Here is an 843,205-nt window from a genome sequence, read left to right as displayed (position 1 = left end):
AACAATACGTTACTAAATAACCAAGAGATCACTGAAGAAATCAAAGAGGAAATCAAAAAATACCTAGAGACAAATGACAATGAAAACACGACGACCCAAAACCTATGGGATGAAGCAAAAGCAGTTCTAAGAGGGAAGTTTATAGCTATACAAGCCTACCTCAAGAAACAAGAAAAATCTCAAGTAAACAATCTAAACTTACACCTAAAGAAACTAGAGAAAGAAGAACAAACAAAACCCAAAGTTAGCAGAAGGAAAGAAATCATAAAGATCAGAGTGGAAATAAATGAAATAGAAACAAAGAAAACAATAGCAAAGATCAATAAAACTAAAAGCTGGTTCTTTGAGAAGATAAACAAAATTGATAAGCCATTAGCCAGACTCATCAAGAAAAAGAGGGAGAGGACTCAAATCAATAAAATCAGAAATGAAAAAGGAGAAGTTACAACAGACACTGCAGAAATACAAAGCATCCTAAGAGACTACTACAAGCAACTCTATGCCAATAAAATGGACAACCTGGAAGAAATGGACAAATTCATAGAAAGGTATAACCTTCCAAGACTGAACCAGGAAGAAACAGAAAATATGAACAGACAAATCACAAGTAATGAAATTGAAACTGTGATTAAAAATCTTCCAAAAAACGAAAGTCCAGGACCAGATGGCTTCACAGGTGAATTGTATCAAACATTTAGAGAAGAGCTAACACCCATCCTTCTCAAACTCTTCCAAAAAATTGCAGAGGAAGGAACACTCCCAAACTCATTCTATGAGGCCACCATCACCCTGATACCAAAACCAGACAGAGACACTACAAAAAAGAAAATTACAGACCAATATCACTGATGAATATAGATGCAAAAATCCTCAACAAAATACTAGCAAACAGAATCTAACAACACATTAAAAGGATCACACACCACGATCAAGTGGGATTTATCCCAGGGATGCAAGGATTCTTCAATATATGCAAATCAATCAATGTGATACACCATATTAACAAATTGAAGAATAAAAACCATATGATCATCTCAAGAGATGCAGAAAAAGCTTTTGACAAAATTCAACACCCATTTCTGATAAAAACTCTCCAGAAAGTGGGCATAGAGGGAACCTACCTCAACATAATAAAGGCCATATATGACAAACCCACAGCAAATATCATTCTCAATGGTGAAAAACTGAAACCATTTCCTCTAAGATCAGGAACGAGACAAGGATGTCCACTCTCACCACTATTATTCAACATAGTTTTGGAAGTCCTAGCCATGGCAATCAGAGAAGAAAAAGAAATAAAAGGAATACAAATTGGAAAAGAAGAAGTAAAACTGTCACTGTTTGCAGATGACATGATACTATACATAGAGAATCCTAAAACTTCCACCAGAAAACTACTAGAGCTAATTAATGAATTTGGTAAAGTTGCAGGATACAAAATTAATGCACAGAAATCTTTATATACTAATATATTCCTATATACTAATGATGAAAAATCTCAAAGAGAAATTATGGAAACATAATGGAAACACTCCCATTTACCATTGCAACAAAAAGAATAAAATACCTAGGAATAAACCTACCTAGGGAGACAAAAAACCTGTATGCAGAAAACTATAAGACACTGATGAAAGAAATTAAAGATGATACCAACAGATGGAGAGATATACCATGTTCTTGGATTGGAAGAATCAATATTGTGAAAATGACTATACTACCCAAAGCAATCTACAGATTCAATGCAATCCCTATCAAATTACCAATGGCATTTTTTACGGAACTAGAACAAATCATCTTAAAATTTGTATGGAGACAGAAAAGACCCTGAATAACCAAAGCAGTCTTTAGGGAAAAAAACGGAACTGGAGGAATCAGACTCCCTGACTTCAGACTATACTATAAAGCTACAGTAATCAAGGCAATATGGTACTGGCACAAAAACAGAAACATAGATCAATGGAACAAGATAGAAAGCCCAGAGATAAACCCACGCACCTATGGTCAACTAATCTATGACAAAGGAGGCAAAGATATACAATGGAGAAAAGACAGTCTCTTCAATAAGTGGTGCTGGGAAAACTAGACAGCTACATGTAAAAGAACGAAATTAGAATACTCCCTAACACCATACACAAAAATAAACTCAAAATGGATTCGAGACCTAAATGTAAGACCGGACACTATAAAACTCTTAGAGGAAAACATAGAAAGAACACTCTTTGACATAAATCACAGCAAGATCTTTTTTTGATCCACCTCCTAGAGTAATGGAAATAAAAACAAAAATAAACAAATGGGACCTAATTAAACTTAAAAGCTTTTGCACAGCAAAGGAAACCATAAACAAGACGAAAAGACAACCCTCAGAATGGGAGAAAATATTTGCAAATGAATCAACGGACAAAGGATTAATCTCCAAAATATATAAACAGCTCATTCAGCTCGATATTAAAGAAGCAAACAACCCAATCCAAAAATGGGCAGAAGACTTAAATAGACATTTCTCCAAAGAAGACATACAGACGGCCACGAAGCACATGAAAAGATGCTCAACATCACTAATTATTAGAGAAATGCAAATCAAAACTACAATGAGGTTATCACCTCACACCAGTTAGAATGGGCATCATCAGAAAATCTACAAACAACAAATGCTGGAGAGGGTGTGGAGAAAAGGGAACCCTCTTGCACTGTTGGTGGGAATGTAAATTGATACAGCCACTATGGAGAACAATATGGAGGTTCCTTAAAAAACTAAAAATAGAATTACCATATGACCCAGCAATCCCACTCCTGGGCATATACCGAGAGAAAACCATAATTCAAAAAGACACATGCACCCCAATGTTCATTGCAGCACTATTTACAATAGCCAGGTCATGGAAGCAACCTAAATGCCCATCGACAGATGAATGGATAAAGAAGTTGTGGTACATATATACAATGGAATATTACTCAGCCATAAAAAGGAACGAAATTGGAGGATTAACCAAGATGGCGGAGTAGAAGGACGTGCTCTCGCTCCCTCTTGAGAGAGCACCAGAATCACAACTGGCTGCTGGACAATCATCGACAGGAAGACGCTAGACTTCACCAAGGAGGATACCCCACGTCCAAGGACAGAGGAGAAGCCACAGTGAGACGGTAGGAGGGGCGCAATCAGAGTAAAATCAAATCCCATAACTGCTGGGTGGGTGACTCACAGACTGGTGAACACTTATATCACAGAAGTCCACCCACTGGAGTGAAGGTTCTGAGCCCCACGTCAGGCTTCCCAACATGGGGGTCCGGCAACGGGAGGAGGAATTCCTAGAGAATCAGCCTTTGAAGCCTAGTGGGAATTGATTGCAGGACTTCGACAGGACTGGGGGAGACAGAGACCCCACTCTTGGAGGGCACACACAAAATAGTGTGTGCATCAGGACCCAGGGAAAGGAGCAGTGACCCTGGGAGAGACTGAACCAGACTTACCTGCTGGTGTTGGGGTCTCCTGCAGAGGCGGGGGGTGGCTCTGTTTCACCGTGGGGACAAGGACACTGGCAGCAGCAGTTCTGGGAAGTGCTCCTTGGCGTGAGCCCTCCCAGAGTCTGCCATTAACCCCACCAAAGAGCCCAGGTAGGCTCCAGTGTTGGGTTGCCTCAGGCAAAACAACCAACAGGGAGGGAACCCAGTCCCACCCATCAACAGTCAAGTGGACTAAAGTTTTACTGAGCTCTGACTGCCACAGCAACAGTCAGCTCTACCCACCACCAGAGCCTCCCATCAAGCCTCTTAGATAGCCTCAACCACCAGAGAGCAGACAGCAGAAGCAAGAAAGACTACAGTCCTGCAGCTTGTGGAACAAAAACCACACTCACAGAAAGATAGACAAGATGAAAAGGCAGAGGGCTATATACCAGATCAAGGAACAAGATAAAACCCCAGAAAAACAACTAAATGAAGTGGAGATAGGCAACCTTCCAGAAAAAGAATTCAGAATAATGATAGTGAAGATGATCCAGGACCTCGGAATAAGAATGGAGGCAAAGATCGAGAAGATGCAAGAAACGATTAACAAAGACCTAGGAGAATTAAAGAACAAACAAATGGAGATGACCAATACAATAACTGAAATGAAAACTACACTAGAAGGAATCAATAGCAGAATAACTGAGGCAGAAGAACGGATAAGTGACCTGGAAGACAGAATGGTGGAATTCACTGCTGCAGAACAGAATAAAGAAAAAAGAATGAAAAGAAATGAAGACAGCCTAAGAGACCTCTGGGACAACATTAAATGCAACAACATTCGCATTATAGGGGTCCCAGAAGGAGAAGAGAGAGAGAAAGGGCCAGAGAAAATATTTGAAGAGATTATAGTGGAAAACTTCCCTAACATGGGAAAGGAAATCGCCACCCAAGTCCAGGAAGCACAGAGAGTCCCATACAGGATAAACCCAAGGAGAAACATGCCAAGACACATAGTAATCAAAGTGGCAAAAATTAAAGACAAAGAAAAATTATTGAAAGCAGCAAGGGAAAAACGACTAATAACATACAAGGGAACTCGCATAAGGTTAACAGCTGATTTCTCAGCAGAAACTCTACAAGCCAGAAGGGAGTGGCATGATATACTTAAAGTGATGAAAGGAAAGAACCTACAACCAAGATTACTCTACCCGGCAAGGATCATTTAGATTTGATGGAAAAATCAAAAGCTTTACAGACAAGCAAAAGCTAAGAGAATTCAGCACCACCAAACCAGCTCTACAACAAATGCTAAAGGAACTTCTCTAAGTGGGAAACTCAAGAGAAAAAAAGGACCTACAAAAACAAACCCAAAACAATTAAGAAAATGGTCACAGGAACATACATATCGATAATTACCTTAAACGTGAATGGATTAAATGCTCCAACCAAAGGACACAGGCTTGCTGAATGGATACAAAAACAAGACCCATATATATGCTGTCTACAAGAGACCCACTTTAGACCTAGGGACACATACAGACTGAAAGTGAGGGGATGGAAAAAGATATTCCATGCAAATGGAAATCAAAAGAAAACTGGAGTAGCTATACTCATATCAGATAAAATAGACTTTAAAATAAAGAATGTTACAAGAGACAAGGAAGGGCACTACATAATGATCAAGGGATCAATCCAAGAAGAAGATATAACAATAATAAATATATATGCACCCAACATAGGAGCACCTCAATACATAAGGCAACTGCTAACAGCTATAAAAGAGGAAATTGACAGTAACACAGTAATAGTGGGGGACTTTAACACCTCACTTACACCAATGGACAGATCATCCAAAATGAAAATAAATAAGGAAACAGAAGCTTTAAATGACACAATAGACCAGACACATTTAATTGACATTTATAGGACATTCCATCCAAAAACAACAGATTACACGTTCTTCTCAAGTGCGCACGAAACATTCTCCAGGATAGATCACATCTTGGGTCACAAATCAAGCCTCAGTAAATTTAAGAAAATTGAAATCATATCAAACATCTTTTCTGACCACAACGCTATGAGATTAGAAATGAATTACAGGGAAAGAAACGTGAAAAGCCCAAACACATGGAGGCTAAACAATACGTTACTAAATAACCAAGAGATCACTGAAGAAATCAAAGAGGAAATCAAAAAATACCTAGAGACAAATGACAATGAAAACACGACGACCCAAAACCTATGGGATGAAGCAAAAGCAGTTCTAAGAGGGAAGTTTATAGCTATACAAGCCTACCTCAAGAAACAAGAAAAATCTCAAGTAAACAATCTAAACTTACACCTAAAGAAACTAGAGAAAGAAGAACAAACAAAACCCAAAGTTAGCAGAAGGAAAGAAATCATAAAGATCAGAGTGGAAATAAATGAAATAGAAACAAAGAAAACAATAGCAAGGATCAATAAAACTAAAAGCTGGTTCTTTGAGAAGATAAACAAAATTGATAAGCCATTAGCCAGACTCATCAAGAAAAGGGAGAGGACTCAAATCAGTAAAATCAGAAATGAAAAAGGAGAAGTTACAACAGACACCGCAGAAATACAAAGCATCCTAAGAGACTACTACAAGCAACTCTATGGCAATAGAATGGACAACCTGGAAGAAATGGACAAATTCTTAGAAAGTTATAACCTTCCAAGACTGAACCAGGAAGAAACAGAAAATATGAACAGACAAATCACAAGTAATGAAATTGAAACTGTGATTAAAAATCTTCCAACAAACAAAAGTCCAGGGCCAGATGGCTTCACAGGTGAATTCTATCAAACATTTAGAGAAGAGCTAACACCTATCCTTCTCAAACTCTTCCAAAAAATTGCAGAGGAAGGAACACTCCCAAACTCATTCTATGAGGCCACCATCACCCTGATACCAAAACCAGACAAAGACACTACAAAAAAGAAAATTACAGACCAATATCACTGATGAATATAGATGCAAAAATCCTCAACAAAATACTAGCAAACAGAATCCAACAACACATTAAAAGGATCATACACCACGATCAAGTGGGATTTATCCCAGGGATGCAAGGATTCTTCAATATACGCAAATCAATCAATGTGATACACCATATTAACAAATTGAAGAATAAAAACCATATGATCATCTCAATAGATGCAGAAAAAGCTTTTGACAAAATTCAACACCCATTTATGATAAAAACTCTCCAGAAAGTGGGCATAGAGGGAACCTACCTCAACATAATAAAGGCCATATATGACAAACCCACAGCAAACATCATTCTCAATGGTGAAAAACTGAAAGCAGTTCCTCTAAGATCAGGAACGAGACAAGGATGTCCACTCTCACCACTATTATTCAACATTCTGGAAGTCCTAGCCACAGCAATCAGAGAAGAAAAAGAAATAAAAGGAATACAAATTGGAAAAGAAGAAGTAAAGCTGTCACTGTTTGCGGATGACATGATACTATACATAGAGAATCCTAAAACTGCCACCAGAAAACTGCTAGAGCTAATTAATGAATATGGTAAAGTTGCAGGATACAAAATTAATGCACAGAAATCTCTTGCATTCCTATACACTAATGATGAAAAATCTGAAAGAGAACTTATGGAAACACTCCCATTTACCATTGCAACAAAAAGAATAAAATACCTAGGAATAAACCTACCTAGGGAGACAAAAAACCTGTATGCAGAAAACTATAAGACACTGATGAAAGAAATTAAAGATGATACCAACAGATGGAGAGATATACCATGTTCTTGGACTGGAAGAATCAACATTGTGAAAATGACTATACTACCCAAAGCAATCTACAGATTCAATGCAATCCCTATCAAATTACCAATGGCATTTTTTACAGAGCTAGAACAAATCATCTTAAAATTTGTATGGAGACAGAAAAGACCCCGAATAGCCAAAGCAGTCTTGAGGGAAAAAAAAGGAGCTGGAGGAATCAGACTCCCTGACTTCAGACTATACTACAAAGCTACAGTAATCAAGACAATATGGTACTGGCACAAAAACAGAAACATAGATCAATGGAACAAGATAGAAAGCCCAGAGATAAACCCACGCACCTATGGTCAACTAATCTATGACAAAGGAGGCAAAGATATACAATGGAGAAAAGACAGTCTCTTCAATAAGTGGTGCTGGGAAAACTGGACAGCTACATGTAAAAGAATGAAATTAGAATACTCCCTAACACCATACACAAAAATAAACTCAAAATGGATTCGAGACCTAAATGTAAGACCGGACACTATAAAACTCTTAGAGTAAAACATAGGAAGAACACTCTTTGACATAAATCACAGCAAGATCTTTTTTGATCCACCTCGTAGGGTAATGGAAATAAAAACAAAATAAACAAATGGGACCTAATGAAACTTCAAAGCTTTTGTACAACAAAGGAAACCATAAACAAGACGAAAAGACAACCCTCAGAATGGGAGAAAATATTTGCAAACGAATCAACGGACAAAGGATTAATCTCCAAAATATATAAACAGCTCATTCAGCTCAATATTAAAGAAACAAACAACCCAATCCAAAAATGGGCAGAAGACCTAAATAGACATTTCTCCAAAGAAGATATACAGATGGCCAAGAAGCACATGAAAAGATGCTCAACATCACTAATTATTAGAGAAATGCAAATCAAAACTACAATGAGGTATCACCTCACACCAGTTAGAATGGGCATCATCAGAAAATCTACAAACAACAAATGCTGGAGAGGGTGTGGAGAAAAGGGAACCCTCTCGCACTGTTGGTGGGAATGTAAATTGATACAGCCACTATGGAGAACAATATGGAGGTTCCTTAAAAAACTAAAAATAGAATTACCATATGACCCAGCAATCCCACTACTGGGCATATACCCAGAGAAAACCGTAATTCAAAAAGACACATGCACCCAAATGTTCACTGCAGCACTATTTACAATAGCCAGGTCATGGAAGCAACCTAAATGCCCATCAACAGACGAATGGATAAAGAAGTTGTGGTACATATATACAATGGAATATTACTCAGCCATAAAAAGGAACGAAATTGAGTCATTTGTTGAGACGTGGATGGATCTAGAGACTGTCATACAGAGTGAAGTAAGTCAGAAAGAGAAAAACAAATATCATATATTAACGCATATATGTGGAACCTAGAAAAATGGTACAGATGAGCCAGTTTGCAGGGCAGAAGTTGACACACAGATGTAGAGAACAAACGTATGGACACCAAGGGGGGAAAACTGCAGTGGGGTGGGGATGGTGGTGTGCTGAATTGGGCGATTGGGAATGACATGTATACAATGATGTGTATAAAATTGATGACTGATTAAAAAAAAAAAAACTCCTAGAAGAGATCATAGGTAAAACATTCTCTGACATAAACTGCACCAATGTTTTCTTAAGTCAGTCTCCCAAGACAAGAGAAATAAAAACAAAAATAAACAAATGGGACCTAATCAAACTTACAAGCTTTTGCACAGAAAAGGAAACCATAAACAAAACAAAAAGACAACCTATGGAATGGGAGAAAATATTTGCAAATGATGTGACTGACAAGGGCTTAATTTCCAAAATATAGAAAGAGCTCAGACAACTTGACAACAAAAACCCAACCCAATCAAAAAATGGGCAAAAGACCTAAATAGACACTTCTCCAAAGAAGATATACAGATGGCCAAGAGGCACATGAAAAGATGTTCAACATCACTAATTATTAGAGAAATGCAAATCAATACAATGAGGTACCACCTCACACCAGTCAGAATGGCTATCATCAAAAAATCCACAAACAATAAATGCTGGAGAGGATATGAAGAGAAGGGAACCCTCCTACACTGTTGGGAATGTAAATTGGTGCAGCCACTATGGAGAACAGTACAGAGGTTCCTTAAGAAACTAAAAATAGAGCTACCATATGATCCTGCAATCCCACTCCTGGGCATATACCCGGAGAAAAACATGGTTCGAAAGGATACATGCACCCCAATGTTCATTGCAGCGCTGTTTACAATAGCCAAGACATGGAAGCAACCTAAATGCCCATCGACAGAAGAATGGATAAAGAAGATGTGGTACATATATACAATGGAATATTATTCAGCCATTAAAAATAATGAAATAATGCCATTTGCAGCAACATGGATGGACCTAGAGATCGTCATACTGAGTGAAGTAAGTCAGACAAAGAGTATCGTATGATATTGCCTATATGTGGAATCTGAAAAAAGTGATACAAATGAACTTATTTACAAAACAGAAACAGACTCACAGACTTAGAGAATGAACAGACTCACAGACTTAGAGAATGAACTTAGAGAATGAATGGTTACCAGGGAGGAAGGGTGGGGGGTTGGGATAGTTAGGGAGTTTGGGATTGACATGTACACACTGCTATATTTGAAATGGATAACTAACAAGGACCTACTGTATAGCACAGGGAACTCTGCTCAATATTCTGTAACAACCTAATTGGGAAAAGAATTTTAAAAAGAATAGATACATGTATATGGAAAAAAAATTCCAATGTCATTTTTCACAGAAATAGAATAAACAACCCTAAAATTTATATGGAACCACCTAGACCCCAAATAGCTAAAGCAATTTTGAGAAAGAAGAACACAACTGGAAGCATCAGACTTCTTGATTTAAAACTATATTACAAAGAGATAGTAATCAAGACAATATGCTACTGGCATAAAAACACACACATAGATCAGTGGAACAGAACAGAGAGCTCAGAAATCAACCCATGAGGGCTTCCCTGGTGGCGCAGTGGTTAAGAATCTGCCTGCCAATGTAGGGGACAGGGGTTCAAGCCCTGGTCTGGGAAGATCCCACATGCCACAGAGCAACTAAGCCCGTGCGCCACAACTACTGAGCCTGCACTCTAGAGCCCACGTGCCACAACTATTGAGCCCACGCACCACAGCTACTGAAGCCCGCACACCTAGAGCCCATGCTCTGTGACAAGAGAAGCCACTGCAATGGGAATCCCACATGCAGCAAAGAAGACCCAACACAGCCAAAAATAAATAAATAAAATGAAAAAGAAAAAAAGAAATCAACTCATGCATATATGGTGAATTAATTTATGACAAAGGAGCCAAGAATATACAATGGGGAAAAGACTGTCTCTTCAATAAATGGTACTGGGAAAACTGGACAACGACATGAAAAAGAATGAAACTGGACCACTATCTCACACCACACAGAAAAATCAACTCAAAAGGGATTAAAGACTTGAAGGTAAGACCTGAAACCATACAACTCCTGGAAGAAAACATAGAGGTAAGTTCCTTGACATTGATCAAGACAATGATTTTTTGGATTTGACACCAAAAAGCAGAAATAAACAAGTGGAACTACATCAAACTAAAAATCTTCTGTACATCAAAGGAAACATCAACAAAATGAAAAGGCAACCTACAGAATGAGAGAGAATATTTGCAAACCACTTATCTGATAAGGGGTTAACACCCAAAATATACAAAGAACTCATACAACTCAACATCAAAAAAAATAAGCAACCTAATTTAAAAATGGGCAGAGGACCTAAATAGACATTTTTCCAACAAAGACATAGTGATACCTAACAGACACATGAAAAGGTGTTCAACATCACTAATCATCAGAGAAATGTAAATCAAAACCACGAGCTATCACCTCACAACTGTTAGAATGGCTATTACCAAAAAGATAAGAAATAACAGGTGCTGTCAAAAATGTAGAGAAATGGGAACACTTATGTACTGTTGGTGGGAATGTAAATTGGTACAGCCACTATGGAAAATAGTATAAAGTTTCCTCAAAAAATTAAAAATAGAACCACCATATGATCCAGCAATCCCACTTCTGGGTATTTAACTGAAGGAAAAGAAATCAGAATCTTAAATATCAGCACGTCCATGTTCACTGCAACATTATTTACAATACTCAAGATATGGAAACAACTTAAGGGTCCATCAATAGATCGACGGATGAATGGGATGAGCAAAATGTGTGAAGGTGGTCAAAAGGTACAAACTTGCAGTTATAAAATAAATAAGTCCTGGGGATGGAATGTACACAGTGACTATAGTTAATACAACTATATTATAAGGACGTCCCTGGTGGTGCAGTGGTTAAGAATCCACCTGCCAATGCAGGGCACACAGGTTCAAGCCCTGGTCCAGGAAGACCCCACATGCTGTGGAGCAACTAAGCCTGTGCACCACAACTACTGAGCCTGTGCTCTAGAGCCAGTGAGCCACAACTACTGAGCCCACGTGCCACAACTACTGAAGCCCACGCTCTCTGGGGCCCACATGCCACAACTACTGAGCCCGTGTGCTGCAACTACTGAAGCCCGTGCACCTAGAGCCCATGCTCCACAAGAGAAGCCACCACAATGAGAAGCCCGCACACCGCAACGAAGAGTAGCCCCCACTCACTGCAACTAGAGAAAGCCCATGTGCAGCAACAAAGACCCAAAGCAGCCAAAAATAAATAAATAAAAATAAGTAATATGATTCCAACCACATTAGTTGCTTGTCAAAACAAAAATATCAACACTCTTTGGAGGAATCTATAACAGAACGCAGAGTTTTCAGGATATAATATTCACATCATCCAAGTTATAATCTAAAATTGCTTGACACAGGAAGAAGCAGGAATTTGTGACTCAATCTCGAGAAAAGAGACAATCAGCAAAGACCAGTCCTGAAATGATCCAGAAGTTGGAATCAGCACACACAAAAAAGTTATGCCAGCTACTATAACTATGCTCAGTGAGATAAAGGAAATGTTCATTAATGAAAGTGCATAATGAACAAAAAGATAGGAAATCTCATCAGATAAATAAAAACTATAAAAAGGAAACAAATGGAAATGATAAAACTAAAATACACAGTACCTGAAATTTCAAAATACACTGAAAGAATTTAAAAGCAAAATAGAGATGATGGAGTCACTAAACTTGAAAATACATCAGTAGAAACGATCCAATTTGAACGACAGGAAAAAAAAAGGATTTTAATAAATTACTGAGCATCAGGATCTGTAATTGTAATCCCTAGACTATCAATTTTTTAAAAAGCTATAACTATATAGCCAGTTCATAAGTTAAAGTGGAATTTTTAAAATATTCAAACAACCCAAAAGAAGTCAGGAAAGAAAGAACAAAGAAACAAAAAACAGAAGAGACAAAGAGAAAACAAATAACATGGTAGTCCTGTATGTTATTTAGGAATAATTATATCACATTTTAGTGGCCTAAACACTACAATTTAAAGGCAGAAATTGTCCAAATAAATTATAAAAATCAAGATCCAACTTTATGTTTTCTGCAAAACACATTTAAGTATATGAAGTTTGAAAGTAATAGATGAAAAGAGACAAAACATGTAAAGACTAATCATAAAACCAGAGTGGCTATATTAATATCAGATAAAATAGACTTCAAGATTAAAAGTATTACCACAGATAAAGAGGGACATTTCATAATAATAAAAGTATCAATTCATCAGAAAGATATAATAATCATAAATACATATGCACCTATTAGAACATCAAAATGCACAAAGCAAACCCAGACATAATTAGAGAATACAAATTCATCATCATAACATCCCTCCCTCATCAACTGACAGAAAAACTAGACAAAAAACTCAGTAAGAACATAGATAATTTGAGTACTACCAACCACCTTGACCTAACTGCTATTTATAGAACATTACACCTAACAACAGAGGAATACAATTCTTTTCAATTACATGTAGTATATACACCAAGACAGACTATGTATATATGGTCACAAAGCAAGTTTCAATAAAATTAGAAGGATTAAAACCACACAGATTATGTTCTTTGACAATGGAATTAAATTAGAAATTAATAAGATACTTATGAAAACCCCAAGTATTTGTAAATTAAACAACATACTTCTATATCACAGCTGGGTAAAAAAAAATCATAAGAAAAATTTTTAAATATTTTAAACTAAATTATAACAAAATATATTTAAAAAATCGTGTGACATACTGAAAGAAGTGAACAGGGGAAATGTAGCTTTAAATGCTTATGTTAGAAAAGAAGAATGGTCTAAAATACCTAAGTTTCCACTTTAAGAAGCTAAAGAAAGAGCAACTGTTTAATAAAAGTAAGGAGAAGGAAATAAAAAGGCATAAGTAGAAATCAACAAAAAAAGAAAACAGACAAACAATTGAGAACACTAACCAAGGAAAAGGCAACAAAATTGGTAACCTCCCAGTAATCCAATCCAGGAAAAAAAAGTGAGAATACAAATAACCTATATCAAGAAAGGTCTACAGATCCTATAAATATTAAAATAATAATAAGAGAATATTATGAACAACTTTATGCCAAAATATTTGATATAGATGAAATGAACATTTCCTTGAAAAATGCAACTCATGCAAACATCTTATAATTAACATTATACATAATGGTAAAATATTGAATGTTCCCTCCTAAAACTGGAATTGAGGCAAGGATATCCAGTGTAATCACCTCTATTTTAGATTGTACTGGAGGTCCTAGTCTTTGCCACAAGCAAAAAGAATAAAAGCCAGAAGTTTGCAAAGAAATAAGATTATCTCTATTTGCATTTAACAAAATTGTTTACACAAAAAATCCCAAGCAATCGACAAACAACTGTTAGAACTAATAAGTGAATTTAACAATGTTTCAGGATACATGGTAAATATACAAAAACAATTGTATTCTTATAAACTAGCAGCAAACAATTGAAAATTGAACTACAACTAGTGGATAAATGTCCTAGAGATCTAATGCACACTCTAGTGATTATAAACAACAATACTGTATTATAGACATCAAACTTGTTGATCTTAATTGTTTCCTCCATAGTAAAGATATGGTAATTATGTGATATGATAGAGATGTTAGCTAATGCTACAACAGCAATCATAATGCAGTCTATAAATGTATCAAATCAACATGTTGTACACCTTAAATTTACACAATGTTACATGCCAATTATATCTCAAAGAAAAAAAGAAAATTGAACTAGAAAATTTAATTTATAATTATGTAAAAAAAAACAAAACTAGGAATAAATTTAGCCAAAGACATGCAGGACCTCTATACTTATAAATATAAAACTTTGCTGAGAGAAATTAAAGAAGTTTAAATAAATGGAAAGATGTCAACTCTCCCCAAACTGATCATATATACAATACAATACAATCGTAATCCCAGGAAACATTTTTTTAATTGACAAACTTGCTCTAAATTTTATATGGAAATTCAAAGCACCTAGGATACCTAAAGCATTTTGGAAAATAACAAATTTGAAGTATTTCCATTACTTAACTCCAAGATTTGCTATAAAACTAGATGAATCAAGAAAGTGTGGTCCTGGCTTAAGGATCAACAAACAGATCTATAGAACAAAAGAGAGCCCAGAAATAGGCTGGCACTTATATGGTCATTTGGAGGGGAAAAAAAGTCACCAAAACAATTAAATAAGGGGAAAAGTCCTTTCAACAAATAATGCTATAATAACCAGAGGTCCATATGGGAAAAAAATGAATCCAGCCCCTCTTCACCATACACAAAAGTTAATTTTAAATGAGTTGTTCTAAATGCAAAGGCTAAAATCGTAAGTTTTTAGAGGAAACCTAAGAAAATATTTTTGTGAGTTGGGGGTAGGCAAAGATTTGGTCACAAAAAGCAATAAACATAAAATTTTTTTAATGCAGATAGTGGGGTTTGTTTTTTGTCTTTTGGGGTTTTTTTTGGCCATGCAGCATGTGGGATCTTAGCTCCATACCAGGGATTGAACCTACGCCCTCTGCAGTGGAAGTGCAGAGCCTTAACCACTGGACCCCAGGAAAGTCCCAACATAAATTTAACTTCATCAAAATTTAAAAGTTCTGCTCATTACATACAATCATGAAGATAATGAATATTGAAGCCACGATTGGAAAAAAATATTCACCAATTGTGTATCTAACAAAAGACTAAATGTATAATATTAAGAATATTCAGGGACTTCCCTGGTGGCGCAGTGGTTAAGAATCTGCCTGCCAACGTAGGGGACGTGGGTTCGAGCCCTGGTCTGGGAAGATCCCACATGTCACGGAGCAACTAAGCCCACGTGCCACAACTACTGAGCCTGCGCTCTGGAGCCCGCGAGCCAAAACTACTGAGCCCGCATGCCACAACTACTGCAGCCCACGTGCCTAGAGCCTGTGCTCTGCAACAAACAGAAGCCACCGCAATGAGAAGCCCACACACCGCAACAAAGAGTAGCCTCCACTCGCCACAACTAGAGAAAGCCCGCGCACAGCAACAAAGACCCAAAGCAGCCAATAAATAAATAAATTAAATAAATAAATTTATTTTTAAAATGTTTAAAAAAAGAATATTCAGAATACATAAAGAACTTTTACAACATAAGAAAACAAACAACCAATTTTTTAAATGGGCAAAAGATTTGAACAAATGCTTCACAAAAGAATACAAACAAATGGCCAATCATCATATGAAAAAGTGCTCATCATCACTAATCATCAGAGAATGCAAATTTAAAACACCATGAGTTATCATTACACATCCATCAGAATGGCTAAACTTAGAAAAACTGACAATTCCAAATGTTGATATGTGGAGCAACCGGAACTCAAATACACTGTTGATGGGAGTGGGAAATAGTACAATCACTTTAGGAAAAATACCTGGCAGTTTCTTTTAAAACTAAATATATACCTACCCTTACGACTCAGCAATTCCAATATTAGATATTTACCCAGGAGAAATGAAAACATATGTCCACAAAAAGACTTGTAGAAGGTTCATAGCATCTTTACTCATTAATCCCTCAAACTGGAAACAGCCCAGGTATCCACCAATAAGAGAACACACAAACAATTTGGTGTATTCATACAATGGAATTCTACTCAGTAATACAGAGACATGAACTACTGATACAAGCAACAGGAAGGATCTCATAAATATTACACCGTGTGACACAAGCCTTTCACGAAATAGTATATACTGCAAATCACAATCTATGGTGGAAAAAATTAAAACTGTGACTGTTTCTGGGGCAACTGAGGACAGGGGTTGGGTGGGAAGGAGCATGTGGAAACTTTCTGGGGTGATAGTAATGTTCTATACCTTACAGGGGTTTGAGATACACAGGCGTATGTGTTCGTTAAAATTTAGCAAATGTACATTTAAGATTTATGCATTTTGCTATGCATAAATTTTTCATCAAAAGAAAGAAAACTGTAAACACATATCAGTCTCTGATTTATGATATATATGCTGAAGTACTGGAGAGAAAGAATTTTTGAAATGCCTCAAAAATGAAGTGGACTGGCTTTTTAACATTTCCTGGGTTGGAGACAAGATGGCGGAGTAGAAGGGCTTGAGCTCACCTCCTCTCACGAAAACACCAAAATCACAACTAACTGCTGAATGACCATTGACAAAAAAGACTGGAACCTACCAAAAAAGACATTTTACATCCAAAGATAAAGAAGAAGCCACAACAAGTCAGTAGGATGGGTGCATTTGTGATACAATCAAATCCCATACCTGCCAGGTTGGCAACCCACAAACTGGAAAATAATTATATCTCAGAGGTTCTCCTACAGGAGTGAGAGTTCTGGGCCCAGCATTACACTCCCTAGTCTGGGGGTCTGGCATCGGGAGGAGGAGCCCCCAGAGCATTTGGCTTTTGAGGCCAGAATGGCTTGATAACAGGAACTCCACAGGACTGGGGGGTACAGAAACTCCACTCTTGGAGGGCACACACAAGGTCTTGTGCACACTGGGACCCAGGGCAAAAGCAATTACTTCAAAGGAGCCTGGGCCAGACCTACATGCTGGTCTTGGGGAGTCTTCTGGAGAGGCAGGGGTGGCTTTGGCTCACTGTGGGGACAAGGACACTGGTGGCAGAGGTACCAGAGTGTACTCATTGGAGTGAGTGCTCCTGGAGGCTGTCATTTTGAAACCAAGGTCTGGCCCCACCCAACAGCCTATAGGCTCCAGTGCTGAGATGCCTCAGGCCAAACAACCAGCAGGGCGGGAACACAGTCCCACCCATCAGCAGACAGGCTGCCTAAAGTCAGCCTGAGCCCATGGCGGCCTCCAAACACACCCCTTGACACGTCCCTGCTCGCCAGAGGGACAAGACACAGCTCCATCCACCAGTGCACAGGCACTACTCCCTCCCACCAGGAAGCCTGCACAAGCCTCTTAGGCCAGCTTCACCCACCAGGGGGCAGACACCAGAAGCAAGAGGAACTACAATGCTGCAGCCTACAGAACAAAGATCACAAACACAGAAAGTTAGACAAAATGAGATGGCAGAGGAATATGTTCCAGATGAAGGAACAAGATAAAACCCCAAGAGAGAACTAAGTGAAGTAGAGATAGGTAATATACCTGAAAAAAGAATTCAGAATAATGATAGTAAAGACAATCCAAGATCTCGGAAAAGGAATGGAGGCACAGACCAAGAAGATACAAGAAATGTTTAACAAAGAGCTAGAAGATTTAAAGAACAAACAGAATTGAACAACACAATAACGGAAATTAGAAATACACTAGAAGGAATCAAGAGCAGAATAAATGAGGCAGAAGAATGGGTAAGTGATCTGGAAGGCAGAATGGTCGAAATCACTGCCACAGAACAGAATAAAGAAAAAAGAATGAAGGGACTTCCCTGGTGGTCCAGTGGTTAAGAATCCGTCTTGCAATGCAGGGGACGTTGGTTCGATCCCTGGTGGGGGAACTAAGATCCCACATGCCATGGGGCAACTAAGCCCATGCACCACAACTACTGAGCCCACGCACCACAACTAGAGAGATGGCGTACTCTGGAGCCTGTGTGCCACAACTAGAGAGAAGCGTGCACACCGCAATGAAGGGCTCATGGCACTGCAACGAAAGATCCCACATGCCGCAACTAAAGCTTGATGCAGCCAAAAGAAACCATAAAATATTTAAATAAAAACCATACTTTAAGAAAAAAGAATGAAAAGAAACGAAGACAGTCTAAGAGACCTCTGGGACAACATTAAATGCACCAACAATCGCATTACAGAGGTCCCAGAAGAAGAGAGAGAGAAAGGGCCTGAGAAAATATTTGAAGAGGTAATACCTGAAAACTTCCCTAACATGGGAAAGGAAAGAGTCACCCAAGTCCAGGAAGTGCAGAGTCCCATACAGGATAAACCCAAGGAGAAGCACACCAAGACACATATTAATCAAATTGACAAAAATGAAAGAAAATAAGAAATATTAAAAGCAACAAAGGAAAAGCAACAAATAACATACAAGGGAATACCCATAAGGTTATCAACTGATTTTTCAGCAAAAACTCTGCATGCCAGAAGGGAGTGGTACAATATATTTAAAGTGATAGAAGAGAAAAACCTACAACCAAGAATACTCTACCTAACAAGGCTCTCATTCAAATTTGACAGAGAAATCAAGGCTTTAGAGACAAGCAAAGGCTAAGAGAATTCAGCACCACCAAATCAGCTTTACAACACATGCTAAAGGAACTTCTCTAGGCAGAAAAGAAAAGGCCACCACTAGAAACAAGAAAATTACAAATTGAAAAGCTCACCAGTAAAGGCAAACATACAGTAAAGGTAGGAAGTCAGTCACACACAAATATATCAAAACCAGCAATCATGAGACGAGGAGAATACAAATGCAGGATATTGGAAATGCATTTGAAATTAAAAGACCAGCAACTTAGAACAATCTTGTTTATATATAGACTGCTATATGAAAACCTCATGGTAGGAGAGAGGAGAAGATGGTGGAAGAGTAAGACGTGGAGATCACCTTCCTCCCCACAAATACGTCAGAAATACATCTACATGTGGAACAACCCTTACAGAACACCCACTGAATGCTGGCAGAAGACGTCAAACCTCCCAAAAGGCAAGAAACTCCCCACGTACTTGGGTAGGGCAAAAGAAAAAAGAAGTAACAGAGACACAAGAATAGGGATGGGACCTGCACCAGTGGGAGGGAGCCGTGAAGGAGGAAAGGTTTCCACACACTAGGAAGCCCCTTCGCTGGCGGAGACTGCGGGTGGCGGAGGGGGGAAGCTTCGGAGCCACGGAGGAGAGCACAGCCACAGGGGTGCAGAAGGCAAAGCGGAGAGATTCCCGCACAGAGGATCGGTGCCGACCAGCACTCACCAGCCCGCGAGGCTTCTCTGCTCACCCGCCGGGGCGGGTGGGGGCTGGGAGCTGAGGCTCGGGCTTCGGTTGGATTCCAGGGAGAGGACTGGGGTTGGCTGCGTTAACACAGCCTGAAGGGGCTAGTGCGCCACAGCTAGCCGGGAGGGAGTCTGGGAAAAAGTCTGGAGCTGCGAAAGAGGCAAGAGACTTTTTCTTGCCTCTTTGTTTCCTGGTGCGCAAGGAGAGGGGATTCAGAGCGCCGCCTAAATGAGCTCCAGAGACGGGCGTGAGCCGCAGCTATCAGCGCGGACCCCAGAGACGGACATGAGATGCTAAGGCTGCTGCTGCCGCCACCAAGAATCCTGTGTGTGAGCACAGGTCACTCTCCATACCTCTCCTCCCGGGAGCCGGTGCAGCCCGCCACTGCCAGGGTCCCGTGATCCAGGGACAACTTCCCCAGGAGAACGCACGGCGCGCCTGAGGCTGGTACAACGCCACGCCGGCCTCTGCAGCCGCAGGCTCGCCCCGCATCCGTACCCCTCCCTCCCCTCGGCCTGAGTGAGCCAGAGCCCCTGAATCAGCTGCTCCTTTAACCCCGTCCTGTGTGAGCGAAGAACAGATGCCCTCAGGAGACCTACACGCAGAGGCGGGTCCAAATCCAAAGCTGAACCCTGGGAGCTATGTGAACAAAGAAGAGAAAGGGAAATCTCTCCCAGCAGCCTCAGAAGCAGCGAATTAAAACTCCACAAACAACTTGATGTACCTGCATCTGTGGAATACCTGAACAGACAACGAATCATCCCAAATTGAGGAGGTGGACTTTGGGAGCAAGATATATTATTTTTTTCACTTTTCCTCTTTTTGTGAGTGTGTATGTGTATGCTTCTGTGTGAGATTTTGTCTGTAAAGCTTTGCTTTCACGATTTGTCCTAGGGTTCTGTCCATTCCTTTTTTTGTTGTTGTTGTTTTTTTTTTACTTAAAAAATATTTTTTTCTTAATAATTACTTTTTATTTTTTATTTTAATAACTTTATTTTATTTTATCTTACTTTATTTTATTTTATCCTCTTTCTTTCTTTCTATTTTTTCTCCCTTTTATTCTGAGCCATGTGGATGAAAGGCTCTTGGTGCTCCAGCCAGGCATCAAGGCTGTGCCTCTGAGGTGGGAGAGCCAAGTTCAGGACACTGGTCCACAAGAGACCTCACAGCTCCACGTAATACCAAACAGCAAAAATCTCCCAGAGATCTCCATCTCAACACCAAGACCCAGCTCCCCTCAACGACCAGCAAGCTATAGTGCTGGACACCCTATGCCAAACAACTAGCAAGACAGGAACACAGCCCCATCTATTAGCAGAGAGGCTGCCTAAAATCATAATAAGGCCACAGACATCCCAAAACACACCACCAGACGTGGACGTGCCCACCAGAAAGACAAGATCCAGCCTCATCCACCAGAACACAGGCACTAGTCCCCTCCACCAGGAAGCCTACACAACCCACTGAGCCACCCTTAGCCACTGGGGACAGATACCAAAAACAACAGGAACTACGAACCTGCAGCCTGCGAAAAGGAGTCCCCAAACACAGTAAGATAAGCCAAATGAGAAGACAGAAAAACACACAGCAGATGAAGGAGCAAGGTAAAAACACACCAGACCTAACAAATGAAGAGGATATAGGCAGTCTACCTGAAAAAGAATTCAGAATAATGATAGTAAAGATGATCCAAAATCTTGGAATTAGAATAGACAAAATGCAAGAAACATTTAACAAGGACGTAGAAGAACTAAAGAGGAACCAAGCAATGATGAACAACACAATAAATGAAATTTAAAATACTCTAGATGGGATCAATAGCAGAATAACTGAGGCAGAAGAACGGATAAGTGACCTGGAAGATAAAATAGTGGAAATAACTACTGCAGAGCAGAATAAAGAAAAAAGAATGAAAAGAACTGAGGACAGTCTCAGAGACCTCTGGGACAATATTAAACGCACCAACATTCGAATTATAGGGGTCCCAGAAGAAGAAGAGATAAAGAAAGGGACTGAGAAAATATTTGAAGAGATTATAGTTGAAAACTTCCCTAATATGGGAAAGGAAATAGTTAATCAAGTCCTGGAAGCACAGAGTCCCATACAGGATAAATCCAAGGAGAAACACGCCAAGACACATATTAATCAAACTATCAAAAATTAAATATAAAGAAAACATATTATAAGCAGCAAGGGAAAAACAACAAATAACACAAAAGGGAATCCCCATAAGGTTAACAGCTGATCTTTCAGCAGAAACTCTGCAAGCCAGAAGGGAGAGGCAGGACATATTTAAAGTGATGAAGGAGAAAAACCTACAACCAAGATTACTCTACCCAGCAAGGATCATTCAGATTTGATGGAGAAATTAAAACCTTTACAGACAAGCAAAAGCTGAGAGAGTTCAGCACCACCAAACCAGCTTTACAACAAATGCTAAAGGAACTTCTCTAGGCAAGAAACACAAGAGAAGGAAAACGCCTACAATAACAAACCCAAAACATTTAAGAAAATGGGAATAGGAACATACATATCGATAACTACCTTAAATGTAAATGAACTAAATGCTCCCACCAAAAGACAGACTGGCTGAATGGATACAAAAACAATACCTGTACATATGCTGTCTACAAGAGACCCACTTCAGACCTAGGGACACATACAGACTGAAAGTGAGGGGATGGAAAAAGATATTCCATGCAAATGGAAATCAAAAGAAAGCTGGAGTAGCAATTCTCATATCAGACAAAATAGACTTTAAAATAAAGACTATTACAAGAGACAAAGAAGGACACTATATAATGATCAACGGATCGATCCAAGAAGAAGATATAACAATTGTAAATATTTATGCACCCAACATAGGAGCACCTCAATACATAAGGCAAATACTAACAGCCATAAAAGGGGAAACTGACAGTAACACAATCATAGTAGGGGACTTTAACACCCCACTTTCACCAATGGACAGATCATCCAAAATGAAAATAAATAAGGAAACACAAGCTTTAAATGATACATTAAACAAGATGGACTTAATTGATATTTATAGGACATTCCACCCAAAAACAACAGAATACACATTTTTCTCAAGTGCTCATGGAACATTCTCCAGGAGAGATCATATCTTGGGTCACAAATCAAGCCTTGGTAACTTTAAGAAAACTGAAATCGTATCAAGTATCTTTTCCGACCACAAAGCTATGAGACTAGATATCAATTACAGGAAAAGATCTGTAAAAAATACAAACACATGGAGGCTAAACAATACACTACTTAATAACGAAGTGATCACTGAAGAAATCAAAGGGGAAATCAAAAAATACCTAGAAACAAATGACAATGGAGACACGACAACCCAAAACCAATGGGATACAGCAAAAGCAGCTCTAAGAGGGAAGTTTATAGCAATACAATCCTACCTCAAGAAACAGGAAACATCTCAAATAAACAACCAAACCTTGCACCTAAAGTAATTACAGAAAGAAGAACAAAAAAACCCCAAAGTTAGCAGAAGGAAAGAAATCATAAAGATCAGATGAGAAATAAATGAAAAAGAAATGAAGGAAACAATACCAAAGATCAATAGAACTAAAAGCTGGTTCTTTGAGAAGATAAACAAAATTGATAAACCATTAGCCAGACTCATCAAGAAAAAAAGGGAGAAGACTCAAATCAATAGAATTAGAAATGAAAAAGGAGAAGTAACAAATGACACTGCAGAAACACAAACAATCATGAGAGATTACTACAAGCAACTCTATGCCAATAAAATGGACAACCTGGAAGAAATGGGCAAATCCTTACACAAGCACAACCTGCTGATACTGAACCAGGAAGAAATAGAAAATATGAACAGACAAATCACAAGCACTGAAATTGAAACTGTGATTAAAAATCTTCCAACAAACAAAAGCCCAGGACCAGATGGCTTCACAGGTGAATTTTATCAAACATTTAGAGAAGAGCTAACACCTATCCTTCTCAAATTCTTCCAAAATATTGCAGAGGGAGGAACACTCCCCAACTCATTCTACGAGGCCACCATCACCCTGATACCAAAACCAGACAAAGATGTCACAAAGAAAGAAAACTACAGGCCAATATCACTGATGAACATAGATGCAAAAATCCTCAACAAAATACTAGCAAACAGAATCCAACAGCACATTAAAAGGATCATACACCATGGTGAAGTGGGGTTTATTCCAGGAATGCAAGGATTCTTCAATATACACAAATCAATCAACGTGATACACCATATTAACAAATTGAAGGAGAAAAACCATATGATCATCTCAATAGATGCAGAGAAAGCTTTTGACAAAATTCAACACCCATTTATGATAAAAGCCCTGCAGAAAACAGGCATAGAGGGAACTTTCCTCAACTTAATAAAGGCCATATTTGACAAACCCACAGCAAACATCGTCCTCAATGGTGAAAAACTGAAACCATTTCCACTAAGATCAGGAACAAGACAAGGGTACCCAGTCTCACCACTATTATTCAATATAGTTTTGGAAGTTTTAGCCACAGCAATCAGAGAAGAAAAAGAAATAAAAGGAATCCAAATCAGAAAAGAAGAAGTAAAGCTGTCACAGTTTGCAGATGACATGATACTATACATAGAGAATCCTAAAGATGCTACCAGAAAACTACTAGAGCTAATCAATGAATTTGGTAAAGTAGCAGGATATAAAATTAATGCACAGAAATCTCTTGCATTCCTATACACTAATGATGAAAAATCTGAAAGTGAAGTTAAGAAAACAATCCCATTTACCATTGCAACAAAAAGAATAAAATATCTAGGAATAAACCTACCTAAGGAGACAAAAGACCTGTATGCAGAAAATTATAGGACACTGATGAAAGAAATTAAAGATGATACAAATAGATGGAGAGATATACCATGTTCTTGGATTGGAAGAATCAACATTGTGAAAATGACTCTACTACCCAAAGCAATCTACAGATTCAATGCTATCCCTACCAAACTACCACTGGCATTTTTCACAGAACTAGAACAAAAAATGTCACCATTTGTATGGAAACACAAAAGACCCCGAATAGCCAAAGCAATCTTGAGAACAAAAAATGGAGCTGGAGGAATCAGGCTCCCTGACTTCAGACTATATTACAAAGCTACAGTAATCAAGACAGTATGGTACTGGCACAAAAACAGAAACATAGATCAATGGAACAGGATAGAAAGCCCAGAGATAAACCCACACACATATGGTCACCTTATCTTTGATAAAGGAGGCAAGCATATACAGTGGAGAAAAGACAGCCTCTTCAATAAGTGGTGCTGGGAAAATTGGACAGGTACATGTAAAAGTATGAAATTAGAACACTCCCTAACACCATACACAAAAATAAACTCAAAATGGATTAAAGACCTAAGTGTAAGGCCAGACACTATCAAACTCTTAGAGGAAAACATAGGCAGAACACTCTATGACACAAATCACAGCAAGATCCTTTTTGACCCAGCTCCTAGAGAAATGGAAATAAAAACACAAATAAACAAATAGGACCTAATGAAACTTCAAAGCTTTTGCACAGCAAAGGAAACCATAAACAAGACGAAAAGACAACCCTCAGAATGGGAGAAAATATTTGCAAATGAAGCAACTGACAAAGGATTAATCTCCAAGATTTACAAGCAGCTCATGCAGCTCAATAACAAAGAAACAAACAACCCAATCCAAAAATGGGCAGAAGATCTAAATAGACATTTCTCCAAAGAAGATATACAGATGGCCAACAGACACATGAAAGAATGCTCAACATCATTAATCATTGGAGAAATGCAAATCAAAACTACAATGAGATATCATCTCACACTGGTCAGAATGGCCCTCATCAAAAAATCTAGAAACAATAAATGCTGGAGAGGGTGTGGAGAAAAGGGAACACTCTTGCACTGTTGTTTGGAATGTAAATTGATACAGCCACTATAGAGAACAGTATGGAGGTTCCTTAAAAAACTAAAAATAGAACTACCATACGACCCAGCAATCCTACTACTGGGCATATACCCTAAGAAAACCATAATTCAAAAAGGGTCATAGGGCTTCCCTGGTGGCGCAGTGGTTGCGAGTCTGCCTGCCAATGCAGGAGACGCAGGTTCGAGCCCTGGTCTGGGAGGATCCCACGTGACGCGGAGCGACTGGGCCCATGAGCCACAGTTGCTGAGCCTGCGCGTCTGGAGCCTGTGCTCCGCAACAAGAGAGGCCACGATAATGAGAGGCCTGCGCACCGTGATGAAGAGTGGCCCCCACTTGCCACAGCTAGAGGGAGCCCTCGCACAGAAACGAAGACCCAACACAGCCATAAATAAATAAATAAATAAATTCAAAACTTAAAAAAAAAAAAAAAGGGTCATGTACTGGGTTTCCCTGGTGGCGCAGTGGTTGGGAATCCGCCTGCCAATGCAGGGGACATGGGTTCGAGCCCTGGTCTGGGAAGATCCCACATGCCGCGGAGCAACTAGGCCCGTGAGCCACAATTACTGAGCCTGCGCGTCTGGAGCCTGTGCTCCGCAACAAGAGAGGCCGCGATAGTGAGAGGCCCGTGCACCGCAATGAAGAGCGGCCCCCGCTTGCCGCAACTAGAGAAAGCCCTCGCACAGAAACGAAGACCCAACACAGCCATAAAAATAAAATAAAAATAAATAAATGAAAAAAAAAAAAAAGAGTCATGTACCAGAATGTTCATTGCAGCTCTATTTACAATAGCCAGGACATGGAAGCAACCTAAGTGTCCATCATCGGATGAATGGATAAAGAAGATGTGGCACATATATACAATGGAATATTACTCAGCCATAAAAAGAAATGAAATGGAGGTATTTGTAGTGAGGTGGATGGAGTTAGAGTCTGTCATACAGAGTGAAGTAAGTCAGAAAGAGAAAAACAAATACAGTATGCTAACACATATGTATGGAATCTAAGGGGGGAAAAAAAGGTCATGAAGAACCTAGGGTCAAGACGGGAATAAAGACACAGACCTACTAGAGAATGGACTTGAGGATATGGGGAGGGGGAAGGGTAAGATGTGACAAAGTGAGAGAGTGGCATGGACATATATACACTACCAAATGTAAAATAGATAGCTAGTGGGAAGCAACTGCATAGCACAGGGAGATCAGCTCTGTGCTTTGTGACCACCTAGAGGGGTGGGATAGGGAGGGTGGGAGGGAGGGAGATGCAAGAGGGAAGAGATATGGGAACGTATGTATATGTGTAACTGATTCACTTTGTTATAAAGCAGAAACTAACAACAGCAACAAAAAAAAACCTCATGGTAATCGCAAACCAAAAATCGATAATAGATACACATACAAAAAAGAAAAAGGAATTCAAACACAACACTAAAGATAGTCATCAAATCACAAGAGAAGAGAACAAAAGAGGAAGGGAGGAAAAATGACTTTCAAACACAAATCCAAAACAATTAAGAAAATGGCAATAAGAATATACGTATCGGTAATTACCTTAAATATAAATGGATTAAATGCTCCAACCAAAAGACATAGACTGGCTGAATGGATACAAAAATAAGACCCGTATGTATGCTGTCTATAAGAGACCCACTTCAGACCTAGGGACACATACAGACTGAAAGTGAGGGGATGGGAAAAGATATTCCATGCAAATGGAAATCAAAAGAAAGCTGGAGTAGCAATGCTCATATCAGACAAAATAGACTAAAATAAAGACTGTTACAAGAGACAAAGAAGGACACTACATAAGGATCACGGCATCAATCCAAGAAGAAGATATAACAATTGTAAATATACAGGAGCACCCTATATAGGAGCACCTCAATATATAATGCAAATGCTAACAACCATAAAAGGAGAAGTCAATGGTAACACAGTAATAGTTGGGGACTTTAACACTCCACTTACATCACGGGACAGAACATCCAGACAGAAAATCAATAAGGAAACACAGGCCTTAAATGACACATTAGACCAGATGAACTTAATTGATATTTATAAAGCATTCCATCCAAAAACAGCAGAATACCCATTCTTTTCAAGTGCACATGGAACATTCTCCAGGAGAGATCACATACTGGGCCATAATGCAAGCCACAGTAAGTTTAAGAAAACTGAAATCATATCAAGCATCTATTCCGACCACAATGCTATAAGATTAGAAATCAACTACAAGAAAAGAAAATGTAAAAAGCACAACCACGTGGAGGCTAAACAATATGCTACTAACCAACCAATGGATTACTAAAGAAATCAAAGAGGAAATTTAAAAAATACCTATAGATAGGGCTTCCCTGGTGGCACAGTGGTTAAGAATCCGTCTGCCAATGCAGGGGACATGGGTTTGAGCCCTGGTCTGGGAAGATCCCACATGCCATGGAGCAACAAAGCCCATGCGCCACAACTACTGAGCCTACGTTCTACAGCCCACGAGCCACAACTACTGAGCCCACGTGCCATAAATACTGAAGCCCACGCACCTAGTGCCTGTGCTCTGCAACAAGAGAAGCCACTGCAATGAGAAGCCTGCGCACTGCAATGAAGAGTAGCCCCTGCTCGCTGCAACTAGACAAAGCCGTGCACAGCAATGAAGAATCAAAGCGGCCAAAAATAAATAAATTAAATAAATAAATTTTTAAAAATACTTACAAATGAAAATGAAAACAGGAAAATCCAAAACCTATGGGACACAGCAAAAGCAGTTCTAAGAGGGAAGTTTATAGCAACATAATCTTACCTCAGGAAATAAGAAAAATCACAAATAAACAACCTAATCTTACACCTAAAGCAACTAGAGAAAGAAAAACAAACAGAACCCAAAGTTAGTAGAAGGAAGGAAAACAAAGATCAGAGCAGAAATAAATGAAATAGAAACGAAGAAAACAATAGAAAAGATCAATGAATCTAAAAGCTGGTTCTTTGAAAAGATAAGCAAAATTGATAATCCTTTAGTCAGACTCATCAAGAAAAAAGGGAGAGGGCTCAAACCAATAAAATTAGAAATGAAAAAGAAGTTACAACTGACACCAAGAAATACAAAGGATCATAAGAGACTACTACAAACAACTATATGCCAATAAAATGGACAACCTAGAGGAAGTGGACAAATTCTTAGAATGGTACAACCTCCCAAGAGTAAACCAGGAAGAAAAAGAAAATATGACCAGACCAATCACAAGTACTGAAATTGAAACTGTGATTTAAAAATTCCCAACAAACAAAAATCCAGGACCAAAAGGCTTCACAGGCAAATTCTTTCAAACATTCAGAGAAGAGTTAACACCCATCCTTCTTAAATTATTTCAAAAAATTGCAAAGGAAGAACACTCCCAAACTCATTCTATGAGGTTACCATCACCCTGATACCAAAACCAGACAAAGATACCACACACACAAAAAAGAAAATTAGAGGTCAATATCACTGATGAACATTAGACTCAAAAATCCTCAACAAAATACTAGCAATTGAATCCAACAATACATTAAAAGGATCATACACCACGATCAAGTGGGATTTATCCCAGCGATGCAAGGATTTTTCAATAGCCACAAGTCAATCAGTGTGATACACCACATTAACAAATTGAAGATTAAAAACCATATGATCATCTCAGAGATGCAGAAAAAGCTTCTGACAAAATTCAACACCCATTTATAATAAAAACTCTCCAGAAAGTGGGCATGGAGGGAACCTACCTCAACATAATAAAGGCCATATATGACAAACCCACAGCTAACATCATATTCAACAGTGAAAAGGTGAAATCATTTCCTCTAAGATCAGGAACAAGACAAGAATGTCCACTCTTGCCACTTTTATTCAACATAGTTTTGGAAGTCCTAGCCATGGCAATCAGAGAAGAAAAGAAATAAAAGGAATTCAAATTGGAAAAGAAGAAGTAAAACTGTCTTTGTTTGCAGATGACTTGACACTATACATAGAAAATCCTAAAGATGCTACCAGAAAACTACTAGAGCTCATCAATGAATTCAGTAAAGTTACAGGATACAAAATTAATACACAGATATCTCTTGCATTTCTATACACTAACAATGAAAGATCAGAAAGAGAAATTAAGAAAACAACCCCATTTACCATCACATCAAAAAGAATAAAATACCTAGGAATAAACCTACCTAAGGAGGCAAAAGACTGTACTCCAAAATCTATAAGATGCTGATGAAAGAATTCAAAGATGACACAGATGGAAAGATATACCATGCTCTTGGACTGGAAGAATCAATATAGTCAAAATGACTATACTACCCAAGGCAATCTACAGATTCAATGCAACCCCTATCAAATTACCAATGTCATTTTTCACAGAACTAGAACAAAAAATCTATTTTTGTATACCTTTTTCTAAAATTAATTTTTATTGGGGTATAGTTGCTTTACAATGTTGTGTTAGTTTCTACTGTACAGCAAAGTGAATCAGCTATTTGTATACATATATCCTCTCTTTTTTGGATTTCCTTCCCATTTAGGTCACCACAGAGCACTGAGTTCCCTGAGCTATACAGTAGGTTCTCATTAGTTATCTACTTTATACATAGTATCAATAGTGTATATATGTCAATCCCCATCTCCCAATTTCTCCCACCCCCCTCTTTCCTCCCTTGGTGTCCATATGTTTGTTCTCTATGTCTGTGTCTCTTTCTGCTTTGCAAATAAGATCTATACCTTAGATGATTTTTTAAGAACAAAAAAATCTTAAAATATGTCTGAAAACACAAAAGACCCCAAATAGCCAAAGCAATCTTGAGAAAGAAAAACAGAGCTGGAGGAATCAGGCTCCCTGACTTCAGACTATATTATAAAGCTACAGTCATCAAAACAGTATGGTACTGGCACAAAGACTTATAGATTAATGGAACAGGTTAGAAAGCCCAGGAAAAAACCCCACGCACCTATGGTTAATTAATCTACGACAAAGGAGACAAAAATATACAATGGAGAAAAGACAGTCTCTTCAATGAGTGATGCTGGGAAAACTCAACAGCAACATGTAAATAAAAGAATGAAATTAGAACATTCCCTAACACCATACACAAAAATAAACTCAAAATGGATTAAAGATCTAAATGTAAGACCAGATACTATAAAACTCTTAGAGGAAAACAAAGACAGAACACCCTTTGACATAAATTGCAGCAACATCTTTTTGGATCCACCTCCTAGAGTAATGAAAATAAAAAATAAACAAATGGGACCTAATTAAACTTAAAAGCTTTTGCACACAAAGGAAACCATAAACAAAACTAAAAGACAACCCACAGAGTGGGAGAAAATATCTACAAACAATGCGACTGAATAGGGATTAATCTCCAAAATATACAAGCAGCTCATGCAGCTCAGTATCAAAAAACAAACAACCCAATCAAAAATTGGGCAGAAGATCTATATAGACATTTCTCCAAAGAAGACATCAGATGGCCAAAAAGCATATGAAAAGATGTTCAACATCACTAATTATGAGAGAAATGCAAATCAAATCTACAATGAGGTATCACCTCACATCAATCAGAATGGACATCATCAAAAAGTCTACAAACAATAAATGCTAGAGAGGGTTTGGAGAAAAAGGAACTCTCCTACACTGTTGGTGGGAATGTAAATTGGTACAGTCACTATGGAGAACAGTATGGAGGTTCCTTAAGAAACTAAAAATAGAGCTACCATATGATCCATCAATCCCACTCTTGGGCATATTTCTGGAGAAAACCATAATTTGAAAAGATACATGCACCCCAGTGTTCCCAGCAGCACTATTTACAATAGCCAAGACATGGAAGTAACCTAAATGTCCACCAACAGATGAACGGATAAAGAAGATATGGCTATATATATAATGGAATATTATTACTCAGCCATAAAAAGGAACAAAATTGGGTCATTTGTAGAGAAGTGGATGAATCTAGAGACTGTCATACAGAGTGAAGTAAGTCAGAAAGAGAAAAACAAATGTCATATATTAACGCATATATGTGGAACCTAGAAAAATGGTACAGATGAACCGGTTTGCAGGGCAGAAATTGAGACACAGATGTAGAGAACAAACGTATGGACACCAAGTGGGGATAGTGGCGGGGGGGTGGGTGGTGGTGTGATGAATTGGGAGATTGGGATTGACATATATACACTAATATGTATAAAATGGATAACTAATAAGAATCTGCTGTATAAAAAATAAATAAAATAAAAAGAATAGATACATGTATTGATATAATTAAATCACTTTACTGAACACCTGAAACCAACACAACATTGTAAATCAACTGTACTCCAATATAAAATTTAAAAAAAAATTTAATTAGGGGATATCTACCCTTTTCTTTGAATTATTCAAAAATTAAAATAGACTGACGGATGGGTAAGAGATAGATGGCATGGACAGATTAGCAGTAAAACAAGAGTAAAATGTTAGTGGTAGAATCTAGGTAGTGGGTCTATGTGTTTTCATTGTAAAATCTTTTTGTTGTATGTTTGAAATTTTTTGAAATAAGTTGTTGCGAGGAAAAACTCAGTGAGGGCAAAGGTCCTCTATTACTAAAAAAGAAATTAAAAATGGATATTGGAGACATTTAACAGCATGCCTCAGTGGCTAATGTTTACTTGCTGACTGAGGTGGTCTATTCCCTTCCATCCCACCTTCCTTTAAGTTAAAGGAGTGACTCTCTAAGGATGAAGTTTAACTCCCATCCTTAGAGAGTCACTCCTTTAACTTAAATTTGACCCTTGTTGAAATAGCTTGACTGTTCCTTTTTGCCTCCTTTGGCTTTGTTTACTGCATGCTCCCTACCGCTAAAGCTCAGTGTTATTCTGTTCTCTCCTAAGTGATGGATTTCATTCCATGACACTCATTACCAACATACAGTTGGCTCCCAAACCCAGCGCTGACCTCTGTCTTAAAGCTCCATCCACACATAGGCAGCTGATTTACACCTAGGTGCTAGGATTATACTGCTGCCACCTGAAAGCAAGATTTTTCAAAACCAAAACTATCTTCCTTCCTAAACCCATTTCACTTCCTGTCTCTATTTCTGTTATTAGCATTACCATTCTTCCCAGGACACAGACTTACCTCATTCACTCATTCATTCATTTATTCAGCAAATAGTTTTTAAGGTTGACTTTGAAATGTTTTTGCTAGGTATTGAACAAGACAGACATGATCACTGCTTTTATAAGGCTTGTAGTGTATTACCATCTAGTTAATTGTTTCTTCTCTCTTCTTCCCCTTTTTAATGAATAGATGAGTAATACTCATTTTATCTTGATGACTTCTAGGCCGACTCCCTTCCCCCAGCAACACCCTAAACTGTGCCAGGGTTCCAGAGGGCTTAGACAGTGCAAAGGCCATAGAGGGAGGGGAGAACACCATCAATTAATTGTCACCCAAGTGACCACTGGAACTGCATGCATCACTCCTATTTGCCAGGCCCCTTCAGACCCAGTGGCTTGATGCTTCCCTGCCCTGCTTAGGGCACTCACTTCTTTCTTTTTATTATTATTTTTTAAACATCTTTATTGGAGTATAATTGCTTTACAATGGTATGTTAGTTTCTGCTTTATAACAAATTGAATCAGTTATACATATACATACGTCCCCATATCTCTTCCCTCTTGCGTCTCCCTCCCTCCCACCCTCCCTATACACTCAATTCTTTTCTGAGACAGCCTCTGTTCCCAGTTGATACATCCCAGTTTACTTGGGCCAGTTCTGGTTTATGCTTATTGCCCTAATGTCATTATCAACAGTGCCCCCTTCACTGTCAAATGTCCTAATTGAATCAATAAACTAGAAGAGGGTGGTTACTCTCTCCTAACAGACACAGCAATTTCTAATCTGAGCACTTACTACTTCTTAGCACAAGCCAGCAGAACCATTCTGTTTCCAGAATCTCCTTCTAATCCGAGGGGTTAGGAAGTAGGACTCCTCCTCTGCTTCTAAGGATGACTGTCTGTTCTAGGGCATTTCCTTTTTCTAAGAGTCTGGACTTTTTGACATAAAAGCCAAAAAGAGCTGCAGCCTCCTCCTAGTTCCCCCATTAGGCCACATGCCCTGCCTTGGAATGGGGTGGGGGGGGCAGGGGGAAGAACATAAAGAAAGGGAAAAAACCTGACTTATGATCTCAAAATATTATCCAAGAGTTAGAACCCAGTTTTTTGTATATGTGCTTTATCTCCTTTAATGACTAAAAGTTCTTTGGGGACAAATATCTGTCATTTCTTTCCTTACCAGTATCCCCTCCTCCCCTTTCCCATATAGTAATCAAGGCCTTGTAAGTTTTTGAAGTTACAACAAAAAATAAAGAATTTTTACAGTGAAGACATATATGCTCCCTACCTGGATTCTCCTACTAACATTTTACTATTCTTGTTTTATCACTAATCTACCCATTCCATCTCTCCATCTACCTATCTTTCAGGGTAGGCTCATTAAATGCTCGCTGAAGATTAAATGCTATTAACTATTTGCACCTTAGTATGAATGAGTTGCAGTTCTGTTTCCAAGTACAGATCTAGACAGCGGGGAGGAAAGCAGTTAGGTACGGAAGAGATTAGAAAGATCTAGCGGGGAAATGTAGACGACTCGGTGGGGCAAAAACAAACTCCACTCGGTTCTCACTTGTCCAGCTGAATGTGGCCTCACCTCTTCGTTTCACCCAGAATATCATTCTGCACAAAGATACTAGAACTTAGTTTTCCCGTTTTCATTCACCCGCTGCCTCTCTGCACCATAAACCACCTGCCCCAGAAGTCAGGCAGGCAGGCAACTGGCCCAACTCCCGCTAAACCGCGAATCCAAAACATGAAGGAGACTTTTAGGGTGCCCTACTCTCAACTGCCTGAAGAGCAGAAATGTGAAAATAAAAGCAAAGATCCTTCATCCTAAGAAAAACTCTCCTGGGTCCTGAATCAAATGCCCCCCAATCTCTGAGGGGTCGACTCTCCCCGGTAAATCAATTCCTCATTTCAAAGTACCTCATTTCAAAATATTTCTCATCTATTTACAGCACTATGACTTAAAGCATAGGTTTTGTAGCCAGACAGCCTATATTCAAACCCAGATTCACTATGTGACCTTGTGCAAGCTACTCCATTACCCGATGCCTTAGTTTGATTATTTGTAAAATGGGGTCAATACCTCATACGATTATGCTGAGGATCAGACGACTTCATATATATAAAGTATATATACACACACTTTACATATATATCATACATACGTACATTATATATCTCATAGGCACTTAGTCAATGAACGCTCTCATTCTATTAATATTTCCCAGCAGTTATTCTAGGTGGGAGTGATAGAGCAGTGAGCAAAACAGACACAGTTGGCCCCTGCCCTCCTCCAGGTGCTTACAGCCTTCCAAAATCATCATCATCATCATTAAATAAATAATTGTAGCAACACTGACTTAAACTCCTCTGCGCTCTGACTGCCCTCTGTAAATAGGTCTAGAACGTCTACATTAGCACCCAGCACTCCTGGTGCGATTCTCTTCCCACAGCCCATCTCTTCCCAGGCCCGCGGGCCCCTGGGCACCGAGACCCCGCGTTCCCTACCTTTGCGTCCCCGCCCCTAGAGCAGTGCCAGCACTGGGCCGCCCGCAGGCCCTCGGAACTGCCCCCCGTGACCGCAGGAGGGACGCTGGGGCGGCGGCACTGACACGGGAAGGAGGCGGCCCCCCCTCCCCTCCCCTCCGCGGGCTTCAGTCTCCTGGTGGCGTCCCCTCCACCGTCAGTAGCCAATCGTCCGCTCCCGCTCTGACCCCTTCCCCTCTCCCCTCGGCCTGCTCTCAGGCATCCAAAAGATGAAAAGCCGCTAATCAAGGTCTCCAGCATCGTTTTCCTCTTTAACTTGCCCGCATTTCCTCCCGGCGGCTGTGGTCAAGGTCGCCAGCGCCGTCTCCGTCTAACCCCCTCTGTGACTCCCCCAGCCACGCTGGGCACCTCCCCCCGGGCGTGGGCATTATCTCAAAGGGGAAACAGCCGTGGTTAATCACGTTTGATTTTAACAAGGAAAGTCTGCTGTGCGGCTCTCCTTGCAGGAGGAGAGCAGAGGGAGGAAACAGCACGCCGGCGTGAGGGGGGCGCTGGGCGCTGGGAGGATGCAGCCTGGGTGGGGCTAAGGGCGGAAGCAGCTGCGACTTTCTGCGTCTGCGCCGCCTCCGCACCGAACCCACAGACTCCGCTGGCAGCTCTGGAGAAAGCTGGGAAAACTGGCAAAAAAAAAAAATCTTCCTGGAGACCAAGGGTGCCCCTACGGTGTAGACTCTGTCATCTTCGCCTTGGCTTCTAAGTGGGGCGACCACATCAGGCGGAGAATTTTTACCCTCCATTTCATCAAGGATGATCCTGTAGGCAGGAAAGATTACTCTCTGCTTGTGTGCGTTTGGTAACAGTGCACTCAAGTCTTCTCAGAGGGTGAAAGAGGCCTCGGTTACTTCAGTTGAACATCTTTTTGAAATGAAAACATGCCAGAACAGTTACAAAAATTTTAATTGTGGTGTATTTGAAAGATCCTTTAATAAATCGATGCTTTTGCATGCACTAATATAATGACCACATGTGTAAGCTCATCTGGAGATAATGCCAAAAGGCCATATGTGAGGCCCTTGATGACCACGAGGCCAGAAGCAAGTGGTCCTTCTCCTTGCCCACCCTGAGATGGGCTCCGTGCCTGCAAGTGCCCAGGAATGGGAGAGGAAGTAGCCTGCGGGGGTTGGGGCGGGGGGGGGGGTGCGAATTAAACCTGTGCCCTAGGTAGTTGGGGCTAAAGAAATTCTCCTTGAAACCAGGTTCATATTGGGACCCAGTCTGAATACTTCACCTTCTTCATGCCTCATCACCCATCTGTAAGCTGAAAAATGTTGAAAGAAGCTTTCCTTCCTGCGTCTCTCTCTCCCTCCCTTCCTTCCCTCCTTCCTGAGCTGGAATCAAAGTGCTTTAACAGGCAGTCGGCAAAGAACATCATTCATCCCAAACAAGTAGTTTTAGTTTTTCATGTTTGGTATTTATTAAAATCTTGGAATGCCATGCCTCGTCCACATATCCATGTGGCTTCTCTTAATGCATAAACATAAAAAAGGATGCAGCTCGTTGTATATACTTGTTAGCCTGCAAATCCTAGCATTCTGTTTTCTCCCTGTATTGGGGGGATGGGGGGAGACCCCCAAGAACATATGTTCATTCACTTCCAAGAGCCCTGCCCAGTTTATAATCAATCAAATTAATTAGGTGCAAGTCAAAAACAGTTTTGAAATATTAAGAATGAAATGTGACACTTTATTTTTAGATTTCCGAGAAATGCGTTTCTGATTTGCCACTGCTCCTGTTCTCCCCACTTGCTACTGGAAAAGAAAGGAAAATAAAACAAAAAAGGCATGCTCTTTCTTTTAGTCTATCCTCCCGCCCTCCCCTGCACACCCTCCACTGTGAATCACGTGCAGAGGAAACCATCACGGTTGCGTGTTGTTTGGCTCTCTAACCTTCAGCTGTGAGAACTGCTTCTCGGGCGACACAGTTGCCCGTTATTTAACCTACCTGGATGGATGAGCTCATTAGCGAGCCGCCCCAGGGACCTTCTCTATTGGCGGGTCTCCCAGACGCTCGTTCTTTTTCTCCGCCCAACAGCCTTCACTGCCGAGGTCAATAGGCCCTCCCTGTCTGGTGGAGCGAGCCCTCCCATTGTACATCCCCCTTCCTGGAGGACAACCTAGAAAGGGCGGTGGGAGCAGTATTCCAAGTATCCAGCTGACCTTGCACTTTTCACAAAGGCCAGCCTATCTCCAGGACACCACCAACTCACCAGAGCCTTCCCCCGTTCCTAGGGAGGGAGGGTCAACCTACCAGCAATTCTTACAGCTCGCTTTGCCAAGGGGCTGCTTCCCCTCGCGGCTCAGCGCACCTACCAGGAAACACTGAATTCCTCTCCTTGTTCCCCTGACCGTGAAGCTGGCAGCGCTCGCAGGGATCTGAGACGGCTCTGTTCAGAGCTGCCTGCCGGGGTTGAAGGGCGGAGGGGGAGACGGAAGCCTGAGGGCGTTCCTTTTCTCCTAAGACAAGGGAATTCAGGCTCTCCCTCAGCATCCGTCTAGGGCAGGCGTCCTGGGATTTGCTTTAAAGTTAAAAAACAATTCAGTAAGACCGTGGCTTTTTCGTGCCCTGGTTTCTCCTTTCTAAGAAAGGCAAAAACATTTGGATTAAAGAAAAATCCAGATTTCCTGTCGTGGACCCGGAGACCATGGTACGCCTCCTCTTCCTCACAAGTCTGGTCTTAGAATGTCCACCCCATCTCTCTCCTCTTATGTTTTCCTTGCTGTCTCTCCAACCAAATGTCTTGTGCCTCCTTACTCAATGGTTTCTTGGTCTTTTTTCCTTTTTTGCCACTCTTGGACCCAGTTCTAACTTTGGCACTATTTCCATCAGCTTCAGACAGGAGCCACTTGTGAAGAAAACCTGGGGCAGCACTGAAGAGAGCAACGTTTTCTGGATCCTTCTAACCACCAGAGTCTTGCAGAGGTCAAGAGCATCCCAGGCCTCTTCCTTTTGTTGAGGCTCCCAGAATATTTTTTTAAAATTTGATAAACGCCAATAAAGCCGCAGATTGTAGAATATTTTAAATGTTTACATTAAACAAATGAATCCTTAACACACACTCACAAAACAATATAATTGGACTATTTTCAAAAGACATCATCTGGAGTCTAAACGTAAGACTTATTGTGAATTTGTCAAAACCCAGTCAAAACCTTTGATATTCATTTCCCTTCAGAGAAACTTCGAACCCAATTATCATCGCTCTTATCTAGCTTTCAACCAGCCACTAACGATTTTGAGCAGAAAAGCAAAGAGTGTTTGATTCCCCCAGCTGTCAGCCCAGCCCCCAGGCCAGGGCAGCCTGAGACCCCCCTCTTCACTCCTCCCCAACAGATGCTTAGAGTGGGAAACTGTTGACTCCTGAGTTTAGGTGTTCACCACTGATGACTAGATGATAGCTGTTAATGTCATTCTTTTCAAACCATAGCTGGTTTTGCAATATCACACACAAGGGTATTTTTAAATTAACCTAATTGCTTTTAGCTCTCTCTTTTTGAATTAATAGAAGTGTTTTAGAATAGGCATCATCTGAAAGAACAGCAGAATGTTGGTAATCGTTGGAGCTGGGTGATAAGTAATCAGTGTGCTGGTCTCTAGTTTTGTGTATATTTCAATTTTCTATAATTAAAATAAAAACAAGTAAATATTCTTGAATCTATATTTACTCTAAATACTAGCATTTAGAATAAGTTATTCTGAATTTCCCTTTATAAGTTGAGAAAACAACTTTTTACCCCATCCTATTTCCTGTCTTTTTTTAAGTGTCTTTGTGGCTGTATGTTTTTTTGGGTTTTTTTGTTTTTTTTAGTATAATCTGAGATATAAGACCTAGTGTCTTACTAAGTTATGATTTTTACGTTAGAACCATTATTGTTTTAAAGCATTTGACTTTACTGAAAAACATTTATTAAGACTTACTAAGGTACAAACTTTTGGTTATAAAATAAGTTACGGGGTGCAATGTACAGGATGGTGACTATAGTTAATAATACCGTATTGCATATTTGAAAGTTGCTAACAGAGTATATCTTAAAAGTATTTATCACAAGAAAAAAAATTTTTTTTTGTAACTGTGTGGAGAAGATGTTAACTAGACTTATTGTGGTGATCTTTTCACAATGAATACAAATATCAAATCATTATGTTGTATACCTGAAACTAATGTGTTATATATCAATTATATCTAAAAGAAAAAATAAAAACTTATTAAATGCCCCACTGAGGTCACAGCAAGTGAGACGTGAGAAAAGTGATAATAATAAAGATGTGAGAAAAAAAATTAACAGACTTATTGATAAGTGTGGTGTAGAGCTAACTGTGAAATACCAAGAAAAGCTCAGAAGAAGCACCATCCATTTGGTGGAAGAGACAATGGGAAAGGTTTCTCAGAGAAGCTGCCTTTTAAACTGAGCCTCAAAGGATAAAAGGAATTTCAGCAGACTGCATAAGTGGGAAGAAATGCAAGTGAAGTTATTCCAAGAAGGAATTGTATAAGTGCAGGTTCCAAGGGTGAGAAACCAGCATACTGAACTATGTTGAGTACTTCTGTGTGTATCTGCAGTGTGTGCATCCATGCGCGGGCACTAGGGGGCAGTGGAGAGGACCAAGCCAAGATGAAAATAGATAGGAAGGCAAAGGCCAAATTATGAAGAACCTATTAAACCATGCAAACAAGTTCAAGCTTTAAAAGCTTTTGCATAGCAAAGGAAACCATAAACACAATGAAAAGACAACCTGTGGAATGGGAGAAAATATTTGCAAATGATACCACCAAAAAGGGATTAAGTTCCAAAATATACCAACAGCTCACACAGCTCAATATCAAAAAAAAAACAACCCAATCAAAAATTGGGCATGGGCTTCCCTGGTGGCGCAGTGGTTGAGAATCTGCCTGCTAATGCAGGGGACACGGGTTCGAGCCCTGGTCTGGGAAGATCCCACATGCCACGGAGCAACTGGGCCTGTGAGCCACAATTACTGAGCCTGCGCGTCTGGAGCCCGTGCTCCGCAACAAGAGAGGCCGCGATGGTGAGAGGCCCGCGCACCGCGATGAAGAGTGGTCCCCACTTGCCGCAACTAGAGAAAGCCCTCGCACAGAAACGAAGACTCAACACAGTCATAAATAAATAAAAAAATAAATAAAAGAACGTGAATTTCTTTAAAAAAAAAAAAAAATTGGGCAGAAGATCTGAATAGCCATTTCTCCAAAGAAGACATACAGATGGCCAACAGGCACATGTAAAGATGCTAAACATCACTAATTATTAGAGAAACACAAATCAAAACTACTATGAGGTATCACCTTATACCAGTCAGAATGGCCACCATCAAAAAGTCTACAAACAATAAATGCTAGAGAGGGTGTGGAGAAAAAGGAACCCTCCTACACTGTTGGTTGGAATGTAAATTGGTACAGCCACTATGGAGAACAGTATGGAGGTTCCTTAAGAAACTAAAATTAGAGCTACCATATGATCCAGCAATCCCACTCCTGGGCATATATCCAGAGAAAACTATAATTCGAAAAGACACATGCACCCCAGTGTTCATAGCAGCACTATTTACAATAGCCAAGACATGGAAGCAACCTAAATGTCCATCAACAGATGAATAGATAAAGAAGATGTAGTACATATATAAAATGGACTATTACTCAGCCATAAAAAAGAACGAAATAATGCCATTTGCAGCAACATGGATGAACCTAGAGATTATCATACTAAGTGAAGTAAGTCAGACAGAGAAAGACAAATATCATGTGATATTGCTTATATGTGGAATCCAAAAAAATGGTACAAATGAACTTATTTACAAAACAGAAATAGACTCACAGACATAGAAAACAAACTTATGGTTACTAAAGGGGAAAGGGGGGAGGGATAAATTAGGAGTTTGGGATTAACATATACACACTACTATATATAAAATAGATAACCAACAAGCACCTCCTGTATAGCACAAGGAACTATACTCAATATCTTGTAATAACCTATAATGGAAAAGAATCTAAAAAAGAATATTATATATGTATATATACATATATATGTTTAACTGAATCACTTTGCTGTACACCTGAAACTAACACAGCGTTGTAAATCAACTATCTTTCAATAAATTTTTTTTATTAAATTTTTTTATTAAAAAAAAAGTTCAAGCTTTAGTAAGTCTGGCATGGGGCCCAGGACTCTGCATTTTAACAAGTACCTTAGATGATTTTGATGAAGGTGGTCCAGAGAGCTTACTGTGAGAAATACTATTCAGAGGATGCCCAACGTGTACTTTGGAGGCAAATAGAACTGAGTTCCAGTTTTACTTTGTCATGTACTAGCTGTGTGATTTGTGGCAGGTTACATAATATGTCTAAATCTTCTCACCTATAAAATGGGACTAATAAAGATGCTTGTTTCCTGAAGTTATTATGAGTATTAAATGAGATACTTAGCGCAGTGCCTGGAACATTAGAAGGGCTCAAAATATATTAGTTGCTATTGTTATTTTGCTTAATAAGTTAACCCTGGCAGCTCTGTGGTAGGCAAATGGAATTTGGAGAAAGTGACAGAAGACATGTATTCATAAAATGTCAGGCATGGTATTAGGTTTGAAGCACCAAAGACACATAAAGCTTGACCCTAACCCTCACACACAGTCAAAGTGGGCTAATAAGACTTATTAGGGCCATTAGGTATGGTTGTGCAGGTTGTGCACTGCACCATGATGCCACATCTAAAAGGGTACCATTCACATTTTAGACATCACAAATTTGCACATTTACTACAATAATTGTTTTAAGCAGATGACAGTCAAGTGTCTTGTTATAATAAAATGAGTATACTATAACAATTTTCCAACAGATGGAAATAAAATGTCTTGAGGAAGGGAATGGTAGATTGTTATATTAATGGCTCCAATGAATCGTGTTTCCTGGTATCCACACTCTTGTGTAGTTCTCTGCCATATTGACTCTGAACTTGGCTTTAGCCACTGGGACATCAGCAAATGTGACATGAGTAGAGCTTGCAGAACTCCCAATTATCAGAGCCAGTATCTCTGATTTTCTAGGACTTTCCCTCACCATCAAAATATGGCTGCTGTTGATCCAAAACAGCTATAGGCATCACATCTTCAATCAAAGCAGGAAGGAGAGGTATAGGCAATGGCAACTAGAGCTTCACTTATTAGAAAAGCAAAAAAACTTTCCAGCAATATTTGAGCAGACTTTCATTTATATCTCATTGACCAGATCTATGTCACATGGCCATCCTTAGCTGCAAGGGAGTCTGGAGAGTAGAATACTTAGCTTTTCCAGGCTCTGTAGTAAAATATGGCAAGCAAGTAAGAGTCTGGGAAAGGTTGTTGGGTTGGCTAAACAGCAACGTCTGCTGTAGAACTTTTTTTTTTTTTTTTTTTTTAAAGATTTATTTATTGATTGATTGCTGTGTTGGGTCTTCATTTCTGTGTGAGGGCTTTCTCCAGTTGTGGCAAGTGGGGGCCACTCTTCATCGCAGTGTGCGGGCCTCTCACTATCGCGGCCTCTCTTGTTGTGGAGCACAGGCTCCAGACACACAGGCTCAGTAATTGTGGCTCACGGGCCCAGCTGCTCCGCGGCATGTGGGATCTTCCGGGACCAGGGCTCGAACCCGTGTCCCCTGCATTGGCAGGCGGATTCTTAACCACTGCGCCACCAGGGAAGCCCTGCTGTAGAACTTTTAATCATGGATCTCACATGCAGCCATTCTCCCATTAATACCACAAAGGCATGCAACATGGAGATGGTAAGACACTAACCAATTTCCAAGTATACATGAAAACTTTTTAAGGTGGTAAGGTTGGTTATTCATCTGAGCCAGGCTCAATTCACTTCTATTGAACCTTCATAATAGTGCCTCTACAAAGAGATCAGAAAGCTTCTTGTAAATCAAAGTACCTGCTGTTAGCAAAATAAAAAGCCTGAGTTATGCATCACTGGTCCTAAGCCAGGGACTGTAAAAGTTTATGGACTGAGACTCATTAGTAAGAATTTTATTTTATATCATAATCTAGAATACATGTACCCACATACATATTTCATAAAACAATACCTATCCTTATTATATGGTATATTTTCTATTATATTTAATATATCGAATACATTTTCTAGTATATTTAAATTTTTTTAAGTTGGTTATGACCCACTGAATTAATTTCGCCACCCACTAATAGGTCATAACCTGTAGTTCGAAAAGTACTCTCATAAGCAGAGGCCAGGAACAACATTTTTCTAGGCAAAGGGAATAGCAGATGCAAAGGCCCTGAATTTGGAGTTCTCAGAACCTAAGAAGGCCAGGAGGGTTGGAGCCTGTTGGGTGGGAAATGAAGTGGGAAAGTTCAGCAGAGACCTATCATGAAGGCTACAGGCCACAGCAGGAAGTTTGGGATTTACTTTTATTCTAATGGAAGCTCCCAGTGGCTTTAAGCAGGGAAATGACATGATATAATCTGCTTTCTAAAATAGTTTCTCCTGACCTCATGCACAGACCAAGGATGATTCCAGACTGACCTAATTTTCTCTAAATTTAAACAAGCCTGGAAGGAGTTTAAGATCCTCCACAGAGGATTCTCTCACTCACCGCACATTCATTCCATCAAACTCATTTCCTGGTTCCTTCCCTTGCGTATGGGCTCCTACCCTCTGCTGGGCTCCTCTGGAGACCAGAGTCTTGCAGAAATACTGCAGTTTTAGAATTCTCCCTCCATCAAGATGAGTACCTTTATTGTCCTCCCATCACTAAATATCCATAAATTTGCCGGCCACACTGCCCTGCTGACTGGAGTCCTGCACACCCCGAGATTTTTTTTATTTGCTGATTTGCAATGTTGACACTTGGAAGGACATCTCTTCGTTTTGACAGGGGGCTCCTTGCAGCTTGGAAGCACGTCTCCTCTACGAGTGGGGGTCTCCACGTCTGCCGGGACATCTGCAGCGCCTTCTGTTGGGAGATGCCACCAGGGGGCTAAGTCCTGGTGTCACACAGACTGCGGAGGAAGCTGGCGGGATGGGGGGCTGCATAACAGCAGACGAGCAGATTTCCCAGGGCCTGGGCCTCCTTCTTGGCCAGTCCCCAGGAGATGAGTTCCAGCTGCTTTTCTTTTCTTCATCTTCCTCCTCTCCCCATCCCCCTTTCCAGCTGGGCCCCCAAACCCTCCCTCCTCTAGCCAACCCCCAAGCCATACAAGATTTTGGGTGGAAAGCATGACTGCCAAAAGGGAGGAGTCCAGAGACTGGGCAGCTGAAAGGCAGAGGGGGATCCTCTCCTCTTCTGGAGACCTGTTCCACGGCTCTAGCATCTCCTGTCTGGGTAAAGACCATGGGGTGCAGCAAACACAGCAAATGTGTTTTCCTTCGGCCAGTTAACCCCCTCACGTCCCTCTGGCCCTGAGCCTGTGGAGAACATCCAACCAGATTTCTTTCATTTACCTGTAGTTTCCAAAATAGGCATTTTCAAGGCCTGGAAGTAAAGATATTTTAGGAAAGAGATAGAGGCAGGCAGAGGAGGAAGAAGGAAAGAAGAGGTTGCTTTGAAAAGAGAGACCTAAGTGAGTCAGTAAATTGTAACGGTTAAGGGCAGAGGTCCAGAGTCACATCAAACCTGGTTTACAAGCCTGTCTTTGCCACGTGTTCACCGTGTGAAATAGGGTTGGCTATTTGCACCTTGCTGAGCCTCTGTTTCCTTACCTGTGAAATGGACATATTTATACCTGCTTTCAAGACTGAGAAGTAAATGGGGATTCTTAATGCAATTATTAGCTACCCTGGTAGGAATTTGATAAATGGTAGCTTTATTATAGTAAATATTATTCACATAAAAAGAGCATTGGAAAAGGAGCTGCCGGGTATTTTTGATGGAAAGAAAACCAGGAGAGCAGCTGCTGAGGAGTTTCAGAAACATGAGCTATAAGTTTAATATTGTGTATATTTTTAAATCAGATTTGGTAGCTTCCCACAGACTCTGTATCTCTTATCAGTCATGATCTTTACAAGTGCTGTGATGTATGAAAGATGAGTAGATATGTTTATCCCCATTTCACAGATGAAGAAATTGAGGCCCAGGAGGTGATGATACGATAATGAACATAAAAGTACCTGGTATATTGCAACATAGTACACAACAAGATTATTTCTTGTTTTTTGTTGTCACACAAACTGACAAGCAGTGGGACAGTGTCCAAAACCCAAATGTCCTAAGTCTGTCTTCAGTGTTCTCCGCACTGGGTCTCAAAAGAGGAAGGAAAACTAGGCTTAACATGCAAAGAGAAACTGTCCCAAGTTTAGGCAGATGGAGGAAGGCCTCAGGTATGAGCTTGATGATTTATGGGGTTGTATCTTCAAGCCTCCGAGGGCTGAGAGAAAGCAGGGCCAGGCAGGAAAGGCCAAGGCCAATCAGTGTTCCCAGAAGTAATGTCTGTAGTTTGCAGCCATAGTGATAATAGATGTAAAATGGGAGGTAAACATAATCTAAAAACAAAGCATATTAAATAGAAATATCTCCCCAGTGAAAATCTTTTTGAAGGCAAGTCAAGCTTAGAAACAAAGAAACCATTCCCAATGACATAAAATTAGGGGGTTGCATTTTATAATACCAAAAAACTAAAGGGTCTTATTCTTTCCTTTCAAGCCCTGGAAATCATGGCTTGGATTTCAACCAGGAAGACCACAAAACTGGTCTGGATCCCAATCAGTGATTTCACTAATGAGAACCAAGAGAAGCAAACTGAGTGTGGGTTACTTGCTGAAAATAAACATAAATCAGAAATCAGACTTGCACTGGCAGATGCCAAAATTATACAAGATGCACATCTGGTCTTGTATTCTCTTTGGAAGGTTTCTGAACACTACTTTTTTTCTTTACATATTTTTTAATCTCAATTTGCTCTCCTAATGGATCCTTCTGAGTCTTCTTTGTATGAAATTAAAACTGATATTTCCTTTAGGGTAACTGGCTACCTGGATATCTTGCAAGCCCCTTAAACTCAGGATGTCCAAAAATAGGAAATAGACATCATTATTTCCCCCAACAAACACGTTTGTACCCCTGTATTCCACCTCTCGGGAGCAGCGCTCCCATTCACCCTGTCACTCAGACCAGAAACCTGGGTGCCCTCCTTGAGTGCCCTTTCTCCTCATGCTGTTCTCCCTATCCACCACTAAGCTCTCTCAGACTTCCTCAGATCTCTACACTTCCCTCCATCTCTTCTCACCCACATCTGATACAGGCACCCATCTTCACTTATGTGGATTGTTAAGCGACAGCCATACAGGCTTCAAGCCTCAGCCACCAGGCCCTGGACTCCCTGCGGTTCGCCCCCGGCCAGACCTCAGCAACCTGCACAGCAGTTGCAGGGTCCCTACAGCACCGAGCTGCAAGCAGCTACTCTACCATGCTGCTCCCAGCCCCTCTAACGGTCCCCGCAGGCCAGCGCTGAGGGCCAAGAGAAAGGAATGCTTCCAGACCAGCCAAGGAAAAGGAGCTGAGGAGACAGACAAAGGTATCGGTGACCCGACAGACGAGCAGACAGTTGCTCAGGTCATGTGCTGCTATTCTGTGGCCTCTAAGCAATTACAGCCATTTTTTAAGTGTACAGTTCAGTGACCTTAATACATTCATATACCTGTGCCACCATCACCACCATCCATCTCCAGAACTTTTCGATCTTCCCAAATTGAACCTACATGCCTGTGAAATACTAGCTCCCCATTCTCCCTTCCCCCAGCCCCTAGCAACCACCATTGCACTCTGTCTCTATGAATCTGACTACTCTATGTACCTCATATGACTGGAATCATATAAAATTTATCCTCTTCTTTTTGGCTTATTTCACTAAGAATAATGCCTTCAAGATTCAGCCATGTTGTAGCATGTGTCAATATCAGAATTTCGTCCCTTTTTAAGGTTGCATAGTATTTCATTGTATGTATATACCACATTTTGTTTATCCACTCATCCATCAATGGACACTTGGGTTGTTTACACACTTTGGCTATTGTGAATAATGCTGCTATGAACATGTACTAATATCTGTTCAAGTCTGTGCTTTCAAGTCTTTTGGGTATATACTCAGAAGTCCAATTGCTGAATCATATGGTTTAATTGTCTTTTAATTTCTTACCTCCTCCAAAAGACTGTAAACTCTTGAGAGACAAAGACTGATTCTTGACACAAATATTTGTTCAATAACTGGTCATTAACCCAAGTAAAAAGGATTTTGTAAGAGACTGAAAGTTATGAAGATAAAGGATGGAAAGGGCAGGAGGGGTTTGGGGCCTTCCAAAGGTTCAGATCCTGGTGAAATTTACAAATCTTTGATCAAGACCTTAAACAGATGACAGGATGGGTGGGAGGCTCCCAGGGAGGCCTTATCACTCATGGCTAAGCTCACAGGCTTTGGATCCAGACCACCGGCCCCTTACTCTGCCACCCAGGGGGAGAAAAGAGCATAGACTCCATTTCCAAAAGTGCTTCTTGGCCTTGTGTATCTTTCATCATCTTCTTTTAGACATAGGTTAGTAGCCAAAGGACTAACAACTTTATTAGTCTGTCTACTTAGCAGAAAAAGAAAACATTGTTTCGCAGGTGCCTATTAGGAAAGAAGCCAACTCTATAAACCCAATCATTCTAGCTCTGCTGATTGAACAGTGATATAAATGAAATATTATTCCTAAAACTGAAAAAATGTTAATAAATGAGTACCACCCTTTTAGCTCTCATCTATACCTGATTTTCCCCTTGGAAAATAAATGTAATTTTTTTGAGGAGCCTATTGTGATAGCCCACCCTGTAACCACTTGTTTGTTAATGTATTCGTTATTCATTCAAAATATAGTGATTCATTCTTGCATTCAACAACTCTTGTTAGTATTTCAAAGTAAAATTTAAAAAAAGAAACAAACAAAAAACACTTACATAGAACTCCTTTGGCCATCATGCTAGACACTTGAGGAATAAAAAAGCAGAAACCTCATGCCCTGACAGTCCAGAGAAAGGTTTGTTGAGAAGAGAAAAATAGTACACAGGAAGGAACCAGAGCTTATGATCCTGACAGGGCTGAGACTTTCCTGCTAAGAGCTGTTCAAATACAGGGCAGAGTTTACATATGTAAATGTAAGGCTCCATTAAAATAAACTAAGTAGCTGCCCACAGGTAGAAAAAAAGGAGGGGCGGTGGGCTAGGCTAGAGGAACAGGTCTCCTCAAACTCACCTCCAAACTCACCTCCTGTCTCCCCCCCGGAAGCCTGCTCCTACCTCCTTCACCCAGACAGTAAGCCACTTAGTATTTTGATTATAAAGCATAAAGTTAGGTGTACAGGGGGAGGGTTGATTAAATAACTTCTAAAATCCCCAAAGGTTTAATGATCTAAAATTCACAAGAGGGGGCTTCCCTGGTGGCGCAGTGGTTGGGAATCTGCCTGCCAATGCAGGGGACACAGGTTCGCACCCTGGTCTGGGAAGATCCCACATGCCACGGAGCAACTAGGCCCGTGAGCCACAATTACTGAGCCTGCGCGTCTGGAGCCTGTGCTCCGCAACAAGAGAGGCCGCGATAGTGAGGCCCGCGCACCGTGATGAAGAGTGGCCCCCCGCTTGCCACAACTAGAGAAAGCCCTTGCACGGTAACGAAGACCCAACACAGCCAAATAAATAAATAAATTAATTAATTAAAAAAAAAATTCACAAGAGGGAATTCCCTGGTGGTCCAGTGGTTAGGACTCTGCACTTTCACTGCCAGAGCCCGGTTCAATCCCTGGTCAGGGAACTAAGATCCCACAAGCCATGAGGCATGGCCAAAAATTAAAAAAAAAAAAATTCACAAGAATAACTATCATTTATTTGAGCACTTACTAATATGCCAGATATGTTACACTCATTGTCTCACTTGATCCTTACAACAACTGTAAGAGAGACATACCTTGTTTTACGTCTATTGTACAGATGAAGAAATGCAGCCATGGAGAGTTCAATATCATGGCCAGGTTCACAGAGAAGTGGCAGAACCCAGGACTGTCAGACTGTAAAGCCCATCTTCTAAATGCTTAAGAGTTAAGTACAGATGCCACTCTCTAAATAACTTCTTCCACTGTCTCATAGCATCGGTAGCCCCTAAACCACACTTATCTATCCTCCCTGTTGTACATTTACATAAATGTCTTTCCAAAATATGAGTTCCTTGAGAGAGGGAACATGTAGTGACCATCGTTGTAACACTCTCTGCTCAGAACACAGGACCTGGCACACAGTAGGTGCTTAAATGTTTAGTTAATTAATGATATCAGTCACCAGAAACTTAACGATCATAAGCACACTGCATACTCACCAAGTGTGCATGAAGATTTTGCACCTTTCTTCTGCTCTGCGTGTTATTATTGGAGACTATGTCTCTGAATATACCATTAGTTATTTGTTCATATTTACTGAGCACTTCCTTTAAAAAAAAAAAAATTTACTTATTTATGGCTGCACCAGGTCTTAGTTGTGGCACAGGGGATCTTCATTGCAGCATGCGGGCTCTAGTTCCCCAACCAGGGATTGAATGCAGGCCCCCTGCACTGGGAGTGTGGAGTCCTACCCACTGGACCACCAGGGAAGTCTGTACTGAGCACTTCCTGAAAGCCAAATGCTGTGCTAGCTCCTTTAAAGGATACAAAGATAATTAAGACACAGCTGCTATCCTCCTGAAGCCTACAGTTTATGAGACAAGATAGACACATAAACAAGTAAGTTGGCTGCAAAGCAGATTGTGACAGGCAGTAAGGCAGAGACATAAATATAACATTGAATTTGACGCCCTTGATTGGAAGATGCATCCTTATTTTAGGTATTACTAAGAGAGAAAAGCTGCTGATAATTAACCCACACACAACAGAGATTTGAAGATGCATCCTTATTTCAGAGATGTTAAAATGTTTTTAAAATGTGTCTCTTGAATGAAGTACTGCTGATACAAGTAATAACGTGGATGAACCTTGAAAACACTATTCTAATTAAAAGGAGCCAGTCACAAAAGATCACATACAGTATGTTTCCATTTATATGAAATGTCCTGAATAGGCAACTCTATAGAGACAGAAAGTAGATTAGTGGTTGATTAGGGCTGGGGAAGATTTGGGAAGGGGGTAGGGGTGTGGATTGGTGAGTGATAGCTAAAGAGTATGGAATGGGGGGATGGAAATATTCTAGAATTGATTGTGAGGATGGTCACCCAATTCTGTGACTATGCTAAAAGCCATTGAATTGTATACTTTAAATGGATGCATGTATGGTGTGTGAATTATATCTCAATATAGCTACAGCTCAAAATAGCACAATGGGAGGGCAGTGGCTGGCGGGGAGAGATTAAGTCAGATGGGAAGGGATTGAGGGAAGCTTTTAGGCATGGGCATTAGAATATAGGTAGGAATCGTGCCATACAGAAATAGAAAATGGAGACAGGGAAGCTGATCCAGGCAGAGGTAACAGCTTAAGCAAAGTCCAGGAAGCCAGGGTACTGGATAAAGCGCAAGTATCAGCTGAAGGAAAGGAGCCGTGGGTGGAGGAAAGGCTCTCAGGCAGACTGGCCCTCCTGGGGGAAGGCATCGAATGTTGGGCTACAGACTGTGGGGGTTTTTTTTGTTTTTTTTTTAACATCTTTATTGGAGTATAATTGCTTTACAATGGTGTGTTAGTTTCTGCTTTATAACAACGTGAATCAGTTATACACATACATATGTCCCCATATCTCTTCCCTCTTGCATCTCCCTCTCTCCCACCCTCCGGTTTTTTTTCAACTTGTGAAAAGGAGCCTTGAAATTTTCCCCAAGTGCCAACCTTTAAAATTTGGGCAACCCCATACTCAAAGAGAACGTACTTGGGCTTTTCTTCTAGCCACAGGGCACGGTCACTGACCTGACAGGCAGTAAAATCCCCTTTGGAATTTGGAGTCAGATGACACAAAGGTCAGAAAGGCAGAGAGCATTGCCACTGGAAGAGCGGAACTTAAACAGATGCTGGGAAGAACCGGGGTTTGTGGCAGGGAGCCATGAAATTCCAAAGGTCACTTCAGCAGAGCCAGGAAGCTGAAAGCAAGAAGTTATCAGTGTGCTAGGACTCACACGGGAAGAATTAGAATCGGACTCCTCTTCCAAAGAGAGTGAAAACTGAGAACAAAATGAAATGGGGGGGAGGAAGTCTGCAGAGTTAGGGGAAAGAAAACAACTGGCATCTCAGGCTGAGGAGAGCCAGCGAATTGAAGCAGGAGCTCCTGGGCCCAAATACTGTTGTCTGGGAGCCGAAGCCTGAATTTGCCTGCTCTGAGCTAAGTGACAAGAGCCTGGGGCCACGGAGGACACCAGGGTACAGAGGAGGCACAGATCAGGGATTGAAAGGCCCCCTCGCTGGGCGATTCCCCTGAGCCCTGCAGGCAGGAAGCAGTCCTGGGTGCCCCCTTACTGCCCCTGTTCCTGGGAAGGGAATTCCAGGCAGCTCTCCTAACTCAGTCCAGCTCCAAAGAGGGAGGTAAAGGAGTGTGGAGAGGAGTGTGGAGAGGTGGGAGGACTGCAGAAGGCAGAGCAGCTGGGAACCCAGGTAGGGGAGCACCGTACTAATAAACAGAGAAGAAAATCGCGAGGCCCACCTGGGTCTGTCTGCCCTTTGGCTCATCTCTTCTGTTTCCAGGAGAGCTTGTGTAAGTTTTAAGGGAGTCAATTACTCAATTTAAATAATATAAACAGCACAGTCCACTTTTTTTTTTTTTTTTTTTTTTGGCCACGCCGAGCAGCTTGCGGGACCTTTGTTCCCCGACCAGGTGTCCAGCCCGGCCCCGGCAGTGAAAGCACCGAATCCCAACCACTGGACCACCAGGGAATTCCCCACAGTCCACTCTTATTCTTCCCCCAAACGCTGACACAGTTCCCAAGATGGACACAGGAGCAGGAACTCAGAAAATCTGCTATGGACGGCCACAAGCGTGCCCAGGCCTACTTCCTCAGAGGAAACAGCCTTTGATTTAGAATGATTGTGCCCAGGCTACTCAGGCAGGCAAAAAATGTTAGCTCTTGGCAATGTGTGCTAAATGGAAGTGTTTATTCACCTGGAGTGTAAACCCGCCCACTACTACAAAGGGTTGGAGGCCCCGGAACTGCAATTTGTGCCTGTCAGTACTCCTGCCCTCAGAGATTAACTGCTGACAGACGTCATGCAGTCTGGGTCTTTCCAAACAAAATCTGAAACCTTCACTTCTTGGTCTATACCCATGTCCCCAGAAACAGCGGTCACAGGAAGAACCTCTTGGCCAATTCTGTAGATTGATAAGGCTCTGGCTTTCTTCCTTAAGGTCAAGAGAGGTCTGTACCCTGTCCCCTTTCTGGATCCAGCTCAGCCCTGCTCTTCAGCCCAGAGGTTGTGACACCTGAGCTCTGGTTCCAGTCAAAGCCACAAAGGTAGGGCAGGGCAGGGCAGAGGAATTCTCGTCTGGATGGGCTATGGGTTTTAAAGTGTAACTGGAAGTGGGTATTCCTGTCAAAATGGTAAGTACGGCTGAATGTGGGCTTGGAGGAGGTCCTGAAACCCACTTGGGCTCAGCCCCAGGCAAAAAGCATAAGGGTCTACTCCCTCAGAGACTCTGATTCTGTGAGGTCTGGGATCAGTGCAGAAATCGGCAACTTGAAAAAGCATCCTGGACACACTTCCAGAAACATTGAAACAGAAGCTATGGGACACCTTCACAACTCCTGAAACTCACCCACCTGCAGAGGGCATTTCTCCTGGATGGGCTGCCCACACCTACCAGGTACCCACCGTTCAACCTGACAGAGCACAGACCTTTCCTACACAATCTGGAGCAATTCTGGTAGACCCCAAAACAGGGACCCTTTCTCTTCTTCGCAATCGCAGCGTGTTTGCTTGTGCAGTTCCCTCCCCTTGCAGCATCAGCCCCTCTATCAAAACCCTACCTTTACTCAGGGTTCAAGTGCCACCTCTTCCAAGAAGCCTTCCTTTATCTTGTCAAACCACAGTAATTCCTCTTTCCTCTAAATGTACACAATTCCCATTCTCCTTCTGATACCTTGTTTGTTGGCTCATCTTGGTCATTTGTGCACATACCTATTCTCCCTGTTAGACTGAGTTCCTGGGTATTAGGCAGAGGCTATACATTACACCATCCATACGACCTGTTTTCTTGGACATACGTGGCACAAAGGAAAGTAATCCCCTCGAACTTGGAGATAAGAGAAATCAGGTTGCCTCTTCACTGGATATCTGTTGGTTTTGCCTTCCTGGAACTCATCCACCTTCTTCTGGTAACAGTATTCGTCATTTTACATTCACTCCCAATCCATGCAGAAACCAGATCTCAGGAGCAGTCGTGTCACCAAGGTCTAGACAATCCATTTAGTCTATCTCCAGATACCATGATTGGTTCAGTGATGGGCACATAACCCAAGCTAGGCCAATGAGATTTAACTGTAGGGGTTTTTATTGATCTACTGAGAAAAAGAGAAGCTCTTTTTCAACCGAAATTAAAACTGTGAGGATGGGGACTTCCCTGGTGGTCCAGTAGTTAAGACTCCACACTCCCAATGCAGGGGAGGGAACTAGATCCCTGGTCAGGGAACAAGATCCCTCATGCCTCAACTAAGAGCCCGCAGGCCGCAAGTAAAGATCCCGCACGCAGCAACGAAGATCCCGAGTGCCGCAACTAAGACCTGGTGCAGCCAAAGAAATAAATAAATATTTTTAAAAAACCAAAAACGGGGAGGATGTGTGCCTGTGGCTGCTAGAGACCACTACCTGGCAAGAGCCTCCTTGAAGGTGAAACCAACATGGAGTAGAGTAGAGCAAATGGACTGGGTTGATGACATCGTTTGAACGCTTGGATCCAGATGTGCCAGAAACTTTGAAATTACATAAACAAACAAATTCTGAATTGGGTTTTCCATTCCTTATAATTAAAAGAACACAGCCTAATGCACCACTTGAAATTTCAATCAATATAAGCCACACACTCCAGGTGAATGTGATTAGACATCTTCCTGTCGAAAGATGGTGGAAGAATTTGACTCTAGTCCCAACTTCAGTGAAGGAAACGTGCATATTTCTACAGAGTTGAGACTAGAGTGTCATGGTGATTTAGTAAGAGGTAGAAACATAATGAATTATAGAGTGGCCTGAACTGTGCCCTGTCGTGTGAACAGAAGAAAGGCAGCAGCCTGGAGCACGGAGTCCAAAAGTCAAAAATCAGCATTGCCCATCTAAGCTCAGATAAGGAGAAAACATGCCCTGGCTTACAGACTCAAGTGCTTCTGGCAGACCTATACCTGTTGTGGATGAGCCAATCACAGCCTCTAGTTCAAATTTCAATATTCAGCAAACAACTTTGTGATGATAACTTCCCCTTGAAACAGTGCCCAGGGAGAAAATATGTTTATCCCATCAATACCAAAGCTGCATATGGTTTGAGATCTCACTGTAAACAAATAAACTGACTTTCTGGTTTCATACACCAGGCTCCCTAAGCTTGGTTAATTTGAGCTTTCCTCTTGTGCTGTGAGGACAAAAATTTCTGGCCCAGGAAACTGTTGGTCAGATCTCAGATAATGTTGAGTTCATCCTGTGAGTTCTCTTTGTACACAGGTTCTAGCGTCTGCAATTTATTTTAAAACATATAAGCATTTACAACGTGATATTAAATGTGTGTTTCTTAGGTTAAACCAAAACCCTGGGACTAATCAAGAAGGCACAGTGAAGCAGAAGGCAGCTAGCATTTCATCAGAAAGTGTCATGTTCTAGAGCCAGTCTCTGCATTATCACACCTCAACCAACAACCGATAGGTTTCCAGTAAGTATACTCAATGTCAGAGATGGGTTTTTATTGGGAAGGTAGTGACATTTTCATGCATATGACTGATGTTAGAAGTGGGCTTTCAGTTGTGAAATTAAAGGAATTCAAGGTAGGTAGAGTGGTTAGAAAATACTGTAAAGGTAATCCCTATCCTTACACAAACAAGGTGTAAAAATCTGGTGAGGCCTGAGCCCAAATCTTTAGTGATAGTACCTGAGGCTTGCCAGCTAACCAGTTCCATGACAAGCCATTGATTTATGAGAATTTCTGATTGTCTGATGCCCACTAGAAGCCATAGAAGCCTTCCTGGAACAGATCTTTCTTGAGCTGGTGGAAGCACCGCAAAGGGCTGAGATCTCGGACTTAAGCTCCCAGAACAGTTGTATGAACTATGTTGTGCCTGCTGACTAGTAAATATTTATCTAATAATGTCTGTATATGTGTTAGGACTTGGTCTGAAACTTGCTTTCATTATAACCTGGTAGTGAAGTATGGGGAAATAGCCAATTTTTACCTTCCTTAAAACTTCTTTGGGTGCTACCATTCTCTACCAACAAGAACCTAAAAGTTTTCTTGACCTAAGTATCTCATTTAAGATCTCACCACCAAGCTCAAATATCCACTCCGCACCATGATGACAATACCCCAGTCCTTTCACACTGCAAGTTAATGGCTGGTGCATAGAAAGGCCCTTAGCAAAAACTGACTAATACATTTGATGAGTAAATAAATGAATAGATGATGTAAGTGAATGAATGGATGGAATTGGAAAGCAGTAGAATGATCATTGCAGGTTCTGAGGCTCTACTGTCCAGCTTCCTTTGTAAAACTTTCCCCTCCTAATTGGCTTCCCACCATTATAAACTAATGAATATTACCCTTTGGGTTAGATCATCTTAAATCTCCTAGGATATAAATTCTTTGAAGGCAGAAATTATGTATTTTTATATTCTGTAAAAAATCCAATGTGCCATTTTTATATTCTATTATAGAATATTTCTGTAATGTTATGTACAGTTATCCCTTGATATCCATGGAGAATTGGTTCCAGAACCCCGCCTCGGATCCAAATCTACAGATGCTTAAGTCTCCTATATAAAATAGTGTAGTATTTGCATATAACACACATCCTCTATACTTTCAATCATGCCTAGATTACTTATAATACCTAATACAATGTAAATGCTATGTAAATAGTTCTAAATACAATATAAATATTATGTAAATAGTTGCCAACTCATGTAAATTTAAGTTTGCTTTTTGGAACTTTCTGGAATTTTTCTTCTAGTATTTTTGATCTGCCATGAGTTTCGCAGAGGGCTGACTCTTTCAAAGAATATTTCTATAGTATTCTGTAAAACCCAATGTGCCAAACAGGATGTGTTTCATGAGGATTAACTGCTGATGATGTAAACCTAATATTGATAATAATAAAACTAGCTAATAATATTAAGCATCTACTCAACGCCAGGCTATCCAAGTGCTTTGTAAGTGCTAGGTCAATGTTTCACACAATATCCCCATAAAAGTGGCATTATTATTTCCATTTGACCATTGAAAATTCCAAGAAGTTATATTACTTGCCCAAGGTCACATGGCTCGTACATTCCAGGGCCTGTGTAACCACAAGCCCGTGCCCTGGTCATTATGATTGTGGAATCTCTGGCTATGGGATGGTCACCAGAACAGCTGGTCCAGACTCTAGATCAACTGCCGTACTCTGTCTTAAGGAGTTACTCAGTCCCTGCCCCAATTCTCTGAGGATTTAAAGTTCCTGCCTATTCCTCTCCCTTCCTTAGAGAGTTCAGATTTCTCATGAAGAGCAGCATTCATAGACTCTACCAGGACTCCTGTCTGCGTGATCTTTAAGTGTTGACAATTTTGGGATCCCTCAGGACCCCAAGGTTCAAAGAGAAGGTCTGTTGTCCTCTCGTAAAAGAGCCAGCCTTACCTCAAAGACTAATGGCTTTTCTTTTTTCTCCTGGATTGCTGGGAACTGGTTTGGAGAGCAAACAATGCCATGCTTTCCGAAGAGCGTTCCATAGGAAACAGATGTTCAAATTCAGCTTGGGTTCGTGTTCTTTTGTGGTGGATAATTTCTTGGCTCACCTCTCTGCCTGAGGCACTGCTACCCAGCTGATGGTTGGTGGGGACTGAGTCCCCACAAAGCAAAGGAGGACAACAGCCTTCTGAGCAGGGCACATGAGGAAACCACCTCTGGCTTCCCCAGGCAGCGGGCAGAGGTCCTCGGGAGAAGCCGGCCTCGACCACCGGGGTGCCATTGGCTACCAGGCTTGCTGGTGGAGAGCCCCGAGCCTCGCACCAGGACTTTCAGCAGCGGGCTGGCAGGCCCACTGCACAGCCGTGACCTGAGACTGTGCACGACCCGGCTCAGACTCTGGGGCCTCTAGGAGGAAGGAAATTGGATGGGCAAGACACTTCCAGTGTTTCAGAACTGGGATGAGAAGCTCTCTTCCTAATTGATTGGAAACTGTAGAAGATAAGCTGCATTTCCTCCCATCTGCCAGCTGACCCAGGAAGCCCTCCTGTTTCCAGCAGCCACTTTTAGCTGCACTTTGACTGCCGAACACACATCTCTCTCCCAACTTACCACGAGGTCAACCTTTTTAACTCTCGTTCAGAATTACGTGGAGAAGGGAATAATGTCAGGGGCTGGGAGCGTCATGGCAAAGGGGACTATGTTTCATCAGGGTTTGTTTCTTTGCTTTTTTTTCTTTTTTGAAGTTGATTGATTTCCTACGTTGCATTGAAACAAACTGCCAATAGACTTTTGAACTCCATATATGAACTTTCTAGCTATATCCATTAACAGTCCATCTTATTGACCAAAAAAAAAAACCATTAGCACTACCCTCAAATCTCCAACTCTCATTTGAACTCTCAGAACCAATTATAAGTCTCAATCCAGAAAAATCCTTTAAGACTTAAGAAATGATCAAAGCTTAACACTTATATAGTGCTAGGCACAGAAATTTACAAAATAACTCATTTAATCTTTACAAAAACCCTATTATCCTGATTTTACAGAAGAAACAGAGGCACAGAGAAGTTAAGGGATTTGCCCAAATTCACACAGCTGATAAGTGAAAGAGCGGAGTTTCAAACCCTAGCAGCCAGGCTCCAGAATCCAGGCTCTAAAATATCAATACTAGACTCCATTTCTCGTTATGCTTCAGTTATTTGTGTTTTAAAGAATTTCTCAGTTTTGTCTAAGTTGTCAAATGTGTTGGCATAAATGCTCTAAGTTTGAAGTGATATCCCCTCTTTCATTTCTAATACTGGTCACTTGTGTTCTCTCCTCAGTCCAGCTAGAGCTTTATCAACTGTATTGATCCTTCAAATAAACCAGCATTTGTCTGGGCCTTCCCTGGTGGCGCAGTGGTTAAGAATCCACCTGCCAATGCAGGGGACACAGGTTCAAGCCCTGGTTCAGGAAGATCCCACATACTGCGGAACAACTAAGCCCGTGCGCCACAACTGCTGAGCCCGCACTCCACAACTACTGAAGCCCGTGCGCCTAGAGCCCATGCTCTGCAGCAAGAGAAGCCACCACAATGAGAAGCCCATGCATCGCAACAAAGAGTAGCCCCCGCTCGCTGCAACTAGAGGAAACCCATGCACAGCAACAAAGACCCAACACAGCCAAAAAAAAAACAAAAAAAAACAGCATTTGTTTTACTTGATTTTTCTATTTTTGCCCAATTTTTGTGTCATTGATTTCTGCTCTTTATTATTTCCTACCTTCTACTTAACTTTGAGTTTAATTTAATCTTTTTTATCTTAAGTGGAATTCTTAGATGTTGATTTTAGAATTTTTCTTTGTGTCTAATAATATCAGCATTATAAATTTCCCTCTAAGCACTGCTTTAACTGAATCCCACAAATTCTAATATTTTGTACTTTCATAATCATTCAACTAGAGAGATTTCCTAACTTCTCTTATAATTTCTTCTTTGTCCCATGGGTTGCTTAGCAATGTTTTCTTTAATTTCCAAATATTTGGAGATTTTACAGATATACTTCTCTCATTTATCATCAAAAAACATACTCATTTTTAACTTATTGAGACATTTTACAACCTAGCATATGGTTTCTCGGTGAATATTCTATGTGTACTTAAAAAGAATATGTATTCTGCCACTGTTGGGTATAGTGTTTCATCTATGCCAATTAGGTCATGTTGATAGTGTTTTCAAGTCTATATCATTACCCATTGTTTATCTACTTATTTTATCAATTATTGAGAGAGGAGTATTAAAATCTCTAACTATAATTGTGTTTGTCTATTTCTCCTTTTAATCCTGTCAGTTTTTACTTCATATATTTTGAAGCTCTTGTTACTAAGTGCATAAACATTTAGGACTGTTATGGCTTCATAATGAAGTCGCCTTTTATAATTATGAAATGTCCCTCTGTCTTTGATAATGGTCCTTGTCCTGAAGTTCAAATATAACCTTAATATAGCCTTATTTTGATTAATATTTTCATGGTATATTTTATTTCATTCTTTTATTTTTAAACTTTGTCCTTATATTTAGAGTGTATTTCTTTTAGACAACCTATATGAATCTTGTCCTCTTCCAGTATAACAATGTCTGCTTTTAGTTGATGTGTTTAGTTCATTTATATTTAACGCAGTTGTTGATATTGTTGGATTATTTACATCAACCATCTTGCTATTTGTTTCCTATTAATCCCATCTCTTCTTTGTTCATTTTTTTCATGTTTCCTGCCTTCTTTTAAATTGAGTATTTTTAGCATGTCATTTAATCTTCTCTTTTAGTTTATACTCACTTTTTAAATAATGATTGCTATAGGGTTTACAGTATGCATCTTTACCTTATCACAGTTTACCTTCAAATAAAATTGTACTGCTGCATAAAGTTAGACCTTATAACAGTCTCCTTCCATTCCCCCCTTCTCTTGTTAAAACTTTTACTTGTATATGTTATTGATCCCAAATATATTGATATTACTTTTGTTTTAAATACTCAATTATTTTTGAAAAAAATTTTACTGAAAAAATTTTGCCCACATATTTACGATTTTCAATGATCTTTATTCCTTTGTGTAGAGCTGGTATTTTTTCCTCATAAACTAAAGAAATTCCTTTTCTATTTCCTGTAGTGTAGGCAATAATTACTTTCTAATAATTAGCTGTTGTTTATTTTAATCATTAGATCAAAATCATTAAATTTAATCATTAAATTAAAATCATTAATTTAATTTAATGATTAAATTATTCAATCATTAAATTAAAATCATTATTTTAATCATATTATAATGCAGGCAAGAATTATTTTCTAGTAATTAGCCTTTATTTGTCTAAAAAACCTTTGTTTCATCTGCATTTTAAGAGATTATGTTTATTGCATATTAGAGTTCTAAGATAACATATTCTTTCTTTCTATGCTCCTCTGTGTCTTCTGGCTTAACATTATTTCTGATGTGAAATCAGTGGAAAGTCTTATCTTTGTTCCCCTGAATGTAATGTGACTTTCTTTCTCTGGCTTTTTTAACACATGCACTTTATCACTGGTTTTCAGAAAATTGATTAAAATAAATCTTGATTTGGTTCTTTGTATTTATCCCGTTTGGGGTTGGCTAAGCTTATTGCATCTCTTGGTAAATATGTATTTTTAAAATCATATCTGGAATTTCAGCCATTATTTCTTCAAATATCTCTTCCACACTCAATTTACATGTGTTAGATTGCTTGATATTTACCCACAGGCCACTGGGGCTCTATGTATGTATTTATGTACGTATGTATGTATTTTCTCTCTCTTTTTCTTTCTGAGCTTCAGTTTGAACTTTTTTTTTTTTTTTTTGGCTATATCTTCAACTCCTTTTTTTTCTTCTGTTGTGTGCAACCATCTGCTAAGCCCATCCAGTGAATTATGCATTTCTGATTTTTAGGTCTAGAAGTTACATTTGGTTCTTTCATTATAATTTTCCACATTTCTCATTGTGTTCATTGAGTTTTTCTTTAAATCCTTAAGCATATTTACAATAGCTCTCTCAAAGTCCTTGTCTGCTAATTTCATCATTTCTGTCATTTATGTATCTGTTTCTACTGACTTTTTTTTCCTGGCTAAGGATCATATTTTCACGTTTTCCCACATGCCTGGTAATCTTTTTACCAGATTCTGGACATTGTGAGTGTCATGTTGCTGAGTGTCTGGATTTTTGTTGTTTTCCCTTGAAAGGTGCTGGCTGAGCTTTTTTCTTGTAAGCAGTTAATTTAGTTGGGGATCAGCTTGGTCTTTTTGAGGTTTATTTTCAAGCTTTTCTTGGGAGGGTCTAAAGTATCCTTTATTTTAGGACTACTTTAGCCTTACTCCTAAGGTGTGGCATTTCTGGAGCCTACTGAATTCTGGCTAATTGGAAGTAGAATGTCTCTCAACCCTCTGCAGGCTCTAGTTATTGTTCAGTTTGCAAGGTTGGTAGATTTTTTTCTCTGGTAATAGTTCTGTGTGCCCAGCTTATGGAGTCTCACCTTACACATATACAGCCTAATATTTGGCCAAAGACTTAAGGGGATCCTATGAACACTTATACAGCCCTTTTTCTGTAAACCTTCTTTTGGTTTGGGAACTTGCCCCACAAATTCCAGTTGCCTCAACTGCCACAAACTCTGATCTGTATCTGTCTCCTCATTTCAGTGAGGCTGCCATGTTCTGCTTGCAACTTCTCTCCCTACTATAGAAAGCCTGGGAAATTAGAGGGCTCACCAAATTTGTTTTCTTTCTCTCAGGAATCAAAGTTCTGTGTACCTGTTGTTCAAAGTCTGAAGATGGTTGTTTTATATATTTTGTCCAGTTTTCTAGTTACATATTTATTGCAGGGAAACTAACCAACTACCAGTTATGCTACTTTGACCACAGCAGAAGTCAAACTTAGGTTTTATGAAAATAACATTTACTGAGCCTCACTCTCCATTAGATAGCATGTGAGAATCTTTATCTGCATTGTTTTATTTAATCTTCACGTAAACCCCATAAAGTAGGTAAATTTTTTTCTTATTACAGACATAAAACTGAGGCTTAGGAAGGCAAAGAAATTTGTCACAGGTCATGCAGCCAGTAAGTTACAAACCAGTACTAAGAACTGTCGGGCTCTCTGCCCTTCTTTTAAAAGTCTCTCCTCCCTTTTAACACTGAATTATTACTTTTGCTGATTATAAAAGTATTACAGGCTTATTAAATGGATGTTTGAAAATATAAAGAAATATAAAAGGAAAAATCTACAGTTTCTATATTTTTGCACCATCCAGTGACAGCCACCGTTAACATTACATAAATATTTTTTCAATATATAAAATGAACAGAAAGGTTAGTTTTTTTTTTACAAAACTAGAATCCTATGGAATCCTACCATACATCAATACATACATCCTACCATACATCAATACATACATCCTACCATACATCAATAAATTGCCTTTTCCATTTAATAATACCTTATAAGCATTTTCCATTAGATGTAAACATTCTTTGAGAACAAGAGTTTTTAGTTTCTGTTATCACAAATTTCAATCGTAATCCAAGGTATAGAGAATACCATAATTAACCCTCATGTGCATGTAACTCTCACTTAACTGTAAAATTATTAACATTTTTCAATCTTTGAATATAATTCTTAATGGCTCATATTCTAACACAGATGTAACATTTTTAATTTAACCAATTCTGTTGTTGAACATTTGCGTTGTTTCTCATTATTGTAAATAACACTGCAAAGATCTTTCTGAGTAAGCCTTTGTGCAAATGTAAGATTACTTCCTCAGGATAAATTCCTGAAAATAAAATTATTTGATTAAAGACGATGAACATTTCAAGGCTTTTGAAACATGTTCCCAAAATGCATACTAGAAAGTTTGTATTAATTTACCTTACTTCCTCCCAATAACAGTTTCTGAGTGCTATTTCACCACATTCTCAAATAACTAAATATTAATCTTTAAACATGTATTTGCCTGTTGGACAGGTTGACTGACATGCTGTTATCTCTCTCTACAATCACCAATCCCCATCCTTCAAATTAGCTACAGAGAGACTGCCTCTCATATCAGTCAGAATTTACTCAGAGCAAAACATCAAAATAAGACTAGAGAACAAACATCATTGTTTGTTCCACATATTTTTCCTATCAAAAAACACACCCTGCCTGGGACTTCCCTGGTGGCGCAGTGGTTAAGAATCCGCCTGCCAATGCGGGGACACGGGTTCGAGCCCTGGTCTGGGAGTCCCACATGCCGCGGAGCAACTAAGCCCGTGCGCCACAACTACTGAGCCCGTGTGCCAGCCACAACTACTGAAGCCTGTGCGCCCTAGAGCCCATGCTCCACAACAGGAGAAGCCACCACAATGAGAAGCCCACGCACTGCAACGAAGAGTAGCCCCCGCTCCCCGCAACTAGAGAAAGACCGCGGGCAGCAACAAAGACCCAACACAGCCAAAAATAAATAGATTTATAAAAAAACAAAACTACAAAAAAAAACACCCTGTCTTTGCGCCGCCGTGAGCCCTTGGAGGAGGCCAGTCGGCCGCAGCCGTGGCGCCCAGCAGGACGGCATGATCCTGAAGCCCCACTCCCACAAGGACTGGCAGGGGCGCGTGGCCACGTGGTTCAACCAGCCGGTCCGCAGACGCAAGGGCCGGCAGGTCAAGGTGCGCCTCAGCGCCCTGCGCCCCGCGTCTGGCCTCCTCCAGCCGGTGGTGAGATGCCCCACGGTCAGGTACCACACCAAGGTGGGCGCCGGCAGGGGCTTCAGCCTGGAGGAGCTGAGGGTGGCTGGCATCCACAAGAAGGTGGCCCGGACCATTGGGATCTCAGTGGACCCGAGGCGGCGGAACAACTGCACGGAGTCCCTGCCGGCCAACGTGCAGCGGCGCAAGGAGTACCGCTCCGAGCTCATCCTCTTCCCCAGGAAGCCCTCGGCCCCCAAAAAGGGAGACAGCACTGCTGAATAGCTCAAACTGGCCACCCAGCTGATGGGACCAGTCATGCCCATACGAAACGTCTACAAGAAGGAGAAAGCCAGAGTCATCACAGAGGAGGAGAAGAACTTCAAGGTGGTCGCCAGTCTCCACATGGCCTGCGCCATCGCCTGGGTCTTTGGCATCCCGGCAAAAAGGGCCAAGGAAGCTACAGAACAGGATGTTGAAAAGAAAAAGTAAAGTGCTGTTGGCAAATTGTGATTTAAAAAACAAAAAACACCCTACTTATCCCATATATGTTGTCCTGGTGCCTAACATTTGTACCCACTTAGAAAGGCAGGAATTCCTTATTTTGGAAGCAATGGAGGACAGATGATGGTCCTGGCAAAAGTGGCACCAGCCACCTTTCTGGGACTAGACCAAAGCTAACACTGGCTAACACTGTGCCCAGACTTGCATGTGCCTTCCTGTTCTCTCCGCTTGCATCCAGACTTACAAATCAAATCTCCAGAAGTTGGCTCCAACACAGTTTACAAACATGTTTCAATGGGCAGAGAGAGGTTCAGGACACAAGGATGGCTTATGTGAGAGAACCATTCTGTGAGAACTGAGATCCCCTCAGATCACTTCCCCCCCTACTCTCTGGCCTTGGCACTCAAGCAGAAGATCTGAAAAGATGCCAGGATAGTCCCAGCATTGGAAACTGGCTCTGGACAATAAAGGGACAGGAAAAGCTACAGAAACTAGTCTAAAATATGCAGCTAGGGCATGTGAATTTCAATACATAAACTTACATTCTCATTAGAGAGTAAGCTTCATAAGGACTGAATTTTGTCTTTTTGGTTCAGAGATTTATCCCAAAGGTAAGAAATAATGCCTGACACATTGTAGGCACTCAATAAATATTTGTTGAGTGGATTCATTAAATGTGGATTCATTAAATGGAAAGAAAGAATTGGGAAAACCATATTCAACAGTTATGTATTAAACACTATATTTTGAGACAGGAAGGGGGCAGGACACATTTAAAAGAATGACAGAGCCATTGAGGACACAACATAAACTGGTTAGAAACAACCAGTCCAAGATGGTGGACAAGTCAACTTCCATTAGACCTTGAGCCTCTTTTATGCTCATTGTAATACATCAGCATGCTAAGTGACACACCCACAGGCGCCATGACAGTTCTGAGGCTGACCATAAAAGGCCAAAAAGTGGGAAGTGACCCAATTCCTGGAAATCTCCACCCCTTCCCTGAAATAGTTGGAATGACCTTCCCACTCATTAGCCTATGAAATTACCCAGCCCATAAAAACTAACCACCCATATCTCAGGGCCACTCTCACTTTCTGAGATGGCCCATACTCTGTCTATGGAGTGGTATCTCCTTGAATAAATCTGCTTTCACTCTACTTCGGCTCGCTCTTGAATTCCTTCCTGTATGAAGCCAAGAGCCCTCACCTGGCAGCCATCGCAGGGACTCGCCTGAGACCTGGGACGTGACCATCCTCTCGCGCCCCACTCTTCCTGCACCAATATCACTGAGTTAGGAGCTAAGCAGAAACTCAAGGAAGGATTAAAACAGAAACCTTCCTTCTGGAGAAGCTGACATACACAAAATAAAAAGCTGAACCCTCAGGAATGGCACAGACAGCAAGTATTCTTGGAGTTCAGAGGAGGGAGAAATACTTCTTTCTTAAATGATGGGGGAAGGCCATAGAAAGGAGGTCAATTTGGGGCAAGGTCTTGAAGGATGGTATATTAGTTTCCTAGAGCTGCTGTAACAAATTACCACAAACTGGGAGACTTGGAACAACAGAAAATTTATTTCTCTCACAGTTCTGGACTCCAGAACTCTGAAAGAGAATCCTTCCTTGTCCCTTCCTGGTGCTGGGGGCTCCTTGGCTGTGGCAGCTAACTTCAATCTCTGCCTCTGTCTTTCCATGGCTTTCTCTCCTATGTTACTCTGTGTCTTTTTCTGTCTTTTGTAAGGACACTCTCATTGGATTTAGGGCCCACCCTAATCCAGTATGATCTCATTTCAAGCCTTATCTTAATTACATCTACAAAGACCCCATTTCCAAATAAGGTCACATCCCGAGGTTCCATAACCTGAATTTTTGAGTGACACTATTCAACCCACTACAAATGAGTAGAATAATAGTCATGACAGGGACTTCCCTGGCAGTCGAATAGTTAAGATTCTGCACTTCCAGTGCAGGAGGCATGGGTTTGATCCCTGGTTGGGGAACTAAGATCCCACAAGCTGCATGGCATGGCCAGAAAAAAAAAAAAAAAAAAAGAATAGTAATGACAGAAACCCTCCTCCCAAACTCAGAGGGTGTTTGAGACCAGGTTTCCCCAAAACCAATAGGCAGCCAAAGACGCAAAATTTTCCAAAGCCCAGCTAGAGAGCAACCCTAATGAATACACAGGAAAATAGAAAACTTCAAATTGTAGGGTTCCCAATAGACATGTAATCTTCTGAACTGAATTTCCAAAAACTTAAAACAATTTAAAATGCACATGTAATGCATAAAATTGTAACTGAGCAGGACCCCATGGGGCCTTCCCAGAACAGTCTCTCCTGCCCCCCACGTCCTCCGCCTGCCTCTTGTCTGTAGAAAAACTGTAGCCTCCTAGGCCTTCCCTGAGTTCCAAAGAGTAAATTTAATCAGAGGAGTGAGAAAATGCAGAAAGAATGAAAAACAGTCAAGCAAGACAAAATAATAATAGTTTAGCCATTAAACAAAGTCAAGGACCTTTAGTTCCTCCTCAAGGGCTATAGATAATCTTCTGAGCCATGTCCTTTCAGCTGTTTTGCAGATACTGAAACCCCCGCCAGGTGGAAGAAATTAACTGTATGCTGCCCACAAGCCTGTAGACCTCAGACTGGTTGGAACCAGAAGGTTGATGATGTTGACTCCCGATGACGTCACCACCAACCAATCAAAAGAATATCCACGAGCTGATCACACACCTCACAACCCCACTCCCTCACCTTGTCTTTAAAAACCTTTCCCTGGGTCTTCCTTGGTGGCGCAGTGGTTAAGAGTCTGCCTGCCAATGCAGGGGACACGGGTTCGAGCCCTGGTCTGGGAAGATCCCACATGCCACGGAGCGACTAAGCCCGTGCGCCACAACTACTGAGCCTGCGCGTCTGGAGCCTGTGCTCCGCAACGAGAGGCCGCGACAGTGAGAGGCCCGCGCACCGCGATGAAGAGTGGCCCCCGCTCACCACAACTAGAGAAAGCCCTCGCACAGAAACGAAGACCCAACACAGCCATAAGTAAATAAGTAAATAAATAAATAAACCCAAAGTTTAAAAAAAAACCACGCATTTAAAAAAAAGAAAAAAAAAAACTTTTCCTTGAAAGCGTTGGGGAGTGCCAGTCTTTTAAGCATTAGCTGCCCTGGACTCCTTGCTTGATGCCCTGCAATAAACACTTCACTTTCCTTCATCACAACCGGTGTCTTGGCTTTACTGCGTGCAGGCAAGCGGACCCAAGTTTGGTTCGGTAACAAAATGAGAAATTTTGCTTCAAAATTATACATGAGCTTGAAATGAGCTACTTACTATTTAGAAAGATCAAACAATTAAAAGCGTGAAGTCTGGGTTAGATTCCTGATTTCTCAACTTACTTGCCCTGCAATTTGAGGCCTGTTACTGCCCTTCTCCAGGTCTCGTTTTCCTCATCAGTAAATTAAGGACAATAATATTACCTGTCTTCTGGGGTTGTGCAAAAAAACCCCTCAGTTTTCCTCTTGTGTTTCTCCTTTAGTCTCACACTACTGCCACACTCAGAACACTTCTGATACCAGAGGTGTGTGGGTTTTTTCCCACACCAACTAATTCTCTGTGACACCAGCTGTGTGTCTTACAATTTAACTCAGTTCTGATACTGTCTGCCTGGAGAGAGCATCAAATCCCACAGGTCAAGGGCTCAGTCCTACAAGACTGTTCCCACTCCACTTCAGAGGCCAATCACAAGTTCAGGTTTTCACCTGTGCTTCTGACTGATGCGCTATACACGACCCTTTCCTTGCTCAGAATCAATTAATTTGCTACAGCAGCTCAGAGAACTCCGGAAAACAATTCACTTACTGTTTACCAGTATATTATAATATTTTAATTTTTTATTTTATTTTTAATTTATGGCTGTGTTGGGACCAGTATATTATAAAAAGATATGATAAAGGATACAGATGAACATCCAGATGGAAGAGATGCATAGGGCAAGCTATGTGGCTTCCATGCCCTCTCCGGGTGTGCCCTTCCCCCAGCACCATCATGTGTTCACCAGCCTGGAAACTCTCAGAACCCTGTCCTTTGGGGATTTTTATGGCGGCTTCATCACGTAGGCATGATTGATCATCAGTCCATTTCCAGCCCCTCTTCCCTCTCTGGAGAATGGAGGGTGGGGCTGAAAATTCCAAGCTTCTAATTATGGTTTGATCTTGCTGGTGGCCAGCCCCCATGCAGGAGGCCACCCAGAGTCACCTCACTAAAACAAAAGACACGGCTATCACCCAGGAAATTCCAAGGGATTTAGGAACCGGGGTTAAAGACCATATGTTAGAACGGAAGATACTCCTAGTGCTCTTATCACGTAGGAGATGTCAATGGCTTTAGGAGCTCTGTGCCAGGAACCACGGACAGAGACCAGTATATATATTTTCTAACATCTCACAGGTCAGAATAAAGATGAAAAGAGATAATGCATGCAGAGTGCCTTGCCTAGGACCTGGTATGTGGAAACTGCTCAATAAATGTCAACTCATTGTCTTAAGATGCTGTTAACAGTGGAGAATGAATTTGATGAGGGGATGGAGAGAGTTATGAAGCTAAAGCCTAAGAGGATATTATAAGACCCAAGCAAGAGATTGTTTACATTTTTAAAAATTAATTAATTTATCTATTTTTTTTTTGGCTCCGTTGGGTCTTCGTTGCTGCGCGTGGACTTTCTCTAGTTGTGGCGAGCGGGGGCTACTCTTTGTTGAGGCACATGGTCTTCTCATTGCGGTGGCTTCTCTTGTTGTGGAGCACGGGCTCTAGGCGCGCAGGCTCAGTCGTTGTGGCTCGCGGGCTCTAGAACGCAGGCTCAGTAGTTGTGCACGGACTTAGTTGCTCCGTGGCACAACTAAGGGATCTTCCTGGACCAGGGCTCGAAACCATGTCCCCCGCATTGGCAGGCGGATTCTTAACCACTGTGCCACCAGGGAAGTCCCAAGATTGTTTACATTTAAGAAGAAAAAATAATTTATGTTTTCCAAGGCCTGGCCTATATTCCTACTAACTGCAATAGCGAGAGTGGCAGTTTTCAGAATGTATAATAGTTTGGGGACATCTGGGAATCCCCTAAACCCTTTGAGGGAGTCATTGAAGCCTTTTTCACTCTCGTTCCCTCATGAGGGTGCTATGGCATTTCCTAGAGGCTTCCTGACATGTGATGTCACACCTGACAGAAGCAGATATGAGCATCCAACTGTCTATCTTTTTTTTTTTTTTTTTGGCCTCGCCAAGCAGCTTGTGGGATCTTAGTTCCCAGACCAGGGACCAAACCCGGGCCCCCGGCAGTGGAAGCGCGGAGTCCTAACCACTGGAACACCAGGGAATTCCCCCAGCTGTCTTTTATTAAGCCAGACCAACGATACTTGCAAAAAATGTAAAACAATGGCACTTCTATCGCTGAATTTTTTGGAAAAATGTTTGTCAACATATACATTTATTATTGTTATTTTAAAGTGAATAAAGAAATTAAAACGTTAAAGATTTCTGCTTTAAATCCAGGCACAGTAAATTTCAGTAGATATAATCCAGATAAGCAAAAGCTCTTGAATTCTCAATAATTTTTTAATAGTGCAAAGAGTCCTAAAACCAAAGAGTTGGAGAACCTGTGGTCTAGAGGAGCACATGATATGCCGCAGGGCCAAGTAGTTTGGCATCATACCAGGTAATCACTGGATAGAAGTGGGCTCTACATTTACTTTCAGAGATTATTATATCATTGGCACAACTTTTAGGAGTTTTATGGGGAAAGCAATATGGAATCCAAGTTTCCATAATATATCCATTTCATTTGCTTCTGAGCAATTGTTCCGATTAGGGCAGAGCTCCATCCGTTGCAAAAATCAGCGATCCACTCAGGACAAATGGGAACATGAAGTTCACCACTGAAAACTCAGACTGTGACATCTATTTGTGTTCTCAGTTTCCAGCTTAAACTCCCCTTATTTCACATCCTTTCTTACTTCATTCATCTTGGAATTGCCAATTTTATTTGCAATAAATTGAAAACTACTCAAGCCTTTACTCAGAAGTTAGATCACACCTTTGCTTTTTGTTGTCCTTGTTATGTTTCCAGAACTCCTGACATTTCTTTCCATGATATAAAGGGTCATATTTTATACCATGTGACCCCATCCTAACTGGTCACAGCGGACTGAACTGGAATTGGATACTTAATCCAGAAATAGCCAGTTGTGGCTTATCTATGATGTATGTTCTCTGCTCGTCTGGCTTCCCTGTCCTATTTTTTTTTTAATCATCTAGGAGCATGCTCAGACTTCTCTGATTAAAAAACAAAACAAAACAAAACAAAACAAAAAAACACAAGGAGCTGGTTAAAAAGACAGATTCTCAGGCCTTTGTCTTGGAGATTCTGATCAGGAGTTTGGATGGGGGCCCGTGAATGAATTTGTTTAACAAGGTTCCACATGTGTCTTATCAGGGCAGTTTGCAGAACAAATGCCTGTTTTATAAAGGCATTGGGAAGTCCCAGGTATGGAATAGACCAGGGATTTTCAATCTTCAGTGACCATACCAGCTACTTGGATCCACCGCAGAGATGCTGACTAAGTAGATCTGTCCTGGGGCCCAGGAATGACCATTTTACTCCCTCACGTGTCTGATGTGAACACTCAACTTTGAGAATGGCCAAGAGTGAGATCATTTCATCAGATTATTTTGCTTCTGCAATTCCCTACCATGAAAGAATGAAAATTTTTTTTGAATGAAAGGTAAATAGTGGAGTGAGGACAATTTTGGAACAGACTGCCCTATCCCTGCTACAGGGGAAGGTTGAGCAGGGTGAAGGGTCCAGGGGAAGTTAAGTACAGTTCTGGGATGTTTAGGGCCTGAGCCTAGGGTAGGGGCGAGGCAGGAGGGGCACAGAGAATCTCCATTCCTTCCGTCCTTCATGGCAGCTGCTCCATCCAAACTCTACCAAACACCAGCACCGACCCTGACACTGAACATGTGCCTGACAATTAGAACCGGTTGGAACAGTCACGCAACGTTGTAAATGCCTTTGTAAACTGCAACGCAGACTGTCTTGGTGAAGATAACGAATTACACCCTGAAGCTTCCCATCCCTGGAATCTCATTAGTAGCAGCACGAAGGCCACCCAGCCAGAAATCAGGATACCAGTTCTCAGAGAAGTACTTATCTTTACTATCAGACGATCACATTCACTTATTTTCTGAGAAGGTCCAATTACACTTTGCTTGTTCTCCTTCCTGGAAAGAACCTAATCACTTGCACCAGCTTGATTTGGTGCCATAGGTATTTGTTTCTCCTACTGGAAAAGTATTCTCTGGTCACCTCTCAGGATTCACAATGAATCGCTACCTCTTGGTTTCTCTCGGTCCCAGTCACTTCCTCTTGGATGTGGACCCAGAGGCTCCATGAGACAAGCTTTGTTTTTCTCAGTAGCAATCTATCCCCATCTATCAAACTGTATATTGGCCTATTTATTTTGTTTTCTTCCTTCCTCCACACGAATGTAGGTTCCATATGAGGGCATAGTTTTGGTCTGTTTTGTTCTCTGGGCCTAAAACAGCGCCTGGTTCTTAGTAGACCTTTAGTAAGTATTTGTTGAAGGGATAAATAAACGGGTTTTATTTCTGTCCAGATGGGGGAAGGGAAGGTAGAATGGCTGAAGCTTTGCTGAGCCAAAAAGAAAAGAGAGAGTGGTGGGTTCTAGGGTCCAGGGTTAGACAAGGAATATTATTTAAGGAAATGATATACCATGGCAAAGACACAATCAGAACTGAATTTAATGTAGAGGAGCTTCAGGGCCCTCATCCTGGGCAAACACAAAGCACTAAGACCAAAGGGGCCACTGGACAGGATCTAAGGATGGGATCACGGAGCCCAGAGATTGGATGTAATGTCAGCAGGTGAGCAGAGGGAAAGGATGAGGCAGGCGCATCAGCAGGGTTACACCTGAACCAAATTCTGCTTCCTACTGGTTTCCCCTTGTAAGAGTAGGGCTTTAAAAACTGATTTTTGTGGGGTTTTTTTTTTAATAAATTTATTTATTTTATTTTATTTATTTTTGGCTGCATTGGGTCTTCGTTGCTGCACGCGGGCTTTCTCTAGTTGCGGCGAGCAGGGGCTACTCTTCATTGCGGTGCATGGGCTTCTTATTGCAGTGGCTTCTCTTGTTGCGGAGCATGGGCTCTAGGTACGCGAGCTTCAGTAGTTGTGGCACGTGGGCTCAGTAGTTGTGGCGCACGGGCTTAGTTGCTCCACGGCATGTGGGATCTTCCCGGACCAGGACACGAACCTGTGTCCCCTGCATTGGCAGGAGGATTCTTAACCACTGTACCACCAGGGAAGCCCTGATTTTTGTTTTTGTTTTTAATTTACATTGAGAAGTAGCAATTTATTACTGGTGTTAGATAAATTAAGACAGAAACTTCTAAGTGTTAGGGAAATACAAGAAAGGGTAAAAACTGGTAACAGCATACCATGTTTCCCCTGATTATTGTACCATAAACCCTGACAAATTCATAACTATTGTGAGACCTAGTTTTATTCTCAGAGAATTTTTTTAGATATGTTTCACTTTTAATTTTGAAACAATTCCAGATTTACAGAAAAGTTGCCAAAAAAAGAAAAGAATTTCTGTATATCAGATTCCCCAAATGTTAACATTTACCATGTTTACTTTACCATTCTCTCCCTCTGTATACTTTTTCCTTAACCATTTGCGAGTGAGCTGTAGATATTATGTCCCTTTGTCTCTAAACACTTCTCTGTGTACTTCCTAAAAACAAGGACATTTTCTGACATAACCACAGTACAATGATCAAAATCAAGAAATTAACCTTGATTCACTACTATATTCTAATCTATGGACCGTATTCAGAAGTTGCCAGTTGGCCCACTAGCGTCCTTTACAGCAAGCATCTTACAGGAATGGGCATGCACTACAACCCCCTCAGAACAAACACCAGGGAAATCCAGAAAGATGGGCTGTCAGTGAGTTCTCCTCCCTCACCAGGAGATCTGGGTGGTGAATTTCTGTGGCCGCCAAAGGCAATCTTATCGTGACCAAACAAGAAATGCAAGGGCATCCCAGGGGTCCATCCTGAACAGGTTTGGACTGTTGGCCTCATGCCAGTAACTCTACCCCTAGACCTCTTGCTGGGTCAGAAACATAAACCCCTGTGCATTTAAGCCACTGTAAACCCAGTCAAGATTTTTGTTATTTATGGCCAAATCATTCCTAACCGACCTAATCCTCTAAAAGTGGAAATACCAGATTTTTATACCTATGCATGCACACACACACACACAAACACATGTTCAAACTGCCCTCAAAAAAAATTTAACGAATGAACTATGTAATATATGAGTGCACCTGTTTCCCCTCAGCATATCTAATATATTTTATCACTTCAATTTACTTGGGTGACTTTAATAGGCATAACACCTTTCTTTTTTTTTTTATAAATTAATTTTATTTATTTTTGGCTGTGTTGGGTCTTCGTTGCGGCACGAGGGCTTTTCATTGCGGTGGCTTCTCTTGTTGCGGAGCACGGGCTCTAGGCGTGTGGGCTTCAGTAGTTGTGGCATGCGGGCTCAGTAGTTGTGGCTCGCGGGCTCTAGAATGTAGGCTCAGAAGTTGTGGTGCACGGGCTTAGTTTCTCCGTGGCATGTGGGATCTTCCTGGACCAGGGCTCGAACCTGTGTCCCCTGCGTTGGCAGGCAGACTCCCAGCCACTGCGCCACCAGAGAAGTCCCAACACCTTTCTTTAACAACAAATCTCACAGGATCACAGAATTTTAGTTAGAAGAAACCTGATTATCTCATCTAAACCCCTTTACAGTATGCACAATTTTGAGAAATGTGTTTATACATAAGAGAAGTAGTCACAAAAGGGGAAGGGGTGATGTAACAGCAGGGAGCAGAAGCAGGTCAACCCAGGGAAAGGGACTTCAATTATGTCGAATGGAAAAGTCAGCCTTTATTCCTGAATGTGTTCATTAAACATTTTCCTGCAATATTCTTTCTAGTCAAAATCAGTTAACTCTCCTTTTTACAGATAATACAATAGTAACTTTAAAGACATTTACATTGATAAAGTTTTACTATGTCATTATAACAATATAGTGTGGTGGGGAGAAGCAAATTCTTTGATATCAGCCTCAACCAATTTTATTGCATGTTCTGCTACTTGCTAAGGGTGTAACTTTAGGCAAATGATTTGTCCTTTCTTTGCCTTAGTCTCTTCATCTATAAGATGGGAATGGTATAAGAGCTATTGCCTCCTAACGTTATTGTGAGAATCAAATGAATTAATATGTGTAAATACTTAGAACATATTAGCTGTTATTATTATTACAGTGTGGCATGCTAAGCCATATGCACTGCTTATGGCATAGAAATGAACATGGATCATTAAATTATACTGACATTTATTGGCCTTGGAGTGTCCACTGCAAGAGTTAATGAACTTTGGGCTCTGTCTTGCACTGGGTCTGACTAGGCCCCAGCCTCCATGCCTTTGCATTGTTGGGAGGAGACTAGACCTCAGATCTTTGTACTTTGGGAACCTTTGAACCTGAAACTGCAACAAAGGGAGGGCAGTTTATTTGGGGAGGTTTTACTCATGTTGCCAGGGAAAGTGATTGTTTTTCCAACCTTCTATCCCACCCGGCCCAGAGTCACTACTGTTCAGTAGACTTTTTTTTTTTTTTTTTTAATTTATTTATTTATTTATTTTTGGCTGTGTTGGGTCTTCGTTTCTGTGTGAGGGCTTTCTTTGGTTGTGGCGAGCGGGGGCCACTCTTCATCGCGGTGCGCGGGCCTCTCACTGTCGCGGCCTCTCTTGTTGTGGAGCACAGGCTCCAGACGCGCAGGCCCAGTAGTTGTGGCTCACGGGCCCAGTTGCTCCGCGGCATGTGGGATCTTCCCAGACCAGGGCTCGAACCCGTGTCCCCTGCATTGGCAGGCAGACTCTCAACCACTGCGCCACCAGGGAAGCCCTCAGTAGACTTTTAAAGACACCAGTGGATACCCTCAGAAGCATCTAAAACACTTAAACCAGGGCCTGAGACTTTCTGTGCTGTCCCTCTTGTAATCTACACAGATTCTTCCTCTAGGATTTGTGAAATGTTGCAGCTCTATATTAATAAGTGAAATGTCTGTACCTATATCCACACCTTGAAAGGAAAGGGCCTGTGATCCAAGCATCAGTGCCCAGCTGAGGTGGTCATACCGGAAGCCAACAGAAATGCATTCTCAGTTATTCAAGGGCCCAGAAAATCTACCACCTTTATACCATTTCTGTAAAAACTACTCCAAGGCACACTCAGCAAACTGAGGAATAAAGTAAACTTAATAACGAAAAAATTGTGGCATAAAAAGTGCTAGTGATGAACATTGAGACCAGTGAATTAAGGCCAAACAAGTGTCATACTAGGTCAAAAGGTAACTGTGCACTAATTATCTGGGCTATTTGTGCAATGATTCATGCTTTATGGGTTGAAAGGAAGAAAGTAATAGTGATCCTTGGCAACTTAGCTTAGCAGCTATAGAATTCTGGGAAAATTTCCTAGTCCACTTTGGAAATTTCATCTGCAATCGACAATACACTAATTAATCAGGAATTTTAAGAAGCCAAATAAGTTCCTTACTGACATTTACTAAGCTGGAACTAATAGTGCATCAATTCTAAATAAAATGTTACTTTTATTTTATAGCTTTGGGTCAGATTATCCACCTTTCCCCTCTGTCTCTAAAAATATTATATATGATGGAGAATAAGTTATACCAAAAGAACTTTGTGATTTCCACTCCCTAACCTTTGGGGAGACCAAATGACATAATGGAACTAGCAAGTCCGTCAAGCCAGGGAATCAGTACTGAGTCTACAAATTATTAGCTGTGTAACCTTAGACAAATCACTTTACTGCTCTTTGCTTCAAAAATTCTTGATTTATTCCTCATTCTACTGCAAAGCGAGACAAAGGAGCTTTCCCAACTCCCTATAGCCTGGACTCTAGGGTGAGAGAGACAATTCTCAATAATCAATACTGGGACTTCCCTGGAGGTCCAGTGGTTAAGACTCCGCGTTCCAGTGCAAGGGGCATGGGTTTGATCCCTGGTCGGGGAACAAAGATCCCACATGCCACACAGTGTGGCAAAAAAAATAAAATTAAAATAAATAAATAAATAAAATATTTATATTAAAAAATCAATACTATCTAAAGTGATAAATTGTTTGAACAATCAAAGATAATGAGATGGATTCTCACACCAGGAAATGTTAAAGAACTAGGATTGACATGAGATAGAATGTAGAGAACTTAAATCCTCCCTAACAATGGGCACAGCAATTACACTCGTGTGTGTGTGAGTGATTTGATCTTTACAATTTTCTGGGGAATTATTATCTTCTTTCTCCAAATGGAGAAATGGAGGTTCAGAGAAATTAAGTGATTTGCTCAAAAATAAACAGCAAGATAGAAGTGGAGAGGCAGTGACAACAGTGGGAACGGTGGAGTAAGGACCTCTGAAAAGCTGCTTTCCAGGCAAAGAACATGAACACTGGCAAAAATTGTCAAGATAACTTTTACAACTCTGGAAATTAACCAAAGGGGAGCGTTTATTTATAAAAAATGGCGGAATCTCAGTAAGCACAGCGAGCTTTGTGGCATTTTCACTCGCCCCATTCCTACGCCTTCTCCCCAGCTCCACAGCAGCCTTGAAAACGAACGGCACCGCATTCACAGTGAAAACCAGCAGCCTAGCAGCCACTGGACGGGGAAGAAAGGGGTTGGAACTCCCCAGAACACCATGCTCAGAGAATTGTCACTATTTGACATGTCAGGCAGTTCCCTGGAAAACTCTGTTCTAAGGCCTTGTCTTTACTTGACCGGACTCAGAACAGCTTTTTCCACAGGAACATTTGTCAAAAACAATCAATAGCAGTTGTTTAATATCACAACTGCCTGAGGCAGTGATAACAATTGAGACAAACAAGAAACTGACCAAAAAATTTAGAAGGAAAAGCTGGGGAATAAGATATTCATAGGAGGCTTTGAAAAGGTCCAACATATTTCTAGAAATCTAGAAGGATGCAAATGGTAAGGCCGGGCGCGTGTTCCAGGAAAGATCTAAATAAATTGAGAGACATCTTGTGTTCATGGATTGGAAATTTTAATATTGTTAAGATGGCAATACTCTTCAAATTGATCAATAGATTCAATGCAATCCTATCAAAATCCCACGTGCTTTTTTCGCAGAAATTGACCAGTTGATCCTAAAATTCATATGGAAATTTGAGGGACCCAGAATAGCCAAAACACTTTTTTTTTTTAATTTTTTAAAATTTATTTTATTTATTTTTGGCTGTGTTGGGTCTTCATTGTTGCGCACGGGTTTTCTCTAGTTGCAGAGAGCCCGGGCTACTCTTCATTGCGGTGTGCAGGCTTCTCATTGCGGTGGCTTCTCTTGTTGTGGAGCACGGGCTCCAGGTGCATGGGCTTCAGTAGTTGTGGCTCGCGGGCTCTAGAGCACAGGCTCAGTAGCTGTGGGGCGCGGGCTTAGCTGCTCCGTGGCATGTGGGATCTTCCCAGACCAGGGCTTGAACCCGTGTCTCCTGCATTGGCAGGCGGATTCTTAACCACTGCGCCACCAGGGAAGCTCGCTAAAACATTCTGCAAAAAGAAGAGCAAAGTTGGAATCACATTTCCTAATTTCAAAAGTTACTACAAAGCTACAGTAATCCACTTAGCAAGGTATTAGCATAAAGATAGATATATAGATCAATGGAACTGAATTGAGACTCCAGAAATCAATTATTAAACTTATGGTCAGTTGATTTCTACAAGGGTGCCAAGACAATCCAATGGGGAAAAGAATAGTCTTTTTAACAAATGGTACTGGGACAACTGAATATTTGTAAGCAAAAGAATGAAGTTGGAACCCTACCTATATTAGTCAGGGTTCTCCAGAGAGAAAGAACCACTAGGATATACAAAGACATATAGAAAGAGATTCGTTATGAGGGATTGGCTCACATGATTATGGAGGCCAAGCTGGAGGCCCAGGGAAGCCAGTGGTGTAGTTCTAGTCCAAACCTAAAGCCCTGAGGATGAGGGAAGCTAATAGTATAAGAATCCAAAGGTCTGAGGACTGCGGGGGCTGATAGTATAAGTCCAGTCTGACTCCAAAGGCCCAAGAACTAGAAGTGCCCGTGTCCAGGGGAGTGAAAAGATGGATGTCCCAGATTGAACAGAAGAGCAAATTTGCCCTTCCTCTCTCTCTTTGTTCTATTCAGGGCCTCAACGGATTGAATGATGCTCACCTGATTTGGTGAGGGTGATCTTCTTTACTCAGTCTATGATTCAAATGCTAATCTCTTCTGGATACCCCCTCATGGACACACCCAAATATAAGGTTTTATCAGCTATCTAGGCATCCCTTAGCACGGTCAAGTTGACACATAAAATTAACCATCACATCATATGTAAAAATTAACTCAAAATCAATCAAAGGCCTAAATGTAAGATCTAAACTATAAAACTCTTAGAAGAAAACATAGGAGTAAACCTTCATGAGCAATGGTTTCTTTTCTTTTTTTTTCTGTCCGTGCCACACAGCTTGCGGGATCTTAGTTCCATGACCAGGGATCGAACTTGGGCCCCCAACAGTGGAAGCTCAGAGTCATAACCACTTGACCGCCAGGGAGTTCCCTGTAATGGTTTCTTAAATACAACACCAAAAGCATAGCAACCAAAGAAAAAATAAATTGCACTTCATCAAAATTTAAAACTTTTTTGCTTCAAATGATATTATCAAGAAAGTGGGGCTTCCCTGGTGGGGCAGTGGTTAAGAATCCGCCTGCCAATGCAGGGGACACAGGTCCAAGCCCTGGTCCAGGAAGATCCCACATGCCGTGGAGCAACTAAGCCCGTGCGCCACAAATACTGAGCCTGCACTCTAGAGCCCACGAGCCACAACTACTGAAGCCTGCGTGCCTAGAGCCTGTGCTCCGCAACAAGAGAAGCCACCACAATAAGAAGCCTGCACACCACAACAGAAAGTAGCCCCCGCTCGCTGCAGCTAGAGAAAGCCCGCGCGCAGCAACAAAGACCCAACGCAGCCAAAAATAAATAAATAAAATAAAATAATTTAAAAAAAAAAAAGAAAGTGAAAGACAAACTACAGAATGGGAGAAAATATTTGGAAATTATATATCTGATAAGAGACTACTACTTAGAATATATAAAGTACTTACACAACACAATAATTTAAAAAAAAACAATAATCCAATTTTAAAATGGACAAAGTATTTGAACAGATATTTTTCAAAGAATATATACATATGGCTAGTAAGTACATGAAAAGATACTCAATATCATTAATCATTAGGGAAATGCAAATTAAAACCACAATGAGATACCACTTCATACCCACTAAGGAAAGCTGTAATCAAAAAGATAGACAATAACAAGTATTGGCAAGGAAGGATGTGGAGAAATTGAAATCCATCATACACTGCTGGTAGGAATATAAAATGGTTCAGTCACTTTGAAAAACAGTTTGGAGTTCCTAAAAATGTTAAACATAGAGTTACCATATAACTTAGCTGTTCCACTCATATGTATACCCAAGAGAATTGAAAACATACATTCATACAAAAACTTCATAGAAGCATTATTCAAATAGCTAAAAGTGGAAACAGTCCAAATGCCCATCAACTGATGAATGGTTAAACAAAAGTGGTATATCCATACAATGGAATATTATTCAGTCATAAAAAGGAATGAAGTACTGGTACATGCTATAGCATGGATGAATCTTGAAACATTATGCTAAGTGAAAGAGTCCAGACACAAAAAGCTGCATATAATCACATATGATTTCATTTATGTGAAGTGTTCAGAATAGGAAAATCAAATCTATAGAAACTGAAAGTAGATTAGTGACTGCTTTGTGTTAGTGGGATGTTGGGGTGAAATGAGAGTTAACTGCTAATGGATACAGTGATTCTTTGGGGAATGATGAAAGTGTTCTGAAATTAGAGAGTGGTGATGGTTACACTACTCTGTGAATATTTAAAAACCTCTGAACTGTACACTTTAAAAGGATGAATTGTATGATATGTGAATGACATCTCAATACATTTTTTTTTAAAAATTATTTATTTATTTATTTTTGGCTGTGTTGGGTCTTCATTTCTGTGCAAGGGCTTTCTCTAGTTGCGGCAAGCATGGGTCACTCTTCATCGCGGTGCGCGGGCCTTTCGCTATCTTGGCCTCTCTTGTTATGGAGCACAGGCTCCAGATGCGCAGGCTCAGTAGTTGTGGCTCATGGGCCTAGTTGCTCTGTGGCATGTGGGATCTTCCCAGACCAGGGCTCGAACCCGTGTCCCCTGCATCGGCAGGCGGATTCTCAACCACTGCGCCACCAGGGAAGCCCCTACATTTTTTTTTTTAATTAAAACAATAAAAGAGATGTAGCCAAGAGGCAGGTATTCTAATTGTAAGATTGGAGGCTCTCCACTGCACTACCAAATGAAATGCATTAGCCATCACAAACTACTGTTTAATGAAGACACACAAAAGAAAGGGGATTGCTCTTTTTCCTGGATGATGGGTGTGCATAGTGTGAGTTCATATATGGTCCTCTTATATTCTCATTGCCCCACTGGGACCCACACATGGGAAGCTCTTAAGAAATATCTGTTAATTGTATAAATGAACTAGGTGTTTCATTCTGTAAGAGAAAAATCTTGTTGGCAAGATACGTTTAACAAACTCTTTTCTGGTAATTGTCATCCCTTCCTGTCTCGGAATGCTTAGGTAAAAATGAGAAGAGCACCAAGGAATCAGAATATTCTGGCAGTTCTTATAGGGGAAAGAAATCGGATTGGAAATCTTCCCATGTATGTGGCTTATCTGTTTTATTCTAAACTAATCTCTGAGAAAAGTTCTTCCCTTACTTCCAGGCATGACGTATTGACTGATTTTATAGAGTTTCAGAAGAGAAACTCAACCTAAGCTATGTATGTATGAGGAGCTACCAATTATTCAAATACGCTTCTTTCTTTTTTAATGTTAATTTGGGACAAGTAATACATATGTCAAATATACCATATCTGTTTACGTGAAACTCCTAACAAAAAATAAAAATAAGGAAAACAATAACTAATGGTCAAAGTTTATTTTGTATTTAAGGACTTAATGGAAATTCTATGATTCTTTGCATTCTGTTTGAATAATAGGGGTTTCTTAGCTTGTTTATTATTTCGAGTGTCAATTTATAAAAATATTAAATTCAATGTATGTCTTCTACATTCAAAGCACTGTGCTAAATATGGTAAGATATATATAAACATGATAAGGGCATGGTAGACACTGGCATCAAGGACATTATAGGCTCCTTGGTAAGGTTTTTCTTGATCATTCCATTGAAAAATTTAAACCTCCATACTACCCTGACCCTCTCTACTCTCGTCCATACCATTTTTTCTCCCTTAGAAAAATCTAAAATACTAAGTATTTTACCTGTCTTTTTTGTTTATTGCCTTTTTCCCCCAAACAGAATATGTGTCATGGTGACAGGCATTTTTGTGTGTTTTGTTCATCACTGCATCTCCAATGTCTAGAATGGAGATATTAATGTCTAGAATGGATCTATATATTTAATTAGAGGTGCACAAATAAACATCTAATTGGCAAACTAACAAGAGTAAGCTAGATAGTTCAGTCATGGCTAGTGCGTGGAGAGATTTCTTGAAAATCAGAAGATGGGTTAATTTTGGATGTCGGTGACCTTGGACAAAGCATTTTTCTTCACCTATAAAGTGAAGGAATTGAATTATCAGGAGACTCAAATTTTCTCATCTTACAAATCACCAGCCACTCCACTAAAGAATCTGAGCCCCTGTATGACAGAAACAAAAGTCCATTATTTTCCAAAAACAACATTACATGTGTGTCTGCATTCTGTTATATTTTTCAGGTATGACAAGGTTTAAGAACATAAAAATTATAATACCATAAAGAGGAATAAATTTTGTGGCTAGGATTTATAGTGTAATAACTAATAATAATAATGCTATAAAGAATTAAAATTATAGCAATGCTGTTGAGAATATTTTATTGAGTGCCAAGTGTAAAATGCACTAGTGATAAATTAAAAATTGCAGTAATGGTATTAGCAGGAGAGACATCATGTATATCTCCTGAAAATTACTGATATATTCTTATAATTTACTGTAAAATATTTCATACTGCAGTTATGTAAGGTGTTACCGTCGGAGGAGACTGTGTGGGTCTCAAGTGAACATTTCATGCAGGGAGTGGTTGAAGCACCTAAAGAAACCAGAGAACTGGGAACCTCATTGAGCTTAATAGTGTTTATTGAGGATTTACTATGTACCAGGCATTTTCTAAGGACTTTGTGTTAATTCATTTGAACTTTAAAAAAACAAAAAAAAAAGCCTGTCTTAAAAATGAGAAAACCGAGAAGCTGAAGGTTGTCCAAACCAGGACAGGAACCCAGGTAGCCTAGCGCATTGCCATGAGCCTAAGTACTTCATGATCCTACTCTTTCATTACATTTTTTTTTTTTTTTTTTGGCTGCACCAAGAGGCTTGGGCAATCTTAGTTCCCCACCAGGGATTGAACCCAAGCCCCAGCAGTGAAAGCATCGAGTTCTAACCACTGGACCACCAGGGAATTCCCCTGTATTCTGCTTTCTAATGGATTTTTCTTTTGGAAAACATGCAGCAGAATTTGGTCCGAGACTTACTATTATAACGATTTATATATCACGACTGAGTTGGGTGGATGGGTAGGTAACTTGCTCTCCTACCTTAAACTTCTTGAGCAATTATTGCTATCTTTCAAAAAGAAGCTAAGTGTTAAGCATGACCAAGTTACCTCAGGTCAGTTTGCAATAGTCCTGAACTGATTGACAACTCGTCGGTGAAAAACCTCTTTGTTCCCTTCCTTTGTAATCAGAAGATACCAGAAAACACATCATCAGGTCAGGTCATCGTCCGACTAAATCTCCTCCAATGGCATCTTTTTGCCCCTAGCATAAAGCCCAACTCCCTAATATAGTTTTTACAGCCCTTCAAAATCTGGCCCAGTTACCTTTTCGGCTCATGGCTGACCACTTCCCATTCATTCTCTGTTTCAGGCTTTCCTGTAATTCAGTTTCTTTCAGTTTCTCAAAAGTGCTGAACTCTTGCTCCAGGATTTTTTTTTTTTTTTAATTAAAAAAAGTGAGGTAAAATTTATGTAACACAAAATTCACCATTTTAATCATTTTAAAGTCTATAATTTATGATGTCATGCAACCATCACCACTATCTAACATTGAAAGAAACCTCATACTCATTAGCAGACGCTCAGAATTCTTCCCTACCCCCAGCCCCCAACCACCACTAATCTACACTCTCTCTATGGATTTACCTGTTTTAGACATTTCATATAAATGAAATCATACAACATGTGGTCTTTTGTGCCTGGATTCTTTCACTTAGCATAATGTTTTCAACATTCATCCATGTTGTAGCATGAGACAGTACTTGATTTCTTTTTAAGGCTGAATAACATTCCATTGTATGGAGAGACCACATTTTATTTATTTATTTGTTTTTTTATTTAGGCTGCATTGGGTCTTCATTGCTTCGCGCAGGCTTTCTCTAGTTGCAGCGACCGGGGGCTACTCTTCGTTGCGGTGCACTGGCTTCTCACTGCGGTGGCCTCTTTTGGTTGTGGAGCATGGGCTCTAGGCACATGGTCTTCAGTAGTTGCAGCACGCGTGCTCAATAATCACGGCACACGGGCTCTAGAGCACAGTCTCAGTAGTTGTGGTGCACAGGCTTAGTTGCTCCACAGCATGTGGGATCTTCCCAGACCAGGGCTCAAACCTGTGTCTCCTGCATTGGCAGGCGGATTCTTAACGACTGCGCCACCAGGGAAGTCCCAAATGGATAGACCACATTTTGTTTATCCATTCATCAGCTGGTGGACATTTGGGTTATTTCCATTTCTTTGGCTATTATGAATAATGCTGCTATGAATATTTGTGTACAAGTTTTTGTGTGAACATATATTTTCAATTCTTTGGGGTATATACCTAGGAATGAATTGCTAAGTCATATGGTAAATCCATATTTAACTTTCAAAAAACTGCTCAACTATTTTCTTTCCAGGATGTTTTCATTGGCCCCTGGGATAATGTAAAGGTGCCAGGCCTTAGCATTCATCCTTTCAGGTCCCAGCTTAGACATTACTTTTCCCAGAAGCCTTCCCTGACTGCTTAAGTTGAAATTAGATATCCCTAAATCTGAGGTAAAGAATACTACCCAACACTCACCATATTATCTTGTACTTGTTTCTTTCTCTCTTCACCAGCACACTCCTAGTCTGTGAATTCTAGGGGTGTTAAGAGGGAATATGTGTATCTTACTCTCTTGCACAGTGCCTGCCATCAGGGAGGCATGCAATAAGAAGACGTTAGATTGAATAATCACAGCATTTATTCTATTCAAAGCAACAAAAGGCTCTGTTGCATGATTCTTCCACTAACAAGTCTACATAAACTGATTCATGGAGTTGTCACTGAAGGATGCTAATTAGTGAATTGTTTATACACATGTATACACATGTACACATATGTATATATACATATAACACTAAAATTCATGACTATTTTAGTGATTGATTCTTTAAGTGTTTAAGAGTAAAGTTTAGGGGACTTCCCTGGTGGCGCAGTGCTTAAGAATCTGCCTGCCAATGCAGGGGACACAGGTTCAGGCCCTGTTCCGGGAAGATCCCACATGCCGCAGAGCAACTAAGCCTGCGAGCCACAACTACTGAGCCCACATGCTGCAACTACTGAAGCCCGTGCGCCTAGAGCTCGTGCTCTGCAACAAGAGAAGCCACCGCAGTGAGAAGCCCGAGCATCACAATGAAGAGTAGCCCCCGCTCGCCGCAACTAGAGAAAGCCCGCGCGCAGCAACAAAGACCCAACGCCGCCAAAAATAAATAAATTAAAAAAAAAAAAAAGGAATAAAGTTTAGGGACCCCCTATTATGCCCAGATTGAAATTGCATTAATCTGTACAAATGTTTCAAAAAAACAACTGCTACTTTTTGACCAAGTAATTCCACTTCTGAAAATCCTAAGGAAACAATTCTAAATGCAGAAAATGTTTTATGTATAAAGGTTTGCCTGAAAAATTATTTATAAATAATTAAAGATTGGAAACAAGCTCCCTCAATAGGTAATGGAGGAGTGGCTGCATAAATTCTACAGATATTGAAAAGAATGTGCAAGAAGGATCTAGAATAATGTGGTAGAAATTGTAATATACTGCAACTGCAGCTATTTAAAGAGGGGGAAAAAAATCCCAAACCCATGACAAGAAATACATCAAAATGCTAACACTGGCATGGTTTGTGTTGTGGGACAATATATGGTGTTTCTCTTCTATTTTATTTTCTAAATTTTAAATGTGATTTTACTGCCATAATAATTTTTAAAGTACAATAAACATTGAAGCAAATAACATGAAAAAAAAAGAAAAAAGCCCATATCACTAAATGTGATCTCTCTGATGAAGATTTTGTTTAGGACGTTCACTTTGAGAGTACAGGGACAGACATTCATAATGCTTTATGAGATGCTGTAGGGCAACTGGCCATTCAGAAGGGTGAGATTGGGGGTCACGTTCTTCTCCCCATTTGTCTCCTAGGTCACCCACGGGGCCAGTGAGGGCAGGGTGTGGTCTCCATCTCCATCCTCAGCAGGAGGCTTAGGTCTGGCAAAGAGCCAGGCAAGACATGAAGGCTCAAAAGAGCACCTATTTAGCCCAAATCAACTGAGAAAATTAACTCTAAGGCTCACAGAGATAGTGGTACCCTTATTTATGGTTCTCCACATTTCTAATTATTACACAATGCCTGAGGAATGTAGAGCAAAGATCATCCTCAAACTTCAGTGAGCATAATAATCACCAGAGCCTCTGGATTAAGAGAGATTCCCCAGTCCTGGCCCAAAAGATTCATATTCACTAAATCTGGGATGGAGTTCAGGCATCCATCATTTTTATCTAACAAGCAAAGTAACGATGCAGATGAGCCATTTCTCACGACATGTGAGAAAACATGCTTTCCATCATCTTCCAAGATCTTGACTTATTTCTAATTCAGACGTGGCCAGTTGTAACGAGCTCTGCTATGAAAGATGAATTCTGCAAAATTCACCAAACTACAGTACAGCTGACTCCAGTGACCCCAAATTGGAAGTTTTCCAGAGCATTTCACCTTAGTTTGCTTGCTCTTAGGGAAAAATAGAAAAATAGAGAAATTGCCTATGCTTTAAATTCAAACAAATGTCTTGTGTCTTGTCACCTTGGGACAATAATACAATAGGTGAGCAGTCACTTTTATCGTTTCTAAACTGGCTCCCTTGATAGGTTTGACATAAAAAAACAAGCTAAAGAACTACTTTAAGCCTCCTTTCCTAATTCTGAGAAACTTTGCTATTCAGTCACTGTTTGGACTTAGACTTTGGATAAACAATGATAACATCTCATCCGCACTTCAATGTAATTTTATCGTCTTAAAACTTGGAGAGCGCAATGAGAATCTGGCTGTCTGGCAGGGATTCCTCTCTCCCAGAGATGCCCTAGAGGCGAGAAAGTGGGACATCCAAATACTCCGTGTGATCCCAGTTCCAGCCCTTGCCAAGTACATGTCCAACTGCTTGGAGTCTGTGATGAAAGGAAAAGGAAATCTATGCTGGAAGCTTTCACCTAATTCTAAAGGGAATTTCATTGCATTTGTAGACAGCCTGGAGTTCTACTCCTCCAGCAGACGCGTAATTAAGGCGCAATGATTGGCCAAGAGTCAAAGCCACAAAGTAGAGCCTGTAAGGAAAAAAAAAAAAAAAAAAAGCTTCAAGAAACCTGTTAACTGCTCTTCGCTGCTCTTGTTGATACTCTCTTTTAAAACCGTGGGCTAAGGTATTGGTCCCTGCGTGCAGGTCCACCTCTTCCCAGCCCCAGAAGGCACCTCTAAGAAGTTGGTGGATACGGAGGAGACGGTGGGCAACAGACTATAGGGAATGCGGGGTCCTTCAAAAACCGATACCAGAGGGGACAGAGGCTCAAGATACCTTTTTAAAACCCAAACGGCTTCTAGGATATACCTGTTGGATGGCACTTGCACCTTTATTTACTTGGCCGGGAAACAGCCAGCCTCTGGCTATCCTTGGTCAGCCCTGTCCTCTTCCCGGATGTCGAGAGCCCGGATTCTGCCTAGTAACAGGCCATTTGAGATTCCCATTGGCGGGAACGAACCTTATTTAATAACAATGATAACATCCCCTTCTTATAGTACATTGCAAGATTATTGGTGGGCATTTAGGGTAGATGTGGTTCAAAAAAGAGATAAGCAGTTATATATTTTTTAAATTTCGGGTTTGAAATCAAACTTAGAGAAAAGTTGCAAGAACTGTACAAAACTATTTACCCTTTACTCCTATTCCATGTTGATGTTTTACCATCTTTGCTCTGTACTCCCCTATCTTTTTTTTTTTTAATTAATAAGTTTTTTAAGAACAGCTTTAGATTTAGAGAAAAGTTCAGCAGATAGCACATAGGTTAAAATACCAGCCTCCCCCCCACAGTTTTCCCTATTAGTAAGATCTTACATAGGTATAGTACCTTTATTATAATTAATGAATCAACATTGATTCATTATTATCTGAAGTCTATAGTTTACATTTCCTTAGTTTTTACCTTCTTGTTCAGATTTCCTTAGTTTTTCCCTTCTTGTTCATGTCACTTTAATTTGACTCAATCCCTCTGAAGCACAGCTGGTAAATGTAAATATAAGCTATTATACTGCACCTGGGAAAATAGCCAAGAAATATTATTTCGCAATTATTTTTAAAAAGATATTCGGTAGTATCTGTTATAGTGAGAAATCACCCACATGTGAAAGAGTAGAGAAATGGCTTAGCAAAATGGCTTAGCAAACTATTATATATTAACATAGTGATATACTTTCTGGCTATTAAAAGTGTAAACTAGGAAAATTGTTTTAATATGTGGAGCATGCTATTAATGAAAATAGTGGAAGGTAAAATAAAATATGCATGGCTGGTTAGCACTAGTCAGCCCCAAGTTAAAAGGAACCGATGGGACTAGAAATGATTAAAACTTATTACTCCCTAGGTTATATCTTTTGTAAGTATGTTTGAAGTGGTCTTAAAAAATTATTATTAAAAAATAAAACTAGCAGCAATTTTCATATTCAGGAAGTACTTTAAGTAAAAGATTTATATGATCAGAAAAAAAAATCTTTTGGATTCCTATATTCCCTTCTCCATTCTTATGTTGAATGATAAAGTCATTCTAAGATATTCTCCCTAGCGATCAAAAAAATAAAGAAAGAAAAGAATCGGACCAGTGATACTGACAGATCTAGCCCATTTTAAGTTGTAATCAAGCTTAACTGTTCTTCAATCATATCTGGCCCACACCTGTCTCATGTCTCCACTACCCCACAAGCAAACAGAACAGCCACAGGTGTGAGATGGGCGGTCACAGCTGGGAGTTCCCATGAGCAGGCAACCAGTTTCCTGGAGGAGGGACCTCCTGCCTGAAAAGTCATGCACTCAGAACACTGGGCAAAAAAAAAAAAGCAGATTAAAAACAAAAGAAAATCATTGCTTCAAGTCAAATGAGGACAAAGAATGATTTTTTAAATAATTTAAAACTTAATACTTTTAGGATCTAGCCCTGTATGGAAAAGGAAGTGACATTGAAGCAACGCCTGGTCTGCAAATGAATTCTGAACTGCCCCATTTTCAGCCATCTGAAGACCTAAACTTTTATTTTATCTTGAACTCAATAAATAATACCCAATTCAAATGGAAAAATAACAATATATTAAGCAATAAAATAGGTTGGAAATTGCTATGCACAGTATGGTTTCTTTTTTCTTATAAATTCTGGAAGGATACACACCGAAGTATTATCAGTGATTACCCTAAGGTAGTGAAATTAGGGAAGATTTTGTTTTCTTGTTCTCTTGTCTTTATCTGTGTTATCTAATTTTTTTTTTTTACAATAAACATGTATCACTTGTATAATTTTAAAATTCTTTAAGATATGAAATAGATGTAAAATTTATAAAACCCAATCTTTCATCAACTGACTTTAGTTCTGTGTATCTAAATGCAAAGATAGTTGATATTTACAATAATAATCACAAAGCATTAATGATCTTAGATGGTTTTTTTAAACCATAAATTACTTTGTGTTTAGTTTTAGTGCTGAGTGTATTTAATTGTAGTTCAGTTTTCTTAAACTATTTGTCATGTGAAGTATATGTGAGAAATTCTTATGAACTAGAATAACTTATTATTCAGAGCAATCCATTTCCCAAACCTACCAGATAATGGAAGTATTTATTGTGGTACCTTCCCACATCACAAAATACTGCTTAACTTCTATATAAACTTCCTTTTTTTTTTAGGAACACCAAACAGTTTGTTACTTCAAATCCAGTTTTCATCATAAGCCAATATCTGGATGCTGTAGCTTTAAATTTATAAAGGACAAGAATTTCTTTCTTTTCTCAACTTAGAGAAAGTAAATAAAGACATAAGGAATTTTGAACCTGAGGAAATACCTCCAAAATGGAATTTGAGTCCGACGCTTAACACAATAAAGAGAAAACGTTAACTCTGGTAGAACAAGAGCAGTCCTGTGCCCACAATCCAGGTGACACTTGCCCACCTGTTCCGTCACTCTGCTTTTCCAGGTGGTCTTGAAGAAGCTTTTAACAGGGAAACACCTGGACCCAAGAGACCACAGAACGTGTAAGGTGACACACATATAAGGGACATAGAGTTATGGTCAGGTGGCACCTAAGACAACTTCTGCCTGCAGATGTGTGTCTGTGTTTAGAGAATTAATCCTTTTCTCAAAGAGTCACAGGCTGCTCGCAGGATGAGGAGTTTTCGCGGTCACTCGGTCTGCTGCCTCATGCGGATGTCTTCCTTTATAAGAACCTGGGGATTTCCCTGGTGGTCCAGTGGGTAAGACTCCATGCTCCTAATGCAGGGGGCCCAGGTTCGATCCCTGGTCGGGGAACTAGATCCCACATGCATGCCGCAACCAAAAAAAGATCCCACATGCTGCAACTAAAGATCCCGCCTGCCGCAACTAAGACCCGGCGCAGCCAAAAATAAATAGATAGATAAATAAATAAATAAAATATTTTTAAAAAACCTTTTAAAATGCATCTGGGAGACATCTTAAATAAATACAATAAATCTTGTGGTGTAAGAATGTAAAGCCAATTCAGTTCCCCATTATCCATGCTTGAACATACATGGTGGAGGGGGTGTTTTGGAGGGACATAGAATATCAACATTGGTCACTGAAAATTTCAAACAATTTAAAAATCCTAACAAGAAGCAAGTAGTCTTGAGTTTCAACCCCTCTGTCAGTACCTGACTGAAAGCTGCAGTTGACCGAGAACAAAGATCAGAAGAGAAAATGAGTGTGAAAGATCATCCACATTGGATACTCTGCTCCTGAAAGAGAGGTGTATACCCCATATGTGAAAAGTGGTTCTAGGATTCAGTTTTCCCAAGATTTCATGATGGGTATCAAAAACTTGCCCAATAAGTCCAGGGCAATATTTTGTGATCTCTCTGCAGTCATAGAAAGATAGCCCCACAGGTAGGCTTATTATACCTTATTATGAAATGTTACTTAGTTTATATGCCCCATAAGAATAGCTCTTGTGAGAAGATTTGGCCTCAGGATAAAGCAAAAACAACCTTCTGTTCTTTTTTTCCCCATTTCTGCTACCCATTACGACTATTGTGCATTTTAGTGCCTTTCATCCTGAAGATATGAGGCCAACTTGGTGCTATTGGTATGTTTTTATCCTTCTTCCCCTTTGCTTTCCTCACAAAAATCAAGGCTCACAGAGATTTCCTATCTGGCATATAACCAGTTAGGGTTAAACTAGGTGGAAAAATAATACTCAGTCGACATCCAAACCCCCAAGGGCATGTCTATTCCAATGCACGTGATATAGGCCAACCCCTTCCAGAAAGAAAAATCAATGGGACTCTCTTTGGACCAACAGTTTAGGCAAAGCTATTGTCATCAGCTGAATAAATATTCATTTTGCTTACTTTCTTAAAGTTTATTTTAATTAGAAGCTCTAAATACTCTGATCTAGACACCCTTATGTGACTTGGTAATCCTCTTTCCTCAAACCACTAAGGAAATGGGACTATTTCTAGCCCAGTGGCTCCCTGCCTTAGCCCTACTGTGCATGTGTTTTTTTGAATTATGGTTTTCTCTGGGTATATGCCCAGTAGTGGGATTGCTGGGCCATATTGTACCAGGCATTTTCTAAGGACTTTGTGTTAATTCATTTGGTCTTAAAAAAAAAAAAAAACCATCTTAAAAGTGAGAAAACCAAGAAGCTGACGGTTGTCCAAACGAGGACAGGAACCCAGGCAGCCTAGCTCATTGCCATGAGCCTAAGTACTACATGATCCTACCCTTTCATTATACATTCCCCCAACCCCTGACGCCCCCCACCCCCCGAGAAAGGGATTGAACCCCGGCCCTCGGCAGTGAAAGCGCGGAGTCCTAACCATTGGACCACCAGGAAATTCCCTCAATTACACATTTTTAATCATTTGTTTGATGTCAGCAAACACAAGCACGTATACTAACACTGCTGTGCTGAACAGCCTGTACAGGGGTTGAATTTATACTCTTAGATCAGTGCCACCTTGAACGTAGACCGTCATCACAGTAGTGAAGTGGTCTAATCACTGAACCGGAGCATTAGAGATGAGAGGAAATGGAGAGATCCTTTTGGATCTCACTTAATCTCTTCTGATTTTTATCAGCTAAGTAAGCTCCTCCAACTAAAATTTTCTTTCCTCATTTTTAGACATCCAAACTTATTCACCTTATCTAGCTAATTGAGTCAATATTCCTATTTCCAATATGAAAGCAAGACACTACAATAATTTACCTGATCTCTGCTTCTAGTTTGTCTCCCTTACTATAGCAAGAGGAATTTTTACTTCACCCCAGTCTATACAGGTCTACATTAAACTGTCAAGGGCTCCCCATTGCCTGGGTCAGTAGTTCTCAAATATGTACAGGAACTTATTATGGTGATGGTTGCACAACTCTGTGAATACACTCAAAACCATTGACCTGTATACTTTAAATAGGTGAATTGTATGGTATGTGAACTATATCTCAAAGTTGTTACTTTAAAAAATTTATTGAGGAAATCAAAGCACCTGGAAGTCATGACACGCTATGTGTAAAATCCTAAAATGTTGAACTAAAAGCAGTTTTACTAGCAGAAAATAACAGTATGGTAGATATTATACATAATTATAAGATTAAAATTCACTACTTTACAACTATGTCTACCAAAAAGCAAGTGGTTGAGCTAAGGTTATCACCAGTTTCTAATGTTTGCCTCTAATATTAAATTGCCATTTGTTCAATTGCCTACCACTGTTTGCCAGCAAAGAAGCATTAACATCAAAGACAAGGAAAATTTGAAAGGGAAACTTTAAAATTGAGTACATCCTATACCATATTTATTTGTCGTCAAATTAAGACTTCAGGAAAGCTTCCATATTTGGAATTACACTAAGGTTTTCTGGAGGAGATTTGACAATCCCTGGCTTCCTAGAAAATGCTTATTTTTCTTGACGTATCATAAAAGATCCTTTTTTCAACCTGACCTTAAATTCCCTTTCCATCCTCACCTCGTTCCACAGCGCCTTAGGCTGCCACACAGCAGAAGCCACCTATCTCCCACAGCCATAAGGAGCTAAGTATCCCCCAAACACACCCTGCAGCTTTGCCCTCACAGAGGCTTCGTCATCTGAGCTGTCCTTTGAAACATGAAAGTTCTCCAGGAAAAGAGCAAAAGGGATTCTAAGCTGAAAGAATTCAGCACCAGGACAGAAACTGAGAGGGTAAGGGCATTCACACCCCGATGGGTCTGGCCTCACTGGGGGGGGAGGTTTGTGGCTGGCAGGAGGCTGGGAATGGCAGTCCTCCTGGTCTGTGCTTTATGACACGAGCAAAAGGGTGACTCCATCAGGTCTGTGCTGTACTCTGCTCTCAACACCCTCTTCTGCCCCACCCCCTCCCCAAATACATGTTGACCACGTAAGAAGGTTGACCAGAGCCATAGGTACGTTATGGGGACAAAGGACAGACGGACCTGACGGATCCTCATAAGAATGAACGTGGAACCCAGGAATGTGTCCTAACCATTGAGCAATCACCCAATGTTGTGCTATGAAATCACACAATGAAGCCAAAGGCAAAAATGTGGTAGAACCAACAAAGCTGGTTTCTGTGGAAAGCCAAGATCATTCACCTAAAGATGCCTGGCCTCCCAGTAGCCCACCCTGATTTTCTTAGCCCAAAGGACTCTCTCCTCTGAAATCCTCATTTTGTACTTACACTGGAGCACTTCATTTTGTACTTATGACACTCTGAAAAAAATTTTTTTTCTTGTATTGCAGTTGTTTTGTCCTCATTCCTGGTACCACCTTTTTTTTCCTTTGCCTCATTTTAAAAGCTTATACTTAATACAATGCAGCTTTAAAAGACATCTTGGGAGTAAGGTATGGTATAAATCAGTCAACAACAAGTCTTGTTAGATTTTAAGTTCAAGAGGTGAGAAGTCATGTCCCATTCACCTTTATCAATCCCACAGCACTAAGGAAAACATAGTTGTTGAATAAATTGACATTGTGATAATAATATGGTAAAGTAAAAACATTCTTTGGCTTTTAAAAGAAGTTGACATTTTTTATTTTTTTCCCTCCTGGGAGATCACCGCCTGTACTAGAGTATTCACATAAATGTTTATCTTTTATGTTTAAAAATTTCATCTCTCCTAACCATACACCTGCTGTCTGTGCTTGTAGCTTTTTTTTCTTGATGTGATTTGCCAGTTTCATCCCTTGTATAGGTCTTTTTGGAGAAAAGCAACCCTTAGATTTATTTATTCTGCCTATTTTTTTGTTTGTTTTCTGATAGAACAGATATATTTATTTCAGCAAAATTATAAAGTAAAACTACAAAGAAACAAAATATTTGACACTCACTGAGTCACAGTTTTGTAAGGCAGAAAGTTAACAATAATCAGCATAAGTACAATAAATTATAAAGATCTGTTGATATTTTAATGGGGGAAAATAGCCAGAAGAAACACAAAAATACTTTAAAATACATCATTGCCACAGCACATGAGAACATTTCCATAAAAAATTAACTATTTCCTCTTAGACACTTCATCTTTCAGCCCTCTTTGAATTTACATTCTGAAATCTTGATATTCTACTGCAGTTTATAAACTAGCCATTCTCTCATTCCATGGACCCACAAAGATCAGTCCCATCACAAGCAAATAAAAGGACCACTTCCTGTTAGAGATACAGCACTTCAAGGCTAATATTTAATCTTAATTGGCAAAATGTTTAGTGCAAATAAAATTATATTTAGCAGCTTAGAAAATTCCTGGTCGGGAGGCATTCACCTCATAACCCTTACTGCATCCCCAGAACAAAATCATTTCTCACTTTTCATGAGTATGAACACTGGCCATTCAAACCTACTGAAAACTACTGATGCTAATTCTGCTGTTTGTTACACAGGGAGCTTCCATAAAAGATGGTTTCAGTCACTATGCAAATGAGCCATACAGTTTTTACATTTGGAAAGTTCCCCTCAGGTTGATGTTCTTTTAAAAAAGCAGGGTCTGAATGTCAGTCACAACTGGATCTTACCCAACTCCTTCTCTGAAACGAGGCATTAATCATTTCTTGCACTGGCCACCAAAGGTTGCATTCAAAGGAAGACCTGAGGATAGGGCAGAGGAATCTCTTAGAGCAACTTCTACTCTCCAGTAATAATTTTACTGCACAGATTTGAATGCCAAAAAAAAAAAAAAAAAGGGAAAGAAGAGGAGCCATCTGATTTCAAACCTGGTGTTTTCCACTCTCAGCCAAGATTTGTTCTCCAAATGAATGGAAGCCAGAGAGCTCCTAGCCAGAGAGAGGATTTTGTTTGAGCTTCATCAATTCCTTGAATTGCCTCTCTTCTTGTTAGACATCTGTTTCCTCTCTAGCCAAGGCCTGGGGTAGCTGCTTGGGAGAATAGTGTGGCCTGCTGTGCCCGGATCTGTGATGGCAAGGGTAGTACAGCCGGGTTTTAAGCACCTGACTCTGCTCCTTGTCTACGTTCACTGGCCCAAGGACTTGAGCCGTGAGAAAGCTTGGACGACCTCTGAGGTCCAGGATGTGCTGACGCAGAATCCAGGGAGGTAAACACTAGGTAGGCCATCTCACTTGGCCTCTCGACCAACTCCTCAGCAATTTTTCCATTCCCCCTGGATTCTCTCACTGAATAGCTCAACGATGGGGATGTGGAGGCCATGTTGGAAAGAGGGGCTCCCCTCAGTCACTATACTCTTCTCTTTCCCTTAGACCGGGGAATTTCTCATACCGGTTGGCTGACCTCCATTTGCTGTGCTGACTTTTGAGCAGGGCAGCAAAGGAAGTCTTTCGAGTGACACTTCTAGATATTTCCCGGCTCTTGGCCTTCCTGGTGGGGGAAGAGCTTCGAGCCAAGGGATAGGTGGAAAAAATGGGCTTGCCCCGTGGGGCTTCCAGTAGCTGCCATATTTCCCCAGAGGTATTACTGGTCAGATACTGCCAAGGCTTCTTCCCACTGCTGTCCCGGATGTTCACACGAGACGCCAACCTTTGCACTAGCAATTTGATGATCCCCTGGTGGCCATGAATGGCTGCAAGGTGCAGCGGGGTATACCCACAACTGGACTTCACATTTATATCCAGAGCAATCCCTGCTTTCTGTGCGCCTGAGACCAAGTCCTGAAGGGCCCTGAGGTCACCGTGTTTGGCTATCCAGTGCAAGGCAGTGTACCCGGTCAAAAAGTCTTTGTGCAAAGCCAGCTGGGGGTCCTCCCAGAACAAAGTCAACACCTGAATCCAAGAGCCACTGGCAAGCTTCACAATCCATTCATGCTCCCTGGCATCAAGAGGGACCAGGGATGACTTGTGCTCGGAAGATCTGGTGGGGACCAAGGCTGCAGGCCTCTCCCCTGCAGGGGCCCATGAGCTGTGTGGATGACCACACTCAACAACAGTCGCCTTAAGGTCTGCAGGTTTTGGTGTCAAAGCGGCATCCACCCTTGCGCTGGACATTGCTCCCACCTTCGAGGGTCTCCTGGACCGGGGAGGGCGCCGGCTCCTTTTCAGCAAATCCCCCTCAAGGCACTCCTCATCAGAGGAGGACAATTGGGCTCTCTCTGCCCTAGAGCTCCTCCTTAGGGATCTCCTTAATTTGGGGACAGGCCAGGGCAAAGGCTGAGGGTGGCCTGCAAGGCCACCAGCTCCTATTGGGACGGGCTGAGAAGGGTGACCATCCTCTCTGTTCCTGAGGCCCTGAAGGCTCCTGCTGGGGCTGCCCTCCTTTGGAGAAGGGGCCCCAGCTGGATTCCTGAGCCTTCTCCCATCTGGGGCTCCCGGGGGAAGGTGCAGCCCTTCTTCAGAACCCCCAGGGGACTCTTTGGGTCCACTGCTGCTCTCTTCACTGCCGTGGCTCTCCTGGTCCACAAAGTCCTCCAGATCTTGTAGGGACAGCTGACAACGAATGCTACGGAAGACGGCCAGTGGAGACTTCCCGGGCCAGGATTCCGAAACAGCGGGAAAGAGAGAATGAGGGGGAGGAGGGAGGTCCGGAGGTGCTGGCTTAGATTCCGGGACCCAGAAGCCCGGCTCCGAGGGTAGCTGGGGGAAATTGTCTGGCAGTATCGACCAGGCTCGGATGGGACCCTGGTCTCGGGCCTTGGGTATCTGGGGGTGTCTGGCCACCCACTCTCGAGTGCGCTGCTGCTGCTGCTTCAGGGTCGAATAATGCAGGGAGCTCGGGGTCACCAGCTCGGGCGGCTCTCCGGGGGGAGTGGGGCAGGACAGGAGAGCAGGCGGGGAAGCCCCGCTCCCAGCAGCCTCGACGGTTGTCGGAGGAGAGCGGGGTGCCGCGGACACCGGCGGGGGCTCCGCGGGCGCACCTTCCCGCTGCGGCCTGGGAGCCCCGCGGTCGTCCTGGGCAGGCGGGGCCGGCGCCGGCTTCTCCCAGGCGCTGGCGGTGGCGGTGGGGGGGTCGGGGAGTGAGCCGAGCAGCGGCTCGCCCGGGAGTCCCCCCAGGCCGTTCTGGAGGCATTCCCAGCAGCAGCCGCCCTGCGTCTCGGCCGCTGCGCACCTCGCTCCATCCTGGGCGGCCGCGGGCACTGGCGCCCTGTGGCCGGAGCTGCCCCTCCGCCGGCCGCCTCTCCGGGCCGCCTCCCGGGCCCCGCTGGCGAGGAGTCCATCGCAACCTGCCTCGGCGGCCGGGTCTGCGGCACCTGCTGGCTCCTCCCCTAACTCCTTCTCGCGCCGCCGCCGCCGGGGTTGCTGCGGCGGCGGCGGCGGCTCCCCACTGCGCGCGAGGAGCGGGAAGCTGGGCGCAGCTCCCCCTGCAGGGGCGGCGGCCGCGGGCGGGTCGCTGGGTCGCTGCAGCCCCTCCTCCCCCAAAAGGTCCCTGTACCTCCTTTTGAGCACCACGTACTTGGTGCCGTCGGGGTCCTGGCGCACTGCGGCCACCGAGTTGACGAAGCCCTTGAAAAGCTCGCGGCGGCGCTGGTGCTGGCTGGGGGGCGTATCGGGGTCTCGGAGGAAGCTCTTGAAGTGGCTCAGCAAGGCGGCGTTGGTCACTCGGCCCCCGGCCTTACACAGAAAGTCCAGTAGTGCCTCCTGGCTCAACTCTCGGGCCATCGCTGCCCCGTCGTCCCCTGGCCCCGAGGTGTCTGCGTCTCGCCCTCCCTGCACTCTCCCCCGCCAACAGAAACCCTGGCCTGGCGTCTGTCACCTGCGCCCGGGGCGGCGCCACCCGCCTCCATCAGCCGCGGCCTGCTTGCAGCCCCTGAACGTGCCAAGAGGGCCGCGGGTCCCCCGGGGACAGGCCCCGGGGCTGAGCCCCCGCGCGCAGCCCAGGGTGGGAGAGGGCGGCTCCCAGGCCGCCCCTGCGCGATGCGCGCCTCGCGCAGCGAGTCCCCGCTGCGAAAGTTCCCGGGATAGGTCGGAGTCGGTTTCACCTGCGCCCTGGCGACGCCTCCTCCCCGGCTCTGGGGGAAGGGCACGGCCCGCCTCCTTCTGTCCCTCCACCCTCTGAGGTCTCGCCCACCCCTGCCACCCATCCCAGATGAGTCAGGCTGGTCCGAGCCCGGAAGAGCGCCGTAGGTGAGGTCGCCAGCTAGCCGGAGCCGGCAACGTACAGCCCGGCAGGTCGCGCAGCCGCTCCCGGGCCGGGGAATGGAAGGCAGGTAGGCGACCCGATGCTCCTTTGGGTTTCGGCCACGTAGGAAACGAAAACAATAGACCTGTTCTTGCCCTCTCCTTTCGCTTCGTTAGTCACGGCTGAAGCCGCTGGGTGGGGAAGAAGGTGCAAATTAACCAGCATCTTGCTGTCTCTCCAAAACATACCTTTATTAACGATGTAGGCTATTAATTTCAGATACCCTGAGGCAGTATCGAGGTCGGGGAAAACTCATTTTGCATCCAAAACAAGCCTATCTTGATCTGGTGATACTGCTGGGGCGGCTCCTCCGGACCCTGGCGCCTACGGGTCCAAATACACCGAAGTCTGTACCGAAAAGAGAAATCACTCTGAAGATTACAGGTTGGTTACAGGAAAAAGGAAGGCCTTTTTCCTTCCTGACAGTCTCACGTTAAGGTGCCGGAAAAATCTAATTTGATGTTGAATTCCCTAGTAACTGAGATGAACAGGAATTAACGTCTCGACAGTTAAGGTATTTGGTGCCTTTGTTTTTATTTAGTACACAATTTATGAACAGAAGAAGAGATTTGTACAGTCTCTTTTGTGTTAGCTTAAGTGGTGAAGTCTTTCCCTCCGAATGTGAGGTTTCCTCTACACCTTCAGAATGTTAAGCATTACAGGCTCCTTGATTTGACCCTGCTGCTCCCAACACTGGAATGTCTGCTTGACTCTAATTCTCCCCTGCGGGGCCGTGAACTTCCTAATTCCACGTCCATTTGTAGACTAGAGCTTGAAAAACTCTAGTTTCAAAACATTGGCCTCTTCAAGACCGTAGAATCACAGCACGTTTCCTAACAGTTGCTTTCCCCCTACATTTCACTTGTCCACATGTTGATCCTGCCCTTTCTGTAATAATCCTTCTGGTCTTATCCAGTTTCTTTATCAGTCCTAGTTACATGCCAAAAATACTTTCCTTGTTTTATCTACTTACCTATCTGACTCCACGACCTCTCCCATTCTTTTCTTTAGCTGTCTTCTTATTTCTTTCCATTGTGATTGGTTGTTTATCCTCAGCCCCAACTGTGACAGCAAATATGCTTATTTTTTGGAATGCTCTGTTGGCTATATTTCCTATTTTCTCCTGCCCTGTCAATGCCAGTCTTCCTTCCTGTACTCCCCTCATCTTTCCACTCTTTCTTCTTTTGCTCTACTATTTCTAATTGTTTCATGTGTCCCTGTTCTTTTTGCTGAGGGAGGGTACTGAAAGTATGTTGGCCGCACAATTGTCAACATGTGTTATCATGGGCCAATTTTACTGATGCCGCATACCCACATTAACTGAGCTTTGTTTTAAGTCTCCAACATACCCTGGTACTTTTCCATGAATGAATTGCAATCCTTGGCTTTAAATTATTTAGGTCAGAAAGAAGAACTGGGAAACATTGTTTTCTATTTTCAGCATTTTCTTGAATCCAAACCCAATACTGGGTTAAGAGGGGGTAAATGTTTTCCACTGAGGTCTCTACCTTAACGTCAAGCCTTTAGACTAGTTATTAAAATAAAGGTTTTGTGTTAAACTTTAGCTTCCTTTTGTATGTGTCTGTGTGGTTTTTTTTTTCTTGATGGAGGCTTGATAGAACTTGCCAGGTGTGTCCACAACTGGGGCAGGAGGGAGTCCAAACAGAAAACTCAGGGGGGCACTGAAGAGTGGCAAGTGGAAAGAATCCCCCTTTGGTACTTTCCAAAACTCTGGTTACAAAATAGGGGACTTGTGGCAAGAGGGGGTGATGACATAGAGGTTTGAACTTGAAGCACTTAGGACTAGAAAGAAAGGAAGGGGTCATCAAAGTCATGGTTGTTGAAATCAGATTATCTTTAGTTGAGGGTGGAATTAGCAGGTCTGGAGGAGTAGAAAACGGGGAAAGGGAAGAAAAACAAAACCATTGCTTTAGCTTTCTGGATGCCCAGGTGGTTTGGTGTCCAGATCTTCTCTCTTCCTTTTTCTCTCTCTTGTCTCAGGTTAAGGTGATAGTTAATTAGAATGCTCTTCACCTTATCTCAGGGAACATTTTTATGCTTCCCTCATGTATAGTTCCTCATCTTCAGAAATATTTATGGGGCACCTATGTTGCCCTGGCAGTGCTGGAACACATGCTTGAGAGCTCACTATTTACTGGGAGCAACAAACAAGAGAAATGGCTTAAACTTGTGCGTTAAGTGCATCAGATGCTGGAAAAATTGAGAGGCAGCACATAAAGGCAGAGCCTAGACTCAGTTTGGGGGATTGGGACAATTTTCCAATAAGAGGCAACTTGGAGTAGAGGATGTGAGGAAGAGGCAGAGGAAACATTGGTACAAAAGCACCAAGATCTGGCTCAGCAGAGTCTATCTGGGGAACTAACTGCAAACAGATCTACCTGGCTTTAAGGAAGAGGATGTGTGAGGATGTGCTGGAAACAAGACTTGCAGAAGTAGGAGGGAGTCAGAAAATGAAGGACCTGGGGAGTGGAGGTGGGGTGGGGAGGGGAATCTTTGAAGAATTTTTGGGAGGGTAGTGACCCTACCAGATTTGTACTTTATTAAGGTTATCCTGGAGGTAATTGCTGGTTTGGAATCATGACCCATGTTAACAAGTAAAAATAGCACTTTGCAGACCAATAATGAATTTAACCAAATCTAAGGCACCATTGACTGTATGATACAGTTTGATTTCAGAGATGTTAAAATGTGTGTGTGTGTCGGGGGAAGTGCTTCTTAAAGTAGAAGAAATACAGCATGTTTAATAAAATTTTATTTTTAGAAAGAAAAGTGTACTGGGAATAAGATTTGAGGATTGGATCGGGGTAACTAACTTTTTCTTTACAGCCTTATGAACTATTGGCTATTTTACAATGAGAGTATATTCCTTTTTAGTTTGAAAAAGACACTAAAGAAAAAAAAGCCATAAATGAATAACAATGACAAAGGGAGAAAAAGCAATATCAAATCTTTAGACTGGAGGAGGGAGATGGAGGCCAGCAGGAAGAACAGTCTGGAAATTACTGAGATGATCCAGAAAAGGGAGCCAAATGTCTAAGTTCAGCAGTGTCAGAGAAAGAGAGATGAATGGATGGATTGGAGAGATAGGGGGCCAAGTCAATGGGATTTGGAGCCAGAGGAGTCTGGAGGTGAGGAGTAAGCTGGCTTCTCTCATGCATCTGGCCTGAGTCTCTGGATGGACGGTTGTAACCATATACGCGAATAGTAAATGTAGACCAAAAAGTCAGTTTTGGAAATGGGAAAGATGATCAATTCAGTTTGGGACATATTAAGTTGAGGTGCCTACAGGCCATAAAAACAGGAATGTCTAGGAGGCAGTTGGCCATATAGGTTGGAGGCTCCAAGAGTGTATGACTTTAGTATACATAAACAGTCATCTAAGCCACAGGTGATGATAAAATTGCTCAGAAAGAGATATGCCAGCGGTGGGAAAGGAGCAGGGTGCAGGGTGAATCCACATTTACCAAGGACAAAGAGGAAAATAAACCTGTTAGGAGACTTAGAAGGAACAGCTAGAGGGGGAAGAGGAACACCACTGAGCGTGGTATCACGGAAGCACAGAAGCAGAGGGGTGAACAGCTTTCTAGAGTTGATGCCAAGTTAGATACGAAGTGAAATGTGACCGTAGCCTGTTAGGTCGCTGGGGCCAGGTCTGGAGCAGTTTCAGAAGAGTGGTGGGGACAGACATCAGGTTACAGAGGGATGCAGAGTGAGTAGGGTAAGAAAGACTTGACCATGAAAGGAAGGAGAAAGAGAATTCTAGATATGGAGAATATCAGATCATGTAACCTAAGATTTGTTTTTGGTAGTTGTTAGAAGAGATATGATCATGTCTATGTGCTGAGGGAAAAAAGCCAAGAGAGGATAAGTTGAAAGACCTAGAGGAGAGGGTAAATAATTGATGAAACAGGGCATGGGGGTGGGGCTGGAGTCCAGAGTCCAGGTGGAGAGATTACCTAGGACAGGACAGAGACAGACACTTATCCCATTGAGAACAGAAAGAAGAAAAATGGCTATTGCATTCATTAGGGGACCAAGAGATCAGGAGAAAAGATTTGAAGAAGTCTTGGTGGGGCTGAAAAGTAGGTACAAAGGCAGTAAGTGTATATAGAGCTTGAAGTTTAGGTTACTGTAATCAGGGCATCAAATATTCTTAGGTCTTGGGGCTTAAGGTTTCCAAAGTGGGATCACTTGGAGGTGATGACAAGATTCAGAGTGTGACCATATGTAGTGGAAGTGAGAGGCACTGGAGGAGATAACATCAGGGAACTGTGAGACAGGGTGTTGAATGAGTCACGCAGGTTACTGAAGTCATCTAGGATGGAGAGGATAACCATGAATCATGTACGTCAGTCTTTAGTACCGTGGTATGAGTAACACAAATGGCATTTTGCCAGGAGCAGTCGCTCTGCTAACAGTATAGTATTGTGACTGACGCATGTGTGTCACGTTCTAGATTACTCTCCTTTATTTGATCCTCAAAACAAGTATGGGAACTGTGTAGGACAGAGGTCATCCTCTTGCAGGAAGTAGCTCTCCTTGCTATCAATATGTATGTATGTTTTGTAGGATGTATTCCGATGTGCTTATTCTTTGCCTTCAGTCCAAACCTCTACTGTGGATGTAGAATGGAATCTCCACCCAAGAAGGTGCAGCTGTTCAATGTCAACCCTCCAGGTAGGTGGACAGATCCCCAGGTGAAGCTATAGTTAAGATGTACCACAGAAAGGCAGGAGAGAAAACTAGGGTGCTGGCCCACTCTCTCTCTCTCTCCCCCGCTTTCTTCCCTCTCCTTTTCCCCCTCCTCCCCCTCCTCCTCCTTCTCTGTCCCTCTCAGGTTTGGATTTCCACAAGTCTGGGTACTCCCGAGGGTGCTCTGAAGTAGCAAGGGGAAAGCATTTTTATGCTGGGCTACAAGCTGAGGTTGAGGGTGCTAAGTTACAAGCCAGATCATCGAATGATATGGGGCTCTCTGCATTTATTTCCCTTCTCCTGTCCTGAGCCTTTAATCATTTATTTATTCACCAATATTTATTGAGGGCCTACCATGTATGTGCTTTTCTGGGGCTGGAACACAATGGTAAAGCAAACAGACAAAAATCTCTTTTAGGAAACTTATACTCCAGTAGGGAAAAGAGACAATAAACATAAAAATAAACAAGAAAGTATCACCAGATAAGTGATGAGATACAAAAGCCAACTGATATGATACTGACTGGAGAGCTACTCTGGCCAGGATGGACAGGGAAGTTCTCTCTTAGAAGATACCGATCAACAGGGACCTCAGTGATAAGGAGGAGACAAGCCATGTGAAGGTGGAAGAGAGGGGAGCAGGGTGGGAAAGCATTCCAGACAGAGGGAATAGCTAATGTTTGTCAGAAATGAGTGTGATATTATAGAAAGCTAGCGAAATGCCACAAATTCCATATAAATTAGCATAATATGTTTATAAATTAATTGCCTAATAAACTTTTATGACAACTTCGTCTGTATTGTTTAGTGCACACTCTTTGACCATCTCATCAAAATTTTCACTCTCCTCTTTAGAGAGAATAAGAAAGATAATTTATTTTCTTCTCTTAACATATGGTTGAAATTTACTCTTTAATATTGATAGTTTGGAGCTTAAAGCATTTTACTTCACACACAAATATGCTGGTTGTTTGTAGAACTGCTATAGATTTGTGCCATACAAACACAAGAATTGTGATACATTTATTTCCCAAAATTCTTTTTTTAAATTTATTTTATTGAAGTATAGTTGATTTACAATGTTGTGTTAATTTCTACCATACAGCCAAGTGATTCAGTTATACATACATATATATGTATTTATATTCTTTTTCATATTTTTTTCCATTATGGTTTATCACAGGATATTGAATATAGTTCCCTGTGCTACACAGTAGGACCTTGTTGTTTATCCATTTTATATATAATAGTTTGCATCTGCTAATCCCAAACTCCCAATCCATCCTTCCCCCACACCCCTCCCCCTTGGCAACCACAAGTCTGTTCTCTATGTCTTATTCCACAAAATTCTTATCAGAAAAGGAAAAAAAATATGTGTTTATAATTGTTCATGCTTTATTATCAAGTATATTCCTAACAAGGAAAGAAACTCTTGTTGTTGTTTTTTTTAATTGGGGGAAGTTGCCCAAGCCTGCAATATTTTCCCCAGCTTTATTGAGGTATAATTGACAAATAAAAATTATATATATTTTAAAAAGAAAATGAGGGACTTCCCTGGTGGTCCAGTGGCTAAGACTCTGCGCTCCCAGTGCAGGGGGCCTGGGTTCGATCCCTGGTCAGGGTACTAGATCCCACATGCAGCAACTAAGAGTTCGCATGATGCAACTAAGACCCGATGCAGCCAAATAAATAAATTAATATAATTTTTTTAAAGTTTGAAAAGAAAAAGAAAATGAAAATAAAAGAAAAGAAATGAGTATGGTGTATTTGAGGAACAGAAAGAAAACCAGGGGCTAAGCTGGAGCACAGTGAAGGACGAAAGTGTGGAGTAAGAAGTCCAAACAGTGAGCAGGGTCTTGGTCCTGCAAGGCCTAATGGGGTTTGGGTTTTCATCTAAGCGTGATGGGAAGCTATTGGAGGTTTATAATCAAGAGAGTTACATGTGATTTATGTATAACAGAACATCTGGCTGCTGTGTTGAGGGTAGATTATAGGGGATGCCAAAGTAGAAACAGAAAATCCAGTCAGAGATGACTGCAGAGGGCGAGGCAAGAGATGGTGGTAGCTTGGAATAGCAAGGTATTGGGTGTAGAGTATTGAGATTTGGAAAATATTCTAGAGATAGAAACTGGAGAATGTGCTAGTGGGTTGAATATAAATTTACCAAGATTGGGGGCAGGAAGATGAGTGTTCCCTTTTGGAAAGGTTAAGTTTGCGCTGAACATTAGCCATCTAAGTAATGATCTAGAATAGGCAATTGCTCAGGAGTGAGGTCAGAGCTGGAGATATAAATCTGAGAGTCTTGGGCATTGAGATGGTATTTGAAAGTTATGGGATTAGATGAATTTATCTAGGGAAGGAACCTAGAAAGAGAAGAAAAGACATCCATAATCAGCCTCAGCATTTGGGGTCTAATCTTTAGTAGTATTTTGCTTAAATATTATGACCTGTCTCAGTCATGCTATGGCAGTGAGAGAAACTATAAAATCCTGTTTTGTTCCCCTAAGGCCAGTCTGCTGCTTGTGGCTGTAATAGACATTAGTGTGAGACACCCAGCGAGTAAGGTTAATTCCAGGGTCTGGAGTAAGGTCCACTGACCCCTCCCCGAATGGAAAAGTCTCCCTCCATTGACAACTTTACAAGATTTAAAAGTTTAAAGTTTGTTAAAGGAGTCAGCAGATTTTCCATGTATACCCCGATTTTACATATAGGAAAACCAAGTTTCAGAGCTTAGTGGTTTGTGGAACTGGTGCTCAAATCAAGCTGACCTCAAATCTAGCATTTTGCACCAGAGTCATAATCTTTCCTCGACTCTCTGGAGTATTTGACCCAGTTGACCATTTTCTCCCTTTGAAATCTCTGTCTTGGCTTCTATGACCATTGCTCTTTTCTGGTTCTTCTCTTACCTCCCTGATCCAACTCTGACTCTCCCTTGCTAACTCTTCTTTCCATGTTCCCTACTCGTTCTCTGGGTTCTACCTGAGTGATGTTGTCTATTTTTCCAGATTCAATTACCACCTGTATTCTTAGGATTCCCAAGTCTATCTGTGATGCTCACCTAGAAAAAGCGCAGACTTTCAAGCAGTTACTCTAGTCTTGACTCTGCCTAAACTATCTCTTTAAACTGGTCAATATACAAACTCTCTGGGTCTCAGTTTCTCCATTTGTACAGTGAAGGAATTAGATCAGATGCTTCTGAAGTTGCTTCCAGTACTCACATTCTGATTCCAGACTTGATGTCCCTTCTCATGATCTCTATAGTAATAATGACATTGATTGCATGCTCTGCGCCAGACATGGAACCAAGTACTTCACACATATTAATATATTTAATTCTCCGAACAAATTCCTATGCGGTAGGAGCTATTAGTATCCTTATTTTATAGTGGAGGACATCAAGATCCAAATAATGTGATTTCCTACTATATTGTAACCCATAAGTGGCAGAGCCAGGATTCAAACTCCGACAGTTTGAGTTTTGAGTCAGCATTGTTTAACCCCTGCTCTCTTCCTGCTTCTCCCTTCGAGGACCCTGATCCCTGCTCTGCTTTCTCCCCTTAGCCTCACATCACTTCTGCCTCCTCGGGACCCTTACTCCTTCTGTTACCCCTCCCCCTTGTTATCTTCATCCTCGTCCTCTCGTCATTCTCAAGGGCTGCTTTCCTTCCTAAAACAAAACAAAACCAAAAAATGAGCATTTTGCTCTGAACCGCCCTCGTTCAGTCACTGCCTGAGCTCACCCTCAGCATTCCTGCGTGTGTCACCTCCTCGCAGAGGCCTTTCCTGACTGTGTGGATCAATCAGCTTCCACTGCCAGGCACCTCCAGGCACTTCTATTTGGGGAAAGTTAAGTTTGAGATGCCCATTAGGTATTTAAGTAGAGATGGCAAGTGGACAATTGGATATACAATTCTGGTGCTCTACTTTCACAGCACCTAACACTCCACTATTACAAATAAATTTTCTATTTGTTCATTTTTATGTGGTCCCCTCAACAAGAACACAGGTTCCGTGAGAGCTAGGCCTGTGTCCTCTTCACCACTAGCAAAGAACTAGCTGTGGAGAGGACTCAGAATAACAAGGTGTATTCGTTTCCGGGGGCTGCTGTAACGCATTATCACAAACTGGGAGGTGGCGGTGGAAGCAGTAATATAACAGAGATTTATTCTCTCGCAGTTCATGGGGCGAGACATTGGAAACCAAGGTGCTGGCAGGCCAGACTCCCTCTGGAGACTCTAGGAGAGAATCCTTCTTTCCCTCTTCCAGCCCCTGGTAACTGTCTGCATTCCTTAACTTCCTTGGCTTATGTTCACATCACTCCCATCTCTGGCTCCATCTTCACATGGCCTTCTCCTCTTCTGTCTCTTACAAGGACATTCGTCATGGGATTTAGGGCCCACTCAGATAATCCAGGATGATCTGATCATAAGAACCTTAATTTAATTACATTTGCAGATCTTTACCTTTTTACAAGTAAAGTAACATTCGCAGGTTCCAGAGACTTGGACATGGACGTATATTTTGGGTGGCCACTATTCATCTCACTATACAAGGGAATAGGAGGAAGTTCAGGAATGTCTCCCCAGCCCCACCCCTTCTCCGTTTATCCTGGCTAACTTAAATGCTCTTCAAGATTCAACTCAGTGGTCGCCCAGTCAAAGAAGCCACACCCCCAGTCCCAGTACATGCGTCTCCTATAATAATAATAGCTAGTGCATATTCAGCACTGTTTTAAGGGCTTTATGTGTATGAACTCACTTAATGCCTGCTACAACCCTATGAGATCGTCCCCATTACTATCCTGATTTTATCGAAAGCTATTGGTCTGTTTTGTTGTCTCTCTTCCGCAGTAGACCTCCCCCCAGGACAACAGCCAAGACTTATTATCTCTCTGTCCCCAACATAGACCATGGCATTTCCAGGCTCTATGTGAAGGCTGGTGGGTTGAATAAATGACTGAGCAAGAGATAGGCTTGTACTAGACTGGGCAGGGTTTTGAATATCAGATTAAGATATTTGGATTTGGGGACTTCCCTGGTGGTCCAGTGGTTAGGACTTGACACTTTCACTGCTGTGGCCTGGGTTCAATCCCTGGTCGGGGAACTAAGATCCCACAAGCTGCACGGCACAGCCAAAAAAAAAAAAAAAAAAGACATTTGGATTTTATCTTTTAGATCATAGGTGGCCAACAGTTTTAAAGGTGAGTAGTGATAGGATGGACCCATCTTTCAAATATACACTCCCCTTGGGAGAAACGTCATCAAATATTGTTTTAATTATCACCTCCAAATACATCGCTTCCCCTCCACCCCCCAGGCCTTCCTCCTGAGCTCTAGTCTCACATTGCAAACTAGACAACTTGAATTAATCCCACTTTCCTCACCCCCACTGCCAGTTAGTCATCAAGTGCTGTCAACTCCATCTCATGAACTTTGTCTCATACCCATTCGCCTGGTCTCTGCCATAGTTCAGGCTCTTGCATCTTTCTTTTTTTTTTAATAACTAAAAATTTTTTTAAAATTTATTTTTAGCTGCGTTGGGTCTTTGTTGCTGCTTTGTCTACTTGTGGCGAGCGGGACCTTCTGTTTGCTGTGGTGCGTGGGCTTCTCATTGCGCTGGCTTCTCTTGTTGCGGAGCATGGGCTCTAAGCGCATGGGCTTCAGTAGTTGTGGCTCACGGGCTCTAGAGCGCAGATTCAGTAGTTGTGGCGCACGGGCTTAGTTGCTCCATGGCGTGTGGGATCTTTCTGGACAAGGGATGGAACCCGTGTCCCCTGTATTGGCAGGTGGATTTTTTTTTTTTAATAAATTTATTTATTTATTTATTCTTTGGCTGCATTGGGCCCTCGTCGCTGGGCGCAGGCTCCCTCCAGCTGCAGCAAGCAGGGGCCACCCCTCGCTGCGGTGTGCGGGCCTCCCACCGCGGTGGCCCCTCCCATCTCCGAGCGCGGGCTCCAGGTGCACGGACCTCAGCGGTTGCGGCACATGGGCTCAGCAGCCGAGGTTCACGGGTTCTAGAGAGCAGGCTCAGTAGTGTGGCGCATGGGCTTAGTTGCTCCACGGCATGTGGGATCTTCCCGGACCAGGGCTCGAACCCGTGTCCCCTGCACTGGCAGGCGGACTCCCAACCGCTGCGCCACCAGGGAAGTCCTGGCAGGCGGATTCTTAACCACTGCGCCACGAGGGAAGTCCTAGGCTCTTGCATCTTTCACCTGGACTGTTGCGCTAGCCCCCTGACCAGTCTCCGCACCTCTAGTTTCCCCTCTCCAACTCCAGTCCATCCTCCACCCTGCTGCTCATTTTATAAGCCTAAAAACCAGATCTGATCATTCACTTTCTTGTTAAAACAATAAACAAACAAAGCTCCAAAACAACTCTGCCATGGTTCTTCATTGCGTACAAGATCAAGATCTTCGAGATCTACCTACAAAGATCTACTTTTCTTCCTTATTCATTCACTTAACACATGTGTATTACACACTGTAACACGTGTATTCATTCACTTAACACATGTGTATTACACACTGTAACACATGTGCCTACTATGTGTCTGGTAGTGTGCTCATTGCATTCATATACTAGTGAGGGAGGTGCCCTACACATATACAGATGGACATAGCTGTTCTTACTTGGGCGACTCATGTCACAGGCAGTGAGGGAAATACCCTAAGGAAGATTCTACGACTAGAAGAGGTCGATAGTGGCATCCTTGCTGTTTGCTTTCAGGATATACTGTAACTTTTTTGCTATTTGTATGCCTGTTGAGTGGATTTACAGATTGTACTTATCAGTATCTAGTTTCAAATTAATCTTAACCAAGAAGGAAAGTAATTTTAAGTAATTCTCACAAGGAAACTATGAACTAAAGATAATACTAAACTTTAAGCCAAGGAAATAATACCATAAGCCCAAGGGGCTGGGGCTACACCTAATATAAGCCTTCAGCAACATTAGACTTAAAACAATAACTATCTAGGGACTTCCCTGGTGGCGCAGTGGTTAAGAATCCACCTGCCAGAACACTCTATGACATACATCACAGCAAGATTCTTTTTGACCCAGCTCCCAGAGAAATGGAAATAAAAACAAAAATAAACAAATGGGACCTAATGAAACTTAAAAGCTTTTGCACAGCAAAGGAAACCATAAACAAGACCAAAAGACAACCATCAGAATGGGAGAAAATATTTGCAAATGAAGCAACTGACAAAGGATTAATCTCCAAGATTTACAAGCAGCTCATGCAGCTCAATAACAAAAAAACGAACAACCCAATCCAAAAATGGGCAGAAGACCTAAATAGACATTTCTCCAAAGAAGATATACAGATGGCCTACAGACACATGAAAGAATGCTCAACATCATTAATCATTAGAGAAATGCAAATCAAAACTACAATGAGATATCATCTCACACCGGTCAGAATGGCCATCATCAAAAAATCTAGAAACAATAAATGCTGGAGAGGGTGTGGAGGAAAGGGAACTCTCTTGCACTGTTGGTGGGAATGTAAATTGATACAGCCACTATGGAGAACAGTATGGAGGTTCCTTAAAAAACTACAAATAGAACTACCATACGACCCAGCAATCCAACTACTGGGCATATACCCTGAGAAAACCATAGGTCAAAAAGTGTCATGTACCACAATGTTCATTGCAGCTCTATTTACAATAGCCAGGACATGGAAGCAACCTAAATGTCCATCGACAGATGAATGGATAAAGAAGATGTGGCACATATATACAATGGAATATTACTCAGCCATAAAAAGACATGAAATGGAGGTATTTGTAATGAGGTGGATGGAGTTAGAGTCTGTCATACAGAGTGAAGTAAGTCAGAAAGAGAAAAACAAATACAGTATGCTAACACATATATACGGAATCTAAGGAAAAAAAAAAAAAAAAGGCCATGAAGAACCTAGTGGCAAGACGGGAATAAAGACACAGACCTACTAGAGAATGGACTTGAGGATATGGGGAGGGGGTGGGGTGAGATGTGACAGGGTAAGAGAGTGTCATGGACATATATACACTACCAAATGTAAAATAGATAGCTAGTGGGAAGCAACTGCATAGCACAGGGAGATCAGCTCGGTGCTTTGTGGCCACCTAGAGGGGTGGGATGGGGAGGGTGGGAGGGAGGGAGATGCAAGAGGGAAGAGAAATGGGAACATATTGTATATGTATAACTGATTCACTTTGTTATAAAGCAGAAGCTAACACACCATTGTAAGGCAATTATACTTCAATAAAGATGTTTAAAAAAAAAAAAAAAAAGAATCCACCTGCCAATGCAGGGGACACGGTTTGAGCCCTGGTCCGGGAAGATCCCACGTGCCGTGGAGCAACTAAGCCTGTGTGCCTCAACTACCGAGCCTGCGCTCTGCAGCCCTAGAGCCACAGTTACTGAGCCCGCGCTGCAGCCGCTGAAGCCCGTGTGCCTAGAGCCCATGCTCCGCAACAAAGAGTAGCCACCACAATGAGAAGCCCGCTCCCTGCAACGAAGAGTAGCCCCTGCTCGCCACAACTAGAGAAAGCCCGCGCGCAGCGACGAAGACCCAAGGCAACCAAAAATAAAATATACATAAATAAATTTATAAAAAATAAATAAAGTCATTATATTAAAAAAAAAAGAGAGATAGAAGTGTATTCCTTCCCACATAACCATGGGCCGCCTAGAGTGGGTATGACAGTCTCTGATCATCTTGTTCCTCCCATCCTGTTCCACCGTTTCTTAAAATGGGATTTCCATTCCATAGTCTGGATGGCTGTTCCAGCGCCAGCCATCATATCTGCATCCCAGCTAGCAGGAAGGGAGAATGGCAAAGAGAGGGCATAACCCCTCTCTCTAAGGACACTTCTCAGATGTCACACACATCACTTCCACTTCCATCCCATTGACTAGAACTTGGTCACCTGGCCTAATCTAGTTACAAAGGCAGGCTGAAATAAAATCTTTATTTTGAGTAGGCATGTTCCCAACTAAAAAAAGGAAGAGTTTATTATTACAGAACTGAGTTTGTCAACTGGAACATGATTGGCCTTTGGGCAGGACAAATCTTTATTGAATGAGACTGTTTTGCACATTTCAGGATATTTACACCTCCAGGCCCCAGATGCCACCTAAATGCCAGAGGCACCCTCGCAGTCATTGTATCAACCCAATGCTCCTACACAGTTACAATTACCCTTGGGGGTAGCAGTATTCTTACATCTTAGGCTTCTGTGGCAGGCGTTTTTTCTGCCCAGTATAGCAGTGTATCCTTTCCCAGGGAAACACTCCTTCCCATAGCCATGTGTTGGATAACCATCTTTTTATATGACCCCTTTTCTTACAACAGAGATGAGAAAACAGGTCAGCATCTGACCCAGGCCAGGCCAAATAAAATCCTTTCCCAGGTTTTAAAAAATTGGACCAAAGGTAAGACTTTTAATTTCTTTGTGGGTGGAGGGAAATACAAGATCTAGTGCTCTTCATACACTACTGATGGGAATGTAAAAGCTGCTGCTTTGGAAAACAGTCTGGTAACTCTTCAAAGGGTTGAATATAGAGATACCATATGAGACAGCAACTCTGCTCCTGGGTACATATCCAAGAGAAATGAAAACATATTTCACATAAAAGCTTGTGTGCGAATGTTCACAGCAGCATTATTCACAATAGCCAAAAAGTGGAAACAGACCATGTCCATCAACTGATGAATGGATAAACAAAATGTGGTATATCTATACAACGGAATATTATTTGGCAATTAAAAGGAATGGATTACTGATACGTGCTACAACATGGATGAAACTTGAGAATATTGTGCTAGGTGAAAGAAGCCAATCACAAATAACCATGTATTGTATGATTCCATTTATATGTTATGTGCAGTGTGGGCAAATCCATAGAGGCAGAAAGTAGATTACTGGTGGCTTGTGGGAGGGGAGAACGGGGAGTGACTGCTAATGGTATGGGGAGATTGAGTCCAATCATGACCAATGATTTAATCAATCAGGCCTATATAATGAAACCTTGATAGAAACTCTAAGGAGGTTCAGAGGGTTTCCTGATTGGTAAGTATATCAATGTACCAGGAGGCTGGCACAAGCTCCCAGGCCTTCCCCATTGCAGACTTTGCCTTATGTATCTCTTCCATTTGGCTGTATCCTTTATAATGAAACAGTAATTCTAAGTACAGTGCTTTCCTGAGTTCTGTGAGTCATTCTATCGAATTATCAAACCTGCAGAGGGGTCATAGAAACCCTCAATTAGTAGTCAAGCTGGTCCATCAGAAGTGCAGATGGCCCCCTGAATTTGTAGCTGGCGTCTGAAGTGGGGGCAGTCTTTTGGGACTGAGCCCTTAATCTGTGGGCTCTGCATAGTGTCAGATTTGAAAGGAATTGTTGGACACCCATTTGGTGTTGAAGATTTGCTGGAGAGCTCTGGGGAAGGTAGCATTTGCTAAGTGGGCCATTATCTAAGAAGTCTGAGAACACTACAGAACAGTACTTAGTACAAAATCTTGAATACAGATAGAAAGTAGCAACTGTGCTACTTTGAGGCACTTCTTAAAGTGAGAGATAAAGGTATTGACATTTTTAGAGTTGAATTGTACTTTACAATACAAATGTTTACTAAGGGTACTTTTCAAAAGACACTTTCTCTTCTTATCAACCTTTTCAAAGATAATGAAGCCTGTCTACCCAAAATTACTTAGGGATAGGTCTGTCTGAAAGTGAAAGGATGAAATTGGAGGCTCTCTTTTAGCCATATGATATATATATATATTTCCATCAGGGAAAAAATCTCCCTGGATCTTGAAACAAACCAGATGCTGCTATCCAAATATGTATGAATGCAACACATTATATTTCTTTAAATAAGTATTTTTATTACACTGATTCTTTTGGAAAGGTTGATTATTTCCATACTTGCTCTGCACCTTCCTCTCCTCTTTGGTCTCCTTCTTTTGTTCCCTGTTCCCCCAGATGGGAAGAAGGACATTCTTGGAAATTCACATATACAAAGGCAGAAATACTCAAGATTATACAGGGACAAGAAAAAGTCCACTATGAAAAAAATTACATCACTCCAATAAGTTGGGAATAAAGGATGTTACATCCTACTCTTTGTGGCAATGAGTAGGGGAAAAGAAGGACAAAACTTCAAAGCAATTCATGTGGCATAATATAAACTAAATATTTATAAAATGAATATAAATAACATGAGGATTTTTTTAAACAACTGCAAAAATAATAAAGAAAATAACTAGTCTGTGTGTGGACATAGGGTCTTCCTTGTGAGGACTCATATCATTATCAGATGTGTGACTTTGATCATACTAAATCAGAATCCCTGCATATGGCATTAATTTGCAAGTTAAAATTTTGATAAAAGATTTGTTTTCCCCTAGACACAAGCAATGTGTCTAATTTTAGTGTAATTTTAAATGAGAATATTTACTGTGCTTCCTTGAATTAGTTCATCGAATCATGATAAAAATGGTATAATGACTTTTTTTTCTCATTTTAAATGATTGTCATTACAGTCTTATGATGGGTCTTTATAGATTGCCTTTTGCACTAGAGAAAACATCTTATATTACTTTCCTCATATTTTAAAACTACAGGAGTCCCTGTTCATAGCACCTGAGGAAATGGTGAACATGAGTAAAATTATGCAGGCGATGTTTAGTTTGCTAAATGAATAACACTTTCGTTCATCCAAAGTGGCTCCTAGAGACTAAAACAAGTAGTTCATTTATTTTTAGCTGCTGATTTAATTTCAGTTATGACACTTTTATTTAGGAGATGACTTCCTAGGAGAAAGTATTAGGCAGCAAGAAGAGAAATAATCAAATATGGAACAATCTTTAAGATTCCATTAGACAGAGGGCTCACGATACTACTTAGAAGAAATGAGGCCATTCTCATCCTGGGGAACCGACTCAACAATGTATAATATACTTCCTAGCTCCAAATTTCTGTGATTAATTCCAGAATCATTAGGGTGTGCGTACAACATTAACATGTTTTAGGAAGAGTAAAGAACACGGGATTATAGTCACACTAAATGGATCCCCAGTTCTGACACTCACTTGCAATGTAACTTTGGGCAAGTAACCTTTCTGAATCCCAGTTTATTCGACTTTAAAACCAGGTTAGTAATACTACAGCAGACACTGGCGATGCCATGCCCCAGAGCCCCTCAGCCCAGGGCAGCTGCAGGGGCAGCGCCCAGACTGGTCAGCTGCCCACCTCTGCCTACTTCCAGCTCCTTCCCTGCCCCTGCGCTTCCTCTGGTGCACAGGGACTTGCACAGCCCAGAAGCACCAGGGATTTAATGTCCCCAAATGCAACCCTCCACCAGTGAGAGACAGTCTTCCTGGCTCGCAGTGGAAGAACTCCGAGGCACATTAACACAGCTCTTCAGTGGGTCCCCAGCTGGATCAAGTCCCCATTCCCCACAGTGGTAACCACCTCATTGACAAACCCCGTATTGGTTTTTCTCTCCTGCCTGTCTCGTTTTCTCCACTATCTCCTTTGTGCTTCCTGGGATCACCTCCCAAATAATCTACTTGCACACAATTTCTTATCTCAGGTTTTGCTTTTGGTAAATCCCACTTCGCAATTGCTGTGCCAGTTAATTGAGAGCGTGTGGAAAGCAACTACTAGATCCAATAGTTAGGCCCAAACAAATAGTAATGATTATTATATCTAACAATTGAGACAGAATTTCATGGTTCTAGGAAAGGTTTAGATTGTGTTTCTATAGTTAAGTGGTGATTACAGCCTGCTAAAGTATATTTACATAATTTTATGAGGTATCTAAAATGCACAGAAAATTTTGTAAGTGGGAAAAATTTAGATATGATTAAAAATTGGGTATAGGGGCTTCCCTGGTGGCGCAGTGGTTGAGAATCTGCCTGCCAATGCAGGGGACACGGGTTCGAGCCCTGGTCTGGGAAGATCCCACATGCCGCGGAGCAACTAGGCCCGTGAGCCACAATTATTGAGCCTGTGCGTCTGGAGCCTGTGCTCCGCAACAAGAGAGGCCGCGATAGTGAGAGGCCCGCGCACCGCGATGAAGAGTGGCCCCCGCTCGCCGCAACTAGAGAAAGCCCTGGCACAGAAACGAAGACCCAACACAGACAAAAATAAATAAATAAATAAATAAATAGAATAAAATAAGGTACCGCTTACTTTAAAAAAAAAAAATTGGGTATAGAAAATATTTGCTAAGGATTTTTTGCTTTTTCTCTTCCATTTTTCATTTCTCCTTTTCATTGTTTCTATACTGAAGTCATATTCCTACTTCTATATGAAATGGCATAAATTGAGCACTATTACCTTGAAGAAATAAGTAGAAGAGTATTAACAGTATAGGAAATAGCTGGTACATAAATATAAATCTTTTGAGGGTGGGGGAGGGATGGACTGGAAATCTGGAATTAGCAGTTGCAAACTATTATACATAGAATGGATAAACAACAAGGTCCTACTGTAGAGCACAGGGAACTGTATTCAATATCCTGTGATAACCCATGATGGAAAAGAATATGAAAAAAATATATATATATATAACTGAATCACTTTGCTGTACATCAGAAACTAACACAACTTTGTAAATTAATAGAATAAATTAAATATATATATAAATATTTTGACTACTATTCAATGATTCCACAAGTGTTTAATCATGAAAAAGTCATTTATTTGACTTTATCTCACATTACAATTCTACAGAAGAATGCCAGATACTTTGTATTTCCTTCATGCCAGGATTGAATCCTTTAATCACTTCTTAGTCTATGTCTTTCCTAGGCAAGTGTATTTAACACCTATGCGTGGTTTCCTGTTAATGTCTCTGTTCAATTTAAAATGCATTCTTGGCTTGTAAGAAATTCCATGGATAAGCACACAGCTTATGTGGAAGTTCTAAAAAATGATAAAATGGAGTAGAATGAATCTTGCAGCAAGCAGCTGTAGGTATGTCAATACTACCAATTCTTAGTTGCACAGGCTAGCTGAAAAGACCTCTCTAGGACTTCTGTATTTATCTGCACAGGCTTGAACCCTCTGGGCTCGCTCCAAGACCAAAAAGGCTTCCCTTGGGCAGTGTCGGGTACATGTGAAGGGAATATTTTTTCTTTTATGTTTTAGAAGTTATTTTTATTGAGATATAATTGATGTAAGTTTAAGGTGTACAATGTGTTGGTTTGATACATGTATATGTTGCAGTGTGATTACCATGATAGCGTTAGCTGGCACCTCTATCACATTACATAATTATCAGTTCTTTTTTGTGGTGGGAATGTTTAAGGTCTAGTCTCTCAGCAACTTTGACATTTTTTTAATGCCTTTTTTTTGTTTGTTTGGCCGTGCTGCGTGGCATGTGGGATCTTAGTTCCCCCACCAGGGATTGAACTCATGCCCCCTGTAGTGGAAGCGCAAAGTCTTAACCACTGGACCACCAGGGAAGTCCTGCAACTTTGATTTTTATAATACAGTACTGTTGTCTACAATCACTGTGCTGTGCATTAGATCTCCAGAACTTATTTATCTACTGGTTGCAAGTTTGTACCCTTAAACATTTCCTCAATTCCCTCACACCCAGTCCCTGGTAACTACCATTCTACTCTCTGTTTTTACAACTTCAGTTTATTTTTGGTTCTACATATAAATGATATCATATAGTATTTGTCTTTTTCTGTCTGACTTATCTTACTTAGCATAGTGCCATTAAGGTCCATCCATGTTGTTGCGAATGGCAAGATTTCCTTCTTTCTCATCGCTGCATAATATTCCATTCATCCATTGATGGACACTTAAGTTGTTTCCATACCTTGCCTACTGTGAATAGTGCTGCAATAAACATGGGAGTGCATATATCCCTTTGATATCCTGTTTTCATTTCCTTTGGACACTTACCCAGGAGTGGAATTGCTGGATCATATGGCAGTTCTATTTTTAAGTAATTATTTTTTTTTATGAATGTATGGTGACTTGGGGACCCCAATATATTGTGGGAATATAAATTTGTTGGTTCTTTCTGAAAAATAACTCTATGTATCAAGAGTTTTAAAGTATTCACCCTTATAGATTCAGTAATTTCGCTTTCAGGAACATTTCTTAAGGAAATAATAGAAATTTAGACACAGTTATGCAAAGATGTTTATTGTGCTTTGTATAATAGCAGGAAGGAAGAATGAAAGGAACAGAGGAAAGAAGGAAGAAAATAAAGAAAGGAGGTAAGAAGGAAGGAAAGAGAAAAGAGAGAGAGAAAAAAAATGAAAACAACATAATATTCAATAACCAGGGAGTATTACATAAATTTTGATGTGCTCATATGATGGACTCTTTTGCAGCCAGAAAGAGAATTTTGTTTATCTATAATAAGGGTTGATATCTTTTACACATAAAAGTTAGAAAAAATGTTAAACTAGCTCAAGAAAAAAAGTTAAACACTCCTTATGGAAATAATAGGCAAATGATATAAGTAGGAAATTTATAAAGAAAGAAAAAAATGGCTAGTAAAAATATTTTAAAAATTCAATCACTAATTGTGATATAAATTTAAATTAAAAAAACAATAAGTTATTCTTTACTATAAAAATGGCAAAGATTTTTTTAAAAAACATCTTTATTGGAGTATAATTGCTTTACATTGTTATGTTAGTTTCTGCTGCATAACAAAGTGAATCAGGGACTTTCCTGGTGGCGCAGTGGTTAAGAATCCGCCTGCCAATGCAGGGGACACGGGTTCAAGCCCTGGTCCGGGAAGATCCCACATGCCGCGGAGCAACTAAGTCCGTGCGCCACAACTACTGAGCCTGAGCTCTAGAGCCCACGAGCCACAACTACTGAGCCCGCACACCTAGAGCCTGTGCTCTGCAACAACAGAAGCCACCGCAATAAGAAGCCCGCGCACCGCAATGAAGAGTAGCCCCCGCTCACCACAACTAGAGAAAGGCCACACGCAGCAACGAAAACCCAACGCAGCCAAAAATAAATAAGGCAAAGATTTTATTTATTTATTTCTTATTGAAGTATAGCTGATTTACAATGTTATGTTAATTTCTGGTATACAGCAAAGTGATTCAGTTATACATATATATTCTTTTAAATATTCTTTTCCATTATGGTTTACTACGGGATATTGAATATAGTTCCCTGTGCTATAACATAGGACCCGTCGTCTCTGCCCGAAGGGGTACGACTCTGATGCTCCAGAACTTCCCACTGTGTTGCCTGAGGCTTCTTTGGGTCTATCTTATGGTTCAGATTCCCCCTGTGCCCTATCTGGCTTCATCCCATTTCTTTCTACATCTCTAATAAACGTCTTGCGCCCCAAACTCCACTTTAGAATTTGCTGGAAGGTCACTGTCTACCCATCATGGGCCTCCTCTCTTAACAGAAGAATTTTGCTTAGTATTAAGGATCATTTCCCTCTGAGCCTTACCTGGACCCCCAACTTATGCTTAAACATTGAAACATATTTACTTAATGCCTTGTCTGTTATCATTTGAAGAAGGCTACAGACATGAACTTATATCCTTCTTTCATATACGTATTTGAATACAAATAGCATCCTGATATACCCACTGTTGCCTTTGCCTGTCCAGCTGCCTTTACCCCTTCTTCTGGAAAGAGTATTTACATTTTTCTTTTGGGGACTAAATATGTCTGTGCCTTGTGATTTTGATGGGATCCATCAAAGTGCGGGTGTACACATGCACACTCACTGGCCAAGGTGTGGGCAGGCAATATAAGCCAGGCCAGTCAGATTATTACCTTGGGCATCTGAGTTTCAGGCAGAGTGACAGAAAGTTGGGAAATGAAGCTGAGTCCTGCCATTAGTAATGCCTGAAGGGATGGTTCCTCCCTCTGTGAGGCCTGAGAGTTCACTCCTGGGTGAGCTACCCAGACGCTTGTAACAAATGTCTGTCTTAATAACTTCAGCCAGGGTCTATCTTTGTTGCTTGAACCAAAACCAAAACAATAACAACAACAACAACGAGAACAAAAAGACCCCAACGGATATATTTCTACTTTATAATCTTTACACATGGCAATCCATACAAGTAAAGAATATTTCTACAACACTCCTGAAATGTAGAGCACTGGGGGCAGTTAGAGAGAGGTGGCTATAAATGAGGGGTATTCTCAAGTCCCTACAATATCCATCAATCCCACTTCCCGGAATGTAGTCTAAGGAAATAACTAAATGAGTAGTGAAAGCTATATGTGCTAGGCTGTTGACCACAGACTTATTTTAAAAAATGAAATATAGAAATAATCTAGATATCAATGGGTAGTTGTGGTCATTAAAAATGTAATGAAGGCTTATATGCGTTATATGGAAAGATGTTTTGATATACTTTTAAGGGAACAAGAGGACTATAAGACAAAATACCCCTTTTGTTTTTGCAAATATATATTTATCTATATATGTAAATATGGGTAGAAAAAAATCTAGAAGTGAATATGCGGAAATATTGACAATTGCTATCTGAATGGTAGGATTATGAGTGATCCTTGTTTTTATATTTTCAGAAATTTCCAAATTTTTTGCAGAGGTCATAGTACATCTATAATCAGAAATAATCAATGGACTATTAAAAAGCAATGTTCTTGAATCTTCAACAATATAAAAATGTCAAGTAGAAAACAGGATAAAATACTATTTTTAGCATCGCCTTAATTATATTAAAATATTCACTGTTTTAGAAGAAAATACACAGCATATTAATGTGCTTTGCTCTGAGAGGTTAGATTATTAAAGATTCTTAGAAATAAATAAATAAATTGTGTATATACACACACATATGTAATTTAACTAAATAAAAAGTAAAAAATGTTTTAAATCCAAACACAAATATAAACTTTGTCATCGCATAGGACCAGAGGAAGAGTTGATTACACATTTAAATTCAGTCCCTTTCTGGTTACTTTGTTTCATCTGACTGGGAAGGCTGATGATATGAAGGGTCAGAGGGACCTTGTGGCGCAGTGGTTAAGAATCTGCCTGCCAGTGCAGGGGACACAGGTTCGAGCCCTGGTCCGGGAAGATTCCCATATGCTGCGGAGCAACTAAGCCCGTGAGCCACAACTACTGAAGCCCGGGTGCCTAGAGCCCATGCTCCGCAACAAGAGAAGCCACCGCAATAAGAAGCCCGCGCACCGCAACGAAGAGTGGCCCCTGCTCGCAGCAACTAGAGAAAGCCCGCACGCAGCAACGAAGACCCAATGCAGCCAAAAATAAATAAATTTATTTAAAAAAGAAGGATCAGAAAGAGGTGATCAGACTCAGCTTTGGATTAACCCTAAAACGAATTGATGGACTTGGCCTCTTTTTTCTCCCCAGTCCTCTCTGGGAGGATGAATTTGATTCGTGTCCAATCACTCTTCCAGCTCCCTTAATAATAATAATTATTATTATTAATATAATTTGCTACTGAAACTAGAATATCAATTGGGCATGCACACTAGCCATGTCAAAACTTTTCAATAAGGGTGTTAGCCCTTCCATTTTTTAAAGTTGCTTTATTAGATACCTATGTAAGTAACTATTCACTAAATGTCTGTCCTATGTATAGACTTATACGAAAAATGAAAAATTACCAAAATTAAACAATAATTTAACAGTGACAAAACAATTCAAAGTCTTTCCAGGATAGTATGTCACCATGTCAGAGGCAGGATGGCATAGTAGCTACATGTGGTAGCCACCAAGATAGTCCCTAGTGATTCTTGCCTCTTGGCAACCCCTGTGTAGTCACCTCCTATATTGAACAGAGATAATTTGATAGCCAATGGGATGTTGCAGAGATGATACAGTGTGATTTTCCTAACACTAGGTCATAAAAGGCCTCGTGGCTTCCACCTTGCTCTTTTCTCTGTTGTGGATCACTTATTTGGGGAAAGTCAGCTGCCATGTTATAAGGACATTCAATCAGCCCTATGGTGAAAACTACATGGGGAAGAACTGCATCGTTTCACCAACAACCAGTGCCAAGTTGCCAGGTATCTGAGTGAGCCGCCTTGGGAGCAGACCTTTCAGTCCTTGCCAAGGCTCCAGATGACTGCGGCCCCAACCAATATCATGACTGTAATGTCATAAGAGACTGAGGCAGAACCACCCAGATAGGCTGCTTCTGACTTCCTGACCCATACAGACTGTGAGATAATCACTGTTTATTGTTTTAAGTCACTACATTTGGGGTAATTTTTTATGCAACAATAGCTACCAATACTCTATGTCATGATATATTAGCATCTTTTTGTTTTCTTTACCTTCTGCTTCACCATCAGACAATTGAGAGGACAGGGTCTGGGGACCAGCATCTTTGGAAAGGAAGAGGGATGCTGAGGGCTAGAGACACGGGTACCAATTTGTACATCACGGGGAATAGGGCACTCCTGCTGGGAAGATTTGGTTTTCTCTGTAAGTAGAAAGCAGGGAATATCTGCTAGAGGGAATGACAGGCACTAGAAAGTACAAAAAAAACAAAAAAACAAAAACCGGGTAGACAGCATGAATGTGTATTGATCTGATCTATGGGACTCTGGTCTTTGTCCATCAATTCTCTGTGATCTAGAGGTAGAAATGATGAAAATAGCCAGCAATTGGGTAAAGCCTAAGGGAAATTTCATTAATGGCCAGGATATTCAGGGCACTGGCAGGGGAGACTAATGCGCCTAGTAGTAATGTGTATAATTTCTTCTACGTGAACACTGTGTTTAGTGATTCATACTGTAAAATTGCCAATATTTGACCATTTCGGCCTGCAAAAATGTCAATTTCATATAGTTCAACCTATATTAACTCTGTAAAGGGTAAATCCATATCTTCCTTGTAGAGGAGTTGGGATAGTTGACCTCATTGAAAGGAAAGAAGCAAATCTCTTTTAAAAACCCTTAAAATTAAAGGGGACTTGTCTCGAATACTCTCTATTTCTCAATGCCTGGAACACAGTAAACTCTTAAAATCTTTTAAAATAGATGTACATGCACATGAGTTAAAAAGGAAAAGATAGAAAGTATATAAAAGGAAAAAAGTCTCCATCTGCATTAATTGTTTCCAGCTGCAAGTAGCAGAAACCTGACACTTGACTAAAACTGGTTTAAATAATAGGGAAATGTATTAGCTCACTTATCAAAGAAATGTGAGATAGGGTTCAAGAATTAGTTGATTCAGCAGTTTAACACAGCATCATCAAGGACCAGATTTTTCCTGTCTTTCTACTCTGCTCTCTAATGCATGGGCTTCAGCTTAAGGCTGATTTCTTCCATAGTTGTAAAATGGAAACAGTTGGGCTTCATGCTCCCTTGTTTTTGTCCAAGAGAGAGAAAAGCTGACCTCTTGTGACTTTCTCCTAAGAGTGAGAAAGCATAATCCCAGAAGCTTCCAGCAAACCTCTCCTCTCATTTCACCAGATAGAATTGGCTCACATATAACAGGTCACTGTCAAGAGAATGGAACCATATTTCTATCAATCAGAGACATCCCTGGAGAAAAAGTCAGTTTTCCAAATGCATTTGGGTAAAATGGATATGGTTGAGGCACCCACAATGTTTATTACCTTGGCCTACACCTTCCCCATAAACCTTTTCACAGGGGCAAACACTATTAGCAGTTTCCTGTGCATCCTTCTGAAGATATTCTATGCATGTTCACTAAGAAGCCTTTCTTTCTCTGTGCTCTTTTTACAGAAATGATAGTATAGTATACACAGTCTTATACTTTGCTTTTTTCCATGATACATGACTGGTAAACATTTAATTAACAAATGGTAAGAACAAATATTTTGTAAGTCAGATGGTTTTAATCCTAATTATGCACTTTGCTTATTTGCCTTTTGCACTCCGCTAGCATTAAAGTCTCTCTCTCTTTTTTTTTTAAGCCTAACCATCAATTTCAGTTAGGCTGAGGGGGAAATAGGGAGGGGTTTTGCCTGGATTCTGGCTAGAGCATTAAACAGGATCAGCAGATCCGGGGTGTCAGTAAGACAGTGGCAGCAGGAAGGAAGAGAATTGCAAGGGTCAGGTGAAATACAAAACAACAACAATAGCGAAGGTATGTTGAGTGCATACACAGGAGATGTTCCAGGTTGTGATAAACATATACTCAGTAAGAACTGAGTTAGGTATGCCTGATCAGCTCTCTCTTCACATCTGAAGATTCTCCTTCAAATGCTAAATGGAGGTGATTCTCTTAGACTTGGTAAGTAAAATTCCAAAGAGCTGCATGAAGAAAGATGTGAGTGCTAAGGAGGGGATGGTGTGTAACCAAGCTGGGTTTGAATCCTGGCTCTGCCACTTACTAGTGTCACAATGAGAACTGGACATTGGACAATTTTCTTAATGTCTCTGTGCTTCACTATCTTCATCTGTAAAATAGGGTGATATCAGAGGGCTGTTGTGATGACTAAATGAAACATGCATGCAAAATACCTTGCATGATGCCTGACAGAGTAGGCATTCAATAAATCTAAACAGAAGTTGGATGGTATGTAATGACTTCTAGAGAAAGAGACCTACTCTTACAGTTTTTGATGTAACAACAGCTACATTGGTACAGTAATTTTAAAAATAAATTTTACTGATGTATAATTTTATTGATGATAGGCAATAATACATACTCATTTTAAGTATAGAGATCAATGAGCTGTGACAAATTAATTCACCCATATAATCATCACTACAATCATGATATGGAACATTTTCACCACTCCAAAAATTCCTCTTGTGCCCTTTCAAGTTAGTCCTCCCTACCTGAGACCCCAGGCCACCACTATTTTGCTTTCTGTAAGTACATTCGGTGTTTTTAGCATTTCATATAAATGGAATCATATTGTATACACTTTTTTGTGTCTGGCTTGTTTTACTCAGCATAATGCTTTTGAGACCTATCCACATTTTGCATGTATCTGTAGATTATTTTATTGTTGAATAGTATCCAATTATACAGATATTCCAAAATTTATTTACCAATTAACCTGTTGAGAGACTCTTGGATTGTTTCCATTTTTTGGCTATTATGAATAAAGCTGCTATGAATATCCTTTCTGTGGATACAAGTTCTTATCTCTCTTGTGTAAATACCTCTGAATGGACTTATTGAATTATATGGTTTATTATTTAATGTTTAACTTTATAATGCCAAGCCGTTGCCCAAAGTGGTTGTATATCTTATATTCTCACTGACGATGCATCAGAGTTTCAGCTACTCCACATCCTCCCTAACAAGTGGTATTGCCAATTTTTCTAACTTTCATCATTTTAGTAGGTGGTATATAATTGTGGTTTAGTTTGCATTTCCCTGAAGACTAGTGATGTTGAATATCATTTCATGTGCATTTGCCCAAACATATCTTCTTTTATGATGTTATGTGGCTGAACCACACTGACTCCATTTTGTCATCTCATCTTAGGACCACAGTCCTACCCCCTCCCCTCTCCGGATGACTGAACTTTAGCACACTCACAAGGAATGCCCCCAAGCTAGATAAATTCCCTATCAACTTTTGTCTTTGCCTTCATCTGACATGAAAACTGGAAGAATGCCTTTTGCTGATGCAGATGGTTAATGGTCATGAGACGCCCCCAGGGGCAGGAAAAAACTCCAGTTCCTGTCCATGTGGACATGCACCTCTCTAATGGTCAGATTCTGTTTTTAGCTTTGGCCCTTTAAATTCCCCTGTACCTCTTTTAGTGGCGCGAAGTGCAGCTGCAAATGCCTCTGGACCTATTATCCACCCGAGCCTGCCTGTATGTAAGTTACCCACAATAAACTTCATAACTGTACTTTATGGAGTTTCTTACTTCGTTTTTCAGTCTCAAAGTTCCTTCTCAGTTTGGAGAATATTATTCAAATATCTCTGCTTCCTAACAGATGCATGTGTTCACATATTTTGCCCATTAAAAAAAAATTTTTTTTGCCAGTGTTGCAGAATTTTCCCAGTCTGTGGCTTGCTGTTTCATTTTCTTAACATGTCTTTTAAGGAGCAAAAGTTTGAGTTTTGTTGATGTCCAGTCAGGTAGTGCTTTCTGTGTCCCCTGTAAGAAATCATTGCCTAACTCAAAGTCATTTTTTCCTTTTTTCTAGAAGTGTCACTGTTTTAGTGTTTACATATAGACTGATCCATTTGGATTCAGTCTTTGTGTATAAGTGAAATAAGCGTTGAGGTTCTTTTTTTCTATATAGATATCCAATGGTTCTGGTATGATTTATTGAAAAGGCTATCCCTTCACACAAAACTACCCTGGCACCTTTGTCAAAAATCAGTTGACCATACAGGTATGGGCTCTCTATACTCTTTCAAAGGACTATATGACTGTACTTTGGCCAATTCAACAATGTGTTAATTGTTATAGTTTTTCAGAAAGTCTTGAAATCAGGTAGTTTAAGTTCTCCAACTTTGCTCTTCTTTTTCAAAACTGTTTTAGCTATCCTAAAACAGTTTCTGCATAAATGTTAGAATTAGGTTGTGCATTGCTATTTTAAAAAAACTCCGTGGGATTTCAATTGGGATTACATTGTATCTATAGATTGATTCAGGGAGAATTATTGTATATTTTAAAAATATTGAGCCTTATAATCCATGAACATGGTATATCTCTCCATTTAGGTTTCTTTTCTTTCAGCAGTGTTTTGTAGTTTTTACAGTACAGATTTTGGACATATTTTGATAAATATATCTCTATTTTATGTTTTTGATAGCATTGTAATTTTATATTTATTTATTTCAGTATCATAATGACCATATCTATGAGGTAAATATGAGCTTCATTTTATAAGAAAATGGGACTCAAAGAGATCAAAAGACTGGCTCAATATCATATGATTGGCTAATCTTGCTTCTGGAAATGTATCTTACAGATATGATTTCACGTGTTCAAAATGACAAGCACAAAGTTATTACTGCAGCATTGTTTGTAATGGCAAAAGATTAGCAACAATCCTGAATTTACCAATGGGACTGTTAAATAGATAACAATACATCATTAAAAATACTAGGCAGGGACTTCCCTGGTGGCACAGTGGTTAAGAATCCGCCTGCCAATGCAGGGGACACAGGTTCGAGCCCTGGTCCAGGAAGATCCCACATGCCGTGGAGCAACTAAGCCCATGTGCCACAACTACTGAGCCTGCGCTTTAGAGCCCACGAGCCATGACTACTGAGCCCACGTGCCACAACTACTGAAGCCCGCGTGCCTAGCACCTGTGCTCCACAACAAGAGAAGTCATCACAATGAGAAGCCCACACACCACAACAAAGAAGAGCCCCTGCTCGCCACAACTAGAGAAAGCCCGTGCGCAGCAACAAAGACCCAATGCAGCCAAAAATAAAAATAAATAAATTTATATTAAAAAAATGCTAGGCAGTAGTATAAAAGAATGAGGAAGATAACTATACACTTATATAAAAGGATGTGCAAAATACATTGTTAAATAAGACAAGGTGTAGAATGATATACATAGTATGTTTTTCTTTTATGCATTGATAAAAAATGGAGTAGGGTAGAAAATAAGAACATATATATATATTTGCTTGAAGTTGCTTAAGGAAACTCTGGAAAGATACACAAGATACTAATAAAGTATTTACTTCTTGAGGAGAGGGGTGGGGACTTTACAGATCGTGAAAAAGGTGGGAGACATTCTATACTCATTCATTCTGTAATACTTCATTATTTTTTTAAATTTTTTATCCATGTAAATATATTACCTCTGAGATTGCTGATTTTCCCCCAGTATCCACCTCTCATTCTTTCCTTTTATAAATAGGATCCTCCTCCTAAGTTTTAGTAGGGCATATTGGCACTATATAAGAGATGACAAATTCTAGCTACCCCTGCAACTAAATATGTTCATGTGACTCTCTGCAGTGGACTGTAAGCAGATGTGACATGGCTATGCTCATGTCACTTTCTTAAAAGGAAATTGTTTTCCTTCCACTTCCTCTTCTTCACCCTTCCCATGGGATAGACCATGGATATGGTGTTGGTGAACCAGCTTTGATCAGAGCAGATGAGATAACAATCAGAAGTTGATGCAGCAAGAAGATAGCAGCAAGGAACATGGACTCTTGGATGACCTTAAGAAGCATAGCTAACAGGTCTCTCTGGACTGCTCACCACCTCCTGGACCATTTCATGAGCGAGAAATGAATACCTTTTTGGCCACTGAGTTTTGAGGTATCTCTATTACAGCAACTTAGCCTATACTCAAACTAATATATCAGTTTTGAAAGTTGCATAGCTTATGATATTTGGAAGTGAAGGAACATGAATCCAATTGTCCTGACTTCCAAGCCCATGGTTTTCACTGTGGATGAATAAGGATGCAGCTATGCAATGGCCGATTCTGGTATAACAGAATATAACAGAGTATAACAGTGTTATAACAGTGTTATATACATTTTATAGCAGAGTATAATAATGAGGCATGGAACATAATCTGCCAAAATTTATCATACCTACCAACCAATATCCACTCTTGTTGATCCAGATGGGACTAAATGAAACAGACAGAAGAAACTTGAAACTTGAAACGTTGGGGAATAAATACCCAGACTCTTTGTGGTGTTGCTGTTGTTCCCCATTGCCTCAACTCAACTAACTGAATCTAAGGGAAAGAAAGCCCTTTAAGTTCAGGTTCTCCTGTGGGCAGGAACATGGATATCCTCCATCAGAACTCATGATTACTACCCTATTTTGCAGTAGGAAAAAATGAGACAAAGAAAGGCTAACGTGCTCCATGTCACAAAGCTGATAAGTGATAATCTGGAGTCCAAGTGCCGTGTTCTCCCCACTCTACCAGCCTCCCTCTAAGGCTGCTACACAGTAGCAATGCCAAATTACCTATCCTTCCCATAGCATCATTACCTTTGAAACCACTGAATCTTTGCTCATTCTCTTCCCTTGTTTGGAATGTCTTCCTTGCTCTCGCCCCTCCTCCAACTCTTTGAGGAAGCCTTCCCTGTTCTGACAGGCAGTGAATAGCTCCTTCTACTGTGCTTTGAAATCCCATAATTCATACATCTTGTCTAAGATTTGGCCTATTTATCAGAGTTGTTTAAACATCTGTCTCTCAGCAGACTGTGTCAGAGAGGCAGCCTCAGTAAAAATTTTTTTTAGTTCCTAACACAGTGCTGGGCAGAATTAAAAGGTAATCTAATCTCTTAGCAATTCTATTAGGGAGGAGCTATTACTAAACAGGTTTTAAAGATGAGATAATTGAAGCCCTGAAAGGTTAAGTAATTTGCCCAAGGTCATACAGCTGTGAAGTATCAATAGTAAAGCCAGGATTTTGAATCTAGGTAGTCTGGTTGTAGAATGATACTTAACTTCAAAATGAGAACTGAAATTCTGAAATAGCCTTCCTTGGTTGAAAGGATTTAAATTGTATATTTATTATATATATATATATATATATATATATATATATATATATATATATATATATATATATATATATATATATGCCTACCTGCCAAAAAAAAAAAACAAGGAGGGGGGGAATTTAAGGCACTGTTCCTAGTCAGTGAAAAAAATCAGGCAGAAGCTGGGTAAACTGATGATTTCATCCTAAAAGGGTTTCCTCAAACAGATGAGATGTTGGAGTACGTGACTTTAGGCTTTTGTGATGAGCGTAAATAAAATAACCTACCAACAATGGTAGGGAGTTCACATTCTTAAAAACTAATCAGCTGTTTTCAACATAAGCATTTGCAAACAATATAAGTAAATAAAATTAAAAGCAATGAATAAAATCCTGCAGTCTGGTCTGGTCAATGTAACATAAAATGGAGAGTTGGTTTGTAACTGCCCTTATCCGGTTGGCAGCCCGTGCAGCTGTCTTTTCATAGGGTTTACCTGAGACCTCTTGTCCATGGGCAGTGCCGCTGTGTAATCCTCTCTCTGGGAGAAGGAAAAAAATGTCCATATCCAGGGAGCTTCAGACCGAAGTATTTCTTTCCCCCTCCCTTTGCATAGCACGCACGCACCTGGTAATCGTTAACTCAACGCTTAGAGTGCCTAATGCATGCTTGACGTAAAATGGTGGTCCTTGTCTTCAAAAGATTTGAAGTCTAGGGGTAGAAACTGGTCCAAACGGAAGAGGTTAGTGCTCTGAGGGTCTGGGCCACAGGCTGAAGAGCCCCTCATCTTTCTTTCACTGTGCGTACTTTCATCGTATTCTCATTCCTGGTGGTCCCACCAGGATGCTGCGGGTGTAATTCAGCTTGGGTGGCCCCTAGCCCCTGGCCCGCTCCCGGGGCAACCCAGCGTTTCCCTCGCAGCAGCTGGATGCGCGCCCGGAGCCCACCCACCCTTAGCCAAAGGCGGCGCGGCGTGCGTTTGAATCCTGCAACCCATCGGGGGCAGAGACAGCAGGAGCGGCAGACGCAAGGCCTCGAGAAACCTGGGTACTTTAAGTCTCAGGTCAGGCTCTGAGGCGCCCCAGTCTAAAAAGGTGGTTTGTCTCTCACCTAATTCAATAAGCCAGGCTTTTCCCTAAGGGCGCAATCCCGTGGGCTGATGACAGCCCTTCATCGCCTCACCACACCTTCCCGGCGCTTGGATCCAGCTGGTTCCCGGCCTCCGACCGGGAGCTATCCTCAATCACCTTGTCGTCGTGGACCTCTCCTTCCTCGACCCTAAGAGAGGCCGCGGGAATCTACAGCACCTCCCGCACACCTCACCGCCCAGCTCTTGCCGGGGTGCCGCGCCACCCGGCCTGCACCAGGACCCTGCCATTCTGCGCTCCACCCAGACACGCAGCGACGCCCCCGACATCTGCGGGAAAAGTCCTTCCCCTCCGCGGAGCAGTTTCCCATTCCCACGCGCGCGGAGTCGCACAGACTGGCGCCGTCGCCGCGCCCCCCAGCCGCAGACCCGCGCGCCCGCCTCCGGGTCGTCCGGTCAGTCTCCAGCGATCAGAAAGAGTCGGCTGAGCTCTCACGTGTGCCCAGCTCTCGGGTTACAGCCGGGGGAGGCCTCGGCCCCCACGCTCTAGGGCAGTCAACAGCTGCTTTAATTCTCCGGCGGGGGCGTCCTTTTCCTCCTCTGCCGCAGGCTGAGGTTAGTCGTCCGCCGCAGCAACTTCTACCGCCTCTTCCTCTCCACTGTGGTCACCTACCCGGCCGCACGCTACAGTGACAACTTCCAGCTGCCTGCCTTTTAATCTCTCCCTTAGGAAGAGAAGAATTGTGGAGGGGAACTCTTCCCTCGCGGGGGTCGGCCCAGCCCCACCTCGGTCGCCCACCGCTCTCCCTAGTGGCCCGCTCCCCTTCCAAGCCGGTTCCTCCGGGCGGGGCGTGCTTGCCTGGGGCTAACTTTCCGCGAGATGCTGTCCCCGTGGACCTGTCTCGCCCGTGTCCGATCTCCCTCTCCGCAGCCGCTCCAGCTACCAGCTTGGCGAAGCGCGTGGCGGGACCCGGAGCTGGGACCTCCGCGCCCAGGCTTTTACTCGGACTCCAGCACTTGGTGGAACGGGGGTGGCGGCCGGCCCACAGGCTGGGGGCTTTCGGTGGCACGGGAGACGGTCATTTCGGGACCACCCACTACATTCGGCGAGGGCGAGCTCTGCGGCCTGGGCCTGCCGACCAGGGCTGGAGGCCCGCCCGCCTACTATCTTCCCTCCCACCGCCTCAGCCCGGGCGCGCAGGCTCACACCCCTTCCTGGGGAAGCAAATGGTCCCTTCCAGGCGGGTGGCCATGTTGTTCTAATAAAGCGGGAGGGGCGGCGGCGTGGGGAAGGTGGGGGGAGCAGATGCCGCTGGTTGCGCGCGGGAGCTGGGCGCTAGCAGAGCGCAGCCGCAAGGGAGGCGCGGGGGAGGCGAGCCGGAGCCGGAGCCCAAGCAGCAGCTAGTGTTGGCGGAGGGCACCCGGGCGCAGCTGGAGCAGCAGCCGCGATGGCCGTGGCCGTGGGGAGACCATCTGTGAGTGCTGGGGCCTCGCTTCCCTCGGCCGCTTCTCCTCCGGCGCTGGGGGGGTTCCCGCTTGCGGGCGGGGGCCGGCGGGGAATACTGGGGGCCGGGAGCTGGGGGCTCGGGACGGCTGCGGCGGTAGCTGTGGGTGTGTGCATGAATTTGGGCGCGTGTCTGGGGCTGAGGGGAGGGCGAGGATCCCCGCGGCTCGGCTACTACGTGATGCAACAGTGTATCGCCTCGTCGCGCCCCGATTCCCGGGATGTGGGAGAAAAAGGACCCCTCGCCTATTTTTTCTTTAAGAGGATCCTTTTGGCCACGGTGTTTCTCGGCTACCTCCTTCTCCCCGCGCACACCTTTCCCCTCGTGACAGTCGAGAAAGGCGCCGGGTGTGGTGGGGGGGAGGTTTCCTCCCGGTTCCCCCGCGCAGAGGGGCGACCAGGGCGTGGGAATTGTTAACCCAAGCGTTGTGTCACGCGGTTGTAGAAGCGGGTCAAAAATAAAGGGGTGGGATTGCTGGGTCGTATGGTAGTTCTATTTTTAGTTTTTTAAGGAACCTCCATACTGTTCTCCATAGTGGCTGTATCAATTTACATTCCCACCAACAGTGCAAGAGGGTTCCCTTTTCTCCACTCCCTCTCCAGCATTTATTGTTTGTGGACTTTTTGATGCTGGCCATTCTGACTGGTGTGAGGTGATACCTCACTGTAGTTTTGATTTGCACTTCTCTAATGATAAGTGATGTTGAGCATCCTTTCATGTGTTAAAAAAAAATATAAAAGGGGTGGAATTTCCGTGGTGGCTTCCCCAGTGCACTGTGAGATCCCGGACACCCTCAGGCACCCACGCTGGTGACCGGGCCCTGCCCAGGATGTGGACAAAAGCCTTAGATACACGAAGTTTTCAAAGGGCCCCCTTGTCGGGGTGGGTGGAAGTCTTAAAATGCTCTGCGGTTGGAAGGCCGGGGGCGGCGGGCCGGGGAGGCGGGCGCTCGAGGAAGAGGAAGGGATGGCGGGTGCGTGGAGAATCGGGTGCCCCCGGGACGGGGCGAGGGAGACGGGGCGGGAGGGAGGGGGATGCTTAGTCCACGAGTTTGCCGGCGGGGCAGGGGCCGCGCCTCCGGCGGTGCAAAGCTCATTCAGCGACTCTGGACCCGGCCCGAGGGCAGCCGGACTTCAAGGGTGCGGTTTCAGCTGGGGCTCTGCATCCCGGGTGAAAGGCGGAGGCAAGGGGCGGTGGCGGCCTTCCCTTTTTACTGAAAGGAGCAGAGCCGGTGGGGAAAGGCGGAGTCCTCTTTCTTTCTCTTTCCCCTTTTCTTTGTCGCTGTTCAAAGTCACTGTCGCCCCACGGGCTTTGGGCTCCTTGAGCGAGTTTCTTCCCGCTCTACCGCTTCCTTTTCTCTTCCTCTTCTTCCCCTTCCCACAACTGTGTAGCTGCAGGTGGTGGCTTGAGAGATCTTGCAGGTACAGACCAAAGTCTCGCGGAGATACTGGAAGCTCTGCAAGCCCAGAAATGCAAATTGCAAGACTGTGCTCTCAAACCCCCGGCCCTTCTCCCAACTCTTCCTCCAGATACAGTCGCTTTTTGCACCCCTCCCCCATAATTAGCGGAGTCCTTCAGCGTGCTCTAACCCGGTTTGGTGGTTCAGCTGCCGCGATGTTTTCAAAGACATTCTGCACCATCAGAAAATGTGCAGTGGTCATTCTGAAGTGTAACTGTGGGTCGTTTAGGTAGTTTAAACTCTAATATTTAATGACAAACACTTAAGAATTCATGTCTCCTCTTGATAATTAGTGGTCATAGATTGTTGTTACTGCGGGAATTTGCATAGTCTCTGGACTGATCCCTTTATTTTTCTGGTGAGAATATTGAGGTCCAGAGAGGTCAAATTTATCTGGTTAAATTACCACTCCCACCCCCCACCCCACCCCCCTTCCCCAACACACACACACACACACACACACACACACATATTTACACAGCACAGATTCAGATAAATAATATCTGCTTTAGGTAATTGGACAGTGGCTAGATGCAAATGTTCTGTGTGTGTGTGGGCAGGGTGTCTTTCAGTAACACCTATTGCTGGTGCATTCTTGAGGCATGGGGGAGGTAGAAGAAATAATTTGCTGCACATTTTCTATAAATTAGTTCATATATGTCAGTTAAATAGGAACAGTATGTGGATTTAAGATTTAGTTGTGTGGCCACAGTCATGTCCAACACCAGGTCTGCCAACCAGATGTGAGCTTAATTCCACAGAATTCTTGTGTAAGACCTCTCTCATTCAAAAAATAGAGGCGATTTTACAAAGTGTGTGTGTACAGAGGAGTTAACTGCTTTCTCTGCACATTCCCTGTTGTCATTAGAATTAAGATTAAGTTACTTACAGTTTGGAAACAGAAGACTATTTTTTTTTTTGGACCGAGTTGTGGTAGGGGTGATCAGGAGTTGACTACAAAGTTAAAAAGTCTTTTCATACATTTTCCAAGGAATTGTTGAACTGTTTCACTCTGTTCATTCGGTTCCTGTTTTAAGTGTAGTGTTTGCAGTTAGGTCTTCAAAACAACCCCAGTGAATGCAGAAGATTCTCCAAACCCAGCCCCAAGGTCTCTACACAGAATCCTTCATGGTAGAATTCGCTGCCCATCCTTTTCCAGTATCTATTCTACGATTTGAACAAAAGAAAGGAAAGGTGTGTTGATAGAAAAGAATCACTCCAAAGTTGATTGTGAATGGAGTTTCCCTAGTTACTCCTTTAGAATTAGATTTTTTTTTGTTTAGGAAAATGTGAACATATCTCCTTCTCCTACAAACTGCCTCTCTCATTCAGATTGAAGAAAAGTTCAACCAGAATAACTTGCCCTCAACTTTAGACAGACATTCTTGAACTTGAACATCTGAGTGTGATACCTCAGGTACTTATGACATTTTACTGGGCAAAAATCCTTATATATCAAATGCAGTATTTTCTATCTTATGAAGTGGTTATCTTCAGTTATAACCATTTTAACTTCAAGGCTAAATTCAGACGTTTCTTAAGTGGATTTGTTGTTGGCTGGGAAACAGAAGCTTCAGCCTGGTGTGATACTGTTTATTTCCATTTTAATCTCGACCCCTAGCTTCTCCATTTTCCCGGGAGTGGTTTTTGGACTTGGCTCCCAGAAGCCCCTGAAGCACATCTGCTGTTTCCAGAGTGTGACTGATGATCAGCAAGAGCATTTCTCCCCTAGGGATGTGTGCACATTTCGGATGAGTTAGTATTTTGGCATCCAAGTCCCAGGGCCGCTATTATCTTTGTTTTAATCAGAGCATGGTAATTTACTCTACCTGGGAACAGGCTTTAAGTAGCTGATCCTCTCTTTTAAGGAGTGGTGTTCATCACGTTATAAGGTCTGGGGGTTTAAAGGGACTTTAGAGGTCATTTGGTTCAGCCTCCTCCCCAATGCAGAAAGAAATATTTTCTACATTATCCCTAACAGAAGTGTTTAAGTCTTTCCAGTGGTGGAGATTCCCCTATGATATCGTTCAAGAAACAAGTTTAATTATTCTTTTATCCACTGCGCCAGAAGGAATGGAAGTTCATTCATTAGCTTATTTAACACTATTAATCGAGCACCTCCTGTGTGCTAGGTACTGTTCTAGGTGCCAGGGATACAGTAGTGGACAACAGAGAAATTCCTTCTTACCTGGAGCTTTTATTTTCTGAGAGATTTATTGTCCGTGTGTATTACAGAAACAAACTTCAATAGCGTATGTAAGCCATTTCTGGAGAAAGGAAATTATGTGCCTATTGCTGGGTCAACAGCTATGATGTAGGTAAAGGATCTTACCTGTTCGAGGATCATTATAGGCAGTTCCTAAAGATATGGTCTGTCTTCAGCAGGAGGGTGAGGACTGACAACGAAATGTTATTTTCCCTTGTTGTGAAATTGCCATTTCTATGACTTGAGGATGTGGCCCCTACATGGAGGGCTGTGGCTTTTGGACCTGGAGAACGATTAAATCTTCTGAAAGCTGTAGATTATTTTTCTGTCTTTTGAAATATCTTCTTTAAAAATGATGTGTCTACATCACGATGAAAAACTGACCCAAGGAATTGATTAAAAGATGAAAACTACTCATATCCCATCGTCCTGATGTAACAGTTCTTAGATTATTCTTATCCATTTTTTGAGGTTTACAGCAAGCATAACCTATACCATATAAACTGCTACTAAGAAACCAAACTGTGTGCCTGGGAGTACTCCGTCTGACTATTTGGACATTCATATAATCGAGGAAACAGATGCTTAATGCTTTCACAGGGGCCTCGCTATGTCTGTGTCCAGACAAGGGAATGAATGATTCGGATGGCCTGCTTTGATTGATTACCAAAAGACCCAGTGTTGATTACCACTGATGATGCCACAGCTGATGATGATGTTCTGATTTAGGCTCCCTGTGGAGCAAACTACAATCAGGGTTTTCTGTGCCTGTGTTTGTCTTTATAGGGCCTTAAACTTGGTTGGGGGGGAGGGTAGGGTCTGCTCTTGGATTTTATCATTTATTGGGAACTGTCTTTCATAGCCTTAGCTAAACTGTCTCAACTGGGGTCAGCCAAGCTGAACGATCATTGAAACAAAGACCCAGTAGATCTAAAGCTTCAATCCTTTTTCCCAAAGAGAACTACTTTACAATATAATGGATACCCCCTTTGTTTTGTTTTTTTAGTTTGTTTTAATCCAGATTGACAGAAAACCCCCTTTCAACTAAACAATACCTCTCCTATCCACTCAGGCCTTCTGGCAGCCCATCAATGCGGCTGCTGTTGAACATAGAATCAAGACTTGGGCTAAGGTGAAACAGACAGATTTCTAAAAAGAATGCTGGTGATCTAAAAATCCAGTATGCATTGTCTCACGCCTGGCCTGAGGTAGAAATCAGGAGTCTGTTGCCTGATGTGACCAGAGCCAAGGCATTAGAAACACCTTTTCAGGATCTGTGCCAGTGAGGGTGAGCACATCGCTCAAGTCAAAGGATGCAGGAAGTTGAGTTGTGTGGATGCGTTCAGTCCACCTGCTGAACTAGGACCGTGTGGGATGGGGTGTGATGTGTTGACTGAGGGGCCAGTCTGGGGTGGAGAGGTAGGAATGGCTTCACGCTCCAAAAGAACATCTTTGGTGTCCAACAAGGGGGAGCTTGGTTCCTGCTTTTGTTTTTTTTTTTAATTTTTAAAATTGTTGTGAAAATATACCTAACATAAAATGTGTCTGTTGTTTTTTTATTTTTTCACACACACACACTGTATTTTATTTTTACAAGAGATAAATAAACTGACACCAAGCATTGTAAATGGATGACCACAATAAAAGCAACAATGATTGCAATTACCAAACATGAAACACACTCATACTATGTCATAATATTGACATTCAGTCCAGTATTCCTCCACTGTAACAGATCCTTTACTTTGCAGTGAAAATTGATTTGTATATTTTTTGCCTCTGAGTCCTTGTGGGAATTGTGTCTGTTTTTGATAATTAAGTAACATTCCTTTGGGAAGAATTTATGATTTTCTTACTTTCTAATTATTTTTTCTTGTAGAATTACAATAATATAGGTAGGTTAGAAATGGAAAAACAAAACAACTCTCAACACCCTAATGCATCAGTAGTCATTCTTGGCTTCCTAATCCATCTGCTTTATCAGATACATCTTGTGCACTTTCTTTGTGTAGGTGCTGAGGTTATGACGTAAGTCCTTGAGATGCCGTCCTCGATGCTCATCAAATTTCTCGGAAGGATAAGCAAGCACTAGGTCTCAGCAAGGAAAGTGAGGTGGGGTGGTGGCTAGGGAAAAGTGTTCCCAGCCAAGGGAACAGCAAAGTGCAAAGCTCTGAGGTGAGGCAGAGCCTCTTAAGGGAATCCAGTGTAGCAGGGACATCAGCATTCAGGATGGGGTAGAGGGGATGGACGTGAGGCTGAGAAGGTGGTGGGAAGAGACCACATCACTTTTGCAGTGCATTCTTCAAGACGTGGGTACTTACTACATAGCTCTTTAAATATTTTATACGCTATCCACCCGACCCACAACGTAGGATATCCCAGATTCTTAGACTTGGTTGATGGAAGACACTGAAAATCTTCAGAGCACTAATTCTTCAGGTTTCAGGGGAGGCTCAGGGAGTTGATTTCTTTCATGGCTGAATCAAGCCCTTAAAGAACAGAGGAAGTAAAGACTGAGGAAGGGCACAGAGAGGAGTGACAACATCACCAGGCCTTCCTCTGCCTAGTTTTCTGTATTGAGCTCTTCCTCAAGATGTAGAACTAAAGTCTTAACTTCCTTACACAACAAAGCAATCGAGTCCTGAAGGGTGAGGCTGGGGTAGAATGCTAGGACTCCTCCCACCTTGGACTGCAAGTGCCAGTCGGTGTTGTCTATAAAGAAAACTAAAAACCCACTGGATCCTATGAAAACAGGAGGAGAGTCTTTTAAAAGCCGGGGTTCTGTTAAGACTTAATCCTTTTTCATTCATCTCCCTTTGTGTACCGTTTTCATGCCAATATAAACTTCATGAATCTCATTAAGGGTGCCCATTAAATTTACTCAGACCTGCTGTTGGAAGGAAAAGGCTTGACTCACAGCTTCTTTGTGAGGTATAGGAAACCTGTGCAGCATCTTGATTTTTAAGTTTTTTCTATTTAAGTTACTGTCAGGACAATTATCTCTCTTTATCCTCACAAAATTTCTGAGAAGTAATACAGGCAAGAAAACTGAGGCACAAAGGAGTTGTCACTTATCTAATCTGGTACAGCCAGTTAGTGGGAGAGCTTGGCTTTGGAACCAACGGTTCTTAGACCAGTGTGCATACAGACCTACCATTTGTATTGGCCAGTTAGACTAAATTATGTTGAGGTAACAAATTGGTTCCAGGATCTGGTGGCTTACACAGCAAAGGTTTATTTCTCACACAGGGTCCTTGTCTGTTCCATCCTCTGAGATCCGCTCCATGCTGAATTGACCCTAGGACCCAGGCTGAGGGAACGTTCTGTCCTCTCTCTGGACATTGCCAATCTGGTGGCAGAGGAAGAAGAGGCATGCTGAACCGTGAACTGACTTTTCAAGCTCTTGGGTGGGTCACTTCCACATGAACATCATTGACCAAAATAAATGGTTACTCCTAAATTCAACAGGATGGAGATGGGTAATCCTGCAGAGAATGGCTCTGCCAGTCACTTGGCCAAGCTGGATGGGATGGGGCAGTGAACCCTCCCCTGGGGAGAGCCAGTGATTGTGTTGAATAGTAAGGGTTCACCATAGCTTCCTAGTCAGGGCATCTGCTAGAGAGCCAAGGGTCTTTTTTTTTTTCAATTTTTATTTATTTATTTATTTTTGGCTGTGTTGGGTCTTCGTTTCTGTGCGAGGACTTTCTCTAGTAGCGGCGAGCGGAGGCCACTCTTCATCGCGGTGCGCGGGCCTCTCACGGTCGCGGCCTCTCTTGTTGCGGAGCACAGGCTCCAGACGCGCAGGCTCAGTAAGTGTGGCTCACGGGCCCAGCTGGTCCGTGGCATGTGGGATCCTCCCAGACCAGGGCTCGAACCCGTGTCCCCTGCATTGGCAGGCAGATTCTCAACCACTGCGCCACCAGGGAAGCCCCCAAGGGTCTTTATTATTTTGTAAAATTGTCTCCCTGTCTGTAATGATTTTTCTCAGTCTATTTGTCCTACTCTGATTCTAGCTGGACATGGTAGGATGATGAGAGAGGGAGAAAGAGTGTCTGTGTGTGTTTAAGCAGCCAGAATGAACTGAAGGCAGACAGTATGATTATTCCTATTCTTTCACAATGAGCTTCCAATAGCACCGTCACCAAATAAGGGATGAGTGGTGACCTTCTCAGAGACCTTCTGTGCTAGTCTCTGGTGGCCCCAACTCTGGGACTGTACTCTCTGGGAAATGGTTTTGAGGCTATTAGGGCTTCCAACTGCTTGATAGAATTATTTCCCTTAGGATGCTTCCAAATCAGTCTTTTCCCAGCCCCGTCTGTTCCTAAGTGCAGATGCATCTGTGACACCCTTCTTTTCTGTGCTTTGTTTTCTCTCTGCTGAGAGGTACTAGTACAGTCATCCCTCAGTATCTGCAGGGACTGGTTCCAGGATCTCCGCGGATACCAATATCTGCAGATGCTCAAGTCCCTTGTATAAAATGGCCTAGTATTGTTGGCCCTCCATATCTGAATTCAGCCAACTGCTGATGCGGTCCCTGCAGATAGCGATAGAGGACTGTATGTAGCGTTTTGGTTGAGAATGTGGGCTCTAGAGCCAGACTGCTGGCCTCCTAGTGTATCACCTCTGCCATTTGACCACCTTTGTGACCTTAGACAAGTTACTCACCTTGTGTACCTCACATTCCTCATCTGTAAAACAATTACAGTACCTTCTTCAAAGGTTTACAGGATTAAATGAGTTATTACACCAGGTGCTTACAATGATGCATGAAACATTCGTCCTCAGTAAAAGGCAAACGAATTCTGAAATAATAACTGCTTTATACCTAAGGCTGGGCTCAAAGCAGAACTGCCACCCACCCCCACCCCCCACTCTACCCAGTAGGAGGCAAGCATTTGCCCCTTCCCTTGCTCACACACCTGAAATGTGCACTCTTCCCTTTTTCTTGTCAGGGCACACTTTTGGGGCACAGATCCAACATACCCGCTCCTTGAAGCCTCCATTCACCAACCCAGGTTTTGGTGACTTTTCTGTCTTTGAATTCCAGCAGCATTAATGCCTACCACACTTATGGGCCACCTACATAGTGTTCTGGTGCACCTCCTGCCCCAAGTTACTTTTTTTAAATAAAGAGGAATGATCAAATCTAGTTGTGAATGTTTAAAAAAGCCTTGACCACATTCATGCACTCTTAGCCCTAACTGACAGGCTTAAGGGAGGGGCTGGCTCTGTGCACAGACCCCACAGCCCAAGAGACGTTTGACCGAAGGAGTGGAAACTGGTCCTTGGATCCGCGTGTACCGGCTCCCCTCCTCTCAGTCCACCCTTTTATTCCAGCTGTGCTGTGCTAACCTCTGGCAGGTGTAGACCTCATCTCTACAGCTTTCTGCCCCAGGCTTCTCGGCTGTAGTGTTCTGCTTCGCTCTTCTGACCTATGTACATATCGGATGTCCAAGGGAGTTACCATTACGTGGCTCACCTCTGACTGCTGGGGGATAGAAGCTGGTGGATAAATATTTCTCTCTTTTGTCACTAAGTTGGACAATTCTGAGGCACAGTCAGAGGGTCCACATGGGCCCCAGCCCTCAGGGGTGATTGGTCCATCCTTTAGGATAGCTTTCCTCTTTTGCTGTTAAACTTTTCCCAGTCCCCACTCCTGTTCCTCTGGATCACTTTCACATTAGCTGCATGCATGCAAACCCTTGTCTCAGGCCCCTGCATTTTGGGGAAACCCACGTGAAAACACCTTGTTTCCTGGTTTGGGGCTCTTCTTTTGCCTTATGCAGATGAGGGACCCTGCATGTTGCTTTTGTAACATATCAGATTACTCTGGACATCAAAAAAATAGGTTCAGAACAAACTGATCTTTTATCAGATTTTTACTATTTACTGGAGGACAGACTTCAAACTGCTGTAAAAACTAGACTCAGAGGAATTTCCCTGGTGGCGCAGTGGTTAAGAATCCGCCTGCTAATGCAGGGGACACGGGTATAAGGTCTAGCTCCTGCTCTCAAGAAGCCTGCAGTTCAGTTGAGGAAAAAGTCTGAGACTCAGGTAATGCTCAGCTTCCATGATTTTGGGGGGGGTGGGTGGCAGCGTCTTGTCAGGCTCTTCTAACTACTATTTAGCCCTTCCTTTTCCCTTTGATAGTAAATGTCAGGAACTCGGTTCTGAATTCAGAAAAGTAGGGCCCGTTTTATTTCCCTTCTCTTCTCATTTTATAATGTAATTTGAGGAGTGCTAGAAAGATAACCTCAACTTTATTTCCTTCTAGGCTACCATTAGAAATTTATTCTTTTGGTTTAAGGTAAGGAGAAAAAAGGCATAACAAAGGGAATTGACAAATTGTATCAGAGTCTGGAGGGGATGTTTTCAAAATTTCTGCCAGATTAGTTTGTATGCCCCGTTCTCTCTTCAAAACATAGTGACTGCCACGGCATGCCAAATGCTTTGACTAGTAGACTAGTACTCTATTCTAGGGCACGTGGGCATTTCTGTACCTACCATGCCTACTGGATCGGTAAGCCAGTACCCATGCTTACTGGGTCAATTGTTTGTTTCCAAACCCGCTTATGCCAGTTATAGTAATCATCATATGTGCATAATTTAATATGATGTAAATCTATGAAATATAAGTGCAAAAATAGAAAGATTTAGTAAAGGTGAGAGTTTTGCTAAAGTAAAACTGCTGTGAATTTAATATGGTTAAGTTGGAGAAAAAAGTTGTAAGAATCTAAAGGAGTCTGAATTCAGATTACATTGAAAATGTTTCAAAATTCTGACTCCACTTGAGAAACAAACTGGAAATCATAGATGATGCTTATGGGTTTGTGCCAGAAAGACACCTCTAAATGGAATTTCTCTAACTCATTATGATGAAAAAAACCCTTGGCCTTTTGTCAAAAAAATTGGTGAATGAATGTATGTTTATATGTTTTAAGGTAAAATAAAATGTTTAGGCTATAACGATTGTTTTTAAAATCCTAGTCTTTAAATGATTTTTAAGATAAATTATCCAATCCTGCTCCTAATAGCTTTGGATAAAGGGACTAGTACATAACCACCATTCCTCCCAACTTCCCCATTCCCATATTCTAACACGTATGGTAGATGGGGAAAAAAGTTGAGAATTACTGGTTTTTCCTGGGTTAGATGCGAATGTTTCTGGAAGAGTTAACTCACTTGACATGATTTACCTTCTTTTACACCTGATGTAAATGGTTATCAATGTTGGTTTTTTGTTTTTGTTTTTTAAATCTGATTTGAAAGAGGTGAAAGGACATTAGAAAATTTACCTGTTCCATCAGTTTCTTTTAGGTTAGTCCAGAATAAAGGGAAATACGATTTGGGGAGCAAAATAATCTCAGTTTGGAAAGGTGAGGTTATTTTAATGATCATTTAATTTTCTCTTTGAGATACATGAGCACATGAGAGATATGGGTTACTCAAAGATGTACTCTGTCTGGGAAGAAGAAATTACTTCATTAGATGCAGATGAAAGCTTGGACCATAGTCTTAGTAGTCAGTCTGGACTTTTGCATTCATTCCTTCCAACCGTCCTTGGATAATCTTCCATCAGCAATTTGATTTAATTTTTAATCCCAACCATGAGAAAACTGTGTTAAAAAAGAACAAGTAGAAAGTTGTTTTTCTATTCCAAAGTAAAGGTAGTAGGAGGAGAAACTTAACAAATTGGAAGCTGAAATGTGTGATTTCTCCATTTCTCAAACTAAAACTGGAACCATTTTTCAGGGTTTTTTTGGTCTTTAAATACACATTTGAAATGTTGTTGCTAATTTGCACATTGGGTTTGCCACTAAACTTATTGCACACACAGCAGTCGTGTCCTAATTGAAGTTGTGCAATTCCACACATTTTTCCTGTGATAAGACTTCAGTGGGTAAAAGTTGATTTTTGAAATAACGTTGTAAGGAAGTTTGATTAGATATTATTCTTTTATATATATATATATATATAGATTTTATTTATTTATTTTTGTCTGTGTTGGGTCTTCGCTGCTGCGCACGGGCTTTCCCTAGTTGCAGTGAGCAGGGGTTACTCTTCGTTGTGGTACGAGGGCTTCTCATTGCGGTGGCTTCTCTTGCGGAGCACGGGCTCTAGGCGCGCAGGCTTCAGTAGTTGTGGCACCTGGGCTTCAGTAGCTGTGGCTCGTGGGCTCTAGAGCACAGGCTTCAGTAGTTGTGGCTTGCGGTCTCTAGAGTGCAGGCTCAGTAGTTGCGGCACACAGGCTTAGTTGCTGTGCGGCATGTGGGATCTTCCCGGACCAGGGCTCGAACCCATGTCCCCTGCATTGGCAGGCAGATTCTTAACCACTGCGCCACCAGGGAAGCCCCAATTAGATATTATTCTTGACCCAAGACCGTCAGCCCCTATTTGATGGATCAGGACTCATACTTGATGATCTTAAGGCCAGGTCTTCTGACTGTTGGTTATACCTCTTCTTACCCAATGGAGATAACACCCAAGGCTGCAGAACAGTGCTGTCAGGTAGAACTTTCTGTGACGATGGAAATGTTCTACCACTGCATTGATCAGTATGGTAGCCGCTAGCCGTATGTAGCCGTTGAACACTTGAAATGTGGCTGGTGCAACCGTAGAATTAAATTTTTTATCTTTAATTAATTTGCATTTAAGTTTAAATAGCTGCATGTGGCTAGTGGCTATCATACTGAATAGTGAAGCTTTAGGAGTGTAGTCTAGAGGTATTTACAATCTGATATCTTTCTCATTTTTTAGAAAATTTTTTTATTGAGAAAAATATCAAACATACACAGAGTAGGGATGGAGATGTTCATTATAACATTCTCTCATCACCCAGGCCAATCTTATGTCATCTGTTTTCCCTTTTCTCTAATCTCTTCTCTTCCCTACCCGTCAACCCCCCAAATTATTTTGAAGTAAATTCCAGGACAGTCTGATCTCATTTTGTTTTAAAAGCTAAGATGGTGATCTGGGGGAAGGAGAGGAATGGTATTAGAGAGAGGTACTCGGGGATCTTCAAATGTATTGGTGATTAAAAAAAAAAGACTTGAAGTATAGAGATGGGAAAAGTTATGGTTTGACAAAGGTAAGTAATGAGTATACAGATGTGCTATGTTTTGTTTGCTTGAAATATTTCATCACCATCATCATCATAAGAAGCCAAGCTTGAGCCCAGAGATGGAACAGTCACTGTACCAGGCTTCACTTACCTGTGCTTATAGTGAACTTTGAGTTCATGGATAATTTAAACATTCAAACATTATTCATATGCGATATTTATCATCGAGCTTAATTGAATGCCAACAGTGCTATAGAGTCATAGGATCTGTAAAAAGGTGGAAAGCAAGCTGAAGATATTTCTCTTCAGCACAGTCTTCTCCCAACACTTGGTTTCAGAGGGTGGTAGCTTGATTGGAGCTCACGTTGAGTCCAGAGCTTTCTGTCACACCACACTTGCCAGATCGACTGATTTGCTGAGTTAAAGCTTGCAGCGCTAAGTCACTCCTACCTACTTTTTAAAATGGCAGATTCCTTTTTTAAAATTAGTTAATTAATTAATTTTTGGCTGCGTTGGGTCTTCATTGCTGTGCACGGGCTTCAGTAGTTGTGGCTCACGGGCTCTAGAGTGCAGGCTCAGTAGTTGTGGCGCATGGGGTTAGTTGCTCTGCAGCATGTGGGATCTTCCTGGACCAGGGCTCGAACCCATGTCCCCTGCATTAGCAGGCGGATTCTTAACCACTGTGCCACCAGGGAGGTCCTAACAATGGCAGATTCTTATGATCTCTTTTAGAGCAGATACATTATTTCTAAGTCTACTTGCAGTTTTGCAGGTACTCTTGTTGGAGGGAAATGTTTTTTGTAATTAACAGTATAAAGAAGTCATTTATGAAATTTTATATTTGGGGCTGAGAAGTGATGTCTGTTACTGGTGGAGAGTATTATAGGAAATGCCTGTTTTTTACATTTCTGTTTATAAAAGAAACCCTTGTAGCAAGCACATTTTGGTCATGTGGACACATTGAAGGAAATAGTGCTTGCATCAATGATATTTAAAAGTGCAGTTTTCCTCTACTACGTAAAACAAGAATTGTTGCTGTGCTTTTGTAGTTCAATTTAGAGGCTAATAATGATTTTCTTCCCTTATGATAGTGTGCAGAATATGTATATTCTAAATTTGGAACGCTATACTTAGGATCTCAGGATTTAAGGGGAATGAATTTGTGATGGTAAAGGATCTTGTATCATCAGAAATGCTCCCAGACCTTGGCTCAGCTGTCCTATTGATGGAGAAAGATAATATGCTTTAGAAGAAGAGCTATTAAAATTTTTAGCAACATTCTGAACAACTGCAAGCCTATGGTTGCAACAGGATGCTGTTCCTTTTCCAGGGTCAAGTCTCTAAAAGCCTGCCCTTTGTGTTCCCTTGGTCTTTTGTTAACCACATTCCTGGGAGGGAGGGAAGAGCTTTGTCTAATCTCATCATCTACATTGCAGTTTGTTTTTATCCCATGGTTTGTGGAGATAGTGAATAGTTGGTTAACACCCTACGTATAAATGTTACCAGGAGTCAAGATTTACGCCATTTTTACAAATAATACTCCCGTGAAATGAGCCTTCTTATCTCCACTTGACAAGAGATAGTTGAATCCATGGTAGGGCAAGAAGATTTAGGGAAATGTTTTGTCAAGTCAGTTGCTCTGTCCTTTTCATGCAGGATAGAGACAAGAAACTATGAAGGCTTTAAAAATGACTGTGACCTGATTAGGAGACTATAGCAACTATTTTCAGTAAAGAGGGCACAAGATTAGTGTGAGTAGCAGGTTTTTTTCTTTTTTAATGTATTAAGTTTATAGATTTTGAAAAGCTTTTATAAGATGAAATTTAAATCTAGCAATAACACATCTTGAAAAAGAAAATACATTCATATAATCTAGATCTCAATTAAGCATTCTTACACTTAATTACTTTTAGAAAAATGTTAAACTTGATGTAACCATAACACTAGTAAGAAATAGAAGTTTACCATATGTGTTCTCTTTAAAATAGCTAATGAGCCATGGTTTACTAGCAATCTAGCGATCTTTGATAGGCCTCAGTTTGGTTCTGGAGTGAATTATTTATGGCATGGTAAGATAGTAAGGGAGAGAAATATGTCAGACTGTCTTTGACCAGGGTGAGCTTCATTATTTGGCTCGTTTATTGGAGGGGAAAAAAGTACCAAAAGGGACAACTCTCAGATTCTTCTAGTTAAACTGCTATAAACGGGCAAGCACGTGCCACCTCTTGATTCTGGCTGTTGAAATAAGGGTGTTAGTGGTGCCATAGTTTTTCAAGAGAGGACGGACATTTAGAGTTTGAGGTGAAATTTCCCCGTCTGAAAATGTTGGCAACGAAATCAAATATTTTAAAAATACTGTGTGGGCCACATACACACATGCTCATGGGCTGAGTCTGCCAGTATGCAGTCTGATATCCCCTGGAAATGATTCATTTATTTTTCTTGTATTTGAATAAAGAACTCATTAAAGTTTTTAAATTTTATTTTGTTTTGGTATGCCTTTTAGAATGCTTTAACATTTGAGCAATTACAGCGCTTTGTGTGGAAAATACGCTGGTTTTTTAAAACAGAAGCAATGCCTTGAACTCCGGTAAAACTTGTAAGTTGTTTCCTTCACAGGATATCTCCAAACAGGTTTGATCACACTGGGAGAAATAGAACCGGAGTTGTGTGGCGTGACTAGGACCCACAGCAGAGAGAGCGGGAGGGATTCATGAGTGTGTGGTATCCAATGTAAATATCCCTCTGCAAAAACATGTGCTATATATAGTGAATGGGGTTGGGTTTTTTTTTTTTTTTCCTTCCTTTTTGGTTGAGATCCAATGACAGTTAATGGCTGTTTCTTACAGGCTGTGAAATTATTTATGAGTTTGGCAGTAGGATGATGTAAAATGCAAGTGGATATAGGTAGAATAAGGGCTGTTACCAAATTCCAGTAAACTGTGAGTGCTGGAGCTGGGAGGGAATTTAGAGGTCATCTCATCAGGGCCTGCCTTTGAGATGGGGACCTGAGGCCTGAGTTCAGCTGAGACTGAAATTCCCCATTCACCCTTCCCTGCCCAGCAGGAACCCAGCCTTCTCCCTCTTTTCCTCTCCCTGCCTGTAGGAAAATGTATCTTCCAGGAACTATTTGTGACAATTAGAGAGTCTTGGAAAACAAACAAACAAACAAACAAAAGCAGATGTTTGGTGAACAGAACATTTAGAAAACAACTTTCAAGGAGGTTGTCTTTCCGATTGTTAGAACGTTTTTATTGGTAAAGTTTCTGTGGTTGTTTTTTGTGAGTCTTGATACCCTTCTTTCCAAAAATCTACTCTTCCATAATGGGTATAAGAAGCAAAAAACCAGTTAGATCATCGACAGAAAAATGTGGCAATTAATTACCTTTAATTCTGCAGAATTTCCTAGTGGTGGGTTCAACCACATGAACTAGTTGATTTCAGCTGTTTCTGAACTACGGAAATGCTAGTTTCACATGGCTCAAGATAGTAGCTTGAGCAAAAGGGTAATAAGTACAGTTGACCCTTGAACAACAGAGGTTTGAACTGCACGGGTCCACTTAGAAGTGGATATTTTTCAATAGCAAATACTGCAGTACTACGTCTGTGGTTGGTTGAATCCAAGGATGCAGAGGAACCACTGGCATGCAGGGCTGACTACACATTATACGAGGATTAACCCCTGTGTTGTTCAAGGGTCAGCTGTACTGGGGTATCTTCCTAGTCCTCTAAAAACATCCTTAGCATTTTACACGGTCACTGACCACTCAGCCCTTCTCAGTTTATCCTGCTCAAACACTGTTCTGCTGGGTTACTTTTACTAAGAAATGTGGAATTGAAAGCTCCATGTGCACCATGTGCACACGTGGAACAGTCTTCCTTCCACGTGTTACCTTTGGCTTGAAAAGCCTCCCTTGCCTTGAAGAAAAGACTACCCAGCTAAAGTCAGATGCTGGATTTGTTTTTACTTATTCAGGCCAACAGAAGCCAGTTGGAATGGAAGTCTTGGTCAACAGCAAGATAGTTTTTTTTTTTTTTTTAAATTAATTTATTTTTGGGTGCGTTGGGTCTTCATTGCTGCGCACGGGCTTTCTCTACTTGCGGCGAGCGGGGGCTACTCTTCGTTGCGGTGACTTCTCTTATTGCGGAGCATGGGCTCTAGGCACGCGGGCTCCAGAGCGCAGGCTCAGTAGTTGTGGCGAACGGGCTTAGTTGCTCCGCGGCATGTGGGATCTTTCTGGACCAGGGCTCGAACCCGTGTCCCCTGCAGTGGCAGGAGGATTCTTAACCACTGCGCCACCAGGGAAGCCCCCAGCAAGATAGTTTGATATACAGTTATATTAATGTTACAACTTGTATTGAGGATCTGAGACTTTTGGAAACATTGCCCTGTTATTGTAATTGAATCCTAATTCTGATTTGGCAGTGGTAGTGGTGGGGGGGGGCGGTGGTGAGTGGGCCCACAGAAAGCAATGTTGTAAACTTTAGACCTTTTCTTCCGCTAGTTTCCTAAATCGAATCCACTGAGTATTGGCTTTGTCAATCCGACTTTTGTTAAACAAGCGGCATTTTAGCATTTTGTAGATTCGGAAAATAAGTATAAAATAAGAGGCATTTAAGCTTAACTCTGAAAATTTTATTTGAGAGATGTTGTGATCTCAATAATATTTCAGACCTCTGACCAAATAGAGGTCTGAAAATCTTTTGACTTTAGGCATCTTAAGAAATTTAAAAAAAAAGAAATCCACCCAAGATCCAATCAATAGGAGAAAGCCAAACTCTACCAACTTCATGGTTCATAAAGATCAGAGTGCACCGCAACTGAATAAATACAACGGAAGAGCCACCACAAAGAGCAACTTGGAAACGGGATTTTTCTGTCCTCCTTTGAACCAGAGGGTTAGTTAGAGATTCACTTCTGACATTTCAGCCCTTTTTGACTGTTGGTTTAAAATCCGTGCTTTACTCCAGTTCTTAAAGCATTTCATAATACTTGTATATGAGCTGTAGAACTACGGGACCCTTTTATTGGTATAAAACGTTTTGCAAAGGAAAAAGGTACTGGAGAGGCTGCATCTCTTAAATTATTTCTGCAAAGCTGCCCTCCCATACTCTGTTCTCTTTGGGATGCAGGCTCGCCTCCCCAGGGTGGCATGCTCTTCATGACTGGATGCCTTTCCTCCCATAATCCCTATGAAGCTATTGCTGGGTCCTGAGTACATCTCCATGCAAACTCAGTCTTCGCACATCACAGAAATGCCCTTCTCCTGCCTTCTTACACCCTCTACACCTACTCATCCTGCGAGACTCTCCAGGCCTTTTAGCTTTCCTCTCGCCCAGGCAGAGTTGGGAGGACTTGTTTTCTGAAGTCCCATTTATCTTGGGCTCCTGTAATAAGCAGATATTTTGTTGTACCATAATGGTTTTCATGCCTTATTCATTTTTGTATCTTAAATACAGTATAGAACAGTGCCTGGCCCAAAGGAGTTCCTCAATAAACGCTTCAAAAATAAGTCAGCAGTTAACAGGCCCAGGTTTCTGCCTAATGTAGAAGGACTTAATCAGTAAAAATTACTGTGGCAGAACATCCTAGAAGGAGGTTACGGAACAAAGAATTTAACAATCTGCTCAATTTTCCCCAGGAATTCTCAGTTATCTTTATTTAATGGCTGAGCACCTGACAGTAGGGAGCTGTGGAGGGCTGAGAAGTGAACACAAATGCAGCGGGCTGAAGGTTTTAATTTTCACTTCACCTGTTTCTTGTCTCAGCTCAATTTTTCTCAGCCCTGGGTTGCTCAGGCTGTACCAGTTGGAGTTGACAGAGCATGATATAATTTACTCCTGCCCATCAGAAAATATTGCAGGGTGACTGGGTGAGGCAGCCTCAGTAAATGGTACAGGTGGTTCTCTTTGATGCTGTACTCAGGGCCCTTCCCCTGGGCGTATTTTTCCTAATTATTGAAATTGTATGAATAGCAATGATCCCTGAAGCTCTTCTGTGTGGAAGTTGGTGGGCTGCTTTCAGTATTTCCACTTTCATTACTTACTATCTTCCAGAGAGCTGCCAGGTGAAAGTTCTAGAAATAATAGCATGTGAAATGGTTATTCATAGTTGTCTTTGTCCTGTGGAAGTGAGGCTACAGAATTCATCAGGACAGTAAATATTTACACTTTTTAAAGTTTATATATGAAATCTATATGTGTTTCTTAAATAAACATCCTTAAATGGCTAGCAGAATTGACAATGAATAGATAGGGAAAAACATTTTAAATCTTGTTTACTGTGGAATTGCTTAAAGTGAGCAAGAGTATACCAGATGCTTCCTATTGTCTCTGTGGAAAAACTGTCACAAACCTATGATATAGACATCTGTACTTTTCAGTGAAAGGAAAAGACTTAGAAGTCACCTGCCCCAAAGTCACTCAGCTCAAAGGTGGCAGAGCTGGAATTTTTATTCCCGACTGACTTGCAGCCAATGCTTGTGACACTCTTCCATGCTGCTTTATTTTTTGTATTAATTAGAGAGGTTTTTTTCCAAGCCTATCATTTAAGATACTGATATTTAAATATTAAATTAAAAATGGCACCGCCAACTTCATGCAGACCTGCCTCAAATGTATGTTGCTGAAAGGTAACACTAATTACTTTAAAATTTTAAATCATTTTATGTGTTGTTCTGGAACAGAATATTGCAGTGTATGTTTCAGCTAAATAGTTTAGTTATGATTTTTGAATGTTGGCTCGGTGCAGCACAACACCTATGAATGTGCCAAGACTTTTATGAGCTTTTTAGAAGGGGTAGTATTTGCTTGGAAAAAAGAAAACCATCTGAAAATGGATAGAACTTCGGGGTTATTCAGCAGTAACACTGCTCGTCTTAGAAGAAGATCAGAATGAGCCAGTGAGGGTCTGGGTGTGAAATGCCAGGTGGTTGTCACAGTGCCTCTTTTCTGTCCAGCTTCAAACAGTGTGTAAAAAATAGGCCTTTTAAAATATGGGGACATGGGACTTCCCTGGTGGCGCAGTGGTTAAGAATCTGCCTGCCAATGCAGAGGACACAGGTTCGATCCCTGGTCCAGGAAGATCCCACATGCTGCGGAGCAACTAAGCCTGTGCACCACAACTACTGAAGGCCGCGCACCTAGAGCCCGTGCTCCTCAACAAGAGAAGCCAGTGCAATGAGAAGCCCGTGCGCCGCAACGAAGAGTAGCCCCTGCTCACCACAACTAGAGAAAGCCCACGTGCGGCAACGAAGACCCAACGCAGCCAAAACTAAATACATAACATAAAAAATAAATAAATAAATAAATAAAATAAAATAAAATATGGGGACATAAATTACTTTTCTTAAGTAATTCTTAAGTAAAGATGGCCAATGGCTTCTCAAGATACAACCATCTCTAGGTGGTTATGATATTCAACTACCATGATTGTAGTGAGGTTGGACATCTTTTCATGTGGCTATTGGCCATTTGTTTTATTTCTCTGTTAATGACTTATTCACCTCCTTGCCTTTTCGCTCCTCTACCCCCAAGTTGGGCTGTTTCTCTCTGTCCTGTTGACATTCGTCCTTTTTTTTTTTTTTTTTTTAATAAATTTATTTTATTTATTTAGTTTTGGCTGCATTGGGTCTTCGTTGCTGCGCGTGGGCTTTCTTTAGTTGTGGTGAGCGGGGGCTACTCTTCATTATGGTGCGTGGGCTTCTCCTTGCAGTGGCTTCTCTTGTTGCAGAGCACGGGCTCTAGGCGCGCGGGCTCAGTAGTTGTGGCTCGTGGGCTCTAGAGTGCAAGCTCAGTAGTTGTGGCGCACGGGCTTAGTTGTTCCGTGGCATGTGGGGTCTTCCCGGACCAGGGCTCGAACCTGTGTCCCCTGCATTGGCAGGCGGATTCTTTTTGTGTTTTTGGCAGGCGGATTCTTAACCACTGCGCCACCAGGGAAGCCCGGCATTCGTCCTTTTTTTATGTGCAAATAATTTTCTCTCAGTCTGCCATGTTTCTTTACTTTTGTTTTTGGTGTCTTGTTATATAGAAGCTTTAACTGCACCATCTTCTTTTTGGTTTGTATTTTGGTGTCTTGTTTTGGAAATCAAGCTCCCTTTTCCCTGAAATTAATTTAATTATGTTTAACAACTGTTTTGTCTTTTGCTCAGTAATTTACAGAAGACAAGAATGTAGCAGCTGTTAAGAAACAGAGTCCATTCATCCAGTGGGAGATGTCCTGAACTAATAAATTAGAAACAACTCAAAGAGGAGACAGAAAGGGAAGAGCTTGGAACCCAAGATGTGAAAAGGAGCTCAAGGATCCAGCCCCTTTAGAGGGGCACAGGCATTTAATGCTCTGTGATTTGAAGAAACTTTTAGGAGATAATTAACACCTAACTTGTAATTAGCAGTTGAGTACACGCTGAGCTAGATGGAGGACAAGCAAGGGAGGCCTTGAGTTAGTGATTGGGTCTTTGAGTTAGAAATGTGTTGTTTGCGGGGAGAGATCCCATTTTAACATTCCTTTCAACTGGGTTATTTCCAGGTTTATAGATCAAAGTATTTTATCGGTAATAATGAGTAATAATACCGAACACTCACTACACAGCAGGCAGTGTGTCTAAGCACTTTATGTGCATCATCTCATTTGGTCGATACACTTATGAGCAGGTGTTATTATTATGCCATTTTCCAAATGAGAAAACAGGCTCAAGAAGGTTAAATAACTTGCCCAAAGTCACATAGCTGGTAAGTAAGTGGTACCAGGACTTGAATTCAATTTTTTTCTGACCTCAGGGCCATCCAAATGTGATTGTTAACACATGTAAAAAAGTATTTGTGGAGATTCTGAATGATGAGTCCTTGAAGTCAATGACAGTGGCTGTTCTGCTTTAAAATCAGGCTCTATCAGGCATCTGCTGGCAGAGCCTGACTTAGTTTCTCTCAGTGGAAGTCAGAAGTCTCGGAAGGACTTTACCACTGGAAACCCGTAAAAAAAATCAAAGCCGCTTCACTTCTGGGGGCCCTCCTTTTCTCTGCAGCCTTTGCTGTTTTCTGCCAAATTAATGAGTGGGTCATTCTGTTCTTTCAAGCCCTGGCTTTGCTCTCCAGCAACCTTTTACTAAGTCAGGTCACAGGTAAACCTACATGTTGCTGTGGTGCGAGGGGACTGGATAGACCTTGCCTGTGTGTGTACATGACACACACATGTGAGGGGAGGCTCAGAGCTTGGCCGTCTCCTCCCCAGGGCTCCTCGTCGACAGTTCCACTCCCCAGCTCAGCACGTATTTCATCAGGCTGTCCCTTCTACTGTAACCTTCTACTTCAGTGAAAATGTGACACATATCAAGCAAACGGGACAGAGACTAAAATCCCTTTATACGGAACGAATGCTGATGGGAGTCGCTGATATAATTCCATAGTGATAAAGCAGGTTAAAGATCCAGGTTTTGTTACTTACTTCCTCTGAGACCTTGGCCACATTTCTTTGTTATCTCCATGACTTAATTTCCACCTCTGTAAAATGAGGATGATAATATCTGTCTTACAGGGTTGTGAGGATGTAAACGTTAATGCATGTAAAGCACTTAGAATAGTGCCTGGGGGATAAATGGTACCTTATGAATGTTAGCTATTTTATAGATTTAAAGCAATAAGCCACTATTTCCAGAGTGGTGCTCCTGGTACTATTTCAGGGCAGTTCATGGACATCTTATATTCTTATCTCTGACAGTTTGGCACACTGATATCACACTTACCTCCTGCTGTAGATGAAGGCATTTCTGTGGTCTCTAGAAAAGTAGAAAAGTTTATTTGAGCCCCAGGAATACTGCTGCTGGCTTTGGGTCATCCTTTCTCACCATGGCCATGTTCCTTTGATCACGCAGATGTCGTCCCCCATTTAAGCCTAAAGAATGGGTTCTCTGCCTTCTAGAATTGGCATGTGTTCATGAGTTATTACCCTAGCAGCTGAAATCAAGATGAAAACATCCTAACTGTCCTTGTGGTCTCTCCCTACCTCCTCTTCCTGTTGCCCTCTTCCTTGTTGAAGTTGCCCCGTAGCTATGGTCCTTGTGGACTGTTTACAGCTCAGTGGCCCGTGTCGAGCCCTGACACTCCTCCAAGCCCTGGACTAGATACTGTGGAGGCACACTGAACACCACTGCAGGTTTCTGTGGCTTGGATTTTCAGAGAGCGTTCAAGCAGGAACGACTTTTAAAGAAATCATCTCATCCAGCTCTTTCATTTTACAGAGAAGGGGGCCGAGACCCAGGAGAGTCAGTGACCTGCTTAAGGCCCACAGACTCAGAACTGGAGCCAGATCCTCTGACTTTTGCTCATACTACCAACCCAAGGACAGTTGAACGGAGGCGTTCCTGATAGGTAGTTAGTAGGCAAATTCTTTGGTGGTTTCCCATTGCCTAGCGGAGAAAACCCCAAATCCCTTTCCAGTTACTGATCTCATGTTTGGGACCCTGGTCACTGACTATGGTGAAAAAAATCTTAACGGTTTTGGAGCTACACATGGAATGAATCAAGTTTAACTTGGGCCCTCAATGCAGTTGGGTATTTATGGTGAGTAACCCTTCGTTAAAAAAAAAAAAAAATGTGATTCCTTATAAAAGGCTTACAGAACGCAACTCGGGTTACTGTTGGTGGTGCTTGTGTGTGCATCTCCAGCCTGTGGACTAGAAAATAACTAATGCCTTAGTGACAACACAGGACACCATTTGAAAGCTCTCTACCATCCCAAAGTGCTTACTGTGGCAGTGTCAGTTTGGGACATTTTTTTTTTTATTATTAGTTGCATACTTTATGCCAAAACAAAGTACTCCCTGTAGCCATTCCTGTGGGGTTTTGTTGCAACGTCGATCCACTTCTATTATTTTTTTCTGTTTTAAAAATATTTACTTATTAATTCATTTTACATAACAATAATCGTATTACCTGTTAACATTAATAACAGTTTTATGAAATGTAAATTTTTCAAGTCATTCAACGAGTGAGATGAGATACAGTTGTTTTACATTTTTGTGATTCTTTTATTTATTTATTTATTTATTTATTTATTTATTTATTTATTTATTTATTTATATTTTTTGGCTGTGTTGGGTCTTCATTTCTGTGCGAGGGCTTCCTCTACTTGCAGCAAGCGGGGGCTACTCTTCATCGCGGTGCACGGGCCTCTTTCTATCGCGACCTCTCTTGTTGCGGAGCACAAGCTCCAGACGCACAGGCTCAGTAATTGTGGCTCACGGGCCCAGTTGCTCCACGGCATGTGGGATCTTCCCAGACCAGGGCTCGAACCCGTGTCCCCTGCATTGGCAGGCAGACTCTCAACCACTGCACCACCAGGGAAGCCCTTTGTGATTCTGTTTAATGTCCGACTTAATAGAAGACAGCTGGTCTTCAGGTCTGCTTTTCATTTACTCTGATGCAATGTATTGTTTTGGTCAAAGTGCATGAAGAAGTCCCAGCCTCACAGATAATGTGGTTGGAAAAGAAGGAACTTGTACACCCCTAAAAGTTTCCTGGAAAGGCCTCAGGGAACCCCTGACCACACTTTGAGAACTACTTTACTTTAGAGTAACTCTCTCAGATCTGTATCCTCATTCATTCCCCTCTAGGGAGGAACGTTGCGTTTCCTGATAGATGACATGGATGGAGAAGGGAGCGGGCAATGCTATTACTGTGAAGTTAGGACTCTTAGTGACTGTGTGCTGATAGTGGTGTATAAGGTAGAGCTATGGTAAAAAACAAAACAATAAGAAAATGACTCAGTGCCAATTCAGGATAGTGTTTGCACCCGGTGGTGGGCAGGAGGGAAAGGGTTGCCATCACATGTGGGGAACTCTGGGGCTTCAAAGCTTTTGGTAGTGTTCTGTCTCTTGGGCTGGGTGTTGGATATATGGGCGTGTGTTCTATTCTCTTTGCATGATAAGGATATGTTATAGACACTCATATATTTAAAGAGAGCTCTGGTTTCTAGCACTTGGGGGAAACAATGAATCTGTTTTTTCCCTCATTCAGTCTCTTCTGCTTTTTTGGCTTGGAGTTCTTGAATCTTTCCAGTCTAAAAAACACCTATTTGGATACATTAGTTATGACTGTATCCATCACAGTTATTTTTCACTTCAGGTACTTGTGTTCACGTAAGATCTAAAGCTTATGATTCCGTCATTGTTGTAAGAATAAAGAAAATCAGAGACTCTCAAGCTCAAATATAGGGCTAGAGTCATGAGAGCTCTTGGTGTGGGAATGGTCTGGTGACAGTGGCCCCCCCTCTGCTCTGAGCCTTCTGTGTCACATTGATCTTGGCCCACAAGGGCTGATTGGTTGTTCTGCTTTCTGCTAGATAATAGGCTGGCTTTGTGGTCTTAAAAGCTAAAGTTGTGCTTCTTGGACAGGCTAACGTACTGTTTGACTTGCACTTGGATCCATTCCTCTGTCTGTTTTGTCTTTCCCTTTGGCTTCATATTTTATACTTGTTTTGATGACTGATTACTTCTAGTTGGAATTTATTTGAAGCCTGATATCCACTCAAATGTAGGCACTGGCATCCTTTCTTTTCTTACCCCGTGGTCAGCGATAGAAGCCTGTGATTGAAGAACTAGAGAGTGTTCATGCACCCTTCCTCAACAACCCCTGTCCCCTCATCTGTGTTACAGAAGATGAAACTGAAGCCCAGAGAAATGGTAGTTGCTTTCATTTAAAGCAGCCCCTAGCTGGCATATGGTTGCAAGCCCTGGAGGATTTTTAGCTGTGGCATGTAATGGCTAAAGTAGCTTTGTTTGCATGTGTGCTTATTTACTTTAAGGTAGGTAAGTCCAGCTTCAGGATATAATGTGGAATGAGGTGGAGGGAAGAGTATAGTATTCTAAAGAAAGCATATTTGGTGGGAGAGAAATTTAGACGATAGGACAAAGCTCAAGGGGAAGCAACCACCAATTTTTATTGGAGAGGAAGAAAATGGTATTAAATAATATGTGACTTTAAATTTATTAAAGTTTAATTTTAGAATGCTTTGCCATTTGTTGCACTTGATGAAATATTATTGCCTAAATAGATGACATCTGAATATGGTTTCCATGGGTCTGAGTAAGCTATTAGTAATTACCTCATGGATTGTTAAGAAATCAAAAATCAGGTATTTTGTGTTGATGCCACAGTGGCTGGTGGCTTGAACATGTGTTCCAAATTGTGAGCTGCAGACAAGTGCATGTAAAGGAATGTGGGTGCAATTAAAATGCCTTCAGAAAAAGAAAAAAAAAAAAGAAAAGAAAAAAAAGAAAAAAAAATGCCTTCAGAATGGAAGTCTAAGTAAATATTAAGTGAAACAACATAAGTGAAATTGCCAACTAATGTCTAGCTCAGAGTAGGCTTTAGAATCATGAATGTTAGTTTCCCTGAGGGTAAAAATATCACTAGTTTTAAAAGTTTTATTTTTTAATATAAGCTAAGAAGAAATGGATAGTGGTGTTCCATCAATAAATCAGGAGATAATCATTCTCTCTTTCATCTAATCTTTTTTTAAATTAATTTTATTTTTATTTATTTTTGGCTGCATTGGGTCCTCGTTGCTGTGTGTGGGCTTCCTCTAGGTGCGGTGATCTGGGGCTACTCTTCACTGCGGTGCGCGGGCTTCTCATTACAGTGGCTTCTCGTTGCGGAGCACGGGTTCTAGGTGTGTGGGCTTCAGTAGTTGTGGTGTGTGGGCTCAGTAGTTGTGGCGCACAGGTCCAGTTGCTCCGTGGCATGAGGGATCTTCCCAGACCAGGGATCGAGCCTATGGCCCCTGCATTGGCAGGCGGATTCTTAACCACTGCACCACCAGGGAAGCCCTCTCTTTCATCTAATCTTAAATACCTGGATGATGAGCCTTCCCCTCTAGACAGGATGAGGGAATGAATCTGGAGACGTCCTCTCATCCCAAAAGGTGCATCTCTTTTTAGGATAATTAAGTTGATGTCTTGCCAGTTCCTTGCACGTGGGAATAGGGGTACAGAAAATATTTGTTCTTCTCTATCCCCTACTCCTAAAAGTTTTTTAGAGTCCAACCATATGTGTGTGTGTTCCTCAGTGCTCTCTGAGAAGCTAAGGAGGAAGTGATAGGAATTTCCGACATGTTAGCCATGTGGTTTTAATCAGTCAGGACTGCATCCTGTCTTTCTTCTCTGTCTCCAATGCATTTTCTTTGCATCTTCTCTGTGAGCTTTAGTTGGTTTTTCTCTACAACTGGTTTTTATAGCATTTTTCACATCTTCTTAGAGAAAACTAAGAAGGGAGGCTTGATAATCTTTGCTTTTTGGATGAGTGAGAGAGTGACTACTGTAGGCTGCTCAACTTTAACCTATAATCTTTCGGTTAGACCTGTTCCTTCTGTGTGAGAAATACAGGAATCCACTCCAGCAGCTGGTGGTGGAAAGGCATCTCTTCTCAGATCCTTCCTCCTCTTCCTTCCTTAGTCTCCCCTTTTCTTTCTTTGTGCGCTCCACCAGGTGGCTTAAGGCACGTATGTCGTGGTAGAGCTGCCTCTCCTACCCTTACTGACCTTAGGAGATGGTAGTGTAGTGTGCTGGTGTGAGGCTGTGAGTGTCCCCTGATGGCCAGCACACACACAGCATTCTGTGGTTTAGAAAAGGTTGACCAGAAGTAGCTTTTCTAGACTCTTAGGCCTTACTAATTCAGTGGCACGGGTTTGGAAGCAGCCTGCCTGGCTTTGAACCACCACTTACTTGCTGCATGACCCTGAGCAGCTCAATCTCTGAGCTCCAGTTGCCTCAACTATAAAATGGGAATCATATCAGAGGCGATGGTGAGAGATAAGTGAAATCAATGTGAAGTACCCAGGATGGTGCCTGGTGCTCGTGCGCGCGTGCGCTTGCGCACACACACGTTTCCTGAGACCAAGTGCCCTACAGTGTTTGACTTCTAACTATGCACAATGAGTTGCCACTAAGTGCTGGGAAGGGACCATACTGATGCGTGTGGCTGGAGTATTAATGTCTAACTTCTCCAGTTTCCAAGGGCATCTTCACCCTTACTTCCTCCATCACACATACCCTGGGGGTTTTAGCCCATAAGGAATGCTCCTTCCAGCATGGCAGTTGTTTTGGTTGGGGAGGGCAGGGGAAGACTGTTAACTCTGTGAGAACTGATTCCCTGCATTTGTTCATCCTAAACATACAGATCATGCTACGTGTGACATTGTGATAAGTGAGGTTCAAAGTAAGATGCGTAAGATGGGGTTCCTGTCCTCAGGAAATTTCCATTCTTCTGGGGGCCTAACCAGTGGAAAACTAAGTGTACTGCTAGGTACAGGACGTGCTGAGTGGCCCAAATACAGTGAATGTTTGTAAAATAGAGAGCAGTGGTGTCTAATTCAAGGAACCAGGGGAGGCTTAATGAAGAAGGTGACATTTTGCCTGGGCTATGAAGGATGAGTAGGATTTGACAAGTGGAATTGAGGAGAAAGCATTCTCTGTGCACAGGTGGTGTGCTTTGAAAAGAGTCAGCTGTCCAGCTTAAAGTCCAGGTGGTGGTGGACTTGGAATCTGGCACAACTGGTTTGAATGCTGCCTCTGCCATTCATTTGAGCTTTGGTTTCCTCGTCTATAAAATGGAGCCAAAAATATCTACTTCACAGAGATATGAGGATTAAATGGGAAGATGTTTTAAAGGTCCAGGTATGGTGTGTGGCACAAAAGTGCCCAGTAAACTATTATTTATGTGATGGTTGTAGTGGAAGGAGGATAGTATTGAAAAACTTGAAGGGTAGAGCAAGTATGGCGACCTTGGAGTATCTTGTTTATTTTTGCTAAACTCTACTTAGTATTGTGGTCTTTACATAAATGTTCAATGGTTGCTTTTTGGTTGATTGATCAAGGGAAATGTTAGATCCCCTCTTTTTAGTTCTCTGGCTAAAAAAGTGGTAGAGCCTGTTTCCTCTTTTCCCTACTATGAATATTTTAACCTTCACTATTCAGGTATTCCAGGCAACTTTGAATTGATATTTGTAAAAGATATCAATCTACTTTTCCATCTTGAACCCAGAATACGAGGTGAAATAGAAGGTACATTTCTTAGTGTTCTAGTCTCCCTGAGGACTGAACTTTCACTCATTCCACTGTCCAGATAGAACTGGTTTTACAGTGGTTATTCCTTGAGTATTTGGGCAGGCTAGCAGCCAGATGACTTGTGGCTGTCACACTGTCTTCCGAATTATTAATATCTGGGCTAAAGAGTAGGAAATTGGACTGAGGAGGAATCCGGGGGGAGAGCTGCCAGGCCTTATTTCCTTACATTGGTGGTCGCAGCTGCCACATTGCACGAAACCCAGTCCTGGTAATAACCAACCTAAGTATGTACAGTTGGTGCAATTGTGGCCAAAGGGGTTTAACTCTGTGTAGCCATGATTACAGTAAGATATATGGTCTGACTCTCTCTATGCAGGAGGGATTTGAGGCTTGGATCTTTCTCAAATCCAAATGGCCAAAGTTGCTTTTCTTGTTTTTGCCAGTGTAATTATCACTTATCTTCCCTGCCTGCCTTTCATTTTCACTACATGAATATAATTATTCTATTCATAATTATTCTAATGAATCATTAAAGCTTTGGAAGAGGTTAATGGTGGCAGCTTGGATCAGTGACTAAGACTTTTGCTAATTCTGTTCTTTCTTTCACCCTGGGTCTCATTTAACTTTCTTAGTTTCTCCTTCCTACAGAATGTATGAATTATAGCGAGGATCTCTTGCCAAGCTATAATCTTTCAAGTTTCGATTTCAGCTTAATGCTTTCCTGTAATCATGCTATCAAAGACTGTCAGAAACATATTCTCATTCACATATCCCACAACTCTTAATCTATTAATTTAGGAGCATAGAGCTGGGACTGGACCCCATCTCAGTGAGAAGTCTGGGCTGCCAACCCAACTCCTTTGTGCTTTGTGGGAACAAGATGCATGAAAGTGTAACCTCTGCTGTTGCATATATTCTGTCATCTAGTTTTGAAAGCTGATGGGATTTTGTAACAGATTGTTGTATGTAGTAGAGGTTTCCCAGTATCCGACTTGGGTCCTACTTGATTGTTTAGAAATAACATGATGATAATGATAATGAAAATGCCTCTTTAAGAGGCAATAGAGGGGGCGGAGGGGACTGTGGGAACATTCTTCTGTGACAGCATGTGAGAAGGTTTGTTTTGCATTGGCTGATCAAGACAAGAAAGCCAGCATCTAAAATCATCCAACAACAGGAAACTTTTGAGAGTAGAGGAAAATTGTAACGTAGACTCTTGGATCTGCTTTCCTAAGTACAGCAATATGTGTGAGAAAACCCCTACACCAACTTTTTCTTAGAGCTAAGATGGACACACTTCTATGATGTGCTACTAGAAGGCAGAAAGTTGTCTGTTCTGCTGGAGTATTTGTGTTTTCAGGGGTTAACAGGCTCCATTTTTTGAGAAAGAGAGTAGGAAGAAATAAGAAAGCTTTAGTTTGATTAGAATGGCAGAAATTGTAGCCATAATTAATGGAGTCAAACTATTAGGTTTTCTGCAAGATATGTTTTTTGTTTTTTTGTTTTTTTAAGTGCTCTGAAGGACGTTTGCATCAAATAGCTTACCATTTGGATGGTTGCCCAGGCTGGTAATCTAGGTTAAAACGTTGGCTAGAGGGCAGTTCTATACCCAAGATCCCTTGGGCTGCTGCTCTGGTGGAAAGATCTGTTCCTAATTGCACTGGGTGGTAGGAAACAGAAAAATCTTTCATGATGTGTCCGCCCAGTGATTGTTCCTTGACTTCCTCCCTCCCTCAACACTGGGACACCCAGTGACAGATCCTGGGTATGTGTTTAGTTATGTGTTGCTTATATGTGTCTTTGTAATGCTTCACTTTAAGGGATATTTCCAGTAAACTGAAATGTGAACCAGTTTTATTTAAAGTCTTATATCCTCTACGCTGAATTATTCTTTGGTTTTTACAGTTCATTGATTTCCGTGCCCTTTTGGACCTCTTTCCTTTCCTGTTGCCTCCCCTAACAGACTCTACTTCTTTCTCTCCTCCCATCTCCATTCCTTCTCTGTAGCTATCCCAATTGATTTCCCCTTATCATGAGCTAGCTGAGGTCTGACCCCCTCAGAGAGAGTCTTAGTTTTTTGCCATGGTCCATGTTGCTCTCCATTGTCTCACACTGATAAACTTTGTACTATATTTCATCATCAAACGGTTTGCAGTCATCTTCTGTTTTGTCTCAATGACTTTTCTCCCTAATAATGCTTAAGTTCCTTAAAAAGCTTCTGCATCTCCTAGCATTCTTACGTAGCAGTCACCTAAATGTTTGCAAGGTTTACTTTCATTGTTGGAAGACTTCCTCCAAAGGCAAAGTGACACTCCAGCTAGTTTGTCGTTAGCCGCCTTATCACTTTTGGTTAAGAGAGGGTGGAAATGCCTTGGTAACCTGATAGAGATCTAGTTTACTATGGTTTACTGATTTCTGTCTCCCCCCTCCCTTCCCCCGCCCCCAGAGACTTCGTTGTGTTTTGTTTTTAGTTAGGGAAACTCTAATATTCATTATTTTATTCTATCCTAAAGTTACCTGGGAGAGCATAGGAATAATTATAATGCACATGTGGTTGGCAGAATCCTAAGGCGGCCCCCTGATCCCAGCCTCTTGTGTGCATGCCCCATACAACCCTCAGAACTTGTGAGTATGACTGGTTAGTCACCCCCTTTGATTAGGTTATGTTATGGCACAGTTTCCTCTATGATACGAAGATTATCCTGGGGAGATCAGATCCAATCCGTCCCTCAAAAGGGACTGGACTCTTTCTAAAGAAGGTGATTTGAAATATGAGAGGGACAGAAGGGATTTTCTGTTGCTGCCTTTGGAGATAGGTGGCCATATGGCTAGTAACTGTGGGTGACGTTTTGGAGCTGAGCACAGCCTCCGGCTGACAGTCAGCAAGGAGAGGCGGCTCTCACTCCTACAGCTGCAAGGAATGAATTCTGCCGACCTGAATGAGACTGGAAGTGGAATTTCCTCCAGAGCTTCTCAGCCTGGCCAGTGCCTTGATTTCAGTGATACCGTGGGCAGAGAACCCAGCCATGCCATACCCAGAGTTCTGAGTTACAGAACCGAGAGCTGATGAATAGGTGTTTCCAGCCACCAAGTTTTTTGGTAATTTGTGGCGTGGCAATAAGAAACTAAGACATACCCCACGTGTATGCAGACAACCTCTGTTTCATCCTGATCGCTTTTCATCCAGGGCTGAGGTTAAGATGCAGTGCTATTTTATTTTCGGAAGGCTTGAGAATTTTGGCCAGGATTGTTTAGTAATATTTGCAGAGTGATATCAAATGGTAATTTGTATGTTTATTTCCTAAGAATGTATTTACCATGTCTTTGGTCATTGTTGCTATAGTCCCTCAATTGTCAGGTGCTAGAAATGAATTCCTGCACTCAAAGATGTTCTGAATCAGCCGGGCTGAGCAACTGAAGATGCTTTGGGAGGAGAAATCCCTGGTGCTTTCGTTTATGACTGCCACAGAGCTGGTTTGGATTTCTTTCTTCTTTCTCAGAGACTGCCATTATGTGGTCATTACAGTAACTGAAAGCCCCTTCCATTTTCAGAAAGGGACAGAAATAAATAATATCTTTCAAAAAGGAAGTGGCTAATTTATATCCGGTGATAGAAATGGTGGCAAAAGGAAGGAAGTGTCCCATCCATATTTCACTTTTTGCTGATGAATGCTTTCAGTGAATAGAGGTACATGAACTGAGACACAATATTTCTCAGATAGGAAGCACTGAGGAATTGATGTGTGAATATGAGGAGGAGAACCGTACATAAAAAGTTGAGGGCTTCCCTGGTGGCGCAGTGGTTGAGAATCTGCCTGCCAATGCAGGGGACATGGGTTCGAGCCCTGGTCTGGGAAGATCCCACATGCCGCGGAACAACTGGGCCCGTGAGCCACAACTACTGAGCCTGCGCGTCTGGAGCCTGTGCTCCGCAACAAGAGAGGCCACGACAGTGAGAGGCCCGCACACCGCGATGAAGAGTGGCCCCCGCTTGCCGCAACTAGAGAAAGCCCTCGCACAGAAACGAAGACCCAACACAGCCATAATTAATCAATCAATTAATTAATTAATTAAAAAAAAACCTTAGCTTTAATAAAAAAAAGTTGAGAACAAAGCTTCCAACTGATATGGGCCCCTTAATTATCTTTGACCTCCTATTCACCACTGTTTTGAGAAAGCTTGTCTGAACGATCTGCTGCACTGTAAAGGCAGGACAGAAGGCACAAAAAGGAGCCACACAGCTGTGAGGGTTTGGGTGGTCTTCTCCCCTGCAAGGTAGGTGATATGTTGGAGATGGCATTGGGTTATTTGGGGTCCCACTGGAAAGCTGAGGGTTTTGAAACGATTAGTGACTCTCCATGGTTTTTTCATTAGCTTTCCTTGGTGTTTGCTGAGTGAAGGGCTTCTCTCTGTCTTGGTGATGTTGAGTGGTGTGAGAGAACAGCTGTAGCATGTGTTTCTAATCGGAATGTGCCTTTCTAAATACTTCTTGCCTATCTGTCAATCCCCCTCCCCCTCCCACCCGTCTTCCTCTGAGCCTGAAGAATTTGTGAGAGTCCCTGGAATGCACATGTGGGCCTTGTTATTCCCAAACGTGAGACTTTCTGTTGATCAGCACTTTGTAACATTAGGCCCTCACAGGCGTTAGTCACTTTGACTCCACTAGAAAGACTGATCTTTGGAAATGTAAGAAAATGTCTTTTGCTGTTGTTGTTATTAATTCTTGGCATCCAGTTAGATTTAGCCTTTGAGAATTTACATGGACTTCTAGCAAAAAGCATTCTGTCTGTAAGAAAAAAAAGCGCTGCCACTTTTTACAATTTTGGGGTTGTCACACTTAGTAGTTATTGGCTGCAAGACTATTTTACTAATAAGCCAATACCTCCCCCATCCTGGTTATCCTTCCCCCACCTCCCCAGGATCCAGGGTTGTGGGCAGCAGCTGGGATTTTGTTCACTTCAGATACCCGATTCTGAGGACTGTTTTTAAATTTATTTTTATTTATTTATTTTTGGCTGTGTTGGGCCTTTGTCTCTGTGCGAGGGCTTTCTCTAGTTGTGGCAAGCGGGGGCCACTCTTCATCGCGGTGTGCGGGCCTCTCACTGTCGTGGCCTCTCTTGTTGCGGAGCACAGGCTCCAGACGCGCAGGCTCAGTAGTTGTGGCTCACGGGCCCAGTTGCTCCGCGGCATGTGGGATCTTCCCAGACCAGGGCTCGAACCCGTGTCCCCTGCATTGGCAGGCAGATTCTCAACCACTGCGCCACCAGGGAAGCCCTGAGGACTGTTTTTAAACAGTGTATTTCCTAATTGTGAGAGATCGGATATCTAACCGGACAAAGGTGAGACTCTAATCCCAGACAAAGCAGCAAGATCTTGGAGGAGGTGTGGGCAGTGACTGCTTTCTGTGAGGGGAGGCTGTAGAGGAGACAGAAGGGAGCAGAAGCAGGGCTGTGTCCTCTGGCCTTTGGTGTCAGGCTTCACTCAGCAACAGTGTGAATTTTCGCCTTCCAGCTGGCCCAGGCGTAATGGAGGGCGGGGTGGACCAGGCGCCAGGGCGCTGGGTGCTGCAGCTCTGTCTCTCCACGTGGCCCTGCGCCTGGGGAGGACCCATCAACCGCTGGACCTGTCTCCTTATCCGAGAAAGATGAGGTTGGAAGATAACGATTTCTGTGAAACCTCACACTGGATACACATCTGGGTGAGGTGTAATAGGGGTGGTGTTAGGAAAAGAGGGACATTCAAGTCGTGGATTTCCAGGCTCGGAAATAGAAATCAGCTGGTAGACTGGATGCACTTTTGCCAGTTAAGAGCGCTGGGTGGGCAAGTTTCAGCCAAAAAAGGGATGATGGGTGGTTATTAACATCTGGGCACAGAGGAGAAAAATCTAACCTGAGACTGACAGGCTTCAGGAAACCTTCACCGTCTAATTCGGAGGGTAGCGGAGGGTTTAAGATGATTAGCCAGTGGACTTTTTTCTTCTGCAAGAGGGCGGAGGCCTATAAATTTATAAATTTATGCATGTTTTTAGCAATATGCATACGAATTGATGTTATTCTAGAGGCCACTAATACCTTGAAGTAGATATTGTTGCCATTTGACATAAGAAGATCGGAGGAAGGACAGATTTGAATTGAGAATGGGAGATAGGGTGTGTTCTATTGGAGATGTTGGCTTAGGGGTGCCTGGACCATGGATACCCAGGCACCCCTAAGCCTGGAGGCAGGCAGCTGGTTATAACCAGGGAGTTGTTAGCTTGGTGTTGTCATGGGCAGGGATGGGGTCATCCAAGCAAAAATGTGTCAAAAGAGCTGAGGAGAGAGAATTATGTTAATTCTTGCAACAGCTTGGTGAGCTAGTTTATTTTAAAGTTAACAAGACTGATACAGCCACTATGCAGAACAGTATGGAGGTTCCTTAAAAAACTAAAAATAGAGCCACCATATGATCCTGCAATCCCACTCCTGGGCATATGTCTGGAGAAAACCATAATTCGAAAAGATACATGCACCCCAATGGTCATTGCAGCACCGTTTACAATAGCCAAAACATGAAAGCAACCTAAATGTCCATCAACAGAGGAATGGATAAAGAAGATGTGGTATATATATACAATGGAATGTTACTCAGCCATAAAAAGAGAACGAAATAATGCCATTTGCAGCAACATGGATGGACCTAGAGATGATCATACTAAGTGAAGTAAGCCAGACAGAGAAAGACAAATATCATATCATATTGCTTATATGTAGAATCTAAACCAAACAAACCAAACCAAACCAAAAAAAAAAAAAAAAGATACGAATAAACTTATTTACAAAATAGAAATAGACCCACAGATGGAGAAAACAAATTTATGGCTACCAAAGGGGAAAGGGTGGGGTGGAGGGACAAATTAGGAGTTTGGGATTAACATGTACACACTACTATATATAAAGTAGATAGATAACCAACAAGGACCTACTGTATAGCACAGGGAACTGTACTCAATATTTTATAATCTATAAGGGAAAAGAATCCAAAAAAGAATATATATACATATATATAATTGAATCACTTTGCAGTACACCTGAAACTAACACAACATTGTAAATCAACTACAATTCAAAACAAAAAGTTGACAAAACTGAGGCTGAGAAGTTAAATGAGTTACCCCAGGTCATACAGCTAAACAATGACAGAGTTGCCCCGAGTCTCCTGACTTCACGCGTCAAGTACCTTATACTGTACTATTCTGCTTTTTTGCTTACTCTCGTCGCTTTCTATGTAACTTCGTTCTGTTATTAGAAAAGAAATAAGTGGGCTTCCCTGGTGGCGCAGTGGTTGAGAATCTGCCTGCTAATGCAGGGGACACGGGTTCGAGCCCTGGTCTGGGAAGATCCCACATGCCACGGAGTAGCTGGGCCCGTGAGCCACAACTACTGAGCCTGCGCGTCTGGAGCCTGTGCCCCGCAACGGGAGGGGCCGCGATAGTGAAAGGCCCGCGCACCGCGATGAAGAGCGGTCCCCGCACCACGATGAAGAGTGGCCCCCGCTTGCCGCAACTGGAGAAAGCCCTCGCACGAACCGAAGACCGAACACAGCCAAAAATAAATAAATAAATAAAGTAGCTATTAAAAAAAAAAAAAAAAAAAGAAATAAGTACACATTTTATCTTACCACCCACCTATTAGCTGCAGTAAAATTGCAGGCTTAGCTACTTTGAAAAGATTTTTATTATTTATTATTGTTATTCACATTTCCTGATTTTTATTTATTTATTTATTTAAATTCAAGTTGAGACTGTCCTTTAATATAAAGTCATGAGTAAATTTCCTGTGGTCCTGACACAACTTTTTTTTTTTTTTTGGAGTATAGTTGCTTTACAATGTTGTGTTAGTTTCTGCTGTACAACGAAGTGAATCAGCTACATGAATCAGGATATATACATATAGTCCCCCCTCCCTTGGACCTCCCTCCCACCCCACTCCCCCAATCCCACCCATCTAGGTCATCACAGAGCACCGAGCTGAGCTCCCTTTGCTACAACTTTTAACAAGAAAAAATGTTGAAGTTTTGGTTTTCTTAGATTACATTGTCCGCGGGTAGTATGAAAGAATTCACCCTAACATATCAGCACGACTTATCTTAACCGTTTCTGTGTCTTTTTATATTACGCAGATAACTGGCACCCCTTTCCCTCACTGTACAAAATCTGAATACGATCCATTTCCTGATTTTTAAAATCTCATTTTCTATTATAAAAGTGTGAAGTTTTTTTTTTTTTTGGTAATTAATTCAAATATTACAGAAACATAACAGTTAGAAAGTAAAATTTCTCTATAATCCTACCATCCCCAAAGAAAACCCCTACACCATATTATTTTTGCAAGGATCTAGAAAAGCAAAATCTGTCCCTCTGCTGGGAGTCTTTTGGAGAAAGTTGCTTAGAGATGGCACTTAATATTGGAGCAGTTACTTAATATTAATCAGGATCTTTCCTGGTTATTTGGTGGTGTTTCGAGAGTGGCTCCTGGGTTTGATAGTCAGAGCTGACATTCCTGGTTCTGTGACTTGGGGACTGGCCCCTGGGTGCCTTTTTTTTCTCAGTCCCAGCTTACAGCTGGGCTGCACTCAAGCTCTTTCCTCATATGGTTTTCCTCCTAAGAGTTCTCTCTTCTCCCTGGCTCTTACTATTCTGCTGCTTCTGTGAGACAATTTCCTTGGGGGCTTTCTTGGCTCTGACCTTGGGATTTCATGGTATAGATGACAAGCAGAGTAGCAAATGTTGTCCAAGTCATTCTTAAAGAACTCAGTCCTCATTGGTAGTGAGATGCTTCAGATGTTTTATATTATGGAAGTGGCCCTAGCAATGCCTAGCCTTGAAAACATCCCAGTGCAGGCTTCGTAGTTGTGGTTTGGGTTGATACTTTGCATACCAGTATTTTCCTTTTCGCATGAGAACTAAGGGCGTGTCCCATCTTCCCACCAACTTTTCTTTCTTTAAAAGAGAATATGAAACCAGTTGAATACTCTCTAGAATGTATTTAGATAAGTGTACATATTTACAAAAATGAACAGTCAGGCACTTGGGAAGAGCTTACTTCTTGGACAGTTTGTGAGGCCAGGATTTCTCCAAATACTGAGAAGTGGCTGGTGCTCAATCAGTGATTTTGTGTGAGGAAAAGCATGTTCTTCTCTTTGCCGGTCTCCAGCTGGCTGGCATCTGTACTACTGAAACAGAGCCTCAAAAAAAAGACTGTCTAAGATGATGAAGGAATATGTGCCACTCCTCTTCTGTAAGTGGACATCTCCTTTATGGGAAAAGACAGAGAGTAAAGGGAGTATGCCCCATGGTTCCATCTCAGCTCTGTTTTAAATTGGACATTCATTTTCTTAGGACTTGAGTCTTAATTACTTCTACCTCCTCCCATCAGGCAATGCTGGTCAAAAAGACTCTGTTTTCATCTGAATACATAAAACTTGCACATCAATTGTACATAGGAGCTGTCTACTAAATTAATATCAAACAATGCTGCAGACTAATACATGTTTTTAAATCCTATAAGCTGGTGGATCTACTGCAAGAATGACTAGTTAATCACATGAGTTATAAGGTTGCATCAAATTCTGTACTTTGGATAGCTTGTGATTATACGTTTGGATTGCTTGATTAACATCTGTCTGTCCCACTAGACTATGTGTTCCATGAGTTAGCAATGCTTTGCTTTCTCACCATCATCTCCTTAGCGTTTATCACAGTATCTGGCACGTGTTGGTGTTCAATAAATATTTGTTGAATGAATGAAAGCATGAAAAATTTGCTTTTCTTCTTGAAGAGATGATTAACTTACATAGAAGAATTTTCTACATTTTGTTTTGAGGCTATAAATCCACTTTTCAAAAAATTTCTTGAAGACTGCAGATATAGCTGCAGAAAAAGATAGTTTTTAAGCAGGACAGTTGTAGGGAGTGGGTACGTAACTTTTGTTTTAAAACTAAGTCAAATTATTATAGTTAAGCAAGCAAAAATGAAAAGTTCACGTGGAAGACACGGAGGTACACACACAGATTTCTATTATGTTTGGAGTTAACCAGGGTAACTGACAGGAACTCCCTTTCAAGGGTCATGTAAAAACTGAGCCATCTTGGATCTGGCAATAGAAAATATACTGCCAAGAAGTTTTTGCCCTGTGTTGGCTTTCCTCAAGCAAAAATGACAGATTTAGATTTATGCATCTCTGATTTCCAAATGCAAGAAATCTTAGAATTAGCATTAGAACCAAAGACTTTGCTTAGAGGTCATTTGGTTAAATCTCATTTTACAGATGAGGAAACATAAGCCCGGAGATTAAGTGACTTGGATCAATGTAATTCATTCTCCATAAAATGAGGCTTTGAGAAGAGTGTAATTTCCAGCTCTGTAATTCATAAAAGAAGTTACCTGTTAAATTAAAAAAATAATAATTTAAATTTTAAAGAGGCAAAATCTTTCTAAACTTAAATTGTAATGTCTGTCTTTAAAGGTAAAAAAATGAAATCTAATTGTTTTCAGCATAGGTGAAAACAGATATCACCTTGGTAACATGCTCTCCAGCTCCCGCTGACTGATAAGGGTCAGCAGCTGTAGACTACCTACTAACCGCATCTACTGAAGCCTTCAGTTTTAAAAGGAAAGAACTGGGTTATCACTTTGAGTATGGTGAATAGAATCCATCTGTGCACAGCCAGTTTGTTAATTTCAGGAGGCTCTGGGCTGGACTAAAATAGAAGGAAGAGTGAAGATGAGGAATCCTTAATGGTTTCCAGCCGTGGAGGATGTGGAGGCCTGCAAACTGGAATGGAATTCTGTGGCTTTCCCCTCAGCCTTGTAAATGAGCTTCCTATTTAGGGTGGATTTTCTTTTTTTTTAAATTAATTTATTTATGGCTGCGTTGGGTCTTCGTTGCTGCACGCGGGCTTTCTCTAGTTGCGGCGAGCAGGGGATACTCTTCGTTGGGGTGCGCGGGCTTCTTATTGTGGTGGCTTCTCTTGCTGCGGAGCATGGGCTCTAGGCACACGGGCTTCAGTAGTTGTGGCACGCGGGCTTAGTTGCTCTGCGGCATGTGGGATCTTCCCGGACCAGGGCTTGAACCCGTGTCCCCTGCATTGGCAGGAGGATTCTTAACCACTGCACCACCAGGGAAGCCCCAAGGGTGGATTTTCTTCACACTGGAGTCCCCATTCTCTCTTCCATGTTCTTTTTTTCCTCTTTGTTCCTCCGTGAGTGATTCTTCCTGCCTGGTTAGTCTGCGGGCTTTGCCCATCCACAGTTTCTCCCCGGGCTCCCAGCAGCAATAGAAGGGCTCCTCATTTTAAAATGACAGCTGTCTCTTCCTCCCACCTAATTTAGGGAAAGGAAACCCAGGTTTCCTGAGGACCTATTAAATGCTGGCCCTCCCATACGTACCATTTCCTTAGTTCCTCCCAGCCACCCTGCCAAGTCCTCCATTTTTACTGATGGAGGACAAAAAGTAGGTATTCAAACCCATGGCTGTCTGACTCCAAGCCTTTTTCCATCCTACTTGTGGTTAAGCAAGATTTGGAATTGTGGAACATATTTTAAAGCAGCACTCAGAATGTAGGTGTTGGCACACATTCTTATATAATTTGTTTTATAATTATTTCCATAATGAAGTCAGCTAGACAGCTTCTGAAAAACTTGTCAATTATAATCTTCAAAGTACATATTCATCATAAAGTGACCCTTTGTGTATAGATAACATTTATCTGGAAGGCTTCTGCAAGCTGGACTTCTTTTCCCTGGTAGATTCGGAGAGCTCCAGCCTTCTTGAAAGATGCCCCCCTGACTTTCCCTAGCCAAAAGCTACCTGTTTCCCCTTTGTCATCCCACAGTTAAAGTGATGGTATTTATCACTTTTATCCTTAATAGTATTACATTTACTTGTGTCCTGTCTCTACTGCTACATTGTAAACCTCTGAAGTGCAGGAAGAGTGTTTATCAGTGAATAACAAAAATAACGTATTTTTGCTCCCTTAGCATTTTGAGCAGTGAGGTTTCTTTTGAATGAACAAATAAATAATTGTGTTCATGTCAAGATGATTTGGAAAGAGAAAAATGAGACTCTCAAGTTAGAGACTGGTTATTTTATTTTATACTATAGAATTTAGTCATTGCCCATTTCAAGATGGAGTGGGCCTAGAAATCATCCAAGTACAACCCCTCCCTAGATAGATTAGCAAATGGAGGACTAAATCAATTAAGGTCTTATAGTTACTTACTTGGAGGCTCCAAGGTGGCACTTGCATCTCAAAAATGGTCCAAACTAAGCCTTTTATTATTGGCTTCATGTGCATAGATGCAAAAATCAAAAATGGTCCAAACTAAACCTTTTATTATTGGCTTCATGTGCCATAGATGCAAAAATCAAAGTCTCAGCATTGCCAGGACCAGTGAAAATATACTTAGAGCTACTTGGCCAATTTTAATTCTCAACTTCCACCTCTTATGGTTGCCAAAGAATTATGATTTTAGAGAACATTTTTTTCTTTCTAGTTTAATATATTGGATTTCAGTAGCAGCGACAATTACTGTATTGTCTTGGGCTACCTAGGAACTTAGATCATCATGTGGTAACAGTGACTAAGTGTGAGGACTCTGGCACCTGACCTCCTGGGTCCACATTTTAGCTTCTCACCTTATTGGCTGTGTGACCTTGGGCAAGTTACTAAACTTCTGGGCCTCTGTTTTCTCATCTGTCAGTTGAGGTTAGGTAACAATAGTAACTACCTCATAGAATTGTTAAGATAAACTAATTCATTCATGTTTAGGGCTTTTCTGGAACCTTGGTCCATAAATGTTAGTTAGCTGTTATGATGATGATGGTGGAATACCAAATAGCTCGAGCTACTTTTATCCAATTATTATTTTCCTTTTATTGGTAGGGGGAATGTTTACTGAAATTCTCCCTGAGATTTCATAGTAAAGACAAGCCTGGAGATAAAATTTCCGTGGGATCTGGAAGGTTTGGATATGTAAACACTGGCTGTAAGGTCCTTCCAGATAGAGGAAATAGCATGAGTAAAGTCTGATGACGAGAACCCTGGGGTTTCCTCCCAGGAACTGTAAGTAATTCCATTTAACTGCAGTGGAAGGTGCCCCCTGGGAGGACTGGGAATAGAGATTTCAGTGTAGCCCATGGAGGCTCCTGAGATGGCAGGCCAAGTTTGGATTGAGGGCCTTTGAGTACCAGGATCCCTTTGGCAGCAAGGTAGAGCGAGGGAAGCTTAGAGGGAGTGGCAAGGGATTGAGGCAAGGTGACCGTTGGAAGGCTGTTGAATTAGTAAGAATAAAGAGGAGGAGGATGTGACATTGATAACACTTTGGGATTGATGCAGGCAGGTGGGTTTCAGGTACAGATAAATGCCATTAACAGAAACAGGGAACCCTGGAGTAGGGGTGGGTTTGCAATAGAAGAAGATGATTTCAAGTTTCGTGAAGAACAATCTGAGGGACAGAAAGGACAACCCGGGAGAACTGCCCCTTTGGTAGAAATTCAGAACTGGAATGCAGACAGAGTTCAGTACTTAGAGAGAAAATTCTGAGAGTCGTTGCTAGGTGTGTGATAGAGGTAAAGACGTGAGAATATCTGAGATTCCCTGAGATCACCCCTGTAGACTCAAGAGCCCCGCACACGTTCTTCGGATAGAGACATCTAAGGCATGAAGCCATAAGCGTGGTGCCATGAAGTGCCGGGGTGTAGGAGTTCATTTTAGCTGCTGTGTGTGAGATAGAGCTCCCCTCACACATCCTGCAGTGCTTTCAGTTTTAAGGCTGTTCATGAACCAAGGGAGGAACTTCCTATTTCCCCTTTCCCCATCACTCACCAATGGGCAATAGCCCAGTAAAGGATTCCTTTACTGCTGGGCAGAGAAATAGGCTCAGATTATGGATTTTTTAAATGGCATTATAAAATTGACATATTTTATATGACAAAGAAGAGAGAGACTCTGAAGACATAAATTTAAGTTAAAAAAAAAAATTTCAAGACCAAACTGTTTTATAACCCTTCATTTTGTATGTGGTTTTCAGCGGGTATAAAAATACTCAGTGGGTATGTGGGTGGTTTCTCATGTTTTGGAAATGGTGAGAATATGAGATGCTCAGCATTGGGTTCTGGGATGAGAGCTATAATTACTAACTCTGATTCTTTCCCAGGATTGGCTCCTGGGTGGATATCTGAACCTAAAAACCCAACAACAGTCCAGAATCCAGAGCAATAAACCACTCTTCCCCGCCCCCCCCCCCCCCCCGGAAATTAAAAGAATTATTGTGGCAAAGAGGAGAGGGAGGGCAGGACGATGCTTCTAACTTGCCTCGTCCCCTTTCGTGCTGCTCGCTGACTGTTCAAGGCCGTGGTGCCTCAGGAAAGAGGCTGGTGTGATGGCTTCTCCTCGCTGGTTACACAGCAGCCCCTGTGCAGCCGTGATGGAAAGAGTTCTAAATATAACCCAGACTCCTTTCAAATCTTCCTCCCCCAGTCTTGGCAGATGTGGTAAACACCCTAAAAATACCTGCTGTCTGAACCTTTGAGGTCTTTGGAGAGGAAGGGGCAGGTGGTAGCCCTGGGGTGCTGTCAGGAGGCCTTGCCAAGCTACCAGGGCCGTTCCCCAAGCTGTTTGGTGCACTGTCGGCCAGACCCTCCTGCTCAAGGATAAGAGCCCCACTCTTGAGTCTCATAGTCACTGCTGGCAGGTTTCAAGGAGACTATTCATAGACTAGACATCTGTTCTCTGTCCCGTTGACCTCAAACCTGCAGCTGCCACCGTGGTGTTCAGGCAGTGTCGTGGTTTCCAGTCTTGCTTCACAGAATCAGAACTGTAGAGCTAGCGAGGCCCTCAGATATTATATTGTTCATAAAGCATTCCGTTAAAATCACAACGTTTATGGAGTTCCATTTCCCTGCCTCTATAGTGTCTGTAGGGATTCGGAAATGGAGTCTCAGCCTTTGATTATTAAAAGACCTCACTCTCCTTATTGTGTAACACACATAGGAGGATAACGGAAACCAGTCTTTTAAAAATAGTGACCAGATGATCCTGTGCGAGGCTTTTTCTTCTTTATTATAAAATGGACATTTGAGGCTCATTTTCTCACCCAAAATTCGGTATCTCGAGTATAAAGCTCATTGGCAACATAGCCAGACACCAGGAGTCTCATTTTCAGAAAGGCTTTCAAGATCTAGTTTCTGGAATCCCATACCATAACTGTGGTGTTTAATTGAAAGACCATAGCTGACCTCTGTTTTCCTGGGAAAGAAGGGTTTCACAGATGATCTCCAGTACCCACGGAATGCATTCAAAGTTGTGGAGGCAGTCAGCACCATCTAATGAAACAGCATAAATCATCCAGCTTTTAAATGTATGTTAACTACCTTAGTCCCAGTCTTCTTCAGGAGACTCTTGAGAAGGTGCGGGGAGTGCAGAACCTATGCTAGGAGCTGTGTGAGGGAGAGCAAAGTAGCCCCAAGAAGCCCGTCCAGATGATGGAGGAGAAGGAACCAAGTCCTGTGCCACGCCATTTTCAATATGTTCATCATGGTAGTTACAGAATTTCCGTAATTGTAACGGGTATGCATCCTCCTCTGTGAGCTTCTCAGAGCTCCTTCCTGTATCTGGAAGAGTGTCATTTATTTTTTGCCTCTGGGCTGAAAGTAAATTGAAGGGTTTTCTTGAGTGCTTGAAGCTGTCAAAATGGTTGAATTTTTTAATGTCACTTAATGCATGTCTGAATCAGCCACCGCTAGAAGCTTATTTCCCCTGGACCAGTGCACCTGTAACCGGACCTGAGCTGCCTGGGAGGGAGATTGGTGTACTTAGGGACTCAGTGTGATTTTGTGGAAAGAGCGTGGCTCTGGAGTTGGTAGCTTCAGTTGTGTAGAAGCCAGGGATGGGGTGGGCACAGAGGGGTCGCCTTTTTCCATGCGTGTCAAGAAGAGAGGATGGGAGAGGGAGGAGTACCCAGGTGGCACTGTCATGGGTTATCAAATGTTTCCCTTCTGAAATTCCAGAATGAAGAGCTTCGAAACTTGTCTCTTTCTGGCCATGTTGGATTTGACAGTCTCCCCGACCAGCTGGTCAACAAGTCGACTTCTCAAGGATTCTGTTTCAACATCCTGTGTGTTGGTAAGTGACTCATCCCTTGCTGCTGAGGAAGGAATCTGACTCTTAGGTGTTGGCAGGTGACTGTCAGAGGGGCACGTTTCAGGAAATAAGGGGAATGATATTTTTTACTCTTTCATTATCAGTAAAGCAGGGCAATAATACCCACTCATGTATGTCACACAAAGATCGAGACTTGTATTTAGGTAGGTTGCTTTGTAGGCTTTGTGATGTTACTCAAAATGTTATTTTTATTTGTGTCACATTGTCAAGCAGTGATCAGTTTAATATTGCTTTTGAACCACTTATTTAAATTTTTTGTGGGGGGAGGGACTTAGACCCTAGCTAGACTATAGCAAGTTGAAAGAAGGACCTGAGATGCACATACATAGGAAGATCATTCAAAAGCATTTTAAGAATTTGTTTCCAGGGTCTTTGACTATGGTGCAGTAGTAATCTCCACTGAAGTCTTTTTAAAGATATGCTGTCTACAGTAGGTAAAATCTGAAACTACTTACCACTTTGATAAACTTAGAATATTTAAAATTTTTGCTTTTAGAGCAAAAGACAATTTAAAATTCTATTTTATATTTGACATACATTTTCTGCCTGAATTAATAAATTAACCTTTTGTCCTTAAATTGGAATCTGAAATTGACCTCAGTTTATTCCTGGTAGATAAATGGAAAAGGCCAAAGAGATACAACTTACATATTTGAATCCTCAGGATGTGTTATTCATATCCTTTAGATGTTATGCATTGACCTAGGCCTCTGGCCTTGGTATTTTTCTTCTTCTTTAGCCATATCTTTCTTAAACTAAGACAAGGAAGGTAGGAAAGCAGGTGGAGAAAAAGAGGAACATAGAAATAGAAATCTCCTGTTGGTTTGAAGCAGACGTGTCCCTGGAACAGATGACGGCCTTTCCTTCACCCTCCCTGTCACTCTTGATGAAGGACCAGGCTAAACGGCAGTGAAGTGGCTCGGGCTGCATTGTTTTGTTGCCATTGTCCTCTGGTCACAGACTTCAAGACAAATTAAAAGGAATCCTGTATGTAGCCGATATGTGGTCTCTGTGTAGCCTCCCCCGACGTTTGGCAGAATGTCCTGACTTCTCTTGTCTAAGTAAAATGAAGTGACTTTAGAAAAGAAAGATGTGCATTCCATGTAAGTTAGTTGTTGGGGGCATTGCCAGGTATTTTCCTTTCTGAAAATTCTTCGAGAGGAGCATATTGAACGTGGCCCCTGCATTGGACATTCGCTAGTAGAAAGCCGCCACTGACTTGCACACCAGATGGCTCGCTGTCTGGCATTATGTCTCAAGTACTGGGGAGAGAATGACTGGAGAGAAACATGACCAGAGCCGCCAGCTCTCCTGCTTTCCCCTTTTCCCCACTTGAAGCCGATTAAAATTCAGCAGGGGACCCCCTGGAATGGCAGCTCTCAGAGTGGCATAAATCAGTCGTCTTTTCTCTTCTGCTAAATGCTCATTGCAGAGCAGGACAATTCTTCATTAGCATAGCAATTTGTTGGCAATTTGTTGATTTTCTATTGAAAAGTGTGCTAAATTGTAGGCCAGTTACTATTCTGGCTTCTCTTCTCCGTCTCCCCCAGCCCTGTCTTCAAAATCAGTTTCAAGAATCTATGTGAGAGCTATGGCCCAGCCCCTGCAAGTAGGATAAAGCCTTCCAGTGGGACTGGGCTGGAAGGACCTGGTTTGACCGGGTGTGTGGTGTGCAAGGGGGAGTGTTGGCTCGTTGGCTGGCCCTTGTGTTACTAGCACAATTATGGTGCTAGTTGGAATTCCTCACAAGCCACTTCCATGCTGTGCTGTTGGATTTGTAAAGCAGCAGCTATTCTGACTCTCTTGGGTGGCTGATAATCCCTATGATTCTTAGGTTTTTATTCTTGTTCCATTCTTAACCATGTTGAAAATTAGTTTTTCAAGTTATTTAAAATAATGCATGTTTATGTTAAAAAATTATAAAATGTCCCCCCTTCTCTCCTACCCTCATTTCCATTCCACAGAGAAAACACTGTGGAATCCTAGGAACTTTCTAAACTTTTCTGTACTTGGAAATTATTTTCGGAGGCTGAAAACAACACCTCTTATCTCACGGTTTTGTAGGAGTCCCACGTGCGTCTCACCAGGCTAAAATCAAGGCGTCCGCAAGGCTATGCTCCTTTCTGGAACCTCAAGGGGAGAAGACATTTCCTTGCCTTTTCCATCTGCTGGAGGCTGCCCACGTTCCTTGACTCTTGGACCCTTTCCTCCATTTTCAAAGCCAGCAATGTTGCATCTCTCTCTGACTGTTCTTGGGTTAGGAAATTTTCCACAGAGAATTGCAGAAATCTAGTTGAAACTCAGTTAAGGCTCTTCCTCAACCCCCAAACACACTAAAAAGGTAATAGATTGAATGGTGTAATTAAGAAGAGCTGGCTCTAGGGCTGCAGAGTGTTTGCAGGGCTCCGTTTCTGGTTTTCGAGCCTGCTTGCTGCTGCTCGGCTTCATGGTCGGGCTTCTTCTTCAAGGAGGTGGTACAGCCTCCAGCAGTGTTGCCAGCTGAGCAACCCCAGAGGAGAGAGAGGCCATTCCTGACAAGGCCTCCTCAACAGTCACAGGATCTCTGATCATCCAGGCTGGGGTCATCTGCCTGCCCAGGGTGGTATGGGGATCGTCCACCCCAAAACATACAAGGGTCCCGTAGGAGAGAAGACATGGGCAGAAAGGAGAAAGGGCATGGGAGAGACACACACTGGACAGATATAAACAGGTCTCTCATGACTACATAAGTACTTTTTTGTTTCGGTGTAACATAAGTGAGATCATGCCTTTCTATTCTTTGGCATTGTCTCTTTTCACTCCACAGTAAGTCCTGCCTATCCTTCCACGCCCGTATATCTAGCAGGTTCTTTTCCATAGCACTTTGGAGCTCTTCCGTTGGAGCCAACATTAGCCCTTTGGGAGATAGGGGTGTCAGCATTAAGGTAAACGTACATATCCTCAGAGGGTAGGACACATCAGATCCCTTCACAAATAATTTACAGCAAAATATATGTATAAGGAAACAACTTTCGCTGTCAATTAATGCTCTATTTTTTTAAAAAAATTATTTATTTATTTATTTATTTATGGCTGTGTTGGGTCTTCGTTTCTGTGCGAGGGCTTTCTCTGGTTGCGGCAAGTGGGGGCCACTCTTCATTGCGGTGCGCGGGCGTCTCACTATCGCGGCCTCTCTTGTTGCGGAGCACAGGCCCCAGACGCGCAGACTCAGTAATTGTGGCTCACGGGCCTAGTTGCTCCGCGGCATGTGGGATCCTCCCAGACCAGGGCTCGAACCCGTGTCCCCTGCATTGGCAGGCAGATTCTCAACCACTGCGCCACCAGGGAAGCCCCTCTATCTATTTTTAAAGTAAGAGTCTATGAAAAGCATTCTAGTTGATCAAAATATTTTGACAGCCACTTAGAGGAGTTGGTGTCGTATTTAACTTGAGTATCCATGGTCCTTTCTCTTCTCCTTGTCATCCTACTGTGCACTTCTGTTTTTTATGTGCATGCATGGTGTTTATAGCATCATTATTTCCATGTGAAAAGTGTGGAAGGGAATTGAGGATTTTTTTTAAAAAGAGTTATGATCCCAGTAAGGAAGCTGATGATGTTTTTCAAAAAGGTCTTAGAATTGTAATTTTGTTTTGTGGCAAGAGCCTACAGGTTGCAAACAGAGAGGAAACAAACCGGGACAGAAATGAACCCTGGCGTGCACCTAGTTTAGTTTTAGAGGCACTGAATTAAATGCTTTTAGAACCTGTCTCTCTTGAGTCCTGGATAGAAATGTAATAAAGAGCGGGAGAGTAGTGTTCACTTGACTGGGAAGAGAATTCTTGATGCTAAATCGGGTACCAGACACCCAAGAGTTCATAGTTCCCCTACTCTCCATCTTGCCTACAACACAGCAGTTCACCCCCAAAACTGCACTTTGTTTTAAATAAAGCCTTTCTTACCCACACTGTATTTCTCCAAAGAATCTAAATTAGTATTCAGCCTTTCTTCACAATTTTAAATTTATACATCTTTGTCATTCACTTTCCAAAATGACACCAGCTCTGTGAGAAACTCCAGCATTGATCCAGCTGTATGTTGGTTCTTACGTGCACCTACACCGATGGATAAAATACTGTGACATCCCTGCTTTTGAAGAGGAACCAGTTCAATAGCAGGGTCAAAGTAAATTAATAACATATTTTGAAAATAGAATTAAAAAAAAATAATTCCACTGTATTGTTTTGAGGGGAAGGCAGAAGGGGAAAAGAAAACAGACAAGTTTAAGATCATTGTAGCCAAGGCTATAGTGTCAGCATAAGCTGTAGAAATTTACAATCAGATCTTAAACATTTTTATCCCATCTTGCTTTTCCAGGAAAGGCTCTGAAGTGGTTTACAGGGTGAAATGAATGAGTTAATGAATAAAGATAAAATTAACCACAGAAAATAAAGTGAAGCCAAGGTTAGAGTCAGAACTAACAGCCATCAGACCTGCCAATAGCGGTTGATTCTCTCAGGAACGCATGTACCTCTCCGCCAGTGGTCAGAGCATGGAGGGACCCATTCATTCAACAGATATTTGTTAAACACATATTATGTGCCAAACACAAGTTAAAAGTTTAATGATGACAGACTTACAATAGCTATAAAGTAAAAACAAAATAGTTGCTCCAGATGAAACACAGTTCACCGGGAAAAAATCTCTCCCATGGATTTTCAGAAAAGACATACGGTGGCCGTCCCTCCATTTAAGCCTGGGTTCCTGAGCGTCCCCCACTCAGTGCCACTGAGCCAGGCAACGCCGAGGGTCACGTGCTGGTCTTCCAAGGGGACTTGAAAGACCAGCATGCTTTGGCTAATACCGCCAGCTAATACCGCGGCTGGTGGTATTAGCTAAAGCATGTCCCATCAAAGGCGATTCTATGAGGAGTTAAAACAACACAGCGTAGCTCTCTGATTATCTGGCTTCATCCAAGAATAAAATCCAGAATATTTAGAGGAGGCAGACAGACCTGCATGCACAGCTATTTGAATAATTATGATAATAATGATCCAAGTAGCCAGTCTTGGCAGTCAGAGTAAAAACGCTGAATCATAGATCAACTATTTGCTCAGTTTACAATTAATTACCTTCTAATTCATAATACATTCCTCTGTGTGTGTTTTTTGTTTTTGTTTTGTTTTTTTTTCTTTTTTAATAACGTCCAGCTTAGAGCTTGCGGTTTAAGTAAGCCTGAGAACAGAGTGGAAGGGGCAAGCCTGCTTTCCACTGTGCGATGGGTGTAACGCTCACCAGCGCTGGCAGGAGCTGGAGAAACAGAAGCCCCAGATAGCGCTTCAAGAGTAAACCTCTAATTATTCTAACAACTGTTCAGGCAGATGAATTTATAACAGAATAAACAACAAACTCTGACAAAATCTACCAAAGTGGCAAATCTCAATATAAATGATCACCATGATCATTTTTCTTTTCAGTTAACTGAAAAGAAATGCCTGAAACTGAATGCCTGCTCTGGGCCAGGGATTCTGAAATGTTTCAGACTTGCTGCCAGTCATTAATTGTCTCAAAATATTGTAGTTGTTGGGTTTAACTTGGAACCTGTGCCAGGTAGGCTTTTGGTTACTCAATTCAAAGGAAGCCTTTGTGCTGTTGTGTGTCCTCAAAAATATAGAAAATGCCCTCTATTCTGAGGCTAGAGATTGACCTCAACAACAAACGCATTGAAAAGCTCTCCTAGTTCTAGAATTCCTTTTATTCCAAAAGCTGTCATTTCTTAGTGAACTGCTTGTGGTGAATTGCACTGCTGCTAGAGTAGCTGTGTCTAATTAGGGCTCTTAAAAGCACAGAGCATAGGAATGGAAAGCAAAGCACTCTGAAATTTAGAGGAACAGTGGTTGTTCCAAGCCCTTGATTAACCCTGTGCTGTAAGTAGGCCCGGGAATGCTAATTGTTCGTAATTTCCACCTTAGTGCAAATAATAATTAAAATTACCTTGCCTTTAAAAACAAAACAAAACATGGTGTTCTTGATTCACATATGCTTAACTAATTCTCAACTTAGTAAAATGTGATGGTAATTTCAGTCCTGTCCAGGTAACCTAGAATCCTTGCCATGTAAATTGAAGTCTTTATTGCTGTTTTTAGGGAAAGAGATGAAAGTTAAGTGGGTCACTTTCCACTGATAGAACCTTTACCTTATAGGGGAAATTTTATAAGATAGTTCTGCTGTTGTGCCTTTGTCCCTGTTCTGAAAATAGGTAAATTCTGAAAAGAAGTTTGCTCTATTGAGAAAGATACTCAAGTAGGTACTTAAAATGACCGAAGTACATTCAGTGTAGGATTGCCTTCCAGTTTCTATGTGCCTTACAAGTGAGAACCCCGTTTTGTTTCTGTATCCATTACTTAGTAACTTTGTTTTGCTCAAAGTTATTTTGTTAAGTCACTGATCGTGGATATGAGCTTGTTGAGCATTAGGGAACAGAGACTACTTTATTTTTTTTTTTTTGTTTTTTTCTTTTACCACGCTTTTTTTTAAAAAATTTATTTATTTATATTTATTTTTGGCTGTGTTGGGTCTTCGTTTCTGTGCGAGGGCTTTCTCTAGTTGTGGCAAGCGGGGGCCACTCTTCATCGCGGTGCGCGGGCCTCTCACTATTGCGGCCTCTCTTGTTGCGGAGCACAGGCTCCAGACGCGCAGGCTCAGTAGTTGTGGCTCACGGGCCTAGTTGCTCCGTGGCATGTGGGATCTTCCCAGACCAGGGCTCAAACCCGTGTCCCCTGCATTGGCAGGCAGATTCTCAACCACTGCGCCACCAGGGAAGCCCCAGAGACTACTTTAGATTACTTTTATTGATGGGTCTTTTTTTTGTAAGAATATGAAGGAAAGTGAGGAAGACAGGAGACAGCCTCAAGTGCTACACAACTAGACTTCATGGAGATCTGGAATGACATTCAGGATATTACAGAAGTTCAAGAAGTGTCAGTTGCTGTTTTTCTTCACCATTTTATCCCCAGCACCTATGCTTGTCACATAGTAAATACTCAAGTATTATTAATGAATAGATTTCGGGTACTAGTGTCTACCGTATCTATCTGCTCTCTTTCTCCTGTATGCCCAGCTAATGGTCTGTCAGCAACATGTCTTCTATTTATTGACAGCCTTTGCTGCCTCATGGCTTCTGAGTTTTCGCTTCTCTCAGCGTATCTTTTCTTTTTCATGCCATCGTGCTGTGTGCAGGTTCAAACTCCCAAAGAGAGAAGTTTGATTGGATAGATCACTGTCTAGCATGGAGCATTCTCACAGCACTGGCGTCCATGGGTGCCTTGGGACAGGGGGCTAGCCCTGGGCCAGTTATCTGTGGTCATTAGCAAGGTCCATGTCATAAACTATGCTCTTGCTTGTGAGAGGAATGTGGTTATGGCAGACATTTAAAATATCATTCCCATAATTGTAAATCAGAGTCTGGCTGGTATTCAGTCATGTTCCAGGTCAGATTCTAAGCTGTGGGAGAAATCAGGCCAGTTCGTTGCTGTATTCCCAGAACTTGGTACTAAACTGGAAAAGATACTGGCTGAAAGAAGACTGATGAAGGAGGAAATTCTTTGATCTTAGATGTATCGGGTCCAATGGGTAAAGCTAAAGAGTTAGGCAAATGTACTTGAACAACTTTTTTTTTTTTTTTTTAATTTATTTTATTTATTTTTTTATGGCTGTGTTGGGTCTTCGTTTCTGTGCGAGGGCTTTCTCTAGTTGCAGCGAGTGGGGGCCACTCTTCATCGCGGTGCGCGGGCCTCTCATTACCACGGCTTCTCTTGTTGCAGAGCACAGGCTCCAGACGCGCAGGCTCAGTAACTGTGGCTCACGGGCCTAGTTGCTCCGCGGCATGTGCGATCTTCCCAGACCAGGGCTCGAACCCGTGTCCCCTGCATTGGCAGGCAGCTTCTCAACCACTGCGCCACCAGGGAAGCCCCTACTTGAACAACTTTTATCCTACAAGTGAATCATGGTAGTCAGTGGCAAACCACATAGGGCTTCTAATTAGAGAAAGCTCAATTACAGAAAGATTCCATTCTACTTCATGTTTGTACTGTGTTGGAAAGCAATGAGTAATACAGAACTTCTAATTAGTAAAGGTATTTTGTCATTACAGTGGGAAAGTTGCCCTAAGGCTATAAATCTCAGAGCTCTTTTTTCCCCCATGGAATTGTCACCATCCTAAAAGTCATTATGGCAATTTTTCAGAAGAGAGGTACTGTTCCTAGGACCATCATGGGATTGGGATTTGTTGAAAGGGCTGCAGTATATTGGTATGTTTAAATTGAGTTGAAAATCTAATTGGGAAATTTTCCAGATTGTTTTTTTTTAAAGGCATTCCTATGGATAATGTTTCTCGATTTCTACCATCACACACTCAACCACCACCCCTGACAAGGGTGGCTTCTTTCTCATTGCCAACTATTTTTGACTCAAGAGTTAGTATATAGGGAGAAAATTTTTCTTGGTCTCATTTTGAAGATCAAGCTAAAGTTCTCCATGGCTCCACATTTGGGTCTTACCATTTGATTGGTGTAGTGGTGCTAGGTACCTGCCACTCTCCTTTGCATATATTAGGGGCTCAGTAAGACTTACTGACTTGAATTATCAATGTGAATTAATAAGGCCATTGTTGCAGGTTATTTAACATCATTCAGTTTCATTGTCACAAACATCCGCTTGAAACTGGGAAATCTAACAAATGCTTGCCATCTGCTGAATAGGAAAATAAAAATGGAGATAATGGAGGATTCTCACAGATTCATAACCATACCTAAAAAAAATTAGGCAGTCAGTTTTCTCTGTAACAGTAAAGTCAGGGTGCTGTGTTGGTTGAGTGTAGGTGTTAGAACCACACAAACTTGGGTTAGAAGCCTGGCTCTGCCACTTAACAGTGTGACTTTAGACAAGTTACTTAGACCTTATCTAAGCCTTCATGCCCCATCTGTAAAAGGGAGGAAAGAGCAGTACTTATTCCATGGGGGTTAGTACTAGGGTTTAAATGAGATAGTGCATTGGAAGCTCTTACCACAGGGCCTGGTACAAGGTAAACACTCAGCAACTGTAGCTGGGTTTGTTATGATTGCTGTTATTTGTCAAGAGTGTTGTTTTGAAAAATGTAATTCTTTTCCACAACAGTAGTAGATGGTATGGTATCATGTAATTGAATACAAATGAATCAGTCTTTTGAATTTTCTTCGTAACAGAAACTCAGCAATACAGAATTTTTTTTAAAGCAATATAGTGTTACATGCCAACATTTAGGGAAGGAGGAGCTACGGTTTATGTCTTTGAAATGACCACAAACTGACCACAGGCAAGCTTATAGGTTCTGATCCTCTATGCAGAGGTAAAGAAAAGCATCTTGATCTGTAAGTTCAAGATCTTTTCTATTGAACGGTTTTGGAAATTCATTAAGGCGTTTCTCGGGAAGTATTCCATAGATCACACATGGAAAGAACTACCTTTTTGTGGTGGGATTTTTGGTGATACTGACTTTTCAAAAAATTTTACTATCATGATGATGAAAAACTCCTGATGATGTGAATTGGTGCCTCAGAGGCATTGACACGTTCTTTGATTTCTCCCTTGTGGTCATGCAGGCGAGACGGGCATTGGCAAATCCACGTTAATGGACACTTTATTCAACACCAAATTTGAAAGTGACCCAGCTACTCACAATGAACCAGGTGTCCGGTTAAAAGCCAGAAGTTATGAGCTTCAGGAAAGCAATGTACGGCTGAAGTTAACCATCGTTGACACTGTGGGATTTGGAGACCAGATAAATAAGGATGACAGGTACATCTTGGGATTTTGTGGGGATGTAAATGAGTGAGAAGGTAACAGGATCCATCCCGGGTAAATGGAAAGACTAAATGTTCGCTAGTTATGGGGCTTGGTCTCCTATCACCTAAAAGATAAGACATTCTTGTCCTCTGAGAAATTTTCTTAGAATGTTCTTGAGGTCAGAATCAGCTAGTGTAATTGATTCCAGCTAGGGTAAGGAGAAAAGGGATTTGTTAGAAGGCATAAGCTACCTTATGGCATTTTTCCAGGAGAGTCATGGAACCAGGCTTGGGCGCTTTCCCACCTGGAAAAGCAGTCTAGAGAAACACGTACAGTGAGTGGAACCCCTGCCACAAACTACCTTACATAGTTTGGTACCTGTGACACTGGGGAGAGGTCTCTAGAACCTCCACCCAGTCTGTCTCAGGGAGCCAAATGCCTTCACCATTGCTTGCGAGAAGAACCCCTTTCCCTGTGTGGGTCTCTGCCTCGTGTGGCTCCCTTCCTGCTTCCAGGTCTTGTCTGGCTGCATCCACTTGGTAGAAAGTAGACCAGATCCAGAACACTAGCTGCAAGAGAGTCTGGGAAGTGTGGTTTCTGGTTTTTGTTGTTGTTGCTGTTTTAACTCTGCGGAAAAAAAAAGGCGGGGAGGAGGGGCATTAAAAAGTAAAAGGAGTTTGGAATGAGCATCTGCCACGGTCTCCTAGTCTCTGAGGCAGATTGGGATATTTGACTGAATCCCCAAATTCCTACAGATCTGAATGAAAACTTGGAGTCAACGTGATTTTCCCAAGAAGCCAGAGCCCAGGATTTAGTAGACCCGGGTTGTGATCTGGATTCTGCCGATGAGCAGCTATGGGACCTTGGCCATTTATCTCACTCTAAGGGAATGACGCTGGATACTCTCAGGTCTCTTCCAGTGGGATCTGCATATAGTCTCTTCTTAGGTGGGGTCTAAAGAAGGGCACTGGGAAAGGCTAAGCCTGGAGGAGGGGTGTGGTAACAATAGGGGGTATCCTGTATTTTGATGGCTTTGGCAACAGTGGTATCAGCTCCTAGAACCCCAAAGTGAAGAAAGCATGTTTGTGAAAGATCAGTTGGAAGAATCGTCGTTGATTTCCAGCCAGCGCAGGATCTTAATGTTGATGCTAGAGCTGTGGCATGAGCACTGTGTGTCCTTTGTGCATTGTCTGGGTCTTCCTGTAGGCTGCTCACAGTTGGGTGGCCCGCTGGGTGCAGAATGGCTACATTGAGTCTGAATATTGAGTGTGGCTTCAGTGGAGCCTAGTGAGGAATTCAGATCGCTCTCTCCAGCAAGGGTTTGTTAAGCTAATTTGATAATATATATAACAAACTTCTTTGTCAGTGTAGAAGAAGGACATGTTTAAGCTGCGTAAGAAATAAAATGTCTTTTCAGAATTTTGGTCCTGTAGTTTGTATGTAGACAGAAGCTGTTAGCTATGTCGGTCTCCTGTATTCATTCACTAAAACTGGTTTACATAAACTTGATGATCTAGTTATAAAATAATATAGTGAGGTTTTACTTTTTTTTTTTTTTTGAGGTGAAGCAAACAGTCATTTTATTGACTCAAGTTCTTTCATTTACATCTTATCTCAGGCTATTTGCTTTAGTAGTTTAGCACCCATCAGTTAGTACAGAAGGCTGTCCGCATCCAGAGGTTTTACTTTTATGAAACACACATAGTCATTTTATAAAGCCAAGCAAGTTTGCTCTTTTCTCTGAGTTGCTGTGTGCCCTTATTTGAGGGAAGCTGTTAAGCCTTAAACCTTCTTGGTGTTAATCTCAAGATCACCCATCCTATTTACTAATCTTGACTTTAAATGCCTTATGATTGTTTTATTTTACTTTTTTTTAACTTTTATTTATTTTTTTTAATTTTTATTTTGTATTTTTAAATTTATTTTTGGCTGCGTTGGGTCTTTGTTGCTGCACGTGGGCTTTTCTCTAGTTGCGGCGAGCGGGGGCTACTCTTCACTGCGGTGCGTGGGCTTCTCATCGCGCTGGCTTCTCTTGTTGCGGAGCATGGGCTCTAGGTGCGCAGGCTTCAGTAGTTGTGGCACATGGGCTCAGTAGTTGTGGCTCATGAGCTCTAGAGCGCACGCTCAGTAGTTGTGGTGCACGGGCTTAGTTGCTCCACGGCATATGGGATCTTCCCGGACCAGGGCTCGAACTCATGTCCCCTGCATTGGCAGGCGGATTCTTTTTTTTTCTTTAACATCTTTATTGGAGTATAATTGCTTTACAGTGGTGTGTTAGTTTCTGCTGTATAACAAAGTGAATCAGCTATACATATATCCCCATATCTCCTCCCTCTTGCATCTCCCTCCCACCCTCCCTATCCCACCCCTCTAGGTGTTCACAGAGCACCGAGCTGATCTCCCTGTGCTATGTGGCTGCTTCCCACTAGCTATCTGTTTTACATTTGGTAGTGTATATATATCCATGCCACTCTCTCACTTCATCCCAGCTTACCCTTCCCCCTCCCCGTGTCCTCAAGTCCATTCTCTACATCTGCCTCTTTATTCCTGTCCTGCCCCTAGGTTCTTCAGAACCATTTTTTTTTAGATTCCATATATATGTGTTAGCATACGGTATTTGTTTTTCTCTTTCTGACGTACTTCACTCTGTATGACAGCCTCTAGTCCATCCACCTCACTACAAATAACTCAGTTTCGTTTCTTTTTATGGCTGAGTAATATTCCGTTTATATCTGTGGCCAGCAGATTCTTAACCACTGTGCCACCAGGGAAGTCCGTTATGATTGTTTTAAATACTTAAGTTCATTCTCAAAAAACGTTTGAGAAAGTTAAAATTAAACTGTCCCAGGCCCAAAGATAATTCCAGAAGGAGGCTTCCAGAGACATTTTTGTGCAGTGACAGCTTAATGGGAATAAGACACCAAATCATCAAGTTACATTATGTTTGCTTAGGGCTCAGAAACTTCATTAGTACCAGGTTTTTTTGTTTGTTTGCTTCATTTTCCTCAAAACTGTGTATGTTATGTGTGTGTGTTTTGTAAAGAGGAATTTGAACCATTTTATCTAGGGCTATGTATTGTCTAGATATATTTTAACTATCTGTGATAGAAATATGAGCACATAGTAACGGCAGAGAAATATTTAACTCATGCTCTAGCTGAGCACGGAGCTCTATTTTATGTATAGGGCAATTTAAATGCTCTTCAGTAAGCATTGGCCTGTAATACAGGAGCAGTTGTTAGACAGAGTAAGAAAGATTTCATTTTGCATCTGTCAAAATGGACTATCTGTACATTGTGTTGGAGTGGGGGAAAGCTAAACACAGCTGAGCAGTTGCTCTTGATTTATGACCTCAATGCCAGGGAATGATGGGGAGGTTCTTGCCTGAAGGCCGTCTGTAATGCCCGCTGAAACAGATGAAGAGAAAACCCTGACGACAGGCAGAAGTGCACGCTGGTCCTCGTGTGGTCACGGAGCCCCCCGTCCGAGCAAGGCGGGTCTCCATCTTTGACCTGTGCAGGTCTCTCCCTGGGGTTGGGGAGTGGCATGCTTGTGCGCTCCCTGATGGGAAGACGTCAGCTGCACCTTTTCAGGATGTATTCCTGCGGGAATGAGGACCGTCTTCCTGCATTTTGCCGCTAAGTTTCCATGAGCTGCTCCAGCTCAGAGTCATCGCCTCAGCACTGCCGCTGCATTTTTACTTCGCCCCTGAATGGGGACTTTCCCTCAGTCGGGTGGGTTCTCACTCGCTGGCCCTGAACAGCAGGTAGCCAGTGCAACGCTGAGGCACACATTTGCAGCTGGAGGCCTCTTTAAGAAATTATCTGACTCATTTGGGTCAAATAATAGTTTCCAAGGAGACTTAGAAGAGAGGAAGTGTGATATTAACCTAACCTACATACCAAGTATTTGTTTTTCTTCTGAAATTTCTTGACAGCTGTTGCATAACCTCTTTTAAGTGGCATTTAGAACTCTGTGCCCCAGAATGATTGTTGACACTGTTGACTATAAACCCAAATGTCTGTTGTTAAAAAAAAAATAGTCATTTGGATAGGGTCTGCTTCCATCAAAAAATTGGAAGTGGGATATGCATTTTTGTATCGATATGTAAACATATGGAAGGGGACGTGCTGTTTCTCTAAACCCATGATTATTTTTACTACTTTGAGGATTAGGCAAGCTTTTCTGCCATCGATGCAAGACTTCAAGAATGTCCCAGTTTGTTTATGTAGGCTTCGGACATGTCAGCATTCCTGCATCATTATCTGCCTGGGACCAGGCTAGCTAGAAGGAGGCAGGAAGAGAGATCTGGTAAGATTTCCTGTTTTGTTTAATAGCACGGTTAACTCTTCGTGGTCTAAGGGCCTCCTTGTTTTGCTGTCTGTACTCTTCAGTAAAGAAGGAAAGAGGTCTGGAGAAGAAGGGAAACCAAATTTTGCTGTAGTGCTGTAAATAAAAGAATTTGTTGGCCTCACATTTGGGAGCTGGGAGATAGAATGTCAATGGCATATTACAAACTATAATGATAATCAGTCCTAAAAAAGCATGGATAATTGAAATCCACTGAGAGAATCCTCAAACTCACCAAATCTTTATCAGAGTTATAAAATGGTAATGGAATGGACTGTTCGGTCTTCAAATTCTGCCTTAATTACACTTTCTGGTAGATGTAGTTGAAGGATAAGGAAAATTAACTTTGGCTGATAGATAGCAAGATGGTAGGTATCTGGTCACATATGAAATGGAGAGTCAGTCCCCGAACAATGGCATTGGCTGTTTTGCAGGTGGGTAGCTTGGGTGGATAGAAAACATTGCATAAAATATTTTTTCCCCATCAGTTTTAGGGTCAACCTCTGTCAATTTTTTGTGTTTTTTAATGGCTGGAGATTTATGGGGGGGAAAAAAAAGTGGTAGATAAAAAGGAATATCCCATGCCTTAAAAAGAAATTATGTGAAAATGTAAAGACTTGATTTGATCTGCCCTATCCCCCCTCCTTCCCCCACCCTGCCCTTTCCTCTGCTTGATATGGCTACAATCCACAGAAGTTTGAATTGGCAGAACAGAATATAAATAGGTATCCTTGCTATAAGAATGGAAACTAGCAAAAGGCAAAATAGGGATGAAGTTTCCTTATCTTTATGACTTTGAGTGTAGATAACATATGGACAGGAGTAGGAGAGAGGGCAGAGAGTTTGTCCAAAGGATGTGAAGGGGAGTACAAAGCCACTAGGCTGACTCATTATGCATCAGGAAGAAACTGTTTCATCAACATAATTAAATCTTGAACACAAGGCATAGTGATATGGTAAATTGTTCTCCTGAAATACATTTATTTGTTTATAATGATATAGAGGGTAAAATGGATGGGATTTTGTGCTTGGTTGTGTGTAGGAGGTAGGAGAGGAGGTCTCTGGGTTGAACCCCGGGGTACTGACACGGCCAGTGGTCTGGATGTGGGCGCAATTTGCTGACCTGAGGAATATGGGGGAGTGTGGGTTTGGGGACAAGATGAAGAGTTTGATTTTGGACATATTTAGAAGAGCAAGTGGAAATATCTGGTAAGCAGTTGGATGGATTGGTCTCAAACTTGGGTGAAAGATCTGGTTAAGTGAAACACAAGAGTAAATGTGATTTTCCAAGGAAACCACATACAGGGAGAAGAGGGAGATTGAAAAGATTGGCCCAAACTCCTTAACAGGGGATGGCAGAAGGAAGCCCGAGGTATAGAGGAGAACAAAAGATGTCTTTGGATATACCAAATCCAGGGCAGAAAGCATGCCTCACTGGAAAAGGAGAGGTTCTATGCCTCCCATAATCTTGGAGGATCAGAATCAAAACCAAATGCAAACTGTTGGTGGGAATGTAAATTGATACAGCCACTATGGAGAACAGTATGAAGGTTCCTTAAAAAACTAAAAATAGAACTACCATATGACCCAGCAATCCCACTAGTGGGCATATACCCTGAGAAAACCATAATTCAAAAAGTCACGTACCACAATGTTCATTGCAGCACTATTTACAATAGCCAGGACATGGAAGCAACCTAAGTGTCCATTGACAGATGAATGGATAGAGAAGATGTGGCACATATATACAATGGAATATTACTCAGCCATAAAAGGAAACAAAATTGAGTTGTTTGTAGTGAGGTGGATGGACCTAGAGTCTGTCATACAGAGTGAAGTACGTCAGAAAGAGAAAAACAAATACCATATGCTAGCACATATATATGGAATCTAAAAAAAAAAACGTTCTGAAGAACCTAGGGGCAGGACAGGAATAATGACTCAGACATAGAGAATGGACTTGAGGACACAGGGAGGGGGAAGGGTAAGCTGGGATGAAGTGAGAGAGTGGCATGGACTTATATACACTACCAAATGTAAAATAGATAGCTAGTGGGAAGCAGCCGCATAGCACAGGGAGATCAGCTCGGTGCTTTGTGACCACCTAGAGGGGTGGGATAGGGAGGGTGGGAGGGAGACGCAAGAGGGAGGAGATATGGGGATATATGTATACATATAGCTGACTCACTTTGTTATAAAGCAGAAACTAACACACCATTGTAAAGCAATTATACTCCAATAAAGATGTTAAAAAAAAAAAACAAATGCAGAAAGGAAATGAATAGAAAGAAGCAGCACACTTGGGCCACTCTTGCGGGGAGGTGCTAAGAAGCTGCAAATCAGGAACTGGGGAGGCAGGAAGGAGCACCTGCTGTGAGCTGCTTTCCTCTCCTTGGGGCTAAGAGGGTGTAGGGGGACCTTGATTCCCCCAGTCACATGCCTCGGTGTCAGGAGACCGAAAGATCAGGCCCTGGACTGACAGGGCACCGGTGGGCCTCACTGGAGTGGCCTGGTCCACTGCCCTGCAGGGCGTGAGTCAGTAGCAGAACAGTTACCATGGAAAGCGGGTCAGTGTAAAGTTCCTTTTTTTTTTTCCCCTGTCTTTTTGAGAAGTCAGGCTTGCTTTTCTCTTATTTGTTGTTTATTATATTACTGTGAAATAGTTATATCTCACAGTTTTATGGGCTAATTCTTTACATATATTAGCTCACTTAATTTGTCACATTAGCTGTCTGATATAGGTAATATCTTTGTCCTTGATATTACCTGTGAGGAAATTGAAACACAGAGAGGTTTAGTAACTTGCCCAAAGCCACACAGCTAGTAAATTATGGATTTGGAGTTTGGTCGTAGGTGGTCTGGCTTGAGTCCATGCTTTTAACCCCCATTTTATGTAACTATCCTATCATAATAATGGCTATTGCTATTGTTACATAATTCCTGCCTATATTTTAAAATTGGAAAATGGAGGAGAATCTTATTACTTGCTCATCCTTTCTATTGGAATTCATTGGGATTTCTACTGTCATGTTTAGAATTTTATTTAGGCACATTCTACTTTTTCTTTAAACCTCTAGAGATTTCATCTGCTCAGATTGAAGCAATGGATTATGATAAATCACCAAGGGAAAATATAAGAAAACGTTTTTCTGTTTTCAGTTTTGGTCATCATACATTTTTGTTTGTTTGTTTTATTTGTTTTGTTTGTTTTTTCTTTTAGGGCATCTGCTGTCATCTTCATTATAAAAGATTTATAGTTCCCTTTCAGGGATTTCAGTTTAATTTATGGATCCGAGAGTTGACTGTTGAGAGGTTTTTATTTTTCTAAATGCCTAAACCATTCCTCAGCAAGGTAGTGAGTTTGGGGAAGAATTAACCCATTTTATTCCTAATCAGCCCATGTCATTGCTGCTGCCAGTTACTTCTGAGCAGTCCCCTTGGAGACCTGGAAGAGTTCATGGCTTTTCCACAGTGACCTAATGTACTGTTGAATCTCTGGAGAACATACGGTTTATTGAATATGTCTTCCCAATATGCTATTAGTGATTGTGTTTTTGGTCAGTTAATAGAGTCATGTGTAATTATTCAAAATAGATTTGAATTATGGTTTGGTGAGAAGAGAGGGTTACAAAGTTTACCTTCAAATCATAAAATTTGAGAGTTGGGAAGAATCTTGATCATAATAGGCCAGGCAGTTCAGTTTATAGGTGAGGTTATGGCACGCGCAGGGCTTTATGAGAGTACGGAGAAACCCTTGTCCCCAGGGGATGGGGGCACAGGAGCAGGGAGGGGCTGCCAGCATCCTGAAACTGCAGAGCAGTTTCACCTTGTGCACCGATGCCTATCAGCTGGGAGAGACTGTCAGAATCACTTTATTGGGACAGATTTTGAGGCTCAGTTTTGGCCCAGCAGGAAAGAATGCCACAGTCTCTTAGCAATACCTTCATGGGTGCCATGGGGGAAGTGACAGTGTGTCTCACATATTTGCAGTTGCTGTTTTAAATGCTGAATGTTAGCCAGGGGAGTAATAGGAAGAAGACCATTCCAGGTTGAGGTGTGGGGGGATGGGACGGCTAGCATGAGCAAAGGCACAGAGGCAGGCGAGAGCTTGACACGTGGGACAGAAAGGGTGAGCCCGGGAGGGGGTGTTGGAGAGAGGGCCTGGGGCGATGTTCAGGGGCCAGATGGCTAAAGGCCTGGGCTGCCAAGGTAAGGAACGTGGGCCTTAGCTCTTAGGGAAGAAGGAACCACTGAAGACTTTCCTGGAGGATTGTACAAAGAGGTTTGAGACTGGCAACATGCTGATTTGAAAATGTGTTTTAAAAAACCTTCTTCTGCATCCTAGCTATAAGCCGATCGTGGAGTATATCGATGCCCAGTTTGAGGCCTACTTGCAAGAGGAATTGAAGATCAAACGTTCTCTCTTCAACTACCACGACACCAGGATCCACGCATGCCTCTACTTCATTGCCCCCACTGGACATTCGCTGAAGTCCCTGGACCTGGTCACCATGAAGAAGCTGGACAGTAAGGTACTCACTGCTGCCCTGGGTACTGTCCACTCTCCTGTAAGATCTCCATTATCCGGGGGCCCCAATGTACCTCTGCTTTCAGTGTAATTTGGTGTTTTGTTTTCAAGACTATGTTTTAGAGCAGTTTTAGGTTCACAGCAAAATTAGGAGGAAGGTGCAGAGATTTTCCACATACTCGCTGCCCCGTGACATGCATAGCCCCACTCCCACCCCATTGCCAACATTCCCATCAGATGGTGCATTTGTTACAACTGGAGAACCTACAGTGACACATCACTGTCACCCCAAGTCCATAGTTTACATGAGGGTGCACTCTTGGTGTTGTACATTCTGTGGGCTTAGACACATTTATAATGACATGTATTCATCACTGGAGTATCATACAGAGTAATTTCACTGCCCTAAAAGGCCTCTGTGCTCCACCTGTTTATCCCTCCCTACTTCCTAACCCTGTATTTGTTTTTTCTGGTTGACGGAACCATAGGGTTTTGAAAAAAATGGTTCAAAACCTCTCTGGATATTAGGACAAAACAAAACAAACAAAACCATGTAGCTTATTACAAAGTATTTTTAGTTCTTAAATTAGCACTAGTGTATGTTCTGTTGAGGGTTGGGGAATTATACAGTGGAAACACCTAAAGGGTCGTAGGAAGGGTTAAATTTAGGGAGATTGAACTATAATTTCATGCTTTGTTTATTTTCTTAAAAACTTTCTTTAAATCTCTCTTTGAAAGGTTTTTACAGGCTTGGCTTTAATTTGAAGTTTAACATGCCAAAAAAAAAAGTTGTTTTTTTTTTTAATCTATGTGATAAGGATGGTCCAACTTCCTAGATTTTAAAACTGAACTGCACCATGTGTTCAAAAGAAGTAGAGTCTCAGATCAAGTCTGACCCCTAATCTTTGCACATTTATAACCTTTCTCCTTCACAACATTTGGAGGAAGGTACTGATGAGTTTGACAACATTTGATGATCTACTTTATGATTAATTTGATTTTCCATTTTGAAATAAATGGAAGACAATACATTCTGAAATAAAGAAGCAGCAAGTGGCAACAAGGACACCCACAAAATTAAGCTATAGTATTTCCTCTTAGATTCTAACCTCCTTTTGAGTTCAATACAAAGTCTTACCTTTAGAGGGCTTTGTTGGGTGTTATTTTCTGTCCAAACAACACTGTTTAAAAGATGCTTTTGCTCCGGAGGGACATAATAGTGAGAGAATGCTGAGAAGATCAGCCTGTCCCCAAGGCCTCTGCCTGTACCAGCCCACCAAGGGCCTGCGGGCTGACACCAAGACAGGCACCCGGGGCCCCCAGCCTGCGAAGACGCACTGCTTTACAGAAACATATTCTACCAGCCAGAAAGGAGTCCTGCAGCTAGAGCACTCTTGGGAGAATAAATGGAAACCCTTCCTCATCTCATTTGATTCAGCTTCAGTGGACCATCGATGGTGGCTCACTGGGCCAGGGAGGTCTGCTTCCTGTGCTGTCGGGTCCTTGAGAGCAGGGCTGGGAAGCAGACAGAGGGAGGTGGCTTCCTCACTGAGGCTGAGCTTGTAGACCACGCCAGGGTGATATCCAACAACAGGATTATGCTTCAATTTAAAAAGGGAAAGAAAATAAGGCAAAACAAACAGCTAATCAAAACAAAACAAAACAATCACTACAAAGCTGGTTAAACTGCTTTCAAAGAACTATTATTATTGTAGAGCTGGAGTGCTAGGGAGTATCTGAAAACGGTTTTGTCAAAGGTTTGTTGATACAAGTAAAGTGAAGAGTTAAGGCAAACATATGACAATTTCAGACAAGATTTCCAAGCACCTGCCACTGAGGAAGAAGAGATTATAAATCTAAATTTGCTTGGTTCTTTTATCTACTCTAATCAAATTGGCCAAGAAAATATGAACCGCTGCCATTTTGTCCATGTTGATATTAACCCAATACTAAGTGTGCACAGAAGTTAGCCAATATAAAACATAGGGAGGGGTTTGTTCCCCACGTCCTGATCCAGGCATCCTCCCACCCTCAGTGATGTCTGTCTCACGGAGGCAACTTGCTGCAGGAAGCCCATCCATGATAAGGTTAGGATTGGGTTGAGGAATAGGGAAGAACAGATTTTTCCATCAACGGGTCATCTCACTCTGGTTTATCAGGGATTTTTGATTTGGCTCTTGGGATAAAAGGAGAAGCAAAGGAATGCAAATGTGACCCAGAACTCCCCCCCCCCCCCCCAACTAAAGACTCCCTCTTCTCTGGCTGGGACTGACCGCTTTCTCACCAAACCTGTTCCCTTTTCACCTGAGCTGGGTGAAGAGCATGGTCCCCGGTATCAGATGTCAGTAGCAACTTGTTGAAACCTCTGTACCAATCAGGGAGTGGAAGAAAGTTAATTGTAAAAAATCAATTTTAAAGAATGTGTCCTGTGGACAGTGCTGGGGTAAGCAGAGTGTCCCACCTTGGGCTTTGGGGCTTGCGCTTGAGGGTCCTTGGCCCTCATTCTGGGCTTTCTGCCATTGTTGTCAAACTTCAGAGTTCTCACCTGGTCTTTGTATCTGACGCTCTGAAAGTGAGCCTTGTCTTTGGCACTAGGTCTCATTCTGGCACAAAGAAGTAATGTGATAGAAGCTGATTTTCAAGAGAATTAGTTGGTGTGATTTTGAAAAATTTAAAAGTAGGTGAAATCAATTTTGTTTTGGTTAATACTTAGGTTCTCTGCTTCCAGCAGTTCTCAAGTCATCAGAAGAAAGAAAGGATGCTATCCTGCATAGAGCTGAATATTCCACTGTTCTAACTAATGAAAATCTTGGTATTAGACTGTTAGAAACATGCAAAAATCAAACTCCTAAAGTAGCTGGGAGGAGTCAAAAAGGAGTGGTTACTCAAAGAATAGGCTTCTTTGTTACCGCTCTTTGTCATAGAGTAACACTTCCTTTTACACCGTAAAGAAGAATGAGGTGGCATAGAAGAGGAAATTACGAGGATGCTTTCTTTCAGAGCCAGATGGGAGCGAGTAAAAATGTTCAGAGATGGAACTAAAAGATTATTCCATATCTTCTTAATTTTGCATCTAGGTAAAAAGCCCAATTTTTAATATCATCTCTATTTCTAAGTGAAGTTTTACAATTTCTGCTTCTTTGTTTTCTATATTTTATTCATTTGTCTATTTTTCTTACGTTGGAGTTGTATAAAAATGGATGTGTTTGGTTTATAGGTGAACATCATTCCAATAATTGCAAAAGCTGACACCATTGCCAAGAACGAATTGCACAAATTCAAGAGTAAGATCATGAGTGAACTAGTCAGCAATGGAGTCCAGATATATCAGTTCCCCACAGACGAAGAAACGGTGGCAGAAATTAATGCAACGATGAGTGTAAGTCCTCAAGTAAGAAAGGACCAACCATTGATTTTCCTGAAAACTTTTCTTAGTAGCGGCATTGTGCAGTGGCTAGAACATTGGACTAGCATCTAACGTACTCAGTGGGGTCCAGCTCTGCCACTGTTTCAAGTCACTTAATCACCTTACTCCTCAGTTTGTCCATCTGTCAAACGGGAGAGTTAGACAAGATCTCAAATCTCCTTCCTGCTCTAACAGTTATGATTTCCACAGCAAATCTTGTGGGAAGGGAATGCCAGCCCAGCACCATTTCACACAAAGCTGCTTAGAGGAACTAGCTCTCCGCTTGCTTCTGCCAGTGTCGGCAGAAATATGTCCACCTGCCTCTCTTTTGCTTCTGTGATTGGTTCCTGCCTTTTTCTCCTTTCTGCATTCCCCGCCCTTTCCTGAATCATGAGGTAAACTGGCAGTGGAGGGTACAATTTCCACATCACAGAGAGGAATGGTCAGGAGATAAATGAAAGCTTCAGCAATCTAAGTGTGCCTGTGATAAAATCTCTCCTGATGACACTCCGTCCTGCTAGTCGATACCCAAGTCTTTCCCACTGCTCCCGTGTGTCTCATAGCCGTGGCTCACCTCTGTGTCATGTAACTGTACCCATCTTTCTTCAGTTGGGAATGCACGACTTCTGTAGAAGAAGCAGCATTCTTCACACATAGTTGATGCCCACTGAGGGTTTTTGGAATTCTTAAAACTGCAGGTTAGCTTCAATGGAATGTAATTAGAAGCTGTTAAATAGCTTGGCCTTCCCTGAATACGTGCTCAAAATTGATTCAGAAGTGTGCTGGTCGCAGTGGAAGTCAGTCTAGATTTTTAAATTTGTGGTCTGTTGAGGTATGTTCTACTTTTCCTCAGATCTGATCATGACAAGTGTCTAATCAAGTCATTATGAAAGGCACTAAAGGCGCTCTTTTAATTAACAGCTTTATTGAGATATAATTGATATACTGTACGGCACCCAGTTAAAGTATACAATTCAGTGGTTTTTAGTGTATTCACAGAATTGTGCAACCATTGCCGCAATCAATTTTAGAACATTTTCATCACCCCAGAAAGAAACCATATACCTTTTAGATGTCAGCCCTCTAACCATCCCAGACATTGGCAACCACTAATCTACCTCCTTTTCTCTGTAGGTTTGCCTATTCTGGACATTTTATATAAAGAAAGTCATACTGAAGCTTATCTAGAGAATTAAGTGACTTGGTCAAAGCCTTCCGGTTAAGAGCAGCCCTGGGATTTTGGCCCAGCCCACCTGGCCCCAGTCTCGTTGCTGTTTGCCATTGTAATTAGGAGACCAGACTAATTCCACAAAACTGCTTCTTCCTTCTTCCATTCAGCCTATGGACTTTTCTAGATATGGCTGTTATCATTTAAGAGGGGAACTTTTCCCATAAATCACTCCCAACGTGACTAGGACTTTGGAAGGGAATGTAACTTTCCCCTTCTCTGGGAAATCGCTGAATTTAAAATTTTAGGGGGCGTCCCTGGTAGCCCAGTGGTTAAGAATCCACCTGCCAATGCAGGGGACACGGGTTCGAGCCCTGGTCCGGAAAGATCCCACATGCCGCGGAGCAACTAGGCCGCTGTACCACAACTGCTGAGCCTGCGCTCTAGAGCCCGCGTGCCGTGACTACTGAGCCCGTGTGCCACAACTACTGAAGCCCGCACGCCTAGAGCCCGTGCTCTGCAATAAGAGAAGCTACTGCAACGAGAAGCCCACGCACTGCAACAAAAAGTAGCCCGTGCTCACTGCAACTGTAGAAAGCCCGTGCACAGCAACAGAGACCCAAAGCAGCCAAAAATAAATTAAAAAAAAAAAAAAGAATTTAAAAAATAAAATAAATAAAACTTGGGGATCTCATTAATGCAGAGATAGACCAGCTCCGCTCTGCCCTAGTCTGGTCACACTGAGTCATGTGACCACCTCTGGCTGTCGTGCTCCTGTGTCCAGGATAGTAAAGGGTCTGGAATCCTTGGAAGGAACTGGAGAGCAGATTCTTCCTATGAAATGGCCACGAGGGCATGCGAAAGGAAGGTAATCATAGGGGAGAGCGACTAGAGACTTACTCAAAAGGCAGAACCAAAACCAGAGGGCAAAAGAACAGTGTGGGCTTTGGGCCCAGTGAAGTGCACGTTTGTTTAACTCTTGGTGCCTCCATCACAAGTAGTTGGTGGACAACAGATTCTGTTTCAGCTCACTCAGAAGAGATACCACGGAGGGAATTCCTACACAGATTCCACCCCTAAAATTCTCTGGTTCTGGGTACTGAGAACTTGGTGATAATAGTAGCGCCTGATATTTTGACATTTATGGAGCACTTATTACTCTGCATCGGGCACTGCTCCAGGCTCCACATTTAATGTTCACAACAGTCCCATGGGAGGAGCTAGTATTATTCCTACTACCACGTGAGGAAACGGCAGCCCAGCACCTAAGAGTGCATAGCTGTCTGTAGTGGAGCAGGACGTGAACCCAGGTGGTTTGGCTCCAGGCGACCTCTCGCCCTTTATCCTAACGGCCGCCCAAGCGGAGGAGCGTACTTGGTTATAGCATCATTAAAAGCTCAGGCTGGGACGGCACGTGTTTATTCCGCTATAGGACTGCAATTTGGGGTCAATGGGATTCAGGAAGTAACATGAATGAATACCATCCAATTTTTCTCTGTATATCCCTTCCTGTCCTTTTAAATAATTTTGCATGGCCATGAAACTAAATTTGTGTTAAGTTTCTTGGAAAGAAAATACCCATGAATCTTTGCTCTGTTTCTCTCTTTATCAGATTCACGGAACTGATATTCCCAAATTCATTTTGTTCTTTATCAAGGAATTTTCTTATAGGGTCTTTCTTGCAGGCGGTTCCTGGTGATGAAATCCCATAGGATATGTGGAAAGCAGATCTCATTGGCGGTTGCTTTCGTCACTCAGGTCGTCACATCAGAATGTGGGCTGGAAGGGTCCTGTTACCCCTCAGCTCCAGGGAACCACATTTCAGTTCCAGATGCTGAGAAAGAGAACGTGCTTTCTTTCCTTCCTACAGAGTGTGAGATGAACTAGAAAATATAAATATCTGGAGCACCAGACCAAATACCAGTTGGGCGGCCTGGGCTGAGGATTTTGCCAAGCTCTGGGAGAGGATTTGGCTTTAAAACGCTCTTGTCTGTCTCAGTGTGTCTGTAGTGGAAGAGCACTGGGTCAGGGAGCCCTAAATAATAATTCTCAGAGCAGCCATTTCAGATGTTATTCTTACGTGCTAAGAGGAGAAAGATAGAATTACTGTTTTCTCCCCGGATTGTAGCCATAGTTACCAAATAAACCAACGTGGCACAGCCAGTTGTCTTGAATAGTATCTCTGCTCAAGGTAAGTCGGGGTGCAAGGCTTGAGCCAATAATTTGAGCTAAAGTATATTTGACTTGAATTTTGTGCAATGATCAACTGTCTAAAGCAGTGCTGTTCAGTAGAAATATAATATGAGCCACACAAGTAACTTAAATTTTCCAGTAGCCACATTTTTAAAAAGTAAAAAGAAACATAAAATTAATTTTAAGAACTTATTTAACCGAGTATATCAAAAATATCATTTCAACATGTAACCAATATAAAAATTACTAGTGAGATGTTTCCATAGCAGGGCTTTGAAGTCCTCTGTGTGTGTGTGTGTGCGTGTGCGTGTGTGTATTCTTTTTTGTCACACCACGTGACTTGTGGGATCTTAGTTCCCTAACCAGGGATTTAATCCAGTTGCTGGCAGTGAAAGTGTCGAGTTCTAACCACTGGACTGCCAGGGAATTCCCCCAATGTATAGTTTATAATTACATACATCCCAACTTGGACACATACCTAACTTACTGCAAACATATTTAAAAGTTTTTCAATATGAAGTAAGTACCAAAAAGATAATTTTCCTTCATGTTTGCATCTACATTAACAAAACTTGTTTTTTTTTTTTTTTTTAAGAAGATCTGAGTTTGAAACAAAGTGAAATGCAGTCCTACGAAAACAATAAAGTGATAATTAATGGAAAAATATTTCACACTGCTTCCCTTTAAATGTAAATGAATTAAAAGTAAATAAAATTAAAATTTTCTTCATTTTATGAGCCTCATTTCAGGTGCTCAGTAACCACATAGACCAGTGGCTACTCTCAGGCAGTGGACATCCCACGCTTACCATATAATCGCAAAGACTCCTAGTTTCCCCCTGAGTCCAGCTCATGGCAGATACTTGGTATCTGGTTGTGGGGGGGGTCGCATACACGAAGCCCAACCCCACTGAACTGTTGAGCCCCTCGCTCTTCTGCCCTCCCTCGCCCTTTTCTCTTGCCCCGAGCAGAGGCCTGCGGGAGGAGGGGCGTGTGGAAGCGGAGGAGAGCGTGTCTTTGCAGCACGGGGAGGGTAACCGCTCTCTGTCCTTGTGTTGCTGGCAGGTCCACCTCCCTTTCGCAGTGGTCGGCAGCACCGAAGAGGTGAAGATCGGCAACAAGATGGCAAAGGCCAGGCAGTACCCCTGGGGTGTGGTGCAGGGTACGTGCGCATCGCGGGGAAGGGGTTCCTCACATATCACCCCCAGGGTGGCCGTCCCCGCCGGGTTTGGGCAGGTCCTTGACGTGGGCAGGTGGAAGGGGGCTGCAGGGTTTTACACCTGGCAGTCGTGGAGGCCAGAAAGAAGCAGGGAGGCTGGGAAGCAATGGAGAGATGTGGCTGCAGAGCCCCAGTGCCGATGAGGCAGCCCCCCAAGAATGCTGGGTTGTGTGGGGAATTTCGTATAAATTCCTGCTGGAAGAGAGAGCTTCCCTGGGAGTTTGAATGAGTTCTTCACCAGCAAAGAATAAGAAAGCTGCAAAAAGCTTCTTGCAAACAAGAGGATACTTGTTTCTCCATATCTCTGGAAAATTTTTCTTGGTTTTTTTTTTTTTTTTTTTTGCAAATTGTCTTCTCAGTAAATATCTGAGAACAAGTAACCTATAATTGTTGTGGGACATGACTACAGTCTCTAACCTGAAGACATTTCCTGTCACTTTGATGGGCAAGGTCTCGGATTCCATTACCAACCCTTGTGTGTTGTGAAGGAGGATGTCCAATGCTATGGATTAAGTAGGGTGGCTGCAGAAAGTTCCTTCATTGGCTTACGATATATCAGTCCTCCGTTTCCTTTGTTCTGAGTAAAGGCAATAAATCTGTGAGACGTGAGAAAGCACAGTACCTTTGAGATGTGTAGGAAAATTATGGTTTTTATCAACCTTCCCAAATTCTCTACAAGAGAAAAACTTGCTTCATAGTGTCATTGATAAAATTAAAGGAGATGGTACATAAAGACTGCCTTGTACAGGTCCCGACAGCACGGAGGGGTAGAAATCGGCCTGGCTTTGGAGCCAGAGGTGATGGGGTCTGAATATACACTCTGCTGCCTCTGTCTGGGAGGCCAGTCTGCTCATCAAAGCCATGCTCTGCCTCTGGGAATCCTGCTACCGAGAATCAAGACAGTATTGACAGAGCTCCTCCCACGGTGCCCTGCCTTCAGCATCAGCAATCACGGTCCCTGCTGTCAGAAATCCTGTCCTTGTAGGGGTGTAAGGAGGATCCAGTGAAGGATCTCCGGGTGACCTTGAGACCTCAGGGGCAACGGTGACCACGTCTTGGAAAGATCACGTCAGGTTTGAGTGACACCGCCGCTGAGAGCCCTCCCTGCTGTCTTCCCCGTCTCCTGCAGTTGAGAATGAAAACCACTGTGATTTCGTGAAGCTTCGGGAGATGCTGATCCGCGTGAACATGGAAGACTTGCGAGAGCAGACGCACACCCGCCACTATGAGCTGTATCGGCGCTGTAAGCTCGAGGAGATGGGCTTCAAGGACACCGACCCTGACAGCAAGCCCTTCAGGTATGTGGGCACCTGGCAGTCAGGACCCCCAGGCAGCGGTGTGAGCGGCGTGCCGGCGCATCCCGGAGATGCTTGTGGGATTGAGAGATGGGTGGTGGAGGGACCTGGCGGGGGCAAATGAATAGCACGGGTCGCCAGGCATTGCGGTAACCGCTTTATTTGTATCATCTAGAGCACCTGACGTAGCTGCTGTCACTATTGCATCCTCATTTTACAGAGGAGGAGACGAAGGCACTGCAAGTGTAAACAGCCTGCCCAAGTAGGAAGTGACAGGTGTGAGTTTTGAACCTCTGTTCTTAACTGTTATACTCACAGAGGCACGGAACCTGGTCCAGGCATTTACAAAGGTGCGGAGGCTCACTACAGTTTGTCCTGTTCGTCTTTGCCAAATAGGTTTCACTTGCCATGTCTCCTACTTTGTGACGTGCTCTTACTAGGTTCCAGTGAACCAGTACAATTCTAACAACACAAATGAGTAGTAAAGGAAATAACTTACAGAACATTTGCTGTGTATTTTCCCACACCGCTGATGGATGGAGAGGAAGAGGCAAAACGTGAAGGGGAGAATATCGCAGTTAATGTAGAATTAGTGGCCCCGCAAAGGCCAGGCCCTGTTAGAGCCCAGTGGTGGGGAAGGGTCGCCGGGGCCACTCCAGGCTTGGTGAACGGTCAGAGGAAGGTTTGCCGCCACCTGGTACAGGAGAGGATTGCTCTGTGCATACTGAACCCATGCAGTTTCTTCACGGGGATCTGAGTTGAGGTGATGTGAAGTGTGTCTGTGCTTGGCGCCTGTACTGATCGGGGGCCGCGGTTCCTTGGAGAAGACTGTTTTCCTCCTCTCTTGTGGCTGGCCTCGACTCCCACTCAAATGTCTAGGAGCTGGCCGGCCGCGGTGCCTCAGGCAGCCTGTGTGCAGTGCCAGTGGACTCCCTCCGCTGGATCTGAGCTGCCATTGCGGTGGCAGGGAGGTTATTTTCTTGGAATCTCTTTAGTTTGGTGAAGTCTGGACTGGTTTCCCAGTACAGTGCTCCCGTGGAATGTATTTGGTGAGAACAAATGGAGACCCCAGACAGAGGGCTTCTAACCAAAAAGTTAGCTTCTAGCTAAGTCTGCATCATTTAGTCCTGCTCTACGGGCTTGTAAAATTGGCCCTCTTCATTCACATGAAATGTGCTTTCTGAGGCAGGGTAGAGGATTCCCTTTTGTGTACACAAGTTTAGGGGATTGAACCTTGAAATGCATTGACCAAAAAATAGCCCCTACACAATCAAGCCTACTCTCTGGTTATTAAGCCTGAGGAAAATGGTTTTTGTGTGGCAGAGACTATCTTTATTTTTTCATAGAGGTTTTTTTTTTTTTTTCACCCACGCATAGAGATGAAACAAAAGGAACCACAGTAAAAATGGAACCCGTGTGCCCTCCGCCCTCATTCAAACCCAGGCGGCGTTGAAGGGTGAAGGGGCAGCAGTGTGGGTTCAAGTCTTGACCCTGCTACTACCCAGCTCCTTAACCTGTCTGGGCCTCAGGTTCTTCAGCTGTAAAATGAGGAACTGGGCTAGATCAGGGGGCAGTCAGATCTAGTAGGAGGGCTTTTTCCAGAATGTGCCACAGAGGAGATGCTCTGGCTCTGTGGACCATGTAGTCTCTGTCCCAGTTTTTCAGCTCCACCCTTGTAGTGTGAAAGCAGCCAGAGACCCTAACGTAAAAGAACAGGAGTGGCTGTGTTCCAATAAAAACGTATTTACAAAAACAGGCAGGGCCAGATTTTGCCCTCGGGCTGTAATTTGCCAGCCCCTGGACTAGATCATCTCTTGGAGCCCTGAGCTGCCTGCAGAAGTTGGAATGCATGTGACTGTTTCTTAAGTCTGTTAGAGGTAATTTACCTCCCCAAATGTTAAGAACCATTCAGCACAGCTGTGTTTTGTTCAGCTCTGGAATTTTGGAGTCTGTGATGCAGGCCCGTTCACTAACCTTCCACCATCTCGACCAACTGGGGCTGCTTGGGTTCCCAGGAACCAGGGCTGGTGAGGATTTCCTGCTGCTGCCTCTGTCTCTGCGTTTGAGTTACAGTTTCTCCTGCCAGGCCAGGGTAGCTGCCCGCCAGGAGGAGGGTTGCTGGGTGGGTCCAGCAGGTTCTGCAAGGCCTGGCAGAACTGGATCCAGCTCACTGCTCTGGCCTCCCCGTCCCCACGGGCTTCCGGACCCGTGGTAGATGTCGCTGAGGCCTGACCTGTAGAGAACGTGCTTTATTCACGCGTATCCCCCTCCCCATTTGGTTCCTTTTCTACTGGCCTGAGGGTTCCTTTTTGAGGATGAAAAGGAGGGAAATATATTTTATATAAAATATATTTTGTATATGTAAATATTTTATATATATATATATATATATTTTATATATATAATATTATATATATATATTATATATATATTATATATATATAAAACCAAGGCCTTTACTCTTTTCCCTGTATAAGAAAATAAGAAACAGAGAGAAGTAGACCTTCTAAAAATAAACACCTTCTATCATCTCAGTTCCTGGGAACCCTGGAAATAGTTTCTCCTCTTAGAAACCCACTCACTCAACCTCAGGTGGCCCTCTTGGTGCAGGCAGGATCATTTGGAACATAAAAGTTGGCTTTGAATCACATGTCTTGGCAGATAGCAAGGTGAAATAAACTTGGTTTTCCTCTCCTTGGAAACCACTGCTTTACAAAGGGCCCAGCCTCTCCCTTGGAGGAGTTTCCAGCCTCCCCAGCACTTCCTGCGAGCCTGACACTGAGGGTGCAGGAGGGGACCTGCGTGAATGACGACACAGTTAAGGAAAAGCAAAAGCCACAGTTAATTTAAGGGATTTCCCAGAATTACGCCTTCAAAGTCATCACGCCTGGATGCTCACAGAAGACTTTCTTTTCCTTGTGAATTTAGGGTGAGCTTGGAGGAATATCAGTGAAGGACTCAAGGCTTTTATATTCTCAAAGTAGAGGATCCCTTCACGGGTGTACAGTGAAGTCCGTCCTCCCCTCTGGGCACCCTGTGTCCACCACTTGCCCTCTGGGTGCCACTTGTGTTTATACCATGTGTTTATAAAGCAGAGAGTGGCCTCTAAAGCCGAGGCCCGTAAGTGGGGGCTCCCCTGAATATATGACACCGTGTGAAACCAAACCAGAAGCTGGGCGAGCACAGGAACAGGCCGCATTTAAGCCTTGGAAGTACGTCCCGGGCACAAAAGCTGAATCTGCCCCTGGTGCTTTCCTTCAACCTGCCTGCGTTCAGAGTTGTGTCTCTCTTGTCTTGCGGTAGAACCTTTCTCTCTGTCACTACACGTGTATATGTCCAGGCGTCAACCTGCTTTTTCTTGTGCGCATCTTTCCCACCTGCTGGCCTGCAGCCTCAGAGCTCATGCCTCACCCCCGCCAGAGCACCCATGCCTTCCCTGGACCCAGGTCCCCCAGACCCTGGCCCCTTTCTGGCTGGCACTGGGGGAAGATGGGGGCGGGGATGGGTCTTGTCCCTGCTGCTTGTCTCCTGAGATGCCACCGCCCTCTTCCTAACACTCCATCCTCACCTCAAAACACCACCTTCTCCTTGACTCTACCTGTCAGGTCACAAAAAAGTGCTCCTTTACTGCCCCTGTCTCAAGAAATCACAGAGTTTTCGGGCCCATGAGACCATTCATTTTTAGGAGCATGGAGGCCTCACTTCTCCCACCTGAGCTAGGTGGCCCGGCTGAAAATCCCGGCTCTGTCACTTCTTCACTGTGTGACCTGCACAGGTTACTAAGCCCCTCTGTGTCCGAGTTTCTCCATGTGTAAAATGGGAGGTGATAATAATAGCTACGTCACTGCGTTGTTGTAAGGATAACACACTCTCGTGTGTAAGTTCCTCTGTAAACCCCGGCGGCGTGCAGCGCTCTGGCCTGCCCCCCGCTGGGCGGTCCAGGAGCCGTAACAGGGAGAGAACGGTGCTACGTGAATTACCCGAGTGCAGGATGAACTGGAGTGCCAGTGCCCGTTCTCCCTTCCCTTGACCTCCATGAGCAAAGCCTGCCTCTCCCACAAGCTGTTAAAAGAAAATAAGAAGATAAAAGCCTCAGTTTCAAACGAGCCCAAACCCTCATGAAAAAATTGTTCACTTCTCACTTGGAAAAGGGTGTTAATAACTACAATTAAAAATTAAGTTGGAAGAGCTAGAAATTGCAAAAGGTATCATCACTTTAGGTATCTGAGAGGATACTATAGATCCAGTTCCTTCTGGACTGGTTTTCACTGGCTGGAAGCATAGGGGAGGGTCTCAGGTGTCTCTCATTCACATGTGGATTTCCGCAGGTGCCCAGGGAGTAGGATCTGTGACTGCATTGCTAAGAAACCTACTGCAGGTGACTCCTTGGAGTGGGGGGTTTATGATTTCTTTTTCATACGTTGCTTATGATTTCCAGTGTCAGAGTTGCAAAGCTGGTTCCTGTCCCCGGATGCAGCCATCTAATAAGCAGCATGTGTTGAGGCCATCTGGCTGGTGGCAATATCGCTCCTTATCCTTTCTCTAGAACATGCGCTTTCCAGCTTTGGGCTGCAACCTTCACTATCAAATGTGTTCTACATCGTGATCCAGTATACACATATCATGAAGTGATACCTGCTCTTGGAGTTTGCACTGCATTCTGGTTTCTTCTATCCTGTTCTCTAAACTTTTTAACATACTGGTTAAAACCCTTGATTGGGTCATGACCCATAGTTTGAAAATGGATCTCCAGAAACTGGAGCCTAAGCTAGGTTGTGGTTGGGACTGGATCAGGTCGAGTCATGCTGCGAGGTCTCAGAATTCCAGTAGCATTACCCAAAGGACCTTCTCTCTGTGGGTCACTTAACAAAAGTTTCCACAATTAAACAAATTTGGCTCTAAGTGAATCGACTTAAACAGGTTTTTTTTTTTTTTTTAATTGAAGGACTTTTCAGAGCACTTAAGACAAGCAGTGGTTGGCAGACTAGTTACATCAAGTCACCTGGAAGCATTTTAAAAATACAGATTACTTTTGCCTTCTCCTGACATCCTGAGTCAGCATCTCCAAGTGTGGAGTTAGGAAACTGTGCTCAGAAAAGTCCAGTAAAACATGCCCAGGCGACCCTGACGTGCTGCAGGGCTTGGGAGTCACCGTGCGCTGTGGCTCTCCTAAAGGGAGGTCACACATTGCATTTTCCTTTTGTTCTTTTGACTTGGGAACCCCACTTTTGAAGATTTCTTGAAACTAGCGATCTCTGGAACACACTTTGGGTCATGTTTCTTGGTAGTGTTTCTATACTAGGTGTTCCACTGCTTGTTAAGAAAGAAGAGGAAGATGGATTCATTATCTTAAAATCAACAAAAACTGGGTTCCCCCAAAATTTCATAGCAGGGACAAGTCATCCTCTGCCTTTGGCCATTCTGACACAAATGATAGTGATAAAGAGTTTATTAGAAGTTAACAAGCAAAATCAAACTCATGAATTATTTTATAGTTTCGTTATCCATGCATTTCTCTATCTCTGTGGCTATATAGCTTAAATTTCAAGTCCAAATATTGCTATTAATATTAGCCAACACTAATGTCGGCCAAACTTGCTTTTGTCTCCTAAGATAATGTGAAAGCCAAATATACCTCCAGAAAGTCCCAGCTCGTGATTGTCCATTACCCAGGCAGTGTTGACACTCTTGAGGGCAGGAGAACTGATTGTTCAGCAACCAATAAGAGCATTGATTATAGACGTATAAACAATCCTAATTAATGCATTTTGTAAGTATGTTGCTCTTTATAAACGTATATCCACATGCACACGCCCCTCCACCACCTGAATGTTCTTTTTCTCCTTCTACATGGACAAGTGTGAATGCTGGGGTGGCTCTGCATGGAGCCTGGGGTCATCCACAGGTGCTCTTCATTTTGGAATCAGCACTTTGGATGCATTTGGTCCCTGGGTAAAAGTGGATAATCCTGCTGCAGACTTGTGTAACTGTCACAACCCTTGTTCTAGGGAAACTGCAAGGGAGAGATAGAGATAGCAATTACCGGCAAATGTATCTCTGTTTGTATGAGTGTGGGTGTGGGTGTCTGTTTTTTTCCTAAGTTGTGTTACCAAAGGTGATTTTTTTGTAAATGTATCTGTTCTGACTTGGAGGTAAAACTGAGTGATGGCCTTTGCTTTAAAATATTGGGCCCCAAGTTCTGTAGACAGTCAGGGGGAGGATAAGTTTTAAAATAAGAATCAAACTCCTCCCTGCTCTATTTACAATTGGTAATACCCCTTGAAGAGCAGCAATTTTCTGTAATATCTTTAGATACACTATTGTCTCTTTAGATGGTTCACTGAGTCTGTTTTCTAAATTGGGGGCTGGAGGAAGACGAGTGAGGGGGTAACACTTATTAAGCACCGATGTTATCTCAAATGCTTTACTCACTCTGCCCACATTTACCTCCCGAAATCATGGGCCCTGGAAGACATTGTATTCAGAGAACATTGAGGCTGAGAGGCCGTGCCCTTCCCAAGATCAGTCAGTAAATTGCTGTGAACCCAAAACCAACCCTGGTGGATCTGTCTGGCTCCAGTGCCGCTGCATTTCTCTCCCTACACCCCCTCCATCTTCTAAAATTCTAAATCACGTCTTCAGTATCTACGTGGTACTGAACTGGGAGATACTGGCCAGCCCAGGCGTCCCCTCTGTGAATGTATGTAGCATACAGCTTGGCCAGTAGGAGACATCCCATTAGTGCTACACTGTACTTATTGCCTCATCTCTGGTTCCTGACGTGCTTGTCTTTCTGATCGCCACATAACTAAAAAGAAGATGGTGCCATTTTGTGTGTCCTTGAACCTGGTGAGTTGGCAGCCTTATTTATTTTGAGGAAGTGGCTGGGTAGGAATTGTCTGGACTGAAATTTCTTATCATGCAACTTCATGACACTGTCCTTGGTTTGTGGCTTTTGAATAGTCTTCAGGAGACATACGAAGCAAAAAGGAATGAATTTCTGGGAGAACTTCAGAAGAAAGAAGAAGAAATGAGACAGATGTTTGTCATGAGAGTGAAGGAGAAAGAAGCTGAACTTAAAGAGGCAGAGAAAGAGGTAAGCCATCTGTCCTTGCGTCCGGGGGAGACACAGACGAGACAGGCCTTCGTGCTGCTCTAAGCACTTGCTACATATATTCTATCACACGAGGGGCCTACTAACCTGGTACGAAGAGTAGGGTAGCCAGTCTTATCCCCATTTCACAGATGGTAACACTGAGTGTCGTAAAGCTTAAGTTATTTATGCAGTCACATACCTAGTTAGTAGCAAAGCCAAGACTAAAGCTAGAACTTAGGTTTCCAGACCTGATCCCACATTCCTTGTAACTCCATATTTCATCAATAGTGATGAAATGTAAGATTTGCAATTCTGGGACCATTATTGTCTCAGTCTACCAGTCAACTCAGTGAGCTAAACAGTGGAGGGCCCTTCGCCCCTGTCTGATGGGGGACGGGCTCCGTCCGCCGTGTCTGTGCTCTGGCTTCCCTCTGGGACGCACACCCCTGGCTCCAGTGTCCCGCTGACTCTAGTTCCCCGCGCCCAGCCCAGGGTAGCTGCATCCTAGAGGTTCCCATGGACTCCTTTTTTATTTCTAAAGAAGTGTTTATTGATTATTTGAGTTTTATTTTGAGAAGTTTCTTGAAACACAAAGTATAGTTTTTGGTGTATCACTTTTGATATGGAACAAAGTTGTTTCTAATAATTAAGCACACAGACACACAAATTATCACTTTAAAATATTTTAAGCACAAAATCTGCCTAAAACTGCACAGATGAATGTATATTTCATTATAATGCACCCATTATTTAAATTAAACCAAGAACTTAATTTAGTTGCCATTAGATGAATGAAGTGTGGAAACTTTTAAGGTCACTTGATTAAATGCATCCTTTTTACTTATATTTGTTCCTTATATGTAATACCCTAAATACACGGCTAAACATGTGCATAGAATATTATAAAATGAAATAACAATGAATATTTTCAGATGTACAGATTATTTCACATTATAATGAGTAGTAATTTGATCTCATTTTAAGTAATATTTTCATTATAGTAAGTTACAGTTTTAGCAGAGCTCAGAATTTAAAAGTCAATTCTCTTCAGATTTTAAAATGACCCAATTAATTCTTTAGCTGATATAGCTCAATGAATATTGCTCATTTTACCCTGTTAAAAGATAAACTGAGGGACTTCCCTGGCGGTCCAGTGGTTAAGAATCCGCGCTTCCACTGCAGGGGGCACGGCTTCAATCCCTGATCATGGAACTAAGATCCCACATGCTGTGCAGCGTGGCCAAAAATTTAAAAAAAAAAAAAAAAAGATAAACTGAGGCACATTAAAATTTATAAGAGTTTATCTGAGCAAACATCAATTGGAATCAGGCCCCATGGATTTCTGCTGTAACAGTCACCCCAACGAGAGAGAGCAAGAAATAGGTTTGCCTTTGATGCTAGATAATAAGAAACTTAGAGGTTATTTAAATAGGTAAGTACTCACCCTAGTTTTGCTGCAGAGAAAGGAAAGTTGAGCCTTATTTGCTGTTGGCTTTAAGTATCAAGTTGAATGCTAGGTAAAAATTCTAGAATTATCTAAATAGTAAGGATTTCCCCCTCCCTCCCAGTTTTTTTTTTAATGTAAATTTATTTATTTATTTATTTATTTATGTCTGGGTTGGGTCTTTGTTGCTGCGCGCGGGCTTTCTCTAGTTGCGGCGAGCGGGGGCTACTCTTCGTTGCAGTGCACGGGCTTCTCATTGCATTGGCTTCTCTTGTTGCAGAGCACGGGCTCTAGAGTGCAGGCTCAGTAATTGTGGTGCACGGGCTTAGTTCCTCCGCCGCATGTGGGATCTTCCTGGACCAGGGCTCGAACCTGTGTCCCCTGCATTGGCAGGCGGATTCTTAACCACTGTGCCACCAGGGAAGCCCCCTTCCATTTTTTGTTTCTGCATTGTGATAATTTTCTAAATTCAGTTTGTCAAGGGCCAGAAATTTCTCCACATACTCTTCTTATTTGAATAGTATGGATACATATATCTGTAGTCACTGTGTAAGTCTCTAAGTAAATATAGATTATACTTTTCAAAAAAGGACCAGAAGTAAAGAACTTTTCTTACCACTAGGGTGAGTTTCTTATTAGGACCATGGATAATTTTTATTTTCTTCTTTATGCTTTTTACAATGAAGACGTATTTTATTATCAGAAAAAGTGCACAGAGATTCCCCTTAGTGCTAAGCGATCCAAGTTTCAACAGTGTTTAGGGCCCCAAGGGATGCTTTTCACCACCTCGGCCTGGCTCAGCCCCAGACGGTACCTCACTCGTGTAACTAAAGCACGGGCAGCGGCACACGTACGTTCTGCTTTTGAACAGATCCAGGTAGCCTTACGCCAGTAAGCGTCCCATTCCCTCCACCAAGCTTGTCTTCCTCCTCTTCTCTCCAGCTCCACGAGAAGTTCGACCTCCTAAAGCGGACACACCAAGAAGAGAAGAAGAAAGTGGAAGACAAGAAGAAGGAACTGGAGGAGGAGGTGAACAATTTCCAGAAGAAGAAGGCGGCAGCTCAGTTGCTACAGTCCCAGGCCCAGCAGTCTGGGGCCCAGCAAACCAAGAAAGACAAGGATAAGAAAAAGTAAGCGGGTGTCACCCCCACGCAGCGGGGCCCTCTAACAATTTATTCCTCTTGCATGTCTCTACTTTTCCCATTTACAGACTGGAAACTGGTCTGTTACCAGAAAGATAAAAGCAAGAATTTTCTCTACAGTGCAGGGGAGACGACAAAGGTTTTTAAAGTATTTCTAAAGGGTACACAGACACTAAGTTATAAAACTTGACCACACGATCCAGCCATCAGGACTGGAGTAACCTGTCGTCTCCAGTAGCATCTTCTGCAGCAACACTAGGACTCTTGAGAAGACAGTGCATTTCTCTTCACTACTCTCTGGAGACAATCCTCACGGCTCTTGATAAAGAGCATCCTAAAACTATGATTGTTAGAATTATTTTTCTATTCTCTGTTGTAAGGCTTAAGAAGCCAGTCATTGAAAGTCTTGTTCTCAAAAATGAAAGATTTGGAAGAACTACTAGTGGCCACTAGTTTTCCCTCTAAATTCCACAAGATGATGAATCGTTTTATTGTGAAAATGGGATCGAAATGCCCGTTAAGACACCTCCACCAATTCTCAAGACACACCTGTACCCGCACAAAATTCTTTTTAAATATGGCCTTGATTTAAGGTGCCAAAGGGTCAGATTCTGCTTTTGAGTTGTCACTTCCTATGATACTCCAATAGCAGTGGCCTGAATCCAGTAGGAGATTTGGGCCTTCCTTGAAATTCTGCTGTGATTTGAAGCTTTACAGCAAATCACCTGAAAGACTAGGGGGTGGCACTTTATGACAATTACTATTGGTTTGACAGTAAGCACAGTGGTCAATAAGATGCCTTTGAAGAAAACCTTAGTGGTAGCTGGGTGGTGAGCCCATGGATGCCATCCTGCTTTGTCTGTTTAAGGTGTGGTCCTCTGAGGGCGTGTTTCAGGATTCCTGCTCTTCATCCTTAGATGCTAAGGTTCTAGGGCAAAGGCTGACAACTAAGTAAACAATAAAAATGTTGGTACTGGAGTAGGCAAAGAATTACATTCTTAGACATATATGGCAGACAGGATTGAGCCTGCACAGTAATCGAGTCCTATCCCGGGGGAGTGAGCTCGATAGTGGTGTTCACTTAATCTGAGTGAACGTGCAGACTTGTCCCCGAGGAATCTTGTTACGTTTCCTGTGGTAGAAACCAAAATGCACAGAGAAAGTTTGAAATTCTACTTTGCAGACCTTGACTTTCCAAGCTCTGAGCCAGCAGGAAATGTATGAAGAGAGGAGGGGAGCAAGCAGATTTTCTAAGCAATAGAAAGTAGTTGGTGTAGGTGAGCTGTGATTTGAATGGGGTTGGTACAGACCCACGTGGTCAAAGGACTCCAGGGGCCGAATATTTAGTTATGCTGGATTAATTCTGAGAGTAACAACTGCCTGGATTATAATCCAGTTCAAGAAAGCACTTTGTAGCTACACATGTTTGGAGAGCATCGATCACTAATGGTGACGTTCCCCATGCAGATTCAGAGATGAGTGACTCTTCCAGGGAAGACAAAACGAAAGCCATTTGGCATCATTCCCTTGTTAATCCAAACTAACCCAGGATAAAAATAGGTGGTGTGTGTGTGTGTGTGTGTGTGTGTGTTTGTGTACACATCTATAGGCATGAATGAAACAGGAAAAAGCTGCTGACTCACGGTTTAGGAAACCCAAAGTCGAGTTTTTCTTACCCTGAAGCACTAAAGTGCGTAAAGGTACATGTTTTAGAACTTAAAATGTTTATAGAAGACCAGCAATGTTCCAAGGATATTTCATGTATACTGGATGTGCCTTTAAGCAATAAAAATTCCGAGAGCTGACCAGTACTGTGCCTCCATTTTAAAAAGTATCTAATCACAGACTTCTCCGTGCAAGGAGGTTTTTCTTGTCCTATAGAACGTTTTAGGTTATTTTCTTCCCAGCCTTGGGCCTTAGCAGTGTATAATGCTTTTCAAGTTTATGTGAAGTGTGTGCGAATTCTATTTTAGCCTTATTTATACATTCTCATTTATTATTAATGGAATTAGACTTAATTTGGTGAGCAATAGTCACCAGATTTTGTGCCTGACAAGGGCGCGTACTTTTCGGTAACTTCTAGGTTCTTAAGCTTTTCCACACTTTCCCATTTGAACAGTGAAAGCAGTTGCCAGTTGGAGGCCTGAAGTGTCAAATTAAAAAAAAAAAAAAAAAAAAATCACTTCCCTTGCTGCCAGTGGAGAGTTTTGGTTAGAGAGGACCACAGACAGACAGTAATCAGGGTAACCAGAACAGTACTTGGAAAATAAATGGGAGGCTCTTTGCTCCTCGTGTAGCTGGAGGAGAGACTGGAGTCACCACGCTTGCCGCTTAGGAGCTGCTCCAGGGAGAGAATTTAAAAAGAGATGCGTATTTATTCACCTGCCACGCTTCCACCTTAGAGCTTCACTTCGTTTTTCTAATAGTTTTAAATTCCACTTTTTCTATTCTAATGACACGCTCCCTCTTTAACGTAGGTAAGGCTTTGTACTTCTCCTTGACCTGTTAGTGGCATGAGAGCATGTAACATTTCCTAAGATTACAGACAAGGTAGAACTAACCCTGGCACTGCCATTAGCTGGACCCCCGCCTCCTGCCATCTCTGGCCACCAAGTCACTTTCCTTGTTTGCGGCTACACCTCAGTGGTGGGGGTGCCCGAGGGTAAGCTGTTCAGTAGTTGTTCAGTGTTCATCTTTTCTGAAAACTTTGCACAGTTGCCAGCCAGCAGTTTGCTGGTTAAGATGCAACCATTCCAAAAAGAAAGTTTTAAAAATCTATCATTTTAAAACTGTACCTGGCATCTGATGACTATAGTTTACACAATCATCCACTCATCTTTTCTTTTTTCAAAGAATATTTTGATTCTTCCTAAGGAATGAAGCTGCATGTTTTGGACTTGCCTCAAATTAGACATGTAAATCTTGGACTTGGCATTGCTTTGTACCTAGGAGGGGGAAGCCTCCGGGCATTGCTTTAGCTGTAACCACATAATGATTGTCCTTTTTTTTTTCCCTCCCAAGTAGATTAATAGCATGTCCTCCATCCACTATATTCCAATCCCCAAGTTACTTGTTGAAAGACATTTATTGTATATTCAGTACCGACGTGATGCCCAAATCTAATAGAGAATGGTTTTGTGTTATTTGAGAAGAAAGTCAAACAGCAAATCCTTTCACTAGAACATGTAGTGGTTTCAAGAAGTCACTCATGAATTCTGAATTACCTGCAAATGGAAACTAACCACGTGTTCTTTAATTCAGTATTAAAATTTTGCTTTTGCTTGTCATGTAGAATAGCTTACTCAAATTTTTGGTTTTAATTTCTGTCAATTCCATAATCATTGCATGAGCATTCACCATCACCGAATGCTGGTGCTGGCGCTCCTAATTTTCCTTCTTTTAATTTATTATTATTTCTAACTTTTTTGTTTTGTTTTTTAACTTGCAGTGCAAGCTTCACATAAAGCCTGGCAAGCCAAGGATGGTCCGCATTCACCTGCTTTTGCAGTAATATTGTATCTCTGCCATCTGTGTCCTTTTATTTTGTTTTATTTTTATTTTTTTCCCTTTCCCAGACACCATATAACTATTAACTCATTTTGCTGAATGTTGTTCGGTGGTGGAAAATGATAGAACAAGGGGATAACAGCAAAAGCTATGTGCAGCCGGACTTTGTTTCTGGAAAGCAAATGATTTGCCTTTTATGCCTGTTCAGAGTGGCAGCAGGAAGCATGCCTGTTCTGTTACTTTTATGTTGCTTTGGACCAAGGGAAGGAGCCTAAATTGCTACATGTACGTCTGACAGGAAAACTTTTCACCGCCTCAGCAGCTGACTATAAACCTGAATAGCCATGACCACTTGCTCTTCTTGATTATTCGTCTCCATGACGCGAAAGGCCCTGAACTCCCTCTGTCTCTTCTCCACACCTGCCCCGAACCAAGGTAGCTTTGTATGTAGGCAGAACGGTGGGTAAGCTTTACCTGACTTTTACCCTTGCGTGGATTTTTTTTATTACTATAATAACATTATTTGGCCTGGGTTGTGGGTCTGTTCAGACTGACTGTCTCCTCTTATGGCTTTAAAAATGTGTCTGAACCCCTGTGTCTCAAATCCTGGCCAAGTGGGGTTGTAATAAGAAAATGATGAGTCTTTTCCCTTGTGTCAGGGCAACCTTGGCGCTCTCACAGATAGCCCTCTCCAAGGCTGGATCAGACAACCTCGTTTAGCAGAAGGATCTTTTACTAAGGATGATGGGCTTTCCACAACCTGCTTTTACTACTTACAAGATCCAGTATTTTCATAAACACGCCTAAGTCTGCTCTCAGTAGGCTGAGAGAGGAGGGCCTAATGACTGATTCCAGGATATCGAGTGCTTCTAATAACAGTTTTCAATAATTATGAGGAGAAATTTTCCAGAAATATTTAAAATAGAAAATCTGTTATAAACTGTATCATCTGCAGCACAAGTTTGAGGGGGCCTTGTCAACTTAAGGTAGAAATGGGAAGGAACATAATATAAACCCACAAGTCAAGAAAGCAGAAATTCAGCTTCACATCCAGTTTCCTTGCATAGTCTCTTTTTGATATTTGCAGTAAAGGCATGAAGGAATAGAACGGCTGGTCTTTCAAATCCAGTTGTCTTGAAGGAATTTCCTCACCTTTTCCTTCACCAAGACTAGCTCCACCTGCTCTTTGCGTTTAAGGCCCAGTGCCCCATCAACAAGGGTTAGGACTTAACCATATGGCAGGACATAGACTACATGCCAAATTTGTATGGAAAAGGGCATATCTAATCTCTTTTCTGTACTTTTCCTTTTTGAGGCTTATCCTTTCATTTCCTTCATTTTTCCCCCTCTAATAACAAGATACTCGCAGCTTTCTAACTCCGTAGTCTCCTGTTTCTTACTTGAAAGAATAACATTTCTCATGAACCTGATACTTCACCTCCGCATTTTCCTTTTGGCCTTCACTAGTCATACATTAATCAAATAGGATAGAATACACACACACTTACACACACTTTTTTTTTTTTTTTAATTAATAAGTCTCTAGTTGATTCCAATGAAGACTTTTTTCCCCTTCTTTTTATCCTCAACCACACTATTATGGGACAGAAGGAATGGTCGTCCATGAACTGATTTAGGCGTAATTAGGCAAAGTAAGAGATCAGTTTCATGGAAGCCGAAACTAAGCTGGGATAGAAACTGCAAACCAGAAGCAGCAATAGTGGTATAAAGACAGGCTCAGGAGCTACTGGACCAATGTTTTTGTTTTTGCTTTTGCTTTTTTAATGATTCTAGTCTGAAGCTGGCTATTAGGCGGCATGCTGATTCTAACCATGGGCTGAGTTTGCTCAGATGCTGTGCACCAGACAGAAGCTTGAATACCTTTGTTGTATGCTTGTTCCAGCCATTGCTTGTGTGAGCATTTTCGTGCCTTGTAACAGGAAATACACTTCTAAATTCTAAAAATGCATCACTTTAAAATTTTCATTTTACATGCATCACTAAAGCCTTTTTAAAGTGAGCCTAGCCACGAAAGGTATCCAGCTGACTTTTTGATTCCAAGACTGTTGATTGATTGGATTGATTTTTTTTTTTCCCATTAAATTTTTCACAGAAAAATAAATCATATGGAGAGTCAGGGAATAAAAAGTCAAAGAAAACATATAGAAGCTTTTTTAAAAAATGCATTGCTTCTGAACTTTTTTCTGCCCCTGCTCCCTGGCCCTATTTGGTTTGTTATTGCTGCCCTCTCTTCTTTCTGTATCTGTGCCTTTTTTCACAGTAGTCCTTGGCTCTGCACGGAATAAATGATACCCTCAAATCTAATTGGATGTGCTTTCGCCTTTGCATGTAAGTACGGCAGTAAGAAACCTTTGAGACCTTTTTGACTTTTTAAAATTAGAGAAACAAATGGGATAGGTGGATTTTTTTTTTTCCCTGGAGGGGGGTAGGGAGGTATTGGTTTGAGTATCCTTTGTTTTTTTAAAAAACAAACAAAAACCCTAAATATATTTAAAATGGCTCACATTTATATCTTTTCCCCAAGAAACACAGAGATTTGACTTTTCCTTAATATCAGTGTGCAAGTCAGAAATTACTAACCCCAGTCTGTGTTCTACACAGCATTGTGGGTTCATTGGATATTACAGAGGGTCCTTGGTTTTTTTTTTTTTTTTTGGTTTTTAGTGTTTCATTTTTTTTCTAGGTTTTTTGTTTTGTTTTGGTTTGGTGTTTTTTGTTTTTTGTTTTTTGACTGCACCACGCGGCTTGCGGGATATTAGTTCCCTAACCAGGGATTGAACCCGTGCCCTCAGCAGTGAGAGCACGAAGTCCTAACCACTGGACTGCCGGGGAATTCCCAGAGGGTCCTTGGTTCTGACTGTGTAAGTGAAGTTAGAATGAGAAACTACTACCTTCCACTAGAGAAAAAGCAAGAGGAACATTTTTTTTTTTTATGCTAGGCTCCCTTTATGATCGCTTAATTTTTGGTGATCTTGGTTTAATGGTCTTTCCCTTGTGCTAACTACTGGCAGGGAATCACCTTTTTTTTTTTTTTTTTTTTGGCCAGCTCTTGCTGGCCTCTCCCCACATCTTTTGTTCAACCATAATGACCATCTTTTTGCTTCTTCTGGACTTTAGATACCCATAACAGTTGTAAGTGCGGTAGGATGTGATGGAAAAGCACTTAGGAGAATTTACTGGCAGTTTAGAGACTATGTTTTCCCAACTTAGGCTCTTTATTAATTGGTCAAGGTTTTGTCCAGAAAGGGCACCTCAACCAGGGGAACATTTAACAAAATGCTGGGCACAGGTTACTCACCTTCCTCCTCTGCTTTGTGATCTCACCAGCAATAACACTTCACATCTTGTGCACCTCAAAGACTCGGTTTCCTCACTTTCTTGACATATCCATAAGTGTTTCATATACGAACTGTTGAATCGGATCTTTCAGCTGTTACCAACCCATGTCATACTGTCTCTGTGTGGTCCTACCAAAACTGTCCATTCAGATCCCTTTGCTTTCCCATTTGCAAGTGTCTGAAGTTGTCAAGTCTCAGCTTCCAGAAGTCTCGGTTCCATTGACAGGATACATATGTGATGACTCTTTAGGGGAAATGATGACGAACAAAGTCTAGATTATATGTAGGTATGAAGGGAATTTTTAAAATAAGTTGAAGATTAAGCTGTGAACAGCATTAGAACTTTGTCTATTTCTTAATTTTAAAATATGCTGATATGCCTTAAACTGTAGTTGTAGATCATTGTCATTTTGCTGTTTGAAAATAACCAATGTGTTTTTAAAACTGTTGTGTAATCTACTTTCAGTGTTAATGCAGAATTGTCATATATGTAAACTGCATGTTAGACACTTGTCTTTTTTAAAAAACTAAAATAATTGTATTGATGTGAAGCATATCATTTTTTCAAGTATGAAAGTAATCACTTAGCAAACTTGCTTGGTAATTTGGTGTCTGTTAAGGTAGGAGAGTGGCGGACAGGTAATCTATGCATATATCACTAGTGCCAAGACATGAAGTGGGGGAAAATATATTTTTACCCAAACATTGTGTGCCCTTTTGTGAGTTCTTTTTAGTCACTGTTTGATATGCAAATGTACACATGCTTATAATGTTGGATAAAAGAAGTGTAGGGATGAAAGAGTCTCGTGTTTTCCTACCTTGTCTGGACTTCAAATGTTACCATCTGGGCAGCACCAGCTCCTCCAAGATGCTTGCCACGTGATGTCCTGTACGTCATATTACTGTCTCTGCCACCCTTTCTCCCCGACTCCCGTCCCCTTCCACCCTGACTAGCGCCCCACTGCCCCAGCCGAGGCGTCACCCCCCACCTGGGCTTGAGGAAGTCATCCCTTTACTGACACACTGCTGTTCTTTCACAGTTTGTTGTAGAGAAGCTCCTTTTTCTTTTTTTTTTTAAGCCTTTTAAGAATCAAATTTGAATCTGAACCTTTCTTTTTTCTCTTCTGTAGCTTCTTCTTTATGTAACCATCCTGTTGACAAGCCCTACTCTCTCCTAATGGACATAGAGCATTAGAAGAGCAGGAGCTGTCTGTTCACACGTGTTGGGGAAGAGTTACCTCATTTCCACCATCGCCTCCTATTCTTTTAAAGTCTGGGTCAAATATTGCACTGCTGTTTGTATTTGTCAATGTCTGTTTACAAACCACTGCCCATAGTGGTTACTTAAGTGACTTATCACCACCAAAAACAGTAATACCTAATACTACTACTTAAAAGGAAATTGAGTGAAACAGAGAACTTGGGCCAAAACCCAAGGTAGCCCTGTGTTGGGATCCTCTTGCTTAGCTGTCATGTTCTTGAAGCTGCTGACCCAAGAACTCACGGGCTGAAGACAGCATGGACCCTAATCTGAGGGTCCACAGACTTGATCTCTTGTTAACAGCAGACCTCTGTCCCGTGAGTGACATTCTGAACGGCCCTATCAGGACCCTCAACCGTCAATCAGGTCATAAGATTGGGGCAACAATTTTCCTTCCTTTTGTTAGCTTTATGGGTTGTTTTGAAGTTTGGGATTTTTTTTCTAAACATTTGATATTGCATGAACAAAGATGGCTGCATTTTTTTAATTTGGAGTGTTCTATTGATACAATGTTTTTATTTTTCAGCTGACCGTCTGCCTCTTGAGAGAGAGAAGTGGGCATCCTTCCTTTAAATTCAGGAACCATTGTTGTTTTATTTGACTCTTTTTCTGTTACCTGCACCCCTTATTTAGGTTTTTGGGGTTTGGGATTCTGTTTTGGAAAAAAAATTTTTTTCCTACTTAGCCAGTTCTGGTTTATGTATTGGTTATTCAAACTTAGTTTTGGTATCAAAATTATGCCAATTTTAAGCTCAAGGGGAAATTTAAATGAAGTTTAAGTCACAGAATTCTGTTTAAGATGCTCTCCTCATCTCAGATACAACAACAACAACAAAATCCCTGTGCTGTCACTGGGATTTTGACCTACAAGTCTTAATCATGTTTAAAATGTGCCAGTGTTAGGTAGATGACTTTTCTGCCTCTAGGACTCAATTTATATTTAAAGGTACCTTAAAATAACTTTCTGGCCCATCCCTGCCTTTTTATTTATTGCGAAGCTCTTCTTTACCTTGTGTCCAGAGTTTTTGTGTCCTGGACCATGGAAACAAACCCCCGACAAGTACATATCCTGTCCCAGACAACAACAACATTAACTTAACGCTGGTTCTGATCAGGTGGCTTACTCCACTGTGTCTCCAAAAAAAAAAAAAATCTGCTGGAAATCACTTGAAATACACCCACATGCAAACACACACACTTCTGCCAGTTGAGTCTGTGAGTTCTAATGCTGACTCGTTTGTGACAGGCTATTTTATTAGCAGCCACCTCTTAGGTGCAGTTTTTGTAGTCAAGGTACAATTTTCTAATTCATTTCTATTTTAAGGCATGAACACGCATTTTAAGTTACCTTTTCATTTCATTACTTGTCAATAGTCTGCTTATTTCCATCATTTTTTAGCCCCATAGTAGGTGGATATTGGTGGAGTGAATTGCATTTGGTAAAGATCTTAGGAGTGTTCCCTTGTATTTAAGAATGGTAACATATGCTTCTGTTGAAAGGTGAAATGATGAAGCAAAAGTCCCTGCTTCTTGAATCATTTGATTCTTGGGAAGAGGTTATTTAGACCAATTGGAGGAGCTTGCTGGCAAGGGGCCTTCTTTACTTAGAAAGACACTATTATTAAATGCAATAAAATCAGATTCATCTGAGCCATTAAATGATTAAAATGTAAGAGTCAAGAGCCATCCCCTCCATACTACAGTGTAATCTGTAAGGATAGAAATCTGCTAATGATGTGACCGCTGGTTTGGGGGTAGATGGTGGGTATCAACTCCTTAACTGATGCTACAGCATGACATACTGTCAGCTTTGTAAGTTAAACACAAACGTCCTGTTGTGTGAAACCACTGTGATTACTAAGTACAACAATTGGATTTATTTTTAAACTCCTTTTAATATTTTAATATCAACTTTACCCTATCACTCATATTTTAAAAGTAAATTCTGCATCAGATTGTAAAGACATTTTTTGGGCAATATTTAAAAATCAAATTAGGCAGTATTTTTTTGTTTAAGTAGAGAAATGAGTAATCTATTTCTGCTATTCCCCTTTTAGTCTTCAGGTTGGAGGAAGTGTAATGGTAATCATCTTAATGGGAGGGGCGAGGGAACTGGCTATTACACGCAGATTGGCCTCTGTTCAGTTATCTAGGGAAAGTGGATAACAGACACCTATCCTCCATTGATTTGGCATTTTACTTAAGGTGGTTCCTTTTCTCAAGTGTTGATAAAACTGGTAGGTTCTCAGGTTCTCTTGGCTGACCAACTAAGAGATACGAATGATAAAAACTACTCGCTTATCCCAAGCTAGATTGTTGAAAAGCAGGGAGAACTGAGCCATCTGAACCTATTTCTATTGGTGATAGGCTTTTTATTTTTCATACAGTCTTTAAAAAAAAAAACAACCTTACTTGACTTCAGATACAGACTCGGCCTTATTGCTGAAAAGTGTAGTCTAGATGGTCTACTTGAGATAGGCACAGCACATGTATAAAGGAGAGACCTGATCTGAATTAGTATGTGCTGAGCTGGGTCAGATAAAATTAGGTCATCTTCCCAATAGGCTTGACCATACTTTTCCCCATCAACTGTACCTAAACGTCCTTCTTAGTTATTTTGGTTATTTTTCTGCCTATCATTGTCCCAGCTTATGGGTACAACTTCTGGACATCTGAAAAACTAAGTACATAATATTCACTGTATTTAAATGACATTTCTATGCAAAACCTTTTGCTTTGCAGATGACTGTCATCTTTCCACCCTGGAGACTGACAGTGTTGGCAATGTGGCTCATTTTGAAGATCCTTGTACTTGAATCCTTAAGACCATGGTATTTAGTCCTTGAGACTGATACCATCTGGCTTTCAGATCAGTCTCTTGCAAACAACTGGCACCCTCAGGGCTGGTGTAGAGGTTGAATATGTTAATCTAAAAAGACTAATTGCAAGCCTCGGTAGGTATCTGCTCACCTCGCTTTCCAACCTTCCTATTCTGACAGGTAGCTGTTTACAAATGAGGTCTTTTGGTTGTTAGTGGAACATCGTGGGAGGAGGTACAGATGAAGACTTCACATCTGCCTCAAATCAGTTATTTGCATGCTGTGAGTTGAATGGCATTTCAGTTCACTATGGAAACTTCCTTTCAAAATCATGGCACCTAGATCTGAGGAGGCAGAGGCTATTATTACAAGGTTGGTCCTTGTCAAAAAAAAAAAAAACTTGTGTATAGGGGGGAGGGCGCAGAGTAACGTTCCACGAAGAACTCTGCTTAACCATGCCTTCTCTGCACGGTGCACTGAGAATGCTGAAGCGTTGCAGTTCTAGCTCTCCTTGCCCTTTATTTATATCCATCCATCTTTCCCACCCCCCTCCCCAAATACTTTGTTTTATTCTATATACTGCACCAGGCCTACATTAGGTACTGTGGATGTAGCCACGCACTATGAATTGCATGTCTCTCTGCATACCTCAAACACGGCAAATTCTGGGGGTAAACAGAAAAGGTAAGCCCTTTCTATGCTAAATTGTGAGAGATAGTATTCTGAAAAGCAAAACCCACCCCCACCCCCAATTGCTTTTCAGTGGTTTCTTTCTTAAGGTTTGCCCTTCTTTCTGGAGTGTCCTCTTGCTAACAAAATAAGCTGTTTCTGAGAATGAGAAACCAGTTCAATGGGCCTATGCTTTTCTACACTGCCCTACTGTTGTGTAACACAGTAAGGTCAACAGTTTTGGCATCTGATCTGCTATGAAGGTTGTACTTCAAGAGTCAAGAGAAATGGAGAGGTTCAGCCTCCTGGAAACTTCAACACTATAGAGTTTTGTGCTCTCTTCAGATTTCTCTATCTGATAAGACGTTCTTGGTTACCTCTCATGACACCTTTTCAATAATCAAGAGATGGCACAGGGAGAGTTATGTCTGTGTGCTACACATTGGTCTTACATCATAAAAACCACTGCAGATGGTCCCTGACTTAAGATGGTTTGACTTACAATTTTTTGATTTTATGATGGTGTGAAAGTGATATACATTGAGTAGAAACCGTATTTCTGAATTTGGATCTTTTCCTGGGCTAGCAATATGCAGTTTGGATGCTCATTTTGCTGGGCAGTGGCAGCGAGCTGCAGCTCCCAGTCAGCCAATGCAATCACAAGGGTAAACAACTTAAACACTTAGAACCATTGTTTTTCAATTCAGTATTCAATAAATTCCATAGAATATTCAATACTTCATTATAGAACAGACTTTGTGTTAAATGATTTTGCCCAACTGTAGGTTACTGTAAGTAAGTGTTCTGAGCACATTTGAGGTAGACTAGGCTAAGCTATGATGTTCAGTAGGTTAGATGCATTAAATGCATTTTCGACTTAAGGATATTTTCAACTTACGATGAGTTTATCGGGATGTAACCGCACTGTAAATAAAGGAAGGTCTGTAAACTCATCAATATGGTGAGGGAAAGCTTTCATTTTAATTCCTTAATGCAAGCTGTGCTACAAAGCCTGTACTTCATCTTTTCTGTCCTAATGATTGGTCAAATCCAGCTCAAAATGAAAGCAGCAACCTTTTGGGAGTTGGCTATTTTCAAATATTCTCAATCATATTTCGAAGTTATCTTGCAGGACCAAACAATGAACAAGTATTAGGATTTTTAATTTGTAAAACTTTTTTTTTTTTTTTTTTTGGTACGAGACATACTTAGCCACCATCTGTCCCAAACCACGGCAGATATTGCTAATTTCCCTCAGTCCCACGTGCACAGGCCTCCTATGGCTTAAGTGATGTGAACTTGTAACTGCAAATGATGCTGATGCATTGCTTAGCAACAAGTGAGTGCTCAACTGCTCACTCCCACACAGTAAGCCCAGTTTCTCCCTGAAACTTAAAAAGATGTTCTATTTTTCTAAAAGCACCATCTAGTGGCCAAAGCTCAAAACATTATAAATGAGCATAGGAGACATTCTCCTGTTAACACAGTTTAAAGACTAGTTTCAACAATTTTGGAGGCTTCAGAAATAACAATTGTATGTTAGACAAAACATCGTATCTCAAAGCTTTATCCTTTATATTTGATAAGTCAGAAATTGAACCCTGTTAAAAATTCTTGGCTATGTGGACAATTCTCTAATCTTCAACCTGCTATGTCCCAGGATGGTTGTGAGGACATCTGGCACAGTACCTTCCCTTTCCAGTTGAAAATGTACAAACTACCTTAAGGATGAAGATAACAAGGCTACCCATTATGCTTGCTGAGCATCAGTGGCTTTAATCACATTGTGCTGTTTCGGGCAGTAATGCTCAAGGACAACTTACTTTCTTGTTTCAGGAACTCCAAAGGAGTGAATTAGAAATCCTGAAAATCCAGGTATGTAAAGAGAATAGAGAGGACATAAATACGTGTTGGTTCTAACAACATAGGAGAAAAGAAATAATACTTCTTCGGGGGCAGACGCCAATGTCTTAACTCCCTCAATAGCAGGAATGTAGGCTCAGATTCTCATCAGCGTGGCCAAGTGAGGAGCTATGCTATAGCTTCTTTCAGAGCCAAAGGCATGGCGTCAGGAACATTTCCAACAAATCAGTTGTATCAGTCTTTTTAACTGGCATTTGAGAGCACTCTCCTTTCCCAGCCCTCCCCTCCACACTAATGTAAGACATCATCTGCAGAAAATTCAGTTCGCCACAGATAACCAACTTCAACCCTGAAAGACAAGTAATTATTCGGCTACTCCTAGTAAGAGCTTCAAGAGCTAGAGCGTGCACTTTCACTTCTGTTGAATGGAGGATTAGAGAATAACTAATTTCTCCCATCATGTTTATTCCCTTGCCTTTGCAGAGCCTTTGTGGAATAACAGGTTTTCTCACCACCAGGAGGCACCAGGCAATTGTGATCCACAAAGCTCAAGTTTCCAAATCTTGGAAGAGAGTAATTGTGCTGTGATGCCAAGATTTAAGACAGGTATCTTGGGACAGGCTAATGAGAATAGTTTCCGGTAAAACAGGCTCTAATTTAACAGTAGGAACATTCTTAATGAAAAGTTCCACACTGTTCAAGAATGTTTTGCTTTTTTCTGTCTCAGTCCGTGAGTTCAGGCCCCAGAGCGCCGAAGTTCTCCAAGAGCTCATGGTCGCTCAGGTCTCTGGGACAGTGGCAGGGAGATGTAACTGAAAGGGTGCTCAGGAGGGGCTGGTCTCCAAAGTACTATCATTTAACTGATCTGTGGGTTAAATAAGCCTTGAGGCATGAGACCTAGCAGCAGCCCAACCATTCCAATTCAGTTTCCCATGAAAACAATACTTTTTTCCAAACTGATTTACCATCAGTTTTTGATTAGAAAGCCTCAAGATCAAGAAATTAAAATATTATTTCTAACTTCTGTACAATCTGTAGCAACTGGACCACAAATGAAATATTCTGATTCTAGACTCAACTTTATCCCTAGTTTTCTACATAACAAAAATGTTCCTCATTTGTTAAGTGGAAGTGGGCAGGGGGTTAAGTAGCATTTATTTTAATGATGAAAATTTGTAGTTGTGGACTTCCTGGAGCTCCCACAATTCAGGAGAATTAAGAAACAGAACCAGATGAAGATTAGGATAAGTGGGATTTTTTTATGTGTATCTGCAAAGCCAGCCTCATGCTGTCTTCACCCCCAAAATAGTTCATTCTTCTATATTCCTTCTCACTCCCTGTACTTACTTACATGTAAGTTTCCCTTGATTGGACTATAGCGGGTAGCCAACCCTACCATAAAAGAAAGAATTTAAAAGTCAAATGTTGACCGGAGAATACTCTGGCTCTGCTAAACCAGAACAAAATCAGTGGCTTAAAAATGACAGGTTGTCTAGATGATACGGGTCTGTGTCTGCCCTCACAGTTCCTTAAGCTAAGAATTTACTGTTTGGAAGGTCACAGTCCACCATGTCAAAACCTAAACTCAGTCACGTTTAAATCCCCCCTTTCTTCATGTTTTATTTTCTGCAAGCATATTAGGATTTTTATCATCTTCCGTAGTTGAAATAGCAGTGCCTAACTAATCAAGAACTTGCACTTCTTCACAAGCAGGAAAAAAAGAGATAAAAAGGTTAAGGACAACTTTTATTGCTACCAGAGGCTTTTATCATCAGTACATGGTTCTGACTGCAGTACCTTCTTCAGGCTGCACAGGGAGCTCAGGACCCAGAAGTCATGAAGAAAAATACAGGTAGGCTGGGGAGGCAAGGGGATTAACTTTTATCAAGAAAATCCTAATAGCTTAACATAAAACTAGGGTACTGAATTCAGTTATTACATGTTACAGACCCAAATCATAGAGCTGCCCCAACATCTAGACAGTCTCTCCTACTGATTATAAACGAGTGAACTGAACAGTTTTTTTAAAATCTAATTTTAGTTGTTACATGTTTCTTTGGTGAGCACCTGGATATATTAACTTTATCACAAATTCTATTTTACAAATGTCAAAAATGCTTCCAACAAATCTTAAGAGTGTCCTAATCACATGCCACTTTTAAGCTTCAATTTAAGATAAAAATGAAAATATTAATTTTGTTTCCAAACTCTAGAAATTGAAAGGAGACAAACAAAAATCAACATGGTAATGGGAGTTCTTTTTCTGTTACCAACTCTGATTCATAGGCAATTCTGAAGTACCTTTTTCAGATTAAGTTGAATTTGAATTATTGATTAAACATGGCTGTCACTGAAATAATTTGTTCACTAAATTGCTAAAAATAAATTTTCAGGGTTTCCTCATCAGTGGAAGTCAGGCTATAGATCAACATGCATAAAATTCATTTAGTATTCAAAGAAACAGCAAGCAAAAGCAAGAGGAAAATTAAATCAGGATTCTGGGACAAGGTTTGCTAGCTAGGAATTTTGGAACTTTTAAAAAAAAAAACACTGAACGTGAATTTCTGACACAGGGTAATTAATCTACATTACATTTTAGCAGAGAAAAGGGTGGAAATGACAAACACTACAAAGAAATTTTTTACTTAAAAATTTTTTGATCTTGAAGTTTACACTGTTTTTGGTCTTTAAGTGCTTAAATAATGTTGAATTATAATTAGCCATACAAGTCAACAGGTTTTTTTTCTGGCTTATTTAGAATCAGCCTGATAAGGTATATACCTTTATACAGCCTATCCTGTTTTCCATGTTCCCATTCCCACAGTAGTCTACCTTAGTTTGCACTTGAAGGTAACACCTGGAGCTACATGACAGAAACAGGCTGCAAAGGTGGACAAGGGGAAGTATGTCCCTCTTGCCTTGATAAATCAGTGCCACACACAGAACCCACATTTTCTGAAGCATTATCTTCATTATAGAGCCGTTTGATCCCATCATAGAAGTCGTCCACTTCCATTTCCTCTACTTTGCGTTTAGCAGAGGTATGCTTGCACCCATTGGCAGCTGGGAGATGATGGCAGAAGGCTGCTGTACCTCTGACTGGCACTTCTGGTTTGCTGTTGTCCTTGGAGAAATCTGGGCCTGGGGCAGAGGAGGGTTGTAATCTGAACACTCCTTTGTCACAGGTCACCAGGGTGTGCTTGAGGGGACGGTAGACATAAACGGAATTTAGAGGCAGGGAAGACTGCAGAGTAGAAAGGTGACGTGCCACAAGCTCCCGACAGTGGATCAACTGGGAGCTATCCATCTGAGCCAGGGGGAAAGAAAACACAAAGTTGATAATTAACATAGGCTGCTCTGTCTGTCATCTTTGCTAGCCACTTTTTCTCCCCGTGCCCTCTGCCCCCCAAGATTTCTCTCCCCACATCTTTTACCTCAAACTCGTCTACTCCTCCAGCCTATCATTTTTAGAAATTGTGTCCAAATCTGCATTTGTATTATAAACTTCTTTGGAACTTGAATTCTTTATTTGCACTTGTATGCTGTACATCTTCATGAAAGCTGAAATTATTCTCTCTTGTTCACTGCTATATATTCCAACATATGCTTTTGTTCAGGCTATCTCCCCTGTCTAGAAGGCCTTTCACCCTACCCTCTTTGCCTCTTCCAACCTCCTTAGTGAAGACCAAGGTACAGATAAACATAAAATCCATTAAGCATTTAAAGAAGCAGACAGAGGCAAGAAAAAATTTAAATAAGGGATGGGGAAAGGCTGGCTAAGAATTTTGAACAAAAGTATTTTGTTTTTAAAACAGTAAATGGGAACCTTTGACAAGTTATATTTTTGTAGAAAACAGCAGAATTGACAACAATAAGAAAAAACGTTCTTGCAAGTGTTTTTAATTTGGGAGTTTCACTAACTCCTTCTTATCCTTCAGGATAATTCAGGTATCAGTCCTTTCTGAAGCCACCCTTGACTCCCCTTAACCCCCCAACAAACCCAAATTTCAGGGTCATCTGTTTTTGTATCAACCTGTCATCATACTTACCACACTGTATTAGAATAATCTATTTAACCATTTATGCTTTTCTACTATAGACTACAAGATCCCAAGAGGTAGGCACTGTATCATGTTCAATTTTATTCCCTAAGTTTCTAGCACCAATGACTGTACCTGGAAGGCCTTCAAAATCTTACTTGTGATAGAGTCTAATTAGTTGCTCTTTGCCTTACTTTCCCTGCAATTATAGCTCTAGTCAGAATTCCTCTAGCAACATGTATTTCTCCCTATTCAAATTTCTTTAGCGGCACCCCAAGTGCCTGCCGGAAATAATCTAACCTCTTTAGCTTGGTATTAAGAAGGCTCTCCACAATCTGACCCACCCCTCTTTTCCAGCCTTATTTCCTCCTACCATATCCCAATTTGTGCTCTACATTCCTGCCAAATAGGCCTGCTCTCTACTCTGCACAAATCTTGCCCTTTCTTACTTTATACCCTTGCTCATCCTGTTTCTATATGTTGAAACTGTATTACGTATTCCTTCCAGGTCTGGCTAACTGATGCCACCTCCAGGAAGCCTATCTTGACTATTTAACTATTGGGGATCACTTTCCAGTCTTATATATTCTATATATAATCAATTCTTATTCATACCTATAAAACCTGTAGCACACAGCATGACTTTGCAATACCACAGAGAAAATAAAGGAAAATAACATGCTCTGCAAGAATGTATTTGGTGACAAAATTATTTTTATCTCTAAATATACTCATTACTTGTTACCCAGGAAAGGATCAGTGGAAAAGGAAGACGAAAGGCTGGTGTTAGTCACCACGTAGTACAAAGGTAAAAATGTCTGAAGTTGTGAGAAACTATACCCGAAGATGACCATTTTTAATATCTACTATTTTGTTCACTAATCTTTTTCCCCTAGTTTGAAAGGCACTAGATAACACCCTAACAGGTAAGATATTATTAACTAGTATTAGAATTTCTTTTCCTCTCTTAAAAGAAAAGAATTATATAGTAACTTTCAAGCTTACAACTGTAGGCTAGAGCTTATCATGTCCCAGGGATGTGGAACAAGCTAAGCCATGCTAAAAACGAAGGAACAAAGCACACAGGATAGGGATGGGGCTTCAAAGTTCTTTAAGGCAACTGGTACTCTAGGCCAGGTACCACGCTTCTTCAAAAAGCCTACAAAAGAGAGGTAACAGAAAAAAAGACAGGAATTGGGAAGTGAAAAGAAGGCTACAGGGTAAAAATTATTATAAGTACCTAGGTTTAATGAACTGTTCTTTAACAAATGAATGACACTTAATGGCCTAGAAAAGTAAAAATATCACAAATATTCTAATGCCTTGGTCACTGGGCATAGTATCACAGAAGAATCCTGAAAAAAAGACATGTATTTCAAGTAAAAGGAAGACTATTTATGTCACTATAAACTTCCTCTGTGAAAACAGTAAGTAAATAGGGAGTTCTATTTATAGGTGAGGACTGGCAGAAAATGGGGCTAGAAAGACAATGAAGATTATGCAAACCAATACCATCTAATGAACTCTACTTCCACCCAAGTTAAGTCCTTTGTCTAAAATAATGCATCAAAATAAATTTCTTCTAATCTACTACAACCTAAATTGTTCTAAGAAAAAAAATAATATGGCCCTCATTGAGATACAGTGGAGGAAACAAAATAAGCACATACACTGGAGTTACTGCAACTTTAGACACAAGTCCTCTAATGAAATTGTTATAAAAAGATTTAAAATGAACTTGTTCTGATTGCAGAGTGTCAAGAGAACATTCAACTATCTCCCCAAATTCAAATATGGTAACCATTTTAAAGCATCCCCTGCAACAACAAACAGAACTATAATATAGCTCACCAAGGAGGTAGGGTAAATAGCATTGAAAGTTTACAGAGCGGACATCCAAATAGGTTACTGATGGGAAGAGGGGATCAGAACAGCATGATGTAATTGGTTCAGATGGACCCATAAGGTTCAATGGACAGCATAAAGCACTGAAAATACCATGCAGTGCAGTAAGTAGTCTGACTTTAAGCACCTTTAAGAAGAACTAGAAGACCCTGGTGGGGAAGGTCTGCTTCCTTAACTCCATATGCTAATTTTAAACTACACCACAGCAGAAACATCTACTTTGACTAGTGCCTGACTAGGGACTAGGAAGACCACCACACTAATCTGGGTAGATTTAACATCCTGAGATCAAGGTGGACCACATCAGTCAGAAAGAGGAGAACATGAGTATAGCCACAGAAGCAGAGCAATGAGAGAAGGGGTAAGAGGAAAGAGAGGGTTAGCTATCCCAGAATGATGATCAACAACAGGTAGCAAAAGAGATAAGAGGGGTGGTGATGGGGGCGGTGGAGTGGGGAGTGAGGGGACCAGGAGGGACAAGAGGAAGCTTGCCTTTCAAACCAGGGAACACTCACTGTACTTTGTCTGAAGTCCAGAGGGAACATAGGCAGGGTTGGTGATAGTGGGCCCCCTCACAGCATGAGATGTCTATGATGGACCATTAAGCAGTCCTCTCAAACCAGGACCCTGGGAAACATGTCAGAAGTAATTCCAGCATGATCTTACCATCTGATGCAAGAACTTCCTAAACTAGAACCAGAAATCCAGGAGAAACATCTGATATTACTATGGCCTTGTCATGGGTCTAATTACAAAGATTTTAGACTTGGTGTTCCTACATGAACACAGGTGAACTTAGCAAAGACAACTGAGTCTTAAAGAATAAGGAGCCACTCAGATTTGGGCCACAAGGGTTTCAGAGAATTGCTAAAACCAAGTCTCAAAATCTCTGAAGTTCTGTGACCTTACTTGTTTTAAACTGTCTTCCTCATTATAACTTGACTACTACATGAAGCAGAGACTTTTTAGAATCACTGTATCCCCAATGCCTTGATCATAGATTTCTCAATAAATGTCTGTGGACTATAACTATATACATATACAAGAGAAAGGAACAGTGGTTTTCAAACTATGTCCAAATAGCTTATGAAAGGGAAGAGGCCATGTTGAATAGGACTGCATCTGATAGGCCTGTGCCCCAAACACACATTGCAAAGTAATACTTTACTACTTAGGATTTTGGGATTGTGTGTGTACAAGATTTTGTTGGGGGTGAGGGAAGGGTTCCAGTTCTAAAGGAAACTCTTAAAACCACTGGACTAGAATCTTCAAGGTTTCTGTGGTATGGAAAAAGCACTGGGGTTTTTTTTTTTAGTTTTCTTTGCTACTAAGTTCTGTGTGTCTCTGAGAAAGTCCCAAGTTCCCTGGGCTGCAGCTATAAAATAAAGGAGTTGAATGATATGATTTCTAAGAAGGTTCCTTCAAATTCCAAGCTTATAATAATAATACTTGGGGAAAACAGTTTCAGTGAACACTTTCTTCTAGCACCAGAAGACTTAATAAAAGAGAATAAGCAGATTCTCTAGTGTTCTTCAGTAGAGAACAAGCCCTCAAAGCTACAGAATATACATGCTATTTACATTCTTACTATTTATGCTTCGAAGCCTGTCCTTTCTCTGTGACAGTAACTCTTCACATAGCACATTTTCTCTGTACTAGATTGGAAATAGGCACAGAGACCAAGTCATGGAGGCATTTAGAAATATGTCCTTTGTTCCAATAAAAAGATGAAAAATGTAGGAGGTAGGAGGTTCTCTTAATGTCCCTTCCCCTCCTTCCGCAGTCTAATGTAAAAGATTAATACTCAGCTTCATTTTCCAACACTCTAGGTAGGCAAAGTAAATGTTCTGTGCTACACTATTCACTTATGTGGTAGTTTATGTTAGTTTCTAAAAATTCTCACTAAATAGTAACTATCTCCTTGGGTTTATTTTCATTATAGCATTTATTTCAATGCAAAGAAGCACTTCTCAATTATTTTAATCTAACACATGCAATTAAAAGAACATAAAGGAGAAATAGCCTTTGTTACACTAACATCATGTTTCCCAGGGATACAGGACAAGCTGAGCCATGCTAAGAACAGTGGAACAAGACACATACAAGAGGAACGGAGCTCTAGTTGATATATTGCTCTGATCATCATCATCATTCTTTTTATGAAAAGACTCTCAGCCCTTCTCTGCTCACAAACTAGGGCATGATATTCTCAGCTGAGAGGTTGCACTGAAGTATACCTTACATGTCTGGGTCTGCTAACTTTTATATCTCATACCTATAAAATCGTCAATTATAACTATCTCACCAAACACCAAATCCAAGTATTCTCTCTTTTCTTTTATAGAATTATAAGTTTTATTAGCTCAATAACTGCAGCTCTTTGCTATAGTTCTTTTTATATTACAAAATGTTTTTAAGCTCAGAATTTAACAGACTCTGCTCTAAATAACATTCAATGAAACAAATCAGAATAACTACTGCCAAATGAGAATAAATAGGGACATATATATTTAAAGGGAAAGTAGGTTCATAAGTCTTTTATGGACTCAGTTGGCCGAGGAGTATGGTTTGCAGCAGATCTAAACTTGTAGGTTCTATTTGGTGACATGAATAGAAGCAATAAGGCTTCTCTCCAAGTTGCTGCTAACACACAGCACCATTACTAATTTTTCATTTGAATGAGAATTTTCTCCCCTAAACTTTTACTTTTTATATAGACGGTTGATAAAAATTTAACTGACCGCTAACATTTGATATCAATTTGCAGATACAAGTTATTAACCAATCTTAAGCAAGAGTGAGAACTACCAGGACTTCAGAAAGTCCTGGAACTTCAGGAATATAGTTTCTATTTGCCAAATACTTCCCTCTCTAGCCAACAATAAATTATCTGCTTGTCTAAAAAAGTAACTTCTTGCAATTTATGTTTTTGACTTTTATAAAATGAGTAAGTCAGAAGTACTATAATGAAACCTACAAATATAGCTAGGAACGTTCTTCATACAAAACTAATCGAGAATATATTATCAAGAATCTTACTAACTTTTAAAGTAATCTAAAAGGGATGAAAAGAATCAAGAAAATACTATCTAAGCTTTAAAAGAGGAAAAAAAGACATCTAACACATAAATTTAAAGTGTGTAAAACTATACTCTTCTCTACTCTTAAAAATGAGTTTCCATTACAAGATTAAAATGTCTCTTAGTTTTATAACTATCTGCTAACCCTATGTATCCCAATAGGAGAAAAAATTTAAAATGAACACTATTTAATTAGACTGACACCTACCTGTGCTTTCTGAAGCAGTTCAATTGTAAGAGGAAGCCAATCAGGAATGAGTTTCTCCATTTCCAAACTAACCATGGCCAGGGCAAGCATGGATCCTTTGAATTGCAGAAGTTGGCTGCAGGCCATACAGTGAAGTAATTGCTTGGTAAGGACTGCCAAATGTTGAGATGGGCTCAGTTTGGGCAAACTAAAAAGTAACTGAGGCCTAGTTGACACTGCAATGGCATGGAACTAAAAAAAATAAAAAAATCACAAGAACATCATTCTAGTTTTACTCAAATGTCTAGATAAGCTATATACAGAAACTGATGTAACCTCAGGTATTACTCAATTTCTAAGTTTGCAATTTTAGCTTCAATGATTTGACATATACCCCAATTTCTCATTTTTCCTTGGCTAATTGCAATAATTTTCCTTTTCCTAAAAATCAGAACAACAACAAAAAAAATGAGTGGGCAATCTACTTTTCAAGTTACTGAAATAGGACTACACATTCAAATAAGAAACTAAAAGATTTCAGGTATATTTACAATGTGAAGAAAATCCAATGGTGTGGCTGTGTGAAGATCCCAATTCAACTTATCCAGAATAATTCTCTCCATCCTCAGAATTTCAGACGAAGAACATCCACAGAAACTATCTCTTGCCAACACCTTCAGTACTGGTATTCTCTATCCAAAGCAAAGGGGGATGGGGCAGGAGGACAGGACAGGAAAAAAATAAACTCATTTTTCAGTTTTTGTTTTGGTAAACCGAAAACAATAAAAGGATAATTTCAAAAATGAGACATGACTAATCTTTAAAGGAAAATATTTACCTCGTCTTCCTCAACAGTCTTGGCAGCTAGGAAAAAGCAGCTGATTGCAATACAACTCAGGTATTTTGGGTGGGCCTAAAATGGGGAAGAGAGAAAAAGCAACTTCAGTGATTCTTCAAAAAGTTAAAAGAGTTAAAAGTATGCACACAATTCTATGGAATTCAATTAATCTGATTCCTACCCATTGCTTTCTAAGATCAGAGCTAACTTTTAACTTCATAACCTCAGCCTTATTATACTCTATGGAAATACTAAGACCATTCCATTGTTGGAAGTTCAACCAATGCTAGTTAGCCAAAGTTAACTTCTATCCAGCAGAGATGAGCTTGATTTTAGAAGACATTTATTTATTTAATAAAATTCCCCAAATTAAAAATATATTTGTGTATTTTTTAAGCTAGTTTTACTCTCTTTGCCTGTTATATCAGTTAGATTAACATACTAGGTGTTAGGGGAATTAAAGAGAAAGAAGGGAAAATAAAATGAAGGCTATTAATATATTTCACATGCTTTTAAAAATTATGGGATGCTAGCAGATGAAATTTTCTAATTAAATGTTCACCCAAAAAATTATATATTCAAGATCCATGATAAGAATGAAAGGCTCCTAAATATATACAGAACCAATTAGTGGGGAAAAAACCATTCTTGGGTTTGGTACCCATAGGAGGGCTTGAATTTGCCTATTTTCCTTATCTATAATAAGTAGGCACACTTTCTACGTCATTGGTAGAATAAGGGTTTGCCAACCCAGCATCAGAATCCAATTTTAAATAATCAGGACAGGGATTTCCCTGGCGGTCCAATGGTTAGGATTTGGCGCTTTCACTGTCATGGCCTGGGTTCAGTCCCTAGTTAGGGTACTAAGATCCCGCAGCCGCTCGGTGCAGCCAAATAAATAATCATGATAATTTAGTCCAATTATATTGAATGACACAGAGATAAGTTATATAACCTAAAGAAAACCTGTTTCAACATTTATTTTATACCTAAATATTACATTCCCTTGAAGCCTTGGGGAAGGCTTCTGATGACCAGAGTATGGCCTTGATTAATTATTTAATAAACATGCCAACCAATGACCATTGTGCCTCAGTATAAGTGGCAGACTGTCTAGGAATCTGCCAATTCTCTGCCCGTATGAGAAATAAAAGCTAGTTCAATACTATCAATGTTTTAAAATAATCATTAATATTAATCAGAATATTACTGTTTAGAAAGCACTGTCATAAATATATCTTCTTTTACAGATGAGAAAACAGTCTCAGAGGTTAATGGACACCACACAAGAGATCTAGAAAGTGAAGTCAGATCTTGTTGCTAAGACAGTTTTCCAGGTTCCCTTATTTCTCCATGTACACAACATATCAAAACCATATCCCTGAGGTAATCAGAGTTCATTACAAAGAAAAGAGTCCAACAGTTAACAACTTTGGGTAGGAAATGCAACCCCCAAATCAAGGGCACCAATAATAAATTTAGTACTGAGAAGAATCCCAACAGCAAATATATGGGTGTGTGTTTTTTAAACAAACAGTAGTTCTCAATCCTGGATGTATACCAGAATCATCTATGTAGTTTGTTTTTGTTTATTTAAATACAGATGTCCAGATCTCACCTACTAGAAATTCAGATTCAGTATGTCTGGGATAGGGCTCGAGGTCTATTATTTTTAAAGAATTTCATAGTACCTTCTTCTGCACAGCTGGGATTGAGGTTCCATTCACTGTTGCAGCCCTTTAATGGTCTGCTTTAAGCACCTTTAAACTATGAATACATTTTAGATGAATTGTTTCAATATAGATTAACCATATCTAAGTATCTGATGCTAGTAGCATGATAGGACCCATTAAATAAGCAATATGGAAGAAATGATATTTTACTTGGCAAAATTCTCTGTTCCAGAAACTTCCCCTAAATCTGTTTAAAATGTTTAATAATAAGGCCAGTAAAAATCTTCTCTATGATAGAAGCTACAACAAGTCCATTAAAATTTTTGAGGAATACACAACCCAAGAAACGACATTAACCTCAAACGCATCTTTCTCTGTGAAAGGGAGATCAGCTATAGTAGGGGACTAGGGAGAACGGAGGGGGACTTGATGCTGAGATAAATGTAGGCATCTCAGATAACCCAGACTTCAGGCAATTAGTATCATAATTTAAGTTTCTTTACTCTCAAAAGTAGAAGTTTGAAACACAGAAAGGTAACTTGAGTGGCCATCCAAATTCTTCCACTCCATAATTCTTTGGCTTCTATTTTTTTATACCTAATAACAAAGAATATGGTACCCTCAGCACTGAACACATCATTCCTGCAGCTACATATTCCTAGGCATACAAATAACAACTGAATTGCTTTTCATGCCTTGCTATTGAATAAATGCTGACTTTCTGCTTTAAATCTGTTGTGGGCCTACTATGACTGATTTCACATAATATAACCAACAATATATTACAGCAATAGGGACAACATAAAACTTACCTGTAATGCTGCCATTTAACAAAAATACAACGAAGTTATTTTATGACAGTTCAGTTCATCTTGTTATACTCCTCTAGAAAGTATTTATATATTGTTCAGAAAACTACACAAAAGGGATTCAATAAATAAGTAGTGACAGAGAAAAATATGCAGTAGGCTTATACTTTTCTAGTCTGATTCACTGTTCACAACTAGTACTCAATGTGTTTAAAAATGACTGAACATTTTGCCAATGCTATATGGTTTGTATTAAAATCAAGAGATCAAAACTTTCATAGGTTAAGTATAAGTTACGAATACTTGTAGCCAAAAGAAAACTACAGAATATAATTAGAAACATTTCCGAAAACTTAAAGCAATAGCAGAAGACATCGTGTCTTCTTATAAGTATATATATAATCTTTAGGAAGGTTTTCCACTCCTTCCCACTTTGCAGAATGTTTTACTAATAGTCCCTGGTGTAGCATATGAACCCTCAAAAAAGAAGTTGTATGTAAGTGTATTCTAAAATATTTACCTTTACAGTAGCTAAGAACCTGTCCAAAAGACTGCTAGCCAGAGCAAATGTTTCTGGGTAAAGGTTGAATTGGTACTTGAGTTTGGCCAGCCACTGAATCACTTCATCTCTCTGGGATGGAGAAACATTCTATAAGGGAACAATTAAAAAATAAAAATAAAGAGAACAAGTAAAGTTTCAAGTTATCATCAAGCATATGTTTGTAATTCTTGTTTATAAAAGGTTAGCAAATGCTATGGAATCTGTGTTTATACGTTAAAAAATGTTTTTAAGTTTATTCAAAATCTATCAAACTTGAGATAAATGAAGATAAGACCTTATGTACTAGTTATAGCATTTAATATCAATATCCAATATTCTCTTATTTATTAAATAAAATTTTCATAATGTCATCTCACTATATATCTATACTTTAATTAAATTGAGGTTTTTAAAGTTTAGGTAACACTAATATCAACTGATAGTAATTTTGGAAGTAAGTTTTCTTAATTCTTGAGAATAAGAAAATATACTGAATTTCTTTCTAAGGCAGCAAATAGCCATTAAACTATCTTAGGAAACACAAACGGTCTATGATAACAGAATGACAGTCCATTAAAAACAAAACTAAAGTCAAGAGGAATAAATGAAAAATATCAGGAGTAAGAGACAAATTACACATTTAAAGATGATGGAAGAATATTGAAGGGGAAATTAACCTGAACCAACCTATCATTACAGAGATCACTACACAAACACTAAACATTATTGGCATTTTAATCTTCCAACATATTATTTTTAACTGCTGGATATACGCTTAATTTTTAAAAGGTACACACTTTAAAGCAGTATTTAACGATTTACTCTTCAGTTTTGTAAGCACCATAAAAAACAAAACAAACCTAGTAATACTTAATCTACTACTAATAAATAAAACAGATCTATGTAAGTACTACTTCTGCCAGGTAAACACAACAAAGTACAGAAATAACTCTGTGATTAGTGGAAAAGATTATTTTCAATAAGTGAGAGTTCCAGACAAGTAAAGGTTTAATCTAAGCACTGCAGGATTTATCATCATAACCATTTTGGATAGAAATCTCTTTAAAAATAAATATAATACTTATCTCATTCCTCAGAAAGTACACAGACCATAGCTTAAACCTTTTTCCTGATCATTCAGGGTCAACTTTATGAAATTAATTCCTATATCACAGAAAGATGCCTCAAGAGCTACTAAAGCATGAAGGGCTGTACATCTTGACAATATATCTCCTCAAACAGGTATTTCAGTTGGAATTTCTTCTCTCCTTCCTCTTGGCTTTCTTTAGTTTTGTAAGGAATAAGCGCCTTGATGATCATTATAATCTCTACTATTGCACTGGCTAGTTTCTCTTATTTTATTCCAACTCCTCATTCTGTCAGTTTTCAGCTTTGACACAACAAAATAAAGTGTTTCTGTGTTGGCCAAACCAACTAATCACACACATAATTTTTATATTTAGCTCTAAACTCAGTTATAACTGGTATTTTAGAAGGTTAACTGCCATACATTCACCCTCTGGTCAATTCCTTTTTGTCAAATAAAGATTGACTCTAGAATACTGCACAGAAATACTGAGAAGAAAATGAGATAAAGATGGTTTACAACCTCTTATATTTACATCTCACCACCAAGCTGGTGTTAAGACTATGAACAATAATCTGAAAACATCTGACAATCAAGACATTTAACTGAGTTCATATTAATGAACATTAAGTGTCGATCATATGATAGGTCATGGGAATACAATGAAGAATGAAGTCTGGGACTTCCCTGGTGGCACGGTGGTTAAGAATCTGCCTGCCAATGCTGGGGACGTGGGTTTGATCCCTGGTCCAGGAAGATCCCACATGCCGCAGAGCAACTAAGCCTGTGCGCCACAACTACTGAGCCTGTGCTCTAGAGCCTGCCTGCCGCGACTACTGAGCAGGTGTGCTGCAACTACTGAAGCCCGCGTGCGTAGAGCCTATGCTCCGCAATAAGAGAAGCCACCGCAATGAGAAGCCCACGCACCACAACTAAAGAAAGCCCGTGCGCAGCAACGAAGACCCAATGCAGCCAAGGGGGGAAAAAAAAAGAATGAACTCCCTCTTTAAGCTTTAAAATTTAAAGTCTCACAGTGAGGCAAACAATCAGAAAATGTCCATAAAATATGGTAAGCATTAGAATAGAGGCATGCACAGGGTGCTAGCGGACCACAGTGGAAGGGCACCTGGCCCAGTGTGGGAGTAGAGTAAAAGGCTCTTGAAGGAGACAGTAACTGACTTGTATCTTAAGAGTGAGGGGATGGGGGCGATCATATGCGAGGCAAGGAAAAGAACCAAGTATTTTAAACCTGTGAACTTTACTCTGAAGGATAGGACCAATGTCAACCTGGAGGCAATAACCTATTGTTAAGCTCCTCAGATTTGCAAATAAAAATCAAGATGGATGGAAAAGACTGCTAGAAACAGATACTCTGACAACTAGTGAAACGAGTGATACAATTCAATGAATCAAAAAGAAACAATAAGGTAGTTCATGGGACTGAAGTTGTGGGCTTGACAGGTTTGGGGTATATAGAGTAGCAGGGAACTGTATGTCCTGCAGAGACTATTATCCAACTTGACAGATGAAACTGGAGTTACGCTATTAAAGCCAGGAGTTGGATTCTCACTCTCACAAAAGGAGTCTGAAAAAGGCAGCAAAATACTATCTGGATTCTATGGCTTCTCCAGAGGTGGGAGGAAGCAGACACAGCCCTACAGCTAGTCCCTGGGTCAGACAGCTCTTGGCATGGTCATTGGTTTTACAATATTCCATTTTCCACAGAGCCTTGAGGTGCTACTTTAAGAGCTGGACTAGGGGCCCCTAAGGGTCCCTGGAAACCAACTGAAGCAATCACAAAACTATTAGATGGAGAGAGTTATGTATTCAAGAGAAATTAAATTTCTACCAAGGTGAGCTTTTATCTAAAAATGCCAAAAAAAAAAAAAAAGTAATGTTAAGTAAGCCGTCCGAACAATTCAATTACAAGGAAATAAATTCATACAAGGAAAGGCAGATGGTGATACAATCTGATGAAACTGGGGATGCTTTTAGGGAGGTGAAAGAACAATGATCTAGAGTAGCAATGAGGAACAAAAACACCATTAATTCTACCTTCAGGTCAGAGATATAGGAGAAAAAAAAAAAACCCTAAATAACAGATTATATTATGTAATGTGACTATCTGGTGTTTGACATTAAACAAATAACACAAACATATAACTGTAAGCAGTCCCACAGAAGATGGGTATAATGTTCTGTAAGTATGGGTGTAACACACGGGAACACAGTTAAATAGAGATTTCCATACCATATTTATAACTAAATGATATAACTTATGTAAAACACAGAATGCAAAAGGCACTTAAATATTAGTTTTGTCCTTTCCCTTCTCTAAAAATACCTGGTACTCTGTGATGCCAGAAAAAACAAATTTACAAAATATTACATATAAATAATTCTCTTAAACCAGTTATAATGCAATGTTATGAAAGAGATCATGACAATCTTTGGACTTTAACTTATATTAAAAATTTGAGAATAGAGCCAAGAAAGCATTGTTGCACGGCTAGTATTATCAACACTAGCCAAAACTAACAATAACCAAAAAAACCCCACAGAAGATAATGGTTTGAGAAGACTCACTCTTAAGTGAAGTGATACTGATGCTAAGATAACTTTTTCAAATCAATTCAAACCTGTACTGAACAGTAATATTATCAAAATAGCTTTAAACAATTAAGTTCTGTGCATAAGTAATCCCATCAGGGAGGGAGGGAGGGAGGAAGGAAGGAGGTCTGCCTACCCCAGATAGTATTTCCTGATCAAGGGATCTGTTTTCTCTTATATGGATTTCTCAAATAGGGTTAAGAGAGTTCAGTAAATTGGTTGAACAACTAATCCCACAGAGAATTTACAATGGTTTGATTCAACCTGGTAAAACACAGGGCTTTATATTCCACGTGCTGCTATTCTGATCATTAAAACACAAATCCTTCCCAGCTTTAAACTCTAAAAGGTCCACCATTACCTAAAAGATTAAGTATAACCCCCCAGGCATGGCATACAAATCCCTCTTTGACCTACCTCTCCAGCCTCACTCACCTTTCATCACTTTCTGCCTTAAAATTCATAACAGCAGTACTTGTATTTATGTTCTTCCTTGTTCCTGTAATGCTACTTACATCACTGCTCCTTTGCTCATACTGCCCCCTCTGGTTGGAACACACTCCCTCTCTTTTCCCTGCCTTATTATTTATCCTTTAAGAGATATTTCAATGGTCAGTCCCCACCAGATACTTTTCCCAATAACTCAAGTCAGACTAAGTACCTTCCTGTGCTCCCACAGCATCTCTTGTCACAACTATTAAGTTCAACACTTTTTAAAAAATTACCTTACTGCTTTTGCCTATGACTGAGTAGGTAGCAGCAAACCTACACTCTAGCTGAGAACTTGAAAAGCTATTAACAACAGCAACAGAAAGGCATCAGAACTGCTAGGACAACCGGGCCTTGAGGAGCCAAGATTCTGGAGAGGAGGTAACAATAAGAGATGAGTCACCACTCTGCATAGCTTCCCCTTTCAGGCATCTGCCCATCCTGTGCGTATGGCAAGAGGTGTAAAGTACGAGCAAAGAACCAACAGAGCTTTTGGGAGTCTTACAAGGCAAGAGACAAAATTTGGAGACTTGAGGAGCCAAGAACCTAGTGGGAAGAGGGAGGGTCAGAGATCTGAATGTGACACTCAGCTGACTTTCCTCTTAATTCATTTTCTGAATAAAATTCTGAAGTTGGGAAGGACAAGGATCTCAGAGGCTAAGCAGAAAGGCTTTGAAAAGCAAGAATGAGTTCAGGAGGAGTTTAGCACCCTTCAGGAATAAGGGGCACTAGTAAACACTCCAAACTCTCAGCTGGAATCCTTGGCTACACTCTAGGAGTTGGGGGCAACCAGAGGTGATGAAGCCATACCCAACAGCAACCCAGCCTCCAACCAGCACAGTCCCTCAGTGGATTAAAGTGATTAACCTCCTCTTCAGTTTGCCCACCAGAGGGAAGACTGAACCACCCTGCAGAAAGATAGCATCTAGAGCCTCTACAATTTTTCATAATGTTCAGCAACCAATCAAAAATAACCAGGCATGACAAGACAAAGAACTAAGTGATCAAAAACCAAGAGGAAAAAAAGGGGCAACAAAAAGATCTCAGTCTTTGAGTTACCAGAAAAGGACTTAATATACAAGTAAATAGAGGATGGAAGACAGATGACAATTTTCAGGAGAGAAATGAAATCTATAAAAAAATCCAAAAGGGAAATTCTAGAAATGAAAAATATAACAACTCAAACTAAGAACCCAATACAGGACCTAACAACAAGCTAGGCAAGGGTGGACAGCTATGCTTTGAGGAAAATTTATAGCTCTAAATGAATATATTAAAAAAGAAGAAAACTGGAAAACCAATTATTTAAGCATCTATCTCAAGATAAAGAACAGCAAATTATATAAAGAAAGTAGACAGAAATAACGAAAAAAAGAGCAAAACTAAAAAAAAAAAAAAAAAAAGACATGTCATAATAGGGAAAATCAACAGAACTGAAAGACTGACAGACCTCTCGAAAGGGTGATTAAGACAGAAAAAGCACAAATCAACTAAGAAATGAAAAAGGGAACATCACTATGGACCCTTTAGATGGTAAAAAGAGGATATGAGTAACTTTACACAAATAATTTGAAAATTTAGATGAAATGAATAAATTCCTCGAAAAACACAACTCACCAAAACTGAGATAAGATTTAAATGAAGACCTGATTAGCCTCATATTTACCAAAGAAATGGGACTGATTATTAAATACTTTCCCACAAATAAATCTGTAGGCCCCAGTGGCTCTGCAGTAAAACCTTCCAACATTTAAGAAATAATATTAATCTAAACAAACTGAGAACACTGAAAAAAAAAAAAAAAAAGCAGGAACACTTCCCAACTCATTTTACAAAGCCAGCATAACTTTACCATGAAAACTTGACAAAGGCATTACAAACCAATCTGACCCATGACCACAGATGCAAAACGCCTAACCAAAATATTAACAAAATCCAATGATGTATAAAAATTCAACACCTATTCATGAAAAAAATCTCTTAGCAAACTAAGGCAGAGAAAGGAATTTCTTAATCTAATAAAGATTAAGAAATATATAGCAAATATTATAGTTAATGGTGAAATACTGAAAACTTTCTCCTCAAATTCAGACTTCAGCAGTGTTCTGGAAACCCTAGCTAATTCTGTAAAACAAGAAATACAGAAAGTATAAGGACTGGAAAGAACTAAATAAAACCGTGATTATTCACATTTGACATGACTGAGTATAATACACAGAAAATCTTAAAGACTCGGCAAACTATTAGTAAGTTAATTTAGTATGGCCTATATAAAAATCTATTTTATTTCTATATACCAGCATATAGAAGCAAGCATGTAAAAAAAATTAAAAATTTAAAATACCATTTGTAATAGCCTCAACAAGACTCAAATACCCAGGAATAAACCTAAATCACCAAACGTTAAAAGAAACTGAAGACCATCTTTAAAGAAAAATGGAGAAATACTCTATGTCCATGAAATAGAAGACTCATATTATAAACATGTTAATTCTTCCCCAAATCAATCTACAGACCAAAACCCCACAATTTCTTTTTATTTTTCAAAAATTGACAACTATATTTAAAAATACATACGGAAGAACAAAGGGCTTAAAATAGACAAGACAATCTTAAAAAAAAGAACGAAGTTTATGCCACCAAAGGCTTATTATAATGCTACAATAACTGAGGCAGTGTGGTATTAAATAGAGGCAAACAGACCAATGATGAAAAAAGGGGCAAGAAACTAACCCACAAATGTATCTACTCATATACAGCAGTCACTTGATTAAAAACAAAAGCATATATCATGGGGGGACTTCCCTGGTGGTTCAGTGGCTAAGACTCCACGCTCCCAATGCAGGGGGCCCGGGTTCGACCCCTGGTCAGGGAACTAGATTCCCCATGCCGCAACTAAAGATCCCACATGCTGCAACTAAAAGATCCCACGTGCCACAACAAGGATCCCGTAAGCGACAACGAATATCCCACGTGCTGCAACTAAGACCTGACACAGCCAAATAAATAAAGAAAAAAAAAAGTACATTGCAGGGCAGTGGCGAAAAATGCCTTTCTAATAAATGATACTGGTTTTCCATATGGAGAAAAATTATTCTTGACTCCTCTTACTTCACACATACCAAAAAGGAAAAACAAAATCCTATCTTCATTACCTTGGATCAGGCAAACTTTTTTTTTAGTATCTTTATTGGAGTATAATTGCTTTACAATGTTGTGTTAATTTCTTTTGTACAACAAAGTGAATCAGCTATATGTAGACATATATCCCCATATCTCCTCCCTCTTGAGCCTCCCTCCTACCCTCCTTATCCCACCCCTCTAGGTCATCACAAAGCATCGAGCTCATCTCCCTGTGCTATGCAGCAGCTTCCCACTAGCTATCTATTTTACATTTGGTAGTGCATATAGTCATGCTACTCTCTCATTTCGTCCCAGCTTCCCCTTCCCCCTGTGGTCCTCAAGTCCATTCTCTAAGTCTGCATCTTTATTCCTGCCCTGCCACTAGATTCATCAGTACCGCTTTTTTAGATTCCATATATGTACGTTAGCATACGGTATTTGTTTTTCTCTTTCTGACTTACTTCACTCTGTATGACAGACTCTAGGTCCATCCACCTCATTACAAATAACTCAATTTCATTCCTTTTTATGGCTGAGGAATATTCCACTTTATATATGTGCCACATCTTTATCCATTCATCTGTCGATGGACATTTAGGTTGCTTCCATGTCCTGGCTACTGTAAATAGTGCTGCAGTGAACACTGTGATACATGTATCTTTTTGAATTATGGTTTTCTCCGGGTATATGCCCAGTAGTGGGACTGCTGGGTCATACAGTAGTTCTATTTGTAGTTTTTTAAGGAAGCTCCACACTGTTCTCCACAGTGGCTGTATCAACTTACATTCCCACCAACAGTGCAGGAGTGTTCCCTTTTCTCCACACCCCCTCCAGCATTTATTGTTTGTAGATTTCTTGTTGATGGCCATTCTTACCGGTGTGAGGTGATACCTCATTGTGGTTTTTTTTTTTTTTTTTTTTTTTTTTTTCCTCATTGTGGTTTTGATTTGCATTTCTCTAATGATTAGTGATGTTGAGCATCTTTTCATGTGTTTGTTGGCAATCTGTATGTCTACTTTGGAGAAATGTCTATTTAGGTCTTCTGCCCATTTTTGGATTCAGTTGTTTGTTTTTTTGATATTGAGCTGCATGAGCTGCTTATATATTTTGGAGATAATCCTTTGTCAGTTAGGCAAACATTTCTTTAAAAGGACTAAGCAAAAAAATTTTTTTGATAATTTGGTCATTAAAAATTAAGAACTTCTATTCATCAAAAGTCAACACAAATAGAGCTGAAGATATGTGTAATACACAGAGCCTGCAAAAGAACTCTTAACAATTTAAAAAGGAAGTCAATGGAACACAGGTGAAAGATTTGAACAGACATTTAACCAAGAAAGATATCTAATGGCCAAATAAGCACATGAAAAGCTGCTGAATTTCATTAGTTATCAAGGAAATGCAAATTAAAACCCAATGTGATACTATAACGCTCACCACAATAACTAAAATGAAGAAGACAGACAATACCAAGGGTTGACAAAGATGCAGAGCAACTTGGGACTTTCATACTCTGCTATAAGGGGTAAAAAAAAAAATGTGGTGTAAAAGTGGTATAACAACTTTGGTAAGTAACACAATTGGTGGTATCTGCTAAACCTGAGTATACACATATTCTAGGTTCTAGCAATTCTACCCCTAGGAATATACTCAACAGTAATGTACACGTATGTTCAACAAAAGACAAGCACAAAAAAAGACTCTAATGACCATCAACAGCAGAATGGATAAATGAATTCATATGACGGCATACTACATGGAAATGAGAATTAAATTAACTATGGCTACATGAAGTACCACGGATGCATCTTACACCAAAGAAAATGATGAGCAAAGGAGGCCAGTACACACTTTATGATTACATATATAAATATAATTCAAAACAAGGAAAAACTAATCTGTGATATTAGGATAATGGTTTCTTTGTGGGGAGGGGATAGATGGTAGTAACTATAAGAGGACACAAGGAGGTGCTAGTAATGTGGTGGTTACACAGTGTTATTTTGTGAAAATTTATAGAGTTGTACACTTATGATCCGTATACATATACTTTAAGAAACTGTTTACTTAAGGAAAAGAAACAAAACCTATGGGCAAAATAGATTTATTTGTTTACCAAGTCTACAGATGGTACAAAAAGGACAAAGTCAATACATTACATAACAATCATAATTTTAAAGCCAGAAAAATGGGCCAGCATCAACAACTTGAAACTTAGTAAGAATAAATATGAAACAGTGCACCTAAGTTAAAAATTTTTAAAGTACACCTAGGATAAGGGAAACTCTGCTTAAAAGTAGAGAAACAAAAACAACAAGGTTTTAAAAACAAGTTCAGTATAAGCCAACAACATGACACTGCTGTCAAAGCATAAAAATTTTTTTTAATTTAGGGCTATATTAATGAAATTATCAAGCCAAGATAAAGTGAGGTAATAGTTTCACTTTATTGCTCATTAATGACAACTCAAATGTCACAATTTAAGAAACACAGTAAATTAAAGAGTATACGTAGAGAAAGAAAAACTGAGAGGCACAATCTTGTCAAATGAAAAATGGTTAAAGAACAAAGGATATTCAACCAGGAGAAGAGATGACTGCGAGCTTAACACCTGACTGTAAGTAGATAAAGGGCTATCATTTAAAATATAAAATGAATTTTTTCTGTACTGCTCCAGCGGAGAGAACTAGAACCAGTAAGTAGCCACTAGAAATAAGCAGTTTTCAGGTTCAATTCAGGAAAAACTTTCCAATAATTGATAGAGCTTTTCTATGGTGGAATGGACAAAGTATGCAAAGTAGAGGATCACTTATCCGAGATGTCAGAACTTTTTTTTTAATTTTGTGGTTAGACTAAATCAGTGTTTCCCAAACCTAACGCATATCAATAAAACTATGAAGTTTTTTTAAAATACAAATTCCATAGTTGTCACCACAAGCAACGTAGGTCTGGGAGGGGCCTGGAATATGTAAGAAGCCTCCTGGGTGATTCTCATACACCTAGTAGCCCAGTGGTTCAAGATCCTGTATTTGAAAACCACATAATTAGATGGCCTTTAAGGTTCCTTCTCAAAATTCTAATGGAAATCATCTTTATATAAACAGCTTGAGGCAAGGTTTACCTTTGTATATCAAAAGCACTCTGTACATCAAAATAAATTGAGAATATCTGAAAATACATGTCACTTTAACCAGTCTTTAATTTTTTTCCCCCAAATTTGTAACAAAATTGCTGTGTACTTGAAAATACTATTATTATATAAAAGAACTCCTCTAACCTGGATGAATTATAAAGAAATGATAATCAACGTTCATTTAACAAGTGTTTACTGTGAGCCTATTATATGCCAATAAACAAAAATGACAACTCTACCTCAATGGAACTTGGTCAAATCATCAGGGAATTATAATATTGTGTGCTATCATACAGGAAGTATAGAGTGCTGGGGGAGCACATAGAAGGGGAGTGATAGGTGTATAATATTCTTGCATGACCACTCTGTCCTAAACTGCAAGATAGGATAATGTAAATGACAAGAAAACTGTGAGAGAATGACCCTGAAGTAAGAGTTTAGGTGAAGGAAGGGGTAGGAATAAGAAAACTAGAGGGAAAAAAGCTTAAAAATATTTTATTTTTCTGTTTTAACCAGCACCCCCCCAAAAAAAAAGAAAAGTGGGAAAAGATACATGTATGGTTTAGACGCTAAACTTTAGAGACAAGATTGTTTCTCTTATGCAAGGAGGAGTCAAGAAGGAGAGAAAACATGGTTAGAAGCAATATTGGAAAGGGAAGTAGAAAAGCCAGTCCCTGAGAGTCACAGAAGAAAAAAGAATTAGAACTAGAATAGAGAAGTGTCCCTGGGGTTATTCTGTCAAGTGGCTCAAGCCCCTATAGCTCTTTACTCCCATCTCTATCTTATCTCCTATACCCACCAGACCAAGCCCACACACATTTTACAAGAATTAAGTATGGCTTCCGCCTGACATTACTAAAGGCAAAACCTTAAATAGATCCCTCTTATAAGTTCTGATAGTGTTCTGTTCTCTGGTCTAACATCTTAGTAATATTTGTTAAAATACCTATAATAATAGGCCAGATTAAGCGATAATATAGCAATATACTATAATCTTGGTAGAATATCACCTTCGAAGACCATGTTATAAAAGTATATCATTGTTGGTTGCATGCTGACTCAAGGAGACAGTAGGAGAAGAATGAAAGAAATGGTTCTAAAAGCAGCTGTAATAAAGCTTTGAGGCTTACTAGAATGTCAGAACGTAAGGGCAGGAATTTGTTTTTCTCACTGTTGTATCCCCAATGCTAGGATAGTGTTCAGAATATGGCAGATACTTAATAAACATTTACTGAATGATTGAATCCCCAGTAATCTAAAAATCACACAAGCATACAAAAATAAAAAATGAAAAACAAAGTATAATGGGAAGAGAACTGCCTCAGGTTCAAAATTATAACTCTACTACTTACTAGTTGAAGTCTTGAACAAATTGGGACTACTGCCTTTTTCAAAGGATTAAATGATATTAAATGTGATAGCACATGCAAATGCTCCTAGTATAAAAGGCATTCATTCAAGCTAACTAATCTTCAATTCACTAAATGACAATTAGATAACAGTAAATGGGAAACATGTATTTCTTTAGCTTGTGGGAAAGAAGATAAAAGTAAGTTGGAATTAGAAAAAGCATTCAGATATCAGTAACCTATGAGCAAAGATTAACCTAAACCAACACAGGAGGAGCTTAGATACTGTCATTTGCCTACACATACCAAAAATTTCTCGGCCACTACTTTTTATCCCAAACACAATGCTAGGTACTAGGGATAAAAAGATGTGTAAGACATGTTACATAGTAAACTTTTGGAATAGACAAATTTCATAGTTATTTGGAAAAAATAACTCTATATGAAATTTCTAAAAGGCATACAGCCAAGAGTAATTGAGAGGCCAGCTGCTGATTATCTCCCTAGAAGCTTTGAACATTGACATTACATTAGTAGTTTAAGTGAATTCCTTATAAATATTCATGAAAGAGAAAGTTGTTGATCACTAAACACAAGGATTTGACTGTGTTCAGCCTCTACGGCAAACTATATATCTAGAAATAAAGAAGGCTTATTATTTTAAGTATTGTACCACAAGAAAAGAGAAGGGACATACCTAGCTTCCTAAAGGTGTAACTCAGATAAAACAAAACAAACAAAAACAGTTCATTTTTGTTTTGTTTCAGAATGAAACAAGGAGATGTTTCTCAAATAAATAGAGCGTATCTTTAATGGTACATATTTCTCCAATACAGTGTCAAGGTGCAATTACATATGATAGTAGTACACTTAGTTCTAATAAAAGTCACCTGTCTAGAGTAAAAAGAGAAATCATTACCTGATTTGTAGGCATTTTCAGCACATTCACTTTCCACATCTGGGCTTCCCTGGAGATTGCCTTTTCCAACAGGAAAGACAATCTCTGGTTTTCCAAAGGCCCTGGAAACTTCATGATATCCTTTGGATCTGCCTGCCACCCAGCTTGATGTAGCTACCTATAAGATCAAATATAAAACAATGCTCTATATTTAATTATATATATAGTAACTGTAGCATTATATAAATATGTTGGTACTTATTAAGCAATTCATAAAACAAAATTAAAATGTTATGAGGCAATATAGGATTTTACAGCTCTTTAAGATATCATATATTAAAATGTTACCATAATCATCAGTTATCTAAAACATTCTCACTTTAAATCTGAAATTCAGTTGTAAAGAGAATAAAAACATGACCATATAATTGACAGAACCTTAGGACTTTGATCAAAACATATTATCACTGTGTCAAAAAATTTTAAGTCACAGGCTTTTTAGACTAGGAATTCTTAGAAGTAGTTGTCCCAAATATTTATCTTAAAAATCTACACAGATAAGGGCTAAACCCTCTTTTCATTAAAAAAAAAGTTACATCAATTACATTAAATCCCACCCATTTCTATTGAATCAGTATGGGACTATCCCCCCCTTTAAGTATGAAACCATCTTGGATTGTGCTCCCACTACAGTGTCCACTAGCTACACATGTAGCCATTAAAATTAGAATTGAATAAAATTAAAATATAATTCCTCAGTCACACCAGCCCCATTTCAAGTGCTCAGCTGTCACACATGGCCAGTGGATACTGCACTGGACAGTGCAGGAAAGGAACATTTTTATCAATGCAGTAAGTTCTACTGGACGATGCTGATCTAGAAAGCTCAACAGTAGAGTAACTGGCACTCTAAAATGAGCAGCAAGTCTAAAGAGCAACACAGTACAAGGCATCTCAGAGTCCGAGAGACGTTTCTACGTTTCTTAAAAAAAAGGGAAACTATAGAGGTTTGACTGTGTATGGAAAATTGGATTGAGAAGCTGCTGAAGAATGTGAAAAGACAACTAGATTGATGAAAGCTAAACAACTGAAAAGGTTATTAAATTCAGAAAAAAAGATTATGCAAGAAAATAAACATAATAATATACCACAATATTTACATAGCAATAATAATGAAAATACTGAATAGAAATTTCAACACAAACGCTGTAATAAAACTACACTGGTAGGATGAGGGGTGTTGGGAGAAGGTAGAAGGAGAGCCTCATCTTTATATTTCAGAGGAAAACCATAAATAATATCTAAAACTTAAATATCAAAAAAACAGCAATAGGTAAGTTACTTGAAAATATGATCTTAAATAACAAGAGAAATAGGTAAGAGCTGAGAGTGATTAACCTCTGGGGAATGAGAAAAGGGTGGAGAAGCCAAGCAGCAGGGGAATGTGGTTTTTCATTATAGACCTCATATAACTATTCCCTTTTTTCAACTCCGGACCTGTATTACATATATGCTTCAAATTCCAGGGATTATTTTCAAAAAAATTCAATGTCTAGAATTAACATATGAAAAGTTCCTAATTTTTGATAAAAATTTAAAATTTGAAAAAACAAAAAATACAAACCTAATCTTCAATTTCCATGTTCCCTCTGCCCCAACTTCAGCTACTATCCTCTTTCCTATTTATCACCCCACATATTTCACTTACTATTCAACCTATTGCAAACTACCTCTGGTTAACTGGATTGTAATTTTTTTTCTTTTTGCTTCTTTAAACTCTTGGGTTTTTGCAATTTTTCTATATCAAGCATGAAGTGCTTTTCATACTAAGCAGAAAAAAGTTAAATAACTTAGAAAGTGGAAAATAATAACTATCCTGAAAGGTCCAACTCAAAGGTAATTTCTTCCAAGAACTATCTCCCCTAATAAATTATAAATTCCCTTGCAGTCATATCTACGAATATCATGTTTTTATTACTCACAGTGCCCATCGCACAGTATCCTGATGAAACAGAGACACAACCAAAGGCTCATTTCAACCCTCGGGGCCAAAACCAAAAAACCATAACCAAAACAAACAAACCCAAGTCTAATCTCTTTCACAGGTGAATTCTTCAAATGTTTAAAGGCTGCTATCATGCTCACCAGTTCATCCACTGCATTGCTGAAAAACCATTCAAGAGTTTCTCACATGACATGATTTTTGCTCTTCTAAATTAGCACCAGTTTAATTATTAATGCAGTCTAAGATCATTAGCTATTTTTTTAGAGGCTACACCACATTATCAATTCAGATAAAATTAATGCTCAACTAAAACTCTTAAGACTTTCTAAGGTAACTCTTGGGTGAACTTCCCCTCCACCTGACCCACCTCACTTTGTATGGGTTTTTGGTACCTTTGGGGGGGGGGGCGTTACATCCTTGTTCAGGACCTTAAATGCATTTTTTCCTTAAAAAAAAGTCATCTTGTTAAATTCTGTCTACTGTTACATTCTGCTTAGATGTTCTGAGATTCCAATTTTGTTGCACTGGTACTTTTCTCAAATTCTCCACAATTAGATAAACAAAGTCACTACAACTTCATCGAATGCAAACATAAATATCAACCTCACAAACAGTATAAACTAGATGTTCACCTGTCTAGACGTATTTAGAAGAAACACCTATATTGGATGGAGACTGAACTTCATAGGTTCTAAGAACTTCTTCTAAACCTAATTTTGGTCTGTAATTGATTAACTCCTGTCAAAACTTATTTATTTCATTCCTTTAGCTACTCTCAACAGGGTGGCTCACCAGGATCTGCCAGCCTTCTCAGCATACCCCAATGGGTGGCTGCCCCTAGTAATTACTCTTCCTTTACAATGATTCCTTTGAAGATTACTTTTAGGGTAGGATGGGTGGGGGACCTGAGAGGAACATATAGGATAGAGTCATGTAAAGAAGTATAAGATCAGGTTCAAGGGATTCTTGTTCCTCAATCTTCTATAATTAAGGCCCTTAATAAGACTTTCAAATATTTAGATGATAGAACAACTTTTTTAAAACAAAGGAATCTGGGTCAAAGAAGAAATCATAAGGGAAATTAGAAAATACTTTGAGATGAATAAAAAAGATCAAACGTACTAAAACTTACAGGAAACAGTGAAATACTTGTAAATGTCTATATTAAAAAAGATCTCATATGTATAACTGAATCACTTTGCTATACACCTGAAACACAATATTGTAAATCAACTGTACTTCAATAAACAAGAAAAAAAAAAAGATCACAAGTCAACACTCTAACCTTCCACTTTAAGACACTGGAAGAAACAGACCAAACTATACCTAAAGCAAGCCAGAAGAAAGAAAATAATAAATATCATAGTGGAAATTAAGGAAGTAGAGAACAGAAAAATAGAGAAAAATCAATGAAACCAAAAAAGTTGGTTCTTTGAAAAGATCAACAAAATTGGCAAACCATTAGCTACACTGACCAAGGAAAAACAGAGATCAAGTACTAAAATCAGGAGTAAAGAAGGGACATTACTACCTATGTTACAAAAATAAAAAGGATCATAAAGAAATTTATATTAACGATTGTATGCAAATAAATTGGACAACTTAGATAAAAAAGACAAACATCTAGAAACAAACTATCAAAACTGACAGCAGAAAAAGCTAAATAGTCATATACCAAGTACTAAAGAGACTGAATTAGTAAAGAAACTAGTGTCAAAGAAAAGCCCATGCCCCAGTGGCTTCGCTGGTGAATTTTACCAAACATTTACAGAAAAACTAATACAAACTCTTCACAAACTCTTCCAAAAACTAGAGGAGGAGGCCTTCTCATTTTATGAAGCCAGTTATTATCCTGCTACCAAAACCAAAGACAACAGCACGAAAACTACAGACCAGTATCTCTTAAATACAGATGCAGAATTCCTCAACAAAATACTAGCAATCTGTATCTGAAAACATAAAAAAGGGACTATACACCATAATCAAGTGGGATTTAGCCCAGGAACGCAAAGTTGGTTTAACATTCAGAAATCAATGTAACACACTGTATCAACAGAAGAAAAGAAAGCAATCATTCTTTGCTCACAATAGGGAAATGTAACAAAGGAAAAAAAAAAAAGAGTTCAAATTTCCTTAAACTTTAAAAAATGGGGTATAAATATAAATAATACAAGTGAGAAACAAAAAGGATGGAGGACACCTGTGGGGATGTTCCAGATTTTCCAAGCTACAGAAAAATAAAAGTGCAATACCTTACCCTAGACTGGATCCTGTACTGCAGAGAAAAATGCTATAAAGGTCATTTTGGGGTCAACTGACATAATGAGAATTTGGACAGATTTGACAAAAGTAAATTATCAATTTAAAATTTACTAAAGTTGGTAACCTTACTGTGACTCTGTAAAAGAATATCCCTATTTTCAGGAAATACACACTGAAAAATTTAGGTGTAAAGGCCCATAATGAATGCTGTAGAGAGAGGGGGTGGGAGATGAGGGGAGGGAAGACACGATAAAACAAATGGAGTAAAAGGCTGAAAATAAGTGAATCCAGGTAGTTTCTTTTTGAAATTATTTACAAGTTAACAACACAGAAAAAGCAAAACAAAAACAGAAACCATAATTTATGAGAAAACGTTCTACATTCCTTTTTTAAAATATATGATACAGTGGAGAAAGCACTGGCTTGAATTCTACTTCTTTTACTAACAATCCACAAGCCTGCTTTCTAATGTTTTAAAAACAGATTATTTGAGCTAGATGAAAAATGAATCCTGCTAAGGAAAAAACACAAACACTAAAAATATAACTTTACTGTTTTAAATAACAGAACTTTATAGTTTTATGTTGTTATTTTATGCCCACTAATGGTCACATTCAGAATTCTGAATGCTCAGAAAAGTCTCTAGGAACTAAAAAACAAAAAGACTGTATTTTGGTTGGCATATTCCATAAACTCTGACCTTGAGCGTTTCACATTTCTCCTCCCATTCTTTCAATTGCTGCTTCTGCTTCTTCCTCTATGTTTATCAAATACCTTAATGTCTGAGTGAATAGTTTATAAAACACTTAATTGTACAGCATTAACTATGTTACAAATCAGCATACAGGGCCTCTTGCTCTTCTGAGGAAAAGTGCTGCACAGTGCTGGGTATACAACAGAAACAACTTCATTAACATGTAATTATTGTATTTATTATGCTCAAGACACCAACTCCATTAATAATTCTGTACTGGTGCTGACTTCCAGATCTTAGTTCCTCTTATAAAAAGAGGGATTTATTAATGTGACCATACAAAAACCTCATGTTCTATTATTATCTCCTTGACTTTACGCCCTTAACCTAATAATGAACAACAGGTACTTATAATTCCAAAACACCCTGCTTTATCCCAATCTCCATGACTCTCCACATACTGTTCTTTCAACTTGAAATGTCCTTCTCTAGCTTGCACTCTCCTTCCTAGAGTTGTCATTTGCATCATATGTACTTGAACATAATTCTACTTTTGCATTTAATTGCTCCGTGAGAGCTGTCTATTTGTAGGCTGGTCTCTCCTACTAACCATGAGTTCCTTGATGGCAAACACTCTCCAGAGTTTAGCACTGTGCCAAATAAATAATAATAAGAGCTTACACTTGTTAAGTGCTTAACAACTAAAAACAATGAGTGCTTACTACTTGGCCAGGTATTGTTCAAAGTACTATGCCATATTAACTCCTCGAACACAAAGGAAGGTATAATTATTAAGTCTGTATTATTATTAAGCCCCCTTCAAAGATGAAGAAACATGGACAGAAAAATGAAATACTTTCCATTTTTAAAGTAGTATACAATCAGAATAAAACATGTACACACACTTTAAGCTTCCAATCTTGACCAAGAAACATTTTAGAGTTCCACTCTAAACTACTGACACTAGGATGTCACATTGCCACGTAAACTCACTCATCTCAGTTTAACTGCAAACCATCCCGGTGCACCTTCCCGACACACGCTGATTCTACTAGTCTGCTCTTCATTAGTATTGAGAAACTTCTTCTAGTCCAGAAGCTTAGAATCTCTGATGCGTCTGGTCCCAGACTAGCAAATCTGAATCCTGTCCCTTCTTCCTTAATCTATTTGTCCGTTCCCTTCTATTTCCTCTGCCACAAATGACCTGGAAAAGCCAGAAGCAGATAACGCTACTTTAATCTGTTCCGGGACACAGACTGTATAGCACAGCCTGCCTGGGCTGGAATTCTGACCACCGGGTTCTAGCTGTCCTCTAGTGGGAAAATTAATCTTATGGAGCCTCAGTTTCACTCACCCGTAAAATGCTCCTGAACTACCTGCCCCGTGAAGATTCAATAAGTTGCAAACCACTTATAACGATGCCTCTCCGATAATAAGCCTCAACAAGTGTTATTATTAACATCCTAAAGCCACACTGCTGCTGCTCAAACGTTGAGTGTCTCCCACTGACAGAACAGAAGCTAAATACTTTAGCCTAACATTCAACGATCTCCAGTCTGATTCCATCCTGCCTCCGGAGCGATACCTTCCACTATTCTGCCGTCTAATTCTCAACTCCTAACAAAACGATCTGCAGTGAAACCTCTAGCTCGGCAGAGGGGGTTCTGCCCTCTTTTCAAATTTCCGGTATTATCTGCCCTACAGGGTGCAATTCAAAGCTCACCTCCTCTCCAGATTCCCCCGACTCACCCCAACCCCGGGAAACGTGCCCCTCCCCCGAGCTCCCGCAGCGGCTCACCCCATTCATCCGTCCTCCTCCCCCACCCCCGCCCGCTCTGCAATGTGAATGATGTTCCCGCGGGTCCCGCGGAGGCGTCGAGGTCTAGGGGCGGGGGTGTGTCCCCTTCTTTGTGTACCGCACAGGCTCGCGGACCCTAGAACGCGCATTAGGAGGCAGCTTGCTGTTGCTACAAGAAAGTTAGTCGCCGACGGGAAAACTGGCCCGAAAGGGAACCCAGCGGAGCCGTTTCCAAACTGGGCAGGTGCCTGAGTTGTAGGCGCGAGGAGACAAGAGGGGCGTCCGGGAGGTTTCCCGGAGGGGGCGGCGGGGGCGGGGCTCAGCCGAGGGGCGCGCGCCGGCGGCGCGGGGCTGCAAGGGGCTCGCGCGCGGGTCGCGGGGACGCGTGGAGCCCCCCCGTCCCCGCCCGCTCACCTTCTCCTCCTCTTCCTCCTCCTCCTCCTCCTCCCCGGCAGAGCTGTAGGCCTCACAGTGGTGACGAGGGGTCATCCGGGGGCCCGTTACCACCTCATTTTCCTCAGCGCGCGGCGACGGGGCGCGCGGGACGAGGACGGGGCCGACTGAGGAGGGAGAAGAGGGGGAACCGGGCCGGAGGGCGCGGGCGCTCGAGCGGGACGCACGGCTGCGGCCTGTGGGTCGGTCAGCGAATTAGTTCCATGACGCCCCCGGACCTGAGGCCGCTGCCGGTCCCGCTCCTCCAACCGCAGCCGCTTGTGCCCGGGTGGGGAGGGGGTTCCCTCTCGCCATAGGGCGGCGGGGGCCGGGGAGAGGCGGGGGGTGAGACCGGCTCTGCCCCTGCCCGGGGGAAGCGCCTCCGAGGGGAAATGGTGAAAGGGGGGGAAAGGGGGAAAAGGAAAAAAAAAGGAAGGGGAAAGGGGGGGAAAAAAATAAGAAAAAACGAGACAGAGGCGCTGCCGCGTCCGCTCGCGGGGAAGGCTGGGGAGGGAGGGGAAGGGACAAAGAAGTGCCGGCTTCGTCGGCTCCGCCCTCGCGGATCGATTCCTAGACTCGCTCACTCCTTGTAAACAACACTGAACTGGCCTCTGGACCCTCTCCCGTTTTCCTCTCCGCCGCGATCTCCGTCCAGCGAACGTACAGAGAAGTCCGGCAAAAAGCTGGGCTGTTGGAAACGGGCTGGGAAAGTCTCTGGCATTGGGGTGGGAGGAGGGCTAAGAGAAGCTAAATGTGCGTGGACTCGTTTTCCTTGGAGGAGCGGAAGGGTTCCTCTTCCAGTGCACGGTGACGTAAGCGCCTTCTGAGCTCGCTGGAAGAGGCGTGCGGTGGCCGGAGAGTGCGCTGCGCATGCGGCCCAGGGAAGAAAGAAGCAGCTGAGCGCTTAGCTTGGGGGTGGGGTCTTATAGGGATGCTCCTCTGGCCGAAGAGAGCGCTACGTGGTTTTATCCAGCTTGTCTTTGTTTCTGGGGCTTGTAAAAGGATTTGTTGGAAAGGGCCGCGATCTGTTGCGTAAAGATCTTGCGTTCTTTGTTGACCTCGCAAAAAGTTCTGTGTTCTCGTCTTAACCATTGACGTGTAAATAGAATTGCGGATTTTTTCGCTGCCACGTCGTGGGTGGAGGGAGATTCTAAAGCGCATTATAAATCGGGAAATTGCAGGGAGCATAGTCTCAAGCACCTTCTAAAACAGTAAATTATATTGCTGGCAGCAGGGAATCTGCTTTGTAATGCGCCAAGGGAATTCTATCCACTTAACCAACACATCTGAGTATTTCCGAGTAGGTTTTATTACCAGGTCTTTAACGAGTGAGTGGTGACGTATAAATGTGTTTTATTTGGGGTTCCTTTACGGACCTATGGTAAACTTTGCTCATCTTTTAATCGTTTTAGTTATAAAAAGAAGAGTAGAATTACAAAAAGTTTTGAAAGAGAAGAAAACCCTCAAACTCAACCATTTACAGAAGTAGTTGATTTGTGTTTCCATTTGTATTTTATATGCCTATTTTAAGTCACTTAAATTTGTTTTAAGCTTATTCAGAGAGCCAGGGGCTAATAAACTCTAGCAAGCTGGAATTAACCAAGACAAATAGCTTCTACCTTCATGGAGTTCACAATCCAAACACTGAGCTAATTATCACTATCTAAAATCACCCAGTACGTTGATTTGCTTACTTGTACATTGTATTCTCTCCTTAGAATATAAGGTCTAGGATGGCAGGGATCTTGCATGTTTTATTTCACCCTATATTCCTGCATGTAAGAGGCTCTCAATATTTTATTACTGACTGAATAAACAATTACCAGTATCAAAAGTATTAAGATGGAAAATTGCAGGCTGCTATGGAAACACTTAATCCTAGCCTAGTCAGGGATATCAGAGGAGGTTTTTGTGAGGAAGAGACATTTAAGGTGAGACTTGAAACCACTTGGACATAGAATTGGGGAAAGAGTGTTACAGGCAGAGGAAACAACAAGTGCAAAGACTCTGGAGCTGAGACATTCTAAAAATCTCGGAAAGGTAGTGTGGCTGGTCCTCAGAGAATTGAAGCCTGGGGCAGGGGTAGGTCCCTATGACAGAACCGGAAGGGAAGCCCAGGAAGGATTTTAAGTGGATCGTATTTTGCTCTTTTCACCTCACGTAGTCTTTCTTACGTGGGATTTATTGCTACATGGTCTTCCTTCTATAATACATCGGCAACATATTTTTGCACAATACCATTCACTGCAGGACCATGAAATTGCTTCTGATTTTCACTACTTTAAGAAGAATACCAATTCCATTCCCAGATAGGTAGTCAAGAGAAATGTAAACCTGTCCACACAGAGATTTGTACATGACTGTTCATAACAGCATTATTCATAATGACCAAAAAGGTGAAACAACACGAGTGTAAGTCAAATGTGGTATATCTATAATATGGAATGTTATTTGGCCATAATAAGGAGGTACTGAAATATGGTGTAACATGAATGACCCATGAAAACAATGTGCAGTCCTTTGTGGCTGGCTTCTTTCACTTAGCATAATGATTCCATTTGTATGAAATGTCCAGAATAGGCAAATCTATCGATAGAAAGTAGATTAGTGGTTGCTTGAGACTGAGGATGGAGATGGGATTGGGGAATGATAGGTAAAAGTTTTGGTGTTCCTTTTTGATGAAACTATTTTACAATTGATTGTGGTGATGGTTGCAAACTAAATATACTAAAAACTATTGAATGGTACACATTAAATAGGTGAATTGTCTGAGAGGTCAGTACAGCTGTTACCAAAAAAAAGGGAGAAGGGGAAAAAACCAAAAAGAATACAATTAACATCTTCATGTGTAACCTTTTCTGGGTTATTCCTGGGTCCAATGGTATTTACACTTTTACAGCTTTTGATGAATACCCATTTGCCAAATTGCTTGGCAGAAGAGTTGAATCAATTAAAATGTAACCTGAGTATTTAAGAGTTCTCACTTCATTATATACTTACTCTTTTTGAAACTTAGTTTTAATAAAACTGTCTTACTGCCTGTGAGATTGCCAGTGACAATTTAATCTAGAATACTGTAAATATAATTACAAGTAATTAATTGGTGGGTAAGGAACTTGTTCCAGTTGTCCTAACAAAATATATGGACATTCTTTTTCTTTACTATTCATTCAAAGACCTTACTTTTAATCAACATCTCTTTTTTGTTAAAAACTGTAGTAGTTTTTTAAAAATTAAGTGTAGTTGTAACAAATGGAAAGACTTTGAAATTCCCTGAGAAAATAAATAAGGCATATAAAGAAAACATTAAAATCCTTGTATTGGTAAGGAATTCATATTTTTTCATTAAAAAAATATTTTTTAGGAATATTTTGTCAAAAATAGTAAAAATTTTACTAAAATTTTAAAAATTAATTAACATTTAATAATAATATTTATTATTTAATTAATAATATTTATTATTTAATTAATATTAACATATTTAATTAATAAAATAGTAATTAATTATTTACTAATAAAATAATGTTTATTATTTAATGAATAAAACTACCACCTTTCTATGTGGCATTTGAGAATAATAATAACTAAAATATATTGATTACTCACTGTGTACCAGGCATTGCACCAAGCACTTCTATTGCATTCTCTTCTGTTTATTCCTGCAGCACTCCTCTACTGTAGGTATTTTTGTTATCTGCATTTTTCAGAAGATAAAGAGGTAAAGTAAAAATAAACAACAACAAAAAGAGGTAAAGTAAATCCTCAAGACTGGTCACACAGCTTGGAGAGGCAGAGCCAGGATTCAAACCCAGTTTGTCTCACCCCAGAGCCTGATGTGCTTTTAGTCACTACCCTTTACTGCCTCACCCTGTGGGTATTACTGGCTTGCATGGAAGTCGTCGAACAAAAATACTCACCCTCTGGTTATTTTTGGTTTGCCTTTAATCTTAGAACAAATATTCAAAAAAAAGTTTTTAGTGACTAGTTCATATTTGTGTTACTAGAGAGTTGATTTTTGCTTGAAAACAGGTTATTAAAATTTTCTTACACTTCTTTTATTTCATGACTAGAATATTGAATCTTGAAATATAACATGTCCTGCTTCAAACGCAGACTGAGGAAGCTGAGAAACTGTGCTCTCAGAATAATAGCTCTGTTCTGAAATGCAATATAATGTAAAGTGAGACCCCTCCAGGAGTCTAAGACAACTGAAGGGAATCAAGTTGATGAACAAAGTGGTTTGCTATCTGTAGTCTTTTGAGAAAAGTAATTAGGGGCTTCCCTGGTGGCGCAGTGGTTGAGAATCTGTCTGCCAATGCAGGGGACACGGGTTCGAGCCCTGGTCTGGGAAGATCCCACCTGCCGCGGAGCAACTAGGCCCGTGAGCCACAACTACTGAGCCTGAGCGTCTGGAGCCTGTGCTCCGCAACAAGAGAGGCCGCGATAGTGAGAGGCCCGCGCACGGCGAATAAGAGCGGCCCCCGCTTGCCGCAACTAGAGAAAGCCCTCTCACAGAGACGAAGACTCAACACAGCCAAAAATAAATAAATAAATAAATAAAATAAATTTAAAAAGAAACAAAAGTAATTAGAAATGGACTGCTTACCTTTTTATGAGTATAGAAGATAAGGTTATATTTAATCTCTAATGACAAAAATTTCTAGTCTCCTTTGTGTTAAATGAAATTTTAGGGTAATGTTCCCAGCAGACAATCTATGAAGGTACTATCTTGTAGGAGAAATACTAAGGCCTACAGGAACAAAGGAAGTGATTCATTGTCATTATAATCACTTACCTTTAGCATTTATGTACACTTAAGGATCCTTTTTACAGCTCCCAAAATACTTGTTTTCTTTAATCTCTACAGAGACAGAAAGTGAGAGGAGTAAGCCTGTCAAATAGACATTAAGAAAAAAGGAGTCCACATTCACCAAATAATATAAAGACCACCTACTTACTATTTTTTGGTTGAAGTGTAGTTGATTCACAATGTTGGGTTAGTTTCAGGTGCACAGCAAAATGATTCAGTTACATGTAGATATATATTCTTTTTCAGATTATTTTCCATTATATGTTATTACAAGATACTGAATATAGTTCCCTGTGCTATACAGAAGGTCCTTGTTTATTTTATACCTCCTACTTCCTATTAAGTGGGGAGAAGTGCTCAAAGAAAAGTCAAAAATTCTAAAATAGGAAGCCACAAGCTGCTTTCCAGATTTTGACCAACTCTGAATAGAAACTGGCTTTATGTTTCTCATATTTAGGTGCTTATTTTGAAAGACTTCACTGGGAGGGATCATTGGTTGCATGCCTTATTAAAAGGACCCCCGGAGTCAGATAGGGGCCACTATTTGAAATTTGTAAATCAAAAAGGAACATTCTTTCCTTGTTCTTGGGAGGAAAAATACATAATTAAAATAACACCATTTTACTCTCACAAACTGTTTTGAATGCTGAACTACCAAATTTAGTAAATTTGGAAAAAAATACTTTTGTATATCTTACATAATCAAACTACCAATACATTATATTTCTTGTCGAGCATTATGTGTATGTGGGAGGTGTGGAGAGACAGGTAAACATCTTCCAAAGTGTATTTTTAGTCTCATCACAACAAATGTTTACTGTAATCTTTATTTCTTCTCACTGAAGGAAAAGAATTATGTTTGGGGAATCGATTTAAATTATCCACAATCAGGGTTGCCAAGACTTCTTTCTCACATACATAAGCTGCTTCTATTACCAGACAGTGATTTAGTAAATATTTGAGACCCATTGGAATACTGGGGTAGGCACCATACGAGATTCTAAGAGTCATTCTACGAGTGGTCCTGTTTGTAAGAAACTTCCATTCATTCATTTCTTAATTCAACATTTACTAGCTGTGTGACCATGAGCAAGTTAACCAGCTTGTCTATAACTTGACCTCAGTTTCATCAACTGTAAAACAGGGGATAATAATAGTATATCTCCAAGGTTTTTATGAGGACTAAATGGGATAATATTTACGAAAGGCTTGGACCAACGTGTGACGCATAGGGAACACTAATTGTTAGCTTAACTCTTGTAACCCTTTATGTGCCAGGCTTGACTTTAATCTTTTTTTTTTTCACTTAATACAGTTAAAAATGGCCCACCCTCTATCAGCTCCCAGCCTTGCACAAGGTAAGAAACAGAGAGGAGAAAGTCTCTGTGTTGGTCAGAAAAGGCTTTATAGACTTGAATGTGGCATTTATTATTTTCTGTTGAACAAATTACCTCAAAACTTAGCTGTGTAAAACAATAAGTATTTAGTATCTCACACGGTTTCTGAGGCTCAAGAACTGTGAGTACCTTAGCTGGGTGGTTCTAGTTCAGGATCTCTCATGAGGTTGCAATGAAGTTGTTGGCTAGAGCTGAAATCATGACGGGACTGGAGAATCTGCTTTCAAGTTCAGTCATGTGGCTGTAGGCAGGAGGCTTCAGTTCCTAGCCACTGGGTCTCTCCATAGGGCTGCTCATGACCAGGTGACTGGCTCCTCCATCACAAGTGATGAGAGAGAGAGGGAGAAGGAGACCAAGATGGAAGCTGCAGTCATTTTATAGCTTTATCTGTGACATGTTCTACTATCACTTCTGCTATATTCTATTTATTGAAGCAAGTCAGTAAGTCCAACCTGTACTGAAAGGGAAGAGAATTAAACTTGAAGGGAACAGTATCAAAGAATTTGTGAACATATTTTTTATTTTTTTAATCTTTTTTTTTTTTTAATTATTTTTATCTTTGGCTACGTTGGGTCTTCGTTGTGTGCGAGCTTTCTCTAGTTGCAGAGAGCGGGGGCTACTCTTCGTTGCAGTGTGTGGGCTTCTCACTGCGGTGGCTTCTCTTGTTGTGGAGCATGGGCTCTAGGTGTGCTTCAGTAGTTGTGGCATGCAGGCTCAGTAGTTGTGGCTTGCAGACTCTAGAGTGCAGGCTCAGTAGTTGTGGTGCATGGGCTTAGTTGCTCCGCAGCATGTGAGATCTTCCTGGACCAGGGCTCGAACCTGTGTCCCCTGCATTAGCAGACAGATTCTTAACCACTGAGCCACCAGGGAAGTCCCATGAACATATTTTTAAAACCACTGCAGGTGTGGAAGGAAAAGTAAGGTTTTGCTAGGTAGACAGGAACAAATTTATGACAGGCAAGGGAGCAGCAGAAGCAAAAGAATAGAGATACTAGATTACATGCCATGTAATCTGCATGGCTAGAGAATTGAGGGGGTTGTTTTAGTCCTATTTTTAAAATGAGGAAACTGAGGCTTAGAGAGGTAACTTTCCAGATATATATTATACAGTTAGTAAATGGCAGAGCTGGGTCCTAAATCTATATAATTCTGATTATAGAATCCATGATCTTATTACTACCTGTACTGGGCAGGGTTCTGCAGAGAAACAGAACCGAGAGGACACATCTATGTCTCCATCTCTACCTCTATATGGAGAAAGATGTTGAGAGAGAGAGATTTATTTTAAGAAATTGGCTCATGGTTGTAGAAGATTGGTAAGTCCAAAATCTGCAGAGGCTGGCATACTGCAACTTTATGGAAGGGTTGCAGTTCAAGTTCAAATGCAGTTTGCTGGCTGAATTCCTTCTCGCTCAGCCTTGGTTATGTTGAGACCTTCAGCTGGATGGATAAGGCCCGCCCACATTACAGAGGGTAATCTGCTTTATCCAAAGTCCACCAATTAAAATGTTAAATCTCATCTAAAAAACACAAAAATACCCTTCACAGAAACATCCAGGGCTTCCCTGGTGGCACAGTGGATAAGAATCTGCCTGCCAATGCAGGGGACACGGGTTCGAGCCCTGGTCCGGGAAGATCCCACATGCCGCGGAGCAACTAAGCCCATGTGCCACAACTACTGAGCCTGCACTCTAGAGCCCGCGAGCCACAACTACTGAGCCCGTGTGACACAACTACTGAAGCCCACGTGCCTAGAGCCCCTGCTCTGCAACAAGAGAAGCCACCGCAATGAGAAGCCCACGCACCGCAACAAAGAGTAGCCCCCGCTCGCCACAACTAGAGAAAGCCCATGCACAGCAACAAAGACCCAACGCAGCCAAAAATAAATAAATAAATAATTAAAAAAAAAAAAAGAAACATCCAAAATAATTGTTGACCAGGTATCTGGGTACCATGGCTCAGCCAAGATGATACAAGAAATTAACACATGAAATTATACTACCCTCTACAATAGTGACAACTTGGGGACCAGACTGCAAACAGCCCTGAATGTCATACTAAGCAGTTAGTTGGACTTATGAAAATTAACGAGTGGCTCTGTCTGAGAGACATGACCTTGAACAAGTGATATTGGATGGGGTGTTCCAATAGAATATTGTAATTCCTTTAGGAAATGTATCTTGGAATATTTGTCTATCATGCTTGATCTTCAGTCCTGTTTTGACAAATGACAAATATGGTTTTTATTAATGTTATATTTTTTCCTTTCAATATTTTCCTTTTCAGGCCATATATTTTTAGTAATTAGCCTTTCACATATTTTGAAATGATGACTTTCATTTCAAAAATATTTTTCTCTATTATTATTCTCCCCTATTTGGAGCTTTTCTCTTAACTTTTTCATTCACTTTGATGCTTTCTTTCAAGGTTTCCTTTTAGTCATGCCTCCTACGAGAATGAAATGTGAAATTAGGGAAGAAGACAAAAATATGGGTGCAAGCTAAAGAACCCAGTTTGTACATCAGCTGGACTTGGTGATTCCAAAGGTATAAATATTGTTCAAGTATCATTTCTTTGCTGACTATGAATAAGAAAAGCTGTTTCAAACTTGCTGCTGGAGATATTTCTCTTTGCAACTAACATAGAGCAGGAAACTCTTAACTTTTTTTGTGGAGCCTCAGAATTTAAAATTGCACTGGTCCCAACCTGTTCTTTTGACCCACTCCAGTCTGGGTCCCCACTGAGGACATGACACAGATAAGGGGTGGGCTGGAGAGTGTTGTGAGGACACCTTTAAGTGATGTGGAGTATAAATCTATGGAAACACCCTACCAGGAGAGAACAGGGAGCAAAATCTAGAAAACCAGTAGAGCAAAAGGTACAACAAGTTGGACAGGAAAGCAGAACTGGACTTTCAGTATAAATAGGGGTTGAGACCTGCTGGTAAAGCATAAAACAAGGTTAGAGAGTTTGGGAGCTAAAGTTTGGGCTATGGATTTAGCCCATTTTCAGCTTTCCTTCTTAAGAACAGCATGATATAATTTGTGAGCTTGAAAACATGGGGAGGGGTAGATAACACCACTAGATGGTTTGGTGAATTCTAGCAGATGAGCGGATTTTGTGTGAGTGAAGAAGACAACACCATTCAAAGGAGAAGCTAGTTTCCTAAAAAAGGAACATTTAATGCATCAGTGCTCTTCTGTGTTCCTTTCTCTCTCTCCCCTATCTCCTGTTGCTATACTGATCATTCTACAAGCTCAATCAAGTGTGATTTCCATCTTTAGTGCTATGAAAAAAAGGGCTTCATTAATAGCATGAAAGAACAAATAAAAGTTTTACCAAAATCAGTTTCTTTTATTTTCTAACATATCAACACAAATATTATGTCAATGATATAGTGGAGGTTTTGATAGTTTATTTATCTTTCTATCTTTAATAAAATTATACCTAAACTATCTTGGAAAAATAGTTTTCTTATTTTACCTTGAAAGATTGCCAGTGGAGGTATACTTATAAATTCTCTAAGTAATCCATTCCAAAGGAAAAGTCTCCTTTTAATTGTGTTCCTTTACGTATTTCAGAAAGCTATTCTTAATATGTTGCTCATTTGAACTGTGTGATAGTGGAAACTAAGACCCAAAGATCTGACCATATGAAATACTCTTTGGATCAACCCAGCTAATTTTGACATAAATCTTAGAAAATGATCTGCTAATTTTGACTTAAATCGTATTTATACTTATAACCACTTGCATTTTAAAGTGAAAAAATACATACCCGAAATCCACTACTCTAAAGTATAAGATAATTTCCATTCCTGAATCCAAAATGTCTTCTGAATGCTTAAGGATAATGTTGGGTAAGGAGGAAAGATAATGCTGGAGAAATATGGTGAGAGAAATCAAACTTTATGCTGAAGAAACTGCAGTTTTCTATGGACCTTCCCTCCCTCCCACAATAACAGATCTCCTCCTTCAGACCTCTCAGAGAGGCCCACTGATCAGTTTTTACAGGTCCATTGAAACTTGGCCTCCTGACCACTATCAGGAATTTACAATCTACATATAAATAGGTAATGAATATTAAAAGATTAATTTGAATGCCAAGTCAGTTTTTTTTTCAACCAGAAAATTGTTGAATATAGAACAGACTTCCTTTGACAGCTACTCCTGCATACATTATAATATATGTACCATATTCCTTACTGTAGAAAGTTACAGTTAAGGTCATAGAAACTGAATCTTGTCCATATGAAAAAAACAAGGCTATCAATGTTACTAATAGTATTGCTTTTATATTTATACATATATCTTGTATGTATAAGTATCTTGCTCTTTGCCTTTGCCTTTAAAATATATTATGCTTTAGTTTTTAAAACTGTTCAAAAGCCAAGGGGTTATTCACTAAGTTCTCATGCATCACTAAATTCAAATTGAATTTATAAAATGATAGTGTCAGAGAGCGTATGATGTTGATTTTTATAAGTTTGATATACACTAAACAAAGGAAGCAAGACAAAATGCTATTTCCTATGCTAACAATGCCAGGATCCTTTATCATACTAAATACTAAAATTATCCCTAATGTTAGGAGTTAGATTAGAGTAAAAACCAACAATAGGAAAGGTTTTCAAAAGATTCTTTTGAGTAGAGGGCCTTTTTTGTATTGAGTCAACAATTTTACATTAAAAAGTTCAGTAAAAAACCAAAAACCAAAAACAAACAAAAAATTAAGTGAAGTGTGCTGTAATCAGTACATATCCCCAGCTTCCACAGCAGGTTGAGGGGGTAACCGAAGGGGTAAGTGTCATGACAACACTGCTGGCTCTGAGCTCCCCCTGTGTAATTGCAGGCACTCCAATTCTCCCAGCACTCCAAGTTCTTCTTTTCCCTTGGCAGGTCCTGGAAGAGTTAACTTGATCTCTTTGCCAGTCTTTAAAAGAATCCCATCTTTTTGTCTCTGCCTGGTTGCTTTGGCACAGCTGCCCTGCTGGCTCTTCAGGTGTCTACTGACTTCGACATGACACATGGGGGTCACTGCCTCACAGTTTGTACTTAAAATCATCCTTTCCCAGTGGCTGATTGATGTTGGATTAGGTCCTTTGCGGTCAACATCTATGTTGTTATAGGTAAAGGGGGAGTGAAGTGAAGAAGGGGCCCTCTCTCTGCTGGTGCTACAGTCCTTTCAGTGAATTTGTAAGTAGGGTGGTCTCGCTTTCTATTTTTATAGAGCTCACAATGTTGCATTTTATGTTGACACATTTCCTTATGGCTCTTAGCTCTTAGGCTCTCGTTAACTTCTGTGGATACTGAATCCTGTAATATTAAATGTGACATTACTTCATCAACCCCTAAAGTGTCTTGACACTTTAACTTGTAGATATTCAGGTGAGTTCCCTACCCACTCTGGGTCACCCCAAAGAAATTAGAGGGCAGCCTCTGTCCCTCCTTTGCTCCCTTCCTGTGGAGACCACTCTTGAGTTCCAAAGTATTCTATCTGAAGGCCCGGTAGAGCCTCTGGTGGCCCTACTTTCTAATGTACGTAAGAAAAGACAGCCCCCATGTTAAATGTAACTTTTACTTTTTAAGAGAAAAATTCACTTTCTGTCGACAAAGAAGTAGAAACATAAAATTCTATTTACAATAAACATAATTATTCATTCATAGACTTATTAATATAAATAGTACTATGACTTTTCATTTAATATTATGGTTAGCTAAGACAGAGATGAAGAAAAAGCATTGTATCTGAAGATTACATTTTTTTTCACTTTCATAATTTTAATTGATTTTTTAATTTTAAGATTAAATTTGAAATCAGTCTTCATTATTCAATTTTCTAAGTTTTTCTTTTTCTTATCAGAAACATTTTTGTATATACATATATATGTATTTACATATATACATATTTACATATATACATATATACATATATTTACATATTTACATATATACATATATTTGTATGTATGTATATTTTGTATATACATATATTTGTATGTATTACAAAATATGTATATATTTTGTAAATACAACATTTTTGAATTTAGTTAGATGGAACAACTCAGTTCTTCAGAGTTAACTGGGTTCTTATAAACTGTTATTTACTATCATTCCATAGCTTCTTTTGTAAAGCCTCTTTTCTAAATAAGACCCTCAGAGAAGCTCCTGGGAAGAATTATTTTCTGGGATGAAGTATCTTGGCCAGAGCAACATCTTTCCAGGTTGTATTTGCTGGTAAGTCGATGAAATTATGTCTTTTCAGTAGAGTCTCTGTTTCTTCTTCCACGAGTAGGCATTTTAAAAAGTGAATTTTAAGTAACTTTCAAATTCTTTGAGACTCAGAGTGCAATCAATTCTCAAAGGCACATTTAAACACGACATGGTACATTGTATGGTACAGACCGATGCTGGCGTCAGTTGGTTTTGCCAGCCACGGTTACTAGTAAAAGCTGGAGTTATGTGAGACTCTATCTGACTCAATAAACAAAGAGCCAAATGTTTACTGAGCATCAGCTGTCTACAAGGCCTCGGACTGAATTGAAATAGCAAGCTGACCACAAAGCCAGGAGAAAATATTACAAAAATGAGTATGCCTTTTGGGAAATATGCAGTAATGGTAATTTTATGGGAAAATTGGGAACAACTATACAAATATTTTGTGCAATAAAATTAGAAATTTCTGTATACGTCTGGAACGAAATCATCCAGGAAGTCATAGAGCTCTTAATTTGGAGGGCATTTTTGATCTGATCCTACATTGGATTAGGCTTGTACTTACTATTCTTCAGGATTGGAGTAGACCAGATGAAAGGAAGCAAATGCCCCAAAACTCACAGGCTAGTCTACCATTTTCCAGTGGTCTGGTGTGAAATTTTTCTGACATAAGTAAAACAAATACTTCCTATTGCTTTTCTAATAACTAGAACCTTGGCCTTTAGGCTTTACTAGATTGCAGAGTTTTGGAGATTCCCAAATTATTTCTTCCCCTAAGGAAAAATCAAAACACTATCATCATCAGGAAACTCTGTCTCTTGTCAGCTATTTTGTGCTTTTATTCTCATTTCCTTATTCTCCTTATTTAGTCATATTGAACTTACAGTTGTATATCTCATCACACTTTTCATAAATATTCTCAGGAAATACTTAGAGTTCCCATTTTCCTAAGTATTCTTAAACATTCTTTTATTCTAAGATCCTGCTGAGAGCTTAGTGGATCTGTCTCACTGCCCAGACCTCTGTTTACTCCCCTTGTTTATTGCCCTGCACAGGTTCACTGTGCAGTGGGATGTCTATCACCTCTCTACAAATATGCTGTGCTCTTCTCCTAGATTTGTGTCAGGTTCCAATATATGTGGAGAGAATCACCTGAAAGGTCTGCATAATGATGGCCTTATTTAGGATACTGGCTAGGCTGTTGAAACAACAGACTCAAAAATACAGTCACCAAAGTGGTGGCCCTATAGTATAGAGCCTTGTCTATCTTGTTGCTTTCCCATCCTTAGGGAGTTGGCTTCATTTTTGTGTCTGAGAATAGCTAGCTCACCACCCCTCCTGATGCCAGCCCGTTTGGAGGGAAAGGAGGGAAGGAAGCACCTAACCCCGAAGTTGCATACAACACTTCTGCTTACATTCTATTTCCTATGCAGTCTTTAGCTATATCTGGATCCAGGTTAAAGTATTATTAGTAGTATGGGAGATAAAGGGTATTGAGAAGACAATTAGCAAACTCTGCCCCACACTAATATGCTCTAGATCTCTTAAAATATTGTTTTTAAAAAGCAATGGCTAGCATTTGGTGTTTTGGCTGATGCATAACTTCCATCTTAGTTCCCTTGATATTCTTACTAGTATTTGGAGCAGGGGAGGTGGGGCAGAGGTAGTAAGAAAAAAGTAAAGAAAAACTTTTTGATTTGATCTTAGTCCACTGTGCCATGGTCATACCTATGCTGACTTCCCTGCAAAAAGTGTAACCTCTGTACTGCCACAAAGAGCCAGATTATCACTCTTTAGTCACCATACTTTGAATGTACATTAACTCTATAACATATTAAAGATATAACCAATGCAAGTAAGACTACGAAGCTGAATGTGCCCCTTTGCTAATGTAGCTAAAATCTCCATACATTTGAATGCCCTTCACTTTCCTTTTTGTAGGTATAGAGTCTTCCTGTTCGGGGTCCTCATCATCCTCATAGCTGCATGCCCTGTTGACCCTCAACCTTCTGCTTCTTCGATGCCCACCAGGCTGAGCTTCAACACTCTATCTGCATCCCACAGGAAGCCTGAAGTCTTTAGCGCGTTCCACAGGATGTGTACTTCCTTCCTTAACTACTCTAAAAACTGCGGCTGATGAGTACACCATGTCTCCATTAGGGATCTCTGCTGAAGGGAACAGAAATTCCCTCAACTCAGCATTATGAGTATAGGTGGAAAGGATATTTATTGGGAAGTAGAAAGTCACCCAACGGCTACTCTTCCTGGGATCAGATGATCTCTCATCTCTGCTTCTCTGCGTGTGTCCACTTGCTCCTCCTCCTCTATCCCATTCATTTCTGATGTCTCCAAAGCTTTTTGAGGTTCACTTCCCCACAGTTCTCACCTGAGGCTTTGATTTGTCACAGCCTCATGTCTGCACTGTTGTTCCCACTGCTGAGAACTCCTCTGCACAATACGAACAGCTTCAATCTCTGTATTTTGGTTCAACTTCTGAAATGAGAACATCTAACTGACTCAGCCTGAATCAGGTGTTTACTCCTGCTTTCCTGGTTGTGGCTAAGAAAGTGGAGTCACCTGAAACAATCATGACCAAAGCAAAGAAGGCAGATTGTCTAAGAATGGATTGTGAGTGGAAAGATGACCAATATACCTAGAAAGACATAATCTTTTTTATATTTTTAACCCAAGTCCAAATTCGGGCCGAACAGAGTCAGTCCTGCGATGACGTGAGAGTTAAACATCTGGTTAGTTGTGAAATATCATCTGACCAAATACTGTACCACAACTGGTACCAGGGGGTGATCCCTCAAAGGGTACTATAGGTCAGCTGCTCCCCTGACCAGATAACTTGCTGCCTGTTGCCTTCATGCACTCATGTTCAAGAATTGGCAGCTGTAGACTCTTATAAATTGGTATCAACTTCTGGAAATGTGGAGCACTTAAATCCCTGGATTATTTCTTATTTTGGATATTGCTTCTTCATATCTCCTTTTGAAATCTTCCATGTTTTCCACCATGTTCCTTTAAATTATATATGGGTACCATTTAGAAACACAAAAGTATATATTACAGATTTATCTACAGCAGGAATAGATTGAGGTTTCTGTGGGGCTTGAAGTTTATACAGTTTTAGAGACTTTTTTTGAAGAAAAAATATAAAATTATCAAGGCAAAATTAAGTATGAAATTGATCCTCTATTTCAAATGACAAAAAAAAAAACCCACAACAGGTATCTTTAAAATAAATGGTTCTTAAATTTCATTGGGCATAAAATGTGGTAATTTTATTAAAATACAGATTTCTAGACAAAGATGCCCATTCTCACTATTTTTATTCAACATAGTACTGGAAATCCTAGACAGAGCAATTTGGTAAGCAAAAGAAATAAAAGGCATCCAAATCAGAAAGGAAGAAGTAAGATGGTCTCTGTTTGCAGATGACATAATATTACATATAGAAAACCCTAAAGACTCCACCAAAAAACCCTGTTGGAACTGATAAATAAATTCAGTAAAGTTACAAGATACAAAATCAATATACAAAAGTCAGTTGCATTTCTATATACTAAAAATGAACTCTTAGAAAGAGAAATTAACAATCCCATTTATGATAGCATCAAAAAGAACAAGATATTTAGGAATAAATTTAACCAAGGAGTGAAAGAGCTGTACACTGAAAACTGTAAAACATTGATGAAAGAAATTGAAGAAGACACAAAGAAATGGAAAGATATTTTGTGTTCATGGATCGAAATAATTAATATTGTTTAAATGTCCATACTACTCAAAGTGATCTACAAATTCAATGCAATCCCTATCGAAATTCCAGTGGCATTTTTCACAGAAATAGAATAAAGAGTACTAAAATTTGTATGGAACCACAAAAGACCCCAAATAGCCAAAGCAATTTTGAGAAAAAAGGACAAAGCTTGGAGGCCTCACCTGTTCTGATTTCAAACTACATTACAAAGCTATAGTAATTAAAACAGTATGGTATTGGCGTAAAGACAGACATGTAGATCAATGGAACAGAATGGAAAGCCCATAAATAAACCCATGCATATTTGGTTAATTAATTTTTTAAAAAATTTTATTTATTTTTGGCTGCATTGGGTTTTCATTGCTGGGTGTGGGCTTTCTCTAGTTGTGGCAAGCAGGGGCTGCTCTTCATTGTGGTGCATGGGCTTCTCATTGTGGTGGCTTCTCTTGTTGTGGAGCATGGGCCCTAGGCGCGTGGGCTTCAGTAGTTGTGGCGGGCAGGCTCAGTAGTTGTGGCTCACGGGCTTAGTTGCTCTGTGGCATGTGGGATCTTCCTGGACCAGGGCTCAAACCCGTGTCACCTGCACTGGCAGGTGGATTCCTAACCACTGCGCCAGCAAGGAAGTCCCTGGTTAATTAATTTTTGACAAAGGCACCAAGAATTTACAACGGGAAAAGAATATTTCTTTAATAAATGGTGTTGGGAAAACTGGATAGCCACATGCAAAAGAGTGAAACTGGACCCCTATCTTAAACCACACACAAAAACCAACTCAAGGGCTTCCCTGATGGTGCAGTGGTTGAGAATCTGCCTGCTAATTCAGGGGACGCGCGTTCGAGCCCTGGTCTGGGAGGATCCCACAGGCCGTGGAGCAACTGGGCCCGTGAGCCACAACTACTGAGCCTGCGTATCTGGAGCCTGTGCTCCGCAACAAGAGAGGCTGCGATAGTGAAGAGGGTCGTGCACCGCGACGAGGAGTGGCCCCCGCTCGCCGCAACTAGAGAAAGCCCTCGCACAGAAACGAAGACCCAACACAGCCAAAAATAAATATATAAATAAATAAAAGATTACTATTAAAAAAAAAAACAACAACTCAAAATGGATTAAAAACTTTAATGTAAGACCTGAAACTGTAAAACTTTTAGAAGAAAACATAGGGGGAAAACTCCTTGACATTGGTCTTGGCAATGATTTTTTGAATTTGACACCAAAAGCAAAAGCAAAAAAAGCAAAAATTAACAAGTGGGACTACATCAAACTAAAAAGTTTCTGCACAGCAAAAGAAACCACCAGCAAGATGAAAAGGCAACCTACAGAATGGAAGAAAATATTTGCAAAACACATATCCATAAGGGATTAATATCCAAAATATACAAAGAACTCAACTCAATGGCATAAAACCCCCAAATAGCCCAATTAAAAAAAGGGCAAAGGACCCAAATAGACATTTTTCCAAAGAAGAGCTACAAATGACCCACAGGTGCATGAAAAGATGTTCAGCATCACTGATCATCTGGGAAATGCAAATCAAAACCACAATGAGATATCACCTCACACCTGTTAGAATATCTATTATCAAAAAGACGAGATAACAAATGCTGGTGAGGATGTGGAGAAAAGGTAACACTTGTACACTGTTGGTGGGAATGTAGATTGGTACAGCCACTATAGAAAGCAAAAATGGAGGTTCCTCAAGAAATTAAAAATAGAACTTCCATATCCAGCAATCCTACTTCTGGGTATATATGCAAAGGAAATATAATCGTTATCCTGAAGAGATATGTGTACTCCCATGTTCATTACAGCAATATTCACAATAGCCAAGGTATGGAAACAACCTAAGTGTCCATCAAGAGATGGTGGATAAGGAAAATGTGACACACACACACACACACACACACACACATGCAATGGAATACTATTCAGCCTTTAAAAAAGAAGGAAATCCTGCCTTTTGTGACAACATGGATGAACCTGGAGGAAATTATGCTAAGTGGTATAAATCAGATAAAGACAAATACTGCATAGTATCACTTATTTGTGGAATCTAAAACAAAATTCGAACCCATAGAAACAGAGAGTAGAATGGTGGTCGCCAGGGGCTGCAGTATGGGGGAATTGGGGAGAGTTTGGTAAAAGGGTACAAACTTTCAGTTATAAGATGAATAAGGCTTGAGAATCTAATGTATAACATGGTCACTATGGTTGATAATACTGTATTGTGTAATTAAAATTTGCCGAGATAGTAGAACTTAAATGATTTCACCTCTCCTCTGCCCCCAGAAAAAAGGTAAATATGTGAGGTGATGGATGTGTTAATTAACTTGAGTGTAGGAATCTTTTCACAATGTACACATGTATCAAATCACGCTGTGCACTTTTAATATATTACAATTTTATTTGTCAGTTATACCTCAATTAAGCTAGAAAAAACCCCACACATGTTAAAAAAGATGGAGAGTGCGACTCACTTGCTACATTGAGAGACAAAAAACAGAAAACAGATTCCTGGGTCCACTCCTGACTTACTAAATCAGAATTTCTGAGGTGAGATCCTCAAAATTTCTGAGGTGAGGATGCATGTTAGCACCTGCATCCTCAGGTAGTCTGAAGACCATATTTTGAGATGAATGAAATGACTACGGTAGTGAATTAAATAAGATTTTAATGATATATTTTTGTGTGTGCGTTTACTAGGAATTTCAATTATTATTGCTGTATGAAAGAAAGAATACAAATTTTGTATACAAGGTTTAATGGGAATTCATCATAAGCTTATATTTTTATTTAGCTGTTTTATAACCAGAAAGAATAAGCCAGTGAAGAGGAGAATCAAAAGCTGAAAAAGATAATAATGAATATCATAATATTTCACAGGATATTTACATTATTTGGAGGAGAAAATGCCCCAAGGATGTCATTTTTCCATATCAAAATAAGAAGTAAACATATGAATACTAAATGTAACTTTTAAAAAATGAGACTAATTTTAAAAAATTACTCCAAGTATTACTATGATGATTGTATTTTATGAAATAAGTGTTTCACAAAGTGGTTATGTACCTGTATAATGCATACACACACACAGAGCAATTTACTAATAGTGTAAATAAACTTTGGTTAATCTCATGAGTTAAGAACACTTTTGTGAGTGAATTAATGGTCTTATCACATTAACTGATTTTTAATATGCATAGAGTTCAAAACATATATATCTGAAGAGATCACCTACATATTTATTATTATATTATAACTGATAGGAAAATAGCAGTTAACGGAGTTTACTGAATTAAATTGCAGAACTAATTTGACCGCCTAAACTGTAGTACTCAAGCACAATCTCTGTAGAATTCATATTTACAATTAAAACATTCTCGTGTTAAGGAAAAAAAAATAGCCTGACTTTATAGCTTCAGGGAGATACAATACTGTTAAGTAAATTTAGGGGACTTTCAGAGGTAGCAAAATGAGATGGGGAAAACTATAGAATTGTCACACTTTTCTGATAATTAGAGCTCAAACTCTTGGGACATAGCTGCATAATTTCTACCCCAAAGACTTGTTCCTTCCTGGCCCTCGAAAATAAAGGGCAGAGCTATCAGTTGGGAATCAGAAAACAGATTCTAAGAGGGTGGTGGGGCATAGGTCAGCCAAGGATACAGAGTTCTCTAGAACAGAGCTTTCTTATTTATTTTAGACAGAAAACTTTCTACCTCCAAATGGAAAAAAAGGAAAAAAATCATTCTTACTTTATAAAAAATGTTTCTCTCTGCCAGAACATTAGGAGACAACTGAGCCATCCAAGCCCTGAGGCTCTGTGGGTCATTTGCAAAGTTCACCTTCTTAATCTGCTCTCCGTGCCTCCCTGGCCCTGGGCCAGACCCAGCTTCTCAGTCCTGCCTTTGTGCTAAGGACAAAAGCGAGTTCGGAGCCTAGGCTGCTTTCTCCAGTGAAACTGTCTACCTACTCCAGGTAAGTCAGGGAGTCCCAGGAGAATCCTTGGAACACAAAAAGCGTATTGTGCCTGATGAATGCAGCCCTGTTGCAGGCCTGCTTCAGAACCTGTCATTAGACAATACCATAGCTCTCAGCTGCCTGGAAAGGTTCCTGCATGAGTTTTAAAGCTGTAACGTGATTTACAACCTTATTAATTTCAGTTGCAAACTTGAGCACATACAGAGTGCTCTATTTAAACCATGAATAAGCCTGCGCTACACTGAGTGGGGTTGTGTCCGTTTGCACAGTTGCACTTTGCCATAGCGTTGTCAAGTTCCACTCTAGGCTTTCAAACAAAAATTTCCAAAGGTGGTGCCTCTGCTTGCAGAGCCTATTTGGACAGTACCCATATATTTGCCACTGTCGCTTTTAAAATTGGTTTCCAATAGAGTTTGAGGCCCTGGATCTAGAGTAATCTGATTTGTCTTCTAAGACATAGAAACTGAAGCACGAGGCAGCCTTCATACAGAGAAGGGTTTCTCAGCTTCAGCACTATTGATGTTTTGGGCCGAGTAGTTCTTTGTGAAAGAGTTGTCTTGTGCATTGAAGGATGTTTAGCAGTCTCTGGTTTCCTCGAGGCCTCAAGCATGCTAAATGTAGCCCAGGCAAGCAGTCAACAATAGTTTTATTTCCACCTTCAAGCAGTAAGAGCTGACCTCTGGCCCCTTCCCTTCAATGGAGGACTTTGAGCCCATTTTCCCTTTAGGAGCTCTAACCAATCATTGCCAACTTCCATCCTGAGCTCTCAGCAGGCCAGGAACTTCAACTTGCTGCTTTACATTTCTGCCTTTTATTCCATTCTGTGAAGTACCCCATATCCTTCTAATGCATTCATTTTACACTATTGATTTTTTTCCCCAATTCAGTACATAGCAGCCCTATTCTTCCAGTTGCTCAGACCAGAAACTTTGGAGTCATCGTTGACTCTTTTTTTTTTTTTTTTTTTTCCACATCCTGTGTCACTCAGTGTCCCGGCAGGATACGGACAGCACACTAAAAGCGGTATCTGAGAAAAATTCAATGGATTATTTACAAATGTGCGGTCAGGTTAAGGGAAAGTAATAAGCAATGGTGACGCACCCAAGGGGGAGTCACAGTGGGAAGCCGTTACTGCCCAAGGCTGGAAGGAGGCAGAGGTGAGAAGGGTTTACCAGAACCGGCAAGAGCTGTGGTCATAGAAGATGGCTGCCAAACTGTAGCCTGGCAGGGCAGGCGCCAGGAGAGTAAATATTTCTGTCTTGTTCCCCTCCTGCCCTCCAATTTCCTTTCAGTTCATTTCACTGTCTGAACCCAACCAAAGGAGGACAGGAGATTCCAGATGTGTGGTCTGCGGAGGTCAGATTTCCAGTCCCCGGGAAGGAGTAGAGGGTGGATCTGAAGGGGCAATCAGAATCCCTGTGTGCCCTCATCAGCAAATCTGTCAGCTCTGCCTTGAAATACATCCAGAAGCCAACTCTCACTCTCTACTTCCCTTATTACCTTCCTAGTCCAAGCGGCTGTTTCTCACCGGGACAACTGTATTAGCTTCTATCCCTTTACCAGCTTAATTTTTTTACAGCATTTATGACCCCCTAAAATATTATGCATGGTTTGTTTATTTGCTTATAGTCTGTCTCTCTCCACTAGAGTGTAAATTCCATGAAATCACAAACTTAATCTGTTTTGTTAACTGCTATGAAATTCCTTATACATTGTAGGCGGTCAATAAATATTTAATTAATTAATTAATACTTAAGTTGATCTGATTTGGTTTCTGTTGCTTATTATTTCCAAAGAACTTTAGATGATTTCAGGGTGTACACCCCTGAACGTAATGTAAAAACAAAATGTAATCTCATTTTGTTTTAAAAAAATTTTTTTTGTGTGTGCATATAAAAAAGAATGGGAGTATCTTCAAAAATTTTAGAAGTGATTACCATTAGAGAGTAGGATTTGGGGTAGTTTTCATTTTCTTTTTTGATTTTAACACTTCTGAAATTTTCTACAATGACTACATATGATCCTTGTAATAAGATAAAAGTACCTTTATTTTATTTTAAAATTTAAAAAAATTATTTTTTTGAAGTATAGTTGATTTACAATGTTTTTTAAATTTCTTCTGTAAGTACCTTTTTTTTAAAGTACTGACTAGCATCAACCAGATCTTCTAGAGAAGCTTGGCAGTTCTTTTTCATCCCTTGGCTCCCTGTCCCTGTTCCGACAGTGGCACTGCCCAACCTTTCCCACTCTTTTTTTTTTTTTTTAACATCTTTATTGGAGTATAATTGCTTTACAATGGTGTGTTAGTTTCTGCTCTATAACAAAGTGAATCAGTTATACATATACATATGTTCCCATATCTCTTCCCTCTTGCATCTCCCTCCCTCCCACCCTCCCTATCCCACCCCTCTAGGTGGTCACAAAGCACAGAGCTGATCTCGCTGTGCTATGCGGTTGCTTCCCACTAGCTATCTATTTTACGTTTGGTAAGCAGTCATGCTGGATCCACTTCCCACGGTATCTATCCTGCTCTGTGCAGTAGGAAGCTGATCCATGAGATTGTAACAATCTGGCCCCCTGGCCCTCTAGCTTCCAGCTTGATTCAGCTAATGGCTTTACCTGAAATCTAGACGGCAAGAGGAGAGTGAGGTCAGGCCACCTATTCCCCCAGCTCCCCCCTTACCAGTTCCTGCAGGTTGGCTACGTCCCTTTACCTAAAGGCCACAGCTCCTGCCAAGTGGTCCCCGCCAAACAGCTTTCTCTGGGTCCCAGTAACTGCCCCCTCCTCTCTCTTCTCCAGGCCCAGGGATGGTAATAGTTTTCCCAACCACTAGCCCTGGAGTAATGCACCATCCCTTTTTCTTCCTAATCCTTGCTCACAACTCTATAATAAACTCTCCTCAAATTGCCCAATTCAAGAATTTCATATCTTTTCTTCCAAGGTCCCAACTAAGCACTCAACTCCATCTTCTTCCATCATTCTCAGCAAATGACCTTGCCTCATTCTTTATTTTTTGCTGAGAAGGTCTTCTTGTATTAGCTTTCTTTGCATTCCTCACATGGCCATTCATCATCACGTTACTAAAAGTCTATATAATGGCCTGCTCTCATGCCTAATTTTGCCTTTCAGAGTACATAGCATATCTTGCTCATAGCAGGGCTCTACCCTGTCTTCCTCTTGCCTCTGAGAACATTTTTCCTTCATTGGCTCTTCTACTTTCTTCCATAATTTAACTCTGGATGTTCCCAATGTGTCAAACCTTGGTTTTGCCCCATGACATAATTTTTTTAAAGAGGAAAGTTTATCTATTTTTACTATTTTAATTAGTTTTATTCGGATAATATTTTAAATGTATACTTGCTGTCTTAGTCATTTAACTAAACTCCAATCCTTTATCTCTTCAATCAGATTAGATATTTTCCATGGATTTCCAATTATCTCCTCCTCCTCAAATCCAGTATCATTTCATTCCCCTCAGTTAGATTTTCTCCCACTGTCTGTATTTTTTCCAATGGAATCTACATTTCTTGAGCTCAAGAGTTTAAAACACTGAAGTTATTTTTTAATGCCTCCATTTTCTGTGCCCCTCAACTGCAATTACTTTGTGAATTCTATAATTTTTTTCCTTAAACTCATTTCTCAGAGTTACTTGTTTCCATTCTCATTGTTGTAATCAAAAAATTTTTTTTAACTATAGGCCAAGATTATTTCAGTAGTCACCTAACTTGTCAAGTTCCAGGTTCCCCCATTCCTACAGAAGGATTAAGATTTCTAGAATATTGCTAATATCATGTGGTTCTAGAATGTGGCTCCCATTAATAATATTCAGTAATTACGACATTAACCACAAATATATACTGAGTATTTGCTCTGTGCTGACTGTTACACTAAGTTCTTTTTTACATGGATTAGTTATTTTAATCCTCAGAAGAGTCTTGTAAATATTCAATTGTACAATTCGAAGATTTTTTTTCCTACAAGTCAAATTTATTAGATTTGTCCACAGTCAGCAACGGTGATATTCTTGCTGGTCTTGCCATTCCTGGGCCGCAAGTACTCTATGACTCCCCAAATATTCATGTCCTCTCTCACCCTGCCAAAGACCACATGCTTGCCATCCAACTGCTCAGTCTTGGCAGTGCAGATGAAAACCTGGTAATCGTTTGTGTTGGATCCAGCACTTGCCATGGACAAGGTGCCAGGGCTGGTATGACTCAGGATGAAACTCTCATCAAATTTCTCCCCAGAGATGGACTTGCCACCAGTGTCATTATGGCGTGTGAAGTCATCACCCTGGCACATAAATCCCGGAATAATTCTGTGAAAACGGGAAGCTTTACAACCAAATCCTTTCTCCCCGGTGCTCAGAGCACAAAATTTTCTGCTGTCTTTGGAAATTTGTCTGCAAACAGCTCATAGGATATGTGGCCCGAGGGCCCACCATCCATGGCCATCAGCTCTGGGGTGGTGGTGTCTTCAAGGCCAGAAGAATTTTAGAACATTTAAGAAACTCTCAGATTACCCAGCTACTGGTGGTTCTGGAATGCAAACTCCACATGAAACCGGAAGTCACGCTCTTCGTCTTTTTTTCCATGCTATCCAAATCCCTCAACATGACTTCCAAAATGCTCTGCAAATTGCCCCCACCCTTCCAATCCAATATCAGCCTTTGATTCTCTCTACATTATACTGAGAGTGAGTTCACTAATGCACCATACACACACTATGTTCATTGCAGGTTTTTTTGCCTTGACTTTTGCACCTATATCTTTTTTCCTGTTGTCAGATCAAATTCTCTTTTTGAGTTAAGGTCTGGCTCCAGACCACAATGAAGTCTTCAAGAATGCTACAATACACATGGATCTTTCTTTTCTCAGAGCCTCTAAGACCACTTACTGTCTGTACCATTACTTTCATATTCAATCAGGAAGTACTTTGATTTATATTTTACTGCTATCTGTACAATTGCTATTTATTCACCCCAGAAAAAAAACACTGAGCCCTTATTATTTTCCAGGCACTGTGTAAATGCTGAGAATACAAAGGTGGGTAAGATTCAGTCTCTGAAAGAGTTTTATCCAGGGAGGCAACATGTATGCAAACTAAAATATTACAATACACTCTGTCTGATAAGTGATAATATTGGAAGGATATATTGCATAATGGTTTAGTACATGAGTTTTGGAATTGCCCAGGTCTGGGTACATTTTCCAGCTCTGCTCCTCAATAGCTAAATGAGAATTACACAACCTAAGCTTCTGTTTCCTCATTTGCAAAATGGAGATACTAATTGTAGTAGCCACTTATTAAGGTTTTTAAGAATTATGTAAAGAATTTTATAAAGTATATAAGGTATATAAAGTATAAAGCATATAAAGTATAAGGTAATTAGAACAGTGCTTGAAAGTTTATAACTATTTATCCCTATCCCCCTCCAAAAAGGAATTTGCATGTATTCTATACATTTTCTTCAGTGGGAATAGAGAAGATGGAGAGAATAACTGTGCCAGGGTTGTCAGGAAAAGCTTAGGAAAAAGGGTAGAATTTGAATAGGGTCTTGAAGGATGAGAAGGAATTTGCCAGGTTATTCTGATTTGGTTATACTGTAGGAAGAATGTAGAGAAAGTCTTGTGAAAGAAATCTGGGAAGATAACACAGGCAGATTGTAAAGGGCATTATGTCTATGCAAAGGTATTTGTACACCACCTTCTTGACTAGCAGTTCCCAAAGGCTTTGGTGTTGTGCCAGAGATTTCCAAAACCATAGGCTCACCAAATAATATCTGTCTATTAAAGAAGCATAGCGACTCAGACATGTCAACATATTTTAAGGTATTTCTGAAGTTATAGTGACTCTTTGGCACTTTATGCTCTATTAATTAGTGAATCCTAAAAGAATTACTATAGACCCTATGCTAGTTATTAATTTATTGTCTCTCAGCTCCAAATTCACCCTTCATAGCCTGCTCCATGAAAATGGATCTGAATCTCTTAAACATTTTCCCTTTGCCTCTGGCACAATGTTAAGCTTTGTAGAGAGCCCTAGAGAGACATTTCAGGAGAAAGGGGCATGAGTCACTCTGGCTATTCCATTGAGAATGAATTGTGGAGGAAGGACTGATTGTATTTGCAGAAGACCAGTTCATTTGTTTATTTATCCTTTGATTTAACAAAGATTTATGAGAATCTACTCACTGTCAGGCAATGAGGATTGTTGGATAAAGAAGACACAGTCCCTGTCTCAAGACGCTCGAAGGGGAAGAGAGTTGAGTACATTAATGACAATAAGGAGTGCGCTCTGTAAGAGCCAGAGAAGCTCCAGATGCTGCGAGAGCTGGAGGGACAGCTAATCACACTGAGAAGAGAGAACCATATTCTAGGGGAAACTTTTGAATCAAATCTTGAAGGAAAATAAAACATTCAGGTGCATAAAGGGACGAAATATGGTCTAGCTAAATTGAACTACACTGTGTAGGGTGTGAGAACATTGACAAAACAGTTGAGCATTGGGATGGGTGCCTGGTGGGTTGGTGACAGATGAAGTTAGAGAAGTTGGACCCAGATTATGGAAGGTCTACTAGGCTATTTGATATTTAGATTGTTTCTATATTTAAAAACTTTTTATTTGGCAACAATCTCAAGTTTAGAGAAAAGTTGAAAGAACAGAACAAATAACTTTTTTTTCCCGAATCATTTGAGAATAAGTTGCCAACATGATGCTTAATCCTCTTGTCTCCCTAAATGCCTTAGTGTGTGTTATCCACAAACAAGGACGTTTTCCATAATACAACCACCAAAATTAGGAAAGTAATGTTGATCCACTACTACCCTCTAATCCTCAGAACTTATTCATGTTTCAGTAGTTGTTCCAATAATTTTTTTTATAGTAAAAGATCTAGTCCAGAGTAAATCATTGTGCTTAGTTGTCATGTCTCTTTAGTTTCCTTCAATCTGGAACAGTTCCTCACCCTTCCCTTGATTTTCATTTCCTTGATCCTTTTGAAGATTACAAGTTAGTTATTCTGTAAAATGCTCCTCCATGTGGGTTTGTTAGATCTTTCCTCGTAATTGGATTCAAGTCATGTGTCTTTGGTATGTGTATTCCAGAAACAATGCTGTGTTCTTCTCATTGTATCCTATCAGATGACGCATGATTTCAATTTGTCCCATCAATGGTGATGTTAACTTAGATCACTTTATTAAGGTGGTGTCTGCCAGGCTTTTCCAGCGCATGGTTACATCTTTTCCCCCTTATAAATAGTAAATATTTTGTAGGGAGATACTTGAAGACTACTTAAATAGTCATTCCTTTTCAAGCAGTCAATTTATCCATTTGTTTATATCATTTGAATGAGTATGACTCATTCTATTTTAGTCAATGACTTATGTGTCCTTTAGAAATGTTCCCATTACTCTCTGAACCCACCCTTACTTTCTGGCTCAAGATGCTCCAGCTTTATTGTACATTCCCTGCCCCAGCACTGGAATCATCTATTTCTCTGAAGAGCCCTGGTTCCTTTTAGTGGAGAAGAATATTTAGAAACCAACATCTATGCACTAGTGGGCTCCTTGCTGTAGGGGTGACACTGCTCCCAAACCCTCATAACAGACATATGTACATATACATACACGTATTTATATCTGCGTTTATTTTTATTTTTTATATCTATTTTTTTATATTGAAAGCCATGAGTTTACACCAATATCCCCAATTCTAAGCCAATGTCTCACTCTTATTTTCTCCCTTTATATAATTGTAACTTGTTTCTGTAGAAGTGAGAAACCTGGCTCCCTTAGCCTCAATATATTTACTTACTTGACCAATCCCCTATATGTAACTGTTTCCCCTAATGGCCACCACACTCTCACCCCTGCAAATGCCCTCCTCACCTTGCTTGAGCTATGACACCCTGCTCTGGGCTACCCCGCTACCCTTCCACAGAGGCTCTCCTCTTACTGCTGGGGCTCCTGCATCCTGAGTTGAGTCAATCCCCTGCAGAGACACTTTTCTCCAGTGGTGCTCTGCCATCCCACACGGGCTACCATGGCTCTTCCCCCACTCACCTACGGGGACACCTACTTTGCAGAGCCCCAATCTAATGGGTTTGGGGTTGAATTGCTCAAGAAGTGAACAACTGAATGGAAGAGAGAAAGAAGGAAAGGGGAAAAGAAAGAGAAGAGCATTCCTATCTTTTAACAAATATATTATCAATAACATTCCCTTTTTGTACTTGAATCTCTATCATTAATTCAAACTATTTTCTGGGATAGATTCCCAGAAATGGAATTACTGGGTCAAGTGTTATAAAGGAAATAACTTGTCTTAATTTTTACTCCCACCAGCAGTACATGACAGTGTCTATTTTACCCTAGACAGCTTTGGGTATTAGATCTAGTTTTAAAAGAATTTTTTGTTAACTTTATATGAAAATAATGTATTGTTCTATTTTCTTTGCTAGTGAACATTTTTCCATTTGTTTATTTAGTCATTTTTAGCTTCTCTTTCATAAATTATCATTTTCATGACCATTTTAGAATTTTAGTATTTTTCTTAGGTCGGTATATTTATTAATGATATTAACGCTTAGTCATAGTCATTGCAAGAAAGATTAGTTTTTAAACCATAACTGGCTTCCTCTGGCCACCCTCTACATTTGTACTTATCTTTCTCTGCTGCCAACTAATTTCTTCTCAGGTAAATACAGACTAAGGGTTATATTACTCTAAGAGAACATAAAATTAGAAAAATAAACAGCCTGTCATAAAGCCATTCAAATGTATGGTGTACTTTTTGAAAACAAACTCTTATTTTTAGATCATTTTTATCTTTTTTACTCACTATTAGTTTGAAAGATTTATCTAATTCTCTCAGTGTTTTTCACTTCATGTAATCTGAGGCTACGTTAGTAACGCTAGATTACTGATGAAGTGAATTTTTCATCTTATATCTCTTTTATCTCTAATATTGCTTTTTAATCTTAAAGTATACTTTAACGTAGTGACACCAGCTTTTGGGGGGTTGGTATTTGCATGCTATAACATTTTCAACCTTTTATTTTCAATCTCTTAGTATCCTTATATTTTAGGTGTGTCTTCTGTTGTGAGTCAGGATCCTGGCAGGAAATAAAAAGGCAGCGCACTCAAAATGTTAACTGAAGAGAGTTTAATGAAGAAATTCTTTATAAAGGTGTGGGCAGCATTAAGGGAACCAATAAAAGATGGTGAAATACTCATGTACTAAAAACAGGGAAAAGCGTGTATACCCTAGCACTGAATGGTCAAAGAAAGGGAAGAGTGTTACTGGAACCCAATATAAACTGTTGCTGGGAGAGGGGGCACCTGCAGGACCAGTGGTCTTAAGTAGAGATAACACAATCACTGAAAAACTCAGGCCCAGCAGGGAGGGAAACTAGGGGAACTGATATCCCTATTTTCTCCTCCTGCTTTGTGATCTATTGCCCCTATCTGCTATTGGCCAAACCCAACCAGAAGTTAGAGAGCAAAAGATCTCAGGGGATGCAGGGCTTAGAGCTGGGCCCAGAGCCAGGCAGAGAAGAGTAGTGAAGAGCCAGCACACTTGTAAACAGCTCATAGCTGGATATTGTTGTTGTTATCCAGTCTGATAGGTTTTTTTTTTTTTTTAAATGGAGCATTTAGCCCATTTATTTACATTTGTTAGATTACTAGGGTAATTTAGTTCTAAGATATTATTTTATGTCTCCCATTTTATATTTTTTTCTCCTGTCATGACTATTTTTCATTATCTGAGTAATTTTTCTTGTTTTATTCATTCCATTTGTATTATTTTAGTGGTTACTTTAGAAATTTATCATGTAGTATCTTTTTTTTTTTTTTAAGAAATTTATTTATTTTTGGTTGCATTGGGTCTTCATTGCTGCACGTGGGCTTTCTTCAGTTACAGAGAGCGGTGCACGGGCTTCTCATTGCAGTGGCTTCTCTTGTTGCGGAGCACGGACTCTAGGCGCGTGGGCTTCAGTAGTTGTGGCTCACGGGCTTAGTTGCTCCGCAGCATGTGGGATCTTCCCGGACTAGGGTTCGAACCCGTGTCCCCTGCATTGGCAGGAGGATTCTTAACCACTGCGCCACCAGGGAAGCCCTATCATGTAGTATCTTTAACTTCTCCTAAATAAGAGGAGGATCTTCAAAACACTTTTGCTCTTGATTATTCCCTCCTGATTTATATGCAATTGTTGGGTATTTTTAACTCAATAAGATATTATTGCTATTGTTTTATATGTAAATATATTTATATATGATATAAATATATATTTATAATATATAGTCAATATTTATTTAGATTTACCTACTTTCTTTGCTCACCGTTCATCCTTGCATCTTAGACTTTCCATCTCAAATCACTTTCCTTCTTTCAATCTTTTGGAACATCCTCTGTTGAGATCTATTGGTGATAAACTCTTTCTGCATTTTCTTGTTTTTGAAAATGTCTTTGTTTCATCTTCATTATTGAATGATATTTTTTTCCAGGTATATAATTTTAGGATGACATCTTTGAAGATATCTACTGCCTTAGGGCTTTCATATATTTGTTGAGAAGTCTGACGTCAGCATAATTGTTACTCCTTGGAAGGATAGACTTTTAAATATTTTCTTTGTTTCTGGATTGCTGCACTATGTGTCTAGGTGTGGATTTCCTCTTATATATCCTGCTTGGGATTCATGGATAATTCTAAAACTGTCAGCTGATATCTTTTTCATTGGTTCATAAAAATTATCAGATCTTTTCTCTTCAAATATTGCTTCTACCTCATTCTCTCTCTCCTCTCGTTTTTCAACTCTAGTAGGTATTAGAACTTTTCCTCTACTCTCCATGTTGTTTAATCTCTATTTCGTATTTGCTGTCACTTTGACTCTCTGTGCTGTAATCTAAATAATTTCTTCAGATCTATAGTCCAGTTCATGACTTTTTTTCTTTAATGTGGCTGATCTGCTGTTTAGCTTGTCAATTGAGTTTCAAATTTTCTTTCTTATATTTTTATTATTAGAAAGTCTTGCTGGTTCTTTTTCAAATCTGCGTGGTCAATTTTAGAGTCATTTCTTCCAGAGTCATATTTTTAAACCTTTATTCCTTTGGACATATTAAGCATAGTTATTTTATTTTCTGTGTTTCATAATTCCAATATCTGAAGGTTTGTGAGTCTGGTTCTTCTGTTGGTTATTTTTGCTGGCTCTTGCATAAAATGCCTTCTTTTTTTATGAATTTTATGTATTTTGTGATTCTTGTACTGCTATTCTTTGAAACTTTATCTGGTGAAAAACTTTGAAACCTGAGTTGAAAAAATGCTCTTCCAGAAAGAATTTGCCTATGCTTCTGGATGGTGGATTGTGGGTTCCAAACATGGCAACCACAATATCCCCCATTCCACATGCGTTTCTTACAATGTGGCTTTGACAATCCTCCCATGGGGAAGCGGGGTCTTTGTTCTTGCTCCTTGAATCTGGGAGGGCTCATTAACTCTATGTGACTTCCAAGGCTGGGAGATAAAAGGCAACACAGTTTAACCCTACTTCTCTTCAGATGGTTTGGGCTTGGAAGCAGCCCCCATGCTGTGAGAAAGCCCATGCAGCCACATAGAAAGGTCATATGTAGGTATTCTCACCAATAGCCTCAGCTGAAGTCCTAGACAACAGCTTGTATCAACCACCAGACCTGCGGGTAAACTGGCTTACAGGTAATTATAGCTTCCAGCCCCTGAGTCACCTCCCGGTCTTCAAGTCTTCTCAGATAGCCACCAGATACCTTGGAGCAAAGATAAGTTGTCCCTGTTTTGCACTTTCCAAATTCTTGACCCACAGAATCCATGAGTATAATAACATTCCTGCAGTTTTATGATACCGAGTTGGAGGGAGTGTGGATTTTTGTCCAGCAGTCAATAACCAGAACACTTCTGCCAGATACCTGGGGGCAAGACCAACCTAAGACTACTTTAAATTAAATTCTAAGCTTTAGGGGTTTGGGGGCAACAAAAGTAGCATAAATTCAGGCTACAAACCTGCTTGAGGCTGGTTTATAACTATGAATGATTAGGAGGAATATTCTTCCCTCTACCTAATGCCATGGTTCAAGAGTGACAGTTTTCCTTGTGGTCCCATGATTTGGTGGCATGAGTAGGGGACAGGCTTATTTCTAGCTCACCCTTATACTGAGTGTTTATCCCTTTGGTTTTGGGGAGCTCTAATTAGATTCCTCACTTTGGGTAGGTCTTGGGTTTCATCTCCTGTTCTCTGCTCCCCGCAAATTAAAGAAAAACAAAAACGAAAACAAAAAAACTTAAGGTGCTTAAGGTCACCGGATTTTGACAAGTACCCTCAAAGTGAAACCAGTTTCACTGCTTTGTTTATTTATCAAGATTCCCATTTTAACTTGGTTTTGGTCTTTGTGTATATCTTTTTTTCCCCTCCCGGCTCGTTGATGCATTTGAAAAGATGCTTTGTATATTATAAATGGAATTTTTGGGGTTTTCAGCAGGTGGCTTGGTCAGGACCCTGTATGGGCTGAATTTCAGGACCCCCTAAAATTTATATGTTGAAATCCTAACTTCCAGTACCTCAAATGTGACTGTATTTAAAGATAGGTGACTTTAAATAGGTGACTACATTTGAATGAGGTTGTTGGAGTGGGCTCTAATCAAATATGACTAGGTCCTTTTAAGAAGAAATTAGGACACGGACATGTACAGAGGCAAAACGATGTGAAGACAGAGGGAGAAGAAGGCTATCCACAAGCCAAGGAGAGAGGCCTCAAGAGAAACAAAGCTGCTAACACTTGATCTTGGACTTCCAGCCTCCAGGACTGCGAGAAAATAATTTTCTGTTGTTTAAGCCATCCGGTCTGTGGGACTTTGTATGACAGCCCTAGCAAACTGGAAACCCTCACCCCATTTATTTATTTGCTTAATCAATAGTTGAAAGTACCATTAATACCAGCTTATTAAGGGACTGGCTATTCAATCTATATTTCTTGCAACTTCTATGTTTTTTCTGACTTCTGCTGTCTCCCTTTTGATCATTTCATGGTTCTTCAACACTCACAAACAACATGAGAGGAACATAGAGACAATAAAACCCCAGTTCTTCTGTTGTACCTCCTAGCTAACATCCCAGGTTATTAGTGTGATATTGGAGGGAAGGAAACTGTAGGCTAAGTAGAGTTTTTGCGTAACTCTATATATTATTCTGTACAACCTTAAACATTTTAATAATATAATCTCTTGCTTTAATGGTCATAAATGTTCATAGATCAACATAAACATAGGGGCTTCCCTGGTGGTGCAGTGGTTAAGAATCTGCCTGCTAATGCAGGGGACACGGGTTCGAGCCCTGGTCCGGGAAGATCCCACAGGCTGTGGAGCAACTAAGCCCATGCGCCACAACTACTGAGCCTGCGCTCTAGAGCCCGTGAGCCACAACTACTGAGCCCATATACTACAACTACTGAAGCCCGCGTGCCTAGAGCCCGTGCTCCACAACAAGAGAAGCCACCGCAATGAGAAGCCCGTGCACCGAAACGAAGAGTAGCCCCCACTCTCAACAACTAAAGAAAACCCGCGTGCAGCAGTGAAGACCCAATGCAGCCAAAAATTAAATAAATGAATAAATAAATTAATTTAAAAAAATATATACATAGATCAATATTGAACCTACAATACATGGCATGTTGCCCAAGGCTTGTGAAGATTTCAAGCTACTCAAATAACATAACAACTTAAAGTTGCAACAGGAAAACCATCAGGGTGTTTATATTCAGTAGTTTTATTATTAAGATATTTTATATTAAAAGAAACACCCATTAGTCCATCTAATTTTTGGAATTTTAGTTCCAAAAATAAAACTTAGACAACTTGAAGGAATCATTATTTGTTACTCCAATTAGTTCAATATTTACAACATAGTCAATGAATCAATTTTCCTCAATGGAAATCTTAAGACTTTTCTAAAAATTTCAAATTATTTTTGGAGAGAATAAGATGTAACACAGAAACAGATGGAGAATCAAAAACAAATACTTGTTTTATCATAGTAACTAACTTGGAATTTGGTTTAAGTACTGAGTGAGTCACAGTTTCTGTTCTTTCAGACCAATTTAACTTCAGTATAATTACTCAGGCTTAATGAAAGTGTCCTCACAATATGTAAAAAAAAGTGTGATGATATGTGTATGCATTTACTTGGGGAGTTTTGGAATTCCGGGGGCCTCTAATAATGAACGGATGCTAAAATGAGGCTTTAAGAAGTAATAACAAACCCATTTTCTTATATCAAGTAACCTAGGGCATTTCCTTATTAAATCAGAGCATTGCAAAATTTCAGAAAAGGGGTGGGATAAAAATATATTTCTATAATGAAGACAAAACCAAGTTTCCTAGAAAAAGTAAAGTATCCACCTCCATTCTTAAGAGCATAGGAAGGGGAAATGTTAAAATTTGGAAGTAGGGAGGGGGGCCCAAACTCCTGCTCAGGAGGCTAAGACAGGGCAGGGCCCGGAGATAGAAGAAGGGGTGTTCCAGAGAATCCATGCAAAGTCAAGGCCGAGTCCAGGGTGGGGAGAAAGCAGGCCACCACTGAGACCTCATAGAGACAGGCCTTCCGGAAGCCTTCTAGATCTTCATTTAGGAGAGCGGGATGCCTTTGGAAGAGGAGAGACTGGCAGAGCTGTGATTTTTTGACTTCGCCCCAGTGGCATGAAATGATCTTGATTAGTTTCCATTTCTAGACCAACCTGCTAATAATCCTCATGTGATTGCATAGGCCCTTTATCCCCCAAACATTCTGTCTGAGTGTTGATGTGTGAAATCCCTTCAATGGGTCAAATAGCCACGGCTCCACAATGAGAGATAAAAGGCTTACAGGGAAAATTCACTGAGTTCTTGCCCATGTGTGAACAGATGATCACTGAGGAGAATCAGTGACTGATAAGAGAGGTTTTCATAGTTTTGGGAAGTGTAGGCAGCAGGGGGAGTAGAGGAGTGGGGAGAGAGAAGAGCTCAAGCTTTTCTTGTTCATCTGGGCCTCTTTCTCTTCAATATTTGGTGACAAACAGAAGCTTCTGTGAAGGTATTTTTATGTGGCAGACTTGCTGGGAGCATCTAAGCCCCACGGTGCTACCAAGGTTGTGAAGCAGAATTTATGAAGCTGATTTTTATTGTCTTACTCAGTTCCTGGTGCCACCGACAGCAGGAATAAAGAAGCTCGTTTTCTCAGAGGACAGTGAACTGATGTTTCATGGATGTATGCAAACCAGCCTCTCTGATTTCTTGTGATTTATTCAGAAGAGTGGTCATCCCACATTTTTTACAAGTCAGCAGCACTTAATTTTTAAGTATTATCTTATTTTACTTTATATTCTTCTACAAAGCATTTCAGGCTACTTGCAGGAAATACGCTTCATCACCATAAACCATCCCATTTTGCTGAAAGAGTTTTGAGTCTTGTTGCTCATCATTGTGAGGGGACAAAAGTCAGGCTTGACCAGCTGGAGCAAGTTGGCATTCTACACCATCAACCTGCCAAGTGAAGCTGACCCAGGCTGTGTCTTCAGGCAGTAACCACCAGCATTTGTGATTGAAATCATACCAGTGCAGGAATTCACTCTGTTTACGCTGCCTCACTGAGTCATTTTTTAAATGGGCATTTGGTAACCCAAATAAATCTTTCTATAAATGAAAGAAACAGTTTTGAGGGATGTGGCGGTCTTCCAAATTCCTCATCAGAAAGGCTTCTTCTCAAAATTGCCCAAGGTCTTTTTCTTCTTTTTTATTTTTTAAATGACATGAGAAGTACATTCCCACCGTAAAAGACAATACAGAAGCATACAGATATTAAGGTCCACCTTCCCTGAAGATGTTTTAATGCCTCCTTTTCTAGAATAGAGGTCCTTTCTTTGGGGCTCTGGGGAAGTGGTGAGGAGAGCAGGGCTGGCTCTGGGCCCCTCGTCACATCTCTTTCTGTATCTTTCCCTGTATTAGTCAGGAGAGGCTCTGCTGTGTTGCATCAATAAACAGACCCTCAAACCTTACCAAACTCACTCTTGCAGAGTCTACTGGAGGTTCAGCAGCTTTTGAGGGCAGCTCCCTTCCAAGTGATGACTTGGGAATCCGGGTTGCTTTCACCTTACAGCTACTCTATCTGGAACACAAGACTTCCAGTGACCCTGAAGCAGGGGATGAGTGAGAATTCACATGTGTTCTCAACTGCCGTAGGCTGGAAATGACACACATCACTTCCATTTCTAATTCATTGGCTGGAGCCTGAGCATGGCCCCAAATTAACTTCAAGGGAGGCTGGGAAGTATTCCTGTGTGCCCAGGAATGAAAGGAAAAATAATTAAGATGAGCACTGCTAAATTTCTACCATATTCCCTCTCTCCCTAATGTTCTTTCTACCCCGGCACCCATGCACTCAGCAGTGATGACCCAACTTGTTTGTAGGTATCTCTATACCCATTGCTGAGCAGTAAGCTCTCTGAGGCAGGTTGGAGGCTAAGAAAGGAGAAGGTTTGGATAGGGATGTGATATATGGAAGGGAACTAAATCCCTCGATGGATAAGGTTCCCATGCTTGAGAAGGGACTAGCCAGCAGAAACCAACTTTCCTTTCCCCAAACCTATTTACCATCTGGCCCTACCATGGTATGATAGATGGGGTAGTAGAGTTCTCCATCCGGTCCTGCCACTGTATAATGAGGGGGGTTGTGCAGTTTTCTCCCGTGAGAGTCAGTTTCTAGAGAGGAGAATCTGATTTCTATGTAGCCCTTGAGAACAGACTAGATAATAATGTAGGAAAATTTTTGAAATACTCAAGACTTATCCTTACAGGTCTATGAACTTTCTGTTTACTAGCTTTTAAAGTATCCCATGGCACTTCCCTGGTGGTGCAGTGGTTAAGAATCCTCCTGCCAATTCAAGGGACATGGGTTTGAGCCCTGGTCCAAGAAGTTCCCACATGCCGCGGAGCAACTAACCCCGTGTGCCACAACTACTGAGCCTGCGCTCTAGAGCCTGCGAGCCACAACTACTGAGTCTGTGTGCCACAACTACTGAAGCCCGCGCGCCTAGAGTCCGTGCTCCACAACAAGAGAAGCCACTGAAGTGAGAAGCCCGCATACTGCAACGAAGAGTAGCCCCGGCTCGCCACAACTAGAGAAAGCCTGCGCACAGCAACGAAGACCCAACGCAGACAAAAATAAATAAATAAATATATTAAAACCCCCCCAAAAACCTAATTACTTTAAAAATAAATAAATAAATAAAAAATAAAGTATCCTATGTCTCTTTATCCTGCCTTCCAACTCCAGCTTTCCCCCCCCACTTCACACAGTTACCTACTCTCACAATGAAAACACACATACAGAGTCAACTTCAGAAATTCTCTCCCTAAATCAGTTTCCAAAGTCCCTCTTTTTTCTCCCCAAGTCCAACCTTCCTCAGCTCTGATGGAGCCAGATGATTATTCACGAGGTAAATACCAGGTATAATTTGTGGTTATAAAAGCCTTTATTAATACGTAATTGAATCTAGATGTCATTTGTGAGCAAACATTTTAATTAAGCTATTAATTCCATCAGAGCGCTTGGGTTTAGATATCCTCCACAATAAGATTTTTGTACTTTCCTCATTGGCTCTTATTCCCTGATTTTCAATGATTTGATGCCCTCAGTTACATAGTTGCAATACCATAATTTTTGGCATCCTATCTCCATTCCTTTGAAAAGTTAGGGCTTTCTGAACATGATCCAGCTCCCTACTCTGTGGGTATGTATTGTTAGATGACTGTGGACAGGGAGAAAATAGTTACCAGACAGTTTCTCCACATCTATGAGGAGGTTGGTTGAAATCTAAAGGAGAATTAAAGAGGCATTTGAAGAGGTGCAGTGGCCTCTCTATTGAGGGAGCGATGTCCTTCGGGTAGTAACCTCGCCAGATTCTACTGCTCAGGTCTCTCTTTGCCCACCTCTATGCATCTGTATCTACAGAATGAGGTCCTTTAGCCCATGTGCATTAAGGTGGATGAGCCAAGACTAGCTCATCTTAGCTCTTTTCTTCCCACAGCAGAGCGTGCAAGCCCAGCACCTCAGGATTCTGAGTCCAGGAATGTGTTCTCTAAACATCATAACCTCCAGACTCCTCTCTCCAGCAGGAAGGTGCTTTAGAGAGTTCTCATTCACAATGTGTAACGTTAAAAGTTTTAACATAAAAAGAGAAGTAAGGGGACTTCCCTGGTGGCACAGTGGTTAAGAATCCACCTGCCAATGCAGGGGACAGGGGTTCTAACCCTGGTCCGGGAAGATCCCACATGCCACGTAGCAACTAAGCCCATGCACCACAACTACTGAGCCTGCGCTCTAGAGCCCGTGAACCACAACTATTGAGGCTGAGAGCCACAACTACTGAAGCCCGTGCACCTACAGCCCATGCTCCACAACAAGAGAAGCCACCTCAATGAGAAGCCCACGCACCACAACAAAGAGTAGCCCCCACTCGCCACAACTAGAGAAAGCCCACGCACAGCAACGAAGACCCAACGCAGCCAAAAATAAATAAATAAATAAATTTATTAAAAAAAAAAAAAAAAAGAGAGAAGTAAGACAGACACAAATAGCTAAAAGGAAGTAAAACAGCCCATGTTAAGGTCTCCTTTCCCCAAATTGGAGGCTTTGAGAGGGTCAGTGACTTCTCTCGGGTATCCAGTAAGAGGTGAGGCTAGGTCTCCGGGTTCTCAAGCTACTCTTCCGACCACAAGACCACACTTCCTTCCGCTCCTATTGATATGCAGAGAAGACTGTAAAATGTAAGCAGCCAGGGTGGTGACAGGGCAGGAAGGAAAACACCACAGTGTTACTTCACAAGACTGCAAAATCAAATCTGAATTTAGATGACCCTTTTAAGAAATTGCTTTGTAAATTCAATAGGAGGCTCTCAATGTAATTTAAATGAAGGAAACAACTTATTAAAAACCTACCATATGCTAGGCACTGATAAGTACCAGGGATACAAAGAATGCACAAAATGAAGTGCCTTCCATCATGTGTTAAAAATCATCACTGAACAATGAACAGCGGTGTGGTATGCAATGTAGCCCAGCCCAGATCCCCTTCACAGTCTGGGGCAGCCGTCCTCCAGCTGCTGCGAGGGCCTTGGCTAAGAGCTCATACCCATGACTTTCTCCAGAGTCTTGACCTTGGCTAAGTGGAGCCACTTCACTGGAGACTCCTGGGAGTCTCCCCTGTCCAAGGGTAACTGAGGACTGACTCATTTCCACTCTTTCATACTCCTTCCCAGACTCTACCTAGGAAGATGTCCTTGCTCAGCTCTTTCCCATACTGCTTCTTCCCCTCCTCCAGCTTTTCCTAAAGAACATTAGCTCAATAAAGTACACATACTAGAACCCTTTTCTCAGGCTCTTCATCTACAAAACCCACCTTGAATAGGTGCTTCTTTAGGTTACAGAGTAGTCTCCTAGATGCATTGTCTAGGGTAGGATTAGTGACATTATGTAGGTCTGTACACGTTTTAAAAGACCCCAACATTTTCTACTATCCGTAGGACATTTAGCATGTTACCTTACCTCCCCTCCATTTTTGTTCTAAAGACTAAAAATCTCATTTTTCAATATGAACTTCAGTGAATATTTTTTGGCACTTAAGAGATGGCACATGGCTCATGAAAATATGCTCAACATTGCTAATTACTAGAGAAATGCAAGTCAAAACTACAATGAGGTATCATCTCACACTGGTCAGAATGGCCAGTTAAAAAGTCTACAAATAACAAATGCTGGAGAGGGTGTGGAGAAAAGGGAACCCTCCCACACTGTTGGTGGGAATGTAAATTGGTGCAGCCACTGTGGAAAACAGTATGGAGTTTCCTCAGAAAACTAAAAATAGAATTACCATGTGATCCAGCAATCCCACTCCTGGGCATATATCCAGACAAAACTATAATTCAAAAAGATACATGCACCCCTAAGTTCATAGCAGCACTATTCACAATAGCTAAGACTTGGAAACAACCCAAATGTCCATCAACAGATGAATGGATAAAGAACATGTGGTACATATATATAATGGGATACGACAAAGCCATAAAAAGAAAGAAATATTGTCATTTGCAGCAACATTGATGCAACTAGAGATTATCATACTAAGCGAACTAAGTCAGAAAGAGAAAGACAAATACTGTATGATATCACTTTTATGTGGAATCTAAAATATGGCACAAATGAACCTATCTATGAAACAGAAACAGAATCACAGACATAGAGAACGGACTGGTGGTTGCTGAGGGGTAGGGGGTTGGGGGAGGGTTGGAGTGGGAGGCTGGGTTTAGCAGATGTAAGCTTTTATATATAGAATGGATGAACAGCAAGGTCGTACTGTATAACACGGAGAACTATATTCAATATCCTAAGATAAACCATAAGGGAAAAGAATATTTTTTAAAAAAGAATGTATATATGTTTAACTGAATCACTTTGCTGTACAGCAGAAATTAATACAACACTGTAAACCAACTATACTTCAATTAAAAAAAATATTGACCAAAAAAAAAAAAATTCTTTGGAGAATGAACCAACATAATAAGACAGTAAATATGTATGTATCTATATGAATGCTATGTGTTTTAGCACTTTTCCTAACTGTGTGGTCATTAAAAGCCATTTCTATTATAAAAAAAAGGTTTTCCATGCTCATTATACAATAATAGAATAAAAACTACCTAGGTGGAAACTGGTGGTCTTACTGTTGAGGCAGTCGTCCTCAGCAAACCTCCAGCCAGGTGTTGCGTAGGACATTCAGCTATTGTGTTCCTTATCCATGCGTTTCAACAAATGAACTGCGACTGCAATGCCAACCTTATTAAAATCTAATGTATTTTTGTTATAATACCAGTTCTTATGGTGGGTGTAACTCCTGCTATCCATTCTCCTAACCCTCACAGGTTGGTGCCTCTAAATAATCACATTCTCCTTTTCAAATCTCCGAAGTAGTTAATGCATAAGTATCCCACCAACAACACCTTAAATATTAATAAATGAGGTTAAGTTATTAGAAACAAGATTAAAATATTGGAGCCATCTCCAAAATGTGCCTCTCCTCCCACTCTGCCTCCCAACCATCAAGAGATGATTGATTAGTTAAAGACAAAGACAAGGCAATGTTAGAGAAAAAATTATTCATGACGCTTGTTAGAGACAGGTAGGCAGGCAGATTTCATTCAAGGGAGACTACCTCCGTGGTGTGTTGTGGTAGCCGACAGAGATCTGACCCAATTGCGACCCCGGAAAGGACAAGAGGGGATTTAGAGCCAAGCAGGAGGATAGGGGTTAGTGGATGGAAAATTCCTAAGAGAAATCATCAGGTGTAAGAAGGATTCATGCTAGAACACTCGACAGAATTCTTGCTAAAGGCAGGTCAGAGTGATAAGATATTGAGGGTGGGGGATTTTCACTAAACTGATTTAGCAGGATTCTTGCTCAGATGGATTCTCCAAGGACAGAGAGCGAAACCGCAGGCCTGGCCTTGTCCAGCAAAGGACTCACAGGAGGTCAAGGAGAGACCTCTCCTAGGTCAAGGAGAGAGCCATAACCAAGAGTCAATGGAGGTTATAAAGTTAGTGCAATAATAACTAACCATTAGTATGGACAGTTGCTGTTCTAAGAGCTCCACAATATTAATTTGTTTAATCTTCACAATAATGTATGTGTAGATACTATTATTACCCCCATTTTACAAGTGAGGAAACTGAGACACAGAAAACTTAAGCAAATTTCCCAAAGTCTCCCAACAATGGCTGAAGGATTTAAACGTAGGAAGTCTGGTTACTGAATCCATTGTCTAACCAATAAGACATACTGCCTTTTTGTGTGAGAGAGAAGAAGAATTAAAGCCTAAGATCTGGGGATAGGTTTTATAGCTGACAGAGTGAGCTGGAAGTTCTGACAGAATAATTTATAATCTCATCTTGCTGGTTACTATACCATAGTTATGGAAAGGATTTTAGATTAAGTAGGTCAGTTTCTAAGGTGATCTGCAGCCCCTTAAATGAAGAGAACTGAAAGTATGGGTAATACTTATTTTTTTTAATTGAAAATATTTTAATAGTTGGGTAATAGTTATTCAAATGCAGGTGTACACCAATGTTTCCTTCTAAAAAAACAGTTCTTACTGGACATTTGTATATTTGCATTTTAAGAGGACAGGAACTGCAAATTTTAGAAAACTTTCTTCCTTGAAAACTCTCTTAGGGCTCATTAAAAACTGAATTTTTTCATTCTTTAGGGCATTAGTAGATGTTGCACCAATGCAGTCTCATTAGGATTTTGTATTTAGTGCTTCTGGTTTATAATGTCATTTATTATACAAAGAACACAGTCTTATGGCTATAATCTGAAAACACAGAGACAGCAGTTACAAAGCAGGTCTGGAAAACAAGATTACCAGTTTGGAATGGAAACAGAAGGAAACATCAAGCCCCAGCTTTTAGGAGAAATGGGTTGCATTGTAAATAATACATACAGTGATGGATCTTCTTTCTTAGTGTATCTTTCTTTTTTTTTTCCCCAAATTGGTCCGAGGTCGTGCTATCATCAGAACCACTCCTCTAAAGTAAGAAATTATCTCTAATAAACATTTCTTTTATTTGGAATGGTTAACAGTATTAGACCATTAAAACTCTAACACAGGTTACTTTTCCAGCTGCTATCATGGAGCAAAAGACTACAATATAGAACAGATAGATTTTGCTTGAGTGAAAGGAAAGAAAAAGAACAGGTCTGGAATGTGGGGTATTGCATGGGAGATAGTCTGCCCGTGTTGAGTAGTGAAGTGGCTCTGAGATATAAGGCACATGGTAGGAGGAAGTCTGCAAAGGGAAGGATTTCTCAAAACACATTTTGACTTTGTTGGAGATCAGCAGGCTTTTTTTTTTTTTTTTTTTTTTTTGATGGTAGTGGATCTGGAATGTCCTTTTCCAAGGTCATGAGATGGAGCCATATCCATTTGGAATCATTTAAGAGTTGTTTTGCTTAATGTGGTACAGATAAATGGTTCACCTTTTGTAGTGGTCATCCTTTGGAATCAGTCAACTAATAATAAGAACCCACCATGCACCCAAATGCCCCAATCTGGTGATCCATGGTGATAAGACCAGACCAACCATGCCCCAGCCCCCATGCTACTCCACCATCATTTCCATTTCATATAAGGTAGTTCCTTCATTCTGCCTCTCAGCTGCAGTTCACTGTACCAATGACAACTATTTGACCTAAGGTGGACCAATCAGAGCACTTTCCCTACGAATATGGAATTGAGGTGGATGAGGAGTAGAGGGAAGAAAAAAGAGAAGGAAGGAGGAGATTGACTCAATTTCCCTGTGAGGTAGAGTGGTGACCTGCAAACTCAGGAGTTGTGGGTAGCCTTTCTGCCAGAGACAGGGGAACAGAGAAAGCTAGGGTGCAGGAACAGAAGAACGCAATGGTTACACAGAGAGAAACGGAGAGACACTGAGGAAATCCAGGTGTGGCTCTTTCTGAGGCTGAGCATTCCTTTATGCTTCTGTGAGTTACCTCTGTAGTGATATAATAAATTCTCCTTGTTTGCTTAATTTAATTCACCTGGATTTGTTTTTAATAACTAAAGAAATCTCAACTGGATACACTTTCTTCTCTTATCACCCTAATGCTATGCAGTTCAATTGTTTTTCTCTTTTTGAACCAGGAGGAAAAAACAACAAATTCTTCAACACAGGTCCTTCTGGCTTGTGGCCTCTGTATGTATTTTATGGCTTGTGGAACATGAAAATCACATCAACTTTGTTAGCTTCTGTCACACCTGATGTGTGGGAGCATTGTTGGTACTTAGGCTTAAGTTGAGAAATACGGTTTAAAATTGAGATAATGATGTGAAAGCATCTAGCATGATGTCTTCCCAGTAGTTAGGAGGTAATTAGGTTCCACTGGATACAAGGAACAGAGATTCACCCATTATTTTTTTAAACAGCGGGGTCTTGGAAGGATATTCACAGACAAAAGGAATCTCTGCTAAGAGCTAAGGCCTGGCTTGGCAACTCTAAGAACTGGATTTTCTAGTTAGCTGCTCAGTAGCAGAAATTTGTTGAACTTACCCAATGATGGTGACTTTGTTCCTCTTTGTCTCTGCATTTACTGCTTCTGCTTCTACTGACCTACTTGCTCACCTTCTCTTCAGCCCCCTTTCTCTCCCTCATTGTTTCTCCTCACGCATTATGTCTCCTTTCTTGCAGCTTCAGCTTGTTTTATAATTATTGAATGCCCGTGACCTTTTATAGCCCTGACTACCATTTCTTATCTGGGTGGTTTTCCACCCCCCCCATCTGCACCTGGCTGATTCTTTTTTTTTTTTTCCCTTTTACATTTTAGAAAGGGAGTCTGATTTGTCTAGTTAATCTCTGTCTCAGAGGAGCGCTTGTATTACTGTCCTCATAATATCGCGGTTTCTATGAGCCTCTATACTGGGTGCCCTCAGTTCAAAGTCAGAGCTGGATGGTAACAGGGATGACAGGTGTTATGAAAGAGCTGAGTGGTCTCATGGTGATCATGGCGGCCCAGAGCTGCTTGCTCAGGAGGGACTTGTGGAGAGGATTCACTTATTTAATGTAGCTCTCAGTAAGTCTTTCTTCCTTTTTTTTTCCCTTTCTTTCCATTCTTTTCTTTCTAGCATAGTGACCTGGGGGAAACACCTTTCAGGACATGTTCCATCTTTCACATTGGTATAGTCCTTATGTATACGGAAAGTCCCCAGAAGACGACTTATGCCTAGAGATGATTTCAGTTGTCTTGTGTAGCACTTCTCAAAGTGTGGTCAGTGGACTACGGGGAGATCCTCTCTGGAGTCTTTGAGGTCAAAATTACTTTTATTATAATGCTAAGATGGTACAATCTTATAATCTTGTCTCTCTGTGTTGACATTTGCACTAATGGTGTAAAGCAATGGTGGTTAAAATTGCTGGCATCTCAGTGTGACTCAAGGCAGTGGCACTGAACTGTACTAGGAATCATTGTTTTTCTCACTGTCATGCACTCACAGTAAAAACCAAACCACATACACACATGCACACACACACACACACACACAAAGCCAGTTTCTCTTAAGAATGTCCTTGAAGGAGCAAGAATTTATTTTATTAAATCCTGACACTTGGTTATACATTTATTCTATGTTTAAAAAAATGGGAAATATACATAAAACATTTCTGCTCCACACAGAAAAGTACAATAGTTGTCTTTAGTGAAAGCACATGTGTGTTTGAGACAGAAGCTGAACTAGCTGCTTTTCTCGTGGGACATCATTTTCACTTGGAAAAAATGACTGACAGAAAAACTATGGTTATTCAGACTCAGGCATTTGGCAGATACTTCATTAAAAATGCTTGAAGTGGACCTGTCACTTCAAGGAAAACAACTGATAGTGTTTATTGCCAATGAGAAAAATGGGAGCGAAAATTAGAATTTGGGGAAATTTATATTTACCACTGTGAGCTTAATAGTTTTCCAATACTTAAAAACTTTACTAATGAGATTGGTGGTGATATTAGTGAATATAAGTTTTGATATTATATAATGAAATATATTAACATTTTGGAGATCTGCATAACTCAGTGAAGCAATCCTTTCCAAATGACTGATGCTTTTTTATTTTAATTTATTTATTTTATTTATTTATTTTTGGCTGCGTTGGGTCTTCATTGCTGTGGGCTTTCTCTAGTTGCAGCGAGTGGGGGCCATTCTTCATTGCGTTGCGTGTGCTTCTCATTGCAGTGGCTTCTCTTGCTCTGGAGCACAGGCTCTAGAGCACAGGCTCAGTAGTTGTGGTGCGTGGGCTCAGTAGTTGTGGTGCGCGGGCTCAGTAGTTGTGGCGCACGGGCTTAGTTGCTCCGCGGCATGCAGGATCCTCCCGGACCAGGGCTTGAACCCGTGTCCCTTGCATTGGCAGGCGGATTCTTAACCACTGTGCCACCAGGGAAGCCCGACCGATGCTTTATGTTACAAAATCATGCTGGGTAAAAGATCCACTCAAAATGCAAGATAGACCAATGGATTTTATCGTGATAGAGTTTAAAATCTCATTATATGGTTTCAGATTCCACATTGTAACTAACCTTTAGGATACTGCCCTTGTTGAGTTTTAGTATAGCATCAACAAAAAATATCCACAATTATCTAAAAGGTTTATTAAAACCCTTTTCTAATAACATATCTGTATGGGGCCAGATTCTCTTCATATGCTTAAAACAACATATGACAACAGAATGAATGTAGAAGGAGATATGAGAAGTCTTCTAGTAACCCAGACATTAAGAGAATTGCCAAAATGTAGAACAATGCCTCCTTTTTGTGCTAACTGGTTTTTCTTTTGTAAAAATGTTTTATAAAAATAACATTTATGCTAACAAGTAGTAGCATTGTTATTTTTGATAGAATTTACAAATAAAAATTTTAAGAATTTTTCAGTTCTAATTTCTAATGCTATAAGTATTTATTGATATACTCCACATAAAGTTTTTTGAGGTCCTCAATAATGTTTAAGAGTGCAAAGCAGTGGTGTCCAGGTTGGCTGGCACTGGCTCATGACAGTCAAGGTGAGCATCTCTTTCCAATTCTGTGTTCAATGACATCATATTTATGGCTTGAATTTGGACATGGAGAGAGTATTTGCAAAACAAAAATCAGCAAATGTACAGAGATTTTAAAAAAATTTATTAAACATTTACCAGTATATTACTCTGTAAAGGACTCCTGAGACCAAAAAAATGGGCGAGCCACTGGCCTAGTGGCTACCTCTGTCTCTATCCTCTGTCATCTTCCCATGGGGAATCTTACTGACTTATTCTTTCATTTGTTCAACAATATTCACGGAATGTCTCTATTTTCTAGGCACTACGCTGGGAAAGGGAGAGGCCAAGATGAGTAGTTTAGAAATAGAAAGTTCTTCATTTAGCAGGGATATTAGAGAGCAATCACAAAATTCTGTGATGATTGTTGTGCTAGGGAGTTATTAATGATAGCAAAATGGGAGAAAAATTTCCAACCTAGAGTGGCGGATGGGAGGGAGCAAGTGAAGGAATCCTAGGAAGGTGTCTGTATCAGTCAGCGTTCTGTCAGGAGACAGAAACTTCACCAACATTTAACACAAGGAATTGTTAACCAGGTACAAGGTCGTTAACTAGGTAATGGAAAAGACAAAAGGAAAATGCTAAATTATTAGGGAGGCAGCAATTGTGGGAAACAGCTACCACTCCGAGGCTGGTGAAATAAAGAGGTTGGAATTATTAAAACTTGGAAACTTGTGTGGAGCCCCATTGAGCTGAAATTGAGATGTCAGAGCTTGAGGTACTGCTTAGCTGGTGCTGATGTCTCTGAGTTTGGAAGAGGAGCCCTTTGGACTGGGAGCCAGATCTCTGAGAGGGAGGTGTCTGCAAACTGGTACCATTGTCTCTAAAGTGGGACAAAATGAGGATGGTTTTACAAGTATAGGAAAAATGGGCAAACTGAGTTAAGCTGCTGCTATGGAGGGAAAAAATTTTCTCCTAGGGTAAAGAAATGATGCTAGAGCAAAGCTCACAGGCACAGAAAACAGATAGAAAAAAACACGCGACAGGTCCATTCATTATCCTCCAGCCTTGTAGTATCCTTCTAGAGCACCCTATTAGCCTAACAGGAAGCCAGATGCAAAGCATAAATGTGATTTGGGGATTTCCTGTACTAGCATCATTAAGCAGAGTCTAGAAGTGTACGTTTGCAGCTGTGAGATAATAGCTTGGTAACTGACACAGTGTACCCCTTGGCTACTCAGCAACCGTACTTACCCTACTACACATATCCATCTTCTGACCACCAACAAAAAGAACTCTATATTTCCACACAACAAGATTCAACTCTCCCTTATATGAATGAAGATGTTTTTACCTTCTCACTAGTAATCATTGAATCAATTTCTGGAAGTCAGTCACACCACCCACCTCTGGACCATGTCAATTACTCAGCAAACTCAGTCATTGTCTTGCCCGAATATTCTTCTACTAAAGACTAAATTGTAAAGCTAACCTCCAGCAAAACTTGTGTAAAATAATAAGACGGAGAAGGAAAGAGAATAAAATCATTTTCTCTCTTTATCTGTATACATACACAAACACACATTCATAATAATCGAGGAAGAAAATATACAAAGCTGCTACAGTCTTTATTTCTATAACTGGTCATAAGACCATAACTGATATTTATAACTTCTCTCTTCCCTTCTATTTTTCATTTGTCCTCTGGTAGGACCTCAGCTGATAGGGGTTCTTTGCTTGGTAGTGTAATCTGAACTTTTAATACTGAAGCATCTGACTGTTGAGTTGTCCTGACTTTAAGGCTATAGTTTTCCATTATATTTCATTATTGTACGTGGAAATACTGAGAGGCTCCTTAGAGAACCCCCTGGGTTCTAGATGTAGTCCTCCCTGCACCCATTGTATAGCAGCGATTCAATTTTTCCTCAGTAACCTGGATCAGTCATTCCAGTAGTATAAAGTATACTGCCAGTATACAAAAAGCCCCAAAGGGGCAGGTGTCAGTCTCAACTTCTAATTCAGTGGAGCCATTGTTGTAACTCCTGGCAAAAATATTCTGCCCTTTGGAACCAAAATCTCCACATCAACAGAACTGAAAATTGCAAGCATGGAGGCAAAACTTCTGTGAGTGGTCGTTAAGTGTAACATTGAAAGGATCCATTTACAACACTTCCCCCTTGATTACTGACCCCATTATTTTGGTTACAGAAGAGATAGCACCGTATACCGGCTGCTGATTCAAAGAGCATTTTCATCTTATATGCTAGAAGCCCATCCCTCACCTGGCATTGTGAGTCCAGAGGGCAAGTCCATCCTTCTATTAAGCCAACTGCTTCTGGGTGATGGTGTGTTCGACAAGACTGGTGAATTCCATGCTGCACTTCTTTGGCTGTGAAATGAGTTCTTTGACCAGGAGCGATGTTGTGTGGAATGCCAATGATGGTCAATAAAGCATTCTGAAAGTCCACAAATGCTGGTACTTGCAAAAGCATTTACAAACAGGGAAGGCAAATCCATATCCAAATACATATCCATTTCAGTGGGGACAAATCTCTGCCTCCTTCATGATATGGGGATCCACTGCCATCAGCCTGCACCTGGTAGCTGGCTTGTCCCCTGGGGAATGGAGCTTTATTGAGGACCCAGTTTTGGTCTCAGCTGTTGGCCAAGTAGGTACTCATCAGTAACAGTAGCTAGGTCAGTCCATGTTTTTGTTGTTGTGGTTTTGTTTTTTTTTTTTTGGCCCAGCTGTGCAGCTTGCAGGATCTTAGTTCCCTGACCAGGGATTGAACCTGGGCCCCAGCAGTGAAAGCACTGAATCCTAACCACTGGACCGCCAGGAAATTCCTGGTCAGTCCATGTTGTTAAGCCCATGAATAACCTCCATTCTTGGGCTGTGACCACTTTATACATAGGCCCATTGAGCAAGCCTTCCAGTGGCTGGTGAATTAAGCTGATTGACATATACAGAATATGTCATTTTTTTCTACCTGCCTGATTATTATTATCTCTGCAATGGATGCTCTTTGAGGGTATTCACAAATATCTTCACTCTCTGTGCCCACTATGAGAGATCCATCTACACAGCTTTTCCCCAGACCCGCTCTCACCAATATTTCAATCCTGTTTTCTTTTTTTTTTACCAAGTCCCTGAACATCCAGCAAAACTGTTGGTAACCACCCATGCATCAAGGTAAATCCATATTTCTGGCCATCTCTTAGTTCAGAAAAAGTGGGTAACCAAATGTATTACTTGAAGTTCTGACCTCGGGGTATATTTTCCTTTACCATTGTCCAGAGACATTCCTGAGAAGAACTATAATGCTGCAAGTGACCACTCCAGTTTGTCCCAGAACATTGTTTTGCTCTCTGTAGATCAGGACTGAGCTTCTCCTTCCTCGTTCAGCTAGTAATAAGAAACTCCCCTGCGAGGCTATAGAAGAGGGAGCAGAGCCAGGGGTTGATACTGCAGGAGTCTAAGCCACCTGCCTAGGCAACTTAGTTGTGCCTTCTAGACCTGCTTGAGCTCAATCTTATACATACCATTTCCACTTGAGGATAGATGGTTTCTGTGCACATTCAACCTTATGGCTAGGAAGGTCACCCAGTTCATAGTAGGAAACACGGTTTACATGTAACGCATTCAGTATCAGTATCCAGCTAGAAGCTGTTTCTGAAAAGGAGAATTTTTATCTGCAGAAGAGACGTAGATTTGCTTCGAAGCCCTGAGTTCTACGCTTGATTCTCTGATTGCTGCTTGCCAGAGACTTCCTGCAGCCCCACAGATCCTCCAAGTATCATATCATTGGGTCTGTTGGGTCACAAAGAGCAGCTTGCACTTCACCCTACACTTGCTCTGGTCTCTTTCAAAACAGGCAGCTTTACAGATTACTTGTAAATGGGATATAAGGAGCACACTCGCATGTGGTAAATATTACCTCTAAAATCCAAAAAGACCCACCCAGTGCATCTTCTTTAGTGGTAGACCGTGCAAGGCACAGCAATTTACCTTTCACTTTGGAGGAGATATCCTGAGATGTTTCATACCATTTGACTCCCAGGAATCTCACATAGGTAATGAGTCCCTGAATTTTCATAGGGTTTTATCTATTCTCTGATTGGCATATGTCTTACTAAGTCATGAGAAAACACTTGCTACTTCCTGTTCAGGTCATGATCAGGTCCAATCAATATAATGTCATCAAAGCAGTGGAACAGTGTGATTTGATGTGGACTCACAAGGTGATCATAATCTCTGCAGACTATATTATGGCAGAGAGCAGGAGAGTTGACATAGTACTGAGGTTACATCAGGTAAAAGCAAATGGCTCTGGTGGCCCTTGCAAATTGGTACAGGAAAAGAAGCACTTTCAAATCAATAGCTACATACCAAGTGCCAGAGACTCTTTGATTTCTGCCAGAGAAGAGACTACATCAAAATAGCAGCTGCAGTTGGAGGCACCCGATGAAATTTACCATACTGCACAGTCATTCTTGGGGGTCCATCCAACTCCCCTATAGGCCAAACAGGCAACTTAAATGGGGATGCAGTAGGTATCACTTCCTCTGTTTTTTGTCAGATCTTTTCTGGCAGTGCTCATCTCTGAGGTCCCATCAGGTATGAGTATTGCTTTTGGTTTACAATCCTAGTAAGGACAGGAATTTCCAGGGCCTTTCACTTGACCTATTTTTTTACCATCATGATCCTCAGTGGGCAGAGATTCAATGGGACTACTGCAGAGAACATAACAGAATTATCCCACCTGAGTCAGGAAAGAGCTGCGTTATGTATCCTCCACTCAGTCATTGGTTGAGGGCTGTTCTCACATACAGGCAGAGTTGACTCTGGAGGCCAGATAAAATGAACAGGACACCTGCAGCGTCTGCTACAAAGTTTTTTCTTTGTTGTTGTTGTTATTCAATTTTTCATTGAAATATAATTGATTTACAATGTTGTGTTAGTTTCAGGTATACAGCAAAGTGATTCAGTTATACGTATACATATGCATATATTCGTTTTCAGATTCTTTCTCCTTAGACGTTATTACAAAATATTGAGCATAGTTCCCTGTGCTATACTGTAGGGCCTTGTTGGTAATCTATTTTATATACAGTAGTGTTGCTACAAAGTTATTTGAATGGGATTTTCTGAGTTCTGTTTTGAACATGTTGAGAAGTTAAGGATATCCAGTCGACCATTGAATTAGTGAGTCTGAAATTCAGAAAAGAAGATCTAGCTCCTCCTCTATACCCCCATGGCCCTGTGCTCACCTCTATCATAGTATTTACTGTGTTTCATTTGAATGACCTATTTATGTGCTTGCCTTTTGGCCAAACTGAAAAGAGCTGTGCCTTTTTTTTTTTTTCCATTGCTCATTGTGGTACCTGGCACACAGTAATTTTGCATTGTGTTCATTGAGCCAAAGTGAATGTTTTTCTCCTCATCGATATTTTTGTACTGTTTTAGAAAACTCTTCCAGAACTGGCACAGTGAGAGCTGACATATAACCAAGAGAGTATCACTTGCATTTTGGATACTGGCACCATGCCTAGCATATCTCAATCAAGCTCTCTGTGGGCAGTGGGGAAAACCTCCTAAGGGAAAATTGGAGTAGTCAGAGTCTATAATTAATTTATAGTGTGCATGCTAATATTATATTTCCTCTATTAGGATATGATGTTATGTAAATGCATTTAATTGATTGTCTTGCATCCCAAAGGAATGCTGTCCCTTATTGAAACCATACAAATTCCTAAAACTTGGCTGATAATATTCATACAGAATTTAGATTGTTTCCTGAGAACAATAACAAAAAAGGAATTATCAGTGTTATATTAATCACACTGTCTTTTTCAAATAGGAAATTATCACCAAAAACCCATGTATGAAAGGAAATATGTTTGGTCTGAAATACAATGCATGTGTAGAGTTTAGAGTCATTGAAACCCAATGATCAAGTTCCCTCAGTTGCATTAACAAATAAACAGGTGTGTGATTCCTAGTACTTGTGCAACTGGTTGGAATAAGATCAGAAGTTGCCATGATTCAGTGACTTCTGGGGACACAGAGTGCTATTATATACTTACGGAGAAATAAGATAACTTGGTTTACATTACTCTTGTTCTATATGTCACATGCTACAATACACCAAAATTTTATACTTTTCAGTTGTGTGTCACTTTAGGCTTTTTTTTTTTTTTTTTTTAATTTGGAGCCAGAATTGTCTCATACAGCTGTCTGGTTTCCCTGGCATGTTACTGTATTTGGGTCATAAATATCTTGGAAATGTCTGACCTCTAGGGCAGTGGGGGAAAGGGAATTAGGCTTGTGAGAAGCAGCACGTGGCTCTTTTCCATGGTGACCCACTTTGTTCACCTCTGAGAAAAACATGAAAAAAGACAGCTGGGTGGAGAGAGTCAAAGCCACCATTTGGTTGTAGAAATGGATGATAAGGAAGGACAGAGTACAGATTTGCAAGGACAGGGCAATATAAAAACAAAAGCAAAGAGAAAAAAATCATTGAAGTCTCCTTGTATGAAATAAGCAATATTAATTCTTATCCAAACATTTTATGGGTGTAATATTCATCACATTATAGTGATGCTGATTTCTTGGGCGTTGCAACAATGTTCTTGGCATGTTTACATAGTTTGTGTCCAGGTTGGTTCACCCAGTTACCTAATAAGGCCAAGGGTTAGTTTTCATATTGGCCGGTTAGCTCTATAGACAGAAAATATCTGTTCCTTTGCTGTAGCTAGTGCTAGCCAATTCAGATCTCTCACAAGCATAGGCCATTGATTATGTGGCTAGTTCAGGATAATCTATTATAATTATTGGAAGAACAACTCAAAGCAATTTTTCTCCTAATATAGGTAACAAGATAAGTAACAAGAAATAATAATTAGCCTTACTGAACCTTTAGCACATGAACTATGTTTAAACTCTCTATTTGTATTGTCTCATTTAATCCTCATCAAACTGCCATTTTCAGGTAAAGAAATAGGCTTTAAAAAGTTAAGCTTGCCATATAAGTCGTTCAGATATTAAACAATAAAGCTGGAATTTGAACCCCCCCCCCCAAAAATAATAATTTATCTTTGTTTAGCATTTTTTGGTTTACTAATGGCAATTTACATACACACATGCACTTAATCTTTTCAGTCTTGTGAGATGGGCATTATTATCCTATTTTTACAAACGTGGGAATGGAGACTTTGAGAGGTCACTCAACTAGTAGGTGTCAGGGACGGTATTCAAAGCTGAGTCTGCTACTTCCAGGTTTGGGGATCTTTCAACCTTCAGACAGCTGAGGTCAGGCATATGTGTATTTATGTTGAAGTTAATGTCTGTACAGTACAAAATGCAATGTAGATTTCATAATTATCCAGATTATTCAGGCCCTATAGGGTCCAGCCACTTCATTTTTTTTTTAAATTAATTAATTTATTTATTTATTTTTGGCTGTGTTGGGTCTTCATTTCTGTGCGAGGGCTTTCTCCAGTTGCGGCAAGCGGGGGCCACTCTTCATCGCAGTGCGCGGGCCTCTCACTATCGCGGCCTCTCTTGTTGCGGAGCACAGGCTTCAGACGCGCAGGCTCAGTGGTTGTGGCTCACGGGCGTAGTCGCTCCGCGGCATGTGGGATCCTCCCAGACCAGGGCTCGAACCCGTGTCCCCTGAATTAGCAAGCAGACTGTCAACCACTGTGCCACCAGGGAAGCCCAGCCACTTCATTTTTGCTTAATGAAGTTAAAAACATGAAGTGTTATCAGTGAAAATAAGCATATGTAATATTATAAATATTCGAGCCACTAGAGTACCTCAGGTGTGATACTAGAAAGCTTATATTCTCTACTACTTATTTCATTATGTGTCCTAACTGGTGGAACACAACTTCTCTGCAATTGAATTATGTGAAAAGAATTGTTCTTCTAATAATTCTCAATATTATTAGATAACAAATGCATTTGTGTTACCCTTTTTAATGTATTGGGTTGGCCAAAAATTTCGTTCGGGTTACGGAAAAACCTGAATGAACTTTTTGACCAACCCAATATCGTTTAGCAACCATTTACACTTTAGATAAAAATTATGTATTTGACTAGTAAGAAATGACTTCTTTCATTCCTTTTTTAGAACTATAATTTATATTTTTATATTCTGATTTTGAAATACATTGAAATTACACAAATACACTATTTTTAGCTTAAATCTCAAAGTTTGTCTTGAAATTGATTGCCTTGACAAATGAATAAAAGATTTATATTTTAAAACAAAAGTGGTTTGGGAATTCCCTGGTGGTCCAGTGATTAGGACTCCACGCTTCCACTGTAGGGGGCCCGGGTTCAACCCCTGGTTGGGGAACTAAGATCCCACAAGCTGCATGGTGCAGCCAAAAAAATAAAAATAAAACAAAACTGGTTTAAATTGCTGGGGATGGTAGGAGGATGAAAATCTGTTATAGATAGGGAAGAAATAAATTTAGAGTTTAAAGTAACTCACCAAAGCCCTATTTCTGCTTAGATAGGTATATATTTAAGCTCACTTCAAACTACGTATTTTTAAAAAATTTTTATTGGCCTATAGTTGATTTACGATGTTGTGTTAGTTTCAGGTGTACAGCAAAGTGATTCAGTTATACATATGCATGTATCCACACTTTTTTTTTTTTAGATTCTTTTCCCATATAGGCCATTACGGAGTATTGAGTAGAGTTCCCTGTGCTATACAGCAGGTTCGTATTAGTTACCTGTTTTACATATAGTAGTGTGTAAATGTCAATCCCAATCCAAACTATGTATTTTTAATTGGATTTCTACACAAATTGACAATTGAGAACCTCTAATCAGTGGTTCCAAATGGTGAGCCTCTGAATTAGATTACTGTGTTCAAATGACAGTGTTTTAAAACCCATTTTATTCACAGATGCAAATATTGAAGGCAGTACACACACATATATACATGCACAAACACATGCCTACACACAATGCACATAAGTGTGAGTGTGTGTGTGTGTGTAAGGTAGAAAGATTTCAGAATTCTCTCTTTTTAGAAGAGATACTATTTCCTTCCTTGTTTTGTGTTAGTAAACAAGCATTATGTATTTTTGTGTCTCTCTGTGTTCGTGTCTGAATATATGTTTATATATGTATATATTAATCTGAAAATAAAAGCAAAGCTTTCTCCTATATATGAAAATAATAATGGTATATTTAAGTACAGTCATCTTTAACTTTACAGAATATATTCTCCAAAATTAAGAAACCAGAGAATTTTTACTGAGCATCTGCTCTGTGCTTAGTTTTATGTAAAGAGGAGGATACAGAGGTATAAGTCACTCTGGTCCTTGTTTTTAAGTTTTATGAAAATAGGTAACACATTTTGTTGAGAATGTGTTACAGCAGAAACTCACAGAGAACTGCTAGAAACCGACTGATGCTATTCAGCTCAGTCCAGTTGAAGATGCACATATCCTGAGACCCAGAAATTTCATTTCTAGCTACCTTTTATGGAAAAACCCTTGGATGTGTGCACAAGGAGATGGAAGGGAAACATGAATTGCAGCAGTTTTTGTAAAAGTGTTAAACTGGAAGGATTTCCAAAGTCCATCCACAGTAGGAACAGATAAATAGAGTGTGGTATTTTCATACGGTAGAATATTATATAGCAATAAAAATTTCTATGGCTATAGGCAAACATGGATCAAGGTCAAAAACATAACGTTGAGTGGGAGAGGGTGGCAAAGCTGACAGCACCTGGTATTCTCAGGCAGGCTCCCACTCAGGTCCTCTCCCAAGCAAACAAACAACAACATCAAAAGCCTTAATGTTAAGGAAAAAAAAGTCACAGAAGAATATATTCAATGTGATTCCACTTATATAAAGTTCGAACACTAAACAATATATTATTGGGGGATACATGCAAAATAATCTATTTTAAAAAGGAAGGGAATGATTAACTGAAAATGTTACTAGCGCTACTTTTAGGGAGAGAGAGTGGGGATGTGGTCTAAGTAAGACATCCAGAGGGTTCAAGGTACAGATTATATTCTATTTATTAGCTTGGATAGTGGATACACAATCACTTGTTTCATCAATGGTCTTTAAATTATGCATATACTATATATACTCTCTTGTATGTATATTTCACAATACAATAAAAAAATATATATATATCTATCAGAAAAGAGACCAGAAGATTTTACATCATCACAATAACGTTAGTTGTATTAGATTGTTTGGTTATAGGTAATTTTTTTTCTTTTTCCACATTTTCTGTAATATATTTTAGTTATTTTATAATTAAAATATATTAAATATATTATATATAATACAATATATTAAATAATCCACTTATAGGGAAGTGGCAATATTCTGACTTAGTCTAAATAAGTCACAAAATATAACTTGCAGTGGTTTTAGTTAGGATAATGAATTTCACAAGTATCTGAGAAATACCAGTGTTAAAAGAACATTCTGAAGGTGGAAGTTCTACCAACATGTAGTCTTGAGGAGCTCACGTGCTGCTAATCTGTTCTGAGAGCAGAAGATGCTTCCTTTTAAAAATGAATATAACATTCTGAGTTGAAGGGAGAAGACATAGTCACACAGTAGAAGCAATTTTTCTAGAAGCAGCCAAGAATCTCCTCCTCTGAACAGATTTACCCAATCTCCCTTCCCCTCCTGAGATAACTATTCTCTCTCTATCTTGTTGCTATGCTTTGTACACACTCCTGGGGTTGTCCAGATCACACTGTAATATTGTTATTTGCCACCTGGGCTCTCCCCACCTAGGCTGTAAGCTCCCTGTGGGCAGGGCCTAACCATAGTCACTTTGTATCTCCAATTTTCACTACTGTGCCTCAACAGCTGCCTAGATAATGTTTATTAAACTAAACAAAAGAGGCAGTAAAAAATTTGAAACATGGCATGGCCTGCATTTATAAAACACATGGCTACGGAAACCTGAATATTCTAGGAGGCTAATCTTCATGCATAACGAGTCAATACTTTTCTACAATATTTACATAGAAGCTCTAGAGATAATATTATTATATCCATCATAAAAACTTACAAACATTGCACAACACTATAAACACAATAAATTGGTAACTTCTGGGTACACATCTGTATCTTCTGCATATTGTGTTTGTGCCACCCCTCCCCATCTCCACCCTCCTTCTGTCCAGCACAGGCTGTAAAGCTCAAATCTGCTATTTTTAGCAGTGATCAGAGGGCCTTGACCTCCACCTAAAATGATGGTATGCAGGTGAGAATATAAGAGCAGAACCAGCCATGATAGGGCAAAGTATTTGTTGGTTATAATCTTCAGTTGTAAAGACAAAAAAATGCTTCCATGTCAAAAGATGGAAAACAGCTCAAACACCCCTAGGAGAATCAGTAGGAACACAGCAGCAGTTTCCCTCTGGCACCTAAACATTTGTAAACTACTAATATGACATACTCACATGATGTTCAAAAGTCTTAGACATCTTCCTGCAATGTCTAAAGGCAGGCAGAAAAGAAAGAACCTCTTTTTTCTTTCCTACTGACTTTCTTGGGATTTGAGTGGTAGAACTATGCTGAAACAATTGGCCTGCTTTGTTAGAAACATGTTAATTCAAAACTCCAGGGCAAGGGCAGTTAATCCTGGTAGGTCTGGTCTCTATCTGGACAGTTTCTTTTCAGTTTTGTTTGGTAGAGAGAAATCAGATTTCTCAAAAGTGTATTCACTTGCTATTGAAAAAACAAACAAACAAAGAAAAGAAACACATACAAAAGCATGCAGGTGGATAGTTTATTGATTAAATTTCCTAATAAAACATCCAAATCCAAATTGCCTTGGTTTAGGCTAACCTAAACTACCGATGCAACCATTTTGTATGAATTTAATAGAAAGTATAGGCAAATGGATCAAGTTTATGTCCAATTTGCTCCTTCTTCCTGGATACCAGGATCACTACGTAAAATAGTGGTTAAGACTGCAGGTCCTAGTATCAGATTGTCTGCTATTGAATACTGACTCCACCACTGTCTGGCTGTGGGATCAAGTTACTTAAACTCTCTGGGTCTCTATTTCTGCATCTGTGTGTGTTATGGGCATTACAATTATGTCAGTATGTATAAACCACTTAGTACAGTGCAAGACAGTTAGTTAATTATTGATGACCAAGTGTGGATTTATTGTGAAGATAATGACATTTAGCTTCGGGCTCCTTGCTTGCCTGGTTCCTTCAGAGGTCTCAGGACGGGCCCTAGCAGAATGTTCACATATGTGTTATTTTTTTTTTAGTTTTCCAAAAGTAAGACATTTTAACTGCAGTCAGTTAAGGCTGCTGTCTTTCTCCACGTCAAATCGCACTGTACCATTTTCCCTTGTGTTTGGAGGTCCTTAGGGTCCACCAGTATTTTGGGGATCTGGCTAAGGGGAAGCTGAGTTGTGGGACACACCATTTTAACTGAAATTTGGAAACGCATTTTGGAATGTTTCAATAAAGCAATTGAGAAATTACAAACCTCTAATTTGGATGTAAAAGAAAAGTGCCTTCTTTGTCATCTATAAGTGTTTTTATTTAAGAACTAAGATAAAATTCTGATTAAAAAATTAATGAGATGAAATAAAAGTGATAAAAATGCATGATAAAATCAATGGAATGTGCTTGGATATAAAGACACTAATTTGAACAGATTTTTCTTCCAGATCATTCCAAAAGTGGTAGTCCCCTAAAAGAAGGAGAGACTTTTCTAGTAGAAGTAATAGATAGGCTCTTGGATTGTCTGATACTCTCATCAATGAAGAGGAAGGAATCATAATATCATTTTGAAATATATTGAAATTTCTTGCTGATTTGATACAACATACTGATGTTGACAAAGATAACATGAAACTCAAAATATGTTTCTGCAATAAGGAAACAGACAACAAGCTAATTAATGAGTATGACTAGTCTTCACTGATACCCTGAACTTTTATAGCTCATACATGAAAAAATTTTGATAAAGTTTTTCTCAAATCAAACATCAATTCTAAAATATCACATGATATCAATAATGAATTGTAAAACTGAAAGAAATATTTTAAAATATGAACAATTAAAAAAAATTGATCCACCATGCTAGGGGAGAGACTAAAATATTTTTCTCCATAGAAAATTATATCACAATATTCTTATCTTATGAAGATGTGATCAGACAGTTTGCAGTCAAAAATATTGACAAAAAGTTTTGTTTTTTTTAAAAAATTAATTAATTTATTTTTTTGGCTGCACTTAGTCTTTGTTGCTGCGTGCGGGCTTTCTCTAGTTGCGGCAAGCAGGGGCTACTCTTCGTTGTGGTGTGCGGGCTTCTCACTGGGGTGGCTTCTCTTGTTGCGGAGCACGGGCTATAGGCGCGCAGGCTTCAGTAGTTGTGGCTCACGGGCTTAGTCACTCCGCGGCATGTGGGATCTTCCTGGACCAGGGCTCGAACCCGTGTTCCCTGCATTGGCAGGTGGATTCCCAACCACTGTGCCACCAGGGAAGCCCTGACAAAAAGTTTTATAGCCACATGTCAGGAAATTTATTAATAAAAATTATCATGGCATTGCCTCAATTTTTAAAAATAAATTTATTTATTTATTTATTTGTCTGCCTTGGGTCTTTGTTGCTGTGCAAGGGCTTTCTCTAGTTGCGGCGAGCGGGGGCTACTCTTCATTGCGATGCGTGGGCTTCTCATTGTGGTGGCTTCCCTTGTTGCAGAGCATGGGCTTAGGCACGCAGACTTCAGTAGTTGTCGCGCGTGGGCTCAGTAGTTGTGGCTCGCAGGGTTAGTTGCTCTGCGGCATGTGGTATCTCCCCAGACCAGGGCTTGACCCTGTGTCCCCTGCATTGGCAGGCGGATTCTTAACCACTGCACCACCAGGGAAGTCCATTTCCTCAATTTTTGATATTTGTGTGGAAGATTTTACTTTCCAGAGATGATCCCAACAATACCTCCCATCTCACATACTCTTCTTACCGTGTGATCAACATGCCTCTCATCAAGAGGTGGAGTCTCTGTTCCCTTGCCCTTGAACCTGGAACATGAGCAGACTCTTGACTGTGGCTGAAGGAATGCTGATTAAGGCAGAATAATGGCACCCAAAGATGTCCATGTCCTAATCCCCAGAACATGAGAACATGGCATGTTATATGGTGAGGGGGCGATTAAGATTGCAGATGGAATTAAGCTTGCTAATCAATGGACTTTGAGATGGAGAGATTATTCTAGATCATCCAGGTAATTACCCAATGTAATTACAAGGATCTTTATAAGTGGAAAAGGAAGACAGAAGAGTCAGAATTGAGAAAGATTTGAAGAGGCTACGATGCTGGCTTTGAAGATGAAGGAAGGGGCCGTGAGCCAAGGAATACAGTGGTGTCTGGAAGCTGGAAAAGGCAAGGAAATATATTTTCCACAGAGCCTCCAGATAGAATGCAGCCCTGCCGACACCTTGATTTTAGCTCAGCGAAACCCATTTCAAACTTGAGACCTCCAGAACTGCAAGATAGTAAATGTGTTGTTTTAAGTTGCTACATCTGTGGTAATTTGTCATAGTAGCAATATGAAACTATTATAGAAGCTATGTGACTGCCAAGCCTGGTTCATAAAATGAGGTACAATGTTCACCCGGTTTTCTTTGAGCGTTGTCACCATGCCATGAAGAAGTAGAAAGACCACGTGGAGAGGCCACCTATGTAGGAGTCAGCTGGGGTCCCAGCCCACAGTCAACGTCCACTGCAGACACGTAAGGAATGAGCCACAAGGTGGCTCCAGCTCCAGCCACCATCTAAATGCAACCTCGTGAAAAACCCCGAGCAAGGACTGCTAGCTGAGCTCAGCCAAACCCAGAACTGTGGAAGATGATAATACATTTATTGTTGCTGGTTAAGCCACTAAGTTTTGGGTGATTCATTACCCAACAATAGATCACTGGAACATGAGGATATGTCAACTTTTAAAAATTTACAATTTTTCTGGATTTGTCCCATTTAAAATAAATACTCACTTTCATATCTAATTTGTATTTCTAAATTCTACTTTTTCCTAGAGAGAACCCCTCCAAACTGTAAAGTTTCAACTCCCCCTCCCCCATCCCCAGAAGGGAAAAAAAAAACAACTAGTTCCTGCATGTAGTCGTAATTTCTTGTTCAGAATGTGGTTGAAAAACATAATAATATGTGTAATTAAACAGACCTGAGAATCTTGAAATAAAGCAATCTTTATTTTTAGAAGTTAAACCCTCATTCTGAAGACACTTAAAAACAAAAGCAAAATTTAAGCTTATATTACTTGTTCATATCACTTTAAATGCCAATTGCCTTTTCATTTGAGATGAACATGTAATACTTTCACAGAAACTAAAAACTTCCTTTAGGAATAAGACAATATATTCAACAGATGTCTTCTAAGTGATTCTTTGCTGACAGTGTCAATTTCCCATAGCACTATGATGTCAAGACAAGACTGGAAGTATTTGACTTAGGTTATGGTTCTTGGGATAAATCATAAAAGAGGAATGTGCTATGTAAATAATAATGTACAGTGTCCCAGAATGCAGCCTGGGCTACTTCAGATATATTTGCCTTGGAACAGACCCACCATTTTCAGATAATCAGCTCTGATTTCAGGAATCGCCATATTCTCAGTTGCACCCCCCTTTGCCGGTCTTTCCACACCTTGTCAGGGCTACTCCATTTATTCCAGTTGACTTTCAGTCTAACAGAAAGAGGTCTGGATACTAAAGTCAAGAGTCAGCCACAGAGGCAAGTGAGCTTTGAGTTCTCAGGTTTCAGAGATAGTTTGCACAAGACTCACTCACTTGCAGGCTAGCAGGGCTGGGAGGGGCTAATCTGGCTGGCTGGAAAAAGCCTTGCTGTGGTCATTGAGAGGGCCTCTACAGTGAAGATAACTCCCTCAATTCCAAGACTGAGTACATCAGCATGTGGGAATGAATATCCCTAACCCTTGCATAAATAAGCTCCCTGAAAGGTGCAACATGCTTCTACCTTTAACAATAACAGCAACAAAATATCTATACCAAAATAGATTAGAATGTTGGATTTGCTATTTCAGATTTGAAGTCTTGTCCATAAGAAAGTCAGAAAGCAGAATATATGAGACGTTCCTTGATTTATTCTCTGATTGCTTGAAGAAAGGAATTAATTGTCTGCCTATAAATTCTCATTCTTTCAAGTTCACGTTCAAAAATGAACCCTTGGTTAAAAAATCTGAATTACTTCAACCCCTGGTTAGGTTATGCTTTCCCTGTTTCTCTCCCTCTGACAAGAATTCCTGTCTCCTTTACAGGTTCTGCTAGTAAGGTTACTCTAAGCACAGGAAGTTTGGGGCTGCAAACCACCCTTAAGAACAGAAAACAGCCTAGGCAGAGAGCTAGAAATAGTGAGCAGAGGGGAAGAGGAAGTGTGGCCTTTCGTCAGCTTTACCCATCCTGATCCTGAGTTTCTTTCCCTTGTAGAGCTGCTTTCATTTGATGAGGTTAGGGATGATCCCTTCTTGAAGTCACAGCATTGTGAAAGTCCCATCAGCCCAGGGGTACATAGCAAAAGTGCTTTTACACCTGTTTGTATTTAATCTTTACATCAGGTAGAAACAACTACTCCCCGGGGTCTCCCCTCCCCCAGCCATTTGTTTATTTGTATGTTTGCTTTTTCAGATTAGAAAGCTGAGGCTCCTGGGACTTCCCTGGCAGTCCAATGGTTAAGTCTCTGCCCTTCCAAAGCAGGGGACGTGGGTTCCATCCCTGGTCTGGGAACTAAGATCCCACATGCTGTGTGGCTTGGCCAAAAGAATTAAAAAAAAAAAAAAAAAAAGCTAAGGCTCTGGATAAATCAAATTATTCAAGGTATTTGAGGCATTATCTCCAATGAGTAGGAAAGCTGGGACTCAAAGTCAGGTATTTTGATTGCTTGCTGGAGCTTTTGCCCTACACCTCAGATACACCAAGGCATATTCTGGGACTGTGTTTTGTTTATCAATTTTTGTGTCTCTGCCTAGTACCATGTCTGGCATCTAGCGTGTATTCCTTAAACGTCTGTTGAGTAAAAAGCCAGGGTTTATTATCTAAACCTATCATTTGTGAGGAGGAAGATGATACCTGGAAAGTTTTGTGGGAATTTTGATGCCTTACAAAGTTCAGGGAAGTTGAGTTTAAGGCATTGGGGGCAGCAAGGCAGCAGCCACTTGGGAATGTGCTATTTTCTTTTCAAGGTAGAAGCTTAAGTGTGGGTAGGTTTGAAGGACACTCCTCAGGAGTCGAGGATTCGCTGAATGAAGGCATTGTTTCTGTGTGGCTGTGCTGCTGTTTATTTCCTGCTCTGTGCCCACCTTCTAGTTTCACAGTTTCAGATGTCACTGAGGACAGCTGGTTCCCTGTCAGGCTTCCGTGGGGTTATGGGGGGCAGACTATCACCCAACCCCACTGCACCTCCATCAGTGTGCTGCAGAAGACCAAATATAATGAGATAAGTCCCCTCCAAGCCCTTCTTGGGGACTGCCAGATTTCTGATTCCCTATTTTGTATGCGCACATGATGAAGGAAAATTGCCCTCAAGAGAGCTTAGCAAAGACTGAAAGGCAGCTGACAGGTAAAGGCTGATTAGCCTAGGGGAGAATGTCTTTTTGATACCTAAGACCTACAACTGCAGCAAAGTGAGCCAACGTGATAAGGACAAATAAAGCCTGGAGGAAGGCTGTCATTAAAAAATCTTTAAAAAAATTTTTGAAATTAAAAAAATTAACACACATCCAAAAACAAAAAAGAATCAGCAGAGTCAAAAGAAAAGACTTGCATCATTTTCTCCCCCAGAAGATAATCATTGTTAAAAGGAGGTGTTTTTTTTTTTTTAAAAGAAGGATGATTTAATTACTGGACCAGTTATTTTTTAATGATTGCTTTCCTTTATCTTAAAAAGACACATGGACTAAAAACAAGGGGCTCCATATCAGAGAACTTGATCAGTCTTTTCTATACTGAACAGGGTCTGCAAAGAGGAGGAAATTCAACAGCATTTACAAAGCTTTCTTGAGAGAGAACTGCTCATTCAAGAGGCTGCCTGTTAGAAGATACATGAAATAACAATTATAAAATAAATAGTATACATTTTGTAGACCTCTATAACAGTTAGTGATGTAGGCAAAGGCCAATTTCTCCATTTCTTCCTTTTTGTCTTATATCTTTTCTATTATTTAAAAAATCTTCTACCACATAATTTTACATTTCCTTCTTCACATCACTTATTCTGTATCTTATGTTCCTCTTCTACCTTTGCCCTTTTACTTGAAAAAAAGTCCCCATCTGTTAATGTAATTTTATTAAATTTCCAAAACCCTGAACAAGGCCACACCTCTCTGAAATAGGAGGATTAGCTCTTTGAGCTGCCCTCCCCCCAGTTGCTCTGTGCTCCAGACATCTATGTCTAGTCCCAGCTAATATGCAAAGGGATCTATTTCTAAAATTCCTTAGCTGCTCTGGAAAAAAGAAAAAGCTGTTGTGAAAGCTATGTTACGTGCATATTTTACAAGTAACCAAACAATTTTACAAGTAACCAAACAATTCACAGAAAACATACAGAAGGGCAGAAAAGAGAATTCAGTTCCTTAGGGCTAATTATTTAGAGTAGAACTCGAGAAAGTGTTATTTACCGATTTGCATATTTAGCAGATGGCCAGCGAGGAACTGAAGCAAGAGAAAGTAAAGAAAATAACTATAAACGTTGGAGGAGAGCCTCTTACATCCCCCCAAAATATTCCACGTGAAATTTTCTCCAGCCTAAGGCACTCTTTGCTTTGCTTTTTGCCCCGCCTCAGGAGAGGTGTCGCCTCTTAATAACAACTCTGTAATGGACAATAAATGATAATTTATGGGTGACCAAGGACCAAGAAGCCTCTCTGAGTCTTCATTAAAACAACAGTACAAGTACAACCTCAGGACGTAGGCTATTATTAGATGTTTACTTGCCATCGTCAATGTGCACAGGTAATTTTTTGTTTTTAAAAGTCCCTTTATTGAATATTTATTTTTATTACGGAAAAATTTCAAGGTACACAAAAGTAGAAAGAATAGTATAACAAACCCTCCTGTATCCATCACCCAGTTTCAACAACTCTTTTTGCCAATCTTGTTTCACAGTTCCTCTCCATTTTTTTTTTTTTTTCCTTTTGGTCGGTAAACTTTAAAGCAAATACAAAGATGATAGCATTTTACTCGTAAATATTTCAGTAAGCACCCCGAAAATTTTACAATAACTTGACTGGTTATCGCAAAATTGACCTGCAGAACAAAATAAAGAAGGAACGTAGAAAACCCTCCCGTGGTGGAAGAAGTTGTCACAAAAGTTATCTAGCTGTTCTAGCTCTTCGGAGGTGAGAACCAAACGTGGTATTCCCTTGGGACCGGGCCGGGGGTGGGGGTGGGGTGGGGGGGCGGTGCTGGTGATGGCGGTGGGAAGGTACAGACCCCGGGGCAGGTTAGTGAATTTCTCCGAAGTGGTCCACCCAGGCATGCGCAATCCAGACACCAGAGTTGCTAAGGCCCTGAGGCAGATAGAAGCGCAGGATACAGTGAAAACCAATCAGAGGGCTCAAAGGATAATCAGTTAGCCAATCCGGATTCGAGACTGAATCAGAGCTTCAGCATCCTGCTCGCCCCCACCGATATCCAATCGGGGAGCCCGCTACTTTGGGCGGACTTTTCAAAACAGCGAAAACAAAACAAATCGGGGACCTTTAAAAGGTGCAATGCGACCAGAAACTATCTCCTTCCGCCCCTCACGCCTATCACTCCCTTTCCTTCCTCCGTAGGATCAATAGAGGAATAAAGCCGTGCCCAGATTCCATCCTCCTCCTTGGGAGGGAGGAGTGGCTCAGTAAAGCAAAGGCGAGCTGAGGAGGCCACAAAGCTGGCTGGAGACATACACTTAGGGGAGGGACTCTTTTTCAAAGTCTGTTGAGGAGGCAGCGGATCCCTCCGCGGAGAGTCACGTGCCCCGCCCCCTTGGGGGCGTCGGAAACTCAAAACAAAAACAAGGGGTTTTGTTGGGGCCTCCGCGGTGGTGGCGGCGTCAGCGGCGGTGCAACCCATAGTGGGGCAGGGCTAGAGGGACCGGCGCAGCGCCCCAGCCGGAGGGTGGGCGCGCGGGGAGCGGGATGAAGCCGGGGCTGTGAGGCCGAGGCGGCGGTGGTAGGGGGGAAGGGTCGGATGCCGGTCGGGGGCACCACTGAGGCGGCGGGTCCCTGACCTCGGAGACAGGTCCGGACGTCCCCGCCGCGCCCAGTCCCATCCGACCGTGACGCCGCGGGCCGGTGGAGGCGCGACTCCAGCACGGTGAGTGGGCCCACCCGGGACCGCGGAGCTTCTTTGTTCATGGTCGGGACTGCGAGGAGCGATGTCAGAGTGCCCACCCCTCAGCTTGGGGAGCGATTCCGGTCCTGCCCTCAGCCCTGGGGCAGTGGGCGCCCAGAGGCGGAGAGATGCTGATGCGATGGATGGATGGAGGGTCGAGGAGGCTGAAGACAGTTCTTTGGTGTCCCCCCTCCCTCATTTTGTCACGGTGGCTCGCTGGGGTGGTTCTTCTTGGATTGACAGCCCCGGGTCTCCGCAGAGTTGCGGAATCAGGGCATCGGTGGATGGAAGGGTATTGTCTGGGCACGGGGCGGGCTGGATTTCTGTCCCCAGACCCCGATCGCGTGGGCCGCGCCACCCCAGCGCTCTCTGGGACCTAGGTCTCTGCCACTCGGGTTTTGTTCAGAGGAGGCGCTGCCGAAGCGGATGGGGAAGGCTTGGGGGCTGGACTCCAGCGAGAGGGGCTTCTGGAGCTGGGCTCCGCGGGAGGGGCGGGGCTCGGGAGTCTCCTCCCTCCGGTTCTTTGTTCAGTCGCGAGACTTTCCCTCCCCCCACGTTGTGCAAAGCCCCTACCTCCCGGACCCGCTGCTCTCGGAGACCCCGGTGCGTTCCACTGGGCAGAAACCCCTCCCCCCGGGACTTCAGGTGGGGCGGACCGTCCGGACACCGCCGCCAGAGGACAGTTTCCTGTTTGTGAAACGGCTGGGAGACCGGGGCTGGCCGGTCTGACCCAGCGCTAGCCGGCGGACGTGACCACGGCCCCTCCCCCTGCCACACCTCCCTGGCGGTCGGGGAGGATTGCTCCGGGGTTCGGCTGGACGTGACTGGTGCCCTCACCCGCTTTTCTCCAGGGTGTGCTGGGGCGCCCCTCGCTGGAGGTATTGGCCCCAGCTCTTTTGTGCTTCCCCCCTCCCCCCTCCCCCCTCCAGGATACATTCTAACTGTGTGTGGTGTCTTTGCTACAGATGAAGGATTTGGGGGCAGAGTACTTGGCCGGTCGTGAAGGGGTCCAGCTCTTCGGATTGTTGAACCTCTACCTAGAACAGGAACAGAGATTCCAACCTCGAGAAAAAGGGCTGAGCTTGATCGAGGCTACCCCGGAGGTAAGTGCCAGGAAAGATAACTTGCTCTAGTCGCTGACAGGGCTTGGGGAGATAACTTTAATTTTTTTTTTTTTTTTTTTTAGTTGAATCTAGACCAAAGGCTGCAAAGTTTCTTAAGACCACAAGTGGTCGTCCTAGAGTACTAAGATAAATCTTAATACAGGGTCATGCTTTTGTTTCTTAGCAAAAATGAGAGTGATACTAAATCTAGGGAAGTGTGGCTTCAAATGTGGCACTCCCCAGCCTGCAGCTTCAGGGTGGGAGACCCCCTGGGAATTGAGCAGGTCATTTGTGGAAATACCCTCTGCCTATGCAATACTTCTGTATAGTAGGCTCTTAAGTGATTTTTTTTTTTTTAAAGAAAACAAGCAAGGAACCTTCTAGATGTCCATTACAAGGGAATTGAATTATATTTGCTCTTATCCTCTGGAAGTGTGGCAACAGTTTGCTTTATATTGAATTGCTGAATGTCTTCTATGATGTATATTTTTAAAAAGCAGTGTTGTGTACACATTTTGTATCTGAAAAACTGTAGTGCTTTGGTTAAGTGATAGTCCCCCATATTCTTGAAGATTCAGGGGAAAAAATTACCTTATTTGAATCTAACTCTGTGTATTGTCCATTCTAGTTCTAAGACAATCATAAACTTTGGCTCTTGGTTTTTGTTGCAGAATGATAACACTTTGTGTCCAAGATTGAGAAATGCCAAAGTAGAAGATTTAAGGAGTTTAACCAACTTTTTTGGATCTTGCACTGAAACTTTTGTCCTGGCTGTCAATATTTTGGACAGATTCTTGGCTCTTATGAAGGTATTTCATCGTTTTTATAAATAAAACTTCATTTTTTTATACCCAGTGCCTAGCACGATGCCTAGAATACAAGGATTCAGTAAATATTTGGCAAATGAATGTAATTATGTCACTATAGATAAACATTTTTAATTTTCGGAATTGTGATCTTTAGTCCAGATTAAGAGACTACAAAAGTAAGCATATTACTGTATCTTAAGTTAGGTTTTCCTGTACCTCTTACATACCTTCTCTTTAAAGATGTGAAAAAATGAAGACTACTGTTTTTTTAGGTGTTTCTATATACATAGCTCTCAAAATAAGGTTTTCATATTTTCATCTTCCGTTATGTTTCTTTTGAGCCTAGGTGTTTTTAAACACGTGAAACGTGGCAAGTGGAAGTATAGCAGTATGTTAAAGGTGACCTATTGCCTTCACTATGAGAAATCTTTTCCAAGCAGGGAGCCACTGTCTTATTAACAATTACCAGCAAGTCATATGATATCACTTATATGTGGAATCCAAAATATGACACAAATGAACCTATTAGTGAAACAGAAACAGAATCAGGGACATAGAGAATAGACTTGGTGGTTGCCAGGGGGAGGGGAGTGGGAGAGGGTAGGAGTGGGAGTTTGGGATTAGCAGATGCAAACTGGTACATATAGAATGGATAAACAACAAGGTCCTACTGTATGGCACAGGGAACTATATTCGATATCCTGTGGTAAACCATAATGGAAAAGAATATGAAAAAGAATGTGTATATATATGTATAACTGAGTCACTTTGCTGTACAGCAGTAATTAAATTGTAATTCAACTATACTTCAATAAAAAATAAATTAAAAAAAAAAACCAATTACCAGTAACTGTTAAATGTGGTGATACTTCTGCCAGTAGGATTGCTGTCAGCTGCTGGGTCAGTTTTCAGGGCACTGAAAAGGGAAGCCATCTGTCCATGGCAGCTTGTACATAAGCTCTACTCTGCTCATCTGATGCAATATGTCTCTTGGGGAAATTTGCAGTGAAGTATGGGATGATTCTTAGATAGATAAGAAGATACAAAGATGAATGTATTATTTTTATATCCAAAAAAGTATATTTTCTTGGTGTTGGAAGGCTTAATTTATTTTGGGGGAGGTTGTACTATTATGAATTTCATAAGTTTGAAATATAATGTATAACTCTGTGAGAAACCTAGCTTTTGAACTTGCATTAACAATTTTTACCTGCATTTAAATTAAGTAATTTAAATGCTCAAAATGTCTTTTTTGTTTTTTAAAGGGAGGTTAAGACAGCTTAAAATGTAAAAACGATTAAGTATAACTGTGTGTAAGGGTAAGTACAGGGAAGCAGCTTGATCGTGTTCTGTCTTAAGAATAGGGGCTCATTACAATATTCTTTTAAGTGTCTGCTTTGCTAAGTTAAAGTGACAATTGTTGGAAGAAATCTTTTGTTCTTTGTTTTTCAGGTGAAACCTAAACATTTGTCTTGCATTGGAGTCTGTTGTTTTTTGCTGGCTGCTAGAATAGTTGAAGAAGAATGCAATATTCCGTCTACTCTTGATGTAATCCGGATTAGCCAATGTAAATGTACTGCTTCTGACATAAAACGGATGGAAAAAATAATTTCAGAAAAATTGCACTATGAATTGGAAGCTACTACTGCCTTAAACTTTTTGCACTTATACCATACTATAGTACTTTGTCATACTTCAGAAAGGTCAGTGAGATTAAAAATTAAGATTTTCTACTTCGGCATTGCTATAAGTAACAGTGAAGAATTAGAACGCTAGTGAAATTTATGTTTTTACCTGCTCCAAACTTTCAGCTTGGACTTTTAATGACAAATGCTTAGAATTGTTTAAATCTTTAGAAGTTTAATAAATAAATATTTTGTTCTTTCTTTTCATTGTATAGGAAAGAAATACTGAGCCTTGATAAACTGGAAGCTCAGCTGAAAGCTTGCTGCTGCAGACTTATCTTTTCAAAAGCAAAAGTAAGTCAATTTCTTTCTTATATATATCTCACAGTTTCTGTTTTTTCCCCCGCAGTTTCTATTTTGAATTAAAAAAATTATTTTTCTTTTTTTTCTTGTAGCCATCTGTATTAGCTTTGTGCCTTCTCAATTTGGAAGTAGAAACTTTGAAATCCATTGAATTATTGGAAATTCTCCTGCTTGTTAAAAAACATTCCAAGGTAAATATCTTCAGAACTTATTATTTAAAGCAAGTTTCTTCCTAGTGTTTTATTTTATTTTTTCTGTGGTGACTTAATCATTAAGTAACACTTTATGGGGCTCTTAACTTTTACTCATTTATTCTTGTATCTTAAGTGATGATGTTCTACAAATGCAGCTTCAACCCAGACAGTGTTAAGCTGGAAGGGAACCTGGTCACTTAGGCTAGCTTCTTTCCACGTTTAGACATCCCTTCTGTAGTCTTCTTGCCAGTTGGTAATACAGCGGTCTACATTGCCCCATGCACATTGTTCTAAAATGCGTATTAAGGGCTTCCCTGGTGGCGCAGTGGTTAGGAATCCTCCTGCCAATGCAGGGGACACGGGTTCGAGCCCTGGTCCAGGAGGATCCCACATGCCGCGGAGCAACTAAACCCACGCGCCACACTGCTGAGCCTGCGCTCTAGAGCCCACGAGCCGCAACTACTGAGCCCGTGCTCTGCAATGAGAAGCCACCGCAATGAGAAGCCCGTGCCCTGCAACGAAGAGTAGCCCCCACTCGCCACAGCTAAAGAAAGCCTGTGTGCAGCAGCGAAGACCCAACACAGCCAAAAATAAATAAATAAATTTATTAAAAATAAATAAAATGCATATTAAGAAGTAGAGTTAGTAAATGCACGAATAGCATCCCATTACATCTGTAGGCTAATCATCGTCCCTTTAGTAGCATTACCAAGATAACATCAGCTATGTTTTTCTTTGAAACTCCTTTGTCAGGCCAGCCTGGTAAGTTTTTTCAATCATAAAGAGGTGTAAACCAAACATAAGCACAGTCCTTTTTCTTAAACTGATAGTCTAGTTGGAGAAGTATGGAACTGAACACGAAGCAGGGTGTTCTGTCATTTACTGTTCTGTGTCGCGGTCCCGTAGGGTCTGTGTCTCTGAGCACAGGGAATACTTTGGGATGTGGTTAGCAGGGAAGGAGGGTAGACCGTGAGAGGCACAGTGACTGGGAACCTGGTTCGGGCAGCAGAGGCTCGCGGCCAGGAAGCTGGTGGACTAGAAGGGTGTGGGAATCATTTTGGGGTCGGTTTGTAGATAGAATATCCAGGTGATGGTCACAGGCAGGAGGAAGTACACCCAACTCAGTGGTTTTTAGAGGCCAAGCATGGAAATGAGGCAAGGAGTCACGAATGACCAAGATTTGGACCTAATGGTGGAGAGAATATTGGTACCATTGAGGGAAATTGGAGAGAAGTTAATTGTGATGATCAAAGAAGTATGATTTTAGGTACTTGTATACCTTTCAGATAGGTAGATGTCTAGCAGATACTTGGCAGTCTGGACTAAAAACTCCAGCTAAACTATAGTTGGAGATTGAGATTAGCAGTTTCTCATGAGGAAATAATAGTTGAAACCATAAGAAATTCTTGGGAGTCCTCTGCTTAGGGGTTGATTAAAACTCTGCGTTTTCAGTGTTGGCGGTTTCCCCACGTAGGGGATGTAGGAGGTGATGTCAGGAGAATAAGAGAGTGATAGAAGCCAGACTGCCAGGGAATTAAGATGTGACTGGATTAGGTGGAAATGGAGGCCAAGATGATATAAAATCATCATCTGTTTTGTGGTCAAGTACATGCAACGTGAAACATTTTGTTTTAATACATAACTTCCAGCTTTTGTTTTAAGCACGAATTTACTAGTTTGAATCTAAACCTTTTATAATAATGTCATTTGGAAACATCTTCGGTGAAAATTGATTCCATGAAATAAATTGGGGCGCTCCCCAGTGGTGGAGGAACTGTGCCCTTCTGGGGGAATTCCTCTTCTCTCACATTGCCAACTTCTCCATTTGCATATGTCTGGTGTCTTAATGTAAATGCGTATTTTAGCAATCCAAGTAATGCTATGTTACAGAAACGTAAATTATGTTAAATTCCTTTGCATTGCGACTATCAAAGTATATACTTGATAATTGATTTATTAACAGACCTAGTGTTTTTAGGTTAGTGTGCTTTCTTAAGATAGGCAGAGTATTCTCTGTATTGAATCCTATGTAAATGATTTATACCTGTGGTGCTTCTCCCCTAAAGCAGTGGTTACCAGATTTTGACTGCACATTAGAATCACCTGGGGAGCTTTAAAAAACCTTGATGCCCAGATGACACCTCATATCAATTAAATAAGAGTATCTGAGGGTGGGAGCCAGGCATCAGTATTTTTTAAGGATCGCAGGGTGATTCCAAGGTGCGGCAAGGTTTGGGAACCGCTGTCATAACCTCTTCATTTAAATATTTTTTTCAGGTTAATGACTCCGAGTTTGTTTACTGGAGGGAGTTAGTTTCTAAATGCCTAGCTGAATATTCTTCTCCTGAATGTTGCAAACCAGATCTTAAGAAGTTGGTTTGGATTGTTTCAAGGCGCACAGCCCAGAACCTCCACAATAGCTACTATAGTGTTCCTGAGTTGCCCACAATACCGGAGGTGGGGTGTTTTGATGAAAGTGAAAGGTAAGCAGGTTCCTTGACTAATGAGACTTCCCCAGACTAAATGTTACTGATGTTTGTGTATCAGAGCCCCTACCTCTGATACCATCATTTCTTTGGGTAAGAAAATTAACCAGAAATAGTTTTATTAAAATAGGCAATAGTTTGGAAGTGTACCCCCCTCTCCCCACTTCTTTTCTTTATTAAAAAACAACAACAGGGGCCTCCCTGGTGGCCCAGTGGTTAAGAATCCACCTGCCAGTGCAGGGGACACGGGTTTGAGCCCTGGTCTGGGAAGATCCCACATGCCGCGGAGCAACTAAGCCCGTGCGCCACAACTACTGAGCCTGCGCTCTAGAGCCCGTGAGCCACAACTACCGAAGCCCGTGCTCCTAGAGCCTGTGCTCTGCAACAAGAGAAGCCACTGCTGTGAGAAGCCCGCGCACCGAAACGAAGAGTAGCCCCCGCTCGCCGCAACTAGAGAAAGCCCGCGTACAGCAACGAAGACCCAACACAGCCAAAAAATAAATAAATAAAATAAAAATTAAACAAACAACAACAACAACAACAAAAACCAGCATCCTATACGTCATTACCTCCCTGGGACTTATAACTGGAAGTTTGTACCTTTTGACCACCTTCACCTACCACCCCCTCCCCCCAACTCCGGCAACCACCCATCTGTTCTCTGCATCTGTGAGTTCTGTTTTGTGTTTTCAGATTCCACATATAAGTGAGATCATACAGTATTTGTTGTTCTCTGACTTACTTCACTCCTGTTTAAAAAAACTGCTTGTTTCGCATCTTTGCTTTTTGAAATACAGTTTAGTTAAAAAAACAGCGTTCTGGGTTTTTTAACATTAGTATGAATTTCTAAAATGGTCCTATGGAAAGAGGCTGTGGGTTAAATGACTGGAAAGTAAAGGGAACTACCACCACTGATGTGGCAGAGTTCTGTAGAGATTTTTAGTTTTGTCAAATGCCGTTGTCTTATTCAGAGTTTATTTTTGTTCGTAAAGTGAATTATTTAATTTTATTGAATTTCACTGTTTTATGCTGTAGGGAGAAGAGACCATAAGTTCCATTTTCCTAGCTCGTTGGTTTCTTAGTTTGATATTTGAGAAGTTCAGTGATGCAATTATTGATGCAAGAAAGACATCAAAACCATATATGATAGGGCTTCCCTGGTAGCGCAGTGGTTAAGAATCTGCCTGCCAATGCAGGGGACACGGGTTCGAGCCCTGGTCTGGGAAGATCCCACATGCCGCGGAGCAACTAGGCCCGTGAGCCACAACTACTGAGCCTGCGCGTCTGGAGCCTGTGCTCCACAACGGGAGAGGCCGCGATAGTGAGAGGCCCGCGCACCGCGATGAAGAGTGGCCCCCGCTTGCCGCAACTAGAGAAAGCCCTCACACAGAAACGAAGACCCAACACAGCCGAAAATAAATAAATAAATTTAAAAAAAAAACCAAAAAACTATATGATAGGAGATCTTTGTCATTAGTTTGCATTTATTGGATTTAAAATACTTAGAATTCTATAGTTAGTTGCTGACAGGGTTATTACTTGGTACAAGAATAATAGTTTGGCAAGTGGTAATTTGTTTAAACCTCTTAAGCAAATCTGTATTTTCTAAGGAGATTACAATACACTTCACTTTAGGAAGTCCTTCTAAGTTAAATTTTGTCTCTGTAGAGCTTAAATTTTGAATGTAAAAATCCTGAGACTAGAGCTACTTGTTCAGCAGTTTAATTTTGCCTGTACGACCTTTAAATGTGTTTTAAATGATGGGATCCTTCTCTCTCTCTTTTTCCTTTTAGCGAGGACTCCTATGAAGATATGAGTTGTGGAGAAGAGAGCCTCAGCAGCTCCCCTCACGGTGATCAGGAGTGCACGTTCTTCTTCAGCTTCAAAGTGGCACAGACACTGTGCTTTCCGTCTTAGAAATCTCATTGTTCTGGGTCCAAAATTAACGTGTGTGTACAGGTTTCAAAGCAATAAATGGGGGAGTAGGTAGTTTCCTGGTGCAGCCCCCATCTAGGCAGGAATTGCATAGACTCTGGAATACCTACCTTCTATTTATTATTCAGATCAGATCTGGCCTATTTTCATATTTAATCCTAAGCCATCAAATGGGTTAGTGCCTCTTAAACAATTAACAATACTTCAGACATTGGCACTTTATTTTTCTCCTTGATCTTTAGCTACATGGGGGAGGAGGGAAGGTGCTGATACCTTCAATTTATTACTTTTCAAGAAGATTTTTAAAGATGAATAGTGTAGCTTCAACTTTTTTATAAAGCCTTCAGGTGTCTTTAATGAAACAGATTGGGAGTGTGCAAGTGCTTCCTTTGCAGGGACAATGGATAATCCTTTAATGGTTTATCTTAGATCTCTCTCTCTCTCCCCCTCCATTCTCAGAGCAGAGAATATACTCTTAAATGTCAAAAACCTTTTTTTTGTTGTTTTTTTGTTTTTTTAAATGATCAGTGTTCTATCTGATGTAGACTCTAGAAACTTAGGAATTATAATGTTGACATTTCTGTGAATTTTAGTATGTAATATCTTCATTTCTTTGAGGTTTCTGCCAAAACAGAAATAAGCAACAGACTAGGGTTGTTGGATAGTTGCATTCCTAATGCCTAAGTGTTGTCAAACTATAGTATTATTTTAATGTTTTTAAAACAATCCATAATCTAGTTTTGCATGTACCTGTATGAGAGCAGTGCAGCAAGTTGAACAGAACTAGGGAACTATGGAATTGATAAATGTTGATCTAGTAGCACATTTTGTCTCATTTTCTTCTATTAAAAAAGTCTGCATGATTACATTGTATTTCCTTTGTAATTCACGTTTCAAAAATAACGGTATTGTACATGGGTGCCAAGACTGAATATGAAGTGTAAAAAAACCTAAGTGTTTGTAGTATTATAGTTTTAAGCGTATCTGTGTGGTGGTACAGCCATAAGAATAGGGATTTATAAACTCTGTACACATGAGATTTAGTACAGAGAATTTTTTTAAACTTTATAAACTGTATATGAAAATGTAAATCTTTAGAAATGTACATAAAAATCCTGTATTTTTTTACCGTGTGTGTGATAGTCTAGTCATTGCATGTAAATATAATTTATTGTGTATTCTGTATTATAAATCATATAACGATGACTTACTTTTTTATTGGTAAGTCAGCATCCATTGGATGTTTTTTGAAGTGAATCTTTTTGAAGTAATAATAGATTACAACTCAAAATAAAAATATTAATGAATTGTACTCCTTGTTTGCAGTCACATTTTAATTTTTACCTTTTTGGTGAAAAAGAAAAGGTGCTTGCTGTATTTCAGAGGGGAGGCTTGAAGTGAGGCTGGAGCGCCTCCAGGATAAGCCCTGTCTCTGGTTACCAGGAGTCCTCCAGGTAGTATTTCCTCACTGCAGTTTGGCCCTGAGCCTTGGAGATACTGAAAGTGAATCTGTCACTGGAGAGTTGACCTCTCTCGGGGGTGTACTCATATTAAAAGAGCGACATATTAACCTGAATGCCTATTAGTTTATAGCGAAAGCCAAAAGGTATCAAGTGGACCAGAATACTCACGTTGGCAGGTTAGTACAGTTTCTCTCTCTGCAGACAAGCCAAATTCTCTTCAGAAGGTCGCTTGGTGAATAAGCACTAGGGGAGTTAGCTTTGACTGGACCTTGCCAGCCTCTAGCTCTTTGGATCTTTTTTCCCAAGCTTTAGGCTTGATCTGCAAGTGGTGGCCTCCACCACTGTTTTTTGTTTGTTTTTTTTTTTTGCGTGGGTTTCCCTATCTAGTTTGGTTTTGTAGACCTTTGTTTGCTCTAGTTGGTTAGAAAATGAGATATACAGAATATGGTTTTCACGTAATACCACTTCTCCCCTGGCAATAGGGACATGTTTTCCTACCCTCCTAGTGGAGAATCTGCTTGAATGACCCTCCCTTTCTTATTAAGCAATTTTGGCAAATAGTAGACAATATACTCTGCTTTCAGTTTTTGATTTGTTGAGCTGTAAAAGTTATTTGTGGCTTTGCAAGTCTTGAACCCTCTTCAGTTGTTCTAGGGTTTTATTGCTTTTCTTACTACGTGGTCTTTCTGTGTGAATCTGTCCACATGTGACTTCATCTGTTCTCCTTTCTGGTTTTCATTGTATTTAGACCCTTTTCCCGAACTCCCAACCTATCTTATTCAAAACTGGTCGTCCTACTTGGAAGTTTCTGATTACGCCCAAACCTGCTCTTCCTGTGTGTCTGTTTTGAGAGTAGGTATTCCATCTACTCGAGCTGGAAACTTAGGTGATTTCCTCATTTCTTCTTGCCTGCTACCTCCGACCTGGAGGTCACCATTTATCATTTATGCTGTGTATCTACTCTGTCTCCACTTTTCTGCCACTGGCTTGGCTCAGACCTGTTCTCTATTAGCAGGGTTACTATTGTACAATATCCTAATCATCTCTCAGTCTCCAGGCTTACTTCTGATCCCCTTGCTGCCTGGATATCCTTTTGAAATATGCAAAACTTTAAAAAATATGCAAATTTGATTGTCTCTCCTGAAAAATTATTCAGTAGGTACCTCTCAATCAGGATAAAGTCTATATTGTGACATACAAGCCTCTTCCTAATTGGAACATGGCACCTTTCTCTGGTCTTCCTTTTCGTTGCCATTTCCTAGAGCTATAAAATGTGTATTAAAAAAAGGTAACTGGCAGCTATGTGGAAGATGGAGCAGGTAGAGATGAGATGAATAACGTAATGGGGAGACCAATCAGGAGTCCTGCAAAAACCCAATAAGTGATGAAGGACTGAACTAAGGCAATGGCAATGGGGATGAGGAAGACAGGTAGGACTAGAGAGGCACTGTCCTTTGTCTTTAGGCATTCGAAGTAGACTCACAGACAAGTCCAGGAGCCTGGTTATGCCCTTTTCGGGCCATTCAACCAGTTGGCTTTCCCATAATTGTGATGAATAAAATTGAGAATCAAGCCTCCTGCCCCATTCACAGCAGAGATGAGGAGAAGGCTGCCGTTTTGGTCTCATACTTGCTCCTTGATTTGGCAAGAGATTTGGCTTTTCAGTTTTCAATTCTGTCATTTCCTAGGATGTGGTGTGCACACTTTGCTGCTTCTGCCAAAGTGCATGCTGAAATACAACTCTCCCTGACCCCTTGGTCCCCACCCATTTGACTCTCAGGAAGCGAGATTGGACAAATAATGTGTTTCATTCACCTGTTATGCTTGGAGTTAATACTCAGGTTAAGTGTACAGGCATTGGTTCCAGAATACAATTTTAACCATTTTCTTGGTCTAGAATCGTCCTTTTTCCTTCACTTTCTTTCACTGCACACTGGCTTCTAATATGATGTTCCCCACTGCCTCCCACCTTCCGTGGCATGCATGCCAAGTGCCAGCTTATTTAAGCAACCGACTTATCAGATTCTTACATGGCCAAACACCATGTACTTTGCAGTTGTCACTTGACCTGAGTTTTTCTAACTATTTATACCAGAAACGGTCAACAACTTTGCTTTGTGGTTAGCAAGTTGGATTGTGTGGTAGATAGTTTCCCAATAGCCAATGAGTCCTCTCATCCCTGTGTACACATGCTCCTCTTCCTATCAAGAGGTGGATTCCAGTCCCCTTGAATTTCAGCTGGCCTTGTGCCTAGCTTTGCCTACTAATGTGCAGTGGAAGAAGTTCAGTGCATGTCTAAGCCTAGGCTTCAAGAACTTCCCTTTTATCCCTCTTGGAAGCCAGCCACCATGGTGCAAAGAAGCAGGTTGGGTTACTGATAGTAGAGAGCCCATGCAGAGAGAGGCTCTTGGAGATGGGAGGCCATCTTGGATGTTCCAGCCTCAGCTAAACTCCCAGCTGAACACAACTTGCATGAGCATCTTCAGCTAAGCCACACGGAGTGGGGGAACCACCCAACTGATCCTAGTTAACCCACAGACTCTTGAAAAATAATAAGTCCTTATTTTAGGCCACTAGGTTTTGGGGTGGTTTGTTACACAGCAGTAGATAGATAGCTGCAACAGGTTGCTTGTTATTTATAGTCAAATGGTGGTTATTCCTGAGTGGTGAGATGACAGATCACTTTTTTTTCTAATTATGCTTATGTGCAGTATCCATTTTTTTCCTTCAAATGGATTTGAGTTATTAGTGTATTGACAGAATAAGGAATGAACTCTAAAAAACACATAGTGATTATATCATTTCCTTGATTAAAATCCTTATTGGTTTCAACATCACTCCTGAGCATCAAGTTCAGACTCTTCAGCACAGTTTCCAAGACCCTACTTGATTTGGTCCCTTCTCAGCTTCATCTCTCACGGCATCCACATCCACACGCTTTCCAGCCTCGTTGCAGTTCAGCTCCTCCCACTCACCATGCTTTCGCTCCCTCCTGTGACTCCATGCACACTCCTTCATCTGCCTGGAACACCTTTCCTGTCACCCTTATCTGGAAAACTCCTACTTACCACCTTAGGAGTCGCTTCATTCTCTCATTCACCACCAGCTATTTGAATGCCTCTTATGTGTCAGGTACCACACTAAGGGCTTGATATACAAAACCAAACACAACGCACAATGTCCCTACCCTCATGCAACTTACATTCTAGCCCAGAACCAAATAATTTACAGCAAATAATATGATTTTTTAAAGGTTGTGATGATGTGTTTTCTTCCAAGAAATCTTTCTGGAACTTACCTACTTACTTACTTCCGTCTCCTTGTCAGTGCTACCTGTTTCCATAAAACTCTATATTTTTCTTATCCTACCAGTTAATACCTTGCTTGACCGCTTACCTTACTTGTCTGACCTGGGACGGCAGGGAATGTTTGTCTTTCTTGCTATTGTTGAATCTCCAGCACCCAGCATAGTATCTGGGCCAAACTCCTCCTACTCTGGCTGTTACTGGTAAAAAAATAACCTCACTGTTCACTTAATATGTTCCAGGCACCTTACATGAATTCTTTAGTGCTTCCCATGATGCTACTAGACAAGTACTGCTTTAGTCCCATTTTTCATATGAAGAAACTGAGGATTAGAGAAGTACTTTGACACAGATCTGTTAAGTGGCAGGGCTCTAACTCAAACCAAGTCTGTCTGCCAAACCCTGTGCTCCTAACCACAGTGCTAAACTACTACCCCAACCTTGATGGTACTCCTTAAACAGTTGTTGAATGATGAAGTAATAAAAAATAGAAGTTCTTATAAAGAAAATCCCACTCATAATCCCAGTAAAGTAAACCACAGTATTCTCCTGTTGTTCAGTTTTGTTGTTTTTTTTTTAAGGAATTCCTTTATTTATTTATTTATTTATTTATTTATTTTTGGCTGTGTTGGGCCTTCGTTTCTGTACGAGGGCTTTCTCTAGTTGTGGCAAGCGGGGGCCACTCTTCATCGCGGTGCGCGGGCCTCTCACTGTCGTGGCCTCTCTTGTTGCGGAGCACAGGCTCCAGACGTGCAGGCTCAGTAGTTGTGGCTCACGGGCCCAGTTGCTCCGTGGCATGTGGGATCTTCCCAGACCAGGGCTCGAACCCGTGTCCCCTGCATTGGCAGGCAGATTCTCAACCACTGCGCCACCAGGGAAGCCCTATACTTTATTATTAACTTGGGTTCCAAGACCCACAGTCATTTGGTGTTAATGGGGCTGGGGCTTTGTCACAATAGAGGACTGTCTTGTTAAAGGTTTACTTGCCCTTTGCCTGTTTTACCTTTACCCAACATAGCAGTCATCCCCCACTTACTCATTTACTGTTCTGGGATTTTTTTCCAATAATTATTTCATGTGTCTGTGGTTTATCCTCTTGCTTAAACTCTAAGCTTCTCGTGAACCTTTATATCCTTCAAGGTGCCTAACGTAATGCTGGACAAGAACACGTGTTAACACTTTTCTACATGTAACACACCCGACAGTGTCTTTTCCATTCCTGATTGCAGCGATTCATAATTTGTAAAGGTCAACCTTCATGCATGCAAGGATGAAGTCACCCTCTCCGAAGTTAGGATTTCAAGTCATTATTAGGGCATGCGGGGGGCCGTGGCCCACTGCTACAATTACATGCACCTCAGTCAAGAGTAAGCTGTAGTGAACAGGAACATAGGCTCCCACTGGACTATCAGAGTCTGATCCTGGTTTCACTACTCGCTGTCTGACCTGTCTGGCTATTAACTAAAGTGTTTGTGCCTCAGTTTCTTCGTCTGTATAAAGGGGTCGATACTGGATGGACCTGTGACAGACACAGAAATGTGCTGCCGAGATGCCCCAGCTGTTGGGAGTGCTTTTGGCACACAGCCTTCCGCTGATGGCCCCTTTAGGACTATGACCTGGAGAGCAGCCTCCCCCAAGGTCATGCCCTGCCCAGGAGGGCCAGCATCTAATGACTGATTGAGGGGGGAGGACGCATAAAGTCTTGGTCACTTTGGTTCAGCACAAGACAACTCAGATGGATCGCTTTTGTCCCAGAGCTCTCCATGGGGTTGGCCGAGGCTGCTGTTGGGTCCGTGTTGTGGCTCAATTTCCTCCACCCAACCTTCCTTTTTCCTTCCCCTCCCTGCCATGGGTGCGGATCACAGTGGTGTTTCCTACTGAACATCCTGCACCCTAAGCTTTGTCTCAGTGTCTGCTTCCCGGACACCACCATTTGCAAAACTGTCTCGTGGGGTTACCGTGTGGATTGAATGACATGATGATACATGATAAAAAATTTGAACGATACCTGATGTGCACTTATGTAAATATTGGCTATAATAATTATGACCCCACTTTTGTCCCTACTCTCCCACTTCCCTTAGACTCAATTATTTATTCAACTATTACTGAGCTAATATGATGTACTAAGTTTTGTTCTAGGCAATGAGGATGCCAAATAGAATCAAACACAGGTCGTACCATTGAGAAGCTCATCCTCTAAAGGGAGACGCAGACATATCAGTTACCACGCAATGTGAGAACCATAGTAATTGAAATATGTACAAGGCATGGTGCTAGCATCCTGATGTTGCCTCTGCATGAGTTCTCTAATCTTCTGGATGGAACTAAAAGACCATTTGGTGTGATTTCAGTCATTCCAGGGAGGCCCTGATGGTCCATCTTTTTTCCAGTGCCCCTCACATCCCTGTTTCCCTCTAGCTCATTCTGTCATTCCCACTTTTGGAAAGTCTTTCCTTTAGCTAAAGATTTTGAGTCTGGTTAAAATGCAAATATCTCCAATAGGGTTTTCACCTTCACGGCATTCAGAAACTATGGTTTGAACACCTATTTGCTGTGAGTGTAGTTTTGGACAAGCCACTTGTGATTATTTGGGGACCCCAGGAAGTAGGTACTGAGATGAATTCCGAAGTGCATGCAATAGTTGTGTTGGGGGATGTGAATGAGAAATGGGGAGGAAGGACGAGGGGTTGGGCAGGGAGAGCCTGGGATTGTGATCAAATCTGACAAGACTCAGCCAACCTGGGCCTTAGGAAAACAAGTTGCCCATTAGAAGAGCCCCGTGTTGGGTAGCAATGGCCAGGTCTAGCAACCTGAGTGCTCACTGGCTGACTGAGGATTATTCAAGAAGAGTATAGCTTCAGCTCAAATGCCGAGGGGCTTCCTGAAGGGGCTGCAGCTGGAGGCTGTCCTTGCAGGGGAATGGCAGCTTCTTTCTGGAAGGGAGATCCATGGGGTGCATCTCCAAAGGGCCATAACTTCTTTGAGAACTACTTTTTTAATCCCAAAAGAGGAGACACCTAGAACTGCAAAAACTCTTGGCAAGAACACTCCATTCAAACCCCTGCACTAAGAGACTTGGCCGAACTTTAACTGGCTTCTTGCAGCCCAAGGCCACGTTCCTGGGACAACCCTGCTGCCTTTTGAGTTCCTCTCTGGAAAAGCTCAGGGCTGTCTAAAGAATCTACAGTTTGGGGGCTTCCCTGGTGGCGCAGTGGTTGAGAGTCTGCCTGCCAATGCAGGGGACACGGGTTCGTGCCCTGGTCTGGGAAGATCCCACATGCCGCGGAGCAACTGGGCCCGTGAGCCACAATTACTGAGCCTGCGCGTCTGGAGCCTGTGCTCTGCAACAAGAGAGGCCGCGATAGTCAGAGGCCCGCGCATCGCGATGAAGAGTGTCCCCCGCTTGCCGCAACTAGAGAAAGCCCTCGCACAGAAACGAAGACCCAACACAGCCAAAAAATAAATAAATACAATTAAAAAAAAAAAAAAAAAAAGAATCTACAGTTTGTTCTAGCCAACACCTGACCTCCCTTTCCTAAGGCATTTACTCTAAAGTGTTGACAATTGTGAATCCTTTTTCTGTCCCTTTGAGATGTGTATCTCCTACACCTCAGGAGGGTCTTTCTGAAGGATCTGAAAGCCATTCCTTTGACATGTAATCATCAGGAAGGATTGGGCCTCTGTCTTCCAGTGTCTGTGGGAGGGTAGAATCCTAACTTCGATAGTTGCCGGATAGCAGACACAACTGCCCTAATCACATTTACACTCATCAACACGTCATAATTTTTCATTGAGCCTCCACTCGCTTCCCCTCCCTTCATCCTCTTTCTCCCTTTAAAATCTCCCGTCGCCTCTGTCCCAGATGGATGGCGCTCAGCTCCTTCTCCTCCTGGGGTCTGTTTTCATTGCTTTCAATAACGTCTAGCTTTGCTTATCATTGACAATGCTAAGATCTGCCTTTCCTACCTCCCAGGGTTTTGAGAACTGAACAAGTTAATGGAGAAAAGAAAGTATTCTGTAAACTGCGAAGCTCTTTACAAATGTGAGTTGTTGTCGGTATGAAGTCATTGCATATATTTTCCTGAGAGGTTTTGAAAAATACATCAAAATATTTTTTCTGCTCTTACATCTCCTCTCTAAAAATGTAAACAATACAGAGGAAGTGGATAATGCCTGCAATGCTACCCCTCAGAGATACTGCTGTCAACAAAATGATATTTATCATTTCAGTCTTCTGGTGCAAGTATAAACACATGCACTTTTCTTTTTTTTTTTTTTTTCCATAGGTGGCATCCTACTCTATATGCTCTCCTACAACACACTTTTCTCATTTAACAATATAATGAGACACATGTCAGCATCAATTAATATGGATCTACTTTCTACTTTTTAATGGCTGCAGAGTGTTTCATTTTATGCTCATGGGATAATTTGCTTAAGGTCCCCTTCTAATGGATATTTACATTGTTTCCAATTGTTCAGTATTTTTAATCAGAGCAGCAATAAATATTCTTGAACATACATTTCTGCTTACCCACGCAGTAATTTCTTTAGGATACCTTTCTAGAAGTGAAATTCCTGGGTCTAGTCTAAGGGAATACATATTTAAAATTTATACATGGTTGACCTGCTCCCCTGAAAAGTTATATGGGTTTACACTCCCATCAATAATGCGCATTAGTGACAGTTTTTTTACTTCTGCGCCAGAGGATTTTGATGGGGGATGGGGGTGGGAACAGCTTAGAAAAAGTGAATGGGATCATTAGATTCCTAAAGGACACAGAGAAAGTTGTCACTAAAAGGGATGGGGGGGCATAGACACCAAAATCTGGGCTCAGAAAGTAACCTGCTTCCTGCTTTCCGTTGGGACCCCCGTCCCAGCTTGTCCACCGTTGGGCATCACGCGTGCTAAGCCACCAGAACACTGAACGTCTTTTCACAGGATGTGCAGGCAGGCAACTGCAGCTGCTCCTCCTGGGCCTGGGCAGGCAAAAGCCTCCCTGCGCAGTGCAGGAGAAAGCCCTGCCTGCAGCTATAGCTGCCTGGCCCCGGCTCTTGTCCCATCTTGTACATTAAAGGGGAGCAAAGTTGACATGTCCCACGAAGGAAAGGCGATCAAAGGCTAGACAAGTTGCCAAGTCTCAGAAGTGGTGCTGTGCCTGAATTTGGGGCCCGGCTCCAGGAGCAGACATTTATCTTGGTTGCTCAAGGGAAGCCTTTCATGTTATTTTTGGGTGGAGCATCTGGGCAGGGAAGGAGGTGAAGGATGACAGGGAGTCCCATTTTACCTGCCTCCATGCCTGTGTTGTACCAGTTGCCAGGGTTCTTCCCTTTCACCCCTTTTTTTCCCCTCTTATTAATTTTTCTTAAACTGAAAAGATTTGGGCATGTAACTTTTATGGGAAAAAACCCCTTAAAATATAACTCTAAAGGTCATCTATTATGTGTCCATTCTCATGCCACAAATGTCTTCATGATATACATTACCTGCCAGCTGTTGCCACAGGGGTCTGTGTTTTCCACATAGCTTCTGAGAGCTAGTCCTTTTTCCCTTTGCGTCGTACACTAAGCAGCTTTAGGGCACACTGGTGCAGCTGCCTAACAGCTGTCGCCTGGACTTAGGGCAGGACCCCTGTTTGAGGCTCAGTGACATAGTTCTTTTATGCAGTTTCTAGGACTCTGAGCTCCAGGAACAGACAGGGCTGCTCAAGCAAGAAGTAAAATGGTCCCATGAGAAGCACTTCTCCTTTGTCCGGGGAGTAGAGCGGGCTAGGTGTTTGCTTAACCAGGGCTGGCCCCAGCAGGTTCTCAGGGCTGCTTTCCCTTCCTTTCTCGATGCTATTAGAAGAACATGAAAAAAGACGACACACAGGGAAGCAGACCTAATTATCCATTTCCTCAGATCGTTAGCACCCATTACTCCTTCCTGGTCTGTTTAAATCAACTAGATTGCCCACTCTTGAAGGGCAACTGCCCAACCATAGTCAAATCCATGCAATTATGCGCAATAGATATCTGTTATTTTATCAACTCGCAAAAGCTAAAGAGGGTCCTGGAATGCTAAAGAGGGAAGCTGGCTGGACTGTAGGGCAGAGCTCGTGGTGACAACACTTTCATGGGGTCACCAGAGTTCAAGATCAGGACCTCAGCTCTGCAGGCCCAGAGCTAAGAGTCTAACACACGGAGTAGAATAGCCTTTAGTGAAAGCAAGTGAGGGTATCCACTAATCAATTGGTATTCGAGGATTTCCCTTGGATCCAGGATGTTAATGCCTGCCTTCAAAACACGCCCTTCCTGCTAGCAGAATGCATAGGAAGCTAACTGTAATCGGAAAGTCCACGCTTGGAGAGCACGATGTGAGAGCAGACCCTGCGTTTGGTTCTGAGCGTCATCCCACCCAGGGCTGATGGAATATGGTGCATAAGCCTGCCCCGCAAGCAGCCCTCTCCAGTTAACCTGATGCGCGTAGCTGTTTTTGTTGTGTGTTTATTTTTCACTCTCTTCAGTCATTCACTTCCACTGCTATGGCAGAGAGCTAACAGCATCTATGACATTTTGATCTGGTTATATTACGGAAGACTATAATTCCCCTGTAGAGACTTTATGTCTTTTCTTGTAAGTCTTGAGGGCCCCTATGCAATCATTTCAAAACCTATACTGCCGGGCTTCCCTGGTGGCGCAGTGGTTAAGAATCCGCCTGCCAAGGCAGGGGACAAGGGTTCGAGCCCTGGTCCGGGAAGATCCCACATGCCGCGGAGCAACTCAGTCCGAGAGCCACAGCTACTGAGCCTGCGCTCTAGAGCCCACAAGCCACAACTATTGAAGCCCGCGCACCTAGAGCCTGTGCTCTGCAACAACAGAAGCCACCGCGATGAGAAGCCCTCGTACCTCAACGAAGAGTAGCCCCCGCTCGCCGCAACTAGAGAAAGCCCCCGTGCAGCAACGAAGACCCAACACAGCCAAAAATAAATAAATAAAATAAACTTTTAAAAAATAAAAAAAAAACAACAAAAAAACCCCCTATACTGCCATCCCAGAAGTGCTTTAGTACTAAGTCTTGAGAATTTGGTAGTATTATTTTTCCAGTCTGCTTAATAGTATATTCACAGAATTGTAATTTGAAAGATAGTTCAGAATTTCCATATACATCCAGCTATTTTTTTTTTTAAGTACTAAATGTGGAAGATACAAAGATAGACACGCATATTGGCTTTCTTCCTTTACTGATAGCAAAGGCAGAAAAAACAAAGCGTTCAGGAAGAGGGAAAAACACAGGACTAACAAGAATGTAAAAAATCTTGTGGAGAGAGAAGCAAGAGGGAAGGAAAGGAAGCTGCAGATGACAACAGATGAAAGAACGGGGATTAAAAAACGGAAGGAGAGGAATTTACTGGGGAAGCCAGCGAGCCCAGGCAGATTCAGTGTGGGCCAGCTGTTAGAAAGAGCCGGGACCGGGAGTAAGGAATCGTGGGTTTTAGCCCCAGATTGTTGACAGCTGTCTGACCTAAGCTAGTTACTCTGTTGCTCAGGAACTGACTTTCCGCCTTATAAAATTAGGGGATGGGACTCGGTGACTTCCTGAGGTCCCGTGTAGCTCTGTCATCCTCATTCTAAAATTGTGAAGAAAACGCCAAAGCAACTCAAGACTTTTGTCTTCTGGGAAAGAGTTTCTTGAATCCTAGATGAGAGGACTATCATTACTACTGGTTGTCATCTTTTTTTTTTTTAATAAGTTTATTTATTTATTTATTTAATTTTGGCTGTGTTGGGTCTTCGTTTCTGTGCGAGGGCTTTCTCTAGTTGTGGCAAGCGGGGGCCGCTCTTCATCGCGGTGCGCGGGCCTCTCACTATCGCGGCCTCTCCTGTTGCGGAGCACAGGCTCCAGACGCGCAGGCTCAGTAGTTGTGGCTCACGGGCCTAGTTGCTCCGCGGCATGTGGGATCTTCCCAGACCAGGGCTCGAACCCGTGTCCCCTGCATTGGCAGGCAGATTCTCAACCACTGCGCCACCAGGTAAGCCCTGGTTGTCATCTTTTTGAAAGATTACCTCCAGTCTGTGATCGGGTCAAGTCTGTTTTAAGCTCTGGATTACACCCAGTCCAGTTTATCTTGATGTCTATTAATTTTCACTTAGAAGGATAGAACTGATAAATGATTGTATAGACAACTCTGGTGGGAAATGGAATGATAAGCATTCATAAATGGGGCAAGCACATTCAGCACAGATACCATCTGAAACCAAGGCCAGGATAAAGACCTTAACATAGACATCCTTGGGGATGTGCTGCAGGTGGGCCTGATCCAGAAGTAAGTACCATTTGGGCAGCTCCATAATTTTCAAGCCCTGGTGAGAGAGGACCATCTCAGGCAGGCAGCTCTGAGCAGAGCGGATGTGAGAGTGGTGCCAGACATTTGTGAGCAACATAGACCTGCAGAAAATAAACCACATCCATATTTAATATCCAGTGTGTGTGGAGAGGACAGGCCAGTCTGCAGATCTCTGAAGCTGTGTCTCATGGAGGCTGGAAAGCTTATAATATTTATGTTGTAGAAAAGCTCTGATGAGCGATTCACTCTTCCCTTGGCTGAAACTTCACATCTTCTGATTTTTCTTCTAGCTTTATTGAACTTAGAAACAGCGTCCATGAGCTTCTTGGGACAGTTCCTGTGTCTTCTTCATTGTTGTATGGCCAGCACCTACAAGAGTGCCCGTCACATAGTAGCTGCTTAAGAAATGAAAGTTGAGGGAATTCCCTGGTGGTCCAGTGGTTAGAACTTGGCGCTTTCACTACTGGGGCCCTGGGTTTGATTCCTGGTTCGGGAGCTAAGATCCCATGCATGGGACGACCAAAAAAAAAATTGAATGAACAAAAAACAGAGGAAGCTACTTCCTCAGAGGAAATTATGCTCTAGAACAGATGCTATTTTAAAGGCCCACAGCAGGACTACACATGAAGTAAAAGGGAGTGGCAGTGACGTTCCTTCAGAACTCTGAGAATTGAAATTGTGGAGTCCACGCATAATGGAAGAGAGCAGATATTGGGAGAATTCTCCTTAAAGCAGAACAAAATAAGCAAACAAATGATCAAAAAACAAAACAGAATGTCTTCTGGGCCCCAAGGTGGAGAAAACAGGGCTTGGCTACAGCATTCCATGTTGGAATCAACATGGCTAAGAAGGCATAAGCCAACAGAACAGGGATGATTTGAGTGGAAACAGAAAAACAGGAGTCAGAGAGTCAGAGACCAACTTTGCCATTATTCACCAGTGTAGGCTGGGGGCATGTATGTCCTTTCTGAAATACAAGAGAGCACCCACATGAGGAATATCTTCACAGTGAAAACGTATTAGTCAGAGTAGACTTGTTCTGATCCTGTATTCTCTTAGCACAAATATTTGATTTCCATGGAGATTTCCTTTTAGGGAACAAATATGCTGAAGCTGCCCTCTGCTGTCAGTTCAGCTCCTCTAGGAAGCAGGTGCTGAGATGGAGTTAGGGGTATAAGAGGTTTATTGGGCAGTAATGGCCATGAAAGGTGGGGTGGGGTGTGGGAGAAGCAGGATTGGACAGGAAGAGCTTCAGACGGTGGCGTGCATCTGAACAAGTCTCTACCAACTCAACAGGGAGTTCTGGAACAAAGATCAGAGGAGTCCTGTATTGGGCAGACCTGGCCAGACCCTAGTAATCCCAGCTTGTACAGTATTGGCTGGGGGCTACCCAGGAAGAACATGGCCTCAGCTCAAACATGTAACAGATCCAGAAGGCACTGCAGCTAGAAGCTGCCAGTCAACTGCCCTCCTTGAAGCTGGAGAGCAAACTTTCTTGAAGGGAGATAGGTATGGCACACAACCACAGCTGCCACACTCTCCAAAGCCATTTCCAAATCTCTATTCCATGCCAACTCCCACTACAGAACAGTGGCTAGAACATGGATGGACCTGGAAATTATCATACTAAGTGAAGTAAGTCAGACAAAGACAAATAGCATATGATACCGCTTATATGCGGAATCTAAGAAAAATGATGTCAATGAACTTATTTACAAAACAGAAACAGATTCACAGACTTAGAGAACGAACTTAGGGTTACCAGGGGGGAAGGGTAGGGGGGAGGGATAGGTTGGGAGTTTGGGATTGACATGTACACACTGCTATATTTAAAATAGATAACCAACAAGGACCTACTGTATAGCACAGGGAACTCTGCTCAATACTCTGTAATAACCTAAATAGGAAACAAATTTGAAAAAGAATAGATACATGTATATGTATAACTGAATCACTTTGCTATACCCTTGAAACTAGCACGACATTGTTAATCAACTATACTCCAATATATATTGATAATAAAAATTAAAAAAAAACAACAAAAAAAACAGTGGCTAGAGGGTTAGATGCTTGCTTTCCCAGCCATCTTGACAATCGGGATGACCATGCAACAGTGTTCCGGTCAGTGGGGCTTCTGGGAAGCTAATTGCCCAAAAAACAAAGCCTTATGAAAAGCATGCCCCCTTGTCCCATAACCAGCTATTTGTGTTCTGCATTTGCATGCAGTATTGATATCTGGGGTGGCAGCAATCTTGCAACCACGAGGCCATAAACAAATGTGCCAAGTGTATAGTTCTTTGATGATATTGATGAGACTGCTCTTGCTTCTTGTTGAATAGACAATTAATAATGTACTTATGGTTTAATCCACTTTTTTTTCCTGTTACTTGCAGTTAACTGATACACTCATTGCCTGGTACCCATAACTTACAGAATGCATATATAAGTTCCCATTTAAATTAGTAAGTTGGCATTCTGCTTTACCTATCAGTTTCTTACTCCCTTGCTTAGAGTGAGCCAGACCTTATGAAATCAATATTCACTGAGTGCACTGAGAAAATGGTTTTGAGGCCTGAAAAGCTAAAGACTACTCATGGGAAAGGGTGGCAGTGTGTATTCACTCAGTGTCCTTCCTGAGATTGTGCTTTCCAGTCTTAGCAAGTGGTTTTGCATTTATTCAAGCCCCAGGGTAAACTAACATTCTGTGTCCCAGTCAGCTACAAGTTTTAAAACATTAAAAGCCTGAAACCTGTAACCTATTTGATTGGCTCTTCTGCAGTGAAGACATAAAAAAGAGCCTGTACTTTTAAGGTGAATCTTCAGGTCTGATTAATTATAGTGTGTGGGACAATAATGGAATACTATGGAATACACACTATGGAATACAGCATGGGCACTGTATAGGAAGATGAGTAGTGGATGTAATTTTTTTTTATGGAAGACAAACATTGTGTCAGCCTTCTTTTATCAAGGTATCAACACCCATGAGCAAATTCATTATCAATGTGTGAACACCCATGAGCAAATTCATTAACTGTCACATTGGAAGACAGAGACATGGGAAAAGGATACAGAGTAGTTAAGTTTTAAACATGGTTTAAGGAAGTATGGGATGGGAATAGAATGTGGAGACCACCATATTGCTGGGCTGTGGCAGGAGTCATTCAGGGTCTATCTGTGCCTTCGCATGAGGACCCTAGATGCCTGAGACATCTGAGGGGCCCTATTTAGAAACAAAAATATATTGTTTTGATTTTCTCATCTGTATCAGTCAGTGTTCTCAGGGGAACAGATGACACACTCAAATTAGGATGAGGGTTTAATAAAAGGACTGTTTCAAAGGTAAAAGATAGCGTATAGGGAAAGCATAAGGGACAGTGCAGTGATCCAGAGCTAGAAACAGCAAAGCTGTAACCAAATTAGGCCCAAAAAGGTGAAAGGAGGATATGGATTCTGGAACCCGAAGGAAAGAGTTGTGTAGAAAAGATGACTTGAGAGAGAATCTGTGGCTTTGTCTGCTGTGGGAGCCAGGGGGATAAAATATCCCAACCTCATACTCTCCCTCCTTCTGATCTCTGCGAGGGCTCCTCATTACCCCAACCAGAAGCCAGAGAGTGTGCAGGAGAGCGTCATTTATACAGTCCATCAATTCCATTTCCTGGCTAGAAATCACAATGGCGAAGAGCTGAGAGTGGGTCTGAAGGACAAAGAGAAGATGCCCTGTCCTTGCAGAGGTGGCACTGAACAACTCTAGGACCAAGACAAGGAAGAGAGAGATACAGAAACCAGGCCTGGATCATTTGCAGATGGTGTAACTTGTTCCTCAAAAATTGAGCAAGTCCGAAAACACATCAATAAAAACTTCAGTCTTTCAAGTAAGACTTGGATTCAGCAGGCTCTGTGGGGAGATGCTGAGGAGGGTTTTTGGAAATGTACTTTTGGCTGGTATTAGAGGAATAAGAATTCTCCTTTCAACTAGTTAACTCGTTATTTCATCGAAGCAATAACATAATGGAAAAATATAGAGAAATGAAAATTAGTGTTAAAGAAAATGGGACTGAATAGGAAGAAGGGGTAGGGGGTGGACACTTATGGAGGGAAGCAAGGCTTTCCAGAAACCCTCAGCTGATGATTCATTGCCCTGATCTTCGCCATATGGAGGTGGGCACCGCTAGCTGTGAGGGAGTCTGGGGAAACAAGCGTTTCTACCTGGGTACATGGAGGCTCTGACCCAAGGCAGGTTTCCAGTGGAAGACAGAAAGGGGAGTAGATATTGGGCAGACAACTAGCAGTGTCTACCATCTGACAAAAAACTAAGGAATTTACCCCCAAATTCACAGCTAATAAGTGATGGAGCTGGGATTTAGAGTCTGTTCTTTTTGACTCCAAAGCAAATGCCATAGAGCTGTAATGGAAGGTTGATGCTGGCTTCTTACTTTAACATAGCGTTAAACAACTGGTTTATTAGAAGCTGGTTTATTAGATACTTATTAGGTACTTTTTAGATACTGGTATTTATTAAAGGACTGGCATTTATTCTGTAGGTAATGATGGCTTTGGACATATGGAGAAGGAAAAACAGGGTATTTTTAGGAGACTGATTAATCTGATCTGGAGTCAGAAACACTGGATATTGGTTCTAGTTTTGCCACTGACTTATGATTCAGAAAAGTCACCTAATTTTCTGTGCAACCGTTTTTTACTGTCTATACAATGGAAATAACAATACCTTCTCAAAACTCACAGATGATGTGAAATGTAATGACAGTGTTAACAAATGCTTTAATATCTGTGAATAAAGTGTTGTAAGGAAAAGCCTAAGACACGTGGAACCAGCATTTTTGACCATGGTGCTCAACATGAACATTCCAGATAGAGGCGGAACATCACTCCTACTGGACGAAGTAACAGTGGGATTAAATACTACCAAAATCTAAGAACTCAGAGAAATGACCATTAGGAACGTGAATCACAGACACTGATAATGCTTCCTCTTTTCTGTTCTCAAAGAACCTGTCTGCCTTTTCTGACTCCTGGACGTGAAGGGCGCCTGCAGAGAGGATCAAGTGCTGGGATGAGCTCTCGCTGAGATCCCTGCAGGAGACCTTCTCTAACATATGGGTCCTGAGGAAGCTCTGTGGGATTCCAAAGCTGCCTTTGTTAGTCTTGTTTCAGAGAGAAAATGTGAAAAAGACAACTGCAGCAGGCATCGTGGTATGCAAGACTCAGGAGGAACTAGGGCTAAAAATCAAGGGAGACTTGTGATAACAGATCCACAGTATTTTGGAGCTGGTAGCAACCCAGCTTCAAAAACCACCTCGATTTGCAAGTTGTCATTAAAAAAGGTGTATGTTCTTCCTTTTTAAATGCTTAAAATGAGTAAATGTACTCAGGGTAGCTGTGGAGAGGATCTAGAAACACAGATTGCCTGAGTCTGAATTCTGAGTTCAAACTATGCATGTCATCTTTCTGATTTATTTCCTCACCTGTAAAATGGGATAGTAATAGAAACTTCCTTGGGTTACTTTGATAAGACAAGTTAACCCTTGGCACGCACGTACTCCATAAATTCTAGCCCTTATATTAGTATGTGTCTGTAAACTATAAGAATTACGTAGCCATAATTTCTATGCTCAGGGCAGTGTAAGTCTTCTCCAATGCCCACCTCTCCCCATCCATGTCAGAGACCTAATGGAAGGAGGTGCATTGGCAGAGGAAAACACCTAGAAGTTGGACTCAGACAGCTCAGGTCGTGAGTCCTGCTCTGCCTCCTCTAACGCTGGGCCCTTCATTCAGCCACTTTACTTCTCTGAACCCCAGTTCCTTCTCTGTTTGACTAAGAAATTTGTTGTCTTGGACCCTTGTCTTCGGCAGCCCAATACCAATCTTGATGTAAATAAACTCAATCCTTTCATGAACTTTCACAAGAAATCCATTCACACTGAGCATATTGTGATTTTTGTTTTTCATTTTTACTGTGGGTCATAATGGTCATAGGAAGATATCACACAGAGTGCCCACAATTTCACTTGGAAAACTCTTCTCCCAACTCTTTCTTCTTGGTCCTCAGCCACTGTCTTCCTCTTCTTCTTAAACTTGCCCCCAAATGCATTCAACCCCCTTCCCCTTCCCTTTTCCTCCTTTATTTTCCAGAGACAGGTGCATCTTCTGTAAGAAACCTGGGTGCCAGCCTATTGCTATCTTCTTGATTACAACTGACTTAAAGTATTTCTCCTTAGAACCAATTCTCTTATCAGCTGTAAAGAAGATACATTTTTCTGTGATCATTGTTCTTGAACTTCTTAACTTTTAGAATGCAGTCAATGATTCTTTCCTTGGAGAGAAGCTGTGTTGGATATTTTCCATTTGTACATCCAGTTCTCTTCCCCCACTCCTACCCCCTGCTCTGTGCCCTGAGAGGTTGACCCATGTTGATTGCAACATTGGCTCTCTTGCCCTCTGGCTTCTGGTTGGTTTGGCCAGTGAGAGGCAGCAGTAGGAGATTGGAGGATGGGAGGAGAATGAGTTCACGTATTTATTCCCTCAGCTTCCATCATGCCAGGTCACTATATGTTGGATGCATCCTCTACTGAAGGTCATACCTCCCATCAGCTGGTCCTCCCCTGCAGTGACTCTCTCTGGGTTCTGGGAACTACTCTCTTTCTCCTTATACCTTTGGGCATAAAGGTGATCCCAGTTCCTGTTGTAGCTGGACCCAGGGATGCTTCATGTTTTCTTATGGGTTTCTTTTACCTTGTCTACATCTTTATAAATAGTCCCTTTATTAAAAACTCTCCTCAATTACACCATTTGAGTTGTACCACTTGTTTCTAGATACAATAGGCTAGTCATTCGTTCATCCCTTCATTCCCTCAAATATCATGACTGAGTAACATTTCTGGCCAAGAACTATTCCAGGGACTGGGACACAAAGGAGAATAAGACATTCTATTTTCTACGAGCTCTATTCTGGTGAAGGAAATAGACAAGTGAGCAGATGTTGACAAGAGAGTTGTGATAACAGGTGTATTAGCATTTCTGTTTTAAGAGGACATGAAGAGGTTCCTGAATCACTTTGGGCAGTCTAGCAGAGAAATGCTTTCTGAAGAAGATAAAACTTGTGTTGATCCTTGAAGGAAGAGTGGGAATTAGCCAGGTGGATGGGAAGGGTGATAAAGAGAGCAGGATGTACTAGAGGAAATAGCATTGGAAAATGCTAGAAGGAGGACCAACTGAAGGGGGCCAGTGTTCAGATGGCACTTGAATGAGTGATGTAAGACTGGATCAGTCAATAAAATGACCTGTCTTTTTTTTTTTTTTTTTGGCTGTGGCATAAATTCTGTGTTTATCCCAAAGATTATGGGGAGACAAAGAAGTATTTTGTGTTTTAGAAAGATCTCTGTGGATGCAATGTGGAGAATGGTGTACGGTGGGACCCTGGAGCAGTGAAGACAGGTGGGAGGGTAAACAAAGGAATAAGTGAGAAATAAGGGCTTAAGTTAGGGCAGTAGCAGAGTGGATGCTGAGGTGGAAGGACTCAAGAGAAAGTCTACTTGGGTAAACTTTTTACTACATAACTTGCAGCTGCTTTTTAATTTTAAAAGGATATAGAAATATAGGCATGGGAAGGTATTGGAAAGTTCTCGATCTGTTTATATTCTAAATCAGGCTTGTACATTTTGAAGTGCAATGTCATATTGTTGTTGTAAAATATCAAATAAATATTATGACATATCTGTATATGTAACACCACCAGCCCTATCTAATACAGGCATACCTTGGAGATAATGTGGGTTTTGTTCCAGATCACCGAAATAAAGTGAATATTGCAATAAAGCAAGTCACACTAAAATTGTTTTTGGCTTCCCAGTGTATATAAAGGTTATGTTTACACTATACTGTAGTCTACTGTATTCAATAGCATTGTCTAAAAGTACAATGTACATACCTTAATTTAAAAATACTTTAGAGACGTGGATGGACCTAGAAACTGTCATTCAGAGTGAAGTAAGTCAGAAAGAGAAAAAAATATCATGTATTAACACATATATGTGGAATCTAGAGAAATGGTACAGATGAACCTGTTCTCAAGGCAGAAATAGAGACACAGGCGTAGAGAACAAATGTATGGACACCAAGGGGGGAAAGGGATGAATTGGGAGATTGGGATTGACATATATACACTAATATGTATAAAGTAGATAACTAATGAGAACCTGCTGTGTAGCACAGGGAACTCTACTCAGTGCTCTGTGGTGACCTAAATGGGAAGGAAATCCAAAAAGGAGGGGATATATGTACACATATAGCTGATTCACTTTGCTGTACAGCAGAAACTAACACAACATTGTAAAGCAACTATATCCCAGTTAAAAAAATTAAAAAATCTTTGTTGCTAAAAATTGCAAACCATCATCTGAGTCTTCAGGGAGTCGTAATCTTTTTGCAACAGTAACATCAAAGATCACTGAGCACAGATCACCATAACAACTTTCATAATAATGAAAAAGGTTGAAATATTGTGAGAATTACCAAAATGTGACACAGACACAGAGTGGGTAAATGCTGTTGGAAAAATGGCGCTGATAGACTTGCTCAATCACGCAGGGTTGCCACAAACCTTCAGTTTGTAAAAAATATGAAATGCAGTAAAATGAGGTATGCCTGTGATGAGTTAGAGAGCAACCAATTCAGGCTTGCACAGGGCAGACCACCAACATAGAGGGCTTCGTGCTGTGCTGGTGTGGATGGTAGCCACTTTCTACCACCTGTTCCCCTGGCTGCCTTTGTTCTTCAAAGAACAGGCCCAAGATCCAGGCAGGCATCAGAATGCAATGAGATGGCAGTTGGCTCTGGTGAATAACCTATTGGAATTAGTCCAGTTCAGAATATGAGTTAAGAAAACTGAAATTGGAATTGTTCTTTGCACAAACCCGGTTTCCCCTTTTGGTGGGAGGTGAGGGGGTGGGTGAGGGGAGAATGAGACAGGAAAGGAAAAGGATGGGTAGGATTAGGATTCTGAAGCAGTTTGCTTTGGTTCAAAAGTAATGGAATTGAAATAAAGCTGTTGAAATAAAAATTGGAGTGCTTTCCCCAGATGTCTTCCCTCTGTGGCTCCATTCCTAAGGAGAGCTCCTGTGGCAGGAAGAGTATTTGGTCTGTCTTCTTTTATGAGTCAGGGATCTCTCACTGGAAAAAAGAAAAATAGGGTTGCAAGTTGTTAGTGGCTCTGCCACACCCTACAGCCCTTCAAACTCACTTTCTTGACAACCTCAACTGGTGCACTTAATGCTTAAGAGCAGGGCCTTGGAATGTGAACAACCTGGGTTTAAATCCTGGCTCTGCCTCTTGCTAGCTGTGTAACTTTGGGAAAGTTGCTTGACTCCTCTGAACCCGAGTTTTCTCATTTATAAATTGGAACATCAATATTTATCTCATGGGAGTCAAGGAGGGCTGAGTGAGCCAAATTATGTAGATTACCTGGCTCAAAGTAGGGACTCAAAAGGTGGTAACTTTTAATATTTGACTAGTAAATCAGAGATGGGGTGGTCAAATTAGGAGCCTAAATTGGAGCTCCTTTTTTGTGGTTGCCATCCACTTAGGCTGGGGAGCAGTTGGAACCTTCAGGAATGTTGCCTCAAGCTTGGGTTGGCTTTCATCTCCAAGGCTGATGATTAACTGTGGAATGTTGGCTGGCTCCTCTGCAGTGAGGATTGTCATGTGTCTAGGTTTGAACTGGACTATCTGGTATTTGAGCTTTCTGTCCAGGAAATCAACTGAGAAAACACTGGGATAAGCATGTAGGGAGGTGGCTTCTCCAATTTAGTAAGCTTTATTTTTGCAATGTTATTACATGGCTTCTAGGAGAATGTTCTCACTGACTTTTGGGCCTGCAGAAGCAAGGGCTAGTATTCCACTTGGCTCTTGGACACGAATTTGGTATCGTTCCCAGTTCATCCCTGCATTATTTATACATTTGCAATGTAGGGCTGACCATTTCCCATTTATAAAGGTACCTTTCTTTTTAGACCTCCCAAAAGGGGGTATGCCATAAGTAAGTAAAAATTTACTTATTAAAAAATTGTGTTTTTTGAAGTATAGTTGATTTACATTACTATATTAGTTTCAGGTGTACTCTTCTTCCTTCCTTGCAGAAGAGGCAATGCGGTGTGCCAGCTAAAAGCAAATATTCTAGAGCCAGGCTGCTTGGGTTTGAATTGACATCCACCACTTGTCGGCTGTGTCACCTCAGGCCAATGAGTCAGCCTTCTGTGGCTCAGATTTCTCATGCGGAACGTAAAGACTCATAATAGGTTTGTTGTGAGGATTAAATGAACCAATATGTGTTGCATGTAGAATAGATCTGGGTCATAGTAAGTGCTGTATGTGTTTGGGCCATGATCTATTCTAGATGCTTTTCATTCATATTATTAATCAACCCTCACAACAATCTTATGAGTAAGCACTATTTTTATCACCATTTCACAGATGAGGAGGAAACAGAAGCTTAGAGAGGTTAGCTAGTGTGAGGTCACATAGCAAGTAAGCAATAGAATTGAGCATGAAACCCAGGTTTGTCTGCTACCTCCCAAGTCCATGTCCTTAACCACGACTTACCCTGTCCCTCACGGTGGATACTGTGTTCTGTTGTTGTTTTTAGGTGTTATTATTTATTTATTTATTTAATTTATTTATTTTTGGCTGTGTTGGGTCTTCGTTGCTGCACGCGGGCTTTCTCTAGTTGCGGCGAGCGGGGGCTACTCTTTGTTGCGGTGCGCAGGCTTCTCACTGCAGTGGCTTCTCTTGTTGCAGAGCCTGGGCTCTAGGTGCGCTGGCTTCAGTAGTTGTGGCGTGCGGGCTCAGTAGTTGTGGCTCACGGGCTCTAGAGTGCAGGCTCAGTAGTTGTGGTGTACGGGCTTAGTTGCTCCGCGGCATGTGGGATCTACCCAGACTAGGGCTCGAACCTGTGTCCCCTGCACTGGCAGGCGGGTTCTTAACCACTGTGCCACCAGGGAAGCCCAGGTGTTGTTTTTTAAAAACACATTCTTCTCAAGTGTATTTGGCAATTTGGTTGATGCTATCTGGCTACCTTGGAAGAGGATCTCCTTTCTCCTGACTACAGATATATGAAAACTCAAGATGAAAGTGAATGGCTGGAAATAGCAAATTCTCAGAAAGCAATGGTAGCAATCACAGGAATAAGTAGGCAATTTGTAACTAGTTGTCTCTTGACCTATTGCCTTAGACATGGTTACACCCCAGCTTGATTCCAGCTGAGCTCTCACCTCCAGTCTTATCCCCCTTGCATCCATCCTCTGTGCAGCTATGTGATTCATATAGGTAAATATGCTGCTTCTCAAACTTTTGCTCTATATGAACCCTAAAAATGGAGAAGTGTCTCAGGGAAGTTTGGAGGAGGCATAGTTTAGAGCCGTCTGCTTTAAGCTTAAGATTTCTTTGAAGGTTCACATTTTATCTTAAAAATTCATGCAATTTTACAATGTATTCTCTCTTCTTATTGTTATTTTTCTTTTAAATAAATGCTTTATTTAGGAATAATTGTAGATTTACAGGAAAGTTGCAGGGAGAGTAAAGAGTTCCCAAAACCCCTCACCTGGTTTCCCCTAATGTTAACATCTTATATAACCATGCTACCCTGGGTCATGTGGTTAAGGTAGTGTTTGCCAGGTTTCTTCACTGTAAAATTGAGTCACTAAGTCCAGCCCACCCTCAAGGGGAGGGGGGTAAAACTCCAGCTCCCGGATGAGGGAGTATGAGCATATGTGATTTAAAACTCTTCTGTTAGGAAGATTTGTCTCTTCTCCCTTATTTGTTAATTAAATCATTTACTTATGTTGGTCTGGATTGCTATTGTCTCAACATAAAACAGTGCTTTTTACCCCCAAATCTACAAGTGGAATTGATTTTCCAGAAACATATGTATCCTAAGGATTCTCATACATCCTAGCATGCAGTTTGAGAAGCACAGACAAAACCCCAGCCCCACTAGGTCACTTCCAGGCTTCCTTTGAATCATAGGCCTTAATAATACTTGCAAATGAAAGAATAGGTGAATGACACACAGGTGAGCTATGAAAATCATTAGCGTTGTCCGCAGGTTAGGATGTTTGACTCTAATACCTGTGTCTGACCAATCAGCTATTCTTATTTCTCCTTTTGAAATTCTTTAGGGTACACTAAAAATCTTCCATATTAAGACTTAGTGCTAGAGGGGAAGATGATTCAGCCACATTTCGAACATGACTCTAAATTACTTCCTTAAAATATGTCTTTAACAACTCTGTGTCCTTTACAACGTGGTAAAAAAGCAGGGAGGAAGGAGCAGTGCCTCTTTAAAATAAGAAGCCTAAAGAAGACGGCCTTGGGCATCCAGGCGTGTTTTCACCTGCCGGAAGTCTGGGACCAATTGTAGAACTGAAAGTAGCTCCTAGGCGTTCTCATAGGTCCGCACCCGAGAAGAAGGCGGGGCATTGATTATAAAAAAGAGGAAGGTGGTAGGCAGCTGTTGATTGCTCTGCTCCTGCTGCTGGGTGTGGTCTGAGGTCAGTGGGGGAATGCGGTACAAAGTTTTACAGACTACTCCGTCCTGAAGAGTTCTCTGATGGCTAGGGTGGGGGTGGGTGGAAAGAACCAAACTTCGTAGATTTCAAAAGGCCAGAGACCCGAAGCAACAGATTGAGGAACTTGAAAGAACGGAAAAGTCTGTCGTGTGAAGACAGAAAATACTTCTTAGGTGCTCGTGGCAACTTCCTGAAGTCACTCTTCAGGCTTGTCTTCTCTTTCTCGAGATGCAGCTAGAGGAGAAACTTCTCTAGTTACTGGGATCTCTAAAGGGAGTTAGTTCTTAGAGTAGCTTAAGATAGGATCTTGAATTTTGGAATTTCTCATGCTCAAATCTTAGAAGTCACCTGTTCTTCATTGTTTCTATTTAACCTCTAGCATAAAAGATACTTCAGCGAAATCACTTTTCCAGCTAACCTACTGCAGTTGTATAAGCCTCCTTTAAATGAAAGATAGGTTTAGAGCGTCTGTGCTTAAAGTTGACTCACTAATCTGGCTTTCTTCATGAAGTTTCTAAATGCCTTTCATCTAGCCCTCACTTGAAATCGTAAAATCACTGTTGGAGAGAAACTCTTGTTTAGAATAATGGTTGAAAGTGAGTGAAAACTTGCTCCCCTCCTCCGAATTTCAAAGACCAAAGATCGGATCAGCTTGGGTGAAAGCCCTGGGAGGAAAGTGTGGATTATTTTTGAATTATACTTCTTTGAGGGAAGGAAACGTCCTTTGTATTAGTGAAGAATAGTACTAAAATGAACTTCAAGTGTATCATGTGGCTTTTGAGCCCTCTTACCAGGCAGTTAGTCTTAACCTCATTCCTTTTGAAAGCAATTGTCTGATCTGAAGATAATATAAAACCTGTGGGCTGACTCATTCTACCTGGATGTGGAGGTGGGGGGAATGTATTACTTCACCTTGGGCTTTTCAGTGTCAAGTGTGCTCACCTGAAAGCGCTCTTCTGTTAGGTGACTTGTCAGGGGAAGCTTTATGCAATTGGGATAGTGAGGAAATTGCATCTGGTTAGATGGCGGTTGCCTGAAGTGCTGAGGATTGCGAGGCGTCTGTTGCCGAATCTGGCTCCCTGTGCACGGATGCCGAATAAAAGTACGGAGACAGAATTGGAAGATAAGAAATAGAGAGGATTTTTATTTTCTTTGCCAGGCAAAGGGAAGACACAGGCTGGCGCCTCAAGAACTGTGACCACCCCCCACCCCCTTCCTGGGGAATTACAGGGATTCTTCTAGGGGAGTTAGCGGTCCAAAGTGAGAGGTAAGGATCAAAATGGTGAAGGGTCTTGCATGCTTCTTACACTCTTTCAAAACAGTCACTGCTGGAGTCAGGCAACCTGGTAATTGGGTCCGTTGGTCTCTGGGTTATTGGTCTGCGACCTCCTTTCTGAAATGCAAACAACTACATGGGTGATTTGCTACAAGAGTTTATAGGGAGAGGAAAGTGTAAATACCAGGTGCAGGATGTAAGTTACCTAAGTGTCACAGGATTAGGGGTGACAGGTTAGCTTTGTGAAGGACACATCTAACTACAGACACTACAGATTAGTAACAGTTAAAATAAAACTAGGATTGATTAACTCAGGCCAGTTTGTTTCTTCTCTGGCCTGCTCACTGTTGCCTTTATTTTTCTGGTTATCAGGAGAGGAAACAACCTCACTTCTATTTTTGTTGCGACACTTCCTTGAGCTTATTGAGATGAGGAACTATCATAGGGAAAGGGGATAATGGGGCATCTTTGTGACAGGCTCAGATCATTCTATGTTCATTATCTTGACTTGTGATTTCACAGGTGCTACATAGCAAATTGAAGTTTCTGTATGTTAACTACATAAATCTATTTCTCTTAAAAGTCATACTATACCCAAACACCTAGGTCTACCTGCTTTAAGAAAAATCTGAAAAAAAATGGAGAAAAAAAAAAATACAAGAGTAGGGACATACAACTCTGTCTTTCTCATCCTTACCAGTGGGGGGTTATTTTGTTTCCATGGTACTCATGAAGGAAGCAAGGTTCAAGGAGAGAAAGATTTTTGGCTTCACGTAGATAACCCTGCTCAAGAGATGTGTTGTTCTGGGCCAGCAGTCTGCTTGACATAAAATTTGACAGGTGAGATCTGGGATCTTGAGAATCCCAGCCTTTCCAAGCAACACTGCTGTAGTTAAAACTAGAACTGAGGGGTTTGAGGCATGCGGGGTCTCTTGCAACATGAAGCCTGAGCACAGGGGCGCTGCTTCTCCGTGGCTGCCTAACACTGAAAACCAATTTTATGACTTCTCATCCTGCAGGGTTTTCACCTGTAATTGTCAATTTACCGTTAAAAAATTTCTCTGCTTCTGAATTACAAAAGCTGGTATACCAGTGACTTAGTTCTGTGAACCAAAAACTTGGTTACATTTAAGTGTGAATTCTAAGGTATTAAGTGCATGGTGTGGATGTTTTGTCTACTAACCCCCTCCGTTTCTGTAAACTTTATCAACCACTATAAAAATCAAGGGAAATAGAAACAAAGCCAACCCTTATACACAAATGTACTTCAGATCTACAAAATACCTCAGTGGATTATTGGGCAAAGAAAATACTGACCTCTCAATAGAAAACTAACAGTAGAGATACTAAAAAGTTTGCCTATCCCACCTTTAGAAATGCAGGGCAACGCAATTGCCATTTACTTGTTTACCCAGTTAATTAAGGGACTCCTGCAGGTGAGTCCTATGAACCTGGTGTCTCTGTATAGATGGTGTTACTGCATAGGCTTCTGGTCAGCCACATGGCTCTAGATATCAAACTACGGTGTGATGGATTAGGAGGTGACAACTTTACAACTTCAACCGTAACTGGGGAGTGGAGAGAAGGGGCTGAATAACATTGTCTATCAATTGAAAACTTTTACAACAAGACATGGAATAGTGCAGGATTGCCCTCTGCCCATGGGGGTTTAGCCATGCCTTAGGTTACTTCTGTGTGCATGCCTCTCTGAGCTTCGGTCTGATGTACATTCAGCCTGCTTTCTGGCCACTGTGTTCAGTTCAGCCTGAACCTCTGCTTATGTTTTCTCTTAAAACTTGTCTGGGATTCAGCTTTTATAAGCTCAAACCCTGACTAGCCCTTAGGGTGACCTTAATTGAAATTCCTCAGTTCTGCCAAGGCCACTTTGGGTTCAACTCATTCTTTGGGTTTCTGCTTAGTATCCAGTGTCCCTAGAGTTGGTCAACACCAGAATCCAATGGTTACTTTCCCAGGAGGCTGGATGTAGCCGTGTGTACATGTTGTCTCTTAACACCAAATCTATCTCAAACTGTCTCTAGTTGAAGACAACTATCTTTATCTTAATTGTAATAAGCCACTCAGACAAGTATTAAGCAATGAAAAGGGAGTAGTAAGAAAACAGTCGAAGTGAGACTATAATGATAGAAATCGGAACCAGGTGAATTAAAACCTGTGCCTCTAGAAGCTGTTAGTTTCTTTGGAGGGATTCCTTAAAGGTAGCTGTCTGATGATCAAGACCCCTTCCCCCATAAATCTCCATGTAGGCGAGCCAATATTAGGTGTTGTAATTTAAGCCAGTGGCTTTGAACTCTTGGGGAATCTGATACATAGCAAAGTAGAAGCCTGCTCTTGGAGCAGCAGGGGAGAATAGATGCAGAACCCTTCCACTAGCCTACCGCCACAACTGGCCCAGAGAATGTCCACGATGCTGGGGAACACGATACTTCTGCTTCTTGAAAGATGCTCGCCTATTAAGGGTTCTTAAAACTCAGTCCTGTTAAGGGAAACACCTCAAGCTTGCAGCTGTGGTCACAGCGTTAACATCTCCAAATTTTTAGGCTGCTCCTAGGGAAACTAATCTTGTTTCTAAGGCCTAATCTTGTTTCTTCATTTGGTAAATTAAGCTTAAGAAGAACTGGTGACCCCCTGGGTCTTCTGGCTTCCATGATGTCTGTTTCTTGGTACATCGAAAGTCTGAAGTCTTAAATGGGATGGGGGTGCAGTTGGAGAAAATGCTCTCATGAGGGAGCTTGAGCCTTAGATACAATTCTGAATCCTTTGATCCATAAAGCAGTTTGCTTACCAACAGCCCTTTCAGGGATCTGATTCTGTTTTACAGGAATGGCTGGCATCTTTTCCTGCAGGGAATCATTTAGAAGCCTGTGGTGTGAGATGAGGTGGCCAGAAGCTACCCAGGTCAAGCGGGTCCCCTTCTCCCACCTCACACTAGAGTCATAGTCATGAGACCCACTGACTGGAGTGAGTGACTGGCTGGCAGCAAACAACTCTCCTGAAGCCTGTGTTCTAGGAGATGGGTCTGAGGACGACTGTAGTCAACACCCCTGGGCTGAGCATACTCTGGAAGGGAGGCCTTGCCCTCTGGGAGCCCACAGCATAGCTCGAAGGAGCAAAGACCCAGTTGTGGCTCCAGGCGCTTAATCAATGGTGATGCACATCTCCCCACAGAAGAGGGTAGGGGCATGCGGGCTGGGAATTAGAACTGACTTTCAAGTCTGGCTTATCTTCTTTGAAACAACTTTGCAAAAAAAAAAGCTGGAGTAGATTTCAGCTTTGGCCTCAACTTTGCATTGCAGTGCCTTGGGTCTAAATTTTAGTGTCTAATTTGGGCATGATTTTTCTCAGTGAGATGATAGAGGAGCTTGAACCTACTAGGAAGTATGGCGTGGAGGGGAAAGAAGCCTCTCTTCAGTAACAGGAAAGCCCTTGTAGATGACCAAAGACATGGTCCCTAATTGTGATGGCCTCATGGAGGTAAGAGTAAGCCTCGAAATGAAGAGAAAGCTTAGAAAAGCCTAGGATGGGGTTTGGTCTGTACTACTGCTAGTGAGGTTTCTGAAGCAGCCTGGTGAATTTGGAGGAATGTTTAGATGAGACATGGTCAACTACAGGACCAGCAGAAATTGTCTAGATATACCTACGTTCTTTTGTCTTTGGTCTGGGGTTTAGGAGCTTCCAGGTGGGAGATAGGATGTAGTATAAACTGAACAATATTGTGATGGCTTCTGGTTTTCTGAAGTCAAGTGTTCTCATGCCAAAGAACCCTCAACTTCTACCTGAAGTACTGTATGTGGGAAACTTCTAGATCAAAGTTCTCTGAATGTTGTCTTTATAGAGAATAGGGAACTCTAGTATGCTGCTATCCAAGAGACATGTGAAACACAAGTGCAGGCGACATACATAATTTTAAGTGTTGTAGCCCCATTATAAAAAAACAAGTGAAGTTTAATGTTACCCCAGTAGATAAAATAGATTTAAACCTGTAAAATAATGAGCTTATATATTTTGGTCCTAAGTTTTTGAAGTTTGGTATGCCTTTTAACTTTATAGCACATCAAATCTAGCACCATCTCAAGTGCTCATTGGCTAGTGGCTAGTCATGTTGGACTAGATAAAAGACAACCTTGGGCCCTACTTTTCAACCTCATTTGCCATCTGTTTTAGAGATACACTAGTCTAAAATGACTTAGGGAGAATGTAGTTTGAGTATTGCTGTCAGCTGAGTGAAAACCCTTTAAGAGGGAAGTTCCCAGGAACCAGAACATTGGAACCACTTAAACTGTTTACTTTGGACTTTGTTAAAATGACTACCTTTGTGTTTAACACCATCCTACATCAGCAATATGTCTTCCACACCCCGAGCAGTCACTTTATTTGATTATTGCTGTCAGACTTTGTCCTGGAATCTTCTATACCATGTGTACCCAAAGCACACATTCTACAGCTTTAAGATAACTCCTGACTATCCTACGGACAGGACACTGGAAAGATGCAAGTAGCTCTTATCTTTGATATCTTTGACTATTTTCCTATTTGAGTTAGTGGTAATTTATAGATCAGGTACTTAGGCACTTGATGTACCTCGCCAGGGCCTCACACCCTCCGCCACACCACACCCCTTCAAAACACATGCTAGAGTCTCCTCATGGTGGAGGAACTATGCCACTTACTATTGAGCTACACTCAAATTAGGCTTGGAGTGTGTTTTCAGTGATGGGCTGTGTTAAGGAGACTTCTCATAAGCCAACAGGACTATACACCTTCTTAGGTGACCTGCGATGATGTGCCTGTACAAGGACCAGTGTAAATGGATATCAAACTGAACTAAGTTTCCTTTAGAGAGCAGGGGAACTCCTGCTGCTGGCAACAACTCCTTACCCAAAACTTCTTTCAAGTTAAACTGATCCAACCTGGATTGGAATTTAGCACAGCGGGCCTGGCTTTCCCCCAGGTGTTTGTATTTATTGGAGGCATCTATCTTTGCCAAGGGGAAGCTCTTGGCTTTGGAGCAGGAAGGTGGAGGAGAGAAGGGTTGTCTGGACCTTGGACCTATGTCAAGGAGTTATGGTGAGAGTGAAGGGCATGAGAGACTGGTGACAGTCTCAGGTGGTGAGGTACAGATTTTGAAGTCCAGACCTTGCCTTGACTGCTTGCATGAAGACATGTACCTTGTCACATTTTCTGTGCCGAACTCCCAGCCACCCTCCAGCTGCAATAAGTCCTCAGAGGTCTAATGATCATTAGGCCAATGGAGAAGTCATCTGGTGGTAATTGGCTTCCTTTGTTAAATCATAGCTAGATGGGAGCATCACTCAGACCGGTAGCTATACTATAAAACTCATTGAATGACTGGGTTATAAACACACTTGTGAATAATTATGGTTCATCACTCGGCGGCACTATTACTACTATACCATCACTGATATGGTTGCTAAATCTTGAGTATTATCCCTAATTACATCTTAAGCTTAAGAGGTGTTTTACTCCATTATATATCTGAGGAAGCTGGGATCCCATTGACTTTGTTGAACGTTGATAACTCCTTTTGACCTGGGTGCTCAGGTGCTTTCTTCTCATTCTGCTGCCTCTATATGATGCTAGATTGTTCCTCATGTGACTAATAGTAAAGGTAATCAAGAATCTTAGTAAGTACTGCCTGTGGCTTTGTCTGGCTCAGTTCTTAGACTGTGTTCAATACTTAAGGCACTTTCCAAATGAGCTCTTAACCAGTTAGCTTGTATAATGGCCAACTTGTGACTAGGAGGCAATTGTGATGCAAGAGCTGTTTCCTTCACCTTGTGGGTCACCAGCACTTAGGCTCTTAGAGAGGCAACTAAGAGTTCATGGCAACTGGAAGGGTTCCTACAACCTGTCAAGTTACTTCAACCTCTGGGAAGTTACTGTTCTTATAGGCAATGCTTTTACTTTCAAGTTATTTGATAAAGTTCAAATTTCACAAAATAACAGTGGTCCCCTCAACCCAGTCTTAAGACAGACTTCCAGTGTTTTTCCTAAGCTAAACTCTGGCCACCACTTCAGCAATAAAAAACATTGTCTAAAATGAGTCTGCAAATGCCATTTGTGGTCTTGAGCTCATACAACTGATTACTCAAAGATGAAATTCAAGAGTGGCCAGAGCCATGTGATGTAGTTGAAGACAGTTTTTACACATGTCATCTTATATAATTGCCCTTGCCTATTGAAACCACCAGTTGAGGTAAATGCCTAAGCCCGGCAATAGACAAAGGACATAGGCATGGGGAAACTGGTGTCTGACTTGATTCAACACATAACAGGCTGAAAGAAACAAACTGCTATTGTCCTAGCTGTCAAATACCCAGCTTATCTCAGTCAGGTAATGCAAACAGATGAAGTCCAGTTGATATTTTGCTTTGTCCAAGAATCTATAAGCTCTGGGTAAATGGGTAATGACCCTGTCTGATTTTAAGCTTCCTCAAAGAGGATACTTGAAATCATCATGATTCACAGGGCTTTTTCTTAGTTTACAAACCTGGAAGCCTGGTTTTTTGGTTATAATCAGGTACTAAATGAATTGCCTGAATGTTTGCAACCTGGTTGGTAGTTGGCATGTCCAATCAGTGGTTCTGTGGGGACACTTACAACTTGAATGAACAGATCTACCTGTTGAGAAGGGGAGTTTGGAAACTCACTGGAGTGCTAGTTGTCATGTGCCCTCTCATTTTCCATCCATCCCCACAGTTGGATTACGGTGTATTTTAGAATGTTGAAGGTTCCTATACCTCTCACGGGTGGGGAAGATTTATCAGATGAACAGGACATACACTCCCAGATAAACTGCAAAGTAGGACTACTGAAACAATGCCATGTGCATCCCAAACAATCTACACAATGTTAATATTCTGAATAGCACATGGGAGCCTCTTCAGGCTGATGAAGCCAGGTTTATCTTGAGTGTACTTTATGGTGAATTCCCCAATGAATGCAGTTTCTGCTCACATTTCTACTAGGTTTCACATAACTGGAAGTTACCTTGCTTTTAGTGGTCAGATCAAAGCAGAGATCTGAAACACCCTGGATCCGTGGCATAGGGCCCTTCCTGTTTGTGTTCTCTATACTGTTCTCCTGGTCCCATGCTCACGTGTGTACTAGTTACACTCTTTCATAATCATATCACTTTTTCCCCCACCTCTTTACATCTTGTGTTCACTTTCTATCCCCTATCCTTAGCCTATTTTTACCATTTTGCTTGAAACTCTAGTGGGTATATTGATGGTTCTGGTTCCCGTTTTCCTTGTGTCGTAAACGTTTTTAGTCTATACACATGTTCATTGCACAAATACGTGGGACCATGGTGGTTATGCAAACAGTAGATCAGAGTCATGACTAACTATAAAATGTGTGAATATGGACCAACAATATTAGCAACGGTAGCTAAGCCTTTATACCATTGTTCTGAATGCTTTATACACTGCTTCCTTAGTAAGTCTTAAGGGGTAGTTGCACTTCATAAGGAAAAAATCGGAGGCCTAAAGTTGTCACTTTCTCAATCTCTCTACCTAGGAAATTGTTCATTTTAGGTTAAGTGTCTTTAAGTATACAATTAAACTGCCCTTACAATGATTTGCTATAATGTGCCTATAGAACAAACCTTTCAACTACTGAATATTGTAATTAAGGGTGAGGTATCATAAATATCAGATTGAATCTCAACCCAAAACTACACATAATCAGGTAACTGTCTTTCTTGTCTTGCTCAGCAGGAAGCTAGATGTCTTAGGGGAACAGTAGTCACTTCCTGTATCACAAAGTCCTATCTGATTACCAGATTCCTCTGTACACTGACTCAAATGTCAACTGTGGGTAATGTGGGGCTTCTACGATTATGTGAACAGAAGCTTTTGGTGTGGCCAGATGACTGGTTAAATATCATGAGCTTAGTTATGTACACATTTGCGTCAGACTAAATGACAAATAGTTGTAAAAGGTAGAATAAATCTGTCTAACTTGGAACATATCTCGCTGTATCTTCCCTGTATTTTTTTGTGGCTTAACTCCACCTAAGATCTCTGGGCTGTTTTAATAAACCAGTTAAGGGCTGTTGTTTGTAATACATGATTATCACATGCATGTATTTAATTCTCCTTAACTGTAAAATCTACACCATTTAACAGAATACCTGTCTGATTCAGTGAAGCAAGCAGTACCTGTCACCTGATAAACTGGAACTGATGTAGAAATCTTACTCTGAGGTATTACAACAGTCAGTTTCTACTGCTGACTTATCCAAGAAAGCATTGAAGTACTGGCCAGATAAATGAATCTCAGCTACTCAGTTTTAGGCAGTTACAAACTTTTATAGGTGATACTCTGAGGTTAACTGCCCAAAGTCTCCCTCAAAAGAGTCTGGGATTTGAACCCCAGGTCTCGTTCCAAAGCCAGATACTTAGTTTTTTGTTTTTGTTTTTGTTTTTTTTCAAACATCTTTATTGAAGTATAATTGCTTCACAATGGTGTGTTAGTTTCTGCTTTATAACAAAGTGAATCAGCTACACATATACACACGTTCCCGTATCTCCTCCCTCCTGCATCTCGCTCCCTCCCACCCTCCCCATCCCACCCCCCCAGGCGGTCACAAAGCACTGAGCTGATCTCCCTGTGCTATGCGGCTGCTTCCCACTAGCTATCTATTTTACATTTGGTAGTGTATATATGTCCATGACACTCTCTCACCCTGTCACATCTCACCCCTCCCCCTCCCCATATCCTCAAGTCCATTCTTTAGTAGGTCTGTGTCTTTATTCCCATCTTGCCACTAGGTTCTTCATGAACTTTTTTTTTTTTTTCCCTTAGATTCCGTATATATGTGTTAGCATACTGTATTTGTTTTTCTCTTTCTGACTTACTTCACTCTGTATGACAGACTCTAACTCCATCCACCTCATTACAAATACCTCCATTTCATTTCTTTTTATGGCTGAGTAATATTCCATTGTATATATGTGCCACATCTTCTTTATCCATTCATCCGATGATGGACACTTAGGTTGCTTCCATGTCCTGGCTATTGTAAATAGAGCTGCAATGAACATTTTGGTACATGACTTTTTTTTTTTTTTTTTTTAATGATACTCCATTTTTTTTTAATATTAATTAATTTATTTATTTAGGCTGTGTTGGGTCTTCGTTTCTGTGCGAGGGCTTTCACTAGTTGCGGCAAGTGGGGGCCACTCTTCATCACGGTGCGCGGGCCTCTCACTATCGCGGCCTCTCTTGTTGCGGAGCACAGGCTCCAGATGCGCAGGCTCAGTAATTGTGGCTCACGGGCCTAGCCGCTCCGCGGCATGTGGGATCTTCCCAGACCAGGGCTCGAACCCGTGTCCCCTGCATTGGCAGGCAGACTCTCAACCACTGCGCCACCAGGGAAGCCCTACATGACTCTTTTTGAATTATGGTTTTCTCAGGGTATATGCCCAGTAGTGGGATTGCTGGGTCGTATGGTAGTTCTATTTTTAGTTTTTTAAGGAACCTCCATACTGTTCTCCATAGTGGCTGTATCAATTTACATTCCCACCAACAGTGCAAGAGTGTTCCCTTTTCTCCACACCCTCTCCAGAATTTATTGTTTGTAGATTTTTTGATGATGGCCATTCTGACCGGTGTGAGATGATACCTCATTGTAGTTTTGATTTGCATTTCTCTAATGATTAATGATGTTGAGCATTCTTTCATGTGTCTGTTGGCCATCTGTATATCTTCTTTGGAGAAATGTCTATTTAGGTCTTCTGCCCATTTTTGGATTGGGTTGTTTGTTTTTTTGTTATTGAGCTGCATGAGCTGCTTGTAAATCTTGGAGATTAATCCTTTGTCAGTTGCTTCATTTGCAAATATTTTCTCCCATGCTGAGGGTTGTCTTTTGGTCTTGTTTATGGTTTCCTTTGCTGTGCAAAAGCTTTTAAGTTTCATTAGGTCCCATTTGTTTAGTTGTGTTTTTATTTCCATTTCTCTAGGAGCTGGGTCCAAAAGGATCTTGCTGTGATGTATGTCATAGAGTGTTCTGCCTATGTTTTCCTCTAAGAGTTTGATAGTGTCTGGCTTTACACTTAGGTCTTTAATCCATTTTGAGTTTATTTTTGTGCATGGTGTCAGGGAGTGTTCTAATTTCATACTTTTACATGTACCTGTCCAATTTTCCCAGCACCACTTATTGAAGAGGCTGTCTTTTCTCCACTGTATATGCTTGCCTCCTTTATCAAAGATAAGGTGACCATATGTGCGTGGGTTTATCTCTGGGCTTTCTATCCTGTTCCATTGATCTATATTTCTGTTTTTGTGCCAGTACCAAACTGTCTTGATTACTGTAGCTTTGTAATATAGTCTGAAGTCAGGGAGCCTGATTCCTCCAGCTCCATTTTTCGTTCTCAAGATTGCTTTGGCTATTCAGGGTCTTTTGTGTCTCCATACAAATTGTGAAATTTTTTGTTCTAGTTCTGTGAAAAATGCCAGTGGTAGTTTGATAGGGATTGCATTGAATCTGTAGATTGCTTTGGGTAGTAGAGTCATTTTCACAATGTTGATTCTTCCAATCCAAGAACATGGTATATCTCTCCATCTATTTGTATCATCTTTAATTTCTTTCATCAGTGTCTTATAATTTTCTGCATACAGGTCTTTTGTCTCCTTAGGTAGGTTTATTCCTAGATATTTTCTTCTTTTTGTTGCAATGGTAAACGGGAGTGTTTTCTTAATTTCACTTTCAGATTTTTCATCATTAGTATATAGGAATGCAAGAGATTTCTGTGCATTAATTTTGTATCCTGCTACTTTACCAAATTCATTGATTAGCTCTAGTAGTTTTCTGGTGCCAGTTTTAGGATTCTCTATGTATGGTATCATGTCATCTGCAAACAGTGACAGCTTTACTTCTTCTTTTCCGATTTGGATTCCTTTTATTTCTTTTTCTTCTCTGATTGCTGTGGCTAAAACTTCCAAAACTATGTTGAATAATAGTGGTGAGAGTGGGCAACCTTGTCTTGTTCCTGATCTTAGTGGAAATGGTTTCAGTTTTTCACCATTGAGGACAATGTTGGCTGTGGGTTTGTCATATATGGCCTTTATTATGTTGAGGAAAGTTCCCTCTATGCCTACTTTCTGCAGGGCTTTTATCATAAATGCGTGTTGAATTTTGTCGAAAGCTTTCTCTGCATCTATTGAGATGATCATATGGTTTTTCTCCTTCAATTTGTTAATATGATGTATCACGTTGATTGATTTGCGTATATTGAAGAATCCTTGCATTCCTGGAATAAACCCCACTTGATCATGGTGTATAATCCTTTTAATGTGCTGTTGGATTCTGTTTGCTAGTATTTTGTTGAGGATTTTTGCATCTATGTTCATCAGTGATATTGGCCTGTAGTTTTCTTTCTTTGTGACATCTTTGTCTGGTTTTGGTATCAGGGTGATGGTGGCCTCATAGAATGAGTTTGGGAGTGTTCCTCCCTCTGCAATATTTTGGAAGAGTTTGAGAAGGATAGGTGTTAGCTCTTCTCTAAATGTTTGATAGAATTCGCCTGTGAAGCCATCTGGTCCTGGGCTTTTGTTTGTTGGAAGATTTTTAATCACAGTTTCAATTTCAGTGCTTGTGATTGGTCTGTTCATATTTTCTATTTCTTCCTGGTTCAGTCTCGGCAGGTTGTGCATTTCTAAGAATCTGTCCATTTCTTCCAGGTTGTCCATTTTATTGGCATAGAGTTGCTTGTAGTAATTTCTCATGATCGTTTGTATTTCTGCAGCGTCAGTGGTTACTTCTCCTTTTTCATTTCTAATTCTATTGATTTGAGTCTTCTCCCTTTTTCTCTTGATGAGTCTGGCTAATGGTTTATAAATTTGGTTTATCTTCTCGAAGAACCAGCTTTTAGTTTCATTGATTTTTGCTATTGTTTCCTTCATTTCTTTTTCATTTATTTCTGATCTGATCTTTATGATTTCTTTCCTTCTGCTAGCTTTGGGGTTTTTTTTGCTCTTCTTTCTCTAATTGCTTTAGGTGCAAGGTTAGGTTGTTTATTCGAGATGTTTCCTGTTTCTTGATGTAGGCTTGTATTGCTATAAACTTCCCTCTTAGCACTGCTTTTGCTGCATCCCATAGGTTTTGGGTCATCGTGTCTCCATTGTCATTTGTTTCTAGGTATTTTTTGATTTCCCCTTTGATTTCTTCAGTGATCACTTCGTTATTAAGTAGTGTATTGTGTAGCCTCCATGTGTTTGTATTTTTTACAGATCTTTTCCTGTAATTGATATCTAGTCTCATAGCGTTGTGGTCGGAAAAGATACTTGATACGATTTCAATTTTCTTAAATTTACCAAGGCTTGATTTGTGACCCAAGATATGATCTATCCTGGAGAATGTTCCATGAGCACTTGAGAAAAATGTGTATTCTGTTGTTTTTGGGTGGAATGTCCTATAAATATCAATTAAGTCCATCTTGTTTAATGTATCATTTAAAGCTTGTGTTTCCTTATTTATTTTTATTTTGGATGATCTGTCCACTGGTGAAAGTGGGGTGTTAAAGTCCCCTACTCTGATTGTGTTACTGTCGATTTCCCCTTTTATGGCTGTTAGTATTTGCCTTATGTACTGAGGTGCTCCTATGTTGGGTGCATAAATATTTACAATTGTTATACCTTCCTCTTGGATCGATCCCTTGATCATTATATAGTGTCCTTCTTTGTCTCTTGTAATAGTCTTTATTTTAAAGTCTATTTTGTCTGATATGAGAATTGCTACTCCAGCTTTCTTTTGATTTCCATTTGCATGGAATATCTTTTTCCATCCCCTCACTTTCAGTCTGTATGTGTCTCTAGGTCTGAAGTGGGTCTCTTGTAGACAGCATATATATGGATCTTGCTTTTGTATCCATTCAGCCAGCCTGTGTCTTTTGGTGGGAGCATTTAATCCATTTACATTTAAGGTAATTATCGATATGTATGTTCCTATTCCCATTTTCTTAGATATTTTGTGTTTGTTATTGTAGGTGTTTTCCTTCTCTTGTGTTTCTTGCCTAGAGAAGTTCCTTTAGCATTTGTTGTAAAGCTGGTTTGGTGGTGCTGAACTCTCTCAGCTTTTGCTTGTCTGTAAAGGTTTTAATTTCTCCATCACATATGAATGAGATCCTTGCTGGGTAGAGTAATCTTGGTTGTAGGTTCTTCTCCTTCATCACTTTAAGTATATCCTGCCACTCCCTTCTGGCTTGCAGAGTTTCTGCTGAAAGATCAGCTGTTAACCTTATGGGGATTCCCTTGTGTGTTATTTGTTTTTTTTCCCTTGCTGCCTTTAATATGTTTTCCTTATATTTAATTTTTGACAATTTGATTAATATGTGTCTTGGCGTGTTTCTCCTTGGGTTTATCCTGTATGGGACTCTCTGTGCTTCCAGGACTTGATTAACTATTTCCTTTCCCAAATTAGGGAAGTTTTCAAGTATAATCTCTTCAAATATTTTCTCAGTCCCTTTCTTTTTCTCTTCTTCTTCTGGGACCCCTATAATTCGAATGTTGGTGCGTTTAATGTTGTCCCAGAGGTCTCTGAGACTGTCCTCAGTTCTTTTCATTCTTTTTTCTTTATCCTGCTCTGCAGTAGTTATTTCCACCTTTTTATCTTCCAGGTCACTTATCCTTTCTTCTGCCTCAGTTATTCTGCTATTGATCCCATCTAGAGTATTTTTAATTTCATTTATTGTGTTTTTCATCATTGCTTGGTTCCTCTTTAGTTCTTCTACGTCCTTGTTAAATGTTTCTTGCATTTTGTCTATTCTATTTCCAAGATTTTGGATCATCCTTACTATCATTATTCTGAATTCTTTTTCAGGTAGACTACCTATTTCCTCTTCATTTGTTAAGTCTAGTGTGTTTTGACCCTGCTCCTTCATCTGCTGTGTGTTTTTCTGTCGTCTCATTTTGCTTATCTTACTGTGTTTGGGGTCTCCTTATCACAGGTTGCAGGTTCGTAGTTCCCGTTGTTTTTGGTATCTGTCCCCAGTGGCTAAGGTTGGTTCAGTGGGTTGTGTAGGCTTCCTGGTGGAGGGAACTAGTGCCTGAGCTCTGGTGGATGAGGCTGGATCTTGTCTTTCTGGTGGGCACGTCCACGTCTGGTGGTGTATTTTGGGGTGTCTGTGGCCTTATTATGATTTTAGGCAGCCTCCCTGCTAATGGATGGGGCTGTGTTCCTGTCTTGCTAGTTGTTTGGCATAGGGTGTTCAGCACTGTAGCTTGCTGGTCATTGAGTGATGCTGGGTCTTGATGTTGAGATGGAGATCTCTGAGAGATTTTTGCCATTTGGTATTATGTGGAGCTGGGAGGTCTCTTGTGGACCAGTGTCCTGAAGTTGGCTCTCCCACCTCTGAGGTACGGCCCTGATGCCTGGCTGAAGCACCAAGAGCCTTTCGTCCACACGGCTCAGAGTAAAAGGGAGAAAAAATAGAAAGAAAGAAAGAGGCTATAATATAGTGAAGTAAAATAAAGCTATTATAAAGCAAAGCTATACAGACAAAATCTCCCCCAGAAGCATATACATATACACTCACAAAAAAAAAGGAAAAGGCGAAAAATTAATATATCCTGCTCCCAAAGTCCACCTCCTGAATTTGGGATGATTCGTTGTCTATTCAGGTATTCAACAGATGCAGGCACATCAAGTTGTTTGTGGAGTTTTAATCCGCTGCTTCTGAGGCTGCTGGGAGAGATTTCCCCTCCTTGTCTCTGTTCGCACAGCTCCTGGGGATCAGCTTTGGATTTGGACCCGCCTCTGCGTGTAGGTCGCCTGAGGGCGTCTGTTCCCCGCCCAGACAGGACGGGGTTAAAGGAGCAGCTGATTCGGGGGCTCTGGCTCACTCAGGCCCGGGGGAGGGAGGGGTACAGAGGAGGCGGGGCGAGCCTGCGGCGTCAGAGGCCGGCGTGACGTTGCACCAGCCTGAGATGCGCAGTGCGTTCTCCCGGGGAAGTTGTCCCTGGATCACGGGATGCTGGCAGTGGCGGGCTGCACGGGCTCCCGGGAGGGGAGGTGTGGAGAGTGACCTGTGCTTGCACACAGGCTTTTTGGAGGTGGCAGCAGCAGCCCCAGCGTCTCACGCCCGTCTCTGGGGTCCGCGCTGATAGCCACAGCTCGCGCCAGTCTCTGGAGTTCGTTTAGGCGGCGCTCTGAATCCCCTCTCCTTGCGCGCCGCGAAACAAAGAGGCAAGATAAAGTCTCTTGCCTCTTCGGCAGCTGCAGACTTTTTCCCGGTCTCCCTCCCAGCCAGCTGTGGTGCGCTAACCCCTTCAGGCTGTGTTCATGCCGCCAACCCCAGTCCTTTCCCTGTGATCCGACCAAAGCCCGAGCCTCCGCTCCCAGCCCCGCCCGCCCCGGCGGCTGAGCAGACAAGCCTCTCGGGCTGGTGAGTGCTGGTCAGCGCCGAGCCTCCGTGCGGGAAGTGCGGGAATCTCTCCGCTTTGCTCTCCACACCCCTGTGGCTGTGCTCTCCTCCGTGGCTCCGAAGCTTCCCCCCTCTGCCACCCACAGTCTCCGCCTGCGAAGGGGCTTCCTAGTGCGTGGAAATCTTTCCTCCTTCACAGCTCCCTCCCACTGGTGCAGGTGCCGTCCCTATTCTTTTGTCTCTGTTATTTCTTTTTTCTTTTGCCCTACCCAAGTACGGGGGGAGTTTCTTGCCTTTTGGGAGGTCTGACGTTTTCTGCCAGCATTCAGTGGGTGTTCTGTAGGAGCAGTTCCACGTGTAGATGTATTTCTACTGTATCTGTGGGAAGGAAGGTGATCTCCGCATCTTACTCTTCCGCCATCTTCTCTCCTCCTTAATATGGTTTTATGTTAACTTGGTTTCAAGCCATGAGTGCACTTCCTTGCAGACCAGGCTATTATTCCCTAAACCCATTCTACATAGGAATTCTTGAGATGCTGCTTTTCCATAGGAATAGTCTGAGCTCTGCAGGAAGGTGACATAATGTAGTGATGAGGACAGACTTAGCGCCCTGGCCTGAGCTGGAGTTCCAGATCTTCCATCTTCTGGCTGTGTAGCCTGTTGGCAAATCACTCACCCTCCCCAAGCCTCAGTTGTCTGGTTAGAAATAGAGTTGTTGGGACTAGTGTATAGAGGATATTTTGCATAAGACAACAAAATTCTTCATTTCAGAAGTTGGGCCCATTATTTTTTGGCCTGAGACAGGACTTATGTTCTGCAACAATAGTTGTCTAAGATGAGGTTCTTTGTTAGTAAAGGGAAGAGAGGTGAGAAAGAATGGCTAAAATCCAGAGCTGCACAGGAGATGTTTATAACATGGTGCTCACAGAACTGTGGAACAGAGTCCCACAGCAGAGTATTTCTAGCACCACACTTTCACATCATTTTCCATGAAAATACTGGCGTTATGGAATCAGGTGCATCTTGCCAGATGCTCAGGCAGCAAGCCAAAATGCAGATACTCCTAGATTGGCAGCAAAGAGAGGGTTTATTCACAAGGCAGCCAAGTGAGGAGATGGGAGAACACATCTCACATACCTCCCTGAAGGCAAGGGGCTCGGGGTATTTATAGGATGAAGAATAAAGAAGCAGAGCGGTCTGAGGCTTGGAGTATGAGTTGCATGGGAAAGGTGATTGGGGAAAAGTATGGTAATTGTAGTTCTGAGCAGGAGTAACTAAGCTATAGGCCTCTGCGTATTAAAACTGGAGGCGCTTAGAATGACCTGAAGGTGGAGTTTTCAGCCCTCTGATGTCAAAAGGTCAGCAAGTGGACACTTGCGCATGCCCAGTTGGAGGGTTGGTGGTCCCATCCAGTCTTAGCTGGATCAGCTTGAACTAGACACAGGTGCCTCTAAGTTCCTGGAGAAAAAAATTCGGGCAAACAACATCTTATTTAGGCTTCGTGCCACTTGGAGGACATGCAAGTCTTTTGTAGCAACAGTTAAACCACCTTGATTAGTGAAGGCAGGTTCCAGGTGAAATGGATTTAATGATTACAGTTTCGCTTGTGTAACTCACACGCTGGAGGGGATTGGAAGCTAGATGGCTGAAGGCCCCAGCCCTCCTGAGAGCTGTGTCGTACACCTGTCAACATAACCTGCTATCCTGTGGCTTGCTAGGTAGGAAGCTTTGCTCAAGGGTGTTCTTCTGATTGGAGAAAATCTCTCTGAAGATGAAGAGAACTTGCTAGAAACACATATTTCAGACTACAGTCTGCATGCTGGGGAAATCTGAAGGTCATTCTTAAACACGAATAATTATTGCTAGTGGGTAGATGGGGGGGCGTTGGCAGGAAAGGTGACCTGTTTGGCTTGTGTCCAGAGCGTCCCATCTTCACAGGTAAAGCTTCTTAGCTCTAACTCGGGATCTAGTGTCAGTTCTATTTTTTATGGTGTAACAGGCCAGCAATGGTCACTTAGCTTTAAGTCAGATCTGTTATTGGTCCTTTGCTGACTGCTATCAAATTTTAGTGACTGATCCCTTGTTCCTGCCATTTTCTAAGCTGCATTGTTCCTGCCATTTTCTAAACTATTTTCTGCTGTTTCTTTGAACAGCAGTCCCAAGAACTGGATCCTTGCTTAGATCCCGAGTATTCCAGGCCTGTGGCAATGGACTATGCAATCTACCCAGGAGCAGTGGCTGTTCCTGAGGCAGAGCTTTGTGTCCTGACCAACACTGGTGCAACTTGTTCTACCACTGAACACCACCATGACCCAGTTATTAGCTGGGTAGGTTGCTACTTCTGAGGTTCATTTTGTGTATGGAATGAGAAGGTTAAAGGTGGGATTAGATACATTCTCAACTACTCAAATTGGGTCGATCTTGGGAGTCTTTTGGTGGGATTGATAATCAGGGAAAGAAGGTATGGAAACCGAAAAGCACTGTCTTGACCTTGTAATGTACCATTTCGATTTAAGTCACATCTTAGTCATTGGACCTTGCCCAGAGGTCTTTGATCAAATAATGGGCATGAGTTCCAACAGGTGTACCCAGACACAGGCTCTGGGACCTTCTCCATGCCTGCCTGTACAAGAACTGCTGTGACTGGATCTCTTTTCTATGTTGGGCTTTCTCAACCTGTCTTCAAATGACAATTTAAACATTGAAGTTGGGACACAGTTATGGTCACTATCAGAATTGACACCTGAGCCTAAGCTGGCCAGAGATCCTTAGGTCCTTCTTATCAAAAGGGTTGCCTTTTGTTCAAGTCTGTGGCTAGAGAAGGGACATGGAATTACAGTTGTCCTCAAGGGGACTGTCTCACTCTAGCTGGCTCCCAAAAGGCAAGGATTTGAGGGCTGCCTGAATCAATTCTTGTTTGTTTTTAGGGGGAAAGAAAGGATGGGACTCCTACATTCCCTGGGAAGGACAACAGTGAAACACTGATACATGGGAGCTGGGGGTGGGGGTGGGATTGAGGCCATGATCATTGCTTTAGATGGTGCCAGAGACCACATAGAATTGAGTATGCAGTGGAGTGGCAGGGAGAAGCCTACTTTGCACCTACTTGGTCATGTATTTCTTGTGGTGCTGACTGACTGGTCTTGTCATATCTTTAGATGTCATAGATGACCGAATTTTACTATAGGGATAAAACTCCTAATTGGCACCGTCAAGGTTTAGATTAAGGGAAAGGAAATAGAGTTGGGGATATATCATAGGAAAAAGTTGCTAACACTGAAGCACAGTAGCATGATTGTTGAAAAATTGTGTTCAACAGGTTTTTTTGTCTTGGTATATTTTGTAAGAATCAACTCTGGGTTCCTTAAATAAGGACAAATTCAAGGAAAAAACTAGTAAATTTACCCAGTTTACTATTAGTCTATTCAAAAAGAAAGGAAATCAGTCTTGGCCCACATAACAAATATACAGGGTTCTTATCTGTAGTTGTCAATCTCTTTAAAGAGTGGGGAAAACCTTTGTTAGGGAGTTGGCAAGTCCTAGAAAAAGGCTTAAGGGCTTCGTTTGTTTTGGAGACTAGGACAAGACACAGCTGGCTGCTTGAAGTTCACACTGTGTCTTCTGTGGGTGGGTAATGTCTGTGTTGCTTTCCCAGGATCCACTGGGACATGTACCTGGAGTACCTTAAAGGGGTCCCTTGGAATGGGAAGTGGGGTTGGGCAAGTGAGTTTGGAGACTGGAAAAAAAAGGATCTGGCTCACACGGTAGCTTTGCTGTCCCTGTGAAGTAGAATTCCTTTTCTCTTTGAAATATGGGGAAGTCCTTCTCTAGTCTTTTCCTATCACCTGTCTTATCCAAGGGAAGAAGGAGAATTGGGTTAATGAGATGGGGAACAATTCATGGGGCATATGTAGCTGAACCGTCCTCTTTAGTTTTCAGAGCAGTGCCCTTTCCAGTTTGTGTGGGGAAAAATGCTCACCAAGCCGGACTTCTCCACCTTATGGCAAAAGGTTCACCCAGCCTGGTTCAGGGGGAACATTTCTCCCAAGCTTGGTTCTGATCCAGTGCCACCAAGGTAGTCTGACCTGGGATCTGAATTGCTGTGGTGACATGACCAGACAGCCGACAGAGACCCACCAGCCACAGGCTGCTGCTCCTGTATCCCTGGCTCTGTACCAGCGTGCAGAAGAGTTGAGGGCAGGCTAAGGCTTTCCCGTCTCCCAGGTGCTGCTGACAACGTGTGGCGCCAGCAGAGCAGCAGGGGTCAGGCTCCCCTTCATGGGGGGGAAGACCGCTCTCCCCGGCAGTTACTCTAAAGGGCTGGTCAGACACACCTGAGCTCAGCCAGCTCCGCCTGCGTATGGAGGCAAGTCTGGTGTTCTTGGGCAATGGAGTCTGTCAAATTCCGTGGTTCTCTATCACAGAAATTCTAGAGAAGTATTTCTTCCCAGTTCAACTGGTGTGGGCCTGGCTTCCCAGGATAGGATCTGACTCGAATCTCCTGGGAGAATAGACCTACTGGCTGGGTCTGGTCTTTTCAGAAGGTCTTGGGATGTTGAACAGCTTCCCGTGCTAGTGTGTGGGTTGAAGGTGGTGTTCACAGCTCCGCTGCCCGTACTATATGTTTAGTTCTTAACTGTCAGAAGTAAATTCATAACAGCAGAGTCGACGTCAGGGGTTGTTCAGAGGAAAGACCCTCTCTAAGGTCTTAGAGACTTGGGTTTCTGCCCTAAGGGGGAATGTCAGATTGGGTGGGTTAAATTGAGGGCAAAAATGAAATACTTGGAAGAATACCTCTGCTGTGGCCAAGTCTAGGCAAGAGGGATTACAGTGGCAAGATATCTGAGGTACTGTTGGGGGAAGACTCCCCCATCGTGGAAGAAGTGAGAAAGGCTGAGGGTCAAGTGGGACCTCCTGGGACAAGCTTAGAGAAGCTTTCGACCAGAGCTAGTACCTCTTGAGGTGGCAGGGGGCAGGAAGCTTTAATTGTCCTGTGAAGCTGCTTTAGTAAACCACAGGCAGTTATCTGCTAGAGAGCACTTCTGTCTTCAAGCCTGTGGGGTTGCGATATCTTAAAGCTGCCAGTCCCAGGAAGGAGTAGAATGAGATCCCAAGTTCTTGGGGGATAGTACCTTTTTTTAACAGCATCTTGTGCTTCCTAAAACTCATCCACAACAAGCGTGTGACCTTTAACTATGGATTATGGCCAATTTCTTGACTTGTTTGAGGCATGAGGACAGAAGTGTTGGATTCTATTTGGCATATCTTGGTATGCGGTTAGAGCACTGAATGCAGGTCTAGAGGGCATGCCTTCGCAGGCAGGCAGTCCTAGTAGGAGGAGGAACTTCTACTGCTGTCTAGTTTGTGTCCTTTGGAGTTGAAAACCCAAGAGACTTAATGGGCATAAAGCCAGGGAGGAAAAGGGGGCAGATGGAAGGGGCAGGCTGAAAAAAATCTTTACACATCATTGTAACACCCGAGAAAGAAAGGGAAGGGCAGAAAGAGCCGGAGACTGCAGCTCAGCTCTGCGGTAGAGTCTCGGCCATTCTAAGAGGGGAGATGTTGTACAGAGATGACCAGGGGAGGAAACTTGGATTGGGTGGAAATGGTGAGGCCCCAGTATTGCCCTGTGCTCAGTCTTTGGCCAGTTGCTCCCTGGGAAGAATAATCTAGGCTTGATTGCTACAGCAGATCCTGAAGCGCTGCAGCTGGAAGCTCATTAAATGGTGCCCTTGCTTGTGAGTCTGATCATCTTCAAGAGGTAGTCCTGATGGTGGTAACGGTTTTAATTTTCCCATTGTCGAATGTGCTAGCAGCTTGGTACTGCTGGGATGTAGAGAGTGGAGCTCGTCATTCCTTAGCAGAAAACTTGAGCTCAAAAGGCTTTCCCCTGCACTCCAGGTTCTTTGTATGGATCACTGAGTCCTAATAGAAAAGATACTAATTTCCTGTTGCTGCTGTAACAAACTACTATAAGTCTTAAAATAGGAGACATTATCTATTCAGATCTGAATTGAGTCTCAAAGTGGAGTTGCAGGCAGTACTGCATACTCTGCTAGAGGATCTGGATGGGATATTCATTCCACTTCTCCAGCTACTACAGGCTGCCTGTATATCTTGGCTCATGGCCCCCTACCTTCTACAACCAGTGATGGCTAGCAAAGCCGTTCTTATGTCACTTCACCCTAGAACTGACTTTTCTGTCTTCCTTGCCCATGATTAAAGACCCTTATGACTATACTGGTCCTACTGGGATAGTCTTCCTATTTTGTGATCAACTGATTAGTAACCTTGGTTCCATATGTAATATTCATTTCTGTTATGTAATCATAATATATTTATAAGTTCTGGGAGTTAGGATGTAAACCTTTTAGGGGCCATTATTCTACCTACCACAGAAGAGTTTTGGAAGCAGTCTCCACCTGGAAAGGGGCAGGTGCTCCTGGAAGGAGTCATGTGAACAGTCTGCAATGTTGGTGCTGCCCATGGGGGTATGTGGTAGGCACTCGCACCGTGGCAAGGACTCTAAAGGCCTGGGGATGGCTGGATATGAAGACTGAAAGAGGCAAGACTGAGAACCAGTAGGCCTGGTAACTTTTGAGGAAAAGGTCATGGTGTTCCTTTCGCTGTTTCTTCACTTTGACCTGTGAGCTCTTCCTGGGGTTTGCATAGGCGGCCTAGCTCCTGCTTGGCCACAATCTGAGGTGCTGAGACTTGGCACTTTCTACCACTTGGGTTTAGATGAACAATAGGTCTTGGGGACAGGTGCTTAGATTCTTCCCCTGTGGCCTGACCATTGTTTCTCCTTAGCTTTGTGTTCCTCAGCATTCAAGTCTTTGTGGATTTTGAGGGGTTTCTCTCCTTACTCCAGACTTGTCTTTCTGTGACCTTCAATGTTGAAATTTCCCCTCTGTTCAGTGGAGCTGCAATTAAATCCCTGGGTGTTCACCGGGATAACAGGGCCTGGTCAATAACGGTTGGGAATATTTCTTCAAGGCCTCCCTCATTTTTATCATCTTTACTAACATGGTTTGGGAGATGGTAGCAGGAAGCCCAGCTGCCTGGGTGATCCATATGGGCCCTAAAATTCATCTCTTTTAATTAAAAAAATTAAGGTGTACAGCAAATTGATACATAAATACAGTGAAAAGATTATTACAGTCAAGCTAATTAACATATCATCTCACATAACTATCCTTTTATTTTGTGATGAGAGCACTTAATGCCCTCAGCAAGTTTCCAGTATTCAGTACAGTATTAGTCATCATGCTGTACGTTTTCTCTAGACTTACCTGACAGAGCTACAACTTTGTACCCTTTGATTAACAAATCCCGATTTTTCCCACCTTCCTGTCCCTGGTAACCACTGTTCTACTCTCTGCTTCAATGTATTTGACTTTTAGATTCTACAATAAGCAATATCTTGCACATTTTTTCCTTTCTGTATCTTCTCCAGAATACAACTTATGGTATCACTAATATCTAAACAAAGAACTGGCAGGAAGAAGTACGGTTTTATTGAAATCTCTATGTCAGGAAGTACTTGTAAGAACTAAAGATGACAACACTAGTCTCTGTGGAAGGATCTGTTCTGATTGCTGTAGGAGGTTCTAGAGTAGAGCAACTTTTCAAAAGGTGGATTTGGTCCATTGCCCTTACTGGAGTATTGTACTGGAGAGGATTGCTTCTTTGGGTGACTTGCATCGAAAAAGTGAGTAGATAGCATTGTGTAGCCATTCATCTTAGGATATTCGTATTCGACCACTTTCATATTCGGCCACCTTAACAGGTGTAAAATTTATGAGGGAAAACATTGTCATGAAAGTTTGTTAGTAATTACTCCATAGGGTGGTTTTGTTCTTCAGGGCCAATCATAGATTTGGGATCTGTCTATCTTTTTGATGAAGCATCCTCCAAGCTGTTTCTCTGGGTTGTCAAAGATGACTCGTCATGACCACCATCTGTTTTCCAGACAGCCGAAAGGGAACCAAAAGAAGGTGGCAGGTCTGCAGCTTCTTTTCTAAAGGCATGGGTGACACTTGCACTTAATTTCTGTCAACATTCCATTGCCCAGTATCTAGTTGCATGGTCACAACTAGCTGAATAAAAAGCTCATCGTATAATCTTAGCTGGGGGATTGTGTGCTTACCTAAACCTGGGGGACTCTTACTAAAAGGAAGAAGAAAATGAATATCAGATAACCAGCAGTAGATTGTACCACCATGTATTTAAAGGAGACCTCCCAGATTTGGAGCCAACTTGAACTATAGTCTGTAATGAGCTGAGAGTTCACCTCCTCAGATTTCTTCTACCTCCATAATGAAGTGGGGAGATCATGTCTAACCCCTCTAAGTTAGCTAGCTGGCTTAGAGCTCAGTCTGACTTTGAGTGTAGTGGTCAGACATCCACCTACCGTCAGGTTCAAGTGGAATTCTACCACTGAGGAACCTCCTGTTGAAATATGACCAAAAGTGTATGAGCCCGTGGAAGGCCTGTCACACTGGTGTTTGTGCAGGTCTTGGCCCCTGAGGCTGATGTTGTCTTCTGTATCTCATCAGCATCCAGGTAAAACAGCAGTGTGGGGTGTGGCTGCTTGGTCTATATGAGGTATAGTAGCAAAACCCTGAATTGTTTGTCTTTGGCTGTAGAGATGTAAACAGAGTTGAGCCTGAGGTTACTCAGGCAGTCCTGGTGAAGAGTGGAGGAAGTAGCAGGAAGTAATTCCCTCTTATTTTCTGCTGTGGGCCTTCTGGTGGGCCTGGCTTCGTACTTTCACGCGTGATCCTTAGGCAATATTTTATGTGGAAATGGCAGCTGTGCTTGTGACTGTCCTTGTTGGATCAGGAGTCAGTTGAAACGGAATATGGGCGATATCACTGTTAGAGTTCCTTTACTGATTCGGGGCTTTCTGGGCAAACATTTCAAAGCTGATCTCCCAGGGGTGGAAGGGGGAGGGAGTATGTTGTGCCTTGTGCTGGACCTAGTCCCCAGCATCCCAGAGTCCACCGACATTGGTCTATAAGTGGTTGTGGCACTTGCGCTTCCTTGGCCTTGAAGAAATAGTTACTAAGCAATGAGAGTAGGGATATGTGTGCCCTAGGAGAAGAGTTGGATCCTACTACTTTAAGCCTGGGGCTTTCAAATTAGGTTCAAAACCTCTGTGGTGTTATCGGCTGGCTAACTTAGCAGTCATACCTAACTCCTCTTATTGTCTGCCTCCAAAAAAGACGTGGTGAAAACTAAATATCGCTACATTTAGCTTCAAGAAGAGCTAAGAAAGAGTTAATGAGACAAACATATAGCCACTGGAAGGCTTCTGCAAAAGCTAGTTCTCAGTCGATTAAAAATCAAATAGAAAAGGATTTGGTTCTTTGTGCCTGTAACATCATTGTGACAGCTGGCAAGTGGCACCTTATTGTGCCTCAATTAAAAGCATGTTGGCAAGTCAACAATCTGAAGATGATAGAAGAGAAGATGGAAAGAGCCAGAGTCCTTGAAGATACCACTAAGCAGCAGAACTTCAATAACTGCCCATCTCCAGACTTGCTGTATGTGGAGAACTAACCTTGATCCCTTTAAGCCAAATGTATTCTGTGTAAAACCAAATGCATAACTTAACTGAAAAACCACTGTGGGTGAAACAAAGACTCTTGGTTTCAAATTTTCCCTTAATTCACTTCTACCAAAGAGGCTTCTGTAAAGTCCAGAAGGGGAAAAAGGAACAAGGTCAATTTTCCTGCTTTAATGCCTTAACACAGCTTTTCTAATGGCTAAGACTAGTCACTTTCATGGCTATTTCTCCAACTTAGAGTATAATTTGACGGATATGATGATATTGGGGATATTTAAGGGTTGATTTGAATCCAACTGAAACATACCCAATTAGCCCGAGACACAAAAGCACTAAGAGCCTGGATGAGACAGTCAATACGGGAAAACTGGTAGTGAAGGCAGCTGAGCTCACGTGGCCCCATTCAAGCCTGAGGTTGAATTTCTCAGAAAGGTACCTCCTACCTATTCTGAGGCTTGTCTGCACCATCTGGTCAGGTGGTCACCTATATCCTTGAGGCCTTTCACCTCCTCTAGGAAGTGGTGCTCCAGGTAATCACAGGGATGGTCATATTCATGGTTTGCGGAGCCTAAGACATGTGGATCTGGTGGTGTTAGGTTCAGATGTTTGTCCATGTAAAAGATATGTGACCTCATTCATTCTGGGAAGAGGGTGAAGCTGATGGACTCACTTAGCAACTTCAGGATATTTCTGGTATCTTCGCAACTTTCTTTTGCCAGGTGCCAGAGAAAATGGCTCATGTCTTCTAGTGCCACATCACTGCGGTCAAAATAGCTCACTAGGGGGTGCTGAGATGTAAATGGACCAGGTGGTTGGTAGCAGCATCTACTTGAATGGAACTGCTGTGGAATACATGGAAGCTTGTGAAAGGCACGTGCTGTGTGTGAAAGACTTAGCTGGGGAAAGGGCTGGCCAGAAGTTTGGAGTGTGTGTTAAGTTGAGTTTTCTAGACGCAGACCTTAAGGTGAGAATTCATGAGGGATCAGGACATATAAGGTAAAACCTCATAGGGAGGTAGAGAAGTAAGATGGGCAAGGGGAGGTAAAACATGGGGTGAAATCCAGTAGAGTCTCATAAATGGGAAACATGGGCATATGGCAGAGGACCTCTGGAGACAGTATTGGTCATACCTCAGTTGTTCCAGTGAAGGGAAAGCACAAAAGTATTGATACCATCTCACTTATCCCTTTTGAAATAAAGTTTGCCACTGGGGTGACATAAATCCCCAAGCCCTTGGGCCTTCTTCAGGCAACCCCTTCCTCCCACAACAAAGACATAAGTACTGGCTGTTGGCAGTCAAATCACCAGGAGCTATTCTGCCTGAAATTGGGAGGAGCTTGAAGGAGGTGTGGGCTGAGCACTGACAGCCTCTGATAGAGGGTTTCCCTGAAGCCCAGGGCTAGAAAGGGAAACCCCCAGTGTGTTAATCCTAACATTACTAAATAAAGAAGTAGATCACCAAAACCAGAAGTGCCATGAATATCATGAATTTAAAATGAGGTGAAATGTTATTTTAGTTTGGGTTCCTTAGAAAAAGACCTTGAAAGATTTGAATAGAAGTAATTATGGAAGTATTCCCAGGAGAAGTCAGTGACAGAATGGGGAGGTTGGGCAGGGGTTAGTAGGTAAGCCTGATCTCGGGCAAAATCCTGTTCTCTGTATTACCCACCTGGATCCCATTGGGGAGCACTAGACTACAAGTTACATTCAGTTGCAAGTTGGACTTTCAAAGTCGTGTTTGACAGTCATTAGTTAATATGCCCTTAATTTGGAGACTGGAAAGTGTAAACCCTTAGGGACATCTGGATCTTTGCGTGTATAGGCAAAACAGTTGCAATAATCCAAGGCCAGTGATCAGGAAGAGATGCAGGAGCTGGCCCTGGAAGTCACCTGAGAGGCAGAGCTGAGGGGATACAGAGAAATGGTAGAAAGGAACTTGAAGAGATACGGGCATGGCCTCAACATGGTTCACTTATAATCCTGTGGTTAGAGGAGGAAAAGGATAAATAGGGGGGAGGTAAGATTCTTTTGCCTCTACTCCTTCACATAGTACCCTCCTACATGATCCCTGATGGTGCACAGGCTTGCCTTTGGGCTTAATCACAGAAGAAATTCTCTCCAGGTAGATTCCTGAAGTCCCTTGCTCCGGTCTTAAGACACCTAATTCAGCATCTTCTGGAATGCTCCAAAATTTCAACCAGTTACAGGCTGAGAAGTTTCTAGAGAGTCTACTGTTGGGGCCACCTGGAAGCTGAGGGAGGTCATCATGGGGGAGAGGGAGACAACAGATCAGTACGGAAACACTTCCTGTTGTTTGCTGTACAGTGAACATCCTGGCACCGCTTCCTGGCAGGGATAAGAGTCTCAATACTGGCGTCTCACTTACTGTAAATAAGACTTTAGTAATATGGTGGTGAGGTGTGGAGAAGTGTTCCATAGTCATATGATTAGGTATCAGGGTTTTGATAAGCCCATGTCTTGGGACTGTACACATCACAAGTGTATCAGTTGTTTTTCTCCCCTGTAGGTGGGACATGATGGCTTGAGTGGGTTGGAGTTGGGTATTTCCCTTCCAGGTCAGTAAGGTAAGGCTCTGATGTACTAGTTTCTCCTGAGGCCAGGCCTTGTTAAGAACAGAACACTCTGGCATATTTTAAATGATCCTTCTTCCTCTCCCCTTGTGGGAGGGAGTTTGTCTTTGTTCCTAACTGTGGGAACCTAGTAGAGCTCCTGGTACTAAACCTCATGATACTGTGGGGCTTCCTATGGCTGGTCCCCCTGTTGTATTTAACTCAGACTTGTTTGCATTAAACTTCCAGAAATTGGTCAAGAACTGTTGAGATTATCATCCCCACTGTGGGTTCCCCTTGACTCTCCTCTTATAATCCGGGACTCCCTCTATTCACCTGTTTGTCTCCTCAATCACAGTTTGCCCTGTGTCTTCCCCTCTCATATGAATCCTAGGAGAATTGGGTTGTGTGGTTTTTTTTTTTTTTTTTTGGTCTGTTTAGATTTCCACTTGTTAGGATAGAGTTGTGATTACGAAGCACATACATGTGGAGGTGGAAACTGGAATCTCTTCTGCCATTTTGAATACCACCTGCTTGCCCCCTACAACCAAAACAGTCCGAGATCTGAAGAAATTAAACCTTGGCATAGAAGGAATGTAAGAAAGAAAAATTATAGTTAGATATCTTTTAAAACATCTGATTTTACATATCAGAAGCTAAGCTGGGCAGAGCACTGTCTGCTATGACATAAGACTAAATGTTCCTGTTCTTTCTGTTTGGGGACTTGAAGACCAGATTTTCGGGGGAAAAATCAAAGAGCTCTACTTTGAAGGCGTATCCACATTGTGTGTAAAATTTGTGACTGTGTTGGTGAGATGAGGCATCCTTCCCTGAAGCATGTTAGAGAATTCCATATCACAACATGATGGTGCAGGTGTAGGATGTGAATCTGCTTAGTGGTCAGGGATAAGCTCTTCCCTGTTCACAGGGTCTAAGGTCTCAGTGCAACTCTAGGCTCTGTCCTGAATGAGTACAGAGAGATTCCTTGGTACTAACAAAGGGGTGGGGAATGGAGGAGTTGTCCTTGGCTATGAGCATTATCTGTTCTGTTGTTCTCTTCGCTGCTGCCATTTGCCAGCCCTTGAATGTAGTCCTGGCCCTTATTTCTACTACTGGGATTCTCTTGATATGGACATGGATCCATAGACAATAGTGCAGGACATGAAATGCAATTGTTGGCATCCCCATAACTTTGATCTCATATCTTCTCAAAATGCTTTAGAGTCACCCCCATAACCTACATATTTCTTTACCCCCAAATGTGAGCTACTAGGCTAGGTCAGCGTGGGTTGTATTTGGCATACGACAAAGACTTAGTGAGAATTTAGGGCTGCAAGTCTCTATCAGAGCCGGTACCTAAAGCTGGGGGTTTGAGGGATATATAAGGGAATTGTTTCCAGGGTCTTGAGCTAAGGTTAGGGGAAAACTGGTGATTTCTTGTGTTGGGTGAAATCCTAGGAGAAAATGCCAAGACAGAATTGGATGGGCAAGGCCGTAGTGAAGGAAGCTCCTATGAAGGGAAAAAGGAGCCTCAGAAGGCAGGAGAGCTTTCACCGTGCAAGGGAGGAAGGAAGGTAGGTAGGAATAAAGCCTCAGACGTAATGAAGTTATACAAGAGGTTTGGGTAGGCTGATAGGGAATTTTTCAAAGTTGCCTGAGAGAGGGGTCCAGTGTCTTGTAGAAATGGAATTGCCTTAGTCTCCCTGCCTGGGTTATGTACTGGACCTGTCAATTACACTGCCCATTATAGGAGATCTGAGTGGAACTCTTTTCTGTGGTCTCCAGAGTTGTTCCTTGTTTCTACTATGGGGGCCCTCTTGGTGTGGACATGGATCTAGACAGTGGAGCATGGAATGAAGTGCAAGAAGCCTAGAAAATAGGTTGGAGATCTTTGGGTCCCCAAAAGAGGGTTTAAAACCCACTTATGTCTGAGGCAGTGTATGAATCCTGAAGCTGTTATCTCTAGATTCCATGGGGTGAAGGTAATCAGCTGGTTCAATGGTTCTCGATCCCCGCTGCACTTGCAATTGACAAACTTTACCAATGTCTGTACGCCTGAGTTCAATGTGTCTTAGGTTTCAACTCACAAGTCTTTAAAAACTGATCAAGTGACTATCTGTCTAAATGGAAACTTACTAGACATGCAATACAACTGCTGTTTTGCCCTGGATGTGATGTATTGCAGAATCTGTTAATTGGTAGTCATTTGGTAGGGTTGGTGTCAAGTAGGAGAGCACCCACAGTAACTATTGTAGTATACTCACAATTTCCTTAGCTGTCTAAGGAGCTGTGGCTTCAGTATAATACCTTCATCCCAAATTATTTCAGAAATAGTTCATGAAGCTGAACTTTGTGTTTTGGAGTAGGCATATAAACACCAAGTGTCTAGCTAACATTTTGTTGTTGTTGTTTTTCCCTTGCCCTTAATCATGGAGGTAAACTTGACAGGTCTTAAGGAATAATAACTAATGTCAGAGATGGACCTAGAATTCTCAGAGTGGGGACTCCTCAATAGAAAGGAGTTGTGAACTTAGAGGGCTAGTTATCCTACTCTGGACTTGAGTCTTAAAAGAGACTTGTCAGATCCTTCCTGAACAGATCCTTCCTGAACAGCTATTTCCACATTTTCAGACAAACATATCCTCGACTTTCTTTTAGGAAATGATTCCTCAGTTTCTCTCTAACCTTGGTCATTCTCAACCACAGGTCTTACTTCAGTCCTACCCATATACCAGTGATTATAGAGACTAGTTCAGGAATGGGCATGCTATCTATTCACCAATTATAAACCCAAGGAAATATTGCTGAAAATGAAACTCATTTTCAAGAGGTGCATCTGGAAGAAATACTTCAAAGATAACAAGGTAGAATACTTGTTATCATTAAGGAGGAACCTTGAACCTCCCAGAAGTTGGAGCCACTTGAACCAGTCTTACTTGGAGACAACTCTAAATTTAGACTTCTCAATTTGTGCCAACGTATTCCCATCTTAAGACAATTAGTTTGGGCTCCCTGTCCCTTGCAACCAAAAGCATCCTAATGGTTGCAGCCCAGTGGAATATCCCTGAGATGTGGGTATTAGAATAAACTGGTTTCCTTCATTTGCAATGTTAAAGTCAACTTGCTAGTTAATAAATTTGGGCAGCTAAGTAGTAGCATAATATTAAAGACTTTCAGACTATACAATTCATAATGGGTGACAGGGGAGAAGAGAGGATACCCTAGAGGGAGGGGGAAAGGCTATGTCAAGACCAATATAAAATAGAAATGATCCCTTAGCCAAAGGGATGTCCTGCTTATAATTGACTTGACTAGCATATATGCCATTTTTATAAAGGCAAGGTGGTGCTTTCAAAGAGTATGTCATGAATAATACAAGTCAAAACTTAGTTAGCACCACTTCTGGGATTTCTGTCCAAAAATGAATAAAGTTTGCAAGGAAGGAAGAAGCTTAAGTGGAAACATATGCTAAAAATGAAGGATTAGCTGAGTGACATTATGGCTAATAACACCAGCCTTTGTGCTAACGTTGGTGGTATACAGTTGCCCGGGGTCCTGTCAGCCTGGATCCAGTGAGCCTCCAACCCAAGGGAGTAGATCTGAGTCCTGGCTTCCCTGGTCAGTCTGAGTTCCTCTAGCCACTTTTTTGGATACTTAGTGATTAGCTTCTTGAGGAAGGATGGGGACATTGATGGGGGCCACAAATAGATAATTATACCCAGGAAAGTCATGAGTTGATCTGGGTCAATGGCAGAGAGAATGGCATATGGCAGAATGAGTAGACTAGAACAGAAGAATCCAAAATAATTGGCCATGAGCAAATGTGAGGTGGTAAAGTGGCCAGTAGCGCGATATTAGGATTGGAATGGGTAGGGGCTAACTTTTGAAAAGGAGGACCCACATACCTCAAACAGCACATCAGTATGGGGTAAAGTTAATATCCATAGTAACTTAAGGTAACTCGGGAGCTGTGCCTAGCCCCTTCTTCTGCCTTAGATGGATGGTCATCTTCACTCTGCATGGAATAGCCTTTATAGGTAACTACAGGTACATATAAACTTATTGTCACAGCTGAATGTATTGTACAGCTTTAGTCTTTCATTGAGACCCCAAACTTCTATACTGTCTTTTGTCCTCTGAGATGACAAAACGCGATTCATTAAAGAAACTTTTCAGAAAAAAAATAAAGGAAACTAAGGAGAGGAGCTGGAGGATTCTAGGAGAGACATTAGAACAATGCAGGTGTGATCCTGTGAAGGAAAGAAAGAAGAAATGTTGAACAGGAAGTGAGTTAGACTGTGGTGCAATACTAAGTGCCTTGGTCAAGAACAAGTAACAGACAAGAAATCACCCCTCAGGATACCCAAGTCTCCCAGGGATGGGCCTTCCCCAGTGTCCCTGCTGCACTTAGTCATTGGTTGGAAACAGGCACGGTCTCTAACGGCTGCCACAGCCCCTACCCAGGTCCACAGAGCAGCACATCATGGTGCCCAGAGGTCCCTCTTTCAGAGGATGTGGGGTGAAATACAGCTCCCTTTGCTGGAGTTGATCTTGGGTCACAACAAATACCCATCTTCTCCCTTCTCCACTCTAAACTCTCTTGAGCCCTGGTTATCCCCTCATCTGAAGTCTGGTGGTGTGACCAGAACCATCATCCTAAGGGGGTCTGAATCCTTACTATTCACACCCTTTCAAGCCTGGGCTGCTGATGTATCAAGTATGATGGGGCAAGGAGGGATGTATAAGGACATATCCAAGTGGACCACCTGGATTCCACACACATGCTTCCCTGCTCTCATCATGTAAAGGTAGCCCAACCTCCTCATGCTGCTCGGAATCGGTTAGCCTTGCAACTGTGACTCATAAAATGACTCACTAGGCTCTTTGGAGTAATGGCGAATGGGATCGTTCTAGTCTCTACCTCCTGATTCTTGGACACAAGGAGTCTTCCTACTAGGGATATAGTATATAGATGTCTTCTATTAGGGATACAGTGTATAGATGGCTCTTTAATGTAAAGACTGTGTCCTGGAGAAGACAGCCAAAACTTAACAGCCTGTTAACTCAGTTAGTGCTTCTACTATGCTTTCTGAATGTTCTTTCAACTTTCTAAGAAGCTAGATGCTTCTGAAGGGTTGGTAGTGTGTGTGATGTGATATGAGGAGTGGGACCCCATGAACAGAGGGCTATTCCACACCTCCTTTCTGTGAAGTGAGTCCATTGGTCAAGTGCTTCGCTCTGTGATGTCCAAGCCTATGGACGGAACATGGCAGACGTCACCAGAGTAGTAATGTTTGAGGCTCTACAAACAGGAAAGACAAATCCATATCAAGATTAGGAGGTTGAATTTCTGGCTTTTCTAGAATGGAAGGGGCTTAATGTGGTCAAAGTAGTTAACTTGCTACTAAGTAGCAAGTTGGCCTCCTTAAACAGTGCCATATATGGGATTCAACAGTCATCTCTAGATTGTCTTTCAAAACTGGCAATCCATGTAGCTGGGCATGTATGTAGCCTCCATCCCTGCAACCATGGCCACTGCATTTATTTGCCCATTGGCTGATGAAGGCCGGCTGTTAACTGGCAGAGCCACTTTGTCTGTTCAGTGTCGCCTTCGGTCAGGGCTTGTGGGTGTTACCAAGTGACTTAAATCTGCATATCTTACACATCCTTATGCTTCTTCCTACAACTCCTCCTCTGATTTTTCTAGTCCTTTTTCATCTGGGCGTGGACTAGATTGCCAGGCCATTGACCACTGCCTAGGGACAAGTACACACTCATCTTGGGCCATTTATTTCACTGAAGTGGATTTGTAGTATAGCACCTGGAGCTGTCAATTACTCTCCCTAAGTAGGGGGTCTGTGAGGTGTATTTTAAGTGCTGCTACAATCATAGGTTATGGCCAAGATGCTTTGACTTGGAAAGAGGCTTTGGCTAGCATGTGGAACATAAGTTGGTCTCTTTCCTAATCCTAAAACAGTATCAGTGATGCTGACAGATGCTTGAAGGATCTAGGCTGTAGTTCAAGAATAAAACTCTGGTGTTTTGTCCTTTCAGATCAGGGGTGAAAGAAATACTTGATTATTGGGTGATAAGGAAACTTGTGTAGTTGTGATTCTTTTACTGACAAAAGTAGAAGGTAAAAGCTGCCTTGGGATCACAGGTTCTGGTCCGTGGTAGCGAGGCCTGATGGCAGATCCCATTTACCATGCTGGTTAGGGAACAAGAAATGAGTGACACCTGTCACTTTTGGGCAGAGAGGGTGTTGGTGGCCGAGATGGATTTCTTACCCATTTGGTAGACCCTGACTTCAAGCCCTGTTCTATTTGGACAAAGCGTGATGAGTCACCTGTCATTTTTCTTGTCCTTCAGAATGGACTGAAAATCTACAGTAACAAGTTACATCAAAGGTCTGCTTTGTTTGTTTTTTTTTGTAATTTATTTTTATAAAGGGGTATAGCTGATTTTCTTTCTTTTTTTAAAAAAATGGAATAGTGGTAATTTTATTTTATTTATTTAATTTTTAAATTAATTTTATTAATTTTTTTTATACAGCAGGTTCTTATTAGTCATCAGTTTTATCCACATCGGTGTATACATGTCAATCCCAATCTCCCAATTCATCACACCACCACCACCACCACCCCTGCCGCTTTCCCCCCTTAGTGTCCATACGTTTGTTCTCTACATCTGTGTCTCAATTAATGCCCTGCAAACCGGTTCATCTGTACCATTTTTCTAGGTTCCACATATATGTGTTAATATACGATATTTGTTTTTCTCTTTCTGACTTACTTCACTCTGTATGACAGTCTCTAGATCCATCCACGTCTCTACAAATGACCCAATTTCATTCCTTTTTATGGCTGAGTAATATTCCATTGTATATTGTACCACATCTTCTTTATCTATTTGTCTGTCGATGGGCATTTAGGTTGCTTCCATGACCTGGCTATTGAAAGGTCTGCTTTTATATAGAATTCCTATATGGAGTTTACTGTGAAGATTGATATTCCTAATCTCCTGATAGATGAGCTTTCTAAGGCCAGGTAGAATTCTATAAGAGGTATATGCAAACTTGTCTGGCCTTGGAGGAAATAAAACATACCTGCCTTTCTAGTCTCTTGGGTCAGTGTGCTATAAACTGTATCCATATTTGGGAACTTCTAGGTCACTGGAAGAATCATAGATCACAGGCAGGCTTATGATTCTAGTTGGAGGGTCCTGGGTTCACTCAACTACAGTGGACCCCTGGATGTACATGGGGGAGCTCCTATTAAGCCACTTCTGCTGTCAGATGATGGAGTGGCATGTTACTAATGTTACAGATGTGATATTAAAAAAAAAGTTAAGGTTTAAAAAAAGTCCTACTTTGTACCTACACTTCAAACTGATGAACTTGTATATAATGGGAGGCTGAAGACTTAGCCTTGGTTACAGATACTTGGTAGAAAATCCTTTGATCCTAGGTAGCAATGTTGCCTTTCATTTGTCAGTTTGTCTTTGGAGGAAGCAGAGTTCATCTACCCATTCAGATCAATAAGACATGCTCTGTGTTTGTAACAAATCTTACATCAGAATGTATACTTCCCATGTGCTGTCACTCAGGAGCCAACCGCAAGTGACAATGAATCAAGCTTATACTCCATGTGAAGGAAGTCTCCAGCTAAAAGTCAGGCAGCACCACTTCTCTAGACACCTTCACCTGGCTCATTTGACCAGAGGATCAATACTTTTGCTGATCTACCTCAGTGAGGGAAATGTTTTAGGAATCTAGAAACAATGAGGTTTCTGGGTTCATAGGACATTGATATTGACTTACTGTAAGATTCTCTATGCCTTATGAGAAGTAGGTGGTCCTGAGTTCCTCTCCCATCCTGGCTGGCAGAGCAGGTTGGCGAATCCCACAAAACCCAAGGGTCAAGTGTGGAGCAAACATCCTAGAACTGAGTTCAGTGTTTTGGCCAGGAGATGGCAGCACTCGATCACACAGCAGAGCTGTATTTCCTGGGCCCTTGTGGGTTGGAGCCTGAGCTGGGCAGCTTCCTAGAGGGCTTGTGAGGGAAGAAGGGACAGCAGTGATTGACTATGATGATCCTAAGGGATATCCTGGCTATACGCCTCCCTGGATGGAGGCGATTTTGGAGGAAAACAAATGGAGAATAAGCTAAAAAGGAAATGAATCTCAAGGAGAAAATGCAAAGCTGAAGTTTTTTAGCAGAAAGAACACCTCAGTGGGGGGCATAGACTCTGAAGGATAAAGCAGAGCAGAGGACTCCAGACAAGTGGAGTTGGCTCTTATGTAGCAATGGGACACACCTCAGTCAGTGGCTGGATTGTCACATAGTGGAGAATATCAGTTTCCAAAGGACCTGTGCTTGAGCCGTTTGTTTCCTCTTCCAAAACCCAACATTTATGTTTTCCTCTTAAACACAGAAAAAAAAACGTGGCATCAGAAGGAATTCAGGGCATGGCTAAATGTGTCTTTTATGCGTCTACCTTGCAGGATGTTTACTGCATATAACTCTTGCCTAGACGTGGCAGTTTTCTTGGCCTCTAGGGCTCATCTAATTTCCTCATGTGGGGAAGATTGCGGATAAAGCCCAGCAAATTAAACAATGTGACCGTGAGATGGGGACCTTATGGGGAAGCAGCAGAGAAGACCGGAGCTCAGTGGCATCCACCCTGCCCTTGCGCAGCTGAACTCACTGCGGTCCTCCACAGGTTCCTTTTAGTGCATTTTCAGTTTGCACAGTGACTCGTCTGTCGAACCTACCGCCAATCACTAAAACAAACCGTAGAGGGTGAGTCCAGAGTGTAAGGAATATCTCTATTGAACTTTGATTCAGAAGAAATTTTTTAGCTCTTTCTGCGAGTTTGGAACATTCAGAATGCTAGCTGCAGTGTTCTATATGAGTTAGAGCAGTTTTTATAGAATCCTATGGGTTTTTGTTTGTTTGTTTTACAGCCTAGGGGGTTATGATCTAAATGTTACTGAATCTGGAAGTTACAGGTAAACATCTTAGGGTAATTCAGCTTGGGTGTTGGGCCAGATGTAAAACCCAGTTCTGACTGGTCTGGAGTATTTTTATGGACACCATTATGTTTACATGAGCAGAAAGTGCATCTACATTATTTCAGGTCTCCTGGAAGATAGAGAGGTATAGAGGTTCAATTTTCTGAGCGTTTCAGCGGTAGGAGTGTGGTGATCTGGAAACTCAACTCCTGCTACTCATGGTGGTTCTGTTGGGTCCTCCCTGGCATTGGGCCCACACGGGCATTGGCCTGTATATGGTCCATTGGAGTTGCCCCACTGTGGCCTGAAGTGGCTGGTATTTGGGTGTCTCTGCAGTCAGTAATTGGATGTTGGCTGTCGGGGGAAGAGCACATCCTTGGAGCTGAAACAAAACCCTGAGGGAGCTCACACCTGGAGGCTGCTGACAGCCCTCTCAGCAGCTGGAACAGAAAGCCCTTCCTTCACGAAGCGCCAGGGGTCCATTTCCAAGTCCTCTGTATCTAGTGACTCTGTGGACAGGAGCCATCCTCCTTAGTCTCTGGCCTGCTCTTACACATGGATGAGCTCAGCCGGCTTTCCTCCCGAGGGCCCCTCCCTTTCCTACAGAGCCCCTTCTATGGAATCGGAATCGTTAGTTACTGGATGTTATGGAATCATTAGTTACTGGTTGCTGGCAGCTGAGCAAAAAGCCACGGGGGAGCTAGAGTGACTCCTATTCCAAGTAGGACTTGGAGAGTTGCAGGAGAGCAAGGTACATTTAACTTCCATTCTCTTAACCTACTTAATGTTAGGGAATCAAGAAACTACTGCAGGAGAAACAAATCTGTAGGGTTCCAATTTGGGGGACCATTTTAGAGCACACTTACCCGGAATGGTCTGTATCCCTGTCAGACGTCATTTCTGGAGGCTGTACAAATTGACTAACATCAACGTGCTTTTCTTCATGCCAGGAGGTTCGGACTACATGGAAGATGTTTTTTCTCTGCCTTTGGGCAAAGGTAGGTCCAGACTCTAGAACTGTCTGCCTTAAGGTCACTCTTACTCTTTACAGAGTGCTGTGGCCTCTTTTAAATGGTTCCTCTTCTCCTTTCCCTGCCAGACACAAGGGTAGATTTTTCTCATGTTGTTGCTGTGGGAACCTAGTCGAGGTCCTACAGGGAAACTTCATGTTATTGTGAGGGCTCCAGATGGCTGGGTCCCTCTGGAGTATTTAAATCTCAGGTATGTCTGCACTTAACATCCAGCAGTTGGTCAAGTATAGTTCAGGTTTTCCTCGCCCTCCTATTTCCCTCTGTGGTTGCCCAGTACAAGTGCAGGGCCTCTCTGTATTTGCCTGTCTCTGCAATCTAGGGGACAACAGTTTGCCCTGGACCGTCCTCTCTTGTATGCATCCGGGAAGCATCGTCTTCTTTCTTTTTTCATTCTCAGTATCTTACTCGTTGTTAGGACTGAGTGGCCACCTCCAGTGTCCATGCGTGCGACACTATAACGTGGGAGACTCTTTTTTCACCATTTTGAATAGTACCTGCTTGTGCTCTATAACCAGAGGTCTGAGATCTCTGGTCCTCAGCAGAAATTAAACCTTGGCATAGAAAACATGTGAAGAATAAAAGAGGGAATAGTTGGCGTTGAAAATATTTGATTTCACATACCAGGCCGTGCTCTTCCCAGAACAGCTTCTATTACATCATGATAGGACGACATGCTCTCGTTCTCTCTGGTCGGGGACTGAGAGGAAGACCAGAATTTGTGGGAGAAGTCAAGGAGCTCTGCTCTGAAGGCATACCCACGTTGCATGTAAAATGGGATGACCTCACATGAAATGAGGAAGCTCTTTCTCTGAAGGACGTTAGAGAATCTCAGGCGGCACCACCATGTGATGGGTACACATGGGATGTGACTCTGCCTCATGGTCAGGGAGAAGTTCTCCTTCCCTGTTCCTGGTGGACAAGTGGCTCTGAGGTCTCAGTGCACGTCTAGGCTCTGCCCTCAGAGGGTTCAGAGGAGATTCCTTGGTACCAGTGCAAGGGTGGGAGAACAGAGGAAGTGACCTTGACTATGAGCTGTATCAGTTTTCTAGTTCCCTTTAATTGTACCTGAGCTACGTTGTTTGCCAGGCCTTGTGTTGGCCCTTATGTCTATTACTGTGACCTCTTGGTATGAATATGGATCTGCAGACATTGTAGTAGGGCACGAAATGTAAGAAGTCTAGGATTGTGTTTCCAATCGTTGAGTCCCCAAAAGAGACTTGAAAACCTACTTACCTCTGAGGGAGGGTTTGATTCTTAAACTTACCTCCACCCCATGGGATCATAAGTTATCAGCTGGTTTAATGGTTCCTTATCTCAGCTGCAATTGGCATTGAGAAAATTTCCCTATCAGCTCTATGCCTGAGTTCTTGTGTCATAGGTTTCAACTCAACTCTTCTGTAAAAGTGGTCAAGTGGCTGGATGTCTATTTGGGAAACTTACTGGAAATGCAATGCAACAACAGTTCTGCCTCAGATGTATTGCTTATTTTGTTACTGGGTCATCTTTGGGGCCAAGTGAATGAGAGCACCCACAGTAACTATTGTAGTATATCTACAATTTCCTGAGGAAATGTTGCGGAAGTATAATACCCCCATCCAAATTCATCTGAGAAATAGATCACAAAACTAACTTCATATCTTTGAGTAGACAATCCAGTACCAAATGCTAGTTAAGATTTTTTGTTGTCTCCTTGCCCTTGATCAGGGAGGCTAAGTAACATATCTCAAAGGATGATGTTTAATGTCAAAGCTGGACCTGGGATTTTCAGAGTGGGAACTCCTCAGTGAGATAGGAGTTGCAAACTCAGAAGGCTGGCCATCCTACTCTGAGCTTTCGTTTTAGAGAAGAGACTCGTCACGTCCTTCAACATTTATTCCCATATTGTCACACATACCCCTGATTTTTTTTTTTTTTTTTTTTTTAGGAAATCATCTCTTCCTACGTTTCCCACTAGTCTCAGTCAGTCTCAGTTATAGGTCTGACTGGCTTCAGCATATTAGTGTCCCATTTCCCTCCCGTAGACTGATGTCCATAGGGACTCACTCAGGTATGGACATGCTGTCTCTTTAGCCCTTACAACCCAAGGAGGTATTGCTGGAAAGGAGCACTTTTTTTGGAGAAGGTATTTTGGAAGAAATTCTGGAGTGATAACGAAGCCTAGAGTATTTGCTGTCATGAAGGGAGAACCTTCCCAGAAGGTGGGAGCAGGGGTCCTGTGTGAGACCCCAAGTGGACCCTGAGGAATGAATGAAGAAACACTGAGAGTAGAGGACAGACGAGGAAAGAAATCTGTGTGGTTCGTGGTAAAACTGACCTCTTGAACCAATTTCAGGGGACAAAACACCTTGACTCTTCATTTTGTAAGACAGTGTATTCCTACCTCAAGGAAATTGCAGTTAGGGTTTTCTGTCACTTGCAGCCAAACAATCCTAAGTGATAGAGCTCAATGGAACATCCCAGAGATGTAGGTATTACACTAAACTGGTTTCCTCCATCATTTGCAAGATGAAAACCAACTTGCAACTTAATAAACTTGGGTATTTAGGTAGTAGAAATGTATGTTAAAGGCTTTTCAGGCTAAGTTCACAATGGGGCAGAAGGAGAAAGAAAGGGCTCCCAAAAGGGGGCTGGCAAGTCTTTTCCAAGGCCAATGTTAAAAAAGCCTATATCCACAAGGCTATCCTGCTTATAACTGAGTTTGCCAATAATGGTGCTATTTTTGTAAAGAAAGGTAGTGCTATGGAAACAATTTGTCATGAATAATCCATGTCTAGAAAATTTAGGAAGCCACCCTTTATTCTGGGACTTCTGTCTAGAGATGATGAAACTTGAGGCAAGGAAGGAAATTTTTTTTTTCCCAAAAGGACCTTGAAATGCAGAAATGCCCACCTTTTTTTAAAAAATTGGGGTATAGTTGTTTTACAGTATTGTGTTAGTTTCTACTGTACAGCAAAGTGGAGTTCTCTGTTCTATACAGCAGGTTCTCATGGGTTATCTATTTTATACATATTAGTGTATATATGTCAAACCTAATCTCCCAGTTTGTCCCACCATCCCCTCTCCCCACTGTGTCTATATGTCTGTGAGCCTAGTATGACTTTAGGCAGCCTGTCTGCTAATGGATGCGGTTGTGTTCCTGTCTTGCTAGTTGTTTGGTGTGAGGAGTCCAGCACTGGAGCTTGCTGGCCCTTGGGTGGAGCCGGGTCTTATTGTTAAGATGGAAACCTCTGGGAGAGCTTTTGCTGATTAATATTCCCTGGGGCCAGGAGTTCTCTGGTGGTCCACTGTCCTGGACTCAGCTCTCCCACCTCAGAGTCTCAGGCCCGACCACTGGCCAGAGCACCAAGACCCTGCAAGTTGCACAGTGTGGAAGAAAAGGGAAAAACCCCCAAAAATGAACAGGCAAAACCCCAAGACAAATGGTAAAAGCAAAACCAAACAGAGAATAACACACAAAGAAACAAACACCCACACTCAGAAAAACGAAAACAAAAAAGAGCAACCAAACTACCCCAAAATAAAAACAAACACTGAAAGCTAAACTATCAAAAACAAAAAACCAAAAACAAATCAAAAGCAGAAAGCAAAATTTTGGAAGTCTGAGGTCTTCCTCCAGCATTCAGTAGTTATTCTGTAGGAGCTGTTCCACATGTAGATGTATTTTTGATGTATTTATGGGGAGGAAAGTGATCTCCACATCTTACTCCTCTGCCATCTTGAAGGTCCTTGAAATGCCAACCTTGGTTCTGGCAGTCTCTGTCCTTTCTTGTCTTGCTGAAACATTGAGAAAACTCACAGGGTAGAAGGGCTGAAACACCAGGGGCAGCTCTGATCTCTGCTGAGTAGGGATGGTTGACCAGAAGGAGATCACAGCAGCAGCCTCACCTGCTGCCCATCAGCATTTTGTCCGATCCACGTGCCCAGTTTCTCTGGCACGTGATGATCAGGATCCAGGGGTGAGCCAGGAGCTTCTTATAGTGCAGCCCAGGCTCCTGGTGGGCAACCCCAAGGGCGGATGGGGCTTCAGCTGGAGGGGTGCCTCCCAAGCAAGGCGGCGGTGTGGCCTTGGGCAGGGTTGGGGGTTGCACTCGGAAGGAAATTTCTTCAAATAGAAACAACATATGCCAAACAAAGGATTAGCTAATTGAAGTCATGGTTATTAACACTAACCCTTGGGCTAGCATTGGTCATATAGAGTTGCCCAGGTACCAGTCAGCCTGGATTCAGTGAGCCTCCATCCAAAGAAGCAGATCTGAGTCCTGGCCTCCCTGGTCAGTCTGGGTCCTTCCAGCCACTTAAATTTCAGATGGTCAGTGATCTACCTCTTTTTGAAGCAGGATGTGAGGATATTGATGGCTGCCACTAGTCCATAGCTACATCTGGGATGGTAGTAAGTTCATGGGGGTCAATAGAAGAATGAAGTGGCGTATGGAACGTGAAGACAAGGACAGAGGAATCCAAAAGAATTGGACCCAAGAACAGTGAGGTGGAAACTCATTAAGTAGTTCTCCTGTCTCCTAATCCTTATTCTTTACTAACTTTGGGACAGAGGTATCCTTATCTCAGGCATCCCATCAATATGGGATAAACAAAAATCCATAGTGATGCAGTAATTCAGGAGCTACCTTGCCACCTCCTCTGTCCTGGATGGTCATTGTCCTCTGAATGGAGTAGCTTTGGTGGTATCTTCAGGCATAATATATTCAGATATAGAGGTTTCTTTAATGTGGTGCTTAAGATTTTTGGTGAGATCTGAAAGGTGGGTTTGCATTCTCTGACATGCCAGTGCTGAGATGGGATGAATGTTTAAGAAATTTTCTGTGGTGTGAAACAGGCCAGCAAAGGAAATTTAGAGGGAACTGGAGTATCTGGAGGTGCCATAACCACAATGCTGGTCTAACCCTTGAAGGTAAGAAGGTAGAATTGTTGGATAGGAAGTGAGATAGACTGTGGTGCAATACTAAGTGCCTTGGCGTGGTCAATGGAAACTAAGAGACCAGAAATCACCCCTCAGTATACCCAGGTCTCCCAGGAATGGTCCTTCCCCAGTGTCCCTTCTGCACTCAGTTGTTGGTTGGAAACAGCCCGTGGGAGGTGTGGCTCTAATGGTCACCACAGTTCCCCTTGTGCTCACATATCCACTTCTCTACCCAGGTTCCCAGAGGCCTCTCTTTCAGAGGATGTGAGTGGGGTGAAATACAGCTCCTCTTGCTGGAGTTGGGCGTCAGTTATGCTGCAAGATCATCTTAGGGGCAAATACACAGCTGAGTGTATATTCTGTGGGTTCATGTTTTGGGATGTTTATAGCAAACAACTACCAGAACAGAGGAGCTTTTCTTGGCCTCCTGGGTTCATGTAATATTTCTCAGATGGGGAAGATAACTGATCAAGCACAGCAAATGAAACAATTTGAGCATGAGATGTGGACCTTGTGAGGAAACTCTGAGAAGACCACAGCTCATCGCCATCCCCCGGTGCACTTGTGTGCAGCTGAACTTGCTGGTGTCACCCACAGGTTCATTGTATTGGGTTGGCAATTTGTACACTGCCACTTGGGTAGTGACATTTTGTGAATCATTGTAACAAATTACATATGGGAAGTTCGGATGGCAAGGAATATCTGTGTTTAACTTGTCTTCAAAATGTTCTGAATTTTGGGGTTTTCCAGAGAAGCTGAATATTCAGATAGAACATTAGTTAAAATGCTGTTTCTGTCAAGACAGTTCTTATAAAATCCTATGCTTTTGACTACCTTAGGGCTCTAGTCTTTTACCACATCTGGAAGTTATGGGTGGACATCTTAGGTAATTCAGCTTGGGTTTTAGACTAGGTATAAAACCCAGTTCTGACTCAATCTAGTAGATTTTCTAGACACCATTAAGCTTACATGAGCAGAGAATGCATCTACATTATTTTTAGGTCTCCTGGGAGAGGTAGCAGTACAGAGTTTCAATTTCTAAGTGTTCTAGTGATGGAACATGGAAATATAGTAACTTACTTCCCTCTACTAGTGGTGACTGTGCTGGGATCCTCCCTGGAATGAAAGAACGTGTACAGCCAGTTCTTGAACTCTATCCAGACCATTGGATGGCCCTTGAATGTACTATAAGTCTAGGACGAAGACCAACTTAGCTTTTTAGACATCTGTTTAGACAGACACATAGAATACGCACAGTGTACAGATGAAAGAATAGGTGAGGAGATAACAGAGGATACAATTGGACTCTAGGGCTGCTAAAATGTGTAAGACTTGGTGTGTCATTAGAAACTAGAGGAGTCTGGAAATCATGGTATGTTCTAGAGATGCCAGAACTGGGCAGATCCCCTCATTTGACAGGGTGTAGATTGGGAAGGACTTTGGCTAGATGACCAGGCATCAGGGCCAGGAAGAGTAGAATCATGTTTCTCTGTGTCCCTTTTATCCCCTGTTGTAGGTTGGATTGTTCAGAATTGGATATTGAGGTGGAATTTGGCGTGAAGAGCCCTTATTAGAGATGGAATCCTGTGAAAGGGGTGGGAAAGGAAGTGGGATTAGGAAGTGGTTGCAGTTCAGTGTGGGCACAGCAGTGCCGTGTCCAGGCCCATGGGAGCATTGGCATGTGTGTGGCTGTCCAGGGTTGCTCGGTGGTGGCCTGATGGCTGGCTGCTCTAGGGCTTCTGCAGTCAGTTAGGGGTGTGGGCTGCCACGGAAGGGCATGCCTTTGCAGCAGAGACAAACAGCACTCCCAGGAACTGGAGCAAAAAGACCTTTTTGAAGTGAGTTTTGGAAGGCCGCACCAGGTCATCCATATCCAGTGACTTTGTGAACTTGACTATTCTGTGTCAGGCCTGCTATTACACATGGATGTGCTCAGCACAGGTTTCCTCCTGAGGGCGACTGCCTTTCCTACTGAGTCCCCTAAATGGAATCTGAGCTTTTAGTTACTGGATTCTTGGCAAGTGAGACAGAAGCGATGAGGGAGTATAGTTGGTGCAGTTTCACTTCCTACTTAGAATAGAACTAGGGACCAGAATAGAACTAGGGACAAGTAGTATTTGAACTTCCTTTCTTCATACCTAGAAAGTAATGTAGGAAAATCTAGTTCATAAGAGTCTAACTCTGGACTGTCCTAGAGCACATATGTGAGGAATAGTCTGTGTGTCTCAAGTGTAACCTCTAACTTGTACAAAATTAGATAGTTCAAATGCTGTTTTCTGAGTCCCCTATGGTTTGGAGCACATAGAAGATTTGTTTCCCTGCCCAGGCCAAATGGTTCAAGGTCCTAGGGCCTTTGGTAGAAGGCAATGTGCGATGGTTACCCTGTGTGTGTCAGTGGAAGAGCCTTTCCAATGAAGAGAAGCAAGGTAGAAGCCTTTGCCTTGTGATAACAAGTCTTCACCTTAGAGCCTGAACTGTAACAGAAGAGAAGAATAGGAGGAGGAGCTTTAAAAGGGCTACTATTGTGGAACCACAGTCCTAATGTAAGTTTGGGGGCCATGTGAGGTGTGCATAAGTACCAGTGATTTCTTAAAAGACCAGTGACTCTTTATGGTGGCAGCCCCCTGGACACAAATCTTTTTGTTTATAATGACGTTGTAAAGAGATGTGACATTCTGGAAGCTGCGTTAAAATGCAAGGTGGAAAAACCACCTCCTGACCCATGTCCTGGGTAGTGCCAGCTCTCATCTTCTACGGTTCATCACTTTCAATTGACTCTCCTTATAGTTCATCAATGCAGGATAAAGCCTATTTGTACCGAGATAGGCTGGTTGCCTTAATCAGCTGAGAAATTTTGACATTGTTTTTTGAAAATGGGTTGGGGGAAAGTGGGAATAATATAGAGAGCCTTCCAAGGAGCAGAGCAGAATGACAAAGACGCAGGCAGGCCAGGGCCTTGCGAGAACATTCTCTGCCTGAGATGACCATCCTCTGTACTGCCATAGAGATCTCCTCCTAAACTGGGAACTATTCACTTAGCGCAGAGAGCTACCTCCTATTATCTCTCAGGGCAAAGTTGTCCAATAGATAATGTGAGCCACATATATTAAATACTCCAGGGGCCACAATAAAAAATGGAGTAAAATTTACAAATTCTTGCATTTAGTTTGACTTGCAATCAAGTCTTAGCTACTCCCGCTTGCTTGTTAGAATTGTGAGATTCACTGAGAGTCTTGTGGCCTGGGTACCACTTCCCTGCTTACTGATAGAGGAATTGCCCTATAGGCTTGTTGACAATTGGCCCATGAAAGACCCGTGCCTCCTAAAACCTTCTAATTCTTAGGGAACTCGGTAAATGTTCTAAAAGGCAGAGTGAACTCTTAAGTGCACCCATTCTAGAGGCTTAGAGGGGTTTTTTTTGGCCCAGAGGAGGTAGCATTCATTTTAGATTGGCAGAAAGTTGACACTTGGTGGAGGTTATGCCTCTTGGTTGAAGAAAGATAGTAGCTCTTCAGAGAATGTTTTAGAGGTGACAGCAGGGATTGTGTCAGCTGTGGCAGGCTCCAGTGCCCACATAGGGACCACAGCAGAATATCAGCAGCATCCACAGAGGTGAGGGCCCACTGGGTAGGAGGTGTGATCAGCAGAATCTGGTGGGTTTGGCAAGTGTGGGGAAACTAATTGACGGAACTCCTGGGTTTCCTAGCAGGGAACCTTGGGGAATGATGGTGTTCTATAGCAGGAGGGGATCTGCTCTCTGTGCAAAGACAGCTATTTTCCAAAGTAAAACCACTTGACAATGGAGACTCCTATAGAGAGAAGGATTCACTGTACAATCCTTGATTGGATGAGATGTAAACTGAACTGCTATTGGTTACTTTGCCAAGACTGGATTCCCATCCTCAGGGAAACGTCTTCACCTCCTTCATGTTACTAGGGCCTCTTCTTTGCTAGAATAGTTCTCTGGAGTTGAGAGATCTGTTTTACTACTGTAGCAGCATAGTGACTGGTATGATTGTGTAACTTTTGAATGAGTGTCCTTGTGTTTGTCTCTGAGAGACTGTATCTCATCTCCCTTATATCTGGGTGACTATTTGAAGGAATTAGAGCTGAATGTTCAAAATCAGGTACACTGTCCAATTCTATTTAGTAACTTCCCATTTACTCCTATTGCTAATAGTTTAAATATTCCTGCAACTGAGCCAAAGCTAAGCAGCATTCTCTAATCTTTGCCATCCTTCAGTTTGAAATGAGAGCGATAATAAGCAGAATTACATAGCTGAGTACTCTTCTGTGACTAATAGCTACTCAAAAATTACCTATGCCAGGCCTTTGACTTTTTACCTTAAATGTTTTATTTGTAAGATTTCGAGTATTAGGAACATTAGATATGAGTGTAACAATCTCAGTTCACTTGTTTTGATCTCTTAATTTTGTTTTCTACCTTCTTTTACCTTTTAATTTTTATTTATCATATATATAAATTACTCACTGAAACAACGTAGTCTTTCCCTATTCTTTCTGCAAGCAACCCAATACTCCCATCTAGAAGAAACCATCTTTCTTTCCTTCAGAGATTCTATGCCTATACTTCAACTTCCACAAGATAGAATCAAAGTACAAACAGTATTTTTTTCGTAACCCCTTTAAAAGTCTGGAATGAGTCTCACTTTGCTAAAATGAAGGTGTAGTCAAGGCTGAATTCTTTTCTGGAGGTTTTAGATGGGAGATTGAATCCATTTTCTTGACTTCTAAAGCTACAGTGGTTTTTGAGTTCCTTGACTGATGGCCCCCTTCTGTCTTTTAACACCAGTGATGGCTGGTCTAGTCTCTTTCAATTCCATTACTCTGACTCATCTGCCTCCCTCTTTCAGTTTCAAGACTCTGATTATACCATTTAACTTGAATCAGCTAGGATAATCTCCCTGTTCTGTGATCTGCTGATGAATAACCTTAATTCCACCTGCAATCTTAATTCTCTCTTGCCATGTCTCCTAGTCTATTCACAGCTTCTGGGAATTAGGATGTAGATAGCTTTGGGGGCCCTTCTGCCTACCACAGAAGGGAATGGGATACGGTCTCTACCTGGAAAGGCCAGGTGCTCATGAAGGTGTCACTGAGGTCCACTGTGTTGACACTTCCCATGGGGTATACGCTGGACACTCCCACTACAATAGGGATGAACTCCAAAGGTACTGTGAGCTCGGTCCCTATGGAGACTGAAGGGACAGATCTGTGTACCAGAGAGTCTGTGCTCACTCTTGGGGGAAGGGCATGATTTTTCTCTCATCTTCCTTCACTTTGACCTGTGAGCTTTTCTTGGGGTTTCGGTAGGGTTCCTACCTCATTGAATTTCTGATTGCAGCTTGAGATGCTGTTAGACTTGTACTTTCCACCTCTTGTGTCTGGATACAGAACACTGGGACTTAAGGACAGGTGCTTAAATTCTTCCCCTGTGGCTTGACCATGTTTCTCTCCATAGCTTTATATACTTCAGCATTCATGTCTTAGTGGTTTCTGAGTGGTTTTTCTGCTTACATAAGTTTGGTCTCTTTGATCTTCAGTGTTCAAATTGCCCTTGTCTACTAAATGAACCTACAAGATTGATCCCTTGGATGTGAGAGGCAAGAAGCAGGCAGGTCAGACCTAGAATGCCTATGCTTCTCCTCCTAGGGTAGGAAAAACATAACATCCTTGATTTCCACCTAAAATTACCTTTACCTTTAGCCCCAGATAAATATATCAATTATTTGAGTCACTTTTGGGTTAAGACTGTCTTTTGATTAAAATCAGTTAATTCAGGTTCACTCCTGCTTAGACTGGATTTCCTAGAAAGCAACTAGGAGACAAGGATTGGGGTATAAGTAAATTACTGGGAAGGTGATGCCAGGAAACACAGTGAGAGTTAGGGAAGTGAGACAGGGAAGGCAGGTCAACCACTACAGATACATGAGTGGGTAATGACCGCTGTGGGCCACTTGGGCCACCTCTGCTGAGGACCCTCTGGTGGGACAATTCTGAGGAATGATCTAGGCAGACTGAAAGGGAAAGTCACCTACTACTGCCCCTCACTGGCTGAGGGTTCTTGCTGGGGCACTTACTCCAGGACTCTCGGCCTGCCCTGCAGAGCACGGACCTGTGGCAGGAGAACAGACACACAGGAAGCACTGGCGAGTGGTCGTGTCTGTAGGTTTCCTCTGGGTGGGCTGAGCAATTAAGCAGGAAGAGCTAGTGTCTGCTCAGTCGACTGGGTACACATTCGGAACCACTTGTGCCCCATATTGAGTTCAATTCTCTTCTCTTGACTGGTCATTCTTGAAGAAGCAAGCTTTACAAGGAAATTTATAATGTGATTAGTGTGACAAACCACTATGCCCACAGCCTCAGCGAGTCCCTAGACTGCCATAGATACTCATCTCCCTCTTGAACTACCCATTCGAATTCCTTTCCACCCTCTTGCATCTAGATGTTTATTCATATGGGGACGCAGATGTTAAAAATCCATAAAGCATCTGCGCGCCTGGCTAACTTGTCCTAGTCACTTGATGGTTGCTGCACTAAGTGTACTTGTCACCACACAGCGTCACTGAGAGGCAGCCACTCAACCCCACCAAGTCTATACATGGTCCCCCTTTTGTAGTAGAAGCCTATTTTTTCACAATGTTCAGGGTCAGTGATCTCTGACATAATATTACCCCCTCCCTTTGTCTACTGGCATGAGGTGCTTAGCATAACCAATTGTTACTTTAGGTCTCTGGAACTCTTTCTATACCTCTTGAGGGAAGTCTTCCTCTCTGGGGGGGTCAGAACCACTAATCCTGCAGGGCCTGAATTGGGAACAGGAAGCACCTCATCTCCTAGTGGATCACAGGGTATAATGGTGACAGGAGCCATCTTTCTATCTCTGGGTAGTTCTCAGGTACAAAATACCAAATAACGGCTATTCCTCAACTTAGAATATAACTTGATGGCTGTGATGATATTGGGGATATTGAAAGGTTGATTTGAAACCAGGTGAGTCATATCCCCAATGGACATGAGGCAAAACTCCTAGGATCTTGGCTAGCAGTCAGGCAAAGACAGTGTTGAAGTGCACTGAGTCAGGTGGCCCCAGTTGTGCTTGAGGTTGAACACCTCAGAAAGGTCCTCCCAGCTAGTCTGGGGCTCATCTTGTCTGGTCAAGAAGCCACTCTTAAGGCTTTTCACCTTCAGGAAGTGGTTCACCAGGTCATCATAAGGATGGGCATACTCATGCTTTACAGATCCCAGGGTATGTGGATGAGCTGGGGTGACAGGTTCAGATGTTTGTCCAAGAAAATAGGGTGCTACTTCATTCATTTTGGGGAGATGGTACAGCTAATTGACTCACTTAGCAACTTGAGGGTATGTTTACACTTTCTTCTGCCAGGTCCCAGAGAAAGTGGTTCATACCCTCTAGGGGTGTGGTTTCTACTGAATGCGTATCCTTTAAGCACCATCATAAAGTCAAAGTTCTTTTTTTTTCTTAAATTTTATTTTTTTAAACAGCAGGTTGCTATTAGTCATCCATTTTATACACATCAGTGTATACATGTCAATCCCAATCTCCCAATTCATCACACCCCCACCCCCACCCCCACCCCCCTGCCGCTTTCCCCCCTTGTTGTCCATACGTTGTTTTCTCTACTTCTTTTTTTTTTTTAATTTTAATTATTATTTATTTATTTTTGGCTGTGTTGGGTCTTCGTTTCTGTGCGAGGGCTTTCTCCAGTTGCGGCAAGTGGGGGCCACTTTTCATCGCGGTGCGTTGGCCTCTCACTATCGCAGCCTCTCTTGTTGCAGAGCACAGGCTCCAGACATGCAGGGTCAGTAGTCGTGGCTCACGGGCCTAGTTGCCCCGCGGCATGAGGGACCTTCCCAGATCAGGGCTCGAACCCATGTCCCCTGCATTGGCAGGCAGATTCTCAACCACTGCGCCACCAGGGAAGCCCTTTTTCTCTACTTCTGTGTCTCAATTTCTGCTCTGCAAACCAGCTCATCTGTACCATTTTTCTAGGTTCCACATATATGCATTAATATACGATATTTGTTTTTCTCTTTCTGACTTACTTCACTATGTATGACAGTCTCTAGATCCATCCATGTCTCTACAAATGACCCAGTTTCGTTCCTTTTTATGGCTGAGTAATACTCCATTGTATATATGTACCACATCTTCTTTATCCATTTGTCTGTTGATGGGCATTTAGGTTGCTTCCATGACCTGGCTACTGTAAAGAGTGCTGCAATGAACATTGGGGTGCATGTGTCTTTTTAAATTATTTTCTCTGGGTGTGTGCCCAGTAGTGGGATTGCTGGATCATATGGTAAGTCTATTTTTAGTTTTTTAAGGAACCTCCATACTGTTCTCCATAGTGGCTGTATCAATTTACATTCCCACCAACAGTGCAAGAGAGTTCCCTTTTCTCCACACCCTCTCCAGCATTTGTTGTTTGTAGATTTTCTGATGATGCTCATTCTAACTGGTGTGAGGTGATATCTCATTGTAGTTTTGATTTGCATTTCTCTAATAATTAGTGATGTTAAGCAGCTTTTCATGTGCTTCTTGGCCATCTGTGTGTTTTCTTTGGAGAAATGTCTATTGAGGTCTTCTGCCCATTTCTGGATTGGGTTGTTTGTTTCTTTAATATTGAGCTGTTTATATATTTTGGAGATTAATCCTTTGTCCGTTGATTCGTTTGCAAATATTTTCTCCCATTCTGAGGGTTGTCTTTTCGTCTTGTTTATGGTTTCCTTTGCTGGGCAAAAGCTTAAGTTTCATTAGGTCCCACTTGTTTATTTTTGGTTTTATTTCCATTACTCTAGGAGGTGGATCAAAAAAGATCTTGCTGTGATTTATGTCAAAGTGTTCTTCCTGTGTTTTCCTCTAAGAGTTTTATAGTGTCTGGCATTACATTTAGGTCTCTAATCCATTTTGAGTTTATTTTTGTGTATGGTGTTAGGGAGTGTTCTAATTTCATTCTTTTACATGTAGCTGTCCAGTTTTCCCAGCACGACTTACTGAAGAGACTGTCTTTTCTGCATTGTATATCATTGCCTCCTTTGTCATCGATTAGTTGACCATAGGTTCATGGGTTTATCTCTGGGCTTTCTATCTTGTTCTATTGCTCTGTTTTTCCTGTTTTTGTGCCAGTACCATATTGTCTTGATTACTGTAGCTTTGTAGTATAGTCTGAAGTAAGGGAGTCTGATTCCTCCAGCTCCGTTTTTTTCCCTCAAACTGTTTGGCTATTTGGAGTCTTTTGTGTTTCCATACAAATTTTAAGATTTTTGGTTCTAGTTCTGTAAAAAATGCCATTGGTAGTTTGATAGGGATTGCACTGAATCTGTAGATTGCTTTGGGTAGTAGAGTCATTTTCACAATATTGATTCTTCCAATCCAAGAACATGGTATCTCTCTCCATCTGTTGGTATCATCTTTAATTTCTTTCATCAGTGTCTTATAGTTTTCTGCATACAGGTCTTTTGTCTTCCTAGGTAGGTTTATTCCTAGGTATTTTATTCTTTTTGTTGCAATGGTAAATGGGAGTGTTTCCTTAATTTCTCTTTCAGATTTTTCATCATTAGTGTATAGGAATGCAAAAGATTTCTGTGCATTAATTTTGTATCCTGCAACTTTACCACATTCATTGATTAGCTCTAGTAGTTTTCTGGTGGCATCTTTAGGATTTTCTATGTATAGTATCATGTCATCAGCAAAAAGTGACAGTTTTACTTCTTCTTTTCCAATTTGTATTCCTTTTATTTCTTTTTCTTCTCTGATTGCTGTGGCTAGGACTTCCAAAACTATGTTGAATAATAGTGGTGAGAGTGGACATCCTTGTCTTGTTCCTGATCTTGGAGGAAATGCTTTCAGTTTTTCACCACTGAGAATGATGTTTGCTGTGGGTTTGTTGTATATGGCCTTTATTATGTTGAGGTAGGTTCCCTCTGTGCCTACTTTCTGTAGAGTTTTTATCATAAATCAGTGTTGAATTTTGTCCAAAGCTCTTTTTGCATCTATTGAGATGATCATATGGTTTTTCTTCTTCAGTTTGTTAATATGGTGTATCACATTGATTGATTTGCTTATATTGAACAATCCTTGAATCCCTGGGATAAATGCCACTTGATCATGGTGTGTGATCCTTTTAATGTGTTGTTGGATTCTGTTTGCTAGTATTTTGTTGAGGATTTTTGCATCTATATTCATCAATGATATTGGTCTGTAATTTTCTTTTTTTGTAATATCTTTGTCTGATTTTGGTATCAGGGTGATGGTGGACTTCTAGAATGAGTTTGGGAGTGTTCCTTCCTCTGCAATTTTTTGGAAAAGTTTGAGAAGGATGGGTGTTAACTCTTCTCTGAATGTTTGATAGAATTCACCTGTGAAGCCATCTGGTCCTGGACTTTTGTTTGTTGGAAGATTTTTAATCACAGTTTCAATTTCATTACTTGTGATTCGCCTGTTCATATTTTCTATTTCTTCCTGGTCAGTCTTGGAAGGTTATACCTCTCTAAGAATTTGTCCATTTCTTCCAGGTTGTCCATTTTATTGGCATAGAGTTGCTTGTAGTAGTCTCTTAGGATGCTTTGTATTTCTGCAGTGTCCATTGTAACTTCTCCTTTTTCATTTCTAATTTTATTGATTTGAGTCCTCTCCCTCTTTTTCTTGATGAGTCAGGCTAATGGTTTATCAATTTTGTTTATCTTCTCAAAGAACCAGCTTTTAGTTTTATTGATCTTTGCTATTGTTTTCTTTGTTTCTATTTCATTTATTTCTGCTCTGATCTTTATGATTTCTTTCCTTCTGCTAACTTTGGGTTTTGTTTGTTCTTCTTTCTCTAGTTCCTTTAGGTGTAAGGTTCGATTGTTTACTTGAGATTTTTCTTGTTTCTTGAGGTAGGCTTGTATAGCTGTAAACTTCCCTCTTAGAACTGCTTTTGCTGCATCCCATAGGTTTTGGATCATCGTGTTTTCATTGTCATTTTTCTCTAGGTATTTTTTTTTATTTCCTCGTTGATTTCTTCAGTCATCTCTTGGTTATTTAGTAACGTATTGTTTAGCCTCCATGTGTTTGTGTTTTTTACTTTTTTTCCCCCTGTAATTGATTTCTAATCTCATAGCGTTGTGGTCAGAAAGGATGTTTGATATGATTTCAATTTTCTTAAATTTACCGAGGCTTGATTTGTGACCCAAGATGTGATCTATCCTGGAGAATATTCTGTGCGTATGTGAGAAGAAAGTGTAATCTGCTGTTTTTGGATGGAATGTCCTATAAATATCAATTAAATCTATCTCATCTGTTGTGTTTCCTTATTAATTTTCTGTTTGGATGATCTGTCCATTGGTGTAAGTGAGGTTTTAAAGTCCCCCACTGTTATTGTGTTACTGTCGATTTCCTCTTTTATAGCTGTTAGCAGTTGCCTTATGTATTGTGGTGCTCCTATGTTGGGTGCATATATATTTATAATTGTTATATCTTCTTCTTGGATTGATCCTTGATCATTACATAGTGTCCTTCCTTGTCTCTTATAACATTCTTTATTTTGAAGTATATTTTATCTGATATGAGTATTGCTACTCCAGCTTTCTTTTGATTTCCATTTGCATGGAATATCTTTTTCCATCCCCTCACTTTCAGTCTGTATGTGTCCCTAAGTCTGAAGTGGGTCTCTTGTAGACAGCATATATATGGGTCTTGTTTTTGTATCCATTCCTCAAACCTGTGTCTTTTGTTTGGAGGATTTAATCCATTCATGTTTAAGTTTATCGATATGTATGTTCCTATTATCATTTTCTTAATTGTTTTGGGGTTTTTTTTGTAGACCTTTTTTTCTCTTGTGTTTCCCACTTAGAGAAGTTCCTTTAGCATTTGTTGTAGAGCTGGTTTTATGGTCCTGAATTCTCTTAGCCTTTGCTTGTCTGTAAAGCTTTTGATATCTCCATTGATTCTGAATGAGATTCTTTCTGGGTAGAGTAATCTTGGTTGTAGTTTCTTCCCTTTCATCACTTTAAGTATATCATGCCACTCCCTTCTGGCTTGTAGAGTTTCTACTGAGAAATCAGCTGTTAACCTTATGAGAGTTCCCTTGTATGTTATTTGTTGTTTTACCCTTGCTGCTTTCAATAATTTTTCTTTGTGTTTAATTTTTACCAATTTGATTACTATGTGTCTCGGTGTGTTTCTTCTTGGGTTTATCCTGTATGGGACTCTCTGCGCTTCCTGGACTTGGGTGGCTCTTTCTTTTCCCATGTTAGGGAAGTTTTTGACTATAATCTCTTCAAATATTTACTTGGGTCCGTTCTCTCTTCTCCTTCTGGGACCCCTATAATGCAAATGTTGTTGTGTTTAATGTTGTCCGAGAGGTCTCTTAGGCTGTCTTCATTTCTTTTCATTCTTTTTTCTTTAGTCTGTTCCGCAGCAGTGAATTCCACCATTCTGTCTTCCAGGTCACTTATCCGTTCTTCTGCCTCAGTTATTCTGCTATTGATTCCTTCTAGTGTATTTTTCATTTCAATTATTGTATTGTTCATCTCTGTTTGTTTGTTCTTTAATTCTTCTAGATCTTTGTTAAACATTTCTTGCATCTTCTTGATCATTGCCTCCATTGTTTTTCCGAGGTCCTGGATCATCTTCACTATCATTATTCTGAATTCTTTTTCTGGAGGGTTGCCTATCTCCACTCCATTTAGTTTTTCTGGAGTTTTATGTTGTTCCTTCATCTGGTACATAGCCCTCTGCCTTTTCATCTTGTCTATCTTCCTGTGAATGTGGTTTTTGTTCCACAGGCTGCAGGACTGTAGTTCTTCTTGCTTCTGCTCTCTGCCCTCTGGTGGATGAGGCTATCTAAGAGGCTTGTGCAAGTTTCCTGATGGGAAGGACTGGTGGTGGGTAGAGCTGGGTGTTGCTCTGGTGGGCAGAGCTCAGTAAAACTTTAATCTGCTAGTCTGCTGATAAGTGGTGCTGGGTTCCCTCCCTGTTTGTTGTTTGGCCTGAGGCGACCCAACACTGGAGCCTACCTGGGCTCTTTGGTGGGACTAATGGTGGACTCTGGAAGGGCTCATGCCAAGGAGTAGTACCCAGAACTTCTGCTGCCAGTGTCCTTGTCCTCACAGTGAGACAGAGCCACCTCCCGCCTCTGCAGGAGACCCTCCAACACTAGCAGGTGTGTCTGGTTCAATCTCCTAAGGGGGTCACTGCTCCTTCCCCTGGATCCCGATGTGCACACTAATTTGTGTGTGCCCTCCAAGAGTGGAGTCTCTGTTTCCTCCAGTGCTGTTGAAGTCCTTCAGTCAAATCCCACTAGCCTTCAAAGTCTGATTCTCTAGGAATTCCTCCTCCTGTTGCCTGACCCCCAGGTTCAGAAGCCTGATGTGGGGCTCAGAACCTTCACTCCAGTGGGTGGACTTCTGTGGTATAAGTGTTCTGCAGTTTGGGAGTCACCCACCCAGCAGTTATGGGATTTGATTTTAGTGTGATTGGGCCCCTCCTACCATCTCATTGTGGCTTCTCCTTTGTGTTTGGATGTGGGGTATCTTTTTTGGTGAGTTCCAGTGTCTTCCTGTCGCTGATTGTTCAGCAGTTGTGATTTTGGTGTTCTTGCAAGAGTGAGTGAGAGCATGTCCTTGTACTCCGCCATCTTGAAACAATCCCAGCAAAGTCAAAATTCTAAGAGCAACCATTGTAAGCTGGGACCATCTGTAGTCTATGTATTGGCATCTCAGTCATTTTGGTTGCTCTGAAGGTTGTTCTGTAGTAGATCCCAAAGAAGGGCTTGTGGGAGCAGCATTCTGAGTGTATGTTAATAGCTTGTGGACTTATTCTTGAAAGTCAGTTCTGTTTTTCTTGTAAAAAAATTTTTGGTCATATTTTCTTGATAGTATTTAAGGTTTCTATACTCTTTTCTGCCTTAGTGTTCCTGTTGAAGTTATAAGTGACTTGGTTTTGTTGCTGAGTGCCCAGAGGATTTTGTTCTACATTTGCAATCCAATGTGCCCACGTGTTGCCCATTATGAGTAGATTTTCCTCTGGAAAACTTGTTCCAACTGAAGAATCGGTGTCATCTTGGTTTTGCTCTTGAGGTGTAAACCATGCCAACCAGGATACTGATAGAAAAAAGGGGGAGTATGGTAAACATAACATAAAAAGCAATGTGTCTTTTCTTCTGCTGTTTTGCTTTTTGGTATCCCTTGTGGGTTTTTGTTTCTGTTTTTTTCTTATAGCTAGGCATGATATACTGGGTAAAAGTGCTGTGAACAGGACTTTGGTAGTGTGGTGACATATGGGAGAAGTGTTCTGTGATCATATCATGATGTCTAAGGCTTTCAGGGAGTCTCTATGCCTTGGGACTGTGAACTTCACACGTGTGATCAGTTGTTTTCTCTCCCCCTGTGGGTGGACCAAATAGCTGGAATATATTGGAACTGGATATTTCCCTTTCGGGTCAGTTAGATTCCGATACCCTGTAAGGTGAGACTCTGGAGTACTAGTTTCCCCTGAGGGCAGACCTTGTTAAGGACAGAGTGCTCTGGCCTCTTTTAAGTGGTTCCACTTCTCCTTTCCCTGCCAGACACAAGAGCAGATTTTTCTCAGATTGTTGAAGTTGGAAGCTAATTGAGGTCCTACTGGGAAACTTGATGATATTGTGGGGGCTCCCTGTGGCTGGGTCCCCCCGGAGTTTTAAAATCTCAAGTATGTCTGCACTGAACTTCCAGCAGTTGGTCAAATATAGTTCAGCTTTTCCTCAACCTGCTGGTTCCCTCTATGGTTTCTCCTCACAAGTGCAGGGACTGTGTATTTGCCTGTCTGTCTCTCCAATATAGGAGGCAGCAGTTTGCCCTCTACCTTCCCCTCTTGTATTCATGGAGGAAGAATTCTTTTCTTTCCATTTTCATTATCTTATTGGTTGTTAGGACTGAGTGGCTACCTCCAATCTCCATGCATGTGGCAGTAGAACGTGGGCGTTCACCCTCCATTTTGATTACTACCTGCTTGTGCTCTGTAACCAAAAGTCTGAGATCTGTGTTCCTCAGCAGAAATTAAACCGTGGCATAGAAAACATGTGAAGGATAAAAGAGGGAATAGTTGGCTTGGTAACTATTTGATTTTACATATCAGGCAGCGCTCTTCCCAGAACAGCTTGTATTACATCATGATAGGACGACATGCTCTCGTTCTCTCTGGTCGGGGACTGAGAGGAAGACCAGAATTTGTGGAAGTCAAGGAGCTCTGCTCTGAAGGCATACCCACGTTGCATGTAAGATGGGATGACCTCACATGAAATGAGGCAGTTCTTTCCCTGAAGGAGGTTAGAGATTCTCAGGCATCACCACCATGTAATGAGTATGCATGGGATGTGACTCTGCCTCATGGTCAGGGAGAAGTTCTCCTTCTCTGTTCTTGGAGGACAAGAGTGTCTCAGGCTTGAATGCAAGTCTATGCTCTGCCCTCAGAGGGTTCAGAGGAGATTCCTTGGTACCAGTGCAGGGGTCAGAGAACGAGGATGAGACCTTGGTTATGAGCTGTATTTTTTTTTCACAGTTCTCTTTACTTGTGCCTGAGCTATACTATTTGCCAGCCTTTGTCTTGGCCTTTATGTCTGTTACTGGGGCCCTCTTGGTATGGACATGGATCTGCAGACATTGACATAGGGCATAAAATGTAAAAAGTCTAGAATTGTGTTGCCAATCACTGAGTCTCCCAAAGAGAGTTGAAAACCTACTTACCTCTGAGGGAGGGTTTGAATCTTCAAATTACCTCTGCCTCATGGGATCAGGAGTTATCAGCTGAGGTTCCTGAGCCCAGCTGTACTTGGAATTGAGAAACTTTAGGTATTACCTATATGCCCAAGTTCCTTGTGTCATAGGTTTCAACTCGGGCCTTCTGTAAAACTGGTCAAGTGGCTGGATGTCTAGTTGGGAAACTTACTAGAAATGCAATGCAACCACTGTTTTGCCTTAGATGTATCGCAGATTTTGTTACTGGGTCATCTTTGGGGCCAAGTGAATGAGAGCACCCACAGTAACTATTGGAGTATATCTACAATTTCCTTAGGAGCTATTGCTGAAGTATAATACCCCATCTAAATTCACCTAAGGAATAGTTCACAAAAATGAACTTTGTGTCTTTGAGTAGGCAAGCCAACACCAAATGGTAGTTAAGATTTTTTGTTGTCTCCTTGCCTTTAATCAGGGAGGCTAAGTGACAGGTCTCAAAAGATGATAGTTAATGTCAAAGCTAGACCTGGAATTTTCAGAGTGGGAACTCCTCAGGGAGATAGGAGTTATGAACTCAGAAGGCTGGCCATCCTACTGTGACCTGCGTTTTTAGTGAAGAGACTTGTCAAGTGCTTCCTCCGCATTTATTTCCACATTATCAGTCACACATACCCCTGACTTTGTTTTAGGAAATCATCTGTTCCCTGGTTTCCCACTAGTCTCAGTCAGTCTCAGTCATAGGTCTGATTGGCTTTAGCGTATTAGTGTCCCATTTCCCTCCCCACATACTGATGTCCACAGTGACTCGCTCAGGTATGGACATGCTGTCTAATCAGCCCCTACAACCCAAGGAGAGATTGCTGGAAAGGTGCTCTTTCTTTGAGATCTTTTGGAAGGAATATTGAATGATAATAAAGGCTAGAGCATTCGCTGTCATGAAGGGAGAGCCTTCCTAGAAGGTAGGAGCAGGGGTCTTATGTGGGGTCCCTTGTGGACCCTGAGGAGTGAATGTGAAAAACCATTGAGAGTAGAGAAGAGATGAGGAAAGAAATCTGTCTGGTTCTTGGTAAAACTGACCTCTTGATCCAGCCTCACGGCGGGACAAAACACCTTGACTCTTCATTTTGTAAGACAGTGTATTCCTATCTCAAGGAAATTACAGTTGGAGTTTTCTGTCACTTGCAAGCAAAACAATCCTCAGTGACAGAGCTCAATGGAACATTATGGAGATGTGGGTATTAGAGTAAACTGGTTTCATCCATCTGGTTTGCAATATGAAAACCAACTCACAACTTAAGAAACTTGGGGATTTAGGTAGTAGAAATGTGTGTTAAAGGATTTTCAGGCTAAGTTCACAATGGGGCAGGAGGAGAAAGAATAGGCACCCAAAAGGTGGCTGGAAATTCTATTCCAAGGCCAATATAAGAATCCTACATCCATAATGCTATTCTGCTTACAGTTGAGTTTACCAACATAGATGCCATTTTCATAAAGACAAGGTGGCAGTGTTTTGGAGACAGTCTGTCATGAATAATCCAAGTCTAGAAAATCTAGGAATCTACTACAACTTCTGGAACTTCTGTCTAGCTGAACTTCTGATTAGCTGAGTGATGTCATGGTTATTAACACCAACCCTTGTGCTAGCATTGGTCATATAGAGTTGCCCAGGTAACAGTCAGCCTGGATTCAGTGAGCCTCCCATCCAGAGAATCAGGTCTGAGTCCTCACCTGCCTGGTTAGGTTGGGTCCCCTAGTCACTTAAATTTCAGATGGCCAGTGATCTGCCTCTTCTTGAAGCAAGATGAAGAGACTGATGGCTGCCACAAGTTGATAACTCACAACCGTCCTGATGTAGCTCATCTGGGTCAATAGACAAATGAAATTGCTTATGGTGGAACATGAGAAGACAAGAACAGAAGAATCCAAAATAAATGGACCCAAGAAAATATGACGAGGAAATTTGGCAAATAGTTCCCATGTCTCTTAATCCTTACCCTTGAGTAACTTTGGGAAAGAAACATCCTTATCTCAGGCATCCCATCAATACGGGATAAATGAATGTCAGTAGTGTTGAGGTAATTCAGGAGCTACCCCTGCCACCTCCTCTGCCCTGGATGGTCATTGTCCCTATGAATGGAATAGATTTGGGGGTATCTTCAGGCATAATATATTCATATATAAATGCGTCTTATGTATGTTAGTATTTTAGGTGGGATATAAATGTTTATACTGTTTTTACATTCTATGCTATGTAGATGTCAAGATAGGATTAATATTTGGGAACTTTTTGTGGTGAGAAACAGGCCTGCAATGGAAATTTAGAGGGAACTGGAGTATCTGGAGGCACCATCAACCACAACACGGGTCCAACACTGTGAAGGAAAGAAGGAATACATTTGGGTAGGAAGTGAGTTAGACTATAGTGCAATACTACGTGCCCTGGCATCATTAATGGCAACTAACAGACCCGAAATCACCCCTCAGGAGACCCAGGTCTCCCAGGGATGGGGCTTCTCCAGGGTCATGGCTGCACTCAGTCATTGGTTGGAAACAGCCCGTGGGAGGTGTGGCTCTAATGGTCACCACGGTCCCCCTTGTGCTCACAGATCTACTTCTCTACCCAGGTTCACAGAGCAGCACATCATGGTTCCCAGAGGCCTCTCTTCCAGAGGATGTGAGTGGGATGAAATATAGCTCCCCATGTTGGAGTTGATCTTGGGTCACAACTGATACCTATCTTCTCCCTTCTCCACTCAAAATTCTCTTCACTCTTGGCTATCACCTCATCTGAAGGTTGGTGTGGTGTGACCCTAACTGTCATCTGTGGGTATGAATCCTCACTAATAGACCCTTTTCAAGCCTGAGCTGCTGACTATACCTGAGTTACATTGAGGCAAGGAAAAGAAGTCTGAGGAGATAGTCAAGTGGATCACCTGGGCTTAATACACATACTTCCCTGCTCCCATCATGTAAAAGTAGCCCAACCTCTTGGTGATAAGTCAGTTTTGCCTGCAACAATGCTGACTCGTGAAATGACAAAGTATGTCACTTGGAGAGATGGAGAGTAGTACAGGTCAGACTTTTACCTCCCGATTCCTGGACCCCAAATGTCTTCCTACTAAGTTCATCCTATGTGGGATTTTCTGTGCTTTCTGGACTTGGGTGACTGTTTCCTTTCCCAGGTTAGGGAAATTTTCAGCTATTATGTCTTCAAATATTTTCTCAGGCCCTTTCTCTCTTCTCCTTTGGGACCCCTTTCATGGAAATATTAGTGCCCTTGATGTTGTCCCTGTGGTCTCTTAAACTGTCCTCATTTCTTTTCATTCTTTTTTATTCTGTTCTGTGGTAGTGATTTCCACTACTCTGTCTTCCAGCTCACTGATCTGTTCTTCATTATTTAGTCTACTATTGATTCCTTCTAGTGTATTTTTCATTTCAATTACAGTAAGTCCCCCACATACGCACCTTCAAGTTGCAAACTTTCAAAGATGCGAACGTGTGTTCGCATGTCCAATCATGTAAGTTAGTTCACGTTTGTGGCATACACTGTCACATGTGTGCATCCTCTACAAGTGGTTGTGATTTTGTGTACTTTACAGTACTGTATAGAGTACAGTAGTACAGTATCTTTATTTCAATCCCAGGGTGTCCAGAAGCAAGCATAAGACAGCTGTGATGTAGCTGGTACTGCTAAGTAGCACCAGCTCTTGTACAGTACTACTGTACTTTTCAAGGTACTGTACTGTAAGATTAAAAATGTTTTCTTTATTTTTTATTTTTTTAATGCATTTGTGTGAAAAGTATTATAAACCTATTAGAGTACAGTACTATATAGCCAATTGTGTTAATTGGTTACCTAGGCTAACTTTGTTGGACTTGTGAACAAATTGGACTTACGAACACGTTCTCAGAATGAAACTCGTTCATATGTTGGGGACTTACTGTATTATGTTCTTAAACTGTTTGGTTGTTCTTTATATTTTCTAACTCTTTGCTTAAAACTTCTAACTTCTTGCTCTGTGCATCCATTCTCCTCCCGAATTCTTTGATTGTCTTTACAGTCATTAGTCTGAACTCTTTTTGGGGCAGATTGCCTCTCTTCATGTCACTTTGTTCTTCTGGGATTTTATCTTGTTCCTTTGTCTGGAACATATTCCTCTGCTGCTTCATTTTGTCTAAATTGCTATTTTTATGTGTGTGGTAGGTTAGTTACGTTTCTTGACCTTGGAGAAGTGGTCCTCTGCAGTGGATGTCCTATGTGTTAGAGCAGTACACTCTCTTATTACCCAAGGGCCAGAGGTCAACTGGTTCCAGGGTAGGGTCTGACCTGCATTTGGAGACTCAGTTCTGCAGGCTGTGGGATTCTAGTTTCCTTACTTCTGGTGTCTGCCCACAGGGGGGTTATACAGAGTGGTAAAATGAGCTCACAGAAATGGCTGCTGCCTGTGTCTGTGTCCCCAGGGTGAGCTTCAGCCACCTCCTGCCTCTCCAGGAGACTCTCCAATATCAGTGGGTGGGTCTGACCCAGGCTCCTTTCAAATTACTGCTTCTGCCCTGGGTCCTAGAGCACGTGAGATTTTGTGTGTGCCCTTTAAGTGTGGCATCTCTATTTCTCCCAGCCCTCTGTGTCTCCCAAAAGTAAATAAGTCCCACTGGCCTTCAAAGCCAAATGTTCTGGAGTCTTGTCTTCCCAGTGAAGGACCCTGAGGCTGGGGAGCCTGGTGTGGGGCTCAGACCCCTTGCTCCTTGGGAGAGTAATTACAGTTGCAGAGATTATCCCTATTTGTGGGTCGCCCACCTGGGAGTATGGGTCTTAGCTATACTGCGACTCTAATCTGAAAAACTGGGTTTGACTCTTGGTAGGTATCAGCCAAAAGACAAAACCAAGCCAAAGATTGGGAAAAGGAAGGATTTATTACTTGCAGAAAGTAAGGAGAATACTGGGGATCTTTCCCAAAGCAGTGTCTCCCCAAACTGCAAAATTGGGGAAGTTTTAAGCTAAGAGTACATGCATATTCATGAAGGGGATTGGGTGGTGTATGCATATTCATGAAGGGGCTTTAACAGGAGAATTCGGCTTAGAATTGGGGCAAAGGTCGACAGAGTCCAAGCTTTAGTTGATTGAATTCAGAAAATGTCAACATTATCATCCCTTAGATTCCTGTGGGTGGTTGAGCCCTCAAGGGAAGTTTAAATTCTACAAAACAGCTCAAGAAAGTGCTTCAGGCTAATCTTTACCATTGAAACAGAACTGAGAATCTTTACAACTGATCTATTTTTCTTTGCTATTGTTACTTCTCTTGCCTAATAAGTCATCTGTTCTTTCGTTCCCTTAAGATCATTGTTACTGAGACCTGTTCAAGGGCAAGCACTGTGGCCAGGCTTAGATCCCAAAATGGCTTAGGCCAAAAATGGTTTCGCTTTTGTCAAGAAAGCCATGCCTGATTCTTCCTCCAGGGACCCCCTCACCCTATCTACTTACAAATCCACCCCTCCTACCCATCTTGTTGTGGTTCCTTATTTATATCTTTAGTTGTAGAATATCTTTTGTGGTAGGTTCCAGTCTTTTTCTATAAATAGTTGTTCTGTAAATAGTTATAATTTTGGTTTGCCTGTGAGAGGAGGTGAGCTCAGGGTCTTCCTACTCTGCCATCTTGCGAATGTCCCTTGATCTCTTTCTCCTTTTGATGAATGACTCTGTTACACTGCCAAAATCATATACTTTTAATCTTTTCCCCAGTACTCCCCAAATGGATCTATGGCCATTTACCAGTGTAACTGTGCATTGGGGAAAAGAAAATAATCGGACTTCTCAGAGATTACTGGTCACCAGCTCTGAACCGACGCTAATTCCTAGACCCAAAATGTCACTGTGGTCTACCAGTCACAGTTGGGGCTTCTGGAGGTTAGGTAATAGGGTTTTAGCTCAGGTACATCTCACAGTTGTCCAGGGGATCCACACCCATCTTGTGGTGGTTTCCTCAGTTCTAGAATGCATAACTGGAATAGACATACTCAGCAATGGAGAGAATCTCTACATTGGTTCCCTGACCTGTGGAATGAGGGTTTTTATGACAGGAAAGGCCAAATAGAAGCAACCGGTATAGTCTCTACCTAAGAAAGAATGGTAAACCAAAAACAATACCACATTCTGGAAATTAATGTCACTATCAGGGACACGAGACATGCAGGGATGGTGATTCCTATCACATCCCTATTCAACTTACCTATTTGGCTTATGCAGAAAACAGATGGATTTTGAAGAATGACAGTCCAGGATTATTATAAACTTAGGTGGTGACTCCAAATGCAGCTACTGTTACAAATGTGATTTCATTGGATGTGCCAATGGATGAGCAAATTGGCACATCCTCTGGTACCTGATATGCAGTTATTGATCTGGCAAGTGCATTTTACTCTGTACCTGTTAGTAAAAGCCACCAGAAGCAGCTTACTTTCAGGTAGCAAGGCCTGCAATAAACCTTCACTGTTCTATTTTAAGGTCTCAACTCTGCAGGGTATTAGCCCTATGGCATAATTTAGTCCACAGGGACCTTGATCACCTTTTCCTTCCATGAGACTTCATGTTGGTTCATTACATTAATATTATGCTGATTGGACCTGGTGATCAGGAAGTAGTAACTACTCTAGACATACTGGTAAGACATTTGCATATTAGAGGGTAGGAAATAAATGCTACAAAGATTCAAGGGCCTTCCACTTCAGTGAAACTTCTAAGGGTCCAGTCATATTGAAGCATGTGGGGATATGTCTTCTAAAGTGAAAGAAGTGGTTGCACCTGCTCTCCCACCACCAAAAAGAGCACAATGCCTAATGAGCCTTTATGGATTTTGGCAGCAACATTTTCCTCATTGGTTTGTGCTACTCCAAACCATTTCCCAAGTGACTTCAAAAGCTGCTAGTTTTTAGTGGGACCCAGAACAAGAGGAGGCTCTGCAACAGGTCCGGGCTGTTGTGCAAACTTCTCTGCTATTGGCCATATGGTCTAGCAGATCCAATGGTACTGAAGTGTCACTGGCAGATGGAGATCCTGTTTGGAGCCTTCAGTAGACCCTTATAAGTGAATCACAGCACCGACTCTTAGGATTTTGGAGCAAAACCCTGCCGTCCTCTGTATAATTTTGTTTTGAGAAACAGCTCTTGATCTGCTACTAGGTCCTAGAAGAGACTGAATGCTTGACCATGTACAGTGTTACCATGTGACCTGAGCTACCTGTCATAAACTGGGTGTCGTCTGACCCACCAAGACATTAAGTTGGGTGTGCGTAGCAACACTCCACTGACAAATGGCAGTGATTTATATGAGATCAGACTTGAGCAGACCCTGAAGGCCCAAGTAGTGAGCCTGAGGAATTGGTCCAAATGTGAAGGGCTCCCACTCCTACTAAACTACCTTCTTTCTTCAAGCCATACCTATGGTCTCATGGAGATTTCCCTAGGATCAGTTGAATGAGGAAGAGAAAATTGTTCTGCATGATATGCAGGCACCAAAGGTGACAGCTGCAGAACTACAGCCCCTTCCTGCAACATTCTCAAAGGATAGTGGTGAAGGATAAGGCGGAACTTTGAAGAGTGCACCTGGTTGTTGACTTTGGAAGGAGCAAGGGCTGGAGATAAGTCTATATTGATTTATAAGCTGTGACCAATAGCTTGACTGGATGGTCAGGGCTGTGGAAGGAATAAGAATTAGAAGACTGGACACAGAGGTCTGGGGGGAAGGTATGTGGATAGACTTCTCTGGGCAAAGAATGAAGACTCCGGCCTTCTGAAGACTGTTACAGCACCAGCTGGTGGCAACACCTTCCAGGGCTGGGAAAATGTCTTCCAGAATGCTGTCTATGGTCTAAATCTGTGTTCAGTGTTTGATGCTGTTTCTCCCATAGCCAGGTTTCTTGGGTCCAGGATCCAAGGGGTGGAAATAAGAATGCCTCTGCTATTACCCCTAGTGACCTACTAAAATTTTTGTTACTCATCCCCATGAACTTAGGCTCTGCTATTCTATAGGTCTTAGTTCCAAAGGGAGGAATGATTCCACCAGGAGACATGAGTTCATTGAACTGAAAGTTGAGACTGTTACCGGCCCCTATAGACTCCTTGTGCCTCTGAATTAATAGGCAAAAAAGTACTATACTGGCTGGAATGATGGTTCCTGACTATCAAGGGGAAACTAGATTGCTACTACACAAAGGAGATCTCTTAGGGCATCTTATTACCACCGAGTTCTATAGTTAGTCAATGGAATGCTATAAAAACTGAATTCAGACAGCATTGCTAATGACCCAGACTCTTTAGGAATAATTTGGGTCAACCCAAAAGACAAAGAACCACGACCAGCTGAAGTGATCGCTGAGGGGAAAGGGAATATGGAAAGAGTAATTGGAAGAATACCCTATAAATAAAACCTATGACCATATTTATTGTTAGTCACCATAGTGACTAACCAGAGAGACAAAGTTTTGAGTATTTCTTATTTTGTTATGAATATTTGATATAAATGAAATGTTTTTTCTTATCTCTAAGATATAAATCAACCTTATATCACAGTAGAGAAGTGAACTAAATTCAAAGGATTTTGCATTCTTTTCTGGGGAAAACGTGAGTGTGTTTTCAGTTGTAAAAAGAATAGTTTATCATGTTAGGCAGAAGTATGACTTTGTCTTTATTTGGAGGTCAAGTATTGTTTCTTTGAACCTCTACATTATTTTTCCAGCTTTACTGAGATAAAATTAACATATAACATTGTATAAGTTTAAGGTGTACAACATGCTGATTTGTTACATGTATATATTGCAAAAAGATCACCTCCATACTTAGCTAACACCTCCATCATGTTACATAATAAGCATTTTTTATGTGTGTGGTGAGAATATATAAGACTTACTCTCTTAATAACTTTCAAGTTTATATAATACAGTATTAACTATAATCACCATGCAGTACATTGTATCCCCCAAACATATTCATCTTATAATTGGAAGTTTGTACCCTTTGACAAACATCTTCCCATTTACCCTGCCTCCCAGCCTCTGATTACCACCACTCCACTCTGTTTTTCTATGAGTTCAGCTTTTTTCAATTCCATATTTAAGTGATATATGCTATTTGTCTTATTCTGACTTATTTCACTTAGCATGATGCCCCCAAGCTTCATCCATGTTGAAAATAGCAGAATTTCCTCATTTTTTCTTCATGAGTCTGGCTAAAGTTTATGAACTTTGTTTATCTTTTCAAAGAACCAGCTCTTTTTCATGGCTGAATAATACCCCATTGTGTATATATACTACATATTCTTTATCCATTCATCTGCTGATGGACACATAGGTTGTTTCCATGTTTGGCTATTGTAAGTAATGCTGCAATGAATATGGGAGTGTAGATACCACTACGAGATCCTGCTTTTGTTTCCTTGGTATATACCCAGAAGTGGGATTGCTGGATCATATGGTAGTTCTATTTTTAACTTTTTGAGGAATCTCCATAATGTTTTCAATAGTGATATACCAATTTACATCCCCACCAACAGTATATGAGGGTTCTCTTTTCACCACATCCTTGCCAGTGGATGTTATATCTTGTCTTCTTGATGACAGCCATTCTAACAGGTGTGAGATGATAATTTCATTGTGGTTTTGATTTGTTTCTCTGATTAGTGATGTTGAGCATCTTTTCATGTACATGTTGGCCTTTTGGATGTCTTCTATGGAAAGTGTCTACTCAGTTCCTCTGTCCATTAATTATTTTAATTGTTTGTTTTTTGGCTATTGAGTAGCATGAGTATAAAATGTATTTTGGGTATTAATCTCTTATCAGTTACATGGTTTGCAAATATGCTTTCCCATTTGGTATGTTGCCTTTTCATTTTGTTGATTTTGTGTGTGTGTATGTGTGTGTGTGTGTGTGTGTGTGTGTGTGTGCGCAGAACCTTTTTAGTTTGATGTAGTTCCACTCGTGTTCTTCTCCTTTTGTTTCTTGTACTTTGGGTGTCATATCCAAAAATCATTGCCAAGACCAATGTCAGGGAGCTTTTTTTCCTATGTTTTCTTCTAAGAGTTTTATGGTTTCAGATCTTACATTCAAGTCATTAATCCATTTGTCCAAATTATTTGAGTTTATTTTTGTATATGGTATAAGAAAGTGGTCTAGTTTCACTCTTTTGTATGTAGCTGTCCAGTTTTCCCAACACCCTTTATTGAAGAGGCTGTCTTTTCTCCATTGTATATTCTTGCCTCTTTTGTCATAGATTGTCGACCTTATAAAGGCAGGTTTATTTCTGGACTTTGTATTCTGTTCCATTGATTTATTTGTCTGTTTTAGTGCCAATACTATAGTGTCTCTTATGATTTTTTGTATTTTTGTGGTATTGGTTGTAACTTCTCTTTCATTTATGTTTTATTTACTTGGGCCCTCTCATTTTTTCTTGATGAGTCTGGCTAAAGTTTATCAACTTTGTTTATCTTTTCAAAGGACAAGCTCTTAGTTTCATTGATCTTTTCTATTATTTCTTTTAGTCCTTATTTCATTTTATATCCACTCTAATCACTATTTCATTCCTGCTAATTTTGGGCTTTGTTCTTTTTCTAGTTCCTTTAGGGGTAAGGTTAGATTGTTTGAAATTTTTCTTGTTTCTTGAGATAGGTCTGTATCATTATGAACTTCCTTCATAGAACTGCTTTTGCTGTATCCCATAAATTTTGAAAGATTGTGTTTCAATTTTCATTTGTCTCAAGGTGTTTTTGACTTCCTCTTTGATTTCTTCATTGTATCATTGGTTGTTTAGTAGCTTGATGTTTAGTCTCCACGTGTTCGTATTTTTTCCAGTTTTCTGTTTGTAATTGATTTCTAGTTTCATACCATTGTGGTCTGTAAAGTTGCTAGATAGAACTTAAATCTTCTTAAACTGTTTTATGGCCTAATGTATGCTCTATCCTGGAGAATGTTCCATGTGCACTTGAGAAGAATATACTGCTGCTATTTGATGGAATGTTCTGTGTATGTGTTAGTTCCATTTGTTCTAAGGTATGGTTCAAGTCCAATGTTTCCTTGTTGATATTCTGTCTGGTTGATATCCACTGTTGAAAGTGAGGTATTGCAGTCTTCTACTATTTTTCCCTTCTGATCTGTTAGTATTTGCTCATTACATTTACGTGCTCCAATCTTGGTTGCATGTATATTTATGACGTCTTAATTTCCCCTCTGATCATTATGTAATGACTATCTTTGTCTGTGGTTACTGTTTTTGGCTTGAAGTATAGCTTTGTCTGGTAAGTATAGCTAACTCTGCTCTTTTTTGGCTTCTACTTGAATGGGATATATTTTTCCATCCCTTCACTTTGATCCTATGTGTGTCCTTAAAGTTGAGGTGTCTTGTAGTCAGCATATAGACGGGTCTTGTTTTTTTATCCATCCAGCCACTCTGCTTTTTTTTTTAACATCTTTATTGGAGTATAATTGCTTTACAATGGTGTGTTAGTTTCTGCTTTATAACAAAGTGAATCAGTTATACATATACATATGTTCCCATATCTCTTCCCTCTTGCATCTCCCTCCCTCCTACCCTCCCTATCCCACCCCTCTAGGTAGTCACAAAGCACCGAGCTGATCTCCCTGTGCTATGTGGCTGCTTCCCACTAGCTATCTATTTTACATTTGGTAGTGTATATATGTCCATGCCACTCTCTCACTTTGTCACAGCTTACCCTTCCCCCTCCCCATATCCTCAAGTCCATTCTCTAGTAGGTCTCTGTCTTTATTCCCATCTTGCCCCTTGGTTCTTCATGACCTTTTTTTTTCCCTTAGATTCCATATATATGTGTTAGCATATGGTATTTGTCTTTCTCTTTCTGACTTACTTCACTCTGTATGACAGACTCTAGGTCCAGTCATCTCACTACAAATAAATCAATTTTGTTTCTTTTTATGGCTGAGTAATATTCCATTGTATATATGTGACACATCTTTATCCATTCATCTGATAATGGACACTTTGGTTGCTTCCATGTTCTGGCTATTGTAAATAGAGCTGCAATGGACATTGTGGTACATGACTCTTTTTGAATTATGATTTTCTCAGGGTATATGCCCAGTAGTGGGATTGCTGGGTCATATGGTAGTTCTGTTTTTAGTTTTTTAAGGAACCTCCATACTGTTCTCCATAGTGGCTGAATTTACATTCCCACCAACAGTGCAAGAGTGTTCCCTTTTCTTCACACCCTCTCCAGCATTTATTGTTTCTAGATTTTTTGATGATGGCCATTCTGACCGGTGTGAGATGATATCTCATTGTAGTTTTCATTTGCATTTCTCTAATGATTAATGATGTTGAGCATTCTTTCATGTGGATGTTGGCAATCTGTATATCTTCTTTGGAGAAATGTCTATTTAAGTCTTCTGCCCATTTTTGGATTGGGTTGTTTCTTTTTTTGATACTGAGCTGCATGAGCTGCTTGTAAATTTTGGAGATTAATCCTTTGTCAGTTGCTTCCTTTGTAAAGATTTTCTCCCATTCTGAGGGTTGTCTTTTGGTCTTGTTTATGGTTTCCTTTGTTGTGCAAAAGCTTTTAAGTTTCATTAGGTCCCATTTGTTTATTTGTGTTTTTATTTCCATTTCTCCAGGAGGTGGGTCAAAAAGGATCTTGCTGTGATTTATGTCATAGAGTGTTCTGCCTATATTTTCCTCTAAGAGTTTGATAGTGTCTGGCCTTACATTTAGGTCTTTAATCCATTTTGAGTTTATTTCTGTGTATGGTGTTAGAGAGTGTTCTAATTTCATTCTTTTACATGTACCTGTCCAGTTTTCCCAGCACCACTTATTAAAGAGGCTGTCTTTTCTCCACTGTATATTCTTGCCTCCTTTATCAAAGATAAGGTGGCCATATGTGCATGGGTTTATCTCTGGGCTTTCTATCCTGTTCCATTGATCTATATTCCTGTTTTTGTGCCAGTACCATACTGTCTTGATTACTGTAGCTTTGTAGTATAGTCAAAAGTCAGGGAGCCCGATCCCTCCAGCTCCATTTTTCGTTCTCAAGATTGCTTTGGCTATTCGGGGTCTTTTGTGTTTCCATACAAATTGTGAAATTTTTTGTTCTAGTTCTGTGAAAAATGCCAGTGGTAGTTTGATAGGGATTGCATTGAATCTGTAGATTGCTTTGGGTAGTAGAGTCATTTTCACAATGTTGATTCTTCCAATCCAAGAAAATGGTATATCTCTCCATCTGTTTGTGTCATCTTTAATTTATTTCATCAGTGTCTTATAATTTTCTGCATACAGGTCTTTTGTCTCCTTAGGTAGGTTTATTCCTAGGTATTTTATTCTTTTTGTTGCAATGGTAAATGGGAGTGTTTCCTTAATTTCACTTTCAGATTTTTCATCATTAGTGTATAGGAATGCCAGAGATTTCTGTGCATTAGTTTTGTATCCTGCTACTTTACCACATTCATTGATTAGCTCTAGTAGTTTTCTGGTAGCATCTTTAGGATTCTCTATGTATAGTATCATGTCATCTGCAAACAGTGACAGCTTTACTTCTTCTTTTCCAGTTTGGATTCCTTTTATTTCTTTCTCTTTTCTGATTGCTGTGGCTAAAAATTCCCAAACTATGTTGAATAATAGTGGTGAGAGTGGGCAACCTTGTCTTGTTCCTGATCTTAGTGGAAATGATTTCAGTTTATCACCATTGAGGATGATGTTGGCTGTGGGTTTGTCATATATGGCCTTTATTATGTTGAGGAAAGTTCCCTCTATGCCTACTTTCTGCAGGGTTTTTATCATTAATGGGTGTTGAATTTTGTCAAAAGCTTTCTCTGCATCTATTGAGATGATCATATGGTTTTTCTCCTTCAATTTTTTAACATGGTGTATCACATTGATTGATTTGCATATATTGAAGAATCCTTGCATTCCTGGAATAAACCCCACTTGATCATGGTGTATGATCCTTTTAATGTGCTGTTGGATTCTGTTTGCTAGTATTTTGTGGAGGATTTTTGCATCTATGTTCATCAGTGATATTGGCCTGCAGTTTTCTTTCTCTGTGACATCTTTGCCTGGTTTTGGTATCAGGGTGATGGTGGCCTCGTAGAATGAGTTTGGGAGTGTTCCTCCCTCTGCTGTATTGTGGACGAGTTTGAGAAGGATAGTTGTTAGGTCTTCTCTAAATGTTTGATGGAATTTGCCTGTGAAGTCATCTGGTCCTGGGCTTTTGTTTGTTGGAAGATTTTTAATCACAATTTCAATTTCAGTGCTTGTGATTGGTCTGTGTATATTTTCTGTTTCTTCTTGGTTCAGTCTCGGCAGGTTGTGCATTTCTAAGAATTTGTCCATTTCTTCCAGGTTGTCCATTTTATTGGCATAGAGTTGCTTGTAGTAATCTCTCATGATCCTTTGTATTTCTGCAGTGTCAGTTGTTACTTCTCTTTTTTCTTTTCCAAATCTATTGATGTGAGTCTTCTCCCTTTTTTTCTTATGAGTCTGGCTAATGATTTATCAATTTTGTTTATCTTCTCAAAGGACCAGCTTTTAATTTTATTGACTTTTGCTATTGTTTCCTTCATTTCTTTTTCATTTATTTCTGATCTGATCTTTATGATTTCTTTCCTTCTGCTACCTTTGGGGTTTTTTTTGCTCTTCTTTCTCTAATTGCTTTAGGTGCAAGGTTAGCTTGTTTATTCGAGATGTTTCCTGTTTCTTGATGTAGGCTTGTATTGCTCTAAACTTCCCTCTTAGAACTGCTTTTGCTGCATCCCATAGGTTTTGGGTCATCGTGTCTCCATTGTCATTTGTTTCTAGGTATTTTTTGATTTCCTCTTTGATTTCTTCAGTGATCTCTTGGTTATTAAGTAGTGTATTGTTTAGCCTCTGTGTGTTTGTATTTTTTACAGATCTTTTCCTGTAATTGATATCTAGTCTCATAGCGTTGTGGTCGGAAAAGATACTTGATACGATTTCAATTTTCTTAAATTTACCAAGGCTTGATTTGTGACCCAAGATATGATCTATCCTGGAGAATGTTCCATGAGCACTTGAGAAAAATGTGTATTCTGTCGTTTTTGGGTGGAATGTCCTATAAATATCAATTAAGTCCATCTTGTTTAATGTATCATTTAAAGCTTGTGTTTCCTTATTTATTTTCATTTTGGATGATCTGTCCATTGGTGAAAGTGGGGTGTTAAAGTCCCCTACTATGATTGTGTTGCTGTCGATTTCCCCTTTTATGGCTGTTAGTATTTGCCTTATGTATTGAGGTGCTCCTATGTTGGGTGCATAAATATTTACAATTGTTATACCTTCCTCTTGGATCGATCCCTTGATCATTATGTAGTGTCCTTCTTTGTCTTTTGTAATAGTCTTTATTTTAAAGTCTATTTTGTCTGATATGAGAGTTGCTACTCCAGCTTTCTTTTGATTTCCATTTGCATGGAATATCTTTTTCCATCCCCTCACTTTCAGTCTGTATGTGTCTCTAGGTCTGAAGTGGGTCTCTTGTAGACAGCATATATACGGGTCTTGTTTTTGTATCCCACTCTGCTTTTTTTTTTTTTTTTAAAGAATTTTATTTATTTATGGCTGTGTTGGGTCTTCGTTTCTGTGCGAGGGCTTTCTCCAGTTGCGGCAAGCGGGGGCCACTCTTCATCGCGGTGCGCGGGCCTCTCACTACCGCGGCCTCCCCCGTTGCGGAGCACAGGCTCCAGACGCGCAGGCTCAGCAATTGTGGCTCACGGGCCCAGCTGCTCCGCGGCATGCGGGATCCTCCCAGACCAGGGCTCAAACCCGTGTCCCCTGCACTGGCAGGCAGATTCCCAACCACTGCGCCACCAGGGAAGCCCCCCACTCTGCTTTTTGATTGGAGATTTCGGCCCATTAATATTCAGGGTAATTATTGATAGGTAAGGATTTACTAATTCTATCTGTTTTGTCGCTGTATTATAGTTCCATTTTTCTTTTCTTCCTTTCTGCCTTTTGTAAATTGATGATTTTCTATAGTGGTGTGCTTTGATTCTCTTCACCTTTTGTCTATTTATTGTAGATTTTTGCCTTGTGATTCCCTGAGGCTTAAATAAAATGTTATATATATAAAACAGACTGTTTAATGCTGATAACAGTTTAACTTTGATTGCAAACAAAAACTCTACCCTTTTACTCTTACTCTTTTGTTTTTGATGTCATCATTCACATTTTTTATATTGTGCATCCATTAACAAATTATTGAAGCTATAGCTATCTTTAATACTTTTGTCCTTTAACCTTTATACTAGAATTAGGTAGTTAACACAACACCTGGTTATAGGATCAGGGTATTCTGAATCTGACTATATACTTACCTTTACCAGTGTAATATATATTTTCATATGTTTTCATGTTACTAGTTAGCGCCCTTTTGTTTCAGCTTGAAGAACTCCATTCAGCATTTCTTAAAAGGCAGTGGGAATTTTCTCAATTTTTATACTCTGTATTGCATATGTGTACATATTAAATTTAATATTTAAATGGCAGTTGGCCTTTTACAACATTATCTCATTTGACTTTGAATATAAACCTAAACTATATTTTGTTTTGCATTTCAGTTTACTGATGTGGATACTAAGATATTGTCCTAGGTTATGCAGATAATAAGTTGGGCCATAACAAGAGTAGGCCTTCAGATTTCAAATCCAAGACATTTCTAACATTACAAACCAAGTCAGTATAGGCAAAATCCTATTTGCGTAATAGTCAGTAAATACCTGCACATACCTTGAATAGAATAATGATTCACACATGCCAGTGCTTGTGTTACCTCTCCTTATACAGATCAATTAACTGAGACTATTTAATGCTGTAATGGTTGAGAAAATTGAAAAGGAAATTTCCCAAAAGCTTGATATCTCTAGTAATCAGATGAGAGTATTAATGCTTCACTTTATGGGTATTCTATTTTTATTACATTAAACTTTGTGGTGATACAACGTGCAATAGAGCTGAAGACTGGAAATATGGAATAAAGGAATAAATTGTTCTAATTTAAAAAAAAAAGGGGGGGGCAGTGATGATGGACTCCCTGAGCTTTTGTTAGGGAAAGGCTTATCTGACCTTCGTTCTAAAGAACAACTTTCAGTAAAGTTTTCAGTTTGTTTCTTTTAGCACTTTGAACATCTCATCCCATCCTCTCCAGGCCTGCAGGTCTTTACTGAGAAATCCACTGGTAGCCTAATGAGTGTTCCCTTCTATTTTTCTCTCTTGTAGCTTTAAAAGTTTTTTGTTTGATTTACTTTTTTAAATTTAATTTTATTTTTTAATTGAAGTATAGTTGATGTACAAATATGTTACAGGTGTACAATATAGTGATTCACAATTTTTAAAGGTTATATTCCATTTATAGTTATAAAATGTTGGCAGTGTTTTCCATGTTGTACAATATATCATTGTAACTTATTTTATATAAGAGTTTGAACCTCTTAATCCCCACCCTATATAGCCTCTCTCCCCACTGGTAACCACCAGTTTTTTCCCTATATCTGTGAGTCTTTTTTGTTAAAGTCACTATTTTGTTGTATTTTTTAGATTCTACATATGCGGTATCATACAGTATTTGTCTTTCTCTGACTTCTTTCACCTTAGCATAATGCCCTCCAAGTCCATCCATGTTGTTGCAAATGGCAAAATTTCATTCTTTTTTATGCCTTGGTAGTATTCCATTACATATATATACACACCACATCTTCTTTATCCATTCATCTATTGATGGACACCTAGGTTGCTTCCATATCTTAGCGATTGTAAATAATGATGCATGTATCTTTTCAAATTAGTGTTTTTATTTTTTTGGATACATACCCAGGAGTGCAATTGCTGGATCATATGGTAATTCTATTTTTAGTTTGTTTGGAGAAAACTTCATACTGTTTTCCACAGTGGCTGCACCAATTGACATTCCCACCAACAGTGTACGAGAGTTCCCATTTCTCCGTATCCTTGCCAATGTTTGTTATTTGTGGTCTTTTTTTTTAGCATCTTTATTGAAGTATAATTGCTTTACAATGGTGTGTTAGTTTCTGCTTTAAAACAAAGTGAATCAGTTATACATATACATATGTTCCCATATCTCTTCCCTCTTGCATCTCCCTCCCTCCCACCCTCCCTATCCCACCCCTCTAGGTGGTCACAAAGCACCGAGCTGATCTCCCTGTGCTATGTGGCTGCTTCCCACTAGCTATCTATTTTACATTTGGTAGTGTATATATGTCCATGACACTCTCTCACCCTGTCACATCCCACCCCTCCCCCTCCCCATATCCTCAAGTCCATTCTTTAGTAGGTCTGTGTCTTTATTCCCATCTTGCCACTAGGTTCTTCATGACCTTTTTTTTTTTTTCCTTAGATTCCATATATATGTGTTAGCATACTGTATTTGTTTTTCTCTTTCTGACTTACTTCACTTTGTATGACAGATTCTAACTCCATCCCCCTCATTACAAATACCTCCATTTCATTTCTTTTTATGGCTGAGTAATATTCCATTGTATATATGTGCCACATCTTCTTTATCCATTCATCTGATAATGGACACTTTGGTTGCTTCCATGTCCTGGCTATTGTAAATAGAGCTGCAATGAACATTTTGGTACATGACTCTTTTTGAACTATGGTTTTCTCAGGGTATATGCCCAGTAGTGGGATTGCTGGGTCGTATGTTAGTTCTAATTTTAGTTTTTTAAGGAACCTCCATACTGTTCTCCATAGTGGCTGTATCAATTTACATTCCCACCAACAGTGCAAGAGGGTTCCCTTTTCTCCACACCCTCTCCAGCATTTATTGTTTCTAGATTTTTTGATGATGGCCATTCTGACCGGTGTGAGATGATACCTCATTGTAGTTTTGATTTGCATTTCTCTAATGATTAAGGATGTCGAGCATTCTTTAATGTGTCAGTTGGCAATCTGTATATCTTCTTTGGAGAAATGTCTATTTAGGTCTTCTGCCCATTTTTGGATTGGGTTGTTTGTTTTTTTGTTATTGAGCTGCATGAGCTGCTTGTAAATCTTGGAGATTAATCCTTTGTCAGTTGCTTCATTTGCAAATATTTTCTCCCATGCTGAGGGTTGTCTTTTGGTCTTGTTTATGGTTTCCTTTGTTGTGCAAAAGCTTTTAAGTTTCATTAGGTTCCATTTGTTTATTTGTGTTTTTATTTCCATTTCTCTAGGAGCTGGGTCAAAAAGGATCTTGCTGCAATTTATATCATAGAGTGTTCTGCCTATGTTTTCCTCTAAGAGTTTGATAGTGTCTGGCTTTACACTTAGGTCTTTAATCCATTTTGAGTTTATTTTTGTGTATGGTGTTAGGGAGTGTTCTAATTTCATACTTTTACATGTACCTGTCCAATTTCCCCAGCACCACTTATTTAAGAGACTGTCTTTTCTCCACTGTATATGCTTGCCTCCTTTATCAAAGATAAAGTGACCATATGTGCATGGTTTTATCTCTGGGCTTTCTATCCTGTTCCATTGATCTATATTTCTGTTTTTGTGCCAGTACCATACTGTCTTGATTACTGTAGCTTTGTAATATAGTCTGAAGTCAGGGAGCCTGATTCCTCCAGCTCCATTTTTCGTTCTCAAGATTGCTTTGGCTATTCGGGGTCTTTTGTGTCTCCATACAAATTGTGAAATTTTTTGTTCTAGTTCTGTGAAAAATGCCAGTGGTAGTTTGATAGGGATTGCATTGAATCTGTAGATTGCTTTGGGTAGTAGAGTCATTTTCACAATGTTGATTCTTCCAATCCAAGAACATGGTATATCTCTCCATCTATTTGTATCATCTTTAATTTCTTTCATCAGTGTCCTATTATTTTCTGCATACAGTTCTTTTGTCTCCTTAGATAGGTTTATTCCAAGATATTTTATCCTTTTTGTTGCAGTGGTAAATGGGAGTGTTTTCTTAATTTCACTTTCAGATTTTTCATCATTAGTATATAGGAATGCAAGAGATTTCTGTGCATTAATTTTGTATCCTGCTACTTTACCAAATTCATTGATTAGCTCTAGTAGTTGTCTGGTGGCAGTTTTAGGATTCTCTATGTATAGTATCATGTCATCTGCAAACAGTGACAGCTTTACTTCTTTTCCGATTTGGATTCTTTTTCTTCTCTGATTGCTGTGGCTAAAACTTCCAAAACTATGTTGAATAATAGTGGTGAGAGTGGGCAACCTTGTCTTGTTCCTGATCTTAGTGGAAATGGTTTCAGTTTTTCACCATTGAGGACAATGTTGGCTGTGGGTTTGTCATATATGGCCTTTATTATGTTGAGGAAAGTTCCCTCTATGCCTACTTTCTGCAGGGCTTTTATCATAAATGGGTGTTGAATTTTGTCGAAAGCTTTCTCTGCATCTATTGAGATGATCATATGGGTTTTCTCCTTCAATTTGTTAATATGATGTATCACGTTGATCGATTTGCATATGTTGAAGAATCCTTGCATTCCTGGGATAAACCCCACTTGATCATGGTGTATAATCCTTTTAATGTGCTGTTGGATTCTGTTTGCGAGTATTTTGTTGAGGATTTTTGCATCTATGTTCATCAGTGATATTGGCCTGTAGTTTTCTTTCTTTGTGACATCTTTGTCTGGTTTTGGGATCAGGGTGATGGTGGCCTCGTAGAATGAGTTGGGGAGTGTTCCTCCCTCTGCAGTATTTTGGAAGAGTTTGAGGAAGGATAGGTGTTAGCTCTTCTCTAAATGTTTGATAGAATTCACCAGTGAAGCCATCTGGTCCTGGGCTTTTGTTTGTTGGAAGATTTTAAATCACAGTTTCAATTTCAGTGCTTGTGATTGGTCTGTTCATATTTTCTATTTCTTCCCGGTTCAGTCTCGGTAGGTTGTGCATTTCTAAGAATTTGTCCATTTCTTCCAAGTTGTCCATTTTATTGGCATAGAGTTGCTTGTAGTAATCTCTCATGATCGTTTGTATTTCTGCAGTGTCAGTGGTTACTTCTCCTTTTTCATTTCTAATTCTATTGATTTGAGTCTTCTCCCTTTTTCTCTTGATGAGTCTGGCTAATGGTTTATAAATTTGGTTTATCTTCTCGAAGAACCAGCTTTTAGTTTCATTGATTTTTGCTATTGTTTCCTTCATTTCTTTTTCATTTATTTCTGATCTGATCTTTATGATTTCTTTCCTTCTGCTACCTTTGGGGTTTTTTTTGCTCTTCTTTCTCTAATTGCTTTAGGTGCAAGGTTAGCTTGTTTATTCGAGATGTTTCCTGTTTCTTGATGTAGGCTTGTATTGCTATAAACTTCCCTCTTAGAACTGCTTTTGCTGCATCCCATAGCTTTTGGGTCGTCATGTCTCCATTGTCATTTGTTTCTAGGTATTTTTTATTTTCCCCTTTGATTTCTTCAGTGATCACTTCGTTATTAAGTAGTGCATTGTGTAGCCTCCATGTGTTTGTATTTTTTCAGATCTTTTCCTGTAATTCATATCTAGTCTCATAGCATTGTGGTCGGAAAAGATACTTGATACGATTTCAATTTTCTTAAATTTACCAAGGCTTGATTTGTGACCCAAGATATGATCTATCCTGGAGAATGTTCCATGAGCACTTGAGAAAAATGTGTATTCTGTTGTTTTTGGGTGGAATGTCCTATAAATATCAATTAAGTCCATCTTGTTTAATGTATCATTTAAAGCTTGTGTTTCCTTATTTATTTTCATTTTGGATGATCTGTCCATTGGTGAAAGTGGGGTGTTAAAGTCCCCTACTATGATTGTGTTGCTGTCGATTTCCCCTTTTATGGCTGTTAGTAGTTGCCTTATGTATTGAGGTGCTCCTATGTTGGGTGCATAAATATTTACAATTGTTATACCTTCCTCTTGGATCAATCCCTTGATCATTATATAGTGTCCTTCTTTGTCTCTTGTAATAGTCTTTATTTTAAAGTCTATTTTGTCTGATATGAGAATTGCTACTCCAGCTTTCTTTTGATTTCCATTTGCATGGAATATCTTTTTCCATCCCCTCACTTTCAGTCTGTATGTGTCTCTAGGTCTGAAGTGGGTCTCTTGTAGACAGCATATATATGGGTCTTGTTTTTGTATCCATTCAGCCAGTCTGTGTCTTTTGGTGGGAGCATTTAATCCATTTACATTTAAGGTAATTATTGATATGTATGTTCCTATTCCCATTTTCTTAAATGTTTTGGGTTTGTTATTGTAGGTGTTTTCCTTCTCTTGTGTTTCTTGCCTAGGGAAGTTCCTTTAGCATTTGTTGTAAAGCTGGTTTAGTGGTGCTGAACTCTCTCAGCTTTTGCTTGTCTGTAAAGGTTTTAATTTCTCCATCACATCTGAATGAGATCCTTGCTGGGTAGAGTAATCTTGGTTGTAGGTTTTTCTCCTTCATCACTTTAAGTATATCCTGCCACTCCCTGCTGGCTTGCAGAGTTTCTGCTGAAAGATCAGCTGTTAACCTTATGGGGATTCCCTTGTGTGTTATTTGTTGTTTTTCCCTTGCTGCTTTTAATATGTTTTCTTTATATTTAATTTTTGATAGTTTGATTAATATGTGTCTTGGCGTGTTTCTCCTTGGATTTATCCTGTATGGGACTCTCTGTGCTTCCAGGACTTGATTAACTATTTCCTTTCCCATATTAGGGAAGTTTTCAAGTATAATCTCTTCAAATATTTTCTCAGTCCCTTTCTTTTTCTCTTCTTCTTCTGGGACCCCTATAATTCGAATGTTGGTGCGTTTAATGTTGTCCCAGAGGTCTCTGAGACTGTCCTCAGTTCTTTTCATTCTTTTTTCTTTATTCTGCTCTGCAGTAGTTATTTCCACCATTTTGTCTTCCAGGTCACTTATCCGTTCTTCTGCCTCAGTTATTCTGCTATTGATCCCGTCTAGAGTATTTTTAATTTCATTTATTGTGTTTTTCATCGTTGCTTGGTTCCTCTTTAGTTCTTCTACGTCCTTGTTAAATGTTTCTTGCATTTTGTCTATTTTATTTCCAAGATTTTGGATCATCTTTATTATCATTATTCTGAATTCTTTTTCAGGTAGACTGCCTATTTCCTCTTCATTTGTTAGGTCTGGTGTGCTTTGACCCTGCTCCTTCACCTGCTGTGTTTTTTTGTCTTCTCATTTTGCTTATCTTACTGTGTTTGGGGGTCTCCTTTTCACAGGCTTGCAGGTTCGTAGTTCCCGTTGTTTTTGGTATCTGTCCCCAGTGGCTAAGGTTGGTTCAGTGGGTTGTGTAGGCTTCCGGGTGGAGAGGACTAGTGCCTGTGTTCTGGTGGATGAGGCTGGATCTTGTCTTCCTGGTGGGCACGTCTAAGTCTGGTGGTGTGTTTTGGGGTGTCTGTGGCCTTATTATGATTTTAGGCAGCCTCTGTGTTAATGGATGGGGTTGTGTTCTTGTCTTGCTAGTTGTTTGGCATAGGGTGTCCAGCACTGTAACTTGCTGGTCGTTGAGTGAAGCTGGGTCTTGATGTTGAGATGGAGATCTCTGAGAGATTTTCGCCGTTTGGTATTACGTGAAGCTGGGAGATCTCTTGTGGACCAGTGTCCTGAAGTTGACTCTCCCACCTCAGAGGCACAGCCCTGATGCCTGGCTGGAGCACCAAGAGCCTTTCATCCACACGGCTCAGAATATAAGGGAGAAAAAAATAGAAAGAGGATAAAATAAAATAAAATAAAATAAAGCTATTATAATAAAAAATAAGAAAAAAAATTATGAAGAGTAAATGTATTCAGACATTTTTTTTTAATTTTTAAAAATAGATTTATTAATTTTTTATAATAAAAAATAAAAAAATTATTAAGAAAAAAATTTGTTAAGAAAAAATTTTTTAATTTTTTAAAATAAAAAATTTGAAAAAACTTATTAAAAATTTTTTTAATTTCTAAAAATAGAAAATAAGGAAAAAATTATTTAGAAAACATTTATTAGGAAAAAAATTTTTTTTAAGTAAAAAAAAAAACAAACAAAAAAAACCGGACGGACCTAACCCTAGGACTAATGGTGAAAGCAAAGCTATACAGACAAAATCTCACCCAGAAGCGTACACATATACACTCACAAAAAAAGGAAAAGGGGAAAAATTAATATATCCTGCTCCCAAAGTCCACCTCTTGAATTTGGGATGATTCGTTGTCTATTCAGGTATTCAACAGATACAGGCACATCAAGTTGTTTGTGGAGCTTTAATCTGCTGTTTCTGAGGCTGCTGGGAGAGATTTCCCTTTCTCTTCTTTGTTCGTATAGCTCCCGGGGTTCAGCTTTGGATTTGGACCCGCCTCGGCACGTAGGTCACCTGAGGGCATCCGTTCCCTGCCCAGACAGAATGGGGTTAAAGGAGCAGATGCTTCGGGGGCTCTGGCTCACTCAGGCCAGGGGGAGGGAGGGGTACGGAGGAGGCAGGGCGAGCCTGCAGCAGCAGAGGCCTGCGTGACGTTGCACCAGCCTGAGGCGCCCTGTGCGTTCTCCCGGGGAAGTTGTCCCCGGATCACGGGAGCCTGGCAGTGGCGAGCTGCACTGGCTCCCAGGAGGGACGGTGTGGAGAGTGACCTGTGCTCGCACACAGGCTTCTTGGTGGCGGCAGCAGCAGCCTTAGCATCTCCTGCCCGTCTCTGGGGTCCGCGCTGATAACCGCGGCTCACGCCCGTCTCTGGAGTTCATTTAGGCGGCGCTCTGAATCCCTCTCCTTGCGCACCGCGAAACAAAGAGGCAAGAAAAAGTCTCTTGCCTCTTCGGCGGCTGCAGACTTTTTCCCGGACTCCCTCCTGGCTAGCACCGAAGCCCGAGCCTCAGCTCCCAGCCCCCGCCCACCCCGGCGGCTGAGCAGAGGAGCCTCTCCGGCTGGTGAGTGCTACTCAGCACCGATCCTCCGTGCAGGAATCTCTCCGCTTTGCTCTCCGCACCCCTGTGGCTGCGCTGTCCTCCGTGGCTCCGAAGCTTCCCCCCTCTGCCACCCGCAGTCTCCACCCGCGAAGGGGCTTCCTAGTGTGTGGAAACCTTTCCTCCTTCACGGCTCCCTCCCAGAGGGGCAGGTCCCGTCCCTATTCTTTTGTCTCTGTTATTTCTTTTTTCTTTTGCCCTACCCAAGTACGGGGGGAGTTTCTTGCCTTTGGGGAGGTCTGACGTTTTCTGCCAGCATTCAGTGGGTGTTCTGTAGGAGCAGTTCCACGTGTAGATGTATTTCTACCATATCTGTGGGAAAGAAGGTGATCTCCGTGTCTTACTCTTCCGCCATCTTGCCCCTACCTCCTGGTCTTTTTGATGATAGCCATTCTGACAGGTGTGAGGTGATATCCCATTGTGGTTTTGATTTGCAGTTTCCCTGATTAGCAATTTGTGTTTGGTTTTAGATAGTTTTACTGTGTCTTGGAAAAGATTATTTTGGATTGAAATTTTGAGGTGATCTGTTGGTTTTATGAGCTTGGATGTCTAAATCTCTTCCCAGATTTGGGAAGTTCTGAGCCAATATTTAAATAAGCTTTCTACTCTTTTTTGCCTCTGGGACTCAATGATATAGGAACCATCAAAGGAAATAATATACATAAGTCCCATAGACTTTCTTCATTCCTTTTCATTCTTTTTTCTTTTTACTCCTCTGATTGGATAATTTTAAATGATCTGTCTTCTAGCTTACTACTTGTTCAAGTCTGCCTTGAAACTCCCTATTGAATTCTTCAGTTTAATCATTGTATTCTTCAGCTCTGAAACATTTTTGGTTCTTTTTTATTCTTTCTCTTTGAACTTTTCAATTTGCTCTTGTTTTCCTAATACCATTAAATTGTGTTCTCTTGTAGTTCTCTGAGCATCTGTAGAAAAATTATTTTGGATTCTCTGTCTGCCACTTCTGAGATCTGCATTACTTTGGGGCCTGTTACTGGAATTTTACTGTATTCCTTTGAGGGAGACATGTTTCCCAGATTCTTAGTGATCCCTGTAGCTTTGAATAGGTGTCTGCACCTTGGAAAAAGCAGTCTAAGTCTTCCAGACTTAATGGTCTTTGGTAAGGGAAGCTTTCACTTGCAGGTGGGGTAGGTTGGATCATGTTATGTCCCTGGGTCTAGTGGTGCAGGGTACAATGAGGGGGTATGGGGTGGCACCAGATCTGGTGGGCCATGATACCTCTTTGGTTTAGGCTCCTGGGTTCCTTGGCAAGCACTGCAGGGGATCTCTGTGGCTGCATCACTGTTGGAGTTCTAAGGGGCACTTCTACATCTGCTAGCTAGGGACCAGGGTAGGCAACGCTGATGGCCAGAGACAGTAATTAGTACATTCTTGGCTGTGGGGACCAGCTGAATGTGCCTATATAGTGGCGGAGGCCAGTTGCAGGCCTTTAAACCTCTATCTTAAAAACAAACTATAGTGATGGGGGCCAGAGCAGGCAGCAAGTGTTGGGACCAACTATGGGCTCACTGGCGGCTGCCGGGGCCCTGGCTGTCAGCATAGTCTTCCCTGGGGCATGCACACTGCAGTGAAGGCTGCTGTGTGTTGGGCTGGGGATGTGCAGGTGCACAGCTGGAGCAGCTAGCTACAAGTGGGTGTGGTGGTGCCAGCCGGTTACAGAAGGCAAGGCCTGATCCAGACCCAGAAGCAGCTTCAGGAGGCTCTGGCTCTCAGTACACTCACCTGTGGCCGCACACTCTCTGAACCAGGGCATGCACACAGCAGTGGAGGCTGATTACAGGTGTCAGCGCGGTGGCATTCAGGAGCACAGCTGGAGGGCTCACCCTGAGTGTGGGCACGGCAGTACGGCAGCAGGGGCCATCCTGGGGGCCCTAGGTTGGCTTCTTGCATTCACACAAGTGCAGCAGCCCGAGCTGACTGCTGGGCTCCCATGAGGGCAGGGAGGGACTCAGGCAGCTGGAGTTTTATACTTGTGTGGCTGCAGAGACTTTGGAAGGCTACCAGTGTGGGTCCTGGCCTCCCGCAGGGGAGCAGGGAGGGACTCGGGTGGCTGGCATCAGCAAACAAGACTACTTGTGGCGCAAAAGTGGGTGGAATCTGCAGGGGGTCTGTAATGGCTGCTGACTGTTAGTTTCTTCAGCGGTGAAGTCAGCTGGGTTTGTCTGCAGAGCAGGTCACTGAGAACGCCATTGCTCCTGCTGCATGACTGCTGTTGATAGCCGCCACTTTACTTTGTTCCCAGCCGTCTCTATGTCTCACCGTTGCCAGCCTCTGGGTGGAGTGGAACTGAAGTGGGACCTTCAGGCAGTGCCCCAAAGGCTGAGAAGCTGATGGCTCACCCTGCTTTCCTTTCCCAGCAATGGGAACTCTTTCTAGTTGAGGAGTTAGCTCTTAGTGCTGAGCAACGCCTGCTTGGGGGAGGGATGATGGAGGCATCCTTCTCTCGTGTAGTTTTTCTTGGGGTTGTTGTTCTACTGTATTGCTAAAGCTGCCTAAGTGGACTCCAGAGCTCTCCCAGAGCTGTTTCTGTTCATGGATAGCTGTCTAATAGTTGATCTTTGTTGGGGGACAGAGAGTGGAGTTTCCTATGTTGCCATTTTGGTGATGTCACTCAAGATTAAGTATGGTTTAAAGTGATGTACAGTTGACCCTTGAACAACACAGGTTTGAACAGTGCAGGTCCACTTATATGCAGATTTCTTTCACTAAATACATACTACAGTACTAAACGATCTCCAGTTAGTTGCAACTGCAGACGCAGAACTGCAGTATAGAGTGCCAATTGTAAAGTTATATGTGAATTTTTGACTGGGTGGAGCATTGATGCCCCTAACCCCCATGTCGCTCAAGGGTCAACTGTATGTGTGCCAAATTGACAAGGGGTGGACACACTTTTGGGGTGTCAACTTGGCCAGGCTATAGTCCCCAGTTATTCAGTCAAACATTAGTCTAGATCTTTCTGTGAAGTTATTTATGGATGTAATTAGAGTCCATAGTCAGTTGTCTGTAAGTGAGGAAGATTATTTTAGATAATCTTATGGGCCTGATTCAACCAGTTTAAAAGATTTGAGAGCAGAGCTGAGGCTTCTCTGAAGATGAAACTCTGTGGACAAGTTTCATGCATACCTAACAGTTCCAGCCTACTCTTCCTGACAGCCTGCCCTAAAGATTTTGGATTTGCCTTACTACCACTGTATAACTCATTTCCTTGCAATCAGTATCTTAATATATATCTCCTACCGGTTCTGTTTCTCCGGTTGAACCCTAACTAACACATCCTCTTAAGTATAGGATATAACTTCCAAGATTAAAAAACTTTTCCAATAACAGTAATTCCAACCACACGGGGGAGAATGAAAATGACTTACATAATCTTACAGGTATGAGCCTTTGACGTCAGCTGTCCCACGATTAATGCCTTTCTGCCATCTTGTGGTGATACTTGAAAGTTTACAGTGATGACTTCTTAAGGAATACTCCTGAAAATCCTTAATCAATTCTGCTGAGTCACCATCTCATAAGAAAATAGGGAATGATGCCAAGATTAGTCAGGTGACTTACATTTCTCTGTTTTACCAATAATGGAAGTTGAGTATCTAAACACACAATGTTACCTTCCTAGATGAAAACAACATACTTTATAGAATGTGAACATCTATGGCAGCAGTCAGAATAAATATTATTTTATATAAAAGTTTAGACTTAGAAAAGCAATACCTTCTCTGCAGAAAAGCTTAATATATTTCTCGAAGTTCAAAGTCCCTCCTTTCTCCCTATCCACCTCCCCATCCCACTCAACAGGTGTTCACTGTCAAAAGATCATGCTTCAGAAGACGGAGCAAATGCAAATGAACATAAAGGATTTTAGAAGCACAAGAATTACCTTGCAGAAGTTTGATCATATTGTACATATTTTTATGTAATTTCCTTTTTATACTCAACATATCATGGTCATTCTTCGACAAAGATTGGCTTATTCCTTAACTCATGCCCAGTATTCTGTAGTATGAATGAACCATCATTTAATCTTCTCCTTGATAGACACCAAGCTCAGAAGGTCTTAATGTTACCACCTTCTGACCAAAAACTTTCTGCAGCAAAATTCATGAAGCCTGGGCAACAATCATCATGGCTCTGGTTCAAGATGACATTAAGATGGTGAAAGGGAAATCTTACAGGAGGAGGGTAGAGAATGACAAATGACCACCAGACTACTCAGGGCCACCTTGATTCTCAGGAGCTGCTATATGTGTTGGTTCAAAGGCAGATAACTGAACTGGGAGGACAAGATTCTCTCAGTGGAGGCCCCTTGACTGGTGCTTGGAAACACATTTCAACAATGCTGGTGATCTTAACAGCCCTCATTTCAGTGCACTAGTTCACTACCCTAAACTAAGGAGATTCAGCTCATTCTTTGCAATAGGAGGGCCATGTAAATAAACGCCGTAAAGTGAATATGCTATAAATGTAACATGAGAAATAGCTAAATCTTTTAGATGTATGCTATGTACCGTGTACATAAGCACAACTAATCTTCATGCCAACCCAATAAAGTAAATGCTGTCATCTCCTCATTCAGAAAAAGGCAATCAGCACCCCTTCTAGGAAGCTTCCGAATGCTGACCTAGGCCTCCTTGCTACCTATGTACTCCTTTCAGACACAGATGGGCTGTGTAATCGGCCAAACTGCCAATGGTTAATAAAAAACCACGAGAGAGGGAGAAAGTGGGAAACTTTAGTTCTACTGAAAGGTAGGTTGCCAGATAAAATACAGGATGGATGCCCTGATAAACTTGTATTGCAGGTTAACAGTGGATAACTTTATAGTAAAAGTGTATATACTAAAAAACTGATATATGTATAAAAATGGGTATATTTACACAGAGTTTCCTCTTTTTCTGTGGGCCCATCCTGAAGAGCAATCACTGGATAAGGGCCAACACAGAGGATGCAAACTCCCAGGCACTTCCAGGTCCAAAGTCCAGTGACAGGCCTCAGAAGAAGAGACAAGTGTGAGCTATTGGAAACCAATGCAAACTGAAATTGGGAGAGACAGAAATGCTGAAAAGGGTTCAACTGAATCTGGATGGAACACCAATAGTGTGTGCTAGAGTCCAGCCACCATCTTGAAGATGTGTCAGGTAGGAATAAACAAAGTGAGACTTGAATAGATGTGAGAAGTGCACAAGGTGGTCACAATTTTGGGGGGAAACCTATAACAATGTTAGTAGACTAGCTATAGCCCCCACTGCTGCCCTTGGTCCTGAGGCCATACATAATTTTTATTTTTCTTCCTTTACATTCTAGATTACCTGCCCCTTTGTCTAGTATTTTTGCTGGACTAGAGCACTTGCCTGGTGGCCCAGACCTTTATCCTGAGTCTCTTATTACCAGAAGGGGCCATGGCCCTTATGGATGGATATATATGATCCTAGCCATGTCACTACTGTTTCTACCATCAGCTCTGGCCTAAAGAGAGCCACTACTGACTCTCAAACAAAATCACATTTTGCAGGAGAAGGAACTTCCCAGTGATGATAGTATCCCATGCATCCACACATTCCTGATGGCCTTGGTGACACAGTGCTTTAGTGTGAATTGCTGGTTCAGGAGTGTTTTAATTTTTACATATTTGAATTTTCCAGTTTTCCTGTTGTTGATTTCTAGTCATACCATGTGGTCAGGAAAGATACCTGGTATGACTTCAACCTTTTAAAATTTTCTGGGACTTGTTTTGTGACCTATCCTATGATCTACCCTGGAGAATGTTTCATGTGTGCTAGAGAAGAATGAGTATTTTGCTGCCCTTGGATAGAATTTCTGTAAATATCTGTTGGGTCCATTCGGTCTAAAGTATACTTCAAGTCCAATGTTTACTTGCTGATTTTCTGTTTGGATGATCTATGCCTTGTTGAAAGTGGGGTATTGAAGTCCCTTACTATTATTGTATTGTTGTCTATCTCTCCCTTCATATCTGTTAGTGTTTGCTTAATGTAGTTAGATTCTCTGATGTTGGGTGCATATATATTTATGATTATTATAGCCTCTTGATGAGTTGACCCTTTTGTCATTATACAGTGACTTTCTTTGTGTCTTGTAATAGTTTGGACTTAAAGTCTGTTTTGTCTGTTTTGTCTGATATAAGTATAGCTACCCCTGCTCTTTTGGTTTCCACTTGCATGAAATACTTTTATCCATCCCTTCACTTTGAGCATATGCATGTCCTTGAAGCTGAAGTGAGTCTCTTGTAGGCAGCATATATTTAAGTCTAGTTTCTTTTTGTTTTGTTTTGTTTTAATTCATCCTGTCACTTTGTGCCTTTTGATTGGAGAATAATCACTTACATCTAATGTGATTATTGATAGGTCAGGACTTACTGTTGCCATCTTGTTAACTGTTTTCTATGCTTTAGTAGTTCCTTTGTTCTTTTCTTCCTCTCTTGCTGTCTTCCATTTGAATTGATAACTTGCCATAGCGGTATACTTTGATCCTCTTTATATTGTTATATCTACTATAGGTTTTTGTTTTGTGGTTACCCTGTGGCTTACTTGAAACATTTTATAGATATAATAGTCTATTTTATGCTGATAGCAACTTAACTTTGATTGCATACATAAACTCTACTTTTTTACTCCCCCAAACAATTTTGTTTTTAACGTCACACGTTACATATTTTTATGTTGTATATTTACTAAAAATTATGTAGCTATAGCTATTTTTAATACTTTTGTCCTTTAACCTTTAAAAATTTTTTTTGAATTTTATTATTTTTTATACAGCAGGTCCTTATTAGTTATCTATTTTATACATATTAGTGTATATATGTTAATCCCAATCTCCCAATTCATCACACCACCGCAAGCCGCTACCCCCGCTTTCCCCCCTTGGTGTCCATATGTTTGTTCTCTACACCTGTGTCTCTATTTCTGCCTTGCAAACTGGTTCATCTGTACCATTTTTCTAGGTTCCACATATATGCGTTAATATATTTGTTTTTTTCTTTCTGGCTTACTTCATTCTGACAGTCTCTAGGTCCATCCATGTCTCTACAAATGACCCAATTTCATTCCTTTCTATGGCTGAGTAATATTCCATTGTATGTATGTACCACATCTTTGTCCATTCTTCTTCTGATGGGCATTTAGGTTGCTTCCATGACCTGGCTATTGTAAATAGTGATGCAATGAACATTGGGTGCATGTGTCTTTTTGAATTATGATTTTCTCTGGGTATATGCCCAGTAGTGGGATTGCTGGGTCATATGGTAATTCTAATTTTAGTTTTTTAAGGAACCTCCATATTGTTCTCCATAGTGACTGTATCAATTTACATTCTCACCAACAGTGCAAGAGGGTTCCCTTTTCTCCACACCCTCTCCAACATTTGTTGTTTGTAGATTTTCTGATGATGCCCATTCTAACTGGTGTGAGGTCATATCTCATTGTACCTTTGATTTGCATTTCTCTAATAATTAGTAATGTTGAGCAGCTTTTCATGTGCCTCTTGGCCATCTGTATGTCTTCTCTGGAGAAATGTCTATTTAGGTCTTCTACCCGTATTTTGATTGGGTTGTTTGTTTTTTTGATATTGAGCTTCATGAGCTGTTTATATATTTTAGAGAATAATCCCTTGTCAGTTGATTCATTTGCAAATATTTTCTCACATTCTTTGGATTGTCTTTTCATTTTGTTTATGGTTTCCTTTGCTGTGGAAAAGCTAAGTTTAATTAGTTCCCATTTGTTTATTTTTGTTTTTATTTTCATTACTCTAGGAGGTATATCAAAAAAGATCTTGCTATGATTTATGTCAAAGAGTTTTCTGCCTATGTTTTCCTCTAAGAGTTTTATAGTGTCCAGTCTTACATTTAGGTCTCTAATCCATTTTGAGTTTATTTTTGTGTATGGTGTTAGAGAGTGTTCTAATTTCATTCTTTTACATGTAGCTGTCCAGTTTTCCCAGCACCACTTACTGAAGAGACTGTCTTTTCTCCATTGTATATCATTGCCTCCTTTGTCATAGATTAGTTGATCATAGGTGAGTGGGTTTATCTCTAGGCTTTCTATCCTGTTCCATGGATCTATATTTCTGTTTTTGTGCCAGTACCATACTGTCTTGATTACTGTAGCTTTGTGGTATAGTCTGAAGTCAGGGAGTCTGATTCCTCCAGCTCCACTTTTTTCCTTCAAGACTGCTTTGGCTATTCTGGGTCTTTTGTGTCTCCATACAAATTTTAAGAATTTTTCTTCTAGTTCTGTAAAAAATGCCATTGGTAATTTGATAGGGATTGCACTGAATCTGTAGGGGTTTTTTTTTTCCTCAGAAAGGGCTAAGCTGGTTTTAATGGTACTGTGAGCTGCTTTCCCCCAGCACATGGAGCAGAAGCTCTTACCTTACAGAAAAAATTTTTAGAAACCATACACAGACTCTAGCAAAACCCTAACCATTTACATTTCAGTCTGAATAAAGCACAGCTGTGGGAGTGCTCCAGACAGTGACGGGTTGGTCTCTGTACACGGCCTTGGGGACAGCTGGGTAGTATAGTCATTTTCACAATATTGATTCTTCCAATCCGAGAACATGGTATATCTATCCATCTGTTTGTGTCATCTTTGATTTCTTTTATCAGTGTCTTATAGTTTTCTGAGTACAGGTGTTTCATCTCCTTAGGTAGGTTTATTCCTAGGTATTTTATTATTTTTGTTGCAGTGGTGAATGGGATTGATTCCTTAATTTCTCTTTCTGATCTTTTGTTGTTAGTGTATAGGAATGCAAGAGATTTCTGTGCATTAATTTTTTATCCTGCAACTTTACCAGATTCATTGATTAGCTCTAGTAGTTTTCTGGTGGCATCTTTAGGATTCTCTATGTATAGTATCATGTCATCTGAAAACAGTGACAGTTTTACTTCTTCTATTCCAATTTGTATTCCTTTTATTTCTTTTTCTTCTCTGATTGCCATGGTTAGGACTTCCAAAACTATGTTGAATAATAGTGGTGAGAGTGGACATCCTTGTCTTGTTCCTGATTTTAGAGGAAGTGCTTTCAGTTTTTCACCATTGAGAATGATGTTTGCTGTGGGTTTGTCATATATAGCCTTTATTATGTTGAGGTAGGTTCCCTCTGTGCCCACTTTCTGGAGAGTTTTTATCATATATGGGTGTTGAATTTTGTCAAAAGATTTTCCTTCATCTATTGAGATGATTACATGGTTTTTATTCTTCAATTTGTTAATATGGTGTATCACGTTGATTGATTTGCATATATTGAAGAATCCTTGCATCCCTGGGATAAATCCCACTTGATCATGGTGTATGATCCTTTTAATGTGTTGTTGGATTCTGCTTGCTACTATTTTGTTGATGATTGTTGTATGTATATTCATCAGTGATATTGGTCTGTAATTTTCTTTTTTTGTAGTATCTTTTTCTGGTTTTGGTATCAGGATAATGGTGGCCTCATAGAATGAGTTTGGGAGTGTTCCTCCCTCTGCAATTTTTTGGAAGAGTTTGAGAAGGATGGGTGTTAGCTCTTCTCTAAATGTTAGATAGAATTCACCTGTGAAGCCATCTGGACCTGGACTTTTGTTTGTTGGAAGATTTTTAATCACAGTTTCAATTTCATTACTTGTGATTCGTCTGTTCATATTTTCTATTTCTTCCTGGTTCAGTCTTGGAAGGTTATACCTTTCTAATTTCTTCCAGGTTGTCCATTTTACTGGCATAGAGTTGCTTGTAGTAGTCTCTTAGGATGCTTTGTATTTCTGCAGTGTCCATTGTAACTTCTCCTTTTTCATTTCTAATTTTATTGATTTGACTCCCCTCCCTCTTTTTCTTGATGAGTCTGGCTAAAGGTTTATCAATTTTGTTTATCTTCTCAAAGAACCAGCTTTTAGTTTTATTGATCTTTACTATTGTTTTCTTTGTTTCTTTTTCATTTATCTGCTCTGATCTTTATGATTTCTTTCATTCTAGTGACTTTGGGGTTTGTTCTTCTTTCTCTAGAGCCTTTAAGTGTAAAGTTAGGTTGTTTATTTGAGATTTTTCTTGTTTCTTGAGGTAGGCTTGTATAGCTGTAAACTTCCCTCTTAGAACTGCCTTTTCTGCATCCCATAGGTTTTGGATCATCGTGTTTTTGTTGTCATTTGTCTCTAGGTACTTTTTGATTTTCTCTTTGATTTCTTCAGTGATGTCTTGGTTATTTAATAAAGTATTGTTTAACCTCCATATGTTTGTATTTTTTACAGATTTTTTTCCTGTAATTGATATCTAGTCTCATAGTGCTGTGGTCGGAAAAGATACTTGATACGATTTCAGTTTTCTTAAATTTATCAAGGCTTGATTTGTGACCCAAGATGTGATCCTGGAGAGTGTTCAGTGTGCACTTGAGAAGAAAGTGTAATCTGCTGTTTTTGGATGGAATGTCTTATAAATATCAATTAAATCTATCTGTTCTCTTGTGTCATTTAAAGCTTGTGTTTCCTTATTAATCTTCTGTCTGGATGACCTGTCCATTGGTGTAAGTGAGGTGTTAAAGTTGCCCACTATTACTGTGTTACTGTCGATTTCCTCTTTTATAGCTGTTAGCATTTGCCTTATGTATTGAGGTGCTCCTATGTTGGGTGCATATATAATTGTTATATCTTCTTCTTGGATTGATCCCTTGATTATGTAGTGTCCTTCCTTGTCTCTTGTAACAGTCTTTATTTTAAACTCTATTTTATCTGATATGAGTATTGGTACTCCAGCTTTCTTTTGATTTCCATTTGCATGGAATATCTTTTTCCATCCCCTCACTTTCAGTCTGTATGTGTCCCTAGGTCTGAAGTTGGTCTCTTATAGACAGCATATATATGGGTCTTGTTTTTGTATCCATTTAGCTAGTCTGTGTCTTTTCATTGGAGCATTTAATGCATTCACGTTTAAGGTAGTTATTAATATGTATGTTCCTATTACCATTTTCTTAATTGTTTTGGGTTTGTTGTTGTAGGTCCTTTTCTTCTCTTGTGTTTCCCAGTTAGAGAATTTCCTTTAGCATTTGCTGTAGAGCTGGTTTGGTTGTGCTGAATTCTCTTAGCTTTTGCTTAACTGTAAAGATTTTCATTTCTCTGTGGAATCTGAATGAGAACCTTGCCGGCTAGAGTCAACTTGGTCGGAGGTTCATCTTGGTTGGAGGTTCTTCCATTTTCTCACTTTAAATATATCGTGCCATTCTCTTCTGGCTTGTGGAGTCTCTGCTGAGAAATCAGCTGTTAACCTTATGGGAGTTCCCTTGTAAGTTATTTGTCATTTTTCCCTTGTTGCTTTTAATAGTTCTTCTTTGTCTTTTTTTAAATTTTTTAATTAAAAAAAATTTTTTAAACATCTTTATTGGAGTATAATTGCTTTACAATGGTGTGTTAGTTTCTGCTTTATACCAAAGTGAACCAGGTATACATATACATATATCCCCATATCTCCTCCCTCTTGCGTGTCCCTCCCACCCTCCCTATCCCACCCCTCTAGGTGGTCACAAAGCACCGAGCTGATCTCCCTGTGCTATGTGGCTGCTTCCAACTAGCTATCAATTTTACATTTGGTAGTGTATATATGTCCATGCCACTCACTTCATCCCAGCTTATCCTTCCCCTCCCCATGTCCTCAAGTCCATTCTCTACATCTGCGTCTTGATTCCTGTCTTGCCCCTAGGTTCGTCATTATCTTTTTTTTTTTTTTTTACATTCCATATATATGTGTTAACATACGGTATTTGTTTTTCACTTTCTGACTTACTTCACTCTGTATGACAGACTCTAGGTCCATCCACCTCACTACAAAAAACTCAGTTTCGTTACTTTTTATGGCTGAGTAATATTCCTTTGTATATATGTGCCACATCTTCTTTATCCATTCATCTGTCGATGGACACTTAGGTTGCTTCCATATCCTGGCTATTATAAGTAGAGCTGCAATGAACATTGTGGTACATGACTCTTTTTTAATTATGGTTCTCTCAGTGTATATACCCAGTAGTGGGATTGCTGGGTCATATGGCAGTTCTATTTTTAGTTTTTAAAGGAAACTCCATACTGTTCTCCATAGTGGCTGTATCAGTTTACATTCCCACCAACAGTGCAAGAGGGTTCCCTTTTCTCTACCCCCTTTCCAGCATTTATTGTTTGTAGATTTTTAATGATGTCCACTCTGACTGGTGTGAGATGATACCTCATTGTTGTTTTGATTTACATTTCTCTAATGATTAATGATGTTGAGCATTCTTTCATGTGTTTGTTGGCAATCTGTATATCTTCTTTGGAGAAATGTCTGTTTAGGTCTTCTGCCCATTTTTGGATTGGATTGCTTGTTTTTTTGATATTGAGCTGCATGAGCTGCTTGTAAATTCTGCAGATTAATTCTTTCTCAGTTGCTTCATTTGCAAATATTTTCTCCCATTTTGAGGGTTGTCTTTTGGTCTTGTTTATGGTTTCCTTTGCTGTGCAAAAGCTTAAGTTTCATTAGGTCCCACTTGTTTATTTTTGTTTTTATTTCCATTTCTCTAGGAGTTGGGTCAAAAAGCATCTTGCTATGATTTATGTCCTAGACTGTTCTGCCTATGTTTTCCTCTAAGAACTTTATAGTGTCTGGCCTTACATTTAGGTCTTTAATCCATTTTGAGTTTTTGTGTATGGTGTTAGGGAGTGTTCTAATTTCATTCTTTTACATGTAGCTGTCTAGTTTTCCCAGCACCACTTATGAAAGAGGCTGTCTTTATTCCATTGTATATTCTTGCCTCCTTTATTAAAAATAAATTGACGATGTGTGCCTGGTTTTATCTCTGGGCTTTCTATCCTGTTCCATTGATCTATATTTCTGTTTTTGTGCCAGTACCACACTGTCTTGATTACTGTATCTTTGTAGTATAGTCTGAAGTCAGGGAGCCTGATTCCTCCAGCTCCGTTTTTCTTTCTCAAGATTGCTTTGGCTATTTGGGGTCTTTTGTGTTTCCATACAAATTGTGAAATTTTTTGTTCTAGTTCTGTGAAAAATGCCATTGGTAGTTTGATAGGGATTGCATTGAATCTGTAGCTTGCTTTGGGTAATATAGTCATTTTCACAATGTTGATACTTCCAATCCAGGAACATGGTATATCTCTCCATCTGTTTGTATCATCTTTAATTTCTTTCATCAGTGTCTTATAATTTTCTGCATACAGGTCCTTTATTAGGTAGGTTTAGGTAGGTTTATTCCTAGGTATTTTATTCTTTTTGTTGCAGTGGTAAATGGGAGTGTTTCCTTTATTTCTCTTTCTGATCTTTCATTGTTAGTGTATAGCATGCAAGAGATTTCTGTGCCTTAATTTTTTATCCTGAAACTTTACCAAATTCATTGATTAGCTCTAGTAGTTATCTGGTGGCATCTTTAGGATTATGTATAGTATCATGTCATCTGCAAACAGTGACAGCTTTACTTCTTCTTTTCTGATTTGGATTCCTTTTATTCCTTTTTCTTCTCTGATTGTTGTGGCTAAAACTTTCAAAACTATGTTGACTAATAGTGGTGAGAGTGGGCAACCTAGTCTTGTGCCTGATCTTAGTGGAAATGGTTTCAGTTTTTCACCATTGAGAATGATGTTGGCTGTGGGTTTGTCATATATGGCCTTTATTCTGTTGAGTTAAGTTCCCTCTATGCCTACTTTCTGGAGGGTTTTTATCATAATGGGTGTTGAATTTTGACGAAAGCTTTTTCTGCATCCATTGAAATTATCATGTTTTTTCTCCTTCAATTTGTTAATATGGTTTATCACATTGATTTTGCGTATATTGAAGAATCCTTGCATTCCTGGGATAAACCCCACTTGATCATGGTGTATGATCCTTTTAATATGCTTTTGGATTCTGTTGGCTAGTATTTTCTTGAGGATATTTGCATCTATGTTCATCAGTGATATTGGCCTGTAGTTTTCTTTCTCTGACATCTTTGCCTGGTTTTGGTATCAGGTTGATGATGGCCTCGTAGAATGAGTTTGGGAGTGTTCCTCCCTCTGCTATATTGTGGAAGAGTTTGAGAAGGATAGGTGTTGGCTCTTCTCTAAATGTTTGTTGGAATTTGCCTGTGAAGCCATCTGGTCCTGGGCTTTTGTTTGTTGGAAGATTTTTAATCACAGTCTCAATTTCAGTGCTTGTGATTGGTCTGTTTATATTTTCTATTTCTTCGTGGTTCAGTCTCGGTAGGTTGTGCTTTTCTAAAAATTTGTCCATTTCTTCCAGGTTGTCCATTTCATTAGCATAGAGTTGCTTGTAGTAATCTCTCATGATCCTTTGTATTTCTGCAGTATCGGTTGTTACTTCTTTTTCATTTCTAAATCTTTTTTTTTTTTTTTTTAATTTATTTTTGGCTGTGTTGGGTCTTCATTTCTGTGCGAGGGCTTTCACTAGTCACGGCAAGTGGAGGCCACTCTTCATCGTGGTGCGCGGGCCTCTCACTATCGCGGCCTCTCTTGTTGCGGAGCACAGGCTCCAGACGCGCAGGCTCAGTAATTGTGGCTCACGGGCCCAGCTGCTCCGCGGCATGTGGGATCTTCCCAGACCAGGGCTTGAACCCGTGTACCCCGCACTGGCAGGCAGATTCTCAACCACTGCGCCACCAGGGAAGCCCCTCTAAATCTATTGATTTGAGTCTTCTCCCTCTTTTTCTTGATGAGTCTGGCTAATGGTTTATCAATTTTGTTTATCTTCTCAAAGAACCAGCTTTTAGTTTCATTGATCTTTGCTCCCATTTCCTTCATTTCTTTTTCATTTATTTCTGATCTGACTTCGTTCCTTCTACTAACTTTGGGGTTTTTTTGTTCTTCTTTCTCTAATTGCTTTAGGTGTGAGGTTAGGTTGTTTATTTGAGATGTTTCTTGTTTCTTGAGGTAGTATTGTATTGCTATAAACTTCCCTCTTAAAACTGCTTTTGTTGGATCCGAAAGGTTGTTTATTTGAGATGTTTCTTGTTTCTTGAGGTAGTATTGTATTGCTATAAACTTCCCTCTTAAAACTGCTTTTGTTGGATCCCATAGGTTTTGGGTCATCGTGTTTTCATTGTCATTTGTTTCTAGGTATTTTTTGATTTCCTCTTTGATTTCTTCAGTGAGCTCTTGGTTATTAAGTAGTGTATTGTTTAGCCTCCATGTGCTTGTATTTTTTACAGATTTTTTTTCCTGTAATTGATATCTAGTCTCATAGCATTGTGGTCAGAAAAGATACTTGATATGATTTCAATTTTCTCAAATTTACCAAGGCCTGATCTGTGACCGAAGATGTGATTTATCCTGGAGAATGTTCCATAAGCACTTGAGAAGAAAGTGTATTCTGTTTTTGAATGGAATGTCCTGTTAATATCAATTAAGTCCATCTTGTTTAATGTATCATTTAAAGATTGTGTTTCCTTATTTATTTTCATTTTGCATGATTTGTCGATTGGTGAAAGTGGGGTGTTAAAGTCCCCTACTATGATTGTGTTACTGTCGATTTCCCTTTTTATGGCTGTTAGCATTTGCCTTATGGATTGAGGTGCTCCTATGTTGTGTGCATAAATATTTACAGTTGTTATATCTTTTTCTTGGATTGATCCCTTGATCATTATGTAGTGTCCTTCTTTGTCTCTTGTAATAGTGTTTATTTTAGAGTCTATTTTTTTCTGATATGAGCATTGCTACTCCAGCTTTCTTTTGATTTCCATTTGCATGGAATATCTTTTTCCATCCTCTCACTTTCAATCTGTATGTGTCCCTAGGTCTGAAGTGGGTCTCTTGTAGACAGCATATATATGGGTCTTGTTTTTGTATCCATTCAGCCAGTCTGTGTCTTTCAGCTGGAGTATTTAATCCAGTTACATTTAAGGGAATTATCGATATGTATGTTCCTATTACCATTTTCTTAATTGTTTTGGGTTTGTTATTGTAGGTCTTTTCCTTCTCTTGGGTGTCCTGCCTAGAGAAGTTCCTTTAGCATTTGTTGTAAAGCTGGGTTGGTGGTGCTGAATTCTCTTAGCTTTTGCTTGTCTGTAAAGCTTGTCATTTCTCTGTCAAATCTGAATGAGGTCCTTGCTGGGTAGAGTAATCTTGGTTGTAGGTTTTTCCCTTTCATCACTTTAAATGTCTTGCCACTCCCTTCTGGCTTGCAGAGTTTCTGCTGAAAGATCAGCTGTTAACCTTATGGGAATTCCCTTTTATGTTATCTGTTGTTTTTCCCTTGCTGCTTTTAATATTTTTTCTTTGTATTTAGTTTTTGATAGTTTAATTAATATGTGTCTTGGCCTGTTTCTCCTTCGTATTATCGTGTATGGGACTCTCTGCACTTCCAGGACTTGACTATTTCCTTTCCAATATTAGGGAAGTTTTCAACTATAATCTCTTCAAATATTTTCTCAGTCCCTTTCTTTTTCTCTTCTTCTTCTGGGACCCCTATAATTCGAATGTTGGTGCATTTAATGTTGTCCCAGAGGTCTCTGAGACTGTCCTCAATTCTTTTCATTCTTTTTTCTTTATTCTGCTCTGTGATAGTTATTTCCACTATTTTATCTTCCAGGTTGCTTATCCATTCTTCTGCCTCAGTTATTCTGTTATTGATTCCTTCTAGAGAATTTTTAATTTCATTTATTGTGTTGTTCATCATTGTTTGTTCGCTCTTTAGTTCTTCTAGGTCCTTATTAAACGTTTCTTGTATTTTCTCCATTCTACTTCCAAGATTTTAGATCATCTTTATTATCACTACTCTGAGTTCTTTCTCAGGTAGACTGCCTATTTCCTCTTCATTTGTTTGGTTTGGTGGGTTTTTACCTTGCTCCTTCAACTGCTGTGTGTTTTTCTGTCTTCTCATTTTGCTTAACTTACTGTGTTTGGGGTCTCCTTTTCGCAGGCTGCAAGTTCGTAGTTCCCGTTGTTTTAGGTGTCTGCCCCCAGTGGCTAAGGTTTGTTCAGTGGATTGTGTAGGCTTCCTGTGGAGGGGAGTAGTGCCTGTGTTCTGGTGGATGAGGCTGGATCTTGTCTTTCTGGTGGGCAGGGCCGTATCTGGTGGTGTGTTTTGGGGTGTCTGTGACCTTATTATGATTTTAGGAAGTGTCTCTTCTAATGGGTGGGGTTGTGTTCCTATCTTGCTAGTTGTTTGGGATAGGGTGTCCAACACTGTAGCTTGCTGGATGGTGAGTGGAGCTGGGTCTTAGCATTGAGCTGGAGATCTCTGGGAGAGCATTTGCCATTTGGTCTACCAGAGACCTCCCAGCTCCACATAATATCAATGTCCTGAACTCAGGTCTCCCACATCAGAGACAAAGGCCTGACCCCGGCTGGAGCACCAAGACACTGTCAGCCACATGGCTCAGAAGAAATGGGAGAAAAAAAGAAAGATTGAAAGGAAAAAATAATAATAATAAAAATAAAGAAAAGAAAATAAAAAAGAGCAACCAAACTATAAAGCAAATCCTCCACCCATGATAACAAGCACTAAAAACTACTAAAAAATATAAATAAAAATAAACAAACAAACAAACAAAGGAGAGACAGATCCCTAGGACATATGGTAAAAGCAAAGCTATACAGACAAAACCACACAAAGAAGCATACACATACATACTCACAAAAAGAGAAGAAGGAAAAAAATATATATATCGTGGCTCCCAAAGTCCACTGCCTCAATTTTGGGATGATTCCTTTTCTATTCACGTATTCCACAGATGCAGTGTTCATCAAATTGATTGTGGAGATTTAATCCGCTGCTCCTGAGGTTGCTGGGAGAGATTTCCCTTTCTCTTCTCTCTTCGCACAGCTCCTGGGGTTCAGCTTTGGATTTGGCCCCGCCTCTGTGTAGGTCACCTGAGGGCATCTGTTCTTCACTCAGAGAGGACGGGGTTAAAATAGCAGATGATTAGGGGGCCCTGGCTCACTCATGCTGTGGGGAGGGAGGGGTACGGAATGCTGGGTGAGCCTGCGGCGGCAGAGGCCAGTGTGACATTCCAACAGCCTGAGGTGTGCCGTGTGTTCTCCCGGGGAAGTTGTCCCTGGATCATGGGACCCCGGCAGTGGCGGGATGCACAGGCTCCCAGGAGGGGAGGTGTGGATAGTGACCTGTGCTGGCACACAGGCTTCTTGGTGGCTGCAACAGCAGCCTTTGCATTTCATGCCCGTCTCTGGTGTCCGCACTGATAGCTGTGGCTCGCGCCATCTCTGGAGCTCGTTTAGGTGGTGCTCTGAATCCCCTCTCCTTGCACACCCCGAAACAATGGTCTCTTGCCTCTTAGGCAGTTCCAGACTTTTTCCTGGACTCCCTCCCTGCTAGCTGTGGTGCACTAGCCCCTTTCAGTCTCTGTTCACGCAGCCAACCCCAGTCCTCTCCCTGGGATCGGACCTCCAAAGCCCGAGCCTCAGCTCCCAGCCTACACCCGCCCCAGCGGGTGAACAGACAAGCTTCTCGGGCTGGTGATTGCTGGTTGGCACTGATCCTCTGTGCGGGAATCTCTCCGCTTTGCCCTCTGCACCCCTGTTGCTGTGCTCTCCTCCGTGGCTCTGAAGCTTCCCCCACCCCACCCCCCATCTCTGCCAGTGAAGGGGCTTTCTAGTGTGTGGAAACCTTTTCTCCTTCACAGCTCCCTCCCACTGATGCAGGTCCCGTCCCTATTCTTTTGTCTCTGTTTTTTCTTTTTCCCTACCCAGGTACGTGGGGAGATTTTTGCCTTTTGGCAAGTCTGAGGTCTTCTGCCAGCGTTCAGTAGGTGTTCTGTAGGAGCTGTTGCACATGTAGATGTATTTCTGATGTATGTGTGGGGAGGAAGGTGATCTCTACATCTTACTCTTCTACCACCTTGAATGTCTCTCTCCTCTTTGTCTTTAATTTTTGTCAATTTGATTACTATGTATCTTGGTGTGTTTCTCCTTGGGTTTATCCTGCCTGGGATTCTCTGTGCTTCCTGGACTTGGGTGGCTATTTTGTTTCCCATGTTAGGGAAGTTTTCGACTCTAATCTCTTCAAATATTTTCTCGGGTCCTTTCTGTCTCTCTTCTCCTTCTGGGACACCTATAATGTGAATGTTGGTGCATTTAATGTTGTCCCAGAGGTGTCTTATGCTGTCTTCATTTCTTTTCATTCTTTTTTCTTTATTCTGTTCCACGGCAGGAATTCCACCCTTCTGTCTTCCAGGTCACTTATCCGTTCTGCCTCAGTTATTCTGCTATTGATTCATTCTGGTGTATTTTTCATTTCAGTTACTGTATTGTTCATCTGTTTGTTCTTTAATTCTTCTAGGTCTTTGTTAAACATTTCTTGAATCTTCTCGATCTTTGCCTCCATTCTTTTTCCAAGGTCCTGGATCTTCTTCACTATCATTATTCTGAATTATTTTTCTGGAAGGTTGCCTATCTCCACTTCATTTAATTGTTTTTCTGAGGTTTAACTTATTCCTTCATCTGGTACACAGCTCTTTGCATTTTTATTTTATCTATCTTTCTGTGAATGTGGTTTTCTTTCCACAGGCTGCAGGATTGTAGTTCTTCTTGCTTCTGCTGTCTTCCCTCTGTTGGATGAGGCTATCTAAGAGGCTTGTGCAAGCTTCCTGATGGGAGGGACTGGTGGTAGTTAGTGCTGGGTGTTGCTCTGGTGGGCAGAGCTCAGTAAAACTTTAATCTGCTTGTCTGCTGATGGGTGGGTCTGAGTTCCCTCCCTGTTGGTTGTTCGGCCTGAGGCAACACAGCATTTGAGTCTACAGGCTCTTTGGTGAGGCTAATGGCAGACGCCAGGAGGGCTCATGCCAAGGAGTACTTCCCAGAACTTCTGCTGCAAGTGTCCTTGTCCCCACGGTGAGCCACTGCCATGCCCACCTGTGCAGGACACCCTCCAACACTAGCAGGTAGGTCTGGTTCAGTCTCTATGGGGTCACTGCTTCTTCCCCGTGGGTCCTGATGCACACACTACTTTGTGTGTGCCCTAAGAGTGGAGTCTCTGTTTCCTCCAGTCCTGTCAAAGTCCTGCAATCAAATCCCACTAGCCTTCAAAGTCTGATTCTCTGGGAATTCCTCCTACACTTGCCAGACCCCCAGGTTGGGAAGCCTGATGTGGGGCTCAGAAGCTTCACTCCAGTGAGTGGACTTTTGTGGTATAATTGTTCTGCAGTTTGTGAGTCACCCACCCAGCAGTTATGGGATTTGATTTTATTGTGATTGCGCCCCTTCTACCATCTCATTGTGGCTGCTCCTTTACTTTGCATGTGGGGTATCTTTTTTGGTGAGTTCCAGTGTCTTCCTCTCAATGATTGTTCAGCAGTTAGTTGCGATTCCCATGCTCTCGCAAGAGGGAGTGAGCACATGTCCTTCTACTCTGCCATCTTGAACCAATCTCCTCTTTAACCTTTTCGAATAAAATTTATTTTTAATATCCTATGTATTCTATAACAGACATAGAATGTAAAATTTTATTTTAAAAATCTGCAGTCCTTTTATTGGTAACCTGAGATACTTATTTTATACATTTAAATTTTCTTGAGATTTGATGACAGTATTTAGATACATTTGTAGCCCAGAAATTAAAATATACAAAATAGTTCTAGGAACACATGTATTTTTACCTGTGTGTACACTTATAAGTCATACAAAGGTACATATTTATTTTAAAATAAAAACTTTGAAAGTGAAACCAGTTCATCTAATTTTTACCAAGGTATAACAAAAAATATTTTATGCAAAAAATAAAAATTGAAGCAGAAATAAGACTTTCAACTTATGATTTTTTAAGACATTAGAAAACTATTCTACAAATTGCTATTTCTCAGGACAGAACCATAACTGTTCCCCTTGTGTTTTAGTCATGCTTATGATAAAACATAAAAAGTACTCTAAACACAATAAATGGAATTCTTACATTTTTAAACCATTTTAATATAAAGGATAGCAATTCAAATCATATTTTACCTTTCTACTTAAGTTTACATTGCACTAAAATTATTTTACAGGGGTGAACTAGTTGATGTATCATGACATAATACCTTAGAATCGTTCTTTGATGTTCACATCTATATTAGTGGATATTTCACAGTCCACTTAGATGATTTGGTGTATACTAAAAAATTTAACAGAAACAAATCTATAATGCTAATCTGTTTTAAGAGCAAAGATACTCAGTATTTATTACTGCCTTTGGGAAATACACTAACTTTTTAAAAATGTTATTTAATTAATTAATTTATTTATGTCTGTGTTGGGTCTTCTTTGTTGTGCACAGGCTTTCTCTAGCTGTGGTGAGCAGCAGCTACTCTTTGTTGTGGTGAATGGCCTTCTCCTTGCGGTGGTTTCTCTTGTTGCAGAACACGGGCTCTAAGCATGCAAGCTTCAGTAGTTATGGCATGTGGGCTCAGTAGTTGTGGTTCGCAGGCTCTAGAGCACAGGCTCAGTAGTTGTGGCGCATGGGCTTAGTTGCTCCGCAGCATGGGGGATCTTCCTGGACCAGGGCTTGAACCAGTGTCCTCTACATTTGCAGGCGGATTCTTAACCACTGTGCCACCAGGGAAGTCCCAACACATTGACTTTTAAAAACACATTTGAATCACTCACAGTAACTGGAAATAACATTTGTGCAATTCCTGAAAATTCTTATTGTTGAGTCTCTACACAGCTACTTTTTAAATACAATTTTTATTAAGAAATGAAGAGAAAGTGTCCTTTTATTCCGTAGAGCAGAATTACAAGAAGAGCAATATTAATAAGAATACTTCAGTGTTGGCTTCTAAGCATGCTTCATATAACTTAAATTTTCAGTTCTCATGATTCTGCTGCAATATAACCAAGCCCGTTTATAATAAGAACTGATGCCAGAGTCTTTGAAAATCATGATTACAATTTAAAACTGGAATAGCATGATAAAGCTAATGTCAACCTCTTTTTAAAATTATAGTTGATTTACAGTATTGAGCTAGTTTTGGGTGTATAGCAAAGTGATTTAGATATATATATATAACTGAATATATATATTTCAGATTATTTTCCATTATAGGTTATTATAAGATATTGAATACAGTTCCCTATGCTATATAGTAAATCTTTATTGCTTATCTATTTTACATGTACTAGTGTGTATCTGTTAATCCCAAATTCCTAATTTATCCCTTCCCCTTTTCCTTTCCCTTTCCCCTTTGTTTTCTGTCTGAGTCTGTTTCTCTTTTGTATATAGACTCATTTGTATCATTTTTGGATTCCACATATAAGTGATATTACATAATATTTGTCTTTGACTTACTTCACTAAACAATATTCTCTAGGTCCACCCATGTTGCTGCAGATGGCAATATTTCATTCCTTTTTATGGCTGAGTAATAACTCCATTGTATGTGTGTATATATATACATACATATATAGGTATATATATATATATATATATATATATATATATATATATATATATGTATATATATATATACGCACACCACATCTTCTTAAGCCAATCATTTGTTGATGGGCACTTGGGTTGTTTCCATATCTTGGTTATTGTAAACAGGGCTGAACATTGAGGTGTGTGTATCTTTTACTTTGTCTTTTCTGTATATATACCCAGGTGTGGGATTGCTGGGTCATATGGTAGCTCTACTTTTAGTTTTTTAAGTAAACTTAATGGCAACCTCTTGAATCCCATTTTAAGTTAGTTCTACTTCCAAATAACACTTTTTAAAAAAAATTAATGTATTTATTATTATTATTTTTTGGCTGCATTGAGTCTTCGTTGCTGCACGCAGGCTTTCTCTAGTTGCAGTGAGCGGGGGCTACTCTTTGTTGTGGTGCACGGGCTTCTCATTGTGGTGGCTTCTCTTGTTGCAGAGCATGGGCTCTAGGCGTGTGGGCTTCAGTAGTTGTGGCACATGGGATCAGTAGTTGTGGAGCACAGGCTTAGTCGCTCCGTGGCATGTGGGATCTTCCCAGACCAGGGCTCGAACCCGTGTCCCCTGAATTGGCAGGCGGATTCTTAACCACTGCGCCACCAGGGAAGCCCCCAAATAACACTTTTAGCCAGCAACAGCTTACATTTTTTTCAATGTTCTAAGATATAACTTTTGGCATCCAAAAGTATAAGTAAGCACTTTCGATTTGTGATGAATAAAAAAATCAAGTGCTAAAAATACCCATGGTTTCCTGTAACAGAGTATATATTCCCCTTCAAGTAATGTTCTCCCCCCAAATTAACATTTTATTTCTCCCTCAAAGAGTTTACTAAGGAAAAGAAATCACAACAACTTTTTTTAGTTGAGGAGAAAAGACTGCTTCCTAAGTTCATGTACTGTAAAAGCAACTGCTTGAGAAAGAACACAGTGAATGTAATTAAGAGAGAAACCATGATATCCTTCTGAATTCCCTGCCGTATAGACATACTTTATAGTCACCTCCATGGTATGGCACTTTTCAAATTCTGGAAGAACAGTCCTTAACTGCATTCACCGATGAGTTACATCAAATGGGTCAGGTACTGTCTGTGTTATTGCTCCAGCAGCACCACCATAATGTAAGTTTATGTGAGTTTTCAAAACTCAGACGTTAGGATAGTCTGAAGGTCTGCGAAGAAGGGTGGGAGCATGGGAAAGGCACCAAAATTAAAAAAAAAAAAAAAAAAAAAGAAAGAAACACCTGCACGGGGAGCCGTTGCTAATACAGCAGGCATCAGGCCTCTGTAAAATGCAAGGCACCTTCCTTTGCCTAAATTGTTTGGAATGCATGAATAATTCCTGTATAGGTATGTTCCCCTTTCACCGGGAGTGCTAGGTGTACTCTAGCCACGTGAAGAGAGTAAGTACCTATAACTGCTGTTAAACCTGCCATCGATCCAGGCATTCATCTGTGCGCAGACCAGAAACTCCCAGCTTTGTAGTAATTAATGTTCTATAAGGCTCAGACGCGATAAACTGGATCGCACCATAGCGAACGATTTGGATCATCACTGCACCATTCCCTTTATACAATCCCCAAGGTATCCCTCCTTTGGGGAACAGCACGCAATGCAGCAAACACTCCCAAACGTTTGTAATGGTGATTGTGAGCTGGTAATAAAACCTTTGCTTGGTCTAAAGGAGCACCTGTTTTGGCACAGCGTCCGGCAACACCTGTAGCCAGGAAGGAGCACGGCCAGGAGAAGTCTCGGCCTGCGATGGGCCCTCCAGCTCCTGCTGCCTGCCGCATCGCTAGAGGTGGGGTCGCCACAGCCAGTGCTGCCTCGGGAGATTTGGTCGCCAAATTACAAGCCAAGGGCCCTAGCCATGGCCAGAGCGGGCAGTGACAGGGCACCAACCGCCAGTCAGGAGGGGCGGAGTCTGTCCTTTAACCTTTATACTAGAGTCATGTGGTTATATGTCATCATATTATAGTATTAGAGTATTCTAAATCTGACTATATACTTAGCTTTACCAGCGCAATGTGTATTTTCACGAGCCTTACATATTAGAAGTTAGCATCCTTTCATATTAACTTGAAGAACTTTTCTCAGCATTTCTTCTAAGGCAGGTATAGTGGTGATGGATTCCCTCAGCTTTTGGTTGTTACGAAAAGCTTTCTCTTGCCTTCATTTCTGAGGCATAACTTTGTAGGGTAAACTATTCTTGGTCGGCAGTTTCTATGTGACCATGCTGGTGCCTTGATTTTGGACTTCCCAGGTTCCAGAACTGTGAGAAATACGTTTATAAGCTATCCAGTTTGTGGTTTTTTTGTTATTGCATCCTGAATGGGCTATATCAATCAAAATAGAATTGTTTGTTGAAATTCTTTTTCTCTTGTAATGTCTTCTCCCCCCCTTCATATATTACACATTTTGGTTTTGGTGATTGTTCCCCTAAGCACTTTTATGCACATATATGTACCTCCTTTATATACAGATATCTTTTCCAAAATGATCAATAAGATCATAATTGCACATGTTCAATATTTTTTCCCACTAAACAGGACATGGACAGGTTTCCAAGTCAGTATATAGTTACACTTCAGTATTTTTTAAATGCTGTATAAAACTGGATAGTATGGACATCGTGATTTTTTTCTAAACAACATTTTCCATGTAATGAAAATCTTGGTTGTGTCCCGTTTTTAGCTCCTGTAAGCCTGTTCACTGGAAAAGTAACAAAACTATTTAAGGATACATATATATGTATATATTTATATATGTGTGTGCATGTATATAGATGTGTTTATATGTGTGTATGTATGTGTGTGTGTGTATATATGTGTATGTGTGTGTGTATATATATGTGTATGTGTGTGTGTATATATATGTGTGTGTGTGTATATATATATATACATATATATATATATATGTATATATATATAAAGAAAGATTCCTAGCAGTGTAATACAATCCTTTCAATTCAAGGAACTGAGCTCCAGCGGGCAAGAACTTTATCCAAGGCCAGATTTAAACCATGACTGATACCAGTGATCATAAAATTTCCATGAAATCCTGCCAGCCTTTCAGCTTATATAGTTAATAAGGAAGAAATGACTCTTACTAATGTGATTGATAGATTTCTTGAGGATAATTTTTGAAATCCAAGGCAGTAATTATCATGCATTTTCGTCTTGTCACTCTTTTGCTAAGTATGGTTCTTAAACATCAGGGACATTTTTGTTGGCAGGATGAACATTTACAATTATTTTGTAGAATAGAGAATTGAGCCCCTGGGACTTCAGATTCTTTTTTCTTTTCTTCTCTTTTCTCCTCTCCTTTCCCTTCCCTCCCCCTCCCTCTCTTTCTATCTTTTTCCTTCTTTGTTTCTTTCTTGGCTATTTGTCCAAGGTTGCCCATAGGCATAATTTGAGTACTCTAGTACAATAGCCTATGTCCTGGGGATACAAGAGAACTCTGAACAATGGGAGAGACAACAAGGAAATCAATGCTCCACAGTAGGGATAGGGTGAAATAGATAGCATGGCTGCAGGAGAAGGTGAAGAGTCAGCTCTACTTGGAGATGGACATAGTGGGTGATGCTTGAGTTGAGAATTGAAGGATGAGTGGACATTTATCAAGTGGGGAGGGCATGCTAATCATAAGGAACAGCATGTAAGTGCTTGGCGTTCTGAAAATAATTGGTATAATCAGGCAAATGTCTATTTTCTATCCTGGGATTGGCAGGAGTTGCAGTGGGAAGTAAGAAAAACCAAATCACAGAAGGCCTGCCCCCTGTTAAAAACTTGGTCTGTCCGCCTCCAATCTTGTCTCACATTGCAGTAATCATCTAGATGAGAGATGAGGGCCTAAGCTATGGAATGAGACATGATGGATGTGAGAGATTTAAAGATTGAATCAATGCCAGCTGAAACTTAGCCAGGGTCCTAGTTCTGTTGAGTCTCAAACTAATTGGGAGACAATGGTCAGCCAAGAGATGGGAAAATTGGTAGTTATCCAATTTCTTGTCTGATTCAAGATTTCCTGAGTTACTTGATATATCCATATCCAAGGCACTTTTTCAGGGACAATAGAAGGCATTTAAGTATACTAATACTTGGGATTCTAAATTTCTTTTCAGGACAGTGTGAGAGTGGTCAAAACTTATAAACCACAAACCTAAGGAAGTAATGGGTTAGGGATAAAGTTCAAAGTTTGAATCCTGGTCATTCCTAATGTAAAAGGTTGCTAGGACTTGAGTCTTGGTATAATTTATTTTCAATGCAAAGGCACACAATGAATGATCTCTATTTCGCTTGTACTATATCATAGTAATTGAGATATACTGAGCTAATCTCTTTGCTTGTGTTTCAAAGGGGAATAATGTAGAGGCACATTAATACCATCCCCACTCCTAAAATTCTCCCCTACCTTCTTTCTCTAACTTCACCAACGTGAAGCTCTATTCTATGTCCACACCAGCAGATTCCTGACTAATCAATTTCAAAAGTCTAAATGAATGATGTTCAGCTTAAAAACAAAATGGCCCGCTGGCCCCTGTAAACAGAAAATAAACTTAATTCCATGAACTGCCCAAAACCTTCTCATTTTCAGAAGCAGAAGGATCAGGCTCAGAAAATGTATAAATAGAGGCAGAGCTGAAAACTCTCCAGAGAAACAACTGAAGATACAGGCATCAGTGCTGGGACCTCACGTAGCAGGCAATTTCACCATCAATGAATCTGAAACAAGCAACACCAAGAAATAAGGATACTGGAGAATTTTGACACTTTAATTAGTAGATGCAGCAAAGTGGATTCAAAATTTCATACGCAAGCATTTGATTAACAGAGCCCAGGTCATGTGCCCATGCCCGGTTACCAAGATGACAAGGAAAAGTTGAATATACCTTTGGACATCTAGGTTTGTAGCGGGAGGTAAGCTCTGTTAGATACCAAGATTCACACAGGACCCAATAAGAAGGGGTTCATGCTGGGTATAATCTGTTGCCACACTAATGCTGCATTAAAAACTACACCAGACTTAGTGGCTTAAAACAACCATTTATTATACTCACAAGACTATGGGTCCGCTGGGTTGTTCTGCTGGGTTTAGCTGGGCAATTCATTTGGTCCTGGCTGGGCTTACTCTGGTGATTGGCTTGTTGTTGGCTAGTCTAGAATGGTCTCAGCTGGTGTTACTGGCTCTGTTCTATGTATTTCATCTTCCAACCAAATTCCTTGGGCAAGTTCTCATGGCAACTGCATGGGTCTAATACCTAGGCTTGGAGTTGGCACACTGTCAGTTCTACCACATTCAATTGGCCAAGGTCCAGATCCAAGGAATGGGGAAATTGTGATTCCTCCCATGAAGAGGTAGAACCTAAGACCAATTCCAAAATTAGCCTCAATTCTCCACCTCTCCTATATCTATGCTTTTTTTTTTTAACTTTTAGAATGATGGGCAAAGTATCTTGCCTACCACTTCACCTAGCCATCCAGCTTTTTTTCTATTCTCTGATATTATCAGTAATTATAGGTAAACATGTATGCATGGTTCCTTTTTCACATAAATGGTCATATATTCACACAATTTTGTGCTTGATTATTTGCATTTCATGTAACTTGAAGTATATCCCATATTCATAGGTGTATATATCTGTAGCGTTAATTCCTAAAAGTAGAATTATTGGGTCAAAGTGTATATGCATTTTAAAATTTGATAGTGACAAACAGTGCTCCATAAGAAACAGCACTTTTATATACTTTCCCACCTAGAAATCTATGCAGTTTTTTTCCCAACTCCTTGCCAAAATGCCAATCAAACCATTTTATATTATAAACATGATTTTTAAAAAAGGTATTTTAGTAAATTTTTAAATTTCAAATGTACAGAAAAATTGCAATGACAGTAAAGTACAGCATATCCCCATCATCAAGATTCCCCAATTATTAATGTATTTGCTCTGCAAGCATCTCTTTATGAATATCTATTGCCCTTATTTGTTTTCTGAGCCACTTGAAAGCTAGTTGCTAACATGATGCCCCATCACCTCTAAATCTAGTGTATATTTCTGGAACACAAAGACCCTCTCTTACTTATAAAGCAACAATGCAACCATCCAAATTAGGATATCAACACTGATAGAAAACTACTGTCCAGAAGTGATGCTGTGTTCTTCTCAGTGTATCACATCAGGAGGTACATGACATTGACCCATCCCACTACTGTTATGTTAACCTTGATAACCTGCTCATGTTGGGGTCTGAATTACAGGTGGAGAAGCCTGCCATTTCCCCCTTCTGATGTCCTTCATAATTGAGAAGTATTTTGTGGGAAGATTTCTAATAAGACATGGGATATTGGCCTAGTTTCAAATTTCTACCTACCAGCCTTAACATCCATTGATAATTCCCACTTGAACCAATCAGCATTGTAATGGTTGCCAAATGGTTTGTTATTTTCCTCATTTCTTCTACATTTATTAGTTGATACTCAACTGTAAGGGAAAGCATTTCCTTCTCTCTCATATGTTAATATCAGTATGTACTTCTACAATTTTATTCAATGGATTGTAATCCATTACTGTCCTTTTGTAAAAATTTTATTTTTAATTGAAGTATAGTTCATTTACAATATTGTAATTCAGGTGTACAGCATACTGATTTAGTATTGCACACTCCACTTCATTATAGGTTATTACAAGATAATGGGTATAATTCCCTGTGCTATACAGTATATCCTTATCGCTTGTCTATTTTATATATAGTAGTTTGTATCTGTTAATCCCATACTCCTAATTTTTCCCTCCCCACTTCCCTCTCCCTTTTGGTAACCATAAGTTTGTTTTCTATGTTTTGCATATACATTCAAATGTATTTTTTTAGATTTCACATATATTATACAGTTTTTGTCTTTCTGTCTGACTTATTTCACTAAGTATAATACTGTGTTCATCCACACTGCTGCAAATGGCAGTATTTCCTTTTTTTATGGCTCAGTGATATTCCATTGCATATATGCAGCATCTTCTTAATCCAGTCATGTGTTGATGGGCACTTGAGTTGCTTCTGTCTTGGCTACTGTATTGGGTTGGCCAAAAAGTTCGTTCGGGGTTTTCTGTAACATCTTATGGTAAAACCCGAATATCTTACGAAAAATCCAAACGAACTTTTTGGCCAACCCAATAACTAGCATTGCCACAAACATTGGGGTGCATGTATCTTTTTGAATTAGTGTTTTCATTTTTTCTGGATATATACCCAGGAATGGAATTGCTATGGTAGTTCTATTTTTAATTTTCTAAGGAACCTCCATGCTGTTTTCCATAGTGGCTGCACCAACTTACATTCCCACCAATAGTGCAGGATAGTTCCCTTTCTCCATATTCTCGCCAACATTTGTTATTTGTAGACCTTTCGATGATAGCCATTCTGGCCGGTATGAGGTGGTATACCTCCTTGTAGTTTTGATTTACATTTTTCTAATAATTAGTGATGTTGAGCATCTTGTCATGAGCCCGTTAGCCATCTGTGTGCCTTCTTTGGAGAAATGTCTATTCAGATCTTCTGCCTATTTTTTTTATTGGGTTGTTTGTTTTTATGTTGTTGAGTTGTATGAGTTGTTTGTATATTTTGGATGTTAACCCTTTGTTGGTCATATCATTTGAAAATATTTTCTCCCACTGCATAGATTGTCTTTTCACTTTGTCTGATTTCCTTTGTGCAAAAGCTTTTAAGTTTAATTAGGTCCCATTGGTTTAATCTTGCTTTTATTTCTTTTGCCTTAGGAGACCAATTCAAGAAAATATTTCTATGATTTAAGTCAGAGTGTTCCATCTGTTTTCCCCTCAGAGTTTTATGGTTTCAGGCCTTACATTAGGTCTTTAAACCATTTTGAGTTTATATTTGTATATGGTGTGAGGGAATGTTCTAATCTCATTGTTTTACACGTGGCTGGCTCTCCAGTTTTCCCAGCATCACTTATTTAAGAGACTGTCTTTCTCCATTGTATAGTCTTGCCTCCTTTGTCATAGATTACTTGACCATAGGTGCGTGGGTTTATTTTGGGCTCTCTATTCTGTTCCATTGATCCATGTGTCTGTTCTGGTGCCAATACCATGCTGTTTTGATTACTGTATCTTTGTAATATAGTCCGAAGTCTGGGAGGGTTATACCTCCAGCTTTGTTCTTTTTTTCTCAGGATTTCTTTGGCAATTTTGGGTCTTTTGTGGTTCCATATAAATTTTAGGATTATTATTTCTGTGAAAAATGTCATGGGCATTTTGAGAGGGGTCACATTAAATCTGTAGATTGTTTTGGGTAGAATGGCCATTTTAACAATATTAATTTTTCCACTCTGAGAGTATGGGATATCTTTCCATTTCTTTGAAACATTCTCAGTTTCTTTCATCACTGATTTATACTTCTCAGAGTATAGGTCTTTTTCTTTTGATGCAATTTTAAATGGGATTGTTTTTTACTCTCTCTTTCTAATATTACATTATTACAGTAAGTCACCTACATACGAACCTTAAAGTTGTGAACTTTCAAATATGCAAAAGTGCATTTGCATGTCCAATCATGTAAGTTAGTTCACGTGTCTGGCATACATTGTCACGTGTGTGCACTCTCTACAAGTGGTTGTGCTTTTGTGTACTTTACTGGAGTAGTACTATATAGAGTACAGTACAATATCTTTATTTCAAGCCCAGGATATCCCAAAGCAAGCATAAGAGTGGAGGTGATGTAGCTGGTACTACTGCACTTTTCAAGGCACTGTACTGTAAGATGAAAAATGTTTATTTTTTGTGTTTTTTTTATGTATTATTTGTATGAAAAGTATTATAAACCTATTACAGTACAGTACTACGTAGCCGATTGTGTACCTAGGCTAACTTTGTTGGACTCGCAACAAATTGGACTTACAAACACGCTCTCGAAACTGAACTCGTTCGTATGTAGGGGACTTACTGCAGTGTATAGAAACACAACATATTTCTGTATTAATCTTATATCCTGCAACCTTGCTGAACTGATTTATTCTAATAGATTTTGGGTGGAGACTTTAGGGTTCTCTATACAGAGTATCATGTCATCTGCAAATAGTGACAGTTTTACCTCTTCCCTTCCAATTTGAATACATTTCCTTTTTCTTGTCTGATTGCTGTGGCTAGGACTTCCAAATGCTAGAAGTGGTGAGAGTAGACATCCTTGTCTTATTCCTGAATTTAGAGGGAAGGCTTTCAGCTTGAGTATGATGTTGGCTGTGGGTTTGTCGTAAATGGCCTTTATTATGTTGAGATATGTTCCCTCTATACCCATTTTGATGAGAGTTTTTATCATGAATGGATGTTGCATTTTGTCAAATACTTTTTCTTCATCTATTGAGATGATCATGTGATTTTTATCTTTTGTTAATGTGGTGTATCACATTGTGTGATTTGTGTATGTTGAACCATCCTTGTGACTCTGGGCTGAATCCAACTTGGTCATGGTGTATGATCCTTTCTATGTATTGTTGGATTCAGTTTGCTAATATTGTGTTGAGGACTTTTGCATCCATAGTCATCAGAAAAAAAAAAAAGAATTACAAGCCAATATCTTTGTAGTGTCTTTGTGTGGTTTTGATATCAAGGTGATAGTGGCCTTGTAAAATGAATTTGGGAGTGTTCCCTCCTCTTCAATTTTTGGGAATAGTTTGAGAAGGATAGGTATTAGTTCTTCTTTACATGTTTGGTAGAAGCTGTCCGGTCCTGGACTTTTGTTTGCAGGGAGTTTTTTTTTATTACAAACTCAGTCTTACTTGTAGTGATCAGTTTGTTTAAATTGTGTTTTCTTGATTCAGTCTTAGAAGAATGTACAAATTTCTAGAAACATACAGCTTGCTAAGTTGCCAATTTGTTGACATACAACTGTTCATAGTATTCTCTTATGATTTTTTTGTATCTCTGGGATATCAGTTATTGTTTCTTTCATTTCATATTTTGTTTATTTGGGTTCTCTTTTCTTTGTGAGCCTGGCTAAAGGTTTATCAATTTTATCTTTCCCAAAACCAGCTCTTGGTTTCATTGATCTCTTTTATTGATTTTTTTCACTTATATTTTCTTTATTTCCTTGTTGATCTTTATTATTTCCTTCTGCTGACTTTGGGCTTTGCTTGTTATTTTCTAATTCTTTTAGGTGGTAGGTTATATTGCCCTGAATTGTGATGAACTTCTCTCTTAGAATTGCTTTTGCTGCATTTCATAGGTTTTGGAAACTTGTTTCCATTTTTATGTCTTGATGTATTTTCTGATTTTCTGATTTCTTCATTGACCCATTGGTTTTTTAGTAGCATGCTGTGTGTAGTCTGTGTTTGTACTTTTCCATTTTTTTTTCTGTAGTTGATTTCTAGTTTCATACCACTGTGGTCATAAAAATGCTTAGTATAATTTCTATCTTCTTAAAATTTGTTGTGGGTTATTTTGTGACTCTAGGATGTGATATATCCTGGAGAACATTCCATGTGCACTTGAAGAATGTGTATTCTTTTTTTGGATGTAATGTCTTATAGATACCAATTAAGTCCAACTAGTCCATTGTGTCACTTAAGACCACTGTTACCTTACTGATTTTCTGTCTGGATGATCTGTCCATTGATGTCAGTGGGATATTTAAGGTCTCCTACTATTGTTGTATTATTAATTTCTCCTTTTATGTCTGTTAGTATTTGCTTTATATACTTAGGTCCTCCTGTATTGGGTGTGTATATATTAAAGAGTGTAATATGTTCTTCTTGTATTGATTCCTTTATTATATTTTGTCCTTCTTTGTCTTTTTTATAGCCTTTATTTTAAGTCTATTTTGTCTGATATGAGAATTGCTATCTCTGCTTTCTTGTTGTTTCTATTTGCATGAAATCTTTTTCCATCCCCTCACTTTCAGTCTGTGTGTCTTTCACCCAGAAGTGAGTCTCTTGTAGGCAGCATATTGAAGGGTCTTATTTTTTTTATCCAGTCAGCCACCTATGTTTTTTGAATAGAGAATTTAGACCAATGACATTTAAAGTAATTATTGATAGGTATGTCCTTATTGCTATTTTATTACTTGTATTCCAGGTGTTTCTGTAGTTCTTCTCTGTTCATTTCTTTTTGTTTCTCTCACTGTCATTTGATTTTTTTTTTTTTGTAGTATGCTTGGGTTTCTTTTTGTTTTTTGTGTGTCTACTGTAGGTTTTTGATTTTTGGTTACCATGGGTTCATATGTGTTGACCCATAATTATATCTACTTGCTTTAAACTGATAGTCAAATTCAAACACATTCTAAAAGATCTACATTTTTACTCTCCTCCCTCAATTTTTCTGATGTCATGTTTTATATCTTCATGTTTATCCTTTCAGTGTTTACTGTAGTTATAGTTGCTTTTACAATATTTTTTGTCTTTTAATGTATGTACTGGCATATTTAACACATTATTGACTGGGGGATTTTTGCAGAAACTAATACCTATGGCTAGTGATTTGTTACATAAGTGAATACTGAAACACCTGCATTTGAGTAAATATCAACAACTTTTTTTATTTAACATATTTATTTGAAACTTTGTACATGTCTTACTAAAGCATTCTAATATTTTGTTAGTGTGTGTTAGGCAGTATAGCAGGCACCTCTGTGTAGGGGAACAGAACATCTATTACAAATATACCATGTTTCACTGTGTTTTCCCCGGAAGAGCAGAGTCTCCACTTTCTAGCAGCATTTCGTTTTATTCCTGTGGGTATTATTTCCTCTAGAATATGTTCTTTTATTTTACCTGATAGTCGACAAGGTGGATCTTTGTGGGAGGCTCTTTTAGAAATGCCACAAGAAGGACCGGGGTGGAACTACCACTACATTCACCAGAATGGTCAGTTACCCATTCTCTAGTTACTGCTAACAAAAATTGCTTGTAAGTCATTTTATTCTGTGCATTTAGGCTACAATACATTTTAAACACATTGAATAAACTGCAATTACTCAAATAGAAACCCAATTTCTTATACCATTTTCAGGTTTTCCAGAGGATATTGAAGTTCGCCAGATATTGATCAGATCGATCAACTCCTTTCATACATTTATTATACTCTAATATACAAGTGGACTTAGTCATCTGATGTTTAGTCCTCTTGTCTTCCTTTCCTGTAGATGCTATGGAGGCATCATGAATAGTTGTCACCATGCGGAGTGGCCTCTTGTCTTTCCATATAAGAAGAATCATTTCTCTCTTACATAAAAATGTCATTTCTCCCCTCTGTAGATTTTTAGATTTCTCCTTTAATTGGTTTGGTAGACCACGATTCTCTCTTATAGTCCCACAAACTCTGGTTTTATTTTTCAACAGTATTTCAGATGTGGACACACTGTTGTAATAATTGTCTTGGTAAATATGGTGACATGAACTAAGATAAGGTTGTAGCACTGATAATATTGTTTATTGCAGTTTCTTTCCTTCACTTGTGTAAATCTCAAGGTTACATATACATCCAGTTTCACTTTTCACTAACCATCCTGACCAAAATTCCATATTTTGTAAGTTTTCCAGAATTATAGGTTTTGAATCTGAGTCATCTTCTCCACCTTATCGTTGCCTCACCAAGTGATAGCTCTTGTTTGGGTACATAGATCAGCTGAAATTTTGGTAGAAAATAATCCAAAAGAGGTTTAACTTTGAAATTCTGTCTGCAGGAAGTGGAGTTTCCAAGTTATTGTTAAAGTGATGAAATGTCATTATTTGTTTGAACCTTCTTGTCATAATCTTTGGAAAGACAGGTGTTTTAAATAAGGGATCAGTTGACCAGTATTCTCTCCAGTGTGACTTTATTTGTCCCATCAAAATAATTAATCCAAGAAACTTCTTCATATCATTATTGGTTACATCAGTCCATTTTAAAGCCTTATCATACTTTTTATATGATTTTTCATTCAGTTGGTAATACAAGTTTGTTTGAGAAGCAACCAATTTGAAAAAGTCATTACCAAAAATTAATTCTGTTATTTCACTAACACACACTTTGTGGGTTATTACATTCAATAGTTAACACTTGACACATATGTAAAGTCTTCTGATTTTCCTGAAATGTTGTCTTCAATCCACTCTGCTATAGAAGCAAAGGCGCATTCTCCAGCTCCATGAGTTTCATTTTCACTTTCCGTATCAGAATCAATCACTAAGGTTTTTTGTCTTTTTCTTGGTCTAATATTCACATCCTCTGAATCAGAACTATTCTGAAGAACTATCTTCTGAGACGCTAGTATATATGTCACTCGGACAATCAGAGAAAGCATCTGCATAAAACTCTTCTTCACTCAAAATTTCGTGATGTGTCGTTTTTGAAAAATTTATGGTATAAACTTGCATTTATAATATACACAAGGTTGGAACAAAAACCTAACGGAGCAAAATGTGAATGACTATGACAATTATAAGTTGTATAATGAACTCTTGATCAATTTTAAGCTCTAACAATTTCGCATGGTGATGTTAATTGTATCACTCTAAAAATGTATTGATACGTCTCTGGTCAATAACACTCGGGTAACAAAAGATGTATTACTATGTTTCCGGTCAATAACATGTTAAGTGATCTTCAATCCTTACTATATATTTGCTTTTTCTATTGGGATTTTCCGTTTCCTGTATATTCTTACTTCTTTTCCATTTAGAGAAGACCCTTCAGCATTTCTTTTAGGGTAGGTTTAGTATTGCTGAGTTCTTTGAATTTTTGCTTGTCTGAGAAGTTCTTTATCTCTCCTTTGGGTAGGGTACCCTAAGTTGTAGGTTTCTCCCTTTCAGGGCTTTGCAAGCCAGAAAGGGGTGACATGATATATTCAAAGCTTCTGCAGAGAAATCAGCTGATAGCCTTATGGGGGTTCCCTTTTATATGACTCTTACTGCCTTTAGAGTCCTCTTTAACTTTTGCTATTTTAATTATGATATGTCTTGGTGTAGGTCTGTTTGGGTTCATCTTTTTTGGGACCCTCTGTTATTCCTGTACCTGAATATCTGTTTCCTTCTTTAGGTTTGGGAAGTTTTTTAAAAAAATTATCTTCTTTATTGAAGTATACTTGATTTACAATGTTTCAGGTATACAGCAAAGTAATTCAGTTTATACATATATGTTCTTTTTCAGATTCTTTTCCATAATAGGTTATTATAAGATATTGAATACAGTTCCTTGTGCTATACAATAGCACAATTTATCCCACCCCCTTTTCCCCTTTGGTAACCATAAATATGTTTTCTATGTCTGTGAGTCCATTTATGTTTTGTAAATATGTTCATTTGTATCATTTTTTTAGATTCCACATATAAGCAATATCATATGATACTTATCTTTCTCTGACTTAAAACTTCACTTAGTATGATAATCTCTAGGTCCCTCCATGTTGCTGCTTGGGCATTCACAAAGTTTTGAAAAACAACCAAGAATTAGGGTATGGGTTGTATGATAAGGTTAATCTCCTATACAAGGACAGTCAGGACTGGGAGAGGTGGCTGTTTATGCAGCTAATGCATATCCAGCACAGAGTGTCAAGCAAAATAAACAGGAATATATTCTGAACAAAAGAACAAGATAAAATCTCAGGAAAAAATATTAGTGAAACAGATAAGTAACATACTTGAGAAAAAGAGTTCAAAGTAATTGTCATAAGGACACTCACCAAAGTCAGGAGAACAATGCATGAATGATATGAGAATTTCAACAAAGAAACAAAATATAAGAAAGTACCAAACTGAAATCATAGAGCTGAAGAATAACTGAGCTGAAAAATTCAAGAGAGGCATTCACTAGCAGGCTAGATAAAGCAGAAGACAGGATTAGCAAACTCATTTTACCAGGCCAGCATTACTTTGATACTAAAACCAGAAAAGGACACCACAAGAAAAGAAATTATAGGCCAATAGCCCTGATGAATATAGATGCAAAATTACTTACCAAAAATATTATTAGCAAACCAAGCTCAGCAATACAGTAAAAGGATCGTACACCATGATCAAGTGGAATTTATCTCAGTGATGCAAGGATTGTTCACCATTCAGTTCATCAATGTGATATACCACATTAAAGTGAAGGATAAAAATCATATGATCTCAATAGATTCAGAAAAATCCTTTGACAAAATTCAACATCCATTTAAAAAAACTCAACAAATAGAATGTACCTCAATGTAATAAATGCCATATATGATAAGCCTACAGCTAACATCATATTCAACAGTGAAAAACTGTAAGGTTTTCCCTTAAGATCAGGAACAAGATAAGGGTAACCACTCTTCCCACTTTTATTCAGCATGGTATTGGAAGTCCTAGCCAGAGAAATTAGGTAAGAAAAAAGACATCCAAGTTGTCTTTTTGCATATGACATATACAGAAAATCCTAAAGGCTCCACCAAAAAACTGTTAGAATATTTAGTAAAGTTGCAGGGTACAAAATCAATATAAAAATGTCTGATGAATTTCTATAAAGTGTCAGAGAAATTATGAAAACCATCCCATTTATAATTGCATCAAAAAAGTAACATAGGATTACATTTAAGCAATGAGGTGAAAGACCTGTATACTAAAAACTATAAGACATTGATGAAAGAAATTGAAGACAACACACACAAATGGCAAGATATACCATGCTCATGAATTGGAGGAATGAATATTAAAATAACCCTACTACCCAAAGCAATCTACAGATTCCATGCACTCCCTATCACACTACCAATGGCATTTTTCACAGGAAAAGAACAAATAATTCTAATTTGTATGGAATCAGGAAAGACCCTGAATAGTCAAAGCAATCTTGAGAAAAAAAAATACAGCTGGAGGTATCACACTCTCTGATTTCAGACTATACTACAAAGCTTAACAATCCAAAGAGTATGCTACTGGCACAAAGCCAGACACATAGATCAATGGAACAGAACAGAGAGCCCAGAAATAAAACCACATTTATAGGACCAATTAATCTATGACAAAGGAGGCAAGGATGTACAATAAGGAAAAGACAGCTCTTCAATAAATGGTGTTGGGAACCCTGGACAGCTATATCAAAAGAATCAAATTGGAAGAGTATCTCACACCATATGCAAAATACACTCAGTGGATTAAGGACTTAAGTGTAAGACCTGAAACCATAAAACTCCTAGAAGAGAACATATACAGAACACTCTTTGACACTGGCATAGCAATATTTTTCTGTCTCCTCAAGCAAGGGAAACAAAAGCAAAAGTGAACAAATGGGACTACATCAAACTAAACTGGATAGGCACTTTTTTACCAAAGAAGACATACCAATGGCCAACAGACATATGAAAAGATGCTCAATATCACTGATCACCAGAGAAATGCAAATCAAAACCACAAAGAGATACCACCTCACACCTCTCAGAATGGCAGTCAGTCATCAAAATGACAATAAAAGTTGTTGGCAAGGATGTGGAGAAAAGGGAACTCTTGTTCACTGTTGGTGGGATTTGTATATTGGTGCAACCATAATGAAAAACAGTACAGAGGTTCCTCAAAAATTAAAAATAGAACTATGACATGACCCAGTAATTTTACTTCTGGGTATTTACCCAAAGAAAACAAAAACGCGAATTCAAAAAGATATATGTGCCCCAACATTCATTGCAGCATTATTTACAATAGCCATGATATGGAAGCAACCTAAGTGTCCACTGATAGATGAGTGGATAAAGAAGATGTGATATATATATATATATATATATATATATATATATATATATATAATACTTAGCATAAAAAATGAAATCCTGTCATTTGCTACAACATAGATGGATTTAGAGGGTATTATACTAAGTGAAATAAGTCAGACAGATGAAGATAAATACCATATGATCTCACTTATGTGTGGAATCTAAAAAACAACAACAGCAAAAAACCAACAGCAAAAAACCAAAACAAAATGAAAAGAGACTCATAGATATAAACAACAAATGAGTAGTTCAGAAGGTTAGGGATTGGATGATTGGGCAAAATAGGAAAGGGGATTAAGAGGTACAAAATTCCAGTTGTAAAATAAATAACTATAGGGATGTAATACACAGTATAAAGAATATGGTCAGTAATATTGTAATAACTTTGTATGGGAACTGATGGTTATTAGACTTATCATGGTAATCATTACATAATGTATGTAAATGGCAAATCACTATGTAGGACACCTGAAAGTAACATAATATTGTAAATAAACTATATTTCAATTAAAAACTCCATACTACCCAAAGCAATATACATACTCAATGCAATCCCTATCCAAATTCCAATGGCATTTTTCATAGAATTAGAACAAACAATCCTAAAATTTATATGGAACAACAGAAGACCCATAATAGCCAAAGCAATATTGAGAAAGAAGAACAAAGCTGGAGGCATCACACTCTGATTTCAAACTATACTACAATGCTACAGTAATCAAAACAGTATGGTATCACCATAAAAACAGACACATAGATCAATGGAACAAAATAGAGTGCCTAGAAATAAACCCACTCATGTATGGTCATTAATTTATGACAAGGGAACCAAGAATATAGAATGGGGAAAGGACAGTCTCTTCAATAAATGGCATTGGGAAAACTGAACAGTTACATGCAGAAGATGAAACCAGATCACTGTTTTTACACCATACACAAAAGTTAACTAAAAATGGATTAATGACTTGACTGTAAGACCTGACCATAAAACGCTAGAAGAAAACATAATAAGCTCTTCAACATTGGTCTTGGCAATGATTTTTTGGATTTGACACCAAAAGAAAAATAAACAAGTGGAACTACAACAAACTAAAAAAGCTTTTGCACAGAAAAGGAAACCAACAAAATCAAAGGCAACCTACTGAATGGGAAAATATATTTGCAAATCATATACCTGATAAGTTGTTAATATCCAAAATATATACAGAACTCATAAAACTAGCAAAAAAAATCCAATTCAAAAATGAGCAGAGTGGATGCTAAACAATATGCTACTAAACAACCAGTGGATCACTGAAGACATCAAAGAAGAAAAAAACCTGGAGACAAATGAATGAAAACACAATGATCCAAAATCTATGGGATACAGCAAAAGCAGTTCTAAGTGGGAAGTTTATGGCAATACAAGCCTACCTCAGGAAACAAGAAAAATCTCAAATAAATAACCTAACCTTATACCTAGAGGAACTAAAAAAAGAAGAACAAACAAAACCCAAAATTAGTAGAAGGAAGGAAATCATAAAGATCAGAGAAGAAATAAATGAAAGAAACTTTAAAACTAGAAAATGTCAATGAAACTAAAAGGTGGTTCTCTGGCTAAACGTCTATCAATTTTCTTTTCAGACTCATCAAGGAAAAAAGAGAGCATAAATCAATAAAATCAGAATTGAAAAAGAAGTTACAATCAAACCCACAGAAGTACAAAGGAACATAAGAGATTACTATGAACTATATGAAAAACAAAAACAAAACAAAAAAACAGAACTAGAAGAAATGGACAAATTCCTAGAACTGTACAATCTCCCAAGACTGAACCAAGAAGAAACAGAAAGTATGAACAGACTAATTACCAGTAATGAAATTGAATCAGTAATTGAAAAAGCTGCCAACCAACAAAAGTCCAAGATCAGATGGCTTCATATGTGAACTCTATCAAACGTTTAGAGAAGAGTCAACACCTAGCCTTCTCAAACTATTCCAAAAAAATTGAAGAGGAAGGAATGCTTCTGAACTCATTCTACAAGGCCAACATCATCCTGACACCAAGTCCAGACACACAAAAAGAAAATTACAGGCCAATATCACTGATGAACACAGACACAGAATTCCTCAAAATATTAGCAAGCTGAATCCAACAATACATAAGAATCATACATCATGATCAAGTGGGATTTATCCCAGGGATGCAAGAACTTTTCAGTATCTGCAAATCAATTAATGTGCTACACCACATTAACAAATTGAAGAATAAAAATTTTATGGTCATCAACAGATAATGGAATAAGTTTTTGACAAAATTCAACATGAATTTATGATAAAAACTCTCCAAAAATTGGGTATAGAGGGAACATATCTCAACATAATAAAGGCCATATATGATAAACCTACAGCTATCAACATACTCAATGGTGAAAAGCAGAAAGCATTTCCTCTAAGATCAGGAACAAGTCAAGGATGCCCACTCTCACCACTTTTAGTCAACATAGTTTTTGAAACCACAGCAATCAGACATGAAAAAGAAATAAAAAAGACTCCAAATTGGAAAGGAAGAAGAATAAAATCATCATTGCTTGCAGATGACATGATACTATACGTAGAATATCCTAAAGACACCACCAAAAAACTACTAGAGCTCATCAAGGAATTCAGTAAAGTTGCAGGATACAAATTAATATAAAGAAATCTGTTGCATTTCTATACACTAACAACAAACTATCAAAGAGAAAAATTAGGGAAATAATCCCATTTATAACTGCATCCAAAGGAATAAATCTCCTAGGAATAAATCTGACTAAGAAGCTAAAAGATCTGGACTCAGAAAACTCTAAGACACTGATGAAAGAAATTGAAATCAGCACAAACAGATGGAAAGATATACTGTGTTCATGGATTGGAAGAATTAATATTGTTAAAATGACCATACTACCCAAGGCAATCTATAGATTCAATACAATCCCCAACAAAATACCAAGGGCATTTTTCACAGAACTAGGACAAATAATTTTAAAATTTGTATGGTATACAAAAGACCCCAAATAGCCAAAACAATCTTGAGAAAGAAGAACAGAGCTGGAGGTATCATGCATTCTGACTTCAGACTATATTACAAAGCTACAGTCATCAAACCAGTATGGTACTGGCACAAAAACAGACACATAGATCAATGGAACAGAATAGAGAGCCTAGAAATAAACCCACACACTTATGGTCAATTTATCTACGAAAGAATACAAGACTATACAATGGGGAAAAGAGAGTTTCTTCCCTAAGTAGTGCTGAGAAAACTAGGCAGCTACATGTAAAAGAATGAAATTAGAACATTTTCTCACACCATATACAAAAAATAAACTCAAAATGGATTAAAGACCTAAATATAAGACTGGAAACCATAAAAATCCTAGAAGAACACATACGTAGAACACTCTGACATAAACTGCAGCAATATATTCTTTTGAATCTTTCTCCTAAGGCAAAGGAAAAAAAATAAAAATAAACAAATTGGACCTAATTATACTTAAAACCTTTTACACAACAAAGGCAACCATCAACAAAATGAAAAGACAACCTATGGAATGGGAGAAAATATTTGCAAATGATATTACTGATAAGGGGTTAATATCCAAAATATATAAACAGCTCATATAACTCAACTTGAAAAAAACAAACAACCAAATTTTAAAATGGTCTTCTTTAAGAAGACCTGGATAGACATTTTTCCAAAGAAGACATACAGATGGCCAACAGATACTCAACATTTCTAATCATCAGAGAAATGCAAACCAAAGCCACATGAGATATTACCTCATACCTGTCAGAATGGCTATCATGAAAAAGACCACAAATAGTAAACATTGGCAAGGGTGTGGAGAAATGGGAACTCTTGAACACTGTTGGTGGGAATGTAAATTGGTGTAGCCATTGTGGAAAACAGCATGGAGGTTCCTCAAAAACTAAAAACAGAACTACCATATGACCCAGCAATTCCACTTCTGGGTATATATCCAAAGAAAATGAAAACACTTATTCAAAAAAGATACATGCACCCCCATGTTTACAGACACATTATTTACAATAGCCAAGATATGGAAGCAACTTAAGTGTCCATCAACAGATGAATGGGTAAAGAAGATATGTTATTTATATAGAATGGAATACTACTCAGCCATAAAAAAGAATAAATTTTTGTCATTTGCAACAACATGGATGGATCTGGAGGGCATTATGCTCAGTGAAATAAGTCAGACAGAGAAAGACAAATGTCATATGTTATCATTTATATGTGGAATCTAAAAACACCAACCAAACAAAAGACCTGAGCTCATGGAAACAGAGAACAGATTGGTGGTTGCCAGAGGTAGAGGTGGGGATGGGTGAAATGGGTGAAGGGGGTCAAAAGGTACAAATTTCCAGGTATAAAGTTATTAAATCATGGAGATGTAATGTACAGCATGACGACTACAGTTAATAATACTGTATTGCATATTTCAAAGTAGCTAGAAAAGTGGATCTTGAAGGTTCTCATCACAAGAAAAAATTCTTTGTAACTATGTATAGTGATGGATGTTGACTGGACTACTGTGGTGATCATTTTGTAATATATACAAACATCAAATCACTGTGTTGTACACCTGAAACTAATTATAATGTTATGTCAATTGTATTTTTTAAAAAATTCCGTGCTGTCTTTTGGAATCATATCTGGAAGCTTGCCCTAGAGTCTGTTTCTCTCATCAATTCTGTAAATCATTTCACACCCTTTTAAGTCTCTGTTGGCTTTTCAAGCAGGAGAAGGCTCAATTGTCTCTGCCTGCACTCTGAATGGATACACATGGTTATTTTTGGACTGAGATGCAACTTTCCTTTCCTTTTCACTTCTGAAACTCCAAAATGTTGTTCTAGTGAAAGTGTTTAACTTCATTAATACTGATGACCATGTTGGAGTTTGAGGGAGGGCCCTATGAACAGTAACCACTCTTCTTTACCTGAGTTCAGAACAGGTTGGGACATAGAGAGAGGAATTGATGATGTGGAGGTCAAAAAATCTCCCTTTTTAGCTAATAAAGCTGTTGGGAGAAATGCAATTTAGGCTTCTGGTAAAAAAGACTTGCAAATACTGCACCCAAAGTTAAATTCACCCACTCAGTACAAGCTGAGCTGGACTCTGGCAGGTCTTCCTAACAAGGTCCAGCCCCTGAAAAGTTGATGGTATAGAGGAGCAGAACCGATGAGAACATATACTCTTCTTCCAGACGGGCAGATCAGAGAGAGAGAGAGAGGAGCATCTCCCACATCTCTCCCCTAAACTCAATCACCAGAGTGCAATCTCCATTCTTCCAGTTTTCAGAATGAGGAGCTTCCACTTTGGGTGAGTGTTCCCTCCATCTTCCAAAATGTATGTCTCAAAACTTCCCTTCAGTCATCTCATCCAACTAAGATTTATTTCTTTTCAAGGGTTCTTATGCTTTTTTCTCCCTCTGGTTTATCTTTCTGGGAATAAAAACAGTAGTCTGTCTAAAATAGTTAGTTTTATAAAAATAAGTTAATTCAGTCTTGATCAATGATAGGTATAGTGGATGGTGTCCCATGTCACCCAGACACCTCTCCAGGAGTGAAGTACTTTTCACCTACTACTGAGAACACTTAGCTATCAGTCTTCATGTCTTGCCTGAAGAGAGGCAGTTTGCCTGAGGGCACAGCCCCTTCCTAGAACAGTCCACATTCAGTGACTGATTATCCTACTCATTGACGCCTCTGCCCCCTTGATCCAACTGAGAACAACAATAAGGGGTCATCTCAGCTTCAGAGATTCCTGTCGAGTCTGGTGAGGTCTTTGTGTAACCATGCGGTGGTCCAAATTCCCTTTCTGCTGAATCCTTCTTTCTATCCATCCCTTCCACATGTGTTCAACTTAAGAGCAACATTTAATAAACTTCCTGTACACTATTATTTGTCTCAGAGGCGGTTTCCTGGGGACCCAACCTGCAACAGTTAGTGCCAGGAATGATCCAAGAAAGTCAGTGCTAAGAAAGGATCCTGAAGCTGGGTTGTCACCAGCCAGCTGGCCAGAAGGACCCTGTAGAGAGCTGGATACTGCACACCCACCTCCCAAATTCACGTTCATTCAGAACGTCAGGATGTGACCTTATTTGGAAATAAGGTCTTTGCAGGTGGAATTAGTTAAGGATTGAGGTGCGATCATGGTGGATTAAGGTGGGCCCTAAATCCAGTGACAGGTTTCTTTATAAGAGAAGAGGACATAGAGGAGAAGGCCAGGTAAAGATGGGATCAGAGATTGGAGTGATGCTGCCACAAGCTAAGGAACATCTGGAGCCATCAAAAACTGGAGGAGGCAAGGAAACATTCTTTCCGAGAAACTTCAGAGGGAGTATAGCCCTGCTGACACACTGATTTTGGACTTCCAGTCTCCATAATTATGAAAAAATAAATTTCTATTGTTTTAAGCCATGCAGTTTGTGGTCATTTGTTACAGCAGCTCTAGGAAACTAGCACAGACCCCCTCACTGATCATGCGTGGAGTACTGATAGCTCCTGGCACAAGGCTGAATTATTAAAAGGTTGAAATTGTTAAAATGTTTGCTGATGGAGAAGTGGAAGGAAATGAACTAGCAGGTGCACTGGATCAGGTGTTTGAAAAGTATGGGGAAATACTGACCACATGTACAGTGGAATTAGGTGGCTCTTGCTAAACGCAATTGGTATTTTGGAAAAATAACAAGAAGTTGAGTGTTTAATCAGTAACTAAAAGCTAAGCCAGAGGCCTTCTTTATAGCATCTAAAGAGGCTCTTGTCTCCTTCACCAGAGCCAGAGAAAACAGAGGACTAGGCTCTGGACTTAATCATAAATATAGCAGAGCTCTGAAGAAGATTCACTTCTCAGCTAGGTAAGTATGCAATGCCAAGGTCAGGGTCCTAGTTGGAACAGAATGGGGTCATCTTCAAATCCCTGCATTCCTCGGAACCCATGATCCTGCAGAACTTATCCAGTCTTCCCCATTAATGGGATTCATGATGATGCAGAACCCCGACCCCCCACCCCCCCCCCGCCTCAGATCTATACTCAGTCATTAAGTAGATTTCAATCACAACATAACCCAGCTGGGGATGTGCTAGGCCGGCTAGGCTGATTAGGGAGAAAAGGTACTCTACCCCAAAGGAAGTTTCTTGGGTGAGAAAGATGCCATGTGGAATTCATATACGTCTCAATGGGAGAATCACAATGCAGACTGCTAGGGTTCTGGACAAGGTCATTTACAGCAAGAATTGTACACTGTTTGTTTGAGAAACAGCTTCTGGCTTGCTACTGGGCCTTGATGTAGATGGAGCATCTGAATATGCTATACCAAGCAACTATGCAGCAACAATGCCCTTCATAAATTGTGTTAAACCAGAACCCACAAATCTTTAGATTGGGTAGATGGAATGGTACTCCAGGATCAAGCATGAACAGAGCTGAAGGACAAAGCAGCAAAACAGATAGCCCAGACCTCATCGCTGTTGCACTAGTGTCTTACCCTCAGGTCACACCCTAGGCAGCATCAGGGTCCCTTATGACCAGATGTAGAAGTAGGAGAAAAAAGATGTCAATCCTTTAAAGAGTTTCAGCTGGCCTAACCTGCTTCACAGGATGGCACGGAGGAGACACTGTCTACCAAACCATTGAGTATGAGCTAATGAGAAGGGCATCAGCATCACTAAGAAATTCAGTGGTGGCTGCCTTTGTAGGCCAGAGGTGACAAATGGAGATGCCACTACAAGACTGGCACCACTGAGAGCAAAGAGCATGATCAGATTCTGAAACAGTAGAGGCAGGAGGTAGCGCATAAGCATCAGAAACCTAGTGGACACGATCATTGCAATCAGCAGCATGGTCAGAGTGACCGCCAGAGGGTTGCAATCTGGCTCAAAGAGATCTGAACCATGAGGACACTCTGTGGAATGTGACATGGGCCCACTATACAGATGACATCAGGCAAGACATTTATTAGAGAAAGTGCCTATCAGGGAAAATGGTGAGGCAGCCGGGTGAGGCTGAGAGAGCCATTAGTCTGCATTGCATGTCTAACTCCAGAGGAAAGAAGTAAGGTTGCATGGAAGCTTCTTAGCCTGAGTGCAACTCTAAGGAAAGTTTGGCAAGGCCACTGCAGGGTCCTTGAGCCACTTTACTTCCCTGCTTGTCCCGCCAGAGTGTCCAGTGTGAGGAAGATCAAGGGTTATTTGTCCCAGATAGTGGGGACAAGATGGCAGCTCCACTATTGACTTGGCTTTGGGGAAATTTCAATTCCATGCACATATATTTCAAGAACAAATTAACCTGGTTATGGAATTCATTAGACAGTGGGGTTGCTTTTAATCATCATCTGGCATCTCTTTAAACTGAATGGCTTGCTTGGGATTTAATCAGGCAATAACAAAACTTTGATAAAAATCACAACTCAGGGTTTTTTTTTTTTTTAATATTACATAACGAGACAGAGTGATTCCAGATAAATTAAAGTTGGGCAGCAGTCTTCTTTTGGATGAACTCTATTAATCAAGTGTATTTTATAATTATTGTTTATTTGATCATCAAGCCCTAAGGGTAAGTTAAAGATTTTAATTTCCTGGGAAACGATATGCCAAAGTATGAAATCAAGAAGACTGCTATAAAAGGCAAAGGATATCTAAAATGATGGGGCTACCACAACTGGTCAGTTCATAAATAATATTTGTATGATTTTACAGGCTGGTTGCCAGTAATTATGTCAGTTACTCCTACTAAGGAAATATCTCATTCCAAGATATTAAAGTTAGACCTCACTACAGAAAATCCATTAACTTCATCATAACTTTATAGAAGTTTGATAAAAACTCATTAATCAAATTGTATAGACCTGGAATATCTTTGGAAGGATACTCTATTGGAGGGTCATGGCAGTCAAGATTATGAAGTAGATTAACAGTGTTTGTTGTGTTAGAATTTGTTTACTATATCAATGTACTAATTTTAAAATTATAATCAAAATCAAAGCTTTAAGTCACAGTTGGTACAATTATCACTTTAAAATCATAGTATTTTGATACTATGATATACTTAATGTAGGAAGTATTGGATTTACATATGAACATATTTATATACTGTGGGTTCTGTTTTGTTAAAACCTGGACCTATCTCTCTTGGAGACCCTTTCTAGGATAACCTAACCATAGTCAATGTGGAATGACCCAAGTTTGGGGAAATATGCCAAAGCACCAGTAATTCCACAAGACCACACCATAGTAATCCTATGAGGCCACACCATGAGTCCACACCGTGAGGAAAAGACATTTCCATATTAACTCTGGGGTAAGAAATGAGATGTATTCTGGACTAGGGAAAGTGAAGAGGCTTGGAGTACTTCTGCTGGTGGGGGTGAGATCCACGTGGAGACAGACAAGCGTAAGAGAGAACACCCAAACTCCTCCTGGTGTCAACAGTGGCATTGTGGAAACACCCCTTCCTGAGCAGCTGGGACCCAGGGCAGCAGCGTCTACAGTGGGCCTCCAAACTTAAGGGGGTAGGTCTGAGTTCTGGTCCTGCTACTGAGTGGCAAGACTGACATTTTGGACATGTAATTACTGTCTTGCCTTCCTGAATTTGAGAGGGGGACAGGCATGGAGGTCACCACGAGAGAGCTGTGTCCAGCAGAGCGACAAGTGATGAGCTCATCAGTTTAAGTAATGGAAAGAAGCAGCTTGCAATGGCCAGGTGAGGAGGAGAAAAATCTGAGATAATTAATCCAGGGTACATGTGAGACAGTACATTTGCAAATAGCTAAAAGTCAGTGTCCTCTTCCCCATTTGACAAAAACAAAACCAAAAACCAAAAACCAAAAACCAAAACAAACCTGTGGGAAATAGGCCAATAACTTTGCCTTTAAAGGGAGTGTAACATAGCTACAAGCTAGGGACCTTGATGGATTATCCTCTATAAGCCCCAAGTTCAGTAACTGCATAGGCTAGCAGGGAAAGCTTCCTCCAAAACAATCTCTGCTGGTCACTTAGTTCAGGAGCCCCATGGACTGAGATCTCATTCTGGGCAGCCCAGAGCAAGATATTTTAGCCTCCTGTGTCTGGGGTCTCCAACCCCGTGTAAGAAACAACCCCATCAGTGCTAGATGAGCCATGTCCTCCCATTGGAGCCTGAATCTCTGACCTTTGAATAAGGCTCTAAGTTCCCGATAGGCAAATTACCAGGAGAGTCATTTATTATACTCTTATCAACTGAGGAAAAATTATGCCTGTTACCCAAGGGATGCAAAGCCTCTCCTAGCAGGCAACTTTGTCAGACAATTTTCATGAGGGGCTTTCTAGAGCAAGAGCTGAGGGATATAGTAAGCAACATCTGCCATGTTGCTGGAACAAAGAGAGTAATGGATTCCATTAGCCTGTTTTGTTTTGTTTTTTTAATACCATGCCTCGATGAAAGCTGAAGGCATAACACCAAAGTATAACACAGCAAACGTGATTGTGTGTGAGGCCAAGAAAATATTGTGCAAGTACATGAGGGTCCTATTCAATCTGAGGATGGAATGCACAATAACAAGAATTGGATGTGCTGCTTGACCTGTAATCAATTCTTCACAAACATCACTTTTCTCAATTAGTCTTTTGGAAAGAGGCAGCAGATGATTTGAAATTAACCTCTACTAAGGGTGTAGAGGGGAATTGTTTTGCTTGTTCAAAGTTTATCCAATACTTTAAAGAATCAAATGAGCATGGGGTAAAGTTAATATCCAAAATTATGGTAATTAAGCAGATTCAGTAAGCCCTCTGATCCAGATGAACCTCCCTCTCTCTTTTGTTTGGGGTAGACTTGGAGGTCCACACAGGCAAAGTCAGAGTCTTTAATGTCCCAAGTCTACTGGATAATCTGTTATAAACTGGAACCAACTTCCTACACATTTAGACTTTCAGGCTATAGGCTCTTTTTACCCACTTCTAGAAACTTATGTCTGGCAGTTTCTTTCAACTGCTGAAGGCCTGCTTGGTTTCAGGGATTATATCTGCCCATTGGTGTCTGGGTTTTTCTGGCCAGAGGAACAGAAATCTTTCCCTTTTGTGATCCTGAGGGAACTCCTGAAGCAGAGCTGGTGATTACATAGATTCTGGCAAATGTTGCAGGCAAGAGCCAGCTCCACCCAAGAGAATCCCCTGTGCCGTAGGGTCTGGGAATGAAGAATGAGAGAGGATAGTATCTATAGATTCAGCTGGCTTAAACTTTAGCCTAGAGTAAATATTTAGCACTTTTGGTCTCAGCTCCTTAGCTTTGACAGAGATGTTGAAGATGTCAGTTAGCCAGTCTCTCTGTTGGAAAAGTAGACTTTTTATGCCTGCTGGAGTTTATCTACTGAACAGATTAATAACTCAACAAAAGACTGCTTTATATTTATATGGAGTCATCCATCAGAAATCTAACTCCAAAAGCTACTGTATAAAACACCCAACCTAACCCTGGTTACTAGGAGAGACTGATTAGAAATCCACATGAAGACAAGTATTCATCCAAATTAAGACAGCAATTTTTAAGATCCCTTTCAGATGACTCATTGGACCAGCTAAGTGGATGATAAAATAATGAGGTCTAGGATCCAAAGTTGATGTCTCTCTATGGGAGAGATGCATTTGGACTCTGAGGGAGGTGTGGTCTTTAGATGGGTCCCCAGGGCAGTACTAGCTGTTGATTATCTAAGTTGTAGGCCTTATAAGATGTGGAGGCACAGTGGTCAGGAGTGTCTCTCCAATCCTGGCTGGCAGTGTAGATGGGGAATGCACACAACTAAGCCCAAGGGTGAACTGCTGGGGCACACCCGTGGGACCAGGTTTAGTGCTTTGGCCAGGAGATGGCAGTGTCTAATCACACAGCAGAGCTCACGGAGCCCTGAGGCACCTTGGCTGGATGGAACCACAACTGGGTAGCTTCTGAGGGGGCTTTCTGAGAAGAAATGACTAGCCGTGACCGACTCATGCAGTCTTAGGACATCTGGGGTTCTACAGCTATGGGTAAAGACATATAGTTCTTGGGAGGAGAATGGCAAGGTTAATCTAATTGACCCAATCTGAGGCTGATTAGCAGAAAGAAGACCCCAAGAAGGGGAGGAGATGCTGAAAGGCTAAAGCAGAGCAAGACACATCGGAGAAGAGGTAAGAGTTGGACCAATAGGTGTAGGTCTCAGAAGAGAACGAATCCCAGGGAGGTGAGAGAAAAGACAGGTTCTGTCAGTGGGGAAATTGTGGGGACCACATTTTAAAGCACCAGTGTGCATGGCTCTGTTGACCTCTCCCCTCTCACAAAATAGATTATGCCCCAAACATATACTGAGCTAACATAGCTGGCAACAGGTGGGCAAGACACAGATGGTCCCTACTCTCTTGGATCTCTGTTTTCTCATTAAGGCACGTGACCTCTTTTACCTGCCTTGGGAGGGGTGTTCCTTACAGTGGTTCAGCAATCCTACCTGTATGGGTCCCTCCTCTTTGGAGACTGCTATTTTGCCAAAAGCATGATGGTCCCCTGGTTTATATGCACTGTTTTGGGGTCTGCTAAAATGGAAATGGTAGTGGTAGGGGGAAGGCTTTTATGAGATAAGAGATACTATGTATACTATGTGCCATACAAAGAAAATAACATGGTATACCATAGCAACTTTGGTTCTAAAATATAAACCCAGTGAACTTCTAGGTGATTTGCCTAGAAACTAAACTATCTAAGAAAATAACTTACTAGAATAGTGGTTTATAATTATGAAACAGCTTTAAATACTTGTTAAATATACTTTTACTGATTAAAAACACTAATACTTTATGGCGTTGGGTTCCAAGTATTTTGCCTTATCGTCATACTAATATAATACCAATACTTATTAAAAATAGTGGTTTATACTTATTAAATGGTTTGTATATAACTCCATTTGGTAATCAGTGACTTGCTGGCACGTTCTAACACTGACAACCTCATGTGGAGCATATGAGTAAATAACTTGTCCAAGGTAACTCAACTCTGAGAGTTGGACTAACTCTGGATCCCAGAACTCCTGATTTAGCCCAGAGAACTTTTTTCATACACCGTGATACAGTCTAGTTTATGTAAGCAGAAATTGCACCCATGTACTCTTTCAGGTCCCATGGGTTCACACACTAAGCTGTAGGAGTTTTGAATATTAGTAAACTCTCTGGAGCACTCATTTGTGAGAAGGTACCTGATGGTGATCAGGAAACCAAGGTGAAGAGACCTGCTCTGTTGTGTCCATACAGAACCTTGCTCAGAGCAATGGGGCTGAAGAAATTGGCGCTCCATTTCCCCCTACTAGCCTGGAGGTTCTTCACTGGGTGTCATTCGAGACACCCAACTGTAGAACATGAATCATTCTTAAGGCCAATCCAAAATACTGCAATGCCCATTGTGGGCACTGTTTTCTCCTAAAGATGTAAGACTAATCTTGACCTTCTTAGATATTTGTGTTTCAGAGCCAGATGGATGTCAGGCAAACAGAAAAGCCCCTGGGGGAGGATCCAGCACTAGGCAGGAAGCCAGACCATGGAACAAAATACTCAGCCCCCAAGGCCACAAGGAACTTTTCACTTGTAATGGAATTCGTGACTAGAGGGGTCTTTGGGGGTATCCTGGTGGTAACTTTGGAAAGCCCTATAGTGGGGTCAGATCTGGGTAAAACATACGATTAAGGGTCTCTAGTGTTTTGCTTTCATAAACCCCTGTTCTCAGATATCCCTTAACTTGTCAAACTGTTGAACTCACTCTGATTCCTTAAGCCATTGGAGCAGCTCACATCCAGACAACATGGCATCCCTTATGTGCACCATTATGTTTTGTTTAAACAAAACAGCTTCAAAACAAAGGAATGACCTATTTTGAATATTTAGAGTTTAGAAGAATGGGCCATAGCATTTTCCAGATGCCCCATGGTACATGCCCTCAACCACTTATGACTTCACACCCGAGGGGGTATTTATGTCTTATTCATGCTGGCAGTGTGCTCCCCAGGCTCACACTGGACCTCTTCTGAGGGGCGTGGCTTTTGCCAGTCCAGGCTTTTTTCTACGTGTAGCCTGGAAGAGTTAAGGAGTTGTTTCTGGGGGCAAATCTGAGAAGCATACAAATCCTTCTGCAAAGGTGAAAAGCTGGATGGTGGACTTCAATATTGCACCTCATGGTGGCTTTTCCTTCTTTTCTATCTGATGCTTCCCCTTATACACTCCTGTTTTCTGGGTGTAGGCAGTTTATATAGGAGGCAATCCCAAATCCTTATCTCAGACTCTGCTTTTAAGGAAACCCTAACTAAGACACAGGCCCCAGCTTCAGGAGATCTAGGTCACTCAGAAAAAAAGCCTATAATTTTAAAAAGTGAGTGAGGGAAAATTACATCATAAGCTATAAAACTACAGTAAGGCATCATTCAGTAATGGAAGAAGAGACCAGAGGTAAAAATAATTCTTGACCTCAGGGAACTTCCATTCAATGTTTTAAGTTTCCTCCATTAGTGAAGGAATAGAAAAATTGGCTTCTGACATGCACTGCACACTTTTTGCTGTTTGAGCCTTGTCATAATTCCTCATTTGGTGGACTTTTTTCTTATCTTTCTTTTCAATCTTATAGGAGCCAATGAATCCTGGTGCCTACCTTGCCTTTGCTGCCCTCTACAGCTGCTCCTCTTTCATTCTTTTAAAGGGTGGCTTTTGCCTCAACTGTAAAGGAGATCTAAGATTATATGATGATTCTGATTGAGAGGCTGAGGGAGACTGTCTTAAGAAACTGGCATCCTGTTCAGAGGGTTCCAGTCTAAGATGGTGACATCAGAGGCTCTTGAACTTACCTCCTCCCACAGACACACTAATCTACAGATACGCATGGAACAATTCCCTATGAAAAAAAATCCAGAAACTATCTGAGTGACTCCTACACTAAGATGAATGAGAAACAAACCTACATCAAAAAGGACAGGCTGAGACATACTCACCATAAACTCCACCCCTGGCACAGTACCATACAGTCGGAAGGGCACTCCCAACTCCCAGCTTCTCCCTGAGGAGTGAAGGGTTTAGACCCAACATCTCACTCCCCAACTTTTAAGACTTCAACCTGGGGGTGCCCCCCCCCCAAACACCTAGCTCAGCCAACAGGGCTTGCATCCATGAGAAGCACCAGATTATAGCAAACAAAGAAACAGTTTTTAACAGGCTCTTGAGGACTCCCCATGGCTATCACCCCAGGGCTCAGTATAGAGGCAGCAATCGGAAATGCCCATCTCACAATCTTTCCCTGAAATAGGCCTATTTGCATATCTTAAAAGGTGCAGCCTGAGGGTCAGGCTCCTAATTTAGCCCACATCTAGGGTGACTGTGGTTCTCCCTGGAGACCAGGGAGGCCATTGGGAGCCATCTCTGGATCCTCCCTCTGCTCTGCTACAGGTCACTAATAGCTCCCTGAAAGAAGCGTTTGCATATGTCTGGAGCCCTGGCTTTTTTAGCTCTTGCCCAGAGGATGCAAACTTTGATCACATGGCTCTGGTAGCTAGTGGGGCTTGTGTTCATGGATCCCACAGGACTATAGCAAAAAAGAATCAGTTCTTAACCAGCCCTCCACCCCTATCCCACCAGGACTCAGTGCAGAGGGAGCAGACAAAACCACCCAGCTCCCAGTCTTTCTCTGACAGATGTCTACTTGTATACTTTAGAAGCTGCTGCCTAAGGGTCCAGCTTCCAATCAGCCAGCATCTAGGTGTTGACTAAAATCCTCCCCCTGGATACTGATAAGTCTTGGCACACTCTAAAACACTGGGAGCCACAAAGACAAAGAAGGAACCTTGGACCATCACAAGTGTTTGAGAGATAACCAGGAACTAGGGCTGATAAGATTCACTTCCTACATAAGTCCACTCCTTTAAGACTGGGAGAAGTAGCTATATTATCTGAAGTGCAAAAACCAACACAGAGAGTCAAGGAAAATGAAGAAAGGCAGGAATATGTTCCAAACAAAAGAACAAGATAAAACTCCAGAAACAGACCTTAATGAAACAAAGGTGATTTACCTGATAAAGAGTTCCAAAAATGGTTATAAAGATGCTCACCATGTCAGGAGAACAATGCATGAACAAAATGAGAATTTCAACAGAGATAGAAAATAAAAGAAAGTACCAAATAGAAATCACAGAACTGAAGACTATAATAATTGAACTGAAAAATTCAGTAGAGGAGGTTTGAAAACAGACTAGATGAAGCAGAAGAAAGGATCAGCAAACAGGAAAACAGGGCAGAGGAATTCATCTAATCAGAGCAGCAAAAAAAAAAAAAAAAAAAAAGAGTGAAGATAGTTTAAGCAACCTATGAGACAACATCAAGTGGACCAGCATTCGCATTAGAGGGGTCCCAGAAGGAGAAGAGAGAGAGAAAGGGCAGAAAACTTACTTGAAGGAATAATGGCTGAAAACTTCCCTAACCTGGGGAGGGAAACAGACATCCAGATCCAGGAAGCCCAGAGAGTTCAAAATAAGAAAACACAAAGAGACTCCACTAAGGAATGTTATAATTAAAATGACAAAAGTTAAGACAAGGAGAGAATCTTAAAAGTAGCAAGAGAAAAACAACTTGTTACATATAAGGGAACCCCATAAAACCATCAGCCGATTTTTTCAGCAGAAACTTTGCAAGCTGGAAGGGAATGGCATAATATATTCAAAGTGCTGCAAGGAAAAACTGCCAACTGAGAATACCTTACATGGCAGAGCTGTGCTTTAGAATTGAAGGTAAGATAAAGAGTTTTCCAGACAAGCACTAAACCAGCCTTATAAGAAATATTAAAGGGACATCTTTGAGCTGGAATTAAAGGACACTAATTAGTAACAGAAAAACATAAAATCTCATCAGTAAAGTAAATATATAGTTACATTCAGAATATTCTAATGTTGTAATGGTCGTGGTAAATCACTTACAAACCTAGTATGAAGATTAAAACACAGGAGTAGTAAAAATAACTATAACCACAATAATTTGTTAATGGATACATAAGGTAAAATGATGTAAACTGTATCATCAAAAACATAAAACATGGAGGGGGGAGAGTAAAAATACAGAGCTATACTATGTGTTCAAACTTAAGTTGTTATCAGTTTAAAATATACTGTTACAAATAGAAGGTATTTTATATGACCCTTGTGGTACCACAAGTAAAAATCTATAGTAAATACACAAAAGATAAAGAAAAAGAGATCTAAGCATACCACTACAGAAAAATCATTAAATTACAAAGGAAGAGACAAAGAGGAAGAAAAGAACAAAGGCATTACCAATAGCCAGAACAATTAACAAAATAGCAACAGTAAGTCCTATTGATAATTACTTTTAATGTAAATGAAGTAAATTCTCCAGTCAAGTGACATAGAGTGGCTAAATAAATTTCTCAAAAGACCCAACTATGTTGCCTGTAAGAGACTCACTTCAGATGTAAGGACACATAGAAACTTAAAGTGAAGGGATGGAAAGAGATATTCCATGCAAATGGAAACCGAAAGAAAGCAGAGGTAGCTATACTTATCAGATGAAATAGACTTTATAACAAAGATTGTAATAAGAGACAAAGAGGGTAATTTTATGATGATAAAGGGGTCAATCCAACAAGAAGATATAACATTTGTAAATATGTATGCACCCAACATAGGAGTACCTAATTATGTAAAGCAAATATTAACAGATCTAAAGGGAGAAATAAACAGCAATACCAAAATATTAGGGGACTTCAATACCCCACTTACAGCAATGAATAGATCATTCAGGCAGAAAATCAATAAGGAAACATTGGACTTAACACTTAACTAGATGGACTTAACAGACATTTACAGAACATTCCATCCAAAAGCAGCAGAATACGCATTATTCCCAGCTGCACATGGAACATTCTCCAGGACAGATGATATGTTAGGCCACAAAACAAGTCTTAATAAATTTAAGAAGATTGAAATCATATCAAGCATGATATGCTGATATGTTAATGAAAAATTGCAAATATGTGGAGGTTAAACAACATGCTACTGAACAAACAACTGATCAAAGAAGAAACCAAAAGAAAAATCAAAAACCCTTGAGATAAATGAAAATGGAAATGGGATTCAGCAAAGGCAATTCTAAGAGGGAAGTTCATAGCAATAAACGTATACATTAAGACATAAGAAAGATCTCAAACATCCTAACTAACACCTCAATGAACTAGAAAAACTGAGCTCAAAGTTAGTAGAAGGAAGGAAAAACCAAAATCAGGCAGGTATAAATGAAGTAGAGACTACAATGACAATAGAAAGATCAATGAAACTCTGGTTTTTTGAAAAGATAAACAAAATGCATAAACCTTTAGCTAGACTTATTAATTTAAAAAAGAGACGACTTAAATAAATAAAAGTAGAAATGAAAGAGGACACATTACAACCAACAGCACAGAAATACAAAGGATCTTAAGAGGCTACTATGAAGAATTATATGCAAAAAAAAATTGGTCAACCTAGAAAAATGGGTAAATTCCCAGAAACATACAACCTACCAAGACTGAATCATGAAGAAACAGAAATCTGACCAGACCAATAGCTACTAAAGAGACTGACTCAGTAATCAAACACATATCCCAAAAGAAAAGTCCAGGAACATATGGACTACATATGGTAGTGAATTCTACCAAACATTTAATTAATGGAATTTTATCACATTCTTTTTATATTTTTATTATACATTATATAAATATATAATTATGTATTATTTATTATATTTTATGTAATATAATTATATACTATTTATTATATTTTATATTATATAATAACATTATAACTATAATAATATAATCAATAAATTATTTTAATGATATTAATGTAATTAAAACCAATCCTATCAAACTCTTCCAAAAAATAGAAGAGAAGGGAATGCTTCCACACTCATTTTATGAGGCCAATATTACTCTGATAAAACCAGACAAGGGCACTACAAGAAAAGAAAATTACAGGTCAATATCCCTCATGAACATAGGTGCAAAAATCCTCAACAAAATGTTAGCAAACCTAACTCAAAAGCACATTAAAAGGATCATACACCATGATCAAGTTGGATTTATTCCAGAGATTCAAAGGTGGTTCAACATTTGTAAATCAATCAATACAATATACCACATTAACAAAATAAAGGATAAAAATTATATGATCATCTCAATAGATGCAAAAATGCATCTGAAAAATTCAACATCCATTTATGATAAAAATTCTCAACAAACCGGGTATAGAGGGATTGTACATCAACATAATAGAAATCATATATGACAACCCACAGCTAACATCATACTCAATGGTTAAAAGCTAAAAGAGTTTCTTATAAGATCAGGAAAAAGACAAGGATGTCCACTGTTACCACTTTTATTCAACATAGTATTGGAAGTCATATAGTAGGAAAGGGTGATGGTGGAATTTGAACTCTTGCAATCTTAATCCAGAGCTCCTGGCCAGAGCAATCAGGCAAGAAAAAGAAATAAAAAAAACATCCAAATAATAATGGGAGAAGTAAAACTGTGTCTATTTGCAGATGACACGATATTTTATATAAAAACCCTAATGACTTCACAAAACAAAAACAAAAAAACAAACAAAAAAGACTTCACAAAAAAACTATTAGAACTAATAAACAAATACAGTAAAGTTGCGGTGTACAAAATCAACATATAAAACCAGTTATGTTTCGATACACTGACAACAATCAGAAAGAGAAATTAAGAAAACAATCCCATTCACAATTGCATCAAAAAGAATGAAATACATAGGAATAAACTTAACCAAGGAAGTGAAAAATCTGTACACTGAAAACTGTAAGGTACTGATCAAAGAACCTGAAGAAGATACAAATATGTGGAAAGATATTCCATGCTCATAGATTAGAAGAATTAATATTGTTAAAATGTCCATACTGTCCAAAGCCATGTACAGATTCAATGCAATTCCCATCAAAACTTCAATGACATTTTTCACAGAAATAGAACAAACAATCCTAAAATTTGTATGGACCCACAGAAGACCCATAATAACCAAAGCAATACTGAGAAAAAAGAACAAAGCTGGAGGCATCACACTCTCTGATTTCAAACTATAGTACAAAGCTACAGTATTCAAAACAGTATGGTATTGTCATAAAAACAGACACATGGATCAATGGAACAGAATAGAGCACCTAGAAATAAATCCACTCATGTATGGTCATTAATTTATGACAAAGGAGACAAGAATTTAGAATGGGGAAAGGACAGTCTCTTCAATAAATGGTATTGGGAAAACTGAACAGCCACATGCAGAAGAATGAAGCCAGATCACTATTTTACACCATACACAAAAACTAACTGAAAACAGATTAATGACTTGAATGTAAGACCTGACCATAAATCTCCTAGAAGAAAACATAGACAGTAAGCTCCCTGACATTGGTCTTGGCAATGATTTTTTGGATTTGACACCAAAAGAAAAATAAACAAGTAGAAATACAGCAAACTAAAAACCTTCTGCATAGCAAAGGAAACCATCAAAACAATGAAAAGGCAACCTAGGGAATGGGAGAAAATACTTGCAATTATATTTGATAAGGGGTTAATATCTAAAACATATATAAGGAACTCATAAAACTGAATGGCAAAAAATAATAATTCAATTCAAAAGTGCACAGAGGAACTGAACAGAAATTTTTCTGAAGAAGGCATCCAAGTGGCCAATGGGTTTGTGAAAAGGTGTTCAATATCACTAACATTCAGGGAAATTCAAATCAAAACTACAATGAGATATAACCTTACACCTGTTAGAAGGGCTATCACCAAAGGGACAAGAGAAACGAGTGTTGGTGAGGATGTAGAGATAAGGGAACCCTTGTGTACTGTTGGTGACAATGTAAATTGGTACAGCCACTGTGGAAAACTCTATGGAGGCTCCTCAAAAATTAAAAATAGAACTAACTACTGTATGATCCAGAAATTTGACTTCTGGGTATATATGTGAAGAAAATGATATTGCTATGTCAAAGAGATATCTGCACTCTCATATTCATTGTATCATTATTCACAATAGCCAAGACATTGAAACAACCTAAGTGTCCATGGACAGAAGAATGGATAAAGAACATGTGGGAAAACATACAATGGCATATAGTTGACCCTTGAACAACATGGGGGTTAGAGTGTGAAACCCCTGCAGCCAAAAATCCGTGTATAACAGTCAGTCCTCTGTGTCCACTGTTTTACATCTATGGATTCAACCAACTTACAGATTGTGTAGTACTATAGTACATTTTTATTGAAAAAGTCCACATATAAGTGTATCAGCACAGTTCAAACACATGTTTTTCAAGGGTCAACTGTTACTAAGCCACAAAAATGAAGGAAATCCTGACTTTTGTGACAATATGGATGGACCTGAGGGCATTATACTAAGTGAAATACAGACAGAAAGACAAATACTGTATGATATCATTTGTATGTGAAATGTAAAAAAAAAAAAAAAACCAAAAAAAAAAACTAATAGAAACAAAGAACAGATTGGTGGTTGCCAGAGGACGGGGGGTAGGGCATGGGCAAAATGTGTGAAAGTTGTCAAAAGGCATAAACTTTCAGTTATAACATAAATAATTCCTGGGGATGTAATACACAGCATGGTGACTATAGTTAATACTGCTGTATGGCATATTTGAAAATTGCTAAGAGAATAGATCTTAAAAGTTAACATAACAAGAAAAAAATGTATAACTATGTGAGATGATGGATGTTACATAAACTGACTGTGGTGATCATTTTGCAATATAAACACATATCAAATTATTATGTTGCATACCTTAAACTAATATAGTGTTATATGTCAATTATATCTCAATGAAATTGGAGAAAAAAACAAAAAGAAACTGGAACCCTGTGCAGCCCTGGGGATGTCCCCTCAGATCTCCTTTCAAGAAAGAACTTACCATGGAGCTCTGAGGAAAGCAGCTGCTGACAGCTTCTCTGCAGTGCCTTTGGGATCTAACCCAATATTGGAGCAGTTCCCAGCCAAAGAGTTAGTACAGCGAAAATACAAGGGCCTGCCTGGCCATTTCTGACCAACTCCACAGGGGGTAATCTTTGCCTCAGAGCCCCCTTGAGTTGCCCAAGATATCTCTGGTGTAATGTGGTAATGTGGTGCAAAAACCTTCCGTGACCAATCCTGCTTCCTCCCCTTCACTTGTCACAGGTGCTACCCCCCAATAAGCCCCTTACACTCCTAATTTCATCTCAGCATCTCTTTCCTAGAGGATCTGAACTGACACAATTGGCACCAAGAATGGTCTGAGAAAGCAAGATATGTTTTGGGGACTGGATCCCTCATTTCCCAGCTGGCAATGCGAACTCTATCCTGGTTGTTATGTGAGACATGGATAATCTATGGGTGTGTTTGGGGGGATGGGCAAACTCCAGACCAAGGGCCAAATTCCACCTGCCACCTGTTTTATTGTCGTTTTAATTTGTATGGAAAAGAAGTCTTTATTTTTCCTTCAGTTTTTTTTTAATCACTAGACTTTTTTGGGTGCAGTTTTAAGGATACAGAAAAATTGAGCAGAAATCCCCTCACCTCCCCCCAAGTTAGCCTTATTGTTAACATCTTGCATTAATGTAGTGCATTTGTTACAACTGATGAGGCAATATTGGTTCAATATTATTAACTAAAGGCCATAGTTTACATTATGGTTTACTTTTTCTTCTGTGTGTTCAATGGCTTTTGACTAATGTATAAACACATGTATCCACCATTATAGTATCACACATAATAGTTTCACTGCCCTAAAAATCCCATGTGCTTTATCTATTCATCCCCAAATCATTGGCAACCACTGATCCATAGTTGTACCTTTACCAGAGTCATATAGTTGGAATAATACAACCACCTGTGTTTTTTTTTTTTAAGTTGTATTGGATCTCAGCCATGTGCATTCTTTTATATATTGTTTATTTTTGCACTACAACAAGAGAGTTGAGTAGTTGCTATAACTACTCAATAATAATAGGCAAAATATTGTCTATTTTTGCTACTTTTGCACTACAACAAGAGAGCTGAGTGGTTGCTACAGAGACTGGTCTCAGAAGCCCCAAAGTACTTACTATCCAGCCTTTTACAAGGAGTCTCCTGACTCCTGTTCTGTGGCACAAGGTGGCAGCCCAGCTGCTAAAATTCTCTCCAGGTTAACTTAGTGGAATGTTTTAGTAGAGGAGAACAGTGTGGCCAGAGCAATCGTTCAACTGTTTGAGAAGCAGGCATGGGTGGGTACAGAAGAAAATGAAAATGAGGACAATAGAACTGGCTGGCTGGTACTAAATCACATTGAGCCACTAGATAGAGAGAGGAACAAGCTGAAGCAGTTAACAAACCATCAAAATCAAGTGTGGAGGCCAGAGAACTTCTTCAGTAGCTTCCAAAAAGCCCTATTTCCTAAAGTGAAAGAGCAAAAGAAGTGGAAGACCAAACTCTGGATTTAATAGTTAGAGTTGCTGAGAAGCAAAGTTGACTGAATGCTCAACTGAGGCAGGTCTCTTATACCAAGGTCAGGGCCTGGTTGGACAAACTTGGAACCATTAGTATGGGATGGAACTATGTTACTCCTCATACTCCCCTGAACCCTTAGAGACTGCAGATTTGGCTAGCTCACCCTTCCCGTTCCTATAAAGAGAGTTACCTCTTACCCTAGCCCCCACCCTCACCCTCCACAAGGCAACAGAAGCTCTACCATAAGATCTGCCCCCATTCTCCTCCGGCAGCCAGACTGATACCTGGGGTTAAGCATTACACAGCCAGGTAGATAGTGGCCTGCAAGAATTAGCCAACATGAACCAGCAGGGGTCAGGAGAGCACCCACGGTTTTGGATTTGAATGTGCTTGACCTAGGGAACCAGGACATTAGACCAGATAAGGGAGAGTTTTTTGACTTGATGGTACTACTGCTGATACTGGATTTAACACCCTGGCAAGGGCTTCCGGGGATGAAGCAAACTTAATGCTATGGTGACTCCTAGAAGCCTGGAAAATGCAAGGGCCCATGCTGAGCCAAGTTGAAACACCTTATTTGCAATGACAGACAGTAGAAGAAGGAACTAAAAAAGCCCAAGGACATGGGCATACTGGATTAAATATATTTTGTGATGATAAAAGACCTACCATGGAATGATGTTCCATGGGACAGCCCAAAAGACACTCATTCACCAAGGTCATTAGGAATGTACTGGCAAGAGGGTCACCAGCGTCAATAGAAAGTTCAACAGTCACTCTCTTCTGAAGGCTAGTTGCAGACAGTAGGAGGTGCATTTAGAGGTCTTGGCTCATTTCTAATAATGGAATGGTGGAGCTCCTGAGGCAAAAGAGGCCAGGTGGCAGCCCTCAACCAGCAAAAGCCAGGGTGTCATGATTATTATAAAGCCAGGTAAGGCTGGAATGGCAGCCAAGTGGAAATGACCTCCAGAGAGTTCTGAGATGTGTAACATCTCACAGAACACAGCATTCACAGAAGCAATATACATGAGAATCAATGAGGGCATTGATTAATATGTATAATGAGAAGAATGAACAAATGGATGACAGGACGGCTGAGAGTGGTTACCCCGATAAAAAGTCATAATGTCTTGCACTGTCCCCAGACTGAGCCAAAATTACTCTGCCAGTTGATGTTTGTTAGCCTTTGTCATCTGCCACCCCAGAAATGACATTATGGGCATAAAGATAGAGGGTCCACAGTAGCAGAGATGGAGGCCATGAGTGGACCCAGCAATGCAGACTCTCACTCAGTAAGGCCAATCTAACTACTGCTGTTTCTGAATGTTTAACCTGCCAGCAACATAGACCAACGCTGAGCCCCTGATATAGAGCTCTTTTCAAGGAGACCAACCAGCCATTTGGAGGCAAATCAATTACACTTCAACCCTTCTGTCTCAGAAAAATGAGTGAATCACTCTCACAGGAATAGCCACTCTGGATATGGGTTTACCTTTCTTGCCCTCAGCACCTTGTTCAGTATCACTATCCAGAGTATCACAGAGTTCCTGATCCACACAACACAGTATCTGACCGAGGTCTCCCATTACAGTGAAGGAGATATGGGAGTGAGTCATGACCATGGGATTCCCTAGTCATATGGCACTGTGCCATCCAGAATCAGCTGGTCTCAGAGAGCTTTGGAAAGGCCTGCCAAAGGCAGAACTGAGGTACCTTTCTCCAGAATACACTGTACATATTATCGAGAGATTTCTAAATGGCACAGTGACTCCAGCGGGGAGCACATTTGGACCAGGAACCAAGAGTTGGAAGCAGAAATGGCTTTACTCATCATTATCCCCAGTATCTCACTAGGGAACTTTATGCTTGTCATCCTCACAAATCTGGGCTCTACCATGTTGGAAGTCCTAGTCTCCAAAGTAGGCGCACTCTTTTTTTTTTTTAAATAAATGTTAGGTTAATGCTTTTTTTTTTTTTTTTAATTTATTTATTTATTTATTTTTGGCTGCGTTGGGTCTTCGTTTCTGTGCGAGGGCTTTCTCTAGTTGTGGCAAGCAGGGGCCACTCTTCATCGCGGTGCGCGGGCCTCTCACTATCGTGGTCTCTCTTGTTGCGGAGCACAGGCTCCAGACGCGCAGGCTCAGTAGTTGTGGCTCATGGGCCTAGTTGCTCCACGGCATGTGGGATCTTCCCAGACCAGGGCTCGAACCCGTGTCCCCTGCATTGGCAGGCAGATTCTCAACCACTGAGTAGGTGCACTCTTGCTTGATAATACAGAAAGGGTCCCAGTGAGCTATAAATTATGGTGGCCACCGAGGCACAAAATTTCTCCTTGGAGTTACTCTCCAGTTGCTCACGGTGGTAGCTGGCTTGATAGTATGCACTTCACTGGCTGCTTTGCTTCCCTGTTTCCCTTCCCCACTCTCCTACCAGGGTTCCATCTACCTCTCAAACGACTTGCATTCTAGCTTCATAGTCTGCTTTTGGGGGACCCCAAACTAAGGGACAGGCCTAGGGAACACAAGAGATGTTGCAATAACTCTTGCTCCTGTTTAGGAGCAGTGTTCTGTTAGACTAAAATCATTCAAAATCTAAACAAATGTAAAAAATCTATACGCTATGAACCCTGAAACAAGAATCCCCAAATATTCTACTTACAGTTGTTCTGCTTTGGAACACAAAAATGTTCAGTGGTCACACCAAGATGGCATGCAAGTGGTGCTTGATGATCTTGCTTCCCCATAAATTATTCCATTGATCCAAGAACATAGATGGTACAGAAGGAACAGAGGAGATTAGAACTCAAGGCATTTGAATTTTACACAGGCCATGATCAGGGACCAAGAAACACATGGCAAAGACTCCCTGCTCACGATAAGATGGGGAAGGTAGCACCTAGCTTGGAGCAAGAAGAAAGTCTATTCTCTCTCTTTTTGTGCATGGCACGGCCAAGGGGGAGAGACATCATCTCCCTTGCAATCTTCTCAAGCAGAGACTGAGTGGTGATCAAATGTTAATGAAGCCAGGGAGATTAAGGGGAATACTGTGAAAAGATTAAAGCAGATGGGACACCATTCTGATGGGAACAGGGTTGACCATGTTAGAATGGAAGACAGCAGGGGAGCCGCCATCTGCACAGGATGCTGCCTTAACCAAGTTCATTACTAAATGGATTGGTTAGTTATTACATGGGCAGCTCCACACAGGTTTCCCATTTCAGTGAAAGAGCCAGCATTCTGCCCTGCCAGCCCCTCTTGAATCTATTCTTGTATTACAGAAGGGACATTCTCCCTGGAGGAGGTTGAGAGACAGCTAAAGCAGCGTTTGAACCTTTCCTTCAGAGATGAGTGCCTCTGCCTGAAATGATCTTTTGCCACTCTCCCATAGGACAGAGGTCATGGAGGGTCACTGTCCTCAAGAAAGCTCTTGCCCAGAACTGCAGACCTCTGCCTGATGGGGTACTTGCAGAAGGAGACTCCACTAAGAGCAGTTCTCCTTCTCCTCTGTGTACACTGCCTCCGCCTACTGAACCCCCAAAGTGCATTCTGAGCTCTCTGGTTCCTTGTGCATAAGAGAAATTTAAAGAAGCCCCACAGCAGACCCAAGTTTGCTGTCTTTCCAGGCAGGATATGGGTGTATATAAAAAGACCTCATGAAAAAACAAAATAAAACAAAATAAATGAATACAACAAACCAAACAAAAAAGAACACATAGAATAGAGTAGTGGTTACCAGAGGCGAAGGGGGTGAAGGGATGGTGAAATGGGTAAATGGGATCAACTATATGATGAAGGATGGATATGAAACTTTTGGTGGTGAGTACCCTGTAGTATATACAGAGGTCAAAATACAATATTGTAGACATAAAACTTAAACAATGTTGAAAACCAATGTTACCTCCATTTTTTAAAAAAGTTACATTCAGGCATCCAGTGCAGGATAATACAAGAGCAGTTGGTGAAGAATGTTGTTGTGGGATTTCTACAGGACTCCCCAGAGTAACTGCCCACCCTATCTTATACTTGCGGATCAAGGCAAAGAGACATTCTCCACATCCAAGATGGTTTGGACCATACAGAATATTTTTGCCTTAGCTACACTTCAGCTTCCTTCTTCCTTAAGCGTATGCTCAAATCTCTTGAGAGACAGTATTGTACAGGAGTAGATCAAAGCAGGAGCTCTCGTTTCAGGTTGTAAGAGTTCAAATACCAGCATCTCTCTTCCTACTGTGTGACCTTATACAAATTACTTAACTTTCCAGCCCTTTACTTGCCTGTAAGTAGAGATAATAATAGGATCTATCTCTGCAGGGACGCTGTGAGGATTAGACGAGCTAATGCCTGTACTTGGCCTTCTCCATTTAAAAGGCACTATCCTGAGACTCAAAAAATGTATCATGAGTTTACTGTCTCATTGTTAAGGCAAGGAAAAGCCCATCAAAAGAAAAGCTGCCCCTCCCATCAGAAGAAACTGCATGTGTCCAGTGCATTATAATAGCGCAGAGATGGGGTGTCAGCCAATGATCCCAGATCTCAGGCCGGGGCAGTTTTCAGGCAAGACCACCCACTCACTATCCATGGGGAGTGAGAATCCACAGAGACTGTACCCACAGGGTGCAGGCCTTTAATTCCTTTGCTTATCACAGGAAACAATACAAATGCCTTTGTCTTTGACCATGGAACTTCCCTCCACTGATGAGTGAGGAAGAGGGTGGTTGAAAGGTACAGCGTGGTGCAGGCCCTGGTGTTTGCATGGAAGGTCTGACTAGTGCTCCGTGGGCTGTGTGAGGGGAGGGAGTGGGGGCAGAAGGGACAATGGCTTCCACTCGCAGAAGCTTTATGGACACTGAAAGCTACTCCCCAAGCACAATGGCATGAAAGTCGTGGCAGGTCTGGGAAGCTGTACATGGAAACAATTTGGAGTACGGTGGGCAGCCAATCTGCCAGCCCCGATCTTGAGTGTTGACAGACTGTCTTCCTTCACGGACCTTCTTCATTAGTACCTGACTGTCCCCTCCCAGACGGTGAACACTTTCATCATGCTCTACCTCAGATCTCAAACTCTGATGCCTACAGGGGCCTGGCAGGTGATGCAATGAGTGATTTCCCAGTGACTAAGATGTGGGGAGTTCTGGAGATAGGAGTGAACTAGAGAAAACATACCCTGTATGAGGAGGCAACTCTTATTTCCTGCCTTTGGATTGTTGCCACGTAGGATTTTTCATAAGAAGCCAGAAAGCCAGGTTTTCTGTATAAGTTTCAGATGAAGAAAATATCGTGTGTGGGGAAAACCCAGCACATCTGTAGACCAGATCTGCCCCACTGACCATCACTGTACAAACTGTTCTACAGTTTATAAAGTAAATTCCATATTCTCCTGTAACTTTCACAAAAAGCGGAAGTATTTTCATTTTCCAGATGAGGAAATTAAGGCTCTGAACAGTGGTCTGCTTGTCACCACTCAGTTGTGGATGAAATAGCTTGAGCTCAAGTCCGTCTTTCTTTCCATACGAGTCCTGTACTTTCAATCACACAGTGCCCTCCTTCACTTCTAATGGGAGTATGGACCACTTGAGCCAAGGATTATATGCTGAAAGTTTGGCACTGCTTTCCAAAAAGACCTGGTTTTTTGTTTGTTTATTTAATGAGCATTCAGTACTACTCCAGTTAGAAATGGCTGAAAGAGGCCCTATAAGAGAGAAGCTTTAGGGCTTCTCTTTTGGGGGGAGCTTTTTGGAGAAGAATCTCTAGGAAAAGAAAGTTTAGAGCCCCAATTAACTAAACCTATAAAAAAATGGCTCAACACGGTAATTACCTTTTCCAAGGCCTGATCAAGATGTGTCTCTGAAGGTCCTCAGCAAGTGGGAGATTTAAGCCTTCAAAACAATTTTTAATTTTTTCGTCACATGTGCAACAATTAAATAGAAAAATTTTATAATTAAGATAGGGGTGCCCAGATTCTGGTACTGCTTTACAAATGGGCAGCCCAAAGCAGAATTCTAACACATAAAAGCAAGCACCACCTCAATGATTCTTCATTTTTCTGCTTTTAGTAGTTACTTCCTGTGTCAGTTCAGAACTCCCCAGAGTCAGACACTGGGATGGATTAGACATGCAAGATACAGGGAGATACCAATGAAGAGTAAAGGAGAAAGAAGCAGGAGTATGCAGGGACAGCCTTCAGACTATCATGCAGGACTGACACCTTTTAAAGGAGAGAAGGAAGCAAGTGTTGGTTAGGAAGAGCCTCTCAGCCTGCAGTACAGTTCTGAGAAAGTTGTGACCAGGCAGATGTGGTCCTGGAGCCAAAGTTGACTGTGAGATGAAACCTGCATCCCACAGGACTGGCTGGCTTCAGAGCTCCTGACGTGCTCAGTCATTGGCTTGGAAAGCCTCAGTCCCACTGGCCTCTGGGTGAACACCATGGTAGATCCAGGAAGCAGCAGCTGAGGTTGCCAGTCATCTAAGTTTTCTGCAGCTGGTTTCTTGATGGAACATCAGAGTGGGGCATCTCCATGGCCACTACACCCTCCTTGCCTGGATACAACCCAGGTGACTCACAACAGAGCTGGAGTTTGCTCTCTAGATGAGTGAAGGGGAACAAATTATTTTTTTCTTTCCTGCCTGAATTCTTAAACAATATAGACACAGGACAAAAGCCCGCAGGTGGTAGCCAAAATATTGCCTTTCCTACTGAGAAGCCAGATATGGGAGAAAGTAACTTACACCTGTAGGGCAGTGGGCTTCTCAAAACAGCCCAGAATTAGACACTTAGCCATTCCAGCAACACTGACCACTCCAGGGCTCTAAGTCACGTGTTGCCTCTAGAAAACCGACAGAGGCAGGAATGGGAGAGAACACATGTTTCCTGTGGGCAGCCTCACTCCCAAAAGGAAAGAGGAACAAGCTGGGCTTCATGTCCCCAGTCTACTCTTTCAGGGAGGAGGAAAGGAGCGGTGAGAGAAAAGTGAAGAGTGCTTTAGCTGCAGGAGCTACCTCAACATGGAAAGATTAAGAACAAGGAAGGACACTTCTCTTCTTTCCTTCTGGTTCTAGTTTGAGTTCCCTCCAAACAGTCAAAGACTTGAGTGCAGGAGGTTTATCTGCGGTGTCTGGAGCAGAAGTGAAGGAGTGGGGAGAGAGATGGGAAAAATGTAGATTGTTTTTCCTAGAAGCAGTCTCTAGGCAGAGTTTGGTGTGCAAGGTGTTTCTTGGGGATCAATGTCTGTGAAAGGAGGCAAGGGGAAGTGGGATTGGGCAGTCACACTGGATGCAGACCTAACAAAGCCAAGGTCAGCCAGGAAGGGTGTGCTGGAGCAAATATTGCCCATAGCATCATGCTGCATGGGACCAAAATGGCCACACCTTTGTGCCCTCATCTCACGTAGTCATCAGATGTGGGCTTCCCAGGAAGTGCAGGACCTCAGGTGAGACAACTCTGGGACTAAGGTAGACCCGGAAGGAGCTGACGTCTGGAGCTGCTGGTCACAATGTCTGGATCAGGACAGTGCATCTCTTTGTCTACCACCGAAGAAAGCCAATACAGGTGAGCAGGATACTGCTGTAGGCAACTATGGTTCAAGTCCCCTGGGGACTCAGAGCATCTGCTAAGAATATGCCTCAGGATTGTCCTACCAAGGGATGGGGGGGCTACAGTATTTCTCCACTGACTTCCATCTGTCATTAGTTGAGGGATACCCTGAGGGTCATTCAGTCCTTGGCACTTCCAGGCAAGCACCTTTAGCACCAGAGAAAACCCTCAGGCCAAGCAGCTCAGATAGATGTTTGAGAAGGGAGGCTGCCCATTGCAGCCACAGACCAGCTTGGAAGTGACAAGGGGGATGTAGAGCAGGATCTACAAACAGCATCTGCCATACCCCTGAATATGCCTAGCAATGCCATCTACTCTAAGGTAAAATTAGGTAGCATTCTGAGTTTCTGCTGAATTTTGGGGGTGTAACCAATGGATCTATGCTTCTGTGGTTGGTCCAGTTCCAGAAAATGTGAGCTCTGGTATTCATTCTAGTAGCAGAGAATGAATACAATGTGAGTGATGACTGATAGGGCTGTGGGTGATGTTAGACATTAATCCCATTGAGGACAGCAGTCTGCAATTCAGGTTGCATTTCGGACAATCTTTGACTTTCAGTAGAGATGTTGAGTCTACTCTGTAAGAAAAAATGTTTGACTTTGGGAGGTGTTTGGGCCTCTTCCTAGTCATCTAGTAGTTCAATATTAGCCATTCTGTACCACACACAGTGAAGAAATCATGAAAGGGACTGAACCTGAAGTGCCCTAGCTCACTGGGGGTTGTCCAGCAGGATTCCACCCCTTCCCAGCCTCTCCATGAGTGGTGTGGTCTACCAAAATGAAAGTTACACGTGTGAATGCCTACAGACAAATTTCCAGAAGCTGAGCTTCTTGTATGACCCGCCACTCCTATGTCTAAGCCTCTAGAATTCCTACCCATTTATTATAAGTCTCCAGTGATTGAAATATAAGTCTTTAGTGATTGTTGGCCTACAGCTGATGCCAGCAGGACTGTTGTCTTCCCTAGTGTTTAAAAGGGAGCTATTTCTTTCTTCCGAAATCAGGGTACCATGGATCCAGTGGAGAGAGAGGCTTAAAGAGCTGGCTGGGGGATGCAGACTGTTTGAAGTGCTTCTATGTTTTGCCTAGAAAGCAATGGCTTTTGGACTATTTTCCAGTGTCCTTCTGCCCTGCACAGTTCAGAATGTACAAGCCATCCGTGCTGTCCAGGAAGCTGACTGTTCCTCCTTCTGCATGAAGAGAACATGGTCCATTTGTAATTACTTCTCGTTTTCAGAATATGCACTTCCAGTAGTCTGTGCGGTATAACTTGGCTAAGAGTCAAGTTAAAATTTGCAACTAACTATTTTTGTCGTTAAGAAATTGTAATTATATAATAAAATGAACTTGGAAAGGCAACAGTGTCTTATCATTATACCTAGAAAGTATGACAAAAACAAAAATATTAACACGTGTGTCCCCAGCCCACTTACTGCCCCAACTTGTGAAAGAAGTTCTGTCAGTGTCCACTGAGCTCTTACACGCCCTACCCCCCGCCGACTCAACCTGGGCAGAAGTTCCTGGATCCTGGACCTCTTTAGACAAAAAGGTAAACAATAGAGAAGAAATACTTAATCTGAAATTTGAAGCATGCCCTACTTCATCCTCACCATTTCAGTGAATGGCACAATCATTTTCCCTTGGTCCACATAATGAATCCATCAGCAAATCCTGTAGAATTTAACTCTAAAATATTTGGAATCAGCTCATTCTTTCCTCTCCATGGCCACATTTCTTAACTAAGTACCCTCATCTCTCCATAACTGGCCCTCCTGCATCCATTATTGTTCCATTAAAATAATTCTCTTCAAAGCAACCAGCATAATCTTTTTTAAAAGAACTCAAATTTATTCATGTTATCCCTCTATTTAAAACATACCTTGACTTCCCACTGCTCTTAGAATTAAATCCAAGCTTTTAAGCCACTACAAAACCCTACATGATCCTACCTGCTTCTTCACTTCACCTCATTCCATTTCCCCGCCCTCACTGAATTCCAGACACCGTGAGCTTTGTCTTAGATCGGATGCTCCTAAAAGGAGAGCCCGGGACAACTATTTGTATGCTCTAGTTTATTTTGGAGGGAATCCCAGGGAACACAGTGAAGAAAAGAGAGATGAGACAAGGAAGAGAGTAAAACCAAAAAAAAGGTGTTTTAACGAGTGGGTTACTACTGTGGGCAACTGGGGCTCAGTCCCACTGGAGACCCTCAAAGAGCTGCATGGAATGCACTTTGCATTGTCTAGTGACAGGCAAGGAAACTGGTGTATTCACTCATCCACTCCCATTCCTCACTGACTGAGGATCACTGCTGGGAATGTTGACTCTCTGGTACTTCATCCCCATGTTACAGCCAACCTTGTTCCCATAGCAATGGGATGAAGCCTGAATCCATAGCCTGAATTTGCTGCAGAGCCTTCTCTTGCTCTGACTCCTAAAGCATGATGGTACCCTCTTAGTTGGGCCATGCTGGCTCTTGATCTTTGTTATTAGTTTAGAAGCCATGAGGAGAGATGCAGTCAAAATTTAGGACAAGCATCATTTTGCAAGGCACCTGTCTCAGGTGAAACCTATGCATGTTTCCAGATAGTGGGGGTCCTGTTATGCTCCAGTAAGGGGCCATGAGGCAAGTCCACCATCCTCAGAGTGTTCGGGGGAATGTGGGCATTTAGCGTTCTTAAATGCATCCCACCAGATGTTCTTGTCACAGTACTTACTTCTTCCTTATAGGGCCAGACTTTAGCATAGGAGATTTTCTGGGACTATGAGTTCAGCCTTATTTATAATTCTGCTCTTCTACAATCAGGTATTGGATCTGATTTTTATCACAGTCTGCCCTCCAACTGCAGGAACTGACCTCTTTAAATACTGCCTGGGGAGGCCCTTTAGTTTTCATATAGTGACCGAGTTGGTAGTTAGCTGACGTGAGCCTGTCATTTTCTGCCTTGAGAGCATCAGCATCACTTCATAGCCAACTGGCTCCATGGTCCCTAAGCTTTTCATTGTCCCGATATCTCTGCAGATTGCGTAAGCCAGTGCACCCCTTCTACCTGTATCCCAGCCCAGCTGGCCACAGATGAGCGTCTTGGTAATTGTGATGCTACAGCACAGCCATCCCACTTACCACAAGCAGTGAGGTTAGAAATCACAGGCAAAACTCTCTGAGTCTGCTGTACTTTCTTTTTAATGTTTAAAGATTTAGAAACTGAGGCTGAAACAAAGTGGCCAAAGTGGTCCTCCAGCTAGCTAATGGCAGAGCTAAGCCTAAAATAAGTCCCATGAGGGGTACTGTTTCTGGCAGCCCAGGTATAATAGAAACCTTCTATAATATTTTGATCCAACAGATCATTTCTTTAAGGTGTATAGTGTTCTTTTTTTTAAAATTAATTAATTAATTAATATATATATATATATATATATTTTTTTTGTATTTTTTCGCTGTGTTGGGTCTTCGTTTCTGTGCAAGGGCTTTCTCTAGTTGCGGCAAGCGGGGGCCACTCTTCATCGCAGTGCGTGGGCCTCTCACTATCGTGGCCTCTCTTGTTGCAGAGCACAGGCTCCAGACGCGCAGGCTCAGTAGTTGTGGCTCACGGGCCTAGTCGCTCCACAGCATATGGGATCTTCCCAGACCAGGGCTCGAACCCGTGTCCCCTGCATTGGCAGGCAGACTCTCAACCACTGCTCCACCAGGGAAGCCCCTGTATAGTGTTCTTGATGTTCTTGGTGCTCCACCCCTTTACTGGCTGGTGCACCCATCCCCCACATGCTCTGAATGTTGGCTAATAAAGTTCACAGCTGCTCCTCCTCCAGAGAATTGGCTCTGGGCAAACAGAAACCTGTGGGAGGCTGCACTACACCTCCTCCCTCTCCCACGCTCTCACCTGGGCCAGACCTTCCAATGACTAGCTTGGGGCATAAGAAGCCAGCCCCCTTGCCTTGAGGTGCAACTAGTTTTATGGCGGAATTTATGCTTCAGAATTCCCAAAGGTTCAGACTTAAGTGAGATTCCAGTGAGCTTTTTGCTTAGCTTTTTCATCTGCTCTATCTTGCTTCCCTCATTTTCTTAAGAGTACTCACCCAATTAATCACTTAAAAATCCCCATCATAGGTCTGCTTCTAGTGAAACCAAACTAAGACAGTTGGTAGAGGAAGCAGACGCTAAGGATGAGATTCTGAAGTTGGATTGCTCACTATGTGTATGGCACTGAGTATGTGAAGTAGTAATAGTTCCTGGCATGCTGGAGCTCTGGGATTGCTAAAACTAACTGGAATGATGTATAGGTGGAAGAGGAAGCTCTAGTTGGTACAGTGCCTTGGGCATTTGAGGGGTATGGTAGAGAGGGCAACCAACATTCATTCCACAATCTTTATGGTTGCTAAGACAAACTCAGATATATTGATCAATGATTTAAAGAAAGCTTCAAGAGTCAGGTGGCCTCCTTGACAACATTTAAAAAGACCCATATCCTTTGCAGCTGAAGGGAAGACACAGCTGAACAGGGTCAGGGCTAAGGTGCGGCAAAAGAAGCACCTAGGGCACAAAATTTTAGGAGGCACTTACACTCGGGGTCGTGCTAGAGCAAGGTCAGTACTTGCATGGCCTTGAGTATGAGCACCTCCCTAAATTTTGTACCCTAAGTGCTTTACTTGCCTCACCCTAGTCCCAAACCTACAGCTGAAGATCAGACACAGGTGTTAATTTTAACAGAGGCAGAACTTCAGAAATGGCTGGATTCCCAGCCCGGTCAAGAATCCTACACCAAAGTTGGGGCTCTAATAGGGAAGGATTAAGACCTTGAGATTTGGAATGGTTGTATCTGGGGAGATGGACTTGAGAAACTTGAATCTTCTGATCCCTTTGAGCCCTCTGAGCTTACAGAAGTAGTTCATGCCCTTTGTTGGAAGGTAGAGCTCCCTCCTTTCCTTGAAGACTACGCAGAAGCCTCAAATGAGACACATGCCTGTTAAGACACTTGCCCTCCTCAGCATCTGTCCCCACCTAATCTCCTGTCCAGCAGAGCTATAATTAGGGTCAAATCTCAGCAGGGCCCTCCTGGGGAAGTGATGGGCTTGTTCTGGTGGGTGAGAGATGTCAAAGGAGCTACAGAATCTGGCTAACAGACAGGCATGAACCAGGAGAGCATACCTGGGAATAGATCCTGTGGGGGTTGGCCCAGCTGGGGAGGAACTTAAATCTGGATAAGTGGGATTTGGTCAAAATGAAGGAACTCTTCCTTGACACAGGACTTAATGCCCTGGAAAGAATACTGAGTGACAGTGCTGGGATGGCTTTTGGAAGCTTAGAAAAAGTGATGGCCCACATTGAATGAAGTAGAGATGGCAGAACTGTCTAGGCAGCCTATTGAGGAAGGGATAGTGCTAAAACAGATCTACTGCAAAAGACGTGACCATGATCTACTCTATAAGAGCTAATCATGTTCCTCAGCCAAGTCTGCAGGATGCTCTTTAAAAAGGCAATAATGAATGCACCTGTAAGAGTGTGCCAACCTTGATGGAAAGCTATCCTCTATGAGCTGCAAGTTACAGTAAGAGATGCTGTTATGGACCTGGGCTCCCTGGAAGTGATGGAGATGATAGGTTCCCGGAAGAGCAGAGGCCAAGTGACCACACTTAACCCTCTGAACAAGGTGGACATAATGACCATAATGGGCAAAAAGGTTGGATGACTCTCAGGGAGACCTGACCCATAGTCATCTCTGGGGATGGCTCACACAAAATGGCATTCCCATAGAGCAGCCCACAAGGATACTGTTTAATATAGAAAATAAAAAGCCGTCAGGAACACATGAGAAAAAGTGTGATGTCAGTTGCCCCAGTAGGAAATGATGATCTCTTGCTACCCTTTTCATAATTTAATATTCTGGGGCCTTAGTTAACTTAGGAGTTGGGTTTGTTATCCCAATTGGTACTATCTTTTTCTTCCAGATAGGACAGTGGTTTCTGCTCTTATACCAGGGATATACACTTGATCCTAGATGAGCCCTTTCATGTTTGGATGAATCCACATGCCCACCACCATGTTTATATGGTCCACCAGGGTCCTTTCCAGGTTGCCTTGCTGCTACCAATCAATTTTTCCTCACAGAGTTTCCTACTCTGTGAAATGAATTCTAATTTCCCCCCAAATTGGAAGTACATTTACTTCTTTGCTGCTTTACATAAGTCTTTGGGCATATAGACAATACCCAGAATGCTGATATGGGATGGAAACTAAGATTATGTCATCTTAATGTAATTTTGAATGTTTAGATAGTGATTCAAGCAAGGTTTCTTTTAAGAGCATTGAGTCTGACTCTCACAGCATCTCTTTTTTGGTGTTTAAACATTTTTTTAAAATGAGGATGTAGCTCCTTGATTGGCAAAGAGTTGGCAATGTTTGAAGCAGAAGTTCAACTGTACAACAAGCAGTTGACATACCATCATCTGAGCATGCTTGTATAATCCAAAATTTAGGGTCATTCCCTTTATTTTCCTTACCAGAAAGTGAATAAGGCTTCCTGCTAATGGGTACCTCCAAGAGTCCCATTCCTGCTGGCAGACAAAAGGCATCCAGAGCCTGATTCAGCAGATTTGTGGTCAGGACTTTGAACCAACTTAAGAGCGTCCTTTTGAAATGGGGGCCAGAGGGGACTTCCAAATGCCTTGAGGTTGCTCAGTGTCCTCAACTAATTATACTGTCCTCCCAAATATGTAAAAGAGGAACTAGGCTCATGTAAAAAGAGTGGGATTCCCCTTTTGGCTCACGGTGGATGTTTAAGCCTTTATTCTGAACATAATGTTCTTTCTTCCCCAGTTCTCCTCCTTCTTCAATCCTTTCTGCCTCTTTCCTCTTATAAAATAAACAAGGCAAGATTGCACTTATGGGCCCGTCCCTGACCAGCAATTAGATCATCCACAAACCTTCTTGGTTTGGACGTTATCCACCACTCATGTCCCCACTGCTTGGGGGTGCTAGAAGGGGGCTGAGATGGGGGGGCGGGTAGGGTAAGAGCATCCTGAGTTCTACGGCCCTATAGTACTTACTTGAGATGAATACTCTCAGACAGGACCATATTTCTGGTCAGTAAACTATTCAGAGAATCACAGAATACTCTGTTGGTCTGGATATTCCAAGCTCTATCTGCCCCAACTGTCTCATCTTTTAAGCAAGGATCCTGAGATCCCTGACTATAAATATAAAATGAAAACTTAGTAAATGTGCATGGCTTAATCCTGAGAGGGCTCGAGGGGCTCACCTGAAGAAACCCAAATAGCTCCTGTAAGAGCTGAAACCAGCAAGCAGGTTTCCCTAGGCAAAGTTCTTACTTGGAGACTGCAAGACTGTTTGTTTATGGATGTTCCTGTTGTGGCCCAGCTGACTTCTAGATCAAACAGATGTATACCCAAACAAAAAACTCCCCAAGCACTTATTTCTAGGACATCATCCCCACCCACAGGCTTCTGAACACAATGGGTCCAGGGCATTGGGTCTGGGCTTTCCCACTCCTCTCCTCCACCTCTCTCTACCCCCACAAGTCCAGTCTTTGGGACAGAATTCGCTATACTCAAACCAACAGGCTGCTCTGCGAGGTCCTTATACAGTTGACTCTTGAACAACGTGGGTTTGAACTGCATGGGTCCACTTACACATGGATTTTCCCCTCCACTAAATAGTACTACAGTACTACACAATCTCTGGTTGGTTGAATCCAGGATGCAGATATGGAGGGCTGACTATGAAGTTAAGTGTGGATTTTCAGCTGCAGGGAGGGTTGGGGTTCCTAACCCCCAGTTGTTCAAGGGTCAACTATACTATTGACCAAGTGGGTTCCATCTATACCACTCGAGTTTGCAAGTGTTTCTATCTGGTTTTGTGCTTCCAGAAATCCTGCCAAAAGACCTGGTTGGTGATTAAGGAATATACTTCTTATAAAGTTTTAGAGCTGATACCTGTCATGAATAAGACTGGCCCTGCACTTTCAGTACTCACCATCCATCCCGGCAGCCCCCAAGGCATTCAGTTGCTATAGGAGTGACTATTAGCTACAGTGAGAGTCTTCCCCTTTCATCCCTATATGAACATTTCTCCTCCAAGTTATGGGTCATTACTAACATTTGCATAGAGTTCAGCTGTTTCCCACCTGCTATTATGCCAATTCAGTTGATCTTCACAACCATGTGAAGTCCTAAATCAAAAAGATCTTAATCTCTCTGCTATTAGATTTCTAATTTATTATAAAAGCAATAAGTGCTTGCTCAAGATAACTCAAGGTGTGCAGCTAGAATTCCAAGTCTGACTTATTCATATCAAATCCAGGGTTCTTCCCACTGTTTCATGCTATCTTACTACATGACTTCTTCCTAGGTGTTTAATTTATATTTTTTAATTTAAAAGTTAAAAGATGTGTTCTTTATGCTATTTACTAAAAGATACCTTCACAATTATGGAGTCAGCTATTGGCCACTTCCAAATTACCATTTTCTGCCTTTAGCATATTTTATGATCCTTAAAGTGAGACCCACACATTCTTTTTCTGTGGTAGCAAGACTGCCCAGTTAGAGATCTTTGTTGGTGAAGGAATCAGTATCACCTCTGTTCTCAGTGTCTGAGTCGTTCTTACCTTCCTTCCAACCTCTCCCTTACCTCTCTTACCCAAACACCTCTTCTACATGACATAGGTGACAAACGCCTGGGAGTTGGACTTACCTTTCCATGTTCTACTCCTCCTGTTAGGTCACCCATTGAACGAAATGTGAAATCTAACGTGAGAATAGGATAGACTCAAATCACACTGTCAAACTCAGTGATCACCAGAGACTCCTGAAGACCAGAGCTATACCAAGTCATACTGTAACAAATTTCTCTGGTTCCAGCACTATAATAGATAACTGTGATGTCTGCAGAGCACATAATAATACTTTTCTCTTAAACTTCTTCTCATTTTAGGGATAAGTTCATAGAAGCCATACTTATATTACATAATTGTGTCTCCCTGGCATTAGTAGAGGCTGGATAGATCCTGTCTAACCCAAAGAGGATCAATCAGATCTTCTCCAAGGACATGGAGTTAAGTCAGCATGTTAATGGGTGGTTGGAAATATAACATGTAAACTTAAGAAGTGTGGAGTGGTTGTTTTCCATCAATAGCCTAGGAAAGCAGACAAAAAGTATCTGACTATGTAGAAACAGAGATGGGAGAGTTCTGGCAGTTTACCAGGCTTAGATTCTTGTCACTTTCTGAGGTCCAGCTGACTTCATAGCTTTAGAGTCTGTTCAACATCCTCTCTCTTTAAAAAAAAATAAAAGTTGGTTTACTTGACACTAGAGAGTCATAACTTATAGAGCTGGTTAAATTTATCCATAAGCTTCCTCTTTATCTTGACTTCTCATTCTCTTGAACTCCTGCCAGGGTCTGGAGTAGAAACCTTGCAGAAAATTGATTTTTGCCCATGTGTTTAATCCCAGTTTCCTTCCCGCCTGCTTCTCTCCCCACCCTCCAAGCCACATCTTCTTTTTGATATTGTTCTTTCAACCACGTCCACTGCTGACTATAACTCTCATTTTTCTTATAAATAAACTTATCTATGTACATCACAGCAAAATAGACTACCTCTATACTTTTTTCCTCTAATTAAAACCTGGACATACTAATTTCTTGGTCACTCACTTGAGAGGAATCTGTCCATTCTCCCAGAAGACCTTGAAATTTGGCATGGAACTCAGTATCAGTGTCCTGGTTCTGCCTTGTCCACAGATAGGTCATGGATCTTCAGCTAGTCTGATCACCTTCCTCAGGTACTTGTTATACCTGTCATTATTGCTATCATCTTATGAAACCTACCCACCCCATTTCCAAATGCTCACAGATTCATTGAGGATTTGGGAATCTGGATATGGTCATACTCTTTGACTTGACTCTTGTCATCCTAAGAATATTCATCATCCATGTCATTGTCTCATCCTTTATTCTAGTCTGTTTTTTAACCATCTATTCCCATGGTCTTCAGGTAACAAATATGAATATGCCTTTGTGGCAAATACTGTGGATTGCCTGCCCTATGGGCACTCACCTCCCCTACAGTTTCTTTACTCAACTGAGGCTGATACTTGGTTACCCAGCCTCTCTGACAACTAGCTATTGGTGGCTAAGTGACCCAGTTATGATCATAATCATAAGAAAAATGTTTGGAAATGTTTCCTTAATTGATAAAAGGAGAAAAGTCAGGGAAGAGACCCAGAGTGTCCTTTTCTGCTTTTGGACTTTATCATGTGAAGATATGTTGCTTGGAGCTACTGTAGTCATCCTGTAGCTCTGACCAGTAGTTCTGACCGACACCTGAGGTTGGTAGAAAAGACAGATAGAAAACTCTGGTTCTCAATGACATTGTGGAGCTTCCAAACCAACACTGCAACCAGCTACTTCTGGATTTCTTGTTACTTGAGAAAAGTACACTCCAAATGTTTGTCACTTCTAGATCAGGACCTTTGCTACTTGCAGCGGAAAGCAACTTATATACACTATGAGTACACCAAGAAGCTTACTGGGAAATAACAGATAATAAGAGTCCTTGCCCTTGAGGAATATACTTTAGTGAGGAGGTAGTCATGTGAACTAAAAGTACATTGTATTTGCTAGACTAGTGGTGAACTAGACTGTTAAGTTCTAAGCTGACAGGGTTGGTGTCTGCTTTGTCTGTTGCATCCCTAAAGCCTTCTGTGGCAACAAAAATATTGTGAGTGCTCAAAATAAAACTGAAGAAAGGGTGACAAGAAATAAAATCTCAACTCCTGTGTGCTTGCACATGTGTAAGGTGGGTGAGCATGCTAGAACTTAAGAAGGATCATTGACTTTGTGACTTATTTTAGGTGGGGGGTAGGTGTATGATTGTGCTGAGGTAGGAAAAATCAGTCTTCTAGATTAGACCTCTGTTTTTTAAATTTCTTTAAGAAAGGGTGTGTGTGTGTGTGTGTGTTATGAGCGAGAGAGACAGAGGCAGAGACAAGTGGCCAATCTCCACTGAATAAAACTGGTTTTCTAAAATGGTACAGATGAACCGGGTTGCAGGGCAGAAGTTGAGACACAGATGTAGAGAACAGACATATGGACACCAAGGGGGGAAAACTGCGGTGGGGTGGGGATGGTGGTGTGCTGAATTGGGCGATTGGGATTGACATGTATAAAGTGATGTGTATAAAATTGATGACTGATTAAAAAAAAAAACAAACTGGTTTTCTAGATGTGATACAATTTTTCAATTGGCAATCAGGCCATGTCATAAGCTCATTCTACAAGCTTGTGTGTTACAAACATTACTATCTCCAACATAAAATTTTGAATTAAAGTACCACATTTTAGTGACAATTTCTATTAAAACATCAAGCTAAATGAAATTAATACCATATATTCTTGGAGTCCCACATCTTAGCCAGATTTATATGCATTTGGTACACTTTATTGCTGTATATGTTTAGTACTATTTGACTTCACTTATACTAATGTGTTAGATAAAACCTCTTAAAAGGAGAAAATAAAAATTAGGTATTATTCACACCAAACACTGAAGTACCACTCTTTTTACCTAATCTTAGGGAGAAAAAAATATTATAGGAAAGATATCTAAGTTTTAAAAATTATATCATATCCAAAAATGGAACTGGAGTCTCAAATTCCTGTCTGATTAATAGTTCCCTTTATTGCTCCCTAAATGCCAAACTTTCACTGTAGATATAAGACATATAGTCTTTCAGCTCAGTGGGCCATGGAGCTCAAGTGTGGCACATCTATGTTGGCAGCACTTTAGGAAGAAGAAAAATAGCATCAAAAACACTAAAGTCCTACAGTAGAGGAGGTTAGAAATACAAATGTTGAAGCACTAAAATCTCAAAGTAATAATATCCCTAATTTTATTAGCAAGAAGATATACAAGCATAGCAATGCATGATAACCCAGCATTTCTGCCTCTTTACTATCTGCAAGTTGCAAAGCACCATAAAACAGTGGTTAACGGGAGTAGGCTAAGGGGCTACAACATGGGCACAAGAAGTCTCTGCTACAAGACTTTTCTTTGTTCCAGGTATTATGCTAGGCCCTGGAGATATCTATTAACTTGCTAGTCTCAGGATTGCTTTACACTCAAAAATTATTGAGGACTCCCAAAAACTTTTGTTTATAGGGGTTGTATTAATTGGTATTTCCTATATTGATATTGAAACTGTACTTCTTGATAAAGCACATGAATTTAAGAAAGAAGAGCAGACAAGGTTATACTTTCTTCCACCCAAATTCATCAGCCTCCTACAGGGCATCCCTAATTGGGAGGTTTTGCTCTTGTTATATAGGAAGAGGAAACCAATACCAATACCAAATGTATCTCAAAGGGAAGGACCCTATCGCATGCTGGAAGGGAACACCAAGCTTGTTTTCCCTTGAGCTACTACATCAGTTACAAGATTTGAAAAGCTGTGCCTTTGGTGCAATGACTTTAACAAAGATCTAAACACCCAATGGACTTAAACTATCCTTTTTTCTAATACCATGGACTGGGTGCCCTCTCCATTCCCACCCTGGAGAAATCCAGGAATAAAAAGTTGATTAAATATATACATACATAAACTGTATTTAATTCAAACTTAAGGTAAGCACGGAAAGTATAAGTGTCTTAGCCCTAGAAAGCAGAGAGTACGGCAAAGCTTACATGTAAACCTGATGTTAGAGGTTGCAATCCCAGGGCAACAAGAGTGAGAGAAAGGGATGTGAAGAAGGGAAATACGGAAAGAAATCCTATAAAGTAATAAAGAAATCCTATAAAGTAATATATTATCAAGCAAGCTATAACTTCATACAAATTCACAGGGGGTTGCTTGGATACAGGAGACATCTCTGAAAAGGCCATATGAAAGCTGTCACTGGGTCTTGAAATCTCTGGTGGGGGATCAGGAGGAAGGAAGTAGCATTTGTCAGCTCCCTTCTGCCTCCCATTGGTCAATATTTTATTAAGGAACAATAACTGACCTACACTACCAGATATGTTGCTTGGCCATTCCAAGCACCTGCCAGGTGAGCTAGAGCCTCCATGGGTCTGGTTAAGTCAAACCTTGGCAGTGAAGCTGCTATAGGTGCTGCTATGATGGCACCACAGAAGCTGTGCCCTGGAAGAGGATAAGGCCACTGGCAGTATTTGGAGCAGCAATGACCACTGAACAATGTTGGGATTGGGGCTGAGCAACTCTGGGAAGATGCATAAACAGTCTGGCATAAATGTCACTTGACTGAAATGTGACTTCATGCATATATCTGGAATTTAAGAATGCGGTGGCCACGATTTGTACAACATTTTATATCTAGGCATTTGCCAGTTATTAGAAACACACAGGGACAAGCAGCCTGGGATGAACCAATAGCGTAACCAATGTAGTCATTTTTGCACCCCCTTCAAAATCCACCCTGCTTTACTTAATGCGTTAGAAGATAACCTTGCTTATAAATTGTTTGAGGCTTATTTGTTACCCAACTAGAGAAAAACTGGTTATCATTTTCCTTTAGTTTCTTTTCTTATTTTTTGAGTCCTGTGATGACTGGTACTGTCTGGAACATTGTTGGATTTTTTTTTTTTTTTTTACAGTAAAAAAAAAAAAAGGAACAAATACTAGCAGTCACAATTAACGGTCAAGAGATAGTTCACTGCTTAGTTGGTGGTCTCTGGGCATCTTTACTTAGATGGATGATTCTTAATAGTGCTATATTGTGTAACTTAGAGTCAAAAATCCCCAAATGTCACAATACATCAGAATTTCAAGGCTTTTTTCATCTAGGGTCCATAATATGCTACCTACATAAAGCAATGAGCTTTTTATGGATCTGGGATTCCCGGTAGCTGTGTATTGTCCTTTCCTTAACAGAGAAAACTTTTTTAAAAAGTGGTTGAGAGGGAGGAGTCAAGATGGCGGTGTAGGAAGACGTGGAGTTAGCGTCTGCCCACAACTAGGGCGCCTGCCGGCACCTGATGGGGGACTCTGACCCCCAAGGAGATGGGAGGAGCCCCAAAGTGAACCGGTAGGACATAGGGGGACTGAGGGGGGAGGAGAAGTGGAGGGCAGAAGAGATCAGTGCCCCTGAGGCCAGGGAGATGAGGAGACTCAGCTGGGAGGGACTCTCTGGGAAGAGGGAGAGGAGTGGAAGGCCATCACCTGGCCCACTTGGGCTGGGGAGCCTGCTGAGCTCCCAAGCTGCTTCCCTCCATCCAAAGCCCATCCAGGCCACGTGGGTCCTGGAGGCATAGGAGGGGGGCCTGGGAGATCAGGAGTGGCAGGTGGGAGGAGCCATCCAGGAGGGGCGGGAGAGGAGTGGAGGGCGATTGCCCTGCCCACTGGGGCCCGGGGAGCCTGCTGACCTCCCAGGCCAGTCCCCTACAATCCAAAGCCCCCTTCAGGCCTGTGGGTCCTGGGGGCATAGGAGGGAGGCCAGGGAGATCAGGAGAGGCAGGTGGGAGGGGCCCTCCCAGACCCCAGACCGGAGGAGCAGGAGAGGAGAGGAGGGCGTTTGCCCCACCCACTCGAGCCCAGGAAGCCTGCTGGGCTCCCAGGTGAGGTCCCCTGCCCTCTGAGACCGGGGTGGGGGTCACACCTGGGCCCCATCTGTTCCTTGAGCCTAAGCCCCACCCCTCACAGACCCCAGGGCCTTTTCCAGCCTTGTGGGTCCTGAGCGTTGGCCCTGCCCAATGCCCAAACCTCACCCTTGCTTAGGCCCTGCTCTTCACAGCCAAGGCCCTCCCCCCACCTTTTTCTTTTCTTTTTTTTCCTTTCCCTTCTCCTCTTTTTTACTATTGTGGTACTGATGTACCTTCTGGTTGTTGATTCATCTATATTTTTATTTTTACATTCTTTCTAACATATCTGTTAGTTTCCTAGTCTAATTTTCTTTTTTACTTCGTTATTTTTCTCTTTTATTTTTCCCACCCCACGTGGCTTGCAGGATCTTTATTCATGAGCCTGGGGTAGGGGGGAAGGTCCTGTGGTGGGAGCTCCAAGTCTGAACCACTAGACTAACAGAGAACCTCAGACCCCAGGAAATAGTCATCGGAGTGAGGTCTCACAGAGTTCCTTATCTCAGCACCAAGACCCAGCTCTACCCAATAGCCTACAAACTCCAGTGTTGGAAGCCTCAGGCCTAACATCCAGTAAAACAGGAACACAATCATATTCATTAAAAAAAAAAAAAAAAATGAGATAGCAAAAAAATATGTCACAGATGAAGGACCAAAGTAAAAACCCACAATACCAAATAAATGAAGAGGAAATAGGCAATCTACCTGAAAAAGAATTCAGAGTAATGATAGTAAAGATGATCCAGAATCTCAGAAATAGAATGGAAGCATTGAGAAAGGAAGGATTGAGAAAATAAAAGAAATGTTTAACAACGATCTAGAAGAACTAAAGAACAAACAAAGAGAGATGAACAACACAATAACTGAAATGAAAAATACACTAGAAAGAATCAATAACAGATTAATGGAAGCAGAAGAACGAATAAGTGAGCTGGAAAACAAAATGGTGGAAATAACTGCCAAGGAGCAGGATAAAGAAAAAAGAATGAAAAGAACTGAAGATAATCTCAGAGACCTCTGGGACAACACTAAAGGCACCAACATTCGAATTATAGGGGGCCCAGAAGAAGAAGAGAAAAAGAAAGGGTCTGAGAAAATATTTGAAGAGATTATAGTGGAAAACTTCCCTAACATGGGAAAGGAAATAGTCACCCAAGTCTAGGAAGCACAGAGAGTCCCATACAGGATAAACTCTAGGAAAACCACACCAAGATACATTTTAATCAAACTAACAAAAATTAAATTCAAAGAAAAAATACTAAAAGCAGCAAGGGGAAAACAAAAAATAACATACAAAGGAATCCCCATAAGGTTATCAGCTAATTTTTCAGTGGAAACTCTGCAGGCCAGAAGGGAGTGGCAGGATATACTTAAAGTGATGAAAGAGAAAAATTTACAACCAAGATTACTCTACCCAGCAAGAATCTCATTCAGATTCGATGGAGAAGTCAAAAGCTTTTCAGACAAATAAAAGCTAAGAGAATTCAGCACTACCAAACCAGCTTTACAACAAATGCTAAAGAAACTTCTCTAAGCAGGAAACACAAGAGAATAAAAAGACCCACAAAAACAAACCCAAAACAACTAAGAAAATGGTAATAGGAACATACATATCAATAAGACACTGATGAAAGAAATTAAAGATTATACAAATAGATGGAGAGATATACCATGTTCTTGGATTGGAGGAATCAATATTGTGAAAATGACTCTACTACCCAAAGCAATCTACAGATTCAATGCAATCCCTATCAAACTACCACTGGCATTTTTCACAGAACTAGAACAAAAAATTTCACAATTTGTATGGAAACACAAAAGACCCCGAATAGCCAAAGCAATCTTGAGAATGAAAAATGGAGCTGGAGGAATCAGGCTCCCTGACTTCAGACAATATTACAAAGCTACAGTAATCAAGACAGTTTGGTACTGGCACAAAAACAGAAATATAGATCAATGGGACAGGATAGAAAGCCCAGAGATAAACCCACGCACATATGGTCACCTTATCTTTGATAAAGGAGGCAAGCATATACAGTGGAGAAAAGACAGTCTCTTCAATAAGTGGTGCTGGGAAAATTGGACAGATACATGTAAAAGTATGAAATTAGAACACTCCCTGACACCATGCACAAAAATAAACTCAAAATGGATTAAAGGCCTAAGTGTAAGGCCAGACACTATCAAACTCTTAGAGGAAAACATAGGCAGAACACTCTATGACATACATCACAGCAAGATTCTTTTTGACCCAGCTCCTAGAGAAATGGAAATAAGAACACAAATAAACAAATGGGACCTAATGAAGCTTAAAAGCTTTTGCACAGCAAAGGAAACCATAAACAAGACCAAAAGACAACCCTCAGAATGGGAGAAAATATTTGCAAATGAAGCAACTGACAAAGGATTAATCTCCAAGATTTACAAGCAGCTCATGCAGCTCAATAACAAAAAAACGAACAACCCAATCCAAAAATGGGCAGAAGACCTAAATAGACATTTCTCCAAAGAAGATATACAGATTGCCAACAGACACATGAAAGAATGCTCAACATCATTAATCATTAGAGAAATGCAAATCAAAACTACAATGAGATATCATCTCACACCGGTCAGAATGGCCATCATCAAAAAATCTAGAAACAATAAATGCTGGAGAGGGTGTGGAGGAAAGGGAACACTCTTGCACTGTTGGTGGGAATGTAAATTGATACAGCCACTATGGAGAACAGTATGGAGGTTCCTTAAAAAACTAAAACTAGAACTACCATACGACCCAGCAATCCCACTACTGGGCATATACCCTGAGAAAACCATAATTCAAAAGGAGTCATGTACCACAATGTTCATTACAGCTCTATTTACAATAACCAGGACATGGAAGCAACCTAAGTGTCCATCATCGGATGAATGGATAAAGAAGATGTGGCACATATATACAATGGAATATTATTCAGCCATAGAAAGAAATGAAATGGAGGTATTTGTAGTGAGGTGGATGGAGTTAGAGTCTGTCAAACAGAGTGAAGTAAGTCAGAAAGAGAAAAACAAATACAGTATGCTAACACATATATATGGAATCTAAGGAAAAAAAAAAAAAAGGCCATGAAGAACCTAGTGGCAAGACGGGAATAAAGACACAGACCTACTAGAGAATGGACTTGAGGATATGGGAAGGGGGAGGGGTAAGATGTGACAGGGTGAGAGAGTGGCATGGACATATATACACTACCAAATGTAAAATAGATAGCTAGTGGGAAGCAGCCACATAGCACAGGGAGATCAGCTCGGTGCTTGGGACCACCTAGAGGGGTGGGATAGGAAGGGTGGGCGGGAGAGCGATGCAAGAGGGAAGAGATATGGGAACATATGTATATGTATAACTGATTCACTTTGTTATAAAGCAGAAACTAACACACCATTGTAAAGCAATTATACTCCAATAAAGATGTTAAAAAAAATAAATAATCTTGAATGTAAATGGATTAGATGCCCCAACCAAAAGACAGAGACTGGCTGAATGGATACAAAAACAAGACCCATATATATGCTGTCTGCAAGAGACCCACTTCAGACCTAGGGTCACATACAGACTGAAAGTGAAGGGATGGAAAAAGATATTCCATGCAAATGGAAATGAAAAGAAAGCTGGAGTAGCAATTCTCATATCAGATAAAAATAAAGATAGTCACTAGAGATAAGGAGGGACACTACATAATGATCAAAGGATCAATCCAAGAAGATATAATAATTATACATGTTTATGCACCCAGCATAGGAGCACCCCAATACATAAGGCAAATGCTAACAACCATGAAAGGATAAATTGACAATAACACAATAATAGGAGGGGACTTTCACACCCCACTTACACCAATGGACAGATCATCCAAACAGAAAATAAATAAGGAAACACAAGCTTTAAATGACACAATAGACCAGATAAATCTAATTGATATTTACAGAACATTCCACCCAAAAGTGGTAGAATACACTTTCTTCTCAAGTGCACATGGAACATTCTCCAGGACAGACCACATCTTTGATCACAAGTCAAGCCTTGGAAAATTTAAGAAAACTGAAATCGTATCAAGCATCTTTTCTGACCACAACGCTATGAGATTGGAAATCAATTACAGGAAAAAAACTGTAAAAACCACAAATACATGGAGGCTAAACAGTGTGCTACTAAATAACCAAGAGATCACTGAAGAAATCAAAGAAGAAATTAAAAAATACATAGAAACAAATGAAAGTGAAAACACGATGACCCAAAACCTATGGGACATACCAAAGCAGTTCTAAGAGGGAAGTTTATAGTAGTTCAATCTCACCTCAAGAAACAAGAAAAATCTCAAATAAACAATCTAACCCTACACTTAAAACAACTGGAGAAAGAAGAACAAAGAAAACACAAAGTCAGAAGAAGGAAAGAAATCATAAAGATCAGATCAGAAATAAATGAAATAGAAACAAAGAAAACAATATCAAAGATGAATAAAACTAAAAGCTGGTTCTTTGAGAAGATAAACAAAATTGATAAGCCATTAGCCAGACTCATCAAGAAAAAAAGGGAGAGGACACAAATCAATAAAATTGAAATGAAAAAGGAGAAATCACAACTGACACTGCAGAAATACAAAGGATTATAAGAGACTACTACAAACAACTATATGCCAATAAAATGGACAATCACGAAGAAATGGACAAATTCTTGGAAAGGTACAATTTTCCAAGACTGAACCAGGAAGAATTAGAAAATATAAACAGACCTATCACAAGTAATGAAGTTGAAACTGTAATTAAAAATCTTCCAAAAAACAAAAGTCCAGGACCAGATGGCTTCACAGGTAAATTCTATCAAACATTTAGAGAAGAGCTAACACCCATCCTTCTCAAACTCTTCCAAAAAGTTGCAGAGGGAGAAACACTCCTAAATTCATTCTACGAAGCCACCATCACCCTGATACCAAAACCAGAAAAAGATATCACAAAAAAAGAAAATTATAGATCAATATCACTGATGAACATAGATGCAAAAATCCTGAACAAAATACTAGCAAACAGAATCCAACAGCACATTAAAAGGATCATACACCATGATCAAGTGGGATTTATCCCAGGGATGCAAGGATTCTTCAATATATGCAAATCAATCATGTGATACACCACATTAACAAATTAAGGAATAAAAACCATATGATCATCTCAATAGATGCAGAAAAACTTTTGACAAAATTCGACACCCATTTATGATAAAAACTCTCCAGAAAATGGGCATAGAGGGAACCTACCTCAACATAATAAAGGCCATATATGACAAACCCACAGCAAGCATCATAATCAATGGTGAAAAACTAAAAGCATTTCCACTAGGATCAGGAACAAGACAAGATGTCCACCCTCGCCACTCTTATTCAATATCGTTTTGGAAGCCCTAGCCACAGCAATCAGAGAAAAAAAAGAAATAAAAGGAATAAAAATTGGAAAAGAAGAAGTAAAACTGTCACTTTTTGCTGATGACATGATACTATACATAGAAACTCCTAAAGATGCCACCAGAAAACTACTAGAGATAATCAATGAATTTCGTAAGGTTGCAGGGTACAAAATCAATGCACAGAAATCTCTGGCATTCCTATACACAAACAACGAAAAATCAGAAAGAGAAATTAAGGAAACACTCCCATTTACCACTGCAACAAAAAGAATAAAATATCTAGGAATAAACCTGCCTAAGGAGGCGAAAGACTTGTACTCAGAAAACTATAAAACATTGATGAAAGAAATCAAAGGTGACATAAACAGATGGAGAAATATACCATGTTCTTGGATTGGAAGAATCAATATTGTGAAAATGACTATACTACCCAAAGCAATCTACAGATTCAGTGCAATCCCTATCAAATTACCAATGGCATTCGTCACAGATTTAGAACAAAAAATCTTACAATTTGTATGGAAACACAAAAGACCCCGAATAGCCAAAGCAATCTTGAGAAAGAAAAACAGAGTTGGAGGAATCAGACTCCCCGACTTCAAACTATACCACAAAGCTACAGTAATCAAGTCAGTATGGTACTGCCACAAAAACAGAAATATAGATTAATAGTACAGGACAGAATGTCCAGAGATAAACCCACACACCTATGGGCACCTAATTTATGGCAAAGGAGGCAAGCATATACAGTGGAGAAAGGAAACCCTCTTCAATAAGTGGTGCTGGGAAAACTGGACAGCTACATGTAAAAGAATGAAATTAGAACACTCCCTAACACCATACACAAAAATAAACTCCAGATGGATTAAAGACTTAAATGTAAGACCAGACACTGTAAAACTTTTAGAGGAAAACAGGAAAAACACTCTTTGGCATAAACCACAGCAAGATCCTTTTTGACCCACCTCCTAGAGAAATGGAAATAAAACCAAAAATAAACAAATGGGACCTAATGAAACTTAAAAGCTTTTGCTCAGCAAGGGAAACCATAATCAAGACAAAAAGACAACCCTCAGAATGGGAGAAAATATTTGCAAGTGAAACAACAGACAAAGGATTAATCTCCAAAATATACAAAGAGCTCATGGAGCTCAATATCAAAAAAACAAACAATCCAGTTAAAAAATGGGCGGAAGACATACCAATGGCCAAGAGACACATGAAAAGATGCTCAACATCACTAATTATTAGAGAAATGCAAATCAAAATTACAAGGTATCACCTCACGCTAGTCAGAATGGCCATTATCAATAAAGCTAGAAACAATAAATGCTGCAAAGTGTGTGGTGAAAAGGGAACCCTCCTACACTGTTAGTGGGAATGTAAATTGATACAACCACTATGGAAAGCAGTATGGAGGTTCCTTAAAAAACTAAAAATAGAACTACCATATGACCCAGCAATCCCACTGCTGGGTATATACTGAGAAAAACCATAATTCAAAAAAAGACATGCACCACAATTTCACTGAAGCCCTATTTACAATAGCCAGAACATGGAACCAACCTAGATGTCCATCAACAGATGAATGGATGTAGAAGATGTGGCACATATATACAATGGAGTATTACTCAGCCATAAAAAGAAACGAAATTGAGTTATTTGTAGTGAGGTGGATGGACCTAGAGTCTGTCATACAGAGTGAAGTAAGTCAGAAAGAGAAAAACAAATACCCTATGCTAACGCATATATATGGAAACTAAATTTTTAAAAAATGGTACTGATGAACCTAGTTGCAAAGCAGTAATAAAGAGGTAGACATAGAGAATAGACTTGATGACATGGGGTGGGAGGGCGAAGCTGGGGTGAAGTGAGAGTAGCATCGACATATATACACTACCTAATGTAAAATAGTTGGCTGGTGGGAAGCAGCAGCATAAGCACAGGGAGATTGGCTCAGTGCTTTGCGATGACCTAGAGGGGTGGGATAGGGAGGATGGGAGGGAGGCTCAAGAGGGAGGGGATATGGGGACACGTGTATGCATATGCCCGATTCACTTTGTTGTGCAACAGAAACTAACACGGTATTGTGAAGCAAATATACTCCAATAAATATCTATTAAAAAATAAAAGTGGTTGATTCTTTAAAATACATGACATACAAAGTAGGACTCCTTCAAGAACGTCAATTATCCACCATTCCATTTCACTTTAGTGCATACCATCTTTGAAGATCTAGATTCTAAATATAGTTTAACCTTACCATCTGCCATCCCACATTCTTGAATAGAAAAGAAGTAGATGGTCAAATGCTCATTCCCATGAGGATATTTTTATCAGAGCTTTTAGTGTGTGTCATTTATCTCATCCTATACAGTTACTGCCTCCACATTTCCTGTCCGCCCACTACTTGATGCAATCCTGGCAACTTTCTGGATGCTTTAAGAGGACAGTTTATCAGATTGATTGTTCACAATGCATAAAAGCACATCATCTGTCATGTGTGAATGCCTAAATAGCACTCTTCAGCACGTCACTGGCTCAAAGCCTACTACTCATGCACAGAGGATGGCCAGCAGGCCCAGAGGCTGCAGAAGGGAGAGAAACCTTTTGAATACATGAACACTCAACAGCTCCAAGGCTGGGGGCTCATGCTAGTGATGATTACCATGCTAGTAATGGTGATTTGTGAGGCCCCAAAGAAAGAGCCCCCCTTCCCTTCCAGCTACACCAACCCAGCTCCTATAACACAGTATTCCCTGACTAGGCAGCCTTGGTAATTGATATCCTAACATCAGAGATGCCTTACTTGAGTTAAGGGGTTATCCTTTTCAAGGTGGAGGTCTTCTGCAGGGCAGAGGCTACTGCTATTGCCCACTGGGTTTATTGGGATTGGAATCTTTAATTCTCTTGCCGAAGTGCAAGTAGATTAAAAAATCTAAGTGATCCTGGATGAGACAGGGAAAGAGAAAATTGAGAGCAGGGAAAGTCAGTCCTGGTGAGGTGGGAAGTGGGGTGAGATTCCTCAGAGTTACCCCTGTCGGGTATGGTGAGAAAAGACCCGTGACCAGTTTCACCTTTACCACTTTGCTCAGGTTCATCTGGGAAACATGATTTATGAGACTGAGGATGGGGGGTAATACAGAACTACTCAAATTTCATCACTTCATTCTCTCATGCAGTCTTTTTAATGCCCTTCCACCAACTGCAACAGTCTCACATCAAATGCACACTCATAGCCTATGTCATGAGCAGCAACAAGGTGTTATAAGTTAGTTATTATTAAGATAAATAATTTAAATCTTCAGCCATTTACTCTTGCTCAGTTAATAAATTTAATAAGAACTTTGAACGGGATTACATCCTCCCCTGTTTCAGACATATTCTTGGATAGAACAGAAAGGGTGAATAATAGCTAGCCTGCCTTGCTTTGCACATAAACCACAGCGTATCTCACCCATGTCTATGGAATCATGCCCAAATTCCACAGCATGCTCTACAAGGCCTTCTGGGGTCTGAGCCCATTAGCTTCTTCAGCATCAATTCTTGTCACACCTTCATTTGTACCATTTGCTCCTGACATACCAAAAGGCTTGCTATTTTGCCAAATATGCATTTCCTCAGTCTAAAATGCTGTCCTTCACCCAGTGCCTTAATTTCAGAGCATTTCACTTAATTATACTCTGATCAAGTATTACTGTTTTTAGGAAGTAAGACTTTCCTCACAAGCTCTCCCCTATAACCCCATTTTCATTTATAGAGGACCCTTCTTCTGGGTTCTTCTCATATATTTACTTCCCCTGTTAGTTCTCTGAGGTCAGAAATTGTATTATTTTCTCTTTCTCCAGTATCTACCACACAGTAGATGTTCTTATTTGTTGGTTAAGGGGATATAAACAACTCATACTGCCAAAACATTTGTTTCCATAAGTTATTTAGATTCTATCATCAAATATTTATTAAGCCACAAATTTTAAATGGCAGAGCACAGATAATTGCATGGTTGGACTATTTCCACTTTTATTTTCTCCATCATCCTTTCCTAGAATGCAAAACTCAGTAATTGATTCCAGCCCAGTGAGTTGTTTGGATGTCCATGCTGCTTCAATTCAGAGGTTTCACTTGGCTTTCTCTGTGCTTAGTAACTGAACATCAACCTCATTGGTGATAAGAAATGAACTGTGATTTGATATGATTACAGTGAGCCATGTTTACTTTGTGTGTATATATAAGGCTTCTCAACTTGCTTGGACTTTTACATGGCAAACAAGTTTTACATTTTTTCCCTTTAGTGCCAAGCGAAGATTATTTGTGTCTGAATGGAAAGGAAAAATATTTTAGTTAAAAATAACTTTACCCAGGAGAAAGGATTCTGAGAAGATAGAAGAGTAGGGGCACCAGGAATCTGTCTCCCACTTAGATAACAATTGCACTGGCAGAATCTGTCTGATGTAACTATATTGGAATTCTGGGGTTTGTAGAAGAGTTACACTTCCAGGGGAAGACTTAGAAGGTAAATTTTGATTAATTTTGGTCATTTTTAGCTTTTAGCACACTAGCATCTGCCCACCCCCCTACCCCCATGGCAGACAGCTGTGCATGTGTTCCTAGAGCAGCTTTCCCACAGCTTGCAGTAGCCAGGATGAGCAAAAAGGACCTTGTCCTCCAAATATTGAACATCTGTGCTTTGATTGCTGATTGCTACTTCTGATCACAGAGGTTCAGACAATATCTTATAAGCAACTACTTTAAATGTAAATGGATTTACATTTGTCCATGTAAACTATCCAATCAAAAGACAGAGGTTGGCAGAATGTACAAAAATGCATGACTCAACTATTTGCTGTTTACAAGAGACTCACTTGAGATCCAAAGACAAAAAACAGGTTGAAAATGAAAGGATGGAAAAAGATATTCCATGTAAATAGTAACCAAAAGAGAGCTAGAATGGCTATATTAAGAACAGACAGAATAGACTTTAAATCAAAAATGTTTACAAGAGATAAGGACATTATATATTAATAAAAGTTTCAATATAGCAAGAAGATATAACAATTATAAACATACACATACCTAATGACAGACCAACAAAATATATGAAACAAAAACTGGCAGAATTGAAGAGAGAAATAGACAGTTCTACAATAATAGTTGGAGATTTCAGTACCACTCTTACAATAATGAGAGACAGAAGATAAGTAAGGAAAAGAGGACTTAACACAATAAACCAACTAGATCTAACAGACGTATACAGAACACTCTACCCAACAACAGCATACACATTCTTCTTAATGCATATGGGACATTTTCCAGGATAGACCATAAGTTAGGTCATAAATTAAGTCTCAATAGATTAAAAAAGATAGATATCATAAAAAATATCTTCTCTGACCACAATGAGATGAAATTAGATATCAATACCATAAAGAAAACTGGAAAATTCACAAAATTGTGCAAATTAAACAGCACATTTTAAACAATCAATGGATCAAAGAAGAAATCACAAGGGAAATTAGAAAATAATTAGAGACAAATGAAAAATGAAAACACAACATACGAAAACTTATGGGACACAGCAAAAGTGGTGCTAAGGGGCAAAATTATAGCTATAAAATTTTTTGCATCCATGTATGATTTTAATTAAATTCTCCTAATACCCCAGTAAGTTAGTCATTAAAAAAATTTTTTTTAAATTTAAAAGATCTCAAATCAACAAACTAACTTTAAACTTAAGGAACAAACTAAATTCAAAGCTAGCGAAGGGATGCAAATAAAAAGAGCAGAGATAAACAGTATAGAGAATAGAAAAATAATGGAGAAAATTAATGAAACCAAAAGTTGGCTCTTCGAAAAGATTTTTTAAAAATGACAAATCTTTAGCTACATGGGCTAAGGAAAAAAAGAGAAGACAAAAATACAAAAGTCAGAAATGAAAATGGGGGGGCTTCCCTTGTGGCGCAGTGGTTGAGAGTCTGCCTGCCAATGCAGGGGACGCGGGATTGAGCCCTGGTCTGGGAAGATCCCACATGCCGCGGAGCAATTGGGCCCGTGAGCCACAACTACCGAGCCTGCGCATCTGGAGCCTGTGCTCTGCAACAAGAGAGGCCACGACAGTGAGAGGCCTGTGCACAGCAATGAAGAGTGGCCCCCGCTCGCCGCAACTGGAGAAAGCCCTTGCACAGAAACTAAGACCCAACACAGCCAAAAAAAAAAAAAAAAAAAAATTAAAAAAGAATTAAAACCAAGTTTAAAAAAAAAAGAAATGAAAATGGGGACACTACTATCAATATTACAGAAATAAAAAGGATTGTAAGAATGCTATAAACAATTATACACCAAAAAAAGGATCACTTAGATAAAATGGACAAATTAACAGAAATACAAAACCTACCAACTCTAGAAAATCTGAATAGACCTATAATTAGTAAGGAGATTGAATCAGTAATCAAAAATCTCCTGACAAAGAAAATCCCTGGACCTGATGGCCTCAATGGTGAATTCTGCCAAACATTTAAAAAACGAATACTAATGCTTCTCAAACTTTTCCAAAAAATTGAAGAGGAAGGAACATATCCTAACTCATTCTGTGAGGCCATCATAACCCTGATACCAAAGCCAGATAAAGACACCACAAGGAAACTACACAAATTTCTTTATGAATATTGATTTTAAAATACTCAACAAAATACTAACAAACAGAATTCAGCAGCATATTAAAAGGATCATACACCATGACCAAGTGGGATTTATTCCTCAAATGCAGAGATGGTTTAACATAAGAAAATTGATCAATATAATAGGCCACATCAATACAATGAAGGGGGAAAAAAACACATGATCATCTCAATTGCAGAAAAAGCATGTGACAAAATTCAACACCCTTTCATGATAAAAAACAGTCAACAAAATAGGAATAGAGGGAAACTACCTCCATATAATTAAAGCCATATGTGAAAGACCCACAGAAAACATATACTCAATAGGGAAAGACCGAAAGCTTTTTCTCTAAGATCAGGAACAAGGCAATGATGTCTGCTTTTGCCACTTCTAGTCAACATAGTACTGGAAATTCTAGTCAGAGTAATTAGGCAAGAAAAATAAATAAAAGGCATCCAAATTAGAAAGGAAGAGTTAAAATAATCTGTTTGCAGATGATATGATCTTTTGTGTAGAAATCCTAAAGACTCCACAAAAAAAGCTCTTAGAACTAGTAGATGAATTCATCAAAGTAGCAGGATAAAAAATCAACACACAAAAATCAATTGCATTTCTATACATGAGCAATGAAATGTCTGAAAGGGAACTTACAAAAACAATTTCATTTATATAGCATCAGAAAGAATAAAATGCCTAGGAATTAACTTAATCAAGGAGGTGAAAGACTTATACAATAAAAACTATGAAACATTGCTGAAAAAAATTAAAGACAAATAAATGAAAACACATCCCATGTTCATGGATTAGAAGTCTTAATATTATGAAATTTTCAATAATGCCCAAAGCAATCTACCGATTCAATGCAATCCCTATCAAAATCCCAATGATGCTTTTTTCAGAAATAGAAAAAACCAATCCTAAAATTCATATAGACTCTCAAGGGACCCTGAATAGCCAAAACAATCCTGAAAAGAAGAACACAACTAGAGGACTCACACATCTTGATTCAAAACTTATCACAAAGCTACAGTAATCAAAACACTGTGGTACAGGTATAAAAGACATGTAGATCAATGGAAAAGAATAGAGAGCCCAGAAATAATAATTGCATATATGGCCAAATTATTTTCAACAAGAGTGTCAAGACCATTCAGTGGAGAAAGGACAGTCTTTTCAAAAATACTGCTGGGAATACTGGATATCCACATGCAAAAAAAAAAGAAGCTGGAACTTTACCCAACACCATATACAAAAGTTAACTCAAAATGGATCAAACACCTCAATGTAAGACCTAAAGCTATAAAACTTTTAGAAGAAACCACAGTGTAAAAGTTTCACAACATTGGATTTTATTTCTTAGATATGACACCAAAGGCACAGGTAACAAAAGAAAAAACTAGACAAATTAGACCTTATCAAAATGAAAAGCTTTTTGCATAAGAGGACACTATCAACAGAATAAAAAAAAACAATCCACAGAATGGGAGAAAATACTTGCAAATCACATATCTGACAAAAGATTAATAGCCAGGATATATAAAGAACTCCTAAACTCAACATAAAAGGAACAAACCACCCAATCTAAAATAGGCAAAGGGCTTGACTAGACATTTCTCCAACATTTCTCCAAAGAAAATATACAAATGGCAATAAGCTCATGAGAAGATGCTCAATATCACTGATAACTATGGAAATGCAAATCAAATGTACAATGAGATACCACCACATTTTTTAAACTAAAAAATACAAGTTTAATAGCCCTATGACAATAGTTTTTTAAGAAACAGAACCATCTGCATGCTACAAATATTTCTTCATTGATATTAACATTACTCTGACAACTATACAACTAAACTGATCTGAGGAATTTTAATTGAATCATTTTATGTTACATTTTTCTCGTCGATACTGTCCAAACGTGATACTGTTTTTTTTCCATTGTTTTTTCTTCTCTGTTTTCTTTTAAGTGAATCCCTATATCTGAGAATTATATCCACCCATTAAGGTGACTACTATCAAAAAACAGAAAATAACAAGTGTTGGTGAGGATATGGGGAAATTGCAACACTTGTGTACTATTGGTGAGAACGTCAAATGGTATGGCTGCTGTGGAAAATAATATGACAGTCTTTCAAAAAATTAAAAATAGAATTATCGTATGATTTAGCAATTTCACTTCTGGGCATAAACGCAAATGAATTGAAAAAAAAAGTCTCAAAGAGATATTTTTACACCCCTGTTCATAGCAGCATTATTCACTGTGGCTAAAACATGAAAGCAACCCAAGTGTCCACTGACAAATGAACAGATAAGTAAAATGTGGTATATACATTCAATGGAATATTATTCAGCTTTAAAAAGGAGGGAAATTCTGAAATATACTACAACATGAATGAACCTTGAGGTCATCATGCTAAGTAAAATAAGCCAGTCACACACAAAAAGCGAATACATAATGATTCCACTTATATCCACTTATATGAGGTACTTAGAATAGTCGAAATCATAAAGACAGAAAGTATAATGGTGGTTTTCCGGGGCCAGGGGGAGGATAGTATGGGGAATTATTATTTAATAGGTATAGTTTCAGTTTTACAAGATCAAAAGAGTTACAGGATGGATGGTAGTGATGGCTGCACAACAATGTGAATGTATTTAATACCACTGAACCATATACTTTAAAATGGTTAAGATGGTAAATTTTATGTTATATGTATTTTACCACATTAAAAGAAGAAAAAAAAAAACCCTTCCCAACGTATAATTACTTAATACCAATCAATAAAATTAACTTTTTAGAAAATTTAATTTTTACCAGCTTTAAAACTCAATGAATATGGAGAACAGTAAGGAGTTTCCTTAAAAAACTAAAAATAGAGTTGTCAAATGAGCCAGGAATCCCACTTCTGGGCATATATCTGGAGAAAACCATAATTCAAAAAGATACATGCACCCCAGTGTTCATTCCAGCACTATTTACAATAGCCAAGACATGGAAGCAACCTAAATGTCCATCGACAGAGGAATGGATAAAGAAGATGTGGTACATATATACAGTGGAATATTACTCAGCCATAAAAAAAGAATGAAATAATGCCATTTACAGCAACATGGATGGACCTAGAAATTATCATACTAAGTCAGACAGAGAAAGAAAAATATCATATGATATCACATATGTGAAATCTAAAAAAAATGATACAAATGAACTTATTTACAAAACAGAAATAGACCCACAGATGTAGGAAAAAAACTTATGGTTACCAAAGGGGAAAGGGGAGGAAATGTGGAATTTGGGATTAACAAGTATACACTACTGTATATAAAATAGAGAAACAACAAGGACCTACTGTATCACACAGGGAACTATATTCAATATTTTGAAATAACCTATAATAGAAAAGAATCTGAAAAAGAATATATATACATATATGTATAACTGAATCACTTTGCTGTATATGTGAAACACTGTAAATCAACTATATTTCACTATAAAAATAAAAATTAATAAAACCTTCAATGAGTAAAAGTACTGGTATCAGAGAAGACTGTTCTCTGCTTCTCTTGTTAGAAAATACATTTTCAATGTTCTCCAAAGTTTGTCATGATCTGACCAAAAAAATGCAAGCTTTTAATATTTTCAATTCTGCATTTTTCTCTTTGTATAATTGAAATATCAGAACTTAGTTTTCTTTTTAAAAGCAATGATTGCTCCCCAAATTCATTGAATTTTAACTCATTTTCCATCTATAAAAATGCTCCAAGTTATGGGCAGGCTCATTTTTCACTGAAGTGATTATGATGAATTATTCATATAGTTAGAATGAGCAGTAGGGTAATATTTGTTAAAAAGGATTTATGTCCTAGAATTAACATTGCTGTTTGAGCCACAGGTTTGAAAAAGAGGGGCTATGGCAAAAAAATTTTAAAAACCACATCAACCTAATGTAAGTTGTAGATTCATCCTTGCAGATGTACTATGGTTTTGAGTTACACACACAGTATATCAACAGGAAATTATTTGGATGTCTATCATCTTATGACTGAGAAGACAAATAGGGCAAATGTGTTTACTTTTTGCACACAGTTCCCAAGACTGGTAACATAAAGTTCCTGTAAATTTTCATTTCCAAAAAGTTTATTTATTTATTTGTTGAAAATTTCTTCTCATAGTTATAGAAGTGTTTCATTTATTGGTAGCCAATTAAGCTTGAATCTAAGGATCAACACATGAATGAAGTGTTTTTGACCATCTTTGAGCATCTGGGTTTGCTAGTTTACTTGGAGGCACATTATTTTAAGTTCTGCCTTGGATGCCATTTAGCTATTTACTAGTCAATGAGTGTTGCTTCCTTGAGTTTCTCCGATCTGGCTCTTGCAGATAGTCGGCAAGGAACATACATTGCATAAAAGAATAGTTTCTTGGGTTCAGGCCTTAAGGGCTGGGTGGAGACCAACCGGAGGCAAAGGGTTCAGGCCAGGATGCTTTGGTAGGAAGGGGAGTCAAGCTCTGTTCTGAATTCCTACCTCCGTTGCCAAAGCTGTTATCATGTCATTTCAACCAATCAAATGGCTCCTTTAGTTTTTGTTTCTTGTTCTTTTATCAACCTGCATATCTGCTCATTATTATAGCCTCAGCGTCCATAGTGTGAACTTAAGCGTGGTAAGGAACATCACTAGTTACTGAAATATCACAAACTCTGTGAGATACAGCAAATTTTAACTACAGAGTTTGTACTCTTTTGACATTGAGACAGGCTTTCTTCTAAATTTTGACATATAATAATTGTTTCCAGGCATATTTGCTATTTATCAGGCTGCCTGGTCTTAGAGGGATAGGCCATGCCCAGCAGAGAACAGGAAATATACAGCAGAGGAGACTTTGTCATGGGGAAACGTACCTGCAGAGTAGCTTGATGGAGTGTCAGACTTCAATATTGTATTGTCTCCTTGGTCCAGTGAGTCCTTTCCAAAATGATCCAAAATGAATATATGTGACCACCAATCTTTGGGAGATAGGAGAGAAGATATTATGGTCATTCCTTGCTTCTAAGCGAGTCCAGTTTGTATGATCATTGAGACACAGCAATTACCTTTTTAACACTGGGAGCTTTTAAGAACTTTGGCAAATACTAGACTCCAGCATGAGGTCCCTAAAATCCTAGGGAATAGTAAAGCTGTTGTGATGGACACACACCAGTTCAATGAAAGATTTGTTATCTCAGCTGCCAAAGCGCTGTTGGCAGACAGTAGGGTGACCAGCTATTCTGGTTTGCCTGGGATTTTTCAGTGCTGAAATCTGGATAGTCCTGGGAAATCTGGGATAGTTGGTCACCTTATGAGACAGCTTTTTAGCTGTCAGGACCTTCGGCAATTGTCTCAGGTGTAAAGACCCATCTAGCATAAGGATGTCCCTTCCCAGCATGGCTCACATCCCATGACTGATCTGTGAGGGCATATACAGGCCTGGCCATCTGGCCCCAACTCAGGGCATCTCTGAAGAACATTCTAGTTCCAGAGCTTCCCAGTGGGATCATCTGAGGCTGGTCCTCAGCCTGTATCACAGCTAGACCTCTTCCTCCTCTCAATCTTGCTTCCTCCCCCTGCCTTCCATACTTTTAGATCTCAAGGGTGTTTCTTAATAAATATCCTGGATGTTAAACTCCATCTCTGAGTTTGCTTCCCAGGGAACTCAGAGTGTACAGTGGCCCATGATCTAGGCTTCAAACAGAAGAGTGTATGAGTTTATTAGCATTTACAGTTTTCTCATAAGTAAGCTCAAATATGGTTTCTTTGCTTTTGCCTGGAATGATGGGAATGCCTTGATAACAGTGATTCTCTTGAGTTGACCAGAAGCCATGATTAGTAATTATATATTTTCTCATTTATTTTCCATTTAAATGTTTAAATGTGGTTTTATACACATATTTTAAAACCTGTACTCTATAGGTAGGGTGAATATTTAATACAAGAAGTCCTTGAATTACCAGGTACTTTCGGATGACAGTTGGTCAGACAAGGTGACGTAATGTGACTGACTCTAGCTAATTTCAGTTTGTGATTTTTTGTGGGGAATGGGAATGGCTGAATACTTTGCAGAAGCCATCTGCTAAAGCCTTTTGCTTTTTTTTTAAGGTAATATTGCCCATTTTTTTAATAGTTAAAAATGTTTTAATGAATTAAATGATACACTAGAAAATATTTGCTTAAAACCAAATGTATTAAAAGAGGGTCAGAGGAACAAAATAGTCATGAGACAGAAAGAAAAAGAAAATCAAAATAATTGATGTGATTCCAGCCACATCAGTAATTATACTTACAATCTAATTAACAGCAGAGACTGTCTGGATGAAAAACAACAATATCCAGCTATATGTTGTCTACAGGAAATATACTTTAGATTCAAAGGTACAAATTGAAAATAAAAAGATAGAGAAAACCATACCATTCACACATCAACCAAGAGACAGCTGATGTGACTATATATCATACAAAATAGACTTTAGGACAACAATGTTACTAAGACAAACGAAGGACATTTTGGGATAATATACAGGTCAGTTATACCTAACAACAGAACCCTAAAATACATGAAGCAAAATCTGACAGAATTGAAGGGAGAAATAGAAAATTCAACAATAGTAGTTGGAAACTTCAATATCCTACTTTATACAATGGATAAAACAATTAGGTAGAATGCCAGCAAGGGCATAGTAGAACAATACTATAAACCAACAAGACCTAACAAGTACAGAACACTGCACCTAAAACATCACAATACATATTCTTCTCAAGAACTCATGGAACACTCTCCAGAATAGATCACATATTAGACAGTTAAACAAACCTTTATACACAGTAAAGGACCGAAATATTACAAAAGAATGTTATCTTTTAAAAAAAATTGTTATTGGGATATAGTTGATTTACAATGTTGTGTTAGTTTCTGCTGTACAGCAAAGTGAATCAGTTATACATGTATATATAGTCACTCTTTTTTAGATTATTTTCCCATATAGGTCATTAGAGAGTATTGAGTAGAATTCCCTGTGCTATACAGTAGGTTCTTATTAGTTATCTATTTTATATATAGTGGTGTGTACATGTCAATTCCAATCTCCCAAAGAATGGTATCTTGCTTTGGCTCTTCTGGCTGCTATAGTTATCTCAGGTTTGTAAAATAGATAACAGTAAACTCTACCTCGTGGTCTTTCAGCTGCTGCCACTGCTGTTCGTCCCCTTCCCTTGGTAGTAATTCCCAGTTCAAATTCCTGAGAGAAAACCTGACCTATCACATGGCCTGGCATGAAAAGGTGAGCTGTATCAATATCTAGGCCTTGGATTGGTGGCCCTTGCTTTGGGTGTCCACCTTTGTCTACTTAGTTGGCCATGTGATACCAAGTATGATCACCTAAAGCTGCCCATTCATCATGGGCTGTAAGTAGGCAGGTATTGACTGACATTTCCAGTGGGTGAATCCAGTACATGGTTTGAATTTTTTCTCTAATCCTAATTAAGTTCCAACTTGAGACATGGCCTGAATTTTAAAAGCATATATCCATTTGGCTACATACCCTGGCCAAATTGAAGGTTTAAAAGATACTTTCAAATGAGAAATGTAGCACATTTTGAAATAAATATACAAAGCATTATTCCAATGAAAGATGATGCTGGTACCATGACTCCTCTCCCCAGTTTGGTACTGAAATAACTTAGAAGGGAGTAGTAGACGAGACTTTCTTTAGTGTTTGGAATCACAGAAACTTAGAAAATCTTATTGAACTCATGATACTTACAACACAAAGGGAAGTAAGCAAGTAGGCTTGTGCTTCCCCTATCATGAAAGAAGGAAATTGAATATTCTCTAATGCCCTATGATTAGGGCCAAACCTGATGGTAAAATATTACCTAAAATTCACATACCAGCTCCTTAAGTTCTATTTTAAAAAAATCGTAAGATACTCTAGGCAGAAAGAAGTAAGAAAGAGCAAAAAAATATCCCGAAGCAACTGGTTGAAAATAATTATGCAAATATGTAACAATACAAGGTTTTTACTTTAAGGTAATAATGTTAGTTCCTGGGCAGAGAATGAGAGAAAGTGAGGAAATAAAATTTCTGTCTTGAATTCTTTCCAATTTGGCATGTATATTAGATGTCTTTAGGAACACTTTAGAAGAAGTCTCTATAGCATTGGGCCTCTGCAACATTAAATCATTAATACTGTTTTTCAAATAATATTTCTCATTACAGTTTTTAGTCTTTCCAGTTTCAGATATTTCTCACTTCCCATAACAAATGTAGCCTGGCAAAACTGACTGTACAAAAAAAATTCCATTTTCTTTGCTATAACAAATGATCCTATGATGGGCAATCTTCTTCTTAGGGAGGAAAAGAACCTCCAAAATTGAAGCATAACATTTTGGTGATAAATGTAGAGGTTAATGGAGAGGTTAGATTCATGGCATAAGGGACATTATGGTCCCAGTAATGCTCTTCAACTGGTACTTTCCCTAAAACTAGGATCCTCCTTTACCTAACCCCTCTGTTTTTCTCTCCAGAGGCAATTTTTTCTGTGCTTGGGGATTCATTGGTCCACAAGTGCAGCTCTAGTAACATTGTAGGTAGATTCCAACAATAGGACCTTGATTTTCTCCTTCTCTGGTCTCACTATTTACTGCTTTTTAGTTGAAACTCTTATTTCTCACCTTGGTTATTGCAAAGCCTCCTTGAATAATCTTCCTGCTGCTGTCAGAATGGTCTAGCGTGGGGGAATGGTCCTCCAGTGGCGTGGCTGCCACCCACTTCAACATTCTCAGCTCTCACTCCTTACATTTGCTCTAGCTACATTAGACATCTTGTAGTTCACATGTGTCATTCAGGTTCCCTAGGGGCTGTGGCATATCCTGCCTTGACCTGGTGTTTCTCAATGTTCTCCATGGACCCCTGTGTATCAGCCAGGATCCCAGCAGAAACAGGTGGGAATTTGAGGTGAACTGAAAAAAAGCAATATTTATTAGGGTGTGGACAGGTATAGAGAAGCCACATGGATAAAGTAATATTCTGGTGTGGCACTAATATTGGCCTTAGGCTGGAAGGGGAGATGGGAGGGAACACTTATCAGAACCTGGAGACAGAAAGGGTCAGCAAAACCCCAGGTGGCAATTCTGCAGGGGGAGCTGAGAACAAAGTCACCTCCCCTCAATCTCCTCCTTTCCATCCCCTCCTTCTTTACAGCCTTCCTGAGTGCTCACCTTTGCCTGAACCCCACTGGGAACCACAGGGCAAAGAAGCTTCCTGATGCAGTCCTTGGCGGTCTGCCCTGCAGGGCACAGGGTGACCAAGTGTGGACTGTCGCTTGGGAAAGTAAATAGAAAATATTCAGAGTGCCCTGTATCATAGAGTCGCCCTGCAGGACTTGATGAGGAAGCAGCTTGCTGAGGCCCACCGTGCCTGCTAAATCAGAATCCCTGTTATTGGAGCCCAGGAATCTGCATGTGGCAGAGACAGTGAGTCATCCACTGAAGAGCTTTGACCCACTTTCATAGTGTAGAGTAGAGGCTGGAAGTGACTGTGCACTCAGGAACTACTTTGTAGCTAGATGAAGCCAAATGACACCTTTTTGCTAATGGAATGTTAGTAGGAGTGTGTGAATTTCACTATTCTCTTTCCCCTGCTTATTCAGATACAAAGAACTCAGAGGCCCTACAGCACAGTAGAACCACAAAATGAAAGCATCATCAAGAGAAAAGCAACCCACCAACTATGGGAACACAAGAAATGAACTTTGAAAGAAAATGTCATTATAAAACATACTAAACATTAACAAAATTAGAGAGAATAATGAATCACATTTACCCATCACCCAAACTGAACAATTATCAAGATTTCCCATCTTAGCTTAATTATCCCTTTTGTCTTTTTCTTTGCTGAAGTAGTTCAAAGTAAGTACCAGGCATTGTGTCATTTCTCCTTTGCCTACTTAAGTATGCAGCTCTTAGAAAGAATGGATTCTTACTTAACCACAATACTGGATGATACCTAATAAAATTATCAATAATTCTTTGGCATCAGCTACAGAGTCCACATTTCACATTTGATTATTGTGTTTCTTGCATATACTGTTGACCCTTTTCCCAACTTTTCCCTGTTGTCTTTTTGCAGAAAATGAGTCAGTTCCTCAGAATGTTCCCCAGTCTGGATTCATCAGTTTCCTTGTGCTGGTGTCACTTAACTTATTCCTCTATCCTTGTACTTCCTGTAAATAAAAGGTCACACTAGAGACTCTAGATTCAGGTTCAACTTTTCTGGGAAAGAACACTTTATAGTGTTAAATGCTGTTCTGTTTGGTAAAAATGCAGAGTATTAGAGTCATGTTAGCTATTGTAGCAAACAGCCCCAAGGAATCCAATGGACCTTGCAGTTGAAAATGACCTAACTTGGAATGTCCTCTTCCCTCTTCTGGATTCTTATCTCTTGGAACTCAGCTTAGGAGAGTTCCTCAGCTTTATGAGAAACTTACTAACACCTCCCCTTCTCTAGTGTAGACTAGTATTATTTACTACAAAGCCTTTTGTGTGTTTCTATTCTAGCATTCACTTATCTCACATTAATGACATATTTGCTAATATGACAAGATGGAACTCTTATTTTTGCTGAGAGCCAAAAAGCAACCAACCCCACAATCCAAAATGTTACCAGGTGTTGTATTTGCCTATGCAGAACTTCCAAAGGAGTTGGTTGGAAACAAGTTGTATCCCCTGGCTATATCCAGGCCATAGAAGTGAGAATTAAGAATTGAGTCAAGAAATTGGAATCTAGAAAAACAAAGGATTTCTCCGGAGGGGTTATTAGTACAGTGGGCCTTCCCCACCTCATGGAAGAGACGTGAAGCGTTCTTTCCCCTTCCTCAAGCTTAGTGATCAGGTCTTTCATGAGCTAAGAGAGTTTGATCTATATCCCCCGGAGTTTGGGGAACAGAGTAAAACACTGCTGAAGATGCTAATGGCAAGAAGTAATGGTAATGAGCTGAGAGTTCAACCAGGCTGCCCTAGAAGCCAGCAGCCTGTGCCTTCACAGCTCAGTGGTCCTGTGGGTCCTGATGGAGAGAGCCAGCTGAGAGCTATTGCAAATTCTATTGAAAAGGACTTCCCTGAAGGGATGGTTACCCCGACTGAGAGATGGACCATCCAATTCCCGGAGTTTGAGGGAGGAGATATAAGCAGGCACCCTGAAGAAAGGGCATCACCCATGTCACAGGAAGTTCCTTTGCAGTTCCCAGTGGGAGCCTCCAAACAACCCATGGGAGATACTGTCAACCAGACACCTGCTCTGACCCAAGATCACCTGAGTGCCAGCCAAGCCCATCCCTGCCTCTGAGCAAGCCTCTGGCCCCCACCTTAGGCTCTAGCCTAACAGGAGCCAGAGGCAGCCTAGCAAGTGGGAGAGGAATAGCAGGGCCCCAGGAGGGAGATGGATAAGCTGCCAGGAAGGGGAGTCTTTACCTTAAAATGAAATTTGGTGCTTTGACAGGGAATGAATTACTGAAAGAAGACATTTTTTTCCTTTAGAAGTAACCAGAGGACCTTATTATTTGGGATTTACCAGAAAAGTTATTGGGGAGACCTGCCCTAGATTTCTTCTAAGGTACAAGGAAGCAAATGTTCTGCAGAACAGGTAGTAGGGAGAGCAGAGTAACATTTTCTGTTATTCTTGTTCAACTCAGCATCTCATGTGTCTGATTCTTTCACCAAATTGAGCTCTCCTTGAGGACAGACTGTCCCATCCAATTTTATTTCTTAAAAAGTTTGTAGATAAACAACAAGGATTTACTATATAGCATGGGGAACTATATTCAGTATCTTATAATAACCTATAATGGAAAATAATCTGAAAAAGAATGTATGTATGTATAGCTGAATCACTTTGCTATACGCCTGAAACACAATATTGTAAATCAACTATACTGTAATAAAATAAGTAAATAAGTTTGTAGTGCACAGGCATTTGGTTAAGGTCTAATAGAGTATATATGATAGAAATATATTGTAATTAAGTACATATTTAATCCTTTGGACCTGGATCTCAAATGAATCTGCTCCCTACTTTATTAGTTTCAAAGTACTGTAAAACAAATATCTGTATCCCTACACACTGAAGAGAGGAAATAATTTATCAAAAGAGTAATTATTGAACAGTATTCACTGGTGAGATTGAGTTACTTTTCAGTGATATAGTACAGCTTTCTCCAACTCTTAATCAATCTCTTTATATTTTCCAGATGTAGTACTGATAGGATTTTAACTTCTAGCCCAATGTCATAAGATAAACAATTAATTTTGGAACATTCCTTAAATGTATTTGCCTTTGAGATATTAGACAAGGCCTGGCAAGGGAATCTAAAGTGCTGTTTGTAGCATGAGAAATTTTAGGCTTGGTAGGTCTCCGAGGAATCTTTATCTCTAACTTCAGACTGAGGTAGACTGCTATAAATACTCTGGACACACAGGTGAGAGCACTGTGAACACTATTCTGAGCATTTTGGGGTCCTAGTTTTCTCCCCTGTGAAATGAGAATTGGCCCAGTTGATGAAGGTCCTTGAGTCCAACAGATTTTATCTGATCATATTTGGCTACTCTTGGCCAGTTACGTTTATTCAAGGGGATGAAAGAAGAAGATGTATTAACAAAATGACCCTGTTAATGAGGTGAGAGGTTGAATGCATCAGCCCCACACACTCTACTGCCTGGCTGACTTCCAGAGCCAATGTCCATCGTCCCTCTTGGTATGGACAGCCCGGTCTGGAATTTGTTTCTAGGAACTAGTAAGGAATGTATGTGGTTAGTGTGTTCTGTGAGCCTCAGATTAAAGTTTTGGAAGACCCATGCATAGTCCCTGGAGAACTGTGCCGTGGGCCACTCTGAAGTTCCACTTCCAGGTAAAGGATGCAGACCTTCTTGCTTGGGTGATCATGGTCTGGTCAGAGGACCAACCATTCAGCACACTTTCCTTTGACCAAGATTCAGTCAACTTCAACTATGAATTTGATTTTTATTTTCATATTCCTCAGTGACAAGAGGGGGATTAATTATCCAACTTGTTCCTTCTTCATTTATTATTTTATCATTAGTTTCATCTCAAACCAGCTCCATCTATCAGCTCAGGGTGGGGTAGGATTAAAATAATTTTAGTGACAAAATTTGTAGATAATTTTACAGAAATTTAAAAATGCAGAGGATCAAACAGTAAATTCCCACAATTCTACCATCACATATTGCTGCTGTTACTATTTGCGTCAGTTTGCTAGGGCTGCCATAACAAAATACCACAGACTGAGTGGCTTAAATAACAGAAATTAATTTTCTCACAGTCCTGGAGGATAGAAGTCCAAGATCAAGGTGTTGGCAGGGTTGGTTTCTTCTGAGGTCTCTCTTTGGTTTGTAAATGGTTGTCTTATCCCTGGGTCTTCATGTGGTTCTCCCTCTGTGTGTATCTGTGTCTAAATTTCCTCTTCTTATAAAGACACCAGTCATATTGGTTTAGGGCCCACCCTAATGACCTCATCTACCTCTCCAAATACAGCCACATTCTGAGGTAATGGGGTTAAGACTTCAACATATAAATCTGGGGGGACGCAATTCAGCCCACAACACTACTTTAATGTATATTCCTATATACTTCAATCATACATCAACATTTTTATTTTATGAAATTGGATCATGCACCAGATAACACACATGAATACACTAAATAAAATTTTTCTATGTTAAATATTCATCAAATATGTTTAGTGACCAAATGCCAACTCAGTCTAAAATAGACCTTCATACTATTGAGTGTTTTACATGGTAAAATATGTATGTCTTAGCTTAATCCTAAGGACGGTGATCGTGATAATCATAGGTAAATAAAAAGGGAAATGATAGAAACTACATTAAAGGGGGAAAAGTCTGCGGTAACTTGAAACCTGGACAAAGTGGCACTGAAATGTACCCAGTCATTCACCAAATCTGTGGATTTGTTACATACTTGTCACTTAGCCCAGATGCTGAGGCTTCAAGTGAGGAAAGACACAAGGTCCCTGGCCTGATGGAGTTTATATAGGATGATGTAAGTGAAGACGGTGACAAGCAAACATATAAGTGAAACTGCAAACTGGGGTAAACATAAGGGGAGGGAAACCAGAGTTACAATAGGACCAACTTAAGGAAGTCAAGGGAGACCTTTCTGAAGAAGTGGCCTTTAAGACAAGATCCAAAGTTGAGAAGAGCCAGACACATGGGGAAACAAGCAGACTGGTCATAGAGTCATTGTGTTTGCTGGTCAAATATGAAGCGTTTGACATGCTAAAGATGCTGACAGAGGGCAGTGGGGCTGGAAAATGGTGGGCAAGTTGGTTTCCTTTCGTGAACATAGGGACTGGAACTTTGGCAAACAAGACCCTAAGGATGGGTGGGAGAGTGGGTAGATAGACTTTGCTCATATTAAACATTTAAAAGTATACTTGTGATACATTTCACCAGAGAAGAGAAACAGATGGCTAATAAGCATATGAAAAGATGCCTAACATTATTAGTCTACAGGGAAATGCCAATTAAAACCACAAAGAGATAACACTACACACCTATTAAAACAGCTAAGGTGAAAAATAGCTATGACACCAAAAGCTGGTGGGGATATGGAGAAGCTAGATGACATACATTGCTGGTGGGAATGTAAAATGATACAGTCACTCTGGAAAATAGTTTGGCAGTTTCTTTAAAAAACTAAATATGCAACTACCATGCAACCCATCATTGCACTCCTGGGCATTTATCCCAAACAAATGAAGACTATGTTTACACACAAAAACCTGAATATGATGTTTATAATAACTTTATTTGTAACAGCATGAAACTGGAAACAACCCAGATGTTCCTCAACTGGTGAATGGTTAAACAGTGGTACATTCACACCTTGGAATACTGCTTAGTGATAAAAAGAACAAATTGCTGATACACAGCAACCTGAATGAATCTCCAGAGAATTATGCAGAGTGGAAAAAGCTGATCCCAAAAGCTTACATGCTGTATGAGTTCTATGTAAGATTCTTTAAATGACAAATTATAAAAATGGAGGACAAATTAGTGGTTACCAGGGGCTAAGGAGGGGGTGGAGCAGGAAGAAGTATGTGTGGCTATTTTTAGGGCAACATAAGGGACCCCTGCGGTGATGGAAATGTTCTGTATCTTGACTGTATCAGTGTTAATATCCTGCTTATGATATTGCACTATAGTTTTGCAAGATATTGTCATTGGGAGAAACTGGACAACATGAGATCTCTATTATTCTTATAGCTACATGTGAATTTACCATTATCTCAAAAAACAAAGTTTAATTTAAAATATATACCTCTGAGAAGAGTGGGGGGTTTGAGTCGGGACTTATTTCAAATTTGTCACAAATGGCAGAAGTCCAAGTAGTGTAGAACTTAGGTGTGTCACTTAACCTCTCATTTCCAGTTTCCATGCCTGCAAGAAAATGGGGCTGGGCCATAAATAGGTTCTAAGGTCTCTTTTTGCTTCTATAATCCCATGACTAGAGTGAGGTATATATATTTGTAGAACCTTGTTTTCAGCATTTTCATATTTATCAAAGACCCTCTGAAAATCTTTATGGAAACAGCACTAAATTTCCTTCTAGCATTACTCCAGAAGAAGTAGATCCCACCTTCCTGCCCTCCTAAAGACTGCTTTGCATACTGTGGCAAGATTACCGTTGTAAAAGGGGAAACACTGAGCAATTTCTTTCCTGCCCCAAGAGATCTTCCCACCCATACTGTCCTCACAATATCCTCTTCCAGAGAGAGAGAGAGAGAGAGAGAGAGAGGAGCAGGGAGGGAAGAACTGCTTTCAGAGGACACACAGTATGGTCAAGAACATTCATTTTCACAGGAATAACTGAGGATATTTTAGGAACTCTGTGCTAGATCTAATTATTTACTTATTTTTTAAGGACTGGGGGTACCCTGAATAACAGTTGTATAACATACTACTTCTTTTACATTTTCATAAATTCTATAATATACTTCCTTCCCTTCTAGGCATGCCTTTCCAGTTGAGCCATACTCGTGTATACAGATGTAGTCCTCAAATCTCAATCTGTTACCCATTATATTTTCCAAGGGTGACTGCAAAATCTCTCCTACCCCACATGCCTTTCTTTCAATGTGACCTTAACATTTCTCCCATAAAGTGTTGGCATCTATATTCCCTCTCCTTGAGTCTGGGCAGAGCTTTGTGTCTGTCTTGACCAACAGAGCATGATGGAAGTGGCACTGTGCAACTCCCAAGGTTAGAACATAAAAATGCCACACAATTCTATCTGCCTTCTTGGGGACACTCATTACTGGAACCAAGATGCTGTACTGTGAAGAAGCCCAAACTCACCCAGGTGGAGAGGGCAGTGGTGAGGCTATATGGAGGTATTTTGGCCATACATTCAGCTGAAGTCCCAGCCAATAACTAACATCAGCAGCTAGGCACGTGAGTCAACATGTCTTTAGATAATAAGCTCCCATCTGTGAGGCCACCTTAACAGCTGAGTCCCAGATAAGACCCTAAACGTAGTGGAGCAGAGACATGCCATCCTCACTAAGCTCTGTCTGAATTCCTGACCCACAAAATTAGTGAGCCTAATAAAATGGTAATTTTATACCACCAAATTTGGGGTAGTTTGTTAAGCAGCAATAAATAACTATACATCTTGTTAGAATAAATACTCAAGCTTCACCCTCCTCCCTGAATCTTCTGCTATTGCCCCCCAACTGGTCAAACGCTACTAGAATCCACAGAGCCAGGGAGTCCATTGATCAGCCTATGTAAGTCAGCTTCCTGGGGTAGTAAGCAGGATGGAATGTGCATCTGGAATGACTGGCAGATAACCAGCACAGTTGGGAGTCTCATTTATACTCTGCTTTAGTTCAGTGATGATGTAAAGTAAACAGGATGAAAGTTGGGACGCCTAAATTTGATCCAGGATAGGATAAATAGTAAACAGCAATACTTTAACCATCCTTCAGTTGAATCTGTAAAATGAGGGGTTTGAAGTAATTAATTTCTAAGTTCCCTTTCAGCTCTGGCATTTATCACGAAAAACTACCAGAGCTTAATCATTAAGAACATAGACTCCATACCATCTAAACCATCTACAGATTCAGTACAATCCCTGTCAAAATTCCAATGGTATTTTTGTAGAAATAAAAAACAACAACAATTCTAAAATTCATATAGAACCATAAAAGACCACAAATAGTCAAAGCCATCCTGAGAAACAATAAAAAGTTGGAAGAATCACACTACCTGCTTTCAAACTATACTACAAAGTTATAGTAATCAAAGTAATATGGCACTGGCATAAAAATAGACACATAGACAAATGGAACAGAACTGAGAGACCAGAAATAAACCCTTACATATATGGTCAACTAATATTTGACATGGGAGCCAAGAATACTCAATGGGGAAGGGATAGTCTCTTCAATAAATGGTGTTGGGAAACCACATGCAGAAGAATGAAGTTTGACCCCTCTCTTACACCATTCACAAAAGTTAACTTGAAATGATCAAAAAAGAAATCAAAAAATACCTAGAGACAAATGAAAACAAAAACATGACCATACAAAACCTATGGGATGCAGCAAAAGCAGTCCTAACAGGGAAGTTTATAGCAATACAAGCTTGCCTCAGGAAACAAGAACAATCTCAAATTAAAAACCTAACTTTACACCTAGAGCAACTAGAGAAAGAACAACAAACAAAACCCAAAGTCACTAGAATGAAAGAAATCATAAAGATCAGAGCAGAAATAAATGATATAGAGATGAAAAAAACAATAGAAAAGATCAATGAAACTAAGAGTTGGTTCTTTGAAAAGATAAACAAAATTGATAAACCTTTAGCCAGACTCATCAAGAGAAAAAGGTAGAGGACCCTAATCAAAATTAGAAATGAAAAAGGAAAAGTTACAACTGACACCACAGAAATACGAAGGACCATAAGAGGCTACTACAAGCAACTATATGCCAATAAAATGGACAACTTTGAAGAAATGGACAAATTCTTAGAAAGGTACAATCTTCCAAGACTGAACCAGGAAGAAATAGAAAATATGAACAGACCAATCACAAGTACTGAAATTGAAACTGTGTTTTAAAAACTTCCAACAAACAAAAGTCCAGGACCAGATGGCCTCACAAGTGAATTCTATTAAACATTTAGAGAAGAGTTAACACCTATCCTTCTGAAACTATTCCAAAAAACTGCAGAGTAAGGAACACTTCTGAACTCATTCTATGAGGTCACCATCACCCTGATACCAAAACCAGACAAAGATACCACAAAAAAAGAAAATTATGGCCAATATCACTGATGAATATAGATGCAAAAATCCTCAACAAAATACTAGCAAATTGAATCCAACTATACATTAAAAGGATCATACACCATGATCAAGTGGGATTTATCCAAGGGATGCAAGGATTCTTCAATATATGCAAATCAATCAGTGTGATACACCACATTAAGAAATTGGAGAACAAAAACCATATGATCATCTCAATCGTTGCAGAAAAAGCTTTTGACAAAATTCATCACCCATTTATGATAAAAACTCTCCAGAAGGTGGGCATAGAAGGAACATATCTCAACATAATAAAGGCCATATATGACAAAACCACAGTTAACATAATACTCAACAGTGAAAAGCTGAAAGCATTTCCTCTAAGATCAGGAATAAGACAAGGATGTCCACTCTCTTTACTTTTATTCAACATAGGTTTGGAAGTTCTAGCAATAGCAATCAGAGAAGAAAAAGAAATAAAAGGAATCCAAATTAAAAGGGAAGAAGTAAAATTGTCACTGTTTACAGATGACATGATACTATACATAGAAAATCCTAAAGATGCTACCAGAAAACTACTAGAGCTCATCAATGAATTCAGTAAAGTTGCAGGATACAAAATTAACGCACAGAAATCTGTTGCATTTCTATACACTAACAATGAAAAATCAGAAAGAGAAATTAAGGAAATAATCCCATTTACCATCACATTGAAAAGAATAAAATACCTAGGAATAAACTTACCTAAGGAGGGAAAAGACCTGTATTTTGAAAACTATAAGACGCTGATGAAAGAAATTAAAGAGGACACAAACAGATGGAAAGACATACCGTGGTCTTGGATTGGAAGAATCAATACTGTTAAATCACACTACCCAAGGCAATCTGTAGATTCATTGCAATCCCTATCAAATTATCACTGGCATTTTTCACAGAACTAGAACAAAAAATTTTTCAATTTGTATGGAAACACAAAAGACCCTGAATAGCCAAAGCCATCTTGAGAAAGAAAAACAGAGAGGGAGGAGTCATGCTCCCTGACTTCAGACTATACTACAAAGCTACAGTCATCAAAACAGTATTGTACTGGCTCAAAAACAGAAATATAGATCAATGGAACAGGATAGAAAGCCCAGAAATAAACCCACACACCTATGGTCAATTAATCCACGACAAAAGTGGCAAGAATATAAAATGGAGAAAAGACAGTCTCTTCAATAAGTGGTTCTTGGAAAACAGCTACATGTAAAAGAATTAAATTAGAGCATTCTCTAACACCGTACACAAAAATAAACTCAAAATGGATTAAAGACCTAAATGTAAAACCGTATACTATAAAACACTTAGAGGAAAACATAGGCAGAACACAGGCATAAATCACAGCAATATCTTTTCAGATCCGTCTCCTAGAGTAATGAAAATAAAAACAGAAATAAACAAATGGGACCTAATTAAACTTAAAAGCTTTTGCACAGCAAAGGAAACCATAAACAAAATGAAAAGACAACCTACAGAGTGGGAGAAAATATTTGCAAACAACACGACCGACAAGGGAGTAATCTCCAAAATATACAAACAGCTCATACAGCTCAATATAAAAAAAGCCCCAAACAACCCAATCAAAATATAAGCAGAAGACTTAAATAGACATCTCTCCAAAGAAGACATACCAATAGCCAAAGGGCACATGAAAAGATGCTCAACATTGTTAATTATTAGAGAAATGCCAATCAAAACTACAGTGAGGTATCACCTCACACAGGTCAGAATGGCCATCATCCAAAAGTCTACAAATAATAAATCCGAAAAGGGTATGGAGAAGAGAACCCTCCTACACTGTTGGTGGGAATGTAAATTCGTACAGCCACTATGAAGAACAGTATGGACATTCCTTAAAAAACTAAAAATAGAGCTACCATATGATCCTGCATTCCCACTCCTGGGCATGTATCTGAAGAAAACCATAATTTGAAAAGATACATGCACCTCAATGTTCATTGCAGCACTATCTATAATAGCCGAGACATGGAAGCAACCTATCCATCAACAGATGGATGGATAAAAAAGATGTGGTATCTATATATATACAATGGAATATTACTCAGCTATAAAAAAGAATGAAATAATGCCATTTGCAGCAACATGGATGGACCTAGAGATTATCATACTACATGAAGTAAGCCAGACAAAGACAAATATCATATATCACTTATACATGGAATATAAAAAAATGATACAATGAACTTATATACAAAAGAGGAATAGACCCACAGACATGGAAAACAAACTTATGGTTACCAAAGGGGAAAGGGGAGAGAGAGGGTAAATTAGGAGTTTGGAATTAACATATACACAATACTATATATAAAATAGATAACCAACAAGGACCTACTGTATAGCACAGGGAACTATATATATATATATAGTTCTGAACCACTTTGCTGTACACCTGAAACTAACACAACATTGTAAATCAACTATACTTCAATAAAAAAATTTTAATCTAAAAAAATAAATAAATTAACTTGAAATGAGTTAAAAACTTAAACATAAGACCTGAAACCATAAAACTCCCAGAAGAAAACATGGGAAAAAAGCTCCTTGACATTGGTCTTAGTAAAATTTTTTTTGATATAACCTCAAAAGCACAACAACAAAAATTAATAAGTGGAACTACATCAAAAGAAACAACCAACAAAATGAAAAGGCAACCTAAGGACTGGGAGAAAAATATTCGCAAATCATATATCTGATAAGGAGTTAATACCCAATACATATAAAGAACTCATACAGCTCAATGGCCAAAAGCCAAATAATCTGATTTTAAAATGGGCAAAGGACCTGAATAGTTAAAATAAAAATTCAAAATAAAAAAAAAGAAGATACACAAATGGCCAACAGGTACATGAAAAGGTGCTCAACATCACTAATCATCAAGGAAATGCAAATAAAAAGCATAGTGAGGTATCACCTCATACCTGTTAGATGGCTGCCATCAAAATTCAAGAGATAAGTGTCGGGGAAGATGTAGAGAAAAGGGAACACTTGTGCGCTGTTGGTGGGAATGTAAACTGGTATAGCCACCACGGAAAACAGTATGGAGGTTCCTCAAAAAGCGAAAAATAGAACTACCATACAATCCAGCAATCTTCCCTATGTGTATATACCCAAAGAAAATGAAAACAGGATCTTGAAGAGATATCTGCACACCCATATTCACTGCAGCATTATTCACAATAGCCAAGATATGGAGACAACTTAAGTATTCATCAATGTATGGATGAAGAAGATGTTGTTTATATACATATAATGGAATATCACTCAGAAGAAATAGGAAATTCTTCATTTGCAATAACTTGGATAAACCTTGAGGGTATTATACTAAGTGAAATAAGTCAGACAGAGAAAGACAAATACTGTATGATATCACTTACATGTGGAATCTAAAAAAAGCCAAACTTATAGAAACAGGAAGTAGAATGGACTGGGGGGTGGCAGAAATGGGGAGATGCTAGTCAAAGGGTACAAACTTCCAGTTATAAGATGAATGAGTTCTGGGGATCTAATGCACAGCATGGTGATTATAGTTAACAATACTGTGTTAAGTACACTTGAAAGTTGCTGAGAGAGTAGATCTTAAATGTTCTCACCACAAGAAAAGAAGTGGCAGTTATATGACATGATGGAGGTGTTGGCTAACACTATGGTCATGATCATTATGTAACATATAAATATATCAAATCATCACATTGTATACCTTAAATTCCCTCAATGTTATATATCAATCATATCTCAATAAAGATGGGGGCAAAATGAACATAAACTCAAGAGCCTATCTGCTTGGATTCAAGTCCTGGCTCTGCCATTACCGAGCTGTGTAAATTTAGGTAACTCCCTTAGCCTCTCTGTGCTTCAAATGGGGATAAAAATATTGCCTACCTTATGGGTTTGTTGTGAAGATTAAATGAGCTAAGCAGTGTAAAGCACTTAGCACAGGGCTGGGTGACAGTAAACACTATAAATGTTAGCCGTTCTTATAATAGATAGGAAGAGAAGATTACAGCATACTAATTGTGAGAGGGAAACAGAAGATGGAAAATTAGCAACATTTTTTCCTTTTCCCTTTATTTTCTTTTTTAAACAGGAATAGCTGCTGCCAAAGTCTCTGATCCTTCAGTTTCTTTAAAAAGATGAATTTACCAGGATAAAAAAGTTAAAGAGTGACTGCAGTGGATAAGAAGCTACCTAGGGTTATAGGTGTCATAGGCTGAGTGCAGTCCTAGAATGGCACCTAGCTGTACTAACTACCAGGTATCTTAGGAAAAACTAGCCCTCTAACTAGAGGCCAAAAAAGGTCTTAAGCTATAATTAGATATTTTATTTCCTCATTCTGCATTATATAACACAGTCCTATACAGGATGCTAGCTATACAAAGTATTTCTTCACCTCCAGAGTGTGGTTTCTAGCAGCATTCAAAATCTCTTTTTAAAGAGAATGATGGGTATTTTTCAGTTTCAACTGTGAAACAGTTCTTGATTTATCTCTTAAAATAGTTTTTCTTTAAAATTTTTCCAGAAATAGTATACTAAAACAGTCCATTGTTAAAACAGAGTATTCAAACAAGCTCTTACAGCATATTCATTCTTAGGGGATGAGCACAGTTCTAATGATGTTTAGCTGTCTGATTCCTGCTCCAGTTTCAAAAAGGGAGAATAAATTAACACCTGGAAAAGGAAACCTGTTTTTTCTTTTTCTTTCTTGTTTTTTACATCACTCTCCTTCTCAAGATAATTCCTAGTCAACAGAGCTTATAGCCTAAGAGCGAGGACAGGCAGTTAGTGCAAATCAGATTTTTACCTTAGCTACAATTTCTCTCAAAATGTTATAGAAGAGAGAGTAAAAGAAAACTGCTGTCAATATTAATGGTAATGCTAACATCTAGCATTTACTCAGCTAGATACTGTGCTAAGCACTTTACATATGCAGGTTTGTAGTGTAGTCTTTTGCACATAGAAGTTCAATATTGCTTGAATGAGGATTGCCAAACATAGATGGTCATCTTCCCTGTTTCATTTTATGTCCTTTTGAAGACAGAAAGCCAACTACGACATATTTTGTTTTGCAGCTGTTTTTCTCCATCATCTACAAACACTGGGATGGTCTTTCTTTTTCTTCATGTTTTCTTCCCTATTTAGATCTTAAACACAGGGGCTCGATGAAATTGAATAACACAGAACACACAGTTCATTCACTAGAGAGAGAAGTAGACAAGAGTAGGAGAGTTGCTCATACAGGCTTTTCCTGGGTGAAAAGAGGGCAGACTTTAGATCTCAGCACTATTCCACCCACCCCTGGTCATCAGCACAGTCATTCCTGCAATTCTTGGACAGGACACATGGGGCTCAGGCCAACTTAGCCTGCGTTGGAAGCTTTCATAAAAAGAGTTCTATCCCTGCTCAGTCTTAACTAAACATTTTCTGAAGACTCAGTGAAGAATGACTTATGACTTTGTTTAACTTGAGTATGTAATAGCTGAACTGTTGAGAGATTCATTTGGTGTCTTGTGCATTGTTTTGTTTTGTTTTCCTTTTCTTTTCTGGGAAGCTATGAACTCTTCTTGGAGAAAAGAAATCAGAAAATATTTTCTTTTCTCTGCACCCATCCCCAACTTTCTCCCCTGCACTGCAGAAGCCAAAATTTACAAGGCTGGCTAATTTGAAGAGAAAGATGATACGGGATCAGCGCTTTAGAGGTAGAAGAGAAAATGTTCTGCTTCACTCTGATGAAGCTCGCTAGAGATGGTAGAATCACTGATAGAGATGGTTGCCTGGATACCCAAGGCAAGCGCTAACATCTTGACCTTGCAGTCTCCAGTGGAGGGCCCATGTCTGAGCTCAGCAGTGGGGGAGGGAATAACCAAGTCTCACCAAACCTGGCAGCCTGCCATTGAAGCCTGTGGGCCTGGGCAAAGACCAATGACAATGGCATCCAAAAGTGACTAAGAACCAACAATCTTCACTTTTTTCCTTGACTTTGGGTCAGAAGGGCCATAAAAACAGAGAGATATTGGCATTCTTATCAACCTTGTTGAGAGAAGAACTAACTTGATATCACTATTTTTGGAAAAATAGGTACATCATATTTATTGCAGTCAATGTTATAGAGCAATTGCTATCTCCCTTGGCTTAGTGTCATTTATGTGGCAAATCCTAATGTAGTTAATAACAGAGCAAGACAAAAAACACTCAGTAGAATGAATGAGGGTGCAGCAAAATCCAACTATTTGTGGTTTGCAAGAAACCTACCATAAGTAAATTTTTTAAAACCCTGGTACATTAAAATAAAAGGATAAAAAATTTATACCTGGCAAAGATTTATTTTATGAAAACTAGAGTGATACTTCAGGACAAGAAATATTACTAGAGATAGAGAGAAATATCTCATAATGATAACTGAGTCATTTCACCATAAATGTGAAATAATAATCATAAATGTGTATGTACTCAGTCACAGTTTCAAAAATACACGAAGCAAAAACTGACAGAACTGAAACTAGAAATAAACTCACAATAATACTTGGAAAATTTCAATTCTCTTCTCTCAGTAATTGGTAGAATAGAAAAATTCCATAAGAATGTAGAAGAATGAAACAAAAATATCAACCAACTTGATCTAGACATTTACAGAACATTTATAGAACACTCCACCCAAAAACAACAGAATATATACTATTTTCAGATGCACATGGATCACTCACCAAAATAGACCATATACTGGACTATATAGAGTCTGAAGAAATTTAAAGCATTGAAATCAGATAGAATGTGTTCTCTGAACACAGCAGAAAAAATTAGAAATCAATAACAAAGAGATACTGAAAAAGCACAAATATTTGTAAATCAAACAGCACACTTATAAATAACCCATGTATTATACAATATATCACAAGGAATATTAGGACATATTTTACCTGAATAATGAAAATAATGAAAATGCAACACATCATAATTTGTAGGATGTACATAAAGCACTGGTTAGAGGGTAATTTAGAGCTTTAAGGGCTTATATTAGAAAAGAATAAAAGTCTAAAATCAATAATGCAAGATTCCACATGAAGCTCGGAAAAAGAATAACAAATTGAACCCAAAGTAAGCAGAGTATAGGAAATAATAAAAATATGAATGGAATCACGAAATGGAAAACAGATAATTTATAGGGAAAAAAATCAACGAAACCAAAATCTGGTTCTTTGAAAAATTATTACGCTTCTAATCAGACCAGTCAAGGAAAGAAAATACAAATGATCAAAATCAGGAATGAAAGAAGGAACTTCACTATAAGACATTAAAAGAATAAAAGGGGACTATTCTGAACAAATTTATATAATAAATTGGACAACTTAAGATGAAATGGACAAATTCCTTGAAAGACACAGCTACAAAACTAATATAAAAAGAAAGAGACATTTTTAATAGCCCTGTATTTATTAAAGAAATTGAACGTGCCAAAATAACTCATGGCAAAAAGATTGTCTTTTCAATAAGTAGTGCTTGAACAATTGGATAACCTTATGAAAAAATATGAACCTCAACTCTTAGTTCACACCAAATGCAAAAGGTAACTGAATTGAATATAAACTGAAACGTAAAAACAAAAATTATAAAATTGCTACAGCAATACATAGGAAAATATCTTCACAAACCTTGGGTAGACAAAGCTTTCTTTGATATAACACAAAAGCAAAAAATATGAAAGAAAAGATTAATAAATGGACTCTATAAATATTAAACATTTCTGTATTTCAAATATCACCGTTAAGAAAATGAAAAGACAAGCGAACAGACTGACAGAAAATATATTCTTTACATATATTTGATGAAGGACTTGCGTCCAGAATATATAAAGAACATTTACTGCTTGATAATCAGAAGATAAAAACCCAGTTTTTAAATTGGACTGATAATTTGATCCTTAAAATAAAAAATATATAAGGATGGCCAATATATACATGAAAAGATGCACACTATTTCTAGTCATCAGGGAAATACAAGTTAAATCATGACATGTTATTATAAATCCATAGAATGGCTAAAGACAAAAACTGAGACTACCCAATGGTGAGAATATAGAGCAACTGAAACTCTCATATATTGCTGGTACAAATATAAAATGGTACAACCACTTTGGAAAACGATTTGGAAGTTCCTTATAAAGTTAAACTTACATTTGACATATGACCCATCACTCTACTCCTAAGTAAGTACCAACAAGAAATGAAAACACTTGTCCACAGAAAGACAACGGTTCATGAATATTCTTAGTATCTTTGTTCATAGTAGCCTAAAACCCAAATGTCTATTAAATGAGTGGTTAAACAAATGATATATCCATACAACAGAAGACTGCTTGATAGTAAAAATCAATGTGTGTTGATGCACACACTGTGGATTTCAAAAACATGCTAAAGAAGCCAGACACCAAAGAAGATGTACTTCATGATTCCTTTTATGTGACCTTTTAGGAGAGGAAAATTAATCTATAGTGATAGAAAAGAGGTCAGCAGTTACTGTATCCGGTGGGGGTGGATATTGATGATAAAGAGGCATGAGGAAATTTTTGGAGATATACCTTGATTGGAATAACCAAATTTACTGTAACTTCATTCGGTGGTAGGTGCACAGATGAATACCTATCAAACTGTACACTTAAAATGGATGCATTTTATTATATGTATATTAAAGTTGATTTTTAAAATCATTGCAGAAACAGGCTTATAAAATAATAAAATATAAAGTTGGAGAAATCTTCCATATTGTAAAGCCATAAAATATGAGAAAATTCAAAGATGAATCCAGAAGATTAGGTCTACCATCCAAGAAAATGGGAAATGGAGCTTCCCCACAATGGCAGAGTAGGGAGACCTGAACACACGTCCTTCCATGGGCACACCAAAATTACAACTACTTACAAAGCAACTATCTATGAGAACGATCTGAAGACTAGCAGATACAATTTTCCATAACTAATGTTATAAAGAAGGATACACAACAAAATGGGTAGGAGGGGCAGAGGTGTGATATAGTCAGGACCCACACCCCAGGGTTAGTGACACAGAAATGAGAGGAACATCACAACTACAACACAACAAATGTTGGCAAGGATATGGAGAAAAGGGAACCTTGGTGCTTTGTTGGTGGGAATATAAATTGGTGCATTCACTATGGAAAACAATATGGTTTTTTTCAGAAAATTAAAAATAACCATATGATCCAGCAATTCCACTTTTGGGTATTTTATGAAATAAGTCAGAGAGAGATAAATACCATATGATCTCACTTATATATGGAATCTAAAAAACAAAATGAACACACAAAACAAAACAAAAACAGACTCATAGAGAATAAATGGATGTTTGCCAGACAGAAGGAGGGTCCAGGGTTCCGCAAAATAGGTGAAGGCGATTAAGAGATACAACCCTCCAGTTATAAAATAAATAAGCCACAAGAATGTAATATACAGCATAAGGAATATGGTCAATTATATTATAATACCTTTGTATGAGCACAGATGTTACATTTATTGTGATGATTTTCTTAATGAATGCAAATGTCAAATCACTATGTAGTACATCCAAAACTAACATAATATTGTATGTCAACTACATTTCAATTTTTTAAGAAAAGGGAAATGGAAGAAAGAAATTGAAAAAACATGATTTTCCTGAGTATTAGGGAGACACAAATCTTTAGTTTGAAATGTTGATTTATCCACTGAATCCATTTATTACTTGGCCCCCATATAGCTCCATTTTTAATGGAGAAATGATGATGTTTCAGATCTCTGGGCATCAGTGTTAACTCAGACCCCGTCCAATAGTCCCCTTCCATAGTGCACATTTGTTTATGTAAATGACCCTGGAAAAAGACTGGGGGTCTCATCACCGTGTGCACTTGCCATGGTGTTGCAAAGTTGTTGGTATCTGACCTCTTTAGTAACTGGGTTCCAGGCCTGAAAAAGTGTTCAGACCTGGAATCTGGGCAATGGGTCATGACTATATATTGAAGCAACTGCTGTCAACCTTGCAATGAGTCATCCTTGACTTCTTTTCATTATACAGATTGAGTACATGTAGGACCCTGTTAGTTGCCCCCTATTTTTCCCTAGGGATACAGTTTTCTGTTAATCAGTTCCATAATTTTCTGCAAGTCAGATCCATCCATTAGCCTTTCATCCTTGCCATACGTTACGATAATGGCATCTATCTGGCTTCAGATGGTTAAGTACCACCACCTGTCCTCTATAGTGTGCATGTGGGTGTGGGGCTGGGGGATGGCCTATTATCAGTAAACATAATAATTCTGTAATGGCATTTCCAGCCTTACACAGTATACGTACTCTGGCTTGTGTACTTCTCTCAGACTTTTATTTTCTTTGTCTACCACCTGCCACGGCAACTCTGGTGTTTCTTTTCCCACTTAGTGTGAGCTATCTTTTTCCATGCTTTTAAGAGCCACCCTAGGATTGTGTTTGCACCGTCTCTTGGTGTTTCTTGCCAGAATTTTAAATCACATAATCCTAGAAGTGTCTCTCAAATTGATAAACTGTGTGTTCCAGCAATATTCCATCACCCTCAGAAACCAACCCCATGTATAATCTTCCAGTGCATGTTTATAAAGGATGACTAGGTCCTGTAGCTCCTTTGGGATATAGTCTCTTTCCTCCCTTCTCATGCCCACCATGTCTCTGGCTGTGTTTGCTGCAACTTGTAGTTATAGACCTAGTGGCCGAGTGGGTCGGTAGGGTAGGGCCAGATCCTGAGTTTGGCACATGCTGTCTTGTAAGGAAAAAAACTTCTGCACTGCCTTTGAACAAGAGAAGAGTACTACCCCTGACTAGGGATGGGCATACTACTTCTGTAGGGCTCCTGGGAATCTGGAGATTCAAGATAGGGGTGGGGATTGGTAATCTACCCAGGTGTGCCCATCTCACATGTCAGAGTCTTATTTTTACCCAAGCAGGGCCCTGACCTTGGCATAGCAGATCTGTCTAGGCTGAGAGTTTGACCTCCATTGAAATTTGGCGACTCTAATGCTAGTTCCTGGGCCTTGTCCTCAACTTTCTCAGCTCTTCTCTTGAAGGACATGAGAGCTTCTTTATATGCTACTAAGGAGAACCTCAGCCTTTCACCCCAGCTTATCTTTTTTCTAAAGTCTCAACTGAGTTAGAAAAGTCACCCAATTCAGTTGTCTTTAAAGTTAGTATTTCCTTCATATTTCTCCAATGGTGGAAGCTAGCACCAGCTAGTGTATTTTCTTCCACATACACCATACAAATTCATTACCTGTGATCATTTTAATACCTACACTACCACCTTGTGCCAAGAGCTACATGTCCTCCAGCTACCATCAGCAGTGCCTCCTGTCACAGGTTGATTCTCCAGGGAGCAGACTCTAAGATGGAGATTACCATGCAGGAGATTTATTACAGAGCGTCCTTGGGTTCAACACTTGTGGAAGGGAAAGGAGGGAAACAGGATTGAGTAGAAGGAGAAAGCGAGACGTGATGCCATCTAAATGAAGCTTCAGTCGACCCTGTGGCAATTTCTGAAGATGGACTCAACCCTTCAGAGTTGTTTATAGTTCCTCAGCCTGCACCAACAGTCACTGGATGTGGACCACAGGGGAGGGGTGTGACTCTGAGCAAGGCGGCTTTCTTCGGCTAGAGGGAACCCCCAGTGTGGTGGGGCAATCAAACCTTTATTCCTGAGGGGGGAAAGCACATCTAGCAGCCATCCACCCCCCCTTCTCTTCTATGAAAGATTAAAATATGCTGTGTGTGTGTCATTGACAATATCAGCTGAAGCTCTGTGCTTCCAGGTATCTTGGAGCCCCAGTCTTTGTGACCCCCTTCACCTCCTAGAACTTCCTGGTCATAAGCACTGCTGTGACCACACTGAGGTTTCTTTCTTTCTTCTTTTTTTAAAACTTTTGCTGGCCTTTCTCCTTTCTGTTTTGACTCTGTTAATACTTACTACTTTTCAAACACTGACTATGAACCAGGCCCTGTGCCCAGGAATATACATGGGTTACCTTTCATGAATTATCTCATTTAATCATCACCTCAATCCTATTTAGAAAACATGAACTCATCATTTTATGGATAAGAAAGGAGATTCAGAGTGAACAGTGTTTCCAAGCCACACATCTAGTTCTTACTGAAATCTGTGTGTGAACCCAGATCTGACTCCAATTTCCATATTCTTAGTGATGATGTTCCTATTCGTCACCTGCTCCTTGACCTCTACCTGCCTCAGCTAGGGGTCAATAAGTACATTGTGGGCCACAGTTCATAACCAAGCCCTGTTACTGACAACATATATTCCTAAACAATGCCCTTTTTGAGGCACATTTTCTAGAACCATTTTGTTAAAGTTATGACCATTTCCCTATATATTCCCACTATATTCAAACCCAAGACTCTCTTGTCCTCTGAAGGCTCTGTTGAAATCCCCCTTCCAACTACACTTTTCCTAGGTATTCCAGACCAAAATAATCTCCCTGTGCCTAACAAAACTCTCTCACTAAGGAGAACTATTTATTCACATTTTTACTGCTTAGTCTCTGCACGTATGTGTCTGTTCCCCTCAACAGATTGTAAACACCACGTACATTCTTTTACATCATTACCCTACATAATGTATGGTACATAGGAAACGTCTCAAAGCACATCACATTAATTTTGGATTAGTGTCATGAATTGCTTAGAAATATGCCTTTGGGCTCTCTTCCTTTACCTCATTGTCTAATAATGATGCAACTTTTTTCTTTTCTTAGGTTTCCATAATGCTGAAATCCTTATCTAGCCTATATATTTTTCAATCTGTAGTTTTTCTCTGTGTAACTCTGCTTTGGGAACCCCAGTCAAGTTTATTAGTGGTGACCAACCCAGCTGGTTGTTATGTTCCATATAAGGCTAACAGCTGTCACAAATACAATCAAACTTTTTTTTTTTTTTTGCTATGATGAAACTCAGTGGATCCAGGGAAAATATTTTATGAGTTACTGCATATTGTAATTAAAAAAAAACAACAAATCTTTTAGAATGGTTTAAAATCTTACTGCATAAAGTATGGTCCATGGACCAGCAGCATCCGTATCACCTGGGCGCTTGCTAGAAATACAGACCCTCATGCCCGACCCAAGTACGCTGAATCAAAATCTAGTGTTTAACCAGATTTTCAAGTGAAAGTTATGAATATTTAAGTTTGAGAAATACAATTTAATGGCAGCTCTCTACATACAGTAAACGGCTGTGTCTGATGCTTCACACAGTTCTAATCACCCCGATAATCCTGCAAGTAGGTAAGTGAGGTAGTATTTCTATTTTATAGATGAAGGACAGGCTCGTGTGTTATCTTACCCCAAATCATCCTGCAGCTAATCGGTAGCGCTGATCTTGGAACCCAAAGCTGTCTGCTTTCCAATTTTCTCTTGCAGTGTAGACTTGCTTTCCAATTTAATATTGCAGACGTAGCAGACGCTCCCAGCATCTGCCTGTTCCTGAGGCCTTACCATCCCAGAGTGCACTGGCTGCATTAGCCCGCCCACCCCCAGCAGTTCTCAATCACTGACTGATAGCAGTTGGTGTTTAAAGGCCCCAGCCCCCCGAGCCCCCAGGTGAGATAATTCGGTGGTCTGTGGTATCTCAGGGTCTGGTATCTCACCGTATCTCAGGGTCTCTCAACATCATTAATTTCCAGTCAATCTCTGGGATAGCTGGCTTAATAATTCACCTTTTTTTTTTTTGGCTGCCTTCCTTTCCCTCCTTCGCTGCATCTCCCAATAAACTATTGATAATTAAATCCTATCTCAGGCTCTGCTTCTGGGGGGAATCACCATTAAGATAGCAGAAAAATCAGCTCGGTTCCTATAAGGATTCCTCATAGCACAACAAAAGAAGTACTGATAAGTGAACAGTTAATCTCCCTTGTAAATAGCGAGTACAACACCTTTAAGAATAGTGAGATCTTTTTATGAGACTGGTGACAGCTGAAAGATGAGATTCTGGGCTATTTGCTAAAATGAAGTGTCATAGGGAATCCAAGAAAAATAAACTGCGTTCTTTCCCCAGCAGAAAGAGAGAAAATACCATTTTCCTGCTTGTATAAGAATCTGTCATATAGATCTTTGGACAGAATCTCTTGCCTCTTATTTACAACTATTTTCTGTGGGAGGAATAAACAAGTGTCATATATATGTACTTTCTGTCCTTCAATCCTTCCTGCATAAAAATAAGGGAAACCTCATCGTGTAAATTGAATATCCTATCCTGACTGTGACATAGATAAATGAAGTAAAGGCTTTAAAGATGCTGATGTTTGTATTCAAGGCCAGCTTCATAGACATGTGACAGAAGGGCCCTGCACTTGGTTTAATGCTCTGCTGTCACTGCCCTGAAATTCTTAATTATTGTGAACAAGGCACCCCATGCTTTCATTTTTCACTGGGTCCTGAAAATTATTTAGTCAGTCCTGCTTGTACCAATTAAAAACTGTTTAACATGGGTTTTCATGATACAAGAAAGAGAAGGCCAGCTCAGAACTCTAAGGACTGAATAACAAAGTATCTTGGGGGAAAAACAGAACCGACAAAAGTTGGAGTTTCTAGAAGCTTCTGAGAGTTGTCATTAAAGGTTTGCTGCATAGAGTGCAGGAGGAAAGCAGTGGCACCTGATGTGCTCCGATACTTCTCAAACTGACACATGCATAGGAATACACATACGAGTGATCGCTGAGCCCGCGTGTTTGGCTTGCCGCCAGCAAGGAACATTCAGGTGACCCAGAAAATTAGGAGCAGGAGTGAGCCACTTGAGCTGGTTTTCCTGCATCAGGCAAGAAAACCGACTGTGTTCCTAATGATACCTAGCATTTACCAAACATTCACTCTGTGCCTGGCCCTGTCCCAAGGTTCTTACGGTCATTACCTCCTTTAATCCTTATGACAACCCTATAGGGCAGGTGCTATTACTGTCCCTCTGGCGTGAGCGGGAAATCTAGGACAAAATGAGAGTGAGTACCTAGGCGCCTGCACCCAGCAAGTGCTGGAGCCCAGAGTCAGACTCAGAGCCCAGATTCTTAATTACAACATATAGCTCCCCTCCCCAGGGAAATAGCTTTGACTTCAAGAGGCGTGATGAGCAGAGACTGTGCTGAAAGGTCCCCAGTGGAGAAGAGGAAGGGGAAAGCCTGTGTGGCAGTGATGCAATCCTGAGCACCACAGTTCCCCATTCCCCGATGGGCGGGGGAGGGGAGGGGCAGCAGAAAATAAATAGCCCCAGACCTTGCGGAGCCTGTGCGGGGTTTTCCTGGGTCCATTTTGCTTCACAAGCACATTTTCCATGGATTTTTACCAGGTTGCGTCAGGTTGTCTGTGGGCTTCAAACTGTTCCTTTGAGTCTGCGTTTCAGCTGATGTGGCCCAAAGGTTTTGGGGGAAGGGAGGGGGCTCAGTGGAGTGGCTGGGCTTCTGCTGCTTCCACCTGCGCTGCTGTACTTTCACCTGTTTTAATCTAAATATAGGGATTGTGGGTAAGAATTTGTTTGCAAAAAGATGAGGTTCTGTGGCTAAAAATAAAAGTTTAAAACCCATGGCGCTGGTTGGGCTGTCTCTTCAAAACTGGGAGAAAATGAATTAGCCGTAGGTGGCTCACATGCCCCTCTGTCCCCTCCCCCAAACACAATTCATGTTCAACCTGGATCGTTAGAGAAAAAATGATATTGGTATTTGGTGATCCTGGAACCCTGGGCAGAACATATTTGAATCTTCTCTATGCCAAACGTTTGCTCACTGGCTGTGAGTTTGTTCCTATCTTAAGAAACATTTCTTTTAATTGTTTGCACCGGGTCCTTCCAGAAAAAAGAAAAAAAAAATAGAAAGAAAATCCTTACTGGGCCAACTCCGAAGGTTTTACATGAAAGTGGCTCTGACCTTCCTTTCATGCAGGAGCTGAAATTAATTGTTCCCTCCTCTGCTTTCCTACAGCACCCAACAATTATTTGACTATTATTATGTGTAAAACACAATGGAGCCTGTCTTCAAAAGACTCACAATCTAGTAGGTAAGAGGAACTAGGTAATTCTCTGTACCTGTCATGGCAGTTGTTATTTTCTAACTCGTGATGGCGAGGCAGGAGAGAGCGCTGATGGCCATAAGACATGTGGAAGTTGGTGAAAGAATGGCACCCAGGTTTGGCCTTTGAGAAATTACAGTCCACTAGGTGGATATGTATGTTTCCCAAGAGCAGATGAAATAACTGCTGTGTAGAGCTTCCAGTAACATGAACAAGACCCACAAACCTTGAAAAGCCTTTGAGGATGGGAACTTGGTTTTTCAATATTTTCCTGGAAAGCCCTCTTATCCCACATACTCTTCAACATCTGGGCCTATACATCAAATTTATAGACCTTTGTTTATGATTCAGATGGACTTCTGTATAGTTCAGCTCAAGTTCGATGATGAAAGTCCACCTTCCGTATTGATATAATTCTATTAAAATATGTGTGAGCAAGCAGTGTTTATGGAGAGTCAAATGTGTGTGGCCATCTGGGACAATCTAATTATTTACTAGAAAATATATATTTAAAAATTTCCAGAACATCCAGGGTTATAAATGTGTATCCCTACCTCTTGTTTACCAGTCCATTCAGGGGATTAAAAAGTGCACCTGTTATAAAAGCAAACCATTGCACAAAACTCTGACTCGCCAGTTGGCAATGTTCCTTCAGATAATGTGGATTGGAGAAAAGACCAAGTATAATTTGACATGTCAACTCTGAAACTATTGCTGTGTTTATTTCCTGTACCATACCTACCCCTACCTTTAAAAAATTATTGTGATAAAATTAAAATAACATAAAATTTACTATCATAACCTTTTTTTAAATTATAAAAATAAGTTCCTAGAATGTGAAATATGAAAATCAAGACCCTTGAAAGTTCTTCAATTTGTAGCTTTTGTTTTTCCCACTAGCACATAAAATACCACAATACGTCAGAGCTTCCTATTTCTCCATCTCCCATCTTAGAGGATGTTTCCTTGTCCTCTTCTATCCGAAATTAATCTCTTAAATAGCAATGAGTATAACATATCAACCAATCACCTGTGAACTCACTAACACAACAGTTAGAATGGTTTTAGGTATTCAACTAGTTGTAACTCTTGGGTTAGGTTACAAATTATGTTTTTAAAGGACTCCGGGGTATGTCCCAAATCTTGATATTAAGTTAAGAATAGTAACTGCTCTTTCCACATGTACTTTTTAGCACGGTTTTAAATTCATTCAGAGCCTTTTTGCAAAATGGGGGGAAGATATTTTCTCTTCTGAATCAGGAACTACGTAACAACTAAAGCAACATGAATCAGGGTGGGCTGTCTCAAAGTAGCTCCCCTGTCACTGAGGAGATTCAAGCAGAGGCCAGATCAACTGCTGTGCAGAGGCAGAGGAGTGTTGGGAATTTATAGACTTTGGGGTCTTGACTCAGACGACTAACACTGGCAAAGTACACAATAGTAATAAATAGGAATTTCTTCCCTTTTGTTTTTTGTCTCTCGGCCATCCTATTGAATCTGCCACGTAAAATGTGAGTAATCTCTTAGGAACAGAGTAGAGAAATCTTCCTTATCTGTAGGGCACTGGGTATCCATGAGGCATGAGAGGGTACTGGTTGGGAGTCAGTCGTGGGTTATAGTTACTGGTAGGTTATAGTTACCTGACCTTTGACAAGTCACTTAGGCTTCCAGGGCCTCCTCATTCTCAAGTATGATCCCAGGAGACAAGTATAGATGTCCTCCATGTTGCTATGTGATCATTCCTTGCCACCTTCCCTTTCTCCCTGGGCCACAAAACTTGTTTAATATTCTGTTTCTTCCAGTTTCTGATCACTGATAAATGGCAAATAATCCAATAAACCTTCTTCACATTTTTTAAATTAATTTTTATTGGGGTATAGTTGCTTTACAATATTGTCTTAGTTTCTACTGTACAGCAAAGTGAATCAGTTATTCGTATATACTATCCCACAATTTTTAGATTTCGTTCCCATTTAGGTCACCACAGAGCACTGAGTAGAGTTCCCTGTGCTATACAGTAGGTCCTCATTAGTTATCTATTTTATACATAGCAGTGTATATATGTCAATCCCAATCTTCCAGTTCATCCCACCTCCCCTTTCCCCCCTTGGTCCATAAGTTTGTTCTCTACATCTGCGTCTCTATTTCTGCTTTGCAAATAAGTTCATCTGTACCATATTTCTAGATTCCACATATAAGCAATATTATACAATATTTGTTTTTTTCTTTTTGACTTAATTCACTCTGTATGACAGTCTCTAGGTACATCCGCATCTCTGCAAATGGCATGATTTCATTCCTTTTTATGGCTGAGTAATATTCCATTGTATATATGCACCACATCTGCACTCTGGGTGTGGTGGGGCTAACTAGCAGTCTCCGCCACAGTAACTAAGGACCAGCACTCCCGTTCTCTAGTTTCCCAGTGTAATCACACTCCCAAGTTTTACCTGGTATATAGTCATACAGAATAAAGGTGGCAGTTCCTCATCTCCCTTACAACTGAACATGGCCAGATAACTATGTCTGGCTAATCAAATGTAAGCAGAACTGTTAGATGGTTGTTTCTGGACCTTCCTTAAAGGACAGTGGGAAGGTGCTTTTTGAACTTCCTTCATCATATTTTTTTTCCATCTGCCGGCTAAAATGAGAATTTGAGGCTGGAACTCCAGCCACTACAAGGGCCACACTCCGGGGAGAGCAGAGCATTGAGGTGAACGGGCCTTGGGTGCCTGGATTGTGCCACATAGCCCTGGACTGCCCTCCTCCAGACTGACCCCTGGCAGGAAAATGCATTTCTGTCTCATTGAAGGCATTCAGATACAGGTATCCCCCAGTTTTTGCAAGTTTGCTCTACACCACTTTGCTTTTACAAAAGACCTACATTTGTAGGTTTTCACTAAGCAAAAAAAAAAATCCAGAGGATTTTCACTTTTACAAAAAAAGATGAAAATTGAAAATAGCATTCAGTGTTTGTTTTGCAGTAGCTGTTACAGAGGCAGCTCCCACCCCAGGCAGCCAGAGTGGCACCGCCAAGCTCCTTCCTTGGGAACTACCCTCAGCACCTCAGCATCAAGCCGCCAGAGCTCTGAACTATGAGCATCTGTTCTTTATCTTGATTTATTGTGAGCATCTGTTAGCAAGATGTGTCCCAAGGTAATTGCCTCTTTGCTTTACACCATTTCAACTTACGAAAGGTTTCATAGGAACGTTCTACTGTCCCATGGCAGGGGAAACCTGTACTCATTTAATCCTTACTGATATAGTTTTACCCGAACAGTTTTTTCAGAAGGCTCCTAAAGAGTCACTTTCCAGGTAGAATTTTGGAAAGCTAGAGTTGGGACCCTTTTTCTGAGGAGGTAGGTTTGGCTGCTGTTGTTTACCCCTCCAAGGATGTGGGCCTGGCCTTCGCTGCCCAAGTGCAGCGTCAACACTGTGGTGAAGTGACCAGCGTCAGACGTAGTTATATTCCAGCTGAGAGTTGTGGATGTTTTCTCAATGTTAGCGCTGCTAGAGCCCGCTGCGGTCTAGCGAGCCTTAATAGCTGTGTGTCTGACTCATACTCCTCTTTTAAAGATGCTCCTCTGTTCTCATGGTTTTCCTGAAAAAGTCCAGAGTTGATCCCTAATACAAATGTTATGTAAATAGTTGCTGGCATGTGGAAAATTCAAGTTTTGCTTTTTGGAACTTTCTGGAATTCTTTTTCCAAATATTTTCAATCTGCAGTTGGTTGAATCCATGGATGCAGAACCCACGGATACAGGGGGCCAAATGTATTCATATCTAGGTCATGGCTGAGCATATTCTTAGTCATGGTGTTGTCAGGTTGGAGCTCTTGATGCAAGGAACAAAGGCTTAAAAAACTTCTTTCCACATACACTGAGTAATCGGACTGTGACAGGTTGCTTCCTTACCTCTCCCCTAGGTCAGAAGACCAAGGAAGAACCAGAGTTAGATTAAGGAGGCCATTAGAAAAACATCTAGGTTAGGCTTTGATCTAGAAGAATAAGAGTTGCTCTTATGGCTTACTTTTGGTCCATCTGGACCACCTGACTAGGTTTAAGCCCAAACCTCAGCCCTTTTGGAATTGAACTGGGATGAATGCAGCTTGATAGGAATACAAAATCCCTCAGAGATGCCTTTCCATCCTTTATCTGCCAACACAGATTTCTGCTGGTTCCCCTGTTCTTGCCACCTTCGTGATTTGACAAATATTCAAATATACACTGTTCAAGCCACTGCCTCGGATAACAAAGAAAAGATATGAAAGTAAGGGATAAAATAATAATTTTCCTATATGTGCCCCTCAACCTTTTCAGAATGAACTATTCCTTCCCCTTCACTTCATTTTGCACTTCAGTTAGGGCCCTTTTGTACACCACTTGTTGTGCACCTGGTGAGACTGAGTTGTCCTTTCCTTGGACCCCAGATGCAGTTGCAATAAGGACTCAAAGGCTATAGAGCTTTGTTGTTATTTCCCCAGATTAAATGGCATACAAATTATGATGGAGCCCTGATGGGCCATCTGACCAGTAGTGAAAGTACTAGGTATTCATCACCTTCAAGGCCCCTTTTAGGTTGTTAAGGGAAGGTACCTGGTAGAAGTAATGAAGGCACTGAGGACAGACATCTATTTGAAATGTAGATGTCTCTTCAAAGGTGAGGCAGTTTGTTTGGTATTTGCTATTATTGTGTATTTGCTTTGTCTTGCTTGCTAGTTTGTTTTGGTTTTCCTTGCGTTGTTTTAGGTTTCAGTGAGCCCACCTAAAGAACTACATGGCACACCCTCTCTCCTTAATTCCCACTTTCCCCCTTTAAGTCTAAGTAAATGGCAGCCAAGGTAGGACACACGGAAAATGGGTCAAGGATACTACTGAGATTGATTTAGTTTGGGTCCTAAAATGGAGGGGCAAGAGGTGACCTGATGGTGAAGGTCTATCCCATGCCACTGATTTACGATACCACATTCGAGTTTAGGGCCAACATACAGACCAATAGCAATGTTCCATGGCCTAGAATAGTCTTTTACATATTATTTCTGAAAAACTGGTGTGGCCACAATAGATGGCTACTCAGGGTTTGTATTCCAACCACTGATTAAGAATTACCTTTCCAACTTCTCTAACTTCACAGTTCTGTTCATATCATCTGGTCTATTAACCATTGCACTAACATCCACCAACATACCCTGTGTTCATTAGACAGTTGATGAAACTGATGTGGGTTCAGAATAGGGAAGAAGTCCATTCCAGGCCTTCTATCATTTTATGCTGATATTGTTCCAATATGCAGAGAATATAGAAATTAATACTCTCTCCTTAGTTGCTATTTGAAATCAAAATAACCTCACAATTTGAGAGAAAATAAAGTTACTCCAGATAATTTCAAAGCCTTCTAAAAATCTGAATTACCTTTAGAAGATACATTTTTAACAGCATTGAGAAATTTACTGGACAGAAGCCATGGCTTAATCTGACTTTCTGGGGCACAAGAATGCTGAGGAATTCGTTGAGAGAGAGGAGGAGGAGAAGTATTACTACTGGCTGAGAATATCCAGTGTACTGACTATCTAGGAAAGTTGTGAGCAGAAAAGAATTGCCTGAAAGGAAATGGAAAATCCAGTCAAGGACTTCTACCCCTTAGGCACATGGGAAGACACAATTACAATACTCTGATCTGCTTTCTTCCCTCTAGGTTTTAGTTAATAGCAAAAGTAAGGAGCGATACTAGGCATCATAATCCAAGCATCTCAAATTCAATTACCCTAAATCCTAAAGCTGCTTTAATGACAGCTATTACTTATACCTGTCCAAAAAATAGTGTATGCTCTAAAAATTCTTCCTCTCCAAAGACATCAAAATGAAAAGACACGCAGTTGTCTGAGCTCATGATTTCTTGCAAGATTTTCTAAAGGCGTGTCCTGAATCACACATATTGGGGCACCATCCTGAAGCATTACTGTATCCCAGAATTCCCTGTTGGGCCACTAAAAGCAGAAGCTTTACCAAAGTTGCTGGCTTCTTTTATTCAATGAAAGTCTCATTCTTAGTATTCTGGTTATTTAAAATCTCTCTCCAAGCGTGGATGCTCAGGGGTCAGGGCACTCAGTTGATGTGGGTCAGGAATGTTTAACTTAAGGAAAAATTAACTTTCAAAAATTGTTTACCTGGGAGAAGCTTCAAGATGGCGGAAGAGTAAGACACGGAGATCACCTTCCTCCCCACAGATACATCAGAAATACATCTACACGTGGAACTGCTCCTACAGAACACCTACTGAACGCTGGCAGAAGACCTCAGACCTCCCAAAAGGCAAGAAACTCCCCAAGTACCTGGGTTGGGCAAAAGAAAAAAGGAAAAACAGACAAAGAATAGGGATGGGACCTGCACCAGCGGGAGGGAGCTGTGAAGGAGGAAAGGTTTCCACACACTAGGAAGCCCCTTCGCAGGCAGAGACCGCGGGTGGCAGAGGGGGGAAGCTTTGGAGCCTCGGAGGAGAGCGCAACCACAGGGGTGCGGAGGGCAAAGCGGAGAGACTCCCGCACAGAGGATCGGTGCCGAGCAGCACTCACCAGAGCGAGAGGCTTGTCTGCTCAGCCGCCAGGGTGGGCGGGGCTGGGAGCTGAGGCTCGGGCTTCGGTCGGGTCCCAAGAAGAGGACTGGGGTTGGCGGCGTGAACACAGCCTGAAGGGGCTAGTGCACCACAGCTAGCTGGTAGGGAGTCCGGGAAAAAGTCTGGAGCTGCCAAAGAGACAAGAGACTTTTTCTTGCCTCTTTGTTTCCTGGTGCGTGAGGAGAGGGGATTCAGAGCACCGCCTAAACGAGCTCCAGAGACGGGCGCAAGCCGCGGCTATCAGCGTGGACCCCAGAGACGGGCATGAGACGCTAAGGCTGCTACTGCTGCCACCAAGAAGGCTGTGTGCGAGCACAGGTCACTCTCCACACCGCCCCTCCCGGGAGCCGGTGCAGACCGCCACTGCCAGGCTCCCGTGATCCAGGGACAACTTCCCCGGGAGAACGCACGGTGCGCCTCAGGCTGCTGCAATGTCACGCCGGCCTCTGCCGCCGCAGGTTCGCCCCACATCCGTACCCCTCCCTCCCCGCGGCCTGAGTGAGCCAGAGCCCCCGAAGCAGCTGCTCCTGTTCTGTCTGGGCGGGGAACAGATGCCCTCAGGCGACCTACACGCAGAGGCGGGTCCAAATCCAAAGCTGAACCCCAGGAGATGTGCAAACAAAGAAGAGAAAGGGAAATCACTCCCAGCAGCTTCAGGAGCAGCGGATTAAATCTCCACAATCAACTTGTTGTACCCTGCATCTGTTGGATACCTGAATAGAAAACAAATGATCCCAAACAGAGGAGGTGGACTTTGGGAGCAATGATATATATATATTCTTCCCTTTTTGTCTTTTCATGAGTGTGTATGCGTATGCTTCCGTGTGTGATTTTGTCTGTATAGCTTTGTTTTTACCGTTTGTCCTACGTTTCTGTCCGTTTTGTTTGTTTGTTTGTTTTTTTAGTATAGTTTTCAGCGCCTGTTATCATTGGTGGATTTGTTTTTTAGTTTGGTTGTTTTCTTCTTTCTTTTTAAAAGTTATTTAAAAATATTTTTTAAAATAATTTTTGTGTTTTTTTAAATTTTTAATAATTTTTTTATTTTAATAACTTTATTTTATTTTATTTTATCTCTTTCTTTCTTTCTTTCTTTCTTTCTTTCTTTCTTTTCTTTCTTTCTTTCTTTTTTTCTCCCTTTTATTTTGAGCTGTGTGGATGACAGGCTCTTGGTGCTCCAGCCAGGCATCAGGGCTGTGCCTCTGAGGTGGGAGAGCCAAGTTCAGGACATTGGTCCACAAGAGACCTCCCAGCTCCACATTATATCAAACGGCAAAAATCTCCCATAGATCTCCACCTCAATGCCAAGACCGAGCTCCACTCAAGGACCAGCAAGCTACAGTGCAGGACACCCTATGCCAAACAACTAGCAAGACAGGAACACAACCCCATCCATTAGCACAGAGGCTGCCTCAAATCATAATAAGGTCACAGACACCCCAAAACACACCACCAGACGTGGACCTGCCTACAAGAAAGACAATATCCAGCCTCATCCACCAGAACACAGGCACTAGTCCCCTCCACCGGGAAGCCTACACAACCCACTGAACAAACCTTAGTCACTGGGGGCGGACACCAAAAACAACGGGAACTACGAACCTGCAGCCTGTGAAAAGGAGACCCCAAACACAGTAAGTTAAGCAAACTGAGAAGACAGAGAAACACACAGCAGATGAAGGAGCAAGATAAAAACCCACCAGGCCTAACAAATGAAGAGGAAATAGGCAGTCTACCTGAAAAAGCACTCAGAATAATGATAGTAAAGATGATCCAAAATCTTGGAAATAGAATGCAGAAAATACAAGAAATGTTTAACAAGGACCTAGAAGAACAAAAGAGCAAAAAAAAAAATCATGAACAACACAATAAATGAAATTTAAAATTCTCTAGAAGGGATCAATAGCAGAATAACTGAGGCAGAAGAACGGATAAGTGACCTGGAAGATAAAATAGTAGAAATAACTACTGAAGAGCAGAATAAAGAAAAAAGAATGAAAAGAACTGAGGACAGTCTCACAGACCTCTGGGACAATAGTAAATGCACCAACATTCGAATTATAGGGGTCCCAGAAGAAGAAGAGAAAGAGAAAGGGACTGAGAAAATATTTGAAGAGATTATAGTGGAAAACTTCCCTAATATGGGAAAGGAAATAGTTAATCAGGTCCAGGAAGCACAGAGAGTCCCATACAGGATAAATCCAAGGAGAAACAGGCCAAGACATATTTTAATCAAACTATCAAAATTAAATAAAAAGAAAAAATATTAAAAGCAGCAAGGGAAAAACAACAAATAACGTACAAGGGAATCCCCATAAGGTTAACAGCTGATCTTTCAGCAGAAACTCTGCAAGCCAGAAGGGAGTGGCAGGACATATTTAAAGTTATGAAAGGGAAAAACCTACAACCAAGATTACTCTACCCAGCAAGGATCTCATTCAGATTTGAGGGAGAAATTAAAACCTTTACAGACAAGCAAAAGCTAAGAGAATTCAGCACCACCAAACCATCTTTACTACAAATGCTAAAGGAACTTCTCTAGGCAGGAAACACAAGAGAAGGAAAAGACCCCTACAGTAACAAACCCAAAACAATTAAGAAAATGGTAATAGGGACATACATATTGATAATTACCTTAAATGTAAATGGATTAAATGCTCCAACCAAAAGACATAGACTGGCTGAATGGATACAAAAACAAGACCCGTATATATGCTGTCTACAAGAGACCCACTTCAGACCTAGGGACACATACAGACTGAAAGTGAAGGGATGGAAAAAGATATTCCATGCAAGTGGAAATCAAAAGAAAGCTGGAGTAGCAATAAACATATCAGATAAAATAGACTTTAAAACAAACACTACTACAAGAGACAAAGAAGGACACTACATAATGATCAAGGGATCAATCCAAGAAGAAGATATAACAATTGTAAATATTTATGCACCCAAGAAAGGAGCACCTCAACACACAAGGCAAATACTAACAGCCATAAAAGGGGAAATCGACAGTAACACAATCATACTAGGGGAATTTAACACCCCACTTTCATCAATGGACAGATCATCAAAAATGAAAATAAATAAGGAACCACAAACTTTAAATGATACATTAAACAAGATGGACTTAATTGATATTTATAGGACATTCCATCCAAAAACAACAGAATACACTTTCTTCTCAAGTGCTTATGGAACATTCTCCAGGATAGATCATATCTTGGGTCACAAATCAAGCCTTGGTAAATTTAAGAAAATTGAAATCGTATCAAGTATCTTTTCTGACCACAACGCTGTGAGAGTAGATATCAATTACAGGAAAAAATCTGTAAAAAATACAAACACATGGAGGCTAAACAATACACTACTTAATAACCAAGAGATCACTGAAGAAATCTAAGAGGAAATTAAAAAATACCTAGAAACAAATGACAACGAAAACACGAAGACCCAAAACCTATGGGATGCAGCAAAAGCAGTTCTAAGAGGGAAGTTTATAGCAATAAAATCCTACCTTAAGAAACAAGAAACATCTCATATAAACAACCTAACCTTACACCTAAAGCAACTAGAGAAAGAACAAAAAACCCCCTAAGTTAGCAGAAGGAAAGAAATCGTAAAGATCAGATCAGAAATAAATGAAAAAAAAATGAAGGAAACTATAGCAAAGATCAATAAAACTAAAAGCTGGTTCTTTGAGAAGATAAACAAAATTGATAAACCATTAGCCAGACTCATCAAGAAAAAAAGGGAGAAGACTCAAATTAATAGAATCAGAAATGAAAAGAGAGAAGTAACAAATGACACTGCCGAAATACAAACGATCATGAGAGATTAGTACAAGCAACTATATGCCAATAAAATGGACAACCTGGAAGAAATGGACAAATTCGTAGAAATGCACAACCTTCCAAGACTGAACCAGGAAGAAATAGAAAATATGAACAGACCAATCACAGGCACTGAAATTGAAACTGTGATTAAAAATCTTCCAACAAATAAAAGCCCAGGACCAGATGGCTTCACAGGCGAATTCTATCAAACATTTAGAGAAGAGTTAACACCTATCCTTCTCAAACTCTTCCAAAATATTGCAGAGGGAGAAACACTCCCAAACTCATTCTATGAGGCCACCATCACCCTGATACCAAAATCAGACAAAGATGTCACAAAGCAAGAAAACTACAGGCCAATATCACTGATGAACATAGATGCAAAAATCCTCAACAAAATACTAGCAAACAGAATCCAACAGCACATTAAAAGGATCATACACCATGATCAAGTGGGGTTTATCCCAGGAATGCAAGGATTCTTCAATATATGCAAATCAATCAATGTGATACATCATATTAACAAATTGAAGGAGAAAAACCATATGATCATCTCAATAGATGCAGAGAAAGCTTTCGACAAAATTCAACACCCATTTATGATAAAACCCTCCAGAAAGTAGGCATAGTGGGAACTTACCTCATCATAATAAAGGCCATATATGACAAACCCACAGCCAACATCGTCCTCAATGGTGAAAAACTGAAACCGTTTCCACTAAGATCAGGAACAAGACAAGGTTGCCCATTCTCACCACTATTATTCAACATAGTTTTGGAAGTTTTAGCCACAGCAATCAGAGAAGAAAAAGAAATAAAAGGAATCAAAATGGGAAAAGAAGAAGTAAAGCTGTCACTGTTTGCAGATGACATGATACTATACATAGAGAATCCTAAAGATGCTACCAGAAAACTACTAGAGCTAATCAATGAATTTGGTAAAGTAGCAGGATACAAAATTAATGCACAGAAATCTCTTGCATTTCTATACACTAATGATGAAAAATCTGAAAGAGAAATTAAGGAAATACTCCCATTTACCACTGCAACAAAAAGAATAAAATACCTTGGAAGAAACCTACCTAAGGAGACAAAAGACCTGTATGCAGAAAATTATAAGACACTGATGAAAAAAATTAAAGATGATACAAATAGATGGAGAGATATACCATGTTCTTGGATTGGAGGAATCAACATTGTGAAAATGACTCTACTACCCAAAGCAATCTACAGATTCAATGCAATCCCTATCAAACTACCACTGGCATTTTTCACAGAACTAGAACAAAAAATTTCACAATTTGTATGGAAACACGAAAGACCCCGAATAGCCAAAGCAATCTTGAGAACAAAAAATGGAGCTGGAGGAATCAGGCTCCCGGACTTCAGACTATATTACAAAGGTACAGTAATCAAGACAGTATGGTACTGGCACAAAAACAGAAATATAGATCAATGGAACAGGATTGAAAGTCCAGAGATAAAGCCATGCACATATGGTCCCCTTATCTTTGATAAAGGATGCAAGAATATACAGTGGAGAAAAGACAGCCTCTTCAATAAGTCGTGCTGGGAGAACTTGACAGCTACATGTAAAAAGTGAAATTAGAACACTCCCTAACACCATACACAAAAATAAACTCAAAATGTATTAAAGACCTGAATGTAACACCAGACACTATCAAACTCTTAGAGGAAAACATAGGCAGAACACTCTATGACATAAATCACAGCAAGATCCTTTTTGACCCACCTCCTAGAGAAATGGAAATAAAAACAAAAATAAACAAATGGGATCTAATGAAACTTCAAAGCTTTTGCACAGCAAAGGAAACCATCAACAGGACGAAAAGACAACCCTCAGAATGGGACAAAATATTTGCAAATGAAGCAACTGACAAAGGATTAATCTCCAGAATTTATAAGCAGCTCATGCAGCTCAGTATCAAAAAACCAAACAACCCAATCCAAAAATGGGCAGAAGACCTAAATAGATATTTCTGCAAAGAAGATATACAGATTGCGAAAAAACTCATGAAAGAATGTTCAATATCATTAATCATTAGAGAAATGCAAATCAAAACTACAATGCGATATCATCTCACACCAGTCAGAATGGCCATCATCAAGAAATCTACCACCAGTAAATGCTGGAGACGGTGTGGAGAAAAGGGAACCCTCATACACTGTTGATGAGAATGTAAATTGATACAGCCACTATGGAGAACAGTATGGAGGTTCCTTAAAAAACTACAAATAGAACTACCATACGACCCAGCAATCCCACTACTGGGCATATACCCTGAGAAAGCCATAATTCAGAAAGAGTCATGTACCACAATGTTCATTGCAGCTCTATTTAAAATAGCCAGGACATGGAAGCAACCTAAGTGTCCATCAACAGATGAATGGATAAAGAAGATGTGGGGCTTCCCTGGTGGCGCAGTGGTTGAGAATCTGCCTGCTAATGCAGGGAACACGGGGTCGAGCCCTGGTCTGGGAAGATCCCACATGCCGTGGAACAACTAGGCCTGTGAGCCACAACTACTGAGCCTGTGCGTCTGGGGCCTGTGCTCTGCAACAAGAGAGGCCGCGATGGTGAGAGGCCCGCACACCGCGATAAAGAGTGGCCCCCGCTTGCCGCAACTAGAGAAAGCCCTAGCACAGAAACGAAGACCCAACATAGCAATCAATCAATCAATCAATAAATCTTAAAAAAAAAAAAAAAGAAGATGTGGCACATATATACAATGGAATATTACTCAGCCATAAAAAGAAACGAAATTGAGTTATTTGTAGTGAGGTGGATGGACCTAGAGTCTGTCATACAGAGTGATGTAAGTCAGAAAGAGAAAATTAAATACCGCATGCTAACACATATATATGGAATCTAAAAAAAAAAAAAAAAGAAAGAAAATTGGTCATGAAGAACCTAGGGGCAAGATGGGACTAAAGACAAAGACTTACTAGAGAATGGACTTGAGGACACAGGGAGGGAGAAGCATAAGCTGGGAGAAAGTGAGAGAGTGGTAGTGTATATATGGGCATATATACACTACCAAATGTAAAGTAGATAGCTAGTGGGAAGCAACCGCATAGCACAGGGAGATCAGCTCAGTGCTTTGTGACCAGCTAGAAGGGTGGGATAAGGAGGGTAGGAGGGAGGGAGATGCAAGAGGGAAGAGTTATGGGGATATATGTATATGTATAACTCATTCACTTTGTTATAAAGCAGAAACTAACATACCATTGTAAAGGAATTATACTACAATAAAAATATTTTTAAAAAATTGTTTACTTAAATCATGATAAATCTCAAGGTCTGCAGAGCAGTTTAGTGTTCATGCCATTGGCTACTATCTACTGTCCTGGAAGCTACAGTACTGATTCCTAAACATCCTTGGGGCACATTTTATGAGCTTTTTCCATATTACACACAAAAATGATAACTAGGCAGTCTAGTTAACAGAGCCTTTGGCACTGATGATATGGGGGAAACTTTTCATTCACTCCATCTTCTTTGCTTTCAAGTGCAAAGGGTCAGGGAAAGAGAAACTGCCCCATCCAGTGAACACCAAATCTGTGGCATTTAAACCTCATCCATGACTATTGATTACTAATAATTAGATAGCCATACTCACTTGAAGAATATTTTCTTAGAACTGGACATTTGTGGTAAAATAACTGGCCATGTATGCTTTGAATGCTTTAAAACATTTGAGAAGCCCTAATAAGCCCTTAAACAGTTGACTGATAACCTTTCCACTTCCACAGGGCATGCAGTGAGCTTTACCATAAAAGGCAAAATCAACCTAGTGGTTCTTTGGAGGACTTAGATGCTAGTCACCAAGCACTTCCCAGAGGCCGAGTCCTAGTATATGTAACAGGAACTGTCAAAACAAGGTTACAAAAATAAAGTGTATTTTAAGTGTTTACATTTAATAAATTAACATGTGTAAAACATATAAACTTAATACAGCATAATTGTACTGTTCATAAAGTAACATAAGAATTAATTCAGGTTCTGTAGTATCATAATAAGACAATTATAGAGTTGCATGAAGAAAAATGTCTTCTTTTACTCCTGTCCTGGATATATGTGACAATAGGTATAACCTCATTTGAAGTTAAGGTGAAAGTCTAAACAACACATTTTGTAACATGAGACCTAGGCCAACACCAGTGGCCTCCTAAATGAGTTATCCTGGGCTAGGCTTTGCTTTTCCTGCTCTCAAAGGGATACAATGGAATCATATTTCAAAGTTTTTTAAAGGAACAAGATTATTAAATTTGGTGAGAGAGGGCTATTCTTAAAACCAAAATGTTGGCAGGATTCTTTTTTCATTTTTGCTAAGGTCTTTAGTATCTCTGGTCATGCAATGTCATGGAATATCACAGTCTTGATTTTACACATGGCTTATTGTGTATCTCCTGCCAAGTCAGCTGAATATGAGTTTAAGGGAATTTAACAAACAGGTAATAATAGTGATTTTAAATCCCCTCTGTACCAGCTGACTTTTCCACAGAAACTTTGCAGGCCAGAGGGAGTGCCATGATATATTCAAAGTGATGAAAGGAAAAAAAAACTACCACCAGGAATATTCCACCCAACAAAGCTATAATTCAGATTTGAAGAAAAGATAAACAGTTGTATAGACAAGCAAAGCTAAAAGAGCTTTACTAAGCTAGCTTTACAAGAAATGTAAAAGTGGGGGGGCCTTCCCTGGTGGTGCAGTGGTTAAGAATCCACCTGCCAATGCAGGGGACATGGATTCGAGCCCTGGTCTGGGAAGATCCCACATGCCATGGAGCAACAAGGCCACTGAGCCACAACTGCTGAGCCCACGTGCCACAACTACTGAAGCCCATGTGGCTGGAGCCCATGCTCTGCAACAGGAGAGGCCACCGCAATGAGAAGCCCATCTGTCACAACTAGAGGAAGCCCACATGCAGCAATGAAGACCCAATGCAGCCAAAAAGAAAATAAATAAATTTAAAAAAAAAAGAAAGGTTAAAGGAACTTCTCTAAATGGAAAAGAAAAGACCACAACTAGAAATATGAAAATTATGAAAGAAAAATATCAGTGCTAAAGGCAAAATATGTAAAGGTAGTGAGTCAACCACTTATAAAGCTAGTAGGAAGGTTAAAAGACAAAAGTAGTAATATCAGCTATATCTACAATAAGTAGTTAAGGAATATGAAAAATAAAAAGATGTAAAATATGACATCAGAAACATGAAACATGAGGGGGGAGTAAAGGTGTAGTGTTGTTAGAATGCATTCAAACTTAAGAGATAATTGACTAATAATAGTCATCTACCTATCTATCTATCTATCTATCTATATATCTATAGGTTGTTATATATCAACCCCATGGTAACCACAAACCAAAAACCTATAATAGATACACATAGCAAAAAGAGAAAGAAATGCAACATAACAGTAAAGTTAGTCACCAAATCACAAGGTAAGAGAGCAAAAGAAGAAGAAAGAAACAAATAAGAACTACAAAAATAATCTGAAAACAATTAGCAAAATGCCAATAAGTACATACCCATCAATAATTACTTTAAATATAAATGAACTAAATGCTCCAATCAAAAGGCATAAGGGGCTGAATAAATTTTAAAAAACAAGACCTATTTATATGCTGCCTACAAGAGGCTCACTTCAGATCTAAAGACACAAACAGACTGAAATGATGGGATGGAAAAATATAGTCTGTATAAATGTAAATGAAAAAAAAGCTGAGGTAGATATAGACATTAAAACAAAAACTGTAACAAGAGACCAAAAAAATACATAATAAAGGGATCAATTCAATAAGAAGATTTAAGAATTGTAAATATTAATGTATATGCACCCAACATAGGAACACATAAGTACATAAAGCAAGTATTAACAAACATAAAGAGAGAAGTAGGGGAATTCAACACCCCACTTAGACCAATGGGTAGATCATCCAGACAGAAAATGAATACGGAAACATTGGCCTTAAGTGACACCTTAGACCAACAGACTTCATAGATATACATAGAACATTTCATCCCAAAGCAACAGAATACACATTCTTTTCAAGTGCCCATGGAACATTCTCCAGGATAAATCACATGCTAGCCCACAAAACAAGCCTCAATAAATTTAATAAGTTTGAAATCATATCAAGCTTCTTTTCTGACCACAAAGGTATGAGACAAGAAATCAACTACAAGAAAAAAAACTACAAAAATGCAAACATGTAGAGGCTAAACAATATGCTACTAAACAACCAATGGGTCACTGAAGAAATCAAAGAAGAAATAAAACAATATCTGGAGACAAATGAAAATGGAAACACAATGATCCCAAATCTATGAGACGTAACAAAAGCAATTCTAAGAGGGAAGTTTATAGTGATACAAACCTACTTCAGGAAGCAAGAAAAACCCCAAATAAACAATCTAACCTTATACCTAAAGGAACTAGAAAAAGAAGAACAAACAAAACTCAAAGTTACTAGAGGAAGAAAATAATAAAGATCAGAGTGGAAATAAATGAAATAGAGACCAAAAAAAAAGGAAAAGTTCAATGAAATTAAAAGTTCTTTGACAAATAAACAAAATTGATAAACCTTTAATGATAGTCATCAAGAAAAAAAGAGAGAGGACCCAAATCAATAAAATATAATTGAAAGAGGAGAAGTTACAACTGATACCACAGAAATACAAAGGATCAAAAGAGATTATTATAAATAATTATAACCAATAAATTGGACAACATATAAGAAATGGATAAATTCATAGAAATGTACAATCTTCTAAGACTAGAGATTCTATTTCAGGAAGCAACAGCAAATACAAACAGAACAATGACCAGTGATGGAATTGAGTCAGTAATTTTAAAAAAACCTCTCAAGAAACAAAAGTCTAAGATGGCTTCACAGGTGAATTCTACCAAACATTTAAAGAAGAGTTAACACCTATCCTCTGAAACTATTCCAAAAAATTGAAGAGAGAGGAATGCCTCCAATCTTGTTCTAGAGTATCATCATGCTGATACCAAAACCAGACAAAGATACTGCTAATAAATAAAATTACAGACCAATATCACTGATGAACATAGATGCAAATTCCTCAAAAAAATATATTAGCAAACCAAATTCAACAATACGTTGAAAGAATCATACACCATGATCAAGTAGGATTTATCCCAGGGATGCAAGGATGATTCAATATCTGCAGATCAGTCAATGTGATACACTGCATTAACAAACTGAAGAATAAAAATCATGATCATCTCAATAGATGCAGAAAAAGCTTTTGACAAAATTCAACATCCATTTATGATAAAACTCTAAGTGGGTATAGAGGGAACATACTTCAACATGATTAAGGCCATATATTACAAACCTACAGCCAACTCAACAGTAAAAGGCTGAAAGCATCCTCTAAAATCAGGGATAAAACAAGCATGCCAACTCTCAGCACTTTTATTCAAAATAGTATTGGAAGGGGCTTCCCTGGTGGCACAGTGGTTGAGAATCTGTCTGCCAATGCAGGGGACACGGGTTCGAGCCCTGGTCTGGGAGGATCCCACATGCCGCGGAGCAACTAGACCGTGAGCCACAACTGCTGAGCCTGCGCGTCTGGAGCCTGTGCTCCGCAACAAGAGAGGCCGCGATAGTGAGAGGCCCGTGCACTGCAATGAAGAGTGGCCCCTGCTTGCCGCAGCTGGAGGAAGCCCTCGCACAGAAACGAAGACCCAACACAGCCAAAAATAAATAAATAATAATTTTTTTAAAAAAATGGTATTGGCAGGCCTAGCTACAGCAATCAGACAAGAAAAAGAAATGAAAGAAATCCAAATTGGAAAGGAAACTGTTTACAGATGACACCATGCTATATATAGAAGTCCCTAAAGTCTCCACCAAAGACTATTAGAACTAATAAATAAATTCAGTGAAGTTGCAGGATACAAAATTAATGCATTTCTATACACTAACAATGAACTATCAGAAAGAGAAAATAATTTTTAAAATCCCATTTACAATTGCATAAAAGTTACCCAGGAATAAAATTAACCAAGGAGATGAAAGACCTGAACTCTTAAAACTATAAGACATTGATAAATGAAATTAAAGATGACACAAGCAAATGGAAGGATATACTATGCTCGTGGATTAGAATAATTTATATTGTTAAAATATCCATACCACCCAAGGCAATCTACATATTAAGTGCAATCTCTATCCAAATTCCAATGGCATTTTTCAAAGATTTAGAACAAATAATTCTCAAATTTGTATGGAAACGTAAAAGAGCTTTCTCAAATTTGTATGGAAACATAAAAGATACTGAATAGCCAGAGAAATCTGAGAAAGAAGAACAAAGCTTGAGGTATAATGCTCCCTGATTTCAAACTATATTACAAAGCTACATCAAAAGAATATGGTAGTGGCACAAATGCAGACACATAGATCAATGGAACAGAATAGAGAGCCCAAAAATAAACCAACACTTACATAGTCAAGTAATCTACAACAAAGGAGGCAAGAATATACAATGGCAAAAAGACAGCTTCTGCAATAAATGGTGTTGGGAACATTGGACAGCTATATGCAACAGAATGAAATTGGACTACTTTCTCACATCATGTACAAAAATACACTCAAAATGGATTAAAGACTTAACTATAATACCTGCAAACATAAAACTCCTAGAAGAAAACAGGCAGTACGTTCTTTGACATCGGTCTTAGCAATATTTTTTTGATCTGTCTCCTCAGGCAAGGGAAACAAAAGCAAAAGTAATCAAAAGGGACTATATCAAACTAAAAAGTTTTTGTACAGTAAAGGAAACTATATAAAATAAAGGCAGCCTACTGAATGGGAGAAGATAGTGTGCCAATTATGTATCTGATAAAGGATTAATACCCAAAATATACAATGAACTCATACAACTCAGCATCAAAAAACAAACAACCCAATCAAAAAATGGGCAGAGAACCTGAATAGACATTTTCCCAAAGAAGATATACCTATGACCAACAGACACTGAAAAGATGCTCAGCATCACTAATCATCAAAGAAATGCAAATCAAAACCACAATGAGATATCCCCTCACACCTCCCAGAATGGCTATTATCAAAAAGACAATAAACAACAAGTGTTGGTGAGGGTGTGGAGAAAAGTGAACCTTCGTGCACTGTTGGTGGAATGTAAATTGGTACAGCCACTATGGGAAACAGTATGGAGATTCCTCAAAAATTAAAAATAGAACTGCCATATGATCCAGCAATTTTACTTCTGGGTACTTACCTGAAGAAAACAAACACTAATTCTAAAAGATATATGCACCCCTACATTCTTTGCAGCTCATATACAATAGTCAAGATATGGAAGCAACCAAAATGTCCATTGACGGATGAATGGATAAAGAAGATGTGGCGTATATATACAATGGAATGTTACCCAGCCATTAAAAAAGAAGAAATCTTTCCATTTTTGACAACATGGATGGACCTAGAGGGTATTATACTAAGTGATATAAGTCAGACAAAGAAAAATACCATATGATTTCACTTATATGTGGAATCTGAAAAGCAAAACAAATGAACAAATATAACGAAACAGAAACAGACTCATAGATATAGAGAATAAACTGTCGGTTCCCAGAGGGGAGGAGGGTGGGAAGATGAGTGAAATAGGTGAAGGAGATTAAGAGGTATAAACTCCGAGTTATAAAATAATTAAGTCACAGGGATGTAATGTACATCATAGAGAATATAGTCAATAACATTGTAATAACTTTGTATGGGCACAGATGGTAACCAGACTTATCATGGTGGTCATTTCATAATATATAAAAACATCTAATCATTACGTTGTACACCTGAAACTAATATAATACTGTAAGTCAATTATACTTCAATTAAAAAGTGATGAAATGAAATAAAGTAAAATAAAATAAAATTCCTCTGTGTCCACAAGGGAAAGCAAGAGAACATGCCCTCAGCAAAAGATGTGGGCAGTTACCTACATAAACTGGCTCACCAGACGTGCATATTCAGGACAGGGTCTCTGACCGTGAGGAAAGAATGGCTTTTTGGTGAATTGCTTAAGCAGCCATATTTTCCTGGCTTCAATGGAATAACTCATTTTTCCATCTGTAAATAGAGGATTGAGACATTGGCTTCATGTAAGCTTGCTGCTGTTCTTAGACGCTTTGAGGGAATATTTTGTGGCTTAAAGGAAATGTGTGGCAGAGGTTAAAGTCCTAGGAAGAAAAGGATCTAGACAGCAATTGAAAATTGCGTGTTAATGAAGGATAGTTTGACACCACAGTTCCCCTATACGAGCTGCAGACCCAGCTGCAGTAGGTGGTGCTGAAATATAAGAAGACTCCATCTTCTCTAGCTGATGACAGATAATGTGAAACCGCACCGTGTCTTGGCATCATGGGGCTTCTTTTTCTTAGTCACTCCTAATTCAACAGCCTAGTGTGGAAACTCTGACAGGGCTTCCCTGTGTGGCTCTTTAAAAGTTAATACAGTCTAGACTTCTTTTGCCCACAAACTAGTCAACAGTATTCAGAATAAGATCCAGTAAGTCTGGTGTCTTACTTGCTGAACCAGTCAAAACAAGAAAAGGATGCTATGTTGGAACGTTCCTCTCAATTAATGAAGACTTCTAGTTTCATTTCTCCCCACCACCACCCCCCTTTTACTCATTCACTTATGCATTGAGTCAGCAAAGGAACCATGGGGATCCGAGAAACTTCCATTGAGCTTGTACTGGTTACAATACTAGTTACAGTGTGAGGAATACAAAGCCATAATGTTTTGACCTCTTCCTGCAGGAACTCACAGTCTAGCTAAGGATAATGTATAGAAAGAAATGGTTGCATTCCCTAGGGTTAGATGCAACAATGGAGCTGGGTAATCGAATAGAATAGTGGCTCAAAGGAGGGAGACCAGGTATCTGTTTAATGGGAATCTTCACAAAGGCTGATATCTGTGTGCCAGGCACTGCATCAAATCTTCACTTTAGCTCACTTAATTCTTCAATGACTGTCATTTTAAGAATTAGAAAACCAGGGTGACAAGAAAGCAAGTAACACACTAAAGGCCATGAAACTAATTAGAGGCAGAACCAGGATTCAAGTCTAGGTCTGTCTTTTCAGGTCTCTAATACTCCTCACCAAGTGACTGATTGCAAGGACAAGGAACATGAACTGCCCAGTCCAATGGCCTGGGGAACAGGGTCATATAAGGGGCTGACAGCAGTGTGTGGACCGGCTTGAGCCAAGGACAATTTCTGCTTCTGCTTTGAAATGATGTAGGGCACCAGGATTGATGGCCAAGGGGGGGGTTGTCTTGTTTCCTTTGCATGATCTCATTTTCCTCTTTTCACCCTTGATTCCTACGTTAATTTTCCAAGAAGCCTGCTCCCCCTTCTCTACCACTATATTCTTCATAGAAAAAATTCTAGTGAACAATCAAATGTTACTGTCAATTTGGGTACATAATTTATTCTACTGTTTCTTACTCCCACCCACACCCCTGAGGTATAAAACAAACCACAATTTGGAAGAAGGGGTCACTACCATTGGGGTGGGTGGGGAAGTAGACTGGTCCCAACCCCCAAGGATTCTGGTACCATACTTGCTGCCCACCTCGACCAGGATCACTGTTCTGGTAACTAAGTGTCATTAGTACCTGCATACCCCAGTCAGCTTAGTTCAGCCTTATGGATGTTCAGCTTTATACATTACTGACAATACTGGTGCCAACTGAGAGAATACACCAGGAAAATTATTTTTAAACCTATACTCTTTTCTTACATGTCCTTGGCACGTGCATATGTCATCAGTGGAGTTTCTTCCCAAAACCAACTACCTGGCTGTGCTGTCTTTTAAACTCTGAGTTCTCTCTAGCCTGGACCATGGATCTGGCTCCATCCTCATTCTCTTCACCTGCTCTCATGGATCCTCTTTCTCCAGTTCTTTGCCTGGGATAACTTCATAGGCTCTGCTCACCCCAACCCTCCCATCTCAAACACAGATAAACAAGAACAAAACTGAACACTCTATAGCAATCACTGCTTACTACCCTTAAGACCACTAAATGAAGTTATGTAGGTAAGTCAAACCCAGGACAATTAGGTTAGAAGGTTCCCTTTTACAACTACTAGAATTGAAAATTACCCCTCATGGTCGAAGCAATTTCCTCTGAGCCACTTCTATTTTCAGTCTGTTTAAGTTTCTATTTCAGACTCATGTGGCTTGAAAGGCTGCTGATTATATAGACCATATACATTTTGAAATTTGCAGAAGTGCTTGCATGGGCCCGGCTTTGATCGTAGGCGGGGTGGAGGAAATTGTTGAAAATTATATCAAAGTTCTACTTCTTGACCCCAAGGCCGAATACCAACTGCTTGGTATGGAGCTGGCATTTGGCAAATGTTTGAGAGCAATTGCTTGTTTTTCTGGAACCATAAAAAGATTTTGATAAATATTCATGTTTTCAACTGGCTCAATCTGTTCCATCAATTAAACATAGGAACTTAGGGAGAGGTTCATTCAATTCAATAGAAAACATGCAGACATACTGCCCATGCCTCCACCAGAAGAGTAACACCACTCTTCTTCAGTTTTTCCTTTTCCTGAACACCTGCATATACATTCCCCATACTCAGATTTTTCATACACCAAAAGTTGATGGCTCATGTAAATACTCCATGAAATTTATTGATGTATGAAGTACATAGAAGACAGTTTTTATTAAAGTGTGATCACAGTCTCTCTGGGTTTGCGGGGAAGTTCCCAAGTCACAGACCTTTATATTTAGTGGCTCCAGGAGATGGTAAGATATATTTTTTAAATCGGAAGAGACTAACCTCCAAAATTTATATATAAATTGCCAACCACTTACTGCACATGTCAGAAATGTCCTTTTAGAGAATGTCTCTACTTTGTCTTTAGAAACCAGTTTCTATAGGAGGGAGAAGCAGTCTAAGGTAAAACATAGACTTTTTCTTCCAGCAGAGCAACGTGTGGGTCAGGGTCAAAAGTGCTTAGTCAAGTTACCATCCCACTTCAAAGAAGCTGATGGCATGGGGGATTCACAGAGGCAATTTATGGGAAGTTTGAACTCTTTATTAATTTCAGCCAATACAAGCATTATTCCTTTTTTAAAATAAAATTTTCTAAATAGAATTGCACATGGTATAATAATTTAATAAAGTAAAACACAGTATCAAAATGTTGATCATAAACTTACCTCCGGAAGGCCTAAAGAATGCATTTTCCATGGACACAGGTCACACTGCAATTCCTTCCTTTTCTGCTCCTGAGTTTAAAACCAAATAGCCCATGAATTATCCCCTCTCCTATAGAGATATCACACACGAATTCAGTGTGTGGCAGGATTAAGACAGCAATGTAAATGGAGGGGGCTTAGCGTATGTGCAGTTTTGCTCTCCAAGCCCCAGTACAAGGCCAGTATTTTTGTTTTATGACTGGAAAGGTCATGCTAAAAGCTATTTCACGCCATGTAAAGTGTATCCATAAGAACGCTACCTGCGGGCTTCCCTGGTGGCTCAGTGGTTGGGAATCTGCCTGCCAATGCAGGGGACACGGGTTCGAGCCCTGGTCTGGGAAGATCCCACATGCGCGTCTGGAGCCTGTGCTCCGCAACAAGAGAGGCCGCGATAATGAGAGGCCCGTGCACCACGATGAAGAGTGGGCCCCACTTGCCGCAACTAGAGAAAGCCCTCGCACAGAAATGAAGACCCAACACAGCCATAAATAAATAAATAAATAAATAAATAAATAAATAAACAAACAAACCCAAAGTTTAAAAAAAAAAAAAAAAAAAGAATGCTACCTGCCTCATACTATTACTATGTATATACACTCATAATACGGTTGATGGCTGGTGCCACCATATTAGGAAGGATTCTCAAATACCAGCAAGCACCAGGATCACCTGGGCAGCTTATTAAACACGACACTTCCCTAGTCTGACGCCCAGACATTAAGTTGAACCCTGGAATCCACATGTGTGTAAGTGCCGCAGTGGCCCTAATGCCTGCAGGGTCCAGGCCACACTGCGCAGCTCTACACTGGCTTCCCTTCCATGTCATCAGCACCAGGCCCCACGTGCCAGCAAGAGCCTGGCCCATAGTCAGAGTGCAACAAATATCCGCTGAATGATGGACTTTGGAACCAGGACACCTAGATTTGAGGGCTTGTTCTTCTTTAACTGATCAGTTAAACTCTGAGCTCCAAATGTTCTTATCTATAAAAAGGGAATAGTATCTGTCTACACAGGGGTCTAGGTTATCAGTGACAAATATACACAGCAACAAAAACAATTTTAGCTGTCTTCAATAGAAAAGAAATAACTGAAAGGACTTTGTATAGGTCATGGAATCCAAAGAAAGCCTGCAGAACCAGGGGGAAGCCATGAGGAGCTGGGCAGCAGGAACCATGCCAGGATCCTGCCACAGGGGTGGTCCAGTTAAGTCAGAGACTTTGAATCAATCAAGAGTCCAAGTTTGTGGTGAGAACAGTATGGTTGCCATCCTGGGTCTTGTGCCCTGAGTACCAGGGGCCTTTTCAGATTCCATGGTGGAAATGAGACCTTTACTGTATCCAGGACTCACACAATAGGAGATTTCTCTGAAACAAGAAGTTTTGGACGCTGAGAAGCTAAATGCACATTACGGTATTATCACCTCCACTTTAAAGATGGAGAAACCCAGAGAGGTTAATAAGTTACAAATGCATGGGCAGAGTTGGGATTTTCACTCAGATCTTTCTTTCCTCTCTCTAGGCTCTATTCTTTCATCATTCTCTTGGATTTGGGCGGTCTCAGGCAACTCTTTGCCTTCATCCATTCTTCCCAATTAACAAGGCAAGAAATGCTTGACCAGGGGAGACTGGGAGAAACGGAAAGCTTGCTCCATTTCCCTGAGTGTGGCTGTTATGAATCACTTGGTGATGAAACACAACTGTTTTGAAGCACAAATTAAAACATTGTTAGAGCCAACTAGGCTGGAAAGAACAGAGAGATTCACCTCCAATTTACAGTAAGAAGGGGCACTAACCATTGCTTCCCATCATCTCCCTCATATGCCCTCTGTTGGGCGTCACACCAAAGTTGGAGGTTTGTCACTGGTGCTGTTACAACAAATGAGTGGACAGTCCCTTGAGACCTAACTTTCCAAAGCAAGGCTGATAAATTCCTGTGGCTTTGAGGAAGCTGACCTCAGGACTTAAAGTTCATGGAAATGCCTAAGTGGAGCAACGAAGAGAGAGGAAAATACCTTACATTTAAAAATCATTTTATATTTTACGAAGCACTTTCACATACGTGAATTTCTTATATCATCCCTGTGCAGACAGGTATTATTCCTTTTTTTGTAGATGAGAAAATGTGGAGATCAGAACTTAAGTAGTCAGTTCAAGAACAGGGAGCTTTCAAAGCTAAGCTTCCTGATTCCAGTGAAAACCTTGCCATGTTTGAAGGCGAAGGGTGTTCTTGGACAAAGGAACACATGCCATAGTGGTTATTACTCAGCTGGGCAAAAACCTCTGTCTTCAACCAGCAGAGGATGAGGAGGACCAGTGCTACCCCAGAGGTGGGAGTAAATTGAGAGATGCTTCGAAGTAAGAGGACAGGGATCTTTCTAACAGTTATCAGGGACTGAACCCAGAGATTGGGTTGGGTGAATGGATAAAGAAGGGCAGTGGCACTCTCTTGAGCATCAGCAAAAGGTCAGCATTGCCACTGCGTGACATGGGATTCATACTGAAAGCCATGTCATAGCAGGCAAGGCTGCTTTCCTTAAGAATAACATCAGCCTCCTGGCAAACTGGCTTCAGTGCAAGTACTTGTGGGCTCAGCCTAATGGTAAGAGCACTGGATTTTGAGTCAGAAAGGTTAGGTTTGAGTATCTTGGGAGACTACCAGAGCGAGTCATAAAGAGGAGGAGAGCGATGAGCTCTTAAACAACTGGCTTCAGGTCCACAGAGGCCCAGCTTCTCCCTCAGCCCTGGAACCTGGGTCCCCAGAGCTTCCTTGCGTGTTTTGAGCTCAAGGCAAAGGCCCTGGGAAGCACCACTTTTCTGGAGAACAAGATCATGAGAATCGATTTGTCTCCGCCAAAACAGAGACAGCGATAAAAATGTTGAGACAGTGGGCTGATCAGGGATTCCACTGACACTTGAATCAAATGATCCAGCTTTGTCATTAGAGCTATAGTCAGCGGCATAGCTCAGAAACTTCCCTCTGGCCATCCACCTATAGAAAGCAGCACAGCCTGCCCAGGCCTCTGCTAACATGACTATCAAGGCACAGAATAAACACTTCATGTCCCAAAGCCAGAAAAAGCCTCTGGCTCTGTGGACAGGCAGCTGGCAGGTACTGGGAGGGTGCTCGAGAGTCCCCACTCTACTTCCGCCACCTCACTTGGGTAGCTTGAAATTGACCATGGTGGGAGTATCCACATCATGGAAATAGGCAAACATCACAAATCAGAATTTTCCAGAATGTTTGTTTTACAACATTTACCAGCACATTCCTTTTTTGTGTGTGTGCCAATAAAACAAAGCTTTTTTTGTATATCACTGAGGCAGATAGTAGGTCTACAGACCTGACTCTCTAATTTCTGCTCACTTAATCTAGTAGGGGCAGCGGATGCTTTTGAGTTCTCTAAGACCGCTTATGCTTTATAATTAAGAAATCGTGCTGGGGGGCTTCCCTGGTGGCACAGTGGTTGAGAATCTGCCTGCTAATGCAGGAGACATGGGTTCGAGCCCTGGTCTGGGAAGATCCCACATGCCGCAGAGCAACTAGGCCCATGAGCCACAACTACTGAGCCTGTGTGTCTGGAGCCTGTGCTCCGCAACAAGAGAGGCCACGATAGTGGGAGGCCCGTGCACCGCGATGAAGAGTGGCCCCCACTTGCTGCAACTAGAGAAAGCCCTCGCACAGAAACGAAGACCCAACACAGCCAAAAATAAATAAATTAATTAATTAATTAATTAAAAAAAAAAAAAAGAAAACGTGTTGGATTAGAACATTTCAACCCCGCTGAGACACCCTGAGTGATAGTAATCCAGGTTTGTGCTTTTAAACTCTGGGTCAAGATGTATTGAGCTTAGTACGTGCAGTAAAGGTGCTAAATTTGGGGCTGATTTTCACAGGGCATGGACCACATGTCTTTTGTGCACATTGCAAAGTGCCTGACATAGAGTAGACACTCAAATCAATGACAGTGATTGAGTTCACCATGAAAAGAGCTGAACCATGGGGGAAGAATGAATAAGCTTCTCTTGTTCACCACCCATGGAAGAGTGTGGTATAAAGGTGTGAAAGCCAGAGCCTTTGACTATAAACACAACGGTGCGTGGGTTGATACCGCTCCTACAGCTCTGCCGGATGCCTATAGGACTGCTGCCCCCCACGCCCACAGAGTGCCCCACTGGCTTCAGGGAGACGTGCCACCAAACTTTTGTGAGTTTTGCGCTAGCCTCTGTGTCAAGATACATCACTGCTGTCCTGCCAGGACCTTCTGAGAGGATATTGCTCTGCCTCCCTGAGCCTTCAGTCTTGGAGCTTTATGATTGTCTGCAGAGCATTTAGGGGGACTGGCCCTCTCCCCAGTTCTCTGTCCCACTTCTAAGACAGTGTCCCCTGGGCTCCAAACAAGCATGCCTGTGTCCAGAGTCATTATCACACAGAGCCTCCTCAACTTGGCATTCCAACCCTCTGAGTGGTCCCAGACTTTCAGCCTGGGTAGGGATGAGGAATTGACCACCCATGCTACCCCTTTATTGACCTTCTCATACTCAAAAAATTGTTGCCTGTTTTTTGCAAACAAAGCAAACCCTTCGCAAATCACTGACACAGACAGTAGGTAGTGTAACAGGAAATATAGGGGCATTTTTCCTGATGTCCTGGATGAGTGCTAAGATCGAAAGCTGACAAGCAAAAGAACATGGGTCCATTAGGATACTTTTATAAGTAACCAAAAATGCATCTAAAAATGGCTTTAACAATAAAGAAATATTTTTGTCTCAAGTAGTAAGAATGTCTCCATTCTCTTGACAAGGAACTCCTCATGTGTTGCCTTTGTTAGATCTGGATATGACACCTGGAATTGCTGTAGTCATGAAAGGATCCAGCCTGAGGACAATGTCCAAAGGCAGGAAGAAGTTACCACTTACATTATCTTGATTTTAAGAGTTAAATTAAAATGTCTTTCTCAGGCCCCAGATTTAGAGAAGTGGAATCATCTTAATCATTGGCTTACGACAACGAGGATTTCCACCCAAGGGCCTTGGAATAGCTCATCTGGTGCACATGGCTGTGTTGAAGAGGTTGAATATTCAAATCAAATAGGGTTCTGTTCAAAAAATGGAAGTACAGGAGTGGCTGTTAGGTGGGCAAACTGAAGGATCTGCTGCAGGCTGGGGCTACATTCTACATCCAGAGCACCACCAGTACCAGGGCCAACCACCCACTCACAGGGCTACCAGGAAGAACCCAATCAAAGAACCCTCTATCCTCCCCCCACCTCCAGTCAATATAAGGGGAAGACTAGGAGAGAGGAGAAGTATTGCAAGATTGCCAGGTATATATCAATAAAAGAAGCTCTTCCCTCTCCTCTCTCTTCTGAACACTGGCAAGCCATTAAAGGGATAGAGTATTTGATGATGTTGGAGCTTGGAAAAAGGGGAAACAGGATGCTGAAAGAGGAGGTACACCAGCAAGGCCGTCTGCTTTTCCACTGGTTGGCATGGCAACAACCTTTAATCTTCTGTGGGTCGAGCGGACCCTGCAGGAGATAACCAAGCTTGGCCATCTCACCAGTACTCCACCTCCAAAAGAGCTGGCGTGGGGTGAGGTGACTCCAGTGACAAGTGGCTGTGGAGTATGTCCCTGGGGTAGAGGCTGGAGAGTTTTGGAAGGAGTTAGTGCAGAGTCAGCTCTGCCACGTTAGGGATCTGTGCATTAGGGAGGCTCCTCGGGGTCTCCCTGAGAGAGCCAGCCCTGCCACCCAACAGGCGTCCACAACGATAGAAGCACCCATAACAGAGAAGCAGAGATGAGTAACGGGCTGAGTGGGGGCTGCCCCCTTGCCATGGAAGACAACAATCCCAGCCCCCATCCCTCTTCCCTGACAAGTCGCACAAGCCTGGAAGAGGAAAGGGGAGGTAGAGGACATCCAGACTATGCCTCACTCACCCATGCCAAGCCCCTCTAGTCAAAGTTTTCATCTGCATTGGCTGGAAGAGAGGAGAAGAGCTTTGAATTGTGCAAATACTGAATTCTTTTCAACAAACAGAGCAAAGATTATTCGAATAACAAAAAAAACGGCAAAAAGATGTTATGGAATCTGGACAAGATGCCTTACACAGCAAGAAAGAGAGCATCAATACAGTAGAGTTGGGAGTTGGCAGGGGGGTGGATTTTTCTTCATTATACACCAAGGTGACACTCCTCAGTAAATATGTTCGCTCAGGAGTAAGGTGGGGTGTTGCCTAATGCTAAGCTTCAAAAATATCCACATGCCACGTCCTCACACCATACACAAAAATAAACTCAAAATGGCTTAAATACTTAAATACAAGACATGAGACCATAAAACTACTAGAAAAGAACATAGGCAAAACATTCTCTGACATAAATTGTACCGGTGTGTTCTTAGGTCAGTCTCCCAAGGCAATAGAAATAAAAGCAAAAAGAAACAAATGGGACCAATCAAACTTATAAGCTTTTGCACAGAAAAGGATACCATAAACAAAATGAAAACACAGCCTACGGACTGGGAGAAAATATTTGCAAACAACGCAACCGACAAGGGCTTAATTTCCAAAATATACAAACAGCTCATACAACTCAGTAACAAAAAAACAAACAACCCAATCAAAAAATGGACAGAAGATCTAAACAGACGTTTCTCCAAAGAAGACATACAGATGGCCAACAGGCACATGAAAAGGTGCTCGGCATCATTAATTATTAGAGAAATGTGAATCAAAACTACCATGAGGTACCACCTCACTCTAGTCAGAATGACCATCATTAAAAAGTCTAGGGGCTTCCCTGGTGGCGCAGGGGTTGAGCATCGGCTTGCCAGTGCAGGGCACGCGGGTTCGAGCCCTGCTCTGGGAGGATCCCACATGCCGCGGAGCAACTGGATCCGTGAGCCACAACTACTGAGCTCTGCGCGTCTGGAGCCTGTGCTCCGCAACAACAGAGGCCGCGATAGAGAGAGGTCCGCGCACCGCGATGAAGAGTGGCCCCCGCTTGCCGCAACTAGAGAAAGCCCTTGCATAGAAACGAAGACCCAACACAGCTAAAAATAAATAAATAATAAAAATAAAGGAATTCCCTTAAAAAAAAAAAGTCTACAAATATCAAATGCTGGAGAGGGTGTGGAGAAAAGGGAACCCTCTTGCACTGTTGGTGCAAATGTAAATTGGTGCAGCCACTATGGAGAACAGTATGGAGGTTCCTCAAAAAACTAAAAATAGAGTTGCCATATAACCCAGCAATCCCATTCCTGGGCATATATCTGGAGAAAACTCTAATTTTAAAAGATACATGTACCCCACAATGTTCATAGCAGCACTATTTACAATAGCCAAGGTATAGCAACCTAAGTGTCTATTGACAGATGAATGGATAAAGAAGATGTGGTGTATATATACAATAGAATATTACTCAGCTATAAAGAAGAATGAAATAGTGCCATTGGCAGCAATATGGATGGACACAGAGATTATCATACTAAGTGAAGTAAGTCAGAATGAGAAAGACAAATACCATACGATATCACTTATATGTGGAATCTAAAATATGACACAAATGAACTTATTTACAAAACAGAGGCAGACTCACAGACATAGAAAACAAACTTACAGTTATCAAAGGGAAAAGGGTGTAGGGGAGGGATAAATTGGGAATTTGGGATTAGCAGACACAAACCACTATATATAAAATAGATAAAACAAGGTCCTACTGTATAGCACAGGGAACTATATTCAATATCCTGTAATAAACCATAATGGAAAAGAATATGAAAAAGAATATGTATAACTGAATCACTTTGCTGTACACGAGAAACTAATACAACATTGTAAATCGTTTCTAGCCCTGATACAACACCCTGTTGTTGAGAATAAATATAAATGAAGCCATAGGAATAGGGCTAGAGGAAAAAACTTTGAATATCCAGGTACTGCCAACGAGGAAGGAAGTATTCATTTCTTCATTGCAGAAGGTGTTCAACCTGGGAACTTCAGACCCCTAGTGGAGGGCAGAGGGATTGCCAAGGGTCCTCAAACCCATTTTTTGAAAAGTGGGGTGGAGAACGAGGGAGTGAGGCAAGGGATGAAATTGGAGTGAACGCCAGGATCCGCGGAAGGGCTGATCCATATAAGGACAGTGAGAAGCTTTTGAAACAGAGCACTGACATGATCAACTTTGTGTTCTGAAAAGATGACTCTGACTGCAGTGTGGGAAATGGATCGGAAGGGGGATGGGAAGAGAGCAGTTAATGGGCCATTGCAGGATTTCTAAAAATGGTGTCTTGGAATAAGAGGTGGTGATAAAAGTGAGGAAAGTAGACAAAGGCAAGACGTTTTAACAGATACACGGGGCAGCTCTTGGAGACCAAATAAATATGGGGATTAAGGGAGATGAAGGAATTAAAGATGACTTACTGGTTTCTGAGCAACTGGGTGAATGATACCATTCACTAAGACTGGGAATACTGCAGGCAAAGCAGATTTTAGAGAAACTAAGTTCAATTTGGATGTGATTGGTTGGAGGGATCTAAGAGGCCTCTATGAAGCCACGACCACTAGGCTATTGGATAGATACCCATGTGAGTGGACTTCCATCTAAACTGGAAGTAGGGAAGAGACACGCTTGCCTTGGAAGAGAGCACAAAGTGAGGAGAGGATCTTAATGTCTGGTTAGACAAAGAGGAGACACTGTCAAAGGAATATGAAGCCAAGAGGATTACCTGGAAACACCTGAGGTTGTGGAACAGCAGACATTACAGAAACAGAGTGATAAGCCCAAAACTTTTCTAAGTTAAATAAAGGTGCTCTTGCTGGAAACCATTGACTTTTATTCTTAACATCCAGAACTCCATCCATACATGGTTATAACATAAAGGTAGCTAAGATAAAAAAGCAGATGATGAGATAACATGTACATTATAGAATCTGAACAGGAGAAAGAAGATGACTATTTTGTTTCTGCTCACTGGGCTGAGCTGGAAAACTTGACCATCACTTTGACGTTGCTATGTAGTGTCCTCACTGTTCTCAGAAAATTTTCTAATCACAGAAGCTTTGCATTCAGCTGCTGCTGAGGCCTAACGTGATTGCACACCAAGAGAACTGACACACAATCTGATTTTGCAACCTCAGGGCCAAGAAGTTGGGCATGGCCCAGAATTTGTTGGATTACTTCAGAGTTTTAGGGGTTTTTCTTCCCTCTTTGAGTAACATTTCAGCCTAATTTTAAAAACCTCAAAACTCACAGTATTTAATTTTTTAAAAAAGCAATAAACCAAATCAAATAATGATTTGAACATTGAAATAATATGCAACACATTCCTCTTGTCAGCACTGCAGGGTCTTTACCTGTGGACCCGCCTTTCCCTTTCAGCAGGCTGTTTTTGTAATTAACACTGCCACCTAGCAGTCTGGAAAATCAACACCTGAACACAGGGGAAAGAAGTTTCATTTTTTAATTTTTTAATTTTATTTTTTTTTGGAAAGAAGTTTTAGGTAGACACATTTTAGTTTTGTCTGGGATCCACTATATTTGAGATGAACTTGAGCACAACTTGAAATATGAACTTAATCACCTTTGAAAATACCTTTCCTCAGATATGGGTCTTGAAATGACTGTCTGGTAAACAACAGGCTGTTATAAGCAATTCAGTCCAGATGAAAATGATGGCAAAAGGCAACATAGTCAATTCATAAAACTTCAGTACATTTGTAACTAATACAAACCTCCATGGGTGGCTTCTTAGGGAAAGGAGATCAATATTTTTGTTCAAAGTGGGTAAAAACAGAGTGTGAGCAACAGCTTCTTGGTCAGAGGACCTTTAAATAAGGAATCACATGTGTCCAATGGAAACCAAAGTAACACTTTAATTCACGTCAGAAGCTTGACTCACAAACGAAGCCAAAGTTGCTTCTTAAAAAAGATGAATAAGCTCTAGAAAATCTGCTGTACCACATTGTACCTAGTCAACAGTAATGTATTGTACACTTAAAAACTGTTAAGAGGGTAGATCTCACGTTAAGTGTTCTTACCACAATAAAATAAATTAAATTTAAAATAAATAATAAATTTTCGTGTTTTCACAAAGGTAAAAAATTTAACATTTATTGAGTGTTTACTATTTGCCCAAACACTGAGCAAAGCACTTTCCCATCACTGTTAGGTTCCCTATAGGACTCTCCAAGAAGGTACCATCACTTATCTTCAGTGCCAAAGGCATGGAGGAACTGAGCCTTGGGGACGGTGCAAGGCAAGTAAGTCTTGGAGTGAGTTTGCAAACCCAGACAAGTCTGATTTCAGAACCTGAGCTCTTACCTACTAGGTTGTAATACTTTCCTGCTGTGCTGAAAGGCTAAAGCAAATGTCAGATGTCCAGCAAGTTAAAACACTTGTTAACAGAATAGAGCAAGTTTCTATTTTCTAGTTGAGTTGCTTTTAGATGGCATGAAAGAAAATGTTCTCAATTTGGTCACAATGGCATTTGTCTCCTATTATATTACAAACTACTTAAAATTTTTCAGAATTGTATCCCTTGAATCATTTTAAACTCTGCCATGAACCCTCTGTTCAATGCCTTTTGACCAGCTAGATTGGTAGGTACTTTGGTCAATTATACCATCTCTCTACTTTAGTGACATTTCACTTTTTGATATCTTGAGAGAGAATTCCCTTCTTATTGCTTTCACTGCTGTGCATTTAGCAGTCAGTGAGCATGTTTGTCCTGTCCACTTGCACTAAGGGATCTGTGCATCATACCCGGAGGAGATGATTTGTGCAAACCTTTCTCTGAAGGCAATTTGAGTATGCGTACGGCTCAAGCTATACAGAGCAGTTCTTCTCAGACTTTAAGGTGCGTTTAAATCACCTAGGAATCTTGTTAAAATGTGGGACCTGAGATTCTGCACTTTTAACAAGCTCTCAGATAAAGCTGATGATGTTATTCCATGGACCGCAATTTGAGTACCAAGGTACTCAAAACTACCCAGTTTTTCTTGGGTCTAAGAGAAAATCTGGTTTGATTCCAAAGTCAGGGGAAAAAAAAAAAAACCCTCCCCATCATTTTCTCCTTTTCCCTAAGTTTTTCTATATCTGATCATAAAAAATCAGGTTTGATATAAACCAAGTTGTATGTTTTTATGTTTCCGAACAAAGGTAAAACTATTTATTTGTATATTAAAACTATTTTAAAAATAAAATGTTTCCACTTGGGCCCTAAATCTATTGTTTCAAAACATTTTTCTTCTTGGCTTCAAAGTTTTTGAAATGTATACCCCTATTGTAAATGAGATCATGGAGACTCTGACTTGAAACTTCTAGAATCATCTGGCCACCACAGAGCTGCCCATTTTCCAATCCTATCTTGGGGCAGGCAGGTATAAAGTTTCTTTGGTCAGTATATGCTAAATCCTAAACGCTGAACATTAAAAGGAACAAAATCACTTTTAGAATTGCTCTGGAATTAGCTCCTTGACCCAGCAGTTCTTTTCTAACAAGAGCCAACTGTGGAATTTCCTAAATTTATTCAGAGTTCTCTTTCAGGAACCTTTGTTCCTACTCTCTTCCTGTTGTTGCCAGCATCACTCATTTTTGTTCTGACAAGGAGATATATAGTACCTATAAGAGAGGCAAATGTAAAACTCCTACACTTGGGTCCCAAAATCAAATCGCACAAGTGGGCACAAGTGAAATGAATGAGACATAGTCAGAAATGACCATATCAAAAGAAAAAGAAATTGTTACCTGAAAACTCAGTATAAGTGACCAAAAGAATGCTATTCTAAGGGGCTTCCTCTGCTTTGTATTGGCAAAGCCATACTTGGAGTAGTGTGATGTTCAGATGTGTGTGCATGCAAGAGTGTGTATGTGTGTGTGTGGTGTGTGAGAGTCAGAAAAGGTAGAGGGAGACAGAAGCAGGGGCAGTAGTGATTTAGGAGAAACAATGAAAAAGATGAACAAGTTTCAAAAAGATAAACCAGATGGTGATTTATCTTTTTGAAGATAAGTAATGGAAAAAAGATGGTGAGAGCCTCAAACTGTGTTATAGGTTAGGATATTTACCTTTGAAATGTGTTCATTTGGGGTTTAGAGTGAAAGTTAAATCTATTGATAATGGATGAATGGGTGGATGGATGGATGGACAGATAGACCATCTATTGAACACATTCTACGTGCCACGCGCTCTGCCAAGAATTCTACATATACTAGATGATTTTATTCTCCAAAAAAATCCTTTAAAATTAGTATTATCTCCATATGAAAACTGGTAAATCTGAGGCATAGAAAAATTAAGTGACCTGTCCAAAGTCATTGACCGGATGACTCCACAGTTTGTGCTCTTAACCTCTAGTTTATAACCCTGCGCAATAGTCATGGAGGTTCACTGCTCAGATCTCCCTCAAAGAAATAACTTGCTGGCCAGCTGGGAGAAGTGCAGTTAGCTGACAGCCTCCAGCTGTTAACATCCTCAGGCTCTGTTTCAGCTTTCTACCGGAGACCCTGCTGCTTCTGAGAAGGCCCCCGCCAGTGACTGGGCATGGAGGTGGGGGAAGGGAGGGATGGTAGGGCCTGGATCTCTGCCCACTGTGGAGCTCCTCTAATAGACAGTCTTTTCTCAGGACCTCCCATTGAGTTGTCCCAGACCCTCAGATCAGCATTGCAATCTGAAGCTCTCCTCAGTGGGCAGGCCCACTCCTGTCTCCTCCCTACTTTGATTCAGAAAAAAAGAAAATAAATTTTCTTTTATTCCAGCATCCATCTCAGCATCTGCTTCCTGGGGGGCCCAACTCACACACCCTATCTTCAAATATTTGGAGTACTATCAATGAAAGAGCAATTGTTTTCATATGGTGATAAGGGGTTGAATTAGTTCAAAGTGACTGGAATATTAGGGAAGCGGCTTTCACATGTACAGAAGGAAGAACTTTCTAACAACCAGAACTGCCCAAACAATGGAATGGGCTGCCTCAAGACTGGTGAGTTCCCGGTCACTGCAGTCATTCAGGCCAATTGGAGGACTGCTTGGCTTACGAAGGTATTATGACATTACCATAACCCCACCCCATACACCCTGGAGCATCTAAGATGCTAACATCCACAATGCTAACTGAGTAGCAAAAATCAAATTAATTTAGGAAGCCACACCAGGAAGACCAAACCTCTGATTTTTCAGTGGCTCCATGGGTCTGGGTTCACACATCCACACCTGTACCCTCCTAGGGCAGCCCAGGGGTGCTCTAGGACAGACCAGCCATTGTCCACATGTTTTTCTTTCTTTCTTTTTTTAAATCAAAGATATACAGATTGCCAACAGACACATGAAATGATGCTCAACATCACTAATCGTTAAAGAAATGCAAATCAAAACTACAGTGAGGTATCACCTCACACCAGTCAGAATGGCCATGATCAAAAAATCTACAAACAATAAATTCTGGAGAGGGTGTGGAGAAAAGGGAACCCTTTTGCACTGTTGGTGGGAATGTAAATTGATACAGCCACTATGGAGAACAGTATGGAGGTTCCTTAAAAAACTACAAATAGAACTACCATACGACCCAGTAATCCCACTACTGGGCATATACCCTGAGAAAACCATAATTCAAAAAGAGTCATGCACCACAATGTTCATTGCAGCTCTATTTACAATAGCCAGGATATGGAAGCAACCTAAGTGCCCATTGACAGATGAATGGATAAAGAAGATGTGGCACATATATACAATGGAATATTACTCAGCCATAAAAAGAAATGAAATTGAGTTATTTGTAGTGAGGTGGATGGACCTAGAGTCTGTCATACAGAGTGAAGTAAGTCAGAAAGAGAAAAACAAATACCGCATGCTATCACATATATATGGAATCTAAAAAAAAATGGTCATGAAGAACCTAGGGACAGGACAGGAATAAAGACACAGATGTAGAGAATGGACTTGAGGACACGGGGAGGGAGAAGGGTAACCTGGGATGAAGTGAGAGAGTGGCATGGACTTATAAATACTACCAAATGAAAAATAGATAGCTAGTGGGAAGCAGCCGAGTAGCACAGGGAGATCAGCTCGGTGCTTTGTGACCACCTAGAGGGGTGGGATAGGGAGGGTGGGAGGCAGATGCAAGAGGGAGGAGATATGGGGATATATGTATATGTATAGCTGATTCACTTTGTTATAAAGCAGAAACTAACACACCATTGTAAAGCAATTATACTCCAATAAAGATGTTAAAAAAAAAAAAAGTTAGGCCCATCATCTCAAGATAATTTAAAAATTAAATCAATTTAGATGTATTTAAAAAAAGAAAAAAAAAGTGCTCCTAGCAAGTGAGTTAAGGCTGTGGGTTCATTGGGCCCATGGGCTATTTGGCCAGATCAAAACCAAATTGCACATGTGCTTTATTAAACAAACTGTAATACGAGGTTCAGCATGTGATGAAACTCTAATGACACCCTCCACTGACACCTGGTTCTCAACTTGCATACCAGAGCCAGAAAGATTCTCCTCCTCAAAGCTGTTACTTTCCTCCCTTCAAGACATAGCCACATTAATGAGGGGGCACATACTTGCCCTCTTCCAGGATTCCCATGATGGTGATTACATAAGTAATCATATATTTCAAATAGTGAAATACGATGTGGGAAAGTCTGGTAGAAAAACAGTCGGCATAAGGATCTGTATATCAGAAGACATTCATTAGGTCTGCAAATATTTACTGAGCACCTATCAAAGGCTAGACTCTCTTGCAGGTGCTAGGAACACAATGATGTGCCCGACAGAGTCTCTGATTTCCTGGAGGATATATTCAAATGCCATTGAGAAACCCACTGACCCTTCACTGAGAGAAGCAATCGAAGCCACAATCACTGACCGTGATCCTACAGAGAGTGCTGTGGGGTCTCCAAACCGATAACCCTTTCCCTCACTCCCACCACCAAATTCCTGCAGCATCCCTGGCATTTATAGGCTACATTTTCAAGAAATACTTTACCATACTACTATTGCTCTGAAGCAAATTCATAAAATTTGCAAGAGGAGTTAAAAAAAAAAGCAAGCTCAGCAATATTTGGGGGCTTTTAAAACTGATGATGCAGCTGACCTCCTGGAGACAAAGGCAGTGGGAGGGCCTTACCGGTCTGAATAAATAGAATCTCTGTGCTGAGAACTCACAGTTTAGACCCAGAGCTAACTAAAGTCTGAACTCCACCTTGACGCAGAATGAGGTTCACCCAGGGATCTCTGCTTCTTGTGCTGCTGGCCTGCAGCCTCTCTCCAGTCCATGGTGAGAACTTTCACTTATGTTGTCATTTGTGCTTTGAGCTGAAATGGTCTTCAGCTGTTTCATTTTTTTTTTTTTTTTCAATCAGAAAATGAGGGGAGATGTGAATGAAGGGGAAAAAAACTGCTCAACTGCTCCTAGATTTCTAAAAGTAAGGTGCTTAGGGATTTAACTCTTAGAGGCTGGAAACAGCTGTATTATTAAGATTGTCATCCAGAGAAGGGGGAGATACTGGAGATCCAATGTCCATGGGACTTACACTCGGCTTGCCTATTCCTGGCCTTTTGCAGATGCAGCTCTGCCTGCAACTAATTCTCTCCAGGTATCTCTTCTTCGTTTTGCCTTTCACTACCCCTTCCGACCAAACACTTTATAGGATTTAAAGATTATTCACCTCAACCTGTTGGTCTCCTGCAGGGAACGTCTGATACAATTTTATAGGGTCAGCTCTGACACGAGCCATTGTATGTACAGCAGGGGTACTCAAATACACACTTTCTGCCAAGAAACAGGCTTCCAAGTCTAAACAGGGATGTTTTCTTTGTGTACATAGGTAAATATCTAATTGAAGTGGTAAATTTCTGTACAGCTGAAGGAATCTGATGCATGCGCAGGATGCTACGCTCTGCTCAGGGTAGAGGGCCAATTTTTGTTCTTAAAATGTGGAGATTTTTTTTCCAATTTTTATTTTGTTTCATGTTATTTTCATTCTTCAAGACCCTCATCTCTCTTTCCCTGCATGAAGCCTTTCCATTGCTCCTGGCAAAGTCCCCTGTTCTCATTCATGCAGTTTGGGCCTTGGGGGAAATACAACATTCTATGGTATTTTAGTTTTTGTTCACTTGTTTCCCCCGCTGAAGTGCAGACACCTTGAGGTCCTGGTCCCTTTTATTTGCAATTCCGTGTCGAGCACAGTGGTAGGGCACTGGGGTGAAAGAAGGTAGAATTCCTTAAAATGCATGAGATGGGTTACCTATACAAGTATCTAGTACTGAGAACTATTGTCGTTGAAAACAAATCGTCGAATTTTTATGATTGGCTTTTTTTGGGTAATGATTTGTAACTGAGTTGGAGGACCAACATATTAAACAAAAACAAAAAATATCCTCGTGGTATTTCCTCGGAGAGACAGGGAGGGTTGGTGGACTGGGGAGTATGATAAGAGAGAAAACTCTGTTACAGCTTGTTAATGCTCCAGGGACTCGGAAACTAGTTCATTTCCTTGGTTTTTATGTGGTGGGGGTGAAGATCAGTCAATTCTATGTTGTCTTAATTATAACTGAGTTGTCAGTCCCCACCGTGGCCATTCTCAAATTTTATTATATGGACGACCACCTGAGTACCAATATAATGCTATCACAAATTTCAATAGGTATTGTGCTTTTAAAAAGCTAATTTTATTTTTAAGGTTTTGGTAGAAAGCGTTTGAAAATAAGCCAAGACGAACAGAAATGCACAAACTAAAGGCATATGGCTGGAAGCACCGACTTGAAATTTTTAAATCTTCAAATGTGCAGTATGAAAGATTCCTGATTAAGTTCTAGTTGTGAATTATATGCCAAAGGGACTAAAATAACTGATTCTGTGTTTATAGGTGTCCTGGAGACCTATAACACAAACTTAAAGTGTAAATGCATCCGAGAGACCTTCAACTTTGTCTCCATTTTGCTCATTGGAAAGCTTCAAATCTTGCCCCCTGGGAATGGATGTCCAAACACAGAAATCATGTAAGTTGCAATAAAACAATAATGTATGATTCCTCAAAGTGATTTACTTTGAGTGTTGTTAGCAATTAATTCTCAAACTAATAATGAGAATCAGTAATACTTGTTAAGTACATGCTTTGCAGGGGTCCTGAGCTAATGCAATACTTTATGCACATTCACTGATTTTATTCCCTTCAAGAGCCCTTTAAGGTATGTCTATTGTTATCACTCCTTTACAGATGCAGAAACTGAGGCTTAGGGAGGTTAACTGACTGCCCTGAGTCACACCATTAGAAATGGACAGAGCCAAGACTCTTATCTGTCAAATTCCAATTGCCAGCAGAAGCAGACACTTTGTTCCCCAGAAGCTGAAGAGCAAGAAAATAAGTACCCACAACGGTCCTTGGTCAGAATGTCTATCTTATGGAACTGTCCTTTAGCTTTAGGTTATCAACTTTGAACCCCTAACTCTGTTTAAAGACTTAGGCTAAGGGGATAGTAGTGGCTACAAGAAATTTAATAGATATTTTCTTTTATTGAAATGGTATAACCCCTTTCTTCTGTGACCCTCCCTCTTCTGTACACCCAGAGAAATCTGTGGATTTCTTTATTAGGGCATTTTCCATGGCACATTAATAAGACTTTACACACTGCACGTAAAGCCCCTAGTATAGTGCCAGACACAGTAATAAATGTTCAGCAACTGTTAGCTGCAATTGTACAGCATCATTGTGTTGAAACAATCAGGTTTGTTTGTTTTTCTCTTTCATTCGCACCAGAAAACAAGTTCTTTATAGACGGGGATCAGATATTATTCATTTCTCTATTCCTGATGCTTTATCCCTTACCTGGCATATAGTAGAGGCTCAACAAAGTTGGATTGATGCACTGAATATTTTAAAGGGAGCCTGTAGATCTTTTGCATATCGCTGCTTAGAACTGTGATTTCTTCTTCCTGCATCTACCTTGAATAAACCAAGGTGTCCCACAGCACCTTGAAGTACAGACAGAGCATCCTTCTCAGGGCACCGCCAGCTTGGCTTTCATTAGCAGCTCTTCCCTTGGCTATTTTAGCCTTACGAAACATTTGTAAGCAGCCACTTTTTGTTTGTCCTATTTTGATGTTAGTGCTTTGGGTCTCGGACTAGTTGATTCACTTTGTTATACAGCAGAAGCTAACACAACCTTTTAAAGCAATTATACTCCAATAAAGATGTTAAAAAAAAATAAGTACGGAAATTTTTCATTAAAAAGGCGTTACACTTCTACTACTATCTTTGACGGTGAAAATTCAGACTAAACCATGATTATTGCCCTCAAACTCGGAGACGCAAAGCATAGCCATAACCTGTTTAGGAGCAGTTCCTCTGGCTGGCTAGAGAATAGAGACTTCTTCCTTTATTTTTACCAGTTTCTCTGTCATGAGTCAAGTCTCTCACCTCCAACTAGGGGAAGTAATACACCCTAATTTTCTCTACTTTAGCTTTAATTGTTTAAACGTGACAAAAATTCTTTTTCTTCTTAATTAATTTATTTTTGGCTGCGTTGGGTCTTCGTTTGCTGCACGCGGGCTCTCTCTAGTTGTGGTGAGCGGGGGCTACTCTTCGTTGCGGTGCGCGGGCTTCTCCTTGCGGTGGCTTCTCTTGTTGCGGAGCACGGGCTCTAGGTAAGCGGGCTCAGTAGTTGTGGCTCCCGGGCTCTAGAGCACAGGCTCAGCAGTTGTGGCGCACGGACTTAGGTGCTCCGTGGCATGTGGCATCTTCCCGGACCAGGGCGCGAATCTGTGTCCTCTGCATTGGCAGGCGGATTCCTAACCACTGCGCCACCGGGGAAGTCCCCCTAAAATTTGATTTCTTATCTTCTCACCAGAGTCTGCATTTCTGAATTTTAACCAGATATAGAAGCAAAAGCTGCAAATAATTATGAGCAACTCATAGCAGTCAGGAGTGAAAATACTGTGAGTCCACATGGTCAGAAATCTGTTTTTCTATCATGAACTCAGGAGCCAAATTGGAAGGCTCTGCCCAAGAACCCAACAGTTCTATGACCTCTGACTCTGTACTTTTCAATGACAAGGGTAGAGTTTCAACGCTAGATGGATGGATTCTTGCTGTTTGTCATTTTATAGCTAAAATAAGAGACACATCAAGAAATTGTGTTTTGTTTGAGGTCACCCCAACAGAGAGTAGAGTCTCCCAGTTTGCTGTCACCTGGGAGACCTCACTTCTTCCACTGCAGGTAAAATATTCAACACCGTGTCTGGCACTTGGTAACCATTCAGATCATGCCCATGTGGAACGGTGGCTAAAAGTGTGGGTTCAGGAGTCAGATAAGCTTCATTTGAATCCTGCTTTATCAGGCATTTGTTGTACAATCTTGGACAAATTATTTAAACTCTCTAAGCCTCAAATTCCTCTTCTGAAGGTGAGGAAATAGTATTTCCTTTAGCACAGGATTTTTGTGAGATTAATTGAGATAATTCATATTACTGCTGAGCATAGTGGCTGGCACATTTTAAGTGCTTGATCAATATCAGCTGATAATTATCCTTGCTGCTTTTGTTGTTGCCTAATTTTTAGAGCATTGACAGCCTTGCTCACCGATGGTTCCACCAAATGCAGATGTCACTCAGAGCAGTCAGCTCTGTAACCTCTCCCACAATAAATTTCATCGGATTTTTTTTTCAAATAAAAGGTCTTCAAGAGAGTGTTTTCTATAGTCTATTTTGTTCTCCCAAGCTCAATGAACAAACACATTTTAAAGATATTGTGATACAGCTTTAGGAGTGAGCAAACCTTGGAGTCAGCTATTTGGTCCATCTCCAGTTCATGTAAAGGTTTTCAACAAAATACTAACCTCTGACACATGAAAGTCTGTCAATTCATTTTCAGTTCCACCAGCTCACACATACCAGCCCGCAAATGGGGTTTTTATTATTCATCAGACCTCATGCTACAAATCACCTACTCCAGATCCAAAACTGCCTACCTCCAATTTCACTTCATGTGGGAATCTTTATTTTTATACTCAACTCTTTCCTTAAGTGAAGGACTGACTGCTTTATTTTTATTTATTTTCCCCCAGAGCCTGGATGAAGAATAAGTCAGTTATCTGCTTGAACCCTGGAGCCAAATGGACACAAAAACTAATGAGAGTGTCAAGGTGAGTCAGGCGTATCAAGGGTTTGTAGATTTCACTTGTACTGAAGAGTTTCCCTTTCCCGGGTAGTCAAAATGGGGACCATTTTAAATTTATGAAAAAAATAAAATAAAATAAAATAAAATAAATTTATGAGACGTTCCTGAGACAAATGCCTATTCTTCACTATTATTTCTTATCAGATAGAGTTGGGGTGACTCATTCCAGCAGCTCAGTAAACTAAACTGGAAACCAGTGGGCACAGTATTCCTTGTTAGATATCTCCAGGGGAAAGCCACAGTTTCTGGGAAGTCTTTCTCTAAACATGACTCTCTTGTTTTTATTTCACAGAAAAAGTGCTTTTTCAACTTCACCAGCTCCAGTGTTTAAGAAAATGATTGCCTGATGCCAATATTACCACCAAGAACACCTGCATTCCCCCTTCATTCCTGCCCTCAATTTTAGTTTTGCGTTTGGTTGGATGTTTTCCAGGAAAAAGATCTTCCCCATCTGCTCAAGCATGAGAATATATATACAAATAACCTTGCAGAAGCTGATGGGGCAAACTTGAGATTTTTTTTTGATTACAGTACCCTACAAACTTAGAGTTTGCATTCTTAGTCATCAAGGAGGAAACTTTCTTGAAGGATAGTTACTGAGTTATAAATGATATAGGTTTCTTTCAAAAATATACCTGTTGTTGAAGGCTGAATTTTCCTACAAAATAAGGGAATGAGAATTTAAAACTCGTATCTGAACATGTGGCTTGAATTAAGGAGGAAATGATGGAATGCATTTCAGTCATTTTACACCCTAGGAACAGCAAGCTTCCATAAGAGATTTAAAAAGCTGCCTGGGAAACCCATGGAATTTCAGCCTTCCAAGAGACAGAGGGTTCACATAATAGATATCCTTCGTTTAAAAGCTCACTATTGAGAGGAACAAGGTCCTTCTTCTACTTTTAAGGAGTTCCTTTATAAGATTTATTGTCACAGATAAAAGCTAATAACATTCAAAGATCCCCAGACTTAAATTCATAGAATATTCAGGAAAAGGATTTCATAGAATATTCAGGAAAAGGATTTAAAGGGTGATAACTTAGATGTGTTCTTTTATACATTGGCTTTGACAAACTTTTTTTTTACTCACATCTTTTGCACAGACTTTTTTTTTTTTTGTCTCTGGTATTCAATTCTTTAGTGCTTCCTATTAATCAATATTCAATAAACTTGAGCAAATGTTTTACTTAATTATGAGCAATTCATTCTTAATGGAGCATTTATTCAAATTTAGCCATTCTCTGACTCTTCATAATGAAAAGTAGGATTTCATCATGTTAATTTTTCTTTGCATGCCTCTTGCCTTTTTACAGATGATCTAAATTATACGGCAAAGGGTGAGTGAAGTTATTCCTGATATCAGCACAGCAGGAAAATGCTTGCCCACAAGAGCCTCTTCTCCTTGATATATTCATCACAATTTCTTCCAGAAATGCCCAAACTCTTAATAAAACCCATTTTCACTGTCTCATTATATTAATTCTTAAAGTCTCCAGTGTTTTCTTTGAAAAGGTTTTGCGTTGAATTTGACAAACAGAAGGAGCAGATACTTAAACTCCCATCCCCTTCCTTTCCTGGTTCCAGCCTAGCTCTCCCACCACTGAACTCAGCACTGTGTTCCTGTCCCTCGCTCTCCCCGATGCTTTGGGAGGTCTGCTCCCAGGATGCTCAAGTTCCCAGCTATTTCTGGTTCTCTCTTTCATTTGTCTCTTTCTATTTTTAGATTTATTTTTACTAAAGATTTCTTGGGAGGGAGTAAAGAGTACCTATAAATACTATATTTTCTATTGTCTACAATTCAATGATTATTTCTCTATTACAAACACACACACACACACACACACACACACACACACAAAAGGATTATAAAATGCCATCAAAATCCTGTATTCATTCTTTAGTTTGATTTTGATCTTCTTTGAGAATGCAGCAAGCTGAATATTCAGGAGATTCAAAAAAAAAAATCTTACTATTGCAATATTAGGTGGGTTATCACCCTTGTTTTGCATATGTAGAAGCTGAGACACAGAGGGGTTAAGTGACGTGCTCAAGACCTTACAGTTACTAAACAGCAAGTCGAAATTTGAACCCAGGCAGTTTGGACCCAGAATCCATGCTTCTGACCCCTCCACTATGCTGACTGTATATGGAGTAGAATATCATCAGCTCCATTTTACAAAAGGAGGAACTGAGACAAATAGACATTCACATGCCCCAAATCACATAACTAGTAAGAAACGAAACCAGAATCCAAACCCAGGGCCACCTGACTCCTAAGCAAATGCTTCTAGTCATGACACTACACTGCCTGAAGTTGTCTTACCCCTAAATGTATTTCTTACTTCAGCTCCTTGCCCCCTCCCCTGCTTTCCAGGGCCAATCAAAGCCAAAAGAAGGATGGGAGTTCCAGAATGTTCAGGCCTTCCCCTGGGTTGACACATCTATTGAGTATGATCCAGGGGGACTGGACAACTGAGAGGGCAAATGTGGAATGAAAAGCAAAATACAGGGCCCTTGAGGGCTTCTAAACTTGTTTTTCTTACCCCACAAGCACCCATTCTTCAAAAGTCACAGTAGATTTAGGGGTATTCAGCCTGATTTGGAACAGGAATCTTAACTCATAGTTAGATGCTGGGTCACTTGTTGAGCCAGTTAATGGAGTTTTTGAGGAAAAGTGATCCTTAGCTGATCTGAGTGGGTTTGGGTCTAGAAAGGAGGATGGTGAGAATTCTGTAAGGCAGAATTTAGGTAATTTATGGCTATATACATAGGTACACATACAGATTCTTTAAAATCCATATAAAATAGAATTGAAGGGAAAATACAAGGTAATCCTGACCAAAATAGGATGTTCAACTCTGAAAAATGGAATGAAGGAGCTATAAGGTCAAGCTACACAGGATCTTAGATGGAGAAAGCAGAGAACCTCTCACTAAGTAAGTTGAGCCTCACTTGCTCTGCCCACACTCCTCTGAGCAGCAGAGGCCCAAGGAGGGAAAGATTCTGATTCTCCAAGGGAAGCAGAATTCTCCTTTCTCCCAACAGAAGGATTCAGCCCCACCTCACTGGTAAATGGCTTGCCCCACAGTATGAGTTCCGTCCTAGGGTTTTCCATTTTCCATCACCTTCTTTCTGCAATTCTCTCCTCTCACTGAGATGTGCCATTTTACTGCTCCCAACTCTAGGTAAGGATTGATGTACAACCCAGGGTTTACTTGCTCTGAGGTGAAGTTTGGAGGTACTTTTGAACAGAATGAATGGTCTACAAAAAACTTGGTAGAACTGAGGAAGAGAGGAGGGCCATGAATCAGAAGGGTAATATTTGAGAGACACCACAACATTTTGTGACCCTCAAGGATAGAAGTTCTCTGTGTGTAGTCTCTCTGAAGACAGCCATCAGCAGCATCTGGAAACTTGTTAAAATACATAACCTCAAGCCCCTCTCCAAACCTAATGCATAAGAAACTCAGGGGTTGGGCCCAGCGATTTGTGTTTAACAAACTGTGGTATAATAAAAGTTATATTTGGTCTTTGTCCCCGGTTCCTGGCACAGAGCTCCAAAAACCCTTGGAATTTCCTGACAGAGAGGAGTGTCTTTTGTTATTTGCAATGAGCCCCTTTCAAACTTACCTGAGTTTACTCTAGTGAGGTGACCATTGGCAAACCCCTAGATGCTTCAGGATGGGGGCTGGTTGCCAGAGGAACCAACCACGTGATTATAGGGTTGGAACTTTCAGTCTGAGTTCAATCATCAATGGCCAATGATTTAATCAATCATGCCTACATAACTAAACCTCCATAAAAACTCCCTAAACAACAGGGTTTGGAGAGCTTCTGGGCTGGTGAACACATAGAGGTGCTGGGAAGGTGGCACACCTAGACAGGGCGTGAAAGTAATATGCCCTCCTCCTCCATACCTTGTCCTATGCAACTCTTCCATTTGGCTGTTCCTGAGTTGTATCCTTTGTAATAAGCCAGTAATAGAAAGCAAAGCACTTTCCCAAGTTCTGTGACTCGTTCTAGCAAATTATCAAATCTGGGGAGGAGAGTGGTCATGGGAATCTCCAAATTTGTAGCTGGCTAGGCAGAAATGTGGGTAGCCTGAGCACCCCATTTGCAATTGGTGTCTGAAGTGGGGGCAGTCTTGTGGGACTGAGCCCTTAGGCTGTAGGGTCTGTGCTAACTATAGATGATTAGTGTCGGAATTTAATTGAATTGTTGGACACCCAGTTGGTATCAGGGATTTGGAAAATTGGTTGCTGGAGGAAAAAATTTCACACAACCTCCAGGTGGTTATGATGCTACTAAAGTTTGAAAAGCATTGTTCTAGGAAAAAGGTTTTCAACCCTCATGGTACATTAGAGTCATCTAGGGAACTTTTTTTTTTAATATCAGGTTAATTGTTATAACTTACATACAGTAAAATTCACCCTTTTTAAGTTTTCAGTTCAATGAATTAGTTTGAATAGTCCCTTAGCTTGGGCTGCTATAACAATGTACCATAGACTGGATAACTTATAAACAATAGAAATTTATTTTTCACAATCTGGAGCTAGAAGTCCAAGATCAGAGTGCCAGCATGATTGGATTCTGGTGAAAGCAGAGAAGGGAAGTGAGCTATCTGCTGACCTTTGTAAGGGCAATAATCCTATTCAGGAGGGCTCCACCTTTACAACCTCATCTTAATATTAATTACCTCTCAAAGGTCCCATATCCTAAAACTATCACAGTGGAAGGTAGAGTTTCAACATATGAATTTGGGGTGGGACACAAATATTCAGTCCATTACAGGCCCAGCCCCTGTTCTGTTCCTATAATTTTGTCTTTTCTAGAATGTCATATAAATGAAACTATACAATGTACAGCCTTTTGTCTGACTACTTTCACTTTGCATAATGGTTTTGAGATCCATCATGTTGTTGAATGTATCAGTAGTTTATTCTTTGTTGTTACTAGCTACTATTCCATTGTACGGATATACCACAATTTGTTTATTCATTCACCAGTTGATAGACATTTAAGTTGTTTCCAGTTTGGGTCCATTATGACTAAAACTGCTGTAAGCATTCATGCACAAGTCTTTATAGAAACCTATGATTTTTGGGCTTCCCTGGTGGCGCAGTGGTTAAGAATCTGCCTGCCAATGCAAGGGACACAGGTTTAAGCCCTGGCCCGGGAAGATCCCACATGCCGCAGAGCAACTAAGCCCATACACCACAGCTACTGAGCCTGAACTCTAGAGCCTGCAAGCCACAACTACTGAGCCCACGTGCCACAACTACTGAAGCCTGTACGACTAGAGCCCGTGCTCCACAACAAGAGAAGCCATGACAATGAGAAGGCCACGCACCACAATGAAGAGTAGCCCCTGCTCACCGCAACTAGGGAAAGCCCATGCACAGCAACAAAGACCCAACACAGCCAAAAATAAATAAATAAATAAATTTATTTTTTAAAAAAGGAATATATGATTTTGTTTCTATCAAGTAAATACCTAGAAGTGAGATTGCTGGGTCGTGTGGTATATGTATATTTAACTTTACTAAGAAACTGCTAAACTGTATTTCAAAGTAGCTATACTATTTTGCATTCCCACCAGTGATATACAAGAATTCCCGTTGCTTCACATCTTCGCCAGCACTTGGTATTGTTAGTCTTTTAAACTTTAGACATTTCAGTAAATTTTTAATCTCTTGTAATCTTAATTTGTATTAATTAACTAAAATGGCTATTGATGTTAGGTTTTTAATGTGCTTGAGATCCATACATTAGAAATTTACCTTACATGAAAGCCTTTCTCCATTGAGTTACACTGCCAAAGTTATCAAAAAGAAATTGCCCATATATGGATGGGTCTACTTCTGGACTCCTATTCTGTTTCATTGATCTATATGTCTATCCTCATGCCAATACCATATGGTCTTAATTAGTTTAGCTGACTAGTAAGTCTTAAAACTCCATAGCAGAAGTCTTCTAACTTTGCCCTTTTTCAAAATTGTTTTGTACCTAAGTCCTTTACTTTTCCATATGAATTTTTGTATCATCTGTCAGTGTCTATGCCCCGCCAAAATGATTTTGATTGGAATTGTGTTTAATCTATAGATCAATTTGGGGAGAAATGGCATCTTAATAATCCTGAGTCTTTCAGTCATGAACATAGTATATCTCTCCATTTATATAAGACTTCTCTAATTTCTCTAGCAATGTTTTGTAGTTGTCCACATTCAGATCTTACAGTCCCCCAAAACCAAACCATGAGCTGTAGCCTTTGAAGGACATTCATCTGTAGGAGCAAGACAATCAGGTGTGTTTCTTATTTATCATCCATCTCATTTGGGAAGTGGTCAGATGTGGCTTCTAGCTTAACTTTAATTGGACAATATTGCCCTCTTTCTCACAGAAAAGTAGTGAATCACTTAAAGTGATTAGATGGGACACCCTCAAATTCTCTCCACCAGATCTGCAAGTCTATTCAAATCTCCTCCCATCCTTGTCAATTTCCTTTTGCCACATTAGAGTAAGTACCTTTCCTCCTCATTCCTCCAAGGCTAATCCCTCTACCTGCGTCTTAAACCTTATCCTCTCTCACTATCTCAAGAGCCACACACTATCAGCTATCCCCTTGTTCTTCACTATATTCAACCACTTCCTCCCAATTAGTTCTATCACCATACCATTTAAATATATTCTAGTCTCTCCCTTCTCAGAAACAAAATTAAAAAATCCTCTTCCTATTAATATTGTTAAAATAACTGTATTACCCAAAGCAATCTATAGATTGAATGCAATTCCTATCAAAATACCCATGACATTTTTCACAGAACTAGAACAAAAAATTCTAAAATTTATATGGAACCACAAAGGATCCAGAATTGCCAAAGTAATCCTGAGGAAAAAGACCAAAGCTGGAGGCATAACTCTCCCAGACTTCAGACAATACTACAAAGCTACAGTAATCAAAACAGTGTGTATTGGCACAAAAACAGACATATAGATCAATGGAACACGATAGAGAGCCCAGAAATAAACCCACACGCTTATGGTCAATTAATCTTTGACAAAAGAGGCAAGAATATACAATGGAGAAAAAACAGTCTCTTCAGCAAGTGGTGTTTAGAAAGCTGGACAGCTGAATGTAAATCAATGAAATTAGAACACTCCCTCACACCATACACAAAAATAAACTCAAAAGACTTAAAGACTTAAATAGAAGACATGACATCATACAACTCCTAGAAGAGAACATTGGAAAAACATTCTCTGACATAAATCACAGAATTATTTTCTTAGATCAGTCTCCCAAGGCAAAAGAAATAAAAGCAAAAATAAACAAATGGGACCTAGTCAAACTTATAAGGTTTTGCATAGCAAAGGAAACCATAAACAAAAAGACAACCTACAGACTGAGAGAAAATATTTGCAAACAATGTGACTGAAAAGGGCTTAATTTCCAAAATATATAAACAGCTCATACAACTCCATAACAAAAAAACAAACAACCCAATCAAAAAATAGGCAGAAGACCTAAATACACATTTCTCCAAAGACGACATACAAATGGCCAACAGGCCCATGAAAAGATGTTTAACATCGCTAATTATTAGAGAAATACAAATCAAAACTACAATGAGGTATCACCTCACACCAGTCAGAATGGCCATCATCAGAAAGTCTACAAATAATAAATGCTGGAGAGGGTGTGGAGAAAAGGGAACCCTCCTACACTGTTGTTGGGAATGTAAATTAGTGAAACCACTATGGAAAGCAGTATGGAGGTTCCTTACACAACTAAAAATAGAGTTACCATATGATCCAGCAATCTCACCCCTGGGCATACCTCGGAAAAGATGAAAACTCTAATTCAAAAAGATACATGCACCCCAGTATTCTTTTCAGCACTATTTACAATAGCCAAGAACATGGAAGCAACCTAAATGTCCATCAACAGATGAATGGATAAAGAAGATGTGGTATATATGTGTGTGTGTATATATAATGGAAGATAATGGGATATTACTCAGCTGTAAAAAAGAATGAAATATTGCCATTTGCAGTATTGTGGATGGACCTAGGGGTCATCATATTAAATGAAGTCAGGCAGAGTAAGACAAATATTATATAACTTATATGTGGAATCTAAGATATAATACAAATGAACTTATTTACAAAACAGAAATAGACTCCCAAATATAGAAAACAAACTTATGGTTACCAAAGGGGAAAGTGGGAGGAGGGAAAGGGGGGGAAATGTGGAATTTGGGATTAACAAATACCCACTACTATATATAAAATAGATAAACAACAAGGACCTACTGTATCACACAGGGGGCTATATTCAATATTTTGTAATTACCTATAATAGAAAAGAATCTGAAAAATTATATATATATATATATATATATATATATATATATATATATATACACATACACAATACATTAGGGCACTAGTATATATTACTGGAAAAAGCAAAATCAATAATGAATCCATTCTCACCGTAAGTATAAGATGACTAGCATTTATTAAATTCTTACCTGCTGTACTATTTAGGGTTCCACTAGGAAACAGCATACTCAGCTGGGACTTTGAAGAAGAGGCAATGAAGGCACTATTTCAGGAGTGTGGAAGGAAACAACAAGGAAAGTTGAGGCACCCAAGGACTAGCAGCCATACCTATACCTGAAGAAGGGGAAGGAAAAGGTAATGGAAGGTTGTTTGGAGAGCTGCAGCTTGGAAGCTAGACTGCCAGAAAGGAAACATAGCCATTGAGGGATCAACCACAACCAGAACTGAGTGTGAAGAAGGAGGGGAGAAAATAATTCTTCTACCTCTATTTCCTCCCACCCTCCAATCTTCTCCCCCACCCTCCCAGACAAGGAAGCTTTTTATTTCTTTCCAGCAAAAACATTTGCAACATAATTCTCTCTCTTCAAAACAGAGAACCCTATAAAATACAATTTCTATTTGTATTTACCCAGGGACATTAGCAGCTGGAAGGGGATTGGGATTGGGAGAAAAGCCAAGGACTAATTCTATTTTAAAAAGCAAGAAACTGCCTTTAAAAGGGAGCACTCCACCCCCTCATTGACCAAACCCATCCAGATGGGGTCAGATGAGGAAACTAAAGTCAGAGGGTTTAAGGAATTTGCCCAGAGTCACACAGATATGAATGTCAGTTCTGGTATTTGAATCCCAGCAGGCAGACTCCATATACCATAATCTTATTATTTTACATGTCCAATGAAGGACTGTTCCAATTACAGCTCATTACCATAAAAGTAAGGAAGCCTACACGTGTATTTCTATATGTTCCACTACTGGGGAAAAAAAATTGTTCACTCCTACGGTAGACCATCAGTTTGATTTACAAGCATTTTTTTTCTCATCTGGATGACAGCCTCTCCATTTGAGATCTAAAGAACAAATAAATAAACATCTTGTTATATTCCTAAATTTTGTGGGTCTAGAAGCTCCAGGAAACATCCCCAATCCTGCCTTCTCTCCCTATGAAATAGACAATGGGACTAATATCCTTGTCCTTCAAAGGTGGAAGATGGAGAGGGGTGAGGACCCAAACAATGCCTCCTTGGCTGATTCTTTCTGGTGATCTCTGGGCAGGGTTCCCAGCAGGGGCTCCAGCTCTGACACATCCTCTGGCCTGGAGGCCCTTCTGTATCTCCTCCACTCCTGAACAACTACCCTCCCCATCCATCCAGAGGCCAACCTAGGACCCTCTGGTGACCTCACAGGGTTCTGCAGCTTTCAAGGAGGTTCTTCAGCAGCCCCAGGTGACTGGCACAAAAAATACCATGTTCAAATTGAAGACTGGGGCAATGAGGGAGGTGATATAATGTTGGGCACAAATGTCCTGTTTCCTTTTCCATTCAGAGTGAGACACCTAAGAGTGTCTCCCAGGGATTGCAGGCAGGTGTCAATGCCCAAACTCAGGACCCTAGGGTCTTGCCTCTCAAAGTAGGGTCCCCCAACCAGCAACATTGGCATCATTCGAGAGCATGTTAGAAATGCGGAATCTGAATCGGAACCTGCATTTCAACAAGATTCCCAGACGATTTCAATGCAACTAACGCTGAGAAGCTGTCTTTCCTATTTCTCCCTGTCTCCTCACTGCAAAGAGTTAATATGCAATAAAAATCCAAGGGGTAAACCAGAATTCCCCCAAGCTAGGTCTGCAACCCGGCTAAGAATGATAAGAAGGAGAAATTAGATCTTGGATCAAAATTTGGTCCTGCTAGTTATTAACTGAAATATAATTAAAGTCTCTGAGTCTCATTATTCTAAATTTTCAGATGAAAATAATATATATCCCTTAGGGACCTAAGAATAAAAACATTTTCAGATCAGTTACATATAAGTTGGGGTCATTTCTGTGCTCTATAAATTCCAGGAAGTTGGGATTTTTCTCCCATTTCTAATGTTATTTCACAGACCTTCTAGAAATGGTCGTGGTCAACCCTCTGAGTTTAAGCCACAGTCCTCTACTGGCATCCAGTGGTGAGTGGTATAAGGTGGCAACATCCACCTAGCCAAATATGAGAATTCAGTAAACCCTAGAACTGACCCAGGAACATGGAGCCAAAAACCAGCATGTGACTCATCATATGTCCTCCAAAAGAGGAACCAAAGAGAGAAATGTGGTTACAAACCCAACGTCACCTAAGACCTGTGGCAGGTTTGGACTTATTATTCTGAGCAAGAAAATATATTCTAATTCATTATCAGCTGCCAGAGTGCCAAGCTAAAGAAAGGTACACTCAATTTTCTTTTACGCATCATCTCAAATTAGATGTGAAATAATCACGGAGAGTTCAGTCAAGCTGAGACCCATTAGTCAGTTAACAGAACTGACATTTCTAAAGTACTTTATAACAAAAGGCAAATTAGTTCACTCAGCTTCCTTGCCTGAATCACGGGCCCAGCTTTGCGACTTTCCATTTGCTTTTTTTAGTAGACGTATAATTGACATACAATATTATATTAGTTTCAGGTGTACAACATAATGATTCGACATTTATATACATTGCGAAATGATCACAACAGGTCTAGTTACCATCTGTCACCATACAAAGTTAATATTATTGACTATAGTCCCCATGCTTTATTTGCATGTTCTGCCCTTTCTGCCTCCCACTTCCTTAAATTAAAAATGAGGATAAGCAAAGAAAGGCACACTGATTCTCATTTTCAATAAAGGAGATATTCCATTTATTAGACATCCGTTATCTATGGATCAAATTCCATAGATATTCCCTTTCTACCACGGTTGATGTCCCTGGTGGACAATCGTGATGTCCACCAAGACAGAGGAGATTTTTAAATTTTGCCTGACATTTAGTTTTGGAGATTGTACTGTGTATTATCATAACTTGCAACTTGTAGACTTTGCCCAAGAGCAACTTCAAAGAATTCCATTTTGGAAATATCCAGCACTTTTTTTTTTTTACATCTTTATTGGAGTTTAATTGCTTTACAATGTTGTGTTAGTTTCTGCTACATAGCAAAGTAAATGAGCTATACGTATACGTATATCCCCATATCCCCTCCCCCTTGAGCCTCCCTCCCACCCTCCCTATCCCACCCCTCTAGGTGGTCACAAAGCACCGAGCTGATCTCCCTGTGCTATTTGGCTGCTTCCCACTAGCTATCTATTTTACATTTGGTAGTGTGTATATGTCCATGCCACTCTCTCACTTCTTCCCAGCTTACCCTTCCCCCTCCCCGTGTCCTCAAGTCCATTCTCTACGTCTGCATCTTTATTCCTGTCCTGCCCCTAGGTTCTTCAGAACCCTTTTTTTTAAGATTTCATATATATGTGTTAGCATATGGTATTTGTTTTTCTCTTTCTGACTTACTTCACTCTGTATGACAGACTCTAGGTCCATCCACCTCACTACAAATAACTCAATTTCGTTTCTTTTTATGGCTGAGTAATATTCCATTGCATATATGCAGCATTTATTTTTTTAAGTTAAAGCATCTCCCCACATTCTCCCACCTAAGATAACCACATATGCAGATACACTTTTCACTAAAGTCAATGAGAATCTGAAAATCTCAATGAGGGCATAAACTGAGGTTAACAGGATTCACTGTGCCACAAATATTCTAACCTGGGTTCAAGTCTTTTTCCTATTGTTAAAAGTAAAAATTTTAAAACCTTCTTTATTCATGCCTCCTGTTTATTATCCAACTATGCCTATAGGATTAATGAAAGAGAAATTTGTTTCTAAGTACTTTTTAGAGAGACTCTTGGATGTGTGATCTGTTGATTCCTCAAAGGAGCGCCCCTAGCGACTTGGTGAGGCAAGTAGAGGCGTATCTACCTCCAGGTGTGGTGCTGGCACGTGAAAGGCAGGCAGGGGTTTCCACTTTCTATGAATGCCTGTGATTCCTGGAGACTCTGGCTAGTTTTAAACCCTACTGACTGGAAGGGACCTTGAAGGTCCCTCTAGGTCTCTTTTGTCACAATGAGAAGAACTAAGAAGGTAGTTGTTTTTTTTTTTTTCTTTTCTAGCAAAAGCCAAAATTCCAAGGAAGATTAAAATTGAGGAAGTCTCCTCACTCTTTTTTGGTCCCTCAATTGTCCATGTGCTTCAGCTTTGCACTCTTGAGTTCCTCAGAACAGAACTGGAACCTCAGTGTTGGCCCAAGACTAATAAGAACATCCAACAAATTTAAAGTGAAAAGTTTGTATAACTTTGGGAAAACCTTGGCCAAAATCTGAGTTTGGTTTTTGGCAGTGCTAAAGTCAACATGCATTAACCACAAAAATACTGTTTTGTGTCCTGCAACCTTGGGATTTCGACATGAGCATTCATCTTCATATCCAGCCTGCAAAGTTGGTGGTGGAGTGTGGCATCTTACCCAACGCAAAATGACAACTGGGTTGTTGCATACCTGTCTGACTTATAAACATAGCCTTTTTTTCAAAAAAAAGTCCTTATCTTGCATCATATCACCTCAGGTTGTGACAGAAATCATGGAAGCAATTTTCCTACTATTTGCTTTGTCTGTCAATGTCCCAGTACTGGCAAGACAAGAACAATTTCTTCAGGATCCCACTTCATCCCGTCTATTTTTGAGACAGATATACTGAAAGGAAGTGAATCCAGGAGATGTTTGTCACTCTCTAGCTACATACAGTGGAGAAGTTTCTTTTTTTTAATTGAAAAAGAGATCAGTTGATTTCTGAGTCTCGGTTTCTTTATTTGTAAATGAGAAGGGTGACAACTGTGAAGGCATCTTCCAGTCCTAAAAGTCTGCTTTGTCCCATACTGCTACCCTACCCACAGCCTTTCCTCCTCCAATACTCCCTACCTGAGTAAATTTTGTCACTACTATCCATTAGAATTAAACTTGAGTGCCATCTTTGACCCCTTCTCTCTCCCTAACTTTCCTCTTTAAATCATTCACCAAGAGCTATCGACCCCACTTCCTTAACATCTCTGGGATCCAGCCACTCTATTTCCACCACTGCATTTGTCCATATGAATGAGCTCTCCTTATTTGGGGAAGTGACTGTACAAGCCAGGAAGGTTTAAAATTACATTTAGAGCTGATGGAATAAATGAAACTCATGTATTTATAAAGTATAAAAGAATTTGGCCTCTCAGAGAAACATGACTTCAATTTGAAGTGTAATGATTTTAAGTCTGTGATTTTCAAGCTGAAAAGTTTATCTAATATCAACTTTAAGCATATTAGAGTATTTAAGAAAACTTGGTATGCAAAAATTAATCATTTTACGTATTTGATTAACAAGATTTTCTTAAGTAGTCAGGAAGACCTATTAAGGTTGTGATTTTGTTTTGTCAAGTATTTGAAATACCTAGAAAAAATGGAATATATTATATTAAGATATTTATTCTAAAATTTTAAAAGGAATCTAATCAACCAAGTCTGTAAATGAGCCTATTGTTTAAGGTAAGTTCTGTTTACTGGACTGGAGTTTCACATTAAACATCAAAGTGATTACTAATATTTATATAAATATTAGAATAAGATTTAGAGGTTAAACTTGATAAAATGTAAATCTGAAAACCTAAACTTTAAAACTGAACATTAATTGTAAACCCAAGCAACTATTAGTAGTCCTTTCTGTTTTCAGAATTCCCCTCCAGACATTGACTTCACTGACAGTAGTAAAAGGAGTTCTTTTATCATGGACCTGTTAATGTATAGGATTTCATCCAAAACACCTTAATATGTATCTCATCTCTTAATTAAATACATGAGTGCAAATTCAAACCAAGTTGCAGAGCATACACCAAGTTAAATACTTAGGTTCTGGTATAACTTTTTGTGATTCATGAAGAGAAAAGCCACATGGCATTTCTTGGGGTCCTACTGAATTGCCACACTCCTATGTATTTCTTTTTGGGTGTTTTTTTTTTTTTTTTGATTATATGGTAAGACTATATTTAGCTCTGTAAGAAGCTACTAACTATTTTCCAAAGTGGTTGTATCATTTTGCATTCCCATCAGCAGTGTATGGGAGTTGCTGTTTTGCCACATCCTTGTCAGCACTTGGTCCAATGTATTTCAAAAACAGAGCAGATACCTTAGCAACTTGATGTGCTCTAAACTATGATCCAGGCTTTGCTAAAAACTTGTGATTTGCTCTACGTAACTAGAGCGGCATCTAGGCCGCTTCTTTTATCTGTCTGGGACTTGTAACTGATCAGGTGATAGTCCCTAAAACACAGCTGTTACAGATTGATAAAATCTGTAATACAAACTAGGTTAACCTGCAAGATGTTCACCAGGTCTCTGGGCAGCACAAGGAGGCATCTCTGTATTCACTTTGCTGACATCCCCACTCTTGCCATCGATGTTTACTATGCTTCCCAGTGAGTGTGCTTTATTATTTTAAACTCAAAATAAATAAGCAGTGAGAACTGAACGAAGGGCTCTTCTACTTTACAGATTATCTCTTCCTTAGCTTTAAGAAATTTTGGAAGAAATACAGCTTGCTACACTCTGACTCATAGCCAAGCACAAACTTAGGAAGCAGGGAAAGTTTGTGGGGAGAATTCCAGAGCCAAGTCTTCACAGAGCCCTGAAACTATGCACTGAACCAAATGTGAACAAACCAAGCGTGAGTCTACGTACATAGAAATCCGCAATGTGGATCACCTCTACCTCCCTCCCCACTCATACAGCCCATTGGATGCACCTGTGGTGCTTTTCCTTTACAGGACGTAGAAAGTGAAAAGACTCAAGGATTATTCTCCTGTGGTTTCACAACAGGAGTACCATTGGCATTTTGAGTCCTGGGGTGAGTGCATCCCACATATTGGGAGATGCTTCTCATCTCTAGCCCCTGGCCACTAAATACCACTAGTCATTGGAAATTGTGGGCACAGACTTGTTTGCCACCAGCATCCCACCTACAAGGGCAACTTCTTCCCCCTTGCCCCCAAGAATCGCTGACCTCAGCAGAATGGAGAAGACTTTCCACCTTATTTTTAACCCCTTGAACTCTGTGTAGGGGCCCAGCTCTTCCGCATGTCTCTGCTTTAACAGAATGAGTGGTCTTGTAACAAAGGAAGCAGCAAGGCTCATCTGTGCAGACATTTCCTACCCCATCCTTCTGCTGCTGGGCACAGAGCCCATGAGCAAGGAGACGCAGGAGCTGATACTGTGACATGAGCTTGAGCAGGAAAGGAGATGGTAGAACATTTGAGTTGGAAGGTATCTTAGCAATCATCTAGTCAAACAACCCTCCCTTTAGAGATGAAGAAAGGTTGTGACTTGCTGCCTATAATATATATTCCAAATGTTATTTTTTACTGTGATTTGTTACTGCAATATCTATCTTAAAATTGCCAAGCCTCATGCAAGGGTGTTTTAATTCAGAAGTTCTCCAGAAGCCAAACCTGATCCAAGGCTTTGGGTGAAAGTGCTTTATGCTAGAGATGATCCAGGCAGTGTAGTGAGGGGTGGGGAAGTGATACAGGGTGGTAGAGACTGCACTGGGCTACCAGATCCACCCTCAGGGCTGAAGCACTTATTTTCCCCCAGCTGCTGGGCGTACGGCTGGCAGGAGCTGACGGTCTCTGGGAATTGCCTTCACCCAAGGTCAGGCTCCCTTCTTGGGACTGGGCAATGCAAGGGTGTATATGTCCCAGCCCCACCTCCCTAACTCCAGTCAAATCCGAATGGTCATCCCAGCCTCAGAACTTCCTTTGGGGTCACTAATGCCTTTGCTGTGACTGCCTCATGTTCAGTGCCTCCCGCTGCCTAATCCTGCTTGCTTCTCTTCCCCCCACCCCCGGCAAGGGTTAATCCTAAAACACTCCCAAATAAATGTTCTGCTTGCTAATGTCCTTATCCGTATGCTTGCTAGAGAGTCTAGCCTGCAAAGATGGGTACCAGAAGTTGTTCAAGAAAGCAGAGGCTAAAAAGGGATTCTGGAGCTGCATCTCACACCAGCCAGCTGGCAATAAGGACCACATTCCTAGGAGCCCACACAGTCCCTGCACAAGGTAGCAGTGCAATTGTGAATGCTTCTACCTGCTGTGAACTGGGATGGATGGCAAACTGGTAAAAGGAAATGTATTAGGAAGTGTATTTGAGAAATATTGGGGAATTAGTAATTCTAAGAAAAATGGGATTGGATGGCTATTGCTGTGGGCATTAGATAATTTGGAAAAAGATCATAGAAGGCACAAAATGATTAATCAGCAAGTAGACTAGATATGAAAGCCAGATGGTCTCTTTGGAGCACATTTGATTCTCCTCTCCTTCTGGCAAAAAGCAGGGAAATCTAAGGACCAGGTCCAGGACTTAATCATAATAGCTGCAGAGCTCTAGAGAAGGTTGAACTCTCAGCCTAGCCAGGTCTGTAATAATGGGACCCTAAAAATTGAGATGGCGACCTCTGGATTGATGCACTGGAAAATATTAGAGCCTCCGAATCCACTGGGGCCCTGAAGCTGCAGAAGTGGGCAGCACTCTTGGAGACAGCACATTCCCGCTGGCCCTGCATGAGAACATGGGGCCTCTGCCCCACTGCTTCTCCTGACACCCAGAGCAGCAAGAAGAGTGAGCTCTCAACACAAGTGCTGGGCCTGTGAAGGGAGGAAAGAGATTATACCCCAAAGGACCTGCAGGACCTGAGAGAGGACATGTGAAAGTTAACTCTAAGATGCCAGATCAAGGGGCTGCTAGGACATAAGGTGGGATTAGGAAGAGTTTACTCTCTTGGGATAAAGGATTTTAACACCATGGCAAAGACCCCAAGGCAGACACATTCCTGGGATGGTTTGGTCTGGTCCATCGCTTTTGCAAGCTCCTAAATGAAGCAGAACCGCCAAATTCGCTGTGGCAGACAGTGAAAGCGGGGAATCAAAAGGTTCAGAAAAGTGGGTGTGCTAGAGTAGATGTGCTATAACACAGGAAACCCCATCACACAATCATGTTTGGTGGGAGGGCCTTCAGTTTACTAAAACAGTAAGAGATGTTACTGAGAAGGCCCCTAGCATCCCTGAGATGCTTCCTCTGTAGGGCAGGACACTGTAGGAGAGGCCATTATAGAACTGGTCTCCCTGATAAAAAATGGGGGTGAAAGGTTTCAGAAAGAATAGAAGTGAGGTGACAGCACTGAACCACCAGCAGCAAGGACAGCACAGTTACAATGAGTAGCAAAAACAGCATGGCACCCACAGGGCTGAATTACAGGAGCTAAGATGATGGTTAATAGAACATGTTATCTATATGGGCAAGATAGATGGGCTGCCAACAGAGGTATTGCTCAATCAACCAAAAGGTATTGCTATACAACCAAAAAAAAAAAAGAAAAAGATGGACAGACAGGGGGCTAACGTCAGACACCGCAATAAAGAGTTATGATATCTTGCCCAATTTTTGGACCTGAGCCCATTTGGGGCCCCATAAATCATGGGCTGAAGGAGGCCAGTCCCCCAGGAGACAAGACCCTGCAACGTCATGGAAATGCATATGGAAAAGCATATATGGAAATGATTCTCTCAAGAGTCCCAGCAGACCTGTGGCCATTTACTAAGGAAACTATATACTGGGGAAAGAACAATACTCACAAATTTGGGGAACTCTTGGACACGGGGAGTAAGCTGGCACTGATACCTAGGCATGTAAAACATAATCATGGTCCAGATCCAGTTCACAGTGAGTTCAATGGGTTCACGGACCTACCCAGTAATTCCTTTCCTAATCACCAATTATATAACTGGAATGGACATACTTGGAATTTGGCAAAATCCCACACTGGTTCCTTGGCCTGTGGGATAAGAGCTATTATATCATGAAAAATAAAATGGAATGCCCCCTTTTCTATAATCAGGCAATATAGTAAATTAAAAAAGAGTATTGTATCATGGGGAAAATGGCAAAGATTAGGACGACTCTTAAAGACCTAAAGGATGCAGGAGTGATGGTCCCCAACATATCTCCATTTAATTCACCAGTGTGGCCTATATAAAAGCCAGATGGATCCTGAAAATAGCCTACTACAAGCTTAACCAAATATTTACACTAATTATACATTGGCCCAGGTGTGGTATCTTTTAATAGAGCAGATTAACAAGTCCTCAGCCACGTGGTACACAGTCATGAATCTGGTGAATATTTTCTTTTCCATTCTCATCAGAAAGGAAGATCAGAAATGCTCACATTCAGTTAGAACAGACTGCAATATACTATAAATACTACATTTATAGTTTTGCCCCAGGACTAGGCTTACTTTCTTGTCCTCTGTCATAACATAACCTGACATTCCCCTAGAATTTCACCCTGGCCCACTCTATTGATGACGTCATGCAATCCGACAAGATGAGCAACAAGTGGCAAGTATGTGAACCACCTTACTAAGACACAAGTTCTCCAGAGAAGGTAAGACAAAACCTAGGAAGATTCAGGGGTCTACCCTATCAATGTAATGTTTAGGGATCCAGTGGTCTGGGGTTTGCCAGGACTTCCCCTCCAAAGTAAAGGATAAATTATTTCATCACACACTTCCCACCATGAAGAAGAAGCACAATGCCCAGTGGGTTTCTAGGGTTTCTGGAGGAAGACTATTCCGTATCGGGGAACACTACTCCACCCAATATATCGAGTGAATGAATGGATGTCAGCTGAACATGAATATGTTCAAACAGCTCCTGCTACAATCAAGTGGCCCAGCTTCCTGCCCATGTGAGCCAGCAGATCTTATGGTATTAGTGGTATCTGTGTGGAGTTTATGGAAAGCCTTAATTGGAGATCGTAATGTAGAGGTCCAGGATCAAGATCATGCCATCTGCAGTGAAAAATTATACTCTTTGAAAAAAAAAAAAAGTTTCTGGAATGCTACTGAGTCCTGTTAGCAATGGAGCAACAAGTTATCATGTGGCCAGAGCTGCCGTCATTAGTTAGGTTCTGTCAGACCCATAGGTTGTAAGGTCAAGCAGGCCAAGCAACAATCCATTGTGAGATGAAAGTGATGACATATCTGAGATCGGGAAGGAGAGCTCGGGGGAATAAGAAAGCTGCATGATCGGGTATCCCAGGCCCCCTTGTCATCCACTGCTACTGCACCAGTACCTCTCCCTCAGCTCACACCTCTGACCACAGTCAAAGTGAGGAGAATCCCTTACAAATAGCTTATGGAGGATAAAAACTGAAGTGGGTTCATACATGTGTCAACTCAATATGCCCCAAATTGACAGGAGCTGCACTGAAGCTTGTTCTTGGGTGGCCTTGAAAGACAGGAGAAAGGGGATATCCTCCCAATGTCCCAACGAACAGAGCTTTGAATGGTGCACTTGATCATTCACTTTGTGTGGAAGGAAAAGTGGTCCAAAGTTAAAAAATAAATGGACTGCTATAGATTGAATGTGTTCCCCCCAAAAATAACATGTTGAAGTCCTAATCCCCAATGTGATGGTATTTGGAGATGGGCCTTTGGGATGGAACTAGAGTTAGATTTGGCCATTGTAATATAAGCCCTGAAAGTCATTTTTTGTTGTTGTTTTTGTAATGCAAGTGCCTGACTTAGGCAGCACCACTAACAAGGGCCTACAGAGTGTTTGTTCCACAAAACATCACACCAGGCCAAGGGGACCCCTTTATAAAAAAAAGGAGACGTGGCACTGAACACATGACCTCTGGATCTTCTGGTACTATCCTGTACCATGCCAGCCAGATGCTGCTAGTCTAACATGGTGATGGGAGGCCTTTTGAAGGTACAACTGAGGTGCCAGATCAACAGACTGGGAGAATGAGGCACACTCAAGGATTCAGTACACACTCTAAATCAATGATCACTATACACTGCTGTGTCCCCAACATGTAGAATATGTGGTTCCAAAAACCAAGGGGTAGGAGTAGGTAGGGTGCTACTTATCATTATTTCTAGTGACCCTCTTTGGGATGTTTTGCTTCCCATACCCTGGCATCTCTAGGTCCTATGTGTTTAGGTACACTGGTTCTGGAAAAGATAAATGTTTCTACTTGGGGATAAATCAGGAATCCCATTAAGCTTCAAGCTATGGCAGCCTCCAAGAACTTTGGACTACTCATTCTGAAGGACAAGCAATCAAGAAGAGTCAATCAATCAACGAATCACTCAATGAGTCACTTTCTTGGCAGATCATCAGAGGGGAATCAGGCTTCCTTTACATGCAAAGAGGCATATAGGAATGTGTGTGGCACCCAAGCAATTCACTTAGGCATCTCTTGGTATCCTCTTGCCCAAGTTTGCCTGTAAAAGAACAAATGTAGCAGCCACAGCTTGGGAAGGGAATGGGACCAGACTAAGAGCCCTCAAGAATGAGATAAGCCACCAAGACCAGCAGAAGTGCCAATTGAGTAGAAGGGAAATCCACAATGGATAGTAGAAGAGTGAGATAATGTGTATGAGTCATGATCTTGAGATTAGCACTAGCTATGGGGCTGTAGCTCATCCCTCTAACTCTCCTCTTAGTTTACCCCAGAGAAAGAAGCCCACCAGAATTCTAGAAGAGCTGCTCCAGAACCTAGATGAAGTGAATCTGAGTGGAACAAGGGGTGGACTGTAGTGAATGCTGTGATTCAATGCCCAGATCCCCCTCCACGATGGAAGGGTTTACTCCCCAAGCCGATAGGAGTGCTGGAAAACACCCTTCCCCTTAGCTGCCAGCCCTCTCCAAATATTGCCCTCAGCTAAAGAGATCAACCTCACAAAGTTACTCCCCTTTCCTAGGGACAGACTGAATTTGGTAATAACTTGTCAATGCAGGGGTATTGTGGTCTGGCCCCTTTGCCCCAGCTCAGACGACTTTGAAGACCATCCCAGCTTCTGATCTCCCTAAGGAGTCAGTTGGTTCTTTTCTAAATTACGTTACTGTTCAACTTCTCCCTTGGGTCAAACTTCCCTCCTCCCTACGCTTCCCGTCACATGGATTCATCCTGAGAGCGCTTCCCAGTAAATCCCCTGAACACTAGTCTCCTTCTCAGAGTCAGCTTGCTGGGGATCCCAACCTGCAACAAACAGAAGGAAGTTGCACTGATGAGCACGTAACTACTGTGGACAACTGGGCCTCATTCTCCCGAGGGTCCTTCTCGGAGACTGTGTTGAACACGTCTCAGAATTTTCCCATTGAGGAATGAGGGGGTCAGAGTATTTATCCACCAATTCCTACCCTTCACTGGCTGAGGGGTCTCTCTGGGGATTTTAACACTCTGACACTTTCTTCCTGCTCTGTGAGTGGGCTGAGGAAGCCCCTGCAGCTAGAGGACACCATCGGGTAGAACGTCTCAGGAAGCCATTAGTCTATAAGGGGACTGTCCCCAGGGTAGGTGCAGTGGTTACAAGAGGAACGTTGACATCATGTGCAACAGGTCGTGTGGAACCATGCAGTGTATTTCCACTGAGGCGGAAAAAGGCTAAATTATGTTTGTGAATGATGATAGAAATGGACCCAAGATGACTGTTGGAATAAAGCAGAACAGGATGAGGCCATGAGGAGGGAAAACATCTAATGACTCTTCATTATCATGTATCTTCAGTATGGAGTGTATGAGAGGGTGGGTGGGTGGGATGGGGATGCTGTGAGGGAAAGGCACATTATAACCATATTTTACAAATCTACAAGTATTTCACTGCTTCCTGGCTTGAAGCAGGGACAAAGCTCTTGAAGAAAGGAACTGTCTTGCTCATCTTTGATGTGGAGGAATGCCAAAGGTTTGGGGGCCATTCTGCCCCCACCTCCAGACACCATGATTGATGTGATAGAGAGAAAAACTAGGCTCAGATATCTGCTACTCAACAGCTCTATGACCTTAGCTATGTTACTGAAATGCTTGAAATCACTATTTCCTCACTTATAAACTGGAGACAATAATATCTATTTCATGGGGTTGTTGAGAGGGGTCAACAAGGAATGTGAAACACCTGACACAACTCTTGGCAGATAGGGGTGCTCAATAAATGTCCAATGCCCTTTCCTCAAAAAAAAATTTGGGGGTGAATGAGTGGACCTAAATTTACCTGAAGATTTTAGTAACATTACATAAATCCAAAAGTTGTCATATAGGAATTAACAAAGGGCTATACTGTCACGACAACCGTTGTCATGATGATCCTTCAGTTGTCATGAAGGATTATATTGTTAGGAGACAAATTAGTGTTATGAGTTCTGATTTCAGTGAAATCATCAGAGAGGGCTTCTAAAAGGCTCCAATATAGATAGTATTTAAGTTTCAAACAACAGTATGTCTAAATGAAAACAAAGTTAACAGCCACAGTGGTGACTGATTAGGTCATTTGGAATCTGTTTATTATTAGAGTCTTTAAAATGCCTTTTTGAACCAAGGCCACTCTACTCTACTTGATCTTTTTATGACAGTTTGAGATTTCAGAGCATGTTCCATGTCTCCAGAGCTGTTTTTAAACTATATTTTTGATGCATTATACCCTAAGTGGGAGAACAAAAAACACTTAATATTTAATCCCACTAGTTTCTCCTCTGAAGAAGATAATCTATCTTCCTAATCATTCCCCGTTCATTTTATCCACTCTCTGATATTCAGTGTTGGAAAGAATAAAATAACTTTTTTTTTTTTTTTAACTAAATAACTCAAGGTCACTGGGCGAGAGAGTTTCAGGATCAGTTTTGGGGATTTTTATTCATCTTCCTGAAACTTCAAATTCTTGCAGTTGTCGACTACACCCAAATCCCTGCATCTGTCATCACCAGATTTTTAAAAGAGAAAATGCAGAATGGTTTTATGTTTTGAGGACTGAAAAAAATAATCTTAACTTGAGGGAAGCCTTCAGAAAATCACATACACACCAAAAGAAACAGTCAATCCATGGAAGGATACCAGGGAAGCAGAGGAGGACAAGGCAAGTAAAGGTTATTTGTGGTGAGAACGGGGAGTGGGATTGGGGCTTTGTAATCTGCTAATCGCTATTTCAAATTAATTTGCAATCAAAAGTGGCTCAAAGCCACCATCTTAATTTACTTGCAAATGGCAAGCAGTAACAATGATAAAAATCATCATAATAATAGCTAATATTTACTTAGTTGATACTCAGTACTTTCTATTAATACTGTGTTAATACTTTGTATTGTTAATACTTTTGTATTAGTACTCAGTAAATTACTTCATATTAAGTGTATACTTACTGAGTATTAAGTACAGTGCCTATTGTGTATTAAGTACTTTACAAGCATTATCTTAATTAATCCCCACTGCTGCCCAATGAAGTAGGTTTTTTTTATTACACCCATATTATAACAGATGAGGAAAATGAGACTTACAAAGGTCATATCATTCAGGGTTCTGGCAGGGAAAAAAATGACCTCCTTAATGGGTTTAAATAAACTGTTTAATGAAGACTCCCCTTGGCCTCTTTTACACAATTGTGGGCAGAGCTAAAAGGAATCAACAAGGGGACCAGCAAGAGCTAGAGCCGTGAAGGGGGCCCACTGCCAAAATCATAGCCCCACAGCAAAGTAGTGGGGACCAACTCCCTGCCCTCAGATCTCCTGCCAGTTCCTCCCATTGGCTAAATCATCCAGATACCAGAGAGAAAGGTAGCCTACTTGCTGCCTTTGGTGAAGTTAAGCCTCCCAGGGCACAGAGCAGGGTGGAGAAAGATGGAGAGTGGATCTGGGAGGGCAAATGGGGAATACCCTGTTCCATGGCCACATGGTTTGCTCATGGTTACTCGGTGAGAATGACTTGAAAACTTATGCTATGTGACGTATGATAGGTCCGAGGGAACTGCTTCATTACTGATCCCAGCACAGGCCTTAGAAATGAAATAGAATACCTTACCCATCCATAGTCTACCTGCGGCAAGTTCAATCTCCATCCTACTGAGCCTGAAGAGGAAGTGGAAACCAGAGGTGGGTAGAGCTAGCTGACTCCCAGAGACCTTAGCAGTAAGTGGGTAGGGCTGGCCTGTATGGGACGATCTTTGGGGCTGAAGAACCCTTCTTCACAAAACAAGAGCAATTACCTCCCTACTTTCTCTTAAGGTAGTGATACCTCAGTTTCAACAGATAAGACAAAGTTTCACCACCATCCTAGTTTAAACTTTGTTCCTTCCTAACACCCTCAACGGAGATAAAGTAAGGGGTAAATACAACTGCTAGCAGATCCTTTATACTTAGAAAGTATATTTTGATTATAATAATAGTAATAACATTATATTTCATGGGGACTCGTAAACATGTGTGTATACATACAGATATTCCCGCTTTTCAAAAGTTTGCTTTATGCCACTTTGCTTTTATTACATTAGTACCTACTACATTAGTACCTGTTTAGTACCTATTTTCACTAACTGAAAGAAATCCAAAGAAGATTTTTCACTTTTAGGAAAAATGGCAAAAAGCAAAAATAGTTCTCAGCATTTGTTTTGCAACAGCCAGTATAGAGGCAGCTCCCACCCCAGCAGAAAGGGTGGCACATCCAAGCTCCTTCCCCTGGAACTACAATCAGCATCTCAGCATCAAGCTGCCAGACCTTCGAATTATGTCTGTGAGCATCTGTGCTTTATCTTGATTTATTTTGAGCATCCATTAGCAAGATGTGTCCTAAGGTAATTGCTTCTTCACTTTATGCCATTTCTGCTTACGAAGAGTTTCATAGGAATGCTCTACTTTCTCATAGCAGGGGAAAACTGTGTGTGTGTGTGTCTGTGTCTGTGTGTGTGTGTGTGTGTGTCTGTGTGTCCGTGTAACCTGAGGATTGGACTTTGTCCTCTCAAAGGCAGAAGATGCAGTTACCTCCCATAACCATCAATGCCAGATTATAACTATACAGGTCAGGTAAGAATTTCTATGCACCAATCCTGGAGGGGGCAGAGAAAGCACTGTAAATAGAGGACAAGTTTTAGAAGAGAAATACTGCAAAAGCCACCCATGTCCCCTTCCTCACTACAGATTTCCCTGACATGCCTGAGCTAGGCAGAAGCTTTAACTTGGATTAGAGATTTAAAAATCCCAGTCCCTTCTAATATAAGCATTTCAATCTCCAAAAAAAATAAATTCTTTATTAATCCCTGAGAGTAATCAGAAACACTATGATATCTGCCCAAGATTTTGTTCAAGTCCTGAGAAACACAAATGGTAACAAAAAAGAAAGTTGCTTTCTGCTCACGCCTACAAAGTTCTATTTATTCCATAAAGGAGACACTGAGGTCAATGGTGACACAAGGTTGGGGGGTGCATCTGATGGCAGAGCCAGATAGACTGAGTTGAGGAATGAGAGGGATTAAGGAAATAGAGATGGTGAGAGCAGTAATGCACTTTTTTTTTTTTTTTTAATTCCCTTTTGAGAAGTTTGGTTGTGAAGGTAAGAAAAGAGATTAGGGGTCAGCTGGAGGTAGATGGGAGATCAGTGAAGTTTCTTTTTTTAAGGAGAGGAAAATAGAAACCTGTTTAAATACTATGGGGATGACCTAATGGAGAGGCAAGGGTTGAAGACAGAGAAGGTAAAAGAACAAGGAATGGCATACAGTTCCAAATAGGAGGAGGGGGGTTCCGAGGCACAGGGGAGAGACTGGCCTTGGATGGGGAGGGACGGCAGTTACTCCATTCAGCAGAAAGGAAGGAGGAAAGAACGGGTAAAAATAGGAGAGGTGTGCAGATCTGGAAATGGGAAAGTAAGATATTTTTTCAAGAATAATTGCCATTTTCTTTATGAATTTAGAAATTAAAAACTGACCCATCTTCTCCTTGATTCTGTCTTGCATATCAGTTGCAACAGAAACTCTCAACAGACATTTGAGAGTCCAATAAATGGATAAACTTTAACATTCTTTGTGTTTGTATAACAGTTGATAATGTATTTAGTAACACTGCTTCAAAGAAGGTTTTTAAAATTCCAAATGATCACTTCCAGCTAGCTTTTTAGACCACCTATAAATGCATCATTTCACAGCTGCTAAAGTGGAGTTTGGAAGTCCCCTACTCAAATGTAAACAGAACATTCTCTCCAATTCACTTTTCTCTTTCTTTTTCTTTCTGTCTTTTTTTAGCCTCAGTCAGCAGGGCCCAAAACTTCCTTCACTCTGAGTGTGAAAATTAAAGGGAAGCAGTGGCTGCGTGTAGCCCTTGTGGATGGATATTATTTTGCATTTACAGTCTCTAATCTTTACTGAGCCTATAACATTGCTCACGATCTTTTTGCTTTTTTGAAGGAAAAACATTGATACAAAAGGTATAGAGGTTAAAATAATAAATTGCCATGTACCCATCATCAGAATCAACGAATCTGATTTAGTGATATTTAGTTCAAATCTTATTTTTTTCTTTTTACTAAAAGGCATAAAACATAACTGATGAAGCTGAAATTTCCTTGAGTGTGGAAAAGCCTCAGCAGAGCAAGGGGATAATCAGTTGACCAGGGTTCCTAGAAGGCAGGTTGGTAATTCATGGCAGTTTTGAGGAGAAAATTGTAACAGAGAACAGGTAAAGATATTAACCTAGGACAGTATGGGGCCTCCTCTTGGCTCTAGCAGGAGGGGAGGAGCAAAGGTTGGCTGTCCATTTAGAGCTGGTGGCAGAGAATCGAGAGAGTTTTCGTCTTTCAGTTTCTATTTTTTCTGTGATAGAAGCCCATTTAAGCCCATTCATTTGTTGAGAGTGAAGGGAAGTTGTGCTCAGGAACTTGGGGAAAATGGAGATCTGAAACAGCTCTTGGTGCAGGAGACAAGATGGGACTTGTTATGGCTCTAAGTCGGCAAATTGCTTCCTCTGGATCTTTAGTCAAATCTCCAGAATTTCTTCTGCCTTGATTTCTTCTGTAAAATGATAGAATTAAAATAAATGGTTGCTAAGGTCTTTCCAGATTGCGAATCATAAGGCCTACTCTCACGTTGACCCCAACTGTTACCGACATGGGTTCTTGGACTGTTTAATCGACAGAAATTACTAAGAAGCCCGATGAGAAATTCAGTCAAGGATTTACTGGGACTCCTGCTGCAGCACGAGGGAGCGAAAACAAATAACAGGTGCCCTTGCTCACTCCCTAGGGTGGGGCAAGCTGGTCCCTTAAATGGGGTGAGGGTAGGGGCGGGTCCATAGGTCAGGCAGGAGGCGTGGCTTAGGTGGCCTGCCCACTCCCTTGGTGGTGCTGTGTGCAGGGCTCACATGCAGGGCCCTGCTTTTGTTCCCTATTACTCAGAAGTGGCAGTTGGGTTTTGGCCATTTTGTATCTTATTGTTCATAATATGCCCCAATTGCACAGGTGTGCAGTTATTTTTAGTCCCTTATTGTTTCTTTGTATTCTGTTACTAGAGAAGACGTTTGTCCAGGTGCAAGCACTGCAGTAAATGGTCCCAAGTCCCAGGTCCCAGCCTGTCTCAAAACCACTGGAAAGGCTTCCAAAGACTACTCCCAGAATTCTCAGATTAGGAGTATTCCAGGGTTCAGTCAATCTGTATAGTGTGATTGATTCTATTTCATGGGCTAGGAGGCTTGGCTGGTTGAAAATTTTTAGTGTGCATCTCCTCCTTTTGAGATAGGTCCGCTGTTTGAAAAACGGCACTTTGCCGGCATTAACTTCACTGTTCACAGAAACAATTTTTTGAGAAGGAAGTGGTAACAATCAATCAGTCCAGAGCCTTGAGTATTTTATGCCATGTCAAAAAGGCATAATATCATCAAAGGTCACCAGTGAAAAGGATTTTAGCAATCATTTCATTCACACATTCATCCAGATTAGCGAGTCATACAGAACATTGCATGAATTGCACTGACTAGTTTTGCATCTTCTATGATTTTTGTGCACAGTATTATTTTCTTGACCTATGCCAAAATAAACTTTACTATGACAAGTATAAGCTACCAGGAATATTGTGACAACATGGACACCATCACTGTCATTGTCAGTATGACAGCAGACAGATTTCTTATGCTTTTTAGAGGTAGCTCAGAACAGCACAAACTTTCTTACAAACTTCCTTTAGCAGTAGCAATAGTACAAAAAATTGCTTTGCCAGTCCTTTTTCCAGCTACCTTTTGGTTGGCTGAAGTTTGTCCTACAGTAGATTTCTTAAGATAAGGCCCCTGGGAACATTAGTTCATGATTTCTTACATGTCTAAAACTTCAGTTGCCTTTATCCTTAAATGGCAGTTTGGCCAGCATTACCCTTAAGCACACACGACTACAGGCAGACGTTTCCTATCCCTGCCTCATTGCATCCTTTCTCACTTTGAAGAAAGGTGGCATGACGAATTTTTCATGAGGGTAGTTAATATTATTGTTTGAAGGGCTAAGAGAATTTTAAATTAACATTCAGTGCAATTATACTCTACACTGTGTGTGTATATGCCTTTGGGGAAAAGTGGTACCTGTTCTCTGAGAACTGGTTATTAAAACAAGAACAAAATGGTCTTGGATGAGACCTGGCTGGAAATTACATTTCTAATGTGTTTGCTTATTGTTTGAGAAACAAAACAAAATAAACTACTCTGTGAATCTGAAGATTTGACCACCACATATTTGGTTAGTGTTCAGCAGTAATTATTAACATTCCACTCCTGTTTGCCAGTGAATACTGATTCTAGGTTCTCTATGGAGAACAGAAGAAACCCTAGAAGTCTTTTCACCATGAAAAAAATTGTGACAATATAGTATTATCCTGCATTACTGAGATGATGATAAAGCAGCTCTCTAATTGGGACTTTTTCCTTTACGCTTCAACATGAGTTAAATGAGCAGCTAGCATTGTTTTGTTCAGGATAAGGATCTTTTTCACAGGAACTCTTGTATAGGGGAGAAAAATGAAAGTCAATATACCACAGTGTGTTGAGATGTGTAACTTCAACCAAGCTATCCGTCATTTTTGGTCTTGGGCTCACCCTATCCTGAGCAATGTTTCCTTCCCCTTATTAACCTTTCTCACTAGAAACTGAAATACTTAGAGGTTGATCTTAAGTGGGGTAAGGAAACATGAAGGAATCACAGACTCTCCAAGTTGAGACATACAGCAGAAGTCATCCAACCAAGTTATCTCATTTTCCAGATAAGGAAAGAGTAACCCAAGCTAATTAATAGCCTCGCCAAGGTCATGGAACTAGCAGATGTCAGAGTAGAATCAGAGCCAAAATGGGTCATGCTTCCACATTCAATGTTCTTTCTGTCACCTGAACCTAAACTTGGAATAGGCAACAAAGAGGAAGACACACAACTCTATTAATTAGTTAGTTAATTAATTAATAGAGTTTGTGAATCAAATTTTTGAAATGTCTCCATCATTACTTTGCCCACTGGTTGCCTACTGATTATAAGAGTCAGCAAGAGAGAAGTTCCGAGAAAGCTTAGTTCAAAAAGTAAACATTAGAGAAAATACAGGATGAATTACAAATTTCAGACACCACAGTGTATGTACCATTACTACAAGGCAGAGAAATTTAAAAAATTTTGTTTGCATCTCATTTCACAAATTATAAATAAGGCCTGAAAAAAGCTAAGCCACACATAATACCCTTGGCCCAGCCCTCGGATGATTTGTCAGCTGCACCATCTTAAGCAATTCCTCAACCATTCTCCGTACCTCAGTTTCCTATGAAATGGTGTAATAATAGCATTATCCTCATAAGCTTGTTATGAGGACCAAAAGCATGAATATGTATTGTATAATAATTATAATAATATAAATATCCAGATATAATATATATTATATCATATATACATTCACAAACTGTGAGGCATAGAGTGAAATTATATAGGTGTTTGCTATTCTACTTCTTTGTTAATGTATCTGAAAGGGTCATATTCAACAAAACTCATTTTGGGGAGTGAAAGCATGAAAGGGAAGTCTGAATTAGTATTTATCAGATGGAATTAGAAAAAAAAATTCCCTGAGGGTACAGAATTGCACAACTAAGTAAGTCTGAGAGTAGAAGGAGCTTAAGAGGAAAAGACCAGAGTGTGGTTGCAGAAGGTCTGAGGGCACAAACTCTGTCTCCTAAAATTAATCACCTTAGGCACTAATATTTCCAAGGGACACCACCACTCTCTGCCACAATGCTGGCTAAGCTTCAGCTGAAACTCTTGGAGTACCAGTTTCCTAAGGGGTAAGCAAGCAGATTGAACAAAACGTAATCTGAGGTCTCTTTCTGAATTCTATGACTTTAGGGGACTTACCTGAGGCTACTTAGCGAATGAGGGGCAGAAACAGGGTTGAAACTCACATTTCCTGACTCATTCCACCTTCACTTCTTCTCCATTCTTGCTGCAACCACACAACTATTTTTTGTTTCTACTGGGTCACTCTTCACTCTTTTTAAGGTTGAATTTTATTAAACTGGAGAAATATTTTATCCTAATTAAAAAAAACCCACGCATTCAATTTGTCACTTATTTCATCAATATTTGAGAAGCAACAGGCTGTTTGGGGACAATAATGAGTTAAGAGTTAGACAGACCTGGTTCAAAATCTGGTTCTGTTATTTAAGAGCCATGTGACCCTGGCCCAACTACTTACCTTTGCAGAGTCTCAGTTTCTCCATCCAGATGATGGAATGGATAATATCCTCTTCTCAGATTTGCGTGAGGATTAAGAGAGCATATTTTTAATGGACCTGACACTCTACATCTTCTCCCTTGTGTCAGCCAGTACTCTCAGTACAGAGTCATAAAACTTTAGCTTAGCTAGGAAAGACAATTTCTTTTGTGCTATGTAACTCAAGGGTGCAAGGCAGAGGCACATGGTGCTAGCAGGAAGCCAGCCAGAAGCCTGGAAGTCAGATTGCTCCCATGTGAAGTCAGTTGGAGCCCATGCAGAGCCAGAACCAGAGACAGCTGAGGGCAAGAGACTCTGATGTGGTGATTAAGAGGCATGTGATCAAGGTAGCTTCCCGAGAGAGAGAGAGAGAGAGAGAGAGAGAGAGAGAGAGAGAGAGATGTTGTGCAGACAACACGTGTCCGCTATTCCCCCACTGTGAGCACGGAGATCTGATTTGCATCACGGGCAGCTTGCTGTTAAGGCAAGTCTTAGGCCAGGTGCACAGCATCCAGATTAATCCCAGCTCACTTCATTAATATTTCCAATATTGTACCTCACCACCTTGACGTTATGATCCTAGACTTCGACTTGACTAGCCACAGGCCGGTTCACTCTTCTCATTTCCAACCGTTTTTCCTTTTTTCAATATTTCAATATTCATTGATATGGAGTTCCATTTTGGTGACATAATCTGTTTGATCTTTCCTCCAAAGTTTCTTTGGCCTAGGAAAAGATTATTTCTCAGAGTTTTCACACATGGTTCAGCTACAGTCACACAGAAAACTTTGAGTAAGTAAATAAATGCTCAAAAACACACCCAATCATTTGATTATAGCACATGAAAATAGTTATAAAAATTGCATTGTTTCTGAGCATTTATTTACTTAAAGTTCAGAGTAGGAGACGTGTTTAATCTTTCCTGTGCCAAAATTTCTGAGTGTAAATTTCTACAGATTCAATAAACAATTAGGCCTGCATAGCAGTCGAACTTCAGACAACATATTTGAGCCTAGCTCCACTGTCTCTCAGCTTCTGATTCACCTTATTCTTCCCTTTAATTCTTAGCACAATTAGAAAAAATTCTCCTCATGTCCTGGAGTGGGAAACTCTGTCCACACTTGGACCTTCTTCAAATCTTCGTTTCTATCTCAAATGGCTTATCAGGAAATGTCTTCTGAACAAAATAATGTGCTCTTGATGAAAGATTTCAAGTAATTTGTTCCACCTCATTTCAAAGCACGTTCAAATTAACAGAACAACATAAAGTGTAAAGCTTTATCTTCCAGATATTGAATATTATAATTATTATTGTCATCATCAGAAAAAATCTAAAATTTTAGGCATTGATAGAAGATGTAGGAAGACTTTTGGGGGGCCTCTAAAAAAGTCACACCACTAAGTAAGTAGATTCTACTTTCATGTAATTAATATTGGTCCATAATTTCCCCTTCATTCTTACTTTCCTCAATGCAATGACTTAGCTCCAGAATCATTTTCCTGAGGTTCAGATGACGATATTGAAAACACTATAGAGGTATAATGATGAGTCATGTCTTTTCTAGGTGTTTCCTGGAACCACAGGGGCCAGGACTGAAAATTGGGCAATTTGTTATAATGGGGATGTGTGGTTTTTAAAAACAGTCAGTTGACAGTTTTTGTACAGGCCAGCCTAAGCAGCCTTAGTTACTCCTTCCCTATTTCTTCTGCCAAACTTCAGCATCTCCATTTTTCCAAGATTTTGAGGATTATGCCCAAGAGTTTGAAGGCACCCAGCACACCTTTTCTGCCATCTTTCCCCACTGAAGCATCAGCAGCAAATCTGACTCACATATTTGAGGTAGCTGAGGGCATGTCCATGAGCAATTGTGAAACTGAGCAAATCATACTCATAGTTATAACTCATAGTTTCCTCATCTGAACTCAATGGCCTTGGATATCCCAGCCAAGCATTACCGACCTCCTCCTTATGGGACTAGGGGAAATATAGACTAGGAAAACCCAGTCCCAACTTATGTGTTGTTCATCATTTCACTGGGAAGTAACTATAATGCCAGGCAACATGTAACAAGAGCTGTGACAGCAGGCTCGAGAGGACAGCTTGACTCTAATTATGGGGACAAGGAAAAATCTGCTGGGCTTTGAAGATTAAGTAGTGCTTATACTTGTGAATATAAGAGAAAATGACATTTCAGGTAGAGGAAAGAACTTATGCAAGAGACATAAGAGTGTGTTGTAAAGAGATGGAGCCCGGAGAGTAGAAATGCTTGTAATAGAATAGCAAGTCTCCTAGGTAACAGTGCAGTGTAGAGCCAGCCAACAGGCCTCGTCCCTGTTCATTCCCTTCATAGCACCTATCACAATTAGTATGTATATATTTATTTGTTTATTTGCTTATATTTTCTAATGTTTTATAGCTTTATGGATTTCTAACATAATTTAAGCATTTTATGCTTAATTAATTTGTGTATACATATATATATATATACACACACAAATTGGGCTGTCACACTACCAGCCATCTGCCACTCACACTGCTTTTCATTTCTAGTAAGAGTTCTTATGTTCAGAAGTATAGGAGACAAATATTTTAACTGTCATTACTAAAATATCAGTTGTACATCACTCTTGCCAATTGTTCCATTTTAAGATTCGGAGCGATTGTCCTGAGAGTACCATTGCTCCTGACGAATTACTTCCCTCTGGTTCCCATTGAGAATCCTCACTGTTTCAGGGCTTTGAAGCCAGTGAGCAGAATCTCTCTGCACTGATTTTACCTGTGCAGGGCTGACACTGAGTCCACTCTTACCTTTGTTCACAAGAGATAAAGGGAAGTGGTGTTTTTGCTGTGCCTTCCTTAGAAGTGGCAGGGCAGGCATGATTCAATCCAGGACCATACAAGAGATTTATAGATTCAGCTGAATAGAAGGCTCTTTTTCCAAGTTCTTCTTTTTAAAAATTCAAGAGAATTGTTTGGTTGTCCTCAGAGATTATGTGACTCTGATTTGGTGACTGTACATTGCATTGGGGCTATTCAACCTTGATTTAACCCTCAAAATTGGAGCCTTTTGTCCCTGCCTCTTTATCTGTAAATGGGGTCTACAATGTTGATTTCATGAAAGAATGGTTTAACGACGTGGCTGAGTGACACAGATAAAGCATTTGGTACTCTGTCACCTAGATGGAAGAAATACACTAACCATGGTAAAATAGGAAAGTATCTGTGAGACCACTTACCTAAAGTAAGGTAGAATAATCAACTCAGACACCCAGTATCTGTCTGTCCTCATACTATTCTGAACTTTTTGTATTTGGAAATCAAACCATATCTTCATTGAATAACATATGCACATTGGATAAATATGCAATGAATTATGTAACATTTTAAACAGTTATTTTCATATTGCTTCTAAATATTCAGTTAGGAGTAAAGTCCTCTAAGTAAACTATTGATCATAACTATGTCTGTGTGGCCTTTTGAAATTGGGTATAGGTATTCAAAACCTGAAAGTATCCACTTTTAAAAGACAGAGAGAATGAACAATTATGTTGTCCCATGGGGAAATTTTTCTACAGTGTTAAATAAGAGGGATAGTCACATATTAACAAGAAAGTCTGATATTCCCAGTTTGAGCAGCATACAGCCTAGAGAGTCTGAAAGCAATGAGGATGGAGAATCCAGGCCAGTGGACACCTTTAGCCAAGAGGATGATAAGTTACATCCAGAGAGGTGAGCTGAGGCAGAGAGTACACAGGCAAGGAGACAAGTCAGGATGATCAGCTGAGGCCAGGCCCACTGACCCAGACCAAGAAACTCAGAGCAAAGAGACCTAAACCCAGACAAAGGGTCTGAGTTACCAGGAGTTATGAGTTAGCCAAGGGTTTGGGTTAATTGGCATGGAGCCCCACCAACTGGATACTGGATACTGAAATACCTTGCTAACTATAGTTCCAGATCTCTAGCTTTACTTCAAAACCTGGACATTTGTCAGGTTTGTCTTGGTTGAACATCACCCAGCAAACCCCTGCCCCAAACACACACACACACACACACACACACACACACACACACACACACACACACTGTATAGTATTCCAGTGAGTGCCCTTCTTCCTTCAATTATGGAATCTGAAGTAGAAAATCCTCCCAGTTCCCATTGCCTGCAGCCGTGGGTCAGGGGCACGTGATCCAGGATTAAGAGATCAGACACTCTTGCCCAGGACTATGAGTCTGATGAGAGGCACAGAGATGAAGGGATGCTTGGGGTTTACTCTGGGCAGCTCAGATGGTATCTAGAGATGGTGGCAATGAGTGCTGGCATGATCCTATGGTAGCAGTGGTGGCCTCCTGGCCACAGTCTTCCTGATACAAGGCTCTCGTGCTTCCTACTTTTTTGTACTTCTAGAGCTTTTTGGTTCCTGCCTGTCCTCCAACTCTCATTCCCTACCCTCCTCTGGATTCTGTTAGCCACCAAGGTCCTTGTAGTAAACTCCTTATTGGCTTAAGATAGCCAGACCCTGCTGCTACTGCTTGCAGCCAGGAACCCCATCAGTTATTTCAAAGTCTATATTCCAAGTCTCAGTGACTTTCAACACTGACTTCTGATCAATCATCAGGTCTTACAAAATCTGCCTCCTCAGATTCTCATATCTACCTGTTCTTCCATTTCTACTGCAGCAGCCACATAACTTGTCACTGAGATGACTACAATATGACAGGAGACGCTGCTTGTCTGATCGTCATATGTTCATCTACCAAACCACAGCTAATGATGTCAGTAAGGTTGGCCTGGATCTCCGAGCAGAGGTTATACAAAACAAAACAAAATAAAACAAAACAAAACAAACAAAACCATGAACCCATTTCAGGTGAGAACACCAGCACCTTTCCACCAAAGTGAGAACATAAACTTCCCACAGGAGAACTCAGTTTTAGTGTTGCTGCTTTCCACAGCACTAGCCCACTCAGCCAACCTCTCAACAATCACCTGAGGACACTGATATCCCCATTCTAAGCAATCACCTCTCTCAAATGCTGTACATTTTCTATTGAGAACGTGGGGACAATAGTCATTTTCTTTCATTGACTCTTGATGACTGACCTTTCTGAAATCATCGTGACCGTGTCACTCCCATGTTTAAGATCTTTTGGCAGCGTCTTCATATCTTTCAAGATAAAGTCCAAAGTGCTTAGCTCAGCAGATGGCCCTATATGATGGGACTCCTGACTTTGTCACCTCCTCTAACTCCCTCATCTAACCTCTATTACAGCCATGAGACTGTTCTTTGGAGAAGTTAGAACATTTTATGCAAATCTGTTCCTTCTGATTGGGATTACCTTTGTTTTATTTTCAAAATTTAAAATGTATATGGTTTAGAAAAGTAAAATAGTTCTACAAGACATATAAGAAAGGAAGTTTCTAGCTCCATCCTTCTCACCCTTGAATCCCATTCCCCAGAAATGACCAAAATTTACTCTTCTCATCACGTCTTCTCTTATTTGGTTCCGTATTTCTAAATAACGTGCTTGTACTGTTAGCTCTTGATATTTTTCAGGTTTTAATATTATTATTTGACTTCCAACTATATGATAAAGATGTAGCTTTTCACACACACACAAACACACACACACACACACACACACATTTACAGTATCCTGATTCTCCTAATTAGTTACAACATTTGGCTAGCTTATATTTAATGTTTATACTATTTTGACTTTAAACATTAATCACAGAAGGTCCACATAGATTCTTTGATTATGGTTTTGGTCCTGTTTTGATTCCCTGTTTTGATTGCCCTTTTAAAATTCATTTTCTTGGTGTTCTATGTACCTATCATTTATTAATTCACAAACTCCCTAAGAAAATGTTGGTCTCCATTCAATAATTTCAAACACATCTGATAATCATTTCACCTTTTTCTTGGTGACATCTTTCCTGTTCTAATCTAGACTGGTTGGTGCACAGCTGTCATTCTAGGCTCTTCCTTCACCCCTTCCCATGTTGGATCCACCAGCTACTCGCTTCTTTTGTTGGAGCACACTCTCCGGTAGCTTTCTAAAAAGGAAGGAATTTTTTTTTTTGAGATTTTGAGATCTAAAAATGGCATGAGTATCAAATTATAGGTTGGAATTATTATTTTCCTCATAAATTTAAAGACATTGCTCTTTTTTTGCAGCCTCCAGTGTTGGTATGAGTAAATTTGATATAATTCTAATTACTGATCATTTGTATATGACCCATTTTTTTTCTCTCTGAGAAGTTTAGAGATCTCCCATTCGACTCAGGGTTCAGAAATATGATGTTATGCCTTGATGTGAGTCTCGTCCCACAACTATTGTGTGAGGTTTTATGGAATGAATTGTCCCTCTTCAGGGTTCCCTTTTTTTTTTCTTTTCTTTTTTTAATAGATCTTTATTGGAGTATAATTGCTTCACAATACTGTGTTAGTTTCTGTTGCACAACAAAGTGAATCAGCTATGTGTATACACATGTCCCCATATCCCCTCCCTCTTGAGCCTGCCTCCCATCCTCCCTATCCCACTCCTCTAGGTCATCGCAAAGCACCAAGCCAATCTCCCTGTGCTATGCTGCTGCTTCCCACCAGCCAACTATTTTACATTCGGTAGTGTATATATGTCGATGCTACTCTTCAACCCAACTTCCCCTTCCCACCCCATGTCAAGTCCATTCTCTATGTCTACCTCTTTATTCCTGCCCTGCAGCTAGGTTCACCAGTACCATTTTTTTTTTTTTTTTTTTTTTAGATTCCATATATATGGATTAGCTTTTAAAGAAGATTCTACTTTCTCTGGTCCACTAAGTCAGTTATCACTTGTCAATTTGTTATATAGCTTCCTTTTCTTCTCAGCTTCTTTGCTCTTGGGTTTTTTACTTTTTAAAATGTTTTTGATAGCATTTTAGTGGAAGTTGAAGATTTCAGTCTCTGTTGAAGGATGGGCCGCAGCACAACTGGAAGAGGGGTGGTGCTTGTCTGCTGGGGTCCAGGACAGGCTGGGAAGTTCCCCTCCCCTCTCAGAGCCAGGCTCCTCTTGCTGTATGACTTCTAGTGAGGTCTGGGGCCTGTGTCAGGCAGAACCAAGGCACTCCATTTCCAGTTTGCGAGATGACCAAGGATGCTCAAGCCAAATCAAATGTTGACAGTTCTTCAGGCTTTTCTACCACAATATTGGAATTGAACACATTGGCCAAATAAAGTTGAAAAATTTTTTAAAAGGCAGAGTGGGAAAAAGAGGGACCTTGTTCAGCCTTGAAATCTATGGGCTCAGCCCCCAAAGCACTGGGAATCCATCCTCCCCAGTGAACAAAAGCAGCTACAGCTTTTTCTCCCCTTGGTCAGTAGTTCCAAATATTTTTGTTATCACAGTTCCCGTTCGTTGTATGTATGTCCTCTTGCTACCTGCATTTTTTCTCACTTTTTTTTTTTTAATGAACCCATCAATTTTCCTTTATTTATTTAACTACTCCCAAGCAAAAAATGAAAAACAAAAAAACCCCAGTATGCTCATTACATTTTTCTTTAGTCTAACCAAGCTGTTAACAAGGTGAAGAGTCAATACTCAAAATATTCAATGAAAATTATACAAAGCCACTCTAAAAATATCATTAGTGCAAATCCACTTGTGATTCACATTCTAAATAACTGGTGAAACCCAACGATCAGCATTTCATCCACCTTCAGCTTTTCCGCAACCATACCACGGATGGAAATATTGGCAGCTGGCTGTTGACTGTGGCATGCAAAAACATGATGGATTTGGGGTAATGGCATATTCATCAGCTTCCCCCTGACAGCTGCTTTTCCTTGGAACTGTTTCCCTCCCAGGACAAATGTGTTGCCTGGGTACAGAGATCACCCAGCTGTCTCCTATCAACATCAAAGTGACGATAATACAGGTGGACAAAACTCACCCTGACTTACTCCCACATGGGTCTCTCAGCCATTTCACTCAATATCTGCTCTAAAGTCTGGGGAGGAAACATCCCGAGCCACCAAGCCAGCAACATACAGTGGACAAAAGCTGGAATGACTAACCTGTCCTGGGAGGAAAAGTCCAGTTGTTAAACCTATTTGTGCTCAATTTATCATTTTCAACTGGAAGATCCTCTGTTTAGAATACTCCTGACCTACCTATCGGGTTGGACCATATTAAATTACCAATTTCTGAACTATAAGAATGGTAATTTCATACAGTTCAACCCAAATCACTTCTACCTGTCCTTCAGGACTTGGCTCAGCTATCCCCTCATCAGGACTCCTTCTCTGGCTTCCCTGATTTAGATGCTACCATTCTGCTCCCATTGCATGCTGGGTATATCACTATGTAGTACTTATTTCTTCACAGTGGTATCTTGTGTTTACCTCTGTCTTTTCCACCAGAATTAAGGAACCAGGTCTTATTTAACTTTGAATACCCTGCATGTAACTCAGTGACTGGTAAACAGTAGGCACTCAATAAATGCTTAAGTAAATGAGAATATAAAAGAGAACAGCTAGCTGGACAGATTATGGCAGAGATCTGTAATCTCACCTAAATAAGGTCCAGGTGTGGATGAGTCTCCTTGGGTGTATCTCCTTAAATACAGCTACTTTGAGTACTGTTCCTCTCAATCTACAGATCTGTGAAACTAAAGAGATAGTTATCTGTGTCACATACACCCAAAATACAATGATCATGCAAGCATAGGGCAATTGCTATAGAAACTCCTACTCAAAAAGTGGGAAATGGGATACACAAAGGAGTTACTGCCCATAGCAATTCTGAAATCCAACAGAGGGAATGCTGCAAGCTCCTCCCTTTGTTTTCAAGGCCTGGGAATAATTCTCCAGGGCTCTCAGCTCTATTCTGTAGGCTGTTCCACCCTCTGAGTCATCCTTACTTTTTCATGAAAGATAGCACTTGTTTGTGGTTGAATAATTTTCTCAGTCTGCTTCCTGCCAGTAGAATTTTGGAGGCCCAGTGGCCTCTTTCCATTCTGTCCTGTCTCTGTCTCTTTCAATCCAAGCTATCAGTGTTTCTGTTTATATAGTTTTCTCAAAAACTTTGTGGGACTTCTGTGCAATTCATTGGGTTCACACCATTAGACACGTGTCACATCCATAAATCTCTTCTAGATCAGCTCTTCTCTATGCTGGGCTCCTGCTGAGAAGAATGAGGGCCCACATTCTAAGCTTCCCTTGTTCCCTATTGTTTGAGAAGATTTGTGAGATGTGTCTTTAATCTCTTCAAAGGGCCCTCTGTGGACTAAATAACTTGATCCTTTGATCTTTCTGGGGTCTGAATAAAATGTTGTACAGTTACTCCTTTGGCTTTATCTCTAGACCACATTTTCCTGATAGTACTCAGAGGTCATTTCTTAATTTTAGCATTTTTTGTTCTCTAGAGAGGAGAAGATTTTTCAAAACTTTCAAGTTCAGGCTTCTTTCTATTTAACAGTCCTTTCCTCAAATTCTCTCTCTCCTCTTGCATTTCATTATGAGCAGCAAGAAGAAACTAGGCAGCACCTTCCACGCTCTTGGAAATCTCCTTAGCTAAATTACCAAGTTCATCCAGCACTTTTCCTGCTTTCCATCTAAGTGCAGATGACAGTTAACAGTGTTGCTAAGATTTCTGACAATACATAACAAGGATTCCCCTTCCTCCGGTTTCCAGTAACACGTTTCTCACTTCCTTTTGAACCCTCACAGGCAGCATCCTCAAGGTCTGGATTTCCGCTGCCAGGTTGTTCAAGGTGACTTCTTAAGCTTCCTATATCATGCTGCTCAAGGTCTTTCCAGCTTCCTCCCACTGTCTGGTTCCAAAGCAACTCTGAAATTTTTAAGTATTTGTTACAAAGGCACCCCACTTCTACTAGCAAGATATGTATTGGTTATGTAACACCACATAACAAATTATCCCAAACTTAATGGATTAAAATAGCAAGTTACTGGATTCCTGGGTCATGAATCCAGGTGCAGCTTAGCTGGGTCCTCTGGCTCAGTGTCTCTCACAAGGCTCCAACGAAGGTGTCAGAGGGGCTTCAGTCATCTCAAGACTTGAATAGGGAAGAGCCCTCTTCTCAGCTCACTTACATGTTTGTTAGCAGGATTCAGTTCCTGGCAGGCCGTTGGCCAGAGGACACCCAGTTTCTTGCCACATGGGACTCTCCATAGGGCAGCTCACAATGGCAGTTTGCTTTATCAGAATGAGCAAGAGAAAAGAGTCAGAGAGAGAGGGAGTGTGAGCAAACAGAAGCCACTCCCTTTTATGTCTTTATCTCGGAAGTGACAGCCCATCACTTTTTCCATATTCTATTAATCATAAGCGAAACCGTGGGTAATCATTAGTCAAACCCATTTCACCTGCCTTCACTAATCAAGGTAGTTTTAAGACTTGCATGTTCTCCAAGCGGCATGTAACCTAAACAATAAGATGTTTGCCTGTTGTTTTCCAGGAACTTGGAGTCAGCTGTGTCTAGTGCGAGCTGAGCTGGTTAAGATTGGATAGGACCACCTACCCTCCAGCTGGGCATGTGCGAGTGTTCGCTTAGTGACCTTTCGACGTCAGAGGGCTGAAAACTCCACCCTCAGATCGTGCTAAGTGCCTCCATTTTTTAACGTGCAGAGGCCTGTAGCTTAGTTACACCTGCCAGAACAATGATGATCGCTTCTTTTTCCAATCACCTTCCCCCACTGCTCCCCACACTCACCACACCTCAGACTGCCCTGCTTCTTTATTCTTTATCCCATAAAATCCCCGAGCTCCTTGCTTTCAGAGAGGCAGATCTGAGATGTGTTCTGCCATCTCCTCGCTTGCCTGCCTTGTGAATAAACCCTCTCTTTGCTGTGAACTTGGTGTCTCAGAATTTAGGCTTGTTGCGCATTGGGCAAAACGAACCTGGGTAACTCAAGCAAGCCTCTCAGTCCAACCCACACTGAGGGAAGGGGATTACACATGAGCACGAATAAAAAGAGGCAGGGATCATGGGGACCCATTTTAGAGGCTGCTGAACTACAGCTTCATAAAGATGCATGAATGGGCAGTTATTATTATTTTAAATTTAATGTTTATTCAGAGTTTATTATGTGCCACACATTATTCTAAATGTTTTGCATACACTCATTTGATTCTTAAAACAACCCTCGGAGGAAAGTACTATTATCACCCCTATTTGACACATGAGTTATCTCAGGATTTAAGCTTAAATAATTTAAAGTTAAGAGCATAAATAATTTGCAAAGGATTTCCAGCAAGTAAATAGTTAAGCCAGTATTTACTTGTTTGTTTATTTATTTTTAAAATTTATTTTTGGCCACCTTGTGGCCAAACTCTTTGTTGCTGTGCACAGGCTTTCTCTAGTTGCAGCGAGCAGGGGCTACTCTTCATTGCGGTGTGCAGGCTTCTCATTGTGGTGGCTTCTCTTGTTGCGGAGCACGGGCTCTAGGTGAGTGGGCTTCAGTAGTTGCAGCAGGTGGGCCCTAGAGTGTGCAGACTCAGTAGTTGTGGCTCGCGGGCTCTAGAGCGCAGGCTCAGTAGTTGTGGAACATGGGCTTAGTTGCTCTGCGGCATGTGTGATCTTCCCGGACCAAGGATCAAAGCCATGTCCCCTGCATTGGCAGGTAGATTCTTAACCACTGTGCCACCAGGGAAGTCCCTAAACCAGTATTTAAACCCAGGCAGTATGGCTCTAGAGCCTCTTAACCACCACAATCTACACCTTCTTATTCAAAAAGGTAGGACACTAGGGAGGAATAGATTTACAGTTGGCTCCAGACATTGTGGAGTGCCCATTAAATAAACAATTCTAGAGCAATTTTCTTTCTTCTGAACTTTTCATGGTGCTGTTGTAGAAGAGACAGGATGATAAATATCTCTATATTAACTTTAAATTTTCATAAACACTCTTTTCATGGGAAAAATTATGATTGGAGAGATTTGAGTGACTTGCCCTAAGACAGTACACTGTGTGCTGCTTTTCTCATATTATGTTCATAAATATTTTCCCATATTATTAATCATTCTTGAAAATGACAGTTAATATCTGTGCTTCTTGAGCTTTAATTCAATATTCATATGACACTCTTCATTCTGAGAGTGCTTGAAACATCTGGATTAAATTCTTTAAAGTCACAGTGTGCTGCTATGCAGAATTAGAAATTCTGGAGGAAAAATAATGTTTAAAGCACGTTGGTAAAACACAATAGAGTGCCAGGCAATATGGAAGCTAGACTCTCCTCTCCCATGCCCTTTGAAATTCCCATTGAGATGGAGGACCCATTATAAAATTAGGGGAGCACAGCAACAACTCTGGAACCACTGTCCACATATAGGATCCTTTGAGGAATTTCTGTTAGATGCCATGGGATGAAAATGGATTTTTATAGCACTGATTTCCTTTGTGAAATTATTACACAATAACGTTAAAGGTTTAAGAAAAATACATGTACTCAGGAGACTTGTGGTATTGCTGGAGACTCGCAGCATTCCTGCAGTCAAAGACCCTCTGCAAACTTCGCCTATTGGGACAACCATAGTGAGGGGAAGCTGGGGCCACTGGAGGAATCCGCGAGTATCTCCATCCACGTGGGTCAAGCTGGGGTGCAGATGGGCAATGACTGCTGGGAGCTCTACTGCCTGAAGCCCCGCATCCAGCCCAAGGGCACCGTGCCCAGCGACACAGCTCTAGGGAGCAGCAATAACTCCAGCACCTTCACTGAGACAGGGGCTGTCTTTGTGACCCTGTCATAAGTAGGGTAAGAACTGGCACGTATAGGCAGGTCTTCCACCCTGAGCAGCTGAGGTCTGGCAAGGAAGATGCTGCCGACAACTGTGCCGGAGGCCGCTACGCTGAGGGCTCCCAAGGAGATGCATCATCAGTCGGGTGCTGGAGCAAACCCAAAAACTGATGAGTGGACCAAGTGCCATTAGCACCTGCAGGAGATCAATGCATTCTTAAACCTCCCTCCCTGGCCTAGGAGGCTAGACACGTGTGGAAAAAAGGGAAACCCCAGGCCTGTGGCTGTGACTAGTGTCTACAGTGTCCCCATGGTTCCTCCAGCCTGTCCCTCTACTTGGCTTGCCCTAGGGGTAGCTGTGTGTCCTGGTTTGGATCTAGGGTTAGAACCTGGCTCTGCCCTGAGTCTGTGGACTCAGGCTTCTGCCCTGCCGATTCCTCGCTTTGCCAGGCATGATTGTCTGATCCAAGACTTCTTTGAACTTTGATTCATCTCTAGCCTCAGCAGGTGGGAGGAAGCTTCCTGGCTGCTCAGCTTATTGTTCTTAGACTCCTAAGCAAAACTGCCCAGCTGGGAGAGGCTCCTGCTTAGCTTTTAGCCGCTTCCCCAGTTCACCCCATCCCTTGCCCGAGAAACTAAGAACCAGAAGCAAGGCCAACTAGGAGCCAGCACTTTGGCACTGGTCCTCTAGAGGGATTGTCCAGACATACTCCCTGCTGCTCAATAGACTGAGGATGAGTGGGAGACCTGAGGAATGGGATTCTGTGTGAAAATAAAACAAAGCATCCCCTAGGCTTAGACCTTTCTTAAATGGAGAATTTTTTTAAGTTATCAATTTGCATTAAGCCCGCTTTTCTTTTTATTTAATTTATTTTTACTGAGATATAATTAATATATAACATATTAGTTTCAGGTGTACAAGATTTGATATATCTATAAGTTATGAATAAATGGAAAATTTTGTATTGACAAAAAAACCCAAGTACTTGGAGATTTATTTTCTTTTTCTAGTTGCTACTTTCTTTGTACCATCTAAGAAATCTTTTCCTACTCTAAAGTCACAGAGAATTTTCCTGTGCTTTCTCCTGAAACTTGATAGTTAGCTTTTATGTTTAGGCCTTCGAGTAATCTCAAATTGAATTTTGTGCTAGATGTCAGGTAGAAGTCTAGATTCATTTTTTTAAAATATGAGCTTACTTTTTAGAAGCTGAAGATATCTTTCTGCCACACACTCTTTAATTAAAAAAAAAAAAACGAAGGCAATTCTCACCTTTTTATTTTTTTATTTTCTATGTTAAACACAGAAACTAATCTCAATATTTGTATCAGTTATGATTAGGTTTGACTGTGAATAATAGAGATCATAAAAACAATAATTCAAGAGAGTTAAATGTTTCTTTCTCTCTCACATAAAAGCAATCCAGAAGCCAACAGTCTCAAGCTTATATAGCACCTTAATGGTCATCAGAAACTCAGGCTCCTTCAAGCTTCATCTATGCCATCCTAAGCTGTTGCCTTCATTCTCATAATCTAATGTAGGGATGAATATCCAGCCAATATGTCCACGTTCCCAACAACAGATTAGAGGATGGAAACAAAGCATTTGAGCAACATTTCAGGTGACTTACCAGACATTCCATTTATACACCATAGGCCAGATTTTAGTCATTTCATCAAATCTAGCTACAAATCAGTATTTTAGCTAAGTAGCTAGCTAGGTTATCAACTAAAAGTTGGGGTTCTATTGCAGCATTATTCACAATAGCCAAGATATGGAAGCAACCTAAGTGCCCATCGATAGATGAATGGATAAAGAAGATGCGGTATATATATATATACAATGGACTATTTTTCAGCCATAAAAAAGAATAAAATCCTACCTTTTGTGATAACATGGATGGGCGTAGAGGATATTATGCTAAGTGAAATAAGTCAGACAGAGAAAGACAAGTACCATATGATCTTACCATATGTGGAATCTACAAAAACAAAACAAATGAACAAACATAATGAAACAGAATCAAAATCATAGATACAGAGAACAGACAGGTTGTTGCCAGAGGGGAAGAGTGGGATGGGGTGATGAGTGAAATGGGTGAGGGAAATTAAGAGGTACAAACTTCCAGTTACAAAATAAATGAATCGTGGGGATGAACTGTACACCATGGGGAATATAGTCAATAATATTGTAGTATCTTTGTATGGTGAAGAAGGTGGTCAAAAGGTACAAACTTGCAGTTATAAGATAATTAAATACTAGGGATGTCATGTACAACATGATAAATGTAATGAACACTGCTGTGTGTTATATACGAAAACTGTTAAGAGAGTAAATCCTGAGTTCTCATCACAAGGAAAACATATTTTTCTTTATCTTTTATTTTGTATTCATATAAGAGGATGGGTGTTCACTAAACTTACTGTGGTCATCATTTCATGATGCATGTAAGTCAAATCATTATGTTGTTACACCTTACACTTATACGGTGTTGTATGTCAATTTATCTCAATAAAACTAGAAGAAAATAAAGGTAGAGGTTCTATTGAGAAAAAGGAGAGAATGAATATGAGAAGGACTTAGTACTCTCCTCAATGGTATACAGCACTAGGACACTTTAGAAAAAGTGTCTAGCCATTCAACTTTAAACAAAACAAAACAGCCCATAAGCTTTTCTTCTTGGAAAAAAAATTATCATTTGTTTTTTTAATTTGCAATTAATTTCTCCACCATGTAAAGCCAATTCGAACAAAAGGTCATTTTCCTTACTTTGGCATCATTTCTATCCTTCCATAGCCTGTTAGAAGAAGCTTTAGAAAAAGTGACAACTAAGCAGCCCTGTGTGGAGAGAGGCTATTTATTTAATACCCACAAAGAAATGACCCCAGTAAAAACCGAATCTAAGGAAATAAAGCATCTGAGATCATTCTTAACCTCAATTTTCCCTAAAATAGCATTTCATAAAATCTTAGAGGGGTTAATACCCTGGAGTTAAGGACTCTATAGAGCTTCATGACAAATATATAGTTATTCCACTTTGCTTTGTTTTATTATTGTTGTTTTCCTTTCTCCCTGGACCCTAAAGAACTGTTTTGAAATCTCAACTGCTGTCAAATGTTGTCCAAAATGGTTGTATACACCAAAAGCACAAGCAACAAAAGCAAAGATAAACAAGTGGAACTACATCAAACTAAAAAGCTTCTGCACAGCAGAAGAAACAGTCAACAAAATGAAAAGGCAGCCTACAGAATGGGAGAAAATATTTGCAAGTCATATATCTGATAAAGGGTAAATATTCAAAATATGTAAAAACCCCATACAACTCAATAGCCCCCCAAAAATCTGATTAAAAAATAGGCAGAGGAAATGAACAAACATTTTTCCAAAGAAGATACACCAATGGCCAATAGTACCTAAAAAGATGCTCAACATCACTAATTAGGGAAATTCAAATCAAAACCACAGTATCGTCTCACACCTGTCAGAATGGCTATCATCAAAAAGACAAGAGATAACAAGTGTAAGCAAGGGCATAGAGGAAAGGGAACCCCTATACACTGCTGGTAGGAATGTAACTTGGTACGGCCACTGTGGAAAGCAGTATGGAGGTTCCTCAAGAAATTAAAAATAGAACTACCACATGATCCAGCAATCTTACTTCTGGGTATATAACTGAAGGAAGTGAAAACAGGATCTTGAAGAGATATCTGCACCCCCATATTTATTGCAGCATTATTCATAATAGCCAAGATATGGAAACTACCCAAATGTCCATCAACAGATAAATGGATAAAGATATGAGATACAGACATAGAGAAGAGACGTGTGGTTGCTAAGGGGGTGGGGGAGGGAAGGATTGGGAGTTTGGGGTTAGCAGATGCAAACAATTACATATAGAATGGATAAATAACAAGGTCCTACTATATAGGGAACTATATTCAATATCCTGTGACAAACCATAATGGATAAGAATATATACTTTACTGTATAGCAGAAATTAACACAACATTGCAAATCAACCATACTTCAATAAAAATTTTAAAAAAGAAGATGTGAGATAGATACATATAAAATTATTATTATTATTTTTATTATTATATGAAATATTATTCAGCCATGAAAAAAGGGAAATCCTGCCATTTGTGACAATATGGATGAACATAGAGGACATTGTGCTAAGTGAAATAAGTCAGACAGAGAAAGACAAATACTATATGATATCACTTATATGTGGAATCTGAAAAAAGCCAAACTCATAGAAACAGAGAATCGAGTGCTGGTTACCCAGGTCCTGGGGGATGGGGAAATGGGAAGATATTAGTTAAAAGGCACATATTTCCAGCTATACGATTAACAAGTTCTGGGAACAGCGTGGTGACTGTAGCTAATAATACTGTACTATATACCAGAAAGTTGCTGAGCGAGTACATCTTAAATGTTCTTACCACAAAAAAGAAATGGTAATTACATGATGGGATGGAGGTGTTAGCTAATGTTATGGTGGTAATCATTTTGCAACATAAGTCAATCAAATCAATACATTGTACACCTTAAACTTATACAATGTTATATGTCGATTATATCTCAATAAAGTTGGAAAAAAATCAATGCAAATATTAAAGTCTAAAAAAAAGGGTCTTATAAACAACTTGTGGCAAAGACAGTAATGCTTACCAGATAGTACATTAGCTTCCTCCGTACTCAGCCCCCTGGTCCTTCAGTTCACTCCATGTTCAACACCCTGGTCTGTTGGTTCCACGTGTGCTCAGACCCCTTGCAGTCAGGGAGGGGCAGGTGACTAGTTCTGACCAATGGGCTGTGAAGGAAGTGAATGTGCATTACTTCTGGGCTATGGCAGTGAAAGCCCACTTGAACTCTCCAGCGTTCTTCCCCATTCCTCTATGGATGTAGAGGAAGCTCCTTATTCAGAGAGAAAAACGAGAGGGTCAAAGCAGTTTAGATAGCTGAACCATTGCTGAAAGACAGGTGCCCTGAAAAGCCATCTAGATTTACAGATGACTTTGCATTAGCAAGAAATAAACCCTTGTCTCCTAAAAAACTTCTGTTTTGCAGTTGTTCATAGCTATAAACCTAGCTTATCCTAACATGCAACCCAACAGAGCAATACAAATGTTCAATAGTATTTGATGAAGTATTATGTAGCCATTGAAAAGAACTGTCACAAAACTATTAACATCAAGAATTATTATATTATTAATTGGAAAAAAACGCAAAAAACAAAAATATGATTAGAAAGGTAGATGGGAATAAAAAGCAGGGCTTTCCCAGTAAAACTGACAGAATGGATGAAATTGTGATTCAGAATTTTCCATAAAATGTTTTCCAGAAAACTACTGACATATCAGAATATGTGTATTTACTGGGGAGGGGGAGTGAGGATGAAGAATGGGGTGGTCCCAGCTGAGACTAAACCCATATTCAGGCTTGTTCAGATATATGTTGACTTTCTGCTAAAGAAGGAGCTTCTAGGAAAAAACCCATTTTAAGGACGGACAGAATAAAGACACACATTTTGTCCAATAACAATTTATCAGTCTTTGGCGTGAAGGGGAACTCACGTCTGAGCCCTTGAATTTGTTCTCTGACCCAGATTCCTTGGACTCATGTCAACACTTGAGAGCTGTTTGTCACATGTCTTGGTGTGCAATATTAGAAGCCCAAGGCTGTGTTACTTTGGGAACAGGGTAGGGGTGGGAGTCAGAAATTCACTCGGATTCAGTGAAGGACAGCGCTGATCCAGCATAACCTGGAGTCGGGGATGTAACAGAAGGTGGCCAATGTCAAGGGCACTGCAATGACACCAGCAAGCCAACTTCCGGGGGCAGCAGGAGGGCTGTACATGATAGGCTTAGCAAGTGTGCCTTAGCAAGGCTCCCAAGTGTACCTGCGGCTGAGAGGTGCCAGCTAACTCAGCAGCAGTGGGAGGCGGCTTTTGAGCAAGGGGCAGCACTCCTAGAGCAGACATCAGTGCTGTGGATGGCCGCCCTTAGCTCTGGGACGGTAGTGACCTCAGAGGTCAGTGGAAGCTGCAAGAATTTATTCATGAGCTTTTGTGAGTGGTATCCTGGGAACTCTCAGAAGAGAGGGCTGGAAATCTGCAACAAGTCAGAGAGACGCAGAAGAGGGCAGGAGATCCCACAGTTAAGTGGGGAGAGCTAAGCCAAGCAACCTTGTTTATTATTGCAGTGACCCCCATTTTCTGCCCAGACTGAACAGCTTAGGACATGTATGTTTCCAAATGACAGATACTTTAACAGAAGAAAAGAGATTAACCTGGAAATGGACAAATGAGAGTCACGGAGGCAGCATTTCCTAGAGCTTATCCCTCCAGCACCGTCCACAGGAGAGAAACTCTGATCTGGGGAAAAGGCTTTAGATCACCAGAGAAGGGTTTGTCAGGCCTATATGGAAGCCCCCTCTACTAACACCCATTTTGACATTCCAGGTACCCTGATAGTTGAAAGATGCTGCTCAGGAGAGTAACATGAATATTTCAATCACTGCAAAGTAACCCACTGGTATGGACAGTGAATGATCAATGATAGTACAAAGTACATGGTCCCTTTCATAATCTTTAAAAAATAAAGAGGCATTCTGGTTATCAGATCAGTCTCTTGGTTAAAAAGAACCTGTTCTCAAAAGACTGAATGCCCTTGGGTTACACTGATCAGATCACTTTTGAACCTACAAAGCTGAGATTTGTGACTCCAAAGTAATGTCACTAGGAGAGATCTGATCACAGCTGCTGTCTAAATTGCTGATATCATTGGCATACTCTATAGCTGCCACAAAAATTGTAAAAAAAAAAAAAAAAAGGCAAAATCATCAAAATATCACCATTATTCAAATTTCTATAATAATAAATTAAATTGTCATTATAGGTACACATATATAAGAGAACAAAGGAAAATGCAGAAAAGAGGTGTGCTGGATACTGTTCCTTCACATTTAATCTCCACCCTTCCTCACCCTGATCGATGCCCTTGGTGGATGGCTTCCACTCACTATATGAACCCAATCTTTTCTCTGTGAACTTTGTCTGTGATGTTCTTCCAGGAAGAGTTGATAAGGTCAGTTCCATCAACATTTTACGCTATAGTTTATGCTTTTAAGCCCTTGTTTTAACAGGCCTTTCCTATTCCAAAAATATTCTCCTGTGCCTTCAACTATTAGCTCTATGGTTTTATTCCGCATTTATGTTGCTTTCATTTGTTTGTTTGTTTGTTTTGGCAACACTGCGTGGCTTGTGGGATCTTAGTTCCCCAACCAGGGATTGAACCTGGGCCACAGCAGTGAAAGTGCCAAGCCCTAACCACTGGACCACCAGGGAAATCCCATATTTATGTCTTTAATCCTTCTGGGGATCACCTTTATGTGGTGTAAGGCAGATATCCAACTTTTTCTCTATATAGTGAGCTACTTTCCCCAAATTCATTTGGAAACATTCTGTAATTTCCCTCACTGATTGTGAAGTTACATTTATCACATAAATACTCATATACAATATTTCTGGACATTATTCTTTCATTATATTCTTTCCTCTCTATTTTGTTTCATTAGACTCTTTCACTGTTTTTATGAATACAGATTTAAGAATTCCTACTATCTGTCATATTTTCCAGAACTGGCTTAGCAACTTTCATGGATCTTGATATTTCCAAATTTTAGGATAAATTTGTTAAGTTTCTCAAATAAACTTGCTAGACTTTTAATTGGAATTGCACTGGGTTTATCAATCACTTTAGAGAGAATTAAATCTTTATAATACATACTAAATGAAGTCAGACAGAGAAAGACAAATATCATATGATATCACTGATACATAGAAGCTAAAAATATGATACAAATGAACTTATTTACAAAACAGAAACAGACTCACAGACATAGAAAGCAAACTTATGGTTACCAAAGGGGAAATAGGGTTGGGGGGAGGAGGGATAAATTAGGAGTTTGGGATTAACAGATACACATTACTATATATAAAATAGATAAACAACAAGGACCTACTGTATAGCATAGGGAACTATATTCAATATCTTGTAGTAACCTATAATGGAATAGAATCTGAAAAAGAATATAATTCTGAATCACTTTGCTATACACCTGAAACTACCACAACATTGTATATCAACTATACTTCAATTTTTTAAAATCTTTATAATATTATCTCGCCCTATCCAAGAATATGGAATGCTTCTGCATTTATGCCAGTATTCTTGTATGTCACCTACATGATTTTTAATTGCTCTTTTTAAAGGTATTGTGCATTTTTGTCAGGTTAACTCAATAATCTGCATTTTTCTTGCTATAGGTAACAGTAAACCCTCTAAAACTGTTATAAAGAGGGTAAACTTTGGAAGTACATGTACACTTGAGAATTCTTTATTTCACTCTCAACTTAAATGATAGATTAGCTGGTTATAAAATTGTGGCTTCAGCATTCTTTTCATTTACTACTTTGAAATATTTTTTTGTCTCCAATATGTGTTTGGTGTAATTCTTATTTGTGGTTCTTAATAGGAGGCCTTTATCTCTTGAGGTTCTGAGAATTTTTTTTTTATCTTTGATTTTTAAAATTTCACGGGAATTCCCTGGCAGTCCAATGGTTAGGACTCCATGCTTTCACTGCCGTGGCCTGGGTTCAGTCCCTGGTTGGGAAACTAAGGTCCCATAAGCCATGTGGTGTGGCCGAAAAATAAAAAATTTCACAATATAATGTACCTAAGGACTTCTAGGAACAAACACTTTCAATCTGAGGTCTTTCATTTTCTTTAAATCTGGGGAAATTTTGGTCATTATCTCCTCAGATATTTTCTCTTCTTTGTATATATATATTTTTTACTCTCTTTCTAGTTCTACAATAAAACAGATGTTTACATAACTACTATGATCTTCTTAATTTTTTCTTTCATATTTTCTAACTCTTTATCTCTGGCTGATGCTTTATGGAAGAATTTCTTGATTTGATCACCCAGCTCATTCATTTATTTTTCAAATTGCATGCATTTTGGGATTCATCTCTATTACTGTTTTCTATTTCAATCATTTAATTTGTATATACATTATATGAAGTCAGGTTTAATAGGTTGTCTCTAGTAAGCATCTTTCACCCCACATGGTCTCAGGATATAGAAGGTGAGGTCAGGGTGAGGAAATATCCAGAGGCTGAGGGTCTGTGGTATCTTTGCTATCCCGTTTTCATTCCAATCAAACTAGAATACTGTTCTGATATCACCCTATCATTGGGTTTGCTCTTCCTTTCAAGACCAAGTTGGTAGAAAAAAAAAGGGTGTGGATTATAAAGCTTTTCCCTGGCCTTTCTGCATCAAAGGCACTAGATCCTCTTCCATTCTGGGGTACCATTACCTTCTACACCAGGACTCAACTACCTTTATAGTTTTACCTTAATTTTTCAGCTTTGTTGACTTTCTTCTACTTCTGTGGCTTCCACAGGGCTAAATTTGAGTGAGGGGGTAACTCTTCTGGTTAGTTTGCCATCTTTGTTGAAGTGGAATGGGGAAATCCTTTCTAAGTTTAAATGCAGAATAGAAGCTGTTTTATAGATATGAATCTGGCAGCATTTTGTAGACATTCCTTGGGAATTCGCTGGTTAGCAGACCTAAGCCCATTCACAAAGAGACCTGTTAGCACTACTTAAAAAAAAATAAAGATATCTTCAGGGACATTCAATGCAATTAGGAGTGTTGACTTTGGTAGGGGAACTCATCACTAAAAATGTTCTATTATAAAACTTCCGAAGAAAAGCTTTGAGAGTAAACAGGAGAAGAGGAATGTCAAGGGGTTCTCCTTATATCTCGTGGAGAACAACAGAAACAAAGGACTGGACCTTCTGTGTTCTACCTGTGCCCCACAGAGGAATAATATAGCGAGCAGGTGGGGACTGAAGGCTTGGCAGTCACTACTAACTGGAAGGTGGGTCGAAAAAGAGTGGGAGTGAAGATGGAAGAAGACAGGCTTGAGCAGCAATATGGTGGAAAAAACATGTATATGAATAGAACAGGAGAGATATTTAATGGCTGGATGAATGTAGACATTTAGGGAATGGAAAGAATGATTAGAGGAAATCATTGGGAAGATGTCTATGTGGTATGCTGTATAAACCCCCATAGGAAAGTCTATATTATTCCTCAAGACACCTGGAGTCTTATTTGTGTTTTCATTTCCTGTGGCTCTATGCAGAGGCTAGGCCACTAGATCCTTGGCTTTTATTAAAAATATTGATAAATAAAACCCTTGTCCAGGTGCAAATTTGTTTTACTTTGTTTTTCCAAGTCATCAGATCCTGAGTATCTCGTGTGTATCCTTTAACACAGCACTTGCCAAAGTGGGTTCAGCAATTATAAATAAAGAGGGTTCTAGAGTCAAATAAGTTTGGGATGTGTAGGGTTATACAGTATTAACATGAGTTCTTTGCTTGCAGGATTTCTCAGAGCCATTAATATGCAAATATTACTATCATTTTCCAAGAAGGAGACATGGTATGCCCTATTTCTCAAATTTGACCATAGAATCATTTTTCTCAAGGCATCTTAAGATACTACTGTTCCATGGACCAAACTGCTCTGATGGATTGCCTACCTTTGTTTGAGTTATAATGTGGACTTAGCAGATGTAGTCAAGGGCAATTTTTTTGCAGCTGTTATGAAATAGCACCTTGCAAGATGCATTCTTCATGTTATTACAATCTAGCAATTGCTTTAACCATGGAAGTGTTATCTGTCATTTCCATCAATATGCATGATTATATTCAATTAAGTAATTTATTTCAAAGCCACTTGTATTGTTCTCTCTTTGTGCACCTCATGTGGTTAGTCTTATTTTCCTAAGAGTGTGTAAGCTCTGTAAAGATAAGAATCATGCCTATTCCTTTACTGAATCATGCATAGCACTTGGTGCAGTGCTAGATGCAAGATCAAGATTCAGTAAGTACACTCTGATTGGAAAAAATAAAACTTAAAATGCAGCAGAAGCAAACTATTATAAACTTCCTATGTATTTGATAACATATCATCTAAGTACTTTTGTGCTTTAATTATCACTCCCCACTCCTTTTTTCTCTCTGTGCCTTTTCAGCACTAAATACACCCTGGAAGGAAAATGGGGGCAATAAATCTAAGCAAAGCAGCCCTGAAAAGTTTTTTTCTATTTGTTCCAATATTAAGAATAAATCTTTGGCTAACAACTTCAAACTATTCTGACTCATCTTTTTGTTTGATTCCCTCCCAGTTTATTCGTTAATTGTTCAACATTTTTGCTCCTACTTTTCCATGGCTGTGTTCTCCTTTAAATATAAAATTCAGTATCTTTCAGAACATTTTCTTTGCTTTGCAAGTCAGGAAAAATTTCCCTACCACCTCATTCTGAAAGCACTTGGCAGGTAAACTTCTATTATCATATCACTGTATATGAAGGTCCTTAGCTTAGTCTAATTATGCTTTGCCAAGTAAACAATTTATAGTGTATTATTTCCATTGGAAAGTCCCCTTTTCAAATTGAAGGATTTCACAATAAAAAAAAAAAAACACTGGTTAAAGAAACCCCAAGTTCTTCTTAGCATTGGGGTTTCAACTTAATGGGGTCATCATTCATAAGACCAGGTTGATAACACCAATACATCAAATTTACAATGGAAATTTAGGACCAAATTGTTCTGTCAACAGCTCCATTGTTCCCAGTTCCCTTGTCTGCCTGCTCCCTCCCACATCTCCTTCATCGATAGACTCATTGGCCCCTCCACGGGAACCTCTCCAGATCCTGCCCTTGCTATCCCCTCAGCCTTACCCCGCCTGGAACTTGTCTCTTACCCTTGCTTCTTCCCATTAATGACCCTTGCTGGCTCCTTTCATTGTTCCTTCCCAAACTCCATGAACTGTCCACATACTTCCTCTTTCTTCTCAAGTCTCTCAATTAGTGAGAGACTTTCTCCAACCCCAATCTAAACCCGAGCCAAGAGATGTGGCTGACATACTCCTCACTGGCATTTCCAGACCATAGCACCAAACATTTTATCAATAACCCCACTTACTCTGCTCATACAGGATTCTTCCAACATTCCTACCACTGTCATTTCAGCCTCCAGGGCCAACCCTCAGCTTTGTTGATGCCAAGCTCACAGTTTTCATTCCTACTGCATTTCCTACCAGAGATGGAGTAGAGCATCAAAGTTGACTGTCCAACCAACGTCCTGGCCTCCCAGCTTCAGCTTTTTCCTTTTCTCTGACTTCCTAATCCACTCCAACATGGTACCTCTCTACCACACATGCAAACACAGTCATGCCTTAGAGGTTTATATTGGGTGCTGACTAGGTCAAAGATCTTGTAATTGGCCTATCAAACAAGCTGGACTCAGTAAGGGTGACATTATAAACTAGCTTAATGTTTATTTTCACACAGCTGCCTTTGACTCCATTGAGCTTTTTCAGTCTTTGCCCTCCTGAATGAAATTTCAGGCAGATTCCATGTTTTCTCTGATTACTCTATTCCCAGCTATTAATAAATAGCTCCGTCTTTGACTTAGTAAAAAAGTTCAATTAAATCTAAATCAAAACTTCAGTCTCTCAATCTGTTCAAGTGTTTCCCTTCCCCTCTGTCAAGTTACTCTCCCTATTCCTCTCCATCACAGGTTAATTAGCCACTCATTCTGATCCCTTGGGAAAATGAAGGTGATAGAAGGGAAAGACTTAAGGAAAAGGAGAAATCAGACACTGATGCCACTGAAATCTCTGTGTTGCATGCCCCAATTCTGGCTCTTTTTCTTTTTAGTGTTTTATGAGTTTTTAGGAGACTCATTTACATTCTTTGAGCAAGGCTGATGTCTCCTCCTGGATTGTCACACATGGCATAGCTCTGCTCCTAACTTCTCGTGATCTTTGCTAGTCTGACCTTCCCACTCTTCCTAGGAGACCTGTATGGCAGAGATTCTTTAAGACAACTCAAAAACAGCTACCCATAGCTCAACAATAACAAGACAAATGATCTATTTTTTAAAATGGACAAAGGGATTTGAATAAATTTCTTTAAAGAAAATATATAAATGGCCAGTAAACACATGAAAAGATGCTCAACATCAATAATACTAATGTAATGAAAATCAAAACCACAACCATATGTCACTTTATACTAAGGATAAAGCCACTAGGGTGGCTACAATTTTAAAAAGGTAGAAAATAACGAGTGTTGGCAAAGATGTAGAGAAGTTGGAGCTCTCATACACTACATTCTCATTGTTGGTAGAATGTATAATGGTACAGCAGAACAGTCTGGAAGCTCCCCAAAAAGATGAACATAGAATTACATATAACTCAGCAATTTCACCCCCGGGTATATACTCAAGAGAATTTAAAACAGGCATTTAAACAAAAACTGGTAACACAAATGTTCCTAGCAACATTACTGATAATGTCAAAAAAGTAGAAATAACCCAAATGTCCCCTCAACTGATGAATGGATTAAAAATGGTATACCCATACAATGGAATATTATTTGGCCATAAAAGGTCATGAAGCACTGATTCATGCTATGACATAGATGAAACTTAAAAATATTATGCTAAGTAAAAGAAGCCATACCCCCCAAGAAAGGCAATATATTGCATAATCCAGGGGTCCCCCAGGCTGCAGACCACTACCGGTCCTCAACCTGTTAGGAACTGGGCCGCACAGCAGGAGGTGAGCAGCGGGTGAGCAAGTGAAGCTTCATCTGCCGCTCCCCATCGCTCGCATTACCACCTGAACCTTCCCCCCCATCACTCGCATTACTACCTGAACTACCCCCTCCCCTCACCTCCCCGTCCGTGGAAAAATTGTCTTCCATGAAACCAGTCCCTGGTGCCAAAAAGGTTGGGGACCGCTGGTGTAATCCCATTTATATGAAATGCCCCAAATAGGCATATCTATAGAGGCAGAAAGTAGATTAGAGATTGACTAGGGCAGTGGGGTAGGAGGAATGGGGAGTGACTGTTAATGGGTACAGGGTCTCTTTTAGTGGAAATGAAAGTATTCCACAATTAGAAAATGATGATGGTTCCACGACTCTGTAAATATATTAAAATACACTAAGTTACACACTTTAAAAGGGTGACTTTTACGCTAAAATAAAGCTGTGAAGAAGAAGGATAAGGAAGAGGAGGGGAGAGCAGTTGCTATATCAGGTCCATATCATCGCTGCTGTGGTCCTCTCTCCTTACTCTAATGCCATTCAGCCTCTAACAAGGCTTTCTCTTCTAGACCTGTTTTTCAGGAATGATTCAGGAACCAGTCCCTGTGTCATCCCAATTTCAGGTAGCATATGTTAAGCTCTCAAGTGATTCTTCTGAAGTCTCTGTCTCTTGACTTCAGTTTGAGAATGAGGATGGGGAAAGCATCTCTCTGCTTTGCCCCATGGAGATGTAGCACACTAACTCTCCAAAGGAATCCTTACTGTGTCTGAGCGATTGTGAATTCTTAGCCTCCTCTTAAGAAGCTGTTAATGGGCTACTGGTGGAAGAGTCGGATTAGAACCACCCTCTTTGCAAGTCCTTCATAGATGGGGTAGCGCGTGGCTAAATCAGAGGTCAGCAAACTTTGTGTCAAGAAGCAGACAGTAAAGGTTTCAGGCTTTGCTGTCTCTATAGTCTCTGCTGCGACTCCTCAACTCAGCCACTGTAGTACGAAAGCAGTCATAGACAAAACGTAAATGAATGAGTATGGCTGTATTCCAACAAAACTTTCATTACAAAAACAAGTGGTGGCTAGACTTGGTCCATGGGCTGACCCCTGTTCTAGGGTCACTTGGAGGAGTTTAGATAGTGAAAGGGGATGCTTGACACCTTTTGTTTTCACTGAAACAGAAGAGCCCATTTTAACATCCTGTTGTAACAGATGATGAAAATCCTCTCTCCAACCATATTCTCTGGTCCAGCACTCTAAATGCTTTCCCAACCCTGAGCCTACACTGTGCTCTCCTTACCCCTCTTGTCCCTTCACACTCTCCCATTTACCTGATTGATGAGGTAACTGCCTCATTTCAGTCAATCCCTCACATCCTGGTCCATGATCTCAACTTTGCTATACCTTCCTCCTAGATTCACTTAGCCCCTTGACTTCCTACCAAACCTTAAGAATTCCCAACTTTAGAAAATCCAGCTATGTGCTATTTTTCCTGCTCCTGGACTGCCCAGAGCTGCCAGGGTAATCTCACAACCACAGTAGTAAATTCTAGCACATGGTTAGCCCTCTAGCTACATCAAGGCCTTGCCATAAACCAGCAGACTTTTCTCTAACTCTCAATCAGGATGTTTTTAAATTGAAGTAGAGTTGATCTACAATATCATATTAGTTTCAGGTGTACAGCATAGTGATTGAGTATTTTTGCGGATTATATTCCATTAAAAGTTATGACAAGATAATGGCTATAATTCTCTGTGCTATACAATATATCCTTATTGCTTATCTATTTTTTTTTTTTTTTTTTTTTGCTTATCTATTTTTTATGAGGTAGTTTGCATCTGTTAATCCCATACCACTAATGTGTCCCTCCCTCCTTCCCTTTCCCCTTTGGTAGCCACTAGTCTGTTTTCTCTATCTGTGAGTCTGTTTTACTTATACATTCATTTGTATTATTTTTTAGATTCTGTATATAAGTAATATCCATACAGCATTTCTCTTTCTCTGTCTGACTTATTTCACTAAGCATAATATTCTGTAGGTCCATCCATGTTGCTGCAAATGGTGAAATTTTATTCTTTTTTATGGCTAATATTCCATTGTATGTATGTGTGTGTGTGTGTGTGTATGTGTGTGTGTATTTATATGTTGGATATTAACCCCTTGTTGGTCACACCATTTGAGAATACTTTCTCCCATTCCATATGTTGTCTTTTTGTTTTGTCGATGGTTTTCTTTGGTGTGCAAAAGTTTTCAAGTTTACATAGGCCCTCAACCAGGACTTTTGATCTCTGTTTTGCATTGATGGTAGAGACCACCTTTATGAACTCCCATCCTCCAATTTAAAAGTGCTCTGTATCTTAATCTATACCTGCATGTATACCAATATGGTGGCCACAAGCTACTTGTGGCTACTGAGTACTTGAAAAATGTCTAGCTTAACTGAGGAGCTAAATTTTTAATTTTTATTTACTTTTAATTCATTTAAATGTAAAAACTAAAGCAGTGTAAGATATTTTCTGCTAAACACATGTATTTGTTTTAGTTGGACAGTTTCACTTTAACCATTGAAAATGTAGCATCTGAATTAAGATGTGCTGTTAAGTGTAAAATACAGTTAATCCTTGAAGAACACGGGGCTTGGGGCGCCAATTCTCCACACAGTCAAAAATCTGGATATAACTTATAGTGGGCCCTCTGCATATGCAAGGTTCCTCCCTATGCACAGTTTGGCATCTGCAGATTCACCCAACCATTATCATGCAGCACTGTGGTATTTACTACTAAAAAAAAATCCACATATAAGTGGACCCACACAGTTCAAACCCATGTTGTTCAAGGGTCAACTTACACTGAATTTCAAAGACTTAGAAAGAAAAAAAAATGTAAAATAATTCATTAATAGTTTTATATTGATTACCTTTTGAAATGATAATATTTTGGATATTATTTCTATTGGACACTGCTATGCTATACTCTTCTCAGTTCTTCCTGTATCAGAAGAATAAGTCACTTCATTTTTTTCCTTCAGGGCTGTCCCCCACAAAATTTATGAATCCTGAATCCATTTGTCCTATAGAATGTCACATAGAGTTCCTTTTCTCAATTATCATCAACGATTTGCTCTCTACTAGTTCATTTTTATCAACGAAATATCAAAAAAGAAAGAAGGATGTTTAGGAGCAAGTTCTGCTGAGACTTCCAGAAGGCATGAAGAAAATGACTTGGAATCAACTCAAATAGCCCAAAGCTAAGGGCTGAAAGTCCAAAGCAAATTTCTTTCCTTACCCAAGTGATTAGAGACCAAAAACTGAAGGGCCCATTCCCAAAGACAAAATTGAAGAGACCCTCAGTACATGTGCATTACTACTGCATCTAGTTATACTGAGCTACGTAATAAGTAGCTTGATCCAGAACTTAATCCAGAGTAGATACTTAAAAATGGACTAAGATAGTCTGCTAATTGGAATTTTGGAAATGTGGCTACAAAAGGACATAACTACCTCCATTTCAGTGAAGGCCAACAACTATTAGTGTTTGGGGGTGATTTTTCACTGCTATTTCTTTTTTTTTTTCTTTTTTTCTTTTTATTTCATTTTATTTTTTAACATCTTTATTAGAGTATAATTGCTTTACAATGGTGTGTCAGTTTCTGCTTTACAACAAAGTGAATCACTTATACATATACATATGTCCCCATATCTCTTCCCTCTTGCATCTCCCTCCCTCACATGCTCCCTATCCCCCTCTAGGTGGTCACAAAGCACCGAGCTGATCTCCCTGTGCTATGCGGCTGCTTCCCACTAGCTAACTATTTATGTTTGGTAGTGTATATATGTCCATGCCACTCTCCCACTTTGTCCCAGCTTACCCTTTCCCCTCCCCGTATCCTGAAGTCCATTCTCTAGTAGGTCTGAATCTTTATTCCCGTCTTGCCCCTAGGTTCTTCTGACCTTTATTTTTTTTCTTTAGATTCCATATATATGTGTCACAAAACGGTATTTGTTTTTCTCTTTCTGACTTACTTCACTCTGTATGACAGTCTCTAGATCCATCCACCTCACTACAAATAACTCGGTTTCGTTCCCTTGTATGGCTGAGTAATATTCCATTGTATATACGTGCCACATCTTCTTTATCCATTCATCTGTTGATGGACACTTAGGTTGCTTCCATGTCCTGGCTATTGTAAATAGAGCTGCAATGAACATTTTGGTACATGACTCTTTTTGAATTATGGTTTTCTCAGGGAATATGCCTAGTAGTGGGATTGCTGGGTCGCATGGTACTTCTATTTTTAGTTTTTTAAGGAACCTCCATACTGTTCTCCATAGTGGCTGTATCAATTTACATTCCCACCAACAGTGCAAGAGGGTTCCCTTTTCTCCACACACTCTTCAGCATTTACTGTTTGTAGATATTTTGATGACGGCCATTCTGACTGGTGTGAGATGATATCTCATTGTAGTTTTGATTTGCATTTCTCTAATGATTAGTGATGTTGAGCATTCTTTCATGTGTTTGTTGGCAATCTGTGTATCTTCTTTGGAGAAATGTCTATTTAGGTCTTCTGCCCATTTTTGGATTCGGTTGTTTGTTTTTTTGATATTGACCTGCATGAGTTGCTTGTATGTTTTGGAGATTAATCCTTTGTCAGTTGCTTCATTTGCAAATATTTTCTCCCGTTCTGAGGGTTGTCTTTTGGTCTTGTTTATGGTTTCCTTTGCTGTGCAAAAGCTTTTAAGTTTCATTAGGTCCCATTTGTTTATTTTTATTTCCATTACTCTAGAAGGTGGGTCAAAAAGGAACTTGCTGTGATTTAGGTCATAGGGTGTTCTGCCTATGTTTTCCTCTAAGAGTTTGAGGGTGTCTGGCTTACATTTAGGTCTGTAATCCATTTTGAGTTTCATTTTGTGTATGGTGTTAGGGAGTGTTCTAATTTCATTCTTTTACATGTAGCTGTCCACTTTTCCCAGCATCACTTATTGAAGAGGTTGTCTTTTCTCCACTGTATATTCTTGCTTCCTTTATCAAAGATAAGGTGACCATATGTGCATGGGTTTATCTCTGGGCTTTCTATCCTGTTCCATTGATCTATATTTCTGCTTTTGTGCCAGTACTGTACTGTCTTGATTAATGTAGCTTTGTAGTATAGACTGAAGTCAGGGAGCCTGATTCCTTCAGCTCCATTTTTCATTCTCAAGATTGCTTTGGCTATTCAGGGCCTTTTGTGTATCCATACAAATTGTGAAATTTTTTGTTCTAGTTCTGTGAAAAATGCCTGTGGTAGTTTGATAGGGATTGCATTGAATCTGTAGATTGCTTTGGGTAGTAGAGTCATTTTCACAATGTTGATTCTTCCAATCCAAGAACATGGTATATCTCTCTCTCTATTTGTATCATCTTTAATTTCTTTCATCAGTGTCTTATAATTTTCTGCATAAAGGTCTTTTGTCTCCTTAGGTAGGTTTATTCCTAGGTATTTTATTCTTTTTGTTGCAATGGTAAATGGGAGTGTTTTCTTAATTTCACTTTCAGATTTTTCATCATTAGTGTATAGAAATGCAAGAGATTTCTGTGCATTAATTTTGTATCCTGCTACTTTACCAGATTCATTGATTAGCTCTAGTAGTTTTCTGGTAGCATCTTTAGGAATCTTTATGTATAGTATCATGTCATCTGCAAACAGTGACAGCTTTACTTCTTCTTTTCCCATTTTGATTCCTTTTATTTCTTTTTCTTCTCTGATTGCTGTGGCTAAAACTTCCAAAACTATGTTGAATAATAGTGGTGAGAGTGGGCAACCTTGTCTTGTTCCTGATCTTAGTGGAAATGGTTTCAGTTTTTCACCATTGAGGACGATGTTGGCTGTGGGTTTGTCATATATGGCCTTTATTATGTTGAGGAAAGTTCCCTCTGTGCCTACTTTCTGGAGGGTTTCTATCATAAATGGGTGGTGAATTTTGTCAAAAGCCTTCTCTGCATCTATTGACATGATCATATGGTTTTTCTCCTTCAATTTGTTAATATGGTGTATCACGTTGATTGATTTGCATATATTAGAAGAATTGTTGCATTCCTGAGATAAACCCCACTTGATCATAGTGTATGATCCTTTTAATGTGCTACTGGATTATGTTTGCTAGTATTCTGTTGAGGACTTTTGCATCTATGTTCATCAGTGATATTGGCCTGTAGTTTTCTATTTTCATGACATCTTTGTCTGGTTTTGGTATCAGAGTGACGGTGGCCTCATAGAATGAGTTTGGGAGTGTTCCTCCCTCTGCTATATTTTGGAAGAGTTTGAGAAGGATAGGTGTTAGCTCTTCTCTAAATGTTTGATAGAATTCGCCTGTGAAGCCATCTGGTCCTGGGCTTTTTTTATTGGATGACTTTTAATCACAGTTTCAATTTCAGTGCTTGGCATTGTTCTCTTCATATTTTCTATTTCTTCCTGGTTCAGTCTCGGAAAGTTGTGCATTTCTAAGAATTTGTCCATTTCTTCCAGGTTGTCCATTTTATTGGAATATAGTTGCTTGTAGTGATCTCTCACGATCCTTTGTATTTCTGCAGTGTCAGTTGTTACTTCTCCCTTTTCATTTCTGATTCTATTGATTTGAGTCTTCCCCCTTTTTTTCTTGATGAGTCTGGCTAATGGTTTATCCATTTTGTTTACCTTCTCAAAGAACCACCTTTTAGTTTTATTGATCTTTGCTATCATTTCCTTCATTTCTTTTTCTTTTATTTCTGATCTGATCTTTATGATTTCGTTTCTTCTGCTAACTTTGGGTTTTCTTTGTTCTTCTTTCTCTAATTGCTTTAGGTGTAAGGTTAGGTTGTTTATTTGAGATGTTTGTTGTTTCTTAACGTAGGCTTGTATGGCTATAAACTTCCCTCTTAGAAATGCTTTTGCTGCATCCCATAGGTTTTGGGTCATTGTGTTTTCATTGCCATTTGTTTCTAGGTATTTTTTGATTTCCTCTTTGATCTCTTCAGTGATCTCTTGGTTATTAAGTAGTATGTTGTTTAGCCTCCATGTGTTTGTATTTCTTACAGATTTTTTTCCTGTAATTGATATCTAGCCTCATAGCGTTTTGGTCGGAAAAGATACTTGATACGATTTCAATTTTCTTAAATTTACCAAGGTTTGATTTGTGATCCAAGATATGATCTATCCTGGAGAATGTTCCATGAGCACTTGAGAAGAATGTGTATTCTGTTGTTTTGGGATGGAATGTCCTATAAATACCAAATAAGTCCATCTTTTTTAATGTATCATTTAAAGCTTGTGTTTCCTTATTTATTTTCATTTTGGATGATGTGTCCATTGGTGAAAGTGGGGTGTTAAAGTCCCCTACTATGATTGTGTTACTGTCAATTTCCTCTTTTAGAGCTGTTAGCAGTTGCCTTATGTACTGAGGTGCTCCTATGTTGGGTGCATAAATATTTACAATTGTTATATCTTCTTCTTGGATTGATCCCTTGATTATTATGTAGTGTCCTTCTTTGTCTCCTGTAATAGTCTTTGTTTTAAAGTCTATTTTGTCTGATATGAGAATTGCTACTCCAGCTTTCTTTTGATTTCCATTAGCATGGAATATCTTTTTCCATCCCCTCACTTTCAGTCTGTATGTGTCTCTAGGTCTGAAGTGGGTCCCTTGTAGACAGCATATATACGGGTCTTGTTTTTGTATCCATTCCGCCAGTCTATGTCTTTTGGTGGGAGCATTTAATCCACTTAAATTTAAGGTAATTACCAATATGTATGTTCCTATTACCATTTTCTTAATTGTTTTGGGTTTATTATTGTAGGTCTTTTCCTTCTCTGTGTTTCCTGCCTAGAGAAGTTCCTGTAGCATTTGTTGTAAAGCTGGTTTGGTGGTGCTGAACTCTCTCAGTTTTTGCTTGTCTGTAAAGGTTTTAATTTCTCCATCACATCTGAATGAGATCCTTGCTGGGTAGAGTAATCTTGGTTGTAGGTTTTTCTCTTTCATCACTTTAAATATGTCCTGCCACTCCCTTCTAGCTTGCAGAGTTTCTGCTGAAAGATCAGCTGTTAACTTTATGGGGATTCCCTTATGTGTTATTTGTTGTTTTTCCCTTGCTGCTTTTAATATTTGTTCTTTGTATTTAATTTTTGATAGTTTGATTAATGTGTCTTGGCCTGTTTCTCCTTGGATTTTTCCTGTATGGGACTCTCTGTGCTTCCTGGACTTGATTAACTATTTCCTTTCCCATATTAGGGAAGTTTTCAACTATAATCTCTTCAAATATTTTCTCAGTCCCTTTCTTTTTCTCTTCTTCTTCTGGGACCCCTGTAATTTGAATATTGGTGTGTTTAATGTTGTCCCAGAGGTCTCTGAGACTGTCCTCAATTCTTTTCATTCTTTTTCTTTATTCTGGTCTGCAGTAGTTATTTCCACTATTTTATCTTCCAGGTCACTTGTCTGTTCTTCTGCCTCAGTTATTCTGCTATTGATCCCTTCCAGAGAATTTTTAGTTTCTTTTATTGTGTTGTTCATCTCTGTTTGTTTGCTCTTTAGTTCTTCTAGATCCTTGTTAAACGTTTGTTGTATTTTCTCCATTCTATTTCCAAGATTTTGGATCATCTTTACTATCATTATTCTGAATTCTTTTTCAGGTAGACTGCCTATTTCCTCTTCATTTGTTAGGTCTGGTGGGTTTTTGCCTTGCTTCTTCATTTGCTGTGTGTTTCTCTGTTTTCTCATTTTGCTTAACTTACTGTGTTTGGGGTCTCCTTTTCGCAGGCTGCAGGTTTGTAGTTTCACTTGTTTTTGGTGTCTGTCCCCAGTGGCTAAGGTTGGTTCAGTGGGTTGTGTAGGCTTCCTGATGGAGGGGACTAGTGCCTGTGTTCTGGTGGATGAGGCTGGATCTTGTCTTTCTGGTGGGCAGGTCCACGTCTGGTGGTGTGTTTTGGGGTGTCTGTGGCCTTATTATGGTTTTAGGTAGCCTCTGAGTTAATGGATGGGGTTGTGTTCCTGTCTTGCTAGTTGTTTTGCATAGCGTGTCCTGCACTGTAGCTTGCTGGTCATTGAGTGGAGCTGGATCTTGGCATTGAGATGGAGATCTCTGGGAGATTTTTGCCATTTGATATCACGTGGAGCTGGGAGGTCTCTTCTGGATCAGTGTCCTGAACTTGGCTCTCCCACCTCAGTGGCACAGCCCTGATGCCTGGCTGGAGCACCAAGAGCCTGTCCTCCACACGGCTCAGAATAAAAGGGAGAAAAACAAGAAAGAAAGAAAGAAGAAGTTAAAATAAAATAAAGTAAAATAAAATAAAATAAAGTTATTAAAGTAAAAAATAATTATTAAGAAAAAAATTTTTTTAAGTAAAAACAAGCAAACAAACAAAAAAACGGACAGACAGAACCCTAGGACAAATGGTAAAAACAAAGCTCTACAGACAAAATCACACACAGAAGCATACACATACACACAAAAAGAGAAAAAGGGAAAAAAAGATATATATCGTTGCTCCCAAAATCCTCCTCCTCAATTTGGGACGATTCGGTGTCTATTCAGGTATTCCACAGATGCAGGGTACATCACGTTGATTGTGGAGATTTAATCCGCTGCTCCTGAGGCTGCTGGGAGAGATTTCCCTTTCTCTTCTTTGTTCGAACAGCTCCCGGGGTTCAGCTTTGGATTTGGCCCCGCCTCTGTGTGTAGGTCGCCTGAGGGCCTGTCCTTTGCCCAGACAGGACGGGGTTAAAGGAGCAGCTGATTCAGGGGCTCTGGCTCACTCAGGCTGGGGGGAGGGAGGGGTATGGATGCGGGGCGAGCCTCCAACGGCAGAGGCTGGCGTGACAGTGCACCAGCCTGAGGCGCGCCGTACGTTTTCCCGGGGAAGTTGTCCCTGGATCACGGGACCCTGGCAGTGGCGGGCTGCACAGGCTCCCGGGATGGGAGGTGTGGATAGTGACCTGTGCTCGCACACAGGCTTCTTGGTGGCAGCAGCAGCAGCCTCAGCGTCTCATGCCCGTCTCTGGGGTCCGCGCTGATAGCCGCGTCTCGCGCCCGTCTCTGGAGCTCCTTAAGTGGCGCTCTGAATCCCCTCTCCTCGCGCACCAGGAAACAAAGACAGAAGAAAAAGTCTCTTGCCTCTTCGGCAGGTCCAGACTTTTTCCTGGACTCCCTCCTGGCTAGCCGTGGCGCACTAGCCCCCTTCAGGCTGTGTTCACGCAGCCAACCCCAGTCCTCTCCCTGGGATCCGAACTCCGAAGCCCGAGCCTCAGTTCCCAGCTCCGACCTGTCCCAGTGGGTGAGCAGAGAAGCCTCTCGGGCTGGTGAGTGCAGGTCGGCACTGATACTCTGTGCGGGAATCTCTCCACTTTGCCCTCTGCACCCCTGTTGCTGTGCTCTCCTCCGTGGCTCCGAAGCTCCCGCCGTCCGCCACCCGCAGTCTCCGCCTGCGAAGGGGCTTCCTAGTGTGCGGAAACCTTTCCTCCCTCACGGCTCCCTCCCACTGGTGCAGGTCCCATCCCTATTCTTTTGTCTCTGTTTTTTCTTTTTTCTTTTGCCCTACCCAGGTACGTGGGGAGTTTCTTGCCTTTTGGGAGGTCTGAGGTCTTCTGCCAGCATTCAGTAGGTGTTCTGTAGGAGTTGCTCCACATGTAGATGTATTTCTGATGTATTTGTGGGGAGGAAGGTGATCTCCACGTCTTATTCCTCCACCATCTTGAAGCTCCTCCCCCCATTGCTATTTCTTATTGTTAATACTATTTTTTATTTTTTATCCTCCTTTGAGGATGTACAATGGGAGGAAATTATTGATATATTTCTCTCCCCCTGAGACTGACTGGGAGCTTAACCCAGCTTCCAAACGGAAATAGAGGCCAACAGGTCAAATCCCTGGGGCTACCGTAAAAAAGTAACGGCTAATCTTTACAGAGATCCAAGCTGAGCTCTTGTAGGTTCCTTATTCCTTAAAAAAAAGGAGTACTGGATCCATATTTTGCTATCATCTTATCGAAAGTCTATCAAAAAAAGGGCTAGCAGATTGTTTCATCTCTGAGTTTCATCTTTGAATGTACCTGAATTTTAAATAATTCCCTTTCAAATCTATGGTTTCAATCTATAGTCCCTGATAAACTTCTGGTATAGAGAAAAGGTCTTCTTGTTGGTAGCCTGGATTTTGAATTTTGAGACCTCTTTGTGTAGACCTTTTTGGATTTCTTTATGTAGAAATAAGAGAGAAAGAGGGAATTTGTGTATTTACACATGTGCCTTCATGCATACCTATATATGACACAGGACAGAAACTAATGCCAGAATAAAATTAAAATAGAACTGGCATTTTGGAGAAATTTGAGCTGCTCTCAAAAGTAGGTTCATCTGACTTCCTTCCAAAGAGAACAGTATGGAAAGGGGGAGAAGGAGTGTCTTTACAGTAAAGAAACCTGATAAACAGTATCACCAAGCAGGTAGTCCAGTCAACATCAACAGTGATAAGCCACGTTGACAGTATGTACCCTTGATATGATGTAATGAGAATGGCCCTTTATCTCTGGGGCCTTCTTCCCCAAAACATGTAACTCCAGTCTAGCCATGATAAAAAGAAAAATCAGAAGAATCCCAAATGGGGAACATTCTGCAAAGTATCTGATGAATACTCCTCAGAAGTGTCAAGGTCATCAAAAACAAGGAGAGTCTGAGAAACTGTCACAGCCAAGAGAAGCCTAAGTAGAATGACAACTATATGTAATGTGGTGTCCTGAATGTCATCTTGGAACAGAAAAAGGATATTAGGTAAAAAACTAAGGAAATCTGAGTCAATTACAGATTTAAGCTAATAATAATGCATCAATATTGATTCATTCATTATAGCAAATGTACCATACTAATACAAGATATTAACAATAGGGAAACTGGGTGCAGGGTATATGGGAACTCTCTATACCCATATTGTTCTAAAATGAAAAGTTTATTAAAAATTAAAAAAGAGAAATGCTGCTTGTTTGTTCCAGTGTAGGTCCCTAGTAGATTATTAAATAAAATGAATATAAATGACTTGTTATGAACCTTGCTGTAATAATGTCCTTGAGTTCATGCCATAGAACTACCTTATAAATATGATCATTGTAGGACAAGCTTCTGTTAGTGCCGTAGTAATTAAAAGTCCCAAATAGCATTCCTCACTCCCAAGGAAAAGTGAGTGGATCCCTGGGTCACACAGGACTTAAACAGATAATAGCATCACCCTGGCCCATTGTATTGCCCATTCTGCTGCTGGCTGAAACCTACTGTTATTCATGACATTAATAATTGGATTTTCTTGGAAAAAATATTTCTCAGTGTAATAAAAATACCATGAAATTCAACTCTGTGTAGTAACTCTTAATAACCCAATCTGCTCTCCACTGCAAAGTGAACAAATTTGGAAAGAAGCTTGTAGACCTATAGAATAAAGTATTTGTTTAATTTGCTAACCACACTTTTCTGTTCAGTTTTTCTCAATTTAGCTAATAAATTAAAGTTGCAGATTGACTAATACTACTTTCCAACTAAAAAGCAGAATCTCTATAATTTTAACCACTTCTTTGATTTTAGAAAACAAAGCTAGATTTTTTCAAAAGATGTTGCAAATTGAATAATTTGGTATTATGCTTTCATGGAAGATTGCTTTCAGAAAGAGTTTAATTATCAATAGGAGTGTGTGCAGTATTTTATTTAGAGTGCAAAAATATGGTAATGAGAAAAACAGATCATTCATTCTGCTCATTCAGCAAACACTGAAACAGTATCTGCTATGTCCCAGGCCCTGTGCTAAGCACATGAATATAATGGGGGCCAAAACAGATGGAGGCCATGCCTCTTGATGCAGGATGACATTAACCAAGTAATTTATGTCAGACTATGTAACTAATTTGACTGAGCAGTCTCAACAACTTGGGTATAAACACAGGACTGTTTTATTTTTCCAGTAAATGTTTTCAATTCTGCTCTGTTAATCCTCCTTTTTACTGGGTAGCATGACCCCCTAATATCATCTCAGTTCTGTCCCTTTCAGTTGTTAAAACAGGATGTCCTTGGTTATTAGGACTCAGTTCTCTTTCTTTTTAAATTTCAATCACGTTTGATAGAGGCTCCCCTTTCCTACCTTGCAAGCTGACTTACAGCTTAGGTGGGTAGAGGTGGAATGTGATTGGCTCTTTCACACCACACCCCTCCTTCCTTGAAGTTTCCCTCCTTCCAAGCCCAGAGGGATAAGAGAAAAAGACATCTGCTTATGGGCCAGACCAGGCGATGCTGATGTTCCCTTTCTCCCGGTCATCTCTACTGATCATGCTTGCTGCCCATAGACATGGTGTTGAGAACCAGTGCCCAACAAGTTCACTGATGAGGAATTTATCCCAAGTAACTTGCCTAGGTTTAGTGGTCCCTTGGGAGATTCAGCCATATCTTCCAGCTGGCGGCCTCATACTGTACTCCTCTGATGTGCATGCCCCTGGAACAGCAAGCCTGCCACTCCAACTCTGCTCCATGGTCCCAATTCTGGAGTGTATAGGAATGGGCAAAATTCATTTTCTGTACCTATCTGGAAACACAAATTTTCTACCTGGCTTGACATTACCAAACACTATGTCCTCTCAGACCTCTTTCCTGATCTTCACCCTTCTTGGGCAGGGACAGGTCAACAAGTCTAGTAGCGAGAGTACATCCAGCTAGGAAAGGAAATGTCAGTCTCCAGATGCCCTCTTAATTAACAGCAATTCTCTTGCCCACCACTCCCCACTTCCAGAGTTTCAGTGGAAACTAATCAAGCTTACCCCTTCCCTACAGAGAAATGAAAGAAAGGAAATACTCCACTCTGAGGCTTTCAATGGTCACTTGGTGTATCAGCTAATTATGCAGTGGCCCATGCCCCAGCCTGTGAGATGCCTGAAGCTTCTGGGCCTCCAGAGAGGAAATGTGGGAAATTACAGATGAAACATATGTGAAATGTGTGCAGGAAACAGAGCCTGAGCAATCCAGATGCAAAGCATCTGTTTTGCAGTATCTATTAGAGCGGAACACATGCCCACCATATGACACAGCGATTTTACTCCTAGGTGTATACTCAACAAAAACGAGTACATAAGCACCCTAAAGGCACAACAGTGTTCATAAAAGCATTTTTCATAATAGCCAACATTGAAAATAAATAGTAGAAATTTATTAGAAAGGCTAAACAAATTGTGGCATTCTTTGAAGCAAAGAAGAGAGACAAACTTCTGCTATATGCAACATGGATAAATTTCACAAATTATAATATGGAGAGAAAGAAACCAGAAGCAAAAAAAAAAAAATACATAATGTATGATACCATTTATATGAAGTTCAAAAGTAGACAACACTAAATGATGGTGCTAGGTGTCAGGATAATGATTACCCTTGTGGAGGAAAAGTGTATTAAGGTAGAAGAATGGGTGCTTCGAATGCTCTATTTCTTGATCCAAAGTGTTCACTGAACTCTACACTTATAATCTGTGCAGCCTCTTGTGAAGTACATGAATTACACTTCAACAGAATGATTGTTTAAAAAAAGGCAATTTAATTCCTTCTCAAAAAAGTTAGTAGTTGTTATATAAAAACTGTGCCCAAAAAAGCTGATTTAACACACGCAGCCTCAGAAGTTAGTGTTGATACTTATATATCCTCAGGTGAAGCATGACTTTTCATTTCATTTCATTTATGAGCAAACATAAATTATCTTGCTCTTTTTCAGTTCTAAGTGTTCCTTGCATGTACCAAAGTGAAGTGAGAATGTGTTGGTTCCAACAGCAGGAAAAGTGTTCAATTATGTCAGTTTTATATCAAAGACTCCAGATGCTTCAGAGAGAAAGTCAGTTAGGATAAGTCCAATATTAGTTCATTGTTTTCCTCCACTGCAGGGGCTTAAGGTTGGAAGTTCATTACAGTAAGAGTGAAATGGCTCTCACAATTGTGAATGCTATTGTAAATTCAGTTTAAAATTTCAACATTGAAGATAAATTTACTTGGTTTTTACAGTTACAATATTTTGGTTTAATGCACATATATTTTTATTGAAAGTATTTTAAAGTAGGACAATTTTATAGGCCTATCAATATAACAAAACCAATATGTTACATAGTTAATAAATTCAAAAAAATTATATAATTTTAATGATTTTAACCATCCCCTCTCAATAGTGTACCAGTTCTCTTATATGTTATATATAAAGTTCACTTTCAAAAGTGTCCCAAGTAAGGAGTGACATGAACAAGATAACAGAATAAGAAGCCCCAAACCTCATTCCCCCACAGAGACACAATTAACAACAACGTATGGTACAAAGGCTTTTTGAGAACTCCAGAAAATAGTTAAGAAGTCACAATACCCCAGGCAAGTGCAAAGCAAGAACAGCTGTATTGAAATTAGTAAAAAAAGCCGTTGCTTTTCACCTAAGATAGCCTTTCTTCCAAGCTAGCACACCTCAGTCTGATCAGGAGAAACTGCTCAGCTCATGGCTTCTCCCTCAGGAGGGAAAGAGTAGTACATTCATCCAACATTCCAGCTTTTCAGGGGCTACCAAGGACTAGTATCTGTCTAGCCTGACTTGGAACGCTGATGAGGAATTGACATACTTTGGGTGCCTGAGGGCCACTGAAAATGAAAGAGAGCTCCGTGGCGTGGTGCTGCACCAGAGAGCCTGAGGTTCAGAGAGACATCAGAGGGAGCAAGAGATTATGAGCGCCAGAAAAAGAAACAGGCAAACCTCTCTACCCGGGAAATTACATGTACAAGGCCAGAGAAGACATATCCTCAGAAAGTGTGAGAGGCCTCCAGAATCTCTACCCAGGCTGATTGGTGAAAGTCTTCCCCTGTACAAAGGCAGTCTGTAAAGAATGGGAGAGGTGGCTGTTCTTTCAAATACCCAAATCCCAGCAAAATATAACAAGGCATATGAAGCAACAGGGAAACATGACACAATCAATGGAACCAAATAAATCTCCAGAAACTGACCCTAAGAAATGGAAATCAATTAATTATGTGGTAAAGAATTTAAGATAACCATCTTAAAGAAGCTCAGTGGGCTACAAGATAACACAGACAACTAAAAAAAAAAAATCAGGAAATGATACACGACCAAAAATCAGAATATCAACAAATAGACAGAAACTATTAAAAAGAACCGAAGAGAAAGTCTGGAGCTGAATAATACAATAATTGAATTGAACGATTCACTAGAGGGTTTCAAAAGCAGACCTGATCAAGCAGAAGAAAGTATCAGTGAACTCAAAGACAAGTCATTTGAAATTGTTGAATCAGAGGAACAAAAAGGGAAAAAGAATGAATACAAGTGAAGCTGTCCTAAGGGATTAACCAGAGACCACAGAGCAGACCACTTATGGGAGTATTTGTGAGTATAATAGGAGTCCCAGAAGAAGAAGAGAGAGAAAAGGGAGCAGAGAGTTTAAACGAAGAAATAATTGTCAAAAACTTCCCAAATTTATGGAAGAAAATGGACATCCAACTTTAAGAAGCTCAACAATACCAACTAAGATAAATCCAAAGAATTCCACACCAATACACATTATAATCAAATTGTCAAGTCAAAGATGAAGAAAAAATCTTGAAAACAACAAGAAAAAAGTGATTTGTCATGTACAAGGAAGCTCCCATAATTATCAGTAGATTTCTCAATAGAAACCTTGCAGGCCAGAAAAGAGCGGGATAGTATATTCAAAGTGCTAAAAGGAAAAAAAAAAAAAAACCCTGCCAAATAAGAAGCCTATATCCAGCAAAACTATCCTTCAGAAATGAAGAAGAAATAATGACTTTCCCAGATTAAAAAACAAACAAACAAAAAACCACTAGACCTGCCTTACAAGAAATGCTAATGGGAGTCCTTCAAGTTGAAATGAGAGGATGCTAGACAGCAACACAAAAGCATACAAAAAAGTATAGCTCTCTAGTAAAGCTAAATATTTAGACAAATACACAATCCTGTAATATTGTAATGGTGGTGCATAATCACTTTTATAGAATTTAAAATATAAAAGCATAAAAAATAATAGCCATAATGATAAAAATATGTTAAGTGACACACATATAAAAAGATGTAATTTGTGACATGAATGATATAATATAAAGTAAGAGAGATGTAAAAGAGTAGAGTGTTTTTATGCAATTGAAGTTGTTATCAGTTTAAAATACATTGTTAGAGGGGAGCTCAAGGTGGCAGAGTAGGAGGATGAAGAGCTCACCTTCTGCCATGAACACATCAAAAATACATCTACATGTGGAGCAATTCTCACTGAAAACAAACTGAAAACTGGCAAAAAGACTTGTACAACAAAGGCTGTAAGAAAGATCCACATGGAATCATGGAAGATTCACTAGAGTGTTTCAAAAGCAGACTTGATCAAGCAGAAGAAAGTATCAGTGAACTCAAAGAATCTATAGGAAAGGAAAAATTCCACTAGTAAAGGGAAATACATAATAAAAACTGTGGATCAACCACTTAAATAAGCTAGTACAAAGGTTACAAGACAAAAAAATTGTAAATTCAACTATAACTACAATAAATAGTGAAGGGATAAACATGAAGATGTAAAATATGACCTCAGAAACACAACAGTGGGGACTTCCCTGGTGGTCCAGTGGTTAAAACTTCGCCTTCCACTGCAGGGGGTGTGGGTTCAATCCCAGGTTGGGGAGCTAAGATCCCACATGCCTTGTGGCCAATAAACCAAAATATAAAACAGAGGTAATATTGTAACAAATTCAATAAAAGACTTTAAAAATGGTCCACATCAAAAAAAACTTTTAAAAACCCCACAAAAGTGGGGGAGGGGAGTAAAAAAAAGTAAATCTTTTAGAATGTACTTGAACTTAAAGGACTACCAGTTTAAAACAAATAGATATAGTTATAGGTCAGCACACATGAACCCTGTGGTAACCACAAACCAAAAACCTACAATAGATACACAAAAACAAGGCACAAAGGAACACAAGCATATCACTAAGGGATCCATCAAACCACAAGGGAAGAAACTAAAAGAAGAAGAAATGAACAGAAAAGAACTACAAAAACACCCAGAAAATAAGTAACAAAATGGCAATAAGTACATACCTATCAATAATCACTTTAAATGTCAGTGGACTAAATGCTCCAATCAAAAGACATAGGGTGACTGACTGGATTAACAAACAAGACCCATCTATATGCTGCTTACAAGAGACTCCCTTCAGAGCTAAAGACACAGACTGAAAGTGAGGGAATGGAAAAAGATATTTCATGCATATGGAAATGACAAGAAAGTGGGGGCAGCAGTTCTCTCATATCAGACAAAATTGACTTTAAAACAAAGACTATAACAAAAGACAAAGAAGGGCATTATATAATGACAAAAGGATTAATACAAGAAGAGGATATAACACTTGTTAACGTATATGCACCTAATACAGGAGTACCTAAATATATAAAGCAAATATTAACAGACATAAAAGGAGGAATTGACAGTAATAAAATAATAGTAGGGGACTTTACCACTCCACTTACATCAATGGACAGATCATCCAGACAGAATCCAGACAGAAAATCAATAAGGAAACAGTGAACATAAATGACACATTAGACCAGTTGGACTTAACAGATATCTACAGGATAGTCCATCCCAAAACAGCAGAATACACATTCTTTCAAATGCACAGGGAATGATCTCTAGAATAGATCACAAAACAAGTCTCAACAAATTTAAGAGGATAGAAACTATATCAAGCATTTCTTCTGACCACAACAGCATAAAACTAGAAATCAATTACAGGAAGAAAAATGAGAAAAACACAAACACGTGGAAACTAAAAAACATACTACTAAAAAAGAACAAAAAAACCACAATGGGTCAATGAAGAAATCAAAGAGGAAATCAGAAAATACCCTGGGATAAATAAAAATGAAAACAAAACTTTTCAGATCTATGGGATGCAACAAAAATAGTTCTAAGAAGGAAGCATATAGCAATACAGGCCTACCTGAAGAAACAAGAAAAATCTCAATTGAACAACCTAACCTACCAACTAAAGGAATTAGAAAAAAAAAAAGAACAAAGCCCAAAGTCATCAGAAGGCAGGAAATAAAAAAGATCACAGAGGAAATAAATAAAATAGAGACCAATAAAACAATAGAAAAGTTCAATGAAACCAAGAGCTAGTTTCTTGAAAAGATAAAAAAATTGGTAAGTCTCTAGCCAGGCTCATCAAGAAAAAAAGAGAGAGGATCCAAATAAAGAAAATAAAAAATGAAAGAGGAGACATAACAACCGATACCACAGAGATTCAAAAAATCATTAAAGAATACTATAAACAGTTATCTGACAACAAATTGGACAACCTAGAAGAAATGGACAAATTTCTACAAACATACAACCTTCCAAAACTGAATCATGAAGAAATAGACAAACTGAACAGACCACTCACTAGCAGTAAAATCGAATTTTTAATTAAAAAAAAAAAAAACTCCCAGCACACAGAAGTCCAGGACCAACAGCTTCACAGAGGAATTCTACCAAAAATATAAAGAAGAGGTAATACCTATCCTTCTCAAACTATTCAAAAAAAAATTAAAGAGGACAGAACATTCCCAAATTCATTATACAAGACCTCCATTACCCTGATACCAAAAGCAGACAAAGATACTTTTAAAAAAAGAAAGAAAATAAAATTACAGGCCAATATCTCTGATGAGTAAAGATGCAAAATCCTCAACAAAATATTAGCAAACCAAATTCAACAATATATAAAAAGGGTCATACACCATAATCAAGTGGGATTTATTCCAGAGATGTGACATTGGTTCAATATTCTCAAATCAATCAATGTGATACACCACAATAACAAAGGAAGGGTAAAAATCACATGATCATCTCAATAGATGCAGAAAAAGCATTTGACAAAATTCAACATCCATTCATTATAAAAACTCTCATCAATGTTTGTATAGAGGGAACATATTTCAACAAAACAAAGGCCATTTATGACAAACCCACAGCTAACATCATACTCAAAAGTAAAAAAAGCTGAAAGCTTTTCCTCTAAAATCAGGAACAAGATAGGGATGCTCACTCTCACCACTTCTATTTAACATAGTATTGGCATTCCTAGCCACAGCAATCAGATAAGAAAAAGAAATAAAAGGCATCTAAATTGAAAGGGAAATTAACTGTCACTATTTGCAGGTGACATGATAACATATATATAGAAAACCCTAAAGTCTCACACACAAAAAAACTATTGTAACTAATAAATAAATTCAGTAAAGTTGCAGGATACAAGATTAATATACAGAATCTGTTGCTTTTCTATACACTAATAATGAACCACCAGAAAGAGAATTCAAGAAAACAATCCCATGTATAATTGCATCAAAGAAAATAATATACCTAGGAATAAACTTAACCAAGGAGGTGAAAGACTTATACTCTGAAAACTATAAGACATTGATGAAGGGAACTGAAATTGGCAGAAATAAATGCAAAGATATGCCATGTTCACAGATTGGAAGGATTAATATTGTCAAAATGTCCATACTACCCAAAGCAATCTACAGATTTAATGCAATCCCTATAAAAATACCCATGATATTTTTCACAGAACTAGAACAAATAACCCTAAAATTTATATGGAACCACAAAAGACCCCAAATTGCCAAAGCAATCTTGAGAAAAAAGGACAAAGCTGAAGGTATCACACTCCCTGACTTCAGACTATACTCCAAAGCTCCAGTTATCAAAGCAGTATGGTACTGGCACAAAAAAATAGACATAGAGATCAATGGAACAGAATAGAAAGCCCAGCAATAAACCTACACACCTACGATCAACTAACCTACAACAAAGGAGGCAAGGATATACAATGGAGAAAAGACAGTCTCTTCAATAAGTAGTGCTGGGAAAACTGGACAGCTACATGTAAAAGAATGAAATTAGAACCTTTGCTCACACCATATACAAAAATAAAATCAAAATGGGTTAAAAACCAAGTGTAAGACCAGAAACTACAAAACTCCTAGAAGAAAATATAGGCAGAACACTCTTTGATGTAAATCATAGCAATATTTTTTGCACCCGTTTCCTAAGGCAAAGGAAACAAAAGCAAAAACAAACAAATGGGACCTAACTAAATGTAAATGCTTTTGCACAGCAAAGGAAACCATCAACAAAACAAAAAGACAACCTACTCAATGGGAGGAAAAAGTTTGCAAATGATATGATTAATAAGGGTTTAATCCAAAATATATAAACAGCTCATATAACTCAACATCAAAAAAACAAACAACCTGATTTTTTAAATGGGGAGAAGACCTGAATAGACATTTTTTCCAAAGAAGACACACAGTTGGCCAACAGGCACATGAAAAGATGTTCAACATCACTAATCATCAGAGAAATGCAAATCAAAGTGAGATTATCACTTATTTTATTATCACAGTGAGATTAACACCTCACACTTGTCAGAATGGCTATCATCAAAAAGTCTACAAATAACAAATGTTGGTGAGGGTGTGGAGAAAATGGAACCCTTGTACACTGCTGGTGGGAATGTGAATTGGTACAGTCACCAGGGAAAACAGCATGGGGTTTCCTCAAAATACTGAAAATAGAACTACCATATGACCCAGCAACTCCACTCCTGGGTATATATTCAAAGAAAACAAAAACACTAATTCGAAAAGATACATGCACTCCAATGTTCATAGCAGTGTTATTTACAATAGCCAAGGTATGGTAGCAACATAAGTGCCCATCAACAGATAAATGAATAAAGAAGACGTGGTATATATATACAATGAAATATTACTCAGTCTTAAAAGATAATGAAATTCTGCCATTTGCAACAACGTGGATGGACCTAGAGGGTACTATGCTTTGTGAAATAAGTCAGACAGAGAAGGACAAATACTGGGTGTTATCTTATATGTGGAATCCAAAAAATAACACGAATGAATATAACAAAACAGAAACAGACTCACAGATACAGAGAACAAACTTGTGGTTACCAGTGGGGAGAGGAAAAGGGGAAGGGGCTAGATAGTGGTAAGGGATTTAGAGGTACAAACTACTATGTACAGAATAAATAGGTTACAAGAACATATTGTACATTACAGGGAATATAGTATTTTATTATAATTTTAAATATAATGTATAAAAATTTTGAATCACTATGCTGTACACCTAAAACTAATATAATATTATAAATCAACTATATTTCAATTTAAAAAATAGATTGTTATACCATAAAATGTTTCAGATAATCTCCATGGTAAGAAAATACATAGAGAATGAGAACAGAATCACAGCCTGCACTGTAAAAAACCAACCAAACACAAAGGAAGACACGGAGAGAGAAATAAGACATAAAGAAAAAATTAACAAAATGGCAACAGTAAGTCCTTCCCTATCAGTACTTTACATATAAATGGATTAAACGTCCCAAATCAAAAGACATCAAATGACTAAAATGGATTTTAAAAAAAGATCCAACTATATGCTGTCTACAAGAGACTCACTTTAGATGTAAGGACACACATAGGCTGAAAGTGAAAGGATAGAAAAAGATAGTCCATGCAAATGGTAACCAGAAGAGAGCTGGGGTGGTAATAATTATGTCAGCAGAGACTTTAAGTCAAAAACTGTCGCAAGAGATAAAGAAGGACATTATGTAATTATAAAAGGTCAATTCATGAGGAAGATTTAATAATTATAAATATATATGCACTAACATCAGAGCACTCCAATATGTGAAGCAAACATTGACAGAAATGAAGGAAGAAATAGGCAGTAACACAATAATAATAGTAGATTCCATACCCCACTTTCAGTAATGGATAGACCAACCAGACAGAAGATCAATAAGGGGAAACAGAGGACTTACACAATACTAGAGACCAACTGGACCTAACAGATATACACAAAATTCTGTTCAACAATAGCAGAACACAAATTCTTCTCAAGGATACATGGAACATTCTATAGGATAGAGCACATGTTAGGCCACAAAAAAGTCTTAACAAATTTAAGAAGACTGAAATCATACTAAATATCTTTTCCTTTCACAATGGAATAATATTAGAATTCAATAGCAAAATAAAAACTGGAAAATTCACAAATATTTGGTAATTAAACAACACACTCTTGAACAACAAATGGGTTAAAGAAGAAATCTCGAGGGAAATTAGAAAATATCATGTGATGAATGGAAATGATAATACAACATATCAAAACTTCCAGGATGCAGCAACAGCAGCACTAAGTTTATCGTTAGTAAATGCCTACATTAAAGAAGAAAGATCTCCACTCAATAACCTTACTTTACACTTCAAGGAAATAGAAAAAGTAGAACAAACTAAGCCCAAAGTTAGCAAAAGGAAGGAAATAATAAAGATTAGAGCTAAAATAAATGAAATAGAGAATAGAAAAAAATTCAATAAAACTAAGAGCTGGTTTTTGAAAAGATAAACAAAATTGACAGACTCTTAGCTAGATTAAGAAAAAAGAGAGAAGACAACACAAATCAGAAATGGGAGAGGAGATGTTTCAACTGATGCCACAAAAATAAAAAGGATTATAAAAGACTACTACAAACAATTATATGTCAGCAAGTTGAATAATCTAGAAAAAATGAATAAATTCCTAGAAACATACAACCTACTGAGACTGAATCAGGAAGAAATAAAAAATCTGAACAGACTTATAACTAGCAGGGAGACTGAATCATTAATCAAAAACCTCCCAACAAAGAAAAGCCCTGGACTTGATAGCTTTACTGGAGAAGTCTACCAAACATTTAAAGAAGAATTAAACTAATCCTTCTCAAATTCTTCTAAATATTAAAAAGAAGGGAGCACTTCTAAACACATTTTATGAGGCCAACATACCAAGGCCAGACAAAGATACTATAAGAAAAGAAAAATTCAGACCAATGCCCCTGATGAATACTGATGTGAAAATCCTCAACAAAATACTAGCAAACTGAACTCAACAGCACATTAAAAGGATTATACGCTACAACAGAGTGAGATTTATTACGATCCTGGAATGAGATGAGATTACTACGATCCTGGAATGCAAGGATGCTTCAATATACAAAAATCAATCAATGTAATACACCACATTAATAGAATGAAGAGGGAAAGGCCACATGATCATCTCAATTGATGCAGAAAAAGCACTTACGAAATGTAACACCCTTTCATGATAAAAACACTCAACAAACTAGAAGGAAACTACCTCAACAGAATAAAAGCCATATATGAAAAACCCACAGCAAACATATTATTTTGTTTATTTTGTGAAATAAGCCAGTCACATGAAGACAGATATTACATAATTCCCTATGATGTATGTAAAATAGTTGAACTTTTAGAAACAAAAAATAGAATGGTGGTTGCCAGGGACTAGGGGTAGGAAGAAAAGGGGAGTTTCTGTTCAGTGAGTACAGAGTTTTTGGTTTTGCATAGAGTTTATACTACTGTACCATACACTTAAAAATGGTTAAGAGAGTAAATTTTATGTTATATGTTTTTTACCACAATTTTTTTAAAAAGTGTCCCAGTTAAGTTATATGTTATACATAGGTTAAGTTATGTTATATGGTCTCCCTACCAATGACACATAGCTGAGTCATTCAAGTAATCTGAAGCAAGCCATCTCCAACACCCCTCCCCAACCTACTCCAGAGAATGAATCACTCAAATCGGTGTTTTATGATAAATCTGCTTGAGGTGGGGGAAATATTCAAACTTCCATGACTTTGCACGTGCTCTTCCCCAGTTTGAAAAGGTCATGGCTTATCTGGGGAACTATTCCATCTGCTGTGGCAGGGAAATAAGGGCTGAAGGGGTAGGAAGAAGGTGAGGTTGGAAAGGTCCAATGCTGTGCAAGGCCTTTCAAAATCTGACCCCATCCAAAAAGTGGGAAGTTTATCCTCTAGTCAATGGAAAAATCTCTAAAAAGTTTCCACAGCAGTGAGTGACAAGATCCCATTTGTGTTTTTAGAAAAATATTTCTGACAACTGCAAAGGATGGATTGGCAAGGGCAGAGTTGGTATGACTCAGCTGGTGTCATCTATACTTTTGCAAAACTTCTTAAAGAAATTGTGGAAGGGATGAATTTAGGAGATGTTTTTGAGGTAGAATTAAGAGGATTTGGTGACTGACAGTAATGGAATTAACTGAAAAGCATTTGAAGGAATAAATGTAATTCACCTGGCATAGGGCCTGACACATAGTAGGCAGCTAATACATATTCATTTCCCCATTACTTAGAAGTACATATGCTTTACAAGCAGCATAATTGTTCTGTTACTTGGTTGCTGGAATAACTAGGATTCTTCTTTTTAAAATAAATACATGCATACCACATTTTATTGCACTTTGCTTTATTGCACTTTGCAGATATTGCATTTTTAAGAAATTGAAGGTTTGTGGCAACCTTGCGTTGTCAGATGGTGGTTAGCATTTTTTATCAATAAAGTATTTTTAAATTAAGGTATGTACATTGTTTTTTTGGTTTGGTTTTTTTTGTTTGTTTATAAATTTATTTATTTATTTATTTATTTTTGGCTGTGTTGGGTCTTCGTTTCTGTGCGAGGACTTTCTCCAGTTGTGGCAAGCGGGGGCCACTCTTCATCGCGGTGCGCGGGCCTCTCACTGTCGCGGCCTCTCCCGTTGCAGAGCACAGGCTCCAGACGCGCAGGCTCAGTAGTTGTGGCTCACGGGTCTAGCCGCTCTGCGGCATGTGGGATCTTCCTGGACCGGGGCACGTACCCGTGTCCCCTGCATTGGCAGGTGGATTCTTAACCACTGTGCCACCAGGGAAGCCCCTACATTGTTTTTTGACACAATGCTATTGCACACTTAATAGACTATAGTATAGTGTAAATACCGCTTTTTATATGCACTGGAAAACCAAAAAACTTGTGTGTCCTGCATTATTGTGATATTTGTGGTCTGGAATCAAACCTGAATTACTGCCGAGGTATGCCTGTAATATATTTTCATCTGCGAAAAAAATTTTAATACAATGGAAATAGAAGCAACCAGTCAGGAAAACTTTTGGTAATCTTTGGCAAAATTTGGCAAGATTGAGTCAAATTGAATATACTCATATCCTAAGACCATGCAACTCCACTTCTGTCTATAATCCCTACAGAAAGTCTCATGTATGTGAAAACTGAGAACAAAGAACCAACCAAAATGTCCATAAAGAGGAAAATGGATAATGAATTGTAGACTATTCATATAATGGTATGCTATATAGTACTTATGAGCATGGATAAATCCCAAAAATATATTAGGCAAAACAAAAAAGTTGCAACGAGATATGTATGATACCACTTAAAGTTTAAAACCTGTTAAATAATACTATGTAATAAATAAGAGAAGAGGCTTGTATAAAGGAGGAGTGCATAGAAGGTCTTAATTATATTTATGACATTTAACGTCTTTGAAAGAAGGGCTTGCACAGGTAGAGCATAATGTTAAGATTTGACAGAGGTACATACACTGGTGTTCATTATCAGATTCTCTATATTTTTTTTTAACATCTTTATTGGAGTATAATTGCTTCACAATGGTGTGTTAGTTTCTGCTTTATAACAAAGTGAATCAGCTTCACTGATGTATGCATGTATCCCCAAATGCCCTCCCTCTTGCATCTCCCTCCCATCCTCCCTACTTCACCCCTCTAGGTGATCACAAAGCACCGAGCTGATCTCCCCATGCGATGCATCTTCTTCCCACTAGCTATCTATTTTACATTTGATAATGTATATATGTCAATGCTACTCTCTCACGTTGTCCCAGCTTACCCTTCCTCCTCCCCGTGTCCTCAAGTCCATTCTCTATGTCTGTGTCTTTATTCCAGTCCTGCCCCTAGGTTCATCAGGACCATTTTTTTTTTTTTTCTTTTAGATTCTATATATATGTGTTAGCATACGGTATCTGTTTTTCTCTTTTTGACTTACTTCACTCTGTATTACAGACTCCAGGTCCATCCACCTCACTACAAATAACTCAATTTCATTTCTTTTTATGGCTGAGTAATATTCCATTGTATGTATGTGTCACATCTCCTTTATCCATTCATCTGTTGATGGACACTTAGGTTGCTTCCATGTCCTGGCTATTATAAACAGAGCTGCAATGAACATTGTGGTACATGACTCTTTTTGAATTATGGTTTTCTCAGGGTATACGCCCAGTAGTGGGATTGCTGCGTTGTATGGTAGTTCTATTTTTAGTTTTGTAAGGAACCTCCATACTGTTCTCCATAGTGGCTGTATCAATTTACATTCCCACCAACAGTGCAAGAGGTTTCCCTTTTCTCCACACCGTCTCCAGCATTTACTGGTGGTAGATTTCTTGATGATGGCCATTCTGACTGGTGTGAGATGATATCGCATTGTAGTTCTGATTTCATTTCTCTAATAATTAATGATATTGAGCATTCTTTCATGAGTTTTTTTGCAATCTGTATATCTTCTTTGGAGAAATATCTATTTAGGTCTTCTGCCCATTTTTGGATTGGGTTGTTTGGTTTTTTGATGTTGAGCTGCATGAGTTGCTTGTAAATTTTGGAGATTAATCCTTTGTCAGTTGCTTCATTTGCAAATATTTTCTCCCATTCTAAGGGTTGTCTTTTCGTCTTATGTTTTCCTTTGCTGTGCAAAAGCTTTTAAGTTTCATTAGGTCCCATTTGTTTATTTTTGTTTTTATTTCCATTTCTCTAAGAGGTGGGTCAAAAAGGATCTTGCTGTGATTTATGTCAAAGAGTGTTCTTCCTATGTTTTCCTCTAAGCGTTTTATAGTGTCCGGCCTTATATTTAGGTCTTTAATCCATTTTGAGTTTATTTTTGTGTATGGTGTTGGGAGGTGTTCTAATTTCATTCTTTTACATGTAGCTATCCAGTTTTCCCAGCACCACTTATTGAAGAGGCTGCCTTTTCTCCATTGTATATTCTTGCTTCCTTTATCAAATATAAGGTGACCACATGTGCGTGGATTTATTTCTGGGCTTTCTATCCTGTTCCATTGATCTATATTTCTGTTTTTGTGCCAGTACCATACTGTCTTGATTACTGTAGCTTTGTAGTATAGTCTGAAGTCCGGGAGCCTCATTCCTCCAGCTCCGTTTTTCTTTCTCAATATTGCTTTGGCTATTCAGGGTCTTTGGTGTTTCCATACAAATTGTGAAATTTTTTGTTCTAGTTCTGTGAAAAATACCATTGGTGGTTTGACAGGGATTGCACTGAATCTGTAGTTTGCTTTGGGTAGTATAGTCATTTTCACAATGTTGATTCTTCCAATCCAAGAACATGGTATATCTGTTTGTATCATCTTTAATTTCGTTCATCAGTGTCTTATACTTTTCTGTATACAGGTCTTTTGTCTCTCTAGTAGGTTTTTTCCTAGGTAGTTTATTCTTTTTGTTGCAATGGTAAATGGGAGTGTTTCCTTAATTTCTCTTTCAGATTATTCATCATTAGTGTATAGGAATGCAAGAGATTTCTGTGCATTAATTTTGTATCCTGCTACTTTACCAAATTCATTGATTAGCTCTAGTAGTTTTCTGGTAGCATCTTTAGGATTCTCTATGTATAGTATCATGTCATCTGCAAACAGTGACAAGTTAATGTCTTTTCTGATTTCTATTCCTTTTATTTCTTCTTCTTCTCTGATTGCTGTGGCTGAAACTTCCAAAACTATGTTGAATAATAGTGGTGAGAGTGGGCATCCTTGTCTTGTTCCTGATTTTAGAGGAAATGGTTTCAGTTTTTCACCATTGAGAATGATGTTGGCTGTGGGTTTGTCATATATGGCCTTTATTATGTTGAGGTAAGTTCCCTCAATGCCTACTTTCTGGAGAGTTTTTATAGATTCTCTATTCTTATTCATATGTTTGAGACATTTGCAGTAAAAATTTTAAAATGAAGTAGTCAAATGTCTACTGTCCTCTAAGCTCCAGAAAAATATTGTGTCCAGTATTTGCTAAAGCTGCAGGACAGAAACTAGGTCACATTTTTAACCTTGAATGGTCTCTGTAGAAACAGCAACCACTTTGGTGCAGTGGACATGGGGTTCTGAGAAACTAGTGCTCATCTGGCTCTGATCTTGGGCAACTCAATAATTCTCTTGTGACCTTGAGCAATTCATTTTACTCTGGTCGTCAATTTCCTCACCTCTTCTTCAACCAATACAGCTTAAATCCCCTTGAATTCAGAGGAGAGCCTGAATGTTACAGTGAATCTTAAAAATAATAACAAGGATAGCTTACCATTATTGCTACATGCCAGAGATTCTGGTAAGCACTTTAATGAGGAGGATTAAAAGGTACAATGCATTTGTGTCCTGTTATTATCTCTAATCTATACATCAGAAAACTGAGGCTTAGAAAGGTTAAATAACTTGCCAGTGACACACAGACAAAGGAGGGATTTTAACCCAGATATATCTGTCACTTTCTGACTCCAATGCCCATGCATAGTCTTAACTAGACCCGAGGACCCTTGCTTGGTCAGATCCACACTATTAGTAAGTACCCCTCCTAATATTCGGAGTAGGGTGGCCACGTAACTTATTCACCAAACTGTGACACTGAGAGTAAAAGGGGGACTATTAATAATTATGCCAGGCATAAACCAGGACTGTCCCAAGCAAACTAGAACACAAGGTCACCACATTTCTGACTCTCCAGCAAACAAGTTCCAGCAGGATTTTTAGAGATACCATACAAGCACAGTGGTTTTCTAGTGGCAATCAAGTGGGTCATTTAGATACCCAGTCTAAGGGTCTGCTGCTCTAGTAGCACCAGAAGTACTCCCAACCCAGCTGGCAGAAATAGCTGCTGGAACAGTGCCTTCTGATGATGTCTTCATACACAGGTGTTGCCCACAGAGGGACACAGCAGCTGCTCCGAAGTCCTTCCACAGTTTCTCTCTTACCGTCCTATTCATATTCTGGAACACAGAGTTTCTGCTTCCTCACTTGCTGAGGCATTTAGGAAAATCCAGTCTGCTGAGAAGGCTCTCACTCCTGGAAGCCTTGGATGGGATAATGTCGCCCTCTAGTGTGATCAAGGAGGCAGGGAGCACAGACCTGGTCAGGAGGAGGGTGCCTCACAGAAGTGAAGGCGAGGAAAGCAGTTCTTACCAAACAAGCATATTAACAAGTTTTCCTATTTAATTCTTACAACAACTTTACAAAGTCCATTCTTATGTTATCCATTTTTAGAGATAATAGAAGTGCTCAGAGAGATTGAGTAACTTATTCAAGCTCATACTACTAGAAAATGGATAGAAGTTTAAACCCCAGTCTCTCTAGTATTAAAACCCATGGTCTTTCCTTGTATCATTCTGTAGGCCATATAAAAACTGGGTCTTCAAATATTCAAAATATATTTTGGAACACTATTTAATGCCAGAAATCGAAGTTAAGAATAGATTTATTTATTCCATAAAGAGACCTCAGAGTACTTTAAGATGAAGTATGTGTACCCATCCGTGTGTGTGTGGGAGGACAGGGGTGGGGGAGGAAGTGGAAACAGTCCCTAGGTGCCTTTCCTTATGTGATTCTTTCACTTATAATGGCCTTCTACATCTTTGTTAATATTTTCCTATATCATTCATAAAAATTCAGCGTTCCTTACCAATCCTTGTCTCTCACTTCTGAAGCACCTACCACTTTTCTTAGTGAACTCAGTATTACAGTCATCATCACATCGAATTCCTCCATCCACCATCCATGTATTACTTAGTAAACTACCTGAGAGCTGAGACTGTCTTACTTTTTTTCCACTTCAAACCCTTGAACTTCTATCACAGTGCTCCACAAAGAACAGACCCTCAAGGCATTTGCAGAATTTGGACTGCAATAGATGTTGGTCACTGTCCTTGATGAGATTTTAATTCCAAGACATTAATAGCTTCTTCCAACTTGATAACACCCCACTGTGTCCTCTTACAGAGGAAATTAGCCAAGTTAAATGTCTAACAGCCTGGCAAGATCAAAGCTCTGCTAACTCACATCCAGATACTGGTGAAAATATAGGTCAATGAAACTTGGAGTTGGGAAATGGGCTGGAGGTGTGGTCTCTCTCCTCATCTCAAGCGTGGAGGATGTGGGCCAGTGTTCCGCCATGCCTGTCTCGGTCTTCCTTCATTTCCTCATCCTCCTCCCTCGGTATTTGGTGATTCTCTTCTACCCTAGCACCATCTACCCTCTCATTCAATTGCTCCCTTAAATAGAACCCCTCTGCTTTTTCCTTTCCCTAAATGGCTTTCACTGATCCTGACTGGTGTGTCCTCTATGTTTAGGGAAATGTGACTAACCTCCTGACCTCTAATTCTGCCACAGACCAGCTGTCTTCCATGTATTAACCCTGTTTAAGCAAGTATTTAAATCCCTGGGATGCTCAGTCAGCAGCATCAACATCAGCAGCACCATCTGCTGGGAGTTTTAACCCCTGGCTCCCTGGGTTGTAATGGTGGAGGTGGATTAGAAACCCAAGTTTCACATGGGGCTAGGTCTAAGCCACATAATATCTTAATGTTCCTCTGCAATTCCAATCATTCTAAATGTTGGCAAAGTAAGTTTTGATATTGAAAATGTAGAATTTTAGTACATTTATGTTAGTCTCAGCGATATATAATAGCAAAATATTAGAAGCAATTTATATATTCATTAAATACAAAATTCAACCCTATGAAAGCACAACCAAAACATTTTGAATGGCTTTATAATATTCTGTGGTTTTGAAGTTATATTTATTAACCTGGAGAAATGCTTAAGTTATAATGTTAAGTGGAAAAGAAGTAGGATATAAAAATGAATTAAAACCTAGTAACCATTTTGATGTATTTTCATCCATTTTTTCCTGCACCAATATTCTTAAAAATATAAAAAGAGAACTTCCGTTAGTTTAAAAAGCACTTTTACATATTCATAGTAATACCAAATCAATGCAATACGATAGCTCTGCTATAGGTATAGCGTGTTAACCAGCATAAACCCACAGCTAACAGGTGAGCTAAACCATTTTTATTGTTTCCTCCAGTTCCTAGAACTCTTTTTTCTACTACCAATTTTTCAACACTACCACCATAAAAAAAACAAAAACAAAAAACAACAACCCTTTCAATTCTCTTCTTTCTTCTTTTTCTTCCCAAAGTCATCCCAGGCCCTCTTCTTTGCACCTGAGTCTCAGATAAGGGGAATAGAAAAGCGGATCAGAGCAAACATTTCTCCCATTTCATCTTTTCACTAAGACACTCCTCCTTACATCCCTGAAAATACACAAGGCACTGTCACTACAGAAAAACTGGTGGCCCATGAGTTCACAATTCCACTAGAGATGATAGTCCCACCACTGCAGTTTCAGACAAGATCAGAATTTTGTATAGTAATTGCATAATTGCCTAATTCTGGCAAAAAGACAAATATTATACATGCTTTTAACAACTGTACTATAATAAGGCACTCTCAGACCTTTGGCATGTATGCTGAAAGGATTTCTTATTCCTTTCTCCTGCGTTTGTTTTCAGGATAGGAAGAGACACTGAGAGCTCATATGACATAACACTTGTCCCTCCAGACAGCTGAGTATTTTCCACAGATAGACGACATTTACTTGGAGAAGTTTCTTTAATATGCATTTAGACAGCAGATGTTTAAAACACAGTTCAGCCCTGTCAAACAAAGAGCCATTTCCAGTCGTTTCACTTGTATTCAGAACGTAATCAGGTCAGAGGAATACCCCTAGATAACATTAGAGTAAAAAAGACGTTCCGTATAGGCCAGTAACAAAGCCCATCCAATGTGGCTTGGATTTAAGGAGGAAGTATGCAGAGGAGAGGGACAAGGAGGTATAGATTTAATCAATTCTTTGATAAGTTTTCCATTTTTATGAAACCCCACAATTGATTATTTTTTCATTGCTCATAATCTATTATAGCACGCACACATATACACCACCTCCCAACTGTGGAGATTAAGTTCCCAAATATCTACAAAATGGGAGCAGTTGAATGTGAGAAACTTAAGAGCCTAAAGCACTAGGAGTTGGCAGACCAAGTTTAGTATTGAACTTTTAGAAGTCCTTTATAAATAAAACTATAAAACAGCACAGTAAAAAAAGACTATCAATGACTTTTTGTACAATTTAAATTAGTAATAATAGATTTGTACTTAATAGAGAAGAGATAGTACTTATCAAGTCCTACTGGTCTTACATCTGTAATGTTTCTGACTGACCTCTTGCTTTCCATGGCTCCCCAAACCTTGGCCTACTCCTGACTGGTATCTTTTACTCACCCTACCTAAGAAACCAAGAGGAGGAACAGGACAAGTGATGGAAAGATTCATTTAATTTGGAATATAGTGAAATTAGTGTGCCCAAGAATTTCACAGAGGCAGTCAGAAATAGAGGACTAAAAATAAAGAAAGAGATTGGGGTAGAGTTAGACGTTAGGGAGTCATCTATGGATGGAATAATGAAAAGGAAAGGAAGCACCTAGGGCTGATGCTTGGAATAATTCAAGGGTAGTGGAGAAAGAAAGAAAAGGAACAAACAGGGAAGAAATAATTTTTCCTGAGTCTTTTTCAACTCTTCTGAAGGTTCACAAAGGCCAAGAGAATGGAATTTTTAAGAAGAAATGGATGCTTATCATGAGTAAATGTGACAGAAACGTTGAGGGAAATAAGGACCAAGGTCATTGATTTGATATCTGGGAGTTGGCCGACCACCTCTGGGTTTCTGGACCCACTACTCCACTAACCTGCTTCCCTCCAGGTCCAGAGGGTCTAAAGAGTGAGTGAGAAAGGAGGGAAACAACAAGAATTTTCCTTTCCTTCACTGTCAAATTTGTTATTTCCCTTTCTTTTGTCTTCTCTTTCAAGATGAGAAGGTAATGGAATCAAATGAACATTCTACAGAATGAAAGAGGCTTAATCATGTCCAGTTAAGAGTTGAACTACTTATTCAATTACTCATATACATAAATAAATTGGCCATTACATTTCCTTCAGTCCCAGTTATATTTTAATTCTTTGCATACTTCAAAGACATTTTTATTAATGACTATGAACATAACTATCTGAATGATAATGAAAATTGAAGATTCTATGAGTCTAAATGCCAGAGTTGGGAGGCCAATTAGTGGTCATCTAGACTTACTGTCTACAGAAACCATATTTTCTTCTATGGTGTTTCCAGAAGTAGTAGCAAGGAAATCTCTATGTGGTCTGTTTTTAAATACTTCTAATAATTTAAAAACTCTCCCATTTATTGTTCTGTGTGTCTTTAAAGGAAGGAAAACTAAGAACAGAGGGTAGCTATTAAAGAGAGGCTCAATAATTCCTCTCCCATATGATAAAAGTTTTCAAACATTTGAAGGGCTGACATATTTGTAAGTCTTCTTTAATGAATTCATTCAATAAACATTTTATTGAGGGCACTGTGCAAAGATGATAAAAGCTGCTCCACCCTCTAAAAATGGGAAGTTGCAAAAGGAACCTAATTTTTTGTATCCTCTCACATCCCTCACTTAGCCTACACATTTCCTAATGGCTCCATGCCTTTTTTTTTTTTTTAATTTTTTCCCCAGAAGTATGCCTATGAGCTGGCCTGCATCAGGACAGTAGAAGAAACATTTGTCTTTTGCCATCTTCACATTGAATCCAGTAGTCACTGTCACGTAGTCTGTACGTGGCGAGTTTGTTAAGTCAGATGTTTGTGGTGATTGCCAAAGATATCCCCTTGGTTCTAATGGAAGGCATTACTATATACAACTGAAACCCTGGTCTTGTGGAGAGCATCCAAGACTGTTCAGAAACAACTGCTTGGCCAGTTGTGCTGAGGAGAAACCCAATCTGGAGGGTTAAAAGAAGTAGCACATTCTCATGCTGTCAGCCTCTCTAGCAAATCTTTCCTCCCTCCTATGGGGGAAAAAATGGAAGCTGTTACATGGATCATTGGGTCAATGCCTGAATCTAACTTCCTGATCACAGGGTAGAGAATTCAAATAGTCAAAACATAAAGTCTTTCTTTTTTAAACCTGGTATAGAATGTAAACTTTCCAAACTTATCTGATTTTTGGTAGATAAGAGTTGACAAACCATCAAGGGTATAAGCAAAAAGTTTGGCAAGAGTATTTTTGGCTTAGAATAAGACTCTTAAAACAAAAGAGTTCCCTTTTTTTTTCCCCTCATAGAATATTTTATAGATGTGGAAATACTAAAAATAAGGATTAAAATTTCCACAGAAATAAATATCTCACAGCAGGATTCTCCATACTATTTCCTCTCCATATGTTTAGTACCTCATTTTGACACATCATTTGTGGTCTACTAAATTTAGACTAATCAGCTTGGCTATGTAGTTGCAAATTACTAAAGAAAGCCAAGCTTATGGAAGGGAAGGTGTGTGTTGTTCTTTGGGTTTTCTTAATTTTCTCTATTAACAGGTAAAATATTGGGCTTCCCTGGTGGCGCAGTGGTTGAGAATCTGCCTGCTAATGCAGGGGACACGGGTTCGAGCCCTGGTCTGGGAAGATCCCACATGCCGCGGAGCAACTGGGCCCGTGAGCCACAACTACTGAGCCTGCACGTCTGGAGCCTGTGCTCCGCAACAAGAGAGGCCGCGATGGTGAGAGGCCCGCGCACCGTGATGAAGAGTGGCCCCTGCTCGCCGCAACTAGAGAAAGGCCTCGCATAGAAACGAAGACCCAACACAGCCATAAATAAATAAATAAATAAATAAGTAAATAAATAAATAAATAAATAAATATTGAGCTGCATGAGCTCTTAAAAAAAAAAACAGGTAAAATATTGAATAAAGTAGTCAAAATAAGGAAAGTACTTAGAATCGTATTTAAAGACAGCAAAGTAGCAAGTACTTGCTACTTCAAGTAATTTCATGCCTCTCATAAGATGATATTTATGGTGATTTCTTCTATATATAAAAAATATGTAGGCAGCCCTACCAGAAAATAATGCTAGGATGACATAAGATTCATCTGGCATTCATGCTGTTACTACTAATGACATACAAATATAGCCATATGTTTGCAAGCTTTTCTGAAGCAAAGTCTGTACTGTATCATCTCTATGAATCCGCCTACAGCACCAAGTGTGTACATAATTACAAAAAAGGATATACTTCTTGTGCTGGTCATTTGCCTGCTTGCTCTCAGATTCATTCCCATTCTTCCCTAGTTCTGCCTGTATCTCAGGATCTACATTTCCCAGGGTCCCTTCACAAGTGGTTTCTCAGTAGGTTTGGCAAATGGGAAGCCTTGCTGGATTACTTGGGAGTGGGAGACAGAAGTAGTCAGGGCATTTTACCCTCTCCTTCTCTGCTTTGGTGGCATCTCTGGCATTGGCTATGTTCCCTCCATAACACCAGTTCCCATGGGATAATCATTCCTATATATTTCAGATCTCACAAGATAGCCACTGAGAGGTTCCAGCTCCCAGTAGATGGCTCAGCTTCTGAGCCCTGGTAGCACTCTGTCCTCCCTACATTCCATCCACCCGAGTGGTGGTAGCAGTTTCCTGCTTTTCCACATTTTTTAGGATTGCCGCAACACCTTCTTATTTGGCTTCCCAGTTCTTCCATTTCCTGTAACCAATCCCCTGCATGAAATTTCTTCTGTTTGCAACGCCCGAAGTGGTTTCTATTTTTCTGAATGGCTCCTTACTGATACAGCTCTTGGTATCAGGAATGGTTGCAGGAAACTGATATTCAACATGGAACCCTGAGATTGGGTTGTTATCTGTTTGACCAGGAATGCAGTGAAGACCTCTTCACAGGCAATAAATGAACACCAGTAAGTTGTGGCATGCAGCAGCATCATGATTACTTAATAAGCTGTGGTTTCTTGAGACTAGTACAGGGTTAAGACAACGCTTTGGCCAAGTAACTGATGCACTTGACCATTATGATAATAATCATGATTAACAAGAATTATTAGATGGTATGGATGCTTCTGATTGATCTGAAGAGTATACACAAAGAAAAAGATAAACCTAACACCTTAAACTTTTAACATAAAACCTTAGGCTTCATAGCCACATTCCATTGCCCTGTAGTCACAGGGCAGACATGGCTGATAATACAGACTGAAAAGTTGCAACATTACTTAAATGTATAGTCCTATTAGTTATTTTATGCTAAGATAAGGGCTCTGGATGCAAAGGAGCATTTCACTGAGACTTTGGATGGTAACATTTGCGCAGACAGAGATGAGGCTGCAAACTCTGAAATTTCCAACTTCCTGAATCTTCCTAGCTAGCAGTAGTTCTCCCCTTGTCAATTTGTCAATTTAACATCTCACCCAAGGCAACCAACCCTCACTTGCATAAAACCTTTGCATGACTTCACTTGTGGCATTTGCCAGAGAAGAGGATGATTATTCCCCATAGAACCCATTCTAACCATCCATCATTGTCTCTAGTCTCATAACAAAAGTTCTATCCCAACATAGCCCAGATGGAAAAGCTGGTACAGGACCTGCTCCAGTGAAAGACAGCAAATACACCAAAGGAGTTGCAGAATTTTGTCAGTTCATATTGAAAGAAGTCTTGAAAACATGTATAGGAATATGTCTTAGTCCATTCCGGCTGCTATAACAAAATACCACAGACTGGTAGCTTATAAACTACAGAAATTTCTGACAGTTCTGGAGACTGGAAATCCAAGATCAAGGCACCAGGGACTTTCCTGGTGGTCCAGTGGTTGGAACTCCGTGCTTCCACTGCAGGGAACACGAGTTCGACCCCTGGTCAGGGAACTAACATCCTGCAAGCCACGTGGCGTGGCCTAAAAAGACAAACAAACAAACAAAAACAAGATCGAGGTACCAGTGTGGTCACCTTCTGGTGAGGGCCCTCTTCCTAGTTCATAGATGGCACCTTCTTGCTGTGTTGTCACATGGTGAAGAGACAAAGGATCTCTCTGGAGCCTCTTCTATAATGCACTAATCCCATTCATGAGGCATCCAACTTCATGGCTTAAGCCCCTTCCAAAGGTGCCACCTCCTAATATCACAAACTTGGCGGGTTAAGATTTAAACGTATGAGTTCTAGGTGATGTGATCATTCAGACCACAGCAGAATATATTCTAAGACTATTCAGAAGAATGGAGTTCAGAAGACTGAATCAGTGTGAACGTACTGACATGGGTACACCTGCCTGGGATTCAGGATTAAGTGTGTTGACTGAAGCACCAGGGGGTGGGACTAACCCCGTTAGGTTAGTAAAATAATGCCGAAAACATGTGAGGCAGAGATGGCAGAATGTGCTTGGCACACTGAAGAACAGTGCTATCAGACAGAAATATGAGCCACATTTGTAATTCCTAGCTTTCTAGGATCCATATTTTAATCAGTTTTTTTTAAACTATCATTTCAAGTGCTCGACAACCACATGAGGCTAGTGGCTACCACACTGGGTAGCACAGGCATAGGCAAAGGCATCTGGAGAATCCTAGAGATGAGACTCTGGAACGGGTTCATAATGTACAAAGTGCTTAGCCGCTCCCAACCACACCCTCACCTTGAAGGGCCCAGAAGACATTCTTTTGCCACAGTATTAAGAAATACATCTGCGACAGGAGCGTATTTGTGTAAAGGACACTGGCGTCCTGTTACATAGCAGCATTAGGTTGTGGTTGTATTGACGCTAAAAATGGTTAGACATAAAGAAGGGTTCTAGGAAGATGGCAGAGTAGAATGCACCAGGAATCTGCCTCTCCACCTAGACAACAATTACACTGGCACAATCTATCTGAGAACTCTGGAGTCTACTGAAGACTTGAAACTTCCAGGGGAAGGCTTGGAAGGTAAATCAGGATTAATTTTGGTCAGTGTCAGCTCTTAGCATAGTAGCAGCTACCCCACCCCCAGCCGCATGGCGGGCAGCTGTGCACCTGTTCCTGGAGCAGCCAGCGCACAGCTTGCAAGAGGCAGGGTGAGCAAACAGAACCCAGTTCTCCAAGTATTGGGGATCTGTGCTCTGACTGCCAACTGCTGCCTTTGATCACAGAGGTGCAAACACAGGGAGATCAGCTGGGTGCTTTGTGACCACCTAGAGGGGTGGGATAGGGAGGGTGGGAGGGAGACGCAAGAGGGAGGAGACATGGGGATATATGTATATGTATAGCTGATTCACTTTGTTATACAGCAGAAACTAACACAACACTGTAAAGCAATTACACTCCAATAAAGATGTTAAAAAAAACCACAAAACACAAAGGTGCAAAGTAAGAGGCAGCCAGTGCTGTTGCACCTCCCCTCACTGTTGCAAGCCCCTCCCCCTCGGGCTGAAGTGACTTCCAGAAAATATAAAGGGTTGGTGCCCTTCCCCCTGGAAACATCACAGCACAGCCTGTGCAGAGGAATACAACAGAAGAAAACAACTTTCCCAAAGAATTATAAGACCTGGGCTAACATTATGACCAGGTACTGGAGAACCATGTGGAAGTGGATTTTGAAAGCGCTGGGCCAGAGAGACCTCAGTTAGAGTACATAAGAAACAATTTATTGACACAGTGGCACTCTCTAGTGATTCAAAATTTAAAGTCTTATAGCAGGGAGTCCTGGAGGCAGTCCTAATATGCTTCTGGCATGACTCCTTAAAACTAGGCGTGGCAGGTCCTGTTCCTTGGGAAGCATACTCTGAGACGGAGATTAGTGTGCAGGAAACTTATTACTTTAGGAAGTGCTCTCAGAATCACACCCCGTGAAAGGAATTAGAACTGGACCAAGGGAGAAGTTGGGTTACAGTGAAGTCTCAACAGAGGCACCATGGGGAACTCTGAACATCTGGTGGGTTGGCCCTTCAGAGTTGCTGAGGTGTGGACTGAGACCAGGCCTTCATGCCCACGCTGCCCAGGCACTGGATGTAGGCTGCCCCCAGGAACGGGCCATGTGGGGCTCACCATGCTAGTGTAAAGGTTCACCATACTGCCATGAGAAAGTACGGGTGCTACTACTACAAAATGGGAGGCAGGAAGAAGCATGTCTGGAACCCACGGGATTCACTGGGCGGCTCTTGGTAATTTCATGCCCAGGGATGGGTTAGCAGACTGTTTACCAATGGCCCAACAAGCATAATACATCTTGTTGGGATGAAGGTCTGGGTCACCCAACGTTAGGGAAGCAACCTAGACCACTGATGTGGTGGTGCAAAGCTAGACGTGGAATGCATGATGGAAGAGGGAGGATGACATTAATCATAGATTAATTGTAGCCTCAGCTCCACCAAATGTTTCTTGCTTTCTGCACCATCTCCCACCCCATTTCTCCACTATTATTGTATGGGATACCTGCAGGAACCTGCTTAGTGGATTTGATAGGTGTACAAACATGGATAGGAAAAGGAATTAACACCCATGGAGCAACCCTTGCCTCATGGGAGATGGGACTCCACAAACAAATCCTCTCCTCTCCTACCCCTCACGGAGACAATTTTGAGGTGCATTCCATTCAGCTCTTCAGAGGGTCAGTGGCAGGTTTACGCCCCAGTTGCCCACAGAGGATTAGCTCAACAGTGCATCCTTGACTTGGCTTTCCCTCCTTCCCTGTTTCATTCTTCCTAGTGCCCTACTCTGCTTTCTTGGGATCACTTCTTCAAATAAACCACCTGCCTGCAAGCCCTTGTCTTGGTGTCTGCTTTTTGAGAGAAACATTTCATGAGATTTAGTTTCTTAAATTCATTTTACCAACGAGGATGTGTTTTGCCCAAGATCACATGGTGGAATGCAAGGTCACCTGGTGAATGTCTTGATTGCCCTGTGTGTCTTCTTAGTAAGCCAGTATCCTGAAACCTGGTCCCTTCAAGATCCACTTCAGAGGTGAGTGATTCTACTTTTGGAGGACTTCCAAAATGCTGGCCAACATCAAGGCCTCTGTAAAGAGATGGTCCTCAGGGTCAGTGACAGGCTCACAATGGGTCCTTAGTAGAAAAGACAAATCAGTAGGCACTGAGCTTTCAGCCTAGAGATTTGATGTTCTTAGCAATCTGTTCCAAAATAATCTGTCAGTATCTTCCCTAAACACTTGTTAAACTGGGCAGTTCAGTTTTTTATTGTGTTTCACTCAAGAATAATATTGAATTATTCATTCAAAAATAATCTGGTCCCAATCACACCATGCGTTAATATCATTTTTCTACTGAATATCCCTAAACATAGCTTTCAGAATTCCTAATTATTTCACTGTGTGCCTTTCCCTCTCCTCTTCCAAGATTCTAAGATTTAAGATACCTTTAACTAAAACACTTCACTATTTTCTCCTTAATCATAAATAGAAGAGGATTTGGAAAGTGAATTCTTGGAGGATGGGGAACCTGTCCAACTTGTTCATAGCAGATACTTAAATGTCTGTTGAATGAATTTACTCTAAGTCTTGGCAGGTTCACCTGTTGAGATTGGTCAATACTGGTAACTCGGCACATCTGTCTGATGGTTGTCTATCAGTCAGGACGGGCTAGATTATGCTGTAATAACAAACGTTTACTGAATTAAGACACTGAGATTTGGCAATTGTTTTTCACTCACACTACATGTCCTATGTAGTTCAGCAGGGGAGCTCTGTTCATCATTACTCAAGGATCTAGGATGAGAGGTTTGATCTCAACATACGTTGCTATGATCATCCAGGCAAGAAAAGGGAATATGACAAGTTGCACACTGGCTCTTAGAGCCCCGCTCAGAAGTGACACATGGCCCTCTGCTCAGATTTCTTCAGCCAAAGCAAGTCTCATAACTATGACTATTTTCCAAATCTATTCTAAACAAAGTGTTAGTTTTCTAAACAAAATGTAGTTTTCACCAGGAAAAAAAAATGTAGTATGAATTTGTAATTTTTGCCTGACCTTGGTTCCCAACTTCACTTTAGAAGAGATACGCTGACCTTAAAGCAGACCTTTAAACTGCACACATAAAGAGTAAAAAACCAAGACAAAGGTATGCAGTTGCAAAATGGCCATTTATTGCCTACAGGGGAAGGAACGGGAGGGAGAGAAGGGGAAGTACACAGGTGCGAGGAAACAAGCATATATTTAGCCCTATACATCATGTGTGAGCAGTACCCAATCTCCAAAATGGAAAAAAGTATTTTGTCATCTGACATAGTAGTTAAGGTTCTTAAGCACCTCCCTCCTGAGCTGCCACAAGATTTAAAAGGCAGGACTGCTTTGATTAGTCAATGTTCACATTAATGAAAAAATACTACCACCCAACTGTGTCCTTTTGCACGCATATTTTGTACAGTGTCTATTGTGAAAAACATCTCAGCTGAGCAGTTTGGTCAAGATACAGACCTCATCAACTGTTTAACCGTAATAAATAGAAAAATAAAGCAGCTGGTGATTTTGTCAGAGAGAATGTGTTCCATAAGAGTAGAACCACTTTCTCCGGGGATGACAGAGTGTTAAATGATTAGAACACCACAGAACCAGTCTATCAAACATTAAACACTAGTAACCTACAATTACATGGCACTTCATTAAATCTTCTGATTAAAAAAAAAAGAAAGAAAATCTCAGATTTTAAACTGATTATTAGAACACAATAACAAATTGATTTAGGGCTTGGCTTTTTCTTAGGACAAAAGCAAAGTAAATACACAACCTAAAACAGTAGAACCTGTTTTGGAATAGCATCAATAGAAACTACCAAGTTTGCAAGGAAAAAAATTACCAAAACTTCTTGTTCAGTTTTAAACTCATGTGCTTTGCTTTCCAACCATTAAATTAGTTACAAAAACACTTTAGAGGTCACAGAATGACTCAAATGTAGGCAAAACAATGGATTATTAATTTAATGCCAAGAAATTAAAATAAATGAGCCCTTCCCTATTCAAATGGTAAACTGAGTGGAAGAGTCAGTCATCTCATGGACAATTAGTTGGCACTTGTTTTATGGTTGAAAGAAATCACAATAGAAAAAATATATAAATTAATCCACGGTGAATTTGACCAACACCCTGGCCCTTTCAGAGAGAAAAGGTACATACACACTCTCAAAAAAATCCCCAAACAAAAAACCACCTCCCTCCATGCCACCCCACTCCACTCAGACAACAAATCCAAAAGTTGAAACATTCATCCCTCTCAAAATATACTAAGTACTCCAACGAATCCTACTCCTCAGCTTCTCCTAGATGAAAGAATTGCTTGCATGTGGACAACTGTACGAATGCCCATAGTGCACTTCTCAGTGCTGCTGGTGTTTAAGAAATTTGCCACTCACAACACTGAACAATTCCACACCCAGTGTGCAGTAACACAGCCATCCAAACCACACCCCCAAAACCTGGCAGAGCACCGCCCAAGAATTTCAAAGGTAAGGAAATATATTTTAAGCAAATTAAGCACAGAGAAAGAACAGTACAGTTTCTGAATAAATACACACCCAGACTAGTGCATCACTTACTGCATCAAGATTTAAACAAGTAGCAGGAAACTAAGCCTGTTCAGTAAGAAGCAAAGTCATTGTTTGACACATCAACGCTGAACCAATTGTGTGAGTTAACTAATTAAACAAATGTGGTACATATAACCATTGATAACTTGAAAGAAAACAGTCATATAGCAGTAATTAGAAATTAACACAAAACTGAAATGAGCAAGAAAGGACCACTTCTGAGAGGGCTACCATGATTCTTACGCTTTCGAGTTAAAAGTGACAGACATACAAATAGGGAAATTATCTAAATTTGGGGAGACTGTTGTAACAAAAACAACAACTAGTAGGCGCCAAACTATATGCCTTCTGAAAGTTTCTGGAAGCTGAATATATCCAATGCTACTGTGCCAAAAGACTCATATCACTTGGCATTTGCAAACACTCTTCATAATGTGATTTACTTCTGATGACACAATTTCTCGTGTCAGTACAATGCTACTAAATTTTACACCACTGCCATAGAAAATATTTAATATGCAGAAATGTCCTTATTTCCCATGCTTTGAAAGTGAAAATTATTTTACTTAAAATTCCATTACTTTGATGTCATAATGTTTGTTGAATACAACCTCAACATGCTTGTTGTCCTTTGGTTCCAAGAATAACCAAACAAACTTATGCCAGAAGAAATTACTAACTAGGCTAATAAAGCTTGCTTTTCCTGCTATTTCCCTATTTCTTACAGAACTTGTGATTTAACAGAGAAACTTACACAAGGCATTTGATTATAAACAAGAAACATGCATGGTCTCCCTTACCATCTTCCTGAAAAGAACTACTTTTTTCTTTCTGTGGATCTTGTTCAGAACACCCTGCAGTACAGGTATAAGAACCTTCTTTTTTCTTTTAAGCTTTAAGGTGACACACAATGAAGATGTATCATGCTGTAAAACACAAGACGCTCTTGGCATCTTGTTCTTAAAACAGATTACAACTTTGGTAAATAAACCAGGTTAAGATGTACTAATCTACTTAGGTTTGAATTCAAATTTAGTAATCATGAGGCTGTTAAAAAATTACAATCACTCAAAGCAACCATAAGTATAAAAGTTCTCATCTGTCTACAAATTCAAAACTTTAAAGCTCCTGGCTTAGAAAAATATTCTAATTTCCCTAGTTAATTTGTGTACCAATAATTCACAGAGTTCTACAAACATGATACAGTTCAGAAGGAAAAGGTTAAACAAATCTTCTACACATTAGAAAGGTGTCTTTTAAGGGGGAGGACAGGTAGAAGAGAAAGACTACCTTACAAATGTGAGAATTCACATTTCTGTCAAAATGTAAGTATATATGAGTGCTATTTTGAAAATGTGCAGTGAAGTCTTTGCTTGCTATGAAACCATTATTCTCAGGGCCTGCCAAATGTATCAGAAACTGATGACGTTTTCTGTGACTGAAGCTACTGATCAGTCAGTGCCTTTTACAAAGCTGTTAAAATCCCTCAGAAACTTAGAATATAAGACCTTAGAAACAAAGAAGTAAGTACTGGGGATACAGTCAATTTTTATTGCTAGAAAAATCTAGCCTTGGATTGGGAATGATGAACCATATGCCTCTGGTTCCATTGAAGAACACATTTAACTTTTTTTTTTCTTGTGCTTTGTCTATTCTTTGCTATTTGATTTGAAAGTATACATGGCACTAGTGATTTTTAGAAACTCTTGGAAATACAAATACAAACTTAATCTTTCACCCATTTAATGGTATATACTTAGGAGATACAATTTTAAAATGGAACACCATATGATTGCCCATGTTCCAGTTTTAAGGTGTCACATCCTCAATTCTAATACAACCCACCGTAGAATCAAGTGATATGAGCCTTCGGGATCTTTCAACTTTCTCCCTTGCTTCTCTGTGATTTAATAGGTAACTTTAAAACACCAAATAGGGACAAATAAGAAATGAAGCTTTATATTTCTGCAAACTACAACATTAAAACACAGTGGCTTCTTTAATACATTCACACAGGATGCTTATTAGTAAAATTAAATATTTGCCTATGAATATCAGAAAAGTAATTTGAAAAGAAAGAGCTCGGAACAAGGCAAATGGGAGGGAGGAAAAGCTGGTCTCAGAACCCATTGTGCCATACCTGACTTTAACATGTGATATTCAAACGAACGTTCACACGCCTTACATCAAAGAAATGAAACAAAAATATTCAGCTACGTTGTACAAAAATTTTTTTTACATAAAACATCATAAATCTTGAACAGATTTACTATATTTGAATTCTAAAAAGTTGCCTATAGAATGGTGCTGGGATTCTGTTCTCTGCTTGCTTTTAGGCAGTGCTGTTGCTTAAAAGTTGACACCAGGCACAATATTTTAAAACAAAGTCAACAAGCAAGGAGCAGTAAGTGGATTTGAGCCTTTCCCAGATGTCAGTCCTGAGGATGCTGCAAGACTCCCCATCAACATGTGTAAAGCTATGAGGCGGATACTGATGCCTGAGAGAGTGGGTGACGACACGCACTGTGTGACTGTTGTAATGCCAAATAGTGCAGTTTTCCCCTCCTCAAACAGCACTGTTTCAATAAATTTAAAGAACACTCCAGTTCTTAGAAAAATATCAGAAATCATATTTAACAGTTAAAAGAAAACATTATCACAATCTAAAAATGCCCAAATTTTCTCTCATCTTCAGATAAAATATGCAGCAGCCCCATGGCATAAAGCTTATTAACTTATTCTGAGAACCAGAAAGTATATGAGCATAAATATTTTACTTTCACTGAATATATACCATATGTCATTCACCTCTTCCTTTTGGCTTTTCATGCCAAAGGTCCAAATGGCATGCGTTTTTAACAAGACAATACTGAGGAGAGCAGCATTTCTGATCATCTGAATTGGCAGCTCAAAACAGATACCACTCCTTTTACAAAGGGAACAAAGGGTGAAGGGTGTGTGAAATTTGGGCAGTGGGCTAAAGGGAAACCGTGCACATGAAATTTGGGTCACCATGCCCCAAGTGTGTTTGCCACCCAAAACATAACACAATTACCTACTTCAACAGAGCTACTACCAACATTTACTAAAACCACATTAAAAATACACAGGATAATGAATGGTTTGAAAGAGTGCATTTGGAAGCAGAGAGAACCCAATTACACACCTTCCTGCAACAGAGTGCCTCAATCATACACAAAATAAACTTAAGCTGTTTACAATGTTTCCCAATTTTTTTTATTTTTCCCTCTACATTTAACTATTAAAAAAGTTTTTTATTAATAAATGGGCTCCTCTGTGGTTCATATACAATCATAAGTGAACTTTAAATTCCATTTTATACAAACATCTCAAAAAATATTGGGAGTGAAGTATGGTAAGAAATATTGCTCACATTGCTAATTAACATGCGTAGATGAAAGGAGGAAAATGTTTTGTTAGTGCATATACCTCCAGAGCAGAAAACCCACCCAAAACAAAAGATTTAAAATAAAACATACAGTAGCTGATTACAAAAAAAGGTAATGTCCACAAAATTAAGTTTTTCATGCTATTCTACTTTCCAGTACTATGTAATCAATTTGCATGGCTAGATGTTGAATGCTTGAGGTATATAAGAAGGGATACCTGCACATTGAGGAAAATCTGTCATCTTAAGGGTTGTTTCTTTGTTTATTTTGTTTATTCTGATATCTTGACATTTTTAAAAGAATATTCTATTTACATCAAACTTCACTCAACTACAATGACATTCCAATTATAATAGATGACAAACAACGCCTCTATCACTAGGCACTTTTAAAAGGGAGTTTAGGCTTTACAGAACCCTTCTGATGCAATCCCATATATGACATTACATCAACCCACCTCCCTCGTTGCACTAAAATTACCCTTCAGGGGAAATATCATATTATGTAGCCTGATTAATTTACTATGGAAGAAATTAGTATAAAATGACCAAAGGAAATGCATCATTTAAGACTAATAAAACAGCCTAAGATGTCAGGTTTGATAGAGGAGACAAATTGTATATATTTAAAACTAATTAAATAATTTAAATTTGACCTGTACTTTATATATTAGTGAAACACAAATATAGGTTATTTTCTTTTAAAATTTCATTCACATAATGGAAAGTTTCTTGTTTATTAAAAATATCACATTTTGAGACTAGAAACAGTAAAGTGCATGAAAAGTTTAAAATATAAATTTCAGAAAACTCTTATAGCAGCAAAAAAGCAGAATAAAGAAAAACTTAAAAACACAGACACAACCTTTTCCTGTTACTGTGCCATAATTAACATCAAGTAGCCAACCAATTTTTCCCCCATTAAACAGTATTTCAATCACTGCCTCTTGAGTCACAGACTTTCAACTGGCCCCTCCTGGGCGAAAAAAGGATTCCAACATATCTAAAGAGCATCAACAGTTGGGAATAAACCAGTAGCTTCTTAATTCAACCCTGACAGACAATGGAAACAAAGATTAAAAGCATATAATGGCCATTTGGCAACTAGAGTCAGGAAAAATGATCCAAGGTTTTCAACTACTCCCTGTTCTCGCTCTCTCCCAAATCCTTCCCACTGTCACCTCAAAAAGCCAAAACCAACAGCCACTTGACCTACTCTGGGAAACACATGAAATATTTGTAGCTTTCTTCTTCTAAAACTTTGATCAGGGCCTTTTCATTCAGTAGTTATTTTTTAAACATTTGACCATAACAGCAAAAATGATACAGATCATATAATATCTGTTTTTTCCAGCACAACCAGGCAGAAAAGGGTGGATGGAAACAATAAAAAATACTGGACACTAATTTTGTGGGCATCCTAAATAGACCAAATTCTATTTTCAAGATGTGTGGCAGCAGAAATTACCCGTTGTTTTCCTATAAAGAAACTGAAGAGACAGGCTTAGAATTAATACTTCTAGTAAGGTTATAACTAATAGGGGAACAAAATACAGAATGATTCCTCAAAAAACAAAACAAACAAACAAAAAAAACCAACCAGCACTTGCCCAACAAATTGTTGTGTGCTGTTAAATGCTTGATTTTGAAAGCATATTGTGCAATCACCTTTCATTCCTCAGTTTTTCTCATTATGGCTAGTTTATGTACAGATCTAGCAAATTTAAGTGCTTTGTTAATGTGCAAATGACTGGGGAGCCAAAAATCAGTTTGCTATCATGGAAAACAGAAATTCAAGGAAGTTTCCTGCAAGGCAGGCCATCATTCAGTTTAAAATCTTATATTTATAGTTTTTAAAAACTGTCTTTCACAAAAATGAAAAATGGTTGGCTCACTTGAAACCATTCAAAAGAAAGTATTTGTTTTGGAAAAACAAATACCCTGTTGTTGGGCCTTGAATCGGTGATTTATCAATTATGAATGCTGACTCCTAATATAGTATGAAGAAGGTCCAACTTAAAAACATGTTAAATTAAAAATTTGGAAAGAGAGTGATAATACTTTGGTTCCAGCCCTAGTGCCAAATGATACCAATATGCACAAAATTGTACAAAATCTTATAGCAAACACATAATGAATGGAACCTGAAGAAGCAGCTTAAGGATGGCCATACTTCACTCCTACATACTTTGATTTACAACTGTACAGGTCCATAGTAACAGATCCCCGTCTTTGCGGGGCAGTACTCCACTACCTCCGATTAGGCAAGTGAACACCATTGACAAGAGGCAGGAGTGGAGGGTGGAGTTCAAGTTGTGTTAACAGTGAGAAGTGGTCTGAAGGGATGTGAGGGTGTGGACACCCAGTGATGTTGTTCTCAACCAGCCATTGAGGATCTAAAGGCCCCAGGACACCAAGCACGTTCATATGAGTCTTGGAATAGAAAATGTAGTCAATCACGCCCTGAAAAGAGATTGGGAGTTGGGAAAAAAAGAAAAATATATGCTTAGATAAAAGAAAAACTTATGATATATAAAAGAACAATGCATAATTTGTAAAAGCCAAATACCTGAGTAACCTGTATTTCTGGTACACCTGCTGTCTTCACAATGGGTCAAATAGAGCTCAAATCTTGAATGGGTACTACATGAAATAAAGGTGGCTGGACAGGGAAACACAGTACCCTAGTGGATTCATAAAGCCTTGCACATGTGCATAAGTGGTAAGCAAACTGAGAAGCTAAGCACACCAAATCATGTCTAGGTATCTTTAGAACTGGCTTGCTTGGGTCAGTGAAATCTAATTTATCAGTATAAACAATATGGAAACTGCACTGACTCTGTTACAATAAACAGAAAATCAGAATATTTATACAAACATATACAAAGTTAATGAAAAGTTATGACAAGAATAATTCTTTTAATGATAACTGGTATGATTTTCAGTTATTTGTACATCAATCAAACACATCTGAATGAAGCCACTGTAAAGCATGTTTTCAGATTTGCTAATCCTAGTTCAGCTTTCCCAGATTTTATACATATATACAAAATACTGCACACATTTAATCATTCTAATCTGTTCTTAAGTTTAGAATATTCATTTTCACAAATCCTGGTGTACTATAAATTCTGGATTCCTTGATGCATAACAGTACCTCAGCAAAAAACATTCAGTAAAGACCTATCTATGTATTCAGTTGTATCTCTCAGAGCTAAATGATTCCATTTATCTGATCAGTAAGTTTCAAAACTAGTGTGCTTTTTTTGCCCCAGGCTATGTATGCAAGAGTGTGAAGTCAGATTTCTTCCTTCCCACATCAAGGGAGCCTGAGCCCAAGTACGAAGAAAGAGTTCCACACCTGGAAATACCTATTCATAAATACTATACACAGTGAGTTCTAGCTAATATTTTTAAATGGTATCACAGTGAAATGGGCTACTTTACTAAAAGAAAATAAAGAAAAGAATTCAATGAAAAAAATTATACTGTGAAATTTCGGAAACAATTACCTTAGTTTGCTGATTTTGACATGACCAAGACCAAAACAACAGAACAGTTCTTTTGAGGGAGAGGGCCTTATTCAACATTAGATACTTTAACCTTACTTTACCACAAATTAAGGAACCTACGTGAATCCAGGGGAGTACTTTCTGCCATTAATGCTCCAAGTCCAAATAGTCAAGAAATATTAGCGCAATGTATTTTTATCCCTTCATTTTGGCTAATGCCTAGTTTTGCAGTGACATTTTAGGAAAAGGGTTGACAAAAGTTACAGTGGTTTTACTTTCTTTTATGAGACCACCCTTTGCTTCAGCAAACACATTTAAAACATTTGTGTTTTAAACAAAACACAAACAAAACATTTTCAATTATTTATGTTGAATAAAACCTCTTATATCTTATCACTTTATTATAAAGTATCATTATGCACATTAGCTACTAGAGTTAGAGAATCCTTTGCAAACATAGGCCCCAATAAAGATGTTAAACATTCCAGAAAGTAAGAACTGGAGATATCACTTGTAACTGTTTTCTTGGTTTGAAACATCCAGAGTAAAAGCTCTTATCAAAATCCTTAGCAAGTTCATGTCTGAACTCGCCCAAATATTTATACATATGTAGGTACACTTGTACACTGTATCATATTCACAAAGAAGGTTACAGACTAATGATTCTTAACCTTTTCTGATTCAAACTGTTTCTTTTTTAAAAGACCATAAAAAGGTGGGAAAAGTCTTTATATTAGTAAAGTCTATAGGTAAGTCTATAGAAGTGTATATGAGAAAAAAGTAAAAACAATGAAAATAGTTTATGAGATGACATTATGCTAAGCTTTGTTTTGTAAAAGAATGTGAGAAAATTATACACTATACATTTCACAATGTGTTAACAGAAAGATTTACTACTTGACATAATAGGAAAACTGTCCTTCCTCTTTTCATTAAATGGTTCAGACACACCCTTAGATTGGCACGAGGCAGGAGGGGGAGCAGGTGATGGTGAAAGCAGCGGCAAGTTTGAATTAGGCTGTTTATTCAACTTATCTGATATTATGAACTGAATGTTTGTGTTCCCCCCAAATTCCTATGTTGAAATCCTAACCCCTAACCTGATGGTATAAGGGGGTGGGGCTTTTGGCAGGTGATTAGGCCATAAAGATGGAACCCTCATGAATGGGATTAGTGCTCTATAAAAAGAGACCCCAGAGAGCTCTCGCTCCCGCCATGTGAGGATGCAATGAGAAAACAGCTGTCTGCAACCCAGAAGAGGACCCTCATTAGAACCTGACCATGCTGGCACCTGATCTTACACTTCAAGCCTCCAGAACTGTGAGAAATAAATTTCTGTTGTTTTATAAGCCACACAGTTTATGGTATTCTGTTATGGCAACCTAAACTCACTAAGATACCTTGTCTACAAGTAATTCTCCTAACTGCTTACCCTTCAAGTCATTTCAAATCAGTTCTAGATTAAATGACTCTGAGTTCTAAATACCACTTTTCTACATTTCTAATTTATTCGAGAACCAAGAAAGTAAAAAAATGCTAAGCCAAGTAAACAAAATTTAACAGTACTCCATTGATGCAATGGCAGAACACCATACTTGGATCTGTAGTTAATGCTAATCACATGACATTTTTACATTTGATGTTACCTATCCTTTTTTACCAACTGCCTTCAATATTGGCACAGCACTAATTACATAAAATGCTTTGTATGAAATTGAAAAGTTTATTGTCTGCTACTTGGACTAAAAGCTTAATTCTCTCTAGTCAGGTATGCTCTTAGTTTGTTCTCTGATATCCTTCTTTTCCATCCTATTCCACCCTCCCATCCATCTACCCCGCCAGCCAGCGTATTTATCTTCCCATTCATGCCTCTCTCGCACGGATTTATAGTTCTGCCCTTTCTCACCCTATCCTACATATGCAAACATCAAACACTCTCTGAGCCATGCACTTTTGGTTCTTTAACTGTACTTCTTTAGGCAATATAAATGGTTCAATAAGATTCTTTTATTCACTTATTAATACATGTAAGTTCTTTTGAAGAAACATCAACAAAAGGTTTGAAAACAACTCAGATGATAGAGGAAGATGGCTTAGATTAATATTCTAAACCTTATTTCCCTAATTTTTACTTTGTGGATAAGGTAAAAGCAACCTTTATAAAAGCCTAGTTAAGGTAAAAATGATTTGGTTTTTTTACCTACACACAAACCAAAAGAACAATAAGAGTTGTAGAATTACTGAACACTTATTTTAAGGAACTTTATTTTAGGTTTTCTGGGTTGTGCTGTGCTGGCAGAGCTGTATTATATACCACTGTATAGGATTTAACCTACAGTAATCTGTGTATCATTAAGTCCCGAGGTTTTCCTTTAAGCTTACACAAGAAGCCGTGGTGTGATAGAGTCAGCTAGTACTTGCTTTCTTAGCACTTCACCCCAACTCTGTGTTCAACAGTATGATGTTGGGAGCTTGAAATCTACTACAATGGGAGTACACGTACCACAGAAATCAGCAAACACTACAAATTTGGGCTTCTTTTTTTCTCAGAAAGCTGATTATTAAATATTTACCAGTACATTACTGCATATGAGTGATCTGAACAAAATCAATTATCTCTGAATAGTATTTTCTACTCTAACAGCAAAAATACTAAAATTAGATTCAACTTCTAAACAATTCTTTTCCACTTCTTGATTACGAAAACTGACCAATAACATAAGCACACAAATTTCCTTTCTTCTTCCTACTATCTGTTTCTTGGAAAGGGGCTAACAAGCAATGAAAATGGAAAAAGGTTATCGGAGATGTGTAAGAGCCCAATTCATAAATTTCCTTTGGTATTTTATTAAATTCCCCATCTAGGATTCTTACTCCTAACCACTTTCTAACAACCGCATTTTTTCAGGATTGTATAAGACTTTAGGATAGATGCCTGAAATGCCAGAAAGTCAAACAAAGGTACAATAGAAGAGCTACAGGCAGACAGAGTGATTAGAAAACTGGCAAAGGGAAAGGGACTGACTACAGAAAATCACTACCAATCAATGTTTCAAAAGAACAACTGGGGGCTTCCCTGGTGGCGCAGTGGTTGAGAATCTGCCTGCCAATGCAGGGGACGTGGGTTCGAGCCCTGGTCTGGGAGGATCCCATATGCCGCGGAGCAACTGGGCCCGTGAGCCACAATTACTGAGCCTGCGCGTCTGGAGCCTGTGCTCCGCAACAAGAGAGGCCGCGATAGTGAGAGGCCCGCGCACCACGATGAAGAGTGGCCCCCGCTTGCCGCAACTAGAGAAAGCCCTCGCAGAGAAATGAAGACCCAACACAGCCATAAATAAAATAAATAAATAAATTTTAAAAAAAGAACAACTGGTTTTGTACAACTGGCCCTCTAATTTTTTTTTTTTCTTATTGTGCAAAAAAAAAAAATCTTTCTTGTCCTTTTACTAAGCTGGAATGGTCTACTGCCTGGGCATTGATTAGCATGACAACACGGATATAAAATAGACCCTAAGCACAACTTTCTCTAACCCATCTCACAAAGAAACCTGGAATATATAAAGATAAATAAGATATCAATGGAAAGTACTAAGGAAATTTTGAGGGAATATTCTACAGATTCATTCAAGATGAATGTAGCTATATCAGGTTGCTTATTATTTGGATCCTTACTGAAAGTTAGGGATGGTACAGACAAGTGAAGATTAACTATATTAATAAATATAAAGTGCTTTTGAACAGTGCCTGGCACACACATAGTAAAGTATTTTGGAATTTTTTGCTATTATCATGGTTATTTGAAATTTGAACAAATAAGGGTTCAAAGAGAATTCTCAAGTCAACAATAACCACCACAAAACCTAAGAAACCTCCTTACATTATGTGCACACTTAGCCAAGACATTTTGAGAATGTAAAAAATCCTGAAGATTATACTATTAAGCATAAATAACACATATCTTTCTTGTCACATGTTTGTATTTGACATAATTTCTATGCCAACCCAGAGGCTGTCACTCACTTTGAAATCAAAGGTGTAATTGGTGTAAGGCATCAAGTTATTTTCATAGGCGCTCTTCAGTTGGAAGCCATGTGTGATTCTCCCTTCTGAGCTTCCATTCTTTCCATTGCAGCTGAAGTTCATAAGACACTCATTGTACCTTAGTTCCTTGAAGTCTTTATGGTTGTCAGCTACTCCTCCATTGCTTAAATATTCCACGACACCTAGTAGAATAAAGAAGGAAGAAACACTACCATTTAGCATTTAGACCTTACAGAAGACTTCATGGCCAAAATCTGTTGCCAGGTGCATGCACCAAGTTCAGAGTGGTTTTACTACACTGAATATTTACTTTTACATATGAAACTGCCTTTTTGTTGTTGATGCTAAAGAAATCAAATATCAGCAATTTCATATGGTTCCATCAAACTGAGGTGTATTTGCCTACTCCAGAGCAAAACATCCTGATCACCCAGAAATATCTTCAGTTTTCTTAATGGTTCTTCAAGCTGAAGATGATTCCCAGGGTCTAGGATGGCATTCACCAGGAGGGTCTCGACCCTAAATATTTTTAGAATATTATTCCAAAGCACTATCTCTTTAGCATTTCACCATTCTATGCAGTCAATCAACGACTTCTGGAATATGTAAAATATAGCATACATAATAAAAAAAATTTTAAATCATTGACAATAAAAATAGATTTTGCATCTTCAACACTGCAATGTCTAGCTTCAGCTAGGCAACATCATTCTTTGTTTTGAGCTACAGTGACACTAAACAGTACATTATATGCTGGAGGTATACCACTTGGTCAAAAATATTAGATGTGTCTAAAAAGCTGAAGAGAGTAGAGGCATTCAAAAAAAGCTCACCACTTCCACTGAATAAGTAAACATGAAAAAAATACCACAACCCTTCTTATGACGATGATGATACTAAAGTTTGTCAGTCATCTCTTTCTATTTGTGATCAGGAATGACAGCAACATATATAATGAATACATGATGAGTGCAACATCAGTAGTGTGAATAGCTGAAAAGGAGCTATCATTTATCCAGCAGTTACTACATGCCAGGCACTGCTGTAAGTGCCTTACACACTTAAACCTTACAAACAACTCTATGAAGTGGATAAAATGATTATCCCTTTATTTAAAAATGAGGAACCTAGCCATAGATTGCAGAGCTCCTAAGTGGCAGAACCAGGATCCAGGCCTGACAGTCTGGCTTGAGTCAACTCAGCCTGCTGTGATGCCAAATGATAGCTCATGGGCTTAACCAAATCAAATGAGATGGGGGAAACCTGTGCTTGAGAGCAATTTACTCAATAAAAAAGAAAAGGATTAAAAAAGGAGGACATGGTTAAGGTGTCAATGGGCCTAAGGGCTGAATACAAACATTTGTGAAAGGATGATTTCGGCATTTATTTGCTAAGGAGAAAAAGCAAAGGTGTTTTCTAGATTTGAGACTTTTATTAATGTTACAATTGTAGGCATTTGGGTTATGTTATATTTATTCTTGAGTGGTTATTTTAAACAATTTAAAGTAGCTTACTGAAAATAAACAAAATTTAGAACATGCCTCAGTAACAGCAAAACTGTGATACTTTAATGTTTTACATTTGAATTTTAATATCTAAGTGCAGAACTGATTTTTTAACAAAGATCTAGAATAATTTAAGTTAGGACATAAAGTAGTTAAGTGGAGCTCAAGAAGTAATGTGAAATCCTAAGATAATTTTGATTACTCTTCTGCACCTCATATCAGAATTCAAGCATCATTTAATGAATTCACTTAAAGGTTGCCAGCATTATTAAACTAGATAGCTACCTGCGCTGCATATTTTCTGGTTGCTTCTTCAGGTCACCCTTCTCCACTGCATTCTGTGCGGCAGGAGGCTGACCTTTACTTGCATCAACTGCAAACCCCTCCCCGCTCTAGCTTCTACTTGGATTTGGTCAATGGACAGCAGTGGCGAGAGATCAGAGGACAGTAGCAGAGTGAGGCAGGGATATATATTCCCCTGGCTCGTCAGTTTGCAAGGGATTGATTGCATCCCAATTCAAATCCATCGCTCCTATTACATGGCCCTCTCCTCGTAACTGTTTTTTCCAAGTTCTGATAACAGCTCCCACCACTTTTCCCCCTTAGGTGTACAGGTGGTGAAGGGTCCCTATCTCCCCTAGTGGCAGGGTACTGCATCCTTCATTGTTTTATGTCCCTAACCCTGCACACATCTTTGGAAATAGCTTAACTAAATAAACTCTCCTCAATTACTCCATGCTCCATCCCTGGGATTCTTACTGATACACTCTATAATTTAGAAAAGAAAGTCTCTACTCAAAAGTTAAGAGCTAACTGACCTTTCAACTAGAAGTAAAAACAAAACTGAAAGTGAAGAGGAAATGATGTTATAAATACCTGAATCTGGCAATGAGTTAAGATCTGCACATAGCACCAGCGGGATGGAATTAGGATCTGCAGTTGGGCTGCCAGGCCTACTTGAGGCTTTCTCCAGAATGTTTTTAACCTCTGAGACAAACATCATGGTCTGAATGAGTTTCACATCTGAATACTCTGGGTCCCAATGCATGTGGGCATTTGCCACTATAAGCAGCTGTTTGTCTGCAGCATGAATAGGCTTCATACCTAAATTTAAGCATTAGGGAAACAAAGGTTAAGATTATACTTCATGTATCAAAAAAGCAGTATCTTTAAGGTTTTCTCCCCCAAACCCATAACCACTTCTTTATTCTTTTCCATTCATTTATATTTTCCCCTTTATCTCATAAAGTAGTTCTTAGAAGCTAAAGTGCTGAGATTCTGGTAATCCCAACATGGGGGTCGACAAACTGCAGCCCATGGGCTAAGTCTGGCCGACCACCTGTTTTTGTACAACCTGCATGAGCTGAGGCTGGTTTTACATTTTTAAAGATTCTACCAAACATTTTTTAGAAGATTGTGATAGAGGCCATATGTCGCCCACAGAGCCTAAACTATTAACAACCTGGCCCTTTACAGAAAAAGTTTGCCAACTCCTGCTCTCTACCCAAGTTAGGAGCTATACTGTGATGTAACCAACATTTAGTTATAGTACCTTGATTTGCTGAGCTTAGTGTAAACAAGCAGTTTAAATATCTCTGTCATTTAAATATCACAGTAACCTAGTGAGGTAGGTTTTCAGTTATTTGAATCACCTAAACCTTAATTTAAGTTCTTCCTACTGCCCAGTACTTGTTCACCTTGCATTTCCTGAGCACATCAGTGACAGGGTCAGCGGTAAAGGCAGTAACATTATATTAACCTATACAAAATAAAGTAAGGCAGTGAATTTGCTATGAATCTGCTACCAAAACAAATTCATACCACACACCCAAAAGAAGTAATGTAAAAATTGAGAATTAGGGAGTAGTGTGCTCTCAAAGTCTGGACATAGGTTTCACACTTGGCTTTATTACTAATTACTAACCTTTATTTCTAATCACTTAGCCATTCATTTGGACAATGAGGTATTCAACTATAAAATCTCTAAGGTTATTTTTCCCCCTAAAATACTCTTTTATAATTCTGTCAAAATAAATATTAACATGGTGGATGAGGATAACACATTAAAAAACTTGCCCTTTCAAAGAGGCCATACGTACCTCTGAAGGGGCAAACTGTGACAATTCAACTCAGTTAACATGTACTGACAGAGAAAAAAAGTGTCCATAAAGTTCTTAAGGCTCAAAACTCAATATGCACGGTACGATGCCATTTAAATAAAACTATACACATATATGTTAGTAATGTGTAAAGAATGAATAAGAGTTACTCCGAGAGGGTATGAATAAGATGAAGGGACTCTCACGTTTTACTCTATGTACTTTTGTACTGTTGGAATATTAGATACATACAAAATTAACTTTTCTATAGAATTTCTGTAAGTATCTCTTAACATTTTCTATTAAAAATATCAACTCTGCAGAAAGACCTGATTTTCTTAGTCTACTATTTTGGTAAAGTTTCCGTCTTACCAAGCTATAATTATCTTTAATGTTGAGTAAAAAAAAACTGAAGTTATCTTTCATATGTGACAGAAATGGTCATTTTTAAAGCAATCTGATCATTCTCTAAGCTCTCTTCTTTTCCCAGGAGTTTCACAGTATCACTTTTGGCTGTAGATTATATGTTCACTATACTAAATATTAAAAACTTGCCCCTTCAAAAAGGCCATAAGCACCTTCTATAATATTAAATTACTCTTCCAGGAGTATAAGAGAGAGGTATTTCAGAATGTGAAAGTTTTAACTATATAATTTGTAATTACTCTTCTGCAAATTAAAAGGAGAGTAAAACTCTAAAAGAAATTCAATGTTCGCATTACCAGAAAAAATGGTACCAAACTTTTGAGAAGAATGAGACTGGAAAGGACATAAAAGTCAGTAAAAATGGAGAGGCTAAAAAAGAAGAAGGAATTTAAAATCTCACATCAAAGACTGATTGTCTTTGATGATGGATAAACTGAAGAACAGTGAGAAAAGGAGGTTTGACAGATATGCATGGTCTGAATAATTCAATCAGTACTTAAGGCAAAAATCTTTTCTTCTACAGGTAGTAAGTAAAGAAAAAAAATTTAAAATAAAAGCCCTGATGTTGTCTTGACACCTTCTCCTTGCTCTTACCTAAAATATAGTTAAGTAAACAATGAAATGCTGAAAGGCAGGCAGTAGAGAGGGGAAAAAAAGGTCTGGATATGCAAAGTACATAATGAGTTTCTTACTTTGAAGGAAGCTATAAATATCTAAAGTGGAAAACAAAAGTACCAGGTAGATAAAAGATGCCTCTTTTACCCTGACAATGACTGAGATATAACAAAGAAATTAGAGAAAATGTGCGAAGTACTTAACCTTCAAGACAAAAGATTTCACAGTCAAGAAGCTAAAAATATGGCTAAAAGGAGAACCAAATCATCATAATTTCCAAATTCAGCTTAAAACTATTCTTATTTCAAATAACCTTCTGGAATTAATGGCATAGTGAAGATTTTCCTTTTTACAGATTACCTGGCAAGTAATATTCCAAGATATAGATGACGCTTTACACAATTAGTGCTGTTTTCCAGCCTGTCTCCCTTAAATTTTCTCAAAAGACAAGAAAATAACTATGCAATAAATATCAGCAAGACTCGCTGCACTTGAGATGGTGTTTATTTTTTCTGAGAATATTTTAAACAGCACTCACCTGCTCCAAATAGTTCTTTGTGGACCTCTAATACCACAGCGACACCAATATTATCTTTTGTCATCACTCTGTTCAGCATAGCTTCGGATCCATCTGAATTAGCCATTGCCACTTGGTTAAATTCCACTGTATGCTTCTGCACCAATGTAAATCTAAAAGGTACAATGCATTAGTATTATGATATTAGATACTTGGACTATCATGCTAAAAGCCATTAAATGAAGGGAGCAGAAGGTATAGATGCTACTCATTGTCTCCCTAGTCACTTTCTAGCTGCAAGGGGCCTTGTGATATAGTTCTGGCCAATGAGAGGAAAAAGGTCTGATTACTGTAGAAACTTTCTTGGAAGTGCCACCTAGCAAAGATGGTGTGTGTGCATGTATGTGTATGTGTGTATTCCTTTACCCTTTTATATCTCTGCCCCTGTGGTGAGAAACAGGAGGGTAAAAGCCCACTCTGAATGGAGAAGCAGCTGAACCAGTTCTGGACTGCCATTTTTGGACTTCTTGTGTGAGAAAATTACTCTCCTCCTACTTCTTTAAGCTACTGCTGGGATTTTCTGGTATTCAAAGGTGAACACAACCTTAACTAAGTCAGCAGATTAATAAGAAAGAACAGCAAGAGGGAGGGGATATGGGGATATATGTATACGTATAGCTGATTCACTTTGTTATACAGCAGAAACTAACACAACAATGTAAAGCAATTATACTCCAATAAAGATGTTAAAAAAAATAAGAAAGAACAAAATAAAATCTACCTACCCTGTTTGCAGTTTTATTCTCACCACATCAAGAAATCTGTCAAGAAAATGCAGGGACACACCCTTATCTCGGCTAAGTCGAAGCCGATTTTTCCATCTGGCTTTTACTAGAAAGCTGGAATTAGGTGAATGTAAGTGAACAGAAAGAAAGATTCTATAAGATGAGGAATGGCTCTCCCTGTGATTATAGCTTCTGCATCTGCACTAATATTTCCTTTCCTTAGTGCCAAAGCAGGTATTCTAGCATTGTAGGATTTAATAGAATTGAGTCTAGCACTGTCATTTAATAGCAGTATGACTTTGGTCAAGCCATTTAACCTCTGTCAGCCTAGTTTTATTAAGTTTGTGAAGTATTTATAAACAACCAAAAGCTACTAAATATACTGTCTACCTTTCACTAGGTTTTAAGTGGAGAAAAGACATCTTTGCTCTTATAAAAGGTCCCCACCCCATGTTCTCCTAGCTTTGAAAGAGAAGCCTGCACACATTCCTTCAAAAATACTGACTAACATCTTACTGTGTTGCAGGGCACTGCTAGATGAAATAACACTCGTCTCCTTGCTCCAATTCTGAATGTCTCAGATGCGCTGAGAAGAATAAAAGGTCGGGTCATGTGCCTACTCCTAAGCCAGAGTGATTAAAGGGAGTGCAGTTTCCACCCTCTACCTTAAACAGGGGATATTTAAACTGAAACATGAAGGATGAGGAACTACCAAGGTGAAGAATGGAATCAAGAGCATTCCAGGGCTTCCCTGGTGGCGCAGTGGTTAAGAATCTGCCTGCCAATGCAGGGGACATGGGTTCGAGCCCTGGTCTGGGAGGATCCCACATGCCGCGGAGCGGCTGGGCCCGTGAGCCACAATTACTGAGCCTGCGCATCTGGAGCCTGTGCTCCGCAACAAGAGAGGCCACGATAGTGAGAAGCCGGTGCACCGCGATGAAGAGTGGCCTCCGCTTGCCACAACTAGAGAAAGCCCTCGCACAGAAATGAAGACCCAACACAGCCATAAATAAATAAATTAATTAATTTAAAAAAAAAAAAAAAGCTTTCCAGATAGAGGAAGAAGAGAGAGGTCCTGGGTCAGCAAACAACTTTGTACGTTTATAGGTTAGAAAGGAATGGAAGGGTGGAAATGGTGTTGGAGATTAAGAGGAAGAAGACTGAATAGGTTCTAAGCAAGGATATGTTATTATTTGATTTATATTTTTTAAGATCATTGCAGCTGCATTGTAGAGAATAAATTACAGGAGCCAAAGTTCAGGAATTATGAGAACAATTAGAAAGTTTCTGAGGTTGTTTGGATGACAGATGATGGTGGCTTAGACTAAGGCAAGAGAAATAAAGAGAAGTAGGCAGATTCAAAATAAGTTCTACAGATACAATTGATCATCCTCCATATCAGACTTTTAAAAATGTCTTTAAGCAGTGGAATACCTTTTTCAAACAATTTCTGGTAAGATTCTTATATATAAAACAGATAAAAGCAGTATTACATTTAAATAAATCAATCACTGAAAATGATGAATCTGTTTTGATTATAAAAATTTGAAATCAGAGGGTATAGATGATAATTATAGTCATATCAGTCTCAGTACCCAGTTTATTTCTCTATTCTGTTTTGGTTACACAGTATTAATAATAAAAATCCTGATTCACACAGACACACAGATACAAGTGGTAAATAACTGACTTTGAACTCAGAAAAAGCAAGCAGGCAAAAACTCAATTCAGAGGTCTGCAACAAGTCAACTAAGCAGCGTATCAGGAACATGTTATCAATTTCCAAAGTGTTAAAATTTGATATTTGAAACATCTGAGTGAACATGTTATTTTTAAATTACAGTTTAATTATTTGTATTTAATTTTTGAAATATCTTGTAAATATTAACTCTTAAGGCTTATTTATAGGAACCTAAGGTTCTGTAGGAAAGTTTGAAAATCCTACTTAATAGTTATATTTTTAATATTGGAATATTGTTCTTCTACCAAAGTCAGGTTATTATTTGGTAGGGGTTCTAATAATTAGATATTCTCTCCCCCCCATATCTAATATCTAACTATTAGAACTAATATATCTAATTATTAGAATTGTCTAATTATTAGAGAATATCTAATTATTAGAACTGTCTTCCCTAACTAAAATTTGTTTCCCTGTATCTTTCTTCCATCAAAACTAGATCTATGTCATTTCTTTACAGGAATATAGAATTTTTTTTCCATTTGACACTACTTTAAACATCATCCCCAAGTCTTCCCCAGAAAAGAAATCATCAATTCTTTATATGATATATGGTGTAAAACAGTTGTTCATTTGAAAAACTCAAGTTCGCCCAAAGGTGCAGTACCTAGAACTGGGCAAAAATGAACTACTGCCTTCCTCATTTTGGACTGTATTTTTGTTAATAAAGACTGAAATTGCACTTGGGGACAGCCATATTATTTATAAGCCAAATAAGTACTAATATATATCTAAAACTTTTTGGTCCTTTTAGCTCTTAAACCAGGTCTCTTCAGTTCTGCATTTATAGATGCTTAAAAACAAAGAAGTGAAAAAATGATTTTATTAAGTTACATATGTTTATTATAGACATTTGGAAATGAGTTAAAAACATAAAGAAAACTTCAAGTCACTTGCAATCTAACACCCCCATCAACAAGTCAATATATTTCCCCAGACTTTTCTCCATGCACGTGCACACAAACATTTTTTATACAATTAGAATAATACTCTAGGTCTATATTAATGAACATTCTACCACGGACATTTCCCTATAAAATACTATATGTTTCAAAAATCAATTTTTATGATTGCATTATAGTCCACTATACAGATTCACCATAATTGAACTATTCTGTGTTGGACATTTACTTCTGATATGAGCTATTATAACTAATGCCGTTAGTTATAGTAATTAACATTTAGTTTAGTAATGAACTTTTTTCAGTGTAAATATTCTTCTGTGCTCTCAAATAATTTTACCTCTTCCTCTTTCTTTCCCTTTAACAATCTAAGAGTAGCAGACTTTATTTCTGTTGAGTATCATTTCGTGAGCTTCTGCGCATTAGTTCACCCATTCAGATATTAAGGGTACTTGGAAACTACATTCTGTTTTTCCAAAAGATTAAATATCCCTGCCAGCTTTTCAGTTTTTATAAATCTTATATGTATATATATATCTTCTCTTAAACAATCAAAATTCTCAATAGGACAGTACAAATAATAATAAAAATAAAAATAAGGGGTCCGTTATTGAGGATCTACTTTGTATCAAGACCTGTGACAGGTACTTCATACATATTAGTCCTAAAATTTGTTAAAACTTTGCAAAGGGGTGGACATGAAGAGATGCTGCCCAGATTCCTCATCAATCCTTCAGGAATTGCTCCAGTTGCAGAGAGCTGCCCCACCAAGGTCAAGTACTTCTGGGAGTGGCACATATCCAATTACAGATCAAAAGCAAAAGATAAAGGTCTGGGGATTTTGGTCCCTCCTGGGTTAACTCTCACAGGCCATTTCAGCTCTAAAGCTACAGGGTGGGGTCAGCTGAGGCTGTCCAGGTCTGCAGCACAGCTCTACTCTCTATGCTCATTTCTGCTTTTTCCCCTTCCTTTCCACAGTTGTTGATCCCTAATAAACTCCTAAACACCAAAGTAACTTGGAGTCTTCTTTCTGGAGAACTCAAATTGCAACAGACAGTATTACTATTACCATTACAAAGATGAGGAAAACTGAGGCTCGCAAATTTTTTGGAAAATGAGGTGGTTTATTTGTCCCCAATATATTAGGACTTTTCCTATACACCAATATTCATGCCATCTATTGAGCTGGCCACACAGTCCGTTCGAGTTTTTCTGTAACATCTTATGGAAAAAACCCGAACGAACTTTGTGGCCAACCCAATACTCCTCTAATCATACTCTGGCAAGATATTTTAATACTATGGGGACATGGGATATAATTATATTGATATGGAAACCTAACTAGTTAAGGCACTTTAGTGACTCTCTTGGCTTACCAATCTCCTCTTCTTGGTTTGCCAATCTCCTCCTTACCTGGTCTTAGTCTTTCCACTTTGAAAATAATTCTCCTCAACAGAGACCATGAAAGCAAAATAGAAGTTGCATACCTCTGTTTTTTTCTTGATCGTCAATTAGTGATGGCACAATCCACAAACATATACCCCTTTACAGTGCATACGTTATTTAAAATATCCTCCTCGTTGCCTTAACACTTTCACCCAATTTTCCCTTTTTCTTAATTTTCATGGCAAAGAACATAGGTTCATAAACTCTTTTTTTAACACATACTTGGTTATTGACTTTTTTAATCAAAAAGAAAAAAAAAAACCCCAAAACAAAAAACACTCCTTTTAAAACTAATCCTGAACAATTACCCGGTTCATTAGATGCCTCCAACTACCCCTCCAACTTTCTTCCTCATTGTTAGTATACTTTATAATTGTATTGCCTTAGTTTTGACTTTTGAAACTTCCCAATCTTCTTGAGGTATCTGCTTTTTAATGTCTTTGGTTTCAAAAAGTTCAGAAAAATAACACCAGTTTTCCTAAATAGAGTACATGTCATTATAACTTACACCTCCCTCCTTGGGGCTTAGAGATACTAAAAGGGTCAGGGTTATATGCTCAATTTTATTCTTTCAGCTTCACCAGTAGTTGAAGAACCAAAGAGATAGTTGAGAACTAAGGAAAAGAAAATTCCTTCTTTCCAGTGAGAATTAAATAAGAGCATAGATACACTTCTTGAACCCTAAGAACTTTTCAGGGACTCTGCTTTTACAAAATGAGATTTCCAGCACCAGTATAGGGAGTTATAATCTCCTATAACTTATCTTGTGTTTGTGTTTATTTTATACTATATTTATAATACATCTATAAAATAGTAAGAAATAGTTATCCATATTCTATCCATACTACTTTAGAACAATACTATTTCTTACTTTCTCCTCTCCTACCTACAACCAAATAACCTTCACTCTGCTTCTACTTTCTGTTAACTATGACCCTTTCTGATCACATTAAACTCACTCTTAAACCTAAACCAAAGAGAAGTTCTTTATTGTATATTCAGTATAAGATGCTGTAAAATGTGTTCTTAGGTCCTTTCAAGTAATCATGGGAGTGCCAGAAAACAATCTGCTAGAAAAGGTAAGCTTAGAGAGTGAGATAAATAGGGAAGAAAAGTGGATATTCACCATCCTACCTATATTTGTACAACACTTTTAACCACTAAAAGCACTTTCACATTCTTGATCATTTTAGCCCCATACGAAACCTCTGAAGTTAGGCAGAACAGTTATTATTATCCATACTGGAAAGGTAAAGGAAACTGGCATAAAGCAATAATTTTATGTTTCAGATTAAATTAATGGGAAAGCTAACACTGGAAACCAGAAACCACAATCTCAGATTTTAAAATTCTAAACACAACCACCACCTATGACAGACAAAATTAGTAACTGAGAAACTATTAAGACAGGATTATCACAATAGGTCATTTTGGGACAACACTATAACCTCTGAATGACCTCTTCTCAACCACAAAACCACCTGTCGTAATACAGAAGGAAAAACAAGGACTTGGCCTTACCTGGTACCTCTGAGACAGACAGCAGAGGCAATACAGTAAGGACTAAGCACCATGACAACCTAGTTCCCAGACCTATTGGAAGAGACTGCCTCTTCACAGTGTAATGGTCACACTGTTCTAAAACTGCTGTTTTCATCTTTCCCTTTCTCACTGATTTGAAACAAAGCACGATCAGATCAGAATTGCTAACCTCAGGAAAAGCAAGTAAGTCTAGTATCTAGATCTGGTTTCAGCTCCATTTTTCAACATTTTGGATTTCTTCAATTTGTGTATCGGGCTCCAAGACTCCATTTCTACTAACTGTTTAGTCTATAGGACAAAACATGGGAAAGAGAAACTTTCTGACTCTAAAAAACTTATCTATAATAACAGTCTCTTCTTACACACACACACAAAATACAGGCCTATATGTATATGTCTGTTTTATAAAATATTTTGGACTGAAGAAAACACCTATTAAGATAAAGGACAAAGATAAAGGTGATTTCTGGCATCTTATCAACCAAAATTTCTATTTTCTGGTATCTAATTACCCAAAAAAAGATGTTCATAATAACCAAAAGGTGCTACCAAATCTTGAAGTGCCTTCTGAATCCCCAAAGATTAAACCAGAATGAATACAATATAAAGTATAATGTACACAATATAAAATATAATGTATTCTAATTCTCTGAATAATGGTCTGTGTCCAGCCATTACTAAACAATATACTATCCTTCCATCATGATGGATAAGAGATTTTTATTATAATATTTTGCTAAAAATAGTGATTATTGTAGTTTCCATTTATTGTTACCCATTCTGTACCACTGTTTTCCATGAAGGGAAAAAAATGTCATCAATGAAGATGAGAAATTATCTGACACTCTGGTTTTAGAAGATTAAGACCCTGAGAATGAGTACAGAGAATTGAAGCACTCTTCTACAGCTATCTTTTAACTGTTAGTTTTGTAAATCATATAAATTCTCTTACAAGGTAATACACAAATATGTACAAATGAGAAAATAAGGCCAGAAAGGGTAAGTGACTCATTCAAGATTATACAGCTACATAAGCAGGAGAATCACCCGGCTTCAAAACAGTCTTTTCTTTGCACTGCATCATTTCTCCAATCTGAAGAAGGAGTAGAAGAAATGCAGCATAGTATACTTTGTGTTAAATTCCAAATAGTTTGGCATTGGATAGATAACATGACATCAGCAAGTTATCTGGCACTGTTCAAAACAGGTGGAATTTAACAACATATCACACTCAAGGTCTTCATCTGTTGCTGGATCCATGTTACTATTTAGGCAAAAAGTCGAAGAAGGAAAGAAATGCAAATGATGCATCTAAGTATTTCCTATGTATTTATCTCTTAACTAATTTACAGCATTTTTAATAATTCAAGTATCAATTTTCAAATATTTGGTTGTTTAAAGTTTCCTAGACAATTATTAGTTCAAAATCTTAATTACCTCTAGTAAATTATCAAGGCAGTTTAGACTTTCCTCTCAAAACTGTGAAGGGAATGAAAAAAATTTTATGTATTATCATCTTTCAGAAAGAAACAATGGCAAATGGAAAAACAGATTGATATTACACGTCTCAATATTATCAGTAATTCTTTTTTTAATTATGGTGCTTCAAGGAAATTTGTGCGTGAATACTGGTAACAAATATCAAATTCAAGGCAGTATTTCCCAAATGAGGTAACCTTTTAAGAGGTACAAGTGATATTGGAAGCTGAAACAATAAGTCTAAAGATAAACAAGGACATACTATATAGCACAGGGAGCTATACTCAATATTTTGTAATAACCTATATAAGAATCTGGAAAAAAATATATATATGTAAAACGGAATCATTTTGCTGCACACCTGAAACTAACACAACATTGTAAATCAACTATACTTCAATTAAAAAAAGAAATAAATATTTTTAAAAAAAAGAAATCTAAAGACACAGTTTAGTACAGTGGTTAAAAGCATTGACTGTGAAGTCAGATAATCTCTATGTCTTGGTTTCCTCATCTATAAAAATGAGGAAATAGCTCTATTCCTACCTCTGAGGATTGCTTTAAAAATTAAATAAGATAATCAGTATAAATAAAAGAAAATGGCCGACATGTAAACACTATGAAAGTAATAGCTATTGTTATTCTAAAATTTGTAAAAAAAAAAAAAAAAAAAATCACTAACCCACTAGAAGAATTTAGCATATCCTGACCTCAAATACTTCAGGGCTGTGTACTAATTATTAAACAAATGAAAAATCTCTATTAAAAAGTCACAGAAAAGATATGAAAGTAGGTACAAATAAGTGAAAAGAAGGGGCTCAAATAGCTTTCAAATTCACTTAATTCATTTACTTAAAATAACATGCCAGGTTGGTAATAAATAGGCCTGTATCAATAAAAACATTGAAATGATTTGTTATAATAGGCACCAAACAGGAAAATATAGGAAAATAGTCACAGGCATTTAGTAGATGATTCCCTATCTAATGTATCAAACCTAAGTTATTAACTACAGGATACAATCTCTATGAGAATCCATATATTTCAGTCTTCTATTGGAGGTTCCTTCAAATTTTCCACTGTAAAACTGGCAGCCTTTATGAGGCAAAAATACACTTCTCTCTTTTCCTCAGGATGATAACCAAAGGAATCTGCCTCTAACCATCTAGTCACTCAGCCAGCGTTCAAGAGATAGCCTTCTATGAAATAATGCCATTTGCAGCAACATGGATGGACTTAAAGATTACCATACTAAGTGAAGTAAGTCAAAAAGAGAAAGACAAATACCATATGATATCACTTATATGTGGAATCTAAAATATGACACAAATGAACCTATCTAAGAACAGAAATAGACTTACAGACATAGAGAACAGACTTGTGGTTGCCCAGGGGGAATGGAAAGGGGGAGGGGCAGTGGCGGAGAGATGGATTTGGAGTTTGGAGTTAGTAGATGCAAACTGTTATATATATAGAATGGATAAACAAGGTCCTACTGTACAGCACAGAGAACTATATTCAATACCCTATGATAAACCATAATGAAAAAGAATATAAAAAAGAATGTATGTATAGCTGACTCACTTTATTGTAAATCAACTATACTTCAATAAAAATAAATATAAATAAATAGATACATAAAAGAATGAAAGAGTCACATAATAAACTCTTCACAATTCCAAACCAAAAAAAAAAAAAAAAAAGGGAGAGATAGCCTTCTAAGTGTGTTACAGCTCTGCACCCTCAAGTAGGAAATGCAGTTCCTAAATCCAATGCACACAACATCATAAACCCAGTAAGAGAGAAATACTAATATTGCAAAGGATTACAGAAACAGAGAAATATGACAATAATAAAAATATTTCCAGGACATTTAATGATTTACGAAGTACCTATCCATTCGTTATCTCCTTTAATTCTTGTCGCTAACTCTGAACAGATACTCTTTTCCATTTTAAACTCAAGAATACTAAAGCACAGAGGTCTCTACAAGATTGTTCATGTATTTTAATAAGCAGTCATCATCTTTTTATCTTTGACTGTATTTTCATCAACTATATTACAGCCCTGAAAAAACAAAGGTCATGTTTTCCATTTCAGGTCATGACTGCTTTCCACTGTCCTGTCTCAGTCAATCCTTTAACTCCCTAGCTCCATAAGCTCTGTGCGTGTCCTCCCTTATCTATCCTTGCATATCTCCGTCTCATATATACCATATTAGATTGTGATTTTCCTACTAGAGCTCTGAGTGGGATAGAAACTATGTCTTTGAGTCTATTGTGACTAGCACAGCACTTGTCACAAAGCAAATGCTCAGTAAACATTTAGTGAATGAATGACTAAATAAACATATAGAATGTTAATTTAAAAAGATGAAAAGTTCATAAAATGAATGATTCTGAAAAAGGTCAACTAGCAAAAAAAAATCTACTTTCTTTTTTACACAAAAACTAACATTTTACTTCATGAAAATATATATAGAAATACAGTATCATTCAAGTATATACCCTTTAATATTTTTAATGTAATTTGGCAAAAAAAGCATAAAGAATAATACAGTAAACATTATTTCCAATGCGAATCAGTATAAATAAAACGGCTGACATGTAAACACTATGAAAGTAATAGCTATTGTTATCCTAAAATTTGTAAAAAAAAAAAAAAAAAAAAAAAAAAAATCACCAATCCACTAGAAGAATTTAGCATATCCTGACCTCAAATACTTCAGGGCTGTGTACTAATTATTAAACAAATGAAAAATCTCTATTAAAAAGTCACAGAAAAGATATGAAAGTAGGTACAAATAAGTGAGAAGAAGGGGCTCAAATAGCTTTCAAATTCACTTAATTCATTTACTTAAAATAACATGCCATGCTGGTAATAAATAGGCCTGTATCAATAAAAACATTGCCTAAGAAATAAAACATTACCAGCAGTTTTAAACTTTTATATTACCTGTCTATTTCAGGGTCAAACCAAAGACAATTTCAAATGTGTGGTAATTAAAGAAATAAGTACACTATTATGCTTCATTTCCTTAACTCACTTTTCTGTTTTGAAGAATATTGCACAACCATCCACATGCTTTCTCTCCTGCTCAGACATGATTTTGGCACGTGACTTTGGAGAAAAAAATCCATCATATCCACGCTCCTTCAATGCTGGCAGAAAGAGAGTGAAGTATTGCTCTGTTTCCACTTCCTGAGACGAAAGAAACATTATCATTGACATGACAGAGGAAAACTAAGATATAAAAACGTGCAGCATTGTGAGTAAGGTGTGACCAAGTTAAAATACTTCACTTAAAAAATATTATCTAAGTACCTTACCTTATTGCTGGCAGCCACCATTTGACAATGGCAGCTTTTTAAAACCTAAGAGAACCAGTAAGTAACGTGATTTTCTCATGCTCACACAGGTAATTGGTCCCAAGTCTCTTGACTCCCAATTTAGAATTCATTCCACTATACTTCACTTCCTCAACTGGTAAATGAACAATGAAAGTTGGTCATATTATAGATTAGGTGGTATGGAATAGCAAATTTTATATTATAAAGAGGTAATTTTAAAAATTATTTCAAATTTCTCAACTGTGGTGGAAAGAAATGATACTCAAGAGTGAGAAGCTTAAGATCTACCAACAAAAAATTCTACTTAAGGAATTTTTAGGTACCTGAATACCAATAATCCAATGGTCTGTGTTAAAGTAGTAATTATTAAGTTAGACCCATAACATATTTTTAACAAATCTTTCCAAATGAAATAATCAAGTGTGAAGATAATGATTTATGTATGCTAATGCTCATAACAACATGATTTTGTAACAGTGAAAATATAAATAGCCTGAATGTCCAACAGTAGGGAAAATGCTAAATCAATTAATATATATTCATATAATTGGCTTTGAGGAATTTTAGTAACATGGAAAGTGTATTAAGTGCAATAAACAAGAAACAAAATACATCAATGGTGTGATCTCTATTTTGAAAACATATCTGTACATATCTGTAAATAAATAGGCAAGTGAATTTTTTTAAGAGTGTACAAGAAATACTTCAGAAGTTTTAACCCAGCAACTATATTTTGGATATGGGATTAGGTGTTTTCCTCCATTATTCTTTATATTTTTTCAAAATTTCCAACTTCTCTAGAATGAACACTTTATAATATAATATTACTTTAAATATGTTCTTACTATAATAAGAACATATTTTTAAAATTATGATGCTTTTTTTTATATTTTGGGCTTTGTGGTCCATTTTCTATCTTTATTTATTTATTTATTTATTTATTTATTTATTTATTTATTTATTTATTTATTTATGGCTGAGTTGGGTCTTTGTTTCTGTGCGAGGGCTTTCTCTAGTTGTGGCAAGTGGGGGCCACTCTTCATCGCGGTGTGCAGGCCTCTCATTATCGCGGCCTCTCTTGTTGCGGAGCACAGGCTCCACGGCATGTGGGATCTTCCCAGACCAGGGCTCGAACCCATGTCCCCTGCATTGGCAGGCAGATTCTCAACCACTGCGCCACTAGGGAAGCCCCATATGATGCTTTTATACTTCATACTACACTTTACTTCTGAATCAAAAGGAGGACAATTAAGTAACTACAACAAGCCTATGCTTATTTGCCTCCTCCTCCCCCCAATTTTGTGTCAGTTGTCAGTGTTTAAAACAAAATTTAATTTCTGAAGACTTCTTGTTATTTCCTAGGAAGTCAAATGAACCATGGATAATAACACAAATATAAATAAGCTGCTCTAGTACAAAAAAATTATTATAAAAAGTAATAGCTTTCTTAAGCTATGCTGAAAAGGAGGTATGACATTATAACACTTAAAATTTTTAAATACCTTTAAGCATTTAATATGCTTTGAAAGTTGCTAAGGAAAAAGTACTAAAAACTACACATAAACCTTCTTGGCCATTCATTAGGTGAGTGTTGAAAAGAAGCAATAAGACAAATATTTCAATGGAAAGGTACTTTGTCAGTTAAATTCATTATAAAGTATCTAGATTTCTGAGGTTGCTTTTAAAATAAGGCAAAAATGCATGATTTATAGCGCAATATTTTTAAATGTTTAAAATGCTTATCACTGGGACTTCCCTGGTGGTCCAGTGGTTAAAACTTCACCTTCCAATGCAGGGGGTGCGGGTGCAATCCCTGGGTGGGATCCCTATTCAGGGAACTAAGATCCCGCATGCCTCGTGGCCAAAAACACCAAAACAGAAGCAACATTGTAACAAATTCAATAAAGACTTTAAAAATGGCCCACATCAAAAAACAAATGTTTATCATTAAAGAACAACGGTGGGCAAGTAATTCTGTTTTACAGAACCCATTATAAGTTAAATTTATAAACCTTAGAGATGCAATATTCTGCAGTTTTCTCTTTCGGCAATACCAACGATTTGTTCATAAAATGAATTAACATGAATAGTGTGGTGAGATTACTTTCATGTAAGAAAATAGTAAATGAGTATATAAGTTGGTGGCTATACTTAGCAAAACAGTTTCACTGTAGAAATATCTGAAGTGCTTATTAAAATTGTCCTTTTTTTTTTAAGAGGAAAGAAAATAATTGCTTTGGGTTTTCCTTCGAACACAGGAACTCTCCCCCAAAAGTAAGGTCTTCTATAATTTTTAAGTTCACCTTTAAGTTAAAGACAATTTAATTTCTATAGTGTTACCTGAAGACTAATGATATCTGCGTCACAGTTAACAATTTCTTCCATAATTCCCTTTTTCCTGTATTCCCAGTTTAATGCCCAGGATGGGCAATAGCCATATAGCTGCCGGGTGGCGTATTTATCACATAACACATTGTAACACATAACCGTGAATGATGCTAAGAAGTGGGAGAAAAAAACAACAGACAAAAGGGAGAAAATTAGGCAATGTTTTCTAAAGCAATATCACATATACACCTACACAAGCACACATGCCACACAAACATACCCCAAATATCTTCATCGTGAAATGCCTTGGGCAAGATTCCGTTAAACTATACCTACAAAACTTCACTGGAATCCATCACACCAAAGTTCTTTTACCAGAATTAGACTAATACTTCATATTTGTGATTTTTTAGAATATTTTAATAAATAAAAACTCAACTTTTAAATCAGAATACTTTTTGCACATAATTTACTGAGCAAAACTTTTCTCTATAAATGGAATAAAAGTAAATTTTAATTTCTTTCTCGTTAAAAGGCTCTAATTTCATTAACTTGTATTAACAAAATATCCATACTTAATACTTTTTTGGGCCTCTTACTGCTCTCACTGCTCTGAGCCAGAAGAATATGGACTAACAAAGTTCAGTCGTAAGAGAATCCTTTTTTACCAAATCAAATGTTCATTTCTAAAACTAAATTCTCATTTTAAAATGCCTATAAAAGGACTACAAGCAAACTAATAGGAAAACGCAGCTTGTATCCCTGCTACTCAAAAATGTGCTCTAAGTACCAGCAGCATCAGTTATCACCTAGGAACTCAGTACTGAAGAATTTCTGGCTTCACAAAGACTTAATGAATTGGAACCTGCAATTTAACAAAATCCCCAGGTGATTCATATGCACATGCACACCAGTTTGAAAAGCCCTGATTTTTATCATTAATTCTCTATCCTGGCTGTCCATTAGAATCAGTTTGTAGAACTTTTTTAAAAAAATGCTGATACTCAGCACCCTACTCCAGACTAATTAAGTTAGTATATTAGGATTTGGGTATTAATATTTTTAAAAAGCATCCCAGGTGATTATAATGGGCAGACACAGTTGAGAATCAAGTACTTAATAAAAGGTGAGGAATCCAAGAATGAAGTAACACTTGATTGAAGTTGATTCAAAGTCAGATGATGGGAAAGGTATTAAGAGAAACTTAGTTCAACGGTCCCCTGGAAATCTGACTGGTGGCCATTTTGTATACTGGTACCTCTTTTCACTACCTGGGATTAATTCTTACATAGTTTAATCACCATTATAGTTTTGTGGCTATAAATCACCCATAACCATTGTTAGTTATTATACACATCTCCCTATGCATCAGAAGTAAAAGGCATTTTTAATATCCTTTTTTTTTTTTGTAGCACTGATTCTCCTCACGGAAGTCAGACACCCCAAGAAAAATCCATAGTGGTTTTTCAATAAGGAAAACCCAAGAACACATTACTTGAGACTTCAACAACTAATAAAAACTTGTTTCTGTTGTTCCTCTTCTTAATGGAAATGAAGGTATGTGATATTAGGAAAGATCCTCTTCAAGATTATGTTAACTCGTGCTCAGAAAGGGATTACTTTGAAGAACTAGAAAATGGTGTTTTTAATATCATTTTAATACCAGAAAGGGAACAATTAATTACACATTAAGGAAGGCTAAACATAAAATAAATCTGCCTAACTTAAGGCTTTGTAGAAAAACTGAGGTATTCGTTTTACTCAGACCATCAAGGTGAATCCTGATAACAGAAGTGTTATTCTTGATAACACTGATACAGTACCTCTTAGAACAGTCTGATACTATGGCTCCAGAGTGTGGTGGTTTTAAAATTATTACCTCTAGAAGATACAGAAATGTACTGATATGATAATATTTCTCAGTGTTGTTAAAATATAAATAGAACCATGAACACATTACACTTCCCACATCGCCCGATACCTAAGCAAATGATTTTTTCTGAATCCTTCCACTTCTTACCTTAAACTAAAAAAAAAAAATAAGACGGGCTTTATATTGTTGTAAAAGTACGTAATAAATTCTGTGGTTTACCCTTTAAAAATTAAGTATCGGTATTCAGTGATTGGTTTACCTTCATATTAAAACAGTAAAATTTTCATTTTTAAAACAAAATTAGGTATCATGAAAACTATCACTTGTGATTAAGAGGAATATTAATTCATAACAACTTATCTTAAGCAGAATTCCCAATCATAAAATGTCTAATAAGCAGTAAGAAGCCCTATAAATGTCAAATCATCATTGGTCTGCACCAAAAGATAAAGGTTTATATTTCCTACATTACTGCAGTTCTAGAAATGCTAAATCATATAATTAAACTGCTCAAATCTTCACTCTATATCATTTCTATACCCTTGGCCTGGTATCATATTTTGTTTCCAATATAGTAAATTTGACTCAGTCTAAATTATCCTTCTACAAGCGTTATCAGCCTACCCACTCAAGAAAGATAAAGTATCTAAGTAGTTCAAAATTCTTCAGAAGAAAATTCATTACTACTCATTTTTCTTAAATCACCAAACCCTATGTGAAGATGCCATTTGGAAAGCTCTATTACAAGAAATAATTTTAAAACCAAGAGCTGCATCATTGTGAAAGGTATGAGATTCCTGTACATAAGCCTTAGAGTAGACTTTTAAGTCTATTGATCAGTATTTTTAAACGCATCTACTTAGGGGAGGTAAAATGAAGGCCTGCCAATTTTATCACAAAGTCCAAATGGCATTTCAAGTATATCTGAGAAAAGTCAAGGAAGAATAAGAAAAACTATTTACCTGATGGCAGAATTTGGTCTCGTTCTTTTAATGTAATCCATGGCCTCGGAGGAAGCTGCTCTGGATGAACTGGAAAAAATGTATATTCTTTTAAACATATTTTCATATCTTTCTAAAATCAGTATCATTTGCTTTATAATGTCAAATCAGCTTCTGTTTTCTCTTCAGCTATAATGCCCCACTGTAGTTTTGATTTGCATTTCTCTAATGATTAGTGATGTTGAGCATCTTTCATGTGTTTGTTGGCAATCTGTGTATCTTCTTTGGAGAAATGTCTATTTAGGTCTTCTGCTCATTTTTGGATTGGGTTGTTTGTTTTTTTGATATTGAGCTGCATGAGCTGCTTCTATATTTTGGAGATTAATCCTTTGTCAGTTGCTTGTTTGCAAATATTTTCTCCCATTCTGAGGGTTATCTTTTCGTCTTGTTTATGGTTTCCTTTGCTATGCAAAAGCTTTTAAGTTTCATTAGGTCCCATTTGTTTATTTTTATTTTTATTTCCATTTCTCTAAGAGGTGGGTCAAAAAGGATCTTGCTGTGATTTATGTCACAGAGTGTTCTGCCTATGTTTTCCTCTAAGAGTTTTATAGTGTCTAAAGGCAGGACAGGAATAAAGACGCAGACACAGAGAATGCACTTGAGGACACGGGGAGGGGGAAGGGTAAAGCTGGGACGAAATGATAGAGTAGCACTGACATATATACACTACCAAATGTAAAACAGATAGCTAGTGGGAAGCAGCTGCATAGCACAGGGAGATCAGCTCAGTGCTTTGTGACCACCTAGAGGGGTGGGATAGGGAGAGTGGGAGGGAGACGCAAAAGGGAGGGGACATGGGGATATATGTACACATATAGCTGATTCACTTTGTTATACAGCAGAAACTAACACAACATTGTACAGCAATTATACGCCAATAAAGATGTTAAAAGAAAAAAAAAAAACTTAAGTAAGATGTTATGTCTTAATTACACATGTAAATTGTGTTGACCCAGCCTTGTTTCCAGCTGGAAAATCAAAGCTATGTGAAGTTTCAACACACTGATGAACAAAATATTCAAATATTTTTAAAATAGAAAAAAACAAATATGCATGCATAATAAAAATTACTGAATTTTCTAACAGGGCTTTCATTTCCTAATTTTAACTCTTTCTCTCTTTCATAATGTCAATGCAAAGCAAGAGATTAGAGCTACATTATACAGAAAAAAAGAAGGCACTGGTTAAACATTAATTGCTCAGATATGATTGTCAATACTATGGAACTAAATGTTACCAAACTATAAGATGAAAGAAAATTACTAAGTTAAGATTTAACTTCCTCTTTTTCTTCTCCCTTTTAAACACATTTGCAGTTACAGAACAATTTGATTAGAGGTTGCAGATTTACCCAGGGAATTAGTGGATAAGAAATGTATTCCTTTAAAACAAAAACACTCCATCATCATCCAGCCACAGATATTTTGACCACAGTATCCAAGACCTTTAAAAAAGTTTCACTTTACTAATCATTTTGATGTTCTGAAGTCTACCTAAAGGATGCCTGTTTTAGCAGCCATGCTTTTCACAAAGTGAAATGAATGTTATTTTGCACAGTCCATATGAAGGTCATCATAAGATGACAAACAAACCATCCAGCTGGTTCAACACATTGAATCCTGGAAAATAATCATGCCTGCTAGGAGTGCCACGCCAGAATCTTGGCAACTATCTCAAAAAATGGAAAGTTCATTATATAAATATAATGAAGAGTAAACAAGGAACTTTTTAGCTGCTGGGATCCTTATTAGCAAATAGTTAAAAATTCAGAAAGCACAAAAAATATCAAAATAAGACAAGTAAGGTGATGTCAACATTCTGACACTTCCCATATCTTATCTGATACAGCACAATATATCAGTGTAAGTAAAACGTATAATATTCCCCAACAACAACCAGAGAACAAAAACATAGGAAAAGATACTCTATCTCACCAGTAACCGGGAAACATTAAAAAATGAGATAGCATGTCTTTATCCAGATTGACAAAAAAAATTTTTAACTTTACTAATATCCAGGGTTGGTGAAGGTGATAAGAAACAGATACTTGCATGTACAACTGGTGGGAATACAAACTGGTACAGCTATCTGGGAGGACAAACTGGCATCATCTTTTAAAACTTAAAACATTCATGTCCCTGTGACCCAGCAATTCTATTTCTTGGGATCAGCCCTATCTGCTTAAAGCAGCATTCAAATATATATTCATTATGCCACTGTTTATAATAGCAAAAGCAATGGTAAATGGTTATTATCCATTTCACAGAAGTCTATGCTACAGTTTAAAAGAAAAAAGATATATGTGTGCTAAAGTGGAAAGGTATATAAGAAATACTGTTGAGTGAGAAAAAAAGTAGAAACATATATAAGATACATTTTAATTAAATAATAAGATACATTATAACAATAGGATAGATTTTATTAGAAAAAAGTTTAAAACACACATGCAAAGTAATACCATAAAATTTCTACTGGTATAATTTTTATATGTAATGTCTATAGACATGTCTACAAGGATACACACCCAACTTACAAGTGTGTTTACTTACACGGAGGGGAGTGGAATTAAAGGTAGTGGTCAAAGGAAAATCTAGTCTTAACCGGAATTTAAGTATTTCTTCCAAGGAGAATAATATATTCATGTGTGGCACATACTTAAAATTGACTTTTTTCAAAGATAAAATTGCATAGCCAATGATACGACAAAGGAGAGGAATACAGAGTTATATGGGCCAACTATCAAATCAGATAAAGACTGTTTAATAGATAAATCTATATGGTCCTAGACACAGCACCAGGATTTGGATCAAAATTGAAGATAAGTCTATTCTCATTATGAAGAGAAGAAACAGCAGTTGACATCTTAATACGTCTTTCAGCATCATACCTATAATGTGATAAAACAATTCTCCCATTTTTATCTCCCACACATGCCACACTAAGTGCGAGACAGCCCTGAAGCCACCAGGAATAGACCCAGGGTGGCGAGGCATGCAAGGAAAGTTCTGATTTCCCACACCTCCCAGTGGCTGGCAGCACTGGGCCTGGTCTCCCCACAGAGAGGGTGCCAGCTGAGCCTGGGAGGAACAACAGAACCTACAGGCTAAACCTAAATTGGCTGCCTGCTACTGAGGTTTTTAAAAGGTCATGAATCTCCTAACAGAATATTCAAAATATCCAGGGCACAACTGAAAATCACTGGTCATACCAAAGACCAGGAAAATCACAACTTAAGTGAGAAAAGACTACCATACCAACAGAGAACAACACAGAGATGATTCAGATGTTGAAATTATCTGACAGAAATTTTAGAGCAGCCATCATAGAGCTGCTACAAAAAGTAATTACAAATTCTCTTGAAAACTGAAAAAATAGAAAACCCAAGCAAAGAAGTGGAAGGGCACAATAATAACGATAACCAAAGATAAAATGATTGGATTTGAGAACAAATCAAGAGAATTTACTCAATAGGAACAATAAAAAGAAAACTGAAAAAAAAAATGAACAGAGCTTGAGGAACCTGTGGGACTATAACAGAAGATCTAAGATTCATATCATCAGAGTTCAGAAAGAGAATGTAGACTTAAAGGTATTCTAAGAGATAATGAGTAAAAATTCTCAAATTTAATAAACAACATAAATCTACAAGTTTAAGAAGATGTGCAAACTTCAAACAGAATAAACCCAAAGTAACCCACACCAAACCACGTCATAATGAAACTGCTAAAAATTAAAGACAAAAATCCCAAAAACCTCAGAGAAATGACACATTACCTAAAGGGGAACAATAAGTCTCTTTTCTAAAACCATGGTGCCAGAGGAAGTGATAAAGTGCTAAAAGAATAGAACTGTCAACCTCAAATTCTGTGTCCAGCAGAACTTTCCTTCCTAAATCAAGGAAAAATAAAGATGTTATCAAAGGAAAACTACAAGACTTTGTTGCTAGCAGACCAGCCCTTAAAGAATGACTAGAGGAAGCTCTCTAAACAGAAAGAACATAACAGAAGAAATGGAACATCAAAATGGAAGGAACAGAGAATGACTAATATTAAGGATAAATATAACAGATTAACCTTCTCCGCATAAGCTTCTTAAATCGTATCTGACGGCTGAAGCAAAATTTGTAATGCCTGTGTGGTACTTAGTACAGGTAGAGGAAATACTAGGGACAATAATATTTTAAAAGTGGGGAGGGTGAAGGGACACAAATGGAAGTAGGGCAACAATAATTCACTTAAAGTGATAAGACACCATTATCAATAGACTGTGGTATGTATGTAATTGTGATATCTAAAGTAATGACTAAGAAAACTATACAAGACAATATACTCTAAAACAGCATAAATAAAACAAGATGGAATCTTAAAAAAATGTTTAAGTAACCCACAAGAAACCAAGAAAAGATAAATGAAGGAGAAACAAAGGAAACAAACAGAATACAAGTATCAAAATGGCTGATTCAAGTTCTACATATCAATAATTATTTTATATGTACATGGTCTAATAAATACACAAATTAAATGAGTGGAATCTTGGCAGAGTAGATAAAAATCATGACATAAAAGTAAACTGTACACTAATACAAGAAATTCACTTCACATACACATAGTGAAGCTGAATCTAAGAGTATGTAAACATTAAACAAACCAAAAAGAAGCAGAGTGGTTATGTTCACATCAGATAAAGTAGACTTAAGAGCAAAAAAGATACTAGGAACAAGGGAGGTTATTACACAATGATAAAAAGATCAATTCATCAAGAAGATGTAGCAATCCTAAATATGTATACATCAAACAACACCACTTCAAAATACATGAAGCAAAGACTGACAAAGCTGAAAGGAGAAACAGACAAATCCACAACTATGGTTGGCAATTTCAGCACTATAACATCTGGTAAGACTACTAGATAGAAAGTTACAAAAAATATAGAGGAATTAAATACCACCAGCAACCGGCATGATCTAATTTGCATGTGTAGAATACTCCACCCAACAAGCCACAAAATATATACTTTTTTCAAGCACTCATGGAACATTCACCAAGACAGACAATAAAACAAACCTCAAGAAATTTAAAAGAATTGAAATAATACAGAATGTTTCCCAACTGGTCCCAAACTGGAATCAAACAAAAAGTTAGTAACAGACAACAGGAAATTAAGTAACATATTTCTAAATAATCCATGAGTCAAAGATGAAGACTCAGAGGAAATTTTTTTTAAAATACACTGGACAGAATGAAAATGAAAATACAACATATCAAAATGTATGGAATGCAGCTAAAGTAGTTCTGATAGGGAAATTATAGTGTATAGTGCTACATCCTTACATTGAAAATGAGGAAAGATTTCAAATCGACAATCTAAATTGTTACTTCAAACAAGAAAAAGAACAAAATAAACCCGAAGTAAGAAGACCAAAGAAACTACTACGATATAGGGATACAGAAAGGTTTAACATAGAAAAAACAGAAAAAGATATACAGTGCAAATTCTAACCAAAATAGAACTCATGCAGCTGTATTTTTTTCATGTAGCTATATTAATATTAAAGTAATAAGAACAGCATAATGATAAAAGTTTCAAATAACCAGAAAGATGGAACACATGAAAATATATCCTCAATATATGTAATGAAAAGTTGTAAGAACTACAAGAAGAAATAAACAAATCTATAATCAAAGTGGGAGATTTTAACACAGCTCTATTAGTAATGAATAAAAACAAAGTAATCATTAAGTATATATAACACATTCAAATTAGCAAACTTTAATATACATAGGATGCTGTACCAAACGACTATAGAATGCACATTCTTTTTAAGTACATATTTAACATTTATAAAAAGTAATTAAGCATGAGCTGGCTAATATATAACATATTTTTAGAATTTAAATCAGAGTATGTTCTTTGACCACAGTGGAATTAAGCTAGGAATCAGTGACAAAGAAAACTAGAAGAACTCCCCTAGAAATAAAAAAATAAACTTCTAAATGACTCATCAGTCAAAGAAGAAATGAGAGCTTGGAGAAAATATGCTGAACTGAATGATAATGAAAATCATACAAATTAGAACTTGCAGGATACAGCTAAAAGTCATGTTTAGAGGGAGATTTATTAATGAATACATCAGAGAAAAAAAAGTCTAAAAGTGAAAGATTTAGGTGTTATAAGAAGTTAGAAAGAAAACAGCAAATGAAACCCAAAGAAAGCAGAAGGAAAAAATAAAGATAAGAAATCACTGATAGTGAAAAAAAAGTATGATAGAGATGACCAAAAAAGCTAAAAATTGGTTCTTTTCTTCAAAGAAAATATTGATAAATCCCTGGACAAGACTATTCATGAAATAAATAGAGGCAACACAAACAACTAGTATCTGGAATGGAAAAGAGACATCACAATACATTAAAATGGACATTAAAACCTCATAAAAAGATATTCTGAACAACTGTATGCCAATAAATTTGAAAAATGAGATAAAATATTCAAATTAACAAAAAAAACTTTCAGAAACTGATAAAAAGAGAAATGGAAAATCAGACGAGTATTATAGTTATTAAAGAAATTAAATCAGTAATTGAAACTGCCTACAAAGGAACCCCAGGCTCAGATGTATTCTACCAAATATTTAAGAAAGAAAGAATACCAATCTTAAATAAACTCTTCTAAATAACAGAAAATGAGGAAATAATCCCCCAAAACTTTAATGAGGCCAACATAACCTTTATATCAAAACTTGACAAGAAAAATTACTGGCCAGTCTCACTCAAATACACATGCAAAAAATCCTAAGTAAAATATCAGCAAACAGAAACAGGGATATATAAAAAGAATAATAATATATTACAAGTTACTTGGGCTTATTCCAGGAATACAAAGGTGGTAATACGAAAAACCATCAATGCAATTACCAAATTAACAGAATAAAGGACAAAAATTTTATACTCATCTTAATAGAAAAAAAGCATTTGATAAAACTCAACATTTATTCATATTAAAAAATAACAGACTCTCTTAGCAAACTAGGAATAGAAGAAAATCCTTAATCTGTTTAAACTATCAATATAAAAACTACAGTGAACATCATACTTAATCATAAATTATTAAAAGCTAATAAATTATGAAATTAGACAATGATTCCCATTATCACCACTTTTAGTTAGCAGTTTACTGGTGGTCTTAGCAAGTGCAATAAAGAAAAAGAATAAAAGATATAAGAATTAGAAAAATAATATTAAAAGTAGAATTTACAGATGATATGATTGCATAAATTGACATTATAATGCATTAGGATTAAAAAGAATTGAGCAAAGTGGTTGAACACATATTTAGCAAGTGTTCAGCAAGGTGGGAATACCAAGAAGTATACAAAACTCAACTGCACTAAACAAATCAGCAATATCCATTAAGATACTATTTATTTTCAAAAAGACTATAAAAGCATCAAAAAAGTCAATACCTAGAATAAATGTAATAAAAAATGCACAAGACCAATACACAGAAACCTAAAACTAAATAATGAGATAAATTAGAGAAGGCACAATAAATAAAAGAATATTCTACACTGTTAGATTAGAAAACCCAGTGTTGTAAACATGTCAATTCTTTCCAAAGCAGTCTACAGTTGACCCTTGAACAATATGGGGGTTAGGGGCCCTGACTCCTGTACAGTCAAAAATTTGCATATAACCTTACAGTCAGCCCTTCATATCCACGGTTCCACACCACAGATTCAACCAAACGTGGATCCTATAGTACTGTTCATTGAAAAAAAAATGTGCATATAAGTGGACCCGTGCAGTTCAAACCTGTATTGTTCAAGAGTCAACTGTATCCCCAATCAAAATCCCTACACTTGGGGGAGGGAAGAAATTTGAAAAGCTGTTTCTAGCAATTTTAATGAAAATACAAGGCAAAAGAAGCATGGGGCCAAAACTAGCCAAGACTTTATAATCAAATCAAGAGGGAAGACTTACTCTACTGTATCTCAAAACATTTTATAAAACTGCCATAATTAACAACAACGTTATACTGCCATAAAGACTAGTGGAAGAGAACAAAAAATAGAGAATCTAGAAATACCATACAAACATTGATGATTCATGACAAAGAGGGCACAAAAAAACAGTAATGAAAGGACAGTCTTTTCAATAAATGGCTAAGGGTTAATTTAATACACACATGGAAAAACTGACTCCTGTGTTACACAAACATCAATTCTGGGAAGACTATAGCTCTAAGTGTTGCAAGTAAAAAATGGAGTTTTTCGATACTAACATAGGAGAATACATTCATGAGCTTGAGGTAGAGAAAAATTCTTAAAGAGAACACAAAAGCAGTACCACACTAGAAAGATCAATAAAGCAGAGTATGTTAAATTTTTTCTATTCATCAAGAGACAAATTAAGAGAATGAAAAAGCAACAAGAGCACCAGAAAAGGTATTTGCAACATATGTATCAACAAACAGCTTATATCTAAAACACGTGAAAAACTCCTTAAAAATTACACACACACACCACACATGCCATATGGCTGGGTCAACAGGCTATATCCATAGAGACAAGAGATACTTAATTTTTAAACAACAAGGAAATAACATACACATGCTTTGTATACAACTTAACAGCCACATATTCTTAATTTCTTACTAAAAGGACTTCTCTAATAAGTTTGTTATCTCTCTCTCATCAATCAACCAAAAAACTTTTAAATAACATTAATTTGACTTCACCTTATTGTAAATCTTACGATTTTTTTTTTAATTTTGTATGTAGGTGGGTGTCTTCTATGATACAATTAAAAAGAGAACAGCCAAAATATTGTGATGATGGCCTCTATGCTGGGATCTAGATTTCTCTAGCTCTGTTACAAGATTCTGTGTTTTAGAAAGGCATTATTCCAAGAAAAATATCTGAATTTAGTAGCATCTCCATTCTTTTAAATGTATTTTGAGTGTTTAAACAAACAAAAAAGTTTTAAGTCAAATACTTAACAGCTTTCTTACATTAAAAATTTTTCATCTAGAATATCACTATTTTGATCAGATAAATCTGGTGTTCTTAATTAAAATCTTGCTTTCAAAATTTCCACAGATGTGTAGTGAATCAAACAAGTCATTTCATTCATGAAAAATGTGCACAACGTGTGGGTTCCAAACATTCTGCATCAAATTCAAACAATTGATAACTATGTATCTTTGTGATTAAGAGCAAGACAATCTTGAGTTCACAGCTCTGGCATTAATCAGCTGTGTACTTAGGTAATACTTTATTCTCTGAATCTCAGAATTTGCATCTGTATAATGCCAGTAAAAATTCCTACCTCCTATGTTCCTAAAAAGATTCAACAAGATAATGTAACTAATGATCCTAACATAAAGCACTCAGTATGTGAAAAGAAGAATGTCCCACTACCATGGAATATACTAACGCCAGAAACTTCAATCCTATAAGCAGTTATAAAAAAATGGTCAGATGCCTACAATAAAAATTTTTAAAAATAATAATAACAACAACTAAAAAATAAATGGTCAGAAGCTCTTAAGCAACATGTGATCTATTAGCTAACGGTAATATCTGTAGAGTTTAATATTTACCTGCAAGATTGTCAAGCATGAAGTTCAGTAGCTTTCGGGTTCCATCTGGGTCCTGGTATAAATTGAGAATATCCTGTGATAAAGGATTGCCTAAAGACGAACAGAAAAATAAAATCTGTAAGAGTTACAATTGGAAGACAAAACAAATGTACACTATAAAACAAAATACTAATTTTCTAAAGTGAAGTTTACTGTACTTAATCTGTTACATAAATTTAAAGAAATCATAGAATTAAATACTCTTTGTTGATAAAGTCATAAAGAAAAACTTCAAAAGAATTATTTCTTTCCAGATTTCAGTTTATACTGTATACCTATAATTTGGGTGTGTCAAAATCACATATATACATACATACATACACACACACACACACACATACACATATTAATCTTGGTCAGTTCTGAAGTAATATCAAAACTTGGCACCCTTAAGTAACCCATAGGTTCTACATTTATCTTTGAAGATAATACTCTAACTGAAAGAAAAACAGCCTTGTATGAGAAAGAACGAGTGATATCATAAAAAAGGAGGGTCTTCCTAGTTAGAATATTTATACTACACATGGAGAAAAGGAAGGTATTTCAAGTGAAAAGAAAACCTATCATTACCAAGATGAGTTAATGAAATGTAGAGGGAAATAAGAATTTTTTTTATGACACTGATCAGGGGTTATCTGAATACTGAGAGTACAGATATATCAAATTTCAAAAAACTAACTACTGTTAACAGTCTATATATTCTTTTAAGAAATAAAGGCGGTATTTATTAAGACAAGCATGCAAAAATAGTCTAGCAAACAGATTTGAAAAAATAAAAATTGTAGAAGTTTCAGAAATGAAGTTTCTAACTATTAAAACAAAATCTTCAATATAACACACACCAATCAGAATAGCTAAAATTAAAACGCAATGACCAACGAAGTGGTTAGAAAGAATGTGAAGTACCTGGAACTCTCAGAAGTTGCTGGTGAAAGTGTAAAATAGTACAACTATGGTGAAAATCTGGTTAGCAGCTTCCAACTGACTTGAAAGTGGGAAAAAGAAACTTCCTGGGTTGATGGAAATGTTCTACATCTTGAGTTAGGCAGTTACGTTTGTCAAAATTAGTCAAGCAGCATACTTAAGTATTTGGGTATTTTACTGTATGTAATTATAACTCAGTAAAGTACTAGGGGAAAAAACCATGAGTGAGTTAGGCAGTAGATGACATACAGCTGAAAATAAAATAAGTGAACAGGAAAACCATATTCAAAGAAATTACCCAGAATGCATCACTGAGCATCAAGAAAATGTAAAATATGAGACAATAAAAATATGGGAGTTAGAACAAGAAATCTTAATATACGTTGAACTGGAACTCTAGAAAGAGAGAACAGTAATTTGGTTTCTGGTCCGACATGTAAAGAGACTGGAAGTTGTCACTCTCACCTCCACAACTGAGGTCACAGGGCAAACTGCTGTCCTGAACACAAGCAGGGCCCTATACTTTGCTGCATTTTACTCCCCGGGGTCCTACTGGGTTCTCACTATAAAGACTGGAAAAAAAACCCCTTGTGCTTCTGTTAGGGGAGAGGGAAAGTAATGTTCTCCTTAACCAATTCTGCCCACAAGGGAAACCATTTTACCAAAGTATAACCAAGTGGGGTTTTACCAAAGCCTAACCAACCCAATATTTCTCTTATCCCACTCCAGCCCCCTCTAGCGTGTGGGGAGGGAGGATACCCAACTCAGACTCACCAAAAGACTGAGACCTAATCATAGGACTAGAGGACTCTTCTTCTCCTTCACACTTTATCACATCAACAGAGCTCCTATGTAACAAAGGGTTAGAGCTCAAGAACTGCAAGTCTCAGACCCTAGTTAAAGAGTCTCTGGGAAAACCCAAGGATAACAGAAGCGACAAAAACAAGGACATGAGAGGAAATTTTAGATTCTGACACACAGATGGAATAAACAGTAAACACATTCTAACTCCTAGCCAGAAGGAGATTAGAGAAAGAGGAGAAATGAGAGAGGCAATATTCAAAAAGAAAAGGGCTGCAAACTTTCAAAAGCTAACTTTTTAAAAATTGAATAAACTTATACAAGAAGCACAATATATACAAAGAAGTTTACGAAAACTTTCATTTTACGTTGTACTGCAAACTAGAGAATGCCAATGGCAAATACAAGACTTTAAAACCAGATAGGGAAAAAGGATCAATTACTTCTAAAGAAAAAAATATGAGAATGCCAACAAAATTCATTAACAACAACAGAATACAGTACAGTAACAGTAACAATACAGTAGAATAATATCTCTAAAGAGTTGCAAGATGGTATTTGAGACTTTAATACTCCTCTGCCAGTCACCAATATAAAAAGTAGACAGAAAATCAATAAAAATGAAGAAGACCCTAACAACACTGTCAAACAACTAACTGATATCTATATAATACTCTACTCAAACACAAGAAGATATACATTCTTTTCGAGTACACATGAATATTCACCAAGAGAGACCATACTTTGGGCCAGGAAACAAACTATAACATATTTAAATGAAATGAAATCACACAAAGCACACTATCTGACCATAACAAAACTAGAAATCGACAACAGACAGACATCTGGAAAATCCCCAAGTACTTTGATACAACTAAATCAGTGTTTAGAGGAAAATTTATAGCATCAAATGCTTATATGAGAAAAGAAAAATCTAAAATCAGTGACCTAACCTCCATATTAAGAATCTAAAAAAAGAAGAGCAAATACACCCCCAAAGAAACCAAAAGGAAGGAACTAATAAAGAGCCAAAATCTATAAAATCTAAGATAGGAAAACAACAGATTCCTACTGAACCCAAAAGATGGTTCTTTGAAAGAGGCAATAAAATTGACAAACCTCTCTTTGACCAGGACAAAAAGACACAAACTATAAACATCAAGAATGAAAGACGGAACAGCCCTTGAGACATTAAAAGGATAGAGAATATTAAAAACTATTTATGTGCATAAATTCAACAACTTAGAAGAAATGAATAAGTTCCTTCTAAGACAGAAACTACCACACCTCAAAAAGAAATGGATAGAGAACAGCAAAAACGGCAGAGAAGAACTCCAAAATTTCGCCCCTCCACAAAAGCAGTATCAAAAACCAAAAAAGCTAGCAAAAATTGCAGACTCAACTATTTCAGAACTCTGGAAATTAACTAAATGATTACGGCAACCCAGGGGGTCAAGAAAAAAGGACAGTGATTTGTGGAGTTTTAAACCTTCTCCTGGTCCCTCATTGCCAGGGCAGCTTGGCAGCCACTTTGGAGCAACCAAAACTGAGCTGGAGCACTCTCAAAGCCTCATTCCCAAACACTAGTCATTATTTGACCTGTGTGGTGGTTCCTCTACTCTTGCATAGTGTTATAAGACTTCTTCCTAGAGGAGAAGGAGGAAACTATTACTGGCAAATGTTTTAAATTTGTAGGTGTCCAAGGTCATGGAAACAGTTGGGGCAAACAACAGACTAACCAAAAAGCTTAAAAGGAAAAACTTGGGAATGAGATGTCAGTACGTGCTCCAAAAAGCTCTGACATACTCCTGGGACTCTAGAAGGTCATATGGACATGGAGGCCTACGCACATGCTCAGGAAAGACCTAAAAATAGCCTAAGTTCTCACCTCTGTCTGACCTTGAGGCTTTGCAATGAAGGAAGTGAAGGACAAGGCAGAGTTATAAACTTCTTGGCTGAGTAATGAAGGTGAGCCCCAAAACACACACCGAGCCACTTGGCCAGGAGTGGGAGACTTACTGGTTACAGGCAGTTAAGGAAATCTCTGTCCAACCATTAGCTGACCATAAACTGAATAAAAAGACTTCAATGGCCACACATGACAAAGCATACAAAATTTACAGAATTAGTTCTGAAAAGTCACTAAAGCAACAAACAACAAATAAAACAAGCAGCAGCAACAGACAACCCTGGGAAAGGGAGAGAGTCTAATTCCAAAGTTGCTGCATTATTTTAAATGTCCAGTTCTTAACAAAAAAAACCTATGAAACATACAAAGAAACAAGAGAGTATGTCCCATACTAAGGGAGATGAGCCATCAATAAAAACTGTCCCTAAGAAAAATAAAAATTGTACCCAAGGACTTAACAGAAAACACTTTGAAAATCCACTATTTTAATATGCTTAAAGAGCTGAAGAAAACCATGTCTAAAGAATTAAAATGAAGTATGAGAATGATATCTCACCAAACAGAGAATATCAAAATAGAAACAGAAATTATAAAAAGGAACCAAATAGAAATTATAAAACAAAACAAAACAAAATCACTAGAAGGGCTCAAGAGCAGTATTGAACAGGTAGAAGAAAAGATCTGTGACCCTGAAGAGAGGTTAGTTGAAGTTACACAGTCTGAAGAAAAGAAAAAAGAATGAAGAAAAATTAACAGAGCTCAGAGATCTATCAGACAACAAGTGTACCAACATATGCAAAATGGGAGTCCCAGAAGAGGAGGAGAAAAAAGAACAGGAAAAAAATGTAAAGAAAAAATGGTCAAAAGATCCCAAATTTAAAGAAAAGCATTAATAGAAGAAGCTCAATAAACTCCAAGTAAAATAAAATGTAAGTGAGATCTACTCCTGGACAAATTATAATAAAACTGTGCAAAGTCAAAGACAGAAAGAGAATCTTGAAAGCTCTAAGACAGAAGTGACACATGGTATACAGATCCTCAAAATAAGATTAACAGCTGGTTTCTCATCAGAAACCATGGAGGCCAAAAGGCAGTAGAATAACATATTCAAAGTACTGAAAGGGGAAAACCCCCCCCCCCAAAAAAAACTATCAACCAGGAATTCTATATCCAGCAAAAATATCCTTCAAAAATAAAGGGGATAGTAAGACATTCCCAAATAAACAAACAGAGTTTCTCACTAGCAGACCAACCCTACAGGAAATATTAAAGAGATTCCTCTAACTGAAATGAAAGGACACAGGACAGTAACTTGAATCCATATGAAAAATCAAGAGTACCAATAAAGGTACTCTACATAACACATATAAAAGACAGTATAAATGTAATTTTTGTTTTTAATTTTTTTTCCTGATATGAGATAACTGCATACAGCAATAATTTTATATCTATGTCGATGGGCACACAATGTAAAAAGATGATATTTGTAATGATAACAGCATAAAAGAGAAGTGAATGGAGTTACAGGTGCAAAGTTCTTTTATATTATTGAAACTAAATTGCCATTGATCCAAATTAGATTGCTGTAAACTAAGATGTTAATTGTAATCCTCAGGGTAACCACTAAGAAAATAACTCAAAGTAACACAGTAAAAGAAACAAGGGAATTAAACTGTACACTGGAAAATATCCATTTAGCACAAGAGAAGGCATTAATTGAGGAACAGTGGAACAAAAAGGACATAACACATACAGAAAACAAACAGCAAAATGACTGACATGAATCCTACTTTAGCAGCAAATACATTAAATGTAAGTGGATTAAACTCTGATTAAAAAGCAGAGATTAGCAGAATGAATAATTAAACATGATTCATTATATGTTATCCAGAAGAGAGACACTATAGATCAAAGACATAAATAGAAAGTAAAAGCACAGAAAAAGGTATGACATGCAAACAGTAACCAAAAGAGAGCTGAAGTAGCTACACTAAGACAGGGATAACCTCAAAGTCTTGTATCAATGAAAGAAACTGAATTAGTAGTTAAAAACTTTTCAACAAAGAAAATTTCAGGCCCATAGAGTTTTACTGGAAAATACTACCAATAGTATAAGAAAGAAATAATACAAATGGAAATGCTTCAAGAAAATAGAAGTGTTAGTAACAGTTTCCAACTCATTTTACGAAGTCAGTAGTATCCTTATCAAGCTAGACAAAAACATTGTAAAAAAAAAAAAAAAAACTACAGAATGCCTTACAATCATAAATGTATAAATCCTCAACAAAATACTAGCAAGTCAAATCCAGTAATATATTAAAAACAAAATACATTATGGCTAAGTGGTATTTAAAATGGGAATAGAAGGTGAGTTCTACCTCTTGATAGAAGTCTGATTATTATTGAAAAACCACCAACGTAATTCAGCATATAAACAAAGTAAAGAAGAAAAGTTATGATCATTTCAACAGTTGCAGAGAAAGTATCTGACCAAATTCAACTTGCATCAATGACAAAAATCCTCAGCAAAAGTGAAGAAATAGAAGGAAAATTTATTTAACCTGAAAGAGCATCTACCAAAAAACTTGCAGTTGATATAATTCATGGTGAAAGACTGAACGCCTTCTCCCTAAAGTTAAGAACAGGGCAAGGACATGCACTGTCATCACTTCTATTTAATATTGTCCTTGCCAGTGTGATAAGGCAAAAAATAAGGAAAGGAAGAAATGAAAAGGTCTCTATTCACAGATTAAAAGGTTGTAAAAGTTCCTAGAAGTAATAAGTTTACTAATGTTGTAAGGGATAAGGTCAATATACTTTTAAATGAATTGTGTTTTAATTCTATAAAATATCAATGGGTAACTGGAACTTTTAAAAGTAGTATCATTTACAATAGAATCGAATATCAAGTAAGTAGCAAATCCAACAACAATATATAAATCTAGCAAAATATTTGCAAGATCTGCATGCTGAAAACTACAAAACATCAAAAAAATAAAGAAGACCTGCGTAAATAGAGAGGTACACTGTATTCATAGATTGGAAGACTCAGTATTAAGTCTCAAGATTAACATACTGATTCTAACTCCAAACTGATCTACATATTCAATACAATTCAAATAAAAATTCTAGCAGGGTATTTTGCAAAAATCATAATCTGATTCTAAAACTTATACGGAAATGCAAAGCATTTAGAGGTGTCAACGCAATTTTGAAAATAACTACAGAGTTGGAGAACACATACTATATAATCTCAGGGCTTACCACAAAGCTGCAGCAATCAAACATTTTGGTATTGGCATAGATCAGTGGACAGATTATATATCTAGCGGTAGACCCACCCACATAAATTTGGGTCTAATGAATTTTGACAAAGTTACAAGAAAATCCACATGGAAAGCATAATCTTTTCAACAAATAGTGCTGTAATGACTGGATGTACATATGCAAAAGAACAAACTTTGCACCATACTTACAAAAATTAACTTAAAACAGACCCCAGACCTATATGAAAAACCTAATTATAAAATTTCTAGAAGAAAATCTTCATGTACTTGGGTGAGGTAAATACATCTTAGATGTACTTGGGTGAGGTAAATACATCTTTGGTGTATTTGGTAAATACACCAAAGACATAATCCATAGATGAAAACAAGTGATAAATGGGACCGCATCGAAATGGAAAATTGCTCTTTGAAAGGCCCTGTAAAGAAAATAAACATACAAGCCACAGATTGGGAGAAAATATCTGCAAAACATACTTTAAAAAGGACTTGAATCCAAAACATATAGTAAACTCTCAAAATCTCAGTAATTAGAAAAAAAGCAACTCAATAATAAAACTAGGCAAAATATGTGAATAAACACTTCCTTCACCAATGAAGACATACAGATGGCAAATAAACACATGAAAAGTATAATTACTCATTAGAGAAATGACAAGCTAAACCACAATGAGATATTACATCCTACTAGAATGAAAAATTTACCAAAAAATTGATAATACCAAGAAGTACTGACAAGGATGCAGAGCCAACTAAAACTCACTCATATTTTTGGCAGGAATACAAAATGATAAATCCACTGTGTTGGATTATCACACAAACAGTCTGGCAGTTTCTTATGAAGTTCAACATACACTTACCATACCACCTGGCAGTTCCAGTCCTAGGTATTTACCCAAGTAAAATAAAACTTACTTCACACAGAAATCTATACAAATGTTTACAGTGCCTTTATTCCTAATCACTCATAACTGGAAACAACCCAAATGTCCTTCAACTTGTGAACAGATAAAAATCGGTGGTATATCCACACAATTGGATACTACTCAGCAACAGAAATGAGCTACTGAAATACACAACAAGATGGATGAACCTCAAATACATTATGTTAAATGAAAGAATCCAGACTCAAAAGGCTACATACTATGTTTCCATATATGACATTCTGGAAAAGTAGTTGCCAAGGGCTAAGAGTGGCATAAGGTATTGACTTCAATGAACACAAATGAATTTTGGAGGGTGATAGAACAGTTCTATTTCTCAATTGTAGTGGTGGTTATGCAACTGCATACATCTGTCAACATTCACCAAATGTGAATGTCTGTCAACAAAGAGGTCAATTTTACTACATACATATATTTCAGTAAAAAAGTTGCTAAAAATTTAATTTTTCAAAAATATATTCAAGGTATAATTTCAAGAGTGACCACTGAGAGTCCAGAAATAGAATGTACAAATCCCACACCAACAGAAGTATATAGATCAAGAAACAAACAAGGGGGAAAAAAAAATCTGTTTTTAGAAAGGCAAAAAGAAAACAAAAAATCACACAAAGAATGGAATCGAAAAGTAGGATGGCAACCAGACAAAAATATCAATAATTGCAATAGAGGTAAGGCAATTGGTCTGAACCCACACATTAAAATAGTCAGACTGGATTAAAAACAAAGACCAGTTATATACTTTTTGTAAGAGACACACCTAAGCATAAGTACACAGAAAGGTTGAAAGTAAACAAAGGAGAAAAGATGTATTATACAAACATTAACCAAAAGAAAACTTGCATAGCTATAATATGAGACAAAAAAGACTGTAAGATGAAAACCCTAACAGGAGGCTCATGACCTAATATCAGGTTCAATTTACCAGAAGGTATAGCAATATATAGGCATAGTTGGTATACTTAATAAAATAAACTCAAAGGCTATAAGCAAAAGCTGACTGAAGTACATGGGGAAATGAACAAATTCAGCATTTAAATGGAAATTTTAGCATATATACCTTAATTATTAAAAGAGCAAACAGTCAAAAATTTATAAAGATACAGCAAATATGAGGAACACAGCTAACAAATTTGATCTAATGGAGAAACATATAGATCTGTACCTAACAATTAGAGAAAATACTCTTTTCAGATGCAGTAAAACATTTATAAAAATTGATCACATACTAGCCCATAAAGCAGGAATCAACAAATGTAAAAGAACTGGTTCATACAGGTTACCCTAACTGCCTATAATGCAATTAAGTTTAAAGTTAACAATAAAGAAAGGTAAATTTAAAATCACATGTGCATGGAAATTTTAAATAACTGATGAGTCAAAGAAGATATGATAACCTATATTAATAATACTTAGGCAAAAATGATGAGAATATTTCATATCAAAATCATGGGATGCCAAATAAATTTATAGTCTTGCCAAAAAAATTTATCGTCTTAACTGCTTATATTTATTTGAAAATAAGGAAATCTAAATATGAATAAGCCATATATCCAACTTAAAAAGAGAAAAAAGGAAAAAAACTATAATAAATCCAAACAAAACAGAATAAAGAAAAACAGAAACAAACCAGTTTTTAAAAAATAAAAGCCAATATTGACTCACTGAAAAGAACGTAACCAACAAATCCCTGGGGAGACTAAATCAGAAAAATAGATAGAAAGCACAAATAATCTTACTAATGAAGAAGGGGGTAATATAAACAAAACAGTCTAAAAATATATCAAGAGAATATTATGAACATTTTTATGCAAATTTGAAAACTTTAAAAAGTTGAAAAATTCCAATATTACAGATACAGTCCAAAAAAACTGACTCTTCAGCAATTAGAAGACTCAATAATTCTTATCACTACAAATACACTGAGGTGATAGTTCCACCAGGCAATGGTAGTTTTATAGTCTTGTTCCACCAAAATTTCAAGGAACAGATTAATTCAATATTATACAAACTCTTTGAGAAAATTGAGTAAGAACAGTAAGAACACATGTCTATCTTATTCATGAACATACATGAAAAATTCCTTTAAAAAGTTAATGTGAAAGGCAGTCCGTCAGGGTCCCTGTGCTTCCTCCCTTCATTCTTTGTGAGTGCAACAGATTCTGAAACTTATCTGTCTCTTGATACTGAGCAGTTTCTATAGCTAGTTAAATAGGGAACTAAACAGGTAAAGGCAACCAGAGCAATACTTCCATATAACTCTTTGTACCCTTGGAGAAGCAGGACTAGTTGTTTTGTTTTGGGTTTTTTGCAGCTAGCTACAATATTTGCTGCTTGCTTGAAAAGTGCTGCACCTTTGGACTTAGATTACTCAATTGCAATGCAAACTCTTTGTGTATACAGCATGTGTCTGGGTCCACCTTGTTGCTTGAGTGATAATGTTCTTTGTCTCTGACCCAAGAGCCTCATGTCTTCTACCATTATCCATGAAACAATAATTGGCTAACTTATTAGCTTGTAATAGGGCAAAATCTCAGAGCCTTAACAGTTCTTGACAAACACTATCAAAATAAATCCAGCAGTGTATAAAAGCACCAAGTTGGGTTTACCTCAGGAATGCAAGTGTGGTTTAAAGGGGCAGGTTGGGGGGATGCTTACATATAATTTACCACTTCAATATATGAAATGAGAAAATAATGTAATCATCTCAATAGATGAAGAAAAGCATTTAATAAAATTCAGCACCCGAATAAGGATTAGCAAAGTAGAAATAGAAGGAAACTTCTAGAACCTAAAAACTTTTTACCAAAAATATAGAGCAAATATTCTTAATGGAAAAATATCAGAAACATTTCCTTTAAAATTGGGATTAGAAGCATGCCCAGTATTAATGCAATATTGTATTAAACACGCCAGTACATTACAATAAGGAAAAGAAATTATAAGAATTTGAAAGGAACAAAGTCTTTATCAGCAGATGAAATCATTATCTGCATACAATACCTAAAGAATTTGTAGACAAACTTTTAGGAAGAATGAGAATTTAGCCAAGAAGGCTTACTGTAAGATCTTTTTTCTTTTTAATAGTAATTCGTATACCCCAACAGCAAACAGGCAGAAAAAGCAACTTAAAAAAGACATGGTTTCTAAGAGGAACAAAAAAACTTATAAAGTATCTAGAAACAAATCTACAGAAGATATGCCTGAACAGTGTGCAGAAAGTTATAAAATTTTATTCAAAGACATTAAATAAGATCTAAATAAATGGAGAGAATGCACAAATTCATGGATAGGAAGACTCAATATAATTAACATGTCAATTTTTCTTAAATTGATCCAGACATTCAATGCAGTTCCAAAGTCCGAATAGCATTTTTTGTGAAACTTAACAAGCTGTTTCTTATGTATGAGGAAGATTCAAGGCACCCAAACTGCCAAGACATTGCAAAAGTAAAATGTAAAGGGACTTCCCAAAAGAGATATCAAATCTTAATATAAAGCCATAGTAACAATTATGACAAGGTAGTAATCAGTGCAAGGTTAGACAAACTGACTACTGGGTACAGAGAATGGAGATCCCAAAACAGGCCTACTACACATTGCTGATATATGAGAGAGGTGACTTTGCTGATCAGTGGGAAAAGGGAAAAACTAGTCACTAAATGATGTTGAGACAACTGGTTATTCACAAGGAAAAGACAAAATGAGATCCCTCCCAAAATTAGACCTCTCATACCATGTTAAAATATCAACTCCAAATGAATGAAAGAATTAACTATGAAAAGCAAAACTTTACAACAACTTTTAAGAGATAATATAGAAAAAGTATTTTTGACTGGGGTAGGGCAGGATTTCTTTAATAAAACATAAGATGCACTAGTCACAAAAGAAAAGACTTTTAAATTCAACTACAATTAAAAAAATCAAATCTATTCATTGACCAATACCAACAAAGAAAACAGAAAGAAAAGCCAGAGTGGAAGAAGACATTTACAATACAGAATAGATAAAAGTTAAAAATTCCAAGTGAAAATAAGCAAAAGATATCAACAGCAATTTCAGAGAAGAAACGTGGCCAATACATATATGAAAAGATTCTCAGTTTTATTATCAATTAGGAAAATGTAAATTAAGAGTAGAACTAGAAACTGTTTCACACTTAATAATTGGCAAAACTTTAAAAATCTGACAATACTAAATAAGTGTTGGGAAGAAGACAGAAAAATGGCAACTGTATTACTTTGGGGAGTATATTTTAGTACAGCTACTTTGTAAAATATTATGGCATTACCTAATAAAGCTAAGAATGTATAAAGTTTCTTTCTATAACCCAACAATTCCATTCCTAGGAACTCTATCAGGAGACATGTACAAGAATGTTCATGGCTACATTGCTTATAGTAGTCAAAAAAAGGTGGAAACAATCTAAATATCTATAGTAGAATGAATGAATTACAGCATATTCATATAACAGAATACAACACAGCAATGAAACAGACGAACTACAATTACACGCATGCATGAATGTATGAATCGTAAATACATAAAGTCAAATAAAACCAAGTCACAGAAAATTACATTCAGTAGGATTCCATTTATATAAAGGTTAAAACACCCTTAACAGATACATATATAAGCTCAGTATCTGGCACATAGTATGTGCTCATCAATACCTGTTGGATGACAGAAAGAAAACTAACTGAATTTAGGACAGTAATAACCTCTGGGAGAAGTGATGAAGATGTAATCAAGAAAAGGCACAAAGGCAACCTAAAAGATACAGGGGATCTACACCAACAAGGTTTGATTGTGCCTATTTCCCAATAATCTCACCAACAGTTATTTTACCAAATTTTTGGAATTCATCCAATCTGATAGGTAAAAATTGAGTATAGCTTCAATTTGCATTGTTATTACTATATAAGGTTGATCAACTTTCTAATTTTAGAGCCATCTGTAAATCCTCTTATATGAATTATTAATATGCTCTCTAATAGACTATCTTTTATTTACTGATTTCCAGAAGCTCATTATATAATACAGAAGAAAGTACTTTGCCTCCTATATGAGTGGCAATCGGATTTTTAAATGCATTTTTTAAAAAGGTACTGAGAACGTTAGATAATGGGTGTGTAGTTATTTATTTTATTATTTTCTTTAAAATGTTACTCTTTGTATATTATGATATATTTCATGAATTAAAAAGTTTACATAGTAAAAGAATCTTCAACTGCCATGGTCCATTTTATTTTAAGGGAGATAGGTAATTCTTAGAAGGAAGCTAGAAATCTTCACAATTATTGACGTTCTAAAGTTTTTATTATTTGGGGACATCAATGTTTAATGCCTGAGGGCAATTGTTTGGCCCATATGTCAGAGAAAGTATTGCTTTATACCTTAGGACATGAATTCTAAATTATTTAAAAATAACTATATGAGAATTGCTTTCACTTACACCTTTTCTTCCATAAAACTAATAGAGTTTGGATTTTTCTTTTTAGTGACTTAAAAGAACATTTCCAACTTCCTGGACTGGCCATGTTTGTAGTTTTTAAATTGGCCTTCCTATCCTAACTCTTCAAATACCCCACCAACCACACATACTCCTCAAGTCTCAAAATAGCATTTCTAAAAATTAACTTGTTGAGCCAGGAAGATCTAATTCATTATCAAAATTTCAGTGTCTGTGTTTCAGAGGAAGACAGGAAATGTAAGAAAGGCACTCCTTTTTCTAGTTTCAAGACAAAATGGAATCTTAGAGGCAATCCATTTTCATTGTTTCTTTTAAATATATCAAAGTGCTATTTTAAGTGCTCCATTCTACTCCCTCCCCCTTTCTTTGGACACAAAGTACCACTATGTGGTTATTAAAACTGATTAAGAAATTATTTCAAGTTTTACCTTCCTAAGAATATAAAGCTACCATTCATTAGGAACATTTTATTCCTTCAATTCCTTCATAAAATCAATCCTGTTTTTACCACCTTAAAGTTTTGAAAGAAGGCAGGGACGGCTCTGGCTTTCTTTCACTTCTAAAAGGTCTTTGCTCTTCTGTACTGATCACCTGAACGTAAAATAGCACTGCCAGAAAAACAGATTCTCACAGAAGAGGAAAGGCTGCAGATAGGTATTTATATTGAATTTAAATTGAAGTTTAATGAAAAGGAATTTATCCATAGGCACGGACAAAGCTAAGTTACAGCTGGTAAAGCAGAGCTGGCGCCTGATTTGGAAGTCTAAAGTGAGATTTTAACAAATGTGAATCATCAGTAGACAAGGGACACTAGAATCAAAGTCCAACCAAAGACAGTAGTTTGGAAGACTAACATTTTAACTAGTAAAACAGAATGAAGAACCCAGGAGATAAAGGATATTAGAAAGATTCATTCAGTTGATACTAAGCATAAATTTTCTGAGAACATGTCTCTATATGAGATAACATGGAGTAGAGTTATGAAACAGTAAGATATATAATATTTGCTTTTCCAGGAAAGTTTTGTGGTATGAAGGGTAAGTCCAACTGGGTTCAATACCAAGGTAATCATTTGTCATTGACATGCTCTCCATCAAGATTAGGAGGAGGAAAACAGCTGTTCTGATTGATGTTGAAAGTAAGAAACAGTAGTTATCCTTGGAGACAAAAAAATATACAATTTATTATAATCAGTATGAAAGTGTGAATTCTGAAATCTAAGATTATAAAAAATGACAACCATTCCATACTTTTTAATAGAAACGAACAGACCTGCCCCCATTCCAACTCTAGCTGGATGGCTGTTTCAGCTACATTTACAAGAATAAGATTTAGCACATAGAGAATAAGGTGAAATGTCCCAACAGTTAAATTTCAAATGCCTTGGGTTAATTCTCAAGAAAATACTTTAGATAAAAAGTATTCCCCGTATGTCTACTTCATACAAGATAAAAAGCATCAGCAAATTCCTACAAAGAATCTAAAATCACAAGAGTTAGACCATTCATATAATTATCCAACTTACGAAGGGTTAACTGTATAAGGAAGCCTAACACCACTTTTGTCATTTCAACAAATAATGTCAGCAATCTTACCACTCTTATTCAAGCTTCTTTCTTAATGCTCCATTATATGACTTAAGCAAACGCAAACAGAACACGTTCATGAGACTCAGTAGTCTTTGAAGGAAAATAAAACATATGAAAGTGTATACTTTATAAGGCTTTGATTAATGTTCACTCCTCATTAGCACAGAAAATGTTTAACCAATACAGTAAATCTGTATTTAGTCCTCTGCATTCAAAATAAACCCTTCTTCCTATGCTATGATATAAGAGAAAAATATACAAATCTCAGTATTTATGTGATTTGAGTATGACTTTCATTCCAAACTGAGATGGTATCATCAGAGGAACATGCATTTTGGATTAATACACTATTTACAATAATTACACTTATTAGATATAGCTCATTTTTACTGTAATGTTTTTCCCTCTTATAAATCTAATATGCCAATGCTATCTACTCTATCAAAACCAGACATTCTGGCTGAGGTTAAAATTTATTATGTTACATCATTGTTTTTTAATTTTTTTTTTAAATGGGAAAGAAACTACAGTGCTAAGTGTTAATTTAAACTATCTCCTCCAAGAAATTTCAGTAAAATATAAAAACAAAACAAAGCGAAAAACCCCGAAATTTCCCCCATTCAAGTTTGTTAAATGATGGCAGCTTGTTGAAATCATGAAGCTCAATTTGATACAGAAGAACCACTTTTCTTTCAAGAGGAATGTATAGTTACATTCTCAAAATTATACTAAAACCTGACCTAATTGTAACCAAAATGGTCTTTAAAAGGCTAAGAAAACCTGAATCCTGAGCGCTAATGCTATCATTTTTAAAAAATCACTCACCTTTCAAACCTAGAGTTTGTAGCTGGAAGAGCCGACCAAGTTCATAAGGCAAAACCCGTAACAGATTGTTATTTAAAAGCAATTCCCTGTTTTTTTTAAAAAAAACAAAACAAAAAACTGTTTTAGTTTAATATATCAAACTTTATTAATACCTAACAAGTCGTTGTTCTTAACCTGCCTTCTAACATAACATGAGTGATGTCTACATTCAGGGTATATTTCTCTACATTCATCCAAAAATGTTGTTAACTGCCACAACTATTAACAGTGTTTCTATGATTTACTCATTCTCTAGCACAGATTAAAGTTAAAGGTATAGGAACTGTATGTCATTCTCAGGCTAAATATGCTCCCTTTTCTCTCTCACCCAAAATGCCTCTCAGATGCAAATCAGAGTGACACATATTTTATGGATCCAAAGACAGCAGATATCCTTGAACCTAGTCTCATTCATAGAAAAAAGTAACCTTTTTAAAATAAACTTCAGGATTTAACTATTTAACTATTTAACTAGTAGCCAATTCCCTGTATCAATTTTTATAACAATACAACTATTATCACTTCAAGATACAACAGTCATTGACACAGAATATAAACATTAAAAATAAAGCATAGGATAGTATAAATAGGATAGCACAGGTAAGATCTGATTTATGATTGTGAAATTTTGGGCAGACTACAGAAAAAATAGCCCCTGTAATTAATTAATGACCAAAAGGTATAAAATAAATGACTAAAAAGTATAGAAAACAACAAAAACACACAGTAAGGGGATGGCAAAAAACAAGATTTTTAAATGATATTAAATATTTAATTTTAAACATGTGATAGCAATTTTTTAACACTACTATTCAGCAGATAAGGAAGAAAAGCAATCCTTGTTTTCATTGGGAACATTTATACAAGGTCTCAAGATTCCTATAAAATTTTCTCCTATGAAGAAATTCTTAAAGAATCCTGAAAGACTAGAAATAAATCCATTTATTATCAGGTTTTAAGATTTCCTTAAGGAGTTGTAATATACAAGTATACCTTGCCTTATAAAATAGATATGTTCCTAAAAGCTTTACTTATAAGCAAATCATTTTCCCAATTATTTCTCATTAGTCTAGACTAGTCTAGCCCCAATTAATTCTGATGAGATTTGTCACTTGACTGTAAAGCGAGACTTAGGTATTTTAGCCCTATCCCACGTCAAGTCTGTCAAAAGAAATTGGTAATACAAGCACATTTCTAGCCAGAAACCTCCAAATTTAAAGGAAGAAAGGAAAAGAAGCGTTCAATGGAGCCCAACTCAAGCACTCTGCTTAGACAATTTATATCATTTAACCTTCATATACATATGGAAATCCTACTGTAAGATGAGTAACCTCCCATAATATTCTTATTTGGTAAATTTAGAATTTTATACAGTGAGTCACATTTATATTTCCTCACCTGAGAGACACCATGTTTCCTAGTTCTGCTGGTAAACTTCTGAGTTTATTGGATGACAGATCCAGGTAAACCAGATTATGAAGCTTGGCAATATCAGGTGGAATGCGACTAAGGTAATTGTCATTTAGGTGCAGTGCTGTCAAGTGTGTCAATGACCAAAGTGATGTACTTAAGCTCCGCACTCTACCTAAAAGGCAAAATATTGATGCATTAAACTTCTAGGCCCAAGACAAAGACTGAACTACAAGGACTAAAAAGTGGGAGAAGAGCCCACAAATACATACAGATATTGTGACTCTGGCATTTTAATTTTGTAGTTAATGCTACTTGATTGCTTCCAAACACACCTGGTCCTTCTTTAATTTCATGCCACTTTTCCCTGACAACCATTCTTTCTCATGAATCTTCCATGTATTAAATAAGATGTGGCATAATGAGGAGACCCTTGGAGTCAGGGTGATCACATGGTCTCAAGGAGAAAGCGTGGGGCTGAATTGAGCTTTTGCAGTAGAACAGTCCTGAATTTTTTTTCTTTAAGTTATGATCCTCACAAAAGCACTTTTCACATACTTCGTGAAAATTAATAGTGCAAGGTTTATCTATATCTAGGGCCTGAATTAGTCTACAAACTTTAAATAGACAGGAGTAACTGCTATGATTTAGAACCAACCTTAGATTAGCCACCGGGAAAACCATTTTACTCCCAAAGGAGACATCTTCCCCAGCCTTCTCATATTTCAATTATACATTAATAACTCTGGTTTAAGATTCTGCATTTAAGTGCAACATACTCAAGGAAATAGTCACTCATTAAGCTTTACCTATCAGTCAGCATCTGACAGCTATGGTAGAACATGTACTGGAAAAAGAAGACTTGGTTCACAGTCCTGATTTTTACCATTTATTAGCCATATAAGCCTAAGCAAATCACATAGTTTCAGCTTCTGTAAAATGGGATGTTATCTTAACAATAAACTTATATGAAGAGACTCTGAAAACTTTACCAAAGTAAAATGCTAACAGATATTGATTAAAAGAGCAGTGGAAGGTAGAGAGGGCAAAAAGTCTCAATAGGGAAATGTTATTTTTCATATGGCTATCAAGCAGTAGACTCGAACTTAGATCTTCTGTTCAGGGTTCACAGGTTCCTTCATGCTGTCTATAACCAGGCTTAAAGTGTCAAGTAGGATTTTGCATTTTAATGGGAAACAAAGTTTTCAAGTGAAAAGAGGCTCTAGTAAAAAGAAACTTAGTTTTACCCAGGGTTTAACCGAGTGGTTCTCAACCAGGGGCAATACTGCTCCCCAAGGGGCTTTAGCAATCTGGAGACATTTTTGGTTGTCAAAACTAGAGGGGTGCTACTGGCATCCAGTGGGTAGAGGCCAGGAATGCTGCTAAACATCTGACATGCACACAACCACTCCCAACCACAAAGAACTGTCCAGCCCTAAGTGTCAATAGTGCCAAGTTGAGAAACCCTGGGTTAACCTAATAGGATTTGCTCATATTCATTTTTTTTTTAAATTATCAATCACCTAACCACCACCTTTTAGCTAAAGATACAGGTAATTCTTGCTATTGACACAATATGGGTTTAACTCTTCCAAATGAAAGCCTACTGGGGAAAAAGTTACACTCTAAATATAATCTGTATTGTATCAATTCATAAAAGAAAAACTGTACTTATATTTTATTTTAATAAACTTTTAAGTTTGTGATAATTTTAGATTTACAGAAAAGCTACCAAGATAATACAGTTCCTATATCTTCCTCATCCAGTTGCCCCTAGTACCAGCATCTTATATTACCATGGTACATTTGTCAAAACTAGGAAACCAAGATTGGTACGTAGTGTCAATATTAACTAATTTATAGAGTTTATTTGACTTCACCAGTTTTTACACCTTTTTGTTCGAAGATAACTAATTTATAGACTTTATTTGAATTTCACCAGTTTTTACACCTTTTTGTTCAAGGATCTGGAGGATCATATTTTTTGCATATAGTCATCATGTCTCCTTAGTCTTCTCTCATCTGTGACAGTTTCACAGTCTTTCCTTGTTTTTCATGACCTTGACAATTTTGAGGATTACTAGCTAGGAATTTTGTGGAATGTCCTTTGGTTTGTCTGATGTTTTTCTCACTATTAGACTGGTTATGAGTGTTTAGGAATCAGATTCTATTTTAACAACTCCTAAACATGTAATTTATAGAATAAACAGATAGCTTCTAGGTTTCCCATTCTACCAACAATGGGATGATAGGAGGATGGCAAAGATATCAATTTGCAAAAATGATTACTCTGCAATAGCCAAAACAAAATCTATTATATCAAAGAACCTGGTTTTACATAGAAACTGAACTCCCAATGCCTTCAATTTTAGATGCCAACTGTGGCCCCCAGTATTAATCTCAAAAGAAAGAATGGGAACAAAGATATTTAGTCACAGATAAATCAGTAAGTTAAACACTAGTGCTTCAGCATCTTGTATTTTCTCAATTAATTCATCTAATTAAAAATGTACAGCAAAGAAATAAGTATAACACTCAACTCTTGTTCATCATTGCTATTATAGTCCAGATTAAATGTTTCAGATTCCACTCACCCGAGATTTCTAATTCTGCCCAGTGAGATTTTTTCCCATTGGCTACCTCCTCTGCTGACATGATGGTATAAATTCTGCGAGGATCTGGAGGATCATATTTTTCCTTTGGCATCCCTATTAGTCTGTAAGGGAAAAAAAAAAATCAACAATTATAATCTAATAGAAAAAAAGAGAGAAAGAAAAATGAGATGGTAAGTTTTCTTCTTCTCCCCCCTTGCCAGGCTACTACTAAATCCTCACTAGAAGGAAAACACATCTAAAGTATGCTAGGCTATTGCAGGTACTCAGTAACAGACGCCTCAGGAAAAATGCAAAGAAGCAGGGACACTGGACTTCACAGAAAACATGGTGGTTGCTTCCCAAACATCCACTGCACCCTTTCCCCTTCATTTAGCTGCCTTGCTTCCCAAGACAGACTGATCCTATGCAAGTTTCCTGAATGGACTCTGACTGGCCTAAGAGAATCAGAGTAATCTTATCCTCCTTGTCTCAGTGATATTCAGATATTCCATATCTAAGACAATTAGCACATGACATTCCCCTTGTCACAGAGATTAGTTCAGAAATATCTAATAATCACTAGGCTTAAGACTCATTTTATGTTTATGGGAGGAGCAGGCTTCTCTCTCCTGCTGGTCATAAATGAAAAAGAATATAGCACAGCTCTTGTTGGCAATCATCCAACTGTAAGGGAAGCCAGCCGTAGCAGTCAGAGATGAGAAAATAGAGAAACAAAGCCAGAGTCCTCACCAAACCACACCTGTAGCACTCTCAAATACTGGGCATTTTGGATACACAAGTCAATCTATTTTACTTATTGTTTAAACTACTAGTTTATGTTTAAACTACTGCTACTTGCAATCAAAAGCATCTAATTAAGATTATCATGTATCTTGGTTTGCATGGACCAGTCTTGGTTTATATCTGTTATTCTTAGGTAATTATTGATATCACTTCTTCACTCCCAAAAGTGTCCAATTTGGATAATGAGTTACATGGCCACCCTAATTGAAACTAATATTATACAGTTCTATTCAGTTAACTGCCAAAATAATCACTGAACAATCATCAGTGATGACCAGCTAGACATAAACTCCTCAAGAATGCAATGTATGAATCAGATGACAAACGGCCATAAAAGTAATCATTCAAGAGGTCTAATACAAGAGTTACTGCTCAGTAATTGGCAGAAAATGAAATCCCGTTCAGATCTAACAAGAATAGCAAATTACAAAATCCTGAACCTAATTAAACTCCTGCATGCTATCAGTAAATATCCTCGTAGTATTCATAGTTGGTTCTTTGTTCATATTTTAACACACAGAGACATACATACACACACCAAAACCAACTGCCTAAAACTGGGAGTGTTTCTAAGCAGTTTAGAAGTTCTATCTCAATGGAAGAGTTACTTTCAGATGCTCTGAAATTTGTTACATAAAGAGAACAAAGAAAGATAGGAAGTATTCTATCATGTATCAAGGAATCAAAGCTAGAAAAGAATACAATCAAAATTTCCCATACCATAATTTGTCCTCATATTGTGGAAGGAAAAACAGTCATTCCTTCCTATTTACTAAAAGGGGCAAAGAGAAAGTTTTCCAGATTTTTTCATCTGTTAACAGTAATTAGCTTCCAAATTTCCAGGTTAAGCTCTTCTGCTCTAACCTTATCACACAACTGGGTGATACTGAAACATATTTTATTTTCCATAAATGTCCCAGATCTTCACACAGCACAAAGAGTATGATCATTTTCCTCAGGGGAAAAACTTGAGTTTTACCACTTTTGGCCTATGTAAAGTATTTCTGAATATAAAATTTTTAGGTAACAAGGTTTTCAGAATTTCTACTATGCACCATAAGGTACATGTGTCTCTGTGGTTACTCCTGCATACTAATATAAGATTCTACAAAAACACAAGTTAAGTAAAACCAAATCAAACAGATTCAGATCCAAAGACATGCTACAAATCCATCATCTACAATGAGGATGGATAAAAAAACTAAGACTGTGACATTTGCAAAAACATATGTTTCATTAATTTTAAATCATTTTTATAAAATATAGTGCATAGGTCAACTTAATTTGGCAGTTTTAATCATGGCTCCCACTAGACAGTGTGTTATTTAAGGGGACAATGAGTTGTTTCTGTGTGGAGGCATATCCTTTTTATAACTCTATACAGTTCCTACCACATAGTAGGCACTGAATATGTATTTGTGGAATGATCATATATGCTTTATAATCCTAAAAACTACCATCTTCCTCTCACCTTTCCCAATTAACAGTCAATGCTCTTCTAAAAATTAATCTCATGAAATGGTCATTAATCCACATGCTCAATTGCCTTAAATATTTATAAAATCTAGATAGGAGATTAATAATCATCATCTCTTCTGGCCCACTAATGCTAATCTCTAAAACAGCTACTATATAAGAACTATATTTCTTTTTTTTAAATTTTTCATAAGTCTCCATCTTTATAAGTCCAATAAAATTTATAAAATCTATTCCTGCAAAACATATCCATAAAATGTTTACCAGTGTCTATAATATGTAAAAACCAAAGTAATATTAATACTGTTATGTTAGGGGTCAAAGGTCTCCTTTGGATTTGATTAGGAAGTCAATAAAAATACAAGTCACTTAATCCTTCAAAATGAAACTAAATTTGAAGTTAAAACATTTTTCATTTGCACTAACTAAGTAATTTAGTAGAGTCTATAGATCTGGTGATCACTACTGTCCCAAACATCAGGTTTTCAAAAACATGCTACTAAAAACTTAGCTCAAATTTAGGAAACTGGTATTATTGAATACTCCTATTCAGCTGTATCTTCCCTCTCAGTTCCTCAGCATCAACCTTCCATCCTGGAGACATACCACAAAAACCTATTTCAAAGTAACTTAATATATAAAATAATAATTCAAATGTAATTTAAATCTCTAAATGTGACACTGTTAATGTGCTTTCTCAACAGTCTTAAGATATAGGTCAGTCCAAGGCTTAAATACTGGATTGACACTTTTCATCCAAAAAGGAGAAATGTTTTATTTTGTAAAGCCTAGCAGCTAATTTCCTTTTCATATCTTCTTTATCAAATTGATGAAGAGGCAGGTTTTTAAATTGTTTTTTCCAAGAGTTTCTAATTTCTGCAATATCTTACATCAGTTCCCAAAGGATCCTCCCATTATATCAACCTAATTTATATTGGGGATCCTGATCACGTAACAAAGTAAACTAAAAGCCCCTTCACAACACAGCCTTTTTAACTTCCAGTCTTCAAACCCCATTTTGACACTATGAAAAATACTCCACATAGCTCCCCAAATACTAACTACATAAGCTTCTTTGAACCTACCATCCTCTCTACTCCATTCCTTGAATCTCATTTTATCACCAACGCAGCCCCCTCAGATTCTAGGGCAAAATTTCTGAGAGCAACCGTCAGTCCTGGAAAAACAACCTGATTATCTCCTACTTCTTCATTTCTATGAACTATCCTGAAAGTAAACAAGTCTTAATCTCTGTCACTGAAGGATGATTAATTACTACATATAGTGAAGATTTTCATTAGTTTAGTTCTCAGTCTTATGTATAATTAAGCAAAAACTTCAAGTAAACCTGTAAAATACTGACTTCATGGAAAATGTATTCCAATCTTTTTTTAGCTGCAAAGCAACACTGTATGTAACACTAGGGCTACTTTGCCTTAAAAAATTTACCTTGCAGTTTCCAACTGTAAATAAAATACAAGATACCTACATAGCATCGTGTTCAGTGAATAGCATGTTACAAAATATATATATGAGTTACGCCCAAATACACTATTGCCAAGGAATCCCAAATCTCAGGTTTTATATCTGGGGCTAGGAAAATAATGCAAAATAACTCCTCCCTGCCCCATCCCCGAATAATAATAATCTGAGCCAAATCAGAGCAAACTGTTAAAGGCCAGAACTAAACTTCTGCTAATTTTGGTCATCTGAAGCATCTTATTAAAAAAACAGCGGGCTCTATAGTACATATAGAGATGTTCGGGCTTTATAGTACATATAGAGATGTTAAGTCCTTAATGGTGTTAAACCACAGCTTTCCTCCCACCACCTTCTCTAAATTTAAGATCATTTTATCTCAGTCTATAGTTCAGCACAATTAATACTATTTCATTTAGAACTTAGAATAAGAAAGAGAGAATGCTACAACCACCGAAGAGTGCTTCATAACGAACCACAGACTTCTAACTCAATGAATCCAAACCTAAAGTACAAGCCAGTAGACATGCACTTATATCCATAGAAATATTAAGTGATCGTCCCAACAGTAGTTTGCAAAGCAATCTTAGTCAGAGATGCAGACTTCCCAAAGTTGAAAGAAGGCAAAATTAAGCCTACATTAGATATTTCTGCTTACATTTTGGAGTAAGATGTAGTGACTTATTACACTTCACATATTCTCAGATAAATCTGTCTTCTATCAGCATTTATTTCCAAAGGTTATGGAACACATTGTTTGTTATTTATTGAATACCCACCTTGACTAACATCCATCCTTCCCAACTGTTCTTAATCATTAAGACCATTTTCCTTTCTGAGAAAATATGTCTAAGTTTACCTTTTTTAATAAAGCAAAATAACCCTTGCACTACAGCATTTCTGAAGTTTCTATTTCCTCATCAATATCTATTTTTAGCTATACACAAGTATTAATCATTACAACTGTCATACAAAATCTATACCTTCCCTAAGTGAGCTCAAGAGGTGATACTAAAAAACAGCACCTAGCAAATCACACTGCATATAGTAGAATCATACTGATAAAAATAAAGATTGATGGCAATCACAAGAGCTGAGAAGACACCCTGAGATAAATAACAATTTCATCCACACTTCCACTCCTCTTCTATACCAAGGGCCTCTGGATGGCATTTGTCTTCAATGAGATAGTCAACTCAAGTCCGTAGATGATGATAATGCAAACGTTCAGAAAGAATCCATTCAAAGTTTTCATGATATCTCCCAATCTGTCACCATTCTAAACAAAAACAAAGCAAAACAAAATCCGTGTTTTACAATGGTAAAGCCACCCATCATTATGGAAAAAATAACCTTCAGCCTTCTGGAATTTCATGTTTCTGATCAGTTTAACATTTATTCAAACATTTACTGCAGGAGTACTAATTATAATGTATTATACCAAGCACTAGGACTTCGACAGTGAACAAGATGAACAGCATCATTGCCCTCAGGTAGCTTACATCATTTTCATAGCATTACTTGAAAAATAAAGTTATAAAATATTCTACTTTCAAATACTTCTACGAAGAATTTGGCATTTCTTCTTGTTACTACTTTTTTCCCCTTTATCAGGTAATTGCCACTGCATAGGCATATATAACAATAAATCCCCTGAATGAAAATGAGATAATTGTAATGACTGTTATACTCCTTTATAAAGGTAATCCAAAGAAAACTTTAGGGTAATCCAGAAAGATAACTTCCGACTCTGTAAAAGGGGAAGTGTTAGGGTTAGTCTACTTGTCAGTTAAAGCACTATCACGAGGGAGAAAAAAGGCAGAAAGAATAAGAATGTAACTCCTTTTCTGCATATCTAGAAATTTTTTCCCATATATGGGATACCAGAAAACAAGAGCAGCAGCAACATAAAACATAAATAAATACTAAAAGGAAAAATGAAGACCTGGAATTACAAATCTACCAAGCACTTCAAAGTTCCAAAATAATGCTATTATTGGACAAGTTTCATTTTATTTCACTAGCAATCAATTTAGACAACCAAAGCTTATGATTCTTGTCCTATCATTCCAAATTAGGTCTTAGTCTCTATCTAACAACCACTATGCTTTAATGTTTCTTGTATTTAATGCCTCCCACTTACCTAAAAACAGTGAATACAATCTATCTATCTTACAGAAAACAGGAGGTAATTAGACTAGATTAAACATTTCAACATCAATTTTCTCAGGACTATGACTTCTTCCCCAAATCTCTATCTTTCCATTTTTTTGTGTGTAGCCTGTGTTTTCTACTTCCTCTGGTATATACATTCTCATCTCTTTCAATGATGTCAAATTCCTATCCATCCTTCATGGTTTAAGTCATCTTCCATCTCTTCTTTAGAATATTTCCCCACCTAAAAATCAACAAGCTGATTCTCAAATTTATGTGGAAGGACCTAGAAGAGCCAAAACACTTTTGAGAAAGAAATATAAACTTGGATGTGCCCACTATCTGATGTCAAGCCTTACTAGAAAGCAATGATAATCCAGACAGTTTGGTACTAATGAAAAGACAAACACATATAGTTGAAAGAAATATAACTGAGAAACTAGAAATAGACCCACGTATATACAGTCAATAGATTTTCCGTGAAGGCACAAAGGTAATTCAATAGAGAAAGGATAGATTTTTCAACAAATGGTGCTGGAACAACTGGACATCCATATGCAAAAATAAAGAAATAAGCATCAATCCACACCTTGCACCATACACAAAATTAACTTGCAAGGATCATAAGCTTACGTGCAAAAGCAAAACCTATAAAACTTATAAAAGAAAACATAAGAGAAAAATCTTTGTGACCCTGGATTAGGCAAATATTTCTTTGATAAAACACAAAAGCATGATCCATAAAAGAAAAATACTGATAAACTAGATTCCTTGAAAATTTAAAACATCTACTCTTGAAAGATGAATGAAAAGACATGCCCAGAGACTGAGAATAAATATATGCAAAACACTTACATGAAAAAGCACTCTGGAATATATAAAGAATTCTCAAAACAAAATTATAACAAAGTCTAATTTTTAAAAAGTGGCAAGAGATTTTAACAGGTACTTCACCAGAGAAGATACATAGATAGAAAATAAGCACATGAAAAGATGCTCAACATTAGGCATTAGGGAAATGCAACTTAAAACCACAATGAGATATCACTACACAGCTATTAGAATGATTACATTGAAAACTTACAATAGGACTGACAAGGAAAACACACACACGTGCACGCACACACACACCCCCCATATCCTTGCGTGTATGTTTACAAATATATACATATTTGTACATAAATACACACACACTCACCACCTCATATTTTACTGATGGGAAAGTACAATGGTACTGTCACTTCAGAAAACAGTTTCGTAATTTCTCATAAAGTTAAACATACACTTATAGAACCCAGCAATCCCATTCCTAGATATTTACCCAAGCAAAATTAAAACTTATGTTCATACAAAAACCCATACATAAATGTTTTCAGCAAGTTCATTTATAGTCACCCCGAACTGGAAACAATACAAATATCCTTCAACTGATGAATAAACTGTGGAATAGCCCTACACTGAAATACTACTCAGCAATAAAAATGATTGAATTACTGACACACACAACATGGATGAATGTCAAATGCACTATGCTAAATTAAAGATGCCACACTTAAAATGTTATATACAGTAAACTTCAACATAATAAAGGCCACGTATGACAAGCTCACAACAGACACCCATACTCAATGGTGAAAACCTGAAAGCTTTTCCTCTGAGATCAGGAACAAGACAAGGATGCCCACTCTTGCCACTTTCATTCAACATGGTACTGAAGTCCTAGCCAGAGCAATTAGGTAAGAAAATGAAATAAAAAGGGATCCAAATCAGAAAGGAAGTAAAACTGTTTGTAGATGACATGATATTATATGTAGAAAACCCAAAAAACATTAGAATAAATGAATTCAGTAAAGTTACAGGATACGAAATCAATACATAAAAATGTGTTGTGTTTCTATACACTAATAACAAGCTATCACAGAAATCAGGGAAACAATCCCATTAACATTTGCATCAAAAACAATAAAATACTTAGAAATAAATTTAACCATGATAAAAGACCTGTACCCTGCAAACTGTAAGACACTGATGAAAGAAAATAAAGACACAAAAAGACAGAAAGACATCCCATCCTCATGGACTAGAAGAATTCAATGCAATCCCTATCAAAATTCCAATGCCATTTTTCACAGAAATAGAACAAATAATCCTAAAATGTACATGGAACCACAAAAGATCAGAAGAGCCAAAGAAATCTGGAGAAAGAACAAAGCTGAAGGCATCACTGTGAAATCACTTCCTGATTTCACAGTATATTACAAAGCTACAGTAGTCAATATAGCATGTTTTTGGCATAAAAACAGATACACAGATCAATGGAACCAAATAGAAAGCCCCAAAATAAACCCACAAATGTATGATCAGTTAATTTATAACAAAGGAGCCAAGAATATACAATGAGAAAGGACAGTCTCTTCAATAAACAGTGTTGAGAAAACTGAACAGCCACGTGCAAAAAAGCAACTGGACCCCTATCTTACACCATTAACAGAAACCAACTCAAAATTAGTTAGACTTGAATGTAGACCTGAAACCATAAAATTAGAAGAAAACATAGGGGGTCAGCTCCTTGACATTGATCTCAGTAATGATTTTTTGGATTTGACACAAAAGTAAAGACTACGAAAGCAAAAATAAACATATTGGACTACATCAAACTAAAACACTTCTGCTCGGTAAAGGAAACCATCAACAAAACGAAAAGGCAACCTATAGAATGGGAGAAAATATTTGCAAATCATGTATCTAATAAGGGGTTAATATCCAAAATATATAAAGAACTCACACAACTCAATAGCAAAAGAAAAAAAAATTCCAATTAAATAATGGGCAAAGCATCTGAACAGACATTTTTCCAAAGAGATATATAGATGGCCAACAGATACATTAAAAGGGGCTCAACATCACTAACCATCGGGGAAATGAAAATCAAACCCACAACGGGATATCAACTCACACCTGTTAAAACAGCCATTATCAAAAAGACAAGAGATAAATGGTGAGGATGTGGAGAAAAGGGAACCCTTGTGTACTGTCAGTAGGAGTGTAAATTGGTGCAGCCACTATGGAAAACAGTAAGGAGGTTCCTCAAAAAATTAAAAACGTAACTACCATATGATCTAGCAACTCCACTTCTGGGTATTTATCCCAAAAAAACAAAATCACCACCTAGAAAAGATATCTGCACCCATGTTCACTACAGCATTATTTACAATAGCCAAGACACAGCAACAACTTATGTGCCCATCAACAGATAAATGAATAAAGAATATGTGATACACACACACACAAAACACACAATGAAATATTATTCAGCCATAAAAAAATAAGGAAATCCTATCATTTGCAAATGGACCTTGAAGACATTATGCTAAGTAAGTCAGACAGAGAAAGACAAATATTGTATGCTCTCACCTGTATGTGGAATCCAAAATTAAAAAAAAAAATAGTCATAGATACGGAGAACAGATTGGTGGCTGCCAGAAGTGGGGGTGGGGGCGTAGGCAAAATGGGTGGAGTCAAAAGGTAGAAACTTCCAGTTACAAAACAAGTAAGTCCTGGGGATGTAATGTATAACATAGTAACTACAGTTAACAATACTCTACTGTATATTTGAAAGTTGCTAAGAGAAATCTTAAAAGTTCTCATCACACACACAAAAAAATGTAACTGCGTGGTGATGGATGTTAACTACACCTTTCTCAGTGCAATCATGTCACAATATACACATATAACAAATTGTTACGTTGTACACCTAAAACTAATACAATGCTATGTGTCAATTATATCTCAATTTTTTATAAAAAGCTATGTAGTATACAAATCCATTTATATGACATTCCACAATAATCAAAACTATGGGAACAGAAAACTGGTAAGTGGTTGCCAGGGGTTAGGGGTGGAGGGAGGGATAGACTATAATAAGGATAAGGGAATTTTTTTTTGTGATGATGTGAACTACATATACTGGTTAATCTATAATTACTCATAATATCATCATCAGAAAGACACTTAGGAAACAAAATAATTTAATCCTTCATGTCTCTTGGTAAAGCAAAACAACTTGGGGAAAATTGCTTTCCCATCCAAAACACTACTTAAGTGAATAAAAAAGGAAAATAAACAGAATATGATTCCATATCTCTAGCTTTACCACAAGGCATTTACAAATGTTAGCCTAAAAAGAGCATATATTGACTTTAGCAAATCAAATCATGAAAGTTAAATCCATAGCATTTTTCAAACTCTTAGTAACGATGCCAAAGAGTTGTAATAAGTCAACTTTATTATTGAGTAATAAATGCTAACAGAGTTTATGTGACCCAGGCCATTTGAAAAGAAGATCCCTCCCCCGCTACTCCCCCACCCAATCCTCACCACACACACACACACACACACACACACACACACACACACACACACACGTGTGCGTGCTTGCACGACAAGGGGATTACAAGCAGTTCAGGGTTGCTAAAAATATCACTGGAGGCATGGAGAGATGGTGTTGTACAGGTGGACAGAGGAAAGATCATGGAAAGTTCAAAAATCTGTTTATGCTTTCCTACAGAACATTTTCCTAACATGAAAAACTGCCAGCCAAAGAGACTCTAATAATAAACATGATATTATCAATCCTGGTTGCCTCCTTCATTCATTTCCTTTTACTTGCTTGCTCAACAGCATTTCTTCTAGTCACACTTCCAAGAGGTCCTATATCCTCTACTGATTCAGCTGTCATATTCTTAAATTACAAATCTATTAAAAAATAAAAATGAATAATAAAAATGCACAAATCATCTGAAAAAATTATAAATGCATTTAAAACCCTGTACTTATATGAAATATAAAATATTCTTATCACTTCCCATCATAAAAGCAAGACTATATAGCACGGTATTTGACTGTTATCACATTTAACCCAAGTTTTTCAGCATGCACAATTATAATGACTAGTGTAGTAAACAGATCCAGTTAGCCTAAGACCCAATTCTAAAATATATACTCATACTCTTCTTTGAAATTGAGAGAATAATACACTTAAAGCAGACTAGCTCTAAATTCAGGATTCTTTAGAGTCAGCAACTAGCCTCTATTCTAGTTCTAAAATACTGTAAATCCTTTCTTTCAGGTTTTGAAAACAAACGTGAGGTAGAAATCCAGATTTAGATTATTCCATCTAAAAGAATGATTTTATGCCACAGAAGAAATGCAACAAAATCCCAAGCTTATGTCCCCAAGGTTTAATTTAAAATTCCTACTTAGTGGTAGTTGGCTATAATTTTAGAAAGTTTCATTTATTAGGCTATCCCAGCAAATTTCTCTTCAAAAATTTCCAAATTAACACATATTTAATGAAAAACACTATTATTTAATGGCTACATTAAAAATATCATAAAATTTCTAAACTAATATTTAATGAAAGACACCGTAATTTAATTTTTATACATAGATACATCAAATACAGGATGAAAAAGAGCTACAGCAATCCAAGTCCATAAAACTGAAGTAGACAAATAAATTGTTTCAGGGGGAATGTTTTTTCTACAGTTCAGTTTCCTCATGATTCTCTTTGAACAGGGAAAGTTATAATATACCAAATAATAAACCCCCATGTTCTCAGGAGTGAATTCCAAAGTGAATAAATGAAAAGGGACTCTCCATGATGGTTAGGAAGTGATGCTAGTCATTCCAAAATGGTGACCAAAAATATGTGTATAATAGTAACTAAAAGATCATATATTCTATACAGTCTTAGTAAAATTAACTTTAACCAACATACATTGTTATTTGTTATCCTTGCTTTTAAGAACTAGCCTCCAATAAAACTAGTAGCTCTTTTACACTGATAACAGCCTAATATAAGTTTCCTTTAATAACTACCTCAAAATCCCATGATTTACTTTTAAAAAAATACAGTATTCAAATAATGACAGTTTTTCAAAGATGAACAAAATATAATTACTACGGAAATTGGTTTAGCCAGAATTCTATTATTTGGTCCTCTCTAACACCTAACACTTGTGCCAATCTACAATTCTACAATAAATAATCCCAAAGAATAACATTTATAATCAGTATAGAGTGGATGTTTATTTTTTTGTAGCCCAACCTGCAAGTTGGTAATCTATATTTAGCAAAAAGCACCTTTAAAAATCAGAACAGTCCATTCTCCAATTGTGAAAGGGCACTAAATTCATATTTTTTTACTTTTTTTAAGATTTAAATCTGTGGGAAAGTATTCAAGATGTACTGCTAACTAAAAACAAAAACTGATTTAATATATAATAATCCCATCTTTGTAACAAAACGTGTATATGAAATCTGTACCAATGTGAATGAAAGAGTCTAAAAGAATAATAGGATTATGAGTAATTTTTATTTTTCTTATTTAGTTATATTCTCTAACTTTTCAATATTGCCAATATATTGTTCTTGTAATATGACAATAAAACTTTTTTATTATTAATAAACTTTAATTTTAGGGCAATTTTAGGTTCACAGTAAAATTGAGCAGAAAGCACTGAGCTCCCGTTTTCTTCCTTTTTCCACACAGCACAACCACCCCCAACAGTTATTATAATCAATGAACCTACACTGACACGTTATCAACCAAAGTTCATAGCTTACAACAGGGTTCACTCTTGCTGTTTTACATCGTTACATTCTGGCTATTTGACATGTGTATGATGACAATTAACTACCCATGTAGCACGGTACAGAATACTTTCACTGCCCTAAAAATCCTCTGTGCCCTGCTTATTCATCCCTCCCTCTCCTCTAACCCCTGGCAACCACTGATCTTTTTACTGTCTCCATGGTTTTGCCTTTTCCAGAATGTCTATAGTTGGAACCATATAGTATGCAGCCTTTTCAGACTTGCTTCTTTCACTCATTAATGTGCATCTAAGGTTCCTTCATGTCTTTTCATGGCTTGATAGCTCATCACTTTTTAGCACTGAATAATATTTCCATTGTCTGAATGTGCTACAGTTTATTTATCCACTCACCTACAGAAGGACATCTTGGTTGCTTTCGAGTTCTGGCAATCATGAATAAAGGCTGCTATAAACATCCATGTACGAGTTTTTACGTAGACATAAGTTTTCAATTCATTTGGGTAAATACCAAAGAGCATGACTGCTGACTGGATCATACGATAAGAATATATTTAGTTTTATAAGAAACTGCCAAATAGCCTTCCTTCCAAAATGGCTGTACCAATTTGCATTCCCAACAGCAATGAAAAGAGTTCCTGTTGCTCCAAATCCTCGCCAGCATTTGGTGTTGTCAATGTTTTGGATTTTTGGCCACACTTACAGGTGTGTAGCATTCACTGTTATTTTACAAAGAGTTTTTTTAATTAAAAATTTCAAAGGCACCTGACATATATTTGAAGATACATGCAAAACTTTCACATTTTAAAAAATAATTTCTTTCATAATTCTGATACTAACCTAGCACATTATCAATGCTGATAAAGTTATATCCTACAGACATCTGCAAAAATATCAAGATAAATAACAAGCTCATACTGTAAAATACAAAGACTAATAAAACAAGAAATAAAATTCTGCCAAATAAGATAATTTAAGAATACTTAGATTCACAAAATTAATGAGTCTTGTAAAGAGATCACTGTCCATTTAAACATCCATATTTTCTTTGATGAACAGCAGTATATTCAAGCATTTTTGTGCTTAATTGTTTAGTTATTATAAGCCTAAGACTACAGAAGTATACTATGGCATATAATTTATCTAAGGTTTATTCATCTGTTGCACCAATATTTTTCTAAATTTTTTTCCATATTCTGGTTAAGGAAATTAACCTGTTTTGCTTGGTATTATTTAAACTATAAATACAGGATATTTTTAAAATCATTTGGTATTATGAAAAATATTCTGATAAGGCAAACCACATCTAAAAGAAACACTAGCTGGGGACTTCCCTGGTGGCGCAGTGGTTAAGACTCCACCTGCCAATGCAGGGGACATAGGCTCGAGCCCTGGTCCAGGAAGATCCCACATGCCGTGGAGCAACTAAGCCCATTGCCACAACTACTGAGCCTGCGCTCTAGAGCCCGTGAGCCACAACTACTGAGCCTGCATGCCACAATTACTGAAGCCTGCATGCCTAGAGCCCATGCTCTGCAACAAGAGAAGCCACCACAATGAGAAGCCCACGCCCCACAACGAAGAGTAGACCCCGCTCACCGCAACTACTCTAAGTTGTAGGTGCTTTAATTATTTCTATTTTGGAGAGGCAAGGCAAACTTGCCTCTGGTTACATGGCTAGTGGGCGGCAGATCTGGGATTTAACCCAAGCAGTCTGGTCCTACAGTCTCGGTCTTATCCAACACACCATTACTGCTTCATATGCTGGACCTGGGAAAGTCTGAGAACAGAGCAACAGGGCAGAGAGAAACTTCACAATAACTAGAGCCTTCTCTTGAGTATTAAAGAGTAGCCATCAATTGCTGAGTGTTGGGCAGGGAAGCTGTGAAAGACACAGCCAATACAACTAACTACAGGAATTGCTCAATTTCAGATGACAGATAAGCTCTCTGGTGGGGAAGAGTGTGTGGTGTGAGGATGTGTATGTGGGGTGTGTGTGTGCAATTTGTTATGAATTTCACTAAATTAAAATGTGCCACAAAATTAAATAATCATAAAATATACAGTACTCATTTTTGTAAATTTCATGTAACCAATTGACTCTCACACAATGTTTTAGTTCATTTGTTACTGAATTCTTGTTTCTGTAGCTAACGTATGGTAGCAAATGACAAATGAATGCAGTTTCAACATGAATTATGGTTAACAATTTCATTTACGTTAAAAAGATAAACAATAAATATCAGAACTTTACTTGTTTGTCAGTAACATGAGAAATTTCTTTGCTGATAATGGTTGTCTAATACTGGAAAAATATTTCCTTAATTTTTTTGTGCTACTCACAACAGACTCAGAACATTAAAGTTTAATCTGGATTAATGATATTTGCTCCATCATTTTCCTAACAGTACACAATTAACAAATTAAGCTCTATTTGTAGCATTTGCTTATCTGTAAATCTCCCATATGAATAGCAAATTTCAAGTTATCAATAGGATGCCCAGTAATAACAGCATTAGGTTGTATTTCAGAAGTAAATAATCTCAAGAGTATAGACACAATAGCAAAATAATTACTAAGTGATGAGTTTTGAGTATTATCTTTGTTTCTAATATGATTTAATTTTGTTATATAATTTAATTTTCAATAGGTTGTATTTAATAACTGGCTTGCAAAATACCTTAAAAATGAACAACTGGCCATCTCAAACCAGCACAAGCCAACTCCAGCACACCACTGTAGCACACCACTGCCTTCCCCTCTCTTACAGATCCTCTGTTCCTTGGAGTCAATTCTGCTTCACTGAAAAATCCAAATCAAACATCAACTTACTCTGTGCTGTACCTAGCAAAACTAATTTACTTCTCCCACTCCACTTCCAAGGAACTTCATTCATTAAATAATAAGACACAGGAACTGCTCTTTATTTATAAGAACATATGCATCCTATTATATGAAAAGAACAAAAATAAATTTTAGAAATAGAAGGAAACAGGTATCATATGTAGTCCAGTACTTCTCAACCACAGTTAGTCTTTAAGGAAGAAACAATACAAATTCTACCCAAACTCTTCCATAAAGTTGAGATGAACATTACCCTAATACCAAAACCAGACAGTACATGAAATGGTTTTTAAATCTTTAACAAATTGAATCCAGTAATATATCAAAAGGATGATATCATACCAAGTGGTGATTATCCCAGAAATGCAAGGTTGTTTAACACTAAAAAAAAAAATCCGTATAATCCACCTATATCCAGACTAGTATATACAACACACACACACACACACACACACACACACACACACACACAAAATCCTCAACAAAGGCACAAAATGCATTTTAAAAAATCTAACAACCATTCCTATTTGAAAAGAAAAAACCTCTCATTTCAAAAATAAAAAGAAACATACTCAGCCTGATAAATGGCATCTATGCAAAACATACTTAATAGTTAAACTCTGAATGCTTTCCTGCTAAGATCAGGAACAAGGCAATGATATCTGCTTTCACTTCTTTTCAACTTTGTACAGATGGTCCTAGCCCATGCAATCAGGCAAGAAAAAGACATAAAAGGCATTGCGATTGGAAGGAGGAGTAAAAACCCATCTTTATTCTCAGATAACACAACTGTTTATATGTAGAAAATCCCACAGAATCTACCAAAAAAGCTACTAGAACTAATAAGTTTAGCAAGGTGGCAGGATATGATACAAATATATTCCCCTCCAAAACTGCATTGTTAAAACTGAAATTTTTAAAATACCATTTATAGTAGCATCAAAAATTATACAATATTTAGAGATTAATATGAAAAAAGATGTGCAAAACCTGCACACTGAAAACAACAACACTGCTGAGAAAACTCAGAGCTAAAGCAAATGAAGACATACAGCATGTTCATAGAACAGAAGACTCAACATTGTTACGATGTTAATTCTCCCATATTCACCTACAGATTCACTATAATCCCAATCAAATCCCAGGTAGTTTTTATAAAAATTGACAAGCTTGTGCTAAAATTTATATAGAAATCCTAAGGACCTAGAACAGCCAAAATAACTTTGCAAAGGAAAAATAAAATAGAAGACTTATACTATCTGATTTCAAGAGTTATTATAAAGGTACAGTAATCATGGCAATGTGGTATTAGCATAAAGATAAACAAATAGATTTAAAGAACTGAATAGAGAGTCTAGAAGTAAATTCACATATATATGGTCAATTAAAACACAGATGCCAAAGCAATTCAATAGGGAAAGGATAATCTTTAACAAGTAGTGCTGGAGCAATTAGATTGCCATATCCAAACTAATGAATCTCAAACTTTACTTCACACCATATACAAGAATTAACTCAAATTCGTTAATAAGTATGAATTTACATGTATTATTAATTCACTTAGTAATCACAACTACTCTAAGTTGTAGGTGTTTTCATTATCTCTATTTTAGAGAGGAACAGAGAACTATAAACATAAAAGCCAAAATTACAAAATATCTAGAAGAAAACACAGGAGAAAATTCATAATCATGAGTTTAGCAAAGATTTCTTAAGCAAAAGAATAAGAACATGATCCATCAAGCAAAAAACTGGTAAGTTGAACTTCATAAAAATCAAGAACTTTCATTCTTTGAAAAACATTAGTAGGAAACTGAGAAATCAATCCACAGACTGGGGAAAATATTTGCAAATCATATGTGTAATAAAAAAATGTATTATCCAGCATAAACAAAGCATTCTCAAAAATCAATAAGAAAATTTTCTTAATGGACAAAACATCTTAACATATACTTCACCAAAGAAGATATGTGGATAGCAAATAAGCACATGATAAATACTCAATGTCATTAGAGAAATTAAAATTAAACCACAATGAGATACCATCTACTAGAATGGCTAAAATTTAAAGACTGACCAGGTGAGAATGTGGAGCAATGAGAACTGTCAAACAATGCAGGTAAAATGAAAAATAGTACCACATTGGAAAACAGTTTCACAGTTTCTTAAAAAGTTACATGTTAAATACATACCTATCAAGTGACACAGACATTTCACTGCTAGATATTTATTCAAGAAAAATTAAAACATATGTACACTCAAAGACTCAACTGAAACCAAATGTTCTTGACAGTTTTATCTGTAATAGCCAAAAACTGGAAACAACCTAAATGTCTATCAGCAGCCTAACAGATAAATAGAATGTGGTAAATACAAAAAATGAAGTACTACTCAGCAATAAAAAAGGAATGGCCTATACTATTAATACATAATGATCAAAGGATCAATCCAAGAAAAACACATAACAATTGTAAATATATATGCACCCAACAGAGGAGCACCTCAATATATAATGCAAATGTAAACAGACATAAAAGGAGAAATTGACAATAACACAATAATAGTGGATGACTTTAACACCCCACCCACATCAATGGACAGATTATCCAGACAGAAAATCAATAAGGAAACACAGGCCTTAAATGACACATTAGACCAGATTGACTTAATTGATACTTACAGAGCATTCCATCCAAAACCAACAGAATACATTTAGTGCACGTGGAACATTCTCAGGATAGATCACATGCTCGGCAACAAAGCAAGCCTTGGTAAATTTAAGAAAACTGAAATCATATCAAGCATCTTTTCCAACCACAATGCTATGAGGCTAGAAATCAACTACACACACACACAAACACAACCTGCAAAAAACACAAACACATGGAGGCTAAACAATATGCTACTAAACAACCATGGATCACTGAAAAAATCAAAGACAAAATAAGCAAATACCTAAAGACAAATGAAAACAAAAACATGACGATCCAAAACCTATGGGACACAGTAAAAGCAGTTTTAACAGGGAAGTTTATAGTTATACAAGCTTACCGCAGGAAACAAGAAAAACCTCAAAAAAACAACCTAACCTTACACCTAAAGCAACTAGAGAAAGAAGAAAGGAAACCCAAAGTTAGTAGAAGCAAAGATATCATAAAAATTAGTGCAGAAATAAATGAAATTGAGACTAAAACAACAATAGGAAAACACCAATGAAACTAAAAGTTGGTTCTTTGAAAAGATAAACAAAACTTATAGACCTTTACCCAGACTCATCTAGAAAAATGGGAGAGGGCCCAAATCAGTAAAATCAGAAATGAAAAAGGAGAAGTTACAACCAACACCACAGAAATACAAAGAATCATAAGAGACTACTACGAGCAACTACTATGCTAATAAAATGGACAACCTAGAAGAAATGGACAAATTCTTAGAAAGGTACAAGTTCCCAAGAATGAACCAAGAAGAAACAGAAAATACAAACAGAGCAATTGTCAGTACTGAGATTGAATCAGTAATTTTAAAACTCTCAACAAACAGAAGTTCAGGACCAGATGGCCTCAGGAGAATTCTATCAAACATTTACAGAAGATTTAACACCTATCCTTCTGAAACTATCTCAAAAAAAATTCCAGAAGAAGGTTCTATGAGGCCACTATCACCCTGATACCAAAACCAGAAAGCTATCACACACACACACACACACACACACACACACACACACAAATCACAGGCCAATATCACTGATGAACATAAATGCAAAAATCCTCACCTAGCAAGCTAAATCCAACAATACACTAAAAGGATCATACACCATGATCAAGTGGGATTTATTCCAGGGATGCAAGGATTTTCAATATATGCAAATCAATCAGCGTGATACACCACATTAACAAACTGAAGAACAAAAAACATACGATCAACAAGAGATGCAGAAAAAGGTTTTGATAAAATTCAACATCAAATTATGATAAACACTTCCAGAAAGTGGGCATAGAGGGACCATATCTCAACATAATAAAGGCCATATATGACAAACCCACAGCTAACATCATACTCAAGAGTGAAAAGCTTAAAGCACTTCCTCTAAGATTAGGAAGAAAAACAACGATGCCCACTCTCACCACTTTTATTCAACATAGGTTTGGAAGTCCTAGCCACAGCAATCAGACAAGAAAAAGAAATAAAAGGAACCCAAGCTGGAAAAGAAAAAGTAAAACTGTCACTGTTTGCAGATGACATGATGCTATACATAGAAAATCCTAAAGATGCTACCAGAAAACTACTAGAGCTCATCAATGAGTTTGGTAACGTTGCTGGATACAAAAATAATATACAGAAATCTGCTGCACTTCTACACACAAATAACAAAACACCAGAGAGAAACTAAAGAAACAATCCCATTTACCACTGCATCAAAAAGAATAAAATACCCAGGAATAAACCTACCTAAGGAGGCAAAAGACCTGTACTCCAAAACCTATAAGACACTGATGAAAGAAATTAGAGGACACAATAGATGGAAAGACACACCACGTTCTTGGATTGGAAAAATCAATATTGTTAAAATGACCATACTATCCAAGGCAATATACAGGTTCAATGCAACCCCTATCAAATTACCAAGTGCATTTTTTATGGAACTAGAAAAAAATTAAATTTGTATGGAAACACAAAAGACCCCAAATAGCCAAAACAATCGTGAGAAAGAAAAACAGAGCTGGAGGAATCATGCTTTCTGACTTCAAACTATATTACAAAGCTACAGTAATGGCATAGTCCTGGCACAAAAACAGAAATATAGATCAATGGAACAGGACAGAAAGCACAGAAATAAAGCAAAGCATCTATGGTCAACTAATCTATGACAAAGAAGGCAAGAACATACAACGGAGAAAAGACAATCTCTTCAATAAGTGGTGCTGGGAAAACCGGACAGCTACACGTGAAAGAATGAAATTAGAACACTCTCTAACACCATACACAAAAATAAACTCAAAATGGATTAAAGACCTAAATGTAAGACCAGATACTACAAAACTCCTAGAGGAAAACAGAGGTAGAACACTCTGACATAAATCACAGCAATATTTTTTTGGATCCACCTCCTGGAATAATGAAAATAAAAACAAAAATAAAGAAATGAAACCTAATTAAACTTAAAGAGATTTTGCAAAGCAATGGAAACCATAAACAAAATAAAAAGACAACCTATGGACTGCGAGAAAATATGTGCAAACACTGCGACCGACAAGGGCTTAATTTCCAAAATATACAAACAGTTCATACAGCTTAATATTAAAAAAACAAACAACCCAAGCAAAAAATGGGCAGAAGAACTAGACATTTCGGCAAAGAAGACATATAGATGGCAATCAGGCACATGAAAAGATGCTCAACATTGCTAATTATTAGAGATATGCAAATCAAAACTAGAATTAGGTTATCACCTCACAGCAGTCAGAATGGCCATCACCAAAAAGTCTATGAATAATAAATGTTGGAGAGGGTGTGGAGAAAAAGGAACCCACCTATGCTGTTGGTGGGAATGTAAATTGGTACAACCACTATGTAGAACAGTATGCAGGTTCCTTAAAAAACTAAACATAGACTACCATATGACCCAGCAACCCCACTCCTGGACATATGTCCAGAGACAACTCTAATTTGAAACTCTAGTGTGCACATCGGGACCCAGGGGAAGGAGCAGTGACCCCATAGGAAACTGAACCAGACCTACCTGATAGTGTTAGAGGGTCTCCTGCAGAGGCAGGCGGTGGCTGTAGTGAGGCTCACTGTGAGGACAAGGACACTGGAAGCAGAAGTTCTGGGAAGTACTCCTTGGCGTGAGCCCTCCCAGAGTCCGCCATTTGCCCCACCAAAGAGCAGGGTAGGCTCCAGTGTTGGGTCGCCTCAGGCCAAACAACCACCAGGGAGGGAACCCAGCCCCACCCATCAGCAGACAAGCAGATTAAAGTATTATTGAGCTCTGCCCACCAGAGCAACACCAAGCTCTACCCACCACCACCAGTCCCTCCCATCAGGAAGCTTGCACAATCCTCTTAGATAGCCTCATCCACCAGAGGGAAGACAGCAGAAGCAAGAAGAACTACGATCCTGCAGCCTGTGGAACAAAAATCACTTTTACAGAAAGACAGACAAAATGAAAAGGCAGAAGGTTATGTACCAAATGAAGGAACAAGATAAAACCCCAGAAAAACAACTAAATGAAGTGGAAATAGGCAACCTTCCAGAAAAAGAATTCAGAATAATGAGAGTGAAGATGATACAGGACGTTGGAAAAAAAATGGAGGCAGGGCTTCCCTGGTGGCGCAGTGGTTGAGAATCTGCCTGCTAATGCAGGGGACACGGGTTCGAGCCCTGGTCTGGAAGATCCCACATACCGCAGAGCAACTAGGCCCATGAGCCACAACTGCTGAGCCTGCGCGTCTGGAGCCTGTGCTCCACAACAACAGAGGCCACGATAGTGAGAGGCCCATGCACCGTGATGAAGAGTGGCCCCCACTTGCCGCAACTAGAGAAAGCCCTAGCACAGAAATGAAGACCCAACATAGCAATCAATCAATCAATCAATAAATACATCTTTTTTAAAAAAAAATGGAGGCAAACATCAAGAAGATGCAAGAAATGTTTAACGAAGACCTAGAAAAATTTACAAAACAGAGATGAACAATACAACAACTGAAATGAAAACTACACTAGAAGGAATCAATAGCAGAATAACTAAGGCAGAAGAACGGAAAAGTGACCTGGAAGACAGAATGGTGGAATTCACTGCCATGGAACAGAATAAAAAAAAGAGAATGAAAAGAAATGAAGACAGCCTACAAGACCTCTGGGACAACATTAAACACAACGTGCGCATTATAGGGGTCCCAGAAAGAGAAGACAGAGAGAAAGGACCTGAGGAAATATCTGAAGAAATTATAGTTGAAAACTTCCCTAACATGGGAAAGGAAAGAGCCACCCAAGTCCAGGAAGCACAGAGAGTCCCAGGCAGGACAAATCCAAGGAGAAACAGGTCGAGACACATACTAATCAAACTGACAAAAATTAAAGAGAAAGAAAAATTACTGAAAGCAACAAGGGAAAAACGACAAATAACATACAAGGGAACTCCCACAAGATTAACAGCTGACTTCTCAGCAGAAACTCTACAAGCCAGAAAGGAGTGGCATGATATATTTAAAGTGATGAAAGGGAAGAACCTACAACCAAGATTATTCTACCCAGCAAGGATCTCATTCAGATTCAATGGAGAAATCAAAAGCTTTATAGACAAGCAAAACAAAGAGAATTCAGCACCACCAGACCAGCTCTACAGCAAATGCTAAAGGAACTTCTCTAAGTGGGAAACACAAGAGAAGAAAAGGACCTGCAAAAACAAACCCAATAACAATTAAGAAAATGGTAACAGTAACATACATATCAATAATTACCTTAAACATGAATGGATTAAATGCTCCAACTAAAAGACACAGGCTCGCTGAATGGATACAAAAACAAGACCCGTATATATGTTGTCTACAAGAGACCCACTTCAGACCTAGGGACACATACACACTGAAAGTGAGAGGATGGAAAAAGATATTCCATACAAATGGAAATCAAAAGAAAGCTGGAGTAGCAATACTCATATCAGATAAAACAGTCTTTAAAATAAAGAACGTTACAACAGACAAGGAAGAACATTACATAATGATCAAGGGATCAATCCAAGAAGAAGATATAACAAATATAGATATATATGCACCCAACATCGGAGCATCTCAATACATAAGGCAACTGCTAACAGCTATAACAGAGGAAATCGACAGTAACACAATAATAGTGGGGGACTTGAACACCTCACTTACACCAATGGACAGATCATCCAAACAGAAAATTAATAAGGAAACACAAGCTTTAAATGACACAATAGACCAGACAGATTTAATTGATATTTATAGGACATTCCATCCAAAAACAGCAGATTACACTTTCTTCTCAAGTGCGCACAGAACATTCTCCAGGATAGATCACATCTTGGGTCACAGATCAAGCCTCAGTAAATTTAAGACAATTGAAATTATATCAAGCATCTTTTCTGACCACAACGCTATGAGATTAGAAGACAATTACAGGGAAAAAAACATAAAAAACACAAACACATGGAGGCTAAACAATACATTACTAAATAACCAACAGATCACTGAAGAAATCAAAGAGGAAATCAAAAAATACCTAGAGACAAATGACAATGAAAACACGACAATCCAAAACCTATGGGATGCAGCAAATGCAGTTCTAAGAGGGAAGTTTATAGCAATACAAGCCTACCTCAAGAAACAAGAAAAAATCTCAAATAACAATCTAACCTGACACCAAAAGGAACTAGAGAAAGAAGAACAAACAAAACCCAAAGTTAGCGGAAGGAAAGAAATCATCAAGATCAGAGCAGAAATAAATGAAATAAAAACAAAGAAAACAATAGCAAAGATCAATAAAACTAAAAGCTCGTTCTTTGAGAAGATAAACAAAATTGATAAACCAGTAGCCAGACTCATCCAGAAAAAGAGGGAGAGGACTCAAATCAATAAAATAAGAAATGAAAAAGGAGAGGTTACAACAGACACCGCAGAAATACAAAGCATCCTAAGAGACTACTAAAAGCAACTCTATGCCAGTAAAATGGACAACCTAGAAGAAATGGACAAATTCTTAAAAAGGTATAACCTTCCAAGACTGAACCAGGAACAAACAGAAAATATGAACAAAGCAATCGCAAGTAATGAAATTGAAACTGTGATTAAAAATCTTCCAACAAACAAAAGTCCAGGACCAGATGGCTTGACAGGTCAATTCTACCAAACATTTAGAGAAGAGCTAACACCTATCCTTCTCAAACCCTTCCAAAAAATTGCAGAGGAAGGAACACTCCCAAACTCATTCTATGAGGCCACCATCACCCTGATACCAAAACCAAAGATACTACACAAAAAGAAAATTACAGACCAATATCACTGATGAATATTGATGCAAAAATCCTCAACAAAATACTAGCAAACAGACTCCAACAACACATTAAAAGGATCATACACCATGATCAAGTGGGATTTATCCCAGGGATGTAAGGATTCTTCAATATAGGGAAATCAATGCGATACACCACTTTAACAAACTGAATAAAAACCATATGAGCATCCCAATAGATGCAGAAAAAGTTTTTGACAAAATTCAACACCCATTTATGATAAAAACTCCAGCAAGTGGGCATAGAGGGAAACTACCTCAACATAATAAAAGCCATATACGACAAACCCACAGCAAACATTGTTCTGAACGGTGAAAAACTGAAAGCATTTCCTCTAAGATCAGGAACAAGATAAGGATGTCCAGTCTCGCCACTATTATTCAACATAGTTTTTGAAGTCCTAGCCACAGCAATCAGAGAAGAAAAGAAATAAAAGGAATACAAGCCAGAAAAGAAGAAGTAAAACTGTCACTGCTTGCAGATGACATGATACTATAAAAAGAGAATCCTAAACATGCCACCAGAGAACTACTAAAGCTAATCAATGAATTTGTAAAGTAGCAGGATACAAAATTCATGCACAGAAATCCCTTGCATTCCTATACACTAATGATGAAAAATCTGAAAGAGAAATTAAGGAAACACTCCCATTTACCATTGCAACAAAAAGAATAAAATACCTCAGAATAAACCTACCTAGAGAGACAAGACCTGTATGCAGAAAACTGTAAGACACTGATGAAAGAAATTCAAGATGATCCAATCAGATGGAGAGATATACCATATTCTTGGATTGGAAGAATCAATATTGTGAAAATGACTATACTACCCAAAACAATCTACAGATTCAATGCAATCCCTATCAAATTACCAATGGCATTTTTTACAGAACTAGAACAAAAAAAATCTTAAAATTTGTATGGAGACACAAAGACCCCGAAGAGCCAAAGCAGTCTTGAGGAAAAAAAACGGAGCTGGAGGAATCAGGCTTCCAGATTTCAGACTATATTACAAAGTTACAGTAATCAAGACAGTATGGTACTGGCACAAAAACAGAAATATAGATCAATGGAACAGGACAGAAAGCCCAGAGATAAACCCACACACATATGGTCACCTTATCTTTTATAAAGAAGGCAAGAATACACAATGGAGAAAAGACAATCTCTTCAATAAGTGGTGCTGGGAAAACTGGACAGCTACATGTAAAACAATGAAATTAGAACACTCCCTAACACCATACACAAAAATAAGCTCAAAATGGATTACAGACCTAAATGTCAGGCCAGACACTATAAAACTCTTAGAGGAAAACATAGGCAGAACACTCTATGACATAAATCACAGCAAGATCCTTTTTGACCACCTCCTAGAGAAATGGAAATAAAAACAAAAATAAACAAATGGGACCTAATGAAACTTAAAAGCTTTTACAAAGCAAAGGAAACCATAAACAAGACGAGAAGACAACCCTCAGAATGGGAGAAAATATTTGCAACTGAAGCAACTGACAAAGGATTAATCTCTAAAATTTACAAGCAGCTCATGCAGCTCAGTATCAAAAAAACAAACAACCCAATCCAAAAATGGACAGAAGACCTAAACAGACATTTCTCCAAAGAAGATATACAGATTGCCAACAAACACATGAAAGGATGCTCAACATCACTAATTATTAGAGAAATGTAAATCAAAACTACAATGACGTATCACCTCACACCAGTCAGAATGGGCACCATCAGAAAATCTACAAACAACAAATGCTGGAGAGGGTGTGGAGAAAAGGGAACCCTCTTGCACTGTTGGTGAGTAAATTGATACGGCCACTATGGAGAACAGCATGGAGGTTCCTTAAAAAAGTAAAAATAGAATTACCATATGACCCAGCAAACCCACTACTGGGCATATACCCAGAGAAAACCATAATTCAAAAAGACACATGCACCCCAATGTTCACTGCAGCACTATATACAATAGTCAGGTCATGGAAGCAACATAAATGCTCATCAACAGACGAATGGATAAAGAAAATGTGGCACAGATATACAATGGAATATTACTCAGCCATAAAAAGGAACGAAATTGGGTCATTTGTAGAGACGTGGATGGATCTAGAGACTGTCATCCAGAGTGAAGCAAGTCCGAAAGAGAAAAACAAATATTGTATATTAACGCATATATGTGGAACCTAGAAAAATGGTACAGATGAACCGGCTTGCAGGGCAGAAATAGAGACACAGACGTAGAGAACAAACGTATGGACACCAAGGGGGGAAGTGGCGGGGGTGGTGGTTTGATGAATTGGGAGATTGGGATTGACATGTATACACTAATATGTATAAAATGGATAACTAATAAGAACCTGCTGTATAAAAAAATAAAATAAAATTCAAAAATTAAAAAAAAGAAGATATGGTACATATATACAATGGAATATTACTCAGCCATAAGAAAAAATGAAATAAATGGGAAGGAAATCTGAAAAAGAGTGGATATATGTTTACGTATAACTGATTCACTTTGCTGTAGAGCAGAAACTAACACAACACTGTAAAGCAACTATAGTCCAATAAAAAAAATAAAGAATGAAATAATGCCATTTGCAGCAACCTGGATGGACCTAGAAATTATCATATTAAGTGAAGTTAAGTCAGACAGAGAAAGACAAGTATCATATGATATCACTTATATGTGGAATCTAAAAAAATGATACAAATGAACTTATTTACAAAACAAATAGACTCACAAACAGAAAACAAAGGGGATAGAAAGGGGAGCAGGGAGATAAATTAGGAGTTTGGGATCAACATATACACACCACTATATATAAAACAAATAACAACAAAGACCCCCTATATATGTAGCACAGGGAACTATATTCAGTATCATGTCATAACCTATAATGGAAAAGAATTTATATATATAAATCACTTTGCTGTATATAAATCACTTTGCTGTACACCTGAAGCATATACAACACTGGAAATTAACTATACTTCAATTTTTTTTGAAAAAAAGGTTAAAAGAATAAAAATTAAAATAAAAGAACATTACAAAATATGAAAAAAAAGACCGACCTATTGATACACATGGCAACATAGATAAATTTCAAAATAATTTTGCTGAGTGAAAGAAATTAATTTTTCTAATCTCAGAAAACTGATTCTTAGGCAAATTGATTTTCAAAAAGTTGATCTAGAAACAGAAGAGATGAGGAGTAGGAGGTCCATACAGGTCTTAATTTTAAACCAGCCCAGCACAAGGCCTATATATTAATGAATTGCTAATTCAATTCTCATTTTTCTTCATATATACAGTCCCCTCAGAAACCCCAAGGACAGAGGAATGGATAAAGAAGATGTCCCCAAGGACAAAGCAATGGATAACGATTTAACGATTTATGGTTGGACTATTACTCAGCCATAAAAAAGAATGATATAATGCCATTTGCAGCAACATGGATGGACCTAGAGATTAACATACTAACTGAAGTAAGTCATATCTGAAATCTAATTTAAAAATAAAGATACAGGGTTTCCCTGGTGGCACACTGGTTGAGAATCTGCCTGCCGATGCAGGGGACACGGGTTCGAGCCCTGGTCTGGGAAGATCCCACATGCCGCAGAGCAACTAGGCCCGTGAGCCACAACTACTGAGCCTGCGCGTCTGGAGCTTGTGCTCTGCAACAAGAGAGGCTGCGACAGTGAGAGTCCCGCGCACCGCGATGAAGAGTGGCCCCCGCTCGCCGCAACTAGAGAAAGCCCTCGCACAGAAATGAAGACCCAACACAGCCAAAAATAAATAAATTAATTTTTTAAAAAAATAAATAAAGATACAAATGAACTTATTTACAAAACAGAAACAGACTTACAAATATAGAGAACAAACTTATGGTTACCAAAGGGGAAACGTGGGGGGGTGGGTAGAAATCAGGAGCTTGGGTTGAATACACACACATAACTATGTATAAGATAACCAAGAAGGACCCACTGTATAGCACAGGGAGCTCTACTCAATATTCTGTGATAACCTATGTGAGAAAAGAATCTAAAAAAGAATGACTATATGTATACGTATACCTAAATCACTTTGCAGTACACCTGAAACTAACACAACATTGTAAATCAACTATACTCCAATAAAAAGGAAGGGAGGGAGGGATCCCAAGGAGACAAGAACAACTCCAACTAGCTGGATAGATGGGTAAATGAGAGTATAGCTAGAGACCCAGGAATACCCAAATCCTATTACAATCATAACCCTAACATGCTGAATCCAAGTAACCTGAATGGAGTACATACTGACTCAGAAACAGTTCAATTTTCTGACACAGGCACAACAAATGTAACATCCATTACAGTGCAGCTTACTATTCAATAAAGTTTGAGATAACACAGGGAAACAATGTTCCTATTTGTCTAATGAATTCTCACACTAGCAGTTCCTCTCTTTCATTTCCTACTTCAATCACAGACACTGACAAAATAAACAAGAAAAATGGTTTGTGATTTTTAAAATTTGTACGCTTGTCCTCTAAATTCTCTATCAGCCTAACTCCAATATACCTCACATCCCTCTTTGAAGGGCAGTTGTAAGATATCCAGGGTAAGCAAGAAAAATGTCACAGGATGACGAGGTTTCCACCCTGTTGTGTACTCAAGATGCTATTATGAAGTCAAGAGGGAACTAACCAATACATCTGGCACGTGTTCAAGGATAAACACGCAAAGTCTATTCTCCAGCATTCTCCTTAACATACTAATCATCAAAGGTCACTATATCTGACTGCTGGAAATTCTCCTTCGAATTCCTCTTCTCCACCATAGTTAACCTACTAAAGTTAAGTGGGAAGGGAAAAAACAGAAGCAAGAGTACTCTATTCACAAAGATGTCTACAATTTAAGATCAGGAAGTTTACTGCAAGCATTCTCCTAAATCTCCTAATCAATAATAAGTAGTACCCAAAGAAAAGTATTCTCCTAAATCAGCTGTCTGTGCAATCTAAAAGAAGAGTAAACAAGAATCCACAGCAAAGTCTGTTGCTTCAAACCTACCGGAAATGAAAAGATCTTTGCTGCTGTAAAGGAAGTCAAGAGTAAATATGTTCAGACCCAAACTAAGACAGGCTACAAGGGCAGTTTTAAGAGGATCACAGATCATCTAGATAAGCCACACTTTTAAAAGTAAGCATATCAAGGGAATTCCCGTGGTCCAGTGGTTAAGACTCCCCGCTTCCACTGCAGGGGGCATGGGTTCAATCCCTGGTCAGGGAACTAAGATCCTGCAAGCCGTGTGGTACAGCCAAAAAAAAAAGTAAGCATGTCAAGAGTATGAGAGTTCCTATGACTCAAAATAACAAATCCACTAGAAAAACTGGACTCAGTCCAACGTGTTAAATGTGAAAAAAACTTAAGTAACATGCTAACACTTCATAACAAAATAAAATACTTCATCTTTTCTTTCTCCTACCTTCTAATTTCAGGCTCTGCCTCTCTAGCAGTCTGTAAAATCAAATAATTCACTAATATTTCACAAATATAATGCCTTAAGTCTGTTTACATAAGCAAAAAAAATCACCTGTGTATAAATTATGAATGTTGTATTGCACCAAGAAAATTTAAACACTAATTCAAAAACTCATTTGGGGGGCTTCCCTGGTGGCACAGTGGTTAAGAATCCGCCTGCCAATGCAGTGGACACGGATTCGATCCCTGGTCCGGGAAGATCTCACATGCCACGGAGCAAACTAAGCCCGTGCACCACAACTACTGAGCCCGCGTGCCACAACTAGTGAAGCCCATGCACGTAGAGCCCATGCTCCCCATCAAGAGAAGCCACCACAATGAGAAGCCCGCACACTGCAACAGAGAGTAGCCCCCGGTCGCCGCAACTAGAGAAAGCCCCTGCGCAGCAATGAAGACCCAACGCAGCCACAAATAAATAATTTATTTTTTTTAAAAAATCATTTGGTTTCCATTACTAGAAAACTGAACATGATAGCAGTATCAAAAACTAAGGATTTAACTAAAGAACACTTTTCATAATGAACAGCTCTTCTAATTATTTTAGCTTTTCTATTTCTTTGGGAAAACAATTTAATTAAATCTTGAATACGTTTTATTGACTAACATTAAAGTCTGACAGTAATCATAATAGTTGTCCCATACTTTTTGACCTGAACCAAACTGCACAATGCTCCAATGTTAGATATACATAGCAAAATATACATAAAGAGGTGTTAAACCTAGTTTTACTTATCTGAGAAACCAGGGTTTAGAATTTGGAAAAACCATATCTAAATCTACAAGTCTCCATTAAAAAGAGAGAAATAAAACAGAAAAGCCTTAGTAACTAAACTCTGTCTGGGATAAAACTCGATAAGGCACAAAGAAAATCTCCATCCAGGAAAGGGTTCCTAGGTGCCAGCATCTTAATCATGAAATAATTTAAAAGGAAAGGCCAATGCAGACTCACGCTGATCCAAAACAGATAGCATTAAACAACAGAGCTAATCCTTAACTTTTTGACATGAATAAATGCCTAAGGAGAGTACCCACTCTACTCATATAAATGACTGCCAATAAGGTGGTGCTTTGTGCTGAGTGTTAAAGGTTTGAAGGGAAGGGGTGTCAGCTTTAAAACAGTTCCTAAAATAGTTGCTTAAAAAGATAAAGAAAAAGAGAACTTACAAAGGCTTTGAGTCACGCTTGGTTCCAGGAAAAGGATACTTTGGCTCTATGTGAAAGCAAAAACCAGTCATTGTAAAATACAGATACCCAGATTTTGTCAGCAAAGGGAAGAGTATTGTCCATTATTTCCCACAAAGGCAGCAGAGCCTTTAACTTGGATTCCTATTTTTTCTTGGCAGGTAGATATTCTGCAAAAGCAACAAAGCAAACTAAATATAAAACTCTTCTGAAATTCAACCCCGCAGTCAAAATGCCAAACTCACAAACTCATCAAAGGTCACAGAGGAACAAATTTCCTGTTTTTTTACTTAAACTCATTACCTTCCTCCTGAGCTAACCAATACAGAATTTCCTTCTTCTTGTTTTGAGGCTGATAAAATGAGGACAGCATACTTACAACACACTAGGAACAACAGGCAGTTACCCAGAATCACAGAATCAAGGAATAAAATTTGATATCATTTTCTAAAACCCAGTTGCACATAATCCATGTCTATTATTTCTCCATTTGAGAAGAGTGAATTGTTTTATTAACAATTTTTAAAAACTTTATTTTGAGGTTGTTTTACAAAAAGACTAAAAGAAAATGTAATGCTTTATAAACATTTATCAAAAATCCATTACTTTTAATTATTAGAACTATGTTCCTTGCCCTAAACACCTTATAGTCTAGGAAAGATGAGGAAAAGGTAAACAATGATCACTATATTGTAAACATTTATGTATTTCCCATCTCTTTCTAAAATGTATTTAAAGTTACTTTCCACAAAGAATATTTAAGTGTTTACAAATAACTGTAGTTTAATGAAGAAATGTGTGTAAATTCAATAAAAGAGCTACTAAGAATAAAATTTGAATGGAGCAATAGTTCTTGACCAAGCTGATGATTAATCGTGAAATGTGCTACAAGTACTGTAATTTGTAAACTAATAATAGTAAAAATGACCTAAGTTTGTGTACAATTTACACACACAACATATACTATATGTGTATTAGTACTGCTAATCCTATCCTTTTACCAACATTCTACCAATGAGAGAAAAAGGAAGAGTTTCAACTATTTCTCAAAGATATTATTAATATTGATGGATACACATTGCATATGTGAATATCATCCTTCAGGTATGTTGCATGGTTTTACATAGTCCTCATCCTATTAAAATATGGCTGTCTCTCTTACCACTCTAATAAAAAATGTTCCTATTAAACATACATGGTTTCAAATTACTAAATTGATTTTCAATCCCCTTTTAAGTCAGTACTCATTCTGTATGGCTTCTCTTGTTTTAAAAAATGAGGGCCACCCTCTTTTCTTGAAACTTTCCCTCTTTATCTTCTGAATCAGATTTTAAGTAGGCTGAAGGAAGATAGAGTTTATAAATGGGGGAGAGAAGAAAACATGTATTGAATGCCCAGTCTGTGTCCAGATACTGTGCTAGACTATTTGCATGCATTATATATGTAATTTCGCGAAAAATATAAACTATTATTAATTGCTATTTTACCAGTGAGGAAGCTGAAGTACAGAGAAGTTGTGAAACATCCAACACCTCACAGCTAATAAGTGACCGGACCAGAATTTAAACATAGGTAAATCCAACTACAAAATCCAAGCTGCTTCTACTAAACCATAACAAGTTTAATTTCAGACATTTCTAGAAGAAAATGAAGAATAATCATCTTGTAATTCTGGAGTGGAAAAAGCTTAAAGCAAGGTAAAGACCATACAAAAAAAAGAATGACAGAATAAACAATATAAAAAAATTTTAATGTCTGTAAGGCAAAGAGCAAAGTCATAAAGTCAAAAGATAAAGAGGAAAGTGGAACAAAAAGTCTCTGTAATATTTATAATAGACAATGAGGTAATGTTTCTAAAATACAAACAGCTTTTACAAATTGATAAGAATAAATGTAAACATCTCAAGGGGAAAATTGGGATTAAAGGTCATGATAAGGCAAATCACAAAAGAATAAATACAATGACCAAAAAAAGTGAAAAAAATAATGCCTAATCATCAAATAATTGAAAAAATTTAAAAATATATGACTTTGTTATCAAAAGGCAAAGATTAATAATGTGAAAGTGTGTGGGGAAATAGACATCCACTGCACAACTGATAGGAGTATAATTCTGTACAACATTTCTAAAGGGCAACCTGACAAGATATCAAAATTTTGAATGTGTAATCATTTTAATCCAGCAAGTCCACTTCTAGAAACTTACCCTTTAAAACAGTGTGCAAAGGTGTATATATGAGTCTTTTCATTGCATTAGTGTTGATAATTGCAGAAAATAAGGAAATCAATTATTTGCCAATCAATAGCAGACTGAATTATATAGCACGTCAATAAAATGGACTACAATGCAGTCATTAAAAAGCATGATAAACAAATGTAAAATGATGCAGCTGCTGTGGAAAAGTCTGTCAGTTGCTCAAAAAGTTAAACAGAGAACTATCAGATGATCCAGTAATTCTACTCCTAGGTATATACTCAGGAGAAGTGAAAACTTATGTCCATACAAAAACCTTTTCATGAATATTCATAGAATTATTTATAACAGCCATAAAGTGGAAACAACCCAAATGTTCATCAGCTATGAACAGATAAAATATGGTATATCCATACAGTGGCATATTATTCAGCCATAAAAACAAATGAAGTAGTGTTTCTTGCTTCAACATGGCATAATCTCGAAAACATGCTAAGTGAAAGAAGCCAGACACAAAAGGTCACACACTGTATGTTTCCATTTATATTAAATGCCTAGAATAGGCAAATTCATAGAAACAGAAAGTAGATTGGTAGTTGCCAGCAGATGAAGGAATGGGCAAACTGGAACTGCTAACAGGTATGAGATTTCTTTGAGGTTGATGGAAATGTTCTGGAATTAGATAGCAGTGGTGGTTCACAACACAGTGAAAACACTAAAACCACTGAAGGGTACACTTTCAAATGGCGAATTTTGTGTTATGTGATATACATCTCAATTTTTTTTAAGCCATAAATTTTTTAAAGCATGAAGCATACCCAGTGATAGAAAAAATGCCAATAATATGTTGTTAAATCAAAAAGCAAGTTTAAAAAACAGTGCATATAGTATGATTCTATTTATGTATATTTATGTGGTTATATAAGTTCATCTTGCCCAGAAACAGATAATGGTACTATATATATAGTACACACTACTAACAGTCTTGATCTCCATGAGATAGGATAACCAGAAAATTATGCTCTTTAGCATCATTTTTTTGTACACAAAGAGCACATAATTATTTCCAAAAGCAGACATGAAAAAATATTACCATCTGCAAAGAAAAGGAGAATAATATGAGAAAAATACACATAGTAGACTGAAACCAGGAGACAATACAGCAAAGATTATTAACCTGAGGTCCATAAACCTCAAAGAATCTGTAAATTTGTAAAGGAAAAAAATTATATCCCTAGTTTCACTAACCTCTGTTTAAAATTTAGTACCTCTTTCAATTAGACCTAGACAACCTACCATAATAATATTAGCAGCACCTGTGGTTTTTGTCACTAACAAGTTGTATTTCACATCACATTACGGTTGTTACAGATACCTCAAAATATATCTACATACATATTACTTTAAAATTATGGTAGTTATTATAGACTCACTGCTAGATCTTGTTCTTTAAGTGCATTAATAAAAGGGTATATATATTAATCTTCACAAATTGTTTTTATATATTTCAACATAACACGTTCCTTTTTAATCTTATTTATTTCATTCACTAAAAATCATTATTCCAAAAAGGCTCCACAGTCTTCTCCAGACTGCCAAAGAGTCCATACAACCAAACATCCACCCATATCCAAACATAACACCCATGCATTAGAGGGAGGAAGGGAAAACCAATCCTGAGGGTATGCAGGCATAAAGTAAGTAGGGCCTAAATACAGGCAAAAATAGAAATAATTCCAATTTTAATCAATTTGTCTAATACAAAATTCATAATTTTCTTCCCCAAATTGTATCCTCCTTCTGATTTTTCAGTTATCTTTGACTTCCTCCTTCATATTCAACCACTGATGTCACTTAAAAGCTTTCTTTTCTATCCCAATTGACACATCTCTCTCCTGACTTACCACTTCATATTTTAATTTTAATTCTTTAAAAAAGAGCCTCCCTCCTCCCACACTGATCTCCGCAACTGGTTCTGCATACCTCAACCAGATTAATCTTCTTAAATAATTATTTCCAAACTGCCACCAGGCTCTCAAAATCACTCAATGCTCCCAAAGTCTTTAATAGTAGTATTGATAATTACTTGATTCTAGAGCCATATCTGCAATAACTATTAATCAAAACAATTATACAGCCATGTCCTATAAAATATCATCTAAACGATATTATGACATAAAATTCAGGTATTACTAAGAGAACCCCAATTTATAGATGTAAAAAAACACGTGGTGCTCTAGAATTAAACCTAGGATAAGACTTAAATTCCTCATTCAAACCCCTCCATTATAATCATGCTCCAATTTGCCCTATCACCTACTTGGTCCCACTGAAGCTCTGGAAGTTAACCAGATATTAACTCAATGTCCCTCTTCTCCTTGAACCTGGACTCATACCTTTTATTTTTCTTTTTAAAACATCTTTATTGGGGTATAATTGCTTTACAATGGTGTGTTAGTTTCTGCTTTATAACAAAGTGAATCAGCTATACATATACATATATCCCCGTATCTCCTCCCTCTTACGTCTCCCTCCCATCCTCCCGATCCCACCCCTCTAGGTGGTCACAAAGCACTGAGCTGATCTCCCTGTGCTATGCAGCTGCTTCCCACTAGCTATCTATTTTACATTTGCTAGTGTATACATGTCCATGCCACTCTCTCACTTCGTCCCAGCTTGCCCTTCCCCCTCCCCGTGTCAAGTCCATTCTCTACATCGGTGTCTTTATTCCCGTCCTGCCCCTACGTTCATCAGAAGCTTTTTTTTTTTTTTTCAGATTCCACATATATGTGTTAGCATACGGTGTTTTTCTCTTTCTGACTTACTTCACTCAGTATGGCAGACTCTAGGTCCATCCACCTCACTACAAATAACTCAATTTCATTTCTTTTTATGGCTGAGTAACATTCCATTGCATATATGTGCCACATCTTCTTTATCCATTCATCTGTCAATGGACACTTAGGTTGTTTCCATGTCCTGGCTACTGTAAATAGAGCTGCAGTGAACATTGTGGTATATGACTCTTTTTGAATTATGGTTTTCTCAGGGTATATGCCCAGTAGTAGGATTGCTGGGTCGTATAGTAGTTCCATTTTTAGTTTTTTAAGGAACCTCCATACTGTTCCCTATAGTGGCTGTATCAATTTACATTCCCACCAAAGGTGCCAGAGGGTTCCCTTTTCTCCACACCCTCTCCAGCATTTGTTTGTAGATTTTTGATGATGGCCATTCTCATTGGTGTCAGGTGATACCTCACTGTAGTTTTGATTTGCATTTCTCTAATGATTAGTGATGTTGAGCATCCTTTCATGTGTTTGGCGGCAATCGGTATATCTTCTTTGGGGAAATGTCTATTTAGGTCTTCTGCCCATTTTTTTTTTTTTAAGCATCCTTACTGGAGTACAACTGCTTCACAATGGTGTGTTACTTTCTGCTTTATAACAAAGTGAATCAGCTATACATATACATATATCCCGGTATCTCCTCCCTCTTGCATCTCCCTCCCACCCTCCCTATCCCATCCCTCTAGGTGGTCACAAAGCACCCAGCTGATCTCCCTGTGCTATGCGGCTGCTTCCCACTAGCTATCTATCTTATATTTGGTAGTATATATAAGTCCGTGCCACTCTCTCACTTCGTCCCAGCTTACCCTTCCCTCACCCCATGTCCTCAAGTCCATTCTCTACATCTGCGTCTTTATTCCTGTCCTTTCTGCCCATTTTGGATTGGGTTGTTTGTTTCTTTGATATTGAGATACATGAGCCGCTTGTACATTTTAGAGATTAATCCTTTGTCAGTTGCTTCAGTTGCAAATATTTTCTCCCATTCTGAGGGTTGTCTTTTCGTCTTGTTTGCGGTTTCCTTTGTTGTGCAAAAGTTTTTAAGTTTCATTAGGTCCCGTTTATTTTTGTTTGTATTTCCATTTCTCTAGGAGCTGGGTCAAAAAGGATCTTGCTGTGACTTATGTCATAGAGTGTTCTGCCTATGTTTTCCTCTAAGAGTTCTATAGTATCTGGCCTTACATTTAGGTCTTTAATCCATTTTGAGTTTATTCTTGTATATGGTATTAGGGAGTGTTCTAAATTTCATTCTTTTACATGTAGCTGTCCAGTTTTCCCAGCATCACTTATTGAAGAGGCTGTCTTTAATCCATTGTATATTCTTGCCTCCTTTATCAAAAATAAGGTGACCATACGTGCATGGGTTTATCTCTGGGCTTTCTATCCTGTTCCATTGATCTATACTTCTGTTTTTGTGCCAGTACCATACTGTCTTGATTACTGTAGTTTTGTAGTACAGTCTGAAGCCCAGGAGCCTGATTCCTCCAACTCCGTTTTTCTTTCTCAAGATTGCCTTGGGTATTCAAGATCTTTTGTGTTTCCATACAAATTGTGAAATTTTTTGTTCTAGTTCTGTGAAAAATGCCATTGGTAGTTTGACAGGGATTGCACTGAATCTGTAGATTGATTTGGGTAGTAGAGTCATTTTCACAATGTTGATTCTTCCAATCCAAGAACATGGTATATCTCTCCATCTGTTCATATCACCTTTAATGTCTTTCATCAGTGTCTTATAGTTTTCTGCATACACACACGTCTTTTGTCTCTCTAGGTAGGTTTATTCGTAGGTATTTTATTCTTTTTGTTGCAACAGTAAATGGGAGTGTTTCCTTAATTTCTCTTTCAGATTTTTCATCATTAGTGTATAGGAATGCAAGAGATTTCTGTGCCTTAATTTTGTATCCTGCAACTTTACAAATTCATTGATTAGCTCTAGTAGTTTTCTGATAGCATCTTTAGGATTCTCTATGTATAGTACCAAGTCATCTGCAAACAGTGACAGCTTCATTTCTTCTTTTCCGATTTGAATTCCTTTTATTTCTTTTTCCTCTCTGATTGCTGTGGCTGAAACTTCCAAAACTATGTTGAATAATAGTGGTGAGAGTGGACAACCTTATCTTGTTCCTGATCTTAGAGAAAATGGTTTCAGTTTTTCACCACTGAGAACCATGTGGGCTTTGGGTTTGTCATATATGGCCTTTATTATGTTGAGGTAAGTTCCCTCTATGCCTACTTTCTGGAGGGTTTTTTTATCATAAATGGGTGTTGAATTTTGTCAAAAGCTTTTTCTGTGTCTACTGAGATCATCATAAGGTTTTTCTCCGTCAATTTGTTAATATGGTGTATCACGATTGATTTGCCTATATTGAAGAATCCTTGCATTCCTGGGATAAACCCCACTTGATCATGGTGTATGATCCTTTTAATGTGCTATTGGATTCTGTTTGCTAGTATTTTGTTGAGGATTTTTGCATCTATGTTCATCAGTGATATTGGCCTGTAGTTTTCTTTGTGACATCTTTGTCTGGTTTTGGTATCAGGGTGATGGTGGCCTCGTAGAATGAGTTGGGGAGTGTTCCTCCCTCTACTATATTTTGGAAGAGTTTGAGAAGGATAGGTGTTAGCTCTTCTCTAAAAGTTTGATAGAATTCACCTGTGAAGCAATCTGGTCCTGGCCTTTTGTTTGTTGGAAGATTTTTAATCACAGTCTCAATTTCAGTGCTTGTGATTGGTCTGTTTATATTTTCTATTTCTTCCTGGTTCAGTCTCGGAAGGTTGTGCTTTTCTAAGAATTTGTCCATTTCTTCCAGGTTGTCCATTTTATTGGCATATAGTTGTCTGTAGTAATCTCTCATGATCCTTTGTATTTCTGCAGCGTCAGTTGTTACTTCTCCTTTTTCATTTCTAATTCTATTGATTTGGACTCATACCTTTCTGCTACTACATTTTTGCTGATGTAATTTCTACCATCTGCAATGCCATTTGATTCATTCATTCATTTAATAAAGTTACTAAGCCCCTAAAATATACTAAACATTTAGTATATCTCTGCCCTTAAAAATCTCAGTCTAACGAGAAAACAGAGACATAAACCAGGTAAACACAATACAGTCTGGTAAATGTCATAAAAGGGGAACGCACAGGATGCTAGGAGAGCACAGAGAAAAAGCATAAAGCAAAGACTGGAAGTGTGAGGCAAGGTTTCCTCGAGCAGGGAGCATCTAAGGTGAGTTATTAAGAAAGTCAGTGAGGTCGTAAAGTATAAGGTATTGTAGGCATGTATAAAGTGCAAACTAGGCTATATATAAGTCACTCAGTTGGCTAGGCTAGAGAATATGTTTGAAGGAGGAGCAGTAATAAATGATAAAACTGGAAAGGTACAAGAAGCCAATAACATGATGGACCTTACATATAATGCTATGAAAGCTCCATTTTATTCTAAAAGCAATAAGCAGCAGCAGGATACACTGGAAAGTATACAAGTTGAGGAATTCCCATGACCTAAATCTGAATTCAATCTCTTGTGTCATTTACTTGCTATGTGACTTTCATCAAATTTGCCTCTCTAAGCTTCAGTTTCCTCAACTATAAAATAGGAATTAAAAATATCAATTTTGCCAGGATTCTAACAAGAAGTTAATTCATGTAAATCTCCTAGCACAGGGGTCAGCAAACTATAGCTTGGTTTGCCAGCAATGAATGGTTTTACATTTTTAAAGGATTGTTTATTTAACAAACAACAACAACAACGATATAGAACAGAGATCTTATATGACCCACAAAGCCAAAACATTTACTATACGGCCCTTTACATAAAAATCTTAACCAACTCCTACCTTTAAGCACATAATAGGCAACCAAACAATAGTAACATTATTAAGGATTTTAAGTAGGGAATTTAAGCAATATCGAAAGAATTTTAAAAGGATTTCTCTGGTGACAATGCCTACAAAGAAACAGAAGTTAAAGCAGCAATAATGGATGTTGGGAAACAAGCAAGGAGAATGCTGCAGTAATCCATTAACTTTTCCTTTCCTCCTCCTAACTATAAAGGTGAGATCAACTTCCACCTCCTCTCTTTATCCCTGTAGGCTACAACCCCATATGTTCTCTGCTATATGGTACAGCACTTAATGTTCTTTGTCACTTAGCATATTCTGCCTTTACTTGCTTGCTATTTATCCAGGCTTAAATCCCCTATAAGTGTAAGTAGTGTAAGGGTAAATATTCTGGAGTCAAACAAATCTTGTTTTAAATATTAGTTTTATCAATATTTAAGATTTGTTATTTAACTCGTATGGCTCCTAACAATAAGAAACAGTAACAGCTAACATATATTGAGTTTTTTAGTTTTGTTTTGCTTTTTTACTTCAGATGTGCCACATACTGTTCTAAGCACTTTACAAGCATTACTTCATTTAACCCTCCCAACAACCCTGTAGGATAAGGATTATTAATTACTATCTCCCTATTACAGATGAGGAAACTGAAGCATGGAGAAGTTAAATGAGTTTCCCAAGAGCTAGAAAGTGAAGGATCAAAGACTCACATTCTTAACCAGCTAGAGAATGAGAATCATACTGTCTAATTCACAGGACTTTTCTGAACACTAATTTAGATTACATATTTAAAAGGGAAGGTGATGGCTTTCACAGTCCTTAGTACTCAGTAGTCTGATAAATATTAGTTCCACTTCCCGGTATAAAAGACTATATTCTGAACTTCTTTTTATTCCCCAGAACCCTGAATTTAACAGTTTATAGCCAGTAGAAGCTTAATAAATATTTATTAATAGGTTAGATATACTTTCGGTGATTCAAATTCTTATTATTTCAAGGTTATCATTCTGTACATAACTCACAATATATTATTTCATGAATTTATATGTAGATTTTGCAGCAGATTGCACTACATATGAACCTATAGCAGAACATACCTTGTCAGTTTTTTGGTTTTGTTTAAATATAAACATTATGATCAAAGAGCTATAGATATATATGTAAAGATCCCAGCAAAGTCTGTGTATAGAAAGACATTAAGGTTGGTATATCCTAAATTTAGTTCTATTCTCTTATCAGTATTTGTAACTGGTATTATATAACTGAACTATTTTACTCATTTAGGGAATCTAAGTAATTTGGGGAGAGAAAAATAAAGTTTCTAAACTATAAGATTACAGAGAGAGGTTCTCTCTGCAAAAGATGACTATTAAGAAAGATAAAGTATTGTAACTTCTATTTTGTGTCACCAATTTCTATTGTTAATAAAGGAAAACAATATGAAAGACCACAATTACCAGACGTCTGTCTATTCAGCATGAATGAGTCTCTCACACAGCAAAGTGAACTACTTATTTCTTCAAAAAATTAGAAATACATTTTTACCTATAATGAGATTTTAAAGTAGACTGAAAAAAAAATTAATGAAAAGTAATAATCCTGCTACAAAATAGGATACAAAACAAAAATTCTGTTACTACTTATCAATTTTTGCCTTGTGAAGAGAAAGATTCTTGGCTAAACCCAGTTATTTGATTTCTGAGACATAACATGAAACACAGAAATACATTTTTAACATTACCTAATCACGGGGCTTCCCTGGTGGCGCAGTGGTTAAGAATCCGCCTGCCAATGCAGGGGACACGGGTTCGAGCCCTGGTCCGGGAAGATCCCACATGCCGCGGAGCAACTAAGCCTGTGCGCCACAACTACTGAGCCTGCACTCTAGAGCCCGTGAGCCACAACTACCGAAGCCCGCACACCTAGAGCCCGTGCTCCCCAACAAGACAAGCCACCGCAATGAGAAGCCCGCGCACCGCCACAAAGAATAGCCCCTATTCGCCGCAGCTAGAGAAAGCCCACGCACAGCAACAAAGACTCAACTCTGCCAAAAATAAATAAATGATTAATTTTTTAAAAATTACCTAATCAAAATGCAGCTGCATGCAATTGTGTAATTAAAATTTCAAAAAGTAAACGAAGGATAATCACCACATCAAGTGCATCATAACCTTACCTTGCAGAGCAAAATTTCCTAAGAAATCTATTAAACTTTTTAGAAAACTATGCAGAAAACTTACAAAAGTAAAACCATTGATGCTGAAATGTTTTGGGAAAAAGGTCAGGTGACAGCCAGGTTCAAAGTAAACATGGAATTCTTCATTAACCATACACTTTTTATCACAAAGGTTTGTTCCCTTCTTTTTAACTCTATGTTTAGTACTTCATTTATGATTTAGATTCTCTCTGCTTCCTGTGTCCCCCTCCAACCTAGCTATCAAACTAAAAGAAAAAAAAATTCTCCACACTGATTTTAATTAATGCTTTTCAAAAGAAACAATATTCTCCACTGATCAAAAAACCCGAATTATTCAGAAAATCTTCAGTAAAGGATTAAGGGCCCTCCAAATGTGTATAGGGATTAATGGGAAGACAATCAGAGATCATGAAAGGGGTAGGGAAGAGAGAAAAGAAGGGAGAGGGAAAAAGAGGGGGGGGGAAGCTAGCCCCTCTTTCCCAAACAAGCATCATTAACTGTCACGTATCATTGGACTTAGCATCTTCACTTTTCTAATTCATATTTCATACTTCCCTCAAAACTCAACCTTAACACCCCTTCATGATAAAAACACTCAACAAACTAGGAACAGAAGGGAACTTCCTCAACCTGATAAACAGCATCTGTGCAAACCCCATTAGCTAATATCATAGTTAATAGTGGAAGACTGAATGCTTTTCCCCCCCAGGCAAGATCAGGAATAAGACAAGAATATCTGCTCTTGACACTGCTTTTCAACAATGTTTAGCCAGGGCAATTAGGCAAGAAAATGAAATAAAATGCATCCAGATTGGAAAAGAAGAAAAACTATACTTACTTACAGGTGACATGATCCTTGTTATACAGAAAACCAGATGGAATTCATTTAAAAAACTATTAGAACTAATAAACAAGTTCAGCAAGGTTGCAGAATACAAGATCAATACACGAAAGTCAGTTGTATTTTTTCATACTTGCAATGAGCAGCCCAAAAATGAAATTAAGAAAACAGTTCTACTTACAACAGCATCTAAAAGAATAAAATATTTAAGAGTAAATGCAACAAAAAAAGTGTAAAACTTTGAAGACTATAAAACACTGTCAAAAGAAATTAAAAATCTAAATATATGGGAAGATCCCACGTTCATAAATAGGAAGACTCATTTAATATTGTCAAGATGGCGACACTCCCCAAATTATCTACAGACTTAACACAATTCCTATCAAAATTCTAGCTGGCTTCTTTGCAGAAATTGATAAGCTAATCCTAAAATTCATATGGAAATACAAGTAGATCAGTGACTGCCTAGAATTAGGGGTATGGGAGAATGAGGGATAACTCAAAAGAATACAGGATTTATATTTCAGGTGACTAAAATGTTCTATAAATTTTGGTGAAGGCTGCACAAATGTGAATATACTAAACACTACTGAGATATTTTTTAAATGGGCTACTTCTATGATAAGTGAATTATATCTCAAAAAAGCTGTTACCAAAACAAATCTCTCAACTTTGAGTAGTCCCTGGCCCACCCACCATTCCACTTTACGTTACTCCGTCTCAGAATGTCTGTAAACAGTTTATATTGTAGTGAGTCGCACTTGTTCATTTATTGTTTTGAAATAACTAAATTATATGCTTTATTTTCCTTATTCATAAGCTATAAGCTTCACAAGGGTCTCTTCTACTTCTTTCCTTTTAGAACGAAGTATAATAATGGGTACAGAATAGGCTCTCAAATAGGGTTTTTAATTTTCAAAATGCAAAACATTAGAAATACTTAACATGAAGAAGTTAGCCAGACTACTCAAAAATCTCCTTTTGGGGAATACAGACATATATAAAACTCCCCAGATTCCTAACCAAACTGTTCAGAATAAAGACAAATAAAAGTATACCCAGAGCTGAGGTTTCACATTACAATAATCCTAGGCAGTAAAAGAGTAAGTTGCAATTCAATTAAAATTAAAGTCCAGAAATAAAATTAATGTATTATGGTACAGTATTAGTGCAGGTGGTCAAAGAAAGTTGTAGTATTTTCATCATGAAACACGAACACGAGTTAATAATTGAGCCTTTGTTGTTTACTTGATGATTTTATTGTTCTTTCTGGGTTAAGCCTCACAAATATTAATTACAATGACTTTAGAATTACAAAAAACAGCAACAGAAAACACTAAAACACAGTAAGGTCCATCTAAATGATATTTTAAAATAATAATAAGAATAATGCTCTATCCCAACAGAAAAAAGAAAATTTAACAATACGTTTCCCATGAAACTATACCTCAGAAACTGAAATTCAAAGTCAACTGATTTCAAAGTACAAAGAGAAATAACTCAAACAGCCAGAACCCAGTAGACCACAACAACAATCAATAACTGGATAGCAAAGGAGAGACCCACTAAAGGTTATAAAATCCAATTGTATTGGTCTTTGTAAAATCTGTATCTTTAAATAGCTGCTGACGTTTACCTGTCATTCAAACCCACCTTGGAAGAAAAGTCCTTCTTCTCCTCCTCCTGTGGCTCTTACTCCTTCCCTTCTCTTCCCACTACTCCCCACCGCTTCACACAATTTTACGCTTTGAAGATGGAAAGCAATTTTTAGTATTATAATTTACCTTTCGGACATAATTTCACAAATATATGCTACCACCTAAAATAACATCATGAAATGCCCCAAGCTGTCCACCACCCAGGGACTACATTCCCATCCCCCTTGCATTCAAATAAGGCTCTGTGACAAATTATCACCAATGAAATGTGGGCAGATGTTTGTCTTTGGGGGTTCTTAAGAAATGTCCTGTGGGTAACAGGCAGGGCTCCAAGGCTCCAGGGAATGGTGGAGACATAAGATGTAAGGCGTCTGGGTTCCTCAATTACCACATGGAGGTAAGCCACAAGCCTGCTAACAAGGAGCACCTGCACTGGACTGTTATGTGAGCAAAATACAAACTTACATGTGCTAAGCCACTGAAATTTTGGAGTATATTTATTACCCTAATTAGCATTACCCAAAGTAAAACATGCATAAATCTTAAGTATTTCAATTCCCCCTAATTAAAGACATTTATAAGGGATATTTTGGAAAGATTGTTTAAAAGGCCACTTAAGTAACATTAAATTTTAAAACCTAAACAATTTTCCACCTTGATTTTACTGTAATTACTTTAAAATGATAGCAAGAGGAGTCCACTGTTAGTAATAAATTTCACTGTTCATATATCTTAACATATTATTTCAGTATCTCCTGTTTTCATGATTATTACAGAAAAATGTCTTCCTCAATTCTCCCAATTTAAAAAAAAATTACGAAGTGTTTTAAAATACCATAATTCATAATGTCTAAGGAAAATTACCAAATACCTAGTTAAGGGCAAAATTCATTTCCATTTTATTGTTTTTAAAGTATTAAAAATTATCACATAGTTTTTAAGTTAAGAATTCTTCCTTTCAACATTACCATATGGCAGATAATTCTGTTCACTGTAAATGCACATACACCCATAACACATACACTTTAACAAAACCATGACATTTTGCATTCTAATAAAGTTCTCCCTCCTATTCTTCACAAAAATACTTCAAAAATGTGTTGAAATTTTAGTGCTTTACTAGGTTTTTTTTTTTTTAAGCTTAACATTGCTGATATAAATAATAATGATATAAGGCCTAAGGAAACCTGGTTTAGTAAACACAGACATTACAAACTTAAACCAATGAAACTCCTCCCACATCATCTTCACCCTGCCGTCACCAAAAAAAAAAAAAAAAAAAGAGGGGAAAAAAGAGAAAAAGCAAAAGAAAAAACGCTTTATTTAACCTTTCTGTTGTCTTTAAACTCCATACCATTATTTTTTCCAGCACAATACAATTAAAATTAAATGAACAGCCCACTTACCACTCCACACAGAATAATAAAAATGGAAAATTACTGAAAGTTGATAGAAGATTTTTGCTTCCACTCAGGAAAATATTCCAAAAGTTTTTGTTTTGTTTTCTCCAGAATCAGTCAACATGAACTAAAACAATTACATAGCAATTCTGTGGCACTTATAGTTTGTGGATCTATATAAATAAACTCTAGGTCCTTGATCCTTTTTGATGTTTGATTGTATTGGAACATATATGTGCTATATATAGCTTAAACAATTTTTTCCAGGGCTACATAGCAAGAACTCACAAAAACAGTAATGAAACTGAAAGATGGCCTATTCAAAAATACGAAAACAAATCAAGTATGACTAGATAGTCTCTATAAACTGGTACACTAGGCTATTTTAATGACAGTCAGTTCAAGGAAAAAAGACTTCTAAAATACATTTAACATTGTTTATATATACTTTATGCATATCAAAGGACTCAAATGTTCTGTTGTCTTGATTTTTAACTTAAGGTGACACAATATTTCTCTCAGTAATCCAGTAAGTATTTGTACTTATACATGTTTTTCAATGCCTACAGTCAGGGCTGCAAGAGGAAGAACTAGTATTTAACTAAGCAGCTACTATGTGCCAAACATATGTTTTTTCAATTTATCCTCAGGACAACCTTACTGTAAACGTCTTATCTCTTTGTTACCTATGAGAAAACAGACTTACAGACATTAGGTACCTTGCCTAAGGTAAAACAGCTAAGAAAAGTGGCACAGCCAGAGTTTTGAGGTCCCTAAAACAAGTCCTTTTTCCACTAAACAACGTGTTGTTTTTCCAGTAGTGTTCATAGAAAACAGCTCTCCACCCCTCCTGCTCTTCTGCTCACTTCCCAGTGAACAGCAGGAAACATTTCTTTGTGAGACCAGGTTCAGAAAGGAGCAACCTCTGACCATTACACAGAGCATGGCCTGCAAGGATGGAATCTGTATGACGACTTCATCCATAGGGTTTTAGCTAGATGAGCTAACTAGATGCAAATAGAAGGTGGAGTAGATAAAGTAAAGAGCAAATAATCATACAAATACCATTTATATTTGGTTCTGAAATGCACTGTATGCCTACTGACAGCAGATTTACCTCTACAGTTGCGTTCTGCTTAACTACTCTCAAAATAGCCTTCGAAGAGCACACACTTGGAGTGGACCATACAGGCTGCTTGATCTAGGTTTTGGATACTGTTAGGGAAAACTTGTTTGTACATGACTATCTTGACTGATAACTAAGATAACTAGAGGCAATAACGTAGTACCTCCTAAAATGTAGTACTGTGCTTCCCATGTGTACAAACGGCTCAGCTAAACTCCCTGAACACAATGCATCTAAACAGCCTAAGCTGAAGAGTCGGCTGTGCTAAGGAGGATGACAGCTCCAGTAACTTCCTCTTCCTCACAGACCTCCTCAGCTAGGCGTGTACACCCCTTTCCCCCTAGGAGGCAGGATAAAACAATTTCAAATGCACGAAATCCATCCAATCCTACCAACACCATAGGGCAGGGAAGCCAGCTTCCATTTCTTCCCCCGCCCTTCCGAGAAAAATTTTATCTTAAAAAAAAAAAAAAAGCGTAAGTATCATCAACGAAAAAGTATTTGCAACGAAAAAAGAGCTGAAAATATGTACTCAGTCCCTCCACACAGCCTTAAGGAAAGGATGAAAAGAAGGGATCTCGACACCGCGTCTTCTCGAGATTTACTGCTTTGATTCACTTTCCCTCGGGTCCCACCGCCGGCCAGGGGGGAGAGCTTGCGGTCGGAACGCCAAAATATGCCTTCGCCTCTCCTCAGGAGACGCGGGGGCGGCCAAGGCGACGGCGATCGGTGCGTCCCGCCTCCGACCCTCACCTGCCCAGGCCCTCGGCAGCGCCCGGGGCCCGCGCGGGCCCGGCGCCCCGGGAGGCGTCCGGGGAGGCTGGCGGGAGGCAGGCCGGCGGGCGGGCGTACGCCGAGGCGCTTAGGCCGCGCTGCAGGCCGGCGCGCTTCCTGCCGCGGCCCCGGGAACGGCGGCGCGGCCCCGACCCACAGCTCCCGGACCCCGCTGCTGTGTGTGTGCCGAACACACACGCACCCTCCCCGGCCCCCGCGGAGCAGCTCTCACCTGCGAGGCTCCGGAGCCTCGGCCACAAAGGGGGAGGGACACGCCACTCGGGGGTCCCGAACACACGGAACCCGCCCCCAGAGTCCCGGGCCCTGGGCGCGGACCACCCCCCTCCCAAACACACACACACACACACACACACGCACGCACGCACACCCCGGAACCTTCGCCGCTTCCGACAGAGACGCGGGTCATCCCCGCACCCGACACACACCCACTCGCTGTGGGTCCTCAGGCCGCCTCCCCGCCCGCCGAAGTCACAACTCGCACACCCCCAGGCACATCTGTCCCTCTCCCACCTCATTTCCCCGGGGACGCGCTCCTCTTCCCAACACTCTCGATCCTACTCGGAGGCACAAAAACACTCTACCTCATTCTCTTCCTCTGGCCCAGAAGGAGCAACAGCAGCCATTTCCCCGCGGCAGGGGAAACACACACACAAACACGCGCGCGCGCGCGCGCGCACCAGGCCCCCACAGATGCTTCCCCTCCGGAGCCGCGGCCGCAGACGCAAACACAAACACCCACTGGCGGGCCTCGCTGCCGCCCGCCCTGAAGGGAATCCGCGGCCGCGGCCGCGGCGGCGGCGGGCAGGGCCCGGATCCCGGCTCGCGGGTGGGCGGGCGGGCGCGCAGGGCGCCCGGGCCTGGGGTCGCCGAGGGCCTGCGTCCCCTCCTCACCTGCATTCAGCGCGCCGGGGTCCGGGCGGCGACGGCGGCGGCGGCGGCGGGGCGGCTGCTGCTGGTGCTGGTGCTGCGGCGGCGGGGGAGGCGGCGGCGGCGGTGGCGGCGGGGCTGAGGGCAGCAAAGACATGCAGGCAGCCCGCCGGGGGAAGAGGCACCGGCCGGAGGGGACGCGGGGCGGGCGGGCCGGGCCGGGCCGCCTGAGGAACGGCAGACGCGGCGGCGAGGAGGGCGGCTGAGGGGAGCGAGGAGACGGATGGGGGGCTGGGAGGGGGCCGCGCCGCCGGGCTTCGGGGACGGTGACCCTGGGCGCGCAGGAGAGGCCCCGCGGCCGCGGCCGCCGACGCGAAGGGCTCTGCTGGAGGAAGCTGCGCCCCCGCAGCCGCCGGAGCCGCGGCTATTACTCGGAGAGCCGCACAGAGCCTGGCCTTGGCCTTGGCCTCCTGGCGCCGGGGCTGCCGCCGCTGCGGGGGTTGTTGCTGCGCCTGCTGCTGTTGGAGCCGAAGCTGCTGCACAGAGACTCCAGCTTTCGGTGCCTCCGCTCTCGCTCACACACGTTCACACCCCCGAGGGCCGGGGGAGAGGCGTCCGCGCGCTATCGGTATTGAGATTAATAACAAGGTGCAGAGAGTGCGAGAAGGAGGAGGGTTGATTGACGTGGAGGGGCTGGCGAGAGTCAGTCACTCCCAGGCGCGGAGGGGTGGGGTGAGGGGAAGGAGGCGGAGCTCCAGCGCCGCGCCTTGGCCCCACCCCCGGGGCGCCGCGTTGGGTTGTGGTGCGCGTGCGCGCGCGGCTGCCAGCTCTCTTACCCATTTTCTCCTTTACCCTTGCTGTTTCCTTACTCGCTTTTCTTGGCTTGAGTGACGAGCAGAGCCGGAGAGGCTGGTAGGTTATCAAAAAGCCACAACCGCAAAGCCATGGGGGGTGGCGGGAAGTCACTGGTGATCCCGCCTCCCCCGGTGTTCGTGCCTGGGCTTGGCGCTGTTTACTGCCCGCTCGCCGGAGGCGGCCTGACCGCGAAGCCCAGCACTGGTCTGAGTGGCGAATGGGACGCCAGGTGAGGTGAAGGAAGTGACCTGAAGGAAGAAAATGTTTCCTGACACCTTCAGTGGTTTAATTTTTTTTTTTTTTTAACGTGTAACGCCTGTGAGTTTCATAGCGAGGGGTAAATAAAAGAGCCCGTGACGCTCTACGATAATCCCGTCCTGTTTATTTTCTGAGTCTCCCCTCTCACGGTAGAAATACATTTGTTTGGCCGTGCCAGTTACAGAATGAAAACGGCAAAATGTAAACTAGGAATAGTAATGTTTACTTGGCGAATGTGGCCTTGACATCTGAAGTTTATGGGGTTTTTGTTTTCGTGGGTCAGCTTCAGCTTTTACCACGAGCAGTCCAAAAACATTATACCAGCTCTAGAGGCAGAATACTGCTGTTGCAGTTTTGCATAATCTCTTTCCCAGCGCATGCCCCGGGCTTGCGTACTTACCAGTGTTGGTCGAGGTTATATTCGCAGTGTTCAGGATTTCCCCCACCTCCCCACAGGGGTGTTGTTTAGCACACCAAGCACGTGGTGTTGGTTGCAGTTAATCTTAGCCCCTATTATTGAACGTAAAAGGCCTTCATCTCTTGGGGGGGAAAGTTGCGGTAAAAATGCAAATCATCATTTAGCCAGAACTGATCAGTTATTGAAAGAGTCCACCAGAAGAACAATTGCATCATTTTTATCTTTGTCACGCGGAAGTGTGAGTGAGTAATTGGAGAAGCCCCTCAAGACATAGAAGACCGCAGGCTACTTTGTTTTCTCCCCCCCCCCCCCACCGGTTAAGTTTCCATTTCCCTCCCTAGCAACATCACCCCCTTACCAGCTTCTGCAATGGGTCTGAAAATGGCCTTAATCCTAGAAGTCCCACTTATTCCTAACTATCTTGATTCTAGGCTCACATATAATGAATAATCACCTTTGGCTTTGTAAGCAACAAAGCCAAACAAGGAACTGCAGGAGCCCAGAATAGGAAACCTGCCTCAGTGGCATCTTGCCACGGCATTTCTCCTTGGCGCAGAAACACTTGCCCCATGGAGAAATACTACCAAATGTTGAAGAAAAGAGGAAAATAAACACCTGAAAAATATAAATCAGATGATGGGATATCCTCACAGATTTAAGCTTCTTCAAATACCTGTAGATATATAGATTCCTAGCTATTCATTCATATACCATAAACAAACATCTCTGGAGGGTGTATTATATTCCAGACATTGTATTCAACATCAGAGACACAAAAATAAGCACATGTAGTCCCTATTCTTAAGTAGCTCACAGTTGTTGTAGGGGAAACAGACCCATAAACAGGAAATTCTCAGAGAACAAACCAGAAATGAAAGTATGAAAGGTAACACAAAATTAATAGTCACAATGATGCCCAGGAGGATAAAGCTGATGGCACTAGCAATTTCACTTGAGCCACGTGATACCTGCCAATCTCACAGGCCAAATAGCCGTAGTGACTGGGGTGAGGAAGGAGAGAGCCTCTGTGGATGTTAAAGAAGCACAAATAAACAGTGCGGTTTGCTGGTCCTGAAGCTCACGTTTATATAGGCCATGTTCATTGTTGGCCTTTAAATTTTAAATACTAAATGCGTCACAATCCATTGAATAATTATAATTGTGACATTCAGAGTTAAGAATAGTGGATTTTATTATAAAAAGGTCAGTTGAATGCAGGTTAAGTTTAAATAATCTCTACTCTCTGGGTTGTTCTCTTTACACCATGGAAAATAGATTGACTCACTAAAAACAGGAAAGGAATATTTTCATATATTAATGAGTATAACCGTATCATCAAAAAATACCTTGTTATTTTTCTCGTTTGCAAGGAGATTGACGTTAAAGAAATAATAATTTTCAAATAGTTGGCCCTGTACAAATGCTGAGAAATTAAGTCTTTGCTGATATTTTTAAAACTCCCTCATAAGACTCCAATTCAAAGACATTCCAACAACAAAAGAGTAGCACTTAAGCCATTTTTAAAAAGTAGTTTTATAGTAGATCAAAGTTTGCAACAGAATAGTAACTTGATTTTGATAGCTTATTTCATGGGTCTTTTTCATGTTTGACAGATATTGCAATTTTTTAATTAAGAGCAAAACAGAAAACAATTCTATGAAAGAGAAAGTATAGAAAAAAAGTAGAGAGCTGATTTTGAACATTGCATTTTTAGGGAACTGAAAAAGAGAGGCATATACTGAAAAAATAAAATAAAATAAAATAACTCAATAAGAAAATATCTCTTTAAAGAAGTGATTTATCCAAGTAAAAACTTCTGGCTTATGTAAGGTCTTTTTGACCAAAATGGTTTAATAGCAGCACTGTGTAGGTACAACTTGTTCTGAAAACACTTACGTTTATTCGCATTATTACAGAATTGGTTCATTACTGCTCAAAAAAAAAAAAGTACTTGATGTTCTAGTGACCACCTGTGTCTTTTCCAAATTAGCAATTAATATTTTATCTGAGTAAATCTGATCTCTCCATGTTTTTTCTGTTGGTAGCACAGGTAGCTAGACTTATAAGATCCCTTGTAACTATGTTCCTTTGTTTTCTGAAATTCTGTTGAGCAGCTTGCTCAAAAGGCAAAGATTTAAATTTTGTGATTTAAGAACTTTATTACTATTTCATAGAGAAACAAATTTGATTTTACTGATTTTAGTACACACTTTTATACTAATAGCTACAAAGCTTTGCAAAAAAAGTGTTACATTTATATTATATAGTAATGTATAATTAATCAAATAATCAAGTGTAATTTACCTGATATTCATTAGTACAACTTTTAAATAGGTATTAATCAAGATGATCTTGAATTTTTACTTCCCAGACCTCCTGACAGGGCCTCCAAACTATATTCCAATGACATATTCTATCTTTTACTGAACTACATTCCTCTCCAACTTCCCATCTTTACTCATCTTATTCTTCTTCCTCTCTCCCCTTCTATCCCCACTTCTAATATTTTTTGAGGTACCAATATACCATGGGTATATTCATCCTAGAAGGGTGCCTTTACTCATTGCCTCCACCCCTCTTCCAGTCCATCAACGCTTTGTTTCCATCAACCTCCCATTTGTTCCTTTCTCTAGAATGACTGTGGATGATACCAAGGACAATTCCATTCTCTTGGCCAAAGATGAACATTTTCCACCATTTTTAATAGTGTGCCATATGATATGCTAGTCCTAGATAAAATGACAAAGTAGGTAAAGTTCATTTTGGTGTCCTCCTGCCTCTTCTTTCTACACTCCCAGTCTCAAGTCCCTTGAGAACGTTCAGAATCTCCACTCCAACCCCATCTACATCAGCACCATTCTTTCCAGTACTTCCCTACATTCCAGAAATGTTCTAGAAGGTAAGTACCACCACCACAAATAAATATCTAGTGCTACAATTTTTCAAGGATTTGGAGGCACCTGGCATGCTAGCCAATCAATAAAATCAATTATTTTAATGTTGCACTCCAGTGATCTTCATGGGGCCTTCAGAGTTATGCTTCAGAAGCCACCTAGGGTACAAAGAGAGGACCAGATAGGTGGGCTCTCAACTAGAAAGCCTCTGTTTTAGATATTGACCATCTAATTGACTGCATTCGAATTTTCCTTTTTCCATGAAACATGCTCCTTTCCTTTGGGGAAACTATTCCTTTCTGTACTATAAACAGGTGATTCTAGTGGCACTTGCAGCTCAAGAGAGTCCCCCAACTTCTTGACTACAGGGTGGGTATATGACTCAAGCCAAAGCAAGCAGACTTCTCCCCCAGAATGTTTTCAGATAGAACTAAGGGAAGAAGGGCTAGTTCACCATAGTGGTAGTCTGAGGCAAGAAGGAAGGAAAGAAAAAGGAAGCCTTGAGAGTGGCCAGCAGCTACATTCTGCCTTGTGTAGAATGAATCCATCACACAGAGATGAGAAGTGTAGAGAGTGAGTCCTGGTGGTGCACCAGTGTCAGGTTCCAGTCATCCTTGGGGTCCAACTGCACATAGTGTAGTCAAATTAACTAGTAAATTCTCTTCAGATAAGTAACTTGACTTAGACCTCTGCAGCCAAACATCCTGACTAATACGTTGTGTTTCTGCATGAAAGGTCTTTCAAAGAAGGCTAACTGCTGCTAAATAAGTCTGAAAATTATTGAACTAAACTACAACAGGACAGTATTATTGTTTGAATTGTAGTCTTCCAAACGTTGAAGGTCACCTGGTCTTACTTCCTCATTTTCCACATGAGGAACCTAAAGCAAAGTGACTTGCTGAATATCACCCAGGCAGTCAATGGCAAGTCATTGGGTGATATTTCTAGATATCTAGTTCAGTTGTTCTCTTCATTATATTACCCTGTCATCTTAGTCTAATTCTCCCCAGTGGTATTTTTAAGAGGCAGTTACTCAGAGATACAACTGTAACTTAAAAGTATAAATCACAACAATGGCAATTTCAGACACTGCTTAGTGAGAAGATAGTTGGTGGCATAAGGTGAGGCCACAATAGACCCATTTTCCTCTTTGAGACTTACATATATTTTTCATATTGGAGCCAAGCACACTTTTGGAGTCTTAGATAGTCATATCTCCAGGTTTTAACTACCATCTTTATGCTTATAACTCCCAGATCTACATCTCCAACTTAGGGTTCTTGCCACACATTCATATCTATATTGTCAATTTCCTCCTAGGTATTTCCATTTGGACAGTCTTCATATGTCAAGATTAGTATGTCTAAAACTGAGTTCGTTGTCTTTCCTCCAAAATCTATTCCTGGCCTTGTGTGACCCTCTCTCATTAAAAATGGTACCACCATGCTAATGGCCCTGTAATCATATACATAGTCACCCAATGCAGAATCCTAGAAAGCATCCTCAACTTTTCTTCCCATCCTCCCCATGATCTACCAATGGACCTACTAAATATTTTCATTACTCTAGTCCCTCCATCCCAATGCACTGCTAATGTCTTAAGTTAGCCTGTCATCTCTTACCTGAGCTTTTGCATTTTGTCATTAATGTACCCCTACTAAGTATAATCCCAGCATCCTCCAAGAACATATGCTATTCATGTGACTCTTGCTCTTTAAAATCTTTCAGTGACTTCCCATAATTTATAAACTAAAACCTAATTTCACAAGCATATCGGCCCCTTAATGATCTGCCTCTTACTTACCATCACCACCTGCAGCCACTTGACCATCTCTCTCACCCCTGGCCTTTAGTGAACTATTGCCATTTCTGAAACAGGACATGCTCTCTTACGTATCTTTTTTTTTTTAATTAATTAATTAAATTTATTTATGTTTGGCTTCGTTGGGTCTTTGTTGCTGCGCGCAGACTCTCTCTAGTTGCGGCGAGCAGGGGCTACTCTTCGTTGCGGTGCGCAGGCTTCTCATTGCAGTGGCTTCTCTTGCTGCGGAGCACGGGCTCTAGGTGTGCGGGCTTCAGTAGTTGTGGCACGTGGGCTCAGTAGTTGTGGCTCGCGGGGCCTTAGAGCGCAGGCTCAGTAGTTGTGGTGCACAGGCCTAGCTGCTCCGGGCATGTGGGATCTTCCCGGACCAGGGCTCAAACCCATGTCCCCTGCATTGGCAGGCGGACTCCCAACCACTGCGCCACCAGGGAAGCCCTCTCTTAGGTATCTTTGCACGTGATATTTCCTCAGCGTGGTGTGCTCTTTCCTATTTTGTCCTCCTCTTGAAATCACCCTTCATGATTTAGCTCAAGCATCCCTTCCTTTGTAAAGCCTTCTCTAAAAGCCCTAGTGTGTACTTCCTTAGCACACTATGCTCACCTCTATTACAATAAGTGTGATTAAATTTAGTAGTAAATTCTCTTCTACATCTAAACTAATTTGAGTTAGACCTCTACAAGCAAAACATCAGAACGAATACATTGTGTTTCTGCATGAAAGTTCTTTCAAAGAAGGCTAACTACTGTTAAAATAAAATTGGAAATCACTGAACTAAACGACAATAAGGCATTATTATTGGTTGAATTATAATCTTTTAAAAAAAGCATTCTATTTGTGGAGGTGAACTAGAAAACCTCCCCGCTCTGGGTGAATGCAGTCTGTCAGAGCACAGCCCCCACTCGACTCTTGGCCAGATGTTTTATGCAATATGCAAACTGAACAACACTATCACAGTGTACTGCAGTTATCTATGTAAGTACACATCTGTCGTTTACGTCCTAGACTGCAAGCTGTGTCTTCATCCCTAGTACAGCACAGCATCACAGAGTGTCTGACACATAATGCTCAAGGAACATTTGTTTAATTCATTAATTAATAGTAGCACTTCTCAAATCATACCATGTGTCTTAATTTACTAGCAATTAGCTGCTAGTAAAAGGAATCAGAAATAATAGCCACAAACAAAATAAATTTTATTTTTCTCTCACATAAAAGAAGTCTGGAAATAGTCAATTCAGGGCTGATATGGCACATCCATTGTCAGCAGGAACCCGTCTCCTTCTCTCTTTGGCTTTGCTATCTTTAGAACATGCCTTTCTTTCCTGCCTAATCGTCCAATATGGCTGCCAGGGCCACCTGATATGGTTGTGCAGTTTGTTTACTGCAAAGGCACCCAACCAAGAAGTGAGTGGTGCATCTATGCAGAGGAGGAACTTTTTCTAATTCATGTACAAGGATGGGTGCTTCTTTCTATCAGAGATATTATGGCCATTGGGATCCCAACTATCCTATCCATTTTCCTGGCAGGGCAAAAATTATTCCCACTCCTAAGCACTGTCCTGGAAGGCCCACCCAAAAAATATTTGGTTTGACTTCATTGGCCAAAACTTAATGACAGGACACAAATAGCTAAAAGTGAAGCTGGGAAATAGTGTTTTAGTTAAACACACTGACACCAGAAATAAACTACTGGGCAGCCTCAGTATAGGTACAGCAATATATACAATCCATCACCTCAACATTGACTGGATTGTTGATGAGTGCAAAGAAATAAAGTTAAAGCATTGTATTGAGTTTCATTACTAAAAGTTTTAATTCTAGCAAACTTCTAATTATGTTTATCTAAAGCAAGATACTTTCACCAAAACTTTCATGCTCTGTTTTTAGAAACCAATAATTAATCTCTCTCTCTCTCTCTCAAAGGTCAGTAAACACCATCTATATTTAAATTCTCAGTCGTCAAGTAGAAGGATTCCATTACTCTTTGCAAACCAAGCAAACAAACAAAAACTCCTCTTAAGAGGGTCATTCTCCTAACCCAGATACCATTGAAATTTTAGGACTCTGTGTTTTATATTCATACCCATATTTGTAAGCCACTGGTAGTGAAGACTCTCTACTGCCTTTTTTTCAAGGATCTTTATAACCTCAAACACCTTTCCAAATTTAGCACATTTACACTTCACTCACTTTAGGTTCCATCCAAACTTGTTCTCTACATATGCTCTGACTTTCCCACTCTGTACCTTCGTTCACATTGTTCTTGGCTTACACTTCTCAACCTTTCATTTGCACACGATCAAAAGAATCACATCTTTCGAGCACTAGCTCCAATGCTCCTTCATTCACAAAGCCTTCTGGATCCCTCTCCACCTCCACCCTCGCCCAACCAGATATACCTTCCTCCCCATCTGAACACCCACAGCACTTTGAGAGAGGAGACTCTGGCATGTTAATTTGGTGTCGTAGAAGTCCTACGGCTTTTGGAGTAATACCATTCTGGGTACAAATTCTGGCTCTGCC

At 39.8% G+C, this 843,205-nt stretch overlaps 6 protein-coding genes, 4 long non-coding RNA genes and 3 pseudogenes across 31 annotated transcripts; 6 read left to right on the top strand and 7 right to left on the bottom strand.

Moving 5' to 3' along the window:
* Positions 1-5,619: 5,619 nt before the first annotated feature.
* Positions 5,620-570,188, top strand: LOC309627486. Its single transcript, XR_014243761.1, has 2 exons — positions 5,620-8,485; positions 565,588-570,188. It is a non-coding gene; the product is annotated as an uncharacterized lncRNA (long non-coding RNA).
* Positions 63,670-67,472, top strand: LOC309627467 (large ribosomal subunit protein eL13 pseudogene; annotated as a pseudogene). The gene has a single exon. The product of its transcript is annotated as a large ribosomal subunit protein eL13 pseudogene (transcript).
* On the bottom strand, positions 77,573-98,332 carry SOWAHB (sosondowah ankyrin repeat domain family member B; the record flags this gene model as incomplete). Of its 2 annotated transcripts, none has more annotated exons than XM_082389338.1 (2): positions 77,573-78,094; positions 88,206-98,332. In XM_082389338.1, one exon carries the CDS (start codon positions 98,330-98,332, stop codon positions 95,954-95,956), a length of 2,379 nt encoding a protein of 792 aa, XP_082245464.1. In that variant the 3' UTR covers positions 77,573-78,094; positions 88,206-95,953. The 2 variants fall into 2 exon arrangements, with proteins under 2 accessions (XP_082245464.1, XP_082245465.1); XM_082389339.1 differs by having other exon boundaries at positions 95,285-98,332.
* LOC309627479 lies at positions 98,792-116,734 on the top strand. The gene is made up of 3 exons (XR_014243754.1): positions 98,792-98,880; positions 99,072-99,236; positions 103,443-116,734. It is a non-coding gene; the product is annotated as an uncharacterized lncRNA (long non-coding RNA).
* On the top strand, positions 132,306-230,124 carry SEPTIN11 (septin 11). 10 transcript variants are annotated; one of them, XR_014243742.1, is made up of 11 exons: positions 132,307-132,503; positions 177,364-177,478; positions 187,132-187,327; positions 196,011-196,197; positions 199,411-199,572; positions 204,025-204,121; positions 205,308-205,476; positions 212,437-212,569; positions 214,956-215,143; positions 218,604-221,011; positions 223,152-223,750. XR_014243742.1 is itself a non-coding variant. In XM_082389388.1 (11 exons), the coding sequence occupies exons 1-10, from the start codon at positions 132,477-132,479 to the stop codon at positions 220,966-220,968; spliced, it is 1,296 nt and encodes a 431-aa protein (XP_082245514.1). In that variant the 5' UTR covers positions 132,307-132,476; the 3' UTR covers positions 220,969-221,011; positions 223,152-223,750. The 10 variants fall into 10 exon arrangements, 9 of the variants coding, with proteins under 9 accessions (XP_082245518.1, XP_082245514.1, XP_082245512.1 ...); XM_082389388.1 differs by having other exon boundaries at positions 220,947-221,011; XM_082389386.1 differs by having other exon boundaries at positions 220,944-221,011.
* On the bottom strand, positions 152,826-164,063 carry LOC309627488. Its single transcript, XR_014243763.1, has 2 exons — positions 158,543-164,063; positions 152,826-158,491 (listed from the first exon to the last, which is right to left on the bottom strand). It is a non-coding gene; the product is annotated as an uncharacterized lncRNA (long non-coding RNA).
* Positions 184,034-187,125, bottom strand: LOC309627485. Its single transcript, XR_014243760.1, has 2 exons — positions 185,297-187,125; positions 184,034-184,142 (listed from the first exon to the last, which is right to left on the bottom strand). It is a non-coding gene; the product is annotated as an uncharacterized lncRNA (long non-coding RNA).
* CCNI (cyclin I) lies at positions 230,367-262,114 on the bottom strand. The gene is given in 8 exon segments (XM_082389397.1): positions 230,367-231,940; positions 237,867-238,097; positions 238,397-238,537; positions 238,684-238,758; positions 241,686-241,814; positions 254,417-254,518; positions 254,520-254,573; positions 261,569-262,114. Coding segments are annotated over 8 exon segments (1,251 nt in total). The 5' UTR covers positions 261,644-262,114; the 3' UTR covers positions 230,367-231,496.
* LOC309627468 (peptidyl-prolyl cis-trans isomerase A pseudogene) lies at positions 273,819-308,433 on the bottom strand (annotated as a pseudogene). Its single transcript, XR_014249458.1, has 2 exons — positions 307,007-308,433; positions 273,819-306,972 (listed from the first exon to the last, which is right to left on the bottom strand). The product of XR_014249458.1 is annotated as a peptidyl-prolyl cis-trans isomerase A pseudogene (transcript).
* Positions 326,074-338,390, top strand: CCNG2 (cyclin G2). 2 transcript variants are annotated; one of them, XM_082389415.1, is made up of 8 exons: positions 326,074-328,729; positions 329,713-329,850; positions 330,522-330,659; positions 332,112-332,362; positions 332,560-332,638; positions 332,740-332,838; positions 335,119-335,324; positions 337,121-338,390. In XM_082389415.1, exons 2-8 carry the CDS (start codon positions 329,713-329,715, stop codon positions 337,242-337,244), a joined length of 1,035 nt encoding a protein of 344 aa, XP_082245541.1. In that variant the 5' UTR covers positions 326,074-328,729; the 3' UTR covers positions 337,245-338,390. The 2 variants fall into 2 exon arrangements, with proteins under 2 accessions (XP_082245541.1, XP_082245542.1); XM_082389416.1 differs by lacking the exon at positions 326,074-328,729 and adding an exon at positions 328,741-329,625.
* Positions 469,771-721,995, bottom strand: LOC309627459 (solute carrier family 25 member 16 pseudogene; annotated as a pseudogene). The gene is made up of 4 exons (XR_014249457.1): positions 720,914-721,995; positions 649,674-649,991; positions 549,200-549,304; positions 469,771-474,465 (listed from the first exon to the last, which is right to left on the bottom strand). The product of XR_014249457.1 is annotated as a solute carrier family 25 member 16 pseudogene (transcript).
* On the top strand, positions 605,075-628,165 carry CXCL13 (C-X-C motif chemokine ligand 13). The gene is made up of 4 exons (XM_082389460.1): positions 605,075-617,817; positions 619,409-619,541; positions 622,605-622,682; positions 623,010-628,165. The coding sequence occupies exons 1-4, from the start codon at positions 617,754-617,756 to the stop codon at positions 623,062-623,064; spliced, it is 330 nt and encodes a 109-aa protein (XP_082245586.1). The 5' UTR covers positions 605,075-617,753; the 3' UTR covers positions 623,065-628,165.
* Positions 721,996-724,824: 2,829 nt separating the features above from the next.
* CNOT6L (CCR4-NOT transcription complex subunit 6 like) lies at positions 724,825-835,010 on the bottom strand. 8 transcript variants are annotated; one of them, XM_082389360.1, is made up of 14 exons: positions 834,460-834,571; positions 790,476-790,601; positions 785,564-785,685; positions 782,958-783,144; positions 781,521-781,606; positions 765,736-765,825; positions 756,100-756,168; positions 753,277-753,434; positions 750,633-750,787; positions 740,480-740,593; positions 739,716-739,867; positions 736,914-737,141; positions 734,512-734,714; positions 724,825-729,442 (listed from the first exon to the last, which is right to left on the bottom strand). In XM_082389360.1, the coding sequence occupies exons 3-14, from the start codon at positions 785,673-785,675 to the stop codon at positions 729,230-729,232; spliced, it is 1,767 nt and encodes a 588-aa protein (XP_082245486.1). In that variant the 5' UTR covers positions 785,676-785,685; positions 790,476-790,601; positions 834,460-834,571; the 3' UTR covers positions 724,825-729,229. The 8 variants fall into 8 exon arrangements, with proteins under 8 accessions (XP_082245486.1, XP_082245487.1, XP_082245484.1 ...); XM_082389361.1 differs by lacking the exon at positions 834,460-834,571 and adding an exon at positions 834,150-834,217; XM_082389358.1 differs by lacking the exon at positions 834,460-834,571 and adding an exon at positions 834,079-834,215.
* Between the last annotated feature and the right edge of the window lie 8,195 nt (positions 835,011-843,205).

Source organism: Balaenoptera borealis, assembly GCF_965194805.1.
Source record: "Balaenoptera borealis genome assembly, chromosome: 4".
NCBI classification, from domain to species: domain Eukaryota; kingdom Metazoa; phylum Chordata; class Mammalia; order Artiodactyla; family Balaenopteridae; genus Balaenoptera; species Balaenoptera borealis.
This window is presented reverse-complemented; position numbering and strand designations above follow the sequence as displayed.

Excerpts from the sequence above, each read along its gene's own strand:
- CXCL13 (XM_082389460.1), top strand. The coding sequence starts at position 617,754 with ATGAGGTTCACCCAGGGATCTCTGCTTCTTGTGCTGCTGGCCTGCAGC. Across the intron at positions 619,542-622,604 it reads TGTCCAAACACAGAAATCAT|AGCCTGGATGAAGAATAAGT; the intron begins GTAAGTTGCAAT and ends ATTTTCCCCCAG. Across the intron at positions 622,683-623,009 it reads AAACTAATGAGAGTGTCAAG|AAAAAGTGCTTTTTCAACTT; the intron begins GTGAGTCAGGCG and ends TTTATTTCACAG.
- CNOT6L (XM_082389357.1), bottom strand. Across the intron at positions 783,145-785,563 it reads GGCAGAATTAGAAATCTCGG|GTAGAGTGCGGAGCTTAAGT; the intron begins GTGAGTGGAATC and ends TTTGCCTTTTAG. Across the intron at positions 734,715-736,913 it reads TAACTCATTGCCAGATTCAG|GTGTCGTGGAATATTTAAGC; the intron begins GTATTTATAACA and ends TTATTCTACTAG.
- SEPTIN11 (XM_082389386.1), top strand. The coding sequence starts at position 132,477 with ATGGCCGTGGCCGTGGGGAGACCATCT. Across the intron at positions 187,328-196,010 it reads CAGATAAATAAGGATGACAG|CTATAAGCCGATCGTGGAGT; the intron begins GTACATCTTGGG and ends TCTGCATCCTAG. Across the intron at positions 199,573-204,024 it reads AAATTAATGCAACGATGAGT|GTCCACCTCCCTTTCGCAGT; the intron begins GTAAGTCCTCAA and ends TGTTGCTGGCAG.
- CCNG2 (XM_082389415.1), top strand. The coding sequence starts at position 329,713 with ATGAAGGATTTGGGGGCAGAGTACTTGGCCGGTCGTGAAGGGGTCCAG. Across the intron at positions 329,851-330,521 it reads TGATCGAGGCTACCCCGGAG|AATGATAACACTTTGTGTCC; the intron begins GTAAGTGCCAGG and ends TTTTTGTTGCAG. Across the intron at positions 332,363-332,559 it reads CTTTGTCATACTTCAGAAAG|GAAAGAAATACTGAGCCTTG; the intron begins GTCAGTGAGATT and ends TTCATTGTATAG.